General features: G+C 44.7%; 6 protein-coding genes, 9 long non-coding RNA genes, 1 other non-coding gene and 3 pseudogenes across 85 annotated transcripts; 9 read left to right on the forward strand and 10 right to left on the reverse strand.

Annotated features, from left to right (window-relative positions):
- Positions 1-6196: 6196 nt before the first annotated feature.
- On the forward strand, positions 6197-11188 carry Gm40684. The gene is made up of 4 exons (XR_871807.1): positions 6197-6391; positions 8011-8109; positions 8910-9255; positions 11113-11188. It is a non-coding gene; the product is annotated as a predicted gene, 40684 (long non-coding RNA).
- A 15437-nt stretch (positions 11189-26625) lies between these two features.
- On the forward strand, positions 26626-26743 carry Gm24172. The gene has a single exon (XR_003949087.1). It is a non-coding gene; the product is annotated as a small nucleolar RNA SNORA24 (small nucleolar RNA).
- Positions 26744-41489: 14746 nt separating this feature from the next.
- On the reverse strand, positions 41490-45068 carry Gm33263. Of its 2 annotated transcripts, none has more exons than XR_871808.2 (3): positions 44737-45068; positions 41923-42032; positions 41490-41668 (listed from the first exon to the last, which is right to left on the reverse strand). It is a non-coding gene; the product is annotated as a predicted gene, 33263 (long non-coding RNA). The 2 variants fall into 2 exon arrangements; XR_380546.3 differs by having other exon boundaries at positions 44680-45068.
- Rhobtb1 (Rho-related BTB domain containing 1) lies at positions 44803-185536 on the forward strand. Of its 11 annotated transcripts, none has more exons than XM_006514048.4 (12): positions 44803-45233; positions 49183-49276; positions 109047-109097; positions 142516-142717; positions 143370-143473; positions 159932-160117; positions 163648-164618; positions 166484-166602; positions 173090-173240; positions 179432-179520; positions 182695-182800; positions 183265-185536. In XM_006514048.4, exons 4-12 carry the CDS (start codon positions 142526-142528, stop codon positions 183432-183434), a joined length of 2088 nt encoding a protein of 695 aa, XP_006514111.1. In that variant the 5' UTR covers positions 44803-45233; positions 49183-49276; positions 109047-109097; positions 142516-142525; the 3' UTR covers positions 183435-185536. The 11 variants fall into 11 exon arrangements, with proteins under 11 accessions (XP_006514111.1, XP_006514112.1, NP_001239565.1 ...); XM_006514049.4 differs by having other exon boundaries at positions 44803-45219; NM_001252638.1 differs by lacking the exons at positions 44803-45233; positions 49183-49276 and adding exons at positions 106939-107120; positions 154932-154990.
- Positions 103507-106843, reverse strand: A930033H14Rik (RIKEN cDNA A930033H14 gene). Its single transcript, NM_001331193.1, has 2 exons — positions 106498-106843; positions 103507-106129 (listed from the first exon to the last, which is right to left on the reverse strand). Exons 1-2 carry the CDS (start codon positions 106748-106750, stop codon positions 106071-106073), a joined length of 312 nt encoding a protein of 103 aa, NP_001318122.1. The 5' UTR covers positions 106751-106843; the 3' UTR covers positions 103507-106070.
- A 20275-nt stretch (positions 185537-205811) lies between the features above and the next one.
- Gm40685 lies at positions 205812-209175 on the forward strand. The gene is made up of 4 exons (XR_871809.2): positions 205812-206007; positions 206889-207151; positions 208332-208484; positions 209047-209175. It is a non-coding gene; the product is annotated as a predicted gene, 40685 (long non-coding RNA).
- Rpl30-ps7 (ribosomal protein L30, pseudogene 7) lies at positions 218948-219414 on the forward strand (annotated as a pseudogene).
- 4930423B08Rik lies at positions 220100-222006 on the reverse strand. The gene is made up of 2 exons (XR_380547.3): positions 221830-222006; positions 220100-220339 (listed from the first exon to the last, which is right to left on the reverse strand). It is a non-coding gene; the product is annotated as an RIKEN cDNA 4930423B08 gene (long non-coding RNA).
- A 6884-nt stretch (positions 222007-228890) lies between these two features.
- Positions 228891-246657, reverse strand: Cdk1 (cyclin-dependent kinase 1). Its single transcript, NM_007659.4, has 8 exons — positions 246581-246657; positions 243841-243903; positions 239820-239976; positions 238806-238929; positions 236285-236455; positions 234460-234623; positions 234226-234367; positions 228891-232341 (listed from the first exon to the last, which is right to left on the reverse strand). Exons 2-8 carry the CDS (start codon positions 243875-243877, stop codon positions 232243-232245), a joined length of 894 nt encoding a protein of 297 aa, NP_031685.2. The 5' UTR covers positions 243878-243903; positions 246581-246657; the 3' UTR covers positions 228891-232242.
- On the reverse strand, positions 316426-317493 carry Gm18636 (predicted gene, 18636; annotated as a pseudogene).
- Positions 427231-921181, forward strand: Ank3 (ankyrin 3, epithelial). 54 transcript variants are annotated; one of them, XM_011243291.2, is made up of 49 exons: positions 577957-600670; positions 702161-702262; positions 702618-702716; positions 702916-703014; positions 709440-709538; positions 715953-716138; positions 716823-716846; positions 718063-718161; positions 743851-743949; positions 761130-761228; positions 764747-764944; positions 768535-768633; positions 771575-771673; positions 773638-773736; positions 776106-776303; positions 778492-778590; positions 778884-778982; positions 786067-786264; positions 787190-787288; positions 791786-791884; positions 791973-792071; positions 792739-792834; positions 797943-798015; positions 798193-798255; positions 814183-814236; positions 821440-821563; positions 823192-823203; positions 826154-826241; positions 844697-844803; positions 847185-847217; positions 849671-849895; positions 850413-850511; positions 852663-852817; positions 867467-867678; positions 869793-870000; positions 871458-871554; positions 872216-872444; positions 873063-873188; positions 874017-874139; positions 874569-874595; positions 875861-875942; positions 879828-887507; positions 888117-888191; positions 891840-891971; positions 893100-893243; positions 895668-896346; positions 898355-898736; positions 909313-909398; positions 917577-921021. In XM_011243291.2, exons 1-48 carry the CDS (start codon positions 600557-600559, stop codon positions 909376-909378), a joined length of 13797 nt encoding a protein of 4598 aa, XP_011241593.1. In that variant the 5' UTR covers positions 577957-600556; the 3' UTR covers positions 909379-909398; positions 917577-921021. The 54 variants fall into 54 exon arrangements, with proteins under 54 accessions (XP_011241601.1, NP_666117.2, NP_733789.1 ...); XM_011243299.2 differs by lacking the exons at positions 577957-600670; positions 823192-823203 and adding an exon at positions 427231-428029 and having other exon boundaries at positions 826139-826241; XM_011243290.2 differs by lacking the exon at positions 823192-823203 and having other exon boundaries at positions 826139-826241.
- Positions 428035-442507, forward strand: Gm51806. The gene is made up of 2 exons (XR_003949008.1): positions 428035-431246; positions 431294-442507. It is a non-coding gene; the product is annotated as a predicted gene, 51806 (long non-coding RNA).
- Positions 434828-456786, reverse strand: Gm33464. Its single transcript, XR_380550.4, has 2 exons — positions 449960-456786; positions 434828-436157 (listed from the first exon to the last, which is right to left on the reverse strand). It is a non-coding gene; the product is annotated as a predicted gene, 33464 (long non-coding RNA).
- Positions 459790-460124, reverse strand: Gm46231 (annotated as a pseudogene).
- Positions 756430-760135, reverse strand: Gm33416. The gene is made up of 2 exons (XR_380549.4): positions 759707-760135; positions 756430-756991 (listed from the first exon to the last, which is right to left on the reverse strand). It is a non-coding gene; the product is annotated as a predicted gene, 33416 (long non-coding RNA).
- Gm33361 lies at positions 799473-815274 on the reverse strand. The gene is made up of 2 exons (XR_380548.4): positions 802968-815274; positions 799473-801192 (listed from the first exon to the last, which is right to left on the reverse strand). It is a non-coding gene; the product is annotated as a predicted gene, 33361 (long non-coding RNA).
- A 65395-nt stretch (positions 921182-986576) lies between the features above and the next one.
- On the reverse strand, positions 986577-1003970 carry Gm51771. 3 transcript variants are annotated; one of them, XR_003948903.1, is made up of 3 exons: positions 1003708-1003970; positions 1002596-1003429; positions 986577-988595 (listed from the first exon to the last, which is right to left on the reverse strand). It is a non-coding gene; the product is annotated as a predicted gene, 51771 (long non-coding RNA). The 3 variants fall into 3 exon arrangements; XR_003948904.1 differs by lacking the exon at positions 986577-988595 and having other exon boundaries at positions 1002114-1002685; positions 1003311-1003429; XR_003948902.1 differs by lacking the exon at positions 986577-988595 and adding an exon at positions 1002114-1002211.
- Positions 990623-1086945, forward strand: Ccdc6 (coiled-coil domain containing 6). Of its 3 annotated transcripts, none has more exons than XM_006514276.3 (9): positions 990623-991326; positions 1036324-1036473; positions 1048453-1048581; positions 1060747-1060850; positions 1062837-1062997; positions 1068756-1068912; positions 1075905-1076005; positions 1081436-1081560; positions 1081672-1082680. In XM_006514276.3, the coding sequence occupies exons 1-9, from the start codon at positions 991045-991047 to the stop codon at positions 1081699-1081701; spliced, it is 1239 nt and encodes a 412-aa protein (XP_006514339.1). In that variant the 5' UTR covers positions 990623-991044; the 3' UTR covers positions 1081702-1082680. The 3 variants fall into 3 exon arrangements, with proteins under 3 accessions (XP_006514339.1, NP_001104591.1, XP_006514340.1); NM_001111121.1 differs by lacking the exon at positions 1081672-1082680 and adding an exon at positions 1082823-1086945 and having other exon boundaries at positions 990866-991326; XM_006514277.3 differs by lacking the exons at positions 990623-991326; positions 1081672-1082680 and adding exons at positions 1003983-1004091; positions 1082823-1086945.
- An 11463-nt stretch (positions 1086946-1098408) lies between these two features.
- Positions 1098409-1113456, forward strand: Mrln (myoregulin). 2 transcript variants are annotated; one of them, NM_001304739.1, is made up of 3 exons: positions 1098409-1098504; positions 1110697-1110811; positions 1113222-1113456. In NM_001304739.1, exon 3 carries the CDS (start codon positions 1113241-1113243, stop codon positions 1113379-1113381), a length of 141 nt encoding a protein of 46 aa, NP_001291668.1. In that variant the 5' UTR covers positions 1098409-1098504; positions 1110697-1110811; positions 1113222-1113240; the 3' UTR covers positions 1113382-1113456. The 2 variants fall into 2 exon arrangements, with proteins under 2 accessions (NP_001291668.1, XP_017169565.1); XM_017314076.1 differs by lacking the exon at positions 1098409-1098504 and adding an exon at positions 1109509-1109542.
- Positions 1113457-1130518: the final 17062 nt, after the last annotated feature.

Here is a 1130518-nt window from a genome sequence, read left to right on the forward strand (position 1 = left end):
GGTGCAAATGGACAGCCAGGACCTTACTAGCAGTCATCTCTCCACTCAGAAGATGTTAAATAGAAATTAAATATAATTATATTTATAATATATTATACAAAATATGTATTATATGTTATTATGAAATATTTTATAAGTCTTAGAATATAAGAATATATATTTAGAATATATAAGACTGACTGTGGGTTTTACTTCTCAACAAACGTACTCTTTCCAATTAATGGCTGGTCTTTGGACTATGATGAAGCCCAAGAGCCCTGTAGTCAAGAACTGTTGTGAGCTAATCCAGAAACCAGAGCCTGAGTCCCAGGAAAAGATACTTCATTTCTACTGGCTTGGGACACAAGAGGAGTCAGAATGAGGAGACATTGTCTCTCTGTACTAATGTCAGCTCAAAGAAAGGGTGGGGATATTAGGAACACAGCATAAACACATAAATGTAGCAATACAGGGAGCTAAACACTTAAATGTAACAGAATAGCAAGACCCTTAAAAAAAAGAAAAAAGAAAGAAAGCATTATGTTACTTTCTTGGGAAGTCCATGTCTGGAATTATGATAACTCTGTTTGCTCTTGGTTCAATTCAGAAACATTTTGCTGTAGAATTGCTTTACATCAGATTTGAAAAACATAAGCAGACTTTTTACCAAATATAGATGCACAGATCATAAACTGAAAATAGAAGCCAGAAGCCAGATGCTGGAAACCCAGGGAACATTGACATTGTATTACACTTGGCACTGGGAGGGGAAAAAAAAGAGAGAATCCACAGTGATTTACTGGCTTTACAAAAGAATGAAGAATTAGCTGGAGACATACTTGAACTATCAAAAATATGTGCTGTTTGGCAATAAGTAAAAAGAAGATTTATTTAATGTTAGAGAGGTTAGCGGCAAAGAACTAAAAGGAAAACCAACAATATCACATATTAACTTTGTTCTTAAACATCCACACTTAATGTATCAACTCTGGCTGCTGTTATATGCCTTGGCAATTCAATAAAGTTAGTGAAATGGAAAATTGAAATTTTTTATTGTGATATTTCCAATTTCTCTACTAGTAGAATGGTTTAATAATAAACCATTTCGTATGCTGTCAGGGCACTCATTAAAATGAGCGGGCTATCATTTTTTTTCTTTCTCTTCCTGCCTATCAGAGACTTTATTTACCAGTGCTTATCAAGTAGAACGCATGGCTCAGCTAACCGTTTGCGTGGCACTTTTCCAGCGAGCAAATATCATCTCTGGCTAAGACGGAGTTTTTAAAGCTACAGGGCCCTCTTAATGGTCTCTTAACGTATCTTTCACATTATAAATGGAGAAAGTTGAGCTTGGTGAAGTTTAGTAACTTCTCCATAGCCAGCAGCTAATCTGAATGTTTCAGCTTCCAGAATGTTCTGGCACAGCAGACCCTGTTATCAGCTTGCTATTATTTTAGTAATAACTGTTTAACAGATCTGTATATTTTATCTGACCAAAAACAAAAAAAAACAAAAACAAAAACAAACAAACAAAAAAATAACCCAAAAACATGTTGAGGGAGTGGCTGATGAACTTTAACTCATCCTTATTGATGGATTTTTAATTTGCCAAGTAATAAAACTCCATTGATAACATCCCTAAGTGGATCTAGATTATCTCCTATAGGCTCTGTATATCTGCCTCCGACTCTTCATGTCCACACAAAGTCACAGCAGATATGGACTCTTTCACTTGTAAGACAGTATCTTCATAAAGCCGAACCCACTCCTTGCAGATGTTTGCAGAGTTAATCTGCTTCTAATCCGGAACCTTCCATTAAGGTGCTCATATCATTCATGTATTTCCCTTTTAAACGGCAATCTAGCCATGTGTTCTTTGGCTCCAACCCTCCATAAAACATTTATATCAACCATTAACACCCCTCCCCCTGACACAACAGGCTTGATCAGAAGGAGAACAAATTGGAGCTGAAATACAGAGGAGCGAATTTAACTCTCTATTCAACCCTGGTACCCTGAGCCAATCATTCGTCCCCTCACACAGTTTTTTTTCCATATGCAATGGAGGTAGCGAATCTCCAGGCCTCTGAGACTAAAACTCTGTGCTTCCAAATGGATCGTCTTTAAGCCAACCTTAATAGTAATTAGGCTTGTGCTAAGCATTCATACCTGTTCCTCTACATGCTCCCCTACGTATTCTAGCCCTAGAGCAGAGGCAAGTCTAGAAAGCCACAATAAAGTGTGACATCTTCCTTTACTACACTGCCAAACCCATAAAAGGTTAACTCATTTTACAGGCCGGTGCCTGGTAGAATTGACTGTCCATAAATGCTTGATATGTGGACACATAATAGAGGATTGCCATTGCTTATGTAATAAGAACCTAAGTGGGTGAGATCACATTATCTTTGAAAATAGCCAGAAATCATTGCCCTGGGCCTCATGGGGAAAGGTAGTGCTTATTTGAAATGTGTATGTGCATGTGTGTGTGTGTGTATGTGTGTGTGTGTGCTGTAATAGACTTCAAAGCACATTTTCTGTAGCCCGACGGGTCCTCTCAGTCTCTCTGGCATCCTTCTCCCCTGCAAGGCTTTAAAGAGTCAGATCTGTTGCCCCGCATTCCCCCAACCACCACAAGTCTCTTCAGTGAGTTTATGCTGTCTTCTACTCCTGTTAAGTGGCATTAAAACCAATAAAAACCAAATAAAAGAAATAATGTTCTGTAACAAAGCAAGGGGTTTTTTTCCCCTAAATTATGGTAAGAGATCTAGAACAAGTTATCTGGGAAAATTAATTTCTGAATTCACATCACTTTGCTCTTCCCTCATTTCTTATTTTCCTCCCTAAAAGAACCACTCATACCAGGTAACTCCATCTTTCTTCCTACCTGGTCGGTTTGTAACGAACGTATCTACCTCCATCGGGACTATGGAGTTTCAGTTGCAATACCAATCATGGTGTTGTCTTTGTATCTTCCTGGTTCCGTTTATGCACAGGATAGGGGTGTGTCTTCAGCAGCGCCCCCCCACCAGCCTGCATGTAAATGATCTCTGTGTTAGTTTAATAGATTCTTTGTTGGTTTTTAATCGTCCAGCGCACCATGTGGTGTCGAAGGCACCCAGAATATAGACTTCCAGTGGGCTGTCCTACGCTCCTCTGATACATCTCTTCTTGGATGTATCTGCTGTTCTCAGACAAGCCCATTTCTCTGGCTTCCTTCCATGCAGGGTTCTTTTCAGACAATAAAAATCTGTTGGTTGCTATCTAATAATTTTCCCACAGTCGTGGCTCTGTATTGGCATAAACAATCTAGATTAACACATACATAATGTTAATATTTTTAACTTGCTTTTTAAATTCCCATCACAATCGTAATGGTACCATTAATTCATTGTAATTATACCCATTATTACAGACATGATTTCTTCATGGGGATCTTCATTATTATAAGCGGTATTTTATATTTGCATTATAAATCCTAGCAATAAACTTAAACTGTGAGAGCCACCCCTAATGTTTCTGTTATTGGCTTCATCCAAGGACTACACACTCAAGCAGGGACACATTCCTATCTACATAACTGTCAAAGAATTCAAATAACCACTTACTGTGGAAATACTATCGTCATGTTTGTAAAAATAATAACTAAGGTTTATTGTTCATTTGCCGAAATGACAGTGACCACGAAGTGTCACAAGGCATGTTATGTCACTGATGTTTGCAATGTGACTATGATAGAAAAAACTCACAGAGCTCCATTTTACTGACAGAAAAACCAAGGCTGATTGGACTGGAGAGATGGCTCAGCAATTAGGCAGCACCTGCTGCTCTTCCAGAAGATGGGAGTGAGGTTTCCAACCTGCACTTCAATGGCTCATTACTGCCTGTAACTCTAGTTTCATGACATCCAATGCCCTCTTCTGGCCTCTGCAGGCAACCACATACTATGTACACACACAGACACACACAGACACACACACACACACACACACACACACACACACACACAGACACACACACACACACACACACTACATTCACAAATTTAAAATAAATGAAAGTAAATATATTTTTAGAAAAAAAAATCAAGCCTTTGACAGGTAAAATAACTTCACGCCATTCTCCCAGGGAAAGCTGAGGGTTCTGGGAACGGAGCCCAGATGAACTCATCCCTCGCCACCAGGTCTTGCCTGAGACTGCTGCTGAGCCCACTGCTTTCTGGAAGGCCCGAGTTGTCTGCCTTTGAGCACTTGCTCTTCAGTTTCATTCGCAGATCACTCTGATGTGCTATCTCAACACTCAAAACAGGTAAAGAGACCAAACTGAAATCTCCATTTGAGGAATTCTGTGCTCTCGGGGTTACAATGAATCATTACTATTCGGGAATTAGCAAAAAATGGTAAACCAAATTGGAGCCTAATGTACGGATTACACAGTTATGAGCATTGTATTCTAACTGTGAATTTGCTGATGTCGACTGATTAATCTGGGAGTTAATGAGCTTAGGCACTGAGCACCTTAGCAGCCTTTTCTCTGGGAGATAAGGCTTAAAGTTTAATTTCTTTTTCACAAAGATTAATCAAAGATCTTTCCAGCTGCCAAAAGATAACCGACCTAAAAACCGATTAAAACTAAATTTAAATCTAGCCACAAAGATTTTGATAGTGTCTTATTATATCTCATCTCTTCATGAGTTTATTTTTGTAAAAACGAAAAAGGGCAAATGTATAAAGTATGATATTTTTAATTATTTTCCATTTGTTAAAATCTAATACACAAATCACTCCAAGAATGAAATGCTGTCCCAATGTTTAAAGGTTCTGTGAATCTTCCGAGAAGATGTTCAACATATTATAATGATAGCTTACAAATCAGGAGTATTTATTGTTTTCATTAGGTAAGGCTGAAATTATATGCCCTTAAGAATTAAGATGCTTTTAAATTTGTATCATGAATTACAGAAGTTTAAATATAAATTAATTTCCTTGAATATAGGAGAATTTTACCCAAATAATCTTTAGAGAAAAGCATGCTGACTTAATTAGGGTTACTAATGCTATGGTAAAACACCATGACTAAAGCTAGTTGGGGAGAAACAGCTTTGTTTGGGTTATGCTTCTGTCTCACTGATCATCATCATAGGAAGTCCAGGCAGCAACTAAAGCAGGGCAGGAACCTAGAGGCAGGAGCTGATGCAGAGGCCATGGAGGAATGCTGCTTACTGACTTGCTCCCTGTGGCTTGCTTGGCCACTTTCTTATAAACCCAAGACCTCCAGACCAGGGATGGTGCCACCCACTAGGGCTGGGCCCTCCCCAGTCATTCACTAATTAAGAAAAATGTCCTACAGCTGGATCTTAGGGAGGCATGTTCTCAGTTAAGGTTCCCTCTTTTTTCAGATAGCTCTAGCTTGTGACGAGGTAACATAAAAGTTACCAGGACAAATGGATCATACTGTTCAGTCAACACTAAAAATGTACTAAGGTTGGGCATAGTGAAGACCCAAACACTACCAACTATGGCTTCAAATAGTTCATCTTTTAGGCTGATTTATTTTATGTATTTTAATAACAAAAACAATAAAACGGGTTGGGAGATGGCTCAGTCAATACAGTGGTTACTATGTAAACACAATGACCTGAGTTCAATTCAGAGCACCCACGTTAAAAAAAAAAAAAGGCTTGATGTGGTCCCACACACCTACTGTTGGACCATGTGTTCTGGTCGAGCGAGGCTTACTCGGGAGACCCAGTAGAAAAATCTACAAGGGAACGAACCATAAGCTATGCTCCCAGACACAAGCACCTGACACCACATCAACTTCTCAACTCCATAATCCTGTGACTATCAGTCATGTAGACAATGTCCCAAGCTCCTGGTATTCTGGCTACAGCCAGGGAAGCTCCTCCCCACAGTTACCTGGCAACAGCAAGGTAGCCCAGCCCACTACAAAGGAGGCTGCCTCCGCCCCTCCTCTCTCTCTCGCTCTCTCTCTCTCTCTCTCTCTCTCTCTCTCTCTCTCGCTCTCGCTCTCGCTCTCGCTCTCGCTCTCGCTCTCTCTCTCGCTCTCGCTCTCGCTCTCGCTCTTGCTCTCCCCTTGTCTTTTGCCTCTCACTCTCCTTCTCCCCTTTCATTCCCCCCTCTCTTCATGTGTCATTCCCCGCTCTCTTCATGTGGCCATGGCCGGCTTCTACTTCTCTTCCCTTCTCTCTCCCTCTGCCTTTCTACAATAAATGCCTTCAGACAATGGACCATCTCTGCTCATCGAGATCCGCCATGCTGGAGCAATGGACCAGGCTTCCCTCTAATGAGCAGAGCATCAAACCTCCCGCCTGGAGGCCTTCCTGTGCTCCAGCCACAGCTGCCACCAATCCAAGCTGCCTGCCTGAACTAGCCAGACTCTCATCACTGTGGTAACCTGCTAGAGCTTTCCCCCTACCCTCCCTTCCACCCCAGGGCTAGAATCCATCCAAGGGCCCATTCCCAGCTCTTTGGTGACATACAGCAGTGTGGGATGTCCGAGAGTGAGAACTAGTCGTCCCTTGGCCACTGTAAGGCCCAGGGACCCCCAAACTGGCTCTCCCATGGTACCCAGCGGTCTCTGGTGCTCGAGAGTCAGAGCCAATACTGTGCCTTCCCCACCGGCAGGAGCGGTGTTGTATGGCCTGAGAGGTCCCATGGCAGTCTAGCAGAGCTCTGGTGGGACATGGGTCTTCCACCCCTTTATTTCCTCACGCCCAGCACCCAACAACCAACTACCCTAGGTCTGGGAGGCCGAGAAAGGGGTCTCTGAGCTTACTGGCCAGCCCATTTACCCTAAGTGGTTGAGTTTAAAGTCATTTCAGTTTAAATGAGAAAGACATGCTCAGAAAATATAGTGGAGAATGAATGTCAGCACCTAGCCATTATGGGGGGTTGGGGGGTGGAGGCAAAAGTAACTTCATGTTGCTGTTTCATAAAGTCTAGTCTTAAGAATAGTCAAATATTTCTCAGTCTATTCTCATATATATGAGAATAGACTGGAGATATATATATATATCAATAACTTGCCTTTTCACTTAGAATTCTATTCTAGGCTGTCTGAGGCACACAGACCTGAGATCCCCCATAACCAGTGATGTCCAGTGCCCTTTTATGATATTGGTTGGTCGTGTTTATGTCTTCCTTAGGAAAATGTTAAGGCCTTTGCACCTACTTTTTTTTAAATTAAGTGGTGTTCTCACTTTCTACTGCCTGTGAACTTGTTGGGTTCAGAAATTGTTATTTTGAGGTACCTTTCTTCTACGCCTGATTTGTTAAGAGATTTTAATAAAACGATGTTGAATGCTTTTCCAAATGCTTTTCCGGGCCTCTTGAGTTGCTTGTATGACTTCCTTCTTTATTGTGTTAACACACGATTCATATTTATTCTTTTCATCTCTTGTAACTTCCTGGCATCTCAGAGTTCAGTCCAACTTGATCATAATATGAAATCCCTCTGCTACCCTTTGAATATGAAATTTTCCCTACAAATAATGTTGTTGAACACCAACATGGTTCCCAGCTGGTGACTCAGTTTCTAAAATCTGTGAGATATTTTAGATGTGATACATAGCTCACATCAAAGTGGCAGGTATAAGTCACTTTGTGTAGACCTTAGAGGCTGTATCCATCCTCAAGTTCACCTGAGCCCTCTGCTTCCCCATCTCCCACGACTACAGACAAAGCTACCCTGGCCATCTTACCTTCCCCGTCATGGTGGACTGTACTACCTAAAACTGTAAGCCAAAATAAATCCTTCTTCCCATAAGTTACTTCCATGAGGTATCGTGTTTCACGGACAAGAAACCCAACCATTGTACCTGCAGAAACCCGTTGTACCTGCTACTGTGATGCTGAATTTAATTCGTTAAAATTTTGTTAGAGATTTTGGTGTGTGTATTCATCAAAACAAACTAACAAACAAACAAGCAAACAAAAACTGACCTACAATCTTTTTTTTTTCTTTTTTTTTTTTTTGGTACTATCCTTATCATGATTTGCTATGTGAAAGGGGTTGGCCTCATACAAGACTCAGGAAAATGCAAAGCAAAATCACCATGAGATCTCATCTTTTATTTGCTGAAGTGGCTAAGTATCAAAGACAGAGACAGTAAGTGTTTGATGAAAGAGATTTGAATAATATTGGTAAGAATGTAAATTGATGCATTTACTTTTTTAAGAAAGAAAAAGTATGAAGATTCCTCAAAGAATTAAAAATACAGAGTTTGAGAGATGGCTCCATAGTTAAGAGCACTTGCTGCTCATGTGGAACACCCAGTTCCCAGCATGCACATGGTGGCTCACAATTGTCAGTCACTCCAGTTCCATGGGATCTAGTGCCATCTTCTGGCTTGCTTGGGTAAATATATATATGCATGCTCAGGCTCATACACATAAAGTAAAAATAAAAGTTTTAATTTTAAAAAGTTATCTCCCATATGTTCCAGCAAAACCACATCTAGGTGAGGCCAATGTTGCAAATGGATATTTAACACTCCTCTGCTCCTTGCATTAGTCATGACAGCCAAGATATGGCAATAAACTATGTTCTGTCATCAAATGGATAAGCAAAATGTGGCATGTGTTATGAAATACTACTTACTCATAAAAGACAGGGAAATCCTGTCAGTATCATAAAACAGATTAAACTAGGGGGCATTATAGTAAGCAGTATAAGCCAAACACAGAACAAAAATAGATGGTGCTGTGGTTTTAATATTTAAGGTCTGCCATAGGCTCATTCATCAGGAGTTTAATTACCAGCTATTGGGATCTGAGGAAGCAATTAGATCCTAAAGTCATGGTCTTATCAATAGATTAACCCCTTGATTGATTCATAATATGGTGACCTTCTTAAAAGGTTGCAGAAAGAATGTTGTATTTATTAATATTATCTGTGATTGTATCTAGAATCAACTAAGAGGCCTGCTCTGGCCTATGAGGGTATTTCTTGGGGGGATCAACTGAAGGGAAAAGAACATCTCCCCCAACCCCTGGTGTGTGGCACCTGAAGTAAAGCTGTTGCTTCTGCCTGACTGCCTTCAATGCCTGCTGGTGAGGACAGCTACTCCGAGGCTGCCATCCTTCACTTTAGAACCCAGATTCTTCAGCCTTCCCCCAGAGACTGAAGACCTACTGTTCTCTGGGAATCCCCAGGCCAGAATGACTTGGGTAACCAGTCTCAAGGACCCAGAAGCTAATGAGATCCCAGGCTCTCCAGCAGGACGGTGGCCATTACAGGGCTAACCTGGACTATGTAAGCCACTCTAGTAAATTCGCAGTGTAATTTATATTCATTAAATTACCTTTGTTTTGTCAGGGAACATTGACTAATGAATTTCTAGGGACCGTCATTGGGGCCTATGCCCTCCCACTTCCTGTGTGGTGTCCGCACTGCCTGGATACCATGATAAGTGTGGCTTCTCTCTGCAGTATCCTCATTGTCATGATGGAACCTGTGGGAAAATGAAGTGCTTCCTCCCTCAAGTTGTGTTTCTTAGATAGTTCATCACAAAAGCAGTAAAAATGTCATTAAAAGTAGAATGTGGAGCTGGAGAGATGGCTCAGTGGTTAAGAACACTGACTGTTCTTCTAGAGGACCTGAGTTCAATTCCCAGCAACCACATGATGGCTCACAACTGTCTCAGTTCCTGAAGAATCCAAGACCCTCTTTTGACCTCTGCGAGTACTGCATGCATTTGGTACACAGACATTCGTGGAGACAAAACACACCACAGACAAAATAAAACTAAATAAATCTTAAATTTCATATATATGTAATCAAAAAACAGAACAGTAATTTTCAGGGGATATAGAGTGTAGGAAATGGGGAGACATTGGCTATACACATCTCTCCCAGTTATGAGATTGGTAAATTTGGGTTATCTGCTATTCAATTTGATGGCTATAATAACAATCTACTTTTTTTTTATACCTGAAATTTGTTTTAAAAAGTACATCAGGAAAGTGTATCGATGTGAGGTGATTGGTGTTGATTAACTTCGCTGCAGTAATCATTTCACAGTGTAGATGTCATACTGTGTGCTGAATTATATACAAATCCTGTTTGTTAAGAAAAATAATAATGAACATGTAAGGCCCTGCATTCAATTGCCAACAATGAGCAAAAAAAAAAAAATGTAGTACACACATTATTCATTACCATGGTTTACACCATTAGGGAATGTGTAACAAGTCACTGACCTTAGAAAGAACCATATGCTCCAAGGATTGCAGATAATTAACTTGTTAAAAAAAATTTTTTTTCTTAAAATTAACCATTGGTCATGTTGTGAGCCATTTGGCCATGGTTGAATAGAGCAGAGAAATAATGATGCTTACAACACAGAATTCTATGCATCGGATCCTTCCATTAAAATGAGCATAGCATTCCCATTAGTAGACCTAATAAGAGCATCACCAAAGCAAATAGGTAACTGTAAAGTAAATGTCACTACTCCTGTTTTTATGTCTGATGTGAACTCTAAGAATGCACCATGCAAAGTGATTCTTCTGGACCTTAAAAAAAATAAATACTCAAAAAACAGTAGTTAGGCAGGTTTCATCCTCAACGTGAGTCTGGCCATGTTTGAGATGCAGTCACTACTTAGGGCAATCACTGCAGCACACCATGAAATGACCAAAATTGGCTGCTTCTTTGGAGGCCATTCCCAAGTGGAGATGTTAGAGAAGGAGGTAGGGAGACAACTTTCAGAGGAAAGTAGAAGAACAAAAGATGACATCGTGAAAATGCACATGGCCACAATGTGTCTAGACCCAACGTTTGAGTTATCTTTGAGACTCAAGGATTTCCCAGAGGCCAATAATCCAGATGTAAAGGTTAGCATTTATACATGTGTCAAGTTTCCTTTGAGCTCTGAGATAAATCCTTTGCTCATAAAGCCTTGGTTTCAAGAGAATAATAGATACAGCTAGCCTATATTTGTCTCAGGGTTTTCAGTCCTTCCAAGGCATACATAATATCTCATCTCCTCATGGACTTGGGACTGTGTGGCCTAGCATTGCCCTATGAAATGTAATCGGGATTAATGGACTTCACTTCTCAAAAACGAAGAATGAAAATGTCCCTTACAATTCCCTTCCTCTGTTGCAGCGACCAAGGTGGAGATTTCTTGACTGAGGTTGAAAGACCCCAAAATGAAAAGATCTCAGTCAACCAGTCACTTCAAGGATGCTTACCTCCAAGAGAAGTCTCTCAGATCCATGGGGTCTTTGCATGAGAAAGAAATGAGCTTTTACTGTGATACTGTGTGAGTGTCCATTCCTTTACCATAACTGGATTTATCTCCTTCTAAAACACGGGCTGAGACAATTCATTATTCCCTCAGAGACCCTACGAGTAAATTACCATGAGGCTGCTTTAAAACCACACATGGGTAAAAAGGGAATTAAAATAGTCCAGAATGACACCAAAATTTAGACTATTTTTTCAGTCCTTCAAATTGTTCTACCTTACAGATTTTTCACAAGATAAAAGCAGAAAGGTTAAATGTCTCCCTCAGCCCCAACATACATGCATTCCAGAAAAGATTTAATCATGGAAGTTTTGGGTTCAGATTTGGCTTTAAGGACATGTTATTGTCTAACCACTGTTATGTTGCTGGGAAGAGACATCATGACCAAGTTAACCCATAAAAGGAAGCATTTAATTTAGGGATTACTTACAGTTTTTGAGTTTTTAGTTCATCATCATCATGGCAGAGACCACAGCACACATGGCTCCATGCACAGTGCTGGAGAAGTAGCTGAGAGCTACATCCTGATCTTCAGGCCAAGAGAGAGAGAGAGATTGAGGTAGGTACAGGCATTTTAAATCAAATAGCCTACCCACCTCCACCCCCTGACATTATTTCAACAAGGCCACACCTCCTAATCCTTCTAATCCTTTCAAATAGTGCCACTAACTGCTGACTAAGCATTCAAATATATGAGCCAATGGGGGTCATTTTTATTCAAACCACCACAGTGATTTTGTGTTTGAGAATGAAAATTTGTACCATAACCTGAGATTTGAAATTAAACAAAACAAATTCTTCAGTCCTGTGTTGTAAAATATTTGTAGAAAGGATCAGATTAAAACATTTGGAGGTTGGGGCTGGAAAGACAGATCAACAGTTGGAAGCACTTACTGAGCCCCTGGGCTTCAGTCCCCACACGGTAACTGCTCATAACCATCTAGAGCTCCAGTTCCAGGGAATCAGGTCTTGCCCTCTGAGGGTGGAATCATTCCTTAGGCAGCTGGTCCTGGTTAATATAAGTAAGGTAACTAAAAGGAGCCTATGTGTGACCCAGCAAACAATATTCCCCGGAGTTTCTACTTCTAGTTCCTGTCCAGTTTTCCATTCATGATAAACTGTGACCTAGAAGCTGAAATAAACCCTTTCATGCCCTAAGCAGCTTTTGTTTTGATCAGAGTGTTCTATCACAGCTACAGAATAAAACAGAATAGCATGAGACATTGCAAGCTGACAGGTACAGGGTCAGGGATGAGCATTGGTCTTTGCAGTCAAAATGAATGAATGATCTGCAGCAATGGTGAGAGACCACAGCCATTCTTGCAAGGCCTGTCCCTACAATAAGAGAGTTAAGTCATTAGTGCAGCTGGAGCCACACTTTAAGAGAAGTGGTCCACCTGTAACATAAGCTTTTTAAAGCACCAGCGATACATTCCTCCCCTCGATGCTGGTGGAAAAAGAGTCAAGAAGCATATGAATACATTAGGCAGAAAGGCCACCAGCTCCCTAAGCAATTACTCCATCCCAGGAAGTACTAGAATAGTGGGAGAGAAAGGATCAGATTTTAACAAGCTGATACTTCGTGGTATTTATAGGTCCATCTGTTCAGGCTTGGGCTAGCTCCCATGGTCAAATATCCCTCTCATGTTGACACTCTCAGGTTAAGTCTCCAGAATTCCACATGACTACTGCAGTAAATCACAGCATCCTCCCTTGCAACACACAAAGCATGCTTTAAATGGAAAATTAAAACACCAGCACCATAAAATAATCTATTGGGCACCACGGACCGAGCAGACCATACAAAGAGAACCTTTATAATCAAAGGCTTGTCTTCTTATATGGAAAGGAAAATAGATGATGCCCACATGGACACAAACCATCTGTTTAGACTTTCTGGAGATGGGATGTGACCACTCAGTGTTTTCCTTTGTAATAAAGAAGGCACAGTGCTGTTAAAAAAAAATACCAAGAACCCAAGATGATTTTTCAGACTTTAAGAAATTGTTAATATGAAAATGAAACACCTGAGTTTGGCTATAGAATTTTCAAACTGCATTTGTACAAACTATAAATAAACCTCCAAGTGCCTTTTGGCACATTTCCACACTACAGCTGCCAGGAATGAGAGAGAAAAATATCAAAGTTACAGAGGGAAGACCATAACCAAATACCACCAGTGTTCGCTGCTAAGTCAGGGCATAACCCCTAATGTTCTCTGGCTTGTGAGGAATGATGGTAAGAAATGGGGCTAACAAGCTTAAAACCTAAGTCTAGGGCAAGGAATTGGAATGCAGATGGAAACAAAGGAACTGGAGTAACTTCCAGAATAAATAGGATTATTCTTGAAGTGCAGAGGAGAAACATTCGATGTAGCTTTTTTTTACTCTATAAATGTGTTTTTATTTAACTGAAACATCTTTTTATTTATTCACTTTATATCCCAATATCAGCCCCTGTCTCTTCCCAACACTCCCTCATGCAGATCCTCCCCCCCATTCCACCCTTCACTCTCCTTTATGAAAGGGGAGTCCCCTCTGAGTGTTAGCCCCACACTACCCCGCCCCCACCCCACCCCAAAAAGTCGTTGCATGACCAGGTGCTTCCTCTCCCACTGAGACCAGACAAGGCAGGTCATTTCCAGCAACACAATAGATCCACAGGCAGGTGGGCAACAGACTCAGGAAGAACCCCTGCTCCAACTGTTGGGGGACCCACATGAAGACCAAGCTGCTCATCTGCTACATATGTTCAGGAGGCCTATATGTCCAGCCTGTGTATGCTCTTTGGTGGGTGGTTCAGACTCTAGGAGCACCAAGAGTCCAGGTTAGTTGACTCCATTAGTCTTCCTATGGAGTCTATCCTCTTTGGGTTTCTCAGTCCTTCTCCCAACTCTTCCATAAGGCTCCCTGTATTAGTTAGGGTTTTACTGCTGTGAACAGACACCATAACCATGGCAAGTCTTATAAAAAACAACATTTAATTGGGCTGGCTTACAGGTTCAGAGGTTCAGTCCATTACCATCAAGGTGGGAGCATGGCAGCATCCAGGCACGCATGGTGCATGAGGAGCTGAGAGTTCTATGTCTTCATCCAAAGGCTTCTAGTGAAAGACTGACTTCCAGGCAACTGGGGTGAGGATCTTATACCCACACCCACAGTGACACACCTACTCCAACTAGATCACACCTATTCCAACAAGGCTACACCTCCAATGGTGTCACTCCCTGGTCCAAGAATATACAAACCATCACATTCCACTCCCTGGTCCTCATAGACTTGTTCAAAAACATGAGTCTATGGGGGCCATACTTAAACATAGCATAACTGTAATCTCCAAAGCAAGGCAGGAAACCAGCTGGGCAAACTCAAAACTCTGCATCTCCATGGCTGATGTCAAAGCAGTCTTCAGATCTCCATTCCTTTTTCATCTTTGTTGGCTGTAACAAACTGCTTTCTCCTGGGCTAGTTCTACTCACTGTTAACAGCTTTGCTCAGCATGTATCCCATGGCTCTGGCATCTTTAACATCTTTGAGTCTCCAAGGCAATGTTACAGCTTCTTGTTTCAGTGTCTGGGATTCCACTTGATCTTTTGGACTCCTCCTAAGGGCTGGCATCACTTCTCCAGCTCTGCCCTCTGTAGCATTCTAAGCTCAGGTTGATCCACTTCGCGACGGCTGCTGTTCTTGGTGATCATCCCATGGTACTGACACCTCCAATACACTGGGGTGTTCCACTCCAACTAGGCTTCACCAATAGCCTCTCATAGGCTCTCTTCATGGTGCCAAGCATCAAATCCTTTGCCTGACCCCTTCAGTCCTGGACCATCAACTACAGCTGAGGCTACACCTTCTCCAATGGCCTTCCATGACCTCTCACAGTGCCAAGCCTCAGCTGTTCTTCATGACACCTTCATGCCTTCAAAACCAGTACCACCTGGGTGACTCTTACACATTACCAAGTCCAGCTGCAGCACGAGGTACAACCTTGGCTATCTCTGGAACACAGCTTCTTTGTGCTCCCAGAAAACAACTCCCAGATTTAAACTCAGTGATACTGGTCTCTTCTTAATCATTGCTAATGTCTTAGCTCCAGCTAACCAGCATCAATTGTCCCAGTCGTTCCTTCCATTCTTAACTCTAGAGCCAGAGCCACATGGCTGAAGCTGCCGAGTTCTGCTGCTTACAGGAACTAGAACATGATCCCCTTGTACTATTACATTATTACTAGCTTTATGTTTTGTAAATCCTTCACTGCCTAAGCTTGGCTATCCTGGTTCTTGCTCTGTAGATTGACCTTGAATGCTGAGATCAGCATGCCTGTCTCATGGGATTAAAGGTGTGTACCACCATGCCTGAATCTAAATTCAGCTGGGTAGGATCTTGCCCCAAGGTCCCACTCCCTTAATCTATTATTTCCTAGAACACAGGATTTTGCTCCATTTCACTTCCTGGTATGCCTTTAATACTTGAACCATATATTTTATATTTTGCCTTTCTAAGCTTGCTATGCTTGTTCAAACTTCTCTTTGTGAGACTTAACCAGAGAACAAAGTCTCTGCTGAGCTTTTTTGACACTTCCTTTGCCAATGCAATTAATCTGAGTCTCTTCACCTTAGCCTCAGGCAGACTTTTCAGGCAAGGGCAAAAAGTAGCCATATTCTTCACCAAAATACCACAAAAACAGTCTTTATGCCACATTCTGAAATTCTTCTCCTTTGAAATCTCTTGGGCCAGGTCAACACAGTTCAAATTACTCCCAGCAACTAAGTCTTCCATATTCCTACTAGGATGACCCATTAAGCCTCATTTAAAGTATTCCACTGCTTTCCAAATCCAAAGTCCCAAAATCCACATTCTTTCAAATAAAAGTATGGCCAGGCCTATCACAGCAATACCCACTCCTGGTACCAACTTCTGTCTTAGTTAGGGTTTTACTGCTGTGAACAGACACCATGACCATGGCAAGTCTTATAAAAAAAACAACATTTAATTGGGCTGGCTTACAGGTTCAGAGGTTCAGTCCATTACCATCAAGGTGGGAGCATGTTAGCATCCAGGCAGGCATGGTGCAGGAGGAGCTGAGAGTTCTATGTCTTCATCCAAAGGCTGCTAATGGAAGACTGACTTCCAGGCAACTGGAGTGAGAGTCTTAAGCCCACACCCACAGTGATACGCCTACTCCAACCAGGTCACACCTATTCCAACAAGGCCACACACTCCAAATGGTGTCACTCCCTGGTCCAAGAATATACAAACCATCACACTCCCCAAGCTTCATCTAGTGTATTTCAAGTCTCTCTCTCTCTCTCTCTCTCTCTCTCTCTCTCTCTCTCTCTCTCTCTCTCTTTCTCTCTCCCTCTCTCCCTCTCTCCCTCCTTCTCCTCCTCTTCCTTCTTTTGCTGTGAATAAGATATAAGTCCTCACCTACAGGCTGCAGCACCGAGCCTGCTTGTCTGCTGCCCCCCCCCCCATGAAGCGTCATGAACTAATCCTTTGGAAGGGTAAGCAAGTCCCCAGATAAGTGCTTCCTTTTATAAGTTGCCCTAGTCATGGTATCTTTTCATAGCAATAGAACCTTGACTAAAACATACACTAAATACAATGAGAAGCTAACCCTTGAAATGGTGGAATCATCAAAAAGCAAAAGAGCAGAGAAGGTTGTAGAAACATCCAGACATGTACTAGCTGTTCTATAATCAAAAAGGATTGTTTGATGGATTACTATTGATATTGATATTATTCTTTTGTCAGGATGGTATTATGGTCTAACTACTTTCATCCATGTACATGAAAAACAGTGATTTATAGAATAGCCAAACTACTCGGAGAAGAGAATCCATCATTTCAAAATGCTCATCATCTATCTCCAATATGTGTATTCATTAACTGATCAGTTAAGTTTCTTATTGCATCTGCCAGTGTACATGACAAAACACATATGGATAAAACTGATTTAAAATTATTTCATAGCCAGGAAGTGGTGGTGTGTGCCTTTAATCCCAGCACTTGGGAAGCAGAGCCAGGAGGATTTCTGAGTTCAAGGCCAGCCTGGTTTAGAGTGAGTTCCAGGACAGCCAGGGCTGCACAGAGAAACCCTGTCTCAAAAACAAAAACAAAAAACAAAAAAAAATGATTTAGTTAAAGATTTAAATCATATTTTTCAGTCTCTGTTTTTTTTTTCCTGCTTCCTACCCCCTTTAGTGCATCTCAAAGTACAATATATACTTAAAGTCAGGGTAATGCTCTTAATGTGAATTTGTGTTTCAAATTACCTATTTCAGTGGAAAGAGATTACTGATGTCTCATTAAACTATGGTAAACAGAATACTGGTAGAGTCATGTGTACTCCAGGTAAGACTCAGGATAAAGAAAATGTGTCCACCTCACCAATATCATACTGGTGCTTATTCTTGTCTTAGTGTTAGCTTCTCCTCTAACCATGCCCACCCAGGCCCCAATACGTTTTTTTTACTTTGTGAACTCCAGTATAGTTAAAACTAGAAAATATAATTTTCAATCCCATAAGTGAACATGCATAAACATGTAAGACACAACAGAAGGGAAATGAATGACATATAAAGACCCCATACGTTAACATACACTAACCCACCCAGGTCTGTGAGGGGAAGCTCCCAGCCTTCCTCTACAAGAGCTGCCAAAACAGAAAAGCAAAATATCAGCTGACCCTCAGCTAGCGAGGCTGCTGGTGTCCTGGTGTAAGGTGAATGTAAAATTAATTATTTTAATATGAGTGTAAACAGTGGATTAAGTCAGTGGCTGTATTTCTTTAGTTTTGCTTGTCCATGATAAGCACACAGAGAACTCAAGATTTATTTATAAGCTTTTATCACAATATCAGGGCATTTATTGATCTGGCTCTTCAGATATTTCTTCCCATGGTATCTTCTCAGACCCTCCTTCTCACGTTTTGTTCTCTCCCTCTCTCCCTTTCTCCCTCTCCCTTTCTTTCTCTCACCTGGCAGGTGGAAGTTTCAGCCCTATTCTCTCTTCTACCCAGCCATTGGATGATCAGCATTTATTGACAAGGCAGAAAATAATGATCAGAATTCCTTACACAAACTTGAGACAGGAGATTCTAGATGTAAGCATCACAATGCCACACCCAGACTGAAACCAGAAACCAGAAACTAGATATGAGGGTAGCGAAATCAACATTTGAAGAATCCAAAGATAACCTTTACACAAGGCACAAAAACATCATGCCTATGGGTGAATATTTGGGAACATTCTCTTTTGTGATAAGGAATATACATGGAAGCACTGGTATTTCTTCCTCATACCTTGCTTGAGCTCTTGTGGATGATAACATAGGGACTACCTGCCACGTCCAATCTGTTCACTTATGAGCTGGGCACACAGATGTCTGTCAATCCTTCAGGGAGACCAGTGGGAACTTCTAGGAAGCTTAGTGGATGAGCTTCTTTAGAAAATCCCCTTTCTCACCATGGTGACTTGCTCATTCTTTGTCCTCTGAGCACCACCAGCCATTCACGACCTCAGAAAGCACCACTGAGAGAATTGGTACAATGTGTTAGCATGTTCGTAGCAAATGGTTGTTCTATTCTCAGGTCAAGATAAGATTAACCTTAAAGCTTGGGTTACTCTGGGAGGGGCTACCAAAACTTACTTAATGATTAAAGGTCACTATTGTGCCACTCAGCTGCCCCTGTGACCTAAAAATTAACCAGCAATCCTTCTGCCTGCTGTCACCTAGATGTTAAGGAGAGCAGTGGAGCTCCTTCCTGCTCTTTCGATCTTTGGGCCTTGTCTTGGACCACCTGAGCTGCTGTCACTGAATGCCAGAGACTGGGTATTCATACTGATGTCTCTTCACACAGGGTCCTGTTCTCACAATCTTCACCAATCTTTATTACTTCCACAAAGGCCTTATCTCCAAATATAGCCATCTGTAAGGGACCCGTTGGAGACACACTTTTAGCTTTTGACAAGTATCAGAGCACCTTCTCTGTAACAGGCATCATATCCAGATTGTTGCTCTCATTCTACAGGAATCACAGACTGTGTGTGCATAGGTGTGTGTGTGTGTGTGTGTGTGTGTGTGTGTGTGTGTGTGTGATCATGTATATATGTGCATGTGTGTAAATGCATATGCATATGCACATTAAAGGGAAGCTAAGATGAGTGTGGCATCTCTAGAAGCACAGGCAGGGGGATTTTGAGAACAAGGCCTACCTGGGGTATGAAGGGAATTCAAGGCCAGAGGGTACCAAGAGACCTAGGAAAGGATTACAAGGTCAGCTTGGCAAACCAATGAGTTCACTGGAGTAAATTACAGGAACATGGGTGACTAGGAGCAGCTACACAACTAGAAAGCTCTCTGAGCAACTTAGAAGTAGCTGTACTAATGGGGAGTTCTCATGAACAACAAAAGCTGACAGAGTCACTGAAGAGTCCCCTGGACAACTTGTGCATCACGAAACTACGAGTCTTACCCAGAGCAGTGGCTGGCTATTCCCATAACACTGGAGACAAGAGGAAGAGGGCGGGCCTCATGAGCCTCCTCAAGCCCCCTTGAAACTCTGAAAGGAAAGGTAAGCAGACCCAGGCTCCTGGGGACTTTGTATTCCCAATCACACCACTCTGATTCAAGATGGCATGTGTATCATATCCAGCCATTTCCCAGAGAAAATGGACACTCAACAATGGGCAATGTCTGTCTCAAAAATGAAAACATGTCAGGAGATACAGCTCAGTAGTAGAGTGCTTGCCTAACATGGGCTACCACCAAACAAGCAAACAAAAAATGGGGGAAGGGGACCAAAATTAATTCGGGAAGGCCCAGGAGCATGGGCTCTTTCAGAATAGGAAAAGGCATGGCTTTTCCGGAAGGAAAAAAAAATTGGAAGGGATAGCTATAGACACCAGGGAGCAGTGGCATTGAAGAGGATGGAGAAGCCAGAGAGACTGCTGCAGGTGTGAGAGGGGCCCTTGGTTGTCAACTTTGTATCTTGTTGGAGAGCAGTGGGAGGTCACTGTGTGTTCCTTAGGGCAGACGGTCAACAGGAGTTCATACAATAGTTTCAATAAGTTACTCAACCAGACATCCAACCTGCAACTGGAGGACAGACACCATGCAGCCAAGGATAGCTATGAATGCAGCCCAACACAGAATCACAGACATACTTGAAATGTTAGGAGAGTTTGGGTTATCTCTGTTGTGTGGTTCCTGAGATGAACTTTGTAATGGACAACTGTTGCAATGTCTGAAGGTTAGACACACCTACCTGCTTGCTGCATGGGTAACTAACCACCGGGACATGATCAAGAGTAAGAAGGCTAAAGGAAGGGGGGCCTGTCTTTTCCACATGTCTAAGTGGCCCAGGAAGAATGAGATGTTTGTCATAACAAAACTGGGACTTAGAATTCCCTCTGAAAATGGAGTCACCAAAATTTCCTGGTGAAAATTGCTGTGGTTTGGACAAGGCCAGTCTGGGCTACATTACATCAAAACCCTAACCAGAAATAATGATAATGATGATAATAATAATAATGATGATGATAATGATGATGATGTATTTAAGTAGTAAGAAGAAGAGATAAGTGCATAACAAGCATATGATATCAGATCAGGGTACATATGACATCATATCTGGATACCTCGGCCACACAAATGCTGGGATTACAGGCATGCACCACCTCTACTGGCGATAATTCTTGTTGGTTCGTGATGGCTGTGGCAGGAATAGGTGCGGCAGACACTCGTCATCCAAGCAGAAGCAGTGAAGCTGAAGAGCCAGGCTAAGATGATTTTAGGCTCTTCAGTGACTGTAGTTGTGCTCACTCGTAAACTTTTACAGCTGTCGTTAAAAGCTCTTCATACGGATCCTCTTGCCTCCTGTCTCTGCTTCTCCTTCAGGTGGTGATGAAAAGGTCTAAAAAATGACAAAGTGCACAGTGTTGCCCACTTAAACCTGTAGTCACTCCACCAGCCTTAGTGTGACACAGAGAACAAACAGGGTGTCCATCTCTACTACTTTTTAAAAAGGGATTGTTTTGTTTTGTTTTGTTTATTTTAAAGAGGCCATGAATTTGAAAGAGGTATATGGGAGTGTTCAGAGGGCAGAAAAAGAAAAGAGAAGCATAATTATATTATTCTGAAAAATGAAAAAGTAAATAAAAAACTTACATTGTAAAAATAGTTATGTGCATGTGCGTGTGCCCGCTGTGGGTTTACGTGCATCAGGGTGAACACACTCTTGGGGGTCAGCAAAGGGCCTGGGATCTGCTGGAGTTACAAGTGGTTCGGTAAGCTCCCTGATGTGGGTTCTGAGAACAGAACCCCAGTCCTGTGCAAGAGCAGTGAGCACTCTTGACCATGAGCCATCTCTCAAACCCCTAGTTTATCACTTAGAATTAGGGGTTTGGGGGCTCTTACTGAATGGTTACTAGGCTGGGGGACCACAGGATGCACTTGCATAAGGCTGCAATAGCAATGGACCACAGAACCCCAAGCAACAGAGCACAAGATGGAATCACTGAACCTTTCTCGGCTTCAAGGGAAAGGTGGTTGGTAGGTAATTCCACCAGAACTTTCTCCAAACTCAATTTGGATAGAACTGTGCCCTTGCCTGGTTGCCCAGGGATCCCACAGATAAGCACTGGAGACACAAACCTAGGGCTCTCTGTCTTATGGCCTCCTCAGGGAAGGGTCACAAGCTCTGGAACTTGCTGAGCTGGAGTCAGGGCTTACGGGGCTCAAAGACTTGAGACATGGTGGGGGAGGAGTGATAGCCAGAGGAGACATAACAGGCTGGAAGGGGTGGAGATCCAGGTCATTCTGATTCAGAGATGGCAGAGAGTCACAAAGGCAGGTGGTATTAGGAAGGCTCTGTACCAGCCTCACCTCTGAGAGTTGAGACTTGGAGCCTCAGCACTATGGGGACAGGTTGGCATAGTCATTGGACCTCTCCAGTGCACCCACAGCTACAGCAGAGCCTAGAGACCATGCCACGCCATTGCAAACCTTCATACCCTTAAATATCTCTTCACATTCCTGCACATCTCCACATATATACCCTCCTACTTCCTAATACCCAACACAGCCTCTTCACATCACCTCATACCTGGTGCACCTCTGGGACCCAGCCTGGCCTAGCTGCGTACACAGGCTGCCAGCAGGCTCTGTGAAACCTCCACCAAGGGTCGCCAGAACCCCCACAGGGATGCTGTCAGAATTCCAAGGATGATGTCAGTGTCCCTGGGAAAGAATTAGAGTCTGGACTACCCTTGTGCTTCTGGCACAGGTCCTGAAAGTCTGTGGCTCTATGTGATAGGTGTTCAGATGACCATGAATGGATTTCTCCTGGTGGTTTTCCGTTTTGCTATTTGTTGTTATTAGTTTTGTTTGTTATCTAGCAATGGACTCTATAAAGGGTTGGGTAAAGAACTTGACTTTGGTTCATGGAAATGTGTGCCCTGCTATGCATTTCTTTCTAGTGTCAGGAGAAGGGGTTGGTGCTGGGACTCTTCAGAAGTTAGGGATCTGCTGGGGTTGTAGCTGAGTTGGTAGCATGCTGGCACAACACACAGAACCAATGCAAAACCAGATGTAGGGATGCACGTTTGCAATCCCTACAGCCCTGGTGCTAGGGATAAAGACAGAGAGAACAGAAGATCAAATACATCATCAGTTACATAATGAGGTTGAAGCCAGACTGGGATACGAGATCCCTTTCAAAATAGGAGGAGGAGGAGGAGGAGGAGGAGGAGGAGGAGGAGGAGGAGGAGGAGGAGGAGGAGGAGGAGAAGAAGAAGAAGAAGAAGAAGAAGAAGAAGAAGAAGAAGAAGAAGAAGAAGAAGAAGAAGAAGAAGAAGAAGAAGAAGAAGAGGTCATTTTTATCTCATGTGTGTATATACATAGGCTTGCTAATGTCTGTGAAAAAACAATCTCAAATGTTAATCATCTCCTTCTACCTCATTGGAGATAATATGTAGGAACATTTTTAGGGATATTTTATTGAGTTTATATGTCTCTATCTCTCTTCCAACTCCTATTCCCTCCTAATCCCTTCCAACCTCCCAACACTAGGTAGGAGAGAGAAAAAGTTAGACGGAAAGGTGGACTTAGACATCTATTGGCTACTTCCTGCTGGTTAGGGGAAGTGGGTTACTTGGAGACAGATCCAGTCTCCATCGCCAGAATATCTATCAGCCCAGCAATGCAGCAAACACAGCAGCAGGATGGACCAGCAGCAGGAGGAAGAGCAGCAGCGTCCATAGGCCCTCTCAAGGTTCTCCCATTTATATCCTCTTGAGAGACCCCAGAATTAAACTCTCTGCAGCTGGCAAAAATCACACCCCTGCTAGTGCACGAGGCAAAGCACAATCACTTGCTGTGAAGCAGCCTCTTATCCCAACCTGAGATTCAAACAAAAACATATTCATGCAATATAACTGGCTATTTTTAAAAAATCACTATAACAATGTCTTTGATCTTAATTGTAACTGCAGACGCCTGGCTGTCTCCACCCCCCATCTCCTCTTAGGATTACAGATGTGCACAACAGCATCCCACTTCAGTGGGTTCCATGGAGTCAAACTCAGGTCCTGACATTTGTGCCAAAAGATCTTTACCTCCTGAGCTATCTCACCCATCCTGAACGTGGGAAATTTCAAACACGCACAGTATAAACTCTGTTTGAATTAGGTTTGTATTTCCATGTAAATGCATAAGTGCATTTGAGGAGAATTGTCAGTGAGTGGTTTCATAAAAGGATGGAGAAACTCAGCAGGTATGTCATCGTTAAAATTGGGAGAGTCATCCTCTTGGTCAGATGCTTTCTCATGGGTTGTATCGCTGGTGCTGTGACACCTGTCAGTTAACTTCAGGGTGTTGAGATTGTATCCTTTGGTGTTGTCACCTGGCTTGGGACATACAACAGTGTATACCTTTTTTATAATTATTTAGGGGCATATGTGATCCTTGCCCCATCATAGGCCCCTATTTTCATCTAATAGGTAGGCATGATTGAGAGCAAGGAAAAATGGCAGAGCCTTCCCCATTAAAATGTTCACGTCTTTGTAATTTAAAACTCAAAGCATTTTTTTTTACCACCTGTCAGACTCCGGGAGAAGTGTAGAGATTAAGGAATAAAAGGCTTCTAAAATGCTTCCTGAATATAAAATTCCATAAATATGCTAAATAGTAACAATCCACCCATTGTTAAATGCTAAATAGTAACAATCTGCCCATTGTTAAATTTATGTCCTCTCTTCTGCTGTGCACATGAGAGGACTTAGACGCATTCTTCTTGTCAATTAAAGAATGAATTTGGAGTAAAATAATGAGCTCCATTCACATCTTCTCCCATAAGCCAGCAGGATTGGGAAGCCTGAAGAAAGCCTCCCATTGCAAAGCCGGAAGGAGTACCATTCACCTTGTGGATGGAAATAGAGATGGGAAACTGAACTCGGGAACGGGAGAAGCTACAATGTAGGCAGATCTAACACATGTGTGTCTGATATGTGTGCGCCTACCCCTGAAATGTTCCCTCACTGCAGGGGTAAGCCAGCAGGGACGTTGTGCAGGTTTGTGGCCAGACACTCCAATAGCTCTCCCATTTAATCTGTGAAATATGCCTCTTGATATTTTAGGGCTAAAGTTAATCTGCGGTTTTGCTTAGAGGCAGGGAAGGAAGTCTTCATAGTTACTCTGATAAATTATTCATTCTTCCAGCGGACTTGGTTTTTAAGCATCCTTAATGCCAGCCATTATTTTAATATCCTGAAGATAATTGCCTTGTTCCCGGTGGTTTGAGTGACACAGGTTAACATACCATATCTCTCTTAGCTTGTTTTTAATAATGAAGTATGTCGCTGTTTACTGCTGTGGCACAGTGAAGCCTGTTTCTTGGGTGTTCGCTTTGGGTGTAAATACTGACATGACTCATCCTTTCTGATTTATGAACAACCCAGGATTCTTTGCCAGCAGTGTGGACTGTGAGTAACACTGTGATATTGGGGGTGTTTTCCTAGACATTGCCCTCCTTGAGTAGTCTTTGCTTTTCATTTTCTCCACTCAGGCTCCTCAGATAAACAGCTATGAGGAACCAGCACAGCACCCCAGGCCTTCCTCTCTGCCACCCTCTTTCTTTACCTGTGTCACTTAAACTACGTCAAGCTTTGTTTGGGCTTTCCAGAAGCTTGTCGTGAGTAAGAGCTCCATAAGGCACCAATGTTGGTTGCACAGTCGTGTATCCACGCAGCACATAGATGTATCAACTCACCGACCTCCAACAACCTCATACGGTAGATGCTGTTTCTGTCGCATCAAAAGAAGACCAAGGCTCAAGGAAAGCTTTAGTGGCAAGAATAGAACCAAGGCCTTATAGTGATAGTGATTCTTTCTGCATCAAAATCTCTGAATGAGAAGAGCTATCATTCTGGACTCAAGCTTGGTTGAGTTCTCCCATTCACTCACTGGTCACTGCGTTAGCCATGAGCTCAGGAAACCCTCCGTGCCTCTGGCTTCCTTCCTCTAGTTTTGGAATAAGCAGTCTCTCAGTGTTGGAAGGGAATGTCCCAGAATGTTGGCTTCCAAGCACATAAGCTTGTCCTTTGTGGTGGTTTAAGTGAGAATGGCTCCCATAGGCTCCAGCTGATGAAATTTTTTGTGAAGGATTAAGAGGCACAGCCTTGTTGGGGGGGGGGGGTCACTGAGGATGGAGTCTGATGCTTCAAAAGCCCATGCCCCACCCCCTTCTGTCCAATGCTTGGGGATCAAATGGTGATCATGTCCATTTGAAACTGGGAGCCCCAATAATATCCTCTTTTAAGTTGCCTTTATCACCGTGTCTCTTCACAGAGATACAAATGTAACTAAGATATCCTTCAGGATTCTTCTCCTTCCCAGGTACCTTTCTGCTACTTTGTAACACCCCAGCCATCTGATGCCTCAAAGCAAAGTCAAATTGTATTCTCTGTAACTCAGCCATCATGTGGTTGCTGGACGCTCTCTTCCTGGTAGGCTCCATTAATCCAGATCCTCTTTTACCTGACTGTTTTCATGATTGTATTTCCCAATCCAGGACAGTGACAAATGACACACAGTTACTGACTGATGTTTGTTTGGATGAATTAACTCTTAAAAAAAGAACTTGTGTGAAGGGCCAATACATCATTCTTCCTTGGGATAACTCAGTTGAAGTGCCATTAATCTCACACCACTGATCAGAATGAGCTTAAATTATGAATGAAAATCCAAGAGTAGGGATGGCCTTAGACACTCGGAATGATAATGCTTTTATCTATAAGACGTTTCAAGGTCAGTTGATGGTATAGGTTATATTGTTATATTGGTAAAAAAAAAAGCTACAATTTAAGAAAAGACTTCAGGTCTCTTTGTGACCTGTCAACTATGACAACCCCACTTCATAGCCACAGAAGAACATGGCGAAGCTGTCACCATTTAATTGGTGTCTGGTTCTGATTCACATAGATAACATTCTTCACTGTAAAAATTATAGGTCATAAAAGTACAGCCCCAGCCTCCTAACTTCCAGACTACTATTCTTTCTGCACATAGGTTAGAATGCTCAGATACCAACCAGTCACCAGCAGAGCTTTCAACCAGATGGTGCTCTCCTACAAAACTAAAAACTTTTGGTTGCCCACACCAGTCCTGGGTTCCAGTACTCAAACATTCTGCAATTAAGGTCCATTTATAAATGTATTCTGTCCTCCATACGCCTCATGTGGTAGGTTGAATATGCTTGGCCCAGGGAGTCGCAGGATTAGGAGATGTGGCCTTGTTGGAGTAGGTGTGGCAGTGTTGGAGGAAGTGTGTCACTTTGGGGGAAGACAATGAAACCCTCCTCCTATCTGCCTGCAAAGAGTCTTCTCCTGGTTCCCTTTGGAACAAGATGTAGAACTCTCAGCTCCTCTAGCTCCATGCCTGCCTGGATGCTGCCATGCTTCCTGCCTTGATGATAATGGACTGAACCTCAGAACCAGTAAGCTAGCCTGAACTAAATGTTGTCCTTTATAAGAGATGTGGTGGTCGTGGTGTCTGTTCACAGCAATGGAAACCCTAACTAAGACACTTTGGTAATATATTTACTCATTTAAAAAGAACCTGAAACAGACTGGCCTCTACTTCACTGTGCAGCTAAGGATGACCTTGAAATTCTGAAATTCTGAGCAGTCTACTTCCTTCATCCTGAGATCACAGATGGAATCCCACAACACCTTGTTTTCTGTTGTGTTTGGGAAGGACTGGGTTTCCTTGTTTAAAAAAAAAGAATTCTATCAACTGAGGTATACTATATAACTCCAGCCTTTCAGTTACTATTTTAATATCTATCTTTTTTAATTAAGTCAATTCAATTTATGTGCATGAATGTTTGGTTTGCCCATATGTATGCATACCACATATGTGCCTGGTGCCCACAGAGTTCATAAGATGGTGCCAGATCCTCTGGAACTGGAGTTACAAACAATTGTGAGTCATCATATGGGTGTTGGGAGTTGAATCCCAGCCCTCTACAAGAGCAGCCAGTGCTCTTAGCCAATGTGCCATCTCTCCAGACCCCCACTTAACAATCCGTAAATGCCTGGGATGGATCACTAAATAGAAAACTTATATTGCTGAGCACTTTAACACCAGTACAATGGATTTGAGATGTATTTCAAAGATTGACTTATGTTTTGAACTCCAAATGTTGGTAGTTCGTGTTTAAGAACATACATGACAACTTTTCTCCTCAAACTTAGAAAACAATACTTTCTAGACCAGTGGTTCTCGACCTTCCTTCCTCAGTGGTTCTGAGGTTCAGTCCATTATCATCAAGGCAGGAAGCATGGCAGCATCCAGGCAGGCATGGAGCTGGAGGAGCTGAGGGACCTGCTGGGACCCTTTAATACAGTTCCTCATATGGTACTGACCCCCAGCCATAAAAATATTCCATTCTAATTCATAACTGTAATTTTGCTACTATCATGAATCATAAATATCTGATATGCAGGATATATGACTCACAGGTTGAGAATTGCTGGGCTAGAACATTACCTCCATAAGCAGACAGCTCTTAAACTATATTACACAATACTACACTATACTACACTGCCCTACACTATCTATACAATAGAGAACTTCACAGTCATCTGCAAGGCTTCTGAAAATTCTAGATTGCTTAGATCCATGCAGCACTGTTCCCAATAAGAAGGTTGGGATTGTATCCAGATGGCTGCCTCTGTAGCAAACACCTTTAGTGACCCCACAATCAAGTGACTGAACAGCTCACCCTGCAGTCCTCTGATACACTCAATATACTTTTAATTTCTCCAGTTTCCTCCTGAGGACTATTTTATAAAGAAAAAATAAACATGAAAAGGAGTTCAACGTACTTGAATCTAGCAAATAGCAGAGATGATCAAATTGATTTTTTTAGATGTAACAAGTATGTTTTCTTATAGTACCAGATAATTAAAGCTATGCAAGTGTCTGTGTGTGTATACATGTGTGTGTATGTGTGTGACTATATGTAAGTGTGATGTGTGTGTGTGTGTGTGTGTGTGTGTACATGGGGGGGGAATGGGTATAGATGTGGTATGTGCATATGTGTGTCTGTATGTATATATATGTGTGTATACATGTGTGCATGTATCTGCACATGTGAGTGTATACATGTGTGTGCATGTGTGTGTGTTTGTCTGTGTGTGGTGTGTGTGTGTGTGTGTGTAATGTGGGTGTGTGCTGTGGGTGTGGCTGTGGTGTGTGTGTGTACATTGTGCATATGTGTCTGTCTTATACAATAAGTATGTGTGTGTACATGTGTGTGTGTTGTGTGTCTATTTGTGGGTACATATGTGTGTGGTATGTGTACATGTGTATGCATGTATGTATGTGTATTTATGTGTGTGCGTGTGTGCATGTGGGGGGTCACTTCATAGCACTCACACACTATACTGTGTGTTGCTCAGTTTTAGCTGTTATCTTGACATAACTAGAGTCACCCAGAGCCGGGCAGTGGTGGCACATGCCTTTAATCACAGCACTTGGGAGGCAGAGGCAGGTGGATTTCTGAGTTTGAGGCCAGCCTGGTCTACAGAGTGAGTTCCAGGACAGCCAGAGCTACACAGAGAAACCCTGTCTCGAAATAAATAAATAAATAAAAATAGAGTCACCCAAAAAGGCCTCGATGAGGAACTCTCTAGATCAGACTGGTCTGTGGACAAGTATTTGGAGAATTATCTTAATTCTTAATTGATACTGGAAGAACCCAGCCCACAGAGAGGGGCACCATGGCATACACTGGTCCCGGGACTGTATTACAGTAAAAACAAAAAAACCAACAAACAACAAAAACAACAACAACAACAACAAAAAACCATTAATGGAGCATCAAGCAAGCAAGAATGCATTCATCCTTTCTTGCTCTTGACTGTAGATGGGATATGACAGCCGCTTAAATTTCTTCCATAACTCCCCCGAAATGGCCGGCTGTAATCTGGAATCATAAGCCAAATAGGCCCTTTCCTCCTCCATGTCACTTTTTATGGTGTTATTTTATCACAGCAACAGAAACGAAACTGGGACTGGTGTATGTAATCACAGCACAGCCACAGGGTAACAGACCTAAATGAACATCTACAATGTTTCTCTTCTACGGGGAAAAAAATAAACAAACCAGCAATTGCAGGAAGAGGCCTGGAGTTTGCTGAGATAACAGTGAGTTCCATCCACCTCCAGATGCTTCTGTCCCATCTACCCGTGAGATAAAATGAACATCATCCAGGAAACATGCAGGAAGAGTCTGCAAATTCAGTAAAGGACACCCAGTTAAAGTGAAATCACCAGCGCACATCAGTGGCACCGCAGCAGACACTCGGCTTCTGTAACAACGTTCTGTTTGCTAGTCCGGCAAAGCAAATGTTTGCACCGAGTGTCAGCCACAGTCAGACCCAAGGGGCACTCAGTGCTTACTTCAGAAACTGGTAAGTAGTGCTCTTGGGACTCTTCTGAAGAAAAGTACACAGTCTGTGCTCTGCTGTGGAACCCTTGCTGTTGAAGCTCTTGGGGACAGGGGGTCATCTGTAGGAGCAGGCAATTGCATCAGAACCACAGCTTGCTCACTTCGAAGAGGTGGCCCACAGGGGGACTTAGGAACTTGAAATGGGCCTACAGGAACAGGATTGGGCTGGATCATGGATAAGGAATAGATGAAGCGTTGGGAGGGGACCCCAAGCCCTCAGGCCTCCAGGGTAGTATTACCTGCAGAATATGCAGAAAGTATTGAGGGCAGATTAAACAAACAAGCAAGAGCCAGATGGTTGATGGCGATATTTCCTTCAGAGTGTGCAAAAATGTAGGCAGATTAAACAAACAGAGGCCTGAAGAGTTTAGAGTACCCATGTTGGAAATATCATTTGGTCTAAAGTGTCAGTGGGGGAGTGGGGGACAAGATTGAAGAGAAACTGTGGTGAGGGGAATCCTAGCTTCGGTCACAGGACCTGGCTCCTCTATTTACAGGCAGGGTGAACTTTGACCTGTAGACCACCATCTGTTGTGCAATAGACTGGGAATCATCACAGATGTTATGGAAGGGTTGTAAACCCTATTTGTAATTAGTGACATGGTTTGTGTTCCAACAGAGGCTTTGTAGCATATTGTTCACTTATATGTTTAGTAAACTCAGTAGCTATAGCAACACACATACAAACACACACACACACATACATATACACAAACACATCCGCATATAGAGGAAAAAAATATATATACACACATGTACACATTCACAAACATATACACAAACACATCCATATATAGAGGTAAACACATATATACACATACATGCACAAACACATGGACAAATGCGTATACAAACACACACACACAGAAGCACGTGCACATATAGAGGTAAACACATATATGCACATATGCACACACAGATGAACACATACACAAACACATGCACATATAAAGGTAAACACATATATACACACACATGCATACATACACACACATGCACACACACTCACAAACACACACAAGCATTTATGTGAGTTGCACATTTCATGACACTGCAAAAAGTACTTCAATAATGACACACAAAGTGAACATTGCATCTACAATTATGAGGGGACATTAATACTGAATTTAATTGGCATGCAATTATTGCTCACCAAAGCCTTTAACCATTCAGGGAATGTTAGTTTATAAGAGTAAAGATACCCAACTTAAAGGGCCAGTAAATATCTTCAACAAAATTATGGAAGAAAACTTCCCTAACCTAAAGAAAGAGATGCCCTCCTTAATCATCAGAGAAATGCAAATCAAAACAATCCTGAGATTCCATCTCACACCAGTCAGAATGGCTAAGATGAAAAATTCAGGTGACAGCAGATGCTGGCGAGGATGTGGAGAAAGAGGAACACTCCTCCATTGTTGGTGGGATTGCAAGCTTGTACAACTACTCTGGAAATCAGTCTGGCGGTTCCTCAGAAAATTGGACATAGTACTACCGGAGGATCCCGCAATACCTCTCCTGGGCATAGATCCAGAAGATGTCCCAACCGGTAAGAAGGACACATGCTCCACTATGTTCATAGCAGCCTTATTTATAATAGCCAGAAGCTGGAAAGAACCCAGATGCCCCTCAACAGAGGAATGGATACAAAAAATGTGGTACACTTACACAATGGAGTACTACTCAGCTATTAAAAGGAATAAATTTATGAAATTCCTAGGCAAATGGTTGGACCTGGAGGGCATCATCCTGAGTGAGGTAACACAATCACAAAAGAACTCAAATGATATGTACTCACTGATAAGTGGATATTAGCCCAGAAACTTAGTATACCTGAGATATAAGATACAATTTGCAAAACACATGAAACTGAAGAAGAACAAAGACCAAAGTGTGGACACTTTGCCCCTTCTTAGAATTGGAAACAATCACCCATGGAAGGAGTTACAGAGACAAAGTTTGGAGCTGAGACAAAAGGATGGAACATCTAGAGACTGCCATATCCAGGGATCCATCCCATAATTAGCCTCCAAACGATGACACCATTGCATACACTAGCAAGTGTTTGCTGAAAGGACCCTGATATAGCTGTCTCTTGTGAGACTAGGCTGGGGCCTAGCAAACACATAAGTGGATGCTCACAGTCAGCTATTGGATGGATCACAGGGCCCCCAATGGAGGAGCTAGAGAATGTATCCAAGGAGCTAAAGAGATCTGCAACAACATTATGAACTAACCAGTACCCCTGAGCTCTTGACTCTAGCTGCATATGTGTCAAAAGATGTCCTAGTCGGCCATCACTGGAAAGAGAGGCCCATTGGACAGGCAAACTTTATATGCCCCAGTACAGGGGAATGCCAGGGCGAAAAAGTGGGAATGGGTGGGTAGGGGAGTGGGGGGAGGGCATGGGGGACTTTTGGGCTAGCATTGGAAATGTAATTGAGGAAAATACGTAATAAAAAAGAAAGAAAGAAAAAAAAGAGATCATGAGAAAAGTTGGAGAGAGGATGGGGTGGGGTGGAAAGATGTAAATACAGTACACAATTATGATATTCCCAAAAATAAATAAATATTTTTAAAAGAAAGTAAAAGAAAAGATAAATGCTTTAAAGAAAGAAAGAAAGAAAGAAAGAAAGAAAGAAAGAAAGAAAGAAAGAAAGAAAGAAAGAGATGCCCATGAACATACAAGAAGTCTACAGAACTCCAAATAGACTCGACCAGAAAAGAAATCCCCCCTCCCCCCGTCACATAATAATCAAAACACCAAATGCACTAAACAAAGAGAATTTTAAAAGCAGTAAGGGAAAAGGTCAAGTAACATTTAAAGGCAGACCTATCAGAATTACACCAGACTTCTCACTGGAGACTATGAAAGCTAGAAGATCCTGGGCAGATGTCATACAGACCCTAAGAGAACACAAATGCCAGCCCAGGCTACTATACCCAGCAAAAACTCTCAATCACCATAGATGGAGAAACCAAGATATTCCATGACAAAACCAAATTTACACAATATCTTTCCACAAATCCAGCCCTACAAAGGATAATAGATGGAAAACACCAGCACAAGGAGTGAAACTACACCCTAGAAGAATCAAGAAAGTAATCTTTCATCAAACCCACACCATCATAATTCCACCTCTAACAAGAAAATTAATAGGAAGTAACAATCATTTTTTCCTTAATATCTCTTAATATGAAAATTAATATTACCAACATATCCTAATTGATTGAAACTAAAAATATGAGGAATTAGAAATTTGTCACCAGGCAGTGGTGGTGCATGCCTTTAATCCCAGCACTTGGGAGGCAGAGACAGGCAGATTTCTGAGTTCGAGGCCAGCCTGGTCTACAAAGTGAGTTCCAAGACAGCCAGGGAGGAAGGAAAGAAGGGAAGGAGGGAGGGAGGGAGGGAGGGAGGGAGGGAGGGAGGGAGGGAGGGAGGGAGGGAGGAAAGAAGGAAGGAAGGAAGGAGGGAGGGAGGGAGGGAGGGAGGGAGGGAGGGAGGGAGGGAGGGAGGGAGGGAGGGAAGGAAGGAAGGAAGGAAGGAAGGAAGGAAGGAAGGAAGGAAAGAAGGAAAGAAAGAAAGAAAGAAAGAAAGAAAGAAAGAAAGAAAGAAAGAAAGAAAGGAAGGAAGGAAGAAAGGAAGAAAGGAAGGAAGAAGAGAAAAGAGAAGAGAAGAGAAGAGAAGAGAAGAGAAGAGAAGAGAAGAGAAGAGAAGAGAAGAGAAGAGAAGAGAAGAGAAGAGAAGAGAAGAGAAGAGAAGAGAAGAGGAAAGGAAAGAAATGAAAAGAAAAGAAAAGAAAAGAAAAGAAAAGAAAAGAAAAGAAAAGAAAAGAAAAGAAAAGAAAAGAAATTTTCAGCTCTTCTAGTGTGACCAAGCTCCTGGGATCCTCTGATCCTGGGTGTATTGGAGCACCTGGGAGTGGAACTGCTTCTGGGTATTGTGGGGCTGGCTCTCCCACAGCATCTTAAAGATGATAGACTCTCAGGACTGTCAAGATGACACCATGGGTAAAAGTCATGTCCAGGAAAACCTAACAACCTGAATGCAGCCAGAGTGTAATCCCTGGAATACATGCAAAGGTACACATGCACGCACACACACACACATAGATACATACACATACACACAGAAAGATTTATACACACATATATCCACACACAGAGATAAACACAGATACACACACATAGATACACACACATCCACACAAAAATACACACAGAGATATGATATTAATGCCCCATCAAATGTGTTGTTGGAAACAATCTTTCCCGAATCTGTAGGCTGCCACTATTTCTTTTCCAAAAGACAGTGCCCTTTGCCTTACAGAAGCTCTTTGGTATCATGAAGTCCCATTTATTAATTGTTGATCTTAGTGACAGTGCTAATGATGTTCTGTTCAGAAATCCTTTTCCTGCCCCAATGACCTCAAGACTATTCCTCTTTTTCTCATATCAGCTTCAGTATATGTGGATTTGCGTTGAAGTCTTTGAATCATTTTGGAGTTGAGTTTTATAGAAGATGATAAATATAGAACTGTTTGCATCCTACATGTACCCATCAAATCTGAACAGTACCATTTATCACAGATTCTGTCTTTTTCCCAGTATGTATTCTGGCTTCTGTGTCAAAAATCAGGCATCCCTAGCTATGTAGATTTTTGTCTGGGTCTTAAATTTTATGTCATTGATTGATGAGTCTGTTTCTATGACAACACCATGATATTTTTATTTCTATAAGTGTAGTACAACTTAAGACTGGGGATAGCAACATGTCCAGTTCTTTTATTATTCAGGTATGTTTTATCTATCCCGTTTGTGCGTGTGCATGTGCGTGTGTGTGTGTGTGTGTGTGTGTGTGTGTGTGTGTGTGTGTGTGTTTCCTTGTTTAAGAAGCTGATAATTGTCCTTTCAATTTCTGTGAAGAATTGTGTTGAAATTTTGATGGCAACTATGTTGAATCTCTAGATTTCTTTTGCTAGGATGACCATTTTCACTGTATTAATCTTACTAATCCATGAGCATGGGAGACCTTTTCATCCTTTGATGTTTTCTTCAATTTCTTTCTTCAACATCTTAAATTTAAATTTTTTATTATAAAAGTCTTTCATCTTCTTAGAGTTACCCCAAGATATATATTTGAGGTTGTTAAAGGTATTGTTTTCCTAATTTCCTGCCAATTTTATATAGGTGGTCTACTAACTTTTCTGTGTCAATTTTGTGTCTTCCTACTCTGTTGAGAGTGTTTATCAACTGTAGAAGTTTCTGGTGGAGTTCTTAAGGGTCTTTTATGTACAAAATCCTTTCCTGTTTGTATTCTCTTGATCTCTTTCAGTCATCTTATTGTCTAGATAAGGCTTCAGTTGCTGTGTTGAATAGGTCTAGGAAAAGTAAACAACATTGTTACACTCCTGATTTTAGTGGGACTGCTTTGAGTGTTTCCCCATTTAGGTTGATGTTGACTCTGGGCTTGCTATAAAGCACCTTTATTATGTTCAGGCATAACCCTTGTATCCCAAGTTTCTCTACTTCTTTTAATGTGATAGGCTGTTAATTTTGTTAAAGGCTTTTTCTATATCTAATGAGATGGTCATGTGTTTGTCTTTCAGTCTGTTTTGTGGTGGATTTCACTTTATGATTACAATTCATGAATGTTGAACCATCCCCAAATCTCTGGGATGAATCCTACTTGATCATTGTCTTAGTCAGGGTTTGTATTCCTGTACAAACATCAATGACCAAGAATAAAGTTGGGGAGGAAAGGGTTGATTCACCTTATACTTCCATATTGCTGTTCATCACCAAAGGAAGTCAGGACAGGAACTTACACAGGGCAGGAACCTGGAGGCAGGAGCTGATGCAGAGGCCATGGAGGGTGCTGCTTACTGGCTTGCTTCCCCTGGCTTGCTCAGCTTGCTTTCTTATAGAACCCAGGACTACCAGGCCAGGGATGGCACCACCCAAAATGGGTTGGCCCTCCCGCCTTGACCACTAATTGAGAAAATGCCTTACAGCTGGATCTCATGGAGGCATTTCCTCAAGGAGGCTCCTTTCTTTGTGATAACTCCAGCTTGTGTCAAGTTGACACACAAAACCAGCCAATACAATCATTGTGGGCAATCTTTTTGATGTGTTCTTGCATTCAGTTTGCAGGTATTTTACTGAAAAGTTTTGTACCTATGTTCATAAGGAAAATTGGTCTGTAATTTTCTTTCTATCTTGGCTCTCGATGTGGTTTAATCATCAGGGTAAATTCTTTATATTGTAGCCTTATATAAAGAATTAGGCAATATTCTTTGTGTTTCTATTTTGTGGAATAATTTGAGGAATGTTGGCATAGTTCTTCCTTGAAGGTCTAGTAGAATTCTAGACTTCAACCCTTTGGCCCTGGGCATTTTGGTTGAGAGACTTTTAATTACTGCTTCTATTTCAGTAGAGGGTATAGCTCTGTTTAACTTTCTTATATGATCTTGATTTGACTTTTATTGGTCATAGATCAAGGAATGTGTCCACTTCTTTTAGGTTTTCTAACTAGCCAGAGTACAGATTTTTAAAGCATCTCCTTATGATTCTCTAGATTTTTCTGGTGTCTGTTATGATGTCCCCTTTTTTGTCTCTAATTTTATTAATTTTGATATTCATTGTGTATTTTTGTTACTTTGGTTAAGGGTTTATCAATCTTATTGATTTTCTCAAAGAAGTAACTCTGTTTCCTTGATTTTTTTGTATTATTCTTATTTGTTACTTTGTTCCTATTTTATTGATTTTAGCCCTGAGTTTGGTTATTTCCTTCTATCTATAGAGCTTTCATGTATGCCATTAAACTATTAATATGAGATCTCTCTAATTTTTTTAGATAGGCACATAGTACTATGAATTTGCCTCTTAAAAGCTCCTTGTGTCCCATAGGTTTGTTGTGTTTCATTTTTTTTATTCAATTCTAAAAAGCTTTCTTACTGACTTGACCCATTTTTCATTTGGTGGTGAGTTGATCAACTTCCACGAGTTTATAAATTTTCTGTTGTTTCTGCTGTTGTTGATATTCAGCTTAAATCAATGGTGGTCACATGGGATGGGGGAGTGTTATTTCCATTTTCTTGTATATGCTGAAATTGCTTTGTGTTCAAGTATGTGGTCAATTTAGGAGAAAATTTCATGAGGTGCTAATAAGAAAGTATATTCTTTTGTATTTGGGTAAAATGTTCTCCAAATATCTATTAGGTCTATCTAATGTATAACATTATTTAGTGTGTTATTATAACAACATTTCTCAGTTTAGCTTTTGTCTGGATGGCTTGTCTATTGGTGAGGGTTGGGTGTTCAAGTCTCCCACTACCACTTGTGTGGAAGTCAGTATGTAATTTTTAGCTGTAGCAGTGTTTCTTTTATTAATTTGGACATCCTTATGTTTGGCACATATCTATTTTTAATTGCAATATCCTCTTGGTAGATTTTTTAAATGACTATGTAGAGTCCTTCCCTATCTCTTGGAATTAGTTTGGCTTTTGTGTATTTTTTTTTTGTCAGATATTAAAATGGCTATATCTGCTTCTTTCTTGGGTTGATTTGCTTGGAATACCTTGTCCCATTCTTTTATTCTTTTATCTACTCTTGATGATAAGCTGTATTTCTTAGATGCAGCAAAAAGATGGCTCCTGTTTTTAATCCAATCTGTCTATGTCTTTTAATTGGGACATTTAAGGCCATTGAGAGTTATCAATCGAGAATACTTGTTGATTCTGTTATTTTGTTGTGCTGGGGTGGGTCTTTTCCCTCTCTTTTGATTTGCTAGTCTGAGATCATTTGTTCCTTCTGTTTTCTTGGGTGTGGTTAATCTCTTCAGGTTGAAGTTTTCCTGCTATCATCTTCTGTAGAGCTAGATTTATAGATAGATATGATTAAATTTGGTTTTATCATGGAATCTCTTTCCTTCTCGGTGTATTGAAGTGGAAATTTATGGTTGTGTCATTTGATGCAGACTCAGCATGATGGTTTGCTGAAGCAATATCCATGAGAGGACACGTGACATTTGAGGGAGTAGAAGTAAGACCCAATAGACAGTGATGGGACACTTGCATAGCTAGCCTTGCCACACTTCGTTGGTCTCAAGAGTCTTCACTTTGTTGAGAGAGGCACAGCAACGGACTTCTCCGGGCATCCCATCTGGTTCTGGTCACTCCTGCTGACTAATGTCAATTCCGAGGAGGCCTGGCTGTTTCTGCTGGATTGTGCCACCGCTGCTGATTTGTGTTTGGTATCCTGACACTACTAAGCTGGACTGCTAGTATCCTGATAACAGAGTTTAGAATTGCTCCCCAAAGAACTACTTCTAAACAGGTCCACATCCCCTTGTCCTATTTACCATCCTTTCTCCCCTGACTTTGGACAGTAGGCTAGAAGTGGGGATAGATGCATTTAAGAATCCATATTAAACTGGGTTTTGAACAATCTAAGCCTAGAGGGTAGAGTAGTCTGTGCAGGCATCTGCACAGAAATTAGAGATTTGTGGGTTAAAAGTGGTGTCCCACATCCGCTCGGGACTCCAGCTGCTTGGTGAGACGGGACCTGGAAGTTTGACTGCACACACCCCTTGCCTGGGGTGGGGGACTGGGGTGTTGCTGCGAGAAGCCACAGGACCCCACTCCAGGAGTAAGGGAGGTGCAGTCTCAGACTCTCTAGCACCACAGATGTTGCTGTGTGCCTCGGAAGAGCTTGGCTGCATGGAGGGCAGGGACATCAGGTTCTAGCTCTTGGACACCACAGATACCACTGGATGTCAAGGAAGAGCTGTGACCGATAGCCACAGAATTATGGAGCTGGGGCCTCATGTCAGGAGCCTAGTGTCTGGGAGCATGGCAAACACCTTCCATTCCCTGCAGAATTATCTGCTGGGTCTCTGGGGTTTAAACCTAGCTTGACCAGAAAAGAGGTTGCCTTTCATGGTCCCATAGAGGCTGAGAAGCTTTGTGTTATAGCAACCCTGGTCTTCCTCAAGGTCTTTGGATTATCTTCTTCATCTCATGGAATGTTTTTCCCTAGACCATGAATAAACTTAGAACCCCGCCTCCTCCGAGAACCCTTTACTGCCTACCAAATTTCATTTACTTGGTTTTTTTCTGTTTTTGTTTGTTGTTGTTGTTACTATTATTAGCCTACAAAGCCACAAGTCTCTAGAGGTTTCAGCACCTATTTGTCATTTCTAGCCTGCCACTTTGTTTTATTATACTAAGCTGACCAATGATTAATGCTTACCCTCCTCTCTACCAGACCAGAAGTTCCCTGAAGCCAGAGGTCACACTGGTCATGTTCTCTGTGTCTCCCCAGCATCTTTTACAATACCAGACACCTAACACCTACCCAACAAACATAGTATCAGTTAGTTGGATGTGGAAAGCCAAGATCAAGAAGGTCTTATGGGGCTAGTATACTGCAAAGCAAATTTTAAAATTTGGGGAGTCAGATTTGCCCTTCAGAATTGTATTAAAATTTTGAAAGGTTTTTCTTATTGAAAGTTAAAGGACCCAATTTTTATCATAAAATCTTAAAGGTTCCATGGAGCTTAGGTTAACAACTAAATATTAAGAACATCTAATTGTACTTACAAATGAAATATCACAAAAATTAATTACTGTTAAGTACCAGTATTTTAATGTTTATGTGCTGATGGTGACCAATTATATATTGTCTTTGGAAAATTTTGCAACTCTCCATAGGGGGAAAGAAACTATCTATAAATGTTACATATTTTATTTATATTCAGGAAAGGATTTAAGGCTTGCAGAAAAAGAGTAATAAAAACACATACTGCAGTGTAATATAAAATATATTCCAAATAGGTAGAAAAAATGAGTCTAAGGAAAAAGAAACAGGGCTAAGAACTCAAGGTGGGGCCAGGGGAGAGATCCATATTCAAAATTTATGACAAGAAATTCAACACCCTGGCTGGAAGATGGCAACAAATTTTCTTCTTAGGTTTTCAGCCGCCAACGTAGAGGAGAAAAAAGAAGTCAGCTATGCCTTACAGAGGGTCATATTTTACATATGCATCTGCATGAATACATGTATGTGTAATTTAATAGGAAATACTTAAAGAAGAAGGCTTGCTTGCTAGGCTAAAAAGCAGGGAGGTGATATTTTCAACTTATTTGAACATAGCTTCTGTTCCTGGGCCTAAAACAAGATATAAATATGCTGCAAATGACCAGGATTTGAAGTGATTGTAATTAACAGTTCCTGACTTGCTGTAATTTTATCAGCAGTAGATATTTGGAAAAAGTCTTTATTACACTAATAGAGTCAGATACCAGGGTGTTCCCAAACAGCCGTGTGTGTGTGTGTGTGTGTGTGTGTGTGTGTGTGTGTGTGTGTGTGCAAGAGAGGGCACACACAAGTTGCAACACACACGTGTGTCTGAGGTCTCGCTGGTTGTCTCTCTCACCACCTTGTGGGGCTGGGGGATCAAACTCAGGCTGTCAGGCCTCCTTGCAAGCACCTCCATACACAAAGCCACAATTCCACGTTGTCTTGTATGCAGGCACATTCTATTTAATGAAAGGCTTGGCGTGCTTTTGCTGCTAGGAAGCTGACTCTCCTGAGATACTCAGGACCTCATCAGAGCCTCCTCAAGCTTATCTCCTTAAGACTGCAAATATAGTCACTACCTTCCCCTAACAGGAGACGCTTTGGTCGCATCGAGGGTGGGATGCTGAATGGATCACACGGACAGGTTTATTTCTTTCTTGAGTGAAATGTGTTTCTCACTGGCTCCTTTGTCCTAAATCCAGATGCCTGAGCTAGGGTTTCCATTGCTGCAAAGAGACACCATGACCAAGGCAACTCTTATGAAAGAAATTAATTGGGGCTGGCTTACAGGTTCAGAGGTTCGATCTATTATCATCAAGGAGGGAACATGGCAGTGTCCAGTCACCATACCCGGACGTTATTGTGGATGCCGGGAAGTGCGTACTGACAGGAGCCTGATGTGGCTGTCTCCTGAGAGGGTCTGCCAGAGCTTGACTAATACAGAGGCAGATGCTTGCAGCCAAACATTGGACTATGTGAGGGGTCCCCGATGCAAGAATTGGAGAAGGGACTGAAGGGGCTGAGAGGGTTTGCAGCCCCATGGAGGGAGCAACAGTGTCACCACCGCCCCCCCCCCAGCTCTCAGGGGCCGGACCACCAACCAAAGAGTATACATGGAGGGACCCAGACACATATGTAGCAGAGGATGGCCTTGTTGAACATCAGTGAGAGGAGAGGCCCATGGGCCTGAGGGTGTCCAATGCCCCGGTGTAGGGGAAGGCCAGCGCGGGAAGACAGGAGTGAGTGGGTGGGTAGGGGAGCACCCTCATAAAGGCAGGGGAAGAAGGGATGGGATAGGGGGTTTCCAAAGGGGAGACCTGGAAAGGAGAAAACATTTGAAATGCAAATAAAGAAAATATTCAATAAAAAAAGAAAAAGAAAAAAAAAAAAAAACTCCTCTCCACTGCTCTAATCCACCTGTTACTGAGCATGGGTGACAAGAAAGCCCGCCTGCCTTAATTCCTTAGACCCACCCAAAGCTCTTAGTGGCCTTGCATGATCTCAGTGTCTCACTGTCTTCGTCTAGTTTAAGCTTGAGACTGTGTGCATCTTCTTCACCAAATCTACATACCTGTGTTTAATTTCCATGAAACATCTTTGCCAGCGACCTGCTGCCTGCCAGACACTGGTGGGAGGCAATGAATCACCTCTGAGGTTCCCTGCCTTCACTTAGCCTGCAGACTAGTCGGGGAGAAAAATTTTAAAAATGACACACGTTAACATGAAACTGCAATTATTTCAAGTGTTTCAGAGGCGGGGCAGGGGCCGGGGCAGTGAAAGAGACGCAGCACAGTGGATAGAGCGCTTGCCTAGCATGCAAGAGGCCCGGGTTCATTTCCCAGCACCACATAAATTAGACGTGGCAGTGCACGCCTGCAATCCCAGCACGGTGGAGTTGGAAACACAAGCGTCAGAAGTTCAAGTCCAACCTGGGATGTGCAACACGTTGTCGTGATTAAAGATAGGAAACAAAAACAAAGGCTGCAGAAGGGATAGGAGGACCCGTAACACGAGATGTAAATGGCATACAAGCACCTCCATACCTTGAGAGCTGGGTTTATGGAAGTTTATAAGAAAATCCTCCAGTAGGAGAGAGCATGCGCAATGTAGGAAAAGAGAAGGAGGGCTGACCTGCCTGATTCCACAAGTACTGGGGGAGTGGGGGCATCACGGTGGAAACCTCTCTGACCATATGCCATAATCTGCAGTAATGCCAGGACTAGTGAGCAGGTTGGGACTTTATGTTCCTGTTTCTGCTTGGTGGAAGAACTGTGCTCAGTTACTCACCTTTTGTACTCTAAAAGAGTATTTCTGGCTACAGTCTGATGGGGAAAAAGTTATATGATGCAGTTGAATATTTCCAGTGGAGAGATAATGATAACTGCGGAGGGGGGGGGGCGTAATGTGGGTGAGTTACTAAGTATATAGGGTCAAGGGGGTTGGGAAGGTAGTGTGTGGGGCATGCACCATGCAGCAGTAGTTACATTACGTGGAGACAATGAGGAACTGTCAGAAAGCAGAGATAGACCCGGGCATGGTGGCGCATGCCTTTAATCCCAGCACTCGGGAGGCAGAGGCAGGTGGATTTCTGAGTTCGAGACCACCCTGGTCTACAGAATGAGTTCCAGGACAGCCAGGGCTACACAGAGAAACCCTGTCTCGAACCCCCCCACACAAAAAAAAAGCAGAGATAGGTTCTGAATTCAAGACTAGGTGTGTTGATGACATCACAGGTCACCACGAGCAGACACAGGATTGTACTGTGGGTGTGGAGTTTGCCAAAGAGGATGAGGGGTTATATATAAACTTATGAGTCATCTTCCCACTCTGGCGTCAGATCGGGATGGATATGGTTAGAGAGAGAGATTGTAAAGGGAGTCAACAAGGACTCTGGGACAAAGGTCTTCAGGAAGGTCAAACCCACAACGGCCCTGCCCTGGAGGGACACCCAGCGGAGAAGGAAAGAAAACACAGCAGGATCCCACAATACCTCTCCTGGGCATATATCCAGAAGATGTCCCAACCGGTAAGAAGGACACATGCTCCACTATGTTCATAGCAGCCTTATTTATAATAGGCAGAAGCTGGAAAGAACCCAGATGCCCCTCAACAGAGGAATGGATACAAAAAATGTGGTACATTTACACAATGGAGTACTACTCAGCTATTAAAAAGAATGAATTTATGAAATTCCTAGGCAAATGGATGGACCTGGAGGGCATCATCCTGAGTGAGGTAACACAATCACAAAAGAACTCACACGATATGTACTCACTGATAAGTGGATATTAGCCCAGAAACTTAGTATACCTGAGATATAAGATACAATTTGCAAAACACATGAAACTGAAGAAGAACGAAGACCAAAGTGTGGACACTTTGCCCCTTCTTAGAACTGAAAACAATCACCCATGGAAGGAGTTACAGAGACAAAGTTTGGAGCTGAGACAAAAGGATGGACCATCTAGAGACTGCCATATCCAGGGATCCATCCCATAATTAGCCTCCAAACGATGACACCGTTGCATACACTAGCAAGCGTTGGCTGAAAGGACCCTGATATAGCTGTCTCTTGTGAGACTAGGCCGGGGCCTAGCAAACACATAAGTGGATGCTCACAGTCAGCTATTGGATGGATAACAGAGCCCCCAATGGAGGAGCTAGAGAGTGTATCCAAGGAGCTAAAGAGATCTGCAACCCTGTAGGTGCAACAACATTATGAACTAACCAGTACCCCTGAGCTCTTGACTCTAGCTGCATATGTATCAAAAGATGGCCTAGTCGGCTATCACTTGAAAGAGAGGCCCATTGGACAGGCAAACTTTATATGCCCCAGTACAGGGGAATGTCAGGGCCAAAAAATGGGAATGGGTGGGTAGGGGAGTTGGGGGGAGGGTATGGGGGGCTTTTGGGATAGCATTCTAAATGTAATTGAGGAAAATACATAATAATAAAAAATATTTAAAATATATATATATATAAAAGAAAACACAGCAAAAGAAACAGAAGGAGATCCCAGAAAGGGCCTGTCATAATAGGCTGGGAGCAAGGTTCGAAGAAGTGGGAGTAGTCAGCTTCTGCAAAGACAGAGGATGGGTGCACTGGGTTTTGTTGCATATGGTGACTCCCATCCAGTACGTGCGAGACAGATCCAAGAGGATTACAAATTTGGGGACAAATCCAGTCTTAAAAAAAAATAAAAATAAAAATAAAGAATAAAAAAAGAAAGAAAGGGAAAAAACTCTTCACTTGAGCAAAAGTGGAAAGCACTGATCAGGAGAAAATCATTTTTTGAAATACTAATAAGTAATTGTAAAGTAATACGTACCAAAAACTATAGCTGTCATTCCTTCTGCCTGGGGTTCTTTTTGATTCATGGTCTTACCTGATCGATTTTACATGTGTCTTTAAACTGTTCCCAGGAAGAAAACACAATATGAGCGTGTGACACGTTAGTGACCACGAGGAGAGGAGAGAAAATGGGTATCCTATGAGCACGGGACATTACCACGGTGCGCGGTCTGAACCGGAAAGAGAATGTGAGCCTGGAGTCCGTGCTCCTCGGCCCAGCCCCACCGGCTCCTGCTATCAGTGACCTATTCGTGTCTAGTGTAAATAAGCCGAGAACTGTCCACAAAGTACTGCTGACACTTCCCCTGCTGGTTGGCACTGCTGCGTGTGGGCAGGAACCCACAGGCTGGAGAGTGGAAGCACTCGTGTTCGGAGACCTCTGTGGAGGGAGCCACACGCAGCCTTGGACATTTGATCCCTTCCAGAGAGAATGTGCAGCGGAGGTCACTGTCTCAGCACCCGTGACCGGGTGGTAACTCAGATGTTAAACTGAAGCAAACGGAGCAGGCGATGGGAGGTGAGAAAATGGAGGTGAGCCCTGGTGATTACCTCTGTTTGGAATGAGAAGGGGAAAGTGGGGTTTAGGGGAAGGGAGCTGGAAAAATACATGGATAGGTCTGCCTTTGCTCCAAGTGTGCTGTCTTACACTTGCTAGCCCTTAGGACCAAGAAGGAGGAAAAGATCTTTCCGTTCCTTGAGGGCTTTCTATCATAAACATCTTGGTCCATAAGATAGGGTTACAAGATAATCTCGAGTGCATTTTGTGATGTGATTTTCCAAGTTGGGCACTTTTCCTCATATGTACGCTTTTAACTTCTGTGTAAGGGTCAAACCAATTTGTATTTAAAACAAAGAGAAATAAGATAACATCCTCCCCTAAAAAAAGTATTTATTTTATTTGTTTGGTTTTTTTCTTTTATCCTCACACTTCACATTCTTTTTGTCCAACAAACTTGGACAGTCTTACTGTTACCACTTACAAATCAGAACATATATTCTAGACTCTAGAGCCTAGAGTGTCATGATCTTCAGAGTCCTCCACGGTGCTTTTGAAAACCATGGACTTACTATAGAATGCCCACTACACTTCAGTAGACTGGGACCCCCATGAAGGTTAGTTATGTGAATCAGTAGAGTGTCCCCAGGTGGCTTATGAACTTCCCAAGAGCAAAGACCTTGCTGGGTTAGAACCATCTCAAACAAAACCAGGGACCATAAACACTACTCTCACGGTAAAATGGTTAGGGTGTCCTTGGTTTGCCGAGAACTTACCCAAGGATTTAAGAAGGTTCCAGAAAGAAGGGGTAATGAACCGGGGAGGAGGTAAAAGATGAACACTTCTGACAGAAGAACATGATTAACATAGGTCTGTGAGACAGAAACCAACCTTTCCAGGGGGTGGTGGCAGTGTGGGGAGATAGATTAGTGTCACCACAGAGGTCCTGGGTAAAGTGGTCCATGTCCATCTCAGCTCTTAGGAAGTGCTATTGGATGAGTGCTTTGGATTCGGCTCTGTGGAGGTTGTGGGTTGGGAGGGCTGTTAAAATTCTCAAGGAGAAGAATTTTGAGGTTTAGGAAGAACAGCCAGATCACATAGAACACAGAAATAGTGGAGATTGGGAAGTGGAAGGGGGTGGTAGAGGGTGGATGAGGTCTGGAAATACCCTTGAATGTTAAATAGGGAACCAAGCCTTAATGTACAGAGCAGCCATGCTCAGTTTGATTCATGAGAAGTGAAGAGGTACCAGCCTGGAATGGAGAATAAAATAACACAGCCTTTGAGCCAGAGAGAGTGATAATTCCACTAAGTTTGGGTGTGGACAGACAAGTAAATTCAGGAAAAGGTGAAGTTGAGAATCTGGTCTCAGTAAAGACATCAGTGATTCTTGATTTGATAAAATGGCTGCCAGGCAAGAGCCTGCCTACAGCCCTTGTCGCTGTAGGGAAGGGACATGGAAAGAAGCCAGATGATGAGAGTTAGGTGAGTTTTCTGATAGACAGGACATGAGGTTCTACGGAAGCCAAGAGAAACATGTGGGGTTGGAGAAGAGATCTTCCCTGGCATTATTTTCTTGGGTTGATCATCCTGTGAGATCGGTTCCCTTGCTCTCCCCACCCCTTTGGAACAACCCCATGAAGTTGCTGTACGGCTGTGGGGACTATCTCAGAGGTGGTCCCCAGTTCATCTTTCCAGTTCAGTGCCCTGTTTATTAATGAGCACTGACTGACCTAGAATCCCCAGAAGGATTTCCACAGTGCTGAGGAAGGGATTTCATAAAGGGAGTAATCTTTGTGGGGCTGAGGGCAGAGTGCAGTTGGTAAGAATTTGGGCTAGCATGAATACTCACAAAAAGCTAGCTGTGTTTCCATGTACTTGTCACCCAGCATTGAGGACGTAGAGGCAAGAAAACCCCTAGGCTCACCATCTAGCCAGCAAGCCAAGCCTGCTCGGTGAGCTCGGGGCCAGTGAGAGATGAAGTCTCAAAGAAACAAGATGGGTGACCCCTGAGAAACCACAGCCAAAGTCATCCTCTGGCTTCTGTCTCACACACACACAGAGAGAGAGAGAGAGAGAGAAAGAGAGAGAGAGAGAGAGACAGAGAGACAGAGAGACAGAGAGACAGAGAGAGAGACAGAGAGAGAGACAGAGAGAGAGACAGAGAGAAACAGAGAGAGAGAGAGAGAGACAGAGAGACAGAGAGAGACAGAGAGAGCACTTCTTGTCTGTTAGGAAGGCCCAGAGAGAGGAAAGACGGGAATGATTTGCTAATTGAATAATTCTAGTATATTTGTGATGCTGCCAAGCCAAGCTTCAAGTTCATCTTTAGGAATAACACCCTTTTCATAGAAATAACCACTGACTCCATAGAAAAGTGCTACTTTGTGTTTTGATTTTCATATAGCCATTCCTATTTATAAATAGTCCATTTTATCTCAACGTTTCTGTGCTGTTGCACATGAAAAAGTCTCTAGGAATGGATTTCATGCCAGAAGGATGAAATACTTGCTTTCTCTAGAGAGTGTGATAAAATGACATGATTTCTTCGGAGGGATATTAAAAATGTATGCCTTCTTTCCCCCCCCCCAAAGTGCCAAGAAATTCAAATACAAATTCTACTACTTTTAGCTACTTTGACTGTGTTGACCAGTGTGTGTGTGTGTGTGTGTGTGTGTGTGTGTGTGTATGCACATGTGAGCATATGTGTGTATATATGTGCATGTATGTGTGTATGGAGTTGAGTGTGTGCATGTATACATCTGTGTATATGTGCTTGTTCCTGTATGCACATGTATGTGAGCATGTATGTATGTGTGTGCATGTATATGTGTGTGCACTTGAGTGTGTGCATGTATATGTCACTCTGTGTGCATGTATGTATGTGTACATGTGCATTCTTTTTCTTTTTTATTTTCAATGTTGTTTTCTGATTTTTACTCATATCTTATAAACTTGATTTTTGGAAACCATATCAAATCCTTAAGGTAAAATGTGTCAGGGTACAAACATAATAAGTACCTCATTAAAAAAAAAGGCTGAGATCAGTTGTGTCTATCAGTTTAATGTATCCTTGTCCCCAGCACTACACACACACACACACACACACACACACACACACACACACACACGTGGGGGTGGGGGGAAGAGAATGAAATGAGGACCTATGACCCAACAATACTCTGAGACAAACATGTCCAGAAGATTCCATCCTTCCAAATAGATAAGTTATAACCAGAGAAAAGACAGTGACAACCCAAAGCCACCTGATTGGTGGCAGCTGGCACTTGCCTTACGTGGTTATATTTTGCCAGTATTCAGTGTCTGCTTGGCTGGAGGGCCGATGACTGGAGGCCAGTTTAGTTCAATCTTAGCTCAGTGCCACGGCCCTTGTTTTAACCGGATCGTCTCTCCACTCCTCACCTCCCTGGATCCTCAGAACAATCCTACTGAGAGGACATGGGAGCAGGGATGGAACTCAGTTGGCACAGACTGGCCCAGCATGCACAAAGTCCTGAGTTGCATCCCCTGAACTGTATAAAACATGGCATGTTGCTGATGCTTGCCTGTAGTCCTGGCACTGGGGATATGGATGCATGGGAGCTGATATTCAAGGACATCCTCAACTATGTATCAAGGGTTGAGGCCAGCCCAGGCTACATGAATTAAAAGTAATAATAATAATTGAGGCCAGTCCAGGTTAAATGATTAAAACATAATAATAATACTAATAGTAATAAAGACCCCTAGAGGAGGGTTCACTCTAGCATCCTGCTTCCAAGGGCAGCCCTTTTCCCCTGCTCCCCTGAAAGAGGGGTAACTTTCTGCCCCTCTTACACTAATTCTTTGGGAGATTTCCAAATGGCATGTCCTGGCTGAGCAGTTCTTGTCCTGATGGAGAATCACCACTAGTGTATGGAGCTAATATTGTATCGGCAGTTTCTTCTCTTCACTATGTGTCTCCTGCTTCCACCTCCTTCCTAGGTTTTGCAACACAGAGGCATCTAGACGCGCGTCCTTCACCAGGCTGTCTTCAGTAATGAAAATGGAGTTGAAGCTTATTTTTCCCTTTTGCATGGTAAGTACTAATTTGTGTGACTAAATTAGCACTGCATTCTACAGTATATATATATTTTAAAAATGTAGAAACATTGCTTTACGTAAAGATGGCACACCATATGAATAGCAACCAGACTCATGTTAAGGGTGTTTGCATTTTCACAAAAAAAAAAAAAAATGAAATAAGAACACTCCATTTTTAAACATTACATCATGGGTTTTATAAATTGTAGTTGAACATGTTTCCTCTGATCTACAATTTGAGTCATCTTGACCTACATAGGAGTTGGGATCATGAAAATAACATGAGTCTTCCCTGCATATTTTATACACAAGTAGAGTTTTGTGCACAAAACTGACATGTGGTCCTTGAAACATCATGGCCACATACAAGGACGATTTAGAAATGGACAGATTGCTGTTCGGTAGCGCTCCTGTTCTTCCCAGATGCCTCTCTTGGAGTATCTACCCGTCTTGGCCCCAGCAACAGCTGTCTTCAACTCAAAAAATGCATGATCACTCTGCAAGTGGCTAGGCCAAAGGTCAGAGTGAACAGGAGACATCAGCTTTTGGAGAAAAGGGGCAATGTTGGTAGGTTTTTTTTCTTCTCCCCAGACCGACTCTGCCTTGCCTACCCACAAACGTATGTGTTAATTTCAGTCCGCAACATGTTTTATTTTTATTTCTATATTTAATGTTCTGATGCATATTTTACAGAAATGCCTTCTGTGTGTAGCTATGAATATTGTAAGCATTTCATTTATTCCAGGCTTGGGGAAGTACGCATACCTGAATGTATGTGAGGGCTGAATTACAGATAACTCTTAGACAAATGTGGCTTTTATTACCTTTAACTACACGGAGTAACTTCAACAAAACATTACAAAGTAGAAGTCCTTAGGGGAACCCTTAATAACAAACCATGAGAATATTCTGGTATTAGCATATAGATTGGATGTATGGAAGAGCTCGGAAAGGGTCCCTGAAAAAAAAAAATGGTTTATTCTGTGTCTAAAAATTGTACATAAGGCTGAAAAGACATGTTTAAAGCACCATATCTTATCTGCCCATAAATACAGCGTTTGCAAAGCAAAGGTAAACATAAGCCCAGTCTGTGAACAAGTTATTAAAAGGTTTTAAATGTGCTAGGGCCCCATAGTCACCATGTGTCACCATGTGTGCATACCTAACTTAAAGCGTAGGTGAGTGAGTGTTTGCCCCTACATCTCAGACTGGGGGGAAGGGGAACTTGCGCTAATAAGTCAGGATCCTATTTACACTGTTAATTCCCTACGCAATTGCTTATTTAAAGAAGTTCCGTCCTTGGGGTTTCCATTAATTAAATCTATTTGCAGTGTATGCAGCAGGCATTTCAACTTTTCCAGTCCTGTTTTTCATAAGCCTGATTCAAATAGGTCTGTGTCATAATGCCTCTTATTAAGGCATTGGCCTTTGCTTTTTTTAAGGGAGTTTCAGAACAGCTATGTACATAAAAATGGCTAATTCAAATGCCCCTGTATTTTAGAAAAGTCAACCTATTAAATGTGAAATATTCTCTTTGTGATGGTAAGTATACTTCTGCTGAACATGTGTCTGACTTCTAATGTTTCAGTAAGTTCTATTTATTCTGGGTTTCTTTTTTTTCCTTCTGCTTTGACTTTGCAAGCCTATTTTTAACTGTCACTGTGCCCTTAGGATTTTAGGCAAGCTTTTCAGGGTGCATATATTTGAAATAGAGTTTGATGAATTCTTTGCAAATTTCACACATACTTACAATGTATTTCAATCATATCCAACCTCCCCTTCCCATAACACCCTCCCTTCCCAACCTCATGGACTCTTTTTTTTTTTTAATAGGTTCATAGGTAGAGGAAAAGAGACCTGGAGAGGAAGAGAGAGGGGAAGGGAGGAACACAGAGGCATAGCAAATAGGGGCTTCAAACAAAAACTAAGGAAGTCCACAGTACAAGAATGGGTGTATTTAGACCCCAGCCTCAACCTTCTTTAAAAATAAAATGAAAGATAACCCACTGAGTCCAACTTGTACTGCCCATAAATGCCTGGGCACGGAGCCATCCATCAGAGTGTGGTTGGCCTACTCAGTGCCACACCCTTAAAGAAAACTGACTCTCCCTCCCCCCAGAAGCCATCAACTCTCTCCATCAGGAGCGGGGGGTGGAGCTCATGAGCTCTTCCCAGCCCCTTGCTGACTGGCTTGATGGTGTGCAGGTAGCCACACCTTCTGTGAGCTCATAGATCACAGCTGTCTTGTTGTAACAGGACCCCAGGCCATAGCACAACCAACTCCATGATGGAAGTCCCCTTCAGGCTGTAAAACTTAGCAGGTAGACAGCACCTCCTGCCAAAGGGGAAGCAAAGGGCTAATCCATCAAAGTCCATAACTCTGAGAAAGTCTCTCAACGTACTAACTTTGCTGTTTGGCTTCTGTAGTTCTACTTCTTGTTAACTGAAGTATGTCAACCCAGAACATGGTTTTGTGCTTAAAAGCTCACCCTGGGAAAGACTCCGTGATACACTGGGGTCCGAAACACCTAGTATAGTCTCCCAGCTAATAAGGACTTTCTATTGGTGTGAACTCATGCCTTAGCAGTCTCCTCTGGGGACCGCACCACAACCCTAACATGTCCAGAAGACCTGCCTCTTCTCAGTTCTTCCCTGCCCTCCCACTCTTACAACCTTCCCACCTGACGATCTTCCTTCATGATTCATAAAAAGGCATGTTAGGAAGATTGATCTTGTCTGCCCAATTGGGAGACCACCAAAAAGAAAAAAATATATGCCAAATTCTTCTAATTCTAAGGTTGAAAGGTGAGCTATAATAATCCCCAAAGTCAGGGACGTTTTAAAGGGTAGAGTTTCCAGAGAGCTTCCGAATATTTGACAGAGAAGATGGGAAATAAGTTCCATAATCGATTTATACCACAGAAATGGTTCTGTCCACCCTTACTCAGAAGCTTGAAAAAACGTACCAAAGAGACAAGAGTAGAATTGTGTAAGCAGGAGAAATAGCAATCAGTGTGGAGGCAGGGTCTGCATGTTGCCCAGGGGAGTGTGAAAGGCTAGAAATGAACACTAAGAGGAAAACAGCTTTGAATCCCGTGAGAAATCACGCCTAATAAAGCTATCTCTAAGCAGCTATTGGATGCTTGTCTAGTTCAGTATGTGCCTCGGCTTGCTCCAAGGTACCTAGATGTATTCATCTTTGCCAGGAAGACATCCAAAGCAGAATCTGGACATATTTGGGTTCAAATTCCAACCTAGGAGTATATACAAATCAGAAAGGATGTATAAGCAATACTTTTTTCCTGTTACTATAAAACAATATCCTGAGAAAAACAGGTTAAGAGTGGGAAGTTTTAATTTGGCTGGCAGCTCAAAGAACAGCCCATTGTGGTAGGCTACTCAAGAGAGTGGGAGCTTGAAGCAGCTGGAAACATGGCATCCGCCAGCAGAAAACAGCAGGGAAGGATGCAAGTTAGTACTCAACACACTATCTCTACACTACATAGCCCAAGGTTCCTGCCCAGGGAATGGTTCCCTTCACGATAATTACACGGTTTTCCCACATCAATTAAAGTAATCAAGATAATCTCCCACAGGGATACCTACAAGCCGGTCCCCAGCTCATTTTAGGTTCTGTCAAGTTGACAATTAACACTAGCCACCACACAACCCAAATGGAAAGATAAAGAAAAAAAGGTGGAAAGAAATGGCACCCTAAAATGAAGACAAGTGTTAAAGGTAGATCTGCTCAGGTTGATCCTAAAGGACAGGCATCGACTGTTACCATCTTAACACAGGATTATACTGAAGGTCTGAAAAGGAAAGTTTAATATCCTGAAAAACTCACATATTATAAAATAAAATAAGTTTTATTAAATTAACTCTCCTTCGTTTAAGCAATAACCTATATAAAACTTAATAGCGATGGTTTCCTAAAAAGATACAAGTTTCTCTCTTGCTGGAATCACCCTAAGGAAGCATTTTCTCTCACTTAGAGAAAGCACTTGTGTTACCATTTGTATAAATTTTTAATACTGAATAAAATATTAGTGTTTAGCTTAATATTGATTCTAAGCATAATATCCCTCCGTAATGGCACACTAATTGGTTAAAATTAAATCAGACAGATTCAAGAACCCTGAGACTGTACCAAGTTACACTTGTAATTTTTTTTCATTAGTTTCCAAAATTCCAATTAAAATGGAATTAATCTGTTGAATAAAAGATCATGGGACCCGTACAAGCTCTGTGTGATGTGTCATGTAAGGCCACTTCTTGCCACTCCTCCATCTTCACTGTGGAATACAGGAGGGGAGTGGGGGAGGGGGAGGGGAAAGGAGCAATGAAATTAATATGTGAATTTCATGCAAAGAGTAAGAGTCCTTGAAGTGGAGGAAGTCCAAATACATTGAGCAATCCATACGCATCGGGGTGGTATACCCACAGGGAGGTGTATGCATACATGGAGGTAGTCTCCTGAATTATGGTAGCCTGATGCATTGGGGTTGTCTACATGCATTGAGGCAGGATACATACTTTGAGGTGGGCAACATGCATAAATGCTATATGTGTGCATTAAGGTGATCTACTATGTGCAAGCAACCCTCGTGCACTGCCGTGGTCTTCTGCATTGAAATCATCTGCATGCCTTAAGATGGTCTACAGCCATTGAGCCTGTTAGCTTACCATCATGGTAGCTTAGACATCTTCCTTTGACTTCACAGAGCCAATGATCCCTTCAATAATGTTAGGTCAATAGCACTACCTCCTAAAGGCCTGTAGAAGCCAAACAGTTCTCAGTGAGTGGGTTGTCTTTGCCCCCACAGCAATACTTTATAAGGACAAGAATCTTGGCTGTGGCCATTAGCGGATATACAGCAGGTGGCTAGTGAGTGCAAGTTTCGGATACTGCTGACTATCCTTAGATGCTGTCTAAGCTAGAGTTTTACTTCTGTGAGCAGACACCATGACCAAGGCAACTCTTATAAGGACATTTAATTGGGGCTGGCTTACAGGTTCAGAGTTTCAGTCCATTCTCATCAAGGTGGGAACATGGCAGCATCCAGGCAGGCATGGTGCAGGAGGAGCTGAGAGTTCTACATCCTCATCTGAAGGCCACTAGGAGAAGAGTGGCTTCCAGGCAGCTTGGACGAGGGTCTGAAAGCCCACACCCACAGTAGCACACCTACTCAAACAAGGTCACATGTTCTAATAGTACCACTCCCTGGGCCAACCATATACAAACCATCACAGACACGCAGGACAGGCCCCCACAACAAAGCCTCTTCAGCTCTAGAGGTCAAGGTAACAAGGCTGAGAAAGGCTTAGTGAAAGACATGCATGGAATAAGCTTGGTACCTGGCACAATCCCTCATAAAAATACCAGGACAGGCCAATGCTCTTGTTCCTGTGATGGAGTTAAGAAGGAAGAGACTCATACACAGGTGTTACCCTGAACACTGCAAACACGGTAGCCAGCCCTCTCAGGGACATTGTGCTGACTAGCCAAGCACCTGATTTGGGTGACCTGTTTTTAGGTGCTGACCTACTTAATGCCTAACCACTCTAGGTCTAAGGATAGATGGTATCAAAGTTCAGCATCTGTCATGTGACGTCTGTGTTCTCAGAAGTGAGGAAGGAACAAGAAAAGACAGAGCAATCCTTTGTGGTGCATTTTAACTCCTGCTACTATGAGGAGCCTTCTGGTTGCCTTGCCTTTGCTTTGGAAAACAGAGTTGGGTCTGGACAAATGAAGTTCTGTAGAGTTGCTTTATGCCTGGTGTAAGGGCTCATTACATTAGCTACATGAGACATGACTGTGACAATCTCAAAACAAGTTGAATAAAGCACACACACAAACACACACATTTGACTTGATGTTAAGTTATCTTAAGTAGAGAAGATTCTTTTTTAACAAGAATTCAGGGTTGGCCGGGCAGTGGTGGCGCACGCCTTTAATCCCAGCACTTGGGAGGCAGAGGCAGGTGGATTTCTGAGTTAGAGGCCAGCCTGGTCTACAAAGTGAATTCACGGACAGCCAGGGCTATACAGAGAAACCCTGCCTCAGGGGGGAAAAAAAAAAGAAGAAGAAGAATTCAGGGTCAAAAGACCTGAGCTTGCAGTTCAAGGTTGGGACCAACATGCTCCAGGACTTTGAATAATTTATGTAACTTTTCCGAGCTGTTTTCTTGCCCGTTTAATGAGTACATCACCACCTCACAGGAGTGTTGGGAGAACTAAATGAGACATAAAGCATTTGGCAGATGTTAAGCAGTTAATAAAAGATAATGGTCTTTGGTTCCATCTCTTTTTTTTTTTTTCTTTGACTCAAAAGCAATCCTGGGTATCTTGCATTAATATGGTGGCTGTGACGACCTTCAGTTGTCCTTGTAGAGCACTTCTGTGGTGCCTAGAGACATTTGTTTATGCAGATATAAGCTCAAGCAGCATCCCTCCCACTCGCGATTAGTCCCAGCACTGGAGAGACCGAGACAGTCTGGTCTCTGTGAGTTCAAGACCAGCAGGGTCTACATAACGAATTCAGGATAGCCAGAGCTATAGAGTGAGACCCTGTCTTGAAAACAAACCAAAACATTTGACTCATTTCACTTAAGATGACCTGGAAATGAAATGCCAGTCACGCCGGCACACACCCAGATGCCACCACTCAAGAGACTGAGGAAGAAGTTTGAAACCAGTCTTGGGAACTTAGGGAGACATTGCCTGTCTCTAATTTTTTTTTTTATTTAAGGGAGGAGGTAAGAGAAGAGGAGTAAGAAAACATACTAAATATCTAATTTCCCAGCGAGAATTTTTATAAGAAAAAAAAAGGTGAATTTCCAAAATTAAAGAAAAATGATGTGCCTCTCTTTATGGCATATCTAATATAGCTAATAATCCCTTTCTTAATTAGCCATGTAATTATAACTCAACAGAAAATTTCCCTGATGAATGTAGTAACCTACTTCGGAGAGGGAAGCGGCACCCAGTAGCCACTCCTACCTAGAACTTTGACTCTTTCTCAGCCCCCATTTATTCTCAACCTGGACACCCTCAGGAGAGAGAAGGTGCAATCTAATGGTTCCAAGGACTGGGTGCAGGCGGGCTAAATTCATCTGTCTCGGGTGTGTTCAGTTTCCTGTTTCCTTTATTCCTTGAAGAATATCCACTCCTTTTCTGTTCCTGCCGCCAGTGTGCTTTAAGTGTGAAACTAAAAACAAGTCTAAGGCAAATTCTGTCTCTTTGCCCAGGAGCAAGGCTCCTTCATTGTCCCTCCTTTCCAGCTTGCCAAAAATACAAAGGCGTTTATTTCCACCACATCCTACACAAGATTAGGGAAAGGATGTGTGTGTGTGTAGTGTGTGTGCATGTGTGGCGTGTATGGGGTGTGTGTGTGATATGTGGTGTGTGGTGTGTGTGTGTGTGTGTGTGTGTGTGTGTGTGTGTGTGTGTGTAGTGTGTGTGTGTAGTGTGTATGCATGTGTGGCGTGTATGGTGTGTGTGTGTGTGTGTGTGTGTGTGATATGTGATGTGTGTGTGTGTGTGTGTGTGTGTAGTGTGTGTGTGTGTGTAGTGTGTGTGTACTTGAAATTCCCAAGCATGAATGGTGTTTTTATTTCTATTTCTTTGGTTAGCTTTTGTTTGGTATTTTGTTTTTCTTTTGAGGCAGTCTTTTGTAGCCTAGGCTGGCCTCAAACTCATTTTGCAGTTAGAATTGCCTTGAACTTGTCATTTTCCTGCCTCCACGTCCCTAGTGTACCACCACGCCCAGTTTTATGCAGTGGTGATGACTGAGCCCAAGGCTTCCAGAATGTTACCCAAGCGTTCTCCCTACACGCCCACCTCTCCAGCCAAAGAGCACATTTTGTTTGGTTGGTTGGTTTGCTTTGCTTTGCTTTTGCTTTTACATCACATGTTTTATCCTTAGTTAAAAATGCACTCAAACATGACAGTTGGCACTGTAGCAAGGCATTGATACTGAATTCTCATGGTGTGGCAAGTTCTACACACTCTTGTACCATTACAATATTTGGATGTGTTTGCACCGCATTGCAAACTCTTATCTGTCATCCAGTTCTGGATCAGATCCATTCAATGTGGGCAGACATAATTATGCGGTTTAATTCATTTAAACGGACATATTTGCCCCCTCCCCCCATCTTTCTCACGGCAATAGTGGCTGTTCACCATCTTGCTATTACTCCAGATCTTCCAACAGTTCTCTGCATCATGCAGAGTCAAAGGCTCTGGCCTCCTAGACCACATTTCCCTCTCTCTCTCTCCTCCCCAATTTTAGTCTGTCCCAGACCCTCTGCGTCTTTTAAGTTCAGCCTGCCTCAGGGCCTTTGCACGTTCACTTACTGTTCTCCAGTATGACTTGATCGCATATAGCTGTCCTCAGCTTCTAGTCTCTGTTCAAACGTTGTTACACATACCGCCACCCCCTGCTTTTTTTCCTTCCCAGTTTACTCCTCTACATGACTTATGTCTCCCTCAGATAAATTTCACATTTAACTCCCTTTTCCTTTTTGGCACATGAACTACGAGAGGGTAGGGATTGCTGTTGGTTTTACCTACTGGTATCCCAAGTGCTGCACTCATGGACAAATATTAGTTATGTTGGCTTATATCTTTATTAACTTTTTTTCTCTCTACCTTGAACGCTTTATTTTGCCTTCCTTTCATTTTTTTGGTCTGGTATTCTACCTTTATCCTAGTTCCATTATGGTAAGACCCAAGTTGCCTAAGTAACTCTAAGCAGAAAGAGTAACTTAAGAGGTAGGATAAAAGCTGATCTCAAATGGTACCACAGAGCCATAGTGACGGAGGCAGCATAACCCTGCCATGAAAATGGACATATTGCAAATGGAAAATGGAAAATTTTGCTCCCTGTTAGATTTGGGAAGCAGATGACATTTCATTTTTCTTGTCTTTACCCCTATGGAGTTTAACAGGATAAGTCTGCATTTCAGCCACTTTCCTGGCCCTAATATTTTTGTGATCAGACAAGAACACGGTTAGCACTTAGATAGTAAGTTATCTAGTACAAATCAGGTTCCCAATGAGGACACTCTTGGGCGAATCATGATGGGGTGGAGGATTGGAAACACCAAGCCTACTGATAGTTAATGAAAAGAAAAAAATGAAGATATTTCCTTTATAGCCGAGAACATTTTCCTCCACACATAAAACAAATATCGGGCACTTAATGCTGATCCAAGAGGGGGGAAAAAATCTACCTTCCCACAACTGGAAATATAGTTCATGACAAGGATTTTTTCTTAGTGATGTCATGTGACACACTGGTTAGAATAGCAGTGTCTGAGACATCTCTGGCCAGCCATTTCTCATTTCTCAGTAGAGGAGATAGAATCTCTGTATCTATGCCTTCCATTAAAAGGCATGAGGAGCTGCTAGAGAGATGACTCAGCGGTTAAGAGCATCGACTGCTCTTCCAGAGGTCCTGAGTTCAAGTCCCAGCAACCACATGGTGACTCACAACCATCCATAATGAGATCTGATGCCCTCTTCTGGTGTGTCTGAAGACAGCTACAGCGTACTCACATATAATATAGAATTCTTTATATATATATACCATTCCATGTTTTATCATTTCGCAGAGGGACCTTGAAAATGTTAAAGAGTGCTGGGTGGATTCCAGGTTTGCTAAAGTCAAGTCTTCTAAACAAGCCTCCTTTCAGAAAAGGATTCCAGTCTCTGCTGCTCAGTTCTCTCTTGTGCCCTCTAGTGGCGTTTCTAGGCATAAGGGAAAAAAGTATGACTTTACCTGAAAAACCCACAACATTGTGAGCAGTGCCAGAGCTATAGGACCTTGATTTGCCTCTCTGCTGCTGACCTTGCCTCTCAGGTTGGCACTGCGGTCTGTTTAGCGTAAATATGCAAAGACCACCACCTTCGATTGTTATATCAGCCTCCATCTCCATTTGCCACGTGCAATAAAGCAAAGCCCAGAGCGAGATAATATATCTTCTACCGAATTAAAGAAAACCTGGACCCCTATTCCCTTTGCAATATTGTGCCCCCATTAGTGAGAGATCTTACGCTCTTTAAAAAAAAAAAGCCTCTTGGAAATGTCCCAAGGGATGTGAACAGCTAAGAACTTTGTCTCAAAAATGGAGGAGCGAACCAGTAAAATGTTTTAACCTAGCTGATAGCTCCCGAGAAGCTTTGAAGGATTCTGAAGACACCATTAAAAATTAAATAAAAAGCCTCAGCTTGGATTTGTGCATGCTTCAATAGGCAAAAAAGTTATATTTAATGCAGAGGGTGTTGAATCTGAATTAGTACAAATATTATTAATTTAATGTTCATACTGCATTTTATGGTTTATAAACTGGTTTGCCATAATTTTATACACTTTCCTCACAGTGGCACTATAAAATATATCAGCGTTTTATTTTTTCCGCTTGATGGATGAGGCGAGCCTTAATAAGTGATTCATTTCTTTCCTGTGCATATTGGTTAACTGGTAAATGATTAATTTATGTCTACATGAACTTCATCACTCAGAGTATTTATTTAAGTGTGAGTTGGTATTTATTTTGCCTGCAAAGCATTACAGTATCCAATTATATATGCATGTTTTAGAGGCAGTAAAGCAGGCACCAAAGGCTAATGCAACATTAAGTCAGATTTTAAATCCATAGTAAATTCCAAGTTAAGGTATTTAAATCAGCAGCCCCCCTTCCTCGCTGCTCATGAGGGTGAGAAATGGCTCCTCTCTAAAACAGCAAAGGGGCACCTGGGCAGTCACCAAGGAAAGACGCATTGAGATTTTTCAGAGTTCAGAATATTAACTAAAAAAAAAAAAAAAAAAACAACCCAAAACACTGACCCATTACTTTCAATGAGGACAGAAAAATAATCAAGTTCTTTCCATAAATCTGCCTGCACAACTGTTTCCTGACCGACTGTGGAGCTCTTGATTTGCCTCCCTTTGGTCTTCTCTTAGTGGGCTTTGTCAACTTTGCACCCTTAAAGTAACTGTTTCCGTGATCACTGTTTCCTTTCCTACTGTTGTGGCTGGAATCCTCTGGACAAAAGCATCTTATGGAGGAAGAGCTTGTTTTTGCCTCACAGTTCAAAAATCCCACAAGCGCCGGGGAGTCAAGTCCGCCTACGTGGGAAGCAGCCAGTCACATTTCATCCAAGCTCAGGAAGGAGAGTGGGGTGACGAATGCGTCTTTCTGCCTTCTCAGTTCACACTCTCTATTTAACCAGTTCTGGACGCTAGGCAAGAAACGGTGCCATCATAGACGGGGTCTTCCCATAACAACACAGCCATCACCCACAGGCATCCCAGTCCCGCCTCCCAGAGGATTCTAGATTCTGTAGAGCTGATTAATGACGTCACACCATGCTTGTATAGAGAAGCCTGGGTAAAACCACATACAAGGATGTGCTGGGGTCCGCTTTAAAAGACCTGCAAGTTCTTTTGCTTCCTCCTCAGCACTATCTCCAGGGCTGTGAGTTAACATCTTTCCCAGTGTGGAAGGTGACTAAACTCTAAGATTCCCAAAATGTTTCCTCCCTCAGCTCTGATTCAGCTGCAGGGGGAGCAAGGTGGGGGGTAGCGAGGGGGCCGCATCACACTGCTTCTGATGCCCCTCTCCTGCCGCTTACACCGTGATACCGTGATGTTTCTCTCACGATACCCTCCCTATCATGATAACCAGGAAATGATGTCGCTACCATGATAACCCCTATCACGTTGCCCCTACCTGGATACCTCTGTTATGACTCTTCCATCTTGCTGTAAATTCAATCCAACAATTTAGGATGGAGAAGCAGCAGAAAATTAATTTTATTGAGTCAGCTAGAATATGCTTTCTTTATGTGCTTTCTGTAACCTCCCTTATCTCCAGACCTCAGAACTCTTTGAGACAATTAGACCTAGACTTAAAAAATAAATACATAAATTTTTCATTGCAAAAACTCCCTGTCCTGGTGTCTCCTGAAAAAAAAAAAATCTCAAAAAGTCTAAATATTGACAGGGCTACACGTTGTTGAAGGCAGCTGATGGGAAACACATTGTGTGGGTGAATACGTCAACTCTTCCAAGACACAGGGATTCTCTCTCGAGTGTAAAATGTACTTTTGGAATCATTAAGTACTTCAAATCCAGGAAGTGTTCTGAGGCAATTTTAATGAAAATAGTTTTCTTCTTTAAAACATTTCTGTACATGTATAAATACACGTGATGGCCCGTTACCACACGTTTAAGTTTGTGTGCTTTGCCACGTAGACAAAATGTTAACAAATTTTTAAACAAGAGACATTAATAGAAAGAAATGTCACTGAATTCTCCTCTGTGGGCTTTTGCTTAAGGATTAAATATAGCACCAACAAAAGAGATCCAGAGCACAGCTTCCTCACTCAGAATTAGCCGACCCGGTTTCCTGGATTATTTTTATATAGTAATGACTACACACATATATGGAAAGAGAAAATATAAATACTCCAGCCATCTTACTTGCTGTCAGTAAAACAGGAAAAGATGTGCATGCAATAAAAATAAATGTCCCGAATATAAAAAGCATAGAAATCCCATGCTTTTGAAACCCCTTTCATCTGGTTTAGATGTCTGATGAGACACTGTCCCACCTCTCCAGATTGCCCAGATAGCCAAGATCTCCCAGCATTCCTTGTGAACCACAGGCTGAGAATTGTTTACAGTTCTTGCTACCCCCACCCCCTCCTGTCCATTTATTTGACATGTATTACAGCTTCCAAATTGGAGGTGTCATTTTCCCCCTTGGGAAGTCCACGTCCTTATCTAGCCTTATGAGAGGGTTGTGAGCTTATATCACTTTCTAGTACACAGTGAGCTAAGTGGGTGGAGAACCAGATAAGATTTCTTCCGTGTCTGTCTTTTCTATAGTCCTGTCTCATAACATGAGACACAAGCGGGTATGGTCCCTCTTTCTCAGGTACTGTGCCTGGTCCCTCGGTTCTAGTACGAGAGAACCCTCCTTCTGGTTCAGTGCCGTCTCTAGATATAATTCAGTTAGCTTTTGACAAAAGGAAATATTTCAAAGACTTTCTTCTAATTTACCTACTTTTAAGTTTACATAAAAGTATGTGCTATATTTGGATCATGTTAGCTCACGTCTTTTTCCTTATCTTATGGGCCATCTTGGTTTCTTAGCTTCCTTTGTCTCTTGATCATGTCAAATATGCACACATGATTTTGGGTGTCTATGTAAATTCTGAGAACCGCCAATGAGAGAATACCGTGGCTCACATCTTTCTAAAACCGACTTAACTCGCCTAATATTTTTATGCGGAAAATGTTGAAAACTAACAGCAGTCATAAGTGAGAACCCTGAACGCTCTTTGAGGGTGATCCAACCAGGTCACCATGATTTATGGGAGTGGCACCGGGAGAATGTACAGACCCTCGTTTAGCATCCAGGTACCGAGTGCACCATTTGCACAACCATGATCTGGAATTTCCCTTTCAGCTTAACATGTCAGTGTCTCATCCACGTGTAACTTAAAAATCCTCCTGACTGAACATTCCTACCCTTCAGAAGTTGGTTTATGGGTTTATTTACCGGTGGATAAGGATAGTATCTTAATGTAGAGAGAAGACCATGAGGACAATGCCGGGTGATGGGGAAGGATGATGAATGAGCAAAAGGACCCATGGGGCATGAAAGAGGAAAAGAGTCCAGGCTAGGGAGGGCTGCATGGGTGGGACTGGGGGGAGGGGACTGGGGAAAAGGGGAGGGGTCAGGAGTAGAAGAGCTTCGAGCGAGACAGAGGAAGAAGAAGCACAGAACGCAATTGGTTCAAGCATGTTGTGATTACATCTAATATGCTCTATGCTGATTTTAGAAATAAGAACATTGTAGAAAATCTATTGTGTCTTTACGGCAGTTGAAAGAGTAAAATCCCAACCTAATACAGGAATCCTTCCCTGTAGGGGAGGGCAGGGAGGGAGAGAGGGAAAGAGGGCGGAGAGGGAGGGAGGGAGAAAGAGAACTGCATTAACCTCTCGTGACTCTAAAACACTGGCTCTTTCTGATAGGTTATTTCTCCGCTGGTGAAATGAGCCAATTCAAGACAGATTAGATTATATTAAAGGCAGGTGTATTGGGAAGCTGCTGTCTGGGGAGTTCACTGGCCCCAAGGATTGAGGCCAAGGGAGTCGCCATGAGGAGAGGGGAGGGGGGGCTCATGCAGAGAGAGAAGCAAAAACAAGAGAGAGGAGGGAGGAAGGGAGAGACAGAGACAGAGAGAAAAAAAGAGAGAAGAAGGGAGGGAAGAGGAGAGAGAGAGAGAGAGAGAGAGAGAGAGGGAGAGAGAGAGAGAGAGAGAGAGAGAGTGCAAAATGTCTGGTTCTATAGGGAGGAGCCTGTGGGGGAAGGGCAGCCCAGTTACAACTGTTGCTGAGTGGGAAAACACAGCAATAGTCAGTGCAGCTCACTAGCTTGCCTGTAATCCTAACACTGGGGAGGCAAAAACAGGAGGACCAGACATTCAAGGTCTCAGCCTGGCCTACATGACTTATAAAACTAATAAGTCAATAGATAAGTAGGTAAGTAGGTAGATAGATAGATAGATAGATAGATAGATAGATAGATAGATAGATAGATAGATAACCATATAAACCACTGGATATTCCTTATTTTGGAAAAAGAGAGGAAACATAATTATTTTATCCGTTTGTCATTATCCTCTGTATCTACTCTCAGCTCCTTACGCGGCGCAGGTAAATAATTCACTATGAGCCCGAGTTCTGTTTTTACCCTTTGTTAATTGAATGATAGTCCTCCTAGTTTTTGTGCATCATCTATAACTAACTCGGCAGAGGTCATAGCGCTGCCTAATTGGAACCGGTGGCAGGGAACTGTGGGAACCCAGATGAGAGGCTCTAGAAGCTCCTCAGTGAAGCACTGTGGGCTCTGGTCGCGCATGCGCTGGGTATGTGCGATTTCAGGTCATGAAGGAAGAGCGTTCTGGAGACTGCATCTCCGTCTCTAGAGCAGGCATGAAATGGGCTGCGTTTGGCTGCTTTTGTTTGATTGGATAAGATCATCCTTGAACCTTCTAGAAAATTGTTTTGCCTAAATACTAGTCCAAAAGTTTAAGAAAATATCCTCAGAGATTGAAGCTTTCCCCACGGGCACCCTCCTCACTTTGAAGACATCCTTACTGGGTTACAGCTTACAGTCCCCATCTGTCCCATGGCTCCTCCTATTCAAGTCACACAACACTGTTAACCTGTTTCTCATCCTTATTGTGCTTGGCTTAAAGCCTGAGCTTGCCAGCTCCTCCCAGGCTCCCAGTTTCTTATCATGGGATTTCTCTGTGTCGTCCTGGTCCCTCGCACCTGATTTTTGAGTCTCTTTCACCTGAGCATAAAGCCCACAATGGTGAGGCGTGGGGTTCAAGCTCAGCAGCAGACTGCCTTCTTCAGATACACAAAGGCCCTGGGATTGGGCCCTGATGGAGCCTAATTAATAATTTAATTCCCAAACAACATTTCTAATATCCCTGCAAGAATAAAGTATTCATTCAAAACAAAAACAAAGGGCTGCATTGGAGAAGCCTCCATCCAGACTTGAGCAGGAGAGATGCTTTTCTCTCTTGGCTGCTGTTCTGGAGAGAGAAGGAAGATGAGCTAAATGCTGACCTGGAAGCTGTGAGAGTGTGAGCACTCAGCTCCTAGTGGCTCATTTCCATGAAATTCTAACATCTAATCTGCTCTAAGCTGTGAGCATGTTTAACAGATGAAAACATCTTCACGGAGGAGGATTCTGCCTGTTTGCTCAGCAATGATTTCCTTATCCATCCTTCACATTTACATTAAAGAAAGCCACTAGAACATCCATGGGAAACCATTGGGAAAAAAATTACCGATCATACTGGGTAATGATCCTCAATCTGTCTTCGACTCTTGCCTTCACCACTAGTTTAGAAATATTTACTCCTGTAGGCATGGTTAAAGGATTCATGAGCTACGTTAAAAACAAAAACAAAACAAAACAAAACAAAAAAATAGCAACAACAGCAAACCGTACAAGGTCGCTTGCTTTCTACACTCTAAGCCTTTCTGTTTAAACACTATCGTTGCACATCAGTGCCTCTCCTACTTCCAAATGAGGCTACCTCCTAAGCAGGTTGTCATAGAGCAGGCAGACATACACACACTTGCACATATGCACACTTGCACACATACACACAGGTGCATTTGCACAAACACCTGCATACACATACACACACTTGCACATATACACACATGTGCACTCACACACATGCACACATTTGCACACATACGCACACACACACAATCACAGACTCACACACAATCACAGACTCACTCAAACACATATACACTGACTCACCCAAACACACACTCACAGACTCACCCAAACACTCACACTCACACACACTTGCACACACAAACAGACTCACCCAAACACACACTCATAGACTCACCAAAACACTCACACACACATACATACACTTGCACATGCACTCACAGACTCACTCAAACACACTCATACAGATTCAAACACACACACTCACACACACATACACACACACTCAAACACATACACTCACATATACATATACACACTCACACACATACATACATACAATCACATACATACACACACAGACTCATTCAAACGCACACACACGACTCACCCTGACCATTGCATGTATTATGTTTACTGACTCATCATAACAATGCTTTGAAAGGTTACCAAATTAAAAAATTGGGGATTATGCATGTATTCTAGGACCTTTGTTTTCTGATAATGACTTTGACTATTCACCAACATTGTATAAGCATTGTTGAGTATTCAGTGTGTTATTTTGTGTTGTCTGGTCCAACTGTAGTTCAGATGGTAGGGGATGAACACAGTAAGGCACAGCATTAATCCTGAGTTGTAGAAGCCCCATTTGTATCGTGAGCCACATACAAATATAAAGCAAGCAGGAAAAAAAAATGATTTGCAAGCTCCTTTCTGGGCTTGGTATTGCTGGGAAATATTTGGCTCTCTCATTATCTGGTGACATTCTTTCATTCATCCGGGAAGGGCAGAAATAATTCTACCAGGTCAGACATGATTCTGATGTTGCCTAGTGAACTATTTTTAACAACAACAAAAACTTGGTTCCCTAGGTAAATATGTATCCTTGAGTTTAGCACAGTTGCTGAAAATGATAAAATGGTAAATTACTGTTCTGAACACACCCGACTGAAATTGTCAACAAATACCTAATGCTAAATAGAGAAAATATACAATAACAGTCGTCTCTCTCTCTCTCTCTGTATTAAATAGACACAGGACTACTAGACAGAATAGTAAGTTTATACTTAAAGAGGGTAGGACCTGTTTGTTCTGAATATGAATGGCTACCCACCATTCACACACACTGAAACTATGTGTGTTCAGAACTAGGAGTGAAGGGTGGAGAGAGGGTTCAGTCATTAAGAACACATACTGCTCTTGCAGAAGACCCCAGTTCAGTTCCCAGCATCCATGTTGGGACACAGACATGGACACAAAGCCCTCAAATCAATACTAACTTATATAGGGTTGTAGGGCCTCCACTCCACCACAGGGCGTGGCCAGGGCAGGTACCCGGCTATAGGGAAGCACTGAGGCACAGCTCAGGGGGTGGGAAAACATAGTATGAGTCAGGGGAAATCCTGAGCTGGTCAGGGGGTCCCTGGGTCTGCGACGAGGCTGGGGCTGTGGGGTTGTCAGACTCTTGGATATCCAGGCGGCCGAGTCTCCAAGTGGAAATGGAGTAGGCCGGGGTAAGGGGGCATGACAGTAGTTGGGTTTTCCAGTTGGCCTCGAATTTGTCAATCAGGCAGTGGCCCAGTTCATGTTTTGCTCCTTGCTGACATCAAAACCGAGACGGCTTACTTAGCTCAGCACAGTGGCCCGCGCCTGTGATCCCAGCACAGGAGAAGCAGGGTAAATGTAACGGAGAGTCCGGGGTCAGCCCGGAAGACTTGTCAGAGGAAAAGTGTGATGTGGGTTGACCAGCTGGAAGCCCTGCAGTCCCCTCCAGCTGTCACCTCCAGGTCAGGGGAGAGATCCTAAGATCGTTATTGTTCTAAGATCATTATTGTTCTGCCCCCCCTACCCCACCCCATTCCTGCCAGTTCCCAAAAGCACAGCATAAAAGTCACCCTCAAACTCATCAGACATAAAAGGTTGGTGAACAATTCTCAAAGGGATGATTCAGGCTTAGAAGAAACCCCAGAGGCCATGAATGTCCTGTGTACTCTCCTGACATCTGTCATGAGATAGAAACCTCACGAACAGGAGTAGTCCAGAGATTTTTGGCTATCCCTATGAATAGAGAACATCCAACCTTTCGGACATGATGTGTCTCTGTAAATGCCCCTTATGGGTCAAATCTAAGGCCTGGCACTTATGAACTACTGAATTCCTCCATGAAAAGCTCCTGCCTGTGCCCCTCACTCCCTTTGGTTAGGAGAAGCTGCTATGGGTTAAGTTAGTCCAAGAAAACATGGTGCTGAGGGCTGGCCAATTGGAGTTAAGAGCTGCCCAGTTGAAACATAGTAATAACTTGCAGTTACCAATAGGTAAGTAGATTCTAATAGCATAGAGGGTAGGTATCTGCCCAGCTCTAGTGCTAATTAAGGCTTATTGTAAATATAAAGGTTGTGTGTATCTTTTATCCATGAACTGATGGTCACAGGCAGGGTAGGAACTCCAGATTGGGATTAAAACTTTCTACAACAAGCGTCTTAGTCACTGTCCAATATACTCTGAATTGTTTTAATGTTGGCAGACATGGCGGGGTATTGTCTGACAAGCACTCCATTAGCAACAGCTTCATTTTAACTCAGTCTACCCCTGAAGTTACATCCGTGGCTGCTCCAACAGATGTGATGTTCCTCAATACATCTAGTACAAACTCAGACATACCTCATCCAGTGGCTTCAGGGCTAAGTTTGTCTCTTGGATCAAGACCTCTGCCAGAGGATTCCTCAGAAAATTGGACATAGTACTACCGGAGGATCCCGCAATACCTCTCCTGGGCATATATCCAGAAGATGTTCCAACCGGTAAGAAGGACACATGCTCCACTATGTTCATAGCAGCCTTATTTATAATAGGCAGAAGCTGGAAAGACTCCAGATGTCCCTCAACAGAGGAATGGATACAGAAAATGTGGTACATTTACACAATGGAGTACTACTCAGCTATTAAAAAGAATGAATTTATGAAATTCCTAGGCAAATGAATGGACCTGGAGGGCATCATCCTGAGTGAGGTGACCCAATCACAAAGGAACTCACACAATATGTACTCACTGATAACTGGATATAAGCCCAGAAACTTAGGATACCCAAGATATAAGATACAATTTGCTAAACACATGAAACTCAAGAAGAATGAAGACCAAAGTGTGGACACTTTGCCCCTTCTTAGAATTGGGAACAAAACACCCATGGAAGGAGTTACAGAGACAAAGTTTGGAGCTGTGACGAAAGGATGGACCATCTAGAGACTGCCATATCCGGGGATCCATCCCATAATCAGCTTCCAAACGCTGACACCAATGCACACACTAACAAGATTTTGCTGAAAGGACCCAGATAGAGCTCTCTCTTGTGAGACTATGCCGGGGCCTAGCAAACACAGAAGTGGATGCTCACAGTCAACTATTGGATGGATAACAGGGCCCCCAATGGAGGAGCTAGAGAAAGTACCCAAGGAGCTAAAGGGATCTGCAACCCTATAGGTGGAACAACATTATGAACTAACCAGTACCCCGGAGCTCTTGACTCTAGCTGCATCTGTATCAAAAGATAGCCTAGTTGGCCATCACTGGAAAGAGAGGCCCATTGGACTTGCAAACTTTATATGCCCCAGTACAGGGGAATGCCAGGGCCAAAAAGTGGGAGTGGGTGGGTAGGGGAGTGGTGGAGAGGGTATGGGGGACTTTTGGGATAGCATTGGAAATGTAAATGAGAAAAATACCTAATAAAATATTAAAAAAAGAAATGTAAATGAAGAAAATATCTAATAAAAATTTTAATTAAAAAAAATAAATATAAATCGAATGTACACCATCAAAATAACATTTATAATGAAATTAGAGCACTGATAATAAAAAGGATCTGAAAACAGAAATTACAGTTTCAATGGTGAGCTCTTATAAGCCTTAATGTCAGCACAGAGAGCCATCTATGTCCATGCAGTTTGGTTTGATGATGTTTCATCTTATTGAAGGTTTCTTAATAACTTCAAGTTGATGATCATTAATTTACTCACAGATAAATGAATAAATGGTTGAAATTCTAAAAAAAAAAATTAAAAATTAAAAAAGACCTCTGCCAGAGATTCAATTTTGTTTCTGTGAATGTCAGCTCATTAAATCTGACTAAAACAAATAGATTTTTCAGACACTGCCTCCTTCCTGCTTTTGAAAACTCAGACCCCAGTCTCTGTGCCTTATCCCACTTCTCTCATTCTTTCCCAAAGACGGAGGACAATGGGCCAGTAAGATCCACTCAGTGGAAACTTCAGTTCATTTATTGTCCTGACTGCCATTTCTTTTTTAACATAAGCCATATCCTACTTTTAGAATCAAAACACTCAAAACTTGGTAATTTGTGTGTGTTCCTATTTTAAGACATAGAAGTTCTCTCTATCTGGAGACAAAATTCCTATTTATGCACCAACCACTACATTTTGAATAGAATCAGACCACACGTCACTCCCATGTGGTACCTCCCCCAACAACCCCCTCCCAGCAACTTCCTGTGCCCATAGTTGGCATCCTCTGTGTCTCTAGAGCCATCCTTTGAATCTGTCTGGGGAAAGGCGGAGAGTCCATTTCCCTGGGGTCAACGGATAGAGTTATATTTGAAATGATTGTAAGCAAGGGAGGAGAATGAATTCTGGGCATTTAATAAAATAAGAGGAAAAATGAGTAAGGATTTGAAGAAAAGGAGTGGGAGAGAAGATTCACCTCTGGCCCTGAGGTCCCGCCCCTCTGAGCTCCAAGGAATAGATTTCCTCTGCAGGGCCAGGTTCTCTTCGGCCCTGACCTCTTTTCCATGAGTCCAGCACGGCCTGTGCCTCTCCCTTCGGGAGCCTTCTTTGGAAACTGAAGGTGAGGAACAGGAATGCTTCACTGGGGTTACTCCTGAAGACGCAGAGGAGGTCCTGATGGACGTACCTCACATTCAATAAAAGCCTGATCATCTATAGAGATTCTTCAAAACAGCTGCTCATTGCAGGGTTGAAATCATTTCTCAAGAATAGACACTGTGTACCCACAGGGACCAACATCCCACCAGTCAGATCAGGATGGCACAGGGCACAGGAACTGTCCTACCAACTCCCACAAACTGGATAGTGAGGGCACAGAGCTCGGGAGCCACATACACGCACGCACACACGCACACACACACATACACACACATACACACACATACACACACACACACACACACATACACACACACACACACACACACACACATACACACACACACACACACATACACACACACACACACACACACACACATACACACACACACACACACACACACACACTCCTCATTCTTCTTACTCTTCTCTCTTGTTCTCCGTGACACAAGCACAGGGACCCAACACTCCCTGGTCCTGTGATCTTTCTTGTTGTGAATGCATCACTGTCACTATGGTATAAGTGACTCTCATTCAGACAAATAGTGTTCTTTGACTTTAAGCAGCAAGAATGAAAACAAATATCATACACATATACTACATATACTACATATTCTACATATACATATATATCATATACACTTACATATATACATATAGACACAGACAGATTTAATTATCATTTCTAATTGGCCTCCAAACATGCACAGATTTTTATTTTATACATAGAGATAGACAAAAGACATAGATATCATAGACATATATGTAGACAGACAGACAGACAGACACAGAGATGGGGATTTTTTTTTAATTATTATTTCTAATTGTTCTCCAACTATGCTGGGCTTTTCATTTTAGTTCCTGCCTAGCCTGGACCATCCCACTTCTGGATTTTCACAAAATCCCATTCACACCGTGGCATCCTCTAGTTTAGACTCCACCATCCTCTTGGTGCCTCAGCAGATCACCGGGTCTGAAGCAGCCACGCTGATTCACTCCTTTGCCTGGGACCCTGTTTCATTTGTTTCTAGAAAGTATCATTCTTACCCACTTAGCTTATTGAATATGTTTCTGCCCATTGCAGCATTACTTAGAACCAGGGCTTTGTTCGTATTTGTACCTGGACAATGTTCTCACTCAGAAGTGTCTCAATAAACAGATGTTCCATCCGTTACGTCAAAAGGGAGTGGAAAGTAGAAATGCATAGGACCAGAGAAGATAATCCCAAAGCCCTGACCACTGAGAACGATCCAGAAGCCCGGACAAGGACGGCTTCATCTCACCCTCCAGCACTCTTTTGCTGGAGAATCCTGAGCAAAATCATCGTAGAACTTGGTCAAAGGCCCCCTTTGTCTGGCTGTTTATGTTATAACCAGAATTCTCCTGATCTTCTGAAAAAAAGAAAAATCGTTTGCTAGGACTAGCAAAAAGGATCAGCCGGTAAAGGCTCTTGCCGCCAAGCCTGAAGGTCTGAATTTGATCCCCACATAGGGAAGAAGAGAACCAACTTCCACAAGTTGTCTCCTGACCTCCATGAGTGCATAGGGGCAATTATGTGCCTCTCCCCGCACACAATCAATCAATCAATCAATAATTTAAATTATTTGACATGAAAGTTAAACATAGAAAGTTTAAACAAAATTTCTCATGGTCTCATGATGTTAACACCAGAGAAAAGCTAGTGCTGAAGGGTTGGTAAATTTCTTTTTTAAGGACATTTAGAATTTTTGCCAACCTCTCTATCTTTTCCAGGCATTTTCTCTTTCACATTCTGCACTGTCAAATCCTCTAGTCTGTTCTCTGAACTTTTAAAAATCTGTTCTCATAAATTTGTCATATTTGTCTGACTTTTTTCCAGATGTATTCCATCACTTGTCATCCCCCCCCCCCAAAAAAATGTTCTGTGTTCTTTAAAATTCTTGTTTCTTCTGTGTGGCCCAACCACTTCTTCCTCGAGGAGTAAGAATTTGCTTTTCTGGGCTGGAGAGATGGCTCAGCCATTAAAGGCTAGGCTCACAACCAAAAATATAAGAATTTGCTTTTCTTTTTAAAATATCAGTTTCTCTTTTTATTTCCTCAAATATTTGGAAGGAGGAAAGTGCCAATGTCAAGTCTGATGGGCCCTCAGGAATCCTGCGTTCTGGTGAGAATCAGTCCCAGAGTCAATGGTTAGAAGCTTTCTCATCAAAACATTTGTCCTGGGGCTGGTGAGATGGCTCAGTGGGTAAGAGCACTGACTGCTCTTCCAAAGGTCCTGTGTTCAATTCCCAGCAACCACATGGTGGCTCACAACCACCCGTAATGAAATCTGACATCCTCTTCTGGTGCATATGAAGACAGCTACTGTGTACTTAATTATAATAATAAATAAATCTTTGGGCCTGGGGGAGGGGAGCGGGGTTCTGACAAGAGCGAGCAAGGTTGACCAGAGCAAGCAGAGGTTCTAAAAATTCAATTCCCAACAACCACATGATGGCTCACAATCATCTGTACAGCTGCAGTGTACTCACATACAAAAAATAAACTAAATAAATCTTTAAAAAACAAAATTAAACAAAACAAAAACATTTGTCCTATGACTTCATCCAACAATGTAATATACAGGAAGAAGTGGGGTGCTGGAGGCAGGGCTCACTGATAGAGCATGCTCCGTGCATGTTGCCCTCAGTCTCATCCCCAGAAACTTATTAGAAAAATCATTCTGTGGAGTCTGAAAGGAGCTGAGTAGTTAAAAGCATTTGCTGCTCTCACTGAGAACCTGGGCTTGGTTCTGAGCATCCATGTCATATGGCTGTGACTCTGACTACAGAGGAGATGCAGCACCCCCTGCTGGCCTCTGCTGGCTCCTGCATACATTTGGTGCACATAAACTCACACAGGGTCACACACATATACTTTTTTTTTTTTAATTTTAATTTGAAACAGAAAAGAAAACCTATTGTCTTAGGAGTCTATTGCCCTTGAGCAGACACCATGACCAAGGCAATGCTTATAAGGACAACATTTAATTGGGGCTGGCTTACAGATTCAGAGGTTCAGTCCATTATTATCAAGGCAGGAGCATGGCAGCGTCCAGGCAGGCATGGTGCAGGAAGAGCTGAAAGTTCTACATCTTCATCTGAAGGCCACTAGGAGAAGACTGGCTCCCACATGGTTTGGAGAAGGGTCTCAAAGGCCACCCCCTCCCACAGTGACACACTTCCTCCAACAAGGCCACATACCTCCTAACAGTGCCCCTCCCTCTGCCAAGAATATTCAAACCATTGTACGGGCTGGTTTTGTGTGTCAACCTGACACAAGCTGGAGTTACCACAGAGAAAGGAGCTTCAGTTGAGGAAATGCCTCCATGAGATCCAGCTGTAAGGCATTTTCTCAATTAGTGATCAAGCGGGGGAGGCTCATTGTGAGTGGTGCCATCTCTGGGCTGGTAGTCTTGGGTTCTATAAGAGAGCAAACTGAGCAAGCCAGTAAGTAACATCCCTCCATGGCCTCTGCATCAGTTCCTGCTTCATGAGCTGCTTGAGTTCCAGTCCTGACTTATTTTGATCAATAACTATGTGGAAAGTGTAAGCTGAATAAATCTTTTCCTCCCCAGCTTGCTTCTTGGTCATGATGTTTGTGCAGGAATAGAAACCCTGTCTAAGACAAACCATCACAACTGTTTTGTACCAAACATTCTCTAAAGTGTTGTAACTCCTGAATTACTGATACTAGAGAGATTTCAGTGTTGTACAGACCGTTTGCCTCTGTGTTCCCCGCCAGAGGCTCCCATCCTCCCTCTCATGCCCCCCGCCCTGCCCCACAATGGCAAGCACGATATGCAGGCAGCTGGTTTCTGTGCTGCATCGTCCTGCAGCAGCCCAGGGCTCCCTCTTCCTCCCCTATCACAAGATACATTCTCCCTGCTTCTGTGTCTCCAAAAACCAACACCCAACACTCCTCCAGATAACTCTCCAGGTGCCTGTCCTTGAGACCTTAGAGAAATAACAAGCTCAAGGGAGACCATGGAAAAAGTAAAAGGTAAACAGAGGTCAGGTCACAGTTACGACTGGCCATAAAATTAGTCCTTGAACAGACACCCATTAACCCCTTCTGCTTCAGTACTATTCCACCCTCTACTCCCCTTTTCTGTGTATATTCACACTATTCCTATTCTGTATATAAACCAATGTTTTCTGGACTCAGGGACGCTTACCAGCATTCACACAGTGAATGCTAGGTGGACGAACAGAGTTCGAACTTGTAAATAAAAGACTCTTTTGCAAGTTGCAGCAGACTCTGCAATTCTTGGACTTGTCTGGGTTTCCCGTGAACTCAGGGCACAACAAAAGCAGTTGAAATACTAAAACGAAAGCAAAGAGTATTCCATCTAAAAGGAGTTAATCTTTTTACATGATTTTGTTGACCATCTAATGTGTGTCAGGCATTATGCCAGGAACATAAGCTGAGATGAATAATTACAATATAAACACTCTTGTTTTCCAGACTGCCACACTGAAGCTTATAAAATACATGGTGAATCATCAAGGAGTGAAGCAATAAAGGCTCAGGGTATCTTAATAGTGAATAATGGTTAAGAGTACTCGTTGCTCTTCCAGAGGGCCCAGGTTTAATTCCCAGCACCAACATGGAGGCTCACAACCATCTGTAACTCAGTTTCACAGGATCAGACGCCCTCTCTGACTTCTCTCATCACTAGGCAAGCATGTGACCCATAGAAATACATACAGGCAAATACTAATGCACTTATAAAATAAATAAAAACAGAGAACCACTTCTGGGTCAGTGTACTAACTAGTTTTATGTCAACTTGACACAAACTAGAGTCATCAGAGAGGAGCCTCAACTGAGAAAAAGTCTTCCATAAGATGGGGCTGTAGACAAGCCTGTAGGGCATTTTCTTAATTAGTGATTGATGGAAAAGGGTCCAGCTCTTTGTGGTTATTGCCACCCTACCTAGGCTAGCAGTCCTGGGATGTATAAAAAGCCAGCTGAGCAAGTTATGAAGAGCAAGCTAGTAAGCAGCACTCCTCCATGGCCTATGCCTCAGTTCTTCCCTCCAGGATCCTGCTCTGTTTAAATTCCTGTCCTGACTTCCTTCACTGATCAATGTGTAAGTAAAAGCTGACTGCACCCTCTCCTCCCCAAGTTTCTTTGCTGTTTTACACAGCAATGGTAACCATAACGAAGACAGGTTGGTACCAGGTATTGCTGTGACAGACAACAGGTTGTGTTGGGGAGGATAAGAACGCTGAAATCCCTGACTTTGTGCTATTTCAGTGAGAAGCGAAGACTCTACTGGAAATTTTGTGTGTAGAGTCTGTAGTCCTGGTGAGCTGGGAGCTGAAGAGTCAGCTGTGATTAACAAGATTCCAGAACCACTAAAGTAAACCTTTGTTTTGCTGGGACAATGGATAGCTGGGCAGCTGGGGCTGAAGAATCAGTTATGATTAAGAAGAGACCAGTATTGTTGAGTTGAAAACTTCTGAGAAGTGTTTCCTTAGAGTTAGCACACAGAGACTGTATTCCAGAGACTGCCAAGGTTGTAAAACCAAACTTGGTCGTGTAAGAGTCACCCAGGTGGTACTGGTTTTAAAGGGATGAAGGGATCGTGGAGAGCAGCTGAGGCCAGGAGAGGCCATTGGTGAGGGTGCAGCCTCACTGGCAGCTGATGGCCCGGGATTAAAGGGGTCCTGCAGAGAATTTGAAGCTTGGCACCATGAAGAGAGCCTAGGAAAGGCTATTGGTGAACAACGTGTAGCCCAGTTGCAGCAGAGGACCCCGGCATTTTAGAGATGCCAAGACCAGGGGCTGACCACCAAGGACAGCAACAGCAGTAAATTCAAGTCAGCTGGAGCCCAGAAGACAAGCTATGTGTGTATGTCACAGAGCATGGAGCTGGAGAGGTGTCCCAAGCCCCTTGGAGGAGCTCAGATCATGAGTGGATTCCTGGCATTGGGTGTTGAGTTACTGATACTTTTGGAGTTTAGTTTTGCTTTGCTCATATTGTTACTGTACCCTCACCCTTCCCTCTAGAAGAAAGTCTCTGTGATGCTTATTCCTGGTTGTCAATGCGACTACATCTGAAATGAACTACAGTCCAGAAATGGAGGACATGTCTGTGACCCAGATCTTGAGGCTGGAAGACACAGGCTCCTGACCCAGATCTTGACATGGGATGACACACACTTTCGATCCAGATCTTGAGGCACAGTGGCCATGAAAAGCTTAGGCCCAAGTAAGGTTGTACACACCTTTAATCCCAGGAGACTGAGGCAAGCAGATCTCTGAGTTCAAGGCCAGCCTGGGACAAAGCAAGTTCCAAATTCAGGCATAAACACCTTTAATCTGAGTTACCTCAGATTAACCTTCTCTTGGAGGCCTACATAAGGACATTAAAAGAAGAAAGAGTCGTTCTTCCTTGTCTGCTTGCACGTACTAGGCAGCAACTCTGTTGGAACCTACCTATTCACGTTTCCAGCTTATACAGAAGAGCAGCTGAAGCACCTAACCTCACAGACTGAGCAGCTACGAGATCCTTGGACTTCCCATTCACCGCTGCCCATTGTTGGGCTAGTTGGACTGCAGACTGTAAGTCATTCCAATAAATTCTCTTAATATATGGAGACGTTCCATAAGTTCTGTGACTCTAGAGAACCCTGACTAACGCAGTATTTAATTTTGATTTTTTACGGGAGCCCACAGCTGAGATTTTAAAAGAAACTGTTGAATTTTTAGAGAGATTGGACATTTTAAAGAGACTGAAGCTCTAAAATGTTTGAATTTGTAAAAATTCTGTGGGAATCTTTAAAGTTATTTATGGGATGTCAACATTACCGTACCATCTTGGGGATACATGAGAAAGGAAAGGTTCTAACTGTAAGGCGATGTGCTTATAAGTGTCAAATTGACAAGGAGCCAGTTGTTTGGGCTAGTTTTATTTCAACTTGTCACAAACTAAAGTCATCAGAGAGGAGAGAGCCTCAGTTGCAAAAATGCCTCCCTCCACAGATTGGGTTGTAGGCAGGCATGCAAGGCATGTTCTTGATTAGCAATAAACGGGAAGGGCTGGAGCCATTGTGGGTGGTGCCATCCCTGGGCCTGGGTCCTATAGGAAAGAAGGCTGACCAAGCCATGGGGAGCAAGCCAGAAAGCAGCATCCCTCCATGGCTTCTGCATCAGCTCCTGCCTCCAGGTTCCTGTCCTGTTTGAGTTCCTGTCCTGACTGCCTATGATGATGAATTGTGATTTGGAAGTCAAATGAGCCCTGTCCTCCCGGAGTGTTTTATCACAGTAGTAATAATCCTCCCTAAGTCAGTCATGCTGTTCATCATCTATAAACCTGGGATAATAATACTCACCAAAAGGACTACTAATAGATAACAAAGAATCAATCATTCTGGATCCTAGCAGTACAAAAAAAAAAAAAAAAGCAATTGTATTTTTTTTTAGAGATTTATTTATTTATTTATTTACTTACTTTACATGAGTACACTGTAGCTCTCTTCAGACACACCAGAAAAGGGCATCAGGTCCCATTACAGATGGTTGTGAGACACCATAAGGTTGTTGGAAATTGAACTCAGGACCTCTGGAAGAGCAGTCAGTGCTCTTAACCACTGAGCCATCTCTCCAGTCCCACAATTGTATTTATTCTCAGAATTCTTGAAGCCGAGTAGATTATAGACGTAAAACAAGTTGTTTCAACAATACTTACTGGATCCCATGAAATGTACAGGAGTAAAATGTGATGCCCTTGGCTTAAGTTGAAAATAATGTAGGTCCAAGTGCATTTAAAGATAAGGAGATGGCTCAGTAAAATGCTTACCAAGTTCAGCTCCCAATACCTATGCAAAATCCAGGCATGACTACGGTGCCTGTTTTTCCTAGCGCTGAAGAGATGGGGCTTCATGGCCAGACAGCCTAGCCTAGAGCACCGAACTTCAAGTGCAGTGAGAAACCCTGTCTCAAAAAACAAGGTGGAGAGCCATGGCAGAAGACACCCCATAATAATCCAGGGCCTCCATCAGCACACATGCATGCGAACACACTTGAATCTCACGGCTTCCCAACGGTCTTAGTTTGGGTTTTATTGCGGTTAAGAGACATATGATCAAGGCAGCCCTTACAAAGGCAAATATTTAACTGGGGCTGGCTTATGGTTTTAGAGGTTCAGCCCATTATCATCACTGTGGAAGCATGGCAGCATCCAGGTAGACATGGTGCTGGGGGAGCCGGGAGTTCTACATCTCTATCTGATCAGCAGGCAGCCCTGGATTCTTTTGTAGGCAGCCAGGAGTAGGGTCTCTTCTGCACTGAGTGGAGCATGAAGGCTAGGAGACCTCAAAGCCCACCTACACAGTGATGTACTTCCACCAGCCAGGCCACACCTCCTCATAGTGCCACTTCCCATGGGCCAAGCATATTCAAACCACCACACCCACTCGGTACTGTGCAGCATAGTGCTTGACTGCCATTACCCACTACTGACTGGCCTCCACACTGCCGATGCCTGCCATTACGAAAGAGCATTGAATGTTGTGTTGTGAAAAACACAAAGGTTCAAAAAAAGTGTGGTTTCTGTTGAATCCGTTTATTACTTTCAAATCAACTTAAAGACCAAAGATCCAGGCTTCCTAAATGGTACCTTCTTTCTCCTGTATGCTCGGGTTCTCCTACATGCTTGGCACCCTTGACATGGTGTTTGCTGAGCAACGACAAGCTCAGCAAATGCTTAATGGATGGGCGATAGATGTACTGAAACAAGCCTGCTTTTCCTGAAGTCATGAAATTATCCCCCAAACAGGGAAGTTTGAGTTCTGTGAGTCATTTAAACTCTCCGCTAAGGCCAAGATTTGGGGGAGGGGGGGCTGGAGAAGCAGCTTAGCCTGAAGAGCACCTTTTGATCCCTCAGAAAGCCCCGTGGTTTCTGTTTCCAGCACCCACATGGTGGGTCACAAACCATGACTCCAGTTCCAGGGGATCCAGTGCCCTCTTCTGTCCTCTGGGACACCAGGCATAGAAGTGCTGTATAGAGACAAAATACTCATACACATAGAAGTTTTAATTATTATTAAGAAATCTAGGAAGAAAAGAGCAGATAGTATCCCTAGTTTTCCAAGTGTTTAAAAAAAAAAAAAAAAAAACACCATGAGTTAATGTTTTCCCTATGCGTGAAATTAGTGACGCTCCTTGCCCAGAAATAAGTATCAATTTGGCAACTGGTGAAATGTTTGCATATTTTCCTCGGAACGAACTGACTTCATAAAAAGGGAAGGAGCCGGAGTTTCTGGTTTCTGGGGCCCTGGAAGCTAAGAGCTGAACGTATAAACAGTGAGTAACACATTAGTCATAGTCCGCAGCTGCTCCCTGGCAGGACAAGAAATAACAGGCTCAAAATACTGCGGAGAACCAGGCTTGACAAAAAAAAAAAAAAAAAAAAAAAAAAAAAAAAAAAAGGCATTTCTCTCAAAGAGTGAGTCTCAGTCAGATGGCCCGGGAAAGCGCGTGTCTGGAGGGATTGTGGGATTGTTTTCTGTGTCATTCGTATAGATAATCCACGAACCTGTTTTGATGAGTTTTTAGTTGTCTTCTTTCATAAAAGCTGACGGGATAGAATGATTTTCGGTCTTGATTTTTTTTTTTTTTTTTTTCTAGAAACTTGACTCATTTCACACATGTCCCCTAGAGGGCAGCAGTGGCCCAAAACACAGGCCAGGATCTAACCCTTTGGCGCCAGTCTGTCCACTGCTTAGGTCCTGCAACTGCTTCCTTCAAGTTGTCAGTGGTGTGATCATTTCTATCCCGTTGTGTCTATCTAGAAAACCCACTAAACCTGAGAAAACAAAATAAGAGTTCATTTCACAACGTTTGGGATGGAATTATATGAGGTTTACATTTTGTCTTTCTATATATGACCTGTACACACATAGCCTAGGCCGGTGCTTCTCAACCTGTGGGTCTCCCACCCTCTCACTGAGGTTGCCTAGGACCATCAGAAACCCCAGATATTTATGGTACATTCCACAGCAGCAACAAAATTACAGTTACAAAGTAGCAATGAAAATAATTTCATGGTTGGAGGTCACCACAAAATGAGGCACTGTATTGAAGGGTCACGCAGCATTCGAAGGCTGAGAGCCACTGGTTCAGGTGACCCTGTGCCTGTGGGCGTGTAGAGAATATAGATGCTTGAAAGCAAGAAGTCAAAGCTTCTGCCCTTTATGGAGAAATCAAAACTATTCCAGGCATTGCCAAGTCTCTATCCATGCTTGTTCTCACTCTGAGGTTACTACGTATGGAAGAATTGGTTTGATGGTAGATTTAGTAAGGAATAGGACAAAGAAATAAGGGTAGGTGGCTTAGTCTAGAAAGGGTAGCAGACTGACTTGATATACGGAGGATGGCTATTCGATTTGGAGATTGTAAGTGGCAACGTTAATTTTAAAATGTTCCTTTTACGATGTAAAGCATGGCAATCTGGGGAGACACAGCTCCGAACAGCATCCAATTCTGGTAGTGCACAGGGCTTCCTGTTGTGGTGGTGGCAAACCAGCACAGGGTGCATCCCAGAAAGATGAAGGCGAGAACCTGAGTGTACAATTTTCAGATGCTGAGGTCTTAACACTGTTCTTTAAATATTTCGTTTCTGCTCAGAGACATTTTTATTCAAAGGACACAACTTTTACAAGGTGGCAGGTTTTTTGTTTGTTTGTTTGTTGTTTGTTTGTTTGTTTGTTTGCAAGGGTACCTCAAGAGCTTCCCATGATCCTTGTGAATTTATCTTCCGGGATCTCTCTGGCTGTGTTTAAGTTGTTTGCTGAACGGACTTTATTCTTTTTCCTGCTGTGAAATTAAGGGCAAGAAGGAAACCACACATATGCTACAAAAGGGTTGCGTGATGTCAGATCTGAACTGGTCTTGACAGATGTGGGCTGAGAAGGGTGGGTTTGTACACAAAATTCAGGGCAGTGAAAACCATCTCTCCACACATCCCTGAGTGGATTTGAGGATGTTCCTATCATAGCTTTTCCTCAAATCCAGTGCTGTGTCCTGTCTCCACAAGATAGATTGTCTGTGCATCTTGTGGCTGGAGATTACATGTCTGACAAGTGACGTGGGAACATTCAGATACTGCATACCAAGTTGCAATCCATGTCACAGTCAGAACTTTATGTATATGCTAGGAAATGTTCGCAGCTGCAACACCCTGGCTGGTAAGTGTTTGTGGTGGCCTAGTGCTATGTTGAGAATGATACCGCCCAGCCCCTTGGAACAGGTGCCTCTTTTAGTGGCTCTAACTCTGAGGAGTCAAAGAAACGGAATCCCAGTGTGGACAGTGTGATATTTGTGATATTTACGGGAAGGGGACAAACTGTAACAAGTGGAGCTGTGGATTATTGTTTACCCTTGTTTTTGGTGTTGTTTCATTCTATTTTGCTTTGACACAAGGTCTTAGTCTATAGCCCAGAGTAGTCTGGAAATTCCTATGGACTTGAGCTCCGGGCAGTCTCCCTTACCACAGAGCTGGAGTCTAGATATGAATCATCACCCCAGAAACCATAAAAGAGATCATACTTACCCCAAATTGGCCAAACGAGAAGCCTTTAAATACTTCTAGAAGGAACACTTCTTTAAATAAAAACAAAATTATAACCGAAAAAGGCCCAGATCTATTATTTAAGATCTATTTTATAATTGGTGTGTGCACGTCCTCAGAGGCCAGTAGAGGGAATTGACTCTGAGAGGCTGGAGTTAAAGATGACTAGGGGCTGACAGATATGGGTGCTTGGGTCCCCCAAAAGAGCAACCAGTGCTCTTAATGGCGGAGGCACCTCTCTAGACCTCTAGATCTCTTGCATTTCCTTTTTTTAGAGGAGAAAAAATATTGGAGAGCTTGATTCTTCCTAAAGTGTGGGTATTGCATCTGAAATATGACACAACGTGCTTTGAATAAAGACCATGCAAAAGCAGCTCACATCCTCCTCTAAGTCCAGCTCTGAGGAGTCTGATGCCCTCCTCCACACGCTCCTGCGCATGTGCGCGCACACACAAAGAAACCTCTTCCGGGACAGGGAGCAGGGAATGGTGGGCACTCCAGTTGCTGTATACAAGCTGATGTGGATTTTAGTCAGTGCACTGACTGTGTTTTATACTTGTGACTTCAAGTGGCTGCCATGAAACCATCACTTCTCTATCCCCAGGCATAATATCATCACTGTCCATACTCCAGTGCATTGTCTGTTCTAAGACGGTAACGCTTTTTCAGTTGGGAGGGGTCCAATTGGACATCACCAGATAAGCAGGTCCCTTTAAGTTTGGTCCAGGTCACTAGCCTCATGGTAGTGGTATAATCTGCAGTTATTTTCTTGTTTATGGCTCATTTAATCATTTTCATGACAGTCCAGCCAAAACAGGAGTGTGGGCAGTCCCTTTAAGAGCATCATATGTTTTTGTTGCATTTAGTAACATGACAAGAAGACAAGAATAGAAAAGTGGACCATCTTGCTTAAAACCCATAGCATATGAAAGTGTTCTCTCCCACAAGGCAATGCGTTTGAGCACAAGTAGATGCTGTGGTGTCTGTCTTTCAGAATTCAAGAGCCTGGGCAAACTTGTAAGGAGCACAGAATCTGAAAACTACCCTAACTGGTTCCCCAGCAAACTTTCTCACCCTGGAACCAGGTCTAAAGAATCTCCTGAGACCACGATGACTACACCTTTGCGTTGACTTTATTACACCAACCAACCTCTTGTGCAGCTTACATGGTGGTGTAAAATACACTCAATAGTGCCATTGCTCTGTGCCTGGCAATGTAGCTAACACATAGTTAATAGAGGCTGGCTTTTGTAGAGGAGAGCTCCTAAGGGTGGCATCTCCTTCCATGCAAATGAATACAGAGCCACCGAAAACCTTTTCAGTGTTATTCTCTGGGGTTTCCTCCTCGGACCATCCTCTTTTAAAGCCCCAGTGGGCTACTGTCTTGGTATGCTGTTTCATCATAAAATTTCTCACCTGTTTCTGGTGAGGTTGAGGCCTCTCTGTTCTGAGAGTCATTTGCATATCAATTCTACCGAGCCAACCTTGATCACCCCAGAAGCCCCAGGCCCCATTGAAGAGCAACAGACTCATACCTGTTTCCTTGAGTGGCTTGAGATTGGAAGACAAAGGGAAGTTGGGTAAAGTACAGTTGCTTCTGGAGACTGGACAGTTGGTAGTGGTGACCCTACCCACCACCCAAGCCCAAGTCATTGTACAATTAAGGAAGCAATATATACAGGAGTTGGCCAATGACCACCACCCTTCCTAGCCAGAATGGTGATGGAGAATCTTCCTGGTAGGACAACAGATATTAGAGATAGAAACTAATGGAGTGGCAGCCAAGGAACAATTCCTGCTGGCATCAAAGCGGGTGATGGGGGTGGGAGAATGCTACAGAATATACCAGTCACCTGTAACCCTTGAACTGTAGTTCAAGGTGACTTGAACTGTAGTTTCATAGAAATAAAGCTTTGGGTATAATCTAAAAGGAATATAATAAAACCTTTCTCTGAGGATGTTTGTTTGTTTGTTTGTTTGTTGAGACAGCTTCTCTGTGTATCCCTGGCTGTCCCAGAAATCACTAAGTAGACCAGGCTGGCCTCAAATTCACAGAGCTCCATCTGCCTCTGGTTCCCAACTGCTGGGATTAAAGGCATGCACCACTACTCCAGGCTTCCCTGGGCATTTCTATTATCAATACTCATTCCAACTAGATAGTCCAAAAATCTCTCAAATAGAGGCTATGAACACAACTCTTGAGAGGAAACCCAGTCATTCATTTTTGTCCCTGTGAGAAAGCTGATTTATAACTGGCAAAACCACCTCTTGACTCTAGGCATTGGACTCCTGTGGTGTGACTCGTGTAAACATACCATTTGATTATAGTCCCGGCACAATCAATAAGGGTTTTGAGTTGCCACATCGGCTGCATTCTACAGAGTCTGCCGAAGCATCATTTAATGCAATGTCTTCCTTGGTACCCCAGACACTAAGAAACACCGTCGTATCCTTTTACACGTGGTAATGAAATCGTGGGTGTGTTACCAAGATTAACCCTCCCAAGAATGCCTGCCCTTCTGATTCTCTTCCTGCTAAAATTAGCAGGCATCTTACTGTGCCACCTGCGAGAGTGCTGTGAGAGAAGAAATTTCAAAACTTTCCACACCTCCCCATCCCCCCCCCCCCATCAGAACAAATTGTTTTTTCTAGTCTCTGTTTATCTTCACAGCACTTTGGAACCCAATAGCCAATATTTTAGAGCTTTAACACATCCACCTATGAGTGCTGAATATGTGCAGTGAATATGTCAAATGTTTTACACAGAGAAACTTGTTTAATCTTTGAAGTTTTTCTTCATGACACAACTGTGCAAACCGAGGCAAAGCATTTTGATGGCAGAGGATAGAGCCAGGGCTGGATTCTAAGGCTGAGTTATTCCTAATCCCTGGAGGTAGGATGGTCAGAGTTCAAGACTGACCTCAATTACATAGAGAACTTGAGGCTGGGATAGGATACAAAGCTGAAGGAAGCAGGAGCTTTTAAAATGATAAAATTGTTACCATTTTATAAAATGGATGGATGGATAGATGGATGGATGGATGGATGGATGGATGGATGGATGGATGGATGGATGGATAGGTGGGTCAATGGATAATAGATGGTATAATGGCTATTCCTGGTTGTCAGTTTGACTATGTCTGGAATGAACTACAATCCAGAATTGGAAGGCTCACCTATGATCCAAATCTTGAGGCTGGGAGATACAAGTTTCTGACCTGGATCTTGTCATGGAGATTTTGAGGCATAGTGGCTATGAATCCCAAGAGTCTAAGACAAGGAGATCTCTGATTTCAAGGCCATCTGGGACAAATGAAGTCCTAGATCCAGATGTGGTGGTACACACCTTTAATGTGGGCCACACCTTCTGTTGGAGACCTACATAGGGACATTGGAAGAAGGAAGATTCACTCTTCTTTGCTTGCTTGCCTTGTGGAACTGAGCAACTACTGGATCCTTGGACTCCCATTCATAGCTGATCATTGTTGGGGAGTTGGACTGCAGATTGTAAGTCATCAAAACAAATTCATTTACTATATAGAGACTACCCATAAGTTCTGTGACTCTAGAGAACCCTGACTAATACAGATAGACAAATAGAAGGATGGATGGATGGATAGATGGATGGATGGATAGATGGATGGATGGATGGATGGATGGATGGATAGATGGATCAAGTGGATAATGGACAAATAGAAGGATAGATAGATAACTAATGGATAGATAGTGGATGGATGATAATGGCTAATGGATGAGTGGCTAAAGGGAACATATATTTAAATATATAGCAATAACTATTTTAATACATTTATTTGACTGGTATCAAAATAAGACACAACTATCTCTCTGAAGTACATATGGCTGCAAAGTGGCAGGGACAGTATCAACACTTGGATGTAGCACATCCCCCTGCTCGGTGCTATGAGACACACTTTAGGTCTGAGCAGTTCCTGGTTTTATTTGTTGCAATTTTGTTTCAGTATCGAGAACCCAGGGGGAGACACATGTCAGCAATACCCCCCTTAGTTCACCTTCCTGTAATGTGTTCATGGGTCTCATTTTATCCACTCGGTCTCCGGGTCCTCACACACTGGCGTAGCTTTTGTGGTAATCTAGAGCAAGTGTTGCTTTCTTGGCAGCCACCACCCTGGCATTGTTCCTCTGCTGGCAGTTAGAGATCACATGGATCTTTGCCTTCTTCCACATCTCTGGAAAAACTCTCCTCCTCCCCCTACCCCCTCCACAGCATAATAAACTGTACAGCGCTCAGGAGCTGGAGGCAGGAGGATCAGGAGTTCAAGGCCATCTTTGACTATATAGAGAGTGCAATTGTAGTCTTGGATATGTGAGACCCTGACTCACCAAAAAAAAAAAAAAAAAAAAAAAGTACCTATTGTGAGAGCAACAGCGATGCCTGTGTTGTGGGGAGCCTTTCACTCTGAAGAACATAGGTCTGGGGTGCTGTCCTCTGGCTTTCAACCATCACGTGGATCAAATAAGTGGTGAATGCTACCGACTGCTGGTGGTGATACACTGGAATGGTCACGTGGTTCTCTTCTGGCAAGGCAGTGGTTCTACCTTATGGGTTTTTGAACAGGTGTCATACTACCCTCGAAGACTTCCATACATATATTTTGCTGAAGCAAGCACCTGCGTTACTGGGTTTTTAAGCTGGTTTTGTTTGTTTGTTTTGTTTTATTTTGTTTGTTTTGTTTTGTTTTTTGAGACAAGGTTTCTCTGTATAGCTCTGACTGTCCTGGAACTCACTTTGTAGACCAGGCTCGCCTCAGAAATCTGCCTGCCTCTGCCTCCTGAGTGCTGGGATTAAAGGAGTGCACCACCATGCCCAGCACACGCCCGGCTTTTAAGCTGTATTTATGATTACCTTTTTTGCGTGGTGGAGGGTTGTGATGTCTATGTCGGTGACACCTTCAAGGGCTTGTATTTTTCCTTCTGCTAAGTTCCAAGAATTGCACATGTGTCATCAGGTTGCACAGGCCAGCACTTTTAGCCACTGGGTAGCCCATACTATTGGCATTTGAATGTTAACTCAGCTTGGAGTTCCTGACCAACCCCTTGCTGTGGATATGCGCCTTTATAGATTGTATATGTTTAGTTTGCTAACTTTTTCTTTAGGATTTGTGGGTTTCTGTTTGTGACAACCTGGTCAGATTTTTATCAAGAGTGACTTGAGTCTTAATCTTGAGTTATTGGCCCCTGGTATCACATTATATACATATATGTATGTATGTATGCATGCATGTATGTATATGTATTAGTATTCATTATATTTAAGATGTATAAGTAATACTTCTGAATTTAGGTTTGAACTTTCAAAACAAACCTTGCAGAAGCAGGCAAGGAAATGTCCCCATAGGTAATGTTGTCACCATGCGAGCCTGAAGACGAGAGTTGAGGTCCTTAGCATCATGTCAGAGCTGGGCACTGCAGCAGGCCAGTGCTGGGAGAGGGTGGACACAGGAGGACCTTTGGTGGTGCTGCTTGGTCACTGTAACCTCATCAGTGAGCTCCAGGCTCAGTGAGAGACCTGTCTGGAAAGATAAGGTTGATCGAGCGTAACTGAAGAAGAGCCCTGATGCTGACCTCGGGCCTCTGTAGACACGTAGCCGCATGTAGAAGTATCCGTGCTATGTAAGGAGATCTGGCAAGTCTCTGTGATGTAGAATAGCACAGGACAGCTACTCCTTGATTAATCGACGCAGTGACCCATATGTCTCCCGGATCAGAAGGAGCCATGCTTTCTGCATGTGTCACACAGCTGGTCTTTGCTGGGCAGGGTTCTTATGTCATTTACCCTGATTTTCACATGTTCATAGCATGCTCAGCTGAACAGTATGGATCAATGGTAGATATTTTAACCATAGATATTACCCCCCCCCATGGAATATGTGTGAGTGGCTCAACACAGACTAAATTCTGTCCCCAGAATAAATAGGTGACTTGTACTTTTGGATGCAAATGTCTCCCCAAGAAGTCCTGCAATGAGATCTATAACTTTAAGGAAAAAAAAGATCAAATCAAAAGTATTTCCTAGGCTGGCTGGGTGCTTAGGAGCTAAAGTTACTCCCCGTTGTTAGCTATCACTCAACAAGTCCCACGAAGATTGGGAATGGCTACCTAACCAAGCTATCTTACCTGCTGTTTATTGCTAAATTATTTGGATAATTCAAAAAATAAAAGAATTCTACTTTCCTCCGATACAACTCTTCTCTCTCTCCTCACTCTTTCCATCTGAAAATTGTCAGATTCCCACGTAAATAGAAAGAACACTATTTACATTTGGGTCTTGCATAAACAGTGAATAATTTTCACTACATGCCGAATACTACACAGAATATTTGAATATAATAGAATGTCTCCTGTTTTATTCAGAGACCCTAAACTCAAGTCAAATGAGCCACTTATAAGTGACTAATGAGGACAGTCACCTCAGTACAGTTATGAGTATCCAGAAGATGTCATTCAGTCCCAGTCGGACATGCGTTTCATGTTTTCCATGATGAGAACCTGAAGCGTTTTTTTGGAAAGTGCTCTCCCTTCCATCTTTCTAGAATTATCTTAGGAGGAAAGTGGTATGCTCTGGGATGCTTCTCAACCATAAACTCTCTTCTGCAGCATGAACATTTTTATTGACAGCTGAGTTTATGGTGGCCTTGGCAAGTGACAGAGTGCACCCGAAGCAGTTCTCCCATGGGGACACCAAACAGGTTGGCTAAGCGTTATCAGCTGTGCACACACCAGTGTTCAGGTACCCACCATACCCTGTCTCTCTTCTTCATTAGATTTGATAGGACTAAAAAGCTAGCATTTCCAAATAGCAATAAAATAGAACCAGAACAGTACACACTGAACTGAAGGAAATATGTCTCCCTTCACAATGCCCTCCCTCCTCCAGGCTCTCAGTCCCTTACTAATGCAGAGAATAGAAGTGTACACTTTTTTTTTTAGATTTATTTATTTTTATATATGTGTATGCATTGTCACTGTCTTCAGACACACCAGAAGGGGCCATTGTATCCCATTACAGAGTGTTGTACCCCACCATGTGGTTGCTGGGAATTGAACTCAGGACCTCTGGGAGAGCAGTCAGTGCTCTTAACCGCTGAGCCATCTCTCCAGCCCAAGCATACACGTTTAAAGAGAATCCCTGGGTATATTTTATCTGCCTATGTCTATCTCTTTATAAGTTCTTACTCAAGATAATGGCCACTTCAACTGTCTCCTGAGACTAGAGAGCCAAGTCAACAAACACAGCCCAGACGTAATCACATAGCACAAATGTCAATGCTTATAAAAACAAGAGTGGTGTAGTAGGTCCCTTCTGACCAAAGCAAGAGTCTGTACAGTCACAGTAGTTGCGTGCATGCATGTGTGTGTACATCTGTATACATGTGTGTGCATGCATGCATGTCCATGTTAGATTACTTTGCCACTACTAACAGAAGAATTTATTTGGACTCAAGAACTGAAAACTGCTCCCAAAACAAGAGTCAGTTGACCCCTGACTTTGGTTTCCTGTGAGTGTCTCATTTCAGTATCCACTTTATCCTTAGTCACTCCAATGCTAAGTAACTCAGAGTTGAAAAATAAGACTTGATGTCTTTAGCAAGGACACACCATATTGGCCCAGAAAAGGAAGAGAGATCGCTTTTAAGCCAATGGTCCACACATGTGTGTACCTGGCTCACCCACCAGATAGATGTGGATGCTTAAACATCAAGAAATACTCTTTATTTGGATAATTAAGAATAACTGACATACTCTCTGGAAGCTCACCCATGCTACCCACCTAGATACATAAATTGTATTTCATAGCCACTCCATCTGGCAAAGCGGGCTCTTACACCTGTGTGGCTTTCCCTTTATATCAAACTGGTGATGCTGGCCTGAGACAGAACGCTTGCAGCTTCCTGCTCTCTCACTAGGAAGTGGAATGATGACACGTTATCTTCAGGAAATAGCGAGGAATGAACCCAATGTAAGTTATGTTCTTTGTCTCGGTGACAGAGAGATAATAGCATTCAGATACCTGATCAATAGGTGTTGGCCACTTGTCAAAGATCACGAGGATCCTTGCATTCTCACCAGAGTCCTTCAATTCTCCTCAGCTTCAAATGTGAACTATGATGCTCTTTGCCTTTTGGGGACCTATGTTTCCTCATCTATAAAAATAGAGGTTTTAACTCTACCCTCCCATAAGGTCACTATAAGAAGTTCATAACTGTCGAAGTCTTGGGCCCCAAACCTAACACATAGTAGGTACTTTAAAAATGTTAGCTGGCGATCTTGGTCCGGGACCCGCCGAACTTAGGAAATTAGTCTGAACAGGTGAGAGGGTGCGCCAGAGAACCTGACAGCCTCTGGAACAGGCAGAAGCACAGAGGGGCTGAGGCAGCACCCTGTGTGGGCCGGGGACAGCCGGCCACCTTCCGGACCGGAGGACAGGTGACCGCCCGGCTGGGGAGGCGACCTAAGCCACAGCAGCAGCGGTCGCCATCTTGGTCCGGGACCCGCCGAACTTAGGAAATTAGTCTGAACAGGTGAGAGGGTGCGCCAGAGAACCTGACAGCTTCTGGAACAGGCGGAAGCACAGAGGCGCTGAGGCAGCACCCTGTGTGGGCCGGGGACAGCCGGCCACCTTCCGGACCAGAGGACAGGTGCCCACCCGGCCGGGGAGGCGGCCTAAGCCACAGCAGCAGCGGTCGCCATCTTGGTCCCGGGACTCCAAGGAACTTAGGAATTTAGTCTGCTTAGGTGAGAGTCTGTACCACCTGGGAACTGCCAAAGCAACACAGTGTCTGAGAAAGGTCCTGTTTTGGGCCTTCTTCTTCGGCCAGGAGGAGGTCCAAATACAAGATATCTGCGCACCTTCCCTGTAAGAGAGCTTGCCAGCAGAGAGTGCTCTGAGCACTGAAACTCAGAGGAGAGAATCTGTCTCCCAGGTCTGCTGATAGACGGTAACAGAATCACCAGAAGAACAATCTCTAAACAGAGTCAACTATAACTACTAACTCCAGAGATTACCAGATGGCGAAAGGTAAACGGAGGAATCTTACTAACAGGAACCAAGACCACTCACCATCACCAGAACCCAGCACACCCACTTCGCCCAGTCCAGGGAACCCCAACACACCTGAGAACCTAGACCTAGATTTAAAAGCATATCTCATGATGATGGTAGAGGACATCAAGAAGGACTTTAATAAATCACTTAAAGAAATACAGGAGAACACTGCTAAAGAGTTACAAGTCCTTAAAGAAAAACAGGAAAACACAATCAAACAGGTAGAAGTCCTTACAGAAAAAGAGGAAAAAACATACAAACAGGTGATGGAAATGAACAAAACCATACTAGACCTAAAAAGGGAAGTAGACACAATAAAGAAAACTCAAAGCGAGGCAACACTAGAGATAGAAACCCTAGGAAAGAAATCTGGAACCATAGATTTGAGCATCAGCAACAGAATACAAGAGATGGAAGAGAGAATCTCAGGTGCAGAAGATTCCATAGAGAACATCGGCACAACAATCAAAGAAAATGGAAAATGCAAAAAGATCCTAACTCAAAATATCCAGGAAATCCAGGACACAATAAGAAGACCAAACGTACGGATAATAGGAGTGGATGAGAATGAAGATTTTCAACTCAAAGGTCCAGCAAACATCTTCAACAAAATTATTGAAGAAAACTTCCCAAATCTAAAGAATGAGATGCATATGAACATACAAGAAGCCTACAGAACTCCAAATAGACTGGACCAGAAAAGAAATTCCTCCCGACACATAATAATCAGAACATCAAATGCACTAAATAAAGATAGAATACTAAAAGCAGTAAGGGAAAAAGGTCAAGTAACATATAAAGGCAAGCCTATCAGAATTACACCAGATTTTTCACCAGAGACTATGAAAGCCAGAAGAGCCTGGACAGATGTTATACAGACACTAAGAGAACACAAACTGCAGCCCAGGCTACTATACCCAGCCAAACTCTCAATTATCATAGAGGGAGAAACCAAAGTATTCCACGACAAAACCAAATTCACGCATTATCTCTCCACGAATCCAGCCCTTCAAAGGATAATAACAGAAAAAAACCAATACAAGAACGGGAACAACGCCCTAGAAAAAACAAGAAGGTAATCCCTCAACAAACCTAAAAGAAGACAGCCACAAGAACAGAATGCCACCTTTAACAACTAAAATAACAGGAAGCAACAATTACTTTTCCTTAATATCTCTTAACATCAATGGTCTCAACTCGCCAATAAAAAGACATAGACTAACAAACTGGCTACACAAACAAGACCCAACATTTTGCTGCTTACAGGAAACTCATCTCAGAGAAAAAGATAGACACTACCTCAGAATGAAAGGCTGGAAAACAATTTTCCAAGCAAATGGTATGAAGAAACAAGCAGGAGTAGCCATCCTAATATCTGATAAGATTGACTTCCAACCCAAAGTCATCAAAAAAGACAAGGAGGGACACTTCATTCTCATCAAAGGTAAAATCCTCCAAGAGGAACTCTCAATTCTGAATATCTATGCTCCAAATACAAGAGCAGCCACATTCACTAAAGAAACTTTAGTAAAGCTCAAAGCACACATTGCGCCTCACACAATAATAGTGGGAGACTTCAACACACCACTTTCACCAATGGACAGATCATGGAAACAGAAACTAAACAGGGACACACTGAAACTAACAGAAGTGATGAAACAAATGGATCTGACAGATATCTACAGAACATTTTACCCTAAAACAAAAGGATATACCTTCTTCTCAGTACCTCATGGTACCTTCTCCAAAATTGACCACATAATAGGTCACAAATCAGGCCTCAACAGATTCAAAAATATTGAAATTGTCCCATGTATCCTATCAGATCACCATGCACTAAGGCTGATCTTCAATAACAAAATAAATAACAGAAAGCCAACATTCACATGGAAACTGAACAACACTCTTCTCAATGATACCTTGGTCAAGGAAGGAATAAAGAAAGAAATTAAAGACTTTTTAGAGTTTAATGAAAATGAAGCCACAACGTACCCAAACCTTTGGGACACAATGAAAGCATTTCTAAGAGGGAAACTCATAGCTATGAGTGCCTTCAAGAAAAAACGGGAGAGAGCACATACTAGCAGCTTGACAACACATCTAAAAGCTCTAGAAAAAAAGGAAGCAAATTCACCCAAGAGGAGTAGACGGCAGGAAATAATCAAACTCAGGGGTGAAATCAACCAAGTGGAAACAAGAAGAACTATTCAAAGAATTAACCAAACGAGGAGTTGGTTCTTTGAGAAAATCAACAAGATAGATAAACCCTTAGCTAGACTCACTAAAGGGCACAGGGACAAAATCCTAATTAACAAAATCAGAAATGAAAAGGGAGACATAACAACAGATCCTGAAGAAATCCAAAACACCATCAGATCCTTCTACAAAAGGCTATACTCAACAAAACTGGAAAACCTGGACGAAATGGACAAATTTCTGGACAGATACCAGGTACCAAAGTTGAATCAGGATCAAGTTGACCTTCTAAACAGTCCCATATCCCCTAAAGAAATAGAAGCAGTTATTAATAGTCTCCCAGCCAAAAAAAGCCCAGGACCAGACGGGTTTAGTGCAGAGTTCTATCAGACCTTCAAAGAAGATCTAACTCCAGTTCTGCACAAACTTTTTCACAAGATAGAAGTAGAAGGTATTCTACCCAACTCATTTTATGAAGCCACTATTACTCTGATACCTAAACCACAGAAAGATCCAACAAAGATAGAGAACTTCAGACCAATTTCTCTTATGAACATCGATGCAAAAATCCTTAATAAAATTCTCGCTAACCGAATCCAAGAACACATTAAAGCAATCATCCATCCTGACCAAGTAGGTTTTATTCCAGGGATGCAGGGATGGTTTAATATACGAAAATCCATCAATGTAATCCATTATATAAACAAACTCAAAGACAAAAACCACATGATCATCTCGTTAGATGCAGAAAAAGCATTTGACAAGATCCAACACCCATTCATGATAAAAGTTCTGGAAAGATCAGGAATTCAAGGCCAATACCTAAACATGATAAAAGCAATCTACAGCAAACCAGTAGCCAACATCAAAGTAAATGGAGAGAAGCTGGAAGCAATCCCACTAAAATCAGGGACTAGACAAGGCTGCCCACTTTCTCCCTACCTTTTCAACATAGTACTTGAAGTATTAGCCAGAGCAATTCGACAACAAAAGGAGATCAAGGGGATACAAATTGGAAAAGAGGAAGTCAAAATATCACTTTTTGCAGATGATATGATAGTATATATAAGTGACCCTAAAAATTCCAACAGAGAACTCCTAAACCTGATAAACAGCTTCGGTGAAGTAGCTGGATATAAAATTAACTCAAACAAGTCAATGGCCTTTCTCTACACAAAGAATAAACAGGCTGAGAAAGAAATTAGGGAAACAACACCCTTCTCAATAGCCACAAATAATATAAAATATCTCGGCGTGACTCTAACGAAGGAAGTGAAAGATCTGTATGATAAAAACTTCAAGTCCCTGAAGAAAGAAATTAAAGAAGATCTCAGAAGATGGAAAGATCTCCCATGCTCATGGATTGGCAGGACCAACATTGTAAAAATGGCTATCTTGCCAAAAGCAATCTACAGATTCAATGCAATCCCCATTAAAATTCCAACTCAATTCTTCAACGAATTAGAAGGAGCAATTTGCAAATTCATCTGGAATAACAAAAAACCGAGGATAGCAAAAACTCTTCTCAAGGATAAAAGAACCTCTGGTGGAATCACCATGCCTGACCTAAAGCTTTACTACAGAGCAATTGTGATAAAAACTGCATGGTACTGGTATAGAGACAGACAAGTGGACCAATGGAATAGAATTGAAGACCCAGAAATGAACCCACACACCTATGGTCACTTGATCTTCGACAAGGGAGCTAAAACCATCCAGTGGAAGAAAGACAGCATTTTCAACAATTGGTGCTGGCACAACTGGTTGTTATCATGTAGAAGAATGCGAATCGATCCATACTTATCTCCTTGTACTAAGGTCAAATCTAAGTGGATCAAGGAACTTCACATAAAACCAGAGACACTGAAACTTATAGAGGAGAAAGTGGGGAAAAGCCTTGAAGATATGGGCACAGGGGAAAAATTCCTGAACAGAACAGCAATGGCTTGTGCTGTAAGATCGAGAATTGACAAATGGGACCTAATGAAACTCCAAAGTTTCTGCAAGGCAAAAGACACTGTCTATAAGACAAAAAGACCACCAACAGACTGGGAAAGGATCTTTACCTATCCTAAATCAGATAGGGGACTAATATCCAACATATATAAAGAACTCAAGAAGGTGGACCTCAGAAAATCAAATAACCCCCTTAAAAAATGGGGCTCAGAACTGAACAAAGAATTCTCACCTGAGGAATACCGAATGGCAGAGAAGCACCTGAAAAAATGTTCAACATCCTTAATCATCAGGGAAATGCAAATCAAAACAACCCTGAGATTCCACCTCACACCAGTGAGAATGGCTAAGATCAAAAATTCAGGTGACAGCAGATGCTGGCGAGGATGTGGAGAAAGAGGAACACTCCTCCATTGTTGGTGGGATTGCAGGCTTGTACAACCACTCTGGAAATCAGTCTGGCGGTTCCTCAGAAAATTGGACATAGTACTACCGGAGGATCCAGCAATACCTCTCCTGGGCATATATCCAGAAGAAGCCCCAACTGGTAAGAAGGACACATGCTCCACTATGTTCATAGCAGCCTTATTTATAATAGCCAGAAACTGGAAAGAACCCAGATGCCCCTCAACAGAGGAATGGATACAGAAAATGTGGTACATCTACACAATGGAGTACTACTCAGCTATTAAAAAGAATGAATTAATGAAATTCCTAGGCAAATGGATGGACCTGGAGAGCATCATCCTGAGTGAGGTAACACAATCACAAAGGAACTCACACAATATGTACTCACTGATAAGTGGATACTAGCCCAAAACCTAGGATACCCACGATATAAGATACAATTTCCTAAACACATGAAACTCAAGAAAAATGAAGACTGAAGTGTGGACACTATGCCCCTCCTTAGAAGTGGGAACAAAACACCCATGGAAGGAGTTACAGAAACAAAGTTTGGAGCTGAGATGAAAGGATGGACCATGTAGAGACTGCCATATCCAGGGATCCACCCCATAATCAGCATCCAAACGCTGACACCATTGCATATACTAGCAAGATTTTATCGAAAGGACCCAGATGTAGCTGTCTCTTGTGAGACTATGCCGGGGCCTAGCAAACACAGAAGTGGATGCTCACAGTCAGCTAATGGATGGATCACAGGGCTCCCAATGGAGGAGCTAGAGAAAGTACCCAAGGAGCTAAAGGGATCTTCAACCCTATAGGTGGAACAACATTATGAACTAACCAGTACCCCTGAGCTCTTGACTCTAGCTGCATATGTATCAAAAGATGGCCTAGTCGGCCATCACTGGAAAGAGAGGCCCATTGGACACGCAGACTTTGTGTGCATCGGTACAGGGGAACGCCAGGGCCAAAGGGGGGGAGTGGGTGGGTAGGGGAGTGGGGGTGGGTGGGTAAGGGGGACTTTTGGTATAGCATTGGAAATGTAAATGAGCTAAATACCTAATAAAAAATGGAAAAAAAAAATGTTAGCTGGCATTACAGATTACAAATTCATGCCTGCCGGTGGCATGTTAATCTTTGCACAATGTGTTTTTATATCTCAAAGCCCCTTCTCAGGGACAAGGTTTGTGATAGTGATTTCAGCAGGACAAGTGGGCACTCTTCCTTTACAGCCTCAGTTTTGTTGTTAAATAGATTATTAGAGAAAATTATCACTAAGGAATCTTGAAAACAACAACAAAAACAAGTTTTACGTACCATGACATTGATCGACATTCAAAATGCTTAGGACCAGAAAACTTTCAGATTTTGGACTCTGTTGGCATTTGGAATATATTATACTAACTTAATGAGATATCTTGGACATAGAAACAAATCTAAACAGGATATGCATCTGTATTTCATATACTTTATACACATAACTGGAAGTTATTGTATATTGTCATTGATTTTAAACACAAAACGAAGTCTTCTAATAGGAAATTTTCCACTGGGACATCATGTCAGCACTCAAAAGTGGTTGAAATTTGGAATGTTTTGTATTTTCAGATTAGGAATACCTGACCTATGTTTAAGACTACGGGGTCTTGGGAGAGAACTCAGTTGGTAGAGAGCTTGGAAGCTTGAGGACCCAAGTTCAAAGCCCATCACAGACCATGGTGGCCACTGTTTGCAATCCAATCCATAGGGAGCAGAAACAGGCAGTTCCCTAGGGCTCACTGACCAGTCAGTCTAGCCTAATTCTAGACTGGTGAGCCTCGGGTCTTACTGAGAGACTCAAGTGAACAAAGGAGATGGCTTCTGAAGAACACCCCTGAGGGTGTCCTCTGACCTCCATAGGCACATGTACCCACATGCACACTTGTGTATGCATATGTACACAAGGACACAGAGACACCACAATACAGAGAGAAAGAGAGGGATATTGATAGATGGATGGATAGATCACAGATAGATAAATAGATGCATAGATAGATAGATAGATAGATAGATAGATAGATAGAAGAACGATAGATGATAGATAGATGATAGAAGATAGATAACAGATAGATGATGATAGATAGAAATACATAGATAAATAGATACATAGATAATAGAAAGATAGATGATCAATAAATAGATGATAGATAGATAGATAGATAGATAGATAGATAGATAGATAGATGATAGATAGATAGATAGATAGATAGATAGATAGATAGATAGATAGATAGATAGATGATAGGTAATAGAAAGATGATAGATAGATGATAGAAGATAGATAGATTGATTGATTAATTGATTGATTGATTGATTGATTGAAAATAGAAGATTAAGCATAGATAGATAGATAGATAGATAGATAGATAGATAGATAGATAGATAGATAGATAGATAGACATATGGATGATAGATAATAGAAAGATGATAGGTAGATGATAGAAGATAGATTGATTGATTGATTGATTGATTGATTGAAAATAGAAGATTAAGCAAAGGTAAGGATGGATAGATAGATAGATAGATAGATAGATAGATAGATAGATAGATAGATAGATAATAGCTGATAGATGATAGAAGATAGATGTTAGATGATGATGATGATGATGAATTAGATAGATAGATAGATAGATAGATAGATAGATAGATAGATAGATAGATAGATAGATAGATAGATAGATGCCATATGGTGCTGTTTGAATTACCCTGGGAAGAGGTGAAAACTTAAAGGAAATGTCTTCCATGTCTCTCCTCAAATCCCTAAGCCCCTTAAGGCTGATCTCAGACCGCAGTGCCCTGGCCCCTGGCCTCCCTGGCTTATGTAAAAGAGAAAGAAACACAAAGCTGACCCTGACATGCTTGACTGATTACGTCATTCACAGAAATGCAGCTAGCGGCTTGCTCATAAAGTGGAACCTACCAAGTGATAAATAGCCTATGAAATATTCAACGTAAGTCTTTTCAGAGCTAAGGAGAGACCCCCGTTGTTGTGTGTACAAACATACTCCCAAGTCCCAGGAAGGAAGTCAGGTGTTTGCACCCTTATATTAAAAGCACGTTTGAAAGGCACTACAACTGAAGACAAGCCACATGGCTTAGCCTTTCCTTGGCCATGGTAAGTGTCCTGTAAGGGCCTTAGTGATTCTTTACTTTCTCCTTCTAAGAGAAATCTATATAGAACTCAGTGTCCTGTACACCAGGGTACTTAAGATTTGCTAGCTTGTGATCTAAGAGCAGGCATGGAATTCAGGCTTAGTCAGTGTGACTCCTCTCCCACTCAGCCTCCGGAAAAACTCACTTCTCAGTCTCTTGGGTTGGAGATAGTGTATTTCAAGGTCATCCTGAAGATTAAATGATGTGCTCATTAAAGATGCTGAGTGAGCACACAAACGTGATGTGGGTGGAGTGAGTGTGTGTGTGTGTGTGTGTGTGTGTGTGTGTGTATTCACTTCTATGGATGGGGAGACAGGAAGCAGCCAGAACTCAGGAACAGAGCAACACTCCTAGAGTTACAGGAAGTTGTGACCCAACTGATGTGTGTCCCTCGAACTGAACTCAGGTTCCCTGCACGCACAGTTGAGTGCTTTGAACCACAGAGCCCCATTCATAGCACTTTTAAAGGGCCTCATGAGCCCATGTCTACATTTACTGCTGACGCACATCTTTCACATCAACATGCTTTCGATCACCATGAACAACTGCTCAGTAAGGTATCTGCCTCGCTGTGGCCTTTGGAACACTTACACACACAATGGATAAAATCACGTGGCTATATAGTTTGATTTTCTCTCTTTTTTTCCTTCCTATTCCCTGTTCCCTTTAATATTTGTTGAGGGTTTTTAGTTGTTTTGGTGGTGGTAGTGGTGGTGGTGGTGGTGGTGATAATGGAATTGGGGGTGTTGCTTATTTGGTGAAGATAAACAGGTATTGTGTAAAGCAGTCAGGCAAGATAGCTTTAAAATGGCCTGGCACATACATGTCACTTATTTTGAATCAGGTAAAACTGAAGAAGAGCACTAACACTTTATAATATTAACAATGAATGCGTCCATTGGTTTGTCTCTGAAATTAACATCCTTTTCAGATGCAGAACATTTTTTCCAAGACACAAAGCTACAGTTGGGATGTATTGTATAAGAGAAGAATAAATAAAAATTAAATATTAGAAAAGAACAGACAACACACACTGAACTCTTATCTTTTCCGGTTTCTGCTTCCAACCGGAGCAAAGGACAGCTGGCTCCTCCTGAGCACACTAAGCTCTGTTAGCGAGAGCCATGTCAGGGGAGGAGGCTTTTGACCAAAAGGAGAATGTAGTTAGGACTTCCAGGCTTGCAAAATCACATTTTTAACAAACTCATCCAACACCAACAGAAAACCTAAGAAGCGACGCATAGAAAAAGAAGGTCATGCCATACTCCAAGCACACGGCAGAATGAAGGGCAGACTCAATCCTGCCTCTCATTCATTGGTACCTAGAAACATGGAAAATGTGCTGTGAATTTTGACTTGCAAGATAAATACGTAAATTTTTAAAATATACTTACTGATAAAATATTTTCTCTCCTAGAAACACTGATAATCTTTTTTGTTTGGTTGGTTTTTGGTTTTTGGTGTGTGTGTGTGTGTGTGTGTGTGTGTGTGTGTGCGTGCGTGTGTGTGTGTGTGTGTGTGTGTGTGTTTCGAGACAGGGTTTCTCTGTGTAGCCCTGGCTGTCCTGGAACTCACTTTGTAGACCAGGCTGGCCTTGAACTCAGAAATCCACCTGCTGAATATATTTCTTAATGATTCATTTTTTTAATATTTTATGCTCTTTTACTATGCTTAATTCCCAAAGAATATTTTGTATGTTTTGAAACAATTTAGTATTCAACATTAGATATAGGATCCTCAGTTATGGATAGTATTAAATGTTCACTAATGATATTTTTAGGGTATGATAGGATATGAATACAAAAGTTGAACAAAATTTTTATGTATTATTTGATTCTCAAAATCCTCAATATTAGGCCGGGCGTGGTGGCACACGCCTTTAATCCCAGCACTCGGGAGGCAGAGGCAGGTGGATTTCTGAGTTCGAGGCCAGCCTGGTCTACAAAGTGAGTTCCAGGATAGCCAGGGCTATACAGAAAAACCCTGTCTCAAAAAAAAAAAATCCTCAATATTATTAGTGTGTTTGATGTATAAAGTGCATTTAAATAAGAAAAAATAAGAAAATACTTTAATTAATTGAAAAAATGTAGGAAAAAGGATAAATAAGTAAATAAGAACAAAAATCTCTAATACATAAACTTTTGTTTTGTTTTGTTTTTTTGTTTTGTTTTTTGTTTTGTTTTGTTTTGTTTTTGTTTAGTTTTTTCGAGACAGGGTGGGTAACCACACAAATCCCATGGTCAGACTCACTAGCATTCATCTATATCTTTAATATCTTTATTCTTTAAGATCCGAGCTTGTCCACCTAACTGCCTTAGGGTGGGATGAGGACGAAGCTTTTAGGAAAACAGGGTGACTTCCTGACAAGCCAGCACATCTCCGGCGTCCTCCAGATTGTGCTGCAGAAAGCAGGGACAGTTGGAGACCTCGGTGCTGCTGAGATGGCTTGAAGAACACTTGCACTAAATTAATTGTACAAGAGCCCACCTCCACACAACTGGGTCGCTCAGAACCTAGGGCTTTTATTCTTACCCAAGCGAATGCAGCCCCATACAAAACCTCACAATGGTGCTAGTGACAGGATCATTTCATATGGCAGACATATCAACCATACAAAAGTTGGGGAAATGGCCCCCAAGAAAGGAAGCTGGGAAATACCTGTCCCTGCTTGTCTAGCTAGAACAACTTGTAGAAATGTTGCTCCCACGTTGGAGTATCTGCAGAAACAGGGTCCCAAGAGGTCATTTTCTCTTTTGGCCATCAACACACGGCATTATGGAAGCGCAAAGACACATGTCTCTGTCCCTTGTCACTAACCAGAGAGAAGGCCTCTGAGTGGAGCAGTTCAGATCAATCCTATGGCTCCTGAAAGGTTGGCATTCAGGGTGGCTTAGACAAAGCTGCTTGTGAAGGCTGATTAAACCCCGTGCCCTGCCCTATCCCAGCTCTGGAGCCCGGAACAGGTCTTTGGAGCCAGTCAGTCGGTGGAGGCAGCATCTCCACGTGCCACTGGCCACAACATCCCTTAAGTGCCACAAAGTCCTTGGCCATTGCAACAGCGGCTGTGTCACCCCAGCGATCTCACCCAACAGCTGCTTTTCAATAAACCTTTTGACCAAATGCAGCTGTTCTTTAAAGCAGGCCCATCCGCCAGCTTATTTTCTCGTGTCCCCACTCCCTATGACTGAAATGGCTCCCTAGCACCTGACATCCATTCACCAACCTAGCATTAGATCTGGCATGCCAGACCAAAGGGTGGGAAGTGGCAGCTGTCTCTGCTACACCCCAATGGCCCAAGCCACTGGTCCACAGCTGTTGCATCAATCACTGGGGGAGGTCTTTTGCGCCTGCGCAGGAGGGTGGGGCGTTGGCTCCTCCGGCTGTCGGTTATAGACCGCTCCAAAGAGGACTTAACACCACATGACTGAGAAAACTCTCCGTGGGAATTTTATGTGAGTAACTTCCCATAACCACGGATATACTGGAAAAAGCTTCAGGCAATAGAAGCACTGAGCACTCGTAATTAAGTTGATGATAGAGTTTTCCTGGGGGTACTGCATATTTAATTTGCAATTTGAAGATTATGACCCCAGAACTTTTTTTAATTCAACAATAAGTTCTAGAGAGTTGGCTGACAGCTGTAAGTCTTGCACCTCTTGCAGAGGATCAGAGATCAGATCCCAGAACCCACGTTGGCATCTCTCGACCACCTTCAAACTCCAGCTACTGGTCTCTGACTCCCTCTTGTGGCTTCTGCAAGCACCTGCACTTCTGTGCACATACACCTAGGCAGCTGCACATAAGCACGCATATGAGGGAGGATGGGATAAGGGGTTTTCAGAGGGGAAAACAGGAAAGGGGATAACATTTGAAATGTAAATAAAGAAAATATCTAATTTTTTAAAAGGGAAAAACTATTTAAAAAAACAAAAATTAAGAATATGCAATAGCAAGACAACCTATCTATAAAATAACAAAAACCAAGAACATCTCTTTTAGCGATTAGTAGTTAAGGGTGGTCAGTTAGCCTAGGAAGAGATGTTTTGACAGAATTGGTCATTAGGGAAATGCAAATCAAAGCCACGGTGAGATAGTTCTCTTCATTAGTGTTGAACAGTAATTTTGTAAATAACAAACCAAAAGAAGAAAAAAAAGTGAGGATGCTAAATATTATTGGTAGGGAGGTGAAACGTGCAATCACTCTGAAACTAAACAGTCCAACAGCTTAGTTAGCATTTGATTTGGAACTTGGCATTCTTGAACATTCATCATAAAGGAAAAAACATTCACACACAAAACATTTGTGTACCAATGTTTATGGAGTGTTTTTCCACTGTGGCAAAATATTGACAATATTTGAATGGCATTCCATGGGTGAATGAACACACCCTGCTAGGTCCATATAATGGACACTTAGCAACGAAAAAAAAATGAGCTACTGCTACAGATGATCTCAAAGGCAGTGTGTGCAGAGAAAAATTCAATCTAAAAATTTACATACTGATATTTCCAGTAATAGGTCTCACCAGGATAAAAGTCTAGAAATGGGGGCAGGAAGGTGATAGTTAATGGCTTCAGGGGAATTACAAACACCAAGGACTCAGTAGTGAGTGAGTTTATTGGTAATTAAAGAACACTTCTATATGTAAATTCTGGTATTTAAATTTTTAAGTTATAATTATTGTGTATGTATGTGCATCAGCATGCACGTGTGAGGTGGCCAGTCTGGGATGGTTTTGGTTGTTGGTGTTGTTTTGATTTGGTGTTGGTGGAGGGGGTGTTTTTATTTTATTTTATTTTATTTTATTTATTTTGGCTGTGTGTGTGTGTATGTGTGTGTGTGTGTGAAGGGCAACATCATTGGTTAAAATACCTACCATAACAAGTTTAACATCACCATTGTGCAAGAAAATTTGTGTTGAGAGAGAAATGTTGGCTAATTCCCAGTGAGGCCTCCAGTCCTTGTATATCTCAGGTGAATGATGCAGATTGTGTTAGCGAGCAGGAAGGCTGGTTCTTTGGTGGGCTGGAGCACAGCTGAGCTCTTGCGTGAAGCTGCGCTATCCGCTTTGCTTTTATCCCCTCTTTTCTGCCGGCGGTCACGGTCCATGCTGTATGCCCACTCCTCCCACCTTCATGAATCAGAGGTCCCGTGTGTGAAGTTTGGGGCACCATGGGCCCCGCATGTCGATGGCAGTGTCTTCTTGACATCCCTGTCCTTGCTTGGTACAAAGTTCCAGTAATTTTTTTTTTTCTTCTGCTGTCTCTGAAATCTCCATTAGTAGCAATTTATTTTCCTGGAAGTTCTCCAGATCAGTTCCCCCTCAAGTTTAGGTATGCCATGAGGTCAAAAATGGTAGCAAAATGGCTAGTAGGCATTCCTTATCCACTCTACAAGGATGGTCGGGGGGGGGGGGGGGGGCTCAGGAGATGGTCAGGCACCCCAAGAGTATGCACAGTACTAGGTGTCTTTCTACTCTTACAACCTCTCTGATGCTTCAGAAATATGTGCAGGTGTGTGCATATGCTGCCATGTGGGGGGAGGGGTGGTAAAGGGTGGCACTCGCCTGTGCACGTACTTGTGGAGTTCAGAGGTCAACCTTGGGGTTGTTCCTTAGGATCTGTCCCTTCCCCCCTCCCCCACAGGAACTAGGGGCCACTGAATCAGAGAGGCTTTAGAACCAGTGAGCCCCAGGCATCCTGCTGTCTCTACCTCTGGCAGTGTGGGGGAACCACAGGGGCATGCCATTATGCCTGGCATTTTTCGAAAGTTATGGCAGGTTCATCTTTTGAATGTGTGACTGAGGAAGTGAAAGACACCTGAAGGGGACCGGATGTTACAACAAAGGTTAGTGATAAAATAAAGCCAGCCCTCGATGACCCTGGGGCACAAAAGTCAACCACTAACAATACTGAAAAAATGCAAATTGCCCTTGCCTCAGTTACCCCATCTGTAAAATGGTTCCAATGGCCTGCCTCATCAGTTGTGGTGGTATAATAATCTTAAGGAAAAAAAAGAGAGGAAAGCCATTCCCCGCTGCACTTGGGGCCACAATACATATTTCTTAGTTTCTAAGTTCCCATTTCTTAGTTACTGTTCTATTCCTCGGTGCCCCAAGGTAGTTTGAAAAGAACTGACTTGCCGAGAAGTAGCTAGTTAGCAACAACGGGGTTAATTAACTTTCCCTAATATATTCCTGGAGAGAGTATCTATTGATTGAGTCTTTCAACATGGTGTCCTTTTAAAGCAGGCTGAGGGGAGTCTACCCCTTGCCAAGCAAATGACCATATTCAGTCACGATCCACCTTGAACTCCTCAGACACGGGAATTTGACTTCTTCCTTCCTTCTCTTGCTAGCATCAAAAGGTTATGGCCTTGATGACCCCATCTCCAACCACAACAGTACATTAAGGATTGCTTAAATACCGCAGGTTGCCTGCACAACATTTTCTTATTTAAAAACATTTCGTTTGCTTAGCCTGTTGGTGGTACAAACCTGCAAGGCCGAGGTTGCAGGAGTTCAAGGCCAGCCTTGGCAACATAGCGAGAGTTGGAGACCAGCTATGGGAGGATCTAAGGGAGGGGCAGGAAATTGCCAAAGAGACTGGAAACCAGAGATCCTGGGGAGGAAGAGAAGTCCATCTAAGAAAACCAAATGTGGTTTCCTGAAAAGGAGGGACGGAGGCGTTACTGTGAGAGAGGGTTTTGTTTGCTATTCATTTTTTTAAGGGAAGTTGAAGGATAGCCCTAAGTAACCGTCCTCACAGTAAAATACGGCTATCTATCTTTCCCACCCTTTCGAGATGCTGGCAAGGCCTTAGCTAAGAACTGATGGAGGCCAAGGATGTAGCGTGGCCATTTTTTGTGTGCTCCATGTCAGCCTTTAGAAGGGTTTTATAAACGTAGCACATCCCTAGTTGAAGGCATTCACATCCTAATCCGCCAGCTGTCTCGTCTCGTTGCAGGACTAGAGTGAGCGGATTACACAGCCCAGTCTAACAGGCAGTTGAGAAGGCGGACTGAAAGTTCCCTGCGGACAGGAGCCAAGTTAGTTGCAGTTCCCTGTCACCTCCTTAGAGCATCGCGTGATGCCAGACACCCCTAGGCACCTAGGCAGTTCTTCTGCGGATCCGTGAAAAGTAACCAGAACTCTGCCCCCAGAACTCACAATCGGCTTGAAAGTCCACAGTGTCCCCGAAACTGGTTTTCCCTTCCAAGATTTCCTGCAGACCCAGAAGAGGCCGAAATCAGTTTCAGCTCCCCCCCCCCGCCCCCCAGCCTCTCTAAAACAGCTGATTTCGGGGTGGGAGGTGGGGGTGGGGAGGACCGGGTGGGGGGAAAAGCTGGGCGTCCCCCCCCCCCGCCCCCTGCCGGGACCCCTTGAGCCCGGTGCAGGGGAAGGTGACCAGGAGGGGGAGAGCCAGCCCGCACGTGCAGCGCCCAGGGGAGGAGGCTGGGCCAGCGCAGCGCTTAGTCAGCAGCTGGGCTCGGTTTTGAAACAAAAGCCAATGTCCTCCCTCGGAGTCCGCGGCCGGTCAGTTCCTAGGGGGAAGAAAGCTATGCTGCCCAGCCGGTTAGTGGCCCAACTTACTTTTCCTGAGCCCAGGACTGAGGGCCAGCGGATGTTCGGGAGTGGGTGGGATGCTGCGGGGAGGGGGCGCGGGGACAGCTCGCACACACCCTGCCCTGCTCTGATCTCCGCTTGGCTTAAGGCCGGGTCCCCGGGGTAGCGGGACGCACGCTGATCCCGGCCCTGGAGCCCAGGCCCCTCCGGTGTGCGTGCAGCCGCAGCACCTTCGCCACCTCGCGTCCCACAGCTCAGACACACCAGGCCCTGGTTTCATGAATGAAATCCAATCGTGTGGTTATAAATAGCCGCCAAGGCTGCTCACGTCACGGTGGAGAGAGAGAGAGCGATCGGAGGCCGCCACCGCTTTGCTCGCTCCGTGCCCGGGCGCAGGGTTCCGCCCGGTGCCCCGCCTGGCCAGGAAAGGGGGCGGGAGGAGGGCAGGGCTGGCGGCGACAGCGACCTGGGGACGAGTCCCGTGGCCTGCGCCGGGACGCGGACGCGGCCGGGTGCGGCTGGGCCATGCTGCCTTTGTGCCACGCCGGGCGGGTGGCGCGCGGTGCGCAGGGTCCCGGCGTCCCCGCGAGCGCGCGCGGCGGGGGCCGCTGCTGAGCGGCGGAGGGAGCCAGGTCTCGCTCGGCTGCAGGGTAGGTGGCTGTGTCGTGCTGAGTGTCCCAGTGAGCAGCGGAGCACCCTCACCAGCTCCCGATTGCCTCGCGGGTGGCAGGTGGGGACCCCGGCCCATGTTCCCACCCTCCCCCAGCAACGTTTGCGAGAGTGAGCTGAAGGGATGCGGGGGGACAGTCCCCTCCCAGAGGAGTGAGCTGAAGAGATGTGGAAGAGCACCCGCCCCGGCCGCACCCCTAACTTGTAGCGGCAGACAACACGTACAACAGGCACCTTAGCAGTCCGGTTGCACCAGGGCCGGGTGCTGCCGCGCCCCCGGGGAAAGGCGCCTTTTCCTCGAAGGACTCTGGTGGGGAACTTGGGACGCGAGAAGCAGGGTGCTCTGAGCCCTTGGGTGTTTGCCCTGCCCCAAGCAGTGTCTTTGGATGCACGATGACGCCCCTCTCCCTCCCCTCCCCCCTAGCCCTGTGTCTAGGGAGTCTGTTGTGAGTTGCTGTGCCAACAATACACGCTGCCTTGTGAGGGGCTTGCACACACCTCAACTTAAGTGTTCAGCTAGGTTCACAGCCAGGGGGTAGGGGGAGAGACACAGAAGAGATCCACACTCACACCCACCCCCAAAAAAGTGGAAGGAAGGCAAGACTGTGTAAAAAATGTATATATAACATTTGATTCCACTGTTGGCCGTGGGGTTTCCATCCCATATCAAACTACTCAACGGAGGAGCAAAGTCAATATTTAGACTCAGACAAGCCAGAAAAGTTAGGAGGGAGAGCCAAGCACAGGGTTCTGAGTTGGCTTTGCACGTCAGCACAAGAGCTGCGCCTTTGGGACTGCCTGTACACATATGCTGGGGCATTGGGGGTGGAGGCATGCATTAAGCTTGATAAGTTACAGAAAGCTGGGAAACGCTAGATAGTAGCAAGCAGAGGAGACATCCTGACTGAATCTCCCTGGTCTGTGCTTTTGGGGAAACTACTGAATACTCAGCCTGGGGTTTCAGCATGAGGTTCTCTGTAGGTTGTGCTACCTGCCATAAAAACATACAAGAGACTCCAAACCATGCCATGCTTCCAGAGGCATTCAGCTTGGCCAAGGGCAGATAATAAGCCACCAACAGGCTCATAAGTTCACTTTTAAACACTCTTTTGAGACTCAGTGTATTATTTCATCTTCAGTGATCTTTGGGACGCCTATGAGAACCAGTGGTTCCCATTAGACAAACTCAATCTTTGGACTGTCAGTAACATCTGAGTGTTGTCCCCACAGGGGAAGCAAGCAGTCAATTATCATATTAAACAAGATTCTTGATGAGACTCCTGGATCATATTTGAAAATCAATGGGGGTCTGGGTTTGATCCATTCCTTCCCATGGTGGGAGGCTTTAGCCCATCTCTATCAACAGTCTCTATGTTCCAAAGTTGTGAAGGTCACGGGCATCCCAAGGTACAGGGTTATGTATGCTCACAAGGATGCACACAAGTAGCCTGGTTGATGTTACCGACTTATTACTTCTACAGAAAAAGAAAATAATTAATAATAATAATAATAACAGAAGAAACCAGAATTCATTGTGTTGGGGTTAAGATGGTGTTTTAAAATGACAATTTTTTTTAAGAAAATCTCCCACTCCCTTGTCTATTTGAGAAAACCAGTGAGTTTTCACTGTGCTTACCATCCATTTGTGGCTAAGTGCTTTTTCTGTATCATCCCCAAATGCTCAGAAATATACTTCTTCGAATGCTATAAAATGCTAACATAGCTATTTCAGGAGATACTTGACCCAAAGAAATACCAGTGTACACAGAGCATAAACCAAAGTTAGTCAGACTCTGCCCATCCTCGCCTGTGGAGAAAGATACAAAGTATGTTAGAGAAAAAAAAAGAGTTCCTGTGGGCTGGTGGCAGGCAGAGGGATTTTAACAGTATTTCTCTCTATTCTCTAGGTAAGACCAGCTGTGCGCAGGAACTCCTGTTCTTCACTTCCCGGGAGCGAGGTCAGTAGCTCTGCGCATGCCCACAAGCACAGATGAGTATTGTAGCCTCTGATGCTGAGATATGTTCTAGAGCAGGTTTCTTAGTCGTTTTGTCTCGAAAGAATCGGGTTTTGCTGTTTTATATGGTTTGAATCCATTGTTTGTTGAAATCAGTCTATTTTCTCTTCAAAGAAAAGAACCTTAAAATGAATCTTGTGTGCCCCGTCTCTCCTTCCTGTGGGTCATTCTAAGGAGAAAATCAAAATGGTAGTAGACAGTTGAGGGTCCTGGGCATCTGAGTGTAGTCGGTAATGGAGATTTGACTCATCTTCATCTTAGCCTTCAGGAGATTTCATAGACTAGTAGTGGACATTTGTGAGCATGCGTCAAGATTTGGTTCTGTCCATTTATGGTTTTATTCTACATATATGTGTGTCAAATAAATGGAAAAACACATCATACACACCACACACACATATGCAACAACTGTGGTGTGCAACAGCTTTTGGGTTTTTTGTTTTTTAAAAGATTTGTCTTAATCTAAAAACATAAACTCCTGTTTGAAAACTTCATCTCTGACAGGGAGACAGAGGCCAAGAAAAGTTGAGTGACTTATTTAATCTAGTAACTACAGATATCCCGGGAACACTCGGCACTGCAGCTGTCCCTAGAGAAGAGGGTCCACTCTTCTAAGTAAATAGGTACTTCCTAGCACGGATCAGTCAAAGAATAAATATATATCATGGGGGTGGGGTGGAGTCTCTGACTCTCAAGAAGTTTCCGAGCGAATTTAAAAGGCAAAATGTTAAGCATTGCCAGGTAGTGGTGGTGCGCACCTTTAATCCCAGCACTTAGAAGGCAGAAGCAGGTGGATTTCTGAGTTTGCGGCCAGCCTGGTGTATGGAAGTGAGTTCCAGGACAGCTAGGGCTACACAGAGAAACCCTGTCTTGAAAAGCCAAAAAAAAAAAAAAAAAGATGTTAAGCATTCCAATATGGAAAAGATGAAGAATAAATCATGATCTTTGTGCATGCCCAATGTTTTCTGTTCTGTGAGACTTTTTTGAATCCCATACCAAGCATAAGTTTTCATCTGCATAAATGATAAACAAGTGTTTGGAGATAATCAGGATTTAGACTTTGAAACTAACTAACATGGTAGAGTTGTCCCCAGCCATGGTGGTCCAGGACTGTGGAGGCAGAGACCCTATTGCTTACAAGGCATCAAAGCTTGAAAGCTGTCACTCGGCTGAACATCTTTGATAAAAGGCTACAATGGGACACGGAGCCTCAAAGTACCTTCTTCCTTCAGATCCTCAGCGTGGTGAAATGTTGTACGTATAGTGGATAGGTTTGGATACGTAATCAATAAATCCCAACCAAAGTTCTGAAAAGGGTCAATATCTAAAGTTTCAGATACTTATAATTTGCACCTCAGCTGCGAGCATCCCTTGCAGCTATGTCCTCCTTTGCTCTGTTTCTAAAGAATAATTTGTAACAGTTGTTAACCCTCTGGGAATTTTAAACACAGAGTCACTAACAAATTACAAATTACAAAGGTGACCCTCTAGATAAACTCTTTATCAAGTACTGACAACCCCAGCTGGCATAATAGCATTACAAAAGCACAGTTAGTTAAGGGGCATCTTTAATCAATTAAGGGGTAGTTGTATACTATTCTATAAAAGCTTGATCTATAAAAGTTGCTATATCCTAGACCAATCCAAGACAGATCATATTCCATGGTTCTTATTGGGGAGATCCCATTATAGGCCAGATCCTCACCATTAACTGATATATGGCTGGCTGTGATAAATGATATGCCATAAAAAATAATCAATATGACAATCATAAATCTATAATTTATTTAAAGTAGTCAAATTACACTCTAAATTATGTAATGTTGGAGCCCAAAAGAACCTCAGAATTTGCAAGCTGTCACTAACAGTAATTACTCAGCTAGTAGTCAGCCCTTCCTTTGCTTTTTTGGGTATCAGCAGGCTTTCACTTCTCTCTTGTTGAAAAAAAAATGGTTAGAAACATTTGAAGCATTGAGAAAACAGACAAACTAGGGCCTGGGCAATGGGCACAGTCTCTAAAGTATTTGTTATACAAACATCAAACCCTGACTCAAATTCCCAGAACCTACCTCTAAAAAAAAGCTGAGCATGCTTGTAATTCCATCACTGGGGAGGCAGGGACAGGTGGACAGACAGTCAGCCTGGCTCAGCAAGTCTCAGGCTACCGAGAGACATTGTCTGTAAAAAACCCAAGCTGGACTGTGCTTGGGGAGTGAGAACCAGAGGGTCTTCTGTGGCCTCCAGGTGTACATACCTGTACACACATGCGTGCACACGCGCAAACACACACACACACACACACACACACAGATCTTCACCTTCCTGTGGGTCTTGTAACAATACAAATTCAGCCCTACTGTGTGAAGGCTTCCCTCTGCCCTCCCATGGCTGGGGATTTGAATCTGACCCTTTTATTCCCCTTCTCTTCTCCACCAAGGATCTCCATCAACCTCACAGCACTAAACCAAAAGTTGGAGAAGGAATTCAAAATGAGTTACAAAAAGCTAAGGGACAAAGGAGAAGGAAGCGGGAGGTCAGAGAAAATATGGACTCGGTGGAAAGGGGGAGAGGGAAAGAAGGCTGGGAGGGCGGCAGGAGGCAGTGCTCAGGGACAGAATGGCTACAGGTTGGCTATTTAAAGTAGTTTAGTTTAGTTTAGTTTAGTTTAGTTTAGTTTAGTTTAGTTTAGTTTAGTTTAGTTTAGTTTAGTTTAGTTTGAGAAACACATAAATCCAGTGACTTTAACATAAAACCAGCTATCTCTCCTCCCAGCTCTTTTGTTCCACAGGCACCTTAGGGCAGAGGTTGGAAAATCAGCCAATCAAGACACAGGAAATGAAGGATACGCATAGCCAGGTTTTCCCAGACACCTGATGTCTTCAGATATTCCCTCTAGCCGGGACCCAGACATATGGACTGGGAAGGGTGAACTGTCAGGAGGTCCTGACAGAGCAATTACGCTTCTCTACACCACTCTTGAGTTTTTCTTTCTTGGGTAATGACAAGTTCCCAGTGTTTATGGGTTTTGATCTCAGGCTCCATCTCTCAGTGGAGAATTGTCTTTTAATTTTTTTAGCCCACCATAAGCCAAACCAAGTGACCCTCTTCTAACACATAGACCAGCTAGACCAACAACTTGGGCTTCTTACATTCTTCTGAGATGCCAAGTGTTTGACTGCACTATGCCTGGTATTCATTTTTAGTTCCAGTTTACGGAAGCACAAAGAGAGGAAGAGAAGGTCAAGAAACTGATAACAAAGCTTAGATTGGGTTCACTGTAGCCTGACAGAGAAGTTGAATACATCCTAGATGAACTCCAGCCTGAGGGTACTTTAAACCTTTCCCTTCCAGGTTACTCTCGCAATATGAGAAACACAGGTATCAAAGGACACATTTCTACACACCACACATATTGAGCGAACACATTGTCTGAGCTACCTAAACTCTGCTGACTATGGGTCATTTCCAATGTATGTTGTCACAGACATAAACACTTAAGTCAATGCCAGCTGAATCATGGAGTCAAGGAAAGTCCCTATAAGGCCACTCGTTTGAGCCTCCCTCCGGTGACAAAGCACTGGCACCAGCGAGGTGATGTAACTTGACCACTCTCATAGTTAATAAGCGACTTCTCCTGAACTCAGCCCAGGTCTCCCGATCCAGCCCAGGCTCCATCCCCGTTACATAACACCACCTAGAAAGTGCCAAGACTTCTGAACTCTCCAACTTTGCCACAGTTCCAATGAGCGAGTCCAAAATACACACACACAACCCAAGCCATGTCCAGCAGAGAGATAAGAGAGTGCCAACGGTGTACAGATACGGCGGGTACTAGGAGCAACCCTCCTTATCAGCAAAGATGTCGACACAGAGTGTTCTTTTTTCTCCTCATCAGAACATAACTCTCAGAGCTCTGATCCCATCCAAACCATCTCAGCTGACCAAACCATCAGCAGCTTTGTAATTTTTGTCTCTGCTCTGGCTGCTTATTAGCTGTGTGCTCTGGGTGAAATATATTTTGGACCTGTCTCTCCTAGCCTGCAAATGGCAATGGCATATACCCTCATCCTTGAGGCCATGAGGATGTCCTGAAGTCATGGGCACAGACCACGTACTAAGTGCTCACCAAGGTTAGTGGTCTTCTGGGCCTTCCCAGAATATATCGGCAGGAAGCACTGCAATGTGGGTGGGTAGTCACTCCAAGTTTACTGGTGCCCCTGGATACTAATGCTACAAGAATAGTTACAGTAACATTTCCTGTAGTCATCCCTTGAGTAAGGACATGGTGGGTGTTCTCTCTCTCTCTCTCTCTCTCTGTCTGTCTCTCTCTCTCGTGCATGTATGTGTGAATGTGTGCATTGGAGTGTGCACATATGTGTCCCCCCCTCCCCTTCTCCCTCTCTCTTGGTCCTTCTTTTTCCTTGTACCTCTTCTCCTCTTCTCTTCTCTTCTCTTCTCTTCTCTTCCTCCTTCTCCTCCTTCTCCTTCTCCTTCTCTTTCTCCTTCTCTCTCTCCCCCCTCCCTCTCTCTCCTCTCCCTCTCCCTCTCTCCCTCTCTCTCCTCTCTCTCCTCTCTCTCCTCTCTCTCCTCTCTCTTCTCTCTCTCCCCACCTCCTCCCTCCTCTCCACCCCATGCCTTCTCTGGCCGCTGGTCCCCATGGCACATCTACAATTTCATTTCTTTCTCCTGTAGTCTAGAATCACTGGAGTTTGCATGAATCCTTCCATTGTTTTTGCCTCCGCCCTAACATAATACCCAGAACATCTTGGAGAGCCTGGCCTATCCTTCCCTTCCAGACACTGCTTGGCTCTAAGGCCTGCTTCTCATAGCCCTTGCATCTCAAAGCAACTACAATGTTTCATTGCCGGCAGGGGAAAGTTTTGCTTTCAATTTTGAAGCACATCCGAGCTCCCCACCTCTTTTTTAGTTAAGGGCATGTAAAGTTTTATGGTCAGGCTGTCTTTTCTCTGAGCCATGAGCATTTCTCTGAGCAGGTGAGTAGCTAGAAAAGCATAACCCTGCAGTTGAGCCCTTCCCCCTCCACACTGGATAACCGGCCTTGCCCTAAATGACACCTCCAGGAAGCGCTCCAGCACACACCTCTCTCCCCAGCTGCCACACTCTCATGTGGCTCTTCCTCGCCTCTGGACTTTTGGAACAGAGTCTTGGCAACACATCCTGTCCATCTCTCATGCAGCAGAGGGAGCCTGCCAGGATTGTTTATGCTTTCACCCATACCTGTTTTCTTCCTTCTGTTTTAATAATTCAACGGCCCCGGATGGACTTCTTTTTCCTCATGGCACAGTTACCGTTTAGTAGTGGGCACGTGTGTGGTGCAACATAGGCGTGTCCATTGTGTTTTCCCCAGCGCTATGAAGCAGCTAAGTTGGGGACCTGCTGCTTTTTTTTTTTAAGATTTATTTATTTTATGTATATGAGTACACTATAGCTGTCTTCAGACACACCAGAAGAGGGTGTCAGGCCCCATTACAGATGGTTGTGAGCCACCATGTGGTTGCTGGGAATTGAACTCAGGACCTCTAGAAGAGCAGTCAGTGCTCTTAACCACTAAGCCATCTCTCCAGCCCTGAGCCTGGTGCTTTTGATCCCCAATTCCTACACTGTCCCTAGCCCTGCTAGTAATCTCACATGGGTGGAACTTTGATATCATCCTTACCAAGGAGCTAATAATGCTTAAAGCCAGGATCCAATAGGAATGGGTGTTTCAGGGGGAAGACAGTCTGATTCAGGAGCTCTAAGGTAGGACCTGGTATCAGGAGTTCCTAACAAGCCAGTGAGATTTGCGTCTCTGTGTCTCATGAGCTGATACTGGACAGGCTGCGGCTGGACCCTCAGCTAAGTCTGATTGCCTGAGTCTTAAACATGGAAGGAGTGGGGAGGGCGGTTTGCTGATAGGTCTTGTAGGGGAAACAATTGTATCAGCTATTGTTGGGACAAAACTCTTGGTAGAAGCAGTTCAAGCGAGGACTGGTTTATTTAGGCTCATGGTTTAAAGGGAAGGTGTGGTGAGGCAGCTGATCCCAGAGCATCCCGAGGTAGAACAGGAGGAATGCTAGCGTTCAGCTTGCCTTCTCCCTTTCGCTGAATCTGGGACCCCGGAGCATGGGCTGACGCCACCCACATCCATGACCAGTCCCCCCCCCCCACACACACACACCTCAGTTAAACCTCTCTAAACGTTCTCGCAGACATCCCCAGATGTCTGTTCCCATGGCAATTCTAAATCCAGTCAAGTTAACAAGAAAGATGAACCACCATATAATTACCATATATGTGTGTATGTAAATATAAATGGAATTGCTTTCTGGGGATTGGAAATATAGCCTCGTGGTAGAGCATATGCTTAGCATGTGCAGGGCTCTGTGTCCAGTTTCCAACGTACACATGCATACAAGTGCTAATCAGAACCATAGAACTCTTAACAGACACTAAGAACATTCACAATACCTCTTGCTATATAACTCTTACATTGATGATTGTTTCTTACTGAATGGTTCTATCCATTACACACACACACACACATACACACACACACACACACACACACACACACACACACACACACACACACACACACACACACCTATCTACAGCCAATATATGGTTCTATACTTAGCACACAGAGTTCAGGTCCCACTCAAGTGTTTTGTTATCTCACACAGTGACGAGTCAGACAGAAGTGAAACCACAGAGGCACAAGTTTGGGCTGCATGTAGCTATCAGTAGTGAGCAGGAGTGTCCTAGTTACGGTTTCTACTGCTGCAATGAAACACCATGACCCAAAAGCATATTGGGGAGGAAAGGATTTATTCGGCTTACACTTCCAGATCCATCACTGGAGGAAGTCTGGACAGGAACTCAAGCAGGGCTGGAACCTGAAGGCAGTAGAGGCCATGGAGGAGTGTTGTTTACTGGCTTGCTTCCCATGGCTTGCTCAGCCTGCTTTCTTACAGAACCCAGAACCACCAACTCAGGATGGCACGATAGGCTAGGCTTCCCCCATTGATCACTGATTGAGAAAATGCCCTTCAACTGGATCTCATGGAGTCATTTCCTCAGTTGAGGGCGCTTTCTTTCTAATGACTCTAGCTTGTGTCACAAAACCAACCAGTTCAGGGAGTCTATGATCAAATGGATGGAAGTATTTAAACTCTGCAAAGATATTTCCGCAGATAAACTATGCACAACGTAACACACAATGCATCTTTTTTAAGTTTTTATTACATTTTTTAAAAGATTTCTGTGTGTATGTGCATTAGTGCTTTATTTGCATGGCAGAAGAGGGTGTCAGACCCCATTGCAGAGGGTTGTCATTGCTGGGAATTGAACTCAGGACCTCTGGAAGAACAACCAATGCTCTTAACCACTAAACTATCTCTCCAGCCTCACACATAACACACTTTTTATGTTATTCTACAGAACACTAAATTGAGCCCCAGTCTGTGGTGATGACCAGGTTCTGTATTGTGACTACTTCTGAGGTGACTGATATTTCAAAGGCAGCATACCGGCAGCCCTTCTTCAATATTTCCGCCCCACATATAACATTGCCGTGATAACCTGTAAGGCATAGATATTCTCTCTCTCTCTCTCTCTCTCTCTCTCTCTCTCTCTCTCTCTCTCTCTCTCTCTGTGTGTGTGTGTGTGTGTGTGTGTGTGTATGTGTGTGTGTGTGTGTGTAAAATACTGTCACTATTTTAATTAACTTGTCAAAGTTTTACAGTTTGCTCTTGTGAACTTGCAGGGGCTAGCCCCGGAACATTGAGAGCTCTTTAGTTCTCAATTTTAGCCTTGCCTTGATTGGGATACCCAAAGGGACTTCCTCCCTACAGTTTCAGACTTAGGTCCTACCCTGGGTCTCAGGAAACTGAACTGGAAATATTTGTATCAAATTTGACCTTATATTTAAAAAATGCATCAAATCTAATTGCGTAATACCAAATGTTCAGATGCTGATCATACACACAGAGCCAGCGCAGAGACATAGCCTGACCACAGCCCGTGTGGTCACTTCACATGTGCAATAACCACGGCCTTGGCTTCTATTTTATATCAGTCTGGGCTGATATTGCACAGTGCTTCAGCTCTTTGTGCCATTTCTTATGCACATAGGGGGCACTTTGGTGGTGTTTAGCCTTCCATTACATGCATTGATGAGTTCAGTCTGCATGTTAGACTTTTTACAAAAGAAATCATATCACGTGCACTTGTGCATATATGTATATTATATGTTCATGTCTATGTGGTGTACTCACAAATGCATATAGGTGTGCCTTCACATAATGCACAGGCTGAGATCAACACTGGGTATCTTCCTTGACTGTGTTCCATCTTATATTTTAAGAGAGAGTCTCTCTCTCTCTTTAGCTGGAGGTCATTGACTGAGGTAAGCTGGCTGGCCAGAGAGCACAGGTTACAGATATGTAACTCTAGACTTTTATGTGGGTGCTCAGGTTCTGAACTCAGGTCTTCACTTACTGAGGCATCCTGCCTGACTGCCCTGTATGCTTTACAGCGCCTAGCTGCCTTCCCTTTGGCATTGTGAATACGAGATCCATCCAAGATAAATGTAGCAAGACCTCATCCACTTTGATCAGCGTCAAGTATTTCTTTGTTTGAATGGATCTCAATCTATCATTGATTTTACTCATTCTACACGTAGTGGGTTGTTTCCAGAGGTTGGTTCTTAGGAACTGAGGTGCCAAAAATGTTCTGCTATGGATAGTAGTGTTATTCTACTCAAAGCAAGTCCTCCAAGCCAGCCTTCCTCATTCAGTGAGCTCCCCTCTTCCTAGGGCACACCGAAGGCCATCATCGGTCCGTTTGTGTGAACGAGCTTTTACTTCGCTAAGTCCTGAGGCCACAGTTTCTGTGGATCATAGTTCTCCCATGAAGCTGCCCTTTCATCAGGACATCTGCATTTATTCTAAAGGGTCACGGTATCTGGCTTCACATCAGTAAGCGGGGTGAGAGTGACAGTGGCCACGGAACCAAGGGCTAAGTTGTCTGGCAGCTGATCAGTGAGGCTCCTAGAGAGAGGCTCAGTTCAGGGAAATGGCTCCCTGGTGTGTATCAAACAAAGATCAACAGTGAGCTCCCTTGACTGGAAGTCCACCAAGCACTCTGCCCTGACGTGACTTGGTCTGGAGAGAGTGTTGCCCATCAGTTGTTTGGCGGGTGGCCCCCACCTTTAGGGTATCCCTTGGGAAATTTTTGGAGAGATGAGAGGGAGCGGTAAGAAAGAAAGCAAGGGGAAAGAAGACACGATTTTTGTTGTTTTCATCTGCTTGGCTCCGAGCACACCCTTACCCCTAACTGGCGTAGCTCTGTCTCCTCGGTGTTTAGCTGTAGTCTTTCAGCTTTGCAAATGTTTGTGCTGCAGAGATTCACCCTCTGACAGCCCCAGAGAATGTTTTCAGTGAGCCAGCCAGCTGCAAAGCACCATCTCTCACACACACACACACACACACACACACACACAGAGTTCACACATATACACTCACAGAGTTCACACACACACACTCACAGAGTTCACACACACACACACATACACACACACACACACACACTCACAGAGTTGTCTTCACACCTGCCTTATTCATCGCTTCCTGTTTGAATTCTTGCTTTCTCAGGAGAGCACTAACAGCCCCCGATGTCTCCCCTTCAAGAACGGACCCACATCGCCACCGTTAACCCTTGACCAAGTTTTCCCAGCCTGCTCTGGGCCACAGCTCAGCCACACACCATAGCTCTGTAAGGCATTTGTGAGAACAAGAACCCGAGTATAATACATATAAAGCACCCAGGGAAAAGCACAGGTGGTACAGCTAGGTAGGTCAAGGGCCAGAACACCAGGCAGGTCCGGATGTAGAGGTGGGAGATTCAGAGGTTTAAGGTTATCCTCAACTGCATATCAGTTACAGACTAGCCTAGGTTATATGATGCCTGTTCTCTAAATTAATTAATTAATTAATTAATTAATTAATTAACAAAGCAAGTTGTGGGGAACTAGGAATTTGGCTCAGTTGCTGAAATACTTGCCATATAAGCATGAAGCCCTGAGTTCAGATCTCCAAGGTACACACATCAAGCTGGATGCTGTAGTTCAACTTCCAGTATTAAGATGGGGATCCTGCTACCTCAGTTTTGGGATAGGGTGTGGTGGACAGGTAGGTTCCTGGTGGACTCACTGACGGAGCCAGTCTTAGAACTCCACTTTCCGTGAGAGACCCTGCCTCAAAGTACAACATGGGAAGCCCCTGAGAAAGACACGGGGCCCCTGGCCTCTGGCCTCTGTGTGTACATGTGCAGGCACAGGGCACATGCACACAGACACATCACTCACATACAAATGTCAAAAATAAAAATTAAAAACCAACAAGAACACGCCATCAATACCTGCCTGCATCTGCCGTTCCACCCCACCTTATAGAAGTGATAAATCCCACATCTGAGGTAGAGCCTTTTATCCACAGACCCTGACTCTTCCCAGGACTGTCACCTTATCTGAACTAACTAGTATCAGTTTCAGGGAGGACTATGTCACTCAGGGATCTGAACACTCATGCAAGTCACCCCTTCCCAGTAAGGATAATAGTGTAGAATGAATGACATTCAGGAGCAGGCGTCAATATACGCCTGTGACTTCAGAAACACAAGCATGCGCACAGCCCGCCGACTAGGGAATTCAGAGTTGCTTTTCTCCTAACGAATGTCAGGCTCTGTCACACCACTGACCCATGCTTAAAATAGCGTGGCTGCTGATTGATTTCTGTAGAATACGTTTGCTTTCTAATTTCTTCAACTTGCTCATTTCTGTTAGCATAAATATTTTCTTTGGGTGCTCAAATGTTCAAAGCCAAGAATTTTTCCTCTTCTGCTAGAAATAGAAGTGTGTGTGTGTGTGTGTGTGTGTGTGTGTGTGTGTGTGTGTGTTTGCTCTGAGTGGCCTTGGCGTCTATTTTATTTAGTTTAGTTTCTCTGTCTGGTATTCAGCACAGCATCATTTTGATTTCTAGGGGTTTTTGTTTTGTTTTGCTTTTCCATTTGAAAGCCTGGGTCAAAGGGAAACTGGCTGGCTACGGTTTACAAACATGTTTTCAAAGCTTAAGCTTCTTCAAAAATAATTTTTCAGGGTCTAGAGAGGTGGCCCAGAGGTTAGGAGCAATTACCACTCATTCTCTGCCAGAGGACCTGAGTTCAATTCCCAGCACCTAACATCGCAGCTCACTGTCTGTAACTCCAGTTCCAGGAGATATGACAACCTTTTCTATCCTCCAAAAGACCAGACACACAGAGGCAAGATGCTCATATACATAAAAATAATAATGATGATGATGATAGTAATAACAACAACAACAATAATAATAAACTTTTAGGAGCTGGAGCAATGGCTCAGGGGGAAAAAGCATTTGCTATATATACATGAGGACCTGAGTTCATATCATAGGACCCCCCATGTAAAGGTGAGCATGGGCCTCTATGCCTGTAACTCTAGTCTTATGGCTATGGAAACAGGAGGAGTCTTTGGGATTGCCAGCCACCAGCCTGTCCCCAGTGTCAGTGAGACCCTGTCTAAAAGAAAGAAGGGAGAGAGAGTCATAGGCCAGGACACACAAATCCTCCTCTAGCCTACACTTGTTCATACATACACTTGCACATAGGGACATATACTACACACATATACACACACATATACATACCACACACACACACACACACACCATATACACACATACACATATGATACTGCATCATATACACCAGACGTACACTACACACACATACACATATATACATACACACACATAGATACACATGCACACATATACATACACCACACACAGAAAAACACATATACCATACACAGATACACACATACTATACACACATACTACACACATACACACACATAAATAGACATATACCACACATACACATATACCACACATACACATGCCACACACATACCACTAAAAACAATAGCAATAATTTCATAACTGGTTTGTATAGGCACACTCAGTATAATTAGCAATATATGGCTACACTTATATAGTCCTTATATTTTTAAATCCTGAAATATTCTCCTTTATAAAAGCTATGCGCCCTGAGCATGGTAGCCCACACCTTCAATCCCAGCACTGGTAGTGGCAGAGGCACGTGGACCTCTGGGACTTCAAGGCAACTTAGGCCTACACAGGGAGTTCCAGGCAGCCAAGGCTACATAAGTAGAGCCTATTTCAAAAAAACAACCAAAAGAAATAAAAGCAATACAAGTTAAAAGTGCCATCCTGCCATAGAAGAATGAAGTATGGAGTACTGCTGCCAGCTATAACACAAATTAACTTGAAACCATTTGCTGAGGGGAAGAAGAGAGATAGAGACTCCAGACTGCAAGACTCCATTGCTATGAGCAGTCAAAGCCATCAACAGAAAGATGAACGGCGGTCAAGGTGGGGGCAAGCACCAGTTAGGCCAAGCTGATATGATGCCAAGATTTCTTTGGGGGCTGACATGCTGCCATTACAAATGAATGTCATTGTCTAACTTTGGGGACATTCAAAAAAACAGTAAATTATACATTGTAAATGAGTAAGATTTGTGGCGTGTGAATTTGGTCCCAATTTTCAGTTAGGTCACATTAAGTAGAAAGTGTCAGGTTGGGGGACCTGGGAGATGTCTTGGAGTGTATGGTGCCTGCCACACAAGCATGAGGATGGGAATTAGAATAGCCCGCACCCACATTAAAAGCCAGGCAGGCCCAGTGGCCCACGGGTGACCACACAGTCGGCAGACAGAGACAGGGATCCCTCGGGGCAAGCTGGTCTAGCCACACTGGTGAACTCCAGGTTCCTCAAGAGACCCTGCCTCGATAAATAAAGAAAAATCACAAAAGACAGCAGATGTCAACCTCTGGTCTACACACACACACACACTCACACACGCACACAGAAGGATATGCTAGGAATGAACTATTAATGCTTCAGTCAGCAGCAGCAGCTGCTGTCTGCTCATTGTTTCCTTCTGGTACACGTTCCGTGTTGTTGGAATGGAAGAAGTCGGTGTTGTTTTTCCAAGATGCCAGGGACACAGTTTCCACATTACCACACTTTAAGTTGTCATATGTGAACATCACCCGCCGCTCACAAACAAGGCTGGAGCTCAAGGAAGACCCATTGAGTTGGTATGGGGTCTTACGTAATGGATGATGGGAAGGGTCAGAAGCAAGCGAGCTGTGATGACCACCCATGGAGAAGGAAAGGAAGGATGTCCCAAGGAAAGACAGAGGGCCCGGTAGGCAGGTGGTGAGGAGGGAGGGAAGGAAGGAAGGAAGGAAGGAAGGGAGGGAGGGAGGGAGGGAGGGAGGGAGGGAGGGAGGGAGGAAGGAAGGAAGGAAGGAAGGAAGGAAGGAAGGAAGGAAGGAAGGAAGGAAGGAAAGAAAATGCCCAGAATCACACAGAAAGCACCTTTGTTAACTCTCTCCAGTTGTTATAGATTTGCATAGAGTTGTGGCATGAGTGCGTGCTTGCTTGCTTGATAGATTGTGTGTACGTGCATATGTGCGTACATGAGTATATATTCATGTGTGGAACCCAGTTGACCTCAGCTGTCCTCGTCAATCACATTCCTTTTGACTCCAGGTCTCACTGAACCTGGGGCTTGCAGGTTCTGCTAATCTGGGAAGCCCCAAGGATCTCCCTGCCTCCTCCACCCTTCTAGCGCCCAGATGACGAGCACTCATGCTGAGCCCCGAGCTTTTGATGGGTGCAGGGGATCGAGCTTTTGTGGGTGCTAGAGATCGAATGCGGATCTTCCTGGCTAAGCAGCAAGCCCTCACCAAGGAAGCCATCCCCTCAGACCCCGGCTTCTGTCATTCTTAATAAAGACATGATAGATAAATATACCTTCTCCAAAGTGTTGGACATTTAAAGAGGCAGTTCCCCAGCTGGACAGTTCAAGGGACAGTTCAGGAAGAGTCCTCATGTCTAAGAGTCCAAGTGGCTGTACTTGTTTTTTTTTTTTTTTTTTTTTCCATTTTTATTAGGTATTTAGCTCATTTACATTTCCAATGCTATACCAAAAGTCCCCCTTACCCACCCACCCCCACTCCCCTACCCACCCACTCCCCCCCTTTGGCCCTGGCGTTCCCCTGTACCGGAGCACACAAAGTCTGCGTGTCCAATGGGCCTCTCTTTCCAGTGATGGCCGACTAGGCCATCTTTTGATACATATGCAGCTAGAGTCAAGAGCTCAGGGGTACTGGTTAGTTCATAATGTTGTTCCACCTATAGGGTTGAAGATCCCTTTAGCTCCTTGGGTACTTTCTCTAGCTCCTCCATTGGGAGCCCTGTGATCCATCCATTAGCTGACTGTGAGCATCCACTTCTGTGTTTGCTAGGCCCCGGCATAGTCTCACAAGAGACAGCTACATCTGGGTCCTTTCGATAAAATCTTGCTAGTATATGCAATGGTGTCAGCGTTTGGATGCTGATTATGGGGTGGATCCCTGGATATGGCAGTCTCTACATGGTCCATCCTTTCATCTCAGCTCCAAACTTTGTTTCTGTAACTCCTTCCATGGGTGTTTTGTTCCCACTTCTAAGGAGGGGCATAGTGTCCACACTTCAGTCTTCATTTTTCTTGAGTTTCATGTGTTTAGGAAATTGTATCTTATATCGTGGGTATCCTAGGTTTTGGGCTAGTATCCACTTATCAGTGAGTACATATTGTGTGAGTTCCTTTGTGATTGTGTTACCTCACTCAGGATGATGCTCTCCAGGTCCATCCATTTGCCTAGGAATTTCATTAATTCATTCTTTTTAATAGCTGAGTAGTACTCCATTGTGTAGATGTACCACATTTTCTGTATCCATTCCTCTGTTGAGGGGCATCTGGGTTCTTTCCAGTTTCTGGCTATTATAAATAAGGCTGCTATGAACATAGTGGAGCATGTGTCCTTCTTACCAGTTGGGGCTTCTTCTGGATATATGCCCAGGAGAGGTATTGCTGGATCCTCCGGTAGTACTATGTCCAATTTTCTGAGGAACCGCCAGACTGATTTCCAGAGTGGTTGTACAAGCCTGCAATCCCACCAACAATGGAGGAGTGTTCCTCTTTCTCCACATCCTCGCCAGCATCTGCTGTCACCTGAATTTTTGATCTTAGCGATTCTCACTGGTGTGAGGTGGAATCTCAGGGTTGTTTTGATTTGCATTTCCCTGATGATTAAGGATGTTGAACATTTTTTCAGGTGCTTCTCTGCCATTCGGTATTCCTCAGGTGAGAATTCTTTGTTCAGTTCTGAGCCCCATTTTTTAAGGGGGTTATTTGATTTTCTGAGGTCCACATTCTTGAGTTCTTTATATATGTTGGATATTAGTCCCCTATCTGATTTAGGATAGGTAAAGATCCTTTCCCAGTCTGTTGGTGGTCTTTTTGTCTTATAGACAGTGTCTTTTGCCTTGCAGAAACTTTGGAGTTTCATTAGGTCCCATTTGTCAATTCTCGATCTTACAGCACAAGCCATTGCTGTTCTGTTCAGGAATTTTTCCCCTGTGCCCATATCTTCAAGGCTTTTCCCCACTTTCTCCTCTATAAGTTTCAGTGTCTCTGGTTTTATGTGAAGTTCCTTGATCCACTTAGATTTGACCTTAGTACAAGGAGATAAGTATGGATCGATTCGCATTCTTCTACATGATAACAACCAGTTGTGCCAGCACCAATTGTTGAAAATGCTGTCTTTCTTCCACTGGATGGTTTTGGCTCCCTTGTCGAAGATCAAGTGACCAAAGGTGTGTGGGTTCATTTCTGGGTCTTCAATTCTATTCCATTGGTCCACTTGTCTGTCTCTATACCAGTACCATGCAGTTTTTATCACAATTGCTCTGTAGTAAAGCTTTAGGTCAGGCATGGTGATTCCACCAGAGGTTCTTTTATCCTTGAGAAGAGTTTTTGCTATCCTCGGTTTTTTGTTATTCCAGATGAATTTGCAAATTGCTCCTTCTAATTCGTTGAAGAATTGAGTTGGAATTTTAATGGGGATTGCATTGAATCTGTAGATTGCTTTTGGCAAGATAGCCATTTTTACAATGTTGGTCCTGCCAATCCATGAGCATGGGAGATCTTTCCATCTTCTGAGATCTTCTTTAATTTCTTTCTTCAGGGACTTGAAGTTTTTATCATACAGATCTTTCACTTCCTTCGTTAGAGTCACGCCGAGATATTTTATATTATTTGTGGCTATTGAGAAGGGTGTTGTTTCCCTAATTTCTTTCTCAGCCTGTTTATTCTTTGTGTAGAGAAAGGCCATTGACTTGTTTGAGTTAATTTTATATCCAGCTACTTCACCGAAGCTGTTTATCAGGTTTAGGAGTTCTCTGTTGGAATTTTTAGGGTCACTTATATATACTATCATATCATCTGCAAAAAGTGATATTTTGACTTCCTCTTTTCCAATTTGTATCCCCTTGATCTCCTTTTGTTGTCGAATTGCTCTGGCTAATACTTCAAGTACTATGTTGAAAAGGTAGGGAGAAAGTGGGCAGCCTTGTCTAGTCCCTGATTTTAGTGGGATTGCTTCCAGCTTCTCTCCATTTACTTTGATGTTGGCTACTGGTTTGCTGTAGATTGCTTTTATCATGTTTAGGTATTGGCCTTGAATTCCTGATCTTTCCAGAACTTTTATCATGAATGGGTGTTGGATCTTGTCAAATGCTTTTTCTGCATCTAACGAGATGATCATGTGGTTTTTGTCTTTGAGTTTGTTTATATAATGGATTACATTGATGGATTTTCGTATATTAAACCATCCCTGCATCCCTGGAATAAAACCTACTTGGTCAGGATGGATGATTGCTTTAATGTGTTCTTGGATTCGGTTAGCGAGAATTTTATTAAGGATTTTTGCATCGATGTTCATAAGAGAAATTGGTCTGAAGTTCTCTATCTTTGTTGGATCTTTCTGTGGTTTAGGTATCAGAGTAATAGTGGCTTCATAAAATGAGTTGGGTAGAATACCTTCTACTTCTATCTTGTGAAAAAGTTTGTGCAGAACTGGAGTTAGATCTTCTTTGAAGGTCTGATAGAACTCTGCACTAAACCCGTCTGGTCCTGGGCTTTTTTTGGCTGGGAGACTATTAATAACTGCTTCTATTTCTTTAGGGGATATGGGACTGTTTAGAAGGTCAACTTGATCCTGATTCAACTTTGGTACCTGGTATCTGTCCAGAAATTTGTCCATTTCGTCCAGGTTTTCCAGTTTTGTTGAGTATAGCCTTTTGTAGAAGGATCTGATGGTGTTTTGGATTTCTTCAGGATCTGTTGTTATGTCTCCCTTTTCATTTCTGATTTTGTTAATTAGGATTTTGTCCCTGTGCCCTTTAGTGAGTCTAGCTAAGGGTTTATCTATCTTGTTGATTTTCTCAAAGAACCAACTCCTCGTTTGGTTAATTCTTTGAATAGTTCTTCTTGTTTCCACTTGGTTGATTTCACCCCTGAGTTTGATTATTTCCTGCCGTCTACTCCTCTTGGGTGAATTTGCTTCCTTTTTTTCTAGAGCTTTTAGATGTGTTGTCAAGCTGCTAGTATGTGCTCTCTCCCGTTTTTTCTTGAAGGCACTCATAGCTATGAGTTTCCCTCTTAGAAATGCTTTCATTGTGTCCCAAAGGTTTGGGTACGTTGTGGCTTCATTTTCATTAAACTCTAAAAAGTCTTTAATTTCTTTCTTTATTCCTTCCTTGACCAAGGTATCATTGAGAAGAATGTTGTTCAGTTTCCATGTGAATGTTGGCTTTCTGTTATTTATTTTGTTATTGAAGATCAGCCTTAGTGCATGGTGATCTGATAGGATACATGGGACAATTTCAATATTTTTGAATCTGTTGAGGCCTGATTTGTGACCTATTATGTGGTCAATTTTGGAGAAGGTACCATGAGGTGCTGAGAAGAAGGTATATCCTTTTGTTTTAGGGTAAAATGTTCTGTAGATATCTGTCAGATCCATTTGTTTCATCACTTCTGTTAGTTTCAGTGTGTCCCTGTTTAGTTTCTGTTTCCATGATCTGTCCATTGGTGAAAGTGGTGTGTTGAAGTCTCCCACTATTATTGTGTGAGGCGCAATGTGTGCTTTGAGCTTTACTAAAGTTTCTTTAGTGAATGTGGCTGCTCTTGTATTTGGAGCATAGATATTCAGAATTGAGAGTTCCTCTTGGAGGATTTTACCTTTGATGAGAATGAAGTGTCCCTCCTTGTCTTTTTTGATGACTTTGGGTTGGAAGTCAATCTTATCAGATATTAGGATGGCTACTCCTGCTTGTTTCTTCATACCATTTGCTTGGAAAATTGTTTTCCAGCCTTTCATTCTGAGGTAGTGTCTATCTTTTTCTCTGAGATGAGTTTCCTGTAAGCAGCAAAATGTTGGGTCTTGTTTGTGTAGCCAGTTTGTTAGTCTATGTCTTTTTATTGGCGAGTTGAGACCATTGATGTTAAGAGATATTAAGGAAAAGTAATTGTTGCTTCCTGTTATTTTAGTTGTTAAAGGTGGCATTCTGTTCTTGTGGCTGTCTTCTTTTAGGTTTGTTGAGGGATTACCTTCTTGTTTTTTCTAGGGCGTTGTTCCCGTTCTTGTATTGGTTTTTTTCTGTTATTATCCTTTGAAGGGCTGGATTCGTGGAGAGATAATGCGTGAATTTGGTTTTGTCGTGGAATACTTTGGTTTCTCCCTCTATGATAATTGAGAGTTTGGCTGGGTATAGTAGCCTGGGCTGCAGTTTGTGTTCTCTTAGTGTCTGTATAACATCTGTCCAGGCTCTTCTGGCTTTCATAGTCTCTGGTGAAAAATCTGGTGTAATTCTGATAGGCTTGCCTTTATATGTTACTTGACCTTTTTCCCTTACTGCTTTTAGTATTCTATCTTTATTTAGTGCATTTGATGTTCTGATTATTATGTGTCGGGAGGAATTTCTTTTCTGGTCCAGTCTATTTGGAGTTCTGTAGGCTTCTTGTATGTTCATATGCATCTCATTCTTTAGATTTGGGAAGTTTTCTTCAATAATTTTGTTGAAGATGTTTGCTGGACCTTTGAGTTGAAAATCTTCATTCTCATCCACTCCTATTATCCGTACGTTTGGTCTTCTTATTGTGTCCTGGATTTCCTGGATATTTTGAGTTAGGATCTTTTTGCATTTTCCATTTTCTTTGATTGTTGTGCCGATGTTCTCTATGGAATCTTCTGCACCTGAGATTCTCTCTTCCATCTCTTGTATTCTGTTGCTGATGCTCAAATCTATGGTTCCAGATTTCTTTCCTAGGGTTTCTATCTCTAGTGTTGCCTCGCTTTGAGTTTTCTTTATTGTGTCTACTTCCCTTTTTAGGTCTAGTATGGTTTTGTTCATTTCCATCACCTGTTTGTATGTTTTTTCCTCTTTTTCTGTAAGGACTTCTACCTGTTTGATTGTGTTTTCCTGTTTTTCTTTAAGGACTTGTAACTCTTTAGCAGTGTTCTCCTGTATTTCTTTAAGTGATTTATTAAAGTCCTTCTTGATGTCCTCTACCATCATCATGAGATATGCTTTTAAATCTAGGTCTAGGTTCTCAGGTGTGTTGGGGTTCCCTGGACTGGGCGAAGTGGGTGTGCTGGGTTCTGGTGATGGTGAGTGGTCTTGGTTCCTGTTAGTAAGATTCCTCCGTTTACCTTTCGCCATCTGGTAATCTCTGGAGTTAGTAGTTATAGTTGACTCTGTTTAGAGATTGTTCTTCTGGTGATTCTGTTACCGTCTATCAGCAGACCTGGGAGACAGATTCTCTCCTCTGAGTTTCAGTGCTCAGAGCACTCTCTGCTGGCAAGCTCTCTTACAGGGAAGGTGCGCAGATATCTTGTATTTGGACCTCCTCCTGGCCGAAGAAGAAGGCCCAAAACAGGACCTTTCTCAGACACTGTGTTGCTTTGGCAGTTCCCAGGTGGTACAGACTCTCACCTAAGCAGACTAAATTCCTAAGTTCCTTGGAGTCCCGGGACCAAGATGGCGACCGCTGCTGCTGTGGCTTAGGTCGCCTCCCCAGCCGGGCGGGCACCTGTCCACTGGTCCGGAAGGTGGCCGGCTGTCCCCGGCCCACACAGGGTGCTGCCTCAGCGCCTCTGTGCTTCTGCCTGTTCCAGAAGCTGTCAGGTTCTCTGGCGCACCCTCTCACCTGTTCAGACTAATTTCCTAAGTTCGGCGGGTCCCGGACCAAGATGGCGACCGCTGCTGCTGTGGCTTAGGCCACCTCCCCAGCCGGGCGGTCACCTGTCCTCCGGTCCGGACAGTGGCTGGCTGTCCCCGGCCCACAAAGGGTGCTGCCTCAGCGCCTCTGTGCTTCCGCCTGTTCCAGAAGCTGTCAGGTTCTCTGGCGCACCCTCTCACCTGTTCAGACTAATTTCCTAAGTTCGGCGGGTCCCGGACCAAGATGGCGACCACTGCTGCTGTGGCTTAGGTCGCCTCCCCAGCCGGGCGGTCACCTGTCCTCCGGTCCGGACGGTGGCTGGCTGTCCCCGGCCCACACAGGGTGCTGCCTCAGCGCCTCTGTGCTTCCGCCTGTTCCAGAAGCTGTCAGGTTCTCTGGCGCACCCTCTCACCTGTTCAGACTAATTTCCTAAGTTCGGCGGGTCCCGGACCAAGATGGCGACCCGTGGCTGTACTTGTAAAGCTCCTCCTTCGGAGGCTTTTAGTAATGTGTTTGTGGCCAAATATTTAGTTTATAGGTGTGTACTGGGAGGTAGGGTGCGGAGGGAGTAGCTAACTCTTATTATCCCGTGTGGGGATACAAACACTTGAAGGAAGGTTTGCTGGCTCCTGTAGAGTTGAACCGACCCGGGATGCCCATCAACCTGGTTGTTCCTCACACAAAGCACGACTCTGATGCTCTTTCCCGATCACCCTCTTACTCTGACATTGGTTAGCTTTTTTTTTTTCCAGCCTGCATGCTTCAGTGACTTCTGTGAGCTTTTCCTTGAACTCACAGTTCCCTTCCTGCGCACCACGGTGCTCTTTGATTTATTAAGATTTGTTATTGCTTTGATGTTCTTGGTAGGAACTGCCCTTTCCCACCTTCTGGGTTATCAGAGATAGGTTTGTCCATCTGCAGCCTGATTCAAACAGATTAGGCCAGCTGACTTCTTTTCCCCACTCTCATTACATAGCCCAACTGCCCTGCCAACCTTCCTTCATTTCCCAAGTGCTACGATCCTTTGCTCGTGGCACCACACTGGCTTGCCCTCCTCACTTCTGGTCTATCAGTTGCTCTTTGCTCCCCCCAATTCTTCAGAACAAACACCACCTGGGAGGTGTGTTTTGACGTCCAGGCCTTTCATTCGACCTTCAGTTCTGTGTGTTTCTGGTGTCCTTCCTCCACCACGTCGGTAGTCCTGCCATGGTCTGACTTCTGCTGTTTGTCACCACCCATGTTTCTTGTATGATTTTGTTTTGTTCTGTTTTGTTTTGTTCTCAACATGGAACCCTTTACGATATACACAGGCTGCCTTCGAGTCTTTTGTCTTCATCCCCTACGTGGCCCATATTTGCTGTTTGAGCACACGTATTTATTTTATCCTCGTTTCTCCCAGACACATCTTTAATTTTCTTCTCTCCTGTTATTTCTCATAGACTATCCACTCCAGGGTTTGTTACAAGCCCAGTGAATCTTCCTCCATCCATTAAATAAAAGTATCCAGATGGCTGAGGGCTGGAGTAGATGCTAAATCTCTCTGGTTGGCCTTGGCTCTGCCAGAGTCTCCAGCAGCCATCCAGTTCCCGAGAAGACAGAAGTTAATGAGCTGGGGAGAGAGACTAGGGGTGAGACCAGGATAAGGGAGCAGCATCTCAGCTCGGAGGAATCACTGACACCTGAAAGTGCCCCCTCCCCCCAGGCAGCTAGAATGAGGATCTTAAAGCCCAAGGTTCAATGACAGACCTACTCTAACAAAGCCACACCTACTCCATCAAGGCCACACCCACTCCATCAAGGCCACACCCACTCTATCCGGGCCACACCCACTCTTACAGGACCACACCTTCTAATAGTGCCACTCCCTGGGCTGAGCATATACATACAAACCATCACACTGCCTAAGACCATCAGAAAACACATATATTTTCATCACAATTCAGTTACAGTTATGAGGTAGCAATGAAAATAATTTGATGGTTGGGGGCAGTTCCCATAAGTAATTAAAGGAAGATTGAGAGCCACTGATCCAGACAGAAAGCCCTGGCCAAGCAGACAGAGGTTAGCTAGGCTAAGAGAGAAATCCCTGTGCAGTCCTCAGATCTCTCTTCTTCAAGAGGCCGTGGGGATGCTCCAGGCTCAGGGCAACATGTCCGTCTCTCAGAGGCCCCCCACTGGCCCCACAATCCATTTTCCAGCCACGTTCCAGGTCATAACGACTGCATTATGGTTATGAGCATCGGAGAACATGGCGCTGATGGCAGGAACCGATCCTTTCCCTTTGGAAATGGACAGGCCACAGGCCATGAGTGTGTTCCTTGCTTGGCTCCATGGAAGAGACTTGGCAAGTGTCCTTCAGTTCCTGGCACGTGGCTACTCCTCAGCCTGCTTTTTAATACTGTTGTCAGATGCAGCTAATGGCGCTTTATGTCATGGCTTCCATGTCTGTTCCAAACCAATCTCCATATCTCATTGGTCCATATGCCTCTTTCTCTTTTCTAGCCAGGTAATGACTCACGCAAAGGAATTGGAAACCTTTTGAGCTGGACTGCTAATGTCCATAAGGGACTGGGAATATATATCAATTATATATAATATATACTATATGTGTATACATATATAAATATGCATGCATATATATGTATGATTCATAAATTGATGATGGATGTTAGAACACAATAATCAGCCAGGTTCTTTTATTGTTCCCAACCAAATAAATGCCTTAATGCCTCCCGCATGTATCTGTTGACACTCTTCTCTAGCCCTTGAATTCCCATTTGGTGGAAGGGCCTGCTCTTGGTCCTCACGGTTCCCATGGTAACAGATGCCCTTCTCACTGAGAGGCAGTAGTGGGTGTGAGGCCACCTGCTGTGGCTCTGCTCTCATAATGGGCCACAGCAGATGTCCCTTACAGCGTTCCTCTCACCCACCACAGGCTTAAACCACATGCTACTCCCAAAGCCACTGGGCGTACTAATCCATCAGCAGAAGCAGCCACACATGAGCGCTATGCTGGCCCTAGGTGCAAGGTTTCCTAGGGAGAGTAGGGTGGTTACATTTCTGTGTCCGACTCAACACTTACTGGAAGGTGCACATGGGCAAAGTACTGTGTAAATATTTAAAGATTTAAAAACAAAATTCTGACCAATAAAAAATGGTTATCTCTGGGCTGGAAATATGTCTCAGTTAGTACACTGCTTGCCCAGTGTGCATAAAGCCCTTGGTTTAATCTGGCATAAATCCGTCATGGGGGAGGTAGAAGTACGAGAGTCAGAAGTTCCAGGCCATCCTTGGCTATGTATGAGGTGAGGGCCAGCTTGGACTATATGATACCCTATCCAATAATAAGAATAATGATAATAATAAATGTATAATTCTGATAGGATAAGCAGAATAGTATATAGAAATATAATTATCTGTCTTATAAATTGACATATGATAAACACCCCAGAAGGCAGTGTAGAAGTACAGGCCTTGCAAATGCACCTTCTTTCAAGATGCAACTGGGGGCCTGTCTACTTGGCTATGTCTGTGGATTACCCCTGGATAGAGAGATCCTGTGTGCCACTGTCATTCCCCTTGCCTCTTCTCCTGCCTGTTCTTGTGGCAGCCTTGTGATACCAGTGGCACCTTTTGGAAACCCACCAGAACCTACTGTCCTTCTGTGGAAACACTACTCACTTCTCACGGCCTCTGAGGTAACTCCAGTCTTTGGACTGTGGAGGAAAGAAGCCGGCCTGCCTCCACCTATCTATCACACTGGATTCCCCTGGCTCTGTCGTCTGGAGAGCTCCTGAGCTTTCTGCCTGGTGACTTGGAGCCCCTCAACACCAGGCAGCAAGAAAACAGAGCCCCTTCCTTGAGGCCTCTTCTGCAGGCCTACACTACAGCCCCCCTCTCCCACACATACACATATCCTTTCACAGTCTCCAAGGAACCCAGCACATCTGTACCATTTTGTGACTCTGAAGTCCAGCATAACAATCCTGACCCTTAACCCAGTCTCTCTTATATGCACAGGCCTACATACAGGTTCTGTGGTTGGTTTTCCTGAGGCCCAGAAGTAGAAAAAGTTTCCACAGATGGGTGAGGATGAGCCACGGTATAAGCAAAGCCTTCAAGGGACCGTTACATGGCCTACTTATAAGAGAAAGTGGGCCAGGGCACCTGTAACACACAGCCTCGTTGGGCTGGTTAGATCTAGTCTGGAATTTCAGGCTTGAGGTGGTAGGACAGGGTCTGTGTGTAGCCTAGGCTGGTCTCAAAGCTGACATCCTCCTGCTTCAGCCTCCCATGTGGTAGAATTTACAGGTGTACACTACCAAAGCTCAGCATTTTCACACATTTTTTTAGTGTGTGTGTGTATGTGTGTGTGAGAGAGAGAGAGAGAGAGAGAGAGAGAGAGAGAGAGAGAGAGAGAGACATGTACATGCCATAACTCAAGTGTAAATGTCAGAGTGCAAGTTTCAAGAGTCTGCTCTCTCCTTCCACCACATTCAACCAAGGAATTGAACTCAGGTCATCGGGCTTGGCAGCAAGCCCCCTTGACCCAGTGAGCCATCTCACCATCTTTTAAGTTTTTGTTTTTTAAAGCCCTTTCTTTTTTTTTTTTTTCTTCAGAGATGGCAACTTCAGTGTGGCTGAGGTAGAAGGTGGAGTCTATCTCCATTGCTGTCTCATCTCCCACACTGACCTTGAAGTTAGAAGAAAAAAAAAAAGAAAGAAAGAAAGAAAACACAGCCTTGCTATTATCGTGGGACTCAAGGAAGGGCCTTGAGCAAATGTGTTAAAAAGCTCCACTTGATTCCCAAGAGACCGCCCTGGGTTTCCCAGGTCCCCAGAGGCCTCTAGAGAGCATAATGTTATTTAATTATTTTTTTTCTCATCAAAACAGTTCATTGAACTTAAAATACTGTAGATAGAGGTGACAGTTCTGCTGACTTTGATGACTGTTATCCTGGAGATAGCCCACTTGAGCAGCCTTGCCTAGAAGATCTAGTCTGGCCCTGAATGCCCCTTCTCTCAATGCTGAACCCATTCTCTGGTGCAGCAAAGATGTTCATCTTATATACAAATCAGCCCAAGAATCCAGCCTGGCACCCTCTGCAGAATGGAAGCCAAGCTGTCTGCAGTCACAATTGTGCAACTTCCGGCCTTTCCCGTCTGTGCTTGTCAATAATAGAATGTCCCCAGTTGTTCTTCAGAACAGACTCCTCAAATACCAGACTCTTTGCTCTGCTGGTATTTTTGCTGGCTGTTGACCTAAATGATTGTTTGTTTGTTTGTTTGTTTGTTTGTTTTTTGAGACAGGGTTTCTCTGTATAGTCCTGGCTGTCCTGGAACTTACTCTGTAAACCAAGCTGGCCTTGAACTCAGAAATCTGTCTGCCTCTACCTCCCAAGTGCTGGGACTAAAGGCATGTGCCACCACTGCCTCACTCTAAATGAATTCTTAAGGGTTATTTGTTTCTCACAGGAAGTTACCTGTGCACAGGGCCGACAGCTTCAAAATCTGTTTCTATGGATGCTACTCCCAGAAAAACAGTTTCAGGAGAGACAGAGGAAGTAATAATGAGAGAGCTATCACACCCCAATAATGGTTGATCCAAATTAATGAAGGAGCCCATAGTTGAATGTCTTCAATGAACCCCACACTCCCTAAGGTCTGAGTTTCTTAATGGTTGAGGAGTCTTGTGGCCTCATCTGAACTCACTATGCGACCATACACTGAGCTGCACCTTTTGGAAGCAAACAGGCCCACCTTGGGGTTTCCTCTCAATTTGGAATCATGGAACCTAGACTCTAAGACTATGGTGGTCATGGTTGTTTGGGAGCCTGTTTTATAGGAAGAGATTAGGCACCACAGAAACTATCATATCAAAAACTTAGGGTGGGCAAGGTAACTGCCCTAGGAAGAATGACTTTAAGTAGATAGCAGAGGAGCTGAGGTCACATAGCTGTTGTTTTGCCCATGGCTGACAGAGAGAGATGGGGGAGGGGGAGGAAGAGTGAGGGGAGGGGGAGAGGGAGAAGAAGAGAGAGAGAGAATGAGAATCTCAAAGAGGACCAGAGGGTGTTGCAGAATATTTGATCACACTGTGAACTCTGAGATTATGTGGTTTACTAGAAAAAAAAATGTTTCTTGTTTCTAGTTGTGATGTGATGTGGCTCAGCCTTGTCACACTCCTTTTATCCCTCTGGAGGGAATACAGACACACCCTTAGCACACACCTCTAATCTCAAACAATGAAGGTGAAGTTAGTTTGTAGAAGGAAGCACCCATGTTTGAAAGTGATGTCCAATTGAGTGGCAGACAAAGTGACGAATCAGAGAAAGGTTTGGCAGAATAGGATCTGCCCAACTCTCACAAGAACAGAGGGTGAAAGAGAGGCTACTTAAGAGAGAGCCATGCAGGGAGAAGAAAGGACAGCCAATTTACCAGCTTCATCGTATAGACACAGGTTGCAGAGAGAACAAGCTAGTCACAGGTGAAGACAGAAGGAGGCAGAGAATGAGAAGGAGCCAGAAGAATAGAACAGATTGCTACAATTAGTTTGCAGTCAAACAGAAACAATTCAGGAGAAGCTGAGAGAAGCCAGATTGAATCAGTCAGCTTGGAGAAGAGCTTCCGCCAGAAGAGCTGAGTTGAACCAATCAGCCAAGGTGAGCTTATTCAGCAGCAAGTCTCATACCATAGGTTAAAACCATTCTAGGCATAGATAAGATTGTACAGAGTCTACAAGCTTCCAGGACTAGGCCTAGGTCAACAGAGGCAGCCTCAGAGACGACCATTACATCTGGCGAATAAGAATTACTTTTACAAGAGGGCACACTAAAGAAAGGCTTATGGGAGAAGTATATTGCACATTAGCACACAGCTAAATTCTAGAGATGTAAGTTATTGATTTAAAGAGGTGGGCGTTTGGAAGGTGTAAACTTCAACTAAGAAGAAATAAAAACTTAGACTACCTTAGCTCTCAGCATCTGTTAGTCAGGGAGCAGAGGAAACTAGTCCATGGAAAAGAATGGTAGTTGGGAAATCTTGCAGAGGTGATGTCTGAAAACAGTTGTAAGGAATAAGTAGACCTTGACAGGCAAACAAGATGTGAGGAGAAGGGGATACGAAAGGATGAGACCTGTAAAGTGCCCAGTCGGAACCCAGTCTGGTCCCAAAGAGTGCTTAGAACACAGGGAAGCCATGGTGGGGGAGGGGGGAGGGACACAGTGTTAATGTCTGCTGATGCTGTAACAAACTACCAAACAGTAGGTGACAGGAAACAGCACACACTAACCCACCAAGGTCTGAAGTGGGAGTCTTTCGGTTTAAAGCACTGTCAGGTTCCGTCCTTCTAAAGCTGGTGAAGAGAAAAGCTCCTTATCCTCTCTGGTTTGCAGAGCTTACCTGTGCTCCTGGGTCTCCTGCCCTTTTCCTTTCTCCTCAAAGCAAGCAGAAAAGCAACTTTGTAGTTCTCTCCTGCCAAGGATCTCCCTTTTGCTTCTTTCACGTGTAAAGCATCCTTGAAGCTGTGTTGGGTGGCACGTGACTTTAATCCCAGCACTCAGGAGTCAGAGGCAGGCAGATCTCTTGAATTTGAGGCCAGCCTGGTCTTGAGAGTGAGTTCCAGGACAGCCAGGGCTAGGCAGCAATGTGCAGGCTATGCAGGGCTATGCAGAAATGTGTTGTACATTAGCACACAGCTGAACTCTAGAGATGTTTCTCAAAATAACAAAACAAACAAAAGCACGCAGAGATTACCTCGGGTTCAAAAATGACCCACCTTCGTTTCTTCTGTGGCTCTAAGTTTTCCACACTATGGAACAAAATACATTCAGAGGGACTAAGACATGGCCATCTGAGGCTGTCACTCTCCATATGATGTACGCATGCAGGAAGCATAAGGTGGTTTCATCAAGAGGAAGAGTTGTCATGGTCCACCAACACTGTGTGGAAAAGATCCAGCATCCAAGGAAGGCCAAAAATTGCCAATTCATCCAATTTATGTTGATTGCCATCCTGACAGGTTTTAGAATCTCCCTCTGAGCATGGCTCTTAGGTTGAAAAGACCCACGTGAAAACTTAGGCAGCCTCCATTCTATGGGCTGGAGTCTCAGAATAGAAAGCAGAAAGTGAGCTGAGAACCAGCATTTCTCGTTTCTCTCTCTCTCTCTCTCTCTCTCTCTCTCTCTCTCTCTCTCTAACTGATAATACAATGAGGACCAGCATTCATCTCTGTCTCTCTCTGATACAATGTGTCCAGCTGCCACTGCAGTCATGCCTTCTCCACTGTGACTGATTATCCTCTTAAACCGTGATTCAAAATAAGACCTTCCTTCCTTCCTTGAGATGGAGTTGTTGTTGCTGCTGCTGTTGTTGTTGTTGTTGCTGCTGCTGCTGCTGTTTTGGTTCTTTGTTTGATGGTTTTGTTTGGTTTTGGTCAGGCATTCTGACACAGTAGTGGTACTAGCATCAGAGTTCTGGCAGTTTTCATAACAAGTGTGTTCCTGGTAACTGCTGCTGGATAACAAGTCACACACACACACACACACACACACACACACACACACACACACACACACCAAGCCTCCAAGCCTGCTGTCTTTAGGACTCTAAGGACATGTTCTTTTTCAAGATTCCATCACTCCGAGCACGGGCACACTTGTCCTGTGGGTCTCACCTGGCTCATTCACAAGACTCCTTCTACTTGGAGGGTCAGTGAAGCTGGAAGATCTGCATAACCTTGGGTATAGCCCCTGCAGGACTATTTTGATGGTTCTTGGGCTCAGGCTGGACTAGCAGCCTTAGCTGGTGTCCTCAGCACAGTGTCCCAGTAGCATGATGAACCTGCAGGACCCTAGTGCCTGAACTCATTCCACAAGCTAGGTTAGCCCAAATTCAAGAAGGGAAATAGATTGCTCCTGCTGCTGGGGACACTGCAGCACTGCCTCACATCGTGAAGTGCTGGCTTTAAAGATAGGAATGTCGCACTGAGGGGTGCGCTATGACATTTGAGATTGGAGGGGTAAGGGGTTCCTGATGACAGCAGTATCCAAAACTCAGCCAAAGGAATGAATGGTTTGAGTGGAATAAGGACCATAGATCCTGAGCTAAGAGAGCTGCAAGGCTGGAGTATAGAACATCTAGTAGAGCAGAGATGGTGGCAAGCAGAGAGGAACGGCCTGTGGTCCAGATCATGACAGTAACGGTTGGGAAATTCTGGGATGATCACACCACTGACATGGTTCTGGAGACCATGAGGACCATAACCACAGTAGGGAAGTCCATTTCATGAACAAGAGACACTCAGCATCCAGAGCCACCGTTCTTCAATCGCCAGCTGCCACCACATCAGCCCATTTACTTGCCAACTGTCAAGTAAACTCACCACTTCTGACATCCAGAACTTCTAGCTTCCAGGTCTTCCAAGTTTGTTCGAGGAGGAAACGTAGTAATGGAGTCACCAGGGTTTACATCTGCCATTTCCTGTCTCATCTTCTCAGATATTTATCTAATGGCAAAAGAGTACTCACAGAGATGAGCAAGATTTACCATGGTGAAATGTATTAACTCTGCTAAATGGATACTATTTTATTTACTGAAAGTAAGTAAAAATCAGAGAGCAGACAGTGATCACCCAGAACTCACTCAACCTTGAACGTGTACATATGAATAGACTGAAACCCATTACAAGTAGACAGGGGTCAAAATAGCTTGTTTCGCTCTTGCTTCCAGGAATGGGTGTTTATGTGTAACTTGTAAGCTGCTGATTTGCTGGGGTACTAGGGTGGCACAACTGCCTCTCTGACTGTAGTTTTGAATTCTTACAATACTTTTTGGATCCTCATATACATAAGAAAGCTGTGTGCTCTGGATGAAATATTCAGGGTGCCGGAGAGTTCGTGCTTACTGAAAACTCCACCCTGCTGCTCACTCTCTCTTATCCATCATCCCCTCCCGTTCATGGGAATCAGGATGCCTTCATCCAAAATAGGTTGCTGGGATTAGAAAACCAGCAATGGGTGTTATCTTTACCTCTGATACTCACTGTTTTTTTATTTCTTTTAGAATTACATAAATAGGTCCTAAAATTAAGGACAATCTTGGCAGTAGGAGCCTGAATATGAAACATTAAGGGTTTCTGACCACCTCAAAGACACATGTGAAAACCAACATGGTTCTTTATTTCACCAACATATTGTGATCCACAGGACTGGGGGGCTCCTCTTCAGAGTTAGCTATCAGAATAAGTTCGCTCGCTGACAAGAAAACCAATTCCATATTTTTTAGTTTCCTGTGTTGCCCCTAAATTCAAACATTCTTCTAAATTATCCTTAAAGCAATCAAATCCCCCAGCAAAGACAAATTTTTTTTTCTACCTCTCAGGACATTCAAGGCAATGTACCTTGGTTTCAAAGTTACAGGGCTTCTAAATGAAGCCAGTTTACAGTTTCGCCCCAACGCCCTTGGCAACTTCACCAGGATGTTGTCAAACAAACACTTCCGTTCTGACTCCTTTCAGATTCAGGTCAGCTACTCCTCATCTTGAGTTTACATTCCTTCATCTCCAGTGAGTTATCCTTTGAGTTAGTGCTTATAAAAATCCTTTCCTTGGAAAAATGCAGATCTCTGTCAGGATTAAGTGTGTGGGTTTACCTCTGAGGTTGATGTTAGCTTTCTACAGGACTCTGTTTTTAATGTTGTCTGAAAGAACCTGTCTTACTCATCACAGAATCCCCTGACAATACCCAAGACTTACACATCAATCTACTCAGCTCTCGATGAGTGTAGGAGATGCATTTTGGCACCATTCCCTCCGAACAGATGGGAAATAACGATGCCCAGGAAGTAAACCCCACCCGGTCATCCGAGGGAAGGGAAAATGGGTAGCTGGGATTCAAGCTCACTCCATCTCAGGCACCAAGGTTCTACCCTCACCATGTTGGTGACCGAGTCCCAATGTCTTGATCATGAGTCTATCCCAGCCATTGGGCCCATTTAGGAATTTTATCTTTGGTCTCTCGACACAGGTGGTAATCCCTGGGGGGTCCTGAAGAATCGTCTATCCAATGACAAAAGCAAGCTTCTGCCACATTTCTCTCTGTCAGGCAAGGGAATAAAAATGCCATTGAATCTTAAGACAGAATCTTAGGGGCCACCACACCAGGCTGGTCATCAGGACTGGACTTTTATTTTTGTCCTCAAGATGTTTGGGGGTGTTTTTTTGTTTTTGTTTTTAAATATGGGCAAGTGGGGAATGGCTGTCTATTTTCAGCCTCCTGGTCCTACGCAAACCACAAGTCAAATCCTGACCCAAACCACACCCCTGCCCCCTCATAGCCTTCCTGAAAAGCCAGACTCCAGCCTTAGCCTCAGCTTTCACAGCTGCCTGTGACGATGCTGTGGTCCTCAGAGAGACAGCCCCTTCAGAACGTCTTCACCTTCAGGCAAGACCCAACTGTGAGAAGACAGTCTGTGTGTTGATGGGCACCCTCTATCTGTTGACTTTATCCTGTAAAGGATGATTTTCTGCAAGCCAGTTGAGAACAGCTCTACTGGATGGCAGTTAGGTATAAGGCTCTTTCCTCTGAACATTTTTTTTTTTCTTTTGGTTTCAGTTTTGGATTTTATGTTTTTAAGAGGGATGGGGGAGGTCGGTTTTGGGTTTTTGTTGTTGTTGTTTGCTTTTGCTTTTTTGTTTTTGGTTTGGTTTGGTTTTTGTTTTTCGGTTTTTGGGTTGTTTGGTTGTTTGGTTGTTTTTAACCACAGCTGGTAAAATAATTACCAGCTCTGAAACTGGCCAAGTGACCAGTTTGCTCAGGTTAGACTTCCTCAAAGGGCCAGTTAGGACTCACAGAAACCTGACAGCTTCCTGCCCACAGTAAAATGATTGCTCTCCTCTGTGTGGAGAGCCCAGTTCCACAAACTGTAGCAGTGACAACAGCGGCTCTTCTTCTTTCTCTTCTTCTTTCTCTTGAGACCCTGCTCTTTTGGTTTCTTCCTGTGTTTTGTTTTGTTTTGTTTTGTTTTGTTTTGTTTTGTTTTGTTTTGTTTAGATGCGATATTAGCACACAGCCCAGGCTAGCCTTGAGTTTACACTCCTCCTCCTTTAACCAGACAAAAGCCAGAATTATGAGCCACCACACTGGATCTGCAACTGTTTCTTCACACACTCGCACACACATGCACATACACATATGCACACACATGCACATGCACACGCACGCGTGCACACACACACAGGAATGCACACCTATGCACTCATATGCACACACACACACACAAATGCACACCCATGCACTCATACATGCATGAACACACACACACATACACACACACACACACACACACACACACACACACACATTGGTATTTCAGGGAATTCTCAAATGCTTTGTCTTTCTGGTAGTGTTGGCCTGCACCCCGTGCTCCAGATTCCTTGATGGAAACCCTGAAGGGAAGGGCATGCTTTCTCTTGTTGTTGTTGTTGTTGTTGTTGTCTGTTTGTTTTGTTTTGTATAGTTAGCTCTGGTGAGCTCCCTAGGACTCATTGTTGTGTCAATACAGTCACCATAAACAGTGAGTGAATGGACTCAAGTTAATTTCATTAGCACGTCATAATCCGACCCAGAGCTTCACATTGTGCAGTTCCGTCAGCCTTTGCTTTGATTTCCTTTGTCATTGTCACCTTAGCCATTATGAATTTGCATGTGGCTTCCCAATGCCGAACACTGGGCTGTTTAAAGACTGTGGCCAGATGAAAGACCATATTTCTTGGGCCGCCAAGGCTGCGTGTCAAAGCTGAACCTTACAGGTGACCAGGATCGCTAGCTGGCTAACACATGTGGCTAGCGAGCCTGTGGCTGCATGCCAGCAGTCTCTGAACGGGTCTGCAGTAGGCAGGTTATGTCTAGAGAAAAGCCAGGAGAAAATAACACGTTCGCAGGAATAAACTGTTCAGGGTCAAAATAACAGTGTGGTGTTTTTGTTCTAGTGTGAGATATAAAAAGAAAGCTTGAGTTTCCCTTCCAAACTTCTTGCCCGTGCCCGGGCACCTCCAAGGACGTGGCTGGACGGAGGCAAACTGTTGCGGGTTGCTGTAGGAAACCTCGGCCTCTCTAATACAGCATCCACTGTCCTCTTACAGAGCTTTGTAAATGGACTCTGACATGGACTACGAACGACCCAACGTTGAGACCATCAAGTGCGTGGTCGTGGGCGACAACGCCGTAGGGAAGACGCGCCTCATCTGTGCCCGGGCCTGCAACACCACCCTGACACAGTACCAGCTGCTGGCCACCCATGTGCCCACCGTGTGGGCCATTGATCAGTACCGTGTCTGCCAGGAGGTAAAGTCCAACAGGTTTCTCCTCACCTACACAGCCATTCCCGGGCCAGCCTGAGCTACTTGAGACCCTGCCTCCTCAAGGACAAAAAAGGCTGAACCAAATACTAATTTACCTGTGATGGTGGCCCAGACCTCCATGACCAGTGCTCAAGAAACTGAGGCAGGAGGATGGAGAATTTTAAGACTAGCTTGGGCTAAAGAGAAGGTAGGAAGGAAGGAAGGGAGGGAGGGAGGGAGGGAGGGAGGGAGGGAGGGAGGGAGGAAGGAAGGAAGGAAGGAAGGAAGGAAGGAAGGAAGGAAGGAAGGAAGGAAGGAAATTTTAAAAGAATACTTTGGCCATCACTGTTGCTTGCTCTTTATTAGTCTGATTAAAATAAATAAGGCAGGTAGCTTGCATATGTAAAGCAGAAGTGACCTGTTTGGTTGAGGGGAAGAAGGGGGGAGCAAAGCAAAGGACCAACTTGAGGGTGTGGCTGTGGTATAGCAAAGGAAGTTTGAGTCCTATGGAGTCGGTAAATTAGGAGTTGTCTTGTGTCCCACTAGATGGTGGAAAGGCCCGAGGAGATGCCCCTGCAGAACACATGAGCATATCCCTCCTTCCCTCCTGCCCGCCCACTTCCCCCTCTCACGCTCTTCCTTTCTGCCTCCTACAGGTCCTGGAGCGGTCCAGGGATGTCGTCGATGAAGTGAGCATCTCCCTCAGGCTTTGGGACACGTTTGGAGATCACCACAAAGACAGGCGGTTCGCATATGGCAGGTAAAACAAGGCCGGGGACACGGGTGGTTCCGCGGGGTTTCCTTTCCCTATCCAGAGAGGGTTAGGAAATCAGCTACAACCTTGCAATGTGCCGGTCTCCGTGCTGTGTCTAGGAAAGGAATAAAGGGACTGCGTTGTTTCCTGCTGAGGAGGACAAGAGTTCCCCTTGTCACTCGGAAAGTCCAGTTTGGAAACTTAGCCAAGCACAGGGAGGTTTGTGAGACAAGTATCCGTCTAGTCCTCCAGTTCAGAGTCGCATTACCGTTTGTTTCCGTCTATGGCGATGGCTCTCTTTTAGAACGTGTTACCTGGGGGTGGGGGGTGGGGCGGGGGGGTGTCTTATTTCAATTTGAAGGTCACTTGTGAAAGAAAGAAAAGCATCCAAGAAGCCCTTCTTGGGGCATGGTTCCAAAATGAAGGGAAACATTTATGTCTGGTGGTTTTGTTTTTTGTTTTTGTTGTTTTGGGGATTTTTTTGTTTTTGTTTTGTTTTGTTTTGTTTCATTCAAAGAGAAAAGGAAAAGTCCAGAAAGGGAAGATAAACCCGGGAGGAAACTTACATGGTTAGGAACAAAGTCAGAATGCCTTCGGCTAGCAGTCAGCACTGTCTTAGTCACCATCGCCCTATACAGGCTCTCTGAGGACTCTGTTCCTAAGAAAGGAGTCCCAATGCTCCTCCATTGTAAATTGACGGGTACCATTTCTGTTAGACTGGGGAAAGCATTGTTTGATTGTCCTTCATTAACATCCAACGCCACGTGACTGCAGAGCGCCAGATTACACACTCCCTACTAGTGATAAAGATAAAGATTCCAGAAGCTTCCCCACTCTCCTGCCCTGGAAGGTCCCTGACAAGCCACTCCCACAAGTTTGAGCCTCACTCTTCCTCCGGTGACAGGAGACAGGTCAGTTTTGTTTTTAACGTGTCCTGTAGCCTCTCTTCTCCATTTTCAGTCAGAGCAGCCAACAGCAGTGATGGCCTAAGGATTCTTTCAATTTCTTTTGTTTCTTTTCTAAATTTAATTAATATTTAAATTAATCATCTGTATGTATGCATATAATAGGAAAATGTGTGGATATCAGGAGACAATTTGCTAGGCTTGAATATCTCTTCCCACTCTGGGGGTTGGGGAGGTACCACAAACATCATGGACTAGGCCTCAAGTGCCTTTAGCAGCTGAGGCATTTTCTGTGTCATTTCTTTCCCGAGAGGGAGTCCCACCCTATAAGGCCATGTTAGCCTTGAATGCTCCATCCCCCTGCCTCAGCCTCCTGAGTACTGGGACAACAGGCCCACTAACTTTATTGGTGTGTCTAAAATAATGGGATAGACTGTTGGAAGCATCTGCCTTGTTCCTGCAAAGTTCATGTGACTTGGGGGAGGGGCTGAGAATCTTGGATTTAGACCAGTTTGTTCAAGGAGACTCCAAAAAGAAGGGTGCAGAAGCAAACGTAATTTCTCATTAACTTGTTCTTTGATAAGTTTATATGTGTACGTAGGAGGTGCTCTGACCACCCTCAACCCCATGGGCTCTATCAACCTCCCTCCTTTAAATTCTCCTTCCCAGCACAAGGCTCGTTGGTTTGTTTTGTGACCCACTGAGTTTAGCCAAGGCACATAGGTTAGCACGTGGGAATCAAGCCCCCCCCCACACACACACACACACACACACACACTCCATGTCTGACTCCAGCGCAGGCCCAGCTCCTCATACCTGTGCAGGGCACATGCATGTCACCACATGCCATGTGGAGGTTTGGGGAGTTGGTTCTCTCTTCTTATACCATATGGCTCCTGGAGATTGAATTCAGGTCATCGGGCTTAAAGGCAAGAAGGGTTTTTACTGGCTGAATCGCCTCTGTGCTCAGCCCTCTCTTATGTTTCTGGCCCTTTTTTCAGAAATGATCCGTGAACATTTAGACCATCCACGATATCAATGTCTTTTGAGGGAGATTGGGGGGGCAGGGGGGCGGGATGAATGAAGCCATCCCTGATACTTTTCCTCAGCACTTCAAATAGCCTTCTCTCTGATTTCATCATCAAGCATCACGATTTTAAAGCCCCACCCCCACCCCACCCCCACCCCACCCCCATAACAGAATGTTTCATTCTAGTAGCTGGCAAGGTAGATAGAAGCTTTTCCTTGAATGTCCTAAGGGTTTTGATGTTGTTGTTTGGGTTTGGTTTGAGTTTGAGGTGTTTTGTTTTGTTTTGTTTTGTTTTGTTTTGTTTTGTTTTGTTTTGTTTTTCTTTTCCCACTGATGTCTATTTGGTATTATCTCAAGGGTTTTCTCTCTTGTTTTGGTTTGGTTTTTTTGCCTCACATTGTTCTACACACGAAAAAAGAATAAATAGACCTACTACACGCAGCAAACAAGCAGGTCTATAACTATGGTCTTAAAGAAGCATCAGTTAGGAATGAAGTTTTTGAAGAAAGGAAGGGTGGGCAAAACTGGGATGAAGGACTTTTAGAATCCCAGTCCTAAGAAAGTACCCAGGCAGGAAGAGGCACCGGATGAGCTCAGCGAGGTATCCGAGTAGATCAGCCGACTGCTTCTGACGCACGTTTGTGTTTGAGACAACACGGTGTGACGTGGCCAGCTAAGCAGCAGCTATAGGTGTTTTGCTCTTGTGAGACTTTGACTGCCCCACAACCTCACAAGTGTACAGTGGGCCTTGCCCTGCCCCACCCTCACCCCCCTAGCTAGGGTTGCCTGTCCTCTCACTCCCAACAAAACAAGCTGTTCTTTTCCTGGGCCTCAACCGGCTTGGGGTCCATTGCTCTGAGCACCCGTCATAGATTCTGTCACCTGCACCCTGTTATCACTGAAACAGAAACAAGAAGCACACCTACTTGGGCCCTTGGTTCCCTAAAGGGGCCCTCCTGCTGCCTGCCTGATTTTACCTTGTACTTCCTCAGTCACTACCCATGCCTACAGCCTCCTGGCCTGCTGCCACAGACCCTACTCACTTCAGGAGAGACTTAAAAACCTAGAAACCTACCCCTACCCCATCTCTGCCACCAGCGTCTTCTAGAAATGCTTACTATGCGACGCCATATTGATTCGGTGCCCAGAAGGCTACACTTTGTGGGGAAAATTTGGTAGCACATTTTGATGCTCTCTATTCTGTAGAGAGCTTCGGCCAATTCTCTTTCGTGCTATATAAGAGAGCTGTTTAACTTCACAGTGGCTTCCCTTTTTTGTTTTATTTGAGGAAGAGAAAGCATAATTGCAGCTTCAGCTAATTACTTTGGTATAGAAACCTACTTTGGTGGGTGTGTGCGTGCATGCATATGTGTGTGTGTGTGTGTGTGTGTGTGTGTGTGTGTGTGTGTGTGTGTGTGTGTGTATGTGTGTGTGTGTGTGTGTGCACAGAAGCACTCAGAAATCAGAAGACGATGTTGGATCCACTAGAACAGGAGTTCCAGATTGTTGTGAGCAGAGCACCAGACTCAGGTCCTCTGTATGAATAAGAAGTGTTCCTGTGCACTGAGCCATGCATGTCTCCGTCCCTAAACCCGTTTGTTTTGTTTGGTTTGTTTTGGTTTTGCTTGTACTTATGTTTTAACTGTACTTGGTGTGAGCCACAGTTCAACAGGATAAGCAACCCGCCGTAAACTTTGAGGCACTCACTCTGCCTGCATGCCAAGGCATTTGGAGCCTTGTTAAAATAATTAATTGCATTCCCAGGGAGACAGTGAGAGAAACCAGACTCATGTCAGGATGCCTCAGGAGACCTCAGTCCTGGCTTTCTCTGCTTCTCAACACAAAGGAAGCTCACATGTTACTCCTCCAGTACTCCCTGCACAGAAGGGTCTGGTTTCTAGAACAATCCAGCAGGACTAGGAGGAATCAGGGACAGGCAGCTGGCCAACTGGAATTTGAAAACTTTCTAACTTGGTTTAACTGTACACAGAAGGCCACTGCTCTCTGTGGCTTACTATTTAACCCTATACCCACCCCCTATTTTGCCAACTAGAAAAGATAGCTCCAGTGTATCAAAGGTCTTCCTAGATCTCAGACAACATGGCATCTCAGCCAACATCAGATAACCCATCTGCCTGGGGAGCCCTAAGAGGCAGGGGGTCTCCACGCCACTGGTGAGGAACTGCCTCCACTCCCAGTCCTGTGTCTCAAGGGGCAGTCTCGCCTGCAGCTCTCCAGGACTCCGGGGGCTCCCATTGCTTCTCCTACACCAAGGCATCTCCATCTCACTTTAAACAGGATGCACCCCACCTTGGAGAGCAAAGTACTTGCCTGTTCTTCCGTATTTGTGCAATTGTTGACTGGAATTATTGCCCACAGTTTACCTTCTGGCTCCTTTGCCCTCAGGAAGGCAAGCCACCCGTCCCAGCACAACAGCTGGTGGGGTCTTCCTCCCACCTCCCAAGCACCATCCACTTTTGGATGAACTTTTAAAGTTCTTCTCTGGATCTTTTCAAATGTCAGGAACAAAACCATACATAGTAACCATGACTGTCACCAGCCGTTCTTTTCTTGGCAACAAAGAGCCTCTTAAAGGGATATCACTCATCTCTGAGAATGATAGGTCACACTTTGATACTGGGCATCTGAAAAAGGACAGCAAATGGGATGAGTTGTGCCTTTAGGAAGGCACATGGGACGCTCCATCCCTCTCCTCCAAGCCAAGCTCATGTAAGTAACTGCAGATGTCACTGTTTCCTTGGCTCATCTGCCCCAGGGTCAGGTGATGCTAAAATCCTGTGATGCTAAAGGTGTTGGCAGCAGCTCCAACATAAGCTGAGCAGCCCTGGATGCCTGAGCTGCTGCCCAGAGTCCTTCATATCCTATCCAGCAGCCTTGTTGTCGTGGTGACCCTGCAAAGTAAGCTCATTTCACAGTTGAGGAAGCAGCTACAGGAAGGGCCAAGGTCAGGCAGCTGCGACGGAGCTGAGCTGAGTTTTCCTTCCTGGTCTGGCGAACTGCAAAGCCCACATCCCGCCACTCCCTCCTCATTCGTGGCTGACAGCGTGGCTAGGTGGCAGACTCTCTGGCCACCTCCTCCTGGTCTCATATGTCTCTCACTGTCTGTGTGGACAATGAAAACCAGCATTCTCCCGTCTCTCCAGCTGGGATGCTCCAGGGCTTCATGAAGTCCCCTTAACCCACAGCAGATAATCTGACTCTTTGTATGCATCCCTAAGCAGCCAACTGTGAAAGCTTTATGGTGTGTGTGTGGTGTGCATAAATGTGCATGTATATATGTGTGTGTGGTATGTATAAATATGTATGTATATGTATGTGTGATGTGTATAAATGTGTACATATTATATGCACATGTGTTTATGGTGTAGATAAATGTTTATGTATTATATGTGTGTATGGTATGCATAAATGTGCACATATATATGTATATGTGTGTATGGTGTACATCAATGTTTATGTATATGTGTGTGGTGTGCATAAATGTATACATATGTGTATATGTGTGTATGGTAGACACAAATGTATACATACATATGTATATGTGTGTATGGTGTGCATAAATGTGTTTGTGTGTATGTGCACCTGTGTGTGCACACTGGGCATTTGCACAGAGAGGTCTGAGGGTGGTGTTGGGAACCTCATTCCATCATTTTCAGCTGACTCTTCGAGGCAGGGTCTCTCATCAGATCCAGAGCTCACCAACACAGCTAATCTCCCTAGCCAATTTACTCTAGGAAATTCCTGGGCGCCTGTTTCATGAGTGCTGAGATTACCATCAAGCACCCACACCCATGTGGCATTTTCAAGAGTTCAGGGTATCAGTACGCCATCCTCCATATTTTAAGGCAAACATTTTACCCACCAAGCCATCTTCCTGGCTCTGAAGAAGTGGTAATTCTAGGTAATTGGGGAGGGGGCTTTTTTTTTTCCTCCAAAACAGTTAACTGAGCAATTTAGAGCCACCATAATTGCCCTCCTCACCAGCAGTTCTGTGCATTATTTACAGTCTAATTGGGTTCATTTATGGCATGCTGCATTTCTATACAGATCTCTCTCAGGCTCTGTTTGCCCCTATGAGGAGTACAGTGTGTGTTTTAAATGATAACATTAATCAGAGCTGCGGTTTCTGGGTGTCTGTTTAGATAAGATGGTTTGGGTTTCGTGTTAAAAGTCCATGAAATCAGATATAGCTTGGCTACACTCAGTTTCCAGTGCCTCATGGAGGCTCTCTAAAATATTCAAGACTCTGTTTGCCCGGGGTTTATGTCTTTGCCTAAGCTTACGGCCAATAACAAGAGAAACGTGAAAAGACAATGGGCACATCTGTCATTGAGTCTTCTGAGTTCTCCTGTCCTATCCAGGAACATTCTGGGTAATTTCAGAGTGGCAGACAGCCTATTATGCCACAGATATGTCAGGAGAAGATTGGCTGAGGTCAGGACAAGACAAAATGAATGAGTACCTTGGACTGAAAATATAGGTTTAGGGACAGAGTCATCTTTAGTTTGCTTTCTCTCTCTCTCTCTCTCTCTCTCTCTCTCTCTCTCTCTCTCTCTCTCTCTCTCTTCTGCCTCAAGCTCACTGGGGCTCTGCTCCTGATCTAGCCTTTGTTTATTTTGTTTGTTTGTTTGTTTGTTTGTTTGTTTGTTTTGTTTTGTTGGGGGGGTGTTTTGTTTTGTTTCGAGACAGGGTTTCTCTGTATAGCCTTGGCTGTCCTGGAACTCACTCTATAGACCAGGCTGGCCTCGAACTCAGAAATTCGCCTGCCTCTGCCTCCTGAGTGCTGGGATTAAAGGCATGCGCCACCACACCCGGCTCTAGCCTTTGTTTAAAATGCGGATGCCTTATTGATCGTGGGTTTATTTTAATTTTTAAAAAAATATATTAATAATCTGGGTTGCTGAGTATTTTGGTTACTCTCTGAATTTTGTATCCAGATACAGGTGATCCGTGCTCTGCTCCAGTCCCCTAGCCCTGACAGCAGGCTTTACAAACAGACACCAGATAGCAAAGGGGAGGCTATATAGAATGTCACCCAGCACTGCTGGTGAAGACTGTCACCTCATTCTTTCCCAAGCCTCACAAAAAGGGAAAGACAAGAGTGAGAACTTCCGGTCAGTGGGCAGTGAGTAGCCAAGTGCAGATATTATGTGACCCCATTGAAGTCTACAAACTATGAGCTGGTCACCTAGAGAAGATGGAAGGGTTCAATCTTTCACTGCTGAGACAAATAAGCTAACAAGAGCAGCTTGAGGAAGGGAGACGTTTCTTTTGGCTCACACAGTTGAGGAAAGGATGCAGCCCACCTGAGTGGGAAAGCACAGGAGCACCAAGTGGCTACTCACATCGTGCCTGCAGTCATGCAGTCAACTGGCTAGCATCATGGTCCTTGGGAATATTCTTAGAGGATTATTTTATGAATAGGGATGATTTTGCCATCGATATAGATGATTTTTCCAATTAAAGGTTACTTCTTTCCTGGGTGTCACTTCTCTGGATCTTGTTAGAATAATTTCTACAACAGTTGTCAAGGTGCAAATGAGCAGAGATAATAATGGCCACGTGGTCGGGAAGGCTGTCACCCGGTAGCTTGACCAGTAAAGTAGCTAGAACCAAGAGAAGCTCCAAGAGTGTCACAGTCAAGATACTGACAGAGAGAACAGAAGTCTTTGGACTTCTTCTTCTTCTTTTTTTTTTTTTCCTTTACTATCAGCAAGCTTTACCAAAGGGGTCAAATTTGCAACATTGTCTTTTCTTTTTTAAAAAAAGATTTATTTATTTTATATATATGAGTATACTGTAGCTGTCTTTAGATACACCAGAAGAGGGCATCGGATCCCATTCCAGGTGGTTGTGAGCCACCATGTGGTTGCTGGGAATTGAACTCAGGACATCTGGAAGAGTAGTTAGTGCTCTTAACTGCTGAGCTATCTCTCCAGCCCCAACATTGAATTTTCAATATGGAATAAAAGGAATTAAAAAGAAAAACAAAACAAAAACAAAAAAACCACCAATTTTGGGTTGTTCTGTTTTGGGGTTTTCTGGTGAGGAAATAGTTTCCAGGCCACAGTGCTTTTTCTTTCGAATTAGCTGGGTCAAAGGCAGGAAACTGTTGAATAACCCTGTGGTCAGTCATTCTACAACCAGCTTTCAGAAACTACAGACCACTGGACACAGCTGTGAGCCAAAAGGAAAAATTACCGACTGCCACCTGCAAGGTATTTTTCTGGGTGGGTTTTAAAGACGTTTCCATTATTTGTCCAGTTGGTCCTGCCTGCTACACAAAATGTTCTCAGATATTCTTCTTGGTAAGTTCGATAACCGACCAGCAACTCCTAATACCAGTCACCCCTGACACACATTCCTAAAGTGAGCCAGGAACTGCGCTACACTCTGCCCCAGGGCAGGAAACTGCATAAAGGACACATGTCTAGGCTGTAGGAAGAGAAATAAAATAGAGAAAATAGGAAATTGTCTCTTAAATCTACTGCACTGGCTTCAGACTCATCTACTTGTATGTGTGTGTGTGTCTGTGTCTGAGTGTGTGCCTATGTCTGTGTATGTTTTGTGTGTGTGTGTGTGTGTGTGGCATGTGGTTGTGTATATTTGTGTGTGCCTGTCTGTGGTATGTGTGGTTTTTGTGTGTCTGTCTCTCTGGCTGTCTACATGTGGTATATGTGTGTGTGCCTGTCTGTGTGTGTTGTATGTCTGCCTGTGGTGTGTGTGTTTGAATATGTGTGTTTAAAAGCAAGATGGTCTGTCTGTAATGTATGTGTATGTGTGTTTGTGTGTGTTTAAAAGCAAGATGGTCTGTCTGTAATGATGTATGTGTATGTGTGTTTGTGTGTGTTTAAAAGCAAGACAGTCTTTGTAATTGAGGGCATCCCTGAGCCTTAATCTAGTTGTAATCTAAAATTAATCCAAAAAACAACCTGCTCCCTTTCTTTGTATTTCTTTGGCTTCTGGAGAGAATCTCACTCCTGGAAGCAGCCATTGTTCCTCCGGAGTTAGGAAAGCAGCCAACGGATTTATCAGACGAATTCAAGTAATTTTTAAGAAAGCGTATTAACTGGCTAACCTCTGCTCATGTCCCCAAGACATCCCATGGCGGGCTTCCAGGAACAATAATCTGACAAATTGTAGCGACTCACATTCTGTTCTCATTCCTTACAAAAACTCCAGCCGATCCCCTGCCTGACTTCATTAGCCTAGTTTCATTTCTTTTAGACTCAACGTCTGCAGACATCTGTGTACCCGTAGTAATGTGTTCTTGGGTACCTCACAGGCCTTTTAATGAGATAAAAAAAATCAATCTAGTAAACACGGTGTGGGGAATCCTGAAAATGGGCTAGCTCCTTGCACTGTGAACAGTTAGCAGCACACATTATAACAGTGCTATGGTAAGCCTGCTGAGTAAAAGCCAGGCATATTTTTGTGCCACTTGGCCCCATCCTGGACCTGACCATGCAAGCCATGTCGGCACAACCTTCTGCAGTCCCCCATATCACCTGCACTGTGTTCTCCTCCCAAGGCCAAGCAAGGATGTCACCACCGACCTTGGGTTCTGCCTCTTCTCCAGTCCCCTGATTTTTCCTTGTACTTTCCCTTCCTGACCCCTGGCCCTTGGGCACTCCATCACCTGTTTAATCAGATAACTATCCTAACAATGAGATTAGCTCATTCAACTAGAAAGTATACTCCACCAACTCCGCAAAAGTCAAAGCCACCCACCCCTAAGAGTCCTCCCACCTCAGCCTCTCTGTGGTCTGCTTCCTCTCTGTCTTCCTCCTCCCCACTGTACACTAGCAATGTGTCTCTTTCCTCAGGGGAGTATCCTGCCTTGGGGCCTCATCTTTGCCCTAGCTGTGGCTTTGAACTCTTCTGTACCCACAGCGGCATGTGTGGCCCCTCCCTTCCTTCAGTTATTTCTGGACCATCAACCCCAGAGAGACCCTCCCCAAAGATCTCACCTTGAGCAGCTCTGCCCCCGCCCCCTTTTCTCTGTTCCATGCTCTGATTGGCTCTTTACCTAGCATCCAGTTCTCTGTTTCTAGCTGTGCCTATCCATGAAATAAATAGATAGATAGATAGATAGATAGATAGATAGATAGATAGATAGATAGATAGATAGAAGATAGACAGCCAGGACAGTTGTCCCCAATGTCTCCAAGAGAGCCTGGTATGCAGTGGGCTGTCACCCACTGCTATGTATGGAAGGGATGGTGAGATAACTGCCCACGGACACAGGATGAGGCACCAAGCAAGCCCCGTGGACCTCACAGACTCAAGAGGATTGCTGAGAAACCGAGGCAAAAATCTCGCTTTTGTATCAATGCTCAGAAAAGGTGGCTGGTTGACAGTTTCACCTCCTAAGAGTTCTGGCCGTTAATCCCAGACACTTCCCACCAGCACAGCCAAGGACACAGAGGACTTCCTGGATCTGCTGCTGACCTTTCCGCCCGGCACAGGAAGCATGCTTCTCTGGGTTTTAGCTTTGAGGAACAGAAAAGGAGACCGGAGAGCAAAACAGTTGGGGGTTGGGAGACGCCATTGCTTAGGCTTCCCTCCCCCTGCCAATCAAGGGGGATTTTGGTTTGGTTTGGTTTGGTTTGGTTTGGTTTGGTTTGGTTTGGTTTGGTTTGGTTTGGTTGTTTTGGTCTGTCGGCCAGGCATTAAGTGAAGCTGCTGAGACCATTTGTTGTAATAGGCTGATGGGTTTTTCACTCATTCTGCTTCTGGTAATGACTGCGTGAAGTGTAAGACCACCTCTGTAGAACAAGTCGTGGGGGCGAGGGGACAGGGGTCTGATCGATGGTAGCTGCATTCGCCTCTTTCTCTCTGCATCGACAAAACTACTGACAGAAACTAACTTAACAGAGGAAGGGCCTGTTTGGGCTCACAGTCTGGAGACACAGTCCACCGTGGCAGCTTTGCGGCAGCTCAAACTGTGGCGACAAGAATGTCTACAGTCAGGTGACAGAGATGAATGCTGGTGTTCAGCTCGTTTTCTCTGGTTTATTTGGTTTGGGGCCCCAGTCCCCATCCATATTCAGGGTGGGCCTTCCCCGAATTAAACTCAGAGACCTACTCTTTATTTTTTTTTTACCATTTATTTATTTATTTTTATTACGTATTTTCCTCAATTACATTTGGCACAGCTAAAGGTGTGTGCTGCAGGCTGTTCTAAATCCTCAGTCGTGATCAAGATTAACTGTGATAATAGTGGTCACTTTGGTTGGTATGGCCATTGACTGATGTACCATGTGTACGAGGGTGGAGGAACTGGCCATCTTTGAAACTCTACCGTTGTCTGCAGTCCCTGGTAACACTGGTGGGCTATGGATGCTACTTGCCCACTCTTAAGAGCATGCCTTGTTTTAGCCAAATTTCTGTTGGGTGGAGGGAGCCAATTTAACAACAGTCACGTCCTGGTAAAACTGCATTGACAGTCTCGGAAGAAGAAGTAGTCCACGCATGCTAATTGCTCCCAAATCTGGATATATTTCAGGATGTTTTGACAGTTTCCCCCACATAACATCTGTACTTAAAGAAGCTTCACTGCTCTTGGTAAAGTATTGGCTTGATTTCTCCGCTCACATCTGGGGCCCTGCATGGTTCAGCCCTGCTCTCCCCAGATCCCCCAACCAGGCGCTCCCCCCGCCCCCCCAACAGGCCTGTCCATCCTCCATGAGTTCAAGCTTCCTCAGCCATCCATCTCCAGCCCCGTCGTGTGCACCATCTCTGACAACTCCCTCCGCATCTCATATACCCAGGCTGCACCCCTACTAAAACCCAGGGCCACATGCTCCAAACCCTCCACCATGTTCCCTGCGCTGTCCCAAAAATGTGTCTGTTTGCATAACACTGTCAAAGTATAATGCATGAGAGGTGTGTGGTCAATGTGAATGGTTCGGAAATTTTGCTGGAAAGAACCTACCTCAGTTATCGGTGGGGAACAGGAGCTCAAAGGCCCATGAGTGGAAGTCAGGATCTCCTTGCTTCAATCTTGGATAGAGGCAGATTCCTATATCCTGGCAAAGAAAGCCTGTTTGGCTATGACTATGACCCCTACCTGTGTAAAGGTCACGGGGGTGGGGAGGAGGTCCCTCCTAGAAATGTTAAGTAGGTAGAAGCAATGGTAGCTTATACTGAACACAGAGTAAAAAGTCTCAAGAAAATATATAGACAATGAGAAGATGGATGTCCAATACAGAACTTAGGAAAATACGGCATGGGGCTTCTTCTAAAGTTTGAATGTTAGTCTTGCACAAGATCCACCCTGAGCTGAGCACACTGGAGAAGGGCATGTGGCCACCCTACTGACTCCCTACATCCTGGATGCCTGGAGGAAAGTGCTTTTGTTTGCCTTACCTGTCAAATAGGTCTGACATGATGTTTTTAGATAAAAGACGTTGGGGGACGGGGGGAGTTTTCTTTCACTTAACTGGATAAGGAAACCCAGGCCCAGAGTCCCCTCAGCGTGACACCTGTGACAAGGCTGATGGGCCCACCAGAGATGGGGAGCCCTCTGTGATAGGAAAGGACTTAGAAATTGCATTCCTAACAGCCACTGCCTTTAAGCTTCTGGTAGCTTCTCCAGTCTGTTCCCACCACTTCCCTATACTTATAAAAGCAGCTTTTGAGTCTGCTGTTGAGTCTGGCTCCAGACAAGGCATGTGGAAAGGGTAGCTTTCCTCGGATTTCTTTAATTCTTCAACAAAGATTAGCCCGGGCTTTACATGCTTGCACACTTTCCCCAGGAATCTCTAGCAGTGTTTCCCCCAAAGGAAAACTGGGGAAACGTTATATATGGATTTATTTAATGTACAAACAGAGACAACCAAGGTTGACCTCAGCCCCTACAGTCTTCAGTAACTTGGTCCCTCTCCCATTCCCATCTCTCTTTTCTGAGGCTAGACACACCCGATCGCTCTAACATTGACTTCAGACCAATTTGGAATGAAAACAATCACAATATTACCTTGTGGACATTATTGGATGTGCTAGTGCCCAAGAGAAATATGCTGATATTTCTTTTTTAGGAACAAGAAATTGTTTTTTTTTTCCCCTTAAACACACCAATACACACACACACACACACACACCACACACACACATTCAGTGTGCCAATGAACAGAAGGATGTATTCCTACCCTCTGAGTGTGTGTGTGTTTCTGACTTTGTTTAATAAGCCCACTTATCCCAGTCATAATTTTCAAAATAGAAATCATACAATACATATTGAACCCCCCCCCCCCCGCATCTTCTCACTACTCAAATTTGGGAGTTTAAAGCTCAGTACACCCAGGGCTTTGTCTACGAATTCCCGGGGTTTCCAACCCCAGGTAAGCTGGAGAATTCCATTTAAGTCCTACCATTCTTTCTATAACTGAAATAGACCCTGAGGTCATTTCCAGACAACCCACTCCGCCAAGTCTGCGAACCTCACACCCTCCGCAATTATTTTTAAACCCACTCTCCAAACTGAAACAAAACAAAACAGAACAAAACAGTAACAGAGTCACGGAGACAGAACTTCTAGAAGCTCTCTCTCTCCTCTTTATCTTCTGTAGGGAGGCATTTTAAAATACGGGTTTATGTCAGACACTGTGCAGCCCCCATGCAGGAATGCATATCTCTAAACTCCTTGGAATCCTGCCCAAAACTGGAAATATTCTTAGCTGCCCATCTCCTGCCTTCTTGAACTAGGTTAAAAAAAATGGGGGAGGGGACTGGGAATCTCGAAGGAATAAATGGTATTATCTAAATAGTGACTTGACTTCAGTGGGTGCTTAGACCACAGAGAATGCTGACATATTGCCAGTTAGGAGAGGGGTTTTTTGGGAAGAGGCGCTAGAGGCATCTCTGTCCACAGCCCCATCTGCCTGACCTCTATTCTCAGCCTCTGTTGGAATTTGTCCATTGGACAAGAAGACCTTCCGAGAAAATTCTGCTGAGAGCACACACCCCGTGTTTGTATTTAGATCAACTTGGGTTAAACACAAGCGAGTGAGTAGTTAAAGCTTAATCTCGCTTTTAACTGACTTCAGTGTGAAATAATGGGAATAGATTTCATATAGCAGTCAGGCAAGAAGAAAAGAGAAAAGAAAAACTTTATCCTAAAATACACATAAAAATTTTGATTCACTGGGTTATTTTAATTTAACATCAATGATAGTGTTGTTCCCTATTCAAATTACTCTTCAATTTTGAGGCAACATATCTTCAGAACACTGGATCTTCTCCCCAGTTCCCCCACAGATTTCATACATTTAGATGCCAGAGTGACATGGTAAGACACTGGTGCCTCTGGACCTGCATTGTGTTGCAGAATTGTGCTGCTATCAGAAGATTCCATCTGTCTGCTACCATCCCATCCCCCACCCCCACTCCAGGTCCTGTCTGAGCTTGACTGTTGGGTCATCTGGATAGTAACTCCTATGTGTTTCATGGCATGAGTGGTCTTACGGTTACCTTGGCAACCAAGCCAGCTGGGATCTCAAAACCTCACTTTGCTACCTCATGAAAATGAGGTGGTAGAGTTGATGTTTAGTTACATGTCTGCCACAGAAATGAAGTTCTTAGGATGACTCTCCTCACAGCTGCATGCCCTAACGTGGAAATTGATGGCTCCAATTATAATAAATACACAACAGATAGATAGATAGATACATACACACACACACACACACACACACATACACACACACACACAAAGGATCCCTCAATTTTGACAATGGATGCATTTGCTTTATTCTGTGTCTGAGATGCTGAACCACACGTTATTCTCAGTATGCTGAATATTCTGTGGTGACTTTATTTTATGATCCAGGACAAAACCAGACTTCATTAGATACCCGACATAAACAGGAAGATGAATAACAGAAAGCTAAGCCTGTTTTTTTTTTAAGTTTTTTTCTAATATTCAAAACATTCTCCATGTTACTGGATACTGTTATTTATGCTGATTGGAAGTAAGACTGAGTAGTTAAATCAGAATGTCAAAGACAAGCTGCCTCTCCTTTCCATTTATATATTTACATGTATTTCTGCACATATTGGCATCCAGAAACCATTGATACCATCTTTATTTACTCAATTAGGATACTTGAGATTATCCTAAACATGCAGAGCAATACATTAATCTGCGTTGAGTCCTGGCTTTCCTTGTGTAATTTGAGAACATCTTATTCTTAGGACTTTTGCGTTTGCTATGTCTAGTGCAGTCCCCCCACCCACCCCCACTCCCCCGGCGTGGGCAAATACACACACGGAAAGACTCAACTTGAAAATCACTTTTAATGAAAGTACCCCGCCGAGCCCTGCATCGCAAATGATTATTTTTAGAACTTTTACGACTGCCTGCATATATTTGTTGGCCCCCATTGATATGTAGGAAGAAGGGCTCATTAATGATTTAAGAAGGTTTTTAATTCATAGACTTGATTCTTCCCATTACATAAACTACAAAGGCCATAAATTAACATCTCATAAAGCCATGAGTCTATTAGTAAGAAAGCCTCGACTCCCTGAGAATAACCTTTCTTGTTCTCAATTCCCCTGCCTGGCTGTTCTTAAAAAAAAAAAATAATAATATTAAAAAAGAATCGTCAGTCAGCACATTTTAACGTACCCTTGCCTGCCACCCACCATCAAGCACCATATCTGAACAGCCTGTCTTACACAACATTCTTTGACTTCTAGACCGATAGCTTATAGTGTCCAAATAGAAGCTCCTGTCTTCGGTTTTCAGCGGAAGACTTTCCTTTCTTGATTCTTTTTCCCACGGACCGTTGTGGATCACCTGTAACTTGGGAGGGGGCCGCTTCCAGTATTGTCTGACCTTATCGGCCCTCAATCTACTTCGCTTTCTTTACACCTAGTTTTGAAAAAGAAAAAAAAAAAAAAGTCCAAAGTCCTGCCAAGTCAGGTTTTGTCTCTGTTTGGAAGCAGATAAGAAAGGGGTTGTGCTTTGGATCTGTGTGCGTGGGCAAGAAGGGCCGACATCCTTCTTTGTATTTGCTGGCGCCTTGCGGCAAATACCGTGGACCTCCTCACCAGCTGTTTGCTTCTCTCATTGGGTCGGGTCATCTTCGCCTTTTGTGTTTTATTAAGTGGGTGAAAGGTAGTCTTTATCGTTTCCTCTCATCTTGCAACTATTTCTCGAGAGCAGAAATAGTTCCGGCATGTTGGGAATTCAAGGACTGAACTACTCTGGGTGACCATCTCTGTGGGGCTGGGTGGGGGGGGACACACTTCACGGAGGATCCTGGGCGCATCCAGATTCCACAGTGAGATGTGAAAAAGAGCCTCGTGACAGTGTTGGGGCTGGAATGTGGGGGGCTTAGCAGGCTGTCTGCATGACTCATATAGATGGGTTTAATATCCAGCCCTGGTTTCAAATATTATTTTAACTGTGACATGACAGACTTAAATAAGTGGGAGACGAGAGATGGACTGTGAGGGCTAGCAAGACACGTGTGAGCCTCTTCCGCGGTTGCCTTTCAGGTCCGATGTTGTGGTCCTCTGCTTTAGCATCGCGAACCCCAACTCCCTAAATCATGTGAAAACCATGTGGTATCAAGAAATCAAGCACTTTTGCCCTCGAACGCCCGTCGTCCTGGTTGGCTGCCAGCTAGACCTCCGCTACGCCGACCTGGAGGCTGTTAACCGGGCCAGACGCCCCTTAGCAAGGTAAGCTGAGGACCCCGCCTGTGGCTGGCTCCTGGGTAAGGAAATAGAGCTTTACAGACAGACGCCTCCGCTTTTTCATTGGCCACCGAGGAGGCTACACCTATGAGCCGTAAGCTTTAGCAAACTCAGTCAGCCATTCATCCTGAAGCTACTGTGCTGATAATCTCGTGTCCCCATCCAGAATCATAAAATGGCTGGCCAGTGCTTGGGAGAAAGTCCACAGTAGGAAATGGGGTATATGGTAGTGCTTTGGATAAAGTACTGTACTTGAATAGAGTCCTATACCAAATGTCAGTCACCCAAAATAGTCGCATTCTTGCAATTGTGCTACTTAGAGTAAAGTAAGAGAAAGCTCAGCATGGTCAGCGCCAGTTTAGGCCAGTATCACACACTAACAAAGATGACCTTTCATTCCCACAACCGTGTCTAGATTGATTTTGGTATTGCTAGTATTTTTCTGATTTTTAACATTTTGTGCAGTACTGGAGCGGGAACCTAAGGCCTTCCACATTCTAAGTAGACATTCTACCACAGAGCAACCTTTCCAGTCCTCTCCTCACTCTTTATTTCAAGCCGGGGATGGGGAGGTTGTGGGTGGGGAGGGGAGGTTCTACTAAATTTCTTAGGCTGGCCCATAGCTTACTCTGTAGCATAGGTCAGGTTTATTGAACTTGTGATCCTCCTGCCTCAGCCTCCCAAGGGGACTGCAGGCCCATAGCACTAGGCCTCGGCCAGCGTCCGGTTTTGTTTAAAAATCAGGTGGCTCTGAGCATGATGAGGCTCACCTATAGCCCAGCACTTGAGAAGCAGAGGCACGTGGATCTCCATGAGTTTGAGGCCAACCTGGTCTATGTAGCAAATTCAAGGTCAGCCAGGGCTGCCCAATGAGTCCCTGACTCAAAAAGGAGCAAAACACCTAAAAAATCATGTGCAATTATATTTGCAAATAAATAAATAAATAAATAAATAAATAAAGTGAACATGACTTTTTTAATGCATCTAGTTCCATATATTAACAAAGTGTCAGACTTTTTTTAAAAAAAAGTAAAAAGAAAAAAAAATAAGGCTGGAGAGATAGCTCAGTGGTTAAGAACACTGGCTGTTCTTCCAGAGGTCCTGAGTTCAATTCCCAGTACCCACATGGTGGCTCACAACCATCTGTAACTGTAGTCCCATGACATCTCATGCCCCCTTCTAGAGTGTACATGCAGACAAAACACCCATATTCATAATGTACATAAATCAGTATAGCTTTTAAAATCTGTGCTCTCAGAAGTTACTCTTGTATAAAACCACTGCGTCTGCTTCCTACCCATATCCTCTGCTGAAGAGCAAAATCTCCCACCGGATCCTGATAGCAATGCCTTGCTTCAGTGTTAACCTAGTTGGCATATCATAAGAACCTCCTCTGGGTCCCACTTTGTATGCTGTCAAAGCAATGGCATATGGGACAGTCTTAGATCACTTCCGGTGCTTTCTGGTGCATCCTGGATAAAATTCACAAGAACAGATCACGTTCAGGCAGCCCAACCCCTCTGTTCTAACATGTATGGACTAAGGATGGGAAGTCCAGAGTCACCCAGGTGTGGGGGTGACTGAAAAGAGGTTAGTAGAGCTGTCCACACAGCTGTCCACACAGCTGTCCACACAGCTGTCCACACAGCTGACAGAACAGGTCCTTTCTATAGAACAACTTAGAGATTCCATGAAGCAAGGTATTAGCCGTAAGCTTCAGGTTAATCAATTAGCAAATTTCAAGCCAGCCCCAAGGGCAAAGATCAACTAAGGCCCACAGAAAGAGCCTTAAAGTTGGACCTTCTTCCCTGTATCTTTCCACCCTTGTCAGCACCCTGAGGTGTGCCCTCCCTCCCTCCATTCCTCCCTCCTTCCAGGTCTTCAAATCCAAATTCCATCCAGTCTTGTCATTGTCCCCCTGGGCCCGGGCCTGGGAAGCATATGACTTTTGGCATCAAAGGCAAAGTGTTTAAAAGGTCAGTCTCCAAGAGCACTTGTCAGACTCGGAGGGTTGTGTTTCTCGAAGAATTGTAGCAAATCGCATCTTGTCTGTCTGGAACCTCTCCCTGCTATTATCACGAGCCCAGCACCCGGACTGCTTATGTTGGCCTTCCTGGGTTTGATTAAATTGTAAATGAGTTTTGTGCGCCAGACCAAAAAGGCGAGGGCTTTGTTCCACTGGCTTTGTGGAAACAGGAGAAATTGACAGAGTTGCCGGCTGAGCCTTACCCATGTTATTTTAACACTCCTTGCAGTGAAGGAACTCTGAGCTCTGAATGCAGATCCTGAGGCGAGGCCAGCTAGGAGACTTGGGTACCAGTCCAAAGAAAAGGCTGATAGGGGCAGATGGAAAGAAGGGGGAGGAAATACAGAAAAAGGATTCATGAATCCAAGAGAGAGACTTTCGAAGCCACTGAAGGTGGATCACTGAACCAAGAGTTGGGAAGTCTGGATATTAACCACTGAGTAGAAGTTTCTAGTAGCTTGGATATGTGCTCTGGGTGATTAAACTTCTTGCCTGTTTTTTCTCACTACAGAAAGAAATAGTACTTCACAGAACTCCCAGATAGTCGACGTGGGTACATTTTAAAGTTATAAAAAAATGAAACGTGATGATAAAGACAAACATGGCAGTGATAACTTCTGTTTTGTTTTGTTTTGTTTTGTTTTGTTTTGAGATATCTATGTAGCCCTGGCTGTCCTGGAACCCACTCTGTGCACCAGGCTGGCCTCAAACTCAGAGATCCACCTGCCTCTGCCTCTGTCTGGAGTGCTGGGGTTAAAGGCATGCGCCACCACCAGGCTTATCAAGCGTTTCCCATCTACTAAAAACCTTGCTGAGTGTACTTATTACCCTGGCTAAGCCTCTTCTTTAAGGGGCCCATGTTTGCCCGGGTTGTCATACCTGTATTGAAGATGGAAAATCAAGGCTTAAAAGAGGTTAAACTGCTGGGCGGTGGTGGTGGCAGCGGCGCACACCTTTAATCCCAGCACTTGGGAGGCAGAGGCAGGCGGATTTCTGAGTTCGAGGCCAGCCTGGTCTACAACGTGAGTTCCAGGACAGCCAGGGCTACACAGAGAAACCCTGTCTCGAAAAACAAGAAAGAAAGAAAGAAAGAAAGAAAGAAAGAAAGAAAGAAAGAAAGAAAGAAAGAAAGAAAGGAAGGAAGGAAGGAAGGAAGGAAGGAAGGAAGGAAGGAAGGAAGGAAGGAAGGAAGGAAGGAGAAAGTTAGACTGCTTGCTCAGCATCATATAGGTAACAAAAGCCAATACTTGTATTACCACCATTACTACTAACAGTATGTTTTACTATCGCCATAATCTGTTATCTTGGAGTGACCATTGATTATGAATTTTCAAGAGCCTTACAGGATTTTAAACACAAAAATGTAAGAAGTGCATGGGATTTTAATTGTACAATTCTATTGGGAACTTAGATACTCTTCTTCGTTTTTTTTTTTCCCCACCTTCAAAGAAATCTGATTGTATGTATTTACTTAATTTTACTTTTTCAGGCCCATAAAGAGAGGTGACATTTTGCCCCCAGAAAAAGGCCGCGAGGTGGCGAAGGAACTTGGCATCCCGTACTACGAGACCAGCGTGTTTGACCAGTTTGGCATCAAGGACGTGTTCGACAATGCCATCCGAGCAGCCCTCATCTCCCGCCGGCACCTGCAGTTCTGGAAATCCCACTTGAAAAAAGTCCAGAAGCCTCTGCTTCAGGCGCCCTTCCTACCTCCGAAAGCTCCTCCCCCGGTCATCAAGGTCCCCGAGTGTCCGTCTGCGGGGACCAGCGATGCTGCCTGTTTACTGGACAACCCCCTGTGCGCCGACGTCCTCTTCGTTCTCCATGACGAGGAGCACATCTTTGCGCACCGCATTTACCTCGCTACCTCTTCTTCCAAATTCTACGACCTTTTTTTAATGGAGTGTGAAGAATCCCCTTGTTGGGGTGGAGGAGCTGGTGAGGAGGTGCCGTGCAGGGATTTTCAGGGGCGGACGCAGAGTCTTGGATCAGCCGAGGAAGGGAAGGAGGGCCCCCAGAGGACCCCTCAGGCTGACCCAGGAGCGTCTTCAGGCCAGGACCTGCCTGAGAGTTTGGCTTTGCAGATGGAAGCCTCGGGTTCCGAGGGACACGCCCTGTCCGGCTGGAGCAAGGGGTTTGTCAGCATGCACAGGGAGGTGCGGGTCAACCCCATTTCCAAGCGGGTGGGCCCAGTGACCGTGGTCAGGCTGGACCCATCGATGCAGTCAGGCCCTTTCCGGACCCTGCTGAGATTCCTCTACTCTGGGCAGCTGGACGAAAAGGAAAAAGATCTGCTGGGGCTGGCTCAGATGGCCGAGGTCCTGGAGATGTTTGATCTGAGGATGATGGTAGAGAATATCATGAACAAGGAGGCTTTTATGAACCAGGAGATCACGAAAGCCTTCCACGTCCGGAAAGCCAATCGGATCAAAGAATGTCTCAGCAAGGGCACCTTCTCAGGTGAGCAGGGCCCCAAGGATCCGTGGTGGCCTTTGAGGGCTGGGGTGGGAGCAGGGCAAGGCGGGGCGGGTCAGGGCGGGAGAACTGGTAAAGACAGTAGGGATCAACTTTACCTTTGCTAGTTAGTCGCTTTTCAGACCTGAGAGGTGGTCTTGCAGAGGTTGAGAAACAAGGACCTGAGGGGTCAGATCACTTGAGTCAGTTTAGCGGCATGGGTGAGGACAAGAAGCCAAGCCTTGTCACTACAGAAACCTAGTCCCTGAACCTTAAGTAGTCACAGGGTAGAGGCCTCCTGGAGAGAGGCACGAGGAGGGGAGGGGTACAGGGGCGTGTTGACGATGACATGACAACACCTGGTCTATTTTCTGCCCTTGCACTCCTGGGCTCTGGTCTTTCTTCTTCCATCTTGGATAACTATGTCAGGCACAGCCCTCAGTGTCCTTCCACAAACAAGCTCTCTGGAGACTGCCTCCAGTCTGATGTACTGACCTTCCCATCGCTCTGTCTAATACATTTACACCATTTTTATTCTAAAATCTTTATCCCAGTATGTAGGGGGGTGGGGGGGGGGGGGGAGAGAAGCAGACTCCTGAGTAAAAAGCTGCTTTCCTGAGCTCATGTTTGTCTTCTATAATCCCTGCCGTGGAACTCCACAAGAACAGAGACTGAGTCACCCGGTTCATCTCAAAGCAAGGAGCAACATTTACTACAAACATTGGTTGCCATGGTGTGGAAGCAGCCCAGAATGTTGCTGAAAAGAATGTGTTTGCGAATAGGTACTAGATTAACTGGTAGACAGCCATGAAAGCTGACTGACGCCTCTCGAGCTTGCCCAGACAAGGCCAGACAAGAGGGGGGCAGGGGCGGGAGCGGGGGTTCTCCTAGGATCCGTGTATGGAAGAGAAGCCCCGTCATGTCCCTCGGGGGTAACTGAGACATCTGAGATGGATAATGGGTGGCATAGGAAGGGTATTCTGTTTTCTTAGCTACAATAAATAACGCACGCGCATCCTTAGAGTGTTGCAGTCGTTAGACATTTCATAATAAATTGGGAATGAAGTGATCCATAACCTTCACTTAATGCTTGTATGCACGTGCACATACACACACACACACACACACACACACACACACACACAGAAGGAGAGAGACAGAGAGACAGCTATATACCTAGGATACACGTGACCAACCAATAATAAGCGATAGATGAACACGGCTTGTATATGCCAACCATCCATCCCTAGCCTGAAAATCCAAGACCCAAAATGCTCCAATTTCCACCTTTTTGAGCGTCCGCATGTAGTAAACTTCGTGCCTGTCCTGACAGGACAAAAATCAAAGTGGAAACATTTATTTCAAGCACTGGGCACAGTGACCCAGACACAATCATGGATGCTAATTTAAAAAAAAAAAAAAAAAAAAAAAGACTTACAACTTTAGAGTAAATTAAACACTGAACCATGTCTTGAGTTGACTGAAAATGCTTGCAGGATGTGTATACAGGGTACCTATGAAACATATGTGAATTTCACATTTAAACTCGTAAGCCCTGCACCAGGGTTGACATTACATATGTGTATATGTGTCAAAAGCCGTACAAATCCAAAAGGGAAAACGCAAGAAGATAATCCTCTCCTTTCTGCTACTTTCTGGCTCTGAGAATTTGTGTTGTGATCCTGTGTACAATGTTCCAGTGTATACTCGATGTGGGAGCTGGATATGCCAAAAATATGGATTGAGGTAGGACTGGTAGGCCTGGAAGAGAACGTGAGAGACACCAGCTACTGGATGTGCCCAGAGCAGAAGGCTGGGGTGAAACCCCTGGCAAAGCTGGCTCACAGTCTTGTTCCCTTGCTCCTTGGCAGACGTGACATTTACCTTGGATGACGGAGCCATCAGCGCCCACAAGCCGCTGCTGATCTGTAGCTGCGAATGGATGGCGGCCATGTTCGGGGGTTCCTTTGTGGAAAGCGCCAACCGTGAGGTACATCCGGTGGAAGCCCAGGTTTTAAGTAGCCCAGATGGTTCCCCTTTGCCAGCTTTCATGAAAGAGTTCTGCGGGCTGCTCTTCAGCTCAAGACTTGCTGTGTAGACACTTGCTGTGTCTGCAGTCATGAGGGATGGTAGGTGGTCGGCCACTCACATGAGAGCACCAGGGTGCATTGTCACACCTTTCTTCTGCTAAAGAGTCGTGGCCAGTCATACTTCCTAGCTCACGGCCACAGACGAGATACTATCAAAAGCAAGTATAAGAGCCTGTCTTCTAGAAGTCTGGGGAAGTAAACATATCCTTAGTCAATGGAGGACCAGCATCATCCTTAACCAGGCAGGAGACCTTCCCCAACCCAGTCTTTCAGCCTTGGGCATGTCGTCTGCAACCTGGCCCATACACCTAGTGATCCCTGAGGTCCAGTGGTGAGCCACAGCCCTGGAGGCTAAACCCGAATTTTTCCACCTTGCTGGTGGGCTAGGAGTAGGGTTTATGTATGTGAGTGTGTCTGAGTGTATGTGCATGTGTGTGTGTGTGTAAGGAAACGGGTGAGTGTTCACTGCACTGGACACCCTTTTCAAAGTGCACGGGTCCAGCAAAAGCAGATTGGTCCTACCCCCTCCCCCCAAAAAAGACTTTTTTAGATTGTCTCAGGGATTCTTGTAAAAAAAACAAAAAAAAAAAACAAAAACAAAAACAAAAAAAAAAACACTGTCTTCATCTTTCTACAAACACTGCTGGAAAAAAATAATAATTCCATTCAAACACTTCTAACAAAGTATAGGTGGGGCGAGGACTTCTGTTGAGTCTTGCAGTATTCCTTAGCATCTTCCCACGCACGCGCGCGCGCACACACACACACACACACACACACACACACACACATACACACACACACACACACACACACACACACTAACCCAGGGGACACCCCATCAAGTTTATTGTCCTTAAGGGCTGGGCTGCTTATTTCAGCATCTCTTCCAACTTTTCAAAAGGAATACTGAAAACAAAGGCTAACTTTTTAAAAGGGGTGCTCCTGGGGGGAGCATGGAGGACTCCCGCAGTACCCCAGGAGCCCACATTTCCCTCTCCAAGTAGGGAAACAGAATCCTAGAGTCACAAGCCAGGAATGGCGGAAGCTGAGAAGGTCACTGGGCCATCCTCTTCCTTTTTCCAGAACAAACCACAGCTGCTGCCGAATCAGACCCCAGAAAACAGCCCTGCAGCTTTTGCTAAGTCTCCCTCATGTGTGCTCCAAGGTATGGGTATTCAATTGCATGGAAGCTACCCAGAGAAGGGGCCCTGTGACCTCCCCCCCCAAGTAATTCCTGAGCACTTAGTCCATGCTATTCACCATAGTCTTGGTCAGCATGGATGCTGACTGGAGTCTAGCCTTCTTACAGGAAAGATTGGGGTACCTCCCCCTCCACCTAACCTGAGGTGACTGGCATTTTCTGATGTAGGCCCCTTATCCTTCTAGCCCCTCCACACCAGCTTACGGTGTTGTTTTGCTAAGTAAAGCCTGATGATCAAGGTCAAGACCCCAGTCACAGAGCAACAGTGTCTGCGCTGACCCAAGGAGAGGGACGCTAATCCCCTTTATCCCTCACAGAAGGGACTCTAATCGCTCCAGATTAGCATGTGCAGTGGAGGTGACCAAAGCAAAACCTAGCAGCACACATGGGAGTGCACACATGCCTTATGTGGTGAGTGGCCCAGGCAGGAAAAGCAGCCACCTGTTCAACGGGGTTCTAGAAGGACTCAGCCCTCACTCTCCCCTCTGAGGATTGAAGCTAAAACTTAGCACAGGGCAGAGATTACTGCCCCTGGGCAGGGGGGGAGGGTACATGGGGGGGGGGGGCAGATCACAACCCCATGTCACCAAAATCTCATGATCCCTAACAACACCATTGACATTTCCACCCCACCCCAACCCTGCCTCTTTTCACTGTTTCTAAGAGACCATAAGAGGTGTTCATGGACTTTTTATCTCAGTGTGACTGTGACCTGGGCCAGCAGCCAGCCTTCTCTAAACCTCCTTCATCTATTAGACAAGAATGGCAAGAGAGAGTGCTCCCAAGAGCAGGCTAAACATGGAAGTGTGCATGCCATGCCTGGAGCATATGCAGTGCCCAGCAAATGTTGTCACTACCCTTAAGTTCTCTCACTGTGGGGTAAGGGGGCTCCTCCTGTAATGGGCTCTGGAGAAGCTGCCAGCTCATCTTCTAATCAAAGACAGGGAGGCAGCCTTGGTTACACAGAGAACTGAGTCTCACGCGTGAAGTGAAATGCTCACCACGTCTTCCAGGAAGGACTTGGCTCTATACTTATTATTGGACATTAGCCTTTCTAAGTCACCTTTTAAAGGTTTCTTTATTTTTTTTTCTAGATTTATTTTCACCTTTTTTGTATATGGCTGTTTTACCTGCATGGGATGTCTAGGTTAGATCCCGTAGGACTGGAGTTGCAGACTGGTGCCAGCCGTTGTGTGGGTGCTGGCAATCGAACTCCGGTCCTCTGTTTAGAGCAGCCGGTGCTCTTGATTGTGGAAACCATCTTCCCAGTTATTCTAGATCATCATTTTAAGTCTGTTTTGTCCTGGGGAAGTCTGACTTACCCGCTGAAAGTCAGCCCACTTCTTTTTTTTTTTTCAGGGTCCAGAGAGGAACTTTATACACACATATGTAGAAAAGAGGACAGCGTGCCACGAGAGCCACTTTCCATTTTATCCCTTAATATAGAAGACATTTCTATTTTACCATTTTTTGGTTTTGTTTGGGTTTTTTTTTTTTTTTTTTTTTGGTTGGTTGGTTGGTTAGTTGGTTTTTTTTGTTTGTTTGTTTTGGTTTTTTTTTTTTTTTACCTTTTTTTACCTTTTTGTTTTTCCTTCATTAGTTTTAGTGTAGCAGTAAGCCTCATTCCTTCCCACTGAGGGACCCAGCAAGCCATCCATTTCAAATGCATGCCGGGTTACAGTAAGCAGTGGGCTAGCTCTGGAATACTTACTCATTCTATGTGAGAATGTCTGTAATGACAGCCCCAGTCTTCGCAATGCCAATGTTAAACCAACTGAAGAGGAACACAGGGTCCCGATGAGGGTGCAGTTCTTTTGTGTTTTGGTCGCATCACTGTTTTGTGGTGTTGCCTTGGGTAGGTAGGGTGTGGACAGCTATGTCCCATCTCTTGTGGCTCTGTACGGGTTGTTTTCAAGGACTATGAGCAGGTCCTCCCTATTGTTACATAGCTAATTATAAGCGTGGAGATCACAGAAACAGGATTTGTTTTGTTTTGTTTAATAAGCAATCAGCTGCGAGGTGGAAACACATGTTATGAAAGGGTTTGGTGTTTCTCATTCCTAGTGACTCCTAAGGGTCCCTAAGAAGACCTGCCAGTATGAGTCATCACTTCAAAGGTGTTGACATCATACCATCGAAAGGGAAACAGGTGGTTGCTGGAGATTACACACATCAGAGCAGTTCTGAGGATGCAGGGGACCAGGGCAGTGCTCACTAGACTCTCATTCCCTGTTCCCAGAATCAACTCCTTTCTACTTAGGAAATGCCTATCAAATCTGTATTTTCAGTGGTCTTTTTGTCCAAAAGTGCTCTTAGTTAGCAAACACAGCTAAGGCAATTTTAGAGATTCCAGAGCCTGGCCTCAGTGAAGAAGTAACGTTAGCATGGATAAGGGCCACCACAGGGTACTTAACCCGTGTGCCCACAGGCACACTTCATGACATACTTCTGGGCCAGCCTACATACTCTTACCCTGTCCCTTCAAAGACACACTGCACACCTCCATTTCTGAAAGAAAAGAACCCCCCCATCAACAGCTGAGACAGCAGACACTCTCTGCCCAACATCTGCAATTAAAGCTCTTAGCGTTTTTGTAAAACGTGAATGCTTTTACTATGAATGGGTTAAATTTGAAAGTTGTGCACCTTAGCACTCAAGTACCTAAAGGAATCCCCAGGAACCCAAACACTGTTCTAGAGATGAGCGCTCGCCACGCGTTTATGCTGTGGCTCCTGTCGATCTGTTACCAGCACAGTACGAATGCATATACCTTTATGTATATACGTGTGTATAAGCAAACACACAGTGTGCCCAGTTAAGATGCACAATGATAGAGCTTATTGCCAGTGTGACAGCTACAGGGAATGAGGGGTGTTACGACATCTGCAGGGGACAGGTGAACCAGTATGTGTTGTTCCAGTCTGTCCTGGAAACTGAAGGGACAGGAGAGGTGGAGCTGTCAGCAGCAAGTGGCCATCTTAGCTCCGCGCTAGTCTAGGATTATAATATCAGCTTTGACTCCTCACATTCCGTCATCACAGGGGTCAGACCAAGGACTTGAAATGACAGTTGGTGCTAATGACCCAGGAGCTTATTCAGGGAATCATTGTTTTCCACGTCTGTGTCTGAGAGCAGGGGATAAAACACTGCCTACTGTTTCTAAGAGCTCGTTCCAAATCTTCCCCATGACATGTTACAGAAATAACTATACCTGGAAGTGTATTCCTTCTCGGACATGGCTGGTGACTGACTGCCCACGAGAATAACATCAACAGTGGCAATAGCTTTGTTCTAAGGCAATTTTAGAGATTCCAAAGCCTGGCCTCAGTGAACTCACCCTCGAGCTCACATAAAATGTGTGTGTGTGTGTGTGTGTGTGTGTGTGTGTGTGTGTGTGTGTACAGGGTCATCCTCAGCAGCCCCTCTTTACATGAGTGTGTATAGGAAAGGCACAGATATAATCATGAATATAGAGAGATGCAACCACACACTATACATACATACATACATACATACATACATACATACGTACGTACGTACGTACGTATTTTTGAGGGGTGATGTATTTTATATGCTTTATTCTGTTTTGTTAACTGCCATAGTTAAGAAGTCTATAATGGTTCAATCTTTCAAACTGGAACTCTAGCTCGCAGAACTATTTATGAAATTAGAGGCTTTCTTGCTCTGCAACCAAAGTGTTGCCATAAGGACCCAGTCTACAAAGCATTTCAGCCTAGGAACTTCAGAAATGCACTCCTTGGGCTCAAGTCCCAGTCCCTGCTGACAAACCCTCCAACCTTGGACATGAAACTCAGCCTCCTTGACTGCTGTGTCCTTGTCCATTAAATAGCAAAATTAATAGTCTCTTCTTCCTGGGACAGATGGAAGGATCAAATTAGACAGGGTGTGTGGAAAGCTGCGCACAAAAGCTTCTATTAAAGTAACACTCCAGTCAGAAAAACAAGGACGCCATTCTATACCGTGTCCGTCCCCGCCTCGTGGAGTGTCTTAGGGTTTTGTTGCTGTGAAGAGACCCCATGACCATGACCAAGGCAATTCTTTATAAAGGAAACATTTAATTGGGGCTGGCTTGCACTTCAGAGATGTGTCATGGTGGCAGCATCCAGACAGACCTGGTGCTGGAAAAAGAAACGATAATTCTACATCTGGATCCTCAGGCAACAGGAACAGAGAGCGATATTAGGACTGGCTTGAGCTCCTAAATCTCAAAGCCCACCCACAGTGACAACACTTCCTCCAGGAAAGCCACACCTCCTAGTGTGCCACTCCTCACGGGCCTATGGAGGTGACTTTTATTTAAACCACCACATGGAGTTAGTGAAGAACTGAAACAGATCCCCCACCTCCTCCATCTAGGACTTAAACCTCAGGTCATTCCTTGAAAGTGTAACGTGTTATATAACAATAGCTCTAGACACCCCGGAAAGAGGCTTTTGCAAGGGGTCATGCCCTGCACCCAACTAAAACAGAGTCCCCACATGTACCACAGCAGAGGCCTTTGGCTACTCTGGGTCTGCTGAGACCCAATGATATATGTGTAGTTCTGGGCTCCTGTGGTTGTGGGAGAAAGAACTGAAGTATAGACAAAGTACTGAGAGATGCTGATGGGTTGCTGGAACCCAGCCTGTCACCGTGGCAGCTGGTGTGGTCATTCTGCCTGTTTGGCCACCTGAGAGTGGGATTCTGTCATGTCTGCAACCACGTGGCTAGCAGCAACTCACGTCTGTCACATTGCCAGATGTCTCCCTCCACAACAGAGTACCCTCAGCTTCTTGACAGGGAGGGCCAATAATGTAATAACACATTTACGACCCGTTTGTCTGATTTATATGCCCAGATAGCCATTTAAAAAACTCCGCTCCGGGCTCTGACAGGTAGCAACACTCTTTGTCACCTACAAATCAAACTGTTAATGTTTACAGCCATAAATACTAACGGCAGGCGCTCTCTGCACAGCCTCAGAACGGTGTGCCTGCAGTTGCCAGGTGCTAGGTCATGTGGTTGGGATGTTTCTAAGACCCTTAGCCTGAAGGTGTGCAGCCCCCATGCCCCGTATGAACCCCCCAGGTCTCCCACGTCCCATTTGAGCCCTCAGTTCCCCCATGTCCTGTACGAGCCCCCAGTTCTCGTAGCAGCACTGAGCCTTCTTTACACTGTTGCAGGTTCACCTCCCAAATATAAACAAGATGTCGATGCAGGCGGTGTTGGAATACCTCTACACCAAGCAGTTGTCACCCAACTTGGACCTGGACCCCCTGGAGTTAATTGCCTTGGCAAACAGATTTTGCCTGACACACTTGGTTGCTCTCGTAGGTAAGTCCGGTGACTTTTGTGTCCAATAGCCACACTGATTGAAATGACACCTAAGCAAAACTAAGCTTGCTGAGGGTCAGACTCTGATTTACATCTGAATAGAATAGGCATGCTGGCGGCTGTCAAAGCCAGCCCCTTCCGTCAGCCCAAACTGGACACAAGTATCTCCTATGCTCCTCTGCGATAGGCCCTGCTAGGCAATGAAAACATCAATGCCCAGCCTGGCTTTGGAGGTACACACCGCACGCATGCTGAGTCTTAGGCAGACCACAAAATCTGAACACTGGGTGGCGCGCAGTGAGCATCACATATTTGGTTTTGAGAAGTCTCCTTTCTCTTTAAACTATTTTTGAAAATGTTCTGACACTGTCAAGTTCATTTCAAGCAGTGGGGGGTTGGGATCTGACTTAACCTCAGGAGTCTTTTCTATAGCTTATAGATTGGTAAAAAGGAGCAGGTCTGGGTGGAATATATGCATTTAAATCCCTCATTTGAAAACATTCAGACTTGTGCTTCCCTAGAGATGTCAGTTAGCAGTCCAGGTGCTAATCCCCTGTACTCGCTTGTTTCCAGGGAAAGTAGAGACACACTGTCATATTTGCTGGCCTTCCTCCTGCACTGGGAGAATTGTCTATGCACATTGGCTTTCAGTAAGAACTGGCTGAAGAACTGAGCTGATAAAATGAGTTAGAGAACAAGCCTTCCTATTCAAAGTTGGCTTCTTACATATACACACACATACACACACACATACATATACACACACATACATATACACATACATGTACACACACATACATATACATACACACACACATACATGTACACACACATACACACACACATATATACACATACACATAAACACACACATACACACACATACATATATACATACACATAAACACACACATACACACATACATATATACATACACATAAGCACACACACACACATACATATATACATACACATAAACACACACATACACATACACATAAACACATACATACATATATACATACACATAAACACACACACATACATACATATATACATACACATAAACACACACATACATATATACATACACATAAACACACACATACACACATACATATATACATACACATAAACACACACACATATACATATATACTATACCTTCTAGTGATGACTTCAGGTATAAGATTGATTTCTCTGCCCCCGTACACACAAATTACCTACCTAGAAATAAAATTCCCTTCTATTCGTGTTTCTTCCCCAGTTTAAAAGAAAGGATTTGAAACATCACAATTAGAAAAATAAAATAAAATTCTCCACTATACTGAAGTCATAGATCTAAACGAGTGTGTTACTCTTCAGGCATTAAACCCAGGAAGCCACAGTGGGAATGCCCTTTCTAGAAATGTGAGTTCCAACCCAGGTAACTACCCATGGGTTACACAAGTACTTGTCCTTCCAGGGTACACTGGATTATTTTTAATAGACAAAAGGCAACTTGGAGCCAGATACTTTGAACCTGGTCCGTACTCAGTGTCCACGTGGCTGTGTTTTTATGATAAAGATTAAGTCTGACACTGATAACATGGAGTTGATTTCTACATGAAAGATTTCGTTTTGAAGTGACCCTGAGAAAGCTTCCATGTGAACACATTCCAGGCTTCTCACATGGCGACATAAAATCCTGTTGGTACTGATCTGAATACCTCCCCAACATAGCTCCTGCAGTCAGCTATGGTATTTGATGTGTGTGCAGAGTCTAGGCAAAGCATTTAGACTTACAGTCCTCACTCTGTGGGTCAAGACCCCTGTGGCAAGTCTCCATCTCCGAAACTATTTACATGTTGATAGTGGTGTTGCATGTCTTTATTCCCAGCTCTTGGGATGCAGACTTATAATATATGTTATTATATGTTATTAGATAATTTATTATATGTTATATATCATAAATATTTTATAAATATTTTTATTTTTCACATAAAAAACTTATAAAACAGTTTTACAAGTATATTATATTATTAACATATTGTGTCATATATTATAATAATATGTAATATAGAACATATAATATATTGCATACACACATATATATATGACAGAATGACCAAGAATAGAGGAACAAAATCAGCTCCCCCAGGGTCCCCTCTTGGCCCTTTGCTTTCTGGCTACGTGAGTCAATATACAATATGCCTTGTATATAATATATAATATATTATATGACATAATATATACAAACATTATTATTTCTATGATATACAATTTAAAATATATTTTTATATACACACACACACACACACGCACGCACACACAAGAGGAAGCTGGTCACACTGCATCTGCATCCTGGAAGCAGAGATCTGACTGAATGCTGGGATCTTCTGTTTTTCTTCCTTTCACACAGTCCGCCATAAGGGCCATGCTTAGGGTGGGCCTTCCCACCAAGGTCAGACCTCCCCAAACCATCCTCATAGTCAGGCCCTGAAGCCTGTTTCCTTGGTGATCCTGGCTCTTGTCCTGTTGACAGTCAAGGTTAACCATCACACCTGCTGTTACTTAGGGAATCAAGATGCCCTCTCTGGGAAACTTAGCTTTAAGGCGTACTGTGCATCCACCCAGCTGAGGAAGGCTATATCAAAGAAAACATCGGCTTGTGCAAACAAGTGTGTGGGCTCAGAAACACAGAGCCAGGTAGGAGGCAGGCAAGCCTGGACAGTGCAGGCACACCTCAGAGACAGCCATGTCAGCCCTAGGCCACTGTAGCATAAAATTCTCGGTATCTCAGTGAGTGTTAAACTTATGTTTATACCAAGCAGCAGTCTGTTAAGTGTGAAGCAGAACTACCTCTATAAAATAGAGAATTTTTCACCAAAATAATATAATAATAATAATAGCTTTAGGAAATGAAAATAAAACCAAGCCATAGCCTCTAGCCACAATGGAAGCGTCATGCCTAGGTCCTGATACAGGTCATTGATCAAGGGTTAAATGTCACAGTAGCTGAAGCAGCTTTTTCTGACCAGATGACATCCACGTTTGGCTCACCAACCGACCCTTCTTTTCATAGCCGATCACTCGGTAGTATGGGGACCCTGTTTGATGGTGACTTTCCCTCAGTAGAATGTCTGTCAAAATGGAAGTCAGCATCTCTAATTGCTTCCCGTCCTTCTGTGCTTTTTCCATGTATGTGCGTAAGCTTGCACATGTAGGTATAGTCGCACCTCTATGTGGGTGCTCACACACGTGTGTGCTCAGGTATGTGGAGGCCCAAAGCTGACATCAGACACCTTCCTCGATCATTCTCAACTTTACTTATTAAGGTAGGATCTCTTGCTGAACCTGGGTCTCAGTGGAGCTAGGCAGCTCACCCCAGGGAGCTCCGCCTCCAGTTGTTCAGATCATAGGCAGTTGCCACACAGCCTGGCTCCTGCAAGCGTTCTGGGGACCCAAATCCTGAGTCTCATGCCAATATGATGGAAAAGGTTTTGACTGAGTTACCCACCCACCCATTTACCAGAGGGTTTATAGATAATATTCAAAGACTGTTGTCTTTGCAACCGTGTGCAGTGGCGATCATTCTGCCTTTGGGATTGTAAGTTGAATAAGCCCTTTCTTCTTTAACCTGCTCTTGGTCAGAGTGCTTCATCACAACAGAAGTGCAACTGGGACCCTGGGCCGCCAGACACTCTTCCCTCCTATTTTGACAGTCCTTTTAGGGATCTTAGAGGAACAGGGTCTCAAGACTCATAAAGAAAGTAAGATCCACTTTAACCTAAAGCCAACAGCTGTCTCAGTCCCCAGCATGATGGTTAGGCCGTCCTTTGAGACTTTGCAACCAGCCAGGAGGATGTCTCTCTAGCTGTGCAGGCCCCAGATGGTGCCTCATTCAGTACAAGGCTGTTGTGTTCATGCTGAGGGTCTCTTACATAGGGAGCCTTCCTCAGTGACCTCAGCTGGAACTTCCATGTGATTTGTTACAGCTTCCCATTGGCTCTTACAGTGTTAACCTCCATTCATCTATTTCAGTGACAATGTCTTTCCTTCAACCCCACAAACCAGGCTCTGTTGGCTTGACTAAGCCTTTGTAGAATTGAAGGGAGTTGGCCTTGCTCTGAAGTGGGCATGGCTGAACTGAAGGGATGTTGTACCTGGGTTGATCTTCTATCCAGACCTGTAAGATTTCCTCCAGATACCAATAAAGCTGTCCATGTGTATTTCACTGGCAAGACCCTCTTCACAATTGGCAGGCTAGCTTTGGGGCTGTCCTGGATTTTGATATACCTTCCTTACTAAATTATTTATTTAATGTGTGTTGGTGTTTTGCTTGCATATATGTCTCTGTGAGGGTGGGTGCCAGATCCCCTGGAACTGGAGTTACAGACAGTTATGAGCTGCCATGTGGTTGCTGGGAATTGAACTCAGGACCTCTGGGAGAGCAGCCGGTGTTCTTAACCTCTCCGGCTCCTCCTGACTAAACGTAATCACCATTTCTATCTTTAGAATTAAAAGGAGAGCGCTTCCTTTCTCTCGCTTGAAACTTTGGAAACTGTGGTAAACCATATCAAGGGATTGGAAGGCTTAAGGAGAGAGAGATTAACCAGGAAGTATAAGCCTGCCAGTGGGGCAGTCAGGATACATACAATGTTTATCTATTAAGTTCATCATGTTATATAGGTCAGTACCAATCATACTTCATCATTTAATAACAATTAAAAACTTTGAAATAGTGTAAGGATTACCAGAATGGGGCACAGAGGCACAAAGTAAGCCCACACAATTGAGAAAACAGTGAACTGGCCCGAGGCTGGATGAACACAACCTTTAAATTCATTCATCATTATCATCATCATCTGCAATTGGAGTAAACAGAAATGCAAACCAAAAGTGGTCAGCCTGCAGTGTAGGGAGCCACCACAGCACCCCTGATGCTGTCATTATCAAAAGCTGGAAACTGCTACACCAAAACTTCACCCACCCATGCTAACCTGGGTGGGGCTGGAGACTACCCGAGCAGAGGCAACAAAAAGTCACCTCAGTCTCAGAACCACAGTTTCAACTCCAGCATCCGGAGCTGGGTGCAAGCTCTTAAGCAGACACCACTCTCTCAAACTGGAGTTTTATTACTTAGGACCAATATTCTTCTCCAAATTTATAATCCAAAAGCTTGAAGCCTAGGTGGTCTGTAACTGTTGAGACCAACATATATTCATTCACATTTTATGTCTTGTTTACCTGTTTGTTTTGCATTTGTTTTATTGTTTTTAGCTACATTGTATCTCAGGTAGCCCAGGCTGGCCTCAAACTCACTATGTAGTTGAGGAAAACCGTGAACTTCTCATTCTTCTATCTCCAGTTCCCAAGTGATGGGATCGCAGGTGTGGACCACCATGCCTGTTATATGCAGTGCTGGAATTAAACCTAAGTCTTCAGGCTTGGTAGGCAAGCACTACACCAACTCAGCTACATCCTCAATTTCTAATTCCCCAAGGAGACTTGGTCCCCTGTTATTTAATCTTTGAAGATACCCTCACACTGTGACTGCAGTCATAGGATCCTATAGACATGCTAGACCTCCAGAAACCACGCTGTCTAATAGAACCGTCTTCCAGCAATGGATATGCTCTGTGTCTGCACATTCCAAGATGGTAGGCATATGTGGCTACTGAGCACTTAACAGGGCTGGTGTGGCCAATGAGCGAAATATTAATTATCTGCATTTAAATAGTCACAAATAACCCATGATTACCATCCTAGGCAGGGTCAGGAAGGTCTGGAGGATTCTGAGTATTCTAGAAGCACAGACCCGAGCCCTCTAGAATGGTGCGTCTCAATCTTCCTAACACTCTGACCTTGACCTACAGACCCCTCGATCATAAAATCATTTCATTGCCACTTCATAACTGTAATTTTGATAACTATAATGATTCGTAATGTGAATATCTGATATAAAGAATATCTGATATGTGACACACACACCCCACAAAAGGACCGAGACCCAGAGGTTGAGAAAGAACAGCTCGCCTAGAGCCTTGCTTGGAGTCTGAATCAGCCCTGGATTCATTTGCAGTGTCTGTCCAGAACTGTGTCCTTCACCTCCTGTCTTTCTCTAGAGGTATCCAGACCAGCCCCTGCAGGCCAGGAAGGCTGGCTTAGGGTGGACATCTTAACCCTGTCCTGCCCTATCTTCCCCCAGAGCAGCATGCTGTCCAGGAGCTCACCAAGGCCGCTGTCAGTGGTGTGAGCATCGATGGTGAAGTTCTCTCCTACTTGGAGCTGGCACAGGTAAGTTTGCAGTCCTTTACTTTCTATCTCGGGCGTGTCCCATGAGCCCACTTTCACGCTGACAAAACATCCCACTGTCACTTCACCCAAATAAAGATGCCACAGAGGTATGCCTGTATGCAGAGGAGATCAGAGAGTTTTACATTTCAGGCGACATTCCATACTCGCCAGAAAGAACAGGGACCCCCCACACACACATCCAGTACCTGTCTCACCCTCCTGAGACAGTGGGTTTTATAGACAAGAGAACATCCAGCTTAGGGGGGATATCTTGCCTCTTCCTTCTTTGAGTTCTTGGACAAGAATTTGGCCAAGAACAATTAATTTCTAGAACATTCCATAAAGCTTTGTACATGCCCCCCCACCCTGAAAACGAACAGTTTGCTGAAGCTCCCCTGCAGTTTTCTAAGATCGGGTTTGTTAGTATCCGTGTCTATGATCCCTACACAAACTTCATCCATGCATGTGCGTAGACAGGTGTCTTAGTTAGGGTTTTACTGCTGTGAACAGACACCATGACCAAGGCAACTCATAAAAACACTTAGTTGGGACTAGCTTACAGGTTCAGAGGTTCAGTCTATTATCATCAAGGATGGGAGCATGGCAGCATCCAGGCAGGCATGGTGCAGGCGGAGCTGAGAGTTCTACATCTTCACCTGAAGGCTGCTAATGGAAAACTCACTTCTAGGCAGCTAGGATGAGGGTCTTAAAGCCCACACCACAGTGACACACCTACTCCAACAGGGCCACACCTTCTAATAGTGCCACTCGCTCGGCCGAGCATATACAAACCACCACAATGTATACACACATACTCACACACACACACACACACCTCTTCCAGAGAAAGGTAATGTCCAACTAAAGCCTTGGGCACAAAGATAAACTCTGCCTCTGTCTCCTCATCCACAAGACATGAAAATGGCAACCTGTGACCTCCCAACCTTACAGACTGAGAACCAAGGGAGAAAGAATATTCAAGAGAGAGCTGTGAAGCAGATATGGAAGGTTTTCTAACACTGCAGTGTGTAGGCAGAGTGATCCAGTCCCGGCATAGACTTATCAACAGCCGTTTACATTCCAGAGACAGAGGATTCAAAATAAATTCTAAATGCATGTTTTGTTTTGTGTATGTGCATGCGTGCATAAGGTGCATTTGTACGTGTGTGTGTGTGTGTGTGTGTGTGTGTGTGTGTGTGTGTACATATGCATACTTCATAAGTGCATTTTCCTTTCTTCCTGTGGAGTTTGGGTTTCTTTGTTCAGGGCTGTGCTAACTAAGTCTTAGGTCAGGCCATTTAAATGGACATTTCCCAATCACAGGGGAAGAGGTGACCTCAGAAAGGGGACAGTGGAAGTATAGCAGGTGTTGCTCAGCCCAGCCAAGTGTGGCCATAGGCGATCGCTCCATTCATGGGGAGGAGGTAGACTGGGACATGGAACGGCCAAGTCCCTCTGGCTTGACACTTGACAAGAGTACTTGTTGTATGATTCCCAAATCCCTCAAAGATCTCCAAGCAGCAGATTCTCTGCTTTGAAAAGTAAGTGAGAGAAATAGACATGAACACAGATTCCTAAAACCCGATCTGAAAACCCATTCAATGAGGGCCAATCACGCACTGCAGTAAGAACCCCAAGGCTTCGCCAGAACTAGCTGTCCAGAATTCGATTCTCTCCATAAGCACCCTGCATAGAAGAAATTGGAATGACTCAGAATGCCCTACTGGACAATTCACTGGGAGTAAAGATGTGACATTTGCTGTCTTCCCTCCTGGCTCCTCCCCACCTGCCTATACACCAGTCTGTGGTATGATTACTAAGCCCGTCCAAACCCAGCAGGAAGTGACCATGATGCCTGTATCTTAACCCATCCTTTAGCCTTTAACCCAGAGAGGGTTTCAGTTAGCGGAGCCCTGATCCTTTGCTGTTGCTGACTTCCATGGTGTAAATTCCCCCACTGCGACCGCTCTGAACGCCAAAGACTGAGTCACTGAGCTCAGGTCGGGGAAGCAAGTCATGCAGCCAGTTCTCTGAGCTAGGACAGAACCACACACACACACACACACACACACTGCCCACCCAGTACCCCACTGCCCCAATCCTAAACTCAGACTTAAACTGAATACTCAGAGAAGCTGGAAGGACCAGCCTGCAACCATCTCCATGACTGGGGTTATGGGTTCTGTCTCCTCGGAGTGGCTTTCACAGGATGAATAGCCAAGCATCAGAAGAAGGGAGCTGGCTTTCCCAAGTTCCCCATTAGCTGAAGAAATACACAAGATGTGTGAATAAGGGCAAGGGTATCCTACCAGATCAGAGGAGACATGGGGGAGTGGACCATCTGGTTTGGGGACAACAGCTGTCACCTCCCCAGGCTCAGAAAAGCTGGGTGGTGTATTCAGATTCCCCCACCTCACCCAGATGCCCCTCTTACACAACCCAGAGGGCAGGTACAGGGCAGCCACTGCACACTGCCTTCTCCTCTTTCCATCTTTGGCCCCAGGCAAGCTGAGCTCTGACATGTGACACGGAGTATTCCATTGCTAAGGCTCCGTAAACAGAGATGACATCGTTTCTATCTGCTGCTGGCTGGTACTGTCCAGAGGGCACACATGGTCACCTATCACCAGAAGGGCCAGAGGGCAGGCCGGGCAGGAGAATCAGGCATACTTGAAACTTTCTGTGCAATATGGAGTTTATTTTGGGGACCATCTATCTCAGGAGGGAGCAAGGGAGGGTACATGAACACTGTATGTGGCTGACATCAGAGCCACAGTCCAAGTCAAACCCCTGAGGTCTAAACAAGAGCTTTCCTGTATTACAGGCCTTTATCTTCCTCCACCCCCTCTCCCACCCTCATAATGTTTCTAGTTTCTTTGGAGGCTTGCTTTAATCTTTGTAACATTTATTGGCCACGTATACATGCACACTTGTGTCCATGTATGTATGTATGTATGTATGTATGTATGTATGTATGTGTACATGCTACAGCATGCCTTTGGAGGTCAGGTGAATTGCAGGGGTCGGGTCCCTTCTACCTCCATGGGGGCCTGGATATCAAGCTCAGTTATCAGGCTTGGCCGCAAGCACCTTGACCTGCTGAGCCATAGCACTGGCCCATTGCCTCGCTTCAGCAAACAAGAGTCTGAGCCCAATCTGGTCCCCTTCCTGCAGTTTCACAATGCCAATCAGCTAGCTGCCTGGTGTTTGCATCACATCTGCACCAACTACAACAGCGTCTGTTCCAAGTTCCGCAAGGAAATCAAATCCAAGTCAGCAGGTAAGAGCATGTCTGCGAGCTCCCTGCCATCCATTGCTTGCCCTCTCTAGATAAACCCCTTGGGAGGGGCCAGACTCGGTGGTCAGTTCCCTTTGAGTGTGCGGAAGTCACACATTCAAGTGACGTGACCCAGAGAATTTTCGGTTAGGGGAATCTCTTTGCAGGATGTCTTACTTAGAGAAGAAGGGAGTGGAGTTGAGGGTACCCCACTGCAGAGCATGCCAACATAAGGCCTCCCCTCATTTAGGGGTACACAGCCAGGGTCTAACTCTGAATAAAAATCAAGTGGTTTTGGGTCTGTGTGCCTAGCATAGAGTCTACACATTAGACTTTAGTCTCAGCATCTGTGGGCAGCCATGCCAGCATGCTGGGAGGTTTACGAATGGCAAAAAGCAGGACTGAGCATCCAGGACAGTCTTCGGGCAGCAGGAATCACGGGCAGTCTCTTCCCCCTCTCCCCGCAGACAACCAGGAGTACTTTGAGCGGCACCGCTGGCCCCCTGTGTGGTACCTGAAGGAGGAAGACCACTACCAGCGTGTGAAGAGGGAACGAGAGAAAGAGGACCTGGCGCTGAACAAGCACCATTCAAGGAGAAAGTGGTGTTTCTGGCATTCGTCCCCAGCTGTCGCCTGAGGAGGAGAGAGGGGACCGTCACCCGCTAAGGGCCACCTCCACTGTTGACAGCTCTACTATAAAAACCAGTCTCCTTAGCCATCCGCACAGTTGGGTCTGGGGCCCTGGCTTTTCCACTCGTGTGCATTTACCTCCACCAGGATCAAAGCACAAGCCCTGCCACCAATGAGCAGGGACATAAAAGGAAAGCTGACTGACTCTGAAGTCCTTCAACCAGAATGTCCTTTTGGTTTTTTTCTTTCTTGGTTAGGAAGCTACTACACTTCAGTCCGTTACTTTGTTCCTTTTGATACAAAGAAAAAAAAACAAAATCCAGCTTTCGTGTCTCAGATTCCAGATTGGAGAATATTTTTCTATGGACTCTTGTATTTCACTGAGGTGACAATACTGTGTATTACTTTATTTTATAGGCCACACATTGACCACGAAGCTGCCCCCCCCCCCGTGACTCTTTCAGCCCACGTGACCACTGAGCATCACTCATAATTACAGAGTTATCCTTTCGTTGGGAGGTAAAGGGTTGAGCTGAAGAGGCCTGAAGTATTCAAGCTAGAAGCGCTTAATCTTTGCTCTGATGAGCCACGTTGGTATAATTATGTATTTACAGGATCTCCTTTTTAAGTGCTAGTAATTACATGGTTATCCGTGCCATATAGCTACAGTGAGGGCAAATATCCTACTGTTTAAGAGGTCTAGATTCAAAGAGGACAATCCTTACAATCATTACAAGGGCTTATTCCACCCCAATCCTATCAGGGGCATGACTGACTGCCGGACCCGGGTCCCTACAACGCCATTCGAGTCCTACCATTGGATAACTATGTCAGGGTTGGTGACTTAAAAGTGCTCTGTGGTTTTGCTGTGCCTTCACCAGCAAACCGTCCTAGGGCCTGAACAGAGATAAGGGAAAGGGAAAAGGCTCATCCCACTGTCTTCAGGTCAATCACCTCGGCCTCACACCTGAGGCCAACTTCACTTTGTAAGACAAGTTGTTGTTGTTGTTGTTGTTGTTGTTGTTGTTGTTCTTTTTGTTTTTTTAACTCTTCCCAGGGAAAATTCAGGTCACCACTAAAGTAGGCCAAGGCAGACCACCTGCTTCTCCACTCGGTCTCACCACAGAGCCTGTGAAAGCACAAAGCTAGGGGCCAGGTCCTGCCTTCTCCAAGCAGGGAAAGGAGCCAAATCCTAAGAGTGTGGGGAATGGTGCTATTATGTGGTAATTCTGACCCCGGGTCCCTTGGGAAGATCAGTGTTAGAACAGAACTTGCAAAGCAGGGGAGCTCTCAAGCGGCATCAACGTCATTGCCTCTCTGCAGATAAAATGTTACAGTATAATATACACGTGTGTGCACACACACACACACACACACACAATCATCAGAGAGTCACAGCTCCACACCTGCCACGGGATGTCGTGTGCTGGACACCGGGGCCCATTCTGTTGAGAGGTCACCTTACTGATGCTAAGGGCTATTGATTTTTGTTTGTTTGTTTGTTTGTTTGTTTTTGTTTGGGGGAGGGAGTTTCTGAAGACAGGAAAGAGTCAGTTGAGTCCAAATGCCATATGGATTTGAAAAGCTGTGTAGACCACAGGCAGGCGTTTTGTTTCTGGCATGGCCACATACCAGATACAAGAGCTTAGAAAGACCCAGGAAGGCATCACCCTCTTGTGGCAGAGAGGGAGCCGCAGGGGAAGGGGGGCGGGGAGGGGGACAGCTTATCAAGCCTTCCCCCTTAACTTTGTTAATAGGGCAAATGGCTGACGGAAAGAGAAGGTGGGTGGAAGGAAAGAGTACACGTCAAGACTTGAGGAGAAGGAACATATAGCCACCTAGAGGTTCTGTTTTCAGTGAGTAGGCCTAGTTGAACTTCAACAACCAAAGCTCCATCCGCTTGTACTCTTGCCAAAACACAACAGACACATACATGAACATGGGACGAAAGCAATAATATCCTCTCGTGTTCTTCACAGCTGCTGGAACCAAGTGGCTGGTTCATTTGGTTGACACTGATCCGCCTTTAACCACGATGGTTCGTTTTGTGTTTGTTTGTTTTTTTAATTTCACAGAAAGCAAATAAAATTGTTTAGCTATAAAAAAAAATGCCTCGACTTTTGTGTAAAATCCTCACATGTATTTTAATAGCATTTTGAAAGCTACCAGCCCCAAAGGTGTTGCACCCTTGGAGCCACCTGTTGAAACCAAATGGTGAATGACTGCCATTTGTGCTTAGCTATTTTCAGCAGAGATTCCCAACATGTAGATGGGGCATGTGCCCCTTGGCTCTTTCTTGAACAATACCATGGCTCACTTAGTCTTAAGGAATGGAGACCATGACATCTCCATTCTGTTGGAATGGTTGCAGTGGGAGGTTTGCAAATCCTCACACAATTAAATATAAAAGGTCTCTACTGGTAGGCCCATGAGGAAGTTCTTCAAATGCAAGTCTGAGAAAGACTCTGCAAGGCGCTATCTATAACAGCTAGATGTAAGGTTACCAGAGCTTCCATGGAAGCAAGGGCTTTCATGAGATCTTACGGAGGGGCTGAGTTCTTTGTAACTGCATGGGGAAAGAGTCGAACCTCGCTCAGACAAGCATAGGAGACAAGCAGTGAAATGCATCCAGCACCTCCCGTGCCAATACACAGCTCCACTCATGCGACTTTGCACGTAGGCACAGCAGTGCAGTCAGAACCTGCACACAGTTCTACTGTAAATTCTTCCTGGAAGCCTGAAACCCCTGCATGGGTCTTAGTACCTCTAGAGAAGCACCTTGGAGATTGGGGGGGGGGGGGCAGGGCACAGATCCTACTGGTTTAGAAGGAGCTGAAATACTCTTAGATGCCAGCAGTCAGCTTCAAAAGCTCAAAGATCCTAAAACTCCAAGTTCTCCAAATTCGGCTTTCTTGTCTCTTGACACTGGCTAAATTGTACCAGAGGGAAAGCAATCTGTCTCCCAAGTATGGGGATGTTGGTGCCATGTTTCTGAATGAATCCTTTGTAGCCCAAGACTCACAAGTCCTTCTCTTGAATTACTTCCTTAAGATGATAGATAGATAGATAGATAGATAGATAGATAGATAGATAGATAGATAGATAGGATAGGATAGGATAGATAGATAATAGATAGACAGACAGACACAATCAGATTCTGGTATGCAAGCAGCAGTAATATCTATCTCCGAAAGAATTTGACCATTGCCTAAAAGTTGTTGCCGAGGTGAAGGCTGGCCATAAAGAATACGTGTGTGCAGTGTGTGTGTGCATCTGTGAATGTAAGCAATCACAAAGCAACAAGAAGCAGAAGCAGCAGGCGCATAAACGGGTAGGAGCCATTAGCAAAAGGCATGGGGTTGGGTTAAGCACCTAGGCCATGGCTGTATGTACCTGTACTTTTAACTTTTACTGGATTCTTTTCCCTCTACCACCTTATGCCATCCCTACCCCTTCCAACCTCCCAACACCAGGTAGGAGAGAAAGAAGGTTAGACGGGAAAGGGGGTTTGATCTCTTTAGACCACTTCCTCCCGATTAGGGGCTTAGAGTTCCTTGGGGACAAGTCCAGTCTCAGTCGGCAAGATATCTCCAACCAGCAACCAACAACCCAGCAACCCAGCAAACCAACAAAGAGCATCCAGGTACATCATCAAGAGCTGCAACCAGGGGAATAGCAGCCGCCACAGCCTTTCAGGCCTCTGGCATTTTTATACCCGATCAAGGTCCCCAGAACTACAAATGTAAGCAGGCAAAATCACACCCCTGCCAGAGCACAAGACAAATCACAGTCAGCTGCTGCGGATGATCTGAAGCAGCCCCATATACCACACCTGGTATCAAAACAAAAACATATTCACATGGCATTTCTTATCTTTAAAGAAACCCATATTCTCACTACCGCTGTGTACTTTTCCAAAGTGGTAATTTATGAGATGACCACATATCTCAAAGCTTAATTGACTTTTTTTATGGAGACTTTGGTGTTTGCTGTTATAACTGGTTATGTATGACAAACTGGCAGTTTACAGAGAATGTGAGTTTCTCTGGCTCAGGGGTGTGGAGCCTGAGAAGTCCGGGAACATGTCGCCAGCATCTGCTGACACCTGGGGAGAGTCACTCAACTATATCACAACATGGCAGAGAATCCTGTGAGGAGTGTCAGCTCAGGGTTCCCCCGGGAAAGCCTCCAGTCTAGCCACGGGGACCTGACGTTTATGGCACCCATGATCCGCAGCACTTGGTGCAGTGTCTGCCTTGATTTATCCTTCACACCTAACTGCATGTTCAATCTCTGCCCTTAAAACACGCAAGTATGCTTAGATGGCATGTGTTTCATGCCATAAGCAGGATACACACATGTTCCACAACAAACCCCGTCTGTCCTCTGCTTTGCCAACTCTCCTCTGGTTTGGAAATCCAGCCCCATGGCAGTATAGCCGGTCTATCCTTTGCTTCCTGCTGCCCCTGCTAGGTCACCCATTTCTGTTCTGCACACGTTTTCATGCAAAGCCAAGGTGGCTGGCTACGGAGCATATGAGTTGCAGTACATTTTCCCATTGCACTGGCTGGCTTTGTGTGTCAACTTGACACAGGCTGGAGTTATCACAGGAAAGGAGCTTCAGTTGGGGAAGTGCCTCCAAAAGATCCAGCTGTGGGACATTTTTTCTCAGTTGGTGGTCAAGGGTGGGAGGGCCCATGGTGGGTGGTGCCATCCCTGGGTAGTCTTGGGTTCTATAAGAGAACAAGCCGAGCAAGCCAGGGGAAGCAAGACAGTAAGCAGCATCCCTACATGGCCTCTGCATCAGCTCCTGCTTCCTGACCTGCTTGAGTTCCAGTCCTGACTTCCTTTGGTGATAAACAGCAATGTGGAAGTGTAAGCTGAATAAACCCTTTCCTCCCCAACTTGCTTCTTGGTCATGATGTTTGTGCAGGAATAGAAACCCTGACCAAGATTCCCATTTGCTTGCAGTTTCATTGGTGTTACTTCCCAATTGGTCCAATTGGGTGGATGGATGCTGAGTTTCACCCCCATTTCTTTCCCATTCCACTCGTAATGGGTATACTGATCAATACTCCTCTCTCTCTCTTTCTCTCTCTCTCTCTCTCTCTCCCCCCCCCCCCATATGCATCTCTACAGTGAACCTTTTTCTACCTATGCCTTGAGATCAAAATCCAAACAGGATAAGGACTCCAGGTCCCTTCCCTCTCTAGACATAACTTGTCACAAGCTCCGGAGCAGATGGACCTACAAGGAAAGACTCGCTTTGATGATAAAAGTCCTGGCCTACCCCTACTCCAAGACAACATGATTCAGCAGATGCTGACCGGCTCTGACCCAGCCAGGCGACAGGCTGTCCTCTGAACAGCAAGGAGAGAAACTAGGTTTAGCTTCCTGCCACCTGAGAAGCTTAAATGGGTTTTCCTGACAGTGCATGTTATGAGCTATAAGGATGAGTTATTTGGTCCTGTCTGGCCTTGCTTTTTTTAGGTCACCTAACCCTCATAAAAGAAAAAAGAAAAAAAAAAAAGATAACTTTCCAATAGTCTCTTGGATACTAAGATTCCTGGTTTCCTGGCTTTGAAGGATTCCACAGTTTTTAATCCGTTCACAATACACACGGGTATCCAAACATCATCTTACACACTGTTAATCTGTGCAATCGCAATTTTTATTTGCCAGTGATACCTTGGAGTTCAAGGGGGGGTGGGGGGGAGATAATTCCCTGAGGAGCTGGTCCACACACACTGCAAACTGCCTTCTGGGTTTTGTCATTACACATAGCTCAAGAAAATATAACCTGCCTCTACTGCAGATCGTTCACACTGCCTTGCAAATCCTCCATACTCTGTCAGAAAAAGAAAAAAGAAACAAAAAAAAAAAGAAAGAAAGAAAGAAAAACTTCTCTTTCTCCTAGTACTCTGTCTCAAGTGGTAAATACCACCACTTATAGGGATGACGGGGGCTTGGGACCACTGATCGCTCTGTCGGTCTGCTTTGACCCCAGTTGAATGCTTTGACCCCATCCGCATCACCACCGAGATACCCCTTCACTTTAAATGTCTGTGTGATTTCTAAGTGGAAAAATAGCTGAAATATTTAATTCTTAGAATAAAGGGCTTGCACAAAAGAAAGAGAGGAGAGAAAGAGAATGTGGGAGGGAAGAGGAGGGGAGGGGAGGGGAGAGGAGGGTAAGGAGGGGGAAATGGAAGCAATGGGGAGGGGAGGTAGAGGAGAGAAGGGGAGGGGAAGGGACTGGGGACCGGGGGTCAGGAGCGGGGGCGAGGAAAATCACTGTGTCCTGTCTCCCAGCAATGCCAGGCTGCTTCTATCTAGCATTGCCTCCATTTTGCTGACATTTGCATAGAGCCAAGGTGGTTAGACTTCCGGTATGCAAATTACAATGCTTTTCCTTGGTGTTCTTTTCCTTTCAGGCAAATGCTTCATTCCTGGACCCAACTGGGTGGACCAAGGCTGCATACTTTGACTCCACCCTCCCGGCGCCCAAAAGATAAAGGGCAGGGCCATCTTCACCAGATATTTGGAGTACATTATAGCCTCGCACCAAGGTAAGAGCCTTGAGTTTGTCCTAAGGTTTTCACAGTGTTTTCTTACGCAGCAGACCGTGAGATGAAGGGTCACATGGAAAGGATTTACTTAGGAATTGCCCTTGGAATGTGAATAGAAGTGAGGGATAAGAACGGAGCGGTGGGGGTGGGGGTGGGGGCAGGGGTTCAGGGTGTGGAGGAGCCCCACTCAACTGGTCTTAAGGATACTGGGGAAGGAGACTACTGAGTCATCTTTGCCAAGTACTGGGCAGTACTGGAGGGCAGCGGATGAAGGTAGGCCCTCTCGGGTGGGAGAATTAGGAGAGTGGCCCCAAGAGCACACAGCAATGAGCCTTGGGTATAAGCGCTCAAAAGGGCAGTTCTCTACCCATGGGCTGAGATCCCTTTGGGGGTCGCTCATCAAATATCTTGCATATCAAATATTTACATTACGACTCATAACAGTAGCAGACTCACAGTTATGCAGGAGCCACGAAGTAAAGTGCGTGGGCATCTCCACAACATCAGGAACTGTCAGTCACAGCGTTGGGAAGGTTGAGAACCACTGCTTATTTATTTTATACGTGTGTGTACACTGTCGCTGTCTTCAGACACACCGGAAGAGGGCATCAGATCCCAGTACAGACCGTTGTGAGCTACAATGTGGTTGCTGGGATTTGAATTCAGAACCTCTGGAAGTGCTCTTAACCACAGAGCCATCTCTCCAGCCCATCCAGAGAGCCACTGTCTTAAAGGCAAACAAATGAGCATGGGGACAGAGGAAGGGGTGTCAGGAAGATCCAAGGACACCTGAAAGGGCTCAGTCACCGTTACCACGTCATCTTTATTCTGGGATCCCTGACTTCCCAGAATAGTTGATACACTCTGTCTCCTTTGAAACTTGTGTTGAATTTTGTTGAACTTGTTGAAATTTGAATGCCATAGTGCTGGCATTTGGAAGTGAGACATACTATTGGTCACACACAAGGAATCAGTTCTCCCCTGGAACAGGTTTAGATACAAAAATCAAACCCGCTCCTCAAATTCTGTCTCCTCCCACACATGGCTCCTCGGCCCCTCTAACTTTTCCCATGAGTCACTGAAAATCACAAGGCCTTCTATAGCTGTAGCACCCAACCTTGGACGTCCCAGACCTCAGAATCATGAACCAAATAGACATCTGACTGTTTGTTTGCTTGCTTGCTGGCTGGCTGGCTGGCTTCGGGTACTTTGTCTAAGCAACAGAGCACAGACCAAGGCAGAGGAGGCACACTGACAGAGATACCGAGTGCTGGGGAATAACTACGGGTGAAGAAAATTCAGCCTAGACTGGAGAGATGGCTCAGCAGTTAAGAGCACTGACTGCTCTTCCAAAGGTCCTGAATTCAATTCCGAGCAACCACATGATAGTTCACAACCATCTGTAATGGCATCTGATGCCCTCTTCTGGTGTGTCTGAAGACAGCTACGGGATGCTCATATACATAAAATAAATAAATCTTTTTTTAAAAATGAAGAAAGAAAAGAAAGAAAGAAAGAAAGAAAGAAAGAAAGAAAGAAAGAAAGAGAGAGAGAAGAAAGAGAGAAAGAGAGAAAGAGAGAAAGAAAGAAAGAAAGAAAGAAAGAAAGAAAGAAAGAAAGAAAGAAAGAAAGAAAGAAAGAAGGAAGGAAGGAAGGAAGGAAGGAAGGAAGGAAGGAAGGGAGGGAGAAACTCATCCCTTTACTACTCATAGAACCCTCTCCAGTCAATTCGAGGAACATCAGTATACAAGTTCATCTAAAGTTTTCCAAGCCCAAGAACATTAAACAGTCGTTCTCCCAGCCCCAAACTTACATAAGACCGTACCTGAAAAGGTGCTGTTGACTTTGCGCTAACTCGTGCAAAATTACATCATCATGATTCTCATTAACATAGGCAAATTTCTGCCACACGCATCTTGTAAGCTGGTGACCGTGTCTGAAAACGTCCAGAATAGCAATTCTGAGTCTCCTTTACCATCGCCTTCCTCTCCCACATGTGTATTGAACCAGTCCAGGAGATGGCTGGCAGAAACTAGAGCTTTGGAATCAGCTTCAAAAAAAAATGTGTGTGTTAGCAGGTCTAGGTGGCACATGTACTCAAGAAACTGAGGAGTATCAAGAGTTCGAAGCCAACCTAGGCTACATAGTGAGACCCCGTTTCAACAAAGGAGATTTTTTTAAAATAATAATTTAAAACTGTATTTCTTTCTTCAAATATTTTTATTAATTCTTTGGGAATTTCAGTGTGTCTTTACCATAATTCTCCACCCCCACTCCTCCCTCCAACTCCTCCCAGATTAAAAATGTGTGCTTTGATATCAATCCATCCCCATGAGTTCACTGCCTAATTCTTATTTTTCCATATTACATATAAACAAATAAAATACCCATTCCTCAGAGCCTCTGACTAGACTGTATACTAGACCCTGAGTTTTAATAAATACCAGAGAACACCTCCTATGGCTCAAATCCTGAGCAGGTAGCAGCTTGCAGCACGAGGCATCTCTCTTGGGATGGAGTTTTCTGGTTTTACTCAAACGTTTGCATCAGGACAGTAGTTGGGTTGATATAAAGTCTTCCTGCAGCTCCTTGCAGAGGAGAGAGGGAAAGTGTCTAAACTCATCCTAGTGAGGATCTATTTGGGTTTTTGTTGTTGTTGTTTTAATTTTTAGTTGTTTGTGAGTGACAGGGACATTAATTCCCTTGTGTGTAATGGCCATCTATGGGAAGGCAGGCTCTATCTAAAAATGGAATTCCGTTCTCAGTCCGGTGGATATTGCCTTTCAACTGTATTGGCTCTCAGCCAGAAATGATTGTCTTCATCACCAACTGGAAGAGAGAGAGAGCCTGTCTTTAAAACATCAGGGCTGAGCAAGCCTCTGAGAAGACTGTATGAAAACATGCTTCTACTGGGCATATCATGAAAGACCCAGAATCCACACAGGCGATCTCAAACAGCTCCAGATCCGAATTCTCCTAAGTTAGATTCCCTCATTCTCTAGTTTAGTTTCTGTTATCGTGATAAAACATTCTGACCAGAAGCAACTTAGGAAGGGAAGGGGTTATCTGGCTTAAAGATTATAAATCTATATTTGGGGATGCCAAGGCAGGAACTTGAGGCAGAAACCTAGAGGCACAAATCGAAGTGGAGACCGTGATAGAGGAATACTGCTTTCTGACTTGCTCAGCCTACTTTCTTATACAGACCGAGACCACATGCCTAGGGATGACACCACCCACAGTGGACTGGGCTCTCTCTCACACATCAGTCATCAATCAAGACAATTCCCCACAGACACACCCAATCATGCCAATCTGATGGAGGAAGTTTCTCAACTGAGGCTCAAGTTGACAATGGAAACTGACCAGTATACCTGGAACCTTCTTTTCCTTAAGCCTGGAGAAAACACAGTTGCTGCCTGACACTCTGAAAGCCCAGTGGGCTGGCCTGCCATGCACACAAGTTGCATTGTCTCTAAATTTGAGTTGAGAGAAGCAGAACATATCCAGTGTTCAAATCCCACAGCTGCTCAGATACTCCAAGAGCTCTGAGGCTGAAGCTGACTTTCCCAGCCACTGAATGTTGCCACGAGATAACCTCTGAAAACCCCTTCTACCAGCACAGTGCCTACTATGCGCCTCTCATCTCTCATCATGGAAAGCTTGGCCAATCAGCTCTCTTTGAAGAAGGCTCAACCCAACTATTATTATAAGTCATTGCAATTCATCCAGGACTTTTTGAACGTCTACGTGTCCAAAATAGAAAGAGCTCATTCTCTGGCATCTGAGAGCCACACAGATCTGGCTGTAGCAATGAGAACACGGCATAATTAATGGTATAGGTCAGCGGTGGGAAACAGGTCCTGTTTCTTCTGCTCATTCCAGTCAGTAATGAATGGGTTGTCTTGTGCAATTCTGAGGTAAAATCCAGGGTCAAGGGCAGAGAGTCTGAGATTGCCTCACAGCGTGTGACATGGCTCAGAGACAAGGACTAATAGCACAATCGGCTAATGTTTAGTGTCTGCACTGACGCCAACCTAATATATGTTGGGTATTTCTCTGAGCACTAAATGGTGGAATTTGCAACCCATGGTGGAACACACTGAAAAAAAGCACACAGGTATCTCTAGGGTACAACAGGTATAAAGAAAACAGAAGAGAGTGGGGAAAGCTGTACTCTACAGAGGGGAGGGGGAGGGGGGCCTTGAGTAGAGCTCTGAACCCTGGGGATAGCAATTTGGAAAGGGTATATAAGAAACGGTGTATCTCGACAGACAGGTAAATCAATGGAATAGAATTGAAGACCCAGAAATGAATCCACACACCTATGGTCACTTGATCTTTGACAAGAAAGCTAAAACCATCCAGTGGGAAAAAGACAGCATTTTCAACAAATAGTGCTGGCAAAACTGGTGGTTATCGTGTAGAAGAATGCGAATTGATTCATTTCTATCTCCTTGTACTAAGGTCAAATCTAAATGGATCAAAGAACTCCACATAAAACCAGAGACACTGAATTTTTTTTTTCTTTTTTTGGTTTTTCGAGACAGGGTTTCTCTGTGTAACCCTGGCTGTCCTGAAACTCACTCTGTAGACCAGGCTGGCCTCGAACTCAGAAATCCGCCTGCCTCTGCCTCCCAAGTGCTGGGATTAAAGGCGTGCGCCACCACACCTGGCTTTGAAATTTATAGAGGAGAAAGTGGGGGAAAGTCTCAAAGATATGGGCACTGGGGGAAAATTCCTAAACAGAACACCAATGGTTTGTGCTGTAAGATCAAGAATTGACAAATGGGACCTCATGAAGTTGCAAATCTTCTGTAAGGCAAAAGACACTGTCAATAAGACAAACAGATTAGGAAAGGATTTTTACCAATCCTAAATCTGATAGGGGACTAATATCCAATATGTACAAAGAGCTCAAGAAGCTGGACTCCAGAAATTCAAATAGCCCCATTAAAAAATGGGGTACAGAGCTAACAAAGAATTCTCACCTGAGAAATACTGAAGGGCTGAGAAGCACTGAAAACATATTCAACATCCTTAATCATCAGGGAAATGCAAATCAAAACAACCTTGAGATTCCACCTCACACCAGTCAGAATGGCTAAGATCAAAAATTCAGGTGACAGCAGATGCTGCCCAGGATGTGGAGAAAGAGGAACACTCCTCCATTGTTGATGGGATTGCAAGCTGGTACAACCACTCTGGAAATCAGTCTGGCGGTGCCTCAGAAAATTGGACATAGTACTACCAGAAGATCCAGCAATACCTCTCCTGGGCATATACCCAGAAGATGTTCCAACTGGTAATAAGGACACATGCTCCACTATGTTCATAGCAGCCTTATTTATAATAGCCAGAAGCAGGAAAGAACCCAGATGTCCCTCAATAGAGGAATGGATACAGAAAATGTGGTACATTTACACAATGGAGTACTACTCAGCTATTAAAAACAATGAATTTCTTGGGCAAATGGATATATCTGGAGGATATCATCCTTAGTGAGGTAACCCAATCACAAAAGAAGTCACTTGATATGCACTCACTGATAAGTGGATATTAGCCCAGAAACTTAGAATACCCAAGATACAATCCGCAAAACACAAGAGAATCAAAAAGAAGGAAGACGAAAGTGTTGATACTTCATTCCTTCTTAGAACAGGGAACAAATTACCCATGGAAGGAGTTACAGAGACAAAGCTTGGGGCTAAGATGAAAGGATGGACCATCCAGAGACTACCCCACCTCGGGATCCATCCCATAATCAACCACCAAACCCAGACACTATGGCATATGCCAGCAAGATTTTGCTGAAAAGACCCTGATATAGCTGTCTTGTGTGAGGCTATGCCAGTGCCTGGCAAATACAGAAGTGGATGCTCACAGTCATCTATAGGATAGAACACAGGGCCCCCAATGGAGGAGCTAGAGAATGTACACAAGGAGCTGAAGGGGTCTGCAACCCTATAGGTGGAACAACAATATGAACTAACCAGTATTCCCAGAGCTCCTGTCTCTAGCTGCATATGTATCAGAAGATGGCCTAGTCAGCCATCATTGGGAAGAGAAGCCCCTTGGTCTTGCAAATTTTATATGCCCCAGTACAGGGAAATGACAGGGCCAAGAAGTGGGAGTGGGTGGGTAGGGGACCAGGGCGGGGGGGGGGGGTATAGGGAACTTTCGGGATAGCATTTGAAATGTAAATAAAGAAAATATCTAATAAAAAAGGCAAAAAGAGAAAGAAAGAAAGAGAGAGAGGGAGGGAGGGAGGGAGGGAGGGAGGGAGGGAGGGAGGAAAGAAAGAAGGAAGGAAGGAAGGAAGGAAGAAAGAAAGAAAGAAAGAAAGAAAGAAAGAAAGAAAGAAAGAAAGAAAGAAAGAAAGAAAGAAAAGAAAGGGTATATCTCAAGATTCAAAGGCTGGACATGACCAGACACAGGTGCTGGAATCGCCTGCAAGTGTCTATGTGCATATATTTTGTGCATCTCAAGTGACATTTCAGACAGAGCTTTTAACTACATAGGTCTCTCCATATAGGCTAAGTGAGCTGAGTCACACAAATGTATGCAGACAGAACTTTCCAGAGGCTGAAGGAAAGGCATACACCCAAGCCACAGGCTTTGAGTTTGAGATATACTTGAGATAGCAGAAGTTTGTCCAGAGAACCGGAGGCCTTGTTGAGGAGTTGGTACGAGAACATGCTGCAAAGAATCTCACAGTCAACAAGCATGCTTTTGACACTCAGACTTTGGCAGGGCCTGATGAGATAGAAGCACCTTAAGTCCCAGCCCTTGAGGGCAGAGGCAGTAGAATCTATGGGTGTTTGAGGCCAGTATTGTCTATGTAGGGAGTTCCAGGTTAGCCAGGGAGGGCCAACCAGAGAGATCCTGTCTCAAACCCAAAACAACAACAAGACAGACTTCCAGGCATCACATCAACAAAAGGAATGTCAAACACACACAGGAAGTGGGAAGCAGCGCAGCCACCTTGGAGCAGAAGAGTCTGGTTTTCCAGAGCCGAGTCAGAATCTTGGTTCAGGCACTGAACTTTTTTTTTTTTTTGACCCTTGGGTTCTTCGTCTATGATGAGACATTGGAGTCAGAAGTAGAGCATAAATATGGAAATTGATGAAATAAGACCCAGCCCTGTTTCATCCAACACCTCTCCCATTTCCATCAATGACAGGAGTGGATTTTCAGTTCAGGCCAGTGCCTTATGTGAATGACCCTCTCCCAAGCCTGTGGGTGTCTGCCCACATTTCCTTGTCTTCAAAGCATCCATGCAGTGACCAGGAGTCTCGTCTTACAGTTAGAGGCAGCCTTGAAGACCTCTAATTAGCCATTCCTCGGCCTCTTTGTCTATTTTATCATCAGAACAGAAAGCAGCTACCCACGTCTCTTTCCCAGAAATCATCTCTTCCGGGTAAGCTCAGTGTTCTACCTTAACCCAGCCCTCAGGCCTGGCAGAGACTCCAGCCACAGGTTCTGTTTTCTCCCTGACCCCCATAGGGCTGTTTGGAAATGTAGAGTTTGTGGGTAGAGGAAGCAGTGGACAGAGAGCCAGTATAAAGACTGCGAGGAGGAAGGGTCTTTATTTGCACTGGGTGACCTTGTGGGTCATAGACCTCCCTTTTTTTTTGTTAGCCCCTTGACCTGATGATCTCACAAAGGTCCAAGCATCATTCACAGGGAAGCTCCATCTGAAGGAAGCAGACATTAAGTTCACACAACAGCTCTCTTCACGATGCTGTCCTAGAGTAGACCATGGTAGAGCCCTCTCTCACCCTGCTCCTTGCCTCCTCCTAGAGTATCAGTTGACCTGGGGATTCTCAGCCCCTCCTCTGCCTGGAGGAAGCACAAGGAGAGCCAGATGCACTGTCTAGGTCAAAGTTACAAGAAGGGCTGTAGAGATGACTTGGCCGTTAGGAGCACTGACTGCTGTTCTGAAGGTCTCAGTTCAAATCCCAGCAACCACATGGTGACTCATAACCATCCATAACGAGATCTGACGCCCTCTTCTGGTGTGCCTGAAGACAGGTACAGTGTACTTACATATAATAAGTAAATAAATCCTTAAAGAAAACAAGCAACATTCAGGCAGCCAACCGTTTGGTGGAGCAGGCAAAGTATGAGCCAGGGTGGCAAGTAGGGGATTGGAAGGGTAAGATGTGTGTGTGTGGGGGGGGGGGGGTAGCAAGCTGACTCTTAGCCATTCCCCTAGCACAAAGCATCCTTTGTTCCTCTCTTTCCAAGAGTCCAGAACTGTCCTGACAGCCCTCCTACCTGGAATACCTTCATACTAGCACTGTGGGTAATTACCCAAGAACACTGGGTGATTTTGATCGTCAAATTGATTGGCTCAAGCAACAGAACCACCTGGGGGTTAATGAAGCACACTTCTGGGGGTGTCCGAGAGGGGTCCTGAGGGCTCTGGACTAGAGAATGGATTGATCCCGGATGTTTGGAGGTAATGTTGAGATGTGTGAAAAGAACTGAGGGTCAGGCAGAAGTAAGTCACTAGGGGCATGGCCTTGGGGCCTGCACACATTCTCCTTGCTTGCTATCCATCACCTCAGGCTCCTACCATCAGGATGCTCTACAGAGCCCAAGAGATCAAGCTACCATGGGCTTGACCCCGGAACCCATGAAAAAAGCAAGTCCTTTGTCCCTTGACTTGAGTCCCGTACTGAATCACAATGAGTAAAATAACAGGCAAGGCCCATGCATTAGTAAGTGTAGTGGTTTGACTAGGCTTGGCCCAAGGAGGGGCACTGTTTGGAGGTGTGGCCTTGTTGGAGTGGGTGTAGCCTGATGAAATGGGCGTGGCCTGTTGGTGGAAGTGTATCTCTGTGGGCATGGGCTTTAAGACCCTCATCCTAGCTGCCTGAAAGCCAGTATTCTCCTAGCAACCTGCAGATGAAGATGTAGAATAGAACTCTCAGCTCCTCCTGTACCATGCCTGCCTGGATGATAATAAACTGAACCTCTGAACCTGTAAGCCAGCCCCAAGTAAATGTTGTTTTTATAAGCATTACCTCGGTCATAGTGTCTGGTCACAGCTGTAAAATCCTAACTAAGACAGAAAGTGGCTGAGTTAGGATTAGAAATCAAGTCTGTCTAAAAACTAAAACTCACTCTCAAGCTTTGTGTTAGAGAGAGCAGACCCAGGGAGACTCTCTAACTCAAAGGATTAGTATCAAGGTGGGGCCCTGAACTAACTTAGGGACTTGTCCCCACCACCACCACCACGTGCCCCCTGCATTGACTTCCAAGGATCCCAAGATCCATATAAAATATAGACTTCCCCTCCCCCACCCCCAGGCTAGACAGAGCCAGCTCAGGGCTTCTGAGTTCAAGGCTAGTTTCTTTGGCTTGTGTCACACAATTTCAGGTATTTCTGAGTGCAATCTACCCTGGTGCCCTTCTCCTTACTGATAAGCACTCCTCTTGTCAACTGGAATCCTTTGCCTACATGCCTTCCCTCTCACCTCCAAAGCCTCTTATCGCTGTACGCAGAGGCTCTGCGTTAGGTTTCAGGGTCCTTTTAACAGAGGGTGCATCGAATTACCACCCTGACGGCTGGCTAAAGTTTAACCCGGGATGGGATTCTGGAGTCATCCAAAGTTCACTGCATCTGCAGTTACCAGGAGATGAGCCTTAAGTCAGGCCCACATGGGCTTGGCAGATTTGGAGAGTTCCCACACGCCAGTTGGTGTTGGATATTTCTTTACTCACCCATTTTGAAGGCTGTTTGAAAGAGGTTAACTACAGAAAACCTCCTGCCTTGCCCTCCAGTGTCTGGGTTGTAAATGCAAAAATTAGAATAGCGGAAGGGACCTTCATCCTGGAACCCGCCACTCACTTGGGTTATCAATTTGAGCCTGTAGGACACAGAACAGGCTGGGGGCTCAGAGATCAGGATCAGAGGCAGAGAGATCAAAGCCGTCCATCACGGTGACCGAGGGTGGGAGAAAGTTACTCAGGCTCCTCCTCCCGGATACAATCCTGAGCCTGTAAATCTGGTTGCTCACAGCTTTTCGGCCTGGGACACAGAAACAAATAGGGAAACGTAGACAAGATGTGTGCTCATGATATCCGAATAAGCAGTTTAAGCCGAAGGTCCGATCGTGCTATTATACCCTCCAGCCACGAGGCGGCGCCACAGAGCCCGCAGGCACCAGTAGTAAAAAGAAAATGTGAGCTAAGTGGGGCCTGGCTTCTCTGTTTTGGGTGCAGTTTGGTACACCGAGTTCAGAAAGAGGCCTCACAGCAATGCAGCATGGAGCCCAGCTTCAGAGACCTGTATCTTCCCTGGATAAAATGTAGTAGAGTTCGTTTGATACCACCTCTTACAGAGCATCTCTCCTGGGCTGAGTCAGTTTCCTTCACCCAAAGACACTTGGATTTGGCTTTGTATAACGGTCCCAGGCTCCAGGCACAATGAGCAAGAGAGAAGCTGGTCTCATTTCCACCCAAAACCACGCTGTGTGAATTATGAGGTCATCAAAGCATGTAGCATAGAGTGAGATAACCCAGGCTCCCAGTTGAGATGGATAAGCAGCTCGACTAGGTCTGTGGGATGTTAGTCAGGGGCGTTCGAACCCTGCCTTACTAGGGGCAGAAAGAAGGTCCAGTCACGGCCCCAGGCATCACACTATCCCTGTCCCTAGGGACTACTGGGAAGTAAGCTATGAAAGCCAGACCGTGATGACTTTGAGTCTTCCAAAAAATGGTCACTAAAGGTCACAGCCTCTGTCCTCGTTTCTGATCGTTTCTGAGGAAGCAAGATGTCACTCCCTCTAAACCTTTCAAAATTAGAGTCACCCAAGGAATGTTGAAAACTACAGATTCCCCAAGTCAGAATCATTGACGAGAAGGGGCGGCCCAGGAGTCTGTGGTATTTTCTTTTTAAGAAAAACTGTTTACACAAGTAATCTACCTGCAGGAAAGTCCCTCCTTAAGTAATCCTGAAGGTCCTTCTCCCTGCAAGCCCCTTGGCTAGCTGAGATCACTGTCCCCTGAGAAGCCACACTCAAGGACTCCCTTGGTGTCTGTGGAGTCCTTGTCGCCCCCTGCTGGTATGAGAGCAGATCTGCCAGAGTCGCCTTGCCTTCTTGGGAATCACAAGAGGGAAAGCTTTTTCCAGGGTTGTCTGCACTCTCTGATGTTCATTCCAGTGTTCTCGGTGCACTGCAGCTTTGATGCCACTGGCTTGCATGCCTGAGCGCTTCTGTTTATTTACTGAGGAGTCTGCCCTGGTTTGGGCATCACACGGGGCTAGGGAGTGCGGGATACTGGGTCCCCCTGCTATGTTTCCTTGGAAAGCAAGACATTCCATAACCGAGCAGTGGTAGCACACACCTTTATTCCCAGCATTTGGAAGGCAGAGGCAGGTGGATTTCTGAGTTTGAGGCCAGCCTGGTCTACAGAGTGAGTTCCAGGACAGCCAGGGCTACACAGAGAAACCCTGTCTGGGAAAAAAACAAAAACAAAAGAAACAACAACAACAAAAAGATGTTCCAAGATGAGTTTCGAGAGGAACCCATAGCAAATGGAGACACTCTTCCACACATTCCCAGAAGACCATCAGCTCCCAACACTGGGGAGTAACACTCCACAGACTATTGGTCAAGTCTGCTCTGGTCAGCTCCCAACTCTGGAAATACTCACTGTGGGTCAGAAATGGAATCTGTTTAGGCCTTGAAGCCTCTGCAATGAGTGCCTCTCCCCAGGGACTTTATTTACTCAAAAACATGTGGGGTGTCCTGGAAAGGAGGTGGGTTTTGCAATAAAATACACAAGTCCAATCCCCAGTCCAAGGCAACATTTAAAAGTTACTTAAAATATTGAAATTTTTGTGTGTGTAACTTTTTCTAGTTTCTCAATTGCATAGTTCTTCTTTTTTTAAATTTTTTTATTATATGTAAGTACACGGAAGCTGTCTTCAGACACACCAGAAGAAGGCATCAGATCTCATTACAGATGGTTGTGAGCCACCATGTGGTTGCTGGGATTGGAACTCAGGACCTTCGGAAGAGCAATCAGTGCTCTTAACCACTGAGCCATCTCTCCAGCCCCCAACTCCATAGTTCTTGAGTGTGAACTTTGTAACCAAAAGTGTCCTGGTGTGGAAGCAAAAGGTTGGCTATGCCTGTGTGTCTACTGAGCCTGAGAAAGAGCATCTAGTGACCTTCCAGCTGGCCAGATGGAGTGAAAACTTACATGATAGGGTGCCTGTCACCATCATGAATACCAGAGGGTGTTTTTGATTCAGATAAGGCAAGAGAAGTGTATGTAGTGCCCTCTCTGGTGGAGGATAGAGTTAATATTTATGGTATACTCGGAACTCACCACCCAAGCATTCATTTCAATGATCTGCTTGGCACCCGTGAAGGGTAGTGCTTCTCACATGCCCACATTTGGAACCTACTAAAACCTACATTTTGGAAGGCCGGGATGGAGAGGAAGACAACTTCCAGGACCGGATAGTGAAGATACTGCAGGTTGATCATCCTGACTTTAAATATCAAAGAGTATGGGACTAGAAAACCAACCTTCTTCTGAGCAAGGGTCAGGGAATAAATACGCAGAGGATCCAGTGTTGAGCCTGACTCCAGCTACAGATCTGGTCCTGCAAGCCTTGCTACTTCTGACAAGGCATCCCTCAGCCTAGCCAGAAGGGTTGGTTAGGAGCCATTTCTACACTGACAGTCTATACACATCTTAAGCACAGATGAGGCGCATCGCCCCTAGGCTGAAGACAAAGCTGAACAAGTGGAACCAAACCCTTCCAAGCCTTCTATCTTGTCCAAGATCAATAACGGCTCTTTGAGATTCAGCCATGCAGACAGACACCACGAAAAATCCTCATCTCTTTCCACCATGTCCCATAGCTTTCCAAATGTTACTGGCTGGAAACAGATGGGCCAGCAATGGATGGTCCATTACCCGGAAGTTTCTACTATGCCCCTCCCCGCCCCCATCTCCTAATTCCTCACTTCCCCAAAGCGTGTTCTGAGGAGCAGAAAGCTTGCCTCAAGTCCTGGCTCTCAGGCCTCGAGCAGACCTGCTGAGTCAGTCAGCTGAGGTCTGTGATTTATGTGCTGTTGGGGGTCAGAGAAGTTTGAGCCTAAGCCACTTAGTTTATATATTTGTCTCATGGTTTCCACTCAGTTCCCATTTCAGGTCAGCATGACCGGAGGAGTGAGTATAAATAAATATAGGCTCCTTGCCTTCTCTCTCTCTCTCTCTCTATCTCTCTCTCTCCTTCCCTCCCTCCCTTCCTCCATTCCCCCTCCCTCCTTCCTTTCCCCTTCCCTTCCCCTCCCTGTCCCTCCTTCCTCCCTCCTCCCATCTCTCTATCTCTGGTGAATTGACTCAGTAGACAAGGTGCTTTCTATGTGTGGTGGTTTAAATGACAAATGTCCCCCATAGAACCCTTAGTCTCAACTTGGTAGCACTGTTTGGAGGAAGTTTAAGTGGCACAGCCTCACAGGAGAAATGACTTTATCAGAGGTGGGCTTTGAGCATTTACAGATCTTTGAATCGCCAACCAATGACTGGCCCAAATTGGAGACCCATCTCATGGGCAAGCACCAATCCCTGACACCATTAATGATACTCTGTTATATCTTCAGACAAGGAACCTAGCATAACTGTCCTCAGAGAGGCTTCACCCAGCAGCCAATGGAAACAGATGCTGAGACCCACAGCCAAACGTTAGATGGAGCTCTCCGGAGTCTTATGGAAGAGTTGGGGGAAGGATTGAGGACCTGGAGAAGCCAAGGACTCGGCAGGAAGACCAACAGAGTCAACTAACCTGAACGCTTGAGGGCTCCAAAGAGGAACATGGGCTGCACTTAAACCCCCTGCAACTATGTAGCAGATGTGCAACTTGGTCTTCATGCCGGTCCCCCAACAACTGGAGCAGGGACTGTCCCTGAATCTGTTGCCTGCCTGCCTGTGGATCCTGTCCTCCTAACTGGGCTGCCTGCCTGGCATCAGTGGGAGAGGATGCGCCCAGTCCTGCTTGATATGCTGGGGGGTCAGGGGAGGGAGGTGAGGGTGCCACTCAGAGGGGACTCTCCCCTTCCCAAAGGAGAAGGGGGGAAGGGAAGGGGTGATCCATTTGAGAGGGTACTGGGAGGAGAGGGGGCTGATATATTAGGAATAAATAAATTTAAAAAAATAAAGACCCTTCCCACTTCTAGTTTGCTATCTCTGCTTTGTGCTTGCTGTTTAAGATTCGAGTCCTCAGCTGTGCTGTCCCTGACATTTTGACCCTCTGGAACTATCAGCCCAAATAAATGCTTCTGTAAGTTGACTTGGTAATGTTTTATCAGAACAACAGAAATTAGCATCGCATGCAAATGTGAGGACCAGGATTCACACAAAAGCTGGGCAGGCACAGCAGCCACTTATGTCCCAGAACTCAGGAGGCCCAGACAGGAGATGCCCGTCTAAGACTAGCTCAATTCCAGCTCCCCGGGTTCAACTGAGACGTTGCCTTTAATAAGTAAAGTGGAGATGGAGAAAGACACCCAACATCAATTGTAGACCTGCATGAGCTCCCTCGCATACATTTGAACATATATGCATGCACATACATGCAAAGCCAAAAAAGGGGGGTAGCCCCCCGAGTATATCATCAGCCCCAGACAAAAAAATCTTAACAATAATTGTGTTCTTTCTCAGTGAGAAATCGGTTGCTTGACAGTTTCTTCAACAGTAACGGGACAGGCTACCCAGCCAAGTGGATAGTACAGACTACCCTTACCCCCGAGAGAAGGCGTCTGCCTTAGTAGGACAAAGGGGAACCCCACCCCTTGAGGACAGACACCTTTATAGAGCGTTTGGAGCATGTTTGACCAAAGAAAAAGAAAAAAAAAAAAAAAACTCGAAAAAACATGTGGCAGCCGCTGCTCATAAGGGAAAAGCAGGGCTAACCCAGGTCATCTGGGGACAGGTGGGGTTACTGGTTTCCCAGGAGTTGCTTTTAGCATTGAGCTACAAGAAGGTTCCTTTCTGGCCCCAAGTTCCTGAGGCCAACGTTGTCCCTTAACCTCAGGGTAAAAGAAGACCCTTCCACTGCCTTCTCTCTGTGCCCTGTGAGAACAGGCTTTGAAATGCTATCCTGGTCTGTAACAGCCCCATCAAGTGAGTTCATTTAAAGCATAGAAACAGAAGCAGAAAACGGGTCGGAGAGCAAAGAAAGTCACCAGGATGCCCACTGCTATGTCTAGCCCTATTTCCATCCCACCTTGGTACTAAGCCTCAGATACCTACAAAACCACACTATTGTGGTTTTACACATTGACACGTGTGCCCTAAGATACACACCTTCTCCAAATGGGACTGTCACATGTCTTAGGAATACGGGAGTCTAACGACCTTTTTAAAAAAATGATTTATCTATTTATTTTATGTATCTAAGTACACTGTAGCTGTACTGATGGTTGCTGGGAATGAAGGTCGCTCACTCCGGCCTAAAGATTTATTTATTTCTATATATCTAAGTACACTGTAGCTGTCTTCAGACGGGTGGTCATGAGCCACCACATAGTTGCTGGGATTTGAACTCAGGATCTTCAGAAGAGCAGTCAGTGCTCTTAACTGCTGAGCCATCTCTCCAGCCCTCTCATACATCTTTCTACTGCAATTTATTTAGTCACCTCCCTCCTCGTCCCCCCGCCCCCAAGCAACAATTCCTTTTGTCCCAGGGGTTCTGCTAGGGCCATTCAGTCACGTGGTTGAACACGAGACTTAAACCTTTTATTTACGTACCACGTGCCAGGTTCTGCACCCGGAAGTGAGGAAACAATGAGCAGGCATTGTGGGCTTTCAGAAGGAGGAGGCAGGAAGACGTGGAGAGCGACTGAGGTCGGCCGTGGAGGATGTGCTGGGCAGGCGAAGAGAACAAAGTCTGGCAGAGCAAGTGTTCCTCACTGGGTTCTGGCCGCGCCTGGACATCAAAACGATGGTCACATACACGAGTGTCTCATCCCACCTCTGTCTGTAATGGCCGCGTGCTTCCGTGACATTTTCCGTCACATGTCAACATTTTGCCTTACTTTTGTCTTGTCTTTTGCTTTGGTTTTAGACCGGAAGTTTGTTTGAAATACTCTCACACTGTAGCTCGGGCAGGGCCGGGGCTTACAAGTGGGAGCAACTGGAGGCACCCGCTTGTTTTGTTTTGTTTGAGAGACTGGGTGTGTATGTGTGTGTGTCACTATGTAGCCCAGGCTAGCCTAGAATTCACTCTGTGACACACACTAACGTCAAACTCAGTGTTATCTTCCTCTCCAGCTAGATTATCATAGGAACAGGTTTGATGATCGTCTCCTCGTGCTACCAAACAGTATGGCCCTAGACTATGGTTCAGTCCGAAATGCAGTCTACACCCACTCTAGCTACCACGACTGGAAAGAGAGAGAGGGAAGATAGGAGAGAGGGAGGAAGGAGGAGGAAAGGATGGAGAGAAGGATGGAGAGGAAGGAGCACAACAAGCAAGTGTACTTGTCCGAAGCGGTTCTTTTTCTTTCTTTCTTTCTTTCTTTTTTTTTTTTTTTTTTTTTTTTTTTTCTTTTTTGGTTTTTTCGAGACAGGGTTTCTCTGTGTAGCCCTGGCTGTCCTGGAACTCACTTTGTAGACCAGGCTGGCCTTGAACTCAGAAATCCACCTGCCTCTGCCTCCCAAATGCTGGGATTAAAGGTGTGCTCCACCACGCCTGGCTCCCCTGAAGCGTTTTCATGTCATTAAAACAACACTTTTTTGTAAAGAAACTTGTTTATCTCCAGACAAGAAAATGCCCCACCCCACTTACTAATCAGATTTTTTTTTCAGAAATAAGTTATATCACTGCATTTTTTCTTTTTCATGACCAAAATTGGAAACAGTCTAAACATTTTTATATCGGAAGTTCCCAGTCAATAAATTCTAGCACGCTTCCTAAGAAGGGATACCAGCCGGCAGCCAGGGAGATGGCTTGCTTGGTGGTTAAGACGGCCAGAGTTGAGTCTCCAGTGTCCACATCAGATGATTTACAAGCCAGTATCTCCAGTTCCACGGACTCCCTGCCCTCTTACCACCCACGTTGTGGCTCAGTACTTTCTCTGACTCCAGTTCCGTGGGATCCAGCGTCCTCTTCTGGCCTCTTCAGGTACCATGCAAGTGATGCACAGGTATACAACATCCATACACATAAATAAAAACAAAAACAAAAAACAAAACAAAAAAACAAGCCCAACGTAGTGGCCCATGCCTTTAATCCCAGCACGCAGGAGGCAAAGACAAGCAGATCTCTGTAAGTTCAAGGCCATGCTGGTCTACAGAGTGAGTTCCAGGACAGCCAGGGATACACAGAGAAACCCTGTCTGGAAAAACCAAAAAATGAATGAAAGAATTAATTAATTAACATTTAAAAACCAACAGAAAGAGCAGAAGGCACATTGCAAAATTGTATGGAAACCATGTGCCCAGGAAGAATTTAAAAAGCGTTCCTAGAGTTAATTAGTAGATGCCTTGTCCCCTGCTTGCTAAGGCTTTGTAATGTTACATTACTGTTAGCTCTTAACAGTGTTGTTCAGAGCACAGTGGCAGTCTGCTGCTAGGCTACCAATAGACCACTAAAGAAATATCCACGCATGCGGTCACACCTAAATCCCTGGCGACGAACACACTTTTTAAACATTACGCCCACTCACCTTTAGATGTACAAAGATTACACTAAATTTTCAATAATACAAATTATCTTTCAACTCGAGGGCCATGCTAGACAAATGTAACCGCTTCTGGTGCTCAGCATGATTGATGTTAAGTCATTTTTACAAGATCCATTCTGTCCCTGCCACATCTGGTAATTGAGTTCAGCCACCCCGGAGAAGGCGGTCTCCTCTCCCCCAAGGCTCGTGTGAAATTCCAGTTGCCATTTTAAGCTTCCAATTAGTTCATGACATAAAAATTACGGTTTCCCTTTGAATTTCTTTCCTCTGGCCCAGTTACATGCAAGACACACTCATTCCACACAGTTCCCGATGTCTCAAATCTGGCTAGTTAAAGCTCTGTGCTGTGGAACGGTGCCTGTCCATGGAGGTAACTGTCCCTTCCGTGCCTGTGGAAAAGCTCTGGGAACCCAGCTAGCCAGTAAATGCACTGTCTCGCTCAGACTCGCGGCCCAACATGGCTGGCTTTTGCCCAGGTTTGTAAGTACATTCTGGGAACTGAACTCAGGTACTCCAGCTTGCAAGGTAAGCACTTCACAGGCTGGTCCATCTCACCAGAGCTGGACCTCGTTCTTACCTGACGCATTCATCTCTATTTTTCTTACCTTGTTTCCACAGTGCCCCACCCCCACCCCACCAAACCGGAACCACCACCACCCGCAGTCTCAGAACTTCAAAGAGAACTGTTACAATTTCTCTCCCATCACTGCTTGGGAAGCCAACTGCGGAACAGGAGGCAACAATCTATTTTGCCTAAGTTCTTTTCCTATAGTAAGTAACCAACTCCTCCTTTCAAAGATTCCTGCCTCCGCAGAAATCACTCTCTAGCACTGAGAGCACGGGCAAACACCATCTCCTCTCCCTCCCACCCTGCCTCCCATCCTTCAACAGGTCACCCAGCTGACTAATTTCAGGAATTCTGGGTAGCAGCAAGTGGTGACTCTGGTGTGTGGGTGAGTGTGTGTGTGTGTGTGTGTGTGTGTGTGCGCGCGCGCGCGTGCGTGTGTGCATGTGTGTGTGTGTGTATTTGTATGTGTCTGTGTGTCGAGGTGGGGGGTTTGTGTCTGTGTGTGTGTGCATCTGAGTGTATGTGAATGTCATGTGTATGTCTCTATGTGTGTCCATACATGTGATGGTGGTGATAATCCAGACGAGGAGGCCCCCCCTCCCCCCATAGGCTTGAGTGTATGTGAACACTTGATCCCCAGTTGGCCAATTTGGAGCAGCTTAGGAGTTGTGGCCTTCTTGGAAGGAAGTTTGTCCCTGGAGGCAAACTTTGAGAATTTAAAGACTTACACCATTTCCAGTTGTTTTTTCTGCTTCATGCTTACAGTATGTGTGCTCTCAGCATCTGCTCCAGCTGCTGTGTCTTCTGCTTGCTACACTGTGTCCCTGCCATGATGGTTGTCTCGCTAACTCTCTGGAAACACAGCCCAAATAAACTCTTATGTAAGTTGCCTTTGGTCATGGTGTCTTATTGGGGCAAAAGAAAAGTAACTAAAATGCACACATGTACACATATCATGTCACATTTATTTATTAAATGTGTTTGTTTATATATTTAGAGTGCATAATATTTTTTTCCATTAAAGGGCTTTCTAGCCTCTTGTGGATACTCAACTCCATGGACGTACATATCTCGCCTCTCCTGCATCTTCAACCAAACCACATGTGAACCCTGGGAGATTTTGTACATTTAGTTCATCCCTACCATCTCTCCTATCATGCAGACATCGGATTAGCATATCATTGCACTATGCTATCAATCAAGTGCATCCATCTCTTTAGTGTGCAAGCTTACTCCAGTTTCTCATAAACTGTAAGATTCTATCTCTACCGAAGAACTGCTTCAAAACAAACTTATGATTTATTCTCTCTGAATGTTTGATTTGTGTATATCTCTTATACACAAACCACCATCCGTGGACTGACAGAATGCCTTACCCATCGTCGTGGTATTCCTCACAGTATCGCTTCTGACCAAGAAACTCATTTCCCAGCCAGAGAAGTTTGACAGTGGGCCCACGATCATGGAATCCAGTGATTTTACCATGTTCCCCAGCCAATGCTGTCATTGCTCAATGGACACATGAACAAAGTGGCCATGTTGGCCGAGATGGGGGTTATGCTTGGGCTCAGCAACATGAACTTCCACTCACCAAGGCTGACCTGGCTACAGCTGCAGCTGAATGCCAGATCTGCCAGCCGAAGAAACCAACACTGAGCCTCAGATATGGCACCATTCCTCAAGGTGGCCAGCCAGCAACCTGGTGGCAGGTTAACTACATTGAAAAGGACAATGTTTTGTTCTTACTGGAGTAGATACTTATTCTGGTTATGGGTTTGCCTTTCCTGCTCCTGCCAAAACCACTACATTACCCATTATTCTGTAAAAACAAAATTTTTGAGCCAAAGGGAACCACAAAGGGAAAATGCTTAAACAGCCTGGCTCTCTCTGCAAGGGACAATGCCAAATGCTTTGGACATCTAAGCATCCAGTGATCTCTAGTAACCATGGACTAGAGCGATGATTCTGATGGGAAAAGTCTATGGTAAGAGTTTCACCTGGCCGGGCAGTGGTGGCACACACCTTTAATCCCAGCACTTGGGAGGCAGAGGCAGGTGAATTTCTGAGTTCCTCGAGGCCAGCCTGGTCTACCGAGTGAGTTCCAGGACAGCCAGAGCTATTCAGAGAAACCCTGTCTTGAAAAACCAAGGGCCGGGTGGTGGTGGTGGCGCACGCCTTTAATCCCAGCACTTGGGAGGCAGAGGTAGGTGAATTTCTGAGTTCGAGGCCAGCCTGGTCTACAGAGTGAGTTCCAGGACAGCCAGAGATATTCAAAAAAAAAAAAAAAAAAAAAAAAAGAGTTTCACCTGAACCTCCCACATGTAAGTGGGACATAACAAGATCAAGATTTGAACTCAGACACTCTCTGTTTGTGCTATCCTATCCATTTTGTTTGGATTAAATCTGGATCCTCTGTGACAGCTGTTACTGGTTGTCAACTTGACTACAACTGGGAACTACAATCTAGAAATAGAGGACACACCTGTGATTCAGATCTTGAGACTAGAAGATACAGGCTTCTGACCTGGATCTTGGCATGGAGATCTTAAGGCACAATGGCCATGAAAAGCTTAGGCCTAGGCAAGGTAATACACACCGTTAATCCCAGGAGACTGAGGCAAGAAGATCTTTGAGTTCAAGGCTAGCCTGGGCCAAAGCAGATCCAGGTATGGTGGTACACCCCTTTAATCTGGGCCACCTCAGATTAACCTTCTACTGGAGGCCTACACAAGGACACTAGAAGGAGGAAGAAGAGTGACCTCTTCTTCACCTGCTTGCACTTACTTGCCAGCACATCTGTTAGAGCCTACTTCTCCAGGATTATACAAAAGACCAGCTGAAACCACTAGCCTCATGGGACTGAGCAACTACGAGATCCTTGGACTTCCCATTCACCGCTGCCCATTTTCGGTTAGTTGGACTGCAGACTATAAGTCATTCCAATAAATTCCCTTAATATATAGAGAGACATCCCATACGTTCTGTGACTCTAGAGAACCCCGACTAACACAGTCCCTTAGTGTTCAATTGTACCTATTTTCTTCCCAATAAAATCATCCAGGGGAAGTCCCAAAGGGCTGGTCGATGTTCTACCCCTGGGCCTGGTGGTTTTGCCCTCCCGAGCCTGCCCCGCCCTCTTTGTCTCCAAGTCCTGATCTCTGTGTCTCTCAGCTCCCCCCAGGAGGCTACAAGTTCCACAGAACAAACCTCTATCTCCAACTCTCATCCTCCAAGTCTTCCACCATACCTAGCACCATAAGTTCAACACACACACTATGGAATAAATACCCTTTCTACTTTCCACACTGGTATTCAACTTCATAAGGAAGAACTCAGATCGACTCAGTTAAATGCTAAGAAAGAGAAAGTGGTGGCCAAACTTGTCTATACTTTTTCAGAGTACTGTACTGCTGAAGGTCCATGACTGAAAAGGACTGAAAGAAAGAGTTTAAGAACACTCAGAAGAGGGGGGCTGGAGAGATGGCTCAGCGGTTAAGAGCACTGGCTGCTCTTCCAGAGGACCTAAGTTCAATTCCCAGCAACCACATAGTGGCTCATAACCATCTGTAATGAGAACCTGATGCCCTCTTCTGGTGTGTCTGAGGACAGAGACACTGTACTCACATAAAAATAAGTAATAAATAAATCTTAAAAAAAAAACTGCTTATCATTGAAAACAATGCTTAGCCCAGTAGTTCTACACCTAAGTACACACATAGAGAAAACAGAAATATGTGTCCACAAAAAAACTTGTACTGTGTATTTGGCATAGCTTTCTTCACAACAGCCCAAAGAGAAAGCAGAGGTCCATCAACTGAGAAGTGAGCAAATAAAACATGGTACATCCACAAGATAGAAAACTATTTGTCAAGGTAAAAGGAAATTGTCTTAGTGATCAAAATATCCTAACGAAAAATAACTTAAGGGAGAAAGGGTTTATTCTGGCTCGCAACTGCAGCTGAGTATCCATCACTGTAGGGAGTCATATCCAAAGTAGCTGGAAGCAGCTGGTCACATTACATCCACAGTCAAAAGCAGAGAAAAACAAATGGTGCACGGTCAGAGCTCCTCGGCGGGCTTTTTCTGTAGTAAGCTACACCTGTCAGTAAAAAATGCCGATGGCCAATGAGCTGAGACCGGAAATAGGAGGTGGGACACTGGCAGGAAGAGAGAGGATTCTGGGAAATAGTGAGCTGTGCGGCGAGAGATTCGCCAGGGAACACAGAGAGGACTGCTGTAAAACCAGTCAAGGAGCTGAACGTAGGGTTAGAATAAAAGATTTACCAGCCAGACGCTGAGGAAGAAGCTGGGTAACTAATCAGCAGGGAACTGAATTCAGGATAGAATAAAGGGGAGACCGCCCAAACTTAGACATACGAAGCTGAGGAGAGGTAACTAATAATGTGGTATATGTAGAAATAATTTAAATGGACTAAATAAGTTATGAGCTACTCGGGAAATGAGCCAAAGCTTATGATGTAGGCATTTACTAACAAATAATTAGTCTCAGAGTTGTTATTGTTGGGAACTAAATGACTGAGAGGGGAAAAAATGGATTTTTCTTTTATATATATTTAAACAGTCAAGGACCCCAACCAGGAACTTGTGCCTTTGACATTGTGGTGGTTTGAATATGCTTGACCCACGGGGAGTGGCATTATTAGAAGTTGTGGCCTTATTGGGGGAGGTGTGGCCTTCTTAAAGGAAGTCTATCATTGTGGAGGCGGGAATTTGAGGATATATATATATATATATATGTGTATGTATGTATATATATATATATATACACACACACACACACACACACATATATTCTGGCTACCTTTGGATCAAGATGCAGCTCCTCCTGCACCATGCCTGCCTGGATGCTGCCATGCTCCCACCTTGATGAGAATGGACTGAACCTCTGAACCTGTAAGCCAGCCCCAAATAAATGTTGTCCTTGTAAGACTTGCCTTGGTCATGGTGTCTGTTCACAGCAGTAAAACCCTAACTAAGACACACACATTCAGGGTCAATCTTTTGAAATGATGTAAAACAAAATTTTCACTTTGGAAAATAAGTGCTATTTATAAAAAACATAAGTACTCATGAGACAATGCTACTTTCAGCTTGAATTCTGGCATGAAAGGTGAATTATTTTCCCCTAACACCCGGAGGATCAATGTTCTTAGGAAATAATTTTGAAAATCGCTCGTGTAGCCTGGGTTGGGCACAGATATTAGAAGTCGTCTTTCAGAGCATTCCTAGAGAACCTTCTAGAAAACTTCTATTATCCCTCAATAAGCAGGACAACTGACTCCAAAGACCAAAGAAAGCATCCTACAACATACGCATCTGGTTGAATGACAGGAGCAGAGAGGAGAGGGCAGAACGGCTGTGCTCCGGGGTACTCTCTGGAAAGTCTCCTCATATGTCGCTGTGGCTATCAACGTCATTATTCGCAAAGTGGACGAAGGCTCTTCCTAAATCCAAAAGTTGATGACTGTGAGCACCAAGACAAGCTGAGTCCTGACACCTGGCTGCCATCCAAGGAAAAGTCATTACCACTCTGGCCTTATCTCTGCCTAGAAACCAGTTTTTCCCTGTTTTGGTTCACAAGCTAGAAAACATGGCAGCCAAGAGTATTCCCAGCACCCAATACAGTCACATGGAGACAAATTCCCCAGGTCAGGATTTGGGCCAGCCATTGCCGAAGTCAGTGGGTAGACATTACGGAATGCCGCTAATCTCCAGAAGCTGTGGATACGCAGTGCCGTCAGCCAGCGGGACCATCCAGACAGTGCTTTGATCCGATTGTCCTTATTTGCTTTTATGTGCTGTGTGACCAAAAGCACCTTGGGAGGAAAGGGTTTAATAACATCCTTCAGGCGCTACAGTCGATCATTGAGGGACACCAAGGCAGGCTGGAACACAGGGCAGGAACCTGGACACAGAAACCGATGCAGAGACCAGGGAGAAACACTGCCTTGGTCCCTAGGCTCCTGTACAGTTAGTTATCCCTATCTCCTCACGGGTGGCATCACTCACAGTGGGCTTGGGACCCACTCTTACATCAATTAGAAATTGAGAAAATGTCCCACAGACGTGGCTACAGGCAATACGATGAAGGCAGTTACTCCGCTGAGCTTCCATCTGCCCAGATGTGTCAAGTTGGCAACTGATGTAAGCTATTGAGCTGAGGGTTGGCTTTCTAAAGCATCTCCTTACCTTCGGTATAAATAGAAACATCAATTTTTGGATGTTGTAGAGACTTTTAGTTCTCCAGATGGTGACAGAGACGACGGTGTCCGTTCCCGATCTCCCGTGGCCAGGGAGGGCACAGCTGCCTGTGTGTGCCACGCATGCCCGGAAGCCATGTTATGCAAGCAACAGGGGAAGCCGAAAGTTAAAAATGAATAGTTCCTCTACCCTCGAAACTGAGCCTGTGAGGGAAATTTGGTTGACTGTGTTTGTTTAGGGAGGCTGAACTTTGAAGCCTACACTGTTGAGTGTTGAGTGTTCTGGGCTCTCATATTCTCTATATTTAATACCATCATTTGGAAAGTGAACTGACTTCACAAGTACTTTTCGCTTGCCCTGGAGAATACACACATTGGCCCAAATGGGCTTTTATTTTCCATTTTAATTTATACAGTATAAATATGAGGCTGGACTCCTTTAGAGTTAGAGGTTTCTCTGTGCAGATGTTTCTTAAAAGCCTTTTTCAATTCATACTGTTGGTTTAAAAAGAATTTCTTTTTATTAGCCTGGCTGAATGCCAGAATTGGGGTTTAAAAAAAAAAAAAATCACTGTTGCTTTTCCGCACAGAACTCTGAGGCTTCCTGTCCATGTTCGTTCCCCACCCCCCCAGCCAGCTACAAGACCGTCGGGAACTAAAGGGGATATAGCGCCATCTTGTGGCCACTGATGAGATGCAGCGCGGCGTCTCAGCTGGACGGGAGCGACTAGCCCAGGTCCTTCCCCCTCAGGATTTCTTGATTTACTTATTTGCCTTTTATTCACCATTTGGCTCAATTCACCCTAGATCTCAGGTTGTTTGGTTTTATGGAACGTATTCAACTTTGCCCCAGTAGGAGAAGATAAACCCCGCTGCATTCTGGCACGGAGGAAGGGCCATAACTTATGCTTTGGGCTTTTATTGAATTCCTCATAAAAAACAGTGTTGTGTAACTAAGTCTGTAATAAGTCTGGGAAATTTTTCAAACCTTTCCCCTTAAAACGGAGACGGGAAGCAAGAAGGCCAAATAGGCTTTCTCTCACTAGCCTGGGCTTGAAGGTGTCAATCACTGGCTCGCGCTAACTTGATTTGCTTAGTGTTTAAGGGGAGCTGGGTAAATATTAACTGAGTACCGCCTCTTCTGAGCGGGTATCAGTAGGCGTCAAACCTGCTTGCGTTGTTCCCAACTTTAAAAGGAAAGGTCTATAAACTAGGAGGCATCAATTCGTGCCGTATAATGGAGAAATGAACGCAATACCGAGAAGACAGGATGGCAGATGACACACCCGGCGTGACCCCAAGTGTGTAACGGCAAATATGCATCAGAGTGTAGCTGTCTACACACGTACATTTGTGTCAGGAGTGAAGCTCATGTAGAAGAGCATGCATAGACTCAGAACTGTGCCCAGAAAACAATATGCATATTAACATGTACTGTTCTGTGTATCATTATAATTGGTAACTATTTTCTAACCTTTTCCCATTTTTCTCTTTCTTTTTCTTTCTCCCCTTCCCTTTCTCCACCTTGCTCCCCCCCCCCACTTGCTCCAGCCCAGAGGTTCTTTCTTTATTTCTCATTACAGATGATTGTGAGTCACCAAGTGGTCGCTGGGATTTGAACTCATGACCTCCAGAAGAGCAGTCATTGATCTTAACCACTGAGCCATCTCACCAGCCCCACCCCCCTTTTTTTTCTTAACTGACCATAAATTAAAACCTTAGATGGGAGAGGGGTTGGAGAGATGGCTCAACGGTTAAAATCACTTACTGCTCTTGATAAGGACCTGTGTACCGAGCCCCCATGGGGTGGCTCACAACCACCTCTGACTCCATTTCTGAGGAATCTGATGCTCTCTTCTGACTTCCTTGGGAATCAAGCATTTCCATGGTGCACATACATACATGCAGGCAAAACCTTCATGCACACATAAAAATTAATAACTTTTAACCTAAATTCTCTGCAGCTTCTACAAGATCTCATGTCTGCTTGTTGGGGGATGCTGACTTGCTTGGGTTTAGCTTTTTGTTTGTTTTTTGTTTTTTTAAGATTTATTATTATATGTTGGTACACTGTAGCTGACTTCAGACACACCAGAAGAGGGCGTCAGATCTCATTACGGATGGTTGTGAACCACCATGTGGTTGCTGGGATTTGAACTCAGGACCTTCGGAAGAACAGTCAGTGCTCTTACCCACTGAGCCATCTCTCCAGCCCCCAGCTTTTGGTTTTTCAAGACAGGGTTTCTCTGTCTTAGTCTTGGCTGTCCTGAAACTCACTCTGAGACCAGGCTGGCCTCGAACTCAGGGATCTGCCTGTCTCTACTTCCCACGTGCTGGGGTTAAAGGCGTGAGCCACCACACCCAGCTGTGGGCTTTTGTTTAATTAAGAAAATACTAATCTTTATTACAGAAGGTAGAAAGCTGGGAGGGATTCCTGGCAGCTAGTTGTGGAAGCGTGTATGAACACGGGCAACCTCAGGGAAACTCCACACAACTGCCCTTTACAAAACCCCCTCTTTAGCCATTGAACCATCTCTCCAGCTTGCAGGTGCTTTTAACCTGGCTGCTCCACTTAGAGGCATTTATAGTGCAGAAGATGCACACAGCCACTGTCATTCAATACAGCAGCATCTGCAACAGCAAACGACACAGAGCATCCCAAGGAGCTAACCGCAGAATGGCAGATAATCGACGGAGCTCATGTTAAAGAACATTGTAAGGCAGACAAACCAGGACAGCCAGGGCTACACAGAGAAACCCTGTCTTGAAAAAACACACACAATAATAATAATAATAATAATAATAATAATAATAATAATAAATAAAAATAAAAATAGAAAGTCTTGTGGGTTTATGTGAATAATTGCCAAGACGTGTTGTCAAAACCCAGGGGTTTATGAGTTGTATTACAGGTAATAGATGGGAATACACTGAATATATACATCTGCTCGTGTGCAGAGTCAACCGTTAGAAAGGGGTGCTAACGGTGGGTACATAAATGAGCGGGAACAAATGTATCCAAGCATTTCAAACACACCGTCCTCAGTTTTAACTCCCTCAGAGTGGCGAGACCCAGATGGGCGTGGTGGCGCACGCCTTTAATCCCAGCACTCGGGAGGCAGAGGCAGGCGGATTTCTGAGTTCGAGGCCAGCCTGGTCTACAAAGTGAGTTCCAGGACAGAGAAACCCTGTCTCGAAAAACAAAACAAAAAAAAAAAAAAAAAAAAAAAAAAAACCAAAAAACCAGAGTGGCGAGACCCACTCTGATGCTCCAAGCTGAATCCCACTGATGGGAAAAGGAACCACGCTCAGGCCAGGCCTGAGTCCTCTCTCTACGTTGTGTCTGTCACTGCTCTACAGGAGGGCCGGACCTGGGAGAATGGAGCCAATGAATGAGGCGAACCAAAGTCTGCTGCAGTAGTCAACTGTATTCGGAGTCTCAGACTGTTTCTACTCGGAGAGTTTAAAAGGTCACACGAGTAAAGTTCTCGTGAGCTCAGACTGTGGACAATCACCAGGACAACCTGCACGTGGCAAAAGCATGTTTTTTTAATCCCACATAAAGGATATTTAACAACAGCGGGCAATAATGAGTGATCTGCAGTAAACCGGCTCCTATCCGCTACACCTGGGAGCATCGTGAAAACACGTTCCAAGAACAAGTCTGTGTTTTGGGGGAGGGGAGGGGGGGACTTGTTTTCTTGGAGTGTTCTCACAAGCACTAAAAATTCCCCTCACACAACTTTGTTCCTAGACCACATTCCGACAGCGTCCTTGAAAACACACAACCGTCTCCAACATGTGAGGTTTTGTTTTGAATCTTAAGAGATTAAAAAATTATATTCTGGTTAACAACATATTTGCGTTCGTTTTAGGATTTAAAAAAAAAAAAGTGGTGTGAGATGACCCACCCGTGGTTGCTTGCTCTCACCTCCCGAGGGCCCGAGAGCAGCCTGAACCACCAGGAACCTATGTAATACATCGGTTGCTGGGTGTGAAGATTCTTATCCTCGTTTTAAAACAAGGAAGGAAAACCAGAAAGAGACTGACTTGCTCATCCAGAAGCGTCCGAAATTAAAAACTAGGAGTTGAAATTCTACTACAGGGAGATCTAACCACTAACTTTATGAGGTTTTGTCCTCCTCCTACTGGGGTGGTTTGAATGAAAATGGCCCCATAGGCCCATAGGGAGTGGCACTATCGGGAGGTGTGGCCTTGCTGAAGAAAGAGTATCACCATGGGGTCAGGTTTTGAAGTCTCCTGTGCTCAAGCTATGTCTAATGTGGTGGATAGTCTTTCCTGCTGTCTGCAGATCAAGATGTAGAACTCTCAGCTCCTTCTCCAGTACCGTGTCTGCCTGCACGCTGCCATGTTTCCCATCATGACGATAATGGATTAAGCCAGCCCCAAAGCAGTGTTTTGCTTTATACGAGTTGCCATGGTCACCTTCCTTTCTCTCTCCTCGGCCATCTTGGCGGCTGGTGTTGGTTGGGGGTTGTCCCGCACCTAAGGCAGGAAGATGGTGGCCTCAAAAAAGACAAAAAAGTCTCTGGAGTCGATCAACTCTAGGCTCCAACTTGTTGTGAAAAGTGAGAAGTACATGCTGGGGTACAAACAGACACTTAAGATGATCAGACAAGGCAAATTGAAGTTGGTTATCCTCGCCAACAGCTGCCCAGCTTTGAGGAAATCTGAAATAGAGTACTATGCCATGTTGGCTAAAACTGGCGTCCATCACTACAGGGGCAATAATATTGAACTGGGCACCGCGTGTGGAAAACACTACAGAGTATGCACACTGGCTATCATTGACCCAGGTGATTCTGATATTATTAGAAGCATGCCAGAACAGACTGGTGAGAAGTAAACAAGAAAGTTTTCCTTTAATAGAACTTTGCCAGAGCTCCTTTTGGGGGGGAAAAAAAAAAGGGTTGCCATGGTCATGGTGTCTTTTTGAGGCAATAGAAACCCTAAGACACCTAGTCTCTGGGATGTTTGGTCTTATGGTTTCGGGGTCTAGAAATTCCCATGCCTTAATCTGGGCTTTCGAGTGACCCTTTCTTGGAGTTTGGGAAGGTAAACACATTGTGCCTAGAACTTCTGATCTAGGAGAGGGTCAAAGAATAAATACTCCCATGCTCACCTCTACTCTAAGTGTGGTTTTGCTTAACTTTATATCTCTAGTTTCTGATAGATGCTACTCACCAATTACAAGTTGGATGGATGGATGCATGCATGGATGGATAGGATAGGTGGGTGGGTGGATGCATGGTTGCATGGATGGATAGAAGGATGGGTGGGTAGGTGGGTGGATGGATGGGTGGGTGGGGGGTGGGTAGGTGTATGGATGAGTGGGTAGATGGATAGATGGATGGATGAATGAGTGGATGTATGAATGGATGAGTGAGTAGATGGATGGTTACGTGGGTAGATGGATAGATGGATGGATGAGTGGGTAGATGGATGGATGGTGGAGTATATTGGTATATAGATGTGTGAATAGACAGATGAATAGGTGAGGGAGTGGACAGGTAGGCGAACAAGGATATACAAACCATCACACAGGTAGATGAAGAACTAAATAATGAACTTCAGAGTATGGTAGATGCCAAAATTTATTATAGTTTAGGTAATAAAAATAGTTTTGAAAGATGATGTATAAATACACTTGGTATAAGTACAAAGTCATCTTGGTGTGCTCCTGAGAAGGACACTGCAGCCCTGTCACGGACCAGAGCTCCACACAATGGAAGGCTATAAACAGCAGGCGGCATCACATGAGGGTTTTGCAATAGAAGGTTCACAGGACACAACTGTCTCCATCACTCAGGGTTAAGCTGTTTGGAAATGGAAACAGTCATGCCCTGTGTATTACTTTATCCAAAAGATGCCAGGCTCCCTGCATGGGCCCAGACCATCTATTGGCCTCTGTTTGAGGCAGGTTGCCAGGATCCTTTCTGCCAAGGAATTGCTGCAGTCTTTCCAAATAGGGAGTGAGCCAGTTCAGCAGATGTATTCTTGTTTGTAAAACTCTCCGAATTTCCCCTGATCAAGTGGGAAGGCCTATGCACACTGGCTCTGAGGACAGTGGGGGGACACTCAGTCATAGGCCTAGACTGCATTCAAGGGTCTGGTTCCAAAAAGGCCACCTTCAGTGGTCCCTCCAGGGGAAACCTGGAGGTCACCTGGGACCCTCTAAGACATTGGAGCTCAGTCTTCCTAACGCTGAGACCCTTTGATACAGTCCTCATGTCTTGGTAACCCCCTAACATTAAATTATTTCATTGCTATTTCATAACTGTAATGTTGCTACTGTTGCGAATCATAATGTACATATCTGAGATGCAGGATATCTGATATATCAACCCTTGAGGTGAGAAACTGACTCTCCATAGAAACAATAAGCCCCCAGGCCAGGCACCATGTTACTGTTAGGTTTACTGTCTTGGGTAAAATGGCATAGTAACCAGATGTCGTGAAAAAGGGAGCAAACCAATTCTCAATAGCAGGCAAACTGAGGCTTGGAAAGTCATTTCCCCCGTGAACCAAAAAAGCATCCAAAGGCCTCTCCACGGCCAGCCTGCAGCCAGCCCTCTTCTCCGGCTTCCTGCTAACAAGCAGGGTTACCTGTTATATTCTGGCAACAGAACCTTTGTGTATGGGTGGTCCTGTTCCCCCAATTGGTTCTTGGTCTCTCAGTAAAGACGCCATGGGCCAATCACTGGGCAGGAGAGATAGGCAGGACTTCCAGGTCCCGAGAGGCAAGGAGAGACCAGAGTTCCTGGTGCTTCTGATGAAGAAAAGGTGACCAGCCCCGTGAGATCTTGGGTGGAGCAGCCGTATGTGACCACTCCCACAGGCAGGGAAGTCGGAAGTGATTAAGTAGGATGTAACTGAGCTACTAAATCTGAGGGCAGGTGGAGAAGTGCGGAGATAAGAATATTGATGAGGGCAAGCTTTTCCTGGCGGGAGATAGTATCGCCCAGCAATTGTATCAAAAGGCAGATTGAAATTGAACAACTGTGTGTCTGTGTCTTTTATCTGTGGATTCCTGGGAAGCTGGGTGGGGGCTGGTAGCGCTGCCCATTCCCGGATCCTGGGCAGGGTAGCAAAAGCTACTTGCAACACCTTTGACTGGAACTGAAGGTGAGACACTCAGACAGACCTGGCCACCACGTGTTTAAGCTGTCTTCTCCTCTCTGAGCTTCGCGTGTTATTGTCTTCAGATCGTTTGTTTGAAAACAGAGCTCATGTTGGCTTGGAATTCATTATGCTCCTGCCTTGCTAGTCATACAGGCCTGTGCCACCTCACCGAGATTTCAGTTACCTTCTGGATAGAGCCTGGACCAGTTGCGGAAGCCACAAGCATCGCCAGCCATCTTGGTCCCTGGATGACTATCTGTATTCAGTCACTAAGCTGTCTTTTTATGGCCCAGTGCTATGACTACAGAAAAAAAAAAAAAAAAAAAAGGAAGACACGCCCATTGTGAGGTATTTCCCATCATGCCTTGCAGCAATTAGCCAACCCTCAACAAGGTGTATCAGGCCGTCGTGGAGGGTCCGCTCACCTGCCTCAAATGTTATCATCATAAATCATGAGCAATTCTCTTCTCAGTCATCAGATCCAAACAGACCTCACTGGCTTTGGAAAGCTGGCCCGGTAAGCCTGTCGCAGGGCATTATGTGTGGCTCAGCAAAGATGCAGGACAGGATTGGTAAACTCTGAGCGCTCCACGACACTCAACATGTGTGTTCATTCATAAGACAGATACATTTACACTGTGCTGCCAATAATCCTAGCATGATTTAAACATAACCCTAATAAGAGAGGGATTAAATCTATACATAAAAGTTAATGAAAACGTGACATTTCTCCTTATAACATTTAGATTGTCTTTCATACCCCTTGCGGGATGCTATTCATTTAAGCCCTGGAGCCTCAGCTTTCTGGGGTGGAAACCTTGTTTGTGGAGACATGACTGGTTTCAAGGAATAATGGAAACCTCTTGGGTAGCTTACACTCAGGCAACACCTTTCGCTGAGCTATCTCCAGGTCCTGTCCAGGTTGCAAGTGTGGACTGTGTGTTATCTGACAGTGCAGACTCCAAGTCTGTTGCCAGGGTAACCAGACGACGAAAGCTGTGGGGTGGAATAAAATGTTTTATTTATCTTGTTTTCTGTTAAAGCTAGCAGAACAGCCCCAAGGGGTGTGCTGGGTCACCAATGGTGACTATTTAAGGATGAATGGATGGCTGGATATATAAAGTCATTGTTAGCCCACAGGAAAACCACAGCTAAGATGTCATTCTTAGGCAGGTGTGGCCACTCAAACCAGTAATCCCCGGACTCTTACGGAGCTGAAGCAGAAAGATCATAATTTCAAGCCTAGCCTGGGTTATGGAATGAAAGCCTTAAAAACAATAATAAAATCCACAAAATAATTCCCTTCCCCAAACTCTCCATCACAGATGAGACTACTACAGCTCCCCTCAAAGGAACACGCAAGAGAGCAAAACTAGCCGCAAGTGCGAGAAATTGCTGTTATTAAGTAGTGCATGATTATTCGAGTACAATGAAGAGACGTGACATCATTCCTCACAAAGCGTCTACTCTACTCTTAAAAAAATAAAACAGAAAGCCAGGCTGGAGACTTACACCTATCATCTCAGCATTGCAATTATATTTTGAGTGCTGGGCCTTCCTGGACTTCAGCATGAGATCCCGTTTCAAAAATTTCAAATACAAGGGTTGGAGAGACAGCTTAGCAGTTAAGAGCAGAGCACAGGCTGCTCTTGAAGAGGACCTGAGTTCAAGTCCCAGCATCCAGTGGCTCACAAAGACCTATAACTCGGGGCTGGCGAGATGGCTCAGTGGTTAAGAGCACTGACTGCTCTTCCGAAGGTCCCAAGTTCAAATCCCAGCAACCACATGGTGGCTCACAACCATCCATAACGAAATCTGATGCCCTCTTCTGGAGTATCTGAGGACAGCTACAGTGTACTTAAACCTATCATCTTAAAAGACCTATAACTCCAGCCCCCCAGAGGGGCCACACCCTCTCCTGGCCTTCAGCCACGCCCTCTCCTGGCCTTCAGAATATTGTGCTCACATTCACATACCCACACAGAGATACCCGCACATAATTAAAACACAAACATTTCTTAAAATATAAATACATAGTGCGCATATATAATTAAGAATAAAACATTTACATACTTAGCAGAGGAAATTAAAAATTGGTTAAATTAAATTACATCAGCATACCCCATTGCTGCCACCAATGAACTCAGAGCTACAGGCACCTATGGCCATCTACCAAACTCTCACTTTTCTAATATATATATCGTTTTGTGTTTTATTGGGACACTTACATTTATTATATAGTAGTCATCGAATCTGCTATAAAATATCCATCAACAGGTTTGGTGGTAGAATTATTCTTCTTTCTTTTTTTCCTTTATATTCCTCTGCAAACTTTCTTTAACAAACACAGAAGATTCTTTCTGGTTTTGAGATAGTAGAACAGGAAATGTTCTGTTTCTGTCCAGGTATAACTTAACTTTGGACTCAGAAGTGACCACGGGCCGGGCGTGGTGGTACACGCCTTTAATCCCAGTACGTGGGAAGCAGAGGCAGGTGAATTTTTGAGTTCCAGGACAGCCATGGCTATACAGAGAAAGCCTGTCTCGAAAAACAAAAACAAAAACAAAAAAAAAAAAACAAAAAAAAACAAAAAAAAAAACAAAACAAAACAAAAAAAAAAAATTAGTGGCCACGGCCTTTTGTAAGAAATCGTTAACATCATAGAAGAACGGAGAGTAAATACAACCATGCAATATGCATTTCATATTCCACTCAAAAGACATAGCGGTGAATTCAATGTTTCATCTTAAAATTCTTGATCAAACATCTCTTTTTTTTTTTTAAGATTAATTTATTATTATATCTAAGTACACTGTAGCTGTCTTCAGACACACCAGAAGAGTGCATGAGATCTCATTACAGATGGTTGTGAGCCACCATGTGGTTGCTGGGATTTGAACTCAGAACCTTCGGAAGAGCAGTCGGTGCTCTTAACCACTGAGCCACCTCTCCAGCCCGATCAAACATCTCTTAAGCTACAATTTTTTTTTAAAAAGATGTCTGGAGGCCAGAGGGATGGCTCATTAGTTAAAAGTGCTTGCTGCTCGTACACAGGACCGGAATTCCGTTCATTGCACATTCGGGGCTCCCCACCATCACCAAAACTGCCCTACATAACGGTGGTGCATGGGGGGGGGGGGGGAGCTAGCTGGAATAGAATTAAGTCCCTCCTGTGAGTTGTATCAGATTGACTCCTGTGTGTGTGTGTGTGTGTGTGTTTTGGGGGGGCGGGGTCACTAACATTTCCCTGGCACAACAGAAGCACCCCCAGAAAAGACTTTCACCTGAGGTCCCAGGCACATTTGCAGTAGACAGAGTCTCGTACTTCTTGTGTGTCCAGTCACCTGCACTACTGAGGATGCTGACCTGTATTTCCTCCTCAGCTGTTCTGAGGTAAGCCACTGCTCCACTTCTCCACTTATACAACACACCGACTATTTACTTTGCAAGAAACTGTCAATACGGATAGCCTAGTCTTGCTACTTAGCTCATGATTGACAGCTCCTGTCTCGTCAGCAATGTTCTAAAAAGTTTGAAAAAAAAAAAAAAAAGTATCGAAGTCCAATGCAGTGGTTCACGTTTGAGATGCCAGTACCTGGCAGGGTTGCCAGGAGTTTGAGGTCAGCCTGAGCTACACACTGAATGAATCCTGATTCGGCAAAACTCAAAAACAAAAGAACAAAAATGAAACTTTCTATCTGAAGTCACATATTAGTTTATATTATCCCAGTTTTGACCAATTTAAGTGATGTCAGACTCCAGAATACTAAAAATACAGGCATATACCACTGAGAGACCAGACCAACTCCATCTTGGGTTCAGGCTCCATCTTATTGGTTGAACTCGAGTTAACCAATAAGCCTGCACCTAGCACTAGTTTCCAGGTCACTCCCTATTAACCATCAATCAGGAGGAAAGCAGGACTTAAGTTTATGGTTCGGCTCACCAGCCAGTCATTTTAAAGGGCAACAAATCCCATAATAGCCCCCCTCCAATCAGATGTGTGCCAAGCTGGAAACCCCCTTGCTTGTTTGCTTGCCTCTATAAATGCTTGCTTGAAACTGCGCTCTGGGCTTCACCCTCCCATCCTGCTCTGTCACTGACGGTGGTGAGCCCAAGTTCGAGTTTGAATAAAGACCCTACTGCAATTGCATTGGAACCAGGTCCTTGACAGTCTTTTGGAGTTTTCGAATGCTTCCTGAATGGGTACAACACCATCATCTTCAACTCAGAAAGCAACTTAAACTTTAAGTAGACAACCTACAGGTTAGGATTCAATCAGGAAAACCAAAATCAATTCAAGTATTTAAACAGAAGGACTTTAGTCCAAGACATTGGCTATGTGAAGGTAGACATAAATAAGATAGATGGTAGATAGCCAGACAGCCAGGTAGTGACTTCAGGAGACCAGAGACAAAAAGCTAGGGGCTAAAGACAGCCACAGTTAGCTGGAGACTCTGGGAGGGAACCAGGTAGTCTTGCCCCGTGGGTGCCAGAGATACAGAAATGGCGCCACCTGAGACTGAAGAGGAAGACAGGTCATCTCTCCCACTGCCCACCCCATGTATCTCCACCGAGCCAATGCAGAAGCTACCCAGGGACCACAGGAACCTGGGGAATGAATTTGATGGCATGAGGTCTCAGAAATACAAAATAGAACAGGAAGGGCTGGCACAAGAATTGATCTGCGAATGAACAAATGCCTCGCACAGAGAACCCATAGAAAACAAAACACGAGAGATGAGCGTGCATCCCTAGAGGTCCGCCATAGCTGGTGACGTCACTGTGGAACGCAGAGAAACACCCAGGAGAGAAGCATAGCGAACCAGACGTCCTAAGTTCGATTCCCATCAACCACGTAGTGGCTCACAACCATCTGTAATGGGAATCAATGCTCTCCTCTCACCAGAGAATGACAGTGTGTTCACATACATAAAATAAATATTTTTTTAATTAAAAGCTTTAAAAATAAGAGTTGCCTGGGTCATGGTGTCTCTTTACAGCAGTAAAAACCAGTTCTAACTAAGACAGACGCATGTTCAGCACGGCAGCACTTCTCCACAAGCACCTGTGTCTCCTAGCTTTGACTGTTTTTTTGTTTTGTTGGTTTTGTTCAAGACAGGGTTTCTCTATAGCCCTGGCTGGCCTGGAACTCACTCTGAAGACCAGGCTGGCCTCAAACTCAGAAATCTACCTGCCTCTGCCTCCCAAGTGCTGGGATTAAAGGCATGTGCCACCACACCCGGATCACTGTTTCATTTTTCTAACATTTACGTATTTGCCATGGGGAAAGGAGGTGACTGGGTGCACACACAAAAGTGTGTGTGCAGGCCCGAGGACGTCAGTTCTCTTCTCCCACCCCGTGGATCCCCAGAATCCAATTGGGTTATAAGGCTTGGCAGTCAGGGCCTTTTATCACTGAGCCTTAACCTCTCCCAGTTTCCGTGGCAGGAGGACCTCAGCAGGATGGCTTCCTGGGTGTCAGAGCGGTTCTGCTGAGTGTTCCACGTTTGTGAGACCTAGGCTTGGTTCAATCTGCTGCTCCCATCCTCAGTGTCTTCATTTTACAGGGCGCTCCACAAGTCAGGTAGTTTACCCGGGGCTGGATGAGTCAAGGGACAGATTCTTGGAGTTACTTCCTTACGTATTTGCCATGTGTGCACGTCAGCTAAGGCGTTCTTGCAATATTTTCAAACATCCTTGGAGGGAAAATAAGCCTCAGGTCTTGATTCCCGCCTTAGTCATAACAGACAAGAGTCCTATTCTAAAATCCTGCTAGACTTCTTTCACCTACTTTTGAATCTGTCTTCCCTGTGAGCTAATGGAAATTTCACTAAAGAACCGTTTGTTTAGCTTTAAACTCCTCCTGGTCCAGTACTGTATGTTTCTGGCTCCTAAGAGGTACTCAGTACACGTGCGTCTACAAAACCACTAAAACCTGTGTTTGTCCTGGGATGCTTTCTAGTTAGTAACAATGTGCACTAAAATCAGATCTCCCCTGAAAACCCACTTAACTCGCTAGTCCTAGGGGGGTGGGCCTTCAGGAGGCCAGCATAGGAGGACCATGTTCAAAGTCTGCCTGGGCCTCATAGTGTGAGCAGATGCAACAGATCCGGCCTTAACCTAAGAAGTAAAAAGAAGGCGGGGGATGTAGCTCAGCATAGGTTGTCTAGAACGTACAAAGGCCCTGTATTGGCGCCATAGTCCTGCAGAAGGAAACAAAGTATCTTCTATCTAGATAGACTTCTCCAGGAAACCGTAATGTGGGAGACATTTCTTGACATTGAGTCAAGGAGGTCTTTCATTTGGCCTTTGTGACACTAACTGCATCTTGGATACATTTAAATGTTCCTAATTTTCAGAAAGGCTCCTTTTTCCACCCTAGGGCTGACATCCCTGCCTGAGTCCTCAGAGGAGATTGCTTCAGACCACAGAAACATCTCACTTTCTCATGACAAAAGACATTCAAACAAACGAGTAGTCAGGCCAGGAACCTGCAGGGGCTAAAGCAAGAATCCCAGCATTCTGTGCGCTGCACACACACTGCATGAGCTCAGGGCTTGCAGGCATCTTTTCTCCTGCCAAAGTGCCACAGGGAAAGAGAGATTGTATAACTCCCAGCTCACTGCCTCCCCTCAAAATGAATGAATTTCCAAAATAAGTTTCAAAGCCTGTGCATAAAAAAAAAAAAAAAAAGACATTGCTGACATTGCTGATAAACAACACAATGACATCTGCATAACCAGACGCTTGCAAATACGGATCACTGTGTCACTGGGTCATCTAAAGTTTAGTGTGTCCTTAAACACACTGCTTTGCACTAAACAAAATAGCAGTTGGTGACGAAGCAGGGGCGGCAAACGCAAAGGACTCGCCATTGGCAGCAGGAACACAAGGAATCCTTTAAAAACCATTTGATCCAAAGGAGAAGTGGAGGAAGAGAAATAAAATCTTAACAGTATTAAAATCCCAGACAAATCACTGCCAAGAAACGGGAGGGCGTTATTTACCCCCATCCAAGCCCAAGGTAGCTGGGTAATTAGTTTTCTTTAAACAACAGCTTGCTTTGCTGACATCTCAGTTTTCAGAAGCAGCTGTTAGCCAAATATAGTCCTGTTTATTCGCTCCCTAGAAGGCCGTTTTAGAAAGAGCTTCTTCGTGAAAATGTTGCAACGTGTAATTGGGAACATCATGAGAAGGAGGGTTATGGTATTTGTGTTCAAATAAACATCTGCTTAAGTCCGGTTTTCTGTTTGTGAATAATCCTTTTATTCCGTGCCATTAGGCACATTAAATTATTGAGTCGTCCCTGTCTTGGGACATGCTGGATCCCAAATATAATAGGAGAAATTTCTCGAGGCTGAGTTCTTTGTTCTGGCAGCAGGGGACCGGTGTGTAATAATACTTTAGTACAGCTAGTGTCTGCCACGTGGCTGGAAGGAAGCAGGTTTGTCCTTGGTTACTAGGAAGAGAGAAAAATACATAAAGTACCAAACGGTAACTCATAATCAGTTCTCAGGCTGAGGCAGGATTACATTGAGGCAGCCTCGCTAGTGCTGAGAGCCTTTCCAGCAAAATGCTCCAGCATCTGAGATGGCGTTAGGTCATCCATCAACATACTCTGAAGAATGAGCTCCCAAGGAGTAGGCTAGGTACGACAATCTTACTTAGTCTATAGCTGGCTTACTCGGTTGCCTCTTCAAGTCTGATGTCTGGGAACCAAAAGCCCATTTTATACACCCTTCTCAGAGCTAGCAGCTCTCCTCTCTTCAGAAGCTGAGGGGTCCTCATTGTGGAGTGCGATGGGTTCCAAGCTGTCGTCTAGGCTGGTTGAGAACTCCTGCCTAGTGATCCTCCTGCCTCACACTCTCAAGGGCTCAGATTCCACCTGACTGGAATGTTTGCCCCACCCCCCTTTGCTTCCATTGCTGACTACACAGAACTTGCCTAGGACTAAATCTTGTCCATTTCAAGAGTTTTCTAAACCAGGAGCCAGAAAGCCCAAGTTCCATTTCCAACTGCTGCTTAAGCCTGTGGCCTACCCGTGGAGGAAAGCAAAGGACTAGAGCATGCGCAGCAGGCTGTTTAGAGGCTATTACTTTGAAGAGGGACTTACTACTCAAAGGGAGTGAGGCAACCAAAGATGGGGTAAAAGCGTGCAATGCTAGTTCTGAGCTCCACGGCATGGGTGAGAGCTTGTCACAGTCCGCTGGGGTTACAGACTGATGTTGGTTAAACGTGTCTTATTCTGTGTTCTGGGAAATGCTCATCTCTTCGTGCTAACTCACTTTCCCTCAGTGCGATGGTTCTGTTGTCAACCCTCCTAATGCTGTAACCCTTTAATATGGTGGTGAGCCCCCACCCCACCCCACCCATAAAATTCTTTGTCACTGCTACTTCCTAACTGTAAGTTTGCAGTTATGAAATGCCACGTTAATATCTGATATGCAGGATGTTTGTTCTGATCCTCAGGAAAGGGCTGTCCAACTCCCCAGGGGGTCGCGACCCACAGGTTGAGAACCATCCCTTAGCGCTTGTTCCTGGCAGGTTTTTACAGTCCAAGATCGTTTGGGGGACTCCTCAGACCCAAGCAGGATTTGAACCCTCAAAGCCGCCAACTCTTCAGCAGGCCTTCCTGTGCTTGGGGACGCTTGCCCCTCCTTCCCGCCCCCAACATGAGGGGCTGAGACCAATGGAGCGCTGCGGCGGAAGAAACCTCTATTATACAGAAAGTGATAGATACAGCAGTCATTCTCATGGGTTTACATCCACAGGGAAAAAAAATTTTTTTAAGACTTCTTCCTGTAGCCCTGGCTGGTCTGGAACTCAGGCAGGCTGGCCTCCAACTCAAGAGATAGGACTGCCTCTGCTGAGATTAAAGATTGCGCGCCACTACCTCCTGGCTACCCAAATTTTTAGTGTATAAACTGTGGAAACAACACCCCAGCCATTCAATCGCTACCTCATTCCTTCTGAATACAAAGTACCAACAGTTGTTAGCTGTCAAACCAGTGCAACGGCTTTTGTTACCCAGTTACTTCCCAACAGAGATCTGGGTGAGCTCAAGCAATCTTATAAAAAGTTAAAAGTATAATCATGAGAGAATTTGTTAACTTCAAGTGTGCTTCAAATCGGTAGTTCTCAAGTCATGTCACACTAATCACCGTCTTAGTCAGGACTCTTGAAAATGTCAGCAAGACAAACCCAAGTATAGAAAACCTGGCGGGGGCGGAGGACCAAATTCACAACTTATGATCCGAAGGGAGATATTAGAAGGCTTGGATTTCAAGGTGTAATGCAGGAACAGAACCCATGATCAACCGCAGCCCCAAGCTCTCTAGTCTTGGGCCCAGTTCCCAGCAGCAGCAGGGAACCACACCAACACAGGTTTCTGCAGCAGTTGGTGTTTGCTGACCACTCTAACTGATCTGTCTTGGGAGTAGACTGCCAGCGGCAGGGTTAGAAACCTCCAGGATGGTCTCTGACACTGGAGTGCCCTAAATGCATGTGGCTGCTGACTACTTCAATGAACGTTTTACCTCCAACTGACAGTCTCTACAATCAGGAGCGTCAGGGCTCAGGGCTGGGGACCTTCCCTGACTCCAGCAAATGCAGGAGGCTGAGGCTGAGGTACTGGTAAACTGAGGTGGCCACAGGAACAGGGGCTCAGTCTTACCGAGATCCTCCAAACAGTAGACAAACTTAAGCATCCCAGCCTTTAGTTCTAAGAGGAGCAGTCGTCTCAGGCATCCCTTTGACTGCTAGCAGATAAGTCAGGCTGCTTCTAAGAATTACACTAAGCAGCACAGCGATACGGCTCCTTTTCCAAAGTGAGGAATCTCAGCTAAATATTTGGACAAGGACATTTTTAGACACTGCTAAGAGAGGACAGGAGATTTTAAGCAGTTTTCAAATTGGATTTAGAAGCCAAGGCAAATCCTCTAACCTACCTCTGACCATGCAGAGCACAGGAATCCAACTAGACAACAGCTTTACAACAAACCTAAAAATAGGGAGTCTTCATAAATGTTCTAAGCTGTCCTGCTCTGGACAGCCCCTGATCTCTAGCTGTGAAACCCAGCCAGCTTTGGTGCACTTCCATCTGGGGGTCATTACTCTAGACATCCTCGGGTCTTTGGCCTTCTCATCCCAACTGCTTAAGCACAAGTAGAAAAACACTGTCCGTAGGTGGGTTGTAGTTTCCAAATGGCAAGAAACTGACCAGGAATCATATATATCCAGAACACGGAGGCACTTGAAAGCATCACGAGGCCTGAGCTCAGCTCCTTCAACTGTGCTCCGAGCTGCAGGAATGGCTGCTGGGAAGTCTAGGGAGACTCAAGTCTTATGTTGTAGTAATTAACACTTGTGTTATAGTAATTAACAGCCACCACAGTGACATCTGCACATATACAGAATTATATTTAAATTCATATGGAATAATATTTACATGTTAATTAAGTTATACGTAGGAAATTAAGAAAAGTCCAGATGACAGTTTACAAACAAAGAAAACTATACAAGACAGGAAGAGAGCCAACGGTAAACAACACGATCTTCCCCTACGACCAGCAGACAGGGACATCCATCCAGAGGGCTACATCTTCTTAATCTGATTGTCCAAGTCATCAAAGTACGGGTGCTTCAGGGCCATTTTGCCAGAGATTCGTTTGGCAGGATCATAGACTAGCATTTTCTAGAGAGAAAAAGGGAAATAAATTTAGAAGCCTGCCCTCTATTTACCTCTCCAAGATACTTAAATCACACACAGACACCTTGGTAACCTGTTATAAATTATAAGATAAGCACCCAGACAGCTTAAAACCAAAACATAAATCTTCACATTATCTAGCTAATTATATCTACCCTAGAAATTAAATGTCCATCTGTTATTCACAACTGAAAAAGTAGCAATCAGTTATAGTGTTTCATGATAGTGTCCACACAACCCCTTCGTCAAGCCAACAAAGGAAAAACCCCATAGCATTTTTATAAACACAGTTATAATAGATGGACTAATTATTGTAAACTAATTTAAATACTCCAGATCTTAAATCTGATCATGCATATTATCTTCAGAGAAAATAGATTAAGGAGGTGGAGAGATGGCTCAGCAATTAAGAGCGATGACTACTCTTCCAGAAGTCCTGAGTTCAACTCCCAGCAACCACATGGTGGCTCACAACCATCTGTAATGGGATCCGATGCCCTCTTCTACTGTGTCTGAGGACAGCAACAGTGTATTTGCATATGTAAAATAAATAAGTAAATTTTTAAAAAGGCAAACAAATAAATATGAAGGCCTTGAGGATATGTCTGTCAGTCCGCACAGACATATGAGAAAGATGTGCCACACTGTTTGGCTTAAGACACCAAGTCTTTCAAGGACAGCAAGAAACTTGCCCGAATCCATCAATGTGGGAGAAAATAAACTGAAGCCAAGTCTCATCAATAATCCAGTGGTCTCCAACTGGGGCAGTTTGCTTCTGGGGTCCTGCGATAGACACAGGCCCTGCTAACTCAGCAGTCTGCCGCTGGAGTGGGGGACAGGGCAGTGATAGCCACAGTGCTCAGCAGGCAGCAGGGCCACGGCAAGCTTAGCTATTGCAGGGTGTTGGCTCAACAGAGGAAATTGGTGCCCAGAACTGATGTCTGTTAAGTGAAGTCCTTTGTTTAAAGACTGAGAAGTAGGGCTGCGCCTCAACAGTCAATGACCAACCTTCCTACACCACCTCAAGAAAGCTCTGCCTTCTGTCCATAGCCCCCAGCAACACACACACACACACACACACACACACACACACACACACACACACAGAGCTAATAACTTTAGATAATACCAGCAGATTGGACCCAGGCTACGGGAAGGCTTCTAAGTTAGCCAATACCAATATGTAACAAACTATGTGACAGCTGTAGGGGTCTGGACAAATCTGAGCCCCATTTGGTGGCATCGTTTATAGATTGCAAGGGAGCGGAAAGACCAACTGAATCGTCTACTTGATTCCTTCTACAAACTCAGATTTTAAACCCTGCTCTACCTACAGCAAATTTCCTAAAGGAGACCTTTATTAATCCTGAACAGTAATTTTGTTCTTTGCATTGCTAATATTGTGCACCAAGACAACTGAAGAAAATCAGAATTAATTAGTCTTTGCTAGCTTTTCTGAGGAAACAAGGCCAGACCTGAGCAATGGAGTTATGCTGTCAAAAGCCTGAACAGCTCAGTATCCTAAGCAGTCAACAGTGTAAACCGATGAACTGAGGGCTCAGTAGCAAACAGAGAGGAGTGAGTCATTGTAACTCATCAACATACTCTCAAGCAAGAAGGTGTGTGAGTCCAGCCTCTCCTACCGGATGAGAAGTAAATGACAAAGTCCAACACCAGAGGCTCCTCAGACCACCAGGCACTTCACACCTCAAAGGCAGCTCGCTGTCACTACAGGATTACCGGGCATCCGACTCAGCTGCTGTGTCTTCGTGCTGACAAGTCCAGGACTGAGTACATCCAGTCACCCTTACCTGTCACTACTGACACCCAAGGGCACCACGCTCGAACCATAAAGAACAGCTCACTTACTGAGAGCAAATCCAAGCCGTTCTCGTCCAGGTTCTTGACGTGGGATGCGAGGCTCCCCGGCTTCCACTTGGGAAAGGTGTTCTTGTAGTCCTGCAGGGACTCGACTTCTGGCCACACTTCGTTGTTAGGAGTGCCCAGAGCTCTGAAAGGAAGCAAAAGTCCTATCACATACACGGTGCCTTTATTATTTTAACCATACAGGCTTTTAACAGCTTAGGTATAAAACACAATTACCTGAAGATCCTGAAGAGCTGGTCAATCTCTGAGTCGCCGTGGAAAAGCGGCTTCTTGGTGGCCAGTTCTGCAAATATGGTCCCTATACTCCAGATGTCAACCGGAGTGGAGTAACGAGCCGAGCCCAGCAACACTTCTGGAGATCGGTACCACAGCGTCACTACCTGGCACAGGACAGACCACACACGGTTGTCTTTTAGGAAGCTGTGCAGGTGTCACCAAGAACTTCAGACAATTAGCTATATGCAAATTACTAAGTTGAACCTATTTTATTTCTGATTTCTGCTCATTAGTGGGTAAGTACCATAGACCTCTTGCTTTTCAGATCTCTAAAGTCAAAGGACCAAAGCAGCCATATCCTGGCTGGCATATACCTGGGTGGCATATACCTGGCTGGCATACAACTTTAATACCAGCACTCTGGAGGCAGAGTTTGAGGCCAGCCTGGTCTACAAAGTGAGTTCCAGGACAGCCAGAGCTACACAGAGAAACCCTGTCTCAAAAAAACCAAAAAAAAAGAAAAAAAAGAAAAATGAAAAGAAATCTAAGCCAAAGCGGTAGGAGGGGATTCAAATGATTAGTGATTTAGAACTACAGTTTATTTATCAAAATAGTGAATGACCTCAATGAACAATGCAATGAGGTCAGCAGCAGTTACAGCCATTAAAGACGAGTCATATCATAAACTGTGAAAAAATAAAAAAGAATAAACAAGACAGGACTGAGAAGGCTGCTCAGTGGGTGGCTAGCTTCCCTATCAGGCAAAACGAGCAGGACCAGGGCCCCAGCAGGGCACACATCTGTGTAATCTTAGCACCCAGAGAATGAGGCCAGTCAGGGCTACAGGAGACCCTGCCTCAAAATCCAAATGACACACAGGGGACCGACACTGTAGACTCCAGGCTCACACCTCCCAAGATGCCAATGTTCCTGTATTATACAAGCCAATGCCCTTTCAGAAATACCAGAGGAACCTAGTCTGGTGCTGTAGACCTACTACTGGGAAGGCCGCTGTAGGAGTCCCAGGTCCAAAGTCTATCTACGCCAGTGACCTCAGGGCCAACCAGGGCAAGTCAGTGAGACGTTCTCAAAACAAGGAGCAGAGTGTGTGAGTGTGTGTGTGTGGCCCATGGTTCAAGCCCCATTGCAGAGGAAAATAATAAAACAGACAACCACATGGGAATCCACTGACAAAGCCTGATGACAGGGCCAAGGGCACAGCTCAGTGACAGGACACCCAAGCAACAGGGGCCAAAGACTGGGGTTCAATCCCTAGTGCTCCCTCCCCCAGCTAGAGTAGGCTGGCTCCTAAATCTTTCACAATAATCTCCCTCACACAGCAAAACCTGCCTTTTAATTGATCTGAATGAGCACAGCAGGTCCAATCAGGAGGAAGCACAGCTCTGCGGAAGTTCAACACAGAGAAACGAGAACCCCTAAAACTACAATAAGCCCCTTCCTGGAGGTCCCCCCAGGCCATCAATCTCCCCTGACAAAGATGCCAAAGGGTCTGTCTTCCTTTTCACAGACCACACAAACAAGAGTGAAGTGGCAATAAAAAAGCAGTTAGCCAACACTACCAGAACAGAACTTTTTGTTTGGTTTTCTGAGACAAGGTTTCTCTGTGTAGCCCTGGGTGTTCCAGGACTTGCTCTATAGACTAGGCTGGCCTTAAACTCAAGAGATCTGCCTGCCTCTGTCCCCCCAAGTGCTGGTGTGTGCTGCCACTGCCTGGCAGCAGAAACATTTTTCAACCAAGTATTTCTACCTTGGCTTAAGGTAGACCAGAGGGAGGCAGCAACCGGACGCTCAGGGCTCTCCTTACCTCGTGTGTGTACACTCGTATCGGTATTCCAAACGCTCTGGCAAGGCCGAAATCAGCCAGTTTGATTGTTCCTTTGTCATCAATCAATAGATTTTGAGGTTTCAAGTCTCTGTGAAGAACTCGCCGGGAGTGGCAAAACACAATTCCCTGGAGGATTTGGTGTAAGTAACTCTAGAAAAGCAACAGCCAGACAGACACTCCGTCACTCCACAAGACTCCAAGGAGAAAGGAGTTCTGAGAAAATAAATCATGATGCAGAGAAAACAATGTAGCTACCACAAGACCCTTCAGGCCTCTTTAAACAGGTGAGTATCGAAGATGTATCTATGCCCACATGAGCATTTAAATTTTTGGTCCCTGTCTTTAAGTCACATGTTAGCTTTCTGTGCAGAAGTTTCCTCAGCACTCGTGTCAACTGTTTCTATCCTGAATAAAGCTGTGCTTTTCCATTTCTGTCACTTTACACGTGCATTTCCTCTTTTGAGACAACAGGAAAATATGTAAAACAGCTTAAACTGGGAATGTGTAAAAGTTTGTTCGTAACCTACTTCTCTAGTGTGTGCATGCCCACACATGTGCACTCTTCAATGTAGGTACCCGAGTGACAGGCAGATATTTCTCATTAAACCTGAAGTTCACCATTTTGATCAAAATGGATGGCCCTGGGACACAACAGAGCCATCCCACCCGCAGCCCCTGCCTCTGTCCTTCAGCCTCTGGGCTTATAGATGTCCACACCACCTCACCACCTCCATGTGGAGCCACACCACCACCTCACCACCTCCATGTGGAGCCTGGGAACCAGAGCTCAGCTCCTCGTGCTTGTGCCATAAGCACTTTCCCTCTGAAATGTCCCCAAGCCTTCCAATCCTAAAGCCAAAGGAATCTTTCCCTATCCATAACTTAAGAAAAGTTAGGAGATAGGAGAGAGCAGAAAAATATTGACATTATTCTAAAACATTTGATCTTATACATTATGGCTTTAACAAAACAACAAAAAAATCATTAAGAATACTCTGCTGGAGAGTTTTATGTCAACTTGACAGAAGCTAGAGTTATTGGAGAGGAAGCTTCAACTGAGAAAATGCCTCCTTAAGTACAGGTTGTAAGCAAGCTTGTAAGGCATTTTCTTAATTAGTAATCGCTGGGAGAGGGCCCAGCTCATCATGGGTGGTGCCATCCCTGGACTGGTGGCCCTGGGCTCTCCACAGCCTCTGAATCAGCTCCTGCCCCCAAGTTCCTGGCCAGGAGCTCCTGTCCTGACTTCCTGGGGTGATGAGCAGTTACATGCAAGTGTAAGCCAAACGGCCACTTTCCTCCTCAAGTTGCTTGCTGAGGCCATAGCCTTCATCTCAGCAATAGCCATACAGTGTGAGCACTGGCAGTGGTGGGCACCACTAGCAAGTCACCGTGTGTTAGTAATAATGACTTTTGAAACCACTGAAATACAGAAAGATGAGTGAATATGTACAGGTTATGCAAAAATGAGTAAACACAATAGTATGTTAAATGTCAAATAGAATAACTGTAATAAAACCCTTCCCATAATACACTGAGACTATTTAAAAGTTACATACAGTCAAGTCTTGGTAACAATGTAATAAAATAGTAATTGATTTTTAGAGGACCTATCAACCATGATCTTAAATATAAACACAGATTTTATCACAGTTCCAAGAAGCCACCTCTAAAATGACATAAAGTGGTGGGTGTGGTGGCACATGCTTATAATGCCCACACTTGGGAGATGGCGGCTTGAGGATGAGAGTTCAAGGCCAGCCTGGGCTGCAGAATGAACCTCCACCACCACTCATGACGACTCACTGCAGCCATCACTAAAGTAGGAAGTAATCTAAGTGGAAATGGTTTACTAGCTGTACAAAGTATTAAACCACTACGAAACAGAGACATGAGAGGCTAACTAACGTGTGCAGTGCACATACAGAAGGATCCCACTGGGTTTAGATGCATACAAAGTCAACGTGAACATCTCAAGGCATGCACAGAGTTCAGTGGAAAAATAAAGCCGGTTTAAGGTGAAGACCCCTTTACCATAGACATTTACAACCTATACCCATTTGCTGAGAATAACACTTGCCCAATTATACACAATGCCCTGGATCCAATACCCGGTACCACACACAAAGAACAATAAATACAATTATAATTTAACTGAAATACAATGTTTACATTAACCAAAGCCTACTTGTCAGAGTAAGACCACTTAGCATCAGCACCGGGCTCAGGCTGCTGTCGCTGATCTGCACATAACCACTGTAGCCTGGCCTGCCCCCAGCAATGTGATACATAAGCCACAGGGTAGCACTTAGGTGCTCAGACGCTACTTCTCACTTCTAGAACCTTCTGGAAATGAGACAGGCAGATGATGATCTCATCCGGTGGAAGGAAGGAAAATAAAATGCTGTCTCTTCCCTTACAGGTTTTCTAAGATGCAGCCACAAAACGCAAGGATGGAGCCCACGTTCAGAGAGCGTATTAGTAAAAGCACGCAACTCTTTACCTTAACGAGTGAAGAATCCATGAACTGCCCAGGAGGGATGGAGTCCAGGTACTTCTTGAGGTCCATGGACAGGAACTCAAAGATGAGATACAGCCTGGAGTCCTGCATGAGCACATCCTGCAGGCTGAGCAGAGCAAGCGTGAGTCCAGCCAGCAGCCTGCCTCCACTTCCAACAGCATAACTGCTAACAGTGACCTTCACTCTCAAGTAGAACTTGAGGACGGAAGTTCAGGACAGTAGTCCACAGCCTCCTCTGCAGGAGGAGCTAGCTCACACCGCCTGCACTCCTAAAGCTGGCTGCTCGAGAAGATTAAAGCTGCTCCCTAGTGCCAGCCCCAGTGCAACAACAGTTAGAACCCAGGGGCAGAGGCAGGTCACGCCAGCTACCAGAGGTGCTAAGTAAGGCAAGGATCTCTAGATGCAAAGGATGGAGTGAGCACAAGGTCACCCTGGGTAATTCTGTGAGTGCTGGAGACTGGGTGCGGTGGTTTAAACCCATAATCCCGGCACTTGGGAGCTAGAGGACAGCAGTAAATTCCAGGCCAACCTGGGTGAGCTAGAGTAATATCCTGTCTTAATAATTTCAAAACCCCATATTAGGAGGCCAGAGGCTACAGCTCAGTGGTAGAGCACTTTCTTAGCTCTACCCAAAGGCCTGGGTTCAGTCCCTCCTACCAACAGAAATTCTAATGAACCACCAGACAACGTCCTCAATGACCCAGCCCAAGCAAGTCAATAAAGCATAGCTTATCTACCTCAGCCTGGCCCCTGGTCTCAGGAGCCTCTGGGGACCTGGGCCCTAAAAGTAGGAGCTAAGCAAGCTCCCCATGGAAGGGGTCCCAGGGCTGTGCCTTGCTCCTCTAGCCAATTCTAGCACCCTGTCTCAAATTCTCCAAACACCATCAGCAAAGCAGGACTCCATCCCACTTGAACCAGAAAGTACATAAAAATTTCTACTTTAAAACAGATGTGCAGCAGCACAGGGAGAGTGGCTTCAGTTCTAACACAGCACACCTGACTATATTTGGATGTCGAAGTTCTTTTAATAGAGAGATTTCCCGAATTGCAGTACTGGGCACTCCTTCTTCCTCGCTTTCAAGTCTGATCTTCTTCATGGCCACTATCTGGCCAGTGACTCTGTGTCTACCCTTATACACCACACCGTAAGTACCTGAAAGAAAGCAAAGAGATTTTCTTCTAAGTTGAACTCTTTGAGTATCACACGAGAGAAATGCCAGCTGCAGTCAGATAGGCCCCTCACATCATTAAACCCTCACTGCTTTCAAAAAGGCATTGAAGATAACTACGATCTAACATATACATGGTTTGGAAATAAAGCCCACTGAGTCATCCTACATCTCCCTCCCAGTTAAGCTTCCTTCACGTGAACATTAGGACATGGATCAGGTTGAAATTCACCTATCAAATATCCTGCATGTAGTCGCTACATTAAAAACTTAAGATTGGAAATCAGTACCAAGAGGAGGCACTGTGAAACTTCCAAAAAACTGGACTGCCTTAGGACTTCCTTGATACCTTACACATCTCAAAACACAACCACCTGTCCTCACCCGGCAGAGTGGAGACAGAAGCACCATGCATTTGTATTAAACCCAATAAAGCTGCTATCTTGTACTAGAGTGGGTCTACCCACTGGGATGTGGGAAACACTAACCTGGGTGAAGTCACTTGACCAGCAAAGGCAGGAAGAAAGGACAGCATGGGCTGTGGCAGACACAGAGAGGTACGCTAATTAGGTGTCTCACACCCCTGCTACTCTTCAGGTGCGGATTCCCTAGCTATCTATGAACTTTGTTGAAAAGCTTTTCATGGTATGGTATAGCTTCAGCAATGACTACAACAGCAGGCCTGGTGACACACAGCTGCTTGTAAGACTGAGGCAGGAGAATTACAAGTTGGAGACAAGCGTGGAGAACTTAGTAAGACCCCCGTCTTGGAAGTCAAAGGTCCCCACGTTTACATGCCTGTAATCCTATCCCTGGGGAAAAGCTGAGGCAAGGTTAGAACTTGTCTAAAAGCACCAAAGGGTGAGAGCAGCTTCCTCCAAACGTAAAAGCTACTCCACAGCATTTACTGGCTCTAAGACTCCATCCCAGCAATCAACTGCTTAGAAAATTAAGCAGCTTGCTGCCCACATAAGCTTTATTCCAGCATTCTTTAAATTCCAGGACTGTTTGTTTTCCTAAACACTACAGTTATTTTAATATTACTTCCAATAAAATCCTAGGGGATTAAATAATCAAGTTATTCCAGATAAAAAGAACCGACAACATTCTGTCTGCGAAGCCACAGGAAATCTGTGAGCTCACATGTTCCTGAATGGTGGATATCATGCTTGTCTGAAGCCACGAGCAAGCTGGCACTATCCTAGCAGTCACAGTTAGTCAGGTAAGCAATGGTCAATCCAGGATTCTTTCTGGCATCTTGTTCCCTCCCGGTGTCCTGCTGCATTTCTTGACAAATGTGCAGAACGAACTCAGGAATGGCAGTCAACACCCAGTAACCGTTGATTCGGAGACAACACAGAACTGCTTGTTCTGAGTATCTCAACTCCTGGCTCTTCTCAGTTAACTGCAACAGGGCACTATTCATAAGCTAAACAGTAGATGTTCTGAAATTAAACATTTGTTTTAGATCCTGAAGTATTTTAAGTAATAATTGAGGAGGGGAAAGTATCAGGTAAGGCTGGGGAGGCTCGGGGTTTAGACCACACTGTCCTTGCAGAGGACCAGGACCCACACCAGGGCTCAGCCTCCTGTAAATGCAATGCCAGAGGAGGTAACACTTCTGGCCTCCATGGGCTATGCACACCTGTGTGAATGAGCGCGCACAAACATACACATACATACATACATACATACACACACACACACTCTGAATTTTAGCAAATGTCATACAAGTGAAAGCAAGAGTAAGATCCCAGTTATCCTGGGTAAAGTCTTGATAACACTGCCTGGTAAAAGCCATTAAACCTCATCAAAAACAAATGTTTCTAGCGTGCTTACTGAATGCCAAGGAAGGCCCCACCAACCACATGGAGCCAGGCAGCTGTGTAACCTGAAGACGAGACAGTCTTCTCTGTCCTGCTGGGCATGGCGACCAACAATACACAGGTGACTACGTAAGAAAATGCTAACACGGGACAAACACATATTCGCAGGTTTCACTGAGTACTTGGAATTGGCAGAAGAAAACGTCGACAGCAGTATGTAATTTTCAAATTATTTCAACAAGCCGCTATTCAGGATCCCCCCCCAGAGAATCCAGAACAGCCAGGCACAATGTAGCAGACAAGCCTCTAGGCCAGAGAATTCAGAAAAGCAGGTCAAAGGTCACAGCTGAAAAGCTGTGAGAGGTGCCCGAGGCCCAGAGCAAACTGGGAATACCGAGGCTGCCTGGAAGAAAATGAATAAATCCTTCAACTACAACATTGGTTCTCAACCTGTGGGTCGATAGCTCTTTGGAGAGGCACACATTATCAGATATTCTGCATATCAGATACTTATGTTATGACTCATAAGAGTAGTAAAATTGTTATGAAGAAGCAACAAAACTAATTTAATGGCTGGGGAGTAACCACGACAGGAGGAACTGTATTAAAGGGTTGTGGTGTTAGGAAGGCTGAGAACCACTGCTCTAGAACAAGTTAAAGAGTGAGCCCAGGAGGGGATGGCTTCAGAAAGTCCTATCTAAGGTCATCAAAAAGGGGGAATGGCCCAACTGGACCGGTGAGTGGCAGTGGATGTCACTGGCGAGGGGAAGGTGTTACCAAGGAAGGAGACAGTTGAAGAGATGTTGTCACATTAAAAAGAGAAAGCCCCAGAGGCGCACCAGACACTGCCAGGGCCATTCCTGGTTTGCTAAGTCCCCTGCCTTGGTTTTCATGCCCTGTGTAAGCAGGGTCTCTAAACATTGGTGAAAACAACCCTCAACAGAAGCCACACAGAAACAAGTTCCTCTGTTTGCTCCTGGAGAGCTAAGAATGAAGTCTTGACTCCTACATAGAAATATGGAAATTCTGTTGCGGGGAGAAGAAAACAACAATAGAGAGGACTAGGAAAGGGTTCTTTTCATTCCTCCTTATGTCCCATAGGCCTCAGCACTGTTTAAAATACTACAGAAGGGGACTGAACACCATGTGACAGCCACTAGTCATTCTTGCCCACGGTGACCACACAGACCACCACCCAGCTTACATAAAACTCAGAACCAGTACTTAGAAAGACTAAAATGTACTGTGAAGTTAGCATAGATTATCTCCCTAGTCGACTCCCCCAGCACACCTGCACCCCAAACACAAGCATCTGGGGTACTCAGTTCAATAGCCTAGAGCACAAGGCCCTAGGGTCCTTAGCAAGAATCAGGATAACTAAAACCCTCCTGATGGAGAAGCACCTTGTGCTTCAGGTTATCCGTAAAGCATGCTTTCTTTTTTTTTTCTTTTCTGTTTTTCGAGACAGGGTTTCTCTGTATAGCCCTGGCTATCCTGGAACTTTGTAGACCAGGCTGGCCTCGAACTCAGAAATCCGCCTGCCTCTGCCTCCCAAGTGCTGGGATTAAAGGTGTGTGCCACCACGCCCAGCTGCGTGCCTTCCTTTTGCTGGTGCTGTGAGAAACACCCAGACAAAAGTAGCCCAAGGAAGGGTTTGTTTGCACTCAGGATCGGGGTTAGAGTCCAGCAGCAGCAGCAGCAAGAGCACAGGCAGTGGGAGAGTGAGGTTCACTGTGGCTTGACACCCTTCTCCAGTCACACAGTCCAGGATCTCAGGCAAGGAAGGCACCCACACTGGGGGAGGTTCCTGCCCACGTCAATTAATAGAGTCAAAGACAATCCCCTACAGGTGTGCTCAGAGTGATCCCAGATCCTGTCTAGGAGGCCACAAACACCAACTCTCACAGCACACTCATGCGCACGCGTACAGATGCATCTACGACTGCACTCAGTAAAGGTTTCTGTGTTCCACAGTAGCATTGTTATCTTCTTTTCAAAAAACATTCTGCTAAAACCACTTACCTTCTCCAATTTTCTCTATTTTGATATAGTCTTCCATAGTTACTCAACAGGTTACGACGGACCCTAAAATGAGGGGAAACAGTGCTGTGATTCCGTGCTACTAACTCAAAAACAGTCTAAGCATCATCTGGAAGACATCTTTTCCAGGGCCTCCCGCGTAGCCGGCAAACGTCAGTCATCCCAGATGGTCAGATGGTCTTGTTAGGGTTTAGCTGTTCTTGCAAGTGAGCCATTCTGAGCCTTCTCAGACACTGCGTTTGTATATTCTACACAGCCAAGGGCTTAGCCCCTTCACATGCACAAAGCAAGCAGGCCTGTCAAGCCGGCCACTGTGGAGACTGATACACAGCTAGCTAAAGCAACTTAGTGACACTATGTCTCAAAATTTACCAAAAAAAGCAAAAGGCCCTGATCCCCAGGGCTGAATTTCAGCACACTACTACCGTACTAAAATGGTGTACTGTTTTAGTTTTTCTTAAAATAATAAGAGTCTGCGAGAAGGAAGTTGTGCACGATGTAATCCTAGCACAGGGAAGAACAAGTTCAAGGCCAACCTGTGGCCTCGTTCGCTGCAACACTGTTTCAAAAGGAAACAAAGTACAACTGTAAAGTCCAACCACTAGGAATAACAGTTGTTGTTGTTGTTTTTAATAAAAGCATCTGTTTACCTTATAAGCATTCAATTCTCCAGGCAGTGGTGGCACATGCCATTAATCCCAGCACTTGGGAGGCAGAGGCAGGCGGATTTCTGAGTTCGAGGTCTACAAAGTGAGTTCCAGGACAGCCAGGGCTACACAGAGAAACCCTGTCTCGGGGGAAATAAACAAAAAACAAAAATCATTCAATTGAATGCTTCCCAAAAGCAGCCACAGACAATCCCACTCAAGGTACTCAAAGAGAAAGAAATGTCCATAAGCACCTTAGAAGAAAGAATGGAAGGTGTTGTGCTGTGCTGGCTAGCTTTAGGCCAGGTCACATTGTCACAAGCTGAAGTCATCTTGAGAGGAGAGAACCTCAGTTAAGAAAATGCTCCCATAGGATGGGGCTGGAGGCAAGTCTTTAGGTCAGTTTCTTAATTAGAGATTGATGGGGGCGGGCTCAGCCCGTTGTGGGTGGGGTCATCCGTGGGCATATAGGGTCCTGTGTTCTTAAAGCAGGCTGAGCAAGCTATGTGAAAGAAGGCAGGAAGCAGCCCCCTCCATGGCCTCCTGCCTCCAGGTTCCTGTCCAGACTTCCTCTGAGGCCGAACTGTGACGTGGAAGTACAAGACAACTAAACCCTTTCCTTCCCAAGTTCCTTTGCTTTGGTCATGGTGTTTCATCCCAACAACGCTAAGACAGTGTGTTTGCTAATCATGCTTTGAAAAATATCACGAACAAGGGAGAAACAATTTCTTGGCTCACAAAGAATGGTAGGAAAAAGGTGTGCCTTCTCCTTGAAAGCCCTCTGCCACGGGTGACAAGATCCTTATGAATGAGCATCAAGGAATGGCTGACCTCTCGTGAGCTGTTCCTTACAGATCTCTTTCCACAGTAAAATCAACTCCATGGGGTGTGGGGGCACAGCCAGGAATCCCAGCTCTTGGCACTGCACAAGGAGGCAGCGGCTCAACAGATAAAAATTCAGAAGGAAAATGTAAACCCGTCCAAGGGTCCTGCCAGGCATCCCACTGAACCCTGGGGATTCTCAGACACATAAGATTGACTCTCAACTATGGAGATTATGTTTAGGAAATTTCAACGCATCCCCCCCCAACCCCCTTTCTTCAATACAGAGACTTAATATAACTATAGAGCATTAAACGTTTCAACCACCTCTGCACAGACAGCAAAGAGTTAACATGTCTTGAAAGCTGGGCTTATTTCCTTCCAACATTTTCCAGTCTCCCGGGCCTGCTGTTAAAAGCTGCCCAGTGTATCCAAGTTGGGGGCAGGCGATGGTGGCCCGCACATCAGAACCTTCATCGGTATTTATGTTTTAAGACGATCAAGGACGCGAAGGCATCCGCGGTTCTCCCTCTCTCTCCTTCTTTGCCTGGGTACAGTCTGTGGCCTTAGCACAGGCAACTAAAAATAAACGATCCTACACTTTCTTGGTTCTGCACCTTGGTAGGAATAAGCTTTTTAAACGACCACGGGTCTGTTTCTCCGGCAGTACCGACTTAAGGCCTCCGAAGGCAGCTGGCCTGGTGCAGCCCAGCTCCACACTGGCAGCCAACAGGGCCTGGGACATAACTTGGCACCCCGCCCACACCCGGGCCCACTCCAGCGAGGCCCATCCAGTCTGCAGGAACCTGGAGCTCGCGTAGGGGCCTGCACGTCCGCAGGACCCGGGGCTCAAGTGAGCCTTGCCCTTCCATAAGGGACCGCTGGATCGGGTGAGCCCTGCCCCCCCCCCCCATAGGGATCCCAGGCTCCGGTGAGCCCTGCTCCTCCATAGTGTCCCCAGGCTCAGGTAGGCCATGCTCCTGCATAGGGGACCCTGGCCTCAGATGAGGACATGCTCATCCATAGGGTACCCCAGACCCCGGGCTCAGGGAGGCCATGCCCGACCATAAGGGATCCCGGACTTAGGTGAGGCCCTACCCGTCCACAGGAGACCAAGATCTCACGTGGAGGCCCTACCCGTCCACAAGGGATCCCCAGGCTCACATGGATGTCCTGCCCTTCCCCGGGGGAACCCCCAGATCCCGTGGAGCCCCCGCAGGCCCAGCCTGCACCCAGTCCGACTCACGCCATACCTCTCTGTCCCGGCTGGGGCCACACCGCAGTTCCGGACTGCGCGGACGCAGCAACTCCAGGAGCTTAGAGGCCGAGTGCCAGCAGTTTCAAACTCGCCGCGGTAAAGCTCCCGGGATCCGCCAATCCGATTGCACGTAGACGTTCAAAGGAGCCAATCAGAGCTGAGCTACGCTTGGGCGGGGCTGCCTGGGAGCGCAGAGCGCGAAAGGGAGCGGAAACCGCGGCCAGAGGAATTGCAGGAGGGCGGGCGCCAACTGACTCTTGAGCTCTGTTTTCCTTCCAATATCGTCCTGTTGTTTCTGGACAGTCTAATCTATTCTCTTTTTTCTCCAGCTACCTTTCTGTGTGTAATTTCCCTCCAAGACTAACACAATTCAAATGCATTGAATTTAGATAGCCAGCCACCAAAGTGACAGTACCACTACATCAAGAGCTTGTTATTAGCTGGGCGTGGTAGCACACACCTTTAGTCTCAGCTTTCGGGAGGCAAAGGCAGGGCAAATTTCTGAGTTCGAGGCCAGCCTGGTCTACAGAGTGAGTTCCAGGACAGCCAGGGCTACACATACAGAGAAACCCTGTCTCGAAAAACCAAAAAAAAAAAAAAAAAAAAAAAAGAGTTTCTTACTTTTATTTTGTTTTGTTTTGAGACAAGGTTTCTGGGTGTAATTTTGACTGACCTAGAACTTGCTCTGTAGACCAGGCTGGCCTTGAACTCACAGAGATCCTCCTGCCTCTGCCTCCAGAGTACTGGGGTTAAAGGCGTGTGCTGCCACCACCACCTGGCTATTGCTAACATTTAAAATTACTTTATGATTATGCCTTTCAAAATTCTATATTAAGCTGGGATAATATAAATAATATATAATATTAATATATAATATATTAGTTTACATATGTATGTGTGTATATATATGTGTGTGTGTGTGTATATATGTGTGTGTATATATATATATACATATATATATATATATATATCTGAGGATTGTGGCACACACCTTTAATATATGTATATATATAATATTAAGTTTCACTATGGAATTTTCAGACAATATTGGTCTGTGTTAATTCTTCTCATCCCTTCTCCCAGTAACCCTAGTCCCCGCACCTCGTAACTGCACGCCCCCAAGCCCATAGCCCTCTGTGTCCTATCACCATGTCCATGACTCTAATCCCCCCCCCCACTCGGGCAGCCTTTCCTTTCTAGTTGGAACCTTATATACACACTAACATATGAACATTACATGCTAGGATCCGCCTATGAGAAAGAACATGAAGTGTCTGTCTCTCTATGTCTGTGTCAGGTAACTTGATGTATTTTCCAGCTCTCCCGTGTTCCTGCAGATTATGTTTTTTTCAATGAGTTTTTAGCAGCCAGCAGAAGGATCACATTTAAAGTACCTTAAGAAGACAAGAGGATAGGAACCAATGAAACACTGAAAGACACCCTCAAAACTGAAAAGAAAAAATGCCAGCCTGTTTCTGTGATTATACACTTATGTATTCATTATGTATACAATGATAACACACTAAATGTTTTGACATATCTCCACATAAGAATGTTAAATATTGGGCTGAAGAGATGGCTCAGAGGTTAAGAGCACTGTCTGCTCTTCCTAGAGGTCCTGAGTTCAATTCCCAGCAACCACATGATGGCTTATAACCATCTATAATGAGATCTGCTGCCCTCTTCTTGTGTGCAGGCATACATGTGTGTAGAATACTGTATACCAAATAGATAAATCTTTTTTTTAAATGTTAAATATTCCTTAGAAATCAAACCTTCACAAATCTATGAACAAACAAAATGTCATCTGTTTTATCGGCTCTAAGTCAACACCAAAAGCTCTATCTTGCCACCACCCTCAGACCACATCCTTCAAAGAGGCTGTGCTCCACTTTGAAAAGATTCTCAACTCCTCAAGAAAATGAAGCAGTGTGGTGTGGGACCAGAGAGATGGCTCAGCCATTAAGAGCATTTGCGCACAATCATGAAGATGGGAGTTCAGATCCCTCCACCAACAAAACAAACCCAGCATCCTTGTAAATGCCTGTAACCCCAGCTCTGAGGGAGTCCACTCTGTCTTCTCATCTCCATAGGTTTGCATAGGTACTCGAATGCACACAACACACACACACATGTGCACACACACAGACATACACACATAATTAAAATAAACCCTTTTTAATAAAAAAAAAAGTGAAGCAGCATGACAGAGCTGAGGATAATGAGGGGCAGTCTAGGATGGCAGCTGTCTTTGCCTGGACTTCATAGGAGGAGGAAGGCACATCATATCCTCTTAGACAAGACTAATACAGGCTAGAAGACCTGCATCAGAATGAAGAATAAACTAGCTTATCGCATGGGAGCCCATGTCTGCTTCCCCCACTCCGTGATGGGTCTCTATTTGGCTTGACCCTATGCAGGTCTTGCGTGTGCTTCCACAGTCTCTGTGAGTCCAAGTGAGTCTCAAAGACATGGTTTCCTTAGAGTCATCCATCTCCTCTGACTCTTACAATCTTTTTGCCTCCTCTTCCGTATAGATCTGTGAGCCTTGAGGCTATGGGGGCTGATGAACACATCTCATTTAGGACTGGGTGCTCCAAAGTCTCTCACTATGGCCACATTGTCCAATTGTGAGTCTCTGTGTTAACTCCATCTCCCCATTCTGTGCAAGAAGCTTTTCTGATGTGGGTTGAGCTAGGCACTTATCTATGTGTATAGAAGTATGCTATTAGCAGTCATTTTATTGCTATGTTCCTTTAGCAGGATAATAGTATTTGGTTTCCCCCTAGGTCCATAACTTACCTAGTCTTAGGTCCTTGGTCACTTTCACAGTGTCAGATAAGAGATCCATCTCATGAAGTGGGCCTTCCGTCCTATCACAATGTAGTTACTTCCATAACATGTGTCACTCTTGTGCCACTGTGTCTTATAGACAGGTTACTGTTGTAGGTCACAGGGTTTGTAGCTGAGTAATATCATGTTCATTTAAAAACACAATACTGGGAGCTGGAGAGATGATTCAATAGCTAAGAGCGTTTATTGCTCTTTCAGGTGAGCCAGGTTTGATTCCCAGCACCAATATAGAGACTTCAAACCATTAGTCACCCCAGTTCCTGGAGAACCAATGTCCTTTTCTGACCCTCTAGGAAGCCAGGAATGACATGACACCCCAATGTACTTACAGGCAAAGCACTGACACATCTAAAGTTAAAAGAAACAAATGAAATTCTGTGGGGCATTGGGAAGACAAGTCCTCATAAAATAAAACTCTTTATTTCAAAAATTAATAAGTGTCTTAGTTAGGCATTCTATTGCTATGATGAAACACGTATGACCGAAAGCAAGTTGGAGATGAAAGGGCTTATTTGGCTTATATTTCTACATCATAGTCCATTATAGAAGGAAATCGGGATAGGATCTCAAACAGGGCAGGAGCCTGGAGCTGTTACAGAGGCCATGGAGGGGTGCTGCTTATTGGCTTGCCCTCCATGGCTTTGCTTAGCCAGCTTTCTTAGAGGAGCACCTGTCCCAGGAGAGCACCACCCACAATGGTCCGAGCCCTCCTACATCCTTAACTAATTAAGAAAATGCCCTATAGTCGGATATTATAAAGGTATTATCTTGAGGTTCCCTCTACTACCTGGTTTTGTGTCAACTTGACGCAAGCTGGAGATATCACAGAGAAAGGAGCCTTCCTTGAGGAAACGCCTCCATGAGATCCAGCTGTAAGGCATTTCTCACTTAGTGATCAAGAATGGGAAGGCCCATTGTGGGTGGTGCCATCCCCGGGCTGGTGATCCTGGATCCTATAAGAAAGCAAGCTGAGGGCTGGAGAGATGGCTCAGTGGGGAAGAGTACCGACTGCTCTACCGAAGGTCCTGAGTTCAAATCCCGGCAACCACATGGTGGCTTACAACCATCTGTAATGAGATCTGACGCCCTCTTCTGGTGTGTCTGAAGTCAGCTACAGTGTACTTATGTATAATAATAAATAAATCTTTACCAAAAAAAAAACCAAAAAACAAAAGAAAGCAAGCTGAGCAAGCCAGGGGAAGCAAGCCAGTAAGTAACATCCCTCCATGGCCTCTGCATCAGCTCCTGCCTCCAAGTTCCTGCCCTGTGTTAGTTCCTGTCCTGTGTTCCTTTGGTGATGAACAGCAATGTGAAGTGTAAGCTGAATAAACCCTTTCCTCCCCAACTTCCTTCTTGGTCATGATGTTTTTGCAGGAATAGAAACCCTGACTAAGACACTTCCTCCTCTCAGATAACTTTAGCTTGTGCCAAGTTGGCATCAAACTATCTAGCACAAGTAACAAAGCTATCACTGTGCCAGGGCACTTGCCCAGGATGCATAAGGCCCTCGTTGATTCCCAGCTCTGTAAGAAGAAAACAAGATTTAATCACACCTTTTATACATGGGGTTGCCACCATCGTCAGCCCCTATATGGATGTCCTGCCTTGACAATGGCTTGCTCTTCGGTGACAGTATTTGGGATTCATTGTGAAGTCAGGACACGGTGCCTTGCTGTAGTGTTTCCTTTTCGTTTTGCTCTTTGGCCTTGGGCATGCTTCTCAACTCTACCCCCATCCCTTCAATTTTTGTTTGATTGTCTTTTGAGACAGGGTTTCTTGGTGGAGACCTAGCTGTCGTGGAACTCACTCAATAGACTAGGCTGGCCTCAAACTCACAGAGCTCCGCCCACCTCCCTAAAAATTTTTATAATTCAAAATTTACTCATTGTGGTGGCTTGAATGAAAATGGTCCCACAAAAGGCTGATAGGGAGTGGCACTATTAGGAGGTGTGGCCTTGTAGGAGGAAGTGTGGCCTTGTTGGAGGAAGTGTGTCACTGTGGGGTTGGACTTTGAGGTCTCATATGCTCAAGCTATGCCCAGAGTGGCTCACAGTCTCCTGCTGCCTGCAAGTCTAGATGTACAGTTCTCAGCATCTTCTCCAGTATCATGTCTGCCTGCGTGCTGCCATGCTTCTTTCCATGACAATAATGGACTAAACTCTGAAAGTATAAGCCAGCCCTAATTAAATGCTTTTCTTTATTAGAGTTGCTGTGGTCATGGTGTCTCTTCACACTAAGACCCTTGTTAAATGAAAACGGATGGATCCAGAAAAGTGCTAGGGTGATGCAGGCTCTGTTCTGTTAGTCTAGTATACTGAGTGAGTGAGTGTGTGTGAGTGAGTGTGTGTGTGTGTGTGTGTGTGTGTGTGTGTGGTGTGGGTGTATAGTATGACACATGTATGGGATCATGTGGATCTGTGTGTGTAGTGTGACAGATGTCAGATGTAAGGGATCATGTGGATCTGTGTGGGTATTGTAACACATGTATGGGATCATGTGGATCTGTGTGTATGTGTGTGGTGTGACACATGTATGGGATCATGTGGATCTGTGTGCATGTGTGCGTGTCTGTGGGTGTTATGCTGGTATGTCTGGGTATGTAGAGGCTAGAGGTCAATATTAGGTATCATTTCCCCACTGTTCTCTTCTTACTTTGGATTTGGAGTCTCCCAATGAATCGCAGATTGTGCTACACTGGCCAGACATTGAGCTCAGGAATCTGCCAGTCTGGTTGCTAAGATTACAGGGTTTCTCTGTGTAGCCCTGGCTGTCCTGGAACTCACTCTGTAGACCAGGCAGGCCTCGAACTCAGAAATCCACCCGCCTCTGCCTCCCAAGTGCTGGGATTAAAGGTGTGTGCCACCACAGCCCGGCAACATAAGTCTCTTATGAACTCAGTTCATTGATTTTGCTAGACTGGCCAGGCCCTGCACTCAGGGATCTCCTGTCTGCACCCTTGTGCTGAGATTACAGGCTTGTGGAGGTGTATGTCTTGGCTCTTATGCCTGTGCAGGTAATCTGAACTCACTCAGGTCTTTACTTGTGTGTGCTTTCCGAATGAGCTATCTCTCAAGCCCCTAGGATATCGAGTTCAATGAACGCACATGGCTTTCTCTGTGATAGGCTTGAAGAAAAAGCTTGGCTCAATTGACATTGTCTAAGGTTGGCAAGTGATTCACTTTATTCCTTTTACATTCGTCATAGAGAAGCCCACAAGGTTCTGCAGCCAGGATTAGCCATTTAAGTGTGTGTTGCTGTGAATGAAAATGACTCCCAAAGGCCCATGGATTTGAACACTTGGTCGCCCGTTGGTGGAGGCCATGGTCACTTGGAATTCTCCATCAGTGTTTAAGATGTAACTTCCAGTGTTGGGTAAGAACAAGCAGAAAGAGCAGTGAGGGGTCATCTCATGGCACTGGCATCTCCAAAACACTGAGTAAATTCTCCCAGAGACAGACAGACAGACAGACAGACAGACAGACAGGTTTGAGCAGACATTGGAGGAAAAGTTGTAAGCTGAACTCTTGAAGCAGCAGAGACTTCATCAGTAAAGGGACAGTCGGGAAGGTCAGCTGGGAAGGCAACCCAGGATGTCTCTATAGCAGTGAGGCCCTAGGTATTAGGAAAGGAAGAAAGTCTGGAGTCAGAATCTACAGTTTCACTTGTCTGTCCTGGGACTTCCCAGCAATCCTCCTGCCTCAGACGCTACACCTAGGTAGAAAAACCCTAAAAAGTTCTGGGGAAGTTCAGAAGTTTCAATATTTGCCATTACAAACGAGGCCACTGGACTCTCCTGTCTGTCCTGAGGCTGAGATTTGTTCTTCTTCTTATTGCAACAGTAGGTTTTAGCCTTTCCTAAAAATTTCAAAGAATTCAAAATTGTGAAATGAAAATCATGGTGGTTTGTCATGGGTGACCTCCGTGCTTCTGGTCTGGCTTCATCCCTCAGAAAGAAAGAGCCGCCGCTCTTAGCATTTTGATTGATAACTTATGATTTAAACTCTTCTCCTCTGCTCTTTCCCTCTCCCTCTCCCTCTCACTCCCTCACCCTCTCCTTCTACCTCTCCCTCCTCCTCCCCCTACCCCCCCCACCTCAGACCTTGGAATACAGAATTTAGCATTTGAATGCATAGCTACACCAGACCAATCCCCATTACTTAGATCAGGTTGGCCTTGAACTCTTGGAGCTCTGCCAGTCTCTCCCTCCTGAATGCTGAGATTAAAGTCCTGTACCACCACACCCAGTCCTTGACTACACTTTAAATCTTCCTGCCCACCCCCCTGCCCCCCAGACAGGATTTCTCTAAGTAGCCCTAGCTGTCCTGGAACTCACTCTGTAGACCAGGCTGGCTTTGAACTCAGAAATCCGCCTGCCTCTGCCTCCCAAGTGCTGGGATAAAAGGCATGGGCCACCACTGCCCGGCAAATCTTTTTTTAAAAAATTGATTTTTTTATTATCTTTTAAAATCTTACTCATCTGACAATCTCTTTCATGTTTGTTACTTCATGTGATGATGCCATCTTGTAATGTTTTCTGGGTAGAGATAACAAATAAATTAGTTGTTCTTAATAATTGATCTATTTTTATGATTGGTCATTTCATAAAAAGTTATTTTGACTTCCCATATTATCATTTATGTCATACATGCTAGCATTTTGTCTAGGCTCCGCCCCACAGCTACCTGGCAACAGCCAGGTGTGCCTGGCTCACTATAAAAGGGGCTGCTCACCCCTCCTCCCTCTCTTGCTCTAGCTCTGTCCTTTCCCTCCTGTTCCCTCTCTCTCCCCATTCTCCTTCCTTCTCTTTCTACATGCTCATGGCTGGTCTCTTCTCCTCTCCTCTCTCTCTCCTCCCTTCCCCGCACCCCCCACTTTTCTCTGCCCCCCTCCCTCTCTCCACTCCTCTCCCCATTCCCTGAATAAACTCTATTCTATGCCATGTGGCTGGTCCCTCAGGGGGAAGGGATGCCTTAGCATGGGCCCACAGAGGCACCCTCTTCCCCACAACTGACTATACATCCACTAAACATATTCCTTCCCCTGATCTTTTTAAAAAAACACAACAATATAAACATTTAGAATTTCTAATTTAAGAAAACAACTAAGTGTCTTTTGTCTCTAGATGCTTCTGCTATAGTTCTCTCTGCCTGACAGACTTGGGAATGAAAGTGTGGGGGTTAAACCTGTCAACTTGATGAGGCCTGAAATCACCTTCGAGACTTGCTCTTAAACATGCCTTTTTGAGATTTTCTTGAATAGGTTCATTGAGGTGGGAAGACTGACCCCCTGTGGTTGGTGTCATTCCCTAGGCTGGGATTCTGAACAGTATTATGGTAGCCTGTATTAGAATGGTTCCAGAGGTTCATATATTTGAATGCTTAGTCATCAGGGAGCGTGTCTTAGTTAGGGTTTCATTGCTGTGAGCAGACACCATGACCAAAGCAACTCTTAGAAAGGACAACATTTAATTGGGGCTGGCTTACAGGTTCAGAGGTTCAGTCCATTGTCATCATGGCAGCATCCAGGCAGACGTGGTGCTAGAGAAGGAGCTAAGAGCTCTGCATCTTGATCCAAAAGCAGCCCGGGAGCTCTGTTCTGCACTGTGTGGAGCTTGAGTTCTGGGAAACCTCAAAGCCTGCCTACACAGTGACACACTTCCTCCAACAAGCCCACACCTATTCCAACAAGGCCACCTCAGATAAACAGAGATGGTTACTGAGTGCATACCCCAAGACTGAGTACCCCAAGACTGAGTACCCCAAGACTGAGTGCCCCAAGACTGAGTACCCCAAGACAGTACCCCAAGACTGATCCATCAGGGCAGTAGCTCAAAGCTGTGCACTGAACATTTTTCAGGGACAGCTTATAAAGGTTAAAACCGCAAAACCCACCATGAACTCATACACGGATCCTGGAAGTGCTGCCCAGTGGTCAGCTCTGACTCAAGCCATTTGAGACATAATAGTTCATATTGACCTTTAATTTGATGGATCCTATGTGAAGCCTATAGTTGTAGAATTCCTTAAGATTAACAAACTTCAGAATATACAGAACATATCAGGGTATGTGGTCAGCATGACCCTGCTCTGAGTCAACTTATTTTTCTGTGTCAGTGACTGGCAGGCATATCACAGCAACAATATGAAATAGCTGGCAAGCATGGGACAAAATGGCTACAGCTATGCTAAGGGGTAGGCTCCAACACCAACCTTCTCTCTAGTACCCACTTCTGGCTCAAATACTGCCTTTGACCATAGACCTTTATATCGAGATGCCAAGAAACATCAGCTCAGGAAGAAGGAATATTCTCATGGAAGCCATGCCTGTACGAAGACAATGGGTGCTATGCCTTGGATCTGAAATGTCCCAACAGCTCATGCTTGAACACTTGACTTTAGCTGTTGGTTTTTAATAGGTGAAGTGTAACAGGAGGAAGTGTCTGACACCTGGAGTGGGTTGCTACAGGGAATATCATCCCTGCTTCCTTCATGTTACAATCTCCTTGCTTCCTGGTCCACTGAGATGTGAGCAGCAGAAAGTGACCTGCTCTTGTCACTACGGAAAGGGCTGCTCCTACTACCGTGTCTTGTCCATCATGATGGACTGTGCTCGTCGAAGCCGAAAGCCAAAACAAACTCTTCTTTACTAAGTCCATTGATAAGAACTTGGAACATAAACACATACCACTACTTCTGAATGAATTCTTAGCTCTGTCTGGCTACCCTAAGAGTCAGCCTGAGCAGCTCGTGAGCATCGTAAATTTGTGTCTCGCCATTCTGAACGCGTGGAAATCCAAGAGCACAACAGTAGCAGTAACCTTGTGTGGTAAGAGCCGCTATTGCCCTCAGGACCGCATATTCTGAAGTACATCCCAAAAGCCCAATCTTCAAATATAACTAATCTAAGCATTTGGGGATAAGTTTGTGTGGTGGTTTAAATAAGGAATGTCCTCCAAAGTCTCATGTGTCTGAACAGTTGATCCCCTGTAATTGACATTGTTTGGGAGGTTATGGAACCTGGAGGAGGCGGAGCCTCACGAGAGGAGGCGGAGCCTCACGGGAGGAGGCGGAGCCTCACGGGAGGAGGCGGAGCCTCACGGGAGGAAGTGTTTCACTGGGATGGGATTTGAGGGTTTATAGCTTCACTCAGCTTCATGTTCTTTCTGTCTTGTGAGCTGCTAGCCAGTGGTGGTTGCTGTCACCTATGAGCTACACACCTTTAATCCCAGCACAGAGTCACAGGCAGGAGGATCTCTGTGAGTTTGAGGCCAGCCTGGTCTACAAAGTAAGCTCTAGAACAATCAGAGAGAAACTTTGTCTCAAAAAACCAAAACCAAAACAAAAGATGTGGTCTGTTAGTTCCTACTGCCATACTGAGCTTTCCCTATTGCGGTCGTTTCCCCATCCCCCTGAAACTGTAAACCAAAATAAAGTTTCCTTCCTAAGTGGCTTTTGATTACGGTATTTTATCACAGCAACAAAAATGCTACTAATACAGTTTGAATGAGGGGACATAGTCTAACCATAAAAGAATCCTGCTCAGAGGCATAGTGGGAGACACAAAGAAAGGGCCCTGTCCTTAGGATACATGCGTTTGGGATGTAGAGACCGAGCCATGTGTAAGGTGTGGGCTGTACAAGCCTAGAGTGAAAGCTCTAGATCACATATAGGGTGAAAGGGGAGAACCAACATCACAAGGCTGCCCTCTGACCTCTGCATGCATGCTGTGGCACGCATTTACACACACATATACACACCATAAACACACACATTACACATATATACATACACATTAAACATAAACATTACACACACCACATACACATATTACATGCATATACACCACACACACCACATACACACACAATACACATGAACATTACACACATACATACTCACAAACCACATATACACATATATCACACATATACATATCACATGTACACATACATTATCAACATATATTATACACACATACACATTACACACACATTACACATAAACATTAAACACACCCACACACACAAACATACCCCACACATACATTACCCACATACATTCCACAAACATACCACACAATACACACACATACATACACACACACTACACAAACAATGAATTTTAGCAAGAATCCTTGTGAGAATCATGATGCAACTAACTCTTAAACTCAGAGAACTTCATGTATACTGGAAGGAGGAGAAATGGTCTGGGCTATTGGAATCATCAGGGTAGTTGTTACAACTGAGTATTGGAGATTTCAGAAATAGTTTTATACATTCTTAGTGTCCTTTTGAATTTGTTATCATAATGCTTTTTCTAACTGAAAACAGGGGAGGGAGGAAGCTCTTTGCACTTCATGACATAATCTCAATGCAAAGTCCAATGCAATAGCAGATCTTTCCTCAGCTAAGGGATTAATAGAAAACCTCACTTTTCTTTCAATTTTTATTAGTGTATTTTATATATGAGTGCTCGTTCTTCCTGCATGCCAGATCCCATTGCCGATGGTTGTGAGCTGCTTTGTGGTTGCTGGAATTGAACTCAGGGCCCAGGAAGAGAATAATGCAGTGCCTTTAACCCAAAAGTTCATTTTTCTAATGGCAGCCAACAAATAAAGTTCTTAATTAGAGAAGAAACTATCATCTGGTATGATATAGGCTTGGGGTTTCAGCTTATGAAATATTCAGCTTCATTTGAAAGGGTTGCTCTAATTGACGAATCTCAAAGAATGAGATAACATCCTCTTACTGCTTTAATGACAGGGAACACAATTTCTCCTTTCTTCAAAAGGAGCTAGGAAGCTGGATGTGGTGGCACATGCCTTTAATCCCAGCATTTGGGAGGCAGAGGCAATCGAATTTCTGAGTTCGAGGCCAGCCTGGTCTACAGAGTGAGTTCCAGGACAGCCAGAGTTACATAGAGAAACACTGTCTCAAAAAAACAAAAAAGACAAAAAAAAAAAAAAAACCCAAAAAAACAAAAGAGGAGCTAGGGGCCAGGCATGGTAGCACAGCATGCCTTTAATCCTAGCACTTAGGAGCCAGAGGCAGGCAGATCTCTGAGTTCAAGGCCAGCCTGGTCTACATAGAGTGAATTCCAAGATAGTCTAGTCTACCTAGAGAAACTCTCTCTAGGTTAAGTTGGGTTGAGTTGGGTTGGGTGGAGTGGGGTGGGGTAGGGTGGGAGTAGGAACTTCCGACCCTTGCAGCTGGAGGGCCTCATGGTGGATCCCATTTGTACGAGTCATGTGGAGTGTACTCCAGTTTACACCAGCGAGGTGTAACGCTCCCAAAGCGCACACACACAGTGCTCTGCAAAATCTTGAAAAGACAGAAAATGAATTCGTGTCGGTCCCACTCCTCAAATACCGAGAGAGTCTTCTGTTGCCCACAGCACTGCGAACACAGCGAGAAGAGGCGTGGCATTGCAGGATCCAGCCTCTGGATTCACTTGCTCCTATACGCTGGGGCTTTTAGGCTTAAAGCGGGACGAGAAAGTTGTCATTGGTCATTTCTGCCTCACTTAGGGGACTTTTCAAAGCCTGCGGTGGGCACTGCGCATAAGGATGACTAAGTACACAGAGCAGAGTATGCAGAGCAGCACCCCAGACCTCAGCTTCTAGCCACAAAGATGAAGAGGCAGAAACATCCATCAGGGCCAGAGGGGTCTAGTAAGCCAGGACAAACCCAGGAAATAGGCTCGCTTTCTTTCTACAGGCAGCCTCTGCCTCAGACTCAAAATCAGTGTTGGGGCTGGCCATCCTCCTCAAAAGCTGGGGAAACGGCTGTACCAATAAGGAGGCTAAAGGCATGAAATGGGGAAACAGCCTGGGACCTAATCCTTTTAAATCGTGGTTCCTCCCTTTTCATCATCTGTAGTTCGAGAAAGCCACCTCCTTTTTCTGATACTGATAGCAACACCCAGTTGCCCCGGGTGATCACGAAATAAAATAGTCCGGGTAAATCTGGAGTCTGCGCTCTGCTCAGAGCGTGCGCTTCTCACGATTCTCTGACTTCACCTCATTATTATCGCCTATCTCCAAAACATCTAACAAAGGGCCGCTGCTGTAATTAGTTGGTAGAGTGCTTGCCCAGCATGCAGGAAGCTCTAGGCTCCATCCTCAGCACTATTGAGTATTTGGGTGAATGCCTATAATCAAAGCACCTAGGGATGTGGAGGCAGGGGGATGAGAGCTCCAGGTCTTCCTCGGCTATATGACAAATGTGAAGCCAGACAAATCTACGTGGGAGCCTATCTCCCCCAACACACAAAGAAATTAGAAAGAAGCAAAATAATAATAATAACTGGAACACGAGTTGCAAAAGTTACTCTGAGGCTTTGGGGGGGGGCAGAGAATTAAAGAACCTTGCAGGTGATGAATAAAACTTTCTATGGTCTTCTGCTATGGTTTTGTAGAACCAAGTGATGTTGTCGGTCTAGGGGCAGCTGAAAGAGTTGGGGTTGGGGGGTCTGGGGCTGTTTAAATCCCTTCAAAGGGAGCAGCAGCATGCACGTGGACTCGGTGTCCTAAAGAAACTTGTTTTGTTCAGGACTTGCAAGGAAAAGAGACTAGAAAAAAAAGATAACGCATTTGAAAGAAAAACTGAAATATATGACCATAACTTTGGCTCGTAAAGCTGGAGGAAGGAGCGGATGTGGAGAAAGCCAGATTCCGCGCTCAAGGTCAAAGGAGGATACATGGATGCCTCCAGGGACATCCAGCCCTGGGATTTGTCTGAAAGGCTGAGCGGCTCTAGGGAGGACAGAGGTAAGAACAGGAAAAGGAGTTGGATTCGCTTTAGAAGAACTTAGGGAGCCGTTCCCCTGGGGAAGGCTGGGACAGACTAGCTACCCATACACCTCTAGGCAAGAGCACACTCGTACACACGAAGCTTCTTTTTATTGAAGGAGGGGAGGGGGAGGGTTCTGCCTTCTCTTTACAGGTTAACTTGGCAGAGATCTCAGAAAGCATTCACATAGAGGGAGAAGGGAACAACCACACCATTTAAAGGCCAATCCCCACAGCCAGGTGTGGCGGCGCACAACTGCAACCCTAGTACTTAGAAGGCTGAGGCTGGAGGATACTCATAAATTTAAGGTCAGCCCTGGTTACAAAGCATGTTCCATGTTAGCCTAGGAGAGAGAGAGAGAGAGAGAGAGAGAGAGAGAGAGAGAGAGAGAGAGAGAGAGAGAGAGAGAGAGAGAGAGAGAGAGAGAGAGAGAGACCTTGTCTCAAAATAAAAACCAACCAACCAACAAAAAAAACCCCACATACTAAGCAACTAAATGAGGCTGGTGAGGACCAAGTCACTAAAACTGAAGTTGGCGAGTTTCTTGTATGCAGACATACATACGCACGTGCGTGCGTGCGTGCGTGTGCGTGCGTGCGTGCGTGCGTGTGTGTGTGTGTGTGTGTGTGTGTGTGTGTGTGTGTGTTTAACCTTGAGGCAACACTGTAAGGATGTTATATATATATCACCACTAGAGGGCGGTGGAGACAAACCTGTAAACCATGGAAATTCTTTTAACCATGCAATTGTTTTCATGTGTGTGACTTACAATTGTTGCAAGTGTAGTTCAGTTATTTAATAGTTAAGATAACTATATTCAGAGGGTTTATTTCTAGATAACTCAATACATACATACATACATACATACATACATACATAGGTAAATAGACAGATATTTTGAAGCTGTAGATTGACAAGCCTAGAAAAGAAGAAAACACTAAGTTTTGTTTTGGTTTTGGTTTGCTTGTTTTGGCCATTTCACTATGGCCTTGAATCAAATATCTCTTTAAAATTAAATGTAGACTGATGCCGGGCGTGGTGACACACGCCTTTAATCCCAGCACTTGGGAGGCAGAGGCAGGCGGATTTCTGAGTTTGAGGCCAGCCTGGTCTACAAGTGAGTTCCAGGACAGCCAGAGCTATACAGAGAAACCCTGTCTCGGAAAACCAAAAAAATTAAAATAAAAAATAAAAAATGTAGACTGACTTCATCTCTCCCTTACTGACTTATAGCGAAGATAAAGGGGAGAGTTGGTAAAAGTTAACTCTGTCATGCAATGTTTCCAAGTTGGGATAGCATCTGTTAAAACGCTCCATTTGCAGGTAATATCCTAAGGTTTATGTTACCGTATCATATGTCTGTACATTTTCACATGCCTGTTCACACACACACCTCCTGACTCAAAGATCCATCACTTTAGATATGATGTCCATATTTGGCTTTATTCATTTTTAATCTAGTTTTTCCTCTACTGCAAATCTACCGAAAGGAAATAATTCTATGTGAACAAGAGTCAAGGACTTGAAAACGCTCATGAGGGCAGTTCTCAGTGTGTTGTACAGGGTGGCCCTCCAGGTCAAACTAGCGCCATCGTCAGGAGTTTAGCTGTGTCCACTTGGGAAAGCCCATCCCAGCTGTTTACCTCTGGGCAGAGGGACCTTCGCCAAAGTATCCAGCTGCTTCCCAAGGTCTCTTGTTACAAGTCTTCCTTAAAGGTTTCCTTAGAGAGGGGCTGGAATATATAAACCAGGGAAGCCGGGAGAGGGGAGGGGGAATTCCATCCATGTCATTATGGGAAATCCTCCAAGGGAACACACTCCCTCCTCTAAGTAAGTCCTCACCTATGCTCTGTAAGGAAGCCCTAAACACTCATTGGTTCCCTTGACCAGTGGGGTCAATCTTCTTAGATTTGTTCTCGGATGTCTTTGGGCGCTTAGGAGAAAGGGTGGACCTTTTTAATGTCTCCACTGGGAAAGGATAATAGCAACATTGTAATAACAATCTCTCTCCCGGCTCCCTCTCCCCCTGCCATTCCCATCCCTCTCCCCTCCCCTCCATCTCCCCTCCCTCCTTCCCCTCTTCCCTCCCCTCCCCTTTCCCTCCTTATCCCTCTCTCCTCTCCCCCCTCCCTCCCCTTCTCTCTTCTCCCCCCCCCCACGTGAGCTGCTCCCTACCACAATGGATGGAAACTTCTAAGGAGAACAAATAGAATTTTTCCCCTCTATGTTATTTATAATCCATATTTGCCACACACACACACACACACACACACACACACACACACACAAAACCTAACACATTTCAACAAGCTAATCATGGCTTGTCCTTTCCTAATTGCAATGGCCACTTTATAGTGATGAGTTTTGATTGGAGGCAGCAGTTGAAGCCATGGGAGTGCCTGGCAGCTGCTCACAGGGCAGCGACTGCAATCAATCAGGGGAATTCTGGAACTCAGCTCGCTTCCCGGGTTTTTATCTAGTCCAGGAGCCCCATGGGATGGTGCCACCCACTCACATCTGAGGCTGGTCCTCCCTTCTCTGTGTAACCTCCCTGGAAGTCCCCTCCTAGATTTAGGAGGACGGAGGTATTCCTCTTAGATGACACTAAAATCAAGTCAAGATATCAGTGAATATTGTAACCACCACAAACACATAGCAAACCCTCAACCCTAAAAATGTCCATTTACACCCCGCAAGAGCATTGTCACAGAACGACAGAGGTTAGCCCCACCGGAGCTTTGGAAGTTACCTCATGAAAAGAGTCCTGATGGCGGATCTTTACAACTCTGCACCTTCGAAGACCTGCGCACGTGTCTTGTTTGATATGTAAGCTATTGATAACAGGCAGTTGACTTTACCAGTAATTGAAAATATATACAAATATACACCTGTGTGTGTGTGGCTGGGTAGATTGAGGAGATAAATCACTTTAAATGACTCGAGGAGAGAATGGTTGCCTACTATAGCGCTCATAAGGGAGCCACCTGTTGTGGTCAGTCCTTTAAATGGCTTGTCTTTCTCAAAGTAGCAATGCCCTGGATGCATGGAAGGGGCGCCAACATCTAGAGAGACGACGTCACCTGCTTAGTGTCAGTCAGCTAGGCAGGGATAAAATGGATATTTGGGCACAGGCAGTGGTGGTGCACACCTTTAATCCCAGGACTCAGAAGGCAAAGGCAATCGGATCTCTATAAATTCAAGGCCAGCCTGGTCTGAAGGGTGAGTTTCAGGTCAGCCAGGAAAGCCAGCCAGACACAGAGAAACCCTGTCTTGAACACCCCCTCCCCCAAAAGACCTAGAAGTTTCTGAGTTCAGAGCCGGCCCTCTCTACCAACATTCAGTGTTCCACTTATGCCTGTCAAACACACACACACACACACACACACACACACACACACACACACACACACCACTCTACTAAGAGAAAACATTATTTGAAATATTATCGACACCAACTTCGTCTAAACAGGATGTACATATGTAGACTTCTTGTACTTTGTTTCTGAGCAACAACTTCACCCTCGGCAGCACTTCCCTGGAAGGAAACTCACAGAAGCATATAGTTTTCTTTAGATCGGCAAGCGACAGAAGGAAGTCGAATCGTTGTTAGTGGCAGAGTATTTAGACCAGCTCCTGGAGCACCACGGTGATTAGTTTCCGTTGAGACAGATGGAAAACCACTGTCCATCTGTCCATCCATTCTCACCTACCTGTATGTGCAGCTTTCGTACCATTGCTAGAATCTTCTCCTCAAGAGAGATGCGTATTTCAGCGTTGTAGTACAACAAGACTGTGTGTACTTCAACAACTCGATAGCGGAGAAAGCAATCCTGGCCTTCGGACACCTTCTCGTCCTTGCTGTGTTTATAAACATCTTCAGTTAGGTCATTGTCAATTTGTGGTGCTAATGTCACAACCACCCAAAGAAACCATAGCCCAGCTTTAAGTCCATGAGCTGAACGACTGCTGACACCTTCGCTCTCCTCTGTAGCCTCTCATCCTGCCGCCGTGGCCCCGCCCAAGTTGACTGCCCATGTCTGGACCCTTAGGTTTCATGTCCATTTAGTTTATCTATGTAGTCATTTAAACATTTGTATGTGTGTGTGTGAGAGAGAGAGAGATGTCCACACATGTGCAGGTACCTGGAGAGGCCACAAGAGGGTGTCAGATAATCAGAACCTGGAGTTATAGATATCAGTGAACCTGTTAAATTAAATATTAATAAAGCCCAGCTTGGGTCACTACCCGCCCCAATGGTTTATGTTCCCGGATGAAAGGCACACACAGCCTTTATATTTTACTGTGCCTTTAACCGTACAATTGCAGGGTCACTGCCTAATCTCCATGCTGTTAATCTCGATTTACTGCTTACTATGTTCTATCTTGAACGCTCAGGACCCAGTTGGGCAGCCCTCTGGGCCACGCTCTTCCTGCTCCTTCACACGACGGCCATGCCTCTCTGTCCTGCACTCTTCTCAGACATTACATGTCTCCTCTCTCTTCTCCATATGCTACCAAGAAGGCAGATCTCCTCCTCCCCCCACCCATCCAAGCCCAGGAATCCTAAAATCCCGCCTCTGTCCGTCCTCCACGGCTCTTGGCTGTTGGCATCTTTATTTACCAATCAGAACCAACGGGAGGCAGGTTCCCAGAAGTTATGTGCAGACACTAGGATAGTTTTTTTGTTTTTGTTTTGTTTTTGTTTATTGTTTTTTTGTTTTTTTGTTTTTAAGATTTATTATAGGTAAGTACACTCTAGCTGTCTTCAGACACCCCAGAAGAGGGCACCAGATCTCATTAAGGATGGTTGTGAGCCACCATGTGGTTGCTGAGATTTGAACTCAGGACCTTCGGAAGAGCAGTAAGCCATCTCTCCAGCCCACTAGGATAGTTTTGAGGGGACACAATTAGCATTCGTAATACAATCAACTGCACGAACCTCTTAGTGTGGGCTCCGGGGAACAGAGCTCTGGTCCCCTGGAAGAGTGTTTTTATCCGCTGAGGCATCTCCCCACCGCCACCACCACACATATTTTTTTTCACATTTTTTTTAGTATGCTGCCCAAGCTGGCTTTCAACTCGCAATCTCTTTGTCTGTCTCCGATCAGGTGGCTTTCCAGTCTTCCCTGGCTCTGTGGTGGAGAGCGCTACCACCCCCTACCACCGCTAGGGGGCAGCAGCGAACGGTTTCTGGTGCTTGGAAGCCGATACTCGGCTACTATTTGATTATTTGGTCATTAAACTGTTGGTGGTGGTGGTTTGTTTTGTTTTGAGAAAGTGTTTCTCTGTGTAACAGTCCTGGAACATACTGTGTAGACCAGGCTGACCTCAAATTCACAGACATCTGACTGTCTCTGTCTCCCAAAGCCTGGGATTAAAGGCATGTACTACCTACCTGCCGGCCTAAATGACATTTTTTTTTCCTGAAGAAATTTGTGTTTCAGTCTAACCTTCATAACTGCCAGCATATACAGGTCTATGCTCTTGCGCTGCGCATCTCCACTAGCGCTTAAGTTAGACTTCTTTACTTCCTTCCAAGTGTTGGTGATTTTTCATTTTCTGTATAACCTTGCCTGAGTTTTATCCATTTTTGCGTGTTCTTGGAGGCTTCAGTTAGAATTCGCACTCACAGCTTCATTCTAAACATCAATAATTTCTGCTCTTCTTTGTCCAGCCTGCGTTTCCTCTATTCACAGCAGTTTAGCATCTTGTCGTGTGGGAGGTGAGTTATAAAATCTCCCTTGTGAGGGCTGAGGAGGTGTTTCCGGGAGCGAAGAAAGGGCTTGCTAGGCAAGCACAAGGGCCCACGCTTGCACGGGGTGCGGATAGCTGGCGCACATCTGCAATCCCAGTGCTCTGACGGTGGGAAGTGAGAGGGACGGGGGACTCCCAGAAGCCGTGGGCCACATCACCTGCTATATGTAACACAGCTGCAAACAGTAAAGAGGCCCGGCTGTCTCAAACAAAGGGTAAAGATGGGGAGCTTTAAGCTACAGAGCGGTAGTGCAATCGGTTTCCTGTGTGTGTGTGTGTGTGTGTGTGTGTTGTTGTTGTTGTTGTTGTTGTTGTTGTTGTTGTTTGGCTTTTGTTTTTTCCTCGCCTTAAGTTCATTTGTAAAAACAGCACAGGACACGTGTCATCTGCAAATAGTGTGTAGGTAGGTGTGTCACAGCAGTTTGTCTTCCCACTGGCAAGAGCCTTTTCTATGGCGCCTTCCCAGAGGCCTGGGCACCTTTGGGAGCCTGAGCTGGAGCTGCAGCCTCTGCCTTGGGCTTTGGTTGGCAGAGCCTACGACCCTTAGCCACGTAGCTTTGAATCCGCTTCCCAAGCTTGGGGTGAGTGATGAAAGCCAGATGCTGAGTTTGAGGCCGGGGCCCTTTGGCATCTTGGGATTTGACTGCCTTCGGCTTCACAAGAGCCTCGATGGCGTCTGTGCGTGCACTCACTGCCTTTGCATTGTTAACTGGCATCTTCTGCAGGCTTTTCTTGTGCTTCTTGGCAAAGCGCATCTTCCTCACAAACCTGCGGTCAACCCCCTCAAGAGACTCGGGCTGGAGAGATGGCTCAGCGGTTAAGAGCACTGATTGTTCTTCCAGAGGTCCTGAGTTCAAATCCCAGCAACCAACCACATGGTGGCTCACAACCATCTGTAATGAGATCTGATGGCCTCTTCTGGAGTGTCTGAAGACAGCTACAGTGTACTTACATATAATAGATAAATAAATCTTTTTTAAAAAGAGAGATTTGAATTTTTGTGACTTGGGTTTCTTGATGCCGTTTCTGTGCCATTTGCAGGACTGGTTGTGTGTGGTGTGGTTCTTGGACTTGGCCGTGTCTGCACGGTAACCCGTGGCTCCCACAGCATCTGGGACCAGAAGAGAAAGCGTCCTGTGTGTGGTTTTAAGTCGTTAAGCATGTGCTAGTTTGTTTCAGCCATCTCTTCCTGCTGTCTAGCTGTTTAACCAAGGAGGATCCTTGTTTCTGGAGACAGAGGCTGATCATCAGAAGAAAGAACCAGAACAGGAGTCCGGGCGTGGTGGCGTACGCCTTTAATCCCAGCACTTGGGAGGCAGAGGCAGGCATATTTCTGAGTTCAAGGCCAGCCTGGTCTACAAAGTGAGTTCCAGGACAGCCAGGGCTATACAGAGAAACCCTGTCTCAGAAAACAAAACAAAAAAAAAAAAAAAAAAACCAGAACAGGGTTCGACACGTGGGAAGGAACAACTTGGAAGGTGGGTAAACCAGCTGGGGTGGCCCAGGAAAGCTCTCACACATTATGTAGGTATCCATGCAGGTAGTTTAACAAGAGTGGGGAGACAGCATGAAGCTAGAAAGGGGACCTCTTCTCTAGAAACTTGGTCTTAAAAGATATATCACAGAGCTTGGATTATAGCTGAGTGGTAGAATGTTAGCCGAGAATGTTGCTCAGCCTTGGTTTGGCTCCAGGGCACAGAAAGAGGGGAACAAAAGATGAATGGAAGGACGGACCCAGCCTGTGCCAATTTTCCTGACCATTGACTCTCGCTTGTAGGACTCTTTCACAGCCTGGTTTCTTTCTTCCCCTCTCCGACTGCATTGAGGACAGCCAATCACAGCTTGATTCTAGCAGCCTCTGAGTTAAATAACCTCAGAGTTAAATATTCTGAGGTGAGTGACTAATGCTGGAAATTAGTACAGCAGCAGCATTTGCCTTTAACCAGCTATTACCCAAAAGAAAGACACAAAGACCTTTAGAATTATAATAAGCTTTAAAGCGTTGGAGGTGGGCAGATAGCAACCCTTTTGGTGGTTTGAATAAGTTTGACCCAGGGAGTGGCACAATTAGAAGAAGTGGCTTCTAGAGTGGGTGTGGCCTCGTTGGAGTGGGTGTGGTCTTGTTGGAGTAGGTGTGTCACTGTGGGGGTGGGCTTTGAGGCCCTCCTAGCTCCTCCACCTAGCTGCCTGCAAACCAGTATTCTGCTAGCCGCGTTCAGATGTAGAACTCTCAGCTCCTCAAGTGTTACGCCTGCCTGGACGTTGCTGTGCTGCCTGCCATGACTCTGAACCTGTAAGCCAGTACCAATTAAATGTTTTCCTTAAAAGAGTTGCCTTGGGCCGGGCGCAGGTGGCGTACGCCTTTAATCCCAGCACTTGGGAGGCAGAGGCAGACGGATTTCTGAGTTAGAGGCCAGTCTGGTCTACAGAGTGAGTTCCAGGACAATCAGGACTACACAGAGAAACCCTGTCTCAAAACAAAACAAAACAAAACAAAACAAGAGTTGCCTTGGTGTCTGTTCATTGCAATGCAAACCCTAAGACACCATTCTAAGCTATTTTGCCTGCTTTCATGCCTTGAACCCTAATATATTACTTGCCAGATGTTTCGTTTGCTCTGCTCCTGCGCCATCAGGTCAGCCCTCATGGTCACATGCTCATGGTCCATATTAGCCCATGGTGACTTCCTTCTCCTCCCTCTCCTTGCTTCTCCATGGTCCCCATCTGAGAGTTTAACCCCTGGGAAACCCTTGTCCCGCCTACCTCTCTTCTACCCAGCTACAGGCTGTCAGCAACTTTTATCAACCAGTCAGGGATAACTGGGGGGCAAGGTTTACACAACATAAGGCTGGTGTACCTGAGAATCTGCTAGGCTTGGGGCAACCTGATCTTGGGACACAGAATTTAGCATTTGAATACATAGCAACAGACCAAACCCCATCACCTCCCCTTCATCATCTCACTGATATTCAAGGTTGCAGCGATTTCTAGGTAATGGAGAGACCCAAGAATATTGTGGCCCATGCTTCTCTGCCGAGACCCAGGCTTACTACTGTGGTCTGCGCAGCCGCAGGCCTCAGTCACATAGTACTGCTGCTGCTGCTGTCAGCCTCAAGGAGGCGCTGCTGCTCCTTCCTCTTCGCTTCCTCTGCCTCATTCTTCTGCTCTTCCTTCTTTTCCTCTCTCGTCTCCTCCTCTTTCTCCAACTTGTCTTCCTCCTTCTCTTTCTCTATCCTCCTTCATCTCTCCTTCTTCTCCTCTTCCTCATCTACCTCTTCATCTTCCTCCTCCTCCTTTTCTCCTCTTCCTCCTCCTCCTCATCTTTCTCCTTCTCCTTCCCTCCTCTTCCTCCTCCCCCTCCTCTTCCTCCTCCTCCTCCTTAATGTCCTTCACTGACTTTGCAGGTGGAACACACTTCCTCCTCAGCCATTTCTTACAGTACCCACTCATTCTCCCTTTCTTTCAACTTCACTGCCACCACCTTAGTTTGGACTCATTGCTTCTTTCTCATCTATGGTGTTGGGAATTGAACCTTAGCCCCAAATGTGCCAAGCAAATGCTCACTGGGCTATATAGCCCATCTGCCCTACTCCTTCCCTTCTTCCTTCCATCTTTAAATTTTGACGTTTATGTATGTGTGTGTGTGTGTGTGATTTATTTTATGTGTATGGATGTTCTGCCAACACATGCACCCCAAATGAGTCTGTGGCCTATGGAGGTCATAGGGCGGTGACAACTCCCCTGGAGCTGGAGTTACAGTTAGTTGTGAGCCACCATGTGGGTGCTGGGAATCAAACCCAAGTCTTCTGCTAGAACATCAGACCTCTTCACCACTGAGCCGTCTCTCCAGTTCCTGCCTCTTTTTAAGGCTGGCCTCAAACTTGTTGTATAGCTGATGGTGACCTTGGATTCCTTCCTGATCCTCCTACAGCAATCTCCCAAATGTTGCTACGATAGGAATCATCCCCATGGCTGTCTTATCGAATCAATTCTTTTTATTTATTCATCTGTTTTAATCCTATTTAATTATTCATTCACATTTGTGTGTGTGTGTGTGTGTGTGTGTGTGTGTGTATGTGTGTGTATGTGTGTGCGCGTGCATGTGTGGCACCTGAAGAAGTCAGAGGACAACTTCTGGGCATCTGTTCTCTCCTTCTACCATGTAGGTCCCAGGGATTGAACTCAGGTTTGGCAGCAGATGGCTTTATCTGCTCACTAGCCCTCATTTGATCAGTTCTGCAGTCTATGTCTTGCTTCCTGTCTCTCCTCAGCCAGACCTGTCTGTCACCATGGCACTTCTTTCCTTAAGCATACGCAGTGTCTTTGCATCTGTTGAGTCTGTGCTCTTAGCACACACTTCAACTTCCCTCATTATAGTTCCGATCCCTCACACATGCCCTTTGCTTAGTTTATTCTGTGCTCCAAGAAGCTCAAACAACTTATGGTACATTGAATGTATCGTATTGCGTTTCCTCTGTGGTGCACGTGTGTCAGGCTTAGTATTCCCTCTTGGGTGTATGAGAAAGGCCGGCCACCATGAAAGGCCTCATTTTAGCTGGCAAAACAAGAACATATGAATCCACTAGTTACAAGTGAAACAGAAGATCAGGCAAAGCGGACCACCGCGTCTGGTGGGTTGATCGGCACCCATTGACAGGTAGTGTAAGCACCATCAGGTACCAACCATGCTGTAGGGAGGACAGAGTCTAGAGATCTGAACCAGCGAGAGAACTTCCCTGGGAGAGACTCTGGACTGTGTCAGGAAATGTCTGTGCTGCAAACAAAGACTGAAGTCACAGAGGGAAAGAAGGTAGTTTATATAAAATACAGGATTAACTCGATCCTGTGCTTGGTGTCGCTTTCCGTGCTACACACCTGTGTTTGCCTACTGGGCTTGGTCAGGATCACAGTAAACTAAGAAAGCGCGTGGTTATGTCTCATGTGGGCTGCTGTTTGAGTGATGTTATTAAAAACAAACAAACAAACAAACAAAAAACCGAACAAAACAAAACAAAAACCCAATGAAAAGTGACAATGTAGACTTGAGAAAAGCACAGGTTGTCTGCTAACAATGTTAATAGCTAGCTTTAATAATTTAGGTTTTTGCCTTTCCCTGCCCTTGAACTTGTAATAGGGCAGGGTGGACAGTGTGTTTAAGGGTTGGTTTTATACAAGCCTATTCCAGGGGTTAGCTCATGGAGCCCACATCTGTAAGGAACTTTTAAAATAAAAGTGTATTCTAATGCTACTGTCAAAAGTCTCAAGGAGGAGTGGGAGAGAGGGCTCAGGGGTTAAGAGTGGTTGCAGCTCTTCCAGAAAACCCAAGTTCAATTCCCAGCACCAGCACTGGGCAGTTCACAGCAGCCTGTAACTCCAGCTCCAGGGGATCTGACACCTTCCTGTGGGCTCTCCGCCCAGCACTGCTCTCTTGTGCTCCCACTCACACACAGACACACATAATTGAAAAAGAAATAATATGGTTTAAAGTTCCGAGGGCTGGAGAGATGGCTCAGCAGGGAAGAGCAGGATCAGAAGCATTTCCAGAGGACCTAAGGTTCCATTCCCAGCGCCCACATGGTAGCCCACAGCCATCAGCAATGCCGGTTCCAAAAGATCTGATGCCCTCTTCTGGCCAATGAAGGTACCAGGCACACACATGGTGCACAGCACACATGCAAGCGAACACACACACACACACACACACACACACACGAATAGATAAATCATTGAAAATATTGAAAGGAGAGAAATAGTTAAGAAAGCTGGTTTAATGTACCAAAGTGGTCATTATCCTCAGCATATTGTTACATGGAAAGCAAAGGTTCTGAATAAAGAGTTTAAATATATATATATGTATATACACACATATATATAATATTTCATATATGTATATAGTATATTTTATATGTATATTTTATATATGTATGCATTTTGTATACATGTAATTATAATTATATATTTTATATATTTATATTTATATATAATACTATTATATAAATATATATTAGTCATACATTTCATATAAGAAATGGAAAAATAATACTCAGAGTGCTTGCAGATAGTTTACTAATAATGCTATAACTTTACATTAGAATCTGATATAAATTTTCTATAATGGGAAGAAATGGAAAAACAGGGTGAATGGAAGTTCTGGGTTGCTAAGATTTTTTAAAATTGTGATTTCTGTATTGTTTTTGTTTGGATATAAAATGGCTCCCACAGGCCTGTGTGTTGAAACCCTAGTCCCTAACTAGTGGTACTGTTCTGGAAGGTCATAGAATCTTTACGGTTGCTAGGAAGCAGAGCGTGAGGTTGGAGGTCTGGTCCTTCTTCTTGCTTGTTGTCTATTTCTATTTCGGTGTGTGTCCCCCCCCCCGCCCCCCGGGAGAAAGCAATCAATCTCATGCTTCCAGCCCACAGCTGCAAATTGCTCTTGCTTTCCCCACAGCGATGGACTGTGCGCCCTGGATCAGGCAGCCCAAGACTGGTCCCTCTTCAGTCACTCCTTGGCAGATATTTATTTGGTTGGTGAAATAACTTGACACATGTGTCTGTAGATCTCAGGTTTAAAAGCTCTATAGGATTCTAGCTGGGGGTCGTGGTCTGTGGCCCTGATTGCTCAGTCTTGGGTGTGGAGTTCAATGAACCACTCCTGTTTGACTGAGGTTGATGTCTGAGTGGTTTGCATGTTGTTTCCCAGATCCTAACACTGTAGTCATTGTTGTGTGAGTTTAGGAATGCTGTGGTCATGTCATGTTCGGAAGACAGTGTGTTTCATACAACACCCTACCATTTCCTCCTGTCTTTTCTGCCCTCTTCTTCGATGGTCCCTGAACCTTGGAGTTAGGTAGATAATATGTGTCTCACATATGGCTGAGCCTGTAATAGTCATTTATTCTTTTTGTTTGTTTGTTCAGTTGGTTGGTTGGTTTGGGGTTATTTTCGAGTCAGGGTTTTACTATGCAGCTCTGACTGTCCTGGAACTCACTAAGTAGACCAGAGATCTGCTTGCCTCTGCCTCCTGAGTGTTAAGATTAAAAGTGTGCACCACCGTGCCCACGCTGGCTAAATCATTTATTCTTTTTAAAGATTTATTTATTTTATGTGTATGAGTACACTGTTGCTGTCCTCAGACACACCAGAAGAGGGCATCAGATCCCATTATATGGTTGTGAGCCACCATGTGGTTTCTGGGAATTGAACTCGGGACCTCTGGAACAGCAGTCAGTGCTCTTAACCTCTGAGCCATCTCTCCACCCCCAGTCATTTATTCCTAACTCTTTGGTTTTGGTCTTGTTTGGGTCCCATCTCTCCTTGCTCTGTAAACATCCCTCTTTCTTGGTATGGGAATGGGAGAGGGATAGGGATATTGACTCTTTAACTTAGATGTTGCAAGTATGAAATTACTTTGCTTTTTATAGGGGCTTCTAGTTGAGACATTGCCTTGAGTCTCGGGAGAGACATTGGATTTTTGAACAGTGTTGGGACTGGTGGATAGCAGGAACCTTTAAGGTTTGACTGAATGCGTTTTGTGGTATAAGATGACCATGAGCCAATGGGTACAAGGGATAGAGTGTTACGGTTTGAAGGTGAGCTGCCTCATAGGAACACGTGCTGGAGCACTTGTTCACTGGCTTGTGGTATTGTTTTGAGCATCTTTGGAACCTTTAAGAGGAAGAGCCTCACTGAAGGATCTTCCCTTGAATCCTGTGGATCACAGGATGGGCCCTCTGAGGCTAGAGATCTATGATCCATCCCCACCTCCTGTGCTTTCTCGACACCATGCTCTGTGGAGAGTCAGCTCATACTCCTGTACCGTCATGTTAGAATCTACCCTTGAGATGAGGGCCAGTGTGGTATTTTATACTGGGATGTCCCTTATAGATGCTTATGTTGCATGCTTGGACCCCCATTGGTGGAACCGTTTGGGAAAGATTAGGAAGTATGGTCTTGCTGGAGAAGGTGTGTCCCTTGGAAGCGGGCTTTGAGTTCCCAAAGCCCATGCCAGGACGTCTTTCTCTGCCCGCTGCCTGGGGCTCAGGATGTAGAACTCTCAGCGACTGCTCCCTGCCTGCTTTCTATCATAATGACCACAGACTAGCTCTCTGAAAGTGTAAGCAAGCCTTCAATTAAATGGTTTGTTGTTGTTGTTGGGTTTGTTTGTTTTTAAGTAAGTTGCCTTGGTCATGGTGTCTCTTTACAGCAATAGAACAGTTACTAGGACAGCTAGGTGTGTCCCTTTTAATATTTCTTGTCAGGAATGTGGTCCTAGCAGTGAGGAAACTAAGACATTTGAAATGTGTGTATGTGTGCTGTGGTGAAGGCCACTGTTGTGTTTTTATCCTTTAGAATTGTAGCCCAAAAGAAAATATAAAAGACAATGGGTTGGAGAGAGAAAGAGAGAGAGAGAGAGAGAGAGAGAGAGAGAGAGAGAAAGAGAGAGAGAGAGAGCCTGTAGGTAATTGAGTCAATAATAACGCACAATTATACACAGTGTGATGGCTATTCTTGGTACCTCTGCTACGTCTGAAATTAACTGAAACCCAAGTGGCTGCATACACCTGTGATGAACTTTTCTTAATTAAATCATTTGAAGTGGGATGACCCACATTTAATCTGGCTCTTTGGAGGTGGAAAGAGCCACCTTTAATCTGGGCCACACCTTCTGCTGGCAGCCTCTGTAAAAGACCTAGAAGAAGGAAGCCTTTGTTTTAAGCCTGCTTGCCCTCGCTTCCGATGGCAAGTTCATTGCTTCACCAGCATTATAGCCTACTTCTTTGGGGCTTCTCTGGGCTGTATAGTGAAGACCAGATGAGACAGTCAGCCTTGTAGACTGAATACCTACTGGATTCTTGATCTTTCCATTGGTGGACAGCCATTGTTGGACTAGCTGGACCACAGCCTGTAAGCCACTCTAATAAAACTCCTTTAAATATTAATGTACATAGAAGCAGCTGACCCCTGTTGTTGAATTAGGGAAGACTGATAAAAGCTGAGGAGAAGGGTGATCCTATAGGAAGACCAGCAGTCTCAATTAATCTGGACCCCCGAGATTCCTCAAACACTGGACCACCAAACAGACAGCATACACCAGCTTATATGAGGCCCCCAACACACATACAGTAGAGGACTTCCAGGTCTGTGTTCATTCAGAGATGATGCACCTAACCCTTAAGAGGCTGAAGTCCCCAGGGAGTTTACCCAAGTGGGGTAGGGGGCGGGGACATCCACATGGAGATGGGGGTGGGGAGGAGGTATGGAATGTGGAACAGAGGGCGATGGGAGAGTAAATAAAATATGGAGCATAAAAAAAAAACTCCCTTGAAGCTCGTGCAAGATATATGTGTGTATATATATATGTGTGTGTGTGTGTGTGTGTGTGTATATATGACATTATGTGTTCTAGGTATATATATATATATATATATATATATATATCATATTATTTATAATATATGTATTATACATACTTATAATATTCTTTCTTTCTTTCTTTCTTTCTTTCTTTCTTTCTTTCTTTCTTTCTTTCTTTCTATGTAAGTACACTGTAGCTATCCTCCAGAAGAGGGCATCAGATTTCATTACAGATGGTTGTGAGCCACCATGTGGTTGCTGGGATTTGAACTCGGGACCTTCGGAAGAGCAGTCGGCGCTCTTAACCACTGAGCCATCTCGCCAACCCCCATAATATTTTTTAATATATGGGATTTATCTATTTTATTTCTCTATTAGTTCTGTTCCTCTAGAGAACCCTGACTAATGAATACAAGGAGCTGTTAAGAGTTATATCCATGCATATGATGTTAAGAGTTGTCATGCCCACGCATATTAATGACTTCAGGAAAATACAATGCCAAACATTATGCAAACCAGGATCTCCACACGTGCACAAAAAAAAAAAAATGTGTGAAGCTGTACGCCAAAACACTAGCTTGAGAACTCGGGAGAACTTGGTCTCGCCTTTGTGTTTGTCACGGCTAACTCGTGAGCAAACGCGTTATGAGTCAAGTTTGGGAAAGGTAAAAGACATTATCACCGTACCTCTCTCTATTCATGGGATGCCCTCTCATGTGCTGTGTGCTATGGCTACTGCCCTCCTGTGTACCTATGGCGGCTGTCCTGGCATGGCAGAAGCACTGATGTTTGTTTGTTTGTTTTTGGTTTTTCGAGACAGGGTTTCTCTGTCCTGGAACTCTGTAGACCAGGGGCCTCGAACTCAGAAATCCACCTGCCTCTGCCTCCCAAATGCTGGGATTAAAGGAATGCGGCATCATTGCCTGGCAGCACTGGTGTTTATTGAGTTGGCATGTGCTGGATCCACAGGCATTCCATAATTGAATCCACAGAACAAAGTAAGGAGGTCGGAGTTCCGCAGCTTCGCCTCTGCCCTGGAAGGATCGGAGGCTGGCTTCAGGTAAGAACATCTCCCCGGCCACACAGATCTAATCTGGTGTATCCTGATCCCGACAGCGGGGCCCCTGGGCTCATGACCTCCATCGCTGAGGTCCTGTTTCCTATGCATCTATCTGCGTTAGTCTCACCTCTCACTTTGGAACTAGCCTGGCCTCCCTGGGACTCTTTCGTCCATGAGTTCCGATGAACTATCTTTAGTGTCTGGATTTTCAAACACACAGAAATTTTTGGATGAGTTCATTTATCTTAAACTAGAGTTATTCATCTTTAGTTGTTTATCTTTGTATGTTGCCTACTGTAAAAGTTTCTGAAGCCAGTCCCCTTCCCCTCCTCTCTCTTCCCCTCTCCTCTCCCCTCCCCTCCTCTAAGCTTCCCTCCCTTCCCCCTTCTCCCCTCTCCTCTCCCCACCCTTCCTCTCCTCTCCCCACCCCTCCCCTCCTCTCCTCTCCCTCTCCCCTTCCCTTCCCCTGTCCTCCCCTCCCCTTCTCCTTTTATCTTCCCCCCTCCCCTCCCCTCCCCTCCCCTTTCTGCTCATTCCTTTTCTCTTCTATAGTTCTTTGGAGACAAGGTCTCATGTAATTCAGCCTAGCTCCAGACTCACCCTGTAGCCAAGGACAACCTTGCATTTCAGACTCTCCTGTCTCTCCCTCCCACATGCTAGGAATACAGCATATACATCAAGGTTAGCTTAGGCTGTGTCTGGGGAAACAAATGCAGAGATGTGTGCCTGCCAAGCAAGTGCTCTGCCAACTGAGCTAATCCCCAGTGCCCAGGGGATTTCCCAATTCCCTGTCTTTGGCTACCACTCACTTGTGGGAGAGGAGTGATTTTTCTTCTTTTGCTCAATCTGCTAAAGGAGAATTTATAGCATATACATTAATGCCCCTTGTGCGGCATGCTGTGTCCTGGGTATTAGCTGAAGAGATAAAAACTCTCTCTCTTCTTTAAAACTTCATTTAAATTAGTGTTCTGCCTCCGTGTATGTCTGTGTGAGGGTTTCAAATCCCCTGGAACTGGAATTACAGACAGTTGTGAACTGCCATGTGAGTGCTAGGATTTGAACCCAGGTCCTGTGGAAAAGCAACCAGTGCTCTTCTTAATCACTGAGCCATCTCTCCAACCACCTCAAAAGCTGAGTTCTTGAGAGTAGCAAGCCCATACGTTAAGCAGGAAGCAGGGTTGATGTACCCCATCTTTATATAAGTGTGCAAGCAATTGAGCAGTACTCGGGCCCCCAGATATCTCAGAGATAAAACAAGTCCCTTTAATACGGATACTGGAAGACTCCTCAGAGCGGGTGGCAAGGATTGGCCAGATGTAGAGAGAGATAAATGAGGGCCTGGCACCATGGATTTGACTCCTGGAGCCCATGTAAAAAGTCAGATAGTGTGAACCCCAACTGGATTCTGGGGACTCCTTCAACAAGCAGGCGAGTCAGTTGGAAGCTTGGCTATGCTGCAGTGTGGGGGCAGAAACAAGAGAGATCCTGTCTCAGGACAAATGGGCAGAGAAGCAAGCCTGGAAAGGCTCCGTCTTTTCTCTGTCATCCATGCGCCTCTCTCTCTCTCTCTCTCTCTCTCTCTCTCTCTCTCTCTCCTCTCTCTCTCTCTCTCTCTCTCTCCCTCTCTCCCCCTCCCTCCCCTGCCTTCCCATTCCCCCTTCCCCTTTCCCCTCCCCCTTTCCCCCCCTCTCCTTTCTCTCTGTCTCTCTCTCTCTCTCTCTCTCTCACACACACACACACACACACAGAGAGAGAGAGAGAGAGAGAGAGAGAGAGAGAGAGAGAGAGAGAGAGAACAAATAAATCTTTTGAAGCATAAAATAAGAGATAGGTAATTGAAGCTAAGGGTACAGGCTGGTCACAAGGGGCACGGGATACAGGCCACACCTTCTACATCAGGAGCTTGAAGAAAAGTTGATTTCATCATCTTGAGGAAATAACTTTCTGATAAGAGTCATAACCATTTCTAGGTGGACGAGTCGATTAAAAACCAACCCCGAAAACGAGGATTGGGAATTATGTGTGAAGAGAAGTATGTTCGTGTGCACTTGAAAAGGGCGAGCTTATGTGAGGGTGGGACATGAAAGACAACGGGAACAGTTATATGTCGTGGAGAATCAAGTCAGGTCAGAGTTGCTTTCTGATGGGCTGAGCAGTAATCGCAGTAATTGCTGACATGACCCTTTCCTTCCGTTGGCCTCCCGAAGGAATTCCCATCACAAGTTGAGTAACCAGTCGTACGTAGAGTTGGAGCCATTCCCTCAAGAATCACTGTCCACAGGCTGGATGAAAAACTTAGCAAGCTTCAAATGATGTTTTCTTTCAATGAAGAGAAAACCCAGAACCTTCATAATTATTTCTGCCAGCAAATATGTATTATTCTCATATATAATTGTATATGAATGGCACTTTTTCTTTTTCTCTGATTCTGAAATCATCTCTGCTCACAGGCAGAGTTTGCAAGCCTGAACTCATCTTTCAGAATCCTGAGAGTCCGGAACCACCGCAGCACCAGGGGACATGCTGCCAGAGCTGACTGGGTCAGGATGTCCTGGGAAACAATTCTAGTCAAATAACCATTTAAAAATAAAATCAAAACCTGCCTTAACTTTACCTTGCACAATGAGGACCATAATCCAGGGCTGTGTTGTGTATGGGATGTTTGTATAACATCGGACACACGCTTGGGAACATGCGCATGCGCAGGAGACCAGCGGTTGGAGTTAGGTGTCTTCCTATATTGCTCTCCACCTTATTATGTGAGACAGAACCTTTCTCACTAAACCTATTTTAGCCAGGCCAAACTGGCTGGCCAGGAGGCCCCTGGGAACTAGCTGCCTCTGCTTTCCCATCGATGGAATTCCAGGCATGTACCTGGAGTTTCTATTGATGCTGAGGACGAGAACGCAGGTCCCAAGGATAGAAAGCATAGTGCATTCTTTACTCAGTGAGCCTTCCCTGGCCTCCATTGTTTGAAACAGGAATCTCGCGTAGCCCAGGCTGGCCTGAAGCTTTCTATATATCCTCCCCCGTCCCTCCACTCCCACCAAAATGACCTCAACCTCCCGATCCGCCTCTTCCTCTCAAATGCTGGGATAACGGGTGTGTACCACCACATCCAGCTTGTGCAATGTTGGGGATGGAACCCAGGGCCTCATGCATGCTAGCCAAACAGCCTGCCAAATGAGCTACATCTCTAGCCCCATAATCCAAATGTCTTTCCCTTGACCACTTTTCTAGTGGGAGGAGAGGGAATGCTTGGAAAGTAGTTAAATTACGGGTAATTTTAAAAGAAAAGGTTAAACAACGATGATGAAGAGAAGCCAAGAAATACTACTCCAGTCTAATGTGAAGAGCTGTCAAAACCAATGGAGTATTCAAAAAAAAAGTTATGTTTTACATTCACCCAACATTTTACATTACTACCTAATTAAGTGAGCCACCTCTCCCCTGGAGGGTCTCTGCCATGTTCTAAATATGAATGAGTTGGGGGAAAGAGATCAGAGTTAGGTAAAACTGGGTTTGTACTTCTTTTATACCAGTGGTTCTCAAGCCTCCTAATGCTGCAACCCCTTAATACCTCATACTGTGGTGGCCACCAACCATAAAATTATTTTGTTGCCGGGCGTGGTGGCACACGCCTTTAATCTCAGCACTCGGGAGGCAGAGGCAGGCGGATTTCTGAGTTCGAGGCCACCCTGGTCTACAGAGTGAGTTCCAGGACAGCCAGGGCTACACAGAGAAACCCTGTCTCGAAAAAACAAACAAAAAAAATTTATTTTGTTGCTACTTCATAACTGTTTCAAATTATATGCAAGTGTATGCAAATGACACGCAAACTTACAGGGTAGCAGATATATAATACTCTTATCTGGGTCGAGACCCACAGGTTGAGAACCTCTGCACAATACCTTTAATGATTGGGTTTTGAACACTGGATTTGAATGAACAGGGGTTCGTTGAACAGCTGCTAGCCTTGGGCAGTTCCAGGCGGAACCTGATGGAGCGTTGTGTTTACTATATACGACATTCTTGGCACAGGCTAAGTGCAAACCACTAAGCTCCTTGGGTCTCTCATCACTCAAGGTCACAGTGAAGTTCATTACAGGTTTCTTTTATAATAAATAGGCTTGCTTTCAGGAAGGGTATAATTTGTATTTGATGTTCAGCCTGGCTAGTTAGATAATACATTTCCTATCCCCAAACTGCATGCGCCTTCTAGCCTCGCCCCTCAAGGGACTAGAGGTGTGGGCTTGCAGAGAGCCATTGCCTACGTTCTGTTATCAAGGTGGGATAAGATTGTGGATTGGCCAGGCGTTAGGGTGCCACACCCCCATGATTCTGATCTACATATTTGACTTTTCCTTTCCTCTACCCCAGCACTGTCCCCACCCCCACCCCCGCCCCCGCCCCAGCCTTAAATTTCTTTCATCGCTTTCCATCTGAATAGTCAGAGGTACAGGCTGGGCTGCCTGTACAGAAGGCTGTCACTAGGAAGACTGTCTCATACATGCGCAGCACAGAGCTGTCAGGACAGGTCACTCTCCTGGGCTTCCTGACCTCAGTACTATAGGTGTTCGGAGCCAGATACTTTTTAAAATGTTTATTTCAAATTTGTTGTATTATGAGAATATATTCTCTCTTACTCCTCATATCTGTCCTTTTTTTTTTCTGGTCTCCCCCCTCCTCTTTGACCCCCCCCACCCCCGCCCCCAGGTCAGTTTTATTTTCAAGTCCTACATTGTGATGATTACTGTTAACAGCCAAACTGAAAGACTCTAGAGTCATCTGGAAGACGGGCCCTTGAGGGATTGTTTTGGTTATTTTCATTGATGTGGGATGATCTACCTTAATTGTTTATAGGACCATTCCCTGAATAGGGATCCAGGACTGTATAAATGGGGAATGTGGCCCTCACAGCAGCTTGTATTTATTCATCCCTGTCTGCTTCCTGGCTGTGGATGTGACAGAAGGGAGCTGCAGGCTCAAGCTAGACTTCCCGCCTTGATCCACTACTGTGGTCTGACTGTGCACTAAAAGGAACACTTTCTCCTTTAAAAGTTGCTTTCTTTTTTCAGAGAGTTTTAGCAGAGCAACAAGAAAAGAAACTAAGGCATTATAAATTGTGTATATATGCTTTATGTTTCCCTATAAAAGCTAGAAACCATGATGGGGGGGGGGAGAGAGAGAGAGAGCAAGCGATATCTATCCTTATGAGGTGCTCTTAAGCCTCTCAATATGATTATATATGATTGTTTTTGGGTATGTGATGCAAGATTGGTTCCAGGAGTTGCGCAGTGTCCCTGGCCACTGCTCACTAGATCCCAGAAGCAACAGTGTAGCTTATGAGTAAATCTGGAATGTCTCTAGAAGCTGGGCCTGATGGACAGTGCATGCCTGCCATCCCAGCACTCGGGGAAGTGAAAGCAGGAAGATGGCTTTCAGGCTAGCTTGGGCTACATAGTGACATAGTGAGACTCTGCCCCCCTCCCCAATCCCCCACCCCGCCTTCAAAAAAAAAAAAAAGAGAAATGAGAGCCAGGCATGGTGGTAGTAATTCCAGCACTTGGGAGAAAGTAGGAATTCACTCAAGACCAGCTAGTCCTTGTTATTGCCAAATGTATCCAGAAAGGTACAACTTTCAATTGGACCCATATTCTTCTTCATTTGTGTCCCACGAGAATTTGAGAAACTTATGGAATGCCACACACTTTCTTCATATTGTGGACCTTGGCGTCAGAGGAGAAAAGACTTCTTCCGCTGGACTATTCACCCTGCCATGGCGAACCCGTACTTAAGGCTGCTTCCAACCTTAAGGCTCTTCTTCTTCCTTCTTCCTTCTTCCTTCTTCCTTCTTCCTTCTTCCTTCTTCCTTCTTTCCTCTTCCTCTTCCTCTTCCTCTTCCTCTTCCTCTTCCTCTTCCTCTTCTTCTTCTTCTTCTTCTTCTTCTTCTTCTTCTTCTTCTTCTTCTTCTCCTTAAGTGTCTTTGACTATCTGGCCAGTTTCCCCTCAAACAGCTTATCTGCATGGCTGCCATCATCTCCCTGTTCGCTTCCCAGTGTCTGCGTATGTGGGAAGCAAGGGACTTTGTGCTCAGTCTCTCTTTGCACTGGGAGACACTGCACATGCTGTCACCCCAACCACGATGCAGTCTGTGAGAGTTTGCTCTATGGGCTCATCCCAGTGTTTGTAGCTTTACTGCTGCTGGTCACTTCCTTCTGTCCTTTCTATCTCACTCGGTATTCTTTTCCCAAACAAACCCAAGAAGAAAGCCACAACCATTTCCACAGTCATCGTCCATTTGAGAAGTGAGCCTTACTTCTCCTTTGGCCTACTGACTTCTTCACCCAGAGAATCAGGAGCCATGGTTCTCACATGAGCTTGCATTAGAATCGTCTGGAGTGTCTAATGGAAATGGTACTGGGCTCGGACGCCAGACTCCTGACTGGAGTGTGGCCATATCATACACATTATGCAAAGTTCCATAATGGTGGCGTATACCTATAACCCTAACATTCAAAGACTGAGGTAGGAGAATCATAAGGACAGCCTGGGCTATATACCCCTATATCCCCTATTCCTTCTCTCCTCGTTGTTTCCCCTCTGTCTCTCTCTGTCTCTGTCTCCGTCTGTCTGTCTCTCTGTCCTCTCTCTCTCTCACGCACACATACACACACACACACACACACACACACACACACACACACACACACACACGTTTCTACTGATATGGATGGGTACAGCCCCACTGTTTGGGGACATAGGGCAGAGTAGCTGGGCAAGTCCCTCAGGTGAATCTGAGTGGGACTGGGACTCTTCTGTCTCACACAATGACCTTAGGGACAAGTTTGTAAAATAAAAAGGCTGAGAAATGAGGGAAACCTTTCAAAACTGGGTGTGGGATATGAGGGGGTGGGGTGTACAGAGCCATACAGCTTTGGGATCATTTATTGTGATGGTTTGTTCCATGGGACTAAGCACTTGCTTAGCGGCACCAAGAGGAGGTGTGGCCTTGTAGGGGTGGGTGTGGCCTTGTTGAAGGAAGTGAGTCACTGTGGGGGTGGGCTTTAAGGTCCTATGCTTAAGCTCCGCCCAGTGCCGAAGAGACCCTCCTCCTGGCTGTCTGCAGAAGATAGTTTTCTTCTGGCTGCCTTCAGATTAAGACGTAGAACTCTCAGCACCTTCTCTAGCACCATGTCTGCCTGTAGGCTGCCATGCCTCCTGCCACTATGATAATGGACTGAACCTGTGAACCTATAAGCCAGCCCCAATGTAATGTTATCCTTTATAAGAGTCGGTCATAGTGTCTTTTCACAGCAGTAGAAACCCTAAGACCTTTATTAATCTCCTTTGTATTATTTATAACAAAGATGGAAGCAAACTCTGAGAAAGCTCCATTCTGGTTTAACCTCACAGGAATGGCAGCTGGCAGCGGGTAAAGCCAGACAACTATAGGATACTTGAGAAAGAAGAAATATCTTATTTTTTATGACTGATTTAATTTACATTTATATGTATAGGTTTTGCAGGCATATATGTCTCTACTTATGTGTCGTGCTCTCAGAGGTCAGAAGATGGCATCAGATCCCTTGGAACTGGAGGATACAGATGATTGTGAGCTGCCGTGTGGGTCCTGGGAACTGAACACTGGCCCTCTACAAGAGCAGCAAGTGCTCTAACCACTGAGAAGTCCCTCCAGCTCCTCAAGGAAGTATTTTAATTAAAAATCCAATCTTTGTTTTTCTGTACCATGTCACATTTGTAAAGCCCTCTTCCCTGAGCCCTAGATACTATACTAATGAAAATAATGCCCTTTCTTTCTTTCTTTCTTTCTTTCTTTCTTTCTTTCTTTCTTTCTTTCTTTCTTTCTTTCTTTCTTTCCTTTCTTTCTTTCTTTCTTTCTTTCTTTCTTTCTTTCTCTCTCTCTCTCTCTCTCTCTCTCTCTCTCTTTCTTTCTTTTTTCTCCTCCTCCTTCCTCCCTTCCTCCCTCCTCCTCCTTCCTCTTCTTCTTTGTAAGCAACCTCAACTCAAATCAACACATTTCCATCTCACTGGGAATTCAAACAAAGGCAATACTTAGCATCACTTCTGACTCAGTATGTCATGGAAGTTACTGATATGAAATGTTTCCCCAGGCTCATATGTTTGAACACTCGTTCCCCATCTCTTGATGCAGTTTGGGGTGGTTATGGTCCAGAGCTTGTGTTGCTGCTGCTGATGGTGAGATTATGGAACCTTTAGGAGATGGGGCCTCTCTGGAGCAGTATGTCACTGGGGGAGGGGCCTTAAGATTTTATAGCCCACTCCACTCCTCGTCCTCTCTCTGCTTCCTGACTGGCCCCATGCTCCAGCTGCCCCGCCCTCTACACTGTAACGCACTATTTTCCCTCTGAACAGGGAACCAGAATAAAGCTTTTCTCCCTTAGGATGCTTTTGTGAAGGAATTTAGTCACAGCAACTAACTGTGAAGTAACAAAGTATTTCCCGTTGCTACTTAGTTTTACTTTGTGTCATGTTTAAGTGTATTTTTGAGGATTGTGTTATTAGTCTTATCTTAGTTAGGGTTTTACAGCTGTGACCAGACACTATGACCTGGGTAACTCTTATAAAGGATAACATTTAATTGGGGCTAGCTTACAGCTTCAGAGGTTCAGTCCATTATTATCAAGGTGGAGCATGGCAGCATCCAGGTAGGCATGGCGCAGGCAGAGCTGAGAGTTCTACATCTTCATCTGAAGGCTGCTAGCAGAATACTGACTTTCAGGCAGCTAGAATGAGGGTCTTAAGTCCATGCCCATAGTGACACACCCACTCTAATACGACACCTCCTACTAATAGTGCCACTTCCTGGGCGAATATACTCAAACCACTTCGTGTCATTGCTGTTACCACCCATTTGTGTATGCTTTTGAAATTTCAGTACATAGAGCATAAGTAGTGAAGAAAGAGCTACAGTAAGATCTGGAGATAAAGTAGATGGAATCTCATTGTTTTTCTTCCCTTTCAATAACTATCATGGTAATTATTCTGGGCTAGCAAAATGGCACAGCAGGTCTAGGGGCTTGCTGCCAAGCCTGATGACCTGAGTTCAATTCCCATGACGGAAGGAATTGAACCAACTCTACAAGTTGTTTGACTTCCATATTTTCCTTGGCCTGTTTGCATGCAAGTATATGCACACACAGACACAGACACACACACACACACACACACACACACACACACACACAAACACAGACACACACACACACATGCATACTTTTGTGTACATACCCAAATAAATAAATGTGATAAATGTTTTTAAGAGTTATCATTCTGTCTCACAAACTTTGATGTATGTGTGGTTAGGTTTGCTTTATTTTGTTTCTCTGGTCAACCATTAGTGATCATAAATATGCTGAGGCAGATAAACAATGCCAGAGTAGCCACTATTTCTTTTTACTCTAAGGAACACAAGGCACAAGGAAATGAAAACAGATACTCAAATTAATCACATGCCTATGATTTAATCACATTGTACATGCAATTATTAAGCTAACTCAATAAATAAAATGCCGTGCCCTCTTTCTGCTTGACCTTGATTTAAAAAAAAAAAAAGGAGAACAAAACAAAACAAAGTCTTCACTGGGTATTTAGGACTCTCTACCCAGTTGGGGCCACAAATGAGGGAGGGGCTGAAAACCACCAGAGATGACATTTCGGTTGTACTTTGTGAGCTGCTTTTCCATGTAAAGTACAAAGGAAGAGATATATTTCTACATATGATCAAGGTCCCCTGGCTATGTGGTAGAGAACTCTCTCCCATCTGCTTAAATGCCGTCCTAGCTCTTGCTTACTTTATGGGCAGCCATGAACTCATTAGCCATCTTCCCACACTTACAGAAGAATCTCACAGGCTGAAACTCTCTGTGTTAGCTCTTGTTCCCTTGTCTATTAGAGAACCATAAACTTGGAGTGAGAGGTTAGAGGTCCCCCTTGCTAATGGCCAGGCAGGAGATTCGTGTTGTCTAACTATAGAGGAAACTGCTCTAAGCTGAAAACTCAGGTAGCTGAGTAAGGGACCTGTGTTCAGTTAAGTAAGAATGGTTTTCCATCAATATAGTAAGCCTGACATGATTACCATACTGCTGTAATCCCAGTTCTTGGGAAGGAGTACTGAGAGTTTAAGGTTATCCTCAGCTACATAGTGAGTCAGAGACCAGCTTGGGCTATTTATGAATCTGTTTCAAACACACACACACACACACACACACACACACACACACACACACACACACACACATACAGAGGAACCAACAGCAAGTTCAAGGCTAGTCTGGGGCTCTATAATGCAAGCCTATCTTTGAAAACTGAAAGTGTTGGCTGTTAAAGAGTATTTGCTGCTCTTGTAGAGGACCAGAGTTTAAGACCCCAGCACCCACACTGGGAACCTCACAGCTACCTGTAACTTCAGCTCTATGGGATCTACCAGGCTTTTTTGGCCTCTGAGAGAACTTTAAGGCTCATGTGTGTACCCCCAAACATATGTACACATAAATATAAGAGTATAAATAAAATATTCTTAAAGGCATGGGAGTGGGGTATCAGACACCTAAAACATCTCAGTGGCTAAAGGTGCTTGCTGTGAAAGACAACCTATGTGTGATCCACAGAGCCTATGGCAACATGGAAGGAAAGAACTGACTCCACAAAGTTGTCCTCTGACCTCCCTACACGTGTGCCATGAGATATGCGTGCCCACATACATATGACTGACACATTGATAATAATAATACAAAAGTTAAAAATATTTTTAATTTTTTTTTTGAAGCAGGGTTTCTCTGTGTAGCCCTGGTTGTCCTGGAACTCACTCTGAAGACCAGGCTAGCAGAGATCCACCTGCCTCTGCCTCCCAAGTGCTGGGCTCAAACCCATGCACTACCACTGGCTGGCAATTAAAAGTAATTTTTAAAATATAGGTTACATTAAAATGTGCAATGGGAGATGGAGAGGTGGCTCAGCGGTTAAGAGCACTGACTGCTCTTCCAGAGGTCCTGAGTTCAATTCCCAGCAACCACATGGTGGCTCATAACCATCTGTAATGGGATCTGATGCCTTCTTCTGGTGTGTGTGGAGACAACTACAGTGTACTTACATACATAAAATAAATAAATAGTTCTCTAAAAAATATACAGTGCTTCTTATCATACACAGATGTAGCAGAAATCATGAAATGACAGCATTTAGCACATGCCTTAATTGCTCTAAGATTTACTCTCTGTCTCCCACACCATCTTTCTTACCCTCTATTCTCCCTTTCTCTCTGCTTCCCATCATTCATCAAAACCTATTCTCAGAGTATAATTAAGATGGTTGCCATGAGCTCTGATACACAAAGGTTAACCCTTCGTCATCACCTTCCCGCATATTCAGCCTCACTAGAGAGACAGATATGAATCCCATTATTGTACAGCAAGAAATCTGATGTGCATGCAAGGTGCAGTGTCAGGGCACAGCCATGAGTGAAGCAAGGGTATCAGGTTTCGACCTTGGGAATCTGTCCTAGGGAGGCAGCCAAGTTCATAACCATGCCTTCCTCTTGTTCAGCAGACCTCTATCAAAGTGAGACTCTGTACTACGTACTGGGAATTTGGACAAGCATTAGACATGCTTGAAGCGTTAAGATTATTTGAAGGTGACACAGACCAGTAAGGCACCGAACGTTAAAAGGGGTGGGGTGGGGGCAAAAATGTGTAATCTTAAGAGAAACCCAAGCTTTAACATTGAAGGCAACTGAACTTACGATTCTGAAGTCCATACAATGTGGAAACTCTATGTCATACAATTCTTGCAAGGACAAAAAGAATGTAGGGTCATATCCTATCATTAAAACATGAGTATCACAATAAGGCTACAAACGGCCTCTAATCAATTTGGACACACACACACACACACACACACACACACACACACACACACATCTTAGGGCTTCTATTATTGTGATGAAACACCATGACCAAAAGCAACTTAGAGAAGAAAGGGTTTAGTTGGTTTACACTGCCACCTCGCTGCTCATCCTCAAAGGAAGTCAGGACAGGAACTCAAACAATGCAGGAACCCAGAGGCAGGAGCTGGTGCAGAGGCCATGGAGGGTGCTGCTTACTGGCTTGTTCCCATAGCTTGCTCAGCCTGCTTTCTTATAGAACCCAGAACCACCATCCCAAGGATGGCCCCACCCACAATGGTCTGCGCCCTCCCCTACTCATCACTAATGAAGAAAATGCACTACAGCCACATCTTATGGAGGCATTTTCTTAGTTGAGGTTCCCTCCTCTCAGATGGCTTCAGCCTGCATCAAACTGACATGAAACTACCCAGCACAGTGTATTTCTGAGTTTCATAAAATTCGACCATATTCTACCACCATAGTCCTATTATCTTTGAATAACCATGAAATGCCAAACAGTCACGTCAACAGAAAGGGGGCCTGGAAGGCTTCCTTTGGAGTCTAGCAATAGCTGGTATTAGCCAGAGGGAAGCCAGAGCAGGAGGGAGCTGGAGGCTGAGAGAGGGGCTTTCCAGGCAGAGGATGAACCATGGAAAGACACAGGTTTTTACACATGGGTAGACCTTGGGGGGGGGGGGGAGGGACAGCAAGTCACTCAGGATGGCTGTGTGTGGAAAGCCTGAGGCAAGGGAGAAGAATGAAGAAGAGAGGTGGGCACAGGACGATTGAGATTCTGAGGAGAAAGCAAACACTGTTTAGGGTGAGTCCTCTCTCCTTAAGGATGGAGAGGGTCAGCCCGAAAGCTTAACCGTGCTTACTCTTGTGAACTGTGCTTACTCTTGTGAACTGACTTGACATTCTGGGAAAACTCCCGATATGAGAGCACAGGACAGACTCAGTACCCAGGATTTGGAAGCTGCTGCAGTTTAGGTGACGGGGGATGAGTTCGTGCCAACCGGTGTGACCTGGCACAGAGCCACTGCTTGAAAAGCATGACAACCAGAAGGTGGGGATTCAGTGGGGGGCGGGGGGGCAAAGGGAATGAGGGAGAGAGAAACTGCAGATAGAACTAAGGGCCTTATAAATATAAAGCAAGCCATGCATGGAGCCTTACGCCCATAATCCCAGCACTTGGGAAGCTGAGGCTGGAACTTTGAAACTCATTCAACTGTTTTGAACAGTTTTTTAACTTATTGCCTTAAGTTCAGAGGCAGCCTGAGTTACATAGTGAGTTCAAGACCAGCTCTGTGAGACAAAAATAAATAATATGAAGAGGGTTGGGGTTCTAGTCCAAGAGTGGATCAGGGACAGAATATGGGGTAAGCAAGAAGACAGAGGGAAGCCCCAATCCTGGGAGCTGAGAAAGGAGAGGGTGTATCCTCCTCCTCCTCCTCTTCCTCCTCCTCCTCTTCCTCTTCCTCCTCCTTCCTCTTCCTCTTCCTCCTCCTTCCTCCTTCCTCCTTCCTCCTCCTCCTCCTCCTCCTCCTCCTGCTCCCCTCTTCCACCTTGTTCTTGGAGTGAGGATTCAATGCCAGATCTCTCACTCTGCAGTCAAGCGTGAACTTACAATGTGTCTCAGGCTGGCCTTGAACTTTATGGTTCACCTCCTGTTTCAGCCTCCAGAGTTCTGAGACAACCAGGGTGAGCCACCATACCTGGCTCAATTATAATTTTGCAAGTTGTAGTCAGACTCCAGGCTGCCTGCTTTTACAGGTGCAATGTAGCCTGCCTCTAGAGAGGGAAAGAGTCTCCCAAATTCCCAAGCACAACTTTCTCAGAGACAGGTTCCAGATAAACAGACTAGAAAGGCTCTGCTGAAAAACACCCCTTTCAGGAGTCTCCCAGGGGCTGCTCCTCTGTTTATCTTCCTGTCTCCTCTCTGCCACCCTCTTTTTCTCTATTGTCTTTTGGGAATGCTGCTGGCTTCTTCTTCTTCTTCTTCTTCTTCTTCTTCTTCTTCTTCTTCTTCTTCTTCTTCTTCTTCTTCTTCTTCTTCTTCTTCTTCTTTTTTTTTTGGTTTTTCGAGACAGGGTTTCTCTGTGTAGCCCTGGCTGTCCTGGAACTCACTCTGTAGACCAGGCTGGCCTCGAACTCAGAAATCCACCTGCCTCTGCCTCCCAAGTGCTGAGATTACAGGCGTGCGCCACCATGCCCGGCTTGCTGCTGGTAAACCCTGTGTTGGGGGGGGTGCTTTTCCAATGCAACAGCCATATGGTCAGCTTCCCACATCCAATGGCTGAGGGCTTAAAGGACCCATTGGAGCACAGTAGGAGAGAGAAGACAGTGTCCTTGCCCTCGTGAATCTAACGTACAAGGCATGATGCGGCCCTGTAATGGGAGCAGTGGTCATGAAGCTTGTATTAGACACATGGCTTTTGTAAAGCTGAAAGCAGGTTCCTTCTCTGCGTTTACTAGCCCACAGAACCTAATGGTAAATCCACGGCATTATGGACTTGTTAAATTCTGAAAACACTATTTCTTTTCTTCTTCTTCTTCTTCTTCTTCTTCTTCTTCTTCTTCTTCTTCTTCTTCTTCTTCTTTTTTTTTTTTTTTTTGGTTTTTCAAGACAGGATTTCTCTGTATAGCCCTAGCTGTCCTGGAACTCACTCTGTAGACCAGGCTGGCCAAAGACCCTTTCACAGGGGTCATATCAGATATCTGCATAACAGAGATTTACATCATGATTCCTAACAATAGCAAAATTACAGTTTCGAAGTAGTGACCAAAAAAAAAAAAAAATGTTATGGCTGAGGCGTCACTACAATATGAGGAGCTGTATTAAAGGGTCAAAGCATTAGGAAGGTTGCGATCCCCTGGGCTAGAGGCTCAGCAGAGCGGGTGGACACATAGCTAAGGAAGGTCTCACAAATACTGTTTGCTTTGGAGGAGATTGGAGACACAGCAAAGTCCCTGCAGAGTTCTCTTGTTCGGGTGTAATTTCTGTGCTTTTCGCTAGCTGGCGAGAATACTGCGTTCCTCACTTCATCATATGCTTACGAAGTCATGCTTCTTGTTTTAGTTTAGTCTCACCTGAAGTATTACTCTGGTTTTAAAAAACGCGTTTTATCCCCCCATGTAACTGCTTAACAAAGAGACCTTGGGTAGTTCACTTGGCAGAGAAAAGAAATCAAAAGTAACAATAAACAATGAACAAGAACCATGAAAGTAGTGTTTCCATTCTACCTAGACTCCAGGTGCTTGGGTCCCTGCCTCTGTGTGATAAAAAGGAAAAAAAGAAGAAGAGGAGGAGGAGGGGGGGGGAGGAGGAGGGGAGGAGGAGGAGGAGGAAGAGGAGGAGGAGGAGGAGGAAGAGAGAGGAGGAGGAGGAGGAAGAGAGAGAGGAGCAGGAGGAGAGAGAGGAGGAGGAGGAGAGAGAGGAGGAGGAAGAGAGAGAGGAGAGAGGAGAGAGGAGAGAGGAGAGAGGAGAGAGGAGAGAGGAGAGAGGAAAGAGGAGAGACTGGCTATTGGTTGAGAGAAAACTTTTATCTTTACAGCCAGAACAGAATCAGGATGTGCAGGGATACATTACTGGCTGTGTCCCTCGTGCTAATTGGCACAAACGCTGGGGAAGGTGCTTCCTTTGAGAGACCCCTGGCTCGTATAGATGCTTTTCTGCTCCGACCCCCACCCACCAGGATAAGTTCTACTGGAGTTCCCAGTGGCCTGGACAGCCAGCTGTCCCTTGTCATCTGACCTCTTAGAAATGAGGACACTCTGAGATCCGGCTCTCAGCTTCCTAGCCAACTAGGGCTCAGCCCCTGTCTCAGCTCCTGGCTCCGTGGGGCGCGCGGGCGGGGGGCTCCTCTGAGCATCTAGTTGTGAGTCATCAGCGCGACGAGAGGTTCTCAGACGGCGTGGACCCGAGACTGGAACTCTCTTTTGAGGAGTGTGTCTGCAGTTACCGTACCTGGTGGATTTTACGCTCTAAAATGAACAATATAAGCGAAAGCTACACCGCTGCCCAGTGCTCTCCTAAGTTCAGACAAACACCAGCCCAATCACTAGGGAGGACATCGTGGGGATGCTGTTGGGAGCCAGTCCACCCGGGAGGGGCGGGGTGTACCTCGCTGTTGCTCCGCACCCCCCGCCCAACCTTCTTCCAACGCCCCAGGAGCTCTTAAGGCAGCTCTGCCCTCGTTGTCTGGGGGACCCTGCGGCGGACAGCACTGGGCATGCTCGGGCGGCAGTGGGCCGGGCGGGTCGCCGCGCCTCCACCTGGCTGTCCCGCCCCCCGCAAGCCAACCGAGCAGCACCTGGCGGCGCCCGGCAGGGGGAGGAGAAGGCGCGGGGCGGCGCTGCGCGTTCCCGAGCCGTGGCCCAACTTTCACCCCCACTTTCCCTCCTGGGGGTGCAGTCCCTGGATCGGGGGTTGAGGAGACGCCGACTCGAGCGCAGAGCCGAGTTCCTGGAAGGCGGAGCGCGCGAGTACCCACCGTATGGCCTGCTCGGGCACCTCGTCCCCAGTGGGCGCGGGGAGCCCCGATCTTGAGCAGGTGAGAGCCCCCCACCTGTGGCTGTCTCCCTTCCCCATCCCCAACCTTTGCGGGAACGGTGGGCTGGGGTTGGGATCCCAGGAGACTAGGGGACACGGGGACTTTGTGGGAGCCCCGAGTTCCTGGATGGGGGCCTGGGGCTCCTGGGAGGGGACATTGACTCTGCTTATCGCCGGGTCTTGCTACTCCCAGACTGGACCGGAGTTTGGCACCCGCCCGGAGCGCGAGCTCCTAGCGGGCGCCGCAGCCCCAGCGTCCCCAGGGAGTAGGGAGGCGAGTGCGCGGGGCTTCTACCGCGAGCATTCTCTCCGGAAAAGCAACGCCGGGCGCGGGGCACCGGACGGGCCCAGCTGCGACGGGCGTCTTTGGGTATCGTGTTCACCGCCAGGCCGAACTTGCCTGAGGACACGATCCGCGTCCTCTGCACCTTTAACGGGGAAGTCACCTGGCTGGCAAAGTTAACCTTCAGTTCGGATTTCTTTTCTTTTTAACCCCCCTCTTTGAAGGTGAGTCGATAGACTTAGTAGGGAGCGAAGGGGCAAGGCAGCATGCTTTCGAAATTGGGGCATAAAAATGCAGAGCCTTCGGATAAGGTAGCAGCTGCCAAGGGGCGGCTGGAGGTGGGTTCTCCCTGCCCCCGCCTCCCCACGCCCCCCCCCACCTATGGCATCCGAGAGCAACTTGCACCAAGAAAAACCAAACCAAACCAAAACAACAACAACAACAACAAAAACCAGGTGCTTGAGAAACAACAGTAGCTTCCAGTTTCTTTGCCTGCCGCCCCACAGACCTTGCTCTTTAAGCCCTGGGGCTGGCAGCGATGTAGGCACCGAGTAAGGGTAATGCGTGCTGGTGGAATGCATCCTGAAGGGGACACGAGGAACCTTAGTTATCCTGGAGAGGGGGAGGGGGTGCGCTTGGGGAAGTTGTGCGTGTCAGGAGGAGGAAAATAACTCTTTCGCTTAACTTTTGAGACTGAAAAAAATTATGTGTGTACATTCATGATCTGCTTTAGGAAAATAAATAGACAAATAACTACATTAACACCCTGGAGCAGGCTTGAAACATCGGTTTACTTAGCTTGACATCTGTTAGCTCATTCATGGCTTTCCTTTAGTTTTACGCCCTCCCCCACCCCCTCGAAGCTCCCGGGAATCAAGAATGCTTAAAAAGATCCACCAATTTTCACAAAATGTGTGTGTAATGTGTGTGTGTGTGTGTGTGTGTGTGTGTGTGCCCGCGCGCGCGCATTTTCTTGCAATCTGATTCAGGGTATTGATTGTGTTTGTGGGAGAATAATCGTGGCTTGTCTAAATTTAAAAATGGTCACGTTCTTGTTCGCTTAGAAACTGTCTTACCTCCCTGAGGGGTCCATCGGTTCTCACTGCAGGAGACTGGCTAGTCCAGGTAAGCGTCAGTAGGGAGTCTGAGGGAGGCAGCAGGCTCAGGGGAAGGCAGACTGCTGTCCCAGCACTTCGGGCCTCAGTAGAATCTGCTGACCAGGGCTCTACCCAGTGCATCTTTAGGAGGCACATGCTCTATGCTGGAAGGGAATGCAAAATCAAACCGCTTCTAAAACAGCGCGACCTGGGTACTTTTCTAATCCAGCGACTCATTGTGTAGGAGGCCGGGTTCTCTTGGTTCAGTCAGCTGAGGGTGAAGACATGAGCTGTATCTGGACCGGAGCTGACTGTTAACTGGCAATATTTCTCATGGGTCCTTTTGTTAAAACATAAATAAATGCATTTCCTTCATCTGTGCATTGTGTGTTAGGCTCCACTCTTGAACAATGGAGAGACAGGTCCTCTGTTTGGAATCCAGGGTGACATTGAATCCCGAGTCTGTTTGCATTTCCATGGGGGTGGCTATACCAACCTTGTGGTTTTTCTTTATTCAGGACCTAGTTGTATTTCCTTTCACAGTGATTAGTCAGTTCAGAAAGCCAGTGGGTTCTGATAATTGAAGAGAATATGAGTGTTCTGTTTCTAGGTGGTTTTCCCCATATAGATTACCTCCAATCGGTTAAATATTTAAGAGAACCCACTGGGGAGAAAAAAAAAAAACTGTGATGTGTGTGTATGTGTGCTGGTCAGATGCTGGTCTTTGTCCTCCACCTTGTCTGAGACAGGGTCTCCTGTTTGCTGCTGTGTATGTCAGGCTGGTTGCCTCAGAGTTCAAAGACATTCTCCTGTCTCCACCTCCCATCTCACTACAGGTAAGCTGGGGTAACAGATGTGTACCATCATGTCCAGCTTGACCCGGGATCTTGGGATCCCAATTCAGATCAGTCACGGAACCGCAAACATTTCCCTCCCGGGGTGCCATCTTCCCCAGTCTTCAAAAGATCCTCTTTTTTTTTCTCCTTTGTTTTTCGAGGGTTTCTCTGTGTAGCCCTGGCTGTCCTGGAACTCACTCTGTAGACCAGGCTGGCCTCGGACTCAGAAATCCACCTGCCTCTGCCTCCCAAGTGCTGGGATTAAAGGCGTGCGCCACCACTGCCCAGCATTTTTTTTTTTTAATGGACAAATTACATATATCTTTTCTTCCTGCATGTCACTGTATTTATGGAGAAATACGATCTAAATTGGAGATGATGGGACATCCTAGCCTATACACGACATTTTAGTTTATTTTTAATAAGCTGGTGGAAATGAATAAGATTGACTGCTCTGTGCTTTTTACATGAGAGTAATTCTGGGCTAGAACATGGGCAAATATGCTTTGATGGTCGGCCTTGCTACCATTTCCCCAAACTCCACTTACTAAATAAAACTTGGCTTTCTGAAAAGACCAAGGGCACTATTGACCTTGGCCAGGCCTGGTGTGACCTTCCCTGTGCTGCTTGACCTGTTCCTGATCTTGGCTCTTGCCAGTCTCAATGATAGCGACATTCTGGCTTAACATGAGGGGACCTGGGACAATGGGGCTTTTTAATTGCAACCTTTCCTCTTTATCCAATATCTTGTGAAATAACTTAAAAAAAAACTTATTTACCTTTATTTTATGTGCATTGGTGTTTTGCCTGCATACGTGTCTATGTGAGAGTGTCAGATCTTGGAGTTGCAGATGGTTGTGAGCTGCCTTGTGGTTGCTGGGATTTGAACCTCTGTCCTCTGGAATAGTGGGCAGTGTCCTTAACTACTGAGCCATCTCTCTAGCCCCAAAAACATACTTTTCAAATATTAAGTTGCATTCTATTTTATAGATTCCATTCCTTCACCTTGAGACAAAATCATGCATGCTGTGGATTCCAGACTAGCCTTGGACTTTCTACTCTTCTGCCTCAGCCTCCTGAGTGCTGGGGTTGTGAAAGTGTGTATATCCCAATGGCTGGCACTAATTAGGTTTTGAACTTTCTGTGATTTTTTTAAGACTTTTTTTTTTAAGATTTATTTATTTATTATATTTAAGTACACTGTAGCTGTCTTCAAACTCTCCAGAAGAGGGCATCAGATCTTGTTACAGATGGTTGTGAGCCACCATGTGGTTGCTGGGAATTGAACTCAGGACCTCTGGAAGAGCAGTCGGTGCTCTTAACTGCTGAGCCATCTCTCCAGCCTCTGTGATGTTTGTCTACCTTCTAGAAGGCCCTTTTTTCTTTTGATTTTTTTTTTTAAACCAGGCTGGAAGAGCAGTAGGTGTTCTTAACTGCTGAGCCATCTCTCCAGCCCAGATTTTTTTTTTTTTGGTTTTATTGTTGTTGTTGTTGTTTTTCGAGACAGGGTTTCTCTGTGTAGCCCTGGCTGTCCTGGAACTCACTCTGTAGACTAGGCTGGCCTCAAACTCAGAAATTTGCCTACCTCTGCCTCCTGAGTGCTGGGATTAAAGGTGTGTACCACCACGCCCGTTTTTTTTAATTGTTTATTTATTTTATGCATATATGAGTACACTATTACTGTCTTCAGACACACAAGAAGAGGGCATCAGATCCCATTACAGATGGTTGTGAGCCACCATGTGGATATGGTTGCTGGGAATTGAACTCAGGACCTCTGGAAGAACAATCAGCGCTCTTAACTGCTGAGCCATCTCTCCAGCCTCTGTGATGTTTGTCTACCTTCTAGAAGGCCCTTTTTTGGTTTTATTTGTTTTTTTTAAACCAGGCTGGGGATCAAACCCCAGATCTTACCTGTGTTAAGCCTGATCTCTATGGAGCTTTTAGCCCCATTAGGAATGTTGTGGTATCCAAAGCCTTGCTAGTTATTTGTTGGAAACTGGAAGTATTATCAGGATTAGGGCTATGCGTAGCCTGCCTTTGGGGATACTGTGTACCTTTCCCGATCGGCCTCTAAGAGACATGGGTAACAGCTCTGGAATCCTCAGCTCTGCCTGAAGCCACCTTGGGCACTTGCTTCAGCATGCTGGAGCGTGGGCAAACTCTCCCTGTGGATTTCTCTACTCAAGGGGTCATCGATATTTTCCAGAAATCCATTAGGCTTCTGGTTTGACCAGGTAAGTGTGACGAGTGATAAAAAACAAAACAAAACAAAACAAATTAGATATGACTCTTTGATGTTTTTAGGGAATTAACCCTCAGCTCCCTGTCTGGAGAAGTCCTATAGGTATGACTTACCAATGGGCAAGAGGCAAATAGCTACATGAATTGTATGCTTTCAGCTTCAACTGGGTAGTGTTTTCCTCAGAATAAGCTGTCACTGCCATCTGGTAGAATCTGCTAATAATCCCAGGTGACATCACTTTTAAGACATGAAGTAAAACGGGATAGTGGTGGCGCACGCCTTTAATCCCAGAACTCGGGAGGCAGAGGCAGGTGGATTTCTGAGTTCGAGGCCAGCCTGGTCTACAGAGTGAGTTCCAGGACAGCCAGGGCTATACAGTGAAACCCTGTCTTGAAAAACAAAACAAAGCAAAAAAAAAAAAAAAAAAAAAAAAAAAAAAAAAAAAAAAAGACATGAAGTAAATGATTCTGTCATTTCTTTGGACAGACAGACTCCTCCCATTTCCAGGTAATTCTAAGGGGAGGGAGGGGCTCCCAGAGAACCAGCTTGAGCAAAACTTTGGTCCTGGCCTGCAGCAGAAAGAGGCTGAACCCGAGTTAATTCTGGTGCTGTTGTAGACTGGAGACCGTGGGGCTTCTTACTGCTTTGGAAATGCCGTTTCCCAGACTTGTTCCCAAGATAACCCTGGTGACGCAGCAGTGACTGGGTTGCCCCATAGCATGCAGCAGAGTTCCTGCACGGGGCAGCTTCTATCTTTAAAGCAGGTACAACTAGAGGTAAAGTAGGTTCAAAATTCAGTCCTGGGGAAAATCTGCTCATGTGTTGTTATATGCCTATTTGTTGAGTCTTTTGTTTTGTTTTGTTTTGTTTTTTAAATTTAGTACTAGTTAAGTACCAGAAATGTAATAAACCCTTAATAAAACAATCAATTAAATAAATACAGAGGGTTGGGGGGACAGGGATGGGGGTAAGGAGGAAACCTTTTTTTTTTTTATTTAAATGTTTTTTATTACGTATTTTTCTCAATTACATTTCCAATGCTATCCCAAAAGTCCCCCATACCCTCCCCCCCACTCCCTTACCCACCCATTCCCACTTTTTGGCCCTGGCGTCCCCCTGTACTGGGGCATATAAAGTTTGCATGTCCAATGGGCCTCTCTTTCCAGTGATGGCCGACTAGGCCATCTTTTGATACATATGCAGTTAGAGTCAAGAGCTCCGGGGTACTGGTTAGTTCATAATGTTGTTGCACCTACAGGGTTGCAGATCTCTTTAGCTTCTTAGATACTTTCTCTAGCTCCTCCATTGGGGGCCGAGGAAACCTTTCTTATCCCACATTCTTTTTCCTATCTTCTTAGCTGTCTGGAAGAAAGTTTCATTTTCAAAGCCCCAGGCTCACTTTTTCTTTGTCTTGTTTCTCTCCCTCCCCCTCCCTCTTCCTCCCTCTCTTCTCCCCTTCCTTTCAACTCCCTCCCCTCCCCTCCCCTTCCTCCTTCCCTTTCCTTCCCTCTCCGTCCTCCCTTTCCCTTCTCCTCCCTCCTCCTCCCTTCTTTTCCCCCTCCCTTCCCCTCCCTCCCCTCCCTCCCTTCCCCTTCTCCTTCCCCCTACCCTCCCCTCCTCTTCCCTTCTCCTTTTCCCTCCCTTCCCCACTTTCCCCTCTCTTCCACTTCCTCCCCACTCTCCTCTCTAGGGGGGTGGGCAGGATAGAAATCATCCCTAAAGGAACAAAAGAACCCTGAGTGAAGATCAAAGATATCAGGGAACCGGCTGCTCTCATTTGCAGTTGTCCATAACTGTCTTCCAGAAGTCCTTGCACATCAATACTCTATCTGTCTCACAGCATCAGTCATAGGTACTTGGAGTGCATGGAAGTAAAGGAAGGTTTAGGGGAGACTTGTTCCTGATCCTTCTGAGCTGTTAACTGTCAAAGCCTTGTGGGGCTGGAGAGTCTCACCTGCTGCCTATGGGAGCACTGACCAAGACAAACTGTTCTGGGAAGGAGTTGGCATTGGTTGTCAGGTTAAGTGGTTCTCTATGACCCAGAAGTTTCTATTTGCACGGGTGGGGATGGAATGTGTTATAGGTCCCCAGGGACTAAGTCTGAGATCTGGCTCTCTCTGCTGTGCTGGGGGTGGTGTCAAGAACGGAAAGGGGAGGCAGTGCTCTCCTTCCACTTGTACGTGGGTTCTGGAGATTGAAGTCAGCTCATCAGATGCTCGTAGTGTTTTTAAACACCATGGTCCTCTCAGCTAGGCCAGTGATGGATGGTCCAGGCTGGACCTTGGATGGGACAAGAGCAGGAAAATGGGGGCTTCACAGGGCGAAGTGTTCCTAATTGGCAGAAGCAAGCTCACGTGTGGCTCTTAAGAAAGTAAGAACATTGGGGCTACACGTATTAGATGGTTTGAGTGAACTAAAATTTACGTGCCTAGCTGGCCTAGGCAGTACAGACATACATTTGTAGCTACTAGAGAAGCTGAGGCAAGAGGTAGCTAGCTCCCAAGAGAGGCTGGCCCGGTATATTAGTCAGGGTTCTCTAGAGAACCAGAACTTAGTTTTTTTTTCCTTTCATTTATTTACTTATTTATTTATTCACCCCACATTGCAGCCCCCCTCTCCCAACCACCCCCCTTCACATCTGAGAATGGGGAGGTCCCCACCTGAGCACCAACCCCCCCCCCCCCCCCCCGGCACCTCACATCACTGTAGGACTAGGCACATTCTCTCCCACTGAGGCCAGCAAGACACTCCAGTTAGGGGGACAGGATCCACAGGCAGGCAACAGAGACATGGTAAGACCGTGCTTTTGTTGTTGGGGGACCTGCATGAAGATCAAGCTGTACATTTACTACATATGTGTGGGGTGAGGGGTGGGGGTGGCTGGTGGGGCTTAGATCCAGCCCTTGTATGCTCTCTGAGAGCCCACAAGGGTCCAGGTTAGTTGACTCTGTGGGTCTTCTTGTGGAGTCCCTGTCCCTTCTGTGTCCCTCAATCCCCCCCCCCCCCACACCCACCACCAACTCTTCCACAAGACTTCTGCAGCTCAGTCTAATGTTTGTCTGTAAGTCTCTGGCATCTGTTTTCATCAGCTGCTGGGTGGAGCCTCTCAGAGGACAATCATGCTAGGCTCCTGTCTGTGAATCCAGGTTGACAGCTAAAAACATAGCCTGAGGCTCCAGGGTAGTTGAAGGAAGGCAGGCCTGCAATGTGTTCCTGTAGATCAGAACATATATGTATATGTATGTATATGTATATGTATATGTATATGTATATGTATGCGTGTGTGTATATACAGATATATGTGTGTATGTCTATACATATTATACATAGATGTATATATACATTCTATATGTATATGTACACACACATAGGGGTTTATTAGAATGACAGATAGGCTGTCAACCATCTAGTCCAACAGTGGCTGTCTACCAGTGGAAGGTCTAAGAATCCCCGTAGTTGTTCAGTTCACAGGGCTCGATGTCTCAGCGGGTCTGCTGTATTGACGTGGAAGTTTCTGGATATGTCAGGTGACTCCGACTCATGTGTTGTTTTGCTGAGGCAGGGCCCGTGGGAGGATACGTGATGTTTGGGAAGAGTGTAAATAGGACTCAACCGGCAGTGATGGCGCGCTTGCATGGTTAGCTTTGCAATGCTTTGCTGATCTCGTCTTCACTTCTGATCTTTGCTTCGTTGAGAGAAGCACGACAGAGAATTTCTCCTGATGTCCCCCGCTGGTTCTGGCCACTCTCACTGACTCGTGCCAAATTGGCGGAGGCCTGGCAGTTTCTGTTAGACTGTGCCACCACTGCTGATTTGTGTTTGCTATCCTGACACTACTGACTGCTGGTATCCCGACTGCGATGGTTTGAATATGTTTGGCCCAGGGAGTGGCACTATTATAGGGTGTGGCCCTGTTGGAGTAGGTGTGTCACTGTGGGTGTGGATTTTAAGACCCCTATCCTAGCTGCCTAGCAGCCTTCAGATGAAGATGTAGAACTCTCAGCTCCGTCTGCACCATGCCTGCCTGGATGCTGTCATGCTCCGCCTTGATGATAGTGGACTGAACCTCTGAACCTGTAAGTCAGCTCCAATTAAATGTTGTCCTTATAAGAGTTGCCTTGGTCATGGTGTCTGTTCACAGCAGTAAAACCCCAACTAAGACAATGACAGAGATTGAAATTATCCACAAAGACCTACTTCTAAACAGGTCCAAATCCCCTTGTCCTATTTATCATCCTTTCTCCCGTACCTTTGGATGGTGGATTACAAGGGGGTTGCGGGAGGTCGAAGCATTTGAGAAATGATCCATATCAAAAGCGTGTCTTCCCACATTAAATGATTTAATTAAGTAAAAAAAAATCCCTCACAGATGTATCCAATTGCTATAGTTTTAGTTAATTCTAGATATGGTCAAGTTGATGACCAAAAAGAGCCATCACATCTAGGTTATGCAGTGGTTCAGTGAGACTGACTCTTAAATATATTAGTTAGTTCCTTGATACTTTTGAAGTTTGGATGTGTGTGTTTCTTCTCCTCCTCCTCCTTCTCCTCCTTCTCCTCCTCCTTCTCTTCCTCCCTCTCCTCCTTCTCCTCCTTCTCCTCCTCCTCCCCCTCCTCCTCCTTCTCTTCCTTCTCCTTCTCCTTCTCCTTCTCCTCCTTCTCCTCCTTCTCCTTCTTCTTCTCCTCCTCCTTCTCCTCCTCCTTCTCCTCCTTCTCTTCCTCCCTCTCCTCCCTCTCCTCCTTCTCCTCCTTCTCCTCCTTCTCCTCCTCCTCCCCCTCCTCCTCCTTCTCTTTCTTCTCCTCCTCCTTCTCCTCCTTCTCCTTCTTCTTCTCCTCCTCCTTCTCCTCCTTCTCCTCCTCCTCTCCCTCCTCCTCCTCTTTCTTCTTCTTCTTCTTCTTCTTCTTCTTCTTCTTCTTCTTCTTCTTCTTCTTCTTCTTCTTCTTCTTCTTCTTCTTCTTCTTCTTCTTCTTCATCTTCTTCTTCTTCTTCTTCTTCTTCTTCTTCTCTGGTCTTGAACTTACTGTATAGTTGAGGATGATATAGAACAATTACTTTTCCTCCTCTTCTTCTTTTTGCTTATTTTTGAGAGGCATGCAGGCTAGCTTTATGTTATCTTAATACAATATGGAGTCACTGGAGAGGATGGAACCTCAATTAAGAAAATGCCTCAATAAGATGGGGCTATAATCAGGTCTATAGGGTGTTTTCTGAATTAATGATTGATGCCAGAGGGTCCAACCCATTGGGGGTAGGGCCACCTCAGACAGTTATGTTCTATAAGAATGCAGACTGAGCAAACCTTGGGGAGCAAACCAGTAAGCAGCATCCCGCCATGGTCTTCTGCATCAGCTCCTGCCTCCAGGTTCCTATCCTGTTTGAATTCCTGTTTTGGCTTCCTTCAGTGATGAACTGCAATGCATTAGTGTAAGCCAAATAATCCTTTCCTCCTCAAATTGCTCTCTTTATAGTGTCAAGCCTCAACTTCTCTACATGACCCCCTTCAACCATGGGCATTCACCTGCTACTAAAGCTGCACCTTCACCAATGGCTTCCCCTGGCCTCACACAGTAACAAGCATGTAGAGAAGTTGAGGCTTGACACTATAAAGAGAGTCTAGGAGAGGCTATTGGTGAAAATGCAGCCCATTTGCAGCAGAGGACCTCAGCATCTTAGAGATGGAGTGACCACCAAGAACAACAGAAGCATTGGAATGGAGCCAGCTGGAGCCTAGAAGATAAGCTGGGTATGCTGCAGAGGGCAGAGCTGGAGAAGTGACCAAGGCTTTTGGAGGTCACTTTCAACATCGATGTTGAGTTATTAACATTTTGAGAGTTTGGTTTTGCATTGATTTGATTGTGACTGTGTACCCTGCTTCTTCCCTCTGCAAGTAAGAAAGTTTATACTTAATTTCTAATTTTACAGGAGGCTATAGTTGAGAGACTTTGAATGTTAAGAGACTTTGGATTTGGTTGGCTGTTTTAAAGAGACTGAACTTTTTATTTTTATTTATTTGTTTTCTGTAAGTACACAGTCACTGTCTTCAGACACACCAGAAGAGGGCATCAGAGCTCATTACAGATGGTTGTGAACCACCATGTGGGTGCTGGGAATTGAACTCAGGACCTCTGGAAGATCAGTCAGTGCTCTTAACCAAGGAGCCACCTCTCCAGCCCTGAGACTGATCTTTTAATGTGCTTGAACTTGTAAATACTAGGATTTTAAACGTTATTTGTACTTTTAGTGGGAGATCTTGGGGGATGAATGAGAAAGAAAAGGTATTTGCTTAATGGTGATGTGTTTAGGTATCAATTTGACAAGGGGTCCATTGTGCAAGATAGTTTAAATGGCAACTTGACACAAGCTAAAGTCACCTGAGAGGAGGGAATCTCAATTAAGAAAATGCTTCCATAAGATTGGGTTGTTGGCAGGGTTGTAGGACATTTTCTTAGTTAGTGATTGATAGGGAGAGACCCAGCCTATTGTGGGCCGTGCCATTGAGCTGGTGGATCTGGGTTCTATAAGAAAGCAGGCTGGGCAACCCATGAGGAGCAAGCCAGTAAGCAGCACCCCTCTATGGCCTTTGCAATAGCTCCTGCCCTTTAGGTTCATGGCCTGTTTGAGTTCCTGTCTTGACTTCCTTTAATGATGAACTACAATGTAGAATTGTAAGCCAAATGAAGTCTTGTTTTTTGATTATCAACTTGGTTTTTGATCATGGTGTTTCGTCACAGCAATAGAAATCCTAAGACAATATGGAATCATGATTCACTAATTCATTTGATTGAGATTGCTTACAGTATGCTCATATGTTATATGTGTGCATATGACCTTTTATCTATATAATACATGACTCTTTTCAAAATAATATCTGTACCATCATCCTTAACAACTTAGAAAGTACATTTCAGTCATAAATCAGAGACAATAAAAGTTTGGTTTAAAAGATTGCCTTTTAGCATCTCATTGAGGTTTTAGCGATGTTAACTGTGTGTGCAGATGTGTGATGCTGTGTATGAAACCTAAGGCTTTGGATGGCAGGCAGGTCACTGCCTCTGAGGTCTTTCTCCAGCCTGGATTGCATCTGTGTTCTCTGAAATATTAGCTGGGCCAGGAGGCTGTTTTCTCATAGTCTACAGTGTCAGGCTAATAGGAACATAATCTGAAATTCAAATATTCTTATAGCCTTTTCCTTCGTTGCAATCTGGCTGGAGTTCTGAGTTTCTCTTGGGTAGAAGGCATGTGGCTTTGATTCATAAGGATGTCTACGGAGTCCCTATTGAGTGGTTCTCAGAATGACAGCCGATCAGCCTGTCATTTATCAGGAGTTTGAAGAACTGTGCAACGACTCGCTCTCTGAGTTGCAATACTTTCTAGGATGGCATCTACAGGCACTCGCCACAAAATGGTTATTACAGTTTCCACATAAAGAATCCCCAGACTCTGAACTCCCTGCTGTGGTGGAGCTGTCAATCAAAGCTTGTCCACCTGTCTGTGGCATCTTACAGAACCTCCCAGGGATGAAGAATCCAAGGTGTGAGTTGATGGCAGATGCTTATTCATGCAGTTCCCTAAGGAAGCCTTGTCTCTGTTTGCTAGTGAGCATCTTGTACTCCAGTTAGGAATCTGAGTCATTAGCGAGGCTATGCCCTGTTCTCAAGAAGTCCACATCCTCTCAGTTCTGCCTGGGAACAGCTTGTCAGGCCTTGTGTTTTGGGTTTAGGGATGGCTCGCTTTTCCCTTGAGCTACTAGATCGGTTTTCTCAAATGTCTCTTTCCTTCCACCTTGGGATGGGTGATATAGGTTGTCCACTTGGCAGCATCTAGAACGGCCTAGGAAACAAAGCTCTGGGCTTGTTTGTAAGGGACCTTTTTAGATTGAGTTAATTATAGGGGTTGGGGGAGGGGGAAGATCCTAAAATTCAATTCCCAACAGCCACATGAAGGCTCACAACCATCTGAACAGCTACACTGTACTCACATACATAAAATAAAAATAGATAAATCTTTAAAAAATTAAGTAAAGCCATTTTTAAAAGAGGAGAACATAAGTCTGTCCTCCAGGAGCCTACTGTCCCTAGGAGACAGAATAAAGGAGTCACCCCAGCAGCATACACCAAATGCTACCATAGAAGGCTGTTCAAGAAATGCTACAATACTGCAAAATGTGAATAAAGGCTGGTGGGAAGAAGGCATGTGAGGTGGGGCCAAAGAACTGCCAAGGGCCAGAAAGTTCAAATAAGGAGAGGGGTAGTGTCTTAGTTAGGGTTTTACTGCTGTGAACAGATATCATGACCAAGGACAAGATTTAATTGGGGCTGGCTTACTGGTTCAGAGGTTCAGTTCATTATCAACAAGGCAGGAGTTTGGCAGCATCCAGGCAGGCGTGATGCAGGCAGAGCTGAGAGTTCTACATCTTTATCTGAAGGCCACTAAGAGAAGACTGGCTTCTTAGCAGCTAGGATGAGGGTCTTAAAGCCCACACCCACAGTGACACACCTACTCCAACAAGGCCACACCTACTGCAACAGGGCCACACCTCCTAATAGTGCCACTCCCTAGTCCATGCATATACAGATCACCACAGATATAGTAGAAAGAGGTTTGTAGCCACTCATGGGAGAACTCAAAGGCAGGAAGAATAGGAAGGGTTGGAGGTTCAGTCCATCAAGGTGGGGACAGCATGTGTTCTGTTCGTGTTTGCTTCTCTCTCTCTCTCTTACAGATGGTTGTGAGCCAGCATGTGGTTGCTGGGAATTGAACTCAGGATCTCTGGAAGAGCAGTCAGTGTTCTCTCTCTCTCTCTCTCTCTCTCTTTTCTTTTCTTTCTTTCTCTCTCTCTCTCTCTCTCTCTCTCTCTCTCTCTCTCTCTCTCTCTCTCTCCCTCCCTCCCTCCCTCCCTCCCTCCCTCCCTCCCTTCCTTCCTTCCTTCCTTCCTTCCTTCCTTCCTCCCCTCCCCCCTCTTTAAGACAGGGTTTCTCTGTGTAGCCCTGGCTGTCCTGGAATTCACTCTGTAGACCAGACTGGCCTTGAACTCAGAAATCCGCCTGCCTCTGCCTCCTGAGTGCTGGGATTAAAGGTGTACGCCACCATTGCCGGGCAGCTTCTTTTGCCATTTTGATAAAAAAAGAGAATCCAACCAACTCCAAGAGAAAAGGACTTGTTTAGCTTACAGGCTGAGCCATCTCACCAGCCCTTACTTATGTTTTTGAAATGATCTCACTGTATAAAACCCTTGCTGGTCTCGAACTGGCTATGATGACTGGGCTGGCCTCAAACTCACAGTTGCATATGTGCATATGTGAGTCTGCCTCCCGAATTCTGGGACTAAAGGTGTGCACTGTCACACCCAACCTAAGCCCTTGCCTGTTGGACAGCATTTATTTATGTGGCTTCCTTGGGAGAGTGTTGAAGTTCTTTTAACTTTTAAGAACCTTAAAAATTCGATTTGAATCCATTGAAGAGAAAACATTTTGAAACTAGAACTCTGCTTGACAGTATGTCTAAGTACCACATTGGGTACTCATTGTGACTCTGCCTTGGGCAAGCGAAATTAGTGTCTCAAAGGGTCATTGCTTCTTTAAACAAAGATGCAAAACTCATATCATATCACTGTTATTGAGTTTTACTCTGAATATTTGTGTTAATATATGTTAATAAGAAGCATTTCCACTGTTCACTATCTGGGTAAGAAGGCACTGTTCCTATAAAGTCACTGCCAGAGAACATTAGATTCTTCCATCTGAGCCTCCGTCTCCACTCCCAGGTTTTTGTTTGTCTTGTTTTGCTTTTATCATGAAGTGGCGGCAATTTTTCTGTGAGGTAGTTTTCCAGATGGAGATTCTTGAAAGAATTATTTGAGGATAAGACGGAGCGAATCCATTCTTCCTGCCTTGGAAAGATGGCAGCCAGATTGTGGTGATGAAAGAGATTTCACACGGAAGGCAGACAGCATCTCTGACCTCTCCTTACAGCTCCAGACCCAGGGCGTGGTTCTTCTGATCGGTCTGTAAAACGTAAAAGGGCATAATGTAGCATGTGATAGTGCAATCAAATCAAGAACTGTGCAGGAGAAAGTACCTATGGTACTGTGACAGAGTTCTGTCTCTCATGTGCAAGTGTGCAAGGGGTCCTCACACATGGAGGAATAGGCTGAAGTCAACAGGGAAGGAGGACCCCAGGAAAGGAGTGTGTACCTCATGTGTCAGAGAGCAGGAAGAAAATTGGCCAATAGTACAGGGAAGGATGTTAAATCACACACACACACACACACACACACGTATACACATACATATACATACACATGCACATACACACATATACATACACACATACATACATACATGCACATACATACATACAAAAAGATACACACATATATATGTATACAATGCACACATACATACACATGCATACACACATACACATTTATACACATCATACATATACATACATGAACAAACACCTATACACACATGCATGCATGCAGAGCTTTCCCCCTAGCACTGCTGTCTCAAGTAACAATTTGTGCAATGTTTTGGTGGTGAACTTGGGCATATTATTTAGCCACTGAAACAGAATAAAAACAGACCTGCCCTTTGCTCCAGTTTTGTGAACTTCTGTTGCAGAAGTAAAGAGATATTTTTTAAGGATGTTGATTCCAGCCATGTTTTTAAAGTAAAGATGATGAGAAACAAACATCTTAATTGGACTTGGGGAATGCACTGTTTACTTAATCTAAAAATTAGTTAGAGTGATGTGTGGTAAAGGAAGAGGATGTCCCCCAATTATTTTTAAGAGAAAAACAAAAGTACCGAGTAATGGGTAGAAGACAGTATGTTTCTGAGTATCAAAACAGAGAAACCCAAGTCTGACATTTTTGTGTAGGCTGTTGTCGGTTTTTCTTAGGGTGATGAAATTTTGAGGGCAAGGTGAAATTATTAACTTTCCTTTCTGCTGTTTAGTTTTATATATTGAATGGAGCATGCCTTTTGTAAAAAGTCCAGTAAATGAACAAAATATTCAATTAAAAAAAAAAAGCTAGCTTTTTATTGTTGATGGACCACAACCTAGTCAGTCGGCTGGGAAGAGGGAACCCCAACTGGACAAGTGCTTTGATCAGATTGGCCTGTGGACAAGTCTGTGAGGCATTGTCTTGATGACCAGTTGATACAAGATGGCCCAGGCCATGGTGGGTGGTACCATCCCTAGCCAGGTGGATCTAGTCTCTACTAGAAAGCTAGCAGAAGGTGAGCAAGCATCCTCCGTGGTCTCTGCGTCAGTCCCAATGTAAGCTCCTGCCCTGACTTCCCTTAATGATGGAATGTGACCTAGAAGTAGAACCCTCTCCTCCTTTCGAGTGCTTTGGTCAGTGTTTACCACAGCAACAGAATTAAACTAGATCAAACACTTAGCAGCTGTTCTCTTGGCTAACATTCTCGGGCATACATTTTTGTACCATCATTACTGTTTGTTTACTCTCGTTTACACGGTCAAGGACTTCCGCTCTCTGTGATGGTATCTTGTGTTTGTGGAAGTCTTATCAGCGTTAATTAAGATCCCCCAGTGACTCTGCACAGGCTCATGAGCTCTGCGCACGCGCGAACTGAACCCCAGCATGGCCAACTCACGTTTGGATGTTGCTACTGTTGGCATTTAGTCTAGGCTCCGCCCCACAGTTACCTGGCAACAGCCAGGTATGCCAGACTCACTATAAAAGGGGCTGCTTGACCCCCTCCTCTCTCTCTTGCTCTCTTGCTTTTGCTCTGGCTTCTCTCTCTCTCTCTCTCTCTCTCTCTCTCTCTCTCTCTCTCTCTCTCTCTCTCTCTTCCTCCCTCCCTCCCTCCCTCTCTCTCTCTCTCCCTCCCTCTCCCTCTTTCCCTCTCCCTATTCCGCTCCCCCTCCCCCGATGTGCTCATAACTGGCCTCTACTCCTCCACTCTTCTACTCTCCCTCTCTTTCTCTGCCTTTCTCTCAACTCCCCTCTTCATGTCCTGAATAAACTATTCTATACTATGCTGTCGCCCATATGGCTAGTCCCTCAGGGGGAAGAGATGCCTCAGCATGGGCCTGCAGAGGTACCCCATTCCCACACACCTTATTGCACCTCCCCCAAATATTTCCCTGGTTTCTCTTTCTTTTTATAAAATACAATAGCCACTGAAGTCATGTACCTGTAGGGTAGATGCTTTGGGGGGGGGGGTCTCTATTCCACGCCCAATATTGGGGTATGCATATTTTCATTTGTTTTCATTCCAGGGAGGTAAACTATTTTTTTTAAAGATTTTTTTACTATATGTAAATACACTGTAGCTGTTTTCAGACATCACAGAAGAGGGTGTCAGATCTCATTATGGATGGTTGTGAGCCACCATGTGGTTCCTGGCATTTGAACTCAGGACCTTTGGAAGAGCAGTCAGTGCTCTTACCTGCTGAGCCATCTCTCCAGCTCCAAGGTAAACTATTTGTCTCACTGTTTTTAGCCAGGGTTTCTTTGTGTCCCATGCTGAAATAAGACTCAATACATAGGTAAAAAATATCCTTAAAGTCTTGATCCTTGAGCTTGCCCTCTGTGAATGTTGAGATTACAGGCAAGTACCACTCCTAGTTTATGGGGTACTGGGGATGGAGTTCCAGGGTTTACTGAGTGCTAGGGAAGTGTTTCACCAACTGAGCTGCATCTCCTACATCCCCTTCAGGTTTGAATCCTTTTCTCTAGATTTAAGTTTACATTTCAAAATAAAGCTTTTTTTGTATTCCCTCCCAATATTATATCAATAAATCAGAAACATAGTTAAATAAATGGCAAACAAAACTAATTTTTTTAAAGATTTGTTTATTACTACATGAAAGTACACTGTAGCTGTCTTCAGACACACCAGAAGAGGGCGTCAGATCCCATTACAGATAGTTATGAGCCACCATATGGTTGCTGAGACTTGAACTCAGGACCTTCGGAAGAGCAGTCAGTGCTCTTAACCACTGAGCCATCTCTCCAGCCCAAAACTGATTCTTCTACTGCTAAACAACCATGCATGTGTCACCAAATTGGTGACAATATTTCACTGTGCCATTTAGACTGAGCTTCTCATTATCCCTAACATTGATGCTTTCTGACCTGTAAGGGCACGTGTCCTATTTAAAGTGACTTCCTTGTAGACAAGATCTTCTTTTTTTAATCTTTGTTTTACCTTTATTTTACTCAATTATTTTAAAAGATGCTAGCTATTTATTTATTTATAACTTGAGTGTATGTGTGCATGAGTGTCTGTGTACATGTGCAGGCAGATGCCCACAGAGGCCAGAAGAGGTGTTCATCCCCCGGAACTGGAGTCACAGAGAGTTGGGAACTTCCACGTGAGTGTTGAGGTCTGAATCCAGGTTGTCTTCCAAAAAAGCCAGTGCTCTTGACCACTGTGCACTCTTTCTCTGCCCAGCCCAGAGTTTCTGCTTCTAATTTGGATATTTAGATCCTTCATGTCTAGGATAATTATATCGTTTTGCTACTGTTCTTTTTTTGGTGGGTGGTCCTTATTCTTTGTCTTAATTTTATATTTTATGAGTCTGTTCTCTCTCCTCTTAGCATTCAGGCTACAATCCTTTAGGTCTATTTAGAGTTTGAAAAATTTAGTTTACAACTGAGACATTTTGTTTTCCAGTATCAGTGTGCTGTCATATAGACTCTGCAAGTGTCCCTCCCCAACTTCCTCATAACATGGCTGTCGCTCTTCCTTCATCCCACTGGATTATCCAGCTGCGGATAATAAACTCCAGTCATATGATAATAAGCTCTACTGACTGTACCCTCCAATCCTAAACAGAGTGATACTGTAGTCCTTCCAGAGTTGCCTTCGGGTAAATACTTACCTGCCAGATTGCTGAAGAGCAAGAAAAGTTGGGGGTGGGAAAAATGGCTCAACAAAGAGTGCCCGTGCTTTTCCAGGGTCCCCAGTTCGATCCCCAGCACCTAAATCCAGCTTAGGGGCTCTGACAACTTCTTCCACAAGCTCTCACATACATACTCTGACATACACATCTACACTTTTAAGCTCACATACATACACTCGCAATACTCTCACACATATATGTATACACATACACTCACACTTACATATACATACCATACAGTCACACACATACACTCATACACTCACACTTATAGACATACACCCACACCTACACACATATACCCACACTCGCACACATACACTCACACTTATACACATATACTCACAGATACACACATATACACATACACTCCACATACACATATACACTCACAGAAGCACACATACATTCACACAAATACACATACACTGTCACTCATACATACACTCACATACCACATATACTCACACTTACATACACACATACACTAACACATATACAATACACTCATACATACACATATACACTCACAGAAACACAGGTAAACTCACACAAATGTACACATACTGTCACACATACACACAGATATGCACACATGCACTCATACATATACACATACACCCTCACATATACACTCACAAATACACATGCACACTCACAATATACACACACTGCCACATATACACACATACACTCATGCTTACACAATACACTCATAAACTCACACATATGCACATACACTCACACTTACATACACTCACACACATGCTCCCTTATACTTCCACAAATACTCACACATATTTTTAAAATCCTTAAAAATTGCTTAAAAAGTAAGCAAAGGTAAAGATTTTATTTTACCTTTATTTATTTATTTATTCCTTGATATTGTTTTCTTTAAGTATCATTATTGTTTTTAACTTAAGAGATAAAATATTTGGAGAACAACATACCAACACATTGTTGATAATAAATAGACTGGTTTTTATTCCTTGTACCGTGGGACTGATCATACCAGAAACAGAAAGATACACCCCGTGTCCTGTGACTATCCCCGTGAGGAAGTTAAAAGCTGCATACAGTATTTCACTTAGTGATTTCCTGATCGATGCGCCTCTTACAACATTGACTGGCAGTTATTGTAAATTAAGAAGACGACGATATTGTTTTCTTAATTTTGTCCTACTTTGAGATGCCATGGCGTCCCCCAGTCCAGCCCGGTCCAGGTGCTAACTGGTTGTTTCTCAGGACAGCATTACTGGGAGGCAAAGAGTCCATTGGGACTCTGGGCTTGGTCAACCGTGATGGGGAGTGTTTCCTTCGAGAGGACCATGGAACTCTTTTCGTTCCCCTCTCCTGCCTCAAGGAAGAGACAAGTCCTTTTGCTCTATCATGATCTTACTTGGTACTGCGTTGGCTTGCCACAGCTTCCCAAGCCCGGGATAGTTAATCATTGACGGCCATGTCCCACCTGTGCGTCAGAAGACAACCTATCTGTGTAAGTTATCTCAGGCACTCTGGGTCATGATAGAAAGCTCACCGACACATATCCTTTTTATTATTTTTCCAATTCCCTCTATTTGAGTTTGTCTGAGAAAATCTTTATTTACTATACCCATTTTTCTTTTTGCAAAGGGACAAATGCTAGAACTTTATTAAAATGATCTTTTTTCCTTTCATGCCTTTGGAAGAATAATTTGATTGAATAGAATTTTATTTAAAATTTCTATCTCTGTGTGCATGTCTGTGTGTGTTTGTGTGTGTGTATGTGTATCTCTTTCTCTGTGTGTATGCATGTGTGTGGGGAGGTCAGAGGGCAACTTGTGAGAGTTAACCTTCCCCTAACAAGTGGGTGCTGGGATCGAACACACACCATCGGGCTTGGGGCTTGATAACAGGCACTTTTACTTGCTGAGCCAGGCTACCAGGTTTTTTTTGTTTGTTTGTTTGTTTTGTTTTTCTTTTTTAACACTTTAAATATTTATGGCACTCTTTTCCTATATAGTTTCTTTCCCTTCCTTTCCTTTCCTTTTCTTTTCTTTTCTTTTCTTTCCTTTTCTTTTCTTTTCTTTCTTTTGTGTGTGTGTGTGTGTGTGTGTGTGTGTGTGTGTGTGTGTGTGTGTGTGTGTGTTTTGAGACAGGGTTTCTCTGTATAGCCCTGGCTGTCCTGGAGCTCACTTTGTAGACCAGGCTGGCCTCGAACTCAGAAATCCGCCTGCCTCTGCCTCCCGAGTTCTGGGATTAAAGGCGTGCGCCACCATGCCTAGTTTTTGAAGGTAAACCCAATATAACCTTAGCCATGTTTGTTTTAAGATGGGATCTCACCACATAAACCTGGTTTGCCTAGGACTCATTATGTCGACCAGGCCAGCCTTGAACTCACAGAGTTCACGAGCCTTCCTCTGCCTCCTGAGCCTTGGGAATAATAACATGCACCACCACACCCTTCTAATTTTCACTCCTCCTGGTAAAGCGATTAGTTGCGCTGGGTTTAGGGCATGCCTCAGGGGGACACTTGGAACTTGCCTTCTGGGTTTCTCTGAGCTTCCTGCATCTGTAGCTTGCAAGACACCTCAGTTGTTATTCTTAGAATATTCATGCCCTTGGCTCCCTATATGCTCCTTTCGTTACGTCTATGTTAGGTCTTCATGATTATTCCACAATTACAAACTTTCTTCTCCATTTTCCCATTTGTAGAAGTTTCTATGGCCATCTTTGAACTCAATGATTTTTTTTTTTAATGTATCCAGTGTTCTCTTGAGTCCAGCAGAACATTCTTAACCTATATCTCAGTGTGTCTTCTAGCCTGGCAAGTGTGTCCTTATGATTCTTTTTAGTTTCTGGGTCTCTGCTTGTATGAACAGGCTGAGAGTTGCTGTCTGTTTCGATGCTTCTCGCCTCGGTTCCTTAGATCACCACTGTATATGATTATTTGATTGGGCTACAGGATGCCCGGGCAGCTGGCCAGAGGTCACTTCTGGTCTTGTCTCCTACAGTTGCTCCTGTGGGAGATAAGTGCCTCTTACAGAGCTTAGTGAGGCGTCTTCCCACACAGGGACGGCAGTTACAGACTGTCCTGTTAGATGGATGGTATGTATCCTGCAGGTCATTGCTCTCTGGACACCACAATCTTCTTCCACATCCTCAGCAGATAGCCCCACATTCCAGATGAGGATGAAGCATCAGGCTCTGGGTTTTTTTTTTTCTTTTCTTTTCTCTAATTTGATTAACTTTGATGTTTGCTGTCTTTCTTTTATTTAGTTCAGCTAAGTGTTGATCTTGTCTTTTTGAAGAATCAACCCCTTTGTTTCATCGATCTTTTTTTTTTTGTTAAAAGATTTATTTATATATTTATTTTATGTATGTGGTGAGTACACTGTAGCTGTACAGATAGTTGTGAGCCTTCATGTGGTTGTTGGGAATTGAATTTTTAGGACCTATGCTCGCTCCAGTCAACCCCGCTTGCTTAGTCCTTGCACTCTCTGGCTCAAAGATTTATTTATTATTATACATAAGTACACTGTAGCTGACTTCAGACACACCAGTAGAGGCTGTCAGATCTCATTATGGGTGGTTGTGAGCCACCATGTGGTTGCTGGGATTTGAACTCAGACCTTCGGAAGAGCAGTCAGTGCTCTTACCCGCTGAGCCATCTTGCCAACCCCTTCATCGATGTTTTTATATCTTTCTTTTTAGTCTGTATTTTGTTCTTCTCGGCCTGGGTACCTATTATTTCTGCAGATGTGCGGCTTGGTTTGCTCTTCTTTTCTTAGACCTTCAGAAGAACAGTCGTTTATTTCCTTGCTGATTTTCCCATGCAGGTCCTCAAGAGCTATTGTTAAAGTCACCTTGGCCGCACCTCTAAGCTTTGGCTAAGTTGTGTTTTTATTCTCATTTAATTTTAGGAATTTTCAGTTTCCCACAGATCATTTGTTCGATCTCCTTGGTGGTTTTGTTTGTTTGTTTGTTTTCATTTTGCTTGCTATTGACTTTTTTCCTGTTATGATATGATTATGTAGAATGAGTTCTTTCTTTTCCATTTTTTGTTTTTTTTTGTTTTTTTTTTTTTTTTTTGGTATTTGATAAGATATGCCCTATGGTTCAAAAATGTGATCTAGTTAACAGAAAGTTCCATAGGCTACTGAGAAGGAATATTGTGTATTCCACAACTATCAGGTAGATGATTCTATAGGTACTGGTTGAGTCTATATGACCTATGGTGCACTCTAATTCTGAAGTTTCCTTGTAGAATTTTTTTGTATGCGTTATCCATCGATGTGTGTGGGGTATCGAAGTCACCCAGTATCACTGTATCTAGATGACTCATCTGTCACTTTATGCCCAGTTAAACTTTTAAAAATGAAACTAAGTGCACCAATATTGCATGCATATACATTTACAATGGCTCAATTTCCTTAATGTGTTGGTTTCTTTATTAATAAACAGTCACATGTCTTATTTGATCATGCTAGTATTTATGGTCTACTTTCCCAATTGTGGGTGTAGTTATTGCTGCTTGTTGTTGGCTTCTGTTTGCTTGATATATATTCTATATACATATGTCTTCATATACACATATTCATATACATATATATTCATTTGCTTGCAACTAACTAATCTTTATTTCACTCATGAGAGCAGTAAGTAATTCACATTCACCTGCCTTGCCCAGTAATTCAGATGAAAAACCCAGAAAGATTAGTAAAGAAAAATGTAGGAATGACACCCCCCTAAATTTTTTAAAAATATGTTTAAGGTTGAAAAGTTTTAAGTTTGTAATTCTTAATAGGGAAACATTATCTGAATGAATACCCTAATGACAAACATCGATAAAATGACTCAGATGCGTTCGATGCAGAAGGTTAGGGATTATCCTGGTGAGGTCAGAGATAGACCGTTTGTTTGTTTGTTTGTTTGTTTTTAAATTTATCTCCCATATATGAGTGTTCGGCTGGACATACACCTGCATGCCAGAAGAGGGCACTGGATTCTATTAAAGACAGTTGTGAGCCACCTTGTCGTTCTTGGGAATTGAGATTGGTTGTGAGCCACCATGTGGTTGCTGGGAATCAAACTCAAGACCTCTGGATGTGTTGTCTGTGCTTTTAACCATTGAGCCACCTCCCTTGCCCCACTAGTTTGTATTACTGCGGCACCCGGTAAGTGAGCTAACCTGCTCTTCTTTCAACAAGGACTTTGTTTGATACTATGATTGACTTCCATACATGGCTGTCAGTGTAGTGATGAGATCCATAACCTTTGGGTCGCTCTGATATCTTGATAAATATGTGCTGGGTTCTGGGCCACATGCTAGAAAGCCACCATGACTTCAGGATCCTGAGTGGGTACAAGAACCTCTGATCACTGAGGGTTTCAGCAAGTCCAGGCATTCCTGACAGTCCTGGCATGCCCCCTCCTGTTCCGGGCATGTCTCCAGGGAAATTACCAGGCATTCCCTCAGGAAAACCACCTGGAAAAGAGCCACACTGAGCTCCGGATCATCTTCTGGTTGCTTCGTGCTCTCTCATGCTCCTCTTGAGCCTTCTAGACCTTGTCTGTTTCTTTATCTCTTCCTCTTCACGTTTTTGATCATACTTCCTCTGATTTCAGCACAGTTTTGAGCCTGAGGTTGGACTTCTTTCAGCATTTCACGGGCATCCTCATCATAATCCAGCTTAAAGGCAAGGGCAAGATCATGAGCTGCTTCTTCCCAGTGACTCAGGAGTCTGTGCGCTTTCCCTGGCCATTTGCATGGCTGAACAGAATCAGGGTTTATTTCAGTGGCTTTGTCGAGGCCTGGGATGGAAGAATTTGGCTCTGTCATTTGATGAAGACACTGACTCTTTTGGAGTGTGGAACAGCCAGGCGAGGGTTTAGCTTGATGGCGTCAGTTTGTGAACAAGTCAATGGCTTTTCTACAGCTCACCTTCATCTAGGGCTTCAGTAGCATCCCCCCCCACCATCCCCCGCTTCATTTGCTTGGTCCATCATCTCAGTTATATCTGCATTTCCATCTCCTGTTTCCTGAGGGGCATCGTTGTCAATCTCTAGATTGCTCTCCCCACTTGATGGTCCATCTGTCTTTGTTTTCTTCTGTCTTATTATCTCTTCTTCCTTCTTTGATATTTTCTTCTGATTTAGCTCTATGTGGAGCAGGGGGATCCTTACCTCCCATGCTCTCTCCCTCAGGAAGTGCATTTCCTCGAGGGTGCAGGATGTTCGGATCCTGCTCCGGATCCTGTCCTGTCCGAAGCTTGCTCACTTTGCGGGGATCCACGGCTGGGAGGTGGGAGGCTGCTCAACTTGTCTGAGTAGAAGGCACTTGCTTGATGTATTGACTTCCATCTTTTTCCTTTGGTCTGCATGTGTCTTATTGACAGCAAACAATTGGATATTGTTTTTCAATGTCATTTAATTCCCTAGCACTCCTTGGTTTTATTCTTTACAAATTATTCAATTTAGTCTCATTTGATTTAGATCCCCCCCCCCCCCCCCGTTGTGTGTACAGAATTTCCTGTTTGAGTTCCTGTCCTGTCTTAGGGGTTCCTTGCTGTGAAGAGACAACATGACCAAGGTAACTCTTACAAAAGCAAAATGTTTAATTGGGGCTGGCTCACAGTTTCAGAGGTTCAGTCCATTATCATCATGGGAAGCATGTCAGCATGCAGGCAGATATGGTGCTGGAGGAGCTGAGAGTTCTACATCTCCATCAGAGGCAGCCAGGAGGAGGGGCTATTCCACACTGGGCGGAGCTTGAGCGTCAGAAGATCTCAAAGCCCACCTACGTAGTGACATACTTCCTCCAACAAGGCCATACCTACTAGATTAAGGCCACACCCACTCCAACAAGACCACACCTCCTAATAGTCCTGTTTCCTGTGGTTCAAGCATATTTAAGCACATGATTTGGAAGGTTAGAAAGAGATGAGCTGCCTGCTATTTGACTCATGGAGCTTACTGCATTACTGGGTTTTGCTTATCTTGTGATGAAAAAAGTTGGCTTTTGGAGAGGCAAGAAGATAGTGCTACCCGTGTCTAGCTTGTTCTGTCTTCAATCTGCCTCTGTAACACTGTCCCAGTAAAACTGCCTTGTTCCTATTCCTCCTCTCTCTCTGCACAGCTCTCTTAAGTAGCTTCTCTGCTCTTGTAAGAGTTGGATATGTCCTATTCTGTCAAATCTTTCTCTGGTTCATCACTTTCAAACACAGTTGCCTTCCTTTTACAAACTAACTTCACCTTCATTGTTTGGGATTAAAGGTGAGGACTGAGAGTGTGTCTGTATCCCCCCCCCCCCCCGAAGGATTAAAGTGTGTGCTAAGGCTGAGCCACACCACAACTAGACACAGGTTTTTTTTTTTTTTTTTTCAGTAAACAACACAATCTTGGGGTTCACAGTGTGATCAAATAGTTTGCAACATTTCACCACTAACTCATGTCTATAGCCCCTTTGTTCATGGTTTTAAAAGTCTGGTTGAAACCAGTTGTTTAGCCTGGTTTCATTTTCCTGGGTTTTTTTGTTTTGTTTTGTTTTGTTTTTTAAAGATTTATTTATGTTTTATATATGTGAGTACACTGTCACTGTCTTCAGACGCACCAGAAGAGGGCATCAGATCCCATTACAGATGGTTGTCAGCCACCATGTAGTTGCTGGGAATTGAACTCAGGACCTCTGGAAGAGCAGTCAGTGCTCTTAACTGCTAAGCCATCTATCTCTCCAGGTCCTGTTGCCTTAAATGCTGTGTTTTATAAATGCTCTTATCCAATAGACACTTTATCTAGACGTATTTAAAATCATTTTACCTATTCCTGCTGGGCATGGTGGCATATAACCATCGTTCTATTACTTGGGAGGCTAAGGTAGGCGAGTATCAGTTTGAAGCCAGCCTGGGCTACCTGTGAGAGATTGTCTCAGCCTGGGCTACATGTGAGAGATTGTCTCAGCCTGGACTACCTGTGAGAGATTGTCTCAACCAACCAATATTATCTTAACTATTCCTGTTCTTCTAAAAAAGAGTCTTTGAGGACAATCTCTCAGAGTGGCATGAAAGACTCTGGTTTTCTTTTCATTGAAATTACTTTGAATTCATAGATTAATTGTGGGAAGAACTGATCCAAGACAAAAAGAATGTTTACGTGGAATTTTTCCTCTGTTTGTACAGTTTTCTTTGTTCTGTCAGCGTGTTGCACCTTATTTTCAGGTTTGGAGCGGTTGTGGTTAATCGGGGTCCTGTGCTTTTTGTAATTTTTCTCTCACAGCCCTTGCTAGGTTTCGTGTCCTCACCTAGCCCCTTACCTAAGGAGATCCTCAGTCTATCTTCATAGCTCAGCCAATCTGCTCTCGATTCCCCGGGAAGTCATTCTCTGATGTCACTTTCCATTACAAACAACACTGGACACTCTAAAATCTATTGCAAGTGTCTTTTAGGTCTCCAGAAGTTCTACAAACTCTTCTTTAGTTGTGATGTCATTTCTATTTAACAAACAGATCTTGACTATATGTTAAAGCCTCTGGAATGGAGTTTAAATTACCAAGGGAAGTGAAGGGTTTTGACATCAAACGTCCCTTCTGCCTTACATGGTCTTTTTGAGAGGAAGTTTGGCTCTCGTGCTTTGTAAACAGGTCTCTCTGCCTGGACCCATCTCTGAATTTCTACACTAAGGAAAAGTGAGAACTAAATACTTAGCTTAATTGGCAGCTCAATCCTCAGGATGGTAGAACTTTCTTTGTATTCTCTAGAAGCAGCTGAGATGTCTCTTTTTAGAGTATCCCAGGCTCTGTGACAGCTTGGAATGTTCTTGCTAAGAAAAATATATGAGGTATTCTCACTCCAGAACGTTAACAGTCATTTCCTAGTAACCAAGGAAGGGACCTTAAAAATGCTGCCCTCCACCAGGCGTGGTGGCGCACGCCTTTAATCCCAGCACTTGGGAGGCAGAGGCAGGCGGATTTCTGAGTTCGAGGCCAGCCTGGTCTACAACGTGAGTGCCAGGACAGCCAGGGCTATACAGAGAACCCTGTCTCGAAAAAACAAAAAACAAAAACAAAACAAAATGCTGCCCTTCATTAACCCAAGGTTTTGCTCTTCTTCTACTGATACAAAGGCATGAGGAGAGTGTTAGCCCACAATGGGGGCAGTGGTGCACACCAGCACTCCCTGACTTCAACACAGTGCTGATCATGTTCCTCTATAGTAACTGTCAATACTTTTGTTCTTCAGCCTGACTTTACACTCACTTTCACTCTGTACAATGCCTCTGTTGGTTAAGATGAACTTAATATATCAAGGAACAGACAAGAGGCATAGAGCTGAGAACTAACCAGAGATGATGGTAATTCCAAGCATTGTAGAGTTAGGCTTATTTGCTGTAAGCCAGGAACCTACTTCCTCCCTCCTCCTCCTCCTCCTCCTCCTCCTCCTTCCTTTTCTTTCCGTAATTGTCTCCCGGTGATTTCTGGGTGCAGCAGGGAACACGGACGTGGAACTGGAGACCCAGGTTGTAGTTCTGTCTTGCCCATTTATGTACTTTGAAACTCAACATTAAGTTGAAAAACAGGACTGAAGCGTCTGCAGACTCCATGAACAAGAGATAAGGAGTCAGAACTATACAGAAGGCAAGGAAGCCCATGGGTCATGCCTTTTGGACGCAGTCAACAGATTTCTAGCTTTGGGAGTCCAGTTGCAAGAGGGAGGTTATGTTTGAGAGGCAAGCCTACTTATGAACGGTCTTCCCAATGACTTTCAAGGTTACGACGTTTCTGGTTTTCATCCCCTTTTGAAATACAGTGCTGCAATCTGCCACATGTGGTGACATAGCTGTGCTGCCATGAAATGTTCCCTTTGATGCCATCAGGCTGCTGGCTTCTCTTTCCTACCCTGTTACTGCTGGAGATCTCAGTATGCCTGACCAAAGTTGACAACTGTCTAGATACTGTTGGGTCAGTTGATCCCGGTGCCAGCTAGATTTTATGTCAACTTGACACAAGCTAGAGTCATCTGAGAAGAAGGAACCTCAGCTGAGCTACTGCCCCTATCAAATTGGCCTGTGGGCAAACCTGTGGTGTATTTTCTTGATCGATAATTGGTGGGGGAGGGCCCATATCACTGTGAGTGGGGCTGTCCCTGGCCTCTTGGTGCTATTAAAAAAAAAAAAAAAAGCAGGCTGAGCAAAGCCAGGAGGAGCAAACCACTAAACATCCCCAAACCCCACACAGTCTCTGTATCAGTTTCTGCCTCCAGGTCCCTACCCTGTTTGAGTTCTTGCCCTTACTTGGCTCAGGAATGGAGTATGACCTGAGATTTATCATTTGAAATAAACCCTTTTCTTCCCAAGTTGTTTATAGTACGGTGTTCTATCACAATAACAACAGACACTTGATCTTGCAATTTTTCTTTTTCTTTCTTTCTTTTTTTTTTAAGATTTATTTTATGTGTATGAGTACACTGTTGCTGCTTTCAGACACACCAGAAGAGGACATCAGATCCCATTACAGATGGTTGTGAGCCACCCTGTGGTTGCTGGGAATGAACTCAGAACCTCTGAAAGAGCAGTCAGTGCTCTTAACTGCTGAGCCATCTCTCCAGCTCCCTGCCATGCCTTTTCTATGATGATGGACTGTACTCTCACACTGTGAACCTATATAAGCCTCCTTCACCCCTTAAGGTACATTTGGTCACAGCAAAGAGGAGAGTAATATATGTCCCAGCTAGTCAGTCTGCTGCGTGCTAGAGATAAGCCTGTTAACATGGAGTTGTAATTTGGTGGAGTACCTGTAACTCGGTGATACAGGCAATGAAGAGACACACAAGATGATGTTGGAGGCCATACAGAGAGGCCCTGAGCCTAGGAGGTAGATGGGGTAGAACATTTCTAGGAACTTCAGTCTGCAGTTCCTCCCATGTGACTTCATGTCCAAGTTCCCATGCTGGCTTAGAGATATGGTCAGCTTACTTCCTCTGCCACTGTCATATGTCAGTGAAAGAAAAGCCACGGTACTGATTTCTTTAATATCCAAACGTTATTTTATGTTCTAAAACCCTTAGTGTCCCAATATATAGTCCATACATACCAAGCAACGCAGAATAATGGCTGTTTGCTGATAGCCCTCGGTGGTGCCTGTGATAACTCTTATAGGTTCTGAGAATGATGCTGGATATTCAGTCTAGAAAGCAAAACTGGAGACATTTCATAATTTTCTGAATTCTAAAGAAAATTAAGTCACGTTTGGCGTATAGGCTGCATAGTGAGCCAAGTCTTGTGTTTTGTTTGTCTTAGTACTATTATGTAAACATATGTACTGCACTTAAAAAAAAGACTCTGGACCCTCTCGTTTTTAAATGCTAACCCAATATTTTGAAATTGTCTCTGCTCCCCACTTGAATTTGATGATGATAATGATGGTTTTGCCTTTTGTCTTGAAGGAGGTGGTATTACTGGGTCTTGTGCTTACTAAAAACACATATTCTTGTCACCAAGAGACACTGCCACACTCACTACAAATTTTTTAAAAGTAATCATCTTTTCCCCAGCTTTTCCTGAGTAAAAAATCAATATGATTATCATTTTACCTAACTGACAATTCTCAAAAGAAGCCTCATCGGCTTACCATCTTGTCAGTTTCTGCATCGGAGGATATGATGTCCACAGTGTTTTAGAGCCCTGGAAGGTTTTTATTGTTGACTGTATGTCTACAGGAAGCAGAAGGATTTTTGTACAATTCTGCTTCTCTTTCCTCAGCCTGTTTCGGATTTCATTTCCCTATCTGTTAAAGGCAAATCCAGCTGCTGCCATCTCCGTTTCCTCCCTGTGGTGTGGCCAGGTACTGACTCTAAGTAGGGTGGGTGGAGCATGTTTAAGCATCAGGGATGGATCTTAGGGTGACAGAGGACCCACAGAAGTTCATAGGGGACTGGCATTTAAAAGGTGACTCCACCAGAAAAACCAAGTGGCAATCTTTCACCCCTCTCTGCGATTCTTTGTCTCTCTCCCAGTTTTCAGTTGAGAAGTGCTAAGCTTGAGCTTGGGTCTCTAGGTAACGTTATAAGAGAGTGTGGAATTGGAGACTCTCTGGTAAACAGACTGAACCCTTCATTGGAAAAGCTGCTACCTTCATTGTAGATACTTTTTCAGCCCTCCAAGACCTCGGGCACTAGGCTGTTCTAAGTAGCCTATTTCTTTGAAAACTGGAGTAGTAACATTCTAACACTTTAAGCTGGTTATTTGAGTTAGAAAAAGAAAAGAAGCACACTTAAAATCAAATTTAAAAAACAGTATAACCACAGCCTCAATCCAGAGATTTCTTCTAGTAAAATGTTAAACACTTGAATCTTATTATACATTAGAAGAGAAGACCTATGCCTTTTGGATAGTAACATTGTACTGTTTTGTTTTGTCTTTAAGATTTTATTTATCTATTTCTGTTTATGTATGTGTATCTGTGGATGGGTTTGCACATATAAGTGTAGTACCCAAAGAGGCCAGAAGAGGATCTTTCCTGCCCCATTTCAACCTAGAAAGAAAGAAGTGGTGTTCTCTCTCTCTCTTTCTCTCTCTCTCTCTCTCTCTCTCTCTCTCTCTCTCTTTCTCTCTCTGCCTCTCTCTCTCTCTCTCTCTCTCTCTCTCTCTCTCTCTCTCTCTCTCTCTCTCTCCCTCCCTCCCTCCCTCTCTCTCTCTCTCTCTCTCTCTCTCTCTCTCTCTTAAGTCAGGGTCTAACTACAAATAGTTGTGATTTCATTACTTCTCTGGGCTCCTTTTCCCAACAGCCTTACTGCACATGACACATTAAACAGGGGCCAGTCAGTGCTTGCCGGAAGTGAGATGGTTAGAATGTTGGCTGTGGCTTAGAAGCTATTTGCTTAGTAAGATTGCTAATCTGTATTCTCTCCACCGCAGCTTTACAATTTTGTTCAAGGGCAGCTGGTCTCAATCAGTCCTTGTGCTAGGACCCTGTCCTTGGCTGTGAGCAAACGCGTAATGTACAGCCCTTAATCTGTAGTATTTCTGGAGCATTATGGAATCATCCTGCCTGTGTCCTTCATAATGAGAGGCTTCTGCTTTGTTTCAATCTGTACTCCTGTTTCCTAGTTCATTTTCCAACTCAAGACTCTTCATGATTCCTTAATTCCTGTTAAGTATATTTTACTCTGAAATTTGTAACAAAATTTTACTAGTATTTGCCGATGTATGAGTATTAATTTTGTTAGGGGTTCTTCAACGTTTATGATAAACTTATTGAATGTGTCATGATATTACCAAAATATATATAACACAACTTGGATCTATGAATGTAGACATGCTCTGACTTAAAATATCAAATAGTAACCTTATATGTAAAACTGATTCTAATCTATATTTCCAAACCTGAGAAGCCCAAGGACACATACTTTTAAGCTGATTTCTGTTTGTGTCTTCATTCCATGGTATTGAGCAAAAGTGAAACAGATTTTTTTTTTCTTTTTTATGTGAGAAGCCTCTATTGTTAGTCAGGCAGAACATATCATTTCATTTTTCCTTTTAACATCATTAGGACCAGCATTAGGCTTGATATGCCATTTCTACCTGCTTTACCGACCATTTTATGATCTTCTCTCTCAAAGTTCAACAGGCCTTTCATTTAAGGTAGTTGATATTTTCATAATTTCAAGTGTGTGGATGAGGTAGAAAGCACAGGAGATTCTTGGCTTTGGAGCAAACCTTTATTAGGTTTATAAATGGGGACAGTTAGCTTTTAGGATCCATTTTCACATATGAACTCAAATTCTCATTTCCAAATTCTCAATGTCAGTGTCTCTGTTGGCTAAGTTCCCGGAGGACTGCGGGTCTCCACTGTGAAGAAACATGAACCTCGTGGTTTCAAGCCATCTCTGGGAATTGGCTCTGTTTGAAGTTTGCAGAAAGCTCTGGGCCCAAGAGGAAAGATGACCATATTTATAAACGAAATGTAGCGTGTAATTATGGCCATTTCGGGAATCCTAGTTTAGAAACCCTGTCTCTTACGCAGACATGATCCCCTCCTTATTTCAGCAGCTAACTACCCTGTCTTACGTTTGTGCTGCCTTCCCCGTGTCATTTCCCATTGCTGCAGGACCCCTCGGAGTGAACGGGATGCTCTTGAGGTCCCTAAGCTACATGAGACTTAAGAGGCCTGAGCTGAAGGATGGGAGAAATGGATTGTATAACTCTGGTTGCAGCACCATGTAACAACCTCAAACCCTCCAGTCCTTGCGTCTTCAGACAGTGCTAGCTAGCTAGGTCCTGTTGGAAGAGAGGGCCAAGAGTGTTTAGTCTTAGGTGATGTGATGCTTCCTATTGAATTGAAACAAGTAGCCAACCAAATAAAAACAGAAACAGTGAGAGAACTGTGGCTTGTCAATGCTAGCCTGTGCCCTTTTCACTGACAGTTGTCTCAGTACCCAAAAGTCTTGTGCCTGTTACTTGTGCAATGGAAAGAACCAAACCACGACACAGTTGCCAATGAATAGAATGGTGATGTTGAATAAATTGTCACTTGCAATGGGACAGTGACACTGGTCACTGCGCCCTGTTCTCTTGGGTTCCCTTGGTGTAGTTGTCAGCCCACAAATATGTGACATTACTGCTTTCTGTTGACTTGTCTATAAACATACAATGGGCAGTGAGCACTTAGGAGATGCTTATTTAGATAATTCAGGATGTATTTGTTTTAATCTCTTACTCTCTGTGCGTATATGTGTGCATGCATATGTGTGTGTGCATGTATGTGTGTATGCATGTGTGTATGTGTATTTGTGTGCATGTATGTGTGTATGCATGTGTGTATGTGTATTTGTGTGCATGTATGTGTGTATATGTGTGTGCATGTATGTGTGTATATGTGTATGTGTGTGCTGGTATGTGTTGTATGTGTGTGTATATGTATTTATGTGTGTTGGTATGTATGTATGTATATGTGTATGCATGTGTGTGTTGGTATGCGTGTGTGTATATGTATGTGTTGTATGCATGTGTATGTGTATATATGTGTATATTTGTGTGTATGTGTGTTCATGTGTGTAGTATGTATGTATGTATGTATGTGTGAATATGTGTATGTATGTGTGTGTTGTATGTGTGTGTATGTATGTTGGTATGTGTGTATGTGTGTGTGCATATTATGTGTGTGTTGTGTGTAGATGTGTATTTATGTGTGTGTTGATATGTATGTGTATGTGTGTGCAGCATATGTGTGTATGTGTATGTATGTGTGTATATGTATGCATGTATGTGTGCATGTGTGTATATGTGTGTGTTGGTATGTGTATATGTGTGCGTGCATGTATCTGTGTATAGGTATGTATGTGCATGTGTGTGTGTATGTATGTGTACTATGCCTATAACTGTGATTTTGGAGGCTGAAGGTCATGTGGCTTTCTCTGTAGTGTTCCACTTTGTTTTTTGAGACAGGGTCTCTCACTGAGCCCAGATCCTGCTCTTTAGCTAGACATGCTTAATGGCAGGTTCACAGATTTGACTGTTCCCACTCCCCAGTGTGAGTTATTTTTCTGTTCCCACCCCTTTGCTAAGAAGAATGAGCCTGGGGTTACAGATGTATATCACTATGTCCAGTTTGCATCTTCAAGTCTTTCAGCTTTTAGATGTGTGGTCAACATCTACATGCATTTTTATAACCAAATTTAAATAGTGGAAATGTATTAGTTATTATATAAAAATTCCTTTTCCTTCTGTCATTAGTCAACATTCAACACATCCCTGCGGCCAGAGTATATGGGACTTTCTGGCCATTACTAGCCAGTGAAAAGTGGACCCCAGGTAAAGATCCTGTAGCTTTCCAACTGCAGTGCTGTCTATCTGGGCTGGACGTCAGATCCCAAAGGCTAAGGCCCAGCCCCATAAGACCTAACTCACTTCACATATCCACAGTAAGTAGTAACTTGGTATTTGTGTTTCTCCTCAGATGGATCTCAGTTGAGGTCTTTTGAGAAAGAAGGGGCATGTGCCCATGTTCTAGCTTTGAGAGACATTCCCGTTTACAGTGTCGGATATACCTGTTAGGAAAGCTCTCAGGACTCAGGGAAGCATGCTTACTGGGTTCTTATGTTGAGAAGAGTTAGAAGAAGAGATATGGATACACAGGTGGGCATGAAGATTTAATGGGCTATGGTCTGGAAAGGCGGCCCTGAGCTCAGGGGCCCCTTCCTGCTCGTGGACATGCCATCCATCTGGAAGGTCCATCCACGGTGCTGCTGAAAGGTTTTGTAGGGTTTAAATGTGTGGGCAATGTGACTGATCAGCCAGTCTCCAGGTCAGGCCCATTTCCCAGAAGCTGGGGGTGGGGTTGACAGATCTACACTTTGGCTGATTATCCCACCTGCTGTGATTCACTGAGAGTTACCTCAGGGGAGTGGAAGATGGGTCTACTGTTGATTAGATATCAGGAAAAGGGGAGGGAGCTCAGAATTGGGAATCTGTGTAAAAGAGCAATCGTGAACATGAACGCTGCGTCGTCGTCCCCCCCCCCTCCCCCACTCAGGAAGTGAGGAGTTCTGAGTCAGAAGATGCTAAACACACCTGATGCTTTTGGCTGTTCCATTATGTTTTCAGGGGAAACACGAATAGACATCTATTTGCACCAGACGGGGAACCTAAGGCAGATCAAAGAAGCTGGCCACCTCTCATCCTCAGGCAGGAAACTCAGATGATGCTGGTATTCAGCTTGTTCTCTCTCTTATATGCACATATACACACATACACACATGTCAACACACACATGCATCCACATATACACACATACACACACACATACACACATACCAACACACACACATACATACACTCAAGCCAGGCCCCCAGCCCACTTGGTGAACCGTTGAGTACATTAGGCCTATTTATGGGACCACGGGTGAGATGTTACTGATAGGAGTATGGCTAACTTTATGTCACCCATCATGGGTGACAACCCACAGAAGATATGTCACAAGTTCCACCTACAGCTGACCCTTCTACCACCAGCATACTCTAACATCCCTTTAAGATCAGAGAGAAGAATGGCTGGAATCCCTCATGAAGGTCCTAGCATCCTCCCTCCTACCTCTCTTCCTATAAGGTAGTATATTAGTGTTCTCTAAAGTAACACACACATACATACACATATACACATGTATATGTACATGTACACATATATGGTTTATGTTATAGATACTTTAACAGATGTTATATGTAACATCAAATAATATATACACTGTCAGTTTTGCTATATGATATATCTGTGATATACGTATGTCATATATATGTATATGGGGTATTCATTAGAGTGGTGTGCAGGTTGTGATCCAGGCATTACAACAATGGCTGTCTTGCATTGGAAAACCCAAGGATCTGGTGGCTGTTCAGTCCATAAGACTGGATGTCTCGGGTTGGGGAGTTGGCTCATTGGTTAAAAGCACTGACGGCTCTTCCAGAGGTCCTGAGTTCAATTCCCAGCACCCACATGGTGGCTCACAACCATCTCTAATAGGATCTGATGCCCTTTCCTGGTGTGTCTGAAGATAGTTACAGTGTACTTATTCATATACATAAAATAAATAAATATATTTTTAAAAACCCTCAAAAATAAAAATAAAAAATGACTGGATGTCTCCACAGTTCCAATCTGCTGCTGGAGTTCCAGGGGATTCCTAGGGAGCTGCTGGTCTTCTATCTACACTGGAATCCTGAAGATGTGGGCTGTCAGGCCAGCAAGGGACTGACTCAGCAGTAGGGATAGATGAACTTGTCAGTGAGACGAGCACACAGGCAAAAAAGAGCAAAAGCATTCTTCTTCCATGTCCTTTTATGTGGGCTGCCACCGGAAGGCATGGCCCAGATATAGGGTGGGTCTTCCCAATTCAAATGACCTAATCAAGAAATGTCCTTCACAGCTGTGCCCAGCTGTCTGGGTTTTAGTTAATTCCAGATGTAGCCAGGTTGGCAGCCATGATCAGCCACCACAGGCAGTGTTAAGTCTCACCACCATTCTCACAGGCTCAGCTGTCCCTCACTGTCTGTCACGATTCGTTGTCATGACGGGGGCTAAGCATCCAGGAACAAATGTCTGGCATGCCTGGAGGAAATCCCTTATTCCAACATGGGCTCAGGATCTCACATGACGTTGCTACAAATATGTCAGCTGAATTCTTGTTCTTTCCTTATTTGACTGGGAGAAGCTCAGTCATGTTCCTGGGACATTCATACTGGAGGGCAGTTAGAGTGTTTCACCATATAAACTGGTTAAAATTAACTGGGGGTTTCTACCCCATCTTAGATCACTTAGTTTCTAAATAAAAGATGCAAAACCTTTATAATAAGCCTTAAAAGCAGTAGAGCTGGGCAGGTATCAACCTTCTATGCTATTTTGTCTACTTCCCCATCAATAATCCCATGATATAACTTGCCACATTTTGCCTGGGTCACTCCTACTCCAATTAGCCATCCTTCATGGCCATATTCTCATGATACATCTACCCTAGGGCGTCTTCCTCTTCCTCCTCTCCTCTCCTCTGGTCTCTACCTCAGACCTCAAGCTAGGCAACTGAAGCCCCGCCTACCTCTCTTATGCCCAACTATAGGCTGTGGCATCTTTATTCAACCAATGGTATTAAATTAAGGAGCAAGTTTACATAGCATCACTTGGTTGTCCTTGAAGATGTCCTTGTCCCCGAGGAGCTCCTTGTAAAGGACAACCAGCATCATTACAATACGTAGTTACAGAGCAAACCTCAACAATAGGAAACATGCGTGTCTTCACCAGGTGCTAGCTGGACCACTCATCTCACGCCAGTGAGTAATCTAAGAGAGAATAAGGCCACGACAGTGTGTCTTACAGCTTAGCTTCACACATCACACTCCTGCTGTTTTTGCAGGGTACTAGGCCAGGCTGCATGTTGAGATTCAGTGGCAAGTGAAAGACACTCACATACTCACATACTCTGGCCACATAGCCTATAGCCCAGGCTCTAGCTCCATAGGGTCACTTAGGTGTGGCCTTGTTGGAGGAAGTGTGTCACTGGGGGGCGGGGCTTTGTGATTTCAAAAGCCCATGCCAGGCTGTGTCTGTTTGTGCCTGTTTCTCTCTGTCTCCCCCGCATCCCCCCAATCTCTCTTGATTGTGAATCAGGATATAGAACTCTCAGTTATGTCTTGAGTGCCATGTCTGCTTGCATGCCACTGCATTCCCCACCATGATGATAATAGGCTAACTTCTGACACTGTAAAACCAAATTTGTAAGAGTTTCCTTGGTCATGGCATCTCTCCACAGCAATAGAATAGTGACTAAGCAATGGACTCAGTAAGGTGAACAAGGACAAATTGTCAAAAAAAAAAAAAAGTTGTGCAAGAGACAAATGGCTGCTGAGTGTAACAGGAATTGCCAGCTTACATGGGGATGCCAATGAGACCAGTGAAATGTGTGACCTGGCGACAGTTCCATTGGAAGGTTGGAGAGGCAATGCTGATGGTGGGAAGTGGTAAGTGGCAGAGAAAGAGCAGGTGTGTGCGGCCGTGGAAACCAAGGCTGGAAGGGGCTTCAAGACAGTGTGTCAATTGTTCAAAGCTTCTGAGAGGTTAAGACAAGGAAAAGAATCTATCGGGTCACTGTGACCCTGATTGGCATATGCCAGTGGAGATGGACGGCAGTTTGGGAAGGGTAGAAGGGTCACTGTGGACGGAGGGTAAAGTCTAGAGACGGTGAGCATCCATCAATGGAAAGCTAGATGATTCACTAAGTGACCAGAAGGGCAGAAAAGGGTGTTGCCTAAAGCTTTTACTACTCATCTTTAAGCTCCGGGTGGACCTCGCTATCAGCCCTGCCTAGGTTCCCTGGGATCCACAGGTGAAACACACACACACACACACACACACACACACAAGCTTATTTTTCAACCTGCCTTATTGGCTCAGTTTCTAGGCTCTTCTAAGCCTTCCTCAGCTATCTCAAGCCCTTCTTTTCACTCCCAGCTCAGCACCCTAAATCTACCCTCAACTTTAGTTGATCGGTACCTTCTTGTTCAGCAACACAAAACTTCCCTATACTTAGTTGCATTGCTAATCTTCCCCCTGGGGAAGCAAACAGCCCATGGCTGCTCTGGGCTAGAGCTCACGTGGCTGGTCACCTTTTCTCCCTCCGAAGCACAGGGAAACCTCCCTTTCTCTTCCTTGGTCTCTCCCTCCCTCTGGGGAACCAGAAGTCCCGCCTCTTTCCTTCAGCTCAACAATTAGCCCCTGGCATCTTTATTGATTGATCAAGAACCAATTGGGGAACAGGACCTTAGCATCTGACCCACCCCTACAAAGGGACTTATAGCTGGGGCTTAGGCGTCTGCCTGCTGGAATACATTTGAAGATCAGCTTGTGGAACACAAGGAAAAATCTGTCCCCTAATTGAACATAGACCTTCTGTGCCAGCAGTGGTGGTGAGGAAGTTTTCTAGAGGAGCGCCTTGCCCAGTACCATCTCTCACAAACCCTCAATAAATACTTGAAAGGAGAGAGACTTGTTTGGCACATGTGTAGAAACAGCAGAGCTTTGCCCATGTAGCTTCTTTCACAAAACTAGACAAAGCCTGCAGACACGGGCTCTTGCTTTTGAGGGTCTTTAAAGTTGATCTTGGAAAAGGGCTTTTCTTGGTTTTAAGAGTCAGCATGGCTGCTGAGCACCTGTTTGAGACTTTTCAATTTTATTTGTGAGACCGCCTCGTTGCTGGTCTTGAATTCACCAAGTAACCAGGCCTTGAACCGATCCTGCTCCCAAGTGAGGACAATGAGAATCAGCCATTGTAGGAGGGACTTAGCCTAGCAGGCGCAGCCTCCTGTTCTAGCCAACCTAGAACCTGCCAGCATTGCTAAAAGACTGCTGATGCTTGACCAGGCAATGGAGCGAGCCAATGAGAAAGAGTCAGTACCACATCTGGCTACTTGAGAGCCAATGAGATGCTTGGGGGGAGGGGTATAATGGTTTGCTGAGTTCCAGCAATAAATGCGTCTGCTTTTGCCACTTGCCTGACTCCTAGAGTCTGTGTTGTGGACTCTGGGCCTTCTTACCCCCATCCCCAAGGCTCTTGGTCAGGGTCACACGCAACAAGCCATCACACCTGGCTTATACTACGCTGGGAATCGGACCCAGGTGTGATCCATAATTTAAATATCAACTTGACACACCCTGGATAGAGAGCCTCAGAGACATCATCTACATCGTGTTGGCCTGTGGGGGATTGTCTTGACTGCTTTCATTGATACAGCATTTCTCAACTTGGTCGTCGTGATCCCTTTGAGGGGTAAAACGCCCCTTTCACAGGGGTCACCCAAGACCTTCGGAAAACATAGATATTTACATTATGATTCATAACAGTAGCAAAATTACAGTTATGAAGTAGCAACGAAATAATTTTATGGCTGGGGGTCACCACAGCGTGAGGACCTGTATAGAAGGGTTGCAGCGATTAGGAATGTGGAAAGACCCATCTCCAGTGTGGGCAACACCTGCTGATAACATCGCAGATAAAAGGGCACAGAACAAGGCAAGTATTTTGCTTTATGATTATTTATTCTTCACTCGTGTGAGCCGGTTCACCCATCCTGTCAGTGATGCAGCTCACCCCTTCAGTGATATCAGAACCGGCCTCCACTCTGGATTGAGGAACTCTCAAGGGGTCCTCCGGGCTTTCGATGGCAGATTGGGACTGTTGAAGGCACCTTGCCTCTGTGGGCAAAGCTTGTGGATTACTGCATTCCTGATCTCTCCACTGTGAAATAGTCTACTCCGTTCTACTCTGACTATCATGGAAGCCAATTTAGTATATTCTCTTTTAACACATATATTCTTCTGTCAGTTCTGTTCCTCTTGAGAAGCCGATGAATACTTCAGACTTCGGCGCTCGCTTAGAAAGCATCCTACCAGCTGAGACCTGTCCTCAGTCTAGGACTTATTTCAAAGAATTCCTGTGAAAGACGAAAGTGCCCAGCGTTCTTCTGACATTTCTTCTGTTAAACAGGAATGAGTAATATCCCCGTGGTTAAGAAATGCCTGGCACCTGGGGATGAGACGCTCCCACCCACTGATGTCAAGGAGGCTCAAACGGTCCAGCCCATTCTCCTGTTGTCAAGCTGGTTCTTATTTATATCTGTGAGTTGGTGGCCTCTGGTTTGCTGTGTCCTTTGAGCGCTATAATCAGTGTGGCACAGTCGTGGTTCCAATCCTATGAATAGTTCTGTCCCAAGCAGTTCTTACATCTCACGGGTGCCTTCTCTTCCCTGAATCTTAATTTTCTCATGAGTAATTGGGAGAGAGGGCAGAGCAGGCTTAAGTCAGACCCTTAATCGGATGAGTTATTTCTAGATGCTTTAGACGGTCCATCCTGCTGTGAAAGAAAGCGAGAGGAGCTTTTCCTCAAGGCTCCTCCTCTCCCTTCTTTTCTGAAAGCAAAGCAGGCTTATTTAGAATAGCTCGAAGCAGAAAGCTGGTACCAGTTCCTTCATTTAGGCTACTTCGAAGTGTTGTCTCCAGGCCAACATCAGAGACATCACTGGCACACTTGGAATATTCTGGAAATGCACTTGTATTTCACTTTGGCCTAGATGTACCCCATTCCTGTGGCTCCCAGCAGGGAAGGGAGGGACACAGAGAGAGAAAAACAGAGGGGATGGGGGAGATGGGAGAGAGGAGGAGGGAGAGAAGAATACTCACTTCTTGTATATGCGTCCACGGGCATGCGTGGTGCATGTGTGGAGGTCAGTCTCCAGTGTGTCTTCAGGGGTCTTCTACCTTCTGAGACTGAGTCTCTCACGGATCTGAAACATGGTCACACAGGTCAGATGAGCAGCCCATCAAGCTTCCAGGGATCTGTCTGTCTGTCTGTCTGTCTGTCTGTCTGTCTGTCTGTCTTTCCCCGATCGTCCCATCTGAGCATTGTTGGAAGTACCGGTGTATATCACTACACTCAGCTTTGTAACGTGGGCTTTGGGGATCTGAACCTGGGTCCTCATGGTTGCAGGCCAAGCGCTGTACTAACTGAGCTGTCTCCCAGTACTGAAGTTCCTGATTTAGAAGTCCTTCCGTGATTCTGTTTCAAGCTAAGGATTTAGAAGTGCTGCTGACGCCAGAACTATTAACACAGAGGAGACCTCTCTGACTCTGGAGGATAGAACTTGGCTGGGGACTGAGTGGGTTAGAACTCACCTACAGGGGCTGAGCCCACTCACTGGGTCCCTCCCTCTCTACACACTAGAGAGAAGGGAAGAGGGAGGGGATGGTGTAGACAGCTTAAGGCAGGCTATACATCACACAGACCAATGTCAAGGGTGTAATGTGTAAGATATCCACCACAGTCATTTCTAGAGGCTCATCCACCTTAGACTACTTTAGGGATTGTAAGGTTTGGTTTTTATGAAAGTTTAAAAGTACTTGTACTGTGTGTATGTGTGTACATGTGTGGTGTGTGGTGTGTGATGTGTGATGTGTGTGTATGTATGCATGTGTGGTATGTGTGGTGTGTCTATCTGCACATGCAACACACAGGCAGAGTCCAGAAGAGGGTTCTGATCCCCACCCCACCCCCACCCCTGCAGCTGGAGTTACAGGATCCATCAGTCACTGGTGGGATCTTTGGCTGCTTCTCCTTTCTGGTTATTGTGAATCCTACAATTTTGGGCTGATAGATTTATCATTGAGATCTTGCTTCCAGTTGCTTCGGGCTTGTATCCAGATGTGGTTGCTGACTCATGTGGTAAAGGTAGGTTTAACATTCTGAGGAACCTCAATTCTCTCCCCCTGTCTTCCCCTCCCCTCTCTCTTCCTTTCTCCCCTCTCTTCTCCCTTCCTTTCTTTTCCCTTCCCTCTCTCCCCTCTTCTATCCCCTGTCTCTTCTCCCCTCCTCTCTCACCTCCTCTCTCCTCTTAGAGACAGGATGGTCTAGAATTCACTATATAAAACAAGCTGGCTTTAAACCCAAACCCTCAGCGATCCCCCTCCTCTGCCTCCCAAGCTCTGGGATTTAAGGCATAAGTCATCTCCACTGGCTTTATACTGGTGTTTGTAGTAGCTGCACTATTTCATATTCTCACTAATCATGCATATGGATCCTAATTTCTCTACATCTGCACCTATACCTGTTCCTTTCTGGATTTTGTTTTGCCTCTTTTTGTTTTTATAATTGTCTTAGTTAGGGTTTTACTGCTGTGAACAGATACCATGACCAAGGCAATTCTTATAAGGACAACATTTTAATTGGGGCTGGCTTACAGGTTCAGAGGTGCAGTCTATTATCATGACAGGACACATGGCAGCATCCAGGGAGGCATGGTGCTGGAGGAGCTGAGAGTTCTACATCCTGTTCTGAAGGCAAACAGGAGAAGACTGGCTTCCAGTCAAGCTAGGACAAAAAGCCCATGCCCATGGTGACACACTTTCTCCAACAAGGCCACACTCACTCCAACAAGACCACACCTCCTAATAGTGCCACTCCCTGGGCCAAGCATATTCAAACAACTACACTAACAGCTACTATAAATATAATAAATATAAATGTAAATATACACATGAATTCCTAAAAGTATCATACTTCAGTATTGGTAGGAGCATTGAGGCCAAGGTCTCATGTCATTGAATGACAATTAAGAAGTCTTCTATCGTGTGCTACTAGACAGGGCAGAGAATTACACTGAAATTAGAATGGAGATTGGACACTTTTTCCAAAATATCCTGGTGCTCTTAATAAAATAGAATTTACAAAATTTTCTCCCACTTCCAAAGTATCAACTGAGTTACACTGAGTCAGATTCCTGATGCGTAGCCCATGCTGACTGGGAGGGAAGCACAGTTGGTCCCTGACTTCTAAGAATCCGACTTGGCCGTTTCCCACTTTACTGTGATGCCAGTGTAACACACGCTCAGTAGGGAATATTCTTGGGATGAAGGATTTTGATCTTTTCCCGGGCTAGCGTCACATAGCCGGACACTCTTGAGATGCTGGACAGAGGCAGCAAGCCTCAGGGCCCAGCTGGCCTCTGCTCACCAAGAGAAACCTGTGATGCTTGCCCAGGCAGGATGTTCAGCAGGCGAGAGATGCTAGGCACAAGGTCATGATCAGAATGTAGCCCTGTAAATCGGGCGCATCTATACCGCCCTGCTAATGGGATGTCATGGTAGCTCCAGGAACAGGACCTGTGGCAGAGGATTTATTTTCCTGTATTTCATGAGCACCATGCCGGATACTGTGTCTGATGCTGAGGCCTCCAAGAAGCATGCACCATTTGTGAATTTGTCCAGTGCTCCAGAGGCACAGTGCTAAATGCATTTAACAGCCTCAGAAAATGGCTATTTTAAAAGCCACTTATTTCATTATTTATTTTGTATGTGGTTGTGCTCACATGCATGTGGATGCATGTAACACTGCATACATGTGCACATGTGTGGGGAGGCCCAAAGTTAATGCCTGGTATCTTCATTTTATGTATTTTTGGTAGGGTGTCTCTCTAAACCCAGTGCTAGCCGATTCCCACTATTCTAACTAGCCAGCTTACCCAGAGCAGAGATACCTTCTGCTCAGCCTCGTCTTTGCCTCCTGAGCGCTGATAATTGCAGGTGGATGCCATGTTTGCCTAGCGTTAATTTACATGGGGAAGCTGAGCTTCAGTTCTTTTTTTTTTTAAAGATTTATTTATTTATATGTAAGTACACTGTAGCTATCCTCAGATACCCCAGAAGAGGGCATCAGATTTCGTTACGGTTGGTTGTGAACCATGTGGTTGCTGGGATTTGAACTCGGGACCTTTGGAAGAGCAGTTGGCGCTCTTAACCACTGAGCCATCTCACCAGCCCTCTTTTTTAAATATCTATATTTTATTTATTTTTGTTTTATGTGCATTGGTGTCTTGCCTGCATGTATGAATATCTGTACTCCAGAGAGATGTGTGCTGGTTGTGTGTGGTTGCTGGGAACTGAACCTGGGTCCTCTGGAAGAGCAGTCAGTGCTCTTAACCACTGAGCCATCTCCCCAGCCCCCAGAGCTTCAGTTCTTACATTTGCATGGCAAGTACTTCCACTGCGGGCACGTTCCCCTCACCTCAGAAAATGGTTTTTGAGTAGGAATTTTCTTGGATAGTTTATTATATTGTACCATCTTCCTTACTTCGGAAAAAGGAAAGAGACATAATTATTTTTTGTTTCGTATATTAAATACTGACTTGTACTGTTTATACTCTGTGCCGTGACTCTCATTGACAGGAAGTGGGGTCTGGACTCCTAAGCTCCTTGTACACAAAGTCTGAGCACGTGGTAAAGCTGAGAGAAAAGCAGCTGCCATGGACCAGAGTTTCATTCTTCCCAAACATTTTCTTTAATCTTGTCATTGTCTCCTCCTCCTCCTCCTCCTCCTCCTCCTCCTCCTCCTCCTCCTCCTCCTCCTCTTCCTCCTCCTTCTCCTCCTCCTCCTCCTTCTTCTTAAAAGAACTTATTTAAGTATATGGTTACACTGTCATGTCTTTAGACACACCAGAAGAGGGCATCAGATCCCATTACAGATGGCTGTGAGCCACCATGTGGTTGCTGGGAATTGAACTCAGGACCTCTGGAAGAGCAGTCAGTGCTCTTAACCGCTGAACCATCTCTCCAGCCCCTTGTTCTTCTCCTCTGGTATGATCCCGTCAAGGTTTATCACCACTTACATGGTTGTCTCTTGGCTTATTCTTCTCGTTTGTGTTCTGCTGATCTTGCAGATCCAGCCCAGGCCCTTGCATGTGCTAGGCAATCTCAACCTTGAAGCTACAGTCCCAGCTCCTTTACCATCTGGGACAGTGTCTTTAAGTTGCCCAGGTTCCCCTTCTAGTCCCAGCAGGCTTTGAACCCGTGACTCTCCTACCTTATCCTCTCAAGTAGTTAGGCTGTCAGGTCTGTGTCCCCAGGCTCAACTGGACTTAATCTTTTAAGGCAGGTTTCATAATGAATATAAAAGCAACTAAAATTCTTCACATCTTCCTTCTCTTAGATTCCTCCTGAGTCAACACTGGAACTCCAGGGGCTTGCAAATATTTTGATTTTATGGATAGTCTTATTTTATTTCTAATTCTTTCAACCATGGTCACATCTGATGTGAAGCAAGTATACAGAACTTTAAAAGCTGGCTCATAGGTAACTTATTCAACGGAGGTCACTGTGAGAATTTGAATTTATCTGCTTTTAAATGCACCTCTTAGTATGATCTTTTTCAGGCGTTGGTTACCTGTGAACACCCTGTTAACATTTTGGCCTGCAGCGGTTTTCTTTGATGCCAATTTGTTCCGGTTTCTCTCTGTGCTTTGGAGACTTGAAATGGCCAATGTTGCAGGAAAAGCACACCCTGGGACCATTTGGTGTATCAAGGTGACCGTGTCTCAACTCATTTAAAGGAACATTCCTTTCTGTGACTTTTCCCCATTGGTATCTTGTATACACATTGATACCCTTATCTGGGCTAAGTTTTGTACCTTTGAATTAAGTCAAATCCACTGCTTCTCAGGCTCCAGCTTCTTTTTGCACAGATTTCCAGCTAACCATTTTTTTTCTTTTCTTTTCCTTATTTAATCCCCTCACAATTGAAAATTTCCACTGTGAGCAAGTAGCTTTTAGCCTTTGCTCTAAATGGACAGTGTAATATAAGCAACGCGTCTCTGAGGATGCTCTCTTATTATTCAGAGACATCTGGGTTGCAGACTTGGAAAGGCTCGTGGGGTTTACAGCTGGGTTTGTGACGGGATTTGTGCTAGTTCAAGTGTACAGTACCAGCACTCTTCTTCAACTTGACTGCTGGAAACTGCCTTGGTGGCTAAGCCTCAGATTGCCTTTGGTCCCTAGTATGGTTTGCTTTATCTTGTGAGGCAGGCAGAATGTGATTGCAAGAAGCTGTCCCCAAAAGAGGAGCCAGAGGTGCATCTAATCTTTTAGAGAGTCTTTTTTAAAATTTTGTTTTATTTACCAACACGGAGGGTCCCCTCTGTCCTAGCTGACTCCTGCTCAGTGCTTCATTGATGAGGAACTCTGGTTTACAAAGGTTCAAGGAATTTCAGAAGCCTGAGCAAAGGTTATTAAGTACAGCTGAGTATTAAGCTGAGAACATTGCCAGGCCAATGGAAATGCAGAAGGTCAGATCCTTCCCTAAAACGACATTATTACATCTTCAAAGCGGTCTTAATATTGAGGTTTCCCTTGCGTATTTCAATGTTTGTTCTGTGAATAAAGGAGTTGGGATAGCCGTTGACTGGACAACCGAGATTCTGGAAGCCTGGATCATTCTTGTTTTCCTTTACGGTGCAGGGAGGGAGCATCCTGAGGCAGAGCTGACCCAATGTAATTAATCTATGTTATTTTCCAATGAAAAGAGGGGTCTTGTGTTAGAGAATGGGCCAGGAATAAAAGACTGGTTCTCTTAGTCAATGCTTCAACCATGAGCTGCCTGGGTAGAACCAACCTTTCTTCTTCTGGTTGCTCTGTGAGAACCAGAGCAGCTTTCCCCAGGCTGCCTGTGCTGGCTTCTTTAGTTGGAATCTTAATCTTCCCAGTGACCAACAATAGGTATGACCAGTGGTGCGGGAAGCGTGTGCCACTTGTATAACAGACAAGTGGCTTTTTCTCAGATGGGGTGGTTCTTGGAAAGGGAGGGAGGCAGAGAGCCTCGGGCTCACCGCGGACTCTTGAGTTTCCCAAGTCAAATGCTCTTCAGGACTTTAGAAGGACTTACGCAAAACTTGTTTGTATAACCCACGGGGTCTGTCACAGGTGTGCTATAAATGCAGAGTGACCTAATGAATAAAACATAGAGCAGAGTCCCAGAATAGTTTCATAGTTGATCCTGGAGGCTGTGCTAGTCATTGAACCCTAAATATGTTCAATGCTATCCACCTGATATAATTATAGATGATCATATATGATATAACAGATTTTAAAATGTATATCTTTCTGTGCTTGTTTGATGTGTTCATTCTTTTAGAATGGACTTGAGCTAATTTTATACACATTTCCTACTGGATGGATTTCAGATTGTTTTCTTGATCTTAGTGTCTATTACTGAGAGCCTTGTATTGTGGCAGTAGAGAGCAGAGTCGGGTCAGGGGACCTGGTTCCAGTCCTAGCTGGCTGACTTTGGGATAAAAGTGCACACTTAGGTTAGCATCAGTACAAAAATTGAACCTGGAAGGAGTGGTTATACTTTTATGGCCTAATTGGGCCAGATGGAAGATGGGGGATCCCAGAGGCTTGCAGTGGGTGGCGGGACACCATTCTTGTGGATGTGGTTCCTGCAAGCCTTTTGCTCAGCTAGATCCCGAGGCAGGGTGTTGGGGGCGTGGGGAATGGCTACTGTGTACCTCCAGTTGACAAGGTTACATTGCCCTGCCTGCCAGTGCCAAGCAGGGAGGTGAGAGTCTGAAGCGAAGAGGCAGAAGGGGAAGGGTGAAGTGGAGCAATGGTGGGTGGAAGCTGCCAGAGTTGGCGTTTATAAAAATGGTTTAAAAAATAGGTTTAAAAAAATGAAGTTTTCATAAAGAAAGGAAAACACCAGAGGGGCAAGTGATTATGTCTTCATACAGTGTATTTCTGGGCCTGGTGCCATTTATCGATTGGAAAGACTTTTATCATGAGCCATATCTTGGTAGAAGGAGAAAGAAATATTTAGAAATTGTAGACGTTCGATTTCTGGCTTTTGGACTTTTACTTTCTAGCAACGACTCCTTCCCTTGTGTGCTTTGGAATACAGCACGTGGGTATTTTCGGTAAATGTGTGCGTGTGTTTGCTGATGCTTTCGGCAGGTGTAGGTAAAGCTGTGTCTCGGACACTCATGCCGTTCTGCTGTTCACAGAATTCATCAACAAACAGCATCCCACTCTTCGCCCCACCCTGTCCCAATGCCTCTCTTTCTATGACAAGTTCCCTCCTTGCCGGGGTCAGCCCTTTCCATATTTATTTTAGTAATTATCGTGTGTTTGAAATATCTTATGGGGAACTGAATCTATTCATCTTTGCTTTAAAGGATGTTGAAACCACTTGGCTTAAACAAGTGTTTTTAAGAAAGGCCCAAATGACCCTTACGGACTTGGAGAGTTCAAACCTGTACTGCTGCCAGATACTTAGAGCATAACAAGAGAAATCATGTGGCCATCCATACTTTCTCGCATATAACCAGATAACATTGGCTAAAAAATAATAATAATAATTTTTAAATATTCAATGTAAGAACCTGCAGCTATTCAAAGATACCTGGACACGGGACAGATGGAAAATACAGATTATTCTCAAACATCATACCTGTGATATAGGGGTCAGGACAGTGAACTGCTATATTCTGGTTCAGCAGCACCTGCTTGCTGTATACTTATGGGCCCCAAACCAAGGCTCTATATGAAGGAACTAGGGACTGGAGATCAGGGTTAACAAAATACTTGCAAATTTAGTGCTGGGCTATGCTCTTGTTTGCTGTGCCAGGGATTGAACCTGGAGCCTCTTGTAGGCTTAGCCTTGGAGCTGTATCCTCATCCCACCCGGGAATTTAAAAGTCTATGATTAAAACATTTTTTATTGTGTGTGTATGCACACTCTTGTGTGCATGTATGTGTGTTCTTGCACAAGAGTGTGTGTGCACACGTGTGCTTACCTGTGTCTTTGCACCAGTGCCTGCATTCGGGTGAGGGCCTCAGGTCCCCTGGAGCTAGAGTCCGGGTGGTTGTGATCTTCCAAGTGTGGGTGCTGTGAACCCAATATAGGTCCTCTGGAGTAATAGCATAATAGTGTAAGCACTGTTAGCCACTGAGCCGTCTCTGCAGCCCCCTCCCCCACTAGGGAATTTACAAGGAAAATCTTGGCAGCAGCGGCACCATAGAGAACACACAGGTTTTCAGCATGAACCCGTGAGAAACCTCAGGCTTTCTGGACAGTGCCCTCCCTAAATCCCTCCCTGCCAAGCATCTAGCTAGAAACAAGAGCAGCAAATTGGCTTACTTCATAGAAGACAGAGATACTTGGAAGAGTTCTGGACATAGTCCCATCACTAATTATATTGAGCATTAATTGACTAAACTTTTCAATTAAAAAGCAGAATGTGTCAGACTGAGAAATGATTAAGACCAACTCGTGCTCTCTAACGAAGATTCGGTTTTAATGACAGGACAATTTCCATTGTCAAAAAGATAGGCGAGAGAGACTCATAAACTGTAAAGGAAGAGCAGATATAGACTTAAATAAAGAATATGAGAGCCAATAAGGATGACCAGGTCTAGGCTTTCAGGATAAGATCAAATATGCACAAAAGAAAAAAACATATCTTAATGAAAAAAAATGGTCAAAATAATCCCAAATTAGTACAGTACATATTATCTCACTAAGTATATAAGTAATTAAGAACATTTGACTTAAGCTTAGGAAAAAAAATTAAGCAAAATCAAAATGTTACTATAAAAATATATGTACTTTGCAGACATTGAAAGTTCATGAAGCAAAATAGCGAACATAAATATCAAAGCATCAAACTAAAGGAATAAATAGGCCTACGCATCAACTGGAAGTTGGAGACACACTTCACCCCCGACTCCCCAACAAAAAGCTGGTCAGGATGTTAAAGAACAGAACACGTGTAATCACCAAAGACTGCAGACAACCATAGAACACTTCTTATTTTAATGTGTACATGTGATGTACCCCATGACACTCTGTATGTCACAAGTCCTGTTTTTAATAAGTTTAAAAAATGGAAATCTTATATATTAAATTTTCTCACCACAGTGGAATTAAACTACATTAAAGCATGGTGGTGGTGGTGGGGAAGCCCCAGATATCTAGAAATGAAAGAAGCTGATTTGAAACAAGCGTGGGTCAGAGAGGAAATGAGATATTTTCAGTTCAGCGATAATGCAAGCAGCATCTGTCAGATTTATAAGAAGAAATGCAGAGGCTGAAAAGAGTGCTTCGTGTGTACCTGCATGGTGACCTGAGTTCGGATTCCTAGCACTCACATAAAAGGGTGAGAGAGTGTGGCATCTACAATGGCACACACACACACACAACTTAGGGCCTGGAGATGTAGAGAGCTTGCCTAGCATGATCTCCAATTTATACAGATATTCTCTCTCTCTCTCTCCCTCCCTGTCTGTACACATACATACATACATACATACATACATACATGCATACATACATACATGCATACATATATACATGGTATATATTTTTGAGACAGGACCTCTATTCCCCAGCATGACTGTAACGTGCTGTGTGATGGAAGATGACTTTGAATTTTCTTACATACTAGCTGCTGGGATTGCAGCTGTGTACCACCATCCCTGGAGAATACAGCACTGGAAATTGAATCCAGAGTTTTATTTGACTCTACCAACCAAGTCACAGACCCAACCCTTCATTCATACATACATACATATATATCATATATGTATATATATTATAACATATATTATATAATACATATTACATTATACATTTATATTTTTTCATGAGAGTAATTTTGGAAGTTCTGAAGTGAAGATGAGAATTAGAACGTTGTGATGAGCTAACATTGCTAAACTCTCTAGTGGGCACAGTACGTTGATGCTTTTCCCAGAGAAGAAACTGAATTCCAAATCCTCCACAGTGTCCTTAACTGGTGACAGAAAAATACTTAGAGTCATAGGCACCAAGAGCACCATGTCGTCCCTCTCTTTTATTTCATGTTCGTGGTACATTTTCTGATGTTTGTTTGTACCCACGTCACCTGCTTCCTTAGCCAGCGTGTCCTATTTATCATCGTTTCTTTAGAAGGACCTAGCTAGCATTGGGGAGATGGGGGAATGTTTTTTGTAATGGTCAGAGAGTAAATCATGTAAGAATCACAGACCAGTGTATCTCAGCCTTCCTAATACACTTGCCTAATAAACTTCCAATGCACTTCCTCATGTTGGGGTGACCCCCAACCATAACATTATTTCATTGTTACTTTGTAACCGGAACTGTGCTACTGTTTGTAATGTAAATATCTGATATGCAGGATATCTGATGTATAACCCCCGTGAAAGGGTCATTCGACCCCCCAAAGCGCTCACAACCCATATGTTGTGAACCACTGGCGTAGACTCCTCTAGAACTTGACTCTGCTACTGCAGCTCAAGGTTAAGTCCAGTTTGCAAATGAGCCACCTCCCTTGGTTCTGTTCCAATACAACTTTATAAAGACAGGTAGCAGACTGGGTCTGGCCAGTGCTTGGGGACCCCAGTCTTCAAGTCTGACAGTTTTAACCACCAGGGCAGGCTGTCCAGTAGAGAGCATCGATCCTGGCCTCAGTGGCTCTTTGTATGAATGTTTGTATCCTGCTTCTGTTTTCTAGCCAGGAGGATTAAGCAGAAACTCCTACCTACTCTAGACATTGGGGCCTCGGGCCGTCTCCCTGCAGAAAAGATAGCAGAAGTTGATGGAACTGAGCCGAGCCTCCCCTTAGAGTAGTGGCTCTTAACATTTCCTAATGCTGAGACACTTTAATACAGTTCCTCATGGTGTGGTGACACCCCTCCCCAACCGGAAGATTATTTTCATTGTTACTTAGTAACTGCAAGTTTGCTACTATAAACCACATTGCAAGCATCTGAATTTCTGATGCTCTTAGGTGACCCCTGTGAAAAGGTCGTTCCACTCCCTCAAAGAGGGGGGACCCGTTCCCTTAAAGCATCTTTTAGAGGCCACACCTAATTGCACAGGGAGCAGGGAGGTTCAGTCCTCTCGTGAGCCTAGAGGACAAGAGGCAGGTGCTGCCTAATGACCGGGAGCATTCTGAGAAGTGAGTCCTTGTGCAAACAGCCAAGTGTGCACTCACGCTAACCTGGGCTGTGTAGGTCAGTCACTTGACCCAGCTTCTTGATGCAGTCAAGAGACAAGGCAAATATGAGATGTGAGGCTGAGCCAGAGTCAACCTATCATATGGCCTTAGGATAAATATTGTTTAAAAAATGCAGGTAGGGAAGGTTACTCCAAGGACACACAGTATCAGTTTGATGAACTCAAATCAGTAGCATTGTTACAAAGTATTAGCACTGTTAGTAGTATGTGTCACTTTCATATGCCTGCCAGGGCTGCAGAGTTAACTGGGGGCAGTATTGCCATAGTTGGCAGAGGAGGAATGTTTTGAACCAAGGGGTTACAGTGGCCAGCTGATGAACATAACCATCTGCAGACATCTTTGAGGTATGTGTCTGTGGCACCAGAACTCAAGGTCACCCTTGGCTACAGGACATTTGGGGCCACCCTGGGCTACATTTGCCCCAGTTTCAATAAAGAAACCAAGAGATGGTGTTTAACAAGACCCAATGGCATAAATTGGTTTCATGTTAGACATTGTTAGTTTTGAAGGATTTCTAAGTTTTTATATTCTACCTTCTGTTGTCTCTTCTTAACATACGTATATATGGTTTTACAGGAAATCCTAGTCTTATAAAAATACTTAGATATTGTCAATTATTAACATATTAAGTGGCAACTACGTTGGAGTAACTATTACTGTTCTAATCAGTGATTTGTGTAAAAAACTATCAAATTAATTTTGTGTTACATGGGCTGAGAATGTAGCTCAGAGGGCTTGCCTCGCATGTACAAAAAACATGATTTTAGCCTCAGGACCACCTGAGCCAAAAGTGATGGTGTATGTCTATAATCCCAGTTCTGTCAGTTTCTGTGGAGGTGGAGGCAGGAGGATCAGACCAGAGATTCAAGGTTTCCTCAGGTATATAGTGAGTCTGGGGACAGCTTGAGCTACATAGAATCAGGTCTCCAGAGAGATGGAGAGAGAGAGAGAGAGAGAGAGAGAGAGAGAGAGAGAGAGAGAGAGAGAGAGAGAGAGAGAGAGAGAAAGAGAGAGAGAATATCACGTCAGCCAGTAGATGGCACTGTGGTGTCATGCTTGAAGAGAAGCTACAGGCGTGACCATTTGTCCTCACTGCAATCTGGCACAATTAAGGCAAAAATGACTTCATATTTCATTTAGAAAAATACAATTTAATAAACAAGCAGATAGGCTTTAACAGAGTTCTGGCAAGCCTTTCTTCCTTGTTTATAACCAGCATCCCCATTGCCTTTGGTGTCTTAGCTTTCCCCGAGGTTAAGCATGTCTTCTTCACCCCGTTCCGTGTATAAACCCAATTACTTGACCACGAGTGTTGCAGTTTACAAGCACCCAGATGTTTTACTGTTATCATTCCTTCGGTTCAAAGTATATCCATGAAAAAGTTTGTGTGGTCTATGATGACACACACATGTATGTATATATGTCTATGTATGTACACATGCACCGCCCTCCCCCTCCCCCACTACAGTTTCAGCCAGCTGCAGAGTATAATATGTTACAAAGTCTAAAATACCAGGGCTAGGACCTAGCCCAAGTTGTAGTGTGCAAGCCCAGCATGCAAGAGTCTCTAGATTCCATTCCCAGCACATATAAAATTGTGTGTGACTGCACATAACCCCAGCACGTGGGCAGTAGAGGCAGAAGGATCAGAAGAAGGTCAAGGCACTTCTTGTCTACCTAGCTGGAGTCCAGATCCTAGTTCAAATAATAAAACAAAGTAAGTTTCCATGAAAGTACTCCCTGCAGGTCTCTTCTGCATGTCCTGCCTGCTGGCACTGCGGTCCACAGCAGCGTGGCTCGCTCTGAGCACTCTGCGCAGACTCTCTTGGTAGCTTCAATAGGGATGTCCGGAGAACACCGCCTAGACTCCTCTTCCTTGCTCTTTGCAGCTTCTCTGGTACTTCTCGGCTGTGGCTGTCGCGGTGCTTGCTTTCTTGGCTGTGGTAGTGTATGCTGACCCACATTCCCTCTTTTCCAGAAGGGACAACTCCCTGAATGTTGAAGTCCCACGGATCACAATGACCTCCCACAGTTTTCTTTCAATCCAGAAATCAAGTCTTTGGCTCTCTCCATCTTGGGGTCTGCATGAGGGGGTTTGCATTTTGACAAATGATACAGGCCCCAAACCGGGGCACTCCATATTTTCCTCCCACAAAAAGCTTTCTGAAAGCAAACTCACTTCTCAGGATATTCCCAGATTTCTCGTGGCTCCATAAGTCCCAGATCTTCAACACTGTCCTGTGTGATCTGTCCTCAGTTTGAGCATTCCTCGCATCTTGTGGGTGTCAGCCTCAGCAGGCTTTTTATCTAATTTGCTACACAGGCCTTTGGCAACCAACCTGTAGACCTTGGGGCACACTCTCCTTTCTGCCTGGTGTTCCCCATGCAGCACTGCATGAACTTGGCCACGCCCACTGTTAGTCACATGTCCCCACAAACTCCTCCCCTGTCCTCCCAGGTGACCTGGGGTCTTCCTTCTGTGGCAGATCCTTACCTAGTTCCTATCTATTCCAGCACATTTTTCCCCCCTCAGCTCTGAATGCGTTTTTGCACACTGCCGTTTTCTGCGGTGTGATAGGCCACGCAGTGCAGTCTGACCAGCTGGCTCTCTGTTGTATTCCCAGCAACCTTCCGGGGACGGCCGGGCTGGCATCCACTTACTGAGAACTGTGGGAAACAAGTGTCTCAGGGCGTGAAAAGGCCAGTGATGTTCACTTTCTGAACCATAGCACCTCACTGAGAATTCATTTATTTTAAATGTGGCAGGTGGTGATGGCACACGCCTTTAATCCCAGCACTTGGGAGGCAGAGGCAGGCAGATTTCTGAGTTCGAGGCCAGCCTGGTCTACAGAGTGAGTTCCAGGACAGCCAGGGCTACACAGAGAAACCCTGTCTCGGAAAGCCAAAAAAAAAAGAAAAAAAAAAAAAAAAGAAAAGAAAAGAAAAAAATCTTAAATGTGAATAATGGCAAAAAATACTGTTCTGAGAGATTTGTTTGAAATTATTCATATGCAAGCGAACCTTTGGAATACCAACTATTTTATAAGTAATAGCTTAACCTTTTAAAGATTGTTTTTTTTTTTAATAGAATGTGTACAAATTTTAAATTTTGATGATGATTAGCTACTGTCGATGATATCAGCTAATGCAGTGGGAACATGCACATTGTCAGCTTGGCCAGACTTAGAATCATCATGGAGATAGACCACTGGGTATGTGCATAAGGATGTATAACCGAGGAAGAAAGCGCTGCCTTCAATGTGGGCAGCACCGCAGGCTGGCATCCTAGACTCAGTCAGACTGAGCACCGTTGCTACTCTCTGCTTCCCGACTTCAGATCCAATGTCCTGAGCTGTCTCACATGCCTTCCCCGAAGCAAAGGACTGGAGCCCTCCACTGGTGACTCAGAATAAATCTTGCCTTCTTTTAAGTTGCTTTTGAAAGGTATTTTGTTACAGCAACAATAAAAGTGACTAATAGAGACGACAAGTTCTTGGGCATCATGTCATTTGGATATATGAGATGTATGTGTATATGCTAGCCCTCACTCCTATAAATAGTCTCAAATTCAGTGAAAGGCATTAAGATACTTGTATTTTTAAAAATCTTATCATTTTCCCAGTAATTAAAATGGCAGCCCTAATCAAGCCCACAGACGACAATTACTCCTAAAATATACCTGAGTTCTGTGTCTAAATTTGAGCACTCCAGGAAAGCAGCAATAGCTCACCACCTTTCAAGCAAAAACTGTCTAAGCTGGGCCTCTATTAAAGTGCATTTTTCTAAATCAACATCCATGGATAGCTTTTCTTGCTGATTGAAAAACTGTTTCTTCAAATAATAGGTATGGAATACCTCCTTGCCACATGGCTTGCAGTTACTGAGACACACTGAAGTCTCTTCCTTTAGCTAATCTACAAGAGGAAGTGGCTGAGCAAAGAGGGCCAGCATGTGTGTATGTGAACATGTATGTGCATGTATTGTGTGTGTGTACATGTGTGTGCATGTATTGTGTGTGTACATGTGTGTGCATGTATTGTGTGTGTGTATATTTGTGTACATATGTGTATATGTTTGTGCAGGTATGTACGTGTGTATGTGTGTATGTTGTGCTCATGTGTGCGTGCATGCATGTGTGAGTGTGTGTGTAAGTGTGTGCATGGACAGTTAGTCACCAAAACCAGCCCCAGCCTGCTTTGAAAGGTCCGAACCGTGACTGGGGAGTAGTCCCATAAATCTTTCCGCTGCATTCCCCTCCCTGATAGAAAATGAGGTACTTTAAAAGATAATTATGTCTTCATTTGGCTCAAAGAACAATTTCAAAATCCTTCTGGTTTGATTTAGAGATGTCTTTATTCTTCTGCTTAGAAACTGAGCAGCGGAGGGAAAGTTTCTGCAGCCACCCAGTGGAAATTACTGAAAGTTTGTTTGTTTGTTTGTTTGTTTCGCGCTGTGCAGAAGCCATTTAATAAGTAAGCAGGAAGCACTGACTGCCATGGTGGCACATGCTGCTAATGCAGTACTCTGAAGGAGGAGGCCTGAGGGCCATGGGTTCAAGGCAAACCTTAACTACACAGAGAGTTTAAGGCCAGCCTGGGCTACCTAAGACCCTCCCTTAATAAACATAGAAGAGGGCAAGGATTAAGAGCATCACCCTGCCCATTTATTGTTTGAGGAGTCCCCTCCAGAGATAGGCCCTGCCTATGGAGCCAGTGACAGTCTGGAAGAGAAGATCATGGCAAGAGAGTAGACCTCATCTTATATCCCGTGCTTGCTTCTCTGGAGAAAAACGCAGATGTGTACAGCATGAGTTGGCTGAAGTCTTCTGTTAGGACCTTTGATTTGGTTTCTTCTGGCAGAAAATAAGGCTAAGTGACGTGTAGAAGTAGTTGGCTTATGAAGCGCAAAGGCACAATGGGAATTACTTTAAGGTGGACCTGGGTAGTAGCACTCACTTGCCATTCCCAGATCTCCATTTCCTTCTCTGTGGTATCAGAACACCTTCCCTTTCAATCAGTTCTTGTTGCCTGTAGGCAGGTCAAGGCAGAGCCCACCACCATTATTATTAATGTAAGTATGTACCAATAGGGGAAAATCCCATTTATTCATTTATTTTTGTAATGCTAGAGATTGAATCCAGGAACTCACACATACTGGGAAAGATACATGTGCAACCACCTGAGGAAAAAAACTGAGAATAGAAGAAAGTGGAAGGAACATCTCAAATCAACCTCCAATGTCACTATGTGGATTAAATGACACTTTATACTTTAATGTTGTAGAATTTTCTGACTCCTATAAGTTTTCTTTTTTAAGTTGTATGTATGTATGTATGTATGTATGTATGTATGTATGTATGTATATGGTGTGTATATACATATATATTAGATTATATGTATGTATATGGTATGTATGTGTATGTGGATATATGTGCATACATGTATTATGATGTACTTGTGTATATGGTATATATAGTGTATGTAGGGATATATGTATGTGCATATATGATGTACATATGTATAAGGTATGTATATGTATGTAGATATATGTATATGGTATATATGTATATATTTATGTGAATATGATGTATGTATATTTATATGGTATATATATGTGTGTGGTGTAAGTATGTATTTATGTGTATGATATGTATGTGTGTAGTTATCTATGTAGATATATGTTATGTATGTATATATAGTATGGTGTATATATGTATGTAGATATATATGTATGATGTGTGCATGTATATGGTATGTACATGTGTACATATATATGTATATATGTGATGCATGTATGCATGTGTATGGTATGTATATGTGTATATATGTATGTGTTTTATGCATGTATGTGTTTCAAGTGAAGGCATGTGCATGTGTGTGTAGGTCAGAGGGCAACCTCGGCTGTGGTCCTCACCATCCACCTTGTTGGAGACCAGGTCTCTTAACTGTTCACTGCTGTGCATGCCAGGCTAACTGGTCCATGAGCTCCCAGGAATGCCCCTGTCTCTGCTCACAACTCACAGTTGGCAATCTGGGATTATAAAGTATGCAACCACACTTGACTTTGTGTGAGTCCTGAGATTTGAACTCGAGATCCCACACTTGCGCTGCAAATGCTTTTTCCTCACTGAGCCATCTCCCCAGTCTTCTCTTGAGTTCTATTAGGGTATGTGGGCATGTGCTTGTACACTGCGCTACTGAGCATGCGTGTCCTGTGGATTCTTGTGTATTTGCTGACGATCTGGCTCCTTAAGAAGAAGTATTGTTTTGTCTAGGATAACGGTTGCTGTTTCCAAGTCCACTTTTCCCAAGGGCAGGGAGCTGCTGAGACAGCTCCTCTGTCTCGAGTTTTCTCTCAATGTCTGCATGCTGTCTGCTTCTATCCCTGTCTCCTTCCATTCCTAACTCCTGCTCCTTCCCCTCGCTTAACACTGCCTGTGCCTTTACATTCTGGTGGGCACCTGTAGCTGGTTGTTCTCATACTGTTTTGTTTGTATTTATTTTTGCTTTTTTTTTTTTTGGTGCTAAGGATCAAACCTAGTGCTTTGTGCATGTTAAACATGTCGTCTACCACAGAGCTAGCCCCCCACCCCAGTCCTGGGTCTTGTATTTTCATCCAACTTGAAAATTACATTTTAAAAATTGAAATGTAAAACATCTGTACTAAAATTATTGGCATGACTTGGTTCATATATATTATTTTGGTGTCTATTTAGTATATGTTTTACACACACACACACACACACACTTTGTTTCTGGTTGAGACAGGGTGTCTTGTATGCAAAGATGACCTTGAACTCTTCATTTTCCTGCCCCCACCTCCCAAATGATAGCATTATAAGTACGTGCACCCATACCTAGCCACCTCACATATTTTTTTTTAGTATTTATTTTCTGTCTTTTTTTGGAATAACTATTTTTAGATTTTATATAATTTCATTTATTAGCTCATAACCATAAACTTACACATCTAATGTCATATCTTAAGATAATATATTGCCATTATTAGAACCATATCCTTTTGTTTGTTGATCTGGCTTTTTGCTTATGTATGTGCCATAAGCTGCATACATCACACAAGGTTTGATGTATACAGAATACTGGACATTTTTCAAATGTTTCCTAGTGACACCACTTATATCTATTTGCAGATGTTGAAAGCCAGTACTCACGTTCCAGTTTACTCAGTTTCCAAGCAAAGTCTCTGGTCATTCTGATTTGTTTGTGACAGTCCTTAATTTCATGGACTTCTGGCTGCTATAGCATTTCATCATTATTACATTGCCTGTTTTCCCCACCCCCTCCATCAAATTGGACCTCTCTCTGCATGTAGCCCAGTCTGGCCCCACACTGGAGAATCTCCTGCAAGGATTACAGGTGTATGGCCCCAGCCAAAAATACCTGACACAAAGTCAGCCATACACTAGTATGTTAGATACCCCAGGAGCTTGCGGGAGGGAGGATGTGCCTACAGTGAGTACATCGCATGCTGAGTGGCTGTGCATTTGTCCCATGCTAACAAATGTCTGAAAATTGACCCAAATGTGTGAGGTCTGAGGACTCTGCCTCATTGACTCCGTTTTATTAAACACGTATGTTTCATTGAGAATTACATCATTGTTATTCCCCTGTGTTAGCAGATCTAATAGCTTATTACTCCATCCTAAGAAGAGGCAAAAATTCCTTTAACTCTTTCTCATTTTAAGAATTTTGTACTTGGGATGGAGAGGCAGCTCAGTGGTTAATAGCCCTGGCTGCTCTTCCATAGGTCCTGAGTTCAATTCCCAGCACCCACATGGCAGCTCACAATTGTCCTATATGACTCACAACTATAGTCCTATATGACTCAGAGCCTTCTTCTGGTGTGCAGATGTACATGCAGACAAAACATGCATATACATGAAATAAATAAATCTTAAGAAAAAAAGAGTTTTAGGGCTGGCAAGATGGCTTATCAGGTAAGAGCACTGACTGCTCTTCCAAAGGTCCTGAGTTCAATTCCCAGCAACCACATGGTGGCTCACAGCTATCCGTAATGAAATCTGACACCCTCTTCTGGTGCGTCTGAAGTCAGCCATAGTGTACTTATGTATAATAATAAAATAAATCTTAAAAAAAAAGAAAAAATAATTTTATACTTACTCTCAGTTTTCCATTACTTCAAAGACTGTGTTAAAGATTCTTGACCTGAACCTTTGCCTATGTCTTCCTGCTGTATATGCTGAAGTGAGGAGATGACAATGACGATGATGACTATTATCTTGCTTGTTTGATTTTTTTAAAGTGAGTAAGGATTTCTCTGTGTAGCCCTGGCTGTCCTGGACTTGCTTTGTAGACCAGGCTAGCCTCAGACTCACAGAGATCCACCTGCCTCTGCCTCCAGACGTGAGCCACCATGCCCGGTGATATGAAGTTATTAAGTCAGGAGAGTTGTGAGTGTTTAGGTCCTACTTAGTGCTTCTTAGGTACATTATGCCAACTTCCCCCAACCCGCCCTTGATAGATAGCACTCTCCGTTTTACTCTTGAGTGAGCACCTACCGGAAGCAGTCTCTCTGTGAAGTCCAGTGCCAGAAAGAAATCAAGGCAGCTTTTCCTCCTAATGTTTCATAGGAGAGTGAGCTAGAGATAGAACCCTATCACCAGAGGTGACACATCTGGAGAACTAAATAGTCTTGAGAAAGAAGCGATGTACCCCTTCTCAGGAAAAGCCCACAGTGGTGCACTTTGAGTGCACATTTAAAGATTTAATGATGAGGTTAAAGAGAGAACATGGCTCAGGTTGACCAAGATACAACCTGCCTAAGGTAGCTGAAGCATGACTGCACAGTTCTTTGGTTGCTCAGACAGGGTCTCTTGTATCCAAATGTGACCTTGAACTCTTGATCTTCCTGCCTTCTCCTCCCAAATGATAGCAGTCCAAGCCTGGGCACCCACACCTGCCCACCTCACAGGTTTTCTAGTAACTATTTTCTGTCTTTCTTTTGGAATAACTTTTGTTTTAGATTTTATATAATCTCATTTATTATATAGTCTATAATATATTGTTTATAATTATTAATATATCATATCTTTACATATGTAAAATATAAATATTAGTATAACTATCAATATTATATATGTATATTTTGTATAGTTTCATTTATTAGCTCATAACTAAATTTACCCATTTAATGTTATATCTTTAACCAATGTATTACCATTATTAAAGCCTTATCCTTTTGTTTGTTCATTTAGCATTTTACTTACACGTGCGCTAATAGCTGCATATGTCATACTTTTATGTTACAAAGGTGCATTTGTGAGTGGGCTAGCTGGTGCTAGCAAGGGTGTTTGGAATGGGAAGACTCAGGTAGGAAGTTGACAATGAAGAGCCAGCCTTCTGTATCCTTGTGTACATACTGTCTCCTGTGGTAGGAAGAATCGTCCCATCATAGTTGATCTCTTACTCTGGCCTTGTGTTTTATGATTCTTCACAAACATTTCCAAACTCTTTCTAACTATAGGTTCACACTCAGTAGCTACAAGAGCCCTGTTTAGTTATCTGTGTCTGTTAAGATGGTAGATTGAGGCCTTGTATATACTATGCATTCAGTAGGTTTGACCCCGTCTTGTCTTCTCAGCAGCAGACAGTGCATTTCTGTACGAAGGCAGGGTCTCTCTTACTGTGTCTGACGCTGCCCCATGAACTGCAAGCTAGCTGCTGCCCCATGAGCTGCTGGGAGATTCTCCTGTCTTTGCCACTTATCTCACTGTAGGATGCTAAGACTACAGACAGGCATCACTACATCCTCTGCTTTAACATGGGCTCTGGGGAACAAATTCAGGATATCTGGCTTGTATAACAAGTCCTTTTCTCATCTGAGCTGTATCCCTGATCCTTGCTTAACAATTTTAAATAGTGTATATGAATTGTGTGAAATAACAGTTTCATTGTGATGTCACATAGAGGTAAGGGCAGCGAGACTGTATTTACCCCTTTATCTCCAAATGTTTGTTAATTATTAAAAACAGTGTTCTGCTATTTAAGGCAACCATCTCACTCTCCAGCTCTGGGAAGACTTTAATAAGCACAGTTAGTTGTTTAACTAAGTCTCCTTTTCCTGTGATTCATCATCTTAAGATTTCAGCGGAGAATATTAGGCTATTTAGCATTTACCTTGCATGCATAGCAGATATTTAAACTTGAGCTGTTTCATTATGCATTTAGTTAAAGTGCTTAAGTGACTGTCAGATGCATCCTTTGATGGCCTGCCCATGGATCTCCCTGGCCTCTCTGGTTCTACTGCTACCATCCCACGGCGTTTATTAGCCCTAACATGGGAGATGAGAGAAAAAGGCATTCAAGGCTGTGTACTGTATTTTTGTTAAAAAATATTATTAATATGTTACTTTACACGGGATTTTCAGTGTGAGATGTTAAGTTTAAAAAATCTATTAATTTCTCTAATGACTAAGAACATTCTGGGTTCTGAGTAACATGCTGTGCTTGCTCACTGTTTGGAGCCAGATGGTGTAGAGGGCACATGTGAGGTGTTCTATGAATGACTTGGGACTATTGGTCTGATGTCACTTGTGAATTGAGAGGATATGACTTATCATGACCAGGCCTTACAAGGCGCGCATCTAGGCTCTATCAATTCTTTATGGGCTCATTTTCCATATTCACTTTTTGATCAAATCATATGGTTTGTGCAATCGCTACCAGCCCGTTGACTTTGCTCACACTGCAATCAAGTCAGGAGTTGCAGAGTCCATGGAAGAACCCAGAATGGCCATCTCATTTAGACAGATGAATAGAATATAAAGGAATCTCTGAATCATGAGGATTGCAGGTACCCAGTAGGATGCGGGATTGGAAGGGTGGGGTGAGCCTAAGACTGGGCTCTGCGTTGCTGAGAGCTTTGTAGTTAGATTTTTTGATATTCAGGAACCATACTTATTTTTGAGACAGAGTCTCACTTTGCAGTACCATCTGGCCTGGAACTCACAATTTAGAATAGGCTGGTCGAAAAGTCATTAGAGATCCACCTGCCTCTGCCTCTCAAATGCTTAAAGTCTTAAGGTGTGTTCCACTAAATTTGTTATTAGTTAATTTTCTTCTCTGATGTAAAAATGGACTTGTGGGATAATTTGAATTCTTGATTTTTTTTTAAAGATTTATTTATTGTATGTAAGTACACTGTACCTGTCTTCAGACACCCCAGAAGAGGGCATTAGGTCTCATTACGGATGGTTGTGAGCCACCATGTGGTTGCTGGGATTTGAACTCAAGACCTTTGGAAGAGCAGTCAGTGCTCTTAACTGATGAGCTATCTCTCCATCCCTTGATAATCTTTTTGATAAGCGTACTTTTAAAAATTCTTTGAATATTATACACACACACAAATAAAAGTATTTTGATCTTTTTATTTGTTGTTTGTTTGTTTGTTTGTTTGTTGGGGTTTTTTTGTTTGTTTGTTTGTTTTGAGACAGGGTTTCTCTGTGTAGCTCTGGCTGTCCTGGAACTCACTCTGTAGACCAGGCTGGCCTCAAACTCAGAAATCTGCCTGCCTCTGCCTCGTAAGTGCTGGGATTAAAGGCATGCACCACCACCGCCTGGCTAAGTATTTTGATCTTATTGAGCCCAAATACCTCCTTCTAACTCCCTCAACTCAGGACCATCCTCCTCACTTGATGCCCTTTTAAAAATTGTTAATAACAACCCCCCCCCCCCCGGAGTCCATGTGTGAATGGGTGTGGGGCCATCCACTGGGCTGTGGACAACCTACCAGAGACTACATCCCCAAAGAAAACCACCCCTCCCCCCAGTCAGGAGCCATTGACTGTCAGTAGAGCCTCAGCTAAGAGTGGTGTCTTGGAAGCTCCTCCCCCACCCACACTGGAACTTCGAGTGGCTTGGCGCTCTGTGCTGCTGGGTGCATCAGGAAATCAGGGCAGACTCTATTAGGGTGGGATGCATGACTCTCATTAATGATCCAGACGTTCATGCTTTATGTAACTTACACTTCTTTGCTCTTGAGTCAGAATGGTCCTGCCTTCCTGTTTGGTCCCCGGGTATGCGGCCCTGGCAATGCTAATTAGTCAAGAACAACAGACAGTATTCAGGCTGTTTCAATTCAAGAGAAAATGGTCTTGTGAAGATTAGATAAAAGGAGATATCCCCAGATCTAGAGTCTTTATAGGGGTGTGGAGATGACTGCAAAGATTCCCTCTGCTGTCTTGCATCCCTGAATGCTCTGTGCCACCCCAAAGCGTCAGCACCATCCCATCTCTCATAGTAGCAGATGACAAACAGCATGAGCTCATTGTGTCAAACACCTTGAGAGATGTCTGCTTTCTCCTCACTCCTGCCTTCTCTGCCTACACATACCAGCAAACCTGTTTTCTCTGCTACCAGAATCTAGCTCGTTTACATTTACTTTCTTTTCTTTTTCCTCTTTTTTCCCTTAACTCATTTTTTATTCACTTTACATCCCAGTCACGTCTCTATCGTCCCCCCCATCTTCTCCCAGTCCCACCCTCACAAACCCCTACCCACATTACCCCTTTTCCTTTTCATCAAAAAGTTCAGGAAGCCCTCCTTGGGTACCAACCTGGTCTGGGACATCCAGTCTCAGCAGGACTAAGTGCATCCTTTCCCACTGAGGGAAGGTAGACGACTAGGGGAAAGGAATCTAGTGACAGGCAACAGAGTCCCTTCCAGTTGTTAGAGAACTCACATGAAGACCAAGCTGTACATCTGCTACAAATGTGTAGGGGACCTGGGTCTGGCGCCTGCATGCTCTTTGTTGGTGGTTCAGTCTCTGTGAGCCCCCATGCGCCCAGGTTAGTTGACTCTGTACATCCTCTTGTGGTGGCCTTGACTCCTCCAGCCCACTCAACCCTATCCCCTACTCTTTCACAGGTCTCCATCAGTGGGGCTGCTGTCTGCTGGGAGGCAGGCCATTATCTTTCATCTGCATAACTTCTTCATCTTTCGCTCTTTACCTAGATCTGCTGTCTAATCCTTCTCTACAAAGCCTGTCACTCTGTCCCTTCCTCTTTAGGACCCCATTGTGCCCACCTCCCTCTGGATTTTCATCTCATCTTGCTCTAGCTTCTACACCCAGTCCCTCTGATCACTAGGCAGGCTTTTGTCTATGTAGACACAGTGAACTATTTCTTCCTTCAGGGTCTTATGGCAACCACCCCTTCTCTTGGCCACCCATCTCTTCCCAGTATGGCTCTGTCTCATTCTGAAAGCCTCATGCTACATGTCATATCATCTTCCCTTCATTCCTTCTGGAGCTCTGACCTGACCACTCATCCACCCAGCCTGGGCCAGCCCCACACGTCTATGTCCATAGTGTCACAGGGTGCATCCTCCGCTCTGGTCCTGAGCCCTCTTTGTGTCCTGGCGTCATCTAGTGCTCCCTTCCAGAACATAAACACTACGTGGATGCAAGGGACCCACAGAACAGAAGTGCTACAAATGCAGGGACCTGCCTGCTCATCTTAGCCACCAACCACTGGCAGCAGATTTTGTGCTCAGTGCACAGCTGTCCAGTCGACAGCTTGCCTTGTGTGTGTGTGTGTGTGTGTGTGTGTGTGTGTGTGTGTGTACTTTACAAGTCACTGCAGCATTTAAAAATGTAAATCATGAAGAGGAGCACTTAGCTCGAGGTTGCTTCAGCTATGACAGTGTGCTTCATTTCTTTCCAGCGAGCTCCTGGCTTATCCAGTACTTCTTGTAGCAAGCTGGAAATGAAGAGGAGGCAGGTGTCACGTCCTTTGTCATTTTAAGAAACTGACACTCAGATGAAATACTTTGTGCAGATTCATAGTCAAGTGGGTGACATGTCAGGAACCACAGAGGTCTTTTTCTCTTGAAGTATACCATGCTGTGAAGTAGAGCCAGGGTGGTATTTTTGTTTTTGTTTTTGTTTTTCTGGGCTACATTGTTGCACCATCGAAGAGAAAAGGAACTAGAGGAACAACAAATAAAATAAAATCAGATGAATAACAATGTTAAAGAAACATAAGCACAAGTGGTTATCTTTGTGTGTCCCACATTCCTATATTTATAGTTCATAATCTATCACTAGCTAGGGAAGTGTATGCTGATTTTCACATAAATTGCTTTAAAGACTTGAATTACATATATTTTATATTTATTAGTATATTATAACAGATAGAAAATTTAAGTACGATAGTGTTTTTTTTTTTAATTGGGAAAATATCTCTAATATATGACCAGTGTTTTCTAGCCAATCTTTTGAATACAAATTTTATTTGCCAAACATGCAAAGGTATCTATAACGTGGATAATAAATGTTACATGAGCTTTTTGGTCTCCAGATATCACCTCTTTGACTCTCTGTTGCTATGGAGTTTCATTTGTATTCCAGGGAGCTTGGGTTGCCATAGAGAACGTGTGGTTGTAGAGGAGTTGCCATGGCAACAATCCACCATTATGTATCTTGCAGCATCTTGGCTAGCTGGAGGTGACAGAGAATGCAAATGGTATTTATTCAGGCACCCAATAATGAAAATGAAAACAAATACCAGCCCGATTACTGCCGTCGGATATTTAAAATATGACGCTCACTACCCTTTATTCAAATAAATTAAGCAACACCAGAAGGATGCTCTCTAAACGGCCGTGTTTTAGCAGCCATTGAACTGGATCTCTAGAGATCCTCAAATTTTTAATTGCCATAATTGCTTCGCATGCGTATAAACAGCTCTATGTGAGATGAGGGACATTTTTTGTTTTGTTTTAACCTTCTCCTTCATGACCTTGAATGATAGAGCTCAGGTATAAGGGAGGAGACAAAGAGAAGGGAGACTGTTTTTATCTTTGAAGTAGAACTCAGAAATAAAGAAGCGAAGGGAAGTCACCTGGTGACTCATTGTTCAATGTAGGTTTTCAAAAGGAGGGGTGGGGGGAGCAAGGGAGCTATTTTTACTAAGAGAGCAAGTCCTGAGGTTAAAGAGAAATCCTAACCTGCTATTTGAAAAGGTTTTTGATGCATTAAATGCTGTTGGGTTCCTTTTGGAATTCCTGCCCCATTAGAAGTGCAGGGCAGATTAGCCAGCTGGCTGTCTGCTAACAGCATCCTTAATGTCACCCAATCAGAGTGACACCCGTTAGGTGCCTCAGGGGTTAGTAAAGAACACATGGTGAAAATGTTCATGGGATCAGAGCTCCTGAGAGGGAAGGTTTGGAAAGAAGATGTTTGTCTTTTAGGGTTTCGTATCTGGTTCTGTGATGTGTTAATTTTTTGCTCCCTAACAGTGAGCCTTCCTCTGAAGTTGTGAGGAAAGCTGACTTGCAGACTGCCTTTTCCATCCTCAAGGCCATGTGAAGAGGTCAGGACTTTTCAGCTGTCTTACTTGGATGCTTGTATTTTCTCCTGGACCACGTTAAAAAAAAATGGTTCCCTTTTGCAGCAGAGCTGTGCTGAACACAGAATCACGGGGTCACGGCTGGCTACTTCAGAGACTGGGGAGCAGCTGCATTGCTCTTGGATAACCCCCAGGGACCTGAGAGAAAAATGTAAAAGCCAATAGAACATTACCAAATGCAGCTTGCATGGAAGAGGAGCGTTTAGAACAACAGGAGTGTCTTAAAAGCTGATTTCTGGTAAATGGAGAGGTGGCTCAGTGGTTAAGAGTTCTGGCTGCATTCCATGAAGGCCCAGGTCAGGTTTCCAGAACCCACATGGTGCCTCACAACTATCTGTAACAATTCCATGGGATCTGGTACCTTCTTCTGGCACTGTATAGATATGGTGGACAGCTATACATGCAAGCAAACACACACACACACAAAGAAAAAAAATAAAGAATAAAGCTGACTTTAGTTAATCCACGATGCTATGATATCAAGTTAGTAGCCCTTTGCAAGGTGGAGCTTCAAGTAAAATCAAGAGTAAATGACCCTCAATTGCCATAGGTTGGGTTCTCAATAATATTCAGCTTCCCATGGCATTGACAGATGGTCTCTCTGGTCTCATACATAAAAGATTAGCAATGTAGTTGGCACTATCAAGCTATGTTAGATGATTGGATTTAGCATCAAACTCTTAGGCATTTAGTGCACCCAAGGGTCTATTATCCAGGAACACGATTAGAATATCATTTGGTGTAGTTTCTCTGCCACAGAATGTCTCAGAGCCAAGTATGAGGTAGTGTTTCAGCAAGAATCGTACAGGGTGAGGCCAAGTGGGTGTGAGTTCATATTGCCTGCATTGCCTCCTGCAACTTAACCCTCTTTGGGTCTTCATTTCCTTATTTGTACAATAGTAACAGTTACTATGTCCCATGCATGATAGTAACAGTTACTGTGTCCCAGGTGGTACAATAGTAGCAGTTACTATATCCCATGCATGATAGTAACAGTTACTGTGTCCCAGGTGGTACAATAGTAACAGTTACTATGTCCCACCAGATTATAAGGATTGCATTGCACTCTTTGGAACTGGCCTGATACCACTGTCATTAAGAGGAAAGACAGAGAGTTCCAGGTCAGAGGCACCCAGTGAATACGACTGGTTAAAGGGCAAACTCTTATCCAAAGAAAAGACTGGTCATATCAAAGTAGTCAAATAGTTAATGCCCAAAGTACTGAACACATTTAATATTTTTTGGTCCAATTTAAAATTGCACAGACGACATTGATTAACATCCTGGTCTTTTGCACTGTATCCCAGAACTCCCTTTAACGCCTGAGCCTCCCCAACACTGGCTTAATCTTTCTGATTGTCAGTCCCAGTGTGGGGGTTTCTGGCAGCGGACTACAGATGAACTTTTATGAATAACAAGAAGTAATGAGGCCAAACGGGATTGGCGCTGATGGTTCTTGACCATCTGGCTTTATATGGCCTTGATATGTTTAATGTTTAATAGAACAGTTAAATAGAAGATAGCTTATTTGTAGGAGCTATGATTTCGCATGTAATTTCTGGCTCTAATTCCCTCCAGTGGTGATGTGTGTGGCATGAGGAGTGAGATGCTAGATACCTCTTCAGGTCCAAGTTCGAGTGAGGATTAAACTCTCTTGGTTCTTCTTTGCCATGGCCTGATGCTAAAGGATGACCTTTTCCCTGTTTCTCTGAATCTCTGCTTCTGTCATCTTTCTTCAGATATGGTCAATGCAAAGCTGCTGTTCTTTATACACCCGTCTTTTGTAGGTGTGTGTGTATGTGTGTGTGTGTGTATGTGTAGGTGTGTCTATGTCTGTAGGTGTGTGTGTGTAGGTACATGTGTGTCTGTAGTGTGTGTGTGTAGGTGTATGTCTGTAGGTGTGTGAGTGTGTATAGGTGTATGTATGAGTGTAGGCATCTGTGTGTACATGTATATACATGAGTATACAATGTGTGTTAGACACACATGGTCTCACATATAGACATAAAAGTGCACATGTGTGTGAACGTCCATGTGTGTGTTTGCGGAGGCTAGAAGTTGATGTAGGTTGTCTTTCTCACTCCCCATCTTGTGTTCTGAGCCGGAGTCCTTCACAGCACATGAAGGTTACCATTCAGCTAGGCTGGCTGAGCATCGTAGCCTGGGGATCCCCCTGCCTCCATTTTCAGCCTCAGGGTTAGAGACACACACACACAGCTGGCTTTCTACACTGTGCTAAGGATCTGGCTCAGGGTCACTTGCTGGAGCAACAAGTGCTTTGCTGATGAAGCCATCTCACAGGGCCTTACATAGGGTTTCAAAGTTTCCTCCGCCCATGACCATGATTCCCCTTTCCCTCTATGTGGCGATTGTGAAAAGGGTTTGTCCCTGTTATTGTCCTTTCTACAGCCAGCTGCCTCCCTGTGTGCTGCCGTTAACACTCCATCAACCCACTGTCCCTTCAAATAGACAATAGTGCATAGTTCTTCCTGCCCAGAAATCCTGTATACTTCTACTCTGTCCCCAGACACCAGCCCATTCTCAGACTTCTGGAGCCTCGTCTCATTATCTTGTGGATTCTGTCAGGGTAGCATGTGTCTCCCAGGCACAAGGTGCAATGCCTTGGAAAATTGCAAATTCAATGTAATTAACGCTAGATTCCTTCATTCCTTGAATCCGGAGCTTTGAACCAATTGGCTGTGAATAGAAATCCCAGGCTCCCTTTGGATGGCAGCGTGCAGGTAACTGTAATTTAAGACATGCAGACTCTGGTAATTTAAGAATAGAAATGAGCTTTGTTACTGATAACGAACACACACACACAAAAGAAAACCACTAGGATGCATGGTGACGTTTTGACCAGAAGGAATTACGCCTATTTTCATATTTTATTGCAGTTGTCTGAAGTACATTGAAGTAGCATGTATTCTCACACTCTGAACACTGCAGTTGTTATTGGATGTGATGCAATGCATTAAATGGGAGTACATGCTATCACAAATATGGCTTTGATGACACTTTGGCAATTATGTTTTCTTTACAACCCTGCTTCCTTCCCTTTCCTTCCCTTTCCTTCCCTTTCCTTCCCTTTCCTTCCATTTCCTTCCCTTTCCTTCCCTTTCCTTCCCTTTCCTTCCCTTTCCTTCCCTTTTCTTCCATTTCCTTCCCTTTCCTTCCCTTTCCTTCCCTTTCCTTCCCTTTCCTTCCCTTCCCTTCCCTTCCCTTCCCTTCCCTTCCCTTCCCTTCCCTTCCCTTCCCTTCCCTTCCCTTCCCTTCCCTTCCCTCCCCCCCCCTTGCATTTAAATCCAATTTGAAGGCCAATGAAGTGATTCCAAGGGAAAGGGCACGGGCTGGCTAGTTTTACTCAACTTGACATAAGCTATAGTATAGTCCTTTGAAAGGAAGGAGTCTCAATTGAGAAAATGCCACCATAAGGCTGTGCTATAGGTAGGCCTGTCAGGCATTTTCTTAATTGATATGGAAGGGCTCAATTCACTGTCACTGTGGGTGGGGCCTTCCCTGGGCTAGTGCTCCTGGGTTCTACAAGAAAGCAGGCTGAACAAGCCATAAGGAGCAAGCCAGTAAGCACCCCTCCATAGCCTCTGCATCAGCTCCTGCCTCCAGGTTCCTGCCTGGTTTGAGTCCCCACCCCCACCCCACCCCTGCTATGACTTCCTTTGAAGTTGAACAGTGGAAGTGTAAGCCAAATTAACGTTGTCTCCCCAACTTGCTTTTAGTTGTGGTGTTTCATCACAGCAACAGGAACCCTGAATAAGAATGGCCACTTGCCACCAAACTGGAAGACCTGAGTTCAACTTCTGGATCTTTCCATGGTGGAAGGAAAGAATTGATTCATGCAAGTTGCCCATGCACACAAACACACACATCATTAAAAATCCAAGTAAATCTGTTTCTAAATGTTTAGCGTCACTATAAGATTTAGATGTTGTTTCTCAGGCATTTTTATTTGTTCAGCATTGACTACGCAGCTCAGGTCCATATGCTGGGCAGTGAGCTCTTCACTGACCTAGTAGGTGTCTAGTTGGGTTTTAGCCTCCATACAAAGAGCCAAAGAAAGGAAGGAAGAGGAGGAAGAGGAGGAGGAGGAATGCACACACGCTCTAGGTATTATATAATAGCTAATTCTTCAGAATTACCTAATTCTGGTGTTTGTTTAGTTTTGTTTTGTTTAGTTTAGTTTTGTTTTGTTTTGTATGTGCATCTGGTGTTTTGCCTGCATGTATGTCTGGGTGAGGCATCTGGTAAGATGCCCTGGAACTGGAGTTATAGACTGTTGTGTGCCGCCATGTGAGTCCTGGGAATTGAACCCACATCCTCTTGAAGAATAACCAGTGCTCTTAACCGATGAGCAATCTCTCCACCCCCCCCCCAACTCCACCCCCAATTCCTCAGGTTTTTGTTCGTTTGTTTGTTTGTTTTTGTTTTTTCGAGACAGGGTTTCTCTGTGTAGCCCTGGCTGTCCTGGAACTCAATTTGTAGACCAGGCTGGCCTCGAACTCAGAAATCTGCCTGCCTCTGCCTCCCGAGTGCTGGGATTAAAGGTGTGTGCCACCACGCCCGGCAATTCCTCAGTTTTTATTATTTCATTTCTTTTCGTGTTTTGAGCAGGTTCTTACGTAAATCGATGTGGCTTTGAACTTGTCATGTCACTTAGAATGACCTTGAACTCCTGATCCTGTGGACTGTACCTCCTGAGTGCTGGGATAATGGGTGTGTGCTGCTGCATCTGGCTCCTGTCAGGTTTTAGTGTGTGTAAATGTGTGTGTGTGTGTGTGTGTGTGTGTGTGTGTGACCTTCCATTATGATATCATGTATAAAAAACACAAGAGTAGGAATAATCTGTAAAAATATGGAGACAGAACTTGGCAGGAGGGGGAGTGAACACCAAAGATACAATGAAAGGCCTGATTGAGAGTGTCACCCTGAACATCTCCATCATAAAAATGTACCTTGATAATTAAACTCATGATGACAATCTATAATCAAAAAGGGAAAAAAAAAAAAACAAATTACAAAGCTCTTTGGGTCACCGTGGACTTTAGGTAGTTCTTACTACTGATCATCATTATCTCAGATGAACACAAGCTTTCTAAATAGAGAAATTAATGAGAGAAAATGATACATTTGAATTTGTTCCCTTGCCCTTTGGGGATCTGTTAGAATGTAACAAACTGCTTGTTGGTGGCTTGGGGTGAAATCTCCCTCAAGTGCGTTTGAACACATGGTCCCCAGCTGGTGGCAATGTTTGGGGAGGTGTTGGAATTGTTGAGAAGCGGAGCCTAGCTGAAGGAGTGGGCTTATTGGGGTGTGGGGCTCCTTGGGGTTTTTGTTCTGTTCTTGCTTCCTGACCTGGAAATAAGTGAGCCGCTTCACATGCCTGCAGCCTCTCCATACCACAAGGAACTCTGTTGCTCTCAGTTATAATCAGCCTTTTCTTAACTTGCTCCTTGTCAGGCTTTCGGTCACTGGGTTTTGAAAAAAAAAAAATACACACACACACACACACACACACACACATATATATATACACATACACACATATGTGTGTGCATGTGTTTGTATTGCTATAAGCCAGTTTAGTGTTAAAGCGCCTCAAGTTAGCTGCCCCATCTTGTCCTCTTGGATCCTTAGCCCTGGCCAAAGCTTTAATAACAATACCCTCTCCATGCAAACCTCACATTTTGCAGCTTTGTCTATGTGTCCTTGATTTAGGAAGGTGTATTTGCTTTACATAGATTAACAGATTCCTGTGTGTGTGCTTTTGTGTCTCTGTGTGTTATTCGGGGCCTGTTGTTATACAGACGTGCAAATACAGTCCCTGAAGTTATTCGGGGCCTGTTGTGGGTGCCTATGCTGTAAGGATGGTGTTTTGTGATCCCTCATAGCCCAGGGCAGATCTCGATCATCCAGGTAGAGATGATTACTTCTTATCGTCCTTATCTCAGATGAGCTGGCTTTCAAAACACTGAATTCATATAATCAGATAAACATCTGTATTATGGTCTCTCTACAGGCAGATTAGTGACTTCCTGAATTCTAATGGTTGAGTCTGGGTGCTCTTGTGCTGTCCCCCACCCCCAATGCCAGTGTTAAAAATTACATGATAGATTCCACATAACTTCATTGCACCAAGCCCTCCTTTTCCTTTCTCCTGTATCTAACCCCATTTTCCCAAACCAGATGTCTTAGAGTTTTACTGCTGTGAACAAGCACCGTGATCAAGGCGACTGTTATAAAGGACAACATTTAATTGGGGCTGGCTTACAGGTTCAGAGGTTCAGTCCAGTATCATCAAGGCAAGAATATGGCAGCATCCAGGCAGGCATGCTGCAGGAGGAGCTGAGAGTTCTGCATCTTGTTATGAAGGTAAACATGAGAAGTCCAGCTTCTAGGGAGATAGGAGGAGGGTCTTAAAGACCACACCCACAGCGACACACTTCCTCCAACAAGCTATACTTCCTAATAGTGCCACTCAAGCATGCTCAAACCATCACACCAGGATTCCAGCATATGTCTTATTTAAATAACTTCATCATTTCCATCTATAAACCTGCCATGGTGCCCCACACATGGTCTTGGCATTTCATAGGATAATGTGTCAAGTTTCAGGCCAGCAGGCCTATAGTATGAGATGACCTCAAAAGTATTTTTTCCTATTCTTCATATGATTCTGTATTTATTTTAATAAGCAGATGTTATCAGACTTCATGCCAGGTACAAGTGAGCAAGAAAGAAATAGTTCCTGTCCTCAGTTTCCCCTTTATAAATGATCTCCAAAGCCTCTTAGTTTGGTTAACCTAGAAGGCTCTAGAATGCTGGGTGGTCTGGGATGGATTGGTTCCATGGTAATTCAAGCACATTACACTAAAGATCTTGGTATATTTATTTAAAACACCTATAAAACAATATGTCCAGAGGCTTTTGAGATTTACAAAGATTTATCTCTTAAAGAAAATAGAAATAAAACATCAAATTCAGACTAAAACACAGCTGGATTTTTAGTTATGTAAACAAGTTAGGAAGATGTTGTTTTTCCTTGTAGTTTTGGATTGTTCTGGCACAGAATGATCTTCTAATCTGAAGGTCTCTTGTGGGGCACTTTCCTCTAGTAGCTACCTCTTTGACTATATTTGGCAGGTACATTTGTGGGTATATGGGCATCTTCCTGTTTCACACGCATGCATGATGGAGGAACAGGTGCTTGGCTGTGATGTAGGTTGTATTGCTTGGGTTTTACTTGGCTCAAGGCATAGCAGAACCAGTAGACATGAAACCTAGTTCTCTGCTGAGATCAGCTTTGCAAACTGCCTCTTCTGCTTCGGTCTATCTCATCTCTTTATGTGCCATGTCCTTTTGTTTTAATTTTAATAACAACCTTTTATTATTGATTTTGCTGTCATATGTGATTTCAGGTCTTTTTCATTATCATCTTAGTTGTAATAAAAATTTGGGTTGACTCATTAAAGAATCCATCCACTCCCATGCAGTTTCTTAATATTCCACATCAACTTTAAAACCATGGAAACTGCCTAGTGGTGGTGGCACACACCTTTTATCCCAGCACTCAGATGCAGGCCAATCTGAGTTTGAGACTAGCATGGAAGAGAGAGAGAGAGAGAAAGAGAGAGAGAGAGAGAGAGAGAGAGAGAGAGAGAGAGAGAGAGAGAGAGAGAGAGAGAGAGAGATCCAGGACTGCCAGCACTACACAAAGAAACCCTGTCTCGAAAAACTGACCCACAAACATAAAACAAAAGAAAAAAAGAAACATGGAAACTAAGACAAATGCAGTGATTCACGGCTGCATTCTGTACACCTACATTCTGCATATCTGCATTCTGTACATCTGTATTTGCATGTCTGTATTCTACTGCACATCTACTAGTGCAGAAGTGTGCCTGTACTACTCAGGAGGACCACTGCAAGCTTGTGCTAGAGTGAGCTGCAGAGAGAGTTCCAGGCTAACCTCAGCCTGGGCTACACTGAAACATTGTTTCAAAAAGCTAAGATAACAAAGTAAAATAAAATCTTTGGAAAGTGCACATCTATGCAAAGAGCCTTAGGATCCACATCTGTAGAAGAGTGAGGAGAGCAGGAGGGCTGGGCAAAAATGTATTTGTGGATTTTGTTAGTGTCAGGTTCGTAATTTGTAAAATGAGATAAACAGCAATTCCTGTCTTCAGATGTGGCTCGTCCTGTTTTATATTAAATGTACAGTCGTTCAGGGCCGCTCCTCCTCTTCTGTTGCTAATAACGCATCTGCTTCCTTTCTTTTTATTCATTAAAGAAAATCACCACTTTAAAGCAGTCAGTGATCTCCATAATTAGTGTTAGTGTTAAATTTAAAAAAAATCACTGCGAAGTAAAATAAAATAGAACAATACAAATAATAACAACCCTCCACCCCACCCCCCACATACGCGGGGATGGTTTTCTAGTGTCTCACTTGGCTCTGGTGATGGACCCGTGGAACGTTGAATTCATCCCGAGCCAGCTCTTGGTAGCAGATGGAAGGCTTTAGAAACCATGTTGTTGAAATTCTTTGGACCATGGCGTGAGTCAACCTGGGTTAGAGTTTAGAAGGCCCTGCACCTTCACAGCTGTAATGGCAGGGAGGTTGCTACTCTCTGGTGCCTTAGTTTCTGTGCCCACGAGGAGGAGACAATGAAGGTGCCTCATTTCACAGAGTTGTTTCTGGAGGATGAAGGAAATATCTGAGAGAACTTGGTGGCAGCCCCTGACACAATGCAAGGTTTGACTCTCTCTCTGGTTCATGGTCTTGATACAACTAACCTTGAGTTCCACATACAGAGTGAATACCTTGGTAGTGGTGCATTTTTGATATAATAGTCATTTATTATTATTATTATTATTATTATTATTATTATTATTATTATTATTGGCATCAAGTAGTTGACTCTCAGTTGTGTGTATGGAACTTGGAAAAGTCACAAATTCAGGATCCCCTTGGAAATGGGCTGTGGGCTATGGCGGACTGAGTAAGAATGGCCCCATAGGCTTACATATTTGAATGCTTAGTTATCAGGGAGTGGCACTATTTGAAAGAGTTGCAAGGAATAAGAGGTGTGGCCTTTTAGGAGGAAGTGCATCACTATAGGTGGGCTTTGAGGCTTCAAAAGCCCTTGACAGGGTTAGGCTTTCTGTCTCTGTGTCTCTCTGTCTCTCTGTCTCTCTTCCTCTGGATCAGGATGTAGTTCTCAGCTACTGTTCCAGCTCCTAGCAACAGGCTGTCATGTAACACCCACCACCCCCCACCCCCATGATGATAAGCAGGTTCCAATTAAATCGTTTCTTCCCTAAGAGTTGCCAAGGTCATAGTTTCTCTTCCCAGCAAAGAAGAGACACTATGTCTCCTGGGATTTGATCCATGTTTTCCTGCCCATTACCTGAAGGTGCAATTCAGTTAACAAGGACATAGGAGTTGTGTGAGACAGTCTTGAGAGGATTGCTCTGGACTTCAGGATAATCTTACTGGAGAATAATAGTTGGGAAGTGAGCCCAGGTGTCCCTCTAAGTCTTGCAGACCCTGGAGTTTAGAAACCAATAGTCTTTTTTTTTTTGTTTGTTTGTTTTTGTTTTTTTTTGAGACAGGGTTTCTCTGTGTATCCCTGGTTGTCCTGGAACTCAGAAATCCACCTGCCTCTGCCTCCCAAGTGCTGGGATTAAAGGCATGTGCCACCACCACCTGGCTTTTCTTTTCTTTTCTTTTCTTTTCTTTTCTTTTCTTTTCTTTTCTTTTCTTTTCTTTTCTTCTTTTCTCTTCTCTTCTCTTCTCTTCTCTTCTTTTTTCTTGTTTTCTTTTCTTTTCTTTTCTTTTCTTTTCTTTTTATTACAGAAACCAATAGTCTTAGAGGAATCAGTCAGTGTCTGGAACTTATGTCTGGAGGCTCTGCTACCCCTGACCGAGCTGTGTGGTAACTCTGGGCAAGTCAAGGATCCCTTTGCTCATCTTATTTATTTATCATTTATTTATAAAACCCCTTATGTCTCCCCTATGTCTTGGCACCACACCATACCTTCCATTCTTGTTAGCATCATGACCAAGGTGAAGAATAACACACTCTTGCTTCTCTGGGAGACATGGACACAAAACCTGGTGTATAGGGGATATTTTCTACTTGAAGTCTATAGTACTAAAGTGAGTTATAACTAATGCAATACCATTTAGTTTATTCTATTGAAATATGCCCATTTACTGCAAGCATATGACTTCCACCTGGCTGGCAGAATGAGATCAGTAAGGCAAGCTTGGTTAGAGGCAGGGCACAGGGAGAGGGGAAGGTCGTGGGGAAGCTGGTGTTTGAGGCATGGGTGTGGCTTTTGTCAAGCTTTTGTCTTGGAGGTGACCTTCTAGGAGGCTCTTAGGCCCCTCCTGGGGTAGGGATTGGAGAAGAGATCCAAATCTTTTTGAAGTTCAGAGAGGTTTTGGAGGGATAGTATTTGAAATTACTGTTATGGTGTAGGGACAAAGTCCAGGAGATGGGGCTGCTCTCCTAGAAGAGGCAGAACTGACTATGGAAGGAGCAAAAAGGTGACTTTGTGACCTTCTCTGCCTACAGGCAGGTCAGCTTCTCCACACAGGGTTTTCACTCTGGCACTTGTAAGTTCGTTTTTTTCCTTCCTTCCTTCCTTCCTTCCTTCCTTCCTTCCTTCCTTCCTTCCTTCCTTCCTTCCTCTCTCTCTCTCTCTCTCTCTCTCTCTCTCTCTTTCTTTCTTTCTTTCTTTCTTTCTTCTGATTCATTTATTTATTTCTTTTATATGAGTACACTGTCTCTGTCTCCAGATACAAGAAGAGAGCATCAGACCCCGTTACAGATGGTTGTGAGCCACCATGTGGTTGCTGGCAATTGAACTCAGGACCTCTGGAAGAGCATCAGCCAGTGCTCTTAACTGCTGAGCCATTTCTCCAGCCCCTTGTGTTTTGTTTTGTTTTTTCTTATTTCTACCTATTTATTTCCTTTGCAGAGATTGCCTAAGCAAAGGCATTCTAGAACAGAGCAGAATGGATTATATTTACCTAGGGTCTGGCAGGTAGAAGCAAACTTGTCTTTGCATGCTGTGGAGGGATGGTGGGGCTGGGATCTGGACCAGAGCTTGGCTGGTGGCCATAATGAACAGCAGAGGACAGAGCCCTTGCATGTGGTGTATCCTCCCACAGAGTCCTCAGCCCTAACGGCTCTCTGAGGAAGGAGGATGAGAGGGGACCGTTAGGATCCTACTCTGGCTTTTTCCTTCTTCTGTGCTTGCATTATCTTCTCTGCCCCTATTGGCCTTTTTCTCCTAGGAGCTCCTCTGCACCCAGAGTTCTGCCCTTTGCTGACTTGACGTCAGTGCCATTGGTGGTCACAGCACTGAAGGATCTTGGCCTCTCTTCTTTGAAATGAACTTGGGAGAAGCCCCAGTTCTGGGCTCTCCTACAGAATTCATTTTCTATAGAAACATGGATGAGTGTTTCAGTGTGTGTGTGTGTGTGTGTGTGTGTGTGTGTGTGTGTGTGTGTGTGTGTGTAGGTGAGGGGGTGGGTAGCAGTGGATCTGTGTCTTTCAAGATGAGCTGAGAAGATAGCCACTACAGATGGCTTTACTTAAAAAGAGAATGCCTTGGGCTAGAGAGATGGCTCAGGGGTTAAGAACACTGGCTGCTCTTCCAGAGGTCCTGAGTTCAAGTCCCAGCAACCGCATGGTAGCTCACAACCATTTGTAATGAGATCTGATGCCCTTTTCTGGTCTGGTGTGTCTGAAGACAGCTATAGTGTATTCATATATAGAAAATAAATGAGAGAGAGAGGGAGAGAGAGAGAGAGAGAGCCTCATAAGGTCTAAACAACAAATGTATATGATAATGTTTGGATGAAGCCACACTGGTGGCGGGCTAGAAGCCTGGCTGAAGACTGTACAGTAAAATCTTTGCAGTGCAAGTGGAATTAACAACTCACTAGATTCTACTTCTAGGTTTCACCTTGTCCCCGCTGCATGATTGTGGACCACTCTGATTTTAAAAATGGGTTTTCTTTGTGAAGTGGAGGTAAAATTACTTAACCTCAAAAGACAAGATGGAAAGGTGCTTCTGTAAGACTAGAAGGACTTCCTGCTTCAAGCTCCAGCAGACATCAGACTCAAAGGCCTTTAGTGAGTTACAAATGAAGCTGCCCTTACTCACCCTTCAAGCATTGGCTGGAAGGCATGCCTATGCAATAATGAAAGTGATAATGTCACTGGGGTTACAAGCTCCGTGCCTGCCCTGTGATTGCTTCAGCCAACTGTCAGCCCCACTCCTCCCTGTTTAACTATTGGCTATTGATAAATTCTGGGATGTCTTCAATTGCATTGCAATTGCAACTCAATCGCAGCTCAGCTGAGCCCACCTGATTCCAATGACAGTTTCAAACCAGATGGGAATGGTTATATTCAGTGAGTCACAAAACAGGCCTGAGTGTGAAAAACACATTTAGAGAGAAGAGAGGCTGAAAGGCATCGAGGGTATGTGTGTGCATGCATGTGTGTGTGTGTGTGTGTGTGTGTGTGTGTGTGAGAGAGAGAGAGAGAGAGAGAGAGAGAGAGGGAGAGGGAGAGGGAGAGAGAGAGAATAAGCAGAATGAGCTATGTGTGTGTAAGAGGTCAGGAGACAGAATTAATTTTAAAAAATGAGAATGTTAATTGTGAACAGAAGGCATCTTCAGAACCACAGAGTTGAGAAGGGTGGTGGAACTAAATAGCAAGAAGTAAATAACAAACCCCAAGGAGAGTTTGAAAAGGATGCCGGTGGCAGATATTTATCCTTCTAAATGTTGCACACTCTCCTATTAAGTTTTCACTATCAATGCGTCACCCAAGCAATACAGGTTATTGCCATCACTCTTGGTTCTCAGGAATTGATGAATGAATCAGAGGAAGAGAGATGGGGAGAGGGGGAGGGGGAGAGGAAGGAAGAGAGCAAGAGACAGAGAGCGAGAGGGAGCGGGAGGGAGGGAGAGAGAGAGAGGAGAGAAAGAGAGAGAGCGCCTCAACTCTTGTGTCCAGTTACTGTTTTGTTGAACACATGTACTGGGCTCGGTACTGAAGTAAGACCAGTTTGAAGGCCATTTTGGCAATGAGTCACAGAGGGGAATAACATCAATACTAGCTTGCTCAGGTGTGAAAGTAAGCTCTGAGCCTCCAGGTCCCCTGTGGAAGTCCTGCAGAGATGCAGCCAGAGGAATGGGTCATTTTAAAATTTTAATACATTGTTTTTCTGAGAATTTTATAACTTGTGCTTTGGTCATGCTCATTCCTATATATTTACATCATGAAATATTATTCAGCAATTAAGAAGAAAAATTATGACAGCCGCAGATAAATGGATAAGGCTAGAACCAACCAGCCCTAGGAAGGCAACACAGACCCAGCAGGAGACACGATCCTATTTTCTCTCATGTGTGGATGTTAGCTTTGAATCCTCAGATGTATATGCTCCATTTGGACAAACTAAGGGTCAAACTAAGTTTGCGTTCCCAGGCCCTGGAACCAACTCCAGTTCTGATTGGTGGAAACTCTCTTGTTAAACCCTTTATATCAAAATGTGATTGGACAATGCTACAGCCCACCCCGCTCCCACTTCCTTTATTGTTACATCCTTTAAATGTGCTGTACAAAGTCCCTTCAACGTTGTGTTCAGCTTCCGAGTCTGTTCTGAGCCCCTGAACATCAGTAGGGGCTTGATTACAATACATCCTGGCCATCTGCATTGACCTAGTATTTGAGTTATGTTCGAGCTAAGCAGACCCCGTAACGGTGAAACGGGAAGGGTTAACGTGGCCCATGGGAATGGCAATGCAGGGGAGAATTAATAACATTAAAGAACTTAAAATTTTTTTGGAACTTGGTGCTATAGAAGCGTGTGTGTGTGTGTGTGTGTGTGTGTGTGTGTGTCTGTGTGTGTGTGTTACCCTTTATAGGGAGTTATCCTATAAAGGAATGACAGAGCCCCTACTAGGACTGCAGGCTAACAAATAAAAGCCCAGTGCCTGGACTGAGTTACCTCTTTTGGAGTTGTTGGCTAGTGGGGACACCCAGACTCCTGAACATTACAAGCTATTGCCTTTGCTCTTGGTTACTCGCAATTGTCTTTTGGGAAGCCAGGCATGGTCAGATACAAACTATGCTACATCCACACTGAATGCCATGGGAGTCACCAAATAGGCCAAGGATGAATGGTGCCCAGGCCTGGAAAGAGAGTATTAGTAGCCATTTAATTGACATTCAGACTGAAGAAGACTTCTTGAAGGCCAGGAGTCCTGAGCAACACCCTACACAAAGTCATCTACAGTTTGACTGCATAAAATGTAAATTTCTGCACATCAAAAGCCATTATAAACTGAGCTGAAATCCAAGTCATGGACTGAGAAGATGCATCGGAAGATTCAGAATTATTATATACGAGTGATTAATGTCTTTATTGAACAGAGAGTCCGTAAAGATCAATAAGAAAACCACACATCTCGTAACTGAACATGAATCACTAAGATTTTAAATGGTTCAGCAGCAGAAACAAAATAGAAGAAGAAATAAATGCTGTAGTCAATTGCGACTGGGTGATAGGGGGCCGTAGGAATAGCTTAGCAGCAGAGTATCTATTGCCTAGCATGTTCTGTGATCCCCAGGGAGGGGGCATGTACATGTGCTCACATACATGTGTGTGTCTGTGTGTGCACCCATGCGTGAACACACTGCACATGTGTTCACACATACACACACATGTGTGAAGATGCCAAAATATATTTGTCAGTGTTAGAGAAATAGGCACTTAACTATATCTTTTTTTTTTTCTTTTTTTTTTTGATGAGCAAACTATTTTTGCCCTCAAGGCAGAGAGATGATAGGCAAGAACTGTGAAGAAGGTTAGGTCTTTTCTTCAGGAATTTATGTTGCTGAATTTCTTAAGGACATTAGCAGTTATAAAGTCAAGCTCTTTATTGCCAGGAGGCCTTTTTAAAGGTTACGTGTACCCGAAGAATAGAAATCCACTTTAGAAATAGAAATATCGAAAATCATTTGAAACCTGGAGAGGTGACTTCGTGGTTAAGAGCACACACCACTCTTGCAGAGGACATGGTTCAGTTCCCAGCACCCGGGCCAGGTAGTTTACAGTCAGTCACCTGTAACTCCAACTTCAGGGGAATCTGAGAACCTCTTCTGGTCTCTGAAGGTATCTTCATGTACATGTATACATCCGTGTATATAAAAAAATAAAAAACATCTTTTAAAAAGAAGAGTTTGAATGTATTTTCTAGCGAGAACATAAAGATTAAGACGAAGATATTAAGATCTTCCCTCTCAAGGTCAGTGCATGGAAAGATGGTGCTATATTAAGGGAGACAGGCTATGTATACTACCTACATATGTCTTCCAGGTATATGTGTGAATGACTATATTGAAAGGGAAGAAACAACCCACATGTTAAGTTTTCTGTGAGGAACTGGGCTGTAGGTGTGTGCTTTACACATCTTCTATGCTGAGTACTCATCGTATTAAATTTATTGTTTGGAAGGTTTAATGAGAAAATGTGGCCGCGACACCAAGGTTAATAAATAGGTTTTCCACATGTTAACTTCCTTCTATTTTCTTTTTAGAGCATTGAACTGAGGCGTGACATTATAGATTAAGTTATTAGGTCCTAGTCTGCAAGCTCAATGGTAGATGCTAGCCAGATGTGTGGGGTCCCAGGTTCAATCCCTCATACAATCAAAAGAAATGAGAGATGGACTTCTTTAAGACTTGAAAAGGGATTGTAAAACTCCTCATGTTCAAGCGCAGTGAGAGTTAACTAGGTGGTCAAACTTTTATTTACATTCTCTGTATACGAACTGATTTGACTGTAATAACTTGAATCCTGTTCATTTTACTGTAGCCAAATAGGAACCGTGTTTCATACCTGGTGGGCTATATTAGCACCTTGTAAACGGATAGTCAGCCTTCACCGTCATCTTGATGTGCTGAATGCTGAGAAGAGCTGGAGTTTTTCATTTTGAGAGGATGATACTATTACAGAGGGCTCTCATGCTATCTCATGCACAATTAGGCTTTCAGCCTGTATGTGCCTGGATGCTATGGGCCTTGGCAAATGGCACTGACAGTAATGAACCTTGAAAGATGATAATGGACTTGTCATGAGAGCTGTGGATGATCATGGTACTGGGGGATGTATTTCTGTGCCTGTTTTTTTTTTTTTTTAAGATTTATTTATTTATTATATGTAAGTACACTGTAGCTGTCTTCAGATACTCCAGAAGAGGGAGTCAGATCTTGTTACAGATGGCTGTGAGCCACCATGTGGTTGCTGGGATTTGAACTCTGGACCTTCGGAAGAACAGTCGGGTGCTCTTACCCACTGAGCCGTCTCACCAGCCCCTGTGCCTGTTTTTAAATGTCAGTTTTATATTTATAATAGTGTTTATATGTATATTTATATGTATATATGTGTACATATGTATATGTGTGCATGTATACATATATGCACACACATATATATGCACATATGCGCATAGATGTATATGCATACATCTATGTGCATACACATATAGACATATATATGTGCATATGTGCACATACATGTATGTACATACATATATGTATGTGTGTGCATGCATTTATATGCACACATAGATGTATATATGTACACATATACACATATATAATCCTCTTCATTACAACTACTTCATTTCTGTCTCAAGCATAATCATTTCAAATTCATGATCATATTTTTACATTTTTGTGCAAGTTCATTCCCTCTCTCTCTCTCTCTTTCTCTCTCTCTCTGACTCTGTTGTATATTTATATCTCTGTATACACAAGAGAAGCCCAGAGGGAAGACCTCCTCTCTGTGTCTTCTCATGCCCTACTTTTTGAGGCAGGCTCTGTTGTTGAAACTAGAGCTTGTGTTTTTCAGCTAGGCTGAAAACAGCAGACCCCAATGACCCTCCTGTCTCTGCCCCAGTTAATGGAAGATCACACCCTGTTATGTGGGTGCTGGGATCTGAACTCTGGTCTTCAGGGTAGAGCAGAAAGAGCTCTTAAACACTGAGCTATTTCTCTTGACCCTTACAAGTTCATTCTTAAGCACCCTATGGAGGCTGTCTTGTTCCTTTGATTTGACGTGTGTTTTTCTACATTCTGTACTTATAAGCAGTCTCTGAATCTGTGTTCTTTTTCTAATGCATTTCACTATATTTCCTATTAAGTTGGTTCCAAAGTTTTGTTTTTGAGTGTATTAATAATGTGTGTTTTTGAACTGGTGAGATGGCTCAGTGGTTAAGAGCACTGACTGCTCTTCCGGAGGTCATGAGTTCAAGTAACAGCAACCACATGGTGGCTCACAACTATTCATAATGAGAAACAAATAAATAATGTGTGTTTTTAAGCTATTGCCAAAGTAAATGAGAAATTCCTTCATTCTTCTTAAACATTTTTTTCTTTCTTCTTCTTTTTTTTTTTTTTTTTTTTTTAGGGTGACTTTGGATCCTGTTATTCACGAAGCTCTCAAAAGGTAATGAAGATTAATGGTTAAATCTCACAAACATTTTATTTTCCATGTATAACCTTCTTTTCTTTAAGATAGCTATAAACACAGACTGGGATTTATTTGTGTATAAAAATAATTTGAAGACTTTTCATATTATTATTAATTTTTAAAAAATTTTTAATGTTGGTATGGTGTGGCACTGTTCCTGGGGACAGCTGAACAAACATCTATTAACTTCAGAAAAGGAGCTGACAATAGATCAAAGTAAAGGTGCAACCATGGCTCAGCCTGGTGAATGGGTAGCTTTTATTAGAGTTATTTAGAAGAGTAGGGATGAAGGGTTATTTACAGAAGTAGAAATGACTCAGTCAGCTGCATCACCAAGGATTGGTGGCATCTCACAAAAGCTGGAAACCTGGAGCTTACTGCACAGCCTACAGGTAGCTCTGTTCGTCCTTGACTCTTTCAGGAGCTCAGTTGGTCTTAGAGTGTCTCTCAGCCATCTTTATTGCTTTATTACTTGGGAAGAGTAGGGTCTAGTGAATGTGCTCTGTTTCAGGGAGTTCCTGATGTGTTTGAGTTGTTTACTTCCTGAGCTTAATGAATTTCTAAGTAGGATGGAGTGTTTTACCTCCTCTTAAAGCAGTGATTCCCAACCTTCCTAATGCTGCAACCCTTTAATACAATTCCTTATGTTATGGTGACCCTCACCCATAAAATTATTTCATTGCTACTTCATAGCGGGAATTTTGTTGTTATGAATTGTAATGCAAATATCTGATATGCAGGATATCTGATATACAACCCCCAAAGCGTACAAGTTGAGAACTGCTGCCTTAGAGTGTCCTGTGTGTTATGAGTTTCCCTGCAAGATGAAAGGTTTTTATCTCAGAGGCAATTGGATCAAACTCAGGGCATTGTGTATGCTAGTCAACCATGTTACCACTGTACCTAGCCCCTTTACTTAGGGGGCTTCTCTGTCAACAGGCCATATACTCATGGTAGGACTGTGCTGTGAGGCCCTTTGCTGTCTACCATCTGGTCTTCAGTGGGGCACTTGGAGGCTTTATTTAGTAGCATGTGCACAGTAATCCTATCCCTTGGCAACAGATCTACAGATGATGCACTGTTTGGCTTAGCTCTTTAACTTCTGTTCTGTTTGAAAAGTGTATGTGGGGGCTGTGGGAAAGATGGCTCAGTAGTGAATGTACTTCTGTACAAACGTGAGATCCAGAACTCATACCCCGAGAACCCACGTCAATGCGGGGCAGGCATGGTAACCTACCTGTAGTTCCAGCCGTGAAAGGCAGGAATAGAGGAGCTCTCACAGCATGCTGGCTAGGGAAGCTACCCATATTTGTGAGTTGTTGGCTTGACTGAGAGACGCTGCCTCAATGGATAGGTGGATCAACCTTGTGCCTCCACCCCCAGGCATATAGATGGGCATCTTACATACATATTAATACACACACACACACACACACACACACACACACATAACAACACACAAGAAAATAGAAAAAGACCATACATGATCAAGTGTTCCTTTCTTGACCCAACACTGGAACAGAAGTTGGTGTTTGATCTATGTGGTGACTCACCCTCAGCTGTAATTGCCTGAAGTACCTACCTCACATGGATGGGTATTGGGAGGTCATGTTTACCACCCCTGGTGAAGGCTAACTTCCCCAACTCTCCTCATCATCTCTGATTCTCTTCCTAGACTCTTCAGCCTGCATGCTTCCAACACTCATAACATCCACTGGTTGATCTGTGTGCAGTGTGGGAGGTCTTTACTCTTCTTCACTCTTGGGTACAATAGGGGATGAGCATAGAGTTCATTTGTGTGCTGGCTCTATGCACTGAACTCTCCTCACACCAAAAATAATTTTTAAAAACTCATCATAGTATTTTCTTCAGTTGTTCTTTATCTTAAACATTGAACTCAATGCCATAACTCAATACATCTAAAGAAATCGGTTGGGTTGGCGAGATGGCTCAGTGGGTAAGCACACTGACTGCTCTTTCAAAGGTCCTGAGTTCAATTCCCAGCAACCACCTGGTGACTCACAACCACCCGTAATGAGATCTGACACCTTCTTCTGGTGTGTCTGAAGGCAGCTACAGTATACTTTTGTATAATAATAAATAAATCTTTGGGCTGGAGCAAGCAGGGACTGAGCGAACAGGGCTGACCAGAGTGAGCAGAGGTTCTAAAAAATTCAATTCCCAAAAACCACATAAAAGCTCATAACTATCTGTACAACTACAGTGTACTCATATACATAAAACAAATAAATATTTTTTAAAAAGAAATCAGTTATATTATTATGGTCAGTATATTTTCTGGGATGATGTATACATTCATATGTTTGTTTGTAAAATGACCATTCCAGTAGTTCAAAAGCATCACAACATTAGTAATTCACTTAGTTAAATAATCCTGTATATAACTCTATTTCCTGTCGATGGGCAATGGATTACGTTTCTGTAACAGATTCCCCACTAGGTCCTTGGAAATGCAGGTACACTTGAACTATCTTCCTGAGATGATACATTGTTTTTGGTTGTTCAGCAAATCACTCAAGAATGATGATGTCACCTTTTACAGTTTCCCTATTTGTTCCTTGGCTTTGTCTTTGCACCCAAAGGATTCAGCTCAGCAGGATGTCACATGGTAGCTGGCTAGCATCATTCTTATGTCTAGTGATAATATAAAATTTGATTGATCTCATTGTATAAATATTCATCACCTCTGTGAATATGTTCTACACATTGAAGTACTTTTGCATGGTTGTGTGTGGGGGGGGGCGGTTCTTAGTAATTTTAAGAAGGGCATTAGAGGGCTGGAGAGATGGCTCAGCAGGTAAGAGTACTGACTGCTCTTCTGAAGGTCCTGAGTTCAAATCCCAGCAACCACATGGTGGCTCACAACCACCTGTAAAGAGGGCATGTCTAAAGACAGCTACAGTGTACTTACATATAATAATAAAGAAATCTTGGGACTGGAGCAAGCAGAGATCCTGAGTTCAACTCCCAACAACCACATGATGGCTCACAACCATCTGTACAGCTATAGTGCACATATATACATTAAATAAATAAATAAATAAATAAATAAATAAATAAATAAATCTTTTTTTAAAAAAAAGAAGGTCATTAGACCCAACACTGGAGCAGAAAGTTGCTGTTTGATCTACATGGTGACAGATTGTCAACTGTAATGACCTAAAGCACCTACCTCACATACATGGATATTGGTAGGTTGCATCCTCTACCTGTGGTGAAGGCTAAAGTCCCCCATGTGGAGAGCCATGCCGCGAGCAATCACGTGCGTGCCGTGAGCAATTGCCATTATAAGATGGCACTGGTTTCCACTGTGCCTAACTAGTAAACAAGCCTTATGCGCAAGTGCAAGAGTGAACTCATGCCTAGTCACTGCCCATCTCGTGGCGTAGTCATGGGGTGATGGGTGAGCAACGAATCAGGAGCTGTCATGCCACATCAGGTGCTGAAACGTCACGCTGTGGGCTATATAAACAGCGCCATTTTCCCGGTTCGGGGTCTTCCCTCCTGATAAGTAAGCAATAAAAGCTTTGCCGCAGAAGATTCTGGTTGTCCTGAGTGTGTTCTTGCCTGCGGGGACAAAAGCTCGGGATACTCCCACTCTTGTCCTTTGTGACAAAATATACAAGAAAAATCAAGTAAACAAAGAAAACGACTCAAGGGTTTATTTTAGCCTAGCATTTGGTTCCTTGAAGCCGAGAAGGCATGGTGGCCAGAGTTTGAGACATGCGTAGTCAGGAGGCAGAGAGGCGTGAATGCTTAGCTCACTTCCTCTTTTGGGTTCAATCTAGGATCCCAGTCCCTTGGGTGGTACTGCTGACATCCAGGGTTGACCCTCCCTGCTTGGTGACCTGTACAGTCTAGACAATCCCACATAGATTCTATATTATATCAAGTAGGTGATCAACATCAACAGTCAAAGCTAAGGAGATAAAATTCTTTGAGAATAACAAATTGAGTCTGACTCTAAAACATTGTGCACAGGGCAAAGATTTTGTTACTGACAATCCAGAGTTGAATAAAAATATCATTTTAAGCTCAAGTAGGGTTTGATAGGCCACATCCAGAACTCTTGTTGAACATAGAAAAGTTGTATCCGTGTGCAATAACACCACATACTCAGAAGAGACATGACTATCACTTAGCTTCCCAAAGCCCTGCCGCGTTTCTAATATTCATTTATTATGATTTTTATGTGCATTGGTGTTTTGCCTGCATGTATGTCCATGCGAGGGCATCAGATACCCTGGAACTGCCCTTTCAGACGGTTGTGAGCTGCCACGCAGGTGCAGGGAACTGTGGACCCAGGTCCTTTGGAAGAACAGCCAGTGCTCTTAACCGCTAAGCCGGCTGTTGTATGTCTAAGACTGTGTTTTTCAAAAGCTTTCTCTGTGCTCTAGAGTTTGAGGCCTGGTGTCACTGCTAATGAATATGACTTTTAGAATAAAAGGAACGTGGATATTTGACCGATGTCATAATGAGTGAGACTGGGTTTGTTGTTGCTCAACGTCACAATACGTTAGTCTAAAATTTGAGTCTAAAAATCTCTATGAACTCGGACTTACTCTGTTCTGCAAACATTTTGGGTGAAATTCATTTGCCCACTTCTGTAGTGGAGTTCTCTGTGGGGTATGGGCAATGCATAACAAGGAACAGCGAGCACTATCCCAGGCTGAGGCTGAGTCCCAGTGACAAGGTTCTCAGGGCTGTCAGCTTTGAGTTATGCCTGCTTTAAAGATGTGGGTTAGCGGCTGAGCTCAAGGAAAACTGAGTGGATGATTTCAGTTGGGTGCATACCTAACATGCTGTGACGGTTTGTTTTCAGTCTACGCTGGGCACCTCAGAGTGACCATCATCCCGGTGCCAGCTGCTCCGAAAGTCCCTCTGGAGGCAGGGATTTTGCATGAGGTCAGGTGTGACGGGGAGGGGCTAAGGGCAGTGCTCAGTTGGTAAAGGGCTTACCTAGCAACAGGAGATCCTGAGTTTGATCTTCAGCAATGCATGAACCAGGAATGGAGGTGGTTCATGACTGTAATCTGTAGTTACAGCACTTGGGTAGTAAAGGTTGAAGGATCAGATGTTCGGCCTGGGGACATGCTCTGGCTCTCCCCTTCCCTTCTCCCTCCCCTCTTCCTCTCTTCCCTTTCTCCTCCTTCTGTCCCCTACTCTCTCTTTTACATACACATGCACATACACCAAGCAAAAGGATCATTGAATGCTTGTGGTCAGTAGGAGGAACACCTTCCCCCTTCTCACTGAGGAAGCCTAGTCCCTAAATGCATGTCTGTGTCATCGAAGGAGGAATTAAAGAAAATAGATTTCTTGTGGGTCCTTCTCCCCTTTCACTGACCAATCCTAGTCCTTCAACACCTGCCTATGACATCTAAGGGGGAATTGTTACATTGTTACTGAGGATAAAGAGAACAAATTCTTGTGAGTCCTTTACCAAAGGGCCCAGGGGCGGGGGGGGGGGGCTACGGGGGGACGGGGGGACGGGGACGACTGAAGAATTAATGTGAACCATTTTAAGTGTACAGGGGAGTCACATAGAACACTTCCTGTAAGGACCTTGGAAAAGGGTTCAGATGATGGCTGCCTTACCTAGCATGTATAAAGCTTAGGGCTTGGTACCCAATACTGCATAAATATCTCATGGCAGGAAATACCCAGAATTCTAGTACCAGGCATGTGGGTGTAAGAGAATGGGAGTTGGAGGCTAGCCTGGGCTCCATGACACTCTGATACAACAAAACAAAAACAAAAACAAAAAAACATAGAAATCATCTTATAAACTTAAGTTTTGGCTAGGCAGTGGTGGTCAATGCCTTTAATCCCAGCACTCAGGAGGCAGAGGTAGGCAGATATCTATGTGAATTCGAGGCCAGCCTGGTCCACAGAGCAAGTGCCAGGACTACACAGAGAAACCCTGTCTCACAAAACAAAAATAAATAAAGAAAGAAACCTCAGTTCTTCATCACCTAGTTACATCATAGTGGTTAAGTAAGTGCTTTGGGCATAGGATGTCCTGATTGCAGTTCAAGGGCCCAGGAGCGAAACCCGAGTCTCTCTTGCACACACAGTAATATTGTCTGGGATCTTCTGCCCCTGAGAACTTTCAATTTTCTGATTGCCCCTCTGCCTCTAGAACCACTTCAATGTTGCTCAGGACTTCAGAAATGAAGTCTGACATCAGCGTTTTCTCCCAGACATTGCCGCTGTCTGGCTCTCTTGTCCCTGAAGATGTAAGACAGCCACTCTCCCTGCAGGTTCATTATGCTTTGCTCGAATCCATGCTGAGGCTCTTACATTTGCCCTTGAAACATCTCTTAACAATGCGCTGCTGACACCTTTAGCTGGAGTGGGTGTTTAGAATTGAGATTTCTGACGCTGGTTAAAGTTTTATTTCTGAAAATTTGGTGCTTAGTGTAACACCCACGAAAGAACTTTTTCTACACAAGGGCCCTGACCTGGTTTTTCTTCTTTTTTCTTTTAAAAATAGATTTATTTTTAATTTTCACTCTTATTTATGTGCATATGTATGTATGTCTATGTATGTGTGTATTATGTATGTATATGTATGTGTGTATGTGTATGTATATGTGTGTATATGTGTATGTATGTATATGTATGTGTGTATGTATATGTATGTGTGTATGTGTATATATGTGTGTATGTGTATATATGTATGTATATGTGTATTTTTATGTATATGTGTGTATGTGTGTATGTGTGTATTTGTATGTATGTGTGTATGTGTATATATGTATGTATGTGTGTATGTGTATATATGTATGTATGTGTGTATGTTTATGTATATTGTGTATGTGTGTATATGCGCGTATGTATGTGTGTATGTATGTGTATATGTGCGTATGTATGTGTGTATATATATGTATGTGTGTATGTATGTGTGTGTATATGTGTGTATGTGCATGTCTGAGACACATGTGCACACACGCATGCATATGCATGTGGGTACCTATACCACTAGAAGAGGATACTGGAGCCATACTTACAGATGGTTGCGACCTACCTGGTATGGGTACTGGGGACAGAGCTTGAGTCCTGTGGAAGAGCCTCAGGAGCTCTCAACGGCTGAACCATATCTCCAACCCCATTTATCTTTGGTCACTAAGGGCTAAGGTGTGCTTCTAGGCTTATTAAAATTTGGCTTCTGTTTATTTATTTTGGCTTTTCAAGAAAAGGTCTCACTATACAGAGACTACTTGGCTGGCCTGGAACTCAATATATGGACCAGCCTGGTCTTGAACTCCTAAAGCTCTGCCTGCCCTTGCCTCCCAATTGCTGGGATAAAAGACATGTACCACCATACCTATTATTTTGATGTTTCAAGCAATATGCATTAATTATGCAGTCAGTGAGGTTTGGCGCAGTTGTCTCCACACATGCATATTGCATGTATATCCTAAATCCAATCTTTTCTAACTCTCCCCTGCCCCATGCAGTTCTTAATCTGTACTATTCTCTCCTGCACTTCAGTGTTGGTGATTTTAAGCTTCCATCTGTGGTACAAGTTTCTTCCGATGTCTTCCAGTTCCATCCATTTTGCTGAAAATGCATGAATTTCATTCTGCATTGTGGCTGAATAATATTCCTCTGTGTGTGTGTGTGTGTGTGTGTGTGTGTGTGTGTGTGTGTGTACTTGCATGCGTGCATGTGTGTATATGCACACAACAAATTGAAAGCATTATCCAGCTATTGGGCACATAAGCTGAATCCATTTCTTAGCTAACAATGAGATGCAGGTGTCGCTTCTAAATGAGGGTTTGGCTCTCTTTGGATGCACACTCAAAGGGATAGCTCAATCAGACACAGCTCTATTGTTAGCTTTTTTGAGGAATCCTCAAATCACTCCCTACTGTGGTTGGGCTAATTTACATATCCACTATCAGTGTATAGAGATTTTTCTCTCGTGCTCTCTGGCATCTATTTCCTGTACTTCTTTGCACAGCCAATCTAAGCGGGGTGAGATGGGATCTCATCAGAGTCTCCATCTGCATTTTCAGATGGCTAAAAATGTTGAACGTTTTCATATATTTTGGGCCATTCTTATTTCTTCTTTAGAGAAATGTGTGATCTGATGGTCTGATCTTAAATAGCATTACTTGTTAATTTTCTCCTCAGCATCCTGATTTCCTTATATATTCTATGGTGTCTATCCTTCATACGATGGATCGTGTGAAGACCCGTTATTTATGTTCTGTAAATTAGTTTCCCTTGTAACTTGTCTGTATATCTTTAGGCATTGTTTTACTGAGTATTGCTATTTTCCTATCACTTTGCTTGAAACTTTATGTGTATATTTATAATACTCCAGATCTTCTAGCTTTCCTTTTATTGGAAATATTTGATCTCACTTTGCATTTTCATTATACTCTGAATAATCCTCAAAACTCACCTAGAACTTTCATGAATGGATGATTGTTTCCTGACTACAAAAAACGGTTGCTTGTAGAATTGTTTTTCAATATGTGTATTTTTAGAGTTTATGACTGGGCATAATTTAAGATTTTATTTGGGCGCAATGTAGCTGTCAAGGTAGGCTGAAGTTATTTTGAGGGCTTTGGCTTCCAAGTTAGGTTCAGCTGGTGTTGATGCATCCCCCTCTTATGGGATCTCACTCGAGTCTCCAATTAGAGTGTCCATAATTCAATAGAATTATGATGTGATAAAGTATATGTAAGTTTTAATTTCTTTGAGACAATGAAATCCAATCCAGGGTATCTGTAAATAACATGCATCCAATTTTGGAAAGAAAAAAAAAAATCTCAGATGAGTCTACTATTGGCAATATAACATTAGGTGTAATTATTCATGTCGCATCTAAATTCACCATCACATCTAAAAGTCTATGCAAAGACATCATAGCTCAGGGACTAGCATTCCGATGAGGATCCTGGGCTTCTATGTGATTTCTGGTTCTTGCATCCCCTGTCTAGGATGAGGAGTGTAGTCCTAGCTTGGATGATGCTTTGACTCCTGACCCCACATCACCTCCTGCAAGGGAGCAGAGTGTCATGTAGCCTTAGAGGGCGGGCTCTGCTCTGAGAACTTTGGTTAATTTTCATTTTGAACCTGCTGGGCTTTGGAACCACCTAAAGTGCACAGTGTTGGGTCTGTAGTGAAGGGACTTCACAGAAGATCCACTCTGAATACGGTGGTACTGCTCTGTGGGCTAGAGTCTCAGGCTGAATAAAAATGGAAAGTGCTTAAAGCAGGTTGAGGACCAGTATTCAGGGCTCTCTGCTCCCTGACTGTGGATACAATAGGTTGGGTTACCTCACACTTACTCTTACTACTGAACCCTCCTGCTCTGATAGGTTATACCCTTTCTTCTTTTTTTTTTATTTATTTTTTTTCTTTCCATTTTTTATTAGGTATTTAGCTCATTTACATTTCCAATGCTATACCAAAAGTCCCCCATACCCACCCACCCCCACTCCCCTACCCGCCCACTCCCCCTTTTTGGCCCTGGCGTTCCCCTGTTCTGGGGCATATAAAGTTTGTGTGTCCAATGGGCCTCTCTTTCCAGTGATGGCCGACTAGGCCATCCTTTGATACATATGCAGCTAGAGTCAAGAGCTATTATTTATAATAGCCAGAAGCTGGAAAGAACCCAGATGCCCCTCAACAGAGGAATGGATACAGAAAATGTGGTACATCTACACAATGGAGTACTACTCAGCTATTAAAAAGAATGAATTTATGAAATTCCTAGCCAAATGGATGGACCTGGAGGGCATCATCCTGAGTGAGGTAACACATTCACAAAGGAACTCACACAATATGTACTCACTGATAAGTGGATATTAGCCCAAAACCTAGGATACCCAAGATATAAGATACAATTTCCTAAACACATGAAACTCAAGAAAAATGAAGACTGAAGTGTGGACACTATACCCCTCCTTAGAAGTGGGAACAAAACACCCTTGGAAGGAGTTACAAAGACAAAGTTTGGAGCTGAGATGAAAGGATGGACCATGTAGAGACTGCCTTATCCAGGGATCCACCCCATAATCAGCATCCAAACGCTGACACCATTGCATACACTAGCAAGATTTTATCGAAAGGACCCAGATGTAGCTGTCTCTTGTGAGACTATGCCGGGGCCTAGCAAACACAGAAGTGGATGCTCACAGTCAGCTAATGGATGGATCACACGGCCCCCAATGGAGGAGCTAGAGAAAGTACCCAAGGAGCTAAAGGGATCTGCAACCCTATAGGTGGTTATACCTTTTCTTAAAGCATGAGCCCAAGCAATCCCTCCCTCCCTTAAATTGCTTCTATTGGATATTTTTTTTCTTGGCAACAACTGACTTCCTAGATGCTTGCTGAGGGCCGTGAGCAAACCGCTTGGCCACCTTGGCCCCCTACCCCCAAACTGCTACTTTCTAGAGGAAACTAGTGATAGGTGCCTCTCTCTCTCAGAGGGTTGCACTAAGAACCGAATGTGAGTGCACCGTTTTCCACAAGGTTCTTGGCATATAGAAGATGATCCTGATGAATTTTAAATATCACCAGAATTAACACACAGACTCCCCTTCCTCTTCCCTTTCCTCTGTTGCTGGCACTCTTAGAGAATTTTCCGTGCAGTAAGTGTTAAGTGATGCCAAACCCTGAAAAATTGGGAACCTAAAAATCTCCATAGTATAGCATAGCAGTAGACAAGAACCTGCTAGAACCAGAAGATGTTCTACCACCCGCTGTCAAAATGACAGAGCTGTGTCCACCTCCCTGGCTCACACGTCTTGCCCTTCCTTAGTCATTCCATTGCTGTGAACAGACACCGTGACCAAGGCAACTCTTATAAAGGACAACACTTAATTGGGGGTGGCTTACCGGTTCAGAGGTTCAGTCCATTATCATCATGGTGGGAAGCATGGCAGCATCCAGGCAGAAGTGGTGCTGGAGGGGCCCAGAGTTCTACATCTTGATCCAAAGATAATCAGGAAGAGACTGCCTCTTTGCAGGAACCAGCAGGAATGTCTTTTCTGCCCTGGGTGGAGCTTCAAAGCCCACCCCCACAGGGATGTACTTCCTCCAACAAGGCCACACCTACTCCAACAAGGCTACAACCACTCCAAGGCCATATCTCCTAATAGCGCTACTTCCCATAGGCCAAGCATATTCAAACCACCCCATTATATAATTTAAGTTCAAATTAGATGAGCAAGGCTTGATGGTGTCGATTCATTAAGGCATTGAATGTCTGTGCATTAAAACATTTTGATGTAGTGTCTGGGATGCTAGCTCCTTGCTGAACCCTTGATGGGAGCCGGGGCGCTGAACGATCCTGAGGGTACAGCTTCCATGTGATAAATACTGTCTACTCTTGGCTATAGAATCATGCCACTAAAAGTTCAAGGCCAGGCTGGTCTATATGATAAGACAGTTTCAAAAACCAAATAAACAGGGGTAGGATGTTATCTGCACACAAGATAGCTTACCTTGGTCCTTTCCTGTGTGTGTTCTTTTTATGTAAGCTCTGCCTACTCTTAAGCAACAATACTGTTTCCTTCTTCCCAGTGGAGCGTATGCCTGGCAGCTGGTGCTCAGCACAGAACCCAAGACTTGAGCATAGAGATGTATTTGGTCTGAGGCCATTTACAGAGTAGGGTACACATGTATTTCTGGTTCAGCAAACATTAACAAGACTTCCTGAGAGCTGACTTCGTTCATCTGCCTATTCTTAGTGACTTCAAACAGCATAGTGTATTCCTGGAAGACCAAGAACTCTTCCAGTACTCTTCCAGTACTACACCAAGTGGCTGTAGTATATTCCTATGACACTGGTTGAGTTACCCGTGACTTATTATGGTTAGGAAACACAGGTGCCAAAGAGCTGGCACGTAGCAGAGTTCTCTCCAAATCATGTAGGCTTCTGACTCCCCAAGCCATGCTCTTTGGAGATTGCTTACTTCAGGGAAATTGCTTACGGTCTCCCAGGTATGACATTTGAAACATCGAGTCTGTCTGACCTCTCCCCCAAAACGGAAGTGGCATCTGATGGGGTCCTGGGTCATAGGAAGGGCAGATTTTCCCCTTGACCATAACTCCCCCACTTCCCCATCCCCATTTTGTTGCTTCAAGGTAAAGCCTTGCTCTTTGGCGCGACATCTCTGACTTCTGTCCTGTCTCGTAACCAGGTTTATTTCTGCTAGATTTGCACTGGAACAAGTGAAGCCGTACCAATGCCCCACTTATTTATTCCAATTTGGATCCAGTGTTTGGAAAGCATAGCAGTAATTTGGCACACTTCTAACCTTTTGACAGAAGTATCAGTAGTTGAGATGTAGGTCAACCCTTTTGGTGGTCCTGAGCTGATAGGTACTTAGAGATGGTAAAGACAGACTATATAGGCTGGGTGGTGGTACACACCTTTAATTCCAGCACTTGGGAGGCAGAGGCAGGTGGATTTCTGAGTTCGAGGTCAGCCTGGACTCTGGTCTACAAAGTAAGTTACAAGACAGCCAGGGCTACACAGAGAAACCCTGTCTAAAAAAAAAAAAATAATAAAAACAAACAAACAAACAAATAAATTAAAAAACCACACAAAACAAAACAAAAAGACTGAATATATCGGAGAAACTTCTGTTTGCCTTTTTACAGAAATGTTCCAAGCACCCAATAATCCAATAATGAGATAATTTAGTATCTCTGGATGAGATTTAGCCTCTCCCTGTCATCTCTGTCTCTCACTGTCTCTGTCTCTCTCTCCCTCTTTCTCTCTCTCTCTCATACTTACACACTCACACGCATTTGTAATGTGTGTACGTTATATTGAAAGAAGTCAAATTTCAGTCCTGAGTGTCCTTATACAGGTCGCATTACCTTTGAACCTTGGGTCTGTCTGTGAAACATGATTTCATCTTTATGGGTCCTTTGTAGCCCCAGTGACCATGCACAGGATACAGCACACTGAGTGAGTTTTCAGTTCTCTGTACCTGGGCCTGGAAGATAATGTGCTTCTCGGTTTCTGTCTTCAATGAACATGCACAATTTCAGAGAAGGACTGGTTTAATGATCCCCCACCCTACTACCACATTAATACATAAAGATCATATTTTTCTTTTATAGTCCTAAATCTGTTCGCATTCAAACAAAGGGTTAAGCTCTCTCATTTCCTGGACACCTCTGCCCAAGATAGACTTGAACTCAGTATTCACCAGCTTGTTAGATTCAGCAGCTTGTTGGGCACGGTCCATACATCTGCTGTGTGCGAGCGTTCTTCCTCCCGGATCTGGGATGCGAGCGAGTCACATTTGTGCCAGTTGACTTAGCTATTGATGATTCGATCGTGACCTTTGTGTGACGTAGAAGGTGCTTTAGAGACTTGACAGAAGCTGCAGTGGCCCGACAGGCCGAGGCTGGCTGCCGTGGAAAGAGAGCAGTTCTTAGATAGCCGCCGTTCCTCCTCTCCGTGGTGCTTCTGGAGAGGGCTGGCGCTTACCTTGAAAAATTGTTAGAAGCTTTGCTTATTGTTATCATTGCATGCGTACGATGCATGTTTGAATGCAGGCACACGTGTCCCAAGGTGCACCTGTGGAGGTCCAAGGACAACTTTCAGAAATCAGCTCCCCACTTTTGCTCTGGGTTCTGGGGACCAAGCTCCTGTCAACAGCGAGTGCTTTTAGCTGCTGAGCCATCTTGCTTGGACCCCTAGACTGCCTTTTTTTCGGATGTCTGTCTCATAATGTCAACCCGGCATTTCCTACAGAGATGTCACGTGACCCCACAGCTTTATTTCAACCGCTGATCAGACACACTTGCTAGCCTCACAAGGACATCACCTAAGCCTTTTAAATGCAAAGCGTTCATTTTATTGCAAGGGTAAATGTTTTAGGTGTATCGTGATCTTCATTTCTTTAGTGTATGTGTGGTCATGTGAGCACGTGTGTGAAGGGCAGAGGGTAGCTTGCAGGAAATTGTCCCTCCTACTCCTCATGTTTCTTTAAGGTTAGCAGCAAGCACCTTTACCATCTTGCTGGCCTGGAAAGATAAATGTTTTAACCTTTGCAGCGAAGTACAGGTTAGAATGCATTTTGTGTGCTACTTTCTAAACCATTCCATGAGAGCAGTTCATTTGAAGAATTAAAAAAAAAATTAAGTTATTTTTAGGGTTGGATTGTTGTAGGGTACCAAAAGAAAAATATCCCCCAACCTAATTTATAATTGTGGGGTTTTTTTTCCTGTTTTGTTTGTTTGTCTGTTTGTTTTGTTGTTGCTTTTTTGTTCTCTATTTTTGGTTCTGAAATTCAGCAATAAATAAATAAAGAATAAAAATAAACACTGCAAGAACACTGGGAACTGAGGAAAGCTTTGACTTTCATGTTTCTTTTCAAATGGTTAATATTTCTATCCAGTCAGGGGCAGCCTCAGCCTTCAGCAGGTTTAGAGTCTGGATTATTTTTCTGGTTGGCCTGGCCAAATGCCTCACAGGAAGTGCCTGAAAGGGTTCCTTTTGGCCAACAGTTTGAGGCCACAGTCCTTCCCAGTGGAGACAGCATGGGATCAGTAGCTGGATACCTCATACTCCCAGTCAGGAAGCAGAAAGAACCAAACGCTGGTACACAGCTCTGGTTTGGAACCACCTACCTATTCAGGGTGCGTCATCCCTTGTTCACCCAGCCTTAGATCTTCATGCCAGAAATGCCCAGAAGTGGGTTTCCTAGGGGATTCAGGTGGAAGGTCGGTGTTCATAATATCACGTCAGAGCTGCCTTTCAGCTTCCCAAGCATGTCTTCACAGGCAGACATGATCTGCAGGTCGACACTGTCAGCTAATCATCTGAAACCCTGGGAAGATCAACAGGTTTCTACGTCATGGCCCCAGTCACAGGCAGCATTTGCTAGTCTGTAGAGAGTCGGTAGAGGACATGTATGCGTTCTGGTAATGGACATTCGTGGATGTTTAGGACTTCTGTATGAAATGGGCAGAGCAACCCTGTTGATACAGTTTTGTAGACAAAGACTCTGATACTCACGCCTGATGACTTGTGTAAAAGCACAGAAATGACCCCTCTCAGCGGTCAGTGACCAGCTTTAACCCAGCACACTCGCCACCTGTAACTGCACTGTAAACACACACACACACACACACACACACACACATACACACACACACACACACACACATCTCCATCACTGTGAAACACACAGTACTCTACCAACCCAGGCACTGTACCCTACTGACACGGTTTCCTTGTGAGGAAAGAAGGTCTTCATTACTCTCCTCTTGGCCTGTCTCCAGTGACTGAGAGACAGTGGCTAGTAGTAATACCTCTCTGTACATGTTAATTAAAGTAGTCTCGGAGCATAGGCTCCAGGCCCGTTTTGCTGATGCGTCCTCTGTGGAATCAAGATGAAGAAAGATAGACAGCATAGACCTTAACCTCTGACTGATAATGAGAGTGGATGAGCCAAGCTACTTGCTTCTGCGAGCTTGAGCAACCGAGTCTGGGGGGCTCCTTCGTCTGGTCATACATATGGTACATCCTTGGTGGAACTCGAGGCTAGCGAAGTTAGCTGGGCTTCCGAGAAGAGTCTTTGTGGGAATTCACCATTGCTTTCAGGGACTTGGTTTACTGCTGTGATCTGCTCTAGGAATGGTGGGAGATAAGTCTACAGAAATTAATTACAGGGAATTCAAGGCATGGCTCCAATAGAAGTCTGGCTTTTCTGGAGCAAAGGTCACTTCCTGCTTTGCATTCTGAGTACTGATCTTGGTTCTTTATCTTGGAAGAGCTTGGTCCTCTGGGTTCAGTGATGAGATGCACCTACAGTGAGCTCTAGAGCCTTTCTTGTTTGGGGCAATGCCAGCCCTAGGGAACTAACTGGAGATACTTTAGATGGGTTTTTAAAGCACTGTAGCACTTCCTCCCAGATCTCTGCTTCTAGAAATATCGAGGGCTTTCTCTTCTATCCCCCTCCCCTCCACATCCTTTTCTGTAAATTTAGGTAACCTTGAAAAAAGCATCCCATGTACTTAGATTCTATTTCCGCTGCCAGGACGGAGACATTTCTTACTGTTAGAGCTGCGCTTAGGTTGGTTGCTAGGCAACGGGGAGAGGAGTTCACAGGCTTTGCAGGAGCCAGCAACCACCACTCAGGCAATGTTTTCCTTCTGATTATTATTTTTATTACTATTTTTCCCAGCTCCCCCTCCCCCACTTTGTTGTGTTTGTTTTCTGCCTTTGAGTTCTCTCTCTTTTTCAATTTGTTGAAATGCCTCTTGCCTAGACGCTTTACTTGTTAAAGGGGTTCAGGTTTTGATCTTTGCTACATGAAATGTGAGCCCGAACATCCATAGCGGTGTTTGATGAATGAGACCCGGGAGCAGGTGAGCTGGTGCTGACGAGATGTTGCTCTTCCTACTGGCTCATTACAGAAGAACACCTAGAATTCAAATCCTTCCCGCCATTCCCTCTGCATTTGCTGCCATAAATCAGGGACCCTGACCATACAGTGCCTTCCTGTCCCCTGCATTTGCCTGTCTTCTCTGAGGAAATGATTGGAGACTTTATAGTTAGAGCCTTCTGATTAAATTCTGTGGAGTTGTGTGTGTGTGCCTCCACATTGGCTTGTAGAGCCTTTTCTCTTCCAAATGGTAACCAAGCAGGCCTCAGCCAATGTTTCTTAAAGTCCTATAGCCAAGGCTCTATTTCATGACACCCACACCTTTTTTCAATTTATTTATTGTTAGTAAGAAATTGATTTGTGTGTGTTGTATGTGATGTTTGTGTGCATGGTATATGTGTCTGTGTGGTATATGTATTATATGTGTATGTGGTACCTGGGTGTATGTGTCTATGTGTCTATGTGTGCTGAGTATAGAGACTATGCATGCATATGTGTGCAGGTACATAATCTGGAGGATGCCGCTCCAGAGACCCAAGGAGGATGTCAGATGTACCTCTGTCACTCACTACCTTAGTCCTTGGAGGCAGATGGCTCACTGAAACTGGAGTGAGCCTAGCAGCCAGCAAGCCCTACTGATCCGTCTGTCTCTGCTCCACCGCCCAGGATTTAGCCATCTTTTGAAGTGGGCGCTGTGGTCAAACTCATGCTCACATAGCAAGTACTACTCCCACTGGGTCATCCCTCCACCTTTCTTTCTTGATTCTTATTGAGTGAGGCTCAGGCCGTGCCCAGCTGTTGACCTTCTTAGTGATGGAGAGGAGGAGACAAGACAGTCAAACAATATGGGACTCATTCCACTGTCCCAAATGAGGAAGCATAGACTATGGGAACTCATCTCAGTGAGTGTCTTAGTTAGGGTTTTACTGCTATGAACAGACACCATGACCAAGGCAACTCTTATAAGGACAACAATTCATTGGGGGTGGCTTACTGGTTCAGAGGTTCAGTTATTATCATCGTGAGGGGACACATGGCATCGTCCAGGCAGGCATGGTGCAGGCAGAACTGAGAGTTCTATATTTTCATCTGAAGGCTTCTAGTGGAAGACTAACTTCCAGGAAGCTAGGACAAGGGTGTTAAGGCTCACATCCACAGTGGCACTCCAACAAGGCCACACCTCCAGATAGTGGCACTCACTGGGCTAAGCATATATAAATTATTACAGTGAACTCGATGCCCACAGCTCATAGACTGAAGCCAATGGCTATTGATGACTAGAGAGCCAACACAATTTCATCAGGAAAAACTCACCCGACACACTGAACCCAGTTTTGTTTTTTGTTTTGTTTTGTTTTGTTTTGTTTGCGTGACTTACCTATGTCTGGGTTCCAGGAGTACTATCACTGTTAGAGACAGGTTTCAGCAACATGCTTGGCAGAACTTCTTCAGATAGTCAACTTGCCCATTTCGCCCCTACTCTGCAGCCCTGGAAGTAATCCTTCATGTCTTTTTCCTGAAAATCACTACAAAAATTGAAGAAATGAAGCAGAATATCAAAGCAGGATTGTTTTTAAAACCTAGGAATATAATTTTTTTTATGTGAACTCTAACAGTTGCTTCTTCTCATCCTACTTTGGACTCTGATGAGAAAATGTTTTTTGCTTCATCACCTCTTCAAGTCTGACCCAATATCTATTATTTCTCACTGTGACCATATCATGGATTCTGTTAATATTACTAATGCCTTCTATGGCACCTATGTTTATGAAGAAAGGCAAGGTTTACATTCTGTGGAACTCTGCTGAAATCAGAATTACATCCACCGACCCTTGAGGAATCCCTGTATCTCAGCCTGAGAACTTTTGATTATTCCATTGACACAGAGACGAAAACTAAAATGTCCACATTACCATGTGGTTTAAGATAGTCCCAGGTTAGAGTCCTTCCATGACACTCCGGTTGATAGGTAACAGCTCAAGTTCTCTTAAGCACGCATATTAACAGAGACAAAAGGGTTTTGAGTGTGTATATATTCTCGTGGACTAATTGTCAGAAGAGTAGAGTGGTAAATTTTCTGGGCCCTTTGCCAGGTTTCCATTGCACTGTCCAGGGACACAGAGATACAAGGCTGTAGTTTAAGTAGAGAAATTGCATCTAAACAGCCAGGGAGAGGCTCAAGGGAGAGGCCCCTTCTCATTAGTAAATACTGCCAGGGACATTCAGAATCCTTGGGTCTATTGTGGGCTGATTTCATGAGTGGCTGCGACATATGTGTTAGTACATATGTGGCATTGTGTCACACAACATGTGATACTGTTGCTATTGCTATTCCGATGTAAAACTTTACAATAAGGCTTTAGAATTACCATTGATCATGTTCAAGGGTGATTTTAAACATGAGCAAGCTCGTGCATGCCATGAACACTCTTAAAACATAAATAATAGCATAGGCTGTGCACTGTGTTTCACTCTGAGCATCAGAATGAATCAATGGTACTTACTGAGGATCGTGAGAGTTGTGTCTGTGTGTGTGCATACATGTGTGCATACATGTATGTACACATGTGCAGGCCAGTTTGTTTGCATGTCAAGGTCAGAGGATGGTGCTGTTGCTTCTCTCTCTTTCTCTGTTTTGTTATTTTTTAATATGAGGGTGTGGTGAGGTGTGGGGGGAGGGGATGTCTCAGGGGGCCGGTGCCAAAGCATCCCTTCCCCATGAGGGACCAGCCACACGATGGTATAGTATAGAATAGAGTTTACTCAGGGCATGGCGAGGGGAGTTAAGAGGGTAGTAGAGGCAGAGAAAGACAAAGAGAAGGAGAGAGTAGAGAAGTAGAGGCTGGCCATGACCACATGGAGAGAGGGGGGGGGGAAGGGAATGGGGAGAGAGGGAGAGCAAGAGGGCAAGAGGACAAGAGACAAGAGAGAGAGGCAAGAGTAAGAGAGAGGAGGGGGAAAGCAGCCCCTTTATAGTGGTCCAGGCCTACCTGGCAACTGTGGAGGTGGGGTGTAGACAGAATGCTGACAACCCAGATGTATGTGTGTGTCTGTGTATGAGTCTGTGTGTCTGTGTGTGTATCTGCCACACGTGTGTGTATTCCCATGAAGGCTGAGGAAGGCTTTAGATCCCCTAAAGCTGACATTACAGGTGGTTGTGAACCACCCAACACAGGCTCTGGGAGCCAAACTCAATTGCTCTGGGAAAGCCACAGACACTCTTAACTGCTGAGTCACTTCTCCAGGCCCTGTTGTTTTTGCTGAGGTAGCCTCTTGCTGAACCTGGAGCTCACTGATTGGCTAGTGTAGCTGACCAGAAAGCCCCAGAGATCCTTTTCTTTGACCGACTCCCCACCTCCACCCCTAATCTGACTTGTACATGTGTGTTATGGGGATCCATAATTCAGACCCCATGCCATCTCCACAGTCCCAGCCCCGGCTTTTGAGGTCGAGTTCTTACTCTGTAGCCCATGATGGCCCGGAACTCCTGATCATCCTCCTGCCTTAGTCACTAGAGTGCTGGTTATTACAGGTGTGAGCCAGGAGGCTTAAGTTCTGGGCAGTGAAAACTACTGAGCCATGTCTCAAGCCTAATAGTTTAAGAGCACTTACTATTCTTTCAGATTTTGGTTCTCACACCCAAGTAGGATGGCTCACAGCCATCTGTAACTCCAGTTCCAGGGGATCTGATGCTCCATTCTGATCTCTAGGGCCACTAATATGTACCGGGCACACATACACACACATACACACTCATACACACATGCTCACACACAGACTTTCACATAAACTCTTAATAATTCAAAACCAATGTTGTCCTTCATATGGGAATCTAACAGCAGGGCCGGGGCTGTATCTGACTCTGCTACTTGCCTTTGGATTCCTTTCCCTTAACTGGGCTGCCTTGCCTGGCCACAGTAGGAGAAGATGTGTTTAGTCCTATTGCAATTGATGTGTCAAGGCAGTTGATATCCACTGGAAGACTCCCCTTTCCTGAGGAGAAAGGGAGGACAGAAGGATTCAGAGAATAGAGGGGAGAGGAGGAGCTGGGAGGAGAGGAGGGAGGGGAAGTTGCAATCTGAATGCAAAGTAAACATGGGTGGAAAACAAATTCTAATTAGTAAAAATAGAACTGTGATGGTTTGTCTATGCTTGGCCCAGAGAGTGGCACGGTTGGGAGGTATAGCCTTGTTGGAGTAGGTGTGTCACTGTGAGTGTGGGCTTTAAGACCCTTATCCTAGCTGCCTGGAAGCCAGGATTCTGCTAACAGCCTTCAGATGAAGATGTAGAACTCTCAGCCCCTCCTGCACCATGCCTGCTTGGATGCTGCCATGTTCTGGCCTTGATGATAATGGGCAGAACCTCTGAACCTGTAAGCCAGCCCCAATGAAATGTTATTCTTATAAGAGTTGCCTTGGTCATGGTGTCTGTTCACAACAGTCAAACCCTAACTAAGACACCTTCCTTCTGCATATGTTTTTGTTTTGAGATATCTATTTGTCAAGATCTCTCTCTCTCTCTCTCTCTCTCTCTCTCTCTCTCTCTCTCTCTTCAAAATAAATCTCTAGGTTCCTTTTCTTTGGTGCAGGTGGGTATCATACTTGGTATAGATAGTCAAATTCAAAATTAAACACTATGCTACTTTATTGGCTTTGTTGGTTTTAATAAAAAGGAGTTCCTGAGTTGTTTACTCAGCCTGGTGGCCAAGAGAATAATCATTCACATGGTTGTATTTTATTAATATGTAAGCATGCTGCCATTCTGAAATGGGGCACTAAAAGACTTCTATGTGTGTGTACATCTTTTGGGGCTCTTTATTCTATTAGCAGATGATTGAGTTACTGCTGGGCCCTGGCTGTGGTTGGCATAAGGAGGATGGTTCAGTTGCATGTTGTGAAGCCATGTTGTGTTCCCAGTGGGAAGCACAAATAGCAAGCACAGTAGAGGTTAATGGAATGGAGAAGTTTAGAGAGTAGTAAGTGCTTTCCTGATAATAGCCATCGTGAAGACTGCACACCAATGACTTGGCGACAATGATCATTCATGGGCCAGGGAAGTTCTAGGAGGAGATGATAGATGAGCAGACAGGGATATTAGGCACGGAGAGATTGGAGAGCGTTACAAATCAGGGGTTTGTCAGTGGATGCTGCTAGTGTTCAAGATAGAGAACTAGAGGTGTCACAGTGAGGAAAGGAGGAGTCAGCTCAGGAGCATGTAGGGTTCTGAGGGCAGAATAGAATTTCATATAAGTCTATAGATCAGTGATTCTCAACCTTCCTAATGCTACATCCTTTCAATATAGTTCTGAATCTTGTGATGACCCTCCCCACCCATAAAATTATCTTACTGCTACTCCATAACTATAATTTTGCTGCTATTAGGAGTCATCATGTAAGCATCTGCGTTTTCCAATGGTCTAAGGCGACCCTCATGGAAGGGTTGTCTGAACTCCAAAGAAGTGGCATGATTTTAATGAATGCGTCTTAAAAGAATCTTCTAACTGTTGTGTCAACGTGAATTGTAGGGCAACAAGGGGAAACAGGCTGGCTAGCTAGGATTCCGTCATGAGACAGGAGATGTGGACAAAAGAGGACAGATCAAACAATTTTATCATTCTTCAAATGGTCAGAATTTATTGAAGAAATAAAATATTTTCAGCTGGGAGGATCCAGCAGGGACTTACCCTGTGAAAACCACTGTCAGTTGATATTCCAGGTGGTGTGCTCAAAGAAGAGTCCTAGCAAGAGCCCACACTCACTCATGAGCTAGGAAGAATTCAGGTGGCCACGCCCACCATAACTTCACTCACATGCCCATTAACAGAAGGGAACTCTTCTTATCTACTGTGGAGGTTTAACAACATCATTTTTTTAAAAATATTTTTTATTAGGTATTTTCCTCCTTTACATTTCCAATGCTATCCCAAAAGTCTCCCATACCCTCCCCCCCACCTCCCCTACCCACCCACTCCCACTTTTTGGCCCTGGCGTTCCCCTGTACTGGGGCATATAAAGTTTGCAAGTCCAATGGGCCTCTCTTTCCAGTGATGGCCGACTAGGCCATCTTTTGATACATGTGCAGCTAGAGACAAGAGCTCCGGGGTACTGGTTAGTTCATATTGTTGTTCCACCTATAGGGTTGCAGATCCCTTTAGCTCCTTGGGTACTTTCTCTAGCTCCTCCATTGGGGGCCCTGTGATCCATCCAATAGCTGACTGTGAGCATTCACTTCTGTGTTTGCTAGGCCCCTGAACAACATCATTTTCAACCTCAGCAGGTTCTAGAAACACAATGGTGTTAGCATTCCTTCTAGGCTCCGCCCCACAGTTACCTGGGAACAGCCAGGTGTGCCTGACTCACTATAAAAGGGGCTGCTGGCCCCCTCCTCACTCTCTTCCCTCTCTTCCCTCTCAGTCCCTTCTCTCCCTATTTCCCTCCCCCCTCTTTCTGCACATGTTCATGACCAGCCTCTCCCCCTCCCTCTCCCTCCCCTCTCCCTCTCCCTCTCCCTTCCTTCTCCCTCTCCCTTCCCTCTCCCTCTCTCTGTCTCTATTTCCCTCAACTCCCCTCCCCATGCCCTGAATAAACTCTCCTCCATACTATACTGTCCTGTGGCTGGTCCCTCAGGGGGAAGGGATGCCTCAGCATGAACCCGCAGAGGCGCCCCCTTCCACCTCATCATACCTCACTCTACCATACACATCCCTGGCTTCCTTTCCTTTTTATAAAACACAACAAATGGAGACCAGCTCCTGGGCAAGTCTGTGAGAGAGCATCTACTTTAGGTTAGTTGAGGTGGGCGGTCCCACGTTAACCGTGTGCCTACCATGGTCATACCATGGACCTGTACTGAATAAGACAGAGAAGGTAAAGGAGCAGTTTGTGCGTCTCTCTGTGCTTGCCAGCTGCAGATGCCGAGCAACCAGCTACTTCTTGTTCTAGCTGCCGTGACTTCATGACCATGCTTTGACTGGACCACAGAACTGTGAGCCCAATTGGACCCTTCCTTCCTTAAGTTGCTTCTTCTCAGGCATGGTGTCATAGCAACGGGAACTGTAAGCAGTACCCTTGGCAAATGAACAAGCTCTGAATTTTTTAATCATTTCACCAGCCCGCCACAGGTCCTCAGCACACAATTTTAAGGATGCGTCTTCAGGGGTTAATAACAAGCCAGGAAGTTAGTCATCCTTTCTATTTACCATTAGTACTTAGGAAATCGTCATCTTAGGAACACTATTTCTGACATGAGTCATGGGAATCTGTTTCTGTATCATAATGGTTGTAAATATTCAGTGTGGCAGAACCTTTCGACCACGTACTGATGTTTCACTCTGAATCACTGAGAAAACATCTGCTTTTCTAGGGGACGCTTTTCTATAAAATGCCATTCGATAAAAAGACCTGGTGAGTTCTTCTTGAAATGAATAGACCCAGTTACAACTCCCATATTTTGAATTAAGTCAAATATACTGATTCATTTTGCAAGGACTTGGAAATTAACATTATAACAATTGGTTCATTTCAAATTTCAAAGGAGATATTTTCTTTCTTATATAAAGAAACAGTAATATAATGAAGGGTCCATTTGTTCTACTTCATTTTGCCAAGTAACTCATAAAGTAATTCATAAAGTAAAGGGAAAAGTTTACCTTAAAAGAAGAGAAACCACTACATGAGTTTATGAATATTGCCAAAATTGAGGATGTTGGTGATAAAGCTGTCTGCCATGCTGTCTGTCACAGATGATCTGATGGTTGGCCTGGCTACATTTAAATTGTGTAGTAGTAAGTGAGTTGAGTTGATACTCTGTCCTGATGTCTCACATCATTATGGTTTTTGTTTTTTGTTTTGTTTTGTTTTGTTTTTGGTTTTGGTTTTTCGAGACAGGGTTTCTCTGTGTCGCCCTGGCTGTCCTGGAACTCACTCTGTAGACCAGGCTGGCCTCAAACTCAGAAATCTGCCTGCCTCTGCTTCCCAAGTGCTGGGATTAAAGGCGTGCACCAAGATGCCGGGCACATCATTATGTTTTGATACAATGTTGCTGGATTGCTGATTGGTTTGTGTCTTGGTGTTCTTAGGGGTATAAATGCATGTGTGTATGTTCAGTGTACATATCACACACATGGACGTCAGAGGGGCAACACTGGTTATCACTCCACTAGCTCAGGTCTGGTTCCTCTGGAGCCATCTACATCTTTTTAATTATTTATTTGTGTGTGTGTATGTGATGTATCTGCAACCATGAATGTGTGCCATTGTACACACCTAGAGGTCAAAGGCAACTTGTGGGCATTGGTTTTTAAGTTGTCAAGCTTTGTAGTCAGTGCCCTTACCATACCATCAGTCCCACATTGTCTTTAGAGACAGAATCTGCCTTGGAACTCAGCAAGTAGGCTAAGCTGGGGTCCTGAACCCACCCCCCTTTGTCTCCTCAGCCCTGGCACACGTTCCTGCCTAGCTTTTTATCTAGGTTTCAAGATTTGAGTTTCAAACAAAGACCTCTCTAAGTCATCGTCAATAACAGGATTAGCTTTCTGTTCCATGTTCTAAAGCCTCATCTCCCAGATACTGCTGGAGCATCTTTCTGACTAAAACCCAGAAGCAAGGACAACGTTCCAGGGACTCTGATAAGAATTAGGAAAGTAAACAGGAAATACAGACAATTGCTTCAGTTCTTATAAAAAAAGAAAAAAAGAAAAAAAGAAAAAAGAACATTGTGGGGTTTTTTTTTCTTGTTATTTTTAAACCACCAAACATGTTGAGAGATCTTATTCTTAGCAGAATGGAGTTCCAAGAAATTGCAAAGCCAACTGAAGCTGTCCTGCACCTGCGGTCCTTTGACTGTCTGTAGAGTAGAGGGGAGTAGAGTTCTGCTCCCCTCGAGGTGACATGGTATGGAGGCATGGCCAGGGCATCACCCTTTTCCTATGAACTGAACTCTGGTCTTGGAATGAGAGTTCTACTCACCATCTATCTTGTGCGCTTACTACCCATGATCGTGTGAGGGAAGATGGAATTCAGCGTCTCAGGAGACCATGGAAATTCTGTATCCCGTGGAGCTTAGCTGCAGGCTGAGTTTTGAGGGCCATGCAGGATGCTTTCTCTTTCTCTCTTTTCCTGGTGGTTCATGTTTCCCATACTGCCCGCACACTCACTGTGCAGCAGAGGACGATCCTCCTGCATCTGCCTCCCAAATGCTGCCGTTACAGGGGTGTGTGCTTTATATGGTATTGGGTACTGAGCCTAGGGCTTCATGCATGGATACAAATATTCTACTGAGTCACAGCATCAACACTGTGTAGGATTTCAGTGACAGAAATGACACTGGAGGAAAGGGTGGGTGTGGCAGTGGCAGAGATGGGGAATGACATCATGTAATCTGGTGCCTCTGTCCTAAGCAGGGGTTTTTCTCTTTGTCTCTGTCTCTCTGTCTCTGTCTCTCCCTATCCTCCTCCCCTCCCCGTCTCTCCCCTCCCTCTTTCTCTCCCTCTTTCCCCCTTCCCACTCTCCTTTCTCCCTCTACCTCCACTCCTACTTTTATAGCCCAGACTCACTTATACACATGGTAATCCTCCTGCTTCAACCTGTGGATTACTGGGATATGGTACTATGACAACACATATACCAAAAATCGGAAGGACAGAGTAGTGTGAGCCTGCCTATCTCTTCCTTGGCCCCTGTGCATCTTTCAGAGTCGTCCCCTGAACAGAGAAGCAGCTGAGAAAGTCCAGCCGAAGGATGCTCGGCACATTGGTGCATCAACGGTGTATAGATTGCTAATGGGAAGATGAACCAAACATGGCCACGGGATCTCTACATTGTGTTCCTGGTGTGACAGCTTGGCAGCCAACGTGATTTGGTTTCTGTCTTGTTTGTCATTTCTAATCTTAGTGCTTCCCAGTCGGGGAAGAGCAGGAACTGCTTGACAGGAGGAGGAATTCACAAAGATTCCCTCCCACCCCCCGCAAGGTTGTTCCAGTCATCTCCTCAGAGTTTCTGCTTCCCAGGCCCCTGGTCTACGTGTCTGCAAAAGAACAGTTGGCTTAACAATTTTGTCTTCCCACATTTTGGGGGCTATCTTTAGTGGGTGGGAATGCTAAAATGTTTGAAGAAGGCATTTAAATAGCAGCATTCTTTTTAAATCAGAAAAAAACTATATTCACTGTGAATCTTTTTATGTGATACGGAGTCAATGTTTTATGTAAATAATCTTTTTATAATTTACTGGTTAAAAAAACTTACATATATATGTATGCCCCATAAATTTGGAGAATCTAGCCTTCTGGTCTACCAGGGGTCTGTAAAACAACATTCTATCAAATGATCTGTTTCCAGGATGCATGGAAGAGATAAGGTGTCTATGAGAGTTTCTTTTTGTTTGTTTGTTTGGTTGATTCTTCTCATTTTAATTTTTAACAGTTTCATATATGCATATAACGTGTATTATTCACATTGGCTTTCAATTATCTAATAAGAGTTTTAATGAGTTTATTTAAATAGTTGGATTTTTAAGGCCAGAATTTTTCCCAATTTAGATTGAATGTTTTTTATGTACTGTGGATTAATTTTTTTTCTAAAAAATTAAGGGGTATTTCTATAACATACTAACTAACTTCAAAAATGTATATTTAAAGGATGGAGAGATGTCTTGGGAGTTAAAAGCACCTGCTGCTCTTTCAGAGGACCTGGGCTCGGTTCCAGCATCTGGATAGTGACTTACAACATCTAATAACTCTAGTTCTAGGAGATCCAATGCCCTCTTCTTACCACCAGGGGCAGCAGGCATATGTAGCAAAACACACATTAAAAAAAATAAATCAATATAATATATTTAAAATATATTTTTTACCTGTGTGGTATGTATAAATGTATGCATGTAAGTATGTATGCATCTATCCATCCATGCATCTCTTTATCTGTCTGTCTATCTGTCTATCTGTCTATCTATCTATCTATCTATCTATCTATCTATCTATCTATCTATCTATCGAGACAGAGTCTTACTATATTGCTCAGGTTCACCACAAACACACTGTGTAGCCTAAGTTGTCCTTAAACTCATTATGTAGGTCCACTGGCTTTGAACAATTTATGTAGCTCAGGCTGGCCTGCAACTTGCCTGCCAAGGGCTGGGAGTCCAGTTGTGAGCTTCAATGCTTGGTGCAATCATGTACTTTCACACGTAATATTTACGTAAAGTACATATCTAATGCCCAGTCAACTTAAAGACCACGAGAGGAGCTGGAGAGATGGCTCAGAGGTTAAGAGGACGTGCTGTTTGTGATGTTTTGTATATGCTTGACTCAGGGAGTGGCACTATAAGATGTGGCCCTGTTGGAGTGGGTGTGTCACTGTGGGCATGGACTTTAAGATCCTCATTGTATCTGCCTGGAAGTCAGTATTCTTTTAGCAGCCTTCAGATGAAGATGTAGAACTCTCAGCTCCTCCAGCATCATGCCTGCCTGGATGCTGCCATGCTCCCACCTTGATGATAATGGACTGAACCTCTGAACCTGTAAGCCAGCCCCAATTAAATGTTGTCCTTATAAGAGTTGCCTTAGTCATGGTCTATTCACAGCAGTAAAACCCTAACTAAGACAGATAGGGACAGGACTGGGGTTTGCCCGTGTGGATAAGGCAACATTTTTCCATGTGTAACATTGCTCTATTCGCTAAATATAATCGTGAACTACTTGAGTTGTATCTTCATTTCCGTGTCAATCATGAGCCTGGAGTAGTTGATCATTTCCCAGCTTATTACAGATATATTTTGTTGAGGCTTAGTCTGTTGCTATGTGTTGTAATGCTAAACATTGGCACCAATTGCCCCCAGGGATGAGGAGATTCTCATGTAGACCCAAATGATGCTATGTAACCTTGCCTCCCCCTACATTATCCCTAATAGGTGAATAAAGATGCCGAGAGCCTACAGCTGGGCACGAGAGAGATAGGTGAGGTTTTGGTTCCTGGGCTTGGAGTCTGAGGCAGGAGATCACAAGAAGAGAAGAAGGTAGAGAGAGGAGAGACACTATGGGGTAGGTGAGCCATGAAAACATGGCCAATTAGAGTAAGAGCAGCCCAGATGGAACATGGCAAGTTGTAATATCAAGGTTATTGATGGGGAAGTAGACATAATAGCTTAGAGAGTAGATATCTGCCCAGCTCTAGTGCTGATTAAGGCTTATCATAAATATAAAAGTTAAGAAGTGGGAATAAATGGGTAGGGGAGCAGGGCGGGGGGAGGGTATAGGGGACTTTTGGGATAGCATTTGAAATGTAAATGAAGAAAATATCTAATACAAAATGTGGGAAAATAAATAAATAAATAAATAAATATAAAAGTTGTTTTGTCTGTAGTCTGGGAACCGAACAATCAAAGGCAGGGTAGAAATCCCCATTTGAGATTCAGTAATTACCACGACACTATTTCAAGCATTTGAAAGTTCTCCATGCATTATCATTAAGCAAACACACAATGTGTAGGATGCAACCTCATGTGCAGGATGGGGACAGCGGAAGTGTGACAGTCTTATTTGCATTAGTCATCTGTGTGCCAGTAAAAATCCACGCATTTCTATTGATGTCTATTCCCCCTCTCCCTTTCTGACTGTCTTAGCAGAAATGCTGAGTGTGGTATTGAATGTGTGCTGTTAGGAATATTAAGAAGGTTAAGGGTCTTAAACTGAAGAATTATCTGAAAAAAAAAGAGGGGGTGGGGGGGTATCAAATGGGAGCTGTCAATCCGCCTTGATATTTACCTCCCCTGACTTGTTCGTTGGCAGCATCTTGGGGCAAACACAAACTTTGTTTTAACTTATCATCATTCATCAGTTAAAGAAGTCCACTGAGTAACAATTTGAATGGCCGGCTCTATACCTGCTTCACGGGAAGGTTGGAGCATTATGCTTCTGTTTGTGAGTCTCCTGTCTTGACACAGCATTGGATTCAGTAGCTCCTTCTTTGTTCGGAAGCAGCGGCAGTATAGCAGAGGAGGTGAGGCCGAAAGCAGCCTGCCATGGCTGAGAGTTGCCTACAGCGAGAGACTTCCACTGCCTGTATGGCGGTGGTGAAGAAACTGGATAACACACGTGCTTAAACAAACCTGGCAGGACTCACTCCTGTTAAAATCTTCGACCGCATCATAATGAGGTATTGCTCTATCGGTCTGTGTTTATTATGTGTTTGTGTGTGTCCATGTAAGCATATTTTCAAATAATCATAGTTAACACACATTAAGGACATGTTAAGGTTCTCCATCATCATTTTTCTGTTTGTAAATCGGTAAATCTGTGTTGAAAGACTGCATCTTTCCCTCTGTGGGTAAGAGTGTGGAGCACAGAAGTCAACTCTATGATCATGTGGTTTTCAAGCTGTGTGACTAAGGAACGGCTTAATGGTTCTGAAAGGATAATACCAACAAGACCCAGTTAGGGGTTTTTATATTTGAAAATCAAGACGTTGAAAAAAGGAGGTTTGTCAAGTCTTTCATTGAACTAATATATTCATTTTTTTTTTTTAAAGCAGACATTGGGAGAGCCAAGCAGAATGCACAGGCTCCGTAAGTGATGGATGCTCTGACAGGCGTGTGAGCTTGTTGTAGGAACTGGCCTGAAGCGGCACTGTTTGCCGCTGCTGTGGCTGCATTTATATATACCATCCAGTTGCTAACAGGGAAGAAGGGAGAAGTCCATGGGTACATGGACAAATTCAGGGGACAAAGAAGTAGGAGAGACACTTAGATTTTTTTTTTTCACATTCTTTTCAAAAATTAAAAAGGCATTTCTGGGGCTGGAGAGTTTTTTTGATTTTTGATTTTTGTTTTTGTTTTTGTTTTTTTGTTTTGTTTTGTTTTTTTGTTTGTTTGTTTGTTTGTTTTTGCCTGCTTTTGCCAAGGACCCGCGTTCAGGTCGAAGACTAGATAGGTTTTTCAGACTCTGACACCCTCTTTGGGCATTGGTGGGCAGTACATATAGGGAAACATATAGATACATATAGGGAAACATATAGATACATATAGGGAAACACCCATACATGTAAAAAATGAAGCTGATAAATGTTTTATTAAAGAGACAATTTCTTGAGGAGTGTGAAGCATGTTTTCTTTGAATCTTTGTCATTTGTCCCATGCTGGCGTGCAGGAAGAAAGGCTTGTGGGATCATGCAAGCACACTATATCCAAACTTGTATTTTAGAACATTGGGAAATTGAAGCTGGTACCGCGTCTTCCATCTTAATACATATAGGTAAGGGCTTTTTAATCAGTGTTTATCCCGGAAGAGAGTCTAAAGATTATAGGCACTTTGTTCACAGACCTTAGGCCCTTGAGATAATTTTTTTTTTAAACTTGGCATGTCTGTCTGCAAGAGAACCAGAGGGAGGGAAGCTTTGTACCCTGCAGCACAGTTTCCTGGTGTATGCACGCTTTTTCTTGGAACACTTTCGTTCATCAGAATTACCTTCAGTACAGGTTCATCTTATGGCGAGTCCACACTGGTCTAGCCTGCCCGAGGGACGCAAAAGCAGCGGTTCTCAACCTGGGTCATGACCTCTTTCAGGGTTGAATGGCTCTTCCACAGGGCCTGCCTATCAGGTGTCTTGGACTTTACATATTACCATTACGATTCATAACAGTAAGAAAATTATAGCTATGAAGTACCAATGAAAATAGTCTTATGGTTTGGGGTCACCAGAACCCATGGAACTGTGTTAAAGGGACACAGCATTAGGAAGGTTGAGAACAACTGGCCTAAAGGATGCTAATAAATGTTGCTCATACTTACTGAGCTATTACAACCGCTGCAAAGCAGAGTTTTCTCATTTTATATAAAAGAGTTGATTTGCTTAATGCACACGATCTAGAGGCTGGGTCTCTCATGGCTGTGCCTGATGTGTCTACATTTCCTACACCCAAGTACCAGATTCTCCTGAAAGCAAGTCTTAGGTTAAAGCCAGAGAGCAAGGCACACAAATCCATAAAAAGTCCTGTATGTTATGTGGTAATTCTCATTATTTCCTTAAAACACATTCTTTACATCCTGGGCATCGAATATCAATGGCTGGGCCAAAGCACTGTCATCTACTTTTTTGGATTAGGGGACACCTGTAATGGTGACAGTTATTTAAAAGGTACAAAAAGGTCCTGGAGGTGTGTGTTCAATTTATTTAAGGACGTGCTATCTTTCCACTTTTGTGGCCTTTGACATCCCTGACGATTTAAAGTCAAACTGATCTTCGCAAAGATATAGAGGTTCACTCACAGTTCTTGACTGAGGGATTCTAAGTTTGTCTCATGGGACTCAAAGAGGAGCAAACCCTACCTCAATAAGCTTCTCTCTTCAGTCCCCCAGGATCTGGGGTATCAGGAGGAAAATAGAAGACATTTTTCTCTAGGTACATTCTAGAGTGACAGCATCATTTATATATCAGTACACAGATCTCTGTGAGTTCAAGGCCAGCCTGGTCTACAGATTGAGTTTCAGGATAGTCCAGGCTACACAGAGAAACCCTGTCTTGAAAAAAAATGCATGAAGGAGAAGTTCTGAAAGTCTTGCCTCTTTAGAAGTAGAAGTCCTTCATCTGCCTTCCCTCCGGTCACTTCATGCCTTCCTTCTTGTGTGGATTGAGTGTGGTCATAACCACTCAGCGGCCTTCCAGTTCCTAGCCCCTTAGATCCTATAATTTCAAATCTTTTAGCATATTGTCCTTTCTTATGAACAAGGAACTGATCTAGAGTAACTTAAGCAGGGAAAGAACCCAAATGGAGAGTACCAAGGAGCTTTCAGAGTTGGATGGTAGGTAGCAAGGGGAATGAGGCTTGGAACTACCATAAATGCTGGGATGTCTGGGGCAAGCTGAGAAGCACAGCCCAACTAATACCACAGATGTTGTTCAAGTAGGGACTTGAGTCATGGAATTGTTTCTAACAGTAAACCCCATTACTGTCCCCAGGAGTCTGTCTCCTGTCCCGCACTGACTCTGGTATTCTTTGACACCTCCACTCTACCAATTCCATGCTCTTTAGCATCTTACTCCATAATGTCAGCGATGACATCAACAAGTGTGACGTCATCTTACTTCCTAATATTGGGTATGACATCAGCTAGTGTGATGACCGGTAGCGTGACTAGATAGATGGTCAGTGAGCATCTAGATGAAGACTTAATGGTGGGAGAGAGACAGAGCATATATGTCATCCTAAATTAGCTATTTGGGCCACGCATAATGATACCTGCTGACTGGAACCTCATTAATTACTCAGTCAGTGCTTGTCTAGTGGATCCCCAGGGCAAATGGACTCTTAGTACCAAGCAGACAATGTCTAGGATGGAAAGGCAAGTTGGAGTTTCCGTCGATACCTACGTAAGCACAGGAAAACGAGCTGATCTACAAAACCTATCTTCTTTGTGTACCATTGTGTGTCTTTTGTCCCATCATTGATTTATATCAGTCACTGGGCAGGGGTGGGGTGGTGGACTTCTATTGCTGTGATTAAGATTCTGGTCATAAGAAGACAAAGTTTTTTTTTTATTATTCTACTAAATAGCTCTTAGCTCATGTCTACTTTCTTCTGGAAGTCTCTCTAGTCACCATGTTTGAGAACCTAGGAGGCCAATGACAGGATGGATCTGAGATGTCACTGAACTTCCTGCTAGAGAGATCAGGTCAAAACTCTACTTACAACTTGACACCCCCCCACCCCCCCCCACCCCCGCCAGGGCCGCTCTCTCTCTCCCTCTGGTTTCCTAGTCCTCTTTGGGCTGGGAAGGAATAAGAGAGAGAAGTGGGAAGACTTCTAACTACTCTGTCCCGGGAGTGGCACATACCGTGGTCACGGCACATTCTGCTGTGGGGGACTAGCTGCCCTGCCCACCTATGTATCCCTGTATGTCAGAGAGTTACTGTCAGAGACAGTTCCTTTGCTACCCCCAAACACAGGCTTCTCCCCAACCTCCTGCCAAAGGGACAATCGTAGTCTTAATCCCTCAATCCACTTTGGTGTGCAGCATCTTCCCCATCAAATGGCAGAAGTGTGCAGACAGGATGGCCACAGTGAAGATGCTAGAGCAGCAGTCCTCAACCTTCCTAACACTGCGACCCCTTTAGTACAGCTCCACATGCCCTGCTGACCCCCAACCATAGAGATATTTCCACTGCAACTTCTTAACTCATTTTGCTACTGTTCTGAATCCTAATGTAAATATCTGTGCTTTCTGGTGGCCTTAGGGGACCCCTGTGAAAGAGTCAGTTAGCCATTAAAGGGGTTACAACCTACAAATTGAATACCCTCTGCTCTGTAGAGAAGAGAGCAAGTGGGCCATATATATTGCCACTCCAACAATTCCCGAATACTGTTTTGTAGACAATATGAGTCCTTTCTGCTCTGACAGAGGATAGAAGTCCTTGGCTGAACTTGAATTCTTTTTCTTTTTTTTTTTAAAGATTTATTTTATTATTTATTTCATGTATGTGAGTACACTGTCGCTGTCTTCAGACACACCAGAAGAGGGCATTGGATCCCCATTACTGATGGTTGTGAGCCACCATGTGGTTGCTGGGAATTGGACGCAGGGCCTCTGGAAGAGCAGTCAGTGCTCTTAACCACTGAGTCATCTCTCCAGCCCCCTCAACTTGAATTCTGTGCTCTGTAACCAATTGCTGCCCATCAGCCTCCACAACCCTCATTACCATGCGCTGGAAGGCCGTTTTTCTGTTTTTGTGTGTGGCCACATTTGAGGTACTTATTAAAATGATTGTTGTCCTTGAAAAGTATAGTTGTTTTGTGTTCTGTCTCCTAATCCTGTAAGACTGGAGGGAGCCTGGGAGGTTCAAAGGTCTTCCTCTGTTGTTTGACTCTCTCAGTCTTTCTTTCTCAAAACCGCCTTCAAGATTCTCTCTTACAGTTAGGTTTGGGCTCCTCAGCTTCAACATCTCTGCCACATTATCAGATTTCTGGGTTTCCCGTTCCATTGTTTTTTGTCTCTCTTATTATTTTACTATATATATCTTTTTACTATAAAATGTTGCTAAATAACAGGAGTTACAGGCAAACCACAGGAAGTTTATAGGCAGAGCAAGTAAAATGTCTCCCTTCCTTCCAGACTTCCAAGTGTTTCTTGACTGTATACGCCATACTCTCTAGCTCTCTCCAGGTCAGCTTCCGTGCCCCTCCTCCCTGACAACTGGCCAGGGGTCAGCATCTGTCCTGAAGGAACTAACTTCCATATCTACCAGCTCATTGCTCATAACCTTAATAGAGACTCTCCATACTAGAGAACTTTTAGACTGGAACCAGTAAGTTCATCCCCCATCTCTCATGTTAAGGATCCATTCCAAGCCGGACCATGATCTCAGGGCCTATAGGACAATGGCCGTGATGACCTCCTCAGCTCTTGGCTTGGCCGTGGTGTCTACTACAGGCCTAATGTATCTTTCCAACGCAGTGGAAATCTAGAGTCGGCCTAACTCCGTTATGTGGAGCCCTGTTGGGCATTTGGGTAATGCAAAGGATGGAAGGAAAGTTTCAGAGACACTTTCCCACTTCTAGGCTCAGGACCCCACTAGAAAGGGGTAACTTCAAGAGTGGCTCAATTGTTGAAAAGCACTTTTTGTTGCTACAGAGGACCTGGGTTTGAGTCCCAGCACTCGCCTGGGGGCGTAACCTCTTTGAGCACCAGGCACACATGTGGTACACAGAGGTATATGCAAGCAAAAAACCCTCATAAAATTAATAATAATAATAATAATAATAATAATAATAGTGTAATGTCAGGGGAATTGTGAAATGGAAGACCTTCTGATTATGTTATATGTCTTTTTCTTTTTTCTTTTCCTTTTTTTTGGACATTTTTCATGCTCTTACTCTTACGCGAAATGCTAAGTACATTTTGCTGAGTTTTGAGAACACTCTTTTGATATCATCTTAATAATGAGCCATTTGCTATTTAGCTGGGGGTGAAATAAAAAGCCAGAGTACTTGGTGTAGCATGTGTTCTCTCAGCCCTCATTTCCAGTCAGCTCCTCGCCTGACTCTGAATTTTGATGGAAGGGCAGTGAGGGAGGAAACAGACCGTTCCTGAGGTGAGATTAGCCAGGGTCTAGAAATGGGATGCAGTACTAAACCTTGAGCTACTATCTTTCTATTTTGGTATATGGGAAGCCCCCTGCTGAGATGTCTGTGTTAGTGTTCACCCCACAACAGCAAAGGAATGCACACTGTTCATTTTTTGGTTAGATACTTGACACAGGCCTTCTGCAACTCTAGCTTGTCAATTCAGATGGTAGAAGCTGAATTATTCTCTCTCTCTCTCTCTCTCTCTCTCTCTCTCTCTCTCTCTCCCTCTCTCCCTCCCTCCCTCCCTCTCCCCCACTTCTCTCTTCAGATAAAAAAGTCTGTTGGTGTGTTTGAACTCGTTGCCTGCGTGTATGTCTGTGTACCAGATGCATGGCTGGTGCCTGCAGAGGCCAAACGGAGGTGTCTGTTCCTCTGGAAATGTATTCACAGCTTGATGTGAGTTGCCATAGGGCTGCTGGGAACTGAACCTGGGTCCTGAGGATGAGCAGCTAGGGCTCTTAACTACTGAGTGCTCTCAGCCTCTAGGCTTTATATTCTTTATCTACAATGCATGGGGTCAGAAGTGGCTTAGTTTTGGAATCTATATAACATGTTTGGAGCTGGAACCTGTGTCTAAAATACAGGGTCATGTTTCCTGTTCACCTTATACATACAGCCTAGAGGCAGTTTTATGTTTTTTTTTAAATGTGGTTTTTGTTAATTTTTTTTTTAATTTAAAATTTTTTAACCTACATTTTGTATTTTCCACTTTTCCTCTGATGGTGGTGTTCAAATAAATTGTGACTTTTGGATTTTCATAATTGGGATGCCCAACCTGTGATGCTTACAAAGGAATAAATACTGTACCAGGTTTGTTGTACACATGCAAGAATGGTCCTGGCGATACAGGATTTAGGCTGGGAGCTTACAGGCTGCACACATTGAGTAGGTTTCTTAGGCTTTCCCCTGGGCACGGGAGTGTCTCCCTGTAACACTGAAACAGGAGGATGGAAAGCTTGAAGCCAGCCTAGGCTTCTGGAGACTCCTGCCTCAAATCAGCACGATGCAGGTGCTTGTTCCAGTCTCCCCCCAAAAACCTAAGAGCTAAGAGGTGATCAAGAATGTTCTTATTCATTGCCTGGCCCCAAGTGAACATGTCCTGACCTTGGCCCCTATTTACATTCTGCTTATTGTATTTGTTTCAGGCATAAATGGTGCACATCAAAATTGAGGTGCTAGAACAGAAACTGGGAAGTTTTAATTGGACTGATATATATGAAGACAGTCTAAGCCAGTGGTCCTCAGTCTCCCTAGTGCTCCCACCCTTTAATACAGCTCCTCCTGCTGTGGCGACTCCCAACCAGTTATTTTGTTGCTACTTCTTAACTGTAACTTGGCTACTGTTATGAATCATAATATAAACATCTGTGTTTTCTGATGGTGTTGGGCAACCCCTGTGAAATGGGGGGCTTTGGATCCCCACGGGATTGAGAATCACTGTCTAAGGAGATACTCTGTGTCTCTAAATCTGACCCTCAGACTCTGGACCCCAAAAAGATGGGGTTTTCCCAAGGAATCTCAGGCTGGGAGAAGAAAAGTGCTCCCATCAGAGGGGGAACTTGTCACCCTGAAAGAGTTCAATCAACTTGTGAGAGAGCTTAACCGAAGCTCAGATGACGTTCAGCCAGCAGTGGGCTAGAACCACACACCTTGATCGGAACTGTTTAGACGCATAAATCCTTGGTTCTCCCTTTACGTTCGCTCTTACCTCAGACTCCTTAAGAAGAATTTGGAGGAGCCACCCTGTCTGTTTGTCCTGCTTCCCATTGCACCCACACTGGGTAAATCTCCCTTTTCTGCTTCCTATGATTAATGAGAAAGATTCCCTGGCTTCAGAATATCGTCCTGAACTAGAATCTGTCTGTGGGGCCGGGCTGTGTTTTTAAAGATGATACAAAGTTGCCTGGGCAGAGAGGTGAGTTCCCCCTAAATACTGTCTCCCAGTTAGAAGAGCACTTTGAAGTCATTTTTTTTTTTTTGAGATTTTTTTTTTCTATCTTCCAAACCTGAAAAATACCTACATAGAAAAATAGAAGCCGACTTCCTGTGAAGATGTTCTTTCCCACTCTCAGGGGACATTTTCAGTTTTTGGACAGGCATACCTTTAGTTTGTAAGTCATTGTGAGTTGAAATGTTGGATTTGTTTTAGCGAAAAAGGTTTTTCAAACTCTGTGTGTTTGTGTGTGTGTGTGTGTGTGTGTGTGTGTGTGTGTGTGTTTGCAGAGAAGAGGCCATTGGATGTCCTGGAACTGAAGTTACAGGCAGTTGTGAGTCATTTGACATGGGGATTCAGAAATCTGGAATGAGCGGTACCCTTTTTTTTTTTTTCCCTGCTGAGCCATCTCTCCAGGACCAGAAAGCTTTCCTGTAAATTTGTTGGATTTTACAGTTCACAAGGCCAGAGGATCAAGTTTCATGCAAGTACGAACTGGAACAAAGCAGATTTTATCCTGACTTCAACCTACTTGGAAACAAGTCTTACTACTTTCAAAATACAAATAAGAGGTATTCTACAATCCGCAAAGTTTGTGTGTGTGTATAGCAGCCATGCCGGATTTGCATTGACTCAATATGGAAGGGATGGTAGTTATAGCCCCGACCAGTTGTTTAGTCTTCATTTTGATTTAGGGCAGTCTGTGTTCTTTACTATTCTGTTTTATAGGCTCAACCATACATTCCTCTCTCCTAGTTATCCTGATTGACTGTGGTCAGAAGATAAAGTTGCCTACATAAGAAATGAAAGAGATTAGCTGAGCAGGGTAGCCCACGGTCTTAAACCCCAGCACTCAGGAAGCAGAGGCAGGTTCATCTCTGTGGGTTCGATTCCAGCCTGGTCTACAAAGTAAATTACAGGACATCCAGGGCTGTTATACACACACACATGTGCATGCACACACACATATACACACGTGCATGAGTGGGCGCGTGCACACACACGTGCATGTACACACACATGCATACGCACATGCACACACGCGCACACTCACATGCACATGCATATACCCAAAAGGAAATGAAGACTAATAGACTTAAGGAGGCTTTAACTCTCCTATCAAAGAAATACAAATAAAAACAACAGAATAGTATTTTGGCAGCTACTAATAGAGATTGAGACTATTTTAAATGACAGTGGACATAACTCTTTATCATTTTGCGGTACTCAACAGCTTAGATGGTGGATGTCACGTCCAGTTTTTAAAAGATCATCTTTTAAAAGATAAATGGTGATTTATTTATAAACCATTTAAAATTAGAGGCGTGTTTGCCTATAGAAATTCAATATTGGACTGGAGAAATGGCTTAGTGGTTAAGAGCACTGACTGCTCTTCCAGAGGTCCTGAGTTCAAATCCCAGCAACCACACAGTGGCTCACAACCATCTGTAATGGGATCTGATGCCTTCTAGTCTGTCTGAAGACAGAGAAGTGTACTCATATACATTAAATAAATAAATAAATAAATCTTTAAAAAAATTTAGCATTAAGAGCTATCAGGATGGCTCAGCAGTTAAGAACATTTGTATTTGCAGAGGACCTGGGTTCGCATCCCAGCACCCACCTCCCAGGGGCTCAAAACTGACAGCTCCAGGAGAGCCTCTGCCCTCTTCTGGCCTCTGCAGGTACTGCATGAGTGTGGAAGGAGACTTGATGGCTGGAGCAGACCGTCTGGAATGGGGTCATGAGAGCTGTGCTAGGCAACTGACCCGCCTGTCACCAAACCTGTCCTAACATGACAGTGTTGCCACACTGAACACTGAGATTCCAGATGATGCTGGGGCCCAAGCTAGGCAAAGCCCCATCCAAGGGAGTTACTGATGTATGTAATTATTAATTCTCACAGTGGTTGGAGGTGATCATTATAAAGTTATGGCAACATCTTGAAAGTGTGTTTACTTTCTTCCTAGGCTTATTTTCTCCTTGTCTTTTAAATATTTTTTTGTTCATTTAATAGACCCTGATTACTGTTTCCCCTCCCTCTACTCTTCCTCCTAGTTCCTCCCTGCCTCCCCTTCCATCCAAATCCATCCCTCTCTGTCTCTTAGGAGAAAACCAACAGGCTTCTAAGGGAATGTAACTAATATAATATTAATAAGATAAAACAAAAACTAATATACCAGAGTAGTACAAAACAAACAGAAGGAAAAGGCCCCATGAAAAAGCACAAGAAACAGAGACTCAGACGTTCACTTATGTAATTGACAAGTGACACTCGAGAACTCCATGAAAATACAAACCTGCAAGCCAATATATATATATATATATATATATATATACAACTGACACTCGAGAACTCCATGAAAATACAAACCTGCAAGCCAATATATATATATATATATATATATATATATATACAACTGACCTATAGGGAAAGAGAGAGAGACAGAGACAGAGACAAAGAGACAGAGAGGCCTGACACATATCTAACACAGGGAGCCTCCAAGGACTCATTGAAGTCCTTTCCTTTTGACCATTTACTGCTGGGCATGGGGTCTACCATTAAGAATGCTTTGCTCCCCTGGTGAGCCTCCCTCTGAGGAAAAGTAACTCTTCCCTTGCCAGTCGTTAACCAACAGAGGATAGCACCTGGGTTAGGGATGGGGGGGGCGTGTCCACTTCTCCTCTCAGCTTCAGGACCCCATCTGGCACAGACACACAAGGCCCTGTGCATGCTGCCACAGTCCCTGTGGATTCATATGTTTGACAGTCCTGTTGATCTAAAGGGCCTCGTTTCCCTGGTGTCCTTCATCCTGTTTGGCTCTTAGACTCTTTCTGCCTCCCCTTCTGCCCTGTTCCCTGAATCGTGAGAGGAGGGATTTGATGGAGACTTCCTGTTTAGGGTTAAGTGTTACAAAGTATCTCAGTTTCTGCATAATAGCTCACATCTGCCTGTGGGACTCTATTTGCCCATCTGCAGTGGAAGAAAGCGTCTTTTATGATGGCTGAGCGAGGCACTCATCTGTGAGGAAAGCGGAAAGGTTTAAGGAGGAATCTTATTGTTATATTCTTTTAGGTGATCTTTGTATGGTCCTTGGCCTGTCTAGTTTAAGGTTCCTGGTCACCCAAGAAGCATCAAGTTTGGGTTCTTTCTGGTGGAGTGGACCTTAAGTCAAATCAGATCTTGGTTGGTTAGGACCAAAGCCTTTATACCACTATTGTGTTAGCGCACCTTTTAGGCAGGCCACCATTGTAGATCAAAGGGTTTGTAGCTGAGTTGGTGCTTGCCTTTTTCCTGTGGTTGCCAGCAGAGAACCTTCCTGGACCAAAGATGCTAGCATGTAGGGATGCAGGCTTTATGGAGGCACCAGCTCTATTTCTGCACTTCACTGAGTTGTGTCGGTGTGGCCTTCAGTAGCAGGGCCTTGCTGTCAGTTTGTGGAGAACAAACTATAGTCTTGGCAACAGCCTGGGCTGTTTGGAGGTTCCTATGGGAACCCCTTTGAGCAACAGCACAATTCAATGTTAGCCAATCCTGGTACTGGAAGCTTCATTTGGTGACAAGAGATGTCCAGTTGGGGTTCCTTCTATTATTTGGCGATTTCCTTTAGATCACCTTCATAGATGTATATATTTAGGAAGCTCTGTATTCGGTTTCTATACTATGCCTCAAAGCGCCATTGATTATAGCTGTCTAATCCTGTATTCACTCTCTCATCCCTCTCCCCTTTCCATCCTGATTTGGTCCTACTATGCAGATCTCCACTGTTCATCCATACATATCTGTTCTAATTCCCTTCTCTAGGTAGAGCTACCTATCCCACCCTCGTCCCATACTTTATTGCTAACCTCTGTGATTCTGTAGACTGTAGCTTGCTCACCGTTGACTGGACAGCTAATATCCACACATAAACTAATACATAGCATATTTTTCAAGGTCTGGTTTACCTCACTCAGGATTTTTTTATTATTATTTTTTACCTGCAAACTTATGGTTTCTTTCTTTCTTTCTTTCTTTCTTTCTTTCTTTCTTTCTTTCTTTCTTTCTTTCTTTTTGATGTCTGAGAATACTCCATTGTGTAAATATACCACAATTTCTGGCTATGACAAGGAGCTGCAATGAAGATGGGTAAACAAGTAACCAACTCTGTGGTAGGATGAAATGTCCTTTGGGTGGATGCCCAAGAGTGGTAGAGCTGGATTTTGAGGTAGATCAGTCCCTGCATTCCTGAGGAACTGCCACGTCTCTTTACATAATGGCTGTCCAAGCTTCCAGTCTCAACAGGCCTGGATGAAGTGTCTCCCGTGTCTCCCTTACTCCGTATCCTCACGGATGTGAGATGTCATTTGTTTTATTGATCTTAGCCATTCTGATAGGTATAAGACTGAGGGACTGGGTTTGAAGAAGAAGCTGGAGTTATCATAGAGAGAGGAGCCTCCCTTGAGGAAATGCCTCCATGAGATCCAGCTGTAAGGCATTTTAATCCTGGGTTCTATTAGAAAGCAAGCTGAGCAAGGTAGGGGAAGCAAGCCAGTAAGCAGCACCCCTCTATGGGCTCTGCATCAGCTCCTGCCTCCAGGTTCGTGCCCCTTGTGAGTTCCAGTCCTGACTTCCTTTGGTGATGAACAGCTATATGGAAGTGTAAGCTGAATAAACCCTTTCCTCCCCAGCTTGCTTCTTGGTCCTGATGTTTTGTGCAGCAATAGGAACCCTGACTAAGACAGAAGGGGAGTGAAGATCTGTAATTCACAGGCTAATTCACTGACTTATTTGTTTCTGTCGGGCATGGCTGGCAGGTTCCCAAGCAATTCAATATATGCTTATTTTGATCATTACATCATCTTCTGGATTTGTCTTGGTCCCTGACCCATCTGTACCCAGTCAGATGAGTGAGATGAAATAATGTATTCCAAAGCAGTAGCAAATAATAGGTTCCCGGTATTCAGGTTATGACATGGAATTCTTAATTGTATTCGCACCAACTGTAATATAGAGTTGTAAGATTCTGTGAAATACGGTTTAAATTGGTTTTAAGGGTGTGATTTCTTTTCCAGTCTCTTTTATTTCATCAGCTGTTAGAATAGGGGCATCAGAAATAATACGTGACCTGGACTATGGGCAGTTGAGAACTGCTCCTTTGGATGCGGTAGAGCTATAACTATCTGATTTTCATGAAAGTTTTCTATAACATCAAAAGACTATGAAGCAAGCCCACTAATCTCACTTGGGTGTGGGCCAAATAGAAGCAGCCATACTTCTGGTTCATTTGCATGTTGGTACTGTTAGGATACTTTGACAACCAAGACGCTCTCTTCAGAACGGGTCTCGGTAGCTCTGTCTAAAATCATTTAGGATCCTTGCTGTTGCTAAGTAAAACACAGGGATTTGGGGAAGATCAAAGGCATGATTCACCAGTCCCTCATGTGTGAAGAGTCCTGCCAATATCACTGGCCTCTAAAAAGAATTGTTAGTCTAGTGAAAGAAAATTACCCCGCCCTAGACAGCCACACCGGTAGAGTTTCAGGGAAGGAAGTATCAAAAAGGAGTCCGCCCACTTGCTAGCTAGCCTCTTTGAACGCCTGTCTCTCCCTGTTTTTCTAATCCACTTGGATTATATCGTTATACTTTAATGGACACAAGGCTGAACAATCAGGAAAGAAAGGAGACCCAGGAAAACAGGAAAGTCCTGCTACGTACGCACCTGCCCGAAACTTCCAACACACATAGAAATGGAACAGGGACATTAAGCCATATCCGAGAGAGAGCAGTGCGTACAACTAAGCTGGGTCTTAGAAGCTATAGCGTAGATGCTCGTTAGATACCTGGCAGAGCATGCGTGTATTAGACAGCAAGCTGGACTCAGTGTTTTATTTCCTGTCTATACCTGCCTGAATCTTCAGGCACACAAGCAGATGTGCAAACGTCAGTGTGTCATTTTGCAATGAGAAGCATCAAGGACTTCAAAGGAAAGTGTATTTCCTGAGCTGTTTGCACAGCACAAGGAAAAAAAAGGCTAGTTAGTATGTGACTTTGACGTCTACGTTACACTGTTTCCACTGTTGTCTGCTGGCTGTGGGTCCCAGCTTCTCTTTGGAAGTGTTGGGCAGATAGAGGAAGGAAACATGGTGGTGGTGTGATGGTTAGCACTACGTTTTACATTTAAATTACTGTGCCTAAGAGATCTATGAGACAAAAATGCCTCCGTCCTGTAAGCCCCACCTGCCCGAGGAGATAGCGTTCTGGGATGCCGGAGCCTGTTCGCATAAGACAACAAGCCAGGTGTTTTCACTCTGTAAACAAGCATGGGTCCTTCAACTGCCCAGGATGGGCTTGATCACACCCAGTGGTAGCCAGAAGGTGCTTAGGCAGGAAGTACCGCAGGATGTACGCTCGTTCCTGATTGGACGAAAATGGGAACTATGTAGCCAGCATGGGTTTTGCCTTTATAAGTTCCTGAAATACTGGGTATAGATCTCTTAAGTATTCATGAACCCGGTCAATATTTTTAATAAAAGCTTGCTTCAACTTTGGCTCAAAAATTGTGGTAGCGGGCTTATTCTTACCCAGTGGGATAAACAGTGGTTGTGCCAGAGATAACCCCCAAATCATCACTAGCCTAAGTTAAAGATGAAAAGCAAAATTCCACTGACTACCTGTTCCACCTGTGGTTTCACACAACGTGGGGCACAGTCTATGCCAACACCCCACAGAGAGGGTTCTCTCAGCTGTACCCGAAGAACCATCACTATATGTCCTTTCTAATTTAAAGCAAACCTTTGGGGTGCAAGGGTGTGGCCTAGCTGGCAGAGAGCGGATCTAGAACATACCAAACCCCAAGTTTGTTCTCTAGCCCTGCATAAGCTGGTCATGACGGTGCTCAAGCCTACAGTCCCAACAATCAGAAGGCAGAGGCAGGAGGATCAGGAGTTCCACCATCCTTGGCTACAAAGCACATTCAAGGCCCCCCCTGGACTCATGAAAGCTTGTCTCAAAAATACAATAACAGAGGGAGGGAGGGAAGGAGGGAGGGAGGGAGCAGGGTGTGTGTGTGTGTGTGTGTGTGTGTGTGTGTGTGTGTGTGTATGTGTGTAAGGAGGCCCAGCTTGTTTAACCAATAATAACTGAATCTGATCTCAGGGCAGTTTCACTTTAAGCTCTGGGAGAGTCTGGTGTGGAGTAAAGCTCTACAAGGAACTGGCTGGGTGACCCCGGAAGGTCAGAGATCAGAGGTCAGATTCCAGGGCTTCCAGGAAAACAGCCCGTTTTATCTTGAAGTCCCTAGGTATTTTTGATGTTGAAGAATAATGAAGAATGTTAAAGCATGTTATTTCCAAGAGTTAGCAAGTGTGTCATGTCAGTTCCCCAGCCCACAGCAGAAATCCCCAGCGGCCTGGTCAGAGAAATAAAACGAGTCGAACCATTCGGGTATGTCTCCCGAATGGCAAAAAGAAGTTGTTTTACTTTTTTAATTTTATTTTATTATTTTTTTATTTGTTGTCTTTTGGCACTCGAGCCTTGGCCAGGAAACTACTGGGTTAGTTTTCCGTAGAATTTTATGTAGAAGATAACTTAAAAAAAAAAAAATTGTTTGCTGTTAACCTGCCCGTGCTTTCCCCATGGTAAGCGACTTTCATTTTAAAAATAGAGCAGTTCCAGGAGAGTTGACCGGGCTCTGTGTCCTCTTATGAGAGTTACTTATTTTAAAAATAGAACCGTCTCAGATTGGTATCAAATACCTGATGGCCGGGTCTTTAATCGGTGCCGAACAAGTAAGTAGCCTGCCTATGGGGTGGCGTTTCCTCCTCTGTGAACTCCTGGAGTCTCGCTTTTCATTTGGATAATTTCATTGCACACAGCTTAAACCATCTTCTTAGGTTATATTTAACTTCTCTAAGGGCTGGAGAATTTTCTAATTTGGGAGTTTAAAAAAAAAAGGAGGTTGCCATTGGTAAGTAGTTAACACTTAACATTTTTAGAATATGTAATCACCTGTAGACTGTTTTTAGATCAATCAAATTACCCTTTCACTCAGAACAATTACAATTTAAAATGCATTCATAGGCCTTTGGGTATACTAAAGCCCTCATTGTTTATATAGCTGTGCAGGTGATCAGAAATGAGGGTATGAAATACCTAATACACTTTCTCTTTTTGTTTGTTTTGTTTTGTTTTCCGAGACAGGGTTTCTCTGTGTAGCCCTGGCAATATCCTGGAACTCACTCCGTAGACCAGGCCGGCCTCGAACTCAGAAATCCACCTGCCTCTGCCTCCCAAGTGGTGAGTGTTTTACAGTGTCAGGGAAAAAAAAAATCATGGCGGAGTGTTCAGCCAAGGCTCCCACTCAAGAGCTGTACAGACTTTCGGAGATATTATTGTTGTTTTGTTTTGCTTTTTTTGGAGACAGGATCTGACCATGTAGCTCTGGCTGTCCTGGAACTTACTGTGTAGACCAGGCTGGCCTCGAACTCAGAGATTCACCTGCCTCTGCCTCCTGAGTGCTGGGATTAAAGGCGTGCGGCACCATGCCCGGCTGATTGGCACGCATCGGGTTCCAGAGAAAGGGCCTGGATCTCACAATGAGTTGCCTCCACTTCCTGTGGCAGGGCTGAAGGCTCTGACATCTTATTACTTAAATAATTGGACACATTTCAGTTCCCGTCTGGGAGTTGGATGCTCTGTCAGAGCTGGTTACATACTCGCTTTGGTACCTTCAGGCTATGGAAGCTAGGTTTGTGGGGGTTTTCCTTAGGAAGTGTGGTTGCTCCGCAGAGTGACTCTCGTATGATTTTACCAGGTCATGGTAAAAGGGGGTTTTTGTTTTGTTTTATTTGTCTGTTTTGGGTTTTTTTTTTTTTTTCACTTTCTACACTTTCTATTTTTTTTTTTTTCCATCAGCAGAGGGAACAGAAACTTGCAAGAGAAGACTTGTGTCTATAAACAAATACAGTAAAGTCTGGAATGAACTAAAAACAGTCTATCCCGTCCGTCCCCTAAATTTTGCATCAACTGGAATACGCTTTTATGTTTTAAAAATGTCATGATTGACATTTTAGTGTGTGGTTTTTTAAATTTTATACATCTTAATAATTAATAGTCTCTTATTTACATGCTTGTATGTAAACAGACTAATTTAAAAATATTTTAAAATTAATTTTGTAAGTTAGTATACCATTTTATCGTGGTATTGGGATACATATTGTGGCATTGTACTTAGTTCTAATTTATGCACACACCCTCCTGCCCTTGCTTGGTGGTCTCTGTCCATCCACCAACTACTCCTCCAAGCTGCTTTCATTTTATATAAATTCCATCACTGTCTCTTTCCATTCTCTCCCTCCCTGAAGTCCCTCTTTGCCTCCCTCCCCACCTTTTATATAAGAGAAAACATGGCATTTGTCCTGGAGTGAGCAGAATAAATTCTAGGCTCTGGGGTTGTTTGTTTGTTTGTTTGTTTTTGAGTTTTAAAATGTTTATTGTGAAAGAATGATCTCATCAAGGTGAATTCTTTTAATCGGTCATTAAAGCATCCATTTTTCTGCACAGTAAAGCGAAAGCAAGAGATTACAGCCACCAGCCTCCTTTTTGCCAGGATCCCCTGATAACATAGCTTAGTGTGGGTATCTTTGCAATGCTTGGATAAGCGGTTTTTATAAGTCTCTTTAATGGAACCCTTCAAAGGGTAGCAAATAACAGAAAAAATGGGACATCAGTGCAAGCCTAAAGAGAAGAATAAATCCCCATCCTGAGTGTTACATTGCTGTCCCACTTGGCGAAATGCTCCTGCTCAAAGATCTCACAGCACTGGTAGAGTTGGGAGCCCGGCAGGCAGTGTTTGTTTATCTGTGGACCACCTCATCCAATACCCTCTTCTTTCCATTCTTTCTCTAATCCTACACTCAGGACATTAGGCATAAACAAAGACTTTTCTTAGAAGGGAAGGTGTTGAAGAGATGACTCAGCAGTTAAGAGCACCGACTGTTCTTCCAGAGGACCTGGGTTCAATTTCCAGCACCCACATGGTGGGTCCCAACCTGTAATAACTCTAGTTTGAGGGGGGGATCTGGCGCCCTCTTCTGGCCATCTTATGCACTGCATGCATGCGGTACACATTCAAGTAAACATTCGTACACATAAAATAAGTTTCTAAAAAAAATTTTTTTTTAAAATGTCAGTAGTACTCTGGTAAAATGACAGAGCAGGTAGGTTATCTCTGTGGCTTGTCGAGTGAAGAGTTGAAGATTTAAATGGGATATTCAGACTTGACTTTACCTGCATGGATAGTTCAGTTTATGGAGAATTCATACAAAGCACCGACTTCATAGTTTCTCCCTCAGAGCATAATGCAAATAAGCCCAGGCTCATCTCACTGCAGTCAGGGACAGATCAACCCAGGGACGTTACTATCATTCCCCAGACTGCCCGGTCCTGAAGATGAGCAAGCACTGAATTAATGAAAAACTTGAAGGAACCATCCTACCGTGTTAATGGTTTTTCTACCTTTTATTACTCTGCCAGAGAAACATTCCAGAACAGCAGCAGAAACGGGAGAGACAGGTTAGCAGCTGCTCAAAGCTGAAGGAACCCCCAGGTCACGGAGGGGTGGGGCAACCGCCATCAATGCTCCCTGCCAGCCTTTGAGTGGTGGTTTACTGTTTGTAATGCGCAGCCGCAGAACAACCATTAAATAACCCACAGTGCGCAGGATCTCCATGGGTCGCTGGAGCAAGCACTTGTAACCCTGGTGTCCATGACAGAGCTGTCTCAAGCTGCCCTCATGCTCACTCATTTTTAGGGGGGTGGCGCTTGGGGAGTCCAGATTTGTTGAACATAGGTACAACCCTGCTTAAATGATAGATGAGAAATGGTGATTTTGGCTTCAGTATTTTAGCATTGTGTCTCCAGTATTAAATAGCTCCATGTACCTCACTGAAAACTGGCCTTCTGGGTCTCATTTACGCTCCTGTATGTCTTTGATCATATTAATTAAAATCCACTTCCCTGAGCCAGCCTCCTCTCTGGATTCCCGCTCGTTCCTCCCTTCCTAGTGTACATGTGTTTTAGCTCAAGGGACCTGCTTCCATCTTAAAGGTGATCTGGCCGGGATTGGGGGGGGGGGACCCAGAACCTTATTCCTTCCTAACAAGAATGGATTCCTAACACTTTCCAAAGATGCTTAAGCGACCACACCCGACAGTAAATCAGCTGTGTTCCGATGCGTGGACCATTTTGGAGACTTTCCACAAAGGAGTGAAGTCACCCAGAGACCTCTCAAAATCTTGGTGGCCCAGAGCAGGAGTGTGTGCCTCTGTGTGCTTGGGGACCCTGTGGTGGCTGTAATGTGGCCAGAGACCTGCACTGACCTGAGTGCCTTATCCAGGAGCACAGGATGTTTCTGGCACAGAAAAAGCCAGGGGCTGAACCTTTTGGATTTCTTGAATATTCTGGAGGGCTCCTTTTCATGGTTGGTTTGATATATTCATGACCAAAGCTTGAATGTGGTACTGGCAACTTAGGTATGGGCTCCGTGTGACAGATTCTTCATTAGAAGTCCATAGCTTTGGTTAGGCAATCTGCAAACTTTATTTTATTTTATTTTATTTATTTTTTGCTAATTACATTTTAAAACAAAACAAACAACAACAACAAAAACCACCTCACTGGGTAAGAATCCAGCTTTGTCTTCTGTAGTAACAGGTCTCTTTATTGTTTTTAATCATGGGGTTGGGGTTGGGGGTGGGGGAGAGAGAGAGAGAGAGAGAGAGAGAGAGAGAATGTGTGTGTGTGTGTGTGTGTGTGTGTGTGTGTGTTTTCACGAACCAGTAACCCGATCTCTCGTTACCACCCCCACTGCTGCCTCCTGGGTATACCCAATGCTTTCAACACATGTGTCCTCTGGAGGCTTGATCTCAGAGCATTTACATTCGGCTTGGCTTCCCAGCTTGCAAACTGCAGTGAGCCAGCCCCTGGGACGCTTCAGAGATTCGTCAGCAGTCTAGCTTATTCCTGTGTGTGTGTGTGTGTGTGTGTGTGTGTGTGTGTGTGTGTGTGTGTGCAGCGCACATGCACGTATGCCTCCCCCTTTCTCTCTCTCACCATTTCCAAGCTAGAATCACCGTGGAGAAGCAAGCCCTGAAATGTTGTCAAGATCTTTTCTCGGGGTAACGACTGGCTAAAAAAACAAATAAAAAGAGAGAGAAAGGAAGAAAAAGAAAGAAGGAAGAAAGGAAGGAAGAAAACAAAGGGTTGGAATATTGATTTTTCTTTGGAGGAATAACCAGGGCTTTGCTGGAGAGAACACCCAGTTCCTCCCTGAGGCGAGCTGAGTTGCCCGTGACAGCAGCCAGGGCTGGCTTGAAGCAGCCGCTCTGCCTGGGGAGTTCCCTAAATGGACTTTGGTCTCAATGCTGTGACTCTTTGCCGTGGGTTTGGATGTGGGAACACGGAAGGTGATCTCCTGCCTCGTCTCAACTCCCCTGATCTCAAGGAAAGATGAGTGAAGAGCCAAAGGAGAAGCCCGCCAAGCCTGCTCATAGGAAGAGGAAAGGAAAAAAGGTAAGAGGCAGGATCAACACGTTCTTCATTGTTCTCCCGGCTCCCGGGAGGTGATCTGGAGGCTGCCTTTTCCAGAGAGCTGTCTTTAGCCCGAGAAAGAAGCCACTAGAAGCAAGAATTGCTTTTGTTTTTTTCTCCCCTGTTAATGGGGTGTGTTCTGGGTTGCTGGCAAACACCTCGACTGGGGTCTATGGCTACAATATTGAAACAGTTAAAACATTGTGATTTGGATTTGCTGAGCTAGTGTTCCCTCTAATAGCAATGAAAGGAACATTAAGTAAACATATGTCCTAATTATGTGAGTGGGTGTGTTTCCCCTACCTTTTGAATTTTCCCCATGCTTGTGATCGGTAGGGTACAATTACTAATGAATATTCTTATGTTATGGATGCTAAGCTTTAATATATATTTTAGGCAAACTTGGGGAAACCTGTAGTTAGACTTTAAAAAAAAAACCCAGCATGGAGGTGAGCTCCATTTTAATTATCGATTCCTTTGATGGCGGATAAATCTCGGGTCTGCATTCAGCCCAGCTGCCTGTCAGCCATATGTCTCCAGGATCCATTCAGTTCATGGGATTCATTCTGCTTTCCACGCGGTTTGAGGTTTTGTCAAAAGAGCGGCAGAGGATTGCAGCAAACCTGTAGATTCATTCTGGGTGTCACGAATGTGCGTGTCATCCTAAGATGTGCCCTGAACTTTTCTGTTCATTTTGAAATGGGAAAGAAAGGTGATTCTCAGATGCGGGACTGTGATTTTTTTTTTAACCCACTGTGGCTCATAAACTGTCTCAGATTTAAGGTGTGCCACCAGAGGCAAGGCTAGATACATCTGGAACAAAGAAAAACAGGTCCCTTGAAACAGGACTGTAGCTCATGGCTTGTTGAAGGAGGATGGGTGATGGGCTCTCTGCGTCTTCAGTTCGAATTCTTAGATTTTTATGCTTTAATGCCCAGGTCTGATATATCTGCTGATGTCTCTTTAAAATGATTCCTTGCCTCCCAATGTGATGTATGCTCAGCCAGTGGACGCCCAGGGAATGATTGGGTATAGTAGAGAACATGAAAGATTGCAACCCTTGCTTGAATCGATCAAGCATTTCAAAAAATGCTCATAGCCTACTTACTATTTATGAAAAAGGTTCCTCTGAATAAGACATACTTTAATGGAGCTGCTACCAGCAGGCTCAGCTGAGGCATGTTCGGGGACATGCCAACATTCTTGGGCAGCCGTTCAACACCCTACCAAGTGAAGCTGTACAGATTGGTTTGAAGTCAGCTCTCCCCTCTTGGACCTTGGCTCCACAGGGCTTGACGGTATCAGAAAAGGTGCGAGTGTGATTTCCCCAGGGAGCGGGTCGCAGCTGCACAGCACAAATGATTTGCTTAATGCCTAGCCGAGGGGTGGCCTTTCTCAAGGCAAACTGTCAGCTCTGCTCATGTTTCTGAGCTGATCCCCTTAAGTGCCTGACAGGCTCCACCACGATTCTGAACACAGAGTGTCACAGAGAACCCAGGCGGACACATGAAGCCTGACAGCCCAATCTAGATGAAAATGAACAGCGTCTTGGGGTGGCTGTAAATCACGTGGACTCTTTGGACCTGATTCTTTTTTTTTTTTTTCTCCCCCCTTCCCCTTGAAATTTTTTTTCCGGCATTATCTCATGTCTCCCATGAGGTGATTCTGTGTGGTGCAGCGCACAATGCATTAGACAGCCATGAGCCCTTCCCATTCGATGCCACAGTGTCCTGCCTGCTGCCTCCATGTTCTTGACTAAAGCCTCCGTTGCCCCCCCCCCCCCCACTTCTAAAGTCTGTGTTGTGGCTCAGTGGACTCCAAATTCCAGACCACCAGACTCCAGTCCTTCAAAATACTGCACCCTTGTGCCAATGTTTTGTCTTTCATTCCTGTGAAGGACAGTGGAGTTCTTACCAGCATCCACCCCCACCCCCAAGCTAAACCATTTTCTTCTCACACCTATCTTTGACACCAAGAGAGCCTTTCAGTATCGAGTGGTTTAGTGTTATCCCTTGCATCCTTGAAGGTCAAGTGTCCCATCCCTTGATTCACCTTGGTATGCAGAGAGCAGGCCCTTGGGGAATGGTCCACCCCCCTCTTCTGCCACTGCATTCAAGTTAGTGTTAGAGTCCGGTGTTCTTAGGCACATGGACTCTCTGATGTTCATCACAGCCGCTTGGTATGCAGTTGGCGCTAAATAAGTAACTTCTCTCTAGGAGTTTAGAAGAGCCACAAAAAAAAAAAAAAAAAAAAACCAAACAGCTCTTCCGTTAGGAAACCTTGTCTCATATTTTCCAGCTCAGAGAGATTATCTTTCACTATTGGTTTGAAAGTGAATCGTCTCTTTAAATCAGCAAATATTTACATGTTTAAGAGAATATGCATTAATTTTAAACTAGGTGGTTGAGAATGAAATGGAATATACTTTAAAAAAAAGAAAAGAAATTATGTTTGGCTTTTAAATCAGAGCTCAGGAGTAGCTCAGGAGGCGTCTGAGTGGCCCAAGTGACCTGCACTGCAGTAGCGGTGGGTGTGGCCACATGCAACATCTCAGATGAGCCGTTCACCCCACCCTCTCTGTGGTGTTGCCCAACCTCCTCCCAAACCCTTTCAGTACTCAAGGATGCTGTTACATGGGCCTCCATTTTATATTAAACCCGTCTGTGGATGAAGTTACATCTGTGTATAGAGGGAAGTACATGGCAAAATGGCTGTGAAGATTTTGTGCTGCTGTGGATGGTGTTCAGCTCAGTCAGCAAGCTTAGGACATTTGGATTCACACTGTCTCATGGAGGTGTTTTTAATAGCGAGAAGGCAACACCAGTGTAACAGAGCCAATCAATTATTTCCGTTCTCTAATAATAAATTATCTAATAAAGACAATTCCTTTCACTAATAATGCCTGTATTCTGTTGACCTTGAAGAGGGTGTGTGTGTGTGTGCGCGCATACATATGTACTGTTTACCCAAGATCTTTATCTCTCCTTCTTCTAGTAAGAGAAGAAGAGTTTACTAATACCCAGGAGCCCCACGTGCTCATCTTCTCCTGCTTGTAACTGGGCAAGTCTTGCAGGAAGAACAGTCAGATAGCATAGCAATCAGAGGTTCGAGAAGCAGAAGAAAAGATCAGTCAGATAGCATAGCAAACAGAGGTCGAGAAGCAGAAGAAAAGATCAGTCAGATAGCATAGCAATCAGAGGTCGAGAAGCAGAAGAAAAGATCAGTCAGATAGCATAGCAATCAGAGGTTCGAGAAGCAGAAGAAAAGATCATCGACGGGATCATATTTTCTAGAGTGATTGAATGACAGCAACTAAGCCATCTCCATGGGGGGGATTTCAGGCTTGCCTGGGAGAGGAAATGCCCGCCAGGCAAGCATTCTTTCTGCCTTACTGTAAAAAAATGCCAGGCTGGTTTGGTTGAACCAAGCCACCACAGGGAGGATGCACAAAGTGACATTTCATGACTGTGCTTTCTGGGTATTCCTGTAGGCCACTGTGCAGGGTGACGTAATAAAAGAGCATCCATGTAGCATGGCTTTGATGAACTTTACCCTCTCAGGGGTCTCTCTGCTGGAAATCTGAGGCCAGGTGCCATTCAGTCAACTTCTGAATCTTTCCAACCTGCAGACTTCTTAGGCTGCTCACTCACCCTCTCCCTAAGGCTATGTCCCTGGCTAGCCCCCTGTCTTCCTCTATAATAAGACCAGCAGTAGTGCTGGTCCACGATATCACCTCGTGATCACATTTAACTACAGCCATCTCTTGAGAACTCTATTTCCACAATTTGGGTAGTAGATGGGATGAAATTCAGTCCACAACAGCACCCACGTGGAAATGTTTGATCAGGGTTCCAGCCTTACTTAGGTCCGTGTCACAGGACACACAATGGTGATGATGTTCTGTCTGTTCACACGTGCTTCACTGAGCAGATGTGGTCCGGAGTAGAGATGAGGGCAGGTATTATGGGTGCCAAAGACAAGTGGATACAGGTTGTCTGGAGGCAGAAAGGTGGAGTAGCAAATTCTAGTTGGGGGAGGAGGTTAGGAAAGGAGAGATGGGAAAGGAGAAAGGACTAGTCTGGATAGGTCTTAGGAAATTGCATGTTTCCTAAATGAATGTGGTAAGAACCTTCCAGAGACAATGCAAGGCAAGGAAAGGTTTGGAAAGTCCTGGTGTCCTTAGGGATCTAAGCCTTAGCTTATGTGTTTGGGAGAAGGATCCCAGGGATGGATTGTGGCCAGGTATGACAGTGGCAGAAAGGAGAGCACACATGACTCTTTGTTCGTTTTTGTTTTTAATGTGGATTCTTGGGATGAAACTTAGGCTATAGTCTAAAAGCAGGGAAACCGTTATTTTGGTTAGATACCCCAACCAGGTCTGCACTGTCTAATCTTTTGTCAACTTGGCACACAAACCAGAGTCATCCGAACAGAGGGAATCTCAATAGAGAAAATGCCTCCTTAAGATCCAGCCATAGGGCATTTTCTTAATTAGTGATCAAAGGGTGAGGGCCCAGCCCATTGTAGGTGGTGCCATTCTTGGGCTGGTTGTCTTGAGTCCTATAAGAAAGCAGGCTGAATAAGCCATGGGGAGCAATCCAATGAGCAGTGCCCCTCCATGGCCTCTGCATCAGCTTCTACTTCCAGGTTCCTGCCCTGTTTGAGTTCCTGCCCTGACTCTTCCTTCAATGATGAACAGTGATATGAAGTGTAAGCTAAATAAACCATTTTTTCCCCAACTTGCTTTTTGGTTGTGGTGTTTTATCGAAGCAATAGACACTAACCAAGACAAAGTCTCTCATTTAGCACATGGCTCTGTCTCTCTCTCTCTCTCTCTCTTTCTTTCTTTCTTTCTTTTAGATTTATTTATCATTATAAATAAGTACACTGTAGTTGTCTTCATACACACCAGAAGAGGGTGTCGAATCTCATTATGGATGGTTGTGAGCCACCATGTGGTTGCTGGGATTTGAACTCAGGACCTTTGGAATAGCAGTCAGTGCTCTTAACCACTGAGCCATCTCTCCAGCCCATGGCTCTGTTTATTGATATTCCACATCTCATTGGACTTGGGCCATGCTGTCCACTGTCGGTGACTTAGGAATGGTTCTTTGAGTGTTTTTTTTTAAAGATTTATTTATTATATATAAGTACACTGTAGCTATCATCAAAAACTTTTTCTTCTCTCTCCTGCTCTTCTCTCTCCAGCCCAAATATTTATTTATTTATTTATCTATTTATCTATGTATTTATTTATTATATGTAAGTACACTGAGGCTGTCTTCAGACACCCCAGAAGAGGGCATCAGATCTCATTACGGATGGTTGTGAGCCACCACGTGGTTGCTGGGATTTGAACTCAGGACCTTCGGAGGAGCAATCAGTGCTCTTAACCACTTCTCCAGCCCCCATTTGAGTGTTTTATTGATTTCTATGTCAAATTAGAGAAAAACAAGTACATAGTTACAGTTCTGTGAGCTAATAAAGGCCATTCCAGTGAGTGGGTTTGTTTTTTATGGAACTTCAGAACGGGATTTCTCATTCTTTTAGTTCAGTTACTTTTCCATTCTGTGAACACCATGTAACTTGCTGTATTTAAGTTTTTTATGGCTCCCTCTACCCCTTCCCTCACTCTTTATTTCCCCGATTGCAACCAGCTGAATACATTATCTGTGAGAGGTATGTTTCTTTCTTCTCTGATGAGACCCAACTATGTGCTCAAATGCCAATGCCCTTTTGGAGGAAGGCGGAGAGTGTCCGTGTCATGAACTTCCCATGTTGTTAATGGCGCTAGCATTATGGAGTTTCTGCTGCAGGCCTGTGGTCATGTGTCCGGAAGGCTCTATGCTGTTTACTGAGAGTAGGGGGACCGCCATGCCCTGAGCAGTTGCATTGAACTTTCACTTCCACCCCCCCCTGTGTTGGGGTTTATTCTCTGTTCCTTGTTGGACGAGTCACCTCTGAAAGGCTTTTGTTTGGTGACAGTGGTGATTTGAGAAACGGCTTGCTGAGCTCAATCTGGGGTTCAGTGCTTTTGTTGGACTGCAGGGACCAGGTATCTATCATCAGCTGGAAGAGGTGGTACATGCGCCGGAAGAGGCGTTCCATCACCATTAGAGAAGTTCCATCTACCGGAAGAGGCATTCCCTCCACCAGAAGAGATGTCCCATCCACGGAAGAAATGTTCCATCCACCGGAAGAGACGTTCCATCCACGGGAAGAAATGTTCCATCCATGGAAGAAGTGTTCCATCCACGGGAAGAGATGTTCCATTTACCGGAAGAACTATTCATGGCCCTTCTACTTAGCCATGTGCACTCCTGACGATGGTTTTTACTTTTATTGTTTTAATTTTTTGTTGTTGTTCACTTCCTAGTAACCTTTGTTCATCTTACCTTGACAAATGCCGATAATGCCACGGTTAATAAACACTAAAGATGATTCTGTGTCTTACCAGCCCATATCCGCGAAGCAGGCATTTGGACTCCTTTTCTTCCGGTCTTTGATTTATGCCCGTATTGTGTTGAACTTAACATTTGAGTTTGTTTATTTTACTTGATCCTCATCCCATGTAAGGTGGGATGGGGTGGACCCAATGGGGAAGGGCCCATGTGCCAAAGCAATCGTGGGAGGTCAAAGGGCACTTGGTGGGCTTGGTTCTCTCTTTCTACCTTTTTGTAGATTCTCAGAATTCAAGTCCGATTTCCAGACATCTACAACAAGTGCTTTCACCTAGAGAGCGATCTTTCTGGGTACATAGGTATCTATGTTCTCTTTGTCTATAGTTTTTTTTTTTTTTTTTACTTACAGAATTTTACAAAATATTACGTCCTCAGCATAGTCACTACCTTTTTCAAAATCCAAAACTGAAGTGAGTGTTTTCCCCCTCTGGAGATTTTTTCTTATTAATTTTAAAAAAGAAAACAGAAGACACTTTGCATAGGTTATTTCATGCATAGAAGCTTGGGGGAAGAGAATGTGTATAGGCTTTAAAGTGCAGCCTGGTGCAGTGCAGGCTCACAGGTGCTTCTCCACATCTGGAAAAGCCAGAAGGCAGAAAGGAATTTCTTTTCCTTGAACTTGGTAGCAAATTCTGACCTGACCTGAACTCATTTAGTAGCAAAACCCAATCTGACCTTATGTGAAGCTATTTATAGTCCATGTTTATCCTACATAGTGTGAATACTTGTGTGTTTTCCTGTGGAAATATTTTGCTTATGCTGCGCTAAGACATGTCTGGGGACGTGTATACTATCTGCATGTCCTCGCTAAAGATCTGAAAAGCTCTGTACTCAAGAGCTTGCAAGTGCTTCAGTGAGTGTGTAGTGGAGCTCTATAGAGCTCTGGACGTGGGACAGGTAACAAACTAGTGTGGTTGTTTCCTTGGTACATGCCAACAAAGTTGTACTCTGGTACCAGACACCATGTCAGAGGGCCATGAAGCAACTGAATTCACTCTTATAGGAACTTTTATTTTTGCCCCTGCAAATGTTCTAATAGACTGTTTTTTGCTTGATAATAAGTCTGAACATTTGGATGGGTCAGTTGTGAAGATGATATTATAAAGTTTGGCCTTTTCATGATAATAAAATGCTAATAGTAAGAAAAATTATCCTAAGTACCATTCTGAGTTTCTTTCTTTTTTTTTTATTTGAAAATATTGGTGTGTGTGTGTCTGTGTGTGTCTATGTCTGTGTGCACGAATACGTGCCCACACATATTTTTTTTCCTGGTGCATGTGTCGCACAGCATGCACATGTGGAGGTCAGAGGGTAGCCTTTGAGAGTTGGCTTTCTCCTCTAGCTCCTTTTGAAGTAGGGTCTCTCTTGTTTCTGCCAGTTCATGGACTCCAGGCTGGCCCACGACCTTCTGGATGATTCTCCTGTCCCTGTCTCCGATCTTCCTATAGCAGTGCTTGATTATAGATGTCTGCCTCCTCTTTGGTGTTTCCGTGAGCTCTGGGGCCCCCATCTCAGGCCATCAGACTTGAGCAGCAATTGTTTGTAGACACTGAGCCATCTTGCCGGCCAAGGTTTTGAGATTTCTCACAATTTTTTTTTTATTCATTGCCATTTCTTGAGGTCATCCTACATAACTTGATACATATTTCCTGAAAGAAAAGATGCAGACTTTCAGAGGAAGTTACTGTTTGACTGAATCATTGGACATAATTGCCAAAAAATAATGTTAATCAATTGCAGGTTAATTAATTTCCCATAATTACTATACATAATGGCATTTTCTGTTATGGTTTAGATGAAGTTTCCTGTTTTTCACACAACTTGATTTTTTTTTTCTAGTTTTTATTCTGTGTTTCTTGGTATGAGACATCAGTGAGGAGGTGACATTCTGTGGCTCTGTTAAGGACGCCACATCTGCAAGTTTCATTCCATTCCTTGTTTCTCTATTAATTTGCCAATGCAGCCATTGAAACCCAGGGGGACCTCCCATTTCGGAGGAATAACATGAACAAGGCACACTGCTGTAAGTTGCGTTCATTATGTCTTGACAGATGCCAATGGACAGGGCCACCTTAGTGGTATTCTAAGGGAAAGCAAAACTCTGAGTCATCAATGACCTTTAAGCACAAGAGGCGAATCTAACATGAAGCTCAGAACGTATGTGAACAGGCTCCTGTGGTGGACAGCTCTGTGCTTTACTTTCAGCTGGCTTGTCTTAACTCAGACACCCGAAAGCTGTTTGTGTGCTGTTTCCACTGTGCAGGTCTTAAATAAGGTCTCACAGTGAGAAGCTCTTTGGTAGACCTAGTGTATTGTTTGGTTCGCCTTTGTGCTAACCACTCTCAACAATTATTCTTCAAGTAAATTACTATGCTAGGTATAAGGAACACATAGTGGGAACGACAGGAAATGAACATACAAATTAGACAACTAGTGATAAGCCAATTTACAAAGATGAGGGCCTGGGGAAATGGCTCATTGGTGAAATGTTGGTAGCACAACCAAGAGGACCTAAATTGGATGACTAGAACCTATTTAACAACCTGGATGTGGTTTTTATGGCTATAATTTCATCACGGGGAAAGGGTGACAGCTGGGTCCCAGGTTTTGCTAGCCAGCCTTTCTGGCCATTGAGAGACCCTCTTTTTACAAAAAAAAGAGGTGTGTGTAGATAACACCCAAGGAGTAACATCCAAGGTTGACCTCTGACCGACACATACACAGTCCATCACATGCATGCACACACATATACATACCTGTACACACATGATCACATGTACACCTATACACATGAACATACACAGAAGACAGCATCAACTGCTAAAAAGGGAACAAGATTGGCGCTCACAGAAGGGACAACTTAGTTCGTTGGTGTAGCTTAAGAAAGACCTAATTGAGAAGGTGCCCTTGAATGGTTGCATGAGCCCCATCACCAGAGGAAGTTGGCCACTTGTCAACAGATGACATGTCAAGAGGAAGGGAGTGCTTGAAAAGACTATGATATTTGGAGGAAGGATAGCACTCAACCTCCGTGACTCTCCCTGTTGGCGAGAACCTGAGGATTTCTTCCTACCGTGAAAAAATTAATTTCTTCCTCTTGGGGTTTAAGCGGGATCATCAGGATTTGGAAGGCAAAGCCAACTATTTCCAGGCGTCAGTTGGGGATACCTGACACCTGAGTAGGAGAGCGTCCCATGAGCTTCTGATGGATGCTTGGATGGCGGTCCTTTACCTTGGTGCTTTGCGTCCTTCTTTTCTACTCACTGTTCGCCACCATAGGCCAAGTGCAGCAGGGACTTCCCTGCAGAAACTCATAGTCCTCAGGCCTCCACTTCGCAATTAATTTGCTCTTGGAGTGGAGTCTACTCAGTAAAACCAAAACGAAAATAAGTACACACACCAGAAACTGAGACCCTGCGATGATGCTTATTCATGGTTGCTTTCTCAAAGGGTGGATATATAGCTTCTGGAATTTTCACTGCTATAGGTCATGAGTGTCCCTGCTCAGGGCATCTTTGTCATATTTAACACAAGCATTTTGCTTGTGTTTAATGAAAAGTTAAGCAGTTGAAGCAAACCAAAGTGATGCTTTGAGGAGAAGCTTGGATTCTGTGTCATTTGCCTGAGAGTGTTGCCTAATCCCCGCTCCCTTATTTGCATAATGCAAATTTCTTTATTCTTTGTGCGCAGTGATTTCAGCACTAAATAATTGGCATTTTACAAAGTGGAAAGCTCTCTGGGCTCTTACCATTTTCTTTTGGCCACTCCTCTTTCCTGTAAAGAGGGCAGCAAAAACATGGGCATTGAGCCATGGTCATCTTAATATTTGTGGGAGAGATTTTGTGTGTAATTACAGGTAGGTAAGTGAACCCAATAAGTGCATCCAAATCAATATTTCCCAACAGCATCAAGGTTTTTTTCTAAAAAGCAAAAGCTCTGCAGCTCTTACTTCCCAGTTCCTATGCTACTTCTTTTCAAAGATGTTGATTAGAAATGAAACGGATCGCCTCTTGCTACCAGTTGGATTATGTCTCTCAATCTGCTGTTTGTCACTAACGGGGAGGCGGAGGAAACAGCTTGGCTACAGATATTTGAAGTTCCCTGTTCTGACCCACTGAGCAAAGCTCATATCTACAACTGTTCTCTGTGTCATTAAGTTAGAAAAAAATTAAACAACGTTTATGGAGCTAGAAGAGCAGTACCAAGTTTTAGGACTCCAGCCATCGGGAAGTCTTGAGAAAGGTGACTGTTGTTAACTCCAGGCATGTCAATGCGTTTTAAATACACTGGCATCCTTCATTAGCGCACCAGTCCTTAACTGAGAAATTGTCACTGTTAACAGAATCTGCCTGTTTTAGGGTATCTCTTGAACACAGCTGGGAGTATAGTGTCGTCTACGTCATTGGTGTGAGAACTACAGAATGTTAATCTTAGTTGTTTAGTCTCTGACAGATTTCTACTCACTAGGCCACCTGATGACAAAGCTTTTGATTTCAGATATCCTATGTAAGTGGCTTATAGGCTTATTTAGGAATTTTTCTTGTTTGTTTGTTTGTTTGTTTTTGGAAAACAGATGCACTGTAATGATTATATTTATCTGCCACCTTTGAAGCTCTTCACCTTCAAGGTGAAGACTCATCGGAACGTCTGTGAAGCAGAGGTTGTGCTGAGAGCCCATCGTCTCTGAATGTTGTGCTAGAAGGAGCAGAGGATAGACTCACACGCCCGAGCTTTAATTCTTAAGTCTCCAGGTCGTCACTGTTCAAGGACAGTCACATTACAGGAATTTTCCAAGCCTGTGTGTCTGTGAAATGGAGTTACTTCCCTTCCCGCCCCGGGCAGGGGGTGGGGGGGGGGGTGGGCGGTTAATGGCAAACTTCTCCCTTAGTTCTCAGGTAGAAGTAGGCAGCGCAAAGGGTAGATCTTGGCATCACTGTTAGAAGTATGTCTAGAAGGAATGGAGGCTACACTTTTAACTTCTCATCCCAAATGAGACCCTTTTGTTTATTCATTGAGCCTTTCTACCATTTTCTCCTTCTCATGAGCATGTGTGTGATGTGTCTGTCTGCATGCATGTTTTTCTCTGTGAAGTCCTGAGGTTGGCAACAGGGGGCTTCCTGAATGGCTTTTCTACTGTATTCTTTGAGGCAGGGCTTCTCAATCAAACCCAGAGCTCAAAGATATGGCTAGCTTCCCTAGTTGGCTTGCTAGCGGATTCCCTGCCTCTGCCTTTTGAGGCTAAAATTACAGGCAGGCTACTACTCAGCTTTTGTTTGAGTTCTACTGATCTGAACTCTGGCTCACTTGTTTGTACAGCATGCTTTAAGTCCTGAGCCAGCTTCTCAGCCCCCCTTTCCACTTTAATAAGCTCCCCATCTTGTTTTCTCTATAAATCAGAATGGCTTGTTCTACTATGGTAACATAAATTTGCTCCATTGGCTTCTTTCCTCCTTTATAAGAAAATCAGAAGCCGGGCAGTAGTGGTGCACGCCTTTAATCCCAGCACTTGGGAGGCAGAGGCAGGTGGATTTCTGAGTTCCAGGCCAGTCTGGTTTACAGAGTGAGTTCTAGGACAGCCAGGGCTACACAGAGAAACCCTGTCTCGAAAAACAAAACAACAACAACAACAAAAAAACCATACCAAAACAAAACAAATCAGAAATTTATCTTCCAATCTCTTTAAAAAAAAACTTTTTAAATTGTTTTAGAAAGCTGTGTATTTACAGTTATCTCGAGAGAAAAATCTGATGTGGGGACACATTTCTAAGACATCAAGTTGTATAATCATCAAAATTGGCAGAGAGAGTATTAGATATTTGCATGGCATTGACTTTTGGTCATATGTGTCTGATTTAGAATAATTGGTAAATTAGTCCTAGATGTGAATTTTACACTTCAGTGTTGAATAATGAAGACTTTGGCCTTCTGTCTTCATACTGTATTTAACTAGTCAGAAGGAAGGATACAAGGCAAGATGTGCTCAGATCTTGGGTTTCACGCCTGCTCAGGAATCTCCGCACAGAGAGGGAGGGCGGTGGAACCTGAGATGAAAATCAGTCGCTGGGTAATTCCCCACTGCCCTTTCTTTATTTACAAATCGTGTGACCCTCTGCCAACCCCAGGAGCACCTGGCACATGTGGGGGTGCCTATTTCAAACTGTTAAAGGAGGTACTATTACTTTGTCACCATTCGGGGACTATAAGTTAAGGTCTGAGAAAACTGAACAGTTCTTATTGAATTTAGATGGCATTGGACAGAAACCTCACTTTCTAACACCTCACATGTAAGTTCACTGGATCCTCCTGCCCCTTGCGATTTTTAGAGACAATTTTCTTCCAAAGAGATTGAGAAAAGTAGGGCAATTGGTGGGATTTAAGATGTTACGATAATAGGTGGGATTTGAGCTGTTATAGTTACAGTGTAGGTGGGATTTAAGATGCCACAGTGTGCTTGTGGATGGAAGTACTGAAGAATATTTCCATCTCACATCCCTGGTGTTGTATTGTCTCTAACAGAGGTGCCAACACATCTTAGAAGTTGGATATTTTTATCATCGAGGTGCAAAGAAAACAAGGGATGTTTGCTAATCTTTCTACCTTTCAAGAAGAACTTCAGTTACCATTCTATGATTATATCTATGAACAACAGGAAGAAACATCTTGGAATTTAAAAATATATGCCCTAAAGTAGTTGTACAAAGAACACCTAAAAGCCACACCTTTAGTCCCAGCACTTGCAACACTTGGGAGGCAGAGGCAGGTGAATTTTCAGCTTAGGGCTATACAGAGAAATCTTGTCTCGAAAAACCAAAAAAAAAAAAAAAAAAAAAAAAAGAAGAAGAAGAAGAAGAAGAAGGAAGAGGAGGAGGAGGAGGAGGAGGAGGAGAAGAAGAAGAAGAACAACAACAACAACAAGAACAAGAAGAAGAAGAAGAGGAAGAAGACCCTAGTTAGTGACGAAAACAGTAGGTCCTGTTATGGAAGTCCCCGGTATAAGCTACTTACTGCTATGACAAAGTTCCTGAGCGCAAAGATTGACTGAGGGAAGGGCTGGTTCATCCTGGCTTCTGGTTTTTAAGGGCTATCATCCATCATTGGGGTGGGAAGTGATAAGGGACGGGGACAAGAATGTGCAGAGGTAGAGATGTGAATGCTTGTACTTACCCGCTCTCCTGCTCTTGCCCCTAGCTTTGTCTAGTCTGAGCATCTCTCCCTACATTTTGAGGTGGGCTTTTCTTCAGTTACACTCTGGTGATTCTAGGTGCAGGCCAGTTGACCTGAAGGTCAGCCATCATATCCCCTTGGGAATGATATGAGTGTTGTTCATATCCATTCTGACTTTTTTCATTGTGACAAATGGCATAAGATTCACTGTCTTCACCATTTTAACCTGATCGACTTAGGTACCTTCACTTCAACCACAAAGTGTAGCTATGACTGTCTAGTTATGGCTACCATTTTCCCTGACACTTGCCTACAGCAGAGCCCGGTTCCCTTCATCCCAGGCTCTAGCCACCAGCACTATGCGTCCTTTCTCCATAGTGTTACCCTTTCTGGATATGTCATGTGAATAAAACCAGTCTTGAGTTCAGCTTCTTGCCTTTGGGATGTTTTGTCCTGGTTATTTTCTCCTTGTTCATGTGAGTAACTCTTCACTGTATCTACTGCAGAAGTAACCTACATTTCACCCACCTAATCATCCATTGATGCTATGTGAGTCCTTTCTTCTTCCTCGCTGTTGTACGTAGAGAAGAAGTGTACATTGCTGAATGGGCTTGTTCAGATGCCTGCCGTCTCTCTCAAATAAGTATCCTTTATGGGAGATTGCTGGCTGTGTCATAATTCTAGTTTCAGGTGCTTGACAGTTGACAAGCTTTTCTTCTCCAGTAGGCTTCTATAGAGTGCTTTCTGCTATGTTCGTGGTTTAGTATCTTAACACTCTTCCAGTCATTTTACCTTTTTTTTTTTTTTTTTGGAAGTTTGTCAGGTAAAAAAGAAAGAAGAATCATAAGCTGCTGTTTATGATTATCATAGAGAGAGGTGAGTAGAAGGGGGAGCCTGTGGGGGACACCCAGATATTAGTGCAGCATGAATGGAGAGAGGAGCCCTTGCCAGAATATTAGCACACAGTACCTGGTACACCCCAGAGCATCACAACAAAGCAACATGCTCCAGCGGAATGCCTGAGGAGGACTTTGTACCTGGTGCACGAGTGCCAGACCTGAGATGACACCCCTCAATACAAACCAATGAACAATTTGGAACTGATATCACTAACAGTGGTCCAGTGAGGAGATGCTGACATCTGGCTAGGAGATAGATGGCGGGCCTTGTCACATCTGGCTTAAGACTTCTTCCAGAGGGAAACAGCTTGTGATAGATAGCACAAGTGTGCTGGCTAACAGTTACATTTGCTGCCTGTGCTAGGTTCTCCTAAGGTATCCCTAGTGTTAGTTGTTTCGTATTTAGTACGGGGGAAGAGCAAGCCTTTTAGCAGTTTTCCAAAAAGCTTTCTGAACCATCCCTAGTGTGATGGACAGTTACCAGTCCCTCCTTTTGGAGTATTCTTTTTGGAGTCCAAACCAGATGAGTTACCTTCCTTGGGAATTTCCATCACAGGCCACTGAATGCTTAATTGTAACAGGGAGAAGGTTAACATCCGAATAGGTAATTATTAACTACCTTGCTATGCAGAGGTGCGGATGGACAGAAGACAGTGTTAGAAACACATTTGCTTGTGGGTTTGTGCTCTTTTCCTAGGACCCAAGGGCTGTCCCCAAGATCTCAGCATCCTAGACCTGATGACTGGGGTAGTGTTTGTTTCCTTTCCTTTTTAATGGTTCTCTACCTCATGAAAACTACAGTAGGTAAAAAATGACTCTATCGTCCACTGGAAAAAAACGAGTGTTACACCACAGAGAGAGGCCTTGCTGGTTTTGATATGTGTTACAAGACACATATATTCATTCAGGCCAGCCATTGAAAAACAGTCTCAATTTCAGATACAACACAATGTAGCTTCCCTCTTTGAGTGATATTTTAACGTTTCAATTTATGTGTATTCAAAAGCAGGAGATTCTCTGGATTTGATTCTAGTAGAGTGTGTTTAATTACGATATAGACTCTGTACAGGAGTCTTTTTCTGGAGAGTCTTGCTTTACATGTATTTGTTACAAAAACTTTATAATTTTTTCTCTTACTATTTCTCATTACTTCTAAAGGATTTTTTTTAATTAAAATTGTATTCTCAAATGAGAGAACTGTCCAACTGAAAAGTGTGTTTCTTGTTGAGAAACCCAAGGTGGACGCTGTTTATATTTACACTTCAAATTCATGCATCCCAAATGTTTTTGTTTTTTTTTTGTTTTGTTTTGTTTTGTTTTTTGTTTTTGAGACAGGGTTTTTCTGTGTAGCCCTGGCTGTCCTGGAACCCACTCTGTAGACCAGGCTGGCCTCGAACTCAGAAATCCACCTTTCTCTGCCTCCCAAGTGCCGGGATTAAAGGCATGCGCCACCACTGCCCGGCGCACCCCAAATTTTTTAAGAGCCTCGTGTGATAAATACATTGAGTCATGGTATTGAAATATCATCACATGCACTTTCTGTAGGAATATTATGGGTCTCAAAATAGTATAGCAAGCAAATGGCAGATCTTACTAAGTATTAGAAAAGCGTGTTCTTAAGGAAAAAAACCTTCTCCCAAATGCATCTTGAAACATTGAAATGAGATGTCTGATGTGCCTGTATCCGTTGAGTAGAGTTCTTATCATGAGGTCTTGGGGCCTGAACACAAAGCCTGTGCCACCCAGACAAGGACTCTACCACTGATCTGTCCCTAGCTCTCTGATTTTACAGAGACAGGGTCTCACTGTGTCGCTCTGACTGGTTGCTGTGCAGTCACAACTGGCTTCAGACTTGTTGTCCTGCCTCTGCCTGCCCTCTGACTACTTACCCCCATATTGAGATTACAGGCATGCGCCACCCACCATTCAAGTGTGCCTATGACTTTTTACATGGACTTCCTGGTGTGTTTTGACTTGTCCTACGCCAGAAAAGGCAAGCACTTTGAAGTGTGGATTCAAGCATCCCATGGTGTTGCATTGTCTGGAAGCTGGCCGGCAGTAAGCAGATATCTCTGTGAACAGATACTAATATTTGAGCTACAGCTCAGTAGGAAAAGGACTTGTCATGTAAGCAGGAAGAGCTGAGTTCTACCCCCACCCCACCCCCACCCCCCAGAGCCCCATGGTGGTATAAGCCTGTAATCCTAGCTCTGGGAAGACAGAGATAAGAGACTCTCCAGAGGTCAGTGGCCAGCCAGCATATCCTATTTGGTGAGCTCCTGGCTAGTGAACCATCCCGTCGTAAAAACATGGTAGGCACTGCCTGAAGAATGGCAGTGAAAATTGCCCCCTAACCTCCGAGCCTGTACATGCAGAGACTCACAGATGCACAGACACACAGATAGACACACAACACACAAACATACATACATACACACACACACACAGATACACAGACACACAAATATGCACACAAAAATACACACAGAGACACACACAAATACAGACAGAGACAGAGACACACATAAATACATACACAGAGACATACACAGAGACTAAACACAGATACACACACAGACACACACAGATACACACAGACACACAGATAAACACAGATACACACACAGAGATGCATACACAGTTACACAGATACACATGCAGATACAAAGACACAGAGAGACACACAAACACACACAGAGAGACACACACACACAGACAGACACACATATAAACACAGATACACACACAGAGCTACACAGATACACAGATATGCACGTATAGACACACAGATACACACAGACACACACACAGATGCATACACAGTTACACAAATACACATGAAGATACAAAGACACAGAGAGACACACAAACATACACACAGACACACACACAGACACACATATAAACACAGGTACATACACACAGATACACACACACAGGTACACACACAGATACAAACACAGACACACAGATATGCACGTATAGACACACAGATACACACAAACACACAACACACACATGATGCAAAGGAAGTGGCTTTAAGAGTGAAACACAATGGAAATGCAATGTTGTCTCCTAAGTCAGCCACTTTTGAATTGTGCTTAGGGAAAGGGCTCCAGTTACCAAAGTTCGAAAAAGATAAGACAGATGAAAATATAAGGACTCACCCAAGAACCATAAGATACTGGCTTCTGGGACAATGCCAATGTTTGGGGGCTGCTGTTCATTTGACAAGGGTCTCTGCAGAAGGGCATCTCTTGAACTGAGTGGCAAGCCAATAGTAAGAAGTAAGAGCCATTATGTTCTAAATGGGGCGATGCTGTTAGGTCTGATAACTACACATGGGAACTCTAGATGTTGTGTTGGGACTAATAATATTCTTTTGTTTTGTTTTGTTTTGTTTTGTTTTGTTTTGTTTTGTTTTGTTTAAGGCAAGATTCTCTATGTAGCTTTGACTGTCCTGGAACCCCCCCCCCCCCTGTAGACCAGGCTGGCCTCCAGTTCAGAGGTCTGCTTGTCTCTTTCTCCCAAGTGCTGGGATTAAACACATGTGTGACCACCGCCCAGCAACTAATAACATTCTTAAATAAACATCTAAAGGCTGATAATATGCAAAGAGATAACCAACCATTATAGACTTCTGCCCTCTGAGTTTTGAACTGAGTTCTGAGAGGTTGGGCATAAACATGGCTGTCTGAAACATCAAGTCTGAGTCTAGTTAGCATCTGGAATCTCTACACTGATAATCCATCTGTCACTTGTCTGTCTGTCTGTCATTCTAGCATCTAATGTTTATTTGTCTGACAAACTGTTTTATCTTTCATCTATCAATCTTTTTTTTCTATCACTTATCTACCTACATGTCTATAATCTATCTTTTTTTTGTAATTTTACACTCTTTATATTATTGAAATGATAATTTCTGGTTTCACTAGTACCCTCTGCACGCCCCTCATCAAAGCCCGATACAAAAGTGATTTGATGGGTGGTGGCACACATCATGTTCCTAGTGGCACTGAAAACATTTCAGGTAGTGAAGGGAATAGAGAGACCCCAATGAGAGGTGCATTCAGTAGCTTTACGGGGACACCGAAAATTTGGGTTTCCAGATCAGAACTTGTCAGGGAAGTATTGATCTTATTAAATATGTAATATGGATAAATGAGTTCAGAAAAGTAGAAAGCACAATTAACATACCCCAAATTCCTGCTATGTGTTTGGTAGAGTTTATGAGATTTGCGTTCCTTATTCCATTTCATTATTAAGTATTATGAGAGAAGGAGGGGGAGGGAGAAGGAGAAGAAGGAGGAGAGAGAGAGAGAGAGAGAGAGAGAGAGAGAGAGAGAGAGAGAGAGAGAGAGAGAGAGAGAGATATTCTGGCCTCGTTGCTTCACTAGTGACCAAGTCTGCACTCAGCCAGTGGCTATGTGGCTGGCCCAGCCCTCCTACCTGTTGGAATCCAAAGCTTGCCCTTCTCTGGTCTCTTTGCCCTTTCCTGACTGAGGAAGTTTGCCATTAGGTAGCAGAGTTAAATTTCAACCACAGTAAGTTGTCAGTGGGTATAACAATAAGACAAAGGAGACAGAAATGCTTGCTTTAGTGGATTTAGCAAAACAATTCCATTCTTACATTTTATGACCATATGCATGAAATATCCAGGATATTACAACCGACTACATTCTTAAAAATACCCAAGATGTCACACTTTCGGAGCTCATGATTGGATGGTAGCAGAGAGTAAATCTGTTTGTTGAAATGCCACAGCAGATTCACAAGGTGCCCAAGATCCCTCAGGAAAACCATATGCGTGATGGTAATTACATGGATGAATTTAAAAACTAGAGGTGTTTATATTTATTGCTGTAATAACGGCATTTTGTTGATACCTAACATATGTGTAGTTTCGTTAGTTGTGAAATCTCAGACATGGATATTTACAAAGTGTCTTGCATTCCATCTCATTAAATACTTAGTTGAGAGCACCAAGAATTAACTTACATTTTTATAATTATAGGATAGGAGATATGAAAAGATACAAATTCATAATTGTAGATTAGCAAGAAGTGAGTATGAAAGTTGTATATTCTCAGTTCTCAGCAGAGCTTCCCCCCCCCCCCCGTCCCCATGTCTTGATGTTTCTAAGGCTGAAGTGCATCTTACGATCTATATATTCTCATCCTTACTGACTTAAGATGCAGAAACAGCTCTCTGCTTGTATGCACACAGACTCAGCTGTCACTCCCAGTAGCATGACTGTCCTGCCTCAGAACATCAGACAACACACTAAGGGCCCTTTGCAAGAAGAATCTACATACAGCTGAAAATGATTCTGGAGCCAGCTATGTATCCCATCGAGAGGTGCGATGTCATCCCGCGTCTCGGTGGAACAGAGCCAAAGCAGGCCTTGACAGTTAAGCATTAATGACCCGGAAGAGCAAGATCCTGGATGGGATGGTCTAAGGACAACGCTGCCAGTCATTCCCCCTTTAATTTTGCTGTCAATCATGTATGCAAATGTCACGTGATTAAAGTCTATGTATAAGCCAGCTCCTCCATCAAAACAAATAGATTTATTCTCATGTCGTAATGACATCATGATGGGTCTTTCCTTTCCTTTCCTTTCCTTTCCTTTCCTTTCCTTTCCTTTCCTTTCCTTTCCTTTCCTTTCCTTTCCTTTTCTTTTTAATTCTTTGTGTTGGATGTAAAATTGTATGCTTGGAGCCATCTCTGTCTGAGATGTGATTAGGCACAGAACTGAATGATTGAATTGTCAAATTGAAATTTAAAAGTCATGGCTTATTATTTTCATGACTCCAATGAGTAACTTATTAGTATTTACTCTTAGCTGTATGCTATAATAATCCTACATATACACATACATACATACATACATACATACATACATACATATCACCACCATCATCACCATCACCACAATCACCACCATCACTATCACCATCACAGTCACCACCACCATCACCAGTACCATGAACTTTGCTCCTTATCCTGTAAAGAGAATCCATATTAGAATATTGGTAAAATATATAATTGAACAAATCAGAAATGTTTAAGTTCTGTGCATAGAGATTTCTCAAAGGGGACCCTGTCCTAACCTGTGGACATCATAATCATTGCTCCTAAGCAGACACTGAGTTGTGTCTGGGTAGTGGAGTTGGTATTTTAAGCAGGAATACAAAAGCCGTACAGTCTAGTAAATTTGTAAAAAGAAATCAAAAGTAGATAAAAAATTTGCCAGTTTTGAAAGTGTCAAAGAACCACAGAGTCAAGTCACTATTCCTGAGACCCAGGGATGTGTGACACGTGACATTTCTGCTTTCTTGTTAGAGGAAAAAGGCATCCGCTGGGTGTTGGATATCTTCTCCCATTTCTTCTTATGTTAGAGTATTGCTTAGTGTTGGAGGCAAATACACATTGTCACAGAGTAAAGAGAGAAAGCTATGTAAACATAAACTATATTTAATGTTTTAGACTTTTGAAATTCAAATCCTTTCTCTTTAAAACACAAACACATACATGTATGTACTCACACATAACTGCACATACACAGACATGTACAGACATATACAAATGAACACACATACATAGATACATATACATGTGCACATACATGCATTCACACACACCTACAGATACATGCGTGAATGCATATGCACTCAAATACACACACGTGAACACTCATATACATTGACACATACTTGTGCACACACACAGGCACTCATATGAATCCACATACACACAAACACACGGACTCACACATGCACACTCACATACACTGACACACACATTCTCATGCACACACATACTCACACACACAGGCACACATATGCATGCACATGCACACAAACACACAGACACACATGCATGCACACACATACTCACACACACAGGCACACGTATGCATGCACATGCACACAAACACACATGCATGCAAACTCACATACACTGACACATACTTGTGCACACACACATTCATTGCACACACACAGGCACACATGCATGCACATACACTGAAAAACACAAACACACACGTGCATGCTCACATATACTGACACACGCTCATGTACACATTCCCTCACATACCCACACAAACACACAGACAACCCAGCTTTTCTTTGTTTGAGTGGAAGTCTCAGTGTTTAGCTTGTGAGTCCCTTAATCTCTCAGACCTCATCCCTTTGTCAAAACGGCACAGTATCCTGAAAACCTTTAGAGTTCATTTATATCTATCTGTGAAGGGGCTCCACACATTAACCATCCCTTTAATGGGGAAGAAACCTCTTAACGATATGGTTAAAAGCCATTTGAGTATCTTCTCTAACTCAGCTTATTAACTGATATAAATATATGTGATAGATAAGTATACTTACATAATCTTTTGCCATCCTATGATGAGAATAGACAGATTTGCTGTGCCTCCCGCATGGCTTAGCTCCTCATGTAGGTGGCCGTGTTGCTCATGGGATGGGGGATCATTGAATAGTTTTGCTACTTCGTGGCGTGAATTCGCAAAAGCAAAGCTTCTTTGTAGTAAGTGCTGTTGCTTATTTTCTCAAGTGAGGTCCCATGTCCTCTACTCCTCCTTGGTCACCGGCTCCTCACGGGAACCTGTGCAGTCCGCCCGGAGCAACACGCCCCCTAGCGTCCCATTCGGAACCCGCAGTTACCACTGGCAGCCCGGCTCACCTGGAGGCTTGTCACAGGGCAGGCAGGCAGCTCTTTATCAGGATGTCTTCTGGTGATGCCTTTCTTTACTGCTCTCTTTGTATTTATCTGTCTAAACTTAGTCAAGCATGAGGACAATACTGAGATTTGATATGGAAAGTGTTAAATCTCCATTCTCCTTAACCGAATATGAAATGTGTTAATCCTCCATAGAATCCAATTTCAGTGCCCAAATTGATGAGAATTCTGGGAAGTTGAAAATATCTTATTGTGAATGTAGTTGTGTATTGATGAGTTTAAAATGGCTATGAGCATTAATTCAACTACGTTTCTAAGTATTAAGGATACCATTAGGCTTTGTCCTGATGTGGATACAAAACAAGTGATCTTTAAGCTATGTATACATTATTTGAAAATAAAGGGAGGGGAGACATAGTGCTGACAGTCTTGTAAAATAAGAGTCAAACAGTAAACCCTAATACTAGCTTCTCTGTGTCCTGCGTATGACAACATTTGATTAGCAAATGTCTCTTATTTGTAACTGAGACCCCCTTTCTCCCCTGATCCCCTTTGGAGTTGCAAGTGCTTCTGGTACTGACTTTGTGGGACGGGAGGGGCTGCACATCTGTGCTCTGTGCAGGGAGGGGCTGCACATCTGTGCTCTGTGCAGGGAGGGGCTGCACATCTGTGCTCTGTGCAGGGAGGGGCTGCACATCTGTGCTCTGTGCACAACTGATACAATGTAGCAAGGTGTGGATTGAGCAGAAGCATACATTCTTTCATTTTCAATTTTCCTATCCATAAAAATAGGGAATAAGGACAGGGGATATGGATTAACCAGTGAAGTGTTCACAAGGTTCGAGGATCCAAGTTTGATTCCCTGGAGACCATGTTTTGTTTTTTGTTTTTTTGTTTTTGTTTTTTTTTTTAAGCCAGATATGGTGATGTATTTGGAATAACCACAGTACTGGCAAAGCAGAAAGACAAAGGAAAACCCAGGGCTTGCTGACCAGCCAGGTGTGGGTTCCTGACAAATGAAAGTACACAGCCTGCCCCCTCCCCCACCCCAATTTCACACACAGGGGCCTGCACGCACGTGAGCGTGATGCAGGCACACAACACATACACACACATATGCCCACAAACTCATGTAAAAAGTAGTGGATAAAATAATGTTCTGTTCATATCAAGATTACTGAAAGACTGCAAGGAGCCTATAGCTGGTGGTGATGGGTGCATGCCTTTAATCCAGGCACTTTGGGAGGCAGAGGCAAGCAGATCTCTGTGAGTTCAAGACCAACCTGCTCTACATAGCTAATTCTAGAACACTCAGGGCTATACAAAGAAACCTTGTCTAAAACAAAACAAAACAAAACAAAACAAAACAAAACCAGAAATGAACTTATGAATGCGAAGTGCTTCCTGATTGGACACTGTTGTATGTTTGTATGCTGGAGTTGTTTGTTTCGACACATATCTAGATATATTTGGGGAGAGTAATGTCAGTTGAGGAATTGCCTCCTGGTTGGTGGGCTCAGCTGTGGAACATTCTCTTGATTGATTATGGATGTGGGAGGCCCTAGACCACTGTGTGCTGTGCCACCCTGGCCTGACAGTTTGGAGTTACATAAGAAAATAAATTGAGCAAGCCATGGAGAGCAAGCCAGTAGGCAACACCCCGCCATGGCCTCTGCCTCAGCTCCTGCCTCCAGGTTCCTGCTCTGACTTCCCTCTGTGATGCAACCTGTGAGTCCCAAGCAGATAAATCCTCTCCTCTCCAAGTTGCTTTCGGCTATGGTATAACCGAAATCTAAGGAAGACCTTTAGAGTAGGTGTGAGTTACTATACTGATCCTGTAGTATTTTAAGAATGAGCTGTCCTTGAGAAATGGAGAGAGAAATGGTAACAACCAATAGGGCATTTAACATACCCTATTTAACTAAGGGTTTTAGGCAAAGGAGATCAATAAATAAAGACCTGGGCCTTTCAGGAACTATCTGATTTAGAATTTGACGGAAGGTATGCAAGAATAGGCTTCGGATTAATTGACTAAATAAAACAGTTTTGTATGGATTAAAACACGTCTTATCAGCTGTTATACATATTTTCACTGAATGCTTTCAAATATGGACTTTGGGAAATCTTTCTCTCAGGAAGAAAAGGAAGAATTTTCCCTCAAGGTGAATGGGACTCCTTATGCAATTTTAAATGTGTTGGGCGTTCTCTATGTAGAGCTTTGCGATTTTAACTGGTTATTTCCACTCAAAGATAGCAAAGGGTGGTGGTACCTCTCTTTTTGTTCTGTTTTGTTTGGTTTGGTTTAGAAATTAAATAAAAGCTAGCGACTTCAGTCTTTCATATTGCCTCTGGTTCCAAAAGCAGGACTCTATGATATTCTTTTAAGTTTTAAAACACGACTGCTTGCTTTGTGTGCTTCTTACACTCTCCTATATGTAAGCTGTTTGTCGGTGACTCGGTCTCTCTATGTTGCCTAGATTGACTTTGAACTCCCAGCATTGAGCAGTCCCTTGCTCTGCTCACCATATTTTCATTTACCAAGGTGTTCAACTCCAGTGTTTGGTTAAATTCAAAAGCTATTCACAAAATTTCCCGGAGGGAGCCGAGAAGGAAGATTGTGAAGAGCCACCTGGATCCGTGCAGGTGGCCTGGGGTCGGATTCCACCGCTGTCTCCTCTTTGCTGCTTCACCCTCTGTGTGTGGGGGTTATTATCTGGAAAGGAGAGCAGGTTCTGTTGTTTGCCTTCCATGGTTGTTGGGAGATTTAAGAGTCAAAGCTTGGCTTGACTTCAGGAAGCTGTGGGTCTGTGAATCAGAGAGGCCATGTGTTGAGACCTTTCATGTTATTAGTTAGGGTTTGATGAAACACCATGACGAAAAGCAAGTTGGGGAGGAAAGCGTATATTCGGCTTACACTTCAACCGTATACGCCGTGAAAGGAAGTCAGGACAGGAACTCGAAGAGGAGGGATGAGGCAGGAGCTGATGCAGAGGCCATGGAGGGAGGCTGCTTACTGGCTTGCTCCTCATGACTTGCTCAGCTTGTTTTCTTATAGAATGTAGGATCACCAGTCCAAGGCTGGGTCTGGTCACAATGGGCTGGGCCTTCCTTCATCAGTCACTAATTAAGAAAATGTCCTATAGGCTTGTCTACAGCCTGATGTGATGGAAACATTTTCTCATTGAGTTTCCTGCACTCAGATGACTCTAGCTCATGTCAACTCGACGTAAAAGAACTATCCGGCACACAGGAGCTTTACTCAAGCAAATGCTCGTTATTCCTGGTAATCTCAGTGAGGGGACATCACTGGGGTTTCCTCCATTTGAACTTTGAACTTCTCACATCTCAGACACCAAGGCGTAAGTGGTTAGGCACATGCCATGAAGGAAGGAGCCAGATGATGGAACAGGGCTGTGAGTTACTGAGAGGTCACAGTCAGAACAGTCTCTCTCTCTCTCTCTCTCTCTCTCTCTCTCTCTCTGTCTCTCTCTGTCTCTGTCTCTCTCTGTCTCTCTCTCTGTCTCTGTCTCTCTGTCTCTCTGTCTCTCTCTCTGTCTCTCTCTCTGTCTCTCTCTCTGTCTCTCTCTCTGTCTCTCTCTCTCTCTCTCTCTCTCTCTCTCTCTCTCTCTCTCTGTGTGTGTATATGTGTAAAGGCCAGAGCTTGATGTTGCCACTTCTTCCCTTAACTGGCCTTCAACTCTCCTTTTTGAGACAAAGTCTTTATATGAGCCTGAAGCTCACCATTCCATCTAAAGCAGCTGACACCCCCCACCCCACAAACCCATTCCCCACCCCATACCTACCTGTTCCCATCCCCTCAGCACTGCAGTAGAATCTCTTGCCTGGCTTGATTGTGGGTTTGGGGGAATCTAAACTCAGCTCCCCATGTTTCCCAGCAAGCACCTCACCTACATAGCAAAGTTATCTCTATGACAACAGAAGCTATATAAAAAAAATCCAGTAGGAAGCTTTAAATGGGCAATGACGGATACTACTGTGGGTCTGCTTTCTTACCAGTGTGAGCCCTAAATCAGGAAAATGTAGCTGCTGTTAGGAAACCAGAACTAAAATCAAGGGTGTGACCACTGAAAGAAAGGATGTGACCATGATCAAGATCACTCACAGGGCGAGTGTGCAGGTATTACCTACTTCCTGCACTCAGTGCAGCAGCAGATCAGATGTTAGATGCTTACTGCTGACTCTCTGAGGGATTAAGTACATGTGTGCTAATCATTTTTCTGATTAACAAACACAGAAATCTGTAAACACTGGTCGTGAACATCTATGCTCACAGTCAGCTATTGGATGGATCACAGGGCCCCCAATGGAGGAGCTAGAGAAAGTATCCAAGGAGCTAAAGGGGTCTGCAACCCTATAGGTGGAACAACAATATGAACTAAGCAGTACCCCCTGGAGCTCTTGTCTCTAGCTGCATATGTATCAGAAGATGGCCTAGTCATCCATCATTGGGAAGAGAGGCCCATTGGACTTGCAAACTTTATATGCCTCAGTACAGGGGAATGCCAGGGCCAAGAAGAGGGAGTGGGGGGGGGAAGTGGGGGGAGAGTTGGGGGACTTATGGGGTAGCATTGGAAATGTAAATGAAGAAAATACCTAATTAATAAAAAAAAGAATAAAATGAAAAAATAAATCCTAAACTACGCAGCACGGTGCGTTAACATTGAAGCCGATCAAGATAGACTTAGAAACGAGATAAATAGTCAGAACTTATTGATCACACGATAGTTTGTTAATCCTCACACGCTGTTTTGGATTAAAAAAAAAAATCTCCGTGTCATCGTTGTGGGGAGCTGCCTTGTAATATTTCCATGTTTGTGACTGCCATTTAGAAACACCATTACAGGTAAAGTTGTTATCTTTTAATAGACGAAATAGCTAACCTGTCAGAGCGGGGGTTCTTAAGGATGTCTGAATCATGGAGGACAATAGAATGCAGTGTTTTAGACCAGGTCCCAGGAAAAGCAGGCTTCCCCCAGGAGTGGACAATGGATCGGGTTCAGTTGGCAGAGCTCTTATCTGTGCACCAAGTCCTGGCTTCAGTCCCTAGCACCTCAGAAACTGGGCTGGCTGTTGCTGGCCTATTATCTCAGCAATCAGGAGGCAGCGGCAGGAGGATTCTAAGTCCAAGGTTATTCTTACCGTGTTGCTAGTTGAATAACATCTTGGGATGTATGAGACCCCATCTCTAACAGAAACAAGAAAAACCAAACAAACAAAACAAAAACAACCCCCCAAAATAAAAGAATAAACAATAACAAAAAATAGACAAAAACACCAACACAAAACCCAATACATTTCAGATTTCATAACCGCCATTCATCCTTCTTTATGCCTCAGAAATTGTCACGGTGTTCTTATTTTAAATTCGCATGAGATGGTATCACAGCCAGATTGTCCCTTGCTAATGCTCAGGGTGGTGTCTCAGCGAGAGCTGAAGTATAACAGGGTTTTGTTCCCAAAGTTATTGACCCACCGAGTGCTGCGTGGCTGTTTCTCTTGGTTCTGACTCTACACAGCGATGCTTTGCTCTTCAATGCGGCACAAGCCAGGATGATGACCCGTGTCTTTGAGCGCTGCACACCAGCAAATCCAGGGCTGTAGCAAATATTTTCATTCACTCGATGTATGCACAGGTAGTAGCTTGGGGTGGTTTCTTGTTTACTGTTTTCGCTGCTGCTATAAAACTCGTGACAAAGCTGCAGCAGGAGGGAATTTATTTTGGCTTACAGGTTTGAAGGTACAGTCCATGATGATAGGCAAAGACGTGGCTCAGGGAGCGTCAGTCACGTGCTCACGTGACATTTATAGTCAGTCGTTTCGATACACAACCCGGTTGCTCACCTCGGTTTCTCTTTTCATCCAGTTCAGGACTGCAGTCCACGGAATACTGACACCCATGTACGAACATAGTCTTCCCTACTCCTATATCCAACTCGTTCTTACGGGTCCTGCCTAGAGACTCTTTCTAGATCCCTGAGTTGACAAGATTACCCATCATACATCCTAGAAATGGGAATCTGGGGGAAAGATAGGTACACTCAAAAAATCCTACCTTCCTGTCAACCCCACAGCCCTCCCATCATGCAACGGTCTCCTCTCACTGTCAATGTAAACAAACCATCTGGCTATTGGGTTTCCTTGAAAGCCACTGTAAGGGTTGTGCTCACATGGGAGTATGTATAACCTTTGGGTTATTACCCTACATTTTCCTGGCTATTATAGTTTTAAACACCATCACATAATGGAATTGGGTCAGATGTCGTCTGCTGGTGGGTGGGCTCTCAGCCTGCTTATGTCAGTAAACAGGCCCCAGTATTAACCTTCAGAAGGCTGAGATTTCAAAGGCTGCAATGAATGAGCAACCTTTCTTTCTGGTCAAGTTCTTTGGTCATCCACTTGTTTGACTGCTCCCCCCCCCCCCCCCCCGCTCCAAGGCCACCCCTGGGCAGAATAGAGGAGTGTGCATCACATCTCGCTCAGTGTTGTGTTTTATAAAAAAGAGAAAGAAGGAAGCCAGGGATATGTTTGGTGGAGGCACAGTATGGTGAGGTGGAAGGGGGTGCCTCCCTTAGGCATCCCTTCCCTCTGAGGGACCAGCCACAGGTCTGTATAGTATAGTATAGTATAGTATAGTATAGTATAGTATAGTATAGTATAGAGTTTATTCAGGGCATGGGGAGGGGAGTTGAGGAAATAGTAGAGGCAGAAAAAGGCAGGGGCGGGGGGCGTACAGAGGAGTAGAGGCCAGCCATGAACACATGGAGGAGTTGGGGGGAGGGAAATGGAGAAAGAGGACAGAGTGGGAAGAGGGGAAGAGAGCAAGAGAAAAGAGAAGAGAGTGAGGAGGGGGCAAGCAGCCCCCTTTATAGTGAGTCAGGCACATCTGGCTGTTGCCAGGTAACTGAGGGGCGGAGCCTATAAGAAATGCTAATGCTCATGCCCTAAGATGGTAGATCCTTCACTTTATAGACAGAATGGCTCTATTTTTTTCTCTTGTGAGTCCCTTGTTTCTTTTTCCCTTACTTTGTGTCTGTGCCTGTCAAGAGGCCTTAAATATCTTCATAAAACTGCAGGGTTCATCTCTTTACTAAAAACACAAAGCAGAACACTCCAACAATAACTGTCTGCCCAGAGATGTTTTTTGCTGTGGGCTGGTGTCTCTATGCTTTAAGGTGGGGGTTTAGTTAAAAGCCTGCTTTGGTATCCAAAAGGCAGGCCCTCAGACCAAATAAAAGTGCCAGACAGTTCCTGGGGGTGGAGACTCTTGTATTGTTTGTGAACCACCAGCAAGGAAAGAAGAGACTTCAAACAGTTGGTAATTAGTGTGTGGTGCTCTCAAGTGTGAGGTGTGTGGACAGATCTTTCCTTCCCCATTGTCACCTTCCTAACTAGACCACAAATGTGTCTACACATTGAGAGTTTGCAATGCAGACAGGCAGTCCCCAGGAAGGCATTTTTTTTTTTTTTGAGTTTTAAAATGGATGATTTATGTGAGAGACCTCTCCTACCACATGAGATAGAGGAATTTTCTCTGGGGAAAAAAAAAAAAGCAAGTTGAAGTCTGCTTGTTTTCTACCAAGGGAACTGTCTCCCAAGGGAGCTTTAGGTGAAAGCCTTTAGGGTGGTCTGCCTACCTGGGTGTTCAGTTCCCCCTTTGCAGACTCTATTCTGATCTAGTAAGAGTGAGGCTTCCTACCAAAGCATGGGTGCTTTGGTCCTTCTTAGAAAGAGAACAAAACACTCACAGGAGCAGATATGGAAACAAAGTGTAGAGCAGAGACTGAAGGAAAGGCCAGCCAAAGATTGCCCCACCTGGGGATCCATCCCATATACAGTTACCAAACCCAGACACAATTGTGGATGCCAAGAAGTGCATCCTGAAAGGAGCCTGATATGGCTGTCTCCTGAGAAGCCCTGCCAGAGCCTGACAAATACAGGGGTGGATGCTCGCAGCCAACCATTGGACTGAGCTCAGAGTCCCCAATAGTGGAGTTAGAAAAAGGACTGAAGGACCTGAAGGGGTTTGCAACCTCATAGGAAGAACAATAATATCAACCAACCAGACCCCAACAGAGCTTCCAAGGACTAAGCCATCAACAAAGGAGTACACATGGCTACAGTTGCATATGTAGCAGAGGGTGGCCTTGTCATGCATCAATGGAAGGAGAGGTCCTTGGTCCTATGAAGGCTCAATAGATAGCCCGGTGTAGGGGATTCAAAGGCAGGGAGGTGGGAGTGGGTGGGTGGGTGGAGGAACACCCTCCTAGAAGTATGGGGAGGAGGGATGGTATAGGGGGTTTCCGGGAGGAAGGGAAACCAGAAAAGGGGCTAACATTTGAAATGTAAAAAAAGAAAATATCCAAGAAAAAAGAAGAAGAAGGAGGAGGAGGAGGAGGAGGAGGAGGAGGAGGAGGAGGAGGAGGAGGAGGAGGAGAAGGAGAAGGAGAAGGAGAAGAAGAAGAAGAAGAAGAAGAAGAAGAAGAAGAAGAAGAAGAGGAGGAGGAGGAGGAGGAGGAGGAGGAGGAGGAGGAGGAGAAGAAGAAGAAGAAGAAGAAGAAGAAGAAGAAGAAGAAGAAGAAGAAGAAGAAGAAGAAGAAGAAGAAGAAGAAGAAGAAATAAAGAGTGAGGCTTCCTCTCCAGCCACTTTCAGGAGTTCAGTGAGGAGCTGTTAGTTATCCTTAAGCTATTAATAGCGCCCGGAGCTGAGGGGAAGCGGGTGCCCTGGTGTTTGGGGGTTATTTTTAGCACATTTATCACTGGTGCTTTCCCCAAACTACCAGAGCAAGATGAGAAAGCATGGGGGTTCTTTGTCCATCAGAAGGTGGTTGCAGCGCACAGTCTGGAAATGAGAGGAAGAAATGAAATTTAATCTTCCCTTCTGTTCCCAGCTCCATGAGATAGATGGTGGTGGTCTGCACAGCCAGGAATTGAGCCCTCATTGGCCCACTGATTTGAAAAAAAAAAAAGCACATCCTGGTGCACTATGGCAACACTCAGAGATCAGTAAATCAGAAAATATAAAAGGCTTCTATACACCCCTCAATGGTGACATCTCCTCCATGAACAATTTGGAGCAGAGATCTACCAGGTTGGCATTGTATTCATGGTCGCCTGCTTTTGCCTCCCCAGGCCAGGGGTGAACCTCTATATCTGGACCATATAGATATTTCTTCATCTATTCTTTAGCTTTTAAAATAATTTTAAGATCACTTTTGTATACATATGAGTGCACACACGCATACATGCGTACACACATCATGGTACCATGTGGACAGTTTGCAGTAGACACTTCTCTACTTCTACTATGTGGGTCCCCAAGATCCAACTTAGATAGTTGCCATGGCAGCAAGCATCCTTACAGATGGACCCATCTCAACAGCCGGTGTTGGTTACTTGGCACCTGGCAATAGATATCTACAACATGTGTTTATTTTTTAACTTAAATATATATGTTTATATATTTAGTAGGAACAATCATTTACTGGGGGAGTGTTCATCAATCCTTCTTGGCTGCCACCTTCCTCATGGCTGCTAGCATGTTGCTCAGCTCCTCCCGCTTTCTCTTGGCGCAGCTGTGCATGCCCACCCTCTTCTTGACGAACTGAGTGCGCACTTGTCCTTGGAGACTTTGAGCAACTCCATGGTGCGCCACTTATAAGGTGCGAAGCTGCACACCTCCCGGATCATGTCCCGCACGAACTTGGTGTGCTTGGTGAGGCTCCCGTGGCGCCGGCTGTGTCTTGGCTTGCTGACATTGTTTGTCACCTTGTGGCCCTTGTTGAGGCCCACGGCCATGGGGTAGCGCAGGACCATGGCTGCTGCTCTCCGATGGCGGCCGGGACAGGAAGTTACTATAGGTATATTTTATTGTCTGCTGATGCTTGCAGCTGACTAGCAAGGTTAGTGATGTCAGCTCACTCTGGTTTGACTGAGAGAGCCTGCCTCAAAGAAGGTTCAAAAAAGTGAAAAAGATTCCTAATATCAGCTGTGGGTGCCCCCTCCCACCTCCATATATGCAAACACACCTACACATTAAAGAAAAAGAATTCACACTTCTGTTTTTGTAGTCTCTGTAGAGTGAAATTGGGGTATACATATTAATTAATCGAATACATTGAACTCAGCAAACTGGCACCACAGTGGGTGGGCTTTTCCAAGGCAGGGAAATCTTAGTAAACAGTGTAAACTGTCATCAGGTGACCCCTTAAGTGTGAGTCTGCTCAGCCCCATGATGTTGGGGGATGCTCTGAGGTGCACTTTGCACAGTTTTGTGGTACATCCACCATATTGTCTGCATCTCGCTGACACATCTCCATCCCATGTCTTTTCCCATCGTCGCTTGGATTCTCATGGATAAACGAATTGCGGATGTGCCTCTTGTAGACTTGGAGCTTTAACCCAGTGGTAATAACCATTGAACTGCATTATGCGGAGGAAGGAGCCTCATCTCTAAGATCCAGATACCTGTGTCTGAAATGGAATCATGTCTCAGAAGAAACCAGAACCACACAGTGGACACCTCCCCTCCCCATGTCCCCAATGGCTCCTCTTCTGTATGTCTCTCTGTTCCAGTCTTACCTCGTTTCTGTCCCAGCCCACTCAGCAGTAACAAGCCAACCTCGGGCATCATTAATTAACCATCTGCTTCGAGCATTTGAACACAAGTTCTGATTCAACAATTTGTAGAATAGAATGCTGCATTGGCCAGCCTAGCCATGGCTTCCCTGTAATCAGGGAGCCAGGGGGAAAGCCCTCAGTGACCACTGCATTTTCTTTCTCCCTCCTTGATGGAAGTGACTGTCTTAGAGAAGGTCCTTCCCCATCCCTCATATGTGCCTGTGTCTGTGATTCCCTCCTTGGGAGCTTGTGTTATTTCATGGCCCTTGTGTCCACCAGTCTTTGGGCACCCTTATCTCTTATTAGAATGTTATTCTTATGGTATCAAAGAACTCCCATTACATAATCCCAGAGGCTGTAACAATTTTTAGTTCACAGAGTAAAGATTCAGGTAGATACCTGGAAGGCACCTCAGTGTCTTGGGGATGCTGGCCCTGAAGATATTTAGGAGCTAGTGAAATTGTATACCTCTATCTTAATGGGGACTGTTTAGGGGCTACATGTATATTTGACTACCTCGCCTAGTACAGAACCATGTATTTTACTTCTTCTTGCCTGAACTCTGGCATTGTTAGCTTTTAAACATCTTCTATTTTGTTAATTCCCATAGCAACCACATTGGGTGAGCAAGGTCACTATCAGACTCTCTAGTAGACACATTGGTGAATTTGTCTATGGAGCTACCATAGAGTCCCAGTCTTCTGTGTTGAGGCTTGGTCTATTGCTATGTATTGTAATGCTAAATTCTAGACCCGAAGATCTAGGCCTACGAGTGACTTCTCATGCTTGCAAGCTTTTGTTGTGCCAACCTTATTCCTTGATTTAAAAACTATTGGCTAAATAAAATTGCAGCCAGCTGGAGGGATTGGAGGTAGGTGGAGTGACCTGGTTGGAGGGGAAGTGACCAGGGAAAAAGAGGAGGGATGAGAAAGGAGGAGGAAGCCGTCCCTCATGAGAGGGGTGGAACCATGAACACATGACCAGGAGAAACAACAAGTATCTGGGCGGGGGGTGGAACCATGAACACATGACCAGGAGAAACAAGTATCTGGGCTACACCTCTGGAGAGGTCGCCAGGCCCACAGGTAGAAGAGTAAATTAGGGGAGTGACCCCCAGTCATTGTTGAAGCCAAATAAAATAACCATAGCATGAGTCTCATTTATTTGTAAGCTAGTCAGAGATAAGATTAAATTGCTTGTCCTACAATTCTAATGCCTAGCTGAAGCTCTCAGGCATCGAAAGGGCCATCCCTGGATCTAAGGATTGATTATTAGGCTCCTACAAGGTTGTTTTTGTTCAGATCCAAAGGTGCTGCCCTGTACTAATGAACAGAAAGGGGTTGGGCATCAGAGGCACTCAGAGGTATTGTAGCATTGCTTGTATTAAAGCATTTCCTGTGGATTCAGTTTTCTACATGTAATTCCTAATGATAAATAGTGAGTTTTCATCGATGCCTATTTGTAGTCTGGTGTCAGTGTAACTGTGGCATTTCAAGTGTGAACTCTTCATTTCCTTTGTCTTGAGAGGCAGTCGTAGGTCTACTTCAGGAAGGGATCTCTGGAGACACAGTACCTTGGGACAAATGCTGGAGGTCTCCATTGCTGCTCATCTGCGTGCTGCTAACGGGAACACGGGGTGGATTAGCATGGGTATACATAAAAGAAAAACATCTTGGGCCAGTGAGTTGTACAAAATTAGCAAAAGGTCGAATCATCACTGGGAGGACTCAGTGGTAGATCACATGCATGATGCCAGCGTTCTAGCCCCAACCTATCTCTTTCCAAATATAAAGCTAAAAATGTATATCAAATATTTCTATTAGAAATGATTGTTTCTGGGCTGGGACTCAAATTGGCAGAGCCCTCACCTAGCACAAAGGAAGCCTTAAGATTCCCCCCCCCCCCCCCGCCCCAGTACCATATAAAATAGCCGTGAAGGTCCACACCTGTCATCCCAGCTCCCAGGAGTGGAGACAAAGGGATCTGAAGTTCAAGGTCATCGTAGGCTGCGTAGTGACCTTGAGGTCAGCCTAGACTATGGAAACCCTGCCTTAAGAAGGAGGTTCTGTTTCAATGGGTGTAGCCCAACCATGCTAACCCCAAGCTGACTTTACTTATCCTAAGATGGACATTTTTGACAGTACCTCTCCAACAGTAAATACAGTTTTGTTACTTTCTGGGTGTAGGGGAAGACAGTCCGTTCCCTGGGAGCTTTTCATTGCAGACTTTAAAGAAATTTACTACACAGCCATCATGAAGGGATGTTAAGTATCTTTATGGCTGTCGCCATGTTAGGTGGATTACGCAGCTCGTCGATTGAACGTATAATTATGGGCTGAGTGACTGAGGAAATGACAGATAAAAGAACAAACTTCTCAGCTGAGCAAAGAAAGAAAGGCTCTGGTGAAGTGGTAGGCTATTAAAAGGTACCTGGGGTGAATATTCCAGGCACAGGGGTCTTCCGAGGAAGCAACAGAAGATACATTTACCGTGGTAAATGGAAGTTGACCAGCTGTAAGCTGAGACACACTAACTGGTAAGAATTTTATAGCTGGGGCTTAAGCAAAATTGTTTCAAGACGTTCCCATGGTGGCAAGTGGGCTGTTTTAATTTGGGATTTTAGTAAGACTGACTGTCCTATGATCTGATATGCTACTCACTCCCGAATCCTTCTCTTTGCCTCACCCAATGTAATCAGCAGCCTGAAATGTGCACTCGACTTTTTAAAAACAACTGACAACGAACATGTGACCCAACTGAAAATACGAGACCATGAATGATGGACGGAGGTTAAAGCATGAGACAAAATTAGGTACCAGCACAGTTTGACTCAGAGCAAAACAGCACGCACACGGGATGGCTTTCTATCCATTTAGAGTCCTCATTACTAGTTATTAGAACCTTGGGATTTTCATGTTGTTATTTTAATTTACCTAAACATTTTTTTCTCTGTCAGAATGACTCATGAGGAGTCGCCCTCTCTGAATATCATTTCTGCCATTGTCTATCAGTGCAAGAGAGACACAGGAAGAAAGGAAGTTATCACCCTGTTTATTCTGCAAGGTGAATATGGCTTCAAAGTCAGGGTGGCTTTTTTTTTTCCCCCAAGGTCACACACACTTGGTTGTGAAATTTCTATTCTATTTTTCATTCAGTTAATATTTTTTTTTCATAAAGTAAAAAGTGACGACTGTGTTTGGCACAAGTGAAGTCCCGTTCTGCTTTCAGAAAGATCTGTGAGCTGGGCTGTCATGGCTCCGCATTGCAGGGGCATACTTTTGATAATAGGTGGGAATCAGGTTCAATCCTGTCAGCACCTCTGGGATTCGTATACACAATGCTCTCATGCCGGTCTTCAGCCCTGCAGGAAGAAGCGTCGGTCTCAGCACGAAAGCATTTTTGTATCATGATCATAGAACCACTGGAAAATTCTAGAAATACGTGGAGTGTCCAAACGTTGGTGTGTGACACGCTGACGTGTGTATGGTCTGACACAACACTTTCCATCTAAGGTCTCACAGCCGCAATTCTGTTTCAGAAGATGGCCATCTTTATCATACAAAATCGACAACTGTTGTGATTATAAAAAGATAAAGAGATATTAAGATAAGTTCTATGGGGGTGTGGTGAAGTGTGGGTTGGGAAGGGGGTGCTTAGCGGGCCCATGCTGAGGCATCCCCTCCCCCCTGAGGGACCAGCCACACAGTATAGTATAGAATAGAGTTTATTCGGGGCATGGGGAGGGGAGTTAAGAGGGTAGTAAAGGCAGAGAAAGGCAGAGAGATGGGGAGAGTAGAGAAGTAGAGACCCGCGATGACCACGTGGAGAGAGTGGGGGAAGGGAATGGGGAGAGAGGGAGAAAGAGAGCAAGAGGCAAGAGAGGGGGAGGGGGCAAGCAGCCCCTTTTATAGTAGGCCGGCCTACCTGGCTGTTGCCAGGTAACTGTGGGGAGGAGCATACCTGGCTGTTGCCAGGTAACTGTGGGGCGGGGTTTAGACAGAATGCTAACAATAGCCCCACCTTCAGAAGGAACCCATATTTAGTTGGAAAGTGAAACTTAAAGTTCTCTTTTTGAGATTTCTCTCTCTTATATGCCCTGCCACCAAGATGTGCAATTGTTATTATTCTTTTTTTGCTTGTCCCCTCCCGCCCCCCCCCGCCCCCCGCGCCCCGAGTGATTTTTCTTGAAGCTGCACACCCGCGTGAGTCCTCTCTGGCGCTCACGGGGGTAGACAGGTTAATGGTTCTGTTGGCTTTCTTTCAGCCGACTGAGGGAGTTTGCCGGCACTGATTGGAATTATTTTAATTTAGGAAAGTGCCAGAGCCTCTCAAAGGACATGATTTATTCTCACATAAATCAGATTAAAAGTTTTTATAGACATCAGATCTGTCTTCTTGGCCAGCAGAACCTTGAGAGCGGAGTTACTTACAAAGACGAGAGAAAAGGGGGCATGATGTATCATTAGGCGTGAGTCAGGCCCAATTGTGGGAAGTGTTGCCAGAGTCACCCATGTCAGCAGGGGTGGGGGGTGGGGAGGTTGCTGCAGCAGCACAAGGAGCCATTTTTTGCTTGTTTCTATCGCTCACCTTTTCTAAGTGGCACGAGAGGATCCCAGACAAGAGGACGTTGTATGTGAACAGACAGGGTGTGTTTCCGGAAGTTTTTGAAACAATACTCCCTCCTTAAAATGGCTCTGGAACATACGGGCTTTTTTTTTTTTTTTTTTTTTTCCCATCAAAATTAGGGAATTGCTTTGATACAGGATCTTATTTGAAAGGACTTCCAGGAAGAGCAGGCGATGAGTTGTGTGTGGCCCTTGTTGCCATTTCTGAAATTACATCATCACAAGGGCTCAGCATGCTTGTTCAATTTTTCACGCGTGATTTTTAAAAAAAGATGTGCAAAACCATCTTCAAGGCTTCAGAAAGCGCTTTCACCGGCACCCACCTTTCAAATGAAGTTGCTGCAATTCCCGTCAGCAAATAGAAAAAAAAAAAAAAAGCGACTAGTGGTGGGGCTTTGGTAATTACACAGCCATCACTGAGACTCACAGGAGGAGGAAATAGTTTGGGGATTCTGGAGGGCGAGAAGGATAACAAGATCAACTCTCTAAGAGGAGCATCTGCTCTCCTCGAGAGGACCAAGAGCGGCTAATTCTAGGCACTTAGTGTTTTGACTCTCCTGATTTACAATGGTTGCCCTAGCATAGAATATCTGATTGTTTTCGAGAGCTTGAATTTAAGTGGCTAACGTTATTTCCAAAGTACTAATTTGTGCTTTTTTCCCCCCTTTGAGGTTTAAAAGATTTTTAAATCTTAAAATCGTTTTATAAAGTGTCTGTACGGGGACTGTGGAACAGCTCGCTCTGGCTCCCGATCTGTTATTTTATTATTAGCAATCATTTAGAACACTTTTTTGTTGGCATTTAGTCTAGGCTCCGCCCCACAGTTACCTGGCAACAGCCAGGTGTGCCTGACTCACTATAAACGGGACTGCTTGCCCCCTCCTCTCTCTTTTCTCTTCTCACTCTTGCTCTTGTTCCCTTACCTTCTTCTCCCACTCTCTCTCTATTCCCCTCCCCCCTCACCATGTGCTCATGGCCGGCCTCTACTCCCCTCCCCTCGTCTCTCTCTGCCTATTTCTGTCTCAACTCCCCTCCCCATGTCCAAAATAAACTATTCTATACTATTCTTTCATATGGCTGGTCCCTCAGGAGGAAGGGATGCCTCAGCATGGGCCCACAGAGGCACCCCTTTCTCCCACACCATACTGTGCCTCCACCAAACATATCCCTGGCCTTTTTTTTTTTTTTTTGCTCTTCTTTTTTTTAATAAAACACAACACAGATATTAAAGCAAGGAGATAAAGGAGCCAAATTCGGATAGGGAAGACCAGGTTCCTTCCTGTCTCTATTTCGACAATGGCAAAAGAAATAAATACATTTATCTGAAATTCAGGATCTGGCAGTTTCAACAGATTCAGCCATCTCTTCCTGCAGAAGCTTCCAGAAGCTCCATTTACCCCCATGGGCCATCTCTGTTCCATTGGATAAACTGCAAATACTGATTAGCCACATGCGGTGGGAATAACAGAGCGCAGGAGCCCATTGTTAACACTGTGCCCTCCACTCTACTTAGTGATAATACGAGGAGGCTGTAATTGCTTGGCTGCCTGTTGTTTTCTTTACTTGGCTAGGCAGAGTGTTTTCTATTCTACATCTCACATCCTCGGGTGGAGGAGAGACAGGGATTGTCCCTCTCGGGGACAATATTGGTCCATGGGCGGAGGCAACCCTACAATGGCTGGCATATTGTTTCCATCCATCAAGTATCAAGGTGAACAAAGAAGGGACTGGGGCAGACCTACAGTTTTACCTTTTCCTTGAGGAGGGAGAGGTGATTTGGGGGAAGGGAACCAAGAAGGGGGTGTGGCTCATTTAAGAAAATGCTTGCAAGCCTTTATGAAGCCCTCTGCTCAGTCCCCACACTGTATAAGCCAGGCTCGGGGTGGGGTGGGGTGGGGTGGGGTGGGGTGGGGCACAAGCCCTTCTACTCTCAGAACTGCAAAGGTACTGATCAGCAGATCAGAAGTTCAAAGTCACCCTTTGCTACCTATAAAGTCTAGGATACTTGAAATCGTATCATGAGAGAGACAGAGACAGAGATGTTGTGTTTATATAAAAAGAAAAGAAAGGCCAGGGATATGTTTGGTGCAGGTGCAGTAAGGTGTGAGGGAAGGGAGTGCCTCTGTGGCCCCATGCTGAGGCATCCCTTCCCCCTGAGGGACCAGCCACATGAAAGTATAGGATAGGATAGAGCTTATTTAGGACATGGGGAGGGGAGTTGAGACAGATAGGCAGGGAGAGAGAGAGAGAGAGAGAGAGAGAGAGAGAGAGAGAGAGAGAGAGAGAGAGAGAGAGAGAGAGAGAGAGAGAAGGCCGGCATGGGCACTTGAAGAGAACGGGGGGAGGAAATAGGAAGAAAAGAGACAGAGGAAGAAGAGGGCAAGAGGAGGGAGAAAGAGAAGAGAGGGAGAAGGCGGCAAGCAGCCCCTTTTACAGCGAGTCAGGCACACCGGGCTGTTGCCAGGTAACTGTGGGGCGGAGCCTAGAATGACAGCAATCTGGGCTAAATCCCGTGGTTCAGACAACAACTTGGGGAGTATCTGGAAACGTGAGCTCAATAAAGAATTGATGCCTTTTAAACCTTCCGCAAACTTCTGGTTAACATCTACTAGCCTATGAAGACCTGCTCAATAGCTTAATGAACCACATCTCTGGGGAGTAGTCCTGGAGCCCAGGCTGCTGAGCCCAGCTAGTTCTCAGCCGCCGCTTGAAGACCGACCTGCTGTGATAAGATTGGGTTTGGTTTTGAGTAGCTAAGCAGGCTTCGCAGCAGGAGGCTGCTTGAGATTTCCCCCACCATCCACCAGACTGCTTTGTATGGTTCCCACTGGAAGGCTAGGGAGGAGTCTCTCTGCTATTTTTTTTTTTTTTTTTTTTTTGTCACAAGGTACCACCTCAAACACAAGCCTTTTCCCATATACAAGACAGAAAGCTGTCATTAACTGATATGGTTGGCTCGTGGCTGTGATTTGTGTAATTGCAGGGTTTTTTTTGTTTTGTTTTGTTTTGTTTTTTACATATACTAATGGTTTTTATTTACATAAAAAAACACCAGTCTCTCAGGTAGCACTAGCAAGCTCTGAGGAATGGAAACATATATACCTGCGGAGGTTTAGGCTGGTGTGGATTTAACGCACTGCCCTCCATTACGGTAGATCACCTTTTTCCTTGAGTGCTAACATTTTTTGCACAGCACTGAATCAACTAAAACACACACACACAGACACACACAGACACACACACACACACACACACACACACACACCGAGCGTTCCAAAGGACTTTGTAGTTTTGCTGAGCTGGGAACGCATTTGGCCCAGTGTGCAATGATTGGCAAGGCCCCTCCCCTCTTCACCCGCCCCAGAGCTTCTGTCTGCTCTGCTGCACCCAGATTGTGTTATTATTCGTTTGTGTATGAGGAGGGAATTGTGTGGTTAAAGGACCCCCCTCCCAGTTTGAGGAAACCCTAAAATCTCTAGTTCTCTCACAAACGTCATCACTAGGGGGATTGTATTGAGGCTCTGATTCTCATACACGTCCACCTTTGACCACATGGCCTTACATGCAAAATAAATAAAATATTTGAGGAAGATGTAAAACGATTATCCTCTAGACATAAGCCAGCCCAGCTCATGACAATTTTATCCTGCACTAAAAACAATGGGGTCAAGAATTGATTTCCTCAGGAAGGCATTGACAGCTGCCCGGTGCTAAGGATCTCTCACCAGAGGTCCCATCTCCAGAGAAACCTACCCAGAGCCCTCCTCCCCATCCTTTGGTTCCCACCATCATCCCAATGGCCACAATGTATGAGACACAGATGTCCTATTCGGGAGCCTCCTTTCGTGGACCAGTTTAAACAGGCAGATCTTGTTAGCATTCCTTCTAGGATCCACCCCACCCCACCGTTACCTGGCAACAGCCAGGTGTGCCTGACATACTATAAAAGGGGCTACTCACCCCCTTCTCACTCCCTTACTTTCTGACCCTCTTACTCTTTTATTCGCTTACCCTCTCTGTCCCTTCTATCCCCATTCCTCTCCCGCCTCTCTCCATGAGTTCCTGGCCTACCTCTCCTCTCCTCTCCTCTCTCCTCTCCTCTCCTCTCCTCTCCTCTCCTCTCCTCTCCTCTCCTCTCCTCTCCTCTCCTCTCCTCTCCTCTCCTCTCCTCTCCCCTCCCCTCCCCTCCCCTCCCCTCCCCTCCCCTCCCCACCCCCTCTCTCCCACTCCTCTCCCTGCCCCCTCTGCCTTTCTCTGCCTCTACTCTCTTAACTCCCCTCCACATGCCCTAAATAAGCTCTATTCCATACCACATCCATCATATAGCTGGTACCTCAGGTGAAGGGATGCCTCAGCATGAGCCTGCAGAGGCGCCCCCTTCTACCTCATCATACAGCGCCTCTACAAACATATCCTGGTTCCTTCTTTTTAATAAAACACAACAGATCCCATTATCTCCCGTTAAATCATCGGCACTGAACACTCTACTGTGCAGAGACCACAGTCTGGACATCAAAACTGGTTTCTGTCTTGGTGTGGGTGGCAGGTCCCAAGGGTCAGACACGTGGGGGGCTTTCATAAGATGCCAGTCTTGTTCTCATCTCTCTTCAGAGGCAGGAGGTGGGATGGGGGGGAATCCCAATTCCTTTTAAATGCCAGCTTCAATTTACCTCCTTTCGAGAATTCCCTCCATCCCACGCGTCCACCCACTCCCTATCCAAAAATATTAGCTCCTGAAGCGAAGGGTGAATTCTGAGGCTGTTAAGCAAGAACTTCAGAAATGTCTGATACTTTTCTAGATGTGTGTGTTTGGAAAGGAACGAGGCCAGCGTTTGTCTGTGGATAACACCAAAATGTGCCAATATCTAATGGAGACCAAGACTGGCAAATATGTGATTAGTTAGAAACTTTCAACCGATGTGTTCCACATGTCGTGTCCCATTCCCCCCCCCCTCCAGGCTTAAAATGAAGATTATGTGAAGACCTGGGCTCAGGTCCTAACACCATATAAACAGCCTCTATCCTAGCACAGGGGAGGTAAAGGCCGGAGGATTAGAAGTTCAGGATGATCCTACACTGCACAAGGCCAACCTGGGATATACAAGACCCCGTTTAAAAGGGAGAAGAAAAGGAAATGGAAGATGACATCATCGGAATGTACAGCAGTCTGCTTGTGTTTGCAATTCACAGTTTTTGCTTCTGATAGGAGCAGAATGGACTCAGTGCTATCTGTTTTTTTACACAATCTGGGGTGTGTGTGTGTGTGTGTGCGTGTGCGTGTGCGTATGCATACACAGCTCATTAGCAGTTCATTTAACATCACTTTTACTCTTCTGAAAGAAGCTACGTCGAACGGGCATCCGTGGACGTGTTTGGGTGCTGCAGGGATGGATGTGTTGGCGAGCAGCAGCCTCACCCACTGTGAGCACCTGGGGAGGTAATACATCCAGCTCTCTGCCACACACTTGTGACTACGTTTGGGAACATTTTGTGATCTGATGTCCCAGAGCTTTCTGAAAGCCTCTGCTTAGGAAAAGTATCACCAGGCCTAGTGACAGCATTGCCAATCTGGTCTCTGTGCAGTGCTGTTTCCAGGGCCTTGGGATGTGTTTTCTGTAATCCTGTTGTCCACCGCCCCCCTACCCCTAACACCCTACCTTTTCTGCATTCCCTGCCTTGTGGTTCTCAGATGCTGTCTGTGCATGGCATGACATGGCTGTGAAATGTCCTCTGATCACAGTGTGCATGTCATCCTGCCTTTAACAGGTGGCTGACTGATCATGACGCTCACTTACCAGGTCCCTATTGGGTGAGCATTTGTAAGAGGTGTTGGTGGTAATGTTACTGTGTAAACAGTAGTCTCTGAGCTGTCCTAGCCACTTACTTCCGTAACTGACGCTCAGTCAGTGAAGAGCCATGGTTCCCAGCCGATGCCTTAACTTTGTGGACAATTAGAAAGATCTGGAGACAATCGGGGCGCAGCCTGTGAAGAGAAAGCTAGGAGAGGCACTGGAGACATGCACCCGCAGAGGCCAGGGGGGATTACTGAACTTCTTTGTGGGACATCATCACCCCATTAAAATGAATCATCCCGTGTAATGTGGCAATAGGTCAGGCCAAGTGAGACACATGCGACTTTTTACTCTATAGCATAAGCTTGCTGTTGTGTAAGTCTTCTGAGGTGACAGTTTCATCTCCATGCAAGCCAGTGGATACGATTCAAATTCCATGGGATAAGTACCTCGCAACCTAGTTGTTTGCATTGTGAGATTGGAAAACAGACTGGTGTGTGTGTGTGTGTGTGTGTGTGTGTGTGTGTGTGTGTGTGTGTGTAAGACCTAGTACCCGCCCCCCCTTTTGATCTGCCATTTTGCATTCTTCACTTGGGAGTGCCCTTTGTATGTTTCTGTGTCATCAGAGGAGGGTGGGATTGACATCATTGTGACAAGCCAGACCTTTCACACTGTTCTTCATGGCTGTTTGGGGGGTTCCTGGGTGCTGTCTGGGGTGGCCTGGGGCCAGGCCTTCTGGTCAGTGCGTTCTTTGCTTGGTTCGGTAATCCAGTCTCTGAGTCGGTGTTCTCTTACACTGCCAGCCAAATCTGCCTTGTTGCTGACTTTGGGGCGATTTGTACAGGTCTCTAAAGCACAAAGCTGCCTCCTGCACACAGCGCCCAGGCTGACAGATTCCTGCTTGTCTAAGCCTCTCAGCTGCTGTTCGCTGTTAGCAGGTTTTGTATCATTTTGGTTAGGAACGGAGGTGCTTTCAGAGTATACAAAAATGAACATGTGATTGGACATCATGGTTCTGGAAACAATGGTCTGAAGCACGTGGGTGGGATTCTGGGCTTTCACTTTAGCATCCAAGTGACCAAGGGACCCTGGACTCAATCTACCCTGGCATTTAAAACCGTATTTTTAATTCGGTCAATTGAGGACATGAAACAGGTAGTTCCAGCTTTCAGTTGGAGCAGACAGGCATAGATTTATAAGGTAATTAGCATTTGTTTTCTACTCTTCTTTGTAAAGACAACTGCTTTAGCAGTCACGTTATATCAGCAGCCTCTGTACCGATGTACTTACATGAAAGACATATGGACAGGACTACATATGCATATACCTGTGTGTGTATATACAAGTATTATATATGATATACTTGCTTATGTTATCACACATATCATATGTATATTACGTACATACATACACAAATGCATCACAAATGCTAACCAGGCATGGTAACTCAGGTTTATAATCCTAGCCCTTGCAAGTTTGAATGCAGGAGGATCACTACAAATTCCCTTTCATAGTTGAGATCCAGGTCGACCTGGCCTACCACGTGAGACCCTATCTAAAGAATGGATAATAATAACAGAACCATCAAGAACATGAATACCTTTGGTCAAAAAATAATTTGAGGGATAACAGTGGAATTGTTTCTTTTTTGTTTTATTTTGTTTTTTTGTTTTGTTTTGTTTTTTGAGACAGGGTTTCTCTGTATAGCCCTGGCTGTCCTGGAACTCACACTGTAGACCAGGCTAGCCTCGAACTCAGAAACTGTCTCTGCCTCCCAAGTGCTGGGATTAAAGATGTGCACCACCACCACTCTGGCTAATACTGGAATTGTTAAAGGTAATCTCTAGGGAGAAATTTGTGGTGTGGAGGGCAGAGGACACTTCCAATTGCCATGTCTACCATAAATATGCTTTTCAAAAAGAAAGAGCCTTTCTCATAGTGGTCTCTCTCTCTCTCTCATGTGGAGCTCAGTTCTTTCCCACCATTAAAATGGCTTTCTGGGACGTCCACTATTGCTGATATTAACTGGCGTTGTGATGAAGCTGGGTAAACGTCTCTCAGCCTCTTCACAGAGTCCGCCCTTCTTCCCACAATGCCTTCTTGTTTGCGGCTCTTGCGTGGGGGAGCGTGTTAGACAGAACTGTTTTGTCACAGCAATCTGGAGTAATCGCCCCTGACATTTTCATGAGTCACCGCAGAATCCAAAGAATGCCTGATGAAGCACACAACCAAAGGGACCCGATGTACAGAGGGAGAGTGTCAGGGAGTCTGTTTTTGTCGCCTGCGTTGGAATGGGTGCTGTCTTTTCAGGTTGCCTCTGGTTCTAATGTACTGGCAATGTGAAGAAGTCCTTCATCAGGGCCACATGTGACAGAACTGTGACAAGAACAAATGAAATATGCCCATTGTAGACTGAGGGAAATAAATTCAAAGCCCCTCTAATTTTTCTGCCACTGTGTGTGGGAGAGGATATTCGATTTCCTCAGAACTGTTCACTAAGGGTACTTTACATAAACAAGAGGATAGAGAATGCCTTTCGTCACATATTGTCCTGTAATAGCATTTCTGGTAGATTCTATACGGTTTGGGCCAGCTCACATGACATTTTATTTCCTCAACTTTCCAGATTCAAATATCCTTTCTTTATATAGTACCAGAAGGAGTTTAATTCATTTGGCCTGTTTCCCTTGACCCAACACCAGGCAGTCTGGCCTAGTTCCCCTTGATGCAGAGATAGAGATCTCCTGTCTGAAGAGAATAACTGAACTCACAGAATGTGCCCCCAGCTCAGCTTCTCTGGGCTCCACCACACCTCCTGTGATGTGGGCGTTGTATTTTTTTTTCCAGGTGGTAGGACAGTTAAATTTCTGTCCAGAGTCATGGCTTAAACATCAAGAACCAAAGTCTGTGGTCTAGTAGTGAAAACTCCTTTTGTGGTAACTGTTTGACAAAGCCTGGGTATATCTTTATCTCAGAGGTACGACAATTACAAAGGACAGAGCCAGGTTCTAACATCTTTGGTAATGGCGTTAGCTTGGGGCATGTAGTAGGGTTACATGTATTGTCTGTCTTCTTTCTGGCATGTGTGTTGATGGCTCAGCGGGTAAAAGCACTGATCATGCAAACACAAGAGTCTGAGTTCAAACCTCCCAGAATCCATGTAAGAGTTAACCACATAGTATTATTCATGTGCATACACACACATGCATACATACACACACATGCACACATGTGCACACATGTACAAGCACACACACACACACACACACACACACACACACACTAAAAGCAGGTTCACTCTACCCCAGTAGGTTTTCTCTCTGACTGGAAGAGTTTGTGCAGCAATTTCCCATAGTGCTTTTTTTTTTTTCAGCTCAGAGAAGAACGTCCATTGGTTTTTCTGAGATTTTTCTAACTCATAGCTGGGGTTATTAATATTGAGAATCTCAGTTGAAAATTTTATGTGGTTTCTGATGGAGAAGAATGTTTTTAAAATCTGTCTTGTTTCAGGATGATTGTTGGCAATGATAACAGAGTCGTCTCAGTTTTTTTTTTTTTTTTTTGACCAAACAAGGAGTTTTCTAGTTGCATATGTAAATATACATTAACTTAGACAGCCAATGCTGTCCATAATTTCTCATGCAAGGGTAGAGGCTTTGTCAAAGGAATTAATGTTAGACCAGATTACTACAGGGAAAATAAAGTATATAAGTTGTATTTTAATACTGAGTATCAACTTATTAATTCATGTGTTCATTGACAGCTTCATACATGTATGTAATGAATTTTAGTCATTTTTATCCTCATACCCTGTCTCACCCCTCCTTCCTCTTCCTGCCAAGCCAACACCCTCCCACTTCCATGTCTTTCTGTGCCCATCTCCCACACGTGCTTGCATGAATGTAGGTGAGAAGTTTTCTGCTGGATCATGAGAAACTTTTCAGTGGCTACACCACTGGGGAAACCACCCCACTCTGACCCCAGGCCCTACCAGTGGCTCCTCAGAGACTGGTGGGGCCCACCAGGTAGAGAGACTCCAAGTGTTTAAACCTGGACATGTGGAGGACATTGCACTATTTTTTAAAAATTGTACTACGTTACTTATTTTCATTTTGTGCATGCAGTACCCATGGAGGCCAGAAGGGGACAAATGGATCCCTTCAGAACTGACAGTCGTTAGTGGCCATGGGGGTGCTGGGAATTGAACTCAGGACCTCTGGAAGAATAGTCAGTGGTCTTAACCACTGAGCCATCTTTCCAGACCTGACATTTCACTTTCAAACCATAACTAAACTCTATCCATCCATCCATCCATCCATCCATCCATCCATCCATCCATCTATTTACATCAGGTCCAAGAATTTCATGCAATGAGTATCATATTCAGACTCCCACCCTCAATTCTTTCTAAGTTATTTCCCTCTTCCCTTCACTCCCAATTTTGTATTTCCAGTCCCACCATGTGCCACCAAATCAAGGTCAGTATTTGGTGTTCAAATATTATTGCAACCTTCCATTGTCTTGTGATCAACTCATCGGGCACTCCATTCCCAGAGAAAAGTAAGTGATAGCTCTTTTCCTAGCATCCAACAATTAATTGCCAATAACTCCTTTTTTCAGCCACAAGCATAAGACTTTATTCAGCCAGCCATGTTTATGGTTCCTTTCCCCTCCCACACCCCACTCCCCTCATGCTATTTGCTCCGTTGCCAGCTCCACGGTACCAATGCATTGTGGGTTTGCTCCAATTTACCTAGTAACCAGACTGACCTAGAGTGGTGTGCCGACATCCCAAAGCCCTTCCTTGCAGACTTGGTTCTCTTATTTTAGCCCAGAAGAGTCTTCTTTTCTGAAATGTGTTACCGTTTAGGTTTTCCAGCCAAGATGAGAACTAGCAATGGCACTGGAGGAAGAGAAACCTGGGAGGAGAAGGGCTTTCATCATCTGCTGAACACGAGCCTTCCGCAGCTGCCTTCTAATGCGGTCCAAGGAGAGTTTGTCCATATTGACCTTAGAATGGTCCGGGGTTTGTGTGCAGATAAGATACCCAGTACTTGTGGATGTCCACCATTTATTAAGTCTCCAGTTTCTTTAGTAAGAATCTCTTTTAGGGGCTGGGGAGCTGGCTCAGAGGTTAAAGTGCTGACTGTTCATACATGTGTGAAGAATATAGTTCCTGAGCAGCCATGGAATTGTCGTGTGGGTGTGGAGTGTGGAGGCTCATCTGTAACCCTGGAGTTTATGGGGAGACAGAATATCCCAGAAGCAAGCCTGGTAGCTAGAGTAGCCAAATTATCGACCCCTGGGTTGAATGATGGAGTTCCGTCTCTATGAATAAGGTGGAGAGAAATCAAGGAAGACACCTACATGAACCTCTGCCCCTTAGTGGGTGTATATACATGTGTGCCTACATATATGCAGGCATGCACGTACCCATGTAACACACAAGCGAGAAAGGATCTTTTTATTTGTTTATTTTTTGTTTGCTTGCTTCTTTGTTTTCCAAGACAGGGTTTCTCGGTGTAGCCCTGACTGTCCTGAAACTTCCTCATGTAGACTGGGCTGGCTTCGAACTCAGAAATCCACCCGTCTCTGCCTCCCTAGTGCTGGGTTTAAAGCTGTGCACCACTGCCACCTGATGAAAGAGCCTCATTTAACCAGACAACTTTTTAAAGTGATGGCGACTTATGGAATGCTCGTGTGACCACATCCTTCTGTTTCATCAACAGAAACAGGCATGCCACAGGCATATTCCCCTTTGTTCATGAATGCTGTTGTTTACAAAGAAAGCCCCTTTGTACAAACCTACTTATGTTCACACCAGAAAACGTCGCAAAAACAAAAACACAAAAAAACCAAAACCAACCAAACCAAACAAAAACCACTTAGAACTTTGAGCAGAAAAGCATGAGGGTCATTTCAGTGGAATTTCAAGTTCACCTATCTAGTTCCCTTAGTGGCTTGCATTTCCATTTTTAACATAAGTTACAGAAAATGGAGAGCCAAATAACACTTTATTCTTCATGGGGGTTCAATGGCCAACCTCCCCGTTCCTTATAGAAGAGGCTTCAGATCCATGCGTTTGTTTCCATCTTCCAGGTTGCTATGTGTTAACACTTATCTTCCTATGTAGGTCTCCTCATCCTTCCATAGGTTCTTGGAGACATGCTAGCTATATGTATGTCCATGCAAGGATGCTCGCCCTGCTATCTACAGAGTTTTCTATTGAGTCATATCATCACGGTGAAGCCTTAGGAGGGTTGAAAAATCCATCTTCAGTCTTCCTTAGGCAGATGAGAAGAAGCAGGCAGCAGCTGGGATCAGGGACCAGTCAGCACAGGCGAGGACTCAGTGAGCCTTGTGTTACACAGAACATAGCAAGCAGTTCAGGGCATAAGTGCAAATGGCTCAAAGCCAGACGGTGGGTGCATAGCCAAAGCTGGGGTCAAAGGTGAAAGGGAAAGCTAGTGTCACAGTTTCGAACAAACAGCGGTTGTGGGACATGGGGCACAAGTTGACATTTTTGAATTTAGCATAGGGGATGGACCATAAGAGGCCAAGTGACCTATGCAGAAATCTGGCCCCAAAGCACGCACCGCTCATAGAAAATGTCTCAGTAGAAGGCTTTAGCAGTCCTTTTGTGTCTAAGCCATTATTTGGCCCTGTGTCAGCAGGAAGCAACCCCAGTTATGGGCTTTCAACAGAGCATAAAATTGGAAACACCTGGTAAAGTGGGGGGAGCTGGTGGGCTGAGGCACACGTCGGCTCCAGATAACCAGATAAGGACAATGGCCTTCAGCTGGGCTCAGCTGCAGGAATGGCGTCGATTTCAGCCATGTGTTTTATTTCAGAAAACTACACACACTCTCCAGGTCCCCACGGAGCTGACATTTTCTGGCACTGTGATTAATCAGATTCTGTTCAAAGTGGAAAGGGGAAGAAAGAAAGAGAGAGAGAGAGAGAGAGAGAGAGAGAGAGAGAGAGAGAGAGAGAGAGAGAGAGAGAGAGAGAGAGAGAGAAAGGGGAGAGAGGAAGAGAGAGGGAGGGAAAGAAAGGGAGGGAGGAAGGAAGACACACCTTGGCAAAGCAATGCTTAGATTATAAAATAACAGCAAGGTGACCTGTTCTCCTCCCCCCACCCCATGTACACATTATTCCTGCTACTGTCCCCATTGGGAACTACAGGGGGCGGTACCATCTGTCACTGTCCACCACAAAGGTAGGGAGTTTGGGAAGGATGTAGGAAAAGTGAAATTTTTGGCAATGATCCTTAAGGCAATGATCCTCTGTCTTTAAGTTCAAGAAAAGTCCGTTTGCCGAAGAAAGCCTGTTAACCGATTTAATCAATAAGAGGACAAAAGAAACAGCCATTCCGGGTTTGGCCCTGCTTGACATCAGACAAAAGCAGAGATGAGGTTGGAAATGTAAAGGGTTAAAATGGCTTGGGTGTTTTTATTCCACACTGCTAGTTATCTGAGCTCGAAACCACATCTGGATGGCTCTGGTCTCACCTGTGGGGGGGGGGGTCCTGTGTGGTTTGCACATTACAGTTACAAGCAAACATGAATCAAGCACGTTGGGAACTTGCTAGAACATACGCGTGCATGAATTAACTGTCTGCAGTCAGATACTGACCTTGACTTGGCTGTGCTCAGCCAAACTTAGAACCACTTTTCTTTGCAAAATAGATCTCTCTGTCTCTCTCCGTCTCTGTCTCTCTCTCAAAATAGAAAAAAAAAATCTTGATTGCTAAAATCTAGTGTCCATAATCCAGTGTTAGGCTGGGCCTGGGAATCAGATTTCTAAAAATCAATCAAGTAAACACTGTAAGTTGGGAAAGTGATAATCACTGTGGGGTGAAGTAAAAATCCAGAGAACCCAACAGGTATCATGGGTGCTTGGCTGTATCGCCTGGAACCTCTCTTTGCTTTGGACTGTCTGCCAAAGGGTCCTAGTACACATTCTTCCGAAAGACAGGTAGTCAGTAAATCAATCTGATCTGAATGCCAACAGGCAGGAACATCATAATAGATGCTCTGGGAAGCCTTAAAATCCAGACAAGCCATGCCTTTTTTTTTTTTTAGTAGATGTTATGACCTGGATGGAAAGAAAATAAACAAACACAAAAAAGGTGGAGAGGAAGAGAAATGAGAAACTCGTTAGCTGCCAGTGAACTGACTAGGTTGCTTGAAGATATCTGGACTGAGAAACCTTCCTCTGCATGTGGCTCTTTGGAAATGACGCAATCTCATTCTTGTGCATGGGTTGTGATGGATGCTAAGCTCTGATGTCGCCGACATTATCACCCATTAACCTTTAGGATCCCATGCACAAGTCTGATAAAAATCAAACAGTGAAACACAAGTTCTTTTTAGGGAAAAACTCAGCCTTCAGTTAACTGTTTTTTGTTTTTTTAACATTTTTTTTTAATTTATTTACTTTTATGTGAGTACACTGTTGCTCTCTTCAGACACACCAGAAGAGGGCAGTTGATCCCATTACAGATGGTTGTGAGCCACCATGTGGTTGCTGGGAATTGAACTCATGACCTCTGGAAGAGCACTGACTAGTGCTATTAACCACTGAGCCATCTCTCCAGCCCCTCTTTTTAACATTTTAAAAAATTTATTTATTTTATGTATGTGAGTACACTGTCGCTATCTCCACACAGTAGCTGCCTTCAGACACACCAGAAGAGAGCTTCAGATCCCATTGCAGATGGCTGTGAGATGTGGTTGCTGGGAATTGAACTCAGGACCTCTGGAAGAGCAGTCAGTTCTTAATGAGTGGTGTGGGTGAACAGAGATAGGTATCACTGTGGCACTTTTGTATGTATGTCCTTGAACTTTGTCATCATCATCCTTGTCACAGCCCATCCCTTCACTGCTGGTCGCTGGCCCCCCAGTATCTAAAACAGTGGTTACGGTGCCAAGCTGTGACCAATCACTCATTGACCTCTTAGGAACTGGGAAGGTAGGATAAAGGCTGAGGGCTCTTGGCTCAGTTTCTTGGGTCTTCTAAGAGAACACGGCCATGCGAATTCTGAGACAGGCTGTTGTGTTTTATAAAAATAAGGAGAGAAAGAATGTGTTTGGTGGATGTGTAGTCAGGTGTTGGGGAAGGGAGTGTCTCCGCTGGACTATGCTGAGGCATCCCTTCCCACTGAGGGACCAGCCACACGAATAGAATAGAATAGAATAGAATAGAATAGAATAGAATAGAATAGAGTTTTTTCAGGGCATGGGAAAGGGAATTGAGAGGGTAGGAGAGAGAGAGAGAGAGAGAGAGCGCAGCAGAGGCTGGCCAGCCATGAGTACATGGAGAGACAGGGGGAAGGGGAATGGAGAGAGAGTAATGGGAAAGAGGACAGAGCTAGAGCAAGAAAGCAAGAGAGTGAGGAGGGGGCAAGTGGCCCTTTTTATAATGAGGCAGCCACACCTGGCTGTTGCCAAGTAACTGAGGGGCGGAGCCTAGACAAAATGCTAATAAAGGCTACATTTCTGCCGCTGAGATGTTATCAGTTCTTTTAGTATAGTTTCTCCTTTGCTCTATCTATAGGCCTTCAGTGGCTGGAAGATACTTACAGGATGTGGTTTTCCTGACCATGAGCTAATTCTTCTAAAATCTGCCTCGTGCCTTCCAAACACTCCACAAATGTTCTAGAGCGCACCGAGCTCATCTTCGTTTAGTCAAAATTGCCACAAGGCAAGCAAGCAACCCTGCTAGCCTCTTTGCTAGGATTGTAGTTCTTCCCTGTCTCCCCAGAGCCTTGGTTCTGGCCGGGAGCACTTCTCATCTGCTAAGAACCAGATCTCTACATTTTGGTTCCCTGGTTCCATGGTTCCAGGGACTTGCCTAGTTAAGCCATCAGTTGTAGGTGAGGGGTCCCCTGATGAGACACACTCCTGGCAGTTCATCTACCCAGTGCATTGCATAGCTCCCATCTCGGTTTTATTTTACATTGGACTCAATATTTCAGTTGACAACGGGCTTTGGGTTGGAACATTCTGTAAGGCCTGCAATAATTGTAGGAGATGAGGTCTATCTTCATTCTGTAGGCGAGAAAACTGTTTTTGCAAAAAAAAAAAAAAAAAAAAAAAGAAAGGTAAACAGTTAGTGCCTATTACTTCTGTTACTGTAATGTTTAAAAAATAAATCAATTAACCAAGTTCCCTGGGTAGGTAACAAATAATGATGGTACCCCCAATTTTTTGTATATATAAAGGGTCTTTGGGGAACTCATTCTGGATGGTCTCCTTTTACATTTCCGAACACGCGGGTTACAGGCGACAAAGTGAAAGTTAGGAATGGATCAGGTGCCATTCCCATGGTCACCTTTAGGTTGTAACTTAGAATCGGGATTCAGAGCTTCTGTGGCTCTTCCAGGGGGCTCTGTGGTTACCGAGGTCTCTCCTCTTCACAGACCCCATTAGCCTACAGGGGAAGTTCCTCCTGATGCCTCTGTAGCACCAGCTGAGCCTGCAGACTTGGAATGCTCTAGCTGCTGGGGCAGAGAGGAGTGTGGAGAAGGCTGACCCAAACAAGAGCCCCTGGGCACATCATTCAGACTAATAATTGAAGTAGGACTTGCCAGGTAGAGCCAGGAGGGGAGCCAATGCTGGAGAGCCAGCTCATGGCTTTCCCCTTGCTCCTTGGCTCTGCCCTCCTGTTAGAGCTGTCAGTGGGACAGGGAGGATGCTAACAGTTCACAGAGCAGTGCCTGCCTCCTAAGGCCTGCATCTCACCCGCATGGAAAATGGGTGAGAACTGGGCTTTTTCATTCCATTTCAGACTCTCTGTTGGTGAATTAACACACCCAGTGTTGTGATCTGTGTCTTCATGGCTGTGGAACTCAGTCCCTGGACCACTGTGTTAGTGAGGTGACTGGCAAGTCAAGTCTTCCTTCAACTAGGTCCTCCTCCTTTCTCTCAGTTCTACTCTCTTGGTTCTTTCCCCTTCTCTGGGTTACTCTGTCCAGGTCTGTCTGTGTGTCTGTGTGTCTGTCTTTGTGTCTGTTTCTCTTTCTCTCTGAGTCCCTTCCTCTTCCCTATCCAGGGTGCCCCTCATCTCTTATCTCCCTGTCTCTCTCCACCCCTTTGGCTGGTTTAGGCAGGTGCTCTTCATTGTCTCAGCAGCAGCTCTTCATCAGTGCAATCACTCTTGCCATTATAAATTGTCCTGAGCACAGACCACCTTGGCTCTGACGTCTACTTGCCTATTGCGGTAATCCAGGAGCCTGTTGGTTCCTAAGAGGGCCTGATTGATTTTTTATCACAGTGCCTAGTACATGGTCCATACCAGTTGGACACCTGGTTTTTATTGTGTTACAACACCTTGATACTGTATGTTTGCCTGGTGCGTTGTCTCTAGCCTTCTCTGTTTAGCTGATTTGACTTTTGAACAGCCAGGTAGAGGGTCCCATGGCCATTCCCTTTGGGTTAAAATTGGCATTGGGCTGGAGAGCTGGCTCAGTGGTTAAGAGCACTGACTACTCTTCCAGAGGTCCTGAGTTCAATTCCCAGCAACCACATGGTGTCTCACAACCATGTAATGGGATCTGGTTCCTTCTTCTAGTGTGTCTGAAAAGAGTGATTGTACACACACACACACACACACACACACACACACACATTTATATAGGGATTGACAGGTGATTTTTGTTGTTGTTGTTGTTTTTCAAGACAGAGTTTCTCTATATAGCTCTGGCTGTCCTGGGACTCACTCTGTAGACCAGGCTGGCCTTGAACTCACAAGAGCTCTGGCAACCTCTGCCTCTGGAATGCTGTGTCAAAGGTGTGAGCCACCACTGCCCAGCTTGACAAGTGATTTTTAAAGACCTACTAGGGTCATCTTTGAGGACACACAGCCTCATGTAATCCTGAGCACCAAGACACAAGTACGTATAATAATGACATCAGAGGCTCAAATCACAATGCACTAATTAGCTGCTATGCTGGCTTCACCTGACAACTGTACTTGGAAAACGTTACTCTCCTCTGGTGGGCCTGAGCCCTGTATGACTGGCCTCTTGCTCTGGAACGGTCTTTTCCTGTCAAGTCTTTGCTTTGCCTGGAGATTGTTCACTCCAAGCCACGCCAGGCCGTGCTTAATGTGTAGGCCTGAATCTGCCAGGCAATGTCTACGGCCAATTCCCCTGCAGGGCTTTTTAATGCTAAGACAGTACGACTAGGCAGTGCCTGCTAAGTTGATTTAAAATGTTCTGTCCTGGCTTGGCCTGTGATGTCAGCTGCTTTCTGGAAACATCGTACCCTTAGTACCCTAAAGTACATAACATAATTTATTATCTATTATAGGCTCCTGGTCAGAACTTTGCTAATGTATGAATTGTATAGCTCTATCTTCCTTACTAAACCCAAGTAGCTCTAGGCCCAATATAGGGATAATGTGTAATAGAAAAGTATTTTTGTCTCTTTAAAGCATTTATCAGTCATTATTTCAGAGTTGTCTTAGGGTCACCAACCAAGGATACAATTCGTATATGTTCTACTTAAATTTTCTGTGTTTTCGTAAAATCGTTTGAGAAATTTTTAAGCTGGCATAGGTTTCATTTTGATATCTTTTTTAAAGGATTTATTATGTATACAGCTCACATGGCTGCTCGCAACTCTCTGGAACTGCAGTACCGGGGAATCCCGTGCCTTCTTTTGATATTGTGGACACTGCACACCTGTGTTGCACAGACATACGTGCAGGTCAAGCCTTGTGCACCTCAAAAATCTTTAGCAAAAAAGTTAGGGAAACATGATGCTCTCTCCTCATCGTCTCTGTTTTATTTTTCCTTAGGTAAGTTGTCTGGGTTCACCAGGAGTTCCCCGTTATCATTGCTTTGTTTGTTAGTTTGTGTGTGTGTGTGTGTGTGTGCATGTGTGTGTGTGTGTATGTCTGTATGTATGTATGCATGCATGCATGTATGTGTTTATGGAGTATAACATTCTGCCTACCTCTATGTCTGTGCACTGTGTGTGTACCTGATGCCTGTGGAGTTACAAATAGTTGTGAGCTGCCTTGTGGGTGCTGGGAATCAAACCCAGGTCCTCTAGAAGAACAGCCAAGCCATCTTCCAGTACATTAACTGTTTGGTTTTTAATGCCCTGTATTCATTAGCATATTCCTTATCCAAAATATGGCACAAAACTCAGTTTCTGAAGCCCCGTAAGTGTTTATTAAGGAGAGTTAGTAATGAAGTAACATGTTGCTTTCTCACGGAGGGATGTTCAGATTGACAGAAAGCATCTCTGTCCACCCATTAAATTAAAAGACTAGGAATGCCCAAAGCCAAGCAATTATTGATAGCATCGTAGGTAGTAGCAAGAAGCCGTTTCCTTGATTCTCAATGAATAATTGATTTAGGATGAAGAATGCTCTTCTGTAGAATAATCTTTCTCTTTCTAGCTCAGTGTGAGAATTGCCCCTGGCATAGACAGTGTACCATTCTAGCACTTGGTGGTAGCTTTAACATTTAACATTCTTCACTAATTGGATGAATGTTTTATTTTAGAATTGTTTATTCTTGACTACAAAAAATATTTTTCATGAGTTGATGCAGGGGCAAAAATAGACAAAGGCAGATGCATTCATCTCCCCCCCCCCCATCTATACCCCCAACCCCTCGTCTCTTTCTTTCTTTTTTGATGTGGTCCTTTTGAAGTTCAGATCTTTATGTCTCTCAGTTTTCCGTTCGATCACGGGCGTGCGGATCTTTTCAGAAAGGAGACTACACTCTGTGCCACTCAAGGAACAAAATACCTTCCCGTGAAAAAGAACTCAGCCATGTTTCCTGCTGAAGTTCGATGAGGGCAAAGCAGGAGGAGGGATGGAATACTGGACAGAGGAGAAAGGCGGCATTTATCACCCTAGTGCCTTATAGGATGTCTTCAGTGTTTCCTGTGTCTTGCCTGTGAGTGAGTGTGTGTGCTGAGGTCAGTAGTCATGCACAGCTTTCTGCAAAGGTTTGGAAAATCGGAGGCAGAGACCTGAACTGCTTGCATATTAAAAATACTCTTAAATATGCACTGAGTATTCATTTCTAGCATTTGCTAGTATTCATCTCTAGCATTTGCTATGCAACACTAGAATGGACTTTCTGGGCCAGACTAAACACAGACTTTAGGTGACTGTTGATTTTCTGTAACAGTCGATTGCCCTCTAATCTTGTGGAATTCATTTAAAACAGGCTGGGAGTAGCTTTTTGTTCTAATTCTAAGCTTTGCTTCCTTCTCTTGCCATAGCTCCTTCTTAATTCTCTCTTATCTAAGAGTTAGAGCCACAGTAACAACATGCTCCAGACATATTCCTGTTGGCCAATACTTTCTTGAGGGGCAGAGAAGTGAAAAAAAAATCAGGTTCAAACTGATTATTTGTACTTGGAAATTCCTCATTATGTTGGGTCACAATGTTTTGTGTTTTATGTTAACTTGAAACATGCAAGAGTCCTTTTAGTGAAGAGAATCTCACTTAAGAAAATGGCTTGTCAGAATTTCCTGGGGCCAGTTTTCACATAATGATTGATCTGGAAGGGTCCAGCTCACTGTGGGCGGAACCATCCCCTATGAAAGGTGGTGCTGGGTTCTATGAGAAAGCAGACTGAGCGAGCCATGGGGAGCATGCCAGTAAGCAGCACTCCTCCATAGCCTCTGCCTTGTTATCCATCTTCAGGGTCCTGCCTTGAATTCCTGGCTTGCCTTTCCTTCAGTGATAAGACTGTGATGTGGAAGTGTAAGCTGAAATAAACCTTTTCCTCACCACGTTGTGGGGTTTCGTCACAGCAATAGAAACCTAACTGCGATACTCTTGAATACACTCGCTTCATTCCTCGCCAGTTTTCAAGTGATAACAGGAAAAGCCAGTGACTTCAGAAAGAACAGGTACTGGATACGCCTATGTCAACATGATACAAGCTAAAAATCACCCAAGAGGAGGGAACCTTAATCAAGAAATTGCCTCCGTAAGGTCACGCTGTAGGCAAGCCTGTAGAGCATTTTCTTAGTTAGTGATTGAGTGGGGAGGGCTCAGACCATTGTGGGCAGGTTCTATAAGAAAACAGATTGGGCAAGCCATGGGGAGCAAGCCAGTAAGCAGCACCCCTCCATGGCCTCTGCATCAGCTCTGGTCTGCAGGTTCCTGTCCTGCTTGAGTTCCTGTCCTCCCTGCCTTTGATGATGAGTCATTATACAGAACAGTGTGAGTGGAATCAACCCTTTCCTCCCCGAATTGCTTTTGGTCATGGTGTTTTGACATAGCAATAGTGATTCGAGCTAAGACAGGATATAAAATATGAAATCTTAACAAGCGGGTGACTGGGCCTTTTAAATGAGGGTTTTTCACCAGGAGGCACATCTCCTCCTTGTAGTCAGCAGCAGATTGCCTGAAAATGTCTTGATTTGGAGACCTGGCCCAGAGTCTCGATTAACTGCCTCAGAGAAATCAGCTTTCTCACAGTATATTCCTGTATCCTTATTGGGAAATGGAGACCATAATACCTCTTAAAAAGCATCTTTCCTAATGTGAGGCCATCTGACACTTGTGAAATGCTTAATACTGTACTTAACGGTGGACAGGGCAGGTAACCAGTTGTTATATCAGTCATGTATGAGTTTCCCCAACAGTGAGGCAGGAAAACTACCAACTATAGAACACACATGTCCCAGAAACAGCAAAGGACTATTTAGCCCATGTAAGTTTTTACTCTGGAAAGGGCTATGTGTATGTGAAAGGCTGGCCATAATGATACAGCAAACTCCTATCCAAATACTGCAAGTACTGCTTAAGGGGGAGGGTTTGACTTAGAAAACAATGAGCTCTTTTGTTGCAAGAGATGTGACTGGTCCCACCTAGTAGCAATGTTTGGATCAGTGCATTCCCATAATGCACTGGAGAGATGCCTAAGTGAGGGCACTTGCTGTTCTTGAAGAGGATCCTATTAAAGTTTTAGCACTTACTGGGTGGCTCACAATCATCTAAAATCCATTTTCAGAGGAACAGACACCTTCTTCTGCCCTCTTCATGCACCCACGTGCACATAATGTACACACAACATACCCCAACCCCCCCCCACACACACATACACTCACATGAAATGAATACATCTTAAATTTCCTGTAGAGTAACGTTACTGTTAAGAAACTGGTATGACAGGTGGAGGTGGACCTCAAAGAGAGTTCCAGGAGTGTCCGAAAAGATGGCCGCTGAGAGGAGCAGTCACCTTGCCTTCACACGGGAATGTGGGGATGCTGTTGACGGTAACAGATTTTGTTATGTGAACTTATAGACTTATGTATTGTTTTATATACCAAATATTAACTCCGAGAAACTCATAGAGACTTTTGTAAGAGGCGAGTTTCCAGAGTTCCTATAAGAACATATCATCTGATTCTTGCCAGTTGTGGTCTGTCAGAGCACATCTAGTAGTTTATTCGGAGGGGCTGGTGCCCTCATAGCTGTACAATCACGGGATTGTTATATTGATATTTTTCTGAAATATCCAATTGACCACCCTTCCTTGGACTTTCAGTGAAATGTTGCATTGAATTGAGTGACTCTCAGGAAGGAAGTTGATATCCTGACTCTTGGATCTGAAACCTGAGTTGTTGCTGACTCAAGGAGACTTTATATTTTTATTCTATGGTTATCACCTGTGGTCACGTGGCTCTGAGAGAGTTTAGCTTCTTCCTCCTTTAGAGAAAATGAGGGTAACTCTAGCTCATACCCTAAAGTTGCTTCAGATCCTCAGGGATGTACGTATGTAAAAAACTCTTTGGGGCTTGGCACATGAGAGAAACTCAGACACTGGCTGTCAGGGATTTAGATGCACGGGTAGGCGGGCATTCCGTAATGGCTGGCTTCTGTTTGCATCTTTCTCTTCCACTAAGGGTGTCTTCTCAGCACGCTGGGCTTCAGGTCAAGGACAGTGTCCCTGCTGAGCCCCTCCTTTGAGGATGCATGTCTGAACTGGATAAGGGAAAGCACTTCGGGGTAGCAAACGAGGAGGATGGTGTTTGATTCTATTTATGGCTCTTCTCCCTGCCCGTTGCCTAGGAGATGGCTGGCAAACTTCCAGCAGTCACTAGCACCATTCTGTCCCATGAAGGAAGAGCCACAGCTGATCCAGTGACCGTCATTAAACACTGTTCAGGGAAATGTTGTCAAGATTTGTTTTCCCTCTCTATTGTTGTGTCTGTTCACCAATAAACTGAAGAACAATTGCTCATCACCAAACTCGCCATAATCTCTCCCATTTTTGCATTTTTGACCCTGTCAAAACAACCATAGTATGTACATGGGGGGGAGGGGACTTCGCCAACAAAAAAAATCCACACGATTTGGGTTTGTCCCTTGACCTTGTGATAAAGTTTAAGTCAGAGCTCATTAGTAGAGAGAGCCAAGGAGATAATTTGGCCTCCATGATTACAGAATATAAAATCTTTTTTTCTCTCTTTTTCTTTTACAGGTAAGTGTACCTGACATCCGGCAGTGCTCACTCTCTTCCTGTCTGGCTCTTGCTCGTGTGGCCATGGTGTGGTCCAAAGGTTCGTCGAGGCAGTTGAATGAGTTTTGCTGTACAAGTGATATGGTGCTGTCAGTGTGTGTGTGTGTGTGTGTGCTCAGAGAGATGGTAAGTTTTCCTTTCCCGTTTTCCCTATTGGAGCTTTCAAACTGGTGGCTCAGTTGCTTTGGTTTAATGAGTATCTCTCACTCAACCGATTGGCTGAAAGCAGAAGTGAGATTTGTTGCGCAGGACACATTGTATCAAAAGCTGGAGTTTCTTTGTCCAACTGGTGGTTTAGAGACGCATCTGTGTTGTGGAGTGTTTCCTGTAGCATCTGACTTGTTTGGAGCAGAACATGGTGTCACCCTGCAGGGATAGCGTCTTCTCAGCTTAAGGAGCTCATGACTTGGCTGCAAGCAAGTGGAGTCACGTTCATGTCCATGTTCATATGTTTCCCCCCCCCCCCCTATTTAGAAGGAAATCACAGGTATTCCTTCGATGGGAATAGGAGTTCCTACTGAGGTCACTGTTGACATGCACAGCCTTTGTCAAAGACTTTAAAACCTAAGAGGTTTAAAATATGTTACAAGTGTGACACTTCAAGCCTTTACCTCGGCTCTTGCTAGTTACCAGCCATTAAAGCAAACACTTAAACAGCAACAAAGAATGCGGCTTGGAGTCCAATCTGTTGGTTGGCTGTTTAAGTTTAGAATCCTTCACTCTCAATAAGTCCAGAAGGTAAGTTTAAGTTCCGGTGGTGTTTTCATAGTTGGCATGCACTGTTGGAGAATATCCTGCTCAGAAGAACTTATTGAGATACGTATTTTCAGGTGGACATACATGCTGGTTTCTTGTCCCTGACGACTTCACCTCTAAGGGAAGTTTGTATAGACACTCTCCTGACCTTTAGGAATTTAGTGACTTTATTTCTGGTGATGCTCATGGCTGAACATTCCAGGTGATAACCTATCTCAAAGTGATGTTGTTTTATCTGGTTCTTTTTTTTTTTTCTTTAACATTTTATTTATTTGTTTATTTACTTTATGTATATGAGTACACAATCACCCTTTTCAGACACACTAGAAGAAGGCATCAGATCCCATTACATAGTTGTGAGACACCATGTGGTTGCTGGGAATTGAACTCAGGATCTCTGGAAAGAGCAGTCCGTGCTCTTAACCGATGAGCCATCTCTCCAGCCAACCTGGTTCTTTGAGCTCTTTATTGCCAAGCTGTTTGTTATCTTAGAGATAGCAATAATAATAATAATAATAATAATAATAATGACTGTTCCACAGCTCCTCCAGCTTTTATATCCTTCATTCCTAAGCACTAGATACAAGTGTAAGTGAACATGTTCATTGCCCGTGGTTATTACTTTCAAATATTTTATATTAAAAAAAAACCTTTTCTCATTAATTATTTCCATGAGACCTTTTCTGCCGAGGGGAATAGTCTTTGAAGAACTTGGACAAAGGTCTAGGCATTCAAAGTGGCCTATTGATGGGATTCAGTGTGAAGTTCAGACCCACCCATGAGCCCTTCAGATCTCCTTACTGCGAACTCCTAAATGGTGTATTTGGTGTTACTGATTTCTTTGTTGGAGACATCAACCTGAGTGCCGTGCTTCGAACCAGCAAGCATCGTAGCATCCTTTGCTAATGCCACGGCTTTTACTTGGATTGACTCGGTCATGTATATTTAATTCCGGTGAGAAGCAAAGTTGAGTCTGCAGCATTGACATAGAGAAGCCTGGAGCTTTTGATCGTGGAGGGGAGAGCAAGTGTTCTAGAAACCTCCGAAGAGCTTTTAAAGATAACTGTGACACTCCCCGTTTAGATGTCGTGGTTCCCAGTTTTCCTTTTATGTCCTAGAAGCATTGGATGGTAATCCAGCCACTTTTCTGTCTGATGGATTCTCAGACAAAGCATGTTAGTTCTGGGGGTGCTTTGCCCAGGACTCCCTGGAACACCCTGAGTGTATTTTCAGTGTGCCATCTGGGGTATTGTCTTTTTAAAAAATTTTTATTTATGTATATGAGTACACTGTAGCTGTCAGACACACCAGAAGAGGGCATCAGATCCCATTACAGATGGTTTTGAGCCACCATGTGGTTGCTGAGAATTGAACCCAGGACCTCTAGAAGAGCAGTCAGTGCTTTTAGCTGCAGAGTCATCGCTCCAGGCCCAGGGTTATTGTCTTTTAAAAAGATTTATTGATTTACTTTTAGCGTGTGTATGTGTGTGTGTGCGCGCATGTGTATGTGCACAACTTTGAATGCCGGTACCGTGGAGACCAGAAGAGCACCTTGAATGCCCTTGAGCTTGAATTATAGGTGGTTGTGAGCAACACACCCTGGGTTCTGAGAATTGAACTCCTGTCCTCTGAAAGGCAGCAAGTGCTTTTAGCCACCGATCTCTCTCTCTCCAGCCCCGGCTGGGTTGTGCTTTCTTTGTGTACTCAGAAGTCAAGGTTATTTTCTGTACATTTATCATAGTTTTATCACACCACACGGTGTAGAGGAGAAAGTTGCCTAATTAATTCCATCAGCTGTGATTGAACAATTATCAGCATTCAGCCATAATGGCTATCGCTGGGAGAAAGGAGATTGAAGTATTTGTAAGTAAGTGTCAGCTCTAATGGTATTTGCTTCTCCAGGATTTGCTCTGTGTGTCTGGAAAGGGATGTGTCCTTACATAACTCAGTAATACCATGGAAGACCGAGCATTCTCCCTCCGTCCTCACCGACACTTAGCTATACTCTCCTTTCTTTCTTTAATTAGTTCACAATGCCCTGACCTTTGAATCAGTGTCAGTTTGTAACAACAGCATTTGTTTGTGTCTTTTCAGACTGACGTTCAGGGCAATTTCAGCTCTTAATTCCTTCCTATGCTTTCCTGGCCTATGGATAAATCTTGTCCCAGTATCCTATAGGATGGCCATTCTCCATTTTGCTACTTTCTTTATGCTGGCTCCTTAATTTCCTTCCTCTGTTACACTCCTGCAGCCCAGAGGCCGGGTCTAAAGGATGGGTGGTACTATTTTAGAAGCCTCAGCTGTGCTTTGTACATGAGGCTCTGACAGATGCTCTTAGGATCCCAAACACATGTGTTTACTAACTTCAATCCACTCTTCAAATGGGCTACTTGGGAGGAGAGTCAAAAGTAATTACTTCCAAAATCCCTTTGGTTGCCCATTACACATCCACTATAGTTAAATCTTCAGAACACGGCATTGACTCGAATTACTTGACACATACCATACCAGAAGTGGAGGGGACCCTCAGTCTCTCTCTGGCCACTCTTCAAGCCAGATGCTGTCAAACAGTTAACGTAATCTGTCAGAAACCCATTGAATCAAATCTGCTCTCTCCGCAAGCTGCCCTCAGCCTGTCTTAGTATGAGCAGGTAACTCCTGTCATAGGAGGATCTACTCCAGACAGACCACTAGGGCTTCCCCTGTCACCTCTATATCAGATGCTCATTTTAAAAAGATTTTGGATAAACAAATAATAGATACTTTACTTTGAGTAAAGTAGACCACACGCTTATATGTTAGTATGGACTGCTTAATCTCTTGTATCTGTCATGTCCCCTTGTGTTTTTAGAAGTCAACTCAATGTGTCACCTACTTTTAAGTGCTGGGGTTTTAAGTCCTCACTGTTAGAATAGTTCTTTTAAAAATTTAAAATTATTTTTATGTGTGTGTGTGTGTGTCTACTTGTCTCTATGTACATGGCATGCATGCTGTGTCCTTGGAAACCAGGGAGGGCATCAGATCCCCTGGAGCTGCTGTTCCAGGTGTTTGTGGACCCTAGAAACTAAACCCAGATGGGTCCTCTGCAAGCAGCAAGCTTTAGCATCTTGACGGGCTCTCTTGGAAGTGTGTGTTAAAGTGCAGTAAGGGTGCTGCAGTGTTTAAAAGGAAGGACAATGCAGCATGTTTTCCTTGTTCCTCACACATCACTCCCATGCACGTGTATGTGCATACGTGTGTGCAACTGGCTCCGGAGTGGTCAAGTTGCAGGGTGACTATTTCAAAATGGTTCATTTATTATTTTGTTCAGGAGTTACGACTCCATCTCTGATTTACAGCAAAGAAATCTATAGTGCCTATAGGACTGCTTTTCATATTTCTTCTTTTTTTTTTCTTCCATTTTTATTAGGTATTTAGCTCATTTACATTTCCAATGCTATACCAAAAGTCCCCCATACCCACCCACCCCCACTCCCCTACCCACCCACCCCCCATATTTCTTCTTTTAATTAACTTTTTAGTTAGTATATAAAGTTGAATATCTTATTATGATGTTTTCAGACATGTATTTCAATGTGACTTGGTCACACCCGCTTCTCTAGTTCCCTATTGTTATCCCTCTCCCTCCCTCTCTGGTCCCCTTCTTCCTTTCAAGTAGCCCATCTCTGCTTTCAGACATGTATGTGTGTGCATTTGTAATTGGTACTTTAAACTCTGTCACCTAACCAAGCTGGCCATGTCAGTGGGCACCTTGCCTTAGGAAGATGGCAACTCTAGAGAAGATGCCTGGGGCTCTAGCCACCCTGGGAACAAGTAGTCTTGATTTAATTGATGTGAGGGATGAAGGAGGTTAGGGAAGCATGGGAGGTCTAACAGGCTTATTGCCAAGGTCACTGTCAGTAGAACTATGATTGTTTCCAATTGGAGCTCCCTCGGATGAAAAAGAAGTTAGAGATGTGATGGTTTTTATATGCTTGGCTCAGGATGTAGTACTTAGAAGGTATAGCCCTGTTCAAGTGGGTGTGGCCTTTTTGGAGTATGTGTGTCATTGTGGGTGTGGGCTTTAAGACCCTTATCTTAGCTGCCTGGAAGCCAGTATTCTGCTAGCAGCCTGCAGGTGAAGATGTAGAACTCTCAGCTCCTCCTGCACCAATCCTGCCTGGATGCTGCCATGTTCTGGCCTTGATGATAATGAACTGAACCTATGAACCTTTTAGGCAGCCCCAATTAAATGTTATCCTTATAAGACTTGCCTTGGTCATGGTGTCTGTTCACAACAGTAAAACCCTAACTGAGAGAAGGAGTAAAGATGCAAAGACTGTGTGTGTGTATTAGTAAAACCGTGTGTGAATTGTGAGTATACGTTCCATGCAGGATCATGTGGAAGTCAGGAGAGCAGGCTTTAGGCCAGTGTTCTCAAGCTCCCCAATGTTGCATCCCTTCTATACAAATTCCTCATGTCGTGCTGACACCCCCTCCCCCGCAATCATTTGATTATTTTTGACTATTGTTATGAATTATAGTGTAAGTATTTTTGAAGATAGAGGTTTGCCAATGGGGTCATGACCCACAGGTTGAGATCTACTGCTTAAGGTGGAAATCAGGTACAGGAAAATTGCTTTGCTTCCATGTGTGATGGTGGGAAATTCGATTACCTTTCTAAGAGGCCCCAGTCTCCCCGATCCGTGCAGTGGTAATGGCAACAGACTCTGACCTACTGAAGCCTCAGAATAGGGGTTCTTAACCTGTGGGCGACAACCGATTGGGGAGGGGTCGAATGACCCTTTCACAGATGTCACCTAGAACCATTGGAAAACACAGAAATTTTTATATTATGATTCATAACAGTAGCAGAATTGTACTTATGAAGTAGCAATGAAAATAATGTTATGGTTCTGGGGTCACCTCAGCATGACTGTATTAAAGGGTTGCAGCATAAGGAAGGGTGAGAACCACTGCCGTAGGAGGGTAAGTGAGGCAGGCCATCTCGTGGGAAGACACCTACAGTTGTGACCCTTGGGAGATGACATCTCCTTTGTTGTAAGTGTCATCTCCTCTGTGCATTGTGGATGGCAGCAACTGTCACTTCCTTTTATTAAGAGCATCATTAAGGAGTTCTGGCGGATTATGACATTCATTAAATTACATTCCATTTTGTGTTCATTGTTTGGGCTGATTATGATTATGTAATTTAGCAAATGGCTTTTTATGCCAACGTCCTCTAAAAATTGTTTTGTTTTGCTTTTTAAAACAAGGTCTTGGTATGTAGCCTAGGTTGGCCTTAAATGTGTGACGATCCTCCTGCTGCAGAATTCCAAACGCTGCGACCATAGGCACGTTACTGCCATGACTAGCAACTTTTTAAACACACATTTAGCTTTACATAACAGGATCAACCATGTTTGTTTATTGTTTGTGTAAATCAGCTACACTAAACAGGAGCTTTCATTATATATGTATATATATTGAAATAGATGTATATGTATATGCACATATACATACATACATATACATCTTCCAAGCCGCACATCCTGCCAACAGTTCAACATGGATACCTCCATGAGTTAAATGAATCATGAAGTCATTGCCATTTTCTGTTTATTCACAGAGAAACTGATAAGCAAGAGTCAGCCTGCCAGAAGAGGAAAGATCCAGAATGTGATCTGTGTGGCTCTGGAGTCCACTGTATCACCACTATAATGTTCTTAGGACATATCTAGTCAGAGGGATTGCCACTAACTCCTGTTTGCTGATACAGTCTGTTATGGGCAAGAGTCAGTGTCTGTATCCTTGCTCTGAGTTTCTGTTCTGTGTGTGGCTATGTGAACTGTCCCCAAAGCCCTGGCTCACCCTTGATGGCCCAGAGCGCTTTGTCACTTGAGCTAAGAATCATCCAGCCGGCCAAAAGTTTAAAGTATACATATGTTAATTATGTTGATGAATGCTGGAATATTCCATAGACATTTGGGGAATTATTCTGCCCTCATTTAAAGGACTGAGTTTAGGATTTAAAAGTGTGTCTCGGTGGATAGAATGCTCTCCCTACTGTGCTCAAGGCTTTGACTTCAAGCTGTAGCAGCAAGAAGAAAATGAAATAAATAAAGAACGGAGTTTAGGGCTAAAGAGATGGCTCAGTGGTTAAGAGCACTGACTGTGCTTCCAGAGGTCCTGAGTTCAATTTCCAGCAACCACATGGTGGGGCACAACACTCTGTAATGGGATCCAATGCCCTCTTCTGGTGTGTCTGAAGAGAGTGACAGTTTACTCTTATACATAAAATAAATAAATAAATCTTAAAAAAAAACAGACTTTCATTTTCTAAGTGTTGCCCTTTACACAAGGAAATGGCACCATGGTCTTCCCTGTGTCAGGGGAGCGTGTCCCTTTAAGAAGAAGGGAGTCCCTTGCCCTACATTGTTAGAACAAAGCACTTGACATCTCAGCCTCACCTTCTCTGTCCTGCCTTAGCTGCCCCTCATGCTTCACCTCTCCCTCCAGTCCCATCCCTCTGGCCTCTCCACCCAGCCCTCCTCAGCACCAAGTGCTCTCAGGAATGTGTCATTTTGGGTACAGAGAAGATTCACTTGTTGGGAAAGAACACTCTGATGCCTCGGCCTCCTTGTGTCTGATGATGCCTTTCTTTGGTGCCATCGGGTGTGTCAATGAGTTTGATGATTTAAGGCACAAGGCCTTGAGAGGCAGACATTTAAAATTATTTGCATTGTCCAAGGTAGGCAGAACTCATCTGGAAGGAGAACAACACACGTGGCTGTGTGGTTGAGAAGCGTAGTGTTGTGATGTCGAGGTCAGACCATCAGCTCTTCTTAGAGGATGTTCTGGACCTCAGTGTAGAGATGCAGGCTGTGGCACCTGACTTAAGAATTGAACGATTCATTGTAAGAACAAGAGGCCATGAAGAAGTGCTGTGATTGGCTGTCTTCTGGACAAGGCAGGACCACAGCAGCTAAGGTTGCCTGGGAAAGACCAAGGTGACCAACATTCCAGCTTCCAAGGTTGCCATGGCAACCAATATTCCAGCATGGATGGAAAAGGGATTTAGGAGGTCCCACCCCAGCTAAGTTGCTGTTGGCAGTTGATGGCTACTGGCCAGGAAGAGTCAGGTTGTTGGGTTTTTCTCTTCAGGGATATGGTCCTCAGTGTGTTGGCCACTAGTGGATGGCCCACACCCATGTGTACACTGGCAACACTGATCAGACTCAGTGGGTTATTAACAAAATAAAAGCTACTCAAGTAAGAGGGGTGTGGGAGAGGGGAAGAATAAGGATGGATTTGGCAGGGCTTGGGAGGAACTCTGATAAAAAGAATTTGTTGTGTATGTGCATGAAGCCCTCACAGAAGAAATAGAAACAGTCTTACAGAAACATCCCAGTTGCTTTAGTGTGGAGGTTTCTACAAAGCTTGGAGCATCGTTGCTTGGAAGGAGCCTCTCTTGTTGAATTGGTGTGTTCCTGTGTCCCTTGGCATGTGCTTATGTAGGATAAGGCCTGGGCTGTGCAGAGCATCTGCGAAGTCTTGGAACCATATTACATATATGCGATTTTTTTTTTCTGCATAAGGTATCTGGAATGTTCATTTCCTGTTTCCCGTTCCCTCCTCATCCACCCAGAGATGGAAACTCTTGCTTCTTTGTCATGCTCAGCTGGCTCGCTCTTCTTAAACCCAGAAACCTAACTTGAGGTTAATATATGTGATTGACGCCTCCTGAATATGTCACCCTCTTCAAAGAGAAGTTTAACTTGCAAATGAGATGAACAACTTAGGCAAACTTGGTATCAGACCCGATTTGTGGGTGAATATGGGGATAGGGATGACTTAGGCACGGGCTACTTACTTTTCAAAACTCTGTGACCACAAACCAGCTAAGGAGGTTACCACAGACATCATTCAGTGTCGTGTTAAATTGTTGACTGATGACCCAGGCCAAGATGGCTGCTGTTTCCGTTCCGTCTCTGATGTCACAGCACCTTGGGATAAAGTCAGGCTCCCTGGTCTCATGAACACTGCCATGGACTATCTTGGTGACAGAGAACCATCAGTCCACGTAAACATTTCTCAAAGATAGCAAAAAGAAATGTCTAAACATCAGTTTCATTTTAAATTCTCATGCTTTATAACAATCTTTTTTTTCCAAGAAATCTCATAAAATTTATGTGATCATATTCTTCCTCCCACCCCTTCCCAAACTCCTCTTGCTCACCCACCCAATTAATTTGGAAGATTACATCTAGGCTCCTGGACCCTCTGAAGGCGTAGACATGGCTCATTCTGTGTATTCTGCCCTGCAGTGTCCTGGAAGACAGTGTTAACAGGGACTCTGTGACAATCAGAAAGGAACAGAGCCAGAAAGACCTGTCACTTTACACACTGGTTAAGGCCTGAAAGTGGCTGAAATCAATCGAGCCACCTACTGTGACAAATTTATAGTCATTGAAGTCTATCACCGAGGTTACTCTGTGAACTGCTTAGCCTGCCTCCCACCCCAATACCCCCCCAACACACACACAAACCAGGTAATTGTACAAAGATTTCACTGCTTGGGGTTTCGGTGACATTCCAAGGTTAGTGTATGGATGGTGGTCTACCTAACAGAAACAGGGCTTTGAGTTTTTACCCAAAAATTTTAACTGAGGCTGGAAAGAGGACTCCGTAGAAAAGAGGGCTTGCAACCCAAGCATAAAGACCTCAGTATGATTCCTGAGCACTTGCTTAAAAAGCGGGGCATAAACTAGGCAGTGGTGGCTCACGCCTTTAATCCCAGCACTCAGGAGGCAGAGGCAGGTGGATTTCTGAGTTCGAGGCCAGCCTGGTCTACAGAATGAGTTCCAGGACAGCCAGGGTGACACGAAAAAACCCTGTCTCAAGAAACCAAAAAAGAAAAAAAGCTGTGCGTGGCTCCTCCAGGGGCTGCTGTGCTGTTTAATAGGCAGAGACTGGAGACTCTCTGAGGCCTGTTGGCTGCCTGCTGAGCTCCAGGCTCAGTGAGAGATGCTGTCTCAGGGAAGTAAGGTGGTAAATGACAGAGCAGGACACACCACACTGTCCTCGGCTTCCATACATGCATGTGTGGGCAGATACCCTTGCACACATATGTACATACACACCACACATTTTTTTTTAAATGATGGACGGCAAATATGCAATTTCACTTCAAGGCATTCTTTTCTTAAGTGCCAGTAGTGCTCAGCGTTGAGCCCTGTCGAGACGTGCACATCATAAAGAAAACAGTCCCCTTGGGTTGCAGGGTTTGTTTGGTTTTAAGAAATTAAAGAAAAAAATTAATAAGAAAAAATAAAGTGGCCACACCCAACTTTTTACACGAAGTGCTCAGGAATCAAGCTGAGGGCTTCCTGCTGGGTTGCAAGCCTCTTTCCTGCACCTGCCTCTCAGGGTGTGAAGTGTTGTGATCCGATGGGCAAAGTCCCATCTGCCCTCTGATTTAAGGACAGAGAGGAGTAAAGGTCCTTGGATGGAGAGCTGCAAACGGAAGGTAGCAATTTAGGACAAAGCACCAGGAGAAGAGAGGCTCAGAAGCGATGTGGAGACAGAGACCGTGGGTGGATTGTCAGGAGTCTGACGGTGATAATGGATGCGCCCACAGGGGAAGCCACAACGCCGGGAGTGGGGGGTGGGAGGGCGGGATTCTAAAAATATTTTCTTTCTTTGAGAGATGCTGAAAGCGTGGTGTTTCTCAGAGAGGCAGGGGTGAGCATTCACGGGCGATTTATAGAGATTGTTTTGTTTCCCTGAGCATATTGTGCTTGTGTGATGGACGCAGTGCTCGGGATTAATTTTAATCCCTTATATTTCAAACTTTGGACAAGAAAATCCTCTAGGTAGTTTGTTATGGTTGTGGAGCGGACCGGCTTAATGTAGACGGCCACTGGGCAAATCAAATGAACTCCTTTGGTCTGTGGCCAAAAGACCCTTCTTATTCTCTATGAGAATGGCTGAGTGGGGCCGTGTGTGGCACTGTCACCACGAGGACAGCAGCATAGTGACACGGCCAGGCAGAGAGGCATCCAGCATTTTGCTTTGTACCTTCTTGTGTTCTCGTTCAACTCGGAAGAGAACTATAGCCTATAGGTTTTCTACTGATGGCTTTGGGAGCTAAGGGTCTTTTGATATAGTTAAGTACTTTCTGTGTACAAAACCACAGGTACAGGTTTTGACGTTGCTATTGGGAGGATTGGTGTCAAACATATCTTTATTATAACTACTTGGGTAGTGTTATTATTACTATTACTGTTATCATTATTATTAGGGTTTTTTTTGTTTTGATTTTTCAGGCTGTGTTGTATAAAAACAAAACAAAATCAAACAAAACAAATTCTTCCTGGACCATGCCCTTCAGGTCTAAACAGCAGTGTTGGTCTAAATTCTGGTGAACTCTAAAAAGACAAAGATACCATAGTTGTCTTAGTCAGGGTTACTATTCCTGCACAAAACATCATGACCAAGAAGCAAGTTGGGGAAGAAATGGTTTATTTAGCTTACACTTCCAAACGAAGTCAGGACAGGAACTCACACAGGGTAGGAACTTGGTCACAGGAGTGGATGTAGAAGCTGTGGAGGGGTGCTGCTTCCTGGCTTGCTTCCCCTGACTTGTTCAGCTTGCCTTCTTATAGAACCCAGGACCACCAGCCCAGGGATGGCACCTCTCACAATGGGCCCTCCCACCTTGACCACTAATTGAGAAAATACCTCACAGCTGGATCTCATGGAAGCATTTCCTCAACTGAGGCTCCTTTCTCTGTGATAACCACAGCCTGTGTCAAGTTGATACACAAAACTAGCCAGTTAAAGTGTAAAAGTGGTTGAGATGAGGAGGCTCTGGCCCTCTCCACCGTCTGCCTTTAAACTACTTCTGAGCTAAGGCTCTTTCCCACCTGGCGTGCCTCGTGACCTTCTACTTTGTAAATTAGGACGAGCTAATAATTTTTGAATCAGAGGCTGCATGAGGAAGGAATACCAAGTGGGACTCAAATGTGTCACTTATCTTGGACAGAAGGTGCTCCTGCCTTCAAAGTAATTAAAGTTGAATAAATTGAGCCATGATAATAAAAGGGAAAGCTACTGTTAATATAAAGGATTTCCTTCTTGTACTCATTCTGCAGAGTAGTGAGCAGATTGGATATCCCCAGAGATGGAATATGTTACAGGATTCCAATTATGAGGAAAATATTAAAAGAACTTATAAAGCAATGGGAAGAATGCATTTAATTTTTTTCTTGTCTTAACGTGTTTTTTTATTCGCTTCTTTTTTTTTTCTTTTTTTATTCTTTTTTTTAGTTCTCTTCAGTTGCATGGACCCAAGCAATTGCTCCAAGTAACAAGAAGGGGCTTCATTCAAAATTCTGCTTCCTTGAATTTTACAGTCTGATTATGTAAGCTTAATACAAGGAAAAGGAAAATTTCCCTATGTCCTCTGTTAGTCCATTCATTAGTACCATAGTGAAATACATGAGGCAAGATGTTTTATAAAGAAAAGATTTATTTTGTCCCCTTGTTCTTTTTTTTTTAAAGATTTATTTATTCATTTTATGTATATGAGTGCACTGTAGCTGTTTTCAGACACACTAGAAGAGGGCATAGGATTTCATTCAGTTGGTTGTGAACCACCATGTGGTTGCTGGGAATTGAACTCAGGACCTCTGGAAGAGCAGGCAGTGCTCCTAACCGCTGAGCCATCTCTCCAGCCTGACCCCTGGTTCTTGAGATATGAGATCAACACTCAACACCTGGTGATGCCTTTCTACTAGCCGAACCTCTGATGTCCTTCAAGACTTCACAAGGCAAGAGTTAGGGACTGTGTGTATCTGTGTATTCGGTTCTCTTTCCCCCGTGTTCTAAAAAAGCCGCCAGTATTTGATCCTTTGGGCTCCACCCCCACAGCCTGACCTATTCCTCATTGGGTTCCAATATAGATAAAACTACAGCAATCGAGCGCTAGGGGGCGTCATACTCAAGCCGTGCCATATTATATGCTCTGGTACCTGTCTGAGCTGGCAGATAGCTCCCTGGAATCCCTTGGGCTCCATTGGCGACAAGGGTCTACAGCAAGTGGAGTTCCGGGCTGCAGGCTGGCGCTGCTGTCCTGTCCCTCCCTCCCCTGTAACATCAGCAGTAGAAGCAAAAAGCTATTCTGCATTCTTTCAGATGCCCCAGCAAGCTAGTCATTGCTGACCCTGGAAATATAAATTAGCGGCAGGCAGCGTTGCCGTTCTTGAAATTAGAGGGCCAAAAAGAATAGAGGAAAGAAACCTAGGCACGCCGGGGAATTGTCCTTAATTTGATGACAGCAGCGATAAGTGCACCTATGAAATGCTCTTTGGAAGAGGGATTTGCAAGTTAATTATTAAAGACAAGCCTTTGGGGGGTTTCCTTGGAACTTACAAGTAACGGCTGCCTCCATGCTGGAGGCTCGACTCTTTGAGCACTCTCTGCTCTACTTCATGGTGTAATTATATAATTGCAGGTGTGTTTTCTTCTGGAAAAAAGAAAAGAAAAGAAACAAAACAAAACAAAAAACAAAACTCCCTCCAATCCTTTATGCTGGAATTTTTAGTAAGATTATAAGAGTTTCCTATCTGAGTCGTCTTAAGTATTACAACTGAATGGAAGACTCCATAATAAACGTTATTGGGCTTGAACTTGACAGCCAGTCGGTGGCCTCAGCAGGAGCCCAGGTGCATGCTGGGAAGCTTTGCGGGCACCGGAATTCAGAGGCCTGGCAGTGAGAGACGGGCATCCCAAACTACCTTAGCGCACCCATCCCAGCAGGCGAAAGGAAGGAAGCAGAAGCTGCATCTCCAACTCACGTCTTTGCCAAAGCACCGTTGTTGTCTTCCCAGCATGCAGCTCTGTGTGAAGCTTGGGAGTCAGTTTTCCAGAACATTCCCTGGTGATGGTGGCCCTTCTAGCATGGACCACACTGAGCTGGAAAAGTCCACAATATTATGGGCATGAGCCTGAATACCGAACCAACTTTAGAGGACGTGGATACGGAGGTGTTGCTTTGGACTTCTAAAGCACTTTGTGAAGCACTTATAAGGTCTCTCTGGTCTTTCCCCAGTCATCTTTGAAATGTATATTTTGGTGAGCTTTCCCTTCTGTCTTTGCTCCAGACATGCAATGTGGTTCCCCACCAAGTCCATACCATCAGGGTTACTGTGTCACAACACTATCATGACGAGGATCTCAAGATGTCCCTACTCTCTCCTCCAGAGAACTGTGCTCAGCTTGAGGAATTGGCATGTTAATGCTCCCTAGCCTCTGGGGATAGGCAGCGTCATATGCATGGTGAGACATACAGTGCACCAAGGCATGTGGGCACTGAAGTATTCCTATGTGAGGAAGTTGAGACACCGGAACCAAGTCCTGGAAGGTCATAATGAAGCTGGGCTTAGGCCCATGCATATAGGCTCCTGGATTCTGTGCTTAGCCACCTGTTGTATGCACCCTGTGTGTGAGTTCTGTGAGCCTATAGTTGCTGGAGGACAACCCTGCCATCTCTCCGATTCCCGTGGGAAACACAGTAGGCACAGGCTTTGGTTTTGTGAGGAGAGAGAATGAAAACAGCAATTGATTGGCATGTTTACAGATAAGGTGGTGTGTTGTGCGTTTCTCTTAAAGGTTTTCATGCAGTTAAGCTTCACATTCATAGAAAAGTGTTTATTGAACAGTCAGGTATCTGGGTTAGGGTTAGGATTAGGGAAGAGGCTCTCAAACTTAATGAGTAAGAGGAAGGAACAAGCAACTACCTACTCAGGTTGATTCTCTCTGTGTCTCTTTGTCTGCCTTCTCCTTCTCTTTCTTTCTTCTACTTCTTGTCTTTGTCCTTCTTTTTGTTGTTCTTGTTCTTCATGTTCTTCTTATTCTTCATGTTCTTCCTTCTTCTTGTTATTGTTGTTCTTCTCCTCCTCCTCCTCTTTCTTCTACATCTTCTCTTTATTCTACTTCTCCTTGTCCTTGTTCTTCTTTTTGTTGTTCTTGTTCTTCTTGTTGTTCTTCTTGTTCTTGTTCTTCTTCTTGGTCTCCTCCTTCTCTTTCTTCTTCTTCTCTTTTTTCTACTTCTTCTCTTTATTCTACTTGTCCTTGTTCTTCTTTTTGTTGTTCTTGTTGTTGTTCTTCTTTTTGTTCTTCATCATCATCTTCTTCTTCTTCTTCTTCTTCTTCTTCTTCTTCTTCTTCTTCTTCTTCTTCTTCTTCTTCTTCTTCTTCATCCTTGTCGTCATCGTCATCTTCTTCTCCTCCTTCTCCCCCTTCTTCTTTTCTTCCTCCTACCCGTTTTTAAATCAAATGTGTCAGTTTACAAAATGACACCCGCCTCAAATGTTTATTATGTCCTTAGTCATCATACTTAAAAAATGGAAACTCATCCAAATATCCATTAGCAAATGAATGAATAAACACTGTCCAGGCTGATCAGGGAGTACGACTCAGCAAATAAGGCAGGGAAAAATCACAAATTCATTAATACATTAATAAATCAATGCCAAACATGTTCCATTGAGTTAAAGTGTCAGACAGCATAGAATACCAGATAACTGCGTTCTTGAAGCTGTAGAATAGGGTTCATTGATTGTTGATTCATTGTTGGTCAGATGGGAGAAGAGCTGATTGTGTGAGGTGAGACTGACTCTTGGAAGGAAGCAGACAGGTATTGCAGTGAATGCTGGTGGCGCTTCTGTACGACATGACATTTCCAGGATGTTTTGACTACCCCTAACTGGACCACTTAGAATCTGTTTTTTATTTTATGTCAGTCAGATCTCAGTTATAAAAAAAAAATAAGAAAGATAGATAGGTCTCAGTTTTTGTCTTTGTTTATGTTTTTTAACAAGATGATGTTAGCTGTCATAGAATGTGGAGGCCAAGAGGAATCTTTATAAAAGAGTCATCTTTTCACTTATACTCATTTTACCTGTGTATATGGGAGCTACCTATGTGCCTGATGCCTGGAAGGACCGGAAGAGGATATTGGATCCCTAGAACTGGAGTTGTGAATGGTAATAAGCTACCAAGTGGAGGCGGGGAACTGAACTCAGGTCCTCTGCAAGAGCGCCAAGTGCTCTTGACATCTTAACTGCCAAGCCATATCTTCACCTCCTATTTTTCTTTTTTAAAAATTTTAAACTTAAAAAATTTTAAAAATCCATTCACAAGGTAATGGGTTTCCTTCTGGTGTTTTCATAAGTTTTGATTGGCAGTCTCCCCTCCCCTTGCTCTTCTCCTTGCTCCCCACACCCATGAGTACCCTTCTACCCCGAGTGTACCCACTTTTACATCACACACATTATACCCTCCTCCCCAACCCCTTTTCTGGTACCCTCTCCACCTCTCTGGCTCCTCCACACACTCAGTCTCATAAAATACGTATTTATAAAAATTGGGAGTTAGAGTATATAGGTCTGAAAGAATAATTGTAGTGCAGTGTTTGTCTTTGTGAGCTTGGGTTGTCTCATTTAATATATCTTCCCATTCCATTAATTTTTCAGCAAGTCTTAAAATTCAGATTTTTTTTTATGGCTGAGTAAAATTCCATTGTGTCTGAGTATCTCATTTGTATTATTCATTCATCTTCCGTGTACAACAGGCTGATCGCATTTCCTTACTTTGAACAGAACAGCTGCAAACAGTTGTGCAGATGTCTCTATAGTAGACATTTTTTTTTAAGGATGGAAATATAGCAGTCTATAACAGTGGTTCTCAACCTTCCTAATACATTAATACAGTTCCTCATGTTGTGGTGGCCGCCCCCTCCCAATCAATAAATTATTTTCATTGCTACTTCATAACTGTAACTTTGCTATTTTTAGTAATTGTAATGTAAGTATCTGTGTTTTCTGATGATCTTAGGCGGTGACCCTTGTGAAAAGGTCATTTGATCCCCTAAAAGGGGTTGTGAACCCCTGGTTTATAGGCTAGTTAATGAGAAGAGATGGAAAATACAGAATAGGAGAAGGTGACTCAGTAAGGCTAGAGTACTTGACAGGGCAGCGGTAAGGGTGGATCAGTGAATGAGGCAGCAGCTTCAGCCAGGCAGGGAGCCAGCAGGGTATGGAGGTGGCAGTGAGGGAGGGCTGGTGACTGTGTTCAGAGGGAGAACAAGCCCCCTGGCTGGAACTTTTACCAGAAGCTGGAAGCCAGGAAGCCAGCCCAAGGTGAGAGTGGAGGAGGTTTAGAAGCCCAGAGGAAGTTGTACAGCTGCGATAGCCAAGCTGCTTCCTGCATCCAAAGAGTGATCCATGTTCAAACAGATTTTCTGGCCTTCATCCCAGAGTTTCTGGTTGAGTAGGACTGGGGAAAACCCTGAGACAGTGCCAACAAGTTCTTAATGGATGCTGATCTAGACGAGACTCTGAGAACCGCTGGTATGGTGCTCTGATGCTTGCTGTGAGGATAGCCTAGCCTCGTATGGTATGACAGAGCAGGCTAGCAAAGTCAGTGGGTCTGCTGCTTCCAGCTAGTGCTGAGCCAGGGAAGCCTCCGGAAGTGACCTTGCCAGAGGGGGGTGGGCTGGGGGGGGGGAGGACTAGAGAGGGGGGACGTGAGACTCCTAAGAAGCATCCTGTCAGGGCCACCTTGGGTCTTTCCAAGGTGTGTGTCTTACATAGGGCACCAGAGCTTATCCGTAAATTGACTGTAAGACACTTTGGGTCCATTCTTGGGTGTTTCGGGTGGGGTAACCAACTGCACACTTAGGTTTTTTGGTTTGGACTCCAGCTCTGTTACCTTTGGTTATGTTGTTTATCCACTAAGTATTATAAATTTCTTGGGGTTCTGGAGTCTGGCCATTGTTGAAGTTGCCATTCATTTCTAAAGTAGATGTTTATAAAGTACTCAGATTTTGCTTGGAAATATATATTTTTAAAATTTATTTCGTAAGTAGAAAAAAAAACACATGGTATTCACTTCTGTTTGGAGTCTTATGATATAAGCAAAAATCATCAAAGTCAAATCATATCAAAGGAGATCCATTGTCCTATTAAATGACTTGACAGCCTCCTGTACTGGAAGAGGTGTTGGTTTTGATAGTCCTTTTAAATCATGATTGACAAGTATACTCTGCAGTAAGGAAAAGGGATGGGGCAGGGACATACTCAGAAGTAATCAACCTCAAAAAATATCACGCTAAGAGAAACAAACTAGGCTCACAAGTAAGCAGAGACACACGAGGGTTGGTGATCAGCTGGGAGTGATCAGCATTGCTAATGGGAATGAGACTTTGTGGGTGATGAAGTAGTTTACAATTAATTGTGATGAGTGTTTCATGTCCCTAACACATACTAGAACTCATGTATTGCCTGCTGTGGGCAAGATGTATGATATGTTTATTTTTGGCATAAGCCTGTTAACAAAACCAAAACACGTCTTAGTTTTGTTTTGTTTTGAGATAGGATCTTCTTACTATATAGCCCAGGCCGATCTAACCCAGAGATCACCTAACTCTGCCTACTGAGCGCTGGGATCAAAGGAGTGCGCCATTGTGCCCAGCTTTTTCCCCTCGGGATCTTTCATGTGTCCACTTCACCTGTGCTATGTGGCTCTTCTTGCTATTCTTCCCAGACACTTGTCAATGTGCCCAAGGGTTTATACTTGTTTGCCTCTTTCTTGAGATGGTATCTTACCCTGTAGCCCAGGCTGAAGTCCGTGAGTCTCAGCCTCTTGAGTGTTGGGGCTTACAGGCCTGCTTCACCATGTCTAGCTTGAACATTGATACTTTGATGCGAGGGGGAAACCTTGCTTTAAGTGTTATATTGAATTACCTCTAGCAAGCCAACTATCTGATAGGGAAGGGGAATCCAGATGGTGTCTGTCTCCCACATTCTCTGCCCTTCCTCTTTCTCCTGGACCTTACTTTGGGTATCCAGGAAAAGCCCTGAGATTGATTTCTGTTTGTGGGAGAATTGTTTCATTGTTTCTATCCGGTGCCCAGGAATTCCAGATTCAGGAATGAAAAGCGTCAGAAGTCTGTGGGGTGTTCCTTAAAGCTGCGTTTGTGAGCGCCCATTTCCGGAGAGTTGGCATTCCTCAGGCAGCATCTAGGAAGAAGCAGTGTACCAGGTAGTCTGTGAATCCTGCATGAACCGATACTGAGTTCTACCGTCAGCGCATGTGCCCTAGCTCTGGTCCCAGTTGCTCCTAACTTTACATCTCCTCGGTTTCCTGGGACGACTTCTCTCTCAGAATTAGGTTGGCCCTCTGCTTCTGGGACACACTGGTAAAATGAGCCACTGTGTTTTTAATCAGATGGCTGTTCCTCAGCATGGTATTGTCCTCATTTTTCTTATTTGTCTCATAAGTAACTTCTCTGTTTCTTGGCTTGGTCCAATAACATAAATAGGATGACTATAGAGAATGTGTGAGATACTAGATATTCTGAGTAGGTCAGGATCGATAAAGCTCAGTTGCTACCTGTCAATGTGAAAAACCACAGCTCTCATCTTGAAGGGAATAAGAAACAGTTTATTCTGGAGCCATTTGGAGTGACCATGGCTGGGGGAACACAGATTTCGATTACCCCATATTCCATGGCCCAACATGGAACAGTTTCACAGGTGTGTTTGTGTGTGTGTGTGTGTGTGTGTACATGTATATATGCATATGGGGACACACACACACACACACATATATATATATATATATATATATATATATATATATATATATATGTGTGTGTGTATATATATATATATATATATATATATATATATATATATATATATATATATATATATACACACACACACACACACACACACATATATATATATGGTTTTACAGAACAAAGAAAGTCATAAATCAAGGCAAGTTTAACATACTGGTGATTACACCAGAGAGGCAAGTATAGTACTTTGATACTTTGAGGGAGGCATGGGGTCAGGGGAGGAGAGGGAGTTGATTACTGTATAGGCTCAAGATGAAATTTGACGATGCTCCAGGTTCTTGGATTGATGGAAGCTTGTGTTCTGCTAAGTTACTGTCTTCTAAGACGTCTTTATTTTATTATCTTGAGGTGAGTGGGGCAAGGAATGACTGTTCCAGAAGGCTAAAGCTAGCCCCAGATACTTAGTTTCTGAACCTCTAAAACTCCAGTCTCCCCACAGTCCTGAGATTCTAATCCATCCATCAGTCTCTGCAGACATAACCACTCCTTCCAAGAGCTTTTTTGTTTTGTCTTGGCTTAGTTTTTTTGTTGGTTTGTTTGTCTACAGCTAGTCAGAGAAATTTTCAGAATTTTTGTTCATGCATTTTTTTTTTTATTAAAAAGACCTTCGAGTGTAGATTTCCCAATACCTTTTCTATGTCCCATCTTTTCAAGATACAAGCATTTATTTGTTTTTGATTTACATCATATGTATGTGTGTGGATACATTCATGTATGTATGTGTAGGTACCAACGGAGGCCAGAAGAGCATGTGGGATTCCCCAGCACTGGGGTTAAAGGTCGCTGTGAGCTGCCCAGTGTATGCTGGGAACTACCCTGGGGTCCTCCAGAAGAGGCCAGCACCTTTAACGGCTGAGCCGCCTCTCCAGTCCCAGTAGTTACTTTAGTTTCTTTTGTCCCCAGGTGCTATCATTGGGAAGTAATACCAGTGGCCATTTTAAAAGTCAGCCTTGAGCAACACCAGCATGGTGTTTTACTAGTTCTTATTTAGTCTATGACACTCAAAGTACAGGCATGTGCCGCATGGTGTTTTGGTTAGCTGAATACCGAGTACACGTTGACATGTACCATGTGGGACTGTATAGTGGGTTGGCCTGATGCTGCTTGTATTCTAATGCTAATACTGGTCCTCCAAGACCTGGTTTTCCTGGACAGAGAGAATCTCCAGGTAGACCCAAGTGATGCTATGCGACTCTGCCCCCAGGTTATTTCTGATTGGTGAATAAAGCTGCTCACAGATAATAGCTGGGCAGAAGAGATATAGGTGGGGTTTAGGGTTCTCGGGCTTGAGGGTCAGAGAGGAACCATGAGGAGGAGAAGAAAGTGAAGGAGGAGAAGCGCCATGGGTTAGGTGAGTCATGAAAAAGTGGCCCTGAGGGCCGGCCAATGGGAGTTAAGAGCAGCCCAGCTCGAGCATAGTAATAACTCAGGGTTATTCATAGGAAAGTGGATTCTAATAGCACAGAGGGTAGACATCTGTCCACCTCTTGTGCTATTTAAGGCTTCTGTGTGTCTTTTTTTTCTGGTCAAAGGCAGGGTAGAAACTCCCCAGGACTGGGATTAAACATTTCTACAACAGGAGCACAGAGGACTGTGCTGTCTACACAATGGTAGCACCTGAGCTTCGTTGCTGGCACAATGACAACATGACCTGAGGACACCATCTCAGAAGGGTCCCCCTTTTTAAGCCGCACACAGTGACATAGACCAGTGTCCACAACATCTAGGAATTAAGGCATCATTTGAAGGCAAGTGAGCCAGTAGAGCCAGTTTAAAGGCCCTTAGCACCCAGCCTGGTGACCTGAATGTGATCCCGAGACTCCCCAGGATTGGGTGACAAAGGCTTTAACATCTGTAGGTTGTCTTTTAAAAGATAATCAAACTGTAATTTTAGACAGTCTTTTGAAAGTTTGACTCATATGTTACAGAAATTTTGGGAGTGTGTATGTCCTGGTGTCTCCATGAAAATATAAGTAAGCAGTTTTAAAATTAATTTCTTTTACAATATATTATTATATTACTTCTTATCATAAGAGTCTGTGGAACAGAGTTTTTTAAATTAAATTTATTCTTTGAGAATTTCATATACACACACACACATATATATATTATTTTCTCCCCCCATCTCCCTCATACTCCTGTCAACTTTAATCTCTCCCCTTAATTCCCTTCCCCACACTAGTGTCTTTGAGTGACTTTTCCTTTTGGCGTGGGGTGGGGAGTTGAAACATGGTCTTTTCTGTGTATCCCTGGCTGTCCTGGAACTTGCTCTGTACTGTAGGCCAGCCTTGAACTTGGAGATCCCCCTCTCAAACACTGGGATTAAAACACAGGCTGCCGACACCAGGCTGGACATTTTAGAGACTAGACTATTGACTGTAGGTGGACTTGAATATCATCTAAGTTTTCAGCTTGAATGAGTTTATATCAGAGAGTCTGACCACACCCTTGTTCTGCGACTAGCCACATATCTCATCTGAGGCTTAGCGTTTGAGTTAGCATCACCAGGCACCAGTGTGGACCATTCTTTGTACTGGTTAGGCAAGCCTGGAATGAAGGAATTGTCTGGTCTGGTCTTCACTTCCTTGGCTCTGCAGGGAACTCCAGTTGGAAGGGACCCAGGAGGGCTTGGCTAATCCTCCTGCCAGCTGATGCTACTGGTCATGGGTTCATGAGACAGGGAAACTCATTCTTTGAGTCCTTTGGTTTCTAAATAGGTTCTGATTCTACTGGATCCTCGTTCCAGTTCCATGGTTCATACCCTTCCTTCCTCCTTCATTTTTCAGTCTTGTTATTCTCCTTCTCATCTTTATCTCACGGAAGCCTGGGTCCCAAGTGGACTACTTTAACAATCATAGCTGTGCACACAAGCCTGTCCCCCCATGTACCATTTGTGTCCACATTTTCAGATTGTCATTAGTGCTCAGCAAACATACTGAGTACGCTGTCTGAAAGCTGGAATATATGGTGACTCGGGAAGCCCCAGGCTCACTTGGCTAATTATAAATTAGGGCAGGGAATCATTTCAAGGACAGTGAGAACTCTAAGCTGTGGACACTGAACCTACCCCAGAGACTCTGCTCTGATAATCCCCGCAGAGAAGAGTACTGCCTCCTTCCTTTTCCCTTAGGGAATCTGTGTCCCAGGTTGCTGGCCCCAGGATTCCATAACTAGCCTGACCACATTGTTAAACTCTGTCCCGAGGACAGTCCCTTCCACATGACTGGGCATGACTCTGAAATTCCCTGCCTGGTTGCATAGCTTCCTTCACATCCGATGAGAAAGACCAGAAATAGACTTCTCTTCACTGATCCGTCAGTCAGACTTGCCGAGACCCGGAACCGTCCGTCCTAAGACTGGAGGTGTCATATTCTGTGGTCAGCACTGGGTTCCGGAACAGGTGTCAATATGGGGAGCAACAGGTTTTAGCGTCGGCTGCTTTAGGACCACAGAACCTCAGGTGGCACGAGATAGAATCCAGTGTTGAAGGTCGGGACTTCCACCTTCCGTGCCAGACTTGGACAGTTGGAAGTTCACTTCAGACCATTCCGGCGGTGACTTCCTTGTTCTTTGTGGAGTCCGGTGTGATTTCTATTATAAATCCTGTGACAATTATTAAGTTCCTTTGATCTTTTATGAGATCTATCACAAGATTTACTTAAATCAGCAATGACACAGTTATAGAAAATGTCATGTTTAGGAATATAAAAAGGTGCATTCACAGATACGCATGTGAGGACATGGGAGACTCTAGTTCAATCCTCAGCACACACTGAAAAAAGAAAAGGGGGGATTAGTGCATGTTACTGCGTTTAGCTTTAAAATCCATATTTAACATGATATGGAAGTAAGGGGCCTAGCAGACAGAGTGGGTTTTCTCCAAGTTGGTGCCTAAATACAAATGAGATTTTTTTTAAAGTCCTAATTCAACCAGAAACTAGAATTCTTAGCTCTGTAAAACATGCTGCAACTGTTGAATGCTACTTAAATTCTATGTGTGGAGAGTTGACCTGCACAGTCCTTCTGACATTTAATTGTATTCACCTTGGATAACAAACCAATGTCCCATATCGTCTATGCTGCTAGGACCACACCCAGTTTGTGCTGTCTGTCACTCATTTAATCTTTTTACTTGTCACTTCCTATAAAGTATGTGAGGACAGATCCCACCCATCCTACTGCAGACCCCACCCATCCTAGTACTCACAAGTACTCGAGCATGTATATCAGAGAGATGAGGACTCAGGACCATAAGCTCCAAGAGTTCCCATTATTTAATCAAAAAAAAAAAATCTTTCAGCTCTGTCTAATTCCCTGCTCACCTGAATTCCCCCAGTTATGAGAGCCGGAGTTCAGTCTGAATAATGTATATATGCTCGCTTGGCTCTGTCTTCTATTAATTAACCTGAGAAGTCATTGCTGGCATTGCGACCTCTGGTTTGCAAGTCTTTCTGTGACAAAACATCTTCTCAACCCTCTCGGATGTTTTGTTTTGCTTAGTTCTCTTCTTCCTTCACCTGCTGTAGATGCCTTTGAAAAGTCTTACTTGATATATAATAATGATGAGCTTTGGCATATATAATGATGAATTCTCTTTTCATCTTTCCCTGAGGTCTTGGTCACTAGGATAGATGAGCATAAACAGGTTTCACTTGCCTGGATCTCTAGTGAGAGGTACCTAGAAGGTCTTGAGGGCTAAAGGAGGAGGTCAGGAAACACTACCTAGATCTCCAAAGCATCATGCCATCGGGGAGTGTAGACCTCCAAAGTCAGCTCTGTGTTATTTTTAGATGGCTGTAAAGTCAGAAGATAACTAAGAAACTTGTGCGGGTGAGATAAAAGAGCCAACAGAGCCAACCAAATCAGTGTTCTGCTCCATTCTTTTATCCAGCCTTTGAAGGAATGATTGTGAAGAGAAAGGAAGCCAGTAGAGGCAGAGGCACACCCTGCTCTCTACAAGCTCATCCTTGGATGGGAGAGACAGAGCATTTTTCTGGTGCCACAAAGCCTGGTTTCAACCAGAACTCCCTTTAACTACCAGCTCAACCACCATTCAAATGGCTAGTTTCTGTTAGAAACTATAAGAGTTTATTTATCTTAAAACTTCCACGTCAAAGTTCATCATTGAGGGAAGCTAGGACAGGAACTCAAGCAGGGAAGCAGGCGGCAGAAGCTGATGCAGAGACCAAAGAAGAACAATGTTACTCACAGCCTACTCAGGCTGCTCTGATACAATCCAGGACCACCTGTCCCCTCCCTGGGTGGGACCACCCACCGTGGCTGGGCCCTCCCACAGAAATCATTAATCTAGGAACTGGCACACAGGCTTGCTTGCACACCTGTCAATCTGATAGAGGCATTTTCCTGTTTGGTCCATTTTCCCAGGTGATGTTAGTGTCAAGTTGAGCAGACCAACACAACCACTTACTGGTTTTCAGAACTAGCAAGATAAACAGTCTTACCAACTTTCAGCTCATTTATTTAGAAGACTCGAGGAGAAACTTTTTTAAGTTGCCAGAGGAATTAAATAGGCTGATGATGCTGGCAAGCTGAGGTCAGCTGTAGGTATCACTGAGTATGCTGTGTGAGCCGGGTCCTTCCTTTGACAGGCTGCGTTTTTTTGTTTGATTGTTCTTTTTTTGTTTGTTTGTTTTGTTCTTCATGGTTCCCTTTCTTTCCTCTCTCTCTCTCTCTCTCTCTCTCTCTCTCTCTCTCTCTCTCTCTCTCTCTCTCTCCCTCCCCCTCCCTCCCTCCCTCTCTCTTTCTTTCTTCCCTTCCCTCCCTTTCTTTCCTTTCTTTCTTTCTTTCTTTCTTTCTTTCTTTCTTTCTTTCTTTCTTTCTTTCTTTCTTTCTTCCTTCCTTCCTTCCTTCCTTCCTTCCTTCCTTTCTTTTTCTTTCTCCTTTTTATTTTTGACTTTACTAGAGAAAATGGGTGTTGGCAAAGGGAAGTGCAGATATGTGGATCAAATCTGAGTGCATGTGCAGATGTGGTAAGGACCTTTATCCCTGCGCACATACACACATCATTATGCTGGTAGCTTTATTTTTCAGAATTAGAAGATGTGCTTTCATTACATTTTGAGGGTTTCAGGAAACCCAAGTTCTGATGGGAGGCACCTCACTGGTTTCAGGCACTATAAGTCTTCTGGATACCAGTGTCACCTGCTGTGAAGGAAGGGTTTGGAACAGGTAGTGGTGCAAGAGCCTGGGGCCCAGCATCTTTAGGTAGGGTAGAGTTCAAAGTCTGTCTAAGGCTTCTGGGTTGGAGTTGGGAATGGAGGAGCACACGCAGATGGCAGAAGGCTTGGTTTTCATAACCAGAGACAATATGGGGAGTGGGAGGCGAGCTCAGCATGAAGAACAGGGAAGGGAGTCGGTGCCAAGACTGTAGCCTGACTCTTGCTTCTGGAAAATGCTAGGATTTCACAGTGTCCACTCTTGCTTCTGGGATGAGCTTGTTTGCTGGAATGTCTCAGAAGGGTGGGTGTTTGTTAATCCCAACCTCTGAGGAAACTCTAAGGTCCTGCAGGTCCTGGGACACCACACAGTGTATTTTAAACTTAAGCTAGAACTACATCGTGGCCTTTGTGAGAGACAAGACATTCAAGGATGCAACTTTTGTGTGTAGCCAATGGGATCCAGGGAATGTTGCTCCTACGCCAGGCAGCAGATGCAGTACCAGAGGTCTGGGTATTGCCATGGTGACGGGTCTGATGACAGTACTGCTAGGACAAGGGTTCAGGTCTAATGACGTCATTGCTAGGACCAGGCTCACTGTTCCCTTGTGCCTGCCCTTCAGGAAGATTCTATAAAGCTTCACCCCTGGGGCTAGACATAACAGAGACCAGCGTGTTGCAGGAAATGACTGCCTGTACATTTTTGGCAAACAGCACCTTCTGTTGCTTAGGTGAGTAAGGTCACTTTAACCTTTAAAGGAAAACTTCGTAGTAATATATGAATATCCAAGGGACAGCATCTCAGAAGCCAGTGGCTTGGATGCTTGACAACATTGCTGTTGATGTAATCTACGAAGCAAATTTACAAGCTGATATGTGAGCAGACTTGGAGGTTGTATTACATATGATCAGCTTAAAGGTATATCTGCTTTGCCTCACTTAGGAAAAAGGGTTCAATGGTGGAAGAGATTAGCTCACAGAACCATTTACCCCCTTTATCTTTATGACTACCAGAACTATTTGTGAAGGCAGATTAAAGAAACAGGGATGTATATCTATAGACTGCCTTTCCTCACTCTCAGATGTGATTTTTCTTGTGCCATTAAAAAGATGACCTGTAAGCAGGACAGCAGTGCCACACACCTTTACTCCCAGTACTCAGGAGACAGAGACAGGTGAATCTCTGATTTCAGGGCCAGCCTGGTCTGTAGAGCGAAGTCCAGGATAGCCAGGGCTACACAAAGAAACCCTGTCTTGAAAAAGAAAACTTTTTTTTAATTAGGTATTTTCTTCATTTACATTTCCAGTGCTATCCCAAAAGTCCCCCATACCCTCCTCCCCCACTCCCACTTCTTGGCCCTGGCGTTCCCCTGTACTGAGGCATGTAAAGTTTGCACAACCAATGGGCCTCTCTTTCCACTGATGGTCGACTAGGTCATCTTCTAATACATATGCAGCTAGAGACAAGAGCTCCCGGGTACTGGTTAATTCATATTGTTGTTCTACCTATAGGGTTGCAGATCCCTTTAGCTCCTTGGGTGCTTTCTCTACCTCCTCCATTGGGGGCCCTGTGATCCATCCAATAGCTGACTGTGAGCATCTACTTCTGTGTTTGCTAGGCCCAGGCATAGTCTCACAAGAGACAGCTATATCAGGGTCCTTTCAGCAAAATCTGGCTAGTGTATGCAATGGTGTCAGCATTTGGAGGCTGATTATGGGATGGATCCCCGGATATGGCAGTCTCTAGATGGTCCATCCTTTCGTCTCAGCTCCAAACTTTGTCTCTGTAACTCCTTCCATGGGTGTTTTGTTCCCAATTCTAAGAAGGGGCAAAGTGTCCACACTTTGGTATTCGTTCTTCTTGAGTTTCATGTGTTTTGCAAATTGTACCTTATATCTTGGGTATTCTAAGTTTCTGGGCTAATATCCACTTATCAGTGAGTATATATCATGTGAGTTCTTTTGTGATTGGGTTACCTCACTTAGGATGATGCCATCCAGGTCCATCCATTTGCCTAGGAATTTCATAAATTCATTCTTTTTAATAGCTGAGTAGTACTCCATTGCGTAAATGTACCACATGTTCTGTATCCATTCCTCTGTTGAGGGGCATCTGGGTTCTTTCCAGCTTCTGGCTATTATAAATAAGGTTGATATGAACATAGTGGAGCATGTGTCCTTCTTACCGGTTGGAACATCTTCTGGATATATGCCCAGGAGAGGTATTGCGGGATCCTCTAGTAGTACTATGTCCAATTTTCTGAGGAAATGCCAGACTGATATCCAGAGTGGTTGTACAAGCTTGCAATCCCACCAATAATGGAGGAGTTGTTCCTCTTTCTCCACATCCTCGCCAGTATCTGCTGTCACCTGAATTTTTGATCTTAGCCATTCTGACTGGTGTGAGGTGGAATCTCAGGGTTGTTTTGATTTGCATTTCCCTGATGATTAAGGATGCTGAACATTTTTTCAGGTGCTTCTCAGCCATTCAGTATACCTCAGGTGAGAATTCTTTGTTTAGCTCTGAGCCCCATTTTTTAATGGGGTTATTTGATTTTCTGGACTCCACCTTCTTGAGTTCTTTATATATATTGGATATTAGTCCCCTATCTGATTTAGGATAGGTAAAGATCCTTTCCCAATCTGTTGGTGGCCTTTTTGTCTTATTGACAGTGTCGTTTGCCTTACAGAAGCTTTGAAATTTTATGAGGTCCCATTTGTCCATTCTCGATCTTACAGCACAAATCATTGCTGCTCTAGTCAAGAATTTTTCCCCTGAGCCCATATCTTCTAGGCTTTTCCCCACTTTCTCCTCTATAAGTTTCACTGTCTCTGGTTTTATGTGGAGTTCCTTGATCCACTTAGGTTTAACCTTACTACAAGGAGATAGGAATGGATCAATTCGCCATCTTCTACATGTTAACCGCCAGTTGTGCCAGCACCATTTGTTGAAAATGCTGTCTTTTTTCCACTGGATGGTTTTAGCTCCCTTGTCAAAGATCAAGTGACCATAGGTGTGTGGGTTCATTTCTGGGTCTTCAATTCTATTCCATTGGTTTACTTGTCTGTCGTTATACCAGTACCATGCAGTTTTTATCACAATTGCCCTGTAGTACAACTTTAGGTCAGGCATGGTGATTCCACCAGAGTTTCTTTTATCCTTGAGAAGAGTTTTTGCTATCCTAGGTTTTTTGTTATTCCAGATGAATTTGCAGATTGCCCTTTCTAATTCGTTGAAGAATTGAGTTGGAATTTTGATGAGTATTGCATTGAATCTGTACATTGCTTTTGGCAAGATAGCCATTTTTACTATATTGATCTTGACAATCCATGAGCATGGGAGATCTTTCCATCTTCTGAGATCTTCTTTAATTTCTTTCTTCAGAGACTTGAAGTTCTTATCATACAGATCTTTCACTTCCTTAGTTAGAGTCAGGACAAGGTATTTTATATTATTTGTGACTATTGAGAAGGGTGTTGTTTCCCTAATTTCTTTCTCAGCCTGTTTATCCTTTGTGTAGAGAAATGCAATTGACTTGTTGGAGTTAATTTTATATCCAACTACTTCATTGAAGCTGTTTATCAGGTTTAGGAGTTCTCTGGTGGAATTTTTAGGGTCACTTATATATACTATCATATCATCTGCAAAAAGTGATATTTTGACTTCTTCCTTTCCAATTTGTATCCCCTTGATCTCCTTTTGTTGTCGAATTGCTCTGGATAGGACTTCAAGTACAATGTTGAATAGGTATGGAGAGAGTGGACAGCCTTGTCTAGTCCCTGATTACAGTGGGATTGCTTTCAGCTTCTCACCATTTACTTTGATGTTGGCTGCTGGTTTGCTGTAGATTGCTTTTATCATGTTTAGGTATGGGCTTTGAATTCCTGATCTTTCCAAGACTTTTATCATGAATGGGTGTTGGATTTTGTCAAATGCTTTTTCTGCATCTAACGAGATGATCATGTGGTTTTTGTCTTTGAGTTTGTTTATATAGTGGATTACGTTGATGGATTTCTGTATATTAAACCATCCATGCATCCTTGGAATGAAACCTATTTGGTCAGGATGAATGATTGTTTTGATGTGTTCTTGGATTCGGTTAGCAAGAATTTTATTGAGGATTTTTGCATCGATATTCATAAGGGAAATTGGTCTGAAGTTCTCTATCTTTGTTGGGTCTTTCTGTGGTTTTAGGTATCAGGGTAATTGTGGCTTCATAGAATGAATTGGGTAGTACCCTCTGCTTCTATTTTGTGGAATAGTTTGTGAAGAACTGGAATTAGATCTTCTTTGAAGGTCTGATAGAACTCTGCACTAATCCCATCTGGTCCTGGGCTTTTTTCGGTTGGGAGACTATTAATGACTGCTTCTATTTCTTTAGGGGATATAGGATTGTTTAGATCATTAACCTGATCCTGATTTAATTTGGTATCTGGTATCTGTCTAGAAATTTGTCCATTTCATTGAGGTTTTCCAGTTTTGTTGAGTGTAGCCTTTTGTAGAAGGATCTGATGGTGTTTTGGATTCCTTCAGGATCTGTTGTTATGTCTCCCTTTTCATTTCTGATTTTGTTAATTAGGATGCTGTCCCTGTGCCCTCTAGTGAGTCTGGCTAAGGGTTTATCTATCTTGTTGATTTTCTCAAAGAACCATCTCCTCGTTTCGTTGATTCTTTGAATAGTTCTTCTCATTTCCACTTGGTTGATTTCACCCCTGAGTTTGATTATTTCCTGAGGTCTACTACTCTTGGGTGATTTTGCTTCCTTTTGTTCTAGCGCTTTTAGGTGTGTTGTCAAGCTGCTAGTGTGTGCTCTCTCTAGTTTCTTTTTGGAGGCACTCAGAGCTATGAGTTTTCCTCTTAGAAATGCTTTCATTGTGTCCCATAAATTTGGGTATGTTGTGGCTTCATTTTAATTAAACTCTAAAAGTCTTTAATTTCTTTCTTTATTCCTTCCTTGACAAAGGTTTCATTGAGAAGAGTATTGTTCAGTTTCCACGTGAATTTTGGCTTTCTATTATTTATGTTGATATTGAAGATCAGCCTTAGTCCATAGTGATCTGATAGGATGCATGGGACAATTTCAATATTTTTGAATCTGTTGAGGCCTGTTTTGTGACCTATTATGTGGTCAATTTTGGAGAAGGTACCATGAGGTGCTGAGAAGAAGGTATATCCTTTTGTTTTAGGATAAAATGTTCTGTAGATATCTGTTAAATCCATTTGTTTCATAACTTCTGTTAGTTTCACTGTGTCCCTGTTTAGTTTCTCTTTCCATGATCTGTCCATTGATGAAAGTGGTGTGTTGAAGTCTCCCACTATTATTGTGTGAGGTGCAATGTGTGCTTTGAGCTTTACTAAAGTTTCTTTAATGAATGTGGCTGCCCTTGCATTTGGATCATAGATATTCAGAATTGAGAGTTCTTGGAGGATTTTTACCTTTGATGAGTATGAAGTGTCCCTCCTTGTCTTTTTTAATAACTTTGGGTTGGAAGTCGATTTTATTCGATATTAGAATGGCTACCCCAGCTTGTTTCTTCAGACCATTTGCTTGGAAAATTGTTTTCCAGCCTTTCATTCAGAGGTATGTCTGTCTTTTTCCCTGAGATGGGTTTCCTGTAAGCAGGAAAATGTTGGGTCCTGTTTGTGTAGCCAGTCTGTTAGTCTATGTCTTTTTATTAGAGAATTGAGTCCATTGATATTAAGGAAAAGTAATTGTTGCTTCCTATTATTTTTATTGTTAGAGTTGGCATTCTGTTCTTGTGGCTGTCTTCTTTTAGGTTTGTTGAAGGATTACTTTCTTGCTTTTTCTAGGGCGTGGTTTCCGTCCTTGTATTGGTTTTTTTCTGTTATTATCCTTTGAAGGGTTGAATTCATGGAAAGATAATGTGTGAATTTGGTTTTGTTCTGGAATACTTTGATTTCTCCATCTATGGTAATTGAAAGTTTGGCTGGGTATAGTATCCTGGGCTGGCATTTGTGTTCTCTTAGTGTCTCTATAACATCTGTCCAGGCTCTTCTGGCTTTCATAGTCTCTGGTGAAAAATCTGGTGTAATTCTGATCAGCCTGCCTTTATATGTTACTTGACCTTTTTCCCTTACTGCTTTTAATATTCTATCTTTATTGAGTGTATTTGTTGTTCTGATTATTATGTGTTGGGAGGAATTTCTTTTCTGGTCCAGTCTATTTGGAGTTCTGTAGGCTTCTTGTATGTTCATGGGCATCTCTTTCTTTAGGTTTGGGAAGTTTTCTTCTATACTTTTGTTGAAGATATTTGCTGGCCCTTTAAGTTGAAAATCTTCATTCTCATCTACTCCTATTATTTGTAGGTTTGGTCTTCTCATTGTGTCCTGGATTTCCTGGATGTTTTGAGTTAGGATCTTTTTGCATTTTGCATTTTCTTTGATTGTTGTGCTGATGTTCTCTATGGAATCTTCTGCACCTGAGAGTCTCTCTTCCATCTCTCGTATTCTGTTGCTATTGCTGGCATCTATGGTTCCAGATTTCTTTCCTAGGGTTTCTATCTCCAGTGTTGCCTCACTTTGGGTTTTCTTTATTGTGTCTACTTCCCTTTTTAGGTCTAGTATGGTTTTGTTCATTTCCATCACCTGTTTGGATGTGCTTTCCTGTTTTTCTTTAAGGACTTGAAACTATTTAGCAGTGTTCTCCTGTATTTCTTTAAGTGAGTTATTAAAGTCCTTCTTAATGTCCTCTACCATTGTCATGAGATATGCTTTTAAATCCGGGTCTAGGTTTTCGGGTGTGTTGGGGTGACCAGGACTGGGTGAGGTGGGAGTGCTGGATTCTGATGATGGTGAGTGGTCTTGATTTCTGTTAGTAGGATTCTTACGTTTGCCTTTCGCCATCTGGTAATCTCTGGAGCTAGTTGTTATAGTTGTCTCTGGTTAGAGCTTGTTCCTCCCGTGATTCTGTTAGCCTCTGTCAACACACCTGGGAGACTCTCTCCTGAGTCTCAGTGGTCTGAGCACTCTCTGCAGGCAAGCTTTCCTCTTGCAGGGAAAGTGCACAGATATCTGGCATTCGGACCTGCCTCCTGGCAGAAGATGAAGGCCTGAAACAGGGCTGGTGGTTGGAAGAGCTAGTGGAGAGTCCTCTCGGGACCTTGGGGATGTCCGCTGACTCTGAGCCCAAGGTGACCTGGTGCTGGTGCAGACCAGAAGGGCGGAAAAAAATTGTTTTAAAAAGTGACCTGTATATGCTTGATGAGATAATCATAATTAATTCCATCTCAAGTGAATTGAAAACTTAGCTGTCAGCTTTTTTTTTTAATATAAAAGGGAATTTATTTGGGACCTTGAAGGGGAGGTAGAAGCAGAGGGGGAGGGGGACAGAGAAGAACAGAAAGAGAGAGGAGAGAAAAAGAGAAGAGGCCAGCTGAGAACATGAGAGAGAGAGGGAGGGAGAGAGAGAGGAGAGAGAGAGAGAGAGAGAGAGAGAGAGAGAGAGAGAGAGAGAGAGGCTGAACAGTCTTTGTAGTAGCCTAACGGAAATGCTAGCATTCCTCCATTGCTGTCAGCTTTGGGACAGAGTTACAATGGCAACTTCATGATGTCTCATTAGGCACTCTGTTCAGTTCTCACATCTCTCTCTCTCTTTCTTCCTTTCTCTCTCTCTCTCTCTCTCTCTCTCTCTCTCTCTCTCTCTCTCCCTCCCTCCCTCCCTCCTTCCCTCCGTCTCTCTTTCTTTCTTTCTTTCTTTCTTTCTTTCTTTCTAAAAGATTTATTTCATTTACATGAGTACATTGTAGCTATCTTCAGACACACCAGAAGAAGGCATTAGATCCCCTTACAGATGGTTGTGAGCCACCAAGTGGTTGCTGGGGATTGAACTCAGGACCTCTGGAAGAGCAAGCAACCAGTGCTCTTAACTACTGAGCCATCTCTCCAGCTCTTCCATTCTCATTTCTACTGTGACATAAAACCTTCCCATCTATACTGAGAAACCTATAGCTCTTTTTCAGCATTGATGAAAGGATTCTCATGAACACAGCTAGAATCAGAAACAACAGATTTCTGAAGTCTGCAGTCTGGACCTCATTATCACCTGCAGGACCCCGGTGGACCAGACGAAAGACAGGCTCAAGTGGGCTTGCTAGGAGTGGCTTGTGTTAGCAACTCCCTCCTCAAGTGTCTCCCACGTGTCACCAACATGTGGCACTGCACAGCAACGGTACACATTTTCCCTGCTAGAATATCCATTCCTCCCTGGCACTTTTCCCTAAATCACCACTGGAATTTCATGTCTCATTAAAGTACATTCCTTTGAGTGAGTAATGACAGCTGATTACGTGTTTGTAATCAATTTCTGACCCACGCATGGCCACCTGCCTTTGTCTTGTTCTGGGGTTTCCTTCCTTGGAAGCTTCTGTCAGTTTACTGCCAGCCTCTGCCTTCATCTTATTCTCTGTACATTGAAGGAAATAAACAAACAAAACAGGAAGATACAGTTTTCCCTGTATGGTCTTTCCAAAAGATCACCCCCACTGTCTTTACTGACTTGATTCATTTTGATAATTTTTGTGTGAGGAACTCTTGGGCTTTTTAAGGGCATTCTACATAGATTTTAAAAAAATTTTTTTTTATATTAGATGGCCACATTTGAGCTAAACTCAGTGTCTGAGTGTTTTTATTGCTGGTAATGGCCCTTCATGGCTTGTATGTGTGTGTGCTTGCACATGTCTATACACACACACACACACACACACACACACACACACACACACACACACTGTCTTAGTTAGAGTTTTACTGCTGTGAACAGACACCATGACCAAGGCAACTCTTATAAAGGACATTTAATTGGGGCTGGCTTACAGGTTCAGAGGTTCAGTCCATTATCATCAAGGTGGGAGCATGGCAGCATCTAGGCAGACATGATGCAGGAGAAGTTGAGAGTTCTACAGCTTCATCTGAAGGCTGCTAGCAGAATACTGACTTCCAGGCAGCCAGGATGAGGGTCTTAAAGCCCACACCCACAGTGACACACCTACTCCAATGAAGTCATGACTTCTAATCGTGCCACTCCCTGGGTGGAGCATATACAAACCATCTCACACACACACACACACACACACACACACACACACACACACACACATTCCTTTAAATTGTTGATTTGAATTCAGCTATAACTCCTGTTCTTGCTGTCTGCTATCCCTGCTGCATCCCCAGAGGGTTCACTGAGTAACGGGCTGATAGGTTCCACAAAATACTAGTTTTGCTATCAAGGTGACTTGTATCTTAGTGCTTGGCTGTCAATTCAATACTCTTGCTGCCAGTTTGGAAGTCACCTCTGTAAGCTTCATGAGAAGCATTTAGCAAGAATGTGTACATACTTTTTTGCAGTGAGTGGTATAGTGAGTAATAGCAGGATAGCCATGGGTAGGAGATTGAAGTTCAAAATGAAACTCTGTTTTATCTGGGACAGTTTCTTTGTATTTCTGACTGTTAATCATTCTCCAAATGCAATCCGTCAAACTTCTTATTTCCAGTAGGGATTTAGTGACGCCCAGGCGAATTGTGTTGCCATCAAGCCCATAAGAACGTAAGTCACATCATCAGGGTGTCTTGACCGTCACTAATCTCAGCATTGTGGGGTCTCAGAGCTATCCCTCTCTTCTACAAACCCCGTTTCCCTCCCTCGCTTTTGCATGACTAAGATCATTCTAGAGTCCAAATTCAGAGGTTCAGGTGATGTCCTTTCTGTTTGTTTGTTTGTTTGTTTGGTTGGTTTGGTTTGGGTTTTGAGGCAGGGTTTCTCTGTGTAACAGTCCTGGCTGTCCTGGAACTGGCTTTGTAGACCAGGCTGGTCTCGAACTCACATAGATCAGTCTGCCTCTGCCTCCCAAGTGCTGGGATTAAAGGTGTGAGTCATCACCACCCAGCTGGTAAAATCCTCTTTTTAAAAGGACGTTATTAAGCCAGTTGATTCTGAGAGCCTAATAGAGACACCCACAGCAGAGATCCAAGCATCGTTTCATTCCATAGCTTCGGATTGAAACTACAAGCCCACACAGGAAACTGTTTGCATCCTGTTGTATGGGTTTTTTTTTTTTTTTTTTTAGCTTTGTTTCCTTGTTTCCCTTTTGGCTTTCTTGTCTGCCGTCATGTGGAGAGGTAGTCTTGGTGTTTTAAAACTCTAACTTTAAAAAATGTCATTGGTGAGCTGAACTGCAGGCTCGTTGCCTTCCTGGTTGCTATGGAACCAAATCTTAGCGAAAGTAAATCATGCCAGGAGCCAGTTGGGGAGGCGGAGAGAAGATGGGTCAGGGCATTCTGATGGTGGATGGCTAGAATCTGGGAGGACTGAAGATGTTCTTAGCATGTAACTGGGAGTGTTTGTCACTTGGTAAGAGTTCGTCTTCTGAGAGAAAAAAAAAAATCCTTGACAACAGGCTTCATCTGCTGATCTGCTGACTGTGAGGGCTTCGTATGGAAATGATTCCTGCAGTCTCTTTCCCAGAGGGATTTGTCCAAATGCATTCCCTTGGGATAGGAGGGAAAAAAATGTGCATAGTACAGAAATAAACTCACTTTTGTCTTAAATGGGTGAAATTCGAGGCATCTTCTTGATTCTGGAAGAAGGCTAGAACAGGTTTAAAGAGCTGATGTGACAAACCAAAGCCAGATTTTATGAACACAGACACATACACACACACACACACACACACACACACACACACAAAACAAAAAACAAAAAACAAAAAAAAAGAAAGGAAGAAAAGAAGAAAGAAAAAGAAAGAAAGAAATAGAAGCTCTTATCTCTAACCAGTAACCATGGTTACATTGGTTAATATTTTCAGCTTGGATTTATATAAAGTGGCCATGCAGCACAGCTTGGCCTGCTGCAGTTGGTCACATGTTTATCTTTCCCCGAGGATTCTGTTGGTAGGTGGCCATTTGCTCTCATAGAAACATGATTGAGGTTGGGGTCACCTGGTGTCACTTTCCCTTGGCATCTGACACATGGGTGACTATGCTGTGTTTTGCTCCTTTTTAAATTTTTTTAATGATTTATTATTTTTAATGTGCATTAGTCTTTTGCCTGCATGTATGTCTGTGTGAGGGGGCATGGATGCCCTGTCACTGGAGTTACAGACAGTTGTGAGCTGCCATGTTGGTTGCTGGGAATTAAACCGGGGTTCTCTGGGAGAGCAACGTCTTAAACGCTGAGCCATCTCTCCAGACCTGCTATTTTCAATCTGCCTCTAGTTTTGGGAGGGTTTATTTATTTATTTATTTATTTATTTGAAAATTTTTCTTAAGTCGACTTCAGTGGCAGCTCCTGAGTAACATATACTTTCAAAAGGCAAGACAGGGAGCTTGGGGCCTGACCATACCAGAAAAGGTTTCTTTTTGAGGTAGTTTTAGTTATATAAAGTGTGTGTGGCCCTCTCATATACCCTACTGTCAGAAATAGAGTCTGATTTCATATCGGTATATATATTTTTTTCTACAAGTAGAAAAAACATCAGAGAAAGGAGTCAGGGGCAGAGGACAAAGGGAGAGAGGAGAGAGGCTTCCCCACCCCAAGGTAAACATGTAGTCTTTAAACCATAATTACATACTTACAGATTTTTACATTTATACCAGATGCCCTGCTACCTATAACACACAGGGATTCTTATTCAGGTAGGTTATGTATTTTAAAAGATTTTTTTGTTTGTTTTTAAATAGTCTAGGCCAAAGCAGGAACCAGTAGACCCCGTGATCAGCCTTCACACGCCCTGGATTCATCCCTGATGTTGTGCATATGAAGCTGAGAAAGGTTTTGGGTTTTTTTTTTCCCATTTATATCCACTGTTCCCATCTCTCACAGGCTAGCTTTTGGGTGGACACTGACCACCTTTCTCCATCACTGGCTCTCCTTGGCTTCATCCTCTGCTGAGGGACATAAGTAATAGAAGGAAAGGCTGATTGGCCCTCCCCCGTGGCATTAGTAGGCCGCGGAAGACTTTGTATCTGTAGATTAACCCCTGTTCCCACAAAAGTACTCTTCCTGACCCCACCCCATCTCTATTACGTGGGCTCCCCCCTTCTTATTCATGTTTGTGTGCATGTGTGTCATACAACATGTGTGTGGGTGCCCACAGATGGCAGAACAGGCAGCTGTGAGCCACCTGATGCCGGGAACAGAACCCAGGTCCTTTGGAAGAACAAGAAGCTCTCTGGACCGAGAGGCATCTCTCCCACCCCCTCTCTCGGATTTTTTTGTAAATTCCCAGTGAGTACTGAATTTCTGTTGCTCCCCAAGTACAGCACGGTTGAAACTTCTGTGTAACATTCATTTTAAAATTCACTTAAACTCTGTGTATTGTGCATCACACGTCTCGGTTTCCATAGGAACAGGAAATGCATCATGCCTCTGTTGCTCACCCCCTCCCTAGTCTCTGCTGACTCAAGGAAAATGTCTGCATGTATCCATGGGTTTTCAGTCACTACACTTGTCCTTGGCATGTGAAGTTGAGGTCAAGAAGTCATCCATTCAGTCAAGTTGATGGCTCGGTGCTTTCGGGTGAGCATGATGGGAAGATCACACCCGTTCTTAAATGGACTTTCGAGTTTTTGAGTATAGTCAGGGTGCATCTGACCACCTGAGACATGTCATGGCATCTGTTGGGTGTCCTGGGCTATGTTAGTGAATGCAGAAGTCATGGCATCAGTTGGGTATCCTGAGCTATGTTATTGAATGCAAAAGACACACAGTTACATTTCGACCTAATCTTTATAAACGAAGAACACGTGCATATCTGGAAATTGGAAGCTTGGGGCCTAGCCTGTGTTCATGAAGACAACTGCTGTGGTCTCTGGGTCATCCTTCAAGCAGTTCAAGCTTGGTCTACTCAGCTTTATGCCTTCCGTATAAAGAGACCCCTTTACGGTGTAATTACAGAAGTGCTCAGGAAAACCAAAGGCTGCAGGGTGTGGCCTGTGATGTGATGGAGGAGAAAGAGCCCTCGGTTTTAATACCTCCCATCTCCGCTATCGAATAGTCAGGTAATGCCTCTGTAACATAATTGCTGGATGAGAACTCCGGGATAGCTTCAGCTCTCCCCAGTTGTTGAGTCCATTAGAGACAGCAGAACAACTGAGCTTCCCAGATCTTCCAGATGGCCCCTGGTCCACTCTTCTAAGTCCTCTCTTGTTTTGATTTCCCTCAGGAGTGCCTCCATTATTAAAACATTTTGTCAAGTTTTACCATCAAGTCATAAAATTCCAGGGAATGACTTCAGGGTTTTGTTTTGTTTTGTTTCCACTCTCTTCTGACAAAGGAAAGATTGAAGGAGTGTTTGGCTTGGGTGGCCAAGGTTCTCAGCCTCTCAGCCTCCCAGCCTCCCAGCCTCCCTGCCTCCCAGCCTCCCTGCATCCCAACCTTCCAGCCTCCCTGCTTCCCTGCCTCCCTGCCTCCCTTCATCCCTGCCTCCATCTCACCATACTTCTGTGCTGGAGACACTTCCTTCTCTTGAATGGAAATGGAGAGTCTCCTTCTTCTTGTGAAGCAGTTTCTTGCACAGCAGTTTCTTGCACTATAGCCACAGTGAAGTGTGACTAATGGGGGTATATTGACTTGTGCTCATCACCAAATGTGAATGTATAAATACATCCCTTGTTTCAAGCAGCTCGAAGCTCTAAGTGGGGCTTTGTTGTGCGATACCCATAAGAATTTACACAGCCTACACGGGGTTCAGGAATTCAGGGTCTGTTCCCTGGGTATACCCAGGGGTAAGATTCTTTCAGATACTTCCTGGAATTGTATAACTCATTAGTAAAAGTCCTCATATGGGGTCTTAGTGGTAAATTTTTTAAAAATGCACAAGAATCTACTTTCACCATAGAAACGCAGTCAGAAAACAAAATAGAGCTTTGGCAAGTTTGCCTTGGAAAGCCAGACAGGCATATTGCCTGGCTTGGTGGATTCTAGATCCAGACTAAGCTGGAACAGGCAGAGCAACTGTTGTTATCAGCATTGTGTTTTTAAGTTTAGGATCCAGATTCTGCATTTGTGTCACAGGTATAAAATTGGCTCTGTGAGGCTAGGGAGAGAGCCCAGGCATAAAGCATGAGGACCTATGACCCAGCATGCATGTGAGAAGCGACTCGGTGCCTCGGGCTCCCACAGTCCCTCAAATCTGCGCAGATAGCTGTGCGCTGGCAAGACTTACCTTAACAAGGTTGGAAAGGTAAGACAGGGAATGGCAGCTGCACAAGGAACAGTGTAAGGACTGGAGAATCAAGCAAGTTCTGGAGAAAGGGGCTTGGCTGTAGACCCAAGGCCCTAGGACAGAACAGACCTTTTTTTGGCTCAGTTTCTATATTATCATCAGCTGGTAGGTGCCTGGGGGGCCTTTGGAAAATGTCCGTACCTAGGCATCATGCCAGCCAATTAAATCGGAGTCTCTGGGGGCAGAAGCCCAGGCTTGGTATGTTGAAAAATAAAAAATCTCCCCTCAAGGGGTTTCACTGTGCATCTGAGGCAGAAACCCCACTGATTTTGTTTTGTAGATCGATTATAAACCTGATCAGAAACCGGCTGCCAGGTATGGGCTGAGAAGGCTCGGTGGTAGATGGTTTACCTGGCCTAGGTGAGACCCTAGGCTGCACCCCAAAACAAGCAATAGCAGCAACGAAGCTATATTTTCCTTTTTAGGGTACTGCATGGGGAAATAGAAATTCAGGAAGACTATGACTAAAATTACAAGTGATTCCAGGTCTCTAAGAAGTGGTGGCTCCCTAGAGAGTGTGGACAGACAGTAGCAGATGTCCCAGCGAGGGAGCAGTGTTTAGCTTGCAGAGGGTATATTCACAGTTTTTCAGAGAAAAACCCTCAGGGGTTTCTACCAAATGGTAACTGTGATTTTCTCCCGTGAGTCAAAATATCACCAACCTTCCCAAGAGAAGCCATGGCCTTCTTGAGGGGAGTTTGATTGACAGAGGGAGGCGTCTTTGTAGTCTATATATGCACCAAGCTGTAAAGATCAGCCTTGTCTTTTACGCTAGTTTGTTTTGGTGTGTGTGTGTGTGTGTGTGTGTGTGTGTGTTTGTGTTGAAGTGTCAATAGAATAACCTGAAAAAGTGTATCCTGGCCTTCCAACTGTGGGATGCACTGGTCCTTAATCTCTCCCATGATACCCTTGTTAAATATTGCCGTGAGCCCCCTCTTTCTTCGACACCTTCCTCAGACCACATTCTTGCCCCCATGAGCAGCATGAGCACACATGGGCCACATGAGCAGTTTCTCTTTATATGCTGTTTTCTTGGTGATCAGACAAACGGGAATTGTGTGAGAAGAGGTAATTTTCACCCCCATTCCCTCTCCTCTGCCGGGAGTCAGACGTGTGAATTTCTATTCGATTGTGTGATTCTCAACCTTGCCCCATCCCAGCCTACAAGGGAGTCACGCCCAATGCTTACCCTGCTCACAGCTGGCAGTCGTTAGACTTAGCTTGTTATTAACCTGTCCCAGAGTCACAGATGGCCTTCCTGGAGGACAGTCCTGCCGTGGATTTTGATGGGATGCTGGTGGGACAGGGTATATATTCAGACTGGGAAGCATAACAAAATTGTGTCTGAGTTGGATAGAATTTACTTCAGACACTTGGTCAGAGCCCCTACCTCTGTCATGTTTATATGTCTGCCTTGGCAGGCTGTCTGTCATCCCTGAAGCCCATGGGTGGCATTTGGACCAATGACATGCCAGCACCATGGCAGCATCTGACGGAAGAGCTCCCCCTCACCTCATCCACCCCTTCTGTCTCTTTTGTCTGGCAGTCTTGAATATCGCCCCCCCCCCTGTCTCCGTGGTGAATGCTGTCATTAGAACCACACAGACTGCTCTGGAGCAGATGTGTGTACCTCCTTATCCCCCAGCAATCAGCCTGCGTGCCCAAAATACCATCCTCACCCAGATGTGTTTAGGTGACTGTTTTGATAACAGTAAAGCATTATTGGAAATATTATTTTAGTTGGGGGCTGGCAGGGTAACAAAGTGCAGTGTGAAGTAAGGGGGTCGCTGATGATGCTTAGGTTTTGCGGGGGTGGCTGCCTTCAGACCTCGTGTTTTGGAAAGGATGTTCACTCCAGAAGTGAGAAGAGATCAAAATCCAGGGTCTTCATCTGAAGGCAGTGTATTCAGATGTATCCAGCCATTCACAGAGAAATGCCGTCACTGTAGGGTGAAGCTGGCTCTCAAACCTTGGGACCATTCAGGGGAGAATCATACTCTCTTAAGCATAGACCAGCTTTGTAGATTCTGGACCCTGTGCCTCAGGCTCATGCCTGCTTTGCCCAGTGGCTACCAGGAGCCCTGAGTTGAGTAGACTCCAGCGCTTTCCTCTGTGGACTTGGAGAGAGTATTTACCTGTGAAACAACCGTAAAGATCCCCTATTAAATCCTCCATGGAATGATGCAGATTTTAAAGCCACACTTATTATAGTGTTACCCTATAAGATGCATATAAATAGTTTCATACAAGTTAGCGGACATTTCTACGGCTATCCATACTTTAAGCCTCGCCATTCTGCCTGTGCTGTGTGGATGATGTCATCATATGGACTATGTGAGCCTCTATGGAAGTCTTAGGGTTTACATGTGACGTGGGCCATGTAGTGCTATGGTGGTTAGGAGACAAGCCCCTGGGCATGGCTCTGAGAGAATCATCTAGAAGACCCACCTAACTCTTATCTATGGGCAGCAGCATCTTGTGGGCTGGAGTCCTGGACCAAATCAAAAGGGAAAGGCCAGCTGAGCACCAGCAGCTGTAGCTTTCTGCTTTCTGATATGGATGCGGTGTGGCCAGCCTCCTCAAGTTTCTGCTGCAGTGGCTTTCCTGTTCGTGAGGGGTGACACCACTGAATTGTGACAATGTGATCCCTTTCTTCCTTAAGTTCCTTGCGTCAGGGTACCTCAGTCACAGCGACAGCACTGATGTCTGATGTGGGTCTCTCTCTCTCAGTCAGGAGGGTGAGTCTTTCTCCCAGCACATTCGCTAGACACTCCACACAGTAGACTCTAACAGCTGGATAAATTCTAAATAGCACCCTTCAAAAAGCCCTGGAAACACAGCCTGTCTAACTTCAATCCCAAGTAGGGACAACATGTCACTTCTGGAAGAGATAGTCAGGAGACTCGGGAAGATAAAAGGATGCCTCTAATGGAATGGGGATGCCTGGATCAGCTTGTGCTTTGAGCAGCGGGCCTGGGCTCCTCCAAAGTGTCACTTTTAATTCTGAGAAATCACTTGCATTGGTCACCTTCTCCTGGGACAGAATGGAGTTTGGTGCTCACTGTTATTGAAGAGCAATCCTGACGGCCTTACCTTTTCTAGATGTGTTTGACAGTTTGACTTTGTTTTGTTTTTCCGTTAGGGCATCCCCATACTCACCTTCTTATGTCTTAAACTGCATAGAGAGGGGCCACGAAAAGTTGTTTTTCTTTTCCCCTCTGGGTTTCAGGGTTGCCTGCTGTCTTAAATACTGCCTTTCTGACAGCTTTAGCTTGCTGAATCATTGTCTCTGCCTCTGGGAGGCAAGCCGCTCCTTCCCAAGGGTTCGCTCCTAGAGACAAGCGATTACTTCTGTATTAGCAGCTTAGATGTTCCGTGGGTTGGCTCTTTTAGATAAACCCTTGTATTTGCAGAGGAAGTGTGCAGCTAAGCCCCGGGGCCGGGACTTTCATGCCGGGTCTGCAGGGAGGAATTGCGGTGTTCTGTGTTGGGTGGTGTGTTAGGATGAAGCCATCCACTGTTGATGTCTGAGCTATGCTTTCAGCTCTCTCTGGCTCAGGCCTCAAACCCTCGACTCTGAATCAGAAGTGCTTGCCTTGGAGCTGTGGTCCATTTCAGAAAGACAAGCCCAAGGAGCTCTACAGAGATGGATAGCAGGTGTGTCTAAGAGACACGGGTAGATTTCCGAAGGAGTGGCATACTCAGGGAGGCAATTCAGGCTCTTGGAGTGAGGTCTCTCTGGTTAATTAAGGTTGGAATCCATAAAGTGGAAGCAATATAGTTGCTAGTCGAGAAAGACTGAGAAAGCTTTCTGGAAACAGCATGAAATACCGTCATGTATCATTAATTAGTGTGGGGGCGGGGGGAGGATCAATGCTTCAGGATGGGAGCTCTAGGATGTTGGCTAGAGCTGGAAGCAGGTGACGGTGATGAAGCAGAAGAGGCAGGCACAGAAAGCAGCTAAGGTTGTAAGATCTACAAGATCTCTTGTGACACATCCAGATGTTTGCCTGTCAGGTGGACGTTTCTAGTTAGTACAGGACCCAGAGAGATGTCCTCAACTCCTGTCAGATCTTCTTAGAGGATTTGGAAAGGATGGGAGTAGACAGGTGTGCTGTTTATTACAGATGTGGACATCTCTCTGATAGAGACAGCCCTGAAAATAAGTGCCCAGCTTTTGACTCCCGGACTTAGAGACTAAAAGCTTTTAAAAGTCATGGGAACAGACGCTGCTGTTGTTTAATATCATGCACCTGTCCTTTGAGAGTGGAATCTAACACTCCTATAAAAGTTAAAGATTTATTCTGAATTATGAGTATCTGCGTTTGTCTGTATGGGGAGATAGATGCATGATTGCAGTGCCCATAGAAGCCAGAAGAGGGCATCAGATCCCTGGGAACTGAAGTGGTTGGGAGCCCCCTGATGCAGATGCTGAGAACCAAACTGAGGTCCTTAACTAAAGCAGTTAACAGTATTCATTGCTACACGATCTCTCCAGCCCCATACTGACCTGCTCCAGATACAGTTAAATTCTTTGTGGTATGAGTTCTGGTGACAAATGTGTCGTCACCTACGTTGATGGGGTGTATCTCCTGGTTTTAGCTCATTCATTTTGTTTGGTCTTCTCTTTTCTGAGACAGGGCATGCAGGTAGCTCAAGTTAGCTTGGAACTTACTATGGAGACCAGGCTGGCCTCAAACTCACAATGAAGCCAAGGCTAGTTTAAACTTGCTTTTGTGCCTGCCCCTGCTTCCTATGTGCTGGTCCTCTCAGCACACACCATTACATCTATTATTTATATTTTATGTTGAATTAGGATAATCTCACATGTTTCCAGGATAGCAAGGTGGCACAGAAGTTAGAGGGTGCTTGCTGCCAAGCTTGACAACCCAAGTTCTATCCCCAGAATCCACATGGTGGAAGAAGAGAACCAACTTTCACAAGTTGCCTTCTGATCTACACACACACACACACACACACACACACACACACACAGAGAGAGAGAGAGAGAGAGAGAGAGAGAGAGAGAGAGAGAGAGAGAGAATCTCAAAAATCACACATATTTAATTATGTCACAGCCACTAAGCCCTTCACGTCCATCATATGATTGACAGGCCCAAGAGCATGCACCTGATCTTTTCTTCTACCTACAGGCCACACTCCAGTGACATGATTGTGAGTCTCATGGTGCTCTGCCTGAATTTATAACCCTTTTGACCATTTCCGGAAGCTATCTAACCACGGGCTGTGTTTTCAGGAGCTACCTGATTGCTGGCTACTTTTGTTTACATTTACATTTTCCGCTCTTGTTTTCTGTGTCTCCCTTTTTCTCACCTTTTCATCCAAAAGTGCTCCAGGCCGTTCACTAGGAAAAGCAGCTTCCTGCTTAGCCATACCAGACACATAGTAGGACCCTTCCAAGGAAGCAGGGGGTGAGTTGTAGCTTTTAAGAAGAAAACTTATGGAAACATCACTTGAGAATTATGGCACCCGCGAGCTTCTAGTCAGCTGTTCTCCGAGTCACTGTGATGGCACTCCAGACCCATCGGAGGCAGCCAGGTGTCAGTGGGAAAACACAGCACACTTCCGTTCCCAGCAACGTTCAGCCCTGTGCATTGCGGATGATACCTTGCCTGGTCATCTGTCTGTGTGGAGTACAGCAGCAGCAGCCCCGACATTTTTCTGTTTCTTGGATATGCCAGCTAATGTCCACAGTTCTCTCTTTAAATCCTAACAACCATGCTAAGCCACAGGATCTTGTGGGGGCCTGGGGAGAGGGCTGCGAGTTAAGAGCACCAGCTGTCCCTGCAGAGAACCCAGGTTTGTTTCCTAGCATCCACAGGGTGGTTCAAGTCACAGGGGATCCAGTGCCCTCTTGAGGCTTCTGTGAGAGCTGCATACACGTGGTACACAGACACAGGTGCAGGCAAAACACCCATACATACAAGAAATAAAAAGCAAAACAAATTACAGATAGATTATAGACAGACAGACAGACGGACAGATAGGATCCTGAGGCCTTTTTCTACATGTGAACACAGGTTAAATAGACCACTCAAGGCCATTTAGGAATTGGTACCCAGTGCTCTGTGGTGCTGTGTTCTGCCCAGTGGGGCCATGTTTGGTCAGCAGGGGCAATTTGGCTATGGACATCTTCCCAGCTCACAGTTGACTGAAGCTCCTGAGACTCACCTGGTCGCAGATAGGAACCCCTGACTAGGAAGAGTGGGGGAACAGAGATGATTCAGGCATGGGAGAAAAGCGCTTTCTATCAATGCCGAAACAGAAGCCACAGCCGAGCCGGAGAGCCCTAGGAAACAAACCAGGGGCCCGCATGTTCTGTCTCAGTCCCTCTGCAACTTCTCCTCCGCATGACATTGACAAGGGCTGACAGGGGGAGGCTGTCTCTTTCATGTACACATCAACAAGATTCATCAGAGCATGTTCAATTCCCAGGGTGCACTGAAGAGAATTAAGTACAGTTAGAACATCAGCCATGCAGGTATACTCCAGGCGTGAGCTCTGTCAAGCTATTTCCTTCTCCTGTGTCCCCTGACACCTATGTGTTAGCATGGTGTGTGCTAATGGTTCTTCCCAGGACAGGGCCCCTTTACTTCCTTTGTATAGAGACCACGCCCATTGCATGTATGAATTCTGCATCCCTTTGTGATCCCAGCAGCCCTCGTTCATCCTTTTCTTACATCTGCAGCTTAGTTCTAACATTGCCCACTTCATCTTCTGTCTGGAGGATGCTGTATTCTCACCCCATCAAGATGTCCATGACAAGCATCGCTAAGGCCGATGAGGTAGAGAAACGACGCCTCACCCCGGGAGGAGGTGGGTGCTTATAGGCTGAACTTTTAAGAAATGTGCTGCTTCCTTGAGTGATCGGCTTCAAGAAAGGAGATCAACCAATTCCTGGTCTTTGACTAGAAAAAAAAGAGAGAGCGCTCCGGAGGACTTTAGCTGATAGTCAAAGATTCGAGCAGACAAATCAGCACACGGCCCGGGCCCTAGTCTATGGTCAAGAGAGTACCACCAGATGACACACTGATGTTAGTCAAGCTTGTCAACAGAAAGCAAAGATCCAGTCTTAGAGATGGAGACTTGGGTGGCTGGTGACAGTCCTTGAACAGCGTCTTCAGGACAGGGCGTGAGTGAGCTCCAGAGAAACATGGATAGAGGATGACAGAAGACAGGTAGTGTTGGCTGATGACAGTCATCAGGGTGTTGCAGGAACTGGTGTAGGATCACCCTATTGGTGACATCCCCATGGGGATTCACAACAAGGAGACCAACAGGTAGCCAAGATGGCAGATGTTTCTATGGCTTTAAAGTGATCTTTTATAAACTATTATATAAACTGTAATAAAATATAAATGTTACCATTCTAAAAACCCCCAGGCATCAACTTCTGTTGGCTGCCTTTTTGCCTCTAGGCTTAACTTATGCTTGTTGTTATCATCTGTGGTGAATTGAGAGTCTCTTGGTGCGGTGGGCTGAGAAGTGAGCATGGTTACTCTTTACAACTGCTTGCCTGTATTGGGAAATTTTCAATTCTCTGTAGCCAAAGCAGAAAGAAAGGGTAAAATATGAAGCAATTATTATCTGCAATGTTCAGCTTGAAATTATGGGGTAAATTAAAGCAACCATTATTCTCATTAATTAGTTTTATAGTGTGGAATCCCTCTAGGATAATTGGATTGTATGCGGTATTTTTAATAATGAAAATCCTTTTATTCTGATTTTATGTATTGGGCTTGCTTGCTTTCTTCTTCTTCTTCTTCTTCTTCTTCTTCTTCTTCTTCTTCTTCTTCTTCTTCTTCTTCTCCTTCTCCTTCTCCTTCTCCTTCTCCTTCTCCTTCTCCTTCTCCTTCTCCTTCTCCTTCTCCTTCTCCTTCTCCTTCTCCTCCTCCTCCTCCTCCTCCTCCTCCTCCTCCTCCTCCTCCTCCTCCTCCTCCTCCTTCTTATTTTGCAATTTTGTGTACCTGGGTATTTTTTCCTGTGTGTACATCTTTGTACCATGTGTGTGCAGTGTCCATGGGAACTAGGAAAGGAAGTCAGGTGCCTTGGAACTGGAGTTGCCAATGCTTGTGAGCCACCACTCTGGTGCTGGGAATTGAACCTGGGTCATCTGCAAGAACAGCCAGAGCTTTTAACTGCTGAGCCACCTCTCCAGTCCCGAGGTGGGCTTTCTTATTAAGATTTGGTTCAAGGATATTGAAACAATAGCAGCAACAGCAAAACCCTTTTACACACACAACCCCAAAGGAGTATCTTTCTTGCTGTGTTGTGGGACAGATGTAGCTTTATACTAACATGTAACTTGTTTCAATGTAAGAATATGGTCACATTTTCCTGACTTAGTCCTTTTGACGAGCGATTTAAAAACCTGCTTGATGACTTTGTTAGCTACAGTTTAAGGTTTACTAAGACCTTCTTTGGCTGTTGTTGATGCTTTAATTCTTATTTTTTTGGTAATAATTCCTTTGGTGTGTGCTTTAGGCACAGAAAGTCTTTGTGTGAACTCCAGCAGTTCAAGCAAGGCGAAAGATCTCATCTCCCAGATGACCAGGTCAAGTTAAACTCCACAGAGGTACCCTTTTGTTTGTCCATTGAAAGCATCACCCAGGATGTCCTAGTTTGTGCCGAGCCAAAAGACGACCTATTTTTGTCCTGGTACTTTGAATAGGCCTTCTCTCTGACAGGGGCTGCCCTGTAAGCTGACCTCCCTGGCTTTCTTCCCTGTTGTAAGGGAAATGTTCTTCCTGTCCTTATCAGTGCTGGATTCCAATTTTGTGAGGCCTGAGTAGTCCACCCAGACTTAGGCAGTATCCTAAGAGGATGGAGAGGCTGCCATTGATAGGAACTGAAGAGCCTGTCTGCAAGATGAGGAAGATGTCCTTCTAGTCTGTCTCTTCTTCCTGCTTCTTTTCTGGGGGTGGTGTCTTCCCCCTCTTCCCCAAGTCTTGTTTTCCTGTGGCTATGAACTAACATTTGAATGTCACGGGAAGACGGAGAGCAGCATCTTCAGAAGATGCGGCCTCTCCTCCCGAGTCAGCACCGGAGTTTGCTTCTTATCATCCAACTGCTATTATGATTTGGGCTGGGACAAAAATACATCAGAGGCAGTCAGCTCCGTGTACGTGCATTGAGAGAAGGGAAGAGAGAGAGGTGGGTAGGAATGATTTTAAATAGACCTCATTTGCACAGCAGAAAGATGAGCCCAGCTGTGTGCTGTTGCTGGGCTTTCCATGATGACAAGCTAGCCCTGCTGTGGGGAAGGTGGCTCAGTCAGGAAAGGACCTGCCACACAAGCCAGGGGACCTGCATGCCAGTCCCAGCCACTGCATAGGAAGCCACATGTGGTGAACACTTGCAGTCCCATCTTAGAGGAGGCGGGACCTGAAGATTCCTGGTGCTCATTGGCTAGCTAGGAAAATAGGCAAGAATCAGTACCCATCGAGAGACATTATCTCAAAAACGAATGGCATCTAAGGAGGAATAGCTCCGGAGGTAGTTCCCAGACCTCTGTGTAGATGTACAAACCCCACAAAGATGGGGGAAAAAAACATCAAGGAGTCATCTTCATCCTGAATGTATTTCTGGTTTTTTTGTGTGTTCATTTTTCTTCTGCACTGTCTTGTTACCAGTGTTCAGGTTTAGAGAAACCGTCCTGGTGAGGCTATCCAGCATTGTTGGGAATGTTTGGGTAACAAAAACAAACAAACAAACAAACAAACAAACAAAAGGATGAATAGTGACATCACAATACTCCAGAAGCAATCCCAGTCAGAGATTCCATTGCTGTTGAACGGTCCTTTCTTTTGTTGTCTATTGAGTCGGTCTGTTGTCTGGAGAGGGTCCCTTTTCAGTGAGAGTCTGAGAGGAAAAGGAAAATTAAACCCTTGAGCTGTCTGTCTGTCCTGGCTCATATTCCAGAACCTACTGAAGCCCAAAGCCACTGCTGTTTCCCTGTGACATTTCCAGGGCCCAGTTTGTCTAGAGTACACCGATAAGCCAGAGGCTTTACTTGAACATCCGTTGAGAACAGACTGCCAGGAAGAAATTTTAAGTGGCTGGAAAAAAAATGCTGTTAACGTGAAATGCTAAATCCAAACTTGGGAGAGTTAGGGAGAAGTAGGCCCTGGGTCTTGCTCTCCAGAGAACATCCATCTACACGTGGTGAGAAAAGACCCACTTGTGCAATCAATCCTCACAAGCACACTGTGGCTGCATGTTATTACTATTGATTCCTGATGTCTCACAAGTCTCTAGGTAACTTGCCTGCAATTTAAATTATAGATATAAATTAAAATTGTAGGTTAAAAATGTGATATATATATATAGCATAAGCTTGAATTTTCTAGGTGTCAAGATAGAATTGGTAACATTTTTAAAACATTTATGAAAAAAAAAAGGTCTTCAACTTACCTCTCCAGTTCACTTGGACTGGTGGGTGTGGAGGTGAGGGAGGAAGGGAGGGAGGAAGGGAGGGAGGAAGGGAGGGAGGGAGGGAGGGAATCAAAACTGCTGAGTCAGCACACCAGGTTGTTTTTTCCACTGAAACAATCCAGCAGAGGACCCAGGCTGGGACTCTGGTCATTGCTTGCTTCCTTTGGGCGTGGCTCTGATATCTCTGCGACACCTCTCTGCCAGTGTTAGGTCGCACCCCTTTGCCGAGTCCTCCATTAGAACACAGATCCATGGAGAGAGAGGATACCATGGGCCGCCTGAAAGGATCCCCATTGCTTGAGAACTCATTGGAAGCCTGTGATCCCAGTTGGCTCCTGAAGCTCAGCCACTATGTGTTTATGATCCAGAACCTCTGCCCCAAGGAGCAATGTCAGCTGCTCCGAGGAAACCACAACACCCAGCACCCGTGGTGCTGAGAACCACACACTGTGTGGTTAGACCATAATCGATAAGGCTCCTGCTGCTTTGAGTGTAGGCGGTAGAGAGGCAGTACCTTGAAGTCTGTCCCTGGGATGGAATGGCTGAAGAGTGCTTTAGAGCTGGCAGCTCAACCTGCTTTGCTCTGTCCTCACTGCTAAGGATCAATGTCACCATGTTACCTCCCCAAAGCAGGACAAGTTCAGTAGATCTAAAGATAACACGTTAATGGGTTTTGCAGAAGCTCGCCCGGTTTCTTTATTCCCCTCCGAAAGCAAGTCCTTCTGCAGAACTCAGGGAGCAAATGCTTCAGGGATGAGCCCAACTCGTGTACACTGGCGCAACTCTACTGCATGTTTCCACATGACCTTGCCATGGGCGTTTCAGCAGATCTTTCAGCGCCGTGGAAAAATGGTAGAAACCTTGAGGATATGCCTGTCAAGTCCTTCAGTGTTGGCAAAAGTCACTCAGTTTCTCAAGTGACTTTTCTTTTTTGGGGCAAGGCTGAAGGGAGATGTCAGACACATCAGCCATCAGCCAGTCACCAGAGCAAACAGCCTACAGACACACATGAGCACTTGGAGGTGCTCAGAGGCCACACAATGGCAGCATGCCAGTGGATATGACCCAGCACTCGCAGATTGCGAGAGTCTGGATATCACCGTTCATGGGAACGTGGAGACATGACTAGAACAAGGAGACTGTGCTCTCTCTGGTGTGCGCAGGGTTGGGGGGTTCTACTTTGCTTCTATACTGGGATGTTCCAAAGCACTCAGGTGGCTTCCATGGTACCTGAACCCCAAGTGCTTAAGAGATGTCTCCGTGGCGATAGATGGAACCCTGGAAAGGTCACTTGGATTTCCATTCTAGCTTGACTCAATTCTAGAACACTGATTTTGGCCAGTAACTGAAAATTCCACCTTAAATGATACTTGAAAATTCCACCTTAAATGATGCTTCCCTGCCTGACTGTGTTTACCAGTTTGCTAGGAGATGCGTCTACGAACCAACTGCAGGTCGATTGGCTTAAACAGTAGACATGGATTGATGGCCTCATGGTCCAGGAGGAGCTCACTAATCTAGTCACCTGGGAAGATGCTCAGCAGACTCACTTCCCTGCCTGTCACCTGGCTTGTGGAGGTTACGGCCTCCAGTGTTCCATGGATCTTAGGTCTGTCGCTACAGGCCATGCTTCTGTGGCTCGGAGGGACGTTCATCAGTTCATGCAGGTGCCAGTCTTGTGCCAGGGACCAGGGTGATGACTTAGAATGCTTGCCCCATGGAAGCACCAAAATGTGACTCCCCAGAACTCGTGTAAATGCTGGATGTGCACAGTAACCTGCCTGAAGTTCTATCCTTAAGAAGGAGGAGGCCCAAGCAAGCTGCCAGGGAAGATTAGCCTGATTAGAGCATTCTGGGTTTGATTGAGAGAGCCTGCATCTGAATAAACAAATAAACAAACAAAGAAATAAAGTGAAAGGATAATTGAATTGTTGTCAACCTTGGCCTTCCACATGCTCACATACACACACACATATGCACATACACACACATGCACATACACACACATGTACATGTACACATGCACACACATACACATAATACATACACACATGCAAATGCACACACATGCACATGAACATATACACACATGTACACGTACAAGTACACACATGCACATGTACAAACATGCATGCACACATGCACATGCACATATATACATACATGCACACATGTGTACACATACACGTGCACATGCACACATATACACATACATGCATACATACGTACATACATACACCCACATGCACACACATGCAAGCACACACACACATATAAATATCATACATGCATATGAAAAGGAGACAGACAGACAGACAGGCATGTCCCAGTCAGGTCCCGCCGTGGCACTCGTTGCACTGGCCTTTGGAAGGTTGGCATTTAACTCACTGTGAATCTGGCAGTGCTCCTCTCCCTTACTTCTGTCAGAATAAAGGGAATAAAAAAATGCACATATAAATGTTTTGTGAAATAGCATATTCGACATTTTTAATTATGTTGTTTTCCATCTCAGAGGGCTTTGAAAACCTGTTCCATTTCTTCTTTTTTTAATTCCCTCTGCCCGCCTCTGCTACCCCTGAAGTCCACCATGTTCTGAGCTCCAGCTTTCTTTCCAGATGTTTCCTATCATATCCCCTGAGGTATGGTTTGCTGTGGTCAGAGAGGTCACAGCTTCCGTGTGCTTCTAACCACCCATCCTCCTGCCTCACACAAGCACCCTTTCCTCTCCCACTTGCTTCTTCCATTTACCTCTCGAGGCTGGAGGTAGCCTCCTCTAACTGGTCTTCTAGTAAGCTGTCATTTTCCAAGGATGAGCTGAAGCTAGCTCATACAGGTTAGGGGGAAGTGACAGCTACCCATAGTCAATAATAACCTCAGGCACTTTGAAACCTTTTATAATACTAGATATACCCTGGAAATCAACAAATAGTACAGTCTTCCCTCTTTCTCTCTCCCCTCAAGTTTTCCCATCCTCACATATACTGAGCCTGCTTGGGCCCAGAATGTGTATGGTAGAGCCACTTTACAGAGGGTAACAGAGGCTCTAATAGGTAGCTTTCCACATAGCTGGGAAGAAGATCCCAAGAATCTAGCTCTGTAGAATGAACTCTTAAGCACTATGTGAATTTTTCTTACCCTAGGCTTTTGCCATCCAGTAAAGCCGCCACTGTTGGCACGTGCCTATTGGGTGTCTGAGATATGCCTGGTGGGGCTGGCAAGATGGCTCGGCAAGTAAAGGCGCTTGGTACATAATATATTTATAAAAAAATTAAATAGAAAGGGGTTATGTTTTATGGATGTGTGGTGAGGTGTGGGAGAAGGGGGTGTCTCAGTGGGCCCATGCCAAGGCATTCTTTCCCCCTGAGGGACCAAACACATGATGGTATAGTATAGAATAGAGTTTCTTCAGGGCATGGGGAGGGAAGTTAAGAGGATAGTAGAGACAGAGAAAGGCAGAGAGAGACAGAGAGGGGGAGGGGGAGGGGAAGAGAAATAGAGGCGGGCCATGGCCATGAACACACAGAAAGTGGGGGAAGGGAAGAGCCCAAGAGGGCAAGAGAAAAGAGAAGGAGGAGGGTGTAAGCAGCCCCTTTATAGTGGGTCAGGCCTACCTGGCTGTTGCCAGGTAACTGTGGGGTGGAGCATACCTGGCTGTTGCCAGGTAACTGTGGGATGGAGCTTAGACAGAATGTTAACATTACCACAACCCTGGCAACCTGAGTCTGATTCAAAAAAAACCTATATAAAGGTATAAGAGGAGGAAAAATCACCCCACAAAGATGTTCTTTGACATCAGAATATGTGAGAGAGTATGTGTGTATATATTCACACACATACACACATTATATACATACACACATACACCATTACACACACACACACACACCATTACACACATACACATACACACACACCATTATACACACACACACACACACTAAAATCTGTTTGAAGGAGAAGCATAGAACACAGACCACATTTCAAAAACATATTTTGACAAACCAAATGTTAAGTGTCACTGTGAGAGTTCATCTCTACTGAGCTGATGTCTGTCCTTAAATTTTAGCTTGGTTTTGGAAGCAGAATTCTAGGAAGTGGCCAAACTCCTTTACATTTGCCACCACCAGTGTATTTTTGAGGACCAATCTAGATGTCCAACCTGATGGGATTTTGAATCACCCAGAAGAACCTCTGGGTGTGTATGAGGTGGGATCTTTTCTTAGAGGTTCCATTGGGAAGGGAAGACCTACTCAGGGTGTTCGCAGCCCTGAATGAAATCGGGCCTGTTTGCCAACTGTGGATACCACGTGGCAGCCTTGTGTGTTCTCGCTGACACAGCTTCCGCTCATCTTCACACACTGTAAGCCAAAGCAAATATCCCCCTTCTTACGTTGTCTTTGTCAGACACTTCATCACAAGTAATCGGACCATGTCCTCTTGCCCCGCTGTCTCAGGAACAGTGTTTACACACCCAACAAGATCTACACAGAGCCTCGTGTGGCTACCGCTTAGAACGTCAGACACTTCCACAAGTCCCTGGCTTCCTTTAGCGCCAACTCTGTGAAACCGGGCCTTGGTTACAGACAAACATCAGCTCTTGGGTCAAATTGGCCATCCAGAGCATCATGGAACAAGCAAGGTTGGAGCCACTGGCCAAAATTTTCTCTCCAAATAAACTGAGATGATCAGTTACAATACCTATACACACACGCTCAGTTGGAGGTGGGCCATGGCTTAAAAGGAGAGATTTCAAAGGACTGGGTAATCAATTTTTCTCTTCCTCTAGGGCAGGAAGCTGCTTCCAGCAAATACAAATGCTGGAACCCCCAAAGCTCTTCACAGCTGGCTGGCTGAGGTCACAGGAGGCAGAAGCCACCTCCCAAGGGATCAGAGAAAATACACAGGTCACTATCACTGAGCCATCCCGTCCCTGCCAGGCTGTCAGGGAAGGAAGAGGCACAGCTGTGCAAATAGGTTAAGCATTTTATAAAGTGGGAAACCAAAAAAAAATGTTAGTAAGGGAACCGTGTCCCACTCCCCCCCCCCCCCCCCCCGCCCCAGCTTGGCTTTTTGGTGCTAGAGTAAATCTTACATACTCTGTTTCTTCTAGCTGAAGGGAAAGGGAGGCTGTGAGAGTCATAAGCCTCCTGAATGGTATAATGAGAAAATCAACTCTCAGTGTTCGTTGGTGTCTCATTTCTCCACCTGTGCCGTGGTGGTTTCCTGTCGCCTTTTGATGCCATGGCCCCCTACAGTCCTCAGCTCCCTACAGTGACAGGATTGTTTCCACTTTGCATCCACAGGCTATAAACAGCTGGAGTCTTGTCTTAAAATGTATCTATATAGTTACTTATCCTTGGGGGAGGGGCTCTCCTATGCCAAGGGTGCATGTTGGAGGTCCAAGCACCACTGGGAGAAATCATGGTTGCACCTTCTGTGGTGTGAGCCACAGGAATTGCTGAGCCATCTCTTCTGTCTTCAAGATGGGGGCCTTTCAGGACATAGCATGAGCTCTCTCCCAGCTGTGTACATAGAGTGTGCCCTATACTGTGATGTAGATGAATGAGCTTGGTGCAGGATGTCCTGGGAGCTGGGCTACCTGCTGCTGAGTCTGCTGAGTATAGTGTTAGTGTCGGGATCCGTACTGCCTTCTTTCCTCTTCTGAGGAATGAAACCACACAGCGTTTGAGCTGGGTTTTTGGTTTTTGGTTTTGTTTTTTTTTTCTTTTTTGAGCTGGGATTCTTAAGTAGTCTGGGATGGCTCTATACATTGCAGCTACAGAGATGGAGGCTTGTCATTCCTGAGTTTGGGAGGCGGGGACAGGCCAATCATCCTGGCCTACTTGATAAGTTTGAGGCTGCTGAGAGAGCTTCTTTTAGAAAAGAAAGGGAGGGCAGTGAATGCGGCACAGGCAAAATGGCTCAGCCGGTAAGAGCACTACTCTTCCGAAGGTTCTGAGTTCAAATCCCAGCAACCACGTGATGGCTCACAACCACCTGTAATGAGATCTGACTCCCTCTTCTGGTGTGTCTGAAAACAATTACAATGTACTTATGTATAATAATAAATAAATCTCTGGGCCTGAGCGACCAGAGTGAGCAGAGATCTTAAAAATTCAATTCCCAACAACCACATGAAGGCTCACAGCCATCTGTTCAGCTACAGTGTACTCATATACATAAAATATATAAATCTTTAAAAAGAGAAAAAGAAAAAGGTGGGCAGTAACTAAGGTTGACCTCTGGCCTCCACATACATATGCATCCCATATCACATATATATGCATCATCACATGCACAAACACACATGCATATATATGCACACATGCATGTACATACATGTACACACACTCATGCACATATATGCTCATATACATACACATGGCATGTACACATAGCACACATACATGCACACATTCACATATATATATATATATATATATATATATATATATATATATATATATATACATGCACACATGTACATACATGCACACATGTACACATGCATGCATAGATATATACATGCATACACTCAAGTACATAAACGCACATACATACACACACATATACATGCATGCACACACATGCACTCACACATACATGCACGCACACACATATACACATGCACATACACACATGCAAACACACACACACACACACTTGTAGGATAGGGGCTCTCCTCTAAAACTACAGACTCTACCTCAGCCTTCCCTTCAGCTTGTTTTACCAAATGCTTTCCAACCCCTTCATTCTGTTCATAGGAACAAGGCTGGCAAGAGCCTACTTTTATATCAAGATCAGCAGTGAGTGTCCCTTTCTGGCATTCGTGGGGGAATGCATGGGTACATTTCGCCTTGGGAATACCTCAGCTTACAATGACCTTGGAAACCCTGCTTAGTCCTTTGCACAGGGGCTGTCAAAAGTTGGTGTGTGTGTGTGTGTGTGTGTGTGTGTGTGTGTATGTGTGTGTGTGTGTGTTTGTGAAAGCGCGCGTATGCGCTCTTGCCGGAACAGTTCGAGCTTTCTCTCTTTGGCTAACCAGGGACAGATAAAAGACCTTTGCTCTCTGTTAGAAGCCTGTCTCCTTGGGGAGTATGCTTCTATCCAAAGTGGTCATAGAAGAAAACTTCTATTTTTGCCTTTTTTGCAGACTAGGCTCTCCCTTCATCCTCATGCCCCCGTGTCACCGGCTGGTGTTTTTAGAAGGCTTTAAAGCGAAAAGCCTGCTTTTCCTGTACTGTTCCCGTATCTATTTGGGGGAAGTCCTTTCGTCTTTGAACATCCAAGGCTCCCTTTCCTCATCAAGTAGACATGGCTGTGAAGGGTTGCCTGTGTGGAGTTTGGCAGAGCTTTGGGCCCTGGGAGAATGCCCAGTCTCTCATGCCTGTGGTATTTCCTGCCATTTGGTGGGGTTGTTTCCGATTACCTTGACTAATGGGCAAAGGTTTGTATTTTAGGCAGATAACTTCCTGCTTCCGAAACATTTCTCATACGCAAACCCCAGAGCTATCCAAGGATCAAGTACAGTTGCCCAATGCCTAAGTAAAGGCGTCTAAGTGGCACTTGGCTGCCAGGTACTTGCTGGCTTCCATTCCACCTTTTAAAAAGATGTTCTTATTGAGGTTGCCCACAGCAACAGCAGGAGGGTCTGATCTCTTTCCTCTAGGTAATACCCCCTCCCCACCCCACCCCGCCCCAAACAACCTTTTGGGTTGGGTCTGCCTTCAAAAACCTGTCTTGCCAATGCTGCTTGAGAGACTTAGTCAGCTGCAAGGTCTGCAATGCAGAGCAAGCAAAGAGAGGGGAGGGAGGGAGGAAGGGAGGGAGGGAGGGAGGGAGGGAGAGTGAGTGGGTGGGGAGGGGGAGTGTCAACAATTGCATTTTGATAAAGCTGTCACTGAGTGTCCTTTTCAACTGACAATTGTTGCCAGAAAGTCTCGGAATCCGTCTTCAATCTGGGACTCCTAGGACTCCGCAGTAATCCCAGGAATAGACAGACAGGCTCGTGGCTTTTGTGAAAAATACCAGGTGCTCCCAGATGGGTGCTAACCTAGTCCCAGTGAGGCTGTTCTGGCCCTGGTGAGGAATGTGGCCACGGGGCATGATGGAGCCTGCTCTGAGAGATGATTTTTTTTTAACCCATTGGATGCACATATTCCATTCTGATAGATGAGATAGTTTTCTGCTTGAAAAGAGATGTTTCCTATTCTGTTCTTTAAGAAAGAAGGTGTGTGTGTGTGTGTGTGTGTGTGTGTTGGGGGTGCCTTTAAAAAACTGGCCTTTTTTTATGGCTGCAAAGTAGAAAAACTCTTTACATTTTAAAACTCCACATGAATAACCAAGTATAGGAAGGATTAGGGAATAAAGACACCAAGCCCCTGGGTTTACTGTGTTCTCAGAGTGGGTGCTCAGCAGGTCCCAGGCTGCCTGGCCGTCCCTTGCTGTTGCTCCCCTGAACAGAGGTTGTCCTTTTGAGAGAGTAAGTGGCTCCTGGAGACCAACACTGCTGATAAATACCAATGATTGCATTTCGTACTCTGAACATACAGCCCATCCTGTGTCTCTGAGTCCTCTTCCAGCCAGTGAGACACCAGAGAGCTGCTGTCTGTCTTCAGTGGCCGTGTTCTGTTCCCGATTAATGTGCTGGTGGCAGACCCAGGAGACAAGACTGACCCTCTCTTGGGTTCCTGTAGAAACTTCCCTCATGACTCAGTTGAGCTAAAAAGGCAGAATTACTATGGTCCCCTGTTGAGGGGACCTTGCATCTGGGGGTTACGCAGAAGTTCCTGCCTGAGGGGGAACTACAGAGATTTGGGGATCCCTGCTGGTGTGATGTACAAATAGGAATTTTAGTTTCAATTTGTCAGTGAGGACTTAGGAATGGTTCTATGATGGAGTGAGCTTTATTTATTTTATGCACGTAAGCACACAGTTGCTATCTTCAGCCACACCAGAAGAGGGCATCAAATCCCACTACAGATGGTTATGAGCCACCATGTGGTTGCTGGGAGTTGAACTCAGGACCTCTGGAAGGACAGTCAATGTTCTTAACCACTGAACCATCTCTCCAGCCCCTCCCCTGGAGAGATCCCTGCTGTCAACTGAAGTACTTACTAGAACCTTATAGGTCCCAAGCACTGTGTTCTGACTTTTCTTAAATGTAAGCGTTTCAGATGCATCTTTTTCTTATGACTCAAAGTATTAATAAGCTGGATCTTCCGACCTGCCGCAGAATCAAAGCTTGTCACAGGATAAAGCCAGCTCTGGAACATGGCCAGGTGTCTTCCTTTTACAGTTACATGGTTATGATGATGGCAGACACTCATTTTTAAAACAGATAAAATACAAAACCGTGTATGCTTATGTACATGTTTGTACACACCTCCAAAGCTTCAGAAATCTAATTTATGGCCATAAAAATGAGCAATGTGGGATTTCTGCAGAGCAGCTATTTGATTGACGGAAACAACACGAAATTAGGACTTTCAAGGGCTCCGTGGATGCCCACGACCTTTAGTTGTTTACTTTTCAAAATTATGTTACACTAAGCCTCATAAAGAAAATCCAAGACTACTTTTCATAGCATGCTCGAAGAATCAAAGGAACAACCGCTCCCCCTAGTGGCCAATGGTAAATTAGCAACAAAAAGAAATTGCATTAAAATTCCAAACACAGAGGAAAACCGTTCACTCCAGAGGAAGCGCAATCTAAGGGTAGGCACTGGGATACCGACTTTGTGCCTCTGTGTATTTCCAAGCAGTTCTTGGCCAAGCTGCTTCTCCTTTTTCTGTTGGAAGTGTGACGCACAAGTTTGTGGTTGGTTTAAAGGCATTTGGATTTTTTGCATGTAGCAAGGGTGCATATTTTTGTTATGATTCTTTGACACAGAGTCTTGGAACAAAACAAACAGATGTGAATACTCTCCTTAATTTATGATAAAAAGCCTAGGTCCAACAGAGAAAGTGCCATTGTGTTCTCCAGTTATCGCTGTGGTGTACCTGAGACACTCAATCAGTAGGAGGAGGTGACGTCAGCTTCACAGCTCTCCAGAGTCCAGCCTGCAGTCACTGTTCTGGCATTTGAAGCCTGGATGGGGTGGCACCTCGTATTGGGGTTTATTGCAAAGCAGATCCACTCCCCTCATCCCAAGAGTCAAAAGAGAGTAATTGCCACAATCCATTGCCAGGACACATTCCTGAGTACCTGAGATACCCCCCCCCCCTTGTGCTCTGTGTCCTAAAGGTCTGAAGTAGCCCCAGCTACTGTTACCCCAGGGTCCAAGCCTACTCATACGGACTGTGCACATCCAAACTAGGGAAGCTTGTAAAGGCTTTGTTTTGAACTGTGTGCACGCATGTGTGTGTTTTCATTCATCTTGTGCTGATGTGTGTGCTTGCATGGGCATGCTAGAAACCAACCTTTAGTGCTGTATTCTATGGGAATCTTCCATCTTGATTTCTGGGGTGTGGTTTCATACTGACCTAGGGCTCACAGATGACTGCCTCTACTGACAGGCAAACTCTGCTCCAGGGATTTACCCTCTCTGCTTCTCTGGGGCTGGCTAGGTGCTTAAATCATGTGGTAGCCCCCTTTACCTGGGTTCTGGGGACCCAAGCTTTTATAAGAAGCACTTCACTGATAGAGCCATCTTCCCAGCCCCTCCTGCGGTTGTTTTAGGTTCCTTTTTCTTTTCTTTTCTTTTCTTTTCTTTTCTTTTCTTTTCTTTTCTCTTCTCTTCTCTTCTCTTCTCTTCTCTTCTCTTCTCTTCTCTTCTTTTCTTTTCTTTTAAAGTACATACAATGTCAATGGCAACTATCTGGGACATTTTTCTATTAAAATGTGTTTATTGCTTAAAATGGCAAACTCAGCTCTAGAAAGTCATTGCAAGTTGAAACTTTCTAATTAATACGGTTTTAGACACATCTCTGAAGATTTTTTTCCGAATGAGAATAAACCAGTGGCCACAAAGGACAGGAAAAGAGAGTAAATCTCACATGATAGAGAAAGCAAAAGTGGGCATATCGTCATACATGCTTAGAGTTTTGAAGCTTACCAAATACAGTTCAGAGCTAGCAAGTCATTGGCCATGCACTTTTGCAAACACTAGGGGGCAGTGTTACAGACAGCAGGGAGACTGGACTGGACAGGAATTTAGATTTCTTGCTGCACTTACAAATGGGTACTGACACTTATGGGCTGTTTATATACGTCAGTTCCCACTATTTTCAGCATTCTGTTAAGAACTGAACATCCTTTAATAGGAGTTCTGTCCAGGGAATTGCTGGGGGGGGGGGGGGAGGAAGAAGGGGAGGAGGCAGAGAGGCATGGGAAGAGAGAGGAGAGAGAGAAAGGGAGGGAGGGAGAGGGAGAAAGAGAGGGAGAGGGAGAGAGGGAAGAGAGAAGAGAGAAGAGAGGGGGAGGGAATGCCAGATACAGGAATTCGGGCCACATTGCACAATTCTACCTTTTAACAGAGAGCCAGAGGGAGAAGCTCCATTTATTCTGTATGAATTCAGAGTACTGCTGTGTGTTGCGGAACCCACGCGTTGCACATCAGTAAAAGAACTCAGGCGTGCTGGAGAACAACCCTCCTAGGAGTTCCCGGCTCTCCCAAGCTTTCAACTGTCTTCCTTATGTCTGGTACTGGAAGTGGAGTGATTTTTTTGGTTGATGGTTAGAAATGGTAATACCGAAAAGAATGCCTGAATGAGGCAAAAGGGGGGCTCTGTGAAGATAGCAGGGATGGCTGGCCTGTGGCACAGTGGATAATGTGTCTGATGACAAAGTGGAGGGAAGCAGAGTTTCCCATCATTCACTGCTCACCGGATACGACCACTGGCAATGGCGTATTTTTTGAACTCCTTCCTACTTCTGTCTCTACCCCTCCCATTTCTGGGCTGCCCTTCGGCCTGAATCAACCTCTCTGGCACTGGTCTGTTGGTTCCTTCATGTGCTCCACCAACTCCGGGGACTCGCCACTACTTTAAACTGTTTGGAGCCTGCAACCCCAGAGCTGGGGACACACAGGCAGGCAGTTCTCAGAAGCTCGCTGTCCAGCCTGTCTAACGGGATCAAAAACTCCACTTTAATACCTGTCTTAGGGTTTTGCTGCTGTGAACAGACACCATGACCAAGGCACGTCTTATAAACATTTAATTGGGCTGGCTTACAGATTTAGTGGTTTAGTCCATTATCAACAAGGTGGGAGCATGGCAGCATCTAGGCAGGCACGATGCCGGAGGAACTGAGAGTTCTACATCTTCATCTGAAGGCTGCTAGGAGAACTGACTTCCAGGCAGCTAGGGTGAGGATCTGAAGCCCACACCCACAGTGACACACCTACTCTAACAAGGCCACACCCACTCCTACAAGGCCACACCTCCTAAGAGGGCCACTATCTGGGCCAAGCATATACAAACCATCACAGCCTCTTATTCTCATACAAATATAGATCCAAATGCACATATATACATGCACACACCCACACCCATACTTTAAAAAAAATTTTTTTTGCTAGATTTCTATTGACACTGCCTGTAACTCAGATTCCAACTATCTAGGCTCCCTGCATACTGTGTTTATTGAAATAGGGGATGAAACTATGTATATTTTTTCCCCTATGAGATCTCAACATCGGGGTCCCACAGATTGAGGGAAGGTATTCCCCCAGGGAGTCTGCCAGGTGTGTGTATTCCTGGTCCCCCACCACCACCACCACCACCACATCCCGGAGCCCCTGATTCACTGATGCCCCCTCACAGCCTTTTCAAGAACCTTCTTCCCACACCATCCCTTGTCCCCTGGGTTCTTGTACTAACTCTTCTGAGACTCCACCCATCTTCAAGGACAAGAAGGTGAATGTCAACTAGACCATTCCCTTCCATTCCTGGCCTCTCCCTCTTGCCTGAGCTGACCGACGATATTATTTCTTTATTTTTGCATAAACCTTCAGAGCTAGCAGGCTTGCCAAGACTCTCTGACCGTTGAGAGTGTTCTGCATAACGGTGGAAGGCTCCTGGGGCGCTCAGTACAGACTGGAAAAGCCTGTGTGCTGGTGTTATAATTAACTGGATTTCTTCCTGCAGAAGTGAAAATTACTGCAGTGTATTTAGATTCTCACAAGAGTTGTTGAGCCTGGGTGAGGGATGGATTTAGGAAGAAATTGAAGTTCAGTTATGAGGCATCAGAGCTTCAGAGTGTGAGGACTTTTGAGGTCACCCATTTTCTTCAGAAGAGAACCGAAGGAGGGGGCAGGGGGGCGGGGAGGGGAGAACATGGCCCTGAACCACACAGCCAGGCTTACCATCATCCCAGGAGGCAACTCCTCTCAGAGAAATGACTCAACTCTGTCTCTGCTTTTCAGTAGAAGTTGTGTGTGTGTGGGGGGGGGGGCACAGGCATGTGTGTGTACATGTGGCAGGTAGGGGTGTTTTCCTGTGTGTGTATGTTGACATCCGGGGTGTTTTTTAGACAGGATCACTGAAGCTGGAGTTTGAGTTTCAGGTAGACCTGACCAGTGGACCGCAATATCCTCTCATCTCTGCCTCCTCAGCATTGAGGATACAGGAGTTCCACACCAGTGCTGGGGAATCCAACTTGTGTCCTCCTGCCAGGCAGCAAGCACTTTACCCACTGAGTGTCTCTGCAGGCAACATCTTTGTATATTTCTGAATCTTGTTTTGCTTTGTCTTTCTTCACTTTGTTTGGTTTTGAAACAGGGTATCAACCTTAGCCTAGACTGGCCTGGAACTTACAGCAATCCTCCTGCCTCTGTCACCCAAGTTCTGGGATTGCAAACGTGAGGCACCATGCCTACATAGAGGACCAGCTTTGTCTAGAATTTGCTTTTATCCCCAGACTGGATGATATCCCTGAGGCGCACCGGGGCCTCCATAGTACCTGGTGCCATTGCTAAAGGACTACAAATAAAAGTTCTCCAAAACCAAACCAAACCACAACAAACAAAAACCAGTCTGTTTTCTCCCATTTGCATAACAGAATCATTCTACCATTTTCAAGTCTCATTGGTCTCTGTGTGTATGGGAATCTCACAATAGGAAAAGCCACACGTTCATTAGGGCAATCAGGGTGCCTCCTACAACCTAGAGATCCTGGGGGGGGGGGGGGCTTCTGAAAAGGCTGCAAAGCCCACTCCTGTTGTCCCAGGGATCTTCAAAGACACGTTCCTTTTGCCCAATAGCTGACGTGATTTTTCTCCCAGCCTAAAACTTGTATGCCTCTTACTCTTGGTTCTTGCTTGTTTATAGCAGCAAATGATGAGGTCTGGTGGCCTGGGGCATTAAGACTCTCAGCTTGCCTGCATTTCTCCAGCTTCTGCACTGCAGAGAGCTCCATCTTCCTTCCTGGTGTGTTTACTGCCAGCCACCTGAGATGCCATGGAGGCTTGTCCCGGTCTCTCACTCTGTCTTATACAGAAACCATTTGGGGGTTTGGACTCAATTCCCCCCCACCTTTTCTCACATTTAACATCCAGTTAGCCATTATCATGAGGTTCTTCACAGCTCAAAATGGTTTGTGGGTTAACATTTCCATGTTCCTTACACCCCCCTACATTTTAAATAAGGCCCTTTATAGCTTTAGCTCAAGAACTAGGGTACCAGATGTTGGCGCTGCAAGAACTGTCTTTGGAGGATTTAATTGGGATGTGGTACTGCAGATTCTATTGGCGGAGTGAATTTCAGCCTAAGCCGTGCACCTTATCCTTGAAATACATGCAAACAGCTGGCAAGAGTGACTCCCTAGACCATTGGTTCTCAACCTTCCTAATGCCACAACCCTTTAGTATACTTCCTCGTGTTGTGGTGATCCCCCAACTGTAACATTGTATTTGTCGCTACTTCATAACAGTAATTCTGCTACTGTTATGAATCATAATATAAATACTTTTGGAGATAGACGTTTGACAGAAGGGTCATAACCCACAGGTTGAGAACCCCAGCCCTAGACAGTCACATGCATTTTGTGGGAGTACCAAGCCACACTATTTTATGCAAGAGCAGTTGTTGAGCCTATCCTTAGGGCAAGACTAGATACCTTCCTATCAAATTTGAGTTCGAGATCCCTGAAGCATCTGTCCCCGACCCCTCCTCCCCTGTGCAACAATTCCAGTTCCTTGGGCAAGCAACTCTTTTTTTTTTTTAATCTTTTTTTTTTAAAGATTTATTTATTTATTATATGTAAGTACATTGTAGCTGTCTTCAGACACTCCAGAAGAGGGAGTCAGATCTCGTTACGGATGGTTGTGAGCCACCATGTGGTTGCTGGGATTTGAACTCTGGACCTTCGGAAGAGCAGTCGGGTGCTCTTACCCACTGAGCCATCTCACCAGCCTGGCAAGCAACTCTTTAGCTAAATGAGGACATCCCGAATGTCATCTCTTGTCTGTCTTTAAAGAACTCAGTTGGCTCATGCCATCCCAGTCAGTGCCCTGCCCACCACTGCCAGGTGGGTTTCCGGTTTCAATTGTTTCTTAAAACACGGCACTCAATCGCCATTGGTTATCAGGCCAATGCCAGATTCCCGGGGAATCTGACTCCTTTTGGGGACATCTACTGATACTAACACAAATTGGGATTGTGTTGGCGTCTAGCCACGTGCATACAATATTAGTGAATTCTGACAGCATGTGTGCTTTAGGGTGGCTTTGGTTCCGTGAAACAGAGGTTTTATAGGCCAGAAAGTGTTCAGGGGAGGGAAAGAAAACTGTACAAAGTCTGTCACAGGAGAGGGATTCAGCTGACGGTGGTGCATGCTGGGTATTCTGCCCCCCAGTGCGGCTGCAACTGTCTGGATGGAGCTGAGACCGGTAGCAAGGTAGCAAGATAATTCTTTATTCACCACAGTGGTTGCACAGTCTGATTGGACTTGATGCAACATCAAAAATAGGAGTTATCAAAGACATAGATCCATGTGCACCCAGGGCTGCTATCAAGTGACAAGGTCGTCTACCGACTAAGAGACCTATCTGGAAATCATCTGTCTGGCATGGAATTTCTTTTTTTTTTTTTTTAAAGATTTATTTATTATTATATGTAAGTACACTGTAGCTGTCTTCAGACACACCAGAAGAGGGAGTCAGATCTTGTTACGGATGGTTGTGAGCCACCATGTGGTTGCTGGGATTTGAACTCTGGACCTTCGGAAGAGCAGTCGGGTGCTCTTACCCACTGAGCCATCTCACCAGCCCATGGAATTTCTTTTATCTTCAATTGTCTTTAAAAGTCTTAGAACCTGGGGCTCAGTGGTTAAGAGCACTGACTGCTCTTCCAGAGGACCTGAGTTCCATTCCCAGCAACCACGTGGTGGCTCACAACCATCTGTAATGGGATCTGATGCCCTCTTCTGGTGCATCTGAGGACAGTGACAGTGTACTCATATAAATACAATAAATAAATAAATAAATAAATAAATAAATAAATAAATAAACCTTTTTTTTTTAATCTTAGCAGCTGTTCACATTTTCTTGCTGTGCCTGTGACAAACCCCGTGATCAGAAGAGGAAACTTAGGCTGACGCTTCCAGCTCAGAGTCCGTCTCGAAGTGAGGGCAGAAACTGTGAGGAACCCTGCTTGCTAGCTTACTTGCTCAAGCATTCATTATTAACTCTCTCATTCAGCCCCATAGCACCTGCCTAGGGACGACATTTCCCCCCAAAGCTTGCCTATATCAGTTAGCAACCAAGACACACATGGGTGTGAGCAATGAACCCTGCGCCTCTGCTGGTCCATATGATGGGAGCAGACAAGGGGTCCCTCCTCCCGCCGAGAAAGGAATAGGTGCCGCTGGTGACCTACGAATCTCTCAGATGCTTTGGTTTCTTTGGGGGGAGCTTTACACTCAATGCTGTTTTAAAGTAAACATGCCCCGAAAAGAACAGAGGTTCACCTGGAACGCATGTTTGCACGAATCAAAGCTGGAACACTAGTGACTTCTGGAGGTGGAGAACGCTCTGCCAGAGTCGTTGCAGGCGGATGAATTCTGAATCCTTTCCACTGGAGCTTTTTTGTAAAGGTTGGAGCTGTACTAGGGGCATCTAAGGCTTTGTCTCAGGCTGGACACAGTCCCAGGTTGCATTATGAGTCTGGCTGTTTTGCTCAACTGTTCCACAAGGGGGCAGTGCAGGAAAGCCAGCAACTGATCTGAGGAGGCTTTCCAAAGAATGTGGCACTCCTTCTCCTCTGGAAGAGATTGTTTCCTGATCTAGAGATTGAGGGTAAACTGAATCCGAGCTCTTAAGAAACAAACACAGAGCGGGCAGTGGTGGCGCACGTCTTTGATCCCAGCACTTGGGAGGCAAAGGCAGGTGGATTTCTGAGTTCCAGGCCAGCCTGGTCTACAGAGTGAGTTCCAGGACAGCCAGGGCTACACAGAGAAACCCTGTCTCAAAAACCCAAAAAACAAAAACAAAAACAAAACAAAACAAAAAAGAAATAAACACAGACAGAGACAAATACAGATACTAGCACCCAACCAATGGACAGAAGCGGGGACCCCTGTGGTTGAATTGGGGGAAAAGCTGGAAGAAGCTGAGGAGGGTGACCCTATAGGAAGACCAACAGTCTCAACTAATCTGGACTCCCGAGATCTCTCAGACACTGAGCCACCAACCAGACACCATAAACTAGCAGGTCCGAGGCCACATATACAGCAGAGGACTGACTGGTTAGGCCTCAGTGAGAGAAAATGCACCTAACCCTCGAGAAATTTGCGGCCTCAGGGAGTGGGGAGGCCTGGCAGGGTGTGGGATGGGTGTGGGTGTGTGGGGAGATACTCTTGGAACAGGGGTTGGGGGGTTGGGGGAGAGGTTTTGAGGCAAGTGTGGGGGGACTGTCAGAGGGCAGACCTGGAAGGGGATAATGACTGGACTGCAAAAAAAAAAAAAAAAAAAAAAAAAGATTAAGGACTTTTTTAAAATGTAAAGCATTAAAAAGAAACAAGAACTAAACACAATATGGAATTTGATAGCATTATACATTTTTCCTTTGTTTGTATTCACGATACTCCCTGACTAGGGAGTTCATGTGCACTGCTCAAAGGTTGACTACATACTGTGTCCAACAGTACTGTCATTAGACAGTTGCTCTCATACTGTATATACAAGGTACATACTGTATATACATATATCACATATAGGCTATTATACAGGCTTTCATATGTACATGAAAATCTGATTCATGTTTCAATTATCCAATTTTTGTGGTGCTGAAATCAGGACAAATATTCATAAATAAAAGTAAATCCATTTTGTCTTGTCATGAAGTGTAAGGGTGGGCTAGAGAGGTGACTCAGAGGTTAGGAACACTTATGGCTTTTCCTGAGGACCTGGGTTTAATTCCTAGCACTTACATGGCAGCTTACAATCACCTGAGTCCATTTTCATGGGATCTAGCACCCACCTCTGACCTCTGAGGGCGATAGACATTCAAATGCTACACACACACACACACACACACACACACACACACACATGTGCGCGCAAGCAAACATGCATTCACATAAAGTGAAATTTAATTAATAAAAGAAAATTGAGGTCATCACAGTATTTTCAAGATATACTTCATACCATGTTTTAATGCAGAAGTGATAAATTTAAATAATGCTGCTGATAGCATGCTTGCACACAGACCTCTTCTTATTCTGCAAAGAAACTTCACATCTACTATCTTACTTGAACCCACAGCCCTCATGTGATGGACATAGGGCATGCAGTTGTAGCTGGTTTTGATTTATAGAGAAAGCACCTGAGCTATGACAGGCTGAGTGATTTCTAACCGAACAGGCTGGTGAGCTGACTCGGCCACTAAGGGTGTTGGCTGCTCTTCGAAAGGACCAGACTTGGGTTCCTAGCGCCCATGTTAGATAACTAACTGCTACCTGTAACTCCAGCTCCAGGGACCCAATTTCCTTCTTCTGACTTCCGTTGGCAGACAAACACACTCACTGACACATGTTAAAATAAGTCTGAGGAGGAGGAAGAAGAGGAAGAGGGTTAAAAGGAAATTAAGCCAACATGGAAGCCAGGAACTGTCTCCCCAAGTCAGTGCTCCACTATTCCGAAGCCTTGACTGGTCATCTTCTTTTCACCCCTAAATTTACCCTACTTATGGGGTCAGGTATGTGGGTCGGTGGACACAGTGCTTTCCTGGCATGCATGAGGATCAAGTCCCTAGCCCCAAATTTTATTTACCTCAAAGGAAAATGTCTTACTTGATAGCAATAAGGGGTAAAAAAAAAAATTTACCCCACACAGAATAAGTGGTACTTCTGTGCAGATTAAAAAAAAAATTCTATAAATCATATGAAGTTTCTCTTTAAAAAAAACAAAAACAAAAAACCAAGCCATTTTGTTACAAAAAGTCGATCTGATATGGTCAAATAACTTAGATAACTTTTTGTTTATTTGTTTGTTTGTTTGTTTTTGTTTTTTGAGACAGGGTTTCTCTGTGTAGCCCTGGCTGTCCTGGAACTCACTTTGTAGACCAGGCTGGCCTCAAACTTGGAAAATCGCCTGCCTCTGCCTCCCAAGTGCTGGGATTAAAGGCGTGCGCCACCACACCTGGCTTGGATAACTAACTTAAAAAGCAAAGTGGTTCATGATGGTTTATAGCTTCAGAGATTTCAGTCCCGGCTCAGGTGGCCCTGTTGCTAGGAAGCCTGGGAAAAGGAAGATCCGGGTGTCAGGAAGTAAGAGTGTAAAAAGGGTCTGGGTTAGTGTCCTGGCTTGCTGCCTGATGACTAGAAAGCAAAATTAAAAAGAGGGAGAGACCTGGACCCCGCAGTTCCTTTCAGGGGCAGGCTTCCAATACAGTAGTGACACCCTTCCCACAACTTCCCCCCAGTCTCTTAATGGTGACATAGGATGGGACCAGCCTTGGACATGAGTCCTTAGGCGGGTATTGTGAACCTAATTTGCAAGACATCAGCAAGGATGCTAGGCAGATGCATTGGTCAGAAAATTGTAATGATGTCAAGGCAGGAAACAGAGGCAGCTAGCACAGGGAGACCAGGGAGAAGGCTCTCACTCAGTCCTAGCTGTCTCCTATCTCTTGGTTTTAGCTTTTCTCCCTCATTCAAGAACTCCTGCTAACAAAATGGAGCTGGTGACAATGGACCAAGACTTCTCACATCAATTAGTAACGGAGATAGTCTCCCACAGACATGCCCCCAGGCCAACCTGATCTAGATAATTCCTCAATAGAGACTCTCTTTTCTTATGATTATAGGCTGTGGCAAGTTGACATAACAATTCAGCATTCTGTATGGAGTCTTAGATCACTTCAGTAGCCATGGTGGTTTGGGGTCTTGTGGGGTTGTAAGACATTGCTCTCTGGGTGATCATTTTTCTTACTGTGAGACTTGAGGAAATGGTGTCCAAGTGAGAGGGAGCCGCGAAGGCACTCTCAACAGCACAGGGAATAGCTTATGTTGGCGTGTCTTAGCTAAACAGCCTTTTACAGCTTACTTAGCACAAAAGCAAAATGCTACACACTAGAAGTTTAAGAGCTAGCTGTATGCCCTGCTGACAATAATCTTAGAGTCTAGCAATGGCTTTTTTTTTTTTAAATGTACACTGGGGTTTTGTCTGCATGTTTGTCTGTGTAAAGGTGTCAGAGACCCTAGAACTGGAGATACAGATAGTTGTAAGCTGCCATGTAGGTGCTGGGAATTGAACTCATGCTCAATACGTTTAACCACTGAGCCATCTCTCCAGCCTGTTTGTTGGACTGTTCTGTGCTTGGCTGTGTTCTGGATGACCCCATGGCTTGCCCCTTGCTTTTTGGTGTGCTTCTCTAATCCAGTGATGGCCCAAACAGTGTTTCATTTTGATTGGTGGATTGTGTACATGTGTGTTATATGAAGATGCACATGTCTGTGTGTATGTGTTGAATCAATGTGCACATTTTTATGCCTATGCATGTATGTGTGGGAGCTGTGTGCCTGCAGTTTGATGCTTGGTGTCTTCTTCAATTGCTCCCCACCTTAGTTTTGAGAAAAGGCATCTCGCCTGACCTTGAGACCATGGATAAGCTAGGCTGGCTGCTCAGCGAGCCCCAGAGATCCTCCTGTCCTGACTTCTCATGGACATTATTGCTGTCTACCCAACACCCCCACCCCCTTTTCTTTAAAGCAGTGTTGAAGACCTAAATTCAGCAACCTGTTCTTGTGTGGCAAGCATTCTATTGAATAGGCTATCTCCCCAGCCCTACAAACAGAGTGTTGAGGGTCTCCATAAATGACTGTGAAGCTGTCACTGTCTAGACTTACTACATGAAAGGTAATTTAATTAACCATATTTGTCTGGATAGTAGAGCAAGTAAAGCCGCTGGGGAAAGGGGTACACTGTTTTAGATGGCTGAGGCTCTTCCAGAGAGGTCACAGAAGCCCAGCCTGCATCTTCATCAAAGGCTGATCACGGCAAGAAAGGGGAACTTGATGTCAGAGGAGCTATGGGTCCAGATGTCCACCAGGAGGCCAACATCACTTTCCTGCCTACCTCAATGTGCTCTTCCCAGAGAGTGTGAGGAGGAAACACTGCCTGTCCCATACATCCTCAAATCAGAGTTCTGCCTGAGTCCTCTGTGAACCTCCAGCTCAACCAGGACCCAGGAAAGTCACCTTGTCTCTCTGGGCACAAAGCCTGGAAACTCTGCTTTTTTTTTTCTTTCTTTCTTTATTAGTCTATCTACCCCTGTACAATCTCATACCCTTCAGCACTGATTTCAGAATCTTCAAGGAGTCCATGGGGGCAACCCTCTGAACAGTCTTGATATTGACCCTTTGTCTTGTCTATGTGTGAGTGTGTGTGAGTGTGTGTGTGTGTGTGTGTGTAATGTGTGTGTGTATACATGTGTATAATGTGTGTGGTATGTGTGTATATATATGTGGTACATGTGTGTGTGTGTGGTACATGTGTGTATGTATGTGTGTGTGTGGTACATGTGTGTGTTTGCATGTGTATGAGTTGCACATGTGGACACGTGTGAATTATCTGTATGCACATGGAAGCCAGAGGTTGACATTGTATGTTTTCTTTGATGGCCCTCCACTTTATTTACCAACAGGATCTCTAGAAGCCAGAGCTCACCCATTCAGCTATCTTAGTTAGCCAGCTTGCCCTGGAATCTCCAGCTGACTCCTGAGGGGGATTACAGGCAGACACTTTGTTTGCCCCACTTCTACGGGAGGTGCTTAGCCCACGGAGCCATCTTCCCTGCACCCCACCCCCACCCCCCATACTGACTCTTCTGTTGGCAAGACACCTGGTCTCAGAAGGAACCGGCACACCATTCTTTCATTTCCCTAATCTGCACGATTATGATTTCTGGGGTTTTAACACTTTCCATCCTGACTTATGAGACTGGGTCATGGCCAAGTAAAAAGCACTTTCTAGTTTTATTTCTGTGGTTCTCCAAGAAGGATTTCAGGATTGCCCACTTGACTCCAACTTTTTCCGGGGGTCCAAACTGACCTGAGTCTTCTTATCTGATTCCCTCGTATGTATGTGTGTCTGTCCAACCCAACACCATTCCGTAGTCAGTTTATCCAAGAAGAGAATATGGCCAACTTCTGGTGTTTTCTGTTGCTCGGTTTGATTTTGACACAGCATTTGATTGACAGGCCTACTGGAATTGTGATGTTGGGCTATGTCTTACAGAGGCTCTGAAGACCCTCACTTAGCGCTCAGCTAGTTTTCCATGTGATGACTGTGTTCTTCATCATAGGTCGCTTCTCTAGCTCCCTCACACTGAATGTAAGAGCAGGAAGGGAATTCAGAGTCTTGGACTTGACACTTACATCTCCTAGGACAAGATAAATCTGCTTCAAATTCACTAGCACCTTGTTTTGCCAGGATCAGCCTTTATGTTTTTGCTTAAACTTTGACCCCTTCTGTAGGACAGTTATAGGATGCATTCACATTTTCATAGATGCCACTAACACCATCTATCCTTTATGAGTTGACTTCCATGCTTCATAAACCTGCAACTTGGATGACTGAAAGTTTGCCCTTTTGCTTTGCTAAGAGCTTCCAACACTATGAATAAGGAAGTAATTGCAAGATGACGCTTCATGGCCTTTTGAGTGGAATAATATTCTCTTGGATTAACAGGGTTTTCCTCTTACAAGAGCTAAAAGCCCTCCTTACATAACACCCTGCTTTCCATCAGCATCCCCAAGGAGCCGCAGGCTCACAACGGATCTCTGGATGATACAACTGAACTTCGAAGAAGGACTTGCTCAATGGCCTGATGCGTGCATGTCCTGCCCATGAGCTAACTCTAAATTCTGGGGATCAAAAGATTTACGAGACAGTCCGGGGCTTCTGCTTCACTGTCTTTATATGTAATAGTGAGGCAAGTGGAAGAACAGAGGCTTTGGATTGGTTAGTAAAGTTTGGGGCGAGGCAAAGGGGAAGTCACAACTCTAAGTGGCACAAAGGCCTTGAGAGCAAGTGAACAGGGAGCAGAGTTCTGCAACAGTAAAGAGATAGACTAAAAGAGAGTGAGGTTTATGACAAAGGACATCTGGTATACCTAAGGAGGGTTGTTATATATTGTTTTTCTTTGTTGATGTGATGGTAGTGGTGGGTGGGGCTTGCAGGGAAGGACAGACAGACAGACAGACAGACAGACAGACAGATAGATAGGTAGATAGATAGATAGCCAGAAGAATGTCAAGTTTCCAGCCAACCTGTGCAGATCTTGTCTGCTAGGCCTGGGATCAGGGTAGACTATAGTCTGATGCTGTAGACAACTTTACTTCAGTTTCAATGTATCTTCGTACATGTAACAAAGAAAGCAATGATCCAAGGATGGTTGGGTTCAGAAAAACCTGATCAGAAAAAAACATGTAAATAAATGCCAGTAAACACGAACTAAATACTGACAGAGCAGCCCTTTCCCAGAACTTTCTCAGGACAGACCAGTTTTAACTGGTACATTGGCTGGCACATACTATAGATTAGATCTTGGCAAAACACAAGAGCGAAACAGAAGGCCATATCCAGTTTCAAAGTATACTGACCAGATTGGGTTCTATAGCTATGTTCTGACATCCAATAAGAACAAACATGTCTTATAAATTGAATGTAGGTGTTTGTCACAAGAAGCACAAAATCACATCCAAGAGCAATTCAGGGAACAGAATGCACCTTAGGTAAAAGGCCCTCTGCCTTTTCTACTGGAGCCTCTCTCACAGTCCCTTACTCCCACCCCCAAGGCATTGTTTACCATGAGTCATTCTTTGACCTTGTTCTGACAGAGGACAGCCTCTCATGCCTTTCTTCACCTCTTTTTGGAGACAGGTTCTTTCATTCACTTGGCTTGAACTCACCAAAACAGCTAAGCTGCCTGGTGAGGGAGCCCCGAGAATCTATCCCTCTCTGTCTCCTCAGGGTTAGCATTACAAGCTGCCATGAGCCATCATGCCCAGCTTTTTCTACAAGGGTCAAGAGATAGTTCGTAGGTCCTTGTGCTTGAAGGGGAACCTGACCCAATTATCTCCCCAGCCCCTCAAGTTTGTTCTTGATCTAGCACTCTCCCCTTCTTCTTCTTCTTCTTCTTCTTCTTCTTCTTCTTCTTCTTCTTCTTCTTCTTCTTCTTCTTCTTCTTCTTCTTCTTCTTCTTCTTCTTCTTCTTCTTCTCCTCCTCCTCCTCCTCCTCCTCCTCCTCCTCCTCCTCCTCCTCCTCCTCCTCCTCCTCTCCTTCTTCTTCTTGTTCTTCTTGTTCTTGTTCTTCTTCTTGTTCTTCTTCTTCTTCTTGTTCTTCTTCTTCTTCTTGTTCTTCTTCTTCTTCTTGTTCTTCTTCTTCTTCTTGTTCTTCTTCTTCTTCTTCTTCTTCTTCTTCTTCTTCTTCTTCTTCTTCTTCTTCTTCTTCTTCTTCTTCTTCCTCCTCCCCCTCTTCCTTCTCTCTCTCTCCCCCCTCTCTTTTCTCTTGGTTATTATATTTACATTTCAAATGTTATTTGATGCCAGGCTGTCTCAGATCACATGGTAAAAGGTGACGCAGAGCCTCAATGAGCCTGTATTATCCGAGCCTCTGATAACTCTCATTTTCCTCTCTCCCCTCCCTCTTGTAGTTGAGATTCTTTTTAACTGAAACCTGAGACCTACTCATCTATGTAGCTTTGACTATCTTGCCTCAGCCATTCCATTACATGTCAGAAGGGCCCACCTCCCTGCCATTAATCTTTTAGAATCTGCCTTCCATTCCTGCCTTGGGAGAAACGTCTAGTGTTTGGCTGGACTGTTGAGATTGGTTGTTTATTCAAGGAAGGTCTTGGGCCAAAATTAAAGGCATGTGATGAATAAAGGCATTGATAAATGAACTTGACTTTCAGAGGTTAAACCAAAGACAGGCATTCCCTACTTCCTTCAGGTCCTAACTGCTGCAAAGACTCTGTTGTTTAAACATAGGCCTTGCAAATAGAAGGAGAAACAAGAGGAACCACTTAGCACAGTGCTTCCTTATGGCATCCGGAATGTGATGGTCACCAGACTGTTTCCTAACCTTGTCTTTATCCTTCAGACCTAGGTCCATTTCTAAATTGACATCAGAGATGGAATAAACCTTATCTGGCTTTATCACCCTTCAGTAGCTCCCACTGGCCAAAAGGAAGAACCCGACATTCTTGTCTAGATACACAGATGTTTCCCCATCTTCTTGTCAGCTTCTTCCTCTGGAATGTGTCTCCACCTCCCTGTATGCCCACAAGCATTCTAGGAATGTCACCTTCTCCTTTTCCTGCTACATTCCCCCCTGCCTGTACCTCTTGTCTATCATTAACCTGCCCAACTGTTCTTCAGCCAATGATGTTCAGTTCGGAGCTAAGGGTACCTCCCATCTATGGTTGGCCTGAGCTGTGCAGCTCTCTGTGTGGACTTTAATCAAAAGAATACATGGGATGCAAAACAAGGTCTTGAATTTATTGTTTACCCCGTGGTATCATTGTGTTTGTGTTGTAAGACTCTAATGAGCCTTAGCTTACTGGGGAACCCCCTTCCCCCCTCCCCCCAGTTAACAAAATGATGCAAAAGCAAGAGGAATTTATTGTTCCAGTATGCTGGGGTCATCATCCTACACCTGAAGGAGAGGCAGACTGTTCGGCCAGTTTTTATACAGTTTCCAGACGAGGAATAGAGCATCAGCAACTAGGCATAATATAATTGGCAGAACAGTGCACCCTTTAAACTGGTTGGTCTTTAGGGAATGAGGTAGTAGGGGTTTAATCAGTCTCTCCCTTCTGGCCTACATGCTCTCTGACCTGTCTCTTCCAGGAAGGGAGGGGTGTGATGGAATTTTCCAATGGCTCTGAGCTGACCTCTTCAATGTTACTTAACCCCACTGTACATGAAGTTTCTCTAGTCACAAGGCAAGGTCCATTACATTGAGTCTCTCTGAGACCTCTTAGCACTTAGATCCTTCGTATCATAAAGCTTATTTCCAGAGCAGTTCATTAATAGTACCAAGATTTAAAATTAGGGCATGAAGGGAGGTGATTATCAAACAAAACAAAATGAAACAAACAAGCAAGCAAACAAACAAACAAAAACACCTGTTAAACTTTCTGTTCTTCTCACCAAATTGTAAGGGTGGAAATCAAGATCAAAAAGTCAGTATGATAGCTTCTCTGGACTCCCTGAGGAAGCTGGTATTGATCCTGTTGGTATTTGCCTAGGTTTTTTCTGGATACCCTTTTCTGATTATTTTCCTTTAGAATCTATCTCTACTTTTTGTCTAAGTGTTGGGGACGAGAGCTAGGGCCTCATGCTGTACTTACCTTTTGAAAACATATTGAAGAGTCAGTATTTACATGATTATACAGTTGTCTGAAATTTTAAAACAAGCTAGTGATGTGTTTATAAAAAGACAAAGAGAAGTAAGATATGTTCTATGAGGGTGTGGTGAGGTGTGGGGGAAAGGGGTGCCTCGGTGGGCCCATGTTGAGGCATCTCTTTCCCCTGAGGGACCAGCCACACGGTATAGTATAGAATAGTTTATTCAGGGAATGGGGAGGGGAGTTAAGAGGGTAGTAGAGGCAGAGAGAGGGAGAGAGTAGAGAAGTAGAGGCTAGCCATGACCACGTGGAGAGAGGGAGAAGGGAGGGGGAAGAGAAGAGCCCAAGTGGGCAAGAGAGAAGAGGCAAACAGGAAACAGGAGTAAGAGAGAGAGGAAGAGGCAAGCAGCCCCTTTTATAGCAGACCAGGCCTACCTGGCTATTGCCAGGTAATTGTGGGTTGGAGCTTAGACAGAGTACTAGCAGCTAGATCTTTTTGTTCCTTGAGTTAATGTTCTACACCCATTATCAGTTAACTTATCAAATATTTCCCAGGGACTCTCAGGGTAATGAGTGTCAAACATGACCTGTCACACTGTGGGATGTCTGGGAGTGGAAGGTGTGTTTGTGGATGTTACCTGAGAGAGCAGATATGCCAAGAACACAGAATGAGAACTTGTGTCACCTAAAGTACAGTGACCTGCAAGCAGGATCTAACCTGGCAACATGAACCCAGCCCATACACTAAGTTTTCCTGTCTTCTGTTCCTATAGTGCTGATGTATCAAGGGGTCCACCAAACCTTTCCAGAACAGATGTAAATCTCTCTCTCTCTTTCCTCTCTCTCTCTTTCTCTCTTCCCCCCCTCTCTCTTTCTGTGTGTGTGTGTGTGTGTGTGTGTGTGTGTGTGTGTGTGTGTGTTCATCACTGGGGATCAAACCCAAAGCCCATGCTTGCAAAGCAAATGCTACCAGTAAGCCATATCTGCAGCCATCTGATTACTTTTTATTTAAAGTTTGAGAGTGTCCCACTAAGTCCCCTAGGATGCTCCTAAACTCTCCCTGTGGCCCAGGCAGGCTAATCCTGTGACTCTACTGCTACAGCCTTCTGAATAGCTGGATTACATGTCTAAGTCATTAGTCCCAGTTCCTTCCTTCCTTCCTTTCTCTCTCTCTCTCTCTCTCTCTCTCTCTCTCTCTCTCTCTCTCTCTCTCTCTCTCTCTCACACACACACACACACACACACAGACACAATTATTTATTTATGTGTGTTGAGTACACTGTAATTGTCTTCAGACACAACAGAAGAATGCATCGGATTCCATTACAGATGGTTGTGAGCCATCATGTGTTTCCTGGGAATTGAACTCAGGACTTCTGGAAGTACACGCCAGTGCTTTTAACCCCTGAGCCATCTCTCCAGCCCCTTCTCTCTTTCTTAACCACAGTAACGCTAACCGGAAGTTACAAAGAGGTAATTGAGGTTGAAAATAGACTACAGACAAGATTTTTTTTTTTAAAGCAATCACTTGTATGGTCTCTGTTTCCCTTCTTACCCTATATAGACATAGGAGATTGAGCTGGGAGAATCTTACTGGACCAATTGTACATGGACCAGTCCTCCCTCTTCAGGAGTCTTCTGGAATTATTTGGAGATATTTCAGTGGCTGTAGTGGCCCATTTGGTATTAGCAGGTTCCAGTGGGGAATAGAAATGAGCCTCTCCTGGTTAGAATGGTCCTTTCCCAACCATCTGGGGTGCCCTATGGTGAAGGGTAGTGCAGAGTGCAGGCTCAGTTCAGATGTTATGTATTGTCTTCTCCTGGTATAGGAAAGTCAAACCTTCATGTTCAAAGCTACTGAAATCCATTCCCAGGTGAGCGGTTTTGTCCTATTCCCCAGTGTGACCGTTGGACAGGGAATGATTTATAAAAGTCATTCCGGAGAGCTCTCTTCATTCGCTTGTGGAGTCTACCTGCTACCAATTTGCATTTTTAAATCTTCCTTGGCTGCAGCTGCCACACAAAAGACTCTATCCAGTATGAGTGGGAGTGGAAATGGGCAGGCGGTAATTTGCAAAGTGGACTGGTGAAAGGCAGGAGAGGAAAGAGAATTGTTCCAGCTTTTGAGATCGAGAAATGAATAAGTGAACTGCTGGATCAAATTAAACTGAAAACCAGATAAGAACTTTGTTTAATTAGCTCTCTTCCCTAGAAATTTAACTTTGAATATTTAGGGTAAAGATTTATGATGTTTTGAAGCAACTGGTGTTATTAGTTAGGGGCTTGGAACTCCTGCCAATTCAAAAGTTTAGAGTAGCCTTTTGTCAATGATAACTTACATTGTGAAGTCACCTGTGGATATGGGGTATTTTTTTGTCTTAGACTAGACAATGGTCAGCAAATATTTTGCAGTTGTAAGAATGTTAAAGTAAATGGAAGAATGAATGGATAAATAAATACTCCTTATGGCTTGTTAGCAGTGTATTTCTTTTAGTTGCTGATAAAGGCCCTGACAAAGAGCAATTTCGGGAAGAAAAGGTTCCTTTTAGTTTTCAGCTTCAAGAGGTGAAGGTATGACAGCGGGAGTGTAAAGCTTTCCCAGCAGTCAGAAAGCAGAATGATCTCGTCACAGGAAGCTGAGAGAGCAGGAACAGGAAGTGGAGCCAGGTTAGACAGCCTCAAAGCCCTCCCCAAATGACATACTTCCTCCAGCCAGGCTCCACCTCCTAAAGTTCCATCACCTTCCCAAACAGCACCACCTACTATGGGCCAGTTCAAGGTCAAACACAGTGACCTTGGGGAATCTGAAAATGTACTTCCAGTTGTTCCTACTCGCCTCAGCTACTGTGATATGTCCACCTGCAATGGCTGTGTGGGAGCCATTACAGTCATTCATTGTTGCTTAGTGAAAAGTCAGTAACAAGTTAATTACAGTTGATATTGAGGTCCTAATGGGAAAGTAAAGGGGAGAGATGCTGGAAGGCACACCCCAAGATGTCAGGAGGAAAAGCAAGGCTCCAAGAGGCTAGAGATAGAAACTTGCATAGCTGAGCACTACAGTTACCCTCTTGTGTTCCAACACTGTTATTTTACTAAGGACTACATCCATGTGACAGTGTGGCCTTAATAGAAGATGACAGTTTGAGTCTAGTGTTGTTACCCAAAGGAAGATTAGGGAAACCGCAGGAAAGCAGTTACCTAGAGCAAACAAACAAACAAACAAACAAAAACATAAGATAGACTCAGCCAATCAGAAGAAGTCTCAGGTTTCTCCTTCCTAGGACAGGTGCAAGCTGCACCCCACTCATTGGTGTGAACGCTTGTGGTTCTTCACTCTCTTGTCTCTACTGATATCTAACTTCAGCCACAGTGAGATGAATCTCAGGGGAAGCTCAAGATCCAAGAGTCTCAGAAGAGGACTCATGGATACTTTGCACAAACCCAGGTTTCCCAGCAGACAGGGAAGTAGAGTCAAACTGGTTGCCTCTGAGCCTCAGACCTTCCCCTAGTTCAGGAACCCAGATCATTGCTTTGCAAAGGTAAGGACTTCTAGAATTAGAGAAGGGACCTCTATGAACCTCTAAATATTCTCCTCATATTATCAGTGTGGGTAATATGTGAAGGATGAGTTATATGCTACATCCAAGTTCTTATTCTAAGCTATTAACGGAATTGAGGCTGAAATGAGGCTCATAAACTCTGGCTTTGTATTGTTTTTGTATTAAATGTGTTTCTTCTCAGTAAATTTATTTTCTGCTGAGATAATTCTAAATGTTTCCAAAACTTTTTAAAAGATTGATTGAGTGATTGATTGATTGATTGATTGAGTGTGCTCTATCTGCATGTACACTTGCATGCCAGAAGAGGGCATCAGATTCCAGTATAGATGGTTGTGAGCCACCATGTGGTTGCTGGGAATTGAACTCAGGACCATCTCTCCAGCCCCTCTAAAACTTATAAGCGTCATTTAAAAATCTCATCTGTTTATACTTTATAAATAACTGAATTCATATTATCTCTTTCAGACAATCAAAAAAAAAATTGAAGGCAGGGAGGGTCATAGTATGTAATGCTGGCTAGCCTGGAAATCACTATGTGATGGTCTACATAGTGGCCTTGAACTCATAAGATATCCAACTGCTTCTGCCTCCTGGGTACTGGGATTAAAGGCTTGTGCCACTACATCAGGGCTAATTTTTATTTCAATTTCAAACTTGTAGTTTTCAGGGCCTATGACATGGCTCCAAGAGAGCTACTTGCTGCCAAACCTGACTACCTGAGTTCGATCTCTGACACAAACATGGGAGAAGAAAGGAACCAGCTTTTGAAAGTTGTCCTCTGGCCTCCATACTTGCACCAGGGCAGGCATGTTTATCTGCCACAAAATAAACAGAACCAATGTCAAAAATTACGATTGAAACATATGGTTTATTTTCCTAATTGAAAACACTGAGAAGGGGATTCGTTTTTTTTTGTTTTGTTTTGTTTTGTTTTTCTGATAGAGATGAGACTATGCCAGGGCCTAGCAAACACAGAAGTGGATGCTCACAGTCAGCTATTTGATGGATCACAGGGCCCCCAATGGAGGAGCTAGAGAAAGTACCCAAGGAGCTAAAGGGATCTGCAACCCTATAGGTGGAACAACAATATGAACTAACCTGTACCCCGGAGCTCTTGTCTCTAGCTGCATATGTATCAAAAGATGGATTTCCTCACTGGAAAGAGAGGCCCATATGGACATGCAAACTTTATATGCCCCAGTACAGGGGAACGCCAGGGCCAAAAAGTGGGAGTGGGTGGGTAGGGGAGTGGGGGGCAGGGTATGGGAGAATTTTGGGATAGCATTGGAAATGTAAATTAGGAAAATACCTAATAAAAATATATTTAAAAAAGAAAATTATAACTACAGCTTTAACAATTTTTCCTTGAAAGGATTAAGAAAAGAAAAAAAAAATTTAGAATCTGAGTTGTTATAGGTTTAAATGAGAGGAACTCCATAGAAGTCAGACCTCTTGGCCCCTTGGAGGCATCAGCAAATAGAACATGTCCATCATCTTAAATGACCTAAACATTTTTGTTTAGGTTTGCCAGGCAATATGTAAGACACCCAGTTAAATAAGAAGTGTTGTCAGAATTTTAGACAAATATTGTTTTTCTAGTATAAATACACACTATCTCTTTGGAATTCAAACTCTAAAAGACTCACTGAGGGACCAGAGAGAAGCCTCAGAGGATGTGAGTGCTGACCATTCCTGCAGGGACCTGGCTTTGGTTCCTAGCACCCACATGGCAGCTCACAGCTGTCCATATCCCTGTTCTGGGGCATCCAATGCCTTCTTCTGATTTCTGTGGGCCCCTGCGCTTGTGTGATGTATAGACATACACAGGAGTGTGCACACACACATATAAGCATAGACATTAAAATTCCCCATTCACTTAATATATTGATTTACCTGAGAATCCTGAATTTTCTTTGCTGAACCTAACACCCTATTTATCCTTCCTTATACTTAGGTTTCCTATACTTTTCATAGGAAGTAAAATACAATATATTCATCCCTTTTGGTTTTTACTGCACCACGCTCCGATGGTCATGTTTCTATAAAAACTACCAATCTCCCTTTCATTGTCTGTCCACTCTTTTTGTGGGGGCTGACCATTGCTTACAATGGACATATATTACATACACACACACATACATAGTATATATGTAATGTATTATATATTATATTACATATATTACACATATGTATAAAGTTCATATATGCATATGAACACATATATGATCATATATTCATATGTGACATGAATATATTCATATATATTCATGTGCATATGTATATATATATCAGGAATCAGGAATATATCTATATATCTATATATCTATCAGAAATCAGGAATATATATATATGTACACACACATATATATATCAGGATCCACTGTTTAGTCCTGGCTCTTCATTTTTGGCAATATTATTTTTAGGTTTAATTCCTCAACCTTTTGGGTGTGAGGAATTATTGGTACACACGAAATATAAAAATATAAGTTTCAGAAGGACTGAGGATCAGGCTCAGGCCCATGACGTGAAGGATCTGGCAAGTGCAGCAAGAGAACAAAGAGAAGGAGCAATAATCTGTGGGCAGCTAGATCCTGGGGGGCGGGGCTCCAGCAGGGATGCTGTGTGGGCCGGCGTGTAATGCATGAAGGCACATTAATTAATGAGAGAGAAACGAAGCGTCCAGGCAGAGTGGGGGAAACTGCGAAGGCCCCAATGTGTGAATCAGCGTGGCTGAGGCTTGTTGAGATCCTGCAGAGATCTGACATGGGAAAAGCTTTCTGAGCGTGGTTCCGATAGGCCCCAGATCGGCCAGGCTGGCAGTGACCTGTCCATCTCGTTTCAAGAGGAAACGGTACACGGGTTCTCAACCTGTGGGTCGCGACCCCAGGAATTGCATCTCAGGTGCCTTGTGTGTCCGATATTTACATTACTATACATAATCGTAGCTACATTATAGTTCCAAAGTAGCAACTAAAATAATTTTAGGGTTTGGGGGTCACCACAACACGAATGGTCACAGCATTAGAAAGGTTGAGAGCCTCTGGATTAGAGTTAGGGAAGTCATCTTAGAGACCGCTGTAATCTTCCTGCTCAGAAATGATAACTCAGAGCTAGGGTTGCAATCTCTGAATAAACAAACAAAAAAATAAACAAACAAAAAACCCAACAACAACAAAACAGTATTACACAGAGCTTACAGAGCTAAAATCACCATCTCTCATTGGTCAATGAGATGGTAGCTCACAAACCCCATGATGTGATTGTGTTCTATATTAAACAGTAGAAGTGACTTGGAGATAAAGGGGCTTGCTGCACAAGCCCGGGAACCTGAGTTCAAGTCCTGGAGCATGGATAACGGTGGAAGGAAAGATGTGGTTCCACAGAGTTGTCCTCTGGCCTTGGCATGTATCCAAGGCATGTCATACATGCATACATACATGCATTTCTAATAAATCAGTGAGAATAGTAGGAATGTACGTGCATTTAAGTATGTATGTACATAAAAGTATATACTTGTTTGGGGGAAAGCTGCTTTATTTTATTTAAAAAAAAATCAAACATATTAACCTTAGGGTCCTTCCTCCATATTTCTTTTTAAATTTTTAATTAAAATAAAGTTACTTCATTTCTCCTTCCCTCAACGCTTTCCATACCGTCTGCTCTCCAAATTCATGACTCTTTTTCTTAAATTATTATTGTCTCTCTCACACACACACACACACACACAAACACACACATGCACACATACAAGCACATGTACACACACAGCACACACATACACACACAAACACACATACACTTTTTTAAAGGACACTTTCCATTGTAGTGTACAAACACTAGTTTCTTTTGGGTGGTTATCTTCATAGTGTGTCTCTATGAATATTTGTTTATCAAAAGTCTAAGAATATTTCTGACAAAGATGGTAAAACTCATTTTTTCAAATTCCTTCCTTCAAAAAATTTCACAGGAGCCGGGTGGTGGTGGCGCATGCCTTTAATCCCAGCACTTGGGAGGCAGAGGCAGGTGGATTTGTGAGTTCAAGGCCAGCCTGGTCTACAGAGTGAGTTCCAGGACAGCCAGGGCTATACAGAGAAACCCTGTCTCGAAAAACCAAAAAAAAAAAAAAAAAAAAAAAAATTTCACAGGAAGTAAATGTAGTCTATTTATTCCTTTTGGTTCTGACTGCTCCATCCTCCGATGGCCACACTGTCCCTCCTTCAACAGTGGTGGCTATGTTTCTATGAAACCTCCCTGCGTCCCTGTATTTCTCTGTAACATTCTTCCTGCATGTGCTAACCACTGCTCACATTTTCAGGATCCACTCTTCAGTCTCAGCCTTCTCCAAATATGATTGGACATCAGTATTTAAGATCAAAACTACTGAGGACTGGGGAGATGGCTCAGTGGTTAAGAGCACTGACTGCTCTTCCAGAGGTCCTGAGTTCAATTCCCAGCAACCACATGGTGGCTAACAACCATCTGTAATGAGATCTGATGCCCTCTGCTGGCATATAGGTGTACATGTCAATAGAGCACTCACATACATTAAATAAATAAATAAGTAAATAAATAAATAAATCTTTAAAAAAATCAAAACTATTATGTAAACCATCAAACCAGACTCACATGGTTAACTAGCTGAACACACAGCTCCTGTATGTATTTTCCGTCTGGCCCTGAACACACAGATCAGCTCCTGTATGTATTTTCCATCTGACCCCTGACCGCATTTGACTTCTCATTACCCTTGGGGCATGGGGATGACCCTCTGTTCTGCTGGCCTCTCTGGAGTTGGTGATAGCGAAATACTTCATTTTTACCTCCCCCACACCCAGCAGATGTGTTCCTTGCACATATGTCATCGCATCTTATTTATCATGCTGCATTATTGCAGAGGTCTATGGAGAGACCTCTTGTTTGCTGCATTTCCCTGAAGATAGATCCATTTGGGCCCAAAACCAAACATGAGTGTTTCTGAGCAGTACTAATGGATTCTGTGTGTCTCTATTACCGTATGGATTCTGTTTCACTGAAGTCCACAGAAGGCAGCAAGTGGCTAAACAGGTCTCCATTCCATGCCACCCTCAGCAAGAGGCAGATCAGCGGTCAGGACAGGACTAACTCATTGAGAACAGTTCTCCATGAGCATGCTCTAATATGTAAATGTAAATGTTCCTAAATGAAAATGTCAGAGGTTCTGGGCAGTGGAAATAAGTCTTGCAATAGGAAACATGTCTAACAAGTTACAGATCTCTTAGGAACCAAGGACTAGACAATGACATCAGGCCCATAATGCCATCCTTTCCTTTTGTACTTAGTTTCCAATGTGGGCTTACAGCACCGGGGCACATGCTTTAGCTTTAGGAGGTGGAGCAATGGCTCTATGGTAAAGAACACATACTGCTCTTGGAGAAGGCTTGCGTCAGTTCCCAGATCCCGCTATGTGTGACTCCCAGTGCCTTGTACCTCCAGCTTCAACAAAGCCGATGGACTCTTCTGGCCTCTGCAAACACCTGAACTCCTGTGTCCTATACATACTTTCAAGCACATACACACACACACGGTTTTTTTAAAAAAACTTAAATAATCTAAAACACACTTTGTAGTTGCATATTTATTGATTTCCCAGAAGCCTTCCAAATGGACCCTTCGCAAGTCCCTTTTGTCTGAGGAAAACTGCTGGTCTTCTATACATCTGCAGGGTCACATAATTGCATAGACAGGATCACCACAATTTTTCCGAAGGGTGATAGAATCTGTGACATTGGGTAATAGGATCTGTGCCATGAATGATTCTGCTCTAGAGTTCAAGAGATGGGCCATAGAGAGTTCCATCTGGGGAGTCTGTAGAAGGATGCATGCACCACATTTGATCATCCTTTCAGACACTTCCTCTGTAGTTTAGGCTGAGGTGCTTGGCATAGATGATTTAACCATCGGGACGTCATCTGACCAGGTGCTACTGGTTTCATGCACCTCCTCTTTCACCTCATGAGTTCTTCCACAGTGAACTCAGCACCATTCCACAGCGAGCTCAGCCCCAGAACATCAGAAGAGGAAGCAGACTTCTTTTATGAGCTCATTATCCCCCTTAGCCAAAATGAAGTCTTCATCTAAGATCATAAAACCCGAGAGAGGAAAGACTGCTCGATTTTGTTAACAATACCCTCTAATGAAAGGGCTCAAGATTAGTGTCCTAGGAGGTGATAATTACTTTGCACTTCATAGCTCAGTTCTGTAAAGTTAGATTTTACTATGTTACAAATTACTAACAAGCAGATTTAGACTGCAATCCATTCTTTCATCAATTCATTAACTCTCTCGATTGTTTATTAAATCTTGATTATGCACGGAATAGCACATTGGGAAGGACTAAACAGATGAAGGAAGTAGGGATGGGAACTGCTCTTAGGTGGCTTTGGAGAGAAATGGAAGGTGTACCTGAAAGTAATTATGTATGATCCTTATGATGGTTATATATGCTCGGCCCAGGGAGTGGCACTATTAGAAGGTGTGACCTTGTAGGAGTGGGTGCGGTCTTGTTGGAGTAGGTGTATCACTGTGGGTGTGAGCTTAAGATCCTCATTCGAGCTGCCTGGAAGCAAGTATTCTGCTAGCAGCCTTCAGATGAAGATGTAGAACTCAGCTCCTCCTGCACCATGCCTGCCTGGACGCTGCCATACTTTTGCTTAATGATAATGGACTGAACTTCTGAACCTGTAAGCCAGCCCCAATTATATGTTGTCCTTATAAGAATTGCCTTGGCCCTAGTGTCTGTTCACAGCAGTAAAACCCAAACTAAGACAATCCTTAATAGATAGTCCTCACTACTGAGAGAAAATCCCTCAAACACTTTGTAGTTTTTCTATGGACTGGATGTAGTGAACAGTGTAGACAACACAGTGGAAAAGGTACACAGTGTCTGTTTGGGTGCTGCCTTCCTTCAGGCTTCCTGCTAGCTATCTGGTGATTGACAGTGAGATTTTTTTAAAGGTTGCATAGTGCACTGACCAGGTTTTCTAAAGAAACAGAACATGTGTGTGTGCATGAGAGAGAGAATACACAATTATGGCTGCTAAGCATCTGTAAATGCTAAATATACAGGGTAGTTAACAGAGCCATCCAACCCAAAAGCCTGAGAACCTCAGGGAGCCATGCTGTAGGTTCTTAGGATCTGAAGATTTGGAAACCACAGAATCAGTCCTATTGGTTCATAGGATATGATGGCCTTGGAACCAAATTGGACAATAATATTCCAGTTCTGGCAAACAGGCAAGGAAAAGTAGGTCCCTTTGGTTCTACCGAGTCTCAGGGAGTGGGAGAGGCTTACAGTATTAGTTGCTTTCATTATTACTGTGACCAAATACCTAAAAAGAAGCACCTTAAGTGAGAAAGGATTTATCGTGGCTTGTAGTCCATTGTGGTGGGGAACATATGGTTGAACAAGCACATGCCTTGACTCCTTATGGCTTCACATCTCAATATAAGAGTAAACTGGCCCGAGACAGGAAGCAGGGTAAACTGTAAAGCTTAAGGCATTTGGACCAGAAAGATGATCAGCAGTTAAAAGCACTGGCTATTTTTTCAAGAGGACCCAGGCTTAATTCTTTTTGTCTATATTGAAACTCACAACTGTTTACAACCCTAATTCCAGGGGATCCCATGCCCTCTTCTGGTCTCTATGGACACTGGATATATTGTACATGTAGGCAAAAGACTGGCACACATGCATACATGTGTTCACACATGAATAATAATAATAATAATAATAATAATAATAATAAATTTTTAAAACCTGAAGATCTGTCCACTTCCTCCAGTGAGGCTCCACCTTTTCATGGTTTTATACCCTGCCAAAATAGCACCACCACCTGGCTTCTAAGTGTTCATAAACATATTACCTACAGGGATATAATTTTACCATAAATTCATGGGGGAGAACTAAATCAAACAACTGAAATAAAGCACACTGAAGGCAAATGCAGAGTGTAACATTTAGTCTAGGAAATGAGTGTATATCCGGGGAAACCACCAGAATAACCCTCTCAGTGTCCTTTGCCTACCGACTGGCTGCAAATGTGTCTCTGGATGCTGCCTTACAGTACCCAGGGAGGAGCAGTAATCTCCATCCTCACACACCTTCTACCAGACACTCTTAGGGCACATCATTTGTTTTTGTTCCCTGCTATGGTACTCATAAACTTACTAAAAAAATTTCTTTAAGAAAACTTGTAAGGACTACTATAAGTAATTGCCTTGTCTCTATTAGTTCTTGTTTGTTTTTATACTGTTTAAACTTTAAAAATATATTTTATACAATATATTTTGATCATATCCTATTCCCTGGGTCCTCTCAAATCCTCTCTAGCCACCTAACTTGATTCTCTTGATATTCTCTCTCTCTCTCTCTCTCTCTCTCTCTCTCTCTCTCTCTCTCTCTCTCTCTTTCTCTCTCTCTCTGGAATGAAAAAAAACTAAAAAGACAAAAATCTCAAATCATAAAGAAAGCAGACACACACACAAATATACAAAACAAATAAAACCATGTGTCTATTTTATTTTGGCCAGTTACTCCTGTACACAGGTGCTGATCTGGGGGTATAGTTGGAATACCTAGTGTCACTCTGTTGGATAAAATTGATTTCCCCTCTCCCAATAGGCATAAATTGCAAATAGCTTCTATGTTAGGGATGGAATTTTGTTTCCACTTTTTCTTCTATGTGTTAGGATTTTATCTGGCTTCAATTTGTGCAGGTCTTGTTCTAGAGTGTCTTTTGTAGAGCTGGAATTGTGGGTAGACGTTATTTAAATTTGTTTTTATTGTAGGGTTTTTTTCCTCCTTTGATTGTGGTTGATAGTTTTGCTGGGTATAGTAGTCTGGGCTTGTTTTGGTGGGTATAATAGTCTGAGTTGGTATCTGTAATCTCTCAGAGCCTATGGAAATCTGTCCTGGCTCTTTGGTATTTTTCCACTGAAAAGTCAGGTCCTATCCTAATGGCCCTCCCTTTATACATTACTTGATATTTTTTCCCTTGTAGCTTTTCATACTTTGTCTTTCTTCTGCACAGTTAGTGTTTTAGTTATTATGTGTCTTGAGGAATTTCCTTTCTTTCTCTGTCTGTTTTGTGTTCTATATGCCTCTTATACATTGATAAGCACCTTTTTCTTTAGGCGTGGGAAATTTTCTTCAATGACTTTTGTTAAAAATATTTTCTGTGTCTCTACCCTGGATTTTTTTTTTCTCTTTCCTCTATACCTATTTTCCTCAAGTTTGGTTTTTTTCATAGTGTCCTAGACTTCATGAATACTTTTGTGTCTGGATTTTTTTTTTTTTTTTAGATTTAACATTTTCTTTGACAGAGATATTCATTTCTTCTACCTTGTCTTCAAGATCTGAAATTCTCTCCTCCACTTTTTCCTCAGTTAGATGAGGCTTGCCTCTGATCTCTTTGCTTTACTTGCTGAGTTTTTTCTTTTTGGTTTTATTTCATTTTGGCTTCTCTTTCTCAATTCTATTTCCTTGTTATGTTCTATTTTCATTATCTCCTTCCACTGATTGTGGTTTTCCAATCTTCACTAAGGCATATATTCATATTCCTTTTAGACACTTAAACATATTCATAATTGTTCTTTCAAAGTCTTTGTATTGTGCTTCAGCTAAACTGCTTTTCTTAGAGAACATTACAGTGTCATTTTTGGCTTCTGGATAAGGCATATTGTTTGTCTGTTCACATTTGTGGTTTTGCCCTAGGATCTAGGCTTCTGGGGTTATGACACAAGTGGTGTTTCTTGATGTGTTCACCTGGTCTCACCTTTGTTGGGTGAGTGTTTTGTTCTTTGGTTGCTGTTACCTCTGGTTTTAAACCAGAAGAATGGTACTTGCTTTCAGAGTTGAGGCTATTCTGGGTTTTAGGGTTCAGACTCTGGTCCCAGATCTGAAATTCTGTTTGTAACTCTAGATGGGGTGGGTGATAGGCTAACAGGGGAAGAGACCTGATCTAAAAATCTCTAAAAAGGAGTTAGGGTCCAGTTCCACAAGGGAAGGCAGAAGCAAAGGTACCCTAGGTCTTGTCTAGGATGACAGCAGGTCCTCTATAAATGGATACAGACTGGGAGGAGGTACTAAGGCAGAGCTGTGGCTTTAATAGCAATATCCTAGAGAGAACAAAGTAGATAAGGGGAAAGTGAGCCCTGGTAGCCTAGGTCCCACTGTATGTGGTGACTGTATAGTCCCTGATAGAGAGCAGTTCTACGTGTTGTTGAGAGGCATGAAGGAATGGAGATGGGCTAGGTGTGGCTTAGGTGGGCATTAAGGAGAAACTAGTGGGACCTCAGACTTGTGCTATAAGGTAGAGTCCCAAGGGCCTTATTTTTTTAAATATAATATTTATGTTAATTTCCTGAGAATTTTATATATGTATACAATCTAATAGTGTACAATCTAGTTTCACCATATTTACCCCCCACTCCCCTCTCTAGCTCCTCCTGGATCCCATTTCCCATGCCCCCCCCCTTTAACTTCATGTGTGTGTGTGTTTTTTTTTTAAATAACCCACTGAGTTTAATTTATACTGCCCATATGTGCATGCATGGATGTGGGCTAGTCACTGGCATATCATCTACCTACCAAGGCTGCACCTATGAAGAAAGCCAGTTCTCCCTCTCTTACCAGCCACCAGCTGTCACAAGCTCCTCAGCTAAGAGTGGGAGTTTTCATGTCCTTCCCCAATCCATGCCAGACTGCTGACTGGCTTGACCTTGCCCAGGTCTTGTGCAAGCAAGCACAGTTGCTGTGAGTTCATGAGTGTTCCACCCAGGCCTTGCTGACCTCTGTCCCTTACAGTCTCTCTACCTCTTCCACCGTGGTCCCTGAGCCTTGAGTGGAGAGAGGATGGGAGTGGGCTGTGATATAAATGTCCCACTTAGGGCTGAGTACTGCACAGATACTTATTCTCTGCACATAGACTGGTTGTGATTCTCTGTATTGATCTCAGTTTACTATGCAAAGTCCCTTCTCTGGTGAGGAATGAGAACTCCACTAATCTATGGGTGTAAAGATACATATTTAGTAGATATCCTGATATCATGCCCATTTAGCAAAATAAAAGCAGTAGGTTTTTCTCTAGGGCCCCTGATCTTCCTGGCCACAAGTGCTTGGCTAAACTGCAGTACCAGACATGAGTTTCTTCCTGTGGAGCAGTCCTTAACTCCAACCAGAAGGCACTCAGTTACCCCAGTAACATTCACACCAGTACCAATCAGAAGGCAGTTGGTTACCCCAGTAAGATCACACCACTACCACACCTGTGGGCATGTCTTGCCTGGGCAATCATAGTATCACTATTAGATAGGTAGCCAAAACTAGTTTGAACACCTTCCAAATGATCTTTTTATCTCTGAAAGATCATTAGTTGATAGTGGTTGCCTCTTTTCCCTCATCCATACTTTGGAAAAACTAAGGCACAGCCAGCTGTGGTCAAAGGTGAAACCATCCATTTCCTCCCAATACCAACTGGCTTCACTGAATCTTGGATCTGGGCAGGCTTATTCAAGATTCAGACTGTTTTTTTTGTTTTTTTTTTTTTTTTGTTGTTGTTTTTTTTTTTTTTGTTTTTTGTTTTTGAGACAGTGTTTCTCTTTGTAGTCCTGGCTGCCCTGGAACTCACTCTGTAGACTAGGCTGGCCTCAAACTCAGAAATCTGCCTGCCTCTGCCTCCCAAGTGCTGGGATTAAAGGCGTGTGCCACCATTGCCCGGCTAAGATTCAGACTTTTCTCTAGTGCACTGTACACTGTAGTTTATATGTGATGGTTATGTCTTCAGGGTTGCTAAGAGGGGACTAGGTGCAGGGCTGGGAAGCAGATGGCCTTTCCCCCCAGTGCCTTATCCCTGGAACTGAAGTGTTGGAGATTCTGTGGGTTTTTTGGGGGGAGGGGGTTGGGGTGGGACAGTGGTTGTCCTTAGCTTAGATGAGAGAGCAGGACACCTACCTGCCCATTACATCTTTAGATGGGAACATGTATTAGTTCCTAGCCTAAGCTTAGCTAGGATAACTTTCCTTCCTCTTTTCCCACTGAGAAAAAGGGAATGCCCCATATTAAAATAGTCCTAGAGGACCACCGATGATTTATCCTTTCTTGTCCCAATTGTATGAGTGTAATCTAATTGTAAAAAACAAATATCACCCCAAGTAGTTTATAACTAGTTCATTTATAACACAAGTCTGATGTGGCTCGGCAGGGGAGGTTGGCATATGTTGAATGAAGACCAGCTCCGACAATGTGTTTCAGCCATCCAAGGAGGGGACATGGGGTCAGTGACAATTTAAAGCAGGAACACACTCACACATACTTGGTGGATGAAGCAAGCTACAACGAGCAAGTTCCAACAACTTTACTTATGTATGTATATACATACACAATTTTACATATGTACATAATACACACATACAAACATACATACATACTTGCAAAGCTCCAACAACTTTACACATATACAGACAGACAAACAGACCGACAGACAGATATACTTTCAGACATCGAGTGGATGGAGCTACTTCACATATATACACATACATATATTTTTGGTGGATGGAGCAGACTCCTAAGAGCTGGCTCCAACCTCATTACATACACATACATACACATGTTTAGTGCACACCTTTAATCCTGGCATTTGGGAGGCAGAGGCAGGTACATATCTGAGTTTGGGGCCAGCTAACCAGTGAGTTCCAAAAAAGACAGGGCTACACAGAGACTCCATGTCTCAAAAAGAAAAAAGAAAAAGGAAGAAAGAAGGAGAAGGAGGAGGGAGGAGGGAGGAAGGTGGAAGAAGGAGTGAGGAGGAAGAAGAAAGACGAAGAAGACGAAGAAGACGAAGAAGACGAAGAAGACGAAGAAGAAGAAGAAGAAGAAGAAGAAGAAGAAGAAGAAGAAGAAGAAGAAGAAGAAGAAGAAGAAGAAGAAGAAAGAGGAAGAGGAAAGAATCATTTTTGAAGTGTCAAGCAATCTAAGTTCTATGGGGTATATTTGAGAACAAACCCAAACAAGGCGCCCCTTCTACCTGGGACCTGAAATCCTGAAAGGGAGTCAGGACCTGAAGAGAGGGGCGGTGAATTCTGAAAGACTGCAACCCTGTCTTGTGCTTTTAAACATGGCGAGTAATATCACAGAATTCACAGCATCAAGAGTTACTAAGTTTCCAGTCAAGTTATCCAAAACACAATAGTTGAATGGGCCCCAGGAGGTTGCAGTGACAGGAGGGGGCGGGGCACAAGACCAGAGTGGCTGAAGCATGCATAGACAGGTGACTGTGTTCTGGGTGACAGGGAAGGACCCTGGGGTCACATCACAGGGCTCACGGTGATAGGGAGGTGGGAGAATATGCTCCCCCAGAGTGCGGGACAGTGGTAGACAAGTAGGAGGCATATCTTATGCATATTTTTGGATGCTGAGTTTGATTTATCCAAAAGGAGACATCGAACAGGCAGTTGGATTTTTGGGTCAGGAGCTCCAAGGAGGGTCCACACTGTGAGTCATCTCAACTGGGAGATAATTGACGCTGTGGGTGTGGATGAGGTGGCTTCGGCTTGCAGAGCAATGCGTGGGAAGAAAGGGCTCAAGATGGAGACTGGCTTTTTCGCGGTCCATGGGAAAGCGGGCTGCATCTGGAAAGGAAGCCGATAAGGACTGACCCCTGTACAGATGGGGTCCTCGGCGGGGTCCTCTGTGGAGTCTTCAGCAAGCTCTCCTGCTGGATCCTCTGCAAAGCTGCTTTCCAAACCTCTGTTGTTGTTGTGTTTTAATTTTTGCTGTTGTGGTTTCTTTGTTTGTTTGTTTGTTTTGTGTTGCCGTAGGGTCTCACATGTCCCAGGCTGGTGTCTATCTTGATCTAAGAATCACAGATGACCCTGAGCTGACCGTAGTGCCCACACTTCCCAAATGCTGGGATTACAGGTGTACTCCCCACTACCTGGTTTATGTAGCCTTGTGGATGCTATGTAAGCGTTTCCCAGCTGAGTCAAACCCCCAGCTCCTGCTTCAGTTTCTTCACGGATAAAAAACATTGCCATTTTATTTACCAGAAAAGATCTTAGCCTTACTATGAAACAAAACAAAACACAACACAACAACAACAACAACAAACCCAGCATGCAAGCGCGTTGATACTCTCCACTGTGGACTTAGTCAGGAGTGGCTCCATATCTTCTGGTCAGAGTAGAACCACTGGCTACAAGCGATGAGCCATATTCCGATAAAGCTATTATTTCCTATCTGACTGGCTCAATCTGGAGAGGTTAAGGTTTGGGTCAGGAAGAAAGTTTCACTGACCAAGTCCGGTGTGCAAAAGGATGTCATGGATAGTTAGGGCTCTGGAGAAGGAAAAAAAAAAAAAAAAAGACTTGTGTTTTAAGCAAATAAAAATGAATAAATAAATAAATAGAAACCAAGGTTCTCCTTCTGTAGGAGTAGTGATGTCAGTACACCTCAGCAGGTGGCTTTCCTGCCAGGTCCTCACACTGCACTCTCTGGAGATATCCCCCATTACTGCTGAGGACAGCCTCAGCTGAGGACAGCCCCATAATGAGAGCATCCTGGCAATGCCTGTTTGTTTTCCAAATGCCTTACTCTTGCTAATTAGCTAACGCACCAGTGTTATTAGCCCATCTCAGATGCTTGTCTTTACTGGGAGGATGTGAGTTAGTTATGGGATATACAGAAGCCTGGTGGGGGGTTGGGAAGGTGGCGGGGGTGGGGGTGGGGGTGGCAGTGTTGCACAATACTTCCACGCCATGTTCCAGTATGATATACATTGCCTGTTATTCCCTGGTGGAGCTGAGGGGTTGGCTCTCTCTTTTTAATCTCTGGGTCTCTTGTCACTCAAGTTATACTGGTCACAGGGACAGAAGTCGTCACCATGCAGAACTAATAATGAGTGGTTCTCAAGTCCGCAGCATCGGAGAGGTTGCTTCCAAGGACAGGGAGTGCCTGATTTTATTGCCTCCTACAGATTTATTCCAGAGAATCCAGGGATAAAATGGGAAACATTGTGTGGCTGGGTGTGCTGGGATATAAGTTGCCTGAGCAGATGGCTGTGGGGGTAGGGGCAGGAATAATCAAAAGCCATCGGTTTCCCTCCCTCCGCAATGCAGCAAGAGGTTGACAGGCTAGGGACAGTCTCGGGAGAGCGGCTCGCTCGCGATCCTTTCCTTCACCAGCAATAACCAGGTGACAGAGACAGAGCATGGGTTCCTATAAAAGCAAAGCGATGCGGAAATGCTTTTAAAAGGAGACATACACAGCCCCCCCCACCCCTTTCAGTCTTCAGAGTAATTTGCTAGATCTGGTGTGTCACTTTTCAGCAATATGACCTTTTCAGGCATTTAATCACATCTGAGTCTCAATTCACACACCATAAGACAGGATTTCTAAGACCCACCTTACTGGATTTGGGCACACATTCAATGGATAATTTATGTAAATCCCAGCGCTTAGCAGGTATTCCATATTAATGAGCGAGTGAGCAGATGTGTGAATTACCTAGCCTAGTGCCTGCCACCTAATAGCTGCTCACTAAAGATGTCTTTTGCTTGTGGTGGTGTTCCTTTTGAAGCCACTATGGAAGATCTGAAGATCGGGAATGTCTTTTGCCTTGTAAATGGAAGCTGGGGATTGCCCTTGCAAGCCTACCTGTAGATGCTTAGAGGCTGGGGAGATGGGCACACAACATCCACTCTAGCATCTCAGGGACAGGCAACCCAAAGTATAATATATTTTCAATGCTCACACAATTGTTTGCCACAAGCATTTATCACCTGATATCCACTGGGTCCTAGGATACAGAATCTGCAGATAAGCCTGTGTTTGTTTATCTCCTCCCCCTCCTCCTGCTCCTCCCCTCTTCCTCCTCCTCCTTCTCCTCCTCCTACTCCTCCTTCTCCTCCTTCTCTTCCTCCTACTCCTCCTTCTCTTCCTCCTTCTTCTCCTCCTCCTGCTTCTCCTTCTTCTCCTCCTCCTTCATAACATTTACATAGAGTGGAATGAATGGAATTTAAATGTACTATTTGGAGCAAGGAAGATGTCAAAGCTGGTTGAACATTTGCCTTCCAAGTGTGATACCCTGATGTTGATCCTCAGGACCCAGGTAGAGATGCTGGATGCATTTGCAGTCCTAATACTAGGAAAGTGAAGACAGATTCTTTTTGTTTGTTTATTTTGGTTGGTTGTTTTTTTGTTGTTTTTTTGTTTTGTTTTGTTTTGTTTTGTTTTGTTTTGTTTTGTTTTGTTTTTGAGACAGGGTTTCTCTGTATAGCCCTGGCTGTCCTGGAACTAACTTTGTAGACCAGGCTGGCCTCGAACTGAACTCAGAAATCCACCTGCCTCTGCCTCCCAAGTGCTGGGATTAAAGGCGTGCACCACCACTGCCTGGTGAGAGATTCTTGCTAGCCAGCCAGTGCAGCCTAATTGGTGGCTCTGAGCCAATGAGAGACCCTATCTTAAAAGAATCAGACAGTATTCTTGAGGGTGGCATCTAGGTAGTCCTCAGGCCCCCCAAATCCCTTTGGTTTATCTGTTTGTCTGCTAACAGATATCTAGGCTGTTTCAAGATTTGTTGTTACATAAAACTGGCATGAACACTCTTCTACAAGACTCTCTTGGACATAAGTTTCTTATATCTTCTGACAGCATCTAAGGATGAAGTTGCTCAGTTACAAGAGAAGGGCTTACTTTTTAAGTTAAAAACCCCCTGTGCTTTTCCCAAAGCCATTGTCCAGCCATACACTCACCAGTAACAATGTGTTAGGTTGTGGCTGCTTTCACATCCTTGCCAGAATTTGGTATTTTCAGTCTACAAGATTTTGTTTTTAATTGTGTGTCTGTGTGTTAGCATAGTGGGCTTGAGTCCAGGTGCCCTCAGAGGCCAAAGGCATCAAATTCTCTAGAACTAGAGTTACAGGCAGTTGTGAGCCATTCAGCCTGGGTTTAAAGAACCAAAACCAGGTCCTCTGGAAGCACACTGGGAAATCTTGGTTCTGAGCTATCTCTCCATTCCTCTGTCTTCTCGTTCTTAGTCTTTCTGGTAGATGGTGGTATTCTATCCAACACATGGCTTGCAATTCTCCCTTCTCCCTAATAATGGGGAGCAAAGTTGCATGCAACAACAGACTGTGAATATCCAAGATGGTGACTTTGCCTCTGAAATGCTAGGATGTAACTCTCAGAGACGTGGGCAAGTGTCGCCTCTGTGCTCCCTGGACAAGTGTCCTGTCCTCCCAGGACCCACAATGAACAGAACTCCTTATCCTGTAAATTTTGCTTATCAGACTCATTTGCAACTTATAGACACTGATCATTTGCTTGGTAAAGCTTTGAAAACATTCTCCCACAGTTGAGGCCTGTACCCTACTCATTTCATCTCTTATTAATTACAGTTACCTGTAAGATATAAATTATTATCATTTGGATGTAATATATCAATTGATTGACTGAAGCTAATTATCACATCCCCAGCTACAGATGTTTAATACTTACTGTGAACATGTTCAGATCTAGTCTCTCTTAGCATGTTCTCTTCATTCGCGTTTGTTCATTTTGTGTTTGTGTGCCTTATATATGTGGACACGTGTTCCTGGGTGTGTGCACAGATGCACACATGCAAGTTGAGGCCAGAAGCTAGTGTCAAACATCTTCATTTATCACTCTGAAACTTAGTTTTAGGCATGGGAGTCCCTTACTGACCCTAGAGATCACCTTTTCAGTGAGATAGGTAGCCAGTGAACACCCTGGATCTTGCCATCTTTGCCCCTCCAGGATTGAAAGTGCAGCGTGCTCTGATACTGTGCCTGACATTTTACAGGAGTGCTAGAGATTTGAACTCAGGTCCCCGAGCTTCTGTGTTCAGCAGTTTACTGACTAAGCTCTCCTGCTAGCCTCTGTATGTGTCTTTAAAAATCTTCCTTTCTTCCTATCTCTGTTTCTTCCTCCCTGTCTTCTGAGGTGCCGGGGATTGGATGCAGAGCCTTGGCATCCACATCAAGGGTTCTCCTGAGCTGTAGTCCCCAGGCCCGACTCTTAGCAAAAATAATTAGACCATTCTGAATTATGCCTTGTAATCACCGCTGATCTTGTAAGACCTATGTACAGCTGACCTTAAAAATGAAATGAAAGAAAAAAGTAAGTAAAACAATAAAGCTATCCCTCCGATGGCTAGGGATGTGCATTGTCTTCGCCAGCATAGCCGGGTTTGCAGTCCCCCCCAGGAGAGCGGTCTCTGAGTGTGTCTTTGCAGGAGTTTCTGGGGAGGTTGAATGAAAAGGAAAGACCCACCCTGAGTGCAGGTGCCTCCATTTCATGGGCTGGGAATACATTCGGAACTAAAATGCAGAAAAGAGAAAGGCAGATGAGCAACAGCATCTTCCTCCCATTGCTTCCTGTAAGCCCAGGCAGATCAGCCACCTCGTGCTCCTGCGCTATGCCAACCCTCCAGGACGGACTTTGTCTGCTCAAACCAGGATCCCGAATCCATCTTTCTTTCCTGTGTTGCTGTAGTCGGGCACAACCTCAGAACTAATTTACTGTCTCGCCTTTATCCCTCCCACCGGCTCACCTCTGTCAAGGTAGCCTCTGCTTCTAGGACTGTGGTAAATGCCATCCATCAAATGCTTGCTGAAATCTCTGACCCCACTCCCTTAGATTATTAGATTTCTGTGGAGTTGAGTTCCATATGCCCTTTGGAACTTACCTGAGGCTTTTGGAGAGCATAAACTTTATATTCTGATGAAACAATTCTCTGGATGTTTACTTGTTTATTTAGTACATGTGTGCACACCCTTGCTCACTACACCTGTGGCGGTGGACATGGGAGGTCAGAGGTCAACTTGTGGGATTCAGTTCTCCATCCCCCCATCATGTGGGTCCTGGCACTTACCGAGTACTGAGACTCTTTGGCATCACGGCAAAGGTGAGCCTTAGCTTAATGTAAAGCAGCGACAACACAAGGCTAGAAAGAATCCACTCACTGTTAATGGTGGCTCTTGCTAAATGGTGGCGGTATGGTTTTATTTTTAAAGGTACTGATTTCCTGTTTAGGGAAAGTCGGTTCTTCTTGGAGAGCCTTCATATTTTCTGTTAATATTCACAAACACTTGAGAAGATCAACACAGCCACTTCTTGATAAATGTAATGTTTTTATGTTTTAAAAAGCCACTGTTGAGGCAGGCAGGTTTCTGAGTTCGAGGCCAGCCTGGTCTGCAAAGTGAGTTCCAGAACAGCCGGGTCTACACAGAGAAACCCTGTCTCGAAAACAAACAAACAAACAAACAAACAAACAAAAAGCCACTGTTATGGGGCTGGAGGGATAGTTCAGCAGATAGGAGCACATACTATCTTCCAATACATCTGAGTTTTGTTCCTAGTACCATGTCTGGTAACTCAAAAACCACCTGTAACTCTAACTCTAAGGGGATCTGGTGCCCTCTTTTGGCTTCTCCCAGCACTACACTCTCAGGTACACACACATGCACATGCACACAAAATTAAACATAAAAAATAAATCTTTATAAAAGCCACAATGGCCGGCCAGTGGTGGCACACGCTTTTAATCCCAGAACTTGGGAGGCAGAGGCAGGTGAATTTCTGATCTTGAGGCCAGCCTGGTCTACAGAGTGAGTTCCAGGACACCAGGGCTACACAGAGAAACCCTGTCTCAAAAAACCACCCCCAACCGCCCCCCCAAAAGCCACAATGATTATGAGAGAGACTTGCACAAAGGCTTTGGTAAACAACTTAATCTGCATTTTAATTTTATCTTATAACTGAACTACTACAGGGTCTGAAGTCTTAGAAAAATTGAACTGGCTAAAAACTATCCTTACAACTTGATGCAGTGTTGGATGTGATTCCGACTGCTTATCAACCTAGTCTGATGGACACACAGGCTGAGTCTCACACATTGAAGTCTGTATTGAATTGATTCTTCTCTAGGTCCCATTTCTCTTGTTAGTAGACTTTGACCCAAACCCTATTAGACAGTGGTACTGTCCGACCAAAGCAAACTGAACCATAGATTGTAACATATATAATTTATTCCTGCTGGCTTGGTTGTCCCAACAACTTTCCACACAGTAAATGGTCAGTAACATGTCCAGTGTGGTAGAAGCCTCTCATCTCCATTTGGGTGCTGATGCATTCGGGACCCCATACCAGATGGGGGTGTGGATTTGGAACCCACGTCGCCCCTCCCATTTTAAACTTGAATGGGTGGGTTTGGTTTTCATTGCCATGGAAGAGCACATGTAACATGATAGCTGTGCAGAGCTGGACTGAGCTGAGGCCCGTCGAGCACACCTACACTCCCTCAGGAGCTCCTGCCTGCAACTCCGTGATGCAGGCCGCCTTTTCCGTGTCAACACCTGCTCATTAGGAACCGGACCAAGACTCCCAAGGGCTCTCAGATGGCTTTGCCCCTGTGTCTCTGCCAATCTGCCTCAGAGTTTAAAAATCAACCTTGAGATGAAACTCTGGCCTTTCCTCGTAGCTAATCCACCAAACCATCTGGCCCTGTGGCTTCTTGAATACCGTCTAGTGCGTGTGAAAAAGGGACACTGGGTAGAACCAAGAGAGCAGACCTGTCTACATGTCTCAAAAGACAATGCACTGGCACTGGAGTGGCGGTTTGAATGGAATTCAACTTAGAATATAAGCCCAAGTTTGTCTTTCCAGAGTTTGTCTTTAGTTACAAGATATTTGCTTGAAGCTTTTTACCCTGCTGGGAGAGTGTGGGCATGTCTCCAACTTTAGTTCTTTTAATAAAATAAAGGAGCATAATTATGATTTTTAAAAAGAGATTTCCCCCTTAATTTCCTATTAGGTTTAATACATTATCACATGGGAAAGACTTCTCTGAATATTTATTGCCTTGCTCCCCAAAGTAATTGAATAACTTAGTAGGACATGTATAGAATATCATATTAATTCAAGCGCCCTGGACATCCGTTAAATCTGGGTGTCTTTAACGCACACATGGATTATTCTGCTTAAGCAGAGGATGTATCTAATGCAAACCCTTTCAGTAAAGAAACTAGAATGATTTCATCTCTGTGTATATGGCTTCCACTCAAACCCACAGGATATATTCTGTGTGTCAAGTCTGTCTATCCACATGTGTGTCATGTGGATAGACAGACTTGACTCACATGTATACATACATGCTCCTTGTGAGTATATGCACAGAGATATATATGCTCATGTATGCGCGAATGTCACATGCTTCAGGCTGTACCTCATTGTCCCTCTTTATTTCTCAGAGACCTTACAAATAGTTTGCCAGTAATTGTGTGGAGTCTGAGAACGCAGCAAGTCACCAGCCCTGAGCCAGCTCCAGCCTTGCTTCCAAATACAGTCTGAGTGCAAAGAATAAAACTTGTATTTATCAATGGTTAAGAACAGATCACAAAGTAATACTAGTGACACGTGACACTTATATTTGTGGGATTTGATTGGGTCAGAGCTAAACCTACCACTTAGTACCTCTGGCTGCATTGGCATCAACAGCAGAGTCCAGCAGGCCTCCAAGTCCACCTGGCTAGCCGAGACGAGGCCTGCCTCACCCTTAGGAAATGTGTTTGCTAACCTTCTTAAAAGAGTCAAATATTAAATACTACAAAAATCCACCTCAACCAAACAAGAGCCCCTCGTGGTTGAAAAGCACTGGATCCTCTCATGCGACCTCCTCAGAGAGAAGTTAGGAAAGAGAACGATCTATCTCAAATTTTATCTTCTGCACACCAAGCGTGGTGGCACATGCGTGGAAATCCCAGGACTTGGGAGGCAGTGCTCAGGAGGATCAGACATGCAGAGTTATCCTCAGTTACATAGCAAGTGCCGTGGGCTACATGAAATCCTGCCTCAATAAAAAGTCTCTAATAGTTTTTTTTTTTTTTAATAGCTTCGTAACATGTCAGGGAAAGGCAAGTAAGAAGCTAGAAAGTTGTAGAGAGTGTCATATGAATCTTAGAGATTTATTTTTGTTTTTTAATTTGTGGTATGTGTGTGTGTGCGTGTGTGTGTCCACAGAGTCCAAAAAAATGTCAGATCCACCTGGATCTGGTGTTACAGATGGTTGTGAGCTGCCATGTGGGTGCTGGGACCTGAACTCTGGCCCTCTGCAAGAGCGGCAAAAGTATTTAAGCACTGAGTCATGCCCAGCCCTATCATGTGAATCGTAATTGCTCTGGTTGACAGCGTGCCTTCTGTAGTAACACAGGATAGAAAGCCTACTGAGATTTGACGGTTCATGGGATGCATAGGAGCTCTGAATACCCCAAGTGTGCTAAGGATCGAAGTATCCACCCATGTCAGCATCAGTCAGTGCTTCATGTACAAGGTTTGCTTTCTGTGACACTCAGGGTTTATAGACATCCACTACTGAAGCTTGCTGCTAAGATAGGAAAGTCACAAGTTGCCACGTCTTACAAAGACAAAGCTATATATACACTGCCAATAGTGCTTCCTATGGCTGTGAGTGTTGCAGCTAAGACAACAGAAAGATTTGTTTGCTGAGAGGACAATCTTCACAGGCTGACTTGAAATGTGTTTTATAGTTAGGGATGGCTTTGAACTCCTGATTTTCTAGCCTCCACCTTCTGAGTATTGGGGTGCCAGATATATACCAATACATTTATCTTTTTGGGTTCTGGGGATCAAACCCAGGACCTATGCATGCTAGGCAAGCACCCTATCACCTGATCTACATGCCCAGTTCCAGCATATCTATAAAACATAAATCCATGTGTCTCACACTTTGATCTAGACTTGTGCCTAGGCTTTGTGTGACATTTGACTGACTGCCTTTATATGGCATAGTGTCTCTCTCTCTCTTAGTCTTACCTACCACTGTATGAACAGCCTTGCCAATCAACTGATTAAACGTTCTATTGTCTAGAAGCAGAACCCATTTCTTGCAGTGTGTCTCCCCCTCTTCTACACAGGGTTGGGAAATGATCACTGTTGTCTTGGGTTCAATATAAGATTTCCTTCTTTTGTCCAAGCTGGTCTTACATTCACCAACTCTCTGCTGCCTCTGCCTCCCCAGTGCTGGGCTTGAAGGCTTCTGCCAATACACCCAGCAGGCCACCAGCTTTCTGACTCTTCAAATCTGTCCCTTCACACCTGTGCCATCAGCTAAATAGTTCCCTTGAAAGTCAGCTGACCTTGCCTGCATCTTGATTGGAGAACAACAGGGAACGGACACACATGTCAATTTTCAAAGTCCATGATGGGAAAGAAACTTCACTGTGCAGCTAGGAAAGCAGGAAGTGAGGTGCACAGAGGGTGTTCCCTCATATCTCACAGTTACTTGGAACAAAGTTGGGAGAACATGCTGTTTTGGCCACATGCATGGCCTTTCCTTTTTGGTGACTTTGGATTTATTGTATAAACACTAAAGATCTCTGAGCTTGGTGGGGGAAAAAATTAAAGAAATCCCACACTTGAATTTTGCTACAAAGGAGACGTGTTTCCACAAACACACAGGAAATGCATTGCATGACTTGATGGTCCTGCTCCATCAGTGTCTTTGAAATTATCACTGAAGGGTTGGTGGGTGAACATGATAACTTTAATTGTTCAGAGAAGAGACAGAAATGTCTGATGTCCATCTTCCGTAACAACATCAGGATCTGAAAAGCCATCAATTTACTATCAAATAATTTTCTCAGTGGAACGATTCCCTGGTGAATTACCACCTGAACGGAGTAGAATGCTTAGTAAACTGGTGCTTGTCACCATCTTGGTTTGTTTCTGTTGGGAATCTAAGGAGGACAGGGGGCAAGGGGCAGATCTATGAGCAGTCCTCTACCCAGGCACTTTGAGTCCAGCATTTCTTAGGAACATTTTTTAAACTATCTGATATTGTCACATCGTCTTCTTGCTTAGAGCCACACACACACCCCCACTGACCTCCTAACTCACAAGACTAGAATGTTCTGAGAATGAATTTTGTCTATCTTATATGCCATTGTAGCACCTGCATAAAGGGGATAAAGGGTGCTCTCTGTCACATGTGAGTGTGTGGCTACATTGACTGGGGTGTGAAGAGTTAATTCATAGAGTTGGGACTGGGGAAAGGCCCGAATTCCTGACCTATAAAATAATGCTTTGAGAGCTGGCCTGTGATTCTGTCCTGTCCACCCTGCCTCTGCTTCCACGGGGCCTCATTGTGTGCCACCTTTTAAAATTACTGTATATTTGTTTCATCGTTTTCTCTCATTGATACGTAAGGGACCACATCTTATTCTGTGTATATGACCCAGGGACCAGACATAGGACCAGCACAGGGTGTAACTGGGGTTTGGAGAGGGAGGGTCACATGACCAATGTGTGAGTAGTGCCTGGTTAGCCAAGTGCCTGGAAATCAGGATATGAGTTTAACTCAAGAACTTCCTAGTATCTGCTCTTGTGCTCTTGGTCACTCTTTGAGGTACACTGATACTGCTATCCACCATAGGTGTGAAATAAACCAGGTAAATGTTCCATTCTCCAGAAACAAAAACCTCCCCTTTCTATGTATTCACACTTATAGAGTCTGCAAATGCTAGAGGCAGGCGCAGGCCAGCTGCTTCTTATTTCTCTATTTCCTTATTTATTTTTTAGAACAGGGTCTCGAAGTGTAGCCCAGGCTGACATCATACTCACAATCTTTTTCTCTCTAGTTCTTGAGTTCCGGGCTAGTTAGTACTGTTTTATAGAGTGAGCACGTGCTCCCTTCTTGAGAGAGTGCGTAATGACAGCTAAGTATCCTTTGACGCTTGTTTTTGGGTCATATGTACTTAGAGGAATACAACTTCTGACAAACCGGGTCCTCTCTTTGTAGATACAAATGAATCTCGCTTGCGTAAACTACTTCTGTTCTGTAGAGATAGAAAATCCCAGGCAAGTCATTTCTTCATGGTACATTTTGCAAGGGAGAAACTCTACTTTGATTAACTCAGTGGCAACCTAGATCAGGTGGGGACAATTATTTTGATAATTTACATTTTCTTAAGCTTAAGCCTTAAAACATGGATCTGTATTTTATTTCATGGAACTTAAGGAGAGTAAACTGACGTGTAAAAATTGCCCCATATATGCTGGGTGTGTTCAAGTCCCTGAATAGAGTATAGGTTGTAAACTTGAACTTTTTAAGTAAATTAAAAACTACCATCTCTAGCTGTTCAGACCCAGCAGCTACCTATGTGTTCAGACAGCAGCTGATGAGTTCAGGTTAGGATGTCTGCTTAAATAGACCATCCCTAGATAGCTTCTTTTATTTAAAACATCCAGTGACTTCTGTCACCTAAATGGAGAGCATTCAGGAGTAGTGAGCTGGTATCTTTGAAGTCTTCTGGTCTGCTTCCTCCTCCTGTGGGAACCCAGAGAAGAAAAGGCTGTCAGATTGGTTCTGTTTGCGTACCACCCCTCTCGCCCGCTAAGCATTCATTGCTCTGCCTGGTACTACCAGTGACCTCTTTCAAGTGGGCAGACACCAGGGGTGTGGCTTCGGGGCCTTCCTCCTGCATTTAAGATCCCCCATCCCCGTGCTGGCCTGTGTGTCTGTGATGGGAAGATGATAGGGGAAGTCATCCCCTGTGTATCTGTCCTCATCTGCCTGTGTGAGGTCACTGAGGCAGCTGGCGTGCTTGGGACAGCTGGCTCTCTCTGCAGTGCTGAGGTCAGCCCCAGTGAGTTGAATGGACTGTCTTCTCAAGGGATGGAGGGTAGAGCCAGGGCAAAGACAGATGGTACCAAGGCCAGTGCTGGTGGGCCACAGGTGTCGCTCCCCAGGAGGAACACAGCCAGGGAGTCCTTCAGAGATACCCTGCCTTGCCTCTCACACCCTTTAAAAAGCACATCGCCTGTTTCATTTGCAGATGAAGAGTGAGCGTGGCTGAGTTTGGAATTTGCCAGGGTGGGTCCTCACTGCTTGCTTTCTTGTTTCTCCACATCATTCTCTATTTAGAATGCCAAACTTAATGAAATAAAAATGGGTCCATTTTTCTTTGTGAGGGAACAATATTTTAACTTTGTTAGGATGAGCTCACACTATTTATGAATAACAGGGATATAGACTCATCAGGAATACTGTTCACGCCATCTGAGCAGACAGATCACTACTGACAACCTGAAGTCAAGCTGGCAGTACCAATTGAATCTAGTCTCCATTACCCTATAGTATATGTATAGAGAACTGTATCGATTCTATACGCTCCCCAGCTTCTATACCTCCACTGCACAATATCTCTTTGAAGGTCAGTTCTGGGAGGAATCGGAGATGTGTTTATGATCAAAATACATTGTACGAAATTCTCAAAAGAAATAATTTTAAAATGAAGGAGGGAAAATACACATCTCTCCTAAACTTTGGTCACCCAAATGGTCATGTTATGCCCATAGAAGTCACACACACACACATCATCAATCTGCCTGTAGACCCAGCTCAACAATATAGAAACACAATGTGGAATGAGTGATAACCAGGAGATGGCCAAGTATCAACTGGATGAGCTAGTACAGTAATTAAAGGGTGCCTTGAGATAACGAGGAAGATGTAACAGTGGAGGTTGGGGAGACAATCCAGGGACATGATAGCTTTGTAAATTCTCCTATCAATTGATTTGAGTTGTTTTCCTGCCGAGCATTTCATCCCAATTGTTGAGTCCTCACTGAATATTACTTAAGGAATAATTTGTACTCCATTTAGCAATTCAGAAAGCATTATTACTTTGATTTAGTAGTAGTTTCATGGTCTGATGCTGCATCTACAAAAGTTATTCTGAATGAACCTCATTCGCTCTGGTAAGCAATCAAGAATGACTTTGTGGCCGGGCAGTAGTGGCACATGCCTTTCATCCCAGCACTGGGGAGGCAGAGGCAGGCGGATTTCTGAGTTCGAGGCCAGCCTGGTCTACAGAGTGAGTTCCAGGACAGCCAGGGCTACACAGAGAAACCCTGTCTTGAAAAAACCAAAAAAAAAAAAAAAAAAAAAAAAAAGAATGGCTTTGTGAAGAGGAGTCACTTTCTGACATCGGTTGTGGTAACAGGTTGCCCACAGGGAAAGACCAAGACTCTTGGTTGCAGCATGCTTGCTTTGAGGGTCACACATCAAATCCAGCTTCTAGAGGAAGGTGGAAGGAACCAGAAGGTTGATGTTCTCTGTCCTTCTCAGGACCAGCCAAGCAGCTGGATGGAGCCTTGCATCCGTGTGATACATGCCTCTCAATTGAAGGGATAGATTAGGAATTCTTTAGCTGAGACTTTCACAAACTAAGAACAATTTTCTCTTCCTTGAGTAAAGTCCTTGAGCTGGAACCTCACTTTTTAACAGTTTGACGGTCTTTGCTCTGGCCATGATCCTGTCTGTTAGGAGTGGGACTGGAAAGGTTGCTCTAGATATGAATGGCCACTGATCTGGCTTTCAGATGCTCCATCTTGCTTTGTAGCTCTACATCAGCAACCCATTCTTGTCACTGTTGGGGACCCACCACACCCTCCAGATGTATATGGTCTGTGCCAACCCGATTGTGGGCCAGTCTAACGGACATTGGAGCAGGATGGCTCAATGAAGCTTTAGTCAAGAAATGAAGAGACTGACTCTCTAGTAAAATGCTAAAACTGTAGGATGCACAGGGATGCCCTCCTTGGTAGACTCACTGTTTGGTCTCAGGGCCGTAAGCAGAGAATAAAACCACACATTTCTTCTAAGGAAAAACAAAACAAAACAAAACAAAACAAAACAAAACAAAACAAAACTTCAGGCTGGTGGGATGGCTCAGGGGTTAAGAGCACTGACTGCTCTTCTGAAAGTCCTGAGTTCAAATCCCAGCAATCACATGGTGGCTCACAACCATCCATAATGAGATCTGAAGCCCTCTTCTGGTGTGTCTAATGACAGCTACAGTGTACTTACGTATCATAATAAATCTTTGGGCCAGAGTGAGTGGGCCCTGAGTGAGCAGAGGTTGCTCAGAGAACTCTCACAACCACATGGCTCACAACCATCTGTAAAATTACGGTGTATTCATATATGTAAAATAAATAACTAAATCTTAAAAAAAAAAAAACCTCTACTAGCTTGTGCCTAAGATTTTATTTTTGATGAGCTCCTGACTTACTTATATAAGTAAGTAGCCAATAGAATTTTCCTCATTACTGGGTCATAAACGTCATACTACAGACTCAGCTTCTGGTCATTTTGGAGAAGCAATGGATTCCCCTACTGGGGAGTGCCCCAGCTTATTCTCTGTTACTGGTGGAGATCAATGTTGGTATATTATTGCTTTGCCAGCCTCCCTTGGAAAAGTTACCTTGATCAAGGGTACGTATAAATATGCCACACTTTAAAAGTTATCATTAGTGTCTATACAGGGAGGAAAACAGATCCGGAAGCCAGAGGGAGAGTAGCCAGTTTTGTAGCTGGCTGCCCTCTTCAGCTGGCTGAAACTGTGTGAATATTCCTGAAAAGTATAGGACTTAGAATGATGCCACACAAAATTTTCACGTTATCCTTTCCTCTGCCCCACTTACGTTTTGTGGAGGACAGAGTCCTGGTGGGAAACCTAAAGCCACTAATGTTTCCCACCAACCCAATTAGGGCTCGTCTGCTATTGAATTTGAGTTAGAATTAACTCTGTACCTTCTCGGCCTTTGTCTGCTTCTTGCTAGGTAAGATAGTCTGATAGGCAATATAGAATATAGAAACTCTGTATGTGGATGTGCATGTGTATTTGTGTGTTTGCATGTGGACAATGCGTGGATATGCACACCAGCACGCATGCACTCACGCGTGTGCACACACACACACATCTTAGGTATCACTGCCTTTTTAAAGGCAGTGTGTCTCATTGGCCTGGAACTGACCAAGTACACTGAGGGGGCTCGCCACTGAACCCCTGGGGTTTGCTGTCTCTACCTCCCCAACTTGGATTACAAGTGTGAGCCATCACACCTATCTACTTTGTATCCAGTGTGGGTTCTGGAGACCATAGGCAGGTTTTTATGATACGCCGTTTCCCCATACCTGAAATGCCTTCGTTGTGAAGATACTTCAGTGGAAATCAAGCTTGTGTGAATATGTGTGCATAGCAGGCCCTCATCTACTGTGTGACCAGGGTGCTTCTCATTTGACCTCAGCGGCATGTGCCATCTACTTCTAATAAGACTATTGGGCTGTGGGTCCTGCATCTTCCAGGTCCTGGAACCTGCCTGGTGATGTCTAGAGGACCTTCCATGGAAGAGAGGGACCTTTGATATCTCTAGCACAACAGTCTGTGGGTGCTGCTGCAAGGAGTTCCACTCAGTGCTCTTGGTGTAAACCAGGTGAGAAACAGCTATGTGGAACCCCAACCCAAGCCCCACAATGCCGTGGGCTTAATGATCCATCTATTGTACAGCTCAGAGAGCTTCCTCCTCAAAGCCCAGTGTATCCACCTTCCAAGCTAAGGCCTGCTGTGCTCAGACCGCACTAGGGAGCCTCTTTCTATTCCCCTTACTTTCTTGATGATACAGAGATGTCTTAACTTGAGCCCACAGGCTTTGGGCCCAGTCTAGCATTTCAGGTGTTTATTGCAAAAACTGTTAATGTCAGTGCTGGTGTGTGTGTGTGTGTGTGTGTGTGTGTGTGTGTGTGTGTCAGTATATGTGAGTGCCTGAGTGTTTGAGTGTGTCTATGTGTATGTGTGCACATGCAGGTGTATGTCTGTGAGTGTGTCTGTATGTGTGTCAGTGTGTGAGTGTGAATATATATGTATGTATGTTTGTGTCAGTGTGGGTGAGTGCCTGAGTGTTTGAGTGTGTCTATGTGTGTGTGTCAGTGTGTATATGTATATGTTTGTGTGTGTATATGTGTGTGTGTTTGAGTGTGTCTATGTGTGTGTGTCAGTGTGTGTATGTGTATGTATGTGTGTGAGTGTATGTGTGTGTGTTTCATTCCCTATTTAGGAGATCTCTTCCAGTGCACGCTCAGAAGACCCCAGTGTCTCTGAGCCTTCTTGCCTCACTTCTCACAATGAATATTCAGAGGCTGCAGTCACCAAGGACTCAGGTCCTACTACTACAGCCCTAGCATGAAAGCCACCAGGAAACACTGATGACAGCCCCCCACCCCTGCTCTCTGCCCCTCACAGGGCAGTAGAGGAGAGAGTCTTGGGGAACCTCTGAATCGAACATCTGTCCCTCCCAGCAGTGGGCTCACGCCGTTCTGGATAGTGTGTTGTCATGAGCATGTTGTTTTAAAAAGACAACAGACCCTTCTGTACTCCTCCCCACAGAATGCATCAGGACTAACTGGGCATAATGGATGCCCTGTTGAGAGCAGCAGTGCATGCATTGTTTGCCTGAAAATTCGCTCAGCATCTCCCTGGGAAAACGTGGCTGATTTATTTTATATATTTCGCCACCATCAGCAGTTGAACTCAAGCTGCTCCGTTCTCTGAAGGGTTAATTTTCGCTCGGTGCGGATCTAGGCTGATGGATAAATTGCAGCTCTCTCTCTCTCTCTCTCTCTCTCTCTCTCTCTCTCTCTCTCTGTCTCTCTCTCTCTCTCTTTTTGTGGAGGATTCTGAAGCCGTTTCTTCAGGATTAGTGCTGGCTTCTCGGCTGCCGCATGTGGGGTGACTCCGGATCTTTCTCCTTTACAAGAGCCACCCTTTGCAGCATTCCCCCTTTGGAGGAACCACTTAGACACTTCCAGCTAGTGGCAGGGGATGCGGCCATAACACAGCTCCTCCGGTCCCAGCTGCCTCCACTACAGCCTCTGCACCAGGATGGCTGTGCTCTCCTCCAGAGGGGAAGGCTCAGCAAGGTGTAGGATGAGATCTGGCCCCTGCTGTGGTGGGTTTTGAAAGCTGCAGTTTCCCCAGCATCTCTGCCTCTCTGCCTCTTGGATGCCTTTCTGCTCAGGCTTCTCTCCTGCGAGGGCTATGCTGCTCTATGCCTGATTAGAGGTACCCAAGGAGATCACCTTTCTCAGAGAAAGCTCTGCGCGCTGCTTGAGACAGGGTCTTTTTCAAATGCATTATGGCTCATGCCGCCTCCCAGTTAAAGAAAAACAGGGATTTAGAAATCAATGCGGAAGAAGAGACTGAGAAAAAAAGGAAACACCGCAAACGGTCCCGGGATCGCAAGAAAAAGGTAGCTATGTGTGCCATGGCCTCTCATCTTTGTGTGTGGATCTCCTTTGACATCTGTGGCAAGCATGGAGAGATCTTTTCACGTGCAGCATAGAGCGTAAATTGGGAGTAGAGGTGGGGGGCTATGGGTGAAGCATGGTCACAGGCTGGGCTTGGGCCAGGGATGCCTTTCTCTGAGGGGGCTGGGGGGGTTATGATTGCAGGGCTCTGCAGAAGGTGCGCCTCACTTTTCAGAGGCTCCGGCACGTTTGTACAACACACAAGGGTGTTGTCAAGGAGTTAAAGTTACTTTCTTTGCAGCTGGGTCAAGGTTAAATCGACTGCAGGTGACTTGTGTTTGTGGGAGAGCCGGCCTTTGTACTTCTTAGAGGTCCCTTGTGCGGGAAAAGGAGCTTTGTGTTGGAAGTGTGTCACATGTGTGCCTGTCTTGGGCCGCTTTGTGACCTCAAGCTGGCTCCTGTTCTGCCTTCTTGCTGTCCTTGGGCCTCTTATCTCTAGGAGGCATTTTTTTTTTTCAGCTGGGGTTCTGCCATGGAAATGAGCTACTAGAAATAACTTTTTTGTGTGTGGTTAAATAGAACTGAAATCAGAGGTTTGAGTCTTACCTGCTGGGTGAGAGTGATCCTAAATGCAGGAATTCCTGTGACATGGGGGTGGAGGAGAGAGCCCTGCAGCCTTTATCACTGATGGCCTGAGATCAAAGCCCTGATGGGGCATTGTATACCCCCTTCTGATGTCTAGGACTATGGGAGAGGGAGACACAGGAGAGAGATTCTGGGCCAGTGGTATATTTCATTGCAGCTAAAGATTTCTTACTATTTGATAGCTTTGTCCTTTAAGATGACTCCTGGGTACTGGCTGCTCTGTGATGCTCCAAAGGACTTTCCCTGCATGGCAATTAATAAAATTTGACCAAAACCCAGTGATCTGAATATAGAAGCCAGTCATAAAGCATTTTGGTGTGTCTTTGTGTGAAAACCCTAAGGAAAAGGAGGTTTCTCTATAGTTCTCTGCCTTGATCTGTCTGCTTTGCAAATGACAGGCAAATTCCATCCATCCTCTCTTCAAGGGAGAGATGGCGATCTGGCTGGGGTTAGGAGTAGGTCTTCTGCCTTTTGAGAGGGAACAGCCTGTAGGAGATAGGATTTGGAGGGCTGCGGTGGTTTTGCGGCAAGATGTTACATTTGCACAATTTCCCTTGGGTGTTGGTGTAAATAAACTCCTTGGCTCTGCTTTCATGGAAGTACAAACTTGGGGTAAGGAATTCTGTGCTGGTTCGTTTCAAAACCTCATATAGCAGAGTTGGGAGATGACCGTGGTTTGTGAGGCTCTAGTCTTGCTTTATTCTATGGGGTTCGGCTAGGAGAAGGTCAGTATGGATGGCCTCTTGCCAAATAGCCCTGCCTCCACTCCCTGATGCTAAATGGCCTTTCATGACACCGAGGTACAGCGTCTTTTTTTAAAAATAAAGGTTCAGTGTCACCCTGAAGGTTGACGGCAGGACCTATGTAGCACAATGGCTGATCTGGTCCCCTGTGTGACTAGGAAGCCACACGGGGGAAGGGTGAGGTAGAGTTGCTTCAGGACTCACTGAGCTGGAGCAAAAGCTTCGTGGACCAGAATGCTTTGCTAGAAGTGTGACAATCTGCCCAATGTAAATCTCTTAGCAACTGGAGGGCCACATAGCGCAATATCAATATCGCCATTGTGGACAGGCAAGCTGATGTAGATACATTGTTCTCAGGACGCTCAAACAGGAGCTGCAGAAAGTGGCTTAGGAACGACACTATCACAGTGTCACAGATGTATTACCTGAAAAAGATAGACCCCATGGTCAGATTTTTTTTTTAAATGGATGGCTCTTAGTGTACAGGGTAACAGTTTGATTACTTTGAAGACAAACTCCTTATCCACTTTGTATTCAAATGTAACTTTCATTCTCTGAATTGTTTGGCTTTGAGCCTCTTCTGAACCTTTTCCTAGAATTCTAATCCAGCCGGTGCACTACTTTGTTCTGTAGGACAGAGCCTGTACCAATAGAAGGGGAAAGCTGTTTGTAAATACTGCTTTGTGGTTACTTATGTGGATAGTTGTTCATAAGCAGAATTATTCTCTAGGATCTTCTAATTCTGTAAAAGCATAGTGGACACTCTCAGACAACCCTTTATAGAAGAGCTTAGGAAGTATCCAAGTTGCTGTTATATAAAAGATCCTCTGACTTAGACATGGAAGACTTTGGTCCGTGGCAAACCCGCAGTTCAGGCTTAAACAAGCCCAAGATGACCCTGTCTTGACTTTTATGACATAGCAGCAAACATCACGATATAAGATTAAGTATTATAGTCTAATCACAATGCCTAGGAACTGTAATGCCGGACTGTCCTCCACCGGGTTTCTTGAAGCCAGTTAACTGCACATTTATTTTGTTTTAGATAATGTTAACTAGGAGCACAGACACACACACACACACATACACACACACACACACATGCACAGGCACAAAAATGCTAATGAATTTGTAATTACTTGAATTTTAATAAAGATGTTTTATTTTGGGTAACTTAAGTAGTTTTAAGTGGGTTAAAAAAAAAGAAATGCATCTAAGAAATTCATCTTCAAGCCTGTATTGAGGGTTGAAGGTGGGGAGGCTATTGGAGATGGACCCCAGGTCCCTGCACATGCTCAGTGCCCACTCTCCGGCTGAGCTCTATCCAGGCCCCTCATTTTGTTTGAAGTGACTACAAGCAAAGCTTTCATGGATATTGGTTTAAAGACAGATAGTTCTTCCCATAGTTCCCTGTGGATCTTTCTGACATAGTTCTGTTTCCCTGCACACACCCCTCCCCTAATGGGCTGCTTAGGGCTTTCAGCAGAAGAAGGCAAGCCAAAGTGGGCACAATGCCCTACCTAGGTGATGCCAGGTCTCTGTTCTTGGCAGCTTGCAGAGAGAAACTATGTCACTGGCCCATAGGTGTGTGTAAGTAGAAGGCCCACCCTGCCACGGACCAAAGGAGGCATGAGTTCACTTCTGGCAGTGCCCTGCGGTTTCTGCATGCTCCTTGCTGCCATTATCCATGGTCTTTGCATGTTCTGCCCTTCCCCTCACCCCCATGACCTACTAGCATTTCTGCACTGAGAACCATCAAGAAAAATAAGTCTAATTTATGTAGTACCTTGTCACCAGACATGAATATCTGCTTGTTTATATTTGCAATATCTGGTAAAACAAAAATCAAACCAAAGCAAGATAAACAAACTCTTGAAGACTGCCTGAGGGAACACCCAACACTCAGGTTCTATGGAGTTTCTTCTTTATGTCTCTGGGCATAGCTGACACAGTGCTGGATACTGGCATGAACTGGAAATCATGTGAGTAATTCAGTGCTGTGAATACTATCATTTCTGATTGCGAGATGTTGAATTTGAATAATCAATAGTGAAGTAGGAATAAATTCCCACTGTTTCATTCTTACATTTGTTTATTCATTCAATCATTGTGCATGAGATGAGTTCTACCAATCAGATTTGGCAGTGGATGTTAGCTACAAAGTTAAAAAAGAAAATAGTTGTAACAGTATGATAGCTCCGAAGAGAGACGAGAAGAGAGATAGACCCACCTTCCATCATCCTCCTCGGGGCAGAAAAAGCACCCCCAAGAGCTTTACAGAGACCTCCCTACCTCAGTTTTCTAGAACAGGTTCAGAGAAGGATCTGAGCTTTGGAGGACAAGACAGGAGTATTAGGACCCCAGGGGTCAAAATGAAGAAACTGCTGGGCTACCCGGAAAGCAGACAGTATTTTGGAATGTTTTGGGGGAATGGAGGTCTGAATATCTGGCGGAAAAAGTCAGGAGGAAGCAGAATATGCAGACCTGTGTGTGCGTGCCATCCTACAGGGGTTGGCCGGATTCCTGCTCCAAGGTGGCAGGGTGGCTGTTCTGGAGCAATTCATTGCTTGTCTGTGTTGTAGACAGCAGTGGCAGAGCAGTCAGGAAGCTGGGATGGTGATCTAGGCAGGAAGATGCTGGGAGCCCAACCTGGGGGAGGGCAGGAATGTGCCAACAGAGAGGGGGTGTGGCATGCGAAAGATATTTAAGGGAAGATGCAGTAGAACTTGGCAATGGCTTGTAGGTGGGAAGTGAGAAGAAATCAGATTCTAGGGAAGCTGCCAAGTTCCTGGCTCGAAGGGAGACAAAAGAATCACAGTTCCTGGATCCAAGCCTTCGCTCCCAGGCCCATTTGCTGACCAGGTACCATGCACCAGGTGGGGCTGTCTTCGCATTGCTTGGTGGGTGGAGGCTCATTTAACATTCTCAAGGACCCGGTGAAGTGTGTGTTTTTAGTACCTCCATATTGCAGATGAAGAAGTTGAGCCATAAGCCAGTAGACTGATGTCTGGAGTTCCCACCCTTGGGTCTCAGGAAGCTCCAATGTGGGCTGTCCAGTTCTCTTGACACACTACTGCATGATTGCTATGAAGCATCCATTCTGCCACTACTGTATATACGACAGACTTGTGGTGATGCGGCTCAGTTGCTAAAGTGCCTGTTGTATAAAGTGTGATGACTGGAGTTTGGTCCCCAGCACCTACATAAAAAAGATGGGCATGCTAGCGTGTGCCTGTAATCCCAAGACTTGGAAAGGTGGGGGCAAGCAGATCACTGTGACTCACCGGCTAGCTATCCCAGCTGAAGGTGCATGCCAGGCCACAAAAAGAGTTTGAAAAGAACAAAAGATTGAAGGCTCCTCAAGTATGACAAGAGAGGTTGACCTCTGACCTTTATATGCACATACCTGTACACATGTGCACCCACGCGAACACATACAAACACAAGAAGAAAAATTTTAAACTTATACATGGCCTTCTTTCAGAAAGTTTTGTAAATGAGAATGTATTGCTTATATCAGAAATCTCAGTTTAGTGGGCATCTCAGAATAATTCAGCAATGTCGTGTGTCTTTCTTTCTCATCCTCTGGGTAATGTAGTTTAAGGTTTTACTTAAAATTTCTGCCTTTCAGTGTTAATTTTGAGGCATGTAAATGTTTAACCTGCATGTATGTCTGTGTACCATGCCTGAGGCCAAAAGAGGGCCTCAGATCCTCCGTGGAACTGGAGTTACACAGAGCCACCATATAGTTGATGGGAGTGGACTCAGGGTCCTAGGAAAGAGCATCCAGTCCTCATGACTTCTGAGCCATTTGGAGCCCCCCCCCCCCAAGTTCTGTGTCCTTAAAATGTTTTTGAGCACTGCAAATGAAAATTACCAACACTAGGGCTTCAAACACACACCAGCTTAATGGCCTCTCAGGAGTGTGCATGTGCCTGTACAACGTCAAAGGGATTCTAAGAGATTAATGTTTTATCTCTCTTCTCCATGGCATGGATATTATTTTTATCTCCCATTTGTTCATAAAAGGATTTGCCTAATGTCTTGTAACTAGTCCGTGGTGGATGTAAACTTCTTGGGTAAGGTCAAAGCAATGAAGGGCTGAGAGCAGACTTCAGAATACGTGAACTGAGTCTCTTGCTGGGATGTTTCATGCGTCTTGACACATTACAGTTTCCCTCATACCTAGCCAACTAGATATTTATGTTGTAAGGTGCTGGATTGTGCGTTCATCCTGCAACTGGGCTTTTACGGGATGCGATTGCTCAGACCCTCAGGAGCTTATCCTGTTTCCTTATTTATCAAGAAGAGAAATCCCAGGTCTCTGGAGGAGCCCATTCTCTCTGTTGCTGAACTTGTATGCTGAGCTGTGATATGTGTTTGCATGTGTAGTTTATCCAGGAGACCACGCTCTTTGAGGCCAGGTGGTAACAATTGGCTATAAACGAACTGAGTCGTGCTGCATCAGAGGATGGGGTCAGTTGGCAGATAGAGGATTGAAGGTGTGAATGGACGGTAGCCCTGCGTAATGATCATGAGCACAGAATGGAGGCTAAGGTTATGCGAGGTTGGATGCTGGCATTATCACTCAACTGCATGACCTTGGGCCTCAACCTCTTCATCTGCAACTTTGTCTGTCTTTGTAGCGGGAGTGTGCATGTGTGTGTGCATGTGTGTGTGCATGTGTGTGTGCGTGTGCGAGTGTGTGTGTGTTAGCAACAGGCCATAGGAGAGATAGTGAATGTCTGGAGAGCATAGCGGATGAACCACATAGCGTTGGCTGTTGCTGCCATTGAGAATGTACAGAACAGAAAAATAAACTACATCACTCGAATCCAGCACTTTCAGGAGTTAACCAGTTAACTCCCAGAGCCCCACAGGTCAGCTCCTGAGGAACATCGTGCAGAGCACAGGAGGGTGCTTAACTCCCTCCTAGGAAGCCTGCAGGCCTTTGCCCTTGACTGGCACACCATTATCCTGGGGATACAGAAGACATCTGCATTAAGACTTGTCAGCCAGCAGGCTGGTTTCCCCACCTCTCTCATACCACGCTACTATGTTTCCTCTATAATTTTCTCTCATCTGTTCATTCAGGGCACTGTGCACTCATTCGCTATTGATCAGCTAGTACGGCGAGTGATGCAAAATCATATTAGACATAAGTGATACATTTATTAATGGGTCTGATGTGTTATATACACTCAGAAGTTTAGGGCTTTCCCTACCACGGTTTGTTTTTCTTTTTGTTTTTATTTATTTTTTTCCCCAAGATAGGGTTTCTCTCTGTAGCCCTGGCTGTCCTGGAACTCACTATGTAAACCTTGAACTCAGAGATCCACCTGCCTCTCTGCCTTCCCAGTGCTGAGATTAAAGGCATGTGCCACGATATGCAGCTTTATTTTTTATATTTCACGATATATAGCTTTATTTTTTTATATTTCACGATATACAGCTTTATTTTTTTATATTTCACGATATACAGCTTTATTTTTTTATATTTCTAAAGATACTTTTGTTAGTTCTTTGGGAATTTGAGTTTTGAGCATATTCACCCCTCCCCCAGCTCCTTCCCTATTTATTCTCCCCATTCACCCAACTTTGTGACTCCCTCCCCCCCCCCTCCCCACCTGTCAAGTTCAGTCTCTGCTTCCCATCCTTTCATAGATGTGTGGCCGTCCAGTGGAGTGTGGTCAGCTTACCAGTGGCAACACTGTTAAAGACACTGATGCTGCCCTCTTCCAGAAGCTAGATCACCAGGAGTTCCTTGGCCAGGAGTGGGACCTTCCTGTTCCATGCTGGGATTTGGTCTGGCCCAAGCTTGCACATGACTTGAGAATCCCATAGTAGCCACTGTGAGTTCACATGTGTAGCTGCCTGTTGCAGGAAATATTAAAAAAATGAACCTGCCAACTCTCCTTCGGGCCAGACAACCTTGTTGCGCTCCTGCCGGCCCACTAACTCTCCAGCCATGTGGGATCACAGGGCTCCTGCCAGGCCATCTCTCCAGCATGGACCCCGGGGTTCCGCTTGATACCACACAACACCCCATGCACCCCACAGTCAGCCATCTCAACACCTAATTACCTGGTAGAATCAAGACTCTTAAAGCTTAATTAACCAATCAGATTTATGTATCAATAACATCACAATTTACAAGATGCCAATACAATAATCTCAGAGCCAATTGATAATGATAAAAGCTTTATCCCAATATCCCTAACCTTGTGAAATCATAGCTACTTGTGGCTGGTAAACACCGTGCGGGTTCACATCCACAGCCATCTTCCTTCTCTTCCCGGTCTCTGTAACTCTTAGCTCTGCCTCCCTTTTCCCTGTCTACTCACAGGCCTCCTCGGCACTAATGTAGTTGGAAGGGAAAACCCTGTGACAGCTGCCCTGCTGTGTCCTGTACCTGTTTACTGCCGCTGGCTCTTAGAGACTTTCTGCTCCAGCAATGCATTCATCTACAGGTATAACAGCGAGTCACTAGGAGTAATTTTAATATTTTGCCCACTTAGAATAACACTAGTAGGTTCGCCCTGAGACCTACGACTTGTTTAGCTACATATTCTTGGCCCAACAATGGTGCCAGGTATGGGTTTTATCCTGTGGAGTGGAATTTAAGTCCAATCAGAAACTGGTTGGTTGTTCCCATGGTGTTCATGCCAGTATTACACCAGTGGGTGTGTCTTGCCAGGCCAGTGTTATCATAGCTCTGTGAGTCCCACTGTAGCTGTTGATAACTTTTCTTTTTCAATTCCCCTTCAGACTCATAATCTTTTTGTATGCTAATTTTCCTTTTTGCAACATGATACATCTATAATCTGTGAATGTTGCTTTCTGGAATCTTAACACAGAAAAATGTTCACTTTTCATCAGTTTTCTTAGGGAGATTTCAGCAGCAGGTAAGTGTGTTTTGGCCCTATCACATTTTATTTGCGTCTACCGATTCATGTAATAAAACCATCAGTGGAGTGTGGTGGCCCATACCTTTAACACTTGCACTCAAGAGGCAGAGGAGTGAGTTCCAGTGCAGCCAGGGCCATATAGTGAGTCCTTGGGCTCAGTACTGGTATCACAAAGGAGGGACTTCTAGACCACCCTCCCCCTTTTCCCACTTAGATAGAGCTTGCCTTGATCTACACAGACAGGTAAAGGATTATAAGCAAACAAAGAAATAAGTATTTTTGTGGATTTCCTGTGTGCGCAGGACCTTTTGAATTCTTCATAGTCTTCATGTTTATGTCAGTGCTGTAAGAACGCAGTGTAATTCATGTATTCAGAGACCAACACCTTTGCAGCCTACCCTGGGTCTGTACCTTTCTCAGTCCTTTGTTAAGGCTGTCACAACCTCGGGTGACGTTTTCTTAGGGTCTCTACTAATGGGTGTCCAGGGTAAACCCAACATCAAGAAAATAATGATCCCTTTTTGAGAAACTAAAAGTTAAATGACTTAGGAGTTGAAATTTTTATTAGTCCTTGATGTTTGGATGCAAAGGCCTAGAGTTGTATAAACAACTGCCCTTTCAGATAATGCAGTTATACGTTTAAAGTAGTGTTTAAGTGGACTCTAGTCACTGAAGAGTGTTTATTTATAGATGTTGATGTGTTGATTCAACATGAAAGGGGAATGCCTGTATATGTCACGATGTTGTGTTAATTTCATTCTGAAAAGGCATTTGCCTTGAGAGAGAACTTTTGAAAACCAATAGCTCCTTGTAGTTTTGCTCAAATTGGAATTCTTCTGGTTTGTATACATTAAAAGAGAGCAAAGCAGTAGAAGCCTACTTTGAATCTTCAGCACATAGTCAGGGTTTTATTCTGGGCCCTGTCGGATTCTTGGAAGATGTTGAGCTGTTGGGGAATCTGCCGTGTGGACCACATAATAAAGAATGAGAGAGAGGAAGGACGGGTGGAGGAATGGAGAGAGGGAGGGAGAGGGGGCGTGGAGCAGGCCATGGGGGCAGTAGGAAGGAAATTAGTCCAGAATGTTCTAGGTCCTAAAGGTAGAAATATAGATACATTTGTTACCTGCATGGAGATGTCTCTACAGACCCTGCAACTTCAGTCATCCAAACAGTAGTATTTTTATCCTGGTGAAATGTAGTTTTGTAAGAAGTCTAAGAAGGACAAGGGAGAAGGTTCAGTGGGCCAAGTGCTTGCCTCACAAGAGGAAGAAGCTGAGTTTCTATCCCCAGAATGCACCTAGCACTCTCTCAAGGGGATGGAAGAGAGAAACAAGAACCCCAGTAATTCAGGCCAGTTAGTGTAGCATATGCAGTTGGGGAAGAAGAGACTGTGACTTAAGGAAGGTGAAAGGAGAGGTACCCATGGTTGTTCCCTGACCTCCACACTGTAGAACACATGTGCTCATACTCTCTCTCTCTCTCTCTCTCTCTCTCTCTCTCTCTCACACACACACACACACACACACACACACACACACAGAATAAAACCAGAAGTCCATACAGTTGAACGCCTGAAAGCATGGTTAATTTTAAGAGGATCAGGACATTAATAAGGCATGTAAAACGGGTGGTATAGAGAGAGGTGTGGGACTGGGGGATGAGTATCACTCACTGTGACCAAGGCTGAATGTTAGTTCACAGTGAAGCTGCTATCGATTGGTGACGAGGCCTGGAACAGCACCTCTCTGGGTGTTAGTTCCCATATTGATCAACAGGGATATTTGTTATTTTAGTAGAGACACCATAAGGCAGCTCATGTTGCCAGCTTCCTGGAATCCGGGGAGCTGCTTAGCAAGGTTCCCAGCCTCTTTTCCTGTCACATGGTCTTAAGTGGAACTGAGCAGCTACAGCCAAAGAGAAAGGGGGAGGAGCTCTAAGAAAACCCGAGAATGCCTCTGAGCTCTTCTGCAGCTCATAAACAGTTGTTATTACTCACTGATATTACTCACTGAATTGACTGGTGAATGGCATTGTATAAATACATCACTGACCCCCACATAGCATTTGAGTGCCTCAGGTTAGCTCTTCGGACACTCTTCCCTCGACCGTCTGGAAGTTAAATCCACCATTCTGAGAACTGCTCCCAAAGACTCCTGTGTTAACTACACTTTGCATTCATTAACACCAGTGCTAATTAGTTTCTCCGTGTCTGCATGGTCACCTACGTAAACATTCAAGAGGGCTCAAGAACCATATGCACAGGGACTGGCAAGATGGCTTGGCGGGTAAAGGCACTTGTCCCCAAGCCTGACAACAGAAGAAGAGAAAACTGACTCCCTCAAGTTGTCCTTTGATCTACACAAATGTGCTATGGCACATCCCCTACACAGAAATCAACATTTAAAAAAAAAAAAAAAAACAACTGTGTTTACAGGCAAACGATTCCCTGAACAAGTGGCCTTCATTTTGCAAATTGAGCCAGATTTCTGTTGATGTATTTATTTGGCGAAAGGTAGCTCCTCGGGCTGTGTGACCCTTCACTGTCTACAAGACATGTAATGCATATGTGTGTGTACATACATTTGCAGATGCATATTTACATGTATAGGGGTCATTACCAGTTTTCCACGTCCTGTATAATGGCCACAGTTGAGTTAATGTAGCAGTTTTGTGCTCATTGCGAACTGAAGGGAGAATGAATGTTCTGTCCTGCATCATGCCTACCTCCAGAACTCGTAGGAATCTGTGGGCTATCTTCATCAGCCTAACCCCTTCTGCCAAATTCCTAAGTTACTATGCTCTACGGCTTCTGTTTTAGTCAAGTGTCTGTTGCTGCGTGGTCCAGAGCAACTCAGGTTTCCTCTTAACAACCCTCGAGTCAATGTCCATAAGTGAGGGAAGTCAGGTGGGGAACTCAAGGCAGGAACCTGGAGGCAGGAACTAAAGCAGAAGCCATGGAGGAGTGCTGCTTACAGGCTTGCTCCCCAACACTTGTCTGGCTTGCTTCTGTACACCATCTAGGACCACCTGCCCAGGAACGGGATCACCCTCAGTGGGCTGGGTCCTCCCTGCCACATCAATCAGTAATTAACATCATACCCTACAGACTTGCCTACAGGCAAATCTTATGGAGACATTTTCTCAATTAAGGGTCCCTCTTCCGAGATAGAAGGCACAGTCTTATCATTTTACACCCATGACTTTATATATATATATATATATATATATATATATATATATATATATATATATATATATATATATCTATCAGAGGGAGAATGTGGCATAGAAATTACCCCTTCCTTTATTATTTGATTCCCTAAGTCATTGACCTAAGAGGGCCAGATTGGGCATGCAAAGTGAATCGATGTGTGGAGTTCTCGTGACTACGAAGATTACAATTTCCTGTTTAGGAGAATCAGGCCTAGAATGTCCCAGCGTGTTACCTCATGTGCCCTAACTCACTGCTGTAAAGGGGAAATTCAAGCCCAGCTGAGCCCCTCTTCCCATCCTGAGCCTTTCCCACCACCCTAAACCTACTAGCTCGGTCTCATGTCACTCTCAGGAGCACGGCTTCTAAACAGCCAGTCATAGGGTGCCGTGCTGGGAACTGTTGCTTGAGACACCACCACCACACCTACACACACACACACACACACTCGCTTCTTATCCCTGTCTCCTGGGGACATGACAAACTGAGACATCGTGAATGAAGGCTGACAACTTGATGTTACTTCAAATCATCTTCTCTTCATTCATTGCAAATCCATCTTCCCTGAAGAAGGCTAAATTCCTAACAATGATAAAGAGCTATACGTGCTACGGATCCCTAAAATGTTTGTTTGTTTTGTTTTTTTTTTTTTGAAGCATAGTAGCAAATAGTTTTGCATATCTGACTGGCTCTTTTGGTTCTTCTTTAATAAGTCTTATTTCCGTGTTTTCCATGGTCTTCCATTTTATCCTAATGGTTCAATGAAATGACTAGCGTCTGTTAGTAGCTTACTCAACACAGAGAGTAGAAATCCAAATGTAATGAAGACAGAGGTAAGAGGCGGGCATCAACATCAGAAAGCTATTTGAAAAGATGACACAATGTTAAAACTGAATTCCAGTGGGGTTTGTCAAACATTCCTGATTTTCATCATTAAAAAAAAAAAAATCCCCTGGTCTTAATCGGTGGTCTTAGCTTTCCTTTAACTGTGAGAACAGCGGACACAAACGAGGTCTAATTTTAGGGAAATTAGAGAGATTAGCTAAGACAGTAGACATAAATACTCCAAATTAATGGCTTGTGGGTTCTGTTAGCAAACTCAGCTTGAAATCTTAGGAAACCCACCAGCAAATGTTAGACTCGATGTTTAGTAATATGATTGACAGGTACCAAAGGCTGTTGTTTCCATTCATGCTTGAATAAATCTTTTAAGAAAGCTGGACCTATTCCCATTTTGTGGGAGAGAAAGAGAAGAAAAGAGGAAGAAAAAACTGAGTCTTGGAAGCTGAATTTATCAATGATAAACAAAAAATAATGGCAGAACTCAAACCCTTGGCCTTGAGAGTACGGGGCGTCCATCTGAGCTCTGCTTCACTATTCTAGTGACAAGATTTTCACAGACAGAGGAGAGATCGTTCACTCTGGTTGTTTGGGGTTTTGTTTCCTAATCAGTTTCATGGCATTCATATGCCTTTAAGCATCAATGATAGCTCGTTACACAATAAATAGCTCAAACGGTGCTTTTTAAGTAATGGCGCATGGCCTGAGCTTCGGGCTTTCAATCTGCAGTTGCAAAAGGGACATTAAACATTATTGCCAAGCGCAGAGGCATTTGAATTGGGGGGAGGGGGGAAGAAAAGACAAATGCCAGTTGGACAAACGCCAGCTGGACAAAGGCCAGCTGATGTTGGAGTGTGGAGTTCTGGTCTAGAAGACACCGAGAGTCGGTCCAAAGGTGAAGACATCATGTTGTTCATGATATTTCTCCTCTTCCTCCTTTCGGCCACATGATTGGGTCAGAGGTGAGGAGATAGGATGTGCTTGAAGTGAGCAGGGCTTCTGAAGTCACAGAGCACCCTCACTGCTCTGTTCATCTCCCTGAGGACCTGGCCTGCTGTCCCCAGGCACGGTGGTACAGCCACCACAGCCTGATTCAATAGGGCTTCAGCGTGTCTGCTTAAACCTGTCGGTACAGTAGCCTGCCTTTCAGTAACAGGAAGATAACCATATCGATGTTGAAAACTGCTAAATGTAATTAATATCTGCCCTTTGAAGCACAGCCTTTATTAAAGACCCCCCTGCTTTCCATGCTGGTTCAGCTGGAGTCACCCTCTGCTCTCATAAAACAAATGCGCCTGTTATGCACATTTATTCCAAATGGTGCTGATGTGTTAATGCCGGGAACCTGGGCTCACGAGGGTCACAGAATCACTTGTCTTTATTACGGGAGAACTGGTGATCCGGATAATCTTCCTCAGTTCCGCTCCGTGATTCAGTTCAAAAGGCTCTGAATGTGTCTTGTCTTGTCTGAAATTGGATCTTGGATCGGGAATGGATTTTTAAAATGTGTTTGCGGTTAGAGATGTAGCTCGGTGACAGGAATACTTGCTTAGCATGCACAAGGCCCTAGGTTTGAACCCAGGAACTACATAAAAAGTGTGCATGTGTGTGTGTGCATTCATTTGTGTATGTGTGTGTGCATGTGTGTATGTGTGCATGTATATATGTGTGATTGTGCATGTATGTGTGTGTGCATGCATGTGTGTGTGTGTGTGTGTCCTCATTCCCAGCTGATTCTGTTAGGACCTGGCCAGTGGGAACCACGGTCTTCCTTTCCCACAATCCTGCCACAGACACAGCGTGACTTCCTCTCACTGCTGGGTGTGTTAGCCCAGATCTCTGTCAGTGTCAAGCTTCCTGTGGAAGGGCCTTGTCTTTAGAAGCTGATGACTAGATTTTATACACGATCTCCCAGTGCATTTTCTACACAATAGGATGGACTAACAATGCGGGCATCTGCTTGGTGTGTGATAGGCGTTCTGGTTTTATGTCCTTTCTGGTGGATTAGTCAGGATTTGGCTTGTGGCAGAGACAAGGAGAGCACTCTTAACATCCATTTGCCATTCTGGGCTTTGACCTGTTTTCCTGAAGCTTCATTTTAGCTTTAGTGGGCCCTAAATTATTAATACAATCTGGGCTCTGCCTGTTCAGACAACTTAATCTGCCCCATCTTTACTTTTGTTATTGTTGTTGGTGGTGGGTTTTTGTTCGTTTGTGTTTTTTGTTTTTGTTTTTTGAGGTTTTTGTTTGTTTGTTTGTGTTTTGTGGTTTTGTTTTGCTGGTGAGAATCTCTGTAATAATAAGACAAGTGATTTTTGGAGGTCCTGTTCAATGAGAACAAGGGCCTGGGTAAGAGCTGTGGACCTAGGTCTGGAATTGAAGGTTACCCCAGTTCTTCCTTCTCTGTGCACCTGGGGTCAACAACTAAGCCTGCCTGAGCCTCTGTGGCCTCAGCCTACCTACCTACCACCTACCACCAAGAGATGCTGGAGACACTAAACTAGATTGAACCTGAAGTGGCCAGCACAAGGTGGTGACTCACTCAACGCTAGTCCCTTCCACGGCTCATTCTTTGCTTCCTCCCCACCCCCACCTGCATCAGAGGGATGAGACCTTGTTTTCTACCAAGCATAGTTAGTGGGGGTTATCTGTTAAAGTGGGAAAGGCCATTTGCTGGAGCGAATCAGAGCAGGAGGCCAATACATAGTAACTGAGAAGAGCGTGTGTATGTGCTGCTGTCTGGGGGAATATTACAAATAGGGCAGCTTAAGCCATGGAAGCAGTGTGAACTGTGGAGACATCTGCTCTGGTTCCAAAGAGGTTCTTGGCCTTTCATGATGCCTAGAGCCAGCGTTGATCCTTATACACAGTATTGGGCTCCATCGAGATACTTCTCCCAGCAGAGTGGATAGTCCCAATGCCCCTTGCCCTCTGCAGACCGGTGGGGTTTACTGAGAGCCTCCCTGTGGCCATTGCTGTGGGATTCAGAGTAAAGTCCACTTGCTGGAAGTGCACCTGCTTAGTTCTATCTACTCTCAGTGGAACGTTAGAGATTGTGTCTCATATGCGGTTTCCAGGGACCACTCAAGGGACCTACACAGCCCTCAAAGGAATGGGGTTTCTTGCTGAACAATAACTGCCAATCAGAAAAAACGTCTGTGAAATGCCTAACAGCCTCTAGGACCCATTAGACCACTTCTGTTTGCTGCTCAGTCTGTTATGATTTGAGAGAGGGTTCTATCATGTGTCAGACATCCAATGGAGAAACAACAGGAGAATGGCTGTTAAATATTTCCAATGATTTCTTTTTGTGTGTGTGCATGCACACACACACACACATGCACGCACATGCACATGTAGATCCAAAGTCAACCTTGGTGTTCTTAGATATTGTCCATCATGGTATTTTTGTTTGTTTTTGAGCCAGGGTTTCTTGTTGGCCCAAGGCTTACTGATTGAGCTAGACTTGGTGGCCAGTGAACCCCAGAGGTTCTCCTTCCTCTATGGGTTCCAGGACGGAACTCAGGTCCTCATGCTTATGTGACATGTGTGTCATGGCAATGTGTCCTTGCGCAAGCCCTTTCTCTCCTCTTTTCCTCACCTTCCCTCCCTGACTCAAATGACTAGATGTGTGGTTACACTGGCATTATCTGTGTTGGATTTCTTCTCAGAGGATCACTTGAACAGAATTCAGGAACATACATTCATTTCAGAGAATGTGTTTCTCCACATTGTTAATGGGTCTGTAGCATTCCCCTTCACTAATGTGCAAAGATGTAGCTGGTTCGATTCCTCCTTCTCCTCTTTTCTTCTCCTCTTCCTCCTCCTCTTCCTCCCCTTCTTCCTCTTCCTCCTCCTCTCCCTCCCCTTCTTCTTCCTCCTCTTCTTCCTACTTTTCTTCCTCCTCCTCTTCTTCCTACTTTTCTTCCTCCTCCTCTTCTTCCCCTTCTTCCTCTTCCTCCTCCTCTCCCTCCCCTTCTTCTTCCTCCTCTTCTTCCTACTTTTCTTCCTCCTCCTCTTCTTCCCCTTCTTCCTCTTCCTCTTCCTCCCCTTCTTCCTCCTCTTCTTCCCCTTCCTCCTCCTCTTCTTCCCCTTCTTCCTCCTCCTCTTCTTCCCCTTCTTCCTCCTCCTCTTCCTCCCCTTCTTCCTCCTCTTCTTCCTACTTTTCTTTCTCCTCCTCTTCTTTTTCCTTTTCTTCTTCCTCCTCTTCCTCCTCCTCTTCTGCCCCTTCTTCCTACTTTTCTTTCTCCTCCTCTTCTTTTTCCTTTTCTTCTTCCTCCTCTTCCTCCTCCTCTTCTGCCCCTTCTTCTTTTTCCTCCTCCTCCTCTTCCTCCTCCTCCTCTTTCTCTGTATTTAATGGAGTCTACATTTTGTCACTGCAGAAAAATACTACCCAGGACAGTGGCATTCCATCTTTTCTGTAAGCCATGAGTCTCTGGTTCCATCTTGTGCCATTCTCCCAAGAGCATGTAGCAAGCCCCACTTCCCCTCTTTAAGGGGAAGGGTCAATCCAATATCCCCAATGGATGGCTGAAACCACAGATGGTATCTACTACGTATGTATACTGTGTTGTTCTATCACGTGCATAGCTATGTGAAAATTTAATTCGTGATTTGAATACAGTAAGATTGACAACAGATAGTAAACGAGATAGAATTACATGACATAAATGTGCCAGCATCTCCACCCTTGCACCCCAGAGCTATTTCTAACTCAAACAAGGGCTCCATAAATACAAGTGCTGTGACTACCAAACACACAGCAGTTAAGATGATGCCTGAGAAGGGGGCAATAATGATGGCAGGTAGCCTATACAAGGCAGACATGATCCACTGGGGAACAGTCTCCCGCTCTGCTGGGCATCACCAGGCCTGGTCCTCAGCAGAAGCAGGGCAGCCTGAGATCTCACCACACTACTTAGAGTTCTCCACCATTTACAGTGCATGGGTTGTTTATGTGTGGACATATTTAGTACTATTTTGGCTTGGGATTGGTGGCTGGCAAATGGAAAGGTAGAACATAAGAAGACCGCATCTGCCTGGTACAACTGAATGAGCTACAGAGCGGGGGTTTATACATCTCACCGGCCTCTGCAGCACTCTCAGCTCTGCCTCTGTGACAGCCACCCACCCCTTCTGCCTGTCACTACAGGCTGCTGTCCCCTTTCCTCTGAGAGTCTAGCTAGTTATCATTACTATTATTTCTTCTGATTTCTCTAGCATCTCTAGACCGTTTATACACAAACACTTCTGTCCTGACTCTCTCTCTCTCTCTCTCTCTCTCTCTCTCTCTCTCTCTCTCTCTCTCTCTTTGCTTTTACCCTGACTCTCTAACTCCTTGGGTCAGGTCTCTCACCTGCTGGCCCTCCTGTTTATGATTGCTTTGAACTTTGACCTTCCTACTGCCCGCCTCACCTTAGCTACCTACAGGAAGTATACTTAAAACTTCTAAACCCACAGCCTTACAGGGCCTGGCTGGCATCTTCTACCGGTCAATGAGGTATTTGATTCAAAGACACGGGCTCATGAGTGCGTTCGGATTTAATTATCGGGGCAAGTAAATTTAAATTTGTTTTGATTGTTTGTTTTGCTCTAACCCCTCCTGAATTATAGGCCAGGGATGAACCCCGTGGTAGATTATTAAATCCCAAGGGGTCAGTGTATTCCTACTTGAGTTCTCATGTCCCACCTAGAAGGCCTTGACTGCCGTTCATTTGGGAAGCAATGTGCTGGAATGGCTACTGTGTTCTGTGACTTCATTGTCTCGTGTGAGAGAGAATACTATTCACATCACTGAGACAACAGACAAGATTTCAGTCTGTTTTGTAGTGAATGCTGGGTTCTAAATCTCCACGGCAGGCATCACACAAATTCGATGTAATGTATTCCTGATGGTCTTCGCGGAGTACAGGCTAAAATCGATTGTTCGGTTACTTCATTAGAGCGGATAAATGGATAACTTCATTTATTTTATGTGGGTGGAGGGGGCTAGCGTCGAACTGTACGGGATCCACACAAAGGACGAGCGCATCTGCTGTGAAGGAGAGGGAGGTGCATGGAAAATCCTCAGTCTCTGAAGTCAGGGAAGCATAGAGGGAGGAGGGAGCCTCAGGGTCACTCAGCCGGGGCCTCTCCGTCACCAAAGCTCAATCTTCATTAAGAATCTTTCATTAAGTCTGCATATGAATTTTCCATGAGTGAAAATACCCTACTCTAACACAGTCCACCTCTGAGAAACTCATTGTTACAATGTACTCTCTTTTTTTTAAAGTATAATTTTCTAAAAGATTTATTTATTATTATATGTAGCTACACTGTAGCTGTCTTTAGATACCCCAGAAGAGGGCATCAGATCTTATTACGGATGCTTGTGAGCCACCATGTGTTTGCTGGGATTTGAACTCAGGACCTTTGGAAGAGTAGTCAGTGCTCCTAACTGCTGAGCCATCTCTCCAGCCCCTACAGTATACTCTCTTATTCAATACTAAACCAAGTACTTACTTAGTTGCATCCACCTGTATTCTGCTGTTTACATAGTGAGGGCAGTTACTTATGGGCACCGTTGCCCCTCTATGCTGAACATTCCTTATATCTCTAGACATAGTCACGAGACTCTTCATCATTCTCCAACCCCACTCAGCCATGATGTGATCCTCAGAACTGAAAACAATACCTCATGTTCATGGTATACAGCCTGTGACAGATTGAGACTGTATGGCCTTCAGGTTGTCTGCTTTCCCTAGACAGGACCAAGAACCCAGTCCTTTTGGGGGGAAAGGCAATTGAGAGCCCTTTAAGTCCACTCTCCCATGAGAGGCGTTTCTGTTTCTCAGATGAGGTTTACCCTTTTTCCTTAAAGCTTAGATTTATCTTACACGTGATGCAGACACACATATGTTTGTAACCAGACAGGAACATTCGTCAGCACGGTCATCCCCCTGTATGAAAGCTGTGCTTTACCCAGGTGCTACATCATCTCATTTTCTGTTGTAATTTCTCCTAGGGTTTTTGTTTGTTTGCTTGCTTTGTTTTGTTTTGTTTTGTTTTTTCCTCATTTGTGGAAATACTTGTTCTAAATAAGTATTAAGTGCCAGCCATACACATTACATTATTTTGCTCCCCTTCTCTTCCTACTGGGCTTCTGTTTCAGCTCCCATTTTTCATTCGGCTCCCACCCCTTGCCATCTTTACCACAGGAGTAGTCTCTGGAACAGATGGACACATTTTAGTATCAGTTGGATACCAGAGAGAAACAGATTATGTTATGTATTACAATTTACCAAGGCTGATTTTTATATACTTCGGACTAACCAATTGAATAGGTAGACAATTGGCTCTTTGGGGGCTAGACTTTAGGGATGGAGTCTTTAGAAACTAGCAAGTAGAGGGGATTGTTTTCGCCCAAACAAGTAGAAATGACAAGGGCCTAAATGAATCATTTGTAGTGATGAAGTTAATATGGAACACGCACTGTTTTGACACAGAACATTTCAGTGAGGCAGATCTTTCTAGGTCCTGGGGATTCCAGGAGAAATGAACCATGTGTAGCTGTTTGGGGACTGGTGGTCCTGTAAGGGAGTCAGACTGGTGTAGAAGACAGAAGGCGAAGTTTATGATTAATAGAGGCAGTAGAGGAAGTAAGTAGGCATGTAGGAGGACATAGGCCAGAGAGCCGCTTGGAGACTGAGGGAGTCCTCAAGGCTAGTCATGTGAGAACAGAGGTAGATCATGGTTGGCATACCGGCTCTCTGAATACGGAGAAGAGGAGAAAGGTTGGCGCAGAGGATGGAAGGAGGGGCTAGAGGCTGCCCTGGGAGGGGATGCAGAGGGTTGGCTCATCTCCGGGCCATCCCTTTCTGCTTTCCCCTGCTAGAAACAGTTGCAAAGAACGATTTGGAGGTAGGAAGTACTCTGTGGTATCAGGTGCTCACTGTGAACTTGGTCGTATGACTTCTCAAATGTCAGTCGGTTTTCAGGAGTTGGAATAAAAGCCAGAGCCTTTCTGAGTAATTAACCAGTAACCTGGACAGCAATAACTGAGCTGTTCTGAGGTACACTGAAATCATAGATGTTTGATTCAGAGGCCATTCATTGAGTGTGAAGAGTGAACAGTTGAAATAACTGATTATGATAGTTGTCTTCAGTCTTCCTCCTCCTCTTCCTCCTCCTCTGCCTCCCCTTCTTCCTCCACTTCCTCCTCTTCCTCTGCCTCCTCTTCTTCCTCCACTTCCTCCTCTTCCTCTTCTTCTTCCCCTCCTTTTCTCTTCTTCTCATTTCTCCTTCTCTTCATCCCCTTCTTCCTCGTCCTCTTCCTTTTCTTTTTCCTTCTTTTCCTCTTGTCTTTTCCCTTCTCCTCTTCTTTCTCCCCTTCTGCCTCCTCCTCCTCTTTTTCTTGAAACAGGGTCTTACTAGGTAGCCCTGGCTGACCTAGAGCTTGCTATATAGACCAGGCTAACCTGGAACCCACAGAGATTCACCTACTGTTGCATTCTGGGAGCTGGGATTAAAGACATGTGCCACCAGGCACATCCTTTTAGCAGTATTTTTCAATTTTCCAGCACTCTGGGAATTCACCTTCCTCCCTACACCAAGCTCTTGTGAAGTCATCGTGCATTCCGAATGTATAATTCAAGTTCGAAGCCACACTTTAAGGATTCTAGTCAAAAATATTCATGTATGCTCAGTCGACCTTCATATAAGACATTTTTAGGCAAGCATACTGTCTTAGTCAGGGTTTCTATTCCTGCACAAACATCATGCCCAAGAAGCAAGTTGGGGAGGAAAGGGTTTATTCAGCTTACACTTCCACGTTGCTGTCTATCACCAAAGGAAGTCAGGACTGGAACTCAAGCAGGTCAGGAAGCAGGAGCTGATGCAGAGGCCATGGAGGGATGTTACTTACTGGCTTGCTTCCCCTGGCTTGCTCAGCCTGCTCTCTTATAAAACCCAAGACTCCCAGCCCAGAGATGGTCCCACCCACAAGGGGCCCTCCCCGTTGATCACTAATTGAGAACATGCCCCACAGCTGGATCTCATGGAGGCATTTCCCCAACTGAAGCTCCTTTCTCTGTGATAACTCCAGCTGTGTCAAGTTGACACACAAAACCAGCCAGTACACTTACCTAGTACTTTAAACAAAAAAATTTAAAGTTGTGTATATATGTATATATATGTTTGTGAATATACATACACATATGGTATATAAATATATAATATTGTATATATTTTATAAACATATATGTATATGAGACCTTAATTTTATGTATGTATGTGTGTATATGTGTGTATATTATGGTCCTAAACACAGTAATGAATTCTGTGACCCAGACTTTGTGATTTGTTTTCTAGTTCTTTCTCTTTTTCTAAGTGTGCTTCTGTGTCTGTTCATGATTTAATTCCATCAACACGAGAGCTGTTTATCAGAATTATTCATAGCTATTAGTTCTGTCAGAAATTGATAAATAGATATGTGACCGGGTGAAAACACTTAACTGAGAGAGTCATAGTGAACTAATACTCACAGTTCACTTGCGCGCTCATGTGTGTGTGTGTGTGTGTGTGTGTGTGTGTGTGTGTGTATGTGTGTGTGCGTATGTGTGTGTTTGTGTGTATGTGTGTGTGTGTGTGTGAGACGTAGACATACACGTGTGCTTGCTATAGATGAGAATGGGTGTGTGCATGCCACAGCACGTGTATGGAGACCAAGTGACAGCTTTGGTGTTGGTATCCCTTCATCCTGTTTGTCCCAGGATGCTTTGTTGTTCCCCGTTGTCTGTGCCAGGCTTGCTGGCCCTAGAACTTCTGGGAATCCTCCCGCCTCCCATCTGTCGGGTAGCAGCTCTGAGAATACAGATGCCTGTGACCACCCCTGCCTTTATGTGAACTCTGAGGATCTGAACTAGGCTGTCAAACTAACACAGTGAATACTTTATCTGCTGAGCTATTGCCCTAGCCCCACAGTTCATTTGTAAGATAGGTGACCACCACATATTGCAGAACATAGGTATGTTGAGGAAATCCTGTGGATGAAATGATTATAAGAGATACGATGGTGCCTGGTAAATTTAAATAACTTGTTCTAGTTATACTAATTGTGCATTTTGTACAATCGAGGCAAACGAGCAGAATTTCTTGACCCGACCTTTTTCACAGCTAGTCTATGTCCAGAACTGCTGGGCCAGGACTGTCCTTAGAGTTGTATTATTAATGTTGAGAGAGTTTCTTTAATTGGAAGGTAATTTAAATACTTCCTAAGACACTGGTTCTAAATGTTAATCGATTTTGACAAATCTACCACCCAGAACACACCGGAGAACATCTCAGCCCCCTAAAATTTTCTTTCCCCGCTCTGCCAGTTTCAAATCTCCCCTTCACTAGAAGCAGCCATCGAAGGTTTCAGCTTGGCTTAGAATCTGAGTGTTCATGCTTAAAAGTGATATGTCAAAAAGATGCATTATGGAAGAATCTTTACATCTGGGTATATCTTTGAAAGATATTAAGACTAATTCAGATTGGGTGCTGGTGGCTCATGCCTTTAATCCCAGCACTCAGGAGGCAGAGCCGGGTGGATCTCTGAGTTTGGGGTCAGCCTGGTCTACAGAGCTAGTTCCTGGACATTCAGAGCTATGCAGAGAAACTCTGTCTTGAAAAACAAAAACAAAACATAAGAATCCAGGAATATTTTCAGAGCCTGTGAGATGGTTCAGGAGGTGAAAGTATATGTGTGACGATCTGAATTCAGTCCATGCCCAGAACCTGCTTACAAAAGCTGGGTCCAGTGGTATGAATGTATAACCCCAGCCCTCCTGGGAGGAGATGGGAGGTGGAGATCTGTGAGTTTGCTACTTAGCCAGTCTAGCCAATCAGTGAGTGCCGTATTCAGTGAGCTACACTGTCTCCATAAGTAAATCCAACACAGAGAGAGATTGAAGACACCTAGCATCAACCTCTAACCTCCACATATGTGCATGCACACATACAAATGTGCACACACAAATACTACACATTCACACTTATAAAAAAATTTAAAAAGAATGAGCTAATGTCAATTTAGGAAGATCAATAATAGTCATGGCTGAAGCCCTATATCCTAGGATACTCCCAGGGTCAGAGTAGCAGGGCTTGTGTGGGCCTCCTATCTGCCTCTCTCTAAAAAGAGAATATCAGTCAAACCCTGTTTACATATCCATGCATACACAGGCATCCTCTGTGCCTGCAGGCTGCTGCAGAAAATGACGGGATCGGCCCCTGAACTCGTGATGACCAGAGGATACTGCGTCTTCTGTCTGCATTCAATGTTTGCAGTTAGAGACCTTCCCATCCTGTTCAGAGCCCGTGTGATATTCTTGAGAAATCACCATTAGGTTTGGAGTAAACCTCACCATGCCAAGAGAGGGGAGCCCAGGACAGAGGGCTACGTTGATTTCATTACTGCAGCACATGGGGAAGGGAATGAAATCACACTGCTGTTGTAATTTATTCTCTTCATTAAAATAGAAAAGCATTCGACAAGCCATAAAATTCCCATCTGCACTCCCGGCAGGCCCTCGCCATCTGAAACACACATGTCTTCCCTCCGTGCTTTGAAAACCCAGAGGACAGAAACATTTAGTATCAGGGGTTGGCAGGATACTAATATTTAAGTTTGAAAAGCACTGGGCGCTCTAGTCTGCTCCTTGAAGGGCTGCATCCTTTAGCGAGTGATTGCTGGTCTAGATTTAAATGTCACAGAGGACAAGGATCTGGGTCGGGGACCTCCCGCAGTACAGCAGGGGAGAGTGAATGGATGGACCCGCAGCCTGTAATTGATGAGGCTTCTGCCACCTCACAAAGTAGTGGAAACATTGCAAGGTGAAACAATGTTCCACCTTGGAAAAGAAACAAAGGGCTTTTCACCGTATAGAAATGAAAATTCCTAAACCCTGGCACACAGTGATTCCTACAGCCCAAAGGACAGAAGCTTTTAAGAATCACCACCTAAGGTGTGTAAACTCTCGCAGCCCAGTCCAGGAAGAATTCACCCTTTCTTTCCCTCACTCAGAGTCCAGTGCTTGGTTGGTATTTTAGGCTTTGGAAACCCAGCCCCATAAAGATGGCTTCTGAAGTAATTGCAAGTCCTTGGCTCATTTTTACCGAGCTATTCCTCTACCTCGAGACTACATATTCTGTTTCAATTTTTTATAAAGGCTTCTGATGAAAAATTTAAACAAACTCTTTTAGAGCAGGTCCTCTGTCAGATGGCGTGTGAGGCCTGCGTTTAGTAGGACAGTTATGTAAGGTCCCGTGTGTTAGCTTTCTTATAAGCAGGTCCTTACTGTGACCTCAAGGTCCCAGAGGCTCTGTGAGAACTTCCTGTTGATGCTTTTTGTGCCTTGGCTAACTTACAATAGTGATAGGAGATTTTTAGCATTATAACCCTTTTGAAGTGTGGAAAGGTGGAATGGCTGCCCTTGTGGGAATGAGGCAGGAAAAGGATTGTGTGAGTGTATAATTAGGTTCAGGTAATGAGAGATGTAAACGCTAATGGTATGTTGGGACGATTTTTGTGTATTCTATCACATTGGATTCTAACAACACTATGCAAAGGATCGTCTTGCTCTCATAGAAGTTACACTTCTGGCTCAAGGTCAGTTAGCTGCTAGGCTTCGGACTTCTGGGTGATTTCTTTTCCCCTCCTCCTCCTCCCCCCTTTCAACATGCCAACTGTAAAAAGTCTGCAGAGTACCAGCCCAGGCCTGACCCTGCAGAAACTATGGCAAGGAAAGTCCATTTCCTGTCAGTATGGCACCCTAGACTCCAGGAGCCAGGCTGGCAGCTTTTCCTTCCTGGCAGGATCACACACAGCAAGGTAAGAAAAGAGAAATTGGCTGGTCTCTGACAGGATTTCTAAGCACTGTGATTGAACATATCATCCAAAAAGCAAGTATATCTTTGCCCTTGGCAAGAGAGAGACATAAGGAAGTTTTTCATACTCACAGAGATTAAATATCTGTGAAGTGGCTTCAGCAGTATGTTACAATATGTTCTCTGTATGTTGCAGTTTATTTTTTAAATTGTATTTCTTTTACCCGTATGGGCTTTTTACCTGCATGTGTGTCTATGGACCTCTTGTGTACCTGGTACCAACAGAGGCTAGAAAAGAGAGTCAGACTCCTTGAGTTTGGAGTTATAGTTGTTTAAGACACTGGGAATCATACTGAGGTCTTCTGCAAGAGCTACCAGTTCTCTTAAACATTTCTCCAGCCTCTGTGTGGCAGTTTATCAGTATCGATGACTGTTATAGCTGTTCCCATCTCTGATGCACTGGAGCGTTATCATGTTTGGGAGGGTCAGTTCTGGGCAAGGCTCCTGGATTCTGCATGAACCTCACCTCCACTCTTCACCTGACGTTAGGACCTGTGAGCCCAATTCTCATATGGTATTTTATCTGTAAAATGCAAACATCGGTGAGTCTCTCGAGGTAATGGGCCAGTTTCCTGAAATGGTCAACTATAAAGTGATGTGTTAGAATGGCGGGCCGAGTCTCAGTAGCACACTAGCCCATGGCAGTTCCACGTGGAAGAGGTTTTATTGGGGAAAAGGAGAGAAGGTGGTGGCAGAAAGAGCAGAGGGGGAGAGAGAGTGAGGGAGCAGTGTTCTCCTTATTTATATGGAAAATGACCTATCACAGGTAAAGGTGGGAGGTAAGTCAAGTGAATGCTGGGAATATGGTGCCTGTTGTCTTGGCAACTGGTCTGCAGGTGGCAGGTTGCACTGTCACCTATGTGATGTCATAGGTTTGGGATGTCCTGATGCCAACAGAAAGAATTTTGGAAGTCATTTGTTGTCCCATCAAAGAACATTGCTCAAGTTCAGTCTTGAAAAGGTCATAGCCAAATTGATGAGCATCTTTTGTTTACTAGAACTGAGAAATTATACTTGCATATTTAGGGAGGTCTGAGATTTCATTGGGTTTGAGTTTTGGTTTGGTTTGGCGAAGAATCTTGGCAGTATAGCCTAGGCAGGCCTTGAGCTCGCAATTCTCCTGCCTCAGTTTACCAGTGTAGAGATGACAGTAATCCTCTAACAACCCTACTCAGAAGATAGTTTGAAATATTGGTCAACTGCATGAGAAATGGTCTTAACAAGTGGCATACTCTTATATTGAATACGGATTCAATACTTTACAAGTTCAATGTTCCCTTCCAAGTATAGCCGTGCCTGCCTTTTGCTGCTCAGGAGGTATAATCTGCAACAAATATCTGGAATGTATTCTGTGGAAATAGTGATGTGGGTGTTATCAAATTGTGACTAGTAGAATATAGAATTTGAGAGTGGCCTTTAAAACAGGTGGAGCCATGTCTCTCTTCGTTAGACAGTATCTGATATCACTTAGCCATTTGGGCACATTTTAAACACAGTGAGACTTCGGTGTCTACAAGCAGCTGGGTTCTTTTGAGGCATGTCTGGCCAGGTAGGAACCAGTCCATTTTCTCTCATTCTCCTTCTGGTCTCTTCTGCAAATATTTTAGCTTCTGCTCTGTAGCCACCTCACGAGATGCTGGGAAGGAGGAAGTGCTCAGGCAGTCATCACTTCCCTCCACTACATCTTAAAGCTCTGTCTCTTGGGCCTTGAATGGCTCACATCATCTTCATTTCTTGTGTGCATATGTGGTGATTTTTGCATGATAGCTTTCAAGGAAGTGGGTCCTCAGAACAGTGCGAACTGTGCAGGGCTGTCTTATCCAGAACCTCTGGTGACTCCTGTGAATTGGTTACTTTGTGTCATTCATTTTAGCATCGATGAAGGTCTCCTTCTCTTGTTACCATGGAAGAGTAGTTTGCACAGTGGCTAAGTGGATTTTTAGAATCCTTGTTTTATTTTTTTACTTTTATTAATTTTGATTGCTGCATGTGTGCGCCCGCTTGCTAGTATGTGAACCACATGCATGCAGCTCCCACAGAGGTCAAAAGAGGGCATCAGATCCCCCTGGATCTGGAGTTACAAGCCACTGTGAGCCACCATGTGGAAGCTGGGAACAGAACCGCACTATTCTGTAAGAGCTGTGAGGACTCCTAACTCCTGAGCCATCTCTCTAGCCCCTTGTTTTCTTTTTCCAGCAAGCTGAATACATTAGTTTTCACTAGCTCTCATGAGATTCCTGCTTTATGGCTTTCACATCACTTTGACAGCCTGAAATAATAAGCCAGTAATAGGGCCATTGGGCCTAGATAGATGAAGATTGTCAGGTGTGCCCAGCCTTTGATATTGCAACACAACAATGTTATCTATGAAATTTTTCTATGAACCATGCAAATAATGAGAGAGAGAGAGAGAGAGAGAGAGAGAGAGAGAGAGAGAGAGAGAGAGAGAGAGAGAGGTAGTAGTCTGGCTTGCTCTGGTGTGCACACATGCAATGTGCATACATGTGAGTGTGTGTAAGTGTGGGTAAAGGGATAACATATGATGCTTATAGAGGTCAGGAGACAACTTTGGCTATTACTCCTTACCTTCAAGCTTGCCAAAGACAGGACAATTCCAGGCTGGCTTGCTCACACACTTTCAGGGATGGTCTCCTGTCTCAGCCTGGCCTCTGGCCACAGGAGAGCCAGCGTTAGAGAGGCTCACACCACCGAATCGAGCTTTGCTGTGAGTTCACTGGATTCAAACTCAGAGCCTCACACTCGTATAACAAGAGCTTTTGCCCACTGAGCTGTTTTTTTCCAGCTATGCTAATGTCCCAGGAAGTTAACTGTATTGTATTGTGCCTCAGTCGTGGCTGCTCTACAGTGCAAATGACCCTACGGACGAAGGCTGGACACACCTATTCTCTCTCTCTCTCTCTCTCTCTCTCTCTGAAAGAAAGAAAGAAAGAAAGAAAGAAAGGGAGGGAGGAAAGAAGGAAGGAAAAGGAAGGAAGAGAAAGAAAGAAAGGAAGAAAGGAAGGAAGGAAGGAAGGAAGGAAGGAAGGAAGGAAGGAAAAGGAAGGAAGGAAGGAAGGAAGGGAAAGAAAGAAAGAAAGAAAGAAAGAAAGAAAGAAAGAAAGAAAGAAAGAAAGAAAGAAAGAAAGAAAGAAAGGAAGGGAGGAAGGAAGGAAGGAAGGAAGGAAGAAAAAGAAGCTTTTTTCTTTCAACTCTAGTAGATTTGAAGCAGCCTTAAAAATGGGTCTACTATTTTCAATTCCCTCTGCCTGGCCTTTCTGCCTGTTTAATCATCATCTTATATGTCTATTCCTATACTCACTCTTTAATCATACAATTGTGTCACGTTTGCTGTTGTTTGGGCTTGGGCTCTTTTGAAGTAGTTACATCTTAAGAGAATGACGATCTCTCTTCTGTCCATTACTGGTCAGGGTCAACATATTTGTTTCTACAGCAGATCTACTCTTAGGCCCTTTAAGCTTCCATACCAAGAATAAACACCTCTTCGTACACTTGGCCTTGCCACATGGTAAGAGTATAAGGACAGATGTTTAAGCAGGCATTTGGAACCCTGGAACAAGTCCTTCCTATCTTTCTCTTCTCTCACTCCAGTCGAATCCTCTTCCCTCTCTTCAGACCCCATCTTGGTCAGAGAGATGATGCTTTAGTGGGGAATGTCTTTAGCTTCACTCCAGGTACTTTATTGGGCTGACAGCTGGGTAAACAAAGGCACACCGTCTCAGCATCCAGGCAGTGAGGGTGGACCACTGCTGAGCAAGGGGAGGGACTTCCATGATGTTGGCTTCATCCCCTTGTGTCTAGTTCCATATCTCAGTCTGTTTGGGACAGAAGTAAAACCCAGGGTTCACTACTTCATTTCCTTTATGTAAAGGTAGGGTGGCTTCCCAGAAGATAATAGCCAATCTGTGTTTCTAGGTCACTGGCCAGAAGTGTATCGGATAACTCATCCTGACCGACCACTGGAAAAATTTAACAGTAAGGCATCATTTTTTCCAGATAGCAAAAGAAGGAGGGAGTTGGGAATATCCTGTGTATAATTAGAGGTTAGATCCATGATGGCCCCTTTCCAGTCTGCCTTCCCACCACCTGTCTGGTATCCCTCCTGCAAAGCTTTCCCAAGTGCTCACACCATGTCCATAGTGATCCTGAAGTCACAGTCAACTGGACAGGTGCCTCCATCCCCATGGGGCAGAGGTCAGTGGGTCTTGCTGAAAGAATGAATGGGCACGAGGGTGTGCCTCTTGTGAAGCGTGCCGGAAGGCAGCTGCTGGAGGACAGTGAGGAGTGCTGAGTAAGGCACTCTCCTGTCCACCTGGCACCCCGTTCCTGTCCAGGGGCATTCCCCTGGTGAAACGTGAAACCACAGTCCTGACCACTTGGATTCATTAAAGCACACTGGGGAGCCTTGTGCCAAATCCCTACATCTCACGTGTGCCAGGAAGACACGAGTGTGGGGTGGTAGGCTGTCTGTCTTCCTAAACTTTGTATGTGTAACTTTTAAATAGTCATTTGGTCATTTTGGATACAGCTCTTAGCTCAGTATAACAACACGTACATTCATTTGTTTATTTATTTATTTATTTATTTATTTATTTATTTATTTGGTTCTTTTCAAGACAAGCCTTCTCTGCATAGCCCCTGGCTGTCTTGTAGACCAGGCTGGCCTTGAACTCAGAGATCCACCTACCTTTGCCACCCAAGCACTGGGATTAAAGGCATGAGCCACTACCACCCACCTTAATATATACAGTTCTTAAAGTGAGCAAGACATTCCTTCAAAAGAGCTTTTCTTGGTTATGCATGACTGAACACTCAATTTGAAATGCAGTTTACACTTTTGGGACTTTAGCCTAAAAAGATGTTTCAGTGCATATGCAAAGAGGTATATAAAAAGCTTTAATATCCAATTTTTAAAATTCTATGGTTCCTTAGGAGTTGGGTAAAGTAGGAGATGAAACACACACACACACACACACACACACACAAACACACACACACACACACACATGCATGATCACACCAGACATCATAACAGTACAGAAATGTCACCAGGTGTATCAGGCAGACCCTGTCTGGATCAGTTGCCAAAAGTGAGGTTATATATGTGCACAGAAACGCTTACCAAAATGTCAGACCGTAGCTATCTCTCAATTCTTCTCATTTTCCCACATTGTTTGATATTTTAACCAATGTGTGTATCTTTCTTTTATACTCAGAAGAAAAAAACCATTTTCATCAAAGTCATTGTACACACATATGCTTTGGGCTCATGGAAGAACATAGTGGGGAAGCCCTTATGAAACTTCAGCTATTAGAACCTGAATAATCCACCATTTCCTCCTTGCTTTGTGGTCAGGGGAATGAGAAACCAGGTGAACACTAATGGGGATCATATTATAACTCATAGTCCTCAGACTTGGACTCCGGAGCATCTTCCCTGCTCGCCCAAACCTCCAGTGAATGACAGTGAAGAGTACGGACTCTTATCACTTATCATCTTATCGTCTTATCTTAGTGAGTAGAGGGGGCTGGGAGCTGTGCAAGCTGATTGGTGTGTTTAGGAAAACCTTTCAACCTCAAAGGCTAAGCAAAGAGTATTTTCTGGAAAGTCCTGAGTGGAACCAAAAATTGAATTCACAAGTTCAGTCCCTGAATGAAGTGAATGAAGCATTTAGTACAGAAACCTGGAATAACTGATTTAAAAAAAAATTCTCTTTGAATTTCAGATTTCAAAGAACAAGTCTGAAAGACTTGGGTATAAGTGCATCCCAGAGAGACAGTTACTGATGCAGGGTATTGCTCTATTTTTATGGGGGGGGGTATTGTTGTTGTTGTGTGGGTAATATGATAGCTAGTAGTGAAGTTCCAGTGGACTCATATAAAAAATATATTAGAAAACATAAGGTCAGAGCCCAGTTCCCCAGAATACCCCATAGCCTCCTGTACAGCCAACCAAGTAAATGGGACCCTGGAATGAATATTGGAAACCACTGAACCAGCCTTGCCTGCCGAATATGCCTGTATCATTCATCACGTTGATAGAAAACCTCCAGATAAAGGAGTTTCCAGGCTTAAATAAAGATTTAAAAATATGTGTTCAAAAGTTAGCTGTGTCTGGGCTCCGGTTCATACTAGTTTACCTAGGGTGATTTTCATTTTCACTGACCTTGCGTAGAAAGAACCACTGATCATTTTCCATAGATCTCAGCCTTTTCTTTCTTTTTTCTTTCCCTGATTTTTCTTTTATGGCTATATCATACACAGAAATCCCAAAACGTAATTGAGTTTCTCTTTTTTAGATAAAGCTCCACAATAGTAAATTGAAAGATGAAAGTGATTTTCCTTCGAGAGGCGGTTCTGATGCCTGGTTCCTTGGATCTCCTGCCACCAAAAAAGGAGTCGAGGAAATTGAAACAAAATGAAACAAATGTCACGGTCTGGTCTTTGTTAAATTTCTTGCTGTCTTAGCAGGATGCTCTTGTCAGTCAGTCTCTCTAGAATAAAGCAATAGTTGCAGTGAAGTTGGACCAACACCTATTCCCTTAAGATCTCAATCAGAACACGAATCCAGCAGTTCTATCTCCCCTCCCACGCAGCCATGCACACAGAAGGTGGCGCAAGGAGACTTGAAAATGTAATGTCAAAGCCCTCTGTCAGCTGGAAAACTCGGGAATCTTAGACTTTTCCAGAAATAGCTAGTTTAACTTTTTCTTTTTTCTTCTTTCCTTGTCATTGTTAAGAAGCCTGGAAAGAATTCCAGATGGCGGGTCAGAGTTTTAGAAAGAAGTACTAGAGTCTCTGTTAACCCCAGTGTCAACAAAGCATAAATCACACTAATAAAATGAAAGGCAGAGGTGAAGAATTTGGGTCACAGGCTGGGAAGATTGCTTAGCACAGGCAAAATGACCAGAGTTAGGATTTCTGGTACCCATATAAATGCTGGGTGGGAGGGGTAGCTAGTCTACAGTTCCAGCCTGGGACAAGGAGACAGGATCCCTGGAACTGGCTAGAAACACTAGCCATATTGGTGACATCTGGATTTGATTGAGACATCCTGCCTCATTGAACAAGATGGAAGAGCAATTGAGAAAGATTCCTGACAGAATCCTTGGGTCTCCACATAAGCACACATGTACACACACACATTCTCTCTCTGTCTCTGTGTCTCTTTCTGTCTTCTCTCTCCCTCTCTCTTTCTGTCCATCTTTCTTATTTTCTTGCCCTCTCCCTCTTAGAAAAAAAGAAGAAAGAATGCATTCCATGATGTGGATTAGTATATATCTACAGTTAAACTTGTCACACAGGAACCATTGTGACCTTTCTTTCCATTTGAGGCTTTCCCTACTCTCCAGTTCCTGAGGCTTCTGATGTCATCAGGTCTCCATCAAACTTGACAAACTGATGGTGCTGGGGCGGCGGCGGGGAGGTGGGGGGGGGGGGAGACTAGTCTGAAGAACTCCAGTCACCAGCCTGACTCCTATGACCAATCCTGTTGACACAAGTATGCGATCACCACATGGCTTTGAAACCACAGGCACAACAGTGAACAAGAGGCTGGGGCCTCAAAGGAGAGACAGGATAATGGTAGACAATGAGTTCTTGAGGCAGGAGAAGCCTGCATGGTGTAAGCAACTGATGCTCTCATAGAAGGGTTATCCTCAGTGTCAACAGGGGCATGCCTTCCATCGCAGAAAGAGCAGAGTGCCTGAAGCTGGTTCTAGAAGTTGCTGAGTGGTCTGAAGATGAAGTAGAACTCATCTCATCCCATGGGAAACCATGATGAGTGGGAGGCAGATGGAAATGAGGCATGGAGGCTTTGGAGGGTGAGGAGAGGGTAACATTGTAACACTGTAATGCTGTAACATTGTAACACTGTAGCATTGTAACACTGTAACATTGCAACACTGTAACATTGCAACACTGTAACATTGTCTTCCTTGCTCTGGAAAGCAAGTTCACTGGGGAGATTTTATAAAATCTTTTCAACCCTGTTGAGGCCCTATTCAATATTTATGCTAAATACTGGGAAGTGTCTTTGCCCACCTACCTTTCTCTGAAATTGTTCAAATGACCAGATTCAGGGAGCTTTATTTAAACACACTCAGCAGCTCCCCCCCCCCCCAAGGGATGCTATGATTAAAGACTAAGGGCAGACTTTATACCAAATGAGGAGTTGTGATGCTAGAACTTAGAGCAGAGTGGGATCGCTCATGGGGATCGCCTAGAGTTCAGAGTGGCTAGCTGAATCAAAGCACAGGCCTCCTCATGCTTCCCAACCACTGGGAATGAAGAATGGACAGAGGTTTCTTAAGAGAACTGCCTGTCAGCTTCCTGACGTGTGGGCTCGCTGGGAGATACCTGCTCTGGTCATCTGCTCAACATCCAGAATGCTGATGCTGCACATATACATATTTATGGACTGAGTCCCGTGTGGAAATGCAACAGCTAAGTCCCAAAGAGTCGTAGTGATCCATACACTATATATGTGTATTTGCAGTGCATTTTCCTGTGTTACTTGGGCTATGACAGTGAAGAGCAGCATTTTGTCTATGACACGTGTGAGACAGTGGATGACCGGGAGGTCAGCAGACACTATGGTCTAGACCATTCTTTTGACCGTCTCTCAATTCTCATTTACATGCTTCCCGTTAATAGACAAGCATGTTTTCTTTTTTAACTTTTTAGATTTTTTTTTTACGTCAATATTACTGGTTATTGGCTTGGAGAAACGTTAAAGGCTCCTGCCTCAACATCCACTTTAAGGTATTCTGAAAAACACCTTGGAATATCTGTTTTTGTGTCTTCTATGCCCTTTTGGGGAAGAGGGGGGACTAGGATCGAGACAAGAGAAGACAAAGGGACGAAGTAAAAGGCAGAATGAGACCCACACTGTCTTCACATTGATGCTTTTGTCTGAAGTGTGGGACTCCCTTGGAAGCTTCCAGACAGTGAGTAGGTCCTAAGTTTAGTCAGATTCAGAAAGGAGCTGAGAGACAAGTGTTTCGAGTGGTCCAGCGCGTACCTGCAATCCATGCTCAGGAGAACATTGTGCATTGCCTTGGAGGCCAAAGCTTTAAGGTGTTCAGAGATATTGATGATAGAGCCTTCAGTGTTTTAAACTTTTGTCTTCTCCTCACTGTGTCCTTGCCATCAGGTCCCTCCCAGAGACTAAATCAATCCAGGGGCTGAGGGAAGAAGGTCCTCGTGCTATCCCAGGCTCCATTTTTCCCATCTGTGTTTCTTGAAAACCAGACCAGGGCTAGCCACTTGGCTGCTCACCAATCAGGATCCAGAGACCTCTTGCCCTCTTCTGGCCTCTATGGGCACCTGTGCTCCTGGGTACATAGCTTCCCCTACAGATAAAAGTACATGTCTGTCTGTAGTGGTGGCATTAGAAGTGAAGCCTCCCATGCCAGGCAGGTCCGTTACTACTTAGCTGCGAATAGTGCCCAGTAATGTTGACTTCTTCTCAAGGGTTTTCTTTTACTGAGCTTCTTGCCTTTGTAGTCCAGGCCCCGACTCTTCTTGGTCCTCCAGGCCTCCTGCTGTACCATTCAATGTCTTCCTGAAGAAGAAGCACTAGTCGTTTGTCCATATATAATTTTTAAATCACCAAGGCATATTCTATAAAGAGAATTTGTAATCTGTGTTTACATGAAGCCAAAAGTAAAAGTAAAAAGGGCCATTGTTGTAGAATCAGTCGTGAAGAATTTCAGATTCGGGGCTGTTTCCTTAATAGAAATGTTGAAGGTAGAATTCTCTTTTGGGAAAACAGAAAGCCATCTGTGCCTTAGGTATAAATCAAAAGGAAGAATGTTTTTAATGGAAGATCCATAAGCTCAGATTATACATGGCCACTACACTTTTTATACCACCACAATTTTGAGGAGATGCTAAGGGATCTCTTTTTTTTTTTTTTTTTGTGACTAGGACAAGAGGGGAAAAATTAACATTAGACACCCAGCTTACATTCTAGTCCTTTTCCTTAAACAGTGTCTAAGCAAGAGCTAAGAAAACTAGGGCAAGGGCTATTTTTAAGGCATCTTTAAAGTTCTTTATTTGGGGGATTTGCAAGCAAAATGGTGTGAAGATTTGCCTGACTGCAGTTGTTAGTTCTGCCAGATTTGGAAAGCAGTGTGAAAATAATATTGATTCCACTTATTATTTCCTATTAAGAATTTACCAAATCTTATCAAATCGATCCAATCCCATGTGCGTTTGTGTCTGAAGATAAGACAGATGAGGTTCTGTGGCGATGAAAATTCCCTACCTAGAAGAGCAAGCGCGTGTGCCTTTTCTCGAAAGCCATAACTCCAGTGAGATAATCTGCAGGGCCTGAAGTCCTCAGCCCTACATACAGGGTCTTCAAATCTTCTCTCTCATTTCTTGCAACAAGTATAGCATCTGTCTTAGCCAGCAGGGGTTGAGGAAAGAGAAGAGCATCAACCTCAACCCTGTCTTTTCATACTCATGGAACAGTCAGCAATTCACAAAGCATGCTGGGGACTCATCTAGCTGACTGTATCATAGGAGGTGGACCAGGCCGGGGAGGGGGTGGGGGAGGAATGAGCTGTTTAAGACCTTGATACATTGTGGCAGTGCTCTGTGGAGACAACACTGTCTCCATGACGTCATGGAGACACAGAAGCCAAGCACAGCTCTTCCGTGCTGGTCACTGACAGAATTCAGGATGGTTATTATTCATATGGCTCTCCTGGCCCTATGGCTCACACCTACCTACAGGAGACCCTAAGGGTCTGTGCGTATGGAGGGTACTCTGTACTTGATGAGAAGGGCCTGCAGACTGAGACAGTGTTCCTGAGGTTGAATTTCCTTCTGAATTTCTGACCTCCTGGCCTTGGTGTTCAATGGTTACCAACTGCTCCTTGCTTTTTCCTTCTTGGGAGAGATATGGCTCTGTCCTCAGTCTGCCAGGCTGGTGCAATGGGCCACAGATCTTAGTCCCACAGAGGTTCACTCTCAGACAACCCAGACTTATACAAAACATGTGATGAAAGGATGAGACTCTGTCACAAGGTCCTATGGATACAAAGCAATATGAGAAGCCAAAGGAAGATAGTGGTATACTCAGAGCTTCTGAAAGCAAATGCTCTGAGAGATACAGGAACACAGATCTACTATTTGAAAACACAAAGTTACCATTTCAGGCTCCTTTGTTCATCTGCTCTTCCTCTTTTCCTCTTTCCCTGTCTTTCCTTCTCTGTCTACTGAGAGTCCAGTAGGATTAGTCCAACCAAAGCATCATTTAACTCACCATACATGTACAGAAGAGCAGTCATGGCCGTCCTAGAGTCTTAGAAAGCTTGCTAGACTCAGAAAAGAAAATGGTTTGTTTGCTCACTTATATCTCCTACTTGTTAATAGGTCCCGGGTGCTCTTCATTTGGAATTGTGATGGGGGAGGGGGAAATGCACTCTCCTCCGAGGGTGGCAATAGTCACCTCATCTGTGTGTGCTGGGAACTTGACCTAAGAGTTGGTGATGTCCCTAGCCAGTCTAGACATCCTCTCTGTCTTTCGCTTTTAACTGTTCCTCTTTCCGCCCATTCCTCCCTCCCTGCTCCTTTCTGGCTTCCAAAAGCAAAGCTTTCAGTAAGACTTTATTATGGGAATTGTCCTTTTCAGACTTCCTTTAAAATTTGTGACTAATTGTAATTCACAGTTCAAATGAGCAGGAGAAGAAATAAATGACCATAATGTACCCACATTTTACCTTGACATGGGACACACTTTTAATCTTAAACGCATTTTGGAAGAACTTTCATGTGTTGTCAGTTGAGCTCTTAGTTTTGTAACCCTATCAGAAACCAATTTTGAAACTCTGGAAACATACCTTTCCACAGCCCCCTCCCCGACACACATACACTTCTAGGACAATCCCATGAGACCTTGAGGCTGCTGACAGTTCATCCTCCGCCCCCTGTGGCTGCTCAGTGCTCTCTTAAGGTCCCTGGGTCTCATTCACCAGAACTTCCGTGGTTGGTGCTCATTTCTTTATCCGAGCCTACAGTTTCTTCCCGAGACACTGCTGTTCAGCTGAGCTGAGCTGAGCACTTTGACCGGGATGCAAATAATGCAAACATGTGTCATTTTATTTTCTCACCTCCCAGAGGGACCTTCCCACACGCTTCTGCCCCTGGATGGAGTGCTGTATGACTGTGAATAATTCACTGGGGTGAATAATTCTGCATTTGGCAATCCTATGACAAAATGAGTCCCGTGAACACAGCAGATGTACATTCTGAGTGGCTGCCATCAGCGTGCATCTGGGGAGTTATTTACTGGTTATTGGCAGATTCGGGGGAGGGGAATGGGGGAGGCAGAAGAGCCAAGGACTCTGCTCTCTCCTCCTTTCTTTTTCTGACAATTGCCCCAGGACGGAACCTTCTCAGTCTGAATCCTTCCATGGAACTCTTAGAGGGAAACGTTTATGCTCCTGGTTTTCCCCTGAACCAGGAGATGCGGGCCCTGCCCTGGCCATTATATAAACTCCAGTCACTCATAGGAAAACAGTCGAGGCCAAGCTCTGTGGCCTCTGTGTGGCATTGTCCAGCTTTACCCAAGTGAATTGGGGGGATTTTTCGCTCTGAAACTTGGAGAGCAGCTTAAGTAATTGGAGCTACATTATTCCTCCTGGAGCCTGCCAGGTCAGTAGCCCCAATAAAGCATGGAAGGATACAGGGAACCCAAATGGGCAATGGTAGGGACACACCATCATATCTTTGTCCCTGTGCTGACACTGCAGAACTCCATGCCTCCTGTCTGCTGTGGTCCTGCGGGAGACAGTGCTTGTGCCTCATCTGCACTCCTCACACTGAAGTCTCCCTTCCCGTTTGCCTGTCTTCCTGTATCTTTGATCACAATAAGACTGACGTGCAGTCAGAACATCTTCCTGAATTGTAGCATCACATATCTCCCATGTTGCTAGTGCTGGGCAAGAGTGAGCAGCTTGGCCTTGTCTGGAGGCTTCAAAGCACAGGCCTTTGAAGTCATGACTCTTTTTTGGCGATGTTGTTGCGATTCCTCCTGTGTTCCTAGTCTCCTATGTCCCCTCCCTGCTTGCCCTAGCTTGCTTTCTGTCACTATAATAAAGACCACGACCAAAAGCAACATTTGGTGAAAAGGTTTGCAGTCCATCATTGAGGGAAGCCAAGGCAGGAACTCTAACAGGGCAGGAACCTAGGAGCAGACACGGCAGCGGAAACTATAGGGGAACACTGCTTCCTGGTTTGTTCTCCAGGGCTCATGCAGTTTGCTTACTTATACCACCCTGGACTATCTGCCCAGGAGTGATGTCCTTAATCAAGAAAGTGCTCCACAAATTTCCCCACAGGAAATCTCTCAATTGAGGTTCCATCTTTCTAGATGACTCTAGCTTATGTCAAGGTGACAACTGACTGGGACACTGCACTAAAAATATAAAATAAAATAAAATAAAATAAAATAAAATAAAATAAAATAAAATACCAGGCCCTTCTCAGAAGCATGCATCCAGCCATGCTCTAAGACTCAGAGTTAGCAGCCTACACTCAAATGTTTGCTCAAGCTCCCAATATATATATATATATATTTAGATGCATATATAGATATTTAGATAGATAGATAGATAGATAGATAGATAGATAGATAGATAGATAGATATTTAGGTACTTATATATGTATATATTTAGATACATATATAAATATATATATTTATATTTTGATACATAGAAATATATATATAGATAAATATATAAATGTATTTAGATACATACATACATACATGATCACCTTCTTGCCTTGCCCATCCCTAATCATAAGTGACAAACCATAATGTAACTTTGACTTTCTTTACCGTAATACTTGGTATATAGTAAGCCCCACATCTAGCCTCACAGTTGATATACATGAATAGTAAATCCTTTAGCTGTCAGCTGTGTAGCCTCAGCACAGTGGCTGCCTTCCGGTCCTTCCTAGGAAGATGCTTGGTGACTAGACCACGCCTTTTCCCCTCTCCCTCTTTCTTGCCTGTCATTTTCTTACTGTTTCCCCTCTAATTCTCCACCTTCCATGAGACTTGGCTAGAGATCCTTGCTGTTGAAAACTTTCTCCTATAATTCTGGTGCAACTGGAAGGACAAACAGTCATGGTATGCATTTAATGTCTCCCTCAGCCTCACTCCAACTCAAACCATGGGTATTTTTATATCTGTGCCTCTGTTTCTTTGTATTCAGTCAGAATTAAGGTGGCTTTTAACAGTCATCCGCATTCAGAGAGCCGAGTTATTTTTGAATCGGTCTTTATGAGAGGCACTGACTGTGAGCCAAGCGTTAAGGATTGGGATTTTATGTAATGGGAAGGAGTGTGTGTGTGTGTGTGTGTGTGTGTGTGTTTGAAAAAAAGATGATTCTAGACACAGTCCTCCACAAATGCGTTTCCCCGAGTTGTTGTGTTTGAGACATCAAACAGCCCTTCCTGATCAACCTTTGCTCGTTACGGTTGTGGATATTTCTTTTGTGAGTTGCCTGCCAGAGTAACAACACTGGAGGTCTTTGTACCCCTCCTGAAGTCGATGGAATCAGGCTGTCTGGTCGGATAGACATCTTGCAGAATGCAATCTGCTCTCCCAGTTCTTCGGGTTGAGTTCATGAGAGTATGGCTTACAGGAAAGGTTGAAGTTCAAGTAGCAGTGAAAAGCCCTGTGGAACCACGACCAGTCTGTACCCATCATGCTTTGCTCTCCTTGCCTTCTGGGAACAGCTGTGCTGCTCAGCTGTGAGGGGTGGTGTTCGTCCTCTCATCTGCTTCTCTCATGAGTCACCTAATTTCCATTTGCTCAGTGATCACAGAGTGTGGCTGCCACAAGTTCAAGTTCATGCTGGAGTAGGAGAGAGATGGGAATCTGCAGAGGTGAGGTACACAGTGCCTGGATGGGAGTGTGGGTCTGTGTGTGTATGCTTGTGTGTCTCGGTATGTATCTATGTGTGTGTGTATGTCTGTGTGTATGTGTCTGCTTGTGTGTTTCTGTGTGTATCTTTATGTGTGTACGTGTATCTGTATATGTGTGTATATATGTTTGTGTACATGTATGTATGTCTGTATTTGTGTATTGGTATGTGTGAGTGTGCCTGTGCGTGTGGTCTGTGTGTCTGTGTGTGTGTGTATGTGTGCCTGTGGGTATGTGGTGTATGTATGTGTGTCTGTGTGCATGTGTGTATCTGTGTGTGTGCATGTGGGTCTGTGTGTGTATGTCTGTATGTCTCTGTATGTATATGTGTTGAGTACCTCTGTGTGTATATCTGTTTGCGTGTCTCTGTATGTGTCTGTGTTGTGTACCTCTGTGTATGTGTCTATATGTATCTGTGTGTGTGTGTGTTCCTGCTTTATAACCACCTTATGCCTTATTCCTTTGAAGCCTAGTTTTTCAGTGAACCTGAGATTTACAGGTCTCTTGCCTAGGCTGGCTGGCCAGCAAGCCCCAACAGTCCCCTTGTCTCCACCCCGCACAGCCAAATGCACAGGCACCACCCAGCTTTTGGTGCAGATGCTGGGACTTTGACCTAAGGTCCTCATGACTGTGCGGCAAATGCTCTTACCCACTAAGCTGCCTTTCCAGCCCTGCTGTCTTTCAAAGCTTGAGTCCACCAGTTCTCCATCCTTCAGCGGGGAATGAGTATCTGACTTTCCACTCTCATTGCCAGTAGGGTAGATCCATCCCATGCATGTCTGTGTACCAGGCGTATTGTGCCTGTCTGACCTAGATGAGTCTAATGTGAATTAGTTTCTCGTGTGGCCTTTGAAGTCTGTACATCTTCTTTTAGGGATAACTTTCTGTAAAATTAAAAATATAATACAAAATCTCATGAGAGTAACAAAGAAAAATTTACTCTATCACCTTACTGCTGTGACCTGGAAGTTTTCAGATGTGGGGTCCCTATTCTGTATGAAGCCCTTCCAGTATAATATCCTATGGAGGTGACTCAGCCCTGTGACATGAGTAACATGTTCTTATTTAACATCAAATGTAACACTTCTACATGGTGGACCGAAAAGTAAGGTTAAAAAAAGGACAAACCGGAAGAAGTCTGTGTAACTGTTAAGAAGAGCCTGCGGCTCTTAAACACTAAATCCCTAGACCTGAGTAATTTGTTAATGTGTTTCTGAGCTAGAGTGCAAGCCCAGGGCTGTCTTAATCCAGGGGGTCCACAATCACATTCTCCCTTGGAAGTACTGACAAATGCCAGTACTACCAGAAACAGAAACAGCTAGTTAATAATTTCTTTCGTGTGTGTGTGTGTGTGTGTGTGTGTGTGGTGAGGGAGATTGAGATTGTATGTAAATACAGTCGTGTGTGTGTGTGTGTTAGAAAAAGAGAGAGAGAGAGAGAGAGAGAGAGAGAGAGAGAGAGAGAGAGAGAGAGAGAGAGAGGTATTGTTTTAACTGGAGTCCCTCTTATCAGAAGACTCAAGCTGTGTCAAGTTGACAAAGAAAAAAAAGGGTAACCAGCACACTTCTTTTCGAATCTGACCCATGTTCCTGGGATGAAGTCTAACTTCATCCATCAGGACAGTTAGCCAAGCAAAGAATAGAAAACCCTCTTTGTAGACAAATTTAATTTTCTTTTCTAAATTGAATATCTTCCTCCTGCATATGTTCATACTTATCTTCATGAAAATTCAACCAAACTGACATTTCCCTAGAAAGTATTCACATAAATCTTTTACACTGAATTTAGGTGATAAGAGTAAGCATATATCCTGTGTAGAGTGATGGCTGTGAGTGGCTCTCCCTGAAATCCATGAGACATTTGAGCACCTGAGAGTGTGCAGGGAACTTGGAAGATACATCTCTTACATGTGTAGCGTGCTGCATCTGTTGATAGGGACTTAAAAATAATAGATGGTCTTAAGTTATTCCAAAGAACAGTTATCATGAGTCTATTGGAAAGCAAGAGAAGCCAGACCAGCAGGGCTGAGAAACATGAAGCAGCAGACACCGCATCAAGGGTGAGGGCCCTGAGGGTCAGAAGATAGATTCTGTGTAGCTCAGACCGCCAGTCTTTTCCAGGAGAATAAGCATGTGTAATCAGTAAGTGGGAGAAGTTCCTCTGGCTTAGGGCAAGAAACATGAGGCTCAGCTCTCTCTGTGTATGTGTGTATGTGTGTATGTGTGTTTTGGTCTTTGTGTCTTTGTAGGCATATTTCCAAACTTTGCATGGCTCGGAGCATTTAAATTTTCAGTCATAACTGGCTAGCAAATAGTTTTATATTTCTTATAATAAGACACAGTTATCTTTCTCTTGGTGATTATCAGCATTTTAACCTCTACTAGTTTAGGGGTAGGGGGGATAGTCCCTAGGTTTTGTATGCAGCCATTTCAAATATAAGAATAATTTCCCATGCTTCACTAATTTCCACCCTTCCCCTGTCACTCTTCCCTGGAGGATCAGTCTGTGAGAAGTGGGTACTGTGTGGATTGTACTGTGGGAGGTGTACTGTGTGGATTACACTGTGTGCATTGCAGCCTCTAGTTATGAGTTGCATGGGTTTTTTCTCTCCCAATTGTTCTTTCTTAACCTATCCTGTGAGTGATATAAGAATGGTATGTTTTTACATGCACAAAGCTATACCTGTATTCTGTATGAATTTTGGATTAAGCCCATAATTAGACTTGCCTGATTCAGTGCTGGAGAGACGGCTCAGCAGTTTAGAGCACTGGCTAGCTCTTCCAGAGGACTCGGGTGCATTTCCCAGCATCTACGTGGCAGCTCAGATCTGTCTGTGGCCCCAGTTCCAAGGGAATCTAACCCTCTTACAATGACATACCTGCAGGCAAAACACCAATGCACCTAAAATAGATATAAATAATAAGTTAAAACAAAAAAGAATTCCCTGCTTCAAAACTATAAAAATGTTTATCTTTATTTTCTGTGTGCCTGCTTTCTGGTTTTATTTTGTGCCAAATTTTAAAAAATTAGTTGTGGTGTTGTGTGAATGCTTGATATGTGTACACACACAAGCCATAGTGCATATGTATAGGTTAAGTGATAATTTTCAGGAGTCATTTCTCTCTTGTATATGGACCCCAGGAATCAAACTCAGGTCTGTAGGATCAGATTGTAAGTGACCTTACCCACTGGGCTATCTTGCCAACCCTCATATAGCTTCATATGTCTCAAGGGCAGCCACAGATAGTCACAGGCTCCAGTCACAATCATGGTAAATGAGTCCCCTTATCCTGCTGATTTCAAATACCATCTCTCTTACCTATTAAACTCTCAATGTATTATTTTAATTATTCCTGAACTAGTGATTAGATTTTTCTGGCATTTCCCCCCAAATCAGTTCATCTGATACTATATTTCTCAAAACATCTCCCCATAAACATTATGAAGGGGGTGAAAGTCATTTGGAAAAGATATTTGTGTCAAGAATACAAGATGATCTGGGAGGGACCTCACAGGTGGAGTGTTTGACTAGCAGACTCAAGGGCCTGGATTCTATCCCCGGGACAGTGTAACCTATAATTGTATATACCTTTAATCTCAACACTCTGAGGAAGGGCAGGAGCTGAGGCAGGGAGATCTCCATGGTTTTGAGGCCAGCTGAGTTTGCATACTGAGTTCCAAGTCAGATCAACTTTAAGATCCAGTCTCAAAACAGAAAGAAAACAAACAAAAAAAAAATCCCCAGCACAAATGCATGCATGAACATGGTACATCAATATGTACGATACAGTATGTGTGTATACATATACATGCCCTCTTTATATATTTGGTGCTTTCAATGATGCATCCATAAAATGTTTAAATTTCATAGGTGCCTAGGGAAGAAAAGTTATTAGTATATACAGATCAATTCCTATATTATGACTTTTTATTCTATAACATGTTAATATATTTTATTCAAGTGAAGAAGTCATTCCCTTGTATGCATACAACTCAGTGATTTTTAAGTTTATGCTGTGACTGAAGCCATAAAACCTAAGTATCTACCCAAAGGCAACTAATCAGAAGAGGGAACATTGAGTGTGTAAAAAAATCTTCTTATAACACTTATAGATCAGCAAGATGCCAGTAGTGAGTACCATTAAAGACCATTAAGATGGATTGCTAGAAAAGAAATTATAAGGAAAATACAGAAATTAGTAATGTGCTATGTCAACAGTGTGTGTGTGTGTGTGTGTGTGTGTGTGTGTGTATGTGTATGTGTGTATGTGTGTCCATTCACAGGGAAAAAAGCCAGAATAAGCTCAGCTGGGATATTAGCATTCTTATTTTCGGGATGTCGGTCATGATAGCTTTCTGCTTCTGCAATAATAAAATAAATCACACCATAAATCGAATCTAATGCTTGCTCGAGGCAGGGAGTGTGCAGAGCAGCCCTGACAGGAAGACTGTGCCCCTAGTGTCCTCTGCTGAGTCAGTGTTTTGAGCACCGTGCAGGGAGGGGACAAATCAGGGACATCAGCAGCCTTCTTTGTTCCAGACCACCTCAGAGACTCTGCTGGCCATGGAGAAAGAGAAGCCTGTGTTTATTTTCCAGTCTCTGTGAGCAAACGTGACTCGTTTCTTGAACTCCTTTCTCTCCTTTCCAGTTGACCAAGTATCTATCTGTAGGTCCTTCTGTGTTAGCAAAAGGAGGAGAGATATGAGCATTGCCTTTAAAGGATTTCTCATTGATTAAGTTTAGCACCCAAAGGCAAGGGTTTCGCTACAGCACTGTCCTGCAAACTGGATCATGATTCACTCCATTTTTATTATCTAGCGATAGCTCGGAACACGTTTGTCACACTATATTCGTAATTGAATTTTTTCAAGGCTTTTTAAGGGTCTCCATTTTGTGTTGAGGGTGGTTATTGATAGCCGCTAAGGGAAGCATTCTTTAGAGTGGACTATGTCTACCAGAATCTGATGGAGTGCAGAATTCTTTGTCTCTTTGCTGTCTCTGTAGTTCTTTAAGCTGTGTGTCTTTGTTCCTCTGGCTTACCTGAAGTCTAGTAGTACCTGAGTAAGAGATGGAGCCTGGTTAGTAAAGAGCGATACTACTTCCCTGGAATTCCAGCGTTGGGAGAATAAAACAGAGGATCCCAAGTCCAAGGTCATCCTCAGGTGGAAGCCAGCCTGGGATATATAAGACCATAAGACCCTGTCAGAGGAGGAGGAGGAGGAGGAGGAGGGGGAGGGGGAGGAGGAGGAGGAGGAGGGGGAGGATAACAGTGATAAATAATAGTAGCAACGACTTGGATATTCTCTGGATCTCTGGCATTTAACAAGCTGCCTTAATCGCTGTCTTGCGGTTTTTTGAAGCAATGAAAATATCTCTCTAGATGGCGTTTGTCTTGGCTTCCTTGTAGAATGTGAAGTCTCTGTAGACACACTAGACACTCCTAGGTGACTTTCAATGAATGCTTCTTCCGCTTTGTTGCCGACTGAATTTGGATGCTGGAAACATGTCCCTTACATAGAAATGGCACCGGGTGGCCCCGCAGCATCCGTTTTTATGGATCGAGTTAAATACTAACTCCCATCACAGTTCTCAAAATAGGGTCCCCAGATCATCCACACCAGCATCGACTGAGAGCATTATTTGTATTTAGAAGTCCAGGTGGCAGGAGCAGTTCACTGTCTCCTCCTTCCTTTGTGATTATATGATGCACTCACGTGTGTGGATGTGTTCTCCCCCCAACCACCCACATGACGCATAAGCCCAATTTTAGATTTAAAAGCAAAGGCCTCCTAGGTTAACCTCAAGTCTCACCACTCAGATAAAGTATTTTTGCTCACTTTTGGGTTTTGACACATTGATAGCTTTCCCTACTCTAAAAAAAATATGTCACAAGGAGCTGGAGAAATGGTTAACAGCACTGGTTGCTCTTTCAGAAGACCCAGGTGCAAGTCCCAGCACCCACATGTTGGCTTATAGCCATCTATAATGGCTATCCTAGGGCATCTGTCACTGGCTTTTGGCTTCCATGGGTGCCAGGCACACATGTGGTACACAGACCACATCAGGCAAACCATTCATATACATAAAATGAAATAAATACATCATACACACACACAAACACACACAGAGTAAACCTTTAAACCCAGCACTTGGGAGGCAGAGGCAGGTGAAATTAGATGAGTCAAAGCTAGCCTTGTCTTCATAGTGAGTTCTAGGCCAGCCAAGGCTACCTAGTAAGACCCTGTCCCAAACACACACCAGAAATATTTATTTCTACCTTTTAAAAATATTTCTCAACTCCTTGAAATTTTTATATTTGATGATATTTGGCCCTCCCCCTCCCCTACCTCACCCCCAATTTCGATTGTCAGTGTAGTGACTGCACTATAATAAATCACTTGAGAATATGTGGCCTCTTAACGTTAGGAGCTGGGATTCTTACACGGTGGTTGGCCCGGTATCCACTGCTGCTGAAGAAGGATGTGACGGGTCGTGCTTTGACATCTCTCATTATGTCTACTCTGATCTGCAATCGCTTGCTTTGGCCTGGCTCATGGCCTCTGTGTTGCATGATGAGTTCCCTGAAGAATTTTTCTGTAGATGTTAAGGGGAGCAGAGCTCTGCTATCGGGGAATCGCTGGAATCTAAGTTGCTCGGGATCTCTTCACATCCCGAGAGACATTGTTCTCCCACTGAAGGGTGGGGACTTAGGATTTTCTGGGCTGATGGGCCAGGAAACTTCGTTCATGTAAGATCTTCCTCGGAGTTTGTCATACACAGAACTTACCCTTGGGGAACGCTGTCCTCGGGGGGGGGGGGGGGGGGGGGATGGCTGATGATCTCATTCTTCCTCCATTCCGCTTGGATCTGGTTGCCTAAGTCACCTGGCACACTGTTCAGACGTCATGGCCTTGACCAATGTAATATCTGAAAATCCTTTCTTTTGGAAAAAAATTCAGCCATCTAGTAATTTTCTTAAAATACTCTTTTAAAAATGAGGGAAACTCCCAGAAATACACTCCTACCTGATCATTAAGGCTCGTGATTTAGCATGCAGATTTGTAGCTGCTGAAATAAAAGGCCTGTTTGGAGATATCTGGCTTTGAGATACTATAGTATAAGAGAATGTTTGGTTTCCATTGGCAATACTAGAGACTAATTCACGACCTTATATGTTCTGGGCACATGCTTCGCCGCCGAGCTATACCAGGCCCAGACATTGAGTTCTTGAGGAGGAAGTACCCTATTTCAACCTACTGCAGATTGTAGCAGGCACTGTATATGGACATAGAGCAGATAATGAACAGAGATATTTATTTGTTTATTTTGACCAAGGGAATATTTCCTTGATTTCAATCAAAAACTTAAGTTCCTGCTTCTGTGCCTCCCCTGCTCTTCTCAGGAATTCTTAGTCTGTCAACTTGAAGGAAACTGGCCCACATTTATCTTTCTGGACATTACTTTCAGCTGAGCCACCTCTGAGACACACACTCTCATTTATAAAAATGACCGCCACACCAAGAACCTGACATTGAAGTGAAACACAGGTTTCCATGTGACTAGATCCACTCATAGGACACTTAAACCAACCCAGATATTACAACTTAAAATTAGGAAGCTTCCTGTTATTTAGAGCAGGTGAGTGTCAGGTGACATATACTTTTAATCCCAGCACTTGGGAGGCAGAGGCAGAGAGGCAGAGATAAAGGCAGAGAGAGAGGCAGAGAGAGAGGCAGAAGGAGAGGCAGAGAGGCAGAGAGAGAGGCAGAGAGGCAGAGGGGCAGAGGCAGAGAGGCAGAGGCAGAGAAGCAGAGGGGCAGAGAGAGAGAGGCAGAGGGGCAGAGAGAGAGAGGCAGAGGGGCAGAGAGAGAGAGGCAGAGGCAGAGAAGCAGAGGCAGAGAGGCAGAGGCAGAGAGGCAGAGGCAGAGGCAGAGAGGCAGGGGCAGGGGCAGGGGCAGGGGCAGAGGCGACAGATCTCTGTGTGTTCAAGGTCTACAGAGCAAGGATTTGAGAACAGCCAGGGCTATATGGAGAAACCCTATCTTGAAAGACCAAAAATAATAATGATGATAATACTATATTAATAATAATAATTAATAATTTTATTATTAGTAGTATTATTAAAACAAAACCTCCTCTTATGCCTGCTAATTATGAATGCTAATTGGTAGATTCTGGGATACCTGAATCTACCCTTGTGTGTTCCCTTGAAATCCTGAACATGAAGCTAGACATGAGTAAAGCTATTCAGATTGTATTAAAGGAAGCAAAAGTTATAGGAAAAAGATATATGGACCATCACAGAACATAATGTGACTATCACCAGATAATTATATTGTCATTTCTAAAGCCCTTCATGAGGGCACCCCTGGTGTTTTAGACTCTGTCAAGAAATAGAAATGCCCTGATGCTAGTAACAGGACACAGAGCCCAGCAACCCGTGTTGAGGCTGGAGAGAAAAGGAAGGTCACATCTCTCAGCAGCAGTACTGGTGTGTAAGGAAGAGTTATGGTGACCTGGCAGAGTATGTTTGTGTCCTGGTTAGTCTTCACTGTCAACTTGGTAAAGAAGAGAAGCCTCACTTGAGGAACTGCTTAAATCAGATGGGCCTATGGGCAGGTCTGTAAGAGATTGTCTTCATTGTTAATTGATGTAGGAGGGCCCAGCCCACTGCGGGCGGCACCATCCCTAGGCAGGTGGTTGTGAGCTATAAAAGAAGAGAGCATGGTCCTGATAGTGAACCAGCAGTTAGTATTGCCCCATTGGTGTCTGCTTCGTGTTCTTGCTGCCTTCCCTCCAGGATGAACTGTGACCTGAAAGCATAAGCCAAATAAATACTTCCCTCATCTAAGAGTCATGCTTAGAGTCATGGTGTTTGTCACAGCAACAGAATAAAACCAGGCCAGTATGAGAAGGGAGGAAAGCCACATAATGCAAAATAAGATTTCAGGTTTTCTGCTGTCCCGTCAAATAACCCTGCATATCAGCGTCAAGTCTAGGCTGCTCCTGTTGACTATGAAGTGGATAAGTTTCCCCATCTCTGAAACCTTCAGTGTTCTCACCAGCCAAAGGATAATTGTTGTAGATTTCGTAGGATTGTGGAGATAAATGGAATTATGCCAGGGAAGTCCATGGAGAAAGGCTTATAGAGATGAAAGCCATGTGAGCTGGCTGTTCAGAATTGGTGTCCCTAGCCTTTCCTCAGATCCACAGATGGAAAAACCAACACTTCTGCTGGCCTTTTTTTTTTTTTTTTTTGTAAGAATTAGATGAAATAAAGCATTTCATTTACTAGTTATGTAGTGTTTAAGTCTTGGATGTTTCCAGGTGGGTATCAGTCCTGTCCCAGTTATCATGAGAAACAGTTGCTTGGGGCAGATATCATTGCATCTGCTGCTAATGGGCTCTAAGTTTCTGTAAGCACCTCAGAGAAAGTACGATTTGATCCCTTGGGCTCTTGGCTCTGATACTTTCTTTCCCTATACCCAAAGACCTCAGCCCAGCTCTGCAAGGTGAGCATTATCTCTACAAATTAGCAGACACAGTCTGACATTATTCATTTCATACTTCTTTTAAAACATGATGTAAGATAAATACTGTGCTTTGTGTCTGTGGAAGAGAAGACTTGGCACTTGGCTTGAGTGACAGCATATGAATATAGACAGAGAGACTATGATAGACAGAACTGTGTGACTGTGGTATGTGCAGTGTGTACATGTGCAGTATGTATACACACATGCTCATGTGTATGTATGTGTGTCAGAGGAGGACTTCTGGTGCTATCACTCTCCACCCTATTCTTTTGATCAGGGTCTCTCACTGAACCTAGAGCTAGGCTGGCAGTCAGTAAGATCCAACAGTCCTCCAATCTCTGCCCCCACAGGACTGCACTTACAGGCATATGTGGTCACACCCAGTAATCTGATCTTTCTTAAAAATCAATAAGTCTACCAGACAAAAAGCCCATTATTGTTTTAAATGACAAGGAGAGCTGACTCACAGGCCACATTGTGGGAGGGGCTGGGGAGGAATTACTGTCAATGGTGTGTTCATGAGGAACTGGAGCCACTGAGAAATTCCCATTAGCATTTATTAGTAGAGATGACAAGGTCTTCTTTTCCCTCCTCAGAGGACAGTCTATGAAGACTCTCTGCTGTTAGTCTCTGTGCTGACATTTTCATCTCCTTCCACACTGCCAAAATAATCTTGGTCTCTGAGCAGACTGTATTTCCCTAGCCTCGAGAAGGGTTAAACTCCCACAGATGTTAATGGAAGCCAAGGAGATATACAGCACTTGGAAAATGTACCACTTAGTGTCTGAGCCTTTGAATCATACTAGAACTATTTTTTTCCCAGCGAATAAACATAGATCTATTTTGGGACTAACAAAGAAATCAACAAGAACCCATTCTGCTTTGCTCAGCTCCTAGAGTATATTCTGATCCTTTCTTTGGACAGTCACCAAATATCTGTAAGGGCTTCCTCTGCACCCGGTGGCTTCTCGACTCAAATGTGGCTCCCACACACTGGGTGAAAAAAAAAAAAAAACAACCAAGGATAAAACCTTCAAGGAAATAAAAGCTTTCTGCTTTAAAATTTAAGAGAGAAGAAGATAATTGTAGGAATATATACATGTATATATATATATATATGTATGTGTGTATATATATATATATATATATATATATATATATATAGAGAGAGAGAGAGAGAGAGAGAGAGAGAGAGAAAGGTATGTGTGTGTATGCAGTGAGGCTGTCTGCCATTTGTTTTGAAAGTTAAGAATGATTTTATGAGACAAAGGGGCATTTTTCTTTATATCCTCTTCCTCTCTATCTTAGTCACCGTAGAAGATGATGAAGTGCTGATAGCTTTCACAGTGCCTGGGACAGACAGACTTTTCTTAGGAGTGGGGCTTATCTTCTGAGGTTCATCTCCATGTTAGCAGTAGGTTCCTCAGACTCCACATGTGGTCAGAACGGTCACAAACCCAGTTGTGTTCCTTTTGCTTGGCTCATGTCGACACATCAGGAACGTGCCCTGATGTCTGTGGACATTATAAGACAGTAATTGTTAAGACCTTCTAACCAGGCATGGTGACACACACCTTTAATCCCAGGACTTAGTAGACAGAAGCAGGGAGATCATTGTGAGTCTGAGTCCAATCTGGTCTACTTACTGGGCTTCAAGTCATCCACAGCTACATAATGACACCCTGATGAAGAAAAGAGAGAATTGCATTTTGTTGTTATGGTTGTTGTGGTTGTGGTTGTTAGTGTTGTCTGTGATCACAGTCAGGAACTGACTGAGAGTCGATACTATGTTCATTTTGAGAAATGAGCTTTGGTCTGTGGCCATACTATGCTGAATGATCTCGGAAGCTAAGCAGGGTTGGGTCTGGGTAGAACTTAGGCACGAGAGGTAAGCCCTTGTATTGAGTAACTGTTCTATCTGTAGCTGCTCTCTAATTGAGGTCCTTGGGGAGAGTTGCAACTTTGGAACACTTGTTATGAGTGGTACATGCTGTGGCCCCCAAGTCATAATCACCTCTGCAGGTGGAGCCCAGCAATGGGTGAGTGAAACAGGCCCTGTTGCTGAAACCTGCTCAACCTTTAATGGCCGCTAGTCTAACAACCAGCCGAGGTATAGCATCAACTGATTGGTTTTATGTCCTGCGTGATAGAGAATCCTTCTAGTCTATTGTTCACCTTTTCTGCTGACCCCATTTCACTTTAAGTCACTGCATGCTCCAGTTCATGCCATGCTGAACCTCTGTGTACACAAAAATGGGACGCAAGATACAGAAGGAAATCAAAGATAAAGCAAGAAATAGGAACCCAGGTGTGCAGCCTCGGGTTGCTTCCTAACACACACACACCTACATATTCATCCTATATTCATTCCTATATCTTTTTTACATATATATACATGTATACACATACATACATAATTCCATTGTTTTACTACATCCCCTTAGTAGATATAGAGAGAATATGCATATATTCTAGCTAGTATATATATACTATACATGTACTATATAGTACATATAATATATAATATACATCCAAGTGAATATGTATAATATTATATTATATATTAGATTTATTATATAATATATAGTTACATGTTATATAATATATAGTGATTTATTTGATATCTAATATATTAGATATATATTAGATATATATTAGATATATATTAGATATACTAAGGGGATGTAGTAAAATCAATGGAATTAGATAGAATATCATAGGAAAGTCAAATGTGGAACTCAAAGAATGGGATAAGCCAGAGCCCCAGTTGACTTCTCATGCATCTGTACAAGATAAAGACTTCTTCAGTGTCACTCACCGAGATGCTCAAAGACCATCTAACAGCTTGCCCTCATCTCTCAACAACTGCAGGGAACCAAGCTCATCCACCTTCAGGATGCTTTAGTCCGCACCAGCACTTCCGAGTATTGCCACACCTTTTCAATGAGTTATGGGGTAACTGTATGCTTGCTGCTTAGAAGAAAATAGAGCCGTTCCTGAGAGTGCAGGGGGCTGAGCAGAGAGGACCAACTTAGAAGAAGTCAAAGAGATTGTGTGGTTGGATGAAAATCTAGAATTCAGACTGGAAAATATTCAGTGGGAGCCTGGTAAGAGAAACTGCTGTGGTTGAAGGAAGAAAGGAAATGTCGGGGGTGAGGGTTGGGTGCTGGGGAGAAAACAGAAAGGGTTGTGTGTAGCCAAGGAGATCATCGATGTAGGGTTCAACAAGAATGGGAGATTGAGGTGGGGCTGACAAAGTCTGAATGGAAGAGAAGGCTGTGGGCGGGGAGAAAAGATAAAAAGCATGGGGGAGGGGCGGCATCTAACATCAGATTTGTCCAGCTGGGCCAAAGGGCTTCAAGGCCCCTTGTTGTCTTATCATTTTATCATCAAAGGAAAGTTCCCCCCACAATGACAGGCTTTGTATCCTCACAAGCACTCTAGTCCTTCTCCGAGAGCCACTGTTGTGTATTTTGGTCCTTGCCCACACTATCTGTCCTCTGTCATTGGGTCTACAGGCCTCCTCCCATTTACAGCCACTTGGTTCCAGTTCTTTCTACTGCCTGAAGATCAAGCGGGCAGGGCTCTCCTGGGTCAGCTGACCTTGCATTGGCCAGCACTCACCCTCCTGACCAGGAGAAGAGCCGGTGGTATATAGCATAGTGGTCCCTGGATGGACTCTCTCTTTGCAGCAGGAGGCCCTGTGCTGTTGTCCGGTTGTAAGCCACTTCAGCTGGGCATGAGCTCTGTGCTTCAGCTGGGCATGAGCTCTGTGCTTCAGCTGGGCATGAGCTCTGTGCTTCAGCTGGGCATGAGCTCTGCGGTCCAAAGGCCAAAGGCACAGCATGCTCCCTATAACACACAGCTAGCCATTCGTTAAGTGAGACGTATTTTTAACTTCCTCAGTAATAAACCCTGCTCCTTTCTCTCTCAAAATGCACAAAACCCTTAGAAAAGGAGAAGCCATCAAAATATAGTAGGCAACATAAAGATCTCTGCACGTTCAACCTAACTGGAAACAAATCTTATCACCAGCTTCCTCTCCAGTACATGGACATCTTAAGGTTCGCCCCTTCCCAAGCTTCTCACAGTCTGCTGCAATCACGCCTGTTTCTCAGCAGCCCCACACTGTCCTGGTGGCCCAGGCTCCCCATGAAGGCTGCTCTCTGCCTTTGCTCTCTTTGCCAAGACAACTTAGGGCTCTGAGATGGCCCAGCAGGTACGGCACTGACTTCTTCCACCTGGTAACCTGTGCTCGATCCCTGGAACTCATGAAAAGATGGAAGAGAAAAAAATAATTTTCCCCAGTGTTGTCTCTGGCCTCCATATGTGTATATATATATATATATATATACAATTAACTAAATTAATGAATAAAAGTTTTTTAAAGAATATCTTAGTTGCAGCCTTTGCTGTTTAACCTGCCCCATAATGACTTTTTGGCTGTCCCCTACTCCTACAAGTGGGTTTAAATGTTTTCAGTGACCACCAGTGATCACAAATCTTCAAAACCCAAAGACTGTATTCTGATAGGGTCTCCCCCCACCGACCCTGGGCTTTTTTATGTTGCCATTGGCCATTGATGGTTATTGGGCCTTGAAAAAAAAAAAGAATTCTAGTCCCGTGGCTCTTGTGACCCAAGCTAGGTTTACATTCTCTCTTTGCCACCCAAGCAGCTTTGCAGCTGTGGGCAGTGTCTGTGATGTGTCTGACGAGCTCATTAAAATTCTGATCTGCTAACTCTAACTCTGGCTTCGGTTGCTCAGAATTCCAACTTTTGAGGAACCCCATCCCCTTGGGTGTTTGTAGCTTGAGGCTTTGCACTTCTTCGCTGTTCAGGAGTTATACACCATGGCTGAAATACAGGCAAGTGTGCTTTCTTCACGCTACCAGACAGTGGCAATCTCCAGACCTAGCGTGTCTTGTTTGATGATGACAGTAGTTTTGTAAATTGTCTAGAAGAGAACACTTGCAGCCTATCTGGTATAAAATGAGAAAAGGAACTTCTCTACCATGTGTTGTATCAAGTTGTGCCATGTCTTGGCATGCCGTTACTACTTTGAGACAACAAACCCTTTCCTGACCTCTAAGAAGATGAGATCAAAGCATTTAAAGTTTACCTTTAAAGACCCATTTGTTGTCCTCCTTACAGAAACTCATTCCTGGCCACCCAGATACTGCCACTGTTCCTTTGAGAGATAGTGTGCGCCCAGGCTGTGCTCTCTTAACCCTCCCACATAAATCTCCTAAAGTCCTATTTCTCCAAGTAGCATATATATCCTTTGACTGAGTCCCAGGACATTATAATAACAATCCAAAAGCCAGATGTGATAGCTTTAAACATGTAGTCCCAGAGCTTGGGAGGCTGAGACAGGAGGATTGCCCTGAAGTTGAGGTCTGACTATGCTGCAGAGCAACTTGGCTTAAAAAAAAAAAAAATCCAAATGACTCTGTCAAAGTGACACGGCAATATGAATTTAATGGCACATAAAACCAGAATGTCATACCCTGGCTATCCAATGAGAACGGTTGATTCAACAGGCCCAGATGGACAGAGGTACATCAAAGGACATGTCAGGAATACTTGGATTTGCTCCAAGTCCAAACTACTATGCCCAGGTTCAAGTACTACCTATGCCTATTATGTGAAGATTCCTAACACTAAAGGGGTCTATCCTTGGCTCGTAGTCTCACTCTAGAGCAAAGCAGCTCCAACAGTCCTTAGTATAGACAGATTAAAAATGACCCCACTGCTGACAACTCCAGACACCCTTCCTCTTACATTAGAAATGTAAGAGAGCTGGAGAGATGGCTCAGTGGTTAAGAGCACTTGCTATTCCTACAAAAGACCAGCGATCAGTCCCAGTACCCAGGTCACATGGCTTACTATCGCCTGTAACTCCAGTTCCGGTGAATCTGACCCCCTCCTATTCCCCTCCTCGGGTAACTGCACACAGCTCAGGTGGCATACAGACTGACAGACATGTATACACACATACAAGTGAAAATAAGAACTCTTTTATAGTTTGAAAAAAAAAAAAAGCTAGCAATCTTGGTCAGCCAGTAAAGAAGCTTGCCAGCAAGCAGGGTCTGTGTTCGATTCCTGGGATCCATGTGGTAGAAGGAGAAGATTTACTCCAGAAGGTTGTCTTCTGCCCTCCGCACATATGATGTTGCACACCCGTGTGTGTGTGTGTGTGTGTGTGTGTATGTGTGTGTCTGTGTCTGTCTGTGTCTGTGTCTGTGTCTGTGTGTCTGTGTGTGTCTGTGTGTGTGCCTGTGTGTGTATACACACCATGCACACACATTATATATACATATATATATAATGAAGCTGTTGCGAAGTACCCAAGCCTACCCCTTCCTTTAATACCTCCTACCAACTTTGAACAAACGAGGAAACTTACCAGTAAACACTGAAACTCACTGCTTCCCACTCGGTGATTCTAGGCTGAGCTCCTTGGAATCTTCACATCCACTGAGGTGGGGCTGGGAGATGAGATGGCTAAGATGGAAAAGCGTAACCATAGTAACAAATGCTTTCTGGAGGATGAGGGGAGGGCAATGTTGTAGTGTAGCTTGTGTGCCCTGAGTATGGACCATTTTGAGCAGGGGATGTCTATTTTCCAGAACCACACTTTCAAATTAAATAAACAGTAAAAAGCATTCGGTGTGGCTGAGCTGTAGACACGTGAAACCCGTTTATAAAAGCTCTGTTAGTTGAACAAACGTTTGGCAATTACTGCACAGCGTATCTGAGATGTCAAATGAAGTGCATGAGGCACAAATACTAACCAGAATTGTTTGAATTCCTGTCATCTGTTCTTTCTTTTTACCATATTATTCTTCATTACTAATTTCTCCCCAGTGAAAAGCCTATGAGGGCTTAGCAGGAAGAATTTTTAAAAAGCATAATTAAGGTGTGCGTTTGTGTGTGAGTGTGTGTGTGTGTGTGTCTGTGTATGTGAGTGTGTGTGTGTGAGTGTGTGTGTGTGTGTGTGTGTGTGTGTGTGTGTGTGTATGTGTGCTCTCTATGGGCAGCTGACAGAAACAGAGAGGGTACCATCAGTATCCTCAGCCCCAGACAACATGATGTGTGTATGATTGATGCTTTTCTAGAAAAGAAAATGCACTTTAAAATCACTATGGAAATTTGGGGACATCAAGTACCTATGCTTGTATCCCATTGAAGAGCTTGATCAGAATTTGAAAGTTTCAAGGAGCTTATTAAAACCCATCAAGCTAGGGATACAAATGCAGCTGAGTAGGTAGAACACTTATTGCCCATGCTCAAAGCCCTGGGTTCAGTGTTCTGCATTGTATAGACTTGTATGGTGGCATCTACATGCATTCTTAGCACCCTGAGAGGGAGGCAAGGGGATTGGATATTCAGGGCCAGCCTGGGCTACATGTGCACTCTATTACAAAAGAAAACAATGTATAAAGTTGTATGTATATCCTAGAAGGAGAATTACACTCACGTTCTCCCTGCCTGGAGGTGGTTTAATGTGTAACTAACTCTGTTATAGCATATTCTGTTCCCCAGTGATCCTCCTAGCCAGTCTTCCCCATCACACCCCAGTTGGCTGTATCTCTGATTCCATCTTAAGGTTTGACTCTTTGAATGGTCAACATTAAGTCAGTCTTAGAAACCCCAGAGGTGGCAGGTCCTGAGTGTCCGTCACAGGCTGGTCACTACAGACAGTTGTCAAGCTATTACCATGCCTTTGTTCCTTAGGGCTTGGGCCTCGGAGCCTGGTGCTAGCACATGTGTTTATTTTGGCCCTCCCCTCATGTCTGTCTTTGTTCCATTTGCTCTTTCTTCAGTAGCTATTGCCAAGCAAATGTGTAGTAACACTGACAGTTGCCTCGCTGAAGCAGCCCCTGCTCTCCCTCCCTTCCATGTGTCCCAAAACTGGGCCAATCATGAGGCAACATCAAAGGGTTACAACTAACAGAAATCAAGAAATATTGAAAAGGAAAACTATGTGTTTGGTGCTGACATGAGACCCAGGGAGACAGCACCCCAGAGCTCAGCCCTGGCCAAGTTCGTGCTGCACTGGGTGAGTGTGAACTTGAACGTCTGCTTCCATTTTTCTCTGTCTATTGGAGTCAGATATTTTGCATATAGATAAGCTGCATATGTTTCCATCAGGAAATATCGTTCTGAATAGAACCCGGAATGGCTTCTTTATATCCTTCTCAATTTAAAAACAGAACATTAAGGAAATGTGCTCATTTGTGTGTGTGTGTGCTGGTAATGGGGAAATTGTCTTAATTGGTTTTAATCAGGAAGAGAATGGTAACTGACTGAGGTCCCTGGATGCTGAGATCAGCGCAATGCAAAGCAACCTTAGAGTGGAACAAAAAAAATAAGAAAGAAAGAAAGAAAGAAAGAAAGAAAGAAAGAAAGAAAGAAAGAAAGAAAGAAAGGAAGGAAGGAAGGAAGGAAGGAAGGAAGGAAGAAAGAAAGAAAGAAAGAAAGAAAGAAAGAAAGAAAGAAAGAAAGGAAGGAAGGGAAAGAAAAGAAAGAAGGAAGGAAGGAAGGAAGGAAGGAAAGAAAGAAAGAAAGAAAGAAAGAAAGAAAGAAAGAAAGAAAGAAAGAAAGAAAGAAGGTGTTGTGAGTCTCTGAAGACTTACTTAGAGGGGAGACAGGTGGATCCTTAGGAATGAGTTGTTGGCAGCCAATGCAAGGTACTCTTCTTGATGACCTCTGACCTCTATGTGCAGGGGCGCACACATACACACACACATACATGAGTATCTCCCCCTAGCACGCACATACACAGAAGATATTAAGTCTGATTAAATAAAAACAAAGCAGTGGCCCTACCTTCTGGAAACGGATATAAAAACTGGATTTTGAGCTTTCGATGGTTTCTCTGAATTGGTCCATGACGCCCGATATCCCTTCATGAATGAAGCGAGGTCCTCAGTCCTAACCGAATGGTCCTTGGTGTACATTGTGTCTTAGTTTGAAATAATGAGTTCTTTATAGTTTTAAATCTGGGCAAAATGAGCTTGGTTTGTTGCCAGGGTTTAGCCGTAGGAGAGAGGCTAATGTGTCGTTTGGGGGCAAGGCTGACCTGTTCGGTTTGCGGTGAGGAAGGATAGGTACACAGTGGATGCTGAGCTGCTTGTAATGTTGGTGAGTGGCTGGCCTGTTAGCTACCAAAGCCCTGATTCGGTCTTTGTATTGTGATCGAATGTGGTCTAATTTGGTAGGTTTTTCTTCCTCATTATTTTCTTCTTGACTTAGAAATGTTGTAAAACAATGTAAATGAGGAAAATACCTAATAAAAAAATTTTTTTAAATGTTGTAAAACTAGTAGATCTCATCAGGAAAAATTTAAAAATAAATAAAACATGGTCTGGGGCTGGGGAGAGGGTTCATTGACCCAGATGGTTGATGTACAAGCATGATGGCTGAGTATGAATTCCCCCCACCACACACACATACACACACACACACACACACACACACATATACACACACACACATACACACACACACAATACACACATACACACACACATACACACACACACATACACACACAATACACACACACACATATACACACACACATACACACACACACCACACATACACACACACACACACACACACACACACACATACACACACACACACACACACACACACACACACACACACACACATCTATATGCAGGGCATTTTGTTGCATGGCTGTAATTTTAGATCTGTGGTGGTAGGAGCAGGCAGATTCTAGAGGCTTGCTGGCCAGTTAATCTTGCAAAATCAGTAAACTCTGGCTTCCATGAGAGAAAGTGGCTCAAAAAATAAAATGGAGAGTGATAGAGGAACCTCTGGCCTACACACGCAAGCAGATAATGCACAAGTGCACACAGTGTGCACACACACTGTGCACACACAGGTACATAAGCGCACATGCAGGAGCAGCCAATCTGAGAGAAAGAGAAGCAGATTTCCATTTGCTGTACTGCCTAATCTTTTGCTTTCTATGCATAATACTTGGACATACAGTTTATAAAATAATTATAAATACAAATATGTAGTAAGTTAATAAACATATTGTAGTTTATAAAATAATTATAAATATATATAGTATGTTAATAATATATATCAACAATAAATATCTAATATAGTAATTCATTACTATATTATATTGCTATAACATTGTATTGCAATATTAATTTATATTTATATATATATTATATAATTATAAAATTAATTCTGGATCCTTTCTTTCACTTAACATTGCATATAAGCATTTTGTGAGACCATTTAATGTTATTTATAAATATTGACATAATGCCTGCAGGGAATTGTACCTTGAGGCAGACTTATTTTATCCTCTGTTCTGCTAGCATTGTCTCCAATTGTTTCATCATCTCTGATTTATCATCTAAAATTAATATCACTGTAGAAAAGATAAGGGGCCGGAGAGGACCTTATGTGAAAGGGGCCCATGTAAAAGCCCACAACTGCCTGTAACTCCAGTTCCAGGGGATCTGATACCTTCTTCTGGCCTAGACAAGCACTGCAGGCACACAGTGTACAAATACACACTCAGGCACACCCATGCTCAACCACACAAAATGATTTCATGAACCTCCATAATTCTATAGACTTGATAGTCAGTACAGTGAAGCCTTTATTTCTGGTCATATTAGCTTAGCTTACACTTTTTCAGTTTCTTTTCAGGACAGTCACCACGAATAGGCTCTAGATCCTTGTGTCTTGAGGTAGCTCAACCTTAAATTTGAATATATAGAACAAGGCATATTTGGAGATGATTTTCAGTCCTTTTAGGAAGGATTCCTTCACAGGAAAGATTCAGTGAAGAGTTTGATCAGTGGTTGGGCTGTTTGGTTCTGTCAACTTGAAGAGTTTGGTTGGTGATTGGACTGTTCAGTTCTGTCAACTTGATACTATGAAGAATCACCTGGGAAGAGAGAGTCTCAATGACGGATTATCTAAATCAGATTGGCCTGTGAGAATGTTTGTGTGAAGCTAACTTGATTACTTTAACTGACATGGGAAAATCTGCCTACTGTGGGCGATACCATTCCCTAAGCTTGGGGCATGTGTGTGTGCATTCTGTCTCTGCTCTTGATGATGTGACTAGTTACTTCAAGTTACTGCTGCCTTGACTTCTCCACAAAGTTTGTGACCTGGCATTGTGAGCGGAATAAACCTTTTTGTCCTATAAGTTGCTTTTATTGGGATATTTTGTTACAGCAACCAGAAACAAACCTGGGAGAGAATCAACCCACGTTTGCAAACACACCTTTCTGAAAAGCAGAGTCTATGGTAGTAACTTGCCAACCTGGCTAAGACTTCAGAGTACCTGGAAAATGCCTTAAAATATGTCAATGTGATGGTGAACAAGCGTGATCCTTGCACTGAGAAGGCTGGGATCACGAGTCCCAGGTTGATTCCTGTTCATGTAGAGACTCTAAAGCCAACCCAGGCGACATAATAAGACCCTGTCTCAAAAGTAATAACCAGGCATGGTGGTTCATACCCATCATTCCCACAGTTGGGATGCTGAGGCAGTAGGATCTGCATGTGTTTGTGGCCAGCATCAGGTTACTTAGTGAGTTGGAGGCTAGCCTGGGCTGCTGTGTAACACTTAGAGGCTAGCCTGGGCTATAGTGTGACACCTTTACCAGGCCGAGTCAGTCAGAATCCTCAAGGGCTGCTCCTGGAAAGCTGGTAGGTTTTCAACCTGTCTGGTTGATTCCTGTGATCCTTCGGTTGGGGAACTGGAGAGCCAAGAACGTCTCTTAGCTTTTATCCTGTGAGGCTGAGAGGGTGTGGAGGGGCTGGCGGACTCTTATTGACTCAAGCTACACAACACTTGAACTTTTCTTGGGGTTCAACAATCCCCACAACACTGTCCCATGAGCCCATCCTCATCATGTTACAGATCATCAAAAGAGATAATGGGGGACTTTGGATCTAGAAAGTGATGTCATTGTTACGGGCTATTTTGCTTTGGTATAAGGAAAGGAAGGATTAATAGAGTGTGGGAGATGAGCCTGTACAGAAGGACAGAAAGCTTGCCTAAGGCAGCATTTAGCAACATCATCTCGTTCTAAATTTACACACTAATACGTATTGTATCTGTCTGCTTGGAAAAAGAAACAAAAGCCAAGCCTGCTGTCTTAACAAAGCAGAAAATTCTGTTTGCCTCCTCCTGTGATGTGGCCTGAGTACTGGCGGTTCTAGAACCTTCTGAAGCACAGGCATGGAAGTCAGAATACTTACAGTGGACGCCTCACTCCATCAGTACTACCATTGAATGGAGCTGCTCGCTCCTCCCCGCTGTCCTCCCCCACCACGAATCTTGGACTCAAAGCCACGTGCTCAGACACAAATAGTTGTACAGCCAGTTAATAAACATGTTCCCTGCCCTGCAAAACTACTTTAAAAGGAGCAGGGCCCAACAGTCTATGTCCACCTAGCATCCCAGATAGCTAGACTACACCAGTAGGAGAGTCTGTGGAGGAAATATGGCTGTGTCATGGGCTGCTGGTCATGGTGGTGATGCTGGTGGCCATGCTGGTGATGGTCAGAGATCACTTCCAGGGCAAACTAGTCTGTGACCTAAAGGAGAGTAAGTGTGAGACTCTTGAATCCAGAGTGGGTATATATGAAAGTCTGAACACTCAGACCCAGAAAGGTGGATAAAATGGGAATAGAAATCAATGTCCATGCATTCCCCTAACCCTACCCCCAAAAGTTAAAAAGTTCAAGCATCACACTTATTTGAAAATTTACCCTGATCTTTTGTGTGCCAAGGTCACACCAGCATTAGCTTTCTTAAGCAAACTAGACACAGCAGGAAGCTGCTAAGAGAGACAGGAAAACCAGGGTTAGAAAGCAGCAGAGAGTGTGTAAAAGTATATGTTGCTTGTATGCTTGTCATAGGAGGAGTGTATGAACCGTAGCTCTCCATGGCCTGATCCCTATCCTCAACGTTATGGCCACTGTGTGAGACTGGAAAACCCCCAACTTTCAGGTGTGCACCGCCTTCTGACGTCATGACTCTACCAAAATTGCCTTAAAAGTTCAAACTCAAGACCTTTCACTTAGGCCAACAATCTTGGTGGTTTTAGTAATTTGTGATTTAAAGTTTGTCTACATTCATAGCTATCCTCAACTTCAAAATGTCACATATGGCCCAGGGCTACTGGCTGGGTGTACCGTGCAGAATTACATACCAGCAAGCAGATACTTCTACCTGAGAAATGCCATTTTTCAGCTCTGACCCGTGGCCAAAATAGTTTGGTCATCTTCTCTCAGCCTCAGGGATATCTTTAACCTTCCCACCGAGATAGGAAGGGAAAGAAAGACCTGTGGGTGAGCACTTGTAAGTGATGCGTGTATATGTAGCTCAGAAGAGAATCTTTATGGATGGTCTCCTCTGGATGTTTGTGCTGGAGGAGATGAAGCCAAACCACATACAGAGAATCCACCTACCCCTGTCTTCCCATTTCAACACATGGGAGCATGTGTGTGTGTGTGTGTGTGTGTGTGTGTGTGTGTATGTGTGTGTGTGTGTGTGTGTGTGTGTGTCCATGCCTGTGTGTATGTGTATGTGTGTGTGCTTATGTGTGCACATGTGTGTATGTGTGTACCTGTGCCTGTGTATGTGTGTGTACCTGTGTGTGTAGCTATGCCTATGTGTATATATGTATACGTGTGTATATGTGTGTATATGTGTGTGTGCATGTGTGTGTATGTGTGAGTATATGAGTCCACTTATTTTCAAATGCCTCCTGTTGTGCTGGACAGGAGTTAAACTAAAAGAAAAGGTGGGTACTATGACTGAACCAACCTAGGGGTTCTGCCTTTAACAGCAGAGCCATCCATCTGGACTGAGGGGCAGCTGGGAAGAGCCCCCTCCTTTTAGAATGCATAGAATATTTATAAAGCTCCTACGGTATACACTTCTAGGCAGGGGGCGAGAACAGTGGATATGGGGGGATACATTGACTGTTGACAAGCTTACTGTTCCAAGATGCTCTGGAATACAGTAGGCTGTCAGGGAGTACTCACTAAGAGTTGTATGTCAGGAGTACTCACTAAGAGTTGTATGGATGCACAAATAAGTTTCTAGTTAATGGAAGTGTTAGGGTGATGGAACAATATATAAAATGACAGAGAGCACGAGAGTGTCCCAGATCAACCATATTTTGTTATTGTCCATCCACTGATTGGGGGGGGGGGGGAATCTTCATTGTCTCTGAGCTTGGGTTTACTTATCCATTAAAGGAATATGACAGTACACACAGAACGCGTGCATCCCAGACAGGAGGGGTGGTAATATCCTGATGGTCCAATGAAATAAAGCTAGGAAGCCTCAGAAACAATTCCCACTTCTTTCACAAATGTCTGCCTGTTCAGTGTGTGCAGATTTGATGGTTCAATTAAATAATAAGCAAAGCAACCACAACTGCCCCTCCTGCAGACGCCTGCCTATTGTAAAAATCTGTGTCATGTTTGTGAAAGAAAGAAAGAAATGGACCACACAATCTAGTAACAATCTACAGCCACTGTCGATCATTTGCATTAAAAACACCAACTTCCCCAACCTACAGGTCCTCTGGGAACACAGGGAAAAGGAAGCCCTGATTGCCTTGCACATAGTATCCTGGGACCAGGCTGTTTCAATGGAGTATTCTTCATGCCATCGTGACATCATATTTCTTCCTACCCAGAATCAAACTGACCTTAAACACCACTGTCCCTGGGGGTAATCCATGGGGTTTTCTCAGACTGATGAGCACGGTCTTCTCCAACCTGCCCCCCATATTTGGTAATCTTTGAAACTGCACATTTAAATCTATATTAGCATTTAATGGACAGTTTTGAAAAGGGGGTACTCTGGGAGAAGAGTTTCCTTCTTGGTGTTCTGGAGTGATAGTTCTTAATTTTCGGAGTTGTAAATAATCCTGTTTCTGTCTCTCATGCTGCCATCTACCAAGGCAATCATCTGAATTTCTTGTCCTGAGTTCAGAGACACATGAGACCTAGCTGCAGAGTGTCTTACTTGGGTATATTTTAGAGTGTTTTTCTCTGACTCAGTTTATGTGTTGTTTTGCCCAAAGTATGCCAAGCTGTGTTGCTTCTAGCTCAGGAAACAAAGTCAGTCTTATTCCTAGCTGATGGTTGGAGGATCAGACCTAGGCAGATCATTTATTTTAATCTGTCTAACATCTATGAAGAAATGCTGCAGAGCCTATATATAATCCAAGAAAAATACGATGTGAACTTAAAGGTGTTTCATGGGTGCTTTTAAAAACTGGGTCCTCAATACATAACACAAAAATGAGGTATTTAAAAGTGTGAAACGGTTACAAATATTCCTGTAAACAGCACACGGTAGAAACATTTGTGTATTGTTTTGCGGTTTTGAGTTGCTGTGGGGCTGACGATGTATTTATACAGTTTTTTCTGGTTTCGTTTTGCTTGCTTGTCAGGTGGCTTTATAAATCTCATTTTTTATGTGAGTCAGCTTTCTGTTGCTGTGACAACATACCTGAGGCAGACAATAAAAGAAATGTAAGGAACGTTAAGGTTTGATCACGTCAGAAGTTTCCATCCATGCTTGGGCAGCTTCTTGGCAGAGAATGGATGGAGAAGGGGTCTGGTCATCTCTCAGTGGCCAAGAAGCAAAAGAAGAAAGAAGGGATTTGGACCTTAACAGTTCCTTCAAAGCCATACCATCGTTTTCGTCCCTTAGGTCTGACCTCCATCACCTTCCAACATCACCACAGGCTGATGACTGAGTCTTCAGCAAATAGGATCTACGATCCAAATGGGCTACTGCCTGGAAAAGCAGTATTGAGTGAGATTTCCTTTGTTCATGAGAGTCATGCCCTGTGGTAGAAGATGTTGGGTGCCACAGTGGAGTATTGACTGAAGAAAGTCAGCTAGTGTGTTGAGTTTGCACCGTGAAGTAGTCAGCAGAGGTTCACATGTGGACAAAGATGGAATGTGACCTTATCATTGGGGAATTCTAATCCGTATAATAAACAGCGCACAAATAGGCAGGCACAGCTCAACTATGACATAGATATATGTGACACACATGGAGGGAGCCAGAGAAACAGCTCAATAGTTAAGTGAGCGGACTGCGGCATGGGATAGACATGGAAGCAGAGAGACCACCGCGGCTGGAGAGTAGCCGGAGATAGCGTGGATTGATTTTGTGTTTTTGATAATTACCTCAACATAACTTAAGGGAGAAAGGGTTTGTTACAGCTCACAGTTTGGGAGTGTAGTCCTTCAAGGCTGGAAAGTCAAAATAGCAGGAGCTTAAAGCAGCACCACATTACATCCAGAATGAGAACACGGATAGTGATGCACGCATGCGCAGCTTAGCTTTCCTTCTCGGTTCTGTAACATCCAGGATCTCCTGCCCACAGTACTCAGTTAACGTAATCAGGATGATCCCTCACAGACATTCGCAGAGGCGAGCTAAAGCCTCACAGGCACGTCCCACCCGGTCCTAGAGTCTGGCAAGTTGACATTTAACACTATCACAGAATCAAATTCTTAACCCTGTTAGTTAGTGAAGGTAAGAAAAAGGGGCTGCTCCCCGAATGCCCTGGAAAATATCTACGTATAGCTTAAACTTCAGGAGGTGATGGAGAAAGGGCAGGGATACGTTGGTTTTCTTTTTAAGCCTTCCAAAACTCTGTGGGAAATAATTAAATCGTAGCAACTGAATCTCCAAATTAAAATTTCCAGATGTTTTCTTCAGTGTGACTGGAGGAAGAAATAGACTATTTTCTGGATCATTTACATTTGAGTTATTGGACTTTAGATTTTTTTAAATAAATAAATGTTTCATCTGTAACTGTGATTTTAACTGTATTACAGCTATCCGAGAATCTCATTTTACTTATTTGATATGTGCTTGGAATCATGGCAACATGGCCACTCTAACAGGACTGGTGCCCTGGCCTTTCTTTAGGCTAACACTCCTTGAGATACACTTAGTGTTCTGCCTCTGCATTCATTTTTGTATCTCCAATAAAAAAATATAGATACATAGATAGATATACAGACAGACAGGTAGATTTTAAATCACAGAGCATGAAAACACTTTCAAGGAAGATTTAAATAAAACATTAAGCAGGGAATTATTATAAAAACGTTGCCAAAGCTGGCTGTACCTAGAGTGATAAGCATCTGAGAAGCTGAGACAGGAGAAATTATAGGCTTGACGTTGTTAGTGGGATGAAGAGTAGCAGCCTGTCTCAAAAAATAAAAACGAACCCAAACCAAACATATGAAGCTGGGAGTCCATTCTGTTTATCAGACAAAACACTCTGGAGTGGGTACAACAATGTCTACACTTAGGCAGAGGCGGGCTTATTACCCGGTCATCAGTTCAAGGGTCTACACAGGGCTACCTGATAACGCCCCATCTCAAAGAAAAATAGTAATAATGGTAATGATAATAGATAGATGATTGATAGATAGATAGATGATCAATAGATAAATGATAGGTGATAGATAGATGATCAGTAAATAGATGATAGAGAGATAGAGATAGAGATGATAGATGACTAGTAGATAGATGATAGAGAGATAGATGATAGATGATCAGTAGATAGATGTAGATAGATTATAGATAGACTGATGTGTTAAAATCTCAGCTCCCATCTGAACATAGCAAGCACACTGAGCCCAAGCAGTTCCACGTGTGAGAGGTTTATTGGGGGTGGGGGAAGAGAGAGAGAGAGAGAGAGAGAGAGAGAGAGAGAGAGAGAGAGAGAGAGAGGTAGGTTGTGGTAGAAAGAGGAGAGGGAAAAGAGAGAGGGAGGGGTGTTCCCCTTATTTATATGGAAAATGACATAATGCAAGTAAAGGTGAGAGGTGAGCCAAGTGGATTCTGGAAATATGGTAGCTGTTGTCTTGGTAACAGGTCTGTAGGTTGCGCTGTCACCTATGTGATGTCATAGTTTGGGAAGTCCTGATGCCAACATACACGATAGATAGATAGATAGATAGATAGATAGATAGATAGATAGATAGATATCAATAGGTAGATAATAGATAATGAAAGATAATAGGTAGGTGATACATACATACATAGACACATAGATTGATAGATTATAGATAGATCATAGATAGATATCTCCCTACTACTGTTAATTTTTTGTGCACTTATCTTGTACCCCATTCCTGTCCTGAGGAACTCTGAAATCTTCTCCCAAACCCCTAGCATACTGTATAGCTGTAAGCCACACAGGAGATAAGGGCAGGGTAGAAAATGGTTGTTAGCTGGGTGGTGGTGCCACACGCCTTTAATCCCAGCACTCGGGAGGCAGAAGCAGGTGGATTTCTGAGTTCGAGGCCAGCCTGGTCTATAAAGTGAGTTCCAGGATAGCCAGGGCTATACAGAGAAATCCTGTCTCAAACAAACAAACAAACAAACAAACAAACAAAATGGTTGTTGTTAACCAGAAACCTCTTCGCTAATTCAGAAATTCCTTACAGGTGAATTCTGTCAGTGTCCCCCCATCTGTAACTGGCTGGGAAACCTTTAGCTTTCAAGTCATGTTGATGTTGACCCCAGCCTCTGGCCGGAAGCCCTGTTGTATTCCCTTAGGCCTGTTCTTCCTAGAACATTGACCATTTTCTAATGAGTTAGCAACAGATTTTGTTTTGTTTTGATCTTTTTGTTTGTTTGTTTTTTTATGGAGAAGGGTAGTTTTACCCTTCTCCTGAAGGGGAGCTATCTTCTTGTCCTTGTCACCTTTATAAGTGGACTCCAGCCACCTCAGACATCTCCCAGTCCTCCAGTCAGCAGGTCTACTCTTCTATATAAAATGTTCTTGGCCCCTGAAGAGAAGGACTTGGGTTTTCAGTCCAGAGGATCTCCTATGGTTTTGTAGCCATGTGATAGGTCCATGGTTTTTCCAGGAACTGATGGTTTGCTTTTGGATGTATGGTCTCAGGAATGAGCCCCCATCGGCATGCAAGGGCTGGACCAGACCTAGCTCTATTTACATAATACAATTGACAGAATGCCACTTTAAGGGAAAATGTAGTCAATGTCTGCTAGGGTTAATGTTTGGTAGGTTATCTTAGGATAGCACAATGGTGTAGTAACAAGACCTTGGGCAGTTTGCTTGTAAAATGAGCAACAGTAAATTGCTATAATATTATTAAAACTAAGTAGAGAAAAGATATAACGTGCTTATCCTAGTGACCAGAACATATTATTAGTATCCAGTTAATATCACTGATATTATAAAAATTTTGTTTATATTAGACATGGTAAGTAGGTGCCAGTTGACAGAAGGGATGTCATTTAAAATCTGGGACTGTTAAACTTGGTTCTCTGCAAGCATCCTAATTAGAATCTTCTGTAGAAAGTGTTACTTATTCATTCGGTCAGCCACTCAAAAAGTATTCACAGCATATTGAACACTGTTCTAGATGCAAGAGACAATCCTGTAACTAACAGAAACCTGGCTTTAGAGGAACTCATTCTAAAGCAGGCAGACACTAAGGTAACTGAGATATGTACCACCCCAGATAGAGGTTCTGCAAAAAGGGAAAGAGAGTCAGACGATGAAATAAGCGCAAATCTCGCTGGAAACTTTAGTCTCTCTCCCCATCCCTCTCCCCCGCTCTCTCTCTCTCTCTCCTTCTCCTCTCTCTCTCTCTCATCCCCCCCACACAGAGGTAGAGGGAGACTCCTTGACATCTGAGACCCTCTGATCAATCAAAGATGGTTTATAAATTTTGTCCAATGTCACCTGTTATACCATTGATTCTTTGGTCTCAGCTGAGACTTCTCTTTTTTTTTTAATTAATCATTTTACATTTCAAATGATATCCTTCTTCCCAGTTACCCCTCTACAAACTCCCATCCCATCCCTCCTCTCCCCCCTCTCCTTTGCCTCTATAAGAATGCTTGCCCACCCACACACCCACTCCCACCTCACCGCTCTAGCAATTCTCTACGCTGGGGCATCAAACCTCCACAGGACCAAGGGCCTCCCCTCCCACTGATGTCAGATAAGGCCATCCTCTGCTACATATGTATCTGGAGCCATGAGTCCAGCCATGTGTACTCTTTGGTTGGTGGTTTAGTCCCTGGAAGCTCTGGGTGGTCCAGTTAGCTAATAATTGTCCTTCCTATGGGGTTGCAATCCCCTTCAGCTCCTTCAGCCCCTTCTCCTTGCTCTTCCATTGGGGCTTCCAGGCTCAGTCTGATAGTTGGTTTTGAGTATCTACATCTATATTGGTCAGGGAAGTCCTTGAGAAATCCTTCCTGTAAACAGCACACACATTGGGGGACTGATTATAAACTGGAAGAGAAGACAGTTTCTGCGAGTGCTGGTTACTGGGGAAGAAGATTCAAGGTCAGGAAAAGAACCTGAAGGCAGCGGGATGTAGTGACAGGATGGCAGCGGTTAGGAGAAAATGAATGGATCCCAGAGTGGGTGGAGCAGGTTAACTTCCGGGTGCGCTCTGCTCCCGGGCAATGAAGACAGAGTGATGGAGCCAAGTCAGCACTTGCTCCTTACTCCACACAGTTATCCTCCTGACTAACAGGAGGCTCATTAGCCTCTCATCCCTGTTAATGCTTTCAGGACCCACTCCTGTGGCTGTTAACTGGCCATGCTTACTCCTTTTCCTGTGACTCATATGTTGCTCAGAAGTCACTGGCTTCCTGCAACTGTGACTCAGAACCTCCGTTCTCTTGAGAGTATGTCTTCAAGTGATGTCTTGACCCCGATGAAGCTTCGGTGATGTTGCCGCCAGCATCCTGGAAGCAAGGGCCGTTGCCCAACAGGATGTACTTTGTCCTCTTCTGTTCAATGTAACAGACACCTCTAATGGATCCTCAGGAGTGCCCCTCATCTGAGCTGCTATGGAGGAACCACCTGACCAATAAGACCTCTTCACGATGATGAATGAGGAAGCCGTGAAGTCACTATCTCCTACAGCTGGGTTGGATAACTAAACAGAGGAGAGTGGCTGCTGCATAGAAACCAGGGGCTTGATTTTGCGGGTATCTTTCCTTCCGTTCTCTTCTGCTTTCACCCCCCCCCCCCCCACACACACACACACCTTCTCCTCTGGCTTTTTCCTTTTGGATGCTTTAAGAGCTGTTGGTATTGAATCTACTGCTGCTGTGAATTTTCCTTTTCTGTAACCATCAGACAGCGTAAGCATCCAGCATGTGGGCGGGGCTACCGGGTAGAGTGTTCGGGTCCAAAGTGTGGGCGGGGCTAAGGGGAGGCAAGTCTTTGCAGTCTTCCTATTAATCCTCTTCGGAGATGTGTGGTGATGTATTTTTTTCAGGATGTTCACCTGGAGTCACGTGTTGATGTGAGACGCCCAATTGCGAGCTCAGCTTGTCATCTTTAAAAGCATATGCGGGGCCTAATCAGAGCTCACAGAGCATTATCTTCTCCGCATCTGCATCCTCAAGCCCCGATTAGGGCAGGTAATAGAATCATTGTGGATGACAGCTAGTTAGGAATCTTATCCTTCACTGGAGACCCTCTGGGAAGAAGGGAGGTGGGCATTTTGTAATAACCGTGAATTATGCCTGTGAAATGTAGAAGAAACTGCTTGGTGTTCGGTCTCAATACAGCCCCGGCTGTTCAGAAATGGCCTGGCTCTACTGTTGCAGTCTATGCTAATAAAAATGTAACTACCTCCATACTTAGTGGGATATACTTTTGATACTTCCGTTGGCTGTGAAAATATTGGTGGGGTTGCTGGACAATGCACACGTGTGGAGGCCTGCAGCAGTTATCTTCCGGCTATTTGTTCTTTTGTGTTTTCTTTATCCGTCAGCCCAATTACATATAGATGGTTTATGACAGTCCGGAAAACATGGTGTGTTGAATCTACCTATCTGAATTCTCCTGGAACACATGGTTTTGGGAGAATGTGGTAGAGGCTGGAGAGATGGCTCAGTGGTTAAGAACATTGGCTGCTCTTCCAGAGGACCATAATTCAGTTCTTGGCATCTATGTTGGGCAGCTCACAAGCATCTGTAACCCCAGCTCCAGGGCATCCAACTCCTCTCCTGTATATATGAGCATACCCACACAGAGAAGGACACATAAGTAAAAAATAAAAGTCTGAGAGAGAGAGAGAGAGAGAGAGAGAGCACAATAGCTGAGTGTGAGAGCAGGATTGTTGAAGCTGAGGAGAGGAACGGCTGACCTTAATAAGAGGAACACCTCTCAAAGGAACAGGTCCCCAAGACATATGTGTGGCCGTTCAGACCCACACTGTCAGCAGTAATCCAGGCTTCCTGAAGGACGGTCCACCTTTGAGTATGGAAGAAATTGCTTCTTATTAGATTAGGAGAAATGACCCCCAGGTAGATGGCTTGTGCTCATGACCAGGCAGGGAATCAACAGGTTTTAGACAAGGAAGGCTGGGGATACAAAGAACTAAACAGAAACGGCCTCCCGCCTTCCCTCACTCTGACTGTGTCATCCCCACAGATGACATTTCTAACCCCCAGAGGTCTGGAGTCTCCTGTCAGTCTCGGTCTCTGGGGTTTGCTTTTTATTCTTGACCTTGCCGTCATTTCTGTGGCTAAAGGAGACTAGGACACACTGGAAGGAAACTTGTGGGACAATCTGAGGACAGCCAGCCTGGCTTTGTGTGCTGTTTTAAAAGCTCCCTTGTGGATGGCAATTGGCTGCCCACTTGGAGTTCAGTGAGCTGAGTTTTTCCATGGGTTCCTATGAGTAATGTCCGAACCACAGCCTCTGTCTGAAATGAGGAAGAAAACACAGAAGACAGCACACTCTTCTGTAGGAGTCTTCAGTTGCCACATTAGTGAGGCCAATGCTGCTGGAATTTTAGTTCCTACTTTAGGAAAAACATGTCATGTTTTGGCCAAACGATGAACAAAGAAAAATCTGTGGAAACCAGGCTCTGGTGCAGAGTCTGGTTTGGCCCAGTACTTTGACAGGATAGAGAATAGATTAATATTTTACATGATACACGATTTCGTGGGAAGATGGTAACTTTTAAAATCTCACTTTATTTTTTTTTTTTTCTGTAAGGTTCATAGATAGACAGACCCTTCTGGGAGGCTGTAGAATTTCTGCCTTTTTTTTTTTTTTGGTTAATATTGATATTATCAGGAATCCACAGCCTTTCATTTAATTTAAAAGTGTGCCTCCCACAGACACAGCAGCCACCTCCAGATAAGTCGTTCTGAATAGGGACACATAAAAACTCAGGACTTGCTTTCTGTTAGCCATGCGATCTTGCTTAAGCTCCAAGTGCCTTGTTTCCTGAAAGCAGCCACAGACAATTCCAAGATATAGGACCAAAACTGTCTTTAATCCAGATCGGCCTGTGACTTTTGACATTTAAAGAATATAAATTTCCAGGTGCCGCAGCACTGTCCTTTTGTCGGGTATTTTCACCCCCAAATAAATAAAAATTTAAAATCCAAAGTTGGCATGGTGGTGCACGCCTATAATCCCAGAACCTGGAGAGTAGAGACAGGAGAATCAGAAGTTCAAGGTTCTCTGAGCTAGGCAGGAAGTTTGAGGATCACCTAGACCACATGAGACCCTGCAGGACAGAATACAACTTGTAGATGATTGAGTTTGTTCCATGGGACACAGGTAGCTGACCCTTGAGTTGGGCTAGCGGACATCTTGAGAAATGATAACCTCTAGTTGCTAAACATCAGTATAAAGGGGCTAGTTCTTGGGATAGACAGAATAGAAATATGAGCAGAACTCTAGATATTTGTTGGCTGGGTCTTCAAGGATGTGTGAATCCAGGAGCAACAGAGAGAAGAACTCTCCTCCCCTCCCTTAAAGTAATGTCTGGCATTGGAGAACACACAGGGCACCATTTGGTGTGTGGAGTCTTCCTCTGATCTTCTCTGCCACCATCCCCTCTCTTCCTCAAACATGTATGGCCTGTATAACACAGGCTGCTCTTGCTTAGAGCTTCATAGTGTGAATTCAAGGGCAGCTCACGCATGCTCAAAACCTGTCAGTGCGTACAGGAGTGGAAGACCATGCTCAGGCCCAGCAGGTGTTTTAATGGGGAGACAGTTTGCTGCATCCCCAGCACCAGCCCCCGGCACCACCTACACCCCATCCTCTGCTTAATCAGATGACGTCCCTGCCCTTTCCAAGCTAGAGTGACTCAGGACACCAAACGGTTCCCATGGTACCACCCTTCTTCATGAGCATCCTGTCCCATCATTGAACAGCCTAGGTGAACTTTGACTGTCACACAGCGATCTCATTTTGAAAATTCAATTTTTTCACATTTTGTTTCTCCGTGCTCACTAAAGGAGTCTCATTTTTGTATTCTGGGCCCAGGAGTAGCGCTGGTTCATGATCATGGGAACGTTCTGGGCTTCTGTTTCTTCACCCTTAAAAATGATGGGGTTTGATGGCAACTTCAGAGATTGCATTTAGAGAAGATGAATTTGTGTTTCTCTTCTTCATTAGAAAAGTTTGCATCTTGGATTTTCTGCCCAGGTAGAAAAAAAAATTCATCATTATACCCCATGGTTGGATGCTCAGTGCCTCCCCTAGAACTCCAATGTTTACCTGAATCTCCACCACGCAAGGACGTTGACCTCTGCTGGTGCGCCCACTCTCCAGCTGCAAAAGCTGCGAGATGAGCCACCAGAGTTTGGGAAACAAAATGTCCTGGCCAGGGGGTGGGTTGAAAGACACAATTATAGGAATTATTATTCCTCTTATTTAGTATAATTACAGACTGCCGCTCTCTGCAGAGCTCCAGAGAAAGGTTGAATCAGTTGGAGTTATTTATCCTGGAGAGGAGATGGTGGGAGGTTGGGGGGGGGGGGGCAACCATGTTGAGTGTTTAAGAGATGAAAACCTGTCTCTTTTCCTCCAGTGGAGACGGAAGACGAAGACATTGGTAGTCGAGTTCAGAGAAGTGCAGCACAGTGCCCTGCCAAGAGGTTCGATGGTGCTGCAGAGCATGTCACTGGCCTCTAGAGGGAGTTCCCCGGAAAACCCTCTGTGGATAGAGCTTGGGTGTCCTGTCTCTCGTTCAGAGACTTCCACTGCAGGCACTAAAGACTGTATGAGCCACAGGACAGATTTGAAGGCCTGGATTCCCAGCACTATCAAGGATTATTCTCCACATTTAGATAACGCAGGTAGTTAGAACAAAGGTAAAGGACCGCTGTGAAGAAGAGAGAACCATGTAGCAAGAACGTAATTAGAATAAAGTCAGCTGCACCTGGAGAACCCAAGGCTTCAGGGTGTGCCCTGGGATTCGATGAAAAGCATAGTTTACCCTCAACTGAAGGTGCCCAGCCTGTGGACAGAGAGGAGTTTGGGGACAGACTCAACTCCCCTGAGCATCCACAGAGGACACTGTCAGCCACTTCCCTATCAGCTTCACCCCAGCTGCAGGCAGGCTGGTATCCTGCCTCCCATAGAATGCTGGTTCCCTGTATCCCATAGAGGATGCTGGCTTCTCATTACTGGGTACCAGTTCTTAAGTATACACAGAGAAGAAAGGATGATGTATTCCCACAGTTCCTGTTATAACACACTTTCTAGCATGTGGTATGCTCAAGTTAGTATAGAGGTTTTATTAATGAATTAATGAGATAGGAAAATACAGTGTGTGTGTGTGTGTGTGTGTGTGAGAGAGAGAGAGAGAGAGAGAGAGAGAGAGAGAGCGCGCTTTCTGGATATCAGATCCTTAGAACTTATTTTATGAAGCTGCAACTTTGCACCCTTGAGGATTTCTCTCTGAGTCCCCTTCCGCCCTTCAGTCCCTGAACACCACCCTTCTATTTCTGTGGGTTCAGTACTGTAAACCTCACCTAGGAATGATGGATGCGGTGTTTTGTGTTTTTGCCTCATGTGTCGTCAAAATGGGAGACTGCCGCTCTCCCTGTGGCTGATGAGTTCACACACCACATCTTATTTATCCACTCGTCCGTCCTCAAAGCCTCCGGTTGTCTCCATAACTTGGCCATTATGAAGGATGCCTTACTGAGCAGGGACGCACATCATCCAGATATGGGTTTCATTTCTATGGCTGTACACCAAGGGAGGAGGGCAGGCTGGATCATAACGTAGTCCTGTTTCTAATTGTCTGGAGAACTTCCATGTGATTATTCATAAATGGCTCTAGGATTCTACCAACGCTGCAGCAGAATTCTCTCATTTTTTTTTCTCTCTGTGTCTTCACCAACACTGTCACCATTGGTAGAGGCCACTCTAAGAGATGTGAGGGACCTCATCCTCCAAATGATCAGTGATGGCCCAGTGCCTTCTAGTGCAATTGGTGGCCATTTGCATATCTTCTTTTGAGAAATACCTCTGGATCCTTTGCCCCCTTTTAAGTGGATTGTTTTGTTTTCAACTGCATTCAACTAAATGGGTTTCTTACACACTTTGGATGTTTGCTCCTCAACAGCTCCTCAGGGCTTCAAAACATTTTGACTATTGTGTTCTATTGACTGTCAGTGTACCGCTACACTGATTGCTTTTGTTATTGTGTGGCAGCTGCTTAGTTTCGGGTGATCCCATTTATCTAGTCTTCTTGGTGTTTGTGTCCTGAACTTTGGGTTGGCCCAGCAATATTTTTGGTATGCATGGATATATGTGTGTGTGTGTATATGTGTATATACACACACGTATACATAATGTATATATACATAATGTGTATATATATATATTTGTATTATATGTGTATGTGTATATGTATATACACATACATATACATATATCAATGTGCTTGTCCCCACTTGCTTTCCATACATTTATAGACTCCAGGTCCTTTTGAGCCAGCCTCATGTGGATATTCAGCTCTGTCAATACCATTTACTGGAGATACTTCTTTCTTCTGTCAAATCAGTTGCCTGCAGATAAGAATTTCGGTTTTGAGTCTTCTGTTCTACTATTGCTAAGCAAGTCTATTTGTGGGTGGGTGTCATACTGTTTTGATGATTGTGGCTTTGTAACAACTTTTTAGGTCAAGTACTGTTATGGCTTCTGCTTTGCCTATGTGATTCTTGATTCTCCCCCTGACCACCAAGCGGGGGGGGGGGGGGGTGCGGTAAGGGAGTGGCTAATCAGTATGTGTTAAAGCCAAACCTTTAGAATCATGTCCACTCCAGTCCTAACTCTGACCTATTGATCTTTGAGAACTCTTTAACTACTCTCAGCTCTGGTTTTACCTGCAAATATGGCAAAAAGTTCTTCCTGGCATTTCTTTGAAAGCTAGAGCAGTAAATGTAAAGAAATTAAGAGAGGACCAATGCAGACCAGGAGGTAGAGGCACTTACGCTAAGACTGATGAGTTAGCTTTGATGCCTGGGACCCCGTGGTGGAAGGAGAGGTTCAGGTTGCCCTCTGACCTCCACGTGTGCCCCTCAGCATGTGTGCCCCTCTGTCTCACACTAGTGAATCAGCTTTTCGTGGCTAAGAAGAAATTAACATAGTATATCGCATGTTTGATGAGTCCTGGTAATTAATAGCTGCGGTTCTGTGATGTTGGACTGTGGAATCTGCCTGGGATGTCAGCTACCTGGGAAGCTGAGGCAAGAGGACAGTAGGTTTTAGGGCAGACCAGGAAATACAGCAAAACCCTGTCTGGAAAAAACAAAGGGGGTGGGGGAAGTGCCAGTTTCATATGGTTCACATCATATTTTCAATAGGAAATCCCAACGTATCTAAGTTGTTCGTTAAGAATTAAAATCAATGTTAAGGAATGTTGATAAGATTATTAGCTGTACTATGACTTGACACTATTAATCTTCATGACTGCTAATCACACACTTGTAGATACCTCCCCCGATAGCAATTCTCCCATTGAACACTGTCATCGATCAATTGTGTGAATATGATTATGATGCTGCCTCAACTAATACACTAGCGGATTTTATTTTCTTTCGCTTTCTGATATTCTGTATCTAACCAAACCACAAGTAGACTTATCCTGGGCATTCCCAGAATCTGAGCCCACTAGTTTAACTTCTTGCCTCAAAGTGCGCAGGAGGGGACCGAGTTTGAACTAAATAAAATAGGAGTGCCACTCTGCATAACAATAGACTTCTGAGCCCCCTTGTACCAAAGTGTGCAAACAATAAAATGTCGCCAGCGTGTTGTGTCGCCAAACCTAATAATCTGAATGGAGTCATTTATTGTTTCCTACCCCCGACCCCCAGTGACAAGAGCATTGAGTCAGTATTTGTCACTGTATACACATATTTTCATACATCTGCTCACCGGTACAGCTAATATAGGGAAAGAAAATAGATAACATGCAGACTGGGGCTGGAGAGATGGCTCAGTGGTTAAGAGCACTGACTGCTCTTCTGAAGGTCCTGAGTTCAAATCCCAGCAACCACATGGTGGCTCACAACCATCTGTAATGAGATCAGATACCCTTTTCTGGTGTCTCTGAAGACAGCTATAGTGCCCTTAAATATAATAACTAAATAAATCTTTTTTTAAAAAAAGTAATATGCAGGCTAATGGGATACCAGAGCCACAGAACATGGTTACATCTGGAAGGGACATCAGAGCAGGGTGCAGAGATGGCTGTAGAGAAGCAGGCAACAGAAACTAGCTCCCTGAGCGACTCCAGGCAGCCAGGGCACAGGACCCAGCTGATTAGCTTGCTATTTTCAGAATCCCACATATCAGGACTAAGACCTCTGGGCTTGGCTGCAGGCCACAGATATGATAAGTCCTCAGTGGATTCTGGGAGATACTACACTGCTTGCAAGGCTCCCTACTCTGGTCTGACCCCACCCCTCCATTTAAATAGCCGCTTCTCTGGCCAGCTCCTGTTTCCTTACTAGGAGGTCGGGGAGACGTCTTTACGTTTTCCAAGGCGGATATTTTTAGACAGGATGTTCTGCCCCAAGTGTTAACTAATTGAGTTATCAGGTTTCGTATTTGGCCTCAGAGAATGGCCGTGGAAGAGCCAGAGGGCTTCCCAGAAGAAGTAAGCATTTAACTGCTTCTAAATTAGTGGGGTTTCCCCCCCTTATGCAACTGTTGCTTTTTAATGATTGTATCCTTAAATATATGCATGTATGTTACTGGGGAGGGGAGAGATGGATCTGTTGCTAAAGGCGTGAGCTCAGGACACGTAAGACGTCCTTTCTATGTTGCTGGGATCTGGACTGGAGGTATGTTTTGCCTGTGATGGAATGTGGAGTGTGTCCTGGAGCGACCCGGCTTACGAGGATGCTGCTTAATAAGATGGAAGTAGATGGTGTGTGGCTGGGGACAGGGGAAAAGCTGGTGAAGGAGAAAGCGTGAGAAGTTTCCTTGAGCCACACATCTCTCAAAATAAATCCTAAGGCATGCGACACAGCTTTTGTGGCATGACAGTAAGGGGGACTGTGAAACTTCTCACAGTTGGGGGAAGATAAAAGTTTAGTTTGGAAACTCAAAATAAACGCATGACGAGGTTATCACTAAAGGCTGGAAACGTATGTTATCTCCAATCTGGTTGACAAACACCTTATATGTAAGTGTCATCGTCGACTGACTTTCAAGAGTGGACTTAAATAAGCCATTATCTCCTTACAGGATCCTACTCTGAAAAGGTAGAGGAGGTGGGTGTTTGGTTTATGCAACTAAAACTTTGAGGTATTTGCTTCTAGGCAATGTATAGGACTGCTAAGATGGCCATGCCGGGAAGGGCTGTGCGTGATTGCGTGATGTTCTGCGTCTACCTCTGCCCTTCAGTCAGTATAGCTTGCTCAAGAACACCTGTGCTTCCAACAGAGGGGGGTGTGCTTTACTCTGAGCATATCAGATCCTGGGCACAGAGTGAACATGTCGGTTATAACGACTATAACAGAGACACTATAAAAAAACAAGAACATGGCTACTCATTCAGGAAGTCAGGCGTGCTGATGGTGTGAGAAAGGAACTGTCATTCCTCAGTCAAAAAAAAAAAAAAAAAGGCAATCTAGAGAATTCTGCTATGGTTGTAAGTAGATTCAGGTGTCATCTTGGTACACTTCAAGACTGAGTTCTCTTAGCTGCAGTACTGACCCTCGGTGACCTTTGGGAAGTGTAACTACATTACAGCTAATGGATGGAATTTTAACCTCTGAGGGCCTCGCCGCCAACATTCCGTGTGCCTCAGACAAAGGCCTTTTCAAAGGAAGCTTTGAAATTCGCAATATAGCTGTACACATTGTAATGTGCTAGGGACAGGAACGTACTGACAAGCATTCTAAAAAAAAACAAAAAACAAAAAACAAAAAAACCCTGTGTCACCCTAAAAGTAATCAACTTACTCACCAAGAATTATGAGCTATATTGTCGAACTCAGGTGTGTGTTCTGCTGCGCGGCTTACAGACAGAAAGCCTTACAGACAGAATCAGAAGTTACTTAGCCCTGACTTCGAGAAATACTAAATGCTCCAAATTGTTAGAGCTGAGCACAGATAGATCGAGTGCTAAAGAACAAGCCTGAAAAACACTGCTCTTTTACGAACTAATGGACTTGAAATTAAAAATATCTGAGACCTAAGAGAAATGCCAGGTCCAAGTGAGCATTTCCGTTCTGTTTCATGTCAGACTATATCAGCTCAGTGGTGAAAGCACTCGACCCCAGCCCATATGCGCAGAATTTTCTGTTTTGGTAGGCAAGCTGTTTAAAAAAAAAAAAAAAGTATAATAAAATGACAGGCTGGATTTGAAGTTCCCATGCCCTGAGCGGTGTCTCTGGAAGGGTACTGACCCGACACAGATCACAGAGAAGTCCTGTCACAACAGGGCACAGATGATGCTGGACCCAGCTCTGCTGGAAAATGAGAAGGAATTCTTCCTCTCCCGGCTTCCTGCCTGATGTGAATGGAAGTGCGATCCGTTTGCCTGCGTGAGCTTCTCTATGGAGACGGTCCTTGCTAAGAGGGTATAGTAGATAATTAGACTTCTTCGTAAAGTGTTTGCTGCAGGGCTCGCCGATGATAATGTTCAGTGTGTGGCCTCCACTGTGGTGGGGAGAGGTCTTCCTACAACAGTATGGGGTTTCTGTTGGGGAGCTACTGAGAGTGATTTCATAACCTGTTTATTGAGACATTAGCAGCACGGGCGTAGATAGATGCACCTTAACTAACGTTAGAAACAGCCTCTCCCCGTCTGCTTTTAATCAAGTCTGTGTGGAAGAATTAGCTTTGATGTCAACAACTGCTGGAAAGTTAAGTCTTAAACTTGAGCCCTCGGATAAGGCTCAAGAATAAACGTACTGCAATAAAAGGAATTCCAAGTGTAAATCGCTTGTAGTGTGGAGTCTCGGAGCTGCAGCTGGTAAAAAAAAAAAAAAAAAAAAAATCTTTTAGAAATTCTCTCAAAACCCTAGGGAAGTACAAGTACTGTACAGTATCAAAAGGAAGCTTGTATAATTATTTGGTTTTATGTCTTTCGACTCTGATCTCTTCTGTTTTGTGTCTGGTTTTTCACTCATCCATAGAATAATAATTGCATGTTCAGCTGGTGACAGGATCTCTCGTTTTCTTGTTAATGATTTTTATTTCGGAAAACAGACTAGTAGGATGGTGCATGTAGTCCTGTAAGATCTTCAAGGACCCTCCTTGATCCATTTCAAGGAAGGCACCTAAAACTTGTCTTTTGCTGCTGAGACTAGAGTTTCTTGTTTTGAGATGAAAGTATTTAGTGACATAGTGACCCAAACATTTATTTATCATAAAATAAGTTTATTTTGATGATGGTATGATAGTGCTATAGATTTGCTTCAAAATGCTTAATTTGCTTAATAAAAATGAAATTAAACTAATATTTATAAACCAAAAGAAACTGAAAACAACTTGGTTTTTAACCTTCTCTATGCTTTTTTAAAAAAGATGTTTGGTCATAAGGCAAAAGATACACTTGCAATCTTTTTATTCTAATGCAAAATATTTGTATTTATATTTTCTTCATACTAGCAAGAGCTGGAAATCAACATTAAAGTGTGCCACCCCATTAGAGTGTGGATAAACAGATGTCAGGAGATTATGTAACATCAATTTCAATGTTTATCAAGCAAATATCTACAGCAAGCAAGGAAACATACAAATTTGTAGCGAATAAATCCCTTTAGGGGTCTGTTTACACTTGTGGTAGCATTCATTTTGGGAAAATAATTTTGGGTTGTTGGTACTGTGGTGATTTTTTGTTTTCTTGTTTGCTTGTTTCGTTTCTCCTTTAGCCAAGGGATATGTGACTTTTGACAAGTGCCAATCAGTAGCGTTAAAGCCACTTTGCAAAATCGGGATATGCTTTCAAATTCAGTTCAGAATTTTAGAATGTTTTGCACCTTGTACTCATTATTCTAGTATCTTACCAATTCAATTCACGTGTTTCTATACACCTGTCATGTTTTGAGACCACTTGGCTAGATTAAGATAAATCATTGTTAAACACATCTTGGTCACCTTTTGATCTCCACAGCAGAGTTATATTATGTTCTCAGGCTGTGTTTGTGGGGATTTTCACACGGCTTCATCTTTGAAGTGTTCATGCTCTCTCATACAAGAGACTAGACTTCTAAATATTTGTAAATGATTTAAAGAGGAAAATCTACCAGATAAGGGTCCACCTCAGTGACCAAAGCCAACCTGTTAGTTCCAGTCTGGAAGTTTCCAACTGCAGGATTAGTGACCACAATGGTGTTTCCGCAGCAATGGTATGGTATCGATCATGAAGAACATTCATGTGTTTCTCTGCGGAGGCAGCTCCCACGAAGGGAGGATTGTAGCTATCCCCATATTCTTTCCAGGAACTTTGGAAGGGACATTCTGAAGACAGTGTTCTTTCCTGGGGAAGTGTGTAGAGCTTATGTTTTGGAGAAGAGATGGACTGTCAAGGAGACAGACAAACACTGCTTGAGCAAGAACTAAGATGGTAGCACTCTACACTGTGTAATGACGGTGTACTGGCTGGTTTTGTGTGTCAACTTGACACAGGGTGGAGTTATCACAGAGGAAGGAGCTTCAGTTAAAGAAATGCCTCCATGAGTTCCAGCTGTGGGGCATTTTCTTAATTAGTGATCAAGAGGGGAGGGCCCATTGAGGGTAGTGCCATCCCTGGGCTGGTAGTCTTGGGTACTATAAGAAATCAAACTGAGCAAGGCAGGGGAAAGCAAGGCAGTAAGCAGCATCCCTCCATGGCCTCTGCATCAGCTCCTGCTTCCTGACCTGCTTGAGTTCCAGTCCTGAAGTGTAAGCTGAATAAACCCTTTCCTCCCCAACTTGCTTCTTGGTCATGATGTTTTGTGCAGGAATAGAAACCCTGACTAGGACAGACAGTGACTCTGTTGAAGCTTCAATTCCCCACTTTGCTGTGGTGGCTGCTTTCTTATGAGGTAGGTGTTCTACCTGATATCACAATGCCTGTCATAGAGAAAGTGCTGTAGACCCACCACTTTCCTTTTCTTTCTTTCTTTTTTTAAAATATTTATTTATTTATATTTATATGAGTACACTGTAGCTGTCTTCAGACACACACCAGAAGAGTGCATCGGATTCCATTACATATGGTTGTGAGCTACCATGTGGTTGCTGGGAATTGAACTCAGGACCTTTGGAAGAGCTGTCAGTGCTCTTAACCGCTGAGCCATCTCTCCAGCCCAACCCACCACTTTCAAAATGTGGTTTCAGAACCCACAGATGACCCCAAGACCTTTCAAGAGGAAGGCTCTCACCTTCTACTTGAATTAACAGCTTGAGGTCAGTATCCCTCTCATACTTCAGCCACATCAATACATATAGAATATAAGCATCCAACTGTCTTCTCCTGCCAGACCTTAAGACATTTGCATACCCTAAAAGTAAGAGCAGTCTTTGCCTTCTTTATTTCAGGAAAAAATATAATTGATATTTTCCCATAACATGCATCTGATGGTTCCATGTAATAAAGTTGCTTTTCTTATTTGAAAATAAATTAATTTAATTTTTTCCGGTTTTATTTTTTCCTGGGCACTATAAATGATAGTTGAGAATGGACAGGGCCCCCTGAGACAACTAACCTCAAGGGACGTGCCTGTAGATACATTGCCTGGTCAGCCTTTGGCTGGTTTTATGCTCAGTTGCTAAGAAGCATTATGCAAATTAGGTCAGGCTCATGGATTTGGTCCCTGGGTGGACAGTGATATCCACTTACTTTAATGGTCCCAACCAAACAACTTAGCAAGCAGGCTGTAAGAGACGACTTTAAAGTAACAGTGGATGGCCATGGTAATCAGGGAGTCCTTTTGTGCTGTTTCATTTGTTCGGGCCCTTTAGATTAGCAGTCCTGGGAGCTAAATCTTACAGCTGTTTTTACTTTTACAGTGAGGGTTTGTTATGGTTTGAATTCCCACTCATGTAAGATCACGTCACTTGTGAGTTGAGGAGCCAGGTTTGAAGAGAGGCATCAAGGGTACAGAGCCTAAAATCAGAAATGGTTAAGCCAGCAAAGATGGATTAGCCTAGCACTTGCTGTCCGTCCACGATAGATACCTCTGAACCAGCTCTTTCGTCTGCACATGGGTACAGCTCCTGAATGTTAGTCTTCACTCCCAGTACGTTTTGTAGCGTATCCAATTGTTAAAACCACAGTAACCCAAAAGACACCTACTGCCTTGTAACCGTTCAGACCTGCAGTTTTCAATAACCTTTCCAACAACCAAGATAAACCACCTTGAGGCTAGGCTGAAGTCTTCTCTTAAATGTATAGCCAAAAAACAAACACACACACACACACTCACACAGAGCAAGCTATCTTTGTTATGTTTTTCTTGGACTTAAAAAAGTTGTTGATCATCCCATACATATTTGCTCATTTAAAAAAAATTTTTTTTTTACTGTATTCAGTGGAAAACTGGTAATGTTTCCTTTGCAAATTTTAACCAAGGGAAGGATGAATGAATTAAGATACCCAAATCATTTTGTGTTTCTGTCAGACTCTTGTCTCATTTCACTTACCTCTTCTTGGAATCCATTGTATCCAGTGATCATAGTTCTTGATCAGTACATTATCATATAGTGAGAACTTACTGACGGCTGTGGATGTAACCTAGGAGCCAAGTGCTTTCCTTAGCTGGGAGGGGTCCTGAGTTCAATCCCCACCACCACCGGGACAGCAGCAGAACCACACTTTCCTCACTGTGTCTTTAGCACAAACTTCTAAAACCTTCTTAGTAACCATGGTTTGACATGGAAATGAAAAGTTGGATAGACGTCCTGATTTGACCATCCGACATTGGATGTGTGTGTTGAATTATCCTTTTCAACCCATGGAATTATTAAAAATTGGTTGGGAAGAACTGTGGCATATTGAGTCTCCTCTCAGTAGACTCGTGGAAGGGGAATGGTTTCGTTTACCAACAGCTCCAGCTGCACCATCTGTTGTGCAGAGTTTAGCATGATCAGTTCAAGCCTTCATCTCACCGGCTAATTTCCCCCTCCCTCCCTCTGGTGCCGTGTGGCTCACCCTTCAATTCCGCCCAGCCTTTGGTCTCCAGGCCTTTAATTATCTAACTAGGAATCCTAGTCCAGCAAACTGTCATTTCCTGGCTGATCTTACCACAAAGAGTGTTATTTGGGAAGCGTGCAAGTCAGTATTTTCGTTCACAATATTAAGCCTGACCACACTCAGAAACAAAGTCAAAAAGAACTCAAGAAAATGTTCATCTACTCAAGTAAATTTTTTTTTTACCTCTGTCTACCTAGCCCAGTTTTAGCCTATCACTGTTGCTGTTTTGAGTTGCTAAGTTTAAATTGGTCCCTGGATTAAATATTTTAGGACACATGTCAAGAGCTCCCACTTAATAAGAATCCCGAGGCTTGAGCTTTTCAACCTGGTTTTGATTCACACTATGCTAAATAAATGGAAAAGTCCCAAGCAGCCGACGCATTTATGTAATCCCCCACACGGAACACCGGAAGTTGCTTCCGCGCAGATTCTGAGTGTCTGCAGCATCCAGTAGCATAGAGGGGTATTTTCAAAGCCGCTGTTCTTGTTTAGCTAATCCCATGGAATAAAGTCATATTTGCCTTGTTAACAAAGACCTCCAAGTTTTGATTGCATGATACTCTCCTACTTCGTTTTCTCTTTAAAAGACAGACCTGTCTGCCACCATTGTCATACTGCCGCGTGAGGAGTAAATCCTGTTTAGACTTAGATAAGGGACTTGTGTTCTCTAAGCCACATGAAGTGACATGGATTGTCCTTTGTGGAAAGGGAGGTTGGATCAGTGGAATTTGGAAAGCACATCCAAATTAGGGGCCCAAATGGGGGGTGCAGGGAGAGGAGGAAAATGGGAGGGGTGCAGGCGGGAAAGTTCAGCTAAGTCGTTCTAATTTACACTGTAGTGTAGTGATGTAGTATTGTCTTCTTGTAACATGAAGGATAGAGAAAAGCATTAAATCCGCGTTGGCCAGGTACTTCCCTGCTGTTGTGATTAAATACTTGACAAGAAGCAACTTAGTGGGAAAGGCAGGCAGCTTAGGTCTGAGGTTTGCTGCAGACAGTGCCTCTGCAGTCCTGAGGCAGCCTGGAGAAGTGAGGCCAGTCCTCCAGTGAGAGACCCACGTCCTTCAACGTGACTCCACCCCCTAAAGCTTCCATGACCTTACAACACAGTGCCACCTGCTGGAGACTAAGTGTTCAAGCATAGGCGCCCGCAGGGGACATTTCATACTCAAATCATAACCCCACGGAGCCCAAGTGACATTCTGAACGAATTTTCTTTCCTTCAGTTTTCTGACCATACAAAAGACAAGGCACGGTGACCTTTTCTTACCTCAAGAAATAAAATGTGCTTTAAAAAAAATAGGATCGTACATTTTTGTTCTGTAACAACAAGCTACTGGCTGATACTGAATCGCTATTGTATCAAATCTACTGGTTTTAAGCTCTACGCTCACTATTTAATAAACAATATTTAATATACTCACTAATATTTAATATTTAATACACTCACTATTTAATAAACAATATTGCAGTGAGTCAAGGCAGATACATAAGGACCTAGTATCCTAACCACATTGTAAATAAAGACTTCATGATATACACCTAATGTTCCTTGGGGGATGGTTGCTCCAGACAGCCACATTCCTTGGTATCCAATACTTTGCAGGCTTCCTCTAAGTCACAGGCAAACAGGACATGATCATGTGAGGGAAACCAGAAGCAAAGGAACCAGATGATAACCGTGACCAGAACTAAGCAGGGAATGACTGGCCATGAGAAAGGTTACGGTCCCATGAGTCTACCATTCTTCCCAACAGACAGGAAAGGATTTGGGTCTCGCATTAATACTGGGGACCCCTTTCATATATAGACTGTATATGATACCTCAAATATAGACTATTATCAATGTTACCTGCTGTCTTCTTCCAGTCCACATTGCGTTCCCCTTTGGAAAAAGAAAAGTCCCTGAAAGAAATGTGGTCACCAAAAGGACTGAGTTTCCTTGAATTTATGTGTTCAGATAAGGAAATTCTCTGCCTGCAATCATTAACATTGACTGTCAACTGGAGGAATCTGGGATCAGCCAGGAGACACGCCTCTGGGAGTGGCTATAAAGGAGCTATCTAGAACAGGTTAATTAAGATGGGAAGAGCCACCTTAACTATGGGAGGCACCATCACATAGGCTGTAGTCCTGGGCTGAATAAAACAGAGAGTGAGCTGGGTAGGCACTAAAACCCATCTCCTTCTGTCTTCTGATAGTGGATACAGTGTGGCTAGATGTCTCTAGTTCATTGCCATGTCCCCAGGGTTCTAGTTTCATCCCAAAACAAAACTAACGAACAAGCAAACAAAAACTTAAGAGAGAAAAGGATTTATTCCACCTTGACATTCCAGGTTTCTGACCACCATTGAGGGAAGTCAAGGCAGGAACATGGTGGCAGCCCTGTTTGCTATTCACACATCTTACCTCTGATGGAGGAAAGTACAGCATCCCTGAAGGATGCTGCCTGCTGACCCACAGGCTGTTTTATTCTCATCTAGCTTTCTTATATGGTTCAGCACCACTTGCCTAGGGCTTTTACCACCCACAGTGGACCCTCCAACCTCAACAATCAAGACAGTCCCCCAAAGACCAATCTAACCCGTAGCCCAATCTGAGCTAGGCAGTTCTCTAATTGAGATTCCCTTCTTAGGTAATTCTGGGTTGTATTAAGTAGACAGAGTTAACCAAGATGCCCACCATTAATGGACTGAACCTTTAAACTGTAAGCCAAAGTGAACCCTTTGTCCCTTAACGTTGCTTTTATCTGGGTATCTTATCACAGCAACAGGAAAGTAAGAAACCAGCACTGTTCACAGCCCAAGGCTCCCGAGCTCTGACAAGACTGTGGAAGTCGTTTCTTCCACTGTGTGAGTTAGCACTTCTCTTGTGTCTCTTTGTTCCCAGAGCTAAACCATGCCCAAGTGCAGCAGAAGTTTCAGACTGGTAATAAATATATCTGCCAATTATAGTTCTTAAAAATAATTTCTATGCCTGTGGTTACTTTTTAGGCTATTGATACAATTGGTTACATATTAGAATGATCAAAGATTTAGTGTAAGATTTAAGATTAGTGTATCCTTTTGTATGGCTTTGCCTTTATACAAGTACAGACAAGCTTGTCCTGTACAAAGATACCCTAGAATAGAATAACGTGAGTGCTTCCTGTTAAGGTTAAGGTTCATAAATACTTTAAATGAGTAACCACACCTATTTTCACACTATCCTAGCCACAGCAGAACTTAATTAACGTTGTTACAGTCTTTGATAAATTGGAACAGTCACAACTCACCATTAGTCATAGGAGTGGTGTCTGCATCCTGGAGGTATCAGGTCATCTGATCACATCATTGTATCAATTCCTAAATGTTACTTCAGTGTCCTGGTAGCATAAAGACGATGGTTCCCAAAGCCTCTGCAGCATCTTATAGCCTCCATATTATAAGGACAACTGAAGTTCTAAGTCAAAATGGTTTGAAATTCCACTAGCATAAATCAAAGCAAAATGCTCTTGCATTGACCTTGTAGGGTTAAGAAGTCACAACTCTTCCTTTCATGTATTCTATCCTTTGATAAGAAAGCAAACCAGGTGTGTGTGGGAGGGTGGTGGTGATGGTATTTGTTGGTTTTGAGACATGGTCTTACTATGTAGTCCTGACCTTGACCTGACCTTGACCTGGGGTGTTCCTCCGACCTCAGTCTCCCAAGAGCTGTGATTACAGAACGGAGCCTTCCTGCTTAGGCTGAAACTTGGCTCCTTGATGCCTCAGAAGCATTAAGATCAATTTGCATCCTGTTCTGTAGCCAGTGTCAATTTTATGTTGGAAAACCTTGGAAAATAACTCACCCTTTACCCACCGACCCCAATTCCCACCAACTTACCCAATGGTAAAAAATTAAAACGGTGTCTATATTTTTATTTCTAATCTGGCTCCAGTTAAAAGCTCAGGGGTCAGCATACTGAGCGAGGCACGAAGCCCCTTGGGGCTAAGACACTGGCTCTTCCCTCGGAGGTAAACCATCATCATAGACAGAGGACAGTTGGGGTTTATCAGAATGTAGCATGGGCAGTCTCTTCAAAACACCATCTTCGCAAAAACAAAAACAAAGACCCATACCTGTGCCTTGTGTGCTTCAGAGCTCCTCCCCACCCCCCCCTGCCTCCCAGGTTTAAAGATAACAGTGGGATGTTGTTGTTTTGCATTCAGTTTGAGAGGAGGCCCTCTGCACAGATGCTCAGCATGTTGGAAATGTACAACAGCAGGGCCAGCCTGGCTGAAGTCCCAGTGCGAAGACAGTAGCCATGCCTAACGTGTTAGGGGACAGTGACCTCATTTTAGGGAAGAACTGAAGTTCCTTCCAGGCAGAATCCTAGCAGACAGGCAGCCGTTTGGCTGTCACAGGAAATGCACCGATGCAGCTTTGGATATGAGCTGGCCTGACAAAGATGATTGCTCACATAGATAGCCTTCGGTAGCATTGCCCACACTCATTAAGTAACTACCCACTTCCTTCCCTTCCTCCTCTGACTGATTGACGGGTAGAAAGTGCTGGCATGCTTCCAGTTACTAGATAGCAATTAAACAGAGCAAAAGCAGCTCGAATCATTCAAGGTTCCATTAAGCGCTTGCCATGTGACAATGCTTTAAAAGTTCTCTTGTATTGAAGACCTGTACCCCACTTCCAAACCCATGGCTTACAAAGAATTGTCCTACCTACAGGTAAACGCCCCTTGAGTTGGGCAGCAACTAGAAAGGCCAACAAGGCACTGGAAGACCAGAGCTTTATTAGCAGGCAGCATGTTGTAGCATGAATGCCTCACTTGTGTGACATTGTTTGAGATTGTGCAGTTCTTGGCATTCTTTTGGACTTAGTGGAAGTCAAGACCACTGGAGGGGGAAGATCTGGAAAATATCACACCATGCTTTACACTCCAGCCTCTGGAGACTCTGAATGGTCACTGTGTCCGCTTGTGTTCCAGTGTGTGATTCAGCTCCAGTGTTGTTAGGGGGAGTAAATAACCATTTAATTTTGGTGTTATCTTTATTCTTTTGAGTCTTGGGCCTTTAACCCAAGCCAGTCTTGAATTTCCAAGCATCAAATCTCCCCAGTGTTAAGGTTGTAAGGTCACAGGCTATATCATGTAAGATTATATGCAACATTCTTTGTTTGATGTGATTAGCAAGGGGTGCTGGTCCTCACCTGACCCCAAAGCCTTGGTCGCAGAAGGACAGAGTCTCAAGGCACTCAACTTGTCTTTGATAAAGGACATCACATTCTAAGTAAGCATTAGTCCACATTCGTGAACACTTCTGCAACATGGTTTTGCCTATGTTTCAGAGCTGTAAATGACTTTGGAAGTTTTCCTAAGCAGGCTGCTCTACTCTGTAAGGCTTCTCTTGGATGAAAACAATTTATACATCTGTTACTTTACTCATCAATAAAGTTTGGCACTGTCAGAAAAGGCCCCTATCCTTAATGTCTGATATAATTTTTGTCTTTGGAAAGTGGACCATAAAAATGGTGAGGGAAGGTGAGTTCATGTTAAACTTGAAATAGTTTTAAAAGCTAAATATTTATTTGGGACCTAAGATTTAATATATCTCTATATTTATATCTATCTATTCATCTATCTGTGTGTGTGTGTATGCATGTGTGTGTATGTGTATGTTTTGAGGCAGAGCCTGAGCAGTGTGCATCACATCCAGCTAAGACCTTAATATTCTTCTATGTGTCTTAAAGACACCTCCAAAATGCCTCTCCCACTCCTTGCTTTTCCATTCAGATGATTTCTCCCAGATCTGCAGCCCATGTTAGCACACATAAGCATATTTTTATTTCATTTTTGGTAGACACATGGTTCTACGCCTTTGTCTAAGGTCTGTGTGTACGTGGTCCTTGTTCAATGCCACGTTAAGGTCACTGTTGCAGAGACCATCTTACCCGTTCATTATCTCTGTGGTGAAAACACACCCCGCCCTCTCCTTCAGTCTTCTGGACACACAGTTCAGTGTGAGCATCAGTCCCCCACCGGTCAGTAGCTCAGCGGAATGTACTCTTTCTAGCTACTGCATAGCACCGCTGGTTAGCCTTGCCGTATGCATTCATCCCCCGACACTCCCCTCCTTCTCCTCACCAGCAGTTTACTTCCACCTTCTATAAGATCAGCTTCAAATAAATCCACATGTGAGTGAGGCCATGTGGCGCGTATCTTTCTCCGCCTGTCATATTTCATTTAACGTCTCCAGATTCATCCACATGCCTACACTGCAGTTTGTTTTTTATGGCTGAGTAGGATCCCATTGTGTATACGTACCATGTTTCTTTAATCTGTTCCTCCACTGATGGATACACTGGGTTAATTTCACGTCTCCTGTGAATATTGACAAAGCAATATTTGAATGATTAACTGATTCAGAGTCCCTGGTCCTAGGATGTGCGTTAGACTCAACTAAGCTATCTTTGTCAGAGCATCTCATCTCTGGAGTAGGAAAGTTGTGTGTGTGTGTGTGTGTGTGTGTGTGTGTGTGTGTGTGTGTGTGTGTGTGTGTTGAGGGGAGCCTTGGGGTGTGGAAGGTTGGCAGTATGTCCTCTGTTGTTTTAGGCTGTCAACTGGAATAATTCACAGGCTATCTGCTGACTCTCCTCAGAACAGATCCAGCTCAGAACAGCTTCCTAGCTTCCAGATGAAGTTACATCTGCTATCTCAGGCACTGAAGCACTTCCCTGCATCTCCCTTTGCTTCTTATCTCTCTCGGGGATTCTTCTTTACGGGAGAGATTGTCCTTTCTACTTCTGGAACCTACGTAATCTTCTTTTCTTCTCTCTCTTCACCAACCAAGCATCACTCCAAAGTCCTGCTTCCTCCTCTGGTTTCCCCAGCTGCGCATCTGAGGTTCGGGAACAGGTCTGTTATGGGAACAGGTCTTTCCTGACTCATCACTGCAGGCTTATTTGTGAATCCTCATTCTCTGTGTGATGGTACCCTCAAGCTATAGAATAAGGACCAATTGTCAATAAGAATGCAGTCTCTCCTTATGGGACAGCAGCTAGTACTTAAGCAGAACAGAGAAAATAGTGTAGGGGGTCCAGCAAGACCAAGGGGTCTATCTGAAATAACAGTTGTGGAGTCTTTGAGCTGGACCTAGGCTTTTCATTTGTGAGTCTGCTGGAGAATCTTCTTGTGGGGGAGGTATGCAGCAGACTGCTAAGCATCGTTAGGAGACAGATGGTTCTAGATGAGGCCACAGAGTTAGGGGACTGTGAGGGCCAGTTCAGGAATGACACATTGTCTAGGGTGCCTTCAGGAAAAGTGTCCCTGTCTTATCTCAGATCGGAAGCATATGTTTGGGGCAGGTTTCTAAAGGACCTTTGGAATTATTCCATTAAATGGATAGAAAGCATTGAGTTAGAAGTGGATGCATGAGAGATGCTGAGTTAGAAGCAGAGAGATTCTGTCAACCGAAATGTATCCTCTAACACCAGTGTCAAAGCAGATACAAGCACATGCCTTTGGGTTGAAGTTGAAGATGGGCATGTAGAATGGCTTACTGAGCTTTGGTTCCCACCACCCCCAACACAATCAAGGCACAGAGTTCCCAGTCTCAGAGCCATGGAGATCCAGTTTGAAAGCCACTGATGTGGACAGTGTGGGCTTGTGGTCCTGCATTTCCATCCTTGTTGATTGCTTATTGGCTGTGTTTCCTGAGACAAGATACTCACCTTGTGAAACTTCTGCTTCTGTAGGAAAGATTCTTTTCTTGGTTAAATATGTAAGAAATGACTGGCAGGTCAGCAAGGTAGCTCAGTGAGTTCAGTGAGCTGAGTTCAATTCTCAGACCTATGTAAAACTGGAAAGAGACAACCAATTCTACAAATATGTCCCTCTGACTTTACACCCACATATCCTACCCTCTAATCCCCCCACATATGCATCATACAGACATACACTAAATTACTTCATTAACTAATTAATTAAAAATTAAAGCAGAATGTCTGATAACTATCAATATGTAATTAATAACATTATAAGAATATATAAAAAGTGCTTCATGCTATCCCTGTCAACGAAGGCTCTCGGTAAAGTGACTATGGTATGACTTGCTAAGAACTAGAAGTGATGTTTTGGGAATGTTTGGAGATTGTTCCACACTTATCACAAATTAAACTATTGCACCTGGTGTTTTATTGGTTGGGTTGGTTGGTTGGTTGGTTGGCTGATTGGTTTGTTGGTTGTTTGGTAGGTTGTTGGTTGGTTGGTTGTTTGGTTGGTTGATTGGCTGGTTTGTTGGTTGATTGGTTGGTTTGTTAGCTGGTTGGTTGGTTGGTTGGTTGGTTGGTTGGTTGGTTGGTTGGTTATTGATGTTTGATGATCTGGTTATCCTATACCAAGGATCTGACTAGCCAAGCAGCAGAGTAGATGGAGGATAGGAAGGAGTTGAGTTTATTTTCAGCTGCAGAGAAAGTCCAGACTTTGGGAAAACAAACAAACAAACAAAAATCATCCTTTTGAAGAACTGCAGAGGGCAAACATTACATGGAAGCAAGAACCATGTAGTTGCATGAACACAATGTAGGAGACGAAGCCTAGGATATGTCCAGGGCCCCTGCTCTATCAAGAAGCCTCACAGTACTTGTATTGAACGGCAGTGGCAAAGTAGACAGGAGATAAACTTGTTAAATAGAAAATAGAAGAGGAGCCTGCCTGGCTCCATTTTACACAAGACAAAAGGAAAAGAAAATCTCTTCCTGAGGACTGTAACCCCCAGGAATCTGTCCTATCATTACCAGTTTGAGATAGAAATTCACATGTGTATCCAGAAGATGAGCAATCCTAAAAGCAAACATTATTTTCTAACTCCCCTTGGGTGGTAGAGCCTGGCTCAAGTTCCTCTTGAGCTATGGCCTCATTGGCAGATGTGCTAAATAAAATATCACCAGGGTGGAGGCTGTAGAGATGGCTCAGTGGTTAAGAGTACTGACTGCTCTTCCAGAGGTCCAGAGTTCAATTCCCAGCAACCACATGGTGGCTCACAAGCATCTGTAATGGAATTTGATGCCCTCTTCTGGGGTGTCTGAAGACAGTGACAGCACACTCACATATATAAAATAAATAAATATTTTAAAAAATTACCAAGAGCCATTTCTAAGGAATATGGCTCCCAATTGGTAATTTCTAATTGATGTGTTGGTATATTTGTTTTGTTTGTTTAATTTTCTTTTGTTGAGTTTTTTTTTTTCTTGAGATAAGGTCTGTAGCCTTGGCTTGACTCAGTGCACTCCTCCTATCTAAGCCCCCCAAGTCCCAAGTGCTGGGATTATGGGCATGGACCACCACACACAGTTCATGATTAGCTAGTAGAGTTGAAGCCCACTCTTAGGACAGTGATCCACGTCTAGACTCTAGTATGAGAACGCTAGATGGTTTTCATCCCTTGTTGACACACTATGTGCCATGAGAGGTTATCTGTCCTTACCTCTGCCCTGTGCGCCTCTGTAAAGTGAGGCTAGTCATTCTACCTACTGGGCTTATCTTCCAGGATGAACAAAGTGAATTTTTTTTCAAGTCAAGTGGCTTAAAGTAACAGGGCTTTGTTCTCTCAAAGGTCTGAGGGCTCAAAGGCCAAAACCAAAGGCATGAACAGTTGCAGCTGTGTCAAATCAAGGGCCCCACTTGGTTATATCTTTCCTGAGGGTTGTTAGGATAGATGCTTTCCTCGGGACTGCTGGTGGCCTTAACCAGGGTAACATAGCTCTCCTTTCTGCCTCTGTCCTTGAATGGATGTCTCTTGCTCATCAATGTGTGTTCTCACCACATCAGGTTGCTAGTAAGCTTTAGAACTCATTCTGACTGTGGCCTTATCAAGTGAGACATATCTCTGAACTTGCTACTTCCTAATAAGGTCATATGCTGAGGATCCAGTGGACATGAATCTCGTAGGGGACACCACTCTGCCTTCTTGAGCACCTTATGGAAGTATTACAAGAATGGGGTCCATTCTGAAGTGCTTACACAGTAGCGTATAATCTAGCAGGTTGCGATGATGTTACTGAGTTAACATGGCCACTTGCAAGGTGCTTTGCATGTCGTCAGGGGTATGAAGTGTGGCACACTAAAGAGACTGGTACTTAGAAAGCTGTTGTCCTTTGCAGCCACTGAACTCTACTAAATAGCGTCAATATCCTAGGGCAGATGAGGAGCCCTAACTAATTCATACTAATGTGTGCTTCGGTCCCTGCAGCTAGTTCCTTGACAAGAGACACCTTATTCCCTTCCTGTCCAAAAGGAGGGCTAAGAAAACAAGGCCTTAAACTATGTCAAAAGAGATTTTCATCTTCACGTTGGTTTCTTGGGGGCAGCTGAGGGAAAGCCAGTGCTGTCTGCCCATTTGCATTCAGCTCTGACTCCTGTCTCTGTGAGCAGCGTTCTCACCTGTGTGGCTAGCTGTGCAGGAGATCTGAGCTTCTCTTTCTGCCTGAATTCCCTCCATGGATATTGTCAGTTGCCATGTTTAGATATCTGTTTAAATATTACATGAGAAGGGGCGTTGTTCAGATAGAATAATCAAGATTAGAATGAGAGAGAGAGAGAGAGGGAGAAGAAGGAAGGAAGGAAGGAAAGAAGAAAGGAAAGAGAAAGAAAGAGAAAGAGAGAGGAAGGAAGGAAGGAAGGAAGGAAGGAAGGAAGGAAGGAAGGAAGGAAGGAAGGAAGGAAGGAAGGAAAGAAGAAAGGAAAGAGAAAGAAAGAGAAAGAGAGAGGAAGGAAGGAAGGAAGGAAGGAAGGAAGGAAGGAAGGAAGGAAGGAAGGAAGGAAGGAGCCTGTGCCCTATGTTAAGGATAACCCTGGTTATTTGAGGAGACAAGAGTTTAAATGGGACAGGAAGCCACTATAGAGTAGTATGGAGCTTCTTAATGTTAAGCAAATAATAATACATTGGCGTGACAGAGGATCCAGACAATAACTTAGCACCATTTTTCATGTCTATGAAGCTACAGAAAACTACCTACGATCAGCAAAAATGATAGTTGCAGTGTTCAACTTGGGGTCTTTTTCCGGGCTAGCCACGTGCACTATAGCACTTTCTTAAAACACACTTGCTCATAAGGGTGAACCACTGGGAATTTTCCAGGACACTGTGTTGCTAGGATACTGCGTTGCTAGGATACCGTCCTGCTAAACTCAGGATGTATGGTAGGCCACATAGATCCTTTCCAACTTACAATATTTTCGACTTATGGGTTTACCAGGCCATGGCGTCAAGTTCAGGGACAGCTTTTCTACCCTGCTGCCTATACAAGGTGATTTGGAAGAAAGCAAAAGACGCAGAGACAAAGGAAAACCTATCCTCCTTTGTACATGCCAAGTTGTGGTGTGGCAGCTCACGTGCAGTCGATGCTCGCTACGTATGTGAGGCAGGATGATGTACTGAGTCGCCTTCAGATGGCTGAGAGGGGGAAATGAAATGCTCCTTGAAATTAACTCTGTCTGTGTCCTGAGTTATCACGTTTCTTCAGGGCTGTCTTGGTTCCTGTGTTCTGGCTTCTCCCCTCAGTAACCTTCCCCTCCAAGCTGGTTGCTCTCCTGCGACAATGGTAAGGGTGTGACCAAGGGCTGGGAGCAGGGAAGATAACTGTTGTCCATTCTTGAGCCTCCTGACGTTCGGAGGCTGTGAATAAGCTGACTCAAGAAACTGGCGTCAGTACCAGGGTCTCTGGGTAGAGGAAGCAATTGGAAGGTGTGCACTGAAAGGGTTTTATTTTATATTTATCTTTTTATTTGAGGTGGGGTCACACATGCCACTGTGTACTTGTGGTGGTCAGACAACAATTGCCAGGAGTTGGTATTGAACTCACGTTGTCAGGCTTGGCTGCAAACCCACCGAACTGTCTCACCACCCTACTAAAGAGTGTATCATCAATATAGTTTATCTTTCTTCAGTAGAAAACAAAACCTTAGCCTCCTGAGATACATATACATTATATATACACTGCATATATACATTAAATATACATTATATACATATACGTTACATAAATTACATACATATATATATTTATGCATCATGAACGGCCCTCTTTTGGTATCCAAAGGGCATTGTTTCTGAGATACCCACCCCCACCTATCCCAAGGTCCTTGGTACCCAATTCCCTTATATAAAAATGTATAGTATTTGCATAGAACCTATGCATAGAATCCATATGCTCCAGATGGACTACTTACCACTAATGTCACATAAATGCTGTATGTAAGTACATTTTACATTAAAAAGTCATGATATGCCAAACCTATAACCACTATCCAGCACACACGGTGCAAAATGGTATGGCACCCTGGAACAGAGGTTGACCGTGTGCGTTATCTGAAGGAAGACAGTTGGTGACCTGTACTAGTCTCATGAGCATCCATACCTCAGATAGGTCAAAACAAGAGAAATCCAAGATTAAAGGAGAGTTGTCTCAAACTGGCTGAGTGTGTTTTGCTTTAGAATCTTGGGAAGACTTTTTTTTTTTTTTAAGGAAAATGGGCCACGTACAGAATTACCAGATCTTTTTTAAATCTGGAATCGGTTCAGGGGCTCTTTCCCTTGAATTCTCACACCTTCTTTTAGCCTCCTGAGCTGCAGTTTTTAGCTACCCGAGTCAGAATCCAAATGCATGCAGAGCTCACAGCTCCTGCCTCTGGCAGCTGAGATGGGCAGGCCAGCTGATGGCAGTCCTGTGTCGGCACAACAGCACAGCCTTTCCATGCGCACTCACCGATAAGCCATCAGGCTGGCACAAGGGTCAGAGGTTATTGTCCAGCAAACTATCCTTGTGCAGCTGGCTCTGTCTGAACTTAACAAAGCCCACCCTTCCCACAGTAGAAGAGCTTTTATGCACTGCAGTTTTTCCTTGAATCCCTGTGAATTGTTTGACTGATCTGAATTCTAACATACACATTCTCTCCCTCCCTTTTCCCTCCCCTCTCCCTTTCTCCTCTCCTTCCCCTCTCCTTCTCTCCCTCCCCTCCCCGTCTTTCATTATCTACCCTGTGTAAATGACTCACATGCTTAATGCAAAATCTGATTTTATTTTATTTTAGCAATAAACTAACTATTATCAAGTAAATTCTATGAAAGTAGTTGTTATATAGTACTATTTAAGAATAAAGACAAGCCACAGAATAAATAAGTAAGCCCATCCTTATATACCTGTACGAGCCTCTTTAAAAAAAAAAAAGTATTCTTGATTCCCAGCTACATATATGTGGACAAACAGGACAGATACGTATACCTTGGGTTGGACGTGTGTGTGTGTGTGTGCCTTGGTGCTTATATTACTACAACAAAACACCATGACTTGGTAAAGCAAGTCGAGAAGGAAAGGGCTTATTTGGCTTACACTTCATTGGAGGAAGCTAGGGCAGGAACTCAAGCAGGGCAGGAACTGGAGGCAGGAGCTGATGCAGAGGCCATGGAGGGGTGTTGCTTACTGGCTTGCTTCCCCTGGCTTGCCCAGCCTGCTTTCATATAGAATCCAGGACCACCAGCCGAGGAATGGCACCACCCACAATGAGCGGGGCTCTCCCACACTGGTCACTAATTGAGAAATGCCTTACAGCCAGATCTTATGAAAGCCTTTTATCAACTAAGGTTTCCTCTTCTCAGATAATTCTATTTTGGGTAACAAGTTTATATCATAATAGCCAGCACAGTGTGTGACAGTTAAAAGGAGAATATTAATTCGTAACATTCACTTATCGGCAAAAAAAAGCCAACTGTGGTGGTTTGATAGAATGGTCCCTATAGACTCTTGCATTTAAGTGCCTGACCACGGGAAGTGGCACTATTAGGAGGTGTAGCCTTGTTGGAGGAAATGTGTTACTGTGGAGGCAGGCTTTGAGGTCTCCTATGTTCAAGCTACTCCCAGTGAGGCACACAGTCTCCTCCTGCTGCCTGTGGATCTGGATATAGAACTCTCAGCTCCTCCAGCACCATGTCTGCCTGCACACTGTCATGCTTGCCATCATGATGACAATGGACCGAACCTCTGAAACTGTAAGCCAGCCATAATGAAATGTTTCCCTTTATAAGAGTTGCTGTGGTCATGGTATCCCTTCTTAGCAATAGAACCCTAAGACATCAACCTTCTGATAGTACTATAGTGTCCTCTGAATGCCCTGGAACTCCTCGACTCTGTCACAATGTTTCATTTCTGGTATCTGTCTTGGTGGCAGAGTCTCAAGCCATGATGGCTGTAGCTGTTATTGCCACAGAAGCTTCTTCTGTTATTCTAAAAATAAAGTTGATTATTAGTTATTTCTATACAATATATGTATGTATTGATTCAGTCACAAAACCTTTACAGGCATCTGTATGTCCCGGTTGCCGTTAGTTAAAGGGAAATAGAAAGATGGACATCACACACAGGTTCTCTTCCTTGCTCGTGGAAACTCAAGAGGGCCCATGATTGACACCTCCTTAAGGTTATAGTTTTGAAGTAAGGAGTTTTATTTATTGACAGCTACTTTTTCCAAGAAGGAATGGCCCTCTGGACAGATAGCGGCTCTGGGAACATGTTTAGTCATCCCAAAGGGGTGTCAGTGGCACCAAAGGTGGCATGCATTGGACAGTGAGCAGAGTGGGCCCCACAGAAGGGCCACTCAAATCAAAATGTTACTAGTGGTGAGGCTTCTAAGAAGATGGTATCTAAGGGATATTCCCCCAGAGTGAGGCATACTGTGACATAGGGGAGAGTGATGGGGTTTCTGGGGGCAGTGGCCTCTCTTTGGGAGGTCCCTAACAAATCAATGCTCACTTATTTACGCCATAGAACGAATGACCCTTTGGCAGGCTGGAACTTACCTTCATCTTGGCTACAGTGCAAGACTTGAATGGGTACTGCTGACAGACCACCATCTTGGTGGCTTTCCAGGCTCACAGTTCCTAATCTGCCCCTGCTTGTTCCAGAGGGGCTTCTGGTTCTGTGTGGGAAAGGATGGGTATTTTAAAACCTAGGCTTTTGTGTCATGAGTGCCCAGCACCAGGTGGAATGGATATGTTTGTTGGGAGCCCCAAGCACCTTGACCAGGCTTCACAGATGGAGAAATATTTGACAAGGGCCTTTGAAGGAGATGGTCCCTATGAGGTTAGAAGACATAGTCTTCTTAGAAGCCTTTTCCTGCATGGTTGTGTTTCAAACTGATGGGGAGATATTTCTGAATGAAGTTTTATGAAAACCTGCTCTGGCTTGCAACGCACCCGACTGGCTCCCTCCTGCATTTCTCAGGCCCATCTTTGCTGAGGTTTCTTTACAGTACTCTGTTGTCCTTTTTCGATGGCTGGTGGCTTCCCCAGCCTTTGTTGGCATTATAAATGGGTAGTGTTCAGAGAGACAAATTTTCAGAGAGAGAGACCTGTCTGGCTCGCTTTCTGCTGTGTTTAGATATTGAATGCCTCTCCTGAGAGAGTTCTCCAGGCTGTGGCCGAAACTTAGCTTGGAAATATGTAGGAAATCCGTGTCGTGGCTGCAGGATTTTTCATATGGAAAAAAACACACCCTCAGCATGGGATGGAGTCCCATAGGCACCGTGGTGGGAAGTTAGCCACTGGAAACTTAGCAGCCCACTGAGGCAGTGTGAGAATAGGAAACATGTCCCTTGCTTTGGGAAGACTGGCTGCAATGAATCCATGAATATGGAATTGGTGGCGAGCTTCTGGTAGAGAGCAGCTGGGTCTTCATAATGTGATGATGAAGCGGGTTTCCCTGGAGATTGTATATTGACTTAAGGTGGTCACATTTCATGAGAAATTATCCATCTCAATGCAGAATAAGTTGGGATGTCTCAAAAGGGATAAATTGGTGTGCTTGGAACTTTTTTTTATGAGTGTGTGTGAGTGTTTGCCTGTGTGTCAGTATTTGTGTATGCTTCATGTGTTTCTGGTGCTCACAGAGACCAAAAGAAGGCATTGGATCCCCTAAAACTGTTACAGATGGTTGTGAGCCACTTTGCAGGTTCTGAGAATCAAACCTGAGTCCTCTGTAAGAACAGCCAATGCTCTAAATTTCTGGGCCAAAGAGTTTGCCCTATTACTCTGACTTATTAGAAAATGTTACAGTGTTTCCATATAAGACAGTCCAATGTTTTCCTCCTGTTTTGCACCACTGGCTGGGTATGGCTGGGTACCTGTACATGGGGCACATTAGCCAGCTTTCTCACCACAATACTTTTTCTTCTTTCTTCTTATAGTCTGATGCCAACGCAAGTTACTTAAGAGCAGCTCGGGCAGGGCACCTGGAAAAGGCCCTTGACTACATCAAAAATGGAGTGGACGTCAACATCTGTAACCAGGTCCGTTGTGGTTATTGTTACAGTTTGCTATTTTTGTTAAAACGAGTAGATTCCTTAAAGCTTCCCTTAGCTATTTGGCAAGATCTCTCTCCACTTGTCAGGAGGTTGGTTTCGTTGTTAAATTTTGTCAGCCCAATGTTATCCGATTAGTCTCCATCAAAGGGATGCCATTTGGTGACCAATGGCTGATAGTAATGGACCACCCTCCCTAGTTCTCACATTTTATTTCTGTTCCACATTCCTGTGCTACATTCACATGGGGGACTCCGGTAGGGGGCTAACTGAGGAGCAGGTGGCAGGCTGTGGACTATTGAGAACTCTGTTTTCAGTTCACTCTCCTTTCTCTTCCCATCAGAATGGATTGAATGCACTCCATCTTGCTTCCAAAGAAGGCCATGTGGAAGTGGTCTCTGAGCTGCTGCAGAGGGAAGCCAATGTTGATGCCGCCACAAAGGTCAGTGCCATGGGCTTGGTGCCTTTGGTGACACTTGTCCAGGTCTGTAAAGGGTCACCGTCCATATGAAGAAGAATACCATTCTCCTGAGCTGCTAGCCCCCTTCAGCTTCATCATCTATAGCTTCATCATCTGTGCCTCACAGAGGCATTGAACAACAGGCTAGGAGCTCATGTGTCTCTTCCCTCTCATTCCACAGAAAGGAAACACGGCCTTACACATCGCATCTTTGGCTGGGCAAGCGGAAGTGGTCAAGGTCTTGGTTACGAACGGAGCGAATGTCAACGCACAATCTCAGGTGAATTTAAAACCATATTGCAAAGGACTTTGACTGTTATTTACCAATATGACTTCTGGACCAAGCGTTTGTTTGAGTTACAGGTCAGCTAAGGGCACGTCGCTTGCAGGCCTGTTTTATCAAGTAGTCATGAGAGTTCCTAGAGTTTAAATGTATCTCCATTTACAATTTGTGTTTCGAGAGGTAGAATTTTCAACCATGGCCAACCTGTGAAAGGCCATGACTGACAGCTGTGAAACAAATAAAATGCAAAGCAAAAGAAACAAATAAAATGCAAAGCAAAAGAAAACAAAAACCCAGAAATTTAAAAATTCCCCAGACTTTAAAATGTTTGACTATTTGTGCTGAATAAGTTCTCCGATCATCTCTCTAGACAGTCATATGAGGTCCTAGAAACAGCGCCATAGACTACCTACTATCTTAATCTTTGTCTTTGAATCTAAAAGAAAAAAATAGCTTTTGTACTTTACTGGTTTCAAATAGCAGGTACTCACCATCCACTCATTGACATTGGCGTGGCGTCATCAAAGGCTGTGCAGCTAAGCAGACATCTGGTAAGGCAGCAGAGTCCACAGAGGACTGTTGTAGACATTTTAAATTCCAATCCAGGATTTCTACTCCACATTTGACCATTTAATTCCTGGATGAAAGACACACAGAGCCTTTATATTTACAATAAAATTATTGTATTTAGTTATCATGTGGATGTGTGTGTTTGCTCTCTGGTGGAGGCCAGAGGACAACCTTGGGAAGTAAGATCTCTCCTGCCACCATGTGTGTCCTGAGGCTTGAACTCTGGTCATCAGGCTTGGAGATAATTGTCTCACTCAGCCTCACAATGACTCAAAGCACACTTTATTTTTTATTTAGATTCCCAATGGCCTTTTGGTCTCCCTGTTAAGTGTCCTGGGCTCATTACCTTTGGGTATCTTTGGCTGATGAACCTCCTCTACCTGAGGCATCTGCAGACTCACGATGACTAAGAGCATCAGTGTAAGAGCTTTGGTCCTTATGTCCATCAATGTCAGGGAAGTCAACGTACTCAGCCCGCAACTGCAGGGTCCCTCCATCATTCGCTCCTCTTGTTCCTTTGTCTGTGAGAAGTTTGCTTTGAACAATCCTGCTTTTCCAGAAAAGAAACAATATAAAATTCGAGTTTAGCAAATATACTTTCAGATATTATTAACAAGCCAATTACAAAAGAAAATGAGAAATATGTGCTTTAAATATATATTTTTTTAGTTACGTTTATTTTTGTGAGGGTAGAAGCCATGTGTGAGCTAGGGCATACACGTGGGAATTAGATGACAACTGGTCAAGTCAGTTCTTCCCTCCCATTCATGGGTCCCAGGGATCCAACTCAGGTTGTCAGGATTAACAGCAAACGCTTTCACCGGCTGAGCCATCTCAATGGCTTACATCATACTTTGCCCCAAAAAAAACATTGCTGCAGTTTTGCCTACTGAAACACAGTGAGCAGTAAGCAGCGAGTGATGAGATAGTAGGACAAGTCTTGAATCCATTTCCAATCAGAATTTCTCCTTCAAATCCTGCACGCATTCCTGATTATGTCCAAGGGCAGCCGCAGCTATAAACCTACCATCAGTAAGTGGGAAAGCTGTGGTCGAGATGAATGAAGCCCAAATCCGTTTTAATTTCAATTTATACACGTTCCACACTGATGATGCCGTAGGAGAAAGAATGGAGCCTGTGAAGTCCTTCTCCTTGCAGCTGTGCCCGGGGATCCCCGTCACACACACACACACACACACACACACACACACACACACACACACACACACTCACACACTCCTCCATCTGGAAACCTGATCTTGTGTGCCTCCTGAGCCATGCTGTGGCTAGAAGGAACAGGGAGGTGACCTTGCTTCAGAGCAACTCTTAAGCAGGAACTTTACATAGACCAAAAGTCAGCAATGACCTAAAAGAAGACGCTGCTCAATGGGCAAAGTGTTTGCTAAGCATGCAATAGAGCCCCGTGTTCAATCCCAGCATCACATTAACTGTGCATGGCGGTTCATGGTTCTGATCCCAGCATTTGGGAAGTAGAGGCAGAAGGATCAGAAGTTCAGGGTCCTCTGCGTTGATATACCAAGTGCAAAGCCAGCCTGGGCTACATAAAATCTGCCTTAAAAATAAATAAAATATTTCTTTAAGTGGAAATTTTATTCATGCGCTAACAAACAAAACATGGAAATGTTCACACTCAAGAAAGACAGACTGGTGTGCAGGAGCATGCCTGAAATCTCAGCACATGGGAGGCTGAGGTAGAAGGATCCTGAGTTCTAGATTGGGGAAAGAAAGAGAGATAGGGAGGGAGAGAGGGAGGGAAGGTGATAGGTTTCTAAGTGAAAAGTCACCTACAAACTCTTTCTTCTTCAAATATCATAAAGTACCTCCTTGCTGAGGCTGAAGACTTCAGTTCAACCCCAGGACCCTCATGGTGGAGAGAGAGAACTTGACTCTTACAAATTGTCCCTCAACCTTCCCATGCAAACATGCACGTGTAAGCACATATATGCGTGCACACACATACACACACTAATAATAATAATACAAATATAAATATTTCTGTATAATCTTTAAAAAGAAATAGTTGAGAATCCCTTCCCCTCCTTGAATCTTTATTTATTTGTTTAGTTAGTTAGTTAGTTAGTTAGTTACATCCCAAACACTGTCCTCCCTCTCCTCTCCTTGAACCTTAGTAACAATGGCACAGGCTAGCATTGGAACCCTGTTCTTGTGCATTTGAACATTATAATTACAAGTCTGGGTTTTTTTTTTTTTTTAACTTTATTTTGGTTGTGAGCTGAGCTTTTCCTGACTGAGCCATCTCTCCAGCCCTGCATTTTATTTTGTTGTTGTTGTTTGGGAGTTTTGTTTGTTTACTTTAAATGAGTTTTGGTCATTGCCTTCATCTCATGTCTTAACAATTGTCAAATTCTTCCTTAAAAAGGCTTTACATTCCCATAACCTCTTTGCTATACCTTAGGGGAAAAAAATTGGACCAGGGAGATGGCTCAGCAGGGAAAGAGTCAGAATTCTCAGCACCCACATAAAAGCCACACAAGAATGAGAACCTACCTGGAGTCCCAGCACACAGGAGGGGTGGCATCGAATCACCAGAGCAAGCTGGTTAACTAGACTGGCCTACACACACACACACACACAAACACACGCACACACACACACGTACACACGCACACATGCACACATGCGATACACCATTGGCTAACTGAATTGTAATTGTAAAGAACTCATTTCTTTTTAACCTTAGTGTTTTGCCCTGAATATAATAGTAATACATGGTGTTTACCATTTAAGACAAACTGCTCAGGTAAAAACCACTGACTTCCCATTTCTCTCTCATCCTTGACTGCATCCAAAGGCATAGCTGACTGGTTATACAGGCAGCGTCTGTTTCTGGCAGTATTTTGGCTATGGAGATATTTTGAATGAACAAGTTTCCTTACTTGTTTTTACAAAGGACAAAATACCTCAAGTCAAATGTGATCTTTTGGGTACCCTTGAGGGTTTACCCCACATCCCGATGACCCCTGTATTAGAAGAACCAGATTCTCATAGTCAGACTCGGACTTTTGATCTTTAATCAGACTTTCACAGAACTTAGTGTCACACAGGCTCCAGTGAAATACTTTACTGTGTAGGAGTTGGCCATGATGAAGAAATCCTAGGAAGGGCCATCCTTCAGGCATGAGATGGTTTTGTGGAGTTAGTTTGTTTGTTGTTTTTTGTGTGTGATGGAACATGCCCCCACACTCCTCCGAAAAGTTCTTAGTCTGCAGATTTGCCTGCATGTGCAATAACCCCACTGTAAACAATGAGAGTGGAAGGTATCAGAGATAATAGATAAAATCAGATTTTAAATAGCACACTGTGTCTTAAGCTGCCCTTCCCTGGGGGACTTCAATCTACTGTTGACACAGAGAGGAAAATGTAAATTGAGCTCCAACGTGTTCCTGTCTTAACTGGCTCTAGTTTGATGGTTTCCTAATTTTTAAGCAAATCTGAAAATGGAGAAGAAACATCTTTCTCAAATCTGGCCATCCCCTGGGTCCAACTGCCTCATCAACAACCACTGATAGTTTACATGCTGCCCATGGGGGTACCATGAGTCATGGGCGGTGTCTTAGGCCTCTGGGCTAGTTTAATGGCAAGATTTTTTTAGTCAGTCTCTTCAAAAGATACTTGTAGATTCTTTATTGATAGATAATATGTATATTAGATCATTCAATTACTTGGATTAAAAGAGCAAAAGAAGTTTCCGAAGAGTTTATTGGCTTTGAATTTGGGGATCTTTGAGAACAGAAGGCTAAGGAGGAGACAGAAAGTTCTGGAAAGTTGATCATTGGAGTAGAGGGCAGGAGAACCTAGCCAGAGCCAAAGAATAAAAGAGCCCTTGACATCCCTTGAGGTTGCTGGTGGGAACTGGGGAGAACACAGTACAGGAGAGAAAACTAAAAGGCAAACAAAGATAGCTCATCTACATGTCTACAACATCGTCAGCGAGAAGCAGACCCATCTGTCTCAGCGTCCAGCCAAGACAGGTCCTAGCTGCTCACCCCTACATAACCATAAATCAGAATGAAATTAGAAAGAGCCAAAGGTACGCCCTCCAATGGCCTGCTTCCTCTCACCAGACCCTGTTAGGGTTCTTTCTAGGCTCTGCCCAACAGTTGCCTGGCAACAGCCAGCTAGGCAGGCTTGCTATAAAACACAACAGACCCTACCCCGGCATTCTCCACCACCTCCCAAGAATGCCATCAAATACAGCTCTGTAATGGATTCACCCACTGATTGCATTACAGATCTCATGATCCAATGTCTTCCCAAGGCCCTCTGAATATTTAAATAGGAACCAAGTCTTCAACCATAATCCCTGGGGGGGGGGGGGGTGTTGGTTTTGAAACTGGAACATTCTTGTAAGGGAAGGAAGCACAAAAACATTTCATCAGCCCAGATAACAGAAAGAGAGTAAGACCCTTCGGGGCTGCATGTGTGATCTCATTCATATGAAATGCCTGAAATAAACAAAGCCTCAGACACAGGACAGAGATGGGTGGTTGCCAAGGTTATAGAGAAAGGCAGATGTCGAAAATTGGTACCAACAGGTGCATGATGAGGGATGAGTGGGGCAGCATTTCACCGTGGTTCTTGCCCAGCAAGGCTCTCATCCCACTTCTGTGAGCACTGAGCTGTATATTTTATGAGTTTTATGGAGTGACAGTTCAGTGTCAAAAAACACATAGTTTTAGGAATCAAAAATATGTGGACAGGAACAGGAATGTCACTTTTGGAAAAGGCCAGTTTCTCTGGTCTTAGTGCTAGAAAGGCAAGAAGCTCTGTCTTAGGGTTTTGCTGGTATGATCAGACACCATGACCGATGCAGGACATTTAATTAGGGCTGGCTTACAGATTCAGAGGTTCAGTCCATTATCATCAAGGAGGGAGCAGGGCAGCATCCAGACAGGCATGGTGCAGGAGGAGCTGAGAGTTCTACATCTTCATCTAAAGTCTGATGGCAGAATACTGACTTCCAAGAAGCTAGGATGAGGGTCTTATACTTATAGCCCATACTCACAGTGACACACCCACTCCAATAAGGCCACACCCCCTAATAGTGCCAGTCTCTGGGCCATGCTTATACAAACCATCACAAGCCCTAAGCCAAAGGGGGAGTCAGGCACAGTGGGATAACACACCTGTGACCTCAGCACCCGGGAGGGAAAGGATTGGAAGTTTAAGGCTAGCCTCAGCTATGTAGTAGATTCTAGGCCAACCGAGGGTACATGAGACCTTGTCTCCAAAGAAAAGGAAGGGGGAAGTAGTTGTGGGAAACAGTTGCACCCTGCCATGTATTTTGCATGAGAGTCTTGGTTTGTGAAATAACATCTGTCATATGTTTGAAGTAATTTAAAGTTAAAATACTTTCCTTCCCAAGCTGGAACTCTCTGAAGTGCCTCCTTTTATATGAAAGCAGTACATCTGTCTTTGCAATCAATGATTGATGCTTGAACTGTTGAATCCATTTTCCTCTGTATCCTTGCAGCAGCTAGTAAGACATTTCACTCACGGTAGTACCTCAAACACAGTTGACGATAGATATACGGTGCATAAATTGCTAGAAGTTTCTTTAAGACTATTGACTGTGAATACTAACCCTACCTTTGTGTGACTAGCAGTCTAATTGTGATTATGATTGTGAATTACATACACTTAAATAATGACCGTGGTACGGGCTGCCACGCTCGATTCTCTAATGACTCCTAAGTGTTTGCAATGAAGGATTATCGACGTCATTTTGTGTGAGCACCGCTTGGGGATGTGCATGCTCGGTACCAGCTCAACAGAGTAGCTCACAGGACTCTTATTTTTTTCTTTCGCAGAATGGCTTCACACCATTGTATATGGCAGCCCAGGAGAACCACCTGGAAGTCGTCAGGTTTCTTCTGGACAATGGCGCCAGCCAAAGCCTGGCCACAGAGGTGAGGCGCCGTCTATTCTTCTGTAGTTGAGCCCATGTGTTCAAAAGGCTTTTTTTTTAATTAGGTATTTTCCTCATTTACATTTCCCAATGCTATCCCAAAAGTCCCCCATACCCACCCACCCCACCCACTCCTCTACCCACCCACTCCCCCTTTTTGGCCCTGGCGTTCCCCTGTACTGGGGCATATAAAGTTTGCCTGTCCAATGGGCCTCTCTTTCCAGTGCTAGCTGACTAGGCCATCTTTTGATACATATGCAGCTAGAGACAAGAGCTCCGGGGTACTGGTTAGTTCATATTGTTGTTCCACCTATAGGGTTGCAGTTCCCTTTAGCTCCTTGGGTACTTTCTCTAGCTCCTCCATTGTGGGCCCTGTGATCCGTCCAATAGCTGACTGTGAACATCCACTTCTGTGTTTGCTAGGCCCCGGCATAGTCTCATCAAAAGGCTTTTTGTAAGCCCAGAGCTAAGAATTTTCTTACCGTTGTTGGGTGTTTAACGTGTTGACTTTTTTTTATGAGATGCCCTAGAAACTCTATTTTTAATCTTTGAAAGTTCTCTCATTGTACAGATATTCTTTATCTGTACAAGTTCCTGGTCTACCCTATAATTAAACTATCATTTTAATTCTTAACATATTTTATTAATAATAATTTTTGCTTCTTAATAATCTTGCCTCCAAAGCAACCATTGTTTTAATGAATAATAACCATAAATGTGGGTTTTTCCAGATTAGTGTTAGGCTAATTACAATAATTGAATATATATATATAAATGAAATTAACTAATTATGCTTAATCCATACTTCCAAATAAGACTATAACACACATTTAACTACCCAATAACAGTGATATTTGTTGAGGGGACTATCTTCTACATTATTGAATAGAAAAATCACTTTAAAAATTAAAATGATGTAAGTATCTGGAGCTGTATTAGGAAATGTAGATTTTTAATCTAACAGTGGGCACTGTCATCACTGATCAAACATATCACTTGAAATCTGTTGCTAATAGTAAAGAGCTGATACTTGCATATTCTTCACTTTTAATTCAATAATGAACTCTAGTCAATAGTCAGTTAGCTCACCACAAAGCCACCACTCCAGCCAGGAGGCTGGTGTGGCTTCTAAGTGGCACAGGAAAGAAGGAAGGGTATGGGAGACTGGATGTTTCTCACCCAGCCTTTGACTTTACGCCTTCCTGAAAGCCCAGCCAATGAAGGAAGAGACAGTTCATACAGATGATGACCAATGGGACATGAACTCTTATCAGGTGAAGAAGATCGGGTCTTTGAGCCTGGAGTTTCAATGGGAAAAGGTGGTGGAGAGGAAACCAGAGCTACCCTACAACATTGTTGCAACTGATAAGCAGGTGCAGTGCAGGTGCAACACAGGTGCAGCACAGGTGCAGCGCAGGTGCTGAGCACCTGGTGGCCTCCAAAAGTTAACAATTGTGTCATTTGTGGAAAGACTTCTTGTGTTTTATAAAAAAAAAAAAAAAAAGACAAAGAAGTCAGGGATATGTTTGCTGGAGGTGTGGTATGGTGTGGGGGAAAGTGGTGCCTTCCGGGCCCATGCTGAGGCATCCCTTCTCCCTGAGGTACCAATCAGAAGATGGTATAGTATTGAGTTTATTTAGGGCATGAGGAGGGGAATTGTGGGGATAGTAGAGACAGAGAAAGGAAGAGAGAGACAGAGACAGAAACAGAGAGAGAGACAGACAGAGAGAGACAGACAGACAGAGATGGAGACAGAGACAAAAAGAGAGACAGACAGAGGGAGAGGTAGAGGCCAGCTATGAACATGTGGAGGGACGGGGTGGGGGGAGGAAAATGGGGAGAGAAAGGACAGGAGGAAGAGAGCAAGAGAGTAAGAAGAGCAAGAGAGTGAGGAGTGGGCAAGCAGCCCCTTTTATAGTGAGTCAGGCACACCTGGCTGTTGCCAGGTAACTGTGGGGCAGAGCCTAGAAGAAATGCCAACACTTTCTGTTACAGATAAAGAATATACGAATAGTATGCAGGACTGTTCGTGTAACTCATACTAACGGTTTCTAAAAACTGAAGGAAGCCTAAGTATGCACCGATGGAACACTCGTCAGTAAATGTCGGTATGCCTGTCTGACGGTGTGCTACCGAGCATTACTGAAAATGAGCACGACTGTGTGTATAGATGGAGCAATGTGTCCATGGTGGGCGCATTCTTATCACCACCTCAAACCTCACTCTGTGCCCTTCCCTTCTGCCTGGGACTTCATCATGAGAATCTATTCTTAGATCTGGTTAAGAAATGGTTACTTTGAGCTGGAGAGATGGCTGTGTGGTTAACATCACTGCCTGCTCTTTCAGATGACCCAGGTAGTGTTCCCAGCACCCACAAAGTGACTCACGATCACCTATAACTCCAGTTTCAGAGAAATCTGATGCTGACTTTTGTGGGCACTGCATGCACATGGTCCATAATATATGTGCAAACAGAGCAGGCAATAAACCTAAAATAAAAATAAATATATATTTTTAAAAAATAATAATAAAGGGGTAGTAAGTGTTATCTTTTAGGAATTTAACTTTGTCTTAGTTTGTTTTTCTTTCTTCTTTCTGTGATTAAAGACCATGGCCAAAAGCAATGTAAGGGGAACAGGGTATATTTCACCTCACACATATAGTCTATAATGGAGGAAAGTCAGTGCAGGAACCTGGAGGCAGGAGCTGACTCAGAGGCCATAGAGGAAAGCTGATAGCTGGCTTTCTCCCCAGGGCTTGCTCAGCCTATTTTCTTACACAGCCTAGGACCACTAGCCCAGGACAATACCATCCTCCTCCCACATCAATCATTAATCAAGAAGATGCTCACACAGACTTGTGGATCGGCCAATCTGACGAAGGCACTTCTCAATTGAGGCTTCTCTTCTCAGATGACGTTTGCTTGTGTCAACTTGACAAAAACAAAACAAAACAAAACAAAACAAAAAAAACACCTAACCAACACAAACTTTATCTTATTGTTTGTTAGAGGCTTGTTTGTTTGTTTGTTTGTTTGTTTTGTTTTTTATGTCATGGTAGGGCTCGTTAAGATTAAATTGATGAGAACAGTTACCAAAAAGCAAACACTAGAATTTCCATATCTTGAATGAAACACGATTTCATGGTTAAGAATGTCTCAAAGTAGAGGTCCTGTCTCCGTGGCAAGCAAGCCTGTTCTGTACAGAAGGGCTGAACAAATGGAACATGAAGCAACCGGAAAGGCACGTGTGTGCCGTGACACCTAGTTAAACTGACTATGAGCACACATTCGGAGGCTGCGTTCAGTCAGTGGCTTTATCCACCTTTGGACAGACAGCTGACTACTTTCTAAGGCTCTTTCCTGCTATACCATTTTTTAGTTTTTATGGAACAGGCAGTAGAGCAGAGACCCCTATCTTTTAATACAAGTCACATCAGTGTCTCACAGTCTGTCTAGATAAGATCTGATTAGCCACAGACAGCTGATCCTTCAGGTGAATAGTTTCTTCCTATTCTTTTAGTGTTAGAGACCCAGAGAAAATCAATATGAGTAAACACTGAGTAAACTCTTTTGTTCATAAGCCATTCAAGATGCAATGTTGCTTTCCGATTAGCTATCCTCATTAGCATCCCTTAGACACAGCTCCGTGTAGGGAAGGCAGCTGAAGGATAGGTTAAATAGCAGATTTTTTAACAGGATTTTAAAATGACTAAGGGTCAGGCCAAATTTCTTTTTCTCATCTCTCTTCTTGGTGATGCTCAGGGCCGAACTCCATGCTAAACGCCCGTTCTGCTGCTGAGCCACGGCTCAAAGGTTTGAGGTGGCTGTGCCGAGGAAGTGTTCTCATTTCTACGCTCTGTATATGTCATCTTTTGCAGTTGTTGCTCCAGTTTGTGTTTCACCATTCAGAAGCATGAGGTTAAATATGGTTGTCTCATCACAAGCAATCATTAAACCCTTGGTTAGCATCACTCCCACCACGAGACAGTGATGCTGTGGTGGCGGTGAGGTTGTGGCCGGTACCCACTGGGGCCAAGCTCTACCTTCAAGAAGTTTGGCCATGTTTCCTTTCTGACTTGACTTCTCTCAAGAAGTCAAGCAAAACCAGAGCCACAAAGTTTAGCCATTAACACCTCAAATTGGGTGGGGGGTGAGGGAGGGTCGCTGGGTCCTTAATTGGCTTATGCTAGAATTGCACGGTCTTATTGGTACTAATAGGATTATCTGCTGTGCGGTTTTTCTAGTGCAAAGTCCTTCCTGATGCCTGAGCTCTGTGGCTCACAGTTTGGACCAGTGAAGACAGAGCTCTTGGTTAAGGCTCAAAGCAGACCTACTCTTAGCCTGCTTCAAGGTTTTCAGCAGGGTGCAGAGTTGACTCTTCATACAGATATTCTTTTATCACATGCATCCTCAAAACAAATGCATGGCATTTCTGGATGGAGCAGGCAGCAGTGCCTGGTGTGCACTGGACCTCAAGTTTAACTCATCTGTACTGTTTCAATCACAAAATACAAAGAAAAGAAAAACTGCATAGATGAGTACACTGGGATGTTTATGAAAATGACTCTTGGATAGATCCTTGTGTATATAATAAATAATCTTATATACATTAACATAAATACATTAATATATATAATCTTATATTAAGAGATTAAGAAGTAATCTTTTTAAATTATATTATGCTGTAGTCTACACTCCACGTGTATAGGGATGAAGCTGTGATTTCATCTTGCTGTTATCTGGGTTCTGTCCTGCTTGCTGTCTCACTAAAAATTATAGAAGTGCCTTTTTCCTCCTTGTTTTCTTGGGTAGTATAATTGAGAGAAATGGGTAGCCAGATCCTATAGAAAGGGACTGGAGGTGGGAACCAAATACAAAGAAGAGAGAGAGGCTGTCCCATTGCCTCCTGATTTGATAATAGAATCATAAGTACTAATCTCAGAAAGGAAGAGAACAAGTAGGAATTCCTGCATCCACCCTCAGTTAGTGGTGAAACTCATGGATAGGATCCACACAGGAAGAAACTACGCAGAAATGTCCCTGACAGTCCTTGTCTGAGATTATGCAATCCTTGAATATGAATGTGGTGCTGTGTACTCAGTCCAGCAAGGATGGAGGCTTTTATAAATTTCCCAGCAAAGGATTGAATGATAAATGTCTTCATTAGCATTCAGGTACCTAGTTCCCTCTTCTGCCTCACTGATGCTCTACTGACATACTTGCACCAGAGGACTACAGAAAGAACCATGATGACAGTAAAAATGATGAGAAAACATGCCCATCTGTTCACCAATAAAAATCACCTTTAGCGTTCCTTTGGGTCTATAGAAATGAAGCCATGGTAGAAGTACCATGTGAGATGTTGTTGGGGTGCTTCCTCCTGTGTTGTTCCTCTCTCTGCTCAGCAACACTATCCCAGGCAACATCTAACAAAGCTCTGTGGAATCTATACCTGTCTCTTCTTTGCCAAGTCCCAGGGAACTTCGGAGCATAAAAACACAATGCACAGAATATGCATGTACATCCAGATAGATTCTGGAATTACATTTCACTGAACTCCCAGAAGCACAGGCACCCTTGGTTCAGCAGTGGGGAACACTAGGAATTACTGGGCAAAGAGTCCACATGTCATCCAGAAGGAAGGCTTATGGCATGGCATGTGGGGATCTGGCACACGGTGTGGTGACTATTGCAGCATGTTGTGTAGACCAGAAGTGCTGGAAGAGTACATTTCCAATGTTCTCACTAGAAGAGTATTAGGCGTTTGAGGTGGTATGCTTAGTACCTTAATTTCGTGATTCCATTGTATTCATAAGTCACAACATCCTATCGTCCCCGTAAATGCACGCAGTTGAGATAACAAACTATTGGAGTTGGATACTATGTGATTGGTGAGTAATTCCCCCTCACTGCTTAGAGAGGCCAAGAGCTTCTCACATAGACTTTTCTTAGTATGGTGACAGCCACACTGTCCTCCAGACATGGGCTGGGTCAGAATGAGTCCTCACCCCATCTTTAAAGTATCGACGAGGAAGTTCACAACTCATTTAAAATCTGAGCTTGACAATACTGTTTCGTAAGATTGCTTTATGTATATTGACATTTGGACATCATTTCTATTTATATAGCACCGTTACATGTTTTTAATTTTTTTCCAACTAGTGTGTAATTAATAGCCTTGGAAAGGGAAAGAGTTCATAAACAAAAATTTCTTTTTTTTAAACTTGAATATATGTATATGTGTATACACACACACGTTATTATAGAAGTAACTAAGTAATGGGTATGTGCTTATGTGCTTTTAAATCTGCTAAACCCCAAACAAAAACTGGTCCTTGGCCATCCCTGATTTGATAACAGAATCCTAAGAAAGTACCCACCTTGGCTGATCTTGATACAACCTTCTGTTTGTAGGACGGCTTCACGCCATTGGCCGTGGCTCTGCAACAAGGTCATGACCAAGTCGTGTCCCTCCTGCTCGAGAACGACACGAAGGGAAAAGTGCGCCTCCCAGCCCTCCACATCGCAGCCCGGAAAGACGACACCAAGGCAGCAGCTCTGCTCCTGCAGAATGACACAAACGCGGACGTGGAGTCAAAGGTAGGGCCAGATCGATCGTGTCAGCCTTTCGCATCCTTGGCTTAAATCACGCAGGCAACCTTTGGGAACACCGGGTCTCCCTCCAGGCAAGCTTGTGTCAAAAGAAATAGGAGATCACTGAAAGGGATGAGAACATGTTTGCCGTGCCAGCCCACACTGTCACCCCGTGCCTCAGCCTGAGAAGCCAGAGAATGCTGTCCATGCTGTGGTATCTTATGCATGCCAAAAGGGAGGCAACTTCCAAAGAAAAGAATTTCCACGCTTCCACGGTTTCTTCCCTTCCGGTTTCATGAAGGGATGTATTGAACAGTGCAGGTCAAACATGAGAGCCACGCTATAAAGTGCTAGTGACCCTGTGTGCAAACTTCCAAGGTGTTGACCACTATGGTGATAGGCAGCACAGCCAGGGCGCATGCGCTGTGGGAAGCTTGCCTGGGGGAAAGAGCCACAGCCGAAGACTCCCGTAGTCTTGCTTGGAAGTCCATAGGGGGAAAATGGGGCGACGGACTAAGTCTCTGTGTAGCCGTTCTTTGTGGAGTCTAGCTTTCTTCCTGCACCCGACCCCCTTCCATCTTAGCTTCCATCTTCATCCCGTAGCTGCCATGAGCTTCCTGCCGTCCACGTCACCGAGTGAACTAACCGTTCATTTTTTCCTCCTCTTTGCCTCCCAATGTGTTAACCTAGATGGTGGTGAATAGAGCAACTGAGGTATATTTATGTATCTGTCTCTGTTTTTTTTTTGTTTGTTTGTTTTGTTTTTTTTTTTTGTTGTTTTGTTTTGTTTTTATTTTTGTATAATCGGGATCTGCTTCATCGCTTTCCATCCTCTAGGTTTGCTGCCTCATCCTGCCCATCCCCGCCCCTCCTTTTTTGCCTTGCCTTCTGTAGGCTAGAATCCTGCTTCACCCATCCCCTGGCCCTGAAGGAGCATGTGCGAGAGCAGACAGCAGGTGAATGGCCAGGGCTTTCTGCAGCTGAACTCGGCATTGGGAAGGAAGATTTAGGAATCCTCGAAATACCTTATGAGTATTGTTGCAGAGACGAAGGCCTCTGACACTTGTGATGCTTATCGGCTGTACCTAAAGCTGCAGACACCCCTGTCGCTCCACTCCTCCGGGACTCAGTCTTTAGGGTTCTGCATGACACCTTACCCTCCGTGGTGTCAGCAACAGGAGAGTTTCTCAGAACGGTGCAAGCTGACCCACCTTCCATTGAGAGGCAGAGATGGCTAGCATGGCTAAGAAGCTTGCTAACAAACCAGACACCCATCACCTCTTTTAGGTTCCGATTTGGCAGGGGGGATGGGGGAAATGAATTGCTGCATGTTTGACTTTTTATTTATTTATTTTTAAGGACGTAAAATGACCATGGCAGAAAAGCATCCCTAAAACTGTGTGCCTGAGCAGGCAGGCGCTAACAAAACAGATGAGCATCTCTGTTGTCTGTAGAACATGATCTTCCTTGATATAAACATCATACCTTGACGGTTTAATACCTCTAAAGGCCAACGCCCAGATTGCTTTAGTTCTTAAGACTGGCATTTACTGTCAGCTCACCTGAATTGTCCTGTAAGCTAACTGAATTTATTTTCAAGTCTCCATGGCCAGTTCTTTTACCTGCCTAACACAGCAGTTGTAATGGAGCCACACAGCTGTGAACTATAAGGGTTTTTGAGATGTTGGCTTCCGCACAGTTCTGCTAGTGGATCCCTTGAATTCATCAGTCTCCATCCCTGGGTTTTCCCTGGCTCTCCCTCTGCCTGTGAGCGTGGGTTTCCTTAGAAACCCTACACACCATTGACCCTGGCCCAAGCCTAGCACAGACTGGAATGTGGACCCCTGGCATATTTTGCTCCCTTGTGTTTATTTGAGCACAGGAAGAGCTGGAAGGAACCAACCGACCATTTGTCCCGTTTTCTTCACAGAGTGGCTTCACCCCGCTCCACATAGCTGCCCACTATGGGAACATCAATGTGGCCACGTTGCTGTTAAACCGAGCGGCTGCTGTGGACTTCACCGCACGGGTGAGTACATGCGTGGCAAAGTGTCCCACCTTCAAGGGATCTCAGATGGCTTTGATAGGTAGTATGACCTTCCGGTCATTGAGAAATCAGGCTTGTTACCTTACCTGGCATACCTCTTGTTATTATATAGGGATGCCTGTTTCCTAAAAAGGGGAGGTAAACACAGATTGGGAGTGTATGTCAATAGGATGGATCACAGATAATAAACTCTTATAGAGAAAATACATGTAAGTGATTGCCATTCCCACAGCGGGGAACTACATGCACTTGTCCGTGTGAGCTATTGTAGAAGTGCTAGAAGTTATACCCATACATGGGTATGGGAGGAGCCCCAACGCACTCCACTCTGTCTGAGAAGCAATTGGCAGTTGACGGTGACTAGAGGAAGGAGAGTCATTTTTCTCAGGGATTTGTGACCATAAAGGGTTATCTGTGTTCCAGTGGATGACCCCGGACCTCTGTGCAAGGTGGCACTGATTTGACTCAATGTGCTATTTTGGGGGTGGGCAGGGTTAAGTTGGTGGAGGGACGTGTTGGAGAGGGTAATCGGAGGGTGGTTATGATCATAACCCATTGTATACATGTATGAAATTTGCTGTGGGTCTTAAGTTTGCTACTTGTAAGATGAATAAAGGATATAGACCTAATAAAGTGATATTGATTCACTATCGACTAATAAAGTGATATGAATTCACTATCCCATCACAGAAAGTTAGGGACAGACCACCACCACATGGCACCCCCACATCTGAACACCATGACATCTAAATACCATGACACCTAAGGCATTATCTTTGAGGCAAGCTCATCTTCTAGAAAGATGGGCTGAGGTGAGGTGGCGTGTAAGGCCAGTACGAGCTGTGAGGCAGGAAAAGTAAAATCACCTTTGAAATCATTGGTAGGTGGGCAGGACTAGGCCAAGCATTTTATCTCCAGAAGAAAAGCTGAGTTCATCCCTATTTAACAGGTAAGGTGGGCTTAGCCCTGATCTTCGGGCTGATGGTTAAGAGGAAGCAGGATTTCAGACTCAAAGAATGAAGTCACTTCCATCATCTCCCTTATCTGACAGAAGGCGGTTGCCCAGTCTTCTTACGGTTCATTAGTTCTAGAGAAAAATTAGCAAGTACTCAGGTGGCACCAGTAGATCTCCACTGTGGCCATCCAAGCATTGAAAGGCATTGTTGGTTTGAGTGGCTAGAAAGAATTGCTTCTCATTTGGAATTCCGCTACCCCCTCCATTTGGCTCCGAGTTCACCTTTGACTCCCAGAAGGATAACTTCAGAGTGCTTCCATTAGCCTGCATTAGCACTAAAGTTCAGATTTGGCCTTCTGGGTTTGTCTGTATAATTCACAGCATAGACAAAACTTAAGGTCTTGTATTAGTCAGGGTTTCTATTTCTCCACAAACATCATGACCAAAAAGCAAGTTGGGGAGGAAAGGGTTTATTCAGCTTACACTTCCACACTGCTGTTCATCACCAAAGGAAGTCAGGACTGGACCTCAAGCAGGTCAGGAAGCAGGAGCTGATGCAGAGGCCATGGAGGGATGTTCTTTACTGGCTTGCTTCCCCTGGCTTGCTCAGCCTGCTTTCTTATAGAACCCAAGACTACCAGCCCAGGGATGACACCACCCACAATGGGCCCTCCTACCCTTGATCACTTATTGAGAAAATGCCTTACAGCTGTATCTCATGGAGGCATTTCCTCAAGGGAGGCTCCTTTCTTTGTGATAACTCCAGCTTGTGTCAAGTTGACACACCAACTCAGCCAGTACAGGTCTTTTAATCAGAACACTTGGGAAGTCCATGTCTGGATGTCTCTGAAGCTGGCCTCTGCCTTCAGTGAGAAAGTTCTGTTGCTGCTGAGGATAAGATTTGAGAGGATGCTTAAGCAAATGAAGAGGGAATTACAGTATTGTCACAAACCTTTAGGCTACTCAAGTGTGTCCATTTCCCTCCCTGTGGTGACTGCACTCATTATGAGCGATGATCCTTTATTGATTGAAGATCGATGGAAACCTCAGACCTGCATGTTAACCTCACATGCATCACTGAACAGTGATGTAAAACAAGATACCAACTTGGGTTGCTATAAAATATACCACACTTGCTGCTTTTCGCTAGATCCGAAAGCCATCCTCCCTAGCCTGTCCTGATTGATGAGGGCTCTCGACACTGTGTGGCAAAGGCTGAAGTGCAGTTGGGTTATATATTAGGCCTTGCACTCTTGCTGACTCCCAACAGCCTCTGCTTCTCTTTGTTGGCTGTGATGGCTGGCTGGCTTTAGGATGTCAGAGGGGACTCTTTAAAAGGAGCTTGCCCATCTTACGTTCTAAATTCCTAGTAATTCCATCCCTAGGAATCTGCCTATTGCACTAAGTAGTACAGAGGTCTCTCCCTACTTATACTCAAAGGCAGATTCGGTCATGGTTTCCCTCTGGAAAGAAGCAAGGTAAACTTTGCAATTAGGGTCACATTCACGCTGCTCAGAACAATGAAGGGTAACCGATCAATTTTATGTGCTAAGAACCAGCTGCAAATTATAACCACAAATCACAGACTGAGAACCAGGTGTGGATGGTGGTGTAGGAGATATTTAGGGTAAAATACCAAACAGCAGAAGCAGTCTTTGTCTTTAGGGAGGGGGTGTGGGGTTCTGTGTGCTTACCGTGACTGGATATGAAGGAGGACTGAACTGTTGCAGATTTAGGTTTGTGGTCGGTAGCAGTGCTATAGGCTGGTGGCAGTGCTATAAGGACCCAGAGAGTGGATATTAACTAGTCAAAAGCCAGATGAATAGGAGCCAGGATAGCACCTGCAGGTGTAGGTGTTTCTGAAACCGACGAGGGACAGACACAAACCAGTATGACCAAGGGGAGGCAAATGGACTGACACCCCATGAGAGATTCTGACAACTGGAGGGGGCTCCATATCTCCCAGACTTGCACCCTAACAGTTTAAATCTTCGCATTGTGACTTTGCCCTGCATTTATAAACTGCCTCAGCTGACACCTTCAGTGTGGCTCCTTGTATCATCTAAGCAGCTAACCCACACCATCCCTGGGTCCCCTATAGAACTGCTAAATGCTGCATTGCAGCGTGAGCTTTCTGCAGCCTGATCTGAGACAGCTCTGACACCGTCTGAACTGATGCCCAACCCTCGTTCTCATTGCAAATCCTCCCTCTCTTGGGGATGAGTCTATAACTGAGACACCTCAGAGGTCCTGCTGATTGTCATTCCGGGAAGGACCACTTACAGGCTGGGGTGAGGAAAGGCCAAATCACAATCAGTGGATGTTTGTCGAGTCCCTCCTGTTGACTGAAGGAGATTCGCATGTGCTCCTGTTTAGTGTTTCCTAGTCTGCCCCCTGGAAGGGTTGGAGGTTCATTCTAGAAGATTCCAGGTGGCTTACAGATTAAAACAGACAGAGTAGGTCTAGAAGGATGGAGTAGAAAAAGCAAGCGCTTGTTGCCAGGTGGCTGTGAGGAACTGGGGAATGAAGTAATATAACGAATGTAGACTTCAAACCTTTGAATATATGTACGCATGTATATATGGAATATGGATATGGAAATGCATAAACACTTCTACTTTGGGCTGGAGAGATGGCTCAGAGGTTAAGAGCACTGACTGCTCTTCCAAAGGTCTTGAGTTCAATTCCCAGCAACCACCTGGTGGCTCACAACCATCCATAATGAGATCTGAGACGCCCTCTTCCGGAGTGTCTGAAGACAGCTACAGTGTACTTACATATAATACATAAATAAATCTTTTTTGTTTGGTTGGTTGGTTTTTTTGTTTTTTGAGACAGGGTTTCTCTGTGTAGCTCTGGCTGTCCTGGACTCACTCTGTAGACCAGGCTCAGAAATCTGCCTGCCTCTGCCTCCCGAGTGCTGGGATTAAAGGTGTGTGCCACCACCGCCTGGCTACATAAATAAATCTAAAAAAACAAAACAAAACAAAAAAAACCCACACTTCTACTTTACACATTTTATTAATTAATGCTTTGACAATTTCATGCTTATATACATACCTATGAATACATATAACACATCATAATATTGCCAGCAAACATCTGTGTCCAAGGATCTCTGCGACATTCTGAATTGGAATCCTGGCTATAAATACCAAGCCCTGGTATAGCTGGCTCTTGTGATCTATCATTACTTTGAGAACCCTTGGAACCCAAGCAAGAAGCAAGAGCTGTTTACTCTGTACCTAGACTGTCCAAGCCATTCCTGAGTGAACTAACTAAGTTAGTTAACTGAGTGGCTAACTTTAACTGAACCGGAATTTAAAATGAATATCCTTTGGGCTGAGCGTGGCAGCACACTAACCGGGCAGATTTCTACAAGTTTGAGGCCACTGTGATCTGCACAAGCAGTTCCAGGCCAATCAGGGCTAGATAGTAGGACCCATAACATTTCATGTCCTACCTTTCGAGAATGTTCCAGGCACTCACCATTTGCCTGTGGCAAGCAGCTTGTATGGCACACACCACTGATATGTAACACTTTGGGACTGTCAGAGATTAGCTCAACTTTGTTCTCACCCCCTCCCCCACATCCCAGGCCTGCCTTCCCTATGGTGGCACAGTGACCTTTGAATGTCACCTGCCTCTCAGGGAAAGTGTTTGCCCAGTGGTTTCCACTCTTCACTAGTCTTGGAGCATCCTGTTAGCCCTGCTTTATGCCTGTCACACATCCTGTCTGGCATCTACACTGTGCAACGTCTACAGTGCTGTACTTTCAAGACCACTGATACCTGTAGCTTCCCAGACATCTCTCCACACCAGCCTCCATGCGATTGACCTTGACATGAGCTTCATCCTCTGAGCCTTCCAGGGCAGACCTCACTAGGCACGGTGAATGTGATCCTTATGGCTATGGCTCTTTGAAGATAAAAAGCCATGTATTTCAGAAAACCATTCCTCACTGTTCTGAAAACAAGAAGGCAGGGTGTTTATGTGGCCAGAGAGCCCTTTGTCTCCCTGCCATGACCAGGCACCCTTGGCATACCGGCATACCAGCATACCAATGGAGTCACCAGAAGGCTCTGCGGCATTCCATTCAACTGGAGGGCTGTTCCTAAGTGTGAACAACATTAAGAAGCCTCCCTGTTTCCTTCCTTTTCTCTCAGGTAGAACTTGAGAGTCACAGTGCTTTAAAAGCTATAATTAATTAAGCATGTAATAAATTCCTGCTTCCATGTTAGCCTCTTATACTTAATATCTCAATTATATGTGAGGACTGAAATGTAATAAGATACACTAACAGCCCCCTCCCATACCCTGCTCTACATACAAGGGATTTTTAATTCCTCAAGGTCAAATCTGTATCTTCTTGAACACTGTGGAGTCTACAGGGTTGAGAACTCAGCCTGGCCCTGGGAGAGACTGAGTATAAGCTTAGAAAGTTCAAAGGGGGAATAACAACATCGCTTCTGGGATTCTCTGCCTATTACATAGAGTGGATCTTGTTCTTAAGCCTGATTCTTTCCCAGTTCACCAAACTCCAATTGTTTTGGTCTGAAATGTGTTTAGACTTTCAAGCTGCTCCCCACCCAAGATCAGCTATACTGGGGAAGGAGGGATGCCACAAGAGTCAGCGGAATTCCCCAAGCCATTCACCAAACCCAAGTGGTGAATGTCAGATGCTAAAGGATGAGGTGCTCTGAGCATCATTCAACTCACATGTGTAGATGGCCTTGTCAAGGACAGCCAAGCCATGGGGGTTCAGGGTGTTACCATCAGGACCTCAGACTCAGAATGTGAGAGCACACTCTAAGCAACTTCCAGAGGGTGTGCAGAGGAACATCAGCATGCCCCAGTTAAGAATATTGCTGGGGCTGGAGAGATGGCTCAGTGGCTAAGAGCACTGACTGCTCCTCCAAAGGTCCCGAGTTCAATTCCCAGCAACCACATGGTATCTCACAACCATCTAAAATGGGATCTGATGCCCTCTTCTCTCATTCAGGCATACATGCAAATAGAGCACTCATATAAATATATACATCCATACATCCACACATACATCCTTTTTTTTAAGAGTATGGCTGAATTCCTATTGACTATTTTACTGGTTCAGAATTAATGGACGAGACTTTGGTTTCTGAAACAGAATCTTTACATGCACAGGTTTAAAATGCGTCTCCCTCAAATTACAGTTCCTTTGTAAATCAAATAAAAGGAATTAAAAAGACACCAATAGCTTCTATTTATTTGCATTTTAACCTTATAGACATAGCTGCTCTGGAAATCAGTTTATCTCCCAATGTAGGGTCTACCAAATCAAAGGCTTAAAAAAAAAACATTAAAATAAAGGTGAGGATTTGAGTATGTTGGTAAAAGGATATGAGTTATAGAAACATGGCCACCCTACATAGTCCCTGCATCCAACATATTCTCGTTGCCATGGTCACAGTAACATTTCTATCTTGGAAGTGACAAAATAAGTGACAGGAGCCACACTGCTCTCTTTCCACATGGTGTGGGATTCAATTGTTCCTCACCCAAAGAGGTGAGTGTCCTAGTAGCACACAATGTGTAACAGAGAAAGGGGACACATGGGACCTGGGCAGATGGCCTTGCTTCACGTGGCACTGGTCACGAACATGGTCTGGGGTAGGTCCCTCCATCACCTGGCCTTTTTGACTCTTGGAGTCAGGGTTCACTAAGGATTCCAGGATGCCCTCAAACTTGTGATTCTCCTGCCTCAGCTTCCCAAGAGATTGAACCAGTGGAATGTACCACTTCCTCCAGCCTGACCTGCAAGTTTTTGGGTTTTGGTTTATTTTGTTTTATTTTGAGACAGAGTGTCACTCTGTACTTTTGGCTGGCCAAGATCTCACAGAGATCTGCCTATGTCTGTCTCCCAAGTGCTGGGGTTAAAGGTGTCCATCACCGTACCTTTCCACTCCAGCTTTCCTAAAGAACTAGTAGGGAGCACACTGTCAAATGCAGGCCCTTCCTCACTGCCCAGCCATCCTGTCTGACTTTCATGGCAAGTAGAACATATTGAAGGCACATTGCTAGATTCCCACAAGGCCTTGCAGTTCACCCCTCTACTCTCTTGTAAGTGACAGCACTGTCGTACACATAGTGGGTTCACTAAGAGGTCATAATACATGGTCACACTCTGGCACCTGAAGAAGACTGTCCATGTCCATCTTGCTTGAGATGCGCGGCCAACCATTAGGAGCTCCTGATGCCTTTGTGGTGGTGGCTGTCACTGTCACCAGAGTTCACTCACTCACTCTAAAACAGACTTCCCTCAAGAGCATGGCACATGTCCAATAAGTAGGTAGTAGCATTGTGGCAGGTCTCTGGAGCACTTCCAATAATCAGAAATGTCACGTCCAGAATGTCCTGCAGGACGGTGTGCTGTGGTTTAGGTCAGCAGTGCAAAGCCTGCCTTTAAGAAGTGTTTAAGGGACGAGGAGAGATGGCACTGCGGTTCAGAGTACTTGCTGCTCTTGCAGAGGACTGGACTTTGGTTCCCCATGCCCATGTGAGACAGCTCGCAACTGAGACACCAGGGGATAGGATGTCCCCTTCTGGCTTCCTTGACACCCACAGACACACAGACACATACATGATAAAGATAAAATAAATCTTGAATAAAAAAAGAAGTTAGTCACATGGTATAGCCTAAAGAAGGAAGAACTCCAATAATCAACAACAACAACAACAAAATAAAAGTGATGGAAACTGGAAAACTCCTCCTGTCCTTCTCACATTTCCCCTGGACTTCAATCCATGTACGGAGAGCATTTTTTTCGGTGACCTAAATAAATCCTATTTTGAAATCCTGCAAATCAAAATTCTATTAAGGCTGGAGTCAGCAGAGCTTAGCTTTCCTCATTTGCACAAAAAAAAGAAAAAAAAGAAAAAAAGAAAAAGAAAAAGAAAGGAAAAAGAAAAAAAAAGAAAGAAAGAAAAGAAACTTTCCCTTCCCACCAGTACCAGCTCCAGAAGCTGCACTGGGCTGCCACGACCTGGGCTGACCTCCCATGGAATATCCCAGTACATTCCCCACACTGTCTGTCCGCAGATGTCACTTTTGGGTTACTCAGCTGCACCCTCATCCCGGACTCCTCCTCTGGTGACTTGAGGATTGTTGAAGAGCAGAGGAGCCCATAAAGAGAAGAAGTTAGCACTTTGCAAACCTCAGAATCGAGGGGAAAGTGCCTCTGGGCATGTGCATGGTCCTCTGAAGCAAAAGAGTCCGGGAAGACACGTTCAGGAAGGAGACCTGTGTGGATTAGCATAGGTGGAAAACCTGTCGAGGTGACACTTCACTAGAAACACAGTTATTGGAGTCAGCCCAAATATGAGAGCTCTGGGGTGGAGCCCATGCTAGTATGCGCACAAAAGAAGTATTAAACACGGAAAGGAGAAAAGCAATGGAGGCTGCATCTCAGATCCAAGTGTGGCTGAGTCTGCAGAGGAATGATTGGGCCAATCAGGGCAGTGACAGCCAGGCTGAGAGCACATAGACAGGAGTTATTGATGGTGCACATGGAGGAGCTAAGATAGAAGTGTTCCCTGTACGTTGCGGGGTGTGTGGAAGTGAAGCCAGGCTTGGTTGGGAGCACGTGCACTTGCTGTCCCTGGTCATGTGTGGAAGAGGGCTGTGGGTGAGACATAGCCGATGGTGGTTTCTGTGCTCCCCACAGTCCTCCCAGAACCTGTCAAGGGATAAGGGGGCATCATTTTCCTTGGAAGACTTCGTAATTGATAGAGGACACTTTTGTTCGCGATTAGCATATATTATGCATAGTGGCAGGCTTCATTATGGCATTTCCCTACTTATATATAATGTACTTTGATCTTTTGCACCCTAGAGGCATTTCTGGTTTTCTGCAAGGCTTAGCATGCGATGAGGGTAGCTCAGCCTCTGTGCATAAGGAAGGTCTGCTTTAAATCCCACATGCAGTCGTCCAGTGTCCATAACACAGCTGACCAAACATACTGAATCAAGCATCTATGTATAGTCATGTGAAAGAGCAAGACCACATCCCGGGAAGAAGGGAAGTGGAGAAAGTCTAAACCAGTGCTTTTCAACTTGTGTGTCTCGACCATCGGAAAACACATATTGCCAGTGGTCTTAGAAACCCCAACTATCAATTTATTTCCTCTGCTGCTCCGTGACTATAACTTTGCTACTCAGGTAGTGTTTCAGTTGTGAACTGCTGCTCTAGAAGTTGGTACTCACCATGGCATTACTCCTTTAGAGACACCAAACATGCATACACACACATATGCACACATATACACACATGCATACATATACATAAATATATATACATACATGCATACACATATGTACTACACACATATACACATATGCCCCTGACAGCATCTCTTAGTTCGCACTATAAGAACTTTGAAAAGAAGAAACTCATGCAGAATTCCAGCCAACCTAGGCTCCCCCCTTGTTGAACAAGAGGTGCAGTGACGAGTGTCCCTCACAGGACCCCACTTCCACATAGAGCTCTGTGTAAGCCCTTGAGTATAACAATGATTTCCATTTTAGACCAGGGAGCTAGAAAGTAACTGCGTGTGCATGACTCTGGAGTAGTTTAGGATAAGAAACAGTGACGTGGGGACTAGGGAGAGAGCTTAGCCAGCCTCTGCCAGCATGAGGACATGAGCTGGGATCCCAGAACCCACATAAAAAGCCAGGCATGGCAACACTTAGCTACAGCCCTGGGGCTGGAGGAGATGATGGAGGAATGGGAGGCTCACTGGAGCTCAGTAGCCAACTAGTCAGCCTACCTGAGTCGGGGAGTTCTGCCTTCAGGGAGAGACACCGGCTCAAAAGTAAATTGGAGAGCAATTGAGAAAGATGCACATATACACACATGCACATATGCACATAAGCGCATACACATATGTGCACATATGCACTCATGTACATATATACACATTTATACACATACACACATGTGCACACATACACATACATACACATATGCATACACACACATATACATACATACACATATCCACATACACACATTTACACACATACACACATTTACACACATACATACATATGTACATACACACACCACAAAAGAAGCTCTGTGTGTGTGTGTGTGTGTGTGTGTGTGTGTGTGTGTGTGTGTGTGCCTGCGCGCACACGCGCGCATACATATATAATCAACATAAGGTTACAATGAAGTTGGAAGATTCTGACACCAGAGGCCCATATGTGCCTACCTATAAACTTCATGCAGGCTACATGCCAGAGAAATCTGATGTCTGGCAGTTTGTTCTCTGGGAATATCCAGGTACAGGATGAATTAAATCCATCCTTTATTCTTTAATAACCATGCTTTGGATATTTGCAATGAGCTTCCCATAGCTAGAAATCTAGTGACCTCATAACAAAGACACGGAACACACATTCTTGGCAAGGCTTACAAGGCAAGCCTTTCACTACGAGGAGCGAGGCCCAATGAGTCTAGAGGTTGAAAACAGATTTCCCAATAGTTCATTAGTAAGGGCCTCTTGCTGACTCTCAAAGTCTGAAGTGGGCACTTGGCCAGCCACGGTTTTAACAAGCATGTCCCATGATTCTTCTGATCAGACAAGATTAGAAACTATTTACCAAGGTCAGGCTGGGAGAGTCTTTGTCTACAAGTTGCCCAAAGTTGCATTATAGAAATCTTTTTAAATAATCTTAAAAAAAAAAAAGCAAACAGCATTGGCTCTTAATCATTCTCTTAATGTTTACAGCACTTTAATAACAATCTGGGTTTACATTACATCTTAAAGCTTACAAAGGACATGTGTACGTAGCATTTCCTTCGAACCCCACAAGAACAGAGGGGTTCCATATTTTGACAGAGGGAAAATATTGAAGTCACCAAGGAACTAACTGATGGTCCCAGGTCTCACCTGGCAGGGCAGGGATCTGAACTCGGGCTCTTTCTCCAGCCTCGTGGATTCAGTTCTGAACCACCCGAGCTGGAGCATCCACGGAGCTGGAGGAGTGTGAGGTCAGGGCACAGTGGGCTGGAAAGCTGAGGACTGGGCTCTGGCTCTTGGCAGAACATATCTGCTCCTTAGGACAAAGGCTTTGCACCCATGCAGAGGCTTCTTTCTCTAGCCCTGATGGCTTAGGAGCCTCAAAGGCACCATTTTCATTCCTACGTGTGTCTGAAACTTTAGCAAGTGCCCTGTTTATCTGGAGACAAAATGGAGGCCAATTAACCAAGAAGGGGGGAAAAATACATTTCCAAAGAGCAGGGATCCTGAAAATCTGTAAAAGTTCATTTACTTTCTAGGGGGAAATAGAAGGAAAAAAATCTCACCTGGAAATAAGCTCTGGATGTATCAATGTTGACTGAGTGGTAAGGAAGACTTACCATTCTAATGGCCCTCCATGTTTTGGCTTTGTGGTTTGGGTGGTAGAATGTTAGGAAACTGGTTGGAGTGATTTATTGAAACCAGTCTATTTATGAGAACCATCACTAAAAGTCTAGAATCTCCAGACAACCTCACTGAACCTAAATTTTGAAATGACACTCTTCAATATACAGAAAGGAAATTGGTTTTGCGGTTTTGACACTTTTTCAAATTTAATTATTTTATCTTACATGTATGAGTGTTTTGCTGCCAATGTTTCTGGGCACTACCTATGTACCTGGTTTCTGTGGAAACTAGCAAAGAGAGAGTCAGATCCTCTGGAACTGGAGCTACAAACAGTTTTGAGCTGCTATGGGAGAACTGGGAATCAAACCTGAGTCCTCGGAAAGAGTGGCCATTGTTCTTAACTACTCAGATGTCTCCCCAGTGCCCAGTTTACTATTTCATTCTTCAGTGCTTGCCAGACCTCATTTCCCCACCCCACCCCCACCCCCACCCCCTGAGTTAAAAGCATTCATTTCTCTTTTTGTTAGTTTCATTTGAGAATTCCATGCATAGTAAAATGTATTTTGACTGTATCTACCCCACCCCCTCCAACTTTCCCAGAACCTTCCCTCACACCCCCTCCCAACTGTGATTTCACATCCTTGTTTGTTGTTTGATTGTTTGTTTATTATCACACCTCACTGAGTTCTGTTACAGCTGCCAGTGTATGCATGGGCATAGGGTCATCCACTGGAACACGGGCACACTGTGGGTCCACACTCCTGAAGAACACTGCCTCTCTCTTAGCAACTGTTAACTGCCAGCAGCTCTTAGCTAGACGTATGAATTCCTGAGCCCTTTTCCCCAGATTGCTCATCTTTTGTAGAATAACTGAAATGCACTTTGAAAGATGTATTTTAAAAGTGTAGAGTTGGGTACCATGGGTGGCAACTGTAATCCTGGTACCTGGAAGGCCGAGACAGGAGAATTACTATGAGCTCCTGGCCAGCCTAGTCTACAGAGTGTGAAAGCCTTCTTCACTCTTACCTCAGTGGTTCTCAACCTCTGGGTCGTGACCCCTTTGTTGGTCGACTGACCTTTTCATAGGGGTAGTATATCAGATATTCTGCATATCAGATATTTACATTACAATTCATAACCATAGCAACATTACAGTTATGAAGTAGCAATGGAAATAATTTTATGGTTGGGGTCACTACAACATGAGGAATTGTTATTAAAGCATCACAGCCTTAAGAACGATGAGAACCACTGCTCTAAAACAAGAGTAACAAAGAATTGATACGGAGTATTGAATGCCTATTAGGGTAGCAGCTTAGCTAAGACAAGCCTTAGCAAGAGTTTGGAGACCAGGGAACTCTTACATACATGATAGGAAAGTAAAATCATCTGGCCCCCATGAAAAGAGTTGAGTGTTTGTTTGCTTAACAGAATTATTGTAAGGGGGCTGGAGAGATGGCTCAGCAGTTAAGAGCACCGGCTGCTTTTGCAGAGGTCCTGAGTTCAATTCCCAGCAACCTCATGGTGGCTCACAACCATCTCTGATGGCACACAGGTGTACATGCAGATAGAGCACTCATATACATTAAATAAATAAATCTTTTTTTTTAAAGAGAGAGAAAGCAAAAATTATTGTAGGCACCATCAATTACACTTTTGGGTACACACCCAGCCCAACCCCACAAAAAGAAAGCATTGTGGAGGGAGATTGTTCAGCTGGCTTGCTAGCAGCATTGTTCAGGAAAACCTAGAAGCTGAAGACCCCAGTGTCCAGGGGCAGGTGAATGGATCAGCAGGAGGTGGCACACAAATGCATTTAGACTATCACCTAACCTCAGGAAAAGTAAGAGAAACATACTGCACTCCAGATGCCACACAAAGGACCTCTGCTCGGGTGCAATGAGCCATCACAGTAAAAGCAAACGCTAAGTGATTGCATCCATGAAATGTAATGGACAGATAGACAGACACCAAGACAGAAGCAAAACGAAGATTTGACAGATGTCCTCTTACGTACAGTTCCCCTTTTCAAGGTGCAGAGAATTCTGGAGAGAGGTTGTGCCACGGTGCGAGTCACAGAAGGCTTACTTCACTCTGCACGTAGTGGCTAAAACAAACAAACAAAAAATGTTAAGGTATATGTAATTTACCACTATTAGTATATTGAAAGTCACCCCATTATGCTAGCTACACAGAAGTCCAGCAGGCTGTGAAGCCAGAGGGATGGGGCTTGGGGGGCCGCAGAGCTAAGATGGTATCGTATACTTATTCCTTCTCTTAGCAGTAACCCTTCCCATACATAATTTCTTCACTCAGTCATCAGCCCTCTTTCATTTAATTTAAATCCAATGTAAATTCTGCATTGTCGCCGCAAGGTAGGGAATCGGCCTGCCCTTGCTCTAGGGAAAAGCAGAAATGACCTTGCTTGAAGATAGTTTAAAGTGAACTTGAGTTTTTATGGGAACGCTGAGAAGGGAGAAATAACTAGGCATTCCTCAGCAGAGGGAACAGCTTATTCCATATCTCTGGCATTAACAGCCACGGATAGGAAGGACCCCACCCCTTTCTACTGAGGAATAGCACATGCATTGTTAGTTACCATGTGTGCTTCCAGTGTGGTGTCTGCCCCTCCCCAGCCTGATGTCCCGGGTTTCTCTGCTGTGCTGCCCACAACAGCACAGTCTTGCTGTGGCCCTAAACATTCTCTTCTGATACCCCCTGTATTCATCTTGAGAGCTGCCTCTTCTAGAACCTTCTGATTTCACCAGGTGACTTCATGCCTGCATCACCTGAAGTTTCTCTATCCAAAATAATTCTTTCATAATAGCCTCAAGAGGAGCAATGATCTCATATGCTTTGGTCACTGTCTCTATAGGAATGAAGAGTGTCCTGCCTGGCGCTTGTATGCTTCTTAACTACCAGGCTCCATTCCTTTTTATTTCTTTTATTGCATTTAATTGTGTGCACGTGTGCACATGTATGCACTCTGTATGTGTGTGTGTGTGTGTGTGCGTGTACTCGTGTGTGCACTCACGCGTGCACTTGAACACCTTCGGGCGTGTACCCATGCATGCTTCAGGCACATGTGGAGGGCAGAGGACAAGCTGCAGACATTCATGCTCTGTACCCCCTCCCCCATCATGGGGGTCCCAGGGATCGAACTCAGGACATCAAGGTTTGGCAACAACCGCCTTTCCTCAGTGACCCATCTGACTGCCCCACTTAGCTCCATGTCTAATCTCGGGACCTTCTAGGCGTTCAGTGTTAGCAACCTGATTTTATAGGTAAGAAATATGTGATGTCAAGAAACTCAACTGGCTTGTCTTAAATTGTGCACATAGTGTTGGGCAAGCTCTAGAACTGAGCGTAGGTGACAGTCCAGCAACCCCAAGCCACTGCTGTTGTGGCCTTCTTCTAGATTCTCCATACTTCCCTAAGATTGGAGGCTTGCTGCAGGTAATTTCTCACCAACACAGCACTAGCCTAGTGAAGGAAGTAGCAACCTGGAGTCAGGAAAACTGTGTGACAAATTACTTTTGAGTCTTGGAGATCATTCGTAAAATATGGATAAGCTTAATATCTCTCTTTCTAGGACCATCTTGTATTAAATGAGATTTAAAAAGGAACATTTTTTGCTTTTCCTTCCTCATTTTTCATGTGACTCTTCTGGCCTGGAACTCACTCTATACAGACCAGCCTATTCTTGAGCTTGTGGGACCTGTGTTCCTCTGCCTCTCAGGTGCTAGAATTTAAGGTGTATTCTGTCACAGTTGTATCTCTTGCCAGCCCTCTGATGGAGGTAGGGGAGGTATTTGTCTGTCACGTGGACGCACTGTAATTACAGGATATAGCTCATTCCCTCCAGCATCCAGCAAGACAGCACATGTAGGAGCTTGGGTACCAGGTCTGTTCTCACACTCAGTGAGTTGTGCTTCTACGTGGGTGTGTAAGGAGTGCCTGTAAAGTTACAGCCGGCATAGGGTTACTTCTCATTGTTAACAGTCTTCTTTCTTTTTTCTAAGCCAGTTTTAGAGTTGAAAATACATAGCACAGGTTTTTGTAGGAGCCTGGGGGGTGGGGGTAATCATTGTCATATAAACAGTGGCCTGTGCTGAGATGACTCAGAGAAAGCTGCCTTCTGTGGAGGCCCAGCAACAGGGGTTTTGACCCCTGGAATTTACAAAAAAGGTGGAAGGAAAAAACCAACTCCACCCATGCACCACAGTACACAGGCCCCCCGTGTGCACATACCTTCAATACACAAGAGCAAATAAAGTAATAAAATGGCCCAGTGGTTAAGAGCATTGCTGCTCATCTGGAGGACCCAAGTTCAGTTCCCAGCTCCAGCTGTCTGTAGTTTCTGCTCCTCTCCAGGAGTTTCGATACCTCTGACCTCTAGGACAGCACTTTGGTTCACATGAGCACACCCACACACAGATACGGACACACATGTGTGTAGTGAAAATAAAGCAAAGTCTTTTCTGTTTTGAAAAAGAAAAAAAAATAAGCGTCATTGTAAAATCTCCTAGGAAATGACCCAGTACGCTTGCACAAAGCCCAGGAGGCAATCACTGTATTCCGGTGATTGCTGCTCCCCCTCATGAGAAGTGGGAGGCAAAATGTGCCCTACGAAGTTAGGGTCTTAACCACATTTTTGTAGTTTGATGTCTTTAAGGGGTGAAGCTGCTGATGCAAAGGTCTGTGTGAAAGTCCAGGTGGAAGGTGATTGAGGAAAGGGCCAGGAAGCCCCGTGTAAGAGCAACGGGAGACCTTCCCAACAGGGAAACAGCCATGATCTGTGTTTTGTTAGGCATTTGGCCAGATAACAGACCCAGAAGTTTGAAATAATTAAGCTTGCTTATCCTGTAAATTTGTTTTCTCAATATTCTAAATGGTTATCCAGATCCTGTTAGTATCCTCTATAAATATTTATACAGCCAATTCTCTCCATTATATATAAAGCATATATGTGTGTATGAGTTTGACTTTGTGTGTGTGCGCGCGTGCATGCGTGTATAGCCACCATATGTAAAAATGATTGAGAAGTAAATGACAGGGAAAGGAAGCTGTTGGGTAGGCTTATTAATGCTTTACTTTTCAGGTAGAGTAGTAATTATATTCAATAACATTATAGAAAAGTTAAATAAGGTACTGTTTGTATGGGTGATGAAATTGTGGCTTTTAAGGAAGCCCAAAGGGTTTGGTAAAATGGGAAGGATGATACCTGGGAATTGGGAGCTATAGATCTTGGCCAGATCCAAGTTCTGTAAATGGCTTAACCACCCTGAGTTTTTTCTCTCCTGGCCATTAGACCGAATAAATTCTGATGTCCTTATCTGTTAAACCACATTGTCAAATGCTAATGTATTCTGTAACATTTTGAATGTATCGAGAAAAAAAATCCTTTGGTAAAAGAGAAAAACACATTCCATTAATATGCTAATTCATTCTAAAGCAAAATTTGATTTAGTTTGTTCAAAACTCCTATCAGGCCAGCTTTGCCAGACACTACTGCGAACCTGCACTTGGGAGACAGGTAGGAAGGTGAAGAGTTCAAGGTCACCTTCAGTTATGTGGTAAAAATGCTATCTCAAAGACAAATCACATCAGATTAAAGACTCTAGCTAGCTTGAAGTTTTTTTTTCTGTGTTTTAATCTAAATTTCTCATCACAAGTAACACAGACCTTCTGCCGCAGTGAAGGGCAGGGGATTTCAAAGCTCAGATGCGAGGGTTGCTGCTGAGCAGGTAAAGCTGACACAGGCCTGTCACAGTCACCGGTGAACACAGACCACCGGTGTGAGCTGAGACCCAGTGTTGGCACGATACAGGTCTGGTTGTACTGAAAAGTACCCACTTTCCCACTGTGCCCTGTGCCAATGTCCAGGGCTGTTATTTTTAGAAAACATGAGGGTACATAAGATGTCTACAACCCTCCCATGAATGACAAGTGAGTTGTTGGCCCGACGTGTGTGTGTGTGTGTGTGTGTGTGTATGTGTGTGTGTGTGTGTGTGTGTGTAGCCCTTTTAAAAGGCGTATATGTGCAAATACAAATGTTGAGGGACTTCTCCTGCTCTTCTATGTCTTATATATTATATAGTCATGTCACTTACTTCCTAGGGAATGTGTCTCTCGGTGTCCTTTCTAATGTCCCCTCACCTTACATAGGATGCAACAGTCCTGTGACAGGAGAGCTCTGAGGCCTCCCTGGGACTCCCTGAGTTTGTGGTGTCATTCTCCTGTACACCACGAAACCCACAGTCATTCTGGTTGTTTCTACTTTATGTGGTGACCAATTTCTTATATTTCTCTTCATTCTTGTCGTCTCCAGAGGCCTCTCTGTTCTTCATGTAGGTCTCATTTTCTGCACAGTAGCCACATTCTTACTGTCTTGGGAATATCCGTATCTGTTTCCCTCTTTGAGGCCTGTTAGTAGTAAGTGGTCTCTTTTGCTTTCTGGAGATTCACAGTTTATTTTCATCTCCAGAAATCCGACTGTGTCCTGCATATGATTTGTTGGTTGGGTGTTCAGCTGGTGACCTGTCTGCCCCTAGAGTTTGTGTGGTGTTGTTTCTTATATTGCTTTGGGTCCATTCTTCACCCATTCCTTGCATCTGACTCTTATCTTCTGATGCCATTCCTGGTATTTCTCTCTCTTTATATCTTACTGTGAAAATTTTATTAACTGACATATCTTTTAACATCCCTGATTCTTTGCCTTGCTCTAAAGATGTTCTCTTATGAGACTAATCAAAATAATTTTTCATTTCTGAGAATATATATTTTTATTTATTCTATATATTATATAGTATATACTACATACTATATATATTCTATATAATATATTGCCCAGTTATAGTATATATGGTATATATTATATTATATTATATATTTTATATAGTATATATTTTCCACATCATATTAGTATATAGTGTATATATATTTAATATATATAAAATATATCATAATATATGTAGTATATATAATATGATATAGAAAATATATACTATATATAAAATATAACATAATACATACAGCATATAGATAATGTATATATAATAAATATGCTATAAAGTATTATATAACATACTATATATACTATATATATTACCAAGCATTTCATTAAGCTCTCTTGAGAACTCCTTCTCTTGGCTGAAATTCCACCAGTCTCTTTTAATTATTTGTTAAAGCTCTATACAAAGTATATCTGTTTTCATTTGCTCCCCTCCACCCCCTCCCATGTATCCTCTCCACTCAGGCTGGTTTCCTCTCTTCTCAGTTCTCACTTCTTCTTCTTTATTGTTCATGTGCCACAACCATTTCAATTTTCTGCATCCATTAAGGTCTCCTGCACCCCTTGAGGATCCCCTACCTGTATTGTGATCTCCATGTACATCCACATACACGCACACACTTTTAAACTTTGGCTCTGAGCACAGGAAAACATGAGGTATTTGTCTCTCTGAGTCTGTCTGTCTTTTGGTTAGCAGGTCAAATTCATTGTTGTGAAATTGTAATGATTTTATTTTTCTTTACTGCTGTGTAAAATTCCATTGTAGGCCTGCTACAGGGAGGTGGGAGAGAGAAACAGGAGAGGCCTCAGAAGTTCACAGGTAGCCTGTGAGCTCACACAGTGGGGGTTGTGGGGAGAACAAGGCAGAAAGGATAGGAACAACACATGGACATGCACACACACATATGTGCGCACACTCTGGAATCCACAAAGATGAACAAGCACATATGACACAGACAGGAAAATGTCATTGCATACAACCACTTCATTTTCTGTAGCTATGCATCTGTTGATGAGCACCTAGCAGACTCTACAACAAGGCTTTTGTGAATGCAATACCCGCAGGACACACAAGTGTCTTGTAGTGTGTTGACTTCAGTCCTCTGTTCTCAATCCCGACAGGTGCACCAGGACCATTTGGTAGTTCTAGTTTCCGGTTTTTAAGAAACCTCCAAACCAATTTCCGTAATTGGTAGGCAAGCTTACACTCGCTCCAGCTAGTATATAAGGGTTCCTCTTTCCTCACATCGCGCCAGCATGCCCTGCCATTCATTTAACAAAGATGGTCATTCTGAACGGGATAAGATAGAGTCTTAAAGCCGTTTGAGTTTTCCCTGCTAAGAATGTTGAACACTGAGCTGGAGAGATGACACAGAGGTTGAGTGTATGTGAGAGCCAGCATCTGGTCATCAGGGATGGACCCAACAGAGATTTCACATTACCCAGTCTTTAGATTCCTCCGATGGAGACTTTGCTAGACTCAAAAACACCCCACTTGCAGTCAGTCCTCTCACCTATCTCTCTGCCTCCCTCCCAACCTCTCTCTCTCTCTCTCTCTCTCTCTCTCTCTCTCTCTCTCTCTCTCTCTCTCCTCCAGCAGTCCAGCAGAATTCTCTCATGCTGTTGGCTGCCGCTGCTTGTCACTCTGAGCTAGACTCTGCCTGGATCGGGGGCACGGGTCCTCCGTGCTAGCCCAGGCTTTAGTAAGGAGTTTATCAGGCCTCGAGGCTTATACATTTGGGGGCCTTTCCACCACGGCATCCAAACCCTCCCTTCTATCTGCAGTTGTGGAACTGAAGGCTCTTCATGCCAGCCTGAATCCCAGCAAGCTCGTACCAACCGACACAATCCCAGTAGGAAACACAGGCTCTGAGAAACAAAGCTCTCAGTCTCTTGACATCATCCGCCTTTTTCGATGTGCTGCTGTCAGCTTCACAATAGAAACACAGTTCTGGCCCTGTTCGAGGGGAAGGCAGGAGACCTTCTCCTTACCTGAAGAATCAATATGCAAATACCCATCAATTCCTCCACAGGAGCACTTTCTGTCTTGATTTGCTCCCAGTTCTCAGAACTAGCTCTTATGGGAGGTAAGGATGACAAGGGACCCAGTGCCTGTCAGTATGAAGGTCATTTGACACTTGAGAAGCAGAGTCTTTAGATAGAGGTATTCTGATCCTAGAATACCAGTGTAAGAGGGTCTGCAGGTGGAGTTGTGATTCCAACCCTGCCACCAGCAAACGTTCTTAATTGGCAACAGTTCTATGTCTCATTTTAGCAGATGGAGTTATTTTTGAACCATCCATTGGATTGTTGCAAGGATAAAAACCGAGCCTTAGATCTGCAAGCTGTATTTGTATGTGCACACGTGCACATGTGCTCATTCATTGCATGTTCATGTATGTGTACATGCAATGTATATGCATACTGTGCATATCAAGGCCAGAGGTCAACCTCAAGTGCCATCCCACAGAAACTGTTCACCTTATTTGTTTGCGGCAGAGTCTCTCACTGAGACCTAGGAATAGCAAATAAGGCTAGTGTGATGGTTTGTTTATACATGCTTGGCCCAGGGAGTTGTACTATTAGGAGGTGTGGTCTTGTTGGAGTGGGTGTTGCCTTAGTTGGAGTAGGTGAGGTTATTGTGGGAGAGGGCTTAAAACCCTCATCCTAGCTGCCTTGAAGTCAGTCTTCCACTAGCAGTCTTCAGATGAAGATGTAGAACTCTCAGCTCTGCCTGCACCATGCCTGCCTGGATGCTGCCATGCTCCCACCTTGATGATAATGGACTGAACCTCTGGACCTGTAAGCCAGCTCCAATTAAATGCTGTCATTATAAGACTTGCCTTGATTATGGTGTCTGTGCACAGCAGTAAAACCCTAAGACAGCTAGCCCATCTGGCCAGCAAGCCCAGAGGTCTGTCTGCCTCTGCCTCCCCAGTGCCGGGATTATACATATGTGGCAGTGCCCCCAGCTTACATAGCAAACACTTTACCACCTGAGCTGTCTCCTCAGTTCCTTTTATAATACTTTCTAAGAGTTTTAGAAATATAGAGGCTTCCTCTATAGGAAGTCCAAGGCGTTAGGCTTCATGCCCCCATTGGCTATGTAACTCAGCTTTGTGGGAGAGAACAGACTACAGACGAAAGCAGAGGAAGAAGATACTGGAGGTCTTCACCCTGCCAATCAATCGGCCTGTGTGACAAGGGTTAATAAAGGCTTCAACCCTGGGAAATCCCTTTCCTTAAGGAACAATAATAGCAGGGAAGCAGTGGCCTTAGTCCTGGGCTCACTGAGCTCAGTTCAACTGCTTCCTGGGTTGTTCCCTAGCTCAGTGCTCCCCCTACTGGCTAAGAACTAGATTTGCTCACATAGTGCTGCTGGTTGGACTCAGACAGACAGATCAAACCTCAAGTCACCCCAGGGCATGCTAGCCTCCCACTGTTGTCAATCCCAGTAAAGCCCACCCTGAGCTTGTCACCCAGGGTTCCCAATCCGGTCCACCCAGCTGAAGTCTTCGGCCAGAAGCTGGCTGATCTAAAGCAGCACGTGACTGTCCACAGAATAGCCATTCTTGCTTGTGGATCTTGTGAGGCAGAGGTGAGCAGGTACCTCCCGGGGGGTGTGTGGCCTGCAAAGTACAAGATTCTGCCGTCTGACTCTGTGCATCGAATGTTTATCTGGGGACTGGGAATGTAGATCAGTAATAGATTGCTTGCCTGGCATGTACAATATCCTGGGATTATTGATATCACACACACACACACACACACACGCACACGCACACGCACACGCTCGCACACACACACACACAGGCATCAGTTTTACCCACTTATTTTCCTTTTTTGAAAATAGATTCTTTTTTATAAAATGTATTCTAATTATAGTTTTCCTTACCCCAGCTCCTCCCAGTTCCTCCCCACCTCCCCTACTACCTGGATCCACATTTTTTTTTCTTTTCTTTTCTTTTCTTTTCTTTTCTTTTCTTTTTTTTTTTTTTTTTTTTTTTTTTTGGTTTTTTGAGACAGGGTATAGCCCTGGCTGTCCTGAAACTCACTTTGTAGACCAGGGTGGCATTCTTTCTGTCTCTCCTTAAAAAAAAAAAACAGGAATCTGAAGAAGAAGAATAAAATAAGATAAACCAAAAAACAAACAAGTCAGATTAGGACAAAGCAAACAAACAGAAAATTTTGTTTAAAAGCCATAGAAATATCAGGAGGAATACACACAGATGCAGAGACATACATGTACACACACAGGGATCAGGAGCACATATAGATGCAGACACACACACATGTGCACACACAGGAATCAGGAGCACATATAGATGTAGACACACACACACATGTGCACACACAGGAACCAGGAACACATATAGACACACATACATGCACACATGCTTGCTGATCTATGAAAGGATCAAGTTTAGCTCTTGGTACCACACTGAGAGGTTCACAACCACTGTAACTCCAGCTCCAGGGATCCAATTCATCCTTCTGATCTCCAAGGGCATCTGTTTACACATGTGGCATAAGCACACAAAAGCACACATACATGTACACATAAAGATAGATAACATATATAGACAGATGACACAGAGATGATACATAGATACATAGAAACATAGATACATAGTTGATACATTGATAAATAGATAGATACATAGATACATACATAGATAGATACATAGATATATAGATATATACATTATACATAGATATATAGATAAAAGATAGACACATACATATATAGATAATAGATAGATAGATGATAGATAGATAGATACATAGTTGATACATAGATAGATGATTGATAGATATATAGATAGATGATACATACATAATACATAAATATATAGATGATACATAGATAGATGATAGATACATAGATAGATACATTGGTGATACATAGATAGATAGATAGATAGATAGATAGATAGATAGATGCATAGATACACAGATGATACATAGATAGATAGATGACGATGATAGAAAGATAGGTAGGAGACAAATAATAAAATAATTTTCAGTTCAAGCATTAACAATTTGCCAACAATATCGGGTCAAAGTTCATGTCAAACAGCACTCCGTGAAAATGCAGTCAGCCAGATAAATGTGGTGGAAATTTTTAGAGAGTAAACTATTGGATTTCTTCAGTGAAGAAATAAGCATGGAGGAAATGGAAGAGAGAGTGGTGAGCTTTGCAGAGTGAAAGGCTTGTGAAGGATCTGGGAGCAAATGAAGCATCAAGATGAACCCAGACACTCAGAAAGGGCCATAGAGTTTGAGCACAGGTGGAGGCTTAGACACTGGGTGTTATTTCTACTGCTTTATTTCTGATAACAGCATTGCCAGCATATCTCTCTCTCTCTCTCTCTCTCTCTCTCTCTCTCTCTCTCTCTCTCTCTCTCTCTCTCTCTCTCTCCCTCTCCCCCTCCCCCTGCCCCTCTCCCTCTCCCCCCCCTCCCCACATATATATCATCTCCCTGTCTTTCTCCCTAGCCTGCCCCCATCTCAAAAGACTCGTTCTCCATTAAAGTTGATTTAATTGAGCTACTTATTAGATTCTCATTCTCTTCTTGGGTCTTGCAGCAAGAGAATACAGTGTGGTAGAAGCCAAAGGTTGATTGGTGTAGAGGAGGGGCTGTGACTTGAACTCAGGGCCCTGACTGTGCAAAGCAGGCTCTGTCTGTGCCCAGCTCCAAGGCTGATATTTAGTGAACCTGGATAAGGAGGATCTGAAATTCGCTATAGGTTTTCCCTCAAACTTTATGTTTAGAACTTTTTTATTATAGGATATTCTAATTTTTTTAACTATATGTTTAAAGTTCGTCATTTAAATAACCCTCCAGCCATGTTAGTTCATGCAAGAAACCCTAAATGAACACAGGTATCACCAAAAAAGGCATGGAAGAAGGGGGCCTTGTTAGAGTGAAGGGTTCACTGGAAGTAGGATGGAGAAATGATGGATGTGACGAAAATGTGTGTGTGTTCATGTGTGTGTGCATGTATGTGTAAATGTGTGTGCATGTATGTGTATGTGCTGTATGTGTGTATGTGAATACATGTGTAAGTCTGCACATGTGCATGTACATGTATGTGTGTGTGCAAGTGTGTGCATGTGTGTACATGTGTGTATATGTGTGTGAATGTGTGTTCATGTGTATGTGTGTATGCATGTGCATGTAGGTGTGTGTGCATGTGTGTGTGTGTGTGCTTGAAATTGTCAAAAAATCAATTTTTTAAAAGAGAAAATAAAAATATAAAAGATGTGGAGAAATTAAATCCCAGTTGTGCCGGCCATTTCTGTTTGTAAGGCCCACAGAGCACGTTGTAAAGCCCCGTGGAAACTGACTGAGGTACTAAGAGTTCAGAGACTGGAGTCACCCTTGCCTCGCACAGTGCAAGGCTGGGAGTCCACATCCCCACCTAAGCCAAGTGGGATCAGTCCGGTTCCTCATGTGCAGGAAGTGTTCAGGACCCCGTAGCTATCGCATGGGCTCTGAAACTGCATGTATGATTGCCATGAGCCTGGTTAACATGTGATCTCACTGAATCATTGTGAACAATGAGACATCAACTCATATCTCAGCACCCAGGAATGTGAAGCCAACAGCGGGGATTGTTTTCAGTGTCTACTTATGCTTCCCTGATGGTTTAGAAGCAACAGTCAATGCAGGGGCAATGGGATTGCTAATGATGCTTTTAGACATGTGTAGGCACCAGCACCAAAGGCCAAGGCAAGGGTCTGGGAATCTTCCACCTCAATGAGTAGGGTCTCTCATTTACAACCCAAGATTCCTGCTGAGCCTGGGAAAGCCCTGAGTCCCAGGACACTCCTCCAGCTAAGTCTTTAGCAAGCTCTTCATTAGCCATGAGGTACTCAGCACTGCAAACAAACAAACAAAAATCACATTAACTAAAGAATATAAGATTTGGAGCTCAGAGAGATGATGAGTCAGCGGTTAAGAGCACTGACTGCTCTTCCAGAGGTCCTGAGTTCAAGTCCCAGCAACCATCTGTAATGGGATCTGATGCTCACTTCTGGCAATGCAGGTAGACCTATATGCATAAAATAAAATAAATCTTAAAAAGAATGTAAGATTTGGGCCATCAGGCCTGTGCTGTCTGTCTTTAATCCCAGCACCTAGAAAGCTAAAGCAGGCAGATCTTTGTGAGTTTGAAACTAGCCAATGCCACATAGTGATCGCTGTCTCAATAAAAGCAAATGAACTATAATAGGGCAAAACAATAAATAAATAAGATTTGGGTAGTGAGACACCACCAGCAATAAAATGAAGTTGGACCTCATCAAATAGACTGCCTCTCTTCGAATTCTTGAGTCTTGTTTTGGGGAGGGGATGTTATTAGAGAGATGTTGGGATGTGTAATATCTATACCTTGAAAGGGGGGAAAGGGGAGTGGAGCAAGGCCAGTGTCAGAGCGGCATGGGAAACTGAGTCCTCCCTACACTGTGTGTGTCAAGCCTGTGACTTCTTCTCTGCTTCCCCTTCAGAATGACATCACTCCCTTACACGTTGCCTCGAAGCGAGGAAATGCAAATATGGTGAAGCTATTGCTGGACCGGGGTGCGAAGATCGATGCCAAGACCAGGGTAAGTGCCCTGCCCAGCCCGGGCCTGTGCGGCTCTCCCAGAGGTAGAAACCTTCACCTGATGCCTATCCTGTGTGGAAATGCTATTTTATTTCTCTCTGATTTGTTGCTGTCTCTTGGGAAATAATTCCCACTTCATATACTGTTGGTATGTGTCTAACTGGCTGTTTATGGAGTATAGCATACCCTGCATGTGCCTCTTACCTTAGCCCTTGACTTAGGTAGGCAACTCAACCATTAGGATTTTGTCATCTCAAAATTAGAAGAACAAAATACCCTGCCAGCGACCAAGGTGCTTGTCAACTGTGTCAGCCCGAAATCCCAGTCAGGACGAGTACATCACCAAGCCCCAGGTCATATTAAAATCGCATCCAAGAAACAGCATCTTCCTGACTTAGCAGAATGGGACACACATATAAATGCACAGAGACTGTGGCAGCATGCACAAGGACTATACAGGTTCAGTCCAGACAGGGTCCCAGTTATGAGAGGGCAAAGTGGGCAGAAGCTCCCAGCCCTCATCCAAAAAAAAAAAAAAAAAAAAAAATCATCTCCAGTGGACATCTACTTGCAAAGGAAATAGCAGTTCATTTCCAATGGAGTCTTGCTGAGCATATTAACCACAGGGAAGGGCAGACTCCCAGCAGTTGATGGCCAACACAAACTGAACTCAATGAGATCTCATAGACTTTTTTTTTAATCTCATCACTTTCTCTGGGCATTTTGATCTCCTGGTCTTTTGCTTGCATATTCTGGTTTCCAAGTTTGTGTTTTAATCAATGTGTTAGTCAGGGTTTCTATTTCTGCACAAACATCATGACCAAGAAGCAAGTTGGGGAGGAAAGGGTTTATTCAGCTTACACTTCCACATTGCTGTTCATCACCAAAGTCAGGACTGGAACTCAAGCAAGTCAGGAAGCAGGAGTTGATGCAGAGGCCATGGAGGGATGTTCTTTATTGGCTTGCTTCCCCTGGCTTGCTCAGCCTGCTTTCTTATAGAACCCAAGACTACCAGCCCAGGGATGGCACCACCCACAATGGGACCTCGCCCTTGATCACTAATTGAGAAAATGCCTTACAGCTGTATCTCGTGGAGGCATTTCCCCAATTGAAGCTCCTTTCTCTGCGATAACTCCAGCCTGTGTCAAGTTGACACACAAAACCAGCCAATTCAATGGGGTTTGTGTTTGCCTATTTCTTGTGCTTTCTCTCTTCCTTCCTTCTCTTTCTCTCTTCCTTTTTTCTCTCTCTCTCTTTCTTTCCTTCTCTCTCTCTCTCTCTTTATTTATTATTTTCGTTTGCTTGCTTTTTTGTTTGTTTGTTTGTTTGCTTGCCTGTTTTTTTTTAAACAATGCAAAAAACTCAAGGAGCCGGGTAGGTGGGGAGCATCTGGGAAGAGTTGGGGGAGGGAAAACCATGATCAAAATACATTGTATGAAAGAAAAAAAAAGGAATCGGATATTGACCACATAAAGTAAAAGTCTTAGTTAAGAGAAACATAACATACAGGGGCTAGTAAGATGACTCAGTGGTTAAGAGCACTGACTGCTCTTCCAGAGGTCCTGAGTTCAATTCCCAGCAATCACATGGTGGCTCACAACCATATGTAACTGGATTCGATGCCCTCTTCTGGCGTGTCTGAAGACAGCTACAGTGTACTGATATACCTAAATAAATAAACCTTAAAAAAAGAAAAGAAAAAGAAAAACATACAAAGACTCTCCTTTTTCTAGTTTTATGTGTTTTTAGAAGATCTGAACCAGAGGCAGTCTGATCAAAACACAATGTTGTGTTTTTACTGAAGCCTCATAGATGGGATTCCTGCCTTATAACCAGGCCCCACTTCCGGGAGCCCTTATCTCCATGTTCCTAAAACTAGCCTGGCAGACCAACTGTATTCCGGTCATGCTTTGGTTTACTGTCTTATTTACTATGATGACATGTATTCATTCAACCAATAAGTGACCATTGGATGTCTACTTTGCTCAGAGACAATACTGGTCCTAAAACCATGAGACCATGGGCTGGCTTACTTTCTGTACTCTTTCCCTGAACCAGCCCAGCCTGGGTATTTAGTGGACTGAACCTGGAAAGCGCAGTCATACCATATGAGAATCAACCTTATTAGAGAGAGAAATGAGGAATGGTAAACGTTGCCCCATGAAGGACCGTCTCTCTACAGAGCAATTGAATTGGGTCTTATTGAATTGGCTTTTCTACATCTCAATAGAAATTGTCAGTATGCCAAGAAAGCTAGACCTGTCCTTAGCTCTGCTATGCATGAGCTCTGGAAAGAAGTTGTAGAGGACAGTGCTTGGGCACGCTTGCAACCTAGTCACCAGGAGGTGCAGGATCATCTGTGAACACTAGGAGTCTCTGTCTCGAAGGACTGACAGGTGGAGGAGCCAAGCAGAATTGCAGCCTGGGGTACAGGCCAGCCTCTGGAACGTTAGTTGATTGAAGATGACATTATTTCTCTCTGTGTTGGTAGTCTTTACTTACAAAAGGGACAGATTAGTTCTCATAGAACAGTGGTTCTCAATCTGTGGGTCTCGACCCCTTTGGGTCCCCTTTATAGGGATTGCATAAGGCCATCTGCATAGCAGATGTTTGCATTACAATTCATAAGAGTAGCAAAATTATTATTATGGAGTAGCAATGAAATAACTTTGTGGTTGGGGGTCACCACAACAGGAAGAACTGTATTAGAGGGTTGCAGCATTAGAAAGGCTGAGAGTCAATGCCACAGGAATTTCTGTGACCAAATGCCTGAAGGGAAATTTAATAAAAAAAAAAAAACCTCAGCTACAGGGAGGAGAGTTCATTTAAGTCATAGGGGGATACAACCCATCATGGCAGAGAAAGCATGCCAGCAGGCAGCTACATTGTAGAAGGAGGTGTATGCAACCGGGACTCCACACCTCCTCAGATCTTAAAGGCACAGGAAGCTGAGTGTGGACAGGAAGTGGTGCAGGACCCTAAAGCTTCAAGGCCTCTCCCAGTGACCCAGTTCCTTAAGGGAAGGCTGCTAAAGATTCCACAACCTTCCCAGACAGCAGTACTTTCTGAGGACCAATTATTTTAACACGTGAACATATTCAAACCGCAACAGGGTTTGCATATGGTCACATGACAGGGAGACAAACATTAAAGTCCAGATGAACATCAGCAGCTAATTGAGATGTGGATAACATGTTAGGCAGCTTTATTTTTGTGCCCCTGGACTTCTGGCTTACTGTCAATAAATGGGGGGAGGGGTCCCCTCAAATCGAGACATACATGCCTTCAGCCCTATCGGGAAACAATGTGGATATGAAGGAAACAGATCAGTGGTTCTCGGCCTTCCTGGTGCTATGGTCCTTTAATGCAGTGCCTCGTGCTGTGCTGACCTTCAACCATAAAGTGATTTCACTGCAACTTCATAACGATAATTTTGCTACTGTTGTGAACTGTAATGTAAATTCCAGATATGCAGGATAGTTGATATGTGACCGGTCCCCAAAGGGGCCTCAACCAACAATTTTGAGAACCACTGGCCTAGAGAAATCAGAAGAGGAAAACCTGTCTTGCTTTCTTACATTCGGCTATGGAGTGGGTCGGGGAGACATTTCTAATTCTGTGCAGACCAAATTTCTGCCTAAATAAATGGAAGAGAGTGAAGAATAACCCTCAGACTTGGGAGCTACGTGGCATTCGCTGCAGGAATGGTTCCCAGCCATGACCCTTTCCCACCCTCCTTTCCCTCCCAGTACAGACAGTAAACTCCTTCATTGTCTTATATGTTTTTCAGTAAGGACCATGGGTATCATAACTTTAATAAGTAGGGCTGGGAACATGGGCTCAGTGGGTAGAGAGTGTGAGGACCAGAGTTCAGATCCCCAGGACCCACATAAATTCCAGATGGACACAGCAGCTCACCTGTAATCCGAGAACATGAAGGTATAGGCAAAGAACATTAGAGCAGGATACCTCACTGTAATTCGTGGATTGGTGAGCTCTGGGTTCAACTGAGAAACCCTGCCTCAATATATAAAATGAAGAGTGATCAAAGAATACACTCAGCATCAACCTCTCCCTTCACAATACACATGTCCCTTACAGGAGGGACACACACACACACACACACACACACACACACACACACACACAACTCAATGGTAGAACTCTTGCCTACCATATATAAGTCTCTAGATCCAATTCCCAGCACCATGGGGATAAAAAAAAAAAAAAAGAAGAGACGTACTAGAAGTTTCAGGATGCTTACATATAAATCTTCCTGGAGTTTAGGAGAACCTGATGTTCCAGAGTATCTGGGTCTCTGTTTATTCCATTGCAAGAAAACATTCCCAAATCCCCAGGGCCCTTGTGCTGAACTGATGAACTGCCCCGCTCATTCTAGCTTTTGCCAACAGAGTGACATGGCCTGCAGGTGCTTGTGTGATGATGGTGGGAGTGGGTGGGGTGTGAGCACTCACCAAGGGTTGATGGTGGGAGTGGGTGGGGTGTGAGCACTCATTAGGGATGACAGTAAAAGTGGGTGGGGTGTGAGCACTCACCAGGGATGATGGTAGGAGTGGGTGGAGTGTGAGCACTCACCAGGGAAGCACTCTGGACCTGGTCTAGATGCCGCTCTTGCTTCAAGGTCTTTATGGAAGTTGCTATTTTCCAACAGTATCTTTATGGCTGAGTTTCTTTACAGCCAACGATGCTCTGCCGAGGACCACCTGCTGTTCTCTGCACCGAACTCTCCCTGTCTTCCAAGCTAGCATGAATGTTGGTTGGGTTCTTATTGAGGGAAGACTCCCTGTGGCAGATGGTCTCTTACCATTTTTATTTCTTTTGCGTCAGTCCCCAGCCCAGTCAGAGACTCGATATAGTCCTTATTCTAGAACAATTCTAAATGCCTCTCTTGACTAACTTCTCACCGTTTACTAATAAGGCTGCAGGCTTGCATTTCCTGGTAAGATGCCTTAGGGTCTCTGAGAGCAAGCAGTGCTGATTTCTGGGATGCTGGCACCAAACCATTAAGCCTGACCTGTCCTTCTGGCTTTTCTACAAGGCACCCAGTGGCCCATCCTCACATACCTCAATATTCAACATTGCACACCGAGCCACACTTTGGCACAGAGATACACGTGTCCATCTCAGTAACCATAGCGCTTCCCATATGCTTCATACTCCAAAAGTATTCATTCACTGGACATATGGAAATAAGATGGGCTCCCTAATGCTACATTTGTCAAAAGGCCTTAATGGGCTTAACTGAACACTGGTCCTTCTGTGGTGTAATTTTTCTCCCCAACCTCAGTGACATTCAAGTCTCATGTAAGAGCAAGAACAAACTGATACACAGATAGATGCGGGAGTGGTGGGAGGTCTTCTTAATTCCTTCAATCTACTAGCCTGAGAATGTTTTCCAGAGAACATAGTCATAGCTTATATATTTACCCTACACAGACACACACACACACACACACACACACTCCAGCCCTGGAATGGAACTGGTTATATTTCTCAGTTTAAAACTAACAAAAAGAAAACCAAACTTCTGCTTGCCTATACAGTCTTGGGAGTGTAGTTGTCCTCATTAAAAACAAATTCTTGCCAAAAACAAAGTCATAGAAAGGCCTTTGTCTTAGGGTTTTACTGCTGTGAACAGGCACCATGACCAAGGCAACTCTTTGTTGGTTTTTTTTTGTTTTGTTTTGTTGTTTTGTTTTTTTGAGACAGGGTTTCTCTGTGTAGCCCTGGCTGTCCTGGAACTCACTTTGTAGACCAGGCTGGCCTCTAACTCAGAAATCCACCTGCCTCTACCTCCCGAGTGCTGGGATTAAAGGCTGTGCCACCACGCCCGGCTACCAAGGCAACTCTTGTAAGCACAACATTTAACTGGGGCTGTCTTACAGGTTCAGATGTGCAGTTCATTATCATCAAGGCAGGTGCATGGGTAGCGTTCAGGCAGGCATGGTGCAACAGGAGCTGGGAGTTCTACATCTTCATCTGAAGGCTGCTAGGAGAATACTCACTTCCAGGCAGCTCTGGTGAGGGTCTTATGGTCCAGACCCACAGTGACACACATACTCCAACAGGGCCACACCTTGTAATAGTGCCACTCCCTGGGTCAAGCATATACAAACCATCACAGCCTCTCTCAAGATTTTAAAATACAGCTTCCTCTGAGTTCAAATTGTTGGCACAAACATTGGGCAACATGAAGGGTTCCAGGTTTATCCACGAACCAAGACTATTGAAAATACTTCTTCACATTATACAAAATGGACTGATGGCTTTCATTTTCTGTCACAACTATTGGGAACCTAGTCCAGGGTGGTTTTGCACACCTCTAATCTCAGCACTTGGGAAGGAGAGGCAGGAGGATCAAGAGTTCAAGGTCAGACTGGACTATATGAGACACACACACCCCAATCTCAAAAAAAAAAAACAAGCAACAGCAACAAAACCCCAAATATTGATAGGAGCTGGAGAGGCGACTCAGTGGTGAGGAATGCATACTATCTTCCCAAGAACTCTGGTTCAGTTCCCAGCACCAGCATGGCAGCTCACGACCACCTGTAACTCCAGTTCCAAAGGACCCAACACCTTCTCTAGTCCACGTGGGCACTAGCCCATACACATTACATATATGAGTATACAGGCAAAACAATCATCCACATAAAATAAAAATAACTCTCAACACGTAGTGAACCTTGAGAGAATTTGCTTACATTCAGAGAGGTAAAGATGAAACACCCCAGGCTTCCCCTTTGAAGGAATGAATACGTTCTACAGCCTCAGAAAACGACAGGGGGCTCTTTTTCTTTGTCCTGACACTTGGATGGCATGCTGGAAAGACAGTTTACCTTGCTCAGGAGGAGTGCAATGGCATGCATAGGTACTGCATGCCTGGTTCTGTAGAAGAGTCTAACTAGCAAGCTCAAGACAGTCCCTGCTTTCAATACTTGCCATTCCATCACAGGTGCAGGCACCCTCCTGAATCTCCTGTTTCCCCCTAGTGTGCTTTGGTGACACTGACGTCCAACTTCTCTGAAGTAACTCAAACCAGCTAGACACCGAAGTAGCCCACAGCGATCCACTGTCAGCATCCTGATGATGCCCCTTTCTTTAAAAAAAAAAAGTTAAACAATAAATAACTCACTGTTGGATTCTATTCTGAGCCCTGATGTGAGTTTTTAAACCTAATAACATCCTCTTGAGATGTATTTGTGCATACCAAGTGTCTAATTCCAGAAAATGTATAATCACATCTCACGTTCACACTTAACAAATCGGTTTGTTGGGAGATTTATAACACATGAAAATTGTGTCATATTTACAACCCCCAAATCAAACCAAATAGAATGAATGGAATTATATTACAGAATTCTCATGTTATTCATAAAGTTAAGTATGATATTACTTCAACACATAACATTCATAAGATTGACATTGATATATAACCAATGATAGTTGGGTTATGATCATGTAGGGTATATATTATAGTCTTCAGACAGTCACAACCATCAAGAGCTTTAGCTAAAAAATCAGATGAGGAGACTGGAGAAAGAGAAAGAATACAGGTAGATGATAGGTAAATAATGAATGAATGGATGTATTGATGAGCATTCTTTTAGCTTAACCTTCTAAACAACACTCAATCTGAAGCAAAACAAGAGACACAAAACCCACTAAACCAGGATAGAAACATCAAATAATATAAGGTTGTATTCTCTCCAAAAACTGCAGTTTATGAGTAGAGAAAGGCCAGAGGGTTTCACATTCTTTTCCTTCACCTTTTATATATATATATATATATATATATATATATATATATATATATATATATATATATATGTGTGTGTGTGTATATATATATATATTCTTTTAGGTTTGCATATGCGTGCATGTAGGTACACGGGCTATAGTGTGGGGGCGGGGGGGAGGGTCAGGTGACAGGTTGCGCCTTTACATGCTGAGTCATCTCACCAGTTCCTATTTTCATTTTAATTGCATGAACAGCGCCTGAACAGTGGCACAATCAGGAAGAGAAGGAAGAGAGTCTACGTCCATATATAATGTCAGAAATGAAGTCTTGATTGGAAAAGAGTACTGGATGTGTGTATGGATTAGTATTTGTCGTAGTAGATGAAGCCCAGTGTTTCAGAGACAAGTCTACACGTGAACTCTCATTGCGACCCTTGGCTTCCTGTGCGACCTTGGATAGTTGCATCAACCCCCCAGAGCAGTTTTCTGATCTATAAATAGAGCCCCTAAGACCTCTCCCATGGAACAGTGGTCCAAATAAAATAAGACCCCAAGTATAAAGCTCATGTAACAGAGGACATTAAAAACGGCTCCATTTTCTCTTGGGTTAACTCTACAACTGCCTATGATTTAAAGCAAGGGCCAGTCAAGGTTTGAGTGGGTGGAAATGCCAACATAAAGAATGAGCTTTTCTGTTTTCTGTTAAACTCTAATCACTGTTCGTTGGTGTGTCTTGACTGCCGTACCAGCCCTTCTTGGGTGCATTGTTGCTTGTTTCTTTTCTGTTCTCCACTGTTTGAATATAACCATCTACTTTACATTCAGAGCATCCCCGAGTTTCCCCGGCTTTACCTCCTTCTCCATCTCTAGAATGGGGAGGGGGGATGCTTAGGAAAGAAAGAGGTGAGCGGAGTGGACACAAACCAAAATCAGCACATTACTTCTGGAAATTCCTCTCCCAACCATGAATGCATATCCCTCTAGTCTTGGCTTTGTGCAGTGTCCAGATGGTAAGGGTCTGTTCTAGATAACATTCTCTGGTGTGACACCCTACTGTCCCTAGCTTTCTGGTCCAAGTCCTGCTCTGTACTGTGCACAAAGGTCAGACTGAAGGAAGGTCTTTTGGGTCTCTGTGTACATAAGGCTTGGCTCTTTGCATAACAGGAGAGAGCATTCTTTCCAGCCAGCAGCACGAAGCTCCCCCCCTCACTTACAAGATTACTGTCACCAAAATGAAATAGAAGCCCAGGGCCAGCCTGTATGGGCAATTCAAAAGTCTGCCCAAGGGAAACCCATTCATTACATTAATGCTTTAAAAAAAAAAAATCTAGGGGATTGGAAAGAAAATTGCCAACCCTTCGCAATTCCATTTCCTGCCATAATGTCACCATGGCAACTCAGCTTCCCACTCGATCCTGTCTAGTCTGTTATATATGTGTGGTATGGAAGTGGGCTCCCTCACCTCCCCCAAAGTTGCCTGTGCCAAGAATCTGTCAGATGGGCGTTAATGTTACATGAGGTTGGAGAACAGCATTTTTTTTTTCTTTTTGGTCCAGGACTCCTTCCTTGTAATTGACACTTTACATACATACATTGCAAGTTTGCAGGGGTTGGTTTAAAAAAAAAAAAAAAGAATTCTTGTAACAAACAAACAAACAGGATCCAGCAACATTTGTGTAATTTGAAAGTGAGGAATATGCAAGTGTTTTGTTGGCAAGCACGTTATCCATAAAAGCTCTTTTATAAGCTTGCAGTATCCGGGTTTACAAGAAAGGAAAATCTTATTAGAGCAAATTCTGAGAGTTAGCTGATTGAGTCATGCTTTCCAATCTAATTGACCAACAACTTCCTCCAGTGAGAATTTCAGAGGGTTGGGATTTGGGGTGGGTTTTTTTTTGTTGTTGTTGTTTTTGTTTTGATTTTTTTGTTTTGTTTTGTAGTTGTTTTTAAAGGATGAGATATTTCAATAGTGTTTCAGCATTTAATAAAATGAATCCAAAGCAAAAGACGAAGCAAGACCTGTGAGATGACTCAGCAGGGAGAGCAGCTTGCAGCCAAGCCTGGCGACCTACATTTGGTCCCCAGGACCCACACGGTAGAAGGAGAGAGCCAGCTCCTGAAGTTGTCCTCTGACCTCCGCACATGCATTCCATGACACAAACACGCACACACAAACGAAGGAGGGCAGAGCGGAAACATCCTTTTTCAATCATGATCATCCAACTAGGAAATACTTGCATAATGATTAGTGTGAACTCAGGTGATGTGGCTCAGTTAGTAGAATCTTGCCTGGTATTTATAAAAGCCCTGAGTTAGATCCCAGCATCACACAGAAGGGATGTGTTGTCATGATAATCTCAGTACAGGAGGGTTAGAAGTTCAAGGTCATTCTTCCACCCTCATAGCAGGTTAGAGGTCAGACTTAACTACCCAATACATTGACTCAAAAACAAACTAACAAGCACTCTTGAAAAGACATCCAATCACTCTGTTCATTAACTTAGTAGTTGGGGGATTTTTGTTGGTTGGTTTTATTTTGTTGTTTGTTTGTTTTGTTTTCTTTTGGTTTTCTGATATAAGGCCTCACTATGTAGTCTAGGACAGCCTCAAACTGCCTTTTTTAGTTCAGGCTATCCCCATGCTTGCTATGCCCCTGTTTCAGTCTCCCTGGCACAGAGTATCCCATCATGCCTTGTTAGATTCAGTTGCCTCTTCATCGTTTATCTTACCTTTGGGATTAGGGGAGGCTAGACTAATGTTGAAGAAAAAAGTATTCATGATACTTATTAAAGAATGCCTAGAAATATGGCTCAGTGGTTAAGAATGCTTGCTGCTGCTCCAGAGGAGCCATGTTTGATTTCCAGTGCCTATAAGCACCTGGAACTACAAGTACAGGGGATCTGGTGTTCTCTTCTAGTCCCTGTGGGTACCTGCATACATGTACATGTACATGTACACATGTAACAGTAAAGATACAAATTTTAAAAGTTGATAAGTCAAGGGGCTGGAGAGATGGCTAAGTAGTTGAAAGCACTGACTGCTCTTCCAGAGGTCCTGAGTTCAATTCCCAGCAACCACATGGTGGCTCACAACCATCTGTAATGGGCTCTGATGCCCTCTTCTGGTGTGTCTGAAGACAGCTGCAGTATACTCACATACATAAAATAAATACATTTTTATTTTAAAAAATTGATAAGTCAGGCAGATTTCTCTACTACAGAGCCTCACTATAGAAACCCAAGGGAAGAGAGAGCCCAGCTCAACTTTGAATACAAGGAAAGTTAAAGGTGTGATGTGAAGCAGAACTCCAAAAGTTACTAAGAGATAGCATCATGGGGTGGAGAGACTGTAGCCAAAGCAACATCGCAGACAGAACCCTTTTCTGAAGGTAGATTCCGGTGCTAAAATGGTGGTGGGGATTGTAGTGGATCAAGGATTGTGGAGTCTCTCTGAGCTGTCCTTGCAAGGTTCCCTTTCAGAGACAGCAGAGATGAAAGAGCAGAACCCCCAAAGTTGGGACACTGATAGGCGACAGCTGTAGGGGCAAGTTAGGTCTTCACCAAAGGAGGTGTACAAAAGGTTACATGGACACTAAGATACACTACAGTCCAGTGGTTCTCGACCCATGGTTCTCAATTTCCATGGGAGTTGAACTATTCCCTCACAAGGGGTCACATATCAGATATCCTACATTTCAGATATTTACATTTTGATTCATAACAGTAGCAGAATTACAGTTATGAAGTGGCAACGGGAATAATTTTATTTGTTGGGGGTCACCACCACATGAGGAACTGTACTAAAGGGTTACAGCCTTCGAAAGGCTGAGAAGCACTGTTCTAGTGGATTGATTCTGATCGTGTAGCAGGAAGCTGGGTTCAGTCACCAGTAATGGATAAACTGGCCATGGTGGAGCACACCTAGAACCCCAGCACTCTGGAGGCAGAGGCAGGAGAATTTAGCGTTCAGGGTCATGAGCTTGAGACTAGCCTGGCCTACATGAAATGCTGTCTCAAGGAAATTTTTAAAAAATAATAATAATAAAAGAATAAGAGAGATAGAAATGCTGTATCATTAAGACGACAAGGATTTGGATCTTGGAATGGGTGTCTCTCAAAAGATTGTCTCGTGGCAGGGGCGACTACAAGCATGCTTACTGGAGAAGGGAGGGGAGCAGAGAAAGCCAAGATAGATGTTAAAAGGTTTAAAATGCCACCCCAAAGAATTGTTTTAATTCTGTGCATGTAGATGTTGGTATGTGCAGGTGTGTGCAGTATGGAGAAATTTTTTGGAGAGTCTTGTCAAGTCTTTGATTCTCTGTCATGTTGCCTTAAGATGGGGTCTCCCCCTGAACTCAGAGCTTACTGATTTCTGACTAGGTTGATAGCAACTGATAAAGCCCCAGCATCTTCCTGCCTGCCCCCACATTCCAACACTCCTTCATCAGCACCGGCAACGTTGAGGCAGAAGGTGTGCGTGACTGTGACCAGTTTCTTACATGGATGTTGGGGATTTGAACCAAAGTCCTCATGCTTGCTCACCAGCACTCTTATCCACCGAGCTTCCTCCCCAGTACCACCACCCTGAAGAACTTATAGTCCACAGAGAAATGAATGATAGTTACTGGAATCCTTCTTAAACAGAGCTCTTTGCTGGGGGACTGTGCTCGGGAAACTAAGCCGCCATTCAGCAATAAAGCCAAAAAAACAAACAAACAAACTTTCAAAGTACGTGCCATTTTCTTTATTTTTTGGTCCAAAAGATGTAAAGTATAGTGGATGTCCGCTACTTTTCCATATTCTTTTTGACTGAATCAAGTATGGCTTGTTGGGTGTACACACCTTGACCGCAGTGTCCTTGATTGTACAAAACTGTTCTGCTCACTAAGAATCTCCCCTTAACTCCCGGTGCTGGTTTCTATTGACCTACAAATGTCCCGAGAAGCTCAGCCAGCCCCACCGGTGCAGCTGGCCTTCGTGAGGGGGATGCCCGGCTTCCTTGTGGGGCCTCTCTCCTGCTGAGACTGTCCTTGAAGGCACTGTAATTTGAAGAGTGCCAGATCACCTTTGCAGCTGATGGGACGAAGCCAGCATTAAAAGCATTGCGAGGACTCTCCCGTTGGCTGCTCTTGGCAGTTTAGGGGGACTGATGAATCTGACCTTGGGAAACAGCTGACTGCCTCACTGAAGCAAGGTGATTGAAGGAGCAGAGACTGCAAGAGTTCCAGGGCCCTGCTCTCCCCCTGATGAGAAAATCTTCAGTCTTCTGTCTGCAGGGTCCACCTATTTTCGGGAGACAGCAGATATATGTGTTAGGCTGTAGAAGAAGGAAGGGTGGCTGTTGAAAATCTGAGCTTGGGTCTTGGTCTTTCCTGCCCCTTGGTTGTCTTGACTTGTCATTATTAACAGCGGTAATCTCCCCTAGTAAATACCGTTACAGTGTGGGGATAAACCTAGGGTCCCACACCTGCTAGGCTCAGTTCCTGTGCTGGTCTCATCCTGAATTCAGCCAGTACATCCTTGGGAGGGTAATCCCATCTCTTTAAACCATAAGGGTTTAATATTTTTAATTAATTGTTCTTTGTGTACATAGGATATGCACGTTCATGTTCATATCAAAGGGCAATTGTGTGGAGTCAGTTATCTCTTTGCGTGGGCTCCATGGACGGAACCCAGGCCTCCAGGTTTATGTGACAAGTGTCTTTACACACTGGGCCAATCTCTCTGGCCCTCCCTAGAGTCTTCATTTTTGGTGAAGAATATTTCCCATGTAGGAACGATTGTGAGGATAAAATTGTGTGTTGTGTCTTCAGAAAAAAATATACATAGGGATGAGAAGGGTCTATATAGAGATAAATCACACTTGACCATGAAGCAAAAAACTGGCTTCCTGAAGCCTAAAATATCTTTCTTCTTCTTCTTCTCCTCCTCCTCCTTCTTCTTTTTCAGAATAAAAACTTAGTTTCAAAGGTAAACTCAGAAAAAAAAAATGTCCACGAGTTGGGGCAGTATGCCTAAAACTATTTAGAGTCAGTACTTGTATTTCATTTTGCTGAGGTGGCCACACATGATGCTTGTAGTGTGTAGTGTTTTCTGCTGAGGTGGCCTCACATGGTCATGCAGTGTGTCATGTGTTCAGCTAAGAGAGCCACATTTGACGATCTGGTGTGTAGTATGGTGATGTGAGGATAACTTCCCAGGATGAAGGAAAACGGAAGTGCTTCTCTATTTGTGGGGTGTTAGCCTGTAATTTTCTACACTCATTGTAGAGTCTCATTGTGGAATGGCATTTTCATCCAGTGATGGCAGTCACTGAATGGGTGTGTGTGTGTGTGTGTGTGTGTGTGTGTGTGTGTGTGTGTGTGTTTGTGTTGTGTATGAGATATGGGGATATATGTGGTGTGTGTGGTGTGTATGTGTGTGTGTGTGTTGTGAGGGTGTGTGTGGTGTATATGTGTGTGTGATATGTGTATATGTGGTATGTGTGTATGTGATGTAGCAGAGAGTATGTATGTGGTGTATATGTGTGTGTGTCACATGGGGGTGTGTATGTGTGTGTGTGTGTGTGTGGGGTGTGTGTGTGGGGTGTATGTCTGTATGTCTGTGGTATGTCTGGTATGTATGTGTGTGTGATGTGGTGGGGGGAGTATTTATGTAGTGTGTGGCATGTGTGATGTGTGTGTGTACATGTATGTGATGTGTGTGTATGTGTGTGAGGTGTGTGTGTGTTTGTGTGTGTGTGATCTGTAAAAATGTATAAACATTTCTCAAAGGTATCACATACATTGTAGCTTCTGCAGGGCCTCCATTCCTTAGTTTATCAGTTACCCACAATAGATTAGTAATATCTTGTTTCTGTCAAGGATAATTGATGGACTGTGACTTATACAAAATCCATCCTCTCTCTCTCTCTCCCTCCCTCTCTCTCTCTCTCTCTCTGTTACCTCTCGGTCTCTCTCTATTTCTCAGTGTGTTTATGTGTTTGTGTATGTGTGTGTTTATCTATTTGTGTATATGTGTATGTGTTTTTGCATGTTTGTTTGGGGGCTGTTGTGTGTGCATGTGTGAGTGTGTAATATGTGTGGTGTGTATGTGTGGTGTGTGTATATGGTGTGTGTGTGTTGTGTGTGTATGGTATATACAGTGTGTGTATGTAGAAGTGTGTGTGTGGTGAGCGTCTGTGTATGTGTTTGTGGGGTGGTGTTGTGTGTGAATGTGTGTGTATGTGTGGTATGTGTGATGTGTGATGTGTGTGTGATGTGTATGTATGTATGAGTGTGTATGTGTGCGTGTATATGTGTGTGGTGTATGTGTATGTGTGTATGCGTGTGTGTGTGCATGTGCATGTGTGTGTGAACTGTCTTAAGGAGGCAGGTGAGGCCAGAGTCCCCACTCCTCTGTTTCTCCTTAGACATGCACAGGTGTGTTGTCACTAGGAAATAGCAGGACTTGGCGGTAGCTGTTGGGGTTGCTGTTGGTTTGTTGGTGTATTTGGAGGTGGGTTTGTTGGGGTTGCTGTTGGTTTGTTGGTGTGTTTGGAGGTTCCCGTGTTCTGCTTTGTGTTTCCTCCTGAAAGACTGCATCGCTCTGACTTACAAAGCAAACACTTGATATCAGCATGAAAGGGAGGATAGATCATTAAAAGTTCCTGGAGAACGCTCTAGTTGGCTCATGTACTGTTTATGCCTGGAATGAAGTCTTAAAGAATACTGATGCCCCGAAAGCTGTAGTAATTCACGCATATGGCCGTGCCTGCTTGCTTACGCATCGCGGTCACCAGCCTTACAGTCACTGGCCTTTCACCTCAGATCTGCCCAGCCGGAAAGTGAATCCAGGATGCTGGATCAAATGCTGGTATACTGGTAGACAGGACTGTCTTTATGGTAGGTTTTATCGTATGCAGGAATCTTCCCACTGGAGGGCACAGAAGCCAGCAGTCTGTGAAAACTCAAGGAGTCTGGGAAGCACTTGGACAGCTTTGAGTGAATTTCTGCTCACCTGGCACCCTGATGAGTCTCTTTTCTTAATTATCCCTCTGCAGCTGGTCCTTGTCTATGAGAACTGAAAGAAGGCCCCACGGGGTCCAGGGGTGCCAAGCTCAGGGAGGGATGGAATGAAAGGAAGAAGGTGAAATATTGTTGTCCTTTTGAGAGCTTGTGACCCTAATAAATGGAAAATAGATTCTCCTGCCTAACAGAAGAGTTGTCAAAACGGGTCACACATCCATTGCTGCTGATGAGAATAACGGACTCGGGGCGCTAAAGGGATAGCTCAGCAGCTAAGCGCGCTTGCTGCATTTTCAAAGAACACAAGTTTGGGTCCCGCATACAGATTGGAGAGCTTACAATCTCTCCTGTAACTCTGGCTCCAGCAGATATGACACCCTCTTCTGGCTTCCAAGGACTCCCATATACACACAACGTACACTCACACAGACACATATACATAAATACAAATTAAATAAATAAATAAAATAATTTTAAGTATAAAAATTAATAAAATTAATTAAGTAAATCTAGAAACACACAAAAAATGAACCAATGAAACATTAGAAAGAAAATTTTGCTCAAATATTGAGTGTATTTAAATTCCCAGCATTCGTAGAGCTTGTACAGTGGCTGTTACTAGTCAGACTACTCTGCAAACAAAATTTCTTACCACTAACGTCTGTAGAAGCAAAAATTAGAGATAGTGTCTATAGTCTGGAGTGTGTTTCCTTCTACCAGTAAGTCATATTTAGTAGAAGATAGGAAACTTACTGTGAGGATGCCCAATTCCTTAAAAGGGTTTTTAACAAATCAATTAATAAATTAATCATAAAATTATTGATACAGTTTTTTTTATTTTGATTGGTCATGTCTGAACAGTTGGATTAATCATCCTAATCAGATCTATTTCAATATTCAAAGGCTGTGTTCTCAAGAAACCGGAATGTTAAATTTAAACTTATATATGCTCACACTAGAGGATGTGATGTGCTAACCAGTCCACACTCAAGCACAAAGCTACCTTAAGAAAATGTATTCAGAGAGTATGGTGCAGAGACATGTAAGGCGGGGAGGGTCACTATACAATTCCTCTCAAAAATCCTCTTTAACAGTTTAGGTCTGAGGAGATAGTTCAGTTGGCAGAGTGCCTGCTGTACAAATTTGGGGACCTGACTCCAATCCCCAGAACCCACAGAAAGCACAGGGTTTACGCTTATATAATCCCTGTCATGGGGAGGCAGAGACAATCCACTCTGGGGCTTACATTTACAAAAATTTAATTCCAGGTTTTAAAATATAAAATTTCGTCATGAAATCCATGAGCAGCAAATCTTTAACTGCCCACAGCATCCTGGATGGTTTATACCATGACGGGACATAACACACCGGGTTTCTGAAATATACTGACTTTCGGTATCGCCTTTGTTCCACAGGACGGTCTGACTCCGTTGCACTGTGGGGCGAGAAGTGGCCATGAGCAGGTGGTAGAGATGTTGCTTGACAGATCCGCCCCCATCCTTTCAAAAACCAAGGTAAGGTCTTCAGTCCCTGAACTTCGGTACTAACATCTGATCCTTTTGAACGATTGAAGCGCACAGTTACCAGCACTACTAAATGGAACTCGAGATCATCACGTCTGTAGGGGAGCCCAAAAAAAAGCTTCTGGACTGGGGAGGTGGCTCAGAGGATAAAGGCTTGCTCTGTTGGCATGAGGACTGTGCTTTGGGTCGCCAGCACCCACACTGAAGCTGTAAAAACTAGTATTCACCTGTAATCCCAGCACTCAGAAAGTGAGACAGGGGAACCCTCTGTAAGTCTGTTAGCTAGATGAGCCAGGACCAGTAAGAAGAGGCAAGAGACCCTCTCTCAATAAGTAAGGTGGAAGGTGATGGAGGCAGACTATATCCACTGTCGTCCAGGCATCTGCACACATGCATGCATGTTTTGCACACCTGAGTATGCACATACACATGCAAGCACATACACATGCAAAATAAGGTTAGATTTATGAAGCCTTTGCAGATGATGTGTTCTGCAGCAAAGATTTTTTTTTACCTTGTTATTTTGGTCTATTATGCTTACTATTTAATGTTATACAAGAGACTTTCAGGGCTCAGCCGACTACTGCTTTAATGAGACTAAAAACTCTACGTTCTGGCTTGGTTCTGAGTCTTTTTCCTACACTCCCACCCCCACCCCTAGTTTATTTCTTGAGAGTTCATAGACTGGAACTGGGGGTGCAGGTTAATGGTAGGTTATTTGCCTGTCCATACACCGGGCCCTCAGTTTGTGCTAATTTAAAATATTAAAACTCTGATTATCCATCCCCACCACTGTGTAAGATTTGAAGGATAAGCCTGCCCGCCCTTTCCAAATCCCGCAGTCTAGGGGAACCTCATGTCAGCTCACAAAACCAAATGTGCATCTCTCTCCTTGTTTCCATGTTTAACAGTGACAAGGGCAACTTAAAATTGGTCATAGCAAGGAGCCTACACACCCTAGGCGTTGAGCTCTGGGGTGCCCTGAGAGCTTTGTCATTTCAGAGGGCTGGTTGTTAAACCTCATTCAGCATGCTCACGTACAGGTGTGCATGTGCCCAGGATCCCTCGGGGAGCCTGAAGCTCATTCCTAAAGCCGGGCTGGGTGGCCAGCAAGCTCCAGAGAGCTTCTCACCTGTCCTTACAATGCCTTGGCAGGCACGTGCTGCCGCGCCTGGCTTTTTATGTGGGGATCAAACTCAGGTCCTGAAGATTGTGTGGCACACATTTTGCAAATTCCACCACATCCCTGGCCCACCCACCAAACAGACCTTTCTGATTGTCTGTCTTACCTGTGCTCACCATGTCTTTAAGTCAGCGTCATCTGGGCAGGGTTCATTCCCCATCGGTGCTCCTTACACCATTTAGAGAGAACCTCTCTGCTGCTGTTGGTACATGCTTGCTACCTGGCTTTCGTTGATAGAATGAACGTCAGAACGTTTTCTTGTTCAGCCCAAGTTCTTAGATTAGTACACAGCACTTATGAAGACACTAGATAATCTGTACTGAGAGAGAAGTCACAGATTGTTGTAAGCCTAGCTTTAAGGCAATCTGTCTGATCCCTTAAGCCTTTTTTATATTGCTGAGCTAAGAAAGCCTATCACTCCGGAAGCCATCCTTCAGTCACCATATCCAATATGAGCCCTTTCCGTTGGGCCACTTGAATTTTTTGTCTTCGTCTCTCTGTCATTCCCTGTGACACTGAGTTAGTTTTCCAGCCATACATCATTATTCTATACATCATTCGTGAGTGTTCTAGTTTCCACTTTCCTGCTGTGATAGAATATTCTGACCAAAAGCCATTTGGAGAGGAAAAGGTTTATTTGGCTTACACTTCTAGGTCATCCGCTTGCTTGCTATCTCAGGCCTATGTGTACCTAGCTTCCTCATACCACTCAGGCCCACTTGCCTAGGGAATGGTGCCACCCACAGAGGGCTGGGCCTTCCTATGTCAGTTGCCAATCAATACAATCACCTGTAGACATGCCCGCAGGCTAAGATGATTTGGACAGTCCTACAGTTGAGAATTCGTGCTTGGGCAACTCTAGGTATATCAAATTGATTGTTAAGTCTCATTAGGATGGAGCCTCTTTTTGTTTTTGACAATGTTTCCCACTGGCAGGCTCCGAGAAGTCCTGTGTTCTCTGAGATTTGTTTACTTTGCACTTCCTCTAAGACTACAGGAAAACATAAAGCAAAGGAGGATTTGGTGGAAGTGAGGGAGGATCTGTGTGGGGCAGTGTCAGATGGGAAATGCCCCAGCCCTTGGCGACACCTTTAGTGTCTCCTTTGGTTCAGGATAATAGAGGAGAATGCTTGAGGCAGGAACATTCCAACTCCCCAATGGCTGCCCAAGTGTTTAAATTCATCTCAATATTTATTACGCTTATATCCCCTTTTCTATCTGCATAACTCCGCTAGGCAGTATAGGAAAATACTATCATAAATCTCTTGCCTTTAAGGAATATGGGTATCTGAAATATGTAGCCATTTGTGGTAGTGAGATGGCTGAGTGATTTCACATTGCTTTGTCTATGAATGTTTCCTCTCATGCCACAATAAATGTAGGGGGGATAGCTGGTCTTGGAAAAGTCAGGTGTTCCTGGATCCCCTGGGCACACGTCCCAACATTTTTTGAAAACAGAATTTGTTGTTATCATAGAGGAAACGGCTTATTTGGCTTATTTAATGTGCTAAATTATACTATTGGTAATTTAGACCTCCCTTGTGGTAAATGAGCCTGCTGAGACTCTCTGGGCTCTCCCACTTTGCTTCCATACGTAACAGAAGCTCGAAAGGACTCACGTTAGCCTGCTTGGCCTTGATTCACGTATCCAACCACTGAGGGGTGACTGCCATTCTTCACAATTTTCCCTTCAGTGCTGGAGATGGACCCTGAGGGCTCCTATATTCATTTCTTCTCTGAGATCTTGAAATAAATCTTCAATCTTCATGCTGCCCGTGACTATTATTAAGCCAGGATGATTTAAGCTGCGGACTCTTCACTGGGTCAGTGGCTTCCTTTTACTTGCTGACGCATGGGGGCGCCAGACTTCTAGAAATGGATGAAGGTTTCCCTGCCACAGGGTAGTCTTGTTTCTGAAGCTCGGTAATGTTCTGCAAGGGCAAAAAAACAGCAAGAGTCCAGTGATTAGGAGTTGGCTTTCACTATTTTTTTTCTTGCATTTTTAAATGATAAATCCTACTGGGAATATAGTAACTTCTGGCCCCTGGTACAAACCATATAAGTTTTAAACTGGGGAAAGAAACTACCCTGGACTATTTTTTTTTCTTTAACACAAGAAAGAAAAGTTTTCTTTTTAAAGCAGGAGCCGTTCAAAAGGATTGTCAGTGCCTTTTAAAATCGTAAGGTATTTCCAAATGAAGCATCAGAGTTTTTAACATGTTCCTGTTTGTTCTGTTATTTGCCTCATTTGAGCTAAAAAGAAAAAAAAAAACAAAAAAAACAAAAAAACAAAAACAATGAGTCCTCTTCCCCTTCCGTGTTCCAGAATGGATTGTCGCCACTGCACATGGCCACACAAGGAGACCATTTAAACTGCGTCCAACTCCTCCTCCAGCACAACGTGCCCGTGGACGACGTCACCAACGACTACCTGACTGCCCTCCATGTGGCTGCCCACTGCGGCCATTACAAAGTTGCCAAGGTTCTTTTGGATAAGAAAGCTAGCCCCAATGCCAAAGCCCTGGTGAGTAGTCCTGCCATCCAACCCAAGCGAGGGTCTTGCCAGCGGCACATGATGCATCGCGTGTGGAGGGATTGCTCTTCCAGAGACAAAGACGGAATGCCCATTAAATCACTGTACTTTGTTAATCTTTCCAAATGTCCTTGGGAGTAGACAAAGCCTCCTGTGCTGGTGGGAATAAAGCTGACAGTGCAAAACGGCTGGTTCTTCAGGGCCCCACTCAGGTTCCTCTTACCTGAGAGAGAGCCTGACATTAAACGGTTATAAAAAAGACCGACCTGAACAGCTTCATTCACCTCACTGCGGTAATGTTATGATTCCTCCAGTTAGAGGGGTTTTGTTGTTTTCTTTCTGACGTATAGAATCTTGAAGCAAACTAGACATGACTGCCAGCCCTTGTAAGGCTGAGTCAGGAGGATTACTATGAGTTCAAAATCAGCCTGATCTACAGAAGGAGACTTTCTTTCAGATAAAAATAATGATAATGTACATATGTATGAATGATATGTATGTATGTACATATATATTATACATTTATACATGCATGTGTATATGTGTGTGTGTATGTATGTATACACACATATACATACATATATACATTATACATACATGCATATAAACAGACAGCTGGGCATAATGTCAAGAGCAGGAGAGCTCTGAGTTTGAGGCCAGCCAGGTCTGGCTAGTCCCAGGCTAGCCAGAGCTACATAGTGAGACCCTGTCTTAAAAAATAATAATACTATTTGTCCAAGAATTTGTGAGCTTAAATGATATTAACCTTTGTTGTTGTTTTGTTTTTTAATAAGACAATGCTTGCTATTGTTAAAGTAAATAACCCTTAGTACGGTTGAAATAAATAATCCCTAGTAAAGTGTTGACATTTCATTCAGAGTAAGCCCAGGCACTCAGAGAAAGAACGAAAATGCCCAGTCCCGGGGAAGACGTTGATTGACTAGTGATTTTGAGGTATAGGTTGACTCCAGCCAACCCTTCCTGGCAGGCTTCTGCTTCCCTCAAACGCTGCCTTGTGACCTTGCCTTCAGAACCTCTGTGCCTCTGCCTCAGGGGGGCCTGAAATTCAGTGGAGAGGAGGGAGCTTGGCACTCAGTACACAGCCGGCAGCGCCTTGGTCTTTGGAAACCCAACAGCGTCTACCAAAAAAAGTATTTTAGGAGCTGCTGGCCTGCCCAGTGTGTCAGAAGCCTCTGCCTTCTGAGAAGGGAGGGGACCTCTGAATGGCCATGAGTCACTCTTTTTCCATAGGAGAAAAAAAAAAAAAGTAAGGCTCTAAAGCAGGACGTGGCTTAACTTTCATTTTCCTATGACTCAAGTTTTCCCAACAGAGGGACATTGTAGTCAGTTACCCTGGGATGGATTATAGCCAAAAAGGAAAGAAAGAAAAGATAAGAAAAGCATTCCTGGGACCTGCCCAGGGGCACCTGCTGTATCTTTGTGTGGTGAACCTCCGTCTTTGTACGGGTCCCTACTGACGGCTGAAACAGGCGGCCCAGTCTCAGCTGTTGGACAGAGAACGGTTGGGTGGGTAATTTGTTTAAACGCCAATTCTTTTATGAGAGTAAACCTTTGAGCAAATGAGCTGCACGCCATTGAGTCACCTGAGATCCTGGGTCCTTAGAGTAAGCCCATGCTCGAGCCTTTTGGTTTGGTGTGGTTTTCGCTTTTGCTTTTTTGCGATAGGGTCTCTCTGAATAATCCCGGTTCTCCTGGAATTCACTGTGTAGACCAGGCTGGCCTCGAACACAGAGATCCACCTGCCTCTGCTGGGATTAAAAGCCTTGTGACACCACTGTCCCTCTGCTGCTGCGTGTTTGAGTCTTAAGAAAGGAAACTCTCTGGAGCTTGTCCTGAGAATGTCCTGTCACACAGGGGACAAGTCTGAGCAGGCCTTGGCAAAGGTTGACTGTGCAGACAGACTTGATGCTTGTGTTTTCCCCAGCTGTATTTGAAGTAAGCTCCTTAATTCAACCCATAGAGGGATGGGAAGGGCTCAGTGAACACACTCTGGTCCTTTACAACGGAGTCTCAGAAGGCTCGGGCTAAATGCCTGGGAACCCAGGTACAAGGCAGGACACCTCTCTCGGAAGCAAACCCATCCTCTCCGGATTTAGGAGTTTGATGTTCTGAGTTTACAAATCCGGACAGCGGTGCTTTATAAGGCTGTGTTTCTTGTACAAAGTTGTCCAGAGGCAGGAAGAGAGTGGGTGCTTTGAGTGAAATAAAAGAAATAAAAAGGAGAGGAAAGGACATGACCGCTCCTAGGTATGGTGGAGGAGAAAGTTTATTATAGATATAAGAGAGACACAGAGGCAGACTCGTCTGGTAGAGACTTGAGTGGTCATGACCCTGACCACCTGTGGGACAGGAGAAAGGAGAGAGGGAAAACAAGTATAATAGCCAGGAGGACAAAGGTACAAAAGGAGCAAAAGGGGGTGGGGGAGGGGGAGGGGGAGAGGATTATACAGGGGAGAGCCTCTGGGGTAAGGGCAGCCCAGCCCCTAGGCTGGAAAGTTCAGGATAGAGGGCAGAGTATGCCAGCCATACCCTGAAACAGGTAGGGACTGAAGGATGCTGGGAGAACCTGGAGGCCAGGTCCACTTTGATTGTTAAATAGGCACCTTAGCTGCTTGTCCCAGGTTTGAAACCTTAACACACACTTGCATCATAGTAAGTCAATCAAGGATAATATGAAGGACCAACTGGTCAGAGTGGGGTCAGGCCGGTTAGTGGTGGAACAAACACTTAGAGACAGCCCCACAGGTAAGACAAAGGATATCAGCTAGGGCAATGGCACATGCCTGCTGTCCAGACCATCCAAAGGAAAAAGTAGGAGGGCTGGAGACATGGCTCAGTGGTGAAGAATGCTGACTGCTCTCTTAGGGGACCCGGGTTCAATTCCTAGCACCCGCACAGCAGGTTACAACTATTTGTGACTCCAGTTCCCAGGGATCTGACTTCCACAGAGCAGTGTGTACACCTCGTGGGCAGATATATATGTAGCATCAATACACATAAAATAATAACTTCAGGGCTGGAGAGATGGCTCCAGTGGTTAAGAGCACTGACTGCTCTTCCAGAGGTCCTGAGTTCAATTCCCAGCAACCACTTGGTGACTCACAACCATCTGTAATGGGATCCAATGCCCTCTTCTAGTGTGTCTGAAGACAACTACAATATACTCTTATACATAAGTAAATAGTAAATATATGAAGTAATAATAATAATAACTTTTAAAATAAAAGAAAAAATCAGAAGGCACATGGCTGAGTCCAGCTGGGCTTTATATAATGAGACACTGAGTCAAAACTCAAAATGAAATTAAAAAATTATTTGGAACTCTAAAATAAAGTAAAGAAGTTTATGCACACTTCACCTTTTCCCTACAAGGAAGTTACAACCTGGGAACCTTGCTGGGAACCAGTCCAGACTCGTCCATCCAGGAAAGCCATGTGTCTAACCACTTTGGTTCTGGGTCCTCACAGCGCCTTATTGTACTAGATGTCTTTCCCTGCACACAGTAGGAACTGACTCCCATGTACTGAAGTTAAGTAGATACATGTGTTTGTCCCTTACAGAATGGCTTCACCCCTCTCCATATCGCCTGCAAAAAGAACCGCATCCGAGTAATGGAACTCCTTTTGAAGCACGGTGCATCTATTCAAGCCGTAACCGAGGTGAGAACACTTGCGGGACTCGGGGGACTAGAGAGTATAGCTTCGGCAGCCGTGGGTTTCCCTCTAGGGAAGCAGCTATAGATAGGCCTGCTTGTCTCCTAAGGGGCATCTCGTTGGCAGACTGCCACCTCTTGGGTAGGGGCTGGCTGTGCTACCAAACAACCCACACTTGGTTGCAGGTGGCTGGCCGAAAGACTGAGAAACGTGTTCCTGTGCTAAGAGAGAGTAAGGACTGTTCTGTGTGAACGTGTCCAGTGAATGAAGTATGGGAGTGTTGCAGTTAGGAGCAGGGAAGCCCTGTGTGCATTTCCTCTGAACCCACCGAGAGAATTCATCCTTATGTGTCAGCACTGGGTCTCCGCATAGCAAACAGGCGTGGGTCTCCCCACTCCAGAACTGCCCCACCCCAATCCACCTCTCTGCCTTCCCAACTCCAGGAACTCTCTCTGCAAATTGGAGCGTTGGCTCTTCTCCTAGAGCAGGTATATGTGTCTCATTCGTTTGCCAAGCTGGTCCTGTACATCTGGAACACCTCTCCTGGAAAATCTGCCCTGGGTGTTCTCCATGGGTCAGTTATGAGCATATTTCTACCCATGCTAATATCCAGTTATCATACCTATGACCTGTGACTCCCCTGTGACCCCAGAACCCACAGACCAAGGCTTCTTGTCCTCACACGCCCACAATTCAGGAAGTCTTGTTGAATGCTTGATGCTGGTCACACAGGTCCTATTGCTTGTGTGTGGCATGTTTACCTTGCCTCGAAATGCTTCTATAATCTCAATACACAGCAGTTAGAAATACCAGAGAAAGGGCATTTCAGGAGACTCGTGTCTGCGTGTGCCCTGGTGTTTCTCATACAGAGCAGTGATTTTAGCTCAGCGCAGAAAAATGCGTTAGGGGTCAGAATGGACACGGAGACAAAGGTTGGATTGAAGTTGTTTAAGTGTTCAGAGATGCTTCCCAGTGCTGAGAAGCCCCTACCAGACTCCAGCTCCTGAGGCCTTGGGAGGGTAGGTCCCTGACACCTGGCTCTCCTGTTGCTGGAAAAGGATGAGAAACCAAAATAAAAAGTCCCCCGTCCTGCTCTATTTGTCTTTACTGTTGGGCGGTTGGCAGGCAGACTTTTTCTTCTTTCAGCATACACTTTACTTTTATAGATAGAATTGGTCTTATGTGTATATGTGTGTGTTTGCATGTGTGTGCATATGTGTGTGTATGTATATATGTGTGTGTGTTTGCATGTGTGTGTATATTTGTGTGTGTGTATATATATGTATGTATGTATATTCTATGTATGCATATTAGTGTATCTGTTGTAAACATATATTTTTTCTCATATATATGAGAACCTGTAGCCTTACTCACGCTAGGCAATACTCTACCACTATCTTCAGAACTAGCCTAGTCATTCATATACACATATATGTGTGTGTGTGTGTGTGTGTGTGTGTGTGTGTGTGTGTGTGTATAATTTCTATAGAGATTTACTACAAAGGTCATTTTTTCTCTTCCTATTATTTTTATCAGGTTAATGTTGTAAAGTAATTAAATTCTGAACATTAAAAAGATGGAACAAAGGGGCCAGAGAGATGGGATCCCATGCCCTCTTCTGGTGTGTCTTAAGATAGTGATAATGTATTCATATACATAAAATAAATCTTAAAAATAATAAAACAAAATTACATGAGCAGTACAAGGACATAAACTCCTTCACATGATTCCTGAGATTTTTAAATTCTCTGCTTGGCTTCTCTATTTATACCTGTCATCCATGAACATATCCAATATAAAATAGCCTTGAATCACTCAGTCCTGCTTCACACAGATACAGTGTTGAGGGAAGGGGCTGTGCACATGTCCATGTCTTGTTCTCAATGTGCATTGAATGCATTGCGCTCATTTACAATGCTGGTAGAGTTAACAGCTTGGATGACTGGAATGACTAGACCTACTTTCTTTCCTTTATTAGAGAGATGGTTTGCGTTGGCTACTTCATGTATCATAGGTTCCATTTATTCAAAGCTCGTGGGAATTCCAAGTCCAGCATAGTGTTTGAATTAGTAACCAACACTTTACTAAAGTGTGTGTTATCGCTATGTCCCACATACAAACACGCACATGGACACAAGAAAAGTTCCCTGGCAAGGGGAAAATAAACTTTATTTCCCACCCAACTTTTTCTTAAATTTCTATCAAAAAATATAAAATAAACGCTCCTTTCCTTAATAAAGGTGACGTTAAGTCTTTCATAATCACGGGTCTTACTTTAAGGAAGTGACAGTTTTGTTGATATAGTCACCTCATAGAATCTGTGATATAATGATATAATCTTGATGTCTTCTCATTTGACCCCTGAGCGGGTTAAGATGGATGGATGGATGGATGGATGGATGGATGGATGGATGGATGGATGGGTAGGTGAGTGGATGGATGGATGGATGGATGGGTGGATAGGTAGGTGAGTGGATGGATGGATGGATGGATGGATGGATGGATGGATGGATAGGTAGGTGAGTGGATGGATGGATGCATGGATGGATGGATAGGTAGGTGAGTGGATGGATGGATGCATGGATGGATGGATGGATGGATAGGTGAGTGGATGGATGGATGGATGGATGGATGGATGGATGGATGGATGGATGGATAGGTAGGTGAGTGGATGGATGGATGGATGGATGGGTGGATGGATGCATGGATGGATAGAGTGGATAGATGGATGAATGAGTGGGTGGATGGATGGATGGATGGATGGATGGATGGATGGATGGGAAGATGGGTGAATAGATGGATGGGAGAATGAATAGATGGATAGAGGGTGGACACATAGGTAGATATACAAGTAGATGGCTGGAAGCAGGCAGACAGTCTGGCAAATACATAATCAAGTCTCTTGGATCATAAGCCAACAACTAACATTTTCTTTCTTACCCTTTAGTCGGGCCTTACCCCAATCCATGTTGCTGCCTTCATGGGACATGTAAATATCGTGTCACAGCTAATGCATCATGGAGCCTCCCCAAACACCACCAATGTGGTAAGTAGCCTTAGCAGAGAAGATCAGTTGTGTGTTTTTAAGATGTTGGGAAAAGTGGCTTTCCTGAACTTACATACTAACTATAAGAAAGCTGATTGCTATGTAATTTTATTACTTCAGATACAGAGTTTGGTTTTTCAGATATAGATCATGAGAACATTTCTGGTTTCTTACACTTTGAAGGCAAGATCCTGTTAGTATCCAGTTGTCTAAAAATTGTTAAGATTTAAGGAACATGCCGGGCAATGGTGGTGAATGCCTTTAATCCCAGCACTAGAGAGGCAGAGGCAGGCGGATTTCTGAATTCCAGGCCAGCCTGGTCTACAGAGTAAGTTCCAGGACAGCCAGGGCTACACAGAGAAACCCTGTCTCAAAAAAGAAAGGAAGAAAGAAAGAAAGAAAGAAAGAAAGAAAGAAAGAAAGAAAGAAAGAAAGAAAGAAAGAAAGGAAGGAAGGAAGGAAGGAAGGAAGGAAGGAAGGAAGGAAGGAAGGAAGGAAGGAAGGAAGGAAGAAAGGGAACATGTCTATTAACATTGCAAGAATGTCACTATTGGATACCAGAAAGGGAATGCGTTGCTGTGGCGTTCTCTAACAGGATCCATCAAAAGCACCGCATGTCGAAGGTGTGACTCACACAGTGCCATCAAATGTGAAGAAGTTCTTTCACATAACTTCAGAGGCATCCTCTTTAAGAGTGATCTGCTACGTTGTAGCAAAATCATGGACATCTAAGTGAGGAGATCACCAGACAGTGTTTCCCCCAAGCTGAGTGTCCTCATCAAATCTATGCATGAGATGGCTTAGCATAATTACCTGAGCTGCAGCTGCTCATCCTGAGCATCCTGTGCCATGCAACATTGTTTTACAGTCTTTCAAATTTGGCATCATCTTTTCAGCCCAATGGACCACAAGCATAAGACTGCCGGTTTAACTCACGGGCAATAAAGAAGCGAAGACAGGCAGTATTAATCACTGAGGAGGTGTGCCATGTGGTCTTGCACATGCACTTGTGTAGGGTTAAAACCAGATGCTATTTTCCTTCATTAAAAAGACAGTGTGTAATAAAGCAAACAGCAACCTCAGGTTGTTTCCAGGGAGCACGGGGCATGCAAGACCACTGTCCTCTCCATCCATTCAGATGGATGGCTTGTTGGGCAAAGCGTACTTTATAAAAGTCACTTCCACATGGATTTTGCTTGTGGGAGCAAAGGTATTTGATTTTTATTATGTATATATTTCATTGTATATTCTATTGTGTTGGCATTCGTGTGAGTGAATGAATGAATGATCTGAGTTAGAGACTATTGGGCGAAAGGGTAAAGGGGGGAATTGCCCCTCATAATGGTACCAAGAAATGGGATCTGATCTATTGAGGTTACTGCAGGTAAGCCACGTTGGATGTCAGTGTGGTTTTGGTGCCCCTAGGCAGAGTTCATGTTTAATCCCAATTTCATAGTCAGAACTGGGAAGCTGACACTAGTCTAGACTGCCTATTCTCTGAAAATACGACCAAGTGCCACCATGCGGAGGCTTGTATCCGCCAGAGGTTACAGCAGCAAGCTGCAAGCACAGGTCAAGCAGGTGCGGGGCTCTCCCCTTGCGCTGACTCACCGGCCAGCCTTCGCTGTTCATTGCTTCTCACACTGGGAGTGTTGATACCGTCTAAACTAAGGATGCCTTGCCATAGATTCCTGAGATGTGCTTCTCATAGCATCAGTGGCTGGGCTCCTCGAGGTTACACCATGTCCTTGCCACCCTGGGTCAGGTTCCTGGGAACATTTACATGTGATTATTTTCCTATATTTCCAGCAAAGAGGTACTCGGGGCACTATTTTTTTGTTTGTTAAAACAAACAAACAAACAAACAAACAAAAACCAAAAATAGTCACTATAACTTCATGCCAACGAAGTATGCCAATTGTCTTGAGAGTTGCTGCTAATTGGCTTCCACTTACGTTCCCCAGAGAGGAGAGACGGCATTGCATATGGCGGCTCGGTCCGGACAAGCAGAAGTGGTGCGGTATCTGGTCCAAGATGGGGCTCAGGTAGAAGCAAAAGCTAAGGTAAGGGCATGACGTGGAACATTAAAACTGCAACTGAGGTGGAAGTCTGGGGTTCAGCAAACCTTGAGGTGAATGCCCACTGCCTCTTAAAAGCAGGGTTTTATTAATCAGACCTTCCAGGGATGAAGGTCTCTACCCAAGAATCATATAAAAATACTTCATAGCCACTCAGCTGTTGTAGCACAGTTACATACAATGAGGAACTGCCCTGAGCACGTTGTAAAGCCCAAACAGGTTAGAAACCAGATCCAGGCAGGTCCAGGGAGGAAATTTCTAGAACAATCACAGTCTATAAACATGAGTCCATTATTAGGGATTAACATATATGTCTGTCACCTGGCACAGCTTCAAAAGGAAAAAGGATATAGTTTTCTTTCCCTTCTATAGAATACGAAGCCAGAATGCCCCAGATTGGACAGACTGGCTCATAACAGAAGTCCAAACATTTGAAACGCTGAGGTGCCACCCCTGGCTGAGTAATTTCTTAAGTTAGTGATTTTCCTTCAGTGGTAGCTGTATGGAGATCCCAAAGTGTAGCTCACAGACCCTGGTCTAGAAAATCTCAGCTGTGCCTCTAACTTAGTAATCTGGAATAACCAGAGAGGTTAACTTATTACTGTTAATAAAAGCCTTCAAACTCATGAGCGTTGATTATGAACAGAGTATATAGTCCATACTGAAGAAGCCATTTATACTTTGAATTTCAAGAAGGGGGATGTAAGATGGGTGAGACGCACTAGCTGAGATCTCCTCAGCTGACTGTCTCAAGTTGACTCTTGGGCAGCTGAGTGACATCTAGCATTTCCTTTTCTAGAACAGAACTTTTTAAATGTTCATCCAAGATATATAGGTTATAAGGCAGGACAATGCAAATTCTGCATTCACTAATAATAGATCATAAATAAATATACTTTAAGTCAACTCTGTGACATACCTAGAACTTTGGCATTCATTGAGAGTGAAAGCAAATCTACATGCTAACGAGGGATGTGTCCATTTAATTTTTCATGAAGGATGAAATCTTAGCTGAATAGTTGATAGTCTAGGATGTAGAACATCTTCAGTTTTTCAGAGTTCATCTATACTTTGATTTCACAATTGTCAATATCGAGACTGCTACTTTGCATATGTATATATATATATGTGTGTGTGTGTGTGTGTGTGTGTGTGTGTGTGTATATATATATAATGTTGAAGGCCATTTCAGAAAACATTAGTAATCCTGTCCCAATTGAGCCAAAATTCAGTAATAAGTATTTGTGAAGTCAGTAACTCAAACAGTAATTTTAAAAACCAACGCTCTGCCCACTCTCCCCAGTGAGGCTCTAGTTCCTAAGGGTTCTACAACTTTCCCAGACAGTGCCACCAGCTAAGGAGCAAGTTCTCAAACACATGAGCCTGGAAGGGACACCTCACAGCCCATCCCCAACACTCCCCGGATGCTTCCTACTGGTGGTGTAGCCTCTCTGGCCTTGATCTCAACCTTCGTGCAAAGAAATACCCATATTCTGGGCTACCCTCCTCTCTGCCTCTCCTATCAGGGGTGTTTAAAGACACTGAAACATTTTTGTGGTTATTTCTTTTTTCTTTAAGATTTATTTATTTTATGTATGTGGGTATACTGTTGCGGTCTTCAGACACACCAGAAGGCGGCATCAGATGCCCATTATAGATGATCATTAGCCACCATGTGGTTGTTGGGAACTGAACTCAGGACCTCTGGAAGAGCAGTCAGTGCTCTTAGCCACTGAGCCATCTCTCTAGCCCTTTGTGGGTATTTCACTTGGTGGAGTGACATGGAGCATTTTGGGGGCACCTATCTGGTCAGATTAGGAAAGGGTGGCCCTCCCAGTTGTCTCAAGCTCCCTCACGTGCAGGATTCAGGGTGAGCTTCATGCCTTTGGGTGAAACTGTAATAAGTTATGCCTTTATTGTAGGCCATTACAGCCCTGGCTGCCAGGATGCACAGCTTGACAAATTCAGAAGGCATGACCTCTGCATGGCCCTATTCTGTCCTCTCTAGCTTTTGACTGTGGGAAAACATGGCACTCATAGATCAATAAAGCAATAAAGTCATGTCGGGATGGCTTGTAGACATAAATATAACTCCTAGGCATGAATTTTACTGAGATTATTTCTCATCCCCTCTGTCCCTGCCTGCCCTCCCCCCTCCCCTAAAAAAAAAAGTCTATAGAACACAACCGATGCTCTGTGGCATGTGGTGAAGAGATAAGATTCAGGTAGAGCTGCCTTAAACACTCTCACACAAATTGAATAAGAGTTGCACACATCTCTGACTTGGGGCCATTTCTCGTAAGGCACCGTCCCCTTGCAAGCTCACAAGCCTTGTGTTTCTACCTTGCATCTAGGATGACCAGACTCCACTCCACATCTCAGCCCGACTTGGGAAAGCTGACATAGTGCAACAACTGTTACAGCAAGGAGCATCCCCCAATGCAGCAACAACTTCTGGGTACACCCCCCTTCACCTTGCGGCCAGAGAGGGGCATGAGGATGTAGCTGCGTTCCTCCTGGATCATGGAGCATCTTTATCCATAACAACAAAGGTATAAAGGCATATCTCCCAAAACACACCCTGCTCAGAGTCTCCCACACAGTGATGATGGGTTATGAGGCTGTGACTCTAGATCTATAGGAGGCCCCTAGGCTAGTCATGGCCCTCGCCAGCAAAGTCTTGCTTGGCAGAGAAGTAGCTATTTGTATTTGAGGAATTTTCTTTTGGTCTTAAGTTTCTCAATATGTCATTTTCTGAGGATATCTTGATGACATCGAGAATTAGAGGTTTTTTTTTTTTTCAAAGACTTATTTATTTTGTGTATGTAAACACACTGTAGTTGTCTTCAGACACACCAGAAGAGGGCATCATATCCCATTACAGATGGCTGTGAGCCACCGTGTGGTTGCTGGGAATTGAACTGAGGACCTCTGGAAGAGCAGTCTTAACCTCTGAGCCATCTCTCCAGCCTGAGAATTTCTTTTAATTACTTGAGAGGCTTAAGTAGCAGTTTCAAGTAAATCTGCTGATTTCCTTTGTGATAGTTGGTTGACCTATGGTTTGATTAATTCATCTCTGATGTCTTCAAATAATATCATCTCGTGGCTGTAATGTGCACGCAGAATGCATAATTGGTTTGTTTGTTTGTTTGTTTGTTTGTCTGTTTTATCGAATTTTACGAGAACTCCATAGACATAACAAGTATAATAGCAAGATAGATTGGCCTATGGCATGTCCTGAGAAGAGAATATTGGGTACTGTAATCTCTTTTCTGGCTATGGATAAGGACTAAGAGATACCGTGACCAGCACAACTCTAATAAAGAACAACATTTAATTGGGGCTGACTTACAGGTTCAGAGGTTCAGTTCATTATCATCAAGGCGGGAAGCATGGCAGCGTCTGGGCAGACCCAGTGCTGGAGGAGCTGAAAATTCTCCATATTGATCAGTAGGCAGCCATGAGATGACTGGCTTCCAGCCAGCAAGGAAGTGGGTCTCAAAGTCCACTCCCACAGTGACACACTTCCTCCAACAAGACCACACCTACTCCAACAAGGCCACACCTCTCAATAGTGCCACTCCCTGGGTCAAGCATATTCAAATCACCACACATACTTACAGAAAAACAAAAAAACAAAGAAAAAACAAAAACAAAAACAAAACAAAACAAAAAAAAACACCTGAAAAAAGTGACTACCCTAAACTTCATCTCCCATGATTCCTTGAGCTGTTTAGGAAAATCAAGTTATAAGTTTCTGGATATCATTTAGAATGTGAGACAGAATCATGGGCGATGGGGATCACAGGGTACCCCTAAGCCCTTCTCCATCTTAGCTGCCTACTGGCTCTAGTTGGCAGTAGTCTTTTGAGGTATTATGTGTTGGTCCTGCTCCAGTCTCTGATGAAAGCTTGGGACCCTTCCTAATGTTGTGTGTTGACTGACTTGTTGATACCCAGATCCTTGCAGGCTCTGGAATTATGGGAGAACAGCCAGGAACTCTAAGCATCCAAGTCACTCCTCAGTTCACCTCAGGGAGCAAAGATGAAAGGGCCTCAGACTGTCCCTGGAGGCAAGCATGTAACTCAAGATATTGTGTGCATTTGTGGTGAAGGAGAGGAAAGGGGAAGAAAGGCACATGGCCTCTGCTGCTGTGAGCTCACAGAGGGGTTTCTGAAGCACACCACCACAGGCCTGCAATGAGTCTCATGGAAGCCATTTTTCTCACAGTCTGACACCCCCAAATGGCCCTGGAATAATTTTCAGATCCAGCTAATTAGTGTTGTTTTGAGGAGATTTCTGATTAGTATACAAATAAGTGACCAGGGTGGGAAAATATTCTCTTTCTCTCCAGAGATGCCTAACCTTTTGACATTGTTACACAACCCTGTGGTCTACAACTGTGTTAGGCCACCGTCCCAGCTATTGTGAGACACCTATGGGCTCGCAGGCTACACGTTAGACATATTTACACTGTTACACAACCCTGTGGTCTACAACTGTGTTAGGCCACAGTCCCAGCTACCGTGAGACACCTATGACCTTGCAGGCTGCAGGCTGCTGGTAGGTAGAGTCTGCAGACCCCTTAAGACTAGAGAAGTCTTCAGTTGTTATGTGTTACCTTAGACCTTACTTTCACATACATGTAACTCATCTTCATCAGTAGAATAAGCCATCCGCCCTGAGAAGCCCTGCCCTGGGTAACTTCCATTCATGATGTTTTTACATTTCCCTCTTCAGAAGGGATTCACCCCTCTGCACGTGGCAGCCAAATACGGAAAGCTTGAAGTCGCAAGTCTCCTGCTGCAGAAGAGTGCGTCTCCCGATGCCGCAGGGAAGGTATGACATCATCAGCCACTTCCACAATAACAAACCAGCACTTGCTAATACCACTCTTCCCCCCACCCCCCAATACACACACACACTCAGCCACTCTGATGGTACCTAAGCCATACTGAAGTCTCACTAGGGTAAAGACTATTTGGGATCAGGTGAATGCTGGCTCACATACAATGGAACCTGAATGTGAATGATGCTGTCTGTTGTACCCAGTCTAATCCCATTTCCTAAATCTAAGAATCTCCTACTAAGACACTTTTGACCCTGGTTGTTGTCTCTGCACGTGTTTTCAGAGCGGGCTAACTCCACTGCATGTAGCAGCGCATTACGATAATCAGAAAGTGGCCCTTCTGCTCTTGGACCAGGGAGCCTCACCCCACGCAGCCGCAAAGGTATTTGTAACTCACAACATAAGAACTGAATGTGTATCATGCCTCTGTCTCTATACAAGCATCCCTTCTTGCTAATTGTGTAGTGTTCTCATTGTTCAGACCTGGCTTATAAAAGTTACAGGCAGAATGGTCAAAAGCTATATGCTTTCCAGTGTTTAGTCACCCCCCACCGTAGTAGGTGCTCAATAAATACGTTATTTGTCAGTTGACTTCCTTGGATCACCAGGACATCCTGGGGAAAAAGAGAGCTCGAACACTCCTCAGCCAGATTGAAAACATCCACAGAGCCTAAGGGGATAGAAAGCTCTAACTTGTGAGACCCAGGAGATACGTGAGTTTGGTAAAGTGCGAGTCCAGATCCCCAGTGCCCATGCCAAAAGTCAGGTATAAAGGCACAAACCCGCAGTTCTGGAGCTGCAGAGACAGAGACAGAGACAGACAGAAGGATCGGTGGGGAATGCTGGGAGCCCGGCTAGTCTAGTCATCAAGCTGCAGATTCAGTGAGAGACCCTGTCTCAAAAGATAAAAGCGGCGAAGCATTTGAGGAAGACATCCAACATCAACAACACATTCATATGCGCATGCGTACACACACGCTATGCACATTCATACACACTCATATGCGCATGCGTACACATGTGTATGTGTATACAACATATACACGCATGCGCACACACGCAGAAAAGCCCTGATTTATCAACATTTATACAAGCACACACTGATTGCTTTTCCCTCAGAAAAACACTGCCTGCACGAGCTTTGTGTTCCACAGAACTCCTAAAGAGTTCCCTGTGTGAGTTTCTATTACTATTAAGGGGACTGTTATGTTATTTTTGTTATTGGGGAATTTTTGACCAGTGGACCTCTTAGATTTCTGAGAAATAAACACAAAGTATAGTGCATGCAATCCTCATGTCGCCCCACTATTCTGACCTGGCATGTCATAATGCAGCCTCCTTAAAGACACCTGCTTGCCGAGCGGGCGGCTGTGACACAACACCGAACCAGTACAAACCAGAACCTAAACGTTTTATCTGATTCTTTTAATGTGTTTTATTGGTTCAAGGACTCTTTGGTGTCCCTAATGCTTTTGAACTGTGCCTTGAGTGTTCTTTAGGGTTGTGTCAAGTTCATCACATCGCAGGTCAATGAGCCTGGCCTGTTCTAGGTAGCAGTACTGTAAAAGAGAATGTTCTGGAAACTTCCTCCATGAGAGAAGATGTTGCCGTTGCTGTAGTGGGATTTGTTGTTGTTGTTGTTGTTGTTGTTGTTTGTATTTGTTTGTGTAGATTTGGGGGTCAGAAGAAATTTTGCAGAAGTTGGTTCTCTCCTCCCATCACGAAGATTCCAGAACCATAGGTTTGGCACCCAATGTCTTTACCTGATTGTCCCTCTCCTCTCCCACAGGTTCAGGCTTATCCTCAGAATCTCCTAACCAAAATTTTAAGTCATTTGCTCTACACAGTGAAATCTGGTCAAAAATGAAATTCTAAATACTTTTCCCCAGAGTATCAACCTTGGTGTTGGCTTAGCCATAAAGAAAGCTTTCTTAGCTATACCTTTGCAAAATAAATAAATAAATAAATAAATAAATAAATAAAAACAGAACAAACAAAAACCCAACTTTTTCTTGATAGAATTGGCAGTGTGAACCTTAGAGAGTGGAGCTTAAAACTAAGTCAGACTAAAGTCTCTAATAGCCAGTTTTATTCAGCGCATCAGACAATTTACATTCTGAGGGTTCAGAGTCACGTGAGTCAAGTCTCCAATCACAAGGATAAGTTGCCTGTGGTGGATAAGCATCATATGGCAAAATCCCATTTTTCCATAGTGACATATAAAGAAATAACAATAAACAGTTTTAATGAATAATCTGACTTAACTCTGATCTACTACACCTGGGAGGGGCACAAAAGCCCCTTCCAAGAACAATTCTGTTTCTGAAGACACTGAGGTCACAAGACTCTTCTCTCGTTTTCTTAGAGTTTTATCAGAACCACTCAGAATTCTCCTCGCACAACTCGATTCTTAGTCAAAAACAAACGACAACTTTATAAGAAGAAAAAAAATTAAGGCATAGAACCATTAGTCGACAGCAAAAGAGTGAGGCAGTCCAGTATCCATCAATTATGCATAAGTAAAATGTAGGCTGTATATGTGCTTGGGGGATGGTTCAGTCTTGAAAAGAAAGGGACTTTGGTTGGTTTGTTTGTTTTGTTTTTGTTTTGTTGTTATTGTTGTTGTTATTGTTGCTGCCGCTGCCGCTCCTCCTCCTTCTCCTTCTCCTCCTTGCCCTTGTTTGGAGGCAGGGTCTCACTGTGTCTCACTCTAGCTGGCCTGGAACTCACTCTGTAGAGTACCGGGACTTAAGGCATGCTCCACCATGCCTGACTGGAAGGGATGGCTTTTTACTGTGATTTTATTATACATACATTATACAGAATAACCAGAATAACTAGTAGTGGTGCTGTCATCCATGATAAACAGAAGAGAGCGAGCTGAGCAGGAATCCATAATTCCCTCCAATGAGGTTAGAGAACAAGAGCGATTGGAACCCAAGGTGGGAAGGAGAGAATTAGATACGGGTAGGACCATAAATGGAGAGCTAAACACGATGGGGCCTTAGAGGGAAGGAAGAAGCTGGGGCGGGTGAGGGGGGGGCATGAGAAGGATGGTGAGGGGAGGCTAGAGTGGCTTCTTCAGGTCAGTTTCCCCAGTAACTCTCCAGTCCTAAGAACAAAGAAAGACCTGCCTTTTTCTTACCTTTTAGGGACAGCAGGAAGCTTTATGGACTCTGTCCTAAAAGTACAGGCCTGTGTTTTCAACAACTGTGAAGTTTCTATACATGTATAGAAGAACTTTGGCTAGTCACTTACCCAGGACTCTTCCTTATCCTCCATCCCCTTCCTGGAGCATAAGGGACCCAAGACCCTACTTCAGTAAAATAAAATAAAAATAAAAATAAAATGATAAAATAAGTAGTCAATATCCAGCTTTGCATCTATCAAAGTTTAGAATGAATGTTTCCAAATTTACAAACTCACTGCTCAGTAGTCAGAGAGCAGGACCAGTAAATAATAACTCTGTTATGTTCCATTGACCTGGGGCCACAGTCAATTAAGCATCAACTTTTCTAATGGGACATTGATCTTCGGTATCGCGGCACATTGCTTGGGCCAGTGTTTATGTCCCGATGTCCCTGAAGCACTGCAAGCCAGAGACTTGTTATCAAAGACCAGTTATCTCAGTGACAGACTGGCTTATCTGCTAGGGGAACAATCCTCCACACAGTGCTTTCAACAGCTGAATTCTTTCCAGCACTAAGGGAGTAAACACAAAGCTCACTTCTGCCTCTTTTAAAGTAACAGGAAGGTCACAGGACTGCAGATCTTCCCCAGAAGCCCCACCCACTTCTGATCTTTCTCATTGGCTACTTTTGACGCAAGAGATGCTGGGAAATGTAGTTTTCAGTTGGGCACGGTTTTCTTTCAATAAAAGGAATACATACATCATCTACCATTTTCACCCCCGCAAGTGCAAGTTCAGATTCTGAATGCCAGTAGACAGAGTTTCATAGGGTGCCATTAACACCCCAGCTGCTCCCTCTATGCACACCCTTCTTCTTCACCCCCTTTTCAAAATCGCTGGTACCTTATACACTTCCTAGAAACATGATGCGCGACTTTAGGTGACTGGGATGCTAAAAAGTACATATGCTAAGGGATAATGGGATGCTAAGATCTATTTTTTACCTAATCTGCCTCCAGAGACAGGAAGCTATGCTAGAAAGAAGCCTGGCTTGGTTGCTGGCAGAATTGAGAGGCTAATTAGAAAGCAACACTTGAGCCTGTAGTAACTGGTCATACTTCTTACTTTACGTATCTGTGGGGTGGGGGCATGGTGGGGGACTATCAGTAGGGTTTTAAATACCATCTATTGCTTTTGATAATTGTTTGTAGTGTGACTCGCATAGGTTCACGTGACAGATATCGTCTTCAGCAAGAATCTCGGGAAGTGAGATTTGAGAGATGGTGTAGCAGTCAGGAGTATCTTGTACTCTTGCAGAGGACCTGGGCTCAATTCCCAGGACCCACATAATAGCTAACAACCATCTACAACTCCAGTTTCAGGGATCAATGCTCTTTTCTGCCCTCTGGGCACACAAGGCACATACATGGTACCCATACATGCAGGGAGACACTGATACACATAAAATAAAAACAAATACTTTGTTTTAGAGTGTGAGGCAGTAAAGATGTAAGATCATGCTTTGATTGGGCTGCAGAGATGCCTCAGTGGTTCAAAGTATACTGCTCTTACAGAGGCCAGAGTTTGGGTCCCAGCAACCACACCAGGAAGCTCAAAGCCCTCATAACTCAAGATCCAACAGATTTAAGAACAGCTTCTGGTCTTTGTGGGCACCTGCGCTCACACATACACATAATTAAAATATTTTTTGAGAAGATAAAAACACTTTAAAGGATTATTCTATAATTGGCTCTCCCTGGTTGGTTTATCAAATTAGTACATCTTCCTTGAGGAGAGATAGGAACCAAGCACACTTTTGCTTTCCTGAAAACAGAGTTTAGGAAGCTCCAGATAAATTCCTTGCCTCTTATTGAAAGGATTTCCTCGGAGTCTCTGAAATAATCTTGGTTCTCTTACCTTAGACTATAATTTGTCCCTCCGATGGAACCAGGATAAGCTTTAAAAGCTGTGAGTCTCAATCTGTGGATAGCGACCCCTGGTGGTCGCACATCAGATATCCTACACGTGAGATATTTATATTATGATTCCTAACAGTAGCAAAATTACAGCCACGAAGTAGCAGTGAAAATAATTTTATGGTTTTTGGGGGGGGGGGGTGTCACAACATGAGTAACAGTATCACAGGGTCTTAGTCTTGGGATAGTTGAGAACCATAAAGAATAATGTGTATCTTGTCTGGCATGACACACATTGTAGAGATGCTAGAGCATTTTAAATGGTTCCTTAGGGCCTAGAATTTGTGGGATACGTTAGAAGACAGCAGATTGTCACGTCTGAGAGGATAGCAAACCCTTTCCTGGTTGGGGACGGGAAGTGACTAACACATGGTCTTTTTCTTTTTTTTTTTCTTTTTTTTTTGTTTCCTTCTCTTCTCTCTCTTTCATTGATGCCTTTTGTTTTTGAGACGGGTCTCACCATGTAGCCCAGGCAGGCCTTGTCTTTCCAAATGCTGCACTTACACACGTGCAACGCCACACCTGGGCTCAGCTGAATAGTCCTTTATAAATGTAAAAAACAAAGACGATTCCTGGTAAGGACTTCTCTCATCTTTACCACCCACACTGTTAGAGTTAGGCATGTTGACTAATCCTGCTTCCTCTTTTTATGCTGCTTTGTGAACTTTCTCTTTTATGGAGGGATTGGTAGGTAGTGAACTGTCTCTTGCCCTCATGTCTTACACTGTAGCCTTGGGCCAAGTCCAGTGCTCCTCTGAACTACAGAGGCCTAAGTCCCTGAAGGGTGTGTCGGAGCATTTGGTCAGAGGGCCAAACGTTTCTCAGGGTAAGCTGGTGTTTCTACATGGCAATAGGTCAAGACTAAAAATAGGATTATAAAACCTCCTTCTGCCCTGACTTGGCGAGTCGGAGGAGTCTAGAGGTGACATTTCCACTCTTCACTTCCACTCGCTATGGTCAAGTTCGTGTCCGTATCACAGTGCAATCTTGACTTTCTTGTAGATGATAAAGTCCCAGAAGCACTTTCTCAGGTCAGACACTCAAGTCTTCCGAGGTCCAACTCATTAACAGGAGTCTCTGTCTATAGCAGAATATCAGGACCATCTGAGGGAAGGGTGGCTGAATATTCCGAGAGCATTGGAGCATCTAATTCTGACTGCAGAGTCTCCTTTCTTCCTTTAATCGATGCGTGCCTGTCACTTTGAAACACGCTATGAGGAGATAGCCTGTGCCCTAGATAGCTTCAAACTGTGGCAAGAAGAGACAACTATGTAAAGGAAAGAATGTCACTAAATGTCCAGTACTGGGGTTAAAGGGGTCAAAGACAAAGTGGTGGCTGGGTGTTGGAAAGTGAGAGGCAAAAAGAAGCAGCCGAGTTCCCTGAGGGCATGGCCCTTGAGTTGAGCTTTTGACTGCCTTGTGCTATCTTCGTAGGCAGGCTATGGGAAAGTGTTCTTGGTGGAATGAGTGAGGCAAGTCAGGGAAACCCAAAACAATAATCTCTCTCAATATCTGCAGGGCGATGGGTCTGGCTATCGACTACAGAGGGTCAGACAGACCATCAGGAATCAATGAGGAAAAAAAAAAAAAAACAATTCCCATGAAGATTAAAGATTGCAGCTTGCAGGCAGTACACGGTGTCTTCATTCTTTGTGGGCTGCTCTGACACCATATTGATAAGGAACAGGAGACTTCTCACTGTTCTGGAGGCTGGGAAGGCCACGATCGAGGAGTTCACATCCTGAAAGGGTCTTGTGTGTCATCCCATGGCAGACAGTGGAAGGACAAAGAGTGGCAGGGAGCTAAACTCGTCTTCTCAAAAGCTCATTCTCTCCATAACCCCCTCCCTCCACAGCCCCCTCCCTCCATCTCAGCTGTAAGAGCCTCTTGGGGGACAAACCCTCCTGCATCCTTACCATCACTTACAGGTCCCCATTCCCAACACCACTGATGGGGGAGGGGGTTCGGGTGGGAGGGTTTCCAGCACATGAAGACTGGGACACCTTTCAAATCAAAACAGACAGACAGTAAACTGATTTGAGGAATGGAGTTTTGAATGGCTCTGAGCATGCCCCCTTGATAACATATGGCTTACTCCTGAAGCCCCAGTTAAATGCGGTAATATTTATTGAGCACCTACTTTTATAGATGTCCTTTCCAGAAACCAGCAGCATGCCAACTCTGTTACTTTAAATTGCACTTTTCCCAACCCAGAACTGCACTAATGAGACTATTTGGTTTAGCAGTTTCTTTACTTCATCATGTTTTTCCGTATGGTGAAAGAGAGCCACAAGAAAGGGAGACGCACGGCATGCATCTTTTCTTGGTACTAGACATGACCGAGTGATTGGTTTTGACAGAATGGCTATACACCACTGCACATCGCGGCCAAGAAGAACCAGATGGACATAGCCACGTCCCTGCTGGAGTACGGTGCTGATGCAAACGCGGTTACCCGGCAAGGGATTGCGTCCGTCCATCTTGCGGCACAGGAAGGGCACGTGGACATGGTGTCGCTGCTCCTGAGTAGAAACGCGAATGTCAACCTGAGCAATAAGGTGATTCCCTTCTCTACAGAGCAAACCATAGCAATTATATCCTCAGAAAAGTCTGAAAATTGATCAAAATTTTCAGTTCACATAGAAATATATATGCAGGGCTGGCAAAACATCTTATCCTGTTAGGGAATTTGTTGACAAGTCTAATGACCCAAGTTCCATTCCCTCAAACCCACTGGTAGATGAAGAGAACGGACTCACACAAGTTTATTAACAACATTAACAATGTAGCAAGAACATTGCCATGATATAGCACTATATTATTATAATACCTATAGTATTGTAATATTATGCATTAATATTAAATTGATTAAATTGAATTAATTAACTAAATTAATTGATTTTGTTGATTTGATATTTATTTTCATTTAATCATTAATAAATAATTAATAAATTATTTTAATATTATATATTAATGTTAAATTCATATTAATTAATATTAATAAAATATACAATATTTTAATAATTGTCAATAACTTTTTGCTGAAGTTAACCCCACTGATAACATATTAAAACTCCAGCATGATTTTGAGTTTAGAGTCTCTGATGTATAGTGATCACCCACAAATGTTTTTTGGGGCACACAGTATGATTGCTTCTCTTGGCTTTAAAAATATGACTACAAAGAAGTGAATAAGATGGAAAGCGAGTCCAGATGGATCAAATGTCATAGTCTGGAGCAATATGAGTCTGTGGTGAACATCCCTGCCACTCTGGGGTACACCTGAAATATTTTTATGAAGCCTATGGTCAGCAGGGCTGATGTTGGGCTCCTACAGAGTGGTACATGCCCTTACTCTGAGGGCTTTTCCTTTAAGAAAGGAGTAGTCAAAGCTACTTTCCTAGAACTCACAAGCCAGATTTCAAACATGCACGCACTCACCCTACCTATGACTGACGGCCATGCCCTTGGGATCTCTTGCAGAGCGGTCTCACCCCACTCCACCTGGCTGCTCAAGAAGACCGAGTGAATGTGGCCGAGGTCCTTGTCAACCAGGGGGCCCATGTGGATGCTCAGACAAAGGTACATCTCCTTTTTCATCCAACAAGGGAGGAGCCCAACCAAGTGCCCTGGAGTGGCCCCCGCCTCAGTAGGAAGGCTGCAGCCATAGGCAGAAAGCTGTCCCGATCCTGTCAGCACTTTTCTTTGAGTCTCTGGTCAGATGCTCTCTCCTGATTGGCCCAAATTCTTCTTTAGCTGCATGTCAGTGTCCTGTATCAGCAGCAGCCATCCTGACACATATCTGCTTTGGGGACAGTGTGACCAGAAAAAGAGAAAAAAAATAGAGAGAGAGAGAGAGAGAGAGAGAGAGAGAGGGAGGGAGGGAGGGAGGGAGGGAGGGAGGGAGGGAGGGAGGGAGGAAAAAGGAAGGAAGGAAGGAAGGAAGGAAGGAAGGAAGGAAGGAAGGAAAAGAAAAACTTGGTGGCGGGCAGTCGAAGTTTATCCTGTGTGATTAGTGAGGGGTGAAAGCTACTCCCTTGTTGTTTACTTCATGGATCCCTTATTGTCTGAGCAGTTGACCTGCGATTCTTATCATTTTTATTTTTCTCCCTCTCCCTCTGGTAAAATATCTCTTCCAAAAAGAAATGCAGCGCTGGCTAATGCCGTGCAATGCCACCATGCAAGCACAGATAAGAACATGCATATTCTGTGGAACTATAAGAGATACATTTCCTATGTGTTTCTTCCCTCGAAACATTGGAGACAGGGTTTCCCCGAGTAGCACTGGCCGCCTGAAACTCACTCTGTAGAGCTGGCTGGCCTCGAACTCACAGAGAGCCACCTGCCTCTCCTTCCGGAATGCTGGGACTAAAGGTGTGTGCCAGCACCATTCTTCCCTGGTACAGTTTATTACAGGGAAAGAATGCTGAGCTGGGCACAGTGGCTCATCCCTGCGATCCCTGTGAGCTCAGCACTTGCTAAGCTGAGGCAGGAGGGTTGCCGAAAGTTCAGGGGTAGCCTATGCTACAGTGAACTCCATGCTGAGTTTTCAGCACATGGAACTCTGTTTCAAAGACATGAATGCCTGTTAAATGTCATGTACATACAAACATTGCTGTGCATGACAGGGGTTAGTTCTGAAGATGACCTGGGGGAGGTTTAAGGCAGGAGCAGCTCACTGCTCTAAATACAGGGCACACACTCACACACACACACAGACACACACACACAGACACACACACACACATATACACACACACACACACATATATATACACACATATACACACATACATACATATACACACATACATATTTACAAACATACACACACAAACATACAGACATATACACATACATATATACATATACACACACATAGACATACACATACATATACACACATACACACACATACATACACACAAATAAATAAATGTGAATTTTAAAAATTTAATGACTATAAAAATATTTTTCAGTATTCTATGGATCTTTGTAAACAATGATGTCTAATAGCATTCTTTTGACTATTTCCTTATTTATTCCTTTATTTATTTATCTACTTATTCCTTTGTTTGTTTGTTTTTGACATACTGGGAATCAAACCCAGTGCCTTGTAGGCACTAGTCAAACACTACCACTGAACCAGCCCCTCGAGTAACATTAAGATTATTAAAGCAGCTAGTTGTGAAACTGTCAAAAGACACCTCAATACCTAGTGAATTAGCAAACAATCTTTGGTTGGGGCAGAGGTTTTAGTTCTAGGTGGAGTCGTCCCTGAAGAAGACTGTGCCCAGTGTAAAGAGAGCCTAGGGCTGACACCTGGAGAGCCACCAGTGTTAAGGAGCAGAAGAAAAAGTGGAGATCACATTCTAGGACAGAGTCATACCGCATGGAAGGCATATGGTGATATGAAATAAACTCTTGATTGAAGTAACACACAGCTTCCACCTGAGTCTTCCACCTGAGCCTGTCACCTCTTCACGCATGCTCGTGTGTGTGTGTGTGTGTGTGTGTGTGTGTGTGTGTGTGTGTGTGTGTGTGTGTGTGTGAGAGAGAGAGAGAGAGAGAGAGAGAGTGAGAGAGAGAGAGAGAGAGAGAGAGAGAGTCGTATTCATGTGTGGTGTATGCCTACATGTTGGTGTGCGTGCTTGTTGGTGTGCAGGAACATGTCTGGAATCTTCTCTACCACCCCTGACCCCCATCTTCTTTTGTCGTTGAGGAAGGGTCTCACCCTAAACCTGAAGCTTGCTACTTCAGCGAGGCCGGCTGCCAGCAGGTTCCCAGGCGCCACCTGTCTGTGCCCCGCAGCCCTGAGATCTGAAGCACGATGACTATGCCTGACCTCTGACACTTGTCCTTACACAATTCTGTCTGTCCAGTCCAGCAAGTACAACAGTCAGCCCTCGATTGCATCCCTCTTTCCAATCCCTTATTTGCCAAAGATTTAGAATATTTGCTGGGCACCTGTGATGTGTACGAAATGATGCTAAGAGCAAACAGGGTGCACCCAGCACTTTCCAAAGGTGCTTGCTGCTAGCTGGAAACTCTCTCAAGTTGTGCGATGCTAGCCATGTCTTTGCACAGTGCCATCTTGTCTGGGAACACTATGATCCAAAGATCCTATCTCTGTGAGTACAAGGTGGCCCTTCTTGGCTGTGTACATAGTTGCAGAAAGTATTCATAATTATGCATGTGATGTGTGTGTGTGTGTGTGTGTGTGTGTGTGTGTGTGTGTGTATACAGAATATGTGCCACAGTACATGTGTGGACATTAGAAGGCTTTTAGAAGTCAGTTCTGTCCTTCTGCCATGGATTCCAGAGATGGAACTGGAACTTAGGCCATCAGGCGTGGTACCACCATTCAAACCTGGTGAGCCATCTCTCCAGCCCCACGCACACGTGTTTTTAACAAATGCTTTGTGACAGCAGAAAGGCTGGCGTGTCAGAGGAGGGAATAGGAGAGGTGTCCTCAGTGCATAGACAGGAAGGGGCACAGGGAAAGACCATAGTCACCTGAGCCCATCAGTCCATTATAATAACTTAGCACTTTACCCAGAGTGAGGTGGGAAACTGTACATTTAAATGAAGCATTTAACTATTGATTCTCACAACCTACTCCATTTGGCACAAGAGCCCGGGGAGACTGTTATGTTATTATGCAAGTTAAATACTTGAAGAACATTTTAATATTTATATTAGTGAAACGTGTAGATGTGTGTGTAGTATGTATGTGTGGTATGTATTTGTGGTATAGTATATGTATGTATATAGCGTATGTGTGTATGGTGTGTGTATGTATGTGTGGTGTGTATGTGTGGAGTGGTGTGTGTGTATGGTGTGGTATGTGTGTGGTATGTATGTGTGTGGTATGTTTGTGTGGTGTGGTATGTTATATGTGTGGTGTGTATGTGTGGTCTGGTGTGTGTAGTGTGTATGTAGTGTGTGTATGTGTGGTCTGGTGTGTGTAGTGTGTATGTAGTGTGTGTATGTGTGGTCTGGTGTGTATGTGGTGTGTATGTGCGGTCTGGTGTGTGTGTGTTGCACATTCTGGTATTAAATTCAAGTTCTCCTGTTTGCAGAGCAACTACTTTATTGACTGAGTCATCTCCCATCTCCAGAGTGTCACTACTTTTGAAATAGTAATTTAAAGTATATATGTGTGTATATATAGTTTTAGAGAGAAGAAGAGAGAGAGAGAGAGAGAGGGAGAGAGAGAGAGAGAGAGAAAGAGAGAGAGAGAGAGAGAGAGAAAGTGTGAATCAGCAGTCCCTAGGAATCATTGGCTATCAGTCTAAGAAAGAATTGGTGGCTGTGTGTCAGTCACTGGGTTTGAAATGGCCACACTCGGGGAAGAAAGGAGGTCGATTTGCTTTAACTTGAGCAGCTATAGCAGGTTCAGGTTCTTCCTTTGACAACAGGAATTCACACTGGGCTCCTCGCTTGACAGTTTCTCTACGTCTGCCTATCTGTGGTGGGCTGGGTTTGGTTGGTTTTGGTTGGTTCGTTGGTTGGTTGATTTGGTTTGGTTTGGTTTGGTTTTTCCTTGAGGTCTCACTGTGCAAACCTGGCTGGCCTGGAACTCACATAGGTTTGCCTGTCTCTGCCTCTGAAGTCCTGAGAGTAAGGGGATGCACCTCTCCCTCTCCCGCCTCCCGTCCCCACCCTACCCCAAGATTGTCCCTTAGCCATTTTGTTAGAGAATAGACTATTCAATCAATGCTAACCCAATCTGTCCATATCACACTCTCTGACCTCATCAATCAGTTACCGAATCCACCGGTCTGGGCCACTGATTGGCCCATCTTTCCTTCCTGTCCTGAACAGCTATGCAAGAGAGAAAAGAGCTGATATAAGAGAGGAAGTAGAATACCTGTTTTTATGTTCAACCAGATATATTAAGACTAACTCTGAAAAGGGCACTTTTTTTTTATGGAAAAGAGGTTTTTTTTTTTTTTAAATCTATTTTCCAGTTAAAAAGGAAACTTGAATAATACTTTTACTTCCGTTTAGCAAAGCTGTTACTAAAAGTGTACTTACAATGTTTCTTTTTTTTTTCTTTCTGAAATATAATTACAGATGGGCTACACCCCGCTCCATGTGGGCTGTCACTATGGAAATATCAAAATAGTCAATTTTCTGCTGCAGCATTCTGCAAAAGTTAATGCCAAGACGAAGGTAGGCTCCCTCCCCCTTCCTCCCCAGCAGAGCCCTGGGTTTTGTATTCAAGGAAGTGTGTGCCATCTCTCCATTGTTTCTTCTGCAGAATGGATACACAGCACTGCACCAGGCTGCTCAGCAGGGCCACACGCATATCATCAATGTCTTGCTTCAGAACAACGCCTCCCCCAATGAACTCACTGTGGTGAGCTGTGGGCCAGCACGGTGGGAGTGGAGGAGAGTGGAGGGGGCTCTAAGGTCTTCCCACATTTGGATCACCTGCCAGTTGCTTTTCTGTTATCTTAGATAAATTACATAAGAGCCTTCAAGGCAAACAGTATGTGTGTCCCACTGACTGCTCACATAGATTCTATGTCATAGAGCCACATGTAGCTGCCCAAACATGGACGGGTAGAAACAGGTAAGCTGGGCTTTTACAAAACCTGTCTATTAGCTGTCTTTCTGTCACTACAACAAAATACAGGAGGCAAGTAACTTAATAGACAGAAAGTCTTTCTTTGGCTGACAGTTGCACAGGGGTCAGTGCATATCGCTTGACCCCATGAGTCTGCAGGGAGGTTGACCATTTATGTCAGGGATGGCCTACTGAACCTTATCTCACAGCCACCAGGAAGCAAGCAAGGCAGGAGAGGGCTGGAGTCCCAATACACCCTAAGGATACTCCCCTAGTGACATCACACACACACACACACACACACACACACACACACACACACCATGACATTTGGGATCCAAACTATAAAATTACAACATTTACACTTTTGCATATAGTAGCTGGGTTGATGTGGTGAGAGATTGGCCTTGCCTTGGTTACAGGCTGAGTGACCTTGTCCACATTTCCCTGCTTCCAGAATGGGAACACAGCTCTGGCCATCGCCCGGCGCCTTGGTTACATCTCGGTGGTTGACACACTGAAGGTCGTGACGGAGGAAATTATGACCACCACTGTGAGTAATGGATGCTGAAATTACAGCCAAGTTTCCCTGGGCTTTTCTAGAATGTTCCGTCTTCCTCCATTCATAGGCTAAGTACCACGTATTTAAAATACTGTCAATGTACCAAACCCCTAAATGTCTGACATGAATGAAATTTGAAGTACTGAATATATATAATCTGTGAAAGTTGCATATGGAGCTGAAGAGATGGCTCCATGCAGCCAACACCTGCCTCAGGTACAGTGCAACTGCCATTAACTCCAGCTCCAAGGGCTCTATCATCCTCTTCTGACCTCTACAGGCACCGTACTCACATGCTATCATACACATAGGCACACAGACCCACAAATAAGTAATAAAATAAAGCTTAGGAAAAAAATAGTTATGTACGTGGATAAAGAGTTTTGTTTCCATGTTCTATCTTAACATTGTAAAGATTTTGAAAACTTCACATAAGATCCTTATTTGTCGGATGACCCTGTTCCATTAGATACATTTTAAGAAGTCTTATTACATTTCATTGTGTGTGTGAGGGTACACACATGCCATGGCGTGGGTGTGAAAGTCAGAGGATAACTCGTGGGAGTCAGTTCTCTCATCCGACCAGGAATAGGTTCTGGGAATTGAACTCAGGTCATCCACCGGGCTAGGCAGCAAGTATCTTTCCAACTGAGCTATCATCCCTGTCCCTACATGTATTTAAACACACAGAGACACACAGACATACACACAGAAACACACACACCCTTCAAAGCATTTTCACCCTGTCTAGAGTCTTTGGGACTAAGAGATGTTAGGACAGTGGAATTTGGGGATAACGTCATCATTTCCCTTTTGCCATCTCCCAATCTAAAGGAAGTCATAGCTGCTGTGCATAACTTCCGTATATGCAGCACTTTCTATAGAAAGCCGTGGGCTCAGACTGTCTGCAGCTATGTGCTGGCTGAGTTATATGGCAGTTCACAGGTTTTAGAAACCAGAAAATAAATCTGCTGAGTAGAAGAACTTATGTGACTTACCAAACAGAAAATGCTCTCTCACCAGAATCTATTTCTATCATTACCATAAAGTTTAGGAGGAAAAATTGTACTTAGCAATTTATATAGCTTTCAAAATCCAAAATCTGTTATTAGATTCTTTTGGATTGTTTTTGTTATTTGTTTTGTTTTGTTTTGTTTTGTTTTGTTTTGTTTTGTTTTGTGACAGACTCATGCTGAGTAAAGCAGGCTAGTATCTAACTCACAAAGATGATCCTGGTTCTGACTCCAGAGTAAAGATGTCCACCATCATACCTGGCTATTATTAAATTCCTAGAGAAAGGCTAAGCATCTAATGCTTTTCTAGCCTTAATGTTCTGGATTCCCCATGTAGCTCTTTCTAGAGGACAAAGAAAAGAGGAGAGCAAGCTGCTTAACAGTAGCCAAGTGGCACGATGCTACAAATATTTGAGTCATTACAATGAATACATCAGTTTGCTATTCTAGTGTCAGAGGACACTTGTCTAATAACTCAAAATATGAATTATAATTGAGTCTCTCACCCACTAGGCGATTTCACAATGTTTATGTGTGATAAAAATAAAAGCTTTGTGCTAGAGAGGTGGCTCAGCAGTTAGGTGCTCCAGCTACTCTTCCAGAGGACCAGGGTTCAGTTCCCAGCACCCATACTGGTGGCTCCCAATATCTTGTAACTTTGTCCTCAGGTATTCAGTGACCTCTTCTGGCCTCCACAGCCACTGTTCACACATGTGTATACACAGACATGCACACACACGCTCATGCACACACACAGGCACATAAATGAAATGTCTTAAAAAGTGAAACACTAAAAGAATTAAGCTAAACTAGAAGGCTGACCATATATATCTTGGCTGGTAAAGCACGGACAAGGCTCTTAGTTGGAGTCTCAGTACATCCCAGCAACCATCAGCCTACATTCACAGAAAAAGAGGACGGTGCTGCAGCTTTGGGAAAGGCTCTCAGGCTCCCACCAGAGTCTGTGGCAGCAGAGCCACTTCCCTTGTGTGTCATCACAAAGCTTGGTTGGCAGAAGATAATGCTTGCTAAAAGCAAGGTCCAGACTGTCCCGAGAAGCCAATATGGTCTCCATACAAACTGACCAGCAAAGCAGGAATGAATCCAACCTCCTGGTACTTGAGACTTTATTGCAAACTCAGACACCACCTTCTCAGACCTGCTCTCGCGCTTATGATATATAAGCATCTATAATGTATAAGGAATATGAATTTTCATAGATGGGAGGATGTGATTTGCTTTGGTGTCTATAATCGTAAGTGGCATAGCTCAGCCCCCACCCTCTTGGTCCAGAAAGTTACTGAAGCCTCTGAAGCCATTGTTTCTATAAACAGATTCTCCTACACGGGGACAGTGTATAATGTAGCAATCCTGAGAAAGAAAGTTCCTAAGGGCCTCTGTTGTCACAGCAGCATGAGGAACTAAGCAGCCAGAAGCAAAGCTTCAGAAGAGAGGGTTCCTCCTTTAATGGCCTTGAGGTTGCACGTCTCTTGATTATGCTGCTTAAAATACTCAGTGTCTCTGGAAGTCACCATCAGGGCACGCCGAGCATCCAGGTGTCAGTTGCTAGCACCTTGCTCAGCATAAAGGAGCCAGGACTCCTGCAAGAAACAGCTGGATATGTGATTAGAGTAGGAATGTCAAGGTGGATCTGGAATGTCTTCTGTTGCTCCAAAGTAAGTGTTTCAGTTGGCTGTCTGCGGCTGTGATAAAACACAGACCAGAAGCAACTTTTGGAGCAGCCATCTCAGCTTATAGGTTATTCCTATATTGTGGACAGGGTATGCTCCCTCACTGAGAAAAACCAGGATAAGAAGTCACAACAGGAACCTGAAAGCTGGAACTGAAGCACAGGCCATGGAGGAAAACCGCTTACTGGCTCTCTCCCAGTGACTTGCTCAGTTACAAGTATTTTTGTACAACCAGGGGCCACCTGCCCAGGAGTGGCACCATCCCCAGTTGATGAAAACTCACCGCCACAGCAAAGAACAGGCACTGCCATCACTACCAAAGTTAAATGACATATATGAATACAAGGAAGGAGGTCAGGGGTGGAGGGTAGGGAGGTCACACACAAATCAATAGAAAAAGTTCAAGAAGTCCAAGGCTGGAACACTTTGACCAGAACTAAATCAAAAAGTATTAACACATAGTTCAAAGTATGAAGCAAATATTTCGAAGCCCATGCTGGTGTAAGCAAACAGCTGAATGTGCGGGAAAGACCGTGCAGGCTACTGAGGGAAAAGAATCACAGAAAGTATACAGGGCGTGTGGCTCATCGTCAGGCCCCTGCCTCAGGGCCTGTGCTCAATCCTGAGATGGGAGGTGGTGCGACTGCTCCCCTGGCGAAGGATTCCAGATTCCTTCAGAAAATGCTTCACTCTCAAGGAAGCATTGAGCCTAATTCCCCACAGCCCTAATATGAGCTGGCACGGTGGCCTCCCTCCAAAACACAAATGCATGAGAGCAGTACCCAAGCAAAGGAGAACAGAGAGGGCAAGGTTTCAGAGGAGAAAACTGGTGGCTATGGCCTCAGCCAGAAGGTAAACAACCGCATTTGTTATAATGATGGACGGTGAACGAGGAAGGGAGCTTCGCCTCCACAGCCTGCCTTCCCCAGGGTGATCGCAATAGAAAAGACAAGGCAGACGTCTCTTTAAACGACTGGCATGGCTCAGGACCCTCAAGGTCCTCCATGCCAGAGAAAGATGGAGAGTTCTAACAGCCCAGGACAGCCCCGAGAGCCATTTCTACTACACAGAATGTAGGCGCGGCAGGACCAAAGTCACAGAAATGCCAGTATGACCCAAAGTTTGATAATGATGTGTTGATATCGGTGTGCAATGACACATGTTCTTTATTAACAAGTTATTATGCTGAGAGACTTAGTAGGGGGCATATGGGGATTTTTCTGTACAATTTTAGAGTCTATAAAACTAACTGAAAGTTTATTTTAAAGATGTGATCAATTTCAGTATTATATACTAAGAGAGGCACAAAAAATGTTTTATTTCCACATAACAGTTGAGCGTATGTGTGTGTAGGTGCTTTGCTTGAATGCATATCTGTGCACCAGCCAGAAGTGGGCTTCTGATCTCCTGGAACTGCAGTGCTGTGAGCCACCATTTGGGTGCTGAGGGCCTAACCGGAGAAGCAAATTCTCTTAACCACTGAGACATCTCTCCAGCCCCCACTTTCAGCTTTTTTTTTTTAACTTAAATGATACAGATGCTTTCTTCTGAATAGACATAGATTATAACGTTACAAAGTCACCAAGTAGCAAACTAGAGTCAGACAGGCACTGCCCAGTAGCACGCTGTGCTTGAGGAAGATTTTTGGGAGCTAAGATGATTCTCCAAACATGTGGCCTCTAAAATGTCTGGATGAATATAATTATAAAATATGCACAACGTCTATCTCTTCAGTGTTTTTGCTGTATCCCATCAGTGGAGTGGACACATAGTGGAGAAAAGAAAGGAAGTGAGGGGCTTGGCGCCAGGGATAATGACAAATGCCTCCCTTCTCGAGTGACCCTGATGGGATGGGATATTTGGTTCTTCTGGCATGGATATGCAGAGCACTGCTTTCCCCTCATCCTCTGAAAAGCCTTGTTAGCTTTGCCCCTGGACTCTCTCACCTTGAACTAATCTGAAGGGCACTTCTGAGTTTCTGAGGATTCACCCTCCCCCCCCCCCCCCCCCCCCGCCCTGTGCTGCTTAAGAGAGATGCATGTTGGGCTAGAGAGATGGCTCAGTGGTTAAGAGCACTGACTGCCCTTCCAGAATTCCTGAGTTCAATTCCCAGCAACCACATGGTGACTCACAACCATCTGTAATGGGATCCAATGCCCTCTTCTGGGGTATCTGAAGACAGTGTGCTCATATACAATAAATGAATAAATAAATAAATAAATAAAATCTTTAGAAGAGAGAGAGAGAGAGAGAGATGCATGTTGTGTATACAGCCTTCTAAGTTCCTCATCCCATAGGATATAAATCAGTCAAATTGGAAAGAAATAACTAGTCTCCTTAAAAAAGTCCTTTCACACTGAAGCAACTGCATTGTTGTTGTTGTTGTTGTTCTCAGACCATCACGGAGAAGCACAAAATGAATGTCCCAGAAACGATGAATGAAGTCCTCGATATGTCAGACGATGAAGGTATGGCAGTGTCCTCGAGGGGTTGCCATGGTGATGAGTGACCCTGTCTCTGTTGCTTCCTGAAGAAAGTCTGTCACAAACGTGTTTTGGGCGAGGGGTGGAATGTTTAGATGTTGGTAGTTGTGTCATGGGAGATGAGTATTTTCATACACTCTTATTATCACTTAAATCATGCAGTAAGGAAAGCCAGCGCCCCCGAAAAGCTCAGTGATGGGGAATATATCTCAGACGGTGAAGAAGGTATTTACAGCTCTCTCGTGTGATGAGACTTAATCTCCCGGCTCCAGCTCTCATTTCTTATCTCTGAAAAGTAACACTTACTCCAGTTACTAACCTCTCATGTCATTTCGAGAATTAATTTGGGGAGGGGGGAGTCATTTAAAGGCTGGCCCCGGGTCCTATCTTATCCTCTTTCAGACCTGATTTCTTAAGCCCACTTCTCACCGTTAAGCAGAAAATAATGTCACTAACTATGATGGTCACTCTCTCTCTGTGGTCTCTGTCAAGCAGAAAACTGAAGTTTTATTGTTTATATCTGAATCTAAAAAGGGGAAGCTTACTGTTTAGAGATGTTTTGTTTGTTTCTTTTTTTTCCTTCCTGTAAAAGGCATCCCTATAAGTTGTAGGGTGAGTGCCTGGTCCACAGCATGCTCTGCAGTAAAGTCAGCTTTTGATGTTGGGACCAAGCATGAGAACTCACCCTGAATCAAAGCATCCCAAGCTGTATTTTCAACAGTGGCTTGAAAAAGAGATTGATATGCAGTAGGGCTGCATTTCATGTACTCAATAAAGCTGACGTTTTCTGCTTTATTCAAAAGGATGATATTCTTGACCATGGCATTCGCATGTACATGTGTGTGTGTATACACACATACACACACATATACATGTGCATATGACATGTTTGAAAAGTCTGTTGGAAAAGTTCCATTGTGTAAGTGAGTAAATATTGGAAGGGTGGCAGATTTTTGGAACTTCACTGAAATAATGAAATGTTTACTATATTGAATGTATATTTATTTATTTATTTATTTATTTTGTTTGTTTGTTTGTGTCAAGACAGGGTTTCTCTGTGTAGCCTCTCTTGTCTGTCCTGGAGCTTACTCTGTAGACCAGGTTGGACTCAAACTCAGAGATCCACTTGCCTCTGCCTCCCACGTATGCCACTATTGTCCAGCCACTATGTGGCCTTGGCTGTCCTGGAACTCCTCATGTAGACCAGGCTGATCTTGAGCTTAAAAGATCAACGTGCCTCTGCCTCCCTAGTACTGACATTAATGGCATGTGCTACCAGGCCCTTGACTTTTTAAATTGATTGACTGATTGATTGATTGAATCCAATTATCTTCTAAAATAATTTTCTTCCTCGATATTCCCCCACCCCACCCCCCTTACATGGTACCTTTTCCTGCTTGTATCAGTCTTAGCAGGATTTTACTTACTGGTTCTTTCTTTGATTGCACAAATTCACTGGGAGCATAAGTAGTGTGAAAATCTACCTGATGCCAAGAGGCTGTAATCTCGGTGGCATCCTCTAAGCCACTTAGACTGGCACACAGAGATGCTGGTGGCTGGATGGGCATAGGAAGGGCAATCTTGAAGTTGTGTCAGGATTCTTGACTGTCCATCATAACTGGCTTTAACACTTTTCATTTTACAGGCTTCTTTCTCAATAGTGTGCTTACCTCTCTTTTCTCTCCTACCTGATGCCAGTCGTGTCCTTGTGAGAGTTCGAGTGTCTCTCGGTTCTGTGCTATTACAGTACATTTTCTTGACATATTTCACACTCATGTGCATGTAACGTGGTTTAAGAAAAAAAGTGATGTTTTCCCTGTGTACAACAAAACAGGTCAAAGTTTGTTTCCTAAGTGAAAGTCCCATGAAATACAATATGACAGTCACTGATAGCCATTTTTCTCCTCTTTTAACAAAATAGCCAAGATTACCACCCTGATGAGAGGCCGAGTTTGAATGGACTGCTTTGTTTATATGGATCAGTTATCAAATAGTTTCAAAGCAAGAGAAAGTGGGATCTCTAAACTTTAATTTAGTTAATAAAGTAGAAATGAGAGTCATAGCTGGGCGCATAGTGGTGGCGCATGTCTCTAATCCCAGCACTCGGGAGGCAGAGGCAGGCGGATCTCTGAGTTCGAGGCCAGCCTGGTCTACAGAGTGAGTTCCAGGACAGCTATGGCTATACAGAGAAACCCTGTCTCAAAAAACCAAAAATAAAAAAAAAAAAAAAAAAGAAATGAGAGTCATTTCCTTTATATTTGCAAACTTGAAATTCAGAGTGGCTTATACTTATCATTTTGTCTTTCTTTAAACTCTTTGTTTTGTCCTCTGAGGGTATGTTAATGGATTGTTGGCGCTATTTGGATTTTGAACTAGCTACCACAAAATGTCCTGAAGGTCAGTCTATTTGAACATCCCTGTAGCTAGATTTTATGCTAGAACAATCTTTGCCCAAATGTCTCAAATTTCCCTCTTCAATTTAAATAAACTTTAAAAGTCCCCTGCCTCAGCTACCTTCAATCCTTAGCACTCAGGATGCAGAGGTAGGAGGTGGGATCTCTATGAGTTCGAGTCCAGCCTGGTCTCCAGAGCAAGTTCCAGAACAGGCCAGGCTACACAGAGAAAGCCTGTCATAAAAACCCAAAACTAAACAAACAAATAAAAGTTAAAAATTAAATAAAATAAAAGTTCCCTACTTCCTTGAACTCCTAACTTCTATCTAGAAATTCTGGCTCTGATATATTTGGCCAGGCTGATGCATACATTAGGTTTCGTTATTTATTTAGAATTGGGGCGTGACAGACGGTAGGTACTATACAGCGGTCTGAGGACTACATGTGAGTTAGTTCTGTCCTTGTGCCTTGTAGAACCTGAGAGATCAAACTCTCAGGTTATCAGGTTCAGTAGCAGGCACCTTTGCATGCTGAGTCATCTTTCTTCCAGGTGTTAGAAAGTATCTCAAAGTTTTCATCTTTGTCTCCAGTTCAGGCCAGTCACAGGCACTTCCTCTAACTGTTCCCCTCCTCAAAAGGGTCATTCTCCAGTGTGCGCTTCCACTCATATATGTCCATCAGGAATCTGCGTGTCTAAAATGGAGCTCAAGGCTGGAGATGTAGTCTGATCAATACAGAACTACATAGCAAGGCGGGGTGCTTGCTTTCTCTGTGGGAGACAGTGAAAATGTGTCATTGAGCTGGGTATGGTGGCATACACCTTTAGTCTTAGCATTTGGAGGCAGGGGCAGGAGAATCTCTGTGAGTTTGAGTGAGTTCCAGGCCAGCCAGGGCTACACAGTGAAACTTTCTGAAAACAAACGGGAGAGAGAGAGAGAGAGAGAGAGAGAGAGAGAGAGAGAGAGAGAGAGAGAGAGAGAATGTGTCCTTGATAATACAGCCACTAGCTGGGTATAGTGGTACATGCCTTTGATCCTTGGGGTCTTAGGCAAGCCTGGTCAGTACCATTTATAAGCAACACTTATTAGCAGCTTATCTCAAGAAATAAACTCAAGGATGAGTTTGTGCTATGGGAAATAGTATAAACCCTAAATTAGGAAGGAATAGATATTAAAGGGTTAACATCAGGAAGTCTCTCCCTTCACCATTTTCTACTTTGCTTCTTCCTCCTCTTCCTCTTGGTCTCCTTTGAGAAATTAGTTATAGGTAAGACACGTATGTTTAACGTTTGAGTTAGTTCCTCAAAAAAAAAAAAAAAAAAAAGTCTAAACAGCTCTGCCATTTAATGTCTCAGGAGGAGGCATACAGAGAGCAAAGATGGAAATGTGAACAGAATCAGCAAAACAGGAGACAGATTGGCCTTATATAGAACTGGGAGATTTTGAGGAGTGAGTTTTACAGGGGGGCAAAAGGGGCTGTAGACACTGTAGCAGTCTCGGCATCCCACCCCCACCCCAACACCCACCCCAAGCCGTATCCATTGTGTACAGTGACCCTTCAAGTGCATAAGAATCGTCTTCTTTATTCTACCGCCACTCAGATTCTCACTTTCTGCAACTGAGTCTGTACTTGAAAATAAAGACATGAGAAAGAGAAGGAGGAACAAGAAGAAAAGCAAAAGGGAATGACGGAGAGGGAGAAGGAGAAAGAGAGGGAGATGGTGAAGGGAGAGAAGAGAGAGGCGATGGAAGGAAGGAGAAAAGTTGAGGTCAAGATCGAGAACCAAGGTGCTTTCTAGTTTGGGGCGGGGTTGAGTGGTCACAGGGGGTGGAGCAGTCACAAGGGGTGGAACCGTCAGCCACAGGGGTGGAGCCATCAGTCACAGGGGGTGGAGTGTTCACAGGGTGGAGTTCTCACGAGGTGGAGCTATCATTGTGAGTGGAGTGATCACAGAGGGTGGAGTAGGGGTTGGGGTGGGGCTTCATAGTACCTCTGTCTTGGACCTTAATTGTAAATTCCTGTAATGTGTATATTTTTGCAAATTGGGAAACAAAGTGTCAATGTTATTTTAGCTTGTGGAATTCTAATGGGATGGAGTATAATGACATTTAAAGAACAATAGACGCCACACAATGGCAAATGGAATGAAGCCATGCAAAATAGAAACCAGACAGCAGCGGGCAGAGAAACTGATCCAGGTCAGGAGGCCACAGCCCTGGAAGGAAGGAGGATCTAGTCTGAAGTTGCTTACATTTTGACTGAGCTGTGAAATCTCTGCCAGGCTTGAATGCAGACAGCAAATACTAAAAGAAAAAGAAAAGCTAAGTGTGTGTGTGGTAGAAATAGTTATCAGGAAGGGATAGGGGAAGATACAAGAAAGCTATTCCAGCACTTGGGAGGTAGGTGGATCTCTGTGAGGTCAAGTTCAAGGCCAGCCTGGTTTACCTAGATATCCAGGATAGTCAGAGCTATCTGGAGAGACATTGTCTCAGAAAAACAGCAATAGAAAGATACAATAGAGCAATAAAATTTAGGAAATGGTACCTTGGACAGTGAGGACATCATTCAGCGCATTCTTGATCCAGGAACATTCGATGTTCAACGAATTAAAGTCTGGGTTGTTCACACTGTTCGTTGGTTTTTAAAAGTGTATGGTGAACAGGTTCACAGAGAAAGAGCTGGCCATTCAATGTGATGACCTGGAGGTTGGATCCCTAGAATCCCATAAATGCAGAGTGGGCAAGGCATCTCCCTGAAATCCTAGACCTGACCATGGAGTCAGATATATGGCACCCCCTAGACAAGCAGATTAGCTGTACTAGACATGCCAAAGACCTCTGATTTCTGGTGAGTACTTGCCTCAGAGAATCAGGTGGAGAGCAACTCAGGAAGACTTCTAATATCACCCTCAGAGCTACACACACATGTGAGCCCCCCTACACACACACACACACACACACACACAAATACATGCCAAACCAAGTGTGTATTTAAGAGAAAGAACAAATCGTGTTCTTCACAAAGTAGTGATATTATGGGCTAGGGAGATGGTTTAGCAATTAAATTGCTTGCCCCCGTGTGCCTGAGAGTTTGGCTAGTTCAGATCTCCAGAGCTCACAAGTAAGTGTGAGGGCCTAACTGTAATCCCAGTGCTTAGAGAGAAGAGACAGGAGATCCCCCAAGTCAACTGGACAGCTGGACCACCTTACAACAGTGAATAAGGTGATCAACGTACAAGGAAGAATCCTGTTGCCCTACACACACACACACACACACACACACACACACACACACACACACACACACCACATACTCCACCCACATACCACCCACACATACATCCCACACATTGACAAACAGCGCAGACGCAGACACATACACATACCACACACACAGACACCCCTGTGGCTAATAATATTTTTAAAGAATTTACTGACATGACAATAGAAATAAGCCTCTTTCCCACTATCTTAGTATGAAGATGAAGCAGGCCAGGGCACATGGTCAAAGGCAGTTAAGTACAGATAGAGTTTTGGGTAGATTTTAAGAACTCGGGCAAAGAATTTTCTAAAATTTGTAGTATGGGGAGGGGGGTGGCTGTCAGCAAACATCTTCACCCACTGAACCATGTCTCTGGCCCTCAGAGAAAGGACTTTTTGTAATCCTCCTAGAGCACTCTCACTCAGGAGAGAGTAAATATAATTTGCTTTGGCATAATCCAAAATGAAGGGGAGTCTGAAGGACCGGTCTGGGAAGTGTGAAGCTGGCTCGGCCTACCAGGAACGGTCCTGCTTGCCCAATCTCTCTGGTAATCATAAGAAGATACAGAGCCATTATGTGAGTGGCTTTCTGAGCCTGGGAGGGAGCCAGAAAGATTAGCTAACCTCTGGGGAGGCAGGAGGAGGGCGGGGCATGGTGTTACTGTTGATAGGACCAGGAGGCAGGAGGAGGGCGGGGCATGGTGTTACTGTTGATAGGACCAGGAGGCAGGAGGAGGGCGGGGCATGGTGTTACTGTTGATAGGACCAGGAGGCAGGAGGAGGGCGGGGCATGGTGTTACTGTTGATAGGACCAGGAGGCAGGAGGAGGGCGGGGCATGGTGTTACTGTTGATAGGACCAGGAGGCAGGAGGAGGGCGGGGCATGGTGTTACTGTTGATAGGACCAGGAGGCAGGAGGAGGGCGGGGCATGGTGTTACTGTTGATAGGACCAGTGGGAACTGCTCCTACCCAAATTTTAGCATTTTGGGGAATACCTCGTGGGCAGTGTCTCTCTTCATTTTCCCCCCCACTGGGGTTTCTCTGCTTACCTTTCAAATGGACATTCATTAGCTGCTCGTGTGTCCTGGAGGTAAGCTCAAAATGATAACTTTGAAAACCTAGAAGGGAAGACCCTGTCTCAGCGTCATTTCAGTTGCCGTGATAAAAAAATAAATAAATAAATAAATAAATAAATAAATAAATAAATAAATAAAACAAAACAAAAACTCTTGCAAAAGTAACTTAAAGGTGAGAGGGTTTGCTTGAGCTGGAAGTTCCAGGTTTCAGTCCACCGAGCCAAACCATCAGGGGCTTGAAGCATCTGGTCCTTTACTTCAGAAGGTCAGAAGGACAGAGCGATGCTCACATGCACATGGGAGCTCAATGGTCCTTCTCCATTCTTTTAAAGATTTGGCTTTGCTTTATGTGTATACGTGTGTTAGCGTGTGCCTACAGTGGCCAGAAGAGAACTTTGATTCCCCTGGAGGAGGAATTACAGGTAGTTAAGAGCTGCCTATCATCGGTGCTGGGGACCAAAGCTAGACCCTGTACTACAGCAGCCAGTACCCTTGACCTCTGAGCCACGGCTAACTGCTCTTCCACACTGTGCCTTTCCACGTAGACCCTCACAGATAATCAATCCATCACACCCTAAGTGTTTCCTTCCAGAACATCATCTCCTGCAAGCTTCTTCACCTCCCACGTAGCCTAACCCCCACGCAGAAGCTCCAGAGTCTCCCTTGTCTCACGTTCATGTCCAGCCAGCCAGGAACTCTTATCTGCTCTGTTTCTGCATCCATAGAACCTCTCAAGTCTGCCTTCTCCTCTCCATTGTCACCAGCTCAGGAGCTTCCCTGTGGCAGGATCCAGCGGGTGCCTTTTGTGTAGCTGTCATTTGTTCTAACCCCGTAGACTTAGCTGTAAATTAACATACGTATTTCTATTTATTTGGAAGCTAGATTGAATGAGACTGAGGCTAAGATTTACTTATTCAGCTTTAGCACAATTATTGAGGGAATTATCTCCAATCTATATTCTTTCTTCATTTTAATGTATATGAGTACACTGTCACTGTCTTCAGACACACCAGAAGAGGGCATCGGACAAGTGCTTGTGAGCCGTCATGTGGTTGCTGGGAATTGAACTCAGGACCTCTGGAAGATCGGTCAGTGCTCTTACACTGAGCTGTCTCTCCAGCCCCCCTAATCTATTTTCTAACACTAAACTGGCTACTTCCTTAGTTGTGGTCCCCAAATACTTGCTGTTGGAGTCTCACCTTTGTTATTTCTGCTCCATCACTTGGGCACCTGCTCTTGGTCCACTACATCTAATGGAGACCTCACGTTTTCTCCATCTTCTTTCTTCTTCTCCTCCTCCTCCTCCCCTTTTTCCTCCTTCCTCCCCCTTTTCCTCCTTTCTCCTCCTTCTCTCTCTTCCTACCCTCTTTCTCTTCAAGGTCCCTACCTGTGACTCCCCAAGCCCAGTAACCAAAGACCCACCTACCTCTGTCCTCCCCAGCCGTTGGTTGTAGCCACTTTTATTTAACCAATAGCTTTAAATTGGGGAGCAAGGTTTATACAATAAAGGCAATGTATATGTAAGAATTTGGGAGCAACCAGATCTTGGGGTACAGAATTTAGCATTTTGACTACATAGCAGCACCAGACCAACCCCCAATGCTCAGCTGTGCACCCAGCTTCTAAAGAGGTCCTTACAACTCTACATTTCTTCTGCCTCCCAGCTTGACCCTCCTGGGCTTTCACTCCTGTTGTTGGGTAATTGTAACGTGTTCATTTTCATGTTTGTGTAACACCCCACCAAGAACTTACAATAACCCAACTAAGGTCTCTGCCCTCCTGTAGATGGCAATGTGGGTTCTTTCCAGCTTGAAGCTATTGCAAGGAAGCCTTCTGTTTACAGATACCCTCTTGATATGCATAGGTGTTTGCCTCAGGAGAGAATAGATCTATAGGTCCAGAGGTGGAGTTGTAGGTTATAGAAAGGCAGCCAGATACACACACACACACACACACACACACACACACACACACACACACACATCAATAAGCCAGTATTGTAAAGTTGCATAGTGAGATAATAAAAGAAAAAGAGAAAGAAGAGGAAGAAAAGGAGGAGGAAGAGGAGGGGAAGGAGGAGGAGGAGGAGGAGGAAGAGGAGGAGGAGGAGGAGGAAGAGGAAGAAGAAGAAGAAGAAGAAGAAGAAGAAGAAGAAGAAGAAGAAGAAGAAGAAGAAGAAGAAGGAAGAAGAAGAAGAAGAAGAAGACAAGAAGACAATTGCTGGATGTGGCAACATATGTACTACACCTGTGACCCCAGCACTCAGAAGGCAGGGGCAGAAGGAACCCAAGTTCTTAGCCAGCCTGGGCTACCTAGCAAAGCCCTGTCTCAGAATAAAAGCCAAAGCAACAGCAGAAAAAGAAAACTACAATGGAAAGGCTATTTTAAAGCAAGTGGTCTCCACAAGAAGGGAGGATGGGCTGGGATCAGATGAGGGGTGCATACCGATGGAGGAGCAGAGAGATCAGTGATCTGGTTCTTGGCCTGGATGGTGTTTATTTCATGACAGTGTGCTGATGTGCACTTTTGTGCGTGTGTACCTCACAATAGAAGTAGCTGTTGTTCCCTCACGATACAAATACATTCCAAAAGAATAATGTAGAGACAAACAGATAACACAAACTTCTCAGCATTCCCTTGTCCTTAGGCTCATCTAAGTCCCTACCTAAGGTCTACAGATCTGCCTCTCTCGACTTGCATCAGATCATGTTTTTAGAGCCCTTCCTGGTTCTGCCTCCTAACAGAATCAGTCCTTTGTTTCAGGCACGTAAGTATAGAGTAGTTCTGTAAATGGTCGGTGATAAATATTCTCAGAGTTCAACTGTCTAGGCTCCATCTTATTTCCCTCTGTGCACACAAACAGCCCAAAATCTTTGCCCACACACCCAGGTGTGGCCATGGGACTCTGAAAGTATTTATGGAAACAGGCAAGAGGCTAGATTTCATCCCCAGCCTGTAATTTTAGCATGTGATTCATTTTGTTTATTTCTTTCAAACTGGACAGCCTGCTGTACAAGAGTAGATCTATGCTGGCCACTGTTGCAGTCTGGAGACCCGGTCACAGCTGTCCTTGTTTAAAGGCATCTACCACCTTAGCTTCACATAGCTGGGTCACAGCTCGGGCCAGGCTCCAATCAAGGAACACAGATTAAAATCACACACAGGTCGAGCTAATAGCCAAAGCCTTTGCTCTCAACCTCTAACGTGGCTTTGGTGTGGTAATAAGGCCAGAAGCCCCTGAGGACATGGCTCATTTAGGTTTTCAATGTGATCTTGAATAAAAGGTATAGCCTAGAGTTCACAAGTAGTAAAATCTTGTTGAGTGTCATTTACTGACTCTGTCATGTTTAAGTCTCTCAAAGTAACTCCAGGCTATTCTTATTACAATTATTCTCCCAAGTTATATTTAGTCGCAATTAGAGCCCGCACTGAACTTGTTATGAGTCCTAATTTACCTTGAGCATCAGGCAGGTGTGTGGTATGTCCACAGCTTTACATTGTCCAGAAAGCTGGGATTTGAATTTAGTTCTCTTGGCGAGATTTCATACCCACAGAGGCATCGCAGCAGAGGCGATCACGGTGTAGGTAGGGAAATTTGAGAGATTCCTAACATCCTCTGAAGGACCCTGGAAGAAAACATGTTGAAGAATGGCTGGAATTTGGACCAGCAGAGGTTGTAGCAGAGCGGTTGTTGGGGAGGTAGGCTGGTAGGAGTCAGACACAGATGTTCCGAGTCCCCAAATTACATTCAGCTGTGCACACAGAAGAGGACGCAGGGTGGTAGTGCCAGACATTGGTAGATGCGGGCATCAATACAGAGCACAGGAAGTAACCCAGGTCTGGAAACTTCTATGTATACTGACGTAGAAGAGGAAGAAGACTGCTAAAGGGTATACGGAGGGTGTGGTAAGGGATGGGGGGAGGAAGAATCTGGGAGAGCAGGTTCCAGTTATAGCATCCATCAGAGAAACTTTCTCTGAAAGTAGGAATCAGCTGGTTGATGGTGGTGCATGCTTTTGATACCAGCAGTCAGGAGGCAGAGACAGACAGATCTCTCTAAGTTCGAGACCAGCCTCATCTACAGAGTGACTTCCAGATCGGGTTACACACAGAGAAATTGTGTCTCAAAAAATGTGTGTGTGTGTGTGTGTGTGTGTGTGTGTGAGAGAGAGAGAGAGAGAGAGAGAGAGAGAGAGAGAGAGAGTCAGGGGAGCATACATAAGTAATGGGGAGTTAGCTCAACACCAACCACATCCACTCATGGCATTGAGGAGAGAGTCACAGATTTGAGCTCAGAGCTGTAATATAGGATAGGAAAGATACACAGTATGTTTCTCCCCGTAAAGCTAAGGTCGAGTGAGGTTCAGGAACTACCCATGCACTGCCTGATGGACAGATAGCCTGAAGCTACAAGTGCCTGCACTGCAGACAGTTAATTACTGGCCCAAATGAACTGTAACTTTGCAGACTCTTTTGCTCCTCTTTTTTTTCCCTTTCCCTGCCTGTCCACCTGAGCATCCTGACCTGATGACCTGACCCATGCAGTAGAAGGGCCAAGCTTCCCACTCTTAGCCTCTCTCCCACTGTTAGCATCCTTACTGCTGAGAAGTTGGATGCTGGACCCAGGGAATAGCATGGATGAATGGGCAAGGGGAGGCAGAGCGCTGAGCATCTGGGAACAAGGGATGGTGAGAGAAACAGAGGGTGATGTTGCTAATCCTGTGACTTCCCCAGGCTGAGCTCTGGTAAGAATAGAGGCCTCATGCGGTGTGGACTTGTATGTATATACCTTTGAGGAATAGGCTGGAAACAAACCAAGAGGTGTGTGTTTTCCACCTGGTTTAGTGGTGACAGTTTAAGTGCACAAAGAGATCTCAGGTTTGGGCCACACAGTGGGCCCTTTGCGGGCTGTTTACCTGGACCTTCCTTACCTAATAATGGGTTCTCATGCTCTATACCCAGATAATGAAAGAACTGAGGTGAAGGAGGGCTAGAGTGGGTTTGGTGTAAAATGGATAGCTAAGAAAGAATGCACAGACAAGACTGAACAGGTAGCTCACTTAGAGAGGACCTGTGTTTGATACCCAGAAGCCACATTAAAAAAATGGGGGGCTAGAGAGATGGCTCAGAGGTTAAGAGCACTGACTGCTCTTCTAGAGGTCCTGAGTTCAATTGCCAGCAATCACATGGTGGCTCACAACCATCTGCAATAGGATCTGATGCCCTGCTCTGGTGCACATGGAAGAGCAAGCAGAGGCAGGCTCTGTCATTTTTCTCATGGTTGCAATGCTTGGTCAGCCAATCTAGTCAGATGAGTAAGCTCTGGGCCAGTGGGAGCGGAACAGTGGACAGTTTCTGAGGAATGATGTCACCGCCTATCTTCTGGGCTGCATGATTTCTTTACACATATAGGTTTTGTACACATAAGGACATACAAGCACAGGAAGAGAACAAGTTGGCATGATAGTGCTGCATGCAAATAGCAGTCAGTGTTCTAATCCTGCCAGTGTTCTGGTTCTGATTTCATAGAGTGAGTTTGTCGCTGGCAGCTGAGTCGTGGTCCAGTCAACTTTACCAGTGGCTTAGGTTTGACGTAATGGGATCAGGAAAGTGATTTCACACTCCCTACTATCTGGATTCCATCCTCAGCTTAAAAGTTTATGCCCAAGTCATCGTGACACTTAGTCCTAAGGGAGGTAACACAGGGGAGTTTCTACATCCAGGTCAAGCATTGCAACCATGAGAAAAATGACAGAGTCTACTCTGCTTGCTCTTTCCACCCCTCTGTAGGAGAGACACCAAATCCCTTTTCTCTTCTGGGATGGGTTTGTTTATTAACCCAGCCAAGATCACGGGGGACATTCTCACTGCCCCGTTGGGAAAGCGTCCAGCACTGAGTCATGTGTGCCGACCTCAGACACTCTGCAGCCCGGATTAGGGAGCCATGAACTGCTGCGTGGTTTTAAAAGAGAAACACACCCTGGCTACAAGGAACAGAATCCTTAAAAGCAAAGAAGGGAATCGACTTTGTACTCTTAAAAAAAAATCGATCACCTGAACAGAGTCATTTATTCCATGAGGTAATTGCAGTTCATTGTTTCAGAGGGGTGTGAACTTGGCCAGTCAAACCCCTTTCTTCCTCTGTGGCCACCTACAAAGCCAGAATCTTAAGCCAAGATCTAGGGACTAGATGAGTGGAACAGGTGGTTCCCTGATGATGCCTCAGCTCTTCTGGCTTCTAGAATCACCTGTTTAGCCCACCACTAAGTTAGCCAACAGTTGTCCCCTTTTTTTGGAGACAGACAATGAAAAGATACTGTATTCCACCATTTACTTTATGGTCTCGGTGGCTAACTCTGCCTGCCGAGACATGTTAGAAGCCAAAGGTTCAAGGAAAGTCCCTACCATTTGCTGATCTATAGTAGAGGAGACAGGTAGAGAAGAGGGAGGCAGAGCTACTCAGTCCCCCACCCCCGACCTTCTGCTTCGAGCCATGCCCCTGACCCATTACAGGGTCCTCAATTGGTGTGCTTGATGGTGTGGTGTGCCTTCTAGAAGGGCCTAGATGCCACTTAAAGCCCAAATTACAAATCCCACCCACCTCCAGTCTTCTCCCGCCTCTCTGAGTACAGTAACCTTGCATGAGCGAACACAGGTTCTACCTTCCAACTGAAGAACAGAAAGAGAGAGAGGGGGAGGGGGAGGGGGAGGGGGAGGGAGAGGGAGAGAGAGAGAGAGAGAGAGAGAGAGAGAGAGAACTGGGATCTAAGTAACTTCTTATCCGCTGTTGCATAACTACACTAGAGTTAGCATTGGGAACGAAAGTCTGGGCGCATCCGGGTTCTGTTCTCCTCTCCTCTCCTTCTGTGCTTCCTGTTCACTTCTCTGCTTGCTTGTTTTGTTTCAAGCACGATCTTACTGTGTTTGTCTGGCTGGTCTGGAACTCTGTAGACCAGGCTGATGTTGAACTTACAGAGATCTGCCTGCCTCTGGCTCTGAGTCCTGGGATTAAAGACATGTGCCAGCACACCAGGCTTCCTTCCTGCTTTCTTGATTATTAAGGATGAAACAATAGAAGATAAAGGAGTGCATCATATGAGTGTCTTTGTTGTTTGGATTTTCTAGGCTGTAAATTCATTACTCACTTATTTATATGTTGAGACAGGAACATAGGTAACCAAGTTCAATATTTTTTAAGATAGATTTATTTTTATTTTATGTATTTGGGTGTTTTTCTTGCATATGTATCTGTTCATATGCATCCCTGGTGTCCAAGGGACCCAGAATCGGACCTGGAGTTACACATGGTTTTCAGGTGCCAGACAAGTTCTAGGAATGAAACCCAGGTCCTCTGGAAAGGCAGCTGGTGCTCTTTTTTTTTTTTAGATTTATTTATTTTATGTCTACGAGTACACTATAGATGTTTTCAGAAACACCAGAAGAGGGCATCAGATCCCATTACAGATGGTTGTGAGCCACTATGTGGTTGCTGGAATTTGAACTCAGGACCTTTGGAAGAATAGACAGTGCTCTTAACCACTGAGCCATCTCTCCAGCCAGCTGGTGCTCTTAAGTGCTAGGCCCATTCCTCCAGCCCCTCAGGCCAGTCTTGAACTCACTATATAGTTAAGAATGACTTGGGATTTCTGACCTTCTGCCTTCACCTACCGAGTACTGGAATTACAGCCTTGTGCCATGACATCCAGTTTATTAGACGCACAGAGGTGGGAGATAGACCCTAAGTCTCTGCCAACTGAACTGCATCCTAAGCCCTAGGCTGAACTGCCTTCTCTGACAGTTAGATGAGATTATAGAGATTAAATATGGTTTGATTTAATGAAAAGTGTTAAGAAATATATAATCTATGTTTTATAGTCCTTATTAATCATCAGCAAAAAAGTGTATAACAGATCTTGTTTCTTGTTACATTTTTTGAAATGTGTGTGTGTGTGTGCGCGCTCGCGTGTATGAACAAGTGTAGATATCCAAGGACAACTTGCAGAAATCAGTTCCCTTTTTTCAGTCTAAAAAGAGAAGTGTCTCAACAAAATAACTGCATGTGTGCCAATGGATAGATGTTGCCTGCTAGCCATAGTTACTCTAAAACCCATGCCCAGGGACCTTAAACTATGGTTCAACCAGTGTTCCCCTGCCCAGTTGCTGTGGCTTCCATCAAGCTTGCTGCCCAAGGTCCTCGGGGCACACCCATACTTGCCACCCTGTGCTGGGACCTGTAGCCAGCAGAGGTCAGCTCCTCACTACCCTCTTCACGGACACACCCACCATTCAACCCTGGCAAAGTTCTCCATCACATGTGGCACCTTCCTGTGAGCACCCGCGGGTGATCTGCAGTTCACTTGCTCCCCCTCTGCCATTGTTGTATGGATACATAGAGTTAGGGATTGGGCAACTGTCTGTTCCAGCCCAGACTCTGCCCACGGTTTGACAAGAGAGCTTGAGGAGGTGAGCTAATGCATTTGCCTGTCACTCATAAAAGGGGTGAGGGACAGGGCTGGGAGAGATGGCACCACATGGTTAAGAATCCTTTCTGCTCTTCCAGAGGACCTGAGTTCAGTTCCCACCACTCAGATCACACCCACGTGTAGCCAGCACCCTCTTCTGGACTCCAAAGATCCCCTCGGACTTGTGACATACACATAGAGGCACTAAATAAATAGAAACCAGCGAGGGTTAAATGAAGCACACATGTTGTAAAGTGTGCTCAGTCTGTCAGATGGACAGCACTGACCAGCGGCAGTGTGGTATCCACACCACGATCCGGTTCCTGGCCCTCTGTATTGGAGACTGGGTGCCTTCAGCACAATAGTTGGCTCTACTACCTGGATATTCAGTGTGGTTAGTTCACAGACCGATGACATCACAGCCAGCCGAGAGAGCCTGCTGTGTATGCTGAAACTTGACGTAAACAGTAAGAAATGCTGCATGTGATGGAAGGCTGCTATTTCTGAAGTTGGCATATTCACGATTCCAGAATTCCCCCCAGGAAGGAGACCTAGTTTGGCACAGTCCACAGGCCTAGCAGATGGCTGTAATTGACTAGTAAAATGTTAAGTTCAATGGTTTTCCAAACTGAGCTCTGGGATTTGTGGCCAGTACAAACTTCCAGATTCCTCCTGATGCATACGGCTTTCGGAGTGGCACGCGGATATTGTGTTTTTGTCTTCCTGTGTTCTTTCTCTTTGTGTGTCCCATTTCCTTCAGAAGCAAGTGAGGCGGGAGAGCTTCCTGTCCATATTTGCTTGGGTGTCCACTGGTACACATGTCCACCCTGATGCATGCCTGGCAGGCTTGTGTCTGTCACGTATGTGTTTGTAGTAGACAGAACATGTGGCCCATCTGATTGATCTGCAGTGCCTGTGTTCTGTTTTGTTTTATTGACTTTATTCATTTTGTTTTGACTAGGTGATAAATGCACATGGTTCAAAATTCCCAAAGTACAGGAGGTTTTGGTGAAAAGTAAGTCCCCCCACCCCCACACTCTGGAACTGTAGCTCACCTCTTCAGAGGCTGTACCTGATCTGTCAATCATTCCAAATATTTATTGAGCACCCACACTGTGCTGGCCAGTGTTCTGGGGATCACACAGGGAACAAGGCAGACATCTATGGCCTTCTGAGAGCTTTGCTCATCCCCGCTATCAGCAGGACTCGCTCAGTGGACTTTGAGGAGGAGTCAGAACAAGAGCCTCAGCGCCTAATCTCCTGCCTCTGATATCCCATCTTTCTCAAATGCTCAGTGGCCTTGGATAACTTGCCTCCCTTGTTGCAAAGTGCTCTCCTAGGTCCTGACGCAGAGATAGTAGGTGGAGAGAATTAAATGAGATACTATAGAGAGCACGCAACACACAGTAAATGCTCAATAAATAGAAGCATTGATTCGAGTGATCCGATCGCACCCTCTGTCCTGCCATGAAGACTGATAATGGTTGAAAAGCTCACTGTTTATCACTGTTCATTGTCTCTCTTTGCTGTGATCAAAAACCCACCTTTTAAAGCTCAGCTGATGCTGTCTACGGTTGACTGCTAAGTGCTGTCTCTACAGAGCAGTCAGCTCCTGGTTAATCAGTGGGCTGTGCAAATTACACCCTTCTTGGTTTCTCATCTGTCTGCTCTCGATCTCGTCATCTGGAGGCTTGGGGGCTATTGTTTACTTGGAGGGGCTTTGTGTGTGCTATTTCACCTTTTAATGTTACAGAACGCAGTCTCTTGGTGGAGGTGGTGATGGTTGGGGGCGGGATGGATTCTGCATTCCGCAAGACCAGAATTAAGCCTTTCTGAGTAAAATATCTAACTATAGTTTGGCTTAGCTATTTTGAGCAAGTTCCTCCCTGACTTAGGTCTCTGAGCCGATAAAGAAAGGACTTCAAGTCCCTAGAAAAGCAACAAATGGGTTTTGTGGTGGTGAGCTCGAGGTGGAAAAAGTTACAAGAAAGTTACACATGGGGGGAAGGGGGCGGGGGAGTCAGCAGGGAAGGAGAGGAGGGAGAGAAAGGAAAGAGAAGAGGGGAGAGGGTGAGAAAGGGGACAAGGGAAGAAGGGAGGAAAGAAAAGAGAGGAGGGGGCAAAGGGTCCAAGCCTAGGGCTAGAAAATTCGTTCCCACATTAGGTCAAGAGCTGTTTTGTTGAGCCACATAGGAAGGATCGCTGAGAGCATGGTAAAGGTAGGATGCAGGATGGCTTCATATGATCCAAGGAGATAGTGCACCCGTCCGTTCCTCCACAGCCCTGAATATCATTTAGCTCAGTTTCTTTTTATTTCTGTCCTTGTACCTGAGGCTGTTCTAGCTTGTTTTCCAGGTAGACAGAGTTTACAACTCTTAAGTGCAGTCCTTTCAGGTAAAGGGAGTCTTCTCTCCATTCAGAGACGGGGAGGGGGGGATGGCTGGGCATGGTAGTGAAATGCAGCCAGTGGTATGGTCACTTGAGGGATGGTGGTTCTTCTGAGGTTCCTGTTGAATTCAGTTCACGGTGTATTGAAAACATTCCCCACGTGGTGGAATACTGACATAGATGGATTAGTAGTAAGATGAGTGGTGCCCAGATATCAATGCTTAGAAAGGCAGTAGTGCATGATGGGAGCTCACCTGATAGAATCTGCCACCCCACTTGCTTGAGGTCCTTGTCTGTACTCATCCTGCGGTCACAGCTGAGGTACAGAGCTGAGGAGAGTGCCCGTGACAGGCTGGGCAAGCACCGTGTGACCTCTGGACCTCATTTCTCATTTCCACCTTAGTTACCTGTTACAAAATAACAGCCTATGCCTACCCTCAGCATCTTAGTGGGTGCTTTCCATCCTTCTGGGCCAGCTGAGCTCAGGGATTGCCCTCGCTGTTCATGAGCTCATGAAGCAGCATCAGAAAGCGGCTGAGGCAGGAGTCACATGAGCAGGTGTGCAAGGTGGTGTCATTCAAAGTTGGGTTCTTCAGCTAGGATGTCTAGAACAGGAGAGAACTGACAAGCACTGACTGCCTCCTTCCCTCCCTCTCTCCTCTCCTCTTTCCTCTTCCTTGCCTTTGTCTCTTTCCCCTCCTTTCTCTCCTCCTCCTGTATGTCTCTTCCTTTCTCTGACCCCTCTCTCTCCCCCTGCCACCAACCTCTGCCTTGCTATCCATAAGCCTCAAGCTTCGTTATTATTGTTACGGCTGTGATGGTTTAAGGTTAATCACATTTCTTACATCGGACTGGCCAGGGATGAACAAGCATTTCCAAGGGGCCCGCTGAGAACCTGCAGTGTTTCTTCCTCTCGAACCTAGAGACCCTGGAAAGCCACTTTCCCAGGATTGTACTGCTCAAAACTCTAGGCAAGCAGATTCAAGTAAGGACCCTAAACAGGCAGAGGACAAGAGAGTTTAGCAAAGACTGGGTAGGGAGGGTAACTGGAGAGACAAACAGCTTTCCTGCCAGAACATAGCCGAACCTATTTATAACACGACTATCCAACCATTAATCCTAGCTACCACTGAAGCTATCAGGCTGTCAGTCAAGTGTGGATCCAGGCACTTCTTGGGAAGTGAAAATTTAGGGCCCTTGGTGCTTTATACATATTTACAACAGCGCTTCAGTATCAGAAACACTTAAGAATTTTATAATATACAAATATCAATAATAATAATATATAAATATTAAACCACACAGTTTAATATTAAATCAATACCTTTGCTGGCTTGAAAATATTTGAACCCAGGAAGCGGCTGATGCTGACTAATTTTGCTTTATTATAAAGAGGATTAGAGTCAGTCATGAAATTGAATAACAGTCCGTCTCACTCTGACCTCAGTATAACAGGGTGTTGTGCTAGGTGATAATTATGGGATGTCTCGCATGGAAAGGTGGGTAGTTTAGTTTTGTTGTTACTGTTTAATCATTTATTTGTAGGATAGACTTGCTAAGTCTGTTGATTTTGCGTTTATGGTAACTATATACCTTCATGACACAGAACCTGCCACTGGTCAAATGTCCCAGCAAGGTGAAGTGGTCACTTTGCTCAGAGTTTTTGTTACATTTCCAGGAAGTGGTAGGGAAGTCCTAGTTAGAATCACCTTTTGTAAAGGTCCAAACTGTGACTCAGAGATGTTAAATGATATTTTAAAGGGTCTCTGTTCATAACTGCGAGAGCTTGAATCTAAACCCAGAACACCTACCGCCTACTTTGACTTAGAAGGTCTACATTTTGGTGGAAACATGGGTTTACAAGCCACACTCACCCTCCATCAAGTTTAATCCCAGAAGAGTACTAAATCACCATAGCATGCAGATTTGGAAATAAAAACACAACCAACCTTCTTCATTCATTATTAATCACCAGTTCCAAAACTATAGGGCACTTCTAATATGCACTCCATCAGAGAGATCTCACCAGGCCACGTGAGAGGCTAGTCCCAGGCCCAGGACACCCCGGGCGGTTGGGAACGCCCCTCTCAGATGGTGAGCAGAAAGTGAGAGAGGAAGAAATTAGTCAGGTGAGAAAGAGCAAACGCCTGCCCAGGCTCAAAGTCTAAGAGTTAAAGAATCTGCAGCGACTGAAAGAACTAACTTTCTGACAGGTGGACAGGCTGGGGTGAAAGGCTAGCTGAGCGGGGTGGGGGATGGGGTGTGGGGGTGGGGGTGGGGAAGAAGCATTCCACATCCCAGGCTTGTGGGAACCAAATCTTGTGTAAAACGCCTTACAAAACACCTTGGCTTGTGGTTTTTAGATATGGAAAACAAAACAAAACAAAACAAAACAAACAAACAACAACAACAACAAAAACCAAGCAAACAAACAAACAAAAAAAAAACCCCAGCCTAGCATTCAGACCTTTCTCTTCCCGAAGCCTGGCTTCCCTCCCACGCATGTAGTGTCCTCTTGGCTTGCAGCCGGACTGAGCGGATTAAAACAGATCAACAGATCGTCTTAATATCGAGGAGTCATAGCCATTCGCTCATTCATGATCCCAGAGAACTCTGTTCCCCACTTGCCCCCTACAGATTCCGATCTCTCTGTGTTTAGGTAACAGGCCAAGAGGGTGGACCGAGTGATAGGGAAGGGCTTATCCGGCCCCCGGCTCTAGCTGGGGAACTATTGGCTGTAGATAGCAGGGGGTCAGGAAGAGTCACTCTTCTCTGGGGGTGTGGCCACAGGTAAGTTGCTTCTGCCCCATTGGATGGCTGCACACCCTTGTAGTTAGGGGCTGCACCTATGAGTTTTTAAAAACAAAGCTGTGAGAGGGATAGGGAGGTGAAGGAATACGGAAATGGCGGGGGGGGGGGGGGGGCGACGGATAAGATCGTATTGTGTTGTGCACATAACATTCTCGAAAAATAAATTTAAAGACCTTTTAAAAAAGACATACTGGGCACAATGGCTTAGGTTTCAAAGCGCTTTATTAACATCCTAGACTAACCACCCTGGTGTGTACATGAGAGCGTGCCATTGAAACGGCCTCTGCTCGGGCGTACCCCGGTGGAACCTGCGGAGAGCTGGCTCTCTCATTGCCCACAGAAGCAGGACGCTTCCCCATAGGAGAGAAGCCCCACGTTTCAGAGTCGAGACGTTTTAATAGGAAGGTGGCAAGGGTCACCTGCTGAGCTAAGTCTTCTCCTCCTGGCCACTGTCACCCCATTCTTCGGGGACCCTCTCAGAAGTGAGAAGCAGAGACTCTCTGAGCGTGTTCACGAATGGAGAGAACTCTTGCCCCAACTCCAGCAGAACACTTCCCCAGTCTCTGTCTCTGTCTCTGTCTCTGTCTCTGTCTCTGTCTCTGTCTCTGTCTCTCTCTCTCTCTCTCTCTCTCTCTCTCTCTCTCTCCCTGTTGATCTGTGTGTTTGATCTGAGGTGTCCCTGGGAACTCTAGTGTCACAGCTGCTTCCCCAGCCCAGCAGTTTCCCAACCTCCACCCAAGGGCAGGCCCTCCCTTCTTTCCTGCCCTCCTTCCACCTGACAGGGACCATAAATAACAGAGGCTCCCGGTGTTCCCAGCCGAGAACAAAGTTGAAAGTTTGCCTGCAGCTCCCGGCCACTCCTGCTCCCGGGCCCTTCTTTGTTTTCTCCCTGGGTTTGTTTTTCTTCTACCTGGCTTGGCTGTTTCTTCATTCACTTTTGAGAAGAGCCCGTCTCCAAATCGCCCAGTTACACAAGTGCCCGGGGCTCTCTGGACTTGTGAGGGTCCCTGCTACTCTGACTGCCCTGGTATCAAGTTACTGAAAGTCTACACCCAGGCAGTCCTCATATTTACATACAAATAACTCCTGGGTTTGCTTTTATGTCACTATTGGGTCCTGCAAGAGGCTTGCCAGAGCGTCCTTAATCCAATCAGGAGGCACTTTGAAAGGATGTCTGTTGAGCGGTCAGAAGGATGTTCGTCGCTATTAAGTGTTGCCACACAAAATTTTTCGCATGTTTCGGTCTGAGTTTTTTTTTTTTTTTAAATCTTCGGAGTTAAAAAAGTGAGGAATGATGTACAGCTGCTCAGTTGCCTTCGACAGCTTGGAGATGCTGAGGGAAACGCTGCAGCCCTGGTGAAGAAGATCTGACTAGGGACGGGTTTGGATCCATACCAGGCTGGTGTGGATTGGGGCTGGTGTGGACGGCTTACTCTAAACCCCTGCTTAAGGAATTCCTGGAAGCCTCGGGAAAGTACTCCCCAACCAGTCGTGGTGGAAATGGCTTTGCCACACAGTAAGATCTTTCTTTAATTCCTGCTTGGAGGGCTCTGGTTTGGTTTCTGATGGAGAAATATGCAAATACCCCTCCCCTTGGAATACTTGACCTAGTGTGAAACAGAGTAACATCCGGAAGATGATCTGTTTACTGTTTTACATTTGGAAAAAAAAAAAAAAAGAAGAAGAAGAAAGAAAGAAAGTAGTTACCAGTGTGTTTCAAGACCTGATTGGTTGCTAAAAAGTTGAGCTCCTGTGGTTTCGAGAGAGTTGAAATGAATGGGAATTGTAAACAGCAGTGAATGGAGAAGCGAGCCATGAATCATTTGCCTCTGAGAGAACCTAGCATATACACATTTGGAACCTCTTTGGGCCAGCCAGCTTGTATCTAGAAAGGGAAGGAAAGGAATTTTAAAGAGAGACCGGGTTTGCTCGAGTGGAGGGAACTTTTGTTGCGCCGCCTGTGCTATACTTTGAGAGGGATGGGAACTATCCCAGAGGGCAAAAGACGATTGAAAAACCTGCCCCGTTGCTCTTGGAATGTGGTTTTCCGTGTGAGCTCACTAGGCACACAGAGAGCTTGGAAGAGCATTTTGCATGCATTAACTCTTTGTGTGGATAGTTGGAGCACAGTTCCTCTGGTTCCCCCCTTCTGGCTGCAGGAGCCCCTAGGTCAGGGCTAGTCTTTTAGAAGGCAGAATTAGTTACTTTGCAAGTAGACCTCAAGCAAGCGGTGGGAACAGCTGAGCTGACTCGTTAATCTGAGAGATTTAGAAACGGTTCAAAGTTAGTGTGCTCCGAGGTCTCCCAGGCAGGCGGGTCCTGCTCCCACCAGTAACTCCCGAAACTCGGAATAGATATGCCCCAGCCTGAAATCCTAAGAGGAAACTGGTTTAAAAAAACACCGCCAATCTCTTTCCTAGGCAGGTGAGATAGCTCAGTTGGTTTAAAAGCACTTGCTCAGCCTGACTCAGTTTGACCCTGAAACCCACGTAATGGAAGGCAAGAACTGACTCGAACGGTTGTCCTCTGACCTCCACAGGTGCCCTTTGGCACGTGCACACTAACACACACAAGCCAATAACTAAATAAAGCCGTTCCCTTCCCTCACTTTAAGGACAGTATTGGTGACATATTAGGCCTCATTGTGCAGGCTGTGTCCATTCAAACAAGATGCCATCATCATCATGGGTGGTAAAGTGGGGGGGGGGGGGCGTGACTCACCTGATAGATAAGCTTCATCGCTTAATGCACTGAACCTGGGAGGCAGGGAGTGGGTAGGGGTCATGCTTACATCGATCATCAACACTAATTGAGCTTGCTTCTTTGGTCAGCCCCTGCAATGGGGAACTAACCTCTCCCTCCACTGTTTCTTTCTTCTGTATGGCAGTTAAAAAAATAAAATAAAATAAAACCTACAGGGGTGCCTGGGAAGGAGATTACACCATGAGAGTCTCTTTTCTCCCTGATGGCCACATAGTCAAGAGGGAGGGCTTCTGACTGGCTTGTTCTCCACCTGCAGGTGAAGATGCCATCACAGGGGACACTGACAAGTATCTCGGGCCACAGGACCTTAAGGAGCTAGGTGATGACTCCCTGCCAGCAGAAGGTTACGTAGGCTTCAGTCTTGGAGCCCGTTCTGCCAGGTACTGTATTATCGCTGGGGGATTTTCTTTTTTTTTTTTTTTTCTTATTCGGTGTTTGCTTACAACAACCATGATCTGTCATGAGCCAGCATCATTCCCATCTCCCTCACGGCTCCAGAATGCACTCTTTGGATGCCATGTGAATCCTGTGGCATGTTCTTGATGTGAACACACACTTGTGCATGTGCACACAAGCACACACACTGGTTTGTTTGTTTTTTGTTTTTTTTTTCCTCATCATTTGCAGTGTGTAGTCTCTCTCGTGTGCTAGAACAGGTCAATCTTTGCTCTTCCCATCTCCCTCTTTGCAGTTGGCTTCCAGCAGAGTACCACATGAGCTCCCCGATAAATGGGCAAAAACCAACCCGAGTCTCATGTTTCAAAAGTAGCTTGCTCTGTATTGGAAGACCTTTCTTGTTACGCTGTGTAAGAAATTTGCATACGGACCATTTGCTGTATTGGTTGGTGAAGAATTAAATTCGTGGTTCCCTTGATGATAAAAACAAACTGTAAACTGTCTTCCATGCATTGGCAATTTAGGTTGTGCCATCAGTGTGCCATCAGTGTGTTGGTCACCAGGCCTGCTAGGAGTGCGACTGTGACTTTAGTCACTAATTCAGCCGGTACAACTGAAGGGGAAAAGCCTTGACTTATAAGTCACTCACTGTGTGAAGGAACCGGATCTTGTCCAAAAGGCTGGGAATTCTTTTCCCCTGGTGTGGCTCAACAGCGTGTTTGCTGACTGTCAAGTTATTTTAAAGCTAATAATTAAACCTTCTAAGCTAGAGCCCCGAGGACATTTTCCTATGGTTCAGGAATCCGCTGTAAAAAGTTTCATTGTCCAATAGTAAATGGCTCTTCCCACAAAGTAAACCCTGGGGATTGTTCCCCGTGTGGTGAGTGAAACCAGTTTAGATACTGCTTGGTCTTTGGAGTCTCAACATGAGCCAGTACAAGTTTTTCTTTAGAAATCCATTCCTAAAAGGCTTGCGAAGCTGATAGAAGCAGGTGTCACCAACGAGAAGACAAAGGGGAGCTTTTAAAATGCACAATATTTCAATCACAGATTCTAGGAAGTTATAACTAAAACACATGGGCCCAGCAAGCATCTTGATTTTTTTTTTTTTTTTTTTTTTGGTCTTTTATAGAGACTTGGGTACCATTTATACTCCTGCAGCAAGCTGCCTTCTCCTTCCTTGCTAGAAAACTCTAGCCATTTGCTTCCAGTGTGCTATGAAACCTGGGTGCTGCCTCTTGTAATTATTTTTTTGTCTTAAGATAATGTTAAGGATTTCCTGTCTCTGATTTTGACTGAGCCATTACTGATCACTGTTACTTGTACGCATGGCGACTCATGTTATGCTCAGAGGCAAATATTTTTCGTAGTGTGTGTTTATAGCTATCTCTTCACTTTAAATTATTAATAATTTAATGTTTCTAAAGCATATCATTGAAGCATTATCAAGTCAATTATCCTGAATGTAACATTTAAAGGGACATTCACTGTATGATTCATTCAACTATAACATTTGTTTTTTTTCTTTTTTTCCCTGTCTGATTTTATTTTATTTTTACATTCCTTTTCTCTTGGTTTTACTTTTTTTTTTTCTAAAAATACCTTAAAATAGTCCCAAGATAAGGTAAGAAATGTGGCGCTTCTGTAGTGTTACTCTGCCTGTCCCCAACCCATATTCCCATTTTTTTTTTTTTTGGTTTGGTTTTTGTTTTTTGACATTTGTGCTGTGCTGTGCTGTGCTGTGCTAGCCTACAATGTGCTTTTTAAAAAAATTCTTTTTTTTTTTTTTTTTTTGTTTTAGGAAATCAGTTATGCTTGGGAAAGGGGAAAAACAAAAATCTGTGAAAAAGAAATCTTACCTATATAATAGTGAATGAACAGTTAAGCAGTTCACCCTCCCTTAACAAGTTTTATAGAACGCATGACCAAAGTAAAAAGGGTTTGTTGGTTCTAAAGAAAAGTCCAGTCTGTTTGCTGGTGGCTGCTTGTTTGAGCTGTCCTAGACATCCTAATAACGTTTTAGCCCAAGGAAGCACGGTTTTCTAACGGGTCCTGCATCTAACACTTAAGTTACAACGATGGCTACAAATAATCTCCTGACCATAGTCAAAAAACAACTGAAGGCTATATGGTGATGGTGCACGCCTTTAATCCCAGCACTCTGGAGGCAGAGGCAGGTGGATCTCTTGAGTTTGAGGCTAGCCTGGTGTACAGAACAAGTTCCAGGACAGCCAGGGAACGCTACACAAAGAATCTTGTCTTGAAAAAGCAAAGCAAAACATAACAACAAATCAACTTAAAGCTTTCTAGATGCCCTTATGTAAACAATCAACGTTTTTCTGGTCCCGAGTGTTCGGTGGTGAATCAGGGCGTTGGGGTGACCCTTGGTAGGTTCCCTTAGGAATCACAACTTGAAGCCTTTCTGTGGTCAGAACCAAGTCTGAGCTCTGACCTGCAGCTGCCACTGAAGGACAATCAGGGGGGCGAAGGATTCACAAAGCTTACATTTGAAAGTGGGAAAGATCACAATTACGTAACCCCTCTTAAAAGCTTTTAAATGTTTGCCTATAGACGCCTACAACTACGGCCCATCTCTGATGTATCATGTAATGCCGGTCCTGATTTGCAGAAATGTGTGATTTAGAAAGTAAAAGAACAGTAATGAAGGAAAGCGCTCAAGCAAAGCTTTATTGAAGAGATACTAAGGGTCTAGAAAGAGGAATAATATGAAGAAAAAAAGATGAGAAAGAAAGCTTGGTCACATGACCAGCATGGCCATGCAGCCCCGTGGCCTCCTGGGGAAGCGCCTCTGTGCCTGGATGGCGCTGGACACAGTCAGTAAATATTTGCTAAGCATGTTTGGTAACGGCCTTGGAATGAATGTTAGTTGTGAGTCAGAGCCATGAACATGAGATTCAGTGAAAGCTGAGACTCTGGTCCTGAAGGAACGACCCAGCCTCTGCGTAGTAGCACTTAGAGTGATGTGTGTAATGGCTGATGATATTGCAGCCAGCAGGCACTGGGGAGGAGATCCCACTGTGCAAAGCGGGCATGTATTCCTTGTTGTAGTCTTTGCTGGCTTCCCACTTGCACATGCGCACAAGGCAAAGATGATGCCAAAATCTGACTGAGTCAACTGCTAGAGATGCCATGACTCCAGCTTGGACACTCGTTATCAGTTAAGTAGGCAATATTACAAAGCAAACTACTAATTTCCCATGGTCCTCATTCTCTATGAGGACCATGATATTACCAATGAGGACCCCAAGATAAAAGGGGTCAGTGTGTATAACACTAGTTGGAGATATATTATGGTAGGAGAGTCAAGTCTACGCTTCACCTCAGCTCTTTCCCATCCGGAAGCTCTGCTTCATGAAGGGTTAGATGGGAAACCTCGTCACAAAGAGGTGACAGAATATCCTTTTCTGAAAGCCTGCCAGTTAAGTAGAGTAGCGAGAGTGGATATTGGAGCTGTTCCTCGAAGCCACCATCCTCCTCCTTCCCAGAGGATCATGAGAAAGCCATTAACCCAAGACTCAGATTAGTGATAACCGTGCTTCACAGGACTTAGGTGGATATGTGGAGCCTTAACCAAGATGATATTTTAGAATCATCCTCCCATGTCCTCATAATCTACTGGCTTTCAGTTTAAGGGTCCACACAGGCAGAGTGTGGGCTGCACCCTGAAAAATTCAGGGACGGTCTATGGGAGAGTCTAGAAAGGATAAGAGTATCGAGAAGAAAGAAGAAAAGAGTCAAACCAAGGAAAAGAAGGATGTGAATACAGGGTATGTGAATATCTACTGGAATACAACCAACAACAGTTTCTATTCCCCTTCTTGAAACTGTCCTTGAGAGACAGCTCCAAACCAGAGCTCTTAGTATGCAAAGCCAGAGCTGATTTCCAATGACTCACTCACAGACCCTACCTCAGCAGACACAGTCCCAGCTAAGTGTAAAAAGTGCCATAGTCGGACTGGAAGAGGCACCTCTAACAAAGCCTTCCTCTTAAACACTCTTGTTGGGGCCAGAGAGATGGTTCAGTGGTGAAGAGCACTGGCAATTCTTCCATAGGACTTGGGTTCAATTCCCAGCACCCACAGGGCAGCCCATAGCTGTGTGTTCCTCCAATTCCAGGGAATCCGACAACCTCACACAGACGTATATGGAGGCAAAACACCAATGCACATAAAATAAGTAAATCATGAAAAAAAAGAAAGAAAGAAAAAAGAAAACTAGTGTTATCAGATAGCAAATCTTTTCAGTGCCGTGCTGGTTCCGTGCCATAGCAGAGTATCTAAAGTCACCATGTGTTTCACCTCAGATTTGACCCCAAATTGTCCAGATTTTAAGATCTCAATTGTGAAATTCAGTCTATCTAAAGAATTTAATTTTGATACCTTTTCTTTAAAAAACAAAACAAAACAAAACAAATTTTTAAAAAAGCACATTTGTCGGTATTTTTAGCCATCTTGCCTGTTCTTAAAATTGCATGCCTTTATTTTCTTTCATCCCATCATCACCTCCCACTGTTGAATGGGTGACTGTAAATACAACAGCCTCCGCTCCTTCAGTTCGGATAGGTCCTACACCTTGAACAGAAGCTCCTACGCAAGGGACAGCATGATGATAGAGGAACTTCTGGTACCATCCAAAGAGCAGGTAAGCTCTCGGTCCTATATATATAATCTAAATCAAATCTGCATGTCTATACCTATATCTAGTGTATCTGTTTATATCATCTATGATATTTTTGATTTAGTGTTTGTAAGTTTGCAGATACTAGCCAGTTAAAGAAAACCAAGAGTTGTACCATCATCAGAAATGGCTCTCTCTTTTGTGTATCCCATGGAGGGGAACTCGTGGCATCTTGGAAAAGACACCTATACCTTTCTTGTCTCTAAGTCAAATGCATTTGCTGTGCAGTTAGCTGACATTATTTGCGTGAATGGTTGCTAAGTGAAGAGTGCGTGTCCACTGGAAGTATATGACGAGCCATCATAGATTAAACCAGTCCTGCTTTGGGTCTGTTCAGTTCGGGGGGGGGGGGCGGTTCTCGAGGCATAGTAGCATTTTCTGCTGTCACAGCATCTCTGTGGTTTCATCTGTTGCTTGTTTAGTTTCTCCTTTCTGGTTTTCTGGTTGACTGGGTAGTTCATGCTGTCAGAAGACCCAGGGATACAGTCCTGCTGCACATGGATTGAGAATGGTTCTAGAAAAATGTAGAGACACACACAGTGCCTGGTTTTGAATGGTCACAGTAGGGTCCTAGTGATTGATGAATCTGCGAGGACCGTAAACCAACTTGAAAGTAGCTTGTGGTATCTGACGGCACAAGGTGATGACAGTCACCCACACCCAAGCTAGAGTTCAGCAATAGGTGGTCAGCCCTTTGGAACTCCCACGTGTCTGGGCATGCTGATGTCACACCCACGGGTGTGTGTCGTACTTCGCAATGACCTGTAGTGAATGCTACATTATACTGGCTAGAATGTTCTTAATAAGCAGGCCTTCCAGCGGGAAATACAGAGGCTTTCCATTGTCAGACTTTAAAGAAAAATAACCATTGTATAATGATTATAGGTGTGGCATGTCATAGGTTTTAGGTGGGCGTAAGTCCGAGACAGCCTGTAGTAAGAAACTAGTAATCGACCATGCTCTCTTAGGTACCTGGTATCACCAGGTGTTGGTAGAGACTTTCTAAAGAGCCTGGTATACTCATCCTGGTTTTTGTACATTCCCAGTTACATGAGGTAGTAGACAATATATTGATGTCATTCTCTGTGCAAAACTTTATACTCATACAAGACCCATTGTGGACTCCTCATTAAATAGAACTGTGGCCATCACTTCTTATTAGCTATTCATTTCAGAGACAGGGTCCAAAATTATGATGTTTTCCACCATCAGCACCACACCATATCTGTGGAGATACACCATGGCCAAGGCAACTTATAAAAGAAAGCATTTAATTGAGAACTTGGCTTACATTTTCAGAGAGTGAGGGAGCATGGCGGCAGGCAGGCAGGCAGGCAGGCATGGCGCTGGAGCAGTAGCTAAGGACTTAAATCTGATTCACAAGCAGGTAACAGAAAGAGAGAGACGCAGCCTGGCATGGGCTTTTGAAACCTCAATGACCCACCAGAATCAAAGTATAAATCAAAAATAAATGTTCTTGATGTTCCTTGCTTCCCTGGGTTGGTTCGTAGCTTTTACCAAGAAGGATAAACTCAGAACTAATGAACTGTGAAAAGAAAGACCCAAAGCTTCGAGATGAAGCTAGTGCCCTTGGGGTCAGTTAGCAGCTTCAGTCTTAGAAACACCTATGGCGGTGGTTCTCAACCTTCCTAATGCTGTGACCCCTTAATACACCTCATGATGTGGTGACCACCAATCTTAAAATTATTTTCATTGCAACTTCATAACTATAATTTTGCTACTGTTATGAATCATAATGTAAATATATGTTCTCTGATGATCTTGGGTTACCCCTACGAAAGGGTCGTTCAACCCCCAAAGGGGTCATGACCCACAGGTTGAGAACCACTGACCTATGTGGACATCTCTACCCTCCTACAATCAGTCAAAGAGACCACAGCACACCAGGAGCCTTTAAGGGGGGAAAAAGCAAACAAAACCCCAAGAATAATTGTAGAGATCAGACTAGGTTGTTGGTGAAGACTACTAAGTCAAGTCCTTGACCAACATGGGGGGGAGTGTGAATCGTAAACAAATGGTTTAGAGGACTAGAGAGATGGCTCAGTGGTTAAGAGCACTGATTGCTCTTCCAGAGGTCCTGAGTTAAATTCCCAGCAACCACATGGTGGCTCACAACCATCTGTAGTGGGATCCAATGCCCTCTTCTGGTGTCTCTGAAGACAGCTACAGTGTACTCACATACATACATACATACACACACATACATATACATACATACATACATAGAATGAATAAATGAATGAATAAATCAATCTTTTTAAAAAAAAATGTTTTAGGGGCAGAGATGGCACATGCCTTTAACCCTAACACTCTGGAGACAAGGTTGGATCTCTTTGAGTTCAAGACCAGTCTGGTCTACAGAGCAAGTCCCAGGACAGCCAGTGCTACACAGAGAAACCCTTTCTCAAAAACAAATAGTTTTAATCAAGGTTATGCAGGAGAGTCTGTGTGTTACAGGGGAACAAACACATCCCCGAGTTTTCAGGAATGAATGAATTAAGCAGTTACTTACTTCCCAACAGTTCATCTCTAGAGCAGAAAAAGCAAATTTGATGGTGTGTATATGTGTGTGTGTGTGTGGGGGGTTGTTTTTTGTTTTGCAGGTGTGGATGCACGGTGTGCCTAAATTACTGTTCTATTGCTATGAAGATATATCACAGCCAAAGCAATTTATAAAAGACAGCATTTAGTTGGGGACTTGTTTACCGTTTCAGAGGATTAGTCCACTATGACTATCATGGCATTAGGCCATCATGGCTGAGAGCGTGGTGGCAGACAGGCAGGCAGGAAGGCATAGCGCTGGAGCAGCAACTGAGGGCTTAAATCCGATCCAGAAGGAAAAGCCCAAAGCACAGGCCTGCCTGCCTGCCTGCCTGTCTTTTGGTCTGTCCTTTGGTCTGTCTGTCTGTCTGTCTGTCTGTCTGTCCATGCATGTACTTGCATGGGCCTGGGCCTGAAGTGATAATGTCTGTTGTCTTTCTTGATTACTCTCCTCCTTAGTCATTGACACAGAGTCCCTCTTGGAACCAGAGCTAACTATCAGTTGGCCTGACTCATCTACTTGTTCCAGGGACGCTTGTCTCTGTCTTCCAAGTGCTGGCATTGCAGGTGGCCACCATGCCTTCCTGACCAGGGGGCTCTGGCCTCCAGTACAGCAAGTGTCTTCACCCATGAAGATACCTACCCAACCACTTCCCCTCTACGTACATTTTCCAAATGGTGGTTGTTGGATTTGGGTACCAGGATAGCTGGATCTTGGGTTTTGTTTTTTGTTTTTGTTTTTTTAGTTTTTCAAGACAGGGTTTCTCTGTATAGCCTTGGCTGTGGATCTTCTGTGTAGCTTTTTTTTTCTTTCTTTCACTTTGTCCATATGAACACCTTTAAAATAACTTTTAAAAGAGGGAAGCAAAATTTTGAGAAGGTGTGTTAACTATGGAAGATAAGAAGCAGGTGATTCTGGGAAGAGCAGCTGTCAAAAAAAAAAAAAGTGCCTCCTGTTGCCCTGGGAGAGCCTCAGAAGACATGTTTGCTGAAGCTCATGGGTGCATTTGAATTAAAATCAAAGGATCAAAAATGAATGGTCTGGGGCTGGATAGAAGGTTCAGCTATTAAGAGCACTGGATGCTTTTGCTGAGGACCCAGGTTCAGTCCCTAGCACCCACATGACAGCTCACAACTGTCTGTAAATTCAGTTCCAAGGCATCCAGGGCCCCCTTCAGGTCTCCCTAGGAGCTTGGCACACCAGTGGTGCACATGCATGCACACAGGGTAAACACCCATACACATAGACTATCTAGGTGAGTAGTCTGTCTTTTTCACCTCATGTCTGTACTTACAGATTTCAGAAGATCCCTTCTCTAGGGTGTTGATGATTTGGGAAGTGTGGCATACATTTTAAACATTAAGCATCCCCAAACCACTGATCCCTGGCTTGCTCTCAGGTTCAAAGCTACACATCACTGTCCAGCCAGAATTGCTCTTGACAAGTCAGGATAGGGAATAGGCTCACATGAACTCTGTGAACTTTCTTCTACAGAACAGGCCCTGCCCTGGCTGAGAACAGCCTCTGCTTCATCATCCTGCTGACTAATATGTTTGTACATTAACCATAATTAAAGTACAGTTGAGATACAAGGTGATCAGCCTGGGCCACCACCCGCTGACCCCAAGATCTTAGTTCCATTTCCTATTGCTTTTGTAAAATACCCTGACAATAATAACTTAAGGATTGACTTTAGCTTACAGTTCAGGACAAAGTCTGTCCAATCCGTCTGTCCTAGCAGGAAAGTCAAGGCTTTTGAAGCAGCTGGTCACGTGGCCTCCATGGTCAGCAACCTAGAGCAATCAACGTGTGGTTGCTCATGCTAGGTTCACATTCTCCACTGACAAGGTCCTGGATCCCTGCCCTAGGAAATGGTCCTACCCACAATCAACTGCAATTAAGATGCATCTTCCCACATCAACTAATTGAATCAAGATACCCTCTGCCTCTCAGTCGTCACTAGAGGCCTATCTCTCCGTCAATCCTAGATCAGTCAAGTTGACACTTAACATTAACAGTCACACTGTGCCATCCCAGGATCTCGTGCTGAATACAGACACACGTAGATGCCAGAGCCAGAGGGGGGGCATGAGAGAGGTTAGCATCCATTATCTCTCCCCACCTGTCACTCACAGTCTGTGAACCGCTTGTTCTTTTCCTATAGGAACATTCCCTTTCAGCTATGTGCCTTGGCCATCCATGAGTGCCACTTTGGGCATACGAGTAGAATGGTAAATTCATCTGTCAGCACCTTCTAGACAACCTCCCCACCCATGAGAACCAGGACTGCTTGGTTCCTGACTCAGTCGGCCTGGGCAGGACAGGGCATGGGGATTTCTTTGTACCTATGAGTCGAATTGTGTGGGATGCTGCTGACTCAGCAGTCTTAACTGCAGGTGCACAAAGGAATCCCTTTATGGCTCTTCTCAAAAACCAAAGATGTCCACAGAGAGACTCCCCCATGGCTGGATCCTAAGCACGGGTGGTTTCTAAAGCTCCAAAGGTGATTTTCAGGTGTCCATCCAGCTAGGAAACCCTGGTCATGGCATCTCTGACTGGCCCGTTGTCTTTTCTGCCAAGCTCGTCCACACCACACCTGCTGACTCAGATTGCATCAGCACTGAGCCTATGCTGACCTCTCTGTCCTTGCTCCCTGTATAAGGCCATGTGACTACAGCAACTGCAGTTGGTATTATACATATGTATATATGGTTAAAGTGTATGGGAGGGTATTGCAGATTTTATGATGATAATTCTGTAATCTTATGTAATAGACTTGGGCACTTGAAGATGAGAGTACCGGGTGGGGCTGGATTGTATTGTATTGAGATCCTGGATTTCCTATGGACAGTGATGTATTGATCAGTCACCATTTCGTATATTTGTTTCTAAGCCCCAACATCTATGTGTATCCACTACATAAACCCAGGCATGGTGGCACAGCCCCTGAGAGGTGAAGGCAGGAATTCAAGGGCAACCTTTATTGCAATAGGGAGTTCAAGGCCAGCCCAGGTCCATGAAATCATCCTATATCAGACCAGCCAATCAGGAAGAGTTGGGGAGATGGTTCAGTGGGTAAAGGTGGCTCTTGCCACCAGACCTACTGACCTGCTGACCTACATTCAGTCCCCCATAATTCACATGGTGGAAGCAGAAAACAGACTCTTGCAAGCTGCCCTCTGACCTCCACACGTACTACATGCCATATATGACCATACATGTATCTACATGTGTGTATACATGTATGCAGGCATAACTCACACCAAACAAGTTTAAAGTGTAATTTAATTTTTTTTTTAATTTATTTCATGTGCATGGTTATTTTGCCCCCTTGAAGCCAGAAGAAGGGTATGAGATCCTTGGGAACAGGCGTTAGAGATGGCGGTGAGCCAGTATGTTGGGTGCCGGGGCTTGGAGCCCCAGGGTTCCCCAGATGAGCAATAAGTGCTCTTAACCACTGACCTAGCTCTCCAGCTCCTAAACTGTAATTAAAAACAAACAAACAAACAAACAACTATCAACTGTGTTTAGAACCATTCTAAACCTTTCTAAATAGATGTTAATGAAGAAAAGGGAGGAGACTGGAGTCTCACAGGAAGCTTGGCTGTCCTGAAAGACATCAGTGGATGTCGCCATTTCTTCTGTTAGTTACTGAGAGCAGCTCGCTAGTGTGGCTTATGAAGAGACGGCGCATGGTCCACATCGGCTAGCCCTGGACTTCTACAAAGAATGGAATTCACCATGTGCCTTAAGTGTTGAGGACGTTCATGGCAGTAGTGAACGTGGTACCCGCAGTGCCTGCAATTCCCCTCCACATCTTGGAGGCGTTAATTTACTTGTATTTCACACCAGCCATGGCAGATAATTTCTTAGCCTCATTAAAGGCAGAGTCCGCATGACTGGACTAACTTACCCTCTGCGGGCACACATTGAGGTAGCAAACTGCCTCTGTTTAGCAACTGCAGTCTCCATCACCCTTGCTCAATGTGGGGAAAGGCCAGGAAGAAGCCCAGAGATCTGATACCTGTTCTCAAGGGTCTTAAACCTGGTGGTAATTTCCATGATTGTCGTGGGCCTCTCTAGCCCGATGTTTTGCACAGGAATCTTCACAATTCTCATTTCTAACAATTATTAACAATGTGCTTTAAACATCCGGCAATAGGTATGAGATATGAAGAGCCAAGGCTTATGGCAGGCAAGTTAACCACCGTGAGAGGAATGGAAATATTTGACCTTTGGCTGGGTTTCTGCTTACACGCCTGTGAACAGCAGTGCCAGGTTCTGGTGGCCGACTCTGCCTACCCGATCCACTTCTCTGTCAGATCACTTTAAAAGGGGAGTAGAATCTCCTTCTCTCCTTATAGGATGAGACCCAAATATGGCTATTGGACCCAGTCCAGGCTATTCTTCTGCAGGGAGCCTTAACAGCAAAAGCTTACCAAAAAAGTATAATTGGAGTCAACCTGGTAAGACTCTACTTTGCCTAGGCCTAAGAAAAAAGGTGTGTGTGTTTTGTGAATGCATACATGTAGAGTCCTGGACAACTCAGGTTGCCAGGCATGGTTACGAGCTTTATTGCCCACTGAGCCATCTTGCAGGCCACATCTAGCCTTGAGAGCAACAGGCTAAACCATAAAGATGACCTCCACCAACGTTTCTGGGAGTCGAACACTAGAGCGGCTAGAAGCAGTCCTCCCTGCAGCAAGAACCACTGAGACTTTCACTGAAACCAGTGATTCAGTCTCAACCGTCCAACCTCCCAGTGGACTCTGGGTCCCTGTCTTTCCTAATATCCCAGCTGCAGGGGGCAATGGACTCTGATGTAAACACCCACGTGTCCATAGCAACACTGGAAGGCATCTTGAAGTGATAGACTCTATTATTCCGGGCTTTCTGTCTTGGAAGAGATTAATCAAACTTTAGCAAAATAAAAGGAAAGTAAGCTGAGCTTTCGATTCTTCAAGAGAATAGCTATAAAGGAGTGAGCATCCCTTGCATTTCTGCTCACTTAGGGACATCGAGAAAAGAGAAGTGGGGCAGGTGCCCCGCCCCCTATGGATACTCCGCCCCCTATAGATGCCCCGCCCCCACGGATGCCTGCTCCTGTCTCTGCTTGGATTGCCTTCCTACTGCAAGCTTCCTTTTTAAGTCTGTTAGTGTTGACTTCATAAATGTTGCAGTTTTCTCTTAACCTTGCAAGCTCCCAAATGAGTGATGCAGGACTATTTAACAGCTCTAGGGCACAACAACTGAGCAGTATTAATTTATTTTAATCCTCTACAATAATCTGGCTATCTCCTAGCCAAAATTCCCCAAGATACTGGCTTTCTCCGCTCCAGCTGTTTTCTTCTGGTGTCTCCTAGATCCTCTCCTCTGGCTAAATCCCCACTTTATCTCTCTCTCTCTCTCTCTCTCTCTCTCTCTCTCTCTCTCTCTCCCTCCCCAGACCTGGAGGAGGCTAGCCTCAATTCTATCCCCTGCTCAGTCGCTAGCTGATCGGCTTCTTTATTGACCAGTCAGGGAATAAATTGAGAGGGGAGATTTTCAGAATAAGGATTGCAGCCAGGTATGGGGGCATAGAAACCAGCATTTGAATAATATAAGGGTAATCTTTGCACAGTGTACAAAAACATTATACCAGCATCAGTCCACAGTTTGCCCTCATGACTTTTGCCCAAGGATACAGGACAGGCCTTCCAACAGTAACCCGTTTTCAAGGTTTAACTAAGGTGCTTTATAATCAGCCGCATCATCTGCCTGAGCGCTGACTTTGGAGATAATTCTGCAAACACTGTTGGGGGTGGTGGGGAGGACTGTCACAGGTGTGCAGGCATTGGTGACATCTTCTGACCTGGTGCACTGGTGCATTCTCAGAGAGCTCACAATTTGAGATTCTAGTTCCTATGAATTAAACCTGGGTTGTTTGTTTTCTTTCTTCCTTCCTTTCTTTCTTTTCTTTTTTTAAAGACTATTATGACTTTGTGTGTCATGTGATACATTATTGGCCTTTGGACTATTTGATGTCTTAGCTCATCACATGCAAATTGGAGCGTCTGCCAGTGGAAGCTGCTCTTGCTTTCTCAAACTCTTGACATGTGTCGCCAGGCAGTGGTAGCACGTGACTTTAATCCCAGCACTAGGGTGCCAAAGGTAGGCAGACCTTTTGAGTTGGAAGCCAGCCTGGTCTATAAAGCGAGTTCAGGATAGCCCAGGCTACACAGAGAAACCCTGTCTCGATCGCAGTACGTCACTCATCTCAGCAGCAGGAAGAAAAGCTTACAGGGCTCCTTCTTCTATGTCTCACTGCAGCGACCCTGACTCCTACCAGACTTGCTGGCTCTGCTGTTTCTTCTGCTTATGCAACCTCTAAGCAGGACTCAGAAAAGGGGCACAGTGGCAGAAGAGAGCCAGCTTTAAATGAAAGATTTGCTAGATAGTCCCCAGGGAGATAAGCACCTGGCCTGGTGATATTTAATATGTTGCTTTCTTCTTGGAAGTGCTTGGCCAGCAGTACCTGGGGAATCCATTCAACACCTCCGGAAGATGGCTCAGTAAGATTGCGGGTCTGTTTTAAGGCAGAGAAGTTGGTATTATGAGTTTCTTAAGTCTGTGGGGTTGCTTAGCGGTGACGTGCCAACCAGCTCTCAGCTTTCAGGCCGGCCTTGGTTAACCTTCTGTTGAACACCGCTAAATTAGATAGAAATCGATCAGATTTGGAAATCTAAACAAACCATGCTTTGTCATAGCTTAAACTCTAGCTGTAGTGGGGCGTGATAGCACACACTCGACACCCCAGCTACCGGGGAGGCTGAGGCAGGGAAATCACAAGTTCGAGGTCAACCTGGTCTTCAAAATGACAAGCAAAAGGGGCCAGAGATTTAACTCACTGGTAAAGAGCATCCCTAGCATGTTCTAGGCCCTAAGTTCAATCCCAGTACCAGAAAAAGAAGTGGGGAAAAAAAGAAGTGGGGAAAAGCCTTCTAAGACAACTGTAGTTGATATCAAGAAATGCTTTCAGGAGAAGAGAAGGCCTAGTCTGTTTTTTACATTCCTGCTTGGGTCGGTTCTGTTCCTGTTTTTCATGTTGTGCAGGCTGGACTCAAAAATCACTGGGCACCTGAGAACGGCCATGAGTTTCAGATCCTCCTGCCTCAACCTCCTGAGGAGAGGATTAGAGAAGTGTACCACCATCCTTGGCTAGAATCAGGTTTCCTCTTATGGAATCCACAAGAACTGCCATTTCTTGGTTTGGTTTGGTATGGTTTGGCTTGGTTTTGAAAGCAGGATCTTACATAGCCCAGATAAACTCACATGTAGCCAAGAGTGACCCTGAGCTTTGGATCCTCCTGCCTCTTACTGCCTTTCTTGGGCTGGAGTAATAGGATGAGCCACCATCCCTGATGGGTTCCCTTTCATAAAGATTTCATGCTGTTTGTGCTTGCTATCTCTTCTCGCGCTCCCAAGCTGCCCCTGTGAGTATCTCTTCAGTTGCTATGATAAACTGCCTGTGAGCAAAAGGGAACCAGGAGGAGTTTCTTTTGGCTTTCCAGGATTTCAGAGAGTAAAAGCCCATTGTGGTGGGGGATGGTGTGGGGGGAGGGGAAGCAGGAGGGGTAGGGGGAGTAAAAAGCAGCAGGCAGGGTGGCAGGAACTGGAAGCTGGGAGATCACATCTTCAGCCACAAACTCAAAACAGAGAGCAAACAGGAAGTGGGACGAGGCTAGACCCTCTCAAAGCCCGCCCACTCCGTTGTACTTCTTCCTGCCATGAGGCAGCACCTCCCCCAAACAGCACTGACAGCTTGGGGGCCAAGTGAGCCTACAGGAGACATTTCTCGTGAAAGGGGGACACCACCCTTGAAGGGGGTGCTGCTGTTTGTTTATTGACTAGTTTACTTTGAGCTGTGTACGCAGCATGTATGCGTGCGAATGATGTGCAGTGTGTGTGTGATTTGTAGGCATATGTGTGCCACAGCTCATGTGTAGAGATCAGAGGACAGCTTTGCAGGGCTCTTGTTTCTTGGGCTGTCTGCACTCAGGGCTAGCTGTCTCACAAACTTCTGAGCAGTTCTCTGGCATCCAGCTCCAGTGGCCAGCTCCCTCCCCGTTGTAACTCTCAGCAGCTCATGATTTCCCCAAGAGTTGTAGGGACCTTAGTTCCAGCCACACCAGGATTAGGGACTTTGACACTGAAAAGAACGTCAGGTCTATGAAGCAGAGCTGGGAATTTTATTTGAAGACATTATAATACAGGCTTCACAGCGGGTGTTCTGAGAACGGACAGAGCTTGAAAGAAAGGCTGAGGACCCATGGCCCCTGGGAGAGTCCAGGTTCACTATTTGCATAGCAACAGTCGTGAGTAGGAATTTAGTGGATTTGACAGTGGGAGGTTGCTGAGGGCACCTAATAGGATCACAATTGGTAGGGTAAAAAGATTCACCCACAGGGAATCTCTCTTATTGTGTGAGAGTTTCAGGCGCTATCTGGGGAGATTGATGAAGTCCTGCCCAAGGTCATAGACATAGACATCCAAGCCTTACACTGAGACACTGCTATCTTAGCATTAATTGTCTAGATGATATTTATGAAAGTAATAACAATATCACAGTCCTTTACAACCAGCATTGCTTATTCTGGGATTCTTCGTAGCTTGGAGGGGCTTTGTTTGGGTTCTTTTCCTTCACATGTCTCTGAAATTTTGCTCCTTCTGTCCTGCCTCAGGAATGCTCAGGCTACAGATGTGTATGTACAACTCTGTCTGGCTTTCTACATGGGCTCCAGGGGCCAAGCTCAAGCCACCTCAAACATCTGTCTCTGCCTCTTGAGTGCTGGGGTTACAGCCAAAGCCCACCATGCTCTGCTAAAATAGGTGTTAATCTGCACTTTAACAAACAGAAGCCAGGGGCGGGGGGGGGGGGGGGGGAGCTGAGACTTGAGCCTCCATCTATTCCCTGACTCCTCTTAGGAATCCAAGTTACCCTAACCCAAATGTCTGACCTGTCTTGAAGCACCCTAGGGAGAGGGGGAGGGGAGGTTCCCCCTGGCCCCAAATTCTCTTGTCATCTTGCTACTTGGAAGGCAAGTGCTCTACACTGAGCAATCTCTGAAGTTTCCATTTCCACTTGGCCAATGTTGTTCAATCCAGTGGTTGCTTTCACCCCCCCGCCCCCCCCCCCAACCCCGTGGTCTGGAGAGTGCCCACACCCTAAAAGTTGGCATGGAGAGATGGATGCAACATTGCATCAATGTAAGAAGCAATGCTCTTCAGCTATTTATGCCTTGGTGCATTAGGCTACCGTGTACTTAAAATTGATGTTATTCTCCGCCGCTGAAATGAGTCCATTCAAGCCAGATTAAAATAAAGGCAGGCAGGATTATCGAGAAGTTGTTCCTGGGCAGGTGCACTGATCCCAAGGAACGAGGCGAAGGAAGGTCACCATGGAGAGGAAGAGGGAGGGGAGGGAGAAGAAAAAGAACATGTGCATACAGGGAGAGAGAAAACTCAGAAATGCAGAGAGACAGGGAGAGAGGCCAAAATGTCTGCATTATATAGGGAGGAGATTCTGGGAGATGGGTAGCCCCACCCCTATGCTGGAAAGTTCCATGTAAGGACTGAGGGATGATAGGCGGTATATACTACATACTTTTGACACTAAGGGCTAACAGTCAGCAGTTGGGAGAGATTGGATGATAGAGCCAACTAGATCTTTCTCCCCCCCTTTCTTTTTCTCCCCCTCCCCCCTTTCCTCCCTCTCTTCATCCATTTCTTCATCTCTTCCCTCTCTCTATCCCCCCCTTCCTGCCCTCTTCTCCTATACTTAGTATTTATTCCCAGATTTGGGCTTTCTGGGCGTGTCCTGGTTTGTCAGACCAACATGTTCCGTTTATTTCCAGACCTGAACTTCAGGGTGTGTCCCGGTTAATAAGGCCAGTGTGTTCTTACTCTCTTCTTTCCTCTGATGCGTTGGGCGGCCGGGATACTATTTTTAGAAAATATTAAGCTCTCGGAGACAGTGACCTCATCATTTAGTCAGGCTTTGGACTCCCTTGTATAATGTGCAGTGTGATGGTAATAATGCCCCAAGATGAAGGTGAAGACCCTGTGCCGATGGTCCCTTTGATGTGGGAGTCAAAGTTTGTAAGAAATCGATGGGAACTGCTTTTAATGTATTGTCCCTCCGAAGCCGCTGTGTGCCAGCCAGTGACTTTGTGTTGCCAGATTTTTTTTTTTAAATCTCTGAGTGCCTCCTTCCCCTTAACTGTAAAATGAGTGTAATGTCACTTTGAGGTCTAAAAGTTTTGGGGACTTGGAGAACCTAAGGCAGGCAGTCATTACCATGGGATTAGCACACCATGGATTATTGGAGCACTGTTTAAAAAGAAGGAAAAGCCAAGGTGATAACTTACTCCTGTCATCCTGGCACTCAAGAAGCTAAGGCAGGAGGATTGCCATGAGTGTGAAGCCAGCCTGGACTATACAGTTTCCGACAAAGCAGCCAGAGCTGTTTAGCAAGAATCTGTCTCAAAAATAAAACAAAATTTTTAAGAACTAAGCACTTTTTGAGTGAATAAACTGGACCCCGGTTTTTGTAAGGTGCGTGTTAGTACTGAGCAGGAGCTGTCTGTTGGTACCAGCATCCCGTGTAAATGTCTGGAAAGTCCCAGGGTTTAGCCTGAAACTGAAACGTTTTGGGTTTTGTTCTTTTCCTCAGTAAATCGTCATGTTTTAACACATAACCTCATATAAAATCAAAGTCCTCTGGGGAGAATGGAAGCCTTTTTACATTAAAAGACACCGCATTATAGTTTAACACCAATATGGCGTCAGTGCCAGGGCGTGATTTACACTCTGGCCGAGTCTCTTATCAACCAATGAAAGACAAAGACACTGGGAGAATGGGGGAAAAAAAATGTGAAGGACCACAGGCCGGCAGATGTTGCCATGGAAACGATCCAGAGCAAAGTGTCCCCCTACACACATTGGGGGTCAGTTGCTGGAGGTTGGCTTTGTCTGTACCAAGTGGGCATGTAGACTAATCCCCTAAATACATGCACCCCCTGTGCCCATGGCCAGGAGGGTCTATAGGGTAGTCAGTACCCTTGCAGTAGCAGATGCTGTTAGGAGAAAATCTGCTGTCTCTATGAGCAGGCGCAGGCCTTAGCACAGGACCGTAGATGCTGGACCCCAGCCAGCCCTTCTAACTCCTTTCCTGAAATTAAAAAACAAAACAAAAAATAAAAAAAAACAAACAAACAAAACCCCTCAGATAGTGACACCACGTTTTCAGAGGTGTTGTGAAAACTGGGTCTGGAGAGCCCATAACCACCTTTGAGCCACCTCCAATAAGTTCACGGTAGCAAGGGTCATCTCCCATAGAAAGTGCCAACAGGCGCTGCCAAATCCAGCTACAGGCGGCTCAGCCCCAAAGCTGCACTTTTTCACTAGATACCACCTCGGTCCCAATAGATCTAGGAGCTGAGGCTCATGTAGCCCATGCTAGCCTGCGACTCACGTCCCAATTGAGGGTGACCTTGAACTCCTGATCCTCCAGCTTCCACGTTCCAAATGTCAGAATTACAGGTGTGTGCCATTATGCCAGGTATATATGGTCCTGGGAGCCAGACCCAGGGCTTCACGCATGCTACGCAAATGTTCTGCCACTGAGCTGCGTCCGCAGCTACTGCTTCTATTTTAATGGTCACCCAGCGATGTGCTCTGCTTAGTCCTTTAAATGGGAGCCATAGTGCCCCTGAGCATTGATGGTGAGGACAGACACTCTGAAAGGAATACTGTTTGTTTATAAAATAAGTAGATGCTGGCATGTCTCTGCTCAGTTTTCCCCAAACTCTAGCCTGTAAGTATGTGGAGACAGTTGGAAAGGAAATTACCAATTCATGATCTGCCTATAAAACCGTAGGTTTGCCTGAGTTGCTGTTATTTTGCTTCAGAAACCGCCCCTACAGTAAGAACATTCTGGCAGCTCATATTTAAGTTATTCGGACTCAGGGCCACTCATAAACCTGAACCAACCTCCACGAAAGAGAAAAGGGGACTCTGAGGAGAAACTGTTCTGGCAGCCAACATTGGCTTGAAATGCTACCTTTCAGAGGCACGGCAGCACATTCTAGCTCCCTGGGATGGCCAGGTGTACCATCTGCTCAGCTGTGGTGTGACTAGGCTCTGATGGGCTGCAAAGAGCTAGGGGAGGCAAGGAGAGAAAGCAGATCCAAAGGGGGTTGTCGGATCCTGGCAAGTTGGCACATCCTGCCTCGTGAATATTACATGCCGGTGGGATACCTTTCTGTGTGGTATAATTCCTGGTTTTAATTATTAATGTCACCAGTAAGTTTCTCAGAGTACTGAAGGTAAATAATTTACTGTAATTAACAAAGAGGTGAAAGATTATTAATTTATCAGACTTTAAAAAAAGCACTCTAAAGGTCTAAATGGAAAATCACTCAAGGGCCTCAGACATACAGCTGTAATTTGTCCCCACAACCACACACATGCGCGCGCGTGCGCGCGCGCGCGCATACACACACACACACACACACACATGCTCCTCACCAACATCACCAAAAATACTAAAGTAGCTTTGCATTCAGTCCCTGGTCCCAGTGTGACAGTTGGCTGCTGCTGGTGTCTGTAAAAGCTGGTCTAAGTGGTTAGCTGACTGAACGTGAGTTTCTCCAGTGGTTCATTGCTCTCCAAAGTTAATCTCAGCTCTGTCCAGTCGTATTAGATTATTTGTTTGTTTGTAAGATTTATGTTAGCTGTGCTCCTGAGTGTATATACCTGTACCATGTATGTACAGTCTTTGGAGGCTAGAAGAGGGTGTTGGATCCTCTGGAACTGGAGTTACAGATAGCTTCAAGCCACCGTAGAGATGTTAGAAATCAAACCTGGGCTCTCTTGCAAGAACAGCCAGTGCTCTTAGCTGCTGAGCCTTTGCTTCAGGCCCAGCATCAAATTCTAATCACACATACACACACACATACCCACACACACATACACATACACACACACACACACACGCACACACACACATACCCACACACACATACACATACACACACACACACACACACGCACACATACACATACACACACACACACACATACACACACATACACACACACACACACACACACACACACACACACACACACTGTCTTCTCTTGTTAAATGCAGTGATACCTATCCCTCATTCACTTTGGCATTTTCCTAGGACCTAAACCATGACTCAAATAGACTCAGTTGCTCTACAGACTATCTGTTTTAAATGTCAGAGCTGTTATGCCTTTTAAGGCTGAGGACATAGCTCAATTCACTAAAGGACTTGCCATGCAAGTGGTGAGAACCTAAGTCCCCGCCCTAGAACCACATAGAAAGTGAGGCTTGGCAGCTCGATTGTATTGCCAGTGCTGAGGAAGACGGGAGGAACAATCCTGGAGGTGTGCTGCTGGTTAGCCAGCTTAATCAAATTGGTAAGCTCCAAGCCAGAAAGAGATTTGTTTTCCATCCCAAAACCACCAAGATAGACAATTCTTGAAGTACAATACCCAAGGTCATCTCTTTCTCCTTCCCTTTCCCATTTCCCTTCCCCTCCCTCCTCCCCCTCCCCCTCCCCCTCCCCCTCTTCCTTTCCCTCTCCTCCTCTCTCTCCCTCTCCCCCTCCCCCTCCTTCTTCTCCTCCCTCTCCCCCTCTCCCCCCTCTTCCTCCCCCTCTTTCCTCCCCTCCTCCCCCACATGGACCTACTTGTACACACACAAATAGTCTGAGTCATTTGGGGTATATTTGTAAGTCAGGGGTTTTGTTGTTTATTTGTTGGCTGGCTGGTTTTGTTTGCTTTGTTTTTGAGGCAAGGTTTCACGTAACCTAGGCTAGGCTCAGAGTCACTCACTATGTATCAGAACACGACCTTGAGCCCCTGACCTTCCTCCGGTGCAATGGTTTTCAACCTTCCTTATTCTTTCCCTTAATACAGTTCCTCATGTTGTGGTGATCTCCCCCAGCCATAAAATTATTTTTGTTGCTACTTCATAACTGTCATTGTGCTACTGTTATGAGTTGTAATGTAAATATCTATGTTTGCCAACAGTCTTAGGGACTCTTGTGAAATGGTTGACAACCCCCTCCCCAGACATACACACATCCCCTGGTTCCCTAAGGGGTGTGTGGCCATCTCTGTCTCTAGGCTCTGAAATTCCATGCTGATGCAGCCCTAGTGGTCTCAGAGGGGGATCTCACTCCTTGTCACATAGTAGATCCTCTTACACTGAGAACATGGGCTTCAGAACTGGGAAAGGACCTTGAGTTGTTTCCTTATTATCTTCTGTTTCAAGTTTCTCTCTCTCTCTCTCTCTCTCTCTCTCTCTCTCTCTCTCTCTCTCCCCTTCTCTCTCTCTCTCTCTCTCTCTCTCTCTCTCTCTCTCTCTCTCTCTCTCTCTCCCCTTCTCTTTCTCTCTCTCTCTCTCTCTCTTTCTAGACGTGTTGATTGGTTTGTTTATGGAGCAGGATTTGAAACTCTAGTGTTGATCTTTGATTTCCTCTATTTTCTCAGCTTTTTAATTTTAATGTTATTTGAGTATGCATGTGTGCATGTGCACGCCCACGTGTGTGTGTGTGTCTATGTGTGTGATGCCTGCGCACATGTAGTGTGTCAAGTCTTCTCTTTCTACCTCCAATCTCTTTGTGGGAGTGCTGGGATTACAGGTGTGTGTACTGCATCCTGCGTTGAGCTCTGGTCAGCAGGCTTGCATAGAACTTCTACTACTGAGCCACACCTCCTGCCCTGTATGGCCATTTTAATTCAATCAAGTTTTTGATTCAATGAGGGAAGTACTTCGGAGCTTGTGAATCTCTGTTTGACATGCTGGCACGATCTTTGGGCCCATTTTCCAGTATAAATTCTATGACTTCATCCACTTTCTTGTGAGACTGTTGACGCCTCCCCTCTACATGGCCCCACAATTCAGCTTGTGTCCTAGAAGACATGTATCATGCTTGAGGCTGCCTGACTGTCTGTCAGAACCTTAGTGGGCTTTCTCCTCTTCAGCAGCTATCTCTGTAGACATGAACACTCGTTCTATCTACATTTACAACAGACAAACATTCCCAATGGCAGAAAGTCAAGTCCTCGCTCTCAGGTCTCTGACTCTCTGGAGTTTCGCTCTCGGTGCACATTGCCCTCTGCTACTTCAGTCTATGTTTTAATCAGGCTTTCTTGTTTCGAGGAAGACTTTGTCAGCCATAGGACCCATAGGTATCAGAGTCATCAGGACTGAATTTTGAGAACAGGGAGAAAATTTTAATTTGTAGGATTATTTTGGACCAGAAGTGAACTTGCCGAAAAGCATGTAAATTAATTTCTTCGTGTTTCCTGTACTATGCAGATGATACCAGGCTGCCTTCTTAGTATCTTCATATGTAGTATTTTATCAGTACACTATGTTGGTTCTTTTTAAAGGTTCCTCTTTTTTTTTTTTTTTTTTTTTTTGAATTTCAGAGCTTTATTGGATAGGACAGAGGGCCACATTTCTGCCTGCTCACCCCTAAACTGTAATTGCGCTGAGATCCCTGGTGATCTTCCTCATGACCTCCATTGGCGTCTGAAGAGAGTATGACCAGGAAAGCTCAAAGCTTCCTTCCTTAAAGGTTCTTCTAAGCGGACCCAGATGTAGACCTCATGAGCAGGACTTCCAAATTTATTACATTGACTGTTTATAAACAGGCTTATAAAGGAATGCAGATGAGAAAGCCGGTGTGTCTGTGTGTGGCTGATGTCTTGTGTGTATGGAGAAAACCTGTGTGTCACGTGTGTGGTTGATGTCACGTTCTGCTTTGTTTTTCAGCACCTGACGTTCACGAGGGAGTTTGATTCTGACTCCCTCAGACACTACAGTTGGGCAGCGGACACGTTAGATAATGTGAACCTGGTCTCAAGCCCGGTGCATTCTGGGTAAGTGCCCACGTGACATTTCTCTTTATTCCGTTATGCTCCATTGCATTTATTATTTAGAGTTATCCATGCATATTGAACACCTCCATACCTACGGATATATTCACCTGTGCAATATATGCTCATTTGTGAGAGTGTGTGGTTTGCATTTGTAAATCATGTAAAAGTATTTTGGGGACAAGTCTGTTTTTATTCCTGAAAGCAGAGTATCAGAAAAACCATTGATTGTTGATAACAGCAAAATTTCCTGGCTGTTGTGATCATTAAATCTTTAAAAAAATTTTTCCAATGGAAAAGATTTTAACACAATGTTATTTTTCTTAAATTTTTTTCTCAAATGAGGCTTCCCCCCCCCCCATATGTATCTGACTTTTTTTTCTTTACCATAAAACCATTATTTAGAGATAGGGAAGTGGTTCAACCAGTAGAGTGCTTGTCACACAAGTGTGAGGACCTGGGTTTGAGTCTCCAAAACCTGTGGGCATGGTGGCTCAAACCTGTAACCTCAGAGCTGGCGAGGCAGTGCAGACTGGCAAATCACTGGGGTCTGCAGGCCAGCTATTCCAGCCTAGTGGATCCCAGCCAAGTCAATGAGGGCCACCTGTCTCAAAGACCAAAGTAAACATGGCCTGGGAATCAGCTCGGGAAGTTGGTCTCTAGTTTCCACATGAGCATACACACAGGAACATGCTTAGCCACCTATGACTGCGTGCATCTACACACATGCACACACACACACACACACACACGTACACACACACACACACACACACACACACACACACACGTTCACACACACGTTCACACAAACATCAACTGTATTATTGATTCGCCTCACAAACTGACTCAGTGTCCCCTGTAAGCAGGCCACTCTGCTGTTGGTCTTAGTTTCCTGTTGTTTGGCCGTTCTTAATAGATGGTTTGTTTTGTGCCATGCCCCCCCCCCTTTTTTTTTGAACTATAAACTTGAAAGTTTCCAATTGACTTTGGTACCTTTTGCATTCCTGAAGAAAAGTTGCAATTATGTAGTATTATGTTATAATTAGAAGGAAAAAAAAGACTCTTTAAAAATAAAATATATATATATATATACTTTTAAAATGTCACATACCAATATATACCCGAGAAGTGCTGATAAGAACCACATAAAGAGTTTCTCATCCCTGTCTCATATCAGAAGACTGAATAGTGGCCCACTGTGACAAATGAATTGGTAGTCAATGTATTTTTAGATGCTGGAGTCTTTAGTGGGTAATTTACTGTGAGATCATTGATGGATAGCCATATAAATGGTAGAACAATGATTGCTGAAATGACTACTGGACTAGTAAGGTGGCTTAGTGAATTAAAGCACTTGGGCAAATTTGAGGGCTGGAGCTCAGATCCACACAATCCATGCAAAGCCCAGTGCCTCAGCAGCGCCTGTCATCCCAGCATCCCTAAAGGGAGATGGAAGCCAGAGACTGGAGAGTCCCTGGAAGCTGGCCAGCCAGCTAAAGACAGAGCTTACTTCAAACAGGGTAAAAATTGAGGATCAATGTGTATTATGGCACAGGCACAGGTGCATACACACATACACACACATATATATACATATATATACACACACACATATATATACACACACATGCACAAAAGAAATATATGTATATATACACACATACAGAGGAACTGTATATACAAATACATATATATGCATATATGTTTTTTAAATTTTTATTAGATATTTTCTTCATTTACATTTCAAATGCTATCCCAAAAGTCCCCTATACCCTCTCCCCGCCCTGCTCTCCTACTCACCCACTCCCACTTCTTGGCCCTGGCGTTCCCCTGTACTGGGGCATATAGGGAACAAAATACCCGTGGAAGGAGTTACAGAGACAAAGTTTGGAGCTAAGACGAAAGGGTGGACCATCCAGAGACTGCCTCACCCGGGGTGGGGGTGGGGGGGTCCATCCCATAATCACCCACCAAACGCAGACACTATTGCATATGCCAGCAAGATTTTGCAGAAAGGACCCTGATATAGCTGTCTCATATGCATATATGTTATATGCATCATATTACACACATGAAACTAATAAATACATCAGGATCCATTTCTTTAACTTCTCTTCAGGACAGACATTTTACACAGCAAGCATAATGACAGCCAGAGAAGTCCCACTTGGGACCAAAGCCATTGGTGGCAGGTCTGAGAACCGAGCTCTGCCGCACCCAAGGCAAACGTTCCTCCCAGATTGTCCCACAAATGCTAAGTGCCGTGGTTCCGTCTTCTGAGGGTTTTTTTTTTCCTTTTGCTCGTCATTGACATTGTCTGTTGCTTGCTTCTAATGACCGTACATTAATTTCTCCCATTTGCTTTCTAAATTATTTTGCAGCTGCTCGTCTCCGCTGCCTCAGTATGACTCAAGGTGATAACCCTGTCCTTTGTGTTTTTCATTTATGTGGCATCCCTCAGTTTAGAGGGCATCAGTGTCTGTAGTGTATCCACACCCGTCACCCTGCGGTTTGCGAAACTAGACGCCTCCAAGTAGCAGCTGTAGGGACGCGTGTGGTGCTCATTGTGTGATCTGAACAGCAGCACAAATAGATTTGGAAGCATCACCTCACCTTTGTGTGTTTCTCCGTTTCTACAATGCGTGCTGTGTGTCCTTTGGGTTTTGCTCAGCTCTACGTACAGACTGAGTTTAGAAAACAGGTCACAGTGCCTCTCAGTGTCTTTGAACACTTATGTCCTGCTTCATCTACCCCCACTTTTCCTCGATCTGTTAACTCTATGACATTCATTTAGGATGATAAATGGTTACAAGCACCTACCATGTGCCATGTACTCTGAGGAGCGCCCGGTAGGAGGTTCTTCCGATTTGTCATTCAAATCCTCTCAGGCATTCACTCCATTGATTCTGAGAGTCTTCAGAGACAACACGGTCTTATATTGGCCTGAGTCACCTTTGTATGCTACCTTGAGACCACGCAGCTAAGCGTTACTCTGTATATCTGTCTGCCCATTCATTTCTTAATCTTAGCCAAGTCTTCCCCAAAGCCTTTCTAAGCAGGCAAAGCAAAGTTCTGCTCATGGATTGACTCAGCTGACACTGGTCATATGCTGGTCATGTGCTGGGACTCTGCTGGACCCTGCAGGTGCTGTCTGGATTGTTGGGGCCCAGCTGTTGTCAGTGCAACACCCCTAATCTGGGCAAGCACTGCAGTGTGCATTTGTACTAATACAAGTACGATTTCAAGCCCAGAGTTTGACGAGAGTCCTCCATACACCTAGAGATAACTGATTCACCATGAATTACAGAGAGGACCAAGACTCCGTTGCTGACTGAGATAAACTGATGCTCACATGTGCATGCACACACGGTATATAATACATGTGTACCTAAGAAAATGAAGCAATTTGGAACAATTTCAAATGAGCCGCAGGCCATTTTTCCCTGGGAAGAATTCCTGTGGAAGCCTGAGTTGGTGAACGGAAGCCGATGGTCATTCCTTTGAATAGAGAGGGGAAGAGTATGTTTATTGTCTCCTTGTTTTTGAGACAGCTTTCCCTCTCCTGACTTGAATATTCTAGAAGCAAAAAAACAAAAATTCTCACAATAGCTAGAGTAATAAAAAGCAAGCACATGAAATAACAGAGAGAAAAGTAGTTAATCCAAAAACTTAAGCAAAAGGTGAGTCCACTTCACTGACGAGCAGTTGGTTCTGGAAACTCTCTCAACCAGAGAGCTCGCTCCACCTCATTGGCTCACCATGGGGAGTTTGCCTGAAGAAGTCTGCCTTGCCAGAAAACCCACAGATGACTCAGGGGTTTCAGATCCTTTGGCGGGATGTTAGTTTTTAGTTGGCACAAAGCTTAGACAATTATATAGAAAAGAATTTTGATGGATAGGATTTGCTTTTCTTAAAATAATATAATAGGGAACCATAGCTCTTTCTGATGCCCACTCTCTGATGCTGTGTGAATCGTGCATGTTTTCAGCTGTAAAAGTCAACAGGTACGGATGTGTCTGTTGGTTGATGTTTAACCAAAGTACCCATCACCAACAGAGGAGACTTTCCCTCGACATAGCCACGCACAGAAAAACATTTTTCCTTATTCCCGTTGACATAAAGGCAGATGAAAAATGTAGACCCTCTCGGAAATAACATTTAATTTCTATTTCTATTAGCACATGGCCTATTCAAATAAAGATGATGTTTTAATAGCTCCTCAGCCTCTTTTTTTTTTTTTATTAATGGACATTGAAAAGATTTAATTCCTTTCCATCAAAATCTTAGCAAGCCTAGTCACCTGCTTGTATATTTGTATTGTTTCATCCTAATGTCAAGAGCGTTGCTATGGGTGACTGTCCCTTTGTCTCACGAGTCGTGTGTTTTCTGCTACACTGTGGAGTTTCATCCTGTGTGTACTAGAGTGAGGTCCCATAAATAGGTTAGGGGAGAAACTAGTTAGACTAAAAATGACCTTCGACTGTCCCCTAAGCCATCCTCAAAGGCTACGGAGAGTGGTCACCTTTTTATTTATTTATTTTTTAACATCTGTATTCCTTTTCGTAGATACTGTTAGTTCCATCTTAACAAATGTCACTGTTCCTTCTCTGTGCCTCTGCTGACTTCCCTGCCTCCTGGGCACGGGGGCGTCCACTGAAAACCACCTCTGCCCTGAGTATGAGTTCTGTGCATGCCTGACGTGACTCCACAGTAGTAACTTCCAACTGCTGTTTCAGGGAGGGCAGAGCCGCTGGCTGCCTTTGCCCCCCCCCCCCGCCCCCTCCTGTACCTTGATGTTGCATTTCAAGCTCTGTGCAGTTTTACTTCTGTCTGTGACGCCCTCTGATCTTTTTCCAACCCCGCACAGGTTTCTGGTTAGCTTTATGGTGGACGCGAGAGGGGGCTCCATGCGAGGAAGCCGCCACCACGGGATGCGGATCATCATCCCTCCGCGAAAGTGTACGGCCCCCACCCGCATCACGTGCCGCCTGGTAAAGAGACATAAACTGGCCAACCCACCCCCCATGGTGGAAGGAGAGGGATTAGCCAGTAGGCTGGTAGAAATGGGTCCTGCGGGGGCACAATTTTTAGGGTAAGTTTCCCCCGTTTTCACTTTGGCCCTCTGACCACACTTTTTTTTCCTTTTGTCCTTGCGAACTCAAGACATCGACTCTTGAATATGGCTTGTCGGACCCCACTGGGGACTCGGGTGTGGTGTCAAAGGTCACCAAGCTGCTGCGTTGATAGGCTGCGGGTTCCTTAACTCAGCTGCCAGCCAATGCTCTTACTAACCAAGAAGCATGCTTTCTGCCCCACGGGTGAGCGGATGTTCGCCCTCACGAGGTCTCCCGTGGAAGTCAAGGCATCATCATTAGGAAGCCTTAGGAAGATGTCACCTCCCTGCATAAATGACTGCCATGGGGCCATGTCTCTTTAACGATAACTTTGAGACATAATCCACTGGGGTAGGGTATTTTACAAGAAGGAAAACTAAGTTTGCTTCATTGAGGTGGCACTTGGCAAAGCAGGTCAGGCTCTGTCCCGACGGACCGCGTGTTCACCATCTCCCCTTCTCGTTTTTCTCTTCCTGCTGCATGGATGTCACTCAGTAAACTGCATCTTCCCACCCATCCTCCCCCTGTAAATGAGGGCGAGAGCTTGGTTAGCCGAATCCTGCAGCTTGGGCCTCAAGGAACAAAATTTATTGGGTAGGATCTTCATAGACAAGACCAGAATGTGTACAGTTCTCCTTTCCATTTTCAATTTTTTTTTCTGTCACGCCCATGGTCTTATACTCGTCTTAAGTTTGTTCTTCTTCTTTTAGTTTTCTCTTTTCTGCTTTCAGTCGATGTGTGTCGCTGAAAGGGAACACCCATAAGTGGCTTGACTTAATGTGGCACTGCCGCTGTCATGTGCTTACGAAGCATGTGGGGACCCATCGAAAGCACTACCGCTGGCTTGTGCATCTGTCCACCCGCCTTTAAGTTGATATGTTTCTTCTCTGTGTACTTATTAGAGCGAGACCAACCGTCTCATTTTAACCAGTGTAAGAGAAGGTATTTGCAGACTTTGAGTCAATGTTTGCCACAGATGCTCTGTGTGTGTGTGTGTGTGTGTGTGTGTGTGTGTGTGTGTGAGTGAGAGAGAGAGAGAGAGAGAGAGAGAGAGAGAGAGAGAGAGATATTAGACTTGCAGATCACTGTTATAAAGTGTAATCTTTACAGGCTCTGAGAAGAAAAAAGGAATCAACCAATAAGTAAGATCCTTTTGAATGTGTCAAGAGCACATGATATTTAAAGAAATGGGACTCGAGGCAGCCCAGACAGTCTGTTGAGCTGTCAAAATGTCGTTTTGTCTCCTTTAAGTTGAAATGTATCATTGTTTGTCTGCTTGTCTGACTGTTTCTGCCTTGGCAGTCTGCATGAAAAGCCCGTTATGAATTGTCTTGCTTGGCTGTCCCCTTGGTCAAAGGCCCTGCCTATACCTTCTCTCCAGCATTGCTGAGTGTCCTACACAAAGCCACAGAGAGAGTATCAGACACTTTAACCCGCAAAGACTGTATCTTGTTCTCAAAAAAATGAAATGATACCTAATGTCCAACTATAAAGTATGTTCTTAAATTATGGGAAATTTCATAATGACATTATTAACACTGTTTTTACTCATTAAAGAATAAAGGCACTATAAAAATATTTTTAATTTTAATTCTTTACAATAATTTTGGCAAAAGTAAAATCATGACCTTTATCGGCCTCATTTTTGATTACTACTTTTATGAGCAATCCAGATATTCACATTTCATTTGTAGTTTTGATCTTTACCACAGCCTCTCTTTAAGCTCTGCCTCCTGAAGCCTGTATTTGTTGCTACTGTGTATGCATAAACAGCTAGGCTAAGCCAGGTTGCACACAGCCTCTACAGAGAACAATGATACTGTCTGTTAAGCACCATCAGATAAAACGGCACAATCCAACTACATGAACTGTGCGTGACTGTGGTCTGCTTACCCCTCCATCTTTCCCAGCGTTTCTCCATACTTCTGTAAAACTCAGGAAAGTGATTTCTCGTGACTTGATTTGGTCATCTTCAGTTCGCAGCCATTCTCTTCCATTTGTCTGAGAAAGGACACTGTCAAAGATTAACTCCTTCCTGTGACAATTTCAAACTCACATGTACTCTTCCAAAACATGCCAGCATTCCCTGGATAGGTGTGAAGTCACGTCAGGCAACAAAGCCACCCTTTGCTTATTCCCAAAGGGCACAATCAGAAAAACTGTTTTAAATGCAAAGGCGTGCCAATCGTCGGAGGGTCGAGATTATGGCAGTGTCTATTTATTTCTGGGGGGGGGGGGGGTAGAGAAATGATCTTCCAGTAGGGTAAATTTCTTTTTTCAAAGAAATGACTGTGTCCTTTTAACTCATTAGCATCTCGTATAATATAATGTATCTATTATGTTTTTAATTTTTAAAAAATGGGCCGGTTTTCTTTCTTTATGGCCTATTTTAGTCATGTTTAACTTGAAATTTCCTATTTATATGTGTTTTATTCCCACCCCACCCCCACCCCCATTCAATTTGACGCCTAGCACACAGTAGGCCTTCAAGAACTGTTTGTGACTGAATGACAGCATGTTATTGGGCTTGTAATACCATTTAACTAGCAATGATTCTGCAGCTTTGAGACCATTCCCAATCCAAATGGCACCTCTGGTTTTCAACTCAATCCTATTAATGAGACTTTATTTATTTATTTATTTATTTATTTATTTATTTATTTTTAGTATTCTACTACAGATATATTTAAATTGATACAAAAAGAAATCATGTGGCTTTTTTTGTTTGTTTGTTTTGTTTTCTAGCCCCGTCATTGTGGAAATCCCTCATTTTGGGTCCATGAGGGGGAAGGAGAGAGAACTTATCGTCCTTCGGAGCGAGAACGGAGAGACCTGGAAGGAACATCAGTTTGACAGTAAAAACGAAGACCTCGCGGAGCTTCTCAATGGCATGGATGAAGGTATCGATCCCCTCGGATCTGTGGCCAGGGACAGGGTGAAGTGGGTGAGGTACTCCTCGCACATCCCAGGATGCAGGATCCAGGGTCTTCAGCATCTTTGCCGTACCTAAGGCATCGACTTTGTTTTGATATGTGTACGGGCATTTTGCCTGCACTCACAGGTCGCATGTCCCACATGCATGCCTGGTGCCATGGATCCTCTGGTACTGAAGTTAAAGATGGTTGTGAGCTGCATGGCGGGTCGTGGGACCTGAACCCAGGTTAGAGGAGCAGCCAGAGCTTTTAACTGCCGAGCCATCTCTCCAGACCCAGTTCTGTAAATTTTCTAACCAAATGTATCAATCTTTCCAAGACCTAAGAAGGCTTTTGCTAGTGGAAAGAGAAACAGGAGGTTAAAACAAACAAACACAATCCAGAGGGAGTTTATAACATTCGCCTACAGTGTGAGCATTTATAGTATGTTTTTGGCATTTTCATTCTGTTTTCTCCTAAGTTACTTCAATGTCTTTCATACATTTTTTTTTATACATTTGAGCCACCATGGTTTTGTTGTTGTTGATGATGATGATGACAATGATGTTTTGTTTTTGAAAGTTTCAAAGCTGGTTGGAATTTATGTGTTGTGCCTTCTTTGAGCCACTGAGGCTCACACACTTCTTTCTTAATTATAATCAATTCCTTCTTCTCTGGAGGCATGAAGTCAGGGTTTCATGGAGCCCCTGTAGCAGGGGATGACCTTGAATACCCAATCCTCCTGCCTTCGCCTCCTCAGCACTAAGACTACAGGTGTGTGTCACTTATGCCTGGCTCATACACCTCCTTGAGGTTTTTGTAGTGCTTAGAACCGTATCTGTTTTCCTTAGTAAATGGTGCTGTAGAAAGAAACACCAGCTAACCATCACTGTGATTTGACTTCCTAACTGGTCCAGATCCCACAGCCATTTTCCTGGAACAGTGAAGATCTATTCCCTAGTACCAAAATCAGCTCTTTTATCATCTCATTCTCTGTGTTTGGGTTTCATCTACGGGGGCCTCTTGTAGGTTCCGACTGTGGACCACAGATGTAGACAGATCTGGGATGTTCAAAGAATGGCTGAGCAGGTGCCTAGACCGCCGCGAGCCTAGAAACAGAAATTGTTCTTTTTATTTCTATAGCGTTACCATTAAGATAAATAAATGATTAGGAAATATAATTTCCCTTTAGGAAAATATAATTGCCCTTTAGGAAATAATAATTTTTAAGCTTTTAATAAATATCAGTTACTGTCACCACTGTTTTGGTCTATAGGGAAAAAAAAGTGCCATACCAAAATTTTTGTATGTGATAGAGTTGCCATCAACCATGCAATTTAAAGATGCCTGTACCTCCAGGAAGAAGGAAACTGTTGACAGCACACTGGAAAATGCCTTTTATGTAGAGGCTCCTAGGGAAAGCACAGCTTACAAGCTCAGTGATCTTATTCCATTGTTGTTGTTATTTTATTGTTAGTATATAAGTGTTATGCCTGTGTGTGCATCTTGGTGCCCGAGGTGGTGGTAAGCCTTCCTGTGGGTGATAGGAACTAACCTCGGGTCTTTCACAAAACAGCAAGTGCCCTTAACCACTGAGCCAACTCTCCTGACATCCATGGATGCCAAGTGGCCTTCCCAGCTTGCCTTGCTAAGCAGAGGGACAGGGCGGAAACCTAGAGTTACAACTATAACCCACTTGTTTTCAAAATGTGTGTCCAATGAGAAAGAAGACGAGCCATTGGTGGAAAGTTCTAGCTTTGGTCCAATGAGATTTGGTCAAGATTGAGCCTAGAAAAAGTCCCATGGGTGTGCATTATTTAAGGTCTGTGCACAGTGTGGAGACTTTCTTACCTCCATTTTCAAAGAGCCAATGAGGCTTTGGTTTCACTTTACGCAATGAGACCAGGACATGTGAATACTCCCACGTTTAAAGAGGCAAACCCTGGAGCCCATTAGAACAAGATGTTTAACGTTTTGGTCATATATTAAATATAATAATTAATCAGAATGGGGGAGCACAACACATTTATATCCAGTTACCAGTTAATCTGAATCCATACTCCATATCACCACTGTCCTGAGCCCCAAAGCTACTTCAAAGTAGAAATCAGTATCTTTTTGTGAAAAGCCAGGCCTGTCCTTTTCCTTGAAGATTCAACTTACAGACTAAGTTCTCCCTCCCATGGAGAAATGCACTGAGCAGGGCTGGCAGGAAGCCCATGTCCAAAAAGAGCTCACCAAACCATCGAATCACAAAGAGGCACGGGGCTGGAGAGATGGCTCAGTGGTTAGGAGCGCTGACTGTTCTTCCAGAGATCCTGAGTTCAATTCCCAGAAACCTCATGGTGTGGCTCACAACCATCTGTAATGGGATCTGATGCCCTCTTCTGGTGTGTCTGAAAACAGCAACAGTGTACTCACATACATTAAAAATAAATAAATAAATCTTTTTTAAAAAATTTTCCCGAGGAGGCAGTGGGGCATACTTGGATGCCAAGAGCCCAGCATCAGTCACGTGATTCCTCTGGTGGAAGAAAAAAATGTCTTCATGGTCACACACTCAAGCATAGCTACAGTCTGTGTTCCCCCTCCTTCTCCCTCTCCTCCCCCTCCTCCTCTTCCTTCTCCTCCTCTCCCTCCTCCTTCCCCTCCTCCTCTCCATCCTCCTCTTTGTTGGATAGTTGTTAATGAGAAAAAAGCAACCCATGAAACAGACCGACAACTCAAGATGTCCTCAAAGAATTAAGCCAGTCAATTGTTACAGTACTCAACCAGATCGTTTCTCTGCTCAGTAACAGTTAATATATAAATAATGTATGACCCCTAACACGTGCTTATTATAAATGTCTCCTCAGTGTATATGCATGTGTATGTGTGTGTGTGTGTTGTTTTGTTTTGTTTTGTTTTGTTCTTGGCAAGGTTTCTCTATGGAGCCCTGGCTGTCCTGGAACCCACTGTGTAGACCAGGCTTGGCCTCAAACTCCTGCCTCCTCCCAAGTTCTGGGATCAAAGGCATGCACCACCCCCACCTGGCTTAAATGTCTCTTTTTAGTGCTCCCTTCTCCATAAGTGCATTTTTCATGTATTATTGTAGAGTCTATAGTCAGATAAATTGGCCTTCCTCCACATACATGCTGAAAAATATTAATACTCAGTGTATTTAGTGCCACCTTAGTTAATATTTCAGTCTCCTGTTTTTACTAAGCAAGATAGTTGTGCGGGTCAGGGAGTGATGCCCAGTGGATATTGCATTTGCCATGCAAGCATGGCTAGTAACCTGCCCGGGCCTGCCAGCTGCCTGCGATCAGAGCACGTAAGAGGCAAAGATAGGGAGTCCCAGAGGCAGACTGGCCAGTTAGACTAGCCAGAATTGGCTAACTCCGGGTTTAGCAAGACACCTTGCTTCAAGAAAGGTGAGTGGCTAGGCAAGATGCCTGACCTCAACTTCAGGTCTCTACATGCGCACACAGGCAAGTACATACTCACACACACAACACATGCCAACAAAACAAAACAAAGCAGTGATAAAGGTCGGATGCCCTTTATTGTTTCAACACATGCCCACAACATTAACTGCTAGAATAACTTCAAGGAACCACAGGTCCCAGGAGGGGGATAGTTTACACAGTGTGATATTGACGTTGGCATCATGGTCTGTGCCCAGCCAGTGACTGTCCTGTGTGGCTGTAAGCAGTCTCTTTAATATTCATCTAACCGCACCTTGTGAGGCTGCCTTGCAGGTAGCTAATGGGCAGGGGATGAGCCAGGGGATGTAGAGTCCTTACAGAAACGCCTGCTGCAGAGCACCGCTCACTTCCTCCATGTTCAGTCGCAGGTGCTGCCTAAGCTGTGCATAGAGTCCTGGAGTCTGATACCGGCCTAAAGACAACGGGGGCATTCCTCACCCCCCACCCCCAATTTGTTCATGGCTATCATTTGCAGGTCAAGCTCTCTACCTGAATGAGCTCTATCTTTTCAAGGGAGCACCGTTTTCCAAATGCACACACAAGCCAAGAACTTTCCACTCACTACCCAGTCAAGAAACAGCAAACAGATGTCCCTCTGCACACCCTGGGCTCCGCCGCACCCACTTGCCTTCTTGCGCTGTAGGCATTTATTTTCCTTTGTGTGCTCTCAAATGAAGCGAGCTCGCTGTGGTGGCTGCTTCTGTTCATTGTGGTCCTGACAGGATCGAGAGTCACCCAGAAGCAAGCACCCAGGCACACCTGGGAGGTATTACTTTGGGCTTGCCTGTGAGAGAACCTCCCCCTATTAGGTTAACTGAGGTGCCCTCAAAGTGAGGAGCGCTATTCCCTGGGTTTTCATCTTAGGTTATTTCAAAGGAGAAAGCTAGCAGAGCATAAATATTCACTGTTCTCTACTTCCTGGTTGCATGTAGCTGCTTTAAACCCTTGTTACTATGAATTTCCTGTCATGGTAAACTCTGCCCTTAAACTGTAAGCCAAAGTAAACCCTTATTTCTGTGTTTGTGTGCATGTGTGTCCATGTGTCTTTGTGTGTGTGTGTCTGTCTGTCTGTGTATTTCAGTGTATCTTTGTGTGTGTCCATGTGTCCTTGTGTGTGACCATGTGTGTGTGCATCTCAGACAAAGCCATTAGGTGTCCTGCTCTACCGTGCTACACCTTAGCCATTAGGTGTCCTGCTCTATCATGCTACACCTTAGCCATTAGGTGTCCTGCTCTACCGTGCTACACCTTAGCCATTAGGTGTCCTGCTCTATCATGCTACACCTTATTGCCTTGACACAGGGTCTCACTGAAGCCAGAACTCTTCATTTTTGCCTAGGCTGCCTGACCAGCAAGCCCCAGCTCTCCTCCTGCCTCCCTCTCTCTCTCTCTCTCTCTCTCTCTCTCTCTCTCTCTCTCTCTCTCTCTCTCTCTCTCACACCTCACCTCCTGACACCTTGTACTGAGATCGCATAGGCAATGCCAGGCTATGCCAGGCTTCCTAAGTGGGCATTGGGGAGCACAACTCAGGTGGCTCTGCTTGCACCAAGTTGCTTTCCCCTGTCCCTATTCCTATTGTTTATTGTTAATCGAGCCAGAGTATCGGCGGTTGTGCCAATTAAGCAGGCGTATGAGCTCCTCTGTGATGAGGTAAACTGCTAGACCTGTCTGGGTGTTCAGAACCTGTCCTTACCAACTCAAGTTTCAGGTGGCAGCTCAGTTTTTATCTCTGGCAGCAGACAGAGATCTATCGTATCTAGGTCTTTGCACAAGAAAAGGTGCTGCAGATGTGCAAACAACATTAACAGGCACGTATCCCACCAGCAAGCATCCCACACTGTGTAACGAAAACCTTAATAAACTCAGTGCCTCCAAAGTCCATTCCTAATAGCTATTTGTAGTTTTGTCAGATCTGGGACCACAGGTTCCAAGTCCCCTTCCTCCTCCCGGGTCCCTAACTTACAAATCAAAGCAGTTTAGCAATGGCTCAACGAGGATCCCCTCAAGTAGCCAGTTGTTGCAAGTAGTTGTATTGAGTCTGATACAAATTAAAATGTGGTTACAAATGTAACACTAAATAGAAAATGACTACCTGCTTCTAAATATATTTCTGTCAACAGAATATTAGAATTAAATTTCTAAGTTCCAAACTGGCACTTCTTTTCAATACTTACCTTTATCAAGCTTAAGATAAATGGTAATTTTAAAAGTGCCCCGTCATAGTTGAGCAGTGAAAAATGGAGCCTTACATTGTAGACATGTGGCCTACAGCGCCATCTTCTGGAGTCATCTGGTAGTGATGGTTCTGCAATTTTTTTCCAAATAGAAAACGTTTCTCAAGATTGCATTTAAAGTGCCGAAAGAATACATAACAATTTACTTCTAAAATCCCCCAAACGAATTACAACAAAATAGTTACCTATTTTCAATCTGTTTCAGTAAACTGGCATTTTAAATCAACCGAATGAAGACTGAGGCATAGCAAAAGGAAAGGAAAATATTCCCCAAATAGGCTCTGAAATCTGATACTTGGGAAATGGAAATTGGGCCAAAGTAAACCAGCACTGATACTTCCCACCTCCATATGATCTGTGTGCATAGATTTGCCAGCAACTTGACATTATGACCATAAATTTGGGACCCCAAGGAACGACCTCAGCTATGTTGTTCCTGGGGTCAGACAGTGCGTTAGCCCAGGCTTGGGAATCAGCATTAGCTACGTTTGGGTGTGGTGCACCAGTGTGCCCAGCACAGCAGGTCTGAGCTGCAGCCCCTGGGTGTCATGCTTCTGCCAGGCACCTCGTGAGGGTGGTGTAACTTGAAGACACTTTCCATGAGCCCGTCTCGAGATAGGATTGTACTGATTGTTTTTCTCCATAAATGTAGGGCTAACCATTTAAAGGTCTGAAGAGAGGCATGACAGAGTAATTTTCCTGAAAACTGTGTTTTCAGAAATGGTTACGTAGGCTGAGCAGAAATTAAACCTGAGCATGGAGCTCATCATTCATGGGACATTGAGGCCTCTGTGTTTCTCTCCTTAGACGTCACACTCACACCAACCAGGTCCCAAGCAGCTCTTGAGAGCAAAGGCACCAGACAGACACAGTCTAAGTAAGAGAAGCAGACTTTCAGGCCCCGCCCAGTATAGGACAGTGAAGTCAGAGTATCCAGTGTGGAACTGAGAGTATAAGCTGTTCACAGACAGTGCTTGTGTCTTAAACTGTGCAAATACCAGGGCGGTAGTTCTCAACCTGTGAGTCGCGACCCCTTTGGCAAACCTTTTTCTTCAAAGATATTTACATTACAATTCGTAACAGTCGCAAAATTACAAAGCAACAAAATAAATTTACATGCATATATGTGTGTATGTGTATATATATATATATATATATATATATGTATTTATATTTATATTTATAAAGTAACAAAAATCATTTTATGGTTGAGGGGTCAGTTCAACATGTGGGACTGTATTAAAGGGCCCGCAGCGTTAGGATGGTTGGAATCGACTGTACTGGGGATTCCATGACTGTGAGTGTGATCCACACAGCACATTTATGGTATGGATTATCTTCTGGACATCTTCTCTGTGCAACAGCGGATCTCTAAGCAACGATTCTTGTTCTATATTCCTACTTCTATGAGTGCTATGTCCTCAGGCACACACCAGAACAGGGCATACGATCCCATTACAGATGGTTGTGAGCTACCATGTGGTTGCTGGGAATTGCACTCAGGTCCTCTGGAAGAGCAGTCACTGCTCTTAACCACTGAGCCATCTCTCCAGCCCCTCTACTTCTCTTTTCTAAAAAAAAAAAAAAAAAAAAAAAAAGGACCATTTAAAATGTATATCTCAATGCATATAAATCCATTCTCCCCTCCCCCAAAAGATGTTGGGATTGTCAGACTTATTAGTCATTCTCTGGTCATCTGACTCATCTGTTGGACTCTTCATATCTGCAGTAGACAACTTTGAGAAGGGCTCTATGTTCTCCTGAGTTCTTAAATCCCTTAGGCCATTCTTCAAATAATAATTTGAATTATAGACACATGGATATAACAGAGCTCCCCATAGATTAGCAGCTGGAAACTCTAAGGCCTCTTAATTTTAAAAAGTCTTTTTATTTTTATTTATTTATTTATTTTGTGTGTGTGTGTGTGTGTGTGTGTGAATGCAGGTATGTCTGTCGAGGTCAGAAGACAACTTTGAGAAGTGGGTTCTGTCCTTACCCGATGGGTTCCATGGACTTAACTTGGGACATTGAGCTTGTACCCACCCACTAAGCCATCTCACTGGCCCTCACACGGAACTCTTTATAAAACTTCTTCAAGGAGCACACATCAGCTACAACTTCCCTGTACCTGAATTTAAAGTGCTATCTAAAGGCTTCTCTCTAGATGGGAAATTGGTTACATGTTTACCCTTCTCCTGTTGTTGATCAACTCCCAGTTTCCTGGTTACTGCTTAAGCAACTGCTGAATGCCAGCCCTTCAGTGCCAGACATTGCTTAGCTTAATGTGATTTCACAGTGGTTAGTTTATCTTTTGTGAAGAGAAAACCAAACGTTTAGGGCACACCAACTTCAGAGTCAAAAGCATCGAGAGGAGCTAACCCAGTCAGTCCATGTGGCCATAAGCCATGGTGTTGTGGAAGTTGAACATGAGAGTTCGTTTTATTCCCACCCTTAGGTTTCTCCCACAGCTGGTTTTTTAGTACCCTCTTTTCTTTTAATAAAATATTTTAATTAAGTCTTCCAGACTCTCATACAGTTTCTCCCTCCATTTCCTCCTAGATTTGTCCTCCCCTCCCCATCCCTCCCAACTTCATACCTAATAACTCACCGAACAGTTAGCCGAATGTGTTTCCAGACATTTGGCTACTTCATTTTATTGTCCCTCTTAAGAACAATCCCAGCAAAATGTAGTTTTATTTATCATAGTTATATTATGTATATAATATATTGTATGTATGTTTACTATTGTAACATATAGTAGACTATAAATACTCACTCTTTAAGCGTTCTGTTTTTTATGTTTTATTTTTTAAAATAAATTTGTTTATGTATATGTATAAAGACATCACCTCTGCCTTCAGACCCACCAGAAGAGGGCATCAGATCCCATTACAGATAGTTGTGAGCCACCATCTGGTTGCTGGGAATTGAACTCAGGACTTCAGTGCTCTTCATCACTGAGCTATCTCTCCAGCCCCAAGTTTGTGTGTGTGTGTGTGTGTGTGTGTGTGTGTGTCACCTAATACAACACCCACAGAGCCCAGAAGAAGGCATCAGATACTATGGAGCTGGAGTTATAGGTAGTTTTGAGCCCAGGTTCTCTGCAGGAGCAGCAGATGCTCTTGACCAGAGCCATCTCTCCAGCCTCCTGCCGCCCTCCAAACATTCTGTGTAGCACAGCTTACAGTTCTCCTCCCTCCCTCCCTCCCTCCCTCCCTCCCTCCCTCCCTCCCTCCCTATCTCTTTTTACCCGCATTGCATAGCTAGGCACCCACGTGATCATGTAAAAATGTGGTCAGTCAGTTGCTAGAAGGTAATGTTATTCCATAGACTGATACATCAGACTTAGTTACTTTTTATCCTGTAACTGCTGAGGAAGAGCTAGAGCTAAGAATTCCACAGTGTTGTGCATGGCTGGTACTCGCTCCTCCCACCTCCCCAGGCTCACTCCTGGGACCCACCCATCCTTTACCTTTCGCTGCAATGTCTTAGCATTTAGCAGCCTTCCCTTTAGTGGCTGCCCTTAGCAATCCTTTTCTAGCCCACTATATCACTAATCTTGTGTTTTGGTTAGTTTAGTTTTGTTTTTTTATTTCTCTTTACTTGTTGATCCCTTTTGATTCTCAAGGGAAATATGGCACGCATTTTAAACACACAAACACGATATGACCTGGTTACGAGGGAACTTGGAAAGATCTTGTTTCTACTCTCTTCTGCTGTGGCCTGGAAATCAGAGTACTCAAGGCTGTGTATGTGATCCTATTGAGAGATGGCGCCTAGGGGCCCTGAATATTTCCACTTGTCTGCAGCAGTGCATGACAGTTCATGCCATGACGGAAGCGGGTGTTTCTCTAAGCTGAGGCTTATCTGCAAACCATCTGTTAATATGCATGTTGATGGTTAATTGTCATGCAGATTTTAATGGGGGCCAGAAGATCTGCTAAAAGCTTTAAAGTAAGGGGAGTACAAGACAGGGCTCCAAAGGCTCTACCACACCCTTAAAATGTCAGAAGCTGCAGGACCCTGAGCTTCTGGAACCTTCGTTGAACACAGATTAAAAACCAGCCTGTTGTTCTGTTTGGTGTCTCACAGTAATAATCTCTCTCAGCATGTAGAAAGCAGATGGAGAGAGCTCAGGAGTTCCAGACTCTTCTTGGCTGTATAGCAAATTCAAGACCAGCCTAGACTAGATGAGATCCTGTCTCAAGACAACAAACAGCTGGGCATGGTGGTACATTCCTTTAATCCCCACCCGAACCCCCTCCCCAGCACTTGGGAGGCAGAGACAGGCAGATCTCTGTGAGTTCAAAGCCAGCTTTGTCTATATAGTGAGTTCCAGGACAGCCAGAGCTGTGCAAAGAGATCCTGTCTCAAAAATAACAAAACAAAACAAACAAACAGAAAAGACAAATAAACCTAGAAGAACAAAGAAACAAAGATGAGCTTCCTTTCAGCATGCATTTGCTATAATTGAATGATACATGCACACATTCCACTTCGATGGCTTTAATGCCTTCAAAGATGATGCAATAGAATTGTGACCAGGTCGTCTCCATAGCACAAAACATCAGATAGCCATTAGATCCTAGGATGTGCTACAGAAGTTTCTACATTAAATCTTTACCAATGTGTGCACATGTACCCAACACATAGGAATGTGCGCGTACATACACACACAGGCAGGCACACACACTTACACAGGCATGCACACATCCGTTATGGCAGTAAATGTGTATTAGTACCACTCTTCCAAAACATGCCTACCTCCCCAGTGGGTCCAGTATGTCTTTCAGCACACTCAGAAGGCACAGGTTTTTCACGAACAGCTTGAGCCATTTTGCTGGACAACCCAAGGACAAATTGGTGACCGAGACAAAAGATCCCCATGGTGACAAAGCCATTGGCATGGACAATCTGGACTTTCTCCGGTGACTCCTGCTGCTTCTGCTGCACCCCACCCCTGACTCCCCACTCCCTCTATTAGAGTAATTTCCACCTAAGTGGTAACTTTAATTCCTGCGCATGTCCAATAACTAAGGGGTCTATATGGTGAGCCTTTAGTAAACACTTGGTAGGTGAATGAATCCAGAACTTTCTGCACACCAACAGGACTGTTTCGCTTGTGGCTGAGTCGCGTGTCCTGTTGGTGAGCCTGTGGCTCAGTGGCAGGTCCTGTTGATGGGCGTGTGGCTATCACACTCACATCTTTCAAGCAACGAAGCTTTGCATGAGCTTATGAAAAAGAAAAAAAACTAAGAAAATAGGCCTTCTAGGTCCAAGTAATTTCATTTTGAATAGATGAAATCATTTGAATATGAATCTCAATCATGTTCTGTCTCATTCAGAGTTTCTATTCCTGAACAAAACATCATGACCAAGAAGCAAGTTGGGGAGGAAAGGGTTTATTCAGCTTACACTTCCACAATGCTGTTCATCACCAAAGGAAGTCAGGACTGGAACTCAAGCAGGTCAGGAAGCAGGAGCTGATGCAGAGGCCATGGAGGGATGTTCTTTACTGGATTGCTTCCCCTGGCTTGCTCAGCTTGCTCTCTTAGAGAACCTAAGACTATCAGCCCAGGGACCTTTCCCCCTTGATCACTAATAGAGAAAATGCCTTACAGCTGGATCTCATGGAGGCTTTTCCCCAACTGAAACTCCTTTCTCTGTGATAACTCCAGCCTGTGTCAAGTTGACACACAAAACCAGCCAGTACAATTGACCCCTTGTCAACTTGACACACAAACACATTACAAGTAAGCCTCAACCCTTAGTTTCTTATTCATCCCCAAGATGTAAATAATTTTAAAAGTCCCACAGTCTTGTATATTAAAGTTCAGTCCCTTTAAAATGTCCAATATCTTTTAAAATTTAAAGTTTCTTAACTGTGGGGCTCCACTAAAATACTTTCTTCCTTCAAGAGGGAAAAATATCAGGGCATAGTCACAATCAAAAGCAAAAATCAATCTCCAACCGTCCAATGTCTGGGATCCAACTCACGATATTCTGGGATCCTCCAAGGGCTTGGGTCACTTCTCCAGCCAGGCCCTTTGTAGCACATTGTCTTCTAGGCTTCAGCTGCCTATACTCCACTGCTGCTGCTGTTCTTGGTGGTCATCTCATGGTACTGGCATCTCCAAAACGCTACTGTCTTCTACTGTAACTTGGCTTCAACAATAGCATCTTATAGGCTCTCCTCATGGTGCCAAGCCTCAACTCCTTTGCATGACCTCTTCAGTCCTGGGCCATCAATTGCAACTGAGGTTGCACCTTCACCAATGACCTTCCATGGCCTCTCACAGTGCTGAGCCTCAGCTGCTCTGTGTGACCCCTTCATGCTTTCAAAACCAGTACCACCTGGGTAACTCTTACACATTACCAAGTCCAGCCACAGCACAAGGTACAGCCTTGGCTATCTCTGGAACACAGCCTCTGTGCTCCCAGAAGATGTCACCTCAATGATGCTGGTCTCTTCTTAATCACCACTAATTTCTTAGCTCCAGCTAACCAGCATCAATAGTCCCAGTAATGCAACATTTTCACTTTAGTAGTTCTGGTATCTTGTTAATCACAGCTGATTCTTCAGCCACAGCTAACCAGAACCATAGATAATCAAACTCCAAAATAGCAATGGCCCTGAAAAGTGTCTTTAATTTTCCCTCTGGAATTTCACAAGCCAGGCCTCCATCTTCTGCACTGTTCTCAACATTATCTTCAAAACTCCTATACAAAATCGGACAGAGCTCTTAACACCGAATGTATCTTCTAGCCCAAAGTTCCAAAGTCCTTCCACAGTCCTCCCCAAAACATGGTCCGGTTGTCATAGGACTACCTCACTATGCTGGTACCAATTTGTCTTAGTCAGGGTTTCTATTCCTGCACAAACATCATGACCAAGAAGCAAGCTGGGGAGGAAAAGGTTTATTCAGCTTACACTTCCACATTGCTGTTCATCACTGAAAGAAGTCAGGACTGGAACTCAAGCAGGTCAGGAAGCAGGAGCTGATGCAGACTCCATGGAGAGATGTTCTTTACTGGCTTGCTTTCCCTGGCTTGCTCAGCCTGCTCTCTTAGAGAACCTAAGACTACCAGCCCAGAGATGGTCCCACCCACAGGGGCCTTCCCCCCCTTAATCACTAATTGAGAAAATGCCTTACAGCTGGATCTCATGGAGGCATTTCCTCAACTGAAGCTCCTTTCTCTGTGATAACTCCAGCCTGTGTCAAGTTGACACAAAACTAGCCAGTACACATTCTGCTTAATTTTTAATTATTGGGGGGTGCTTTGATGCACATGTGGTGATCAAAGGACAACTTTCAGGAGTTGACTTTATTCTTCCCCTGTGGGTTTCCGACATGAGATACCTGCTGAGCCACCTCATGGGAATCAATAACATTCTCAAAGGGTCTTTGCCAAGTAAACATCTACCTGTGACGGACAGGACACACACATTCTCTTAATGTTCTGATTCTTCAAAGCAGGGGTCAACAAGATGACTCAGTGGCTAAAGCTACTTGTCACTAAGCCTGCTGACCCAAAGTTTGATTCCCTAGGGCCCACATGGTAGAAAGAATCAACGACCTCCCTCAGTTGTTCTCTGAGCTCCACAGGTGTTCACACACATATAAACATAAGTGAGTGTAATTTAAAACGTACCCCCATCCAACAAGACTTTTTTTAGATTTAAGTTTGTTTTCTTTTGGTGTGTGTGTGTGTGTGTGTGTGTGTGTGTGTGTGATGTGGGAGCTCACAGAGGCCAGGTGACCATGTCAGACTCTCCAGACCCAGAGTTACAGGTAGTTGTGAGCTGCCCAACATGAGTGTAAGGAACCGGATTGGGACAATCTAGAAGAGCAGAAAACACCTTTAACCACTGAGCTATCTCGCCAGCCCCACCCTAGACTTTCACTAAAGCTTCTGGCTTCCCAAAGCCATGGGTGCATTCCACTGCTGTCCACCAGGATCCCAGTGTTCAAAGATGTCTGTTCCTGGAATTTATTAGATTTGCAATATCTTTGCAAAGTTTTGTATTTTATGATCTCTACAGTTTTTCTACATTAAAAATATATTAATTTATATATCTTATATATTATATAATCTATATATTTATATTAATATAATAAATATATTTATAGGTACAAATATTTATATGTTACATGTATAATATATACTTACATATACCATAGCCATTAGAGAGAAAGAGATCTGATTAGAGTGGGCATTGAACAACACATGAAAGACAAGTGTCATGTGATCTCACGTGAGTAGGAGGAAAGAAAGTTAGTCTCATCCACATTGAGGTTCAAATGATGGGCAGTAGGGGCAGGGGAGGGGTGGGAAGAGTAGGGGAGAGTAAGGAGAGGGTAAGCATTGATACAAAGTTACAGTAGACAGAAGCAAAGCCTTCTGCTGCGATGCCACAGGGTGAAGTGGGTGAGGGGTGCAGAGGAGGTGGTGCACTGTATGTTTCAAAAGTTACATATGAGCTGAAATATCTCATGGTACTTCAAAGGTATGTTCAATTTGTATAGTTTTTTTTTTTTAAAAAAGATTTATTTATTTATTTTATGTATGTGGGTACACTATCTCTATCTTCAGACACACTAGAAGAGAGCATCAGATCCCATTACAGATGGTAGTGAACCACTCTGTAGTTGTCTGGAATTGAACTCAGGACCTCTAGAAGAGCAGTCAGTGCTCTTAACCACTGAGCCATCTCTCCAACCCCCCAATTTGCATGTTTTAGAGTATCAATTCAAATTTTAAAAATTACCTTTCGGGGCATGGGGTATGGCTCAGCTGTCAAAGTGCTTGGCAGGTATACATGAATCCCGGGGTTTAATCCTCAGCACCCCATAAAACTGTTTGCGACCCCAGTAGGTATCAGGGTGCTCTGTGCAAAGGCGCACTCACGGCTTCTTGTTCTTTCTGTCTTCTAGAACTCGACAGCCCGGAAGAGTTGGGTACAAAGCGCATCTGCAGAATTATCACAAAGGATTTCCCCCAGTATTTTGCCGTGGTTTCCCGGATTAAGCAGGAAAGCAACCAGATCGGTCCTGAGGGTGGGATTCTGAGCAGCACCACCGTGCCCCTCGTCCAGGCCTCCTTCCCAGAGGGCGCCTTAACCAAGAGGATCCGTGTGGGTCTCCAGGTACTGATCCCACAGTGCGTACTTCCCAAGTCCTCTGCAAGTGTAGATGCCCACGGGCAGCACGTCTGTCTCTGGAAACATCGCAGTAATTCTTCCTTAGCAATCGGCTGTTTGGGGTGAGGGGTGGTGGGGGAGGTTGACTTATCTCAAATGGAAAGCGTTCAGTGTAAAGTCAGCTTACTGGCCGGCCAAACGGAGTTCTGTGTTTTAACAATTTTCTGTTTAAAAGTCTCAGTTGGGGCAGGGGAGATGGCCATTTGGGGACACTTTCTGAGCAAGCATGAGAACTTTGAGTTTGATCCCCTGCTCCCATTTTTGTTGCAGTAATTCTCTCCATCCCAAATATGTCCCAGCAATGACAACACAACTCAGTTCATATGAATCCATGCTGAGAGCCTAGATTGGGCAGATCTACCGCTACACTACCACCTTCCACAGCTTATGAGACCCCTTAAAACTTGCAGTTTCTCCAGGCCATGTGCTTCTGCTCCGATTTTCTTCTTCTTTCTCGTCTCTCTCTCTCTTCCATTCTCTCCTTTTTCTCTCTCTCCACCTTCCCTTTTAGCTGCCCAATCGTCAGCTCTCCTTTATTAAGGTGGGAAGCAGGTTTACAGGAAATCACCTGAGTGGCTGACTCATTCCTTGTTCTAAACCACCCTCTGGAGAATGGAATCAACATCAAATATAATTAGCCCCAGGGCTATCCACCACACATTTTTTTTTTTTAAGCGCGCATGCCCTGGGTATGGGGGAAGAGAAGACACAGGAGGAGCCCAGGCAGTCTTGACAAACTGACAGCTCCAGATTCCGTGAAAGACCTCCTCTCTGAAAAGAAGGTGGAGACCTTGAGGAAGGCGCTTGAGGACCTCTGGCCTCTGCATACAAGTGCATACGAGCACACACATGCATAGTCTCTGTTGGTTTTCTTTTAGAGGATGCCCCTCTCATCATGAGTTCTTGGTCTTTGTGTATGAGGCAGTATACTGGAGTTTGGTCTATAACATGTGGCTCTGCCCGGAAACCTGCAAGTGTTCACAGTTGTACTTAAGTATTTCATAAATGCTGGACTGGAAATCTTGGCAAAAACAGTCTCTCTTACTGTCACTCGTTTCAGTTTGTTTAGTCTTTGACGCTTTTCCCCCCTTTATTGAATAGGATAAACTGAAAGCGATGAAATGATCACTTTATTGATAATGTAGTAATTAAAATACGGTCACTAAAAGTTGATCTGAACATCAGCTTTTCTTTGTGAGGCCCGAATGTCATTGGGGAATTGGGGTGGGGGAACCCTGTGGGTGGTTGGTAAAACACTCTGTGATGCTCCCTTCACTGGTCTCCTCTGTTGAGCCACTATACCAGACTCCAAAGATGTTCAGTGGAATTGGTTGGGCCTGGTTGACTAGAATCCATACCTTCTGGATTATATATTGGTCCTTACCTCTGAGAGTCTCACTTCATTTATTTGTACAAGGTGATTTTGTGAGTCATAGTGGTGGATCCTGTACAGGGTTAACATATACCAAGGTGTCTTAGCTAAGGCTTTACTGCTATGAACAGACGCCATGACCAAGGCAACTCTTATAAAGACAACACTTCATTGGGGCTGGGTTACAGGTTCAGAGGTTCAGTCCATTATCATCAAGACAGGAACATGGCAGCATCCAGGCAGACATGGTGCAGGAAGAGCTGAGAGTTCTATATCTTCATCAGAAGGCTGCTAGCAAAATACTCACTTGCAGTCAGCTAGGATGAGGGTCTTAAGCCCATGCCCACAGTGACACACCAATTCCAACAAGGCCACATCTCCTAATAGTGCCACTCTCTGGGCCGAGCATATACAAACCATGACACCAGGTCTCTCTGCTCTGGTTTTTGACTCCTTCTCTTTCCAGCCAGGAGTAAGATCCGTTCCCCTGAGAGAACGGTTCCCAAGCTCCTCTATGTTTTCACTTCCCTACCTTCCTGTCACAGTGAGAAAAATGGGTAGAGAGAGACACGGTGTCCTCCCACCATTCTCAGTTAAAAACTACATCTTCTAATTAAAGATTAAAATGAAATCATAGCAATCAAGTCTACTTTCATTTAAGGTATCTTATTTTCCCTTTTGTGTGTAGGCTCAGCCCGTGCCAGAGGAAACGGTAAAAAAAATCCTTGGGAACAAAGCAACATTTAGCCCAATTGTCACGGTAGAGCCGAGGAGAAGGAAGTTCCATAAGCCGATCACCATGACCATTCCGGTGCCCCCGCCCTCGGGAGAAGGCGTGTCCAATGGGTACAAGGGGGATGCCACGCCCAACCTGCGGCTCCTCTGCAGCATCACAGGTTCGGTTCTTCCCTGAGGTGATTCCTGTCTGCCTGTGCAGAGATGCTGAGAGGAGAGAAAGAGGAAGGAGTGTCCTGTATTTTCTTCCATCCTCTCCTTGCTTATCCCGGGAAGGATTTCTATTAGGAACCCGGACTCCTGGTATATTTGAAGTTCAGGGATGTTTCTGATATTTGTGTAGTAGTAGTAGCCCATCCCTTTTCGTATCATTGAGGTGGTATCGACTCAACTGGAGTACTTATGCTTAGGGAAATGTCCTGGCAACCATGACAGAGGTAAATTGATCCAACAGCAGCCCTTGGTCAAGGGAAATGAATGAGCTTTTGGTGGAAGATCCTCCAGGGTCTGAACGGTTGGGAAGGGTTGAGGATACCTTTGGTGTCACCCAGGCATGCTCACCAGTATCACACAGTATATATACTAAGTGAGCAAGCCTTAGAACACGTTTTCTGTGGAGTAACTGCAATCCAAACCTCATGGCTCAGCACGTCAAAGGCCCCTGTGGACAAATCTGAGAAACCTGAGTTCAGTATCCAGAACCCACATAGTAGAACTGAGTCCAACAAGTTCTGACCTACACACACACATACACACACACACCCCACAACATACATACAACATACACACAAATGCAAACAGAACTTTAGAATGCAGACCTTCCTGGTTGGTCACTGAGCTCACATCAAAGACGAACAAAGTAACGTTTTCATCTTCCTGGACTTACTCTTTAATGTCCAGGTCCTCCGTCAATCCTGGAAAAGTGATACTTCGGCCAGGGATAAAATGAACGGCTTCTTAAACTTGATAATTCCCTACCACACTTAAGAAACAGAGAGAGAGGTAGGGGGCGGAGGGTGAACAATTTGAGAGACTATGGAGATGGCTCAGTTGGTGAAATACCTGCTGTATAAATATGATCCCCACCACCCACTTGTCTGTAATTCCAGCACGGGGGGTCAGGAAGAAAGGCAGGCAGATCTCTGAGCTCACCGTGGACCAGCCTAGTTGAAGCAATGAGCTCCTACTTCAGAGGTAGTCATTGTTTAAAATCTAATGTAGACCATGAAGCAAGACACCCAATGTCTATATCTGGCCTGCAAGCCACGCGCTCACACCCATATACATCCATGACTACACACACACCTGAAGCTCCTGAGTCTTCACAGTGACACACTGTAACGGTGATACACTTAACAAATTACCCCAAATCCAAACCATCCCTTGTGATCCTGACAAAGAGAAAACAATACATGTTTTTGTGAATTCCAGTGAACCCCCAGTTGGCAGGAGAGGGTGTGGCAGAATGCAGAGACAGTCTCCTTTACCACACTGAAGAACTGTTAGCGCTGTAGCTGGCCAGTTACTGGCTGCCAGAAGAGCAGCCTGGTGACTGACGGGCAGTTAGTCTGCGGGGAACCACTTTGTGATAAAGTCACCCTGTCTGTGCTGTTCCCAGGAGGCACCTCACCAGCTCAATGGGAAGACATCACAGGAACAACCCCTCTGACGTTCATAAAGGATTGTGTGTCTTTCACAACCAACGTTTCAGCCAGGTATGCGAGTGGAAGTTCCAGGAGTACCATAGAATTCGTTTTCTCACTTTTTGGGAAGTGAAAAAAAAAATGTTGCTTTTCAATATACACACACAAACACACACACACACACACACACACTTATTTATAATTTATACATCATAGATATAATTATATAGCATATATAATCATATGCTATATATATCAACATATATATATAAGTTTTTATATACTAAAAATATTTTATCTTATCTATTTTTATATATAAATATATTTGTGTATAAATATTATATATATTTAATATATATTTTTAAATTTATAGGAGAGGATAGAAGATTCTTAATGTTTATTTAGAAAAGTTATTATTGAGGAATAAACTGCCTTTTTCTTGACACAGACCAAGTATCTTTGCCATTTAAATGAGCAAGTTTATAATGCTCAACTTAGGCTCCATTAGACTCTGATATTTTCCATCTTATTCCATGATTTGATTATTTTTTGATGTTGGGGATAAACATGCTAAAAAGCCATTTGCTCTACTGGGGGCTCACATCCCCAGCCCCTGATATTCTTCACTGTAAGATCTTTTGGGTTTATTTTTGGACTTTTGTCATTGTTGGGTTTTGTCTTGTTTTGTTTGTTTTTTAATTTTTACACTTTGTGTGTTGTTTTCGTTCCTCAGATTCTGGCTGGCGGACTGCCATCAGGTGTTAGAGACCGTAGGGCTAGCCTCCCAGCTGTACAGAGAGCTGATATGCGTTCCCTACATGGCCAAGTTCGTTGTGTTTGCCAAAACAAACGACCCGGTGGAGTCCTCGCTGAGGTGCTTCTGTATGACAGACGACAGGGTGGACAAAACCCTGGAGCAGCAGGAGAACTTCGAGGAGGTTGCCAGAAGCAAAGACATTGAGGTAAACTGGGCTACAAGAATGGGCATCTGTCAGCGCAATCCCCAGAGATGGGCTGACCTGGGGGCTGCGGCAGCACACATGGTACAGAAATGTCATGGACATTCATGTCTTCTCTTAAAACTTTGAAATGGGTTCATCCTCAAACTATTTAAAAGCATTGGATTCACCTCAGCTGATTAGGAGGCCATGGTAGTGACTCTAAACTACTCTCCACTGTTCTATATCTGTCTGAATGCTTTTATTTTTGCGGTCACTTTCCCTACACGGGACCATAATTTCCCTTTTCCAGACCCAGAGATCATGTGAGTATTGGACAGCCAAAAAAGAAAGATCTCAGCCTATGTAAGGAAGCATTGTCAGGAATTTTCTCTGACATGCTCAAAATTGTTGGAAGAGAAACGTAATCCTGTTGTAAACATGTTTGTAATAATAGATACTAATTATGGCTGCCGGATTGTACACACTCAGACATATTTTGATCGCAAACAACCCCACAGATGTAAAATGTAAATTTCTTATAATGATATGTCAGACTTTTAATGCTATTTGACTTAAAACCCTCAAATTTTTTTCTAGGTCAAGTTAACATTAAATTGTATGTTTCTTTTACTCTGGAAGGTTCTGGAAGGAAAGCCCATCTACGTTGATTGCTATGGAAACCTGGCCCCTCTGACCAAAGGAGGACAGCAGCTTGTTTTTAACTTTTATTCTTTCAAAGAAAACAGACTGCCATTTTCCATCAAGGTAAATAATCTTTAACATAGACTCTGTATGTTTGCTTTTTAAAATCCCAATAGAATCAACTTTTTAAAAACGATGTATTTAATTTGAATTATCCCACCAAATACGACTTAGAGAACAAGGTCAGATTCTGTTCCAATTCCAACAGGGTGAATTTTCAAGCTGTTGAAACTTTATCATTGATAAAGGAACATTCATGAATTTATATGAATCATACATATATGTACACACATATATATTTACATACATACATTTATACAGTATACATTATACACTTATATACACACGCATACATACATGTATTGTTTAAATTTAAGGAACTGGAACCCAGCACAGTAGCATATGCCTTTTATGCCAACACTCAAGGAGGCAGAGGCAGATGGTTCTTTGTGAGCTTGGTGCCAGCCTGCTCTACATAGTGAGTTCCTGGCCAATCCAAGTCTATATAGTGAGACCCTGTCTCAGAATATGCCAAAATGTAATAATTATTTTTAGGGAAGTGTTCATAAAATAAAACAACCCAGAGCAGGATGGCCCATGTTTAGTTACCTTGGATTTCTCAGGCCCTCTTCCCCATCTTTTGCCGTTCAGTGTTTCAAACACTGAAACTCTGAGAAATTAAATTAGTAGGAACACAGAAAATACACATAGCCCAGAATGGCTTATCATATGAGACAAGCGAGTGGCCATCCTATTAGTTAAACCAGGAGCTGAGCCTGGGTTCATCCCGGGTTACCATCCTTCCCCCTCTATGAGCTCTCAATAAAACAAACCTTGCATGGACGAGAACCAGTCTTTTTGTGTAATCACCAGTTATCCAAATCCTTTTAGATCAGAGACACCAGTCAAGAGCCCTGTGGCCGCCTGTCTTTCCTGAAGGAGCCAAAGACAACAAAGGGATTACCCCAAACAGCTGTTTGCAACTTAAATATTACTCTGCCGGCACATAAAAAGGTATCTTTTAAAACTGGTTTGTTTCCACTTTTCCCCTACCCCTGATCTCGGGGCAGTGGGCCGTTGGTATGTAATTAAGGAATGCTTTGTGACACTCCAAAAGCCTCCAAGTCGTGTTAGTCTCTGTGTGTAGTTGATGTCCTGTTGCTACGGTGTCCTGTTCCTACGAGTCTGTATGATGGCATTCTCTGTGGATTGCTTCCGCTGGTAGTCCGTAGATCTTTATGCTTCCGAATGATTGTCACGCATTAATCTGCCTTGGGTGTATGGTTCGCGATGCTGTTTTTATTGGCTTCTCTTGCTTTGCTTTGCTCTCTAAATCAGCTTGCCTTGTGTGCTCCTACTCAGTCCTTCTCATATCCTGACACTGTTTTCCCTGCTGTCCATTATAATATTCCTTGTCTCTGCAATGCATCTTGGGACCAAAAGGAGACAGAGTCAGATCAAGATGATGAGGTAATATGAAAACTTCTGCTCTTATTCTATCCAAGGTAGACTAGATATCGGATATGCGTGGAAAAGCTTGCAGCGGGCTCAGGTGTGGGAACAGCCTAAATGATCTTGTGCCTCTTAGCCGATCCTGAGGTAGAGTTAGCTTTCTTTAACGGGGCTCACTCTTCCTCGCTGTGCATGTAGGGGTGCTTCAGCGCATTCTGCAAAATAAATAAATAAATAAATAAATAAATAAATAAATAAATAAATAAATACAATAATAATAATGATAGCCAGTAAAAAGACCTGGAACCGCTAAAGCATTTTTAAACATGTCAGATCGCCATGCATCAACTTAATATTAAGTTTCCTGGGGCATATTTCACTACCCACTGCCATCTGGCTGTTATGCTGTCACTTGTAACTCAAGACCTTGGTTATCATATGGAATTGTGTTGCACAAATCAACTATGTCTTATGTATGCAAAAATATTTTCTAACCAACTGTGGATAGACATTTTGCCAGTCCAGCTAAATAATTTATCTTGGCCATTTTTAAGAAAAAGATTTTCTTTTTTAAATTATGTGTATATGTGTTTATGTGTGGGTGTGCGGACATGAGTACAGTGCCTGTGGAAGCCAGGAGAGGATATTTCACACACACACACACACACACACACACACAAGATTGTAAGCTGATTGATGTGGGTGTGGGACCCAAGCTCAGGTCCTTTGCAAGATCAGTATGCGCACTTAACCTCTGCCCCAGGGATCCAGCCCTGTCTTGACCATTTTCTTTAAAACAGTACCATTGTTCAGTTTTGTAAGAGATTTTCCTGTTATCTCCATGTATTCCTGTAAGCTATTGATATTCAGATTTTTTAAAAGCCCATGTCCCAATAATAACGGCCGTCCACCTGTTTTGAGGCTCCTCATCTCTGCTACGTGCCTGTCACCAGTACCCACGATGGCTATCGGAATGATGCTTTCTGTACCTTGTAGTGAGCGTGCTCTGTGATATGTGTGTGTGTTTTCAAGATAACGAACTGGGGGAGGCGAGGACGCTCACCGTTCACCCTTTGTAGTCCTCTGTAGTCTGCTGTGGGGGCGTGCCTTTATCTGCTGAGGCGCAGTCATGTGGTTGAGAGTTCAGGGCGGGGCTCGTAGAATCCCCAGGGGAAACGGAGTGCCTAAGGCTGAGCGAGCCATGACCATCCCATCCAGGGAAATGTTTCAGGGTGCGAGGTGTCGTGGAGAAGGTGGAAACGGTGTCTTCTCTTCTCTTTCAGGCTGAGAAGGCAGACAGACGCCAGAGCTTTGCCTCCCTAGCTTTACGTAAGCGCTACAGCTACTTGACTGAACCCAGCATGAGTGAGTTTCCTGACACGTCCACTAATCTATGTCGATTTTTATCAGAAGAAGAGACATTTTTTCTATATATGCTAAATTCTGGTGTCATTTGGGGGGAAAACAAACAAACAAAACAAAAAACAAAAACAAGATACCCTGAACCAATTGCCTACAGAGAAATTTCATAAGCCCATTATGAAATTTAACGTGCCGTGCATCATAGGTCCAGATCCCCCAAGTCAAAGCTGCAAGTGAATTTCTGTTCTTGAAGTTAGTCATGAACTCTTGTATTTATAAATGGTTTTGTCTTGTATTTTTTTTTTCCCACTTTGAAAGCCTTGCTTTGACTTTGGCGATTGTTAATATGCTCACAGATAAATACTGGTGTTCTTTTGAATGCGTGCTTGAAAGGGAAGGTGCGTATTTACTTCTGTATATTTGTGGTGGCACAGGTGACGGCTAGGTTCCTTTGTCATCTGTTCTCTTACTAGACCTGGACCATGGCATCCTCCTCCTGTGAGGCTCATGTTTCATCTTCTGAGGGAAACACTAGTTTATGGCCTTCTACCTCACTTCCCAACTCTCCTGCCTTCTGTTGAAAATCTCATTTCTAAGGCTGTTGTTGGGCTAGGCTGGGAAAGTTCCTTGGTCCTAGTGGTTGAATTTACTTGTAACTGGCTCTTAAAGGCTGACTGACTGGCACAGCGGTTATAAGTCAATTTGGTCACACTGTCTTTCTCTACCACTTCCTCCCTTGTGGTCGCAGTATGCAACCTATGGTCATCATATTGAGATGAAAATACTTTGTCGTTGATCACTGACTCCCAGATATTCACACTTATGTTCCCAGAGGCTCAGGGATGGAACAGTAGGAATCATAGTGTTGGCTTCTCCCTCTTCTTCTGGGTCCTGTGGGCAGCGTGCATATGACACAGAAGGAAATGGCTCCACCGTGTGTTACAGTGCATTTGATTCTCAAGTTCCTAAGGGAAGTTTTTGTATTCAGATTCAAAATGTGGAATAGAAGAGAAACAAGAGAAACATAGATAGAAAGCCTATTGTTTTCTTGAATAGTCCCTCAGACCTAAGTTTTCCACCCCGGCAGACACAGCTCTGTTCCAAAAGCAGCAGTTGGAAATTAATTGTGATAGAGAACAGGGAAGTGGACCTTCCCTGTAGCTAGTTGGTTTTTCAGTCAAGTCAATTGGGTGTAACTCTGGGCTATAGTTTTCCTTTTGGAGACCCTCACACGATAGTTGTTGGGAGTCCCTAGGTGGCATTCTTGGCTTTGGAGAGGCTTGTTGAAGACACTACATTAATTAGGTCAGAGGCAGGCAGCATTCCCCTACTCTGTCCTCGAGGTGTCATTTTGTTTGGAACACCTGAAATATAAGCCCCAGTGTGTCCTGGGTGAGTTTGCCTTGCACACACACAAGTGTTGCTATCTGGCTTGTGTCTGCTAGCTCTGTTCAGCTTGTCTTTGACTTTTGGCAGAAGGAAAGGGTTTTGGTTTGCTTTTTTTGTCTGTTTTGTGACAGAGGACATGGGGAAGTGGAACAGAAGGGTAAGAAAGGACTAAGAGAAAGACCGTAAGGGAAAGGCCCCAGCCCAGCCCCAGGTGTTAAATTCTAAATGAATTACACTTTTCCCCCATCCTTCTGGCCTGGGTGTTGTTAAGCACTGGACCAACCGGAATTGGCCATGCTCACAGAGGATGTCAGGAAGTGGGTATCACTAAAACATAAAATGTATATCCGCGTGGTCATTTGGTGGCTCCTTTCAAAGTTTTAAACCATAGGGGTACTTCAAGAGGACTTCTCATCAGGGCCTGCAGAAATGGCTTAGTGATTACTGCTCTTGCAGAGGACCTGAGTTCAGGTCCCAGCACTTACGTCAGACAGCTCACCACAGCCCATCACTCCAGCTTCAGAGGGATCTAGCATCCTCTTCTGGGCTTTACAATACCTGCCCTGAGGTTATTGAATCAAAGGCATCACCAAGCCACAGGCCTACAGTATGCCCTTTCCCACGGGCCAAGCATTAGGGTGTTTTGCCCGGGTAAGGTCCCCTTAGCGCCTCTGCTTTTAGTAAGGGGTGAAGGAGGCTCTCATGCCCTCAGCACACCCCACTGTCACCATAAACTGTTGCCTTTTTTGGGACAAGACTGTACTCATCTCTGGCGTGGGACATTTGTTAGCCCTTGGCAGGCATTGCAAACCTGTAACCACAGTGATTGGCTTTATTTACGGAAGCAGCGATGGCTAAGCTTGCATGTGTGGTGCCCCATGTGCGCCCACCTCATGTGTGGGTTTCTTGCCTGTTGTGGGAAGAATGTTGGTATACGTTGGTATCATCAGGTCCACTTTTCCTCGTGGCTGTTGCACGTTCATGAACTAGCGATTATGAATTCGTAATAAGTATTATGAATATTCTAGAGCGGCACCAGACTGATTCCTTTGCATTAGGGAAACATGTTATGTTTGTGTCTTAGGGCACTGTAGGTACTTGATATACAGGGTCTTCAAAAATATTTATGCTCTTTTAGACACCCCCCACCATGATACCTTTTGAGAGTCAACAATACTATGGGGGTAAAGCTATAAATTATGTTCTCCTTATAATAAGCAAACCCCAGACACAGATTCTTCTGTAGATCTATTTAATAATGTATCACACCATTGCCCCAAATCTCAAAAGGTACCAAGACTTCAGGACTCATGGAAAAAGTGTACTCTTCTTTCCAATTGTTCATGAGAAAGTATTTCTGGACATTCTATATACTGTGCATAATAATACTGCTTTAAACTGTATTACCTTCCTGGCTTGTTTGCCACGATGAACCGCGCATGATCAGATGTTTTCAGTTGCTTTGCTTGCTCTGGTAACCATGAACATACTTTCTGTTTTTTCTGCGCCCCCCCTTCTTGTATGTATGTACACATGCATTTTAAATATCATTTCATACCACATTTTCTCCCCCCCCCCGACCCCCCATTAAAAGGAATATACTGCATGGAAGAGAGTCAATGCAAACATTCCTTTTTCATTGTTTTAAGTTTGTGGTTGACAGCTATGACTCAGACAATTTCTTGCTCTTATTGGCTTTTTTACGGGTGTGAAAACAATACCACGTTGTGCATGGAAGAAACAGATTTAAAAATTCCAGTGGCTTCACGGTTTGCACACCAGTTGCCTGTCTCTTACCAGTTACCTTGGAGCTCTGCATGATCAAGCTTGAGTGGTTTCTATTTTTCTTTTTTTTTTTTTTTTTTTTTTCTGGAAAGGGAAACAAACTAAACCAAACCAAACCAAAACAAAACCAAACCAAGTTTTAAATATTTAGCTTGTGGGTTCACATACTGAAATGGTTCTAACGAGGTGCAATCGATGGTGGACGAGCCGTAGCAGAGGGGACATTCGAGAATCTTGAGATGCTGCCTGTGGTTGCACAAAGCAGACATATGTACGTGAACAGGCAAAACAGAACGCTTGCTGCTATTGCTAACCCAGCACACGAGAAAGTCAATAGGACGTAAGGAGGCGTTTTCCACCGTTCCCCTTCTGTCTGTCTGCACTTGGCCCGTGTTCCTCCTTTGCATCATTGGCCCGTTTGGCTGCTCTGTGTCCTCCCTGTGTCTCATTCCACTCCCCAGTTCTTCTTTTACCTGGTCATCAGACCCCTCGTGTTCCTCCATGTATTTTTTTTTCTCTTTCGCTCAAAAATCATTTTTTTCCTTATTTTGCCTCCCCCATCCCAAATCATGCAAACAACTGTACTTGCTTCTGCGATATTTCAAAGTTTACTGACCAATTTTTTTTCTCTGGTCTCTCTGTTTCTCAACCATTTTTGTTGATTTTTATTTATTTATTTATTTTTGTGTTTGATTTTCATTTTAAAAATTTAAGAAACAGTTGAACGGAGTTCAGGAACAGCAAGATCCCTCCCCACCACTTATTCACACAAGCCATTCTTTTCTACAAGACCATACCAGTCCTGGACCACGGCTCCAATCACAGTGCCCGGGCCGGCCAAGTCAGGCTCCTTATCCAGCTCTCCCTCTAACACGCCGTCAGCTTCTCCGTTAAAATCCATATGGTCTGTCTCGACGCCTTCTCCGATCAAATCCACGTTAGGCGCCTCAACTACATCTTCAGTCAAATCCATTAGCGACGTGGCGTCTCCTATTAGATCTTTCCGGACAGTTTCTTCGCCAATAAAAACGGTGGTGTCGCCGTCTCCGTACAATCCCCAGGTTGCCTCTGGTACCCTTGGGAGGGTTCCCACCATCACAGAGGCCACACCCATAAAGGGGCTGGCTCCCAACTCAACTTTCTCCTCTCGAACTTCTCCTGTGACGACCGCAGGGTCTCTGTTGGAGAGGTCCTCCATCACCATGACACCCCCTGCCTCCCCCAAATCAAACATCACTATGTATTCCTCAAGCTTGCCATTTAAGTCCATTATCACATCAGCGACACCACTGATCTCTTCCCCTTTAAAGTCAGTGGTGTCTCCGACCAAGTCTGCAGCTGATGTCATCTCAACAGCTAAAGCTACGATGGCATCGTCTCTCTCCTCCCCCTTAAAGCAGATGTCCGGACATGCAGAGGTAGCGCTAGTCAATGGGTCTGTTTCTCCTCTGAAGTACCCTTCGTCTTCAGCTTTAATTAACGGATGCAAAGCCACTGCCACATTACAGGACAAAATTTCTACAGCCACAAACGCTGTGAGCTCGGTGGTGAGCGCAGCCTCTGACACGGTGGAGAAAGCGCTCTCTACCACGACAGCCATGCCCTTTTCCCCACTCAGGTCGTATGTTTCTGCAGCCCCCTCGGCTTTCCAGTCCCTTAGAACTCCCTCTGCAAGTGCACTGTACACCTCCCTCGGGTCCTCGATAGCTGCTACTACCTCATCTGTAACTTCATCAATAATCACAGTGCCAGTATACTCGGTAGTCAATGTTTTGCCAGAACCAGCACTGAAGAAACTCCCAGACTCTAACTCGTTCACCAAGTCGGCAGCGGCTTTGCTGTCGCCCATTAAAACATTGACTACGGAGACACGCCCTCAGCCCCATTTCAATCGAACTTCATCTCCAGTCAAGTCGTCTCTGTTCCTGGCGTCCTCGGCCCTTAAGCCATCAGTACCATCTTCTTTATCTTCCAGCCAGGAGATCTTAAAGGATGTGGCCGAGATGAAGGAAGATCTCATGAGGATGACTGCCATACTGCAGACAGACGTGCCTGAGGAGAAGCCATTCCAAACCGACCTCCCCAGAGAAGGGAGAATAGACGATGAAGAACCTTTCAAAATCGTTGAGAAAGTGAAGGAAGACTTAGTCAAAGTCAGTGAGATACTCAAAAAGGACGTGTGTGTCGAGAGCAAAGGGCCACCCAAGTCCCCGAAGAGTGACAAAGGACACTCTCCAGAGGATGACTGGACAGAATTTAGTTCTGAGGAAATACGAGAAGCCAGGCAGGCTGCGGCCAGTCACGCCCCGTCCCTGCCTGAGAGAGTACACGGGAAGGCCAACCTCACTAGAGTCATAGACTACCTGACCAATGACATCGGGAGCAGCTCACTGACCAACTTAAAGTACAAGTTTGAAGAGGCTAAGAAGGATGGAGAGGAGAGACAGAAGAGGATTTTAAAGCCAGCCATGGCCTTGCAGGAGCATAAACTCAAAATGCCGCCGGCCTCCATGAGGCCTTCCACCTCTGAGAAGGAACTGTGCAAGATGGCTGACTCTTTTTTTGGAGCAGATGCCATCCTAGAGTCTCCCGATGACTTTTCCCAGCATGACCAAGATAAAAGTCCCTTGTCTGACAGTGGCTTTGAAACCCGCAGTGAGAAAACACCTTCGGCCCCGCAAAGTGCCGAGAGCACAGGCCCTAAGCCGTTATTTCACGAAGTCCCCATCCCCCCTGTCATCACAGAGACAAGAACTGAAGTGGTCCATGTGATCAGGAGCTATGAGCCCTCTTCTGGAGAGATCCCCCAGTCCCAGCCAGAGGACCCCGTGTCTCCCAAGCCTTCCCCTACTTTTATGGAGTTGGAACCAAAACCCACCACCTCTAGCATCAAGGAAAAAGTAAAAGCATTTCAGATGAAAGCCAGTAGTGAGGAAGAGGACCACAGTCGGGTTCTAAGCAAAGGCATGCGTGTCAAAGAAGAGACTCACATCACCACGACCACCAGGATGGTGTATCACTCCCCTCCTGGTGGCGAGTGCGCCTCCGAAAGGATTGAGGAGACCATGTCAGTCCATGACATCATGAAGGCCTTTCAGTCCGGGCGAGACCCTTCCAAAGAGCTGGCAGGGCTGTTTGAACACAAGTCGGCCATGTCTCCAGATGTTGCCAAGTCTGCTGCTGAGACCTCAGCCCAGCACGCAGAGAAGGACAGCCAAATGAAACCCAAACTGGAGCGCATTATAGAAGTGCACATCGAAAAAGGTAACCAAGCCGAACCCACTGAAGTCATTATTAGAGAGACCAAAAAGCATCCCGAGAAGGAAGTGTCTGTGTATCAGAAAGACTTATCCCGGGGAAATATTAACTTAAGAGATTTTCTGCCAGAGAAACACGATGCTTTCCCCTGCCCCGAGGAGCAGGGTCAGCAAGAAGAAGAAGAGCTGGCAGCCGAAGAGTCCTTGCCTTCTTATCTGGAATCCTCCAGAGTAAACACTCCAGGGTCCCAAGAAGAAGATAGCCGCCCTAGTTCCGCACAGCTCCTGTCCGATGACTCTTATAAAACACTGAAGCTTTTGAGTCAGCACTCCGTAGAGTATCATGACGATGAGTTGTCAGACCTAAGAGGGGAGTCTTACAGGTTTGCTGAGAAAATGCTTCTCTCAGAAAAGCTAGATGTGTCTCACTCTGATACCGAGGAGTCGGTGACAGACCATGCAGGACCCCCTAGCTCAGAGTTACAGGGGTCTGATAAGCGATCCAGAGAAAAAGTAGCCACTGCCCCCCCAAAAGAAATCCTCTCCAAAATCTATAAAGATGTATCTGAAAATGGGCTAGGGAGAGTGTCTAAAGATGAGCATTTTGAGAAACTGACAGTGTTGCACTACTCGGGCAATGTCAGTGGTCCCAAGCATGCCATGTGGATGCATTTGTCTGAGGACAGACTAGACAGAGGTAGAGAGAAGCTGATGTATGAAGATAGGGTGGACAGGACCGTGAAGGAGGCGGAAGAGAAGTTGACTGAAGTGTCGCAGTTTTTTCGTGACAAAACTGAGAAGCTAAACGATGAACTGCAGTCCCCGGAGAAAAAGCCACGCCCCAAAAACGGCAAGGATTACTCCTCCCAGAGTTCCACCAGCAGTAGCCCCGAGAAAGTGTTAACGGAGCTGTTGGCATCCAACGATGAATGGGTTAAGGCCAGGCAGCGTGGCCCGGATGGACAAAGTGTCCCTCAGGCTGAGGACAGGAAGGCACCCAGTAGGTCCAACAGCCCTGAGAACAGGGTCCCTACCCAACAGAGCGAGGATGACCAGCCTCCAGAGGAAGCCAAAAGAACTGTCGTTGCTCAGAGCAGGGGACAAGAAGGACCCCAGTCTGGATTTCAGCTCAAACAATCGAAACTCAGTTCCATTAGATTAAAATTCGAACAAGGGGCACGTGCCAAAAGTAAGGATCCACCTCACGAGGAGAAACATCTGGACGGGCCGTCCCGAATCCCGGTTAAGAAAACTCAAGAAACCAAACTGCCCACGCACCCAGGTTTTGCTAGAGAAAAACAGCAGAAGGCTGTAGATCCCCTAGAGGAAAGAGTGCCAGTGCAAAATGATGTTACGGTATTCAAAGCCGACCATGCCCAAAGCAATGAGATCGTTACAAGCAAATCTGGCTCCGGCAATGGCAAAAGCCACAGAACTGAGATGTTAAGTAAGGCAATGCCTGACTTCTTTCCTGAGCAACAGGTTGAAGACTCAGCCTGCCCCATAACATCAGATCTAGAGACCAAGGGACCGTGGGACAGAAAGGTCTTTAGAACATGGGAAAGTTCTGGGGCCAATAACACTAAGGCCCAGAAAGAGCAACTCTCCCATGTGCTCGTTCACGATATAAGAGAGAATCACGCTGGTCGCCCTGACGATAGTGAGAACGGTGACCCAAAGAGTGGATTTATGTATGTGACTGAGAGAGAACACAAAATGTTAACGAACGGCTCTCTCTCAGAAATTAAGGAAATGAGTGTAAAATCTCCCTCCAAGAAAGTGTTATACAGGGAGTACATTGTTAAAGACGGGGACCCTCCCAGCAGCGCTCTCAACCATCCCCCCAGGAGAAGTGAGAGCTCGCTAGCATCTCACATTCCCATCAGGGTCACAGACGAGAGGAGGATGCTGTCGTCAAACATCCCCGATGGGTTTTGTGAGCAGTCAACATTTCCAAAACAAGAACTATCCCCAAGAGTGTCCCGGCCAAGTATGAGCGAAGGGGTAGTTGAGAGCCAGCACTTTAACTCCGTAGACGATGAAAAAGTTACCTATTCCGAGATCAGCAAAGTTTCCAAACATCAGAGTTACCTAGCTCTTGATGAAACCGAGACCTCTCCCACCAAATCTCCCGACTCATTAGAGTTTAGCCCAGGGAAGGACTCTCCCTCTAGTGATGTGTTCGACCACGGTTCCGTGGATGGGTTGGAGAAGACAGAGGGGGGGAAAGAGATCAAAACCTTACCTGTCTATGTCAGCTTCGTGCAAGTGGGGAAACAGTACGAAAAGGAGCTCCAACCAGGAGGTGTAAAAAAGATCATCAGTCAGGAGTGTAAGACGGTGCAGGAAGCCAGGGGGACCTTCTATACAGCTAGACAGCAAAAGCAGCCTCCGTCTCCCCAGGGCAGTCCAGAAGATGATACTCTAGAGCAAGTGTCCTTTCTAGACAGCTCTGGGAAGAGCCCTTTGACCCCGGAAACTCCCAGTTCAGAGGAAGTGAGTTACGAGTTCACATCTAAGACACCAGACTCACTCATAGCTTTTATACCAGGACAACCCAGCCCGATTCCCGAGGTTTCAGAGGAGTCGGAGGAGGAGGAGCCCAAATCAGCCCCACTAAGGCAGGTGACCGTGGAGAAGGAAACAGATCGTGACGTGAGCAAAGACTCTATCCAAAGACCCAAATGTAACCGAGTTGCCTATATTGAGTTTCCCCCTCCTCCCCCGCTGGATGCTGACCAGATGGAATCAGATAAGAAACATCAATATCTCCCCGAAAGGGAGGTTGACATGATGGAGGTCAGCCTTCAGGACGAGTCTGACAAGTACCAGTTGGCCGAGCCAGTCATCCGAGTGCAACCCCCATCACCAGTCCCTCCCGGTGCCGAGGCCAGTGACTCCAGCGATGATGAGTCCTTGTACCAACCAGTCCCAGTTAAAAAATACACCTTCAAGTTGAAGGAAGTTGACGAAGGGCAGAAAGACACGGCGAAGTCCAAAACCGCCGCCACAAAAGCTTCCAACCAGAAAGAGGCAGATGGTAACGGGAGAGAGGGCGAATCTGGCCTTGACTCCCCTCAGAACGAAACAGCTCAAAATGGAAACAATGACCAGTCTGTCACAGAGTGTTCCATTGCGACCACGGCTGAGTTTTCTCATGACACAGATGCCACGGAGATAGACTCTCTGGATGGCTATGACCTACAGGATGAGGATGACGGTCTAACAGAGAGCGACTCTAAACTCCCAAGTCAGACCATAGACACCAAGAAGGATGTTTGGACGGAGGGCATTCTGAAGCCGGCTGACCGCTCTTTCAGTCAGAGCAAACTGGAAGTTATTGAGGAGGAGGAGGGGAAAGTGGGGCTGGACGAAGAGAAACCATCACCTTCTAAAAGCCCATCATCCGACAGAACCCCAGAGAAGGCCGATCCCAAGTCAGGGGCCCAGTTTTTCACCCTGGAAGGCAGACACCCGGACAGATCAGTGCTCCCTGATACTTACTTCAGTTACAAAGTTGACGAAGAATTCGCCACTCCTTTTAAAACAGTGGCGACCAAAGGTCTCGACTTTGACCCTTGGCCCAATAACCGAGGGGACAATGAAGTTTTTGACGGTAAATCTCGGGAAGATGACACTAAGCCATTTGGTCTGGCGGTGGACGACCGCTCGCCGGCAACCACCCCTGACACAACGCCAGCCAGAACACCAACTGACGAAAGTACCCCAACTAGTGAGCCTAACCCCTTCCCATTTCATGAAGGAAAAATGTTTGAGATGACTCGCAGTGGTGCAATTGACATGAGCAAGAGAGATTTTGTGGAAGAGAGGCTCCAATTTTTCCAGATTGGTGAGCATACTCCTGAAGGGAAGTCAGGGGCCCAGGGGGAAGGGGATATGGTCACTGATACCCCACAGCCACAGTCAGGGGACACCTCGGTAGACACCAATCTAGAGAGAGATGTAGTGGCACCTTCAGTCGACCCCAACCCCAGCATCCCGAGCAACGGAGAGTGTCAGGAAGGCACAGCCTGTAGTGGCTCTCTGGAGAAGTCGGCAGCTGCCACTAACACCTCAAAAGTTGACCCCAAGTCACGCACGCCTATAAAAATGGGAATTTCTGCATCTACCATGACCATGAAGAAAGAAGGCTCTGGAGAAGTGACAGATAAGACAGAGGCTGTGGTGACCAGTTGTCAGGGGTTAGAAAACGAAATCGTGAAAGAGATCTCGAGTGCACCCAGTAGCCAGGTGGGCATTAGGCCCCAAGAGAAACACGATTTTCAAAAAGATAACTTTAATAACAACAATAATCTGGATGCTTCCACTATGCAGACAGATAACAGCACAAGCCACATAGTTCTGACAGGACGCGCTGCATCCACTTGCACCACAGAGGAAGCTAATCCAGTAAAAGGCTCAGGAAAGAGTCCAGGGACTCAAGGACACTCCAGCAGAGAGTCTCGGAAGGAGCCGATAGGGCTTAGGCGGAAATCCAAGCTTCCTATAAAGGCCACCGCACCAAAAGATGTCTTCCCGCCAAACCATAAGGCAGACAGTAAAACAGGTAAACCGAGGCAGGTTGGTCAATATGAGAAACACAAAGCCCTTCCTACTTCTTCATGTTTAGATGCCAAGTCCCGAATTCCCGTCAAAAACACACACAGGGAGAACCTAGTTTCAGTCAGAAAAGCATGCGCCACACAAAAGCGAGGGCAGCCAGAGAGAGGCAAGGCCAAACAGCCTCCATCCAAGTTGCCAGTAAAGGTAAGATCCACCCGTGTCACCGTCACCACCACCAACACCTCCACCACCACTACCACCACCACCACCACCACTACCACCACTACCGTTAAAGTTACAGAAAGTCAGCTTAAGGAGGTATGTAAACATCCCATTGAATATTTTAAGGGAATTAGTGGCGAGACCCTAAAACTTGTGGACCGCCTCACTGAAGAAGACAAAAAGATGCAATCGGAGTTGTCTGATGAGGAAGAAAGTACCTCAAGGAACACGTCGTTGTCCGAGACTTCCCGGGGCGGCCAGCCTTCAGTTACCACGAAGTCTGCTAGAAATAAGAAAACAGAGGCACCGCCCTTAAAATCAAAGAGAGGAAAGGCCGGCAGTAGGAGGACTGGTGAGAACGAAGGCAGACAGGTTTCTTGAGCTCTCTTTGCTCACGACCTGGAGAAACAGCATAGTCCGTAAACACTTTCCGACTCGTAGACCCTAGTGCATGACCTGTCGTGACTTGCTTGTGGAGTGGTTGAACCGTAGCTTCTCATTCTGTCATCGTCATCTGTGTGTGCTGTCCTAGATCCTCTCCTCTCCTCTCTTAATCCAGCTACACCGTAGAGAGCTAGGGAAGCATGCTTACACTGGAGTCATCCGAGATGGGAACGGTTTTCTTTTCTCTTGTGCTCGTGGGTATGACTCTGTCAGAGCCAAGGCACAGACTGTCAGATTCCATCGTAGTGGCCGCCGCCCACGCGTGACTCTTTGACCCGTGGCGAGGGGGCAAGCTCGCCAGCATGTTCGATCTCATTACATTCCGAGCATCCATGTAATCTGGCATTCAGCCTGAGGCGGGTGACAGACGAATCCCTTGCGTAGGTGACTAGGACACATCTGAGTACACAGCATTAGTAATGTCAGTCTCTGTAAGAGCCGAGTACCGCGAAAAGCAATTTTCCAGTGGCGTGTCTTACCTGGCGATTTGTTTTAATTGAGAAATTGTAAATCGTAGGTCCGCAGAGTCCTTGTGAGCGGACGGATATCAGGATGGCGATAGTAGCCGATCACCTGGGACTTAGTTGGACAGGTAAGTCTGTCTGCTCCTGAATGAAGCAGGTACCCTTCCCCAATGCCCTTGTCTTCAACACCTGAAAAAAAAAATCATTGTGTCCATCTGTAAACTGTACTCACAAGCAAAGAGTAAAGCTTTATCCAGAATTCTACCCACCTGACGATTCCTGATAGCAACTGTACACTCTTAGTGTTTTCTGTATAGATACAATAAGAGGATATAAAATTACATCTTATTTTATTTTAAACCCTTTCTTCATGGGGCCATTTCCATAAAAGAATAGTCTTGTATTTGAGGGCACATGCCTTTGGAGCATAGAATAAAACCCAGCTAAGACTACATAACTAGGATGTCCCATTGTTAAAACTGAATTCTTGCTGGGCGGTGGTGGCGCACACCTTTGATCCCAGCACTTGGGAGGCAGAGGCAGGTGGATTTCAGAGTTCAAGGCCAGCCTGGACTTGAGAGTTCCAGGACAGCCAGGGCTATACAGAGAAACCCTGTCTCGAAAATACAAACAAGCAAACAACAACAACAAAACTGCACTCTTAGCAAATGGCTTGATTACCCCCTGCCCTGGTCTAAGCAGTTGTAGACACGTCCCTTAGCCTCCCTAGACTATGGTATCTACCCAATCACTATGCCTTTCGTGGACTGATGCTTTTAAATGAACTTCCCATCATGCCTCAGGATTTGTTTAAAAGGAAAACCTTGTTTTACTTTGACAACAGAGAGCAAACGTTATTTTTGATACTTCTATGAAAGAGGAAACAAAGAAATGAAAGTTTTGATTATAACTTAGTTTTTGGAAAAAGGGGTAAGTAGATGAAATAGATGGTGATTGGCAAAGGTTCTTGAGTTTTGTTTTGTTTTGCTTTTGTTTTTTTTTTTTTTTTTTGGTTTTTGGTTTTTGGGGTTTTTTTTGTTTTTGTTTTTGGTTTTTTGGTTTTTTTTTTTTTTGAGACAGGGTTTCTCTGTGTAGCCCTGGCTGTCCTGGAACTCACTCTGTAGACCAGGCCTGCCTCTGCCTCCTAAGTGCTGGGATTAAAGGCGTGCACCACCACACCCGATGTTCTTGAGTTCTATGAAACCATTACAGTCCGAGTGATGGAAAGGAAATACCCAACCTTGTTTCACATCAGCGAAGTCAAATGTGGGGCTGGATCTACCAAGCAATTAAGCTTTGTAGTGTCGATCCTAACAAGACTCCCAAATCCTGACTCAATCCACAAGAAATTTGAAGTTTCCTAAACTGAATATACTTTTTAAACACACAAAGACCTTAGAACACTCCTCTGAAAAAATACAGGAACAAATGTTTCATTTCTTTTATGACTACAGACCATACATAACTAGGCTATTAAAAATGATTAATATCATGTCTTTAAGGTCATGATACATATACATGTATACATGTGCATATATATATGATGAGCTACTGCATCTGTTCTCGTGTTATACCATTATCAGCTGTTAACCAGGCCATAAGAAACAGAGTCACCGTGTTTTTCCTTTATATGCCTCAGACACACACACACACACACACACACACACACACACACACACACACAACCATATCACCAAGCCTTCCTTAGTCTCTGCTCGAGATAAGCTGCTAATGACCAGGGGCTTCCCGGAACTCTGGTATGTCAGATGTCTGAGTGGTCCCCTGAAGGCTGATGGGAGTTAGTAGTGGTTTGCATGTGTAAATATTTCCCTACAAAGTCCATATTAACAACAATTCTGGCATGGGTCGCTCACCTGAAAATCCACATTCTTTGAGCTGATTTTTGCCTTATTACTGAATACCTGCTAGATTTTCCTTCACATAACAGGACAGTCCTTAGTTTTTTGGCAATGTGACACAAAAGGACCCAGATGAGCTAGGGACAGAGCTCAGTGGCCTGGCATACTCAAACCCTCAGTTCATCTCCAGGACTAGAAAAGAAGAAATAAAATCAGGTCTTCCTGGGTCTGAAGAGATGGCTCAGCAGTTGAGAGCACTGGCTGCTCTTTCAGAGGACCCTGGTTCAATCCCCAGCACACATGTGACAGCTCACAACTGACTGTAACTCCAGTTCCAGGAGATCCAACACTCTCAAACCGATGCACACATTAAATTAAATTAAATTAAATTAAATTAAATTAAATTAAATTAAAAATAAACAAGTCCTCCTGTTCTGATTTTCTCAAAATCAATATTCTTCAGTCTCCCAAGCAATAAATAATGTTTGCTCTTAAAGAAATGGAAGGAGGAATTAAAATTGGAATTTTCTTCTTCAATTAGAACTACTGTATGATCAGTGAAGACTTTTAGAAAAATTACAACATCTAAGCAAACAAAACGTAAACATGTCTCTTGAAACCATCGTTAGTAAGCTCTGATCATTAAACTAATCTTCAGATCTGTTTGCAACTAATACATATTTTGTAGTTTTTTTTATATAAAATTAATGCCCTCTGATCTTGGTTCTGATGGATAAATAGCATATCAAATTTAGACGTGTGATAACTACTATGCTGAAGAGTCACAGCTCGGACTTAAGCTTCTGCTGTTGTTAAATGGATTATAAAGAAAAGGACCTGTGCACACATGTGCTGAGCTAAGTGTTGTGCTGAGGAGGGCTGGTTTCACTTACAGAAACAAACATTTTATATGATATCTAACTGTCCGCCATGATCACAGAGAACTTAAAACCTCAATTTCATGTCAGCAGACTTCCTCCTTTTGTTCATCAAGGGGGACACTCGTCAAGCTCACAGTAGTTCTAGTCTGCAGGAGACACCCGTGTGGGCAGATCACTTGATAAACCTCCTCATCCAAACACGGGGACTTTTAGGATTTCTGAATGCGTTTTTGCTGAGCTGTCAGAAATGTTGGACAGGAATAGATCTTGGCCAGTCGCTTTCCATGGAAGCATTTCTTCGTGTTTCTTACTTACAGTCAGGAAGGGAATGCCTGCTTGGTAACTGTACTCTAAAGAGGTAAACGCTGAAAAGATGTCTCCTTTTCCCAAGTCTCCCTCCATTCATACTGAGCTCAATCCTTCTCCTATGCAGGTTCTAGGGGTCGGGCTCAGACAATCAGGCTTGGTGGCAGGTGCCTTGTACCTGCTAAGCCATCTTGAGGGCCCACATTAAGTTCATCTTTCTCTTTACTTGTAAGGTGTTTTGTTTTGTTTTGTTTTCTCCACACAAACGGCTGCAGATCGAGTATGAGATGCCCCACCCCCACCCCCAGAGTCATCTCTTCACCTGAGTGCATGAAACTCGAAGGCCTAGCCACTGGAATAGCAAATGAGTAAGACGTGTATACAGTAGGACTACTTAGAGCCACCCGCCTGCTGTCTCAGTGTGTGCTTAGGAGTGGTGTGCCCCCATCTCATCTCAGTCTGCAGAGAATTTCAGGTTAAATCAACAAAACCCAGCAACATCCTCTCTGTAAACCCCAAGAATCTTTAAAACTGGTTTCTAATGGGAATTTGATTGTAAGTAATTCTCAGGAGACTCTCATCACAACCTGCCTGTAAAACCAGCTACCGTAGGGCAACGCCCGGTGCTCACTGAGGGCTTTGGGGGAGGAGGGGGGGAAGGTGTTAGGTGACTTTGATGAACTACATGTAAAGTAAAATATGCCCCTTCTAACTCTCTCTCTCTTTACAGAGCTGGCAAGGGAACTGAATTTTTCAGTGGATGAAATCAACCAAATACGTGTGGAAAATCCCAATTCTTTAATTTCTCAGAGCTTCATGTTATTAAAAAAGTGGGTGACCAGAGACGGAAAGAATGCCACAAGTATGCTCTAAATTATTTATCTTCATTTTTCAAAACCACAGAGGGTCAATATTTGAGAGAAATCCACTGTTGGGGCTCATTTTGGGATTGTCCGTGTCCTGTAACTTTATGTAGCAGCAAGGGTGGAATTAGCCAAGTATCTAGAGCAATGGTTCTCAGCCTGTGGGTCGCAAGCCAAACAGAGTCAAAGCCCCTTTCACAGTGGTCACCAAGGCTATCAGAAAACACTAATATTTACATCATGATGATTCACGACAGTAGCAGAATTAGTTATGAAGTAGCTACAGGAATAGTAGGAATTGAAGGGGCTCAGTCTGGGAAGGTTGAGAACTGCTGCCCTAGAGTGGCGAACTTGATAAGTAAGCGCTGGTGTCCCAGTGTCCTGTGCTTAAGCTTTCTGGAAAGCAGATGGCAGGGAGTAATTTGCATTTTGTATGGTCCTCTTCCCATACCTTCTAGAAATGGGGGGAAAAAAATACTAACTCTTATGTCATGGGATGGTCATCAGAAATGGCTTGAAATTACTGCTCTACCCAGGGGCAGGTGTAGAAGGATACAGTTGGGTACAGAGGAGGATGGGACACAACTAGGGGAGCTAGCCAGTTGTACCCAGCTTGGCCTGGGGCAGTGGAGAAGCCTTTGCTATATAACTGGGTTTGGGTAGATGGTAGTGATGGGTTTGAGGCACCCAGCCCTCACCCATCACACTGTGGGGTCAATTACTGTGGCTTTGCCTCGTCGGCCTGACCTTGGTAGTTTATTAAACTGTTCAGCATGGATATAAGGATGAGATATGAACATTTTTGGGAATCAACAGAACATGATGCTGAATTAGATCTCCTAAAGGAGTCCAGATGTTTGAAGACCATCCACCTTGTCGCGGCAGGATGAACGCTGGGACCTCCACAGATAGCTTTCAAGTTGGGATTCTTCCCTGGTTCCCTGGGCTATCCAAAGTAGTGGGTGATCTGTGATCTGCTCGAGCCGAGCAGCAGTAAGGGTGGGGCTGGAATGCTAGCATAGCTGCAGAAGCCGTAGTTTGGGGTTTTGCTGGGTTAACTTGAAGGCAATAGTATCCCTGGGTGGCTCAACCTCTTTTTTCTTTCTTTCTTTTTCCCTCCTCTTCAGCTGATGCCTTAACTTCGGTCTTAACGAAGATTAACCGGATAGACATTGTAACTCTGCTGGAAGGACCAATATTTGATTATGGGAATATTTCAGGCACCAGAAGCTTTGCAGATGAAAACAATGTTTTCCATGACCCAGTTGATGGTAATTGAATTTAGTGTTCGTATTTACTTAATCGTTCGATGAAATCAGGAAAACACTGTCGGACGAGGCAACCGCTCAGCTACCACGGGCACTGTGATTTGCTTGACTTAATTCCCCATTTTCATGGCATCTTGGTTAGGCTAGAAGTCTACAGATCAGCATTCTGCTATCAGAGCAAGCTCAGGAAATACCTCTCTCTGTGTGACACAGAGGATAAAATGTGAAAATACAGTCTTTGGAAGAGCTGTTGTTTCTAGTGCTCAGCACACCCAGATGGTAGAAAACTTAATATCTATAAAGCAAACGAATGCTGTCTTTTCATTCGTAAGTGAGATCAAACCATGAGCCCAGTTTTAAGCAAGTAGGTAATGTGCCGAGCTGCAACACGCTCTGTACTGGCTGGGGTGAATACTGACTCAACTGTGGCAAGCAAGAACCAAGCAACTAGGCATGCACTGGAGAAGTCTACCATCATCCCAGATAGCTCAGTCACTTAACATTCCATTAGCCTTCTTTATACCAGTAATTCCTGGGATGGAGAGTAATATTTGATGTGTGGTTCACAAAAGACAGCATTCTTTCTAATTTGGTGAGTACAGAAATCACTGAGAAATCACCTTTCCTTTAGTTTAATTTAACAATCCACTCCCCCATTAAACAAATAGCCCGTCGTGGAAGAGCATCAGGAAAAACGTAACAGAAGACAGCCATGTTTTTCGAAACTAGTCCCGTCTCACTTCACAAAAGGGAATCCATCCCCACAGTGAGGGTTGAATGGAAAATAAGATGTGCCAAGAACAAGAGTAGCCAGCGATATGTGTCTGTTAATCAAATGTCAAGAAATATGCTGGTGTTATTTTTCCATATTTAACTGGCAAACATAGGCAAACAAGAGCCAAGAGCTTTTTAAATTCTATGTGTCTCATCAGAAAAGTCGACAGAATCTTAGGAAGTGCCCATTTCCTAAAGGTGAAGTGTATCTGTCATCCAGAAAACATTAATACCATGGGTCCTTGGAACACACATGCTCTTGTGAGCCCTGTCTTAGGTGGGAGGCTATATGTTGGGAAAAAATGCATTTGCACTAGGTGAATAGGGCAGATTGAGAATTACTGGCAAGTTACAGTTAGAGCTTCCTCTACTCTTTATTGGGAAAAGCAAATCACAAGTGTGGTTATTCTTGGTTCATCTTCTCTTAACATTGTAATGTTTGAGTATCATTAAAATAAGCTTGTCGTGGCATTTTGTTATTGTAGCGCAATGTTGTGTGGTTCCTTAATTTAATTTTCCAGGGAAAAGTTAGACACAAAATAAGCTTATGCAAACTAAAAATAAATCTTAGCCCGATTTTAACAGGAGGCTCATTTATAGGCAGCTGTAGCCGGCAGGTGTCCACTAACATATATATAGCAGCTTGAATTTAACAATATTAGCTGTTGGCCTTGAACTACTAGGAAGAGCCCAGTCTTGGGTATTGCAGACCAGTGAATGAAGCACATACCTTGTTGCATTTAAAAGTCTCTCCTCTTTGTTGAGCTTTTGGGAAACCTCCTTCCCTCGCCATGACCAGACCACTGTTGACTTTCTCCCTGCTGGGGCTAGGACAGTCTTCTGTAGGACATGTAGAGCTTAGAATTAGGGTTGACTGTCTTCTCGCCTTCTGAGCAGGCTAGCACAGCCCTGTTCTGAATCCTGAACACTCTTCCCTTACACTCTCCTCCTGTGTCCATTGTGTACCATTTTTTTCCTCCTCTTTATTTGCTTCATGGTTCTAAGGAGATTTCCCATCACCAGCTTCACCAGTACCTCTCTTTGCACCATGACTCCCTCATCACTGCGCCATTAAGGTGCCCGAAGCACTCGGAGTCCCTTGTCTTTCTAACATCCTTTTTAAATCCTTAGCCAACGCTAGTGTAACTCTAAAGGCCTAGTAATCATTTCCACCACCACCACCCCCCCAGAGTGTAAATTCATCCCTCCTTTCCTCCATAAATTTCATGTAAACAAGCAATAATTAGAGTTGGATTATGTTACTCATGTGTAGAGTATTTAACCTAAGCAAGAAGTAATTAATTACAGAAATGGCTTCTTCCAGCTTGCTGTGTTCCACAGCATAGATTTTTTTTGCATGCTAAAATGAGAAAGTTGTGTTAGCCCTAAGCCACATGGCTTCTAGATATGGCAACTAACTTTATAATTGAATTAATTTCTTCTGCATAGTTCCATTACTGTATTAAAACTGATAGGATGCCATTATTTCGTTTCACTCAATGACATGTAACGGAACTAAACCATGAGACTGTGAACATTACTCTGTAACCCATCATGCATTGTCATACCTGATATAATTTGAGTTATTCCATGTGTTTGTGTTCGATGTGTTCTAGCTCATTCCAGTCAGTCCAAATGTACTGTCTTCCATAGGTCACCCTTCCTTTCAAGTGGAGCTGGAGACCCCCATGGGGTTGTACTGCACACCACCCAACCCTTTCCAGCAAGATGACCATTTTAGTGATATCTCTAGCATAGAGTCTCCCTTTAGGACCCCCAGTAGACTGAGTGACGGGCTGGTGCCTTCCCAGGGAAACATAGAGCATCCAACAGGTGGACCTCCAGTGGTAACCGCAGAGGACACTTCTTTAGAAGACAGCAAAATGGACGATTCTGTAACTGTAACAGACCCGGCCGACCCACTGGACGTAGATGAGAGCCAGTTGAAGGACCTGTGTCAGAGCGAGTGTGCTCAGTGCTGGGCGAGTGTGCCCGGGATCCCAAACGACGGTCGGCAGGCAGAGCCACTGAGACCGCAGACTAGAAAAGTAGGCATGAGCTCTGAACAGCAGGAAAAAGGAAAATCTGGTCCTGATGAGGAAGTGACAGAAGACAAGGTCAAATCTCTGTTTGAGGACATTCAACTTGAAGAAGTAGAGGCTGAGGAGATGACAGAAGACCAGGGGCAGGCTATGCTTAACCGTGTTCAGCGAGCAGAACTGGCAATGTCTTCACTTGCAGGTTGGCAGAACGAGACGCCAAGTGGAAGCCTAGAGTCCCCAGCGCAAGCTCGAAGACTAACTGGTGGGTTACTGGACCGTCTGGATGACAGGTATGGCTGTGTCTCAGGAAATACCCATGAAAATAGGGTACTCTGCCCTTACATTGTAAGTAGGCACTTTTTAGCAGTGACTCATTTTCTAAATGATGAGATGTGTTTGGGAATATGCCCTCTCTATAAAGATTGGTTATGTGTGCTATAATCCCTAGAGAAAGGTGAATTTAAATTCAACCATAATTCTCCAAATTTATGGGTCTCTCTTCGTTGTCCTGGCTGTTTTGGAACTTGCTCTGTAGACTAGGCTGGCCTTGAACTCACAGAGACCCACTTGCCTCTGCCTCCTGGGTGCTGGGCTAAGAGTGAGTGCCACCACGCCTTCTGGGCTCTCCCCATTTTCTATACACAGGCTTTTTACACAGAACCATGAGAGCCACTGGCATATGGCTTCAGTAGTTCTGTGGATGTGCATTTGGCTTTTTTGTGCTAACCCTGCTCCAGATAATAAGTCAAGAGCCCCACCTCTGTAAGGGCGGCACCTTGTGACTCGGATGGATTTCTAAGTTCTAAGAAGATCGTTTTAATAATCTTTATAACACTCCTTCCCTCAAGCAGGTTTGTAGACCAAACAAGAAATAGTGTCTTCCATCCCCAAAGACTGAAGTAAACAGTAGCCTCTAGAAACAAGAGGTCATATTTTTCCTCCTTACATATCAGACTGTAAAATATACCTCTGCTTCAATTGGCGCCGGTGAGGAACCTCAGTGGGACGCAAGACTGGGAATATTATTTCCTAACCACATAGTTCCATTTTGCTGTTCAACTTTTTCTTCCAGTTGCAACTCCAAGATAGAGATTAGGAAACCTAATCTTGGCAGAGATTAGGAAACCTCTTTTGAGAAACAAAGTTATCAATAACTTGGCTCTTTGGCTACCGAAGCAGCTCCTGCAGAGGGCAAAGGGCACTTTAGCCCCATCTCTGTGTCCCACTAGGATGACAGAGCTTATATCTGCTCGTCAACATTAACATAAAATATAATGCTCTAACCTCTGCCTTCCCTGTGCAGTAAGCATGATATTAAAAATGATGTGTGAGCTACCAGATAAAACAAATGGTCTGTGTTAAAACTAGTAAAAAATAACTATATAAGATATGAGATATACAAATATATTTAAATAAATATATACATTATATATACATTACATGTATATATTAAAAGTCATTAGAAAAGACAAGACTTAGCACACTTTAGGAAAGAGTCCCCGAAATGACCAGAAGTCCCTCTGGTCACTGAAGGTAGTGGAGAGCTGGAGCGGACAAAGGAGGTTTCACTAAAAGCATCATGGTTAACGAAGTGTGGCGGGGGTCCGCACAGACGAAAACTGCAAAGAATTCCAGTTTGGGATTCCCAAGAATACAGTTTCCACTCAGGAATTCCTTTTTGTTGTTTTTTTTTTTTTTCTCCTCAGGAACTGTTTGGGTCTGTTTTTGATTTATTTTTAATTAATGGCACAATATTTTTTTCACACTAACCTTCCCTTTTAAATCAGGGAGGTTGGAACTATGTGTCCATCCACATTTCTTTTTGAAGGTGTAAAATTTAAACATAAAAAAAAAAACGATTTTTAAAAGGTTTATATGTACGTGATTTTTATGATTTTTATGTACGTGACTGCTCTGTCTGCATGTACACCCTCACACCAGCAGAGGGCATCAGATCCCGTTATAGACGGCTGTAAACCATCATATGGTTGCTGGGATTTGAACTCAGAACCTCTAGAAGAAGACAACATCCAAGTGCTCTTAAGTGCTGAGTCACCTCTCCAGCTCCAACAATTTTTTAAAGTGGCAATCTATTAGCCATCTTGGAAGCTGGGGTCTTGGGGATGCCTGGAGCCTGGGAATACCTTGCTGGCCCACCTATGCTAAACCCTCACATTTTAAATCCACCCGCAATTTTTTATTTTCATTCCTATGTTATGCCTTTGGAAGTAGTTCGGCAACATGGGTATGTACAGCCAAACATTGCCCTTGTGACTTCACATATTGTCTCTTTTACAGCTCTGACCAGGCTCGGGATTCTATTACCTCATACCTCACGGGAGAACCTGGGAAGATCGAAGCAAATGGAAACCACACAGCGGAAGTCATTCCAGAAGCAAAGGCAAAACCCTACTTCCCGGAATCCCAAAACGATATAGGGAAACAGAGCATCAAGGAGAACCTGAAACCAAAAACACACGGATGTGGTCGCACTGAGGAACCAGTGTCGCCCCTCACAGCCTACCAGAAATCTCTGGAAGAAACCAGCAAGCTTGTCATAGAAGACGCACCTAAACCCTGTGTGCCTGTCGGCATGAAAAAGATGACCAGGACTACGGCTGACGGCAAAGCCAGGCTCAACCTCCAGGAAGAAGAGGGGTCCACCAGGTCAGAGCCTAAGGTACGTCATTTACGCAGACAACGTGCTACGGTACGTCATTTACGTAGACAGCGTGCTATGGTACGTCACTTACACAGACAACGTGCTCTCATCATCATGCGCGCCCATGGGCTGCTTTATGATTCCTAAGTGATGGGCTGGAGGCAGCCAGGAAAGCAAGCCCAGGGGAGGATGTATCCTGTGAGCTACCACCTTCAGTCATCAAGGGAATAGAGTATCCCCAGCCATTGCTGAGGACCAAAGAAACAAAGAAACATCATTTCTGGCGTTCCCTGATCACAAACCCAGCCTTTGTTCTTAGGGGAGAATGAAGGTGATTTTTACATTCTAGTTATTCCGTGGAGTCTAACCCATCAATGCGCGCTATTCTGTAGGACCTGATGTTGCAATGTATTTGAAAAATGGAACAGGTGCAATTTCCAGGATAAGGGGGACTCAACGGAAGGCAGAAGCTTATATTTAGAAACATCCTTTTTAATATCTCAGTTGATCATCAGCATGTAGACCCTCTGATAAAACCCAATAGATTTTTTTCATTCTTTTGTTTTACTGTTTTGAGACATTAAAGTATTTTTTTAAGTGAAATTATCTCTCACCAATGAAAGACAATTAAAACGAGTTGTTTCGGCTTTTTGATATAGGTGGTCACCATGTAGACCAGGCTGGCCTCAAACTCGAGAGGTCTGCCTGCCTCTTGGATCTTAGCATGAAAGGTGTGCACCACCATACCCAGCTTTCCTACTGTCTTCTGGTTTTTAAGTGTTGCCTTTATGCTTCTGATTTTCTGTCATCTATGCAGTAAACCCAGTCCTCTGTCATTGATGCGCAAGCTCTTGTGGCGTGACCTGAGACACACCTAGTTCACTTAAGACCAGCATTTAGAGAGGAAACAATATTTTATAAAGCAATGCTTAAGTGCACACCAAAAATTTTTTTAAATTAAAAAAAAAAACCCACTTGGGCACTCAGAAGCTAATGACTGTCAACCAACGAATCATTTACCAATCTTCCCCTATTCATACTTTTTTGGTCCCTTTCTAGAGTATTAGAAAGGAAATTGAGAGGAAATGCCGCTTCAGTAGATCATCATTTATGTAGACGAGCTGGTCGTTGTCACCAGTACTAAGCTTTGAAATGATTCTTCTTTTTCTTTTTCTCTCTTTCTTTTTTTTTTTTTTTTCTTTTAAGCTTGATTCTCTCCACCCCCACCTCCTTTTTTTTTTTTTTTTTTTTTTTTAACCTTTCTTCTGGGCAGGTGTACTTTTCAATGTTGAGTTTTGCTTTTGACTTCTTAGTATATTTGAGCAGGATGAGTTTGGGCAAGAATCTTGTCTTTTAAAATGCCAAACAGCTAAGTATGGTCATTTTAAAACAAATTCCCCGACACACACACACACAAAAAAAATGGACTATCAGTAACATGATATTTTTTACCTAGGAAGATATATCCTGAAGGGAGGGGGAGGGAAAAGAACTATAAGAAACCAGCACAGACATGTGACACGATCTGGTTTTGTGTGGATGTGGTTCACCCGAGAGCCACGTGGGTGTGGCGAGTAGAGGGTTGAGAGAAATGGCTCCCAGCCTGAACAGAACGCAGCAGGCTTCACTAGCAACGGAAACCAAAGTTCCCAGGGAGTCACGCAGTGCACATGCCCATCCCAGCTTCTGGGGGATGTGAACTCGAGCTCAATCCCAAGATGCCCCGGGGCATGTCTTCAGTGGCCCAGTCTTAAGTACAGCAGCAACCAACAAGGCCATCTGATGTCCACTTCAGACAACAGACCCCTTTTTGTCCCCTGAAAAAGCAGGTCAAAAGCCCGGGCGAAGCGTTTACGCGGATGACCGCCTGCTGTTACAAGGTAAAGCCCTGCTCTCCTCTCTCCTCCCAAAGCAAGGAGAGAAATCCCACACATTTTCCCAAAGCTTGACCCTTTACTGGTTTCTAGAGAATTCTCTGAAAGGAAGCCTGCAGTTCTACACTGCTTGCTCCCTACTTCTAAGGCTAAGCAAATTATGTCTCCAAGGAGAGAGAAGACACTGGAACCCTGACCCCACCAGCCACCTCTGTATGTGACTGGCTGCGCTGGGAGTCTTGCAAGGGTCACTTGTCAGACGGGCATGTGCACCCTGTGTTAGTATTTGCTCTAACGTGTCACGCTTCTGACTCTGCCAGCTTACAATCTGTATCTGAGTAATTCACATCTCCCCCTTCCGCCTCCTCTAGCCTGTTGATCCTAGAATCGCCTGTGTCTTCGTGAATATGAGTTTCTCCTACCTTTGCCTGTTTTTCTAATAGGTCCTTTACATGTTGTTATTTTTGTTTTTTTCCCCCCTCTCCTTCATGTGCTTTCTTTTTGTGAAATTTGAAGGCTACTTACTGCAGGGACTGTGATTTTTTTAAGCTCTGTTTCTTGCACAGATACCAGCAAGTATTTACTTTGACAGCTGTGTTCTCCAACGGAACCTCATACAAAGTCAGGATTTAACATGACTCTTACCACTTTAACTACTTGCCAGTGGACTATTAGCAACCACTATGTCCTAGTGTGTTACCTATCCTTACAATGTTAGCCATCGTTTTACTTAATGACTATCACTCCTATAGTGATTTTTCTAATCCCAGCATCCCTTGCCCCCTGCAAACCCATACAGCCATACCTTATCCTAATGGCATTAACTACACAGTCCCTAGCTCCCTGACTTAGTCATTTGCATAATCCTATCATTGCAATTAAATAGCATGGCAAAGAATATTTACCGAATAACAGTATTTTCCCACTTGAATTATTAACTGTTTGCCACTCAATAGTTTTTTCCAGATCCCTGAATTCATGGCAGAATTACTGGTTCTATCTGTTCTTCTCTGTCTCTCTCTGTCTTTGTGGGGTCTTGGGAATACAAGTTCTCTACCACTGAGCTATGTCTGGGATACTCACACACACACACACACACACACAAAGAGTTTTGAGACAGGATCTCATTAAGTTGTCCAGGCTGGCCTTGAACTTACAATCCTATGATCCCAGCAATGTTCTGGCTTACACTGTCATTTCATTCTAGGTCTTACAAAAGCTCTCAAGTGCTCACAGGCCATAGTCCCTCACTCATTAGCGTAAGCTCTTGCTGGACCCTCATCTCCTGATACAGACAAGTGCTTGTATCAACCCCGGGAGTCGCTTTTGATATAGCTAACAAAGTAAACCAGAATTCCCTTAAATTCACATGTGCCTCTCTCTGGAGAGACCAAGTGTAATAGGGCCTAAATTACAAGCTCATACAATCAAGTCACAGGAAGGCAGATTTAAAACTAGTATAAACAGGAATTCAAAAACCTCATTTAGCTTTTAATTTTTAGTTTTACCTTATTCTTTGAGACAGGGTTTCTCTGTATAGCTTTCGCTATCCTGGACTTGCTCTGTAGACCAGGCTGGCCTCAAACTCATAGAGATATGCTTGCCTCTGCCTTCCGAGTACTAGGACTAAAGGTGTGTGCCACCATCTTTACTGTGGACACAGACAACACACATACAGAGGCACACCTATGCACACATACACACACACATGTGAACATTCAGAGACACACCCAATCACCTGAATTAGCCTGAATATTGCTAAGACATTTTCGTCCACTCAACTCACAGGGTTCTCTTAAACATATATCTTGCTATTCTTTGGGGGGCGTGGAATAAGTAAATATAACTCTTTCTTAATTTGCCTTTTCAGAATATCTTTTCTTTTTAATATTGATGATAAAATTATACTTAAAAAACATGCATTTATCAGGACTTGAGAAACAGTGAGAGTGATTCAAGCTCAGAGGAGGAGCAGAGGATCACTACCCGGGTCATACGAAGGCGTGTGATTATAAAGGTACCAGGAGCTTGGAGCGAGATGGGCTGCTGCTGGGTCTAGAAGCCTTTAATGAGCGTTGGGAAATTCAGCATGTCTAATAACCTGGCTGTTTCTTTGCTGTTTCTCGAAGGCTTGTTTCTTGAAGTCCTTGTAAAAGAACGACCCAAAAGGAAAGCTTGTTGTGTGCTAGTGTGTGTTTTGCGTGATTCTGTCTGAGAGCTCCTGGCACTTGGGTTCCTCTCTCTGTCTTGGTGAGACACAGGGACAGTGGACACAGGGCTCAATCGACACCCCAGAATCTAACGTGGAAGAGAGGGAAGTGCCACAGGCTGGACTTGGAAAAGAAAGCCATCATCTCATTATCAAACGGTGACTGAAAAGTTTAGGTCACAGCCTGGCACTCACATGTGCGCAACCTGGGAAACTCCAGAAACAGGCGCTAGCAATACTTAACACATGCCCAAAATGAAGTGAACTTTTAAGTATTGGGACCAGTTTTTGCTAGAAGTGAAAATTCCACCTTCATCCTGCACAGCTGAGAGCACAGTACCTCCCTTGTGACAAGCCATTCACAATGCGTGGCACGCCGAGGGTGAGCCACACCACCTGAGACTTCTAGTGGGTATCTCTGGAGAGGGAGAGTAAGGAGAAGTGCACACTGCACACTGTTTATTAGACTCCACAACTGCAGTGTCAGAAGACTCAACCCAAAGCTGGAAAGTTCTGTAATTAGGTTCCCTCCATTTCTTAATCCTGCTTGGGGGGGGGGGGGCAGGGGGGAGGAGCCATCAGATCTGCTCAAATACAACTTCTCAAAGATTCTAAAAACATTCTAAATGAAGTGACTTTCTACATTTTGAACTCTTCCCCTAACTCAGCAATGAGTGAACACTTTAGGTGCTGGCCACACCCTGAGTCACTCCTGTGGAAATCCCAACAGGCAAACCGATTTAGTGATGTCTATAGTGTATTTTCAAATATGTGGTTTCCTGTCTATGAAATCCTCCCAGCTGGTCACTGCTCGCATGTTCGCTGTGCTGGCAAAGCAGGGCCTCAGGGTTCTCTGGTCCTGTGGCTCACTCCCATGAATGATGATTAGTGAAACACCCAGAGGAAACACATTGAACATACCATCAGGCAAGCTGCTTTTCCCATCTAATATGTGGCAGCCTTCTGTGGCTTCACCCCAGTATTCTACAGCAGCCTCCCCTTTAAATGCTAACCAAACTCTACTAGAAACGCAGTTACACAGATACTACAAAGCCAGAGGGATTTAAAAAAAAAAAAAAAAAGAGGACCCACATAGAAATAGACACACTGCTGAGCCAGTGAAGATTCTTTTGGTCCCCTAACCTTCTACATGCAGCACATCAGCAAGTCCGTCTCTAAGCAGTTTATTAGAGGGAGTTACATGTGTACTTGAACTTAACGTATGGATAGTGATATATACAACACATGCATGCATTTTTAGAGCATGTGTTGAAAACCCTAAAATAAACCAGAAGGCCATACATAGGCTTTGTGAGACAGGAATCTATATTCTACCCAAATGCCCATTCTTTGAAGTTGGGCTCATTTTAGAGAGAATGAGCCAGCAGTAACCTCAGAAGATGGCCTTGTGGCTGGGGAGAGCATCATCCTAAGAGTATAATCACTGTAGAGAAGCTTTAAGGATTCCTTCTGCTAGGACAGAGAAACCGAAAGCTAAATAGCACTAATTGTTACAGGACACCACAGCGCAACAAACAAGACGTGTGTAGGATGCTTTCTAGTTACTTAGTCTTCTGTTGCAATTGTAGAGGCAGACTAGAAGAATCCCACCTCTCTCGCTCCTCCTTAGTCTATGTGTGGGTCTCCAGTGGAGTCCCGGGATATCAATGGTATGTGGCAGACATAGCGTGAGAATCCTCACTGTTAAAACCATGAAACTCTGCTACTCTGACCTAAAAGGTCATTGACACAAACCACTGTTCTACCCAGATGAACTGATGCTCGGAGATAAGCTGATTTATTTTAAAATCACACAGCCAGGCAGCAGCAGCTCTGGAAGCAGAACAAGGTCCGTAGCTTGGCAGTGAAGGGCTTTTTTTGCACAGAAGACATACAAGAGATTTTTTGCTAAACCAAGTCAGGCATTTGACCATCAAGACTTCCCCTGTGACACAGAAAAGGGCAGCATGATGGACGCCGTGCTGGGAACCCGACCTGCTACCCAGACGTTGAACAGGGCAGGGCTCCAGTGGCCTGTTAGACTGTGGGCCACAGGAAGCCACTCGGGGCTGTCCTGTCCTGTCCTGTCCTTCCCTGGAAGCTTTGGCTGGTGAGCATCTCCATAGGAAGTGACATTCAGGATTCCACGCCGGCCGCGGTGCGAGCAGCTCCACTCGCTCAGTCAGTATGATTGAATGATTGGTCTCGTCATGTCCGATCAGGTCGACCCTTTCATTTTTAAATGAAATCTGATCTGTGCATCCATTTCCTTGTATGTAATTTGATACTCCCACAGTCTCAAATGCCTACCTGAGCTTAAGTTGCTGAGATCTGTGCTTAGCAAGTCTAACTCACAGCCAAACAACTAAGACTGGTTAATATCCAAACTGTACTATGCGAACGTATTGTTGTGATTTTCAACATTTTTTTTTTTTTGCTGGATTTCAAAGAGTTCTTATGTATGCTTCCCACAAACCAAAGAATCCAAAATTATATAAAACTATGTATCACTTTTGTCTCACAAAATTCAGAGTATCCCTACACATGCATCATTTATATACACATGCACACACACCTATACACGACAGGTCTCTTAGAGTGTATGTCTTATTTCAGGGTTTCGATTGCTATGATGAAACACCATGATCAAAAGTGACTTGGGAAGGAAAGGGTTTATATGGCTTATACTTCCAGGTAGCAGTCTATAACTGCAGGAAGTCAGGGCAGGAACCTGGAATCAGTAGCTTACGAGGAGGTGTTGCTTACCGACTTGCTTCCCCTGCTTTTCTATAGAACCCAGGATCACCAGCCCAGGGTGTCACCACTCACACTAAGCTGGGCCCTCCCACATCAGTTACTAATTAAGAAAACACTCTACAGGCTCGTCTGCAACTTGATCTCATGGAAGCAATCCCTCCTCTCAGATGACTATTGCTTATGTCAAGTGGATATAAAACTAACCAGCGTAGTATACACACAGTGCATTCTTGACAGGTCATGGCATTTGCAGAATATATAACACTCATTCTGGATTGGGAAGTTCACATTTTATTACGTGCATGAAAGCAAGCCAGGTCTCCTTATAATGTCCTTCCTATATTCACAGACATCTAGGAAGAAAAAGAAAAAAGTCGTGCCTCTCCCAGGTGTGCCAAAGGAAGTTCCATGGTGTCCTTAAAGAGACCACCAGAGATGAGGACGCTCCCATCCCCACCCCAAAACACATGCACCATGATGTTGCTTTAAAATGGGGCAAGGGTGACAGAAATACTCTTGTCAACAAGACTAAGTGGAGGGGGGGGGTTTGTTTATGTGAAAGTACAGTAGAGACTTCATGAACCTTCAAAGCTAATTAGCAATTGCTCTCTCTCCCACTCAAGGAGTCCCAGAGACCTCTCACTGAGAACCTTAAATCTCTAGCATAATTGACAGAGAGTTAAAGAGGCATAGATCTTCAAAAGACCTAGTCCATAAATCTTAACTGGCCTTCTAATACAATCTACTCCTCTAGTGTAGTGAGGGGCTACATACTTACTTTGTTTTGGTCTTAAAGAGAGCCGTCGGCATCTTTGACTGACGTATTGTACATCTTCAGGAATGAGACAAAGAAAAATCTCACCTTCTGAAACAGTGCAAGAAGCAGTATCGTCGATTGATTAGTAGGGCTTTGATTCTTCTGAAGGTATTCATCTAAGTCAGCAATACACTTGTACCTATCTTGTTCTTGTATCCACACCTTCTTGTACTTCCTCCTTTCCTTTCCAAGGTTCTTTAAAAAAAAAAAATAATAAATTAGCATCTTCCCACAAACGGCATGCTCAGAGCACAGTGAATGGATTTCTGTCTTGTTAGAGCCTCCTAAGGGCTTCCTTCCCTTGTGTACCATTCGGAGAGCTGGGTGTGCACAGAAGAAACACCTCAGAGATACTTCATTCATTCTTTCTTTACCCACAGTAAAAAGAACCCTCCATGACCTTCTTTTGGCCCTTTAGTTGTCTCGTGTAGACAACTTATCTTTAAAGTAAAATGGCATTCCTGCTAATATGTGAAACCAACCATAGGAAACAAGAATAGATCCCCCCAGCACCACCCACCCTGAAACACTTGCTGCAGACTTCAGAGTGTTGGGATGTCAGACCTCTCCAGTCTGCCAGTCTCCCTTCCCTCTACATTGAGTCAACCGATACTACACAGATAACAGGGCTAAGAATGAGCTCAGAAGACCGCCGGCAGTTCCCACTTGAAATGAGAGAGCAGCTAATAACAGAATCAATACCAAGAAATGTAAGATGCTTTTTCCACCGGGCTGGCCCACGTGGATGGTGGAATACCACATCAGCTATCCTTGCATACAGTCAATGAAAACCTCAGCCTCCCCACCCCCGAGCCCCACAAAGGAGACTTTCTTTACCCTGAACCTTTCTCATAATCTTTTCAAAAAATGCATTACCCTTAGTGCGTGATTTTTTAAAAAAATGTATCTTTTCCCAACTCAGAAACTGCCTCTATCAAAGTAGATAGAACTTGCTTTACAAAATCTCTTGAGCTATGGTGTGACTGATGACCAAGAGTTTTGTTGGAGTGCCTTCGTCCGTTCTTACCATTAACCACTGACTAATCTTGTTTCAACCGGTGAAGTCTCTTGGCTTATCCATGGGTTAACTGCATCTTTGCCTTCTTGAAATTTGTTGCGGTCTCTACCATACATGCCTGAGGTGTAAGACCAAAGGTTAACAACTGTTGACTAACCAACCAATGTCAGTCTTGTCTTTCGCTGGAGAGAGAAGCAGAGTGTGTGACTTCCCTACAGCTCCAGAGTGTGTGTGTTTTGCTGTGTGGTGTGCTGTGGACCTGGATCAGTACCTGCCTAAGCTCTCCTCTCTCATGTCGCCAATCTCTATGCTGCATCCTTTAGGGGGAGGAAGCCAAAAACATCCCTGGTGAATCTGTCACAGAAGAGCAATTTACTGATGAAGAAGGCAACCTCATCACGAGAAAAGTAATCGCCATTGAGATTTTGCGCTTCTGCTAGAGTTGAAATGCCCTGCATGAGAAACACCGTTGTGTGTAATAGGTTATAGCGCCCCCTCTTGACACAGACTAGTCCCTACTTCTCCGTGTTGCTTTCAACAGATCACTCGGAAAGTAATAAGACGGATTGGTCCACAAGAGAGGAAGCAGGATGACGTGGTAATGTAGACCGGTTGCCAGGGAGAAAGTAGAGGGTAGAATTTCCTGTGATTTTCCCCCCGAGAAGCCCTGCTAAGGGAGCGGCTGCTGCTGCGTGGAAGCTTCTGGTCTTGGCTTGGCTTCTTCTAATAGGCATTGTGTGGGGGTCCAGCCACTTTTCTTCATAGCACACCTGAATGTTACACACTTGCTATTGTCAGAATGACCACAGAGATAAAAGCTTATTTACTGGAAGGAAATAAGAGGTAGGATCCTTGATCATTGATAACCTGCTTGAGAGGGTCTACACATGACCTTCAGTTGGATGCCAGTCTAAGACACCGAGGGAGGACAATATTAGGGTGGCAGAGAGTTTGGGTCACAATCTCCATATGAGGTCTATGTGGTTGTCCTGACCATCATCACATCCTCTAGGAAAATCTCAACTCCACTGTCGTGTCGTGGTTTGCGCCGCCCCAAGACCAGTGCACTAACATGAAACCTAACTCAACTCTGAACGTAGTTCACCCAACAAACTCTTTTCTGCCATAGAAGATATCTTGCTATTATTCTTTGCTGTTTCCCAAATCTTTATCCTATTTAATGGGTAGAAAGTAAATTATTAAATACTATGTTTATATATATATATATATATTTTTTTTTTTTTTTTAAAAGCAAACTGAAAACTTCTGAGGACCAGGTGAGAATAGAGAAAAGAACACTGAGTCTTCTGTTAGAGTAAAAACTAAATGTGAAGTGCCTTGATGTCAGAGAAGTGTGGACCTGGTATTCAGGAAAGACAGCTCCAATCTGTAGAAGTTGGTGCTGTCTTGGACCAGGATGGAGAAGAGATGGTAATTCTATAAACTAATTACAGAGAAGCTGTCGGACCACCCAGGGCACTTTGTCCTAGCTTCGTGCTTATTTGGGAAGTCCAAGTCACACTACCACAGACTAGTTATGGCTCCGCTGACCTACAAATCTCATCAGCTACAACCAATGGGGATCGTTAACGGTTGGGGTTCAGGTGCTTTGTGGGTATGTTTAGCAATTTCTTCCACCTTATGTTAGGAAACAGGCTGACTGCTCTTTGAAACCATTAACCCTCCGTGTTGTTATGAAGTCTCGTTATGCTGTCATTACCTTGAAAGTGCTGACGCATGCTGTGGCATGTTGGGGAGCTGCTCTGTGCAGTCAAAGCCAAGGTCATCTGTGTCTGAGGATGCGACACGGCCTGGTGCTCTCACCCATTTCTCCTTCCTAATCCAGCCTCCAGGAATCAGTGTGGGAAACTGCTTTCAAACTCTTCCACTGCAAACACGTAACATGTGCTCTCCTCCAGCAGGGAGAAGGCTATAAGGTGAAGACGAAGAAGGAAATCCGGAACGTGGAGAAGAAAACCCACTAGTGACAGTGACGTCAGTCCAGGTGGGAAGTACACTTACGTCAGCAGCTAGACTTAAAAATCTTGAGAATTTTCTGGGTTCTCGGAATAAGTATATTCCTATATTCCCTTTCTCCTTCTTTCCTGAAATCTCACTGGAAGATGAAATGAAATAAATCTTGTTTTTATTTCTTTACATGAATGCAGATGTATATATGTATATATGTAAGTGTGTATATCTATGCATGTGTATGTATGTATCTACATACATGCATATGCACATTGAACTTTAACTCAAGTTGGGTCTATAAACATTCTCCATGTTTATGGCTTCTGCAGAAGCACATGCAAGCATGACTTGAGTCTGCTACTCTCTCACCATGAGGCTCCCTGGTATGTACAGTCATTGTGGAAAGACAACAGATCTGATGGCCTGTGCCCAAGTTTGAGTGTCGAGTTCAAGGGCAGCCAAAGTTATACAGAGAAACCCTGTTTGGGGGTGGAGGGTGGAGGTCTCCACATCTAAGTTAAATTGGAATTCCATACACCTTTTTATGTAAGCATAGACACAATTAGGAGTCCAATCACACAGGCTTTCTAGAAGTTAAATGCTTATTAAGTACGCTGTTTACATGTGTGTGGACTCTTGCTCTTGTTTTTCTGGATTTCACATTAGTGCCTTTTTGATACAGATATGATCAGAAAGCTAATCTGGGGTGAGGACACAGCTTTGGGAAGTTGTATCTTCAGGGCCTCTCCTCTCTGTCCTTTCAGTCTCTGGGTCAAAGTGACAGAGAGTAGGAATTCTAGTCTCATTTTCTCACCTGTCCTCCCTGCCACCAAAAACTCCCTGATCCTCCATTACAGGGATAAGGGGTTGAGAAATAACCTCATTTTAGGTACCTACGGCTTAGGTTTTATTTCATTGTTTTGAAACGTGACCTGCGGGAGCCCAGGCTGGACTTCGGCTTCCTTTGTGCCTGAGGATGTCCCCGAACTCTTGATCCACTTGCCCTTCCCCCGTGCTAGCATTCCAGGTCAGTACCACACCATGCACAGTTATGCAGTCTCGAGGATCAAATGCAGTCTTGGAGACCAAACCGGGGGCTTCATGAATCTTTACCGTCTGAGCTGCATCTCCACCCTCCCAGGAAGATCCTTAGTTATCCCTGACAGATAACCTTTCCTTTGCATCCTGTGAGGCTTGCTTTCCGTAGAAACAGCAATCGCAGGATGCCTGCTGCACTAGACTCATGTTTGTGTTCACCACAGATGCCCTGGAAACAGAATTTACCATGTGGACTCCAGAGTCTTTCTTTGTGGCTAATTCTCTTGGATTGGCACCCTTAGTGTCCCCGGCTAACTTAAGCAGCGGGTCCTAAAAGGTTAAGAAAATTACCCACAGTCTCATAAAAGCAGCAGAACTAGGAAATAAGTCCTAACTGACTCCCTCCCGAATGCTCCTCCTCAGACTCACTGCAGACCTGACCTGGCGGGTCGCCCCAAGTCAACAGGAAGCAAATAGAGAAAGACCATCATCTCGGTCTCCGAGGTTGGGGTGGATGGGTTCAGTCACTTTATGAATTATAGATATGTTGTCATTTTAAGGGATAATTCACAAATAATTATAGTTTTGGCCAGGGAGGAAACTAAATAGAGAGCTCAGACTCAAGGATTTCTGTCTTTCTTTCCTCTCCTCTGTCCTTCTTTCTTAGGTAAAGGGAAGGGGGTTAAAAAGAGAAAATGGGAATAGAGTAATATTATAAGAAATTAGACAAACAGGGATAGATTATTACATTTATTCCTAAAGCATCTTATAGCCATAATCTTTGTATATTGATACAAAATTTAAAATTAGTTGTGCTACTCTTAGATAGAAGTTGTGCCTATACAACTCATTGGGGAATACAAGGCTCAGACCCAGGCCTTTCGATAGCTGCTATTACAAACTGTTTAGAATTAAGTAATGTAAGTTCATGGTCAGATAGTCAAACGCACGGTCATATTAGATTCTCATTTAGTTAATTACAATAAAATGTTTTCAAGGTTATTCAGACAGTAAATAGCTAAAAATAGTCAATGTTTAACAATTCCTTTAGGGGGCTGGAAAGATGGCTCAGCAGTTAAGAGCACTGACTACTCTGCCAAAGGTCCTGAGTTCAATTCCCAGCAACCACATGGTGGCTCACAGCTATCTGTAATGGGATCCGATGCCCTTTTCTGGTGTGTCTAAGGACAGAGGCAGTGTACTCATATAAATAAAAATAAATAAATCTTTAAAAAATGTAAACAATTCCATTAGGCTATATATAGATAGATGGTCTTCAAAATGAACTCCAAGTTACTCACCTGTGGGGATTTGATCTTCACTCTCTAAAACCCACAGGAGGTGACTTAATGTGCTAGGTAAAAGCGTCACCACTGAGCTAACCCGCACAGCCCAAGGCCTTTGGGGATACGCGCTAAACCTCAAAGTAGCCTAACCGCTAAGTACTAGCGTTACAGGCTGAGTGGTAGAGTACTTACCCAGCATGCACAAGGCTCTGCCTGGGTTCAGGCCCCAGCAGCAAATGCATCTCTTCACATACCTGTCCCCCACAAACTGGGAAATGCATGCGGGTAATTCTAGCTCTTTAGCCGCTGAGGCTGGACTATTGCAAGGTTTAGAGGACTCAGTTACCTATCCATCATTCCCAGTGGCAGTCTTTCTGGGCCTGGAGATCTCCGTGTGGCCATTGGGGACATAGAGGTGAATCGATAGGGGTGCCAGGTAGCTTACCAGCTCTATGGGTTTGGCCAAGTTATCCAGCTTGCATGTTGCCACTTCCTCAGAGGGAACAGTGAAGGAGCTTGGAACGACCCCTGGTTGAACAACAATAACCCTCTGTAGAAAGATAGTAGTAACATGCCTCCAACTTGTTTCAGAACTCACTCAGTTTTTCCACATAAATTGCTTAATAACAGTAGTTGCTAAGCCTGTAGGAACCCTCAATTGGGAGGCTCTATTATAAAAGTATTAGAAGAAGCAAGAAGGAAACAAGTGTAGCAGCTGGCCAAGCTCAGGCACAGCAGTGGCAGCAGGGGGAGATCTCAGCTTAGCCATCCATCCCTGCTTCAGGCGAGGGTGGTTTGCTACAGTCACTATCAATGGGTCTCATGGTAAACTGAGGCAGTCAGCAGACCAGGTTTCTACTCCTTTTCTTTACCAAGAAATGAAGCCCAAAGAGACCCAGACAAAGCCAGAGGAGGTAGTGACCATTCCTCTCCCCTTCAGAGCCTGAGGTAGTTCATCCCACTTGGGGCCTCTCTGGGACATTTTCCCAGAATGTATCTGAGATACAGATAACTTGCCATCTGTTTTCCGGATACAGGATGGAGACAGAATTGAAGCCAGGTATTTTGGCTCTTGCCATTTTAATTCTCTGTGTAGTAGGGACTTAATACTACCCTGTTATTAGGATTGAGGTAATTCACTTCACAGCAGTGCCAGATATATAATAAACGCTTAATAAAGAAAAATGAAGCAAATGCATTTTAAAATATGCATTCATCTGCTTCCAGTATGTCACTTAACCCCCTTGCTGGGAAAGAGCAAAGTTGAAAAGGCCTCATTTATTGGTACTAGCTGAAGAGGAAAACTGTTGTGAGATGGGTATTAGGCCATTAAGTTTTCAGCCAAGTGTGCACTGGTGCACGTCTCTAATCATAGCACTTTGGAGACGGAGGCAAGAAGATCCAGAATTCAAGGCAAGAATGAGACTCAGTCTCCAAAAAGAGAGAAAGGAAAGAAGGAAGGAAGGAGGGAGGGTGGAAGGGAGGGAGGGAGGGAATAAGGAAGGAGAGAGAAAAAAAGACAAGAAAAGAAAAACCGAAAACTAAAATTAAAGGAAAAGTAAACCTTAATTTTTGATTATAGTTTCATTTTGTAATGAAAATTACTGCTTTTTAAAAAGAAATAGGGCCAGGAAGATGGCTCCACAGGTGACTGTGCTTGCCACCAAGCCTAATGTAGTGGTTTGAATGAGAATGGCCCTGTAGGCCCATATTTGAATACTTGGCTCCACAGTTGATTGAACTGTTTGGGAAGGACTAGGAGGTGTGGCCTTATTGGAGGAAGTATGTCAGTGGGGGTGTGAGCTTTGAGGTTTAAAAAGCCCTCACCATTCTAAGTTAGCACTCTCTTTCTCTCTCTCTCTCTCTCTCTCTCTCTCTCTCTCTCTCTCTTCAGTCTCCCCCTCTCCCTCCCTCTCCCCCTCTCCCCCTCTCCCTTTCTCTGCCTCATGGTTGTGGGTTGAAATATAAGTTCTCTGCCTGCTTGAGAGCTTACCTATTCCTGTGTTCCCTGGTTTGATAGTTTGGGGCTCACCCCCTGAAACTGTAAACCTCCAATGGACTCTTTCTTCTATAAATTGCATTGGTCGTGGAGTCTCAGCACAGCAATTTAAAAGTAACTAAGACACCCGAGTTCAATCCCTGGGACCCACATGGTAGAAGGACACAACCAACTGCCACAAGTTGTCCCCTCCATACATACATTGTGGTGTGCATATATATATATATATATGCATGCACAGACATGCTGTATTAGTCAGAGTTCTCTAGAGTTACAGAACTTATGAAATGTCTCTATATATTAAGGGAATAAATTGTGATAACTTACAGTCTGTAGTCCAACTAACCCAGCAGGGGAAGAGACATGGGAGGGGTGTGAAGGGAAGAACAGGGCATTTCCTGTGTGAACAGCAAGACCCCATGAAGTCCCTCAGGGGAGAGGTGATGTACAAAGGAGGTTCTGCCTCTTTAGAGTCTAGGGTCTGCACTTTCAAGGAGCCAGAATTTAAAAGGAACTTGAGGAATTCCATACATGTTGATTAGAGAAGGAAGTCTACGTAGATACAGATTCAGGAGCAGCAAAAGATAATTTGCTATCCTGTGTCATCTTAGTTAGGGTTTTACTGCTGTGAACAGACACCATGACCAAGGCAACTCTTTTTTTTTTTTTTTTTTTTTTTTGGTTTTTCGAGACAGGGTTTCTCTGTATAGCCCTGGCTCTCCTGGTACCAAGGCAACTCTTATAAGGACAACATTTAATTGGGACGGGACTGGCTTGCAGGTTCAGAGATTCAGTCCATTATCATCAAAGTGGGAGCATGGCAGAACCCAGGCAGGCATTGTGCAGGAGGAGCTGAGAGTTCTACCTCTTGTTCCAAAGGCAAACAAGACAAGTCTGGCTCCCATGTGGTTAAGAGTGGGGTCTCAGAGCCCACTCGCACAGTGACACACTTTTTCTAACAAGACCACACCTCCCAATAGTACCACTCCCTGGGTTAAACATTTAAACCACCACATGTGTATACCTGATGAGGTATGCAGTCTTTATTTTCAGAGTAGGGCTAGAGGTAAACACTGGCAGCATCAAAGTCTTAGAAACGAATGTCTAGATTTACTCTTGATCTATAAAACCCCTCCAGATGTCTGTGTACACATTAAGCTTTGGGAAGCATGCTCCCAGGACCCATCGTTGGCACTGTGGCTTGATCGAACGCTAGAACTAACTAGAGAGTTGGCGTGGGAGTGGTTGCTGGTTTTCATCACTGGCCCCTGTGGGCGTGGCGTGGACTGGACACTGGGGCTCATTAAGTCATATTGTACAGCCATAAAGTTTGAGAACCAGGAGAGAATGTGACTCCAGTAGATGTGAGAGATAAATCCTCCAGTGTGTACTGGGCTCAGAACAAAACAAAAAGCAAACAAACAAACCTGAGTACTTCCATGGGACTCTAAATTGGCTCTCAGGTCAGCACCTGAGCCTTTGCTAGATCTGGAGCCGTGTTTTGTAAGTATCATTTAACATGTTTCTTAAAGTGACAATGAATCAGTATCAGAGTATCTGTGATATTCTTTCTACACTCCCATTTTTTACATTCAGAAGGCTACGCCTAGCCCACAGGCACACCCCTCCTTCCAAGGTTTCTGTTTTTTTTTTTTTTTTTTTTTTTTGGTTTTTCGAGACAGGGTTTCTCTGTGTAGCCCTGGCTGCCCTGGAACTCACTCTGTAGACCAGGCTGGCCTCAAACTCAGAAATCCGCCTGCCTCTGCCTCCGGAGTGCTGGGATTAAAGGTATGCGCCACCACTGCCCGGCATCCTTCTAAAGTTTCTTAAGTTCTTTCTGTTAGCTGTGCTCACAGAGCTCCAGATTCCATTTCTGAAATGTCATCGTGGAGCCTGTCCACAACATCCCGTCCATCAGAGGGCGCTCTCACCTCAGGTGGTTTTCTAGCAAGTTGCTTAGCCAAGGTCCTCGTCCTCTCTGTGCGATGCTGTTCTCGGTAGGAAATGTTTTGCCACACTAGCATTGCTAAACCCATGGGGTTGGGACCTACATTCTGGCCACCTAAGAACAAGAAAGATTTGAAGGATGACTACTGCTTTTTAAAAATAGCAACATACAGAGGGCAGGATATAATTAACCCAATATTAAGAAGCTGTAAAAACGGGGCTAGAGAGATGGCTCAGCGAATAAGAGCGCTGACTGCCCTTCTGAAAGTCCTAAGTTCAAATCCCAGCAACCACATGGTGGCTCAAAACCATATGATCATGAGATCTGATGCTCTTGTCTGGAGTGTCTGAAGACAGCTACAGTGTACTTACATAGAATAATAAATAAATCTTTATATATATATATACATATATATACACACATATATATATACACACATACACACACACACACACATATATAAAACAAAAAGCTGTAAAAGCCATCCACTCTGTCTAGAAAGACAATATTGGCTTACACTGAGAAGAGACAGGCTTTGTTTTGTTTTTTAATACAAATTTAACTTGGGACGTTAGCTTGGTTATTAGAAAATATAAAGAAATGGGTGAGAGTTCACCCATCCTGTCTCATGTTTGTAGAAACTTACTAGACCTTATTAAACTTGTCATAGAAGAGGTGGGTTAAAATTTCACATCCCAAGGAAACTGGGAGACTCAAGGGCAAGTTTAGATAAAACTGCTGCGAGTTTGCCCAGAGTGAAGAGGGCAACCATGATTGAGCCACCTAAGCAGCCTGGTGCCTGGAAGATTTGGATTTAATGACAGCAACCAAGGTGTGAAAATCCTGATCGACAGGGTTTGCCCACCCTCTGTAATTGGATCTACTGAAAGTGAGTCACTTTCTGTCCTTGGAGGAGCACAAGTGTTGAAATCTCAGAGGAGTGGGTACTTTGGTGTTCTTGGCTCCAGTCACTGGTGACCTGGGGCGGGGAGGTCAGTCCCTTAAAAAAAAAAAAAAAAAAAAACACACAGTCAGACCCATAACAGGAGACCAGGGGACGAGCGAGCAGTTCCAGGGAGTTTACCCAGGATGGGGTGACCTGGGTGCTCCATCCAGGAAAAAACGTGTCTGAATAAACAACCTGAAGGTCACTAGGATGCTTCAGTCCCTGCCCCTGGGTAAGCAAGATTCTAAAGGTTCTCTGTGAGCTTCAGAAAAGATTTGCCTGTGACTGAAAAGGTTTGGTGTTTTGTTTTGTTTTGTTTGTTCTTATAATCATTCCTGCCTCGAGGTGGAAATCAGCTTCCGGACTTGAAGGAGAAGGCGAGACTCTTCTACGAAGCAGGGAGAGCAAGGGACAAAACTTGTCTTCTTGGGGTGCAGGCCAAGGAGCGACAAACAGCTCTTGAGTAGCTGAGGAGCCCTGTATTATCCCAGTTTCAGGATACTCCCAACTCATCCTTGAAAGCCACAAGCTCAGGAAGATTGTGTGATAACTCTCAGAATCACCTAGCCAATAGCACTGATTTCTGGGCGCTTTCTTGGATCCCCTAGGGCCTGGTCCCCTGAGGTACTTACCAAGAACACCCTATTAACAAGCCGAGGGTCCTCAGTCTCTGAACCCTGGACGGTGAACAGCAAAGATGTCCTCGGCAAGCTCTCCTTTTATATATAGAAAGGCCAAAGCTGTGTCTCGGTTGGTGAAATATTTGCTAGAGTGCAGGGATCCCAGGTTTTAGACCCCAGCACCACAAACCCTAGTTACTGTGGCAGAGGCGGGATGATCCGGAGTTCAAGGTCATCCTAGGTTACACAGCAAGTTCAAGGCCAACCTAGGCTACATGAGACCCCGTATCCAAAAAAACCACAAAGATAAAATAAAATACAAAGCAGACAATGAAAACTAAACTTACCGCCTCCCATTTGTTTCCCTCTCTGCAGGACCACTTGGTCATACTGCCAGTATTGAGAAACTCACCAGAGATCAGCAGGAAGAAAAATAGTCACCAAGAGTGGAGTGTGGGTCAGCTGCTTCCACCACACGTCAGTGACACGATTTTTTTTTTGTAAACGCAGAAGGAAAACGAAAATCACATTTTTTCTTTCATTTAGCATGAGCCGATCTACAAAGCATGGAAACTCACATTCATTCCCGGCACTGAAATGCACACTGAGCAAGTGCAGTGTACGACACAGGAAGCCATGTTCTTCAGACCCGGTCTCAAGTAATTTAGTGTCATTTTCAAAGAAGACAGACAAAACAACACCTGTGCCACCCAGGAGGAGGGGCAGCAGAGGACGGAATGATCAAATCAAGAAGACACACTAAAATTACTAAATTCACAACAGCTCGCCTTATTTTTCTCGGACCCAAACTAACTGTCAGGGTATAAACACTGTTCCTTTCTTTCTTTCTTTCTTTCTTTCTTTTTTTTTTTAAAGAAAAATAATAATAATAATAATGAAAAAAATCAATAGTTTTGCTGTAAATAATAACACTGTAAATTCTAACAGAAGAAACTACAATAAAGAATTATAAGGCACCCGCCTCACAGAACACAAAGATATCACAAATGCATCCAAGGACAGGCGTCCCAAGTGACTTCACCCTGGACAAGGATGGGGATCCAGCGCTCTCGGGACTCTTTCACTGACTCTTGTATATTAGCAATTATGTTTGTACACGCAAAACTGCTAGCTTGATTTTAAAAGAAAAAAAATGCAAATCTTTAAAAAGGAAAAAAAAAAAAAAACCTGCTGCAAATTTAAATAATTCCCCAAACGAGGAATTCTGTAGTTCTGTGAAAAAAAATTTTTTTTTCTTCAGAATATTAATATTTTGATGCATGCATATCACCTTATTTTGATTAAATCTTTTCCAATTTTGCAAACACTACAGTCTCCTGCAACATGGGAGATTTTATCTGTAAACACAAAGCCCTTCATCTAATATTTATTGCTATTGCCAATTTTTCAATGAAATGACCAAAAATGGAAAAAAAAATAACTATACAGTAGTTTGCTTGGGGGTGGGGGGAGGGGCGCTGTTAGTGCTTACAGGGGGGAAATGCTTGCCACTGTAGAAGTGGATGGTGCTCACAAGAGGCCCCAGTCGTGGGTATTTAAAAAAATGGACTGACCGGAAATCCGTATCTAGCAGGATCGAAGCGCACTGTAAAAAAAAAAAAAAAGACAAAAAAAAAAAAAAAAAAGATCGCTGTATTGTGTACTGGCTCTGAGATGTAGACCCCTTTCAGCAAGCCAATCACTAGTAACCATCCCAGCAGTGCCCCCATTAGGTTAGCGGGGCTGCCGCGTTTTATAGAGCATTTTTCTTTGGGTTTGGTGAGGTTCCTTCATTCACTATCTTAACTTGAAATCGACCTCCACGGACACCTAGCTCTAAATGACATGTATGAGAAAAGCAGACGCCGGATAAGCTAGTCGATTATTTAAGCATATAAAATAAACTGTGTTCAACTCTTCACCTACTTGGGTTCCACAGTGTTCTTGTATCCTCTGGCAAAACCTAGCTGTCTAATCCCCAGTCACAGGGGCCCTGTCTGTGCCTCCAGTCACTAAAGCCATACTCTGGAACGTTCTGCTCTCTCCCGAAAACACCCACCTTGCATAAACTCTGTGCACTTTGTGGGGGAGCTAAGAATTTAAAGATGAAGTAATCTTCGTCTATTTAGGCTCTTCTGCCCCATAGAAGAAGATGGGATTTATAAGGCCAGTGTGTCAAGAAGTTATGCTGTTCCCAGGGAGCATCTATCTGTGGTTGATTTTTTTTTTTTTTTTTACCCCCCAGGAAGCATTGGTTTAGGTTTTGTGTCATTAGTTTGCGGGCTTGGAGATTTTGTCATCACTGTTCTTGAGACAAGGTCTCAAAATGTCTGCTTAGTTTCTTAACTGATATGTTGTCAGAGCTTACAGATTGAGAAATTTTGCTAATAACTCGAGATTTTTTTATTTTACCAGTTTATTTTGGTACTGGTCATCATGCATGCTAAAAGATGTGAACTACCACTAAGCAGCACCCTCGGCCTTCCCTGGATATTTCTGAGACGGCCTCACTAGCTGGTCCAAGCTGGCCTTGACTTTCCGAGGCTTCTGCCCTGTTTACTTAAGAGGGCTGCGCCACCAGACTGAACAGGGGTTCTCTTGTGAAGCAACCTCCGGCAACAGCAGACCGCCCACTCCAAAAGACGTTGTAGGTGTGACCCCTACTCTCTCCAGCTACATTTGTGATCCCCGTCATCCTAGCCTTATTTCCTACCTAACCCTGAGAGGCACTTGGAGTTTGGGGCCCACTGATTTCATAACTCAAAGAGTTCAAAGATCTCATGCCTTTGATTCAACTTTTACCCCGGCCCACAGCCAGGCATGGCACATTAGGGGTGGTATCTCTCACCATCCTAAACTTCAAGTCCACACTATAACATTTTTCTTCTAAATACATTCCATTCATTGACTCGGTCCTTACCACCACTGTGTGAGTTAGATACTATCTTTGATGTAACAGGCCCCATATAGTATTAATGAATGCTTAATGTCATTCAAGGCTGTTATTGCCTGTCCTATGGGATGAATATTCTCCAGAATTCCAGCCAGAAGACAAGTACCAGAGAGCCTATTTGGTCTAGAGAAGCCGCTTTCAATAAACAAAGAGGCAGAGAGTACATTTGCATGTCATTTGCATGATGTCTGTGTCTACACCCCCAACCCCTGCCAATCAGAAACATCTAAACGACAAGCTGCCACACCTGAAAGTTTTTTTAAAAGTCCCCAAAGCTTCTACATAACTAATAACAGAATATAAGAATGTTAACATCTCATTTAAGAGCTATGAATTCCAGACCCTCTGGCGTTGCTAGAGATTATTCAGATTTAGAAACTTAATGGGGTTATGTTACATGCCTGGAAATGTGACTTCAGGAACAGGTTGAGAGGTTCAGATGACACCAAAGCCATGAGTTGACCCAGAAGTCTCTGAAGTACGATAGATTTTATTTACGCCTCTAACTTCTGTATATACTGCACCGAAATGGGACATAATGTTTGTATTTCCCTGTCAGCTCACTTAAATGTATTAAGATTTTTCTTTGACATTTTTGTAAAGAGAGAGAGAGAGAGAGAAAGAAAGAAAGAACTGTGACTGATAAAATCCTGAGATTTGCCACTTCTCCTTTATACATTTTTACCCATTTGTTAACATGAAAGGGTTGTTTCTAGAAGGGACTCTCTTCACTGGCCACTCAAGCAACAGAGCTGGCTCTCTCACACTGGTATCCCAGCATCCCACCATGTTCTTCTTAGCCGTCACCTTGGGGCTCCATACAATGGAAGTTTCTCTCCATGGTTAATAAACGTCGATGGAAAAGTGGTTTGCTTGACTTTCTTCAAAGCCTCCCGCTCACATTTGACCGTGAGGAGCCCAGAAAGAAGCCACAGGAACAGCAACTATAGAACTTCGTGCCTCATCCAGGGGCATCTGGGTATTTGTTGGCCAGGCAACTGGCATATTAAAAGGTGTATCATTTCCTAACCAGGTGGCATTGCTTTTTGGGCTTGAAGAGATGGTTGAATCACTGAAGGGTCAACATTTCCAAGGTTGGTATCTAAGGCACATTTTTTAAGTTCATTTATTAAGAGACAAAAGGCCTGATCTGTTTTTATTGGTTCCCCGTTTTATAAAACAAAAATTACAGAGTGAATACTGACAAGCAAGATAACCATTCATTCATTAGTTCATTCATTCAAAGACAGAGTCTCAAGGAGCCCAGGTTGGCCTTGAACTTGCTGTGTAGCCAAAGATGGCTTTGAACTTCTGAGCCTATTGCTTCTGCTTCCTGAATGCTGGAATTACCACTCTAGAAAACCACTGCACCCAGTTTATCCTGTGCTGTGGGTAGAACCTGGGGGGTTCATACCTGTTAATGCAAGCAAGCTGTATCCCCAGCACGCTTGTTTATTTAATAGAATCAAGTGCTATGTGGTACAAGAGAGAAAATGACATTTAACATCCCTTACAGTTGCATGCCTGCACTCTTACAAAAGAGCCCTGGATCTTCTATTCCCCATGTTTCCTGGGTCAGCACTGCGTTCCTCCTCTCTGTAGGTCGTTCTGATAGATCTCGCCTGTTCTAGCAGAATTCCCTGGCAGAGCTGGTGTTAACATGTTCATAACATGTTCATAACATGTTCATAACATGAACTGAGGGTAATGAGAAGCAGGGACGAAGGGATGCACAGGAGAAGCAAGAACAGCTGGAGCCTTTTCTTTGGACCCACCAGGGAACCACTTTGCTGTTCTCTTAAACTGTAGCACAGCACCGAGACAGGAGGATGACCTTTTGGGCTTTCTCGAGACTAGTCCTTGGAGGAAACTGTGTGGTCCTTGAAGGGAGGACACTCATAGTGCAGTGCCTACCCATCCTGTACCCACTGACACTGTAACTACCACTAAAGTGAGTGTCCTTCCTCACCAAGAAAATAGGCTGTGAAGTGCAGCATGCATCCTGAACCCCGCAACAGCCTGACTACCCCTAACTCAACATCGCTAAGCGCTTGCTGGGTTGCTAAGCACTAAAGGGTCCAGAAATTGCATCCGGGACTTCTTTGGGCTGCTGTTAGCCTGCAGAGATATTTGGACTGCATGAAGTTTAAACTGAAGAGCAACATTTGGAAGAAACAAACTGGATGGATGGATGGATGGATGGATGGAGCAAGCTTTTATATAAAAATAAAAATCTGTAAATTCTCTTTAAAATCTGAAGATTCGACCATGCCATTTCTGGAATTCCCTACAGCAACACTCCAACTGCAGAGAAGCAGCATGTATTTGGCTTATCCATCCCTACATCTCCACCTCCCTTTCCCCTGTTTCGTCTAAAACCCAATCTATTTTATCCATTTCCATTCCAGGTCTCCACTTACTGTGGTAGAAGGAAAGGAAGGTAAATTGAGGCTGTCCTGTTTCCATTTTTTAAAAGTCCTCCCTTTGAGCAAGCTCAGCATCTCCATCATTGCCCCATGATGGAATAAAGAAACGAGTCAATAGAAAAAGAAAGGCCTACTCTACCATTTGGTTCTCCAAGCCCTTCTTACCCCCACTTCCGGTGGTCACTGTTACCCAGCGGCCCATCTGAGAATGGGAAGCATCACTTCCCTTCCCACAACCTTCAAGGTGGAGAGGACAGAAACGTCAGGAAATATAAACCCTAGAAAACGTGAAAACCCATCTTCAGCCACCCAGCCTGCCGTGTGCATTGTGAGGTAGCACTTGGCCCTGCAGCCTTGGCGTATACCCGCTGCTCTTTCGAGCCACGCTTGCTAACCAGAATGAGGTGGGATTGGAAAAGACCTACAAAGAGCATTTCAGTGTAAACTTAAAAACATTTTTAAAGTTATTTAACTCACTCCAAGAACACAAACCCATCTTACTTCCCAGGACACAGGATCTAGGTGTAAACAGTTAAACGCACTGCAATGTTTTTCTCCCATCCATCAAGACCCACATAACTCTAACCTCGCTCTAAAGCCTTTGCTGCAGTTACAAAGGAAAAAAAACCCACTGGAAACTTGAGAATACTTAATGAACACCCTCACGAGCCAGCTATATATCCTTGATAGGTCTTAATTTCCTTGTTCCTCATGAACAGGGAAGGAGCTGGACACACATAAATATCTATACATATAAACATTCACACAGCACAACTTCCAACTGTATGCATTCTGCCCAGTTGAGAGAAAGTGGTGGGGCTTGAATATATGAGTGACAGGCATATTTTACTGGGAAAGGGAACCTGAAATAAGGAATAGAACTTGGGTCCTTAGCACTTTACCAACTGTCTTAGTTAGGGTTTTTTGTTGTTGTTGTTTGGTTTGGTTTGGTTTGGTTTGGTTTGGTTTGGTTTGGTTTTTCGAGACAGGGTTTCTCTGTATAGCCCTGGCTGTCCTGGAACTCACTTTGTAGACCAGGCTGGCCTCGAACTCAGAAATCCACCTGCCTCTGCCTCCTGAGTGCTGGGATTAAAGGCATGCGCCACCACGCCCAGCTAGTTAGGGTTATACTGCTGTGAACAGACACCATGACCAAGCAATGATTATAAGGACAACATTTCATTGGGGTTGGCTTACAGGTTCAGAGGTTCAATCCATTATCATCAAGGCAGGAGCATGGCAGTATTTAGGCAGGCACTGTGCAGGAGGAGCTAAGAGTTCTACATCTTCATCTGAAGGCTGCTAGCAGAATAGTGCCTTTCAGGAAGCTAGGATGAGGGTCTTAAAGCCCACACCTATAGTGACACACCTATTCCAACAGGGCCACACCCACTCCAACAAAGTCATACCTACTCCAACATGGCCACACCTACTCCAACAAAGTCATACCTTCTAATAGTGCCATAGCATATACAAAAATAGTGCTGAGCATATACAAACCACCACATCAACTGAACCATCTCTTCAGCCCTTAAACGATTTTTTTTTTTTTGGATGTGCAATGAATCACACACTCTGAGGCTGGTAACCCTCTCTCTGTAAACCAACTACTTTCTGAGTCAGAGAAACTTCCAGTCAACTAAGGCCAGTGTTGTATGGTACAGCATCAAAAGGATGCCTGTCACCTTATACCCCACTTAATGTTGAGTTCTCTCAGTCTGTCAGAGAAGGTGCTTATGTCCCTGCCCCAGCGCACTAGGTCACCCCTTGCAGGAGTTCACATAGTGGAACTCTCTGGAAGGATCAGGTCAGTTTTACTCACATTTAATTCTGTAACTGTGAGAACTGATCACTGCTTAGGTATGTTCCCTCCCTCGAACCTCTCTGGCCACACTTCATGACATCTCGCTCCTTTCTCCCACTACACCTTAGACCAGTGATCAGGTAAACAGGCTGCTGATTGGTGTCCATGTGGGACACCTACGTTGCCTGCCTGTTTTAAAACAAGGAGCTGAATCAAACAGAATGCCAATCAACAAACAGTCTTTCTGTTGCACGACAAAGCACATCATTTGCTTTGCCTGGTCCTTTGATTCTAAACTGCAAGGCTTCCTTGCAGGCAAGAGTTACACATGATTTACCATCTAGTTCAGTCCTGATTCTGTTACGGGTGTTTGTATGCAACACAGCCCCAGATACAGTAGCTTTCTTTACAAGTTCATTCAAGGCATCCCATCCCGTTGGAATTCTCTGTCCCCACCCCATGGGAGCTTTGATTCAACCTCCAGAATTCAGCTCCTCAGGGTGGCCCTCTCCAAAGCTCCCTGACCCCACCCCTACCGCAGTACTTCACTATTTGTATCCCCCATGGCTTCTATCACCCGAGATCCATCTTATTTGTCCCCTCTTTATCACCCGGCTTTTGTAATGCTGTCCCCACAGCAATGAGCACAAGGCCTGGCACTGATGGGAACTAGTGGCTTCTTGACTAGGCGAGGGATAGATCAGGGAGCAAGCAGGTGTGGCTCAGGATACACATCTTTCCAATGCAGTCAAAGTTGAGGAATACTGTGATCCTCCCTGCCCTTCAAGGATCAGCGGCCAATATCAGTGATCGTCGACTAATACCGGGGATCGATATCGGTCCACAGGGGCAAAGGGAGCAGAGACCCATTTCGCCATTCCCACCTGTTCACTTTGGTTCCGGCCTTTGTGGCACCCTCCATAGGCTAGGTCGTAGCCTTCAGGGGATGGAGTTAGTGGTCTTGGCCGGCTGGGGAACCAGCGCCTCTGTTTGCTCAGCAGACCCCTCCCCTTCCCTGCCTGCACACCTTGTCTGCCTGTAAAGAACAGAGCAGGCAGAAGTTGTTCCTGCAAAAGGGGTACACCTTTCTGGCCATGAAAACAGATTAGGAGTGTGCTGGCTGGGCCAGAGATGAAGTCCCTTGCTGCCTAAGCTGTGAAAAAAAAAACAAAAACAAAAACAAAAAACAAAAACAAAAACAAAAACAAAAAAACTGTTTAAAATTGGTGATCCACCTTTGTGGTGATCCAGCCCGAGTGGGGAGGTCAGAGAAGGAAAAGCTCTGCCAATGGAAGGAGCCCACTGTATTGTGCTGGGCAAGAGAAACCCAGCCAAACTTCAGTGACTCACTCGGAAATAACGACAACGACCTCAGTTTGCCTTTGAGGGATGCTACATATCCACTGCCAAGACAGGCTGTCTGAGAACACCTCCACAGCATTGTAAGAGTGCTCTCAGACAGCTGGCATGCACCATCACGGTGTTTTTCCATCTTGTGCCAAGGACGTGAGGAGACATTAACATCATCTGATGTGCATGCGTCACAGCCCCAGCTATTCAAATGGCTCTCTGTGAGTCGCCCAAGAACGGCACAGTTAATGAACACCTGTGCTAGGGAAAAGCCACCTTGCTGACCAAATGGAAACCTTGCTGGTGAAACAATGATAGATAGAAGACAGTGGCTGGGTAGTGATGGCACATGCCTTTAATCCCAGCACTTGGGAGGCAGAAGCAAGCAGATTTCTGAGTTCGAGGTCATCCTGGTCTACAGAGTGAGTACCAGGACAGCCAGGCCTACACAGAAAAACCCTGTCTTGAAAAGGAAGAAGAAGAAGAAGGAGAAGGAGAAGGAGGAGGAGGAGGAGGAGGAGAAGAAGAAGAAGAAGAAGAAGAAGAAGAAGAAGAAGAAGAAGACGACGACGACCAGACAACCTGATGGCCAACCGTGTAGTAGCTGCAGGACCTCATTGCCCAGTCTGTAGCTACAATCTAAGTCTTCTGGCTCTACAAAGGTCAAAAAGTATACACCAGGGCTGGAGAGAGGACTTGGTGCTCTCTACGCATGCTTGCTGCTCTTGCAGAGGACCTGGGTTCAGGTCCTAGCACCCATATTCAAAAGCTTACAACCGCCTGTGACTTTAGCACCAGAAAATTAGATATCCTCTTGTGCAATCCACTGGTCCCCACAAATGGGCATGCACATGACTGCGTGCATGGGTAGCCATTTTAAGGCCAATCAAGGCTGTTGATACTTGAGTGCAAATGGCCCAGCCGAAACCACAGCGTTTCATTAATGCTAACAAAATATTACGGTAAAGAAAGTCTGGCTCGGAATTGTTAGCTCTTAGGGTATTTCAAAGGTGGAAGAAATCTCTATGAGGACCATGTTCCACAGGAACTGATCTACAAGTAACCTTAACAAAGAGACTTCTCGGTTCTCTTCTGGCCAACAGCTGTTGTTGACTAAGACAGGAAGGAAAACCCACGGGAGTTAGGTGACGCCTGTGAGGTAGCCCAGGTTGAGGTGGAGCGCACATCTTAAACCACAGTCCTGTCTTCCTGTTGGTTTCTCGACGTATCAAGGAAGAGGTTGTTCAAAAAGATCCCCATGAGTCAATCAAATACTACAAGCACCAACGTCCTCAATATGAACTTGTCAGTTCTCGTTGTTTAATTAACTCTGAAACATATAACCCTTTGCTCAATTCTGTCACTTCCTGGTCTTCCCCACTCCCCACCCGACTCCCAGACCTCCCCCACCACCCCCTCCCCCTCTTGGAAAGCTGTCTTCCCTCTCTCCCTGGCTGTTCCTGCCTCACAGCCTCTACAGGTCCCCTTGAGAGACCTCATTTGTCCCCCGCATGGCAGTAGACACTCAAGTGCAACTGCACTACATAACTTTATCTTCTAGTTCTCCACCCTGATCTAGAACTCACGGTGGCAGTCGCAAAGCCTCTTCCCTCAGGCACGCCACAGGTACCTCGAAGTCCTATATCCTAAATGGACACATGCCCAGACAGACCCTTTCAAGGAAGTGCTTTCAGATGCCCATGTATGAATGGCTTCATAGCCCCAGTGAGACATGAGAGGACCACCCTTCCTCAGCACCTTCTCCCTGTGAAGACACCTCGAAGGCCCTTTAAAATCCCTCTGGCTCTGTTCTTTCCCAACGTAAGCCCTTGCTTTCTGAAGGAAAAGGAATCCGCTCTGAACGTCACCCAAGAGTGAACCGTGAGAGTCTAGAAAACTAATGTGCTCCTTTGAGCCTCTCTCTTTGCCTTTTGTCTTGGTAACAGGGCCAAAAGCATCTACTGCCCCCAGATTGGAATTAAATTCCATACAGATGGAAGGCTTGGCAAAGCTCCTGCCACAATGTCAATGCTCAGGAGAGGGCAGCTGGGTTTTTTATGAGCCTCAGGCCCTCAGTCATCCCCTGTCTTAATTCCTATTAGTCCTTGAAAATACTCCTTGATAAGCCTTTCTTGCAGCAAATGTGACCTCCGAATGACCTCAGGGAGGGCAGTGGACTCAGTTTCAGCAATCTTCTTTTACTTAACAGGTTCCCCAGCTGTTCTCCTCTCCCTTTCCCAGCCTTTCCCCTTGACGGATCACCCACCAGTGGTGAGCTCAACGGAAAGGATGAATGAAGCCTTGCATGTTTGCTGTCCCAGAACTCGGTTTAAAGAAAAAAGACACTGCACTTGGGAGGATCTCTGAGTTCAAAACCAGCCTGGTCTACAGAGCGAGTTCCAGGAGATGTAGGCCTGTTGTTTCACAGAGAAACCCTATTTTGAAGCCTCTAACCTCTCCCAAAACAAACAACAACAACACTGAAAGAGAGAAGATCCATAGAATCCAGTAATGGTTCACAGAGATATCTATACTGGCTGGTTTTGTGTGTCAATTTGACACAGGCTAGAGTTATCACAGAGAAAGGGGCTTCAGTTGGGCGAATGCCTCCACGAGATCCAGCTGTGGGGTATTTTCTCAATTAGTGATCAAGTGAGGAGTCCCCTTGTGGGTGGTGCCGTCCCTGGGCTGGTAGTCTTGGGTTCTATAAGAAAGCAGGCTGAGCAAGGCAGAGGAAGCAAGCCAGTAAGAAACATCTCTCCATGGCCTCTGCATCAGCTCCTGCTTCCTGACCTGCTTGAGTTCCAGTCCTGACTTCCTTTAGTGATGAGCAGTGGTTTGGAGGTGTAAGCTGAATAAACCCTTTCCTCCCCAACTTGCTTCTTGGTCATGATGTTTTGTGCAGGAATAGAAACCCTGACTAAGACAATGTCTGACGACCTTCCCACTCTGTCCAAGAAGTCAATTGACTGTGTGTACAGTCAGTTCTTTGACCATAAATCCTTAGTCATAAAATCCACTCCCTTTAATTGGTTCAATTTAATCCATTGATTTCCCTTTAGGTTACGAAGACAAGAGATTTCTGGAAGCACTATAACATATACCACTTATTTGATTTGACACTTCTACCTTCACAGGGATGTAGGACTGGAAGCAAAGAGAGATCAAGAATCACTGAGTCAGCAAGTGGGCAGCTGGACAGATCCAGACAAGGGACAAGAGCCTTCCATGCCTAGCTGGATATATAACCGCCAACCCAGGGTGTCCGAAATGCGTATCTGTATCTCCCCATACATTCAAAGGTTTCCAAAAGCAAGGGCTGGTTACCCTCTTACAAACTCTAACAGGCCTCTCTATTTTATAGACCCGTCATTTCCAACAAGGTTTGTGCTATGGAATAAGTTTACTTAGATGAGCCACTAAGATGTCGACGGACCAGAAATGGTTCCAAAACTACCGATCTGAAGACCATTTTGAGAAAAGTCAAGAAAGGGCACAAGAAGAATGGTCAGTAAATCGGTTGTGGCGAGACTACCAGCCCGTGAAGGCTTTCTCTGCCTTAAAAACAGCTGGGTTGGTATCTCGAGTCAAGTGCAGGAAGGAAAAGCTGAAGCTGGCACATCAACTGTGCTCAGTAGGTTTCTGTCAACTTGGCACGGGTTAGGATTATTTGGGCAGAGAGAACTTCAATGCTTTCAGCAGATCGGCCTGCAGGCAAATCTGCAAGATGTTTTCACGATTAATAATTTTCACAGGAGGGCCTAGCCCACTGTGGGTGGTATCATCCCTAGGCAGGTGGTCCTGGGTTGTATGAAAAAGCAGGCTGAGCAAGTCAGTACGCAGTGTTCATGGCCTCTGCTTCAGTGTCTGCCTTCAGGTCCATGCCTTGAGTTCCTGCCTGACTTCCTTCATGACTATGATGTGAAAGTGAAATTTACCCTGTTCTTCCCCAAGTTACTTTTGGTTATGAGGTTTATCACAGTAACAGAAATCCAAGACATAAACTTTAAAAAAAAAATTTAGTTGTGTGTTTATGTATGTGTGTATATGTTTGTGTGTGTGTGTGTGTGTGTGTGCGCGCGCACACGCGTGTTTGGTGGTAGAGTGGGAAGGGGATATACACACATGTAAGTACACACAGAGTCCAGAAGAGGGTGTCCGATCCTCTGGAGCTGAAGTTTCAGGCATTGTGAGTTGCCCAGTGGGTGTGGGAAACTGAACTCTAGTCCTCTGCAAAAGCAGTGAACATAATTAGTGCTGAACCATCTCTACAGCCTCCATTAAGCCAACTTTGTATGCAAAATGAGTAAGTAATTGTAAAAAGAACATCTTGTGTATTGTATGAATACCATCATCTGTCTATTAAAAAGCCTATGGCCTATGGCCTAGGCAGGAACTAGAAAGTGGGACATCAGAGAAGAGAGAGAATTCTGGGATAGAGCCAAAGGAGAGATTCACCTGGGAAGATATGAGGAGACAGATATATGGTACCTGAGCACAGGTAACTAGCCACATGCCAGAATGTAAGTTAAAATAAATGGGTTATCTTAAGTTATGATTCTAGTCAGAGAGGAGCCTAGCTACATGGCCAAGGCATTTGCAAATATATTTTGAGTCTTGAGTCTTATTTCTGGGAGCTCGGGGCTGGGAGGAAGAACCAGGCCCAAACTTTTACAAGTAATCTCAAAGTAAGATTATTGAGATTCTCAAATGAAATGATTCTTTGAATAGTCAAGGTTGCCTAAAACAAAGTAGCATCAAATGAATAAGAGCTAAAAAAAAAAAAAAGCTAACATCATATGATGTTTTCCTGTGTCCCCAGACTGCATGAATCACTCAGGAATACTCAGGAATGTAATTTTAGAATTAGAAACATGGGCCAGTGGTTAAGAGTGCTTGCTTCTGTTTGCTTCCCAGGACGCATATTGGTTCACAAGTACCTGTTAGCACCTGCTCCAGGAGATCTGAGGTCCTCTCCTGCCCCTTTAAGGCACACACTAAAATAAAATAACCCTTTAAAAATAATAAATGTAATTTCTATGTCAATACAAGGTTTGCAGGGTTGAAATTTCCAAGTGCGGGAAGTTTCCCGTTGGACCACGCATTTAAAGCATGTGAGTATGGAACGTGGTCCTGCCAGGCAGGCTGGGATGTAGGTCCCTTCCCATACACATGAAGATGTGGTCAACACAGGGAAAGGTTGGGAATTAGGTGGAACTGGCCTGTCCTCCCTCTTCCTTCATGATAGAGTCTTCTGCTCTCTACTTTATATAGGAAGCATCTTAATATCATTTCAATAAAAGCAGTGAGAATCTATTTACGTGGCTGTCTTCACATTAAATGGGACTTTAGACAGGAAGGAAAAGGTTTTCATTTTAGTTCATGACTACTGTAGATGTAAGCCATGATATCTAGAATATTCAAGCTAATTGTCTGTATAGATGTTTAGAGAAATCCTGGGGCAGACAAGACTTGAGAACTAATTGACAAAACAATATATTAGAACTGGTTAGTAGGAGTCGAATATTTATAGAGTGACTATTTGTCTTGGGGTTACTATCGCTGTGATGAGACACCATGACCACAAGCAAGTTTTGGGAAGGGTTTATTTGGCTTACACTTCCACACTGCAGTCCATCACTGAAGGAAGCCAGGACAGGAACTCAAGCAATTCTGGTACCTGAAGGCAGAAGCTGATACAGAGGTCCTGAAGGGGTGCTATTGACTTGCTTGTTCCTCCCGGTTTGCCTAGCATGCTTTCTTATAGAACCCAGAACCACCAGCCCAGGGGTGGCCCCACCCACAAGGATCAAAATGACCCTCCCACATTAATCACTAAAAAATGCCCTATTGACCTGCCTCCAGGCAGATCCTGTGAAGGCATTTTCTCATTTGAGGTTCTGTCTTCTCCGATGACTTTAGCTTATGTCAAGTTGACAAAAAGCTTACCATTACATAGTCATTTAATACTGAACATTATAATTTGTATCTGACAGAAAGGTATTTCCAGGGAAAGGCACCTGTAACCTGTGACTATGATGACTTTTTTATTGAAATCAATCAATCAATCAATCAATCAATCAATCTCTCTGTCTCTCTGTCTCTCTCTGTCTCTCTCTGTCTGTCTCTCTCTCACACTCTCTCTCTCTTTGTCTCTCTGACATCTATATAACAGTATAGTTGGGTATGAGGGGGTGGTGTCCAGCTTTTTCTTCTTGGCCTGAGCCCTCCTAAACTAGAAATAAAGAACATTTGCAGCAACTCCAAGCAAAGATGGGTACAAACATCCTTTTACTATAATATTAGAAACAATCCCTTCCAATGGTATAAAACCATGTAAGTTTATACAGCATGAAAGATTTTCTGTTAATTTTTTATTGCATGGGTGTGTGTGTGTGTGTGTGTGTGTGTGTGTGTGTACGCATACCACAGCAGATCCACGGAGGTCAGACACCCTGCAGAAACTGCCTCTCTCCTTCTACCATATGGGTTATCAGGATCAAACTCAGTTGTCAAGTTTGAAAGCTGAGCCAGCTCACAGATGATTGTTGTGTGTGCTGGCCCTTAAGAAGAAGGAGTGAGCCGGGCAGTGATGGCACACACCTTTAATCCCAGCACTCGGGAGGCAGAGGCAGGTGGATTTCTGAGTTCGAGGCCAGCCTGGTCTACAGAGTGAGTTCCAGGACAGCCAGGGCTATAGAGAAACCCTGTCTAAACCACCCCCACCCCCCAAAAGAAGAAGGAGTGTTTCATCTAATGTTGGGCTGTGGTCTCTGAAGCTCAGAGAATCCTGCAGAAGGGAAAGGGAGGAAGAGGGGCAAAGGACACCACAAGAAAATCCACAGAAGCCACCAACCTGGACTCATAGGAGCTCACAGAGACTGAACCACCAACCAGAAAGCCTGCATGAGACTGACCTAGGCCCTCTGCATATAGGTTAGAGTTGTGTAGCTTGGTCTTCCTGTAGAACTCCTAGCAGTGAGAGGAAATCCTATCTCTGACTCTTTCTCCTGCTTTTGGGGTCCTTTTCCTCCCACTAGGTTGCCTCATCCATCCTCAGTACAAGGGGAGGTGCCTAGTCTTACTGCAACTTGATATGCCATGGTTGGTTGATATTCATAGGAGGCCTGCACTTTTCTGAAGAAAAATGAAGGAGAGGTGGATAGGGGTGGGGGGATGAGGCAGAGGAAAGGTGTGGGGAGGAGGGAAGGGAGGGGAAACTGAACTTGGTGTGTTAAAAAAGAAAGTATGTGTATAGACACATACATACATATATACACATATCTATATACATATATGTGCATATATGCATGTAAATATGCACACATGTGTATATGCATATAAATATATATGTATGTGTACATATACACACATATAGTGTACATGTATGTATATGCATATATACACATGTGTATATAAATGTATGCACAAATATACACATACACATGTACACATATATAGATATGTATATGTATACATATATATATGTATGTGTATATATATATATATATGTGTGTGTGTGTGTGTGTGTGTGTGTGTGTGTGTTTTCAGTGGCAGACATGGAACCATCTGGAAGGACCGTGATAAAGAAAACATCCACAGAGGACAGAGTCTTCTGGGCAAAGAGAAAGGAGATGGTTCCAAGACAGCCCTGGGCTTGAGAAGGAAACCCTGCTATATGTTAGAGACCAAGTGGAGGGGCCTAGACAGCAAAGAAGGCATCGCTAAATCGTGATCCCCTTGGTTGGGGAAAGAGCAATGGCTCCGTTCCCAATATACTGTTGAGCCCAGCGTAGTCCTCCCTTGACCTTCTGAGGTCTGCACTTGATAATGCTGCCAAGAGTGAGGTTACTTTCCCAAACAGTCTGACATTTAGACACTAAGCTCTAGGATCGAGTTCCGTGTCCATACATGTCTCCCCTTGGTTCTCATCGAGTTGTACTGGTTATACGACCCAGGGCAATTTACTTAACCTTTATGTTCTCTCATCTGGCAAGCAGGTGCTATCTTCCCAACCGCAAATAGAGGAAGTGAGATCACCCGTACAAAGCCTTTCAAAGAGTACTTGGCACGGAGCGATGCTCCGAGAATGCTACCAGACTTTTACTGCTGCCGGTAGAGGATTGTGCTTAAGCGAAACAGAGCGCCTGGCTGTCTTCCGTCCGGCTTAGGTAGGGTGGCACCACGGAAAGCTAGTGACACAAACATTCACCCTCTCATGGGCAGCCTGCCGCTTAGGCCAGGGCACACCCACTCTGGGGCTCTGTTTCAGCTGGCCCCTGCTCTCCGCCTAGACTACCAGCTTCAGCAGCTTCTTCTCCATCAGTGACCATTGGCTCCTGGGTGGAAGCAGGCATCCTCCAACTAAAACCACATCACACCCTGTCCCAGATGCAGGCACCGCATCTCTGAGGTTCATCACCAGCTCCTCTGAGGTCAACCCCCATACCCCGCAGCAGCAGCATCGTCTTTGGTTTCATTTCTGCTTCCCAACTTACGCTACTATAAGAAAAAAAATGTCTGAGATATCAAATATGTCAACTTAAAGTAGGAAGTGGGGGTTCAGTCCCGAGGAAGTTCCAAAAGTGGTTAGTTTGGTTTTGTTTGTTGTTTTTGTTTTTTACTGAGACAAAGTCTCATATAGTTTGGGCTGGCCTTGAACCTGCTATGTACCTAAAGATGACCTAGAACCCATGGTTCTACTGTCTACACCTTCTGAACACCAGGATTACAGTGTACTACCACATTTGGTTTTATGTGATGCTAAGGCGCATGGCAGACAAGCATTCTACAAACAAACTACATCGCCAGCCTTGCTTCCAAAGCTAGCTTTATACACTCACCCACAATGATGCCAACAACGTTAAATGAGAATCTTTTGATTCATGGATAACTTTTCACCTCTTCATTATTCAAAAATGCAAGAGTCAGCAGATGTATGAAGACAAATGAAATCCAGAAGCCATGAGGAAAAGCCAGAAAGATGCTACAAGACAGAAGTAGGAAAATTCATACAAGAGGAAGAGCTTTTTTCTCATTATGTCTGTTCTCTTTTCTTCATATGTTTTCCTTGCTATGATCCATCCAGACTCAAACTCTCTCCCTCACTCTTCTTCTTTCTTCGCCCTCTGGAAAGAAGATGAGCCTCAGAGACAAGCTAACATGGAGAAAAGTGAACCAGACAGAGGGAAGAGGACAGAGAAGAGAGGAAAGACATGGGATTCTGGTGATGTCATCTTAGCAACTGCAGGCAGCTGCACTCCAAACTTTTCAGTAACAAGATCTAGTAAGGTCTCTTTGTTTTTTCTTTAGGTATCATAGAATTGGATTTTCCTATCTTCTGATGGAAGGAGTCCTGCTGGAAACTGATTATTAAGTATCAAAAGCAAGCCAATTCCAGACCAGCCTCACCTGGGCCAGACCCGCCTCACCTGGGCCAGACCCGATCCTGCATCTCCAAGTCTGCCTTATTCCAGGCCCCACACAGCCAAATAAGTAGGTAAAGGCCTGACTTAGTTTGAGTTTCATTGCTGTGAAGAGACACCATGACCTTCTTATAAAGGAAAACATTTATTAGGGCTGCCTTACAGTTCAGAGGCTCAGTCCAGTATCATCATGGCAAAAGCATGGCAGCACACAGGCAGACATGTTGCTAGAGAAGGAGCTGAGAGTTCTACCTGTTGATCTGCAGGCAGCCTTAGAAGGGGACTGTGTGCCATACTGGGTGTGGCTTGAGCATAGAAGACCTCAAAGCCTGCCCCCACAATGACCCACTTCCTCTAACAAGACCACACCTACTCCAACAAGCCACACCTCCTAATAGTGCCACTCCCTATGCACCAAGCATTTAAACACTTGAGTCTACAAAGGCCATTCCTATTCAAACCACCATAGGACCCTAGCACTCAAGTCCCTCAAGACATTGATTCCTTGAAGAAATGTCATGAGAAACACTTAGGCTCTCTGGCCAGGTCTCGACTATGTCTCATGGTTCAAGTTTCCTGAGAACAAAGTATAAAGAGCAGGGATTTCATTCATAAGAAATAAAAGCCCAAACCCATGCTACATACTCTCCACCACCTATAGGACACGTTGGGGCTTTGAGGTATAAACTGTGCTCAACCCCACCAGCATCAAACGCATTACAGATAGCATTCTTTCTAGTTGGCTGTGTCCAGTTTAGTTTACTATAGACAGTGATCCAGGAGGATACTAGTAAAAAGGTGGTATCCATGATCCTCAGAGTACAAAAAGACTGTGCTACAGAGCTGGGAAGGGAAGAGAAAAGAAGCCAGATTCAGTAGTTCAAACAACACAAGCCCTCACTGGATTATGCAAGCTAGCCTGATCTAGCAGTCTTCTATGCTAAATGTGGACATGGGCTCATAGCCCCAAGACTAACAACACTTTAACAGGTCCTGCATCCTAGTCCTGTATGTCTCTTTCTTCAGGGTACCAATTTGGGCAAACAGTGAGGAAACCATCTGTTTTCCAAAGAAGCGCTTTGATGTTTGGCAACGGTGTTCCTGAGACTTTATTCAAATGGGGGCACAGTCAGAAGTTAAAGAGTCTCTACATTTTTTTTGTCCTTTATTCTTGAGGACTTTTGAAAATATATACAATGAATATGATCAGATAGGCCCCACCCCTTTTCCTTCCTCCAACTTTCCTGTATTGGATGCTGCATGCTAATACAAAGGCATGCCTGCCGTGGAATGGCTAACGGCTTTCTGACTGAGAGCTGAGACCTGCTCTACAGGAGGAAGTTTCATGCCTGCTTACTGTAACCCTGGTCAAAATCCCACAGTCTTAGAGTAAACACTTTTATTGTTATTTTTCCTAGATGATCAAATTGCCTTCTGGATATTTATGTTTATAGCCATAGACCTAGGCTTCTCTCAACCTTTAGTCAAGGAAGCTTCTTCTCCCTGGATGCAGTCAACAGAGGAATGCCTAACTGGTGAAAGGCCTGAGGAGAAGAGATTGAGTGCTAGCTAGAGAAAGTACCCAAGAGCTGAAGGGGTCTCCAGCCCTATAGGTGGAACAGCAATACGAACTAATCAGTACCCCCAGAACTCATGTCTCTAGCTGCATATATAGCAGAAGATGGCCTAGTTGGCCATCATTGGGAAGAAAAGCCCCTTGGTCTTGCAAACTTTATATGCCCCAGTACAGGGGAACGCCAGAGCCAAGAAGTAGGAGTGAGTAGGTAGGGGAACAGGGTGGGGGGAGGGTATAGGGGACTTTTGGGATAGCATTTGAAATGTAAATGAAGAAAGTATCTAATAAAAAAGAAAGAAAAAAAGAGAGAGAGATTGAGTGCTTAGCCAATGAGACACCTATATCACTCTCCGTACCTCTAAGGCTCAGAAGATATCCTGGGAAAAGAGGCAGAAACCACTAAGGATAGGAGGGGTACTGTAAAGTGCTGTCTTTTGCACACGACATGGTTATAGCTATGACTATAAACTCATAGCATCTGTGGATACCTACATAGACCTGCACAAACCTTTCGTCTTAATAAACTCTCAGGCTGGGCATGGTGGAGCACATCTGGGTCACAGAACTCAGAAGGCAGAGGCAGGGGGATCTCTGAGTTCGAAGCCAGTATAGACTACACAAGCACAGTCCAGATTTAAAACAAACAAACAAACAAACAACAATAACAACAACCCTGTCTCAAAAGACAAACAAACAAACAGACAAACAAAAAGAGTCTCAGGATTCCATCACGTTCTCTGTCCTCATAGATATGTGACCCAGAACAGACAGCTTCAAACAGTTTGCCTGTGTACAGCTTTAATTCAGAACTGGCCCCCAAACACTGGAGCAAGGACATTAAACTATAAGCAAACAGCAGTTTCTTGATTCCCCATGACTCAGAATCCAAACAGCCAGAGACCAGGTTCTTAATGAGATGAGTGACTAAAGCTGACACCTTGAAGATCAATATAGGACACAAAGGCTTGCAGGCAAGGAGACTCAGAGGACCAGAAAGAACACAGCAGCCTTGAGTCCTCAGCAGCATGGCAGAGGGGACTGCTAACATGGCGTAGAGATAGTCAGAGAAAAGAAAGTCGGTCCTCACTTGGCTGATCTGGAAGATGCGTGCCCAGTGAGCTGGGGAAGCATTCTGCATTTCTCAACATAGAAGCATGGTGCTGTCAGACGGAGCCATCTGGAGAGGGTCACACCTGAGCTTGCTGTGTTGGGAAACATTGTCCTCCCCCTGGAACACACAGGCAATGTCTCCATGCACTCTCAAGGCTGTATGTACTCTGTAGAACAGTGTAGCCCCTGGGGAAAGCCACTAAAGCAAGCCCACTAAAAAGTACGCAGTGGGCTTTGGATCAGAGACAACGGGGAGCTTAGCTTTCTCTCTAAGACTGGTGGATCCCGAGGATGTGGACACACTCAGTGGTTGTTCTTGCAGAGGATCTAGGTTCAGGTTTCCCTGAACCCACATGGAAGCCCACAACTATTCACATATCCAGTTCCAGGGGACCCAACACCCTCTTCTGCCCTCCATTGATACCAGGCACACATGTCGTACCTATGCATATCTCAGGCATTTAAAAAAAAAAGATTGGTGATTCAAGTGGCCAGCTAAGGATGGTCAGGACACTGAGCCGGCACAAATAGTTGTAAGCAGAGACTAAGTCCTAGTTACTGTGAAGAGACACCATGAGCAAGCCAACAATCAAAAGATAGCATTTATTGGAGGCTTGCTTATGTTTTTCAGCGGGTGAGTACATGACCATCATGGCAGGGAGCATGGCGGCAGGAAGGCGGAAATAGCGCTGGAGCAGTAGCAAAGAGCTTACATCCTGATGGCGTCCATGATCTTCCAGAGGTCCTGAGTTCAATTCGCAGCAACCACATGATGGCTCACAACCATCTCTAATGGGATCTGATGCCCTCTTCTGGTGTGTCTGAAGACAGTGACAGTGTACTCATATACATAAAATAAATAAATAATTCTAAAAAAATAAAATAAATAAAAAATAAGGGATGAACATCTCTCAACCTTTGCTCTTTCCAAGCAGCCATTGACCAAGAAGACACACATCTTAATTAACTTGCTATTGCTGTGATAAAATACCATAACCAACCTTGGGGCAGGAAAGGTTAATTTTACTTTCATTTCCCCATCATGGTTCATCATTTTTTTCTCCCCCTTCACTTTTTCTTCTTGTTCCAGACCCTGTTCACGACCCATAGGTTTTTTTGTTTCTCGGTACAGATGGTTGTGAGCCACCATGTGGTTGCTGGGATTTGAACTCATGACCTCCAGAAGAGCAGTCAGTGCTCTTAACTGCTGAGCCATCTCATTCACCAACCCCACAGTTCATCTTCAAAGGACACAAATTGGAGGCAGGCACCCAGAAGCAGGAGCTGACACAGAAGCCATGGAAGACTGCTGCTTATTGGCTTGCTCCTGGTGGCCTGCTCAGCCTGCTTCCTTAGAGAACCCAGGCCACTTGCGTGCAGTGAGTTGGACCCTCCCACATCAGTCATTAAGAGACTGTACCACAGGCTTGCCCACAGGCCAGTGTGGTGGGAGTATTTTCTCAGTTGAAGTTCCCTCCTTTCAAGAGCAACTCTAGCTTGTATCAATTTACATAAGCACTATCTGGGCGGGATAAAAAGAGACAGAAAATAACCTCTTTCCTGCATTACCACTGAGTAGAGACAGTTCTAAGCTGTTCTAGTAAGTCTGAGACATTTCGCCAGCCCCTCTTTATTCTCTTTTAACTGGTGTGCTTCACGTTCAATATTCTAACTTTCATGGCTTCCTATTTCCCATTTTTTTCTCTATTAAATTTTTTTCTTACTTCCTTTTCCTTTACAGCTTTTAGTTTATGATGTTTCTGCCTTCACCACACGTGCTGTGCTCTGAGAGCTGGAGACAGCATGGTAGCTGTGTGGGTTTCACTTCACTTCTCTGTCAGGCTCACTGCTGTGTGTTGCTGCCTTCCCACACAGTGCTGTGTTGAGGCTTGGTCTGCTGCTATGTGTGGTCATGCTAAGTGTGACCCCCCAAGACCTGCTTGCCCCAGAGATGACCAAGTCTACACATAGATACAAGTGACAATTTGTGGCCATACCCCCAAGTTATTTCTGATTGGTGAATAAAGATGCTGACAGCCAATAGCTGGGCATAATTGAGATTGGCGGGGCTTGGTGTTCCAGGACTTGGGGTCTGAGGAGACCACAAGGAGAGAGAGAAGATGGAGAGAAGACAGAGACACCTTGGGTTAGGAGTCAAGAAAGCATGGCCCTGAGGCTGGCCAATTGGAGTTAAGAGCAGCCCAGATGAAACATAGTAATAACTCGGGGTTATCAATAGGAAAGTAGAGTCTAATAACATGGAGGATAGATATCTGCCCACCTCTTGTGCTCATCAAGACGCATTGTAAATAATAAAGGTTGTGTCCATCTTTTATGTGGGAACTAAGTGGTCAAAGGCGAAGTAGAAACTCAAGATCGGGATTAAATATTTTCTACGACAGTGCTATAGAGTGTATGTATCTACATTCTAGGCAGCTCAGCTGCTAATCTTCTTTCCTGGGTCACTGAGAGTCAAGGACCATGATATTCACACAACCTATGCCAACTTGAACTCGTGAACTGAAAGAGTAAGAGCCTGAGCCTGAGCCAGTGACCACGTAGGCAGATCTTTCTAAGCTGAAACACTGGTCTTAGACCGGGAACGTATTAAATCAGTTCAACAGACCTTGGCAGGCATCATAAACTCACAAGAAACTATGAGACTGTATCAACTTGGCAACACAGAGAAAGCACGATTCCTACAGAGACCAGGTTGGGCCTCCGAATGTACCCAACAAACAGTGACCATCGGTTTGTAATAACTGGGAACCAAGGGGTAGGGTTGACTCTGGCTCACTAGGCAACCCTAGGGATCATGTTCGCAGCAGCAGGGGGATGATGTCTGCAAGGGACCAATAACTAATAGCAAAATGGAGATGCCACTCTTCATGGCAAAGGCAGCCAAATTGAGAACAACTAGACAAGGCAAAGTGAGAGAAAGAAGCTGCACTGAGTGTAATGGATTGGTCTAATGCTGCTTATATTCTAATGCTAATTTGGATCCCCCAAAACTGTTTGCATGAGTCTGTGAGTGTGAGTGCGCGTGCACATACACACACACACACACACACACATATACACACACATGCAAGACACACTGAGGGACCCTGCCCCCCAGTTAATTCTGATTGGTAAATAAAGATGCCAGCAGCCAATAGCTGGGGAAAAGAGACATAGGTAGGGTTTCGATTTCTGGGACTTGGGGCCATGAAGAAAAGGAAGGAGAAAGAGAAAGAAACTGCCATGGGCTAAGGACCAAGAGAGCATGGCCCAGAGGGCTGCTTGGTTGGAGTCAAGAGAAGCCCAGATGGAACCTAGTAAATAATAAGTAATAACTCAGGGTTATGGGATGGGAAGGTAGATTCTAACAGCACGGAGGTTAGGCAGCTGCCTAGCCACTGTTCTGCTTAAGGCATGTTAAAATATGAAGGTTTTGTGTGTGTGTGTGTGTGTGTGTGTGTGTGCACGTGCGTGTCTTTCATCTGGAACCTTAAAAGATATGAGGCAGATGACCGTACTGGGATTTTTAATATTTTTTTTACAACACGTTAGTCCCTTCCAGACACCACACTGATGACTGCTCCTTCAATGCTATCACACAGAGGAAAGCAGGGCATCCTTTACACCTTGAGTACCAACCACCAAGGAGTAGGAGTTTGCCCCCCCAAAATTTATATATATATATGCATGCCTAGCAATGGTTCTTATCACAACTTTTCTATAGAAGTAGCATGCAAAGTAGGCAAAATAGAAGGTGTTCTATACTGCCAAAGGAAGACTGGCAACTGTTGTGTTTATGAAGAAGAAGAGGAGGAGGAAGGGGAGGAGGAGGAAGAGGAGGAGGAGGAAGAGGAGGAGGGCAAGGAGGAGGAGGAGGAGAAAGAGGAAGATGAGGAGGAGGAGGAAGGGGAGGAGGAGGAAGAGGAGGAGGACGAGGAGGAAGAGGAGGAGGACAAGGAGGAGGAGGAGGAGGAGAAAGAGGAAGATGAGGAGGAGGAGGAGGAGGAAGAGGAAGAGGAAGAGGAAGAAGAAGAAGAAGAAGCCGCCAGAAGAAGAAGAAGAAAAAAGAAGAAGAAGAAGAAGAAGAAGAAGAAGAAGAAGAAGAAGAAGAAGCAAGAAGAAGAAGAAGAAGAAGAAGAAGAAGAAGAAGAAGAGAAGAAGAAGAAGAAGAAGAAGAAGAAGAAGAAGAAGAAGAAGAAGAAGAAGAAGAAGAAGAAGAAGCCGCCGCCTCCGCCGCCGCCGCCACCACCAGGTTATGTTTTGTAGAGCTGCAGAGCTGCAGAGTGAGGTATGGTGAGGTGGGAGGGGTGCCTCTGTGGGCCCATGCTGAGGAGTCCCTTCCCTCTGAGGGACCAGCCATAAGACAGGTATAATGTAGAATAGAGTTTATATGGGAATGGGAAGGGGGGTTGAGAAGGGAGTAAAGGCAGAGAGAGGGAGAAAGGGGTGGGGGTGAGGCCGGCCAGGAACACATGGAAAGGAGTGGGTTGGAGAGAGAGAGGGAGAAAGGGGTCAGGAAGAGAAGGGAGTCAAAGAGAATGAGAAAGTGGGAAATGGGGCAAGCAGCCCCTTTTATAGTAATCCAGGCCTACCTGGCTGTTGCCAGGTAACTGCTGGGCAGAGCCTAGAAGGAATGTTAACAGTGCTCATATGTTAAAAGTTTGGGAAAAAAATAAAAAAATAAAAAGAATGTCTACTTTCTTAGATTTTAGCTTTAAAAATATAGAGCTTTTGGAATCGAAAATGCCCTAGTATGTTTCCGTACGATTGTTTAATGGGTACAGCCACTTGCTGCCAAGCTTGACAATCTAGTTCAAGCCCCAGGATTGTGTAGCAGAAAGACAGAGAGACAGGTGACTATTCCAAGTTGTCCTCTGACCTCTACATATGTGCTATGGCATGTACAATATACATACACACAGTAAGGAGTGAAATAAAAAAGTACCTGTACCCGATTCTAAACCTTTAAAAAATATTGTCACTTTAAAGGTAAGTTTTGGGAGCTGGAGAGATGGCTCAGCAGTTAAGAGCACTGGCTGCTCTTCCAGAGGTCCTGAGTTCAATTCCCAGCAACCACATGGTGGCTCACAACCATCTGTAATGGGATTCGATGCCCTCTTCTGGTATGTTTGAAGACAGATATGGTGTACTCATATATAAAATAAACAAATAAATTTTTAAAAAACCACCAATGTGTATAAAATAAATTATAAAAAATAAAAAATTTTGGTAAACAAAAGAAAACAACAAAAGACCCTCAGCCAATTATACCTTCCCATAAAGACAAGGTCACAATAGAACTTTTATTTAGTTTTAGTACATAATTTTTTAAGGAAACAGAAATTAGCTGGGTATGGTGATACCTACCTTCAATCCCAGCACTTGAGAGATGGAGGTAGGCAGATCTCTGAGTTCTACAGAGTCTGGTCTACAGAGCCCAGGATAGCCAGGGCTATACAGAGAAATCCTGTCTTGAAAACAAAACTTAAAAAGGTACACAGAGAGAAATCATAGCTATATTAGCAAGCATGTATACTTACAACATAGAGGAAATAAAAATCTAATAAAGAATTTATGGATTTGTGTGATCCGGCCATCGGGGCTTCATTAACTACCCTGACATCTTTTGTATCTTGGTGTATAAATCTCGGTGGTGAGACTAGATTTCAGGGACTGTTTTATTTCTTTTTTTTTATTGGGGGGGGGGGGAGGGATGTGTACAAGTGTTCCTCTGTGCGGTCATAAAGGTCAGAGGACATCCTGAATCAGCCAGTTCTCTCCTTCTCTTATGTGGGTCCCAGGGATCGCATTCAAGTTATCAAGCTTGGCGGTCAGCAAACTTCTCTTTATCTGCTGAGCCATCTCACCAGCCCGGTTTTTCAGATTCTTGAAAGGGCAAGTCACAGAAGGATAAAGGTTCACTTTAGAAGAAAGTTTCCCCCTTAGCAATGATTGGAAATCACGGCCAGTGTCGATCGATCAAAGTCCCAAGCCAGAATGAACTGAAATACACAGACTCCAAACCCTGCAAGCTTCAGACATTGTGTTAGCATTTGTTCTAGGCTCTGCCCAAGTTACCTAGCAACAGCCAGGTAGGTCTGATTTGCTATAAAAAGGACGGTTTGACCTATCTTTGCTCTCTCTGCCCCTTTTTTCTCTCTAACCCCTTTCTCTCTTTCTCCCCTCCCCCCAATATTCCTGGCTGCCTCCCCCCACCCCCCGTCTCTACTCCCCTCTCCACTCCCCATCCCATGCCTCTAAATAAACTCTATTCTATACTAGACCTATCTATGGCTGGTGCTTAGGATGGAAGAGGCTACCTCAGCGTGGACCCGCTGAGACATCCCTCCCACCCCACTGTACTATACTCTATAAAACATAACCTTGCTTTTATAAAACATATCAGTAAGGCTCCCCACCCCCATCACACCCAGAGACAACTTGGCACCAAGAGTTTTGACACACCTAGGCTCACAGGAAATGCAGGGACAAAAAATGGAGCAGAGACTGAAGGAAAGGCCATCCAGAGACTGCCCCACCTAGGGATCTATCCCACCTGCAGACACCAAACCCCAACACTACTGCTGATGCCAAGAGGTGCTTGCTGACAGGAGCCTGGTATAGCTGTGCCCTGAGCGGCTCTGCTGGACCCTGACCAACACAGATGCAGTTACAGCCAACCATCGGACTGAGCCTGGGGTCCCCAATGGAGAAGTTAGGGGAAGGACTGGAGGAGCCAAAGGGGATTGCAACCCCAAAGGAAGAACAATATCAACTAACTGGAACTAAATCGACAACCAAAGAGTATAATGGCTCCAGATACATATGTAGCAGAAGATGACCTTATCTGGTATTAATGGGAGAGGGGAGGCTTTGTCCTATGGAAGCTTGATACCCAAGCGTGAAGGGGATGCTAGAGTGGTTAGGTAGGAATGGGTGGGTGGGTGGGGGAGCACCCTTATAGAAGCAGAGGGAGGGGAGTGGGATAGGTGGTTTGTGGAGGGGTAACCAGGAAAGGGAACAACATTTGAAATGTAAATAAATAAAATAACCAATAAAAAATTCAGTAAGGATGTTCTATACACAACTAACACTCCTTCCCCCCCGCCCCCCAAGGCTTCCTTCTCTCCTTCCCTCTACCAAGGACTTCATGGGGAAGGCAGTTTGATGAGTTTTAAGAATATTGGAACCTAGCAGCTCACAGCAGCGGGCACAAATCCAGGCCTCCTGCTTGGGGGGGGGGGAGTTTACAGGCTGTATATTTCATTTTTACAGTCCAAATGGCTCCTCAATAATTCATCATCTGTGGGATGGAGAAAGGAACGATAAAATATAAATACAAGTCTCCGCTCTCCGGGATGGAGGAAGGAACTCTGGAAGGCTGGGAGGGAAGCATCTTATGGCTTCACAAACCAAACACTGCACCTGATCCTTGGACTCAGTGGCCTCCCAAGGGTTGAAGGGACACGGATATGGTAAGTGGTTCACAGAACTGAGTGTGCCCAACCAGCCTATCAGAGGGTAAGTTCCTGGGAAAGCCTTGGTAACTGTCTCAAGTGACACATTTTATCTGTTGCCATTTCCTGCTACCTGGACCTAGGTCCCTTTAATACTAAGTTTGAGACCTCATCCCATGAAGAGAATGAAGAAGCCTTGCCTTCCAGGAAGAGAACAGTCATGAGTTAGCATGAGATTGAGAAATAGCACCCAAAGGCATGTACAAGATTGCAGAGAGAAATACAGCTTGCTCGCCAAAGACTCTCACCAGGCTCTGTACCTGCCATTGTCTCTCTAGGCCCCAGGGGATATTTGCGTTCTAAAGAGGTTTGTTTGTTCTTATTCTTTTTTTTGGTGGCTTTAAGCCTGATTCTCAGCTTTCCTAACCTTTCTGGAGCCTTTAATGCAGTTCCTGGAGTTGTGGTGACCGACCCTCAACCAAAAATTATTTTTGATGCTACTTTGTAACTGTAACTTTGCTACTGACATGTAATGTACATATCTGTGCTTTTGATGGTCTTAGGACACACCTGTGAAGGGGTCCTTCAACCCCAAAAGGGGTTGAGACCCACAGGTTGGGAACCACTGAAGTCTATCAGCCACAGTGCACAGAGTTACTTTATAAGCTTACTTTGACCTCATTGGGAAGCCATAACAATTCCAGCTGCAAGGTTAGGAAGAGGGCTCAGTACATAAAGGGCTTACAGCAGAAGTCTAAAGACCTGAGTTCAACCCTGTAAAACAGGCTGAACAAGATGAGGCTTGAGTGCAGTAGGGCAGAGGGCTTGCAAGCCCAGGGCTGGGGAGGCACAGGCAAAGGGACCCTGGGGCAGACAGCTGAGCCTAGTTGGAGAAGCCAGGTGCCAGCAGAGACCCCTAGGGAACTGTGTTTTAATTCTCCCATCAACTCAGTGGGGGATAAACACAAATTTCTGATTTGGACACAGAGTGTGAGCTATAAAGACATAAGTACAATTAGTAAGTTGTAACTAATTATCAGAGCCTAGCTTAACAATGTTCTTTCTCCCTCTCTATAGCCAGCAACACAGGTCAATGGCATTTCTTTAACCTTTTGCTTTGTTTTGAGATAGAGTTTCCTTGTGCAAGCCTCAAACTCAGTCTGTAGTAGACTAGGCTGTCTTCAAACTCACAAAGACTCAATTGCCTCTGCTTCAGGGGTACTAGGATTAAAGCTAGGTTCTACCATACCTGGCTTCACTGGTATTTCTCAACTCTATCCATCTATATATCATCTATCTATCTGCCTACCTATCTACCTATGTATTTATGTATCTATGCATATATGTATGGATATACCTATCCATGTGTCTATCTTATCTATGTATCTATCTAAATATCTGTATATGTGTTTATTTATGTATCTATGTATATACTATCTATGTATATATCTACCTATGTATGTATGTATGTGTGTGTATGTGTGTATCTCACTTGCTCTCTTATAGACAGGGTCTCAGATCCTAGGCTGGCCTTGAACTTATGTAGCTGAAGATGGCTTTGAGCTTCTGAGCCTCCTACTAAAATTGTAAGTGTTCACTACCACATCCTAGGATAGGAGAAGCTAGGTATGGAACTTAGAGCTTTGTGTTTGCTACATCCCCAGCCTTTCAGTAGCACTTAAATCCTCCAAGGAAAGTCTTTCTTGGGCTCTCTTAACTTAAACAAAGCAAAGAGCATTTGCTCAAATGCAAAATAAGGGACAAAGGAGAGAAAATAAAAAACAACAACAAACTAGGAAATATAAGAATTCTCAAAGTTTGCTGCTCTCCACATACATGAAAGAAGACTCCCAAGGCCTAAGGTGCTCGGTCACTTCAAGGTCTGTTCTTTTTATTCTGCACATGACCCTAACCACTATGGGTAGGAATGGAGAGGAAAACAGAAGACCGTGCCAGAGCTGAGACATACACATCTGGTTTGAATGAGAAAAGTTCCCCCCACAGGCTCATGTATTTGTACCCTTGGCTCCCAGCAGGTGGCGCTGTTTGGGAAAGGTTATGGAACCTTTAGTGGGTTCCATAATATTCCTGGAGGAAGTCATAGCCACACAGGGCTTTGAGAATCCATAGGCACACCTTACTCAAGTTTTCTCTTCCTGCTTCCTCCATGTGGATAGAGATGTGATCTCCTCAGATTCTTGCCCTGGCTGCCTGCAGCCATGCCTCCTCTGTCATTAAGGACTCTCCCTCCGAAACCCATAAGCCACAATAAACACTTCATAGTTTGCTTTTGGTCATAGTGTTTTTTCACAACAGTAGAAAAGTAAACTAACATCTCAGTTTTGTCCTCTCTCCAAGGAAAACACCTCTTTGCCTAGTAAATAACACATACAGTAGGCATGTGTCATTAATTTTCCAGCACCGATAACACCAAGACACAAAAGTAGAATCTTCTCACTTAAAATATCAAATATGAGACTGGCATATGGAGCACATCTTTAACCCCAGCACTCAGAAAGCTGAGGTAGGTGAATCTCAGATTTGAAGGCCAGTCTGGTCTACAGAGTGAGTTCCTTGACTGACAGGGTTACACTGAGAAACCCTGTCTGGAAAAACTAAATAAAATAAAATAAAAGATAAAATAAATGCTATTTCTCTCCTGCCTGTCCAAGCTCCAGACATCTTTATTAACCATTCCTTTTCTTTCTTTCTTTCTTTCTTTCTTTCTTTCTTTCTTTCTTTCAAGGATTATTTAGGGGCTGGTGAGGTGAGATGGCTCAGTGGTTAAGAGCACTGACTACTCTTCCAGAGGTCCTCAGTTTGATTTCTATAACTCACATGGCAGCTCACAACCATCTGTAAAGGGATCTGATGTCCTCTTCTGGTGTGTCTGAAGACTGCAACAGTGTACTCATATACATAAAATAAATAAATCTTTTTTTTAAGTCAGTGAGTCGTGACTCCCACCTCCAAACCTTTGCATTTCAACAAAAGACAATGCGTCTATGTCTTAACCCCTAGGAAAACCAGTGAATGATATATCAAGGCCACTGACAGACTTCTGGAGCAAGAAGGCTCAGTAAGGGTGCCCTCCCATGTCTCTCCTTTCCCATACACCCTGAGCTGGGATAACTTCCTCAGCAACGCTGGATCCCTTCAGACTCACAATCGACCATGGCCCCTGGCCACTCTTTACCAGCCCCCTTCCACTCCTGCATATTCCGCTTGCTTGTTTAGCCACCCACAGGCTCTCTTTTCTCTCCCTCCATGACCTGAGGACCAAAAGCCTACAGCATACCACTCTGCATGAGGGGATGAGGATGTCCATAGCAAGTTGTCAAAATGCCATGTTCAGAGATAAAACCCAATAAGCAGGATGTTATCTGTTAGCAGAAACTCCATGGTTATATAAAGTCATGGTAACAGACTCATATTCTTTCTTAATTTTTATAATAATTAGTTCTAGTGGTAATTTTTCCAACACTACCCCAGCTTTTCACTGAAGACGTAGAGATTCTTCTTTTAGTATACACACACACACACACACACATATATATATATTACATATATATATATATATTCAAATTATGTATATATACATATATACATATACACATATACATACACATACACACACACACACACATATATATGTGTGTATGTATATATATATATATATATATGTTGATGGTACACCTCTGCTATCACCTAGCCATGCCTTGCCTGAAAGGGGGTGACCCTATCTAGTCTGTGAAAATTGATGAGTGTTTAACATGTGTACATAGACTAGCCTACTTGTTATGACTAGAGTTCTCAGCAAAGCTGCTGGGCCTAACAAAGCCCCAAGGGACAGAACCATCTCAGCAAATCTGCAGCCTCAGCTGCTGAAACGCCCATTCACATGTGTGGCTGAAGGGCCACAATCACATGAGAGGTGTTTTGAGTTTGAAACCAACACTACAAAATTAGTCAGAACAACTCCTGCACCTGCCCACCAACAGGTGCATAGGGACACCTGAAGCACCGAAAGGCAAAGTCATGTGACTCAAAGATTTCATGTAAGTTGTCAAAGACACTGCACATGCTGAGGGTGTCTTGCCTCTAACTTAGAGTGCTCCTTTGGTCTTGGTCATGCGGGCACAGACAAAGAGTAGGCCTTAGTCTTTGGAGTTGTTCAGTGAGATGGTGACAAGCTCGGGACGACGCATACCCAGCCTGACCCCTGGAGGAAGCCCAATTAAGATGAAAGAGAAGCCAACCAAGGCAGAAAAGCTGGTATATCAGAGAAATGAGAGTCCCTAAAGATTGTAGGTTGAGAATTTAGAAACGCTGTGATTCCTAGACACAATCAGTGATATCTAGTATCGCCAATATTTTGTTTGTTTGTCCTTGGGCCGACTGGGTTTGTTTTCCTGGTCTGTAAGCATCCCTCCACAGTTGTAGAGTGTGGTCTCCACAGGGCAGCTCCAACTGTCATACTAGCAATGCTACCCAGATCACTTCTCATCCCAGAAGTGCAAAGAGGGGGGCCACTGCCTTTCTTCCTGAGGTCATCCTTCTAAGTAGGATTCTGGTTTCACGGTCCAATAAGAGAGACATAAATTTGATACTTTAAAGCCCTTTAAAGGAGGATGTTCCTGATAGAAATCAAAATCATAAGCAAATGTGAACTGAAAAAATTGCAGGAAAAAAAAAAAAAACAAAAAAACCCAAAAAACCCACACCTGTGTTAAAGATTCCATAAGGCCAAATGACTAAAATTTTGAGATAAGACCTTAAAATGTTGCAGACTAAAGCCAAATGATCTAAGTCAGGAGTAGTGGAGAAAGAGGCAGGCAGGTCTCTGTGAGTTCAAGGCCAGCCTGGTCTATAAGGCAAGTTCCAGGACAGCCAGGGCTACACTGAGAAACCGTATCTTGGGGTGGGGCAGGGAGCAAATTCCTGAGCTATTTTTAACAGCTCTGAAAGCCAATCATTGCACAGCTTGCAATGGACCTAAGGTCTTTATAACTTTTGATAAGTTTAAAACGAATTCTTTGCAAACCATTGCTTTCCCCTCACCTAAAAGCTAAGAGCATCACCAGATAACCCTGGAGCCGATCACAGAGCCCACCCTACCCCCACTTTGCTATGAACGGCTTAAGTGGGGTTCCCAGCAAAGCGTGGGATCGACACCTTGACTTACGAGTTCCTTTGTTGTGTAACTAATAAAGTTTCACATGACTAATTGGACAGTGGGTCTCGGTAACTGGGGAAACGAAACCTGTGTCTCAGGGCCTCAGTTTCCCACATTCGGTGCCAGCATACATTGTCCCCAGTCCCTTTGAGATGACAACTGGTTTTGTGTCAACACAGAAATCAAAGAGGCAAACCACAGCCATTTCCACTCAGAGCCTTTAGAGCTGTAAAGAATGAACAGTTATGACTAATATCACCCCCCAAATAACCCATTTGGATGTTTGAATATTTAGAAATTTTGTACTTCCATGACATGTGAGGTGAGGGTTGATTTGTTCTAGATGGGGGGGGGGGGTGAGGAAGGGCCACAGCAAACGAAGTGTCCTTCCTTCTAAGACGCTGACCATCCTTTATAAACCACTTAGCCAAGCTGCACAGCTATATTTAGGCAGTAACAGGCTGGGGTGAGCTACATGGCCCTGGATGTGGATTCTGGAACAATTTTTCACCTTGGGAGTCTGCCAAGAGAGGCCCTGGGATAGACTTCAGACAACGCTGACTGACACATTAAACAGTTGTGGTCAGGTTGTGGAGACAGATGGCCCCAAAATAGACTGGATGCAGACCTGATAGGCTGTCTTAACTCCTTGCTCATGTATAAAACACACATATGGAGTCTCAGGAAGGGTCATGGGATGGCAGCACACACTAGTCCTAGACTCTTAGAGTTAGACTCTTCAGCCAGAAGTTTTTGTCTCTACATACAGCTGCATTAGCAACGATACCACATCGGAGTTATCTGAACTTATTTCTAGTCCAAAGCATTCAACAATTTAGGTTATCAACAGGTGGTGTGGGTGAGCAACTTGGTTAACCCCTCTGCTCAACAAACTGAACACCCCGTGAGGTAGTTCACATTAGGAGACAAATGTAGACAAGGCCAGGGGTTGGCCTCTAGGAAGACACATTTCCAGATCTGGATTAAGAAAATGACTAGTGTAAACAGGACAGTGGTGGCACATGCCTTTAATCCCAGCACTCGGGAGGCAGAGGCAAGAGGATCTCTTTGAGTTCAAGGCCAGCCTGGTCTACAGAAAAAGTTCTAGGACAGCCAAGGCTACATAGAGAAAACCTTGTCTCAAAAACAAACAAACAAACAAAAAACCCCAAGCAAACAAAAAAGACTAGTACACAGATTGTGTATAGCCAACTAGTTAAACAAATAATGGGAACAGAGAATAGCATCCTGGAAGAAACACTAAAGGCCCTGAGTTGGGAGAACAAGACAGAGCTCCTTACTCTTCAGATATCTGTCATGCTCCACAATGTCTGTCTCCCTCTGTCCTTTCCCGCTACAGCCCCTACCCTCTTCCCCTGTGTCCTCCAGAGAGCGACTGCAGTGGCCCTTCCTCTCACGCACCCAGTGTGTTGTCTCAACACATCACATTACAAGACTAGGAAACCTACCTACCTTCCTTCCTTCCTTTCTTTCTTTCTTTCTTTCTTTCTTTCTTTCTTCCTTCCTTCCTTCCTTTCTTTTTTAAGATTTATTTATTTTATGTATTGTGAGTACACTGTAGCTGTCTTCAGATACACCAGGTGAGGGCATCAGATCCCATTACAGATGGCTGTGAGCCATCATGTGGTTGCTGGGAATTGAACTCAGGACCTCTGGAAGAGCAGCTAGTGCTCTTAACCACTGAGCCATCTCTCCAGACCGGAACTCTTTCTTGAAAGAACCACTTTCCCCTTAGGTAGTTCTAGCACTCAACAAAGAGACTTGGGGACCGGAATCGAAGTTGGACAAGCCAGTCCACCGACTGCAGCCACCTTTCAGTCTGTCTCCAATACTACTGCGAGCAAAATGCTGAGCTAACAGCTGTTGAAAGAATGAACAGCTGGCTACAAGCACCCAGAGAAAAACCTCGAAGAAAAGATTAGCAATAACTGTGCCCCGCTTAGTCCTCTCTGCTGAGTGGCTGTGGCTCAGGATGGTAAACTCTCAGTTACCACTCCATCGCCGTGCCTGCCTGCCTACTCTTATGCCTGCCCGCCACCATGGCATATCACTAGGCTCATGAACTGAAACCCCCTGAGGTTGGAATCCCCCAGCCCACTCTTCTATAAGTAGTTTTGGCCACAGTGTCTTATCACAGACATAGAAAATGAATGAAGACGGACATCTTAATTTTTCATCTTGGCAAAGCTTCAGGTGTAATCAAGTCCAGGCAAAAAGGTCCAAGATATCAGAGAGCCATGTTGGCTCCAAGGAGGCGTCCAGGATGTCACTTGGGGCCATCTCACCTAAATGAGGGGCTAATGAGCAACTAACGAGTTTTGTTTTTAAGAACCATCCAGTGGCCAGGCGGTGGTGGCACATGCTGTTAATCCCAGCAAGGGGGAGGCAGAGGCAGGCAGATTTCTGAGTTTGAGGCCAGCCTGGTCTACAGAATAAGTTCCAGGACAGCCAGGACTATACAGAGAAACCTTGTCTTGAAAAAGGAAAGAAAAAAAAAAAGAAAGAAAGAAAAGAAAAGAAAAGAAAAGAAAAGAACCATCCGGTCAGCAAGGAGGACTTACAATTAGTGCCCATGGTTTTAATTACCCAGAATTCTTGTTCAAAAGCTGATTTACCCAAACCTCTTCAGTTCTTAATTATGTGGGATCTGCAAGATCTGCTTAATGACTTGGGACTTTTCTGTTGTTTTTAATCTGTTTAAGTAGTTTTTTTTTTTTAAGTAAATTTGTTCTTAGACGTTCTACACATGTACACAATGCCTACTGACACCTACCTCTAATCTACCCCATCCATTCTCCCTCCTCTCCATGAATTATCAAGTTCATGTCTATTCATTGTATTTTGTGACTCTCTGATATTAACCAAGCTGGATAAGCAAAGCTGGACGACCAAAGGTTTTGAGTTATCCACCAGACCTGATAGGCTTGTCTGAGGGTTTACAACTAAAAATAACGATTTCCCTTTCCCCCAGAATCTAAAAAAAAAAAAAAACAAAAAACAAAAAAAACAAAAAACAAAAGTAAAGGAGTAATAAGTCCTGCCCCCTTCATGACTGAGAGCTGATAGGACCAGTCTTGTGGCTGCAACTTTGAAAGCAAATTCCCAGGTGCTAATGTGGAAAATCAAGAACCACATAGAATAGAACAGTTTTGCATCTGTAGTTCTTTGTGTACATCTAAACGTGTAACTTTATGAACAAGAGATACCTGGGATAACACAGCAACGCATCAATGGTTAACTTGTCTTGAGTTTCGGCTGCACCGTATTTCTTTAACACGCTGATCTTCTAATGAGTACACAGCCACGCTCTAATGCGCACACAGCGCTTTCCTTGGCGTAGGCTCTGCGTTAGTTTTGAAACAGTTCAGCTTTACACCAGCTGGCAGGATGAAAGCCGTCTTCATTCCTTTGCCGAGCATCTGCCAACACGGAACCTGTTCCACTCTGTTCCCGCTTACAGGGCTGCACCTGTCCAGAGAGGGGAGACAGAAAGGGACCCAGCCAGCTGATCCAGCGCACTGCACCGCACCCCCCAAGGGAGAGCAGGTGTGTTTCTTGTGCCTCCGCCTTACCCTGACTTGTTAAGTGCTTAGAGACAATGTTGTGTGGTTTTGGCCAAGGGAAAGCTGCACAAGGCTGAAGACGGAGCAGTAACAGCCGCAGCTGTGGGCTTGCTGCAAATTAGGCCAATGTTTTCTTATATTTATTTACTTCTGCTTGCGCTGGGGATGGAACTCAGCTTCCTCGTGCCAGGCAAGGCACACGCTCTACAACTGAGCTACACTCCTTAGTCAAAGGGTTTGAAGCAAGTCAGCTGCAGGCATCCTTGCGAAGACACCAGTTAGTACTTATTTCTGTTTAATTGGATTATGTGTAATTTTTAATTTTTTTCCTCTCTTCCTAAATGTATCAGGGTAATAGAGCTGTTACAGTGCCAAGACATAGTTAACCCTTAGACCTTTAGGAAGACACCATAACCTATAAGGGTAAAGTAGGGGCTTTCCCCAGTTAGCTCAGAGGCACCTGCTTCCAGAGTGCTCTTGGCGCAGTGAGTGAACGCCTGTCAAACGTGCGCACCCTGATGCACCCCAACTGATCCCTGAGGTCAGCCTTTCAAGCCAGCTGCCAGCTTAGTCAGTATCTCCACTTGGCAAAGCTCCAATATGGCAAAGCTGTATTGAAGCTAACACAGCTCCGCGCCCGAAATCTTTGGAATCTCCGCCCACCTGTGTGAACGCCCCTCCCACAGCTTCCCTTTCCTTCTAAGTAGGCATCTGTCAATTACCCATTTGCTCAGCCAGCCCTTTGAGAAGCACCCACGGAGAGTGCGCATTCACACTGCCAACGGGTCTGCTTTTGTCGGTCTTAAAAATACTTTTGAGTATTCCAGCCAGTTCTTAAACCTTCAGGTCTGTGGTGATTCACCTTATTCCATTTGGAGCGGCCAGAGCGGAACGGAGATTATAAATCTCCACGTATAAATAACAGGAACTTTCTTTGTGTCCCTATGCTACATCTCTACTCAAAGGAAGGCAGAAGGAGAAGAAAGAAAGAAAGAAAGAAAGAAAGAAAGAAAGAAAGAAAGAAAGAAAGAAAGAAAGAAAGAGGGCTGGTGAGATGGCTCAGTGGGTAAGAGCACCCTACTGCTCTTCCGAAGGTCCGGAGTTCAAATCCCAGCAACCACATGGTGGCTCACAACCATCTGTAACAAGACCTGACACCCTCTTCTGGAGTGTTTGAAGACAGCTACAGTGTTACTTACATATAATAAATAAATATTTAAAAAAAAAAAAAAAAAGAAAGAAAGAAAGAAAGAGGACAACAACCTTGTCCCACAAGCCTTTTCACGAGGGCTCCTATTCATGGTACAATCCCACCTCACAGGCAATGCCACCAAAACGTTTATTGACAACCCCTGAGTTTTTACCCACAGTCTTATAAAAACAAACATAAGATTTGTAGCTAAGGGGTTGGAGAGATGGCTCAGAGGTTAAGATCACTGGCTGCTCTTCCAGACATCCTGAGTCAAAACCTAGCAACCACATGGTGGCTCATAACCATCTGTAATGAGATCTGATGCCCTCTTCTGGTGTGTCTGAAGACAGCTACGGTGTGCTTATATATAATAAATAAATCTTAAAAAAAAAAAAAAAGATTTGTAGCAAAATCAAATTTCACATGAACCATGCCTTCAACTACGACAGTGAATGAGGGGATAATCCCAAAATTGAACTCCTTGTAGCTCGACAAAGCCTTGAGCATAAACACAGGTGTCTTAGGGTTTTATCGCTGTGAAGAGACACCATGACCAAGGCAACTCTTAGAAAAGCAAACATTTAACTGGGGCTGGCTTACAGTTTCAGAGGTTCGGTCCGTTATCATCATGGCGGTACACAGGCAGACATGGTGTTGGAGAAGGAGCTGAGAGTTCTACATCTTGATCCAAAGACTGCCAGGAAGAGACTTTCTTCCACACTGGGTAGAGGCTGGACATAGGAGCCCTCAAAGCCCACCTACACAGTGACACACTTCCTCCAACGAGGTTACACCTCCTCCAATAAGGCCACACTTCCCAATAGTGCCACTCCCTGTGGCCAAGTATTCAAACCCATGAATCTATGGGGGCCAAACCTATTCAAACCACCACGACATCCAAGACACCATCATATATGGTGTAGTGCAAGGAAGATGAGTGCGACCACTCAGAACACAGACGTATGTACACAGATGACGTAGGATGTAGACGTGTGTCATCCTCAGAAAGAAGTTCTGATAGGGAGAGATTAAACGCTGAAGACTTTCTGGCCAGGAAATCCACAGCACTCAATATGGGAAACGGGCCCAAGATAGAGGTCAGAAGCCTTAGAGAACCTTGGCTGGGGCGGGGCCTGGGCGGGGCCTGGGCGGGGCAGGAAGGTACTGATGACTCTCAGCTGAGTTTTATGAAGGGAAAAGAGGGGAACATTAAGAATACTAAGAAAAAGGATGGACCATGTAGAGACTGCCATATCCAGGGATCCACCCCATAATCAGCATCCAAACGCTGACACCATTGCATATACTAGTAAGATTTTATCAAAAGGACCCAGATGTAGCTGTCTCTTGTGAGACTATGCCAGGGCCTAGCAAACACAGAAGTGGATGCTCACAGTCAGCTAATGGATGGATCACAGGGCTCCCAATGGAGGAGCTAGAGAAAGTACCCAAGGAGCTAAAGGGATCTGCAACCCTATAGGTGGAACAACATTATGAACTAACCAGTACCCCGGAGCTCTTGACTCTAACTGCATATGTATCAAAAGATGGCCTAGTCGGCCATCACTGAAAAGAGAGGCCCATTGGACATGCAAACTTTATATGCCCCAGTACAGGGGAACGCCAGGGCCAAAAAGGGGGAGTGGGTGGGTAGGGGAGTGGGGGTGGGTGGGTATGGGGGACTTTTGGTATAGCATTGGAAATGTAAAGGAGCTAAATACCTAATAAAAAATGGAAAAAAAAAAAGAATACTAAGAAAAAGACAAGCACCCCAAGGCACCAAACGTTCCTTTCCCTCCTTACTACCACAAGACCATCCAGTAAGAGAACCGTGTTGTACGAATTAGTGTGACCTAAGCTCTCGACCTAGGAGCCTGAATCAGTCAGGGTTCTCTACAGTAACAGAACTTGTAGAATGAATCCCGCTGTGTATATTAGAAAGGGGGTTTAATTCGAATGACTTACAGGCTGTGGTCCAGTTCATCCAACATTGGCCGCCTATGAACTGAAGGTCCAGGAGCACAGTAATCATTCAGTCCACAGGACTGGATGTCTCAGCTGGTCTTCAGTGCACCCCAGAATCCTGAAGAAGTAGGCTCTACTACAGGTATAGGAACAGACTCGCTAGCAAGAAAAAAAGCAAGCAAGTCAAGAGCAAGACCGTCTTCTTTTGGTTTGGCCTTATATTTTTGTTTTGTTTTGTTTGCTTGTTTTCAAGGCAGATTTCTCTGGGTGGTCCTGGCTATCCTGAAACTTACTTTGTAGACCAAGCTGGCCTCGAATTCAGAGACCCCTCTGCCTCAGGAGTGCTGGGAGATTAAAGGCTTGTGCAACCCAGCAAAAGCTCGTTCTATCTATATAGGCTTCCAGCAGAAGGCATGGTCCAGATTAGAGGGGGGTGGGTCACCCCATCTCAAAAAACTTGGATTAAAGGTGTGCCTATCTCAGAGATCCAGGTTAGAAGTGAACCTTCTCACTTCAAATTAAGCAGAAATCCCCCACAGAGGTGCCTCATTTGGTGGTTTTAGTTCATTCCAGATGTAGTCAAGTTGACAACCAAGAACAGACATCCCAGAGCCCTAGCGGGGAACTCAGAGCTGTAAGCAGTCAGCTTCTGTACAAAAGCCTTTAGAGGCCAAAAAGGGAACAAGACGCAAACATTTCAGCCAACGAAACAAGGAAGTCCTGAAGCAAAATCAAACTCTAACGAAGCATCACAAATCAACAAGATGTTCTTGAACAAATGAACAAATACTCAGAAATACATAAAAATCACCAGAAATCTCAAAGAGAGAGCTGGCAAGATGGCTCAGCCAGTGAAGACATTTGCTGCCAAGTCTGAATTCCGTAGGCAGGACTCACGATGGAAGGAGAAAACTCAGATACACATGCATACATGCACACACTCTCTTCCACACAAGCACACACTCTCACACATACACACTCTTGCACCCACACACTCTCTTTCTCTTTCACACACACACACACTTCTTTTTTTAAGATTTATTTTATATAAAATATGTGTGTGAGTGTTTCACCTGTATGCATGTAAGTGCACAGCACGTGTGCCTCCTACCCTCGCAGGCCAGAAGAGGGCATCAGTTCCCCTGGAGCTGGAGTTACAAATGGTTGTGAGCTGGCATGCTGGCACTGGGAACAGAACCAGATTTTCTGCAAGTGGCCTTAACTCCTGAGTCATCCTCCGGCCCCAGATTACTACAGAGAATACTGTTGAGAGAACTAATGGATATTAAATGTATAGTGAAGATGACATAGCAATCTAGTTATCTGTTTTAGGTGTCCTGGGTTTCTCACAGCCCGTTCAAGGTGGAACAAGCAAGCCAGGCTACCTTGAGAAGAATACCAGGAGGAGAGACTAGTCACAAATGAGATAAGAGAGGAAGGAGCAAGGTCTATGGACAACATCAGAGAAGCCAGTCATCCCAGCATTTGCAGGCCACTGGGAGAACAGAGACCTTAACATGGCTTTACTCTAAAAGACTGGGTTTTTTATTATTGGACTTGGGTTTTAGCACTAACTAAACTAGCCCACAGCTATTCTGAGCCCGGACTGCAGAGAAGCTAGCAAGGAAGTGATACAGGGCAAGATTTTTTTAAAGAGGGAAGACACAAGGTCAAGTGAAGTGTTGGAGCCTGCACCGGAAATTAAATTGCTGATGGGTGGAGTAGATCCCAGGTGCCAGAAAGAGAGAGAGAGAGAGAGAGAGAGAGAGAGAGAGAGAGAGAGAGAGAAGAGAAGAGAAGAGGAGAGGAGAGGAGAGGAGAGAGAGAGAGAGAGATCTTGGACTCTCCACCTGAGCAGCTAGCAACAGGGAGCAAGCAGTCAAGGAGCCGAGCCAGGAACGAAGTTGGCACCCTTCCTACTGGGGGCTGTGGTATGGTAGCTGTTTTCAGAAACAGTGATCTGATTATGTTAAGCTGAGCCTGCCAGTTAATTAGCCAAATGAATAAATAGAGATGCTCTGAAATGCTGGTCCTTTTGATCTTGGCGTGGGCTGAACCTGGTTGATGGCTCTCTCTACAAACCATACTCCCCTTCCATGATCTGAGCAAGTCACATGAACTATTAGTGTTATCTGTGTGTGATGGCAGAAACAGTAAATGGTGAAATAAAACTGATGGCCTGGGGCTAGAGAGATGGCTCAGTGGAAAAGAGCACTGACTGCTCTTCCAGAGGTCCTGAGTTCAATTCCCAGCAACCACATGTTGGCTCACAACCATGTGTAATGGGACCCAATGCCCTTTTCTGGTGTGTCTGAAGATAGCTACAGTGTACTCATATAAAATAATAAATAAGCAAAATGATGGGCCAAGAAATAACCTGTGCAGATGACTCTGTGAGTGTGTGTGTATGTGAGTGCATGTATGGTATATTGTGTATGTGCTGTGTTGCATGTGTTGTGTATATTGTGTATTTATGTGTTGTGTGAGCTATGTGTATATATCATGTGTTGTATTACACATGTTGAATGTGTATGCTGTATTGTATAGATGTTGTTGTGTGTGTTGTGTGTATTGTGCTGCGTGTGTGGTATGATGTGTGTTATACCACATTATTTGGTATATGGTATGTGACCACATCCACACTATTTGGTATATGGTGTGTGGTACAATGTGTGTTATACACACATACAGTGTGTGTTTTGTGTGTTGTATGTGTAGCGAATGTTGTGTGTGTATGTGTACCCACTGCACTTTGTGAATTCAGAAGTGAATGGACCTGGCATGGTGAGAGGTTTCTGCCACTCCTCTCTCACCTGTAGCACACCCCTGAGGAGTGCCAGTGTCATAGTTAGGGTTTTATTTCTGTGAACAGATACCATTACCAAGACAACTCTTATAAGAATAACATTTAATTAGTACTGGCTTACAGGTTCAGACAATCAGTCCATTATCATCAAGGCAGGAGCATGGCAGCGTCTAGGCAGGCATGATGCAGGAGGAGCTGAGAGTTCTATATCTTCATCTGAAGGCTGCTAGCAGAATACTGACTTCCAGGCAGCAAGGATGAGGGTCTTAAAGCCCACACCCACAGTGACACACCCACTCCAACAAGGCCACACCTCCTAATAGTGCCACTCCCTGTGCCAAGCATATTCAAACCATGACAGCCGGCATAATCTTCATTAGCATCACAAATGTATTTACGTGTTCTTTCCCTCTGCCACTAGATTGTAAGCCGCTGCATACCAGAGAGGGTCTGTCTGTCGCTCTCTATTAGCCTCAGCACCCAGGTTTGTCTGATGAATAGATACACCAAGAGAGCCTAGCACAGGGAGGGCACCAACCTTTGAAGAACTCACTGTGGCAGACTTCATGTCTACTGAGAGCTTTAAGCAAATATCTCCATTAACAGTCAATCCATTGAGACTGTCCTAAGAGCATTCTGCTCTCCCATTCGGATGCCCCTTGCCGCCTCTTCTCACTCCCAACCTGCCATGTGTGTTCTGTTTTATAACACGGTATAATAGCAGTGGGAGGGAGTATCTTGGTGAGCCCTGCCAATATGTCTCCCTGAGGGATCTTGCCATATGACAGGCCTATTTATTAGGGGGTGGGGGGAAGGGAACAGGGACCTGGCGATGTGAGGAACAGAGCTATGAGGGCAGAGAAGAGGGGAGAGAGAAGGACAGAAAGAAATAGAGGGAGAGAGGGAGGGAGACTGGCTGGGAACACAAGGGAACAGAGAGAGAGAGAAAGGAAGGAGATGGAGAGAGTTAGGGTATCTAGCAGTCTTCTTAGACTGCCTGGCTCGCACCTGGAAGCAGGTGATGACATAAGCTGTTGCTAGGCAGCTGTTGGGCAGCGCCTCGTGGAATTGTCTGTAAGCCAACAATGTGCTTCTAGGTCCTGAACCTGGGTTTTTCCCCACAGCTTCCTTGTTTAAGGACAAACCCCCATTTCAGAATGTCCTTGCATTTATCATCAAGAACTACTTCGTTCATAAAAACAAAACAAAATAAAACAAAACCAAAAGACATATTGTGCATTTGTTAATATTGACCTCTTTGGAATATTTTTAACTTAAAGGGCGCCACTGTGTCTTGGAGTTTCTTATGCTGGCATGCCTTCCACAGAATGAAGTACTAAGTCCACAGTGAGTGCTCTTTGAATTGCTCAACTGTTAATCCCTGCAGACCTGCCCTGTGCCAAGAAGCAAATGACAGCCACATAGGTGGGCAGCCTAGCCCATTGCTTGAGCATGATGCTGGCTCCCTTCTGCCTCGTTGGCTCACTGATTCTGCCTCTTCTTTCTCTGGAAGGAAGGGCCATCAGGGATCAGTGGGCCTTAGTGCTCTGGGTGTAAGCCAGACACACTGAGTGCATATAGACACACTGAGTGCATTATAGATACATTGAGTACATATAGACACACTGAGTGCATTGTAGACACACTGGGTGCATTGTAGACACACTGAGTGCATGTAGACACACTGAATGCATATAGACACACTGAGTACATGTAGAAGGGAAGCAAGCAGCACCTGCCTCACTTTAGCCCTTGAGAGAGGAGACTCTGTCATTTAATGGTGTGGACTAATTAGAAAAATGCCAAAGGACACTCCATTCACCTGTGTAGATTTGGCCATGGCTGTCACTCAAGGTACACATTTCTTTGCCCACGAACCAATGCTGATGACTCAAGATGGCAAATGGTGCAGCATCTGTCTCCTGCCAACAGCTACCACCACCTGCCCTCCGTGAGGCTGATGCCACATCTCTGATTGACAAGCATATAACTGTGCTTCACTGGTTTTCTTCCTTCTTGTTGCCTCTTTTATATCCACTTTCACCTACATGTTTTCTTCCCTGGGACCTGCTTATTTTCCTTGAGCAAACTCCATCATGAAGGATAAGAAAGAACAAGCCTAACAATAGTATTTAAAGAAAATACTGCTAGCGTAATGCAAACAACGTATATCCATATGTGACCCACAGGTATAGTCAATACCAGGGCCCAAGTGAATGCAGGCATACTGGGATGCTAAGATGTCTCTGTCAACTTGCATGGACTTGGGATTACCTGGGAGATACATCTCTGGACCTGTCCACGAGAGAAGATTAACTGAGGGGTGGGGTGTCCTGAATATGAGTGGTACTATCTTGTAAGCTGGGGTCCTGGGCTAAATTTTAAAAGACAAAGAAGGAGAAGGAGGGCAGGTAAGGATGAGGAGGAGAAAGGAGGAAGGAGTAGGAGGAGGGAGGAGGAGGGAGAGAAGAAGAAGTAAGGAGGAGGAAGGAGGGAGTAAGAAGAGGAGAAGAAGAAGGAAGGAAGGAAAGAGGAGGAGGAAGAGGAGGAGAAAGCAGGGGTCCTGGGTTAAATTTAAAAAGACAAAAGAGAAGAAAGAAGGAGAAAGGAGGAGGAAAAGAGGAAGAAGGAGGAGGAGAAGGAGAAGGAGAAGGAGAAGGAGAAGGAGAAGGAGAAGAAGAAGAAGAAGAAGAAGAAGAAGAAGAAGAAGAAGAAGGAAAGAAAGAAAGAAAGAAAGAAAGAAAGAAAGAAAGAAGGAAAGAAAGAAAGAAAGAAAGAAAGCTGAGAACAAGCATTCAGCTCTCTCTGACTCCTAATTGTGAACACAACATGACAGTCCATCCCTGTGATAGACTAGATACTCTCAAAACCATGAGTCAAAATAACCCTTCTCTTTGTTAAGTTGCTTTTGTCTGTTATTTTGTAATAGCCACGGAAGAGCAACATGAGCATATTCATGCACACTGGCAGGCGCATCATAACTTAAAAGGATCCTGCTACTGATGGAGCATTCGACTCCCTGTCTGTCCAAGCCAGATGTTACTGGTAAGTCACAGCACAATCACGCTGCGCCCACTTCTCCCCATCTAGACCTATTCCTTGAGGTTGGACAGTGTTTTTCTTCTGATTGCTTGTTCCGCCAGAGTGATGAACTCAACCCTACCCCTTAAACCTTGACCTTTTCTGCTCTTCATTCTTTGCAACTCCAAACACTGCCTTGCTCGCTCTTCTGATTGACACAATTGGGGTGCATTTGAAAGCTGCCAGAAGTAGGCGCTCTGCTATACAGGAGACCAGAGAGATAGCATCCTAGTCACTGAATATCACCCCACCCCTCCCCCCACCTCCTCCGCTGCTCTCTTTGCACCCTAATCAGCTTAATCCCATCCCCAGATTGCATTTTAGTCAGATGAACCCCCACCAAATGTCCCCCCCAACCCACCCCCCCCCCGCAGGGGTTCCATTCAAACACGGAGCTATTTGTTAGTTAAGTGAGCACATTTCAAACCCTGCAGCCAGAAGGAAAAGCCAGATGTTCCCTTGCCATTACAAGGTGTGACACCCAAGCACGCAGGTCCAACTTTCCTTCCACCGCACTTGGACCTGGTAATGAGGGAGGGAATGCTAGCCCTCTCAATGTGGCGGGCACCCTGACATACACACAGCCTGGGTCACTTTATATTTGGTGTTGGATATCTCCTCCAAAAATCGCCACCCCCAGGTACCAATCTACTCTCTCCAGTAAAATCTGCCTTAGCTCTCCATATAAGGTTTGCTACTCCCCTTAACCCTTTCTGGTAGCTCTTCTTTCTCTCAGAAATTCAAGTGCCTATATCCCCCTCTTTCCATTATAAAAATGGATTCATCGATGGTTTAGTAGACCTATTTACTCAAAAGTGCAAAAAAAAAAAAAAAAAAAAAAAGAAAGATTCTATTTTATTTTGACTTTTAAAAAATGTTTTAAGGGATGGGAGGATGGGCCAGTGGTTATTGGAGATCACATTGCAGAGGACCTGGATTCAGCTCTCAGCACATGGTGACTCACAACTGTAACTCCAGTTTCAGGGGATCTGTCATGTTTTGACCTCCAGGGACACCGGGCACATGGGTGGTATATAAATACACATTCAGGCAAAACTACTCATACACTGTAGGGGTCCATGATTTGCCGAAGAATGACACCCTGAACTCAAATCATATGTAAACGCAAAGATTATTTTATTCTGCATAAATTTGGTATGCTGCGGTCTCCCATCTCCAAGATAGAGAGACAGCCACGTGTGCTCTCAGGCCTGATTTAAAGCGCAGTAGGGGATCCTGAGGAGTAGGTCACATTTATCTTGCTCCATCTCTAGAGACTTTCCATTACTGAGGTGTGGGGGCTGGAAACTGTTGTTGAGGAAGTCTAGAAACTGCTGCTGACCCATTGTCCTTGCCTCAGGCCAGGTGGAGGGGCAGCTTCTGAGGCCTGGGCTTGCCTGGGCTTAGGCCGCCTCTCTCCTGAACTGTCAATTTGAGGCCTGTCATGGAGTCAGCCTAGCCTTCTCAACATGTAAAAATTAAATTAAAAAAATAAATCTGAAATGTGTTTTGATTGTCTCATATTAATTAGACGTAAGAATGGGTTTCAATTTGACATTTCCATACATGTACATAATGTATTTTATAGTTTCATGCATGCCATTACATGATTTTACTCCTACCCCCACCCATGCTAACCCCCTCCCCCTTCTTAGTCCTACTCTAGTGCCTTTTTAAACATTTAAAGCAATAAATAAAAAATAACAGTGTCTGAGCACCAGTGCGTCTTCAGTAGAGGTCTAGGATAGTTTAAGTGAGAAATGTCCCCCATAGGCTTAGACATTTGAACACCTGCTCACCTCTTGGTGGCACTGTTTGGGGAGGCTTTGGAGGTGAACCTTGTTGGAGGAAGTATGTCACTGAGGGTTTAAGTGCCAGCCCCCATGTCACCTTGAGTCGAGGCTTTTTATTCACTCTGTGTAAGCTAGTTCTGCTCACGGTAATGCTAATTGTAAGGCTGCCACTGATGTGAATTTTTGTTATTTCTGGGCTGTGGATGGGTGCTACGGATGGTCATAGAAACTCTGACTCCCTCTGCAGTCCAAAATTAATTTTGTATCTGTGCGATAAAAATGGAAGGGAGATTTTTTTTTAAAAACTGTGTCATTTCCATGTGGCAAAGCAGCCACCCTAGTGGCACCTGTCCCAGCTGCCAGGGGATCTGCCGCTTGTATCTAGGGCCACGTGGGTGGCTGTTAAAGAGCCCATATGGAATGATGTTCACTTCCTGAATTCCAGGCAAACAGCTGGTGGACTGTCTTCCAACTGTCTTTAAAAGAAAAAGGCAAAACAGTTAGAAAGTCCAGGATCTGGCAGGTGTTGTGAGCCTGTGGGAAAGGTGAAAGGGCACAGAGAGAGAAACAAGCCTGTCTTCTCGGGTAATGGTGACAGTGGTAGTATAGTAATGGAGACATACCCGAGAATATGGAATAAACCCTTCTATGTTTGCAATTAATTCTCAAACCTAAAGGATATGTAGAATTCCTGTCAAGAACTGTGTAGTCTTTTGTTTTGTTTTATCAGGCCAAGATGTTGCCAGTCATTAAAAGCAGAGTAAGTAGCCGGGCGTGGTGGCGCACGCCTTTAATCCCAGCACTCGGGAGGCAGAGGCAGGTGGATTTCTGAGTTTGAGGCCAGCCTGGTCTACAAAGTGAATTCCAGGTCAGCCAGGGCTACACAGAGAAAATCTAAAAAAAAAAAGCAGAGTAAGTGAGGCCAGAGATACAGTTTAGATGCTAAAGTGCTTCCTTGCAAGTGTGAGAACCTGAGTTTGGCCCTTAGCGGCCGCCGTGTAAAGCTGAGTGTGGACTTGCAGACTTGCAGACTCATCGCTGGAGAGGCAGAGGCAGATGAATCACTCAGGATCTCTGGCCAGTAAACCTACTCTGTGTGGCGACTTTCAGATCAGTGAGGGCCCCTGTATCAAAAACACAAGGTGGACATTTCTAGTTGAAGGACAGCAAAGGCTAATCCCTTTGGGCTACATGCATGTGCACATAGACATGCACACACATCCTCTCATTTGCATGCATCTCCACATCTGTGAACACTCACGCACAAAAGCAGAGGATGAGGCTCAGCTGTATGAGAAATCCCTGTGCATTAGAGGATGAAAGGGAAACACATTGTGCCAGTCAAGGTTCTCTAGAGGAACAGAACTTAGAGAATGAATCTCTCTGTGTACACAGAAAGGGGACTTATTAAAAACGACCTAGCGGCTGTGGTCCAGCTAACCCAACAATGGCTGCCCATGAATCGAAGGCCCAAGAATCCTGTAGTTGTTCAGTCCACGAAGCTGGATGTCTCAGCTGGTCTTCAGCATAAGCTGGAACCCTGGAGAAATAGGCTGGGATGCCAGTGAAGGAATAGACTTGTTAGCAAGGCCAGGGCAGGCAGGAAAAGAACAAGACCGGCCTTCTTCCTTGTCTTTATATAGGCTTCTAGCAGAAGGTGGGGCCCAGATTAGAGGAAGTTCCTCTCACCTCAAAAGACCTGGATTAAAGCTGTGTCTTTTTACCACAGAGATCCAGTGGATCTTCAACTTAAGCAAATACTCCCTCACAGGTGTGCCCCATCTTGGGGTTTAAGTTAATTCCAGGTGTAGTCAGGTTGACAACTAATTTTGTGTCAACTTGACACAGCTGGAGTTATCACAGAGAAAGGAGCTTCAGTTGAGGAAATGCCTCCATGAGATCCAACTGTAAGGCATTTTCTCAATTAGTGATCAAGAGGGAAAGGCCCCTTGTGGGTGGGACCATCTCTGGGCTGATAGTCTTGGGTTCTATAAGAGAGCAGGCTGAGCAAGCCAGGTGAGGCAAGCCAGTAAAGAACATCCCTCCATGGCCTCTGCATCAGCTCCTGCTTTCTGACCTGCTTGAGTTCCAGTCCTGACTTCCTTTGGTGATGAACAACAGTGTGGAAGTGTAAGCTGAATAAACCCTTTCCTCCCCAACTTGCTTCTTGGTCATGATGTTTTGTGCAGGAATAGAAACCCTGACTAAGACAACAACCAAGCATAGGCATCACACACAACATGGTCAGCACCTGAAAAACAGAGAGGGTAACGGAGGACAAAAAGACAAGCTGTTGCATATGTGAACTATCTTTGTCTTCACTGATTGTACTAGTATCCCAGATGAAGAGAATTTCCACCTATTTCCAGTTTAGAACCATGCATCACTCATTCCTGACAGAGAGAGATAGAGAGAGAGGTAGGGAGAGGGATGACTTTAAGAAGATGTAAAGGGGAGGAGCTAGAGAAAGTACCCAAGGAGCTGAAGGGGTCTGCATCCCTATAGGTGGAACAACAATATGAACTAACCAGTACCCCCAGAGCTCATATCTCTAGCTGCATATGTAGCAGAAGATGGTCTAATAGGCCATCATTGGGAAGAGAGGCCCCCTAGGTCTTGCAAACTTTATATGCCCCAGTACAGGGGAACGCCAGGGCCAAGAAGTGGGAGTGGGTGGGTAGGAGATGGGGGGTATGGGGGGCTTCCGGGATAGCATTTGAAATATAAATAAAGAAAATATCTAATAAAATAAAAAAAAGAAGGTGTAAAGGGGGGCTGGCGAGATGGCTCAGTGGTTAAGAGCACTGACTGCTCTTCCAGAGGTCCTGAGTTCAATTCCCAGCAACTACATGGTGGCTCGAAACCATCTGTAATAAGATCTGTTTCCCTCTTCTGGTGTGTCTGAAGTCAGTTACAATGTATTTGCATGAAAATAAATAAAAGAATAAATAAATCTTTAAAATGAAGAGAGAGAAGAAGGTGTAAAGAGTGGCAGGTCCTTGTCCCTGTGGCCTGTTCAGACTGTATCAAAACACCACAAAGTTTCTGAGTGCCCCAGGGAGGCATTCCAAAGAAGCAGAATTGTTTCTAAGCTTCCAAGGCAACTCTCTTGATTCTAAAGCCTTCTACTAATGTCTGGCCAAACTTCCTGGAAGAGGAAAGGACAAATGGAAACTCATAGGCCTCTCATATTGGTAGACACTGAAAATACAGACCTGTTTGGTAACTAATTAGAAATTGGACTTGCAGGGAACCTAGGTACCTGGTGTGGCAGTAATCCAAATTTCCTAAGAATGAGCCTGTCACTTGGTGATGGATTGCACTGGCTGGTCAGCAGGGAATCTACCTTTACCCAGGAGCTCCTGCAGGCAATCCTTTAGTCAGGTTGCATCTCGGTGAGTTTTACAGGTTCTGCTCTCCCAAAGTTAAAAGACGGATGCCAAGTCGGGTATGGTGGTGTACGCCTTTAACCCCAGCACTGGGGAGGTGGAGGCAGGAGGATCTCTGAGTTTGAGACCAGCCTGGTCTACATAGGGAGATTCGGGACAGCTAGGGTTGTGGGGCAGCCACCAGAGAAGACTGCTTGGACCTGGGTTTAAGCCAATAGAGTGTCTTTATTAACTGGCTGGTAACTATACTGGGTGCTCAGGAACCCAGTGTTGCCCCCAGCCTTTCTCAGGGTGAGATTTAAGCACCAAAACCATGCTCTGGGTTGACATACTTCAGTGAACAAGAACAGTGAGACAGAAGCTGAACTACAGAAGCCAAAAGCAAGGTTAGAACATTTAGAGGCTTTCCTAGAACTATAGACTTTGATGGATTAGGTCTTTGTTTTAGTTTTGGCAGGTGGTGCTGTCTACATGCTGAGTTTTACAGCCTGAGTGGTACTTCTATCATGGAGTCAATTGTGCTAAGGTCTGAGAGCCTACTAAGGTCTGGGGCCCTGTTACATACATATACATATACATATACATAAACATATACATATACATATACATATACATTTGTGATTCAACAAATACCCTTTTTTTGGCAGCATATATATTTTTTGCTCTATCTGAATACCCTGAAACTCGGCCTGCTCCCCTCTCCCCTCATGTCTAATTCCCAGGCAAGCCTTCCTCAACCTGACCTTCAAACTGTACCTCGATGTCTCCACGACATAGGTTCTAAGTGAAGTTATCAGTGCTTCTTGCTCAACCCAAGGCAGAAGAAGCTCCTGTGTCAGGGTTCTCTAGAGAAACACAACCCAGAAGACATGCATTAATAGACCCATAGCCATTTAGGAACATGAGGTGTGGAGGAGGGACGGAGGGAGGGAGTGCACAGGGAGGAAGGGAGGGAGGGAGGGAGGGAGGGAGGGAGGGAGGGAGGGAGGGAGGGAGGTGTTGCAGGGTAATGCATCTTGTTTTTTCTGTGAGTTGGTATTTACTATCCATAAGTACTGTGTCCAAACAGAAAATGAACTGGATCCCAATAGACATGGAATGACTCTGGGAAGAAAGTCTAAGAGCAACAGAAATCATTTAGCACCTCTCTCTCTCTGGTGTGTGTGTATACATGTTCACATGTGTGTGTATACATGTTCACGTGTGTGTGTGTGTGTGTGCATATTTGTGTGCATGTGTGTATGCATGTATTGGCCAGTGGTCAACACCAGTGTTTTCCATCACTCTCCACCTTATTTTATCTATTTGTTTGCAAGCCAGGGTCTCTCAGGGATAACTCAGACAGCTTTCAAGTTTTTATTCATTTATCACATTGTCGAGGCAGGGTCTCTCATGTTGCTTCTGATACTCTTTATACTCCATGCGAGCTGACCCATGAGCTAATTCTCCTGTTTCTCATCTCCCTATGAGAGCACTAGAATTCTTGATCTATGTGACTGTATGCTGCTCTAACATGGATGGATTCTGGGGCTTGGATTCAGGTTAGCAGGCGTGGGTAGCCAGCACTAGATTCACTGAGCTGAACGATTCATTTGATGAGTTTTCATTGTGTAACTGAGTGTGTTTGCTAGTGGGTTATGTGCATGAAAGTGCAGGTGCTGGTGGAGACCTGAGGCCTCTGAGGTGGGACTACAGAAAGGCTGTGTGTCTCTTGATGTGGGTGCCAGGAACTGAACTCTGATCCTCTGGAAGAGCAGCAGGTGCTCTGAAGTGCTGAGGCATCTCTCTAGCCCCTTAGAGTCCTGGTTGTCCTAGAACTCGCTCTGTAGACCAGGCTAGCCTAGGGTTAAAGGCATGAGCCACCATCGTCTGGCCCAGGGCAACATGTTTTAACTGCAGTGTGTCCAGTTGTTTACAGTGGTGTTAAAGTAATGAGAGCAGGCAGGTGTTACTGGAGTATCAAAGGAGGAGCCCTTCTAACAATCTCCCATCCCTAACTGAAGGCTCATGGAAGGCCAAATCTGTTTCCTCTACTTCAACAGGAGCAAAATCTCCTGGATGTCAGAGAACATGACTTCAAAGTCCTTAGTGGAAAACACACCACGCTTCTCCTTAAATTTCATTTTCTTCCAAAAATTTATTTTTCATCAAGAGATATATTGGATGGGTTTATATATTTTAAGGGATAGCCTTTACCTTCAAATATGATAAATATTAATAACTAGAATGGGCACTAGAAACGAAATTGCTGAGTGATTTTTGAAAATACCACAATGTTCTAAGACAAAAAAAACAAGACCAAGACAAAACCAAAACCCAAAACCCAAAAATCCAAAAAAAAAAAAAAAAAAACCCAAAAACTTTACACACCTCTTGCTGGGTTACTTGTCTCTAGCTGTGACCAAATAACTGACAAGAAGCAGCGATGGCTCCACTCGCCACAGAAGCCCAGGCTCAGCAGCAGCTGGGGAACAGAGGCATTCCCTGTCTTAGCCTTTGTGTTTACTGTATGAGGTCCAGCCACATAGGCAATCTGTTTGACTCTGTATGGATTCAAATGTTAAAGCTGCCTATAAAACCCTAACAAACATCTAGATAACACCCCTGCCCAGATCCCTGGACACCCCATATCCCAGGCAGGGTGACACATTAAAGACAGGAAGAGCTCAAGGTCATTTTCAGGTACATAGCAAGTTTAAGGCCATTCTGAGCTGATTGAGACTCTGTCTCAAAAGGAAAGGAAAGAAGGGGCAGGCATCTTTTATCATAGCCTATATAGAAAACCCAGTAGGGTTCAGAACTGTCCAGGCTTCCAATGCAGATGAGAGATTGTGATACGATTAGTTCAAGTTGCACTATATTCAAAGAGCAAAGGCTAGGCAGGCTTCAGGTGGCAGCTATGAGTTCTGGGAGCCACAGCTTCCAGAAGCAGCACATCAGGGCAGGAGGCTCCCCTGGCCTTGGCTCCGAGCACATTTGTAAAGCAGAGGGGCTGTGGTTGAAGATGAACCCTGATTCTGGCGCTCAGATAGCAGCATGTGTAGCCTGGAGGCAAGCCAAGATACCTTCCAAGGCTGGGATATCTACTGCTGTTATCCTCAGGGATCAATCTTAGCTCTGAACCCGTTGCCATGGAGACCATCTGAGTCTATGTTTTTCCCTTAGTGATGTTCAAGAAAGCCTACACACATACCTATTCAGAAAATATTCTAATACGTGGGCTCACATCAGCATAAATGACTATGTCCTTTATAGAAAACAAAAGCAAGTGTCTGGGGAAGAACATGGTGGGAGCCAGTCTGCTTCCAAACTGGGAAAGAGGTTGGTAGTGAGAACCACCTCCTTCTACACAGCATTCTGCTGTTCTGATTTCAAATAAAACCTGTTTATATTACAAAATATGGAAAAATGCATAAAACCCAAAAGGTAAACCTTAAAATAACCACACTCATTTTTCTTTTTATGGATATATATATATATTCCTCCTATTTCTAGGACAAACACCTTTATGAATTTGGTCTGTCAGTCCTGCCAATTTCTCTTATTTTTATATGTCTATCTATTTACACATCCATCTATCCATCCACCTACATGTCTACTTATCCTTTTTTTTTTTTTTTTTTTTTTTAATTTTGAGGCAGGGTCTTGCTATATTGCCCAAACTGGCCTTGAACTCTTGAACTCTAAGAGATACTTCTGTAGGCTCCCATGACTACAAGTACATTCCATCGAGCTCAGCACATCTATTTATTTACTGATTTATCTAATACTTACTAAGTCATGACCTTGGTCTGAACACTGTCCTAGGCATCTGCAGGTCATTGATAAGTAACTGTATCTATTACTTCCCTATTGCTGTAATAAAATACCATAACCAGAAGCAACTTACCGAAGAGATTATTTGGGCTTACAGTTTCAGAAAGGTAATAGTCCACCATGGGAGGGGAGCAGCAACCAGCAAGAACAGGATGCTACAACACATCTCAAACCAGCACACAGGCAGTGGTGGAACAAGCCTTTAATCCCAGCACTTGGGAGGCAGAGGCCAGCCTGGTCTACAGAGTGAGTTCCAGGACAGCCAGGGCTACACAGAGAAACCCTGTCTCTAAAAACCAAACAACAACAACAAAAAACAAAAAACCCAGCACTGAGCAGAGAAAGCAAACAGGAAGTGAGGAGAGACTATAGACACTCAAAGCCTGCCCGGCCCCCAGTGATGTACTTCCTCCAACAAGGCTCCACCTTCAGGAGGTTCCATATTCTCCCTAAACTGGGCGGCCCACTGCGGACCAAGTGTTTGACTACCTAAGCCGGTGAGGTGACGTTCTCATTTGAACCACCATAGCTACAAAAAAGAACTCATTTCTCAGACATGTTATAGTCTCGTAAGAGAAGACAGGAAGTTATCAGCAAACACAACTACTGACTAGTGAGAAATGCTCTACAGAAAAGCATGCTTAGAGGACCCATTGAAAATTGACCTAGTGGAGACTGAGACATACTCCTGGGACCAGGAGCAGTAGAGAAAGAAGGGGCCTTAACGATAACATGGAAAGGAGATAGATGTGTCTAACCTGTGACTCACAGGCCACACGTATCTCAGAATAGCCATAACGTGGCCCCATGCATTTGGAGATGGCAGCATCTCATCACAAAAGGCCGAATCTACAGCCTGTTGGGAATGAAGGGGGAACAAGAAGGGGAAGCAGTTGAAGAGGTGAGCCACAGACAAGTCACAGATTCGGGAAAAGAAAATGCCAGAGAAACGCGAATTTTAAGACGCTGAGTTTTAACAGAGAGTGGGGGGATATGCTCTGTTGGAAGAGATTTAGGGAGAAGGTCAGCAGATCTCAGCAAGTTCATTGTGTAAGTAGGATAGGAGTGCATGGCCCAGGCTCTTAGTGGAGGATAACCCTGGGGTTCAGTGTGTGAAAGCATTTGCAAGCTCACACACACACACACACACACACACACACACACACACACACCACACACATATACCACACACACATATACCACACACACACATATACCACACACACACACACACACACGAATGTTAGGATATCTCAACACCTTAGGATTACTGTATTTTATTAACCTCATGATTCCACTCTACAAAATTCGAAATCACTGTGGTTTCAAGCGAACAATCATAGCATACTGACCAAGAAACAACATGTTTAGGGGTTGGAAAGAGACTGGGCAATTAGGAACACTGGGTGTTCTTCCAGAGGACCCAGGTTCAATTCCCAGCACCCATAAGGCAATTCACAACCGTCTGTAACTCCAGTTCCAGGGGATCTGCAGGCCAAACACCAATGTACATAAAATAAAAATAAATAAATCATTTTTTAAAAAAGATGATGCTTAAATAAAAGTCCTATCGAAGACCTACACATTTAAATTGCTTTACACGAAATGAATGAAAACCAAGGGCTTAACCTCATGGAAGCTCATCATGTTGAGAGTGACACTGGGGGTCAGGGAAGACATTGCAGTCCCCACAGCAAAAACATGGCATTACTGTATTCTATTATAATTCCACTTTACCTCAGAACTGGGCTGCAGGTGCCAACTGCCAAAGGAAAGCAAAAAAATGAAGATGTCAAAAATGCTCATCCCTGTGCTCTGCACAGAATTGCTATTTCTTTACTGTTCTTTTCTCATTTATTTGTGGGGCTTTTTTTTTTTCTTTTGGGCGATGTTTTTGAGAGCATGTGTGTCTGTGTGTACGAGTGTGTGAGTGCATGTGTGTCCGAATGAGTGTGTGTAGGAATGTGTGCATGCATGTGTGCGCACACATGACACAGAGCCTGTGTGGAGGTTAGAACTGGTTATCTTCCTCTTTAAGTGTCTCTCTTATTTCTATTCCTGTGCTGTGGAGCCCAGACTAGAAGGCCTCCAGCTTCAGGCGGATTCTCCCATCTCTGCTTCCCATGTCCCAGTGGGAGTGTTGAGTTTGCAGATGAGAGTCACAGGATCAGGGCTTTATGTGGGCTCTGAGACATGAGACTCAAGTGGTTTTACCCATGGAACCATTACCCTGGCCCCCGACTTACTGTTTCTAGAGGTAGAAACTAAAAGTACTGCTGTCCGTCAGGCTGTGGAGGTGGACTTAAATCCCAGCACTTTTGAGGCAGAGGCAGGTGTATCTGTTGAGTTCAAGGCTAGCCTGGCCTACAGAGCGAGTTCCAGGGCAGCCAGAATACGCAGGGAAAAGCTGTCTGGAGAAAACAATAACAATAACAAAACAAACAAAAGAGTCCTGCTGTCAATTACCATGAAAGGCCAGTTTAGAAAATGCTACAAGTATCTGAAGAAAACCAACGCCATACAGAACATGCTTGATCAAGTCCCAAAGGAGATAACACAATTCAGAGCTCACATGTGGTCTCTGGCTTAAAGGACAATGGGCATCTCCGCTGGCAATTTATTAGAGGGGTGTCCAGCATAGTAATATAGTAGTATACTGAACAATTTATAGTCGGTAAAAGCTGCTGAGATTACTGGCACAGAGAAAGGAAGTGACTTCATTTGTCTTCCATTCGACCCTTCGAGATGTGAAATTATTTCCTTTCACACTGCCAGGACAAACACACTCCACTTAGTGTGAACCAGAAGCACATAATTTATAAGATGACAGAGTATGGCCCCCGTATAAATGATTAATATGTATGTATTCCGAATTCTGGCATGGCGAGGGCTCAGATCATCTTTTATTTTACATTCCAAGATGGGAGGCATGCGTGAGTTTTTTAATTAAAGAAAGGGCCTTTTTGTTTTCAATCGGACCACAGCATATGAGAGAGTCAGCGGTGGCGACATCCAGACTTGTGGCTTTAAGTGCTGTTGTATTAGTTTCAAATCTCTGGGATAAGCAGCTAAGAAGGCCCAGCGCTCAAGGACTCAGTGCAGGGTCACTTGCCTCTGTGTTTCTGTAAGAAGGCATAATATCAATGTGTCTTTTGAAGACAGTGTGAGTGAGTGTGTGTGTGTGTGTGTGTGTGTGTGTGTGTGTGTGTGTGTGTGTTGGGGGGGGGGTCAGGGGAGACAGAGATGAAACCTAGGATCACGTGTAACCATTAGAAACAAACATACTAGCAATGAACTTCCTTTGCCAAGCCCCATCTGGAGACCGAGCCTGAGCCCGGGAGGGCTGCTTCAGAGTCACACTGTAGTTATCCACTATCTAGACACGGTTGGCTCCATCCATGCCCGACCCTGCCTCTGAAGCTCAGATTCCCACATCCAGCTGTTGCCTCGAGATCTCCACTTACTTTAACGAGTGTGGGAAGCTCCGCTGAACTTTTGAACTTCCTGCGTCCCTCGCTCTTTCCCAGCTCCACGGATGGCAATTCCTTTCCGGTGGGATGCTCAGTCATCCTTGATTCTTGAATCTCTCCCACTCCACATACAAACCCGTCAACCAATTCTCTGTGCCTCCTAAAATAGATCCAGAGTGCACCCACTTCTCTGCAGCTTCGATGTCACCATTCCACACCACCCCTGCTGCTTCTCGCCGGAATATTGGAGGAAACTCCCCCCCCTTACTTTTGTACTCCCGTTCTGTCACTTTTTGTATTACGTTTTATTTACTTAAAAATTTTTAATTAGCACGTACACAGTAATTAGGTTTCATTATGGCATTTTCAAACACAACTGGTCACTGCTGATTCTTCCTGCAACCCCTCCCTGTGGTCTGTGAAGGGTTCTTCTTGTGATGTATTTGAAAACTTCCATATTAACAGCCAAACACACAGTAAATAATATGATTAAAAAAAAAACTGCACACCCCTTCTCCACCCAGCCTCAGTAGTTATTGATACGGGGCAGTTTTTGTTTGGTTAACATATGGGTCTTCCAACCCCAATGGCTGCCCAGTCTCTGGGTCACATTTAACCACAGATCCTTTTCTGGAATGCAAATGCTCTTCCTCAACCTTTGCTTTTCGTCCCACAACTGTAGCCTTCGGGCTGTTTCCTCTTTCTTCTTCTTCTTTTTTTTTTTTTAAAGATTTAATTATTTAATATTTATGTATTTATTTATTATATGTAAGTACACTGTAGCTGTCTTCAGACACTCCAGAAGAGGGAGTCAGATCTCGTTACGGATGGTTGTGAGCCACCATGTGGTTGCTGGGATTTGAACTCCTGACCTTCGGAAGAGCAGTCGGGTGCTCTTACCCACTGAGCCATCTCACCAGCCCCCTGGGCTGTTTCTCAACAGCCTTAGGATCAATAGCCTGAGGTCATGGCTGTTCTTCCTGGGGCTCTTCTCTCTCTTCCACCAGGTCGTCTTCACCCATAGTTTCCTAAAGCCTGCCTCTGCTCACTGCACATGTACGCTCTATCCTTGAGTTTCCTAAAACTTGGCTGCTAAGAATAGGAGTCTATCCGTCTCCTCCTGACCCCTGACCTGCCCACTTTTCTATATGGAAATGAATTCACAGGGTGCCAGATGCTTTGCCAACTAGAATTAGCAGACCAGTTGTGGAAGAGCTTGCTTTCTAAGCCCCGTCCCCCTTTCCTCTCCTTTCACATGGGCAAGTTTTTCATACTGGCTACCCTCAGCTCGGTAACACAAACACTACCTCTCTCCATTCCCCCCAAGTAATTGGTTGTCGCTAGTTTGATCTAACCAGTAGTTTTAAACTGGAGAGCAAGGTTTAAACACGTAAGGCTGATATGCATATATATGAGGATCCGCTCAGCTTGAAGCAACCAGATCTTGGGGTACAGAATTTGAATACAAAACATTTGAATACAAGCAACACCAGACCTAAACCTACATAACTAGGTTACCCAGTAGGAGAAGGCTGGCCAGCTGTTTTCCCGAGATGAGCAATGTGGTTTCATTGTATGCTGGTAAACTGCAAGCTAGCATGCACGTGTTCAGAGAGTGAATCTTCGATCCTGCTGTAAGCCAGAAATCACCATTTGCAGACCAGGGTGGGGATTTTGAGTTTTATTTTTGGCATTTGTAGCAGTTTAAATGGGAAACATTGCCCATAGGCTTGGTAAGAACTGGTCCCCAGTTGGTAGCACGGTTTGGGGAGGTATTTCAGCCTTGCTGGAAGAAGTATTTCACTGGAGGCCAGTTTAAGACTTTTTTTTTTGGCTTTTCGAGACAGGGTTTCTCTGTGTAGCCCTGGTTGTCCTGGAACTCACTCTGTAGACCAGGCTAGCCTAGAACTCAGAAATCCACCTGCCTCTGCCTCCCAAGTGATGGGATTAAAGGTATGTGCCACCAGTGCCCGGCCAAGGTCTCTATTATTTAATGTTATCTCAGCAAATTAAGAGGTCGTGCACGTACTTAGAGATTTTGAAGTGTGTGCTTTGAAGTTAAACGCTGTGGTTTTTTGATCATGCACATGTATCATGATGAAGCAAAATAAGACGTGTGCTTTTCAGGGAGAGTGTGACACACAGTCACACACTTCCCCTCCACCATGCTTGGAGGCTTCTGATGCCCACAGCAATCCCAGAGGGTCAGGTGCACACCAACTCGGCTGCAGGAGGCCAGCCACAGCTGAGAGTACATGGTGCCTTCAGCAAGTCTCAGAATTTGAGTGTAAACCCTGAGTTTATTCACATGGACACATTCATCTATGGACTCATTGTTGTCTCTTTCCAATACTCGGGAAAAGTCGAGTGTCCTGGGCTATGAGGAGCCAGAACTGCAGAAGGAGCCATGTTGTCTTTTCCCAGCATCCTCTGGGGTCTCAGCACGGTCTGGGAGTTAATGTCTTGCCTCAGAAGATTCATGCTATGCCTGGGCTATAGACTACAGAATGTATGTATATGTAACTCCTTAAGTTAGTATAAGTACAGAATGTTTACCTAGTTAATGTGGCAGTTGCTTAATACCATTTCCTATGGGTTAGTCACTGGACCTTGATACTTCTGTTTTAGTATTGAATATTGAACAAGATAGTTGGCTCTACCACTGCCTCTTGTCTTCCTTTCTTAAAAACAAACAGAATCTCCGCACGTCCTACACATTTATTATGGATTCATGTGTGGGTATGCATATGGAGGTCAGAGGATAACGGGTCACTTTCCCCCTTCCACCATTTAAGGCCTGTGGATTGGAGACTGGGGTTGGCAGGTTGATGGCACCTTTTCCTGCTGAGCCACCCCACTGACCCCAGCGCTTGTTTTTTGTTTGTTTGTTTGTTTGTTTTTTAGACAAGGTCTCACTGTGTAGCTAGAGTGGCCTTAAACTTGCTACATCACCGAGACTAATCTCAACCTTGTGATCCTTCTGCCTGAGCGTGGGGGTTATCAGCATCTCACTAGACTTTATAGTTGTTAGCATTCTGTCTAAATTCCCGTTAGTTGGCAACAGCCAGATAGGCCTGTCCCGCTATAAAAGGGGCTGCTTGCCCCCTCCTCTCTCTCTTGCCTCTTGTTATCTTGTTCCCTCTTGCTCCCCCTCTCTCCCCATTCCCTTCCCTCTCACTCCACGTGGTCATGGCTGGCCTCTATTTCTCTACTCTCTCCCTCCTCTGTCTTTCTCTGCCTCTACTACCCTCTTAACTCCCATTCCCTTGCCTTGAATAAACTCTACTCTATACTATACGGTCTTGTGGCTGGTCCCTCAGGGGTAAGGGGGTGCCTTAGCGGCCCATGCCAAGGCATCCCTTCCCCCACAGCTCACCACACTCCCATAGAACATATTCTTATACCTCTTCATCTTTTTTTTTTTATAAACACAGCAATAGTGTGAACTATCTAGCTCTGACTAATTTTAACAGCTGGAGAAGCCAAGACACATGTTTATCAAATAACATTTCCACAGACCCACAATCGGTTGTCAGTGGAGATGGCATTTGAATGTCAGCAGATTCCATTCATGGCCAGGGCTCGGTGGCTACCCACACTGTCCTGGCATTGACCTCATAGAGGACTCTGGCAGTCTGCACCTCACTTGATTAATAGTTCGGGTGAAGGTTACAGGGCATGGTGATCGAATTCACGGGTAACCTAACACGTAAGAAGGCTCTGCACTCACTGGGGTAAGATTATTTCACAGGGGGAGTTTGCTGAGAAAACACACCAGAACAAATGTGCACCTGAGTGCTCCTTCACCCTGGCACTCTTGACACTTGGAGATAAACAATTTTCCCTTTGTGAGGAGCTGTCTAGAGCATGGTAAGATATTTGGCAGAGCCCTTAACCACTTATCACTCGATTCTACTGACAACCCCCCAGTTATGGCAACCAGAAACCTTCCAAACAATGTCAAGCGTCACCCGAAAGCACTTCCTGTTGAGAATAGCTGACTTTATTTGTATATTACACTGCCTTATTTCATAATTGCGGCAAGAGGGGAGATAGAGTTGAAAGGGAAATCAAAGTAACCTGACTTGCAGGTGGCACGCTCTTGTCATAAAGAATTAACTCGCAATGGGTGTGAGTTCCTATAACCCGATGGACTTGGAAGGATGAATACCTGCAAAGAAGATCAGGTGGTTAGGTCAGTGAAGGGCCTAAAAGGATGAGTGTGTAATCCTAGCACCAGGAAATAGTCAGTGAAAGAAAGAACTGTTTCAAGACCGAGGCATTGATGAAAAATGCCCTTGTCTAGAGAAAACTCAGAGGTGAGAGGGAACAAACTGGAAGGAGCCACACACATTCACCCCAAGAGGGAAAGAATCCGAGCTGAGGCTTGCTTTTGAGAACTTGGAGACTTGGGCAGTAAGCCAGTATATCTTTTATCTTTTTATCCCCCGAGAGGGGGAATTAAGAACCAAAGACATTTAAAAATTGTGATTATCAATGGGCCGAGGTGTGATTCTTAAGTGATGAGCCAATTGTATTACAATTTCTTTTGAGGGGGCTGGAGAGATGGCTTAGTGGTTATGGGGCACCATCTGCCCTTCCAGAGGTCCTGAGTTCAGTTCCCAGCAACCACATGGTGGTTCGCAACCATCTGTAATGGGATTTGATACTCTCTTCTGGTGTGTCTGAAGACAGCGGCAGTGTACATGCAGGTAGAACACTCATATACATAAAATAAAAAAATCTTAAAGAACATTTCTTTTGAAATTGATGTCCTTAAGGAGAACGAAAGAAGGGAGGAAATGAAGGAAAGAGAGAGAAATCAGGAAAGAAAAGAAGAAAGTGTTCACAATGAGCAACCTGAAAAGTTAAACTGACCAAACAATAAAGGCAAGTCTCCAAATGACATAAGCGTCTCTGGAAACTCTTGAGTTTGAACTACAGATGCTCAATATCAAGCCATGTTTGCTTCTATCGCAGCCATAGTGACACACATGCAAAAAATGATACCCACAGCCAAACAGTGGACAGATCTGGGGCACTCTTATGGAAAAGTTGGAGAAAGGATTGAAGGTCCTGAAAAGGTTAGGAACTCCATAGGAAGACCAACAGAGTCAGCTAACCTGAACCCCCGAGGGCTCTCAGAGACTAAACCACCAACCAAAGAGTGAGCACAGGCCAGACCTAGGCTCACCACATATATGTAGCAGATGTACAGCTCAGTCTTCATGTGGGTCCCCCAACAACTGGAGAGGGGACTGTCCCTAAAGCTGTAGACTGACGATGGAACAGGGCTGTCTTGTCTGGCTTCAGTGACAGAGAGAATGCACACAATCCTGCAGCGACTTGATGCACCAGAGAGGGGGGATTCCTAATGGGGCCCTACCCTCTCAGAGGAGAAGGGGAGAGTGGATTGGAGGAGGGCCTCTGGGAAGGGGGTTATGGGGGGGGGCATTTGGAATGTAAGCAAACAAACAAGCAAATGAAAGTTCTGTTCTAGGGTTAGGATGCAACCTGCCTCCTGTCTGCCATTGTTTTGCCTTTGTGTAGCTTGACAACCAGATCAGAAAAAAGACTTTCCCCAGACAATTGTTTTTGGGGCAGAGAAACCCTTCAACAGTACTCACAGGCTCTCTTCTTTCAAACAAACATGCATTTTCACAACAACAGTTTTAACCTTTCACTGTTGGGCCCTTGTTCTCAGGACACCTTCCCAATTGTCCCAATAAGAGCATGATGGTTTTTTTTTTTTTACTGGCATTAATCTTTTTAGCAGTTGCAGGTACTGCCTCTGCACCCTCTTTAAGTCTACAGCAGCAGAGATTCTCACACTCTCCTTACCAAACAGCACATTGCTCTACCCCTTCTGTTCTTATGCCTTAGATCTGAGCAAGCACAATGAACAGTAACCGGGCCACATCCTGAATGCTGCACTGGAAATTTACCCCCGCCAAGGAAATGATCTCATTACTTCCGAATATGACCTTGCTTCAAGTTTTGGAACACTGAGAAGAATGCAGCAAAATCCTTTGCCAGAATGCGACAAAAATGGCCTCTGACTGAGTCCATCATGGTTTCGTTGCCCTCTGATATGAATTCATCATGGTCCTGTTGCCCTCTGATACATCGTAAACACAGCACTCACAGTTGGCAGTACTTTAAGTATTCTGATCTCCCGTGTTCCCAATAGAAAGACCCATTAAGCTCTGCTTACAGATCTCTGGGATTTCTCCAGCCTGAAGCTCTAAATTTCCCAGGGAATATCCCAGTGAACGGCCTAAATGGATGTTTATGTTTATCAGAGCAATATCCCCACTCCTGGTACCAATTCTTAAAAATATAATATTCTTATTATTTTTGTAATTTCATACAATTATACAACATAAAATATACTAATCCTCCCTTCTCCCCCTCCTCTCCTCAGATCCACACCCACCCATCCCAATGCCCTCACTTTGTTAAACTGTCTACTGATTCTAATTTTTGCTACCTATACACTTATGGGTGTGAGGCCATTCACTGAAGTATGGTCAGTTAACCCAGTACCAATTTTATGTATTAGGTACTTTTTCTGTTGCTGTGACCAAATACCTGACAAGAATCAAATTAAATGACACAATGACACAATATGCATCTTAGGACAACCTAAGAAGCATTCCTTCTTGACTGTAAGGCCTTGAGCAAATCCACTGGCTTTATGGATTATCTTTTTCCCTCAGTTTCTGAAAACTGCAAGTCTACTTTCCAATTTGTATGGATGCCCAAACCTGGACAATTCACATAAGTTAAGACTTTTTCCTAATAGTCATATTTGATTTTATGTGTATGAGTGTGTTGCTTGCATGTATGTATGTGTATGTATGTATGTATGTATGTATGTATGTATGTACGTAATGTGCAGTGCCCAAAGCAAAGGACATCAGACTCCCTGGGACTAGAGATACAGATGGTTGTGAGCCTCCCGGTGAGGATGATGGGACTTGAACCCAGATCATCTGCAAGAGCAGTAAGTGCTCTTAGCTACTGCTGAGCCACATCTTCAGCTGCACAACTGAAGCCACGAAAGGAGTGTCTTTCACGTTTGGCGTCTTTCACTGAGCATAGCATTGCAAGGCGCAAGTGTTCTGTGGTATGAGTCATTCTTTCCTATAGTGGTTAAATAATATCTACTCATTTATCCACTCAGTGGCTTACTGGCCTTTGGGTTATTTTAACTTCAGGGTGATTCTGAAGTGATTTTGAATAACAAGGTTAGGAACAGCTGGGTTCAAAGCACCTTGTGAGGCAGGTAGACAACTCAGAGAATTTATTGCATACAGGAGAAAGAGGAGGTGGATTAACAAACCCTGGTAGGGGGGGTCCCCGTAGAGGAGCAGTCTCAGACAGCAGTCATCATGAGGAGGCAGTCATGATTGAAGGTTTCTGCATAGTCCACATGGGTACATGGACCAGGGGAAGGCATTGAAATTGCCATCCATCTGGGCATAGTGGTCCTGGAAACGGCCATGCCCAGTACATGTTCAGTCTGGACTCCACGTGCTCCCCAGACTTCAGGGTACTAACCTTATCTTTTCCCCCCACCCGTTTGTTATTTTTACACAGATTTAAAACTCCCTGAAACAGGTTGTTTCTATGATTGTTGAGATTTAAATGGACCTTATCTATCATCTTTCATCTATATCTCTATAGCCAGTGTTCATCTTTTCTGTTTGGTGTTCTGTAATGTTGTTTTTATTTGTTTGCCATTGCTCTTTACATTTTGGCTAAAAAGCCTTTAGGAACCATTCCGTTCTATCGTGGTTGTCATCGTACCTCCTGAATATGAACACTGTTAGCTATTTTTCAGGGTTCTGAAAAGTTTTCAGCCATTGCCACTTTCAATGTTGCTTCTCTGTACCCTCAGTTTGATCTCCAGTTGCCGACTAGATTTACAGTGGTCCTGTCTCTTAAATATATCAATATATCTCATCTGCTCATTTTTGTTTTTTAAATCTCTGGATCTCTCTGTACAGCATTTTAAGATGCTCACTTCTCTTTGCTCTTTGCGAATCCTCTCCTCAGCTATGTTTCTTCTGATGACTTATTCAGCTCCCGAGAGCTTTACATTTTAGTTTAAATTTAAAAACCTCTCTTGATAAATGTGACTGAGAGCACACCTTGGATATATCTCCTGCTTAGTCAAAACTTATCAGGATATTCAATTACCAAACCTCCTCCAATTCTTGAGTAGACAGAACCCATCTCTGACCCCTGATGCTTGTGGTTATCTTGCCCAAGTGTATATGGCCTTGGCTACAGAAATCTGAATAAACCTAACTTTTTCCTTTTTAAAGATATATTTATTTGTGTATTTTATGTATCTGAGTGCTCTGTCTTCATGCACACCAGAAAAGGGTATCAGATCCCATTATAGATGGTTGTGAGCCACCGCGTGGTTGCTGGGAATTGAACTCAGGACCTCTGGAAGAGCAGTCAAGTACTCCAGCCCTCAAGAAAACACCCATAGTTGGTAGGATCTAACTTTTGTTTAAACAACAACAACAAAAAACTACAGGTGCATTTCTGGTTTTTGTGCAATGGTTTAAAATTAATTGATTGATTGATTGGTTGATCAATTGGGTTGCAGAATCTTGCTGTGCAGTCCAGGACCTCATAACTAAGCTACAAGATGTTTTTTGTTTGTTTCCTATTCTGCCTCATCTGCAATTGTTTTTATGTTTAGCAGTCTTTCTGTCTATGATTTCCATTCCATTTTCATAGCTGCGATTATTTTAAGCCATTTATACAGCTTAATTCTTTCCAATATTCTTTTTGACAGAAGGTCATACTATCTGGTTCTTCTTTGCCTGTGGATGTTTGTTCAGAGTGGATTGTGTGTCTGCATATTGTGTGGTTTTCCATTGTAATCGAGCCTTCATGGTGAACCTGGGCCCTTCCAGAGTATATCCCGTGTCTGTCTTTTCAAGGTACCTCAAGGAGATCAGCAAGCCAGTGCCAACTATTTTTTTAAATGAATTGATTTTTTTTATTGTCATATTTTACACAGAATGTGATTTACTCTTTTATTTTTTAATTTTTAAAAAAGATTTATTTGTTTATAAATAAATAAATAAGTAAGTACACTGTAGCTGTCTTCAGACACCCCAGAAGAGGGCATCAGATCTCATTACAGATGGTTGTGAGCCACCATGTGGTGGCTGGGATTTGAACTCAGAACCTTCGGAAGAGCAGTCAGTGCTCTTAACAGCTGAGCCATCTCTCCAACCCTTTTACCCTTTTAAATATGATGAAATGTGATACCTGTGAGCATCCACTGTCTGAAGGCCCAAAGCCACTTTGTAGGACACCAAGTTGTCATGGAGACTGCAGTCTGGTCCTTCACAGATATTAGTCCACAGAAAAATATCTCCAAAGATATTAAAACAACAACAAACTTGTAAGTAACATTTTAAGAGATTTTTCTTTATCCTGATGCGACCCCAAATAAATTAGACAGAAACTATAAGATTTGTCTAATCAAGCTTTATGACACAATAGATGAGCAGTTATTAGTCTTTTCTAATCCTTGAAGGTAATCTGGCTACCTCCCAGCCAAAATCCTAGTATTGATCTCTCTGCTCCAGGTGTGTCCCCAAGGTGTCTCCTGGACCTTCTCCTCATAACAACTCCTCTCTCCCCCCTCCCTTGCCTGGGATTGGAAGTCTAGCCCTATTCTATTCTCTGCTCGGCCACTGGCTGATCAGCTTTTATTGACAAATCAGAGAATAAATTGGGAGCAACGTTTATATAACATAGAAGCAGGAGATACTTAGAATAAGCACTAGGATGCCATGTCTGGATTGGATTGCAACCAGGTAGAGGGGAAGAGAAATCAGCATTTGAATAACACAAGGGTAATTTAGTGTGCAATGACATCATGTCCATCCCTCTCCAGTGTTTGTATTCATGTATTTGACTGAAATAGAACATTCACACAAAAACATATGTCATCCCAAGCACACATCTAAACACCAGTCAGTGAGTGGACAGATGTGGGGGTCCAGATAAACCAGAACAGGCCCGCCATGACATTCCAGCTGCTGCTTCCTCTCCTACACAGTCATTAGTCTGACTCCTGACAGGCAGCACAGAGGAACTAAACAGCTCTCCTTTTATTCTGGATTTAAAGAGAACTTTCTGGATACCAGTTCTAGCCAGTCCCTCAGCAGGACAAGTTTCCGGGAGTAGAGACTGCCAGATCTCCCCACAGTCCTGGGTTTCATTTATTTATGTATGTAAGTGCAATTACACAGCACATCCTGAGTCTGGATTATTTTGTTTGCTAGTTATCTATTTTGTTCTCTTGGAGATACCATCTCACTGTATAGCCCCGGCTGTCCTGAAACTCACCATGTAAATCAGGCTGACCTTGAACTCAGAGAGAACAGCCTGCCTCTGTCTCCCAAGGACCCAGCTTCCTTCCATTCTTTTGAGCTCTGCTATGTGGCAATTAGGATATACAGAGTGGTTCTGGGTGGGCTACCCAAGGACAATTTCCATATGTATAGGCTGACATATCTCCAGGTATACTTCACACCTAAATAGTTTTTACAGGTCTGCCTTGTCGACTGCCTCTTGTGTACATCCACAAAAATGCTTTCAATCCTTGTAAACCGATGCCTTATGAAATAAATGGTGTTTATGATGAATGCATTTGTTTGCATGTATGTATGGTGTGTGTTATGGTTTGTATATGCTCGGCCCAGAGCATGGCACTATTAGGTGTGGCCTTGTTGGAGTAGGTGTGTCACTGTGGGTATGGGCTTTAAGACTCTCAACCTAGTTGCTTGGAAGCCAGTCTTCCATTAGCTGCCTTCAGATGAAGATGTAGAACTCTCAGCTCCTCCTGCACCATGCCTGCCTGGATGCTGTCATGCTTCCACCTTGATGATGATGGACTGAACCTCTGAACCTGTAACCCAGCCCCAATGAAATGTTGTCCTTATCATTGCCTTGGTCATGGTGTCTCTTCATAGCAGTAAGACCCTAATTAAGACAGTGTGTTTCAGTGAAACATGCAAACACAAAAGAGGGGTGAGGAGAGAGATGTCTGACTCATTTTCTAGTCATGATCTCCTACCCAGGTCGGATGCTGCATGTTCAAGGTTATCTTACTCTCATAAACAAAGCCAGTGAAAAGGTGGACTGAAGAAGCTGAGTGACTGTGGAGACAGGGATAGGAAAGAGTCCATACTCGTGCTTATGGGCAGGCTCCCAGGGCACTTGAAGCTTGGTATACAATGTGGAGGAAACAGTTGTCGTGGCTCTGCAGTAATGCCGTTGATGGGTTGCAGGTTTAAAAGCATCCCAATGCAGTTATCTTGTTTTACTCCCATTCTAGACTTTATTAATATGCCTTCCAATAGGCAATCATGCAGCACACATGGATATTATAGAGAAAAAGCTGTTTATCAGTGTTTCTCTGCCTCTGGTGAATACTGTAAGAGGAGACGACCACGGAGAGAAGATCTCACTAACCTCACATACACGTCAGGCAGATGCACTCCATAAATACCATCATCCAGGCCCAGTGTGCAAGTTGAACAATAGAAGAACAACAGGGGTAAGCTCATCTAGCTACTGACACAGATGGGAGATTTCTTTACACAGCAGAGGTCCTGCCAGTATTATTTCTTAAGTACACCGACGTTGTTCTTTTCCAAGAGTCATTTCCTAGGGTCTTCTTGCCCACTTGGCAGAATTAAGCTTTTCCTGATATGAGCATAGGGGACTCAATGGCAGAGTGGGCTTCGTGGTGGCTGTGGCCCTGTGCTGACCCCTTAAGCTGACCCTCAGAGGATGCTCTTTGCAATGGGAATGGGCCTAATGGCTAGTAAGCCAGGGTTATCTCCTGCGGTTATAGGAGTGGAGACTAAGTGGAGGTCAATCTTGGGGAACAAATGTTTACATCCTAGCATGCTCAATTTTCCTTATCTAACAAGCCTGGTTAGCACCCTACTTAGAGCTGGGGTATTTTGGAGTCAGTACTCCAGAAGCTAAATTCCACGTGTGTGACTTAATATCTCCTAAGTAAATCTAGCAGGAAGTCCTTTACAGCAACACTTCTATCATTTTGGGTTTCTTCTATCTCTAGTAGAACAGCTGTTTTTGTGGTGGGTGTGGGGTTGGGGGAAGGCAGTCTTGGCAATGTTTGGAGACAGTTTTTGGTTGGCATGGAGCAGGCAGGACAGAGGCAGGTGCACTACAGCTCACTCTGACAGAAACAAAACAAAAACAAAAACACCCCAAACCTCTCTAGCCTCAAGGGTTGAAGTAGACAATGTCCAGATCCCCCTTCCAGACCCAGGGGCCAGACACAGGCTAAATGGTGTGAACTATCTTTCTTGAATGCACTGCTTCATGGGATACTTTCCACCTCTGGCCAGCCTACATCTGGTTCACCTCAAGCCTGTTTAAGACTCCAGTGGTGTATGGTGATCACCGTGTGTGTATATACATACATATGTGTATTTGTGTATGTTGTGTGTGTGTATACATACATATATACATACATACACACACACATATATATAGAAAGAGAGACATACATACACAATCATTACAATTAAGCAACAAAAATATACTAGGATTTACACCACTATTTTTATGTTTGCACTGAGAACATTAGGTTTAAAGGGTACCCAGCACATAAAAATACAACATGTTTGTATTTGAGAAACAAAGATTTAGATGTCCCCTCGAGCCTCAACTGCAAGGCACCCTTTCCTTTATCCATAAACCTGGTGACTTAAGCTCAGGGTGATGGTGATTTCATTATTTCTGCAACGGGAGGCGCTCATCTTCCCTTGCCCCTTCTTCCTGCAGGGGACTCAGCCTTCCACCTACCTTCTGATTCATTTCCCCTGGAACGCTGAGGAGTTTTTTACAATGATCCGATCTGTTTTGTATCTGGTGTTTCCATTGTAATGCTATTACAGAACCAGCGTCGTGACAAATCGTCTGTTTATGAGGGGAATCAGTTCTACAAGAAGTAGAAAATTAGGTAAGCTTCTGTTCTGCAGTAACAATAAAAACCAGGATGGGGGAGAAGAATCCTCCAATTTATTCTCATCTGTATCAGCAGGGAAGCTTGAGAAGATGAGAATTTTCTCCTAATATCTTCTCAAGCCGATGATTAACTACAGATACCATGCCAAAACTGTAGTTCCCCTAAGGAAGACCAAGATGTTCTCAAGCTTAGCCTGACACGGGCCCTTTAAGAAAACCAGGCACTTCAAACTCCACCCCTCTGCCGACTGGAAGCCTGCAGGTCGGCTTCCCAAGGCAGTAAGTTTTAGGGATAAACCGGAGAGAGCTAGTCCCCACCCCTCACTCCCGAGAGAATGCTCCAAGGGCTGTAAGCCCTCCAAACCCCGCAATCTGGAGGTGGGGTGAGAAAAGAACAATAGAAACTTGTGAAGTATGGAAGCCACGCCCACCCCAGACTGCCCTGAATAAAGCGGAAAGAATGCAGTTAAACCCCAGTCCCGGGCAGTGCTCCCCTTACCCCATCCATCTCACCCCGCGAGCTGCTTTTCCAGAAGCGTCCTGTAACCGAAGGAGCCGAGTGTCTCCTGTCCCAGACCCAACATGGCAAAAGTCAAGGAGCCAAGTAAACTTCAGTGACAAAGTGGCTCCCTCAGCAGAGGATTATTTACACTGGTGCTCTGCTGCTGGAGAGCAAAGCCAAAGGCTCTCCTGCACTCCCCTGGATTTTTAACTTTTATTGTTACATTTTGCTTCACCGACTGTGTTCCTAGCTCTAAACTCAAGCCTACCTAGGAGACGTCTTGGGGGGTGGGAGGGCTCACCGAAGTTAGCATGTCTGGGTTGTTGACTAGAGGCAGCCATCTTGGTAAACCTGAGGTCAAGGTTTCACCCCTGGCAGGTTAAGAGTTATTCCGAGGTGAGACCAGTTCCTATTTAGCAGTGGGGACGAAACATGTCTAACCACTGGATCCAATTTGGTTTAAAGACAAGGTTATGAGCCAGGAAAGCCATGTAGTCATGGCTAAGCGCTTTATAAAACTATAAAACAGTTGACAGCCAGAAAACACTTTTCATCCCGCACCCCTTTATTTTGCATTTTGTTTCCATGAGTTTGTTCTTCCGTCGACTAAACTTGGATAATAAAGCCCGCCTGGTTAGTTTCACTTTCCATTTTTTCCCCCAGAAACGAAAGCTGTTTTGTATCAGGAGGTGAAGTGTTTAGACCCTTCTCACCTGCTAGGCCTGTTTCCTACAAGCAAGCTCTCCTAAGAGGGAGGGGCCTAACAGTATTTGAATTTCTGATTCTTTGAAGCTGGGCTCTCTACAGTAGTAATTACGGTTTTATTTTTTAGCTCCTGGAGTTTTGTAGGAGTTGGAGAGCAGCGGATAATAATGGTTATACAGTTCCCCTCACTTAATCGTGGTTATTTGTTTAGCATTGTGCCTGCAGTTACTTTGGAAAATTGGTACTTGAAGTTTGTTTCAACCCTTCTGAGATTAAAAAAAAAAAAAAATTAAATAAAGCTCCCGTTTCTTTAACTAGACAAATCTTGGTTTCTTAATCCTATCCCCGTGACCGGTGCAGAGTCTTTGCAGGAGGTAAAGAGAAAAAGGTGGGTGGCGCCTGGTTCAAACAACTGGACGCACCGGGGCCTTGTGGCAAGCTAGGCTAACCTGTGGCTGCCGACATGCCACAACACAGACAGACACACAGAGAGGGAGAGAAATAGATACACAGACACACAGACAGACACACAGATACTCTTCTTTTTCGACCCACTGCAGTGCAACTTTCTGTTCCCAGCCCCAAGCGCGGTCTGCACGGGGCACCCTGGGGGAGATCCACGCGCGCCGGCGCCGATCCAAGGTGCCAGGCTCCAGCTGAGCGGGGGTGGGAGGGTGGGGTGGCCCAAGGAGCCCGGCTGCCCCTCCCACGTGTCCCGGCACCTGCGGGGCTGGCGCTGCGTGGGGTCCGCCTTTCTCCGGAAGAGGCGGCGCGGCGCGGCGGTGTATGTGTGTGTGTTGGGGGGCTGGGGCCCGGGGACGCAGGGGACCCTCCGGGGCGGGAGCACGTGCGCGGGGAGGCGGCGGGGGCTCGAGCGTCTGTGTGCAGCTGCTAGGAGAGCGCTGGGGCTGGGGCTTTGCGGGGACGGCCCCGCGGAGCGCGCCAGAGTCCCGGCGCTGCAGTACTGCCCGAGTCCGGGCGGGGTCTCTGTTCCCTGGCGGAGCAGCTCGCGCGGCCGCGGGAAGCGCCCTCTCTTTCTCCGCCGCCGCCGCCGCGCGTCTGCGCCCTGCCGCCCGCCCGCGCCGCGCTCTGAGCTCCCCCGCTCCCCAGCTCCCCCGCCGCCGCCGCGCGCCCGGCCCCGCGCCCACTCGCCGCGCGCCCACTCGCCGCGCGCCCGGCCCTCGGCGCCCGGCTCCCCGCGCCCACTCGCCCAGCCATGGCGGACAGCGCGAGCGAGAGCGACACGGACGCGGCGGGCGGCGGCCCGGCAGCCATGCAGTCGTCCTGCTCGGCGACCTCGGGCGGCAGCGGCGGGGGCGGCGGCGGGAAGTCGGGGGGCATTGTCATCTCGCCGTTCCGCCTGGAGGAGCTCACCAACCGCCTGGCCTCGCTGCAGCAGGAGAACAAGGTGCTCAAGATAGAGCTGGAGACCTACAAACTCAAGTGCAAGGCGCTGCAGGAGGAGAACCGCGACCTGCGCAAAGCCAGCGTGACCATCGTGAGTGCACCCCGCGGACCAGGGGGGACCCCCGAGTGCGCGCCCCCGTGCGGGGTTGCGGGCCTGCGGGCACAGAGAGCGGGCCTTGGGGCCACGAGCGCCCTCCCTCCCTTGAGGTGTTGGAGGTGCCTAGGGAGACTCCCCAACGTCCCCTCGTCGCCTAGGGTGGAGGTCCCTCCGAGCCAGGGCTAGAGGCTGGCGGCGTGGCTGGGGGGGGGGCGGGGTGGGACTTTCTCAACCCTAGGGTGCCTGAAGGCTCCGAATAGAGGGACACCCTCTCCGGAGCCCCCGTGAGTGGACGAAGCTGGGGTCTGTCCAGGGGTTAGTTGGGGAGACGGGGTGTGCCACTGGGCTGGGTCCCCAGTTGGCAGGAGGACGGCGCTTTGCTGGATCGCCGGCGCTGGGGGAGGGAGAGAGTGGCCCGGAATCCGGGAAGTGGAGTTTTCTGGCCAGGATGGAAAGGGAAGGGCGGGCACTGAGGCTACACCAGCACCCCGTTCGGAATCACTGTCCTTTTGGGCCCGGAGGGTGGGCGGGTACAGAGTAGTGGGGAGTGTAACGTCTGGCGCTGGCTGGGACAGGGTTGGAGCTTGAAACCAGGATGGAGGGTGGCCGCTGGGACTGCCTGGCTGAGCAAGGATGTACGTGCGTCTCCTTCATTGGTTCGAGAGTCTTAGGAGTACTTGCCTGTGAGTCTAGGTACTTGACGGGAACACAGGCCATCTGTTCTGTTTCTACCTGGCCCCTCGAGGCTCCCCTGGAAGAGGGTAAGATTAGTCTGAGATCAGCCTCCTGGTGTAGCCGAGTGGAAAGGCCCCCGTAGCGGTGATGAGGCGAAACGTAACTAGAAAAAGTACGCGTTGTGCTCTCACCTCCCATCCTTGCCAACTCTACATCATTAACATGCAGAATCCCCCACAGACAACCCTATTCAGATCAAAACAGTTTCCCAGCCAGCAGCACGGAAAGAAAATGTCAAGGAATCAAGGAGGATAAATTGCCAGAGCCGCTTGCACACAGCTGATTAGATGAAACCCTTCCAGTGGAGAAAAAGAGATTTGGTGGTGGGTCAGGGATCATATCCTGGAGACGAGAACGGGACAAATTTAAGCTGCCCTTGTGCCAAGAAAAAGTGATATGTGTGTGTGTGTGTGCCCTGTGGCTTCTATATGGCTGCCTTGGTTTGTGTAGCTAGCCGGTCTCAGTCTCCACTAGAGAGGCAGTGTGATTTGCAACCTAAATAGCAGTTGGTCTTGCAGAAAAGCATCTTACTTGCTCTTAACCAGTCCCGTTCTATGCGAGTACATCTCCAGGCAGCAAGTTACTGGATTGGCCTTTTGATAGTAAAGGAAAGCCGTTTGTGGAGGTAACCATGTAAGCCTTTTCTGGGCTAAGAAAGGACTCTGCAGAGTTGCTGTTGAAGAACAGAGGGACAGGACAGTTGGAGGTTGTTGTTTATTTAAAATCTGATGCACAGGAACGCTATTTAAAATGTGCCGTAAAGGACAGCGTTGGTCGCTTGCAGAGCTGGAACCACGGAAGGGAGCAGAACTTACAGGAGGAGGGGGTACCACCTCTCTGGCCTCTTGTTTGCCCGAGCAGCAGGTCAGGCTGCTGTTTGTGTGGAGACAGGAAACACAATGAAAGGTTATCTGTTTGACCTGCTGACCCATAAGCAGGTCTGTTACTTGTACACAGACACACTGGCCTTGCAGGGACAAACTGGCCTTGCAGGGACAAGCATGTTCGTCAGTGGCAAGCAAAGCCAGACACCTCCTGAGTACTTAACAGTGGATGAGGTGGGGGAAGCTTTGGTTCTTTGGCTCTCACTCTCAGTGACCGACCACTAACTTACAGTCAGAGCCATGGTGCTAGGAAGTTGTTCTGTAGTCCTAGCCAGTAAAGTTGTTAAGTCATTCAAGCTGACCACTTGCAAGTGTGGGGCAGGCCTCAAAGTTCGTTTTCTTTCTTTCTCTCTCCCTCTCTCCCTCTCTCCCTCTCTCCGTCTCCCTCTCCCTCTCCCTCTCCCTCTCTCTCTCTCTCTCTCTCTCTCTCTCTCTCTCTCTCTCTCCCCTAATGTATTCAAGGAGATAAAAGAGCACATGGCCCACCTGAGTACCTCACTCTTGGCAGGGGTTTAAGGGGCTAATTGTCAGGGGCAGGAAAGAGATTGAGGAGGCTGTTCACCTGAGATGTAGCTGTTCACCTGAGATGTAGATTTGGGGGCAGGGTCCCCCCTCTGAATTGGCTTAAGCCAGGAGAGTCCACTCCAGCGTCCAGCCGTGCGCTGCCTGACACACCTGACTGGGAAGACTCTGACAAGGGTTAGGTAGCTCATGCAGGCCTCTGCAGGTTTCCAGAGTTTTAGTTAATTTGACACGAAGGGGAGTAACGGCAAGCCATTTCTTGCTTTCTATGCTCTTGCGCTTCTAATTGTGACAATCATTTTCCTGACGATGTACAGTAAAGGTGATGAAGGCTGTACTTAGATACGACAAGGACGGCCTGTTGACTTTCAGTTGTACCTTGATGGGGTGGGGTAGTGGAGACCCCCTTGAAGAGTAGGCTATTTTCCCCAGTCGGTTGAGGTTTACGGTAAAGACCGGCATAGTTTCTGCCACCTGCTTCCTATACCCTCTGTAGGCACAACTCCCTCCACCACCAGCCTCCGGAGCAACAGAGTGGGGCAGTTGTTAAGAATTGAGGGTCCCACGTGTACCCATAGTCTGTGGTTTACGTTAGGGCTCACTGTTGGAGTTGGATATTCTTTTTTGTTGTTGTTTTGTTTTTGTTTTTGTTTTTCAAGACAGGGTTTCTCTGTGTAGCCCTGCCTGTCCTGGAACTCACTCTGTAGACCAAGCTGGCCTTGAACTCAGAAATCCGCCTGCCTCTGCCTCCCAAGTGCTGGGATTAAAGGCGTGTGCCACCACTGCCCCCCCCCTTTTTTAATAAAGATTTATTTGTTTTACATATGTGAGTACATGGTTACTCTCTTGAGACACACCAGAAGAGGGCATTGGATCCCATTACAGAGGGTTGTGAGCCACCATGTGGTTGCTGGGAATTGAACTCAGGACCTCTGGAAGAGCAGCCAGTGCTCTTAACTACTGAGCCATCTCTCCCATAAGACCTGGACATTGCTGAGCCCTCCCTCACTGTAGTGGGGATGTCCTGTGGGTGTGGAAAGGTTTGCCCTGTCACACACTCGATAGAATGAATGGAAGGATTCCCCATCCTCTTTCTTTTGCGTGTGTATGCATGTGTGCCCGCCCATGCACACGCTCACACCAGGCATGCATACGTATCTATGGAAGCCTGGGATTGTGTTCTTTGATTTGTCTCTTCTTTATTGAGATAGGGTCTCTCTCACGTGACCCCACAGCCTGCAGATTAGGTTAGTCTAGCCAGCTGGCCAGGCCAGTTTGCTCAGGGGTTTCTCTGTTTCCACCTTCCGAGGGCTGAGATTACAAGTGGATGCTAGGCCCACCGAGGTTTTGATGGATTTTCCTTGGGTTCTGAGAACCCGGTCTTCAAGCTTACACAACAGGTACCTTATCCAATGACCCTCTACAGTATTTATTTTTTTGTGGCTTGTTTCTTTTTAGGGCTTGGTTGTGACCATTTATCTACTGAAGGGCATCTTAGTTGTTTGCAAGTTCCAGCGGTTGTGAATAAATCTGCCTTAAGCATTCACATCCATTTGTCTAGACAAAAGATTTCAGCTCATTTGGGTAAATACCCAGGATTAGAGTTGCTGGGTTATGTGGTAATTGAGTGTTTACTCTTGTAAGAAATTGCCAGTGATAAATGACATTTGGGGGTGCTCTCCCTCACAGAATGTGGTCCTGCTCTTCCTGGATTCTGATCTTTCTCACAGGCCTGTACTGGTCCCAAAGTGATGTACAAGGCTCCAGTGAGCTCCAGTGAGCTCTCCGGTCTGCTCTGGTAGAGCCGGTTCATTCCTACTGCGAATCCCAATTTAAAAAGTGTGGATCCTTTGGTCTGTTTCCTCAGAATCTCTAGAGTAAGAGGAAGCCATTGCCTGTGGGGAGAGAGTGTGTGACTTTGTAACAGGCCTCTTCTCTTGGCCTGTCCATCATATGGGGGAGGAGTTAGAGCTAGTCTTCAGTAGGATCAGAGATGTTTTGAGTGACTATCCAATTTTACCCATTCAATCAGCAGTAGAGGCAGGCTACTGATTATAAATGGCATTTTTTTTTAAGAGTGGGAAATAAACAAACCAAATGTTTAATCACCCCTTCAAATAGTGTTTATGTGTTAGTCCAGGTTAGTGTGGGGCAAATCCTGGAAGAGTGTGGTCTCTGGTTGTCTGACTCAGAGCCTGAGGGTGGTCCAGGGGTGGATGGTTTCTGGGCAGGTGTGGGGGCACAGTTGAAGGGTGGTCCCAGGAGTTCTCAGCCAGCTGCTGGGGTGATAGGTGTGAGCAGTGTTCAGCTGCGTCCTGTGCACTCCTGACTTTTCTAGATAGGCTCTGACATTCGGAAACTTTAGTTTGGAAATAAAGGCCTGGAATAATTCATTAAGATTTAAGTGTATCTCCTGATTGTAAAACAGATCCCTTCTCTATAGAAGTTTAGGTCAGTGTAGACATAAAAGGTTTTTTTTTTTAAAGATTTATTCATATGTGTTTACCTGTATGCATGTATGTGCACCACATGTGTGCAGTGCCCTCAGAGGCCAGAAGAGGGCACTGGAGCCCATTGAGAGATGGATAGGAGTTGCCATGTGGGTGCTGGGCACTGAAGAGAGTCCTCTGGAAGAGCAGCCAGTGCTCTTAACCTCAGAGCCATCTCTTCCAGTTCAAAACAAAAGTGTTGTGAAGTGGTAGCCAAAACCAACAGCCAGACGTTGGCATGTTCAGAACCGCTGACGCTCATCAACCGTGGTGTCCTTACCCAAGGAAGCACACCCTGCACATAGCTCATTGCGTGTGTTTGGGATAATGTACTGTGCAGCCTCAGACACAGTTTTCCATTTTTGAGACTTTAAAATGTCCCCTGGAGAAAGGTGGAGTGTCTTTCTCCTCTGTAGAAAAATAAATTTTGTTTAGGTTCTCACAGAAGCGTGCACTGACGACACGTCCGTCTCTTAGGGAAATGGGAGCCCAGCATTAGATCTGTCTGCACACAGCTCTTAAAGAGAATGCCTTGAGTACTCTGCATGGAAAGTTCCATGTTTTACCTCTGTGAGGCACCATCTACAAGACATCCCAACGTTGGAGGAGGTCACGTAGTCTTCTGTAATCCTCTTGTTATTCATTTGATAGGGATGGGGGCTAGTTAGAGAATTCCAGAGAGTCAGGTTCATGGGGACTGCTGTTCAAGACCTCAGAAACCGGTTTTGAGCAAACACCAGAGCTTCTTCTTTTTTTTTTTTTTTTTTTGGTTTCTCTGTGTAGCCTTGGCTGTCCTGGAACTCACTGTAGACCAGGCTGGCCTCAAACTCAGAAATCTGCCTGCCTCTACCTCCCAAGTGCTGGGATTAAAGGCGTGCGCCACCACGTCCGGCAACACTGGAGCTTCTTAAACTTTTTCATTTGTTCTCTTTCGAGCCAGGTCTGCTTTCCTTTGACTTCCCAGGCTGTGTCACTGACCGAACTTGCTTGTCACCATGTTCTCCTCCTGATCTGCCGGCCGTGTGCATCTTTGAGCCCACATGGGCCTGGACTGAGTTCCGCGGCCCTCCTCTGGCTGCTCTGCTCTCTTCTACCCTCCCTTCTCCAACAAGAAGTCTAGTAGTCTGTGCTGTCTCCCCAGCCAGTGTGCCTTGGCAGTGAAGCTTTGTGAGCTATACCTGGGCAGCCTCAGAACCCATCTGCTACCACCCCTGTCTGGAAGAGATGTGGGTCTTCCCACAGGGTCAGGTTTTTCCTTCTTTGCCCATGTTCCTCGGAGGCTGGCTTACAGGAGGCACACACACAAGGGTTGGTGAGTTGGTTCGTGGGGGTGGGGGGGGGGTTCTCTGTTCATGTTAGTTTTCTGGGGTTACGGTATTATTGCCTGCACTTTAAGCTTATAGGCCACTTCTGTCGTCACAGCTAACCCCCTCTTCCTGGTTTACCTGATAGGATAGGTAGATGGTGGATACACTGTATATATTATGGGGACTCAAAGGCCACATGTGCCCTAAGCTCTGGCCTCTGCCTGCCAGGCTACCTTGTAGCATGGACCTGGATGCTGGTGCTTCTTTTCATTTGCAAAGGGACAAAGTGTCTTCAGGTCGAGACTGAGGAAGGCCTGGGACAGCAGCAGGTCTGTCCTAAGTATTCAGGTTCACGTTTTGTCGTTTTGTCGGTGTCATTGGTGACCGATCATTTCAGATGGTTCCTATGGCTTCTTTTAGATTGAAATCACCTACTCTGCCTCTGGGAAGCATCCGCGGTCTTCATAGGTGATGAGGTCGTGGGGACTCGGGCTTTAGATAGAGGATGGATGCTGAGACCAGGATTGGGAAGAGCTGTCCATCACCAGTGATACTCCAAGCGGAGTCAGACGTCTATGCTGTCTGTAGTTGCATTTTTTCTTAGTGCTTGGCTCCCCTTGAAATCCTGCCTTGCCGGATGTAGCCAGGTTTACACCCAGAGATGCTAATGCTTGTGTTTAAGATGCAGCAGGACTGAGTGGGGAGGAGTAAGCCATCTTTCTTGTCCTTCCGGCGTAATTTTTTTTTCCCCTCAGTGGGGGAGGCATTGGCGTTTTCTCCTCAGTCACAGCGCCAGTTGCTTTTAGGTATATTGAATTATTGTCAAAGCCAGCAGAGTAAATGCTCACAGGTTCAGTGTGTTCCTGACAGGAAAGGAGGCTCTAGAAAACACTGACAAAGGCCAGGATCTCAGAATGGAAGCTTGTTGGCTCTTCTTGTCTTCTAGAGATTATCGTGTGCTCTGTGTGTGTGTGCGCGAGTGTGCGTGTGCGCACACATACATATACACCTTTATATTTTATGGTTGTCAGATGCAGTGTGAAGTTTATCCCTACACCAGGGTCAGTGGGTAGCAAATACCACTTTAATTCCCTCAGGGATAAATACTGAGAAATCGGGGCATAGGTTCCATAATGTGACTACTGCTCCCTTCGTGCCTCTAGATCCAGTGTGGGGAGCCTTTTACTCCTTTGTTTAATTAGTGTACATTCATTGTACAGGTTGGTGGATCTCATAAGGACCTTTCCGTCCAGGTACCTTAATCTTCCATGACTCTCCTGCATGGAGTGGGTTCTCCGTGGTTGAAAGTCAGGATGCTTCCTTGTTTGATGGCGGGATATTAAGCCTTTTACCCGGTTATCTTTTATTTCCTCAGAAAGACACAAGATGGCAGGGAGTCATAAATAAAGCCTTAAAGAGACAGGAGTCAGTCTTCAGGACCTGCACCGGACCTCTTGTGCTGAGAAATACCCAGAGGCAATTTGGAGGCTCCTCAGATGACCAGCCAGGACCACACCTGACTTGATCCATCTTGGCCCTGGCCGGGCATTGGAGGAACCTGAGTGCAGAGGAAATTGGGGCCCAGAGGGTCTGATTCCTGGTGTCCCCGTGCAAGGGAGAAAGGAAGTGAGCACAGACTCCTCCTGGGTTTCTGAACCAGGGCACGCCTCCCTTTGGCCTTTCTAAAATGAAGCTTATCTGACTTGATAAGCATCTGCCAGGAAAGCTCGGTGTCGGAGCCCCTCAGAGTCTTTAGCCCGCAGTTTAACTTGTGAAGTTTAACTTGTGTCAGGGAGCTGGGGAGCTGTTGCTCAGTTCATCTGTGTTGAGATGTCTGTGGTGCCTTTGTTTTATTGTATGTATGTATGTATGTATGTATGTATGTGGGTCAGTGATGTTTTAAGATTTGTGATTTGGGTCTGTCAGCATAGCAGGCTAAACCCCGTGGTCCACCAACCCACCTACCTCCCTAACATGGAATCATGTTGATGGAGCGTGACTGCCAATTTTTTTTTTTTTTTAAACCCAAAATTGTGGGAAAGCAAAAGACAACTTAAGGTAAAGTTAATTAGGGAGAGGATCTTTGGGCAGGATTGAAGCCCAGCTGGTTAAAAGCCCAATGCTGATGGATGGGGCTAATCTCTCACACATCTGTTTCACATCTGTCCAGACTCCCCCACCCCCACCCCCCCTCCCCAGGAGGCCAGGTGTGCCTCTAGCCTGAGCTGCTTAATCCCCACCAGGGCATCCCAGGGCACTGTGGACATCATGTGGGGCCATGCTCAGTGGGGAGTGGAGGAGGTGGCCTGTCCTCACCAGCACAGGTCAACCTTCAAAAGGGCTCTCCCAAGAGGGAAAGAGGAAACGGGAGAAGCAGTGGATTATGGGTGCACCTCAGCACAGAACTCTAGTTGCCTGTAGGAATATTCCATGAGTTGTTCACATAAAGGGACGTTTTGATTGCTTTCCGGCATAGGCCTTGAAAGATGAAATAAGAGGGGCTCAATGATGGGCGTTTGGTTGGCTGGTTATCCTGAAACACCAGAAAATAACTTGTGTCCTGCAGAGAGTTTTGTGTGGAAGAGGGCTCTTCTCCTGATGGGCCTTCATCCATGCAGAGCCCACACACTGACTCTAGAGGGTCTAGGCGATAGATGAGTTTGAGAAGAGCTGGCTAGATGCTTTCAGTGTCTTTGTTAGCAGAGAGCACATGACGCACATAGGTGGCCACAGTCAGCACTGGGTACCACTGTGAAGGCCTGTGTCTCTTGGAAAGAATACCAACTCTTACACACCTCTTTGAACCTTGACCACAAGGAGCTGATCATGCCATGGAGCTGTGTCAGGCCCTCAGAGGAGAGGCTGGTAGCTTCTCCTTATGTATTCCAAATTCTCAGTGTGCACTCTGCTGCCATAACCAGGTTACAGTGTAAGGTTTGGGGCCCCAAGTGCACTCCCAGTGAGCCCTGTGTAGTGTCACCACAATGACAATGGGGGAACGCTACACTAGGTAGTGTCTCAACTTTCCCTCTCTTGTGAGCTCTGTTTGTGGTGACTTTTAATAATTGTTTATTTATTCATGTTATTTATCTGCGGTGTGCTGAGTGGAAAACCACGGCCTTCAGCATTCCAGGCAAGGGCTCTCCTCCCGAGTGTGACAAAATCAGCTCCTTTTTATTTAATTCTTTGAATATTTGTACATATGTGTGTGGTGTGTGAGTGTTTATGTGTTCTTGTGCGGGAACTTGTGTGTCTGTGGGCACAGAGGTGGCTGTTGGGAGGCTCTTCCTGTGTTGTTCTCCACTTTGAGACAGGGTCTCACAACAGCTCTCCAGTTGGCTAGACTCATGCAAGCCCTAGCACCACACCCTGTGTCTTACTTGGGCTCGGCTGTGCTAACAAGTTTTATGTCAGCTTGGCACAAGCTAGTGTCCTGTGTGAAGAGGGAACTTCAATTGAGGCAATAGCTCTACCAGATTTGGCCTGTGGCCTGAGGTAGATTTTCTTGGTTGATGCTGGAGGGCCTAGCCCATTGTGGGTGGTGCCATTCCTGGGCTGGTGGATGTGGTTCTATAAGAAAGCAGGCTGAGCAAGCCATGGGGAGCAAGCCAGTGAACAGCAGCCTTCCATGGCCTCTGCATCAGCTCCAGCCTCCAGGTTCCCTGCTTTGAGTTCCTCCCTGACTTCCCTGGATGATGGACCACAAGCAGTCAGAGGAAATAACCCTTTCCTCCCCCACACTGCTTATGGTCACTATGTTTTATCAGAGCCATTGAAACCTTAACTAAGACAGTGGGGCTCTAAAGTTAGGTCCTTATGACTGAGGCAAGCTCTTCACCAACTGTAGGGTGAATAAACTGTCACTTGAAGGGGGAAGGAACACATTAAAACTTATAGAATTCTTGCCAACATTTTCCCACTTACGAATCTTTTCAATGTATGTGAGTGTGTGTGTGTGTATATATATACCGTGTGTGCAGTCCTCACAGAGGTCAGAAAGGGTGTTGGGTTCCCTGGAGTTGGGATTACAGATGGTTGTGATCTGCCACGTGAATGCTGGGAGCTGAATGCTGGTCCTCTGGAAGAGTAGCCAGTGCTCTTAACCACTGAGCCACCTCGCCAGCCTCTTGTGGATTAGAGAGATGCAAAGGGTGGGATTTTGCATACAGCCTCATTTACATTTCGTGTGTGTGTGTGTGTGTGTGTGTTCTCTCCTACCATGTAAGGGGCCAGCTTGTTGAATCCTCACTGTGATTCTGCAGATCAGTCCCTCTTATACTCTTTGCTATGAACCACAAGTAGATGAACCAAGGCTTCGTATTTGGCGGTGTGTGTGGGTGGGTGTCTCAGGCTTTTCAGATGATGCCAGGGTTTGAACTTGGGTCTGGTTTCTAACGGAACGCACAAGGTAACAGCCGGCGAGAGGGTAGTATGTTAACTTAGGGGCGGTTTCGTCTTCCTCTGGTTGTAAGCATTTGTGATTGGTTTCCATACAGATATGGTCACTTACTGAGGTCGTCAGGGCTGCCTCATTCATGGCAAGTTCCCCAGGATGCTTGGCCTAGGGATGTTTGTCAAGGCAGGGGACTCTGGGGAAAGCAGTCAGAGCAGAGAGAGTGCCTACACTGTCGGAGGCTTGTCCTGCCGTCTGTCTGTTTCCACTTTCCAGCCCTGCACTCGGTTATTCCATTCCCACACCGTGTCTTTGGTTCCCGTCCCAGGCCAGAGTCAGTTTCTACTACTGTGCTTATGTTACAGCCGCTGCTTAAAAATAGTCCGAGTCCGATGAGTGTAGGGCAAGGAGCCTTCCCCCCCCCTCCCGCGCCCCCCCCCCCCGCCCCCAACAAAGTTTGAGTACCTGTTGTGTGTCTGGCAACTGTTCCTTTACGTATCGCCACACTTGATCTGGACCAGTGCTTCAACCTTCCTAACGCTTCAACCCCTTAAAAACAGTTCCTCATGTTGTGGCGATCCCCAGCTATAAAGTTATTCTGTCGCCGCTTCATAGCTCATTTTGCTATTGTTATGAATCCTAATTAAATATCTGATATGTGACCCCTTTGGAGTCGTGACTCACAGGTTGAAGGAGGGCAGTTGTTATCCAAGACATGAAGGAGAAACTGAATTGAAGTGAGGAGAGGGATAGGTGTTTCCTCCCCCCTCTCCCCACCCAGCCAAAACACACATGCCTTGGGATGAATGGATCTTGGGAGGAGAGAGGGGAGCCGGTGGGTGCTTCTGTGTGGACTCTGCCCTGCCCCTTGAGGAGATAGGAAGAGAGAGAAGGCAGGTAAAGGTAAGAGCATCCCGACTTTGAGATACTCACCTCGGATGCTCAGGGTACACAGTGCTGTCTCCTCTCACTTGTGCCTGGACACTTCTCACCATACAGGCATACGATCTCCCAGTCATGGGTCTAAGGACATTTTGATGCTTCAGAGATTGCACTGTGTGCTGGGACAGGCCCTTGCATGATGACCTGCTTGGGAAGATCCTGCTCTTGTGAAGGACCATAGCTGTTCAACACAGTGTGTATGGGGGGGTGGTTAATTTGGGCAGCACTGGTATGCCGTGCAAACCTTTGAGGGGAGCATGGTGTAGTTACTGTGAAGTGCACAAGATTCCCACAGATGAATTGGATGGTGTGGTGAATTTAGAAAGGAAACGTTAGGCGCCCGTCCTGATGCTGGCTCTCTGGTAGAGCAGTGAGCTCTCTGGGATCCTGATGCTGGCTTTCTGGGATCCAGGTCAGGATAGCAGCTATCAGCATACTCTCTGCCATCAGATCAGACCCCCAGTGGTCTTTCTGACTCCTACTAGTAAACATTCCTTTTATGTCCAGACTTCACATGGTTGGGATTACACAAAGTATTTGTGCATTTGGCTTCTTTAAATCCTAGTTTTGTTATGAGTATTCAACAACATCCATGCTTTCTACAGACTGGGTATTTCTTACTGCTGGAGGATATTTCACTCCATGTCTACGTGTCAGGTTTCAGTTTTAGTTTCTTCCTTTTGGATTCTGAAGGCCCTGCACTCACCATGTGTCCCCTGCTCTGTCCTGTCCTCAGTGTGGATTTTAAGACATCATCTCAGCCCAGTGCAGGTGCTTAGAGTATGTTTCAAAAACATTCCTGCTCTGGCTAATCCTCCAAATTGACTGCAGAAAAAAAAATGATATTTTAAAAACTGAGAGAGAGGAGCTTGGATGCCTGAAACCTCAGGCCAGGGAGCGCCTCACCTCAGCTCAGTTTCTTTGGGCTTCTGCTTCCCTGACACTAGGAAATGAGATGCAGAAGCCAGGCTTGCATTAGCCCTTGGGGCTACGCTGTTCCAGGAGCCCCGGGCAAGCCTGCTTTCAGAGCAGCTCCATCCCTTTCCACCCCCAGAGCCGAAGAGCTCTTTCTGTTCTTTCTGGAAAATAAAGTGAACACGTACCTTCCAACTATGGACTATGGAAAGACAGGGCTGCTCTGTTCAGCTTCTCTGATGTATGTGTGGCCTTTGACCCTATTCCGGGCTTCCAGAAGGTGAACTTTGGCGGGCAACACCCTAGTGCCACTTCTGTTTAGGTGCTGATTTAAAGAACAGAAATCAAAACATAAATCTTTGCCCTGCGCAGGCATGGGACTATGTGCAGGCATGGGTGGGACTATGTGCAGGCATGGGTGGGGCTATGTGCAGGCATGGGTGGGGCTGTGGGCGGGGCTCTGTGAAAGCATAGGTGGGGCTATGTGCAGGCATGGGTGAGGCTTGGGTCTCAAAGAATGGCTGAAGAATGCAGACATGGAAAGACAGCTCGGGAGCAGGAGCCAGTGGCAGGTCTGGTAGACAGAAATTTGCTGTGTTTCCGTGGGGCTCTCTTTTTCTCTCTGTTGCCTCAATCTCTCTCCGGCAGTAGTATTAGAGACCTGGGGACTTAGAAAGGTTGAGGGCTGTGTTTCTTAGAAGCACGCAACACTTGAGCTTTGGGGGTGGTGAGAGTGAGGGTACACCTTCTCTGTTTCATGGACTCTTGCTTCCACCACCTACAAAGAACGCAGAGTAAACCACTGAGGGATGCCTGTACCTCCTGCCGTAAACCAGGAGAGGTTACAAATGAAATAAGATACAGTGGCCTACATTAAAGAAGATTTTTCCGCACACCTCGAATGTTGTGTGGAGTGCACGCTGTTTGTTTTTGTCTGTGCTTATGTTTAACTGGGCATTGGGTGTTCTGCCTGGCAGTTCTGAGCCCTGCCAGTGCTTCACATCCCCAGTCCGCTCTTCAGACCTTGGGCCATCTCACCTCTCTGGGTTTGTGGACTTCACTTACAGAAGGAAGTTCGCAGGCCCTGTCTGTGTTACTTGTGTCCCCTGGTTTTCAGTGACTCCGAGTTTGCCTCTTGGCCTGTTTTCTTTCTTTCCCTCCCTTTTGGATCAGGAGGCGGCCCCACCCAGTGAGCTTTCCCCGCTGGGTTCTGAGACTTCTGATGGGCACAGTGCCTCTTGTCCTCACTTTGCCTTTCTGCCATTGGCTTCCTCTCTTCCATGTCTGGCTCACTGTCTGGTATCTCTTAGCCACATGTCCGTGTGTCCTTCCCCCGCCCTCAACTGTGGCTTTCTTTTTCTCTAGAGCTTGTGATGGTTCAGGAAGACTTGGCTTCTTGGCCTCTTTCCGTGAGGGAATATACTCTCTTAGGATCTCAGCTTTTTTGCTCAGGGTGCTGGAAGAAGGGCAGGCCTCAGATCTACTTGTACTGCGACCCTGACAGCTTTTGACCCCCTTGATAGAGGATGAGATTGAGACACTTGATAGAGGATGCAGATAGAAAGGAAGGCAACCAGTGTGTTCTGATTGAAACGAAATTGTGGGACATGGTTGCTGCAGCTTTGGTGACAAAGAACTTGTGGAGATGTTCCTGGTTATTGTGTGACCAGGATTTGACGAGCCTGGCTAGGAGCCTTTTTTTTTTTTTTTTTTGCTGTTTTTGTTGTTTTATTCATTTTATGTAATTTATATGAGTACACTGTAGCTGTCTTCTGACACACCAAGAGGGCATTGGATCCCATTACAGATGGTTGTGAGCCACCATGTGGTTGCGGGGAGTTGAACTCAGAACCTCTAGATGAGCAGTCAGTTTTTAGCCCCTGAGCCACCTCTCACTTGTTTTAAGACAAGTGTTTTTCTGTGTAGCCTTGGCTGTCCTAGAACTAGCTCTGTAGACCAGGCTGGCCTCGAACTCACAGAGATCTCCCTGCCTCTGCCTCCTGAGTGCTGGGATTAAGGGTGTGTGCTGCCACCACTGCCCATTTGGAGTCTTTGTTCTTAAGCACTTTTATGTTGCCATGACTACCTGGTTGCCGTGGCTACCTGCCTATGAGATGGCCTATGAGCGTCCTCCTTGGTGCTAAGCACATAAAGCGAAAGGTTCTGTTGTTAATACTTTTTTTTTTTTTTTTAAATGAATCCAGGTGCTTGCCTTATAGGTCGGACAGCGAATCCTTATAGACAAATATTTCTTTAACCTCTCTGTTCCTTAAGCATGCTTGTAAAAGTGTTGGTGTCTCGAGGCCTTCCTGTTTAGCTTTTATGGGTGATGAGATGCTTAAGAGTCTATTTAACTGGACAGTTTTTGGACACCTGGGAGGTGTTCACAGTGAGCTTTGAGATGCCCTTCTTGGAACCAAGTCAGGGAATGAGCCTCAAGCAGGTGCCTCACTTATCCACTGACCTTGTGACATCAGTGAAGGTGTCGTCGGGTTGTTGGCGGAACAGGTAGGGACGGTGTGATTCCCAGGGTGCAACAGGTCGGTCATCTCATTCGGGATTTGCCACAGGCATAAGATCCTGGGACTCGGCCATCCACATGACTCGGGTGTGGGGCGGTGAGGCAGCCCAGGGATGGCAGGGTCAGGATCCCCAAGCTTTCTCTGAAGGATGCAGAAGGCAGCTCCTTTTTTGTAGCCTATGAGTTCCTGTCACCCAGAAGAGAATGCATCCGCAGTGGGTAGCCCGGGGAAGGTAGAGGAAAGAGACACAGCCTGGATTTCCCCCTCCCACCTCTATTATTGACTCACACCTTAGAGCATAGTTGTAGCTTAGGTGACTTCGGGAATGTGTTAGCACAGCCTGCAGACCGCCCCTGCCTTATGGACCAGAGAAGGCAGTGGAACCTTTTGGGGCTGCTGGTTCAGACCTAACGAAATGAAGGGAAGATGGACTTGGCTGGGTTTGCCCTGGGCCATAACTGAATGTTCTGCAGATTTCGAGACTATGAAAAGACGTAAAGACTCTTCTCTCAGGAGGTTAGAATGGGGCGGGGGCAGGGGGGCGTTCCAAGGAGGCGACAGTGAAGACAAGCCTTGGAATCCTGCACAGCCCCGGACCCCAGGCGGCAGGATCGGGAGCCAGACTTGTTCCTGTCTTGTCCTTTAGGACCTTGTGATGGAGTGCTTCCTCTTAGGTTCATATGGTCACTCCTGGCTGCTGTGGATCTTCTCAGGGGATGCTCGTGGGAGACTCTTCACATGGATGTCTCGCCAGCCAGCCGCTTCCGAAGCACATGCCATTTAACTTATACGGAGTGGCTTTCGATGCCCAGGCAACACTGGGGGGAAGTTCATAGACAAGCGTAGTGATACTTTCAATAAGCTCTGTGGTCCTCCATGTGCCAGTGACCTGGAAAGATGGCTGCCCAGCCCAGTCCCCTTTAGGGACTTGTCTACCAGTCCTCATGTCAGATGCTTGACCACATTGTTAGGATATACACAGCCCTCGGATTCACCTACTATGAAATTAGTTCCTGTGATACTAATTTTAATCGTGTGTAGGTGTGTGTGTGTGTGTGTGTGTGTGTGTGTGTGTGTGTGTGTGTTCGTTCATTCGTGTTCATGTTCAGATATTCAAGAAGGACAGAAGTGTCAGATCCTCTGGACTAGAGTTATAGGCAGTTATGACCCACTGGGCTGGGAACTGTACAAGAAAAGCAGTACACATTAAAAAAAAAAAGATTATTTAATGTGTATGAGTGCTCTATCTGCATGTATACCTGCCTGCCTGAAGAGGACATCGGATTTCATTACAGATGGGTGTGAGCCACCGTGTGGTTGCTGGGAATTGAACTCAGGACTTATGGAAGAGCAGCCAGCGCTCTTAGCTTTTGAGCCATCTCTCCAGCCCCAGCACTATGCATTCTTAACCACTGGGCCATCTCCCCAGCCCTGTAATGGTAATGAATGAATTTTGCACTAGAACTTGTAAATATTTCTTTTTACTTCATGTGTGTGAATGTCTTACCTGTAGGATGTCTGCGCACCACGTACCTCTTGCCAGCAGAGGCCGGAAGAGGGTTTTGGATCCCCTGGAAAAGTAGAGTCAGGGGTGGCTGTGAGTTACCACAAGAGTTACCAGGTCCTCTCCAAGAGCAGCAAGTCCTCTTAACCACTGAGACCTTTCTCTAACCTTCCATATAGTAAACTCCTTATTGTGAAAGATTTCAAGCATCCCCCAAGATAGTGTGAACTGCAAACTCCCAGTTTCTTAAGGACTAATGGATACATGGCCAGCCTTGTAGGAAATGTGTGTTTGGAGGTCAAGCAGCGCAGACATTTCTGGGCCCCTGTGTATTGTCTTTTTTTCTCTGCTCTGACTTGTCACCTCTGTGTGCTGAGGCGCTTGGCCCTTGCTCTCCTCTCCTTTCCCCACCCGGAGCTGTTGACAGCAGGTTCAGGGGCCTTTTGCCCGACGCCCTGGTTTCTGCTAGCCATCCCCCAAGCATCCAAGACCTTGCTAGTTCAGCTCTCAGTCAGTCTACCAGCTGGCAGCCCGGCACACAGTAGTAAGTCTTGCAGGCACCTTACGGGTGGAGCAGGCATCTTGCCTTCTGGAGCTCTCTCCACTTAAGGGCGTCTGAAGTTGGCATCTTGCATGGTCCCTTGGGAGCTTTTAGCTGAGCAATGTCTGACAGGAGTTGGATTCCAAAGTTCTCAACTGCTTCCAAATTGTTTTTTTTTGTTTTTGCTTTTTATTCTTGTTCTTTTGAGACAGGTTTTTTTCTGTGTAGCCTTGGCCATCTTGGAATTTGCTCTGTAGACCAGGCAAATATGAGTTCTCTTGAACTCACAGAGACCTACCTGCCTCTGCCTCCTGAGTGTTGGGATTAAAGGCATGTGCCACCACTGCCCAGCTCAAAGGGCTTTTTAAAAAGTGTGTGTGTGTGTGTGTGTGTGTGTGTGTGTGTGTGTGTGTGTGTGTGTGAGGCATCTGCATGTTGGCATCATTTGTGGAAGCTTGTCTGTCTGTGATATCTGCATGTTTACATTGTGGAAGCTTGTCTGTCTGTCTGTCTCTTTCTCTGTGTGACATCTACATGTTTTTATTGTGGAAGCTTGTCTGTCTCTCTGTCTGTCTGTGAGAGTGTGTGTGTATGTGTGCGCGCACGTACGCTGCCCATGCTTGTGGTTGACATCTGGAGACCTAAGGTTGATGTCTGGACATTTCTTCAATTCTTCTCCATCTTATTCTTTGAGGCAGGGTCTCTGTTGAACCCAGAGCTCACCAGTTGGCCTAGTCTGGCTGGCCAGTTTTCCCTGAGATTCTGTGTCTCTGCCTTCCAGTCACTGGAATTACTGGTGGGCAGCCTCACCTGCCGGGTGTCTCTGTGGGTTCTGGGATCTGAATTCCAATGCTGTTTCCACCGAGCCATCTTCCCGGCCCACCTATACAAATGAGAAAAATTTTTTGAAAATGGAAGATAGACTTTCTTCATATAATATATTCTGATGAAGGTTCCCCTTCTCTAGTTCCTTCCAGATTTTCCTTGACTCACTTGACCCAGACCACATCCTTCCTTTCTTTCTCATCAGAATACTAATAGGTATCTAAAATAATAAAAATAATACCAACAACAATAATAAACAATAATATATAACATAAGATAAAGACAAACACACTGGAATAGGACAAAGCAAACCAAAGAAAAAGTACAAGAAACACATAGAGACATACACCTTTGCACATACAGAAATTCCATAAAAACACAACACTAGAAACCATACTACATATGCAGATGGCCTGTATGGGACAAAAAGAAGGAGGAGGAAAAAAGAAACCTTAAAGTGTTATGTGACAAGAAACCTCCAAAGTTGCCACTAAGTTCATTTTGCATTTGGCCATCTGCTGCTGGGCATGGGTGTCTGTCCATAAGAGTGGCTTCTACACCTCGTGAGCCACCACTGTAGAGAACTAAGTTGTCTTCTGTGAGTGGTTATCACTTGGAGAGAGCTTTTGGGTTAGCCATGGGGGGTTGTGTGTCCACTTCCCCTCTTAGTGCTGAGATCCTGTCCGACTTAGATCTGTGCATAGACTGTGTGTGCTCCCATAGTGTGTGTGTGTGTGTGTGTGTGTGTGTGTGTGTGTGTGTGTGTGTGTGTGTGTGTTCTTAACGTGCATCTCTCGGTCCTGCTGTTTCCCTGGTGTCCTCCATCCCCTCTGGCTCTTAAAATCCTTCTGCCTCCTCTTCTTCAGGGTTCCCTGAGCTCTGAAGGGAGTGATTTGATGGAGACATCCCTTTTAGAACCGCATGGTCCAAGGTCTCTCACTTTCTGCACATTGTCCAGTTGTAGGTCTCTGTATTTATTTAACCTACTGCAGGAGGGAGCTTCTCTGATGATGGGTGAGCAAGGCAGTGCCCTATGAGAATGTCAGAATGCCAACAGGAATCATTTTGTTGCTACATTGCTTTAGTATTTGGATTTCCACAGGACCCTGGCCTATCGATACTGTCTTAGGTTCTTGGGTGCCTGAGCAGTATTGGAGATAAGCTCCCTCTCATGGAGGGGGCCTTAAGTCCAATCAGACAGTGGTTGGTTGCTCCACGAGCTCTGTGCCACCATTGCACCCCCCGTGTCTTGTAGGCAGGTCACTGTTGTAGGTGGAAGGCTTCGTAGCTGGGCTGCTGTTTATGGTTCTCCTGATGGCCTGCCGTGAGCACTGGTCCATAGGGGTGAAGTCTGTCTGTAGGCATCGGCTCAGCTTCTCTGTTGTAAACTGTGTAGGTGTTGACTTCAGAAGTAACCCCTTGTCATTAGTCTGAGGAGGGCAACTGAACATTTTGGCAGTGACCTGGGTTATTTGGGGGTTTCCATGGGGTTCCGTTGACTAGCAACACAGACGTAACCCATTCCTGGAAGTGGAAGTTTCGTTTCATGACAAGAGAGGTCTAGTTGGGGCTTTCTCTCCCCTGTTGTTTGGTGATTCTGTTTAGATTTCTTTCGTGTGTGTGTGTGTGTGTGTGTGTGTGTGTGTGTGTGTGTGTGTGTGTGTGTATGCATGCATGTGCGTGTGAGAGTGTGTGTGTCTGAGAGTGTGTGCATGTGTGTGTATGTGTGTGTGTATGTATATGTATGTGTGTGTGTGTGTGCGCGTGTGTATGTGTGTGTGTGGAGAGAGAGAGAGAGAGTGTGTGTGTGTGTGTGTGTGTGTGTATGCATGTGTGTGTGTGAGTGTGTGCATGTGTGTGTGTGTGTGTGTGTGTGTATGTATATGTATGTGTGTGTGTGTGCGCGTGTGTATGTGTGTGTGTGGAGTGTGTGTGTGTGTGTGTGTGTGGAGTGTGTGTGTGCCTGTGTGTGTGTGCCTGTGTGTGTGTGCCTGTGTGTGTGTGTTTTAGGAAGCTGCTTCTGTATTAGATACTGTGCTGTTTCCCTACACCCCCGCAAACAGCCCTTAGTTTTAGCTCTCCCTCCCTGTCTGTATTCCTTCCCTTGCTCCACCCCTCCTCCCGTACCATTCACTGCCACACACACACAAACACACACACACACACACACACACACACACACACACACACACGGTCCTTCTGTAACAATCTATTCTAGTCCCTTTCTAAGGACATTGACTCCACTTGCCCCGGCCCCATATTTTACACGTAACTGCCCTGGTAATACTGATCTTAGCCTGCCTATTGAATATCTAACTACTAACATTCTCATGGAAGTGGATACATACTGTATTTGTCCTTTTGGGTCTGGGTTGCCTCAGGGTAATCTTTTTTCCCCTAGTTCCATCTATTTACCTGTGATTTATTTACCTGTGATTTATTTCAGGACTTCATTTCTTTTAAAAGCTGAGTAATACTCCATTTTGTGTGTGTGTGTGTCTGTGTGTGTGTGTGTGAATGTTTATATGTGTGTATGTATTATGTTACATATATACTTACACATACACACACACATATATACATATATATATATATATATATATATATATTATATATTTTTTAATCTACTCTTCTGTTGATGGGCGTCTAGCCTGTTTCTAGTTTCTAGCTTTTATGAGTAGTGCCCCAGTGGGCTAGACTCTCTGTAGTAGGGCGAAGGGTCCTTTGGATCCACCCTGGGGAGTGGTCTAGCTGGATCTCGATGTGTATGTATCTCTAGCTCCCTAGGGAGCTGCCCCCCTAATTCCATAGGGGATGTAAACCTCTGCCCTCCACCAGCGATGGACGAGTGCTCCCCTACTCCCCATCCTTAGCAGCCTGAGCTGCCTGACACTTGTTCTATTGATCTTGGCCATTCTGACTGGTGTAGCGTGAAATCTCCAAGTTCTGATCCGATTTACGTCTACCTGAGGGACTAAGGTTGTCCAGCATTTCCTTAAGTGCTTCTCGGTGTTTGATCTTCTGAGAGCTCTGTCTAGATCCAGGGCCCCATTTTTCAATCGAATGAATGATTTGTTCTCTTGATGTCCATTGTTTTTGAGTTTGTTGTTTTGGCTATTAGCCCTTCATTGATTGTGTAGTTGGTAGACTCTTTCCCCGAGCCGCAGGCTACCGCTTCGTCCAAACGATGGTGCCCTGTGCTATGCAGAAGCTTTCCAGCTGCAGGGGGTCTCGTTTGTTGTTCATGGTCGTTGGTAGTGCCTGTGCTGCCAGTGTTGTGTTTGAAAAGTGCTTCCTGTGCCAGTAAGTGCAAGGCTATTCCCCGTGCTCCCTCTGTCAGGCTCTGTGTATCTTGTCTTATGTTGAGCTCTTTGATCCGTTCGGAGTTGAGTTTTGTGCAGGGTGAAAAGTGTAGCTCTGTTTGGATTCTTCTATGTAGTCGTCCAGTGTGACCAGCACCATTCGTTAAAGATGCTGTTTTTGTACACACACACACACCCGTGTATATTTCTGTCTTTATAAAATATCAGGTCTTCTATTGATCAGTGCATCTGGGTTTTTTTGTACCAATGCAATGCTGTTTTTATTTCTATTGCTCTGTAATAATATCTGAGGTCAGGGCTGGTGATATCTATCTGTCTGTCTATCTACCTATCTACCAGTTCTTCTATTATTCAAGGTTTTATGTATCCTAGATCCTAGATCTTCTGGGTCTCCATATGAAGCTAAAAATGAAAATTATCCTTTCAAGTTCTGTGAGGAATTGTGTTGGGGATCGCGTTGAATCTGGAGATTGCTTTCTGGAGGAAGGCCATTTTATGATATTAATTCTATCGATCATGAGCATGGGAGATCTTTCCATCTTCTGATAACTGTCTTCAATTTGATGTCCTAACATTTTTATTATGTAAGACTTTTTCACTTGCTTGGTTAGAGTTACCCCAAGAGATTTTAAAATCTTTTTGAGGCAATTGTGAATGGTATTGTCTGCCTGGTTTCTTTCCTAACTTCATTTGTCAATTGTTTTTAGGAGGGCTACTCATTTTTGCGTTAATTTTAGTATCCAGAGACTTTGCTGGAAGTGTTTATTCGCTGTGGGATGTTCCTGGTTGAATTTTTAGGGTCACTTATGTCTACTCTCATATCTAGCTACAAATATACTTTGACTTCCTCCCTGCCTAATTGTTCCCTTTGGTCTTTGTCTTACTTCTCTCGCTAAGATTTTGAGTGCTAGATTGAATAGGTATGGAGAGAGTGAAGCAGCTTGTCTTGTTCCTGATTTTCGTGGAGCAGTCAGCTGTTTGCACTTTGAGTTTCTCTCTGTTTAAGTTGATGTTGTCTGTGGGCTTGCTATAAATCTCCTTTAATATGTTGAGGATATCCTCGGTCTCCAGGAATGCGTTCATTCTGTGGCATTTTCTCTGTAGTCGTACTTTGTATTTCTTGTAAGACCCTGGCTTGGGACAGACAGCCCAGTGCCGGTGGACGATGTGCTGTGATGTTTGCATTAGGCCCTTTTATGTAGTGTTTTGTTTTTGTTTTTGATTCCGCCCAGGCACTTACTTAATCTCTGGTTTAACTGGCATCCTTTCTTTATCCTGGGCAGTTTCAGGTTGTTTATCTGGTGAAGTGAATTCGCTCTGGAGTATTTTCAATGTCGCCTCCTTACCGTGGCCTTTAAGCATTGGACCAGCCACATTCTCTTCTTCCACAGTAACCGCCCTTTGTTCACCTCACAGGCGCTGTCTTCCTGCAGCTGCTCTGTGTGTCAGGGCTTGGGGGACAGTTTTTTTTTTTTTTTTTTCCTTTTAGGGTTTACATTCTCTAAGAAAGGCAGATACCAGACAGCTGACTTTTAGATGGTGATAAGCCTCCTGGGAGGACGTGACTGGACTGAGCTCTCGGCTTGTCCCTGAAGCGACACCACACTCTGTCATCATCTGTAACTAGTTTGAATAGCAAAAAAAGCTAGGCACGCAGAGAGCTGGTCAGAGGCTGTTCTGGGGCAAGGGGATATATGCATATATCCTGAGATCGTCAGAAGGTTGGCATTTTAGGGAAGTGAGAGATGAGTGTGTCTAGGTGCAGTCAAGATGTGGCTAAGGAGATCTGGATGCGAGTGGGGCCAGGTTCGACCTGGCATATACTTCTGCAACTAATTCAGAAAGTAGTGTTGGCCTGAGTGCCTTTCAAGTTGGGAGTTGGTCTTCATTTATTCATCAATTTCTTTTCTCAGGCTCTACACAACTTTCACTTGAACAGATTAAGAGCAGGTACTCCCATTTTTGTTTTTGAGACACGGTTTCACTGTGTAGCCATGGCTGTCCTGGAACTTGTTCTGTAGACCAGGTTGGCCTCGAATTCACTGAGATCCACCGTCCTCTGCCTCCCGAGTGCTGGGGTTAAAGTTGTGTGCCACCACAGCCTCCTGGCTCTTTTTTTAGTTTTTAATTAGGATGTGTTTGTGCTGGTCGTCTTCCTGCTCACAAATTCAGATGTGGCAGGAAGGTGCAGTGGCGTGAAGCAGAGCGTGGCCAGGTGTGAAGATAGAAGCCAAGGTGGAGGAGGGAGGACTGCTGTAGGTGCAGCCCAGATGGCTGTCCCCCTGCTTCCTGAAGTTCATTCTCTGGCATTTCTAAGCAGAAGGGCAAGCAGCCGTTCTTTCTTTGTCTGTGTGCAGTCAGAGGAGCGTACCCTCCCCTAAGCGCCGTGTTAGCCCCCAGCTGTGGTTGGTATCTGAGACTTTCCTGGCTGACTCTTCACCCAACTCCAGGGTTTGAAGGTTCTGACGATGGAAGAACCCTTCTCTGCAGCCCAGATGATTCAGGGGCCGGGCTTTCCTTATCTGGTGGAGCCTCTCTCGGTACAGTATAATTTCTAGGATGACTCAGAGCAACACTTTGAATTTTGGCCAGCACATTAGGGTTGGAAAGGAAGCCCTGGAGAGAAAGTCAGCTTGCTGGAACTGGGGCGAAGGTGGGTCAGAGGCTGGGCCCGGAGAGTAGGTGAAGGCAAGCAGGGAGAAGCAGCTCATATTAGATGGGAGAGAATGACCTCGTTATAGGTCAGTTACCTAGGGAGGGACACGGTTAAGAATTGGGTGTCCGTGGATGGTGTGCCTCTCTGCAGAGGTCACCAGCAGAGAGTCTGTAAGTATGACGCATGTGTGTTTCCCTGACATGCCAGTGGATTGCTCTGTGCATCGGAGGCTTGGGTCTGTAGGTGGAGACGAGCAGATTAATGTCCTGGCGGCTTCCCATGATGCATCCCGTGTTTCTTTGATAATGCCATCTTATCATTAAATATGATTTACTGCACACTTCTGTCCCCACACCGAGTTGTGTGCTATTACTCGCTCTGCACTGGCAGAATGACACACCCGCTTCCGTAATAGATAATGCTGGGGCCACGTCATAAGTACACAACGTAGATAGTTTTTGTATTGTAGGACAGGTTTACATAGTGAAGGGCTGCTGCATCTCAGTGTGATGAGACCAGATCAAAACCAAGGATAGGCCCCCCAACATTGTCACATTTCCACTGTTCTTAATCTTGGGCTTTTTTTTTTAAGATAAATTTTATGCAGATAGAAGTGTCCCCCATGTCCTTTAAAAAAGATATTCATGAATGTGCGCACACTGTATCTGTTGTCCCTCCCCCCCACTTAAAGAACACGGAGGTTATCCTTCTGCTGGGCAAAGTGCTGCTTTCGTCAAAGGCTGGATGTGCAGTGTCTCTGGGAAGGTTAGCTCTGTAAGAAGCACATCCTCTATTGTATGTCGTCTGCTGCGACCCACAGATACAGTCACAGACTCATTCCCTTAACATCATTTCATGGATCAACAGTGATGGTCTCTGGTGCCTGTGGAGCAGCTTGGAGTGGAATTGCCAGTTCCGAGAGTGTGTGAGTGTGAGATATGTGTGTGTGTGTGTGTGTGTGTGACTGTGTGGTGGTGCATGAGTGATGTGTGAGTATGTGTTTGTATATGTATGTTTTGTGTGTGTGTGTGTGTGGGGTGTATGTGTGGTGTTTGTGTATGTGTATGTCTGAAAGATGTGTAAGTATGTATTTGTATGTATGTGGTGTGTTTGTATATGTTTGTGTGAGTGATGTGTGTCTGTGTGTGTGGTCTGTGTCTTGTGTGTGTGTGTGTGTGTGTGTGTGTGTGTATGTGTGACTAGCTGGGCCAAAGCTTTCAGATGGTTCTGCTGTATATGTCTCCATTATCTTGTGCTGGGATTATTGATTTAAGATTCCCCGCATTTGTTGGTGTGTGTGTATGTGTTTGTCCCAAGGATTATGCTTAGATCATGAGGCTTGCATGACAGTTTTTATACAGCAAGCCATCTCTTCTGCTGGTCCTCCCCTCCCCTCCCCTCCCCTCCCCTCTCTCCTCCCCTCCCCTCTCTCCCCCCTCCCCTCTCTCCTCCCCTCCCCTCTCTTCCCCCCTCCCCTCTCTCCTCCCTTCCCCTTGCCTTGCTTTGCCTTTTTATAGGAAGAAACATCTTGTTTCCTTTGAGTTTGGCTTTTACTTAGAAAAACTACTGTGTTGCTTCCATTTGCACCCCTGCACCTTACCCCCAGAATTTACTCTACTCCTTAAATAATATAAAAACAAATAGAGACTGATAATGTGCTTTTTCATCACCACTCTTCTCAGTAAGAATGTGCACATTTGTAAGACTAGGAGTTAGAAACCATTGAAGGCACATTTTAAATACCTGTCCATAGTAATTTTCTCTGACTTAAAAAAAATAATTATTCCTCAGAAGAAGGCTTAAAGTCTCAGGGGGAAAACAACTCCTAAATCCGAGGAAGTCCCTGAAACTTACCAGATTCCCAAGGCCCCTCCTTCTCTTGGGTTATACAACACTAAGGATGGGTGAGGAAGAGCCTTATCAGTCTGTTCAGCTGCCTGTACATTGTGCACTTTGTAATGTGATCCTCCGTTAGTGGGCATCACAGTGTGGGGTAGTGGTCTTTGAAAAATCCTAAAACTGTTGGGAACTTTCCTCAGAGTTTGGGACTTCATATTAAAAATGAGGGTTTTAAATTCTGGCTGGCCACTGAACTTTCATCTGGTGTGTACTGTGTCAAGAGTTTCTTAAAGCAGGCCCTGCCCTAACCAGTGTCTGTTCACACGAAACCAATCTTAGCTCTTTGTTCCCAAATATGTTAGGCAGTTTTAGAGAAAAGTGCATTTGTTCATTAACTATAGAGTCGGTTGAGTCTGTGCCAGTTTGTGTAACTCAAGCCAAACAAGGAATACAAGTTTTTAACATTACTGTTCAGTTGGATAGGATTTACAGTTTGAGCAAATTTGTAGTAATACTTTCTATTTACTCAGCCTAAATAGGGCATAGACAATAGACCAAAGATATGACTCCACTGAAGTCCAGCTTGTGACCCAGTTAGTTACTGGGATAATTTATAGGAGTATGTGTGAGCTACTTGCGCATGGATGACTCAAATGCAGCTGCGTCCCTAAAAGGTCATAGTCTGGGAGCTGACTCACAGAAGCTAAACTCCTGGAACACTCTGTATAATGTATAGGCAGCAGGACAGGTTGGAGAGTCTCTTCCTCACCCACCTTTACTGTTGTATAACCTGAGAGAAGGAGGGGCCTTGTGAGTCTGGTAAGTTTCAGGGAGTTCCTGGGATTTGTGAGTTGTTTACCTCCTGAGACTTAAGCCTTCCTCTGGGATGTGATTTTTTTTTTTTTTTAAAGATTCATTTATTTATTATATGTAAGTACACTGTAGCTGTCTTCAGACATTCCAGAAGAGGGCATCAGATTTAGTTACGGATGGTTGTGAGCCACCATGTGGTTGCTGGGATTTGAACTCGGGACCTTTGGAAGAGCAGTCGGCGCTCTTAACCACTGAGCCATCTCACCAGCCCCGGGATGTGATTTTTTAAGTCAGAAGAAATTACTACAAAAGGGTGGTTAAAATGTGCCTTTCTTTCTCTTAGTTACTATTGAAATAAAAACCCAGTTAAAACTTAGACAAAGTAGTCTGTGTGAATGTCCTCGTACACTCCACATGAATTCACAGATGTTTATCAGCAACCACTCCCAAAGGACCCCACTCTGTCCCCCTCTCCTTATCCCTTTGCTTAACCATCTGAAAATAGGACTCCAATTTCATATTGTTTGATTCCTGCATCTTTAGTGGCATTGGCCACCCCCCACCCCATTGTAATGTCTGTTTTAAGAGAAATTATTTTCCTAGGTCTCTAGTAAAGTTCTTTTAGTTGCTGAGGCAGTAGACTGCTGGTGGGGGGACATTCAGAACCAAGATTTCTGTTTGATTAACTTTCGTTGTTGATTAACTTCTCTGTAATTTTGATTTTGGGTTTCCTACCTGTAAAAAGAATACTAAACTCCCAAGTTTCCCTTTCCCCAGCTCCTGCTCTCAGAATGACGACTCTGAGACTAATTATTTATTAATAACTGCCTAGGCCATAAGCTTTGGCTCATTCTCTGACTGGCTCATAACTTAAACTATTCAAATTGTTCTGTGTCTACCACTTGGTTAAGTTACTTATCCTTCCGTCTTGGCTTGCTTCTTTCTTTGCTCCTCCTCAGCATCTCCCTCTAATCTCTCTTCATTCTATCCTGAGTTCAGCTACCTCCTCCTGTTTCCTTAGCGTTCTCTCCCAGTGTCTACTTTAGTCTCTCACTATTTCCCAGAATCCTCCCACTTCCTATTTCCTGCCACAGCTCATTGGCCATTGCCTTTTTTATTGACAGGTGATGCTCATATAAGAGATTGTCTGAACACTCACCTCCCACCCCCTGACCATTCATCTCTACTCACCCTTACAATTACACGTGCATTCAGAGAACTGTCTTAGCGTATTTTAGGATGCGTTGGCGTATACATCCTGCCCAGGATGGATCTGAAGCTACAGTAGGCCCCTGCTGACCCCTGAGAGAGGGAACGCTCAGAGACATGTTACTTTGTCATGTTCCTCAGGGACAGGCTGGTAGTGCTTCCTTTATCTAAGACCCTGGTACTTTCTTCTGCCTTGAATATGCTGTTTTGATGTTCATCTTACGACTTACAGGACACACGATACTCCACTTCCTACCTGTTTCTCAGGGAGTACCTGGGCCTTACTTTATTCTTAATAACAGTAGCCCTTCCTCTGGCCCCTTTTGAGTATTCTGCTCATGTCAGCCAGTGGAAACAGCCGACAGGGGGCTTATTTCACTGACACACTGACAGGGGATCTTGGGTGAGTGATATCACTGGCAGTTGCTAGTTTACAGTGTAGAGCAGGTGGTGGGTACTGCGGTGTGTGCGTTGTCATCTCGGCAGATTCTGGAATGACTCGGGAGACCATCCCTGGCCTGAACTGCAGGGAGTATCTTGACTTAATTGATGTGGGTGTTTCTGGACCAGATTGTTTAAAAGCACTGCTCTCTTGACTTGCTCACCACGATGGCCTGTACTTTGAACTGTGAGCTGGGAAAGCCCTATTTGCAGGTATCATATGGAGGACAGAGGGTGGTCAGCTGCTAGGTGCAGCGGGAGGAGCCTCCCGAGACCTGCTGAACAGGCTAGAGGTCACAGGCCCAGGGGGAGTGTGGTAAGGGGCAGGTGGACATCGATCTACTCTCTCCCTGGTTAAAGTAAGAGAGCTATCTCCTCTGTTGGTGTCACCATAGAGCACCCCTCCCGAGTGACACAGAGGACAATTGCAGAGCTCGTGTGTGTGTGTGTGTGTGTGTGTGTGTGTGAGAGTGTGTGTGAGTGTGTGAGTGTGTGTGGGGTGAACTATGTGAATGTAAGCAGCTATGCTCACTCACAGGGGGAAGGTAACTGAACTCAGAGAGAGGCTCAGAACTGACCAATCTGGGCGCACACTGCCTGCAGAGCTTCTGTTAGACAGCTGTCACCCTGTGATTTGTTGACTGCTACGTCTTTTCCTTGTCCAAGCATGTTGTCATGCAGTGGACATCACGTATGAAGGTGATGTATTCACAGCTCAGTGCATCTTCAGAGAGTAGACGTAGTTGTATGCTTTGTATCTAGGTCACAGAACAGAGCAGTCCTGGGACCCTGGACACTGCCCTCCTGGTTGTCATGTCTGCCAGAGCGGTCACGTTACATAGGATACCCGCTTCCCTGTTCAGTCTTTCTCCCTCAGAATCGTCTGTGTTGTTTCCCTTCACCTGTTTGAGACAAGATCTCAGGTCTGTGGCCATAACCGTGGTGAATACATGGTTGGGGCTAATGTTAGCTCTCAGGACCTAGGCTGCCCAGAAGATCTACTTAGATGCCAGGGCTGTAAGCATCTTTCGCGCACGGTTGGTAGTTTTAGAATATGGAGATGTGGAAAACGTGCCTTATCTGGGATCATCCTCCTGTGCCCTTCAGATCCTGGGCTTCTCTCACTTATGGTTGGGGCTGTAGATGTGCATGCTTTTCCAGTGTGGATTTCTTTATATGGGTGTGTGTGTGTGTGTGTGAGAGAGAGAGAGAGAGAGAAGGTGTGCGTGTATGTGGCGTGGCTAGGTTGGCTAGTTAGGATTCCCTCTGGTTTCTGTCTTCCCGGCGCTGGCATCGTTGGTGTCCACTGTACCACGTCAGACGTTTTTATGTGGATGCCAGGGGTTGCACTTGACAAACCCTTTACAGAATCAGCTATGTGCTCCCCCCTCCCAGTACTGATTTCTGGTAACACTCAGCCATCTGCTTTTTGGTCCCTCCTCCCGTGGCACACAGATGCTTGTGCATGTAATGGGGTCTTACCTGCGAGCTGCACCCGTGTGGCCTTTCTGATCTCGGGGAGTTCGAAGCCAGTGCGTGGGAATGGTGAGCCTTACCTCGTGATGTGCGGTCCAGCCATCTAAAAGAGGAGGAAGAAGTTAGAAGATGCGTGGGGCGTTTGAGTCAAAGCCCAATGCAATGTAGGGCACCGAGATGAACGGGGGTGGGGGTGGGGGGGCAGGTACTTTTTCTTGAGGGTAGCACATCTGTGTCTTCTGTCTCCTTCCTATGTCATGGCTTCCAAACTTTTACCTACCATATGTGTCACTTAACATATTCTGGTGTTTATGACGACTAGGCAGGAGAAAGGGCAGGGCACTAAATATTTAAATAATATCGGCCTCCCTGTTGTCTCTCTTACTCCCCAAGTGTAAGCGCTGGGTTAATCTCATTACCTCAGTTGCCAGTATCAGTGTTTTTGCGTGTGTGCAGGCCTCAATAGACCTGTGCCCTAAAATGTCTGTAAATGTGGAGGCTGCAGGTCAACCTTTGATAGCATTTGTCAGGAACCGTCCACCTAATTTTTTTTGGAGACATTCTCTTGCTGGGACCTGGGGTTTACTGATTAAGCTAGACTGGCTGGCCGGCCAGCCTCAGGGAGCAGCTTGTCTCCACCTCTGTGCAGTCCCCACACTGACCTGGCTTTTTTACACGGGTTCTGGTGTGCAGACTCAGTTTCTCGGGATTATGTAGTGGGGCTCTACAGAGCCCCACAGCGACTTCTTGTTCCTTTCCATAGACACCGGTTTTTGTTTGTTTGTTTTGTTTTTAAATAGAATGGGATTCTTGGGTCCCCTCCCCCACAACTGTACCCCAGACGTACCATGACCAAAGGAAGCCCAGCTCTAGCTTTCTGCCACGACCCACTTCCAGACTGACCTTGGGCCCTAACCCTACCTTCAGAAGGCCTTACTGTTTGCTTTTTTTTTTTTTTTTTTTTTTGATTGCCTCAGCTGGGACATTCTGTACCATGCTGATGGTAGCAGGCATCCTCCTGTTCCCGACTCTTCTGGGGTGGGGAGGGGGCAGTGAAAGCTTTTGGGAGCCAGTGCTTGTTTGATTCTGTTTGCTGTTAGGGCTAAGATGGGGACCCATGCTTTCTACCCTTTGGTGTTTATTTTTAAAATCTCATCATCAGGAGATGCAGTTCATGGCATGGTGAGCTGTCTACTTATTGCAGATAGGCTTTCTTAGGTCGGATATTAAAGAGGACATTCTTACTGCTGAGAAAATATTAAAAAAAATTGTTATCACTGTTCTGGGGATCAAACTCAGCGCCACCGATGAGGTGAGCACTCTGCCCAGCCCATTCTGGTAACATTTTTTTATTTAAGATTTTTATGTATAAATTATACATACAGCGTCTGGCTCCTTTTTGCTGTACAGATTAGAAGCCAAGGTTATTTTGGGTAGCTTTAGTTTTCTCTTCCTTTAACTAACAGATAAAGTTTATGTCACATGGCGGTCATCTTTAAGTTTGGCGGGACTCGCTGCAAAGAACTTAGAGTCCTTTCAAGATGCCAGAGTGGTGGGGAGTGGGTTGGGAGATAGTGGGGATGTATTTTTTGATGGCTCTGACTTGTGGTTGCTTTGAGCCTATCCGCTTCCATCTCCCCTCTCCTCCTCCTTAACACCCCTCCCCTGCCACCCTCATTGGATCTTCCCCCTCTTGTTTTTTTTTTTTTTTTTTTTTCCTAATGCACTGAGTTCTGCTTTGTGTCCCCTGCAGGAAGGAGGCTGCCATCACAGTCTTGTCCACATGCTTGGCGATGTGGGCCGCACTGCTTCTTGGGGAATTTTAAAATCACGTTTTCCCGCATGCAGAACTGACTCCTCTGTTTAGGCAGGTGTGTGCAAGCTGAAGTTTCTTCAGTCTAACAGGGCCCTTTGCATGTTAGGGAACACATTTCTTCCTGCTGCGTGGTAGCTGTTGGTGGTAGTTGAGTACCACCGAGTCAGTCTGAAACAGGAGATTAGAAACAGGGGGGGGGGGTTGCCCTAACATGATCCCGTGTTTCAGAAAACCACACACCAGAGATAGCAGAGCTGCGAAGCACAGGGGGCAGTGGCAGACATTTATTCACACCATGTGATGTTACAGAGAGTCTCTAACCAGTGTTGGTTCCCCGAGAGACACAAGGTTGGACCTGGGACTGCTTTCCACAGAAAACTTGAAAATGTAATCCCAGTGTGTGGTAAAACTTCCGAAGTAGGAAGATGTTGTCTCGGAAGCTCCCGTGGCCATGCCTCTGTACGATCTTTCCCACTCGGAAAGTTTATTCATCCGATTCATATCTCCTGACCCAGTCCTGGGGAGCCTTGTCATAGTTCTTTTGGGCAAGCAGATCTCTACCAGACTGTCTTTTAAAAAACGCATGTAGAATCACTCGATCTATCTTATCTGCCTGTTCATCCATCTAGAATCACTAGATCTATCTTGTCTGCCTGTCCATCTATCTAGAATCACTCCCATCTATTTTGTCTGCCTGTCCATCTGTCTAGAATCACTGGATCTATCTTGTCTGCCTGTCCACTTTCCGTCTGTTTATCAACCCATCAGTCAGTCTGTATGATGTCTTTTCATGTATAGGATGTGTGTGTTTATGTCTATGCAGTTGCGCACGTGCCACAATGAACACGAGATCTGACCCCAGGGCAGGTGTGTTTCCTTGCCTCCTAGCCCCCATCTGTGTCTGCCTGTATCAGGCCAGCCGGTCTGAGAGCTTCCACAGAGTCTGTTTTTTCTGCACTTCCCATCTCGGATGAGTATGGAGATTACAGACAGATACCTGCTTCTTTGTCCGGGTTTGAGTCTTGGTGCCTCAACTAAGCACCTTACTCTCTCCAAGGCTTCAAACATGGCCTCTCTTATTGATGAATGCACACTGCAGGTTTACCGAAGACTGGTCAACAGTACACTCCATGGAAGCACCTCAGACCTGATTTCTGTGTTCCAGTGTCTTATAGCGTACCTGAGGGATGACCCCAAATATCTTCAGTAAGGAGTTGAGGTCCTGCCATGTTCGCCAGACTGCCTTTCCCCTGCTGAACATCAGTGGTCTGAACACTGTTGACAGGTTTTCGTTTGTTCTTAATTACAGTGACCTCACTCTATGATCAGGATTGCTATCATTTCCCTGGTGTCTGCATCGATTCCTTCTTGATGCCTTAGCAGAGTCCCACAAATGTAGTGGCTTAATACTGTATAGATTTACCATCTTAAAGTTCTGTCAGGAAAGTCCAGTGTGGGTGCCACTGGCCAGACAGCAGAGTGTGGCAGGCTTGATTTCCACAGCTTCTAGAGCAGTGGTTTTCAACCTCCGCAGTGCGGTGACCCTTTACTACAGTTCCTCATGCTGTACAGAGCCCCAGCCGTCTTTATAACTGTAATTTGCTACTGTTAAGAATTACAAGGTAGGGGCTGGTGAGATAGCTCAGCGGTTAAAAGCACTGACTGCTCTTCTGGAGGTCATGAGTTCAAATCCCAGCAACCACATGGTGACTCACAACCATCTGTAATGAGTAACAACAACAACAACAACAACAACAACAACAACAAAAACATTATGGGCCAGAGTAAGCGGGGACTGGAACAAGAGGGAGAAGGAAAGGGGGAAAAAGAATTATAATGCAAATATCTGATAGGCAGGATATCTGATATGCCACCCCCAAAGGGGTTCTGACCACAGATTGAGAACCACTGGTCTAGCATCTGTCTGATTTCTAGAGGCCACTGGGATTCCTTGCTGCTGGCTCCTTTCTTCCTCTCAGTTAGCCATGTAGCTCCAGGCTCTCTTTGTGACACTCTGGCCTCTTCTCTGTTTTGCTTCTCCACTCTGAGGTTTCTGGAGGCACCGGCCCCACCCGGAGAAGCTAGGTTGATCGATCAGCAACCCTAACTTTGACCATTCCCCTTGCAGCTGGTATCCGGTTGCTGATGGACAGACAGGCTGTGTAGCTGCCGGTGGATGACATTTCCATGAACACTCGATGTCCATCTATGTACTGCTTAAGCCATGGGTCACTTTTGTAAACGAAGTCTTTCAAAATGCATTAAAAAGTGTCCAAACAGGATAGCTCAGGACTTGCCTCAGTGCGTAGAGCAGAGAGTTCAGATCCCAGAGTCTTGTCAGTTTCAGGGGGACATGTGCTTGTATGTGGTGGCAGAGGGAGTGTCCCGGCTGTCTAGACTGTCTGAATTAGTGAGCTCTGGGTTCAAGTGAGATACCTAGCTTCAGCATGTCCGATAGGGTGATCAGGAAAGACACCCAGTGTCACTTACACCCACATACACAACTCCACACGTGGCCACACACACACACACACACACACACACACACACACACACACCAATACACGTCTCAATGACTGTAGCTCCCTGTGTTTGCCTGGGTTGGAGAACAGGAGGCAAGCTGACGTATTTTCATCAGACACTAATATGTCTCTTCGTCACCTTCCTAATAAAAGTGTAATGTCCTGCCTCTTCCTGGCCTTTTACTGGGTTACCGTGCTTGTGGCATGGTTAATGCGTTGGCTGCATTTGCCTGGTAAATGTGTAAGGAAATGAGTGTCTACACATACAGCAACTGCTGCCTCTCTATTTCCTTCTGACGTGCAAGCCAGGAGCTGCATCGTGTTGGATGCAGGCAGTGTCCCAGTCAGTGAGTTGGGGAACATTCCTTCTTCATGAAGAAACACTTAAGACGATGCAACCCATGTCCTTACTAATTTTGAAAGCTAGACAGACCTTCCCCAGTTTACTACAGAACCTCCAGAAATAGAGATAAATGTGTTTTTAAAAATCTTGAATGAAGCCTGGAGGCTCCTTTGGAATATTAAGGATAAGGGATGTGGAAATGTGTTTTCGTAGCTCCTTACAGGTGAGGTGCTTTAGAGGATTTGTGTGTGTGTGTGTGTGTGTGTGTGTGTGTGTGTGTGTGTATACACACGAGTGTTGTTTGAGGAGTAAGCTACTTTCCCAAGGAGTGTAAGACTTGCATCCTCCAGTCTTGGGGTTTACAACAGATCTTCACTCTCTACTGAGATGTGGACACTGGTCGTCCCGTGGCCAGATACTGGCCAGGGCGGTTTCTTAGTCTTCAGGGAATCCTTGCTTGATTCTTCCTGTTCCTCCCAGCCAGGAGTTTTCCTGGCCTGGAGCACTTCAGTTCCTATCTCTAGCTACAGTGCTGCTGCCCTCAACCCCCACCCCTCCTTGTGTTTCTGGTTTCTCTTGTTATGGACATCGGGAGTTACTGTAGGGCCCACCCTCATGACCTCATCTTAGCTTTATCTGAAGAGACTTTATTTCCAAATAAGGTCACCCTCGGGACTCACTGGTCCTTGGGAATTAGGACTTTGACCTATCTATTGGGAGGGACCCACTCCATCCCATAACTGGTATGGAATATGGAAAATAATTCTGAGCAAGCAGGATGGATAAGGTAATGCTGCCGGTGGATTGGCCCAGCAGAGCCTTCAGACAGCTGTGAACGAACAGTCTCAGGAAGTGTGATAAGGCCGAGAGACTGGCTAGAGTGCCAGGCAGCTTGGCTGGGTTCTTGGCCAAGTGGCTGTAATTCTTGGTTTTCAGTCTTTGGGGAACTATAGTTAACAGGATTCAAGACCACCCTTATCCCCATTGCACTGGGCAGCAAGCTTTCCAGGAGGCTCCTTCAGGAGAGATTGAGGTCTTTCTCCTCTCTTGTTACCCTTCCACCCCTAAATCTGGAATGCTCTACTACAGTGGAACACACACACACACACACACACACACACACACACACACAGAGCATACGATCACAAGGAGTTAATGTAGTCTTGCTCCTGTACTCAGGTGTCCAAGCAGAAGAAAACCTTCACACTGGAAATGAGTCCTTAAGAGCAAGGTTTATAGTCTTCCTACCTCTCCCTCGGGAAGGCGCGAAAGAGCATCACACCTCCACAGAACAAACACCAGCCAGCTGTCTCTTAAGCACAAGTCAGAGGGAAGTCAGTTCTCTGAATTGTCATGCTCCTAGACACTTAAAGCAAGCACAGGATGCAGCGATGGGCTGAAGGGAATAAATAACCAGGGCCAAATAGATGAGTTGGGACAGTACAGGATACAGTTTTCAGCATGGTCTTTGTAACAGCATGACAGAAGCTTTGGAAGTGACCACCGTGTCCAGCCGTAAGGAGATAGATATCGCCCCCATCACTGTCCGTTGCTCGCCCTTCTGCCATCAGTATGGCTTCTCTTGAAGGAGTTGATGTTTCCTGCACTCTGATAAGTGTATTTGCTCTTGGATCAGCTTTGCTCGGCTGAAGCTGCAACTGGTGAAGGCAGATCAGCGAAGGGAGCAGGGGCCAGCCAGCTCATAGCATTGCCTCGCTGGTGCTTAGATCTTGGGTGTGGTTAGGGAGCAAGATGATAGATAGGGTAGTTCTGGGGAACCCTCAGGTGGGGATCTTGCAACACCTTCTTATCTCTTCACACCTCAGACATAGTCGTGGTTGGGCAGCGTTTCACATTGTAGCATAGTTAGGGTGGGTGTGATTGGCTTCTTGCCAGCTGGAAAGGCCACCAGCATTTGCTGTGTAAAGGAAGGAATTTGACTGTTGTGGCGGGGGTGTGGGGTGGGGGTGGGGGTGGGGGGAGATCCTTCTGTTAGAAAGTAAAGCAGTAATCTTCTATCTGGCAGGTACACATAGCATAGGTGGGTGTGCGCATAAAGAGGAAGAAAGACTCCTTTCTCCAACGTCCACAGAACCCCTGCTTCCCAAACTGAGACCCAGGCCATTTTGTTTCCGTACCATCCTTCAGTCACTTTGTGGCCCGGATGCGCTGTTGAAAGCTGGCCTAGGGAACCGAATTTGCAATTAGATTGCCGTAGAGAATGTTGTCCTAACTGTCACATAAACTAGAACATTTTTAACTTGTCAAGCATTTCTAAGATGGAGTTTGCCTTAAGCACAGAAGAGATGCTCCTTGAAGCGCGGGCTAGCCGCTTGTCTGAATGTGTCAGGGTGACGACTCTCAGGCAAGTCTAATAATTACGTTAGTTCATGAGTTGTCATAATGATAGGAAGTTAGAGCCTTTTCATGTTTCATTAGGCTATGAAATAGACATCTCTTTTTCTCTCTGTCTGAGGCAGTATAACATCGTTATTTCACTTCTGATGTAAACAAAAAGCACCGGCTGACCATGGTGGTACTGTCTGTAATCTCAGCCCTCAGTGGGCCGAGGCAGCGAAGGATCAGGATTTTAAGTCCAGCCCAGAGCCTCAGAGTAGACCAGAGAACCCGCTTGCTTCTTAGAGACAGCTCTAGTTTCAGGAGTCCAGCAGCGTCACACTGTATAGCTGCACACGTTATATTAGCTCTTTACGCTTTTTGTTTGAGTAAAATGAAGTTTGTGTACTAACTGTGTAACTGTTTAGCATCACTGGTGGGAGAAGGGAGTCTTGGTTGAGGGATTGCCCAGATCAGAGTAGCCCGCCATCGACTTGTCTACGTGGGGATTGCCTAGCCCATAGTAGGCAGCGTAATTCCCTAGGCAGGTGGTCCTGGGCTATGTAGGAAAAACAGGTAAATGGTGAGCGATTGAGCAGCGCTCCCCCATAGTCTCTTCTTCAGTTCCTGCTTGAGCTCCTGTCCTGACTTCCCTCGCTGTTAGGCCATGACCTTTCCTCCCCTAAGATGTTTTTGATTCAGGGTGTTTTATCACAGCAACAAAGATAGAATTAGAACGAATATATTGACAGTTGTTGGTTTTTATTTTTTAAGGTTTTTTTTTTAATTAGCATATGTGCTGGCTAGTTTTATGTCAACTTGACATAAGCTAAAGTCATCTAGAGGAGATGCCTCCATAAGATTGGGCTGTAGGCAGGCCTGTAGTAGGGCAGTTTCTTTTTTTAAAGAAGATTTATTTTATGTAAATGTGTACACTATAGACTTTCACTTTCTTCAGACACACCAGAAGAGGGGCATCGGATCCCATTACAGATGGTTGTGAGCCACTATGTGGTTGCTGGGAATTGAAATCTGGACCTCTGAAAGAGCAGTCAGTCCTTTTAACAGCTGAGCCATCTCTCCAGCCTGGCATTTTCTTAATTAGTGATTTGGGCAGCCCATTGTTGCTGGGGCTATCCCTGGGCTGGTGGTCCTGGTTTCTATAAGAAAGCAGACTGAGCAAGCCATGGGGAGCAAGCCAGTAAGCAGCACCTCTCCATGGTCTCTGCGTCAGCTCCTGCCTCCAGGTTCCTGCCCTGTTTGGGTGCCTGTCCTGACTTACTGTGATGTGGAAGTGTAAGCCAAATCTGCCCTCTCCTCCCCAAGTTGCTTTTAGGTCATGGTGTTTCATTGCAGCAAGAGAAACCCTGAGCAAGCCTGCATATATTAATTCTGACATTCCCTCACGCCTGTCTGAAATGCATTTAGGTAATACCCTTTATTTTCTGTTGGCACTTTCTGCTCAGCTGATCCCTTCATTCCCACCTGGTCCTCCATTTCTAGGTCTTCTGTTTTCGGTATATTTCCAGAACTTTCCGTCCATTCAAGCCAGCTTCCCCAGGTCTCTGTCATGTGTGGTCTATTCTGTTAGGCTTCTGCTATGTGCTTTACTGTTTTGGATTTATTCATATCATAGTATGTCTCAGAACCCAGGGGAAATATGTCTCACCATGGCTATATAACTTTTGGCTAACATTTTTATTATGTAGTATTTTCCTCAGAATAAATAAGACTGTAAGACATGATCCAGTTTCAGGGCACAAGAAGAGCTGGCTCTCCCTGGTCTGCACTCCGTGATGGTTCTCACAGACGTGGATGCCTTTCCCCTGTGAAATAGCCCATGTTATCCCCAGCCCTTATTCCACATGGGTATATTTTCCAAAATTTGCTTTTTTTTTTTTTTTTTTTTAAGTGCGTGTTGAGTGCTCACATGGTTGCAGTACCTGGAGAGAACAGAAGAGGGCGCCAGATCCCTGGAGCTACAGGCAGTTGTGAACTGCCTGACCTAGCTGTTAGGAACCAAGTGCTGTAAGATCAAGAATTAGACAAATGGGACCTCATAAAATTGCAAAGCTTCCGTAAGGCAAAAGATAACTGTCAATAAGACAAAAAGGCCACCAACAGATTGGGAAAGGATTTTTACCAATCCTAAATCTGATAGGGGACTAATATCCAATATATACAAAGAGCTCAAGAAGCTGGACTCCAGAAATTCAAATAACCCCATTAAAAAATGGGGTACAGAGCTAAACAAAGAAATCTCAACTAAGGAATACCGAATGGCTGAGAAGCACTTGAAAAAATGTACAGCATCCTTAATCATCAGGAAATGCAAATCAAAACAACCCTGAGATTCCACCTCACACCAGTCAGAATGGCTAAGATCAAAAATTCAGGTGACAGCAGATGTAGGCGAGGATGTGGAGAAAGAGGAACACGCCTCCATTGCTGGTGGGATTGCAAGCTTGTTCAACCACTCTGGAAATCAGTCTGGCGGTTCCTCAAAAAATTGGACATAGTATTACCAGAAGATCCCACAATACCTCTCCTGGGCATATGTCCAGAAGATGTTCCAAATGGTAAGAAAGACACATGCTCCACTATGTTCATAGCAGCCTTATTTATAATAGCCAGAAGCTGGAAAGAACCCAGATGTCCCTCAACAGAGGAATGGATACAGAAAATGTGGTACATTTACACAATGGCGTACTACTCAGCTATTAAAAACAATGGATTTATGAAATTCTTGGGCAAATGGATGTATCTGGAGGATATCATCCTTAGTGAGGTAACCCAATCACAAAAGAAGTCACTTGATATGCACTCACTGATAAGTGAATATTAGCCCAGAAACTTAGAATACCCAAGATATAATTTGCAAAACACAAGAAAATCAAGAAGAGGGAAGACCAACGTGTGGATACTTCATTCCTCCTTAGAATAGGGAACAAAATACCCATGGAAGGAATTACAGAAACTAAGTTTGGAGCTAAGGCGAAAGGATGGACCATCCAGAGACTACCCCACCTGGGGATCCATCCCATAATCAGCCACCAAATGCAGACACTTAATATTCCAGCAATATTTTGCGGAAAAGACCCTGATATAGCTGTCTTGTGTGAGGCTATGCCAGTGCCTGGCAAATACAGAAGTGGATGCTCACTGTCATCTATTGGATGGAACACAGGGCCCCCAATGGAGGAGCTAGAGAAAGTACCCAAGGAGCTGAAGGGGTCTGCAACCCTATAGGTGGAACAACAATATGAACTAACCAGTACCCCCAGAGCTCGTGTCTCTAGCTGCATATGTAGCAGAAGATGGCCTAGTCAGCCATCATTGGGAAGAGAGGTCCCTAGGTCTTGCAAACTTTATATGCCTCAGTACAGGGGAACGCCAGGGCCAAGAAGTGGGAGTGAGTGGGTAGGGGAGCAGGGCGGGGGGAGGGTATGGGGACTTTCTGGATAGCATTTGAAATGTAAATGAAGAAAATGTCTAATAAAAAATTGAAAGAAAAAAAAAGGAACCAAGAACTCTTAACCACTGAGCTGTCTCTCTAGTTCCTATTAGATCAGATCAGCTCCTCGTCTGCTTTGAGTGAAGAAGTTTGATTTTTTTCTCCTGTAACTTTTAAAATCATCACCATCATCGTTGTTATAATTAATTCAGCACTTCTTAGGTTGGTTCATGATGTATTTAGCTGTTTCTTTGGACTTTATTGCCTTTTGGTTCCTTTGAATCTACCGTTTCCCGTCTGACTAGGTATTTGAGGGGTTCATGGTATGTTATGTGCACAAAAAAACTTTCTATACGCACAGGGCAATCATTTTCCAGGCAGCTATGAAGGAGTCGGCTTGGTACCCTGGAGAGAATAACAATATTTAGTTTTTCAGAGCACCTGGCCTGTTTCACACTGCCATCTATCTGTACTAAGTGGAGAAGTCCCATGAATCTTTGTTCTTGTCAAGATTTTATTTTATTTTTATTTTTTTTAATTTGCCGTCTTAATTCTCACCAGCCTAGGGTGTGCCAGGTAGTGGTCTTAATTTGTCCTTTGTTAGTCGCTTTCGAGGACAGTTGTGACTGTTTGAAAGTGTGGTCCTTCAGGTAGTGGGCATCACAGCCTACCTGGATCGTTTTCGCATTGAAGTTGCTTTTAATAGTATTCAAGTCTTCCTTGGCCTGGGGAGTGGATGGGGGCCCCGAGTGGCTGACCCCAGTGAAAAAGCCCCTTGATTCTGATTCTGGGGAACTGCCTCTACCCTTTTCTTTAAATTTTAGTTTCCTTCTGTCACGCACGTGAGGTCTGCCAGCTTCCAACTTGCAGTTTTCTCTTCTGCCCTTTCCTTTAGCTGACCACGCCCTTTAGTTGGCCCCGCCCCTTGTCTGGCCCCGCCCCTTGTCTGTCCCCTCCCTTTAACCGGCCCCACCCTTTAACTGGGCCTACCCTTTAGCTGCCCCGCCCTTTAGCATTCTGTTGTCACTGCCTTATAAACACCACAGTTCCTAAACCAGGAAGATCACATCCAAATCTTCTCCTCATTGTTTTACCACTTGGTTTTTGTAATTGGATTTTTCTGATTTTTGTCGTTCCCTAGTGAACAGTAAACATTGTGCACAGAGACTGGAGCCCACAGCAACATTCATACCGCACCACCTCCTCTGTCTGGGCATCCAGCTAAGGCTGAATGTGTGTAATCGGCAAGCGGTGTAATCGGCAGCTTGACCCGCTGCTGCAGTTTGCCGGGATGATGTCTCTCCTAGCCCTGTAGGCTGTAGATTCTTTCAGCTGAGGGCTTCTCTCTGTGTCCACGGCCTGTGGTCCACACTCTCCAGGGCCTTAGGTCCCATCTCTCAGTTTTGGGAGTCTTCGTGCATCTGGCCTGCAGTGGGGGAGCTGTGGATGGTTGTGGGTTGGGTCTCCTGGCTTGGGACACAGTGAAGGCTGAGTCTGGCTTTTGGTTCCTCATAGAGTGCTGGGAAATGCAGCCCTGGAGGACAGGGCCTTTTCCACGAATCTGCTGCTCTCCTCCTCTGGTACCAAAACTCTTCCTCAAGTCTCAGTCATCTTGGGCAGCACCCATGGGCTGATAAAACTTGGAAACTGTTAGGGTTCTTAAGTCTCAAGATCTTACTTGATATCTGGAAAACAAACATGTGCATTGCCTGTCTTTCTGTCCTACAGTCCAAGACCATGGTTTGGGATAGAGTCTGAGTGTAGTAGCATTGTAGCTGGATGTCTGTCTGTCTGTCTCTGCCTCTGTTTCCCTGTCTGTGTGTCTGTGTGTGTGTGCCCTGGAATAGAATTAATAAAGGCTTTAACTTGCTGATTGGTGTTGCTGCGGACCAGTGGCTAAGAGAGGCAGGGAGCATCCGCCAGCCACTAGGGACAGGCGAGGAATCATAATTTGAGTGTGGACCGGGAATCCTCTCTTTGAGCATTTCCTTAGAATGCTGGTCCGCCTGGCTTGTGCTGGGTGTCACTGACACACTCAAACAGATTTCTGCAGAAAAGTGGCTTGTGTTGATAAACCTATTGGTATAACCAGTTTGTAAGCTAATCCCATAAGACCCGCCAGCTGTCAGTCGCAAGGGATCCGGTTAAATTCTGAGCATCTGCCGGGGCAGTCAATAAATGCAAGATGCATCTCACACATACCAGTTGAGAAAGAAGGGGGCTTTACCCGGTTGCCTGGCAATGTGTCCATGGTCTTTGCAGGCCTAACAGTATGCTTTCAGATGCTAATCAAACTAAGGGTTTTTTTTTCTTCCTTTTGGTTTGGTATTGTTGTTGTTATCTTTGGAGGCAAAGTCAGAACTCTGTAGCCCAGGATAGCCTGGAACTCCTCTCACTGTGTAGCCCATGATTGCCTCAAACTCAGTACCTTCTTTAGTCCCCCCAGCTGCTGGGCAAGCTTTGAAGCTTTTTGAAAACTTAGATCTTGGGATGGCAAGGTGGCTCAGGAAACCAGCGAGCACGCTATGAAGACTGACAGTCTGAATTTGATTCCTGGGACTCCTGTGGTGAACTCAGATAGATGGAGTCCCACAAAGATTTCCTCTGACCCATACATGCTTAGCAGGGCACAAGTGCAGCAGCACTCCCTCCCCCAAACTGACTATTCTCAAATAGCGAATAATTTTATTTGCCACAGACCCAGTTTCTGACTCCCCTCTGTTTACTTCTTAAAACCTTGCTCCTTTGTCTGGGGAGACCGGTTTAGATAGAAAACACCACCTTCTAAAACATACTTTGTTCATTGTTAAAAAGTTTTTCTTTGTTCAATAGAGCCCTTTTTTAATTAAAAGGACTTTTAGATTTAATTCAGAAGACTTCACCCTTCTAGAAGGTGTGTTTCGGTGGCTGCTAGTGTGTTCAGGAGAACTCTTGGTGCCGTCCAGCTCAGAGTATACTCCTCAGCTCTGCAAGCAACCTGGGCACAGCGGTGGCCATTTATCCGCTCTTTGGCAACCCCAAGGCCCGTATCTATCTTTAAAGTTCGTTTACAAGGCAGCGCAGTTTGTCATTCCTCTAACTTGACGTGAAACGATGAGACAGAGGAGGAACCACTGGAGGAAGCTGAAGGCTGGTCACCAGTGTCAGAAGTGTTACCCAGAAGCCTCTGCTTCGGCCCTATCAGCCGTAGGCACGTGCGCAGAGCAGCTAGCTGGTCAGCCCAGCCTGGTTGGAGCCTCCTTTATTGCGTGTGGTGAAACGCCCAGCCATTTAAGATAAGGTGTGATCTTGTGTAAGTGGTGGAGGGTGGACTGGTGCTGATGCTGGCTTGTGGCAATAATAGATTTCCAAAGGCTAAGCCCAGCATCAGCTTCGCCAGCTGAGCAGGGTCCTTCTGCTTCCTTAATGTACTGAATACTGAGAGTTGGACTGGGTTGGTCCGAACCAGAAGAACCAGTAGCCCTGTAGATGATAGGCTCAGATATCTAGAGTAGGTCTGCAAATACTTTGGATTCTTGCCTATCACATGAGCAGGAATCTTGAAGCTTCTAGAAGAAGAGTGGCTGTTGATTTAAAAGATAAAAGTTGAGTTCTTAGCTATCTTCCTTGCTTGTTGTGGGGGCTGGGGGAGAGATCATGCTAAAAGCAAGTGAAGTTAGAGTCATGTAAGAGAACCCCAAAGGACTCTGGGACTGCTTCTGGTGTCCTTGGTCATGGATGTTATAGCTAGTTGAGCCTATTCATAATGGTTTTCCCAGGAACTTCCATGCTGACCGGTCTCCGAGTGCCCAGCTTTCCTGTAATTCAGGATGTCAGTCTTAAGTATTAACAAGTGTACTTGTCATAACTTTTCTAGGGTCATTGGGAGGCAGGCAAGACTGAGATGTACTGTCATTGAAACCATGATGTGTGTGTTAGGCACGGTGGTATCAGGGAAGCTGGTATCTAGGTGGTGGCGGGCGTGGAGTGCAGTGGCGGTGGGCCCTTTCAGGGTAAAGGCGGTGGCTGCCTAGTGTCAGACTCTTTCCCTGTCCTTGCGGCCATCTAGTGTCAGCAGAGGCTTGGAATTTATGCAGATCTCTCTCCCTGGACTTGGCTGTGTGCTTTGTGCTTGTAAACCCAACAGTAGAATTACAATATCTATTTGAAATAGGAAGGCGCTGGGGCCCTTCCCTGGGATCTTTGTTTGATTCCCAGCACCCACACGGTAACTTACAGTAGTTGTCTCTATAACTCTAGTCTCAGGGAACCAAACACTGTCTTCTGGGTTCCGCAAGCACTGCACACACAGGGCACACAGGCATCCACGCAGGCGAACACCCATACACATAAAACAAAAATTTCAAAATTAAAAATAATAATAATAATTAAAGGGATGTATGTGGAGTAAATATTTTGAAATGTTGGCGTCCTTTCCTTTGTGCCTTATTTCTTTCTAAAAGGGATTTTCCTGGAGTGGTTATGTCTTCTGTTTACTAAAGCTAGTACTCTTTGTTATCACCCGGAACACCAGGCCTGGCCCTTGTTGGTGGAGTGTTTCCAGTGTGTGTTCAATTCAGTAATGCCTGCTTTGGCAGGCACCCCACCTTCCATCCCTCTATCCCCCCCCACCCCAGCACCCCCAAGTTCCCAGGAGGGAAAGTAAAATGTAAAAGTTTTTTTTGCCCAGCCCCATAGGAGGTACCACCTTTAGGATGAGTGCTCTTCAGGGCTCGGTGCCTGTCCTCTGTAACAGTTCCATGAACACACAGATGTGCCGAGGTTCATTCAAGGTGGCAGCGTTCATGGCGGCGGGAAGGGATACTCTATCGTTGGGTGCACAGCACAGTCTGGGTCCTGTTTGTCAGGAGGGACTTTGCGTGTTCGAGTCTTGATCTTGGGATGTTCCGTGAAATCCAGTCTTTGGTAATTTGACCTGCCATTTTGAAGGAGGATCATGGGTAGTCTGCATGATCATGGACTTTACACAGAGTCCCCTGGGCTCCTAGTGACGTTGCTCTTGGTGCCTCTGCTGAAGTCCACTGCTTTGTAGGTAGGGAGAGAGGGTTATGATGGTTCACGGCTAAAGACAGAGCTCTTGTTAAAATAGGCACCTCTAGAAATAAGAGCTGTGCTACATTCGGGGAAAATTCCACGTTCTCACCACACGTTTTTGTTTTTGTTCTTTTAATTTTTTCAAACAGCAAGCCAGGGCTGAGCAGGAAGAAGAATTCATCAGTAACACTTTATTCAAGAAAATCCAGGCCTTGCAGAAGGAGAAAGAAACCCTCGCCGTGAATTACGAGAAGGAAGAGGAGTTTCTCACCAATGAGCTCTCCCGGAAACTGATGCAGGTAAGCTGGTCTCACCTCACGGCTCTTCCCTGCTCCACCCGCTTGCCTTCTGCTCCCTCTCCAGGAGGAGTGGCTTCATAGATCGTTTGGTTGTACATGTGCCGACGCAGGTGTTGCGTGGGTTTTGTGGGGTTTCAGAATAGTGGGGTGTGGATCCTTCAGACGGTGCCTCTGGAGCCCACCTGCTCGGGAAGGGTGGGAGTGTGTACCTTTGAGTCCTCGCAAACTTGGGTGCACCTGCTGAGCGTAGGTAGCATCGTGGAAATGCGGAGCTCAGCATCCGCAGGAAGATTCCTTTCTGCATTGCTATTGAGTCTACTGTTGAGTCACAGACATCTCCCCAGATCTTCTGCACTCAGATATGTGACCATAAACTGAGGGCATGTTCTAGGGGGTGACGGATCGGGTCATGCTGCTGCTGTTAGTTATAGAGTGAAGCCACGCACAACACACACCGGAGGGTCTGGGTCTGCCTTAGGAACTCATCTGCCTCCCTGCTTGTATCACAGAGGTTACTACCAAAATGCAACTAAAACTCCCCATGGCACTGCTCCCACTATGGTTGTCAACCTGTGGGTGGCGATCCCTTTGGGGATGAATGGCCCTCTCACAGGGTCACCTGAGACCACCAGAAATACCAGTTTACATTACTGTTCCTAACAGTGGCAAAATTACAGTTATGAAGTATCAACGAAGTAGTTTTATGGTTAGGGGTCACCACAACGTGAGGAAGTGTATCTATCAAAGAGTCACATACAGCATCAGGAAGGTTGAGAACCACTGTTCTTTGGAGGTAGTGTGCATGTTAATTCCTGTTAATTTAAGAATAAATAAGAGACCGAGATACAGGGGGTAGAACGTGTTTGTATTTCCTGTTCACCAGTATCACAGGCAGGTTGCATTCATTACAACAGAGAGTGCTTCAGCCAGGTCCTCTCTAAGAAAGTTCTGCTGGCTTCTCCCTCTGCTGGGCTCTATTTATTTATTTTATTTAATGTTTATGAGTACACTGTAGCTGTACAGATGGTTGTAAGCCTTCATGTGGTTGTTGGGAACTGATTTTTTTTTTAGGACCTCTGCTCGCTCCTGGTGCTCAGTCCCCTGCTTGCTCAGGCTCAAAGATTTATTTATTTATTATTCATAAGTACACTGTAGCTGACTTCAGACGCACCAGAAGAGGGCGTCAGATCTCATTATGGGTGGTTGTGAGCCACTATGTGGTTGCTGGGATTTGAACTCCGGGCCTTTGGAAGAGCAGTCAGTGCTCTTACCCACTGAGCCATCTCGCCAGCCCCTCTGCTAGGGTCTTAGCTCCAGGAAGCTTTGGTGCACAGAAGCTTTAAGCGTTAAGATCGCTCATCCAGGAAATCCCTTTCTTGCCTTTTTCTTTCCTAGTCATAAATTAAAGACAATGCTACAATTTTATTCCAGTAGCGGCTGTGGAGAGGGACTGATGCAGGTGCCGGGAACTGTGATGAGCAGATGCTTATAACAGAATGTTTTGCATAATTCTTTTAAAATTATTCATTTGCATTGTGATTTAGAGAGAAGAGAGGGGAGGCTAATTTGACTTACTGTGACCCATTGTTGCCAGTGGTAGATGGCTTATTCTTCATGCTGTTTCTAGACGTGCCACGGCTACAGCTTGTTTCTCCTGTGCTTAGCTGCGTCCAATCAGCTGTGCCCATTTTTAACAACGCAAGAAGCCCACTTTCTTACTGAACTGGCATTGTTAGTATTTGGCTGAGTCATGTTAACAGTGAGAACCCAGCAGGTGAGCTTTGCTCCCCGCCCCCCCCCCCATTCACCCTTCATGACCCATTGCCTTTCCAGTAACACTAGTGCTTCTACCGACAAGATTAAAAAAAAAAAAAGAGTAAAAACCGTAAGAGCCGTAGGAAGCGGCCATGGTGGTATGCCAGGCACAAGATGGCTTGGTTCAGTTGGGACCTCCCAGCATTTTACAGATGCAGCTCTGCCCTAGAGAACTGTGGTGATTGTCTCCACAACCCTTCAATCTAAATATGCATATATGAGGAACCTAAGTCCACACCCCTTGTCTTAGTCAGGGTTTCTATCCCTGCACAAACATCACGACCAATAAGCAAGTTGGGGAGGAAAGGGTTTATTCAGCTTACACTTCCATACTGCTGTTCATCACCAAAGGAAGTCAGGACTGGAACTCAAGCAGGTCAGGAAGCAGGAGCTGACACAGAGGCAATGGAGGGATGTTCCTTACTGGCTTGCTTCCCCTGGCTTGCTCAGCCTGCTCTCTTATAGAACCCAAGACTACCAGCCCAGGGATGGCACCACCCACAAGGGGACCTCCCCACCTTGATCACTAATTGAGAAAATGCCTTACAGTTGGATCTCATGGAGGCATTTCCTCAGCTGAAGCTCCTTTCTCGGTGATAACTCCAGCCTGTGTCAAGTTGACACCCAAAACCAGCCAGTACACCCCCAATTTTTCTTTCTAAAGACAATCACTCATGTCTGAACATACTAAACTGTTTCTGCAAAGTAGTGTGTGATCTGACACTTCATGGGGCAGTGTCTGGCATCACAGCAGAGTGTGGTCAGCAGGCATGTCTCAGAACACATTGCCAAACTCTCACCATTGGCTGTAGAGGTATTTAGCATGTTCCTAGACAGATTCTCAAGAGTTTTGCCTTGGGTTTGAGACCTTTAGGTGGCGGTCAGTTGTTGACTTGCCTAAATGATGTGAACAACACTTTGAGGGTGCAATTTGATGGCGTCGCACGTGTTGGTATCCGACGACATCACTGTCCTCTGTCTCCAGAATGTTTTCAGGCTGGAACTCCTAACCCATGAACCAGCCACACTGCCTCAGCCTCTTCTGGCTCTTGGGATCTTGAAGGCAATGAATAGTGTGTGTTGCTTGAAGGTGGGCACCTCTGGCTCATCTCCCATTTTACGGTTTTATAAACCTGTCCCATTAGACATCACCCAGGATGGTTGGTCTTAGTTGAAAACTTGGCGGGATTTAGAATGGGTTCAACTCCCAGCAACCACATGGCGGCTCACAACCATCTGTCATGAGATCTGATGCCACCTTTTGGTGTGTCTGAGGACAGCTACAGTGTACTCACATACATAAAATAAATAAATAATTCTTTTTTTTTTTAAATGAGCATAGGAGATACTCAATGAGACCATTTCCACCCAGGCTTAACGGCGGAGGGAAGACCTTCCCTGATTGGGTGGCGCCATCCCCATGGGCTGGGGTCCTGGAGCAAGTGAGCTAAGCACCAGCACTTAGTTTCCTCCCTGAGGCGCAGTGGGAGCAGCCACTCCATGCACACCCAGTGCCACACCCTTCAGTACAATGGACGTATCCCCTCAAACCGTGAGCCAGGCGTCTCTCATCATAGCAAGTAATCAGCTCGGCACACAGATGCCCAAGACCCCGCTCTATTGTTGGCCACTTGGAGGATTTGTAGCTACAAGAAAATGCTGCCTGGGTTTGATCCTTGCTCTCCAGGCTCTCACCACACGTTTCCTTTGTCGAATCCCGAGACTCTGAAAACCACCCAATGTGGAGATAACTTTTTCCATCTGGAAGATTTTTTTTTTTTTAGGATAATTGATGCCAGTAGGCTTTTCCAACTGTGTAATTAATTTAATATGGCTTTCTAGGTGTTCACTTCTGTTTACGGTGTTTTGGAATAAAAAGCTGGCTAAGGGGAATGGCGCCGTTGACAGACATATGGCGGAATTGACTGGTCTCTGTGACAATGCCTAGCATATTTCACCCGCAGGCCGCCGGACACCTATTTATAGGACAGTGTGGCTTCCCTGTGGTGATTGGGCATTTTAAAAATTCATATTTCAGAGAGGGATTCCTGAGGACAAAAGAGACTTGTTAGCCCAATGGTGATCTGCCTGCTTCTGCCTCACCTCCAGGGGTTGAAGGGAGAGTTGCCGCTATAACTGGTCTTGAGATGCCTTTAAAAACAAAATAATCCAGTTCACGTCATTGTAGACGAGAGCCCTGGAGATGACCAACCTGGGAAGCAGATAAAGCTAAATCCTCAGTAAAGAAAGCTACATACTACACACTACACACTACACACTACACAACACACACACACACACACACACACACACACACAGTATGTAGCTCTTTTCTCTTGGGGAGGCGGGAGTGGTACATGCTTTTATTATTATTTTTTTTTATTTTATTTTTTTGAGGACAGAGGCCAGGTCCCCTGGGACTATAATCACAGAGGACCAAACCTGAGCCATTTGCGAGAACAACAAGTGCTTTTAACCATCGAGCCAACTCTCCCGCCCACCGCATGCTTTTCTATCTTGTGAAAGCTTTATTCTGAGAAATGTACATCTTTCTGAGCCCAAAGTGTGAGACCTGGGACCCACTCTCTGACTACTAGAGAAGGAAAAATAATTCAGGGGAGGATACAGAGCTGCTCTGCTCTGTGGCCCTCAGAAGGCACAGTGGCCACCATTTGCAGTTAAAATGTTCATGACGTTCTGATGAGCAAACTCTAGGTCTGATATGAGACGCACACGCTAGAAAAAAGGCAGCTCTCCGGATGTCAGTAGTACCTCTGCTGGGTGCTGAGCACACAGTCTGCTATTTATTAATTTGTTGCCTTTTGAAGGAGGCTCTTGATTCTCCTGCCTCAGCCTTTCAAGTGCTTTCAGTCACGCACTGCCATCCCCAGCTAGGTTATAGCCATCACCTGTGTGTGCCTTTTCTTGCCATTGTATACAGGCTGCATGCATTTCTATAACCATACACTTTGTAAATGGGATTTAAAAGTTCTGTCAGCTAAATGTCCTGGCCTTTTGAAAGCTCCTTCTGCCCCATGACTTCAGCCCTCAGAGCCCTGCCGTCAAGGTCAGGAGTTGTATTGAGGCCTCAGGATCAGGCTTGCTCATGGGCAATAGAAGTTTCACACTTGCCTCCATCATTAAGAACGGGTGTATTCAAAATACCTGGTGGGATTCGCTCCATGCTGATCCTCTGTTGCTAAGAGCAAAGTTCCTGATTGCCCTGGTTGCCAACTACGGCTCTTCAGTGCTAACTTGGCTTGGCTTTAGCAACTGGACATCTCCCACCTGATGCCTCAGGTTCATTTCCTGTGTGCGTGCTTGTGTGTGTGTGTGTGTCTGTCACCCTGTTTCTGAGTGTTGCCTTCACTCCTTTCTATAAATAGGATACTACAAAAAGTCAAAGAAAATTTTGGGTCCCTATCTTTCACCAGAGAATAATTGAGGGTAATAAAGAATGCTACATACTACACATCCTTCTGTCTTAGTTAGGGTTTTACTGCAGTGAACAGACACCATGACCAAGGCACATCTTATAAGGACAACATTTCATTGGGGCTGGCTTACAGGTTCATAGCTTCAGTCCATTATCATCAAGGCGGGAGCATGGCAGCATCCAGGCAGGCATGGTGCAGGAGGAGCTGAGAGTTCCACATCTTCATCTGAAGGTGGCTAGCAGAATAGTAGCTTCCAGGCAGCTAGGATGAGGGTCTTAAAGCCCATGCCCACAGTGACACACCTACTCCAACAAGGCTACACCTCCAAATAGTGCCACTCCCTGGGCTAAGCATATTCAATCTATGACACCCTCAGTTTTTAAGAACCTGTTCCAGTTTTCAAGTTGTATACCTTAAAACAACAAATAGGTTTATGGTCTTGTAACTTTGATCTGCATTTGAAGTAGAATCTGGCCCAGGGGAAGTGTGGGCGTTCTGGCTAGAATAGAAATGACGAAATAGTCTTACGCTAGTAAGTGCATCCTATATTTTAATCACGTCTGTATATGTGTGTATTAAGTGTGGGTTTGTGCAGGTGAGTGCGGTGCCTTGCAGAAGCCAGGAGACTACATTGGATCCCCTTCCAGCCAGAATTACAGGTGACTGTGAGCTACCCAACACGGGTAGGAACTAGGAACTGCTTTCAGATCCTCAGCAAGAGCAGCGGGTGCCCTTAATTGCTGAGCCACCATCTCTGCAGCCTCTGACATGTCATCTTTGTTATTGAGTTGGTCCCCGAGGTTACAATACCTTCTAGAATTAAAGTGGGTGAGGCAGTTTCCTAGCATCTGTAGAAACATGAAGGCTGCAGAACTGAGTATGAAGCCGTTGGGACCAGGAGGTTGTCCCGGTGCTTAGGTGGGTGTGGGCTCCTTGCAGAAGATTGACAGCAGGTGCTTCAGATGGGCATCGCAGGGAAGATGGATGCAGAGTGCTTCAGACTGGGACCAGGCAGCAGTCACTGAGACAAAGCACCATGACCCATGCAACTTACAAAAGAAAGCGTTAGGTTGGGCTCACCCCATGCCTTCCACTCCCTCTCAGAGAGGTTATGCCTTCTTCCAGCACCACAGAACCCTTGTGCATGGTTTGTCCCCAAGCCCTGGACTTGAGCAGAGACTCCAGCCTGTCTCCTTTTCAAAGATGCACACCAGCATTTGAGGCCACTTCCTGCCAGCTCCACGGAGGTGGCCATGCCTTTCACTGGGTTTGTGCAGACAGCTAAATCACACGATGGACTGACGCTACAGGAAACTGTTTTGTTAATTTCAGGGTCACCGAGGTCAAGCATGCCTTGGCATCCGTTCAGATGACAGCTTCGCCTCCTGTGGGGGAGGAGAAGCAGCCTTGATGTATGTCTTTGATTAAGTTGGCTGGACCCGTGGTCCTTGTGCCCAGTGGTGTTCAGAGATAATACTGACCAAGGAGAGATTGCTTTCACATTATAGCTATCAAAACAGTTGGAAGATTTGTTTTTCTAGTTGCTTCCCATTCCTCATTACCAGACTCTTACCTCTGTCTGGTTTTCATTTCCTTCCATGGAGCGAAGGTCTGTTTTTTTTTTTTTGTTTTTTGTTTTTTTGTTTTTTAATATGTTCCATTCACAAAACATCTGCAAGGAGCTGCCAGATTGTTTAAACTGCATTTGAAATGCCACAGACCCACCAGCGGCCAAAGTATAAACCCTAATTCCCCTGTAAATAGCATGCCAGGAGCTCTCAGCGGAACGGGATCAGTGTTGGGACTAGAGAAGATGATGAAGTTCTTTAGTAATAAAACATTGCCGAGTGGCCGGAGAGGTGGCTTGTGGCGTAGAGCGCTGGCTGCAGTTCCACTGGACGCAGGTTCAATTTCCAGCACCCACATCATGGCTTGCAAGCGCCTACAATTCCAATTCCAGGGGATCTAACTCACTCCTCTGTAGGCACTGAACACGTATTACACATACATACACGCATGCTGGCAATGCATAACGTAAATGAAAATCCCAACATGGCCAGGTTTCCCTGAATGTCTGTGCGCATGCGTGTTCACACATGCGGTGCGTCCCTGAGTGGGTCAGATGACTCTGTGTGCTGCCTTCGATATCAGATACAAGATAGAGTAGATCTCGGGGGGCGGGGCGGGGGGGGGGGTAAAGGTTAAAGGAAACGAAAAATCATTAGGTAAAGCTAGGGCAAGAGCTTGCTGGACTCCGGAGAGGGCGGGAAGCATTATTTCTAGTTGGACTTGTACTCTTGTGTGCTGACAGTTGACCTGAAAGTCGATGAGCTTTAGCTGGCAGTAGGAACACCTTTTAAACAAAGAGGCTCCCAGGAGGCCCCTGTGGCTGGAAAAGCAGTTCCCGTTGTCGAAAGTGGGAAAGCAGCTGGCAGAGTAGGTTGATGTAGAAAGAAGGTCGGAAGCAGAGTTGGAGATGTCTAGACTTTGGATGGACAGAGCAGGCCTTTGGACAGATGGCCTGGCTCAGTGGAGACATCTGGTCAAGGGACAGTAAGGAAGGGCCAGGGGTGTTGTCAGCAGGACTTACAGGAATCAACACCATCAATAAGAGATGTGCCAAGAGAAGAGGGTCCAAGACTGCAGGAGATCAAGTAAGGAGGGCCACAAGGGAAAGCCACAGAGTGGGACAAGGTGTCTGACAGGTATAGCTTCTCTCTGATGTGGGACAGTGGGACAGACAGACAGCTGGGAGGAGAAATGGCACAGAACTGGACCACGGTGCTTTCGTTGATAGACAGCTAAACTGGCCGGGTCACAAGTAAGTACCGAACCCATTAGTAATCAGGAAAGGCCCTGACTTCCTATTGCGCTCTGCTCAGAGAGAAGCGAAATTGCTGGGCCGTCTTTGGAAAAGATTTGCATTTCCCAAATAAGCCGGAAATCTCGCTTCCCTACGACAACAACGAAGATGATGACAATGTCAGCAGCTACGTTCCTGCCTCGGGCGTCACACGTGTCTGCGTCTGTCTGCGTGTTTACTGCAGCCCTGGAGAGGAGGTCCTGTTGTCTACCACTCCTAAGGACCACCAACCAGGAAGAATGCGGTGCCTACGACCGACCTGACTGGTAAAGGATGAAGGCTGCTTACTCGTTGAGTTGGCTGCTGGACGTGATGAGAATATATGAGTTGTGGTCTAACTCATCACAAGTACGTTGAGCAGAGGAAGCTGGGTAGAAAGAGCACAAAGTCAGGCAAAGCTGGAATCTAAATATATACGGGCAGGAAAAAAGAAAGAAAAAGTTAATAGACACAAGGGCCTGACTGCCAAGAGCCTCGTGCTGTGTGATTGAACTTTGACACCATCAAGGTCTTGTTCTTGGTATTGATCTGGTGCCCTCCTAACGGTGCCCTTGGTACATACCGAGTTGTTTAACTCATCCGGAAGCTGAGCTTAGGGCAAATGGGCTCACAAAGTGCAGTGCCATCATTCAGACGGCCACTGTGTGAGCTCCAGAACGCTTCGGGAGTCCTGGTCACTGTCCTTGTGTAGGTGTTCGGTCCCAGAAGGCTGATACTTGGTGCAGGCGGCAGCTCATGCCAGTGGTGAGCAGCTTGAGGGTCCTGGCCTCTTTGGGGTTGTGTACCAGATACCCCGCATCTCAGGTAATGACATTATAATTCATAGCAGTACCAAAATTACAGTTATGAAGTAGCAATGAAAATAATGTTATGATTTGGCCGGGGGTGGTCACCACAGCGTGAGGAGCTATATTAAAGGGTTGCAGCATTAGGAAGGCTAAGAACCGCTGGTGTACAACAGGGCAAAGGGTTTGGAAGGCAGAGGCCTTAGCTGGACCCCTGCCTTTCTTTCCCCCTGACCTGCAAGGCTTCTGTCTTATTACACCTCATGGAAGTATACTGGACGTCTGGACTCAGACTCCTTGAACTATCCTCCTTCCTCCCTCCTCTCCCTCCTTCCTCCCTCCTCCCTCCTCTCCCTCCTTCCTCCCTCCTCCCTCCTCTCCCTCCGTCCTCCCTCCTTCCTCCCTCCTCCCTCCTCTCCCTCCTTCTTCCCTCCTCCCTCCTCCCTCCTCTCCCTCCCTGTTCTCTCTTCCCCCTCCCTGCTCTCTCTTCCCCCCTGCTCTCTCTTCCCCCCTTGCTCCCTCCTCCCAGCTTCTTAACCCACATCACATCACCGTGGGGGTGTAGGCCATTCCTGGGTTTCTCTCTTTGAACCATATTTTCTGTCCTGTCTCCTCTGCAGAGAAACTCCCTGCCCTGCTTTGACTTGCCCTTCACTGAGAGGTGACAGAAGGGAACCACAGCAGGCCACTGTTTCTGCTCTCTCCCTGGGGGACAGTGACCGTTCAAGACACTCCAGCTCAGGGTAGCTCAGTAGTTTCCCAATGGTTAGTGCAACCTGGGACCTTGTCCTGGTGACGATCACTTTACCGTCCGGTTTTCCTAAGGGCATAGCTCTTTTGTGGGAAACCTAAGATGCATAGCCATCACAGCCTTTGTTCCCTGTTCACCATGCAGTTGTTAGCGGAAATACCTCCCCGGTTATTGGCAGCAGCGGAACATCTGTCTAAATACGACTTCCTGCCGTCAGCCAGAGCCTCTCCGCTCTCGGATTAACATTCTCTTGACAGATGATTCTTGTTGGGCCAGAAGTTTTTCCGAGTTAGATTCCATTCTTTATTGTTTTAATTTACCTGGGGCAGAAGCAATAATACCTTTTTTTTTTTTTTTTAAGGAAAAGAAAAATTGAAGGAGCCATTTCTAGGTAATGAAATGGTGGCAGTTGAAAATGTGTCGGAAGATCTATTTAGAAACACCTTTATGCAAATAGATTAAAGAGTTTACCGGCTCAAGTGTCTCTTGCCTTTAGCTCATAGACAGGCAGGCCTAACGTTTATAGTCTGTTTCACGGCACAGGGATCTTACTGTGGGTTTACCTATCACCTGCACACTACACACGCCCAGGATGGGAGTTTTTTGGTGAAGGCGGCCCTTTTTTCTTGCTCAGGAATCCCTGTGTCCGACACTTCAAAAGCTCTTCCTGAGCTCTGTCCACCCGTGTAGCTTTAATTACTGCACGGCTTTGCAGAACCTGAGTTTTCAAGAGCGAGCTAAAAATAGCTAGTCACTGTAAGCACTACCTCAGGTCTTCCTTCGGTTGTGTGTCTGGGTCCCTGCAAGGGCGACCAGCTTGGTTTTGGAGGGGGTAGGTACATCAGCTTTTCTATTCAACATGCCCTGTGGTGGAAGATGGCCTCAGGTTGAAAAGGTGCCTTTAAACAGTGCATGCACTCTCTGGGTAGCAGAATTCCTACCAAAAATGTAAGCATCTATCCTGCTTGGGGTGATCCGGCGAGGGTCACCCCTCAAACCCTCCCGAGGGAGGCTGGCTGGCCTAATGTTTCTTGGATTTAATCGTTTGATTCTGCCTTCCTGGTCAGTCTGTTTGCTGAGGGTCTGGGCTCAAGAGCATGGTGTGGTTCCCAAGCTCTGTTGCTCTCAAGCGCATTGTCCCCTTGACACCGTGTGGTGTGCTGTTGTGTGTTCTGTGTACCAGGGTGAGCGCAACGGGGCTGGCGCTCCTGCAGAATGTACCTTTCATAGAAAACGTTAGGCCTGTGGACTTCATTGCCTTTAGCCCCCTTTTTCTGTCTCTTCTGGGCTCTGAAGCAGCAAGTGAACTCTCACTGGTGATTAGTGTCCGTGTCCTGTCATGTCCCTGTCCCCCCACCCCCCCTCGAGTGTCAGAAAACATGGCTGGTTATTAGTTGGAAATCATGGTTGCTTATTAGTGAGAACTCTGGCCTCCCCTGTGACTCCCTCGGTTTCTTTAATTTCCTTTTGGTCTTGAAAGTTGATTTCATATATAAATTATGTAAAACTTTTACTTGTAACATCATAGCTTTAACTTTTAATTGCGAGTATGAGGTTCCACCCCCCCAGCACACACCCTGGGTTCTTCAGCGAGACGGTCGGGTCGGTCGGAGGCAGCAGTGGGCGGCAGCGTGATGGATGAGTTCATTATGCAAAGAGAACCAATGTCGCTGATTGCTCCCCAACACCGGCTTACATGCGAGCACCTTGGGAAATAGCATAATTCCGAATCATTTGCTAAGTGTATTTTTGGGTGGTGACAACTCGTTCTATAGACATGATGCAGATCCGAGTAGATCACAGTTAATTCAAATGATTGGCGGTGCAAGGCTTTCAACCTGGAAAATTCCTCCGGCCTGCAGCCTGTGAGGTAGCTGAGTGGCAGAAGGCACTTGCCACAAAAGCCCGGTGATGTAACTTCATTCCCCAGCCTCACAGTGGAAGAAGAGAACTTAGCCATCTCCTTCGACTTCCACACGCCATTGGCGTGTGTGTGCCCAAATTTCTTAGCCTCTCTGATCACGACGTGTAACTTAAAAGAGATTGTAGTACGTGTTCTAAAGTATGCTAGATTCCCAGTTCCTCTCTGCAGAGATTCCCTGTAGCCCCTCTAGAATAGATTTCAGTGTTTAATTTATGGTTTGATAGTTTGCTCTTTGAGTGATGCCCGGCCTTTACACGACAGCAGCTATCGGTTGTGCCCGTGCGAGCACAGGCGGGCACTGCCGGTCTTCTGAGCTGCTTCCTAGTTAGCACAGCCTCTGGAAGCATGGATTCGCACACACGGCGTCATCACTCACTGTCCCTACCCTTGTTGTTCTGTTTCAGCTGCAGCATGAGAAGGCGGAGCTGGAACAACACCTGGAGCAGGAACAGGAGTTTCAGGTCAACAAGCTGATGAAGAAGATCAAAAAGCTGGAGAACGACACCATCTCCAAGCAACTCACCTTAGAGCAGGTGAGCCAGGGCGGGCAAGCGAGCGTCCTCGGTAAGCCACCTAGGGAGGCACCAAGGAGTGGAAGGGAGAGAGACACCTTCCAGCTCTTCCCTCCCTCATGGGGACTGTATTTTCCAAGTGAGTGTTGGTGAGTTCACAGAGCCCCTGCTCACTCTCTCTCACACTCTCTGTCTTTAGCCACAGTTGGTGTTGCAGGAGCTGTGCGAGTGATATGATTTAGAGTGGGGGAGGGGGGAGATCCTTTTCTACGAAGTGGGGTGGGGGTGAGTGAGAACTCCCACTAGTGATTAGTGTTTATGTCACCCCCACCCCCACGAGAGTGTTGGAAAACATGGCTGGTTATTAGTTGGAAATCATGGAAAGGGAGAGATTAGTCTCTGTCCTACGTAAGGCAGGCTTGTAGGGAGCAAAAGCTGCTTTCAAGGGTCGTTCAGAAGAAAACGACGAACATCTTCTGTCAGTGATCTCGCAGGAACTCAGCCACCCTCGTAGAGACAGATACTGGAGTGATAGGCTTGTTCAGCCCATCCAGGGTCAGTCACCCCCATGGGCCGCTCTCATTTTTCTGAGCCATGGGTCTCCATTTGCAAGTACAGCAGGGAAGACTGAAACTGGGGTCCCCAGACTGGGAGGTACAAAACTTGTCAGGCTCCAGTGTTCACGTGCCTGACAGGTTGGTGTGGGTGTCCATTCCAGAGCTAGCCTTAGAGGCACACACTGCCCTTCCAATCCTGTCAAACACAGCCATGGCAGCCGCCATCCTTCTGTTGAGGCTGCGGTGTCCCTGGGCTTGGGATCTCTGGTGCTTTTTCCACATCTGTATCCTCAAAAGACATTTCCCTAAGACATAATATTAAAGGTCGTCTGTCCATGGTGTGCGGCTCCGGGCTTCCACGTGAAGCTGAGCAGATGGGTTAAGATGTCCCAGCTCTGTCTTGCGAACACTGAATGATACCATGTAATGATTTGTTGAGGCCCCCTGAGCGAGCACTCTGATCTCTCTCGGTCTCAGTGTTTTCTGTTTGTCCATCCCTGTGCCAACTGTGTCTGCTGTAGCTCTCGTTCGTCACCTGTCTTGTTTCTTGTGGAATGTTTTCCTTACATGCGTGTTCGTGTGCTGCTCATGTGCCTGCAGAGGTTAGAAGAGAGCAGCCTTGTGTCCATGTAACAGGAATTACAGGTGGGCAAGCACCATGCCAGGCTGGGAACTGAACCCAGATCCCCTGGAAGAGCACCACTGAGCCACCTCTCCAGTCCCCTGTAGCTCTAGATTTAACAGTTTGCTTGAGTTGAAACCAGGGTGGGAATGAGAGGTTGGGTGTATTGTCTTGTTATCCACACGCAAAGGTACCAAAGGCAACTGATTGTCTCTGGGGTTTGTGGTACTGAACGGTTTCTTTAAAAATGCCTTTGTCCCTTCCTTGTTAAATTGGGTTTCTAAGGGTTGGTTCTTTCGTAAGCACACCTAGAGCACTCTTGTTTCTGTTGATCACCTTTCAAACCTAGATGCAATATGTAAGTTGTAGAAGACTCAGGTCCCCAATTTAAAAACACTATTGTTCCACTGTTTACCTATAGCATTGCTGTGATCAGGCAAACCACCCTGCAAAGTGAACAAATCCTTGAGGATTTGTGGTTTAATCCATGATACAAGTCCCAGGCGTCGAAGCCATTTAACTGAGAGGCCCCAGGGAGCTCAGCAGGGGTCTCACAGTTCAGCATCCACCCTGTGTGTGTTCATAGGCTGTGACCTGGTTCTCCAGGGGTGGCCACAAGGTGGGGACAGAGAGCTGGCTTCAGCAGGAAAGGGCTGTGGCCTCACAGGTGGCTCTAGGGAGGTGGAGAAAGTGAGTGTTGTGTGACAGACCTATTCCAGGGGAGACCCAACATACTTGTCCATTCAGCCCAGAGAGGGAACTTGGGGCAGACCAAAATACTGATATCACCAACATCCACCTTGGTGAACCAATGAGTTTTTTAAGAAGTTGTTTACAGGAATATGATAAGGAGTTACTGATGGGAGCAGAAATAGCCTCAAAGACAGCTTGGTCGACAAGGTTTACCCCCTGCATGGGTGACAGTTCACAAAAGCTCAGAACCTGGATTGCACTGACAGCCTGCAGGCAGCTTAACAGGTTTCAGCATGTTCTTTCCAAGTGACTAATCTGGACTGCTTCTCTCAGGCAGGCCAGCTGGTTTCTACTGCTTACAGACTTCTGGACTAGTCTCAAGTCTTCTCTGAAGCATGGGTCTCTTAGAGAGGGGGAGCCTCTGAGGGGAACTCTCCATTGTTTTCTCCAGCCCTTGGACCTTAGTGAATCTGGTCAGTTTCAGGGACTTCCTGAAACTCTTGAGTTGTGTGCTTACATTCCTGCTTAAAGAGCTTTCCTGGAGGATGGAACATTTGAATCTAGGATGAAACTTAAGACAAAAATGGGTATGAAGGCAAGACTGCAACAGGGATGGGGCTACCCACCATCTATCAGGCTAGACTCTGTGTACTTAAGTGACAGCCCAAGGAGCACATTCTGTCTACGCACATGCAGCTTACTAGGAAAGTGTCTCCAGCAGAGTGTTCCTCCACAAAGCCTCTTGGTGGAAGGGAGTCTGAGCTGAGCCAGGTCAGAATTACATTTTAATTAAAGAAGAGAAATGTAGCATTGTTTATAAGTTCTCTCTCATTCATCCAGGTAGGTTTGGGCTGTTAAGTGTGAGGAACGATAATGCATTCTCCCCCCCACCCCCACCCCCCCACCCCCATAAGTAATCTTAGCTGGTGTTTGGGAGGGTTGTTCTGGTTCCTTCTGAGTCTCCGTGGCATCACCTGAGCAGCTCTGTACTTGGCTCTGTGGTGGTCCCTGTGTGTCTGTATGGGATGCTGTTGCAGATGTTGAGATGAAGCCCAGCTCCCCGGTTTATCTGGGCCTTCTGCGTACTTAGCTCAGGAAACTGTGTCATAAGAAATGCAGTGCTGGGGCCTGGAGAGATGATTCAGCAGTTAAGAGCACTGACTGCTCTTCCGAAGGTCCTGAGTTCAAATCCCGGCAACCACATGGTGGCTCATAACCATCTGTAATGGATCTGACACCCTCTTCTGGTGCGTCTGAAGACAGCTACAGCGTACTGACATATAATAAATAAATCTTAGGGGCTGAGTGAGTGGGGGCAGGAGTGGGGCTGGATGAGCAGAGGTCGTGAGTTCAATTCCCAGCAGCCACATGATGCCTCAGAACCATCTCTACAGCTACAGTGTACTCATGCATAAGATAAATAAATCTTTAAAAAAAAGAAAGAAAAAGAATGGCAGTACTGTGAAGGTGGTCCATCAACTAGCAGCTCGGCAGTGTGGTGCTGCCCCCACAGTGTAGGACCTTTGAGAGGTGGGACCTGATATGATGGATATAGGTCACTTGGGGGGGGGCCTTCAACCATGATGTACCATGTTGAGGTGCAAAGCAAGGGGCCCTCTTCGGTCTTGGGAGTCTTAGCCTCCAAAACTGTATGCCAGATAAACTTTCATGACTCCATAGCTTTGGGTGTTTTGTGACAGGAACACAAAACAGACCAGTCAAAGAGAGGGAAAGAAAGGGGGGGGGGCGCTGCTCCACACCCAGCGTGGACATTTAACAAAGCAGAAAAATAGCAGAGTAAATTCATAGTCACGTGACTCTGCTCACACTAGACTGACACACAGTTGCATGCCTGCCTGCCCTCCTCCTCCCTCCCTCCCTCCCTCCCTCCCTCCCACAGTTGGCTCCGTGTAACTCCAGCGGTTATTCACGGGATTTTGAGTGTCCTCTTATGTGTGCTGTCTCTACCCTGTCCGTATGAGAAGGGCGGGTTCCAGGTTGGTGTGGTCATTTGATTTCATTAACAATCTATAATGCCAGCTTCCCAGCCAGAGTAACTTACTGACTTCCTGGAGTCCAGTCTCCTTCCCTTCTGGAATGGGCACTGTGACCTCAGGCCTATAGCATGACCCCAAGCCTATAGTATGACGAACCCTTATGTGAAACAGGCGTACTATCTAAATCGTAGGGTTAGGGGCATGTTTACTCTGCTCGCTGCCTCTCTCAGGCTTCGTGTGGATGGAGGCTCTCATGCCCGATGCAGGAGGAATCAGTTCACACGGTAACCCAATCACGGACCCGTAATCTCACCCTGTGTGTGACTGGTGAATCTAGAAAGGTAAGTGCTCATCGGCTGAGCTTTGGTTCTGGAATCATGTTCTGGAAAATATGGGTCATTAAATGATGAGACCAATGTCACCATTCAGCAGTAAGCTGTGACCCAGCAGGTGGAAGAATGTGCTCCTGTGTTGTTAGAAGCTGTTGCCAGAACTTTCAGGGCTTCTTCTGCAGAGACCACTGTCTGCTGTAATCCTCCAGGCCTCCCTGTCTGTCCTTCCGGCAGGCAGGTGTCTGCACATGTTGTCCGGTCATTTTGTTACAGTCCTCACTTTACTCTGTTGTTTATCTGTCGTAAACTCCCCAGAGTGTCAAGGGAGCAGAAACTTGACTCATCCAGGGATCCCATCCCCAGTGGCAATTTCCCTCCTGGAATCCCAGCTGCTGCCTTTAAACAACCAGGGGTGATGGGCGGGAGAAAATGGGTTCACAGTTAAGAGTCCTTGCCACTTAATCCTGAGGATCGAGTTCAAATCCCATCACCCACATAAGGCCGCTAATTCACAAACCCCCTGTACCTCCATTGAGGGATCCAGCTCGAATTTCTGTCCTGTGTGGACACCCACACATATGAACATCAGTACAGCTATACAGACATTGGAGTAGCCACACATAATAAGTGAATCCTAAAGGGAAAAGTTGTCACCTGTCCCTCTGGGTATCTGGGGCTCCCTGCTTCCAGGAACACGAGCAACAGATGCCTGGCTCCTTCCTCAGCCTGCTTGTCCACGCTTCATGTTCTGAGGAGGTCACCGTGACCTGGCTCCGTCTCCTTGTATTTTGTTTTCGCTTGAACCACAGCGTGCTAATTGGACAGCATGAGTCTGTTTGGATTCATGTGGCCCGGAGTCTTGTTCTGGGATGACAGGTGGTTCCCAGTGGTCAGGGATGAAGGAAGAGCCGGGCAGGGGAGGGAAGCAGTCACTAGGCAGCAGAGAAGACTGAGAACACAGAAAAGAAAGGCACGGCCAGAGAGAGACACCCACGTCCATCCTTGTTCAGGGAAACATGGCCTGGCAGGCGGAAGTGGGAGAAGGATGCTCCAGGCCAGAGTGTCAGTAGGCTCTACAAAGCCATCCTGGAACAGAAATGCTGGGGGATGTGGGAAATGGAATCTTCCCTCCCTCCCACTAGAAGCAGCAGGATTACCAAGGCATAGGCTTGTCATTAGGGCTAGTCATTTAGCTGTCCTGGGGCCTGGCCAGGCCTCCGTGCTAACAGTGTCCCATGGTGTTACTCTCAGTTTTTAGTCCTAGCAGGTGACTCACAGGGCCCAGCTTCTGTGGACAGTGCCCCAGCATCCTGTGCCATCTCTAACTACAGAAAGCTGCATGGGCCAGTGTGGCACACTGACTCTCAGCCCTTGGGAAAAGGTGTTTTGTCTTAAGTGTTTTTTATTGATTTATTTCTTTCTTTCTTTCTTTCTTTCTTTCTTTCTTTCTTTCTTTCTTTCTTTCTTTCTTTCTTCCTTCCTTCCTTCCTTCCTTTCCTTCCTTCCTTCCTTCCTTCCTTCCTTCCTTCCTTCTTTCTTTCTTTCTTTTTTTTTTTTTTTATAATTTGGCCAGTTTCTTGTATCGATTCCAGCAGATTGTCTTCCTTTAATCTATGTCACCCACTTTGCTCTCTGCTCCCTAGGGACCCTCCTCCCTACAACCCTACTCCATCCTTCTCTGCCAGTGACTTACATCCCTCCCAATGACCTTTCCTCCACAAACCCTCTTTCCTGCTAACTGGGCCCCTACCTATCAACCCCCCCCCAACCAGACTACTTCCTAGACTCATAATTGTTTATTTTTTTTAAACAAAAACAGAAAAATGTTTACTAGATTTTTAAGTTTACATTTGGGGTTCTTACTCTTCGTATTGGGGTTCTTCGTGTGCCCTAGACCGCCTTTTTTGCTGTCTGGAAGGTCACAGTAGAAATGTAATGACCGCCCCACGCCTACCAACCAGAGTGCGTGTATTGTAGCGTGAGTCACCTAGAGGCCACCGAGTCCATGCGACTGAGGCAAGAGCAGATGGAGTCCTTGACTTTTTTTGTTGGTAGGGAACAAAGTGTTTCTTGAGTCCACAGGACCAGCCAGGTTCCCTTAGGATCTCACGACCGAATCCTTGTGGATTCTAGCAGCTGGAAGGATCCTGTCAGGAGAGAGCCGTGGCATCTGCCACTTGCCATGTGCTCTGATAGCAGGAAGAGGAGCTGTCTCTTGAGCATCGTGCTGCATTAAGGCAGTAAAATCCCATGACCCCTGTGTATGTTTTTGAAGCTCAGTTTCAAACACCTAAGTGGAGGTTTCAAAACTCAGTGTTTGCATTATGGTGATAATAATCCATTGCCCTCCCAAGAAAACTTGGAAAATAAGAAAAAAACCATGACAACACAATATTCCTGGGACTGCACCTGTACCCCCTACCGCCACCCCCACCCCCGCCCCAGCCTCCAGCCACCCCAAAAAATACATTGGATTTTGTGCCCTGGTTGCAGGCAAGCTTCTCAAGAAACCTTGGGCAGTCTCCGTCACTTCATTTGTCCCATCCTCTCAGCTGCCAAGTTGTCACAATGTCAACTGGGCACTGCCATCGGGGAGGAGAGGCATGTATCTTGTAGCAGTTGGATGGGACACCTGGCCCCCGTCACACTTGCAGTTCAGAAACTCGTCTGTGGTCCTCGTGTGAATCGGGTGACGTTTCCATGTGGGTTAGTCCACACAGGTGCTGTTGTTACTCGATGGACCTTGACAGCATCTGTCCCGTATAGGAAAGGGGGCGTCCCATCATCCAGCGGCATACATTGTGGTCAGGCCGGAGGGGTCAAGACTTGGTCAGTTACAATAAGTAGCACTGAGGTGCTGTGGTATGCTGAGCGCAGGAAAAGGCCGGGCGAGCCCCTGAACCCGAGATCTCCTGCGTAGCCTCTGAGCACATTAAGTATCTGCTGACGTCCCCAAGGATGACATCTGCTGACTTAGAGAAGCACACAGTAATGGAATGGAGGAGTTAATTCAGAATTCAGCAACCCCACACATGGCGCTGGGACCAGTGTGGCAGCAGTCTGTGGCCACACATGGCGCTGGGACCAGTGTGGCAGCAGTCTGTGGCTTTGTTTGAAAGTTTTGGATGCAATGCATCTCTTTTTTTTTTTTTTTTTAAAGATTTATTTATTATGTATGTAGCATTCTGCCTGCATGTATGCCTGCACATCTCAGAAGAGGGACCCAGATCTCATTACAGTTGGTTGTGAGCCACCATGCAGTTGCTGGGATTTGAACTCAGGACCTCTGGAAGAGCAGCCAGTGCTCTTAACCTCTGAGCCACCTCTCCAGCCCTCGGATTTTATTTTCTTAAAGAACATTATTTTAGGGCTAGCAAGATCGCTTCTACTTAAGAGGACTCGGAACCAAGACTTGATGACCCAGGTTCAATCCTCAGACTTACATGGTGGTGGGAGAGAACTGAAGTCCTGCAGGGTGTCCTTTGGCTCCCAGCCCCCAGCACTAAATGAACAATACCAACTCATGTGATTTCGCTGAGGACTTGTCCACTGGCATCTTCCTCCCTCCCTCCCTCCTTCCTCCCTCCCTCCCTCTCTTATGTACCTGTGTAGAGTGACTAAGGAGTCCGGAATAGGGCTGCGGATCCCCTGAAGCTATAGGTGTGGGGTTATGAGCCATCAGAAATGGGTGCTGGGCACCCAGCTCAGGTCTTTAGGTGCTCCCAGCCCTGAGCCGTCCGTCTCCCCTGCCCCTCCTGACATCCTGACAGAGCTAAAGGACATACATATACCCAGTGCTTTATAAGCTGCTTCCTGTCCACCGAAATTACATAGTCAAAAGGGGGAGGGCACCCTGGAGAATTATGACCAGCCAGTTAGTGTGATAGCTGCTCATGTCAGAGAAGAAGGGAGACGTGTGCTTTTTTAAAGAAGAGATGTAGGATTACGTTATAGAAGGCTAACTCTGGGCTCTTTTGGTGTCTCCTAGGGAGCTGAATATTTGCTCATTTTTAATCCTTGTGGGAAGTGATTGATCCCCTTAAAGGTGTCTAGGACACATAAATTCACACCAACAATTTATTACTGGCTTGCTGTGTTAATTTCTATTATGAAAGTAGAGATTTCTAAAATTAGATGCCTTTTTTTATTCTTTTTTTTTTTCCCGAGACAGGGTCATTCTGTGTAGCCCCAGCTGTCCTAGAATTGCTCTGTAGACCAGGCTGACCTTGAACTCACAGAGCTCCACCTGCCTCTGCCTCCTGAGCGCTGGTTCGTGGTGTTTGCCACCACTGCCTTGATGCCTTTACATGTTTTTTTTTTAAATGACAAAAAATAGATGCTCATTTTCAAAACATTGGGTAAGGCAGGAAGTGGCAGAAAAACAACCATTTCTTCCAGAGGACCATTTATCCTGCTACATAATTTGTTCTTTACACACACAAATCCCACCTCCCTCCCTCCCTCCCTCTCCCCTACCCCTCAGTACAGAAACTTTTCCGGTTCCTGGAGTTACATACACTGATCCTCATCGTGGTTGTAACCCCTGGGTCTTGAAAGTGACCGACTCCCCTCTCCTCTTTCTCTTTGCTGCCTGACTTCTATGAAGCCTCCATATGTGAGCTCAGGGGACACCCTAGGATCTGTCCTTAGTTCTGAACGCAGTTAATCACCTAGGAGGAGGGAACTGCCTTAATCTATCCTAACACAGGCAGACTGCTTGTGTTTCTGTTTTGTTTCTGTTTTGATTTTTTTTTTTAAGGACTGTTTACCAGAAAGCAAGGGCTGGAGTCCGGTGTTCCCAGCTAGGAGGATTGTTGCCAGTGCTGGGTAATTGCCCAGAAACCTGAAGAGGCTGTGCCTGGGATCTGACTGCCTCTGCAGGTTTAACCCATGAGGGGTATGCCACAGAGCAAGGGCTCCTCTGCACGGTTGGTCAGTCGGCAGCTCTCCTGAGCCCTCCTGAGCCCTCCCAGCCATTTTATTCTGAAGTGCATGCAAAGGTTGGGTTTGCTTCCAGGGAAGGGAGGGAAGGGACAGTGGCTCCACCCGACTCCAGCAGTAACGTGCACACAGCTCGTGCCTGGTTTTCGGGGATCATTTATGCTGCACTCTCTTTCCCAGGTGCTTCTGATTTACCGTAGCTAATCAGCGTCACGGATACCTGGGCATAGTGGTAGGAGTGGACTGAGCTAGCCCAACCTTCAGCTGGAGCCACTCTGAGGGAATTTGGGGATGGAAACCAATCTCTTGTTTGTTTAGGCTTTGTCGTCTTCTCAGTAAGCTGAAAGAAAACAATCCTGGCTAAGAGTTTGGTTGATGGAGGGTTTATATTTGAAGAGATTAGATTCCTTTGTCCTTTGCATGGGTGGGTTCTTGCTCTGCTGTGGCAGATGGCTTTACGTCTGTGCACACCTTATATCTCAGGAGTGTGCGTGTGTGTGTGTGTGTGTGTGTGTGTGTGTGTGTGTAAGCCAAAGGTTAACATTAGGAGTCATCTTCAGTCACTCTCTCCTCTGTTTGCTGAGGCAGGCCAGCTCACTCTATCTGGAGCCTGCTGATTTGGCTAGTCTGGCTAACCAGCTTGCTGCAGGGACCTCCACACTTACTGCCTAAGCATTGGGATTTCGGGGAAACAGACCGCCATGCTATGTGAATAGTAGGGATACAGATTCTAGTCCTCACTCATGCTTTTTTTTTTTTCTTTAAGATTTTTTTTTTAAGATTTTATTTATTTTATATATATGAGTACAGGGTCACTGTCCTCAGACACACCAGAAGAGGGCATCAGATCCCATTACAGATGGCTGTGAGCCACCATGTGGTCGCTGGGAATTGAACTCGGGAGCTCTGGAAGAGCAGTCAGTGCTCTTAACTGCTGAGCCACCTCTCCATCTCTTTTTAAAGAAATTATGATTTTTTTTTTTAATTTGTGGGGAGCTGGCCTGTGCCATGGCGTGTGTGCGTCTGTGTGTGTGTAGATCACAACAAAAATCCTGCACGTAAGTTCTCCCATGACATTTGAGTCCTGAGGAGGGAACCTGGGTTGGCTTGCTTGGCTGCAAGCACCTTTGTCCACTGAGCCATCCTGCTGGCCCCCAGGTGGCTTTGAGAGAAGCTCCTTTGTAACAAATCCTGTAGGGACGCCTTCCTGTCAGCTTCTTTTGTTATGTGTGGATAGCTTCTTGCCACGAGTTACTGGAAGGGTCTGATCTCTGGAGTTCAAAATGTCTTTTCTCTTAGTGGTCCTGATGAAATTGGGCTTAGGATAACCTTTGCCAAGGGCACTGGAACAACTTTCCAGAGTCTCATAGCTGAGCCTGTTGTGAAGGGCAGTGTCACTGATTTTCCTGTCCCCTCTCCATCATCAGACTCCTCTATTTTATTACCATACTTGTTTGGGCTTCATGCACTGGGTCTGCTGCTCAGCCTCTGAGTGCTGGGCTGGCAGGTGTGCTCCGTCTGCTCTAATGGGGCAAGTGGACGGACGGACGGACGGACGGACGGACGGGGGGTCGGGGAGGCACCGTGGAGCTGGGTCCCCGCTGCCCTTCCTGTACCTCTAGACACAGCCCTGACCAGCTGCGGATCTGATGTCCCAGGGGTACACTACTGTCCATCCACCAAGGATGTCTAAGGAAGTTCCAGGCTTAATTGGAGTGTGTACTAGGACTCTCAGTCTGATGTTAATTAACCCAAAATGAGAGAGAGAGTTGGTAGGCACCAGTGAGGACTGGGGCACGTCCCTGAAAGGCTTCATTAGAAAGCAGCTTTACAAATGAACTCTGCTCATCTGCTGTACCCATGGGCCCTGCGGGCTGCAGAGTAACCTGAGGTGGCGGTGGGGCTGTGGGGGTGTGGTGGCTTCGCCTGACACTTAGATATTTGGCACTGGGTGACAGGGAGTCCCTAAATTTAAAACAAGACAGAACATACAAACCGAGACGGATGTGAGGGAGGAGAGAGTTACAGGGAGACCAGTGTTTTTCTATTTTTGATACCTGCCTGGGAGCAGATGACAGGTACTCCCTCTGGTGGACACTCCCTCCCTCCTTCCCTCAGGACTGGCAAGCCAGTCTTCCCAGGCAGAGAAGACACCCTGGACCTCACGAAGCTCCCGGCTGTGGCACCAAGTATTTCTGAAGTATTCTGACTCAGCCACCTCCTGTTTCTTGTGACTGAGCTTGCTCTTCAGGGAATGTCACATCCCACTTTGCCAGTGGCATGCTTCCTGTTTCCTTTATGGGCCTCGCTAGTTGGCTTGTTCCTGAATCTAGACACTTAGGATTCATTAGTGAACAAACAGAGGAGAGGTGAAGGATGGGGTAGGGTGGGGTGGGGATGTATACAGTCAAAGCATATCACTTGCACGTGTGAAGATGCCATCATAAAGCCCCTTAATTTGTAATAAGGTATTTTGCTAATAAATAGTGAAGGAAATAGCATCTCACAAAGTTATAGCATGCTATCACAAGCAAGATACTGACATTACTGGGGGATGGGGTGGGGAACAGAGGCCTGGAGAGGTATGTCTTAGATGGTTGGAACAGGATAAAGCTGGACACAGTGACAAGTGTTGTGCACAGCATTCTAAGAGCCACTTAATGATGCCTGAGATAAGGCACTTAAACTCCGTCAGCCACATGGCACGGCTCCCTCCACTTTACAAGCGGTAAACTTCCCGTTCTTCCAGCTAACCCTGGGTGGAGCCGGGATTTGAACCCAGAGAGAGATAGTTGACTGCAGGTTTGTGGTCATAACTACTTAGTTGTAGTGGCTTTTTGAGAGACACTGGTAAGTGTGATTATGGAAGTGATTGGTCCTGGGTTCGCTGTCTTGCCTATAGGAAATAGTTTGATCCAGTCTGGTCTTTCCGAAGCTGTTTAGCCAGCTTTCCTCACCTCTTTTCATTCTCCGTGAGAGCCAGTCTAGGATGCTCTGGTGCCCTGGCGTGCATTCTCAGTAAAGCTGTTCTTTCCCTCCCTTAGCTGAGACGGGAGAAGATTGACCTGGAAAACACACTGGAGCAAGAGCAGGAGGCGCTGGTGAATCGGCTGTGGAAGAGGATGGATAAGCTGGAAGCTGAGAAGAGGTGTGTGTGTGTGTGTGTGTGTGTGTGTGTACACACGCGCGCACGGAAGACTCCTGTCTGTTAACTAGGGATAGCTTTGGGGCGTTTGAATAGCTTGGGTAACACATACCATACTAACTATTATTTTTATTTAAGTAATTTTATGTATATGAGTACACTGTTGCTGTCTTCAGACACACCAGAAGAGGGCAGCAGATCCCATTACGGATGGTTGTGAGCCACTGTGTGGTTGCTGGGAATTGAACGTGGGACCTCTGGAAGAGATCAGTCAAAGTTCCTAACCTCTAAGCCATCTCTCCAGCCCCCCATCCTAACTTGTTAAAGGAAAAAGTCTGTTGATCTTTCCGGCAGCAGCTTCCTCTCTCTGCCTGGCTTTTCTCCCCCACTCAAGTACAAATTGTTTTCATTTGTTAGTTCAAGGCCAAGTCAGAGTTAACCTTGGTACCGCTGTTCACCTGTTAGCTGTTGCTCATCTCTAGGGTTTACTGACTCAGTTGGGTGAATTTAATAGAAAAGTGACTGTTTGCTTTTAATCCGACCGTATTTTAAATAAATACCCACGGATTACAACACTTGAGTATTCTACAGGCACAGAAGTAAAGTGTTACTTTATGTTAAGCAGACATTCCTTAAGTTACCTCCGTGCAGACACTCATAGGCCTCGTTTTTATCACTTGGCACTTTGCAGCTGGAAGGTGGGGGAGGCGCAGAGTTCATAAGAACGGCAGGGGAGTCCTGTCTGGGCTTTGTGTGCAGTAACCACGAGTTCCTTTTGAAGGTGGTTGTCAGTTCCCTGCCCCAGAATCTCGTGTTTGCCTCCCAGCACCCCTGTGCCGTACGGCTTTGGTTTGCATATGCAGTTCTACACTGTTCATGTGTAGAATTACAAACACCAGACAAAGCAAAGATAGCTGATATATCTAGGAGAAATCCTCCCGCCATCGTCTGTCAGCTTGGATAACAGGACTGAGGTAGCAGTTGTAATAAATTGATTATAAAGTTATTCTGTGGCCACAACCATAGTTACCTGTTAATTGTCTCAACTAGGGTCCAGCTACAGTTGTCGCAGGTAACCTACCTTTTTGGAATGCAGTTGGATGCTTTATGTACATACAGCTTTGTTAAGTTACCGAGCATAGTCGTATGAAACGGTCACTTCATAGGTGAAAGGCTGTTGGTCCTTTCCTAACGTTTACCCGAATGAGAATCAGGAGGGAACGTGGGTGCACCAGTTACTGACCAAATAATTCTGACTCGGTTTGGTTTTCTAACATTTTTATCATTGGCCCAGTTTTCCAAACCTTCCGCTCAGGTTTCTAAGTGTCTATAAGTGACTTCCTCCTCCAGGGTGGCCCATAGCACTTCCAAAGCATCAGAGAGAGTAGACTTTCTTCCTACCTTCCACGCTCTGCAGCCTGCTTGCTAACCACGTTGTCAGCCAAGCCTGCGTGTCTGCTGGGCGCTGGGCAGGGAAACCAGATCCGTGTTTACATAGACTTCACAGTTACGACTGACTGCCGGGGCCGCTCAGAGAGCAGGGCAGGAATGATGTACCTGAGGTCAGATCCCCGGCACCCACCTAAAGCTGGACACGTTAGCCTGTTTCTGCAATCCCTGTGCGGTCCTGAAGCAAGACAGGGGGCAGAGAGAGGAGAAACCCCAGAAGCTCAAGCCAGTTCGTCTTGCTTAGCAAGAGACCAAGAGAACAAGAGACCTTGTAGCAAACGGGAAGGGAGGATCCACACCTGAGGTCATCCTCTGACTTCCACATGCACCTGGTGCACACGACCACACAAAGAACACAAAAGGAATGAGACCTTGCCACTCTGCCTGGGATAATAGTGAGGGCCGGCAGAGCGGTCACGACTAGAGGCTCCGGTCAGTCCCATGGACACTTGTCAGGCAAGCCCTGAGCTTGGATGTTGTGTGTTCTTTTACTGCAAACTGTTCTTCATTATTGTATTCCCCCCCCCTTTTTCTGTGAAGAATCCTACAGGAGAAATTAGACCAGCCTGTGTCTGCCCCACCATCGCCTAGAGACATCTCCATGGAGATCGATTCCCCCGAGAACATGATGAGGCATATCAGGTTTTTAAAGAACGAAGTGGAGCGACTGAAGAAGCAGCTACGAGCCGCCCAGTTACAACGTACGTGGTCTCCCACCCCCTCCCTGCACCAGACCACGTCAGTCCCTGGGCTTTACTGAGGGATTTGCAATAGTCATAGTCATGGTGTCACTCGTGACGCAGGGACGTTGGCACGCGAGTTCCTGGTACTCTGGGGTATATTTTTAGAACAGAAGCATTGTGGCAGGAGCGGCCGCAATTTAGAATGCGTTCTGAAGATAATTTTGATAATCTCAAGTGGGAGTCCCTGAATGAGCAGGAGCCCAGGTGGCCTTATGCCTTCTGTTGCTGAGGTAAAGTCCTGTTTTAAGGGAGAGTGTGCTTATTTGGCACGCGGGTTACAACTCCTCATAGCAGGGAGGTCACAGAGGCAGGAAGTCAAGAGAACTGGTCACATCACATCTGCGGTTGAGAACAGAGGACAGTTGATAAATGTTTACCTGTGCTCTTGGCTAGTGTGTGTGTGTGTGTGTGTGTGTGTGTGTGTATGTGTGTATACACACACACACACACACACATATATATACGTACATATACATAGTTATATGTACACACATGTGTATATAGCTTATTATCAACCATAGTATAATTTATACATTTTATGAACTTATTAATATATCATAAAATATATTCAGCATGATTTACATATGTGAATAATTGGTATATATTAATACATACAAATAAAATGGATTTCCCAAGAGAATTTCATATAATGTATTTTGATGATATTCACTGTTCAGCCTTCCCCCTAACTCCTCCCACACCCACCCTCCACCACCACAGTCTCATCTTTGATTCTGCTTTTTACTTGGCTCCCTGAGCTCAGCTATGCTGTCTCTGTACTCAAGTGTGTGGCCCTGTTCACTGCAGCAGAGTAGGTCGGCCGTGGATGGAGCCGCTCACAGTGAGCGCATGCACGCCTTCCCACTGCAGTTAAGATAATCTCTCCCCTACACTTTGCCCTACAATTTGCCCTTTCCATATGATTCTCTTATCCGACTTCACGGGTGGGGGGTGGGTTTGGTCACAACCTGTAGCCCCCAAATCAGGCCTGGCTGCCTGTCCTCGGTGGCAGTAAAATAGGCAAATTCATAGTGGAAGGCAGAAAAGGAAGGTTTAGTCAGTGGCGACACTGGGAAGAGGAGAGCTGAGAGATCCAGCAGCCCCTCGAGTCTGGTTTGGAGTCTTGTGTAGTAGAACCATCTTAGTCTTAGCTCCGACTAGCTTACAGATAAGTATTTTATTTGGCTTTGACAATTACTGAGGGGGGTCCCCTAATCTACTTTTCTATCTGCTGGCCTAGCTACCCCCTCCCTCAGCAGCATACCCCAGATAGTTGCTGTTTCTCCTGACCATTTGCTCATGGTCTTTCTCTCTCTCCTCCATGGTCTCCTTCTGCCCACCCTCAACCAGATCACTCAAATCCTGCCTACCTCCAGTAGTTGGCTCCTTATCTAACCAATAGTTTTAAGGAGCGAGGTTTGCACAAACAAAAGCTTATAAACCCGAGAATTCACTCGTGGGCCTAGGATCTTCAGGATTTGGCAGTACAATCCATAGCGACAGACCAAACCTCCACAGTCCTGAAGTGAGATAGAAGTCTGTGTAAAGGGCCAAGGATTTGCACATCCAAGCAGTTCTGATTAGAGGCGTGGACCCATGCCCACCCACCATGGACCCATCTTCGTCCAGGTTTCAGTCTCAGCCTGTGTATTCGAAATCTCTTCCATGGAGACAGGTTTCCTTCTCCCAGGCTGAGATGCCTGGGGAGGTCACAGCTTTGACAGTGTCCACTTCTTCAGTAGTCTGGTAGAGAATAAAAGATTCGGGCTATTTTCATTTCTGCCTGTTACAGTTCTACACTGAATCATAAGTGACAGTTAAAGCTAGTCATCGGGCCGGGTGGCCTTTGTGATGGTGTTAATCTGTAGGATGCTAATGAATCTACGCAGGAGCTTCGCTGCACTCTGGCACTGTGAAGGGAGAGCCGTGAAGGCTGTTTGCCTTCCTGGTTGCTGAATTTAATCTCCGGTGACATTTGCACATGGTATTTGCCGAACAGGTGCTATTGAAATGCATACTTAGGATTTTGGAAAAGGCCAAGGTGTTGTAGAAATCAAGGTTCTGGGTTTTTGAGCCTGTCTAGGCTTCTCTGCATTTTTAGGGGTCTGCCGTACTTCTGATGTTTGGCTGCAGACGTTTCTTCCTTGAGGTAATACTGTCCGGGGAAGATCTTCCCTGTCTCTGTTACTTCCAGGTGAGCAGTCTGCGCAGGCGCACCTCGTATGCTCTCAGATGCGCGCACGCTTACAGAATTGCTTCATACTGAGAGCCACACAGTAAGCATGACCCTTTCTGCGTCTTTCTCTTTGAAAATGCTGTTAAAAACAGCTTGTCTTGCAGTTGGTTGTTTCTCCAAGCTTTTGACACAGCTGCCTTGGGACCTCCGTAAGGACCGACTATTCCATACATGAAATGGTCTTTTCAGAGGATTCCTTTTCAAAACATTCTTACTACATTTATTCATGTACCGCGTGTGCACGTGGCCTGGTGCTCACAAGTTGGTCAGAGAACAACTTAGGAGGGGGGAGGGGTAGGTTGTCTTCTCTCACCGTGTAGGGTGAAGAGATCCAGGTCACTCTGGCAGGCTTGGTGTGGTAGGTGTGTCCCATACCTGAAGGATCCTTTTTGTCTGATGATGTGCCCCAGCTACTGTGCTGTGCTTGCACACGAGTCTCTCTATGCACAACTGCCTCCTTGGGCAGATCCTGAGCAGGCCAGCCCACTCAGTAGATGTATACTGATGGTCTCAGGCCTCTACCTTCTGTCTCCCCTGAAGGTGCGTTCAGTAGTAGTAGTAGTAGTAGTGGTAATGGTAGTGGTAGTGGTAGTGGTAGTGGTAGTGGTAGTAGTTCTCTCTTGGATGGTAAATCTCAATCCTGGAGGCCTTCAAAAGTATGGTGTGTTCTTATTTTTACTGTAGCAAGCATAGGCCCAGTTGTGCAAATGGACCCAGGTCAGAGCATCTTGTGTGCAGCATTGGGCTCCATCTGTGCCTCTGCTGTGGCTCTCACATGTCCTCTCTGCTCTGCTCTCCCTCACACTCTGACTCACCCTTGTGTCTTACACACACCCTGATAATCCAGGATTCTCTCGCCACACCTGGATCCCTGGCATAATCACACCTGCAAAAGCCCTTTTGTCTTTGTTCGGTTGGGTCTGTAGGTAGCCCTGTAGCTGCGGCACTGGGTGGTTCTCTCAGTCCTTTGAGGACTACACTGAAGTCCTCTGAAATGTTCTTTTATTTTTTTTTAGTCCAAGTAATCTGGAGGTATGTCTCAGATGAGCGCCTCTAGATGCTCCACGAAACCAGATGAGCTAGCTCAGAATGTTCTGGAGTGGTAGGCAGCTTGGTTTGCACCTCTTCCCAGGCCAGCCAGCTTCCCTTTCTCCTTCCTCATTTGTGCTTGGCTGGGAGGCGCTGAGGGAAGGGAAGGACGCTTTATCCCCATCCCTTGGCACTCAGGGCCTGGTCTTTGAAAGGCCTGCAGATCTCCCTGAAGACATCTGTGAATGCTAGTGTGATACCCCCCACTCCACCCTACCTCAGGACAAAAAAAGCCTGGTTCAAAGAAGCTGTCGGCATTGGTCAGCTGGTTTTCATAAGGCTTAAAGCAGTGGTTCTCAACCTTCCTAATGCTGTGACCCTTTAATACACTTCCTCGTGCTGTGGTGACCACCCCCCCAACCAATAAATTGTTTTTGTTGCTACTTCATAACTATAATTTTGCTGCTGTTAGGGATCTTCATGTAACTATCTGTTTTCTGACGGTCTTCAGCGACCCTGTGAAAGGCACATTCAACCCCTCAAAGTGGTCTCTGGCTTAGGAGGCCGTGTTAATGGTTTATCCCGTCTTCCCTTGGTCTCCAACTCTGCATCACGTGGCTTGCTCCTCCTTGGTTGTAGCTGTGGCAGTTAAGCCCCTCAGCCTTCAGCCCTGACTGGAACAAGTCTCTAGACTTCTCAGTTTGAGTTGAGCCTTTCACTCTGCCTTGGGGCTCAGTCCCCATGTGGTCTGTACCTGGGAAGGGGACAGGGAACAGCCTGCTTGTCACTCTGAAGCTGATTTGGTGCCACCCTCACCGGATGGCACCTTTGATTACATTTCAGGAGGTAGCAGACTATAAGGGTGATGAGGGTAATCTCTGAGATCCAGAGAGCTGTGTGAGAGAGGAAGGTCACAGTGTACCAGCAGAGGGCGCCCAAGGGAGGCCTTGGGTCCTACACTTGGGTCCTGACACTGGGGGTGCACTGGGGCCCTGCTGGCATATGAGTTAAATTGCTGAATTGACAGGAAGCCCTGTAGTTCTACCTGGTGTGACATTCTTATCTCAAAGTTACTGAGTGTCTCAGCATTCCTCTGCTGAGAGTCCCCATATGCTAACGACTTACCCTCTCCTTGTATTTTTTGTTATGGTGTGTATTTTTGTCGAGGCTGACTTCAAATTCTCAGCACCCCTGCCTTAACCCACCCCCAGGTGCTGGGAATATAGACATGTATCTCATGCCCAGCCTGAATGGCAGTTTCTTCTGAAAATACAATGCTTCCTCTTAAATTTCTGTTCTTGGAGCCTTGGGAATCTTCGGCTCTGGGAACTTTTGCTCTGTCTTCGCCATCTCGCTCTGAGCAGTAGTCGTGATGCCCAGGGCCACCCGGTGCTCTCTGTTGAGCTCGGTTATAAATTGTGCACACAAACATGCTTGGGGAGACTGATTTTAAGCTGTTCATTTGAAAATCAAGCTTGGTAAATAACCCCCACCCCCAATCACTTCAGTAAAAAGACTTTGCATGTGGGTTAGGCAGCGGGAGTCTCCAGACTGCGTTCAGAACAGCTGAGAGATGTAGTGTTTAGTCTACGTAGTCGGGTCTAATAATCCGAGCATTTTAATTTCTGAAACAGGGTTCAGGTTGAAGAGACGGTTCAGTGGTTAAGACTACTGTTCAGGAGGGGAATCTTCCATTCCTAGCCGCTGTCGTCTCAGCTCGAAGGAACGGAAGTCCTCTTGCCTCCCTGGGCATTGCACACTAGTGTCATGGTCATCAGAAGTCACTGGGCAGGCAGGATGGCTCAGTGAGTAAAAAGGCTTGCCGCAAAGCCCAAGGACCTGAGTTTGATCCGTAGACCCATATGAGTGAAGTCGTTCCCAGAGGTTGTATGCACACACACACACACACACACACACACGAGGCTTACATACACTAGGTGGGAAAGGGGTTTTGTTGACTGTATAAAGTTCTCTTTTACAAGACTGTTACCTGTAGCTGAAGCTGGCACACGACTGAGAGTTGCTCCACTGAGCATGGAGGATGCGCTAATGAGCGTGGCAAGTCCCCCAACCCCCATGGTCTGTTTAGATTAGACAGGCAGTCTAGAGGGAAACCAGTGGGCCAGTCTATCTCCCTAACTGGGCTCCCTCTCTCCCAGCCCCCACAGTGGAGAAGGAAGTCTGACAAGGCAGCCAATGAAACTCAACTCCAGCTATGTCATGTATGCGCCTGGAGCCCCTGTCCTGTGAACGAGAGGGAACAGGGTGGAAACACCTCTCCCAGCAGGCCATTAGATTGTTTACTAAATTGTAGTTAATGTAACCCCTCTGTAAACCTTGAAACTTAGGCAAAATTTTAAACCCTGGTCTCCCGTGGTAGGCCAAGGCCACCCCAGTGTGGGGTAATGATTGCTTGGAGCACGGTTTTAATGGCAAGCTCTGGCTTTCCAGACTCGGAGAAGATGGCCCAGTACTTGGAGGAGGAGCGGCACATGAGGGAAGAGAACCTGCGGCTACAGCGGAAGCTCCAGAGGGAGATGGAGAGGAGGGAAGCGCTGTGTCGCCAGCTCTCGGAGAGCGAGTCCAGCCTGGAGATGGATGATGAGAGGTTGGTACCCGTGCTCTGCCCCAGCCCCGCCCCCACCCCCCGCTTCCCACAGACACCATCTCTATGACTCTAGTCCCAGGAGGTCCAGTGCCCTCTTTTTGCTTCGGGCCAGACGGCCAGCATGTTTGTGTATACAGGCATCCTTGCAGGCGGGACAGCCACACACATAAGTTAAAATGTCTATGTTCTAGAAGGGGAGAGCTTAACTATCTCTGGGACCGTGGTGAAGAACATCAAGTTAGCGCACATGCCCACGGTAGGGTATGCGCAAGATTGAATACCCTGCTTGCACCGGAGGGGAAGGGCTGGCATTTGTTTTGCTTTTAAATTTTTAACACAGATGTTTAAAGGAATGTAAGCAGAAATACTAGAGAAATATATTTGCTGCTGCCCCTGTTTCTAGTAATGGGAGGAAATAAATAAGCTCACATACTTGGATGCACACATCACAGGCACATTTAGCAGGATTTTTCTCCCAATTGCAAACATTTCAGTGATTTTTTCCCCCCTTTAAGGTTTTTGTTTTGTTTTGTTTTGTTTTGTTTTTAATGTTACCTCATTTGTCAGTAAACTTCTCCAAGCTTTAACAAACAAATTCCTTGATAATTTCAAACGTGAATATATTGAATTTAGGTCATTTTCTTATCTATGACTCTCAACTCGCCCTCCTTCTTGCCAGCTGTGCCCCCCCCCCCACTCTGATTCTTTGTTTTAAACCCCACTGAGTTTACTATTTAGCTCGTATGCATCGATTTTCTTTGGAAATTCTCTTCTCTTCACAATCCTGATCAGAAAGACTCCAGGCTGTAGGAATTACAGAGCAGTGGCTGGGGTTTGCTGTTGGGGGGGGGGGGTGTGGGGGGGGTGGGGGGGTGTGTGGTTATTGCTTTGTTTTGTTTTCCCTGACATAGTCCTGGGTCTCATGGACCATCCCTCTGAAGTGCATTGTGTGCGTCGACCGACCGTGCTCACCTCCATCCCTTCCTTTCTCCCCTTGCTTCCACCTGATCGGTCATCTTTCCATCCCTCAGCCTCCTCTCTGATTTCATGCTGAGTGTGTGTGTGTAAATGGCTTTACATATCTGCAAAAAAAAAAATCTAGAATCCACAAACGTGAGGCGATGTGGTATGGGTCTCTTGAGTCTGGCTCAGTTTGCTCACTTGAGTTTCCAGCAAATAGCATCGTTCCTGTCTTGTCTTCAACTGTGTAAGCTCCGCCGCATTTCCCTTGTGGACAGACCTCCCTGCACAACCCACAGCTCAGCTGTTTAGAGTAGACCCTTAACAACATAGTTGTACAGGCATCTGTAATTATGTGGCTTAAAGCCCTCTGGTGTCTTACAACTGAGACTTGGCATATCTGAGTCATACGACGTTTCCAGTTTTGTTTTTTTCTAGAAACCTCCATACTGATATCGATGGCGGCCAGGCTGGTTCTCTTTCCACAGCAGCGTGAGAAGGCTTCTTTTTATTCACACCCCCACCAATGTTTGCTCCCTGTTTCTTTTATAACTGCCATTCAGACCAGAGGGGACTCTCAGTATAGGTTTGACTGGCATTTCCCTGATACTTAAGGATGTTGAACGTTTTTTTTTCCGTAAGTTTATTGACGGTTTACTTTCTTTTCTTTTTTTTTCTATTAAGTTGTTTTAGAATAAGTGCTCACTTTGCTGCCCTGCCTGTCCTGGAACTCACAGAGATCCACCTACCTCTCTGCATCCCAAGTGCTTGTGCCCCATATCTGTCCTGTTTGCCGTTCATCTTGTTTGTCCATTTATTGATGGACTTGTTTGGTATTTTAGTACTGACTTTTTAAAAAGCCTACTGCCACCTCTGTTTGGGTTCCTATGAGCTTTAAGACCCAAGGAAGGGAGCCAGGCCACACATTTCTGCTCTGACCTTCTCGGTGCCCTGGCTAAAGCTATGAGGCTACATGTATATATGGGCTTTATATATTCTGCATCTTTTTAACCACCTGTCCAATCTGTAGCCCACAAAGATTCTCTGCCATTCTGTGGGCTTCCTCTTCAGCAGTGGTTCTCAACCTGTGGGTCATGACCGCCATCAGGCTCACACATCAGATCCCCCGCATATCAGATTCATAATATGGTTCACATTACGATTCATAATGGCAAAAGTTACAGTTATGAAAAGGCAACAAAATAACTTTATGGATGGGAGGTCAGCACAACATGAGAAGCTGTATTTAAGGTCATCAAATTAGGAAGGTTGGGGGCCACTGGTTTTCAGCATTTACTATTTCCTTTGCTTCTTCGTTTCATACAGTGCCATCTGTCGGTTCTTGGTATGATTTCCCGAGCTATTGGAGTTATCTTCAGAAAGCCTTTGCCCCTAGCAGCCTCAAGCTTGCGGGGCCTCACGTCAGAGTCTTCGATCCCTTTTGAGATGATCTCTGTACAATTTTCCATTCTGCCTGGGGCTCAGGACCGTTTGTCAGGGAGGCCATCCATTCTCCTCGTGCTTTTCTCCAACAGTCGGCGAGCTGTATGGATTAATTCCACATCCCCTATTTTATGGCTGTGCTGTGCTGTTTTTATTACTGTGGCTCTGGAGTATAGCTTAAATCAGACACCCAGACGCTTTGAACCCTGTTCTTTCTGCTCAGGATTGCTTTGGCTGTCTGGAGTTGTTTGTGTCTCGGTATCAATTTTAGGATTTTTTTTTCCCCCTCCTATGTCTGTGAAGATTGCCCTTGGAACTGTGATCTGGATTGCAGTTGTTGTTGTAATGCTGGTTATCCATGCTGATGGGAGCTTTTTCCATCTCAAGGTCTTTTTCAATTTTCCCCTGCCTTGGCGTTTTTAAGTTTATCGTTGTTAAGGTCTCTTACTTACTGAGTTAGTTAGAATTTACTCCATGATTTATTTCTTGCCAAGGTCAGTGTTTGGTATATAGAAAATCTGACGTTTTAGATGTTGAGTTTGCACCTCGTTACTGATCTGATTTAAGAGTCTTCGGGATCCTTTCTAATGTAATAAGCCATGTGTGCAAATGAGAGTCATCCAATATCTTCCTCACTTGTAGCCACTGTATTTCTTTCGTCTGCTTGCTCCTGGCAAAGACTTCCCAGACATCCTGAGTAAGTGCGGGGAAGATGGGTATCGCTGTCACATGCCGGCTGTGGGGGCCGATGCTTCAAGACTTGCCCCTTCAGTTTGCTGTACATGCTGTTTATTATAATGAGGTATACTCTTCCACAGTCCCTTCAGGGCTTTTAGCATGAAAGGATGCTGGACTCCGTTAAATTCCCTCTGTATCTGTGGAAATGCAGATGCAAGAGTCTGCCGATATGAATTTGTTGGCAGGAGTGTCTCGAACCATCCCTGCATCCCTAGAATGAAACTGACTAGCTCAGAGCAAACAGTCTTTTTTATGTTTAGTTGATTCCAATTGCAAGTTCATTTAGTGAGAGTTTCTGTATCGTGTCTAGCCGAGAGATGGTCCTCTAATTGCCTGTTGTTGTGGGGTCCCTATCTATTGGTATCGGGAATGGTGGCTGTGTTAAATGAATGTGGCCGTTTTCTTCTTCCTATTGCATGCTAGAGTTTGAAGAAGTTTGGTGTCACCTCTCTTTGGAGGTCTGACAGAACTCAGCAGTTAGTCCCTCTGGGCCTAGACGGTGTCTGTCTGTCTCTGTCTGTCTTTCTGTCTGTCTGTCTCTCTCTCTCTCTGTCTCTCTGTGTGTGTGTGTGTGTGTGTACAGTTTGTATTACTAAGTCAAACTCATTGCTTATAATGAACTCTCAGTTCTAAGCTGCTTCTATCTTCTCACTTTAATTTTGATGAGTCTTGTGTGTTTCAAAAGCTGTATCCATTTCTTGTAGATTGTTCCAATTTTTTTAGAATGTAGGTTTTCACACTATGCCCTGATGAGCCTTTGAATTTGGTTGGTCTCTGTCTCAAGGTTAGTTGGGCTAAGGCTACGTCAAAGTTAACTTTTCAAAGAGCCAGCTTCGCTATTGCTTATTATTATTAATAATAATACTATGGGTTATTACTATTGATGATTATTTCCATCTCATTAGAACTTTGTCCTGATCTTAATATTTCTATCTATTGATTTTTGGATTTGACATGTATCCTTTTTTTCTCAACCCTTGGCACTTCACAGGTCCCTGTTTGTTCCCTTGCTTGTTGTCCTGCATAGATCACCCTTCACCCTAGCCTCAGTGTTATTCCGCTGCTCTGTGTTTTCGGGGTCTTCACTGTAAGACGTTTAGGGTTCTTCTATCTTGCCTCTTTCTATCCACGCGGCCATTTTCTTCCTCCGACTCTGGGAAACTTTGCGCATTGTTTTTACTAAATGGGTTTTCTGTGTCTTTAGCTTGCACTTCTCTGTCTCCTATGCTGGAATGAGCGTCCTGCTGGTAACTAGAGCAGCTGCTCTCTGCATGGGTACCTCTGTCAGATCCGGCCCTCTTGTCTCCTCCTCAGCACTTGGTATTGAGGAAGTCGTTAAGATAACTAACAAATCCAAATACAACAAAGAGCTTTTTGAGCACCAGCTAAGGAATTAGCCTTCTTCTGACACAGACCATTTCTGACCAGGTGTGGCCATATTTCACTGAAAGGGAGTTAGAGCCTCTTAAGATGTCTGGGCACCCACTGTGTGGGCACCCACTGTGTGAGACCTAGGTCACCAGCTGGGTGTCTTAGGGTTTTACTGCAATGAACACCACGACCAAGGCAACTCTTAACATAGGACAACATTTAATTGGGGCTGGGTAACAGGTTCAGAGGTTCAGTCCATTATCATCAAGGTGAGACCATGGTAACATCCAGGGGCTACAGGAGCTTAAGATTTCTACCTCCTGTTCCTGAGGCATTTAGGAGAAGACTGGCTTCCAGGAAGCTGGGAGGAGGGTCTCAGAGCACACCCTCACAGTGACACACTTCCTTCAAAAAGGCCACACCTAATAGCACCTCTCCCTGGACCAAGCATATTCAAACCACCGCATGGGGTCTGGTCTGTGAGGATAAAGTGTGACTAGCCACACAGCCCTCTGCCTCTGTCCACCAGAGAAATAATAGATCCAGAGACATAGATCCAGAGAAATAATAGATCCAGAGACATAGATCTAGAGAAATAATAGATCCAGAGACATAGTTCCAGAGAAATAATAGATCCAGAGACATAGATCTAGAGAAATAATAGATCCAGAGACATAGATCTAGAGAAATAATAGATCCAGAGACATAGTTCCAGAGAAATAATAGATCCAGAGACATAGATCTAGAGAAATAATAGATCCAGAGACATAGATCTAGAGAAATAATAGATCCAGAGACATAGATCCAGAGAAATAATAGATCCAGAGACATAGATCCAGAGAAATAATAGATCCAGAGACATAGATCCAGAGGACTGCAAAGCTCCCCACCACTTCTGTGGATGCTTTCAAGAAAACCGGATTTTTAAAATAATGGCAAGTTATAAACGGGACTCTAGAAGTTACAGAAGAATGACAAGCTTCCCTCTTTAAAATCTCTCTGCTTCCTCACTTGAAAAGGTTTTACTGTATTTTGAAATTGTAATCCCTGCTTCTAAGTCTGTTCTTGACAGTTTCCCATTCTCAGTAAAACGGTTTGACTGAACACGTCAGCCCAAACACAAAGCAGTTCACTAGATATTTTACTAACTACTTTAAGACTCGGGGGAGCTGGAGTACAGAGCACCTAGGGCTGGGCTTCAGAGGGGCCGCTCTTAGAAGATGTGGCTTCCAGATAGATGGGCCACTTCCTCCAGAGCTGACGTTCACGGCGCAAGTTTGCTTTATTTCTGTTGGGTTTGTTGTTGTGTTTGTGGGTTTTGGGGGGGTGGTGTGTCCTGTAGTCCTGAGCTAACCTTGCGTTTTGATCCTCCTGCTTCTGCCCCAGATTGCTGGGATTAGAGGCGTGTGCCACCAGAGTGCTAGAGGCACAACCCAGGGCTTCATGCATGCTGCTGCAAAAACTCTCCCCAACTGAGCTACATCCCCAGCCCTGCTTTTACTTATTTTTGTAAGTTATTCAAGGTACCATGGAGTTGCTAAGTACCTGGTTAAGTAGCACTCTGCACCCCAGAATTGAGCCATTGAGATAGATCTAGGGGAAAGAAAATACCAGACACTTAAGACTGTAAGGGGTGATCTTAAACCACCTTCCTGTTTGTATAATATAAGGAAACGCCCCACCTGGTGTTCTTATGGTGGACTGTCCTAAAGAAGGGAAGGAGACAGAGACAGGCGTCTAGTTGAGCTGTGTGTCATTCAAGCTTCATTAACCTGCTTGGAAGGGGCTGGGTCAGTCCCTCGTGTGAATAAACACCAGGGCTAATGGTGCTCTGAGGTCCAAGTCCATGCCTGGTTAGCCTTAAGACCAGGGAGGATGGTTTGTCAGGAAGTCTGTCAAACAGAAATCCCCCTGCATCAGCACTGTATGCTTGGTTTGCAAAGTGAAAGCCGACGGTCCCCGTAATCACACGTCAGCATCTTTGGGCCCAATGTGAGCTAGACTCAGCACAGAGTGGCTGGGCATGACCCGCCCAGGGTGCCCAGCACTGGTGTCTTCTGTTAAATTCTAACCTGTTAAGCAGAGCCTGCCTTGTGAAAACCTTGGCACTCGGCCTAGGGGCATATTTGTCCTTCAGTGTGTTAAGTATCAGTGAGCCTGTTGATTTTGAGTTTCAAGTAACAATTCAAATAGATATATCTGTGTGCTTGTGAGGTCACTGGCAGGACTCCAGGACAGGTCCCTTGTGATATTTATGTGTTGCGTGGCTACGACAAGTCTCTGGGGATGATGACACTTGTGAGACTAGAGCAGTGTGACTCCGGAGTCCTCTGTACTAGAGATGTCCCCTGGGTACAGCCTCTCCAGCTCCCAGGATTTTGACCTTAGGTTGTGCCTTGAGAGCTTCACTCCTAGGGTTTCTTCTGCTGAGGCCCACGTGAACATGGGTGTTTGAACCACTTCCTCCTCTCTCCTTTCAGGTATTTTAATGAGATGTCTGCACAAGGATTGAGACCTCGCACTGTGTCCAGCCCAATCCCTTACACGCCTTCTCCCAGCTCAAGCAGACCTATATCACCCGGTGAGTGTGTCTGCGGGCTACCTCGGTGTGGCTGTTTTCCAGCTGTTTAGTGCGCATGTGTATGTGTGTGACTGTGGCTGTGTGTGTGTGTGGTGGTTGTGTATATGTAGCTGTGTGTATATGTATATGGGGGGCTGTAGGGGGGTTGCAAAGGGGCTGTGCATGTGGCTGTGGGGGGCTGAGGCTGTTTGGGGGGCTGTGTGTATGGCTAGGGCTGTGGCAGGGGCTGTGTGTATGTGTTAGGGCTGTTTGGGGGGCTGGGAGGGTTGTATGTGTGTATATGACTGAATGTGTGCCTGTGTGGCACTGGGAATTGGACCCAGGCCCTCACACAGATTTAGCTAGATGCTCACCGATGGTTTTTAGCTAGCTCTTGTGGTTGTATTCCCTTCTATTTTGTGATTTTTAAATCTAAGTCACCATTAGTACTGAGTATTTATTGGTTGGAGACCTTAAACAACAAAGTCCCTTGATTTACTTTCTTAATTATTTATTATTTAGTGTTTTTCTTTACTTTTTAACTTTTATCTTTGAGGATTTCATATTATCTGTCTGCCCCGTCTTCCTCAGTGTTCACTGAGCCTTAGGTACAGATGATGATGATGATGGTGGTGGTGATGGACGACCTTCAATTTGACTTCAAAACCTCTTTCTAGAAGACTGTGTGTGTGACTAGTCTTAGGGGATGGGCAGGGTTCCTGGGTTGATTGCAGGATGTCTTCCCATGTGTCTTTTATGGGTTCCTTCACTTCATTCCAACTGCCTTAATCTCACTTTTGCTGTCGGTAGTAATCTGGGCATCGTTTTCTTCCCTTGTGAAAATAGAAGCGCAGCCAGTCACGGGTTACTAGCTCTGGGTCTTTGGGCGAAGAGGAGGCCAAGTTGAGCGTCTTTATCCAAAAACCAGTGTCTCCCACTCCCCCTCACCCCCCCACCCCCAGCACAAGCTGCCTCCTGATCCTTGCAGTGGTTTGTGAGCCAAGCCTCGCTGGCCTGGTAGGTTGCTTATGCAAGCAAGACAGCTAGCGTCTCCCACTGCTGGCTTTGTTAGCACGGGCCTTGCCTTTCCCAGCATGCTTGCCTTCATCTGACCCCAAATACTCCTGAGTGTCCCAGGCTGGGCACCAGCAGGGCTTGGGGCTCCCGTGTAGGGGGGCGGGTATGTGGTCCACCCTGAGGGGGAAGAGGAAGTAGGGAGGAGGCGTGAGGCAGGAGTGGGGGGTTGGGGGGAGAGAAGGCTCATGTCTGGAGGCTTTTGTTTCTGTGCCTGTGGATAAACAAGCTGCAGATAGACTTGAGGGACAAGCGGGGTGCCAGGTTGGCAAGTGTCACTGTAGGGGTGGCCTTGCAAAGGCTTTCTTAGGACTGTGGTTCCTTTTGTCTGAGGCCATACTTAATTAAGACAAGGATTTCCCTTAAGGTTCATGAAGGGGACATGATGTTCTAGAAGCAGTACAATTAGGACAGTGTGGTAGAAATGACTTGGCTTTATTAGTTTGGAATCTAGCCAGCACTACCGTGACATCTATTGTTCTTGCTGCTGCTGTTGTTGTTGTTGTGTGGATAGGTGGTTTCTTTGTGTCTTCGAGCCATTTGAGTGCAGGTTCTCGGTTCAGCAGGGAGCAGTGGGTCCCCTGAGACTGGAGTTAGGATGTTGTGCTGCCATGCTCTGAGTACTGGGATTAGCATCAGGTCTTCCGAGAACAGAGTAGCCAGGGCTCTAACCATTGAGCCACCGCTGAAGCCTGCCGCGTCCTCTGAGGAGACACTCAGAGCCAACAGTAAAGAGTCTCCCACGTGGTGACAGCTCTTCTGTTGGAACTGTGAGCTCTCTAAGGCAAAGGAGACCAAGGACAGACACTGGATTCCTACCCAAGCCATTGTTCCTTGCTCTTGCCAAAAGGATATTCCCAGATCTGAACTCATTTCTCTAGTCTCCAGTGGCCTCAGTCTCATCTCAAAAACTTCTCATAGCTGCTCCTCCATATTCCCCAGGACAGTGCTAGGGCGATAGAGGTTTCATTTTACTGTCTGACTTGCTGGTGCAAGAGGAAGGCTTGAGTCAGGAGTAAGGAGGGTCCGAATGCCACCTCATGCTGGGTGGAATTTAATACCTTATGTAATCTGTTTAAAGGTAACAAAATTTCTACAGGAATGTCTTTTTCAAGTGATCAGAAGAAATACTGCAGTCTGGGGTGGGGTTTCAGAATGCTAAAGATCTGACAGAGTCAGGAGCCTTGGGTACCAAAGCTCAGTGTGACCGATAAAAGCCATCTAATTTTCTGCATTGTGATGTTTCTGTCACAGTATTGCCTAATGGTGTTGTTCCCTAGCAGTTTGGGGACACTGTTACGTCACATTGAAATTCCTGATGGACACATTTCTGAAATAGATGTCCCTGTCCGTAAGCCGCTCTGAATGTGTACTGTACGCAGATTTCCAAGTCCAAGGAAGTTCACTCTGTGTGTGTGTGTGTGTGTGTGTGTGTATACACACATGTGTGTGTGTATGTGTGTGTGTATTTTCATATTCCTGGGCTAAAGGGTGAGGTGCATGGTAATTTAAGATTTAAGGAAGAATAAAAATTAATAAGACCACCAAGATTATAGAAGATTATAGTCAATAGGGCCTGAGGAAGGGGGTTAAGAAAAAAACCACTAATAACTCATGTAGGCTTGCAGTCATCTTCTGAGGATGCTACAGCGGTTATGTTTACTAATGGTGGGCTCTGTAACACAGTGAGATTGAATAATTTCTCCCGTGGCTCAGAATCTGCTGCTGAGCACCGTTCCCGGATTGATTGGCTTTAGGGTCAGGCCTGGGGTTAGAGTTAGGGTCATAGGGTTTGATGTTCACCGTTGAGAATTGCTGGCCTAGAGCAGCAGAAGTTGGGGAGGGGCAGCAATAGAGAGTCTGAAGAGTCTTGGTAGCTAACATGATCTAAAAAAAAAATTTTTTTTTTTTTAAATTAGCCTAGTTAATAGGCTGGAGTTTTTTGTTTCATGAAAGGAACTTCTTTTTTTTAATTATTATTTTATATTTTTAATGTGTGTGAATGAATACTTTGCATGCACGTATGTATGTCTGTGTGTCACATGTATACCTGATTCGTTCAGAGGACAGAAAGAGGTACTTAGGTCCCCTGGAACTAGACTATACACCCCTGTGTGAGCGCTGGGTCTCAGTCCTACATGAGCAATGAATGCTCTGCTGAGCCTCTCTCCAGCCCCAAAAGCCATCTCTTGAACCCTCTTTAAAGCTAAGGCATCGTTTTCTTACAAATGCATCTTGGGTTTTCAGGAGTGAGATGTGTGTGCGATTTTTCGTTTTGCTTTTGCTTGGTGGTGGGGTTCAAAGCCAGACCTTGTGCAGGTCAGTAGACAACCCTTCCACCCCCACTACCCCCAGCCTTAACCTCACTTTCCTCACAAGTAGGCAGGGACCCTGCTCCTGGACTGTTATTTAAAGACAAGCTCTCCAATCTCAGCTAATCAATAAACAGCACGTTAAATCACCACCTTGGTATTAGAGACTATCAGAGCCCCGCTTTATAAACTCAAGTCAAAAAAAAATCAATTGGGAATGAGAAATGTATCACACATAAAGCGCCACTGACGTAATCAAGTCGGGAGATAAGTCCTCAGCATTTGCTGAGAGGCCACAGGAAAGTCCTCTAAGGAGGTACTTACTCGGTATATCTTTATGGAAACGGACAGCAAAGCTTCCGTACAATTCGAGGCAACAATAAATGGTCAGTACGGCTTGGCCACTTGCCACCTGCAGGTCCTTAAAAGAAGATGACTCTGGTCCCTTTCCAACCAAGCCTTTTTCTATTAGTTTTCACTTCAGCCACTTTTATAGCGCTGTATTAGTTAATACTGTGACCAAACTCCTGACCGGAAGCAATCTAAGGGAAGGGCAGAGAGTGGCCTACAGCTTGTCTTGTACGGGTGACAGGAGCGGGGGACCTAAGGCAGCTGCTCACATTAAAGTGAGGCCCAACTGTGAAACCTCTATCACTTCTGAGACCCACCCTACCCCTTAAGGGTTCCACAGCTTTCCCAAACAGCACCATCTGCTGGAGACTGAGATTCAAGCACCCGAACCTGTGGTCACGGTGGAGGGTGCACTTGCACACGGAAGCATGGCCAGAGCCTACCTGTCCTTGCGGTTTTTTCAGTTAGATGCTAGGAGGCCAAGACGTAAGGCGCTGGGTTCATGCACTGTAAGTGTTGCCCAGACCAGTGCAGCCTTCACTTCTGAGTATTTCAAGTATGGGTCGTTGGACTCTACCCTGGGCCTGTGATGTGTGTGCATGGCTCTGTGTGTGTGTGTGTGTGTGTGTGTGTGTGTGTGTGTGTGTGTGTGTGTGTAGAGGTGTACATGTGTGGGCGGGTACACATGTACTTGGAAGCTAGAAGACTGCCTCAAGCATTCCTCAGGAGTGAGCCATCCAACTTGTGTTTTGAAACAGTGTCTCCCGTTGGCCTGCAATTTGCCAATCCAGCTAGGCTTGCTGACTAGCAAGTCCCAGGGATCGTTCCTGGCACGGTCAATGGTTGATGGGCTAAAGCTCACGTCCTCCTCGTGCACGTGCAGGAAGAACTTCACTGACTGATAGGTGCTGCTGCAAGGCACCATGGGAATGAGGCTGGCTTCCTACAGGAAACCTGCCAAACATGACAGTGGGCAGAGGGTTGACTGCCCTTAACTCTTGGCTCCTTTCAGAGAACCTTGGCCTGTGTGGGGCTTTTGTATCCTATATTGGATTAGGTTACAAAGTTTGCATGCACACACATACTTACAACATAAGGTACATGCATGTGCACACATGGACACAGGTATACATACAGACACATATGCACGTACAGACACAGATGTGCATACAGACACAGGTGCATACAGACATATGCATGCACGAACACACAGACACGTGTGTACACACACAGCAGTTAACGTCGTTTACACACTGCAGGTTTTACCCACTGTCGAGCACAAATATTCTTTTCAGCCCTATAGTCCATTTGACGCTTGTGTCTGGTGTCACATAAAAGGGTTTGGTTGGTTTGTTTTTGCGTGTGGATTTGCAGTTTTCCAAACACCATTGAAGAGAGACCATTCTTGTCTCTCCTCATCTCTCATCAGCAGTGTTGAAGGGTTTTCCGATGAAATATGACCAGGTTCACATCCTAGCTTCCTGTTTTGCTTTGCTTTTTAGCTGTCCTCGGCTCCCCCAGTGCATGATGGATATTTTTATGCCCCTCGATACCCAACATGCCACTGAGTGGCCCCACCCCTCTCCTCTGCTTGACTGTTTTTATTTTGGCGCACCTGAGACCCTCTGCCTTTGGGATTTCTTCCCTAGATGGCTGAAGATCTCAGACAGTCAGGCTACAAACAGTACTGAACATTGCTGCCCTTCTGTTTCAGGTCTTTCGTATGCAAGTCACACGGTTGGCTTCACACCGCCAACGTCGTTGACTAGAGCTGGAATGTCCTACTACAACTCTCCGGGCCTCCACGTGCAGCACATGGGGGCCTCCCACGGCATCACAGTAAGTGTTCTTGTCCGGAGCGGGCAGCACCTCACCTCTGACCCGGTCTCTCGGGGGAGCTGAGGACTGCTGCTGTAGCCACCTCATGTCTTGGGTCCCCTCTCCTTCTAGCTATGGAGTGTTCCCACGCGTTTAACGTGAAGTTCTGGTGTTGAATGTCCCGGGATCTCGAGACTCGGGTTCGCTTACAGAAATTACCCACTAGGAAATATAATTTGGAGTGGGGCGACCACCGGAGTGAGCGTGGCCGACCGGAGCGAGCAGAGGTCCTAAAAATTCAATTCCCAACAACCACATGAAGGCTTACAACCATCTGTACAGCTACAGTGTACTCACATACATAAAATAAATAAGTCTTTAAAAAAAAAAAAAGGAAATGTAATTTGAAGTCTGGATGGTGTCTTCATTGAGCTGTGGCCAGCTATTTGCCATTAAGCATTATCAGGGATTTCCATAGCATCTGAAAATTGCCTTTGCAGCTGTTTTCCTTGGTAAACTTCCTGAGAGTAACCTTGGCTTCTATTTCCATCCCTGATTTCCTCTCCTGAATCCAGGAGGGCCAAGTACATCCAGCTCTCAAGGTCTCCTCAGGGAGGCTGGAGAGATGGCTCAGCGGTTGAGTACTGTGCCATCCTCTAGGAAACCCGGGCTCAATTCCCAACACCTACATGACGGCTCATAACTGCATGTAACTCCAGTTCCAGGGCATCCAACCCATCAGGCATGCACAGGGTACATACAATTATCTGTGCCAGGCCAAATATCCATACACACAAATACATCGAAGTCCCCTCAGAAGAGTTGCCCTGCACACATGACCATGCGGTTGGCTGAGAGAACAGGAAGACGTGCAAGAGTAGGAATAAGGAGGGAGAATGGTTCACAGAAGAGCCTTGCTCCATGACGTTCCTCGGGGTGCCCATGTAAGTCTTGAAGTTCAAAGGACCTGGTGTCCAGGTAGAAAACGTCATATCATGTTTCCTCAGAATGAAGGGCAAGCTGAATGATGGAAGAGATTGGGGACACACTGGTAGGGATAATGTGACATCACTATCATCATCATTGGCTGTGAAGGATGCATTTTCATTTTGTGTTCCGTCCTCACAGGCTTGGGTGTGAACACAACCTCCTTTCCCCTGCTAGTTCAGGAACCACCGATGACAGAGAAGGAGCCCATGGCTCTCTTTCCCGACTCGGGGTGGGTTCCGCCCTCTGATTCATGCCTTGTCAGAACTGACCCCGTGTCCCCATCTTCCCCGCAGAGGCCATCGCCACGGAGAAGCAGCAGCCCTGACAAGTTTAAACGGCCCACGCCGCCTCCGTCTCCCAACACACAGAGCCCGGTCCAACCGCCTCCGCCGCCGCCACCACCTCCCATGCAGCCCGCGGTCCCCTCGGCAGCCCCCACGCAACCCGCCCCCACGCAGCCTCAGCATCCGGTGCACCCCTCCTCCCAGCCTTAATGCATGAGCTTAGTCAGAATCTCCAGTTGGGACTCGTCTGATGGAGCCACCTTCTCAACGCCAAAGGCTTCTCCTCTCCCGGCGTACTTGGATCTGACGCGTTTGCATTGAGGTTACCTATCTACCTTTCCCTCCTCGTCGTGTCGTGAATGTTCGTCGGAAACGCAGCCGAGGTTGCGGGTCCGCAACACTAACCAGACGACTTTCTCCACCAGTGTTTTACTTGAATCTCCGCGTCTGTCATTCCCTGGCTGGAACGTCGCTGTCTGGTATCTGGTAATGAGCAGCGGTGTGCAAACCCTACCCCACCCCCTCCAACCCTTCCCCCCCAGGGGGGCCCCAGGGCTGCTTTTTTTCTTGGCTTTTAGGTTTGTAAAATAAGAAGGGAGATCTTTTTTATAACACTTCTCTGTGGATTTGCAGGAAAATTACCGAGCTGTTTAGAAACCTTCCTTCTCCAGGTCAGTGACGTTTACCGAACATAACCAAGAATTCAGCACTACAGTTCAGACCTTTTGCAGACCTAACTCACTGTAGGATTGGAAGTTAGATGAACCAGTGCCCACAACATGTAGTCTAGAGCTTTCTACAGACACACCTTTTTACAGATTGTTTTCTGATGTAAATTGACCACCATGTCCTTTGTAAAACAGCCTATAGAAACAAATCACACAGCCGTATCTCCCCCACGTGCGTGGGACGGGAACTATTGCCTATTAAGATGTGATTTTTATTTTCCTTTCTCAATGTTAATCCACCTAAGCCGGCGCCCTCTAGCGTGAGAGGAGAGACGCTTTCCCACCAAGGGTCTCGATGGCTGACTGGAATGTAGGCTTAGATCCCTGCTGCGGGTGGGCCGTGAGATTGTAACAGCCAATGCGGCTAAACCCATCCATTCTTTTGTGTTGTCCTGAGACAGAGGGTGCAAACAGGTACTTTCCAGGTGCAAAATGCTGTTAGGAAATAATGTCTGAGGGGTAGGCGACAGACACCCTAGCATGATGGCGCTTGGCAGATCATAGCATAGCAAGCAGTGCTCTCTGGCCTTGACGGGCGCTCACTTAGCCAGGAGAGCACCAAGAAGGTTCTGAACTCAATCCGCCATTCCTTCAGCACAAATCCTTCTGTTTGGCCGGGGGTGGGTGTGGGTGGGGACACCAAGTGGCTCTTTTGTAGACCTTCGTCTCTGTCTGTCCGAGGTTACTTTGTGCTTTAGTAGTCAAGTGCTTCCCCTGCCCGTGTTTGCATATTTATATATGCCGTGGATGGAAATAACTTACTAGAGAATGTATATTTTATGATGAGAAGCGTGACTCTGTTAGCTGTAATCAGAGAACTGAAAAATTAATTTATCAGTAATTTTTAAGAGTTCATGTTTGTGACAAACCATCTCTTAACAGCACGTCCTCATGGAACACACTCCCGAGGACAAGGAACATACCTTGGTGATATTGTAGATAATTAATATTGTACAGTCTAGAAACCTCCATTTTTTGCCTTCGAATGCATATTTAAGAGTTAACAGAATGGAAAAGTGTTATCAGATAATAGTGTTTGACAGCGTTTTAAGAACTTGAGAGTAAGAACAACCATAGGACCTTTCACTCTTCTTTCTCGTCCACCCCTAAACTGAGAATGCTGTATCTCCAGCGACCGGGAAGAAACTGTCAGCCTATAAAAGTTTTATTTTCAAGGTGTGTGATGTATAGGCCATAGTGTGGTTAGCAGACATGGGATGGAGTCTGATATCTCCTGTCAAGGCATTAGGTTTTTTCAGTGTCTGACTAAACCCCGGGCATTTTCCACCAGCTCCCCAACCCTCTTGGTACATGACCATTCCAGGGAAATTCTGAGGATAGACAGAGGAATTCTTCCTTCATGGTACAGTCTTGATTTTTTTTTTTTTTTTTTTTTTGTCCTTTCGAGAGAAGTACGGTATGTGTTTACAAAATCTTTTCTGGGATTGTAGATTTCAGTACTGCTGGCTAGCAGCTTTATCCTCCAGCACACAGGTCCGTTCTGGAAAGTTCTTCCCTCCACTGTCTTTATCAGTTAAGTTACCTCCTAGAAGCACAAGTGTAAAAGCACCGGCGTATGGCGAGCGGAGCCTTTGAGACGTAGGTTCTTGACATTGATGCATAAAGTGTACCTGGGATTCCTGTAGACCCATCAGTTCACCTCAAACCCAGCTCTTCCCACAAGCGCTTTGCAGTCCGAGTCAGTCCCCGGTCCCTGCAGGGGTTAAGAACCAAGAGAACAAACACTAGAGGATCTGAATGTAGGGTGTATTGTGTCACTTTTGAAGCACATAGTGATAGGTAAGAGAACCAGATGTTGAGCCCCTAGGGACGGTAGCCCCTTGACTGTGGGCTGGGCGTGGCTTCTACAGGTTCAGTCAGTAGCCACCCTCAGCAGTTGAGAGCAACAGTACCTTCAGTGGCTTCATTTCCTGTCTTGTTGACAGAGACCCTCGGGTACCACTGTGCTGCTAATAGGGCCAGGGCTCTGCTCCCCGACGACCTTGCCTTTGTACAGAACCAAGTCCACGCACCCAGCACCCCACCAGCACCTCTGGGCTCTAAACTGCTTTCTCTCATCAAGCATGCTGGCATTCAAGACAGATTTCTCGACCTTTGGCAGACATGGAAGTGTTTTAAGATTTTATTTAAATGTCTTTGTTGACCCAGAAGGACTTTTAGATTCTGAGATCCTAAGGACCCCCCCGCCCCCCATGACCATGGGGTGACCGGAATGTGGCTTTGATGGCTCAGGCTGCTGTGCCTTTTATCATTGGCTTCTGATTCAAACCAGAAATAATTGATAATGTGAATTTGTGTTGATCCTTCAGTTGTAGGAAAACTGTATATCTATCCCCCGTTGTTAAGTAGACATGAGCCTGTCCCCTGCTTGTAGAGATTGACCAGGAAAACGGGAGGAAGCATGGCCGTTGCGTGTTTCAGAAAGTTTATTGTTTAAAATACAGAAGGAAGTTTTCTTTGTGACTTGATCTTCTGTCTAGTACTTGTCTAATCAGTTAACCCACGCTGAGAGCTTGTAGCGATGCCTACCAAAGACATGCATAGTAAACCTCCTGTTTCCAAATTATTAAAGAGCCAGCCATTGATGCTGCTCCTGGTTCTTTCTGGGAGCCATTGTGAGAGACTAAAAGATTCTTAGGGTGTTTGTTTGTTTGTTTGTTCGTTCGTTTGTTTAAGTTTTAATTTCTCTCTTTCTAAATTTTTGATTACAAATGTGTTAGCCTAATGTGTTGGGGAGCATTTCCCAGAATGCTCAGCAGTTGTGATTACTGGTCACACCCAGGTCACCTCTTCTGGAGTGATCAACGGGATCCTCTGTGCGTGCTAGCATGGGTGCTGTGTGTGTGCACGTGTGCGTGTGTGCATTCATGCCTTAACTTGGGTTACTGCTCAGCTTTGCCGTCTGACTTGGTCCTCACCAGCATCAGATTGTATTGTGCATCCTGATCTGAACTTCATTCTGGTAAAAAAAAACAACAACAACAACAAAACCACAAGGTTGCAGGTAGCACAGGCTGGAACGCATTCCTTTGGAAGAACGTCTGCTCAGATGGACCCTGAGATGTCTCCACGGACTTTATTTGGGACTTTGTTTGGAAAGAAAGCCGACTGTAACTTGGGCAGATGTCGACAAGGAAGAGGGGAGAGCCAGATGCCACCATGCCCTCTGCCTCTGCATATCCGTGTGCTCTGTGTGTTGTGTAGGCTCATCTACAGCTTACCTGGCTTGGAGTTCAGGTAATGGTGGCCATCCTGACATTCTCTGTTGGAGTTTAGAGAGATGTAAGACGTCCAGTTAATGTCTTATTTACTTTATGTTGATCAGTCTTTAATACATGTGCTGAATCAGAAAAACCTAAATAAAGATAATTTTTTAAAATGTACTCCTGGAACTGTCAAATTTGTTTCGTCCTTTCTGTTCTTTGAGTTGGGAATGATGGTTGGTTAGTGTTGGCACCAACAGACAAAACCAGATTCTATTACAAACTCTTAACGGCATCCGGAGGAAGTACTTGTAGGTAGCATCAGTAGGGCCAGTGTGGGTTTCTATTTTTTCCTTTTTCTAATTTTTTTAAAATATACTTAGGAGAAAAAAGCTACACGTATGGATGTTTTTTGCCTGCATGTATGTCTATGCACCACACGTGCATGCGGTAGCCAGAAGAGGGCATTGGGTCTCTCACACCTGCAATTACACGTGGTTGTGAGTTATCATGTGGATGCTGGGAATTGAACCCGGGTCCACTGGCTACCCACCCTGATGTTGAACTTGTAATTGAACTGTGTTTTCAAATTCAAACAGTTAAACCCAAGGGGTTATAAAATGGAAGCTACACTCCCAAAATGTCTCACGTGGACCAATATGCACTGGCACATGCCATAGGACATTTCAGGGATGATGATGAGTCCCAGAGGATTACAGTGACCTTGGCAGCAAGGCTGTCATGAAATGCTGTAGTTGGTCATGTACGTAGCCTGGTATGGATCAGTCTTTGACATCAACCTTGTGTAAACATCACTCATCATTTGTACGTAGTAATTGGTAAATTTTAAAATGTATTCCTACTTATTGAAAAGTTTACCCTTGGGCTAGTAAAATTTCCCAGAGAGTAAATGTGTCTGCTGCAGGCCTGACAACCTGAGTTTGAACCCTTGGACTTGTGATAGGAGAGAGCCAACTCCTGCAGGCGTCCTCTGACCTCCGCAGCCCTTCAGTACATACATACACAAAATCAATAAAAGGTAATGCAATTATTCACTTAAGACAGCTTGCATCGCAGCAGCGGCTACCTTGATACAACTCATGTCTGCATTGCTTCAGTAGGTCAGGAAAATAATATGTGGGATGATCTGTGTAGGGATATTTGGGGTCAGTGTCCATGTGTTGGGTGTGTGGCGTTTTGGTAAGGCTGCGGTTGGCAGGACACAGGAGTGGAATCCTTTAAGGAATATGGTCTTCAGGAATTCCTGATAACCATTTCAGTGAGTCAAGTCGTTTAAATCCACCCTGCCCCCCCCCCCATTTTTTTAAATGCGAGAATTTGCCTTGGGTCAGAGAAGACTTCTAAAGGAATTGACCTTTAGGCAGGGTTCAGAACAGGTGGTTGGAGTCTCCGTCCCAATTTCACGAGTTGGATGGGGGAGGGGCTCCAAGGAGTGGTCAGTGGCAGAAAGGAAGTCTGCCCAGGGCAAGCGAGTTGGCTGCTTATGTGGTGTGTACCCAGTGGGAATTCCCAAGGGAGACTTTAGTCAAGCTTCAGGATTGCCCTACCTGCCGACGACGCTGCAGAGCCACCTGGTCCTTTGACCCGTTGGAGAAAGGTGACCCTGGACAGAAGGTTTCTTCATCCACATCCAGGTTCTCTGTGTTTCCAGAGTCCTGTGAGGTGGCAATGCTTCGTGAGGGATTCCGGCGAATGACACCATAAAAAGTCAGATAGTTGGGGTGTCGGGTAGCCATCAATCATCCCCTGACTTGGCCTGGAGCATTGATGGAGAATTAGAAGGCATTTTTCTTCTTTTTTTCTTCCTTTTTTTTTTTTTTTTTTTTTTTTTAAAGAGACGGGTCTCGCTATGTTGTCCCCCAGAGGCTGGATTGCAGGGACTATTCACAGGCACGATCCCACTACTGATCAGTACAGGAGTTTTGACCCGCTCTGTTTCCTACCTGGGCCGGTTCTTTCTCTCTCTCTTTCTCTCTCTCTCTCTCTCTCTCTCTCTCTCTCTCTCTCTCTCTCTCTCTCTCACACACACACACACACACACACACACACGCCTTAGACCACCTGGTGGTCTCCCGCTCCCAGGACGTCGCCATATTGATGCTAAACTTAGTTCGGACACCCAATCTGCATAGCGCACTACTGCCCAGAACTTCAGGACTTGAGATCCTCTTGTCTCAGCCTCTCAAGTAGCTGGGATTACAGGCGTGCGCCACCACGCCCTGCTGCATTTTTTAATTCAAATAATAAGACAAACCAAAACAAAAAAAGACTCCTGGTCTCTTTAGAAAGAGTTACACACTGGAAGGCTGTGCGGTCATCCCCGACTTTGTGCCCGATCCTCTTCCGAGCCCCTCTGTTCAGCACTGTAGTCGCTAAAGCACAGACCTGCAGGCTTCTGAGTTTGTGAGCTATTTGGAGAGGGCATGTGATAAATACCGGAAGCCCAGCACAGCTAGTTCTTGTGTTTGCTCACAGAAAACAGGAACAGAAGTTCAAAGTCTGGCTTGGAGAGAGGCATATACCAGAAGTTCCCGTACTGGTACAGATAATAAGAAAAATGTACCCTGGGGACCTTGATAAATGAACCTCAAGTTACAAAGTAGGACCAGTGTTCCTGGGTTCTGTTAGCTGTTCTATGGGCTGCAGCCCCTTCAGAGGTCAGCAACCCTTTCATAGGGGTTGCCTAAAACCATCAGAAAGTACAGGTCACCACATCATGAACTGAATTTAAGTGTTTTAGCACTAGCAAGGTTGAAAACCACTGGTCTAATGTGTTCCATGTGTCTACAAGATGGGGTCTCTTGGTTTAGAAGGCTGAACGGAGACGAGTCCAGCTCTATAGAAATCCTAACTCCAGCTTGTTTAAAAGTCCTGGTTCTCCAGAGTTTCCTGGTGCATACCTTTAATCCCAGCACTAGAGGGAGGCAGTGACAAAAGGATCATCTGTGAGTTCCAGGCCAGCCAGGGCTGTGCAGGGAGACACCCCACCCCCACCCCCATCTCCGTGTTACCTCTGTAAGAACAGCCCTGATTTGTATGGCCTGCCAGTTTCTTCTGTGTAATTCAGGAGAGACTTCAAGCTGCACGTTCCATCGTTTTATTTACCGTGTGGCTGCCTACGCTATCAATATCCTGGTGAACAGGAGAAGAGACAGACGCTGGGGACGTAGTTTAGGGGTAGAGCACTTATCTAGCGTGCCCACAGCCTTGGGTTCTCCCCACACCCCCAAACCAGAAGTGGTGGTGCTTGCCTGCAGTTCCAGCACTAGAAGGTGAGACGGGCAAGAAGGTCAGTACTTGGTGTATGAAAGGCCAGCCTGGAATAGAGGAGACGCCGTCTCAAAGAAAATAAAAGAATAAATTTTTTAAAAAGTGTTGTGTTTGAGGATCATCTTCATTTTGTATGTGATTTTTGTCCTTTAATTTTTAAAGATTTATTTATTTTATGTATATGAGTACACTGTAGCTCTACAGATGGTTATGAACCATCATGTGGTTGCTGGGAATTGAATTCAGGACCTCTGCTCACTCCGGTCAACCCCACTTGCTCAGGTCTAAAGATTTATTAATTATTACATCTAAGTACGCTCACTGTAGCTGTCTTCAGACACACACTAGAAGAGGGCATCAGATCCTATTATAGATAGCCATGAGCCACCATGTGGTTGCTGGGATTTGAACTCAGGACCTTTGGAAGAGCACTCACTGCTCTTAACCGCTGAGCCATCTCTCCAGCCCCATATAATTTCGTTTTTAAGTGTCTGTGTTCTACAACCAGATCACTGTGTTCCTGGATGTCAGCTGTTGGCTCTCATGAGCTTTGCCCAGAACATCTGGCCTGAGGTCAGTAGAGGCTCCACTGTCCAGCAAGCATGTCCGTCTCTTGGCCCACCGTCCACATGTGACCGCAGGAGCCTGAGAAAGGCCCTGAGTGCAGCCCAATAGAAAAAATCTTAAAACTTCTTTGAGCTTGATGTTTTTGCATCTGGGGGAGTGGCTGGTTGGTTTGTGTCTTCACCGTGCTGTTCTCAAGCATAAACTTCACAGATGACCGAGGGACACCGTGGTGTTACGAAGTCTGGACATGCAGTAACCCTTGGTGCTTGGTGATTCTCTCTGGACACTGCCAGGTGGAGGCAGTGGTTTATGTGGGAAGCTCACATCACCCAAGCACAGCTCCGGGCCAGGAGCAAGCCAGAAATGAAAGTGACAGGCGACACACAGCAAACTGGCACTCCCTTGGGAGTCTCAGGACCCTGTGGGAAATGTCTCTCTCAGGTACAGTTCCAGAAACATGTGATCTTAGCCATTTCATGAGCAAAATAAACCCCACAAGAAAACAAGTCTGGGTGAGATGCAGGGTGAGGGGTCGGCCCTCTGATGTTGTGGCTCTGAGGTACACTTGGTGTCCTGCTGGCTGCATCAGATACTTGTAGTATCTTCCACCTTCTTGCTAGCAACCCTAGGGCAGTACATCAAATGTTTGCTAACTGGTCACATTATGTCAGCAGCATGTTCCTTTAAATCAACCCTATCCCCTTGTGTGCAGAGGCCCAGGAACAACCTTGGATGTTAATCCTCCCCTTCCATCTTGTTTGAAACAAGGTCTTATTGATTTCCCCTCCACTCTGTATCCTAGCTAGTTTTCTTGGGAGCGCTCACGGATCTCTTCCCTGCCTTGCATCTTTACAGTGGAATATTGGAGTCACACAGACAGACACACTGTTCTGTGTTTGGGGACTCCAAGCTCAGTTCCTTAATACTCAAAACAGGAAGCACTGTCCCCAATGGACTACTTCCCCCAGCTCATGGCAGGACATCTCTGACACCCTGAGCCCCCTGTTCTGTGTGGATCAAGTGACCTTTCATTTTGGTCCTTGAACCCAATGGCTTAGCTAACTGAAAGCCAGAGAACTCTGAGATACAGAGACACCCCCTCTGACACTCCCCCCCCCCCCAGTCTCTGCCATTCTCAATGTCCACAGGGGCAGACTGTGTTGGGCTTTGGTTTTCACGCCTGACACATCAGAGGGAAGATTTCTTTGGGTTCTCAAAGTACCCAGCCGAATTCTTGGGTCACATTCTCTGCCTCACCATCTGAAGAAAAGTCCTTGGTTTTCCTTGCTTTTAGAACCTTGCTCCACCCAGCACCTCAGTACTGTTTTAAAGGAAGGGCAAGTCAAACAGCCCAAGCCGGAAGGAGCAGATGCGCCTGTCCAACAGTTAAGTAAACATGGTTTTTATGCTAGACTGTGTGTGCTTCAGGAAAAATAACGGTTGTTTTAATCGGCAATAAGGTCCTCTGTGGGCAAACAGGTTTCACTGCCATTCAGAGAGAGCAAAGGCTATTCATTTATATTATCAGGCCACTTTCTACAGAGAGCCACCTCCCCTGCTCCTTCTGAGACTAGAGCAGGGGAGGGGGGTCCCAGGCTTGACCTGGAATGTGTATGAGCCTGGGCCCTGAGTTACATTTTGTCTGTTTTTGGAGAATCCATGGATTTCTCATCAAGCTTGGACTGGCCTAGTTGTGTGTCTAAAGGCAAGTGCCTTCCATTCAGTCTGGGCACTGAGTCAGGTTTTTGAGACTTTGATTTCAGCAGGAACTGGTATATCCTCAGTAATCTTTTCAAGAAACACCGAATACACAGCTCGTTTGGCTCCCTGCCTCCCTGCCTCCCCTTTCCCCCTTCTATCTTATCAAGATGTATGCTTTTGCCACAGGCACACCTGTGTATTCTGAGAGCCCAGGCTTCAGAACGTGGCCTTGTGACCAGAAGGTCTGCTACCAGAGCTGATAGGTTATTTCTCTGCCGGTGAAGTAAGCCAATTCAAGCCAGATTAGATTATATTAAAGGCAAGTTTATTGGGCAACTGTTCTTGAACGCCCTTTCTGGCCTCAAGGACTGAGGCCAACGGAGTCGCCATGGGGACAGGGAATAGAGGAGAGAAAGAAAGGGGTTGAAGAGAAGAGGAGAGAGGAGGAGGAAAAGATCAGAATGTCTGGATTATACAGGGAGGAGCCTCTAGGGGGAAGGGTAGCCCAGCCCCATGGTTGGAAAGTTCAGGGTTGGGAGCAGGGAATACCAGGTAGGGAGTGAGGGATGCTGGGAGAATCTACAGGCCAGATCTGCTTTAGTATGTTAAGAAGAATGCACCTCAGTCCCTTGTCCTGGTCCAAAACCAAAGGCGCACGTGACCTCTAACACTGATCCTTGATACTCATCTTTGGATGAGTAATGTAGCCACCCTGAATCTTTTTTTGTCTTCTCCTCCAGGCTGCGCAAGGATATGTGCGTCACCCCCAAGTAACACTCTGCCAGACTGGAGCTGAGGACTGTGTGTGTATGTGTGTGTGTGTATACGTATTTTATATATATATACACACATACATATATATATATATATATATATATACATACATACACATACACACATATATATACATACATATTGCAGATGAGATTAATAGTAGCACTTTTTAAGACTTTTTCTGTCTTTTTCTACTGGGTACCATGGTGCACACCTATAATCTCAACACTTGGAAACTCTCGCTGTTGGTAGGATCTAGAGTTGCCATGGAAACAAGCTTCTGGGTGTGTCTGTCGGGGTGATTCCAGAAGGATTTAACTGAAGAGAGGAGACCTATCTTAAATAAAACTGGCAGGGTTCTGCAGGCTGAGGGCATGAACTGAGTTAAAAAGAGGAAGTGAGGGCTGGAGAGATGGCACTGACTGCTCTTCTGAAAGTCCTGAGTTCAAATCCCAGCAACCACATGGTGGCTCACAACCATCCATAATGAGATCTGATGCCCTCTTCTGGGGTGTCTGAAGACAGCTACAGTGTACTTACATATAACAATAAATAAATCTTTTTTTAAAAAAAGATTTTTTTAAAAAAAAGAGGAAGTGAAATGCCAGTGGGCATCAGTCCTGGCTTCCTGATTGTGGGCACAGTGTGACCAGCCACGACACGTGCCTGTGCCCATGACATAGCCTCCATGATTAGACAATATTCACCTTTCGAATAAGAGCCCAGAAAGTTCCCTTCTATTCTTTTGAAAGATGTTATTGGGGGCTCGAGAGATGAGTCAGTGGTTAAGAACACTGACTGCTCCTCCAGAGGCCCTGAATTCAGTTCCCAGCAACCACATGGTGGCTTACAACCATCTGTAATGGGAATCCAATGCCCTCTTCTAGTGTGTCTGAAGACAGCTCTAGTGTACTCATATAAATGAAAATAAATAAATCTTTAAAAAAAAAAACAAGAAAAACAGTTGCTGAGTGTAATTCAAGTACTCGGTTTCTTTAAAAAAAAAGATGTTCTTGATAAAGCAGCAAGAATATTGATTCATAGAGGCAGAAGAATTGTGAGCTAAGGTTGGCATGGCAACCGTAAGTACACTTGTCTGTACAAAGAAAATAATTTTCATTTTGGGATGTGCACAGGGGTATACATATGTAATCCCAGACCTTGGAAAACTGAGGCAGGAGGATGGAAAGTTTGAGGTCAGCCAAGGCTGCATAGTAAGACTCCATCCCATAAAAGGAAAAAAGCAGAAAAGAAGACAGCATGCTATTTATTCGTTGTGTCACCTGTGGGATGCCTTAAGATTAACTTGCCAAGTCCCCACTATACAGATGAGATGGCTGTCGTTCAGGTTTAGCAACTGACTGACCAGAACACTTCATCTCTGAAGTCCCTGTTTCCCTCAGCCATAGAAGATTCTCTCCCCCTCCCCATGGGCACAGACATCATAATGGGCACCCAGATTGAGCCAAACAAGACAGAAGGGAGCAGGGACAGCCTTCCATTGGACTTCTTCCCTTAATTCCTCTACTATGTCCCCGACATCCCAAAGACGATCCTATCTCTATAAAATGTATATATAGGATCAGGTTGGTTAAGGACAGGAAGTTGGTTTCCTGGTAAATATTATTGTGAAAGGCATTCATTTACATATTTTGCTAATCATCTTCCTGCAGGAGGCCTGTCTCTTCCTCAAACAGAGGCTTCTGCGCAGGCTCATGAGAGTTCAGCTAAGATGACAACAAACTAAGCCTCCAGGTCTGACACCGCTGTTGGGGGGAGGGGGGGCGGGCAGCCATGGGAGCTTTCTCTTAGCCAGTCTGAGGGACCTGAAAGGAGGAAGGACTGGCTTGGGTCTCACATTTTCCTGAGGATTTGCTTGGGTGGTTCGCTGACTCATTCAACATTCACGGAGCTTATTACTGCGTAATTAACTTCGTTAGACGACTGAGGGGGAATCACTGGAAATGGCTTTCATCCTTAATTGCACATAATTCTCGGTATTCCTGAAACTCCTTTGGGTGGGGGTGGGGTTAAGGAAAAAAATGAGAGAGCTGTCCCTGGCAACAATAGTGAATGCTAGAGGCAAAATGTACGTTTGCTGAGAAATCTAGAGACTATATGGAGTGACTGGCCCATCCCAGTTAGGTTTGTTCGTGCTATTTCTGGCAATAGAATCGCTTGACAATGTACCTCATCTTTTGTGAACACACAGCTGTTTATACATAACATTCAATGGTTACTCATAAATGTTAAATTGATCATAGTGTGAAAACTTAAAACCTCAGAGCCCATACGTGTCTACCAACAGCTATCACTGAGTTGTTTGTAGTTAGGTATCCACCTGTCCCAGCATAGTGTCTAGTTGATGGGGAAGGCTTTGTTTGGAAAAAGAAAGAAAGACTAGTCAGCAAAAGCAATTTAAGGGAAGCTTGTGTCTCTTTTGTTTCTCACAGAGGGTAGGAAGTCATGGCAACAAGGGCATGAAATGACTGGTCACAATAAACAGTGGGTACACCGTTATGAAGCCCAGAGTTGAATGCCTGTGCTCAGCCTGCTCTTTTCCCTTGATCTCCATTCCAGTGTGCCCTGCCCATGGTACGTGTCTTAGTTAGGGTGTAACTGCTGTGAACAGACACCATGACCAATGCAAGTCTTATAAAAGACAACATTTAATTGGGGATGGCTTACAGATTCAGAGGTTCAGTCCCATTATCAAGGCAGGAGCATGGCAGCATTTAGGCAGGTATGGTGCAGGAGATGCCGAGAGTTCTACATCTGTATCTGAAGGCTGCTAGTGGAAGACTAACTTATAGGCAGCTAGGGTGAGGGTCTTAAGCCTACACCCACAGTGATATACCTACTCCAACAAGGCCACACTTCCTAATATTTCCACTCCCTAGGCCAAGCATATACAAACTATCACATTATGGTATTTCTCACGTTAAGTATGATTCTTTCCACCTTAGTTTAACCTCTCTAGAGACTCCCTCATAGCCATGCCCAGAAGTGTGTTTTCTAGGTTGCTCTAAGTGCAGTCAAATTGATAACAGAAGAGTCACTATCTATGGGGTCTGAGCTAGGATAGACAACTGGAACCTTCAGAATAAGGCAGCTAATGTGCACTGCACCAAAGATGGACACAGTGTAGTAACATACTCCAGAAACTGTTAGGTAAATGCAAGTTCTTCTTTAACACTTAAGAAAACAATTGTGTTCAGTGGAACTTGGGTTGATCTGAACGATCTGATATCCACTGTGAGTGAGGGACTTAGAGGGGCCATCTGGACATTTTTGAAGTACAGATTTTCAGAAGAGAGTCTCTCAAGCCAGAAGCCATACCCTATCTGTTTCCATCTGACCACATCAGTTCTACAGGTTGCTCTGCAGATGCAGTGTCACCTTGCAAGATTCACTTCCCTCACCCCTAAACTACTCTAATAGGCTTTTAAGATTGTTTAGGGATCCTGGTGGGAGAGTAAACAAACTTCAAGCAATCCGTACCAGAGCTGGAGAGATGGCTGAGTCAATGGATTGCTTGCAATGTGAGCTTGGGGACCTGAGGTTCAGTCTCTAGAATACACATGAACAAGCCAGGGATGGTAGCAGTGTGCGTATTCCCAGCACTGGGGAGGCAGAGACATGTGGATTGCTGAGACTCTGTAGCCATCCTGGGACACTGGTCAGGTCCCGGGTCAGTAAGAGACGTAGTCTCAAAAGTAGTGGACAGCGTCTAAAAGAATGGTTCTCAACTTTCCTAATGCCCCACCCTTTTAATACAATGTCTCATGTTGTGGTAACCTCCAACCATAAAATTATTTTATTGCTCCTTCATGACTGTAAATTTGCTACTGTTATGAATTGCAATGTAAATATCTGATACGCAGGTTATCTGAAACATGACCCTCCCCCAAAGGGGCCATGACCCACACATTCAGAAACAGTCTTCTAAGGAATGAAACGCATTCCTTAACTTGCACACCCTCTCCCACCCAACTGCACCCAGACTCGTACACAAAATCAACAGTAGATGTTGTAAAATCCACTCATTGATATATTTTGAAAACGGGAGAATCAAAATAGACTAGGTTAAATTCATAAACACAAAAAGATATTTAGATATCAGAAAGTGGGCTGGAGAGATGGCTCAGTGGTTAAGAGCACTGACTGTTCTTCCAGAGGTCCCGAGTTCAATTCCCAGCAACCCCATGGTGGCTCACAACCATGTATAGCGATATCTGATGCTCTCTTCTGGTGTGTCTGAAGAGAGCAACAGCGTACTCCCATGAAATAAATAGATAAATCTTAAAAGAGAAAGAAAGGAAGAAAGGAAGAGAAAGAAGGAAGGAAGGAAGGAAGGAAGGAAGGAAGGAAGGAAGGAAGGAAGGAAGGAAAGAAGGAAGGAAGGAAGGAAGGGCAGATAGAAGAGAAGGAAGGAAAGGCAGAGAGAGAGAAAAGAGAAAGAAAGAAAGAGAGAAAAAGAAAGAAAGAAAGAAAGAAAGAAAGAAAGAAAGAGAAAAGAAAGGAAGGAAGAAAGAAAGAAGGAAGGAAAGGCAGACAGAAGAGAAGGAAGGAAAGGCAGAGAGAGAGAGAGAGAGAAAAGGAAAAAAAGAAAGAAAATAAAGGAAGGAAGAAAGAAAGAAGGAAGGAAAGGCAGACAGAAGAGAAGGAAGGAAAGGCAGAGAGAGAGAGAGAAAAGGAAAGAAAAAAGAAAAAGAAAGAAAGAAAGAAAGAAAGGAAGGAAGGAAGGAAGAAGAAAGAAAGAAAGAAGGAAAGAAAGAAAGAGAAAGAAAGAAGAAAGAAAGGCAGGCAAGCAAACAGGCTAGAAAGGTGGCTCAGCAGTTAAGACCACACATTGCTCTCACAGAGGGCCTGGGTTGAGTTTCCAGAATTTACAAGTAGTCACCCACCTGTAACTATAGCTCCAGCAGGCCTGATATTCCTTATTGCCCTCCTTAAACACCCCTGACACCCCCCACACACATACACATGACATTACACACACAGACACACACACACAGAAATAAAACTAAAACAGTTTTTAAAAGCCAGCTCCCTGCAGAAAAGGAGTGTGCAGAAGAGAAGGGGCTATGTTCTCACAGTGGAGGAGATTTGTTGTTGCTTGCTGATAGTTTAGAACAGCTACCATGGGGACTTAAGGCATCCCCGCCTAGCGGCTTGCTTGACTTCAATGTAAATATATTTTGTTAGACTCTATCCCACCTGTGTCTGTCAGTTTCTCTTGCCTCCTCCCCATGACATTCTGGCTCAGGTTTCTGCCTAACACTCGGAGCCAGTTACTAATAACAGCCCAGTGAGCTTTTCGTCCATGGAGAGCAGATGGTGTTTTTGAAAGGAAGGGCGGCCATTCCCAGGACTTTGGACTTGGCTCCGTTGCACCCCTGAACAGTAAGTGTTGCTTGCGTTTATATTTTTAAGTAGTGTTGACACAGGGAGAGGCGAACGAAACTCTTGTTGCCTCTCATTAGAAATAATGAAGGCTAAAAGTTGCTGACTCCCCAAGCTGGTTTCCACTGCCTGCATTTCAACATCCCTCCAAGTTTTACGAGGCTGATGATAAGGGAGATTAGTGAGTCAGAATCCTACTCCTTTCTTTTTGGTTTTGGCTCACGGCAAGCGGAGCAGGTGATTAATAACGCTGGATATAAATTGCTCGGCTGAGCCCTGGGCTTGCAGCTTGACCCATCTCCCTGTGTTTCCTTCTCCAGATAGAATCCCAGTGTTTTCAAAGGGAGTTTTTACTTACAGGAATCAAAGTGGGAGAGCGGGGGGAGGCATGGTGCCCTGTTGTTATCCCCTGTTCTGGGTTTGGGGCAGAGGGACCCATCGCATTGCTTACTAGCTTTGTAACCAACGGCCCTGTCTCTGCAGCCTCTTTGACATGGTCACTTCTCAGAGGCCTGAGAAGTAGGTCACTGTGTTTTCTGTCTGGCAAGGGAGGACCCTGGAATTCAGAGAGCCAGATGCCTTGCCCAGTCATCCTGGGCAAAACTGACACTTGATATCCCAGTCCCTCTTCAAGGCCATATATTAGCATAGCTCTCTGCTTTGGCTGTGTGAGTCTCATTCCTGGGCATGTGTACATGTCTAGATACAAACTATTTTTGCTGTTGTTTAGAAACTTTTTTTGTTTGGTTGGTTTTGCGAGACAGGGTTTCCCTGTGCAGCCCTGGCTGTCCTGGAACTCGGTCTGTAGACCAGGCTGGCCTCAAATTCAGAGATCCACCTGCCTCTGCTTCCTGAGTGCTAGGAGCGACTACATCTGTGTGCCATCACTGCCCAGCATCGGTGTAATCTTGACAGAGGCATTAAAGTGAATCCCAGAGACACAGAAGTGGACTGGGTAAGAGTGGTTGTAAGACTGTACACAGGGCCTCAGCCTCTCTGAACCTCAGCTTCCTCACTGGTGAAATGAATTATTATCTATCTTGCACCGGTTTGGGTATTTGACAATAGTGTAACATAAGTGGCTGTGAGTACTGACAGAAATTTAAATGTCATCTATAAAAATCCTTCATTCAATGGACTTAATCTTGAGAATAATCTGCCATTTCAAGTTCAGTTGCAGAGCCTACAAACACTATGCTCGATAGGAAATATTAGTCTGAGAAACAAGCTCCTATAAAACTGTGCCACATTTAAAGTCTTTAACGTCTTCGTTTTCAGAATGGTGCATGCCACCGCTGTGGGAGAACGGGAAGGTGCTATCTCGCTCACCACCCAAGACTTGAGGAGGGCTATAGCTAGGATCTGTGATGATGGGGCAGTCCCACCCCCGACCCCCCCCCCAGTCTGGTATACCCAGCATGCCCCTTTCTCCCTTTCTTGTGCCCTTCTGTGGCTCTCTTTGCTTACACAGACTGGAAAGGAAGGTTGTCAGAGAACACTTGCTTTCCACAGTGTGACTCTGGGCCTCCAGGATGGGATGTGTGGTTTCCTCTATAAGCCTACACTGTGCAAAGGTGTGTGGAATATCTGCTGTGTACAGCCATGGCCCTAGGCCAGAACAGCCCATAAGCCATTCATGTGGCAGGAGAGTGTGGGGATTTTATGAGTAACTCCTATAAGAGAGCAGGCTTCTTCATGATTCAGAACTCTTGGGGGACCCCAACCTGAGTATTGTAATCTTTATAATAGCTGAATGAGTTTAGAAAAAAAATGGCATAAAGATAAACCTTGCTGGGTTAGGGCGATGGTGGCAAAATGCTTGGTGCGCATGCGCATGGGTGAGGCCCTGTGCTGATATCTCCAGCATCCACAGAAAACCTGAGTTTGGGAGGCTGAAGAGATGGCTCAGTGGTTAAGATCACTTGCTGCTCTTCCAGAAAACTGGGGTTCAGTTCCTGACACACCCACGTGGTGGCTCATAACCATCTGTAATTTCAGTTCCAGGGATCCAGTGCCCTCTTCTGGCCTCCATGAACACTAACATGTCTACATACATGTAGACAGAACACCCATATGTGGCAGTGGACCGTGAAGGCAGCCTGGTTCTTGGTGGAGCACAGGCTTGAAACCCCATAAAAACGTGTCCATAAATCTATTAAAAACCATGGTCCGCCTCTTTTCATTGGGATCCGCCCTGAGAAGCAATGGAGAAGGCTTTCTCTGAAAGAACTGGCCGCCTAATCTCCTGTGGAAGGTCTCTCAGCACTCCCAGCCACGACCACCAAGCCACACATGCCCACTCCCCCGCGCCGATAAGCCAAGGACTCTTCTCCCCGAGGGACCCAGTCAGAACCCCCCCCAACCCTGCCCTTTCCCCCTCAGTCGAAGAGCCTGAGAACCAGATGGCTCCAGCCTCCCTAGGGGCCCGGGGACCCCTGAGCCAGCTCCAGCGGTCCCCAGGGCCCTCAGACTGCACTCCCCCATCCCCAGAGAGGTGTTCAGTGGCTTCCCATAGCCTGACACCTATGGGGTAAGCACAGTCAAAACTTCCCACGTCCCTGCTCCCGAGTGGGCAGGGCCCTGAGCCGACGCAGGACACACCAAACCCAACACCCATATACACATAATTTTTTAAAATGTAAAGTTGTGTGGTGGGTGGTGCATGCCTGTAACCATAGTGATAAGAGAGCCTGTGGTAAGAAACAGATCTTAGGAGATCACAGGCCAGCCAGACCAGCCAATCAGTGAGTTCTGGGCATAGTAAGAGACTGTATTTCCAAAATAAATCAAGGTGGACAGTGAAAGAGGAAGACCAGCCACCTGATATCAACATCTGGCCTCCATACATGCATGCACACATGCATGCACACATATGTATGCATACATGCACACACATGTGGATGCATACGTGTATGCACACATACATGCACACATGCATACACATATGCATACACATTGGTACATGCTCATAAACCATGCACGTATATATAACTCCCACATACATGCACACAAAGATATACCTCACCATTCCTTTAGCCACCAAAATAATTGCTGCCCAGTCTCATGTCTTCTCTGAAGGAAATCATGGTTTTGTTTCAACATAAACTGGTCTTCCCCAACCAGGCCTCCTGCATTCTTAGCTAAACTTGCAGCCAGAGAACATCCAGAAGCTCCCAGAAATTATACATATGCTGAGAAGCGATTTACAATAACAGCGGTGGTTCTCAACCTTCCCAGTGCTGCGACCCTTTAATACGAACTGTTGTGGTGATCGCCCAACAATTGCTACTTCATAACTGTAATTTTGCTACTGTTATGAATCATAATGTAAATATCTGTGTTTTCCAATGGCTTCAGGTAACCCCTGTGAAAGGATCACTTAACCCTTAAAGGGGGTCATGACCTACAAGTTGAGATCCACTGGTCTCAAGCTTTTACCAAATGCTTTTTGCATGCTCAGTTTCAAGGATTCTCCACTCTCCTCCCCTCATTCCCAACCCAGGAATAACACTCATTTGAGCAGCTAAGTTCTGCATAGAAACCCTCACGGCCACTACCATCTAGTCCATTCAAACTTCCATTTCTCTTTCTTCAACTCATCTGAAGGATAGCAGTTGGGAGCTGTTGCATATTGGGGCCTCTTGCCAAGCCTGGTACAAAGAGTACTGAACCAAGGCTCTGGGCATTTTGCTAGGCCTTGTAAGAGTGTGCTCTCTGTGTCAATCATGGAGAAGGTAGAAACTTAGTGGATGATAACATTTTGACCATTTGGATTGCAGAAGGTCCCTAATACTGCTCCCCCATACCTACGTAATTTAAGGGTCAATGTACAGCTTATTTAGTGGTGAGAATGTGGTAGCTAAAACCCTCAGCCTTCAGGAACCCCAGGAGTAGATGAGGAAGAGGACACTTTCCTTTAAGATTTTTATTTATTTTATATATATGATGAGTACACTGTAGCTGTCTTCAGACACACCAGAAGAGGGCATTGGGTCCCATTACAGATGGTTGTGAACTACTATGTGGTCGCTAGGAAGTGAACTCAGAAGCTCTGGAAGAGCAGTCAATGCTCTTAACCGGTGAGCCATCTCTCTAGCCCAAGAGGACGCTTTTGTTCCTGAGAACAGAAAAGGTTCATTTGAGGGCCAGGATGCTGACTTTCAAGCATCCGAGACATGCATAGCTATGGGTGGGTGGGAGACATGCATGGCCATAGATGTGTGGGGCATGGCAGTGACAAGAGAAGAAAGAAGTACAGGTGGAGTGGGGTATCTTAGGGTTTCTATTCCTGCACAAACATCATGACCAAGAAGCAAGTTGGGGAGGAAAGAATTTATTCAGCTTACACTTTCTCCATTGCTGTTCATCACCAAAGGAAATCAGGACTGGAACTCAAGCAGGTCAGGAACCAGGAGCTGATACAGAGGCCATGGAGGGATGTTACTTACTGGCTTGCTTCCCCTGGCTTGCTCAGCGTGCTCTCTTATAGAACCCAAGACTACCAGCCCAGGGATGGCACCATCCACAAGGGGACCTCCCCCCTTGATCACTAATTGAGAAGATTCCTTACAGCTCGATCTCACGGAGGCATTTCTTCAAGGGAGGCTCCTTTCTCTGTGATAACTCCAGCTTGTGTCAAGTTGACACAAACCCAGCCAGTACAATGGGGGAAGAAAATGGGCAGAGATGGTTTGGAATAAGGAGCATTCTTCTCCTGGTTGGGTAGAGAGGAGGGCTGACTTTCAGATGACTCCATGGCTCTGATTATTCATCTCAGTGTTTATTGAGCACAAGGGAGCACGCTAGGCTCTTGGCTTTTGTTATCAGTTCTGAGACGCCACAACGGTTAAGCCTGAGGTTTTGGTGTCCAACAGATTTCTTTCCAATTCCCAAGTCACAGCTTGTTCAGCATATGACCTTGGATAGACTATTGATCTTCCCTGGGCTTTGGTCTCTCCGACTGAGAGAAGATGGTGTTAATTTCCAACTGCTGGTGTTTCATGAGTTTAACATCAAAGGGTGGAGGGTAAATTAACTCTAGCGATGAATCAAGACATTCAAGACGCCTGCCAGACAGATGTTTTTGTCTCTGTTTGCCAGATAAAGTAATATCCTTCCTCCAAGGACCATAGAGTCAGCCAGGATGGAAACCAGTTCCATCCAGCTCTAGATCCTACTCTCTTGCCTTCTCCTTGTTCACTGCCCAAATGTGGCCAAATATGTCTTTGATTTCAGTTGAAGTTTGCTCTATCAAGTTTGTCATGTAGCCCTGACCTGACAGATATTTTCCCATGTCCCTTTGTGGTTTACGTTACTTGGAACTTTCTGGTTATATGTTAGCCTAAATCGAAGATGTTGGGCTGGGGTGTGTGCGTGTGTGAGAGAGGGGGGGGTGAGGGGGAGAGAGGATTCTTTACAAATAATGAACTCTGGTGAAACACAGACCAACTATTTTAACGTTCAAAAGGTGTTAAGCACTTCTGACCCCCAGCTCTGAAAACAATGAGCAGTGACTCATTCAAGTTCAAGTCTGTACCTCTTGAAACCTCAGGTGTCAAACGAGAAGATGGTTTAAAAAAAAAAAAAAAGCTGGCTCTGGTGACGCAGGCTGGTAGGATTTGCTGAAGGAGGCAGAGGCAGGAGGATCTGGAGTTCGAGGTCAGCCTGGGATACACATTAGCCGGGCGGTGGTGGTGCACACCTTTAATTCCAGCACTTGGGAGGCAGAGGCAGGCGGATTTCCGAGTTCCAGGACAGCCTGGTCTACAAAGTGAGTTCCAGGACAGCCTGGGCTATACAGAGAAACCCTGTCTCGAAAAACCAAAAAAAAAAAAAGAAAAGACTCTTTCTAGCTCTGCAGCTCGTAAATACTTTCACTACTAATTATTTCTCTTTGCCAGGAGGAAGAGACTCACCTTGACATTATGTCGTAATCAGTAAGCAGTTATGGCAATCGGGACTATAACCATATTAACAGCACAGGCTATTCCTTTACTTCAACCACGGTGCCTATCTTTACTCGGTATTAGGCTCCCTTCCTGATGAGATTTGACTCTGGGCAACATTGAGTGGGACTTTCCTTAGCCCAGAAAATATAACTTGAGCTGGCAGTTCAGAAGTGTATAGAGCATACAAAATCTATTTACTGTTGAAGGTGCACAGGTTTTCAGTTAATTCCCAAGTCACTTAAATTCGGGCCCCTTGGTGACTTCAAATATGAATAACCTCGGGTCCTAACAGTCCTGTGCCCAATGTCTGTGACCTGCCAGCAAAACTCGACTCAGCTCCCCCATTACAAGCAAGCATTGAAAAAAAAAGGAGCAAAGCCATCTTGACAGAACTTGCATAGAATCCGTCAAGTTCAAGAAGAGAGTGTTAATGAGCAGAACCCTCGCTGGAGCGCAAAGCACTTTCCAAAGTGACAAGCTGAAAGTGCTCAGCTTTGAGGTCTCCTTGTTGAAAGAGTTTTCTGAGAAAATTAGTTCATGTTTCTCTCATTGTGCTTTCCATTCGAACAAGACCATTGAGACGTCCAAGAATGCATCTATTCTAAACATAATTATAAGTCGATGCTTTTTGAAAACCAGTTTGTGTCGTTGACTTGTCGGGCCTCTCACCCAGCCCCACCTTCCAGGAACCTGAACCTGCTGCCTATGGGATCATGCAGGTGACTGACAGATGTGGCCGGGCAGATGACAGGTGGAGCCAGGCAGGTGACTGACAGATAGGGCCGTGCAGGTGACAGGTGAGGACAGGCAGGTGACATCTATTATATGGCATGACTTGTGATATGTCCGATAAATGCAAGCACAGTTCTGCCTGAGCTCAGGGCGGATCTCAGAAGAAGCAATGCTCAGTCTCAGGGCGAGTAAGAGTCTTGACAGTTTTGTGGACTTAGTCCTGAAGGAGTCTGCAGGTGATTGATTCGCTGAAGGGCCACATGCTAGTCTGTAACCAATTCTTTTTTTTTTTTTTTTTGACAGTGGAACTTACTTTACTATTTGTCTTGAAAATGTGTATACAGATGCACTATTTCAAAACTCCTATCAACATTCAAATGTCCTAAGACCTATTCAACAATCCCCCCAACCCTCTTTTTTTTTTTTTTTAAGGATTTGAATGGCTGGTCAGCCCCTACATTTTATTTTTTTTTAATTAGGTATTTTCCTCATTTACATTTCCAATGCTATCCCAAAAGTCCCCCATACCCTCCCCCGCACTCCCCTACCCACCCACTCCCACTTTTTGGCCCTGGCGTTCCCCTGTACTGGGGCATATAAAGTTTGCAAGTCCAATGGGCCTCTCTTTCCAGTGATGGCCTACTAGGCCATCTTTTGATACATATGCAGCTAGAGTCAAGAGCTCCAGGGTACTGGTTAGTTCATAATGTTGTTCCACCTATAGGGTTGCAGTTCTCTTTAGCTCCTTGGGTACTTTCTCTAGCTCCTCCATTGGGGGCCCTGTGATCCATCCAATAGCTGACTGTGAGCATCCACTTCTGTGTTTGCTAGGCCCCACTGTAAACAATTCTTGCTGCTGTGCATTAAATGTTGACTTTCTAGACACAGGTATCCATGGAATTCTCTCACCATCCTAAGAGAAAGATGCTCTCATCATCTTAGGTTGCAAACGTGTTAGCTGATAGCAGGGAGTCAGTGAGTGGCTGAGGTCCCACGGTAACCAGTAGATCTGATGTTCAAGTCTTGCCGGTCTGAATTCAGGTCTCGCAGCCACCATAGCCTACCATCATTCCCTTATGGCTAGTGAATGTTCAGGAGAGGACCAAGGAGGAAAACCAATCAGTTATAAGGGACGATAGATACAGATCGACATATACTGCAATGGGAGGCATACTCATGGCTTCCTACCGTTTGGGAGATAAGGGAAGATTGTCACTTTGAGGCCAGCCTGGACCACATTTAGAGTCCAAGACAAGTCTGGACTGCAAGGTGAAACCAAGCCAAACAAAACAATTTACCTTCAGACTTCCTCGTGAGACTGTGCTTTTGATCCTGTGGTCTGGGGAATGTCCCACTGGCGGAGGGCAGATTTCCTAAAGTGAAACAACCATTCACTGCTGTAAGAATATTCTGGAGAGGGCTGGCAAGGTGGCTCAGCAGGTAAGAGCACTGACTGTTCTTCCGAAGGTCCTGAGTTCAAATCCCAGAAACCACATAGTGGCTCACAACCACCCGTAATGAGATCTGACGCCCTCTTCTGGTGCGTCTGAAGACAGCTACGGTGTACTTATTTATAATAATAAATAAATCTTTGGGCCAGAGGGAGCGGGGTTGATGGGAGCGAGCAGAGGTCCTAAATTCAACTCCCAACTACCACATGAAGGCTAAATAAATAAATAAATCTTAAAAAGAAAAGAGAGAGAGAATATTCTGGAAAAATCAGGGTTGTCAGGCTCCCAGTGCGCACCATCATCCCAAGAGCTTCGCTCTGGTCAAGGAACCAGGCTATTAGCATCATCCCGCATGACCAGGGTGCCTTGCAATTACAACCCGTCCGGAAACAACTCCTCATCCAAAAGCACTACCCAGGCAGTGGGCTTGCAAGTGTGGCATCCGGAAGGGAGAGTTCTGGGTGTGTCCGGATCCACCCCGAGGAGGCTGGCAGCTGCAGGCCACTCAGTTTGCTGGAACTGCCCACAGGACGGGGAAGGGCCCACCTCCCCGCAGACCTTCTGTGAGCGGTACCTGAAACTTACTGCAGTGTATTTTTCAGTGGTCTCGCTCTACAACATGCGTCTGAAGGGAACTTCTGTGAATATTATCTTAACCGTTAGATGTTGATGAAGACACAGAAGAGGTTTGTCCAAAAAAAAAAAATTTTTTTTTAAAAGTGTGACTTTCGTGTTTAAGACTCTTCACTGAATCCAAGGAAAACCATTTTCATTTGATTGTAAAAGAGAGTCACAAAGCACACTCTGTCCTTGGCCTTGACCGAAAAGAAAAAACAAAAAATCCACACCTAAGGGAATGGAAAGTGTAAGAGAACTAGAAATGAACTAGAAATGCTGTTGTGTAATAGAAGGTTTTTGTTTGCTTGCTTTTTTTTTTTTTTTTTTTTTTTTTTTTTTTGCTGGGTGACCAAAGCAGTTAGAAAATGCACTATACTTGTGGTCTGGTCCCAGGAGTCAGTATTTATTTCCATATGGCAGGGGCTATCTCATCTCCCCGCCATCACCCCTTCCCCTACCTAGATTTTCTGGTTGGGCCTCAGGAGGAGAGGAGAGGGTACGCATAGTCCTGCTAAGGCTAGATCTCCCAAGGTGGGGTGGTACCCAAGGGGGCTTTCCATTCTCTGAGGAGAACAGGAGGGAGGGGTGATGGAGGGAGGTGTAAGTGAGGGTGAGACTGGGAGGAGAGGAGGAAGGGGGCCTGTGATCGGGATGTAAAGTGAATTAAAAAAGAATTATTGAAAAAGAGAAAAAGGTATCCATGGCTTAGAAGCAAGCAAGGGCTTGCAAGCGGAAGAGCAGCAGGAAAGAGCAGAAAACTAAGCATGGGAACCAAGACCTGTATCCTTTCTCTACATCTCACTCTGTGGATGATGCTGCCTGTCGAGCTGTGTGGCCAACAAATGAGCCTGGCGATGGATGACATTCTTTGTACCAATATCTTGACGGAGTCAACGAGAAACTTTGAAGTTTATAAGACCAAATGCTAATATCTATTCTGTTTCTAATATAACAGTCTATAAGATGCTTCACAGATTCCCCTGGCCTCTGAAAATGGGGAACAGACCAGCAGAAGTATCCGTGTGGGAGGAGGGGTTATATTTTTGTGCTTCCGTGTGAAATAAACTTGACCCCAACTAACCTAGAGTGTCCCGCCAGAAATCAAAGGTCCTGTCTTGTGATTTATTTTTTTTTTTGAAACAGATTTGTGTTATGAACAAGGTCTGGGTAGGTTGATAAGACACGCTGCAAAAATACACATGCTCACATAAGTCAACAAGTTTAAAAAAAAAAAAAACAACTCACGGATGGATTGAAAACAACAACTAGGAAATGCTTTTCCTGAAAATGGATGCTACTAAATAGCTTACCACTCAGGGAATACGCATTATATTTCAAAGTAGAAAAAAATAATATTGGAGGATCATGATATTCAAATGTTTTAATCCACAGTAAAACCTATGTGTGTTTACACTGACACAGTGGCTGCTGGGACAACATTGGGACATCCTTCTACTGAAGATTCAGATCTAGAAACCAAGGGGAAGAGACAAACAGGACACAGCCAAGTTCCCGTTCGTCATGCTGCTTCGGATGAAATGGGAGGATGTCTGCTTCCCCTAAACCATCTTATCAATGATATAGCTTCAGGAGAAAATTTTAAGGAAAGAAATTCATGTTCTTTGGGCTCCTATTCATTACAAGGATAGCTTTAACCAAACCGGTCACTGTTAGATGACTTTTAATTTAATAGAGCAGGAAGAAGGCTGTCAGCAACATTACCTTTTCTGGTTACCTAAGATTGTAAGACCAAGAGCCTTCTGACTACAAGGGCCTGAGAAGTGGAAGCAGCAGGGGAGATGGGAACCTCGCACGGGCCTTCCACCCAACCACAGATGTGCTGACCGCTGTCAGCATGCGTATTTGTTTCGTGCCTCTTTCCCCAATATCAATACTTCATCGTGGATACAGAAGAACTTACAAACCTCATATGTACAGGGTTTCCTTATTTCTTTTGAGGGGATTGGTTTTGTTTTGTTTCCACTTTAGACTTTGAGAAGAGGTCTAGCTATATAGCCCAGGCTGGGCCGGAGCCTACTATGTAGCCCAAACTAGCCTCTGTCTCACGATTTTCCTTCCCCAGCCTGCTGAGATGACAGGCACGTGCCATACCACACTCTATGTACAGGCTAACACAGGGTTTGAAGGTAATTGTGGATGTATTGACAAGAAATGAAACCTGGCTGGAGGCTCTTTCCTGTCCCCCTTAGTCACCTCTGCCCTGTGATAGGTGACCTTGATCTTTTTAACAGGACTGCATTTGGAACCACCCTGGGAACACACCTCTGGGTATATATTGGAAGATGCTTTCCAAGAGGTTTAACTGAGGAGAGGTGACCCACCCTGAATAGGAATGGCCATAGCCCATGGAGTGAATGCAAAGGAGAAGTGAATTGGAGACCGGGATTCATCTCTCTTTGCTTCTTGACTGCAGTTGCAGTGTGACCAGCTGCTTCAGGCTCCTGCTTCATCACGAGGGACTGTATCCCCTCAGACCACGAGCTCAGATAAACCCCACCCCCTCAGATAAACCCCACCCCCTCAGGTTGCTTCTTGTCACATATGTTGTTCCAAGGAGAACATTAATTCAGTATCCATTCCGTTCTTCATCCATTGCCCTTTAACCCTTTACTGTCCATGCATGTAGTCAACAGGACACAGTGCCCAAACATTCTACCTTATGTAAATGTCTCCAAGTTGATGCTGAGTGTTTGCTTTTGTGCCTTGCTTAGTGAGATTCGATTTTGTCTGTGTAAGGTCCATCCTAGTTTTACCTATTGCTGTTGTTTAAATTTTCTATCATAGTATGACATTCCATTTTATATCGAGGCTACCACTTACCTCTGTCCCCCAAGCTGTAGGGAGCACAGAGAGCCCTGAGTGGATGTGTACTGTTGACATGAATGTGGCCATGTCAACGACCCCAGAGCCTCAGACTTTTGAAAAAAAAAATGACCACCACAGCGCACAAACGTTAATTCCATGGTTGAGGGGGTATAGCAGCCATATTTATAGCCTAGTTGTTGTTGTTATAAATCTACCCTATTATTTTCTACTCTGTAAAGTTCATAATATTTAAATACCAACCCTGTAGTCTTGGGAGCTGTAATCTCTTACATAGAGATGTATTTATATTATTCGGTAAAGGTATTGAAACATTTTTTCAACTACAATTTCAAAGAAATTGTTTCCTTAGAAAGTATACTGGAAGTTTGCCCTACAAGGAAAATCCTTGAGTTTGGTTTACTATTTCTGTTAAGATTTTAGTTTTTAAGCCACCTAATTCTGTCTTAAAATAAATTGGAAATGTCCTGTTCTCCCTTCTTCAACAGCCTTCCATGTGTTCTTTAAAGCCCTGTAGCTGTTTCCAGAGCAGGGCGATGTGCCTCTGTTTGCTGGACTACTGTGGAGTCCAATTAAACCTTCTATCTGCTTTGACGCAGGAACCAACGTTGCTAGGAGAACACCTGTGCCCCAGCACTTTGGTCCAGCAAGGGCAGGAGAGGAGAGCTGGAAACTGGTAGAGCTGTGCTACCTGCTACCTCCTGAGGCTCTCAGGTGAGAACCGGTTTCTCTTGCCATCCCTGTCTCCACTACTTCTCTGTTGCTCTTATTTTCCTGCTTTTGGAGAGTGTTTTAGTTAGGGTTTCCATTTCTGTGAAGAGACGCTGTGACCATGGCAACTCTTATAAAGGACAGCATTTAATTGGGGCTGGCTTTCAGGTTCAGAGGTTCAGTCCATTATCATCAAGGCAGGAAGCATGGCAGCGTCTAGGCAGGCATGGTGCAGGAGAAGCTGAGAGTTCTACATCTTCATCCAAAGGAAATCAAGTCCAGACTGTCTCATCCACACTGGGTGGAGCTTCAAAGCCCATGCCCACAGTGACACACTTCCTCCAACAAGGCTACATCTCCCAATATTTCCACTCCCTGGGCCAAGCATATTCAAACCATCACAGAGAGAATGGAAAGGACCCCAAGGGCGCTATAACCGAGGGCACCAAGGCTGAAGGCTGAAGCTACAGGACGGAAGGAAGGTCACTCACCAACCTGTGTGTCATTCCTGAGCTCCCCCACTTCCCCTCCCTCTCCCCCTCCACTTTGGCTGAACCCAGGCAAAAGGAGTTGTTGAGTGTAGAAAAGACTCTAGGAACTTGCTTTGCAGCAGTTGTTGTGAGATTGGAGAACGGAGCCAATTGTTACAGAAAGCAATGAAGATTTCCTCAAAGTGGGAGGACATTTGAGCAGTCTTCCTCTGTCTCTCTTAGCCCTCACCTTACATTTTCTCTGTTTGAGTGAAGAATGTCGGCTGCAGGGGTTCACTGTGCAAATCTTGCCACCTTGTTAAGTAAGGTATCCGTGGTCATTTAAGAGGATATGCATACAGACTCTCAGTTGAAGCCTTGGGAAAGGGTCCATTTGCCTGCTCATTTTCTGGAAAGGAAGTTAAGAATGCTGTTAACCCCCTACTAGACAGTTCAGTTAAAAAGTTCCTGCCAGGGTCTGGAGAAGTGGCTCAGTGGTTAAGAACACTGATTGATCTTCCAGAGGTCCTGAGTTCAATTCCCAGCTACCACATGGTGGCTCACAACCATCTGTTATAGAATCTGATATACTCTTCTGGTGTGTCTGAAGATAGCTATAGTGTACTCATATAAAACTAAATAAGTAAAATTTTAAAAATGTTCCTGCAGGGGTGGGTGAGATGGCTCAGCGGTTAAGAGCACTGACTGCTCTTCCAAAGGTCCCGAGTTCAAATCCTAACAACCACATGGTGGCTCACAACCATCTGTAACGAGATCTGACACCCTCTTCTGGTGTGTCTGAAGACAAATACAGTATACTTACATATAATAAATAAATAAACAAATAAATCTTTAAAAATAAAAGTTCCTGCAATGTGGAAAGCCAATCACAGATTAGGGCTGCTTAAGATTCCAGCTGTTCAAAACAAAACAAAATAAAATAAAAGTTTCTACAACCCAGAGACATGGAGGAAGGTATGCTTGGTGGTGTTCTACTCAGTGGCCAGAACACGCCAAGAGTGGTCCTGAGGAAAGTTGGAGAAGTTAGGAAGACACTGTGCCATTCATCACTGAAGGATGCTGTCATGACTTGAATCTCCTGTGACTTCATTTGCTTGTTTCATGGGAGCCCCTGTTGGCAAGGTAGACAGCTCAAAAGAGAATGATCATGGTGGAAGTCTCTTGACCCATTCCTTGTAGAAAGAAAGGCAAGTTTAACACATGGAAAAACAAATGACTGGAGATGGCTGTGGTGGTTTTTATATGCTTAGCCCAGGGAGTGACTCTATGAGTAGGTGTGGCCCCCTTGGAGTGGGTGTGTCCTTGTTGGAGTAGGTGTGTCACCGTGGGTGTGGGCTTTAAGACCCTTGTCCTAGCTGCCTGGAAGCCAGTCTTCTCCTAGCTGCCTTCATAACAAGAGGTGGAACTCTCAGCTCCTCCAGTACCATGCCTGCCTGGATACTGCCATGCTCCCTGCCTTGATGATAGTGGACTGATCCTCTGAACCTGTAAGCAAGCCCCAATTAAATCCCGTCCTTGGTTGTGCTGTCTGTTCAGAGCAGTAAACTAAGAGCAAATACTGCTATTGCAGAGGACCCGAGTTCCGTTCCCAGCACGACGTCAGGTGCTTCACAACTGTGTGTAACCTCAGCTACTACTGGGGATCCGAATCCTTCTTTGGCCTCTGAGGATACTGCCCTCATGTGCAGATACCCAAACACAGGCATGCATAAATTAAAAATCAATAATAATAATAATAATAATAATAATAATAAAGCTAATGACTATGGCATAACGTCACCAAAGTGAGTGAAAATCTCTTAGTTTGCTGATTGGCTGTAAATAGATGGAACATTCCCTGGAAGGCTTGTCTTCACCCAAAGAAATAAGGCATCGACAAGCGCTTCCTGCAGGACGCTTACTGCCCTCATTCTGTTTTCTAGGGAGCAGGAGAATCTGAACATGAGTGGCAAGAGCTGGGTACTGATCTCTACTACTTCGCCCCAGAGCCTGGAAGATGAGATTCTGGGACGGCTTCTGAAAATTCTCTTCGTTTTGTTCGTTGACTTAATGTCCATTATGTATGTCGTCATAACGTCCTAGCAACCTGACTTTCTTTACTCCGTGTGTAAGTTTCAAACCAAATGCGAGCAAATAAAGATCTACATTTTAATCTGACGTGTGGCATGGAGTTGGATCATATCGCCCATTTATTCTAGAAACTAGACACACGATAAATAAGTTTCTTAGTTCTTTACCGTTTTCCAAATGGGATTCACCTAAATTGAAGTGGGATTTCTTTTTGTTGTGCAGCCTTCACACAGTTACAAGGAAAACCATTAGCCAGGCATGGTGGTGCACATCTTAATCATAGCACTTAGGAGGAGGAGACAGAGACAGGTGGATTTCTGTGAGTTAAAAGCTAGCCTGGTCTACGTAGTGAGTTCCAGGACAGGCAGTGCTACATAGGGAGACTTAGTCTCACTCCAGCCCCACCCCCCAAAAAAGAATAAAATATTCATTTTTTTCTTTGAATGTTATTGTTATTCAGAATACAGAGTAAACCTGGTAGGTAAAATTACAAGTGAAGTTGTATTTATAAGGATTTATATGGTTCTATTTGGGGTGTGTGTGCATGGGTATGGGAAGTGGGCACACTGAGCCTGGAACCCAGATGCTAACTGGAGGAGTTTTGCTCTATCCCCATCTTGTGTTTTTGAGACAGTATCTCCCATCGATCCTGGGTGCTCACTCTTTTGCTAATCTTACTACTCAGAGAGTTGTCCAGGGTCCTCTGGTCTTCACCCCACCCCCACCCCAACACTGGGATCATAGACATGTCTATTCTGTGGGTCCTGGCATCTTAGATTCTCATGTTTGCATAGCAAGCCAGTTAACCATTGAATCTTCTTCCTGGGCCCGATATGATGGTTTGAGTGAGAAATATGTCCCCGAGGCCTGGGAATTGGAACACTTAGTACCCAGTTGGTGGCACTGGTTTCTGGGGTTGCCAAGGGTAATATACAGAGTCTCTCCCAGCTTTGCCTCTGCTCTCTGAAGATCTTCGTGGTCTTACTTGAAGATTTTAAAGATCTTTATTTGATCTCTTAGCTTCTTTCTCCCATCGCTTATCCTGCTGTCCTGTCTCCCCATTCATGATAGCTTAAAGCAAGCCAACCCTTCCTCCTGTAAGTTGCCTTGGTTGTGGTAGTATGCACCACTCTGGTTTGTCGCTGTATTTATCATTGTGCTGTATATGGTCTGTTGCTGTATTTATTATTGCCCTGATCGATTGTCCCATTGCCCATTTGAAAATTCTTCATCAAGAAGATGAAATTTACCCCTATTCCATGTTCCACCTGGCAATGCATTCTCTTTCCCTGTTTTCTTAACTCCCACATTTTCTAACCATTGGTGTTAAATTATAACCGCTAAATTGCTTTTTAAAAGCTTTTGAAAAAACAAAGATCTGTCCTTTAGATCCGATGTTGTTGCTGCTGTTTTGGGTGGTGTTGTTGTTATTAGATACACACCCTTAACAAAACTGTGATTTCTTCCAAGGCCTGGCTGTCCTCTCGGATTTGGTCCAGTCTTTAATTCAAAGTGTCTTAAGAGGCCTAACGAAGTATGAAAGGAATTGGACCTTTGAGACAACATGCCCTACCCCCCACCTCTTACCTAACCTTTCTGGGATGTTGGATGTTTAACCCTGGGATAAATAGGGTCAAACTGAGCGTGAAATGAAAACTTTAAAGGTCTGAATTTTTCTCAAAACCATATTTTCAGACCTCTTTATATAAGGTTTCTTCCTGCAGATAAAGCCTGCGTCTGTGTATAAAGGGCCTCTTACATATAAGGGCTGCTTTGGTCTCCTGCATATGAGGGCTCCTGAATGTGACGGCCCTCTCTTGGAAATGTAAGCTTCCTCAACCCACCTATCTGGGGTTCCTCAGAGCCTGTATCAGGTCACTGACAGCTAAGCAAAGTTGTGCCTGTGTTCAAGCACCGATGTCCTATCCCTGGGATCACCTCTGCTGTAGGCTATTTGTTAAGGTTTGATTACCCAGGTCTCAGCTTCTGTCCTGAGGTATACGTAAGTTTCTATGTCCCGAGTTTGTGGAGAAAATTAAATGCTAAGGGGACTGAGTTCTTTCTTAGCACAGGGTCTGACCTAAGGTAAAATTGTTTGTTCAGGGGTGGTCATTGCTATCCTGTAGCGCAGCAGTTCCCAACCGTGGTTGTGACCCCTACAGAGGTCACGTATTGAATCTCCTACATATCAGATATGTACACTGAGATTCGGAACAGTAGCAAAGTTACAGTTATGAAGTGGTAAGAAAACAAATCTTATGGTTGGGGGTGGGGGTCACCGCAACATGAGGAATGGTATCAGAGGGTCGCAGTGTTAGGAAGGCTGAGAACCACTGCTCTAGTGAGAGAAGTGATCTGTGCTCCTGTGAGCCTTCGTCACCTTGGCTGCTCCATCTTCTCCCTATGTTCAAAGTGACCTCCTGAGTCTTAGGTGTAAAGCCCAACCAACTCGGGTTTTTTTTTTTTTTGGAAGCTTCAGAGGCTTAACTCCAATTCCAGGAGGAAAACCACAAAGTCCACTTGAGTGAACATCCTATGGCAATTTCCCCCCTCCCCCCAGCATCCCACCTAGCCCCCCTAGCCAGTCAGGCTACAACAGCAGGGTCAAGGAACATATAGCTAACCTAAGACATGCTGCAGAGAACAGATAACCTAGCCATCCTGTTTGTCGGATGGTTTTGCTCCCATGTTCCATTCCTGAAAATTACACCAGAAATGCAGTTTTAAAAATATTAACTTGCTGGCGTGGTGGTGCACGCCTTTAATCACAGCACTCGGGAGGCAGAGGCAGGAGTATTTCTGAGTTCGAGGCCAGCCTGGTCTACAAAGTGAGTTCCAGGACAGCCAGGGCTATACAGAGAAACCCTGTCTCAAAAAAAAAAAAAAAAAAAAAAAAAAAAAAAAAAATTAACTTGCTGCCTGGTGGTGATGGCGCATGCCTTTAATCCCAGCACTTGGGAGACAGAGGCAGGCGAATTTCTGAGTCCGTGGCCAGTCTGGTCTACAAAGTGAGTTCCAGGACAGCTAGGGCTATATAGAGAAACCCTGTCTCTAAAACAAACAAACAAACAAAATTATTAACTTGCTGACCTATATGGAGTTTTCCCAAGCTTGCTGTAATTACAATAAATACCCTGCACCACTACATGGGGATTGGCTTCTCGGTGGTCTTTGGGGTCCCTGCGACTTGGGTATAGCAGTAGGTTGGCTCTAATACTTTCTTTAATCAGCCATCTCTGGACCTAGCAAGTAGGTGTCCCCCTGTGCCTTTGGAGAAGAAAAGATGCATGAGAAGCACTCCTTATCAGCACGTAGTGTCACAAGTAAGCTGTGCCACTGTGCGAGGGTCACTCTCCCTCATTCCAAACAGTCCCGTTCTTTCTGCTGGGTGTGGGGCTGGGCAGCCGGGTCAATGTAATGAATAAGGCGCACGCTTGCTCTCGCGGACTTCATAGTCTAGAGGGGCAACAGGATGAAGACTCGGCAGAGCAGCAACTGGGGACTGTTAGGAAATGTATAGCCACGGTGTAAGGGAAACACTGTGGGGACTACTCAGGGGACTCACTGACGGCATCGGCAGGAGCTTCCGGGAGCTTCCGGTTAGCTCCGCCTAACCCTAGATCCTCTGAATCCCCATGATTCCTGAACCTGGACTGTAAAAGGATCCTCAGTGGTTTGAGTGTGTGTGTGTGTGTGTGTGTGTGTGTGTGTGTGTGTGTGTGTGTGTGTGTCTGTCTGTCTGTCTGTCTGTCTGTCTGTCTCTGTTGTGTATGTGTCTGTCTTTCTGTATGTTTCTGTCTCTTGATGTGTCTGTGTGTCTGTCTCTCTGTCTCCTACTCTGTCTGTCTCTCTGTGTCTGTCTTTGTGTGTGTGTGTGTGTCTGTGTGCCTCTGTATGTGTGTGCTCTCTGCCTCTCTGTCTCTCTATGTGTGTCTCTCTGTGTGCCTTTCAGTTTCTCTGTGTGTGTGTCTGTCTCTGTGTGTGTCTGTCTCTGTGTCTGTGTATCTGTCTCTTTCTCTCTGTGCTTGTCTGTCTGTTTCTCTGTGTGTCTGTCTGTCTATCTCTGTGTGTCTATCTCTTGGTGTCTGTCTGTCTGTCTGTCTGTCTGTCTCTCTCTCTCTCTCTCTCTCTCTCTGTGTGTGTGTGTGTGTGTATAGCAAGTGGATTGAGTTGTTCTCACTTCTGGGCAGCAACAGTACCTCTGGGGAGGAGACTTAACCACTCTGAGTCTCATGCTTCTCTCATGTTTGACAAAGAAGGAAGGGAGGGAGAAAGGAAGGAAGGTAAGGGGCAGAGGAAGAAAGAAGGGGAGGGAAAGAGGGAGGAAGAAGAGCCATTAATAACATCTGCTTGGTATATATTGTATATACCATGGCTCCTAAATGTTGTATATCATGTACAAACCATGGATAGTAAATGCTGTATATCTTATACATTCCATGAATACCCGGTAAACAAAGCTGAAACTTACATAAAACTGAGCAACATAATGTGGTAACAATCTACTTAAGCCATTGATGAATCACTGGGGAGATGGCTCAGTGGTTAAAGCACTTGCTAGCTAAGTGTCAGGACTGGATCTTGGATCCCTGGAGCCCACATACATGCCAGGTGGGTGTGGCAGCCCACCTGTAATTTCAGCTTTGGAAAGCAGACAGAGATTCCAAGTGCAATCTGGCTAGGCAGACTAGCTGTATCAGTGAGCCCTGGCTTCGACTGAGAGACCCTGTCTCAATGAATAGGGTGAAGAGAGGCGAAGGGGGATTACAGATAGCAACCTTAGGCCAGCACATGCATGATAAAACATACAGATGTGCACACATACATGCAGACATGCACACACACACACACACACACACACACACACACACAAAACCATAAAAGAGAACAGCCATGTGAGGTTAGGTTCCTTCAGTTCCCATCACTAGCACCAGGAAAGGCCTGTCTCCATGAATTACCCCAGTATCTGTGATATAAACGTATGTGTGCAATCTGCACTGGGTAACATGGTGTTCTCTGGTGTGGATTTCTATGGCAGTCCGTAGAACTTAGCATCCACCCATGTGGTTGTAATGAAGCCTGGATTGAAGCAGACAGTGTTCTTTGACTTGCCACCAAGAAGGATGAAGTGCCATGACTAAGCATAGTTATCAAGGTCCTTTTCATTGCGTAATCTCCTGGTACTGATCCAAGTGACCTTGTGTCTTCTCCAGTTCTCTTTCTCGCTGTCTTGAATTTGAGAAGTGTTCGGAAACTTTTTTTTTCTTTTTTGAGACAGGATCCCACTATATAGTAGCTCTGAATATCCGGGACCATCATATACCTACCAGGATGACTTTGAAGTCACAGAAATCCACTTGCCTCTGCCTCTGCCTCCTAAGTGCTGAGATTAAAGGCAGGTGCCACCATGCCTAGCCTGTGAAATCTTTCTTACTCCCCAGTGCCCATGTCTACAACTGGAGTGTCCCGTGTTGTGTGTTTTTACATACTTCATGAAGCTTAATGCATACAAACCAGTCAATGAAGAGTTCCCAATTTCATAAGGGAGAAAACACCCAAAGGGATTACGTTAAAGGCTCAGGTTCCCACAGGACCTGTGGTGGTAGTGAAGCCAGAAGATGACACAAACCAAGACCCAGCTACAGACTGCCCACTGTGGAATCCTGCTCCTGACAGTTTACCAGGACCCCAGGACCACTTCCCTGAGCCACACTCCTAACCACCATGACTCTGCCCAACATCAATCCCCAGACAAGCTTGCTGGTTCCCCACCTGGAAGACAAGAGCTTGGTATGGTTAATGAAGGGTCTTAACCCTAAACTCAAGGATCAGAGGAGTAAGAACCTGCCGCACACTGACTGCCTGTTCCAGCCTCTTCGGAAGCTGCGGCTTCAGGCCATGATGAAGTGATATGCATATTCTCCAGTCCTCAAGCTCCGGTGCCTTGTGTCTGTCAGTATGCAGTAAGGCCTTGAAGATAGATGCCTCGGTTCTTCATTGAATAAATACAAGTAGCCATAAAACAATTTATAAAATATTTTTATCCTCTGAAAATTTCATACGTGCATAGAATATATTTTTATCATATTCATCCCAACTCCTCCAACCAAAGTCCTCCCAGATCCACCCCTCATCCCTTCCAATTTTCTTGTCTCTTTAAGAGCCCACTGGTTTCAATTTCTGTTACTAATATATTCATGAATACAGGGCCATCCACCGGAGTGTTGGCTGACCTACTGGGGTCTCACACTTAAAGAAAATTGGCTCTCTGTTGGGTAGCAGCTTCCTCCAAATATAAACATTCCCTCCATGGGTCAGGGAAGTTCATGAGACAGGAGAGCAAAACAAGTGGTCACATGGCTGGGGCAGCAGAAACTTGGAAGAGCCTCAAAAACCCTCCTAGACTATCAAAGGATTTTACGGGAAGAGGCTCAGATCACTCTAGCTGCAGAGCAGAGATTTTTCAGGCTGTGGAGCTGTTGGACGATGTGCGGAGACACAGGGATGCAGCTTTTTGGTTATTCACGTCGAGGTGGTGGCTTGGGTGATGCAGTTGGATGTATTACTGTTCCTAGAAGTAATCTTTCAACCGTATGCTTGTTTGTTTGTTTGTTTGTATGTGAATTATTTATTTACTTTAATGTATCTGAGTACCCTGTAGTTGTCTTCAGACACACCAGAAGAGGGCATCGGATCCCATTACAGATGCTTGTGAGCCACCAGGTAGTTGCTGCGAATTGAACTCTGGACCTCTGGAAGAACAGTCAGTGCTCTTAACCACTGAGCCATCTCTCTAGCCCCCATATGCTTATTAATAACCTCAATAAAAATTTATTAATTCACCAAATTGGACTTTGGTGCAATTGATAAGGCCTCCCTTTCTGGAATGAGAGTACATATGTTCATGCATGAGAGAGAGAGAGAGAGAGAGAGAGAGAGAGGAGGGAGGGAGGGAGGGGATGCTACATCTTTCTCCCTAAGAAGGGTGTGTCACACAATATTCTCCCCTTTCCAGAAATCATAAACTGTCTATAGCTTGTGAAATTCTTCCTAGCCAGGCTAGAATGTTGTCTGGATTGACTGTGCATAAGCAACCACAGCTGCTGTGAGTTCCTGAGTACAACAGTCCTCTCATGTCCATCAGACACTGTTTCCCTCTGGAACTCCCAGACCTTTGGCTTTTACAGTCTTTCTGTTCCCTTCTGACATGGGGGATGGGTATGATAGAAATAAATGTCCCATTTGTGGCTTAACAGTCCTCTGACATTTGTTCTCTGTGTTCTTTGGCCAGTCATGAGTTTCTGTGTTAATGACCAGCCAGTGCAAAGAGACTACTCTAACAAGGTCTGGGAGTTGCACTAAGCTATGGCTATAGAGACATAAACCTAGGAACTATGTCCATTTAACAGAAGAACAGTAGTAGGGTCACCCCTGGGAGTTGGGAGCTCCCAGTCATGGATTCTTGACCAGATTAACAATACCAACCATGTGTTTCCTCCTGTGGAGCAATCCTTAAATCCAGTCAGAAAATGGGTGGTTATCCCCATAATGACCATGCCACTACCACACCCATGGGCATATCTTGCCACACCTCATTCATGTTACTATTGTATCTGGGGACATATCTTACCAAACTGGTCATTACTGTAACTCACAGGGTTCATAGTTATGTAAGACTGCTTATGATTCCCTCTGTCTTCTCCCCAGCAGCCTGCACAACACCTTGCAGTACTATGAAAACTAGCCAGTTTAGAGGAAGCTTTCCAATCAGTACAATCTTGATTTTTCCATGTCCTGGGGCCAAAGTGTATGGCATTTTCAGCAACAGGGTCTTTCCTTGAATTTCTAGTATACAATGGTTACTAGTTAGGGTTCTCCAAAGGAACAGAGCTAACGAACATATATATAATTAAAGGGGGCTTTATTTGACCAGGATATGACCTGGTTACTTCAACAGTGACTGACTTTCTTACACACTTGAGTCTAAGAATCTGGCAGTTGCTTAGTCCACAAGTTTAAATGTCTCAGAAGGACCAAGCTGATGCTGGAGGCCTAGAGAATTCACAGAGAGCTGCTGTCTTCAGTCTATGTTGGAACCCCAAAGAAGTTGATGCCCTCTACTATTGTGTCTGAAGACAGCTACAGTGTACTTACATATAAATAATAAATCTTTTTTTAAAAAAAAGAGGAAGAAGAAGAAGGAAGAGGAGGAGGAGGAGAAGGAGAAGGAGAAGGAGAAGAAGGAGAAGGAGAAGGAGAAGGAGAAGGAGAAGGAGAAGGAGAAGGAGAAGGAGGAGAAGAAGAAGAAGAAGAAGAAGAAGAAGAAGAAGAAGAAGAAGAAGAAGAAGAAGAAGAAGAAGAAGAAGAAGAAGAAGAAGAAGTTGAAGTTGGTTCTAATACCAATAAAGGAACATCCTAGTGACAGGATGGATGAAGTTGTCACTAAAAGTGAGGACAAACAGGCAACAATCAATGTTTCTTCTTCCATAGTCAAGTCCTTCCTCTGGGCAGCTACCAGAAAGTGCCACATGCCTTAAAGTGGGTGGGAGGTGGGACCTTCCCGTTTTAAATAATATGACCAGGAAAATCCTTCTGTGGGGATTTACCCAACAAAAAGTACCACTGTTACGCAACAGATGTTACCATTCTAACTGGCATCATGAACCTGAGGGAGTGGACCCTAAAATTAAAACTAAAGTCTCATGCAATAGCCAATTTTATTGCACGGGCATCAGACAATTTATGTTCGGAGGGTATTCTGAGGATTAGGCAGGGTCGTATGAGTTTCTGCTGCAATAGTCACAAGGGCAGCCCGGCTCGTGCTTAGAAACATTTTTTTGGATAACAAAAGCAAGCAGCAATGTTCAGAGGCAAAACACATTCTTCTTTACTATGCACGGGAGGGGCACAGAAGCACATTCCGGGAACAAATTTGTGTTGTGGAGAAACAGAGGTTACAAGTCTCTTGTCTTGCTTACTTGAAGATTTCTCACGAGTTCTCAGACATCTCAGATGGCTCCATTCGTGGACTGGACACTCTGTAGTGGTCTGAATGAGCTCTGTTCCCCATGGGCTTGAGTCGTTGAATGATTGGTCTCCAGCTGGTGGTAATATCTGAGGTATTTGAGGAGGTTTAGAAGGTGTGTCCTTGCAGATCGGAACTATATCATGGGTGGGCTTTGAGAGTTTAAATCCTTATGTCACCTCTAGTTTGCTCTGCGCTTGATGGTTGCCTTTGAGGATAGGCTAATTCGGCTTCCTACTACAGCTGCCATGCCTCCCCAGCACAGATTCTTATGTCTCTGGAACCATCAGCCAAAATCAACTCTTTCTTCCACGAGTTCCTTTTGATGTTCTGCCACAGAGATAGAATAGTGACTAGCCGGTCCTCACAGGCATCCCAGCAGGCTGCACTTCAGTTGCTTCCAGATACAGTCGAATTGACAACCAAGGTTAGTCATCACTGTCACTGAGAGCAATCACCGTGGCTTGTATTGGTTTTTTTTTTGTGGGGGAGGGGGCTGGAGGCTTGCGATACCCCTGAACAAAACTCCCCTAACCTCAGTCCCAGGTCACACAGCAACGGGGAAGCATCGCCTTACTCCTGGCATGAGGCTTTTTGTTTGGTAGCCTGTGGCTTCTTGCATAACAGTATCTCTTATGTAGGGTAACTCCCACTAAACTCACACATATATGAAGCATATAAACATAGGTTTCCCTACAGCTGCTTCAGGCGTCCTTAGTGTTAGATATCCCTTTCCCCACCCCTTCCCATACCTCTCCCTTCCCTCTCTCCCCTTCCCTCCCATCACATCCTCACTTAAGCCTTCATCTCCATTATTAGTCTTCTTCCCTTCATATCACCTGTGTTCTACTATCCTCTCGTCTTTAATATAAAAATATTAGGGGGGGGGATGGAGATTGGTCCAGTGGTTGAGAGCACTTGCTGCTCTTGCGAAGGACCTGGTTTCAATTCCCAGGACCCACATGGAGATTCATCACTTCTTCAAGCACCAAGCATACATGTGGTACAAATAAAACACTCGGACACACAAAATAAAAAGACAGACAGACAGATGAACAGAAAGAAAAAAAGAAAAAAAGAAAGAGAGAGAGAGAGAGAGAGAGAGAGAGAGAGAGAGAGAGAGGAAGGAAGGAAGGAAGGGAGAGAGAGAGAAAGAAAGAAAGAAAGAAAGAAAGAAAGAAAGAAAGAAAGAAAGAAAGAAAGAAAGAAAGAAAGAAAGAAAGACAAGCAATACTTTGTTGGGGGGGGTGCACCCTTTGATCCCAGCAGAGGCAGGTGAATCTGAGTTCAAATCCAGCCTGGTCTACAAAGTGAGTTCCAGGACAGCCAGGGCTACAGAGAAAAAAAAAGTTCCAAAAAACAAACAAAAAAGTATTTTTATATGAAAATTTAAATACATGTCACTGAGAAGTCTCTAATTTTATTCCGAGCAGTTTGTTTCCAAAGGTTTCAAAGATAACCCTCTGGAACATATGCTGCTTCTCTGAGTTTATGAATCCTTCTGGGTGACCAGCACTATCAAGCACTCGGTAATAAGGTTGGTATGGTCTAATGTCGAGTGCCCTCTTGAAGTATCCCTAAGAGCAATACGCCACAGAGCTGCTGCAGGAAGTGTGCGTACAATCCCTAGTCCCGTCCCAGGGGTGGTGTGCTTGGGATTAACCACTTCTGCTGAAGCTGGAGACCACATTGGAGGAAAAGCTGGCAGCGTGTGATGTTTGTGTGGTGGCTTGTACCCTGTTATTGTTCTAAGTTATGGTTTGTATGGCTGTTTGATGATCTTACCAGGAGCAGACCTGTCTGCCGAAGAGACTTTGGGCAAGAGGCCATGTGGACCAGTCCAAGACCAGCTGCAAGCTCCGACTTATTTATAAACCACAGGACAGGCCTCAAGCATGCCCTGCTGTGTGACCTGGGACTGAGGTTAGGGGAGATTAACGTGAAGTATGAGAAGTCCGTTATTGCCAACTGGGTTTCCAGTGTAAAGTCATGTGTTCTTCCAGCCAGGAGGTGGCTACCATTGAACCTCCTGCATGCCATGCCCCAGAAATGTAGGGGCAGTGGGCTCTTGGGACACACAGTTTCACTCTTCACAGCCGTGTTTATGAAATGGCCTTTCTATTTAGAGATTATTCACTCGATACATACTGTCACGGTGTGGTAGATACGGGCACAGATTGAAGAACAAAGCAAAAAGAGTCCCCATTCCCCATCAAGCTGGCTTTCTCCTAAACTAAATAATAATGGTAGTCTGTCATAAAAATCTAATAAGCACAGGAAGATCTCATGAGCTGTGTGAGAATAAAATAAAGCAGATTCCCAGGGTCTGTAGGTAGAGACATGGAAGAAGAATAGGGGCTCGGAGAACAAGGAGGTCCAAAGACCCTGGAGATCTGCAGAATGCACGGCTAGTTGCTCTACAACCATGGTGGGAGATGTCTCCAGGGCAGAAGATAGAACACGTGGCTATGCAGGTGCTGGTGCATGTCCTTTGTCAGCTGACCCCACAGATGTACGCCTTACATGCAGTTTACGTGTGCAGCCTACGATCATATGCCAGCACAGCTCATTTGGGACTATCTATCAACCCAATTAGAAATTGGTCCCCTTTCTAGCTCTCTCAGTGGCTAAGCCATCTTTCCATACAGCAGCCTTATTCTGCGCATTTGATGTGAATGCAATGATGTCATTTGTGGTCTTTTTTGTTGTTGTTGTTTCTACTTGGTTCTTTCCCTTAACAAAGTTCATCATGTAATCGTAGGCATCAGCATTTTCTCATGGCAGAAAAGTATTAATTGTATGGCTATACTGTGTGTTTATTTATTTATTCATAAGCGCATGGACATTTAGATTGTTCACATTTTTGGCTACTGTAGACAACATTTATATATAAATCTTTGTATAAATTTTCATTTATCTTAACCAAATCCTCCAGACTGCAATGAATGCATGTAAAGATATATGCAAACCCTGCCTTTTTTAGACATTAAAAAAACAATCCAGACTAAATAGTTGATCTTTCTTCATTTTTAAAAGATTTTTTTAAAAAAAGTTTCAAAACAGTTAAGTCATAATAATTTACATCTCCTCTTCTAACATTAGTGTCCTGCTCTGAGTTTTGAAGATGTTGGAGTTGGTAGTGGCAACTCTAGTTTAATTCTATGAAAACTTCTTCTTTGAAGGGATGGATTGAGAACATATTCACAAAACAGTGCACACACAATCACTTGTCATAAGTATTCAACATGTAAGATTTTTGTATTAAAACATCCCAAATTCATAATTATTTTGGAGAAAACAGCTTTTTTTCCAGAATGTCTGCATATTTCTCATAAATTCTACATGGAAATGTTAAAGATGTATATGTATATATGTATTTATATGTATATATACATACACACTAATGTTGGCTAAAATTTACCCTTTTAAAATGTTTTATTGATTTGAAATATATACATACATATGTGTTTCTTATATTACCCACTTCCTGTTCTACAAACCCTCCCAGATCTTCTTCCCACTTCATGTCTTTTTTTAATAACTTGCTGAGTCTGGCTTTGAGCAGTAGAATAGCTGTTAGACTTTTATAAATTCTTTTTGGTTTTTTGTTTTTTGTTTTTTTTTTTTTTTTGGTTTTTTGTTTTGTTTTTTTGAAGCAGAGTTTCTCTACATAGCTCTGGTTGTCCTGGAACTCACTTTGTAGACCAGGCTGGCCTTGAACTCAGAAACCTGACTGCCTCTGCCTCCCGAGTGCTGGGATTAAAGGCATTCGCCATCATGCCAGGCTATAAATTATTTTCTTAATCTGATTATCTGAAGTAGAAAGACTCACCTTAAATTGGGGTCTTGTCCTCCGAGGGCAGCTCAGACAAAAGGACATGGAAGAAAATGGTCGCTTTTTGCCTGCTTGCCATCACTCTTGCTGGCGAGCTCATCTATCCTGTGGCTGTGGCATTCCTCCTCTCAATTTACAACAAATTTCTCTGGGATTCAAATGTGAAGTGCAGAGCAGCAGCTCCCCAGGAATCCTCCAGGCCTTCAGCACCAGAGTGGGGCTGTTGAGACATTCAACTACTGATTCTCAGCCTCTCCAGTGTGAGTTAGGCAGTGTTAGACTACCTGGACCACATCTTATTTTATATATATATGTGTGTGTGTGTGTGTGTGTGTGTGTACATACATATTTATAATATTATGTTATATATAATATATAAGAAATACATAAACACATATATGTATATATGTACATGTATATGTATAGATATGTGTGTATATATGTGTGTATGTGTATATGTGTGTAGTATATATGTGTATATATGTATATATATTTATAAGATTTATAAGATTTTTCTTTATCAATGATGATTAGATTTCAGTACCAAATTTGGAGCGTTTGTAAGTTGTATTATCTGCAAGTTTCACTTTAAGAAAGAGAAGGGGAATTATGAAATATTCATACCTATGTTAATACGTGTTTGTATACTTATGTGAAATATAAATTAAAGTATGTTGAAGTATGAACTATAACATAAAGCATATTACTCTATAATTTATAATGTATAATATGACGACAGATTGCAGGTCTCTCCATTATACATTGCATATTAGTTTCATAGATTCCATATTGAAAGAGGCTCATTTGATTAGCAGAAGGTTAGGAAACATTGTTCCAATGGCTGATTTTTTTCATAAGCAGAACCTCTGAGCACCAAAAGGTTTAGCTTTTTGTTGTTCATTAGCTATGAAATTATTCTCACAAATTACACTGCTGCAGCTACACTATGTCAAACTGATTTTAAATTACAGTTACCAGCCGTGTTAGGCGTTTCTTTTTCTACTCCATGGTAATGTTCATTTCTTGATTTGTTAAATAGCAGAGTGTAACACTACTGGCTGAAGAGTCTAGTGAAGAATACTCATGACCTGCCAAGGAAAAGTTGAACTAGTGGGCTTTCCAAGAATCACAGTTAAGTCAGAACCCAGCTCTCTACATCATTTAGGAGACAGTTGACAGAAGATATACAGAGCTGTAGGAGATACTGGCAAGATGTGGGACTACGGTGATGCCCAAGCAGGGGTTCAGGTCTACTTAAGTCACTAACCTTGAGGCTATTTTTGTTATTGCAGCTGCTGTTTTCTAAACAGGGTCTTACTATGTAGCCAGGGTTGTCCTCAAACTCACAGAGATTCACCCGAGTCTGCCTCCTGAGTAGAGGATTAGAAGTGTGTTTTTTAAGGCCAGTTTTAAGACTCTATTGGTCTTTGGTCTCTGTTGATTATTTGAGCTGGTTACCATGGAGGTTTGAGAATACAGAGACTTCTTGAGTGAATGTTGACAGCTACTGTTGATGTTGTACCTTGAAGGCTTTTATACACAGCATCTGTTCATGGCCACTGTAATGGATGTGTCCTCTATTGTATAGCAGAGGCAGACCAGATTGAAAGTTGTGATGGAACTCTTTGGTGCACACAGGTAGGTACTTGCTGTGCTTCCTAGTGTTAGGCTGTAAAATGTACCTTTTCTGATACAATTGCAAGCCTCCCAGTTACAATGTGAATAATGTGTTAGAAATGAAGGAACAGTTCACAGTAGGTAGAAAAACCAACAGAGGTCATAAAGCTAAGAGGCAGTTGTGCCTTTAGCATCCTGGTTTTTGTCCTCTGTGCCCTCGGCCTCTACACTCAACTCCTCGGGACTTCTGTTTCTTCACCTAAAACATTTGGCAGGTAATTCCTCATGGAGTTGGAGCACTGTGTGTGCCGATGGAGCGTGTTAGTCTCCAGGATAGCTTCTACTTCTAAGCTTCCGATTCCATTCAGTCCTTCCAAATCAATAAATCCAGAAACCCACATAAAGCTAGGTGAGATGCCACACATCTGCAAACTCCGTACTTGGGAAGCTGGAGCAGAGTCACAGCATGAGCTACAGAAAGAGACCCTGGGAGGCGAGGGCGGGGTGGGGGTTGGGAAAGAAGAGAAAGTCAAGGAAGTATTCTAAGAATCAAGCCACCCAGAAGCAGCCTCCTTGTTCTTCCAAGCATACCACGTTTGATTGGAAACTCCTCCTAGCTACCTGGAAAGTCTTCTTCCTACTGCCTTTGGATCAAGATATAGAACTCTTGGCTCCTGCTGTAACAATATGTCTGCCTGGACACTGTCATGCTGATAATGGACTGAAACTCTAAAGGCAGTTGGGAGAAGACTTTCCAGGTAGGTAGGAGGAAGATCTCAAAGCCCACCCTCACAATGACACACTCCCTCCAATAAGGCCACAACTACTCCAACAAGGCCACACCTCCTAGTATTACCACTCTCTGGGCCAAGCATATTCAAACCACCACACAGGTACCATTCTCAACCTCTTCTAGGGTGGAGTAACCTTGCTACTTTCTACTTCTGTTGTGTCTGCTGGCTCATCTATGATCTCATGTTTGCAAGCACACAGGTCAGGAAACTCAATCAGAGATGAGAATCTTGGAGTTTTGGGTTGGTTTTGGGGTTTGGGGTTTGGGTTTTTTTGGACTCTGCAATGCTGAAGCTCCATGGGATGCTTTGTGAGCTGTGGGAACAATGGGCTGCTGTGAGTTGGCTGTCTTCTGAACTGGTTTGCAGTTATGTGATATACCTCCATACATTGCCAGTAGTCCTTGGTGAACTCTTATCTCTAAAACCTAGGTTGGTGAATCAAAGTGTTTTTTACTTACAAGAGTGTGGGCGGGGGTTACTTAAAGACACATGAATGCTTCAAAGGCAGCTACGTCATGAAAGCTCATGCAATCCGGGTGATGGCTGGAACTCTGGAGCTCTGCCCAACTTACTAGTAGCTGTACGGGTTGGAAAGACTTCTCTTCAGTAGCCCTTACTGGCCATCTTGGGATTCTGGAGTCACAAGACTTCTGAGTCTTAAAAACCTTTCTCCAGGATGAGATGTTTTCAATCCAATATCTACCCTTCTCTGTCCCTGTATTCCTGGGAGGTGGGCTCCCGTAGGCAAAAGTTCCTTTATTCCATCAGTGCCAGGCTTCTGCTTGGGTTTGCCCACTGCTGAGTACTTTCTTTTGAACAGAGCTACATCTACCTTGGCATTTTATCTAGCCATGAAATGGCATCCCTGATTTTGACTAACAGAACTTATAGAATCATGTATAGAATATATAGAGAACATATAGAATCTATCAGGCTGGCTTCCAGGCTGTGGTCCAGCTAATGCAGCAATGATTGTCTATCCACAGAAGGTCCAAGAATCCAGTTGTTCAGTCTGTGAGGCTGATATCTCACCTGGTCTTTGGTATACATGGGAATCCTAAAGAAATAGGCTCTAATGCCAGCGAAGGATAGATTTGCCAGGGAGAACAAGTAGGCAAAAAAAACCAGGCCTCCCTCTTCCATGTCTTACCCACCTCAAAAAAATTGGATTAAAGGAGTATCTTCTCACATCAGAGATCCAAATTCGAAGAAGATCTTCCCACTTCAAATGATTTAATTAGGGGGAAAAAATCCCTCAGAGGCGTGCCTGGTCATTTGGGTTTTAGTTAATTCCAAATGTGGTCAAGTTGACAACCAAGAAAAACCACCAGGTTCTCCTTCCAGGGGCTCTGCTCGCAAGCACTGGGAGCACAAGGTCTGACCTTTGTCACTTTAGACCCATAGAAGTTTTATAGTTCTTGATTTCCCTTTTGAACCACTCCAGACTTCCATAAATAGGTCTTTCTGCCCTTCAAACTCCTTTCATTTGACTGTTTGCAATATAGTTTGTTTCTTGCTTTGATCCTGACTCTATGACTATTAATTGTCTAATGATGTAAGCTATGGTTATAGTATTATATCATTAGTAGTATTAGCATGGCTATTGAGATAGCTCTAGAAATAAAGCAAACAAATATTAATAGTAAATAGTATAACATGATGCATATGCCTATTGAACTGAAGGTGGGGTAATCTGTGTCTTCTTCCAGAGACATCTGCATCTTCTTCCAGGATCAACTCCATCTTTTGAGTCATCTTTACCTTCTAGAGACATCTGCATCTTCTTCCAAGGTCATCTGCATCTTTTTCTATGGCCATTATCGTCTTCATCTTCTTCTAGGGTCATCTGCATCTTCTTCCAGGGTCATCTATGTCTTC

The sequence above is a fragment of the Mus musculus genome, chromosome 10 (genome assembly GCF_000001635.26).
Source record: "Mus musculus strain C57BL/6J chromosome 10, GRCm38.p6 C57BL/6J".
Classification (NCBI taxonomy): Eukaryota; Metazoa; Chordata; class Mammalia; order Rodentia; family Muridae; genus Mus; species Mus musculus.

Excerpts from the sequence above, each read along its gene's own strand:
- A930033H14Rik (NM_001331193.1), bottom strand. The coding sequence starts at position 106,750 with ATGAAACCAGGGCCTGGTGTGTCTGAGCTGTGGGACGCGAGGTGGCGA. Across the intron at positions 106,130-106,497 it reads CAGTCCTGGGCTCAGGAAAA|GAAATCTTGGAAGGGAAAAC; the intron begins GTAAGTTGGGCC and ends CTGGGTCTGCAG.
- Rhobtb1 (XM_006514048.4), top strand. The coding sequence starts at position 142,526 with ATGGACTCTGACATGGACTACGAACGACCCAACGTTGAGACCATCAAG. Across the intron at positions 166,603-173,089 it reads TGGAAAGCGCCAACCGTGAG|GTTCACCTCCCAAATATAAA; the intron begins GTACATCCGGTG and ends ACACTGTTGCAG. Across the intron at positions 179,521-182,694 it reads CCTACTTGGAGCTGGCACAG|TTTCACAATGCCAATCAGCT; the intron begins GTAAGTTTGCAG and ends CCCTTCCTGCAG.
- Cdk1 (NM_007659.4), bottom strand. The coding sequence starts at position 243,877 with ATGGAAGACTATATCAAAATAGAGAAAATTGGAGAAG. Across the intron at positions 234,624-236,284 it reads TACGAGTGTACACACACGAG|GTAGTGACGCTGTGGTACCG; the intron begins GTAAGGAGAGCC and ends GTCCTGTGCCAG. Across the intron at positions 234,368-234,459 it reads CAGCTCTTCAGGATCTTCAG|AGCTCTGGGCACTCCTAACA; the intron begins GTAATTGTGTTT and ends GCTTCCTTTCAG.
- Ank3 (XM_011243290.2), top strand. The coding sequence starts at position 600,557 with ATGGCTCATGCCGCCTCCCAGTTAAAGAAAAACAGGGATTTAGAAATC. Across the intron at positions 716,847-718,062 it reads TGGTGAATAGAGCAACTGAG|AGTGGCTTCACCCCGCTCCA; the intron begins GTATATTTATGT and ends TTTTCTTCACAG. Across the intron at positions 873,189-874,016 it reads GACTGCCATTTTCCATCAAG|ATCAGAGACACCAGTCAAGA; the intron begins GTAAATAATCTT and ends AAATCCTTTTAG.
- Ccdc6 (NM_001111121.1), top strand. The coding sequence starts at position 991,045 with ATGGCGGACAGCGCGAGCGAGAGCGACACGGACGCGGCGGGCGGCGGC. Across the intron at positions 991,327-1,036,323 it reads GCAAAGCCAGCGTGACCATC|CAAGCCAGGGCTGAGCAGGA; the intron begins GTGAGTGCACCC and ends TTTTTCAAACAG. Across the intron at positions 1,081,561-1,082,822 it reads GGGCCTCCCACGGCATCACA|AGGCCATCGCCACGGAGAAG; the intron begins GTAAGTGTTCTT and ends TCTTCCCCGCAG.
- Mrln (NM_001304739.1), top strand. The coding sequence starts at position 1,113,241 with ATGAGTGGCAAGAGCTGGGTACTGATCTCTACTACTTCGCCCCAGAGC.